The sequence below is a fragment of the Colius striatus genome, chromosome 11 (genome assembly GCF_028858725.1).
Source record: "Colius striatus isolate bColStr4 chromosome 11, bColStr4.1.hap1, whole genome shotgun sequence".
In the NCBI taxonomy this organism is placed as follows: domain Eukaryota; kingdom Metazoa; phylum Chordata; class Aves; order Coliiformes; family Coliidae; genus Colius; species Colius striatus.
The window spans coordinates 11,259,865-12,209,160 of NC_084769.1; the positions used below are offsets into that span (position 1 = coordinate 11,259,865).

Below are 949,296 nucleotides of genomic sequence, written 5' to 3' on the forward strand. Positions count from 1 at the left end.
ACTCTATGGACTCATTGGGATGCACTGAGCCATTATTGATGGGTCTCCAAAGCTACTGACTCAAGGTAGCAGCTGTGAGAATTTGGGCTTACACAGAACTAAAGGATGTCAGCTTAAAGCAGAGAGGAAAAAAAATACAGGGGCACGTGGTGAACTTGCTGCCACAGTGTGACAGGAGATGCTGTTCAAAATTCTAGGATGCAAATGTGTGACAGAGATGTACCACATCTCTGTACCACTCTCTCTGTCTGGATGAGAAAGTGGGGGTGCTGGAGGAAGGAGCTGTAAAAGGAGTCAGGCCCCCAAGACAGTGTCTCCTGTTGCAGACCCTGGGGCTGGATGGACACCCTGTGGCAGGGGAACATTTCTCACCTTCTGAACTCATTGACCTACTTTCACCTTTCATCACATCTGCATGACCTTTCATTGGCATCTGAAAGGTGATGCCTGGGGTGTGTGTACATGGCATGTCCTGTGTGCCCTAATTATGCCCAGGCTGCTCATAAACCGTGCAGAGGCAGGGTAAGGGCTTGGACACTGGGATCTTTACTTTTTTTATGTAAAAGCAGCCTCATAAAAGAAACAAGATGATTTTTTTGTAAGCAGTTCACTACAAAAATGCAAAATACTTCCTGCTTTCAAACAAGAAAGATCCTGCCCTTCACATGTAGCCTCCAGAGAGCAAGGTTTATCCGTCTCTATGAAAAGCAAAGACCAACAGCTCCCATTCTCCCCCTCCTGGTGGAAGCAAAACAGTTGGAGCTCTGCCTCACCTGCTTCAACCTGTCCCCAATCCCCACACAGCTTCCCCCACGGCACCAGCCAAGGTGAACGACATCGAGGGATACGGAGAGAAAATATCTGCCTGTTGCTGACTCAAACACTGCAGAGATTCCCCCAGGGGAGCTGGGAGACTTGCAGGGCCAGGTAAGATGGAAACTAGGAACACTGAGAGGAGTAAGAAATTTTGCCTAGGACTTCTGAGAGGGTTGTAGAGGGACCAACACTGCTTTTGGTGAGCATCTATGGCAACTAAGGGTTTTCTTCCTTTTTATTTTTTTGCTTGTGCTGGAACACTAAGAGCTCTGGTACCACCCTGAGGGGCATTTGTCCCAGATGGCTTCCCAGTTTGGGGGACTGGGAGAGCGAGGAAAGCTCTCAGCTCTCCTGAGGTGGCTGAGATGCTGCCTGCCACGTGCTTGCTGACATCACCCTGGTTAAACATTAGGGAATCTCTCCCTCTCCTTTAGTCATGGATATCTGAGTGTAACTGGCGAAGGAAAGTCTGCTGCATAAATAACACTCTAGGAAAAAAAGCTTTCTCTGATGTCTTCTGTCCCTAATGATCCTTTTATGGAGGAAATCACCAGAAACTTAAAAAATGTTTCTTAGGCAGTCAATGAATTCAAGAGGTTCTTGTAGTGTTAAGGTACCTAATTCCCTCTCAAGGAGAAGAATGTTTAAATTGGTGGGAATTAGGGGTCAAGTCCAGGCAGGCATTTCATTGCCTAACTTGTTCTGACATTAATGGGACTCAGGGTCCCTGCAGAGGAATTGTGGACCTGTGCCTATACATCATTCCTGTAAATGAAACAGGGCTTGTATTGCACATGTGTAAGGGTATGTTGTTATTATTTTCACAGCATAGTCTTTCCTTGTAGGCTTTCCATCATCTCTCAACTGGTTTTTGTCCTTCCAAGGTTGGTGTGAACAGATTCTGCAGCAAGCTCACGCTGGGCAGAAACTGTTTGCCAGAAAAATAAGCAAAAAAAAAAACCCCTTCAGAGTCCAACCATTTATTTCAGATAGTGATTAAATAGCCAAGTGTCAACTGAGATTTGAACAAGCTGCCTGGGGCACCGGGAGGCCCAAACTGCACAGATCCAGGGCAAATTTCTTGGAATGCTGTTATACCTCTGGATCGCTCTGCTCGCCCGGGCGTTTGGGACCTGGGCTTTTACCCATCATTCAGTGAGAATTTTGCCAGAGATTTGACTTGAGCTAAGCCTAGCTGGCTCTGCCTGCTGACACAGAAATCATATTTAATGATACTTCCACACACACAGGCATATGAAGGGAATCTCTTTGGGCTTTCCGTTCCACTTGGGTTCTATGAGAAAGCCTCTGCTAGATGCTTGCAGTAAATGCTCCTGGCTTTTGTGGCTCTCCCGTGGCCCTGATCAAAATGAGTCCAGTTTATTTGGAGCAAGACATGCAGGAAAAGAGAATATTTCTTAAGACACGATGTAAGGCGGTGGAGACAGACCTCCAGGCTACCAAACCCTCCTCCCCTTCCCTCCTCTCTGCGACTTGGCCGTGTCCCTGGCCACAAGATGGAGCTGGCTCGCTGCAGTTGCAGGAAAAGCCACAGGGAAAGCAGAACCTTTTAATGAGCGCATTTTAATTGGGGCTAACCATTAACAGAGACCACAGAGAGGTTTCCAGTGAGTCGCTAATGTTTAACCCTCTCTTGTGTCACAGCTCTGTTCATCCCCATGCCGTCCCTTCGGTGGCACACTCCTCAGCTCTGGGGATTGAGGCATATTTTTCAGGGTGGCTCATGACTGGAGACATCCATCACCCATTTTGGTTCAGCAGGGCAGTGAGCCCCTCCTGAAAACAACTACTCAGGCAGCCCAGCCTGCTCTAGGAGCTACAGGAACACCAAGACTTGTCAAGCTTGCCCTGGCTCCGTGGCCACTCTTTGAAGGACTCATGTTTATGTACCTTAGAGGTATGAGGAAAATCTCCCCTGTGCAGCTCTTGCTCTCCAGCCCAGCAGCTCTAGGCACAGACTCGCACAGAGGTTTATTCTGAGCTCTTGTCTTTTCTTTGTGCAGGAGAGGGACGAAACTTGGCAAGATGACTTCAGGTGCAGTTCTCTGCTTCCCATCAGTATTGCAATGCTGTTTCTCAGCAGGCTGGGAGTGGTAGCATTGCTCTTCAATAGCTTAGAACAGAGGTTTGACCTCAGATGTTAAAAATAGATATTTTTCTCTCTATTTTCATAGCAGACAGCAGCAACATGAACTGCATCTTTAGCTAGAGGATAGCACATACTATACAGGAAAGGATGAAATGGATGAAAGGATGAGATTCACGAGTGTTACTTTTTCAATATGCCTATTACAAGGATTTTGTGTGAACTGAATTTTTTTGTAGCTTCCATGGAAAAATCAGGAGACAAACTTTTTTCCATGGTTGTGAAAATCCCAGCAGCAGATGTGTGAGCTGATTTGAGGGGCAGGCAGCATGGGGATGGCAAAGCTGCCTGATGCCCACAGTGTGGGCTTCTGCACTCCCACTTCCACTGGCAAACAGCACAGGGAGGAGCTGGAAAGGAAGAGAAACCGTTTTCCTAATACAAAAGCAGTAACACAGTGGAGTTCCCCAAGGTCCAAACTAGTTTGCCTCGTATTCCATATCCTTGATCCTAACCCCCCAGCTTGACCCTAGCTCCCCCAAACTCCTTTTTACTAACCCATAAATCAGTTCAACTTGAACATCATCTAAGTTCCAGATCTGCCCATCTTCTGTCATACAGAGAGCTGCTTGGAACAAAGGACTGAGGGAAGTTCAGGACCTGCTGTGTGCTGGTGGTGCCCAAGGACAGATTGCCTCTGGATTCCTCTTCCATCCATTGCCAGCTTCACTGGAACTTCTGCAAACAGGTAACCTCAGATGGCTCAGCTGGTCTTTCTGGCATGCTAGAGAACTGTGTCTGAGATCCTCTGGCTTTTGAACTTACTGCAGATATGGTGGTTGAATGGATTCTATGAAATAATGTTATAATGAGTTTTATCCAGTTGGAAGATGTCTCTTCCAGCTGAGCAGCTAGTAAGTAGCAGCGCTAAACTTGTGCTACAGAGTCTAGAAATGGACGAAAGTCAGAGATATCTCAGGGTTTTATCACAGAATCAAGTCAATGTTTAGTGAAACATGAAGGCAAAGGTGGAGTGTCGTCCCTGAAACAGGCTGTGGCCATGGGCTGGGGCCCTAGGACTGACATTTTGCTCAGTCTGGTGTAGAAAGAAGAGTCATGTGGAAAATCTTGAACTTCTTCAGTGCCATGGCAGACATCTAGGTGTGACCCAGATGCTTTTATCCACCCTTCCTGACACGAGGAAGATATGACAAAGAGAACCTATCTTGGAACCACCCCAAGTATCTCCGAGAAAGCATTTTATTTGTTTTGACTGATAATAAAAGAGCCAATGAACTAACCTGCAATTGTCTTGCTTGCAAATTCATACCTAGGTCAGATACTCTGGGTTTATGTCCTACCTTGATCATAGTTTAAAATGCAAGTGATAAGACAGCAAGAACAAATATCGGGCCTTTCCAGCCCTGGGGTTTTTCCTCTCTCTCTGTTCTGGCAGAACCGTGCAATGGCACACAAAACCCAAGTTCAAGAGCACCTAAATATGTGAGGGAAACTGAGAGATCTCAGTCCCATGGACTAAGTGATTCCCAAGAATGACATTTGTAGACAGGAGACAATGATGGTCAGGAGAGAGAAGACATAGGCAGCGGCAGTGGTGGTTCCTGGAGATTGAGTGACTTTATTGCAGGTCATCCTTTCACAATCCCGAGGAGATAGTGCCCTTCTTTAGGTTTCCATCCCAAAATCCTCAAACTCATCTGGTACTGATTTGGATGATTGCTTTGCCTTTAATAATCCTGTTGACACATGGGCACTAAAAGCTTTTCTTTTTCTCAATCCTTTGTTCAGCACAAGGGAATCCCAGGAGGAAGATGAAGGGCTTATCTGGTTTTGTACTTGGAAGCAACCTTCTTTTCAGGCATCTATTCCAGAAAAGCAGCCAGCAGACATAAGTCCAGCACCCTTGTCACTGCCAAGCAGGAAGGATTTATATGAGCAGCCTCTCTGAGGACCTGATTTTAGGCCACACGTTACCTCTGCTGGTACTTCATTTCTTGTTCCATGGGTGCCCTCAGGGACACAAAGCTGCCTGTTTGTTCCAGAGGTGGGTGCATGTGCTGGGTGCATTCCCCACCCATGTTCAACCACCACAAAGCCCCCTTCTTGAGGTTACAGCTGCTCCCTTGATCACTACTGCAATTACATCCCCTCTGTGTGTGGGGGTAAAGGCCCAGTGCTGGCTTCAGGGAAGGCTATTAATGTCCTTCTCATCAGGGAAGTCGTGGCACTTCCTCCCCTACAGTTCTGCAGAGTCTTTCCATGTAGAGCCCTGGGCCCAGGCCATGGTCTGTGGGTCAGTGATGATCTACCAGGATGAGATATACAGCCTGTGAGTCTGCAGGACCTTGGCAAGGGTTTGGTTTGAAAAATACAATGATGTGGGGACACAACTGAGAGTAGATGTTGAGCACTGGCAGCAGCCCATGGCTCAAACAAACATCTATTAGTAGCTTCTGACCTTCTCCTTTCTCTTGGGGGTTTCTCAGGAGTGGGGTGAGGTCAGCCCTGGCACAGTGGGCTCCGAGGAACAGAAAGCAGGGGCAAGGGCTTGCCCTAAATGTAACCAGTGAGTGGTGAGCTCTTGTGCCTCACCTGGCTCTGGTCCCACTGCAACCCACTTCTGAAAGTCATCCCCTTTCTTTCTCATATCTTCTCTGTTACTTGATGTCACAGTCAAGTCTGACAAGGTAGTTTTCTTCCCTCACAGTAGTTGCTCCCTCCCATGACCCTGCTTTTGCTTTCTCTCCCTTGCTCATTCTCTGCTTGCCCCTGTATATCTGCTCCTTCCCCTCAGCACTCCCCAGGAGGCACGGCAGGACACAGCGACAAGGCATGAGCTGGGACAAGGCACGAGGGTCTCCCTCCTGGGACCAGAGTGATTGAAGCTCTCACACTCAAGTCTATGTAAGTTCGTACCTGTGGTTTTGTCTCAGGGTACCTGGACACGGCCAGAAGATCTGAGAAGGAGCTTCTAGGTTTACATGGGCCTTCTCTGGGCATTAAGGCTCATATGAAGTACTTTGTCTCATGCAAACACACAATCTGAACGCTGTCTTCTTTCTTTTCACAGAAATAACAAAGTCACCACAGAGCAACAATCTGCTTTGAAGCCCCCACACACCATGTCCTGCATTTCCAGGTGAGTCACAGTGTGGCCAGTATTCATGTTATTAACAATAAAGGGTGGAGAGGCATGGACTTTATCACACTCTTGGGATGAGAGCTGGTGCTGCCCCTTTCCCCACACACAGCTGACAGTTCGAGGCAGCTTGTAGGTCACAGCCTGACCCACGCACCACCTTCCTACCACAGCAGAACATTCAGTGAGGCACTTAGTAACATTTGTGCCCCGGTTGCAAGCAGTATGGCTGTGATGGTCCCACAGCCAGGCCGGGAGTTCACTCTGATTTAGCAACACCAGGATGGTTAAAATGTTACAACTTTTGTAAGCAAATATTTCCCAAGGCAACAAACAGTCATTTTTAACTCAAACCTGGTGTCCCCCAGGAGGATGGAGAGGCTGAAGAAACCAGCGAGGTTTATGAAATCAGTGCAAATAAGGGGGAACTTTGGTAAGTGGCATGGCAGTTAACCACTTCTTTCTGAGAACACCAATGCCATGTATTGGATTCAGGGCGTGTGTTTTAAGCAACATCTAATAGCGATATCTAGTAGACGCTGTGCTAAAATGGTATGAAGGCCACAGGCAGCCAACTATTACTATAAATTGCCTTTAAAATCAGTGATCAGTGATTCTCTGATTTATGAATTCTTTTAAAACCAGAAAAAAACCCCAGGAAGCTCCCCAGCAAGTGAAACACAGTCACATAATTCTGCTGTTTCCTTTGGGTCTGAAGCGTTGCTGTCCCATTGCACCAGGGACAGGCAGAGGGTGTGTGGACGGTGCCAAAGAGCCATCAGGCAGGGCCTCACTGCCAAGCTGCCCTTGCTTAGAGAGCCAGATGGATGCAGTTTGCTTGCTCAGTGAAAAGCCCTGAAGTAGGAAAACACCACGTAAGAGCAGTCAGTGACCCGTGGGGAAATGAGTGTTGGCCCTGCTGTGAGCCAGGAGGGGAGGGTGTGCACCATTCCTGTGCCCCTGGGCACAAGCATTTGTGCCTGCCTGTCTGGGTGTGCCTGTGGCTGTGCCTCAGGGTGTGTGTGTCTGTGAAAGATACACAGGTGTGCTTCAGTGGGTAGATCTAGGGCAAGAGGAAATGGCCTCAAGTTGCTCCAGGGGAGGTTTAAACTGGAGGACAGGGAGAACTTTTTGACTGAGAGGGTTGTTAGACACTGTCCCAGGCTGCCCAGGGAGGTGGTGGAGTCCTCATCCCTGGGAATACTGAAAAGCCATGGAGCTGAGGTGCTGAGGGACGTGGTTTAGTGGTGGGCTGGGCAGTGTGAAGTGGGTGGATGGACTCAATGGTCTTAAAGGTCTTTTCCAACTGAAATGATTCTATGATTCTACAGGCAGGTGGGAGCATGCGTGTGTGAAGTGTGCCTACGTGTGATGTGAGTGCGTGCACGGGTGTGCACGTGTGCTGTGAGTGTGCACGTCCACGTGTGAGAGTGTGTGTGTACGAATGCCCGTGTCCACGCGTGTGCGTGGGCCAGGCCGTGCCCGCGGGGGGACGCGGTTCCGCCTCCGTGCGCGGCGGGGCGGGGAGGTGGCAGCGCACCCGCGGGAGCGCGACGGACACACGGACGGACCCGCACAGCCGTCCCGTCCCGTCCCGCCGCCCCCGGGGCAGCTCCGCGGCGCCGCCCCCGCCTCCTCCTCCTCCTCCCGCCGCCGCCGCCGCCGTCGCGGCTGCACAAAAGGCGGCGGGAGGGCCCGGCGGGGAAGGGCTGCCCGGCCGCCCCGGCCGCCCGCACCATGCCCCGCCGAGGGGGGCTGCCGGCCCCCGCCGCCGCCCGCCGGCCCCCCCCGCTCCTCCTCCTCCGCCTCCTCCTCCTCCTGGCCGCCCCGCTGCAGCCCGTCAGAGGTAAGGGCCGCTCCGCTCCCCCCGCCGCCCCGGGCCCCGCCAACGCCGCCTCGCAAGGCGGGATATCCCCCTGACCCGCCGCTCTGCACTTTTGTTACGGTTTATACTTTTCCCTCCTCTCCCCCGCTCCCGGCTCTCCCCCGGCGCCCCGCGCTGCGTTTCGCGTGTGCGCCCGTTCCTCCGGTGCCGGCGGGACGCGGCTCGCTGCCCTCGCTGCTCCCCCTTCCCTGCCCCAGAGGCAGCCGCTGCCGCCGCGCTTTCCCCTCCGCCTCCGGGCCGTCCCCGAGCCGCGCCGGGGGCTGCACGCCGGGTGTCCCCCGGCTGCGGGGCGGCGGGGACCCGCACTCCAGCGGCGCCCTGCGGTAGGGACCGTGCGCTTTCGAGGCGTGATTCGCACCTTCGCGTTAGGAAGCATGAAAGAGCTGTCTATGCATCTCTCTGTCTTTTAACGCTAGCGGCTACGAGCGCTTCTATTCAGGGAGAAAGCACGCACTGCCCTGGGATGTTTGAGCGGTGTGTGTGGATGGAGTGGAGCGGGCACAGCGGCACAAAGCCCAAGCGCTCGCTCTGCCAAGCGACCGACCTCCCCGTGTCGCCCCGCCGGGATTGCCGCCGCGCGTCAGCCCCCCACGCGTGCCCGGGGAGCCGGCTGTGTCCCCACCGCGGATGCTTCCACGGCTGCTCAACACACCTGGAGGCTGTGACTCCAGTACTGGGAACGGAGTTTCTCACCTTTCTGAGCACCTGGGGAAACTTTTATCGATTGAAGGGAGCTCCTAAAATGCCTGAGCCCACCGTTCCAGTCCTTGGTGCTTGGTGTTTTAATGGGTAATCTTTACAAGAGGCTCGTCTTGCAGAGTGCTGTGGCACGCGACTGCAAGTGCTTGGAAGAGGTTTTCTTAGCTTTTGTTTATTTCTTTGATTCGTGGGTCTCATCCTTAGAATTGATGATTCAGTAGTGCAGCAGATCACCTTGGGGACAAGGCTCTTGGAGTGCTTATTGCAGGCATAAATAAAATGATCTCTTTTTTCACACTGAGCCTGTATAAAGTACATCACCTTTTTTTTTTGCCTTCCCCCTCCCCCCCCCCCCCCCCCAAAGCATGTCAGTATATTCACCTCCTTTGGAGGACATGCCCAAACGAGGATTTCTTGAAGAGCAGGTTTGAAATAAGGTCTGATTGCCTGGAGCATCTTTATGAGAAAATTTGTTGAGTACCTCTCATGAGAGGTTCCTATCTTGCTTTGAATCAGCAGCTTGATGTGTTATAATCTCAGCTGTCTAGTGGAATGCACTTTCTTCCTCTACTCTTTTGGGCTCTCTTGCAGCTCAGCCCAAAGGAGGGATGTCATTTGGAGATGCTTTTTGTGTCTGCTGGACGCTGCTCTGTAAAATTAAATAGAGTGCAGGGCTTAGGGCTCAGCAACATGAGTGTGAAGGACCATACTTGGGAGGGGGAGTTGAGCTGTCCTGGAGGGTGGATTACTTTCCTCTGGAGTAATCTGAACTAAATCCTGAATGGAATTTTCCCCACTGTAATAAGTTCAGTTGATATTCAAGAGTGCTTTCATTAAATATATTGGAATCAAGGAGCAGACTGAGTTTCTTCCAGTCTTACTGGGTGACTCGCCCCAGCCATCTGGAAGGATCTACACCCACTTGAGCATCTTCAGGCCCTTCCTCTGCCCAATTCAGGAGAGAGCTCAGGTTTCAGCCCAAAAGCACAGGGTTTCACAAAGCTCTGTTTTCACAACAATGCTGGAAATGGTTTGGTGTCACTCCAAAGTGGAAAGAAAAGCATATTTGGAAACTTCAGAAGCTGCCACAGGGAGGAATGTCGCCCCGTGGCCAGCCACAGGAGCGTAGGCTGCTTTGGTCATGGCACTGGTGGAAGAAGGAACCTTTGGTTTTCATTCAGACCTTACTGTTACTAAGTAAACTCTCACAAATCCATCAGTCAGGAACGGAGGTAAATATTATCCTATTTCCATGCAAACGCACAAGTGAAGCCGTGGGAGAGCCAGGGCTGGGTAGCCAGGGTATGAAGGCAAGTGTTTGCTTTACAAAGCCCATTATTTTTGCTGTGTTAGCCCATGCACTGCTGCCAGAGCAACAGCTCTCCTGGAGAGGCTTTGGGTTTGGTGTAGAGTTTAGAAATGCAAGTATTAATCTCTGTCCAAATTATACTTGGTCAAACAAGTTACATTTGGCTTTATGTTACCTATTTATGTTTTGCACTCTTGCAATGTCCAGGAGCTGGGTTATAACTTGTGAATGTGAGCAAGGAATGAGATGCCTGGGGATTTGGTAACAGCCAGCAAAAAAAACCAACCCAACCCACCCTAAGAAGGCTCTTGTTCAGTATGAATGAGCCCAAGCAGCCTGTCTGAATGAGGGCTTTAGAGAAAGCCCATGCTTCGTGCTCCAGGGTTAGAGTTAACCACCTTGCAGGCAGCAGAGCCACGTCAGTGCAGGGCTCTGGCACAGTCATGCCTCTGGATGACTGAGAGTTACTGACAGGACCTACTTATCCTCTTTTTGCTTTTAGCCTAGGGCATGCTAAATTTTCCTCCAACTGCCCTCCAGTCTGATTCACTGCTTCCTGTGCTCACAGCCTGGCCCTGTATGGGAGTGACCCAGGCAGCCACTGCTTCTCGTTTCTTGACGCAATATTCATGTGGGATCCAGCAAAAATCCTTTTCCAAAGCTCTTAAGGCTGAAAGTTCTTGGGACAAGAGAAAACTCAGTGTGCCTCTTCAGCAGCCATCAGCAACTCTGCTCAGCCTGCACATTATACCCAGCAGCAGCATGGTGCTGTGGTATCTGCAGATGCAACTGGCTGAACACAGAGGCCTGACAATGCTTTTATTGACATTGGGGTCAGAAAAAATAGCAGACTCAGAGTTCGAGCCTGAGGCATTTTGTTTGGAGTGTGCAGCCTCTGTGCTGAGTCCCTGGTCGAAGATTTGTTAAATCAGTTATTGACAGTAGAAGTTAAGAGCTGTACCCGGGGAAAACTGGGGCATCACTGGTCTGGAAGGGCACATTCACAGCCACAGGCATGCTTAAACAAGCTGCTGCATTCAAAGCCAGTACCATTGATGTTTGCTTCGGCTGTACTTGTGTGGTTCCACTTTACTCAAAGCCCAAATCATGGATTTTGCAAGCAAAACTGGCTCAGTACTCCTTGTGTTGCTGGACACCAGCAACCCAAGAGCAAAGAGCATCACTGCTGCTCCAGAATGTCTATCCCATTGCTGCTGCCTTGGTGTCTTCCTCCCCAGCCAGCCTTGGATGTACCCCAGAGCAAACAGCCTGCCCAGCTTCACCTGGATATCCTGTGGAAATGACTCTTGTAACAAATGAAAAGTAATTCATTGTAGCATTAAAACACTATGGAAATCACCTGTGTGGAAAGGGGAGACTGGCATCTTCCAACCCTGCTTTAGAATGAAAGTTTTGGGGAGGAGCTGCCAATACAGTCAGCTGGGAAAATGGACAAGATGTGACTCCTCTGCAAGTCAGCAGCTCAGGAGGTTTCAAGTGGCCATCTTTGTATTCCAGGCTGGTCAAACAGCTACTGCCTCTGTCTGCAGTCAGGGAAGGATGTCATTGGGAAGATAAATAGCTGAACTATTAGGCAGAAATCATTGAAAAAGAAGGAAGAAAAATCACCAGAGTCATATTTTTCTTGGGAAAGAAAATGAGACCTCCTTATGTGTGAGGAGAGAGTTACACCTTCTCCTACCTTTTAAGCTCTTGGGAGATGTTGTGCTCTTGTTTGAACTTAGAGGATGTTTAATGTGAAGAATATCCAAGTGCTTTGGAGTGAAGTACCCTCTCAGTCCACTCTGTCATTCTTTCTTGCTGCAGGTCTCAATCTGTGCACTAGTGGAAGCGCCACGTCCTGTGAAGAATGTCTCCTCATCCATCCCAAGTGTGCCTGGTGCTCCAAGGAGGTAGGTGGGCAGCCCTCCTTTGCCTTGCATGCTTTCTGTAACACAGGAAAGGAGCTACTCCCCTACCTCACCTCTTCCTGGCACTGCCCCATGCCAGAAGGGGTGGCTGAGGGCAACGAGTGCTCCGTGCTGAGTGTAATTTGGGTCTGTGTGACTCCTCAGCTCTTTGACACTGTCGCAAGTAAGTCTTTGACCCCATTGGCCCCTGTGCATCCTCAACAGAGCAGCACTGTTCCTTCAGCCCTGCTGTCCCTTGTCCCTTCAATTACCTTCTTGTTTTTGGTGGCTACTGGGTCTGTGTTGCAGGGAGCCTTGCATGAAAATAAAGCTTTTCTCCCTAAAAAGCCCCAAGCCCCTGGCTGGTGTCCTGCTGTGTGTCCCTTGGTACATGGCCTGGCATGGCATGGGCTCTTTGTCTGCAATAGAAAAAATTCTCCTTTCTGAATCTATTGTTGTCATCTGTGGGGTGACCCTGCTTCTGGCATCTGTGCTGTGGAGATGAGTTACACAGCACAGCGGTGAGCTTTGGGGTAAAAGTGCATCCTTACCTTGGTGCTGAGGCTGCTCACCCACAATTTAGTTGGGTCTCCTTTGTTTGTGAGAAGCTGCAAATATCTTTCCCTGCTCCTTAAGGACTGCTTGTGAGCTTAGAGATAGATATTATATCATGTCTCAAATATACACCTTATCATGTTGGAAAGCAGGGTGTGTGAAAGACCTTATAATGTCTGATGCAGAGATAGCTGTTGTCTGCTTAGTGCCTGTCCTCAATGTTTAAGAGAGGAATACAGATGCAGGGAAAGACCCTACCTACTTGCAGGAACCAACTTTGGGCTGTGAGAAACCCCAGAGCAGCAGGTGGTCCCTCGACGGATGTGGCCAAGAGTTGTGCTGTCCTGTTCCCTGCTGACCCGTTTTCCTCTAGTGTGGTTGTCCCAGCACTGTTTTGGGGGAAGGAAGCTGCTCCTGTGCCCTTCTGCTGCCCTCATGCATCCTGCCAGCCCTGCCTGGGGTGGCTGCAGCCCCTTGGGGCAGAGGATGGGAATGGAGATGAGGATGGAGATGGTGTGAGGAGGGCTCCCAAGCCCTGTGGTTTGGCTGGCTCTCAGGAGTTACCCCAGTTTCTATCTCTCCAGATACATTTTACTGGATATTTTTCTGGCAAGGCAAATGATGTGCAGAAGGGAAAGGGTAAAGCAATAGATCCTGCTTTTGAGACATCTTGTAAACAGCTGTAAGGGCTCCTCTTCCAGCCAGCTCATTTGTGGTGGTAAGATTGGATCCAAGAACGCTGGATATTAAATTATGAGTACCCAAGAGCTTGCTTTTGTTTGGGTGGTTATTTTTTTTCTGTCATCTTGGCATCAAAAGACAACTTTTTGCAAAGTGCTGCCAGTGGAAATGTTTATCTGGTGGTCGCTGTGACCACTAATTGTATGGCAGCAGGTGGGACTGGCAGCCTGACTTATCTTGCAACAGGAGAGTTACCAAAAAAAAAGTGTTCCTAAGTGGAATGGAGAAGCCAAGAAGGAAGATGGGTATTTACAGGGAAGTACTGTAATATTTCCTGACCTTTAGCCTGCAGCAGCTGTTTGTAAGTGCATTTCAAGGTGTTTGGTGCCAAGAGTTACGTGTTTAAAAGCTGCTGTCCCCACCACATGCTAAAACTGAGCAAGTTTTAATTCTGTTGTATTCTCTGTTAGAATTTACAGTTTGATGCTAATTATTTCTCTTTGAGATCATCAGGTAAGGTACTGGGACTGTGAAAGATATCTAGAGGTTTTCTGCTGCTCTTTTAAGTATCAGGGCTAAGATATTGGAGTGGTTTCCACAAATGCTAGTTATGTTGTGCTTAGAAATGTCATCAGCTGATTAGTGTGTATTTTCTGCTCCCTTTGCATTTACTTAAGAGCTTTTGGAGAAGATTGGGTCAGCTGTTGTCATCTTTGTGGGCAGCAGCTAATAGTTTTGTCAGGAAGTATATATAGTAGAAATCTCTAAGTATTATGTGTGTATATGTTACCTGTACAGGATGTGTAGAGATATCTATAATATATATACTAAATATTATAGTATGCCTATTATTATATCTTCCTGTGTTTATATATATATGCGCTGTATATTTACCTTCTCATCTATAATTTTATATCATATTAATAACATATAATATTCTTCCTTTTGGGAAATAACATAACTTGGTGGTGCTGTCATAGCTGTAGGGCTAAGAAGATGGTGAGGGGACTGGAAAATCTCTCTTACAAGCAGAGGCTGTGGGACCTGGGGCTGTTTATCCCGGAGAAGACTGAGGGGGGACCTGATTAGCACTTCTAAATACCTAAAGGATGGGTGTTGAGAGGATGGGGTGAATCATCTGTAGTGCTTAGTGACAGGACTAGGGGTAATAGGCATAAGCTGGAACACAAAAAGTTCCACTTAACCACAAGGGAAAACTTCTTTCCTGTTCAGGTGAGGGAGCCCTGGCACAGGCTGCCCAGGGAGGGTGTGGAGGCTCCTGCTCTGGAAGTTTCCAGACCCACCTGGACATGTTCCTGTGTGATCTGATTGAAAGTAACCTGCTTGAGCAGCGGGGTTGGACTGGACAATCTCTAGAGGTCTCTTCCAACCCTCGTTATTCTGTGATTCTGTTTATTCTTGTTTCCACTGGGTGCTCAGCAGTGCCGGTGCTGTGAGGGACCCCTCGGCTGTTGAGGTAAGAACAGTTTGAGCAGGAAAGCCACGTGGCTTCATGCAACCTTCTGCAGTGTTGCATTCTCCTCCATCACCTTTTGCACACCCAGATTCAGACTCTGCATGACTGCAGAGAAACAGAAAGTCTTGAGTGTGCGTGGGCTGCAACCAGGGGTTAGGAGTGTGTGAGAGCAATTCTGTGGGTACAAGGAACCCTGTCCTGATGGTTTTTCCAATTGTGATTCCTTTGAATTGTGAGCATATGTATAGGTAGATGGCTACATCAGAAGAATCAAGATGCTGTACTTTTATGACAGCCACCTCCTAACTTCTTAGCACAGGGTGCATCATGTCCCCTTGACTTGAATCAGCCTCTGTTCACTTCTGCTTGTGTTTGGCATCTCTGCTCCCACCCGAGAGGGTGAGGATGGAGGAGTTGATAGCAGCTTCTGGTATCTGGCAGCCCCAGAGCCCCCAGGGGCTGCTGAATTAACCACAAATCTTTGGGCTGTTGGAAATTTGGAAGCAGACATCTCTGCTGTTGACTCGTGGCAGAATACCTTGAAAGGCAGGACTTAAATGAGGTGATCTGGTTAAATGGCACTCAGGAGGTATGAATGTGTGACCTTAACCATTTCCTGAAGTATGCCTTGAAACAAGGCTGACTGGAGGCAATATGTGACTTTTGGGTGATGGAGATTGCTGCAGCCTTTCCATCTGTGCTGGAATCTGAGGAGATTCCTCAGCTTCTCCTGCAAGCTCCAGCAGAAGCTGGAAATGACGAGGAATTGCTGACACACTGCTGGCGAAGGACTCTGGCTGGCAGCTGCACATTGGCCTGTGGGGTTTCTGTGATATCTGTGGCAACCTGGTTTTCATAGGCGGGAGGAAGAGGATGTTTGTTGATTTCTTGGTTTTTGCAGTGGCATCAGGTTGCCCAGGCTCAGTGGGGCTTGCTGGGGAGAGCAGGGAGCTCTGGCCTCAGCACTTCCAGGAGGTGTGTGATAGAGAGGTGGGCTTTGTGTTTATGAGAAACTTAGCTGGAGTGATTGCAGATCCTGTCCAAAAGAGTATTTGGGAGTGACAAGATGGGGGGAAAAAATAGGTCATTATGTTGCTATTATTCTGTTAACTGCTTTGGGGAACAGAGTAGCGATGTGCAGAGGCTCCTCTTGTTTGTTAGGTCTGTGTACATCATGTGTTTATCCATGCATTACCTATGTGGATGCTTTATGTGTACATATGTTAAATAGAGATGCATGTTAATTACACTAATTAAACCAAAATTTCCCTTTTGGTGAATTGAACTGGCATTTCCCCCTTGGCACCCTCTGTTTTCCAACAGGTTCCTTTTAGCCTGTCCTCTCCCCTCTCAGGCATTGTGTGCAAGAATGAGAAAGGAAAATCAAGGGTGTTCCTAGAGGAAATGTCATTTTTTTAGTGAGGAAAGCAGGTATATTTCAGACTGAATTAATACAGAACTGGACTGATTAAAGCAAAAAAACACCCCATGTTAGGGACATGTCTAGTCAGGAGCTGGATATAGTCAGATACAGTCAGTTCTGTTCGTTTTTATAGCATGAACCGAGCAATTTGTCTTAAAACCATCAAACTGATGAGCATGTAATTGTCACACTGTTGTCTCCTTTCACCCTGGCTGCTTGTGTGCATTTGCCTTTGTCAGCTTGTTAGCACAGAGGCTGGGCTCCCACGTGCCTTATTGACAAGGGCAGGGTGGCTTCTTCCCAAACTGGTGCTTCTCCAGTGCACAAAGCCATACTTGGGGTGGTTGCTGCTTGCTATGGGGTACCTGCTACCTGTTTCTCCCTGAAGCAGGTATGCAGGCAGGTGATCAGCAGGTATTTGGACATGCTGAATTATTTAACTTGCTGTGAGGTGTCTTCTGCTCAGGGGGAACTGGGGTTTGAACCAGCGTGTCACATCTGAGCTGGTGTGGGGCTGCCTTTTAGCAGGGTTGCTTGTGAATTATTTGGGCCTGTGTGAAACCCTTTGCTCTTCAGATCTGCTCATCTTTTTGTTCATAGAGTCATAGAACCGTTTGGTTGGAAAAGACCTTTAAGATTGAGTCCAACCTCACACTGCCAAGCCCATCACTAAACCATGGTCCTCAGCACCCCAGCTATTCAATATCTCCAGGGTGGGGGCCTCCACCACCCTCTGGGCAGCCTGGGACAGTGTCTGACAACTCTCTCAGTGAAAAGTTCTCCCTAATGTCCAATCTAAACCTCCACTGATGCGATTTGGGCCCATTGCTCTTGTCCTATCACTCATTACTTGAGAGAAGAGTCCAACCTTCACCTTACTACAAGGGTAGTAGAGGGAGATTATGACTCCCTTCAGTCTCCTCCAGACCAAATATCCCCAGTTCCCTCAGACACTTCTCATCAGGCTTGCTCTTTCCTTTCATTCAAACTCCAGGAGCCTTGATTTTCTCTGTCACAGAAAGCTGTGTGCTCGTGCTGGATGAATCCTGGAAGCCAGAGTTTTGGCTTTGGGTTTTGACCCATGGATGCATGTGAGGTGTGTTGGCCTGCAGAGTGCTGTGGTGATTTGCTGGGGCTTTCCCAAGGCCACTGGCACTCTCCTGCTCAGGGTTTCCTTAGAAACCCAAGCAGAAGTCGGGATCAGTTCTACACCCTTGGGTGCTGAGCTGCACCTTCCTCTTCTGGAGTGTTTGCTGCCCTATGCAAATCTTCAGGGCCCATTTCAGAAGAAAGTTTAAGAGAAAGTAACTGAGTCAAGCAAAGGTGACTGGAGGAGTGCAGAGATGCTGCTGAGCTGAGAGCTTTGTAGGGGCTTTCCCTTGACCTCCTGGGCTTCATTCGGACCACTGTTACCATGGAGGCTATAGAAAAAACACATTGCAGCAGGAACCATTTCTCACTGCTGTGCAAACAGACAGAGTGGCACACACATGGGCTCCCTGCCCCAAATTGCTCCCGGCAGGTCCCACACGGCTGAGCTCCTCACCCTGCTGCCAGCACTGTCTCGTCCTTGGCGTGCAGATGCTGCTCTCGTGTACACCCCTTGCTGGGATGGTGAACATCAGTATAAACAGTTCCATACCCAGAGCTGCCTCTCCTGGTGTTATGAGCTTGTCTGCTAAAGAGTAGCAGCTGGGGGAGGAAGCAGCCATCCTCCTCTCCCCAGGCTGCCCACCCTTCCTGGCTCTTGCTCTGCTGCCCCAGCCCCAGACAATAATAATTAAGGCCTAATTCAAAGCCCTTTGAAGTCGAGTCTTTCCACTCACATCAAGAGGATTTGAAGCAGACCCCAGGGAGGACTGGAAATGTCTGATGAGGGCTGTAGTGGCACGAGCAGCCCTAAATATAGTCCTATTTGGATACTTCTCTGCAGTGTTAATTCCTGGAGAATGACTAAAGGTTCCCAGCTGCACTCCTGGTGCTCTTTGTGTTGCTTTTTTACACAACCAGAGTGTCCTTCCTATTAGGTGACAGCAGAAATGAGCTCTCAGAGGTGCTCACCGAGAGCTGTGGTCCAGGGACTGGAAGAGGAGAAGAGCATCTGCTTGCAGGTGCCCTGCTGCTGAGTGGATCAGTGCAGGAGAACGCCTGGACCCTGCCAGCTTGTCACTGACTTTAGGTCAAACCACATCCGAGATGGACTTTTCTCCAAGGCTGCCCTAAACATGCTACTCTGAAAGGCTGGGCGTTGTTTTGGGGTTTTGTGAAGGATTCTGGGTTTTATTTTGTCATCCTGGAGATGATTTAAGTAGTCCCAGCCTTCCTTTTTGGAAGTTCATCTGTTTACACGGAGTGTTCCAAGAAATTGGCGTTGGTATCCATCCGACGTGCCGGACCCCGCCGCTGGATGCTGGAATGCAAATATCACATTTTTCAAATAGCATCAGGACCTCATAGTGAGAAAATGCAGCAGAGAGCCTCTGCTCTGCATCTGAGGCTGTCCTCAGGGGAACCCCGAAGCACCCTGAAATCTGTCAGACAAGCCTCTGCTTCCTCAATGTCTCTCCAGTCCTCTGCCGTGACAGAGCCTCGGCAAGAAGTTGGGTTTCATTCAGCCCTGCAGTGGTTTTTGGCAGCATGGCTGAAGGAGGCGTTGGTGTGGCTGTGATCATCTTCTCTGCATTAATTCATGTCTTTTTAGTCCATCAGCCCTGGAGCAGAAGGCAGTCGTCTCTCTTGTTATAGTGCAGAAATAAGTAGGAATCGACCGTTGAGAATCCCATAAGTTTTGGGCATATGACTTGCTCCCTTTAGTGCTTTTGGGGGAAAAAAAAAGGAAAAGAAAAGGCATTCTAACAAATGGTCTCTTTGCAAAAGGCTGCATTGTGTGGCCTGAGTGCAGCTCTGCACAAGGCTGCATTGTGCAGCACACGTGGGACTCGCAGCGAGGGCTGGGGCTCGGGAAGCCTCCCTGCCACGGCAGCCTGTCCTCCAGGAGCCAGCTGCTGCCTTGTGCCCACCTCCCATGAAGGCTCTCCCACCTCCCTTATTCTCCAGGAGGCTGCCCAGTACAGCCTGCCCCTGTCCAACTACTCCAGCTGTGCTCTGCCTCAGGGCCGCTTGCTGTCACACCAGCGCAGAGGTGTGAGGAGGGGGACACACAGTGTGTCTGTGGGGACGTGTGGTGTCTCACCTGGGGGTGAGGGTGCAGGTCCCTGGTTCATATCTTGGCTTGGCTCTCTGGATTGGGGGATTTGTCATGCTTCCCTCAGTACCATGTCCTTGTCCTGTATTGTCTTGTCTGTCCTGCCTTCCTTTTCCTTTTCCTTTTCCTTTTCCTTTTCCTTTTCCTTTTCCTTTTCCTTTTCCTTTTCCTTTTCCTTTTCCTTTTCCTTTTCCTTTTCCTTTTCCTTTTCCTTTTCCTTTTCCTTTTCCTTTTCCTTTTCCTTTTCCTTTTCCTTTTCCTTTTCCTTTTCCTTTTCCCTCGCCAAACTCCTCTGAAGAGATGTACAAGCAAAAAATAATGGGTTCTCACCTTTTCTTCTTGAAGAGATGTCAGTTGGCAGTCCAGGCAGCAAAGCAAACATTTTGCCTGCTTTCATGTGGACCAAGAGAGTACCGGGAGCAAGTGCTGCTGCTGTGGCTGGGGTGAAAACCCAGGCTTAGCTTTCTGCTGCTGTGAGCAAATTCAATTTTCAGATACTTGCAGAATTTCTCTTATGGTCGATCCCTTTGAAAGGCTCAAGCCTCAGCATAGGCTGCTTTTGAGTACAGCTACCACAAATGACACCAGCTTCTTCTTGTCATCTCCTGTTTGCACTGGAGATCAGCATGTCAAAACCCTGCTGTGGGATTTATGTTTTTCCTCTCCTTTCCCTTTTGTTCGTTCTTCACTCCCCAGGAGTTCGGCAGCACAAAGTCCATCACGTCACGGTGCGACTTCCTGCAGAACCTGATTGCAAACGGTTGTGCTGGAGCCATCGAAAACCCCAGCAGCAGCATCAGTGTGGTGAAGAACATCCCTCTGAGCAGCAAAGGCTCTGGCCAGACCCACCTGGACGTCACACAGATCATGCCTCAGAAGGTCGCCTTGGATCTTCGCCCTGGTGAGTCCCCAATGGCTGTGAGACATGCTGAGGTGTGTGGGGGAGAAAGAGTGGCTGGGATGTGCCAGGAGCATGTTGTAGCTTGTGACCTTGTAGGCCACTAAAGCAGGTTGCTGCTGGCCTCTTCCACAGCCCAGGAACTTCAGTGGTGCATCAGGAACTGAGGTGTGTGTCCTCCATGAGAGGCCACTGCTGTTACACAAAGTCAATCAAAGCACACTCACAACTGTTATCAGTTAGATGTAACTTTTGCATGTGTTTGAAAGGAACCTGCTCAGCTTAAAAACATAATCACTAGATGGAAGGAGTTAAAATAACTTTGGATCCTCCACCAAGCTGATGGTGCTTGACTCTAAACTGAGACAGCTCATTCTATAGATTGGAAACAAAAACACATACCTGTTTTCTGTCGGTATGCAAAAGAGCCATGGGATCAAGGCAGAAGACGGAGGTTTGAACTTGTGACTCGGGTCTTGGGCTGTAGCCAGATCCCCAATTCATTACCCTGAGCCATCACTTTTCTTCCATCCCTTCCTTTTAATTAAAAATTAGAAGGGAATGGCTGGACTGAGCCGTGTAAGCATGCTTGCTATCAAAAGGTTTTGCATGGTGGGAGGAGGCTTTAATGTGGGTTCAGAATTCCTGCAAAAATTTGGCAGCCAATATTTCTGAGGGGGGGGAAAAAAAAGCTCTTTATTGCATAGTTAAGAAGCAGATATAAAAGCTTGATTCATTATAAGCAGTTGGTGTGGGTTTCTAGGACTTACAGTTTTGTGAAGCTCTCATGAGCATACAGAAAAATGAAATATGATATTTTGCCCAAGAAAAACATGAATTTGAGCTGATGTTCATGCTACCAGTGGTCTCTCAGAGCCTGCCAGTGGCTGCAGGATTATTTTGTTCCAATTCTATGTGCTGGATAGTCATCATGTCTCTTAATGAACTCTTCCTCAGCAGTATAACTGCTGTCATCAGTCACGCCCTCAAACATAGCAAGATTTTGCTTCAAGGGCTTAAAAGCAGATACTTGAGGGTAGTCACCACTGGATGTATGGCTAGATGCATGGCTTCTGCAAGGGAATGTTGCTGATGGAACAGGTTTGCTCCCATACACAACAGGGAGTTGTTAATTACTGCTGTTTCTTGAGGCTGAAAGGGCTGACAGAAAGGGCTGGCTCAGCTTCCACATCTCACCTCCTGCAGACCCTCCTTCACATGCAGTGCCCAGTGCTCAGGAAATTCCCCTTTCCCAATCTCCAGTGGTGTTGCCCACTGCTCTGGTCTGAGCTGGGCCTGGGAGCTCATCTTCTGGGGCCATGCTGTCGGATGCTTGGGGCCACACAAGCCTCATGTGCTGCTCCTCACCAGGGAGCTCACCTTCAGTTCTCCTTGGATGCCAGAGGAGCCTTCCAGGTCTGGGCTGAGCTGCAGAAATCTCCCTGAGGGCCTTGCAGTGATTCCCAGGCTGACCCAGGAGCTCCTCTCCCTGTGTTCCTCTTGCAGAGCACCAGAGTCATGCAGGAGGGATGTACATAGGTGTTTGCATAGTGTCTCCTTTTTTTCCTCTCTTTTTGATGTTGTGCAGCATTCCATGTTAGGGATGATGACTTCCTGAACCCTTGCATTAGCATCCCCAGTTTAAATTATCCATTAATCCTTGAGCTTGAGAATGGGTGTCACCCTGTGAGCCCAAGATAAAAAAGAGACAATGTTGATTTAATTTTGGGCATGACGGGTGTACTATTTCAAAGATGAATTCACACTGTGAATTGTCTGTGGCAATGGTGATCTTTTATTCTTAGACCACTAAGCAGAAGCAGAAGGGAACGAATTGTCAATTGTTTGCTGTTCCCACCCAGGCAGTTTGATCTGATAGTCCTGTGCCAGAAGTCACGTCCCCAAATCTCTGTGCCCACAGCTGATTTCCAAGGGCCTTAAACTGATGCCCTCACAGGGCAGCTTTCACATAGAGCGTTTAGTTGCCGTCATATTGCTTTTTACTCGTGGGTCCAAGCTGTAAAGCAGCATGTCCTGGTTAAATTAGAAAACGAAACAGTGTAAAAGGAATTAAAGGAATGAATAGATGGAAGTCATGTTGCCCATCAAGCCAGAAGCCTCACCAAACAGAAAAAAAGAGCTTTGCTTGGGTAAGTGAGGCAACCGAGTTTCTTAAGTTGTCCAAAAGCAGCTTTTCCACTCTCTGCACTGCCTCTGTGTGACAGTATCCAAGAAACATTTCTGGGTTTTGTTTTGAGTTTAAAAGTTTTCAGTAAAAGCCCTAAGGAGAGGATGCTGGTGACGGTATATGGGGAGGGAGGGGGCTGGATTATCCCGAGAAGCGTGAGAGTAATACTGTGCCCAGAGAATCATAAATTCTTTTGCACTTACATCTACATACATTAGCAATATTTTCTCTGACATAATCAATTTGTGCAGTTAGAAAAGAAAGAAGAACCAGGCCCAGGATCCTGTTCTTTTTGATGCTTCTCAGGGACTAATAAATTCATAACTAATAGGAGAAAAAGGTTGGATCAGAGCACCCCACATGCCCTTTCTAGCACAGGAATTCCCATCTTAGGACCTGCTCAGGAAAAACAGTGTTTTGGAAATGGAAATGTTGGGAAATGCAGAGTGACACATCCACTTCTGAAAGGATCAGCTTTTTCAGAAAGGGCTGGGCATTCCAGTGGGAAAAATATGTAGGAATGAAAAAAGAATAGGCATGGAAATGAATTTTCCTGGAGGGAAACACATGCTTGCAGCACTGAGTTAAAAGTCAAAGCTTGCAATCATGGTCTATTACCCTTCAATCAGTGCTAACAGGCTTTGCATTACATAAATGATGTTCTCCCTTGTTCCCCCACAAAATATGTTCCAGATACAGCATCAGGCCCACCTGATTTAGTTGAGCCACCTCGATAGTTTTCCTCAGTGTAGGGCCAGTGGTGAGTCACATCCTGCTGCATACCACATCTCAGGGCTACGTCAGGCAGGTCCTGCTCCCACTAGCAAAGAAAGCTGGAGGGAATAAGGAGAAAGATTTAGGGCAAGAGTTTCCTTCCTCCTACAGCTGATATCTGGGCAATACTTGCATGTGTATGTTTGTGCCTTGTGCCTCGTCTTGCCAGCACAGCAGTTTTGGGATGCTGCTGCTGCTGCTGCGTGTTGTTGGGCTGGAAGTAAGTGGGAGCAGCTGTGCTGCTGTTCACAATGAGGAGAACAATAAAACAGTTACGGAAATGTTTTCACAATGCTAAAAAATGTGCCTTTCATTTCTGGGGAAGAAGATGGAAAGCCACAAGTGTTTTACAGAACTGACAGTTCTCAGAGTTCAGCCTCGGCTGTGAAGAACTGGGAGAGGGGGGCAGGAGGGAAGAGCTTGGTCTTGAGATGATCTAAGTCCCTAGTCTTAGGTCTCAGAGACCGCACTGAGCTGGAAAAGGGGATGTGGGGTCTCCAAACCAGCCTGGGGTTTGAGGTTGCTGAAGTCTGGGGCTTCCATTTAGATCCCTCTCTCAGCAAAGCATAAGGCAAACACTTGCCACCTCCACTCTGGTTCCAATGAGGTCCATGTGGTGTGAAGTTAAGTGCACTTTGAAGCCACTTCACTTTTTTTTGAGGTGCGGGCAGTGTTGGCAGTGGCCTTCCCTCTGCAGGGCATCTCTGATGAAAGCGCTTTGGCAAAGGGGGAAGGTCAGGGGAAGGCTTTCCTCTCCTCCTCTTCATGTTTGCACAACCTGTGACTCAGCCCCGTCAGCACCTCCCTTGTGCTCCTCACTTTAGGAAGCTTCATCTCTGCCTCAGCGCTTTCCTGGGCGACCCTAACAAGCTTCTTTGTCTACTTCACTTCCCTTTGGCTCTGCTTTCTCCAGAATCATGGAGGCACAGCACTTTTTTGTGGGGAGAGGTCCTTTTCAAAAGTGTTTCTTTTGTGCCTGCTTCAACCTGACTTCCCTGCACAGCTCAGAGGACATCTTACATTCACCTCACGCTGGTCATTTTCTTCTGAACCTCTTCCTTCTCCTGCTCCACTTCCTTCTCTCTTTTGTGCAGGACTTCTTGGACTGCTCCTGGTTTGCTTTGAGGACATACCCAAGTAAGCGTGCACAGGATCCCTCTTTCCATGAAACATCCTTTTGAGGTTTACTCTGCTCTTCTTTCCAGTTTTCTAGGAAAACACCCCTGGACTGTACACAGTCTGGGGCAGCGGCACTTTTTGTATGTTCCCCCTTAGTTCTTTCATGTAAGATGGAACGACCCTTTCCCATATCTTCAAAGAGAAATAGAGACTTACTCTATAGATTCCTTGCCAGATAGTGCACTACATAGCTTAAGAAGACCCAAAGTCATTACCTGCTTTCCTGTTAGCCTCCTAAGGGATGGCCTTGGAAAAGCTTATTCCCATCACCTTCTCCTTTCGCAAGTGATCTGTCTGCTCTGCGGGGGAGGGGGAAAGGAAGAAAAGCCTGTGGTCTGGATTTTCTGTGCACTGGGAGTTTCCTTTTCACAGCTCTCAACTCTTGTGTGTGTGCAGGTGACCAGACCTCCTTCCGAGTTCAGGTTCGGCAAGTGGAGGACTATCCCGTGGACCTCTACTACCTGATGGATCTCTCCCTGTCCATGAACGACGACTTGGACAATATTCGCAACCTGGGGACCAAGCTGGCTGAAGAGATGCGAAAGCTCACGAGCAACTTCCGCCTCGGCTTTGGCTCTTTCGTGGACAAAAACATTTCTCCTTTCTCCTACACTGCACCAAGATACCAAAACAATCCCTGTATTGGGTAAGTGGGAGGTGTGCCCTGAAGGGACAAGCCCTGTGTGTGCACGGAGCCTGGCTGAGGCAGTCTCTTCCTATTCTTGCTTTAAATAGTGAAGCGCACTTAAGCCCCAGCTTTTGGGAACGCTGATTAGCCACATTTATCCCTGTGATGCTCCAGAGCAGTTCAGGATAGGATAACTTGCAGTTTTCCAGTGGCTGCTGGGAGATCTCTGCATCTAGAGATGGGAAGCATGCAACTGGGAGCCTGAAGCTATCTTTAAGGGCCTGAAGTGGAGGCATAGGAGGTTTTTTAAAGGGCTTTAAGGAAAAGAAGCAAGAGCCAGAAGTTCCTGATTTCTGGTCCTAGCTCTGAGTCATAGTTTGGCCTTAAGTAAATCAATTTAGCTCTTTGTCTCCATCTTACAGATAAGGAGACCAAGGCAGCTTAAGTCCTTCCCAACAGAAGTGTTTGGGGGAAGTGAGATTTGTGTCGGCCTGTAGTACTGGTTAATGAGTTCTTGTAAAGTGGTTTGAAGATGTCAGGCGGTTGTGTTTAACATCTTTATTGCTGTGGAAGGAAAGCAAACCCGCAGTTGCAAAAGACACAAATGACGTGTGTTGCTTTGCAGTGATATCAGAACCTTCCTCCTTTGTGCTCTTTTTTTATCCCTTGTTAGTGTCTTTGCTGTAGAGTCTTTTTGTTTGCCCTTTATCCCACGGAGCTGGGACCAAATCCATTGAATCGGGGATTACACCAGAGTGAAATTGGGTGTAGTGAGAAGAGAGTGTCCAGGCTCAGATGGGTTTGGATGTTGACAGGAAAGGATGGACACAGCAGCAAGTACCCTCCTGGGAGAATTCCAGTGTCGACACATACCTTTGTGGTCCCTGTCTTCTCCTCATCCACCGTTGGGCTGCTTTCTGGTCATGTAAGGGCAGTAGGGGTAGCACTTTGAGCCATTTGTGGGTCCTTACACTGTAAGATCACCACATGAACGTATGCCAAGCTGTGTAGGACTGCATCCTTTAAGTTTTCCATATGAGAGGCAGATTAAAGAGAGCTTCCATCAGCTATGAGTTTCTAGGCCAGCTTTTGGCATTGACCAACCGTTTGGCATCTCATTGCCCATTACCTGTTGACCAGACAAAACTAATCTGCATTCTCTTTTCACCAGTTCTGTCCAGAGAGGAAAGTCAAATGGATTTTAACATTGAAAACTTGTACTTTGGCCATGAAGCATAGTCAAAAGTGACCATACTGACTAAGCTGGAGAGATGACTCTGCCGCCATGGCACTGTCTACCATGCTCTTCATAGCTCTTTCCCCCTAAAATTTGGTATGGCCTCAGAGCCATGCCCTCAGACATCTCTATTGTCCTGGATCTCCATCACCTGCTCATGGGCTGAGGACAGGGGGAAAATCTCCAACTGGGAAAGTCTTGGAAACTTTGTTTGGCTGGTGTGTGATTTAATTGAAGTGACATGGCTTTCATTGAGTGAAATAGAGTGAATTGTGCAGGAGGGGAGAGGTGGGAGAGGAGAAGAGGATGGAGCTGGACAACTCAGCAGCAGGGCATGCTTGAAACTGCCAATGCCCTTTCAAGGACACCCAGAGCTGTTGCCTTGGCTTTTCCCACCATGATCAGGCTATCTGCATGTCCTTTTGGTTTTATCCAGGTGGTTGCTTTTGGGTTTGTGGGTCACATTCAGCCAATCTTGTCTTGGGAAACCGTTTGGGAAGGACTGGTCAAGGTAGCTCATATGGTGGGCACTCATTTCCAGTTGCTATCTGTCTCCTCTTAATCCAAACCAGGGGTCCTGACTCCCTGTTGTATGGATTGGTTTGCAGCTATTTCTAGTATCAAAGCAGACTGTCCAGTGGCTTACTTGTGGCTAAGAAAAGGTGCAAGTAAACATGAGCTGTGCTGCGTATGTTTGGCCCCTAGTCCAAGCTCTCTCCTCCTCATCCTCACAGGGGTGGCTGTCCTGCAGGTCTACGTGCAGTGCAGCCCTGTTTTCATGTGGGATCTGGCTGGGATCCCTTGTGCCTCTTCCAACTCACCCAAGGTTGCTGCTCACGCCTGCTCCTGGCTCAGCATCCCGGCTGGGACCTCCCAGGGGGGAAGGATCTAGCCTCTTTCAGCCATGGTGTCATTCAAGAGAGATAATATGAAGGAAACAAACACTGAATTAAGAAAGATAAAGAAAGCAGAGGGTTTGACAGAACACCTAATTGCCCATTTATCTGTGGCACGACTTGTGAAGGTTACAGCCTGAGATAACCCACCCTCAGTGCTGTGTGCTCTGACCCAGTCACTCAGATACCCATCCTGCTGCTGTCTGCAGCTTCTGCAGCAAGCCTGGAGTGTAAAACAAACAGAAAAAGCATTAAATTACACATCTTTTTGGGAGCTAGGATCCTATAGCATGTCAGTGTTTTCTCTCTGCACCAAGGCTCTAGCAAACCAAATGCTGAGATGTGTTGTGTGGATTAAGGGCTGTTTGCTGAGACCCTGCAGTGCAGGGGTTTCAGATACTGCAAACTCCTTGCCTTGGCCCTAGGTGCGAGTGGGATTGCAACTCTGAACATGGGGGCTGATGGCAAGGGATGGATGGCTGAGCCCAAGGCACTGGGACCTGCCCTGTGGTTAGATGTGTGCATAGCTGTGCGGGTGGAAATCCCTGCTCTGGGGTCTCTTGTGTGGGATTTCAGTTCCCAGCAGTGGTAAATCTTAAGTACTCCTTTGTGCAAAAAGCTTCTTATGACTTACCCGTAGTAGGTCATGTGTCAGCAGAGGCCTTTAATTGTTCCTCCTGCTTTATCTTTGAAGATAAGAGTGAATTAGTGCCAGCCCAACTCCCTTTCAAACACATTTTCTTCTTAACCCTTCTCATCCCTCTCCTCTGCACACACTCACTGATTTCCCATGCTGCAGGAGCTGCTCTGCTGAGCTCCCCTGGCCACACAGTCTGCATCAAAGCTGCCTCCTGATACATTTGTATGGGAAAAAGAAGTTTTACTGCTAGCCTGCTGAGGCATTTTTCTGCCTTAGGGTGCCACTCCTACCTTTATGCTCCAGTGTGCCTCTGGAAAGCAGGGATGGTATTTGCTCACCTGTTTGCAGGGAGAGTGGGAGGATGCATGAGTTGGTGTCAGTTATTACTGTGTCTCATGTTGGGCAGTTGCCATATGGCTGGTGATGTGCAGTGGGTGCAGGGTGGCACGTCCTGCCAGGGGAACTGGGTGACAGAGTGAAAATGCATATTGAAAAGTAGCTCTTGGCACTTTTCCATCACATGACACTCCTGTGTGATGCCCTTTGACATGATCTCACTGGTTCTGTAGGTGTGGGGCATGGCTCACATCACCCTCCCAGGCTCCTGGGGAAGGGTGGCTCTGCCAAAACACACACTTAACATCACTGTGGGCCACATCCTGCACTGCACATTCCCAGTGTGAAAACAGCTTTATGGGTGCTGAAACTGCAGAGCTGAGTGGCCCAGGGAGGGCGGGTGCTGATGTCTCCACTCACACTTTACATAGAGAGATGTTCGGTCCTGGGGAAAGCTCTGGGAACTTCAGCTGCTCAAAGCTCCTGGGGTTGATAAATAGCCAGAAACCAAAGTGTTGAAAACATGAAGCACTGGATTGGGCTGCTCAGGGAGATGGTGGAGTCTCTATCCCCAGGGATATTTAAAAGACATATAGATAAGGTGCTGAGGGATATGGTTTAGTGATGGGCTTGGCAGTGTGAGTGGTTGGACTCGATGATCTTAAAGGTCTTTTCCAACCAAAGTGATGCTATGAATCTATGAAGCCTCGTGGAAGTATTTCACCCTTCTGTACAGAAATTTGGAGACCAACCTGGCAGAGCTGGAAGCTTCTGCAGCTCTTGGCTCCTGGCGTGGTTCCTCCCAGCTGACCACTCCCCTGTTCCTCCTGCAGTTACAAGCTGTTCCCCAGCTGCGTCCCATCCTTTGGCTTCCGCCACCTCTTGTCCCTGACGGATAAAGTCGACCGTTTCAATGAAGAAGTTCAGAAGCAGAAGGTTTCCCGCAACCGAGATGCTCCGGAGGGTGGCTTCGATGCCATTTTGCAGGCTGCTGTGTGCAAGGTGGGTCACTCTGATTGCTGGGGTTTTAAAGCAAAGGAGAAGAGGGGGAGATCTTTTCTGCTCTGTTCTTGGACTGAGGTAAAGCTGCAATATACTACTTCTTGGGAGTAACTACTAAGTTTTTCTCAGAGCCATGAAAAGTAGAGGCTGTTGTTTCCACGTCCTTTTCTACCTGAACAGGCAAAGAGGGGAAAAAAAAGGTTATTTTTCTAGTTTAAAGATGTAAAATTGGAGCTTTTGAAAATGCAAATTTAGGTGGACTTGTAGAGGCTGATCCCTGAGCACCTGGGACTAAATCCTTTAAGATTCACATCAGCATGTGTTCAGCAGCATCAGCTCGACATGTTTCTGAAGTGTGTGTCAAACACACGGTGCAGTGGTTGGCCCTTGCTGTGGGTTGGAGCTGATTCCAACTGCTCATACCTGCCCCTTTTTGTGTGTGAGACTGGATGATCCCACCTCCAGGCGCTGGTAGCTTGCTCTTCCTCTTTGTCAGCAAAACGAGCTGTCAGCAGTAATTAAAGACAAAGTTCATGACTTGGTGCCATGTTAGCCGTGTCCTTAGGGGTTTTTGAGATGTTTACTTGAAGATCTTTCTGGAATGAGTAGATGGATTGCTCTGTATCCCTTCTTGTGTCAGGGGTGGAAGTGTTTGTTTCCCTCTGCCCTATGGTTGAGCTTCCCTGCTTGGCAGAGATGCTTCTAGTTGCTTTTTCCCCTCTTGACATACAGTTTTGGTTTTGTTTATTCCAGCCTTGTGCAGTGCTTTTGGTTGAAGGTGTTTTCTCCTGGCTCTGGATTTTGGGAGCCAGGAGATAGGCATCGTCTGCAGGAGTGATGGGACACAGCAGGCTTGTGGGAAAGCAGATCTTCTCTAACCTGGGTTGGCTTCATCTACACTTCTTGCTCTTGGCAGGACTGAACCTGCCCCTTTGGATCTGATGCCATCCAACAGTCATCTTCCCTATCCCAGATGTCTCACAATATCCACAGATATTGTTGTTGGCACAACTAAAGTGCTGCACCCAATACTCACCTGGGCATAAAGCTCTTGTCAGTTTTGGAGAGGTGGCTTTTAAGATTACAGAAGAGATGTCTCAGGATGGTGACTCACTTGTGCCACCCACCACGTGGTTTTCTGCAGGCCCTTTTTCCACATTATTGCAAACATGGGATGAAGTTTCCCAACGTTGCAGAAATACTGTGGTGTGTATCACAAGGGTTCATTCTGGAGGTGTGGGTGGAAGGCAGGAGACTTGCAAGATATTTGCTGCACGTTTGTGCCAGTCTCAGACTGTTGATAAGGACCAAATTCTTTGGTTGTTGCTCTTGAAGGTGAATTTAGATACTGGCACCATCTAAATGTGGGACCGAGCATCCTCTGGGAAGGGTGAGCAGAGGTGAGCGTGTGTGCTTGTGTGGCTCTTGGTGTGATGTGGCAGGTCAGGACAGGAACTGCTGCAGCCACAGCAGTTAATTTATTACTGGAGCTGGGGTGTGGGAAAGAAACTCCATGGAACCAGTGTGTAAGGGGAGACAGGCTGCATTGCCCTGGCAGCCCCTTGCTGGGGGTGGAGCAGCTACCTGTGAATCACAGGCCTGAGCAGCAAAGGCTCTGTCTATCCAGAGTTAGAACAGTGAAATTTGGGGCCAGCTGATAGAGCTCCTAAGCCCTGCAGCCAAAATGGGAGCTTGGTGATTGGTTTCCCATGTGTCAGCCAAGTGGTGGTGACGTTTGGCACCATTGAGGGAAAGTGGCAGATGTCTGAGGAGAAACTGAAATGCTGCTGCTAGGTGAGGGTGCTCTTTGCTGTAATGAATAGTGCTTTGCATCCAGCAGTGATCAATGGAATATCATGAGGAACTAAAGTGCAGACTAGTTCCTAGTAACTCAGGAACTGTTTTCCCCAAGTGCAGGGAAAGCAGCATACAGATACCTTGGTGACTTCTGGGATCGGTTTCTCATCACTACTGTGGTATCCCAATTGCATCCTCTTGTCGTGTTCCAGCTTTCACCCTCTCTACTGTATTCAAACACCAAGATTTAGGGTAGTTATGAGCTTAGAAAGTCCCCTGCCTTCAGGTTGATCCAACATGTTGACCATTAAGTCCTTTGTGGCATCAAGAGAGACATCCCAGGGGAAGCCAGTCACAGCGTGGCAGAGCCTTGCTGTTTCCAAGCCACGGTGTCTGAGTGGGGTGGTCTTCTCCCCTTCAAGCTCTGAGGTGTCAGAAACAATACTTGCTTTGTTGACAAGGTATTTTTATACTGTAATTCATATCAGGCATTTCTTCTGCATGAGCTGTGTAAGAGCTCTGTAACACTCAAGTAATTTCTTGGCCTGGTTTTCAACCCAAGGGGTGGGGAGAGCTTGTAGAGCTAATACAGACTAATGAGCAGGCCCAGGATTTGGCTCCTGTCTGAAAGATGAAGATATGTTAAGTGTTATTCTGGAGGCAATGAAAGAGCCAGAGACAATAGGCCTTTATCCTGATGCTAAAATTATAAGCCAGGAATATTAATCAACCTTCTGTAATTACATTTTTCCATTTGCAGTATTTTGGTTCTCTGCCATTCTTTAACCCAAGCATCATATGGCTTGGTGATATGTAGAAGTTTCAGATCTTATACACTAGGGATGTAACAAAGAAGTAGTGCTGGATTAGAAAATAAAGTGTCTTTTGAAGCAGTTTTGATTGGTGCTTGCTAGACACTGGTACATGGAGATGGCCAAGACATCTGGGAGACACCTTTCAGCACTAAGTCAAACAAAGGAGGCTTTGGCTTTTAATCCCAGAGGCAATACTTACCTTGCACCTGTAGCATTCTTGCTTCAAAATAGCTCGGTACTTGAGAAACTCGTGAGGTTTTAGACATGTTGATGGATGCAGAGGGATCTCCTGGCAGTTGATGTCTGGCAATTGAACTGTTTTTGTTCAGTGCCCAAAGCATAGATTTAGATGTTGATTTCAGGCTTGGAAATACTGATGCATCCTTTTCAATAGGATTTGGAGGGCTGGGCTGTGCTGAGACAGCTGTGGCAGTTTGGCCAGTCCCTGTTGGCTGCCAGGAGGGAAAAGCAGGTCTTTCAGGGTATGGGAGCCAAGAGCAGCTGGTGGTAGGAGTAGGGGCAGGATCCGCGGCAAGCCCAGCCCTGCAGAGACACATCTTCCCACATCACTCTTTGTTGGGTTAGGTCCCACCTCTGCTTTCAGAATCCCATGAGGATCAAAAAACAGAACAGGAGGCAAACGTCAGTGCAGGTTTGGGTGGGTTTTTTTTGTCTGACAATCCCAGTCCAGTAAAAATAAACTCAAGTCTCTTTGGTTATTTATTTTAAAGAGAGCAGAGTGCTGCTCTGGTTTTGTGGTGGAAACTGAGTGCTGAAGAGCTGTATTTTCCAGTGCCTGCAAGCTGCTGGCAGAGGCAGCCTGGGTTGCAATGGCTCTTCAGTGTGATGGCCTCTCCAGGTTCTTTTCCCATAGATCTCCAGCTCTTTTGGGGTGGCATCAACACAATTGGCCATTCCAGCAGAGACACCCTGGTCTGGTGCTCTGAGGCCTCAAATGCTCTCAGTGCACTGAAACTGTGAGTGCTTGTTGCTTTTTGGGAAGTGAGTTCTTTGACTGAGCAACCAAAGCAGTTTTAACGTTGTTTATGTGGGAAACTGTGTGTTGAAGGCATGGAGAGATTGTCTGCAAAAGGATGCTTAGCCCTTGATTTAAAGGTGGGCTTGACAGGCAGGTAAACAGCAGCATCATGTCCAAAGTGGTAACTGCTATTGAATGCAGCTGGTATTCTGTGTGCATGGTGCATTTCTAAGGAACTCAGACTCAGATTAATCCTCTTAATCTCTTTGGAAATTTTCTGGGTCTCAATCATTAAAAAACCCGATGAAATCAACTTTCTATATGCACAGAAAAGTGAACTGGATGGGCTTATGTGTGATGACTGAGTACTGCCTCTTGCATCATTAGAGCCACAATCACTTTTGGGTCGAGTTCTTAGGAAATTACATTTTGGCATGAAGGTTTTGCCTTTTGTCCAGTGGGATGTCAGTGGAATGACTCCTGCTTCCCAGAGCAAAATAGTCCTCATTGCATACTGAGCTGGACTGTGACGTGTTGGTACATGATGAAGGATGCTGCCAAAGCTTTCTTCCTATGGCCTTATTCACATTGTGTGGTTCTTTAAAATGACATTAAAGAAAAATCACCTTCAGCAATAGGGAGGAGAAAGAAATCTGCTCAGGAATAGTGTTGCTGAAGCAAGAGTTATATTTATGGGAGAGATCAGTAGGCTTTGGGCTATGACTCACATTTGCAGACTGCAAATTTGCGCTGGCAGCCATGATACCACATCCTTCTGCCTGCTCTGCCCTCCTGCCATGCCCATGCCAGCATTTGCCATAGGAAATGTCTTTGCAGCCAGGCTGCAGCAGCTTGTGGGCTAGCATCTTACTGTGAAACAAGGCAAAGTTTAGATTTTGCTAAATAAGCTCAGCTGTAAGCTCTGGGGGAGTTGGGTATATTCATCTGCACTGTGTTCCCATCAGTAAAGCTTTTGGCAGCTTTTCCCTCACCCCTTCCTGAGGGATTTGCACTATGTTGTTGTGAGCTGGAGGGAGGGGGATGCTGCTGCTTTGCTGGGTGTCCAGCTCAAGGAGAAGCTCTGGTAGATGGGTCTTTCTGGCTCTGGTCTCTTCCACAGCAGGGTCTCCCTGCTGAGGTTGGCAGCCAGGACCTCAGCCTGCCCAGCTTGGCATGAGCTGGCAGTGGGAGCTGCCAGAGAGCGCAGGGGAATGTGCTGCAGTACTGTGGTTTCCAAAAATTTCCTTTGGCCTTCTCTATTTCCCTCCACTTCCATTGCAACAAGCAGCTCCAGTGTGCTGTTGTAGGCACAGATCTGCTTCTCAGGCTGATGCAAAGCTGGAAACCTGGGGAAGCTCTGTGGGAGGGAAACATTTATCCACTACTTGTTATCCTTTTATCTGGACAAAAAAAAAAAAGCTATCCCTGCATCTTCCTCCATGCTGAGATGGTGATAATGTCTGGTCCTGGTGCACAGGGTTGCATCACAGCCAGCTCCCTCAGGCAAAGCCCTTGCTGTGCCGCAGCTCAGAAGGAGCCTTTACGAGCGGTAATGAAACTGCTGAGTGGGGATATTGCAGCTCTCGCTGTTGCCTTGCCTGCTCCATGGAGCTGAGGAAACAAGATCAGATTAAATGTGTGTGTGGAGGAATCTGGCAGGTCTCCTTTGGCTATGAAAGCAGCTGAAATTCTTATTCTTGGATCTGGGTAGAGAAGGCCTGGTGGACAGTCCACGTAGCTCCTTGTGCCTGTTTCAGTTAGTGCAGAATATAATGTGAAATGCTTCATGGGCCTCTGACTGTTTTCTTGCCAGGGATGAGTGGACAGGAGTGTGGTGCTCTTCTAATTAGTGCTAACAGATCTACTGCTGGATGGGTGCATGGCTGCAGGATGAGGGGCAAAGGATGGGCTTGACAAACCCCCTGTCTCACGGGTTTGTTTTCCCCCAGGAGAAGATCGGCTGGCGTAAGGAGGCATCTCACCTGCTGGTCTTCACAACGGATGACGTGCCCCACATAGCTCTGGATGGGAAGCTGGGTGGGCTGGTGCAGCCCCATGATGGCCAGTGCCACCTGAATGAAGCCAACGAGTACAGTGCATCCAGCCAGCTGGTAAGGGGGGGACATGGGGCCCAGCCCTTGGGTTTTGGTAGAGTCTGTGGAGACCAGCCACCCCTGGACTCTATCAGTCTTTGTCACACACACCCCCTGACTAGCATGGTGTCATCTGCAGTTTGCAACTAAAATTTGCAGTTCCCCTCAGGCATCCTCCCACAGTGAATGCTTCTGTGATGCTCAAAAATGAGTTAGGAGCTTAGCAAGTTCCTTCAGGGCTCATTGCAAGGGAGGGACACATTGAAATGTCCTGAAGAGCATCAGGTTTTGCCTGCAAAAGTGCAAAATATGTCATCCCTTTTCTAGAATGTCCAGTGGACTGTCAGCTTCTCCCTGGGGAGACTGAGTCTACCTTGATGTGGCTGTGCTAGGAAGCACAACAGGATGCTCCTTTTATTCACAGCCTTTGCACATGACACTAGCAGAGGTCTTAGTAATAAGTAGACAAACTGACCCATGGAGGAAACTTCTGGGGTGAAGGAGCACTTGACAGCCACCTCATTACCGCATCCTTCTGCAGAAGGGTGCTGTATTCAGCAGATCACAAAGCACTGCTTATGATTTCATTCCTGCACGGATGTCAGGAATGTTTCTGGGTGGAAGATCTTCAGAGAAACCCTCTTTCCATCCACCTTTGCAATCCTAGCAAGCACATGCTTACCAGAGTACAGCCCATACTGACGTGGGGTTACCCTGAGGAGCTGGTGTGGGGATGCTGCCTCACTGTTTCCATGTTTCAGTTTTGGAGGCTCCCAATCATCCCTCCAATCTGCAAGTAAACAAGGTGGGGTTTTTTTCTGAGGACAGCACTTCAGAAGCAGCCTGGGATTTTAAACTCAAGCTGCTCTCTTGAAGGTGATCACTGGTTCATTATTTTGTTGCTTGTAGGTAGCTAGAGCAGTATCTTCCTGCCATCTTCTCTGTCTGGGAAGTGTGCAGAATTAAAGAGCTTATTGTAATCTCTTTATGGTTCCAGTATGCAGAAAGAACAAGCAGTGAATGTTTCCACTTTGGGAAAAAAACATACGTTTCCACTGAGTGCAGTTGTAGGTCTCCCTGCCTTGCACCCCTGGAGATAGCAGCCAGCTCATTAGACATGTGCATCTGCTGATGGCAAAGTACAAAGAGGAAAGAAAGAAATCCAGGGTTTCAGGTGTTGCTGCAGCTGGTGGTGTTATCAGTCATATATTCTAGTGAAAGGTGCAGCAGAAACATTTAAAGGATGACAGAATTCCTACTGTTTCAGTTGGGATTGGGCTGATACATCAGGTACTTTATACTGCAACAAAACATGCCACAATTCTGGAACAAATATTGCTGTTGGGAGGAGATGAACAGTGAAATTTGTTGTAATTTCTGTTATGCATCAGTCTTTCTGCCCTTTTTGTGTCCCTAGGATTATCCTTCCCTGGCACTTCTCGGGGAGAAACTCGCCGAAAACAACATCCATCTGATTTTTGCTGTTACCAAAAGTCATTACATGCTGTACAAGGTAAGTGCCACCGACCCATCTGGGCTGGGGGCAGATTTAAATGCTTCTGGGCAGCATCTTCCTGCTGGTCCTGTGGAGCAGAGGCTGGTAGGGGCAGGCAGAGGTGAGCTGGTGATGTTCAGCCCACTGGCCCTCCCTGCTAGTCCTTTCAGCGAAAAGCTTCTTAGAGCAAACAGATGTAGATGTTAGTGAGCATAGACCTAAAATAGAGTCCAGCTTAATCTGGATGTTCAGATGGCTGCCAGCTGTACAGCATGAGAGAGAGACGTGAAACCTGTTCAGCCCATGCTGCAGTGACTTAATCCCATTACCTAATCGCGTGCAGTGTTCCTGCCCAGCTGTGTTTTTCCATCACGCAGCCCAGGGCCCTGACTTGCCACATACAATTTGAACTCCCTAGCTGTCCCTGCTCCCCTCTCCAAAAGCAAAAGGTGAGCCGAGCTGCAAGGGCTGGCCTGTGTCTGGAACTGGCCAGAGGGGTTTCACTCCTCTGCAGATGCAGGGGAGGTGTTTCAGGAGGGGTTACTTTTGGAAACCTCTGCTCCAGCTCTAGAGGCTTCAGCAAAAACAACAAGCAACCACGTTGCTACCGTTTAGATGCTGCTGTGGAGAGCAGGAGGGCTGAACTCATTCTCCACCCCCTCTCCTGGGGATGCTTGCCTGTTGTGAGGCAAAGACAGGGCAGCTGCAGCTCCCTCCCCACGGTGCAGGCTCCTGGGAGTGCACAGCAGCTGGCTCTTGCCCCCTCCATCAGCACACTGAGGTCCAGCAGTCCCTATCCATGAGGGAGCTTTGTTTGGCACTTGACGCGTTTGGCGTTTGACACTGGAGCAGGGTGTGTGGCTGGTGTCCCTGGTGCAGGGTTGGTCCCTCCTCACTCTTTGCTTTTTCCTCTACATCTCAGCAGTTTCCTTCATTTTCTCTTTTTTTTTTTTTCCCAAGAACTTCACCTCTTTGATTCCTGGGACAACAGTGGAGATTTTGCACAAAGACTCCAAGAATATCATCGAGCTGATTGTCAAGGCTTACAACGTAAGTGTGGGCTCCTCTCCCTGGACCCCACACTGCTGGGGCTGGGGCATTGTCCTGGTTTCATCTGAGACTGAGTTAATTTTCTTCCTAATAGCTGCTATAGGGCTATACTTGGAGTTTACACTGAAGAGAATGTTGATAGCACAGGGATGCTTCAGTTATTGCTGAGCAGTGCTTGCACAACATCAAGGCTGTTTCTGCTTCTCACGCCACCCTGACAGTGAGTGGACTGGGAATAGAGGAAGGGTGGCGTGTGCAAGAGAAGATGGGAGGAAACAGGGCCAGGACAGCTGAGTTGAACTTGCCAAAGGGCTATTCCATGCCATGGGACGCCATGCCTAGTATATAAACTGGAGGGAGTTGGCCAGAGGGGCAGATCACTGCTCGGGCATCAGTCAGTGAGGGGTGAGCAATTGCATTGGGCAGCACTTGTCTTTTTCTTGGTTTTTTTCTCTTAATTACTATTATTATACTTATTGCAATTTATTTTGCTTTAGCTATTATACTTATTTGAACCCATGAGTTTTGATTCTCTTTTCCCATTCGTGTCCCCATCCCACTGGAGGTATGGGGAGGGGGACAGGCAGTGGGAGTGAGTGGCTGCCTGAGGCTTCATTGCCACAAGCTTGGGCTTGAACCACAACAGGCACCCACCATGGGCAGGGAAATGAGGTGGCTGAGGTAGAAAAAGAGCATAGGGATACCGAAAGGAGCCTGTGGTACAGCAGAGACTTCACCCCATGTCTCTTGTGTGCAGATATACCCTCAAAATACAGCTCTGATCGAAATAAATTCTCTCTTAGAGCAACCTTCCAACAGGTAAAATAGATTCTTTGCTGTCTCATGTTCAGAGGTCTCCCAGGGACGTGACCAGGCTCCAGCTAAGGTCATATCCTTGCATTGATCTCTTTGCAGCACAAGTTGGTCCTTAGCACCCCATGAGCATCACTGTGTCTCTCTGGTCCCAAAGAAGTGTTGCCCATGCAGCCTGCTCTGCTGCAATGGGGCCCATGGGTGACAGCAAAGGACCTGCACTGTACTGATGACCTGATGTTATCCTTCTCCTTGGAGATTGGGGGAACAGATCAATTAGAAGCACCAAAATTGCATGGTTGTTTTATAGTTAGTTGCCAACATTTTTGTTGGCTTCTCCCTGAATTCTTATGGTTTGACTCTTCATGCTTCTGGAAGGATATTGCTGGCTTGGTGCTGGGCATGGAGATCTGACCCCATGATGGGTCAGCTTTCAGGTAGAGTTCTTCATGCATGGGGCCTGTGAACACAGCTGCAAGCTCTTCTTCTTGGTACTGTGCTTGTTAGTGCAAGGGAATGAGGAAGGACTTCTTCAGAGCAGTTTGTAAATCCAGAGGTCATGTAGGACTGTGCTGTGCTTTCTATGACCTGTAATGTTCATCTTTCCTTCCCCCACAGCTCCCTGCAGTTAAAGCAATGTTTGGTTATGCCCCTGAGAAGAGTACTTCCCAAAGTTTCACCCTCTGAGGAAGGGCAATGAGCAGCTAATGGTGTTAATGAGGCCTGAGGGCTTATGTTACCCCTTTCCCCATCTCTTCATCTTCCATTTGCCTTTTCCTCCTGCCCAGCATGCTGTCACCTCTGCCTCATCCCACAGGGTGTGAAGCAAAAGAGAATAGGGACTGCTTTTTTCTCTGCCCTCACTGAGGAAAAAAAACTCTTCCCCCACATCTTGAGGTGCCTGGGAGATGGAAAGGCCTCTGAGGGCCACCAGACCACACAGCAGCAAAAATCCACAGTTGCCCTTAGCACTGCAGCTACTGCTGTGAGAAGGTATTGCTGTGTAGTGGTGCAAAGTGGCTAATAAGAGTTGCATTCCAGTTAGGCTCACAGCTTTACACTGTAGGGCTTATAAGAAATCTTTGTGTAAGAATATCAGAAGGGCCTATACAAGGTCAAACCAAGGTTTAGCCCTGTATCCTGGCTTTTGCTGTGCCCCAGGTGAGATGCTCTGGGAAGAGCACATGAGAGAGCATTATCAGTGTGACAGCTAATTTCTATGGGATAATTTTGGGCAGAGCAGTATGTTCAGCTCTACCAGCCCACATGGTGTTCAGCCTGTGGGCAGTGGATGCTCTGGGTGGTTCCAGTTGCCAGCCATGACACGAATGGCTCCTCTGTTAGAGCAGAGGGATGGGAAATGATTGCTTTTTTCCTTAAGGGAAAAAACTCTTTTGTTTCCTGCCCATTTCTAAAAGCTCTTTGCTGGCATGTGAACCTTGGTTTTGTTATCACATGGACTGGCAAGAGGTCTGAATTAGCACTTTTCTTTCATCTGGCCACTTTGATGAGGGTTGAGGACAAGGGGGAGAGACATGGAGCTGCAAGCTGGCTTTGGAAAAGAAATGTATTTGCACAAAATGCTCCATTTTGAAAACTTTTGTAGTTTTTGGACTCCACTCACAAAAAAGAATCAGTTCCAGCCATTGGAAGAATTACACAAAACAACATCATTCCAAGTTAATACTTACAAACTTCATTTTGTTTTGACTTTAAAAGTCTGTGTGTGCAACAGGGTGGAGAGATGAGAAGCAGAAGAAAGGGGAGTAGGAGCATTTCACACTGAAAAGTTTCAGAAAGAAAGAGATTTTTCATTTCTTTTTTCCCCCCCTCCCCATGGTGGTGTTTCCAGCTGATGCATCTGAAAGGGCACTTTTTGTTTGGCATTTTTTCCTGAGAGAGAAAATCGATTTTTATGACCAGCTGGGTGAAATCAAGAAAGCAAGGCCAGAGTTAGTGCAGTTTACACCTCCTCTATGCTGTATGATGCACTTGAGAGGACAACTGCTAGTGGAGCATCAGTCTTTGTTCTTTGGTTTAGGGGAGGAAGAGGTGCAAATGTGTGCAAGAGGCTCTGACTTTCAGCTAAAAGATGCTCTATTTCTGGTGGAGGGTGTTTTCTTATTTTTCATAAGCATCCATATTTCAGTGCTTACTGTGGTGGTCATCACACCTGTCCTAGAGGGCATAAACAAGGGTTGTAGGCAGCTCTTCCTGAGTCTTCAGTATTCATCAGAAGTCTCCTGAGTTGGTTAAGTCAAGCCCCAAGTCAGTGTGTGCAAGGGTGATGTTGTGCAGATGTGTCCGAGATACCCTCTGGAAACGTCAGGTGAAGAGACGAAAGCAGAAGACACCCACTCTCCTTTGGGAAGCTGACAGTTTGCTTTCCTGTTGTGTTTCCAGAGTATTCGGTCCAAGGTGGAGCTCACAGTCTGGGACAGCCCTGAGGACATCGGCTTGACCTTCACTGCCACGTGCCAGGACGGGTTGTCCTATCCTGGGCTCAGGAAGTGTGGGGATCTCAAAATAGGAGATACGGTGAGTCTGTCTTTTGGTCGGTGCCCTGGAGAGGCTGCTTCACCCTCTGTGCAGCCACTCACCTCTCTCAAAGAATGCTGCTGAGCAACAGAATACAACTTTGCTCATCTTCCTCTGCTCTCCTCGTGCCATGTTAATATAGAAACCCATGGAAAGTTCTCTCTCAGAGAGAACTCTTGGTAGTGTAGATCAGCCCAAGGTCAACTATGAGGAAAGAGAGGTCCAGGCATCTTGTCTACAGCACTCTGGGTTTAAAGGGCTTGATCAGGCATCAAGATACTAGAGTCAAGAATAGGCTTTTTCTTGTCCTATAGTCACAGAAATTCGTGTCATGCTCTCAGCTGTGAATTTTTTATTGCCATGGTCTGCTGGTCTTTTCTTGGGCTGTTAAAGATTCAAGGGTTTTTTGTTGTTTCTTCTTGTTATTCAAGAATCCTGGCTTATATTAGCATCCTGGCTTGTATCAGAAATAGTGTGACCAGCCAGGACTATGGCAGTAATGGTCCCTCTGTACTCAGTGCTGGTGAGGCTGCACCTCGAGTGCTGTGTTCAGTTCTGGGCCCCTCACTACAAGAAGGACACTACAAGAAGGTGCTGGAGCATGTCCAGAGATGGACAACGAAGATGGTGAAGCATCTGGTTCCCAGTTCTAATGAGGAGAGGATGAGGGAGCTGGAGATGTTTAGCCTGGAGAATAGGAGGCTGAGGGGAGACATGATGACTCTACAACTACCTGAAAGGAGGTTGTAATGAGGTGGAGTTTGGTCTCTTCTCCCAAATAACAAGTGATAGGACAAGAGGAAATAGACTCAAGTTGCATCAGAGGAAGTTCAGATTGGAGATTAGTAAAAAGTTATTCACAGAAAGGATTATCAAGCATTGGAACAGGCTGCCCAGGGAAGTGTAGATGTGCAGATGTGGCACCGAGGGAGATGGTTTAGATGTGGATGTGGCAGTGTTGGATGTACAGTTGGACTTAGTGATCTTAAGGGTCTTTTCCAACCTACATGATTCTAATCTAAACCTGTCTTTCCTGGAACAAAGAGGTTATGGTTAACTTTGGAGGTATTGCAAAGAAAGATACCATGCTTAAAGGCAGCAACGCTCCTCTTGTGTGTTCAGTTCCTAGGGTTACTGGATGGCAGCACAGGCTAAAAATAGAGTTTACTCCTTAATGTTAACAGTATACATGGCATAATCCATCCTATGCTAAGCTTTGCTTGTTTAAAATTGAATATTGGTACAGATAAGTGAGTTACTGGGCTGCAGGGCTGGGGCAGGAAGGCTCAAAGCAGTGGGGAACCACCTCTCCTTTGCTTTCCTGTCTGGGAGAAGGCTGGTGCAGGTTTGTTAGCAGCCTCATTGCCTTATTTGAGAAGAGTGACTCTGCAAACATACCAGAGCTCTAAGTGCTGAGGCATATAAAAATAGTTTGAAAGAGTCAACAGTAGCTGGATTTTTACCCCTCCAAATAAGGGTCATACAAGGTGTTAAAAAGGGAGGTGGCCTCTGCTTTTTTTAACTGACTTTATTGGATCTTCACTGGGTGGATAAGAGCAATCCCTGTTGCCTGTTCCCACAGCAAAGCCTCAGCCCCTGGGGTAGCAAGAGTTAATCTGATGGTTGATCCTGGCTTTGGCAGGAGAGCAGGGAGTTCCCTCCAGCTGCTACAGCTCGTGCCATAAAGGGATCTGGCAGTGGGTGTAGCAGGGACCTGGCACTGGTACCTCTCCCACTTTAGGTGCTCCCAAGTATCAAGACCTACCACAGGATCATGGGGGTCCCGTCCTGTTCAGCTGCTCTCTGCCTCATTGCTTCCATGTGGATCAAGATTTGACTCCTGCTAAGAAAGTTTCCCCAAAGAGGATAAGGCTGGCACTGGTTCCTAATCTGCCAGGGTTTACTCCTGGGGCCCTGGGTGTCAGCAGGTGAAAGGGAGCAGGATTACCCTGATCCCCTTAGCTTGCTTTCTGATCTCCTTCTCGGTAATTTGAGCTCGTTGCCTAATTGCTTCAGGCTTTGGGAATGGAAGGGGATCAAGGGACATTTCCTGAGGGTGCAGCTCTCCTGGCAAGGGGATGACTGCTATGTGACAGTATTCCTGTTGCCCCTTAACATATGGGACTTCACAGGCAGTGAAAGCTTAAGGTGACCCTAAATGTCTCCAGAGAAAAAAATCATTTCCTCCTGATGCCTAGGAAAGGAGCTGGTTTCCTTGGAATAAAGTTAATCCTGCTAACCAGCAGCTCTAGGCAACGCTGACCAACCTGAGACCCTCACCAAAGAGTAGGATTAAATGAGGGGCCAAGCAAGTGGCCATAGGATGGTTATTGTTTTCCCAAGGAGAAAATCCCTGACACTGGATTGTAGTAACAGAAAAGGAGTGGGGGGTGATGTATAACCATATAATGATGTAAAACCCTTCTGAAGCCAATCTTAATAGAAGCATCCATCAAAAAATGGCCCTTTAGGGGTGTGCTGAAAGCTTGGGACTGTGTGACTGATGCATCTCTCTGTCAGGATTCCCATCAAACTCTCTAAATCTCTGATCTTGCAGGCACCTTGGGCCCTTGTGCTGTGTTGGTTAGAACCTTGATAGTGCTTGGGTTCAACACCGTTTATTATTCTTAATAGCATGAAAACTGGGCTGTTTGCTAGAGTTTTGCCCTGCTTATTTCATGGAGATAGGCAGGGAATTCTCCCTTCACAGAAAACAATGGGGGAAGATTTATGCCAACAGGGAGGTTTCTGCTAATTTCTGCTAATAGTAAAGAGTTTTGAACCATTAAGGTGGGACCAGGAGATGTGAGTGCATTGAGATGGAGATGTGAGTGCATTGAGATGCAGATGCCCTTGCTAGGTGTGTAACTTTGGGGGGTTTTTGCAACCCTGGATGAGGGGCCCAATTCACTGAGCCCCTTCTGGGAAAAGCCATTGCCCAGTGGCTTTTCTTTGGGATATTTGCCCTAGGGGTGTCCCTATCTCCCGGGACACCCTCGATGGGGCATTTCAAGGTGTGTTAACTTAGCACTCGCCATGTCCCGCAGGTTTCCTTTGAGGTGGCGGTGGAGGCACGGAGCTGCCCCGCCGAGGCTGTCTCCCACACCTTCACCATCAAGCCCGCCGGCTTTCGGGACACGCTGGAGGTGGCCGTGACCTACAACTGCTTCTGCGGCTGCAGCGGCCTGGCCGCGCCGGGCAGCGGCAAGTGCAGCGGCAATGGCACCTACGCCTGCGGCCTGTGCGAGTGCGACGCCGGCTACCTGGGGGCCCGCTGCGAGTGCCAGGAGGGGGCCAGGGGGGACATGCACCAAGCCATGTGCCGGGAGGCTGAGGGCAAGCCCCTGTGCAGTGGGAGAGGGGAGTGCAGCTGCAACCAGTGCCTCTGCCATGAGAGCGAGTTCGGGAACATCTACGGGCCCTTCTGCGAGTGCGACGACTTCTCCTGCGCCAGGTACAAGGGAGTCCTCTGCTCAGGTAGGAGCCTTTCCTCTCTCTCTTGCCCTCTGATTCCTGGGGATGGGGAAACCTCCCTGAAATGGGGAAGGCTGCTGGGCTGCTGGCACAGGGTATGTGGGGGGCTGTACCTGCTCATTCCTGTAGTGTAGGGGAAAGGGACTTGGGAGTCCTGGTGGGCAACAGGATGAGCATGAGCCAGCAATGTGCCCTCGTGGCCAAGAAGGCCAATGGCATCCTGGGGTGTATTAGAAGGGCTGTGGGCAGTAGGCTGAGAGAGGTTCTCCTCCCCCTCTACTCTGCCCTCGTGAGACCACATCTGGAATATTGTGTCCACTTCTGGGCCCCTCAGTTCCAGAAGGACAGGGAGCTGCTGGACAGAGTTCAGGACAGGGCCACAAAGATGATGAAGGAAGTGGAGCATCTCCCTTCTGACGAAAGGCTGAGGGAGCTGGGGCTCTTTATCTTGAAGAAGAGGAGACTGAGGGGTGACTTCATTAATGTTTACAAATATGTAAGGAGTGGGTGTCAGGAGAATGGAGCCAGGCTGTTCTCTGTGATGGACAATGACAAGGGGCAATAAGTACAAGCAGGAACGTAAGGGGTTCCAATGAAACACAAGGAAGAAGGAGCTCTGGAGCACTGGAAGGGGCTGCCCAGATGGGTTATGGAGTCTCTTTCTCTGGGAACATTGAAAACCCAGATGAGTTCCTGTGTGACCTGCTCTAGGTGGTCCTGCTCTGGCAGGAGAGTTGGACTAGATGGTCTCTCGAAGTCCCTTCCACCCCATAAGATTCTGTGATTCTGTGCTCCACTTGCCCTGTTTCTGGAGGGATCTGCCCTGCCTCTGCTTTTCTTATGGAAAAAAGAGGGAGAGATTTAAGTGTATCCACACTAACAAGCAAGAAGTGCATTATGCCCATCAGAACTGAGTTTCCAACATTAGAGTGAAAGACTTTCTCCTGATAGGCATATCCTCTGCCCAGATCTCACAGAAATGAGCAGAGTCTTGCCTTTAGTGCTGTTATTTTGATGTAACTGTGCATATCTCTTGCAGACTGAAGTATATCACTAGGAGAGAGTAGACCGGCACAGGCTTGAGTGCTCTGAAGCTTTCTGGTGTCTTCTTAGGTTGGATTTTTCTCTGCATAGGCAGAAACAATATTTTTTTTTCTAAAGATGAAGTATTTGAAGTAATCCCCTGGTGCAGTTCAGGTGAAAGCAAAGGTTGTGTTTGTCTGTTACTTATTAGAGAAAAATCTGTGTTCAAAGATTCCTGAAAGTATTTTACGGACAGATTTTTCTGCCCACTGGGAAAACAAGTAATTCACTAGGAAAGATTTAGCCAGTCAGCTTTGCTTAAGCAAAGGTAGAGGAGTTATTTAGCTGTGTTTGCTAAAATGGTTTTAATTCTTTGTCAGTCCAAGGTCACATAATTTACCTTGCACGTAATTGCCTGGATTAGCCCTCAGACATAGTTCCCTCAACTGGAGCTAGGCAAAAGGTTACTCTTTAGAATTTGCCTGCTTTCAAGCAAGTAAAATATTTCCTTAACTGAATATCTTGGACAAAATTTCCAGAACAAGTGTAAGCTTGGAAAAATAGCTATCTTTTACATTATCTCCAGGGAAGTGGTGGGGTTTTCCCCACTGTTGATCTTGCCCTGCATGTTTCTGAGCTAGGCAGTAAGTGATGGGTCATCTTTTGGTTGCCAGTTTCTGTCTCTTTGAGGTGGTCTTGTTGGGCAGGTAGAGGATGTTTGTGCTCATTTTCCTGTAGCTTGGCTAGTGATATTTCAGCATTGCTGAAGATGGGGGAGGCAATAACCTGGTTTGAGCATTGCCCTGGGGCTCATGAGAAAGGCTAGTACCACCCCCCACAGAGACTGCTCCAGACTGGGAAGACTGAGGCTCTCCCTGATGATTCAGGAGTGGGAGGAGGGGTGAGCAAACAGGAAAAGGGTATTTGAAAGTAGATGAGGGAAAAAATAAACTCAGTGTGAAGTAATTAAGAGCAGTATTGCCTGAGGATCTCCAGAGGACCATATTGCTTTGATAGCATCATCCCACGCAAAAGGAGTATGTTTAATAGCAAGCAGGGCAGCGATGGTAGAAAGAGGGTTGGAATTTACTGGTGTAGTAGTTGGTACTGTAAGAGAGGGGCATTCCTTTGCTCAAATTTCCTTTTCCTCAGAAGAACCAGAGCTCTGGCATTTCATGGGAAAGCAAGTTGTGTGTCTTCTGTTGCACTTGCTTTCTCCGTTCCCTGTATGTGGAGGGCTTCTGGTGCTGGGAAGAGCAGCATAGCTAGTTGGGATTTGCCAGAGTTTTTAAAAGTAGTTTAAAAGTCCTTTTAATAGCTATGAAAGAAAGGAAAGGGTAGGCTGAGGCCAAGTGGCCTCTCTGCTCCAGGGTTGAGATGGAGTCTGGCATGATTGTGTGGGGTGGTTCTCTCTGTGCCTCCTGGTATTTCTATTGTTGTTGGTTTGCTGGCTTTTAATTTTAATTCCAGCAGTTATAGTGCTAAATCTGAGCTGTAGCAGGCACTGTGCCAATGACATAACATTTTGAGGTGGTTTTATCAGACCAAGAGGCTTGGGGCCTCACCAGACCACCAAAAGTGTCTGAGCTTGCACAGAGGGGCTGTGTCCAAAGCTGCCCCTAGACAAGCAGCCCTCTGCTACACAAATATCTCAGTTAGCTTCCAGCAGATGTGTGCTCTCTCTTCGCTACTAATGGGGTCATCTTGAAAAACACTGTTTAGCTCAGAACTGAATGTCTGAGTCTACCAGCATGTGTAGACTTGGCAGCCAGGGGAGTTTGGGTCACACTTGGGGTGCAGGATGTCCCCTGGGGCAGTTGCATGGGCACTGGTCACTGCTTTTCTTCCTGCAAGGAGGACAAATTGCACCCTGCCCTCCCTCTGTCTTCTCCTGGGCACAATGGCTGCCCCTGAAAGGCTCTGGCATCCCGGTGCCCACCACTATCACAGGGCAAGTCTAACTGTGAGGGGAGATCAAGAGGTTTTAACAAATGGAAAAAACAAAAAAGCAGCATGTAGGGAGCTGTTGTTTTGCTGCAGATCATTGTGTCTATCCTTGCTTGGCAGTTGCTTGGCTTAGACCTGTGAGAGGAACTCATCACTGTTGGCCAGGGCTTTGTTTATACTATATTAATCTTCTGGTAGTGTAAAGGCACTTGAATGCCTCTCAATGCATTTCTTATAACCTTATTTTGAACAGTGTTTTCACCTCAAAGGAACCCAGCCTCAGTTTTAGCACACAGGCTGTGATGTCCCACATTAACTGTGCTTACACCTGCCCAAACTGTTGAGCGAAGTGGGATCATAATCCTCTGAGTGCCCATCCTGGAGAGAGCATGTGGGAAAGCAGCCAGTCCAACCCAACCCAAGGTTTGGGGGAGCATGGGGAGAAAAGCAGAGGTTTCCAAGTTGAGAAGTAAAAACCCACACATGCAAACTGCTTTGCATGTTCATGTCTGTGGTTTTTGGGTGCCTAAGCTCAGAGGTGATGTGGAGCCCATCGCCAACCAGCCTGGGCATCCCTGTCAGGGATGGCTTGCAGGAGTGCTCTGTTCCTTCAAAAGCAATGCAACAGGGTTATCCATGGTGTTGGGCCTTGACAGAGCAGACAGTTGCTTCCCAAATCCTTGAATGCTTCGCTCCTAGCTTTTCTCTGGATGGAGAAGTTGCCCTCTTGCATAGAGACCTTCAGCAAATCACTCTGGCTTCTCCTCTGGCATGTGGGTGGCTGTGGGAGTGGGGAAGAGAGCCCTCCTGCCTGCAGCAGGGCTGGGGAAGGGGCAGCTGCCTGAGTGGCCCAGCAGCTTTTGAACCTCTTGGCTGCCTGCCAGGCAGTTTGACAAAGGAAGAAACATCTCAGCACTAATTGCATTCCTGAAGGTCCCATAAAACTAGGTAGTAAGAGAGAGGAGAGGCCCGGGTGAGGGCATCCCTTGCCGTTAATGAAGAGAGACTGGCTCACCAGTGGCCAAGCTTCATTAGCTTCAGTGCTGTAGACCTATTTTTTCATGGAGCAGGGCAGGGGGGGATGCAGAGTATTTACTTTGGTGTCTCTAGAGAAATTTCCCTTTAACCATCACTGCTGTTACTCAGCTCCCCATGTGAGTGTCATTTGTGCACTCTTAAGCCCAGGACTCTGGTTGTGCACAGGAACATCACTACTGAAGTGTAAGTAAGGAGCATTCACCACTCTGTGAGACACTTCTGCCCCTAAACCACAAAGGATCTCACCCCAAAAATCCCATGGTGACTGCTGGTGCAGCTTTGTGGGATCATGTCTTTGGGGATTTCTCTTCTGTTTTTTTTTTTTCAGAATTAGGCCATGAATCAGATTGATAAATGCTTTGCAATTGTAAAGCAAGCTCTGCAACTTCTCTCTGGCTCTTAAGCAGCTGTGAGCATTTTAACTGGTTCAGATGACTAAGGACAGTGGCTGACAGCAGCACAGCAAGGGTATGGGAGCCTGGGGTCAGCCCTCACTTCCACTCGCACGAACAGCTTGGGTCAGCAATAAAGCATCAGGTGTCAAACTTGCAAATACATGCAAGTGCCAGGATCAGTTCTGAAATGGGACCTGGGAGGTGAGAGCTCATTGAAAATCCATGGCTTATTTCACCATGAGCAGCCAAGCTGATGAGTGATGCAACCCCAGCTGCTCTGCAGAAACCACTTCAAAAACTGCTGAGGATGTACAAGTCCTCAGTTTATTTCAGAATGCTTCCCTTTCTTGGTTTTATAAAATGGGGAAGCACCGTGAGGTTTTAGCCTGATCTAAAGCCAGTGAGATAAGACTTTTCTGCTTGTTTTAACCACAGCCTCAAATTATAAACCTCACTCCTGTTTCTGCCACTGGTGTTTGGCGTTCCCCATCCTGGGCGCTGTGTTTGCAGACGTCTGGGGGGATGACGGCTCTGGTCGGTGCCAACACAGCAGTTTCTGGTTGTACAGTAGAGCAGCATTCAGGTTGGATGGCATTGCTGGTATCCTCACCCTGGGGTTTCTGATGGGGTCTATTACCCTGCAAATCCCTGTGCCTGTGGGTGTATCTTGTGCAAATAGACTTTTACCCACACGCTTTTGTAGCTGTGGTAGTGCCTGGATGGAGGATGCTGGTGTGCACCTGAAGGCTCAGGTGGGAGAATAAAGGTGATCCAGCTCTTAACATGTTTTAATTCTTGTCTTAATTATCTTCATTTCTAGTGTGTAAGTTGTTAGCAGAAGCTGCTGGTAAGAAAGAAATGAGGTGGTGTTGGATTTATTAACCTCTGAGGAGTGGATGGTTTAGAGCGGAAGGGGAGCTTGCCTGTGGCCGCTGGCCACTGCGGTGACAAGATGAGGGTGGCATTAAGCAAATGTAGCCCCTGACAGGAGGGAAGAGGTCGGCCTGTGGCAGAAAGAGAGTAGAGAATGGAGCCTAAACCACATCTGCAATGTTTTCTTTTAAGCCATGTCAAGTCTTGTTATCTTTAGGTTTTTGGTTTGGGGGATTTGCGGGGGATGGGGTTTATTTAGTTTGTGTAATAAGGTGGAATCTGAGCGCTGCCTAGTAAAAAAGGACCTGTAGGGGGGAGGCAAAAGGACTATACACAATGTGGAAGTTAAAAATAATCCTTTGATTGTTGCTAAGTCCTTGTGCAGCCATGAGCCATGCAGCTGGGGAGGAGATGTAGCTCTGTCTCTGGGGAGGTTGTCCCTCAGGCCGGTCCTGCATCACTCCCAGGGCTGAGACAGGATTGGGGAGCACATATGCCTATATGTGAGGCTTATTTTGGTGACAGAGGATGCAGCACCAGCTCAGGACATTGTGGTGCAACCTGGCGGTGCCAGTCACTTCCTTAGTGGTCCCAGTCATTAGCAGTAGGTTGAGGGGCTTGCCGAGGGTCATGCAGCAGCTTGCATGTTCTGTCAGGGCTGCAGGGCATGAGAGGGCTGTTTTGGGTGAGCTGAACCTAGAAAAGTCCTCTGAGTTGAAACCCTTTTTATATTAGGGTAGGTTATAGGACTGTGAGTGTTTCTTCTCCCCACCAAAGAGTAGGTTAGGGGATAGAGAGTTAAAACCATCTGAGGTTGGACTAGAAGACAAAGAAATGTGTGTCATCATGGCATGTGGGGCACAGCGTGACCATCACTCCTCCTTAACTTCGAGCATCTTGAGCTCTCCTGCCTACAGACCTACTGCATAGCCTAGAGGTACCTTATAGCCAGAGTATGTGGTGAGGACTTTTGAGATGTGATGGAGTCATTCAGGCTGCACATTTATCCTAGTGTTTCCTAAAAGCCTTTCTCCATGCTGCGTTCCTGTTTGGCTTGGCTTTTATGACCTGCAGAAGCTGCTCAGCAGAAGCCCTTGCTCTGAGATGCTTGCATGCCTGCGAAGAAATGCATAAACCAAAAAAATCCTCCTGAATAAGACAAAAAAATAAACCTCTGACTTACTGTGTCCTGTAGTAGCAGTGAATTGAAGGCAGAGTGGCTGAGCCTGGCATCACTGCTGTGAGTGGGCATCCTCTCTCCAGCTTACATCCCCCCTTCTCCCCCATGAAAACTTTTGGCTCCAACAAGAATATACTGCAAACTTTTAATAAGAAATTAATCAAATGGGGAACCTCCACTATCCTCTTCTTTCTTTTGGGGCTAAACTGTGAAGCTGATCATGTTCCACTTACTCTTATCATGTGGATCAGCATAAAGAAATGTAAAGTTTAGGTCACCTCCATTTCCTCACATCTTACAGATCAGCCTAAAGAAATGTAAGGTCTAGGTCAGCTGGGGCAGGCAGGACTGAGGGCTGTGATGGGAATTAACTGGAAAAGCAGACAACTTAATTCACCTTCATCCCATTCAGACCTGTGACATTCTCACCCTGCTGCAAGCTCCCTGCACATGCTATAGACTATGTGTCCAATATCATTTGTCTGTATTACAGCATTGGAGCCTCAAATCAGGAAAAGCCCCTCTTTTTTTCCCTTATTTTTTTTTCCTTTCTGAAGCATGTTTGTATGAACCAAATTGTTTCTGATGTCAGTTGTTGATATTCCTGCATTGCTCCTTACCCTCCTGCAGAGTGTGGGGGCTGTGATGGGAGGAAGGGATGCCCAGCCCAGGGCTTTTCAGTAACTGGAAAGGGTAGAGAGAGACTCCCCAGGAGCTGTGTGAGCTCCTGGCTGCCATTAATTTCCCTCTTCAGCAATGTTTGACTTTTCCTTGCAAGCAAGTGATTCCCGAGCATCAACCATTATTATTTCGGTGGGCTGTGGTGAAGTAGAGGAATGGGGGCACTTGTGCTGGGGATTGATACATGTCCACACATGTTAGTGGGCAACTTGTTATTTGTAAGAGAGAAGCCAGGAGGATTTTTCTTTAAAACACACCCTCTGTCAATGCAGACTTTCGGGGCTACATGAATGGGCTTTGGCTCAGGCCTCCTCATGCCAGCCTTAAGAGAGATGGGCATCCCATCAATCACTGCCTCAGAAGGGACTCATCCTTAATGCTGTCTTGCTGGTGTCTATGTAGCCAGACCCTCACTCCTCACAGCTCCTTCACTCCTTGCAGGTGACTTTGAGGTCTCTTCTGTCTGAAGCTACCAAATTTCATCAGGGTCCTATGTAGTTCTGGGTGTGTGAGTCTCCAGGAGCTGTGGATCTGAGGCACGGGTGAGAGGTGTTTGCTTCTCAAGTCTTTGTTTCCTTGGCATGCAAACCATTGGTGTCCTTTAGGAGGAGCATGGAGGTGACTCAGTGCATGTGTTTCACAGAATGGAATAGAATTGCTTGGTTGGAAAAGACCTTTAAGATCTTTGAGTCCGACCACACTGCCAAGCCCACCACTAAACCAGAGTTCCTCCTATCTCCAGTCCTGTGAGGTTTCTGAAACCTCTCTGATGCTTCCCCTGTCCTGGGGCATTGTTTTCACCCTTCCCCAATCTCTCTCTTTTGCTTCTTCCCCAAATGTATTTTTTTGCCTTTAACCTGGTTTCTGTTCTCTTTCCAATTTAATCCTGAGACATGTGCTGCTCTACTCCGAGAACATGTGCCTCCTCATCCTGCTCCATGCCTGGTCAAATGGCTGAAGATGCCAAAGGGCTCAAATGGCCGTGAGACTGGGGCAAAATGGCTCACCCACTGCTCGTGACCTTTGAGAGCTGCAGTGTGTAAAAATGCCTGGTTCCCCCTCTGATTGCTCTGCTAACAGCCTTTCTTGTCACCTGGCACAGATGCTGTGCTTCAGGTCAGAGGTGGCTGTGTTTCAGTGAAGACAGCTGGTTCTATAGTGCTCTGTGCTTGATGCCCGTGTTTCTCCGGATTTCTTTCACAGTAAATCAGGGATGTATTAGGTGTTATACCACAGGCTCTACCGTTGGATCATTGTGTGTTAAATATTGTTGATTATTTGGGAGTTGGACTTGATAAGCTTCTGCAGGGGGGTTGGACTAGATGATCTCTAAAGGTCCCTTCCAACCCCTACCAATCTGTGATTCTGTGATAATCTTTATGGGTCCCTTCTATCCAAGATAGTTTACAATCTTTACATGGATTTCTCACAGGAACACAAATGATAGATTTCCATTTACCTCTCTGCTCAGTGCAGTGTTTATTCTTCATCTTCCTTCGTGTTTCTGGCAGGAGGTTTACTCTGCCTGCCCTGCCGTGCTCACGGTTTGTGTTGATTGATCATACTGAAGCAGCAGTTGAGTTGGACTTTCTTTCCCCAGTATATCACGTACTGCTTCTTCAGAGTTTCCATTCCTGGCACGGAAGGGCAAGCCTGCCTTTTCTTACTCTTCCTTCCCTCCTACCCGGGCTCTTATTGCAGTCAGTCTTGCAAATCTGGCAGCAGCTCCTTGGAGGACTGAGGCTCACAGAGTGCTGCTGTTCCTGCCTCTTTTCACTGGGGTTTCTCCTTGTCCTGGAGCGGACCTTTCACAACTGTTAATGCATGCTAATGAGGGCCTGAAATGCCAGGGCAGAATTAAACAATAAAGGAATGACGTCTTTATGGGAGCCAGAGCTCTGTCTGTGGGTCTCTGCCCTTAAAGAGGCACAGCCTGTGAGTTGCAACTGGAGGTGTCATCTGATGGTGCTGCACTGTACCCAACCCCCCTGTCCTGCTGTAGCCACCTCCTCCCGCAGGCAGGAACCTCATACCTTAGAAAGTAGAAAGCTCCAACATAAAAACAAGATAAACTTTGGAAATTCAGCTTATCACTTACTTCCCAAAGAGAGAAGATGGTCTTGGAACAAATAAATGCTCTGTCTGTACTGCTGGAGTTTGATGTTTGCATTTGGCCTTTCTGATGACATTAATTAACAGAAATAAACACTTGGAAGGGAATGCTGTATTTGGGATTTAGAGGAAGATGAAAGCCTCAGGCCAGCAGGTGAGTGAAATTCTGGGTCTCTGCATTTCTTGTTGGCATGCACTCACAGCCTATGAATTTTGCTCAGTTTGGTTTTAAACATTGACCAGCCACCTTTTTTTGTTGTTTTTTGAATGATATTCTGACTTCTTCCAGCTTCTTTGGGAAGAGAGAAATCTGTTCCAAAACCATAGACCTTTGGTGAACTTGCACCAGATTATGTGTTTGCTTCCAAACACTGAACTGGGCAAAGCTCCATGGCACTGGATTTCACAGAGAAAGAATCTCTCTCTTCTCCAGAGCCCACTCCTCTTAACGAAGTCCAGCTGAAAGGACATTCAGCCCACTTGGGCTTTGGCAAGGTTGGAATTAGCCTGCTTTTCATGTGAGGGATGGACCTCAATGCTAGGATTTGGCACTGGACTTCAGGCCTTTGAGATTGTGCAGCTTTGTTTTGGAGCCAAGTTTTATTTTCAGAACGAAACTAGAGATTTTTGCATGGTAGAAGGTTGTAGGATCCTGCTCAGTCACCAGAGCAGAGAGACAGAGCTCGTCCTTCCTGGAGGCACCATGCATCAGTGAGAGAACTGCAGCACTATCGCTTTTCTCAAGCCTTTTATCTGCATTTCATCTAATGCATGGCCACCATATGCCCTCTCATCGTTCTAAATCTTCTAGAGCCCTCCCAATGACAAAAGCTGAAGGGTAGATGTGGAGCTGCATGAGCAGACCTTGCCTAAGTTATGGGCCAAGAAGTCTGTAAGTGGGAGAGAAGCTCCTGGTTCAGGACCTGTGGGTATTGGTGGTATCTGGGCAAAGTTGGGAGAGCCAAGTGGAAATGTCTTTGCCAAGCAATTTTATTTGTCAGGCTTTTTAGGGAGAAAAGAAACAAATAGGGGGAGCTGCATTAAGGGGGCTTTGCAAGCGACTCTTTTCTGTTAGAGAGCCAGAGGTTTGATGGGTTGGTTGGAGAGAGCAGCGCTGTGGTGGGAGAGACACTGACGTGTCCCATGGGAGACCCAGTAAACATCTGCATGAAAAGGGATGGAGTGTGATGGAAAAAGATAGTGGTGCAGAGCCCTTTTGAGTTAGAGGATTGGAGGGAAACACAGGAGGAGGGGCAAAACAGAGGATTCTGTGCACACACATGTCTTTCTATGTCGGTTAAGGAATAATGCTAATTATTAGTTTCTGCAGTGCCTTCTGTATCAGATGCTTAAGGGGTGACAAAGCCAAGGATGAGCATGTGCCCAGTTTGGTGGGGTGGTATTTGAACCCACAGCTCAAAGGGAACTGATGCACCCATCCTGACGCACACACTTAGCATCTGTGGGAGAATCTGGCAGCAGCCCTCACCTCATATCACTCCTTGTATCAGTAACAGAGTCAGCAGCAAGACCTGAAAGCTCCAATTCCCAACTCTGAGTCTCTGTCCAAAAGGCCACGTGTGGCAGACTGGGCTGAGGTGCTAACATAAGCAAAAGTCAAGAGATTTGTGGAGTGCTCAGCTTACTTTAAAAACAAAGGGGGAAAAAAAGGAAGGCTTTATTTTAAGAAATGCAGCTTCAGATCTCCTTCAGGAAATGACTCCTCACTGCTTTTTTGGCTTTCTGGTGGGTCATCAGCCATATCTCATGATTGCATTTCAGCTCCACTTCTGTAGTGGGGAGAAGGAAAATGAGGAAAGGCTGACCAGGGCTGCTGCGGGAAATCCGCCTGCCCAGGATTACTTTCAGCTGCCTTCATGAGGCAGTGGTTTCCAAAGCCCTGTTTTCCCTGTCTAGTTCTCATTTAACACAGAAGTTCCCAAGTGAGAGAAACTGAGGAGGCTTAGAGTTTGTGTTTTTTTGTAATGGCAGTGTTGCAATGTAGGGGATGCTGGCAGTAATGTGGAGCTGGTGATGGAGCTTGTGGTACCCAAGGCTGAATTAGCAGCTCAAGCATGTATTTATTCCTTCTTTTGATTACATTAGTCTGCATCTCTGATGCTATTTTTGATGATTAGTGAGCTCAACCAGCATGAGGATTGAAATAAAGGATTATTTAAAGCCTAGTTGATTCTTGGCCAAACTCATATGCTTTGAGATATAAATAACCATTGCAACGAGTGCAATGGGAAGAGGGACAGATCCCTGGTGTCTGGTGTAAATAACACCCAGAGAAGGACTATTTACTTGTGTCTGTCTTCTTGGTGTTTGTTTTGTTGTTTCAGTATTGTGTGGTGGCTAAAGGAGCTGGGCAGACCTCTCTTCTGGCGTGAATGGAGGTAGTTGGTGGATGCCAGCAGTTTACTCAGAAACCTTAAACCTTTGACATTTGTCTGTCTTTTGTTTATATAGTAACTTTCTCATCACAGGGAGATAGTTATGCTCTGTCGGCTCCAGGAGGTGGGGCTGCTCCTGCCAGCCTGCTGCTCTTGTTTCCCCTGCCAAGCTGGTGTGACTCAGGGAATGGATCCTGAGCCCATCCCCAGTGTTTTCAGATTTCTTGGTCTGTCTCTGACTTCCCACCAGTGCCCAACCATCTGGCAGCAGGACGGTGCCGTGAACCCGAGCCGTGCCGTGGGCCTCTTGATGTGCAGCACTGGCTGGTTTGAGTCATGGAAATAGATCAGTGGGGAAGTCAATGATTTATTTGCCTAAGCAGGCACTGTGTCTTACCATAGCCCTTTCCCAAATGTCTATGTTTTCCAAGTGTTCAAAGCTTCTTCTGCTGCCCTTCCTCCTCCCACTCAAAATGTCCTGTTCCCAGAGCTTCTTCTGCAGACATCAGATGCTTTTGCTGAGAGATTGGGCAGTCTGGCACAGAAATGATACTCAAGCAATGTCCTGTGTCAGTAGGGTTTGACTTCTTATAAGAATCATACAATGGTAGGAGTTGGAAGGGACCTTTAAAGATCATCCAGTCCAGCCCCTGAAAAAGCAGGTGGTTTTGGTGCATCCATCCCCGGGGAATAAAAACTAGTGGTTTCTGTGTTGGGCCTCTCTGGGTGATGGATACAGCAGCCAGGGCTTGTTAAAGGGATGGCAGCAGGGATTCTGGATATGGCTTGCTGTAGCTTATTTCTCTTAATTGTTTTTCCTGTGGGGATTTTGTGTTTTTTTTTTCAAACTAGTTGTTCAAGTAAGCAAAAAAAATGACAGAAGTCCTGACCCAAAGCCTGGGTAAGCACAGAGGCGCAAAAATAAGTGGCATGATTTAATGGAAACAAATTGCAGCATGGCTTTTCCCTTCCTGAGTGCTCCGAAATCAAGAACCTGGCTTAAAAAAAATCTCAAAGGTTTTTTTTTTTCCTCACGTGGTAGGCACACCAATTTAATGTTCTAGAAGGTGGGGAAGAAAAGGAGTGTTGGAGGGGCTTGTTTTCAGATCCCTTTCTCCTCCTCCGTAAAAGCTGAGATGGCTTTTCATTTCACTCAGAAGAAAGCTGGTATTTTTGCATAACTTTGTGGTCCCCAGAAGTAGAAAAACCACTTTATCTCAAAAGACCTAGCCACACAGCTTTCAATGCAATGAGTTTCAGAGCTGTTTGGGGCAGGAGCCGTCGGTGAAATTCCTGAAAGGCGAACTCGGTCTTTGCGGAGGGCAGACGGGGCTGTCCCACCCAGCACTTGGCTGCCTCGGGGTCACGCTCTGCAGCCTGTTGTCAGGAAGCTTGGGATGAAGTCAGGGTCAGAGGCTGGAAGTTTCTGCCAGAAGCTTCTCTCTGGGCCCATCTCAGGGCCCAGAGCCACACATGCAGCGCTGGCTGGGGCTGCCGAGCTGGGCCTGTGCCGTGCCAGCATGAGGGCAACTGGGTTTTGGGCTGCCACTGTCACCCGGTGGGCAGCCTCGGGGCAGAGGCAGCTGGGGTGAAATGAGGACAACTGGATGTTCTGCCAAAAGCTGAGTGACAGTGAGCTGTGCAACCCAGCTGAGACACGCAGTGGGATGGCAATGTGTGTTCAGGCAGAGAGAGAGATCACAGAATCATAGCATTGTTTTGGTTGGAAAAGACCTTTGAGATCATCAAGTCCAACCACTCACCTCACGCTGTCAAGCCCACCACTAAACCATGGCACTCAGCACCTCAGCTACATATCTTTACAATATCTCCAGGGATGGGGACTCCACCACCTCCCTGGGCAGCCTGTGCCAGTGTCTAACAACCCTCTCCTGATGGACACTGCTAGCTCATGTTCAGCCACTGTTGATCAACACCCACTGTGATCATGTCATGAATGAACCAGCTGGTGTACGAGTCTTGGTCCATCTTGATGGCCTCCTTGGAAAGAGAGTCCCTCCAAGCAGCGGTGCACTCTGCAGCTCCCACCCCATCAGACCTAGTCCAGTTCTAGCCTGGGGACTGCTTTCTTCCCTGCAGAAGCATTGCTTTCCTCGGCTACACCCTCCCAGCGTGTTTCTGCAGCCTCCCTCACATGTGTTTTGTGTTAGCCCCTTCAACAATCAAGAGCTGGATGGAAAGAATGTTATCAAATTCAGAGGTAGCATTTCATTTCCCAGTTTGGTCTGGGTCTTTTAAAAGATGGTCTCATTTCAAGGATGGGAACTGAAGAAAAACATCTCTTGTTATGTTTGGAGAACATAATTAATGTCTTTGGGCTGTATAAACCGGCCTTAATAAAGAACATGCAAACAAAAGGTTCAAGAGGGTTAAAGCCCAGGGTAGTGCCCCGTACCATGAGACTTCTACTAGTGCAGAGGTGTCTTGAAGCACACCCTCCTCAAGGATGCATTTTCATCCTGGAAGTGAAACTGGGAAGTGAGACTAGATTCATCATGGGCGTAGTGCTGGAAGGCTTCCCACAAGCATGATCTTACATGGCACAGAGGCTTAACTCCAGCAGCACTGTGTGTGACCATCAGATGGCTGAGACTGGAAACGTGCAGCACGTTTTGCTGCAACATACGAGTACCAGGTGGGACTCTGCATATCGCAAACATCAGCTCTGGGTCACCATCACCAAAAGATTCACTGCCACATTGCCTCAGGGCTCCTCTTAGGTTGTGTCCTGAGCAAGAGGATGGAGTGGATTCTCATCTCCAACATTCCAGGTGTGGATATTGAGAAGTGGGACGTCTCCTCTTGTGCCCACATGAGAAATAAATGTGTCTCACCGTGTTTCACCAGTTTTCAGGCTGTGTGGGAGATGAATAGTGAGCACTAGAAGCTCTTGGTGCTTGCAGGAGCAGCCATTCAAGCTGGTGTAGGCAGTGAAGGTTGTCACATCATTGCTGTTAAAAGTCAATGTGGAAATTCCCACTCTTGGCACATTCCCTGGGATGAGCTTCAGCCAGTGGCTTCTTGCAGTTTGAAGCAGTGGGGCTGAGGTGGAAAACATGGTTCAACTTGGTTTTAAATTCTAAGCTCATGCCTCACGCTTGGTCACTCTCGTATAGAAAGGCTTTTTCTACAGGCCCTTCAATAAACAAGACCAATTGCTTTAAGATGCTGCTTCTTAAATTTTCCCATTACAGCAGTTTAATGGGATGCAGTATTTGGAAATGGCTGTTTCCCATCCCTGGGTTCCAGGCTCCATCCCCAGCCTGCCAGGGGCTGGGAGGGACATGCAGTCTTCCTAGCCTCCTGTATTGGCCTGCCACTGACAGCTTTAAAAATGGAACCACTTTATGACCCAGAGACAGTTTTCCAGTGGATTTGCATCGTGTGTTGGGCTCTGTGGTGTCCTTGGAGGACTGAGCTAAGGTTGACAGTATGGGGGCTCTGCCCTAGAGCAGAGGGTTGGCTCCCACACCGGTCAGGACCATGGGGTGGTGTGAATGTAGTCATTTGGCTTCTCTTGGCTCAAATCCACATGACAGCACGTTTACTAAATGCCATGATCATGGATTCCCAAGGTCAGCTGCTGTGGATTCTTTGAAATAGTACTCATTTAAGAAAACTGATTTATAGCTACTTTGGGCACATGCACTGCCACAGAGGGACCAGACTTGCTGTGTGCAAGATCCTGATCACCTGACTTAACTGAGAAGGAAAGCCAGCCACCCCATTCAGTTTGCTTGGGAGGTGGAGGGCACAGTGATCCCGACTCTGCAGCAGCTGTGCTGGATGTAGTTGTGTCCATGGGCTCAAAACCAGATCTTTGTAGGGAAGGGACAAACCAAACCTGTGCCTGGGGAAAGGGTAAAGCTGTTGTTGTTAAGGCAAACAGAGTGAGGGATTTTTAATCTCCATCAGATGTAGGCAAGGAAGGAGGTCACCTCTAGAGATCTTGTAAACACAGTCTCCTCTGTCTAACAATGTTTGAGTTTGCAGGCTGGATCCAAAGCAAACGGCGGGAGTGCAAAAGAGGTTGTAGGAGAGCAACTTGTGATGTGCTGGGACATATGAGATGCCTAGTAAAACAGAAGGTGCTCCCATGGCTTTTGGCAAGGAATATAGCTTGACAATGCCCAGCCTCTCTGGTAAATCTTGGAGTGATGGGAGAGACAGGGAGATGAGGAGTTCTGTGCTGATGAGAGGAGCGTGCCTATAATTTATGTTATCTGAGATGCTTGAGGTTGTTTCCAGTGGGAAAGCTGAGCTGTAATTGGGTTCCTGGTGAGCCTCGTATTCAAACCCTTCAAGGTTTTGGGTAATGCTTGTTAAGTAAAAGAGTTAGGAAAAAAGGGTAGGAAGGACCTTATGAAATGGTCAGCCTGCTAGACTTTTTGCTGCTAAACCCTGGGTTTAAAACCAGCAAGAAAGTACTGCTCTATTCCCATCTTCCTATTTCTCAATGTAGACAGAGAAAGAAGAGAGACAGTCATACAATTCAGACACCAGCTAGCCCAGTAAAGGTGGAAGTCCAGGCAGGAGCCCCCAAAATCCAATGCCATAGCAAGACTGAGCAAAAAGCTGCTGGTGGTAATTTGTGTGTGTTGCCTCCTGTTCTGCTCATGCTCTGAGCAGCAAGATCACAGTGACTCTGTCACATCCTCTGGTGCCTTCAGGTATTTGTCTGCCCTATGCCATGCCTCTGAGGTGGACACATCTGGTCTGAGAAGCAGTATTTTGAAAGCTGCTGCCAGACACCTTTCGTCAAGCCTGAGTATTTGTGCTGTGCCAGTGGAAATCACGGTGCTAAAGTGCACATAACTCTCCTGGCTTAGCCAGGGCCTTCAGGTGGGCACGTGAGGTGAAGCTGTGTGATGCTTAGGAACTGTTGGGGACCGAGTGACAGAGATGGTACTTGCCTTCTACTTAGGAGGAGATGTAGTGCTCTGCAAAGCCCAGTTAGGCAATGCTGGGTATCAGGAGGCAGAGGTAGGGAGTATGCACTCTGTGGGTAAGAAAGGCCCATGACAATGTGCTCCTAAAATGTGCTCTCAGGTGTTTGTGTTTGCATGGTGGTGTCAAGCACTGAATGGGGGTGCAGAGGCTGCAAAAGGACACCCTGAAAAGAGGGAGATACTTGGGAACCTTCATCCAGAGGGACAAAAATAAGAGGGTAACAAGTCTGACACCTGTCCCGAACATGTGGTCTCTACCAACTAATCCTGTTTGTGCTGTGCAATAGTTGGTGGTCATTCCTCACATGAAGGAACTACTCACCTCACACTGCCAATCCCATCACTAAACCATGTCTTTCAGAATCTCAGCTACATATATTTTCAATATCTCCAGGGATGACGAGTCTACTACCTCCCTGGGAAGCCTGGGACGGGGTCTGACAACCCTCTTGGTAAAAAAGTTCTTCCTAATGTCCAGCCTAAATCTCCCTTGGAGCAACTTGAGCCCATTTCCTCTTGTCCTATCATTTATTACTGGGGAAAAGAGAATGACCCCCACTTCAATACAGCCTCCTTTCAGGTAGTTGTAGAGAGTGATCGTGTCTCCCCTCAGCCTCCTCTTCTCCAGGCTAAACACCCTCAGTTGCCTCAGGTGCTCCTCATCAGAATTGTGCTCCAGACCATTCATCAGCTTTGTTGCCTGTCTCTGGACACGATCCATCCCCTCAGTGCCCTTCTTGTAGCGAGGGGCCCAAAACTGAACCCATTATTCAAGGTGGATCATAACTCCTAGTACCTCCCAAGGGCAGTTTGTATCCTATCTCTGTCCTGACCACCTGATCCTACCTAGAGAGGTGCCTGAGGAGCTGTGAGTAGGTATTATGGTCTGCTAGATGTAGGTAATAATTTGACATCTAGCTGTTCCCCATCACCACCTATTTGATGCTGTCCAAGCCAGGTCTCTGTGGCAGCCTTTCCTGCTGGACCGAGGTGCCACTGACAACTTGATATTGCTGTCACCCACAGGCCACGGCGAGTGTCACTGCGGGGAGTGCAAGTGCCACGCCGGCTACATCGGGGACAACTGCAACTGCTCCACGGAGACGGCCGGCTGCCTTTCCAGCGACGGGCAGATGTGCAGCGGCCGCGGCACCTGCACCTGTGGCAAGTGCCAGTGCACCGAGCCGGGGGCTTTCGGGGACACGTGTGAGAAGTGTCCCACCTGCCCAGGCATCTGTAGCACCAAAAGGTACCCATGGAGGGGTTTGGGAGGGAATTCTCACGGGTAGGATGGGCAGCTCTTTGGTTCCTGGGAGACCTTTCAGCTAAGGAATTTGCAGGGTTGATTATCCTCAGCAGAGAAGCAACAAGTGTTGCTGCCCGTGTCCTCATGGAGGTTCATGTCCCCATTCACTTCCAGTGCCATCACGCTCTGTGGGAAAGGATGGCAACCCTAGTTTTGCTGCACCTTGAGCTGCAAATGCCTGGGCTCAGTGAGCTGCGAGCTGCAGAGAAGGGCAGGATGGGGATGACTGCCTGCCTGGCAGCAACAGAGGTCTTCTGGCCATTGGCCTCAGACTGGTGTGGAGCAGCAATGTCTGCCTTGATCTTGGGCAGGATGGATTTTGCAGCTCCCGACAACTAAAGGGCAAGGAGACCCCTAAACCTACCAGCTGTTTTGCACCTTCATTGAATTCACCCCTAGAATAAATCCATCCTTGTGATGCTTGGCCTTCAACTTGCTCTTTCCTTATGTTGCAGATGTAGAGCCCCCAGACCAACACCAAGGAACCCCCTTCCTGAGGGATGTATCTCTGTGTGGTTTCTGATGGGTGCTTCATCTTCTGTCCGTGTTTCTTTCTGCAGGGACTGCATTGAGTGCAAGCTGTTTAACTCAGGAAGACTGGCTGATAACCAAACCTGCCAAAAGCACTGCAAGGACGAGATCATCACCACCGTGGATGTTCTCGGTAAGCAGGGCTGCAGAGGGGCAGTGACTGAAGCACTGAGCTCCTCTCAACCAGAACACGACGTTTCTGTAAAGAAAGTCTCAGGGGGCACCTGGTATTAGAAACTGATGTGTGGATGTAGTATGTGTATGTGCATATGTGGTGTGTGTGACACACTCTGCAGGCTGTGATCTGTATTGGAGTAAAAACCCCTTGGATTTGAAAGAACATCTTACCACAGCAAACGGCAGTGTAAGGAGCAAAGTGGGATGAGATCAGATGAGACAGGAGAGTCAATGAGCTGTGAGAGAGTGTAAAAGGACAAAGTGTTACCCAAAAAAAGCATTCTCTAATCTTCTGAGAATTCATCTTGGAAGAAGTGAGCTTGTAAAAGAAAGCAAGGGTGTTTTGGAGATGGAGAATTCTGCTTTAGTGGAACTGACTGCTAAAAGTCCCCCTGGCAGGCTCCTCTCCTTCCCTTTGTGACCTCTTCTAGAGGTCACCTCAGATGTGTATCCCTCAGCAGATGTCTTTCTCCTCCTTCTTTTCAAGCTCCATTCTGGGAGTCCCTGGTTGATATTTGGGGGAGTAGAGGGGACCCAAACTTGTGACAGTTTGTCACAGACATATGACAATAAATGCTTTATTCACAATCCTGACCCTGGCCTTAGCAGTACCCCTTGGAGGGAGAGATGGAGATCAAGTAGGGATAAATTACTATCCACATGTGACATTTCCTTCTTTTCCCATAGTTTACAGAGGTGGGAGTGCTCTACCTTGCTCACCCTTTCTCTCCCTTCCTCCTGAGCTTTCTGCAGGCAATTCTTTTCCCATTGGCTCCTCTCACACGTAGTGTCTAGCTTTTAAATTATGACCAGTGAGATTTCCTACCTTTCTCTCCCTGCAGTTTATCAGAGAGAGCACTTACACCAGCACACACCACGAGTGGTTGCAAGGCACTTCCAAACCACACCAAGCTCCCTTCTGATGCCTGGCTGGCCTGAATTTCTTATGAGCCAATAAATACTGGGGATTACAGTTCAACTCTCTTGCCTGGGTGTTGCACCATGCCAAAGCCAGCGTTTGCACATATTGTGCCCTGGGAGGTGAGGCTGGGTTGTTGTGTGCTGTTGGGGAAAACAGAGACAACTTTCTGGTTTAAGACCTTTTGAGGAGTTAAGCTTATTCTGAAGCTTATTGTTGAACTATTGCAGTCAGATTACAAAGCTTATTCTTCTGTTGAACTATTGCAGTCAGATTACAGAACGGTGCTGAGCTCTTGGGAGCTCAGGACACTCTGCACCTTGGAGATCGATGTCTTCTAGAGAAAGAGGTAAAGCAAAATACTCTTAGAGGAAATGCTTGAGGACTATGGACTGGCACACTAAGCCAAATCCTGGTGTCCACGTGTTTTTGTGTTATTTAGCATGTCAAAAATCTCAGCTGAGAGGCCACACTGATATTTGTCACACAAGACATAGTTCTGCATTGTCCTGTCAGTACAGGATGAGACCTTCTTAACTATTGAGTGACAATGAACACACCTTGGAAGATCCTGAATGCCTTTTGGCTCTGAACTTGAAGCAGCCAGTAGCTCAAAGCTTTGTAGAGAAGAGGCATCTATCATCAGCCTCACAAGGCAGAATGATGCATTTTGGAAGGATTATATGACTTGCATTGGGTTCTGCAGGATCTTCTTTGCTTCTGCAATATTGCATTTCCATTCCTGATGGTTTCAGAGAGAAGCATGATGTGTCTAGTGCTGAGCTGAAGATGCCAACAGCACACATCAGTGGTCTGAAAGCTCATTGGGGCCATCACACCTCTCTCTGTGGATGTGTGATCTCTCAAACCTAGTGAAGATCAAAAGATCATCATTATTGAGACTGTAATCACTGTAACTTTTAGCGGTATAATGGTGCAAGAATGGGATTGGAAGCAGCTGGGCTGGGAGGAATTGAGATTTGCTTCTCAGTTCAGAAGGACAGTAATCAAGAGACATGGAAGTTTTATCTATATTCATCTAATTAGTACGTTGTTTTGTAGCAATCAGCATTTCTCTAACCCTGACTTTGATTCCACTGTGTAGGTAGAGCAGGCTTTCCCATCCTGAGGTAGTTCTATCTGAGGTTTTTCCACATCAGGAACCCCACTGTGACTCACCAGAGGAGCAGTTGCACCTGGGCTCAGAGCTGTTGAAATGGAGGGTATAAATCTTTGGACTGAAAGCAGGTCAAAGGCATTGAGAGATAAAAGACAGAAGAGAGATAAAGGGGCTGGAATAGCAGTGGTCAGTAATGAGAGCATTTTTGAGCATGACAGACAGGCATGGAGGAGAACTGTGAGAAGCATTTTCCAGGTGCCCAAGCCAAGCTCATGTCTTTGCCAGCCAATAGCACTGGGTACCCAAATCCCTCCCTCTCCCTTGAAACTCTTAGGCCATGGAGGCCTGCGGAGATGTTTCCCTGCAGAGCTACCTGGCATGGCCAGGCATGTTGCCTCATCTCCCTCCAGGCACTGTCTCTGTCTCCCTGCAAGCTGTGGCTGTGCAGGGCGGTGGCTCTGCTGAGATCACCCCTGAAGCTGGAGCTGCAAACTTCAGATGATGGCTTGGCTGAAACTCTGTAATGGCTTTTGTGAAGCAGCCTTCCTCAGGAAGCATCTTAGGGTGACCAGAACAGCCTGCCTGGTGCTACGGTGTGTTAAACAGGCAAACAAACAGCACCCAAGTGGCCATGGGAATCAAACAGCCTTGTTTCTTGCAATTCCCCCATCTCCACATCCTCCCCTCCAACCAGCTCCTCCCTTCCCCCTCCCTCCCTCCTCCCCTCCCCGTTTGCCTCTTCTGTCTGACTCTAAAACAAGCTTCATCAAGCGTTTCTGGAGCTGGAGCGGTTCAGCACAGCTGGAGCATGAGCCAGCCGGGGCTGCTGCCGGCCCCTGTGTGTCCCCACAGGCTGAGTCTATGCCCCTCTCTTCCTCCTCAGCTTCCACTCTGCAAGAAATGGAGCAAATTAAGAAGAAAATGGCGTTTATTGCCAAAGCAGACTTGTGTGAAGGAAGAAGTGTGTGTATGTGTGAGGCTGTGTCTGTTTGCCATGTAAGATTTGCCAAGTGCCACATTTTTCTCGAGCAACAGGTCTGGATGCTGTTCAAATCTTGATCAAACTGTGTTGCTTTCCAGGCTTGCTCCCAGTTTCTCCTTTCCTAGGTACCCATTGGAAGCCCTGCTCAGCTTGCAGGGGACAATCATGCTAACTCCTAATAGTAAACCTGCCAAGTCAGTCAACCAAGTGCCATATTGCAGCTTTAGACATGTCTCATTAGAAAGGCTGACTAGTCCAAATTCAGGGGAACCCACACCATTGTAAGCTGGGGATCTCATTGGTATTTACAAATATCTAACTGGTGGGTGTCAGGAGGTTGGAACAGCACTTTTTTCTGTTGTATCCAGTGACAGGACAAGGGGTAATGGGATGGAGCTGGAACACAAAATGTTCCATTTAAACATAAGGAAAAACTATTTCACTGTTGAGGTGAGGGAGCCCTGGCACAGGCTGCCCAGGGAGGGTGTGGAGGCTCCTTCTCTGGAGGTCTTCAAGACCCACCTGGATGCATTCCTGTGTGACTTGATCTAAGTGACCCTGCTTCTGCAGGGGGGGTGGACTGGATGATCTCTAAAGGTCCCTTCCAACCCCTACCATTCTGTGATTCTATGCAGTCCTTAGGGGGAAATTAAAAGAAGAGGCTGTTGGAAATGTGTGTGTAAGAAATTAGGATTCAAGAGTTCTGCAGTCTTCAGGATCTTCTTTTTTAAGACAAAGACTGAAACAAAACTCTGTGCCTCTCATTGTAGAAACAGATGACCCGAACGCGATCCTCTGCGCCTACCCAGTGAACAACTGCGTCATGAAGTTCACCTATTCAGAGCTTCCCAGTGGGAAATCCAACCTCACTGTCCTCAAAGAGCCAGGTTTGGCCTCCATTGGTTGTCCTCTTTGTAGCACAGGCTGCCTTGCAAGGTGCTGAGTTGCTGGGAGGCCTGGTGGGCTGTGGAAAGGCTGTTTTCACTGGCTGCACTGAGGTGCACGTGAGCAGCTGAACTGGGGTGATTGAAGATTAAGTGTTTCATGGTGCTGAAACCCAGCTACAAATGCTCCCAGTTTAGTGAAAAGCAGCACACGTCAGTGGGATGAAAGCTCAATGGGGCCATCACACCTCTCTCTGTGGATGTGTGATCTCTCAAACCTAGTGAAGACCAAAAGATCATCACTATTGAGACTGTAATCACTGTATCTTTTAGTGGTATAATGGTGCAAGAATGGGATTGGAAGCAGCTGGGCTGGGAGGAATTGAGATTTGCTTCTCAGTTCAGAAGGACAGTAATCAAGAGAGACATGGAAGTTTTATCTATATTAATCTAATTAGTATCTTGTTTTGTAACAACCATTTCTCTAACCCTGACTTTGATTCCACTGTGTAGGTAGAGCAGGCTTTCCCATCCTGAGGTGAGCAGATGAACTGGGGTGACTAAAGATTGTTTCACAGTGCTGAAACCCAGCTCCAAATGCTCCCAGCTTAGTAAAAAAAAAAGGACTCTGAGAGAGAAACATGCACCTGAGCTGGCAGCATTGCTAGCAAGCAGCTGAAGGGCTTTCTACCAGTTTGGGATGCTGAAATTAAACCCAGCCTATTTACGTAGCAAAAAGCATGTAATTAACTGATTAGAGATACAGCCACTGAGAGCAGAAAACTCCAAAGGAGACACTGGCTGCTGCTGCTGGTGAAGTCAGGAAATTGGGAAGGCTCCACAGCACCCATGGATTTCTGTCTTGCCAAAGAGCTAACTCTGGCCTAGGGCTGTGTGTCCCTGTTCCCTGCCCTGGGGCTGCTGCAGACAGCTGTGTTTCCCAGCGTTATATTAAGCTTGTGCAATGCAGTTTCCCAAAGAAAAGCCCCCATGGTATTGCAGGATGAGCTGGCGGGCACCCAGCAGTAGCTTCTTGTGATCTGCTCTGGTCCTCTGAGGCACAGGCCAGTATGGGAAAGACTGAGAGGCCACATGTTTTGTTTCATTTGTGCAGCAGCTTGCACTTAATTGAAAGACCAGTTGATTAGCTGGCAGTTAATGTACTTATTTAAAGTGCCTACTGATCACCTGCCTGCGTGAACTGGCTTTTGCCAGAGTTCCCTGAACCCTCTGTCCCACATGGGTCACCCAGCATTAAAACCAGGCATCCCTGTTGGATAGTGGCATCGCAGCACTGCTCTTCCCCCAACTGCCACATGACATCCTGGCTCTGGTTATGTCCATGAGAGCTTTGCCTTTGACCTACCTCTAGCCAGGAATTTATTCCATTAAAAAGAAATCCCTTTGGTTGCAGAGAGGACTGTGGGGTTTTTTAGCTGCCCTGAGGTCACTCGCTGAGTGGCTGTGGTTCAGATTGTTACAGCTGGGTATCCTGATATGGGGAAGACCCCCAGCAGAGCTAATGAGCTTCTCCTCTTGTTGCCAGCATGCAGCTCAGCCCCCAGTGCCGTGACAATAGTGCTGGCGGTGATTGGCAGCGTGGTGCTCATCGGCATCATCCTGCTGGCGCTCTGGAAGCTGCTCGTCACCATCCACGACAGACGGGAGTTCGACCGGTTCCAGACAGAACGCTCCCGGGCCAGATACGAAATGGTGAGAGGGAGGTGGAGGGGGAGAGGGGGGGGTCTCAGGCTGCACCTGCCCCAAACAGCTCAGCACTGAGGGAGGAGGTTGACTGGTGTGAGGGGCTGCTGCAAAATTATGCCCAGCCTTTGGTTCTATGGGATGTTTCCCATCAGTGGTGGAGGACTGGTGGTGGGGGAGTGGACACCAAGCTCTGAGTAGTGAGAGCCAGGTTGGTCAGGTCTATGAGGGAGTCCTTCTGGGAGGCTTTAGTTGGGGCTACCAAACTGGGAGGATTGGCTGATTCCCCAGAGGCTGTGCTGCCATTCAGCGGGATCTCAACAGGCCTGAGAGTTCAGCAGAGAGGAACCTCATGAGGTTCAACAAGGACAAGTGCAGAGTCCTGCACCTGGGGAGGAACAACCCCATGCACCAGCACAGGCTGGGAGTCAAACTGCTGAAGAGCAGCTCTGCAGAAAGAGACCTGGGAGTCCTGATTGATAATAAGCTAAACATGAGCCAGCAATGTGCCCTCATGGCCAAGAAGGCCAATGGCATCCTGGGATGCATCAAGAAGAGTGTGGCCAGCAGGTCAAGGGAAGTTCTTCTCCCTCTCTGCTCTGCCCTGGTGAGGCCTCATCTGGAGTCCTGTGTCCAGTTCTGGGCTCCTCAGCTCAAGAGGGACAGGGAAGTGCTGGAGAGAGTCCAGCACAGGGCCACCAAGTTGATCAGGAGCATCTTTCCTTATGAGGAAAGGCTGTGGGAACTGGGGCTGTTTAGTCTGGAGAAGAGGAGACTAAGGGGAGATCTCATTAACATTTATAAATATCTAAAGGGTGGGTGTCAGGAGGTTGGGACATCTCTTTTTTCTATAGTAGCTAGTAACAGGACAAGGGGTAATGGGATGAAGTTGGAACACAAAAAGTTCCACTTAAACATAAGAAAAAACTATTTCACTGTGAGGGTGAGGGAGCCCTGGCACAGGCTGCCCAGGGAGGGGTTGTGGAGTCTCCTTCTCTGGAGGTCTTCAAGACCCATCTGGACATGTTTCTGTGCAACCTGATCTAGGTGAACCTGCTTCTGCAGGGGGTTGGACAACATGATCTCTAAAGGTCCCTTCCAACCCCTACCATTCTATGATTCTGATTCTACCCAGCATTTGATGGCATCACCTGTGCCTGCAGATAGGTGGGTCCGAGGAACAAACTGTAGACAAACACAGCTTTGGGCTCAGACAAAAGGAAATGGACTCAAGTTGCACCAGGGGATGTTTAGATTGGAGATTAGGAAGAACTTTTACACCAAGAGAGTGGTTAAACACTGGCACAGCTGCTAAGGGAGGTGGTGGAGTCCCTGTCCCTGGAGATATTGAAAAGACACATAGATGAGATGCTGAGGGCTATGGTTTAGTGGTGGGCTTGGCAGTGTGAGGTGAGTGGTTGGACGTGATGCTCTTAAAGACCTTTTCCCACCTAAATGATTCTATAATTTCAAAGCCATATGCAAGGCTATCTCCAAATTAATTGATGAATCACTCACCGTGACTTGCATTTCATTCCTCACCTTTGTCCTTTGTCTCAACTCATTTCCCCAAAGGCATCCAACCCTCTCTACCGAAAGCCGATTTCCACACACAACGTAGAGTTCACGTTCAACAAGCTCAACAAGTCTTACAACGGTACGGTTGACTGACGGGGCCTCAGCGCCTGGGACTGCTGTGGACAATTGCTTGACTGTATGTGCTGCTTCCCCACGTGAAGATGGGATCCTCTTCAGGGGCGAGAATCCCTTCCGACAGGACTGGTCCATGACCAAAGCCTGTTGTTTGCACAGTGAGGAGAAAAGTCTGGTTGATCCTGGAGGCCTGGCTGTGAAGGCAGGCTCCCTGCCTGTGTTGAGGGACTCTGAGCCGTGTGCCACCCCAGCTTCCTGGATGTATTAAACCTGCCAACTAAGTGAAGCAAGTGCCACCTTGCAGCTTTAGACATATCCCATTAGAAAGGGTGACTAGGTCAAGAATCAGGGGGACCCACACCATTGCAAGTTACTGGGGGGGGGTGGGGGGGGGAAATTAGCTTAAAAAGAAGAGGGTGTTGGAAGTATTTGTGTAAGAAATTAGGATACAAGAGTTCTGCAGTCTTTAGGAATTTTTTTATATAAAAACAACAAAATAAAACTATTGTGCATAGATGATGCTGTGAGTTGAGTTCATGGTTTCCTTGGCTGAGCTCCCCACCAACTGACCAAACCAGGGCTTGCTCCTGCAAGCACGAGTGGTGCTGCCTGGGTGATTTATTAATGGAGCCTTATTGGGCAAAGTATGGCTATAAAAATAGGAGCTGGAGCCGCAGTGACTGTGGCAGAAGTTCACTTGATTTAGTAGCCTGGTGTTGACCCAGGGTGGGGAGCACCACAGGGAGCTCCTGTTCCCTGACGGTGCTGGTAAACAAGCAGGAAGGTGGTGGAGCCCGAGGGAAATGGGAGATTAGGCTGATGAAACTAAACTAAACAGCCATTCCTTGGGGTGTGCATGTAGGCATCTGGCCTGGGTGCCTGCATGAGGGCAGCTGGAGCAGGCAGCAGCTCAACCAGACCTCTGACTTTTTACCAGAGGCCTGTTGCTGTGGGGCCTGGCTGGAGAAACAGAGGAGGGCTGAGCCTTTTACTGGACAGGGATATGGATAAAACACAGTAGTGGTGTTTCACAAGATACATTTTGCCTTGGTTTTTGTTGGGTTTTTTTCCCCCTCAAACTCTTCCCTCAGCCTCATCTGTTTCCCCTGGAGCTGCTGGCTGACTGATGCAGCTTTAAATCCCCTCAGACTGCAGCAAGGCCCAGGCATGGGCAGGAGAAAGGCTGGAGCAATTGCCACTGCCTGCCTTGTTCATTTGCCTCTTTTTTTCCTTGTCTCTTTGCCCTGAGCAGATCATGCAATAGCTGAAGGAAGCTTGCCAGGGAATAGCAGAAAACAAATGGTGGTCATTGTTTTGACTTGCTCTTTTTGCTGGCAAAGGGCCACAAGCCCATCCTTCCGGATTTGAGGGGTTTTTTAAAGTTTGTTTCTGCCTCTATAAACAGAAGCTCTTACTTGTTCAATATAAACAGCTCTCCTCTGAGCACTTTATGGTTTCTCCCCCCTCTCCTCCTACCAGCAGCACGGAAGAAGTGCAGCAGACCACACTAAAAATAGCTTGAAATGGGGATTATTTGGAGTGTAGCAAGTGGCATGTTGGCAGCATCAGCGCTGAGCAGGTGGGGTAAAAAAAAACCCCAGAGTTACAAATGAATCAAATGTGTACCCTGTTTTCTACTAAATCTGCCTTATCAGGGGAGGAGGGCACATATACATGCTGAAAACAAGTGCAAGGGCAGGCTCTGCTCAGATGCTGGTACTGCCTTTGGTGTAACTAACTCACACATTCAGGGCAGCTCTGCAGGGCTCCACATTTCTGACACAACATTGAAGTACAAGCTAAGGTTTGCAGGCCATATTGTAGGTGGAATACCTGGGACTAACCTTGCCACCTGAGAAGGAGCATCCATGGGGCAAATTCTGTTCTCACTGTCATTCCACAAGCTGGAAAGAGAGATTTCATAACTGTCAAAAGAAAAAAAATAGAACAGTCAAAAAATAATCACCACAAGTAGAGCAAGTTTTAGCTTGGTTCAGGCTGATGCCACCAAACTGGGAGGACTGGCTGATTCACCAGAGGCTGTGCTGCCTTTCCGTGCCTTTCTCTGCCCTGGCGAGGCCTCACCTGGAGTCCTGTGTCCAGTTCTGGGCTCCTCAGCTCAAGAGGAACAGGGAAGTGCTGGAGAGAGTCCAGCACAGGGCCACCAGGATGATCAGGGGACTGGAACACCTTTCATATGAGGAAAGGCTGTGGGAACTGGGGCTGTTTAGTCTGGAGAAGAGGAGACTGAGGGGAGATCTTATTAACATTTACAAATATCTAAATGGTGGGTGTCAGGAGGTTGGGGCAGCGCTTTTGATGGTATCTAGCAACAGGACAAGGGGTAATGGGATGAAGCTGGAACACAAAAAGTTCAATTTAAACATAAGGAAAAACTATTTTACAGTTGAGGTGAGGGAGCCCTGGCACGGGCTGCCCAGGGAGGGTGTGGAGTCTCCTTCTCTGTAGGTCATCCAGACCCATCTGGATGTGTTTCTGTGTGACCTGATCTAGGTGAACCTGCTTCTGCAGGGGGGATGGACTGGATGATCTCTAAAGGTCCCTTCCAACCCCTACCATTCTGTGATTCTATGGTTCTATGTGTCTGTGTCACATGAGCCCGTTTGCCTCAGGCATGGAAAAAAGGAGAGCAGGAAGGAAAGTGAAGGGAAAAGAAGGGCAGGAACATTTTAAACCAGCTTTGTCACCCAAAGCAGCAGACACTGTGTGAATACAGCTCTGTTGCAGTTAATTTGCAAAGGACTAAGCTGTTGAAAAGCAAAACCAACTCCTTCGCTTTCTTCCTTTGCACTCCAAAAGGAAAGGCATGGGCAGGCAGTGCCCCTCTGCCACCCCTTTGCTTGCAGATTACCTCCAGGCTTTAGCATTTCCCAGCACACTGGGTTAGTGCCAACAGCCTGGATAATCAATGCAGCCACAGGCAGCTGAAGTTTGACTCATTGCTAAGCGGCTGTTTGGGTAGGGAGAGTGCAGAGAAGGAAAGCAAGGACCTGAGGAGAGGACTGCAAGTGCCCTGCCAGGGAGTAACATGGGAGTGCAGAGGTGAGGGAAAGATACCACAAGCACCCAAGAAAGTGTAGCAAGAAAAAGAAGAAGGAAATAAGACTGGTTGCTGTCAGCAAAGAGCATCCTGCTGCCCACAGTGCTGGACCAGGCAGCACAGAACACCTCCACGGGTGCCTGTGCTGCGGGGGACAGCAGCTGCCATGCCTGGGTGCAGGAAGGCTTCAGCCTCTAGCTCACTTCTACTGTCAGCAGGTACCACAGAAACTTGGTATAAATAAATAATGATTTATTGTTTCTAATTTTTATAGGCTCTTCCTCCTCCCCACCAAATTTAGCTTCTCCACAAAGTTGTGTCCAAAAAAACCAGAGGAGGAAGTGATGCTAAGAGCAAGAAGGCTCTGCTTTACTGTGTAAGCAGATCTGCCATCACCCTTGCAAGGTTAGTGCCGAGCACAGTCATGGGAATGGTGTATTTTAGTCAGCAGCAGTTTATTTGTGTCTGTAAACACAGGCAGCCTGACCACAGCCAGCATTCCTGAATGAGAACTACAGCAGAAGGCATCAGTGGGTCACATGTGATGGAAAAACGTCAGCGCTTGTCTGGCCAAGCTGGAATCCGGATGTCATTGCAACATCAGCTCCTCTGCTTTCCCCAGCCACAGCTGGCGGGTGCAGGGCCATGGGGGCTGGGGCTGGGACTCACCACTCCCTGTTCCCTCTGCTGCTGGTGTTTCTGAGGGACAGCACCACATCACAAGCTGGGAAAAGTCAATGCAGCAGTAAGCCTTTGCTGTAACACAAACCTGAGGGAGGCATGCCGTCTTTGCATCCTCTTCATGCTGGAGTGGGAAGGTGCTCAATAGCTGAAGGCAAAGCAAGGTGAATGCCCCACACTCTTGAACGTGCTTGACCTTGCATTTCTCCTCATGGAAGGTTCAGGAGCTAATGTATTGAGGAGAGGGTCACTAAGATGCCTGGCAGGAAACACCAAGGTGAAATAACTGACTACATCAGCAGCATCTCCTGACCCTTCTGTCCCAGAACCTCTGTGTCCTAACACATATTGAACTGGAATTGACTGTTATTGCTCCCATCTCCACTGCCACCTTGCAAAAAAAGTCAAAACACCACCATGCAACAGAGACACAGGGGCTTATTTCATCCTATCCCTTTCTCCACGCTCACTAGCTAGTGCTAGTGCCCACTGGACACTGCCCAACAGAAACTTCTCCATCTGTCTGTCACAACCCAGAAGGGTTACCCAGCCTGCAGGGGGGCAAAAGTCACAACTGTGGGTTCACAAGGCTCTCTCATGCACAAGGAGATGGAGACTTTACTTCCTAAATTACTTTATCATGTTATACTGCAGGTCACCACTTATCAAGGCAAGCAGACTTATCATTAGCAAAACAAGTGTATCTACACTACAAATTACTACCACCAAGCAAATACATATTCCAACAGAGGCAGAAATCAATATTAGCAGCAATGAATATTACTAGCAAGTATATATTTCAATTTCACAAGTTCCTGCAGAATTACTGGTGAAGCAGCAAATCTGCTTATTGGTAACAGTCATTTAGCATAAGATTAACATTATTCTATGATTCCATGCATGCCTACATATATCTTTCTATATGTGTTTATGTATTTATACACACACATATGTAAGGAAATGTTATCAGTACCAAGTACTCACCAAACCCATCCCAGAAGTGGAGCCAATCGACAACAGACAAAGTCTCACTTGGACAATGATCCACGTCACAGAGCCTGGACTCAGCCTGGGTCCTTTGAGTCAGTCAGCCCATTTCCCTGGAGTCAGCTCGAGTCCCTGGAGACAGCCCAGGTCCCTGGCAAGCATCTGCTCTGCTGAGGACATACGAAATGGAATGAAGACTCATGCACAGGCAGTTCTCAGAGAATGAGGGTCCATTTTGGGTAAAAAGTGTGTCCCTTTTATATCACAGAGCCATAAAGGGGCATTGGACACCCCCACTTGGAGCAGCCCATGGATGTTGATAACTTGTTGTTTTTTTCACCTGGCACAGTCAGTAGCTGACGATGTTTTCTCTTGCCTCAGACTGACTTTTGTATGTCGACTGTTTTTCTCTTCTGTTACTGACTCTTCCTTTCTCAGAATGTTTTCCTCCTTTTTCATCCTTTTTTTTCACCTTCCCAGGTGGTAAGTTGCTGTCACAGTTCCTTGGTTTTCCACTTATCAATGGTATCTCTGGATGTCTCTGTTTTCTCGGTATCCAGATGCACTTCAAAGATGCCAACTGCACTCCTCAAGGATGCTTCTGGTCCCCAGGCTGGCAGGCATCTACCCTGGCAGTATTTGAACAGAGGTCTTCTTCTGTTCACTATTTTCCCCCTTCACAACCAGATTACGTTTTGGGCTGTTCCCATCACTCCACCCTTGGCCCACAGCCACTGGTGGGTCATTAGGAGAGACTCCACGCTGCCTGGTGCTTTTCTCCTGCCTCGTCATGCAAGGCAGAGGACACTCATGTCCACATCAGGCTCAGTGTTGTTGCAGCTTCTGGGAGGCTTTGTTGGTTGAGGCATGAGCAGAACTGCTTTGGATAGAAGTGATAGTGCTTTGATGTAAGATAAACTACAGACAAGCATGAATCCTCCAGCCAGGACAAGAGCTAATGTCATAGAGAAGCACCATGGCCACGCTCCAAGCTCTGGCAGCTGAGACAATGGCCATGGCCAACAAGGGCTATTTGGTGGGCATGTTGCTGAGTAACATTCACTTCATATTCAATTGGTTTGGCTTTGTTAGTGTAGAAGCAATGGGTAGTATTCACTAACACACAAACACCTCCTAGCAAGCCTAGAAGTTAATCCAAGGGCCAGGGACTGTGGGTAGCTGTGGCAGGTGCACCCGCTCTGAGTGAGCAGTACCTTGGCTTAGGCATCACAACAAGCAGACATGACTGAAATCAGCCCTGCTGTGCAAACTGTGAGAACCATGCTAGGCCACATCTTCTCAGGGACTAAGCAGTCTAGGCCCTGTCTTAGCAGGAGCTAACAGTACCAGTCTGAGCTGGGACTAGACAAAACTGAAGCTGCTACAGCTGTACATACACCCAGGGGGATGGAGTATGAGTTAACTGCTTTATGCTCTAGATATTTGCAGCCCCCTGAGCCCATTGAGCTCTCCTGCATGACAGCAGGCTGCACAGAGCTGTCTCCCCTTGGACAGGGACACCTCTCAGAATTACTCCTGGAGGCTGAGAGACCATTTACCCAGCATCTGATGTCTACAAAAAGCTAAGCAACATTTTACATTAGGCATAATGGTATATTGTATGTTGGTGACATTTATATACCCAGGTGTAGCTTAATATTAGAAGTAGTAGAAGAGTGTTTGCTGCCTAAATTATCATCAAATCACCATCTCAGTTATCATTTAAATAACTGTCAGATCATTGTTAAATCCCTCTAATAAACATTCAATTATCTCTTAATCATAACTGGATTGCCATTTGATTTGTTTCATTCATTACCATTTGATCATCATGAATCATTTAAAGAAACCCTTTCAGTTAACCTCACAATAAGCAAATTAACCTCCACCTGTAGGTTCTTCAGAGCATCCATAGCAGCATTTTGGGTAATTTCAAGTGTAGTGGAAATGTTAACAACAGCTCATTCTAACTCAGTGACAGTCAAGTTTGGAAACAGTGTGTGTACAAACTTAGGAGGTCTGTTACTGCAGGTTTAGACACTCTGCCTGATTGCCTACAGAGTAATGGTTGTGTTGGGAGTTAAATGTCACATTTTGAGACACAAATGCCTCAGGAGCAAGATGAACTAGAGAAACAATTCCATTGTGCTAAGCACATAAACTGGAGTGTCCAAAACGGGTCTCAGGAGCATGATTTGTGTAGCCAGATATGTTGCTTGGGCCACATGTGTCCCAGTTACCACTAGTACTAAGCCAACCATCACTCTGTAGACTCTGCAGGCATTACCCTGCATGTAGAATTAGGACCTGTGAGATTATAGTAGCTTTGAACAGTTGTGTTATTAACACTCCATGTAAGATGCCTTTGTCATTGCTGATTCATTATTTCAGGACCCTGACCCCTTACCTGTTATGTACTATTGTTTTGGGGGTGCTTCCCAGTGCTTGATACCCCCTCATAAGAGCTTTCCAGTTTTGCAGCCTTTGGACCATTATGGTGTTCTGCTCCCAGGTTTTTGTATTGCCCCTTAAGGATGTCCTAAACAGTCAATCTCAACATCCAGCCAGAAAATCCATCAGGAATAGTCCAGGGAGGGAGAAGGAGACATCTCCATGGCCCTGGCATTTTTCTAACTATGCATTATTGAAGATAACATGGAGAAGGTATTTGCTCTGGCCCCTGCAGTGGGGTTTAGGAGCAGTATTCCTCCTCCCAGGCATATTTGTCTGGCCTCAGCCTGATTAAGGATGAGGTTTCCAGTCCCTAGGCAGTAGCACTGTGCCACCCATCCCACCCAGTCCTTGTGAGGCTTTTTGGTGTACTGCAAGAACAGCTGCCTTGGCTGCTCTGTGTGCAAATTCCCAGAGGTCACTGTGACCCCAGGCAGGAGCCAGGAGGGTCGTGCTGGGGAGGTTTCAATTCCAGGGGCTGTGTTATCTCAACAGTGCTCAGGTAACAAAGTGGGAGTGGAAGACCTACTGCCAGAATGAAAACCCTCCTCCTCCTCCTTACCCATTTGCACTATGTGTTTCTTTTCAATGATCTCACTCTTTGGGACCAGGCTTGTAGGCTCTTGCTCTGGCTGTCATACAGCCAGGGGTCTGAGGTTCCTTGTTGATTGTCTCAGGAATTGGCTCGTAACAGAACTACAGGATTCAAAGGCAAGTGCTTTTCTACTTCCTTTTCCCAAGCATCCATGACCTGAGTATCACAGAATCCCAGAAGAGTTACCTGGCCATTTGCAGGGCTCTGTCATGCACAAGGACACAGAGGATTTATTACCTATGCTACTAGTACCAAGACAAGCATAGCTATAATTAGCAACCCATGCCTAGCCATACTACAAGTTACTACAAATTACTACCAGAAAGCAAACATTCATTACCACAGCAGCAGCAAGCAACATCAGCAGCAAGCCTCTGTTTCTGTTAACTAGTGCAGAATCACCACTTGCAAAGCAGCAAACAGACTCAGCAGTTATTACTTACAGGCCTTTATATGGAGATGTAGCAAGTGCTCATCAAACCCATCCCAGAAGTGGAGGCAGTTGATGATGGATGGATGGTGATCCACAGCACAGAGCCTGGAGGGAGTCAGCCTGGGTCCCTGGTGAGGATCTGCTCTGCTGAGGACATCTCATGGGGAAACAAGGTTTGTGGGCAGAAAAGAGGCTCTGCCTCTAGTAAAAAGTCTTTTTTATAGCACAGAGACAGAAAGGGGCGTAGGACACCACCACCCAGAGCAGCCAATGGATGCTGCTAAATGCTGTTTTTCACCTGGCACAGCCAATAGCTGGTGATGTTTTCTGTTCTCTCAGAGCAGTTTCTCTTTTATCAGAGTACTCATCTGTTCTGTGAGTTAGAACAGCCAATGGCAGTTACCAACACTTCCTTTCTCAGGATGTTTTCCTCCTTTTCCAGACATTTGTTTCACCTTCCCAGGTGGTAAACTGCTATCACAGTTCCCTCTTTTTCCACTTATCAATGCTATCTCTGGATATTTTCTCAGTATCCAGATACACTTCAAAGGTATCAGCTGCACTCCTCAAGGATGCTTCTGGTTCCCAGGCTGGCAGGCATTTTCCCTGTCAATATCTGAGCAGAGGTCTTCTTCTGTTCAGTATTTCCCCCCTATAACCAGGTCACCTTTATGGCTGCTCCCATCATCAGCCCACGATGGGACCTCTCAGCAAAGCAGCAACGATCAGTGTCAGGGAACGCTGCAGAGTTCCTCCATCTGGACAGTCCTGTTTGTGAAAGCATCTTTTATATGGCTATTAGTTGTTCAGAAGCAGATCAAAAGTGACTATACTAGCTTAGCCTCTCCTCCTGCAATGCCTATTTGGGCTAAATACAGCCTGTGGCATACCATCATGCTTCTGCTCAGGCCATGCAATAAGCAGGGACTGTGCAGTTACAGCCTTGCTCAGGCTTCCTCCTGTTCTCTGTGCTGGCCAGCCTCCACCTGCTACCCTGTGTTTTCACAGCCTGACTGTGCATAGCATCAGCTTGTGAGAAAAAGTTCAGGGGAGGACCTGCAAACAAAGCACCAAGCCTGAGGACAAAGTCAACCCAGGGTTGCTGCTCCCAGTCTGCAAACACCTACTAAAAGGGTTACAGGAAAACCTGAAGCTGGAGCAGGCACCAGGCTGAGTTTGAATATGCTGCAGTGTTACAACATGAAGCTGTACTTGTCAGTGTGGTACAGACTGACCAAGAACCCACAGAGTGATTACAAACCAAGAAAACATCCCGCCTGTCTGGCCCACAGTCCAGTTAAAGACCTTTCCAAAACAGACCTTTTCCCTGAGACAGTGACCTCTAAAACTCAAATCTGGAAACCAAGCCCCTGTGGGTGTTTCACATCCCTTTGGTCCTGTTCCCCAAGTACAATGTTTGTGTCTCTCGCTAGAAAAACCCAGAGCAGCAGCCTTTCCACACAAATCTCAAAGGAAGCGATTCCCTTCTTTTTCTGGGATCAAGGCTGAAATATATTTTCATAGGATCAGCCATGGAAACTGCAGTATCATTAAAATTACTGGTTAATAAAGGAATGTTGATACTGTGGCATACAAATCTCACTTCTAAGGACACAAATTTCAACCCAGCTGGTTTTGATTCGGTGCTGGGTTTATCAAGAGTTCGCAAGAATTTTAAGTCCAAGCCAAGCACTGTACTTAAGCAGTTACACTGATTAAAATGCCCAGCCTGGGTTTTCTTGACACAGCACTCATGCTAGACAAAGATACCCACAGTCTCAGAGAAACAGAGTGAACTGTGCTGGCAAATATGAAAAGCTATGGTATCAATTCCTTAAGGGCTCCAGCTTGTGCTGCTTGCACAGTCCCCTCTGCTGCTCAGAGCTAGAAGCAAGTCAGCCCTCTTTCTGCTGCAAGCACTGACAAGGCTTGAGCACAGCCTCATTTCACTATGAAAAGTGGGACATCTTTTCACTCTGCTATAAACCACACTCCAGAGTGGATTAAGGATCACAAATTATAAACGCCTGCGTGCCAGATAACAGCAGTCATGTGATGAGCCTGTAACTTAAATACAGCCTTATGCCTCTGCCCCAGACTCAAATCACATCAGAGAACGAGCTGCAAGACTTTCAGATTCATATATTATGATGCAAATGAGTTTTATAAATTGTGACCTAGTTCCCATGTTGGAAACAGTTGGGACCAACAGCAGGAATTATGCGATGAATGCGAGCAGTGGGGGCAGGCAAGGAAATGAACAGTTGTTCTCCATTTGAAATGGATTTTTAATCACTTCAGGTGCCTCAAAGAAAGCACACTGCACACTTGTTTACTATAATCATGCTGACAGAAGAATGCATGCAGGAGGTGACAGGGTTTTGTTTTACTAATTGAACCGTTTGCCACACGGGTGTCAGATGAAGCGCCAGAAGGCAGCTCTTTCTGGCTGCTTTAGAGGGCACAATGCAGGGCTGGGAAGTGAAGTTTTCCAACTGATGGCTTGTTTTGTAAAGAAGGGTGATGCATATTCCTGAAAAGTGACTGGATATGGGATCCCATCTCTCTCTTCAAATCCAGATGCCACTTTTTCCAGCTCTGCCCGGGGCCCACGGGGATGCAGCTGCACTGAGCGCAGCCACTCGCTCAACACCCAACACTGACCTCGCACAAATTGTGCTCATCCCTCTAACAGGCAGCCTACAACAACATGCAGTGCTGAAGACAGCTTTCTGGTAGACTCTAGTTTTAAATGAGGGCATCAGCAATGCTAAAACTTGCTGAAAAACAGCGATATTCTCACCCTAAGCATATCTAGAGTTGGTATCATTACTGAACCGTCAGAGCACTTAGGGCACTGACTCTCCTGAAACACAGAGTCCCAGCTCCCTCTGGTGGAAAAAGGAATTTCCAGCAACACAGCTGACATGAGAAAGTTTTGCTTTTGCTACAGGCCTCAAGGCCACGAGATAAAAGATGAGACAGCAAACAAACCCCAATCCTCCCTTCACTTTCAAGGACTGGAACGTCTTAGAAGTTGATGTGAAACATCTCGACTCATGACTGTTGCAGGAGGGCTGCACAAGATACACCACACATCATGTTTCAGCTCTGAAAGGTGACCTCCCTCTTCCCTGGAGTCCTCCAAATGTATATTTTGATTCTGAGTATGAAAGCAAATAGTTGCCACGAGGAAGACAAAACACAGAGACACTAAGTTCTAATATTCTCTCTACAATAGCCAAGTCCTAAGCCTCACAGGCAACTCAGTCATGGAGGGGAGTGGAAGCACTCGTTCAGGGCATGTGGGGTGTGAAAGGGTAAAGTCATCACCCCCACATGCCAGACAGCAAGAAATCTTTCAGTTGTCTCAAACAAAAGAAGTCCTCAGATCCAAGTCTGCATCCCTTGGTTTTGGACACTCTGCATACCAACAGTCAACAAAAAAACCCCTCCTTTTGAACTCCAGCATAACTCCAATCTTCTATTTTGATAGTCTTAGTGAAGAGTCCAGTACTAATAGCAAAAAACTCATCTCACTGGATAATTGCTGCTCCTAGTCTACAGGTAAGCGTGCTACCAAAAGAAACCCAGCTTTCTCTGTGTGCTTTGCATCAGCACAGGAACAGCAACAGGCTAGAACTGCATCACCACTCAACTTTCCCTTGCAATGAAAACGCAACTCTATTTCCAGCACACATACACTAGCTCTATTTAAGGTTACCCCATCCTTTCTAATCAAAAGCATAAAGACAAGATTTCTCCTTATTCACTGGGAAGAGTGGAAAGTAACTCCTGGAAGTATTCCAGCTATTGTCACAAAAAGTCAATAAAGTACCTTTTAGATCCATTGGAGGAATCAACAGCTCCACTGCAATTAAGGCACACAACAACCAGGTGGCTCTAACAAATTCTTGGTAGCTCCTGTAAACAGAATCATGAGCAATTCCTGCAGTCACAAACACACTAGAAAGACATTTTTAATGCTACTGGGGTCCTGAAAAGAAAATGTCACACTGCCAGAGAAGGAAGACTTACAGACCAAATAAAAGGAAAACAGTGGTAAAAAAGTATTTATTAAACAACACACTATTCAGTTCCACAGTGTGTGATGAAGGCTCACCCTTGCTCCTGGGAAGCAGCAGAGCCAAGCAATCCTGTGAGAGCAAGGCAGCAGGTCAGGTCTGCAGGTGATGTGTAAGAACAGTAAAATACTGCTTCCACAGCCAGAAAGAATTTGAGAGTAGGGAAAAAGAAACAAAACCAACAACAGCCAATAAAATACCCCCCGAGTGTTCTGGGCAACACTTTTCATCAGAGCAAAGTTGTTATGACTAAAAACTGGGCATGAAGTTTTGGTTTCAAATATTAAAACCCCCCAGTTGCATGTACAACTTGATTTATGTGTGTGAAACCACAAATAATAAAGTTAGTAGCAGATTCTTCGCCAAAAGGGCAGTTTTCTACTGGCTGAAGTGTCTCTGTATTTAAGTGGAAGGCTCACAATGACTGCAGCTCCATCAGGTTTGCTTATTGTCAGGGAAAGTGGCCTGCTTTCAATCCTCTGCACAAACACCAAGTCTGCTCACGTAGCTCTCCCAAGCTGCCTTCCTGTACTTCTCTGCTTCTTGGAGACGGTCTGAAGCTGACAAGATGCCACGTCCTACAATAATGATATCTGAACCTTTTTGGCCAACAACTTCCTTGGGGGTTAGGTACTTCTGTCCAAGGTTATCACCTGAAATAGAGACACCATTTTTTCTAGTTCATACAAAACTGTATCAACCAAAAACCTTCAAAGAGGTGCTAGAACAGAACAGGAATGCTGCTGCGGTTCTCACCCTAACACTCCCCAAACATAACTAGAAAATCTGTCTCCAACTAACAAACCCCCCATTACACAGGTCAGATTTGACAGATCATGAGAAAGGAGGGCACTCTCCATCCAAAGACATTCCCTACGTTTTAAGGGCTATGCTTTATGGTATACAGAGACCTCAGTACCCAGCAAAGCCGTGTAGTCTGCTGCTAGAGCTCCCGGGAAAGGAATCGGTGTACTCACAAATACAGAAAGGCAGCCTCCAGTGTCAAACACAGACTCTTCCCACCAGAGAATTGGCAGCCAAATCCTCTTCAGAAGTTACCTTTTCACTGCCACTTACTATATTTACAGACAGACTATAAATATTTCAGAAGTTACCTCCACTTTGCAGCTGCACTCCTGGAGTTAAGTGAAGAAATTCCGGTTTATTGCTAACTCTAGATCCAGATATGAACCCAAACACAAAATCCAAGTTGTCTTCAGCCATCTGTACCTGAGGAAGATCAGTAAACAGTTAGAAGTGATATCCCTAAAATTAAGCTCTATTAGCAGTGTGTTTTCATCCACCCTTTGACACATGAAGCTGTGCAAGGCAGGGTATGAAACACCTGCTCTTGCTTTACCAACACAAAGTCTCCCAGAGCTGACTTCCCCCTCGCTGATGCTTCTGCACTTGCAGCCAGGAACATGAAAGATGTTTCATTCTATGTTATAAATGATAGAATTAATGAATGTAAGCTAATTATTAAGGGAAAAAAGGGAGGGTGGAGCTAATAAGCAAACTTGGCATGTTTACTAGAATTGAGCATGAACTCTGACCACCTCTCACAATGAGCCTACAGCTGCAACCTTTAACCATCACACTGTCAAGATCCCTGAGTCTCCACAGAAATAGAAAAGCATCCCACTGTTAAGACTTTTGGAAGTGCAAATATTAGAAGCACACAAAACCTCCCTGTGACAACACCTGGCAAGCTTTTAACCCAAAACAAGACTGTCTACTTACTGCAGCTTTTGTGTATTCCCCCGTTGCGAGCGACCCTTGGGAACTCATCTGGGCAACCAGGAGGCAGCCACGCTGGAGAGGAAGGCCCACTTCCTTCAGACCCCTCACAACTCCAGAGCCTGGGACCACGTGGGCATTAACCATGTCTGACCAGGATGAGATTCTGAACACACCACCTGAGAACACAGACAGGAAAGCATGGGCAGAGCCTTGTTACAGAGGTACTGAGCAGGAAACAGCAGCTAACCAACAGACACCACACAGACAGTCATTTGCCTTCTAAAAGACAGTTTTACTGCTGAAATCTGACAGTTACAAGTTGAGTTGCATCAAATGGTTCTGACAGCTACCTAACCACAGAGTGTAACTTCAGAAACAGTATCTCACCTTCAACATTCACCTAGACATTTATGATAACTGAGAAATCCACTGTCACAGGTGCTGCTTTTCAACACAGACAAGAGAAAGTGAAATGGACGTGCAGCTGCAGCACCAAATGAAAGCCATATCTGAGCAAACAGGCATGTAATGGCAGGCTGCCTTCAGCAGCCATCCCGAGCTTTCTCACAGCAAACAACCCCTCAGAAGTACTAACTGAGCACAGTCATAGATTCATTAAAAAGTGTTTAGGTTGGAAGAGACCCTCTGGAGGTCATGCCCTCTGAGCAGGGCTGATCTCAAAGCTGCATCAGCTTGCTCAGGGCCTCGTCCCTTTGAATCTTCTCTAAGGCTGGAGATTCCACAATTCCTCCTGGCAACCTGTGCCAGCACTGCAGTTATACACACCAGCAGCAGAGTTACAGGAAGTGGAGGTTGATGATAATCACCTTCATATTGATGTTTCACCGTGTTTCCAATGTCTGCAAACTTTCTGTCTTCAAAAATCAAGAATTCATGTTGGTCTGCGAGCGCTCTCAACTCCTTCACCACCTCTTGCGTGAAATCATTGAGGATGTCTACGTGAGTCTTCAGGATACAAATGCTGGGGCCCAGGATGGCAGCTAACTGCAGCAACTCTTTGGAGCTGGTGACATCAGCAGAAAGGCACAAGTTGGTCTGCTTCCTTTCCATGAGCCTGAGGAGTTTGGCAGCAACAGGATGTACACCCGGCAGCTCAGCACGAGTGCCAAAGCTCAGCTCTTTACACAACCTCTTCACGGGAGCAGAGCCATTCTGAGACACTGGCTCAAACATGTTCCCCTCAATGAACTTCTTCACTTTTTCAACCATCTCAGCAGCAACGTCTCCCTGCTGCTGCAGAACCTCCAACACCCCTGACAACGTGCACACAGAGTGCAGGCGAATTCCACGCTCCTCTAGCCTGGCCTTCCCGCCCTGCTCCCTGTCCAGCAGCACTATGGCATCTGTGACTTTTAATCCTTCTTTCTGAAGAACTTCTGCAGTTTCCAGTACACTAGAACCACTTGTTACCACATCCTCAATGATCAAGCACGTTTCTCCTGGATTAACGCTGCCTTCTACCAGCCGCTTAGTACCTGGAAAACAAAAGCAAACATTCTGCTAAATAAAGAATGTTTCAAAGACTCCCCAAAACTTATCAGTATCAAAACTTTAACTTCCTGTGCTGAGGTAAAGATTTTGTTCCATGTAGAAGCATATGCTGCAGCATATCCTTAAGCCCAGCGGACTTCAAGAGACTAGGAACTTCATATTCACTGTTGGTATGCAGAGATGGTTATGTACAAAGAATACAAAGAATGTGCTCAGTTATCCCCTGATACCAGGTATCACAGTTCTTACTACAGCTCAGCCACTGACTTGGAATTCAATTCATAAACTATTCCAAGTTGCTTACTTCATAAGTAATTCCAAGTTCATAAAATACTTCTGTAGTTTACCAGAAGTTATGCTCCATTAACAAACCCAACATGTTGTTAATTGCCCCGTTTTAGATCTTTGGATGACTACAGAAGTTTATTATTGCCATCAATGGAATGAATTTGTATTACAGAGCTATTTATTCCCAGTTATTTACAACGTCTCCAAAGCAGGTACATTACTGGCACTCTGCAGCACATTTCCTCTTTTCCATAGGCCATATTCTGTGCCTAATATGCCTGTTAGAACAATTAGGAGTAAAGCCCCAAATGCCTTTGCCCTAACCAACAACAGGCACAAGGCTATGGAAGGCTTCCTGGCAACAACAAAAGATGCCTGGCTTTCCTGGGAAGCTGAGAGCAGCAGGAGAACATTATGGAGCAGAGTGGGGTGCTTAGACCATGACAGCCCAGAGAACAAGCCCAAGTGTTACACCAGAAACCTTGGGTCAGGCAGTTAAGTGCTGTCACAACTGACCTGTGCTTCACAAGCACAACATTTTCATGCCTGACACGCTAACATAAGAGTAGTATTTAGTTTTGATGAGACCACTTCATAGTTAAATACTGCTGGAAGAGTATAGGTCTCATCACATACAAAAATCCAGTTGCTATGATAGGTTAATGCTGCAGTCTTTTCTCCCTCTTCCTTTATCAAAGTCAAATAAATACTTCACTGGGTAGAGAGCTGCTTTTCCTTTGGTCCACCCTGCCCACTGATTACAGGATATGGAAGAAAAAGGGGTTTGAGAAGTAAATGAAGACTAGAAAGGTTCCTCTCGGACTCAATATGCAAAAAAGTTCAGTTTGGAGGTGAAATGTGGCAGTGGTCTCAGAATATCAGGGAAATTTAGTTAGAAATCTTGGTTTCTGGAAGTGACCAGTAACGCAGAACTATGGTCATGACAACAATAACTAAAAAAACCACTCCTGAAGAAAAACATAAACAAAAGAACCCCACAAAGAAAGCCAAACAAGCAAAAAAAATAACCTCTAAGAGCCTCCATATCTACTACAGCAGGATTCAGGTTGCAGAACACAGCTGGGAGAGCCTGACCAGGCTGGGGTGCTGCGGGAGGTGGACTTTGAGGGGTACAGGGGCTTCCCTTTGAATGGGAGTGGTAACCTGAAACTAGAATGGAGATGCTGCACATGACAAAAGAACCACAAATGTATGAAGTCACTAGGTGATCTCTAAAGGTCCCTTCCAAGCCCTACCATTCTATGATTCTACGATATTCTCGATTTGAAGGTTTTTACCGTAGTCTTTTGCCTCCTTCCTCCGTATGAGCATTGGGACCTGGTGCTGGACGCAGATGATGGTGGCCAGGGGCAGAGCGGTGTAAGGGACGCCGCACACGCACTCGTACTCCACACCAGCCTCTTGGGCCGTTTGAAAGAGAAGATCCGCCACCTGAAAAGGAAAAAACAGAATCTTTTTTAGGAGCCAGACCGCTGTGAGGTGACTAAACCAATGAATTACTACGGGAGGCGATGCCCACGCGGGAAAAACTCCTCCCCGCGATCCGACGGCCGCTGTAGCTGCAGCCAGCCCCGCGCCTGCACACGGCGGGTGCGCAGCAGGACCCCAGGCCCAGGGGGGCTCTCTGGAGAGGCTCCCGGAGCACTCCCGACCCTCGCTACCGCGAACCCCCGGCACCGAACAGCGCTGCCCGGCGCTCCGGGACAGGCCCAGCACCTGTCGGAGCAGCAGCGGGTATGAGACGAGGCCGCGCAGGTCGATGTAGACGGGAGAGGACCGGCCGCTCTTCAGCACGAACTCCCCGAAGCGCAGCGCGCCCGCGTCCCGCAGCACGGCCGCCACACAGCCCGCAGCCGCCGCCGCCGCCATGCCGCGCCGCCCGGGCCCTGACAGATGAGGGAGCGGCGCCGGGGAACGCTGTGCGCAGGCGCGGGGCCAGCGCGGCGTGCTGGGCGGGAACACACGGCCGCGGCCCTTGCCACCGCTGTGGGTACGGTCCCTCACGGCTGCGGACCCCGCACCACCCCGATCCTTCACCAGCCCGGCCCGCCACAGCCGGGGAGGAACCCCTCTGTGAGTTCCCGGGCCGCCCCCGCTCTGTTGATGCCTTAACCAAGGGCTGAAGGATGGAAAAACCTGCTGGGTGTTTTGTGGTGGGTTGGGATAAGAAGCCATGTGGGCTGAGTCGCAGCTGCCACAAGGGAGTCTTAGATAAAGGGCTACCAAGATGATTAGAGGACTGGAACATCGATTTCATGAAGGAAAGGCTGAGAAACCTGTGGCTGTTTAGCCTAGAGAAGAAAAGACTTCAGACCTTATTTAAGACTTAAAAGTACTTAAAGGGTGGATGTCAGGATGTCTGTTGTCTCCAGCGACAGGACAAGGGGGACACAAGCTGGAGCACAAAAAGTTCCGCTTAAGCACAAGGGACAACTTCTTCCATGTGAGGGTGAGGGAGCCCTGGCACAGGCTGCCCAGGGAGGGTGTGGAGGCTCCTGCTCTGGAAGTTTCCAGACCTGCCTGGATGCATTCCTGTGTGACCTGATCGAGGGGAACCTGCTTCAGCAGCGGGGTTGGACTGGATGACCTCTAGAGGTCCCTTCCAACCCCTACCATTCTGTGACCCTGTGATGAGATTGTAACTGTGTCTGGTAAGATTTGAGGGGGTGCAGATAACCCAGCAAGGCCCAGATAAGAAACCAGAGAACTCTACAGAGTGACGAGCTAAGACAATGACCATAAGTGGAAGAAGGAGCTGAGAGTTCACAGAAAGGATACTAAAGAGATACCTTCAACAAACCACTGGGGACCACCAAAACCCCACAGAGTGCCCTCAGAGACCCAGGCCACATGCATAATGGCTATGCAAATATGATAATTAGTTCCAGGAAAGAGAATGAAGATGTCTATTTATTCCAGGAGATATAATGCATATGTATGTAATAGGGCTGTGCCCTTAGGGGAGCACAGGCCGCTGCTACAGGGTGGGTTTGATGGGACCCAGGACTTTCTCTCTGGTTCGGCTCTAAGGGTGGCTCCTGAAAGGCTACTTTGTTGGTGTAAAGCTATGAGTTAGTTGAAGCAATAGGCCCTTGCTCTGGTTTCCTGTGAGCATCCCTCTGAAAAAATATGAGCTGAATAAAGCCATCAACAAGCTCTCAGTCTTCGAGGCCTCAGAAAGATTGCCATAGGTGTGAAATAAGACTGACCCAGTCTTCTCTGAACAACTGTATTTAATCAAAAAAGCCCAGAAACGGAGTCATTTGTATACTCTATTTATAGGAATGCAAGGACAGGAGATGTACAGTTTGAAGCTACATCTGTAGATGATCATATATACTGCAATATAGTAATAACAACATGGGACAGCAAGTAATCACCTCACAACAGTACACATGAGTGATTAGACTTACAAAGGAAATATTTACAAACTTACTTTTACAAAACAACATTGTGTGCGTACAAAATGAAATCCGCAATAAAACTCAAGATACATTTAAGGCAGACCAGCAATACACTGAAATAATTAAGGCTGTGGAATTACTTTGCACCTTGAAAACGCTGAGCTGTTAGCAATACTGTTTCTTTTTTCCTCCTTCAGTTGATTGTTGCAAAGATTGGAAAGCAAAAATCGATGTGTTCCAACTGTTTGCTCTTATCTCGGGGAATAAGTCTGAGATTTAACGTGGGGTGGGTTTTTTTTGCACTTTATATTGCATTTGCCGTCCGAAAGTTATCAGCAAATTGACCTCAAGTGGCAGAGCAACGCTGAACAGTTTGGTAGAAAGAGAAGTAAAAGCACCAGCATCAGAAGTTGGACATGAAGGTGAAGTATGGCTTGAGTAGAGAAGATGTTGGTTTCACTAGCTTCGTAATAAAGACTACAGTTACAGCGAATATTCAGCATCCTGATGCTATGGGAACACACCACGATACAGATCCCAGAACGAGAAATCATCACTTGATGGCAGTGTGCAGTCAGCCTAGTAAAAGGGGGATTTAATTTATCTCCTTGGGAAAGCACCGTTTTTCTGATGGGACGGGAAAGAATGAGCTGGGAAATAAATGCGAGCGCTGTGTCAGAGGAGAATCTCCCTCTGTGGTGCAAGGGACAGAAACAAAACCAGGTGGTTAAGCCTCTGTGTGCATTAATTACCTGTTAGACCTTTGTATACACAGACAAGCCTCCAGTTCTGCTTCTGAAGTTGATGTTATCCCAGGTCACTCAATGCAATCCCCTCGTTGCAAGGGTATTAAAATACGGTTACAGAGAGTCTGGCCATAATGTGCAGTTCTGCATTTGGCCTTTATTCACAGTATTTGTTGACATAGGCCTAATGGCATCGTCAGAAATGCTAATAAACAACACTGAAGCCCCAGAACTTGTACAGATCAGTTGAGGGCATTGACTTTGTCTCAGCATTAACTCGGTTTAAAAGCAAAATGATCTTAAAGATAAATGTTACTGAAAGAAATCGATTTAAAACAGCAGGGTAGTAAGACTAAGCAAGGTGGGTACAAGTACTTGTACCAACCTTGTACCAAACTTGTTGGTACAAGTAGGAAGAGAGAAATTTCCTAGATTTTAAAGCCTGGATTACTTTAAAATAGTAAAGTCTCAAACCCTGGATGTTCCAGCCATGTCACGGGCAACATTTCATGCACAAAAAAAAGCCCAGTAGCTGGAAATGCTGCCAAGGGGGTTGGCTGTGGTGCTTCTCACTCCAAACCTCCTTACTGAGCTTCCTCCCATCATCTCTTTACAGCACAGTTTACAACAGAGTTATAGGACCTGTTGGATCTGTAGAGAGGTCACAGCTTGGCTCAAAAAGACCTCGAGAGAGCAAGGTCAGAATACTTAACTCTGTCATACAGCAGCATTTTGTGTCAACTTGATGATATTCAGGCAAGAAAAAAAAAGTCTTTGAGAGAAAATGCAAGAATGGTTGGTAGTCTCAGACGTATCTGGAAGTGGTGACAGGCTCAAATGTTCCTGAATGAGCTGTTTCAAGAATGGTGCCCAGGAAGGGGAGTTCCCCAACGTGAAGGTGGGAAAAGCAGAACCCTAAAGGAAAGCAACCCCATAACATTCAAAGTCTTCAGAGTTCAGCACCTCCAGCTCTCCCTTGAGGAGGAATCTCTTGAATCTGAGCACCAATACATAAAGGTGTATCTTCTTTCAGCCTTTTGGGTGGGCTTTTCCTGTTATTTGCTAGTGGTGAGAGGCTTAAATATCCCTTTGAACAATCCATCTTTTTCCCTCCGTGCATCCAAAGCATCTGCCGTTGCGGTTTGAGATGTGAACGCAGGAGGTAGGAAAAGAAAACAATAAATAACTCCAGATTTCACGTCATACATGAGAATTCGTTTGTATTAATGCCAAGGAGAAAGACTGTGGCTTAAACTGTACCCACAGGCCTAATAAAAGCTGTGGGTTAAACCACACTTTGATAAACTGTTGTTTTTTTAAGGGCAGCACAATCACAGCACAAAGAGCCAGCTCTGGCAAATAGGAAGAAGTACAAACAGTCCTGTAGTGAGAAAGTACCTGAGGCTGGTGCTAATTAAAGACACCCCGTGATGACTGCTGCCTGAAGAAGCTGCAGTTGCTAAGGAATGGCGTATTTCACGCTCTTGTTCGGGATGAGAGTCTGGTCTTTGTCTCAGAGGTGCTGCTGATTGTTTAGAAAATTAGCTGCTGCGCTACAGAGGGGAACTAAGAGAGGTTCTAGCTGATCCAGAAGGTTTAGCCTTGTGTGAACACCATCTCTTTCAAGCCTTTCCACAACTTCCCCCTGCCTTAGACCCTCTCTCCATCAGCCACGCAGCCTCGTACGCTGCTTCAGACTCTGCTCAGGCACCTGAGCTCACCACCCCTCTGGCTGTGGCTCCCTGACTTCAAGGTCTGGGCTTGTATGAGGTCTGGGCCTGTATTGCATGCACACGGTGCTGAACATTGCAGGGGTGTTATTTTGCTGTGCCTTCTCTCTTCTCCACTAGCAAAATACTGCTCACTCCAGCACATTGATAGAGCAAGCACAAAGAGAAAGGCCAGGTCTCCTGCCTGCCGTGAAACTGAGCTTGGAGGTGGATCAAAAGCCAGGCTAGCAGAGCCCTGAGGATGTAACAGTACTTGCAGAGCTGGCAGAGACAGCTTTTGCTGCCACAGATACATTGCAGGCTCACAGTGCAGTTACTTGGATGGTACATGAAAATAAGACTCTTCCTCTTACAAGAGAGTCTATACTGAGCACACATGGTCAGATCAAGCCCTTTTCCCCAGGAAAACCTTTGGTAGCAACTGATGTTTCCCACTACAAGCACAGCAAGGGCACTCAGCACCAAAGTGCTTGCTTGCATGCCAGGGGTTAAAACACCCATCTCTTCGCTCCTTACCCCACAAGGCTGTAGAGATTTACAGTGAGGCAGCAGGATGGGGAAGCCCCAGCCGGGGAGGTGTTTCCTCTCTCAGTCTCACTGCTAGAGAGGGAGATTCAGCCAACCTACGAAGTGCTGATTTGTCACTGCAGGCTCCCTGCCTTGGTCACGCCTCAGGCTGGCTCCCTCACTGTAACATCAGTATGATGATGTTGCAACTTGGCTTGCAAGAGAGGAATGTTTTAATTGTAATTTGTATTCTATTAGAAAACAGGCTTTGGACATAAAAATATCCTCACGAATGCTTTGGTGACGAGGTGCTAAAGGCGGCAGGGAGATATTTACAAGTTTGGAAATGAAATAAGCGATGTTACTTTAAACACTGGGAACAATTCTCAAGCTGTAAGCATAAGGATGAACTCACCACTCCTACCACTCAGCACTCTGATGGACTTTGGGCCAAGCAATTTTGAAGCTAGAAATGGAACAGGATCCTTTATATATATATATATATATATATATTTATAGATATGATACAACATATGTATACTGGAAAACCTGTGATAGAAAAAAAATTGTCTTCGTCGTCGTCATCTAGTTTACAGATACTGCAAAAATTGGACACGGCCTTTTCTCAATGCACAGGTTTTGCAAAAGATTTCTGTACAGTGTGTATAAAATGCTTTTCTTAAAAAAACCCCCCATCATGGTCCCATTGTGCTTAGTCAAACCCAGCTGTACGCGCCAGTCAATCCGTTGCCTCTCCTCGCAGCCCCTAAAGGTGCTGCCCGTTGCCTCGACACAGCAGAAAGCCCGAGGAATAACAGGGTGGGGGGGGTTGGCCCGAGGACTATCAGGCAATGAGAGTGTATCTAAGCCATGCCACCACAGAAGCTGGCCCAGCAGTGACTAGGGCCTGATCTTGCATGTCCTAGGCAGGCACAGCCCCCACTGAAATCCGGGCAGAGCCGGGCACTGGGGTGTGCAAAATCCGTCTGTGAACCTGCAGCAGGCTGGCAATGATTTCAGCAAAACCCCCCTGCAGGCCAGCTCTGTGGCAACCTAATCTCACTCCCCCCACTATCCTACTCCCAGTCTCTCGGATGTGTTGAAAAAGGGTTCAGCAAGGTCAAGAGGATTTGTTCTTATAAGGCTGCCTCACCAAGATTAAGGCAACTGCAATTTTGGCTCTCGTTTCCAGTCGGTGTTTGCTTCCTGCAGTCTTTCTTTTGGTGGTGGATACGACAATCCCAGGTGTCCCAAGGGGAGCTCACAGAGGGAGCGGGTACCCATCACCATTTAGGTGCCCAGGAGCTGGGCAGGGGCTGCCACCTCCACTGCGAGCTGTACCCTGCACGTAGGGAAGCCGCAAACGGGACTATGTACAGCGAGACGTGCTTTGGCTCTCCGCACTCTGCCTGGGTGGGGGAGCCCAGGGCCGGGCCGTTACGTGCCTGGGCTCAGCCTGCTGCTCATCAGGAAGCTCTTGACGCCGGGGAGCGGGTGCACGTCGTACTGGTGCCTGCGGCGCTCAATGAAGGACGCCAAGCGCGAGGTGTCCAGCGGCATCTTGGAGTAGCTGCCGTTGTGAGGCTGTAGCCACGGGTGCTGTAAACAAGTGGCTGCTGTTGGCCTCCTCCTGAAGTCTTCCTGGAGGATCACGTTGATGAAATCCCTGGCGGCGTGACTCACGTCGGAGAAGTACTCAGGGGGGAAGCTGAAATCGACTCTGCACACGTTGATACAAGTCTCCTCTCTGCTCTCGTCCAGGAACGGAGAGACGCCGCTTAACATGACGTAGGTGAGGACCCCAATGCTCCAGATATCTGTGCTCAGTGAGACGGGAAGGCCTTGGATAACTTCAGGAGCTGCAAACTCCGGGTTCCCGAGGAGGTGGTGGACGTGGTAATGACCCGTGATCTGAACTGCATCTTCCAAGTCAATGATCTTGACACGAGGTACTGGGATTCTTAAATCAATGAGCAGATTTTCTGGCTGTTGAGAAGATGATAGCAAAAAAACCTAATTATATTTTTGCAAAGCAAATGTGTAGGTCTCATTTAGAATCACAGAATGGTGGGGGTTGGAAGGGACCTCTAGAGATCATCCAGTCCAACCCCCCTGCCAAAGCAGGTTCACTTAGATCAGGTCGCACAGGAATGTGTCCAGGTGGGTTTGGAAACCTGCAGGGAAGGAGACTCCACACCCTCCCTGGGCAGCCTGTGCCAGGGCTCCCTCACCTCAACAGGAAAGAAGATTTTCCTTGTGTTTAAGTGGAACTTTTTGTGCTCCAGCTTATGTCCATTACTCCTTGTCCTGTCGCTTGAGATAATAGAAAAACGGGCTGCCCCATCCTCCTGACATCCACCTTTTAAATACTTGTGTTAATGAGGTCTCCTATTAGTCTTCTCCAGACTAAACAACCCCAGTTCCTGCAGCCTTTCCTCATAAGGAAGATGCTTCAGATCATCTTGGTGGCTCTGTGCTGGACTCTCTCCAGCACTTCCCTGTCCCTCTTGAGCTGAGGAGCCCAGAACTGGACACAGGACTCCAGATGAGGCCTCACCAGGGCAGAGGAGGAGCAGAACCTCCCTTGACCTGCTGGGCACACTCTTCTTGATGCACTCCAGGACACCATTGGCCTTCTTGGCCATGAGGCCAGAGCATTAGATTGAACAGCCAATGCAAACTCGTGTTTAATCAGACATGTGGGGTACAGCTCAGGAGAGAGAACGACAAGGAACCAGCCTGGCTGCTGTTTACGCTGCTGTAAATGCAGATCGATGCTGAAGCTCTAACAATGACAATTCCTTCTGCACAAGGGCAATACGCTTGGCTTTTGCACTTTAAGCCCCTCATCCTCATGTATATTTTACTGCTGCCTGCTGGCTATATATATACAAAGCAAAGTTCACTACATTGCTGTTCAGATCTCTCCCCTTCCTCTTGTCTTGTGCAGTCTGTATTAACAAATTAACACAGTCTTGAGCAGGATCCTGGGACAAGTCAGTCCATGGCTAGGTCTGCTGTCACTACCAGTGCAGTTCCTGCTTCCCACCTAGCAACAGAAAGTGCTTTATTTAGCATCTCTCATTCAGGAAAACTGTAAATAGGTCACAGTTTCTTACCTCTAAGTGACACCTGCTCTTTGACAGGTCCCATAAATACAGCAGAAAATACAAAACCCACAAACAATCTTACTGAAAGAAACCAGGATGTTTTAGCCTTTTGGGACTAATGGTCACATAAGGTACTGTCAAAAGGAATCTTTTTGTTGTTAAGGGGTTGTGGGCAGCAGAAGAATGAAAGCATCACTTCATCTGACATGCCTGGGGGTTGGAGAGTTGAGAAGAGACCTTGGAGCTGGACTGTTCACTCTACAAGAAAGTTAAATTCATCTCTCATTCTCCATTTCTAATTGGCATTTATGTCTGCAAAAAATAGAAGTAGATTCTCTGATCCCCCTGGAAACCAGAATCAGTGTAGCAGATCACAAAACTCAACATGCTTGATCATAACTTCAGTTGCCACCTCTGTCCTCCAAATTAACTGGGGTGTTGGTAGCAGTATCAGCACAGTGCCCAATCCAGGATAGCACAGGGCCTCCTGCCATGTGCTCTAACAAAAGAAGGAACGAGCTGTGCTGACTTAACTGAGCAAGACATCAGAGAATGCCTGAATATCTGCTCCACAGAGCAGCCTGTTCTTCCTCTGAACCTCTCCCTGTGCTGAGCGTGAGCCCTCCCCACCTCCAGCCCTCCTGCACTCTCCCCTTGTGTGGGGCTCTCTGTGGCACTGCTGTGGATGTGAGGGAGGCGCATGCTCCTTCTGGCCAGTCCTCAGCTGCCTGGGCACAAGCCAGCTCTGCTCAGCAAGTTTGGTAGCTAAGTTGGTACAGGTGTGTGCACAAGCCATACCCCCAGGGTTTATCTTACAATTCCCTTTCAGTCAGATGCTAGTGACATCTCTCTTGCCTCAGACATCCTGCTTCATGAAATCCAGAAAGCCCTTGAGAACAAGCCACTGATCAAGGGAACAGGTGCATCTCTTGTCTGAAAGAAGGTCAGTAAGTCCTTTCTCTGGCCAATAGGTATGAAAGAGAGTGCTTGTCGATTGAGTGATCACCTCTTTGGGGTACAGCTCACCCCTCTTCCTGTCTGTTCAGCTGCGGGAGGTTTAGATTGGAGATAAGAAAGAACTTTTTCACAGAGAAGGTTGTCAGCCCCTGTCCCAGGCTGCCCAGGGAGGTGGTGGAATCCCCATCCTGGAGATACTGAAAAGCCATGGAGCTGAGGTGCTGTGGGACACGGGTTAGTGGTGAGCTTGACAGCATGAGGTGAGTGGATGGACTTGATCATCTTAAAGGTCTTTTCCAACCAAACAATTCTATGATCTTATGACCTTTCTGCACCAGAGCACCACAGCATCATCCTCTTTTCTCCTTACCTTTATGTCTAAGTGAGCCACTCTGCAGTTGTGAAGGTACTGCAAGGCTTCCATCGTGTCTCTGATGTAGAAAGCGACTTTTTCCTCCATAAGTTCATCATGGTTCATTAGATAATCTAAGAGACGACCGTCATCCATCCTACAGACAAAGCAAACCCTCACATGAAAGATCACAGTTAATATTTGAAAACAAAATGACAATGGGAACTTCGTGACCTGAAAGTGAAGGAAGCTAAAATGCAAGATCTGATGAGGATTTAATGACATCTCAGCATACTTCAGGCTGTGGAAGGGGTAGGATGATTAATCCTCAATTGTTATCTCCAGTCCTTGAAAGACTTAGCAGCAGGCTCAAAGTAAACTCATTTGCTTAAGGATGGATTCAGTAGACGGAGGACAATTCCTTTGAAAACAGATCCTCTTAATGATTTGGATTCATCTATTTATTTATAGAGCTGGTTGCATAATGCAGAAATAATGCTGACATTTGCAGCTGCTAATGTGCTCTGTGTAAACATGGAAAAGTTTTCCACCTAGTTTTATTTATCTCTATAAATAAACAAGCAAACAGCTCAAATATACTTTGCTGGATATACTGTAACAAAGAAACATTTGTTGGGTTTTGCTTGCAATTTCTCCTTGCAGGGGCAACCATAGTTGCCACATAACTCTTGGCAGCAAGTAAGAACAAGGTAGGCTTCAATCTAGCTGAAGTATTACAAGTGGACAAACTGCCTAAATAAATCTGATGCTATTCAATGGGACAAATCAACTGCTGATACAATTACCAAGCTTCATCAGAGTACAGTGCAGGTTTATCTGTCCCTCTGAATCTTATTTACTGACAAGAAAAGGCAGTGGGAGCTCTGCAGAAAATGTTTAGCCTGTTTGACATCACAGTCACCAAAAACCAGACGACAGGAGCTTTGCCCTGCCGAAGCCAGGGTGGATTTTTATCCTTGGCTCTAACAGGGTTGTGATTCCCACCCAGGTGCTCGAAGCCAAGCTCCATATACTTACAGTTCCAAAACTAAGATGTAAGAAGTCGGAGACTCGTAGGTATCGTGGATAGTGATGTACTGAGGGTGCTGTAAGTGCTGTAACAAAGCTGCCTCGTGGGCTGCCTGCTCTTTCTTTTTCATTTTCTTACTGATGAATTTGACGGCGACGTCTTTCCGAGTGGCTTTGTGCACACACTTCTTCACTATAGAGAATCGACCCCTGGAATGAGAAAAAACAAACCACCAACCCAGAATAACAAAGGGGCCTCATGAATAAATCACACCCAGCTTCCAGTGCAGGAACAGACTGATTTTTTGAAGTGTTACTTGATCCAGTGCATTAATATTTCACGAGGAATCAGATTTAACAAGTTGTTCCTAAGCTTTGCCAACAAAGAGCCTCCATCTCTTACCCTGGGTGGAGAGATTCTTTGGGGATTAGCAAATACTGAGAGCAAACGGTGTCACTTTGCTTTGTGCAGCCAAACTGATGGCCTCTAATAATCTCCCCAGAGTTCAATTTGCTGCCACTTTCACGGGTTCCATCTCTTTTTTTAATCTCTTTTTTTTTTCCCCAGCTGTGGGTCTGTTCTCCAGTTGCTTTAATAAAGAGCCCAAACTTTCTCAGGCAATTAAAAGAAAAGCCTCGTTAAATAATCACTAACCCATCATTTTGTCTCACTGTTTGAGGCACACGGTGTGGAAGGAAGAACAAAGCTGGCAGGAAAGCATTTGGGATACTCGTATAGCTTAGTGCTAGTCCTGAAAGTCAAGCTATTCAGTGAAACCATGTGCTGAACTTGGCCTCTTATTAATACATCACTCTTCTTTCTGGAGAGACTCCTGTCCTTTCAGCCCCAGGATTAGCTCTGATCTCTAAGCTGAGGAACTAACTGCATTAACCTGAACTGTTTGCACTCCCCTTATCAGTTGTCTGCGCAGAGCACAGGGCTGGGAACGTTCAGCTCTTGTTTAGCCTCCCCTTTCACTGATCATCCCTGGCAGCAAATTGCATGTGCAGGTGATTTAAGTCACTCACACGCCTCAGCAAACTCGGCCTGGGAGCTGAGCCTTCTGCAGAAGCAGCCAGTTATCGTGACAATGACAGCTTACCAGCAAACTGTCCTGACTTTAACTGAATCAGAGATGACAGAGGCTATACCTGTGAGAGTTACCAGTGGCTGTCAGAGATTTGGCTGCCTAATTGCTCCCAAGTTTGCCAAGTCACAGTCTTCAAACCTTGAAACCACACATTTAATCAGTATTTTAACCAGTTTGTCCTTTAATCAGTATTTAATTTGCAATGCTTTCTGACATTTCTGCAAGCTAACTACAAAAAGCAACCTCAACTTGCCTCCAAGGATAAAGCTTCAAGCCATTGTTTTGGTGTTTTATGGCAGTGATAAGCAGGGTTAATATTACCTCCCAATCTCGTGCAGTTCTGCATAAGCAAGGTCAAAGTTTTCCTTCCATGAAATTGTGGCACCATCAGCAGCAGAGTCTTGGAGAGAACAAAGAACATTCAAGAAAGCATAAAGACAGTTTCCTGTGGACTGTACACAGCATATTTAAAAATTCTGAGGGACTGTGTGACTTGAACCAGCAAATGTTTCACACTGCTCAGGCACAGCTCCAGTGTGCTGGACCATAAAAGCCAGAGCTCCCCAGGGAAGGGTGTGGATAAGGTGCATTCAAATCTGTCCTGGCAACTTTGGGCTGAAAAGGGCCACATGGACAGTTTAAGGGCATATCTGTGTGCAACAGGGAGGTGGAGCTAGGCTGTGTGAGCTCTAGTTTCCTCCAACACAGGCTATCCAAGCCAGTCTGGAGCTGCCAGACGCGGGGCAATGTGAGCAGTGCTCACAGCATCGCCAGGAGTGAGCTGTGCCCCAGATCCCTACAGCCCCACCCTGGGGGCTTGCCCCCATCACAGCTGGCCAGTTGCATTGCTGAGGGGCTATGGTGTGCCAGCTGGGCTGCCAGCAGAAGCCCCTGCTGCTGCCAGTGTTGCTGGAAAGGCAGGAGGGACACCAACCAGGACACGGAGCCTGCTGCTTGGAGGTGAAGACAAGAAACGGTCTTGGGCTGGAAAGCAGAGACCTGCCTCTGAACAGAGGGAGGCTGTGAGCCCAGCAGGAGCAGCAGGCATGAAGAGCCTTTCTAGTGACAGGAGCTGGCTCTGAGCATCTCCCAGGCTGTTCCTGGTATTCCTGCCAGGACCAGGGGCAACGTTTTTCTCGGGATCCATCAAAGCACATGCCACAGCTGCAGGTCCCTGTGTGCATCACCCCCTCGCTGTGGCCACTCACCGTACTCCGGGAGCCTCACGAACTCGGATGGCTCGCTGGGCAGGCTGATGCCCCAGGGATTGCTGGCACTCACTCGAAACTGGTACTGGCAGCCCGGGGCCAGGTCCTCAATGACGAGGTAAGTGTCCAAAGTGGAGGCTACTGACTGCTGCCAGACCTGTGAGCCTGTGTTGCACAGATGGAGGGAAGGAGAGCTGAAGGAAACAGTCTCGACGGGGAACTCAGAGCAGAAGGCTTCTCTGCCCATCCCATGCTGTACCCTGGGAGGCTAAAATCCACAGGGCTTCTAAAAGGCAATGTTATGTCAGACTGATGTATTTCAGTGAGACCAGAACCAAACTACAGGAAGCTATTTGGTGTGGCAGTCACCTTCCAGTCTGCCAAAATGAGGGAAGAAGGAAATGCCCCTCACTTGACTGACAGTGATGGAAGAAAGGCAGCCCGGGGACAAGACGATATCTGCAGCAGCCCAGCTGTGTCTGTGTGCTGCCAGGGATGTCTCAGGGTGGTGAGATAAGGCAGGAATGGAGGAGTGACTTGGTGACAGCTCTGCTGTGAGAGAACTGGTAGCAGAAGTACTGCAAACCCCAACACGGACGAGGGAGTCACAGGTGAAGCTGAGACAGGGTGTCAGTGTAATCCCACTGCCTTTGCAGACAAAGGCTTTTTCAGAAGACATGGTGGCTATGGTGAAACCTGGAGCAGCAGGAGGAGAACAAGCTTTCTGAAGCTTAGTATGGGCTTTTGGCAGATGGGCAGCACTGCAGCAATGTGTGACGCTGCCATGTGTTTCTGCCCCTAACAGAAACAAACCCAACCATTGCCTAACACGTGGCTTAATCCATCTGCACAGAGTCACAGACAGAAGAAGATCCCTGGGGCACTGAGCCCTGTTACAGCCTATGATTTCTTTCAAGGATATGCACCATTTTATCTCATTTAAGTAAATTCAAGGCTTTTTACTTTTCCATTAGTGATGTGGCTACTTTGTTTTTGCTCTCTTGGGACATATCCCTCTGAAAGGACAGATACCATGGTGGTAGCATGAAAAGATGCCTTAGTGATGGACATGTTTTAACTTAGCACACTTCACTTGCCATAAGGAGGAAACAGCAAGGTCTGTAATACATAAAGATGGATGAAAGATGGGCTTCCCTTGGCCTTAGGCTTTGGGATCTGGGATCTGTGAGCAACAGCCAGTGGCACCCCGGTGATGACAAGGAATTGGGACCATAAAGGAGATTTACTTTGTTCTCATTCCTCCAGCCACAGAGCCTGGCTCGAACCACTTACCTTCTTCTCTGTACTCCACAGTGTAGCCAGAAATGGTGCAATTGCCTGTACTGGATGGGGGTAGCCAGCGGAGGATCACAGAGGTGCAGCTTCTCTCCTGAGCAATGGGGCGGTTTGGGGCAGCTGGGACACCTTGGGATGAGAAAACAAGGACTGAGTGAGTCCAGCATCGCATCAGCAAGTGTGGGGGCTTCCTCTGGGGCTCAGGTGTGGCAGGTTAGTTGGGTCACTGATTAATGACAGGTCACAGCACTGAGAATTCAACCTTGCAGACACATCTCTGAGTTGAATCCCCACAGAACAGTTGACCCAGGCCAAATCTTACTCTTGCCTCCTGCATCCCCCACAGGACTGAGTGCAGACTGGGGCCTGGGTGTCAAGGGGAGACTGCAGATTGAGGCCCAGGTGCCCTGCTCAAGGCAGGCTCCTGAGCGCAGAGCTCCCTGCAGGCAGCAGAGCTGCTGGTGCCCCTGGAAGGGAGCTCAGCCTCCCTGAGCCTCTCAGGGAACAGCTCAGCTGCCTGGAGCCCCCCAGGGAACAGCTCAGCTACCCTGAGCCCCCCAGGAGGGAGCTCAGCCTCCTTGACACCCCAGGGAACAGCTTAGCTGCCTGGAGCTCCCCAGGGAACAGCTCAGCCTCCCTGAGCCCCCAGGGAACAGCTCAGCTGCCTGGAGCCTCCTGGGAGGGAGCTCAGCCTCCCTGAGCCCCCTGGGAGCAGCACTGCAAGTGGGCTGCAGGAGCTGAATCGGTGCCAGCACAGTTTCATTTCCCAGGCATGGTGCTTATGATCTGACAACTTAATCAAGCACAAAGAGCCTGTGATGCCTCCCAGGAGTCCCAACTGGAAGGGCTGAGCATCTCCATTTTCCTGGCACAGCTCCAGCCATTCCTCTGTGCTCCCAGCCCCCCTGCAAGGGAAAATCCCAGGTGTTTAGGTCAGCTGTGCTACCTTGGACTTTGATGGTGGCAGAGGTTGAGGCAGTTCCATGTTCGTTGGTTGCCACACAGGTGTAAATGCCACTGTCCTGAGGCATCACATTGCAAATCTTCAAGGTGAGCTCCCCAGAGTCACTGTGGATGCAGGAAGCCCCAGTTATCATAGAATCATTTTGGTTAGAAGAGACCTATAAGATGATGGAGTCCAACCCCTCCCCTCACCCTGCCAAGCCCATCACTAACCCATGTCCCTCGGCACCTCAGCTACACGGCTTTTCAATATCTCCAGGATGGGGACTCCACCAGCAGCCTGGGCAGCCTGGGACAGGGGCTGACAACCCTCTCAGGGAAAAAGTTCTTCCTCATCTCCAATCCAAACCTCCCCTGGGGCAACTTGAGCCCATTTCCTCTTGTCCTATTACTTGTTACTTGGGAAAAGAGACTGACCCCCACCTTGCTACAGTCTCTGTTCAGGTAGTTGTAGAGTGATCCTGTCTCCTCTCAGCCTCCTCTTCTCCAGGCTAAATACCTTCAGCTTATTATAAAGCGCTGTGTCACTCCTTAATGCTTTTTACACCCATTCTGCCTCATTACAAACACAAATCCTGTTAACTCGTTTGAAGGAACATCCCCCCAGCAATCCCTCAGCAACCACAACCCCTCTGTATGTCAGGATTAGGCTGTTAATGAAATCTTGGAGCAGAGTGGTCCAAATTGCCTGCCAGGAAAATCTACTTGTATGCTATGGCCTTGGAGGAGATGGGGAAGGATCACTCCAGCAGCAAGCAAAGTCAAGCACTGAGCTGCACCTGTCCAGAGCTGGATGCTTAGACTCCATTTATCTGGAAAGATTTCCCCAGGCACATCTTTCCTGTGGTGGGAGATGCTGAGCTGCTGTGCCTCTGCAGTGAAGTCCAACACACGCTCCACAAACTGGGCTTCCCACAGCTGCAGAAGGCAGTCACACAGCACAGGGTGCCTGACAGTTCTGGGAAGCCTCAGCCCCCTGGAGCATGTGTCATTGAACTAATGGGGCTGCCAGGCCCCTGGTCACAAGGCTGGACATCTCCCAACAGCTAGGGAAAAAGAACAGCAGCCCTGAGTTCCTCACAGACACTCAGTCTTTGGGCCAGTCTGAGCAAATAAACAGCTCTAAGGAGCCTCCTGCATTTATAGCAGCTGTGTAGGGAGTCACTTTGGTTTGCATGCTGCAGTCCTCAGGAGGCAATTTAAGGGAGTCAGCCCGAATGAAAGCATTTTGCTTGTGTAACTGTTTCAGCTGTACTGGAGACCCAGGCTAAGGACACCAATAAAATCCCTTGATGGCAAAAGCGTGTCCTTTAATGCATAGTCCATGGGGAAGTGCAGAAGGACACGGTTGCTGGTGTAACCCCCTGGATGCTGCAGCTTTTGCTGGTCTGACTATGAAATATCCCCTTCCCTCACAATGCAGACTCATGGCAGCAAGATCTGTCAGCCAGCCACTGATCTGCTGGGCCTCTCCTTGGCAGGCAGCTTCTTCACTGTAAAGCAAATAGGAGCAACGAAGCGAGTGCTGATAGTGCCCAGGGAGCCAATGCACAGGTGAAAGGCTGTGATGGAAAACAGAACCCTGCACAAAAATATCCCCCATGCCAACCCCAGCCAGAGCCTGAAGATAAGGCACAGGGATCTACTGAGCAATGGCTAGAAGGACCACTGAAGGTGCTCTGGGGCAGCCATACAAGCCAACAGCCTCTGAAGGAAGCTCATGGTCAGATGATTTATGATTGAACACGTAAAATCCTTTCTCTCTTAGTGCTCCTTTTCAGCTTTCAGTCACTTTGTGCTCCCTGAATTCATCTCAGCCAGTGCCAGAAGTGCTGAAAAGCTCACATGAAAGATTGCCTTCTGGAGATGTCCACTGCAGTTTGGCCTGAATGGCTTACATAAGCTGCAGATGAACATCCAGCAGCAGGCTGCTACCTGACCTGAATTCAACTCCAGAGCTTTTGGGATCCTCCCAGTGCCTGTTGCAAAGATGGTTTTTCCTCCTCCCTTGGTCAGGCTGGGAACATCATGACAAGCATCTTTCTGTCCAAGCACAGAGTCAGGCTGGGAACATTATGACAAGCATCTTTATGTCCAAACACAGCCAGATGTAGCTGTCCCAGAAGCACATGTAGGCTCTTTAGGAACAGCTGTGGAAAGGCTAAGGAAAACTACAGGGGTTGCTACCTCTGCCCCTTAGGTAATACCCAATGTTATGGGTATTGAAAGCTGCTCAGGGCTTGCTCTGCTCAACTCCTGCTCCTACCTAAGGTGAGCACAGCATCAAACTGAAGCCCCAGCCACACAGAGGCAGTATCAGCCAGACTGCTACGCTGGAAACATTCTGGCTTCTGCCTTGCAGCTGGCCTGAGAGGTTAACAGGAGCAAGCTCATGTCTGCCAGCAGCACACTTTGTGGAGATACTCTCTGACAGTTCAGGACACAACAAAGCTGCCCAGACCCCAAAGTCTGACCCTTTCTAGCTGAGGTGTGGGGCAGCAACATGCTGACACACCAGGGCAGAGCCAATTCACTGCCATTTCTGCTGAGTCTTGTCGCCTGGCTCGGGCCACATTTGAGGGCACCACGACCACCAGGAGCAGCTGTGTTGGGATCCACAGGCAGGACCTTACCAGGATGACACAGTGTAAGCAGCTGTGCTGTTGTCATTGTCAAGGATGTTTTGGTCTGGTCCTTTCCAGGTGACAGTGGGTTTGGGCCGGCCGCAGACTTTGCACTGCAGCATCACCGTGTCCCCCAGCAGGCAGGTGATGTCCACCAACGGCACCAGGAACTCTGGAGCCACTGCAAAATGAAACACGTTGGGACACACTCAGATCTTTTAATCTGCAGGTGAGGATGTTCCCTACATGACTCTAGAGAACAGGCCCGAGGATGGGTCCCAAACAGCTGCGGGGCCTGTGGTTATGTCACTGAAACTCTTCCTTCGCTGCCGACAGCTTGGAGGAGGAGGCAGCAGGGACTGTCTGTCCCCCAGCCCTGTGCTCTGGCTCCTGCTTTCTGAAGGCAGGTTTGAGGGTTTCAACCTCTTCTGTGTCCCCAAAACATTCTTCCCCAGGAAAACAAGAGAGAGGCAGTGGAGAGCCGCCTCCACTGTAAGCACCGGCGGGTGCAGAGATGCTCTTGCACCAGAGTAAATCCCAGCTGCTGACTTGCCCCTCTGTGCCCACCAGTACACAACTGTTCCCAACTCACCTTCTTGGATGAAATTGGGGTTGATTATCTGTAAAATACAAAGAAAGGAAAGCATTTATTGTTCTGGTCAGGGACAAAGGGGCATCTGGTTTCACAAGTGGCCACAAGAAGCTCTAACAATGGCAGATGCAGCAAGCTCCAGTGACCACACCATGAGCCTGTGCACAGCTGGGGAAGGAAATGAAAAGCTCAGCTGCTTAATACAGCATCACAGGCCACAGGCACAGCACTGAGGAGGATGGATGTGCTTCCTCTCTGCTTGGGTGATAATGCTCAAGCCATTAGCTCTCCTTCCCAGAGGTGGCTGGTGTTCCCGCTCTGTGGCTGGCTCCAGTGCCTGCAGTCACCTGGGGCATCTCACCAGCATTCTGGCCACTACCCAGCTTTGGGGAGATGCCTTTTCACTTCTGCTCAGAGCAGAGTCAGCAGAAAACCCAAAGAGGTAAAGCACTACAGCTCTACAGCCTCATTAGCTGTTTTAATAATCTCATCCGGCCTCATTAGCCAAATTCAAACTCATAATTTGATCTCAAGCACCATAAACACCAGTGTGCTTTATGTCACCCAAAATAGCTTTGTTATTGTCTATCTCATAGCTATTTTGGAAGATGTTGAAGCAGTGACCTGATTTGTGGTGCCAAAGCTGATGGGAGCTTTTGCAGAGGCTCAGAAACCTGCCATGAAGCAGGAGCAAGAACCCTTCAAAACAATGCAGATATGTCTTCAAGGCTGATACTTACATTTGGGCTTTATAAATAGCTTTCCAAGGTGAATGTCTCAGTGTGACATTCAAGGAGGCACTTGAGCATATTCAGGTTCATTTTGGTTTCATAGCCCTTCCTCATGGCCTCAGGTAAACCTCTGGTACCAGCAGTGAGACCTCAGGAGTTGCTTTCCTCTGTCACTACCAGAAAGCACAGATGACCCAGCCGTAACATGGACTCACCACTCACAGAGGTTCATTTCTTTCCCCATAGAAACATACCTTACATCAACAAATTCCTCTTCCTGTGAGACTGAGACTACCTTTGTCCTGGCAATAGGCAGAATTTGATCTTTCAGGACACATCTACAGAGAACACAACGTTCATGGTACTGTCTGAAACAACTGATCAACGCCAGTGCTTTACACTCTGCACTCCAGAAACACAGGGGCTGCTGCTGGTGGGCAAAGCAGCCTTTAGTCCCTACCACATAGTCAGTCAGTCCTAAAGATCACAGAATGGTAGGGGTTGGAAGGGACCTCTAGAGATCATCCAGTCCAACTCCGTGCTATAGCAGGTTCTCCTACATCAGGTCACTCAGGAACGTGTCCAGGTGGGTTTGGAAACCTGCAGGGAAGGAGACTCCACACCCTCCCTGGGCAGCCTGCGCCAGGGCTCCCTCACCTCTACAGCAAAGAATATCTTCCTTGTGTTTAAGGGGAACTTTTTGTGTTCCAGATCCGTACCTGTTGGGAAGTGAGATGGTTTGGGCTCTTGCCTGCTCCTAAGAGCACTGAGATTTCAAACATTTCACTCCCAGCATCCTGGAAGGAGCCACCCTCTGCCTACATCCCTGGAGAAGACTCTTTGACCACTATTGCTATAATTAAGACTTCTTATTTTTCAAAGCCATGTTGGGGGCACCTCTGTGATGAGGAGAGGGAACAGGAGAGTGTGCCAGCCCTGCAGCAGGGCCCTAGCATGGCTGAGACACCCAGCCAGGCTCTTTGGGTCCCATAGCAGGTCCTCCTCTTCCTGGCTGCACCTCCTGGTTCTGGTTTGGCTTGGGAAGCACAAAGGCCCAATGAAGGGTGCAACTTCAGGATGTGGACCCCTGTGACCAGCCACCCTGGGAGCCTCTGAAGGGGCTCAGAGGCAGCGACTGCAGCTCCACGGGGTGTGGGACACATGTACAGCTCCCTGGATCCCACAGGCAGGGGGAAACTGGGGCACAGGAGATGAAGAAGAACATCTAGATGAAGAACATCTTCTCTCCCACCTGTGCATGTAAGAACGGAGAGATGGCTCTTCAGGATTACACTGTATTGCTCACACAACAGAGCAAAGGGAGAAGAAGCCGTTCTGTGAACAACCATCACTTGGGCATTTTTCACTCAGTGAGACCATCTGCTTACCCCAGGCATCAGCTCACTCCCACATACAGCCTCATTTTTGTAGCTTTTGGCTTACCTGGAATACACAACTAGCCTCCAAAGCTCCCCCCTTCCTTCCCCACAGCATGCACTAAATTCCCTTACTATTCACTGATTTCCATCCTTGCAGGATTTGAGATCAGGAGAAACAATCACTCCTAATGTGTTAATTTTATCACTCCAAAGGATTCATTAGAAGATGCAGCTACAATGATGAATGTAATGGATGCATCTATAAATCAATAATGCTACATTTCTAATGACTTCCCAGGCACAATCAGATGTTACAATTTCCCGTGCCAATGTTTTTCCCCTCCCTCCCTCCCTTGCCTAACCATGGGAATACCAGAAAGGAAATTAGAGCTGATAGATAATATTGGAAGAGTCTGTGGGCAAAATTCACATTTCCTTTGCTAAAACTTCATCTGTTAATTAATAAAATGTTACCTAACAGCAGCCCCACAGCCATATCACAGCTTTTGCCTGCTGGAAGCTCAGACAAAAATGAAAGGCTGTTTGCAAAACAATCACAGAATCACAGAATGGTAGGGTTGGAAGGGACCTTTAGAGTTCATCCAGCCCAACCCCCCACAGAAGCAGGGTCACCTAGATCAGGTCACACAGGAACACATCCAGATGGGTCTTGAAGACCTTCAAAGAAGGAGCCTCCACACCCTCCCTGGGCAGCCTGTGCCAGGGTTCCCTCACCTCAACAGTGAAAGAGTTTCTCCTTATGTCTATATGGAACTTTTTGTGTTCCAGCTTCGTCCCATTACCCCTTGTCCTGTTGCTAGATACAATAGAAAAAAGGGATGTCCCAACCTCCTGACACCCGCCCTTTAGATATTTGTAAGTATTAATGAGATCTTCTCCAGACTAAACAGCCCCAGTTCCCGCAGCCTTTCCTCATAAGGAAGATGCTCCAGTCCCCTGATCATCTTGGTGCCCCTGTGCTGGACTCTCTCCAGCAGTTCCCTGTCCCTCTTGAGCTGAGGAGCCCAGAACTGGACACAGGACTCCAGATGAGGCCTCACCAGGGCAGAGTAGAGGGGGAGCAGAACCTCCTTGTTTAAGTGCTACCTGAGTGATTTCATGTATCACTTAATTAGGGAACAGGATTTGGTGTACTTTGAAGGAGAAGGTCAAATGATGGGGTAAGAAGGACAGAAACAGGAAAGGAGAGGCCCACAGCCAAACCTGGGGCCAGAAGGCAGCTCTGCTGACTCACACGTCCACTCCGAGGCCCCAGGGGTTTGCTGCCTCTCTGCAGGACACTGCATTTCCATGCTATGCAAGGAGATGACCGACTCCACAGAGTCTTTCTAGATGAAGCACAAGAGCCTTGGAGATGATTTCTTCATTTGCCAAACAGGTTTTCAGTCCCCGTGGGTGGAGAGAAGGGCTCCAGAGCACGGCTGTGGCTGGTTCTCCTGACAGACAGACTTCCCAGTGGTGTGTGCAAAAAGCTGCAAAAGCTGTTGAAAGCCACACAAGAAATTCTTCCTGGTTCTCTCCCTCAGGGTTTTTACAGAGAGATGAAGGCCCTGGAAGAGCAGCAATCGCTGTCAGTGAGGGGCTTGGGCGGGCTGCGGGAGCAGGGGGTGCCCTGAAAACGGGGCATCTGCAACACACTGTGCTGCCACAGATCCTGCATGGGTGACCTGGAGGGCTCCAAAGCCAAGGGACTTTCCCTCAGACAAAAGGGGGTGAAAGAGCACCCTCTCCAGCACGTTTACCCCCTTTTAAAGCCCTTGCTCGCCCTAGGGAACTCTCACACCAGCCCAAAGGCAGCAGTGGTGTTTGGGGCCGATGCAGGAGTCCTGGCTTCTGCCCATCACTCACCCAGGGAATGTTTTGCACTGCCTTGAGATTACCAGGTGGGGGAAATGGCACTGGTTATGTGGCTTTTGTGTAGTTTTCTTCCCTGAAAAGCAACATGAGGCTCAGTCCTGAAGCCTCACTCAGTGCACCGTGGAGGAGGCTCTTGGAGGCCAGCCCTCAGCTGAGTACCTGCAGCGACGAGCAGGGGAAAGCAGCCCAGAGTCCCACAGACAAGGGCTCCCTGAAGAAACTCCAGTGACCACGAGCTGCACCCCAGTCTGGCTTGTGAGAATAAATTCATGGGGATGGAACTACTAGAGACAAAAACTTCTCACATCATCTTCAACGTCAGTCTGTGCCAGGCGCATGCAAACCCTATGGGATGAAACTGGGCTGGCAATGCAGCCATTCCTCAGGTGAGAAACACAGCCAGCTCTTTTATTCTAGGAACATAGATTTAGTTGAAATGAGACAGATTTATTTTATCCATTGGATGAAATACCTGTAGCCTGGTCCAGGGTAGGTGAAAACTTGTAAGGCTCCCTCTGTGATCAGGAGAGTTTCTGTTTCCCATACAATGATGGCTGAAAATAGGAACCTCACACAAGGTGGCAAAGGCAGACTGTGAGTCAGCCTCTGCTCAGGTGATGGGGGGGTCTAAAGCTGCCCAGGCAAATGCAGGGAGTGGGAAGAGATAAATAAATGGGAAGATAGGTCAGAGTTATTAAATAAAAGAGCCAGAAATAGCCCTCGCTTCTCCCTCCTCCAGCCTGCACTGCTTCAAGGCTCAAACCAAGACTGGCACACGAGGCACGTGCTTTGAATGCCCCTGGGCACCTGCAGGGATCTCAGGGACTGAGATGTGACTGGGGGTAACAGCCAGGCATTAGAAAAGCAGCACAGGTGCTGCATCCAGCAGCTCACTGCTGTGCAGCGCTGGGACACTTTCTTCCTGGTTTGCTAAGCTCAGGTTGCAAAGACAGAGCTGCACCTGCAGCAACAGCAGCAAAGTCCACTCGAGGAATGACACTGAGCACCGTCAGTTCTTAGCATGAGCTGCTCTCCCATTTGTGCTGTGTGCTGTATCTGGTGGGGATGCAGAACCCACTCTGTAGGGGCCACTCACCTCGGCCAGGCTGTGCTCCTTGGTCGCAGAGATGTCTTCCCCATGCCCAACCCACCTCCCCTAGCACAGAAGGGCCCAGAGGATGCCCAGATTTTTCCAGTGGCACATCTCAGTCTCATTTTAATGGCATAGATCAAAACCAGGAGAGGGAATGGTTTTTCCCCCCTACAATAAGGCCCATGCATTGTCTAAACAGCAGAGGGCACATTTACCCCGAGCCAGGCAGCTCAGCATCCTGTAAACACTTTATGTCACTCCTTGTTCACTGAGTTAAAATGAAATCCTGACACATTTGCACATGCTGGTGGCAGCGGCAGCAGCCTGTTCCTTGCTCCCTCACTCAAAAACATAAAATAGTAATGCAAAAAAAAGGTTCTTGGGAAAAAAATGAAATGAGTTAGAGAGGAATTAAACCACCTCTGCTCTGCAGGAAAAGCTCCATCAATCCACCTCTGGCTAGGTTGACTTTGAGTTCAGGGGGACAAGCTCACAGTGTCACCAGCCTCCTCTCCCCTCATCAATAAAGAGAAATGTCTTGATAAAAGCAAATAAGGCTCCTGCTACATGTGGATAGATGCTACCAAAGGGAAAGCTTAATTTAGAATGGAGGCACGGTGTCTGGTGAAATGTCCCGTGGCATCAGCCTCTTGGTGTGGGGATGGGGGATGCCTTCAGGCACCCAGCACGGGTGAGCTCTGCTGCCCCTGGGACTGATGGAGAAACCACAGAGGATGCTGACTGCTGTAACACACATCAATTCAGAGCAGAAGGCCTCTTGCCCTCATCATGCTGCTTCTTGGAGTCTCTGGTACTCCAGGCACTGTGTTGAAGCACTCTACCTGAACAAAACCTCTGGAGCCATGGCAGGTCCTGCACGTGAGGTCCACCCCAACGCCTGGAAGAGCTGCTGCTGAGTGTAGTGAGGTTTATCTGCAGATGAAGAAGGTCTGGTCTTCCTTTCCTGAAAGCCAATCCCAGGTGCCTGTGCTCCCAGCTCAGGCTGTGTCTCACCTGAGGATCCACCTTGCTGGTCCATCTCAGCTATCCCTGGCCAGCCAGGGCAGCAGGAGAATGGTGTCACCCCCGTGGAGGCAGCCCAGGGAAATCTGGGGGGTTCTCAGGGTTGTTCTCATTCATGCTGCGGTAACAGGCCAGGAAAGGCTTTAGTGCTGTATTCACCGAGACAGGTTGTTAGATCTGCCCTGGGGATGGACAGCTCAAAGCAGGACATGAAGGCACCTGCCTAAGGCATCTGGGAATTCTTGGCCCGAGCTGAGCATTGGGTTGGAGCCAATGCTGTATGCACCAAACCATTGCTTACTGAACCATTTGGACTGTGGGGCTGCTAACACAATATTCTTTCCTAGAGGGTGTTTCCTGGCACTTGTCTTGCTCTCAGTGTCTCTGAGCAGTTCTTCACATGCTAAAATGTCATAACTGAACAAAAGAGAACACAAAGCCCAAATTCCATACCTAATCTAATGATGGCACTTCCATTGACTCGGGCTGGGCCTGGACTCCATCTCTCCCTTGCACAGCTCAGGAACTGGGACAAACCGTGGGCACAGGGTGAGAGCTCTGTGCTGGGCAGGAGTCACCCTGTGCCAAACCAAACCTCTGGAGCCATGGCAGGTCCACCCCAATGCCTGGAAGAGCTGCTGCTGGTGTCAGGAGGTTGGGGCATGCCTTTTTTTGATGGTATCTAGCAACAGGACAAGGGGTAATGGGATGAAGCTGGAACACAAAAAGTTCCATTTAAATGTAAGAAAGAAGAGTTTTCTCTTTCACTGTCGAGGTGAGGGAGCCCTGGCACAGGCTGCCCAGGGAGGGTGTGGAGGCTCCTTCCTTGAAGGTCTTCAAGACCCATCTGGACACGTTCCTGTGTAACTTGTCTAGGTGGATCTGCTTTGGCAGAGGGGTTGGACTGGATGATCTCTAACGGTCCCTTCCAACCCCTACCATTCTGTGATTCTATGAATTTGGTTTATCTCAGTCAGGTCTCCTGAATGCTGGAAGGACACTCACTTGTAGACAGGAGAGGTAGCTCGATGGGACCTGCACAGTTGGCTTATGACCCTGTTAGCAATATCGAAACCCCGTGAGACTTTACGACACACAACTGTAGGACAAACAGTTGTCTCATTGTCCAGGACCCCAGACTTGGGTGTGGATGATATTTACTGATTCATGAGGGCATGCACCTTCTTCCCAGAAGGAAGAGCTACCTGACAAGACAGGAGCTGCCTGTCCCCATGCAATCAGCTACAGACATGTGGAAAGGGAGTCTCTGAGCTTTCTTAAATGCAGGTTACTCCTATCCCTCACGTGGCTACACGCGCTCCTTGAGTGTCTGCTCCTACACTCACCTGCCTAATAGCTGAGTTGGCACCTTCTGGTTTATGAAACAACAGCACAAAGCAGAAAACTAGGGGGAAAAAAAGCCCCAAGCTTCAGTTCCATCCTTATGCACTTTCACTACCTATTCATAAACAAAGGGAAAAGAAACAGCCATCAAGAGACACTAATTCTGGTCAAAGTTACAACGAATGGAAAGTTCTCCAGGGCCAGCACATCACTGAGTGGGCAAGACAACAGCAACAGCATTTTAGCTCTTTTAAACAGTCACTCAGAATTTGGGTTTCCTGCTCTCAGTCTCTGTGTTTTCTACACTTCTTTCTATGTTTCCCCTTGAAACAAAGGCAAAGTGCTTCAGAAACGTGGACTCTACTGAGCAGATGTGTGGCATTTGATCCATAGCAAGCCAAGCCAGATCTGGAAGACCACAGCAGCTGTGGGACTCCATGGATACTACGTTGAGCTCACCAACTTTGTGCCCAGTGAGTGGGCTGGAGGTGAACTGCACTGACATTTCCAAGGAATGAACACGTCTGCTGTGCACTGAGAGGCTGCTCTCTCTATTGCAGCACTGGGTGCACGTTGCCACGCTTGATGGGAGGAAGAGGGATGTCAGGGGTGATGGTCCTAGAAGAGAAGCCAGGTGACTTGCCCTGTTATTACCTGACTATAATGATAGCTATGGCTCCACCTTAATGACATAGGTAAGGCCTCATGCACCACTGAATGCTGATGGCCAGGACACAGCCCTCCTACCAGCACTCCCAGTGACTAAAATCCATCAGGAGTCCAGGTAGGTGTGAGGACAAGGCCTTGCCCTCCTTGGGCAGTCAGTCCCACTGTCCCCAGCTCCCCTGGGAGCTTGCCAGCAGCTCAGGGGCACGTTCCACATCAAGTTGGGAAAGGAAAACCAGCTGAGATGCTGCTTTTCACTGTTCACACAGGCTGTGGAGTAAGAGGTAGCACAGCTGTTTAACAACTACTCAAGTCCAGGACACAAACCTAAAAGAGCTGGTGAAGTCCTCAACCAAGCTCTGGAGGTGGAAGCAGTTTGCTTTGCCTCTGTTTTAATGAGAAGAGACTTGAGCTCTCAAGGCCTTAATATAGTCCATTTCTCATAACATATTTGAAAAAGAGCATCAAAAGACTCACGGTGAAGGGAAAGGGAGAGTAACTGTGGCCTCCAGCAGCGAATACTCCAGACCTTTACAGACCAGACTTCCCCATAGCCTCTTCTAGGGCTTCACGTGCATTCTATGAACCTGCCTTTGCTCTGCTTCCTTGGGATGATTTTGTTTAGTTTATACTGGGTAGCAGCAACCCTTCACCCCCAAATTTTCTCAGCTGGACCAACAAGCTGACCACATTCACTCCAGACTGCAGATGCACTGAAGCCAGCCCGTGCTGCTCCTTACAGGGAGTAGACTGTACCACAGTAAAAGCCCAAATCAAAGAAAGACTCACATAGAGTATGCTACAACTAACTAGAAATGCTGAGAGTGTGAGTACTCAGATACCTTCCACTGACAATTTTAAAACATCTGGTTTTCCTCCTACTGATCAAAGTCAAAACACCAAAATCTTCTGCGGAAAGAATGGTGATCCTCACTCATGTCTGAACAACATGCCTGCATCTCAGCCACCTTTTACTCCACAGGGACAGTTTCAGTGATCTGCAGCTTACATAGACTTTTGTGTAATAACTGGGCACAGCCTTGTAACAAAAGCTCTTACTCCTGGTTGTTACCTGTGATGGGCAAAATGGTCTTTGAAAATGCAAACACACGCCTGAGAATAATACAGCTTTAGGTACTATGGACCATTCAGTCTCCAGGGTGTCAGCTGGGTTAAAAGCTGTCCTTTATTACCCATCCCCTTCTCAAAGTCATGTTCATTTATGCCAACACAATTAAAATACAAATGAGCCTTCAGGTTAAGAGCTGAGGTGGTTTATCTCAATACACTTCTCCCTCTTCCCCCCTCCAGGAGGAAGATCAGCCCCCTTCTGCCAATGCTTACAGCGCAGCCTGGCTGGCAGCATCTCCTAGGACACACGTAGCCCTCTTCTCCAATGACCTGCCCCGTCACCTCTACCAAATCACTTATGTCTCTCTGAACCTTGGCCTTGCCTATTTCAGTAGGAAGCTCTTTCCCCTTTGGTACAATATAAAACCCAACTTTGTCTTTGCTTGCCTTCTACATAATTCAAAGCACCAGTCGTGGTGCAAGAACATTTCCTCCAGTGACGTGTAACACAGGCCTGACGAGCAGCTCAGCTCGTGTTGCCACGGCAAGGGAGGGGAGTTTAATACAGCAAGCTGCTGCATTCACTGGAAGCTGACATGCATGTGTTACTGTGTCACAGAATGAGGTCCCAGGTTGGACACAAGCGGCTGAGGGTGGCTACAGGAGTCTCCAGCTCAACAGGAGCTTGTTCCTCAGCCATCTCCACTGCTCCCACCGCAAGGGCAGCCTCAACTCCAGCTCAATACTTGGCAAAACCAGAATTGGCTCTTTGTGTGACTCACACCTAATTGGCACATGTGTCCACGAGCAATGCAGACCCACCAGCTCCCCTGTCAGCAAAGGCATTTCAAAACAGGCACACGTTCTTGGAACAAAACACAATAAAAGCACAAGGATGATTGTCTCTACCTCCATGCTAGTATTGGGGTCAAGGTCATCACACTCTGATTCCTCTGAGCTGTTTGTCTCCTTGTTTGGCAGCATGAAGAGGAAGAAAGAGAACAAGAGATTAGAAGAGAGATTGGTTAGGCAGGGCAGAGCAGCACAGGAGTTGTGAGCAGCACAGAAACAGGTAACGGTACAGAAAATGCTCTAAAAAAACCAACCAAAAACCAAACCAAAAGGAAAACAAGGGAAGCAAAGACATGCTTTTGCTAAAGAAGAGGCAGTGATTCTGCAAGTCCTTGGGGTAGTAAAAACAGCGAGGAAGCAACAGGAGGAAGAACTGTGGCCACCATGCTGGAGCAGGCGTGTCCCTCAGGCCCAGTCCTTCCCTGCTGCAGGGTCGGGGGGTGCAGGGGCAGAGTTCCTCCCTTTGCACATGCCATGGCTATTTCATGAGGCTTACAAGGCAGAAAGCCTCTGCAAAGGAAAACACTTAATCATGGGCTCTCCTGGAGGGGAGTGGATCCAAAGGACATGCTCAAGTGCTTTCCTGAATCAAGGCTGGGCTTCGGTTGTGTCAAAATCACGACAAGTGTTTGCTTGCCTCTGTTGGGAGGGAAAGCCCCACATTAGTCCTGAGCAGGCCTCATGGTCCGTTTATAGAGATGGATCCTCTGAATTGGAGCACAGTGGTCAGGCACCCAGAGCAGAAGATGGAGCTTAACCCCACAGTTCTCAACCTTTTCCACACTGGGAGATCTCAGAGAGAGAGACAGACACGGACACACACACACACACACACAAGCACAGACACACACAAAACACTCTCCTAGCAAGACGAGAGTCAGCATCTCTGCCCTGTCTGATAACATGGAAAGAAAAAGGTCTTTGAGACCATCTCCCCAGAGCAAAAACCTTAAGCTTCTCAAGGCTGAGAACCCCTTATCTTACGACATGGTGAAATTTCATCCCAAAGAAAACTCATTGACTTCCGTAAGGCCGTTGGTTCACTCGGTGGCTTCCTCACCACTGCACCTGCTCTGATGGAGCTGCAGACTGGGCTAGGGCAGAGGTCAGGAAATCACTACTGTCCCAACTTTAACTTATTTAACCATATATATAGCTGGCTTGTTTTGTTTTTTAATGAAGACTACTTACTTGCATGTGGGGACGCCAGGGAAAAGAAAATGAAAAACAAAGGCTGCATTTTATCTTGCATGCAAAAATCCTGCTAAAATGGATACTACAAAAAAAAAAAACAAACCAAAAAAGGGGAAAAAAAAGATAACTGAAGAGGAAAAAAAAATCAAACCAAAAAACCCCACAAAAAAAACACCCCAAACCCCAAATCACCGACCCCTCCCTCTCTCAGGAGAGGGTGCTACAGGGGGTGAAAAGGATGGGAAGCAGGAGAGCAGCACACAGCTTTCAGATGGCCTTACTCACTTTAACAGAGACTTTGTTGCCCAGAATATCCTTGGATTTACGTGGCCCATTGGCTTCATTTTTGCCACTGCTCTCCTTTTCCGCCCGCTTTCTCATGCGCAGGGTATGCCATGAACATGACTTCCTGTTGTACCAAAAAACGCAGCAATCAAACGGCAAATCAGGGCAGCAAGGGAAGGGTTGGGAAGGGGAACCAGCATCCACATCTGTGACTACTGCCATCCCTAAAAGGTGAAAGCCCCCAGCAACGTGCCTATCTCAATCTGAGCGATGAGAAGGGGGAGTTACGAACCGACCCAAAGGGTTCTGCCAAGCAGATGTTGTGCCACGCTTGCTGTTTGAATGCATGGAGCAGGAACAAGAAATGTCCATGATGGAAGCAGGCAACTAGGACGTGGGCATTTGGTTTCAGGGACTTTTGCCTTACATGGCCACAAACAGACTTTTACATTAGTTTTGCTGCTGATGAAAAGTCACTCGTGTCCTCGGTCTTGTTGGTTAAAAGCAGCGAAACAAATGTAAATACATGAGAAGGGCCTTAACAGATTACTCAGTAGAGCAAATGAAAAAAAGGACAGAAATTCAAGGTGGTGTTCCCTACACGTTGCTCAGACCATGACCAGCTCAACAAATAGGAGCCACATGGTTAACTTTCCAAGAGGCAAGTCATTTCCCAGCGTGACAAGCTCTGCTGTGCCTCTCAAAACCAAGAACTCCCCGTTTGATTTTGCCAATCTGGTTCGAGAGGACATCAGTCCATCCGTGGTTTTTGGCTAGCAACACAGCAGGCATGAGTTTCAGTCCATTTTTACCCCTCATTACTGCTCCTATGACCTTACTCTTGGAAAAGGAAAAAAGACCCACCCCAAGAATAGTCCATGTCACCCTTCATAAAGAGCAATGCTGTGGTGACAACAGAAATTGCACATCAAAGCAGACTTCAAAAATTAAGGAAAAACAAAAGAGTTCTTAACATGGATTTCATTTGGGTTTAGTAGTGGGCAGGCTGGGGGGTTATTTGGGAAGGGGTATGTTTGTCCAAAGCAGAAAGCTTTCCAAACAGCAGTGTGATGAGCTGAGGGATCCAAGTTCAAAGCATCTGCCCACCTTTTAAGTCATGCAAATTTGATTTGCATGTTTAAGCCCAATGTTTGGCACATGTCACGTCTACAGTACCTTGACACATTTTACAAAGCAAGTTGCATGTATTCCAGCGGGCACCTGCGATGCCAACAAAACGCAGCACGTTAGCAAGGTAGGACTCACAGGGTGCCCCACGCAGCCACGCTCCCCCAACAGCTCTGCCTCTGCCTCCTAAGCAGTTTTGGTTTATACTTCAGCACCCCATGGGAGCTGTACAATAGCTCAAACTAAACAAAGCAAACCCCTAAACTAAGGGCCTCCCAACAGCTGGCTGCCACTGGCATAACACTGAACTGGGTGGTATCGACTGGTTCTGCCATCAGGATTAAAGTCTCCATCTCAAACGGTCACATTTGAGCACAAGGAGCACCAGAGCACTTTGTATGTGTCAGCCTCACAGTGAGGGCTGGCTGATGTTTGGGCGTTCCTGGAGGAGGTCCAAATTAGATGAACAGAGCAGGGGAAGTTCTCCAACACTTCAGGGCTGTTCAGTTTTCCTTTAAGAGTCAAGGACGTGTCTGATGGACTCCCTGACCTACCGGTGAATAATACACGGTGCCAGCACTACCTGATTGACCGCATAGTTTGTGTACAGTATTTCTCAACAGAAGAAACAGTTTTATTACTTATACTAATTGGTCAATAGATTCTGGCAGACTAGAGAGAGCTGAAGAGTACACCAGCCCCAGGTTGTTTTTTACCCATAAGATTTCAATTGTTCAAGCATCTTTTTGGTATTGGGGTTGATTTAGCTGTTTGGGTCTGAAACTGTGATTTAGAACTTTAAATCTCACCACAGTGAGAAAGAGACAAGTGCAATGTGTGTGTCTTTCAATTTTCTCACACTCTCCTGGCCACAATTCACCCAGCTACACAGCCTGATGCAGAATTTGACTGTGCAGCTACCACGGTATCAGAGTATTCACCAGGGACGAATCTAAGGGCAGGGGATTATGCATTGTGGTTAGAGAGGGACTTGGGAATGGCCACGGTGGGTGTACAAGAGATGTGCTAAGCAATTCCTTTGGCTTAACATGCAATTCAGAGTAGCACTCATTACTGACTGACAGGTCAAGTCATCACCCCTCTCAGCTGAAACTGCAGCAGAGATCAAAACGATTATTTTTAGTGAATGTGTCACAAAATCCTCGTGTTGAATTCTGCGCCTCGAGGTGCCCGTGTCAGGTCGCAGCGTCCATCGTGCATGACCATCTAGTCATTTCAGATGTTAAAAGAAATCGACAGGTATTACTGAAAAGAGGGTTGTACCTTCTGTATTTAATGCCAATAAAAAAAAAGAATCCCCCACTTTCTCCCATTAGTCATTCCAGACTGACAAACTTCTAAAAACCAGCAAAGAAAAATATATACCCACACATTTGTTAAATAAGCAACGAAAACCTTATAAACAAAAAGAAACCAAAACCAAAACCAAACCAAACAAAAAAGGGTCGAACTAGTTCTTTGACCTCATTAAAACATGCTCACGGTGAAGATTTATTTTACATCTTTAAAATAGTACATTTAAAATTAGTTACATTACAGGTACAATGATGAACATTGCGACTATCCATTATATTGCACAACCTGACTTCATCAATAGGAGGTTTTTGTTTCTTTTGTTGTAGGTGGGGTGGGTTTTTTTTTTGGTAGGGTTTTCTTTTCTTTTAAATAGTGCAAAATACTTTATACAGGAATGTACTTGTTTGGGGGGGGGCTTGCAAACCAAAAAAAATATAATATACTATATTACAAAAATTACTCAGAACAGAAAAAAAACCCCAAAAATCCCAAATCAAACTTAAAAAAAAAAAACCAAAGAGAAAGAAAAAGATACAAGCTGTACAGGGAAATTGCCATAGACAACAAAATCTCTCCTCCTTGAGAAGCAAACCTCAGTCCAACACGGGGCCTGGAGCTTTTTGTTTTTGGTGGTTTTGTTTGCTCTTTTGTTTTTTTGCTAGATGCTGTTATAACCAATATATAGATTAGTAACTTAATACAACATAAATAGAAGTCCAGTCCGAGCAGGTCCATGTTGGTGTAAAACGGTGTAACATAAAAGGTATCTTTAACCACCTCTGGTTTTGTTTCTCTCCAAAGCATAAACAAAACCCCACGGAATGAAAATAAGCCAAACCCGAGCTATCCACCGCGGCTGCCCAGCGCTGCAGCTCATTCCAATGGCACTGTAGAGAAAAATCAGCAGGAATTCCCTACCATTTGGGCTTGTTTGGCTTTTATTTTTTATTTTTTCCTCAAAAAATCCACATAGTGCTCCCAGGCAAGCCAACATGGCACTTACTTGATGCTTCCGTCGCTACTATCTGTGGTGGATTTAGTGAGGGGAGCCAAGATATTGCCAGGGATCCATCCCTCGGCGGCCGGAGAGCGGTCGTTTGCAGGCTGGTACACCAGGAACATGTTCTGCTGGTTGATGGCAAGGATTTGAACCACCTCTCCTTGATTCACACAGATCTCATCCTCCTTCAGTGCGTAGTAGTCTTTAATCACCACCATGGAAGAGGTCCCATTGCACCCTCCCAAATCAGTCTGTGGAAACGGACACAACAGACAGCGGTGAGCAGGCGGCGCTCAGGGACCCGCCTTCTCCAGCAGCAATCCCACCGCTTCATTCCCAGCCTAACTGTACCAGGGAAAAAGACTGAACACTCAAAGCTCACGTTGGTAGAAAAGGATTCTAAGGCTCTGAAAGGCGGCAAGAGTCTGACACAAACCAGCCTCCTATTCCACACTAGATCTCACAGCTGCTGGTGGCCATGCCCCAGACGTGTTTTCATTTGTATGGTGTTGTAGATGAACCACCTGTGCTGAACCAAATGTGGGGAGAGGCCAGGATTCATCAGAAGATGAATAAATGCTCACACACCTCACGATCTTAACTACAGGTCAGATTGGAAAGTGGCTTTGGTGAACCCCAGACAGCAGCCGGGTCCAAACACCGCTGACGGTTCTGACTCAGGTGGTTTGTGTGCAGGGCACGTGCCCCCAAATGACAACCTTGATCTAGCACCCCTTGAGCTGTGATGTGGGAAAAGGCCTAAACTCTTCTGTACCATTCAAGTAGACCTCCTTGGAGCTGGTTAATAGATATTAGAGAAGCTTGAGCATGGCTGCTGCCAGCACTCCAGATGGATATTCAGCCCCTTGCGTCTGCACAGTGGCCTGAAAACCACTGGCACCAGCACTCCAGGGTCAGGCTCTGCCTCCACTTGCCAGCTGATGTGCCACCCATCTGGATGCCAGAGCACTCACAGTCTCTGTTTAATCCCAAATCCCGTTTTATACCTTTGCTTCAGTACGTTGGTTCCCATTGACCTGGTTAGCTGATAATTAAAGCTAACTTCCCAGACTGCCTGGGGTATAAGAAATGAGATCATGTTTTATCAGGTGAGCTCAGTACCTTGCTTTGTTCATACTTGTCTCCAGGCTGTGAGTGTTCATACCCTGTGCTGCCGTTGGAGGTAGATATCTTCAGGGGTGGGAGAGATGGGTTACGGCTTGTAGCCTTCAAAGGCTTCTCAGACCCTACTGGAACAGAAGAATAGGGTCTGCTGTTGGGCTGAGGGACCCGGCCGGTCTGAGGCCTCAGCACGGCTGAGCTACTTTCTTTGCGTTGGTACTCTATGGGAGACTGCAGCGCTGCAAAAGAGGACAAGGATTAGCAATAGGCATTCAAGGATGTTGCAAAGAGCTGCAGAGAGTGTGTGGGGTGACTGGGTGACTCAATCAGAACACACACAGAGGCTGCAAACCAAAGAGGAATGAACGGGAGCTGCCACCCACAGAAGCACACGGCGTGTTCACGGCCGGGCAGGACACAAGGCTGTACGTGTATAGGACTGAGCACAGCACCCGGTGCTGACGAGAGCAACAGCTTCCCTAACCGGCACAGAGGGCTAAAACATTTGCCATTTATGGCACACATCATTGCACTCGTTTTCTTTGAAATCATATGGCTTGGTCGCACCCTGTAGTCAATGAAAGGCTGAACGAGATGCACAGCTCATTTACACTGACCTTCGCTCCCATCAGGTCAGGACCCTTAAGCTTCATTTGCATATTCCCAGGAGAATCAGACTACTAAATACTCTTCAGACACGACGCACTGCAACCTGGCCAAGAAGGCCAATGGCATTCTGGGAGGCATCAAGAAGAGTGTGGCCAGCAGGTCAAGGGAAGTTCTGCTTCCCCTTTGCTCTGCCCTGGTGAGGCCTCATCTGGAGTCCTGGGTCCAGTTCTGGGCTCCTCAGCTCAAGAGGGACAGGGAAGTGCTGGAGAGAGTCCAGCGCAGGGCCACCAAGATCATCAGGGGAATGGAGCATCTTCCTTATGAGGAAAGGATGCAGGAACTGGGGCTGTTTAGTCTGGAGGAGACTGAGGGGTGATCTCATATCTAATATTTACAAATATCTAAAGGGTGGGTGTCAGGAGGTTGGGACATGCCTTTTTTTGATGGTATCTAGCAACAGGACAAGGAGTAATGAGATGAAGCTGGAACACAAAAACTTCCATTTAAACATAAGAAAAAACTGTTTCACTGTTGAGGTGAGGGAGCCCTGGCACAGGCTGCCCAGGGAGGGTGTGGAGGCTCCTTCCTTGGAGGTTTTCAAGACCCACCTGGATGTGTTCCTGTGTGACTTGATCTAGGTGGACCTGCATTGGCAGAGGGTTTGGATTTCTAAAGGTCCCTTCCAATCCCTACCATTCTATGATTTTGGTTCTCTATAGGCTTTCTCTGTTAACTGCTTTGATGCAAGGAAATGGCTGGAAACAACTAGCAAGTGAGGAAGTATAGAAGACACAAGGACATTAATTCCAGCAGGCCAGACCTCTCCAGAAAACACCCACAAGCAACAACAAACAGATTCCTAAGCCTAAAAAAAATGAGTGTGCTTGTGAGAGAATACATTTCATAGTCATGGAAAGAGAGATTATACTGTGAAAAGGAAGGATAAAAATGCCAGATGGTAAAGAAATAAAGAATTTGTTATATTTGGAGGAGAAGGGATCAGAGCTGGGACTCACAGAGAATGGAAAAGGAACAGATTTGCTAGGCTCAGACTACCATACCCAGACCTATGGGGTTGGTTTTCCACTTGTCACATGGCTTTCATGGGTGATTTACAGTTAGCTAATACTGTGTACATGCACCAGACAAAACCTATTGGAATGCAGAGAGACTAGTCTAGCAAGAGGCAGATGGAGGCCATAATGTCACATCATCAGCCCAACCAGGGAACCACAACAGAAGGAACGTCTTTCCCAACAAAAGAAAAAGGAGAGAAAAATAGAAAGGCTCATTGTCACACAGCATTCCCTTTCCAAAGAGTGGCAGGACTACTCAACAAGAAACCACTGAGTACTTAAGAACAAGAGACTGAAAAAACATCAAGGAGGATGCCAGATCACCATTTTCTTCAGAAGAGAACAAGCAGACCTGTAGCAATCTAGAGGCTTTACTTGGCTCCCAAACCTGCAGTGACTCACAACATATTTATGCCCCAGTGACTACCAGGTTGACTCACCTCAGCTGCAGCTGAAAATGGTTTGCTGCTGCTGCAAGATCAGCCAAAGATGAAAAGGAAGGTTGGGGAGAATTTTGACAACAATTTTGACAGTGATATTTTTTTCTAGCACATCCATTAGATTAGGCTGCAAGGTCTTTAGCAGGAAGATCTGAATGAATGCTTGGCAATCTATCTCAAAACAGTCTATCCTACTCAGTGCTTTTACAGGGTATTTAGTTGAGTGGCCACTAGTGACTACTAATTCCACCATTAACCATGGCAGCATGCCTGGCTTCCAGCCTCCTGTTCAACATCTGTTAGCATTCTTACAAGCTGCAGGCAAAAATCAGTGTGCTTGCCTGCTCTCTCTCTCACCCTCTCCCCTCAACCATGATTTTAAGAAGGTATAGATCAATGGCATCTTCCTTATGAAACACATCCATCGGTGACATGTTGTCTTTACAGCTTGCTTGTTAAAGCAAAACAAACCAACAGCCACAATCACCAATCACTTGGGGCACAGTCTGTTTCTCCAGCTTAGCAGCTTTTGCTTTTCCAAAGGAAAAGTATGAAAAGTTTGAATCCTGCAGTGTAATTGCACCAAGTTTTACACGTGTGAATCGTGGATGAAAATACTTTGCTTTGGAAGCTGCCCCGTGCTCTTTAGGGTTTCCCTGCTCAAGAGACAGAACCAGAGATAGCCCAAATAAGAACTCAAGTAATGTTTTGTTATGAAGTTTGTGCAGCATTGGCTCAGTGTGGATTTAATATGATTTTAAAGACAGAAAACATCCGCTTTAACGAAATGCAAAAGCTAAAGAACGTATTTAAAGATTAGGCAGCCTCAATAAGATTACATCCTAAAAGCCACTTAAACTGTTCTGGACTGGACAGGCTCTACTAGATCCAATATCATTTTCTTGGGTCTTGTTTATAGGTTTAAAGTAAATCCTTAAGCCTGTGTTTTAATATAAATCTATTTTTACTTCTAGCTTTAGAGATACAGATGATTATTTTCCTAACCCATCAAATTCCTTGCTGGCCTCATAGAACACAGGATAAACAGGGGCTATGAAGATGTTTCAGTAGAAAAAGGGGCTCACAGGGAAGTAAGTCTTGGGAGGATAAGAGTGAATATTTAACAAATAACAAGAAAGAAAGATGCTGAAAGGACAAGAAAACCCTGCAGTTGTGTCTGTGGAGTTCTCACAAGGCATAAATAAACATATATGTCCCAAATAATTAGTGGAATTCATTTTTATTCCAATAAGCCCTCATTCAAAGCCGACCGCACTGACACAAAACTGGCAAGTTTTGGTACCAGCTGGTCAAACTGTAGAGTGTAAGCCTGCTCATCTCACCAATGTACTGGAGTCCTCCACCCAGTTCTGGGCTCCTCAGCTCAAGAGGGACAGGGAAGTGCTGGAGAGAGTCCAGCACAGGGCCACCAAGATGATCAGGGGACTGGAGCATCTTCCTTATGAGGAAAGGCTGCAGGAACTGGGGCTGCTTAGTCTGGAGAAGAGGAGACTGAGGAGGGATCTCATATCTAATATTTACATATAACTAAGTGGTGGATGTCAGGAAGTTGGGGCATCACTTTTTTCTGTTGTATCTAACTGAAATTAAAAACCCCTCCAGATAGAAGAAAAAGGGACTTCTGTTTTGATGTGAACTGAAAGAGCTGCTCCAAATTTTGCAACAGAAAAAAATCACAAATCCCAAACCCTCCAAATTAAAGCTAACAGGTTGTGCCAAGCTAAAATATTTTGATTCAAGCAAGTATAAGCTTTGTTATTGAACATATATGAAGTTTTTAACTACAGAACTCTTTTCTAATAGAAGCTCCATTAAAAAAAAATCAACCCTAAAGCTGGTTTGAAATGAATAGTGCAAAACAATTTTGGAAGCATCCAAAGTAATGATTCCCACTTTGTTGCTTCCAAACAAACAAAAGAGATGCTATTTTTAGATTTTTCCTCTAGTCTTGGTTCCTCCTCTTTCCCTCATCCAGTCACGGGCAAGAACAAGCAGAGATTGTTAACTGGATTTGACTCCTCTGTATTTTCAAAACACACACTTCTGTTGGTCATGTGCTCTGTGTCTGATTTTTTTTTAGAAACACAACTCTAGTTTGAAATATTATTTCAAGTCACCTCAAATCTATTCTTAAAGCAAAGCTGACATGTTGGAAAGGGCTCTTGTTTGTGCACAGTTCCCATGGTTCCTGGGAGAAACAAGCCCAGACGTTTCCTTGCCCTCTCTTTTGTTTTCATCGAAGGTATCAGCTATCCCACAGAGTTTGGACCTATAAGGGGGTGAATGGTGAGGCAGCCTTCCTCCCATCTCGTGTCCTCAGCTTCTACTTCAAGGTTACATTGAACAGGAGGTTCTTGGGGATAAGCCTTGCTCTGCGTAAGTGGGAGACACTGTTCAGTATCAATGGCAACTTGGCTTCAGTTTGGTCTTGGGAAGGGATTTGACTTAAAATGTCCCTGTAGAATGAAAAGCGCCAAGAACACAGCCTAGCAAACCCCAGCATAAAGGATCTGACACAAAAGTGCATGTCACTGATGGAGGGATTGGGATCTGAACATGAACATGACTGACATGTGCATGCCAACTGCACAGGGACCGCCTATTTAAGCAGGGAGCCAGTGGGCTGCCAAAACCAGTTCAGGAGATGCTGCTAATGCAGCCAGGCCAGAATGATCTGCAGTCTTTAATGCAAGATCAGGCTCCAGCAGCTTCTCAGGGTGGGCTCGAGGGCCGCACAGCAGTTCAGATCAGGCTTGCCTAGCTCTTCTCCCATTCTTCACTTTCCCACCAGGCAGACTTAGCATGCAGGACAGAAACCTCTGCACAGAGGTGGCCTCTTTTAAAAGACCTCCCTTGACCTGCTGGCCACACTCTTGATGCATCCCAGGATGCCACTGGCCTTCTAGGCCACAAGGGCACATTGCTGGCTCATGGTTAGTTTATTATCAACCAGCACTCCCAGGTCTCTCTCTGCAGAGCTGCTCTCCAGCAGGTCAGCCCCCAGCCTGTACTGGTGCATGGGGTTGTTCCTCCCCAGGTGCAGGACTCTGCACTTGTCCTTGTTGAACCTCATGAGGTTCCTCTCTGCCCAACTCTCAAGTCGGTTGAGATCCCGCCGAATGACAGCACAGCCTCTGGGGAATCAACCAGTCCTCCCAGTTTGGTGTCATCAGCCAACTTGCTGAGGGTACACTCTGTCCCCTCATTTGATATTGAACAAGACTGGCCCTGGAACCCATCCCTGTGGAACTCCACCGGCCACAGGCCTCCAGAGGGGTTGGACTAGATGATCTCTAAAGGTCCCTTCCAACCCCTACCATTCTATGATTCTATGATTCTATGATCAGCTATGAATCAAGAGGACTCTTTCCCATGTACTCTGCAGACAGTACTTGACCTAGTGCTTAATAAAAGGCAATAGTTTTCTCCTTGGGGTCTTCCTTATGAAAAGAAGCTGCTGAATGATTTTTTAACAGAGAAAGAAAAAGACACAAAGATTCCAAATCCCATTTAGCATCACGGTTTGGGAAGCAAAGACCATGTACATACCATTGAGGAAATCTCTTTGTGTGTCCAGGACCTGGTTGATGTCCTGTACCCAAGCTTGTTGGATTTCTGGGTTAGCTGCCTGTAAAATGACTCTTTCTGATGTTTCCCGGCTCATTAAAGCAAACTTGCAGGGGTCACTGTCCACGTTTTCTTCAATGATAAGATAGTTCATCTGAAAGAAGCCAAGGTTAAGCATGTGGTACACGTTAACATTACTCAAGAATAAAATTGGTGTGAAAAGCTCCTAAAAATAAATGAGTCGAATGACAGACTGTCAGATGATAATCACAAGTATTTGTCTTGTCTAGATTTAGGCAGATAAATCTTAATCTTAAATATGACGCTTAATAAAGCTCTGACAGATGTACCAGACATCCTCCTGCCTTGTCTTCAGTTACAGCTTCTATTTTAAGGTAACACAGACCTGAGTGATGTGCTAAAAATTTACTATAACCCATAAATAGAGTTAAAATGTTCCACTTAAGATGTTACGTCTCTCGTTCCTCCAATTTAATGTTTACATTTCTTACTCTCCATGGGAAAGAATGTCTCAGTCATTAAGACTATTTTAAAAATGGGATGGACCATTACAGGGATACACCAAGAAAACAAAGAGCAATTCTCCCCTGATGCTCCAACAGATCTTATTCCTATCAGACCACAGACACCTGTGTGCAGTTACTTCACTCGACTGCAGTCACAGATACTCTTTCTGGGGACCTCATGGGTGGTAATTTCAGCTGCTGTCCTGCTCTTGTGAGGCTTCTGTTTAAGTGTACCCAGAAAACTTTTCCTAAGCCACTAATATCTAAGGTTGTAAGCAAGAATAGCCTTTCAAAAAAAGAAAGAACCTTCATGTCAAAAATAGACAGCTCCTGACACTAAGGCAATAACATCACTCTAGAAGAAGTGTATCTCCAGTTGCTCTGTCTGTCAAGGTATGGAGGGATCTGCTCCTTATCTGAATTATTCCCAGCATTCAAGCTGCAAGATGCCTCTCCCATCTCTTCTGGGGCTCCCTGTGAAGTTGGGGGAACAGGCAGGGACTTCTCTGACACAGGAACAAGGAAAGGGACAGAAAGTGAGCCCAGACAGTGCTCTTCCTCCTGATCTGAGCTCTTGCTCCTCTGGTTGAAAGACAAAATAAGCAAATCAATCCTGGTAGGACTTTCAGGAAAGTGACTTGTAAGTCAGCATCCCTAACCTCTGATTTGTGTCTCAGGGAGATACTTTTGCCAAGCCTATTCACACAGGTAATTTGAATGAAGAGAGAAAAGAGAGACTCAAGAAAGGACGTGCAATTTCTAACCATCTCACTGCATAAAGAAGAGTTCTTTGCTAGTTGGTCATCATGCTCAGACTTCTAGCACAGTGTGACAGACCTTGCAGAACAATGTTTGGGAGTCTCATCTCCTTGACAGAGAAAACCAGCTCCATTTGAAGGCATATGCACTTCTGACTCTAAAAGAGAGACCTCAGTGCTTAGGAGTGGCTGTGACACAGAGGAAAGAAACGGGATCTCTGGTGCTGGCTGCCATGTGGGAGGAGGTGACCCGCAGGGAAACAGCCTATATCCCTCAGGAGTGTCTCCCAGGGAACTGGACAATGTGACTGCAGATGGTTTCGAAGCTAGTCAAAGATGGCTCATCCTGATAACTGCTGTGAAGATGGGCTCAACCTGCCCAGCAGGATCTTGATAGTGCTCGAACCAAGGTCAAAGAAACTTGGCCCTAGCTGACAGTGCAAAGCTTCCTCAAACTCTGGCTCATGAACTCAGACCAGATGCAATTTCTGGAAGCCTCGTTTTAGGGCAGGGTTATGAAAACCAGGTGGTGAAGCAGCCTGTTTATGTGACACCTTTGGTTAAAGTGCCTCGTGCCAGGGAATCATCCAGCTCAGGTTGAGTTTCCACTTTGAGGTGAGGACGCCTGTGGCACAGAGAGGGAGGGAATGGTCCTGCTACACTGCAGCCCACAGCTCATCTCTGAAGGAAGGCAGGAGAGAAATGCAAAAGCAGCCAGAAGCTGGAGTAGGGGCTGGGAGGTAGGGTGTGAGAGCTGCTGGCACATAGACCCCTCGCTGTGCTGGGGGGGAGATGCAGATGGATCCCACACTTGCTGCAGGCACTCAACAGCACAATGAGCTGTTTGCCAAATGGCAGAAAAAAAGGGGCTGGAAAATTATCACACAAAAATTTTCAACTCAGGCAGTGGGAACAGCATTACTTGCATAGGCTGTTTAACTAGAAAAGCAACTCATACCCTTGAGGCAAGCTAATTTTATTGACATTAGGAGAGATTTATTTTTCTCTCTTTATCTACAATATACAATTCAGGAATTGTTTCCTGCAGATAAAAGCCTCATTGTTATACATACAATAAACTGAAGTAAAAATGATTCATGCTATTTCCATCTCCAACTTTAATAATGATTTAAATCAGCCATAAGATAAAATCAAAGCTGATCACCTAAACCAAGAAGATTGTTTATTTGTATACTTTAGGTTTTCCCTTTATGGCTTATTATTTGCTTGGAAACTATGAAACACACTAAACTGCAAATGGATACAGGCTTTCCAGTAAATGCTGTAGTTTCTGTCAGCCAAGATGATGCCCTCATTTCAGTAAATATGCTGTTTATCATAGATTTGTTTAGTTATACATAGTTAGCATACATTATTTCACCTGATGTTGCTCTCCTATTTCACATTAATGTATCATTTAAAATTTAGAGGAAACACAATGCATTCTCCCATATCTCTTTTCAAACTCTCTATTTTGAAAGGAAATCAATCCCAAACTGGTTTCTCAGCTTTGAATGATCAGGACATTTAAATGAGCCAGTGACTTTGCTCTTTCTGCAGGCACAGCAAAGGCCAGTTCTGCTGGGAGAGGTGTAGCATTCAGTCACCTTCACTTACCATTTCAGAGGTTAACTTTGCGTGTGCTAAACAAGCATAAAATCCCTTAAAGAAACAATTAAACAAAGAAGTCTTTTTCCCTGGTTACTTTCAGCCCCAGTTCCATAATCTGGAAAGGTTATTTAAAACCAAAATTAATTTCTTTAAACTCCTTGTACAGTTTAGCAGTTGCAGCTGCGTTTTCAGACCTGTCTGTGTTTTTGTTTGTTTTTGACACAGTCCTGCCTTCTTGCAACATGCACATTTGTACTAAGAGCCCTCCCTCCATTCGGGAGAGTATTTCCAGTAATGTCATGCAGAGGCTTAGTATTGACTTACAGTTTGGCTAAGATGATTGTTTTGGATACTATACCTTCCCCCAACCTTTTATGATCATGTTTAAAAGCAGCTATTGTATACTTTCAATATTTGCTAACTCACGGCTGCGAATGGCAGAGGACCTGTGCTGGCTGTGTTCCTTGTAAAAATTACCCAGTCAATGTAGATAATTTAGGGTTTAATTTAGAATTTGATTAATTTACAGGCAGTCTTGGATTGCTTCCAGTCCACTGAAAGGTAAATGAAATCGTTTTCTGCAAACTGTTGTCCACTCGTGACAGGGTGGACCAGTCTCACAGTATTAGACAACTGGTAGGAGTTCCTTACGTGACCATCAAACAGAACATGCCTCTCCCTCTCTATTTCTTACCTTTATGCTTTTCTTGAACATGTAGCCTGGTGTTAAAGATCCTTTCCTGAGGAGTTCACTGAAGATCACAATTTGCTCAAAGAGAAACACCCTACGCTCCTTCGGTCGAGACTGAACCCCAGAATCCTGCTCTGTCACGTAGAAGGTGTCCTGCTGCAGCAGCTTGCCTTGAGCTGTCAGTTTGCCCTGAGAAGCAGATAAGGCACCAACATCAGAAACCCTGAGCTGCCACGATCCCACAAGATGGGATCTGCTATGTTTCCTGCAGTCCCAAGTTTTCCAAGCAGCACTGAATTCATGAGACATATCCCCTCTAAGTTATCAAAGCAGCAATCTTATAAATCAAGAGCTCAGCTCAAGGCAAATAACAAAAGTTTCCTTTGTTCTTATTGCCAATGATTGTGCAAATAAACCCAAAAGCAAGAGGTCTCAATTAGACTGTTTTGTAATTAATTTCAAACATTGTTCCCATTATGTAGTTTGTTATTGCAGTGGGTTTCCTCTAGTCAGGATCTCTCCATCACGCCTTCAGACTGTAGGCAGAGCCACAACATCCCTGAAGGTGCAAGAAACCAGGATGTACCTGTCTGCAGGAATGATACAATGCATAGAGTGATAAGACAAACTTGACTTCGTTTTGGAGATAAGACATTTCACCAGGACTGAAAAAGTCTGCACTGGCTTAGTTACAAACCACAAGCTGCAACCTGTGGGGTTATAACCCACAAGTCTCCTCTCACACGTTGCCAAACTCAGAGGGAGTTGTTAACCTGTTAATGCTAGGTGACCTTACTAACAGGCACAGCAGTCTGGCAATAGATATAAGAAGTGCAATTCAAGCTTGCAGAAGCTTTTACAGGCCCTACATTTTGAAGAAACAATAGATAGATTGTCACAAATTTAGAGTGAAATGTACATCAGCTCCACCTTTGAAACCTCACCAAAGCATGCAGCTCAGCACTGAAGAACAAGCATTAGACTAACAGCTTGGAGTAGGGCAGACTGAAGAGACAATCACAGAAAGAGAAGACATTTTTTCCATGCCTGTTTGTTCTTACAAGCAGAATGCAAATACATACCTCAAACCCTTGGAGGCGACCCAGGTTCATCATGTCATTGCAACGTTTCGGTACAAGGCACATTAATTCAACTGCTTTCTGTTAAGGCAAAAATATGTTGGATTATTACAGGAGAATCAGAGAGCTCCTGAAAGCAAAGTGTCAGATAATGAACTTCATTAGTACAATCCCTGCTAGCAGTTATTCACGCACTGAAGATGTGGGATAATGTCTAAAAGAGCATGATGCAGAGAACAGTGCACAGTGCAGGATTGTGCCTTCACTTTTTGCTTCTGACTCGAGCTAAGAGAAACACCACATTTAGAATATCAGCAGGTATTCAGCTACTGCCAAAGGGATACTGGGGTTTTCATTCCTCTATATGAAGGGCCATTAGAAAACACAGCACTATTGTCCAGGACATGAAAACGTACCTCTATGTCAGAGCACTCCAGACCAGCTTTTTCACTGTACCTCAGGAAGTCCTGAAGAAAGCAGAAAGGTTTGCATTAAGGCACTTCAGAAAAAGAAAACAAAAGATGCCAGTTTGAAAAAGGAAAAGCATATTCAGCCTGTGATTTTCTGAGAAGGTATTAATTCATTAATATTTGTCGATTTCAACATTCTAACCCTCCCCCCTTCATAGTTATGGCAAAGGGGTGACTGGCATGGTTGCTGAAATATCACAGAAAAAAACACAAAGCTGGGATTAGCCCTTGGGAATGCTTACTTAGGCCCTGTCTTAAGCCACAAGACCACACACACTTGAAGATTTTTCTTTTCCTTTTGGCTTTTTAGGAAACATGCCGCTGCCTCTTTGCAAGCGTGCAATTATCAAAGTGTGGGCTGATGGCAGCCTGCTTGAGCCTAGTTCAAAAGAGAGAAGAAACCATCTCAGGGCCTTGGTACTGCTAGGGATTGCACAGTATGGTTCAGACATGCCTAATTTTAGATATTAGCTTGAGATCCCTAGGGAGGTCTGTTCAGAAATGTCGAGTAATTGGCACTGTGGATAAAGCCAGCAGAAGGCAGAGAGGTTCATCTCCTTGGGGGAACAAAAAATAAGGTGGATCTCCCAAATTTTCAGGCTTCACAATATTCTGGTAACAAATTCCTCAAGCAAATCTGAAGAGAGATAGTTGATGGAGGCTACAGTGTTTATTAGAATCGCACACTCCAGCACCAAAGACAGGTTTTATTACCACTGCTTGTGCATCTTTACTATGATTTTTAAAAACTGAATGCAAGTTCAGGCTTCAGGGGAAGAAAATCCCTATTTGCAGCTGACTCTTCTACCACAAAACTCCCACAGTAAACAACAATAAAAGTCTCTTTTGCTTATCACCAGTTGCCAATTACTCCCATAGAAGTGGCCCTCCTGCTGTCTGGACAATTTCCATGGGACTCTGTCATTGCACACCCATGCACAAGCAGACTCCTCTTTCCTCATCATTTGATGAAGTTACTCCTCAGTTCAAACTAAGGCTGACTTAACACACCAGCATCCAATCCAAGATGCAGACTATAGTTTAGTCCAACCTGCATCTTTCCACTCACCTTGAGGAGAAGCTGATATTTAGTTATTCTTTGAATAGGTTTGATGAGAAAGTCGCTGATGGTTAGTCGTTGGCTTATTTCCTGCTGGACCTCCTAAAAGTGAGGATTAAAAACAATTGCAATCAATCACAGAGTAAGACAGAGAACACGATAAAATGTCTCAGCAGAGACTTATTTCCACAGAAGGTTGGTCTGTTCTTAATCTTTTGTTTGCAAGAGGGAATTTGAGAGGATTTAAAGATCTGGCATACCCTATTTACACAAGGACTGGGTAAAAGTCACGACCGAGCTGGAAGGCGTAGAAAAGCACAGGGTCCCTTCCCCCTCTGAGCTGACCAAGCAGGACTGTAAGGTCTGGAGAGTGCTCTTTTCTCTGCAGCGAGGATTAGCTCGCAAACAAGTCCTGCAGAGCATGTCTTATGCCCTTGGGTAAAATGAAACATCTTTCCCTTGTTAAGCAAGCTTGTTTCACATTAATATCTAAGTGTGTCTAGTCCCCTTGAAAGAAACAAAGTTATTGGGAATTTATGGGAGGCGCCACCCAGCTCCAACGGCTTTTACCTCCTCCCCTGTTTGCAGACTACAGATTAAAAGGTTTTATTTGATTTTGGACAGAAATCAATACTGTTGTGGCCCCCCGAGGGCCACAAACAGTTAGTACTGGATTAAATATTTCTTAGAAATGAACACAGGAATTTGAAGTACACATTTTCTCCCTCTGTAGCAGACTTCAGCAGCGTGTGCAGCATCACAATCTAGAATTTAGTTTAGACAAACCTCAAGAGTCACAGAATAGTCTACATGACTAGGACTTGCAGCTGTATGTAGCAGTAATTTATAACAGGCCATGCTTACCTCAAAGTATGCTTCATACTCAGCTACGATATATTCAGATCGTGGCTTGTTTTGGCAATATACCACATACATGTGTAATCGCCGCTCCTGCGAAGGCAAGATGCAGAGCAGCCTGGTGAGATATTGGCTACTATCCTTTCCTGCTCTTAAAAGCTGGAAGAAAGTTGCTACATCATGCTTGGTCATCCTTATTTTTGTTCTAATCCAAGATTAATTTGCTGGAATTGGAAAGTAAATTGATAACTGGTTATCAATTGATAACTGGTTCTCCACTTCTGCGCCTCAGGCAAGGGGAGGTTACCTCAGGGGTTGGAAATGCTGTCTTCAAATTGGTGGATCTGGAGTTTGCTCTAGTGTTCTGCAGCAACTAACATCACATGAATGTGTCAACTGCAGCAGTTAGCAAGTACCTGTGATAATTACAACTTGCCAGATGACCTTGGTCACATGATTTGGCCCCCAAAATCAGAAGTCTGAAGAAAGCAATCCAGCTGCTCACTGAAGATGCATAACTATAAGGCTGCTTCACATTTAAATTAAGATTAGACATGTAAAAGTATCATGTTGACACAAGTAGATATTTTTGTAAAGGAGTGCTCACACCCTAAATGACAACTTGTACTAGAGGCAGGCAACAAAATGAAACTTACATGCTTAATAAAAAGCTGTGCTAAACGCTCTGGTTCTTGAAGACATTTTTCCAGTTCGGCCAGGAAAAAGCTGAAAGAAAGGACACCAACATTTCAGAATACTTCTTTAGGGTCATCCCAGCAGCAAACTAGTCATCCTTCAGATATATTGGTGCAATTTTAGCTATGATATTCAATAATAAGTGAAAAAGTAAGCTTGTCTTCAGCCCTTAACGGTGGCATTTGTAGAACATTAGATGAGAGCTGCGAAATATGGAGGTCTTGTCTTGCAAACTATCTGCCCTTCTTCACTATGGCACTGGTTTCAGTTCTTTGAAAGTGTCAATTGCTATCTAAATGCAAGAGTTGTTTTTCTTTACTGAGAACTCCCAAAGTAAATCTTTTCCACGTACCAAAACACTTGTGAAAACTCAACTGAAGTTGAGGAACCTGGAGTTCTCAGTTGCGTGAGCAGATCTGGAGGACTGGTCAATGTGAAAGAGATGCAGCAGTTTCCACAGGAATAAGCAAACCAATGTGGTTTTGTTGGTGGAGTTTTGGTATGTTTTTCAGTATGTTACTGTTAGCAATATACTGTAATTCATAATAGTTGTAGTAATTAATAAACACTGTCTCTATCTTGACCTGCAGCTTTGGGAAGGTGCCTTGGTGTTTTTTAACTCATAATAGGAGGTCATTTGTCCTTGCATGTGTGTTTTTACCAGGAATATACTGAGATGCCTAAAAGTGAGGTAAAAGCAGCTAAACTAAACTTTTTAAATACTAGTAGGTTTTTCTAATTGGTAGCCAAATCCTGACAATCTCCCTTTACACGACCTTCCTCTTTTTCGCTGCAGGATTTCTGCCTCAAATGCCTCCTACAGATTTGCTACAATAGGCAGATTTGGTGAGGTCATGCCTGAAAGAGTCTGGTCCCAAGAAATCCCAGAATCTCAGAAAAAATGTACATTGGACAGGTGTTCCAACTAAACATTCCTATTGTTACCATGACATACAGCTGTTTTCATAATTCAGTCCTCTATAAATGTTATATTCATCTGCATTTAAATAGACTTCTTGACCCAGATATGCAGAACTAAAAATAGGGAATCCTTCCCTATGTGTTACAGAAAACTCCTATCATCACACTTTAACAACAAATGGCACTGGTAAAAATACTCTTGCTGGTATCAACATAATAGATGGTGAAGTTTTTTCTGACATTTTTTGGTTTGTGCTCACAAGGGCATCTGTTAGAACATAAGGACAGGCCCAGCCCATGAGATAAGCTCCTATGGGACACAGGATGGGAAGGACATCATGTTTCCTGCATAAACATCTAGGGCTGAAGGAAGATCCATTGCTCAAGACAGTACAGGCATGCTCCAATTTGAGTTAGCCAGAGCTGTAGAGTATTTCTGAGTGGCACTGCTGAAATGATGATCATATTGTCCATAAGTAAGTCATTGCTGTTCATAAAACTACAGCATAAATGGCCCAGGGTTTGAAATGAGCCTTGTGTTCCCAGTAGCTTTTCAAAAGCTTCTTGTATGAGGACAAAGTAACATGTTCGTGGAATGGAGCTCCTAGCTCAAGAGTTAAAAGCATCAACCAGGTCAAAGCCTGTCAGAGCTTTTCTACTGGAAATATCTCAAAACTATTTACATTTTATAACTCCACTTGCCAAATACTGCTGGTATGGTCAGCCTTCTCTAGCCTGTCTGCTGCATGTGAAGATGCTCCTGTTGCTGAAACCACAAGATATAGGAAGGAAACCACGGACTTCCAGCATTGTCACTGCTCATCGTTGGGATAGATTGTGTCTGCAGCTGCAAAACACCATTCTGGCAGCTTCAGTAGCTTTCCTGCTACTTTTTCCAGCAAGTCACTCACAAGCTGTAACTCTTGGAGAGCCATGTGGGGATTGCTAATGAGCAGTTCAGGAGCTGTGGATGGATCACAATGATATTTCCCACAGAGCTTCTTGTTGTGACTTCCCAGAAAGGAATGACAGTGCCACAGGCAGCACAGCACTGACCAAAGAGCAGATTCTCTTGTGTGCAACCACATTTCTGTCACACTGACCAGCACTCCTGGTATGGTGTTTGAGCCAGCATAAAGCTGTACCTGTGAGAGACAGTATGACAAACACCCTCCTATGAAGCCAGGCAGTGCAAAGCTATCAAAAGTTTTTCACTGGGGAAAAAAGGAGTTTATGTAGGACTGATGCTTTGTGTAATGCAACTGGTTTTGATTGGGTTGACAAAGCCCTGTATCAGGACCTGGAGTATTGTGAAATTGTGGCTAAAAGCACATGAATTGGAACATATTCTCAAGATTCAAGGTAGCCATGATTTGTGAAGTTATTAAGCAGCACTTACAAACCAAAAGAGACCGTTTAAAGTGAGGCAACGTCCTTTGGAAGTTCAGCCCTGAATGACCTGCTGATGTTCAATTAAAAGCAGCTTAGACATACAGACACCAAATATCCCAATCCGTTACGGTTGAGTGGTTAGACAAGTGCTTAAAAAAGAACTAAAGCAAACACTTACTCTTTGTGCCAGTCATAGATCTGGTGAATATTGCCAAATACAATCTTGTCTTTCCCTTTCATGTCTTCAGAAACTCCTTTTTCTTCTATCCTCTTCATGAAGCCCTTTAGGATTTATGATCAATGATTAGCAACAGGTTCATTCAAAGGGGGAGAATAATAACACTCTTTTTTCTTTCCCAAAGAAGCAAAAGTCTAATGTCAAGGCTTTTTACACTGAAAATGCTTTAAATACCCTTTGTACAATTTAGAACCAGAAACTCATCTAGATATATTAAATTATGCTTTTTGTTTAAAAGATAACTTTAAAGGATTTATTCTGAGTGTCTACAGTAGTTACACAAAGCATTACTAGATGTTATTGAAGTGACAAGGGCAATTAGAAGATAAAAGGTAAACGAAAATAGTTTATCAAGCTCTTGGCTTCCTTGGCAAGAAGAAGAAGCCAGACTCTGTATAGAGTTCTTTCATTCATCACCATAAGTATTTTGTGGGAGCATAAAGACAAGCAGTAAGTTTAAAGAGTCACATGAATAGGACTTCTCTCAGCTCCTGAGACAAGTCAGTGCATGACGTAAACAGAAGACGACACAAAGGTCTTCAAGTTTGGAAGCTGTTGAAAATCACTGTTGGACGGGCTGAAAATTCTCTTTGGACTAGTGAATGTCAAAAGAAAGCCCACTTTAATCATGTGCCTCCAGGTCTGAGTCTAGCTGGGAGAAAACCTGGACCCTGCACTGTGAGTTGGCTCTGACAGGTGATCCCTAGGGATCAGTCAGGTCTTTACAAGTTGATGCTTAAAAAACTATGACTGTTTTTTAACAGAAAAAAACCCAACCCTCACACCCAATTTTATCTCAAGGGGTTTTTTTTGCAAAACAATACTCCACAGGCCACATAGGCACCTCAGCACAGATCCAAACCCAGCTTCTGGAAAGGTACTCAGACACGGGACTGTAGTCCAGGTGCAAACTCAAGTAAAGTATGTGTTACCATTACTCAATACGACAGCAAGAAAAGCATGAAATCAGTGGTGGGAGCATAAGTGACTCTCCACCACTGCTCTCAAGGCTGCATTACAGCAGAAAGAGTTTGTCACATGCAGGGTAGCCAAGAAAAATCTTTGCACACTAGAGCTGAAACCTAAAATACAACATTTGTTAAATGGAAACAAAAATAGTTTCCAAAAGCATTTCTCCTTGTTTCTGTCAACATGAGAAGGGGACCATGGAAGCAGAGTGCAAAATAAAGCAGTTTGTTTCTCATGCTGTATTTTTTGTTGTTGTCACTTGTCAGCATGGTGCTTTTTAGTGGGAAAACATTTTGCATAGCTGGGTTTGCTTCAGCTCACCTCCACAACAGTTCCCAAGTCTTTGACGTAGTCTTTTTCGGTCTGTACCAGCTCATTTAAGACAAACCTAAATTAAAACAGAACACACACGTATTTGACCACATTCCTTGATGTTACTGTTCACTTCTCTTACCACATATTACCTCTCCATAAAACCCCATTGCTGCCCAGGTCACATAGCACAACTCACTCTTCGCTCACTTACAGCTCAGTGGAATGTAAGTGACACAAATGTCACATTTCAGGTCAGGGTACTTTCAATTCCCTTAATCATTTTTCCCTCTTATCCCTCTTCCCTCCAGCATCCCAGGATGGTGCAAGAGCAACAGTCCAACCAGCTGCCTGTACTTGGAACTACCTCTTTTCACTCTGCTCTCCTCCATCCTCCAGGATAGCAATGGAAACACATCCTGACCCAGTTTGCACAAGCAGGAGAGGATTTCTTATCTCAATCCCTCTGGCTTTGCCTAAGGTTCAGCAATTAAGTTTTAATTTCAAACACTTAGAAAACAAAACCCCTCTCCTGTCACAATCAAGAGCTCAATCTTTCAGATTAGGTAATCTGGATGGGTGTCAAATGCTTTAGGCTGATTTCAGAGCTAATAAACCTGGGTAGGAGAGAGGCTTCTACTGAAGGCCCAACGCATGCAAACAACTGCAAGCTAAAAAAAGCCATTCCTTTGTAAGACAAACTGATCACATAATGTTCTCTGGAGGACAATGTCAGAAAGTTACAGCTTGCTGCAGACAGTTTGCCTCTCAATTACGCCAATACACAGATTTGGCACATGACAAACTAACTCCCATCTGTGCTCAAGTTTGCTATGGCAGTGACAAGACTAATGAGATAGAGGAGTGCTTTCATGTCTAATATCTCTCTGTTCACATCAATCAGCAGACTGACCCACTTGAAATGATACGGCTGAGGGCAGACAGTGTTAAGATAAAAGTCTGGTTGAAAATATCTAGAGGGGGAAAAAAAAAGCAAAGAAAAGTAGGCTGGTGTTGCAAGGAGAGAATTATGAGAGGTTACTGAACAAATAAACCCTGCTCCCCACTGCACTCCCAACGTGGCTCTGGCTCAGGCGGAGGAGATACTTAAGACACGTGGCAGGAAGAGGTCAAACAGCTCCTTGTTCATTTGAGAGTGAAATCCAGCCCCCTTGGCAGAAGGCAGGGTTGGCAGCAGCGATGCCAGATGCTTGTGCTGTTGGGAGCACCCTGCCAAGTTGTGTGCCTGGGTAGTAAACATGTGCAGGGCAAAAGGCTGCTCCTGCACAAAGCAGCAGCGTGTGGCCTGAACAAGTGTGTGCCGTGCGGCCTCCTATTGCTGGCTGACCTACCGGGCCCTCGCACAGGGCTTGCCACATCTCCTTGCCCAGGGAGCCGTGCTGGGAGGTGACTTTTTGCCTTGTACCACCTCCATTCGCATTGCATCTGCCTCTGCATCCCCACAAACACAGAAAGCTGCTGAGGGAATGGGGAGAGCCTGTCCCACTTGCCCATTGTCTCTCCTGAGGATCCATCTGGCCAAGCCCCGCTCTGGAAGCGAAACAAGGGGTACCTGCAGTACCCTGTGCTGCAGGATATGCAGGCAGGTGGCTGCCAATTACAGATCAGTGCAGTGACCAAGTGCTTGTCAGGTGAACAGACAAAACCCACAAATTTACACTTCTACTAGGATCCAGGGTCTGCACTTTCACTGCTTTCCTTAAACTCAGCGTTCCCCCAGGATCCCTCTTCTTAGCAACCCTGACCATCTCTACTAGTTCTCTGAAGCCCACCTGATGGAAGACCTTAAAGGTACTCCCAAGTTCAAGGTGTCTAAGATGCATGCTGCCAAAAATTCTCTTTCACTCATCTCATCTGATAATGTGGAATGAGGGCAGGCAGTTGCTTGGAAAGTGCTTGCCCTGGTCACTAGCAGGTACTGACTACACAGCTTTATTTAAAATGGTACAAACTGGAGCAAGGGTAGAGACTCCTCACTTCTGAGTAAGTCTGAATACCTGGATATCTTGGTAAGTCTGTATTAAATGTATACTGAACAACACTACTCAATGGGACTATTGCCTTATTGCTCATAGAAATGCAACAACTGAGCCAGATGGAACAGGGGTTTCCTAACACCAGGCAGCAAGCATGCACGTGCTGCCAGAGACACAGGAAATTACTGCCCATGCCTATGCAAGGATTCAACGGCTGTTTTGTGGGGAATGGAAGGTCACAGCTTGAGCTAGAAGCTCAGCTGCCTCATATGGCTATGGAATTAAACCCAGCAAACTGCAGAGATACAGAACACAGACACAAAGGAGCTGGAGAGGAGACAGATGTCTTGTGCTGAAAGCCACTAGCTCCTAAACATCCTGGTGTTTAGGAAACCTGGATGGAGGCAGTCACTAATTATGCCTAAAATGCTGCCAGTCCCCCTGCCAGAAGCATCACACACTAGAAAGTGTTATTGTACCTGTGCTGAAACTGGCAAAGGTCTCTGCATTAGAACTGCAACCTGCAGCTAGTTGCCAGTTACCCAATTAATGAATTGCTACCAGAGAAACATGAGAACCTGCAATATTTAGAAGCTTTTAAGCATAGGCAGAGAAGTTTCCTGTGGGAAGGCTGATGGCTGTCTAGTAGAAAACTTCTGCTATTCAGAAACACATCCAGGCGTGTCATGTCCTTGTCTGCTGCTGGGAGTTGATCCAGTCCCTCACAGAATCGCTTCTTTGGTTTCCTACAACAAGCTGCAGGAGCAAATGATGGCTTTCACCAACCTCTGACACTTCCTCTTCTACTCTTAACTACCTCGTTGTTCTCCTCTGACTCAGGTTTCCTTCCCTGCTCGGCACCTTTCCCAAAGGGTCTGTTCTTCTTCCACCTCTCACCTTACCATAGTCTAACTGACCTGTCTGTGTAGACCGTTACTTCTGCCCTCAGTCTACCATTTGTTTAGATCACTGCAGCTACTGTTGTTTGTGTAAGAGGCAGCATAAAGAAAACAGCTACTTCAGATCTCTTTCATATAATTCTTGACTCTGTTTCTCCAATTCCCCGTGTCCTTCAGCTGAACTATGCATTTAAGAAATGCTTTAGTCATGATAAGCTTTTAAGGCATGAGAGTTATTTTTGTTACAGTTAAGGGAGAGTACAGATAAATTTAAGGAACAACTTTCATGAGTTGTCACCATTTCTTTCCCCTCCTATTACCATGAACATGAGACTTTCCCAAATGAAACTCTCTCGTCAGTGGAACATTTACACTACGAATGGATCTGAATTCTGCCCCTTCCTTTGCTAATTAACTAAGGCAAAAATATATCCTCTCATTCAAAAAATCTTGTTCTTTTCCTTGAAGGCAGATAACAAGACCAACCACACAGCCCCCTTTGAGAGCTGGTTTACCTCTGGCAATGTAGTAATTACCAAGGCAACCACCTTAGTAATACCTGTCTTGCTGTTCAGAGGCTTTTCTAGCAACAGATATTTGCTATCTGGGGTAAAAGCTGTACATTTCAAAGAGTGATGGTGAGCTTCCTGAATGTGCAACTGCTTTTATAAAGTATTTTTACAGGTTAGGAAAAAAACATAAGCAAGCAGAGCAGTTTCGCTCCCAGTCCTGTGCTCATTCACTGACTACAAAGTATTCTTTCAGTACAGCTATGTGTCCTCCTTAGGTGCATATTTCAGGAATAAAAACCAGCAAGAGAACTTACATCCTGCCCCTCATTGCTTTGGCTTTTTGTTCCTCTTCAAGGTTTCGTGGGGGAGTCGAAGGCGTCATTCCTTCATTTAAGCAGCCAGTGGCATCTTTTAAGCTTCCTCGGTAAGATCCTCCTTCAAGGGTCTAAAAAAACCCCAAAGAACGATACAGTAAACATCATCCTTGAACTCCAGCATCAGTGTTATCTTCTGTTTCAAGTCAGCTCTGCAACAATCGACATTGCAGTCTGAAACCAAGCAGAATACTCAGCAATACTTTCCCACAGACCTTTGTGAGACACAACCAAACTGGTTTTGAGTTGACATAAGACACCTCCCCACACCTACACACATCCCCAAAGCATTGAAACAGAGAAGATGTCCTTTTGCTAGAAGGTTGAAAAAGCTGTTCCAGCAGCTCTCCCAGATAAGAAAACTCTTCCAAGTTATTTCAAAACAACCTGAAAACATCCTGGTGTCTCAACCAGAACAAGTGTTTTGTGAGGTGTGGTCAGTGTTTTCCTGTGAAAAGACTGAATGGGTATTCTTAGCAAAGTAAAACACAAAAATGAAACAGAAAGAAATGGACACACAGTAACATTCCATCATAATTAAAGTTTCCCCTAAATTCCTGGAAAGTAATCGCAATTGACCTCACAGCCTGCATGCAGGGGGGAGACAATGGAATGTCCTCTGAAAATACATCTAGTTGATTTAATGAAATGTCTTTCAACTTATTAGTCCCTCAGTGAAAAAAAAAAAAAACATTTTGAGAATGCCCTTCTCAGTTGTTCGTGTTCCAGAGAGCTCCTTCACCACTTACTCCTTGTCAAGAACCCTATGAACACTGGCTATCTTCATGTACCAATATCTCAAACTGAGAAAATGCCAACATGCTCCAAAATGACTCACTAGATGAAGCTGCTTGCACAGAGTTACAGTCATGTCATGATTAATGTGGGCTTTTTTCTTTTGCTTGACTCTCTTCATCTTTCTAGTACACATAAGGAAATGAATCTTTGTAAGCTTATCACAAGCCTGCTATAATCCTGACATGTTAACGAAGTGAAACTTGGGTTAAAGCAAGCATTACCTCATTTTACAGGTCCTGAGACATGTGGAAAGAGGTTCAGCTTTGACATTAACATTTTGAACTGTTTCAGGGAAAATGTAAAAGAGGCCAAGATACGAAACAAGATTTATTCCTTGTCCAACAGACGAGGGAGCAGTCAGGGAGAGTGCACAATGCTGAAATTTTTGAACAAACTAAACCCAGAGTGTTTTTATGGCTTATTCCTCTGCCTGTCAGAAAGTTGACAAGGTAGATTAGAAGTGACACATTGATCTTTGTAAAATTAAAGCACAGCTGTGATATTTCAAGCAATTCTACTTTTTAGAGGGTCTTTTTGGGGATGCCACAATACCAAACAGGTTTGCATGTTAGGTAGTAAAACTTCAGTGCCTCAGAACAAGCTCTACAACAAAAAACTCAAAACATCCCACTGTGTAAAATATTTCAATACCAACAAGATCCCAAAAAGAATATGCTCTTGCTCTGCAAAGCCTGCTCCAGAAGTGCTCTTCGACTACAAGGCAACGTGAGATGTGGGTTTCCTCTCACATGGGGAGCAGAAACACTACACTACTGAAAAGTAGACCACAGAGGGTTAATAAAAGCATAGCAGATGAAGGTGGAAAGCAAGGAAATCAGAAACAAGAGGCAGACTTTTAAGCCTTTCCCTGGAGTCTTATTAGGTCTGTTGTGCACAGTTTTCACACTACACTTACCAGCTTACTTTTGACCAACTTTTCTATTGCACTGACAAGATCCGCAGCAGTTGGGACATCGGAGGAGCTCTGTCGAGCAGCTAGCAAAGAAGAGGACTGCAAGACACCAGGTTGCAAAGGAAAAGCAAGTTAGCAGGATGAGAAGGGAGTAGGAAACCAGGGGTCAGTGAAGCAGCTTCTGAGACAGGAGAATAAACGTGGAAGGGGAGCAGGAGGGGTACAGGACCACATGCATGGTGAGGTGAGTGAGTGAGCATTGCTGTATCAGACAAGCACACAGTTGCTGTCTGCTTCTGGCCACACATCTCTCTCTAGCAGCTCCAGGGCTGGGAACTGGGGAACAGCATCAAAGAACTGAAGTTCACTTGGAACCAGGCTACAATGCTCTCAGTGTCTGCTGGTTCCTCCTTCAAAGAACATCTATGGTCTTAGAGGCTCCAGAAAATTGATCTTACTGCAGATGTAAGAAATTACCCCCTCCCCCATACATACATATTGAATAAATGCAGTTAAGTACAAGGTACACGTAGAATTGCAGGCAATGGTGGAGAGAGGCAGGGGGGGAAACAAATCATTCCCCTTCCTTTCCTCACAAATCACCTGCAACTCCAAATGAACTCAAATGACACCTCCTGTTCATGCAACTTCAGATATCTAAAATGTGTATCTTTTCTCTCTCCTCTCTGCAATCAGTGGAGAGGAAATACCTTTCCATATCTCATCTATCCTGGGTACCTGGCAGGTATCCTGGTCCCTATTTGACATTAGTTAGAATCTTTTCAGTTCGCTTCTCTATGCCTGCCTGTTGGTCACAGGTATTGGATTTGAGGTGCCTGACATCATGTAATGTCTTTGGAGGTCTCCACATTCAGGCAGCCACAGCTAATAGCTGCTGGTTGTTACAAATCTCCCACATGCTGCCCAAGTATCCCCCATGGTGCTGCAAAGAATGGCCTCTGTGAAATATTCAGCTGTAGTTTAAAGTGTTTGCTCTAGAAGGACATCTTCATCCCTCAGTCTTTGTCCTGAGGAGCCTTGCTTTAAAAGCCCAAACTCATGAGATAACTATGAGAATGTATTAGCTCACCTATATGTACATTCCTTCTGAATGAAATACAAGCACTGCCTAAAACTATAAGCCCTGTGATAACCTGTGTTTGATGGGCTGACATGGATAAATTCTTATAAATTCTGCACTAAAATCCTGAAAAGGCTTATTCATCTCTTGGCTGCTTGATAAAGCTCTTCTGGAGAGACAAGTCACTGTGCAGGTGCCAATGAACACGCATCAGAGATTAAGCAATGCTGGGGAGTGAGACATCGAAATGTGATGGCAGGAATTGGGCAGCTGGCCACCTCATTATGTGGCCCTTTGACACAGTTGCTCATGTTGAGTGACACAGCTCCAGGAGAAAGGAAAAAAAAGGCAAAGGAGATCAATCCCAACCAGAAGCCTTCTGATAGACGAGATGTATGAACAGCCTGCTGTAATGCATCTCTCAGGCTTTTACAAGCAATACATCCAATCAACAATTCTAATTACAACAACAACAAAAACTACAGGTAATCAGGATGGTAATTGAGGAATTAGGCTGGTAATGTAGGAACCTCATACAAATATAAAACCTCAGACAGTCTGTTTCACCTGCAATGCAGACAGACGTGACTAGTGAAAAAAACAGACTGAAAATAAGGACTTGGAAGAGATGCTGGACAAATACATAGATGATAACTGTCAAAAATAACCATTGTAGCAGGAGGAGTCCAATTTTTGGAGGCACTAAACAGCTGTTGCTCTCACTTCTTTTAGCTGGAATTGCTCAATATCTCTGAAAAGTAAATAACTGCAGGATTTTGAAGGGAGCATGGAAACGCTCCCTAACAAATCTTTCAGGGTCAAATAAAACTTCAGTGATGGATGAGAGAGTCTCATTTGCGTGGAGCAATCAAAAAAATGACACTGCTGTTTCCCATGAAGTTATTAATTTCTAATAAGAAGAGATTTTGCAATTTGTCTTTATAAGAGCCTCCAGGAGCAGTGAGGCGTGATTAGTGCTGCCTTACAGATGGGTTCAGGGAAAGGTGCCACCTCCCCACACCTTGCAGACATCTCCCATCTGCCACTGCTACTTCCCCACACTACTGCTGCTCCAACCTATGCCCGTGCCTGTAAATAGTAGTAGGATATGAGCAGGGAGCTCTGCCCAAATTAACACTATTACAAAGATTTTGGCTCCAGCATGGCTCAAACATTGCTAACGTGGTATGCCTGTGCCAGGGAGTTCAGGAGATGTTGTTTGTGAGCTTTTTTCCCTCTCAGGACAAAAAGTGAGTAGGGGAAGAAAAAGCGAGAGGAGAAGTGTCTCTCTCAGATGCATCTTGCTCTATTAAATCTCCTCTTTTAAGAATGGGTGAAGAAACAGGATGCCAAAACACTCTATAAAGCTCAGACAGCTGGAGCGGATAACAGTTTAGTTCCACAACATTGGCGCTGTCAGAAATGTATTTAAGAAATACTGAAATCACATGGCATGCTAAAACTCAAATATAGTGACCCCAGCAAGAGCACTTTTGTTTTTCCTTAAGAAAACAACCAAAACAAACCTCAAAAAACCCCAAAAAGCAAACTAACCCCAAAACATTTAAACACGGGGAACAAGTTAGAAACAATTGCTGGTGTGCTGGGCATGGACCCACCACGGCTCCGCTTCTCCAGTCTTCTGCCTCTGTCCCTCACCAGCCAGCCAGCAGCACATGCAGCACTCAAGGAGTCCACAACTCCAGCTGCTTCCTTCTGGCCCAGCTGCCACCACAAGGTCAGTACATTGCCTGACAGATTAGCAGCAAAACCCCAGATCCTTTCCTCCATCACTCTGCTCCTTGAATCCCAACAATATTTGCACCATTCTCTCTCTGTATTTCCAAACTCTTGCCTGAACCTTCCGCAAGAACATTCTGGGTTGGGTGTTTCTCCTGACAATTTATTAATCTCCTCTATCCTTGCTTCTTTGCGTGCAGTAATTACAATCAGAGGGTAGAGATACAGAAGTGGCAGCACTAAAAACAGGTGCCAGCAGGAGATATCTAAACAGGAGGATGGATTTCTACACAAGCAACAGCAGCACCAGGAGAGGGTGGGGGAGGATACATGCACACAGGACCCACACTGGCTGTGAAATGCAAACCACTGTCACAGCCGCATCCACCCAGATTCTCAGCCCAAGGCCAAGAGAGTAACTGAAGGACTGAGCAAGCCACTGCACCACGTACCACAGCAAATCCTGACCTAACATTCAGGAGCAGAGAATTCCCACCACTAGTACGGTGCACAAAGACAGTCAGACTGAAGCCTTTCCCACCCTCCTGAGAGGGACTTCAGGTACCCAGTGGGTTCCTGAGCTAATTGAAGCTGATGGACCATGCAGTGATGATCAGCTACATATGCCAAAATGCCAAAGGACAGCACTGGCTAGGCTTTTCCACCTTCAAGTTTTAAAGCATTTCAGAGTGGAGGGTGGATGGTGAGGCATAGATTGACAACGCTCCTGGACCTCAATCACACACAAAGCCCCAGTAGAGAGCTCAAGCTACCTAACTCTTGGTAAAGGTGGTATTTCTGGATTTGAGCAGACTCCAGCATCTGTCCTACTCCTTGGGCCCACATTACCACCAAATCTCATTTCTGTTGCTACTGATAGACACCAACAGTACTTTGAAAACACACGTTATCACCTGAATGCGATTTCTGACCACACACAATGCAAGCACACGGTCAACCTGTCACAAAATGGGATGCCAGGGTTACATTGCTAATCCAGAACTATTTGTAAAGCCGGTTGGTGAAAGGTATTAGACTATGATTTGTACATAGGAGTCTCTTATAACCACAAGTCTAGGCCCTGGATATTAGAAGAACACTAAAAAACCACTGTGAGGTGGCTATGTGAGAAAGGCACTTAAACAGCAAAGTGACCCAGTAGGGCAGGCCTTACCATCTCATCTTGGGTTGGATCATTGTCAAAAATCTTCATAGGAGGAGGAAGAGGTGTGTGAGACTCTTCATCTGGTTCATCTTCTCCCCAGCCCTTCTTGCTCTTCTGAAGAAAAGTGAAATATAATTAGAAGCAGGGATGTGTTTATTTTATCACTGTAGCTATCTGAGCCCTACCACCAGGCTTTGAGTCTGTTCATACTCATACTGGCTCAGCGTTGCATTGGGTGGAGAGAAATGCAGGTTATGCTGAGTATCATGGAAGAGAAGCAACAAAGATGTGAGGTTTTGATGGTTGACGCTAGTGAATTCTAAGAGTTACAAAAATATAGTGTACAGGTCACCCAAGCAGCTAAAGGCAGCTACAGCTGTCTGTGTGTTGATGGAAAAGTATACTTTAATTTAAATGAGAACAGCTCAATGTACAGTTTTTAAAATGTATTCCTCTGTGCTCAGTTACTATCTTCCCCATTTTTGGTGTGTAGCTCCTTATTCACCTTATCAGCCATTCTTGCAAAAAAAATCCTCCTGGTCTGCAGAGAAACTGCAGCTACAAAGCCTAGCAGAGTTAACAGAAACATGACTGTTTCTCTGACTGTTTTCTTTCAATATGGAATCATTCTGCCATGGGAGGATGAAGGTGCTACAAAGCTCAGGAAAAAATGATAACAGCTGTTCAAGAATAATTTCATTTCTACCTTTGGCAGCTTTCTAATAAGCTATTTAAAAAATCTAGTTAAAAGACAATAATAAATGCAGACTTTGAAATGCTCTTCCCTATATAACAAAGGTGGTGAAGGATCTGAAGAAAAAGGCTGATGAGGAGCAGCTGAAAGAGCTGGAGTTGTTTAGCCTGGAGGAGGCTGAGGGGAGACATGATCACTCTCTACAACTATCTTAAAGAAGGTTGTAGTGAGGTGTGGATTAGTGTCTTCTCCCCAGCAATGCATGACAGGACAAGAGGAAAGGGGCTCAAATTGCACCAGGGGAGTTTTAGATTGGAGATTAGGAAGAACTTTTACACTGAGAGGGTTGTTAGACACTGCCCCAGGCTGCCCAAGGAGGTGGTAGAGTCACCATATCTAGGGATATTTAAAAGATGCATAGATGAGGTGCTGAGGGACATGGTTTAGTGGTGGGCTTGGCAGTGTTGCTTGGACTTGATAATCTTAAAAGGGCTTTTCCAATTGAAACCATTCTATGATTCTCTATTCCATTGCTCAGATTTGGATGACAAGCTTCAATCACTTCACTGTTCCCTCTAGACCTTAAGGGAACTGCATTTACTCGTGTGCGTAGCACACACCATCGAAGAGATTATCAGAGATATGGTCTTCCCTGCAAAACAGACACCAACACCCACCTCATCAGCGCTGTCTCCTTGAGGAGTGGTTTCATCGCTGGTCTTCGGGGAGCCGAGGTCGAAGCTCTTCCTGCCATCCCGCACCTTCTTTTGCTTCTTGATGTTGCTCTCGGCCTTGCCGCTGTTCAGGCGGCGCACAGGGCTGGTCAGCCATTTCTTCAGGGTGTTGGTTGAGCGCTTGGGGCCAGGAGAGCTCTGGATGGAGTTGAGGGATGGCTGAGGTTGTAAGTTGGCCACTGAGTCAGTCTTGCCCCCGTTGTCATTAGAAGAGACTGAATATGCATCTGGAAGAAAAACAAATGCAGGTGAGAGATCATACCAGCACCTCTTGTGTTTCCTAGTGCAGTCCTAAGCATGGAACTGCAAGCTACCTCAAAGAAAACTTTTGTGACCTATGGATACTGCATAAACTGTATTGTGCAGAGAGAGAAATACACCCTGCAACAGGCATTTTTCACAATCTTACATGCTTCTCATTTCCCACTGCACTACCTGTCCTTACGAAAGACCACAGACAGCAGAGTTACCCAGTTTTAGTTACCCAGTTTTTGATAGAAGCCTGAATTTCATGCTGGAGTGCTGAGTTTCTCAGCTGCTTCCCACAGATTTCATTGTGTATTGTCAGGAAGAAAATAATCACAAAAGGCAGATTACAGGAGACCTGACAGCCACCAACACTTATCAAGTTCTGATTTTGTAAATGTTTCTCAGCTGTTTCCAGACCCCAGTGACATTACTCTTAGACTAATTATTAACTTTTGAAGGTTATTTGAAGCACCTTAAAATTATCCCCTTTGCCCCTGAAAGCAATTTGTCAGAAGACTTCACATCTTCCCTAAAACTAAGAAACTGGAATAAACAATTACAAAAGATGACAAATTGTTCAAAATGAAGGAAACTCCCAAGAAGGAGATACAAGACAGGTTTAAAATAATAATAAAACTGTTTTCATTATATCCAGGCAGGAGATTCCGTTGAACTGTATCCAACCACAATTACTTATCTACATGTTCAGAGTAGCACCTTAGAAATGGGTGTAACCTCACTTACTCCCCCCAAAAGCAACAGACCAAAGATGTGCCAATGTCAATAAGTCTTCAAACCCAAAGCAAACAAGCTGCTTGAAGATTTCTCAATTGTCCTTTAGGAACAAGTGCCCTGCTTTCACCTTTCTGAAATGGTGGCAAGGCCACTCCCTCCCCAGGAGCAAGCAGACTGTGAGATGTTTAATCCCACACAGTTTAAGATTGATTATTTTTTAAATGGAATTCAGATATTGTCTTACTTCTATAAGATATGTCTCAGATTGTACATCAGAAAGCAGTCAGCTGATGTTATTAAATGTATTTCAGATGGTTATCTCTGAATCTTTTATGTGCCCCAGCAGAAAACAAAAATGTAAGTTACAACATATGAAAATAGCCTGGTGCATCCAGATATTCTCAGTTCAGCAGTAAATATCATTAGAGATACATGTGGCGGGAGAGAATTCCCCCAGAGAATTGTTACCTGTATTGTTTTAGAAGCAAGTTCCTGCTACCTACATAGAAAGCTCCTGCCCCACTGGGCAGAGGTGCTGCTCACAGCTGGCAATGCACCAAGCAGACCTTGCAGCCTGCCTTCTCTTGTAAAATGCAGACTGAGATAACTATAATATTTGATAATATTTTGTAGCCATAGACAGCCTCAATCAGAAGTTGAACCCATAATTAATTACATACCTGAGGTGAAAAGATAGATTTTGAGAACATATGGAAATGATTGTGACAAGCTAGAGGAAGTCAAAGTTCATTTCCCAGAGGAAGGAAATCCAAATCATTAGTCTTCTGATGACAGGAGTGAGTGTGAGAAGGGTTGGGAAGAGGATGGATCCCAGGTGGAGCTGCTGGCTTTTTTCTGACATTCCTCCATAAGGGCAAAGTAGCAGCCTTATCTCAAAAAGGCTTGGGTTTAGCCAGCTCCTGTTGATGTTATTTCATGCACACAAAGTGCTGTTAAGTCAACTATCACAAGATAATACTTGGCCAGCTTATCTTCCACTCAATAGGCTTTAGATAGTCTCCTCTTGCCTGGTCCACGTGAAGCCCTGGGAGTTTATCAGCACACCTTGCATCATTCAGGGGTTTGCAAGGGGTGGTTTTGATTTTGCAAGTTTGTGACTCTGCTTTTGCAAGTGCCCTCAGCCCTCTGTCCCCCCAGCAGCACCGAAAGCCCTGCAGCTGGCAAGGGAAGCTTGAGGGGCTAGGAAGCAGAGTGCCTTCAGGTGCCCACACTCTCTTTGCTGCTTCAGCTGCTACAGGAGGATTAACTCTGGGAGTTACTGGTGCAAAGGGAGCCAAGCTGCAAGACATGGAATGAGATGTGCTGGAAGTGATTGCTCGTTGGAGGCTGCCATTGTCTGGGATGATTTGGGGCAAGCAGCCGTACCACAGACTCACTGCCTTTGCTGGGAACTGGGCTCGGGGGGGGGAGGTTGAGGATAACTGAGGACAAGCTGCTCTCAAAATGCCTTGGTTGATTAACTTACAGAAGTATTTTATTACAGCTTGGAAGGAACACAGAACAAACTCCTACCTCCAGTCGATGGCATCATGACAATTTACCTTTCAGTAAGGGAGAGGAGCTGACAGGAGGCTAAATCGAGCCTGGGCCACCTCAAGGATTTGTTACAAAGATGTGCAATTCTACATCAGCCCCATGGGCTTGAGGCAGGGCCAAACCCAGCAGCCCCCAAGCCCCTGATGGAAGGGGCAGGTATGTCCCTTTCCACCAGGAAACACCCTAGGTTTTATGAGAAGGGTCAGGTCCCAGCCCTGCTGCCTCTCCTTTCCCCACGCAGCACAGCCACAGCCGGGGCACTGATAGACACACAGCATCTCTCACACCATAGCACTCTTTGCTCAAGGCCATCCCAGGGAAGCCATGGTCAGTCATTGTCCTCTGTCATCCCGAGGAAGGCAGTAGGTGGGCAGAAGCAGTCCAAATCCTGAGCTGGCCCACAGCCCACCCTGCCTGCTTGCAGGAACTTTGGATAAAGTTTAACCTAGAGCCAGTAAACCTCTGTAGACCAAATGTCAGGCCTCCAGAGCCATAAGCCATGCTGAAAGCCGACCCAAAGGTTTCCAGAGGGAGGTGTGTTACTCTGTGCAATGACCCCATTGGAACAAGGCTCTGGACTTTCCTGCTCAAGGTCATGTCTTTGGTGACGAAAAACGCAGTTTACCAAGGGGCACTAAATCTCAGCTGTGCCATGCTGTACACAACCCTGGCAGATATGAAGTCTCCTTTCTCCTTGCCTGCTGATGTGCTCTGGCTGATCACTATAAGGCATCTGGGACAAAGCCCAGGCTTTGCTTGGCCCATGCAGCCCAAGAGTGGAAATGTGGCCTTATCTTGCCTTTACATGGTAATGCAGCTTCCACTGGCTGGAGAATAGGCGGGGAGGTAGAAGAGAAAGGCTGGTGCTGGTATAAATCTCCCAGCTGCCCAGCCACCATGAGAGCCCTCGAGCCAGGAGGAGTTGGCTCTACCCAGTGCCATACACATGTACAGAGTATTTCTATCTCATCACCTTATTTCCCACCATTGCTAAACATGCCTATCCAAAGAAAACACTGGTAGTCCACACACAATATTCATAACCCTTTTTCATTTCTGTTTTTAAAGGAACTGCAAACATGGACACATTGGAGAGCTAATCACACTTTCTGTTTGCCAGCCCTGCTGAGAACAGTTTCCTTTGCACATAAAGCAGGTCACCTCGACATGGTCACAGAGGCAGGCCTGGCACTCAAGGAAGAGCAGAGCTCACGAAATGATAGAAACACACAACACACAAAATCTGCCAGGAAAGTCTTTGGATATAACGTCCTAAGCTGTGCCTGTGTGAGCTCCGCTGTTTTTGTGCATGTAGGGCTACAAACACATTAATCATGACACGCGACACCAGCCCAAGATCCAGGCACCAGGGGGATCGAGCAGAAAAGGAGGACACGTTACTGTGCTCATCTTGCAAAGCACTAGCACATATGTGCTTTGCAAGCCGTATTGGTTAGAGCTGTTTGGAAACACGGTTAGCATAAGAAAAGCCAGACAGCACTTTGGAAAAGATGCAGCAGCACATTGTGTGGTGACTTGGGCAGTGGCGAAGTGGTGCCTGCCCTGGCACTGCAGGAGCTGTACAGGGACGTCAGGGCTTGGCAAAGAGCTGCAGCGAGCCGTCCTCCTGCCACCAGCGTCCCGGGACACATGCATCTAAAATAAGGTATTTGGTGAAGTGAAATGAGGTTAGCGAGGTCAGCAGACTTGTGTGGCTAGATTGATTTCCTGGCCAAACCATTCATTCAGACAGGAGAAATGATGGTTTCCAAAACACCCCTAAGCAAACCTCCAAGAAACTTCTGGCAAGAGGGCTGTGACAGACACTCAGCCAGACCAAAGAGCTTTAACATTCAGAGCTTTTGCACCGCCGGAGGCATGAAACATTTGTTGTTGCTGCTCAAATGAACAGACGTCTATAAAATCACAGCTCTTTTACTTGAAAAAGCGGAAGGTTCCAGTTCTGTGCAACCTTGGGTGAAAGGAAAAACAAGAATCTCATAGGCTTGTTTTAGAGGCACAGTTGTATTCCCATTTGAGTCAGTAGGAATTACTGCTGGAACATAAATACAAAGCATTTTATTTTTACCTCCCTGTTCCCCAGAGCATGCATGAGGGGGAAGGTCTGTCCGATCAGGCTCATGCAGCGCCAGCCTTGTCTGCAGGAACTCAGATCTCTAATGGGAAAAGGGAAAAGCTTCCCTGTGTAACTCAGCAGAAAACATTAGGCTTCGCTTCTTGATCCACACTAACCACAGATGACAGGAAAGGAATACGCTTCCATAATCAGGACAAGCTAGCTAGCAACAGGACAAGGGGTAATGGGATGAAGCTGGAACACAAAAAGTTCCACTTAAATATAAGAAAAAGCTATTTTACTGTGAGGGTGACGGAGCCCTGGCCCAGGCTGCCCAGGGAGGGTGTGGAGTCTCCTTTCTTGGAGGTCTTCAAGACCTGCCGGGACATGTTCCTATGCGACCTGGTCTAGGTTGACCTGCTTCTGCAGGGGGGGTGAACTAGATGATCTCTAAAGGACCCTTCCAAAACCCCTACCATTCTATGATTCTCTGATTCTACACCCAGAGTTAATACAGAATACAGCCGTGAAGGCAGGTGACTATGCCAGGACACAATCTTGCTTTAGGTGAGAAGAGATTGATCTTCTTCCGATTTCTGCTCCATTTCTCACCCCAGGAAACAGCCTGAGACAAAAGGATTTTTCCACAGAAGTCAAAGAAGATGAGCTAGAACGGGAACGCTGCAAGTCTAGTAGCACGTGCATTTAAATCAACAGTCTTTTTTCAGGAATAATTCCATTCATGAACGAAAGCCAATAATCACCATCTGAGCAACGAGCACATAAAATAGCCAACAGAGCCTCCTTTCCATATTTAGTGATTCCTGTAAAATAACATTTCCGACAAAGACGGAATTGAATCAGATGTGGGTGAAAGACCAATTGGATCTCTACTCAAGCTTTCATTTCCCGAAGAACAAGAATCTCTGTACTAGAAAATCTTGGAAAGCAGGAGTCATCTAGGCCCATCCTACATACAAACAAAGCCTCTATGCTACTATTTCACACTAAACAAACAAGAATGATCTAAACCATCAAAATGCACCCTGCCCTGCTCTTTCCAAGAGCACCTCCTTCACCGTACAGGCCGTAGGCTCCCGTTCACAACTCTCAGTCCCTTCAGGCTTTATACTTTCCCTTAGGAAATGCTGTGAGAGACATTTTGGATCTGGTCGAGGGCTTCAGGGCTAACACTCAACTCAACAGATGCAAAGATGGCAGAATGAGGTATAAAAACTGCTTCTTTGGTCTCCTCTGTGCTTTTGTATTAAATGTCCAAAACATGCTCAGCGAAACATTTTTATTGGCACGAGTCAGGGTTACAAAAGTTTGTGGCTTAGGCAGATGACAGTACCAATCCTAACTTCAGTGTTAGAGCCTATTCTGCCTGTAAAACCTGGCATGGATTTGCAAAAATTTGGGAGGTAACAACATTTTGGTAGTAGAAAGTCATTTTACAGCTATTCCTCAAGTGAAAACACTAGTTCATGACAATGTAAACAATGAATCTGACAACTGTTAATGTCAACAGATAAACTGTTTCCTCAGGCACTGCCTCTGGAAAAGATTCCAGCGCATAACATAAGTGGACATGAGGAAATTTTCAGTGCCCATGTCAGACAAAGACAGAGGACAACTGGCTTGAAAAGCCTTTTAGATTAGAAGTGCACTAAACTTTCGCAATGGAATTGCAAAACTTGTCCTGGAGTCCTCCAAGGCTCCCCATCCCCTCCCAGCCCTGCTCAGCCTCTCTGCACGTGTCGGGCTGCAGACGTGCCCCGTGCTTTCGCTCGAGGCAAAAACGAGATGAGACCATGTAGGACCCAGTTCTACACCAGAGGGTGAGGACACGTTCAAACTGTGCCATTGAAATCAAGATGGAAATTTTGCTCTGAGGTTCAAACATTAACTTTATGCTCCTGGAAATGAGCAGAACTGAGAAGTTTCAACTGAATTTTCTGTGTTTTGGAGTATCATTTGAAGCTTCGAGCTGGAAGCAACATCAAAAGGCCCAAATCAATCTGGCAGGATTCTCACAATTCCATTTACTTGGATAAAATGACTTCTGCCCAAACTCAAAAAGAATGGCATGGAGTTAAATATTTCATACAAAAGTTTCTAGTCCAGTAGAGAAAGTAGCCTGCACTGCTAAAAGCAGATGTACTTGACAAACTTTCCAATCACTGTAATGTAAAAACTCAAAATGTGACTTTGTTTCACTGCCAAAAACCCAAACAAGACTAACTTCCAAAGAGAACAGGGGAAAAAAAAGGACTAAAACCTAAATTAATCACACAACATTCAGAACGCACTGTTTCTTTATTAATAGCTGGTATTTCTTGGAAACTGGAAAGAAGAGCTGCTTTGAGATAGAGGATTATCTGCAGAATTCCCTTCAGCTACACTGCAGAGCAGGGGATGCTCCTGGGGGACTTTGTACGTGGCTTTTGTGTTTGGGAAATGGTCACCTACCTGTTGGTTTCAGTATTCAACTTCCTGATCGTTACTTCCAGGTAGAAACCTAAGCCAAGGAAAACAAGCCCCCTCACCTTGCTGAGGTGGGCAAATACCATCACTTGGACTTGGAGAAGCTCTTTTCAGTGGCAGGCAGCAGCTCTTGGCAGTCAAGGAGCTGTGCACACTTCTGCCCAAGGGTGATGCAGAGAGGGAATCGCACCCTGTAGGAGCCTCTCTCTTTCCATTAACTACAGAGGGAGTCTGAGGAAATTACACCCTCAGCTAAATTTGGTTATTGTGAACCCCCTTCCCACATTTGAGTATGTTTCATACCAGGCCCATCTCGCAGCAGGAAATGATTAGCCCAAGTTAAGCATCTGACAATTCACTTTAATGAGCAATAACTCATGGCAACCCGCCATTAGCTTCAGCTGAATAGCTTTTATTTTTAGCTGGTGTTGCTCTGATGCAGCTTCATCCAGCATGCACTGGGAAAGCTGACATCCCAAAGTCGTCTCCAGGTCTTGCTTGTGCCAGTCAGAGTGTCAGGGCTCGAGAGCTCCAGTTCCTGGAGGTCAGAGAGAAGTCACTGCAGTTCTGGGAAAGTTTCAAAGAGCAAGATAAAACCAAAAGCCTGGAGAAGCAGCAGAGGCGTGCGGTCTCAGGAGACCAAAGTTACTGAAATCCTGAGAGTGTGCTGAATGAGAGAGCTGGGTCTCCAGGAAGAGAAACGGCACAAGGAGAAGGCACAGAGAGAGAGCCTGCTGAAATAAAACATGACTCTGTTACTGTCCAAGAGTGCCTACTGAGAAGAACTGCTACAGAAGTCATCTCTATTGTATTTGCAGCTCCACAAGGACCTAAAGCTACTGTCAGACGTAACTGCAGGGAAGGCACAGAGAAAAGAGGAAGATGAGTCCTCAGATGAATATAGGGCAGGGTTTCATTTCCTACGGGAGAACATTTAACTGAGGAGCTGACACACAGGAAGGCAGAACGTGTCCTTGTGCCTCTGAAGAGGCTCTCAGGAAAGTGTGCAACTCAACTTCATGGCACCAAGCACTTGAAGAGCAGCCGAAGTATTTGCAGTTCTCTTCTTGGGGTGTCCAGCTCAGAAACATGTTTCCATACAACAGCTTACAACTGTGATGGGTATCTACGACTTCTCCAGGGGGAGATTGGAGCCTTTTCCTCTCTGTTCCTCAGTCTGACAAGTTCATCCTGCTTCAGAGTTCCATCTGAGCCTTTACAAACTGCTGTGAGTTCATGACAGGAATAATAAGAGAACAGACATTCACAGAGTGAACGCACCAACCTGCTGGGTGAGATGTTCCTAGCCAGCTCCTATCCCAAAATACTAGGAGATAGGTATGTCACTGGCCTGCTTTGAGTCCTTCAAGGGAACCTTGCTTACCTCCCCAACAAAGCAACAACTTTTTAGAATGGGTTTTTACTCAATAAAAGCCTGTGCAAAAGCTCAGAAAAAGAGCAGTTGCTCTACACAGCAGAGTTTGAGGCCAGATGCACTTGAATTCACACATTCTCTTGTCTGGGGTCTGTACCCAGCCCAGGTCCCAGAGCAGCCCAGAGCATGGTGAGGGCAGGTCCAACACACCTGCCGGGAGCATGTGTCGGAGCAGCTGTCCTGTAACGCCTCGTAGCTGGGACAGCACATTTCTGAAGCCAAAGAGGCACACATTTGGCTTTAGCAAAGAAAGGAAATAAAAAGCCAAGACTAATAAGATGCATAAAGGGCATGCTTTCTTTTTTTTTTTGAACAAATGAACATTTATTTCAGTTTAGTCAAACAGCTCGTTGAAGCGCTTCTCTAAGTTCTACTTTACATCTTGTATTTACACTGGCCTCCTTCTGTGACAAAAATAAAGTCATCCCCGACCCTGAAGTTTCCAGAATAAGTGTCGCTAGCAGCAAAAAGAATAAAGCCCCAAACACAAAGCAACAAAAAAACTCCCCCTTGATATATTTTGATAGGAGACTTATGCAAGCTCTGTAAAAAAAGTTTTAACCCTGAACCTTTATGGAAACCTACATGGGATGACGAGGGGGGAAACGTCATGTTGGAAGCTGAACAAGAAGAGCAGCATTTGCTGGCCTTTGCAAGTACACCGTTACTTTTAGCGTAAGGAACTGTGAAATGCTTAGACACGCACATAGAAGCAGACTTTTAAACTTGGATCTAGGCAGTTTTGCTCTGCTGGGAGCGTTAAGGGTATCAGAGCTGGCGAATACCATCTTTTGTCCTGGTGGTGGGCACAAAACCAAACTTTATTACAAGTGGTTTCCAAGCAGCTGTTAGTACAACACAAGCCTTATTCTTTTGCGAAGTGTCAAGGGTCGGCTTCAGTCAGCAGCTCCCAAATTGAGCTACTGCAAGAATTTTGAAGTAATTTCTCATTTAAATGACATCATTGCTAAGGTCAACTCTGCCTTACACTTGAAGCCAGCAACCCCTACTACAAGGTGGACCACTCTGCTGAATGTGGGGAAAGGAGGGAGGAGAATGACATTTGAATGTCATATTTATGTCTCCCTGTCTGAAAGGAAACGGTGGCTTTCTGCCCAAACAATTCCTCATGGAAACAACAGAAGAGTATCAGTGACAAAATATATTGGAATTGGGGAGGGGAAAAAAAAAAAGCAAGAACAGAACCCAAAGCTTTTTGGGATAGGAAGAAAAACTGCATGTTGAGAAAGAAGGGACTGGTCATTTAACTTTCCAGGCACACACAAGGCTCAGAAAGCACTGAAAACAAGCAGAACAAACAAACACAACTGTGTGCGTCTTAGCATCAGCTTCTTTTGCCAAATGCAGTAGCTTCCAACATTCAGCAGCTGTCTCTTGCTTTCTAGTGCTGTGGAGTTCTCTTTGGTACTTGGAGGCTGTCAGGAGCTCCGGGCAAAGAGAAAGTCTTTGTCCATTTACCAATCAATTCCAAAGGCGCTGATCTTGAATAACTTTACTAAGCAAGAGTGACACAGATGTCTAGGAAAGGGGGTTTTTCTCTTAGTAAAGTTGTGGTAGGTGCAGTGGAAACCCAAGGCAATCTACATGCTTGTCAAATTGTGCCTAGGTAAGAACAGAGTCCTCCATGAACGTCTCTCATTTGTTCCCTCTTAAATTATTCAGGCTCTGACAGCCCCTGAAAAGAAAAGAACGGAAGAATAAGTTGCAAGTGGTGCAGGGCAAGAGAGGACACCACGTAACCACCAAGAACAACGAGGTTGGGGTGTTTGACGACAGACACATTGCAGCTGGAGCCTCCAGGGCTGGTGCCCAAAGCAGCTTCCTCCACGTCCTTGTCCTCCAGAAAGACGAGCAGAAAATACAAGCTCACAGCAAAGGTACTGGGTTGGGATGAATTAAAAGAAGGAATGAATGAAGTAAATGCAAACAGCGGTTTGGAAATAAAAGACACAGATAAGAACTGCTGGTGCTTGTGATGTTTTGCTCTTTGAACACAGCACAGGGAAATGGCTAAGCAGCTCGGAGACTTTTAACTGCATGCTCAAGACTATCAGTTAGACTTGTGGGAAGCTTTAATTTACTCAGTTTAACTTGGAAAATCAGAACATCACTTGCCATCCCATATAGCAGCCTCACGCCACCTACGTCTGGGTTTTTTGACTCCTGGCTCTGCAGGGCCGGGAGCAGCTCTCTGAGGAACCTTCCTCGTGGTGCTGGTCAACCACTTTATCAAATTTCAGGTGACAAATTCTCCACTACACTCTATCTGCATCAGCAAGAAAGAGAGCATCCGCTGCATGGGATCAGGAGAGCTCTCTTCATCACCTTGCCGAGGTCTCAGCCTTCTGAAGCTGTGCAAGTGCCTTGACCCAGCCACCAGCCTTTCCAACACGGCTTGTCCTCAGAAACGTATCAATTTTGACTTCTGGAGGGCCACACAGAGCTTCCCATGGCTTTTACAGTGCCTACACCGCTGCTCCTTACCTGCAGCCTCCTCACAGAAAAAAATCTACCCCCAGCTTAGCAGGGCTGTGGAGGTGCACCGTGTACACTGCTCTGCCTCATTCCCAGCTGCACCACTGCATCTCATCACAAATAGCTGTAAAAATGCTCTACCAAGCAACATGTCTAAGCCGTGATTATCATTACAAAAGCCATCTTCACTATTGCTGAGTAGTTGCTTTCTTTTGGACCCATCTTTTAAGGTAACAAGGAAAAAGAAGCACTCATTTGAACACAGCAGTGAGGGTTGGACTGGTCTAGCAGCAGAGGCTCTTTGATTCTGGAAAGACTTTGGTGAATATGGGACATCTCTTACTGCAGTGGAAGGTGTCTGATCACAGACATCCACCTGCCTGATAGTTTAGTATATGCAGGAGAAGTGACTGCAGTGAATATTCAGTGAGCATAAGCCTTTAGATGTTTGTCTGGAGCTTGCTTTTAGGCTTTTCTTAGACACGCTGCCAGATCAAGTTTTACAGCAGCAGAGCTCTGAGCAGCTTGGGATGTTCAAGACTGAGTAATTTCTCTGATACTAAGACAAAGACAACTAAGACTCTGCTGTCTGCTCAGCACCTGTGCCCTGGCAGGAGCTGTGCTCTGTTATTGTGGAGCTGAAGCTACTACTGTAATATTCAGAGTGTTTTCCTCCTCCTTGCCTAAAGCTATGTTTTTCCTTCTTCTGCCCTAGAAAGGATCCTTGTTGATGAATACATATTCCATATCCTAAAGGAATCTATTCAACCTCCACATGCTTCAGCTGAGAATGATGTCTGAATATTGTGTTGATCCTCAGGGTTCAAACTACAGAAGGTACAAAGAATACCAGACTCGAGGCACTTCAATAGTATTAGCTGCGAATCATCTTTTTACATTGTACCACTCGGATACATTTGGATCTAAAATACATTTGCATTTCTAATTAAAACAGATTACCATTAGTAACTAAAGAATGTCTTAAATCAGAATCCTTAGGCCATTGAAGCTAATTGCATGATGCTAAAACTGGATTTCAAAAATATACATATTATACCCCCTGCAGGATTAATTAGGCAACATCTCTTCAAAAGAGTTCTCAAAAGTGTATTTATTCAGCATGTGGTTAAATTATACTGGGTTGTGCAACACTCTTCACGGCCTGCCTTGGCACAGGCTTCTGCAGCAGCAGACAGCTGGGGCCTTGTTCATCAGGGGTGCTCAACACGAGCAAATCTGATTGGGGACCGCAGCGAAGCCCAGCTGATGAGGAGGAACACACATGCCGCTTCGTGCTCTCTGCCTCACAGCCACCTCGCTGCTGCCTTCACCCTAATGCGGTCCTGCTGCTCTCTGCTGCGCAGCGGGGCTTGTTTTGGCCACAGTTAACCGCTGCTGCTGAACAAGATGATCTTGGGTATGTATGAGATGTGCTTCCCAGGACAGGCAGGCCTACAAAAAGGCTGAAATACATATCTTTAAGCCAGAACTACTGATTATTCCACACTCATATTGTCATCAATTTCTCCAGAAAGTTTCAAGGTGTTCGTTAAAACTGTTACATGTTTTCAGAGAGGTTAAGACTGTGCTGCATGCCTTGGGGATGTAAGGAACCTCTGTTCACTAAAGATGTGTGTACACTATGAAGGGAGGAGAAAAAAAACACCCTCAACACAGCATAACAGGGTGCATCCTCATCCGCTATACTCTGTAGCTGTCGCTGTCAGCAAGCCTGAACTGTCCTCAGTGGATTCAGTACTTGGAGCTGCTTGGTCCATGTGAAATCTGAATGTGGAAAAACGCACAGGAAACGTAACGGTGGAGAAACCTTCAGGGTTGCTAAATACAATGCCTCTTACCACAGCTAAGAGTCCACTTCTTTCCTAAATGTTTACTTCAGTGCCATCTTGTGCTAGTGAACAAGGCATCTTCACTCAAAACTAACAGTCAGACCATATTTGTGCTTTTCTGTTTACAGCAACATTAAATTTCCATGTTTAATTTACAGCCTTCCAACACAAAAGTTGACAATCGCCATCAGAAACCACCTACTCATTCCTCAGGATGACGCTGGCTAATGGCTTCCCAGCAGCTCTGGCTCTCATGCTTCACCCCTTTATGCAACTTTACAGCCCTGCACAGCCTGGAAGATAACTCTGCAGGGATCCAAGGTTTCAAAGTTGTTGAGCTTTGCACCAGGACTAGTGATGGCTGTAACACATAGTACAACCAAGTGCACTGGGCTGCGATAAGGGCAATTGCTAACTCCATAAATACTAACTCCACTAAATAGCAATTACTGACTCCTCATGTGGCAACACATGAAACAGGAGATGTAGTTTTTCCAGTTTCCAAAAGTACTAAGCAACTACAGTTCCTATATAGTAGAGGAGCACCCAAAAGCATTGGGAAGTGCTGGGAGGTGAGGGAGTCAAGAAACCAGCCAGAGCTATATTGGGCTTTCTGCAACATGATGTTATCCCTGCTACCTTAGAGAGCAGCAAAGGACAAGCACATAAACTGAAACACATGTGACAGCTCTCTCCTCATCAAAGAGAAGAAACCCCCATGGCTGTTCTATTATGAACTGCTGTATATCGGTTTGCAGGTTCTATTTCTCATCTCATTAGGACATCACTGCCAAAATTGTCACATTTTGTTCTAATTATCTGAAGGAGCCTCAGGTGATGCCCATGTTCTCAGCATGCCAGGGAGAGGACTGTGGGGCTGGTCTAGGACAGAGGGCCATCAAACTTGACAGGAGACCTGATGGGATGCACTAACTACCTTTAATGCAAGGGATGGTTTGTATTTCTGCATAATCAGCCACATCAAACACTACAAACTAAAAGCAAACAGGTTATTTGGTTTGTGGTTTTCTAATGGCAAAGAACATCAGCCAAAGGTGATGTTTTCGAGCACATCCCATTAGGTATTTTCAAAGAATTCTTTACAGGTGCTGAAGTCCTACTTACGAACTACAGAGCTTTTTTAAGAAAACAGCCAGATGTGCTTCTCCAGTTGTTTTAAAAATGTCTTTACATGACACTGAATTGCGTAATGCAATATTAGCAACTGAACTGTTCTGCAATGACAACTGATACCCAGTGGCTAAACTGGCAGAGAACTGCGTTTCCTGCCCGAGTTGAAAACCACACCTGTAGATCCCTGGTGTCACCACTAACTGCCCCACCAATTCTTCTCTACTGAAAAGAAATTGCAACTTTGGCCAAAGATGAAAATGGTTTCGTAAAGCCTGTTAATAGACAGGAATCACACTGAAATGTGACAGAGTTCTGGTATGTTTGAGAAGTATCTTGACTGAAACATTTTGAGGTTTGGGGTTTTTTAGCTTTGAAATGGTAGGTTAGTTTTCCTAATACATACAGAAGTTTTAACAAGGTGTATACCAAAACATAACAGTTTGGAAAAATATCAAAATCCTTTTGGGCTCATATGAAATAACTGCCCTTTTTGTTTCACTTCAAATCAGATAGATTTGATTTCAGCATCCGTCCATTGAATTCCTAAACAATACATCTGTCTAGCACTTATTTTATAGGAAAGCAGCATGTTTAGTCACCCATGTTCTTTACAGTGAATAGAGAGTTACTCAAGCTATATTTTTCACAGTTATCTGTTCTCTTTCCCTTAGAGGAAAGTCCACCTTCTTCAGGTTTTTGACAAGATGAATAAAGCTTTGTGAATTCTTATATGCTTCTTGGAGTGACTGGGAAGTTTGGAGCATTGCCTGCATAAAAGCAAACCCCATGTTTCTTTAAAGCTGGATGAATTCATAGAAGTTGAAAACAATGCAGCAATATGAATAATAAGGATCTCTACCACACATTCACCCCCAGACTAGTAAATGAAGGCTCTTGCTAACTATTTTACACACGTGAATTAAGATCTGAACGTTAATTTTCTGTACGTTTGTCACATCCTGTATATAACCACATCTCAAAGGACTCAAGATCAGTCACAAAAGGGAGACCCAAAGCCAGAGGATGAGGGGCTAGTTTGCATTGAGAGTTGTTCAGTGGCGTGTATAACTTCCAGAACAAAAAAACTGGATCTTAAGAACTGAGAGAAAGCTGCTAAGGCATCCTGAACACTGGCCTTGACCTTAGATTTACAGAGCGTGGCAGCTAGAAGACGGGAGTAGTGAGCAGAGTTCTGAGAAGTAACCAGTACTTAGAAAAACCTCCAGATTCCTGTGCTCTTGGACATCTTGTATTTTGCAGTTACATAAACCCACTGAAAATCTGACCTGCTGTACTCATGAACAGGGTTTCTGTCGTCAAAAAACCCCACTCTTGTGAACAGGTAAGATTTAACATCACTTAAAGTAATCCAAAAAAACTGCTCACTTTTCCTCCAGCCTGACAGCAAAGCTGTGGCCACACTTCTTCAACTGTCCATGTTCAGAGCTTGCTTATCAGCCTCAGGACTTCTCCTGCTGAAATACTCCTACATCTGTACCACATTCAAGGGAGGATATGTCCATACACGCAAATATCAACAGGTTCAGGCCAGAGAGTCTTTATTTACCCAAGAAAGACTGTCATGGAGACTGTGAGGCACACTTTTGGGACACGCTTAACACAGGACTATCTGTCAGGAAGGTGCAAAGCAGGTGTGGGAAAGCAGCTTTTACACTAACAGAAAAGAGTGATTTTTTTTTTTGCTAACAATATTCACCTTGTCATGTTATTCCTGTTTGCTCAGCTCAGTAATGTTTTCATCAACTCTTTTGTCCCTTCCAATAACTATCAGCCATGACCTGCTCTTGACTCCTGACTCAGCCTGCTGAGGTGGGAAAACACAGGACTTGGAAGAGATGTTCCTGCCATGGGCTTACCAGTTTTTCTCTTAATAGAACTGCAAGAAAATAACAACAACTCTCCCAAACCTCACCACAGCCAACTGCTTGTGAACCTGCCAGGAGGAAGAGCCAAGCACAAGTCTGGCATGAGAGAGACACTACCCACAGAAGACCAGTACACTTGATCCTCTTGACTTTACTGAGATGCAACTAATGAGCAACAGATGGACTTCACCCAAGGAGTGTATTTGGGGAAGGTAACAGTTTCCTCATATTTCTTATTCAAGAAGGACCAGGAAACAAAGTGAGCTTTGGTTGACACCCTTATTTTTACTATTGTTTTCTCTTTTGCCTGAATTTTGGAGGACCTGCTTTGGCCGTGCATTCCATTGCGCTTTACACAGTGTAACCATGGCTCAGCCTGAAACACTAAATAAAATATGTTCAAATTAGGAAATGTTATGGGCTTGAATATATTACTGCAGATCATTCCCTTGCTACCACTCAGCACAAAGGTACCAGTTTCCTTAGCAAAGCGCTGCAGCTCGCTGTAACACAGTGTCAGCACCTTCTATAAAAAGCACCATCAGATCTCATTTTTTACCTAATGAAGAAATAACTTTTATTAACGTGCTGTTGACAGCCCTTGTAATGATGCTGGTTTTCCCAACTTCCAGTTAAGGCTCTGTTTCTGACCAGCTAGCAGATGTACAAGGTGGCTGGATGAACTCCCTTCACTGCATATTAGTCACCTCCACTCTGTCAAGAGAAGCTTACTTTGTTAATCTTACAGCAAAGAGGTTCACCAGACTGAGCCAGTAACAAATCAAAGACTCAGGGAAGGATAGCAAAAAGAGGAAAAGGAAGGAAATAAACAAAGAAAAAGGGGACAGTAAAACAGAAAACCAAAATGCAGAAATAAGACTAAAACTGCATGAGATGGGAGAGAGGAGAAGCCAGGGGGTCAAGAAATTTAAATAAGAGCTTAGCACAGGCACAAACCTACTCAATCTTTCATTTTAACATGCTGAGATTAAAGTTTTGACAATCAGATGAAGTATCTTTTCTTCCGAAATGGAAAGTTTGGATATGATCAGCAGCCTGCTCAGCAGAGTAATTGTACAAGGAGGCAGAGGATGATATTCTTTATTGAAGCCAATACAGGAACACATTTAAATCCACCATCCCTGTTCCTGGCTACTCTCAACTACAAAGCATTTTATAGTCTCACCTGAAGCCACTCTGCAGCCACATAATATTATCTAGAATGGGGTGTAAAGTGTTGCACTGTAAAGTTTTGCAGACAATAGATTACTTTTACCCACAGACCCTCTTCTTTGGGCTGTACCTGATGCACTCATAGCTAGCTTCTCAAGTTCCTTACATGGGAACATCTCTCTTCCTGTGCTCAAAGAAAAACATGTCCTACACCTTTTTTTAGTGCTTTCCAGACTCCGGGTGCCCCTTGGAGCAATGAGACACCAGCGTGCTCCAGGTTGGGCTACAACTGAATGAGCCAAACTACTGCAAAATGTCCTCAAAATAATTCCCCGAGTGCAATACAGCACACAGAATTTCACTTGTAGGTTAAATCTGAGTCACTGACTAGTTTTTACAGCCATCATGGAACAGAGCCTGGAGTTCAGTCTTCATCTGACCCAAGCTCGATGCACCCGCTGCTGATCTTGGGAGCTCTGTGCTGAGAGGAGTGCAAAGTAATGTCACTCACCCATTGGACTTTGCTCTGTGTTTAAGAGCAACAAAGTTTTGACCTTGTCACATTCGAGGCAGGCAGTGAACCATTTGCTTTAGAAAAGTCATTTCACAAAGCAGGAATCCCTCAAAAAGCAGGAACCCCTCAAATTTCTTCCTCTTTCCCTCATCACGATCCCTTTCAAGGAGCCTCAGATTAGAGGCTCCTTGATTAGGGAACCACTGAGATAACTGAGGAGACTCCATGTTAAAAGAAAATAAGGTATATTCAATTGCAAATCCTGGACTGATTTCTGAAGAGACTTCAATGGCTTTCTAGCTATCAGACAACCATCAGGATTTAAACCCTCTTAGCAGTCTGCTTTCAGGGACAGTTTTACAGGGCTAAAACACATCCCATTACACCAGGTCACTCTGCATTTGTGCATTTAGGAGATACCTTGCACCCCCACTCCCAGCTGATTAAGACCATTGGCCTAAAGACCTCAGCAAATCTACTTCTCTTAACTACCCCTTTTCATGGCTGAAAGCAAGTGACAGAATCTTGCTCTGAGGCACTCCTATATTAGGATTCCTATCTCTCCATACTTTAGAACAGACTAGTCCTTATTTAGTTCATGCAGGGAACTGTCAGGGTCAGAGCAAAACTGCAAATGGTACTAACTGTCAGTTGCTTTCTCTGGATGGATCCCAACAGCTTTGTACACAGGCAAAGCTGACAAGATCAGAAACTCACCAAGAGAAACAAGGCAAAAAGCATTATCAAAGCCTCTACTGCTGCAATAGACAAGATTGACGCAAAAGAGTAGTTTCGAGTTATCCATCAAAATCCTTCAGAGAAATGCTCAGTAACACAAAATGTACATATTTCATACACTGAGGGCCTAGGGTCTGGGTTTTTCAGCTCTGGATTATTGTTGCTGTTTAGGAGATCAAACATGCACCCTACTTCCAAGCGTCATGGCACAAAAAGCACTACACAGCTCATGCTGACACAACCTCTGAGCAGAGGCTGCACGCTCACCTTCTCAATTTCCCTCAGCAGACAGTTCTTAAAGGCACACCAAAACCTACTCAGTTGTTGCAAAAGATCAAGATCTATCAAGCATCTGTCACCGGGAAAAAGCAGAGCTGTGTTTCCAAAGGCAAAGGGAAGGTCATTTATGGGGCAGCAGTGAGAAGAGCTCCAAGGTGTTTCATATCCATCTTCAATACAAACTACAGTCACCTACGTGCACAGAGATCAGCGAGAAGCCCCAAGATGAGCAGCATCTCTCCAGAAGCAAAGATAATCCCTGACAACGCAGAATATGTGAAGTTAGAGTTTCAAAGGTCTGGTTGCCAAATTAGAGCATCTCCAAGCTTAATGGTAGAAGCTGTCAACAACAGCTGATGCTCTAGTCTGGGGCAGCCAAATCCCTCATCAAACCTCAGGTCTGGTACCTGCTTACATTCAGGGAGGATTTCCACCACCTGACTACCTCTGGTTTTCTTTTATTTATTAATACAGCATAACAGATGGCCTTTCACACATTTTTCCCCAAAGCTTACTACAAGGACAAGAAAGAAGTATCACCAAACACCTTTTGTTACTAACCTGGTAAACTAGAGCTGCAAACACAGTTAACCATTGCAAAAGGAGAAGACACAGCTGTTTCCCCTTCCCCTTTCTGGAGAGGCTTACAGGCCAAGGACAGGCAGCAGGGAGATTTTAATCTGTTAGAATCAAGATTTTGAAGACCAGAGCCATGACAAGAGAGCTTCAACACCGCTCCAACCAACCATGGGCCAACACATTAAAGCACAGGCTATCTAACAAACTTGGCTTTCACAGTAGTTTAGTACCACAACCTTTCTGCTAGCAGCCCTACCCCTACAACCACGTTACACATTCCTTCTTAAAGGCTGCAAAACAGCAGGGTTTTGTGCACTGGCCTCAAGAGTCACTTCTTTGGCATGAAGTAGCGTGTTCTCCCCAAGCTGAAAAAGATCAATGTCTTATGAAGTCATGGCAAACTCCATCACCAGCTAGTTTGCTGCTGTCACCATTTAAGCATGACTAGTTCAATAACCACCAGGGAAATAGGGCTCCTGCACAGCAAATGTGTGCCTCAAGAAGATACTAAGCCCACTCATCCTCAAAGTCATCTTTATCTGGCACTGTACAAATGGGTTCCATGATTACAGGAAAAAATCTGCATTTAAAAGCTTTAGGTTTTTTAAAAAAAGGTCACTACTCAAAAGAAAAAGGCAAGTTTGAGCCATTTTTTTGCTTGTCCATTCAGAGAACAGGGAACACTGAAACACCACACACATATATCTACAAAACACTCACGTTACCCAAAACAAGTTCAAGAGCCATATCACAGCATAAAGACTGCAGGCTGGAAAATCTTCAGCCAATGCATCTGAGCTGCACTGCTCCTTGTAAAAGCCAAGTTTTCACTTTGTTTTTACAAGGAACTCAAACTGCCGTGGCTTTCCCACATCTCTCTCAGCATTTCAGTTCAGCCAGCTTCCCTAGACCTTCCCACATCACCATTCAGAGATTTGTGAACTGTGAGAAACAGATGTTCTCAAAGCACTTCGCCCCTGTCCAAGCCCGAGAAAGACTAGAAAGGGAAGAAAAAAAACCCCATCTCATTTAAGCAAATATTTCTCCCCGCCCTATTGACCTTACAGTCCCAGGGTGTTTCCTACCAGCAGCGATAAAATGCATCCTGTCAACTTCAGCCCCCTCCGTTCCGGTGCCCGCGGGATTTCACCCGTCCCGCCGCTCCGGGCCGCGGCCCCGTCGGGGAGTCCCGCCGCGCCGGGGGGTCCCGCTGCCCCTTCTCCGCGCCTCCACCTGCCCCTTCCCTGCTCCCGGAGTCGGGGCAGGGGCGGGCAGCCGGTGGGAGGGGGGGATGCCGCCCCACCGAGGGCACCGCTGAGCTCCCGGCCCGCCGCCCCAGCCCCCTGGGGAACCGCTCCACGCAGCCCGGACCGCACCGACCTTTGCAGGAGCAGCAGCAGCAGCACTTCACCAAGAGCCATCCTACACCGGAGCGGGCGGGATAGCCGCGCCTGCCCGCTTTCATGCTGCCTTCGGGCTGCTCATGGCAAGGAGCCACTGGCCCGCTTGGGAAAAACAATAGATCACAATAACAGTAATAATTTTTAAAAAGCCCTAAAGCCAAAAAGATACTTGAAAAGAGCCGAGACGAGCGGCCGAGCCGCCGGCGGCCGCGGCGCCCAGAGCCGCTGTCCCCGCCGTGCCCGGCGCGCTGCCCGGGGGCGGAGCGGGGCGGAGCGCGGCCCGTGGCCACCGCGCTGCATCCAACGGGCGGCGGCGGGCGGAGCGCCCGCACCCGCGGCACGGCACGGCACGACAGGGCTCCCGCCTCGGTCTGAGACGAAAACGAGCTTTGCGGGGCTTGGGGGGGAAACCCGCTGCGGCTGCGCTCAGGCGGGCGGCCATGGCCGTGCGGGCGGCATCCGAAGTCGGTGGCGAGAAATAAAAACTGCCGGGGAGGAAGTTTGTCCAAGCGCTGATATGTTGCGGAGGAGGGTTCCTCCAGAGTCTTTAAAAGGCAAAAATTGTATTGCTGTGTTTTGGGTTTTTTTTTTTAAACTTCTCAATTAGTTTTCCCCATCCACTCTTTAGCTCAAGCAACTGATAGCTAAAACTTTACAACTAGTCGAAAATACTACCCAGACTTTTGTGATCCAAATTGCTCTGTCTGCTTTCTGCAGCAGAAGACTTGCCTGAGGCATTGTATGGTAAATGCTTACCCTTCTGATATATATGGACAAAAATGCCCAAGATCCAGAAGCACAGCTTGTTTCAAAAGGTGCTGGCCTGTTGTGTTATGATTTCCCACCTAAAGCAGGGAAAACTGGAGGTACTAAGAATGTTCCAAACCTTGCTGGAGGTGGCTGGTAGGAGAGGTCAGGCAGGATTCCAGAGCAGCAGCATCATAGTTTTGTAGTCTTGCATTGAAAGCTAAACAAATCCAACAAGCTGCTTCTCCCAGGCATAGGTATGTTTTGAGAGGGAATAGCAGAGGTTAAGATGTACTGGGCTCTGTGCCTCTGTGTGCCAAGGCTTCAGCCTAAGCAGGCATAGCTCTACTGATGGCACCAACTGATGATCTGGGTGATTTCTTGTAGCTGCCAGGTAGGATCCTGTGAACTCTAGAGCCACGCAGACAGAGAACCCCAGTACCTAGTGCCAGGAGAATGCCAGAGACTCTCTCTGAGAGACTATCACAATGGCAAATACGAAACCTCGCAGCTTCACTTCTGGCTGTGCTATACAAACCGTTCTTCAACTACATCCTCACTGGAGGACTGGCAACCTCACAGCAAGCCTGGAGCACGCAAAATTCTCCTGCCAATGCCCTTGAGCACCAAGCTGCTTTTCAACACAAAACCATGAAGAGAACCTTAACCCTGTTTCCACTTTGCTATGTGTTTGGTCTTTCTTTGACTTGGGTGTTTGCCTATCTGTGGGTTGCAAGGGAATGTCTTGGTGGTGCACTCAGGGCTCTTGTGCCTGTAGCAGGGAGATAATAGGTCTCACCAGAAGCAAGAAACTGCAGCTGCAGGCAGAGAAGAAAGAGGTGGGCTGGGATCCAGCCAGGACACCTCTACCTTTCTGTGCCTCTTTCTTTCCCTACAGCCCACGTGTCCCTGCCATGATGCCCTGGGCAGCAGCTCTTCAGGTGGCTGTTTTAGCTACCTGAAGTGCCAGGCAGTAAGAACGTAACAGCTCTGAGTGATTAAGGAAACTTATTGCAGGGCTCTTTTGAGAAGGCAGATCTTCTCTGCTTTCTGCTTCATACCACATCCACCAGCCCTATGGGTTAGATGCCTCCCACCTAAACTCAGCTTGCTTCATGCAAGCAGAAAAAAGGAGTAAGATGAATATGTTTTTCACTGGCATCTTGCTGTTCATGTAGTGCCAGCCTGGACGGGCAATGTGGGCTCTGAGGCAGGAGCAGTCCCTGTGGAGTGCCTCGTGTTGCAGCCCTGCTCTTTGTAGGTTTTACAAGTTATCGTAAGTCAATCTTTAAAACTCCTCCTTTAAGAAACTAAGTCACATCGTAAAGGTAGCATTTCGCCCCTAAATTCCCGCGATTGTTGGCAGAGTTGCCGCTGCCGGGACACATCTGGGCAGCATCAACCTCGGGTGTGCGGCTCACAGCGGCAAGCAGCGCGGCGAGCGGGAACAGCCTCCGTCCAGCCCTGGCATGGCGGGGGCGGGGACAGCCTTCACATAGCCCTGGCATGGCGGGGCGGGGACAGCCTCCGGCCAGCCCTGGCATGGCGGGGGCGGGGACAGCCTTCACAGAGCCCTGGCATGGCGGGGCGGGGCCAGCCTTCACAGAGCCCTGGCATGGCGGGGGCGGGGACAGCCTCCGGCCAGCCCTGGCATGGCGGGGGCGGGGACAGCCTTCACAGAGCCGTGGCATGGCGGGGCGGGGACAGCCTTCACAGAGAACCTGGCATGGCGGGGGCGGGGACAGCCTTCACATAGCCCTGGCATGGCGGGGGCGGGGACAGCCTTCACAGAGCCCTGGCATGGCGGGGGCGGGGACACCCGTCACATAACCCTGGCATGGAAGGGGCGGGAACACCCTTCGTCCAGCCCTGACATGGCGGGGGCGGGAACACCCTTCGTCCAGCCCTGATAAGGCGGAGGCGGGCCCGACCCCGGCCACGTAGGGAGGCCCTGAGTTATGTGGTGTGTGTTCTACTGAAGGCAGAGCCACAAAACAGTTCTTGGGGGTGAAGCTTTCACCCCCACAGTGCTTAAGCTGAAGTGTCTGTCAATTATGAGACTGCCAGGAGGGTTTTGAAGCAAGTTTGCGGCTCTTTTAATTGCAAACTTCAAAACATAATTAAGTCACAACCTCAGCTCTGAGAAACCGTTTGCTTAATTAAAACATATTTGAAGTAATTTTTGTGACTTCCCCTCTCATCTCCTGTCCCACAGTTCTAACAATACTGTGAAGGTTGTATGTAAAACACGGCTCTTTAAAAGTATATCTATTTATGCATTGTCACTGATTAATTATACATGCAATAAATATTTCACAAAATAAGACTGAAAGACATGTTCTTAATAATCCCACCCTATCAATTAGCTCCTGTAAAGCAGAAGAGTAGGCATGCTGTGGACACAGTCCAGCTCAGCATCAGTCCTGGCACAGAAGACGACTTGTCAGCATCAATGGGAACTGCTGCCAATTGCACTGAGACTTTAGCTTCAAGTAGGGAGTTTGGCTGTGGGGAAATAGAAGTGTGGCAGAGATCACATGGATGGGGGAAAAATCTGTATGGTCCACACACCCCAGCAGCCAAGAAAATTTCAGAGTCCTGACTTGCTGCAGCTGAAGCTAGGGCTATTAGCAGTGTGCCTGCACCACTGTCAGTGTGCTGCCTTGTGCTACGTAGATGGTGGAAAGGAAATAATTTCAGTCTAATGTCATGTTGATGAGGAAATTAATTCTGTCTGCTCTTAATAACACCTTTAGGAAGTCCCCAGGCACACGAGTTGCTTTCATTTGAAATCTGAGAGGGCCTGCAGAAATGACTTTTGCTGTAGAGGTGAAATAACTTCTCATACTTTTATCCAGTCCTCTTATGCAAATTTTGGGGTGATAAATGGATCATATCCATTTTAAGAGTATCTCCAGTGCTCCCTAATGCCTGCAGAGGTCATTTCTTTTTGTAAGGTTATAAATGGAGGGAGAGACCTGAAGGAAACACAGGAGCAAATAACTAGTGTCTGTAAACTGGCAGGGCTTCATTTGGGTCAACAGCAGCGCAACGAAATATGCCTGGGCCAGATTACCCTGGAAGTCTGTAATGTGCAACAGCAGCGACAGCATTTCTCCCACAGTAACAGGTGCTGTTTCCTTTCCCCCCATCACATATTGAGAGAGATGAATAATGTAATAGCCATCAGGAGCATCTGTTCATTACTTATGCAAGTCAGCCTGACATCGCGCTTTAGGGTGTAAAGCAATCTCTGCAGAAAATCCACCCCTACGGGTACCACTATCACGGAGTAAGATGTATTATGGCTCCTTTAGTTTTTAATCCAATGAAGCTAAAGTATTAGCAACTCATTCCTTATGAAGGAATAGGGAAACAGCCATCTAACAGAAAGAACTTATAGATGGCAAAAGGAAGACTGATTCACACAGTTTTAAACACATTATTTAAGTCTATGATACGGCTTGATGATAAATATTTAGATAGGGTAATGATATTTAAGCTTTGTGAGCAGGGAGAGTTAGGTACCATTGCAGAGCAATTCAGATGGTGTGGGCAGGACAGTAAACACAGACGTATTGAGAACCAGTAAGAAATACTAAGAGCAAGGACTTAGAACTTGTTTCTACTTTCAGTTCACAGAGAAATCCAGAGTTACACAGCAGCTTAAGCAGCCCAGCACATCCTAGCTGACTAGTTTCATTCTACCACCTGCTTTCTGGGTGACTTTAGAGGAAAAGATGACTATTTCGTGCCTCAGTTTTCCTGTGTGCAGTAAAAGGATATTATCATTTCACATTCCCTTTTCAAGCTGTCTGAAACAGAGATTAGACATCCTGCACTGAACAACAAGAGGAGTCATTATCATTTGATGTGTTTTGAAATGAGCATGACAAAATACGGCTCTGACATTATTGGCCTTTAGGTTTAGTATGAAAAAGCACCTCGATCAATATGTCTTGCCTGAAAATGCTACTCTCAACACCAGGTAAATCTCAACAACTAGAGGGACAGCAGATTGGCAGGGTGAAGCAATCCTTGCTCAACCAGCACATTTCAGTACATTATTCTTGGCTCTGGCTCCAGGTATTTTCAAGAGCACTAAACATTCATTAGATTAAATCAAATGAACCACATCCTTTAAAAATAGCCAGAGCCTTGTTGTGCCAGTTGGAAAAAAACAACAACTTTATTGGGTACTAAAACAGATCAAATAAATTACAAATAAATAAATAAATAGAGTCATATTCCCTCCTGGCACAAGGGAGCACAACTCCAAGAGAGGGTTTTTGGCTCCTCAACTCAGCACAGTGGGAGGTAAAAAAAGAGCATTCTCAACTAGCTAAAACAAACAAATTAAGAAGAAATATAGACAGTCCAGCACAAACTCCATGCTGAACTGCAGTGTAGGCATATGTTCAGCAAATGTTAGGATATATCATTCTTGATCCCTCTGCTGCAGACGTCAGCATGGGATGGGTTTATGGCAACTTGGAAGAGTTGCTGTGAGCAAGCAGCATCCTGGCCCACCAATTCGACTGTAAATCCTTAAAGGCCACAGCCAGAGCTGTCTGCTCTGCTGAGATAGACCTCACCTTTACCTACTACACAGCCCACTTCTCCCAAACATCAGAAGTCCCTTCCTGACACTAGCCAAACTTTCTGAATTTACAACTCATCTCTTTTTTTGCCTTCAAAGGAAGAGCCTACAAAGGAAAAGAAAAAAGAGAAGTTGCCTGAACACTTACCCCAAAAGTATCTTAAAAAGGTCATCAAATAAACAGCATGAGGTGGATGGCTGTACAGCAGACTGCAGAATAAGACACGTAACATTTGCTTTTGTGGGATTCAGTCTGTTTAAAGGGAACTTAAGGGTTGCCCCCCAAATTTTGACATTGGTATAATTTAGGGGAATTTCACCCACTCTCAAGAGCAGAACAGCCCTGCAGAACACGTGCCTCTTTGACGTCCATCCTGACTTTACTTCTCAGGTGTCTCAGAACAGAGTCCCACATTGCTCATTTCCTCTGGGGCTACAGGACCAATTCCACTACATACGCAGCTTCTTCCTAAGCAGTGACCGTCTGCTGACAGCGAGTTGCTTAAAGGAACAATTAGAAGCTGATATACAGTCCTGCCCTGCTGCCTTTCTCCAATACAGGGTTCACCCGGACTGGCTCTACTGCTTGCAGGTCTTATGTGAGCAGAGAGGACCTGAGTGACCTGCCAGCAGTACCAGATGCATTACACTCAGATGAGGCTGCAGCAAAGAGCCTCACCTCACCAACCAGTTTAACCTAAGAGGTCTAGTATGTGGTGCCATGTACCACATTACGTTAGTATGGTATTGATTGTTTGCTGGAGAGCTACGATGGATGGTGGACACATCCTCAACAAGTGACTGGTCAGAATAAAAACCCCAACCCTTCAGCTCAAAAGAGTGAAATGAAAATTTAAAGCAGGTTTTTGTGTTCCATTCCTGAAGCACTTACCTCCATTAGAGCAGAGACATATCTTTGAGAGTTACTGCAATACCCAATGATAGAAGACACAATGCATTAAAGTGCTGCCTTTTGGACATGGTTTGGCTCCTGTCTTACAGTGTTGGACCTCAGTGGGAAAATCAGGACCCTATCTCAGCCTATCATGGTCTGTTTTCCAAGACAAACAGGAGCCTCACCCACTTGTGCATGACAGAGGTGAGTTGTTATTTTAGCAACTACAGACTAATAGTGCAACAAAAGTATTCCTGACCTGCCTGTCTCGACTACCCTGACATTGGCCTATTTGGATAGTATAAACCACAGCTAATTCTCTCTTTAAATGGCATTTCTTCCTTGGAGTATGTTGTTACCTGGTTGGGATTTTTTTTGTTTTGTTTGCTTGCTTGTTTTTTTATGGAAGAATATTCAAGGCTGGTTTCCTGAGATGTTCTGCAGAAAACTGCAAGTTCAGTTCATCATCTATCCCCAGCCCCAATATCCAACAATTATGGTTCAAGGCAAGCCAAAAGAAAAAAATTAAAAAACTGACATACACAATTTGCTAGTTAGAGAGAAAATTTTCTCTATTTGGCCAGTCTGGAGGAAATGGACTGGAATTAAAATAAAATTCCATGTCAATATTGTGAAAGCGTTTCTTTATTTGGGCCAAATTATTGCATTAACTGTATTTTCCACTTCCTATTTTATTTTAGGGTAAAAAGAATGCAAAAGAGTTCTTACCAGGCAATGTTTAGGATGGCAAAGCTTTCTGATTTACAAAACCAGACCTAAGACAAGCATAAAAGAATCTGTAAAATTGTTATTGAAAGTTATGCCGGGTGTAAGTAACAAGGGCACACATAACAGGCAGCCTGCAGTGTGAAGAATGACAAAAAGAGAGTTTTTAAGCTATTTTTATCAGCTGGTTGAATGACTGGCTAGAAAACAACCCCTCTGCTTTTATCAGTGTGGAGCACCTCTGCCTGCTTTCATTCTTTAGCGTCCACATACTAGCAATAATGGCATTTTTAGGATGCTAGCTCTCTGGCAGGCAGGATTTCTGCTGCTGTCTTGTACAGAAATGCTGCTCCAGGGAATGTCAGGGAGCGATTGCTAGTCTAGCACCAAAAACTCTAGAAATCCCCTTCTGCTTGGTATCACCAAACATTGCCAAAAGCTGAACTTGTACACAGTGGCACTTCCAGTCACTGCAAGACAGAAAAACCTTCTGTCTTTCTGTGAGAGGGACAAGTATGTGATGGTGTGGAGTATCTTTTAATTCCTATGTTCAGCCAGTCTCTCGATATGTAACAGAACCACATAGAACCACAGAATCTTAAGGGTTGGAAGTAACACTCCATATTACATGATAGTTCCATGAGCACTTGGAGTCTTCAAGAGGCAACAGCCCTGCCAAAACCCTTTGCTGCCTTTTCTGTCTCTCCCAGGTGCCTGCTCCTTCCTGCCATTCCTCCTGTGCCAATAGAAATGTTTGTGCAGCCTCACGGTGAATCTGATCTGCGGATCCAGGTTAAAATTAACCCAGGGTGAAAAAAACTGTGCATTTTAGCCCAGATTGGTTCCTTGATCTGCCTTGGGCCTCCTGTCACTATTTAGATTTTACTGCAAAAGCCTCAAGGTGCATATGACTGTTGCATCACCTGTACTGTTGTACTGTCTCCAGGTCTCTCTTGATCCCACTCGCTATGGCAAATCCTGGCTGCTCAGGTAGGCAGAGGGCACATACCTGATGCTCAGAGAGATTCAGCTCCCCATGTGAGACAAGATAGGTACTTCCATTTGACTATATTTTGCTCAGCAGAGAGAAGCATCAGCCCCCAGTGCTGCTGAGATCAGGCCCTTCTCTGCTGTGCCTGCATGTTCCATAGCATGTCTTATGACAGCAATCAGCAAGCTGATGGAGATTGGAAAGTATATTTTTGCATCTTTACGTGCAGAAAGACACATCTTTGAAATAAGGAAAGACTGCAGCAGATTGAGTATTGCAGAACATGTATAGCTTCCAGGTAAAGGCAATATACAAAGCAGTTGTCCCATGTAGCGGCACTGTGTATGCACAGCACAACTACAGCGGATTTGTCTGAACAGATGTGCAATGGCCATGAAGACTACTGGGCTGTAAAGCCTGAACTGCCTTCCCCTGCCAGTCATGCACAAACCCTTTTCTGTTAAGCTTTACATGAATTAGAAAGGCCTTGCTTTGCAGCAAGAGCACCCTGGATCCTTCACACTGCATGGAACTTCATTTGACTTTTGCAGTCAGTGAATGGAAAAATGCTCTTATTTGACTGAGTAACAGTCCTGCAGAGTTAATTCTTCAGTGCTTTTCTGAAGAATGCCATTTGGTTCTTAAGGCCAGAATCTGTTCTCTGATACCTAAAAGCAATTCCTGTAGATTTCCAATGAAACTGGGTATATATGGAAAAATGCACCTATTAACTTAAAATTCTGAAGATACATGAAATCTACAGAGAAAATAAAGAGCTGGCTACAGGCTGCAAGGAGTAAAATAGAAACAGACCTAAACCCACTTTTTTTAAAGTCTGTCTTGAGTTGAAAGATTTCAGTGTTCCTCTCTAGTCTGAAAAATGCCCTTGAAATATGAACACTGGGTGCTAGTATTTAACTTGCAATCTCTTTGGCTTGCAAAAGCAAAGGGCAATAACAAACTGTAGTTTGGCATCTGGCAGTTTAAAGTTATTGTTGAGAAACATGGAACCTTAGACGCCCTTCATGAAAACAGGAGTCACCAACACACAAGCTGCAAATTGCCTTGCTTAAGAGAAGTCAGGGCTGCTTTATGAGGGCTTGGGTGGTGTGTTACTATTGTTTCTGTTGGAAGATACACTTCCAGAGAGACTAGAAGTCTCCAACCTTTACTACAATATGCAAGCTATTATCTCTTTTTATTTTTACACTGTGTAAAATGTACTTTGCATTTTGCAAACTCGAGAAAGAAAAACAAATTACTTATTTCACAGCATTATAATTCTGCACTTATGAGGGATGCATGATACATATGCTCAGGACATCTAAACACAAGAATGGTTTAATCTCATAGGAAAAGAGAAAAGCGTTTTTTAGGTGTTCTGAACTGTGAGAGGCTGATTTAAACAGACTTAAGGAAAACATGGTCAAATATAGACTCTGGGGATAATAGAAAATACAGTTCTGGAGTTAAAGGCAACATATGTAAGATAGGATAATATCATTTGTGAGACCAGTTAATATGGACTGAAAAAGATACTTGTGTATCTTAATATTTACGTAAATAACCTCCTGCCCTAGACTTTTAGACCATCATGGTGATGGTGACATTAACTCTGCTTTCTAGAATCTGGGATTAATCTGAACTAGGCAAAGTGGACATTGGTTCAGGCTCTTTTGCAAAGTGTGTAACCTGGGAATAACTGCTCTGACAAAATGCTTGTGTAAATGACAGGAAAACTGGGCTTCTCGTGTCAGGATCAATATGTCAAATCTGTGCAGTGTGCTGAAGCAGATATACAGAAACATCATTTCAATTACTTGAAATACATTATTTAATACACATGTGCTTTGCATTGCAGTTTGCCTATCTCCAGCTCAGATTGGTCAGGGAAATGGGGTTTTTAGCAGAGCTAGTTCACTTCAAAACGTACTCATAAAATATTTGTTTAAGATTAGCAACGGAAGGACCAGCCCAGCAGTGTACAGGCCTTGCAGGATGCAAATACTGCATTTAGGGTTAGTCTCTTTAACTATCTGGAAGCTGAAAGAGTGAGGAGGCAACATTTTGAGAAAGCAAAAAAATCACCTTCAGTTCTTGCAAGTACCAGCTCCAGGGTCAACCTTTCTGAGGATGCTATTAAAAAGTGCATCCACACTTTGACATTAAGTTAGTAGGGATGTCAGGCATGAGCCCAGAACCAGCAGTTTATTTTTCATTCATGCTTACACCTTAAATGTTCCAGGGAAAAGGATCAGTCAATCAGTTACAGCACACTGAGCATGGCAGAAAACCATGAACATAATAACGAATGGTGTCTCACTGAAGAGTTGGTTACACAGCAAAAAGCTTAGGCAAACAACCCAGACCCCGCTCTTCCCCCCACAGTCCCAGATGAATTACATCCCAATGTCCATCTGTGAATCTGCTAAATTTAGTCTGTCCTCAGAGGAAACAAGACACAAGCCATCCACATGCTCCCGTTGCTCTTTCAGGATGACCTTCCTGTTAGCTCGTTGGGCCAAGAGCTACAGAACAACTCCCCCCTTCCCACTATGCTCCATGTATTTCAAGACACACGACTAAATACACAGGATTTTACTCAAGGAGCTATTTTTATACCCTTCCTCTGGGCCCCTTCACTTGTGAAATACTTCACTAGTGGGGCAGAGGCATGAAGATGTTATGGCTACTGGCTTTAGGTCAGAGCTGGTATAAAACCTTGGGCAGGAAACTAAACCTCGGGCTACAACCTAAACTCTTTACTCTGTCTGCTTGCTCTGGTGTTTGCAATGCACCAAGGTGCCACAGCTCCAAGGAGGAGAAGAAACAGAAGGCATCTCTGAGGTTCCTATGCAGTTAATAAAAAGAAACAGATCATTTTCAGAAGATGCCTCCCCTGTGTAGAGATAAATGTGCAGAGAGCCTTGGGTAATACCTGACATGGCCTGGTCTCTTGAACCTCAGTATCACATTAGCAGATGAGTCCTTTATCAGTGTAACAACCGTTGTTCAATCATCCCTTTTTGTGGAGACTCTTTGAAGGCCCTTCTCTCTGCTCTGACCCTGCTACCACAAAGGAAGGCCGAGCTCAGCCATTCTGTGAAAGGACATGTGCTGAGATCACTGGGAGATCTGGGGACTGGGCAGGAGTTCCCTGGTTTACGGTCTTTAGTATGGAAGGTGCCACTGGTCTCTCCCAGGCCACATGGGATGCTGCACAGTACGCATTACTACATATTATTACCTCACTTAACGAATTAGAAGTATAATACTTACTCAGTAGAACGGTCCTTGGCCTCTACAATGTCCCAACAGTTGGGACATCAATATTTGAGCAATAAGAATTGAAGACTCCTTTTCCCTAGTAGCAGGGACTTCCACTTTGTGAACGAGCTGTAGCCAAGGTGGGAGGTTCTTGCTTCTCTACAGGATAGGGAAAGGGGTGATCTGGGGTCTCTCAATACCTGCACTGAGGAGCACAGACTATCTGGGGTAGCTTAACTTGGGCCCTGGATAGCATGGGCTGGCTCTCGGAAAGAAGGCTGGGAAGACAGGCAGGAGAGCCAGGAGGGCACAGAGAATTTATGACCCTGGTCTTCCACAGAAGCTGTGGGAGGAAGTGTGGTCCTGAGCCTAAAGCAGAGAGGGACTCTGCACTACTTCTTTTTTCCCCCCCTGTGGGGAAGCATGAAAATGCCTTCTAACAATGACTTTACAAACAAACTTCAGCAGGACATGAGAGTCTCAGAGAAACATCAGAGAGTTGTGAGCATGCATGGCAACTCTCAAGTGTTGGCAACTCTGTTCTTCTCTGCCTCAAAATGCTCAGTGTCGTTTGTGCGAGTGTTACTCTGAACACCTCAAACAGATAAGGCAAGTGAAGAGAGGAAAGAGAGGCCACAGAAGAAAGCCTCTTTAGAGCTATGATCCCTGTCTCCCTTCCCCTCACTCCCTTCATCTCCAGTCCTTGACATGGCGAGCCAGTCTGCTTGGCCACCTGTATGCTGAGCCCTCATCCAGCCCTGGGCCTGCCAAACCACCATCTCTCCACAAAACAGAAGCGCTGCAATATGTGACCATACCCTCTTCCAAAAACTGCCTCTCCAACAAACCGACAAGCATATCTAAAGGAAACAAAGGACCCTTTATTGTGACAGAGAAGATCTCTCATTTTGGAAATGACTATCAAACGAGCAGCACTCTGGGCAGTGTTGACAGGAACCAGCGTGGCAGCGATACACCATGGCTGTCGCTTCCTTCCATGGAGGCTGGCATTTAAACTTCTGAAATGGGAATGTTTCCATCCTCTTACAGATCTACAGAGTTTGGAAACATCCTGCACTACATTTTTTTGCTGGTGCTTTCCCATTTCACTGCTATTAGAGTTTCTCTGACCATTTTTCCTCTTTTTTTTTAGCTGTCTTTGACTAATGTGATGCTAAAATCAGAATGATTTATTATCCCAATAGGCAGCAATTCTATCCCATACTCAGTCACAGCCTGGGACGATGGTGCCAGCATATTAATGACGAGATACAGGTGATCAATATGATATCTGCTACCAGGAAACCCTGTTCTCTGAAAGCCTCCCAGCCAAATTAAACAAAGGTCCCAAAGGTGCTGTAAGCTATGCATTAGAAAGCTAAGCATGAGTTGCACAATAATAAAGCTGCTGGAGACTGTAATGACAGAAGGGATCTTTAGCTCAGGTACCCTGACCTTTATGCAATACCAGCTAAAGAATTCTGCCCATTTTCATCCTGTGCTCTCCCTGTTTGCTATATTCCCCAAGTTGCTCATGGTACACATGCAGCGAGGGTAGCCTATGACAAGAATGGAAGCAGCAGCAGGAAAAACAGGTAGGTGGGTCCCACACTGGGGAATCAGGCCCAACAAATGGTGACAGGTCCAAACATTCCAGCATCAACAGTCTAATCCTGATTGGATCATTTGTGATCACACTGTGTGTGGATTACAGCACTGTGTGTACCACTGCTGAGTTTCCCCTGGTTTCCCTGACTGACCAAGTGCTGAACCCTTTGGCATCCTTGATGAGCTCAGTTGGCCACAGCACTTTGAATTCCCTCCTCCTTTTTTTTTTTTCCCCTATGAAAAACCAGTGAAAAAAACAGCACAGACACTGTACAGTGAAACTTGGGGTTAAGCTGACAGGGGACTAGGTGGATAAAGTTTTACCCCCTGTCAGAAGGGGAAGCAAAGGCAAAGTAAACAAGAAAATTTGCAGGCCTTCTCTCTTTTAAACAAAGACTCCTGTGTTTAAAATAATAAAAATCCATTGTACAAAAGCAAAGCAACTTCCCCCAAAATAGCCTTTCCTGTTTTACCAAAGCATTCATCAAAATTATATTTCTCCACAAAAATAAAATTCTAGGTAGAGCACTGGAGGCCTTTTGCTTTTGTTAGATAATGAAGCAGCTGAAGCAACAAGTATAATTGACTTTACTGCTACCTGATATGTCCTAAACAAGTCCACGTGACTGACTCTACCTTTAAATATCTAGTGATGCCATGCTGAAAATAAGAAAAAACAATGACACAGAAATGTACCACGTCAGAACAGTCTGAGTGTTCACAAGCCATCAGAACACAGCTCCAACAGGCTACATACAATTAAGCTGTTGTGAGCTACCGTGGAAGACAAGTCTTTGCCATGCTTGCTCAGGCTGTGCTAACTCTAGTAATTATCTGTAACTTAATCTAGTTACTCAGGTAGTTTGTGGACTGGTCACAGTGACCAGTCATAGTGATTTGAATACCTCTACTCAGGTACAGATCATCCTCTCAGGCTTGACTTGGACTACTACTTAGAAACAACACAAATCAGATCTCATCACCCATATTGCCAACTGTTGCTAAATACCTGTTCATCTTTTAAAATTATTATTTTGGAGATAACAGAATCCAGGAGAAGGTGGACTATGAAAATATACTAGTAGGTAGGGAAGCAAGGCATTATCAGCTCTCCAGCACCTGAACAGACATTGCCCACTGAAGTAGAAAGGAGTGATATGGTGAGGAGAAGCTGGGAAGGGCCATGAAAGTGAAGGCAAACAGCCATTGTTTGATGACACTGAGAGAACGGAGACACTGTGGAGAAAAAACAAAGGAAAAGATGACTTGAGTTGAAATAGCAAAGTGTTTTTGAGTTCTTTCATCTTTCTATTCCCATTCCTTTCATGACTGCATGGAACCACACTTGTAAATGTATACTGAGGTGGAGCCGCAGTCCTGAGCTGGGCCCAGGCAGCCCTTGGCACCAGCCCACAGAGAGCTGCTGTGTTACGCCATGCTGGTCAACCCACTTGTTTCCAGCTGCTCTATCACAATTGAAAAGGAGTGAAAAGGCAGTAAAAAACTTTCCTGATGTGATTTTTCTACGTAAGCCACGTCCTGAACTTGTAACAAGGATGCCACGAGGCACTAAATGCTGGTAGGAGAGGTCCACGTGCCCTCTCTTGAAAGGCAATCTATACTACAGAATTTCAACTCTGAACACCATTACTGGAACAGTATTAGGAACAGAGGTGAAGGTTTGCTTTTTTATTTAAATACTGCATATTTATATTGACAATGGGAGCCTGAACACTGTTTGTTTAAAAGAAACCTCATGACCTGTTTATGTGCCAATTAAATAAAATGTGTTACCTAACAAAATGTTTCCTTTAGTTCAGAGCCATGCAAATGTTTTAATTGACTGCTCTTAATTAAGACTTTCAAATCCAAACCCCAAAATACCTCGGCCTCTACAAGGACAACTGAGGGTTTAATGCAGTGCACTAAAACTTCTCAATCGTCCTCACATAGCTCCCCTGGGACATCAGGAATCATTACCATTGAATGTGTTTTGCAACAGAGACTGTTTAAAACACAACAGAGAAAGTGCTTGAGCCAATGCAGATCGCAGTTTGGTACTCAACGGGAACAGGGACACAATAAAAGCTGCCTAAAATTCAACATGTTTTTAGAAACAGAGACATTGGAAGAAACAATTATGTTTTTCCCTACACAGATCACTCTTCTGAGACCGGAAACTGGAAGAAAGCAACTTACAACCCCAGCAAGAGCTGGACTAGCCTCACCAGCTTTGCACACTAATCCATTAAATGATCTGCTCTTTCCCACAAGGAATGGTAACAAACATGCAGGTCTCGACGTGACCTCTTTTTCATTGATACCACTCTTCTTCTCTCACCAGCCTTATTAAATCCTTATCCGGCTTCCTTCTTTCACAGCACAACCTGGCATAGTGCCTACCAGCCACAGGCTCTCTCTGGCTGTGGGATCGGGTAGGTGATCCCCTAAATGTACAAGCTGTCACCTAAGCAGCACCAAAACTCCTCCCAGTCCTGCTCTAAGTCTGGTACTCTCCCAGTTGATGCACCAGGGCCAATGTGACCCACCTGGGAAGTGCAGATGAGATGCTCACCCTGCTCATGTACACCTTGTGAGACCTATGTTCCCTCTTAGGTTGGAAGAAGCCCAATTGCTTCTCAGTTTGCTTTGCTCCAAGGACCCACCACTGCCACCAAAGCCCTGCTGTTAAGTGGCCAGCCGCCCGCACAGCAAGATGTTTGCACAGCATCTTAACAAAATATATCCTCATCTCCTCCAGAGATGCGTACCCGACACAAGTATCCTGCAGTCAGGGCCTGGTCTGGGGCCCTGAAAGGGATCCTTTATCATCATATCATCAGCCCAAAACAAGTGTCATAAAACCCTGTGGGTTTTTTAAACTCTTTTTCCTTTGGTGATGGAGATTGCTTAAAATGACTGCCAGAACTAGCCTTCGTTACTCTGAATTACACTGTGACTTCAGTGTTACATGCAAAATGCTGGGGGAGGGGTGGTAAGATAAGAGCTTTAAGATCAAGGTTTCACCTAAATGTTTCATGGGCCAAATTCAAATTCAAAATCAGTCAAAGCTCACAGGCTGAACCCAGGAACATGCTTGTCACAGTGTACCTGTAATGAATATTGGCTAGGTCATTAAGTTGCTTTCTATCCACGTAAATTTCTCTCTTGATTTTAAATTTATAGCTTAATACCTTAGAGCTCAATTATAGGGTGAGAGAGACAGGAACAAAAGCCACAGCTTTCCTGTAATTAGCCATGTGGGATAGTTCAAACAGAGTTTCATTCTTAGTGTCACAAGTCTTTCTTTTTCCTTCTTAGAACGGCTAGTCAGAAAAAAACCCCATCCCACAAATTCTCAAGCACAGTAACAGAGACTGCAGATGATTTCCTTTTACTCAGTTGTCTGTAAGCCACTGGCAAAAGGTGAATCCCAGAAACCTGTTTGCCTTTTTACAGCGGGGAATTGCAAACACTGTCAGATCACTGGAAGGGAAGGACAGGCAGGACTGTACTTGGACTCTGAGCTGTAGTCAAGTCATGAAAAAAATCAAATGTGTATCCTCCAAATGAATACAACCAGCGGCCAGAAGGAAGGCTGGGAGGCCAGTCCTCAAAGCCTCTGTGCTTTTACTGATCCACAACAACTGGAGACTGTAAAAGCACTTCATTACAAAAGGTAGGAAGTGTTCTCTTTCAGGTTAGTTCTCCTTTATTCACATCACTTATTTCCTTTTGCAATATTTTACGTTAATTCATTACCTGCTTTCAAAAGAATAGTGTAAAAAAAAGCGAGGGAAGAGCCACTGCACGTGTTCAGTTGTGGAGGTGGGTTTTGCACTTTCAGTGGCTTCCAGGGAGGCTGTTTAAAAAAGCTTATTTCTTTGTTTGATGAGGACTTGCACTGATGCTCTACGAAATACTCTGATGATCCCACCAAATCTTTTAAGCCATCATCTGTTCAGGTGTTGGCTGACATATTACTTTCTCTACCCTTTCATTTTAAAGATGTTAGGTAGCTTCTGTGAGCCACATGATTTATAGTTCACTAGGACCTGTAACAGGACAAGACACAGTAATCTGCCATTACCCACTAAGCAGATGGAACTATGTTTCAATACTTGTCAAAACTCTGCATGTTTCTATTGTAGATGGCAGATTCTATTATTAGAAATGTTAAGGTTTGAGTGCAGACACCTTCTTTTATTGAAATTACAGTGCTTGTAAAAGGAAAGAATTATGTGCCTTGGTAACTGCAAGCAAAATTTAGCCATTCATCTGTTCTACTGTGTTTCATACTTGAAACAGAGGACACCATTTGATGGCAATATAGATGTATCAGCCTTTTTTCTGGGTTGTAGAGAAAGGCCAGACATTTTGGAAGCCTGTACCAAAGGATTCTGAGTCCAGCCCATGCCAAAAGCTACTGGAAGCAGAGGACATGAATCTCAATAGTCAGAAGCCATTTATTACGCTAATCCTTCCAGCATCTCATGAGACCAGCAGGCTCTTCAAGTGGCTACTGCATTTCCCCCTTAAAACATTACATTTACCCTTCTTCCTTTATTCCCAGCATCTGTTAATTCAGTTTAAACAATTTCCTGCTTTCTTAATAGAGAGAGAACTGATAAGACACAGAACCTATTTGCTGTACTCTGGCCAAAATTGTGGATCGGCTGGCTATTTTTGTTATTTCTAGCAGCGCTTCTGGAGATCCCATTAATACTGAGGCTCCCTGACACAGCTTTGGTATTTGCAGGAAGAAAACAGAGGCCAAGGGGAAAAGAGCTATAAGGAAATAAAGGCCACGAATACATGGCTGGAGCCAGCTAGCCCAAGACTCTGCACCTGCTTGGAGGTGGTGGGACAAGAGCCAGCTCCAACCTGGAAGTGGTTGCAGAGTGTTGTGTGAGATCACCAGTCCCACAGGCAGGCAAAGGGGGCTAGTGCGGGCTCTGCCCTGGGCTGACACAGCCTGGGGGCTTCCAGGCATCAGTTGGCTCTGGCCAACCAACCACAGCTTGGCCCTGAAGCTCAAGACTGCCAGAAGCAGTCCCCATGTCCCCTGCCAGCCCTCAGTCCCTGCACCACCCCATTTCCATCCTCCTCGGGATTTCCTGCCTCCCTTTCCACCGCCTACTCCTGCAATTTTTAGTTATCTTTCATTTGAGGAAAAGTTCTACAAGCCAGCACATTCAATTGCAGTTTGAGTGGTGTCTCAGTGTCCTTCAGCAGAGCCCAGCCCAGCTGCTGGACCATGCACCCAACAGACACGTCTCTGCTTTCCCGTGACTCATGCTGGGCAGTGACTGCTCCTACGCAGACCAGGCTGATTTTCAGCTTTACTTTCCCGCTTATTCACAGATTTAATTTGCATGCAAGCAACTGCAGTGCTTCAGAGAGAAGAGCTGAGGACCAGGACAGGGCAGAAGCAGGGCAGGGCCCCGGGTGTGCTCAGCGGCTCTAGGAAGCGAGTGACGCGTTTGGAGTTCACACCGCAGACAGAGAGCCGGCACTGGCTGCACCTCCTCCCTCCTGCAAAGCAGGGCAAGGGGAAACCAGACCCGTTGAAGGCATCAGATCTCAGAGGAAAAGCTGAACTCTGCTCTCACAGGTTTGGGCCAGAGGCTCTTTAAGGGAAGCTCTGACTGCAGACCCTGTCCCTGCCATGCTGCTCTGTCCTGGGAGAGTGTCCACTCCCCGCTTCGCAGTGAGAGCGCAGGCAAGGAGCGAGGACCCACTGCACCCTGGCTTCAGTGCTTTTTCTCAAGATAAACAAAACCACCAAGCTTAAGTTGCTCAAACAGGCATTGATCAAATTTTACTTCCCTTACTGCAGATGGACAAAAAAGAGGTTTTTAAAAAGCCAGTTCAGGTTGCAGACATGAAGTCAGGAGTGAGATGACAGGAGCCGTTCCTCTCTGGACCTTACTCACACTGTACATGGCCAAAAGCAAGGGCACAACCAAAAGCAGTCCTGCTCTGGCCATGCTGACTTGAACCCATTCTGGTCTGTCAGTCTGGAGCGTCTCCTATGCCTGGTTGCATGAGTGCCATATGTAAGACACACATTGCTCAGAACAGAACATCAACGGAACAGGCCACAGACACCACAGAGACAAACAGTGTTTCACCGCTGCTCGCTGCAGGCAAAGCCCAAGCTCTCAGGATAACACCAGGGATATGATTTTTTGCACGTTAATTGCAAAGGATTCTTTCCCCATTGTGCTGTGCCATTGCACACAACATCTCCAGTTCACAAAGTCAATAGAGTGTACCAGTACTCACTGGTGGCTTATTTGTAGTCATAGACAGGCAGCGGTGACATACTAAAAGACCAGGCACTAGTGTGCACTGTGGCACTCAACATATCCACAATCAGGGGCATCCTGGATATATGTACAACATTACTTTCCCTTCCTCTAGGCCTTTAGGCTGTGAACTGAGTCTCTTTGGTGTTAAAGGTCTTATTTTCATGCAGAATCTCAAGACAATAACGACTGCCACACAGCAAAAGACGCACAGGCACGAACATTGATTCATGGAGATGGAGTTAGGCTACTGCTGTGCCGACTCACAGAGACCTGGCAACAAAACTCACTAACACTAAACAGCTTTATACCCACGCCGACTGCAGGAGCAGCCCAAGCAGCTTCGCACTTACATGATACAAAAGGGGAAAATCTGAGAGAGTCTTAAACTTGCTGGAGTGTTGCCTACCTTTTCCTGAAGGGAAGAAGCAATCCATCTCCACGCTGCTGCGGGAGTGGGAGATGCAGAGCGCGCTGCTGGGGACCAGCCCCTCCTGAGGCGGGCTGCGCTCTGTCGTCCGCACCAAGCACCAGCCTGGCCTTTCGCTCGGCCTCTCCAGCAGCTCCACCGTCTGCCCCACCTGAATGCTCAGCTCGCTGCTGTGGCCTGCTGTGAAGTCCTGGAGCACCACGGTTAGTTCACACCCTCCAGACAACTGCCCAGGTTCAACAGTGGAGGGGGGGGAGAAAAAGGAACAGGAACAGAAGTTAGAGAGGGCAGGATGAAGGCAATCATCTTTGCATCATATTTACACTGGCAAAGACAGGATTTGTACTCCTTAGAAGCTAGGTTAATAATTTCTTTTGTCAAAGATCAACGTGTTATGACCCTGGTTTTGTTTACTTATTGATTCTGCTGGGCTGAAGTGAGAAATCAAAGCTACCCACCCAGTCCCCTTTTGAATGCTAGCTGGGGGTGAATTTTCTAGCTGTGGGTGTCCATCAGAAACACTGCTTTTTTTTTTTTCCCCCTTGCTTTAGTTCCTGAGGTGACTTCCTAGACTAGCAATAGCTACCTCGGTACTATGCTCTCACGGCAGGACAAATTCCTGCTCACTTTACAGCATGAGCTAGACACATTCCCACATGCCACCAGTGCAGTGAGGAAACAGCTACAACTTTTTTTTTGCAAGACAAGAAACGTGCCCTCATGTTCCTGAACTCGCTCTAGGGACCTCTCGGGAGACTAGGGAATCCTGACCGGGCAGATCAGAAAAGCTCCTCCCATGCTGCTCTCTGATGGAAAACAGAGGTGTAAATATATAAACGCAGAGTGATTGATTATCTGCTGACTTCCAGGATTTGTACCTAAGAATAAATGTAGCGTCTGACTTCCGTACCGAGCGCTGGCAACCTGCTGCTTTCCTTCAGCCTCTCACCCTGCAACTCTCGATGAATAATTCTGGTCTCTGTTTAATCACAGCCTCTATATAACCAGAGACCGGATATGTAAGTGCTTGTGTAAACAGCAGAACAAAACAGAAGTAGTGATTGCACAAGCAGCAGAGCTAATGAAGCTTGTTTTCGCACAGATTTGGCTCTCAGAAGTTGATTCTTAGTGTCTGAAAAGGTGTGAGCGCAAATCTAGGTTTTTCTGGCCTGAGAAGTCTTTCCCAATGCTCCTCTGCAGTGTGGCTTTCTTGCTGTCTGCCTGTCGAGACCTCTTTTGGGTCTTTCTCCTCTATGTGCTGCCTGCTTCCCTGAAGCATGCAGGAATCTTTGAGGTCCTTATTCCAGTGTCAAATTGGATAGAAATTAGTTCACCGATTCAGAAGTTATGAAGATAAGAACAGTAAACAAGCTGATTTAAAACAATGTAAAACCATAAACCTCCCCATATTATAAACTCAAACACGTTATAATAGGATTTAAAAGAGCACCTTCAAAATCCAACTGAAAGGAGATAAATCTCTGAGTGTCTCTGTGAAAGCAGAGAGAAGTGGGATCTGCTTGTCAGCTGGAATAAGGGACCCCTTGAGGAGAACACACATCTCTACCGACTTCACTCTTCAGCCGGTACAATCTCAGAACCCCTTCTCTTGAGCCCAAGCAGCCCTGAACACACACTCCCACGGGACCAGCCTCCAGTGGCATAATGGTTTGTGTGTCTAATGCAGGCCTGAAAGGAATCCCAGTCACACAGGTGGCATTTACAGTTACAGAAAGGGGTCAGTGGACAAGGACTGGTTCTCACCTGTCCTGTGTCTCTGCCGTAGACGAAATGCTAGATTTGGGGAAGAAGAAGGAAACATTTCTCTGAAAGATTATTTGTAAATAAAGAGAGAAAAAAACCAAACCAAACAAACCACAGCAGCTGTTTGAGGCCATTCAGACAGAGTGCTCACATTAATCCTGGCAGAAAGAGCTCAGCGTGTTGCAGAGAGCACACAAGAGATCAGTTTAGCACCTACCCTATGCAGTTTATCAACAAACCCACCATTCACCACGCTGACATAACCTGCCCATAATTGGAGTACAATTCACAGGTATGGTAAGAGGAAGATATTGCTGTCATATTTACTGAGATTTCTTTGCTATGGACTAATTTAGGAGAATCTTTCAAATCCAGTATAGTATCTAGTCTGGTATGGTATGAAGTATTTAAGACACGGGAAAAAAACCTGATTACTTTTGGTAAATAACACTGACAAATGTTACCAAATGTGATGCTTTTCCCCTAAGTTTTTCACTGCTCCTTGCCAAGACAATTTTCTTCCCGCCCATATTATGCTATCCATATATGATACCATATGAAAATAGTCAAATCTCTCCGTCTTTTAGGAGAAAACAAGTGAAAAAACACTCTGCTGTTATCATCTGCTCTTCCAGAGAAAGAGGTAAATCATCTCCGTGCCCTGCCTTGGAGTACCACTAGGTGTCCGTGTTGGCCATCACACCGCCAGCTAATTTGCTGTCAAGAAATAACTCTCGCTTGTCTTCAAAGTGCTTATCTAAGACTGATGTGCGGTGTCTGGGCACGAAGGAGCTGGTTCAGACCGGACCCCAGGATCCATCGTTTCCAATGATGTGGGCGGAGGATGATCCAGAATATTAAATAAAAATTCTTTGGATGGTTCAGGTTGATTTTTGAAAAAGAAACTTTTTTTTGCTTAGGCAGGAAAGGTGAAACAGCCTTGAAATATCCCAGGGAAAAGCCCTGGTGAAGACAGTGCTTGGTAAAGTTTGGGACTAGCAAGGCACTTTCCAGGGAGCATCAGCATGGGAAGAGCTGCCCTAAGCAGCTCCTTGCTCCTCACCTGTGACACTGCCCTCGGTACCATGGGCTGAGGGGCAGCTAACCTGAACTTGGTCTGTTGTCAACCCCTCCTCAAATAACTAAACATCTGTGATGTAAACAGATGCTTCAATTAGGGCAACACCTGTAAATATTATCCCAGAGGAGGCAAGTGTGCTCCAGGACCTTCAGGTATTATCTAGCCCCAAGCTCTTGTTTCGATTCATTAAAAAATAGCTACTTAATATAATGAGAACTGGAAGTAATCATTCCCTCTAGGAGCTGCTTGGCACCTAATGTGATCAAGCTCTTCCTCCACAGGGGAAGAGCTTCCCCCAACTTTAGAAGCCTGCCTTTGATGTGTGAGTGGGCAGCTAGCCTCCCTCAGCTCCCTGGAAACTGGATGAATCACCCCTTCCTCCACATTCTCTGGATGGAAACGTACAACAGGGGCTTCCTCATGTTCCAATTCCCACTGAAAGAGCTGGTGCTAAAATAATACATTTTCAAGGAAAGATTCCCTCTTTGGCAAGAGGAACAAAGCAGGTTCCCTTTTACAGGTTCAGGTAGTAGGTGCAAGCAGTTAGCTCAGGTAGAGGCCAACAGATCATTTTTAGGTGCCGGCCACAAAGAACAGAAAAGGAGCTCCTTCCTTTTGCCAGAGGACTTCAAAGTGCTTACCATGCCTGTTCTGGGTCTTACTTACCACCACACCACAAGGAATATTTACTTAACCAAATTAGCCCACAGCAAAGTGTCTCTAGAAACCTTACATTTTGCAAGCACGTATACAAATTGTAAGCCACTGAGGAATAATGCAAATACATCCAATTCCCAGACAGCAATCCTTTCACCTATGAAGTGATCCCTCAAGCTATTAGTTACTTATTTTAGAGACTAATTTTCCAATCTCAGAGAACACATCATGCTTCTCTTTACCTCAGAGAATGCAAATTGCAATACAGATGGGCTGTTGGTTTCTCACATGTATTGTATTTGGTTTGGAAAGAGAAAGAAAATAGAGAATGCCTTTAAGGTTGAACTTCACAGGTAAATGGCTTCATATTTTAACATGTAATGTTCACCTTTATGTTTCCTGTGATAAAAACCATGATTAAAGCCACTGACTGGATATATTTAAAACCCATACAGCAGCCTAATCTGTGTGTGGTACAATGAGATTGGTGAGAGCCGTTAGAACGAAAATGACAACGTGACATGTCTTTGCAGAGCACAAGGCATAACTGAAACATCTGACACACAGACAAATGTAATGAATTACATAGCAAGCAATAGCCTCAACATCAGGGAGAAAAGGAAATGGCAGAAGCTAACAGCAAAATACAATGAGGAAGCAGGAGGGCCCCAAGCATTCCAGAGCAAAGGTGCCCTATGTCCTGAGAGCAGCTAACGGGAGCCCCAGCCTGTCCCCATGCTGCTTGCCATCAGTAAACTATCTCTCATCTTCTGCTTTCACTAGTGCCTGGGCTAGAAAGCATCATTGTGCATCCAGTGTTGTGTTTTTACCACTATGTTCTAAACTAGATCATACCTGAGCTAGAATAGAGTCCTGCTCTATGTCATGGGGGCAGGCAGGGACTCAGCTACATAGCAGCTGAAAACTCCCCTATCTCCTGCAGGACACTGCTCAAAAACCTCTGAGCATCGATGTGAACAGGTTATGTCAGACATTGCTTTGCGGGAATGAGTTTTGTCAGGACTTACATGAGCTTTTTTGCTCCTGGGAACACTGAACCAGGTGCCTGTTAGTTCTGGGAGGCTGAAGGGCCAAAATGATCCCAGGCATGGACATATCCTCCTGCTCCTATAGAGGCATCTGAGCTTCCCTCAGCACATCAGCCAGCTCAGCTCCAGGGACCAGCAGGGACCAAGTGGTGGAGGATTACCTTGAGATAGTTATTCCTGAATCCAAGTATGTGTGCATGGCTACTGCTGCTTCTGGTTAGTTTCTAGCCACAAAGCAGCAGTCTGAACACCAGAGGCATGTTTATAGCTATGCTGCAGATGGAAAAGACCTATCAGGTCACAGGCTGTCCTTCCTTCCCTCTAAAATAGATCTTAACTACCACTAAATCCATTTCATTGTAAGAAAAATGGGAGTGAATAGCTCTCTAATAGGTTAAGCAGGACTTTGGAGATGGGTGTCTGGAGAAGAATTCCTCAGGTACTTCTTAAAAGGATAACTAAATGGTTTATCCTGCAAATCACAATTAATTTCACACTGGTTCTAAGAGCTAAACTCAAGGTCTGAGAAGCAGAGAACTAGTAACAGTCACACTGTGGTGGCTGTATCCGTGTAAGTGAATAAATACCAGCTGTACCAGCAAAGGCAATAGCATTTCAACTGTCCTTTTCTACAAGGATGCAAAATATGGGTATGCTTGGTCTTTCCTCCTGTGGCACAGTGCCATAATTAAGGTACTATTGTGTTTAAGGTCTTAAGTTTGTTAGAGGCTTGCAAACCACATTGTGGTCTGTGAAATGTAGGGGCACATAACAGAGATGACCTGGCTACCTGTTCCATCAGGGAATTACATTTGACACTCATGGGAGATGCTGTGAGCTGGACCACAGCCAGGGTTTTGATGCTGCTATCTCCTTCCAGCCAGCCCTGGGACAGATGCTGCATGTACCTGAGTAGCTCCTTGTCTCAGTTTTGTATTTGTGTCCCTAGGCTGGATGCTGAGGAATGACCACAGCTCAGGCAACTTCACTGTCAGTTATTGCAACTCGCTGCCAAGCAGAGCACACAGATCAGTTGTACCTGCGGTTCCACATTTCCAAATATGCCTATAGTTCTATAGTTTGGTCAGACTCTTTTCACAACTTAGTGGTAACAGAGAACAGGAGAAGACATGTCAGTACATTATACCCATGTCTCACCTTTGCTTCAACTCCTTCTAAATGTCACACTGTCTGAACACACAGCAAAAGCTCAGGCTGCCATAGGCTGTCATGTATCTGGCCTGAGGGCTCACAACTGCCAAAGATGCTCTTGTCAGTACATAACACACAAGTGCCCTCTCATGCAGTATTAAGCTATTTTAAAACAGATTATAATGTAAAGAACCATGCCCATCCCACCTCACTATACTAAATTATCCAGCATACTCTGTTATTAAAATTACTGTTTCATTTTATTCATATTTCCCTTTTCTGCTCCTAAAATGCTTCATTTTCCCCTGCAGTACGTTTTTCAATCACAAAATCACATTCAGCAGCAGCAGAGTCAGCAGCACACAGCATGTGCAGATGTAGGTAAAAGCCAGTGTACTTCAGGGAGGTAAGAAGTTGTTTACTCTGCATTGCAAACCTCGAGTCGACATCGGATTTTCGGTCAAAGAATCAGCAATGGAGAATTAATCTATCAGGGTCAGAGGAGCTGCTCAGGGTGTTTAAGTATTTTGAAATATGCCAACATTGCTGTAAAATCCACACTAGCTGGTTATTTACATATATTAACAGGGCACAGAGCTCTGCTAGTTTAAACAAAGCATTCTGTGTGGTGCAGCACTGTGTCCTAATATAAAATGCTAGTTTTCTGTTGCTCTTAGGCTTTCTGCCCATCTGGTTTTGGATGACAGCCAGTTTTGGATAGAAGCATTTAGTCACCATAAACAGCCTATTCCAAGAGGCTGACAGAGGCAGTGGGAGCAAGAATGGCATTTGAATTCTTATCAAGAGATTAAAAAAAAGTGACTAAGAGCACTTAGATGTTGACTCTGTCTGCACTGAAGTGGATCCAGGAGCTGTCAGTCTAGCTGAGGCACAGGCATGAGAAATCCTATCCCCCACAGAGTTCTTTGTTAAAACTTCTGTAACTTTGTAGAGATTTTCTTTTTACTGGGAGATTAGAAAGAGAGATCAATTTCAGAAGCCTTTGAGGTATTTCCACACTAGAGCGTTGCTTTAGTTTTCTTACTCCCTAACAGGCTCTGTTTGGAGTGCAAACACTAAGTCACCCATGTTCCTCCCTCTAAAGCCTCTACAGCTATAAAGGATGCTGAGCTGAAACTTCTGGCCATTCTGGGGAATGCTTTCATGCATTGGTACAGAGGTGTTTCTGTGGGGACAGACTGTATTTCAGGAGCTTTGAGCTGAACCAGAGATAACCTATTAAGGATGGATGGGTGGACTAGATGATCTTTAAAGGTCCCTTCTAACCCCTACCATTCTATGATTCTATGATGGAGTTCAGAATTGGAAATTCAGGAGAGAATATCTGTCTCATCTCCGAGTCTTTCTTGGTCCTCAGGCCACCCTTACCCATTTTCCATTAAGATGCAGTCAGTACTTCCCCCACTTTCTGTTTTCTCCAAGAGGTCCCTTTATATTTAAGCAATTAGACAAACACATGGCTAGGATCGTGATGACAGCCCTGTAGCCCAAATGTGCCAGCTTTGCTCCTCTCAGCGAGGAGGTAACAACAGAAGCATCAAGATGTGCAGCATTCTATAAATTAAGACACAGTTCAGTTATTCCACAGCAGGAAGAAGAGACAGAGATGACACGTGGGACGTATAAATATGCTAACGGAAAGGAAATCTGCTGTTATGGTTTCAAATAGCACATACCTTTCCTGTCCAGCATCTCTTGCTGGTGTCTCTACTTGAGGACCATATCCTGATTGTGCTGCATTTTGGACTCTGGCATATGCTGACATCTGCAGAACAGCTTGAATGGAGCTGTCTGAATTACTTATGAAGCCGCTTTTTTTTTCCCCATAAAGTAAGACCAAAGTCGATGAAAATTAAACAGCACATCCAGCTATAAAAAATGCCTTTGAAGATAAAGATGACCAGACTCACTTTGTTTCACTAAACAAATTGAGCCAGAGTGTCAGTGTGTGCTTTATCCTATAAAATGCTGAGGTTTTCTCATGGCATTTGGCTCAGAGAGTTGGTACCAAAATTCCATTCCTTTCCTTTCCCTGGAGAAGCACAAAATGGAGCAGATATAATCTCTGTTTCCTCAGTGACACAGAGTCAGCACAACTGCTACCAGTGCTGCAGAAGGTGAGAAAGGCAGATGGCTAAACCCCTCCAAGACAAACCCCTACTCAGCCACAAGACATTGAAACTCACACCTATTAATGTAGGTTAATAAAAGCAAAAAGATAGACTGAAATTAGGGAGTACTTCCCAGTTGCTTTCTTTGGTGTGTCCAGCACAGTGTGAGCAAAGCAGACCATCCTGACCCAGGTCAAGGGTTTCAGTCAATAGATGATTCATCAGACATCAGCTCCCAAGACACCACTTATGAGTACGTAAAATCCGGTCACGTGTTCTGGCCAGGAGGTACAAAGATCACAGGCAAAGTGTGCACAGTAAAGGGGCTACACAGCTGATGAGCTTGAAATAAAAACCCAGCTGTCTGCATCACATACTTGGTACCAGTGGAGAAGGAGAATTGAAGTTCAGCAGAAGCTTTAGAAAGCCAAGGCACAAGGGCAGAAGGTGGGGACTGTGCACATCTGTCTTTATCTAACTGGGATGTTCTGCCCTGCTCAGAGTTTTGAGAAAGGAGGAATCAAATAATCTTCCAGTAGACCTGTTCCCTGTGAGACAGCATACCCAGCTACCCCCACTATTTGCTTGTCAGTAGAGAACCTTCTGCTTCCCTGATGTCACTGTCAGGGAACGATTAGGACCTACAGGTCCCTGATTAGCCACCTTGCTTTTAAATTACACTGAAATAAAAGTAGTTACCTGAGAAACTAGGAACGATGGCTCACAACAAGCAGATGAGAGGCCTGAGACTGAAGTCCTCTTGAGAAGGAAACAAATGATATCCAGAGGAAAGGCACAATAAGACAAGCAGTTGTAGATGGCTTCAAAGTTATGTTTTCCTGCTACAGTCTTCCTCTAAGAAAGGAGTGTGCAAAGGCAGATAATGCACTCTCTTCTTAACCTCTGCTGGCATGCAGGGATCAGGATTTAGTGGCTCAGTATCTCTGTGTTTTAGACACAGATAAGCGTGATGGCACTGGGTGGATACTCTCCTCAGTGGGCTGCCATGCCCAGATGCCAGCACTGGCACGAGCAGCACAGATCTGCCTTCCTGTGTCTCAGCCCAGCCCAGCACCAGCCATGCCTGCTAATCACAGACCCTCTGCTGATCTTCACTGACCTGCTTCAGGTGCTCTGAACTGTCCTAAAATACACACACCTTAGCAATGGAGGCTGGATATCTGATGGCAGGATGGATGGGGAACCCAGCATAGAGAAATGCAAAAGCCCGAACTGATGCTTGGTAGCATCATAGGAAACCACAACACCCCTTCAGGGATGTTGGCTCCTCAAAATGGTTAAAGATCTGAACAGAGAAACCAAAAACATGGTGAAAGATTTAAAGTATCCCCTGATGGGTTTTCTTTTTCCCAAATTGTTGAATTCACAGCACAGATGTTTTCTATAAAACTGGCTTTATTTTTAATTGGAGAAGATTATTCAAACTATGTCCAAGCCATATGCTCCTGCAAGCCTGACTCCCCTCTGCCATTGCTGGAGAGGCTAGCTTGGCATCCCTCTCCTTTTCCAATTCATTTCCTTTTTACAGACTTAATAGCTGCTATTTTTCTTTTTTATTGTTGGTCCCTAGGTCCCGTTACTATAAATCAGGGCCTTAGGCCCAGAATTAACTCAAAGGTGGATTTGGATAAGTTGCTTTTAATGGTTTTCAGTAGTAGGTTGGTCTAACAGAACATAAAGGGATATGCAGGTTTGAGATGCCAGAACAGGAATGACAAGAGCGAGTGGCATTCACCCCCAAGCTGCAAAGGAAGACGTGGTTCTGGCTGGCAGCTTTTTCTGCCCCTCTTCCCCTTGCAAGTGTCACACTGCAGAGAGGGAATTTTCAGAAGGATTTAGTCCACATTATTAAAACCAGGGCATGTTAACAACACGACTGTTAGCTGGTGCTGGGTGCCAGGCAGGTTTCATGTGTGATAGCCAAGGGAACTGCTCTGCCCCAGCACTGCACTGGGCACAGGGCTGGGCTCAGTGCAGCCCAGCCATCTAGTGTCTATTCCTATGGCACCCAGTACAGTCCATCAATTTTCATCACTTGAGAGTGATAATGTTTCTGGTAAACTGAAATCAGACTTCAAGAGGCTGGGACTGCAATGTGAACTCTGGATGCTCTTTGGGTGAAGTGGTTGCCGTTAGTCTGATAGTGGCTGGAGGCAGCCAGGCAACCCCACACAGCCTTCTCCCTCACTCCCAAGATGTTTTCTCTAATGCCCGTTAGTCTACTGGTTGCTACCACAGAAATACAGAATCACAGAATCTTAAGGGTTGGAAGGGACCTTGAAAGATCATCCAGTCTAACTCCTCTGCCAGAGCAGGACCACTTAGAGTAGGTCACACAGGAACTCTTCCAGGTGGGTTTTGAATGTCTCCAGAGAAGGAGACTCCACAACTCATTTGGGCAGCCCCTTCCAGTGCTCCCTCACCTGAACAGGGAAGAAATTCTTCCTTATATTTCTTTGGAATCTCTTGTGTTCCAGCTTGTACCCATTGCCCCTTGTCCTACCATTGGACATCACTGAGAACAGCCTGGGTCCATGCTCCTGACATCCACCCTTTACATATTTGTAAACATTAATGAGGTCACCCCTCAGTCTCCTCCAAGCTGAAGAGCCCCAGCTCCCTCAACCTTTCATGAGAGGGGAGATGCTCCACTCCCTTAATTATCTTTGTGGCCCTGCACTGAACTCTCTTCAGCAGCTCCCTGCCCTTGAACTGAGGGGCCCAGAACTGGACACAATATTCTAAGGGCAGAGTAGAGGAGGAGGGGAGCCTCTCTCAACCTACTGCCCACAGCCCTTCTAATACACCCCAGGATGCCATTGGCCTCTTGTCCACAAGGGCACGTTGCTGGCTCATGCTCATCCTGCTGCCCACCAGCACCCCAGGTCCTTTTCCCCTACACTACTCTCTAAGAGCTCATTCTGAGCCTGTACTGGTACATGAGGTTATTCTTCCACAGATGCAAGACTCTACACTTGCCCTTGTTGAATTTCATTAGATTTCTCTCCACCCAACTCTCCAGCCTGTCTCACCCTAACAATATGCTCCAGCTCAGTGTTCCCATTAATCACCATTTAAAACAGGTCACTGCTGCTGCAAACAGGCTGCATGAATGAACTCTGCTTGAAGCAATGCCTGCTTTGAGCAGGAGACTTTACAAAACTGTTACATGTCCATAACCTCAGGGAATGTTTGGCACTGTGGAAAAAGTAGCTGGAGGGAGACTGTTACTTGTGTTTCAGTCCACTCTATTGCTCGCGTTGTCCACTGCACCCCCTGAGCCTTTTCAGCATTGCTGCATGGTCTTCAGCCATCATGCCTGATTGCAGCTCAAGTCCTAACAGTTAAATCCTGGGGCTTTCATTCTCCTCTCCATAATACTGCTATTTACTTGAGGTGACCTCATTTGCCAAGTGATGTAACAGGGTGCACGATCGAGCCTGGCACGTCTGAGCAGATGTTTTCAGTGGACACAGAAACAGCATTATGAAACAAAAATATTGCCTAAAACCTGAGCAGCACCAGAGATTACAATGGTCTTTATGCAGATCAGCTTACCTAAAATAGACTTGAAAGGCCTTTGGCTGCAGTCGTATGCTTCCTCTTTTAAAATGGAAGGCTGTTGCTTGTACTACTCTAATGTGACTCCCCAAGGAACCAGCAGCTGCAGGATTTGTATTTTATCATTCTCTGTTTGATAGAGCTGACTGGAGCATGCCCAGAGGATGTTCCTCCCGTAAAATATTCTTCTTTGACAACAACAACAAAAAATGATGGCATGCTTCTTTGTGTGCATGCCTTGTTTTAGTTTCTAACAAGGTAATATGTTCTCTTTCAAATAAGAATATAAATCCAAAGAGTTTGATAGCCAATCTGACTTGCTTTATTTCAACTGAAAGGAAATGCTCAGTGACTTTGCCATTTAGATTTCCTGCCATGTCACATTATCAGGGAGGGCTAAATATGGATCAATGAAGTCCAGCATAAACAAGTAGAAGATTGAGAGGAGCCGGAAAGAACTTGCTATGTTCATTTATCAAAGGATGAGCAGAATAATAAAGTCTATTGATAAGCACATTCCCAGCTCCTGCTTAATTTCTTTCACTGGAGACACTTCAGATAAAATACTCTGGCCTGTGTGCTCATTGTTACATGTAAATGGTTCCTGGATGAATATGCTCATTTCTGTTCTTGCAAAACTCAGTTCAATTAATACAGAGGCCTCAATTTTCAAAGACAGATGCCCATGTTTACCCACAACACTCATGCATTTGTTCATTTATTCCCCCAAAAGACATTTCTCTCTCACACACAACACACGCAGAAGAAGGTGATATGAACTGAATTTAAAACATCCTCAGGGTGTTTGACAATATGAAATGCAACAGTGTCCAGTACAAGCAAAAGACTTTGGTGGCTGAGTGTAAAATCTTCAGTGTGAGGTCCAAGTACATTTCAAGTTTGACATTATCTTTTCCAGTGGATCTCTAAAGCCATGTGGATGACATGCTTAGGGCAGCTCAATTAGAGAGCTGCTGCTGGGGATTTCAGAGGTGCAGAGGGGGAATAGAGCCTGAAGTCAGGGATGTTCTGTATGAATGGAACATTTACTTCCTTTGGGTTTCTTTTGAAAATCCTGGGCTAAATCTCAATCTTATCCTTAACTGGCAGACATAAAGACAGGTGCTCTGGGAAACAACTTCTTTTTTTTGGTTTTTGCTAGTAAGTGGGAAATAAAGATAAGCTGTGTAGGAAATCCTATTGCAGAAAGACAGTGAATCCATAGAGTTTGACAGTGGACCTGACTTGCTTTGTTTCAGTAGGAGTAGCAAAGGGTTTTGGGGCATTCTAGCTATGCAGGAGAGGGACAACTAGAGCCCATGCAGAGAAGAGTAGAGACATGGGAAAAGCACAGGGCTGTGGCAGAACTGCAGAGAGAGGGGACAGATGACAAACAAGGGCCTCAGGGTGGACAAACCAACCATGCCAATAAGCAGCCCTTAGTGCTGATCAGCACTTGTAATGAAACCAAGCCATTGCCATACAAAACCTTGATTCCCTTTGAGGTAAGTTTCCCAAATGGCATACTGGAGAACCCTATAATTAGGAAAGAAATGATGACCCTTTGCTGCACCTTTCTTAAACTCCACCTAGTATTACTCCCAACATCCACAGCCTATCCTTCATACATGCGTTTGTATGATATTAACATTGTATTAACTGTACCTACTTAACAAAACACTTCCTTAGCTAATAAAGCTCCTTTTCCAGTCACAGAACTGCTTTCCTTTAATAAATTCCATTTCACTAATCCATTTTTCCTTCATCTACGCTGAAAGATTTTTGGCACAAGCATCTGTTTCCTTTCATAAAATGTGAGCATATTTTGGCCAAGAATGATAATGACAAATAATAAGTAAGCAATTTCCTCTATCCCAGGCAATACAGTAGCAGAGTTGTCTGTCCAAACCTCATTAACTCCTATCCAATCTCAAGAAAAAACTGCTGAAATGCCCTGGTTGTCTGAATGAGTCCTAAGTGGAGGGAAAACGTACTTGAAGAGAATGAACTTAGCCTTTACTTCAGAAAAAGAGATTTTACGGTTGCATCACCACACATTACACTCTAATTATGAGCCAGTGGCTTTTTCAATGAGATATCTGCAAGAAAATGATGAAAAAACAATGTAAAACATCTTTCTTTCCTTCTCAGGGTTTGCACGCAAGGCCTTAGCAAATAGTGACCCTGTTAAAAGTATGTACATAATTTCTTCCAGCCTGCACTGTTTCCTTCCCTTCTTTCTGATTCCATTTCTGTCCCTCCAGCAAAAAAAGCACTCTATCACACTGCTCCTTATTGTACTATAACTCATGTTCAGACTGATCCAAGGTGTACAGAATCATAGAATGGTAGGGGTTGAAGGGATCTTTAGAGATCACCTAGTCCAACCCCCCTGCAGAAGCAGGTCAACCTAGATCGGGTCAGATAAATGAATTCACCCCTCTCTTATATCAAAGATATTTTTGTCAGTAAGATGCACCTATTGAGGCATAAGAAAAAGCAAAGACAGTCTGAGAAGTCCCCACAGAAAACAGAGGTTTTTGGCCACTGCCGTTCCACTACCCAGCTGTCTCCTCTCCTCTGCTGAGAAGCTGGTGGGCTTCTCAGGGATGGCCTGTCCCACTGCCCTGCTCCTGCTGTGACATCAATTGCATGAGTTGAAGAGACAGTTTGAAAGCTTGGAAGAAAAGTAGAGGGGCAAACATCTCTTTTATGCTCCTCCCAAATTTAGAGAGTTTGATTCAAGAAGCCCAAACTGTAGATCTAACTCAGGAGAGCACCCACAATCTATTAAATGGTAAATTGTGGGGTTTTTTGTGAGTAAGGACTGATGTGAGTGCTTGCAACCGTAACAAAACAAGAAGCAGTCCATAAAAATAGAGAAGCATTGACATCTGTGGTAAGACCATTTGATCACATGATTCAGTGGTATCTGCATGGGGTGGGATGCTTTATTATGTCTGGAGAGAGGGACGTGGTTCACTGAGAAATAAAAGACGTGATTCCATTCCTCAACCTCTATTTATTCTTTCTATGTTAGACTGAGCATATGGCAACTTCATTAGAGAGACCACAGTCACATCTCATGGGTATCGATGACGAAGGTGGAATGAGCACCTTCAAAACTAGACCATACATTTTGGTATGTCTCAGTTTCTCTAACAGTGGCAGTAAGAACTCTGAGTCTTATTTCAAGAATGCCTACAAAGCCTTTTTCTTGTTTTCCAGCCACAAAGTCCCTAAAGTAAACGATACTACAGAGAGTTTGGATAACAGAACATATCTATCAGGCTGAAATCACCAGTAAGGAGTTTAAAAATATAGAAGTAGAGAAGCATTCATTTTCCAAACTGAAGACAAAGAGAATTATGGTTCTTTGTAGATATTTCCAGAGTATTTACACCTAGTCACCACAACGGCAATAGTACTAACGTAGCTAAACCTTATTTCTTACATACGAAGAACAGAAACCAAAATGTTTATCACCCAGTTACGTTCTTTTTTTCTTTACTTCCTTTAAACTTGGAAGCCATTCAACATCATCTGTCTCTATGAGGATAATATGGGTTATCAATTGAGCAATAATTCTTTGGTTATCTGGAAAATTACAATCCCAGATGGTTCTCTCTTACAACGATTTCTACAACTAGCAGGCTTCACTAAGTACATTTGGTTTCTATTTGTATAGAGCATGTCATTTACATTGGCTGACTTCATTTTCCTTTTCTGATCACCCTGTGTCATTTTCTGCCATTGTTTTTCTCAGCCTGAATTTCGCTTTGCAACCCACTAAAATTCTGAATCATCATCCATATAATAGGCTTTTCTTCTCCTCTTACAAACTGTATGTTGGTAAATACTGCTTCAAGCATATTGTTTAGCAACAACAAGGGCACGTTTTATTAGAATTATCATGTGTTACTACATTACTTGTAGACAAGAAGTACAACTGATGTAAATGTTCGAGCCACGTAACAGAAACCGCATCAACTATTGCAGTTCTTTAACCAATTCTTCTGCAAGCACATCTATGATTTTGCTAGCAAACATGAACAGTCTAGCAAAAATGGACTGCTTTCCCTGCTAACACATTTTTCTAGTGAGAAGAAGTAAGCTTATTTTTAAAGGAATTTATTAAAGTGTTTTTTAATTACTGAAAATAGGAAGGTAGCCACAAAAGCAACACTGAAGGAAAGGAGAAGTGATCTAATCATAATTTACAAAAAGAAGACACTGCCAGTCAACAACACTAAACATGGAAGTATTATAGCCAAAAAATTGGCAAGAAAAGAGTAATTCAAAAAATGGACTACAGCTTATTGCTGCACATATCTAAATCTAAGAAGCTGAACTCTAGCAAAACCTGTAGTCTCAAGCAAAGCAAATACACAGAAGGAATTTGGTAGTCTTCTTTTGAGGTACAAGTCTGCTCTCAGCACCCTCCAAAAGGATACCCCAAACAGGAGGGCTGGTAGAATGGCCCTGCTCGAGCAAATGCCCCTCAGCTGGATTTCTTTGTGAGTGAAAGCTCCAGCACTACCTGCTCACAGTATGAATCTGCTCCAGCTCAGGAAAACTGCCCTGGGACTTGAATAACACTTTCTAAACCTTCACCCAAAGTTGTTTAGAATCAGGGATGGAAAATGGAAAAGCTGACATACCTTCCCCTCTGGCAGTTCAACAGGTGTGTGCTATATTAACTAACCCTGTCTCCATGCCACTGCCACCTTGACGTCATTGTTACTGGGTTGACAAAAGGTTTCCATGACAAACGAGAAAGCTGATCTGTTATCTCCCCTTTGGAGGAAACTGAAATGCCCTCTCTCCCATATTCTGCTAGAACCACCCATCTTGTTTTTGGCATGTAGCACAGAGGGTGCGTTTTTGTGATTGATTTCAATTTCTCTCTGCTCTGGAAGGGAGAAACCAAGTTGTTTGTTGTTTTTCCCCTAACTTAAAATAGAGGGTGTCACCCTCATCCCACTGCGATCCCACCCACCTCACCCACAGCACTATGTTCTTTGCAGGCATATTGACTACCATGCTAAAAAAAGAGAACAGATAACACTGAAAGAGGACAAACTTTGAAACAATGAAAAAAAACCCCTCACTATTAAGACATTTGATTCTCTTCTTGGCTATAATTTATTACCTCCACTAGCAGGAATGGCCCATAATAGTTAGCAGATGTTTGAAACATCTCATTTTGAACTTTGCCTAAGATTAAAAAGAGATCTCGTCGTGTTTAAATAGCAGCTGCAGAATGAAATAAGGTTTCCTTCCTAATGTGACAGAAACATTCATCCTAGCCTTAAACAAGGAAGACTGGTTTATATTCTGTAAATATCGAGGAAGCTAAATTTCTGCACACAGGCACCCACACATTATAAATTTTATATGTGTCTAATTTGCAGCAATTGACATGAAATAACCCCAGTGGAAAAGGCTGGCTCAGCTGCTTGAATGCTTTTTAGGTTTTTGCTATGATTTACCCCAGGCCTATGGCTCACCACAAGCAGGAGAAGGCCACAGTAGCTGGGCCATGAACACGAGGTTAGCAAATTCGCAGGGCCAAATTTAGTATTACCGTTGCTGTTCTCACTGCATCATGGGTGAACCTAACAGTCCTCAAAAAGGATCATATGGAGACAAAACCAAAGAGTCTTCAATGAGCAATGAAATATGTTTTGCTACTCCTGTGTGTCCCCACTGGCCTTGCTGCCGTGCTGGCCCCGCGGGGATTTCACCCAGTGCAGCAATACGGTTTCACCCTTTCTTTAAAGCACTGGGGCTTGGTGCTAAATTCAACCTCATGGGCATAGTCCCTGAGAACCCTCTGAGACTAAAAATTCCCCTACCTCTTGTTTCTACAATGATTAAACTTCAGACAAAGAACCATAGAACGGTAGGGGTTGGAAGGGACCTTTAGAGATCATCTAGTCCAACCCCCCTGCAGAAGCAGGTTCGTAGACCAGGTCGTATAGGAACATGTCTTGAAGACCTCCAAGGAAGGAGACTCCAAAGGCTAATTAACTGAAACAGATGGCTAAACTTCTGATCTGAGGAAGTTAAAATACAAACAGCTACCTTAAAACCAGGTTTAGATCTCAAAATTAGTTATTGCTCTCTTTGAGACTGCACGTGTTTCTCTTTGCTTGGCAGTGTAGATGTTTTGAGATGTTCACAAACTCCTCATACTTGCAGGTTTCTGCATGGGCACAAACAGAGTTGTGGCAGACAGCCTTGGTATGGAGCAGATTTTGAAAGATCTGCTGTAGTGAACAAACACAGCCCGAGCTTTTATGCATCTGGTTCGAGTTAATATTTTTATCCCCTTAGAATACATGAGATTTTTTCCTAAGCTAGGCTTTTCCTAGTACACATGTTTCTTCTGATTTTAGTAACATTAGGTTGTAATGTACTGCCCTTGAACAGATGTGATTTTGGAGCCTATCCTGAAGAGTACTGCTCACCTTCAGAGAGGCAAACTCTGAACCAACTGTGCACTACTGCCTTTGGGGAAGACAAAATGCCTTTCTTTCACTCTGGTTAAGATAATTTTAAATCCTACTGCACAACAGCTGGTTACAACTGATGTGGCATGTAATATTAAAGATGTTATTACTGAGTAGGAAAATAGCTGACACTTTTGCAAATATAATCAACGTATTTAATTCATTATCCCAGTGAGGTTTGAAACCCTTAAGACTTTCGAACCAGTGCAGGACTTAAAAATATACACTTAACCTCAAGCCAATGCTAACTCTATTCCTACTGAGCATATGCTTAACATTAGGGGCATGTGTTTAATGGGCTCATGAAACAAGTCCTGTTTTATGATGCGGCACAAGCAATTTGCAGCTCTGTATTCATCTTCCTTATGACCAGCAATGTGCCTACAAAATTATGACAGGCCAGGGGAAAGAACCAGAGCCCTGGTCTCATGAACAGGCCTGTTAGGCTGAATGAGCGTGGCGTGATCAGTGGCCCAGGATACAGCAAGCCCAGTCAGGGTGTGCACTTTACAACCAGAAAGCAGGCAAAGGAAAACCACCATGGCTAATTAAACAGCACAGCTATTTAGCATAAAGAATCTATATGAAGGAATAATACCCACAGATGTTTTTACTACAGATCTACAGTGAGCCCACCACTCTCAGCAGGTGTCAACGCTCCCAGCTCAGAGAACACATCGCCTGCGTATACTTCATACATTTAATTACCTTGATTTTCAGAAATTTGCTCTGTGGTGCTCAGAGCAGAGTCATTAATCTTCAGTAATCTCTTTGAGCAACAATCTCAACTTTTATGAGCTTGGAGCCCCTCTCTAAAGCAGCGGCTGTATTGTCTGAGCGCTGGATTTTATGCAAGGCAGTTGTCATGGCAACGTGACAGGGAGGGGAGAACCCAAACAATAATTGAGCATCAAAGCACTCTAAGTGCATGGAAAATTCAGAACTAGATTCCATATTAGAGCTATAGGCTGTCCAAACTGCAGGTTTTAAAGCTTAGGGAGACTGGATATTATTATAAGCTCTCTTGGGGATGGCTATATTCCAGTAATGCATTATCACTGATCTGTTCCCATTATAATCCATCCATTTCTCTGAAAATGACATGTTTGTGGGGCAGTGGAAAAGCAATCTCAAAAGGAACAATTGCACATCCCTGCTTTTGGTAGAGAAAAGAGAGGAGGAAAAAAAGGTTATAATCAAAACTGTATTTCAATAGCGAGCCCGGCTGTTGTAAAAATAATAATGGTCTTGGCTAGCTGCTTGTTGTGAAATAATGAACCTTCTGCACCTTTATAATATTATTGCAGGCATTCTATAGAGCACCCTAATAAAAATGGATGGCTAACTAAATGAGAAAAGGCTGCTGTGTTGTTTTATGAGGCAATAATCCAGTTCCAGAACACATAAATTGTAAACCCGAAACCAAAGAGTTCACATCAAGAACACAACACAACTTTATTGTTATTATTACCCAGTTGCTCTTGTATATGCTGTTCCAGATGTGTTTTCAAAATAATTAAAATCTTAGAGTTAGCAACAGAGCAGAGCATAATTATGGCTCAAGAGTGCTGAATGCCTGAAGCCGTCACGAATTTTCATGGAAGTGCTGTTTTTATATTCACGTGGGTTGGTTTGCTGCTTAAAGATTGGAACATACAGATATGGAAGCTAAAAGAACCTAGCAGAAGGCCACTGCCTAGGACACAGATGATCTTGGTTTTAACTCCAATGCTGCTTCTTGTCCAATGTTTAACTTGGACCACTCCACTCTCTTTCTGTGTCTTGGAAACAGGGATAGTGCCAATCACCTTTTCATGAGACTGAGTACAAGTTTGCATTTGAACTAACGGTTAATTTCCACACAAAACACACAGTTTGGATCAGTACATTTCTAGCAGGGCCAAAGCCACCACAACTTTGGTGAAATTACCACTCTCCTCATCACCCTTGCTAACCTCTGCACCTACAAGAGCAGCTGATAGTCCTCCCTCTCTGTGACAATGAGATTGGCATGCATTAGGGCTTGTCCTGTTTACCTACACCAAGCTTACCAAGCCATGTGGATCAGCAGGCTGCTCTTTTGCTCCTGACTGCTCACCCAGCTGCAGGCATTAGTGGTGGAAGTTTTTTTTTCCAGCTTCTCACAGATAACCAGTAGCCGTCATGTAGCAGAACCAGTACAGATCAGCTCGTCACAGATCAGGGCTGCATGGTCAGTCTCCAGCTACAGTGGAAGCTTTTTCTGAGGCTCAAGCAACTATGAAAGCCTCTCAGCCATGTGGAATCTCCAGTAATATGCGTGTCCAGAAAAATGTATGTTCATACTACTGCATTTCACCAATTAGAGCAGCCTTTGGGTCTCTCTCCCTATCCTTATGCTCATCTCCATAGAAATTATTTTCAGCTTCAGAAGCTTCTGTCAATTTGCTTGATATTTGTCCAATGGGTACAGAAGTTATTAAAGGGCAGAGCACAAACAGATGTGGAAAACATGAAAGAAAATCTTGTTTCCTTAGAAAACAAAGTTAAAACCTTTCTCCTATCACAAGGGTAAGGACAAATCTCTTCAGGATTTCTCTACAAACTTGCCTGCACTATAATAACTCCATTTATATCTCTATCTGTCAACTAGCCAGGTTTCAATCCATTTAATACATGTCATGTTTCTTTTCTATTGTTCTGCTTTGTTAGTAAAAATATCACATGACCCAAATCAAATGCCCACAAACGTCTATCCCCAAGATGCTGTTTCCTGTATTAGCTGAATTATAACCTCATTAAAAAAAAATTACCAAGCTAGTTTAATTTTATCTTCTATAAACAGGTGCTAACTGGCATTACTTACTTGAACAGATTTAATCCATCGTTAACTTGTGCTCTTTACTTGTACTTTTACTATCATTCCTGGAGTCAGCATAGCAGGTTTGCAATTCAAATGTATTAACTAGAAACAGGACTTAGGAGATTTTGAGACCTGCAATCAAGTCACAGCTGAAGTGGAATGATTGGACACCTATGAATCCTATGAATTTTGTTCTTATGTCAAGTACAATTTCTGAAGGTTTCTCAGGATCTTTTGTATTATTTCTCTCAGGCAGATACCTATTACTATGTCATTACAAACCACATCAGTTTTGACTGCTGCAGGTTATACAGTTCTTAGAGCATAAGGGACTCTGCTACAGGAACTTGAACAGAAACTGGAAAGTAACTCACCAAAGCACGTGCTAATGCAGCCTATTTCTGACGCCAATCCTTTGCCCTGTTCCTTCTGGTCACTGCCAAATTATCCTATTACATTAACACCTTTAAAAGCTGTCTTGCAACAGAGGCCAAGCAGCACCTGTGCCTGACAGCTGAACTGCACTTTAATGTTAGCCTGAAACCTAGGGGATGGATAATGTCTCACAACGGCTATAATCTGAAGTGGCTCAATACAAGTATGTAAATCCAAGCATAGGTGCTTGTCTGCTTGCTTCCACAGTGCTGCAGTCATGTTTTTCTACATTGCTTCCTTTTTCTGTGACTGGAAACAGCTCACACAGCCTGTGAAATGGAACAGTACTATCAGCAATTGCTCAGCACAAATCAGTTAGGGCTCTTCTTATGGCTTCAGGATACGCAACTTCCACTTATACACTATTATAGCTCTTGCATTGCTATGAGGCAAGAAAGTTTATGGTATGATAGCTTCTTTTATTGTATCAATTTCTGATTCACTATTCTTTGGCTTTACTGTATCCAATTGTCTGTGCATTTAGACATTTAAAGATACTTCTTTCCCAATTTACTCTTAGCTGCCTCTGCAGTAATAACCAAGTATGATCTTGGACAGTTTGGCACGTGATTAATAGCTACTCAGATTCCTCTGGCAGTTTTAGCATATGCTAATTGGCTTAACAAGGTACTAAGTGCTCCAAGGTGTTATGAATGTGTTGTAAAATCAAAAGCTCTGCTGCCAAATGCATTCATTACTCATGGTCTGTAATTTGCTTGCAAGGAGCCTACTCCAAAAGATGCATTCCAGCCACTTCTCTTACTTTCCTGTGAAAGACATTAGCATGACAGCCCAAAATGCATCTTTAAGTGACATTATCTCATGTCTAGAGAAGGATTCTTAGCCAAAAGGCTCCCTGGTATCTTTGGAGGGTGTCAGATTCCTCTTCAGCAGCAGCTGGACAGTCAAGTTGCAGCAGGCCTCTTACCATGGGTTGCTGCCACCAAGCTCTTATCAGGCAAGACCCATTTGGTTATCTGGGTACAGCCGGTCTCCCGGAGGGCTGTGGACCTGGTGAGGCTTTGCCCATCTCTCTGCTCTGTGAGACTCCCATGTGCTGCTTGGGGCTGTTCCACATACCCTCACGCCCTGCTCTTTTCCTCATCTCAGGCTCCAGCCTTCATTGCAGTTCCACTCTCCCACTCCCCACTTTTTGCTCTTTAGACATGATTCCTCATTCCCATCTCTTGCTACTCACTCACACTGCCTGACAGAGCTTCTAAACTTCACAAGATACTGACCACAGTGATCAGACCAACGGGCTGTCACAAGTTACACTGTGCTCTCCATTTCACAGGTAGTGTCCAGTGATAGGACTAGAGGTGATGGAAAAAAAAAACAGAACACAAAAAGTTCCACTTAAGGAAAAACTTCTTTCCTGTTGAGGTGAGGGAGCCCTGGCACAGGCTGCCCAGAGAGGTTGTGAAGTCTCCTTTTCTGCTGGTTTTCAAAACTCAGCTGGACACGTTTGGGTGTGACCTGATCTAGGTGGACGTGCTTTAGCAGGGGAGTTGGATTAGATGATCTTTAGAGATTCTTTCCAACCCCCACCATTCTGTGATCCTGTATCAGACAAAACAGTCACATTACTGTTCAAGTCTACAGAACAGACCAGAGAGTCACAGTATCACTAGTTCCCTTTGCCCACTTTGCTGAAACATGCCAAATTTATCCAGTGATGTAAGAAAGGTCACATGGTATCTTCTCCTTTTTCTAGTTCTCTCTTACTAAAATTCACATCCCTTGTCATTTCTGTGGAACTGAGCAACTCACTACTTGCTGGCTTCTGTCTTCCCGTTCCTCTTCTTTTTCCATTAGCACAAAAGCCTTACTCACCAATGACATTTAAGTTGACATTGATTTCTGCTGTATTTGAAGTAAATAAGAGAAACCGTATATCTTTACCTGATTGCCTGCAGGTACAACCCAGCCTTACTGACCAGAGTGAGTGTGACAGACACTTCATCTAGCCAAATCACTGTGTGAAGTTAAACGTAAATGGTAGGACTAAAGCACTTAATTGAATAATCAGCTTCAGTGAACACAGTTTCTGTCAATAACAAGGTTGAATTTCACATCCTAGATGTATGGAGAAATGAAGGACAGGAAATTTATTTCTTCAACCACTGCACACAATGCAGCAGGCAGGAGAAAAACCACATGAATATGAGAAATCAGGTAAGGAAATGATCACCCAGTCAAGAGTTTGTTTGCATAAGACTTAATCACCCAAGAACACACTTTAGTGCAAGCTGGAGAGGAGTGTAAAGAAGACATCATTTTCCAAGGAATAGCTGACTGTAAACAGTAGCAACTTTTTTATGCAACTAACACTCTTCAATGGAACAATTGTGACAGCAGGAAGGAAATGTTTAATCTTTGGATCTAAAAACATGGCTCTTCCTTGCTTGACTAAAAGATTAGTGTTGGCTCAAAGCCAATATTGGGCTCATAAAAGTCCAGTTTCAAGTGTAAAGGTTCAAAGCAATAACCTGCTTGAGAGGGGAGACAAATTCAAGCCCTACCAAAGTCAGTCCCTACACCTTGAAAAGGGACAGAGTTTGGCCTGGACACATAACTGGTTTCCAAAAGTGGAGGTGAGAACACACACATGACATGCAGCTGAATCCAGACCCTTTTATACAACACTTTTACAGGAGTGAGTTTTGTGTTTGCTATATTGCAATGAATGAAAACATCTATTTTTCTGCACCAAAAGGATAACTGTGGCCAGCCACACAATGGAAACATGCTGCTTCTCAAACAGCTCCTGGAATAATCACTTGCATCAGCACATTACACCAGCTCATAAATGCCAGCCCTAACCTGGCAATGCAAAAAAAGTCCCTTGGTATACTGAACACAATGTAGCCAGCAAAGCACAAAAGGTTCAAATTTGACTGACTCTAAAGGACAGTAAATATACACCCAGCACAGAGCTTATATTATGCCGAAGTAAGGCTACCTTTCCCCCTCTCTGCCTGCTGCCAGTGAAACAGCTTGTTTACTTACTCCATGTGGTGAGTAGATGTGCAATTCAAGCTCCTCATCCAGTTGTTGCTCCCAGCAACTTCTTCCCTCCTGCTCAGCTACCACAGCCCCTGTAAGGGCTATACAAGGGTATTGCCTGCAGCTGGATAATCTAACACTCTGGAGCCCTTTGGCTTCAGTAATTTAAAAGGAATGCTCACAACTTATTTGATCCTAAAATCCATCTTACTGTAAAAGTTAATAGTCAGATAATGCTATGTATCACATTCCAAGCATGGCACAATAAATAAGAAAGCATTTAAATAAAAGAATGTGCCACAAATGTTCAAACCTGGTTCCAAGATTCACTTCATTAAAAACCAAACCAATGTATTAATCTCCACTGCTCTATATTTTAAAGACATGAAAAACAGATTCTAAGAGCTTCTGAGTACCACAAGCTGCTTCTGCACTTTGAAAAGACTGAAGAAATAATATCAAATCAGCTTTTTAAAGGCTTCCCCTTCCTTTGCATGCTCTCATTCTTACAGCACATTACATTTGTAACCTGGCATTCAGCCCCACAGAGGACTTTTTCCCCAATTCAAAAATGCTTCCAGGAACAAAAGCTACACTTATAGGCTTCTGGTTAAATCTACAAAGTGTTAAACCAAGCCTTGCCCAGTGCTTTCTTAAGAACATAAAGTACCTGGAAAAGAAAAAGTAGGACCTGGCAAGCTCTCAGCCCCTGTGGTAGAGCAATGGCAGCCTCTACAAACCTGACAGCTGAACTCATTTGCTCTTCACACAGGTAAATGCAGATAAGAGCATGACTTCATCTCTGTAAGGCAGGGAATTTGATACATAATTCTATCTTGATGAAAACTTCAACGTGGAGGTTAAGGAAAAAAGCACCTCACAGTTCATTGTCTATCATTGACTACATGAAACAGTCCACTGCTCATTGTCCTTCCTCCAACAAAGCAAACCAGAAAATCTATTTCTAATTTTTGCTGCATGGGTCACATGTTGTGGCCCTGGAATGGGATGCCAAGCCTCCCATCAGCTGCTTGAGATTCAGTAGGAACACTCCCTTCTTTTGGCTTGTTAACCTTGCAGCTAGTTGCTTACATAGCTGCTCAGGCCCAGTTACAGAAAGGTGAATCACTCCTTAATAAAGTCAGGATTTAAATGAAATTAATCTTACTTTCCACTAAAATAAGATACTTAACAAAACTTCTTAGTTGAAGTTCCAACATGGAATGACCACAATCTTTGGAAAATAAGCATTTGGATCCAGAAATAATTTCCTTGCTCACCTTTAGCTTTTAATGGATCCTAAATGTGTAGACACTGACATTCCTTGAGCAGATCATTTGTTTCCAGATGAAGTGGCTATCTAATCCTCCCTGTAATGGGCCAAATTTATCTCTCAGAACAGAAGTGCAACCCTTGTCTGCAAAGGTTTGGCCTAACTAGAGTCTGAATAATGCAAACCAGGTATATTTGGGCCACTAATTCAAAGCAAACTGAAGGCAGGGAAGATAAGATCCACACAAATTCCATTTTGAACTGTACAGCCAAAAAGCTGTCATGAAAACCTCTGAAAAAGCACTGGTCATTGATCTCCCATAAGAAGGGGTGCCCAGTGGACTTGGCACAAAGTGGGACTGCAACAGAAATCCTCTTCATGCTGGGGCAGCAGTGTGAGCTCTGGAAAATCACATTGCTGCTCTGTGACCTGATTTTCTCAGACATAAAATTGCTCTGACTGCTTTGCAGTAGACTATGAATAGAGAATGTAAGACAGACATGCCATGCAATCGAAGTCATGTGCTTTTTTGCAACTTGCCTGCATATTTGTTAAAACAGGTTTTGCCACCAAAATAGAATAAACAGCAAATGGGACCTCTCCTGCTAGCAATGAGAATGTGAAAAAGGTGAAACCTCTTCCCAATTCTGCCATCATTCAGGATCATTTACAACTCACTAAACTGCTAATAGCTGCCATGATTTTATTTCATTTTCCTCAATCATATAGATGCTGCCTTGGGATACTCAGAATCACTCCTTTATTGTCCCCCATCAAGAGTTTATCTTTAAGGATTTAAAATCACTTCTCTTTGCTAGATTTATTTTTCTCTCTACAGCACAAAGAGATTTAGCAAGAGAGACCCAATCTGTTGTGATTAAAAAGAAAAGTTAGAACAGTGTTCTATCTTTTGTGACAGTATTTTATATTGTTTCCCACGAGGGGAACTATCTCCATTAATGGTGATTGCAAATCCCTGTGTACTGGGACATTAGCTTCCCTTATGCTTATTACTGAAACTAAAGAAGACAACTAAAATATTACAGAGCTGTTTCATAAAGCACTTATCCTATTAAGCCACTTAGCCTTAGTCTTTACATAGGGATGGGATGTTCAGAACTCTGTGGGGAATTTATCAGATATCACATTAGGAAATGCAAAGGAAAGTCCTCATTCATTAGGATCAATTTTAGCAGCTACCATATCACTCCTATCAACAAAACTGGCAGGTTCGTGGATGCAAGCAGCTACCTTTCAGATCTGCACCCTGGGAGGCACATCCTGCTTCTCCTGAAATGCAGCAGTGATTCTCTTTCTTTCTCACAACAACCAAGGACTGGGAACCAGCAGATGGAAAATCAGTTGTATATTTGTTTAGAAGACATCTGCTTTAGCCCAGCTCTTACTGAGCTATTTTTATTGATTTATCTCTGCTCCCCCTCCAGAGAAAGTGTCTTGTTCAAAAATCTGCTGCTACTGAAACAGAACCTCAGGAGTCAAAGGATTCTTGAAGGGCTGGGTGTGGTGTGGAGCTGAGATGCTCAGACCCAGTCATTCACCTGTTGCACAGTGACAAAGTTTCCTTGACCTTGAGAAACAAAACTGACTTACATTCATCCTGCTTTCTTTCAATTTCTTCAAACGACTTCTCTTTTCTGCCTTGCACCTCTGACCCTAGCAGTTGCCTAACTCTGGTCCTCTTCCTCCCTCTTTGCAGGACCACATAACTAATTGCACTTCAGCTTCAAAAATGTTATCCTTTTTTTTGTGGAAATGAGCAGCCAAGTACTCATAAATAACATATAAGCATCACACAATGAGAAGGTCAGAAAGGAGCAACTCGATGAGCTTGAGAAAGGATTTTTAAAGTCCTGTCTCAGTCCTCAGATTTCTCTCCTAGAAAGCCTGAAGGGCAGAGGTTCCGTGAAGGTGAAAGGTACCAAGGGTTCAGTTGCCAGGGAGAGCAGAAGAACCTCAGGGTTGGAAGAGAGTTTCTGCAAAATAACTGCACGTAACACTGAGAGCAGGAACTCCAAAAGTATATGAAACCTCAGAGATTTCAAAAGACAACCCACAGAAACAGCCCCTGAAGGCCCGGTTCAAACCTCTGTTACATTCCAGCTGCAGAGGAAAGGAGGATGCAGCCATAGTCTGCTCAGCCATTGCAACAAAAGCCATAAGGTGCTTCATGAACCACAGCCCTCAGCCCCTAATCTGGACCTTGCAGTCTGCAACTGCCTAAGCCAGTGCAAAGCTGGGGAAGGTGTCCCCTGGCTGAGTCTGCTGCGGGGCGGGGAGGCGAGTTGCAGAGGCAGGGTGCTGTCAGCCTTTCAAGTGCTCCAGCACAGGCTGGCAGCCTACACAGTGGAGGATCCTCTGTGCCCAGCTGTGAGGGAAAAGACCAGACAGCTGTTCACACTTTTTATGTAGCAACAGACACAGAACATGACTCTTTACCTTCCTAAGGAGAATCAGTTAAATCCATACAAAAATCGTCTCTCACTGCATTATCTGCAGCAAGCCAGAACGCTGCAGTTTGTGTTTCAATTTACTTTCTTCTCCTTCTATAAATGTCACACTTAAACTGATGGTTTAACGACTCCAATTCTAAAGGAACATCACATGGTTTGGTTAAGGAAAGTGTTCCTTCCTTTGGGCAGACTCCCTGCTGCCCTTCTCTATTGACTCCTCCAGATCATGCAGTAAATATCAACACTGGAAAACTTTTAGAAGTAATAACACCATCTGAGGCCTGAGACCTGTGGGGCACAGCTGGTTCCCGCCCTCAATTCTTCCTGCAGCCTCTGCAAGCTGAGAAGGCTCAGCACCTCAAGAGATGGTGCCCTAAAGACATGACAACAAACCCAACTGCCTCTTGTGAAAACAAATAAGCACCAGCCGACACACAGCTTTTCTCCACGAGAGTGGAAAATACGCACGTGTGGTCCAGCCATGCTCCTTCAATAATTGTTTATTTGCAAGTATGGTCAGGAAGCAATGCTGTAGTGTCAGGAAAAATGAACCCAGGGAGAAAAGAGGTTGTGGAGTTGTGCCATATATTTCACGCCCCTCTGTTTCTCGCCCACACACATTTGAGAAGGGTGAGTCTGATTTTGATTGTTGGTGGGTTTTAAATGAATGCAAGATCCAAACAGAAAAGTTGGTCTGGATAGCAGCAGCACTGTGGTTCTGGAAACTGAGGCTTGGGGGAAGCTTTGGATCTCTCTCTCTGGTGTAGGTTGCCAGTAGCAAGGCATGCATGCAGTTTCTAAGGCGGGGAGAATGCTGACTCCAAGTCAGGAAAGTGCCTCCTAGGGCATCCTACAGCAAAAATACTTGGCTCTAGAATAAATACTGCCTCAGATCACTAACAAGGTTGAGTCTGTGGACTAGCAGAAGCACCCAGTAGTCCTCCCCATAACTCAAAGCCTTCTCTTCCCTACTAGATCAAGGGACGAGAAGAGGAAAGAGAAAATAAAGTAACGAGCATTTTGTGGACAAGAGCTCTCACTTCTCTCAGCTGCCTGCCCAGCTCTGTGCTTCCCGTGGCTTGCCTTCCATGTTCCTCTGCCTCCTTCTATCACCTCCCATTTCAGTATCTACATTTTTGTGGGTCTCTGTGGTCCTCTGTGCTCACAGCTGTTCTCAACCATGCAACACATGAAGACTGAGGTAGACATGGCCTTGGTTAAAAGAGTCAAAATCAATTTACTCACTGTCTGTCTGTTCCCTTTTGCCTGTAATCAGGCATTGCACCTTTAATGAGGCCATGCCATAAAAGCCACTTCCACATGAGAATATGTGAGTTTTATATACAGGTTTGGATTTGGTTTATTAGCAGATAACAAACTGAAGAGTGGAAAAGTACGAGCTGAGACTGTAGGTTGTGAAATTTTCACAAGAACTGAACAGCTCTGGAGACAAGCAGTCCTGCTGAAGCCCCAGGAACTGGTACATTCAGCACACCAAGAGTCAGCCATCTCTGAACAAGGCCACCAGCACACACTAGCATCAACAAGTGATTGTATACCTCATACTAGATACAAGAAGGCTGTGGCTGCTCATGTAAATGTACATATACACTTGATGAAAGGATGGACCCTTCAACAACCTGCCTAAGAGCACACTAGTACAGTCTTCCACACAATACAAGGTGTCCTTATATTGTTTGTGAACTGTGTTTCACTGATTTGATCCCCTATATGAAGAAAAAGGGAATTTGCAACTGTTTCCCTCTGTCTCTCTCCTTCACACATAGTTTTGTTTCCAATATCAACCTCTTGCTGACCTTAACTTTGAACATGGATGATTTCCAATGTCCTTCAACATCCTTGATCAATGAACTTTGCAGTGTTGCTCAAAGACCTGTTCTTAACACTAATTTCTGATCTCAACCTTTTCTTCCTTTCTAGACAGTTATTCTGTGCTATCCCTATATGCCCTTTGTAGCTGGAAGGTTTTCCAGCTACAAAGCCGTTCCAAGGTTTTCTAAGTTTCTTGAACAAACCTGGCACTTTACAGCTAATAAACAATAACCACACAGAAATGATGAATTCTAAGAGGGAAAAAAAACCCCTATGCCAACAAGAAAACATATTGTTCCTCCAGAGGGATATATTTAATATTGTACAGCCAAATCAAACAAACATGCTGTAATCACCAGAGTGAAACCTCAGAAACAACTCAACAGCACAGGATAAATAAATATGAACTCAAGTTCTTTGAAGAATAGGAGGAGAATGATCTGATTTAGATGAGAACAGCTTCTTGCTTAATGACAACATGGAAGATAGAACTTGGGATGAAATGAAAAAAAACCCCTCTCTAAAGCAAATTCTGATTCCTGTTTGTTCCTTTCTTTCTACACCTAGCACTTGCCTGGCCCAAGAATGGCTGCAGAGACAACCACTGAACACTGATGGATGCTTTCTGCTCTATTTATGTCCTCATTTCAGGGCAACCATATAATCTGTGCTTTTAATTAACCCTTTTGTTCCTTTTATGAGCAGACAAGTTTGCAAAAACAACATGATGCTGAGTCAGGCGTATCTCTTTCAGGTCTTGAACAGGCTTGTTTCCAAATTGGTGCTGGGCCCTTTCAGGCCATAGGCCTTGGCAAGCATCAGTGTGCTCTCATTAGATGTGACAAAGCAAGTAAGTCTAGGGGAGCCTGAGGAATCACTTTGCCCAGGAGGAAAAAAAGTGAAAAGGAATTGTTCATGAGGAGAATGAAGTACTGGCACAGGCTGCCCAGGGAGGGTGTGGAGTCTCTTTCTCTGGAGGTTTTCTAGAACCACCTGGATGTGTTCCTGTGTGACCTGATCCAGGTGGACCTGCTTTAGCAGGGGCGTTGGACTAGATGATCTCTAAAGGTCCCTTCCAACCCCCACCATTCTGTGATTCTGTGAATTAGTGAATAATTTACAGGTCACTTTATGGTAATTTTCATAAGCAATAATGAAGAAATGACTTACAGTTCACTCTCAATACCATGTATTTTGAGGAAAAAGTAACTCAGCCACTTGATTTCTTAATCTATGAATTTTTGTTTAACCATTACAGACAGAATCTTGTGTGGATAAACCTCTATTTTTGATTAACATGAATCAATTTTAACTGGTTCCCATTCATTTAAAAATCAATTCATTTGAAGTCCAACTCAGTTTCTAATGCAACAAATGTCAACAAATCTTCGATATCTGATCTTTGAAAATCATAGCACATTTATAAAAGCCAAATATCAGCTGGTCTCTCTTTAAAGCTGCAAAATATAATATCCTTCAATTCTTCTGTGCAAATCAATAATTTATTTGAATCCTTCTGTTTTAAAATTACTCTGGTTGGTGATCTCTTTGAAACTGCACTTTTACTGCACTCCCTTCCTTCCTTCTTACTCTGTTTTGACTGCATCAAATCAATTCACTTAAACATCCTCATAACTTAAACATCCTCTTCACAGTAGGCATCAAAACATCTTTTTCTTGTTTGGTAATACAGATTTATTGATATGAAGCATGATTTATTTCCTGTCATTTAACACCAGAGTGTAGTCCACAGCCAAGTTTCAGCCATCTTTACAAGGGCAGCAATTTGCACCTTATTCCTGTACACTTTAAAATTACAGCCATCCCATCCAAGCAGGATCACATGTTTTTCAGGAATGTCTTGTGACTTGGAGACACCACATTGGTAGTGAATTTGGGATACCCATTATATCAGCTAAGGTGACCTTTAGCTGGGTGCCTTGCATCTTAAGATGAATTAGTATACTCTATCAGTACTGAATCTGATTTTCACGCTGCTTGCAGGAACAGAATAGAGATATCAAGTGGGCTGCCACAGGAATTATATTTAAATACCCTCACATTGATGTGTTGATCCTTGATATTCATTGCTACAGTGTTCTCAGAAGAGTTTCAACCTGATATACTTGTTTTATTGCAGAAGGATGTGACTTTTATTTTGAAATGTTACTGATTTACTTATTTTCCATCAAAAGATGCATTAGATTGAAGTGGTCTAAGAATAAGACTAAAAGTGTACTGAATACTGATCCTTATTTATTAAAAAAATCTATTAAAATCAGTAACAAATGTTATTTATTAAATGGATAGCAACAGAAAGGAAAATTTACAAAGGAATGCACTTTATAAAAGCAGTGGAGCACACTTTATATGCCTTGGTTATAACTGCCAGTTATGCACAGAGATAAATGCTGAGAAGAAATCTTTGAAGAGTCTGTTTCCCTAGGACTGCACTTTCAAGGGACTATCAGTTGGATTTCTTCTCAGCATTTGGTCACCCATCTGAACCTGGATTAATATCTGCAGTTACTTATAGCTGCAAATAAAAACACTGGGAGAAGTGTTAAAAAAATATGTGCTGCTTCTGCACTGATGTGGAAGTGAACCTGTGAGTTCTGATCAGTTAGCCTTCACAGGCTACCAGAGGAATGGCTTTCCTTTGGGGACAGAATTATATCCATGCATTCTGAGAGCAGAGATCCAACTAAAATTCCATAGCACCTTCAGAAACTCCACCTGAGATACTTAAGATACATGGCAAATTGCACATGTGTTTTTTATGAAGCTGTTTCCTGGGAACATTACCCAGTGAACAGTATGATCTCTATTTCCATGCACACTACACTTGTTTCATCCATAAAAAGAAACCACAGGCTGCTCCACACACAGCACACAGTCAGCAAACTCTCCATAGGCAGTTTGTTGCTTGGTTTTTTAGGGTGCATTAGGCACATTAAAAACAACTACATTGAGATTAAAACTTTTTTGATACTGTATAATTAAAAATATGTCATAATAACAGACTGATAAAAAGACACAATAACAAAGTAATCATAATACTTTAAATATTTTTTGAGGTGGGAAAGAAACAACCCCTTGCAAAGCTTGTGCTGCCTTCTTTCTTTTGACTTTGCAGTATTTTCACAGTGATGAAGCCAGGGTTGTATGAAACACTCAAATCTCTGGAAAATGTCTGGCTAAAATTCAGCCATCAGATAAAAAAAGAGGGCCTCTGGTGAAATGAATCCACTGTCATCATATCTCAGGTAGCTGCAGGGGGAACTGTCCAGCCATGCAGTACAATAAGAAATGGAAAAGACTCCACTACATAGTTTTGACTTTCTCTAAAGTTCCCTGAGCAATTACTATGAAGTCTGAAAGTGTCACATTTTATGAGCAGTTGCTCATGTTCTGCTTTGTTTTTCAAAAGAACACACACACCCTTTCTAGGAAAGCTCTTTGAAGCAAGGCAGCCTGTCTTTAATGCTACCTCCAGCCACAGCTGCAACAAATACTGGTTGGTAACAACAGAAAGTGAATGTCCCTACTCTCAGTAGCACTTGCACCCATGACAGGTCACTTCTCTGAGGTAAACCCCTTGATCATCTACTGGCTACACTTAGAAATGGGTGCCAGAAGAGGCAGAGAACATGTAATTCAAGCCAGGAGTAAACCTGGCTGAAAACCAACGTTGATAAGGATTACTTACTCTCCTTGTTTTGAAATCTGGTTCCAGTCCAGGGAAGACCAAAGTCCATTTTTTTTTTCCAAAGTTCTCAGAGGAAAAAAGAGCCAAAGGCTCCAGAACTGTCCTGGGAGATTTGTGTTGTAGGCAGTGCCAGTACTAATAGTATCTGTGCCAAGGAGCTGGAGATCCTGTGCTACATGCATTACAGAAGCCACTAACTGACTCTGCTGGTAGGTGACAGGTGGGTAAATTCCTGTAAAGCTACAAGTCATCGTCACCAGTGATGAAAGGCAATGTGGGACATCCAAGGCATCCAAGCAGAGTTTAAGTTATTCCAAGGCAGAGCATAGGCCTGGCACTAACTCTCTGAGCCAGGCACGGTTTTAACTCTTTGGATCACATCTAGGGTTCAGAGTTTGCTGTGAGTGCCTGTGCAACTTCGCACAATAAGTCAAATAAAGGGCGTGTAGCGCCTCAGCCCTGGGGCGACCTGATTTGGAAATCTAAAGATGTACTTTAAACCTTGTCTGTTTGAGTGTCTCATATTTTACTCCAAGAGACTTTTCTTTTTTTTTTTACAAAAGTCTGAAAAATTCTTGACTAGAGCCAGGCAAGTACATCCCTGCAATTCAAAAGCTGGAACATTTCACGATACCGGCAGCGATGCATCACTGATGAGAAATACAAGAAGCAAAAGGAAATTCCTTACTTACACTTAGGAAAGGGAGAGAGGAAAAAAAAGTGCCACAGTAATATTATTGAGCATGAATGATTGAAAGAGCAAGCTCACATCAAAGAAGGCATTACCAGCAGAGATAAACCAACCTTATTTTATCAGCTCCAGCTTCAATGATCTCAGTTTCAAGGAAACAGTCACAGTAAAAAAAGAGAGATACATATATTTGTGTATTTTTCCCAGGGTGAATTTACAGGGGTTCTTGCCAAGATTCAAAGAAAAATTAAGAGGCAGCCTCCCAAAGCCTAAGGAAATTTTAAGAAACTACCTGAACAACTTCTTTCCTTGACAAGATAAACATTTTGCTACAACGTGACAGTATCTTGAAAAGGGTTAACAACCTATAGCTAGTGAGCACTCAAGAAGGCTAATTAAAGTGCCAAAATGTTTTATGTCAGGCTTTTGTTTACTAGCTCTCATGTTCTCCTCTTTCCACAGGTGAGGGCAGTGTGACTCAACGTGATGACTGCACTAGTGCTAGGCAGCATCCAAGAAATAGAAATATATCCTCTGGGGTCATAATTAACTCCTCTTTCCTTTATCATATCTTCACAGGAAAAATTCATTTAATTGTCAGCAATCATTTTCTATTACATTAATTTAATTTCACTTCTGGTACCATAATTAACCATTAAAGGAAGCAGAACTCCAGGCAGCACACTACTGAGTTCTGGCACATCTGGACAGGATCAGTACAGAATAACCACAATAGTTATGTAAAGAGACCAAATCCTGTCCTTACCCTTTTGAAACTCACAGTTCTTTAATCTAATTTACTGAGTGAAATATATAGGTTGGAGGAAGAAATCTCTTCAAGTCAATGCCCAGCCTCATCTGGCAGACAACTCTATATGCATCACTTTTCACAGGGCTTCAGAAAATAGGAAGATTTCTAAAGAAATACTCCAGATTATATATTTAAAGGGCTACCTGCTTTACCAACTGCTCCATACTCCTCCGATCATGCTGTCCCTTTTGGCTCCGCCATAGTCAGAGTGGGATCTTTGGCTTTTCGACGTTGGTTTAGACACTTTAATTTTGATACTTACTATCCAGATTAATTTATGTTTGGAAGCAATTATTGACCACTTTGTATTGTATACATTGATGGTGACATCTTACAAGCATAGCAATTTTCATTATGTCCTCCTCATGAGGTATGTAACAGAACAAGTTTCCTCTACTGAGGAATGAGTTGGCATTTCCAGGTGGCAATTTTTTAATTGGCACATATTAAGTCTAGGCAACAGTTCAAGGAAATACTACCTATTTGGAAAAAAAACCATGCAGCATTTTGGTGCACAGCTTTGCAGAGTTCAAACACAACATGATCAGTAGCCTCAAGGAAGAAAGTGGAGAGATCAAGGCACTTCTCATATCTGAGTTACTTGGAAACTTCCAAGGAAGTGAGAACTCTTCCTAATGAAGTCTGAAGTAGCACTTCCTGAATCAGTTCCTAACTTCTGCTTCAGTAATAGTAACTCAGGGTGAAGGCTATTTTACTTTGATTAGAAGCCTTTCAAGAAAAGAGAATCCAGCCCTTGGTGACTTGTTCCAACAAGCCTTAATTCTAAAATCTCCCTTCTTACCAATTACCTTCAATTACAAAAGTGATTATTCCCAGATTTTATATAATATCACTGATGAGGAAGAGGTCAAGATCTCAATCTCATGACTGCTGAAAGATGAGCTTAGTCCAGTGCCTAATGGAAAAGATAAAAGTATATGGTGTATATTTATTTTCAGAGAGCAAACACTTTTCAGTTCATATTTCAGAGCTTTTTTCCACATCCAAAAACAACAGGAGGAAAGGAGAACTACTCTCTTCAGCGTTCTGCAAATGCCAACAACAAAAAAAGCCATTAAAATAGGCCCAGTATCGCCAGAAACAGCTGTTCCACAAGCCAATAGATCAATGGGCTTAACAAATGAGAATGCCTTGCATGCCAGCATTTTCTTTATGCAATTCCCCCTTGCTTTGAATCCAAATAAAAAGACTGAAATCCTGTCTGCCGTGAATTGAATAGGGCAAGGATTTCTCCCTAAGGAGAGGTTTTTTAGATAGCATGCTGGAGAGGGCTTACTGTATAGAACAAAAGCTGTCAAGTTTGCCTTTTGGAAAAGGATGAAGAAATTTTGCATAGTAGGTTACCTCGGACCTGACCACCCTTACTGTAATAGCATTCGTTATCTATTGATTCTGTGGCACAAAGTCTGGTTCATGAACCCACTTTTCTCCCTCTATATAATACTTCTATAATACCAAATGACAATCCAAATAATTCTTTTTCTGTGTATGAAAGATTTCAGGTTATAGATTGCATATAGAAACAGCCACAGATTGCAAATGGACAAAGAAGCATTTTATCTGTTCTCTCTTTCTTTCCTTTCACAAAGGTGCAGACCTACAGACCTTATAGAGTATTTAATGAAAATAAAATGTTTGAGCCCAGGGATAATAGTTTTATGTATTTCTGAGAGAGAAAAATTGAAGTTCTTAAGGACTAAGACCCAGATTTAAGAAGCTACTCACAGGGACTAAGATCCAGATTTAAGAAGCTACTTATACAGGTATTTAATTTAAAAGACAGGATTAATCTCTCTTTTTTTTTATAAAATAGACTCTGACTTCATTTTTTCTTTTAATCTGAAGTCTCATATAATCACCTGATCACTGCCTGCAGCCAGGAAAGCCTGAATATTTCAAGATTTAGTAACACTTCTGGAGTCAGGTATATAATTAGGAATATTTTCCAAGCAGAGTCTGCTACCATAGAGACTGCTGTAAATTCCCTTCAATATACAAAACAGGCTCTGAATTTGGCTCTGTACAGGACAATGCTATAATTAATGTACAAATGTAATGTTTGCAAGAATTCCTGTCTCCCCTTCAAACTCCTAATGCAAAGAGGAATTAAATGTGCCATGAGATGTAATTTGTGCTGGCATCCAATATATGAGTTACAGAACAGAGCTAGGACTCAGTTCTTCTGGCCACTCAAGTGCTCTATTCTCTGTACCAAGTGATCCCCCTGATAAATGTTATGGGTAGGTTTAGCTGTCCCTGAGAGAAAGCAAAATCCTTGCTGAATTTGCAGTAACATTATCTCATTTCCACTTAACCACAAAAAACCCTTCAGCTTTTTAGGAGTTTGAAATGCAAAGGTAAAGCTTTGCTCTAGGGCTGCACCATGATGAGAGAGGAGACAGAAATCACTACTTGTAACCCAGAAGGAGTTGAAAGAAATACATATGACTTGAGGCAAAAGGATTGTTATTAAGCACAAGTGCTACTTGAAGCTGGGAATCTTTGAGAGGTTGTGATTTTCTTTGTTTAAATTGTTCAGCATTCATGTCTGAACATTCAACTAATGTGTTAGGTAATCCTCAGGTGTAATGGTAAGATTTAGGGAAAGGACAAGGGTGTCAGCTAAATTTTTGAATTCTTTTGCCTTCAGAGATTAATATCAACTCTTAAACATTACTTGATGGTCCCAGTGCAGGACTAATCTGCTGCCATCCTAGCACACTGCTAGCACTGCAAAGCTCTTTGCATGTGTTTGCAACTGAGGCTGCTGTGAACAGCCTGAGCTTTTAAAGGTAGGAGCTCTATCTCCTAGCTGATCTGGATAGAGATCTTTCTGTGGCACACAGAGAGGTTCACCCAACTGTGATAAACCTCAGAGCCTCAATCTGAACTCCTGACAACACTTCTGGTGACTTTGCTGGAGTTAAATAGGCAGGGAAACCCTTATTTGCTGAACACATTACCTATCAGTGTTGTTATGGGTACGTCATGAGTTAATTACACAATGTATGTTACAGTATTTTCCAAGCACTATCAACTGTGTCAAGAAACCTTAACTACAGAGCATGATATGATACAGTCTTCCAGTGCCAGTAACTCAGTACCAGTCTATATGAGAAGATGGATCTTCCCAGTCCAAAGAGAATCACTCAGACCCATTCTAGAAGATAAGCTCAACTACACACTAAAGGAAAAAAAAAATCCCATTATAAAACTGGAAAGTAAAAGAACTAGGAACGACAATGCATTGCTCCCATGTGGTGAAACATCCTCCAGTAGTCTTGTGTCTTAGGTCCTTGCACAGCTGTGGCCTCTGCTAACAGAGTCTCCCCCAGCAGATGCTGACCTGTGCTTTGTGCAAGCAGCAGAAGAACACATTTTTGAACTGAGATGAACACAAGTGTGCCTCCATGCCACTTCAACGGGAAGTGAAACAACTCAGCTCTATCTTTATTAATCTGGGTAGCATTGTGTAGAGAGAACTACAAAGTGATGCAGGGAGTTCATTTTCCGTGGAGCAAAGACTTAGTAATGCAGCACTCATGGGGCTAAATTCTCCACTGTATTCTGGCATTAATGTCAGTGACAGCAAGGAAACTGTTCAGCAGGAACTGCGTCTCTCAACAAAGCACATACAAGTATAATTAAGCATTAGCTGTACACTGCAATTTGTTTCTATTCATTATATGTACATAAGGACACACAAGCACACACAGCCTTAAGGCAGCAAGCACACCTACCCACCCTAAAAGAGTAAAAACCATGACCCTACTGTAGAACCAACTGAGCATTCCCCTAGTGGTAAGAAATTTCCCCCTGTACAACGAGGTGCTCAGTTTATCTCAGTTGTCATTCAGTTCAAACAAGGTTTTGGATTGAAATTCCTGCAACCCTTTATAGTCTTGCATCCTTAAACCAACTGTCAGCATGATGGGCTGTCTTTCAGGGTACAGCCTGATAGCTTCCCATGCTGTTGGCACTACAGAACTTGTATGCAGCAGCATGCAATATGGAGCATCTGATGTAGACCTTGCTTATCTACCATAATTCATGCAACTGAGTCAACGGGCTTGGAGCAAACCAGCAAAGCTTATGCGACTGCTTAAAATTAAGCATGAGCTCAAGTACTCAACCCAATCAGGGCCTTTCTCAGGAATGATAAATGTGAAACACATGGAAAAGCAGGGCATGTCTATGTGGACTGAAGACAAAAGGAAACACTTATTTGACATCGGACAAAGTGTTTGCACACATTCCGGTGGCCTGTAGACTGTGAGGATTAATACTTTGCTAATGCATGTTGTTGGTCAAAAAAGCAAAAGGATGGGAACATGCCTTTAGGATAAATACAACAGGTGGTTTTTGCAAAGGTAATTTTTTTTGCAATTAACTCCTCTCAGTCCAGCTTTCAAAACAACATCTGCACTGAACCTTACCTGTGAACTTTACAACCATAAACTTCAACTGATTTTGTGAAGATATTCTTCTACTTCATTTAAGTGAGCATAATTAAAGCCCTGACAAACAGATAAATCCATAACAGCACTGCAGAATTCATCCTTTTGCAAGTTACTCATGACTTCAAAACAACACATGAAGAGAATATGGACATTCTCTCAGTAGATGTGACAAACCTCATCAGTGTACCTAAGGTAAATAATTACTAACAGTCTATTTACTCCTACCACCAATGGCTAATACAGCTAAAGACCACAGTTGGAAGTATCAGGGTGATAAATTTAAGTCAAGCATCGTAGTGGAGCTGGGAATCTGGACTCAGATCCTCTGACAAGTAAAACAATGAGTACATGCACGCTGACAGAGTGCAGCATTCCAACAGAAACTAGTACATCTTGGGGCCATCCATATGCTCCACCATATGTCTGTGAGGAGAGGGGTTCAGAATCACAGTCTCTGGAAAGGGTAGGTCTCCCAGGCTCTCAAGATACCAGCCAGGATCTCAATTTTGCTGTATTAATTGGTGTGTAAGCACTTGTATTCCCTCCTAGCGATTTTGGCTCAGAGGGTAAATGTAGAACATAACTGTTTGCTGATTCAGAATCTGTCTCTCACAGGGCAAGTTCTACTAGGGAAGAAAGTGATGCTTTGGGCTACGTTTTCTTTTTCAGAGCCAATTCAGCTTCTATGTATTAACCACAAAGAAGTTGGAGAAACAGAGATGTTGCAATGTAAAACAGCAGTACTGACAAGCACCTAAAAACAGCCTGGATTTTCATAGCCTAGCATAGAGGAATACAGTAAAGACAGGTTGATTTATTTTGCCTTCTATTCTGCTCTTCAGTTACGTTTTCCTGGTGGCAATCAGCTGCAGTGTGTATTTTCACATTTCAGTCCTACCTTATCGCTGTCCACCGTGTTCTGGGATGTCCTGGACGCAATGGAAATGGTGTCAGGTTGACTGCTGCCGTCTCCTTGGCTATCTGCATCATCTACTCCATCTCTGCAAAAGAAATAACAGAGAAGCAACGATGCTTACTCAAAACCGTACCTTGGAATGTGCACAACTTTATAGGGGGGGATTTGAGAAGTGCTGAGTCAGTGTGCCAGTGTTGGCTTTGTGCTAAGATTACCTGACTGATGCACACCATGTTGCTATATAACTTGCAATTTAAAATGATGTTTCCCTCAGCCATAGGGTTGGGATTAGCACATAATCACAACATTTGTTGGAAACAGAATGGCCATTGCCTGCATATTTACAGCAGAGAAGACTGGTGTTCAAAAATAGCTCTGTAATGAGGGTGTCAGGCAGAAATTTTCCTTCAATTAGATTTCTGCTGTCCTTAACCAAAGTCATTCAGCTCAGGCACACAGGACACTGAAGGAAGGAGTATTTCTCTTGTCTCACAGGAACCACATCTTTGGGAATTTAATACTAAGCCATAAAAATTCTATCCAGACAAACATAAAGACAGTGTGGAGCTCTACAAGGCTGTATCTGTGAGACTGCTAACAGAGGGTATTTTCTTCCCTTTTGCTGTAGATATAGTTCCCATAGATTTTTACTGGTCTGTAAAAATAAATATTTAAATAACACCAAATACATATTTAAGGACAAACAAGCAAAAAAACCAGTAAGGTCCCTGTTCTGTTCTAGAAAACTCTTGTAGTGGTGCATGTCCCCAGGAAAAAAATGTCTGAATCTCTGCCTTGCTACAGGTCTCTTGGGTGACCTTGGTTACTCATGTCTCTGTGATACAGCCTGAAGTAAGACAGTGATAAAACTTGATGAGGAAAGGGAGATGCTCGAATCACAGGTGGCTTTTGGGAATAACAGCATGACAGCAAAAGAACAATTCCTTTTCACTAATTTCTGTTTAGTTCAGGATTCAAAGAAGCTGACAAAAAGAATTAATATTCCTTCATAGGCTGCAATGAATTTGTGTTTGATGAGGAAACACAGATTCTCCACTGTCCTATATTGTCATGACCAGCTGTGATTTTCATTGTGAAACAATTCCAAATGACAATCAGAAAAAAAAATATAAATCTGTGAAGATGTAAATTCTACTTTGAGAAAGAAACATAACCTTAGAATCCAAAGAATTGATGCTGTTAATTTCTCTCTAATAGTTCGGAGCACTAAAATAAAAGATCTTTGTATATATATCATAGAAAACCTTTCTAGCTGCATTTGCCAAGACAACATATAAAAAGCAAAGATGATGAAAACTGCTTTTGACTATAGTAAGAAAAAGTACGTGAATCCAGAGAAGCCCACAGACACTACAGTGCTGTTGGTTGAGAAAATGCCAGTGATTTCACGTTGTATGGAATGATTGAGTTTACCTTCTACTGTTGTTTCGTTGCTTTGCTGGTGTCTTGGGGAGCTGAATTGGCTCTTTCAGAGCTCCTTTCAGGTGGATAATCCTTTCTTGAATGACTTCCCGGATATTTTTGATCCATTCCTGTTTTGTTTCAATACTGGATGCCTAAAGTTCCACAAGGCAGAAAGACACTCTATCATACTCCCAGCCTGTCACCTCCTGTGTAGAATAATTGTGGTAACCCCAGGGGAACCGAGGGTGTTTCTACCAGACCTACTTGGCAAGCAAAAACAAAGCAGCTAAGCTCTGGATAAATATATTTAATGCTAGCAATGCAGCATGCTTTGTAGAGGCAAAATACCTTATCAGCACACAGCTGGGATTACCTCAGGCAAAATAACCACAATGTGAATTCTTTGTAAGAAACGCACTTGATAGAAATGACTTTCAGCTCTGGAGGCTTGAGGAACAACTTGATTTAAGCTCAGTGGCCAAGACAATTGCACCTCCTAGCCAAACACCTCGAGACATGCCCTGTGTCAGTGTGCAGCTGCTCAGCCCAGGTTGCAAGAGGAAATGCAACTTCAGCAAGGCTGTACAACTGCACAGTCTCAACTCATACTGAGGCCTTAGAGGTGAATTGCCCTACTGACAGATGTGGAAGCCACTTGAATACACAAAGGGAAGAAATTGACCTTTTATTTAGTGCTCCCACGGTCTGAACTAGAAGGTCTAAAGGCAAAGGAAACAAGCAGAAGAGACTTACTTTCAGCACTGTTTTATTGTCTGAGGATGGTGTTCGTCCAGACCACAAAGCAAATTTACAGGGGTCTCCTTCAACATGTTCGGTTACTCCCAGTTCTGAGGTCTAGTGTGGAGGAGAAATGAGAGATTTCATATCTATGAAGCTTCACAAGCTCAGAAAACTACTTTTGTAGGGAGAACTGGGGAGGCAGGGGTGGATAGGGGAATAAGATCTTGTCTCACACAGACAAAACAAATAGAAAATTACCAAGGGATAGTAGCGAAGTGAATGGTTTGAGTGATCCTCCTTGCATCTCCCCCCACCCTTCATATCTCACTATTTCAAACCTCTCCAGATTCACTGCGAGCTTGGCTTCCAGGTGAGCCCCCCAGGGCTCAGAAGCAGCCCTTCCATGTGGCATGAGTATCCCCAACCCAGCTTGGGGACTTGTGAATCATCCCCCAAACTTCACCTCTACCTACAAGAAACACAACACCCAGAGTATTTTCTTTGCAGCCACACCTACCAGTAGCTTGTTCTTGTAAACATATTTTGTGTGTCCTGAAGAATCTTTGATCTCTTTGCTAAACACCAAAGAGATTTCAAAGAGAAACAAATGCCTCTCACGGCCTTTCCGAATGAGAGATTTGGGATCCCACACTTGGAAGGAATCCTGAAGAATCAGCTCTCCTTGGACATCCAGGTTCTCATCAAACCCTAAAACCACAAAATATATTGGCTTGTATTTGTTTTTGAGATCAGTAATGCACAGCAATACCAAAGCAATAAGGTCTTGACATTGAAAGGGTCTTTTTCTTATTTATGCATGCTCTGAAAGGACATTAATGGGCATCCCCTGTACCACTGAAAACATTTCCCTTTTTTTCCTGCTGCAATAATGTAATTATTTCACTAGAGACAAATATGTGGTATGTGTCAAATGAGACTGCTGCTAAGGTGTTGTAGTAAACACTTAAAGATAAATCTTAGAGAGGTTTCGGTGGTTGTTGTTGTACCCAGAACTGCAATGCAAGATGCCTTGTGCACAGCAATACTAGCTCAGACATATGTAACATGGTGACTGAAAGTGCTCCATTGTACCATGATGCCCTCCAGCATGCTAACCCAACTTTCACAGAATCACAGAATGATAGTGTTGCAAGGGACCTTTAGAGATCATGCAGCCCAACTCCCTGCCAAAACAGGTCCACCTAAATCAAGTCACATAGGAACGTGTCCAGATGGGTTTGGAAACCTCCAGAGAAGGAGCCTCCACACCCTCCCTGGGCAGCCTGTGCCAGGGCTCCCTCACCTCAACAGTGAAAGAGTTTTTCCTTATGTTTAAATGGAACCTCTTGTGTTCCAGCTTCTTTCCATTACCCCTTGTCCTGTCACTAGATATAAAAGAAAAAAGTGATGCCCACATCTCCTGAAATTCACAATTTAGATATCTGCAAATATTAATGAGATCCCCCCACAGGCCTGTGAGTCCCCAGCAGAGGCGTGAGGGAGCTCCATCTTTGAGAGTGAGTTAATACAGAGTCCGAAACAAGCTTTCCAGGAGGAGTATGTCAAAAACCTTCACATGGCTGAGGGTCACTCGATTCTTTCCACATAACTGGGAGGCTTGAGGAAAACTGTGTCCCTAGTGCAAGGTGCCCTCCAAGCTGCTGTCTCAGCAGTTTGTGGATAACACCTCTCCAGAGCTACGGATTGCTCCTACACCAGCACAGCTGGCTGTTGGTCATGATAGATAGCCCTAGGAGAGCAGCAAGCTGCCCTGCTCCCTGCTCCAGATATTTGGGAATAATGTTTTATACAGATGACTGTCCATGTGCTTGTCTATCCTAACGACATAACCCCTGCTTCTTTATTATTGCACAATCCTGGTCATCTCACGGGGACACATTATCCAAGTGTTATTTTGGGAAAGTTTGCTTTTCACCAGATACCACGGTTAAAACCATCTTTATAGTGCTTCTACCTATGCTGGGTCAGTTTGCCCCCCTGCAATTAGCTACTGGCACCACTTCCTTTTTCTCTCCTGTTTTAGTACTTTTCTTATTTCCTGGGTCTGACTCAAGCCAGGCTGGAAAGTATTTTCACAGGCCAAGAAATCTGAGACATGATGAAGCATCACTGTCCAGAATAAAAACTTTAGATTTTAGAAATACTCCACACACCAAAAAGCCAACAAAAGACTTTGGGGCAATCCAAAATAGTGTTTTCCTGTAAGTTTGAAATACTTTTTAGTAACACATTTTCCTCTCTTTTCTTAATCTTTGGGATAATTGCACTAACATTTTGAAACACAAGTTGTTTTGACTCAGAAACCCAGATATTTTTCTTTTGAAGTGTTGAGACAGTATTTAGAAATGTTTTCATCCAATAATTGTTATGGCTGCCAGCAGCTAACTGATACTGTTTCAGGAGAGTTGGGGCTTTTCCCTTTCATTAAGAAAGTTATAACCAAATATATATATATACACTTGTGTATATACATATATACACACATAAGATCATAGAATGACATCAGTAAATAGAACACCAAAACTTCCTAGTTGGCTTTATTCTTCCAAGTCTTTTGGAGAAATATCAGAAAGAAGCAAGTACCTGAAAACTATGATCAATCAAGAGCATTGCTACAGTCAACCTGTAATAACTTTCTACACAAGGTACAAGAAGGTTTCCTTTATTGGTAGGTCCCTCCCTTGCCCAAACCACCTGCCCATCTGCTACCTTCCAGCATGCTGACGTGCATTGCGTCGTTCGCCTTCTTTGGGACACTGAGCATCACTTCCAGACCATCTTTGAGTTCCCCTTTGCCCTCCTCGCAGCAGGTCAGCAGCTCCTAAGAAACAATGCAGAACAAAGGCTGACCAACACAGAATCACAGAATCTTAAGGGTTGGGAAGGACCTTGAAAGATCATCCAGTTCAGCCCCTCTGCCAGAGCACCTAGAGTAGGTCACACAGGAACTCGGCTGTGGATCTGATTGTGCTACTTTGTACTTGCAACTGCTTTGCTAACAGTGACAAAAGAGAACTGAACTGCATTAAAACCCACTGGGGATGCTCAGAGATAGTGGGCATCAAACAGGAATGATGCAAAACAAGACAAACCATGGTGCTCTCAAGTGTGACTGTGCACTCAGATGATTTCTGGCCACTTTTGCCTATGCTGCAGTCATCGGTGGGTCCAGCTGTGTCTGACCCTGCAACGCGGGTGAGCACCACAGTGCAGGCAGTGTGCTCTACCCAGGGCAGGGAGGTCTCTTCACAACAGATTCACTTGAGGAGGAGACCAAAAGTGTGATGATAGAAGGAGCGTTTTAGCTTTCCCAGTGGCAGATAGTTTGTGCAGTGCAGGCTCACTCCCTTGGTATGTACACAGGAAGCTTTAGATGCAAGTATCATATCTGCTCCCAGGTTTTCAAAGTCAGAATCTTCCCTTATCCCTCAGATGTTTTTTTTCTTCTGGGCTTACTAGTTTTGAAACAAATAGTTCTTGCTTAAGTTAGATCTAAACTTCACCTACTCATAAGATACTGCAAAAACCTGTAACTAATTTACATCAAAACAACAAAGTTTTGTGGGTTTTTTTGATGGGGAATGTTACTGTTTCACTTGGATGTCCTTGCTTTGTATTTGAAGTTTTCCCTGGTTTTCAAACACAAACACATTAGATCTCAAACAGAATCTAATGCCAGTGAAAGAGTCTCTGTCAAGAGTCAGTGAAATTTCCCAGAGTTCATTATTGCTGTCACTGAAGCCTTTAATCAAAATATGACATGTCACAAATTCAGACAGAAGGAAAGTAAATAGTTCTGCCATTCCTTCATTTTCCCTTTCCCAGTTCTCGCTTTTTAGGGTTGAATCCACTTGGACACAAAAAAAAACCCTAGTTGAAAAAGGGGATCTGTTTTTTACTGTTTGATTTTTTTTCTTTCTGTGAGTCTTTTCCTTTAAAACACCCAACCTGATGTCACCCTTTGTTGCCATGCTCAGGCCTGGGAAGTAGGAGTAGCAAGCAGCTCAGCACTGTCTACAGGTCATGAATGTGTGATGAAGCAGCTGCCTCAAGAGTAAGTTAACTCATTACCCCTGTGAACTGCTCTGCATGAGCTGATTTGAGCAGCTCACTAAGGTACCTTCAGTAGGAGTTGATATTTTGTGATCCTCTGGACAGGCTTGATTAAATAAGAAGAGATAGAGTTGGCCAGACCGTGTCTTTGCTGAATTTCCTAGAAGAGACAGAAACAGCAGTCAGTCATGGAAAACTATTACCCTGCCAGACAGAAACCCCATAGCTAATTTAGTCCTCGATCTCTGCATTTCTTGGTTTAGTTTTGTCAATCTCTTTAAGCTCACATGCAAATAACTGTGGTTTCAGAGAGGCTGGCAATAAACTGCAGAGTCCTCCTAAGGCCACTTAAACTGCAGGGGACCTGTGCAAGTCAAGTGAAAGCTACATTGAATAAACCACACGGGCTTCGATTTCAATATGACTTATCTGTCATGTCAACTGGTTTCTCCTAGCTATGAAGGCTGAAAGCAGAGTCTTAACATTCAATTAAAATGGAGCGACATCAAATTACATTGCATGTGTAGGATGTAATTTAGCTGTCTAAGCACCAGCATCTAGTACCATTTGAGAACCCTGGGGTAGCTGAAATATCCACATGGGAGGAACAGGTCTGACACAGTGCTGACATACCTATGCAATTCTGAGGTGGCACTTGGGGGACAGGAGAGGTACCTTTGTGACAGCATATCATAAAGCACAGAATACTGCCAGCTGGGCACTTGAACCTTAACCCAAATGTTTGTGCTGAGCAGTGTGATGTGGCCATGAGCTTCTGGAGACACTGCAGATAGGTCCTCGTATGGTCTGCACCTCCCTCTCCCTTGCTCCCTCCAAGTTGGTTCCAGGAGCTCTTGAAAATCCTACAGGACCCTAATGCACATATCTACCCATCTAAAAAACCTCAAACTCATGCCCTACAAGGGCAGAATCTCTTCTGAAACAGAACAAGTTGGAATTCCTCCTGTTTCCCCCCGAGTGTTCCTCTCCTTGCTTCTGGCCATCTTGAAATCTTCAGTTCCTAAAGAGGCAGACGGGGAGGGGGAATGGGACTTACCTCCAGCTACTAGAGGGTAAATTGGAGGCTGTAAAGGGAAGAAGTTACAGAAGATGAAGGGGGAAAAGCTGCCAAGAGTGGAGATTTTCTTTCTGTACACTGTCTGATTTTCTGCTGAGTACGAGGGACGTTACTGGGTTTTTTAGCTCCAGTGTTTATCTTTATGCTGGGATGCAAAAATAGCAACTTTTCACACAATATGCCAACAGATTTTTTTTGTACTAGGCAAGTTTGTTTGAGAAAAAAAAAAAAAAATCTCCGGTGCCATGAACCTGACCCAAAAGGGAAGGGGCTCTGTGTGGGGGTTAATGGTGTTTGCATGAAGCTGAGTCATGGCTGGCTCCAAACAGCGACAGTGCCTGCAGAGCACATGGCTGGGACTCAACTGTGGGAGCCAGCAAGACCTTAGCCACGTCTGTTAACTTCCTGGAGCTGGCTAAATACATTTGTTTTTGTAGGATCCAAGTAATTAATTTAGTGCTGCACCTTCCTCCCAGCTCTCTGAACAGCAGAGCATGCTCCCAGCAAGGTGCTTCCCCTTTCAGTGTACCCCACTCTGCCAGGTTGCCAGGTCAGACTACACAGAGACAGAATGGGCTGGTGAAGGGAGAGCTGTCCCTCTTGCATGGGAACCTGCAGCAGGGAAGTAATAACACTGCTATGCTGCTGAAAAGGGACATTCTCCTTGCAGCTCCTCCCTCTGGTCCCTGAAGTGCTGGAGAAAGATGGCAGCCTACTGGAGCATGTCTTGGGTTGGCTCTGTAACAACTGGAGAAGTCTGGGTGAATGGTGGGTGGAAAAGGAAATTGGAGAGGATTATGCAGATTAGAGCGTGGTTCTGCAGACATTTGTCACACACCTCTAAGTAACATGAAGCACAGAGATACTTGAGCTAGCTTTGAAGGAGCTGGTGGGTTTCAGAAGCAAGCTACTCATAGGGCTCTATACTTTAGCCTGCTTTGTGTATCAAGCAACCTTGGTTCACACTGTAGTGCACAGTGGCTCATCATTAGATACAATTTTAGTTATTTCTTGGGTGAAAAAGTGTCCCAAGGGCCTGGAAAAAATGAAGGTATCTCACAGGCACCACGTGCTAGCAGTTGTGTGTTGTGTAGGGCAGCACAGAACCATCAGAGGCCCTTAGATAGACAATATGGGGAGAGGACTTAAATACAATGTCACACCATAAGAATTTACCATGAAGCAGTGATAAAGTGCCCAGATTTTGAATCAAATGTCTAAGGACGTTCACAACTTAATCAAAATCATCTATTTGTGTACAGTTGTTTAGTAGAAAGACAAACTCCATCCTGAACTGGGTGTACAGACCAACGACTCGCTGAGTCAACTGATTTGGCACTAAAACCCTCATTAAACATTTAGGTGTTGTAATGCATGACACAAACCTTTGGGGAGCAATTTCAGAATAAAGATTACTAAGGAGAAACTGAGAGTCTTCTTGCACCTCTGCCCACTTCCTAAGGGACACTCCAGCTCAGTGGAGAAACTGTCCAAGAACCACTATCCATGTAGAAACCCAATGCTCTGCAGTGTTACCAAAGTTAATGAGCTTTACCATTGTTCACTCTGTAAATGCTGGTTATGCAGGTTAAAGATGCCCCAAGGCTTCTTGAATATAACAAACAGATCTTTTCCACAATTTAAAAGAAAACCCCATTCAAACTAGCAGAAGCATAGAGATGACTGAACCAGCTTTTGTCTTTGTCCTGAGGATCAATGCAATATCAGACACTAGGATCAACTCGATCACATTCAATAGTATGCTGACTTCCACCAGCTGAGAGCTAACACATGTTGGTGATCAAAAATACATCTTGCCAGCCTGTAGTATAAAGTATTGCAAATATCTGAAATTGCTAAATATGGTAGGCACCATTTATCTTTGAAGTTACTGAAGGAGGTAGTAGTAATGTAGTAATACTCTCAGATAGTGAACTAGACTGATATAAAAAGTGAAAGAATCAAATTAATGAGTCTGCTGCAGTTATAAAAGAGTAAGCATGCTAGTTCCATTCCCTATGCAATTTGCAGCTAATATAACCATACCAACAACTTCTGAATTCTATAAGCAAAGCAAGATCTGGAAGGAAGCAAGACAGAAATCTTTATCCTTTATTAGACTAATGCTGTAGGATAAAGTAGGCAAGTTTCACAGCAAAGAGTTTGTGCATAATTTGCCAACTGGTTTAAGAAACTGTTTCTCTCTATGGCTTCACTTACATCCTTAGAACATCCCAGCTACAACAGCATTGCCAGCAATTCTCTGCATAGTTTCAAATGATATGTGTCATTAATCTTTGTGCCTTCTCCTGATTAGCTAACCCTTGCAATGATCCCTGAAGTTATACATTTTCCATAGCCTTGAAGAATTCAGAGAGATTATTGGGACTGCTTGTTTTAATCTCAAAGGTGGCTTTTTACGACATGTTATGCAATTTGATGTGTCACAAACTTGTGATATTACTAAAGGGTATGAGTCTAGATAACTCACTCTGGTCATCAGGGTGTTTTGGGAAATTCCAGGTTAAGCCTGGAAGAAAAGAACCTACATAAATGTCCTCTGTATTTGTACCCCTGAGGCCAGACCATCCCCTGCCCTGTCACTTTGATGGTAAGCAGGTGAATCAGATGAAGGCAAGCAGGTACTTTACACTACAGGTACTTCACACTACCTTAGTCACTCCTAGGGAACTTTTTGGGAGATAGCCAGCTTACTCTTTTTGCACAGGCATCATTGGGTAGCACAGCACAGTTCCCACCAATGAAAGAAAACATCGTCCCTTGCAAAACAGCAGATGCTGACACATAAATATTCACTGCTAAGCAACATCAGGCAGGTCTCCAGCTCATGTGCTGAGCTGCAGTGGAAAAGCTTAGCACATGAAAAGCTTTTACCCTGTGCAAACGACTCTGATCATTACCTGAGTCAGCGCAAACCCTCCACGAGTCACCGACCAGTACAAACCATTCAACAGGCTCAAGCGCCATCTCCTGGAAAATCCCTTTCAGTTCAACTCTACTTTTAGACCGCTTGGTAAAAAGGCAAAGAAAAAGGTGTTTGTCCCTTTTCTTCTGGCTCATGTGAGACCTTTCAGTGTCGAGCTTAATTGAAATGCTCTAACCATTGGCATGTACAAAGCCCAGAGGAACTGATTCATGTCAGCTGCCAGCCACATCAGAGGTTGGATCCTGCTGAGTGGTTACATTTGTAAAAAGATTTCAAATGCTTTGGAAAAGAGGTCTTACCATTTTAATATCTTTTTTCGTTTCAGAAAAGCAACTAATTACAGCTACAAGCTAGCAGATAAGCATGGCAAAATGGATGAGGTTCCAAAAATCAGAGGGAAAGCTTAGTTTAAACGTGTTTAAAAACTTTAAAAGGTTTTTCTCAGCCTACAAAACTGGGACTGGAGCCTGCAAATGTTTATCACCAGATGTAATGCTTGTAAAGCAAATAGTTCCATTGCAGTCAATGGAGTCCCTTACCAGCATGATGAAGCAAATGTGGGTAAAATTGGCAGGACAGGAGGATAGGATCTTGCTTAGGACTTAGGGATTTCAGGTCATAAAATATAATGGGATCTGCTTTTCATTTTACCTCTAAAGACAGAAGTGGAGAGCACACCTTAAGGCACACCTTTGGAAAGGATTGGGTGTAAAAAAAATGCAGACTAATTCCCATAAGAATGGGTGCCTCAATTATCCATTAAAAAAATCTTACCACACTGATGGAGGTCACACATTCCACCACAGCTTATCTGTTTTCACTGAACGTGCTACCTTCCATGCAATGAAAAACCCAACTGCCAAAGCACAAAAGGGAACCCATTGCTCAGATGTAAAGTAGTGTTTCAGCCATGTGTGTGCTGAAGGGAAATGGCAACGGCTGCTTACATCAAAGAAGGTCCCTGCATGTTCCAGGATGAGCTGGTTGGAGTCAGGCTTGTTTTTACAGTAGGTGACATACATCTGAAATTTGTCTGCCTGTGAAAACAAACACCAAAAGAAAAGTAAGATAAGCTATTTCTCTGCTCCAACAGTCTTTCATTGAGGCTCACCAGGATAAATACAGGTGATAAACCTCCACCTCTCCAAGAAACATAATTGCAAACTGAGAACAGAGGACTTACAGGCAGTTCATACCTTAGCTGAGCAATTCTGAGAGGAATGAGGTGCACCACGTAACAGCTACGGGAGGCTTTCTTTAACAAGTGTCACAGGGGGAAGGCCTAAAAGTTTAAACCAGCTATAAAGTAATTTCTAAGAGCTCTAATGATGTTACACAGATTGTATCCATAAGTATGCATGTCTCAGAACTCAGTCATGAAGTGCCAGCTCTATCACCTACTTTTCAGATAAAGCCAGTGTGGAAACTCTAGGCAAGAGGCTGACAGTTTTGACTTGAGACTGGCCCAGATTTGTGACACCTGGCCCAAACTTGCCTTTCCTACCTTAAGTTAAGACTTTAATGGCTCAAACATTACGTTGTGCTAGGAGTGGTTTGCATTTCATTTCCTAATTTCTTTATTTTTTTAAGAGGAAATTCAAAGCATCTGTGCACTCCTGTCTTAGAGCAGTCTCTCATTACTGAACTCTGGTTTCAGGGAGAGGCAGGCAAACAGAAGAGGAGGATGACCTCCTTTTTATTACTATTGCATTTTTTAATACCAGATATCTAAATAGCAAGGACCCTGCAAACTGGTCAGGAAGTTTTGTATGTATGTCTGTAACCACACACAGAGCTCTGGATGCTGCTGAAATGACGTAGTAGTATCTCAAATGTACCATGAAGATTTTGCACAGAATGCTATGTAAATGTGTCCCTCTTTCATAAATATGTAGCCTCTTCTCTGAGAGCAATACTTCTGAATGCATTTCATTAATATTTGTGTCATGTGTTTAGATTAAAAACCCAACTGAAATAATGCAATGTGCTCAGTTTTTTGGTAAGCAAAAATTCTCCATAACAGCTTTAAAAATACTAGTTCCCAGCTTTAAATATTTCCAAAACCATTCAAGAAAACATGGAGATGGCTGTCTTACCTAGTAAATATTTTGAAAAAAAGAATAGCTTTCATACAGCTAAATTACTGGAGCCTCCTACACTCTTAGCATCAAGGTTTCAAAGTCCTGGTGGAAACTATCCTGTCACTGGGTAATGGAATGAGAGAGGACAGTGGCTCAGCAATTTGCCACTAATTTCTGAAGAGAAATGTTGAGAAAATACGTTATTCCTGTTTTTTTAGAGGTCTCATGGCATGACTAAAATTCTCTAAGGAAGCTATATTAAGGTTTTAAATGTCTGTCCTCGCAGGACCCTTCACAAAGAAATGAATGTCACCCCTAAATATGGGTTTGGTTTGACAAAGTCCTGTCAAACAGAGGTAAAAGCTGTGCTGGTCAGTGCAGGTCAATGAGAGACCTCTCACACCCCTGCTCAGGAGAATTAAACAAGGGAACTTTTCACCCTGGAAGAGGTGAAAGACAAAGCAGTCATACTTCCAGGTTAGTTCCTAATCTCATCACTAAAGATGTAACACTTGCATCCTAGATTGTTTCTGTCTGTGCTAGAATTCATTTGAATAAATAATGAAAAGCAGCAGCCTCATTACCCAGGTGACGAAGCAGTGGCCCACATCCTCAGGCAGTTGTTCGTATTTCTCTAGTTCTTTTAGAAAAATGCTGAAAAAAGAAGACACAGATGTAATTAGTTACAGTCAGATATACCCAGGAGAAGCAGAAGGGCCAATGAGTTAATCAGTGCTAACGATCAATACTTGTATCTTGATTAGGAGGCTAACCAAGTGTCCTGACAGTGGAAAAAGTGTGTCCTTGCCAAGGTATGCTTTGTTTTCTGAGCATGGTCGTGCTTGATTCCACTAGAAAAGAAAAGGTAGCAAACCCTAGTAGGGAATCAGTGTATTCAGGAATGCAAAGTGATATTCAAGAAACAGATGATGAATCTTCCAAAAGATTTTCTGCAGGAGTTCAGAGGAAGAGTAAAAAAGTGTGTGAGGTTAGTGGTTGGACTTGATCTTAAAGGTCTCTTCCAACTGTAATGGTTCTATGATTCTATGAGAGAGTCCAAAGCTGCCAGCTTTCTATCACCAAACTTGGCACACTGCACAAAGGACAACAATTTAAACAAGCTGTACAATGCCTGGGTGAAAAGAGGAATGTGAAACAAAAGTTGCAGAAGTGGAAGCAACTGAATGGGATGTTTCCCGAGCCTTGAATTGGGCTGGGGGATGCCCTAACATCACCTGTCAAAGGAGAAGATCGTGGAGGATGCTGGTGGAAGTGAAGATAAGACAATGTATTTTAGTGTTGCTAGAAGTTTTATTGGGAAAAGGATTATGCAGAAGCAGCAGGCTGGAGGAGGATGGGTCAGAGAAAGGAGAAATGATCACAGCAGGGAGCTGAGGGGCATGACTGAGGGTTGAAGAGGGGCTAGCTGGGAGCAAAGTAAAGTCGAAAAGGAGAAACCACAAGTAGCATTGGTCAGGGTCACAGAAAACCAAATGTAGCACCAGAAAGAGAGGGAAAGTAGAAAGGCAGTTGGGTGATCCTAGCATAGTTTTAAATGAAAGAACAACAGGGCAATTCTTGGGTGCTGGAAGTCGATTCATTGACTGCTTAAAGGCCTTTTAAATGTAACGTGTAGCTTGAATCTACTATCCTGATAGGATTTGAAGCTGATTGCACAAAAGCATGCATATAGCAGCTTCTGCTGGGCCATACTTACGTGTATGTGATGGTGCATTTATCTGTCTGAAGCACTGAAAGTCTCCCAGCACCTCAACAGGAAGAGGTTTTCTGACTTCTTCCAACTGCTTTGGTTTTGATGTGTAACTTGAAGACAGACTTTGAAATTCAGACTGAACTTGTGGGATTCAACACCCCTGAATGTTAAGTTTATAATTGCTATTGCACTCACATTATAAAAGGAAAACAATGTCCTCTCAGTTGATCCAATGCACAGTCTTATCTTGACAAAAGGAGTACTCTTACTTACAGATTAAATACAGAGAGTCTCCAAGAAGTGTCAGGAAAGATACTCATTAACCCAGCTCAAACAAATAATTCCTTTCTCCCTCCTTGTTTTCCAAGAGATCATATTTTTCATAGAATCAGAGAATGGCAGGGCTTGGAAGGGACCTTTAGAGATCATCTAGTCCAGTTCCCCTGCCAAAGCAGGTCCACCTAGATTTTGACAGACAAGCTTCGAGGATAGATCTAGTGCTGTGAGATGGAAAGCGTGTCTAGGACTACAAAGTATTGGATATAATATACTTTTAACATTGTTAATCATCTGAAGGCAAAGCTCAAATTAAGATGCAATTCATTTTTCGTAAAAGAAACAAAACAAGAAATCAAACATTACTTTGCAAATCTGGATCAATCACTTTATACTCCTCTGTGCATTGTAGTGTAGGTGTTTGCTGCAGACACCACACAGATGAACAAGTACACACATGCCTTTGGTTTCCTTAGTCAGTAAACAGGAACAGAACTGTTAGGAAAACCTACTTGTTATGAAAGTCATATATCTCCTGAATATTGCCAAAGATGATGTGTTCTTTATTAAGGATGCCAGCGGGTATTTCTTCCACTCCACTTGTCATTTCCCAAAGGTAAGTCTGGAAGACACCAGCAATTCTTAGTTTTGTGAATAAATGCAATGGAAAAAAAAAAAATAGGTCTACCTGTTTTATGGCCAAAGGCACAATCTGACAAGGGATCTACTTTGAGATTAAATAAGCAAGCCAAAAGAAAAACCCAACTTAAAAAAAACCTGCTCCAGTGTCACAGTGCAATTCAAAGTGCTGACACTTAGAAGTTGTCTGAGGAAAAAGTAGAAACATGCCACCACCACCTGTCTTTGCTGTCCAACTGATGGTGTCCAAAAACTGCAGGCAGAACCAGTTGAAAGATAAGCTGGATTTGCCATGTCAGTAGCATTGCAGGAATGTGAAAGCTGACAGATTTCACTGAAATGCACTCTTCCCTTTGCCCTACATATCACAATCCCCTTCAGGAACAACCTGCTGTAGAGCTAGGCAAGGTATTTGACAGTGCAAATCCAGTTCTTTCTCTAGCACATGATGATCAAAAGGAATAGATTTAAATTCTTATGCTCCATGATTCAACAAAGACTGGAAACCAACAGATTTCAGGTCAATGTGCCAATATATTGCTCTTTACTAAGTCCCAGGACGCTGACCTCACTCTACAGGGGAGAATGCAGCTTTGTAAATAAAAACACTCCCAGGAGGTGCATTTACAGCTAGGGGTGGGGAGTATGGGGCATGGTTCTAGCACTGGGAGATGAGCTCCTACTGCTGCTCCCAGAACCAGCAGGACACAGTTCTGAAGCACCAATGGTGCTACCCTCACCCAGGCTCTGGTCCAGGACAGCCTTTGCACTACAGTGAACACCAGCAAAGGAGACCACGTCCTTCCTGAAAATCCTGACACCCTGGGCCATAACTTACCTCTAAACATTCATGTAAGTCTCTGACATAAGCTTTTTCTGTCTGAAGCAGCTCAGCCATAATGAATCTGGAAGAAAAGAAAGTGTTTCTGGTGTTTGGGACATTATAGGCATCTGTACAACCAACAGAAAAGAAAACATCCTTTGGTTGTCTCAGTGAATCAGTGCATCTCCTCTCTAAACCTTCACCTGCCTTATGTTGCACCTTTCAGCTCCACAAGTGAAATATCACTTCATACTTTGGTCTCTTCTCAGTTGTTTTGTAAATATCTTTCTTTTTGCATAAAATTCTATTCAGTTGTATTTCTGTGACCCTGAACTGAGAGACTTAGTATCTACATGTCCATCCCTTTCAGTCAACTGATTTTCCCTAGGAGTAAGGATCTGAGATTCACCAACATCTTTACTAATAGACAGCAGTAAGTCACCCTGAAATTTGACCTTCAGTGGCAATACAGACGAATCTGGGAGAAATCACTACTTTGAACAGGCTTCAGCAGCCTGGTAACCGACTGGAGAAAATCCAGACCTCTGGAAAGCTCCATGACCACATCTGTAGTGCCCGAGGCTGGGCATCTCCAAGTTGAAATGCCCAATGTTTTGAAAATGTGTCACAGGCAGACCAAGTGTAACCACTGTTTCCTAAAGTAGAAAAGATTATGCAATGTAGTCACAATTTCAGAGGACTGAGAAGGATCGTACATACAAATGCTCTCCAGAATATCCTCACGCAAAAATTAAGATGAAATACAGTGAAATTAGGCTGTTTCTAGATTTTAGTGCAACAGGCACTCCCCAGATGTTTCCTCTAGAATGAAATGCTTCCACTGAAATTGGAACACAAACTTCAACTGAAGTCTCATGCCACTGAAACCCAGTTAACTCCTCTGGGTGTCACTGAAGTTTAGACAATACCTAGACATATAAAGATGCTTTTCATTTTTTTCCTGTTCGTTTCACTTTTCACATACAGCCAGAAAGAAATAATGACAATGAGCATCTATATAACATCAGGGGCTAACCACGGTGCTTGACTAACTCCTTTTACCTTTCCAAAAGTAACTTCTGAGTAAAACCAAGATAAATTCAACTTGTATGTTCTGAAATGCTCTAGCCTACAAGTCAAAACTTCTGCCTTACACTTGTAGGCTTATCTCAATAGCTTCACAGGTGGAAGGAGCTATAGGCCTGTCAGGCAGTTCTGGTCATGCAAATATCATGGAATCACTCTTAGACAATGTGTCATGGCATTTGGGGACATACTCTTTCTTTCTGGCAGACTTCCTTTTCTCTTCATTGACTTCATGATTTGCGTCTCGCAGCTTTACCTCCCGATCTGAAAGACTTGCTGGAATAATATCTAGTTCTAGGTCCTTGTTGTCCTAGGGAAAAAAAAGACAGTACAGGTTTTAAATTCATTGTAATCCTACTGTTGTGCAAAATGCAGCATGCTCATGAGATCAAATGGATAAGAAAGGAAGAAGTAAGATAAAGATACCAACATCAGGAAGATGGAAAACTGAAGAGCTGTAGAAGAACTGCAGTGAGAAGGGAGAAGGTAAGAAGGTGAGAGAGACATCTTTAAAAATCAGCAACTGTAAGATTTATTACAGTGTTACTCCTATCTAGGAACAGGCAACGAGGACAAATATTTAACATTTTACCTTGCTCCTTCACATCTAAATTCTTTGCCTAGTATGGGACTTCATAAATAGCCTGATAAAGCTGAGCACTGTGCAGAGACAATCCCAACTTAAAAAGGGTCTCTTCCATGGAAATACCCTTCTGGACTGTGGTTAGTAACTTTGTGTAAGCCAGAGGCCCTTCATGGAACAGTAAAATGTAAAAAATATATCTATCTTGAGGGTGAGAGAACTCATTCCTCTTTCTTTGATACTTAATTTTGAAGGATGGTTGATCTGAAAGGTTTTTAAGTGTTCCTGCCTCTGGCCCTCCCCCATAATATTGTGGCCAGGGAATAGCAGGAGATTTGAATTTTTGTTTCTCTTGTGTTGCTCTGTTTCACCTAAAAGAGCTCAGAGATGAGGTTGGAGATCAATTTTTTGGAGTTAGTTAAAGGATGAGAAAATGGAAACTTACAGTCAAAGCCTGAATTTGATTCAAAGTAATCAGTGGGAGCAGGATTTATGGCTTCTGCTAAAATTAACACAGACTTTCATTCCAACAATGTTTCCCCTCCTTACCAGTAACTGTATGGTCTCCTGGAGAATGATGCAAACATTTGCTTATGAAGTCTTTCTGATCTTCATCTGTCTCGTCCTCGTACCACTGACCTGCCACAAATAAACCCCACCTTTTCTCTTCAGAAACGGTTCTGAGCTTGGCTAAGTAGGCTAGGTTGTAAGTGTTTCTAATGGACACGTGATAACCTGCAGCATTCATACCATAGCTCTCACTTCTCCATGTGACTTTCAGCTTTGGTGTAAAACCCCAGCAAGGCACAGACTTACAGTACCTCTGTATTGATCCCAAGGGCTTTTTCCAGGGAGTAGCGGTATTTGCCCATCCTGAGAGAGAAGTCCCGGTAGCGTTTGTCAACGGTGGTCACCCACTTCCTAATTTCAGTGGCGTGTATGTGTCCTTTTTCTACAAAGCTGTCAGCCAGCTGGATGAGGAGCTTCACTTTCTCTTTTGTTTGCTGCACAAAATATGGTCCTCAGTTATTTTGCATTACTATTATTTCCTTTGCTTTTAATTCACGCGGCAGTCAGAAGCAGCTTGTATTTTTTATTCATCATTATAGAGTGCCTGTATTTCATCTTATACAGAATCAGATACTTTAAACTTTGCCCAGTAAAACATGAAAGGAATGGTAAATTTATGAGGACACTTACGAAGCTGCAGGAGATAAAAAAGTCCTTTTCAAAACCACACATGCACACAAACAGAAACGATGCTGGAAGTTAGACATGCCTCCCTCCTTCCCATAACCAAGAAGTTATTTCTTGTGAGCCTTGGAGTAGATGACAGGATTCAAAAATCAAACCTCATGAACTACACCAAGCTACTCTGAGTCTATACTTATGGAGTTCTGCAGACCTGTGTAGGGAGGTCATTAATATAGCACATATCAGTCCAGGAAGCGAGTTTGAGTCACTACTGTTCTGTTTCAGAAACAAACAGAATTTAAATCTGAATTCCTGGTCTACTATAAAATCTTTCATCAGTATTTTAGCTCCCATTAGAGCATCACAAACTAAAAGATGCTTGAACTCCAAAACATACACTGAGCTTCCAAATCTTCCAGACGTCTTTCCTGTTCCACTTGATCTCTGACTGCCCCTTAGTCACCATGGTTTTCCACGCTGAGGAACTTTGCGCAAATCTGGCAGAAAGGAGCTAGTTATAAATTTTAGCTTCAATTCCAAATCTCTCTCAGGAACTGAAGGTGTCTAGACCCTATGTTTGAGCCAACTCAAGTACAAAATGCTTAAAAAAAATGAGATATCAGCTGTACAGACTGCACTCCAGCTGTAACACACATGTTAATCCTCAAAAGCAGAAGGAGAATCAGTGGAATCCCCAGAGGTACTGGAAAGTTTCTTTGCAGAGATAGAGAGAACTTTCCACTCTGCAAGACATGCTGGCATGGACCAATGCATGCCAGACCAGAAAGCACAAAGCCGATTTTAAACACAAAACTAAATGCAAGAAATGTAACCAGCAAAATAAATTAGCAGCTGAATCAGAGGTCATCTTAACAAATAAATTGAGTACTTCAGCAAGGCTAGGTATGGAGAAGTAAAGCCGTGGCTTCCTGTTATATTTAAAAGGTATTTCATTCCCAAAAGCTACTGGTGGTTTTGCTTTATAAAAAGATGGGTTGGCCAAAAAGTTACTGCCATCAGGAAGGCTTTCAGTTACAGCTTAATTTGAGAGTAACATCAGCCTGGAGTGACATGCATTTACCAGATTGCATGTGGCAGTGAAAATATTCTAGGTCAGCAGTAGGAAAGTGATTTACTAGAGCCCTAGGGTGGAAGATTGGATGCATCAGTGTAAGGAACAGCCAGTAATGGTCAATAAGGCATAAAACTCAATCAAGAGCAGAAATAGTTTGGAAATTTCAGGATGAATTTGGATTGTTCTGATCAAAATTAAATGATGAATGAGAACATGATCTTGGGTAGACTGATTATGGGTGGTTAGAGCCCAGAACTACTGCTAAAGGCCTGCTGTACAGGTCCTATTTGATTCAATTAACTTCCATATGCTGGTAGTTATCTCCCATTTTCACAAACGTGCAAGCTAAGCAAAAAATGAAGGGGACAGGAACACCACAAAGCCTGTGAATCACACCCGTGCAAGCATGTACAGCCTAATGAGGAATTTAAGGATTACAGAAGATGAATTTCAGGACACAGTGAAATGAAGCTACATAATACCAAAGCTATGGTCTTGCTGCCATCCGACCTTGCAATTTAGATCCTTATCAGCGACTGTTAATACCCCTGTGGATTCACTGTCTGTGAATTACCTATGGTTTGAATTAATTTGTCTGAAGCAGATCCAATTACCATTACTCCATAAACCCCACCAGATTTCTCAGAATTGCTCCATATAAATGAATAGATTCTTGGTAATGCAGCTTTGTATTAAAGAAAACCTTCACCCTGGAGTTTACAAACCCATTTATTTCAAGTATTTCATTGGGATCAGCAGATTATTTCTAATGGAATAAATGATCGTCTTTGATCAACTCAGACGGAATTAATGAAGCAAATTGCAGTTGTAATGACAGAAGAAAAGAGACAGGGAATGTAAGATGACCTTGGATATGTTCAAATCAATTAGTTACTCTACATTATTCTTGTATGACTGTTTAAGGGTGGAATTAGGGTATGCCTTATAAGGCTGCTGTGAATGTTGTATGCACATGGACTTCACTCTGACCAGAACAAAAGTACTCCATAACCAGTGCAGACCAAGGGGCAGAAACCCCATTTTTTTGTGGCTATGCTTTGCTATAAGATGAAAGATCACAGTTCTCAAAAGACATTTCCATTCTGGGCTGGGAATGTTGGGAGGAAAATACAAAATCACGAGAATATTATTACAGAGATTTAAGGCATCGAAACAGGATCACAAACACAGACTAAGGCAGATGCCATAAATTAGATTCAAGTCACTGTTTACCTTGGCAGGTACTCTGAATTCCCCATATTCCTTCAGGAGTTCCTGAGTTTCTTCTGCTGATTCCCCTGTGGAGTTGTGAGTAGAGAGGTAATATTCGCCTGTTTCTTGGATCCAGTCTAAGGCCTGTGAATGTCAAAAACAACCAAAGGAAAAACAAAACAAACAGTCTTTGTATTTCTGGAACTAATTCTCTGAGGTAAAAAAGATCTGCCAAATAAAGGATATCAAATCCATTGGGACTTAATACTGTGTCTACTAAACACTTACTAGGAACATATGAAAAGAATCTGGTAATCAAAGCAGGTGGGAGAGGATACAAAAGGTGCTGTATGTTTCCTAGGAGAAAAAGGACTACAGGGAATTCTACCTATATACAGGTAAATCTGTAGTAAGGGAAAGTAGTCTTCTCATTTAGTGATAGCTCGTTAAAACAAGTTTGCTCTTATATTTGTCTTCAAGCAAACAAAATAATCCAGAAAATAATCCAGCCTGGCAAAAACATTGAGTTTTGTTGTTGAGTTTTGAAATGACCTTAAATTGTTTTAAAAAGCCATATTTGCCATATTTTCAAAAAGTTTTTTCAAGATAAATTGAGATTGCAGCAGGAACCCCACACAGAGGCATTATATGAATATAAGAAATATTTACACACTGCCAGGATGGAAAGAGAAAGCGGGGTTTTTATACTACCTGCTTGGCACTGCGCTCAAAAACGACGTATTGTTGGCACTGATCTAATCTCCTCTTCTTCAAGGTCCAGAAGTGAAGGACCCGGTTCTCCCTCTGCAGCAGCTCGCTCAGAATGGCTGTAGGGCAAAGGAAAACATCTGCATGACTAGCAAATCTGTGACTGCATGCAGAAATAAGCCATAAGAAGCTGAATTTACCCACTCTGCCTGCCCGGATCGCATTCTCAAAGAGAGGAGCCCCCAAGATATACTTCATAAAAGCAGGCATTGATTCTAAGGGACTGCTCTACAAAATAATCTAGCCTCCCTAAACACACACACACAAAAGTGCAGTGGCAGGGTTATCTGGACAAGGAGAAGATGCTGGAACTGAGTTTGGGATTTTCCCCAGTAAATGCATTGGGTTACATCATTTCTAGTCCTTTTGTTCTCCTCTGTCACTTATTTCAGGAGTCTGGTCCTGGCTGACATAGAAAAATTGCTCTTTTATTACCCTGTCTGTTGCTTCAGCCACAGGATACCCCAGCACTTGGCACCAAAGCCTGTTGGCCCATGCAGAGCTTTGGTCATTCAATTCAGACCCAAGTCCCCTGTTCAACATACCAGGTAAGGTTTCCTGCACAGCTGTGCTATCTAGCAACCATCTGTGTGCTCCCCATGCACTTGTTGCTGGGCTATGATTTTGGGCTGAGGTCTGGTACTGTCCTGTAAACTGTTTTCTGCATGACAAGAATGTGACAGACACCCAGATTCAGGAAGAACCTGGTAGACCTGCTGCTCCTTGGAGTCTAGGACATACCTACTCTCCTTCAAAATCCGAGTGCTCAGCCAGACTGTATCAACTGATATAAGGGTATAATTTCACTCTTTAATCACAGGTTTAACTGAAAAGATTACATAGAGAGTGTGCAAGAGATTTACAGTATATCACTAACTTAAACCTTCATTACACCAGAGTTTTTCTATTTAAACTGAGCTAAGCCCTTTGTAGGTGGCAGCAGTGTGGCTCACCATAGCCTTGTCTGGTTGTGGAGCTGAGGTAGGTACCTGGCCAGGTAAGGCAAGGCAGCCCTCCTGCCCTATCCTCAAAGCAGAGCATTCATTCCAGAGGGTTTAAGCACACAATGCCTGGGCAGCAACTACCCTTTTTCATATGAAACTACTGAATCTGCCTTTTCAACCACTTACAGTGACTTAGGATCAGTTACAGCACCAACTAATAATCTCTCAACCTAAAATCCTCTCAACATATTGATATTCATTACATATGGACCAACACTGGTGGCAGCAAACAGATTTGGATGTATCCCTCCCCATTGGCAAGTGTGACACTGATTTATGGTAAAAAAAATTGTAATGCTTAAGTTAACTGCAAAACCCATCCCTGTCCCTGCTGGGAACAATAGGAACTTTGTCTGAATGACAAAAGGAACTTGGAAGGTTATCATGGGTGCTCCAAATCAGGTCTCTGTATAAACAAATGATGCCAAATACAATCCTGTATTAATGACTTTGCTTTGGAAGCACAATAAGTATCCTACTAAATGGTGCTTTTGTTCTGAACAAAAGTGTCCAAAGATTTTCTGTGAATAGAGTCACCAAGCATAAGAGTTATACATCTGGCTTAGGAAAAGACTAACAAACAAGGTGATTTTTATCTGAGTAATTTTGAATGGGCTCAGTGAGGAACACTTGCAAGCTTCTGTCAAGTCCACATTTAAGGGCTTACTGAGTCAAGGTTTAATTAATTTTCCTGTGATTTTCAACTGTAGAGAACAGAAGTTCACAATGACAACAAGCATTTGACACAGTAGCAGGGGAAGTTCAACGAAGTAATGTTAACATGGAAGAACTGGTATTGAAAGGCAGGAAAATAATCTCTTCAGCAGCACCATTTTCAGCTTATAACCAAAGTTCCCCTCTCTCTCACATATATAATGACTGCACTGCTTTTAACCTGTGTCATTCTGCAGCTTGTAAGAAAGCCAGTAAAAATATAAAAAATTGTTTACTTCTGCAGAATCATTTTCCTCCTTCTTATCAGTATCTTGGAGTATTGCTAGGCACAGATTAACAACTGTTTAGTTAAGCAGGAGGAGTGGAAACATTTCAGACATCTCAGATGTGTCATTTGATTGTAAACAGTGCTCTTCTGGCCGAAGGAAAGTAACTACAGGCAGATACTTTTGCTGGTGATTATCTGATGTGACAGGACTTTAAATAATACTCCAGGCACAAAAATTAGCAGATCTGTCCTAGTAACAAACAAACTTGGGGTTGTGGTGGTTTTGTGTGGCTAGGTTTTGGTAGTGGGGGTTACAAGGGTGGCTTCTTTAATCGAAGAGCTGTAGAAGCTTCCCCTGTATCTGGCAGCACCAGTGCCAGCTGGCTTTTAGATGGACTCACAGCTGACCAAGGCCAAGCCAACTAGTGATTGAGGTAACTCCTCTGTGATTAATGTATTGGAGAAGGGGAAGAAGTTGCTGCGCAGATGCTGAACTGCAGCAGCAGCAGAAGGGAGTGAGAATGTGAGAATATCTCCACAGACACATCAAAGTTAGTAGAGGAGGAGCAGGAGATTCTCTGGGCCTGGAGCAAAGAGTCCTCTGCAGCTTGTGGTGCAGCACATAGTGAGGCCCTGCCCCTGCAGTCCATGTGGGAGCAGAGATCCACTTGCAGCCGGTGGAGAACCCCATGCCAGAGCGAATGGATGCCTGAAGGCGGCTGTGACTCTGTGGGAAGCTTACCATGGAGGAAGTTCCTGGCAGGACCTGGGAGTCCACCAACTAGGTTTGCTGTCAGGATTTGTGATCCTTTTAAGGACTCAGGCTGGAGCAGTCGGTACTTGAAGGACTGTTCTCCTGGGTGGGGAGAGTTCACCCTATCCCAGCCAAACCCAGGACAATGACCCACTTTGGGGCAGGATGTGAGGAGTTGCCCCTGTGGGAGGCTGCATGTTGGAGTAGTTTGTGAAGAACTGGAGAAGTTCATGAGGGATTGTCTCCTGTGTGAGAGATCCCACACTGTTGCAGTGGGAGGTTTGAGGAGGCCTCCCCCTGAGAAGAAGCAGCAACAAAATCTATGTGTAATGAACCGACTGCAAACCCCATCCCCTGCACCGCTGTGGGGGAAGGAAGGGGAGTCCTGGGAAGAAGGAGGGATTGGGGGAGGTCTTTTAATATTGAGTTTTATTTCTCATTTCCCTACTCTGTTGTGATTGTTCATTAATAAATCAAACCACTTCTCCTCAAGTCGAATCTGTTTTGCCTGTGATGGTAACTACTGAGTGATCTCCCTGCATTTAACTCAGGAGCCCTTTGTTATAGGACAACTTGATGGGTACCTGGCACCCAGCCAGGGCTAAACCACCACAGGAAGTCATTTTTTTACAGTGTTCAGCAGCAACAAGATACCTCTAGACTTTGTATTTGGTATGTGCTTACTTGTTTATGCATTTTTAGATATTAAAACAAAATAGTGTCTGACCATCTCAGCTGACAACCTTCATGATGAGGCATGGCACACTGTCACTCCCATTGGGCTCTCCTGACAAGAGAAGCCAGAGAGAGCCCACATTTCAAACCCCTTTCCTTCTCTCCTTCTCTCCCCCTTACAACAGCAGAATTCTGTATAACTCATGCCTAGCACAGGAGGAATCACTTTCTGAGAGACCTCCCTACCATTGCTAAAGATGTCAGGCATATACATCATTTTAGTGACAGGAGATGGCAAAACTTACGGTGCCTTCTCAGCATGTTCACAAAGCTCAGGATGACTACATAGCAGAGGGGGAAGCATACAAAACCTTAATGCTGTCGTTGTACCAACCTTTCACTTGCTGCTCGGGCCCCCTTGTATGGCTTGCTACTCCAGGCATGCTGACATTGTTCCTATGGATGTACTTGAGGAACACCTCGGCATTCCTTCGTGCCAGTGTACAGGCCTAAGAAAAACAGCCCCCACCAAAAGGAATCAGTAAAGATGAGCAAAGAGACCCAAGAGACTTCTCTGCTTATTTTGCAGGGAGAAGTCCTTTTTCATCTGGGAACATGAGAGCTTTAGCTAAGAGTCAATAAACTGAGCTAATAAATTAACAGCCTCATAAATGTATTAAAACACAAGTCATTATGAATATAGTGGCTAATTTTATACATTAAGGCAAATTAATGACTATAATAAAACAACTGGTTGTAAAGAGCTAGTACATCACACATTTTCAATCTAACCAAAGCTTTCATGAAAAGTATCCATTGTTTAGAAAAAAATGTACACTCTAGAGGCATAATTTCTTAAGCCCTGCCTGCAATCATAGTTTCATGCTGTTTATCAGCTTTAGTGGAAAGCAGGAGACTGGATGGCTGACTTGTCAGCCTGTCAGCTCCACTTGCCTTAAAAAGCAGCTACTGGAAGGTAAGAGGAAATCTCTGTCTCCACCCTGGTGCAGCCCTGCAGAGATACAATTGCTCCAGTTGTCAGTAGTTTTTCAGTTATTGGCTTGTAGGACAGAATTTGAATTGCTGGATGGTTTGTATAACCAGACACCAATAATACCTGTCATTTATAATGCTCATCATATGTAATTTTGAGAACTTGAACTCTGAACCAGCACAACAACGTCCTTCAAGTGCAATGCAAATACCTAATTAGTCCTGATGACAACTCTCTGATGTGCATTGATGATAATGCTTCCAACAGCATGAAACTGGCCAGTAGCTTAATTGGAATTACAGCCCAGAACCTCCTCTCAAACTCACCAACGCTGCTCTGAATTGACTACTTAACAGGAAGTTTTCCTGATTTATTAGAGAACTAAAATAAGACCTTGAGAAATGCCTCCTTCTGCTCCAGATGTTTGCTGATCAGAGGGATGACGTGGTCTATCTCAGCTGCTGGTCCAAGCTTATCTCGACCTCCACACCAGTCTTCATCCCGTCTGTACTCTTGCTCCAAACTCTCTAATACACTGCACACCTGAAAAATGCCCATAGCACAACAATTCAATTACCCAACAATCATAATGAGGAGGAAAATATTCAGTACAAGTCTATAACCAATGACATTTCAAATCTAAATATTTTGGATTACTGGCCATAGTATGGACGACAACTGACTATGAAACAGGCCCTGCATAGAACAGTCTAGCAGTTCATACCCTTAGGCATCTCTACTGTTTGGGATGCAATTAATTTGGTTTAAGGGTGATAAATCCTTCTTCTCTTCCAATGGATAATGAAGGGGAAGCTCAAAAGGCTGAACCAAGGCAGGAGTCAGTCTGGCCCCAGTGGATCATTCAGGAAACAATCCTACTCCGGAAGGGTGCTTTAGATGTGTTTAAAGACCACTGAAGTCAAGGGACTTAGCACTTTCTTAAAGAGAAACACATGCTTAAATACTTTCCTGAAACAAAGTCTGAACCTGGAACTAATTCTCTTCAGCTGCATGCTAGTTGCTCCCTATACAGCTTTTGTAAAGACTGATGGAAACCAATAGACATTAAATCAGTATCACATCCTAGGTGGATGCAGGTGTTCCACTGTAGAGGGCCTACACATGTACCTTCTGTCTTGGTAGAATAATGATAATGAGGTAAATAAACCACTACAGACTGAAAACTTTTGTGCATTGGCCTCAGACAAGGCTGAGACTTTCTGTGTTGATGATTCTGAGAAAATTCTCAGTGGCCTGAAAAAAATGCATAAGTTTTTCAGAATATTTGGAACTTCTCTCTCTTCTCCCAGAGGCCTCTTCCTACAAACACCACTGCTGAGATTACTCCAGATCAACTCAATTACTGGTAGGGTACAGTTAACCATGTTCACCCTTTTCTCACTCAGTCGTGCAACTGTTATGTGAACAGTTACAATGCAGAGGGCCTCACATGATTAAGAACATAGTCTGGAAGAGGCTCCAGCAGGCACCCACCAATCCTTCCCACTACCACAGGCCATTTTCATAAAACTCTGTTAATGAACTCATCAGACTCCCATTCTAAAACTGATGAGCTGAGGTGAACTTATCAACTCATCGTGCTGACAGGCTGTTCGAGGATCTTATGCATTTCACAGTCTGCAATCATCTTCTTGCTTGGACGCAAAGCAGCATTTACCCTCAGGTGCCCCACGTGTTATTTTGGCACAGAAGCACATTTCCATTGTAATTTTGAAAACTTTAGCACTCTATTGGGTTTGGTGACTTAAAAAATGAAAGTAGACAGACTGCCTGGGATCCACATCTTTCCAGAAAGGATTGTCCCTGTATATCCAAATGTCACTTCTCTGTTAAGACCATGAGAGAAATTAATATACAGTGAGCTGTCAATGAAGCCAGAGAGAATCAGTGCTGTTTGAAAGCCATGGCTCCACCAGTTATATTAAAAACATAATATGCTTGGGGAAGACAGGTATGAGAAGCTTGTCTGGTTTTGATAATCTCTCTACCTTTTTAACTTCTTTTTCTTGATACTTGGACAATTCAGGATCCACTGTCAGGCTCCAGATTGTTAAGGTCGGTAGATCAGTCATGCAGCTCAAGAGAATGCAACTGTTTGCAGCAGCAAGTTTATGAGCATTCAAAGACTGAATGATTTTTGCCCTAAACATTTGCTGAATAGACACAATGAATGAACTGGTGGGCACTGCAGTGAGCTTGTCTACGACTTGGAAGCAGGAAGAGAGACTGAATTGATAAATTACCGGCTACGCATATTTTGGCCAGCACATTTGACCGTCTAAAGCACTAATGAATCCCTTAATGGTTTTCATTTCTCACAATCCTCCACCAGCCGTAATTCATTTCAGTCTTGAATGCATCAGGGACTGTAAATCTGTTTGAAACTCTTCACAGTGAAAGACATTCATTACAAGGAATGAATTAATCTTAAACAGTCTTAAAAATGCAATAAATAAATGACCAAAGAGTGGCCCAAGGAACATCCACAGCCTTGATGTTAAGAAAAAACAATCTCTTTCCCTAATGACATATTTAGTGGTGCTAAGAAACTTCCCTGTCTGGTTCTCTAACTGAGGAAATAACTTTATAATAATAACAATAGGAAATGTAACGGAAATCTCTGCTGCTTTTTGTATAAAACCACAGGTTCCTGCAATGTCCCTGCTAACACAAACTGCCTGGCTGCAGTATAATTACATCAGGCATTACATTCGAGTATCCACACTATGACTAACTCTCATTGGCTACAGTATAAATGGCACCTGTTTGTGCAAGGGGTGAATAATCCCACCATACCAGCAGCCAAGTGGAATGTGTTTTGCAATTCACAGACAACCTGAATGAAATAAGGTTTTGTCCATTACTATAATTATCTGTGTTCCAGGTGGATTTAAGAGAAATACTTTCACATCTTGGCATCTTTTTCACCATGGTGGTGTTTGACTAGTAGTGAAAACACAAGCTAGTGCTGCTCACAAGGTAACAAGTCATTAATTGCAAGCAGTTCAAAGGGAAAAGCAAACTTACATTCCTCAAAATTAACTCTGATATCATGAGAACTTAAAACCAGTAGGATTTCAGAACCTCTTCCTGTTGAAAAGGAGGTAATTAAAAAAATCCCTCAACTTTAAGAACTCCATTGCTTCAATGAAAACTTCAAGGTGAAAGTTATTGGAAACTGCTGCCTTTTATTTGTTTTGATGTGGTTTTGTACTTGTCAAAGAAACCGTTTTTACTAGTTCAAACTTTGGTTTCCATGTCACTTAGCATTGCTATGCCAAGGGAGCAATCATCCTTTCAGTTAATTTTGCCAGTGCTCTGAGATCCCTTGCTGGTAGAAGACCCTCTGCACTCAAGGTCAGAGTAGAAAACCCACACCTGACAGCACTGCTGCATCATAGAGTGCACTCAGATTGGTGTTTACTAGTTGGGAGTCACCTGAGGGCTCAACACTGGCCCTGTTCAGGTGAAAGAATATTTATATGCACCTAATGTGCAGATGAAGACATGAAAATATATGTAAAAAGACAATGGGCAGCTTTTAAGGGCAACCAGGGCTGACTGAAGCCACACTCTTCCTACTTTTGGGTTTAATTAAGCAAAAGGGAGAAGAACAAGCACTGCTCCTTAGTGATATCAGCAGGTATTTGGAGCTGCTCAGCACTCTGCTGATCTGGGTGACAGGCAAGACCTTCGCTTATACAGGGAGCTAAATCCTAGGTTGTAGCAACATGTTATGGCACAGATATGGTACTGTTCAGCTTACCTGCTCAGAGGTTTTATAGAAGGCCACTGAGGCATTGACAAGTTTGAGCCTGTCCTCCATCTTCAGCATCAGCTGCTGCCAGTGCAGGGCCACCTTTTCGGCACACTCTCTGATAGCATCAGCATCATAATGCCCAGCCTGAAGCAACACTTCAGCTTTCTGCTGGACCTGCAGGGCACTCTGGTGTGTCTTCTGTAAGGAAGTGGCATGAAAGAGGGACTGTGTATGAGGGGAGGAAGAAGAGGTTGTATAGATGTGCCAGATATATGGTAGAAAGGTGAAGCGAAGTGTGAGCATGGAGATGTGAGAGAGTGAAACATTTTCAGAGTTATCTTCAGTGAACAGTTATTTTCTGCAAAGCATTTCAGTTTAAATTATTCACACACATTTGCAACATATTATTAAAACCTGGGACAAGCAAGCACTGGCTAAGATGGGTTAGCTCCACTGGTCAGCTGCTGCCCCTTGGGCAAGAACCCAAGGTGGGGTTCCTCTTGGGTCCATGTCCATAACCCGAAGCAGGCAGCTGCTCTGCTGAGCTGTCACCCAGTCTGTACTCAGTGCTGACTGCATCCCACACCATCCACAGATGCAAAAGCAAACACCAGAGCTGGAAAAATAGGGGCCTTAATCACCCTAATTTGACTCTTGCTGCAGTTTGCAGCTTTACTTGTGTGTAATTGTCCTGTCCACAGGACACAAAACATAAGCCTCAGAAGACATGGAGATGTTTTACTAAGTGGCATCATCTATACCACAAATATCACCCCTAAGAGATACATTTCTGAAAGTCAGTTCACTCATGTTGGAGCTACATTATGCTGCCTTTAAGGGCAGAGCTGGGGGAATCAAGCCATTTTCTTCATCCTTTCCCAGTTTACTCAATAGCCACATTACCATCAGGAATGAATTATCTGCCTCATTCTCCAGCCTACAACAGTTCCTCCCAGAGTCACCAAGTGGTGGTTACACCTTCCTCTGTGAGTTGCTGAGAGGAAAATAGCCTCTGGCCCTTCACAGCCTCCTGAGTAACTGTGTTCAGGCATGGTTTAGTCCAATATTTGACTTTAATCTTCTGAACAGAAGCCCCAAATCTCCCAAGGACCCCTCTGTTCTGCATCCCATTTGTAACTTGCTGACAAATTCTCATGTGATATTTTTATGATCTAATCCTTGAACCTGGAAAGAAGCTTGAAATCATCTGGCAACACACTGATGAATAATGCAATGTACAGAAAGCTATTAGCAAAAAAAGGATTAATACTTGGCAGAAACATTTAGGAAGATGTTCAAGAACAACTGTTTAAATTTAATATCCATCTACTTTACTAATGTTAGAGTTGTAATAGTGGTTTTAAATAGACTTTAAAGGATTTCAACTGAAAATCAATTCCACATCTAGAATGCCTTTAGAGAACAGTTTGCTCTGTGTGCCTTGCTGATCTCTTCCCCATATTGAGCTTTAAACACTTTAAATATTTAATCTAGTGTTCTCTCCCTTTGAAAACTTACTTTCCCCTTGCTGTGGCGTAACCCTCTTCTCCCTCTGTGATTTGCATTTACCACGGAAGACAAGCACTTCCTCAATGGCAGCAAGCTGTGCTAACACGGCCAGTGAGTGTCTTGTTCCCCACTGCTGTCTGGTGATGGCTGCCAAGATGTGGTCAGCACAGCTTGGTACCAGCCAGCTCATACAGAATTGATAGAAAACTTCTTCCTTTTCCCTTAGGAGCTGCTACAGCTGCTCCTTCCCTAGCATGAGTGGAGCTGGATCAAAATAGGTCATTAGCTGAGATTTGAACTTTATACCTGCTAGCAACACTATAATGTTTATTGACTTATTTAAGGTTTACCAGAAGACATAAAGACACTTCCCTCTCCTCCCCCACCACCCCATCAGGTACCTCTTCACATCTCCATTAAAGTAATACTATTATTGTAGTTTAAAGTTTGGTTTAGTTTTGGTTATTTTCAAGTATATATAAACCACAAAAAGGGATTTTCCAACTTGTTCTTTGCTCTGTAAAAGGCTAACAACTAACTTCATCTGGAAAGCATATACACCTTGTAAGCAGGAGCAGGAGAAAGCAATGGACCAGCAATTGGAGTGAGCACACCCTGTGAGCATTGGGCTTGTTTGTAATGACAAAGACAAATAAAGTACTGAGTCTATGAGCATTGTAGTGCCCTACTTAGGGGATTCCATAGCCCTCCACTACCTTCTCATTCAAAGGAAAGCAGCTATCCTGCTATCCTCCTGCCATGCCATGGCCCTGTGAGCAAGGCAAATGAATTGGCTCACAATTGACTTTCAAAGGCCTGGTCAAAAATGTGTCACTCCAAGACAAGATGGGGCAAAAGCTCAGTTTAGCTGACAATTCTTTAAAAATTGCCCCTCTTGCCTTTTCTTCAAGGTTATTTAAGAATGTGGGTTTGATGCAATGTCTCCTCTGCTCTCCATAAATGGAGAGTTGAATGAAACAAAGACTTCCTGCAAGAGCATTATCCAGGAGGAAAGATATTCATAAATGAATGCTGTGAAATGATCTGCAAATTGTGGGAAGAAACCGACTTGGCAAACTTCTCCCATTTTCAGACCACTTTGTGAATTTTGATCTTATTTCTCTACCAAAGAAACTATCAGGAGATGTGTGTCATTTGCATGAATGGAAAGGCTGATATCCAATGACAGCAGAAGAATTAGCTGCAAGGGATAAGTCATTTATTTCACTATTAACCTCTGGCTGCTTTACAAGTTTAATGAGTTGATTTTCTGAAGTTTTTCTTCCTCCCCTTCCCTCAAGCAAGCAACAACCAATGCCCAAGAGATAACGTTCTGTATGATGTTCACCTGGGAAGGAGAAACAAAGTTAACATTCATTTTACCTCTATGGCCAGCTGAAACTGCTCATGCTCTCGCTGGAGTTGCTCAGCTTCAGAGAGGGAGCTTGCATTGACAAGGCTTGCATTCAGCATTGATTCACCATTCCTGATCCAGCCAAGCACCTGGAAAGAAAGGATGAGCTTATGGAAAGGTTGATTCAGTGCAAAGGTTTATGTAGTCAGGACTCAGAAAATGCTTGAGCCTAGCTAACAAAAAAGTACTTTGCTCAGTGTGGTCTCAGGTTGAATCAGTGAGCAGAATGAAATCCTAGGATGAGGCCTTAATGACATAAATTTTTAGAGGGCAAAGTTCTTATTGGAGAAGTTATTGCTTGAAGAATTAATCTCCCAAAGTATGTACACAGATATTGGGATAGCAAAGAGCTTCCATTTCCACAAAATGAAAAATGATCACAAAAATGAATATTCCCCTAAGCAATATACCCCAGGGCAGAACTACAAAGCATAATGAGGGAGGTTCTAAATGAAACAGAAAGATATGTCTCTCCTTGAAATTCCAACTGGAATCATGGACATTACAACTCCTTTCTGCTTCTGTTTCCCTCACACAGAAGTCAGAGCTTAGGAGTGAAGAGGGAAAAGACACAGTTGGTTTCATCCGACTGAGAGTTAAAATGCTCTTGAAGTTTCCACCTGCATGCAGAGCTAGGAAGAAATCCCAGGTCTCGCATTTTATGTTTAGTTAAGAGGATCTATTTCAGGGATATTCAGATCATTTTTAGCATGCAAACAACTTTGTAATGACTGCAGAATCAAATCTTAAATTACATCATTAATCTATCAAGCTTGTACTTATTCATTTAAGCAGCAATATTTTCTGCTATTTTAAGACACGTGTTTGGAAAATTAGCACCCAGAACACACGTGCAAGTTCTTTGCTGTGTTGTCTCAAAGCCTATTTTCTACCTGTGTAGGTGTAAAATCATTCCAGTAAAGCTAGAAAGTTGCTGAATTCAATTCACACATGCACAGGAAATCCTGACTGCCCAATCACTGCCCTAAATTTAGCTCATGGTTTACACAGCTCCAAAATTGACTTTGCTGCAACATTCTAGATAGTAATTTCCCTTTTGTGCTATCAACTTCACCGAGCGATCCATTAAATTGTCTGAAAGAAACAGGGATTTTCTGTTGTTTTGGGTTTTTATCCCTACATCATGTATCACCCTAGTTACAGCCATTTCGTTCCCTGTAGGGTAGGAAAATTACTTTTTCCTAGGAGAAATAAAGGGGGACCATCTACACATGTAGCTGACCCTAATTTGTAGAAAATTACATTCTACTCAGTACAACAGTGTGGAAGATTTTGTCAGCTTTCTCTCTTTCATCATCAGGTGTTATTGTTCCTGTGGGAAACGCAACAAAGATTTAAAGGAGAAGAAATCATGTTATCATATGGCAACCATTTTGGCTGGCATTTTCTATAATCCATCAGACAAGAAAGCTACATTACCACTGACTACATGGTATCAAAAGCTGAAGTTAGCCAAACAATCACTGTTCTGGGAAAGACTTCAAGTGAGGACATCATAAAGCAACACATGCTTTCACATTTTACATACCATCAAATATACTGGCTTAGGCCATTTGGAGTGTAGAAAATACTGAGTATGTATGCCAGAAATGCAGCAGTTGGGTTCTATTGTTTGTTTTGGGGCTTTTTAAAAATTACAATCAGAGTGTGACAGGGTCCTCTTGGGAAGAACTTTCATTTGAGCTGAGATTTACAAAACCTGATGTTTCAAAACCTGACACATTTCATACAACCATCTGAGCCTCTAAATATTTTAAAAATCACTGGAAACCTCAATCCTAAAACAAAGCCACTTTATTAGTGAAAAGCTAATAGGCAACAAGGATGAGTAAGGAGGAACAAAGATCATACAACTGAAATCAGCCAGGTTTCCTCTTGTGTTAATGATGCACGTGCATTCCTCTGTACAACTGTTGTGTTGACTCAAACATATTCAGGGTAAACCAGTTCAGGTCAGGCTCTGGAGGATGACATCTTGTCAGCAATGCTTACAGCATCCTCCTTCACCAAAGCTGCTGCCACTTTTGAGTTGTGCCCTCCCTCCTTCCCCCAGAGTGTGGGTTCAGGTGCTCACTGTGGGGCTCTTACACTCCCCTATCCAGTCTCACTGAGCATCCAAGCACTAGCAAGTTTTGCTTTGAAGAACTTGAATAACGAAAGCGTTCTACTTCCAAAAGTCTAACACTTAAATGGCAGGGCCTCATCTGGGATTGCATCAGCTTTTTCCATAGTAAGGTTTTTAATCTTAGTGTTTTTTTTCTTTTGTGCATGTACTGTTTACATACAATAAGAAAAGAAATTTCAGTTGCATACTCAAAGCTTCTTAAGTCTAAGGGTGGAAATCGGTCACCTGCAGAGCCTTTTGTTGTGTCACTGGTTTGGAAGTAGACTATGAAACAGCTGGAAGAAGGGATTTTCACATTTGTACCTGGTTTGCAAGACCTGTGCACAAATTGACTCCCACTTATATGGTGCTTAATATCTTTACATTAAAATGTGTATAGAGGCTGCTAATTCATCACCAAGGCGCTTTTCTGACAACGTCTTCTGTTAATAGATTCACCATTATCTGGCAATGTGCAACAGCAAAACGTGGCTTTAAAAAGACATTTCCTACAAACTGCTGACTTTATCAGCTTTGTAGATGGAAGTATTAAATAATTCTGGAGTTAAATACATCTCCAAGGACTACCTTAAAAAGTTTAACCATTTATTTAAAAATGGAGAAGCAGAAACACACTGATAGCATCTGAGAGGAAAACCACGTGCCACTGGAGAACAATTTCTCTGCAAGGCCCTGATTGCCAAACAAGGTGACCACCACAGTTCTGAAACAACTCCCACCTTTGACTCCAATTTGCTTAAACCAAGCTAGACTTCTGTATATGGCTCCTTGTAATTAAATAATAGTAGCAAAAACTCTGCCATCTTCACTGAGCACAGAATCAGATGGAAAATAAAAAGTGAGGCACCCCTTGTGCAGTTTTCCTTAAGAAATGGGAGCTTTGCATCACATTGTGTTCCTGTCCGCTGGTTTAGTTTGGTCAGAATGCTTTCCTCCATGTTTCTAAAAGAGACTTAAGGCCTTGCTACTGATACCTGTTCAAGTTATGTTGGAATGGTTTTTTAAGTTTAGAAGGCAAAATAATGTAAGGAAATCTTTTACATATCTGGATCCTTTGCAGCTTCTTGGAGAGGCACTTACTACCACAAACACAACCACTATCAAGGACATATTCTGGTAATCTTAACCACGTTAAAAGTGGCACCAGGTTTCCAGGAGCTCTGTGGCATTAGATTGCAAAAAAACCAAGTGTATTCAAAGCCTCTCAAATGACTATTTCGCGTCACTCTTCTGGCATATTCATCTGGAAACAACTCTAATGCCAAACAGCAAAAGCGGATGGATAACAGGCATATGAAAAGGAAACATCAGAACAACCTAGAAAACAAAGTGGGACACTGTGAGGATGTCTGGGAGTAAATTAGGCCAAGGTCAACATATCAAAAAAAGAAATAAAATGTACAAAGATAAAATAAGGGGATAGAGAAGCCAACAGCTGCAAGCACAGCATTAGAGAGTGTGGTTTTTACATTGATCCCCACACCCTGCTATTCTGCTATTACTTTTATGTAAGAAATCTAAGCTCTGTAGTTTCTGTCAGAAATGAGTGGGATTCAAATGATGGGAAATCAGTCTTGAGCAGGATCTCTCTTAATAATAAAGAGTTTGTGAATCACTGATCTATACTATTTCCACTCTACAGCAGTTCACAGAACATCTCATTTGGAATTGTTCTGCTTTAATGGCTCCAGCCTTCGATTCATTGTCTTGGCATTCAAATCCTTGCTGCATATGATATAAAGCAAAAATCCCTGGTAAATGAGACTTAAATAGACAGAGACAGTTAAAAGACTTTGTATTTCCATGAGCTGTTATGTCAAAATGCAAACACATGTACATGCAGCAGCCTTGACCGATTCTACTATGTCAGCAGAACTCAACCACAGCTACGGTAAGTGTCTCGCAGCTACCACGTCTCAACTGATTCACAAGAGTGTAAGCAATTTGGTAATGAGATCATCCATCATCTCAGATGCACTAAAATGAAAGTGAAGGAAATCTGGACCAAGCTGGAGATGAACTACAAGCTAAAATCAATATATTTCCCAATTTCATTGAATGGTTGGGAATATGTCTCATCTACAAGAAACCAAACAGATAGAGCACAGATGTATTTTAACTTGCTTCTTTCTAAGAGAAACTATAGCTGTGGTAATTTATAGGTTAATAAGCAAAGGAGTCCTTAGTATTCAGCTGAACAAATAAAGTGATTCTTCACTACTGGCTTGCTGAAAGTTCACATGGTAATGAAGGCTCTGACAGTCCGTTAAGGAAAATAAGATGCTCTGATGCTCTGTTAAGGAAATACTAATTCAAGGCAGCTGTTCTCCTCTCACAGTAAGTATTAGATAGTTCAGTACTAAACCCGTTTCCTTTGGTTAGATTTTGGTTTGTAAAATAGTTGAAAGTCCAACAGATACCTGATAATGAGGCAAGTAACACCAGATACCTGCAGAGAGTGCTGCTCTGCCACAGGGCTGACTGGCTGGCACTTCATCCTGGTCCTGTGGGCTAGTGATGCTTGTTCAGACAGCTATAACCTGCACTTATACCACTTCTGCTACATGTTACTCCTCTGTATTTTCTATTTTAAGTTAAAATGCTCTACCTCATCATAAAGCTACCACACAAAACTCAAAGCTTACCTAAGTTGTGTGTAAAAAAACTTTGGGAACCTATGGAAAAAAGGATACACTTCATAATCAAATTAAGGTGCTGATTATGAATATCACAGAGTCTCTTATTTTGTTCAAAACACTCTACAGAGCTCTGGAGTTTCATGAGGAGTTGGCCTTCAATTATGACAAATGCAAAATGATTACATTTTCAGAATAAAAATTTAGGAGAGTTCTGTGCTACTTTCATTTAGGGTTGCAAAATATTCACATCAAAGTGGACTTGGAAATAAAATGCATGCACTGGTGATGGTGCTGACAGCTTCTAGCTTGAGTGCTGTCTAAGAAGGAAGGGTTTTTTGCCAGCAATGATAAACAATTCAGATAAAGTGTCACTCAAACATTCACTTTTGAAGACAGAATACCTATGATGATGTGTACTGTGCACTCAGTATATTATTTTCTTTCATTTTTTTAGTAAACAAAGAAGCAAATCTTTTTCAGGACCACTTTGTAGTACTTGGAACCCTTTCCAATCTGTGCTGTCTATGCTGCTAAAATGGAAATCTGAACATTCCATGTCTGGAAATATATTCCTGGTTTTCCTAATGAAATCAAGACCATTCAATTGAAATCCAGACATACACTGGAGTGTGAAGCTACCTATGGATTAGGAGGCAGGAGGTGTAGCGTTACCCTGTGTAACAAAGGAAAGAGAGGCATCCAAATTCAGTATCAAGGGAAACCTGGGGAGGCAGAACGCAACTGCCTACGCTAGGATGCAATCTGGAAGAAAGGCAAAATAACAATTCAAGATAGCTGAAAAAGTCCCACGATCTGGAGACCACAGAAAGAATTTTTTATCTCACCCAGAGGATGTTAAAGATTTCTGCAGGTCAATACATGTACAGCAATAAAGGAAAAGGTGAAACTACTGTAACGTCATACTTAAACCTCACAGCTCAGTTACTATTTGCTTTGGGCCAATTCTCCACAACAGCTTAAATCTGTATCCCAAACCAAATCATTATATTCCCAGAACACAGGGAGTCTGAGGCAGCTTCTACAGATGAGAAGTTATGGGGTCAGTTCTGCACAGACTTCCCGTATCTATTCATGAAGCCAAATATGTGCACACTAGAGACAACAGAGCCCTTTGCTATTTGGAAAGGCTCGTACTGCAATCCATCAGCAAATCTTGTACTGTTAAGGTGGATCAAGATTGTTCATCTAAAGGTATGTGATTTGGCAGAGGCTGGTTTAGCAGTTTGCATGTATGTAACACCTGAAAACCCATTTAAGACTTTTATGTGTGGTTAGAACCTCTCACCTGCTTGACTTCAGCCTGGAGGTGCCGGAGCTGTAGGCACTGCTCTAACCGCTTGTGCGTTTGGTCAGCATTAAGCTCCAGCTCGTGCTGTTTCTCATGGAGGAATTCCAGCAGTTCTTGAACCTGTGTCGCAAGATCAATATCTTTTTCACAGATCAGCTCAATGCCTGCAACATGCAGAGAGAGAGAGAGAGATCATTGCACTTGAAATTTCAGTTGTTGCACAAATGCAAGCTTCAAATGGTTTTGCCACCTACCACGTTGATTTTCAACTCTCTGAATAATTCTTTCTCACTAAACTCTCTCATATGTAGCATCTGGCTTTCCCAGCTTCCTATTCTGTATCACTACATTTTTTATACAGCAGTGTTTCTCTGGTGATCATTGCCCATCTCACCCATCAGCATCTAGCTAGTAGGACATGATTTAACCACAGCTTTGCTCAAAATCTTGAGCATTAAAGTAAAAAAAAGCCAGAAAAAGCCTTCCCTTCTTACAGTAATCCATTAACTTATAGTTCAGAGAATAGGAAATGAACTAGTTGCTAGATCCACAGTAATGCTCCCAGCGCATGGAACTCTACAATGCAAACTTTTTTTCCACCTGGGCACTTTAGAGCATCATTAGCAACAATTTAGACTCAACCAACCTACAGTTCTTTCAGAATTCTTCCACAGACTGATTTTCCTCTAATCCTTATGTACCAAAAAGGAAAGGTGGCTTAGTACCACATTCTCCATGACTAGCATCCTGCACGAAACTGAGAAATCCCTGATGGATTTGCTCTGATTTCATAGCTGACACTGATTTGATCAGGAAGTTGAAACAGAGACCTCCCGTGACCCTTCCTACCTGCTAATTTTTTAAATGATGCTGTAAGCCTTTTGTGTAGTTGTTACATAAAATACAACACAGCTCTTTACATCTTCTGCTCTATTCCACTGGTGTGATAGCATTGCTGGGTACATTACCAGTGTAATTATGAAAGTTTTGCCTGGAGGAAATATGATGTCATCTCATGTTACCATAATCCCTGTGATTATAAACTAAGAAAGACCTGACTCTTCCCTTATTGAGGTCTACTGGAATTTTGCCATTGGCCTCAATTCAGGGAGGATCAGGAACCTAATATAAAAGTAATCAATTTGCAGTAACGCTGAGAAAACACTACACTTTTGTCCAAACCATTTGATTTCATGGAATAATAGGATACTAACGCAAAAGTGTTAATTAGAAGCTGCTATACAAAAGGCTTGGACACTATTTTTAAAGACCATTTAGAAAGATATCTTTTCTTCACTCTTTATCCTCCTTGGAGAATTGTGACTCTCTCTCACAGTGATATCTACTGAGGACAGTACACAATATAAATATGACCTTACGATTAACCACATACCCCTTTTCCTGGCTTTATCAGAAAAAGCACATGGGAATACAAGTGGTTGGCTTATTGCTTTTCACAGACAAAACAAAACAGTTTCTTCATTACCAAATGATGTGGAATGCCCCCTGGCTTCCCACTTAAAACTGGAAATTTAATATATGTTGCTATTCTTGGGAGTGAAGTTCCTTTCAATTGCCAGACATCCGGCACTGTTGCTACAATTAGCCTGCATATGGTTCTGTATCTTCAGGACATGATGGCTTTTTCTATGCTTGACTTCATCACACCTATTTGATAACGAAATGCACAGTTTTTCTTAATGCACACTCAGCTGGTATGGTTTTGATCATGCTAACTCATAAGAAGCAACCACTGAAGTGCCTGGGATGCCTTCCAAGGGCAGCCTGCACTCCCTATGATGGATGATCTGCCCTTTCTTGCTTGTCATACGTCATGCAGATTTATTCCACAGTGCCAGCGCATGTGGTGAGAGTGCTTATTTTTCTCAAAGATTGGTTTGCAAAGTAGAAAGCAATGTTTTCAGAATAATTTCATACTTATTATCTTTACATTGTGCTTGGATAGATAGAAAAGTGCAGCTGATTTTCTGAACTTGGCTGTTATTTTCTTCTAATGTCTCTGCCAGTGCTGTAGGTATCAAGTGAAGGATAACGAAGTTAAAATGTTTAAAAAAAGGTCACAGAAAAGAATATCCAGCCACACTAACAGGCATCCTACAAAACATAACATTAGTTACATCTAAGCTATTTGCAATGTGAAATACTATTTAGTGTAAGGAAGATATTGCTTTTTGACCTGTACAAAGCTGCTTTGAACCTCTTCTTAGGTTGAACTATTAAGAGCCTGGACCAGGAAAGTTTATTATCCTCTTCCTTGCAATATGGACTAGAGTTATAACTCTAAATGCCATCACAAACAAAATTAAATAGATTTCTATTTAACTAAATAGATTTACATTTCCCTTTTAAATAATATAATGCTGGGAGACACCATGTCAAGAGGTTGGGGCATCCCTTTTTTTCTATTGTATCTAGCAACAGGACAAAGGGTAAGGAAAAGAAGATGGAACACAAAAAATTCCTTTTAAACATAAGGAAAAACTACTTCACTGTTGAGGTGAGGGAGCCCTGGCACAGGCTGCCCAGGGAGGGTGTGGAGTCTCCTTCCTTGGAGGTCTTCAAGACCCACCTGGACACATTCCTGTGTGACCTGATCTAGGTGAACCTGCTTCTGCATGGGGGTTGGACTGGTCCCTTCCAACCCCTACCATTCTTTGGTTCTGTAATTTTCCACATGACAGGCAAGAATTGTATAAAATTTCCCTAGTACCATCTTTGCAGTGTATTTCAGGCTTGACTGAGACAAATTGCTTCTACGATATAAAAACCACAGTTCTGTAAACAACGACCAACTCCTGACTGTGGTGCTCATTATCACGATACTGACAATGCAAATGGACAATAATCAAATAAATTTGTGCAATCAATTAATCAGCTGTTAGAGTGTAACTACTTTTAGTATCCAGAAGCAGAATAAGTAAGGTGTGTATGCTAATGAATTATATGAAAGTGTCATCACTGCAGCTTGGGCTGAGATATTAAATCACTGATGAACTATGACCCCAAAACTTTCCAGAGGAAATGGATTTCTCAGAAATGTCCACTTTTGGAAATATCAGGCCCCTTCAGTATATCAAATTAGACACCCAGTAATAATTTTAAGAATATTTGCCCACATATTTATTTTTGCTGCTGTCAGCAGAGCTTCAACCAAATTGGAAACATAGAAGATAAGTTCATTGGAATGAAAAGTGATGGCTCATTGGAAAATCCAGTCTTCTTGAAACTACTACTATAATATTGTCTAAATGCAAATAAGTTTCCTGAGATAACCTAAGACAAATTGAAAGTATTGCAAAATTTCAGAAAACACAACCTGACTTCCAGATCTTACATATCCCCTAATAAAAACAAACACCTCTTTGAAGAGTAATTATTCTGGTGTTGAACAGGTTAATCCAGAGCAGCCTCAGCCACATGTGCTGGAGTAGTGGAAGGAATCACAGGAAGGTAACTCTGAGCTGTATGGAGCTTTGGAAATACTGGACTGGCATAGATGCTTTGTAGGCACAGATGCTCTGCATATCCACACAGAACTGTATATGGCACATCACAAGACCACTGGATTTATTGTACTGACATGATAACATTCACAGGGATTTCCAGAAACTCCACAGCCTGGTAAGAATCTGCTCCAAATCTGCATCAGGCACTCAAAAAATCATGGAGAAATCTCTTACAACCTTATTTTCTACCCTCACAAGATTTCCAAGTGAAAAAGGCATCATGTGTAGAAAAACCTGGATGTAATTTTATCTGACAGACTTACTAGCTTAAATACCTCCAAGCCAAATGCCACAGGGATCAAAATCAAACCTATGTGACATTAAAAAATGAATAAAACTGCAAAAGATTTACAGAGAAGGACAGAAACTTGGTCAATTCAGAGCAGCTGGTTAGGTTAGAATGTCCCTGAAAAATTACTTTTTAAATGGCTTTATCTTCTATGAGTATAGCTGAGTTTTGATTGTAGCAGTGGTGACACCATACAATAGGGAGCAGCAGTAGCAGCTGATTTCCCAGAACCCCTGCAAATTTGTAGCTCCGTCAGTAAGAACGATTGTACCTGAACTTATGCACTGAATGACTGTGATACAGGATCAGGAAGAGGGAGTAAAATTAAATGAATTTTTTATGAAGTATAACTATCCTTTATTGAAATAAGAAACAGTAGGCTCCCAAGAGGAATCTCTCTTCCTTATTTTGCCATTCTCCCAGCATTTAGCATTCTGTGCATGGCAGACATGACCATTACCTTTTATTAACTACAGCTACTCTACATCTCCCATGAGGCTTCTGCTTCCTTGCCTTTGGGAGCAATGGATTTTTATTGGGTAGGCTTCATAGAAAATGATCTTATATAATCTTAAAAAAACACATCTTAAAAATCACTTCATTTAGTTGCTAATCTGTTGTCTGCAATCCAAAAGAAGTTGTTTCTAGCTTCTTGACAAACATGGATTTTTTTGTTTTCCCTAAAAATCAGTCCCTGAGACTCCTGACTGTGCTCTGTTCAGGATCATGTTCTTTACCTCCCATGGATTGCTACTCGTATTAAGATTCTTCCAGGGTGAAAAAAAAAAAAGCTTAAATTTAAAAAGCAAGCATCTTAGCTGATGTATTCAGACAAATTTTCTATCCCAGCAAACAAGGGAGATGAAGCACAGGACCACGCGTAGCATGGGCAGATCTTATAGAAGCTTGCACAGGTGGTTCACACAATGCACTGGATTGTCTAGTTCACAACATACTCTCATAGCACTTCTTAAGTCTCTGTGGAGTGCAGCTTGCCAAATCAGGCTGAATACTGCCAGATTTTTTTTAAAGGTGGGTGCATAGAGGTAAAATGTTTGCCAAAGAAAAAATACACATAAAAATCCTTTTTGTTTTGAACGTGTAAATTGGGAGGGAAAGAACGGGAGTTGCTTTTGGTTTGCACTCCTTCCAGATATTTAAGAAAGTTAAAACACTTCACAAGCAACATACACTTCTGGACTTTATTCCATGATTAATCTGAATTGTGATACTCCTTTTCCAAATGCAAAATGCAAGGACACAAAAATCCTGATTCATAAGATGTCTTAGAAACAGGATCCTACTGCTGAGAATAAAAGAATCAGACAGACTACCAACATGAATCGGGTCTGTCATTTAACAGCACGTCAAAGGGGGCTTTTCACATCGAAGCTGCTACCTTTAATTTTCAAGTGCACACTGAAAAGGAAAACTCCAACGTGGTTTATCACATTCCCTTTTTACACAAAATAATTCCAATTAAAGCTGTCTGGAAACAAGAGTTCCTTTTCATGCCTGGTTTTAAGGCTCTGATATTTGGATTCTTTCCCAGAGGGCTCTTGGATAACTTCTTTCTCCCCTCACTCCACTCTCTCTTCCTTTTGCATGTCTGCACCCTGAAATGTTGTAGGGAGAAAAAGTACTCAAGTCTGCAGTGAATGAAGCCAGCACATCTGGTCAGTCTGCATCTCCATAAAGTCTAGTTGCAGAAAGATTAATGAGCTCAGGAGTCTAGAACAACTAGATTTCATGTAGATGTGGGATTTGACCAGTCAGCTCAAGTATCTGTAATTCATGGTTCCCTGCAGTGCTTATTTCTGAGCTGGTGTAAGGATGAGGACCTACCAGTGTAACTTGTATTGCCCTATCCTCTTTGAAACTGAACATGAACTCCATCCTGCAGTTGTGAAACTTTCTGCCTGAACTTTCAAATTCAACTTTATTTCCTCAATGAGTTTCAGTCTCAAAGAAACAGCAATCTTTGGCATATAATTCTCAATGTAAGAATTCCCAATACAGTTCTGCAAGTGAATAGACAGGTATTGCCCACACTTATGATAAAACTTGATTTATTTGGTATGTACTGGGGTATTTTTGCTAAATATGCAGTTTTGGGGGGTTGTGAGGTTTCTTGGGTTTGGGGTTTTTTTCTCATGTCAAGCAGTGATCAGATTCTTCTGCTCACCTGAAGCCTGGACCTCCATGATGTATTGATGTAAATCTTGCCCTTGCTGGATGACTTCAAAGGTCATATTGTTCATGGCCAACTTCCGCTCGGTGTGACGCTGCAAACGCTGCTCAGCCAGAGTGAGGTCTTCGGTATTGAAATCATTCATTTGTCTCAGCAGATCTTCATTCCAGGCATCTAACTCTGCTGTAACCTTCACAGACAGAAGACAGACACTGTATTCGCTCAAGATCAAAGAAAAATCTTACTCTCAAACTGTGTTTGGATCACAAAGGTACTTCACATTTTGACTCCGGTCCAGAAACCTCCAAACCACAGCCTCAGTACATTAAGTGGAATCTGTCCACTTAATGCTCACACTTCACATTTTGCTTTAGTGAGGAATCATGAAAAGATTACTCATCCAATAAGAAATCTGACTCTTTTTCCCTCCCATCTTCCAAATGGCACTGCAAGAGAAAACTCCCTATGTTCACAGGGATGGTGGAGATGACTTTTCTGAATAAATTCAAATTTAAATGAAGCTGTAAATGCTTACAGAATTGCAAAACAATCTGCAACACCTGTGACCACATAATCCTCAAATGGTTTGAACGCTTCTAAAACCACTTTGCAACACACTATGTGTTATACATTACAGGTAGAAGTATTTAGTTCCATGAAGACAGAATCAGTAAGTTATAAGCTGCTTTCATTAAGCCCTGAACCATGGATAACTAATACATTTTCAGAATTATTATTATTACTATAACGTAGTGTGACAAGTATCTACCCATTGCTCATAGAAAATGCATCACAAGTCTAAATGTTTTGTTATGAATTTGTGAGTTAACCCCTACATCATTGATTGCAGTTGTACAATGAGCCCCATGCTGTGCTTTCAGGGACTTACAGTCTTAGAACTGTTTTGGTTGGAAAACACCTTTCAGATCATTGAATGCAACCACTCACCTCACACTGCCAAGCCCCCCACTAACCCATGTCCCTCAGCACCTTATCTACATGGCTTTTAAATATCTCCAGGGATGGGGATTCCACCACCTCCCTGGGCAGTCTGGGACAGGGGCTGACAAACATTTTGGTGAAAAAGTTATTCCTAATATCCAATCTAAACCTCTCCTGGTGCACCTTGAGCCCATTTCCTCTTGCCCTATCACTCAATATTTGGGAGAAGAGACCAACTCCCACCTCGCTACAACCTCCTTTCAGACAGTTTTAAAGAGTGATCATATCTCCCTTCAGCCTCCTCCTTTTATAAGGATTCTTCTGTTGCCTACAGTGGACATGAGAACAGGCCCTGTGTAATCTTTTTCTCCTGTAGACTGGAAAACTTTTATACTGGGCTATGAGGAGAAATAATTAACTTTTACATATGGGGAAAGCAGAGCATAGAAACATCATACTCAAGGACTAGCTGAATGACCAGTAGAATCACAAATAGTATCTAGCTCTAACCAAAGACCTATGTAACCTGCCTGTAGCTCATGGGAATATCCATAATATTTTCTTGCTCTTTCTGCTTCCTGATTACAACACACAGATTTTAGTGGTCCATTTACTGTATCTTCTGTATTTTACATTTTAGCCCCCAAGAAGCCAACCAATATCAGAATGGCTTCTCTGGTTTTGCCTGCTGAGTTAAAGTGAGATCTAGTCTCTACCCAAACAGCAAAGCCTCACCTCAACCTAGATTATGCTGCTGCAGACAAAGAAGAGGGAACATGCTAAGAACAAGGAATGAGGGAGGGAAGACAAGGGAAATGGGAATTAAATCATGCAAATAGAGTAGTACTGTGCAGAATGCAACTTCTTGAAGTATTTTACATTTTTAAATAAATGCCTTAATGCTGATTCATAGGTCAATTCCTCCTAGTTAGATTCAGGAGAGCTAAAACCAGGTATCTAAATTCCCACTTGTGCATGTTATGATGTAGAGAAAGGTTGCTTTTCACTAAAAGTGTCCTTCAGTGCCTGTGTGCAATGAGATGCTTAACTCAAAATTTTCCATTCAGTCTTCCCTTCTAGAAAACAAACATGACATCTAACACAGGCAACATGATGGCAACTCACACTGTCTCTCAGCCCGTCTCACATTAGAATGGATGTGAGTATACAATTTTGCACTGGAAAGAAGCAAAAGCAGGTTTTAGGTTCTTTTTGGAAAGAAGTTGAGAAGCAAGTTCATTCAACCAAGAACCTGAAACCTCAGCTGCGGGGTGAAAGGCAGAGTGTAGATATCCTGGGGGGCTTCTATTTTATTTCAGCTTGTTCCATTGCCCATTCCACTCAATTACCTTTTAATAATAGCTATCTCTACAGCCTCCTTGGCCCCATTCCTGACTCCAGTAGCCTCTGATTCATTCACATATCATAGCTGGAGTCCCTGGACTGTAGAGACTTACTGGTAAATTTAACTGTTAGGGATAAATGGACAAAGGAGATGCAAGACAAGGGTTTTGCTAGATACATTTACATTTAGAGACATATCCTCAGCTAACAATAATCAGAACTGCAGTGGTCTTCACCTCTGTTGAAACTGCAAACAACAAAATGAATTTAGGGTAACCACAGGTTCCTACAGTCATGACAATAACACTTGAAGTTCAATGCAAAGCCCTTTCTGCTCTTTCTAATGGAACGACATGTGATAGAATTGAATCAGAAGACTTTGGGGTTTTTACGAGCTTTAAGAAACCTGTCTGTTTGAACTCATTGCACTGATTGTCAGGCTGCTAAAACACACGTATTGTGAATCCTTGCAAAATTTCCAAAGTGCTTCCAAATTTCCTCATGCAAATTCTCATGTATGTGCACTCAGGAGGATGCCTAAAAGCATTTAGAAGTGAGAGCAATAGAAAATATTAACATAATCAAAGACTGTGTTGCCTTAGCTTGGTCTGACGAACACGATGCTTCAAGTGGGGAATTCACATCTAAATAAAATCCCCTCATCTCATTTATGTCCATGGACATCTACTCCAGGACAGGAAAATGCAAATCTTTCAGAGGGTTGAACTGTCAGGGAAGGTGATGATGGACATATGGAGACATCAACAAGTGTTCCCACAAGTGTGCTGAGACCCAGCACATCTACTGCCTGGGTAAACCTCTCTGCTGTGGTGCTGCTTCTCTCAGTGACTTCTCCACTTGGCTATGGGAGGGACACTGATCAGCATTGCTTTTGTTGTTAAATGTACAGTCATTTCCAATTGAGCAGAGGGGAATGGCTGTTCCTGATTGGACTCTTTTTTTGCCCTTTAGGCCTGAGTGTCTGAGACAGGCCTGTAGCCGAGAGGCACCCACAGTCAAGAGGACTGCCTCCCCAGCAACCAGTGCTCTTCATGCTTGTGTCAGCAACCAGCATTCACTCATCTCCCCATCCAGGAGGAGATGCACCTAAATATCTACCTGTCCTATTAGCCACTGCAAGGCACTGAGAGGTTTATGCACCATTATCCATGCTTACCAGTTCAAAACAGTGGTTCCAATTAAATAGAAAGGATAGTACAGGCAGTCAGGACATGAGCTGATAAACAACATGGGATGCAAGGCCAGCCCATGGTACTCCATGTTGCATTGCCAGGACAGGGAAGGAAGGCTAAGAGTGCACTTGAGTGGCTCTGGACAGTTGGACAGGTCTGCTGGGGCTTGTTAGCCCAGTGCCAGGCCTGGCAGGGCCAGGAGGACAGCCAACAGCAGAGGGAGAAGGAAGCACAGAGATGAGTTGCCTTTGAGTGAAGCTGATGAAGGAGCGATGATCATCCCATGTGCAGGGTTAGGGAAAGAGAGGGGGGAGTCAGGCACAGCAAGAGGTGGAACATTACTGAATTCCTCAGGCAAAGGGTGTACAGGAAGGCTGAGTACATTGCTCTGAGTAACTGAGACAAACAGATGGCTAAAAGGGAATCGAAAGCACATGAAGGCAAAAAAGCAATGGCAGAGCTGTGATAACAACCCAGGTTTCCTGAATCCCAATCTGGTGCCCTATCCCAGACACCATGCTGCTTTGCATATCTCATTAAGACATTTCCTTTTCTATCTGTACAGCCAATGCCTCAAAATCCCAGCAGTTTCTGTACTTCAGACAGGATCTCTGGAAATGGTCCCAGAGTCTGAATTTGAGTCTCTAACTGGTCTGACTTGGGTATAGGGAAAATTGTTCAAGTATCCTATCTCCTAAGCTGTGCTAAGAGCCAATTGTAAGAGCCTGTGTCAGGAATTGTCTCATAAATGAGGCTCACTTGACCACAAACTTGTTCAATTCCCTTTTGTCCCAGAAGAATGGCTGATTTTACTCTGTCTGCTAGATTTTTGATGGGAAGAACTGATAGTGCTTCCTATGTTTATTCACTTCCCAGTGTTTGTAATTCTAAATAGACCTTAGCATTCCTCATACCCTCAGAGAAGCCTTGCTGCAAGAGAAGCCCTGAGCTCTGCTCTGTTCTGCTGTGAGAGAAATTATACCAAAGTAGAAGTGTCATGAGAGCAGCAACAGTGACAGTGCACAGGTCTGTGTTTGCAAAACCTACAGACTTATCCCCAGGTGCCCACACTGTCCCAAGGGAAGTTGCACACACGGCTGTCAGCCACATTCCAGCTGACTCTTTGGAAGAAGCTGTGTGCCTTCCTTGCAGGTCTTATAAAGCTGGTGGCCAAGAAACAGCTCGCTATTACTAAAGGAAGGTGAAGTTACTACAAAGTACTAATGAGAGAGGAAGGCATGACAAAGCTATTGATTGACCATGAGTCTAGAAAAGCCCATTCTTCCCTGAAATAGATGCTCCTGCTGCCATAGTAATAGGAGGTAACTAATGCCGGTAGTGAACCCAATCTAGTATTAAATGAGGTACCTGAGATGTCCTTATCAGAGCAGTGGAGGCAGCACAAGAGTTAACTTCAACACGTGAGCAAACACTGGGTTTGTGCTGAGCTCCATGCTGTGACCACAAGGCTATAATAGATATCAGACTTTGTCAGCCAAGTCTCTCTTTCACGCAGACACAGCAAATGCAGTCTAGATCATATACTCTTTAGGGAGCAATCCCTCTAAAGCAGCAACTTAATATACCCAAATTGCCACTGCTGCAATGCTGCTGCATTTGCTGCTTCCTGCTTTTATCATGTTGAGACACCTGCAGATAACAGGACCAAAGGGAGAGAGACACGTTCATCTTCAATCCTGGAGAAAGAGGAGAGGTATAGAGAAGAGGTATGCAGGTGAAAAATAACTGCTGTAATACTAACAACAGTAGCAGTCTAGTCATCTCATGCCCCATTGCAGCCTGTCTGTGAATTAGGCCACAGAGTCTACCCCAGCTGCAGCAGCAGATGTGCAGGCAATTTTACATCTGCAACAATTTCACATCTAAACCCTAAATAGTTTGTTGAGGGTTTTTTTTTATGGTGCTGCTGAGCCTTGAATGTTGCTTGCTTGGCCTTAGCTCAGTGTTTGACATCTAAAGTTATCTTGTTTAATGCCAACCAGAAAATGTTGTTTGCCAATTGAAGGAGGTGGAGAGCAGAAATGAGGAATCAAGTAAAAATGTTATATGGTGAATGAATCACATTGAAGGTGATATTTTGAGGTACGAGCTGAGGAAGGGCATATGAGGAGGAGGGAAAGTTCTATCCTGGGAGCAGAAGCTATTAACACAAAGAAAGTGGGCTCACGAGAGGGAACTGAAAAGGAGTAAAGAAGAACTCTTCTTCTCGGGAAGAACAAGCAAATGTAGGAGGCAGGCTGCAAGAGAAATGATGGTGCAAGTGGGAGAAGGAGCAAAGGCGAGAAGAGTGGGTAGAGCATGGGGATGAGGCAGAGCAGGAAGAACAGTCACACAAGCACAAGGCAGGTCTGTACAGAGCTCAGAATCAAGAATCAATGGAATATCTACCTCATTTCAAAAGAAAACAAGGTGGCAGCCATACATCTGGGAAGAACAGAGAGTGAACAGACTAGTACTGAAGGTATATGGTAGAGGAGATGAAGGTAGGAAAGGGTGAATGAAACTGTCACTTCTACAGATCACGTAAGCAGAAAGTTTGCTCTTCCTCCTTCCCAGGCCTCAAGTTCAGCTGATGCTTTGCAGTATGACAACACAGTCACTCATTTTTTTTGACAACAGACAGAAAGGACACTGTGGCTTAGTGGGGACCTCAGCTGCTGAAGTGTGAAAAGGCTGTCACAGAGATGATTCTGCTCCAGTGCTTTTGGCTCCTGCATCCCCAAAATATCAAGGAAACAATGGAATTTATCTCCAGAAAACCAGAGTACTCAGGACAGCTTAGTGCTTGCCTTTCCTTAAAATGAAGTGAGGCATTGTAGAATTCCAGCTTATGAACAGAAGAGTCTGAAACTTTCCTCAGTGTTCCCTTTCTTTCAAATCTCAAGATCCCCGTAACTCTTATTTCTAACAAAGCAGCTCACATCCAAGTGTCAGCTGTAAGTCAGTGAGGGGCTATAAAACCTCCTTTACCTTCATGCAGGCAGCTAATTCACTTGAAAGACTCTGCTAATGATATAAACCTGTAATGGGAAATGCAAGTGTGTTGTAAATAACAGTGAAACAAAGTACTGTGAAAGCTGGCTCCTGTTCCCTTCCAAATTCATGCTCAGGGACAGATGCGAACAGCCAGAAGAGCCAGCAAGTGAAATTAAGGCTGAAAAATTTAATTAGCAGGTAAAATGGAGCCAAGGAGATTGAATGGGGGAAAATCAGATATCCAGCAGGTGAAGATTTTAGTGCTCATGGGGATTTTTGAAAGATAAACAGCACACAAGATCAGATTTATATTGTACAGTGGGATGCCTCCTAATCCCTTCCAGGACTATGTCTTGGCTTAGAAAACACGTTGCTCTAAGACTACAGGCTCTCTGTAACATTGCACAGATCTACATACATTGCAGGACACAAGACAATATACACAAGAGAAGGATCTGGAGGATCTGGACTGCTTGGGGAAAGGAAGAGAGGGTTTCTTTTGAGGTAACCAACAGCTGTTGCCAGACAGGTGTTGGCCAAGAGCATTCCTGTTCTCAGTCACAGAGTTTTAGAGGGAGCTACAGGTGAATTTGATCATCCCTCTACAAAATATACAAAGAGAAAAATATGCACAAAGACCATGGATGGCAGTAATTTTGTCAGGAGTTCCAACTCAGTGCATTTTATCATTTGTTCCTTTATGCATTTGCTTGGTATTTTACTATATATTAGCATTCATTCAAACAATGAATAGTGAACAAACAATGAACAATAAGCCTTTAAATGTCTATTTCTGAAGCAAGGGACAAAGTATACTTGACAGATTTTACTGAGGATATAACTCTGAAATAAGACAGTACTTCATATGTATAACATGCTCAGTGTGGTGCCAGCACTGCTGCTCGTGTCCACCAGCTATTGTCCCTTGAGTCTTACACCCTATTTCCTCGTAGTGGATCAGCTACCACATTCATCTCCTGAGTTACTTGGTTGGCTGCACGGAATCAACAGAGTAGAAAGACATCTACATAGAAAGATCGATCCTATAATCCTAATGATCCCATCCTTGTCTTGAAATGTGCAATGACTCGGTAAAGGAATAAAACATATCAGACATCAAAGTTAGACACGTTTCCTAAATACAGAACGGGTTGTTGCTTTATGGTTTTAAAACCTAAGGCAGAATAGCCTCCCATAGGGATAGCTCTGCTCTCTCATGTTTCTGTTATGTCCATTTCCAGGTGTTGTCATAGTTTGAATTTCGTATTTTACCCCAAGAAGCGGTAAATTTACCCCAGAGTGTAAATATCAGTCAATATGATGAGATTAAGGCAAGAGAGAATACACACCACATGCTGTATAGCTGGGAGTTTGTATCCAAATTCATGTCTGCTAAACCTGCCTTGAGTCAAGTACAACACAAAAGCTGCCTGTGTGGCTTAGAAGTTCTAAACGAATGCAGCTGGGCTGCACTGTCAAGGAAACAGGCAGGTGCCTTCTCTTCACCTAAAACACTTTTCCTGAAGATAAAATGCAACAATAGCTAGCAGATTTCACTGAAGTACAAGAAAAGGTGCAATGATGCCTAAATACATGGAAGTAAGCATTGCTTGTGCAGTAATCATTAATTCTGAAGTTTGTTTGGACTCCAAACCTCTGTCAAGAAGACAGGGATACAAAGCAGGTGAGTACAGTGCAAGTTTAGGAAGGAGTGCCAAAGGAAAGGGTTATGGGATCTCTGGCATGGATTTCAATACCTGGGGACCACATTACAAGCAGCAAAGTTTCCAAAGAACAAATGACAGTCAGACAGACACTTTCTAAATAAAAGCTAAAGGCCAGTCACTCAATTGCCATTTGTGTATTTGAAAAAATCCTAATACTTTCAGTTTGCCTTATTAGTTACAAAGGAGAGAGACAGAGAGTAGCAGAGAAAATTAGAATAAAAAATGTTTGATACTAAAACTGAATAGAAAGAGACAACATGAGAGGTAACTATTCTCCAAGACTGAGCTCTAATGTAGAGCCTTCCCTAAAGTTGTTGGAAGCAGACAGATCCCACAGCTGCATCCCTCTGACTTCTACTGGAGACATGCAAGTTTTTCTGCTCACTGGAGTTTCTCATCATAGGAGATTCCCTGGACCACAAGAACCTGAGAAACAAGGGTGAGAACATAGATCTGAGGGGAGGGAAAATAGGAAACTCAATGCTTGACAAAGACAGAAGCAGCAAAGAGGACAAAGGTGTTCAAGTTTGGGAGGTAGAGGGCCCACTTTTAGGTTTGTGTGAGTGCAGGAAAGAGAGAGATTACTATAATTGCAGCAGGTAGAGGGGTTTCATTAGGAATGTGTTCAATATGGAACTGCTCTCTGGACAGATGGAAGGAGGCTTATCTAGACTAGAAAAGGAGAAATTCATTTGACAAGCATACTGGGACACATTATTTCACTATTCTTAATCTATGGAGAATCTAGGCTATTATGGAAAATTAAAACCTAAATACATTCCCAGTCATAGCTCAAGCTACTTAAGTAGAAAAAACCATTTAATTTCCTAGTTTAAATTTCATTGTCTTTGTCTCTTGAAAGCTTGGAATAGTCAATCACCAGAAATACTACATGCTTTTTAATTAAGGTGATGCAAAAGTCTTTTTGCTTCTCAATAAATGCACGAGATAATTTTGTTACTTTTGATAAGCTTCCTACTGGTCTGGAATCTTTATTATATGGCTGAGGCAGTTGACTGCAATCTACTTTCTAAGGATCACTATTGTGTCAATTTAATCCAATTCAGCTGTTGTTTGAAAATGCATAGCATAGATGTGCCATTTAATATTTGATTCCAAATTGCCTGTATTTTTGTTATCCATTAAACTCTTTTCCTTGTTTAAGCACTAAATATAAAATGTAAGATACTGACCTGGATATATTTTCCATTGTATGTTCAGTTATAAATTAAATGTCACAATTACTCTAAAATAAAAGATGTTTTTCAGAAAGAGGGAGGTTTCTAAGGAAAATCATCTGCCCACAGACTCCCGATGAAACACCTTTTCAGATTTCCTTGTAATATTAATCTTGCAGAGGGAATTCAGATGTTCTTATGATAAAAAATAGCAAACCTACACTGACAACTGAGTGGTGATTTTTTCTTTAAAATCCTTTCTAGCTAATCTGATTTTAGAAGACTGAGAAGAGTGTTTTGTATATCTTAATATATCACAGCCACTCCAAACGTGTCTGTGAATACACAGAAGTAGGATTCATGCAAAACCAAAACAGAGGGATCCACACAGCAGTCCCATCTCTGGCATCACATGGAGGGGACTAAGATAAGCCACATCACCTCCTGATGCCTTGATTGCTCCTATCAGGAAAGAACCCATGATGGTAAAGGCCTTTGAGATCTTTGATTAGAATTTTAAAACAGAGATTTAAAAAGAATAAGTATGAACTTTATTTAAATCAACGTAAGTCTAGGTTCTGACCTAGAACTTGCAGTGAAATAGGCTGAGATCTTAATGAATGACTCACGTGGGGTCACCAAATATAGCCAAAGACTCATTTGGGTGTTTCAGAAGCACATACTGGGTTTCTATTTTTTTCTTCATTTTTGAAAACCACAGGGGCCATTTATAGATATGTACAAGTATATACATTCACACCCCATTCATATCTTTAGAGTAGTAGTTATTTAACATTTGCCACACTTGATACAAGAGATGCTACAATTACTGTAGGTTCCTGAATTCTGAATGCAGCATTCTTAAGGCAAACTATGTTATCTGACATGAAATATTTACACTTATACACACATACTTATAAAGGATACTGTCTCTCAGTATCAAGGAGGCTGTATATAGTTAAATAAAATGAAACTATTCTAATTTACATAAGTAACAAGCACTGTAGAGCAGACTTCAGTACAATATCTAACTCTGCAGTCACAACAGGAAAGCTCACACACTCCTCACATTTCTATCTCTCCAATTATAGATCAAGACACCTAAAAATCTCTGTTTCCAGACTTTTATTCTACTGTAATTCATCATCCTATGTCTTAAAATAAACACTAACAAAGTGTAACACAGCATTATAATTCTCCCATTAATTACCAGTACTCACCTTGAGATTACCTACAGATTTACAAACAATACCTTCAGGATATATCATCACAAAACACTTAAAGGTGTTCCATGAACTGAACAGGCATGAGTGGGATACAGTAGGAGGAATACACCCTGGAGCAGACATAAGCTCTGACACATGGCTTTCATGGATTTTGTGCACAAGTTAATTTACATGTTGTTCTTTTTGCACCATGTCCTACCAGAATTACAGCAAGTAATTAATGAGGTTGGCTGGAGTCTCTTTAAAGTTTCTCTGTCCAAGAATATCTCCATTATTAATGTTTTGATGAGTTTTCCAGTCAGCGCTTTTGATTTCAAACTGAAGTACAAAATAGGAATGAAAGACTGTTTTTGCACATGGATGTAAAGATGTTCTTTAACTTCCCCCTCCTCCCTTTTTTTTTTCTTTATTCCCTTTTAATATAAATCCACTGTGATGCTTAACCCCCTCCATCTTTTAAATATGCTTTGCTTCCATGCATAGTGTATTTTTTCACTTGGTGGTGTAAAGTCAAATGTGCATCTGTAAATATCTATGTTTGTATATAAAGAGGAAAACCTCACTAAGTGACACAGAACTTTCAAATCCCTGAGTGACTACAGTCAATAAATAGTTACAACAGGGGCATTTTATAAAGCTTCTCTGCAAAGCAAACAGATCCTCAGCACAGTCAGTTAGGCAGACACAAATCTATTTCTAGCAGTACATGCTGAAGCATATTTTTAGCTTCAAGATGCCGTATTTAAAACCTGGTTGTGATTGTCTCTCTTCCTCACAGGACTGCTGAGCACAATCAAACAGCTCCAGGTGTACTCTAACAGAGTATGTTTACATACACTCCCTCTCCCACAGCTCTACCTTTCCCAGGTCATGCAGCCAGCTCTTACCTCAATAGTGTACTGTTCAAAAATCCGGAGCTGAAGGAAAATGTCTAGCTTAATCTTCCTCTCATGGAAGAGCTCTTCCATCTGTACCTGGGCCTCGTCGAGCTGCTGAAGGACAGATTCGATGTGGCTGATGGAGCTATTGTGTGGAGTCTTATTGTTGGAAACGGCAGAGTCCCTGTAGCAAGGCAGAGAGCATGGTTAAAGCTGAGCTTTAAGGCAGGCAAAAGAGCAAGAACTACACACTTGTGATTCTGCGTGCTGCTGAGAAGCAAACCCAAGCACAAAGGGCTGAGGGAAGGTGTATGCAACACTCATCTCTTCTACTTGCTGAAATCCTGCAGCTCCTGAACTTGGCACAAAGTTTGAACAAGGGGAGCATACTTTCCTGTGTTGTGACACTGTGACCGTACACACTTGGGAAGGGGAGAGGAGCAGAATGACACGTCAATCTGAATGGCTCTCTTGAGGAGTCTGGCTCCTCAAGAAATCTCCTTTAATCCCACTGAGCGACCTGCTCCAGTCTACTCTCACACCAAGCTCAGAGATGCTATTTAGTCACCTGGATGTTTACAAGGTAATTTTGCGCATTTGCTTTACTATTTACAGACTAATTGAATCAGAATTAACAGCATTTCAGATCAAGGGGTAGGCATGTTTTGTTTTCCTCTGGATTACATGGTACAGCCACAGATGCAGAATACAATGCAAGAAACTCCATGGAAGAAAAAAACCTTTCAAACAATGTAAGACAGACTCTGACTTGTCTTTTTACTAGGGTAAGTGAAACAAGAGACAGGTTGAATGCTGCCATGTCCACACTTTCCATATCCAGGCAGCACAAGGGAGGTAGCCCTTTAACTGGTGGGCTAGGTCCAGGGTAAATTTGCTGTACCCAAGAGAAGTCTTAGCATGAATACAACACAATACTGACAATTTCTTTTCTACTTGTGCTCTCAAGTATATTAAGATGTATCAATATTTCCTATCAACCTCCAGTTCTGCTTTACAGAAGGTGGCAGGGACAATGATAAATTACAAATCCAACAGCATATACTGAACTATTGGTGTACCAACCAACTCTCACATCTGTACTTAATTGACTGACAATACTGGAAGACAAACTAAACGTCCAGTAGCACTGTCAAGTCATTGCATTGTCCCACAAGGACCAAACACAGCTGTGAGCCATTCTTCTGGCCAGATAATCTGGACTGCTGAGTAGAGGTGCCCATGGAGTTTCCCCACTGTGGAAGAGTGTGTTTTAGGTCTTTAATTCCCTTTCCTTGGTTCAATTTTCTCTCCATAAACATCTAATAAATCATTTGTATCTTTCTACAGAACTTGACAGAAATGCTTGTACTTTGCTCTTTGCAAATTATCATCACGTAGGGTCAGATCAAAACAATGTAAAGTCAACTTAAATGTTAATGGAACCCTGTCATTGAGTAAAATTGGGGAAAAAAAAACCCCACAAAACCTTCTGCCGATGCCTTAAGTTGAAGCTTGGCACTGACATACACCCCATCATTTTAGGTAAGTTTTAAAACACCCCTTTGATGTTCTAAGGCAAAAAACCCCACTGTGTGTCTTGAAGGAACAGAACAAGCATTTCCCTGAATGTGTGAAGCCTAAGAATAAAATAAATGTACAGAATGCTATTAACTGCATAGCAGTTTGCTCTTTTCATGTGCTACACTTCTTTTTCCTCAAATAGTTTGCCTGATACAATGAACTACAGATGTTCCAGCACTACTCTGAAGCAAGTACAACCAACTTCCCTTGCTTATATGGGAATACTATACCAATAGCACTCTCTCCAAGTGATATGATTTCTGCCCCACTCTACCAGTCTTGGGTTTTCACCTTCTTGGTGACCACAAGGGCTCTCTCTGCCTCCACATTAGACCTCTGCAGAGGAAGTAAGAATGAAGATCAAGTGAGATTTTGAAACTGGAGCTTAATCTGAGGCCACATTCAATCAAGTTCTGTTTCCTTCAGTCAGCACCTGTCTTCTATAAAAGGACATGAAATATGTCTTCATTCAAATGTATTAGTATTCATATAGTATCTAAATGACTCAATGAATTATTCAAGACTGGTGTTGAATAATCTCTCACAGGATCTAAAGGCACATTTGGTTTTAGAAATTCTTTTTCATTAAATATTTCACTCTTCAAATCAAGCCACTTTTGTGTTTCAGTATTGGATGCAACACAAAAATTTAAGTTAATAATCTGGTATTTTTTTCCCCACAGTCTTCTCAGACAAGGCCTTGTCAATCCCCATCTAGACTGGTCTGAGAAAGATCTTCCATAAAAAGAAATTTCTGAGATGAGATGCTTCCACCACAAGACTTCTTGCTCTGATTGGTGATGAGAAATTCCAGGAAAGAATTCATTCCTTACTACTCTCTGAAAGGTTATGAATGGGAGGTATAAAATGCAGGGAAATTAGTGGAAAGAAATACAAGATAAATTTGGGGGACGTAACACTGGGCTTAGTGCATTGCTGTTGAGTTTGTTCAGAATGAATGCTGTGACCCTGAAACCACTTTCAGTGCTGTAACTGGGAGAAAGCTTAGCGAAACATGCCCATTATCAAAAGCTCATACACTGAGCTTGCCTAAAGAAGGAAAGATACAGAACTCTTCACTGTCCTTTTTTTCCCCCTAACATTCCTGCTCTTTGACATCTCACTGGAGCAATGCATAGTTCTGCCCTTCACAGATGTGCAGAAATATTGTCCCAGCAGCAGGTGCCCTCCTAGAAACGCAGTTCAAAAGATTTTCTTTGTGCTGACTGATGAGAATGACAATCACATCAGTAAAACACTGATAAGGGGGAGTGAAAAAAGTGTTTCCAATGCTAACCATGACACACAGAGTCTTGCTAACTAGGCTTGTTTTATTCATGACAGGTATGGTCTCCTGATGCAGAGTCACTGAGGGCCCTAATGACCTAATTCTCCTCATTGTTGTCATGTTTGCAACCTTCACCTTTTCTTTATAGCAGGTACAAAGTGATCCACACTGTGAAATGCAATGCTGTGTTAAGAAGTCAGCAATTCTAACTTTTCCTGCTTTCTTCCATCTGTGTGTTCTTTACTTTTGTCAGCAGCCACAAAAGCTGTTAGACTGGGCACACACAGCAGTGCTTTTGTGTCTTTCTTACATAGTTCTGCTTCACTTTTTGGAAGAGTCCAGGATTGCATTACATGCTTTGCAGTTAGTCAGAGTGCTCAAAACCAACACTTGGCTCAGAGACTGTCTTGACAGTTCTACTCTGCAAGCCTTTGTGTGTGTTCAGGGCTTCTGTCCTTCAGGCAACTGTTCTCTCTGTGTTTTGTCTCAACTCTATCAGAAACAGGGGATCATTCTGCACAACCGTGTTCACCCTGTTCCACCTTGTTCACTGCCCAGAATACAAGCCAGAACCAAAATCTGACATTTCTTTGTTAAATACAGCTGCCACAAAACCTGTCTTGTCATTTTACAAGTGTTCAGGCATGACATCTTTGCTTTTCAAAGACTGAAACTCAAAATTGACTAAGTTTGCATTGAAAAAAAGCTGAGGTTCCACATGCCACCTCCCAGTTCACCTCTTCCCCTGCATGACCCTGCAGCCACCACATCAACCATTCTCCAATAACTGCTATCCATACCAATGCTCCTCAGCTCCAAACCTGGCCACTCTCCAGCTCCACATGATGCCTTCCTATTGACTCAGGTGCAGGCAAAAAACCTTTAGGCCAAGCACACAGCCAGCACCATTACTCCTTCAATACAGACACCTTCTGCAACCCCACAAACCACACCACGTTCAACCTGATGGGTTTGTATCAGGTCCTTTTCAGGCTCTTCTCTATGGGTGTTCATACTGAAATGGTGTTATGCCAATAGATGGGATGAACAACAAAAAAATCTTTAGTCCAGAATGTCACTGCTATTTTTTTGATCTCAGAGAAGTGCCCTAAACTTTGTAAAGAGTTTCTTTGTGTAAAGGGAAATTACCAGTCAGACCTCTGACTGACCTCGTTCTGGCTGGCCATATATCCATTCTTATCTAAAACCCACTCCTTCTGGCAACTCACTAGCCAAAACCAGCATGTTTCCTTCCTAGTTATCAGCCAAAGTGAATAGAGGGATGGAGCCTAGCTATGTCTACTCCTGATCCTTCCTTCCCAACTCTGATCTTGACCAGTAATACCATAGTTTGCGTCCCTTGCTTTTCCCCTGTGATGAAGTCAAGCCACATATAGCAAGAGTAGGAATTTACACAGGCTCTCCTGTGTGGCTGCCTAGGGCTGAATGACAATCAAAACCCATTCAAATCTCTCAGGTTGTTTCTGATGCAGTGGAGAAGACTCTGCATCCAGGAAAAAGTATAGAGGAAAGCTCAGCATGTGGCTGCAGTAGATGACTTGAGAACTTCAAGAGGGCTTGTAGGGGTAGAGTTCTACCAGGGCCCTTCCACCTGGGAAAGCCTCTGGTGAAATGTGTAAGATCTGGCAGATTTGCACATTATATATGTATTAAAAATGCTCACACTATGTACATGTAGATAAAAACAATCAGTAACAATATAAAGATCTAAAGAAAAGTTATGTATTGGACTTGGTTTTGAGCCCAGTAACATCATTAAAAAGCAGAAAAACCTCCACTGCTGTCCACAAAGTTAAAGCCATAGAAACCCATTATAAAGAAGGACAAATGAGATCTCACAGCTACAAGTTTTGTGCATGCTTACTCTGCAAACATTCATTCCATTACTCTTGCAGACTGAGAAAGCAAAAAAAATCCAACTTCTCAGAGCCAGTCTCTTCACGTACTTTAAATCAGGGAAAATGAGCTGTTTCAATCCATAATGCAAGTGGAATTGATAGTATGAGACCCTCTTTGACAGTATGAATAAACCCCACACGGACAAAGATAAATACAAAAGTGCTGCATGCAAAATGAAAGAGTGAAGATTGTTAGACATGTATATTTTATTAAGAAGAACACACTTCTACATCAGGAGTAACCATATAAATCACAAGGCCTCATCTCACAACCCTTTAGCAATCTTACATAAATATCAACTAAAGATATTAACCCGAAACACATTGGTTTCAATTCACTTCACTGTGCCTATAAATAATCTCTCTGTCAAACAAGAACCCAAGCTGATCCACGACCACTCTAATCAGTCTTACACAAATCATTCCTTGCAATTTCAGCAAAACACTCTGACAATTTGAAGAATGATAAATAAGCAAAGAATTAATAAACTCTCCCCATTAATTCTAACTTACAGTTCTCTATTTATGCACCCCTAAACCACAGCATACATCAGGTTTCTCAACACCTGTTCTCCCTGTGGATGCTTACCTGAGCTGCTGGATTAGATCTTCCCCTTCTTTAATAACATTGAGGGTAGCATCCAAGGTGGCTGTTTGTTGCTGCTGAAACTGTTTGATAAGCTCCTGAACCGCATCCACAGAGTCAGCACAGACATCCTCTAAGAGCTCCTTCTGCAGATCTTCCATCCATGTCCACAGCTGGGAAGGAGGGGAGGGAAATATAAATCAGAGAGGGATTGAGATTTAACCCTTTGGCTCTCTAATTCCAGATCAGTAAGTATTAACTAATGCTGCATGTTACACATGAAAACTGACCTGAAGTTTCTAAAAACAAAAAGATGCATGGGTTATTGATTCTGGTTGAAGCAATTCCATTTTAACCAACAAAGTAAAATACATATCATGTCAGGTAATTTTTCACAAAATTAATTTGCATTTCATTTTATTATATGACAAGAACTAATTACATTATTCTGATTAACTCTTTAGACAAGTCACAAATTACAATGCCCTACAGCTCTGACAACCTAACCCCTTCAAGAGTATGTGCTATCAGCTGCTATTACTTTCACATGCAGCTGAAGCCTGTTGTGAAACAGACTTAAACTCTTTGGTATGCACGTATGGTACTGGCTGAAGTCTAGCTCTGCCTGCTCAGCTACGCCTTCCCAGGCAGGAGGTTTTGTGGAAGGGTTAGGGATTTTGTTTTGTTTCATTTTTTGGTGGGGGGTTGGTTGTTTTGTGGGTTTCTGTCACTTACACACACACAAACCTTCCCCAAAATGCACCTGACTGTGCTTTTTAACTTAGGGAAAAATCCAAACATAGGAGATAGCAATGTCACCAATCCATCCCATGCAGGTCCAATAATTTTAGATAGTCTTGACTACCAATTTCAAAATGACAATGAATCAGTAAGTGCTTAGATGAGGATTTCCAGCCAGCTGTTCATCAGAGATCTGGAAAGTGGCAGGCAAGCCCCAGCAGCCTCTCATTGGCTGTAAAGGCTTAAAGCAAACAGAGGTTTCCTCTTTAAGCTTGCTCTGAAAAGTGAGTGTAAAATTGCACCAACTGAGCTGGCAGTCTGCCAGCAAATCCTAATGACTCCACCAGAGACAGGATTTTCTGTGCCATGCCTGCCCCATTAACCCACATTCTGCTGGTATATTCGGCAAGGTAGCAGAGAAGTACAGGAGCAGGAGAGATGTTAGAGCAGTGCAGTGGGAAACGTCAAAGGACAAGGTGCTGGTGGCAGCTGGGTTGCACTTCTGCTTGGTGTTCCAGGGAGCTGCAAAGCAGTTTGTCTCAAAGGGAGTTAAAGGGACACAGGAAGCAGACAACAGACGTTGTGTGGGGGTGGGAAAAGAGCTGGTAAAAACGTTCCTGTTCAAAACAAGACGCAATAGATTCCCATCCTACAGATTTCTTCTGAGATCATGAATTCTGCATATCCATGTAAAAAGAGAGGAGGAGAGGGGCATCTTAAGCACCATCTGGAAAAGCTTCTCACAATTAGCATCCAAACCTAAGACCAATCATCAAATGTTACACTATATGCATGCTGCTGACTTCAAGGACATCACCCTGATTTAAACCAAAATGAGAATCTGTCCCAGTACTGTTCACGATACCAAAATGGGGACAGCCCAGCTCCTTGTGTTCTGTCCTTATCTCTGCCACTGACTCTTTGCTTGACAGACTTAAAACCCCCAAATTTTAAACAACATGCTTAATATGAAGGCTTTGAATATTTTTTGGTAATTGCCTTTGTTTATCCATAATAGCATAATCATAATGGCTTACCCTACTACTGGCCTAAACTGAAATGTCTTTGCTCAGGAGAAAGGCATGACATAAAAAAGCAACTAAGTAGTAAAACAAATACATTTAAATATTTGGGCTTGTGAAATAAAGGGGGAAAAAAAGAGGAAAACTTATTTGAAGAAGCAAATACAGAGTTTTTTTCCAATTGTGGCCTGAGGTCCAGACGCTGAATTTTGGGAAACCACCATAAAGGAAAAAGCATTAATGCCTTCAAATATAAATTACACTCAGAATCTTCCTGGTTTTGATCTGATCCCTGCACCCACTCAAACAGTAGGGACAGCTGGACTATAACAGATGATGACCAAGTTGTTCAGGACTAATACATTCTCTGCTTATCAGATCTTCCAGTAATAGAGCACTTTGTAAATACAGAAAAATGGCCACACTTATAAATCGTCTTTCTGTTTCAGGTTGGGAAAGGCAGCAGTTTTTTAATTTCTTGCTGTTCATCGTATTTCATTTTCCCACTTAAGACAACAAAAACATTTACAAAAACAAAGTGAAATTGAGAACTTGCTTCATTATTGGAAATTTGCTGTTTTCTTCACATTATCACGTTATAAAGTGCAAAGCAGAAAGTTTCCAAACTCCCAGTGTGACTTTGGAGGAAAACTGTGCTTTGAAAAGCGTCTCCAGAACCCAACTCTTAGCAGCAGCTAAAAGGATTTGGATATTTAAAATCACTCTTTGAGTACACTTCTAATTCAAAGTAGTTTTGAAATACTTAAACATAAACTGTACTGTACTCACCTAGAACTGAAACACTCATTAATTTCAGAGAGCACTCAAATATATTAACTCCTATTAGCTTCAGATGTTTCCATTAATGACCTCTGATTGTAAGCATTTGCATAATAAAATCTATCAAAATCTAGGTCATCCTTGACTCAGAGGCCTTTAATCCTTTAGAATCCACCAATCCCTGGGAAATCCTAATACAAAGAATCAGTCAATATTAACAAGACTGGGAAGACCTTTCAGGAACAAGTTGCAATGGGAATCAGATTCAAAAAGCACCTGAAATAAATTACTACCAAGCCTTACTTCTGAATGCCATAGCAATGAAATGATAACTCCGTGTCACTGCAACACCAGAATCAGAAGAACTGTTAATAATAAAAGAGAAATCACACCCTGTTTGTCACAGTTCAGGAAAATCAGTCTCTGTCAGGGCTTGATGTTTAATTCCAGTGCAATCATTCCACTGATTTAAAAAAAAATGCTATTAAAATCCCAAACCATCAGCCACCTTTTGCATCTCCTCATTCATGCTGGGACCTACTCTAAACAGCTGGGTAGCTTAGACTGAGTGAACCAATTTTTTATTGGAAAGAAGTGACATATTACACAAGACAGCTTTTATTTCATATTTGCAGAAACTGTTTTTCTTCTTTTATTCTTAGGATGAGCAAAATTGGTGAGCATCTGTCTCATTCATGTCCCCACTCCAAACTACTGCCAATGGATCACTTGATCCTGTACAGGGGCATATGTAGATGCACGCGGACAGTTCAAATACTCACACTACTTCTACATCCAGCTCTGGTGACTTTTACTGAGCTTCTTGTGTGATGCACATGTCCAGAAAAGGAGACAATATCTGCATTGTACTACTTAATATGCACTAAACCAAAGATACAGAACCCTGGAAAAAAATCCAAAGAAATAACACAAAAATAATGTTTGTGCTTACTCCAAGTTGTGTTCTGGTATGATTAATTTGATATGGAACTACTAATGCCTTAGTGGTAAAACCTGAATTAACTCCAGAAAGATCCAGCCACAAATCTGACTCATGCAAACTATGTCTAAAATTGTTGTAATCGTCAGCTACTCAAAGTCTAAGGCAAATATCTAGTACTAAAATGTCCATGCTGAAGGTCCACAGAGGTTCCAGAATTGAGGTTTTATTTATCAAGGTAACTGTGGCTTTTAAACAAAAGCATTTCTCTTCTGATTAATAGACCACTTGAAAAGAGTGATAACAACACATCACACCCCATGCCCCCACCTCCCCAGCTTCTTTTAGGGGAGCATCTGGCACCTCTCATGCATTGTACCAACTTCTGAGCCTTTCTTGGATATAAAACACAGGCTGTTTCCCTCCATCCAAGACACAATAATATAGCTCTCTATTTCCAGCTATTTCATCTGATGCAGTACCCGTCATTTTACTCAAGTACTTAATGAGACCACTTACTGGAGGTTTGAAGGACATCTGTGCCTGTTACCTAGAAATTAATGCTTCTGACTTGGAGCAAGAGACCACTTTAAACAAAATCTGAAACCTAAAGAGACTGCTGAGAAAATCTTGCCTGCATGTTTGGAATAGGTATTAAGCACCCAGTGTTTATATGCTGCTCTTTGTAAATGCATGGGATGAGCTTTAATTCCTTCCAAACCAGTTTAAAAACACTGTAATGAGACCACTGAAAAGCAAAGAACCAGCCAGTTCAATCCACAGGAACTACCACTGTACAATTTTGCTAGTTGTTCAAAACAAGGATTCTAATGGAAACAAGCAACTTTCCAGGGTATATGTTCTACCCTTTTACTGTGTCAGTGTTATGTCTTGCAGACCAGGCCTCAAAAGGATGCTCATGCCAATTCAGTAAAACAAATATTCATCACAGTAATGAAGGTTAGAGCAGCATGCAAAAGAACTCAGTGAAATATGGGGACTCTCTTTTCCCACCCGATTTTCACTGCTTCAACTCCATGAGTTGTAATGTAAGTGTGCAGAGAACCAAGGTCAACTTGAGAAAAAAACCAAAATGCAAACAGAATTGCTTCAGAAAGAGATCTCTATCAACATTGTTTTTCTCTGCTACTATGCCAAGCTTATACAAGCCTATTCTGAGCAGTAACATCTGCCTTTTTTGTCATATGCATTAGGAAGTCACAAAGACACCAAGGTCAGGTTAATTTATGGCAGGACTTCAGCCTGTGCTTATATTTAAGCACCTGTTTAAGTGCTGGTGTGAATCTGGCTTCACCATGCAGCCTTTAGGAAACTGCCTTTTCTACCTTGATTTCCCCACACCAACACGGTGGACATAATAAAACTTTCCAGTGCAATTAACTTTCTTCAGATGATGTTTATTGATATTTAGAATGCATCCAGTGCCATTTTGGTTGAAAGAACCGATGGTTGTTATCAATTGGAGGCATAGTTCAACAACGTTTTCCAAAGTCACATTCAAGGTCTCATGGAAATGTCAACAGAAACCTAGAGAACAATGTATGTAATGAGGAGCTATAATGTGAGGGCATCCTGCCACTGAAGTGTCACACAACAACAGCACACCTAATAAAATGTGACAAGATGGGAGATGACCAGATACTACATATGAAAAGCCACGGTATGCAACTTCCAAGATAAGATACAACTGATGAGACACCCTGCTGCAAGAAGAAATGCTGTCGCATACCACTGAACGACAAGTGGAAAGAAAGGGAACATTCTGTGAAGAAAAACATCTGATCTCTTCCTAACCTCTTACTTGCTTTTTCCCTTTTCCTCGCCAATTTCTTGACATTCATCCTTGGCTGGGCTGCATCTGGTGCTTCTGTATGCTGATGCTTTTTAATTAGTAACCTTGCCTATGGCAAAGGGATTTGCAATGCCTAAACATCTGATGCTTTTTCCAAGTCCTGCATGGACCAGACTGATATAGCACAAAATAATCTCCTCTCAAGGGAAACGTGATTTGAGTAGCTACACTTACATCAGGGAGTGTATAGATCCCCAGCCCAAGGTCAAGTAAATGTAATTCGGGGTCTGTTCGCTCCAGGAGAGAAAGCTGGCTTATAACTGAAGACGCAGATGTATGTGTTGTGTGCTGCTTCTGCTACCATCATGAGTTGCAGAAACATGTTCCTTTTCCAGTATAATTTTAATATATTTGTAATTATTAAACTCTATGTAATTAACTACAGTAATTGTACTAAGCAAATAAAATTCTACACTTGATCATACTGAGAACAGGTTTGGAGAAGTTCTTTCTACATCAGCTCATATTTACACCACTGTGATACAGTACAATTTGGTGCAGGAGAAGCTTTCCATAGCTGTAAAATATGTACTACAAATCCAGCAATCTGCCTAAATAAATGCAGGTACTATTACATTTTCCTCTAAATCGTTCACTGGTTCTAAATATTTCATTACTTCTTAAATAGGAGTTGCATTACCATTGCAAACTTCCTTCTGCACTTTTTCCAATGACTGGCCATGTCACTTGACCTGCTGCTTTGAACCTGTTGTGAAACTTTGTGCACTACACCCTAGGAATCTCAGAAATAAATCACTCATGAAAATTCTGAATAATTCTGAAACCTGCTAAGAATTAAACAAAACATGGGACCTTCTTCTAACCAAACAGTCTTATTGGACCCGTCAACTTCAGCCACTATGCTGACACTAACCATTTTAAACTACTTGAGTAGACTTTGTTGCATTCATGTACTTAAGACACAACAGAGTGTGTCTTCTGAGTGAGAAGTGAATTACAGGTGTGTCCCTGTATAGCTTTCATAGAATCATAGAATGGTAGGGGTTGGAAAAGACAATATACTCAGTATGCAAATTATCACAGGCACTGGCTGCCCCTTCCATTGCCTTTGTATACAGCAGTAAAAGCTGCAAGCCCACATAACAGGGAGAATCACAGAATCGTAGAATGGTAGAGGTTGGAAGGGATCTTTAGAGATCATCTAGTCCAACACTCCTTCTAAAGCAGGACCACCTAGATCAGGTCAATCAGGAATGTGTCCAGGCGGGTTTTGAAAGCCTCCAGAGAAGGAGACTCCACACCCTCCCTGGGCAGCCTGTGCCAGGGCTCCCTCACCTCGACAGTGAAATAGTTTTTCCTCATGTTTAATTGGAACTTTGTGTTCCAGCTTCATCCCATTGCCCCTTGTCCTGTCACTGGATATCACAGAAAAAAAGGATGCCTCAACATCCTAACATCCACCATTTATATACTTGTAAACATTAATGAGTTTCCCACTCAATCTTCTCCAGACTAAACAGCCCCAGTTCCTGCAGCCTTTCCTCACAAGGAAGATGCTCCAGTCCCCTGATCATCTTGGTGGCCCTGTGCTGGACTCTCTCCAGCACTTCCCTGTCCCTCTTGAGCTGAGGAGCCCAGAACTGGACACAGGACTCCAGATGAGGCCTCACCAGGGCAGAGCAGAGAGGGAGCAGAACCTCCCTTGACCTGCTGGCCACACTCTTCTTGATGCATCCCAGGATGCCATTGGCCTTCTTGGCCACGAGAGCACATTGCTGGCTCATGTTCAGTTTCTTGTCAACCAGCACCTTCAGGTCTCTCTGCAGAGCTGCTCTCCAGCAGATCAATCCCCAGCCTGTGCTGGTGCATGGGGTTGTTCCTCCCTGAGTGCAGGACTCTGCATTTGCCCTTATTGAACCTCATGAAGTTTCTCACTGCCCAACTCTCAAGCCAGCCAATATCTTGCTGAAAGGCAGCACAGCCTTCTGGTGAAGCTCATCTCAGCTTCAGGAAATTGGGACAATGGGCTGTAATATGACTAATAAAAGGATACTTTACTGGGAGTTGGCACTATATTAAAGTGCTCAGAAAACATCCTTCTAGCTATAGCATGAATTTTTTTCTGGAGAGCAAGGCATGTAGGCTTGAGACCTGTCTCCACAATATATAAAACATCATGTGAGGGCCCTCAAAAGCCAATGTCAGTATTTGAGTGAAACCAAGCATTCTGTCAAAATGCTGGTGAATGGCCTGGATAATGCAAAATGTGTGCTTAAATGCAGTCTATTAGAATCCTTTGCCTAGCACATGGCAGAACAATGACAAGAACTCTTCTTCCATGCTCCTGCCCTTGCTCTGCTGCAGGTTTGACTTCCTGACATTTGGTTTATGTGTTTGCATTTATAAGCATTTAATTCCTATTACCTTGATTCTGTCTCACAATTCTTTTGCCATCACAGATGGCAGAATTTATTCACTATTGGTCTGGCTGTGCTTCAAACTCCCCTGCTCAAGACCAGGATGTGCTGCCAGGATACCACAACTCTCTTCATTCCCAGCTTCTTAATCCTTCATGAAAAAAACTTGCTTCTAGACAACAAATGGACAGGAAAGAGGGCATCTCCACACCACTCCAGCTGTCCTCCGTCACAGATCTTTGGTAGCTTTACAGACAAGCTTTAACTCTGAAAATAAACCAGCAATGTAAATGATTGCTAAATGTTTGCATTTTGGTCAAAGTCAGTCTATGCTCTGGAGTAGGAAAACGGATTTGTTCTTATTTAGCTGCTTCATGGTAATTGATTGCTGATAACCCAAAGTGAACTTTTATACAAATCACACAAAAATAACACTTGTTATATCAGCAGAGCCCTCTCTACAGCTCCAGTAATCAGAATAATAACAGTAGGCAGGCAACGTATCTGTCTTCACTAAGGAATCTGCCACCCAGGCAAAGGACTGCACACACTACCTGTACCTGTATCTCTGGCAATTCACTTCTGCCACCTCATTTGCTCTCAGCCTGCAAATCCACCTCTGTTGAGGTGAATATCAGAATATTTAGGAACAGAACAATTCTTACTTGTTTTAAATCAGTCTTTACTTCATCTCTTACAAAAGCATTTGCTTTTTTCACCCCTTTGTCTTGTGATTTCTCTGCTTATAATACCCCACCCATCAAGCTACACTGAGTCATCCCCCAGCAAAAACAATGTTCATACTTGTAAGATGCATAAATTTAAGGTTTGATGTTTCACAGACCTGCAGTGAGAGGAGGGGCAGATATTTTCAAAGCTGGACTTTGTATGCTGCTTTGTCTGTATCTCAACTGTTAATTTTATCCACTGAAGGAACAACATTTCTAGGTTTCAACAAGGAGTCTGGGACTTCATTTTAACTCTGAGAAGTGCTGGGATATGAAATAGCCAGTGAGAAACTATTTCATGTGCAGAGTGCCAGTTTGGGTCATGTTAGTGTTTTATGCTTTCAGAGTGTTTTTTTATTCTGGACATAACATGAAAAAAGGAATCAAAGCACTGTCCAGAATAGGAGCTATGTATAAGTATGTAAGACAAATACTTTATGGCAGACATGTTCAGAGAACAAGACCTTTCTAGGACTCCTAAAAGTTGTGAGAAAGTGGAATTGCCAAACTGATTATCCCCTTCATCACAAGTCTCTATTATCTAATGAGTGATAGCTCTGAAATGTCAATATTAACAGTTAAACAACAAATTATTACCCTCAGTAACATTAACTTTAAATCCTGGGTCAATTCACAATGAATGACAGGATTATACAAAATGTCTCAGAAACACTGTCATGCTTGCTCCATGATTAACTCTGATACATTCTGTCAACTCTTCTGAGTCAGCAGTAGCTGACCTTACCCCATGAGCTTTCTGCTCTCGTCTTCCCAGCAACTCTGCCACAACATGAGGGGACAAGACCTGTCAAAATTAGTGACCTACACTAAAATCATCTCCTAACCACGATACTTGTCTGAAGCAGAGAAAATTTCATTTCACAGGTCTTGGTTATCAAGTAAAATTAAGTTAGGAGTGCCTGCAATAAAACACTATTACTGTTCCTAACTGACAGAGTAAACCCACTCCCATTACTCACTTGAGTAACCCCACTGATACCTACAGTGACCAAGGTGACTCACTGACCACAAATAATTTAGGTCTTTATAGGAAGTTGCCTGACATTAACCGTCCAGGTCTTTGCTCTCAGTTTCTCATGGTCTTATCAGACAAGCTGTTCAGAGTGAAGCTTTCCATACCAAGTGTCTGCCTAAGGGTGAACTTGATGAATTTGGGGGTAAGATGTCCAGAATGAGAGGAAGAGGGAAAAGGAGCTACTTTGCCTGTGTTAGAAAAGGAGTCTTATTTCTGCTCGTATGAGATGCTCCAGACCCTCCATGCTTTTAAGCAAGGGTTTGAAATTTTGCAGCGTTTAGCCTTGATGTCAAAAACATACATTATGTCATCCCTGTGAAAATTTGCCCACATTTGGTCACTCAGAAAATCTCTGCCAAGTCTCAGCTTGCACGTGTTCAGTAAGAACTTGTTAAGAGTTTGGCAGTCCATTTTGTCCCTGCATTAAATACCTGAGAATACTCATCTCCCCATATGTGGGCCAGGTAGACCAGTCAGGGTCCACATGGAACTGTAAGCACTAAGCAACTTGACTCACTGCTGTTCTGACCTATCAAGGACCGACAAAGCACAGGGTACATGGCCTGAAATCACACTACTCCCTCTCCTGCTTTTTGATGCTGTCTTGCTGGATTCAACATGACACAGAAGTGGTAATCTGAAACCCACTGAAAAATGAGAAAACTAGAGGTGGTAAAATGTGCTTTTCATGCCCCGAAGACCTATGAAGCAATTGCAAAACTGCTTTGTAGGTCAGGTAAGGCCCATACACTGTAAATGGATCTAAATTCAGTGAAGTTCTGTTGTGTTTTTAAATTAGCAATTGAATTATCAGCCAATATGAAAAGTAACACAAGAAACTTTTGCTTCTGTTACATTGAGAATACACAGAGCTATGTATACTTGCTCTCAAACACCAACACTAACCCTGAAACCTTAAAATCCTACTAATAAAGCCAAGAATTTATCTGCATGTCCTTATCACACTCCTATGTGCCTCCTCACCTCAACATTTACTCAACAAAAGTAACTCCCAGGCTCTTTCATACTGTTGTTTAAACCCCCAGCACTGAAGCTGTGTCAGAAATCGCTGGTAGCAGTATTTCCTGCCACTTTAAGCCAAGCAAAACAAAACTATGATTGCTAAACTGAGAAGAAAATATGTGAGGAAAGTAAAGATACTTACAAGATGTTGAGTTATTATGTAATTATGCAAGAGGATTTTGAGACTTTCTAATGATATGGAAATGGTGACAGTACTCTTTTGTGTCTACACACTTTAGAATCATATGTATAAAACTGTGAGAACAATGTAAAACACTAAGATTCAGACAATAAATTACAAGATTTTTGAATTATTTGCCTCAGGGGTTTTGAGCCTTCAGGGCATGGTTTTATCATATCTGCAACCTCTCAAAAACTGTATTAATGAACAGTAATGACAGTCAAGAAACCTGTATCATCATTTGATCTTAGAAGCTGAGAGCTCACAGGAAAACATCAACTATCATGAGTTTTGTGATAAAACTTTAAGATCTGACAATTCTGCCAATAACTGATTCAGATCTGAAGTAAAAACCTGAATTCAATCACATTTAATCCTGAGAGAAATTATTCAGGTGCAAGTCCATTAAATGCGTTTATCCCACTGATAGCAATTTATAACTTTACCCTCATAATTGGATTTGATCCCCAAGGTACCAAGTTTCTGCTCACACCATCAAGAATGCCTTGGCCTAAAAGGATATGGAAATATTTACTATAAACTAAGAAAGATTAATGAATGCTGTAAGACTGTGAGACACACAATATCTCTTCTAGAGGCATGGCAATAGGACAACTACATTACTCGTGGGTTTTGACACCAACGATCACTTAGGGCACCGCTCTAAATTTATGTCTCTAACATGTTTTTACCATATCAGAAAGTCATCATTCCAGCCTACTTTGTGCATTGTTAAGTAAGGCCACTTAAAAGTAAAATCAAATTTATTGTTATGCTTATGTGTTAGTATTTTTATGCTGATATTTTAGTGTTTTCTTCTGCTTCTATGGTGGAATATTTTATATTCCTTCAACTGTATAAGCCAGTGTTTCCACCTATAATGCTTTCACATGAAATGAGCAGTGATTCGGGCTTACTGTAGTATAAAAAAAGCTACTATTAACTTGCATTGCTCATGGAGTTGCTGGATTTAAATGACTCCTTAACTCAACACTATATACTCTCCTGAAGAAATTTTAGCAAGGCAAATTACAAGAGGACAAGATCACTTTTTAAAAGTGGGAGTTGTTGAAAGTTTCCCAGGTGCTGGGAATCTGAGTAGTCCCACATGCAGATGAAGAGGGGGGCAGAGTACAGGTGAAGCATTGAGAAGTTCACAGTCAGTCTACTCATCCACAGCTGGGTACTATTGCATCAGAAATGCAATTCAGCTGTGCTAGCAAGATTGTCAGAAGCAGAAAGTTAGTTGAAGGAAGATATTTAGAATGTTTTCATAAAAAACAGGTCAGTAAGACTGATTCTTTCTACTTTCAGCAGTTCTGTCTCAATGGATTAATATATCAAGAAATAATAAGAATCTGGGAAGCTTTGATGTAAAATACATCTAGGACATAGTTTCCTACATTATTGCCAAGAAAATATGAAGGGAACTGTTTGTTCATTTCCAAGGACATAAGAGAAATAGTTGTTAACAGTTTAAGAAATGGTTTTAAGACCTACAAAGGATGAAATGAATAATGATGGTTATTATTGAGCAACTAATAATGCCTTCTAGGATAATGCAAAATATGTCAGGTGTTAAATGTGTTACCATACCAGCCAAACTCCTTTCTCTTTGCCTCAAGACATTCCCAGGTGATGGGGTTGGATGGGCATAGTACAATCCAGCATCAGGCACAGCATGGCAGGTAGGGAGGGCAAGGTTAAATGGGGCGGGGGGAGGGCATGTGTCAGTACTGTAACTGAAATGCTGCCTGGTAAGAGAGCAGTGATGGATCTCAGATCTCCCTGTATTTTACTGCTGCAGCAAAATGATTTTTTTGCCTTCACTTCTGTTATAATTTAAATCTGACTCCAGACTCTTCTACTCAGTTAAAACTGCTACTGACTCAACTGGAATTCTGACTTTAAAACTGGAATCTAATGTTCTCTTTGCTGTTTGGGACTGAAATCCCAGCAAAGAGAGTGAATTTCTTTTTAAGCAGTTTCATAAAATGAGCATGGATGGTGCAGATCTGACCTGGACAAGTGGCTAGAGCAAGAACCTGCATTTGGCCCAGCCCAGCTCTGTAGGCTGGGAGGTCTCACCAGGGCTGAGTGCATTTCCTAGCCAGAGCCCAGGGAGCAACCACCTCAGATCATTTTGTATGAAAGGCAGAAAGGCACGGTAGAAAAGGAGGGACATTTGTATTTCTTCATTTCTGAGGAATCTGTTTTACATCCATATTGAAGAATGACAACCACATTGGATAACTTGCCACTTACAATATGTGTGAAGGGCCAAGCGAGGCCAAGCAATGTGTCATTTCTACTTGAGCCAATCTGTTTATAGCATAAAAAGGCAAATACAGATTTAAACCTGTCCTAAGGCTCTCCTGTTGTAATGCTTTGCCCTTTGCACCGGTTCCCCGTCATTCCTTGGTTATTTCACTGTGTCTTTGGGGATCCCCACAGCTGGCAGATAAATACTAACACTGCAGCAATTTCCTCACTATTTTTGGAAAAAAAGAGCGTGGCTCTCACTAGGGCAGAAACGTGTCACTGAAGGAGGCAGGTAGTGACACACAATGAAATTCAGTGAACCTGTAGAGTATTTGGCCTCCAAATTAACACAGAGGTAAGTGAAAACTTCCTTCCTCTTGCAGAGCTACTGTGCATTCTTCTCTGACTGTGGAACTGCTGGAGACTGCAACAACTTTAGCAGCCTCTTTGCACCCATCCCAACCACTGTCATGCATTGTGATGCATGTGGATGCCTGGGTCTATTCTGATTTTGCTGATGTCTCAGTTTTATGCTACAGATGCCTTGACTGTCCCTCTGGAGAGGGAGAGGCACTCTGAGTATGTCCACTCTGGATCTCCCTCAAACTGACAGCAAGTACTTACTCAGCTTTCCAAAAGGCATGACAGCACCAATCTGTGCCATGGGTAAATGGCAATGAAGCCAAGATTTAGGGTTTGCTCTCAATGTCTAGTAAGAAGAGTTGATGCTGTCACAAAAGGCTGGGGTTTTTAACAGGTAAAAAAAAAAGGCATTTTTAAACAACTGAATTTCTGTTCAACAAAATAGGTCACATTAAAACCAGGTGAGTGGAGCAGGCAAATTCCCTTCTTGTTGAAGAAAGGTAGGAGTGACTATAGTGCACTGCCATCCAAAACCTTTCATACAGGGAAGCTATGTTTCCCAGACCCAAATTAAGCTACATAGTACCAGTAATCATCAGAAGACATTTAGAAGATAGAAAACATACTATACTGAGAACTTCCTGGAGTCATGCCTACCTTTGTGTTCCTAGTCACCACCTGCATATGTGAAGTGAGGTTAATCACAGTAGGAAACTGTTATGAAATAATTTTGACTGAGGAAATAACCAATTAAGTTTCCCCTGTGGCAAACCAGCATAGCTGCAAGTGTTTGAGCTACTCTGCAAACAACAGTATTATTCACTGGCTTAAAGTAATTAGATTTTAGTATACTGCAGGAGAAGGATCTAAAAGAAAAACCTTCATGTATCAATAGCTATAATGGATATACTGTCACTCCACCTTCCATTTTTATGTGAATATGTGCATATACTTATTGAAGGAGGCTCCCCAACACGCTGAAGCCTGCTATACACAACTTGTTTGGAACATGTAAATCTATAAACACAGGCAAATCTTTCAGCTTCTAAGAGCATCTTTCTGACCAAATGTGCCTTTACAAACAGATGCTGCAGGGCACAAAAACAACCATTCTGACTAATTCCATCTCTCAGCAGAAACCCTGTCTTTAAAAGTCACTCATCACTGAATGGCCTTTGCTCCACAGAAAAATGTGAAGTATGCTTTAATTACATCCCCAGTGGCCTCCCATTTGCTGTCCTGTCCACTGTATCTCTGGCGAGACAGCCTTATCTCTGGATATTTTTCAATTACACTAAACAGCATTTATTCAGGTCCTCACTGGTTCAGTGTATCAGTATGTAGCTATTTGGTCTTTAACCATTATTTTGAAGAGTGAAGTCCGCCTTATTAAATAATATGAGCTTTCCAGTAACACTTCACAGTAATGGCTACATCAATTAACATTACATTCAAATGGAATCCCACTGAGGATAAGTATCACACCGCTAGCATGTTTATACTTAACGTGTGAGTATCAGCTCAAGTACTTCCAAGAGAATTCTTGCTTTATAGCAATCCGTTCTAGTTGTGAATTAAGCACCACTTGATAGGAGAGATACGCTGTCCCTATATTTTAGTGTACAATATCATTCGTATGTTTCATTCACATTTCATTTCCTCTTTCTAACAGTTTGTCATATGCATCAAATGCACTGAATATCAGCCCTGCACATCTGAGTTTTCAGAGTCAGCCTCTTGTAGCCCTCTGAAATACATTAAAAAATTCCCTCATGCACATCTTACCTCTTTGGTGTGGGTATGAAAGGAGACTGACATGTCCAAGAGAAGTTTCCTCTGTTCCACCCTCCGGACAAAGTCTTGAATCCGTACTTCCAGATGCCGAGCTGCTTTATAGATCTCTTCAGGGTCACATTCCCCAGTCTGAGCCAACTGCTCTGCAGCCTCCAAAAGCTTGTCTGCATTGGTATATGTATTCTACCAGCAAAGCAAGAAATGGAGTATGAGTAATACAATCGTAGCAAGTAAACCCCTGAAAGAGGCTGTATATACTTTCAAAGGCATGCAAACGAGTGATAGAGTTTTAAAACAACAATAAGAATTCCTAGTGGCACTGCCATCTGTGAAAGGAGAATGTATAAAGCCACATAGACTAATCTCTGAGTACATATGAAAAAATGTCTTATTTGAAACACACCACCTCAGCCTGTTCCTGCCAGGCACAGCAACAGGACTGTGCACTTGTTTATTTCCAAGTCCCCTGGAATTTCTCAAAGATAATGTAACGAAGCAAGTGGGACTAACCACCTCAGAAATGTACAGTGCCTCACGTGGCACTGGGCTACAAGCTCACTGCAAAGGATTCCCAACAGCTCTCCCATTACAGCATGTCATTATGTTAGCCAGGGATATCTCAGCCTCAAGAATATTCATGTTTCACTGTTTTTTTTGTGGGATAACTTGAGAAGATTGAGCCTTCCAGTTCCTTCTACAGTTTTTCTTGTCTACTGTTCTACATCATATTTCTAAACGTGTAAGTCTATTTGACTAGATTGCAGCTGGCAATATGTAATGCTCAGATTGCTTTGGAGGGGTATAATTTCCAGTTTGTCCAAGGCACATACCTGTCCTCCATTGCACAAGAATTTGAACACTTCACCATCCAGAGTAGATTTACCCCATAGCCACAACATTTGCAATTATTGTATTACCCCTGCTTTACAGAGAGGGAATGGAAGAACACAGAAGCTAAGTGATGTACCCAAGACATGCCAGACTCTGCAGGATCAGAGGTGAATTCCAGCAAACTTACCTCAGCTTTCAAACTACCTGCCCATTGTTTCTCTGCCACTCATGTTTCTGGAAAGCAACACTGAACTAATACACCAGAGAGTCTCATATATAACAGCAGAAGTGGAAATGGAGTGCAGTGATCTTTTCCATAGTCATGGAGCTATGGTATAGTCAGTTATGTTTAGCTAACTAAACATAGCTAGACCTCGCTGTTATAGAAAAGCTTTCTTACTCAAGTTTAGACCAATAGCTCCATGGTGTTTAACATGTAACAAAAACAAGGAGAGACAAAGATATCAGCTTAAGAGTGTTCTTAGTACCACCAAGGTCTTCAGAAATGCTCGGCCTAAGACTGCTCCCACTGTGAATTTTAACCTCCCATCAGTAGAAGCAAAATTGTAGCACTTTCCTTTATAAAATCCTACTGAGAATCCTCCTCAGTTTAAAAATGCACTGACTTGAGGCATACACACAAAATACCTTTGAACACTCTGGACAAATATGTACTTCTGAGCATTAAAGGAACACTGTCAAACATAAAGGCCATGAATCAAGTCATGCTGTTCTTACTTTGATAATATCCTGCTGCATTCAACAGTTGTTGCTTGAGAAAATATTCAATACATAGATGGAATACTGTCCTCCAAGTGTTTAATGGTGGAAAATATTTCCAGTTATAAAAAGCAGAAAGAAAACAGCTCATTCACTGTTCATTTTCCCAGTTTCCGAGGACTGACTATCAAGATACAGTATTTGCCTTTCTTCTTTTGGACTGTGAAGAACATACTGTAGACAGTTTTGTTACCAATAGTAAATTTTTATTCCCTCCCTTTCAGGCCACTGCCATAATAGTTAGGTTGTTAACAGCAGCAAAACATTATGTTTTAATAATCAGTTTTTGAAAACCCCTTTAGCTGAGCATTTGTAAAAAATGTTCCATTTAATACGATCTCAATTAGAGTCCAGTTTCACTTAACAGCCTCCTTTCTGAATGATCCTCTTCCAATAGTATTTGGAGTAAATGCCAAAGCTAGCACTATTTTTCAAAGTCTACTCCACTCTAGGGTTTTTCACACATTACCACTACAACAGTTCAAACACCAGTCCAGCTCCCCAGGCAGAAGGCTGTTCTCTACTCTTATTTATAATATTTTGTATACTTTTAACAGCATTCTTTCTTTGCTTATGGCACAGATTTGGGACACAAATGCCTTTGTTGAAAGACAGTATGAATATAGCTTTGCTGCATTTGTCCCTAAACACGTTCATCTCTGCTGAAAACCATTACAAGTTTGCTGACTGCAACATGTGTTTTGCCTAATTACATCTAGATGAGGTGAGCTCACCAATACGATGATGGGATATAAATATACTGCTTGATGAAAAGGGGGCAGGTTAAGCCCTAGACTTTGGGGAAAAAGAGAGTACAGATTGGCCTCAACAGAGGCTCTGGCTACACTGTACAGACAGTAACAGATGCAATGGTCCTGCACAAGGTTCTCCAAAGGCAAAGGGGATGTTCTACAAGGAAGTTGGCTGGAGTTACAGGCACTGTTTTCCCTCGGCTGTGCCAGATGCTGTCAGCATATGACAGTGATGCTTCCCTAATTTTGGACAGGCTTGCATAAATGTGTCATTCATAAGAAGACTGAACATAGTACATTTTAAGTATGGTGAAATTTTTGTTCACCTCTGTTTCTATCTTTGTCTACAAAGTTTACAGCTAAGAGTCTGCAGTTTAAAAACAGGTGCAGTTTATGATACAGAAAACACTACTGGTTTTATTCCTGCCATTCTAGAAGGAAGGCCTAGTGCTGAGAGGTTTCCAGCTCACTGTGGCACATTTAAGAAATTTAGATACATTTTGGATAAGCAACCATATTTGGGAGTTAACCACACTCACGTTGAACTGCAGAGTTTGATGTGCTCATGAAAGTATCGTCATTTACTGTCAGATGAGATGTAAACACAGGATACACCAAATAAGCTAGAGGTTAATTATTTCATGAGGGCTTGCTCTACTTTTGTTCTATTCATTTGCTTAAAGTGCACATAAATCATATCAGAACTTGTTACACATATCAGATGTCTTCATCTACATCTATTTCTCTACAAGTGCTGAATTAGAGCTATGTTGAAAGACCTTCATACTGAGAGCTTCATCCTGGTTGGTACCACAGCGCTACACTGCCGGCCTGCTTTTTACATTTTCATCCCGAGCTTGCTCTTTTGTTAGAAAGCTCTTCAGAGTGTAGACCTTTATTTCATTGTTTGAAGCATTTCATACTTTTTTGATGTGACATAACCCTAGATCAGGCAGGATGGGAATCCAAGAGATAAATCTCATGATGAAGATAAACATATAGTGCCTCCTTGTCTTGCTACCCACAGTGAGAGAAGTTACCTCAAATCTACAGCCCTTCTGAGGTCTGACAAGAATCTACCAGGAACAAAGGATCCAGGTACATCTCCAAATTGGCATCAAGATTCAAAACTTGGGAAGAATATAAGAGTTAATGCAACTGCAAAGGAATTATTTTGCTACCGTCCCCTTTCCTGCAAACTACAGACCTGTGAGAAGTTTTCTGTGGCATCCCGAGGAAGGTGACAGCAAAAGTAATTAATCCCATGAAAAATCTCTCCTCTGCATCTGTGCAAATTATTTCCTACCAAACTATAATAGCACGAGTTCCACAGAAATGTAATCTGTAATTTGTAAAATGATACACCCTCCAAAACTTTAGGGTTGCGTGGCATTTTTTTCCCTGAGGTTGCATTAACCCCTGAGGGAACTGTCTCGTGCAAACTCTTGACATCGTCAGTGATCTGCTAACTGGAACGACATTCTTCTGCACCGCACAAAATCAACTTCCATCTCAAATCTCTTAATAATTTTTCTATACTAATCTTTGCATAATCACCTATTTCAATCATTAAATCTGAAAACACAAGAAAATGAAACTGGACCCTTCAGGTTTCAGATAGGAAATAGCTGTCCTATGTGCTTCTGGAGTTCATTTTACATAAAACCAGGAGGTTTTCGGATCTCTTTTGTTTCTTGCAAACAACAAAAAAAGAAATACAATTAAAGACATGGACTGACAAAACCTATACAACAATCCCAACCACACTTAGGAATTTGAAGCAATTGTTGTCTTACTCCATGGCGATACTTACTAACAGGATTCCCCGTAACTTTGTTAATGGTTCATTAATGATTAACCGTTTGATATTGTATAGTTTATTAAAAAGCTGATATGACATTTGCCTGTTAAATTTATCACATTTTCCTTTGCATTTCAGACCAACAAGTGCTCAAATGTCAGGATTCATTTCTGTCTCTGATCCACACAGCTGATTTCAGATTCCACCATGTCTCCGGGTTATATGAAGCGCTCACTGTATTGGAAAATCACCATCCAAACACAACTCGTTCAGAAAACTGCCTAAGAGATTTCCCTGAAGTTGAAAGAAACGTTATTCCGTTCACAATCTTTGTGCCAGAGAAATATTTCATCAACTGTTCTCTCCAAATCTTCTTAAATCAGACTAGGACTTGCACTGATTCTCAGCATCAGAGAGCACTGTCTGCATGCAGTTCGTGCTTAGTCACATGGACCCTTCAGTTCATGAAGGACGGGTAACTGCTTGTTCGGTGCAGGGCCACAAAGATGATGAAGGGACTGCAGCATCTCCGTTATGATCATAGAATCACAGCATGGTAGAGGTTGGAAGGGACCTTTAGAGATCATCCAGTCAACCCCCTGCCAAAGCAGGTCCACCTAGATCAGGTCATACAGGAACGTATCCAGGTGGGTCCTGAAGACCTCGAAGGAAGGAGCCTCCACACCCTCCCTGGGCAGCCTGTGCCAGGGCTCCCTCAATTCAACAGGAAAATAGTTTTTCCTTATGTTTAAATGGAACTTTATGTGTTCCAGCTTGATCCCATTACCCCTTGTCCTGTTGCTAGACACAACAGAAAAAAGGGATGTCCCAACCTCCTGACACCCACCCTTTAGATATTTATAAATGTTAATAAGATCTTCCCTCAGTCTCCTCCAGACTAAGCAGCCTCAGTACTCACAGCCTTTCATCATAAGGAAGATGTTGCAGTCCCCGATCATCTTGGTGGCCCTGCGCTGGACTCTCTCCAGCAGTTCCCTGTCCCTCTTGAGCTGGGGAGCCCAGAACTGGACACAGGACTCCAGATGAGGCCTCACCACGGCAGAGTAAAGGGGAAGCAGAACCTCCCTTGACCTGCTGGCCACACTCTTCTTGATACATCCCAGGATGCCATTGGCCTTCTTGGCCACGAGGGCATATTCCTGGCTCATGTTCAGTTTATCAACCAGCACTCCCAGGTCTTCCTCTGCAGTCAGTCCCCAGCCTGTACTGGTGCGTGGGGTTATTCCTCCCCAGGTACAGGACTCTGCACTTGTCCTTGTCGAACATCATGAGGTTCCTCTCTGCCCAACTCTCAAGCCGACCGAGATCCCGCTGAATGGCAGCACAGCCTCTGGGGAATCAGCCAGTCCTCCCAGTTTGGTGTCATCAGTGAACTTGTCATCTATGATTCTATGAAAGCACGAGGTCACTCCTCAGCCTCCTTTTCTTCTGACTAGACAAACCCAGTGTCCTCGGCTGCAGCTCAGAGGACATGCCTTCCAGCCCTTTCACCCACTTTGTTGCCCTCCTCTGGATGCCTTCATGTACCTTAACATCTTTTTTTTTAAATATTAATAATAAAAAAACCAAAACAAAACCATCAACAAAACAATTATATGTATTTGTGTTTTCACTGACCCTTCCCCAGATTTTTAAGGAATCAATCAATGTAGTGAAGCATTTTGGTTTTGATCCAAGTGCATTTTGAGAAAATGATTCCATGTGGTTATCCCTCTACTCTTAGCAACTGTGCTTGTAACTACTTTATTATTGCATGTTTCTAGGCACATTATGTTGAAAATATCTGTGTCTAATGGTAGTCCAGGGCAGAGTTCATGCCCTAAATATGAGTAATTTTTCTCCAGAACAATCTCCCTTTGCACAGTATTTTACTATTTTTTTTTTAAACAGTATTTTACTATTCATTATATTTGAGAAGTTTTCATGGCAACTGTCTCCAAGACCTCAAATGTGTTGTGAACCATGCTGATCAGACAGAAAAAGACCTTTAGCTGCAGATATGAGGAGAAACATGAAGCAGGGGAACAAGGCAGGCGATCTATTCTTGGATTAAACACAAATTACACACCCTAGGCACTCCACTTCCCAATCAGATGTTGAGGTATGCTGAAGAGGAACAAGGCAGCACTGGTCGGCCTTACTTTGTATTCATCAAGTTCTGGGGCTGTGAAAGGCAGTCCCAGGCAAAGGTTCCTTGTACTGATTCAGAGGGCTTTGTCACCTAAGTTTTACCACACAAAAGCACAAAAGAGATGACACCTCTAGAGGCTGGTAAGTACTTACTAGAGAGAGAACTTAGATGATTAGCTTAAATCTGATCTTCTTGACTGAAGACTAGTGATGTGAATCCCATCTTATGCCTGCAGGCTGAAGCTTAGGAGACTTATTAGGCTTTCTCTGATGTGATATTGCCTTGATCTTCTTTAGAGTTGTGACTCGACTCCTCAACACCAAAGATGAAATCTCAGTATTATTACTCCTGCTGTGAAGATGGGATGTCTAGACAAAGTTCAAAGCCTGATCCATTTCTCAGTGAAAACAGTAAAAAAGATCTTACTGATTTCAGTGAGAAATGGGTCAGCCTCCTAGCCATTTACTCAAGATCACAGGAGACAAAATCTGGCAGAGGGCTAAAAATAGAAGTCTGGAGGCCTCGTAGCCTTGTTCTGCACATAGACAGTGAGCAGTATTCCTCCACACAGAAACTACAGCACAATTCCCATTTGTAAAATGACAATTATGGAGCTGATTCTTTTTTCTCTTCCCAATCCTTATGAACTGTTGTTACCCTTAGTTATGAAGCTTAGTTACTGCTATTAGATTCTTTGGTCAAGACTCTTTGTTAAAACTTGCCCCAGTGTTTTGTTTAGGTTAAGTGATCTCACAGTCAGGCTTTTGTGGAGAATCATATCTTTAGTAACGTGATATTCTAAAGCAAAAATGAGTGACCACAATGAAGCATTCCTTTGATAAATAAGTCTGGGGTTTAAGGAAGCATCCATCTTTGTCAAAGTTCCTCCTCGCTTAAGAAGGGCAAAGACTAAGTGCATATGATGATCTATTGTAAGATGAGGTTTTATTCAGTTTGAATTTCACGTAATCAAATCAAGACATATATTCTTACTTGTGTACTATTGCTCTAATTCAAAACAGACTTACCAGGAATTACAGTTACAGAAGTTAAAGGCAGAACATCTCCTTAAGGTCATGTTGCCACTTGCTCTATCAGTACAGGACTCTCCCCTACTGTACACTAGAATATAAACTTCTTCAGACCTCTTAAAAAATATCCAGGTGAATGAAGTTTCCCTCACCTTCTGCAAACTGTTCTTCCCTCAACTATGGCAATTCATCTTAAATCTTTCTTCTCACAATTTTGCCCCAATTCTCCTGGCACTGTCCTTCTTGAAGTCTGAGCTCTTCAAATACTACAGCCTGTTACATTAGTCTTCTGATGAACACATAAGAACACACCTACCTTTAAATGAATGAATCCCACCTGTTTAAGCACTTTAACAAATGAGTCTCAGTTAAGTCTGTGAATGGAAGCATGTGTGAGTGTGTATCCAAGTATCAACCACCTGACAATGTCAACAAAGTTAGTGCTGTTATCAGAACTGCATCTATCTGCAAACACAGTCTAAGAACCGGAGTGCCTGGAACACTACTTGTGCTTCAGCAGCCCAGAACTGCATGGAAAAACTCTCTCCCAGTTCCTGCAAAAGTTATCTTTGCAGATGGTGCATGGGATTGAAAGGCCCTTACACCTCTCATTTTTCATTGTTGGATCCTGGCTCATTCACAATGTCTTAAATTATTTTTTTCAGACATTTTCTGTCTGAGCATCTGTATTTACTGATCCATTGTTACCTTCTTCACTGACATTTTCTGAGGACACCCTATTGTGGCCTGTCAGAATTAAAGTAGGCTTATAAGAAAGATGGAGACTGACATTTTAGTAGGGCCTGTTGCCATAAGACAGGGCAGATTCAGACTAGAAATGAGGAATAAATGTTTTACAGTGAGGGTGGTGAAACACTGGCACGGGTTGCCCAGAGACGTGGTAGATGTCACATACCTGGAAATATTCAAGGTCAGAATGGATGGGGCTGTGAGCGACCTGATCTAGTTGAAGATTTCCCTGTTTATTACAAGAGGTTTGATGAGATAATTTTAAAGGTCTCTTCCAACCCAACCTATTATATGATTCTATGATTTGAAGCTCAGCTCAGTTCAGAAACATCCACAGATTTGGACAATATGAAGTCTGCTCCCATTTCAGGTGGCTAAGAGGCTATATATAATACCATGCTGATACTAGTTACTTTACACCTCCAGTAATTCCATTATTTCAGTGAACTATATAAGCATATGAGATTTTTCAACATGAACTAGAAATAAAGAGTTCCCAGGAATGGCAGGGAGGATATGGCAGCATCCTCATTGCCAAGAACCAGGGATTTTTTCATGTATTTCCACTTTTATTTATGATTTTTCCTAATAGTTCACATCTAAACTAAGATGTATTTATTATCTGAATTTAAAAGAGTGACACACATTACAACAAGTGCTGAAACCCCAGATAAATTGTTTAAAAGCTCCTTTAGACCTTCAAACTAATAAATGAGCAATATCATAATTAATAGCTGGAAATACAGTAGCTAAAAAAAAATCTTTGTGCTATTCCCTATCAAGTGCTTACTTTAGATAAAGGAAATATTGCCTATGGTATATTTTATCACATCAACTGTTCATCTCAATCAAGAGTGCAGTCCCACATCAAGTAGAGAACACACTTACTACCACAATCACACTAATTGGTGTGATCCCAACCATTATTCAATGAAATTCCAGTAAAACATACAGTGAAATAATGTTTTAATGCCACCTAATATCACACATCACAGCCAAGACTAATAAGCATGCAACCACACATGGATGCACACATGCACGCACATACCACATATGCACAAAGTACTTTTTAGCTCAGTTTAATTGATTTTTTTCTATCACTACTAAAGAGCACTTTTTACACAAGGACTTTACCTTGAATGCTGCCAGAGCTACTTTCTTCTAAATCAGAATGCTCAATTATCTTTTTTTTTAACGTGGCAAGATTAGCTCATTTTTGTTGCAAGGGTGAAGACAAGGGATTTAATTCTTTTTGAAGGCAGAAATGCTATATCCACCAAAAGTTTCACTTGGAGCCCTGCTAAATTCCCTTTTCCTCCTCATTTTATTTTAATTACCACATATGTGCCATCTCCTCTATTAAATAAAGTAGTAAGTACTTGCTTAATACGACAGAAGTAAATAGTCCTACCTTTTCCAAGGCAGCAATGAGCACACTTGGTGTCAGAGGAGGGCATATCATTGCAGGATTACACTGGAGTCTGATACACAGCCTTGAAGAAGCTGCAGTTTAAACTGCCAGAACTATGCACACAGAAGTTTTGATCTTCAAAACTCCACATAGGAATTGGAAGAACACCAACACCCTTTGGTATAAGAATGAAGTTCTAGTCCCACAAAGCTAATCGTTCGTGTCTTTCCTGAGACCAAGAGAGGTTACCAAATGAGAAAGAGTGTTGCCCCAGGAAAGCTCATGCACTGGGTCTAACAAACAAACATCTGTGTTTACCAACCAAAAAACCATCAGTGGAAACAATTTTCAAAGAGTGCATTGAAAAAAACTTATCAGTTTTAACTAAGGTGGTCTCACAGCCCTTCAGACAGCTGTTACAGCTCACTTTGGCCCTTTAAGCCACGTTAAAAAGGAATAGTAGTTACTGGATATATAGGTTTACTTTGTACTTATAGGAAGTTTAGTTTTTTACTGTCATCCACTTGCTCTTCTGTCAGAAGCATATCTAAACAGCATATTAAAATGAGATTATTAGATATTCCTCTTGTGGGTTTCAATATTTTCAGTATTTTATGGAGTGTATAAAGGTCTACAAAAATCAGGGATGATATCTAGCACTGATGATATTAGATCCTAGTATTTGATCCTTGGTAACGTCCATGAAAAGAGCTTGATCCCTTCTCTTTGAGAACATCCTTGCATGGCTGGAGGTTTGTGTAAGTGAGAGATCGCAAGGAGAGTAGGACAATGCAGACAATGTAACAGGCTGAGGTGCCATTACACAGTAGTTCTGGTATCAAACTTGAATCCGAGCTGGTTTTAAGGCAAAAAAATAGTATCACCTGATATCGGTTAGTGTTACACAGCATAGTGAGTGTAGCAGTAAAACAGTATTACTGCTGCACAGTATTTGGTAATTGGGTGATTAGCAGAGTGCATGAATGAAAGCTGTCCAAGTCACTGTAAGGTATCTGAGCCTTTGAAACTCAGCAGAGGTGAGGAAAGCGTTTTCTTTCACGGAAATGACAAAGGATCACAAAAAGGCAGACTGTCAGGAGTAAAATGTAGCATTTTGAAAGTTTCTCAAACGATAAATAACATCAGCAAGCCCAGATGGTTCACAGCAAAGCTCCACAGCTTCTTTATGAGAGGGGGAAAAGGAAAAGCAAGTGGAAAATGTGGCAGCTCTGAGGTGAGCAGCAATCTGGGAGGGCACAGTATTGTTTTCTGTCTCAAAGGCTCAGCTCACATCTTTTCTGTGCCCTGCAGACATGAGTGCAATCATGACAGCTTTATCAAGTCCTGCCGGTCTCCTGAATGGATATAACTTCGGGCATTCTGTGTTTAATATCATGCTCACGGTTTGGAGATTTCAAAGACACAGTGACAACAGTATTAAAAGGCTTTGGACTGTCAGCAGCACTGGGAAAAGTCAGCACCAAATACAACTGTCAGCATTGCTGCCTCAGAAACAGAAGCAGAAATAAAGCTATGAGAATGAGGATTCTGTAAACTGCCTGGCTTTGTTTCTAGTGTCTAGGTTTTTATGAAACCTGCCTTGAATAAGACAGCAAAGCTTTTCATCTCCACTACCGTAACTCAGCTGTGCCTTTATTTCTATTAATGTAGAGACAGGTTATAACACCTTTCCTGAAGCACATTTTGAGTGACATGGGACAGTTTGTAGAATGAGATGATGTTTAACAGGAGAAAATTCAGCAAAACTTTGACCCAAATTCTTCAGAGCTTTCAGCTTAAGAATTCCTATATAGCCAAATACAGAAATAGGCAGTGTGAGGCACACCACAGTACTGCATATATATATGTCACATTACAATCATACTCTCCTTGAATGTGGAAGTATGTGGCAAAAATGCAACACAAGCTGCTGCAAAAAGGTAAGTCTACTATGAATGCATCATAGCCCCTCAACGTTTGCTGTCAGCTCTATTTTGCCATAAGTTAAAGGACGTCTCTGACAAACAAACTGATATCTGACAATAGAAATATGGAGGAAGATATGCCACATCTTTCAGTAGGGTTAGCAGGGGTGCATGGCTGCTATTTCAGGAAGGATGTAGCGATTTAATGACATTTTTGCTGCCATTGCTCCTTTGAAACACAGATTACCTGCTTGATACACTGCATTGCACCAGCTCCCGTGCACTGACCCAAGGAGTGAGTGGCGTGGGAGATGCTTTCACTGAAGCCATCATGTCTCGTGGTGCAGCTGAACTGGTGCCATGTGCAGCACTCTCTACATTCCCTCAAGACTGAGATGGAAACAAAGAGTCCCTGCCAGAACCCTTCAATTTGCCCAGATAAGTATAACTCATATCAAATAATCACTTAAAAATTGGTCTTTCCATCCAGAGCAATCCTCACACTTCAGTAGAGTGCCTGCTGGAGGCAAAACACGATTAGGATAAAACACCAACACCTCTATTGTGCCAACAACTTGGATATTTCCACTGGCAGAAGAAGGTTTCACAAAATACTCTGTGAACAGAAATGGTAACACACCACCTGCCAATCTCCATCACCATCCCCCTACTCTCTGGTCCTCAAATAATTTGATGGCAAATGCCTCTCTGCTATGTGCAAGAATAAAGCAGCACTCCCAGTTTCAGTTAAAGCTGAAGTAAGTTTTTGCTTCATCTCTGTGTTCCAGCTCAGCATCCTTAGGAGCAGGTCAGCAAGATTGTCCCTTCGGATACAAAATCTCTTCACTGTCAACATAAATTCATCTCTCTGTCATGGTTTATATATCGATTTTTTTTTTCAAATCAGTAGAAACCATTCTCTGAATCTTATTAGATTTATAAACCAGTTTTTCACCGCTGTTATTTCCCTGACACTATTGTAGTTAGCAATAGGACAAGGGGTAATGGGATGAAGCTGGAATACAAAAAGTTCCACTTAAATATAATAAAAAACTATTTCACTGTAAGGGTGAGGAAGCCCTGGCACAGGCTGCCCAGAGGGGTTGTGGAGTCTCCTTCCTTGGAGGTCTTCAAGACCCACCTGGACATGTTCCTATGCGACCTGATCTAGGTGACCCTGCTTCTGCAGAGGGGTTGGACTAGATGATCTCTAAAGGTCCTTTCCAACCCTACCATTCTATGATTGTATGATTCTAACTGTCTGTATGGCTTACACATCAAATTCATTTTTCAGAGGTGCCACCAAAGCAAAATGGACTGAGAGGCTTTGTCTTCCCTAAAACTTAAACAGATTAAAACCTTCTATAACAGTTAGTGAGATGTACTGCAGGCTTATGATGAAAAATATGAGGGAAAATAAAGGGGGTTTTCACTACCCTGGAAGTAATAAACCATGTTATTTATTTATTTAAAACCAGACTTATTAATACACTTTTGAAAAGTTCCAGACAGGAACTCACATTTCTCATGTTGGAAAGCATTCTTATGAGGCACGTTTTTAAAATGTGTTCTACTGTGTGGGATCCAGTTCAGGTTATCCATAATCACAACAAAGATTTAGAAAGACAACATCTTTTTTTTTTTTTTTATTGCTGGCTTTTATTAGGTGGCCACACATGATCTGAGATAAATATATTTTACTAATGACTTAGACTGAGAGATCCGGTACAGAGCAGTATTCCCACCAGAAGTCTTTGTGCCATAAAATGCATTGATTTTTGGCATGGAGTAGAACCCAAAGAATATTGTAGGCAGCTGACATACTGCCTCTATAGTCAATATCTGTCAGGTTTTTTGCTATTAAAAAAATCTTGAGGTCTTTCTAGTGTATCCTGTATTTCACGCTGCTGAATCCTTCCCTCTCCCCATCCAATCCCTTTTCCTTCAAAAATCCCAAATCAGGCCCCCAAAGGATAAGAATAGACATTATATGAGACCAAAGCTCAGAGACATTCTCTTTGTCTTTTGATCTCTTTCTGCCTGTTATCCTGCAGTCTCAGTTTTGTGCCAAACCCCTAGCAGTAGGATTTGGGCACCTGCCTCCACTCCTGTAAGCGTGACCAGCAGGTCCAAGCAGCAATTCACACTCCCCTCACCATTCTCATTCCAAAATGATCTCTTTATGGTGTGTCTCTATCCTAACACACAAATCAGATTCTGCTCTGTACTATGAAGTATCAATGTTTTTTCCATCCCACATTTGCATCCAACTGTAAGAAAACGAAATTTACAGTGGTTAAATGACCTAGTGAACCAATTACCAGTCCCAGGGGGGAGCACACGCTCTGGGAAGATGACTGATATTTCAGCGTGGCTGCACAGCCCTGGCTGTGCTGAGAGAATCATAGAATCACAGCATGGTAGGGGTTGGAAGGGACCTTTAGAGATCACCCAGTCCAATCCCCCTGCTAAAGCAGGTCCACCTAGATCAGGTTGCACAGGAATGTGCCGAGGTGGGTTTTGAAAGCCTCCAAGGAAGGAGACTCCACACCCTCCTTGGGCAGCCTGTGCCAGGGCTCCCTCAACTCAACAGTAAAATAGTTTTTTCTTATGTTTAAATGGAACTTTTTTTTGTTCCAGCTTCATCTCATTACCCCTTGTCCTGTTGCTAGATACCATAGAAAAGAGGGATGCCTCAACTTCTTGACATATTCGTAAGTATTAATGAGATCCCCCCTCAGTCTCCTCCAGACTAAACAATCCCAGTTCCCGCAGCCTTTCCTCATAAGGAAGATGTTCCAGTCCCCTGATCATCTTGGTGGCCCTGCACTGGACTCTCTCCAGCAGTTCCCTGTCCCTCTGTGAGCTGGAGAGCCCAGAATTGGACACAGGACTCGAGACGAGGCCTCACCAGGGCAGGGTAGAGTAGAGGCTGCTGCTCTTCCATTTGGTTTTCGATGCATGACAGGATTGAAGTGGGGATGGAGACCATCACTCAGTCAGCACTGAGGAACTGTGCCTTGGCACAGATAAAACTACGAATCCTATGGGAAAGGGCCTGGAACTGGGAGGGACAGCTCGCCAATTCATTAAATGGGACAGAAATGGTGACTTTTTATAAAGGAGGAAGTCCTTTGTGCACTCAACTTTGATGTGTGGGCATTGACAAATCCAAGTTCTGGTTGTCAATATAAATCCCGGACACAGGCAAAACAACTAGGAGCAGGCTGTCAAAAACTAGTGCTCTCAGCCATCCCTCCTCTCCATGCAGAGACACCTTTCATTTCACTGAACAATCAATGCATTCGCTTCAGCTCTTAGGCTGACACAGGTAATGTGAAGGCTGCACTTTCCATTCCCTGATATTATTGAGTCACAAAATGCCCTTTTACACTGCACATTTTTGCACCAAGCCTTAATATTACTCTGGAGAGGCAAAAGCAGGCTCTGCTCTCTGCTTCATAGCTGTGGCTCTTACTCATGTCACGAGGAGATACTTACAGCTTGCAGAAAAATACCAACCTTTATGCACTGAACAAAACAGTCTAATAATCATGAGTGTTGTATGTTAATAGGACACAGTGTCATTGTTTTGGAGCATGTATTGGTATCTATTGTATTAGCTGCATAGTAATACAGGCAACCATGCTAGGCAAACACGTATGCACATACTGACTTACAGTTCAGAAACACCTCCTGTCTCAGTTCCTGACTTCTTGCAAATTCTGCAGTTTCCTTCTCCCCAGACAAGCTTCATTTTAAGTGTGGTGAGATGAGAAGGCCAATTTTGCCTGCTTTTGTCATGTCAATCTTGGAATTTCTTTCCCTAGCTCAGCAAAGGAAAAGAGGAATCTGTGCTTTTACCAGCAGCAGTGCTCTGAAGCAGACACTAAATAAAGATGCCTAAATGCCTCAAACCATATGCCATTTCCATAGTGACACAAACCAGTGCTTTCTTGAGGCTTGGTTATGCAAAACTAGACCTCACAGACCACAGTTATGGATGCCAATATTAATGGCTGGATCACACACACTGAATCAACAAGTGAATATTTATATACACATCAAGACTTTTGTCCCTATTCACATACATGTAATTCCAAAAGATCTCCATAAATCTACTGATGTTGCCCTATTTTTGTACAGGGGAAACTGAGATCTGAACTCTATTCCAGGGAAAGAAATTTTAAAAACAGGTTTATATGTGATAAGATACTGGTTGAATACTTTCTACTTATATGTAATCAGTATAAAGCATTTGCAATAGTCTCATAACACAAGTGTAGTTTTTTAGACAACTTAATAGCCTGATGTGGGAATAAGAAGACATCCTTCATCTGGACAATTAGGGACTTATGATACAAAAAGATGAGAGGGACAACCATACTTCTAAGCAGCTTCTCTGAAGTGCAGACACAGCCATTGAACTGGCTCACTTGGCTCCACTCTTTAGAACAAGTTAATTATAAGCAATTTCTCTGAAATTGGAAGTGTGATTTTGTTCTAAATCTTGTGCAGCAAAGTGATCAGTCAGACCCAGGTAGTGTATTCCCAGAACACTGCACAATGATAATGAATATGTAAAACATGTCTTAGGAAATTATTTATTTGAAAATTATTTCCTTTACCAAATGCCTGCAGAGCAGCATATTTGTGATCTGCAGCAATGTCATAATACAGCTGCAGTGGCTAATGGCTAATGTTGTGCTATTCTCACCACTGGTGAGCCTGGAGGAAGCAGCACAGCCATGGGCAGCTCCATCTATGACAAAATCAGACAGTGAAAACATCGAGCAAATTCACAGTGTCACTCTTCCCTCCCTGAGCTCCCATGCAATCACTAGCTACAAGAAATTGAATTGAACAGTACTAGTCCACCATCATTACAAATGAGATTTGGACATCGCTGCAATTAATCTTCCTGAATCAATAGGTGTGGTTTGATAACCCACTGACCTGCCAATAAGAAGAGCACAAAGAAAAATGATCAGAGGGGATCAAAAGCCTTTAGATGACAATGGTTTTCACCAACATACACAAGTCAGTCAAAAAAACCTGCCTGGACATGTTCCTGTGTGACCTACTCTAGGTGGTCCTGCTCTGGCAGGGGTGTTGGACTGGATGATCTTTCAAGAAGGGTCCCTTCAAACCCTTAAGATTCTGTGATTCTGTGTAACCAGCAGTGGATCATCTAAGTGGGTATATTTCACACAAGCTGTCTATGGTAAATATCTTTTATTCATCTGTATGTTTATTCAGTTGAGACATCAGTACCGCATCAAATATATTTTTAGTGTGCTTGTTGTATAATGTATCAGTGTTATAATTCCCCAATGTTCTCTTTAAGAATTTTGTAGCATTGGAAAACCAAATTCCAGGATGTTTCCTCTTTAGGAAGTTTTAACTGCCTTTTCTGATTCAAAAATAACTGAATTTAAAAACTCAGAATTCCCCACACAATAGAAATCCCATTTTCCAGAACCTCTAGAATGAAAAATACATATTTCTTAGCTTCATTGTCTCCCAGTCTGCCATGGGAACAGCATTATGCATTTAGAAGCAAACTAAAAGAACACATTTTAAAGACACAAAAATAAACCTATCCAAGGAAACCAGCGATAGGAAGCCTGCTCCTGGCAATTGTCAAAAATACATCGTGTTGCCAAGTCTCGAGGATTTTATAGGGAGTATTTAGATTGTGAATCATGCTGGAGGCGGTCGAGTGAAAAGATCCAGCTGTCATGTGATTTTGGAAGAGAAGAAATGGAAAAGAAAATTGTCTCTCGCTTGAGGAGAAATACACTGAAATGCAAACTCAGAGACATGGCATAACAGGCACAGCTCTTCATGTGACAGCCAGCAGGACAGGGCCACTACAGGGCCTCTCTGAAAAGAGCTTCCCCATTACCACTAGATCATGGAGTACCAATGGCCACCAATTCAATTACATTGCTTTCAGAAGACTAGCCAAGACTCTCTCCAGCAACCTGCTAACAGGCACGTCTAAATCACACAATGGAGCACGGTACTGATACCCACAGCTTACTGTGGGTATCCCACAATGTATCACTTTCTCAGGGAAAACATGGCTTATATGACCTGCTTCTGACCTAGGCCTGGCAGTCAAGTCCCCATAGCATTACATCTAAGACAGCTATATTGCTCAGCCCTTCCCAGCCTTCCTGGTTGCTGGCTCAGGCTGTGCAGAACGATTCCAAAATCTCTGCATTTGCTATGCAGCTATGTCCTAAGCCATCCAGAAGCTCCTAGACTTCATGCAAAATGCTTCCATGATAAACTATCTGGCCTTTCAGCTATGCTGTTAGAACTTTTTAGATTGAAAAGTCCCAAGATAACCTTTGCAGACAACTCATATATAGGTGGTTTAACTTTTCACTGCTGTCAGGGACTGCCAGATGCAGACTGCTGCCAGCCAGAAGAACCCAAGAGTTCTGGAGCCCAGAGCTCCTGCACCACAGTACACAGGGTAGTGTAATCTCCTGCCAGTAGGCATTTCTCCTTCGTGTAGAAGTGAATACATTTGCACAAAACAATCAGGAAACTGCAGTTTCTGTTAGGACCCTGCAAAGGATGGTGAAGTAAGAGTAGCACTGATATTTTGTTGCCCATCTCATGTTTTTGTTATTTTTAAAAAGATTTGGCGTTATTGAAACTGGTTACTGTTGCTAACTTTCAGTAGAGTTCTTACCAGATTCAATTGTCTGCTTTCTCTCTGTTTTGGCCTAGTATTTCATCCCATACAGGATTTTAGTCACCCAAACCAAAGGGAAAAATCCAGTATGACCACTTAGCTAGTCCTTGCAACAACCAGGTAAATCCCCAACTTTCAAAAAGTAATAATAGTAATTAAAAAACCCCCAAACCTACAAACACCCTGGGCCAATGGTCTCTTAGTGCTCACTATCAACATGGGCTCTTAATTTATGCCTAGCTGTTTTACATCAGTACTGAACTTCATGCCAAACTTTAGAACAATGATATCCAGCAGAGATGGAATTTGTATGGGAAAGCACTGGGTTTTTATCCTGAAGGCCAAAGAAGTAGCTGTTTGCAATTCAGTTTTGGCCTGACTGTTCCATTACCTCAGTTAGTTTTAAAGCAGTTCAAGTAAAACTACATGGGACTGAGAGATGACAGAATACTATTTTTACCTGCATGATTTCTTAACTGAATCCACTGGATATTTCACATGACAAACAATATAATTTTTCAATGTATTTATGCTTGAAGTTCTTTTTATCTCCAAGAACTTTCTGAGAACGTTGAGCTGTCATTTTAGGAAGTGTACAACAGAGGAAGGGAATACTCTACACAGGAACACTGGAGCACAAATTGCTTCTCAGATGAAGAATATAATTTGATCCCTGTTTTCTAGCAGATGATCCAGGCCCTTGGCTTTCTCTGAAAGGTCTCCTCTGAAAGCCTTCCCTTGCAGGACATACATTTACCCTCCTGAGAAGAATTAAAAGCAAGAGCTGAATCTCAAAGGAACTATATATGTACATGAGAGGTTAACTTTAATGGCTCAAAGCCAGTGCAGGTGTTTAATCTTCACCTTCTAAAAGTTGTCTTGGAGGAAAACAAGCATAGATACCCAAAAACAGAAAAACTGAATAGGTTCCCAAATGGCTTACTGCAAACCTCAAAATTTTTGCTTGCATTTTGTCAGGGTCTCCTTTGTAATAACTCAAAAATAGTCCCCACTGCATTGCATGTACACCTTGGTAAGATGGATCCTGTAAAACTTTCAAAGTCAGGAATAGAGGGTCCAGCTGTGTACTCAAATCAAAACTGTTTTAGTCATAAGTCCTGAACCAAGAGATGCCACACTGGACATACTTGAACTTTGATGGCCACAGCTTAGCTTCCAGTCAATCTTCTTGTTGTGTTTGATAATAAAGGTCAACTCCACACATTTTGAGTTAAGGCTACTCAGAACATGTGTTTTGTTGCATGCTGGAGTTGTGATATTTTACCTTGAAAAATACACCAACTATCGCATACAAACACACAGGTACTAAATACAAAGTTCAGTCGTAGCCATGCACATAATGTGGCCCAAAAGCCTTGGAAGCTCCACAGATCCATGAGCAGCTTATCCCATAAACAGAGATGACAAGCACCACCTTGCACTAAAGCACTGACAGCCCAGCTTTGCATTTAGGACAAAGAATAATAACAAGAGGCTTGTTTTTCTGGGTGACCTTGAACAATGTGGGTTTTGGCAGGGGCAGGAGAACACCAAGGGGACAGAGTGTAAGCCAGCTTCCACTCCTGTTTCATTTCACTTCGAGACAATGTTTGGTTGGCTTGGATTTAGAACCACCAGCTCTCTTGGCCATTCGCGGAGCTCGCGGCTTCTGCGACGCACGGCGGGTGCCACCTGCAGGCTGAAGCACAGAGCGCTGAGCATCCCCGGGCCAGAGCCGCCGGGAAACCTCAGCCGCGCACCTGATGGGAAAAGCTCACACGGGCAGAAAGACTACAGAAGCGCTTGCTTTCGATCCCGCGGCGGCAGAGTGCAAGGAATAACAGAGTGGTTTTCCCCGTGCCTTTTTTAATTCAGCACAAACAAAGTGATGCTCTTTGTGAGCAGAGGAGGATGTAGAGAAGGCCATTGCAACCTCACATTGCTGGGAACACCAGAAGGGAAAAGAATGATCTTTGGCCCCGCTCTTCACATACAGAGAAAAGAAGAAACATTTCCAACGTGCAGTTCAACTCAATAGTGCTGAAGCATTGCCTGATTTTGGGAATGCAAGCCAGTTAACATTAATTTCCCAATTGGAAGGCACGGTGGTTTTCAGGATAAAATCATAGAATCATAGAATGGTAGGAGTTGGAAGGGACCTTAAGAGATCATTTAGTCCGACCTCCCTGCTCAAGCAGTTCTACCTAGATCAGGTCACATGCTAATGTGTCCAGGCAGATCTTGAAGAGTTCCAGAGAAGGAGCCTCCACATTCTCCCTGGGCAGCCTGTGCCAGGGCTCCCTCACTTCAATGGTGAAATATTTTTTCCTTATGTCTAAATTGAACTAAAACCCATGAATAAGGAAAAGTTAGTCTAAAATGAAATGATTCTTGGATTTGTAATCATAACTGGCTGAACTATAGCTATCTGATTTGCAGAAAGTAATACCAGCCAAGTAAAGGGGCTATCATTGCAGGAACATTGCAGCCACATCCAGAGTAGTGATTCTTTGGTGGTGTCTTGATACATACCTACCTCATCAATAGTGCCTGACTACTAAATTTCCTTGTTTGGCAGGCACTGTGCCTGAGGTTGCCATTTTCAGTATTACAGCCTGTGAACACTGTCAGCACTGGCTGACAAACAGTTGCAGGTATATACAAGACAACAACCTTCCTCCCAGCAGCTCAGGCTTTTAAATCCAAATTAAAACATTTGCCATCTGTGTGTTCCATGTAGAATAAATGCAGTCTGAAAAATTGCCACAGCATTGTCTAAACAGCAGTTATGAGAGAGAGGGACCCCAAATGATATTTCCTATTGCCCACAATGCAGCGCTGTAAAATCACTGACATTTTCCAAGCACAGCTGTATGCAGGAATGTGATCTATTTGGGCCATGCCTGATTGAGTCATGACATCTAGATTTATAAATCTGTGGAGTTTCTAATCAGACACAGAGGGAGCACGTTCCACCTCTCAATCTAGTGCCTTGGCAGGTCAGTCAATCAGAGTAATTCTCAGCACAGCAATCCCAGATACACTATTCTCCTTTACATGCAGTTGGGCAGCATTCAAGAAACCACAAAGGTTTTGCCTGCTGTTGTGGAAGAAAACTCATGAAAATTACTTCTAGTGCCACCTTTGCAATTGCCTTCCTGAAACAGTAAGAGATAAGAACAAATATATCAGAGCCAAAAGAAAGTAGATTTTGGAGAATAAATGTGTACTGTATGGCAGGCTAAGTTTTTTGGGTGCTTTTTTTTCAGACAACTGCCAATAGTAAGTCAAAATGCTTATATTGTCAGTCTTCCCAGGTATGTCAGTATTAGATTTATTTTTGAAAGAAAAACAAAAGCAACTCTTTTTATTGTTGTTAATGCTAGTAATTAACATTCTGATAAGAGGAATGGGCAAACTCATTGGTTTGTTTCAGGATTTTAGCACATGTGCTCTATTACAGAATCACAGAATCTCAAGGGTTGGAAGGGACCTCGAGAGATCATCCAGTCCAACCCCTCTGCCAGAGCAGGACCACCTAGAGCAGGTCACACAGGACATGGGTATACTTGGACTTATCCACCCTAGCCGTGGCAAAGACATTCACTATCTTCAGAAAAATGACAAGTAATTAAAAGTAAGTTAGAATTCTTTACCAACTGACTCTAAAGAGTTAAACATCAAGAAGGGTATGGGAAGAGTACTGGTCATAATCAGAGAGGGGAGATTTATTCCCCAGCCACAAAATCAAGCTCACTCGAAGCTTCTGTGGGAGAACTCCAGGTGTGATAAATTTATGGCCTCCCCTCTTACCCTTGCTATTACTCTTTCTAAAGCAAAGAGTATTATATTATCAAGTCCTTGACCTCAGATAAAGCCTGAGATTCCTTTCACTTCCCCTCAGCACATGTCCCCATGTCCATTTGCCAGCACCACATTCCACTGTCATCCTACAGACAGGTCTCATAAATTAGCAATGGTATTCTGGCGTGAATACACCAGGGAAAACTATTCCTGTCAAAGCCAGAGGGGAATTAACCAAGTTTGACTCATGCCAGTTATATCTAATTAGGAGACATCATAAACTTCATACTCAGAGTGCAGGACTGATTGTGATTGTTCAGAATTGTCAAGACACAACACATTTATGCTACTGCATAAGATGCAAAATTCAGAGGAACCTGAGAGATTCTATACCCATGCAAACTATACTCTTTCCAGCCTCCTCCCAAACACCTTCATTTGAACACACGTGATCATCCAGTGAATCAGATTCATACACTATATGCTCTGAATTTGTCCTCATGAAGCAAATGGAAACATGTCTAAAGTCATTCACAGATAGACACGCTGAAATTGTATCAAAGGAGGATTAATAGAGGGGTTAGAAAAGCCTTAAGTGACATAATTCTAGTCTGACTTGCCCTAGTACCTACACGTACAAGCTGTACATCTGTAACATTCCTAAACTCTGATGAGGGAATGTATCTCCAAATTACATCATCTAGTGAAGCAAGCCTAAAGTGAGCTGTTGTTTCCATGTGCAGATAGTTACACAGCTTGCTCTTACCACTATTATCAAGACAGTGTTATTTTTCTGTCTTTTCTCACCTGTTCTCAATTTGTTTCCTACATGTCCAGGGAAGTACTACTCAAAGAGAAGGTAAAAAAGAAGGTATGACTGTGGCCCGTAAATGTGAGATGTAACCAGAATGATGAAGTTAATGTATTGCAGGGAAGGGAGATTTAGAAAATATTAATGCCACAAAGAACATGAAACCACCTAGTTTCAGCTCCCATATGTTACACGATCTTTGTTTTCACTTGTTCCCCACTATTGCATACAGTAACAGCTGACTCAAGCACATCTTCTGGAAAGACATCTAATGTTGATTTCAGGATGAAACTTCCCACTAACGTTTTAGAGATCCACTAACCTAGAAATGCTGCTTTCAGGCTCTGTGATTTGTCAGTGGTATACAAAGACATCCCATCACAGCTCAAAGGTAACACTGAAGTTCACCAGCAAACCAAGAAACAGAGTATACCATCAAGAGCCAAACAGCTAATTAAAAGAAGGATGTTGGAAAACTGAATGGATCCAAAGAAAGAGGTAACAAAAGATATTTAAGGAATTGGTTAATAAGCACATGCTGGTAGAATTAAATATGTTTAACATGGTGCAGAAGCACATAGGAGAAGACACACTAACATTCTACAGATATTTCAGGGCCGTTAATTCATCTCCTTCTGGCATTTATCTCCTTAAGAGGGATAAATAAGACTAAAGGGATATAAAAAAGAGGAAGAGTGGGGGAAGATTGAGAGAAATATAAATGGAATACAAGGGAGATGAAAAAAAACACCCCAGACAGTAGTTGTCAACAGGCAGTGAAATAGTTTCCCTGAGGGCATAGTGAAAGAGGTATGTCCCTGTTGCTGGAAACATTTTAAAACTAAACTAGGCCAGCACATGGCCAAAGTATGACAGAAAAACAAAACTAAACTCTAATACATTTTTCTCTTATGCCACAATGAAATGCTTGAACAATAACCTGCCTTGTGTGTGTTGGAAAGACAAAGCATTTGATACATTTTGCTTTATGTAGATTAATCAGGATTTTACCTGAAACACCCAAAACTGAAGTAGCTTTGCAGAAGATCAGTTTTTGATATAGGATGCTTCAAATCAAAACCAAAAAGCTGTAACATGATCTGATAGCCAGAGCTCTGACTGAATAATTTCTGGCCATAACATACAAGAAAATGCCAAAAAGCTATTAAGTCCCTGGAAGAACTTACCAAAGTTCCTCTTTCTATAAATTCAGACAGGATATATGTTTAAACACATACTATGAACATACTTGGAGGAAAAGTTATAAGCTTTGGACTTTGTTATCAAAACTCCTGGACAATCATTACTTGCATCATGCTATGAAGAAAATTACTACTACTACTAATGACAATCAAAATGTCTACCTGTAATGATTGCCTCTCATTCCAAAACAAACAAAAAACTCTCCCACATAGCAGTCTGTGCTCTCAGAAAGAGTGGAAAAGTATTTGCCCTTACTGCAAACACACTCTAGTATTTTCCCTGCTTCTTTACTACCTGCTGCTTTCCACCTTATTCTCAAGGTCCTCAGTTTCCATTGTAGGAATTACAATTGATTTTTCAATCGCTCTCACTCATAACCATCCTTTATGTCCCAACACTTTGCATTACTATCCCCTAAACTGCCTGCAATTTCTCACAGGCTTTGAGACCTCCCATTGACTCAATGTGGTGATTTTCTGACAAGTCCTGCTGCTACCATCCTCTGCCACGTGTGTGCTAACTTGCAAACCTGGGAGACGGGATCCTGGTCAGTTCCAAATGTTTGGAGAGAGCAGTGTGACTCTAAACAGCAATAGTTTTTTTCTTTTTTCTTAGTATACAAGAGGAGTAATAAAAATCAAGGAGAAAGCACAAGTGTGATTCAGACTCTTACCTGTACTACCTCTTCGAAATCATCATGTCTTTTCTGCAGCGCACGTGCTCTGTGGAGAGACTTCCCCACTCCTGTATGTTTACTCAGAAAGGCTTCCCCATGATTTTCAATCCAGTCCAGTACCTGCCAGAAAAGAAGAACATTCAATCACATCTCCTGTCTCAGCAGCACAAAGAAAGGATAAAGCAGCTGCAGAGGTATTGCTTTGTGCTTGCTATGGCTAAACACATGCAGATCTGTCAAAGTCCATTCCAACTGCACAGAAGATAAATGTTTATAGATGTTACTAGTAAATTAGGATTACTGGACTTTTAATACTCAATTTGTTTGAAGTGTAGCTTAGTTATTTAAGCCTGGCAGATATAAAATATTTCCCTTCACTTAAATGACTTTCAGGGAACAGGAATGAGGAATCTTTTACAGCAAGTACACCTCTTAAGAGCTCCTTGGGTAAACTGAGACACAGAGATAGCTGGTTTCACATGAACAGAGATCTCCATGGGAAGCATCTGAAGTGAGTCCAAATGCATGATGAAGGGATAAATCAAAATTTATTTTGATGTGAGGAGAAGGCATTATCAGAGTAACTCGAATGTAAAAGGTTAAGAATCCTTTATTACAAGCCATTAAATATTGACAGTGTGCATCCTCCAAGTCTTTCGGGTTTTCAGTTCCAAATGTAACTGATTCTTATGGAACAGTAGAGTGGCAAATCTGATATTCTGAGAGTTAAAGAGGGTTTTCTTTTAAAAATAGATCAATTGTATGAGCATCATCCATTTAGAGCACCTTCTCATAGTAACTCTGGCACTAAAATTTAGATCAAATCTGTTCGGGATCTACTACAAGTTGGAAAAAACAAATTAACTTCACATCGTGAGCTTGGAAAATTTCAGATGTGATTGTCACCATTTATACATCTCTTTTCCAATATGCAATGGTTAAAGAGAATAACTACAGTAAAGTACTGGTATTTGTATAAGCTAGGACCTCTTTTAGCAAGGAGCCCTGCACTTGAGTTGTTGATCCTCATTGCTGCCAATGCTAACGGGGACTGGCAAACACCAGCTGGTGTTTATCACACTGAAGGGAGAGGATACCTCTCATCCCCTGGACAGTGACACTACCTGAGTGCTGCACCTGCAAATAGCATCAGAGCTGCATCCTTTCCTTGTGTATAGGCCCTGGTGATGCTGGGCATGAGCTGCAGGACCTGTACAACTCATGGCAGCTTGCCCTGAGAAGTTATCAGGGCCCAGAACAGAGGCAGGAGCAAGCTGTTGTGTGAGGAGCCTTTGTCTTGCGTGGAGCTCATAAATGAGCAGATATTATTGACTAAGCTTAGGAACCTAAGACTGGAAAAATGGAAGATGTGAATTTATTTATTTTTGGTTTATTTCAGGCAAGTAAAGCTATTTCATGGCTTGGATGTACAGAATCTAAACCACCTGGGCTTTGAGTCTTTTCTGTACTTTAAGTCCCAAGCATATTTTTATAAGATGTTCCAAGTACAAATAAAGCTTTAAGCACATATACTTATTTCCCAATCCTGTTTCTTTGGTGGAAAAAACATTTTTTTTTAATTAATATTTTGTGCTTACAAGGTATTTTTTCAACCACAGAGTACAAATAATTTCACAAAATAGGGTATAAAAGCACTTTGTGCCTTGCAAGGACAACTCATATTTGGCACAAGTGTCACTGTGGGGATGAGGAAGCAGGACCAGATGTGTTGGCAGCTCAGTCATTGCTTTCTTCTTCCCTTTCTTTGATCAGTTCATCTAATATTTGCTCTGGGTAGGGAACTCCAAATATATCCCTTCAAACTGTTTGACAGCTATGTGTCAGCTGGTCTGCCAAGAGCTTTCCTGCAATATATTCTTGATCAGGAATCTGTATATAACTTGTAATAACATTAATTACAAGAAGATAGCCTTCCAGCATTTATGTCATTAACAGTCTGTAAATAATGCCATTGATATTCTCTTTCCCCTTGTCAAGGGTTTTCAACTTGTCTATTAAATAGAACTAGAATAAAAATTCAAATTTGAAAAAAAAATCTCATCTAATGAGGCCTCATTATTACAATAATATTATGGTTAATGGCAAATGGCTTGAATTTAAACAATGTTTCTTATGGAGTTAGTATGCAGTATGTGCCTTCCATTTATTAATATTTGATAGCCATCCACTCTAATTCTATGCAAACTGTTATAATAACTTTTTCATGCTTACAGCATTAAAGTAGTAATCACATAATAATAAAATTTATCCTACCCAGTGTTATATCAGGCTGCTTTAATCACTGTTAGATGACTGCTGAGAGATATTGCCTCTTCTGTTTTATAAATAGATCTTTCATTACATGCTTCAGTTCTGAATAAGAAATAGAATGTATGATACCCACTTAGAACAAAGAGGAAAACAAAGGCAATGAATCTAGGCCAGAGTGTTGGTCAAAATATGGATACTTTACCCTCAACAGAATCAAACACAATTTGAAGTGCTAGAATATTAATCCACAGCGAATGAGCCTTTGTTCCAGGTGTCATCAAAGAGCTGCCAACTCCTGCAGCAACATCTCCTATTGCATGTGGGAAGTATTTCATACTGTCTGACATAGAAGGGCACATCTGGTGATTCACCAAATCCTTCCAGCAACATGAAAGTCTCCCTCTGAGGTTATCTATGCAAGCATTGACTAGGTTTCCAAATTCTTTAGTTTATAAGGCTAGAAATGAAATAACCCTGAAGGTGACAAAATTTTCCACTTAACCAACACTATGTGATCTAAAAAAGATCAAATAAATCTTTACACCATGCACTAAGGCCACCGTCTGTGACACCCTATTTGACTACTTTCCTGTGCCATTTCTCTGCTTAGAGTGCCATGTCTCAGATTTCAAAGACCCTATTTGGTCTTTAAAAAGTTCTGGTTCAGATTGTTCCACAAACTCTACTTCTGTCACAATTCCCACAAGAAATGACTCCCACAAGAAACAAGTCATGACTTTTTAAAGGATGACTTGCTTTACCTTGCTGTGTCTCCGAAACCCACGTTAACAAATTTGACCTATCAAAAGAATCCTCAGTATTCATATGAACAACTAATGTTTTTCCATTAATAATGCATTTGGCATCGAATAAGCTCACAATAATTTGCAAACATAGAGAAGTATCACATCTTTGTTTCCACCATACAAGGTGCAGTAAGTTTGCACTAAATGAGGGGCTGAGGTATCGAATAACTGAGTAAGCAAAGCAACAGCAAGACCATAAATCTGGATGGATACAAAGCACTTAGTCCCCAGTGAAAACAACACAAAATGTTAAGCAATTTCTCTGTGGCAAATGCAGGAACAACTCTGAAATGTCACAATTAAACCTGAAATCACCAGCACTTGTAAACATCTACCTATCAGCATGTTTGGAGACATTTCCTCTCTTCAGGGTAGGGGAAAATGTCTTTAGAACTGGCATAACTGTGTAATAATTCAAGATAAACATTTAACATTTTAATTCAGAGCACTAACTGTATAACTTATTCTTCTGCTAGAAATTAACATCCCAAAATATAGTTAGCCATTGAAGTCAGAGTGGTTTAGTGCAAATAATTTAATTGCACCTTAAAAACATAAACAGCTTGAAGATGCTGTTAAAAATGCAGTTTTCCAAATTACATCTTCAAATTTCCTAATTGTCCTTTACTGCAAAGCTATTTTTCTTTCAAACAGCTAAAAAAAGGACTGTAAGTCATTAATTCTTTGGAATGAAAACACTGTGCTACAGATAAATCTACCACCTGAGGTGTTTCTTCAAACATAAAATATATTTTGTGATGCCAGTATAGGTCAACTTTCTAGTATGCATTTACTATTGTACTTCCACTAGTTTGGAAGCTGCTCAGACAGGAGTCAGGAACTCCCTTCTGCTTTGCAGCTCCTAGCACAGTAAAACCTGATCCTGCCTGACTGTGATTCAAATACAGGCTAACTGCTGTGTGGACATACTCCCATGTAGGCAGCATTTTCCAGTCCAGGCTGCTGTCTGTTAGATAATACTGCGTTAATAAAGACACAGCTGAGTTCAAACTTCAAGGCACATCTCCAAGCACCAGTGAAGCTGGACTTGGAGTTACCTAGGAAATAGTATAACTTACAAACATCTTCCAAGGGGTTGGAGGATAACACTCTTGATATTTTACCTTCACCTGTGGCAAATTCCCACTTGACACTTTACTGATCCAATCACTACTGGTGAATTGAGTGGGGAAGCCGTTTCTGCTGTTCCTCTGGCCAGTCCCATGAGATGTCCACGGGAGTAAATAAATCAGCTGCTACATTTACTCTGATGGTAGATTGCATAGGGTGCGTGTATGTGAGGCTAAAGGGTGAGTAGGAGGCTCTCTTTCTTTTCTGGATAAAGATTCATAATTCCACATTTACTTCCCAGCTAGTAAAAGCTTATACGGTGTCAGGCTCAAAAGCACCAAATGTTTGCTAGGAGCCAGTTAACAGAAGGTGAACATAAGCTCATCTGATGTCAGCAACAGTTACTGGTGGAAATGCTGCAGGATACACATACATGTTAAAAAGAAGATGTTAGTATCTCTTATTTCATCTAGTTTAAGATCAAAAGCGGTAGCAGCATTATTTTGTTTCTATCATGATGTGCATGTCCTGTCTCCTTATCTCCTCAGGGGCACAATTATACCCTCAACAAAATAAGCAGCAAATCCTGGTCACCAAGAAAATTAAATAAAACTCCAGTACAATTACAGTAGGCTGACTGCTCTGGCTATTACAGTCATTATATGGCTGGATAACCACAAGATTCAAAATGCTACCTGGAGGAAAAATAGCCATAACTGTCCCTTTTGAATGATCTGTGTAACTGCAAAAATAATAATAGCCGCAATTCAGTCAGGTTTCATCTGAGTGCAGCATCAGGAAGCAGGTGCTTAAAAGAGAAACATTTCCAGAGGCCTCTCCACACTCCTCGTTGTTGATGATCAAACTCTTGCCTATGGGAAATCGAAGACCTATAGCACACCTAAACTGGCAAAATAAATACTGCCCAGGTGAGGGCAGGGAAAAACATCCTTGAGAGTCCATTTGCAGAGAATAGTGATAGTCTGTATGGGACAAAGTAGGGAAAGATGGGAAGAAAGAAAAGGAAGAATGGTTTTAAAGGTAAAAGGTTGAAGCAGCAATCAGGCAATAATTAAGCAAAGTTCTAAGATGATAATTGCTCTTCCTCTAGGCTAATTTGTATGATGGGAATATGGCAAGATGATTGCATAAGTGCAGTTAAGGTCAACTCTTTTAATAGCTGAAAAAGTTAATTTGCTTTTTAAATAATAATTAAAAAAAGCAATGGGTGTTATTTTTAAAGGGCAGACTTTTCAGTGTAGCTGTTGCAAAATGAAGCCTCTTTCTGTAGGTATCTTTCCTAATCAATACATTTGAAAACTAAGAAGCACCTCATAACTTATCTGACTTTAAATTAAAATCTCCTTGGGAACCAACTCTGTCCTTGCAAGTTCCCATGCTCTGCTTCCATTTACATGAATACAGTACTTTCATTACTTCAAGGAACTACATCTGTTGTTAAGTTAGTTGAAAAAATTTCACATCTTTTAAATTTTACTTCTTTTAGCAGCAATGAATGAAGATGACATGAGAACGACTTGGATAAAAATCATAGACTCATTTAGCTTGGAAACGATCTGTAAGATAGAGTCCAGCTGTTAACCTAGAACTGCCAAATTCACCACTAAACCATGTCCCTCAACACCACATTGACATAAATGTCTTAAATACCTCCAGTGATGGGGACTCCACAACTTCCCTGGACAGCCTGAACACAGAGGCTTGCTCAAACTATACCATTGAACCCTGCCCTCCTCGCACAGGAAGGAGATGAGAAGTATAAACTGGTGATTAAACCTGCATCAATAAGATGCAGCATGTTGGACAAGGCACCCTGATTTCTGCATTGGACCCAGGCCAGTGTTGAACAGTTTCATTATTCCCGAGTGAGACAACTCACTGAAGTGCCTTGGCCAAGAGAATCATTAATCTTTGTTACTCACAAACCCACTGTTGTTGTCATAGTGACTTTTAAAGCTAGGATACTCCAAAACCTGTAAATAAATTATACCATTTTTACACTGTAAACATTTAAGAGTCAGATCTTGATCTCAAAGCAGTACAAACCTGGCAGAATTCAAAAGGGTTAGATTAACTCTTTGGTAACTCCGGCAGAGTTGTAATAAATTCCAGAGCAATTCCAGTGAAGCACACCCAATTTATTCAGCTTTAAATGAGGCCCCGTTTCAAATAGGTGCATAAGCATTGCCTAACCTTAAACACATGGATAGAACTTCCAAATATGCTAGGCTTATGCCAGCAAAAGGAAGCCAAATGGTATCAAGTTGCCACTATGTGCACTTTATTGCTTGCTCTTGAGATACTATGGGCTAACTAGAGCTCTGGAGTGACACCAGGAATTCATATAGCACTTCACAACTCGTGGGTTTATAGTTTTATCACCATTTCCACTTGCAAGAATCAAACCTTACCTTTACCCTTTCTGTAGCTTCTATTATGAATATTTAGCACCTCCAAGTCCTTGCATGTCTGAAACTTCTGTTCCAGAAAGTCTGCCTTTGCAACCATGCTGTTTGCAAGCAAGAACTGTAGTTAAAAGGTTCACATTTCAGATCATTCTTTCAGAAGTACTTTACACCCAAAGTTTATTGTAAATGTTTTGTTATACTGCACAGCAACAAAATCCAATCTGTTTTGTCAAAGCCCTTCAAAACTGTACAAGCCTAGTTAGTAACACTTACCGGCTGAACTGGAATTTGCAAATACAAGACAGAGAATCTCTCGGCAGAAAGAGTTCATTTCCTTACAAAGGAAGCATTTAGAAGCTACACATCATATATGCAATTATAAGCAACACAATTCAAAGTAGGCATGCTCTCAGGATTCCCACAAACCACTCCCTTCTTGGGAGGTAAAAAGGCCTCAAAGCAACAGCACACTTGCCAGGGAGACCACTAAATCTCTGGCTGGGGGCAGTAGCCAACATGCGATTGTCAGCTTCTACCAATTGAAATGACATCAGCTCCTGAATAACGTTGTTCTGTGCAGGCTGGCATGGGCAGCCCAACATTTGGCCTGCTACCAGGCCCTCCAGGAGAATTTGGTATCAGCAACAGCACCAGGGAAAGCAGAACAAACACTGAGAATCACATGAAAAACAAAACAAAAAATCCCTTCAAACCCACAACAAACTCAAGGAGACTTAATAAATCCTAATCCTCTTTAATGAATAAAATGCACATGAAGTCTGATTTATATTAAAATATAGTTTCTTTGTTGTATTCCAAATCTTTCCTGAAAATAGATTTTTTTCTCCCTCCTATCCCTGGCCCTGTCACAGCAGGGTAATGTCAAGTAAAGGTCTAGCTGAGAAAATACACCAAAATACAAAGGAACTTATCCTCTGGCTTTTCCTGCTATTATATACTTTATAATAGAACCCAAAACAAAACAGCTATTCTCATTTGTGGTTTTCACCTCCTAATAAAAACTGAACTCCGTTCTTTGCTTCTTCATTTTAATTTTAAGTTGGTGGCACAGTAAAGTATATTTACAAACACTTTTTTGAAGAAGGGAATCACATCTCATGTTTAAACCAGAAGCATCATCTTTGTCTCCCATTAGATTATCGTTCATTTCAGAGACATCTGTATCTGACTCTAAAAACTCAAATCTTCTTTCCCACCAAAATCCAGTTTCAACTGACTTCAGTAAACACGGATCAAAGGCTTAATGATGCTAAAGTGAATAGGCAGAGGCTAGTTATGCATCCAGCAGAATCTGAGCTTCCAGACATATGCCTGAGCACCATGTTCTATATTACCCATTTAGCAACTTCTGAACAAATGGAGTTCATATGACAGCACGTTGCAAGCTGCATAGGTTAATCCAGAAAAGTGCACTTGTAACGCACAGATACAGCTCTGCAAATGCAGTTCAGTAGCAGTGGAATGGAACACTGTCTTACTTCTGTTCACTCTTTCGTTAGGCATGTCAAATTATGCAAGAGTTTTAAGAAATAAGCAAAAAGCAACAAGGCTTTAATATAAAAATTAAACTGGAATTCGAGTGATTTGGTTCAATGCCCAGCACTGCAGTTCAGCAAATGACTCAACTTCCCTGCCTCCATTCTCATTTCTAAATTGACATCAACCACACTTACAGTCAAAACAAGTAAGGCTGAAAAAGAAAGCTTTTGGAGTGAAAGCTGCCTTTTACTTGAAGTTTTTGCAGCTTCTAGCAATATGTGGCTCCAAATTTGGCTTTGGATTCTAGGAACCTTTTCCAATACAGGAAAAGCATCATGGCACCTGTACAAAAGTGAGCAGGCACATCACTGAATGGCAGGGTTTTAAAATCAGGTATAAGCTGCTCCTCGTGGAACATGTAGCTATAAATCCTGAAATACTATAGCTTGACCTGTCTGTGGGGCAATGGCTAATTCGTCTTTAGAAAATACAGCCAACCAACCTGGTTCTTCTGTATTTAATTAATCTCAGACAGTCAGTTATAAAAGTCACCTCTTCAAATTGGCATGAGTCCTAATCAGTGTATTCCACTATCACCAGCCAAGCAATCTGAGGTGTTGGGGGTTTATTGGGTTTTGAGGTGTTTTTTGTTTTATAAAGAAGAGTAAACAGAGCTACACTTGCTAACACAGTCCAAGGATTAGACAAGGAAGATCAATTTTTGATGTTTCTTCAACCCTTCCTCAAAGAAGATCCTTCTGAAAATGCTACAACAGACAACCTTCCCTGAAGTCAGTGAAAAATTTGTCACCTCCATTTTGCCTTTTCACCACAATTCCTCTGTGTGGTATGTATGTACTCAACTGTGCCTGGGTCTCTTTCAAAAGCCAGAGAACTAATGCAGCTGCTATTAAGTATGATTTTTTAATCACTCCCTGCTTTTCCTCTCTAATTGTAGTTATTCCAAATACCACCACATAATTAAAGAGGTCTTTGCAAAAGAAGAAAAAAAACCCATGCAGTCTCATTTACCCTTGGAAGGAAAAGAAATCTTACAGACTTATCAGTATTTTACTGCATGGTGCAACTAAATTAAATGAGAGGAATTAAATGCAGAGCCAATTACAACATTTCTAAAACTTCTTTTATTCCCTTGTCTATATTCAATCAAAAAATAAAGAAGTCCTCATAAAATCAAATTCTGGGTGTTTTTATGAGCTTCTGGGACATTGTGTGAAAGTTTCACCTCTGCACAATTCCTCATTTTAACAACAAAAATCTAAGCTCTGAAGTTAACTAGCAAATACTAGTTTGCCAAAAACAGAACATCCATGTTCTGTTCTTTGCAGCAGGGACAGCCTTGCAAAGCATAGCTGATACTAGTGAACACATCTGAGTAACTTATCCAACTACTGAGTCATGTGGGTACAGTAACTTAAAAGACTGCCAGAAAAGTCCTCCATATGTAAAAATACACACATATAGTCTTCTTCAGACTCCTCGCTGTTTCTAGCACCCACAGATATCCTACAAGCCCATCTGGAAACAAGACTGTAGGAGTTTGTCCAGACAAGAGAGTCCCTGCAGCAGGATCCTTGTTTGTCGACAGCTTCTGCAGTGGAAATCACTGCAGAATAACAACTCCCCCTGGCCACCTCCATCTTAGCAGCTTCTCTTGCAAAAGTATGCAAAAACATTTGTGAAAGAGCTCGAGAGTTAGCAGTATGACTAAGTGAAGACATCCTGAATATCTCCCATGGCAATGGCCTCAACACCAATGAGACTGTTATCAACTTTTCTAGCAGTCTCAGAAGTTCATGGTGAGTTGCTGATCAAGGCCTTAACTTGCAGTAGCATTGTTTTTCCCTTCTCCACCCCCTCCACGAGCTTCCACATTAATATAGACCTACAGACCTGTACAACAAGACACATATATTCTGTCTGCTCTCACTTCATGCAATGAAGAGGTGTATGTGGTCTCCCACACAGCTACTGCCACTTAATTCCTTACCTTTCAACGGGCTTATATGGCAAAAATAGCCTTGTGTCTGCTTCCTGCAGATCACTATTATGTACTTGTACAGCTCTTCACATCTATAAACATATTATAAAGGCTTAAAATTGACATGCATTTGGAGAAGAGTGAGGATATGATGTGTTCTAGCCCCATCCACCTTGACTCCACGTAATCAAAAGAGCTGATCCCACCCCTAGTAATTAGCAAGATGGAGGATTCTCGTCATGTCTCTCTCTTGGAAACAGCATGTCCAATTCAAGGCTCTGGCAGAGTTGGCTGGGTGTAGGCTGAGTATTTTGAGAGCTGTACTTGCCCACTTCCTCTAGGCATTGGCTGAGGTCATGCAGCCCCAGCCTGCTCCCTCAAGAATTGCCATCACCCAGGATGCAAGCTCCCCACAAGGGAGTGGGAATATGCACGACTCTTTTACCCTCAGAAAGAACTTCTTTCAACTTTACATTGCTTTCCTTTGGTAAAGTTCCCATTCATCACATGTATCCCACTTATCTTTCATTTTCTAGATTAAATATTTGACTTGATAAAATTTGGCAAGTGCCTCTCTAAAAACATTCCAAGTAAGAGAACAATAGACAGACAAATGAAGAACTCGTGTTTCTTACTTAATGCCTGGATTGTTACTAATGTTCCCAGAATATTGTTTTTAAGGAAATTAAAAATAATAATAATAAAAAAATCTCCAGGTTAAAACTCCCCTTGTATTTTTTAAATGGTGAACTTCTTTTAGAGCAAGTTTCAAAGCTGTGTGTGGGTGGAGAAGCTATAAATAACCACATTTGTGCATGTTTCTTCTGTACAAGACTGAGAAAATGTGCTCTGCATCACCATGGAAAGATGCTGCTGTGCTCTGCATGAAGCTTCTCAAGGCTGGCAGGTAAATTATTTCTTTTGCAGTGACGCTGCTGCTATTGCTATTTGTGGGTCTCTTCTCCAACACTCAGGAACCATACCTGGCATTTAGCTGGAGCATAATGAATTATCATGATGTATTAGAACATAACTAATCAGATCTGTCAGTCTCTTACCAATGGTAATATCCAGAAATATGGAAATATTTTCTTCCTTAGGGCATGTAAAAGATTTTGGTCCATAGCACTAGTTAGAATGCTGGTTTTGCTCCTTCTGAGGCTACATGCTTCCCTCAGACCTCCATCTCTTGTCCCACATTTGTCCTTTCAGATCAGTTTTATGGGGGTGACTGACAAATCAGTAGGGCAGAGCCCAGCTTTAAGTCTGGCTCCTCAGATCTGAGCTACTTGCTTGGACATAATCAGTGTTTTCTGAAAATATCTCTAGGTCACTGTCTGGAAATGCTACCACTGCATTAACCTGAGTTGCCCTCCTCATTTAGATAGTACCATCTACACTTTGATAGTATAAAACCCATCCAAACTGTCACTAGTTTCAACAAGACGTTAAAGGCAATTAACAGTGAGAAAGTACTGACAGACCAAGGAGGAGAATTGCAACAGAGTAGTCTTTAAATGCAAGTGCTATGCTCCAGGTTCCATATAGACTTTCCCCACTGTGCTTGAGTTGCCGGCTACACCACAGAGAAAACTGATTGACCAGGATATTAAATAAAGCGCTGCTTTAGGTTACTGTTGGGAGAAGATGATTTCATCATCTTGGTTTAACAAGGCTTATAATTATAGCATGCAGCAAAGACTTTTTTAGTAAGAGAACAAATCCCAACTGGGACAAATGAGTCTTGGTACATAGTCTCATCTCAGGAACAGAAAAACTCAACAGGATGGCAAAACCCTGCAGTAGTCTCACACCCCCCTGTCAGGGTGAGAGCTCTCTGGGGCTGAGCATCATGATAACACCTATGAAAATATGCAAAATATGAAAGTGCAAACCGTGTGGGGATGGAGAAGTAGGAGACCAAAGATGACATAAGTGCCCTGAATGCCAGGAGTAGCTATTTTCCATCAAGGACTTTTCTAAGATCTTTTCTTTGTCTTTTAAATAAATAGCCTGATGCCTCAAACATTTTAACTCCCAGTTTAAGATATTCCTATGTGCCAGGCTGTGCTTAGGAAGAAAGAAGTGCAGTTCAAGGCTCTGGCTGATCTCCAGGCAGAGCTCCTCTGCTACTGGGTCCTGCCCTGGGATTCAAACCTTCATCGCAGCATTTCTTCTGCTAGAGCACTGCAGCATCCCCTTTTGCTTGCACCGTCTGTCAATCACTCCTCAGGCAAAACAGTTGCACTTGACACATGGTGTCCTAGGGCAGAGAAGTCACAACTCAGTACTGCAAATAAGTGGGGAAAGGGCTAAGTTACTGTGTGAGAAGCTGAGGTAGGCATTCAGTATGCAAGACACAGCAGAGCTGAAACAAAAAGCTCAGGATGTTTGCATCACTGTGCAATCTACCTACAGAAGTTGGGAAAGACCTTTAGAAAAGATCATCAAGTCCAACATTAGCCCAGCACTGCCACTTACCCAACTCGTAACTGTATGACTGATTTCTTCTACATGTCACAACAGAAATGGATCCTGTGAGCATTTTGAAGGGTGAAAAGACCTTAGAGATTCACCAAAGAACGACATGGATAACGGCAATGAGAAGCTGTTTGTGGGGAGGCAAATAAATAGATATTGACCTCCAAGTCCCCTGGCAGATTGGAAATGCAGTAATAAACTAAAATACATGTGCAAGCAGGACCAGGCTTGGAAAAAGCTCTTTCAGCCAAGGAGCAACCTTGAGATGTTCAAAAGAAAAGAGGAGCCACCGAAAAGACTCCAGAAGTGACAGTCATGGGCAGATCAAGGGGCAGAAGTTATTGGGGACTTCTCTTAAGAGCACCTTTTAATGAAAAGTTCAGGTTGAGCCAAACTGAAGTCTTTTGTGACTTGCTTATGCTTGGTTTTTTACATTTTTCTCCTAGCTTGGTAGCTCCCAGAATATGCCATTCCCTCATTTCCTCCTTTTCTGGTTTCCTGACACCTCAAGCACTCCTCAACTTTGCCAACCTGAGGATGTAAGCAAGCAGAAGAATAATCCAGAATACATTTTGATTGTTTAAAGTTTCTTTTTGCTGGAGGAAGACTCATTTTGTGGATCCCCTCCCCTACAACTTTTCCTGCTTATTTGGGAAGGAAACCATCTCAAGGTCAGAATGTTTTGTATGTTGCTAAAGCCAAAAGTAAAAGTAATTTTCTCCATCCCTTGACACATAACTCATCAAAAAAATCCAAAAGGCAGGAAAGAAACAAGAACTATCAAAACAAAGGGAAGAGAAAGGTAAAAGACCAATGGGCAGCCCCAAAATATGTTTGTTCTGCATATTTTCACATTCGAAAGACATTTTTGTTAACAGGGAACCATACTGTAACACAGAAGAAAGTATACAGCTGTAACAGTCTACAGGAGTTGAGCCAACTAGCTTTGTCTAAACGTGCCTGAAGGGTCATCCCAGCCCAGGCAATAGCTTTCAGAACTACAAGCCAAAGATTACAACTTTAAAAAAAAAACCAAGAAGCTTTGTGCAAGAGTTCCCTATGAGGAATTTGGAATAAAAGATGTTGCTTACAAGACTCCTGTGAGCTAAACCCCTGTGCTTAGTTTTGGATAGTGCACAACCTCTCTGTAAAGGGTAGAAATGCCAGAACTCTTCTGTCAAGTTGGTTAGGTAAGGCAGCTACTGAAACAAGGCACAGCCAACAGGAGCTGATGCAGAGCACAGGTATATGGAGCAGAGGTAGTAAAAATTGTGGTGTGCAGTAAGGTAGAGCTGCTAGAAGGAGGAGCAATAACTAGTGGGAATGACTAGTATGAAGAGGTGCAATTAGCAGAAAAAGGTCATGGTGCCAGATAACCTTAACCTAAATTGGGCCTTGCTATCCAACAAGATATAATAATCTCAGAACATGAATGCAACTCATTTCCAGAGGGGAAAGTAACCAGCTGACCTAGCAGCTGCTCTGTGGAGGAAAACACAGTGAAACTGGTATAGTTACACTTTAGGAACTAGCTATCATTACCCTCTTTGTTATCTGACTAGGCTTTTTCTCACTTCAATGAAAATACCTTTTGTTGGCCGTCAGTCAAAAGCAATATGAAAGAACCACTCTGAGTGACAGGCAGGGTCATGAAAAAGCTGAGAGGCCATGTGAAGAGACAATTGGAAGGAAAGCTCAAGAGCAACAAATGGAGTAGAAAATAATGATTATTTTGGATTCCTAAACCAATGTCTAAAATAGCCTATTCATTTCTTAGCATAACAGACCCTTATTTCATTTTTAGATAGTCCCAATTAAACCCCATAAGGCCTTTTCATAAGGGACCTTCAACTGGAGTAGCAATGACTTTGAGGGTTTAGAGCACGGATTTGTGAACCAGACATCCTGACATGAAGAGTTCTAGTCCTGAAGCTTTCAGTGACCCTTGGCAAGTCACTCTACATCAACCTTTTAGAAAACTCATAATCCTGAGATGAATAAAAACACAATAAGCAAGACGTACTACTGTTATTTTTACTTCTAAAAGTTACAGAGGAGAAAGTCTTCTGGCATTCCAGCCTACGCTTATTGAAAGACCTTATTTTTCTCCATGTCCTTGGTAATGATTACTCATTCTAGCAACTGCTTTCAAAAATATACATATTTCTGAAGAAAATTCTACTTTATTTCTTTCTTCACCACTGCAGCCCTGCTATTTTTGTAGGTCTAATCAGTAACAGACAAGCCTGATTCTTTCTCCTCCTTTGCCATGACAATGAAAGCCAACGATGTCTTTCAGAAACAATAAACTACACATCGTATTTTCAAGGATGCTGACATACAAACAATTCTGGGCCAGAAACAGACAATGAGGGTAAGCTATATAAGGAGGATGATTCTGCCTAAGTGTAGCAGCAAATTTTAGCAGTTTGCCTAGGACTGACTTCCTTTTGGACTCCTGCAAAGCAAATCTTGGATCAAAAAGGCACTGACTGGCATGGCGTGATGGCTAGAGGTGCTTTGCACCACACAGGATTAGGCTCTTGCATCTTAATACATCTCATCCAATAATACGTAATGAACTGAAGGTCTTCTCTGAAGAGCCTACCTTATCATTATTTCCCTGATAGTCAACAGTAAGAGAGCGAAGTATTCACAGTACAACTCAGATTTTAGACAGAGTTATTCTCTGAAGATCCAGCGTCTCTCTGTTGACTATAAAAGGCAGCTATGCATTAGGCTTCTGACTTCAACGATTCAGTTACACTCTTAAAAACACGCAGGGTAAACTCTGTATGAAGAGTTGCATCTACCAACAAAGAATTAAATGTATCTTTATATGATCTTCTTCAATTCTTCATACTATGAATTATCTCCTCTTCATCCACTATGAGGTAGATCCAAAACCTCAATGAGTCAATAGGATTTCAGAGGGTTTTCAGAAGGCCTTCTTAGAGGTTCTTAAGCTCTATTTGCTGTTCAGGAAACAGAAAAACAGACCATCTGAAAGGACTAAGTCTTAAAGGACAGACAGTGCTCTAGACAAGAAAAAAACTTTTGGGGACAAAAGGGTATTTTTTTTTTCAGTTCCTCTTCTCACTTCAATAGGTTCAGAGATCAAGCTGGCTGGTTCAGATTTCTTCAGATCCTATTTGCCAAGACAGCTGTGAAGCTCATCAAAGTGTTCTTGCACTGCTCTTAGCTCAATGCTAAGTAAACTTCAGTTGGTAACTGAAGCTGGCCCCTGAAGTTTGATATCCCTAGCACTACTGCTCTGTGTGTAAATTAAAAAGTGATCATTATTATTTTTTAATCAGTGACTCTTTAAAAGCACAAAGAGCAATTGTCTGCTTGGCTTAATAACTATACAGAGGAAGAAAGACACAAAGGTTGTTTCCAGATAATTTCAAGTTACACTTTAAATCAAATTATGAAGAGGATAGGGTATTGTTAATCAGCAACCCTTAAGGATTTCCAGAATAAATACCATTAAATGAAAAAGTAATAATTTAAATCTACAGGTCTTTGTGAAGAGTTTTGGCACACAAAATACAAGATAATACTGATCTATGTTTAAAGAGCATTGTCAGAAGTTTAGAAGAGAGATAACGGTTCCCATGTGAATTTGAAGCATTTAAAACAATTCTTAGGCTGATAGCCTGAGATATCTCTGAGGTGTTCTTATGTCATATACTGATTACTGACTACAGCTTAGAAATACATGTATAGGCAGTAGAAACCATCTGAAACTCCCACACAATCCCATGCCACTGTGGGTTCAAATTAAGCAATGCCAGTCCTTTTTTAACAGTTCAAAATCAGCAACTGTCACTCAGCAACCCTTGTGTTATTTAAATGGCCACATCGCTTCATAACATCTGCAGGATACTAACCAGCACAAGCATACTACCACTTTACTTTCAAGTCACTGTGACAGTGTTGGTTGCTTAGTCCTCCTCAGAAGATGAGTGGGGCCACAAATCTCTTCATTGCCCAAACCTGTGCTTACATCGCCTGAAAATGTGCCAGTTCTTTTGGCAGGAACAAAAGAAATGGAATGAAAATTGCCCTAAATCAATTGCCAAGATGTTTTATGGCATGGTCTGTGACAAAGAGTAGATGGAAACAAATAAACAAAAAATCCTTTTACTACAAAAGTATCATCCTCTACTGTATAAATAATAAAGAATACAAGTACTAAACAAGAGTTAGAGACATAATATGGGTTTGGAAACACGTGCACATCTGATTAAGTTAGTTCCTTAGAGCTACATAAGGAAGCACAGTAAGATATTTAGATCAGACAATAAACCATGTGTGGACACTCTGTCCTCAACAATTGCTGAAAGGACAGGGTTAGTGAAAACCAGGGCATTTATCTCTCAGTCATGGATAACAAAAGCTCGTTTTCTTTCCCGTTACATCCCACTGGAAGAAGGTTGCCAAGTAGTTTTACACATATTGACTCTTGAGTTCCTCTGTCATTAATTTTTGGGGACAACACAACCATAATTAGAAGGTCTACTCACTATCATTTAATACTTTAACCTTATGGCTGGTAAGGTCACTTATACCTTCTAAGCTCAGAGAAAGTAGAGCAGTAATGCTTTGATAATGTAAAGATTAAAGCAGCAAACATTAAGCCCATCTCGTTACTTGATAAATTGATCAAAGGGGCTGTGAAATTCTCCAGGATGCTTTGAATTGTAATATTTTAATTAGTGGTCTGGCAGTGGTAGCTATTTACAGGCTAAATTTGCCCAGACAGAACACAGATCATGTGATGTGTTTTTGCAGAGTGCTGTGGCTGAAGTCATATGGTAGTAAATATAATCCTGACTTGATTACAACATTCCTTTTTCTTAGCACTTGTTTACAAATAAATCTCTTGTTTTATAAGACCCAGTGAAGGTATTATTGTAAACAAAGCATAAGAGGAGATACATAGCCTGATTTCTTCTCTCTTTGAAGCAAACTATGGCAGGTTGGGAAACTACAGAATGTTAGGGAGTTCTCCGTTGCATTAAAGTGATCAAAACAACTGAGTGTACACATGCATGTGTGTGGGGAACTAATCCTCTAAAATCTTGTGTGAGAGCTAAATGAATCATGGACAATCTCATATGTCCTAGCATTCTTTTGCAAATGGACTACATAGATCACATGGATCACTTGAAGAGTTCAGCACTCTCAGATTGTATATAGAGGCAGATGTTCGCAAGACATTTTCTCATACAATTGATGTCAGGATCATGCCTTGATCTGTTTTTTTCAGTCAGTAAAAGCCAGACATGTTACAAATTAGAGTGCTTGGTTATGAAGAGAGATAGCCTTTCCTCTGCAATACTTTGCAGTCTCCCACAACAATGGCAGCTGGTAAATGTAATGATATCAGTACGGCCACATGGCTTTTTTATCCATCACCAGAGGCAGATAACCACACAAGGAAACCAAAGCTATGTCCATTAATGTATCTGGGCATGAAGCCAACAGAATGCAGATCCACAAATTTAGGGAAATCCAGGTGAACCTGACATTGGGCTAGCTTGACCTTTTCAATAACTGATTTCAGACACCAATTCAGTTGGTATGGCAACAGCCCTAGCTTGCTAGGTACATAATGACTCTTTTGCCAATAGCACGTGTTAGTGGCATCTTGCTGTTTACTACTGGACTTGATCTGGCATGATGGGTCTGTTTCATTTTGCCACCACAGCTAACTCAAGGCTTTGTACATAGACAAGAAACTCCATAAGCACACACTGTATCTCTACCTTCACCTGCTTTCCAGCTCTTACAGGCTGGAAAGAAAATAAAATAAAAGCAAGAAGGAGCACCAGTAGTAACCTTTAGAGAATCATGTGAATCTGCAGAGAAAAAGTTAGCTTGGGTCAGGCTACGTGTTGCAGTGTATGTATGGAAATGATGGAAAGGCTGAGAATTTCCGTGCCTGCAGAATAAGAATAGCAATTTGACTATTCTGCCATGAAAATGCTTTAAAATACCAAGTTCAAGGCTTGCACAGACCATTTCAATAACACAACTGATGGGTCTCCATTTTCCTTCTACTTTAATACATATGCTTCAGGCTTTACAGCTTCACTCGAATGAGTTTATGAAGTGACAGAATTCAAACAAAATTCTTGCCTGCATGAAACAAAGGGGATAGGAGAGGCAATGGGGTGAAGACCAGCGTCATAAAGTTACTTCAGCTGTTTCTAAGGCTGCTTGGTAACATCTGCTCATAGTACAAACCTTATGTTGTCCTTGCTGTTCCACAATGCTGCTGCTCACGAGAGTAAAGGGAACATACCAAAGTGGAGAGATGCATGCAGAGACAGATCGGGTAAGTCACGATGTAACAGTGGAAAACAGTGGAAATTGGAGACAACAGGAGAATAATTTCATATCTCAAGAGAAATAAAAATGGTATTAATTTGCTGGTAAATAGTCTGCAGAAGGGGAAGACCTGGAGCAGAGAGGGACAAAAAGGCAGCTACAAAAAAATGGGCTGAAGCATCTGCAGCAATTACAGAATATCAGTATGAATGTCAAAAGGATTTTCCCCCTCCTTTTCCAGGAGAGAAACTCAGTACCTCCTCCCACAGCTGTGTTCTAAAAGGATCGAAAAGCAGAGCTCTTCCCTATCTGAAATGGCAGAGAACTTCTAAACCACAACTGAAACAACAAAGTATTTTACATACTCGGCAGCCCAACATTTTCATAATGATCCTAAATACTTTTGGTGTTAAAAGCGTTCCTTGTCAGTTCCTGCCCGCGTAGAGCCTCATAACAGCTCACAAATTCTCTTAACCGCTATTCCTCTTGTGTGAATGGTCCTCCATTTCCTGTGAAGGCTGCAAATGCAGTTTCATGCCATTTATTTTCTTTCCTTTTTTAAAATGGTATATATTTGTAACTCGTTGTCCTTAGCACACTATTAGTTACCTTGGTGCACATATGCAGATTGCTGTAATTGTATTTATACGTAGATGTGATAGCAAATAATCTCACAAAAATGTCCAAAGGTGTGAGGTAGTGATTACTTCTAATGATATTATATAACATTTCTTACGTTAATATTGGAAGTTGGCAATCCACAGTGTTTAAATCTTTTTTTTTTTCCCTACACAACAACTTGCATTTTGATTACATGAATTGTAAGGATGCCTGACTTTCTATCTCAGAATTAAAAAGGCTTTTATTTCTTTTAATCCATCATTTTCAATGTTTTCAGGTTTTGGGCAGTTCTAACTGAAACATAGCTAGAATCAAAGGATTTCCTTGATATGTGAAACTGAGAACATAGCCCTGACCTGCCAGTAATGCATACAGCAGAATACACTGGGAAGTATATGAATGAGCCCTGTTTAACACACCTTAACCCTTAAATCCAGTCCAAAAGGCACACATTTGGCCTACATAAAGTCTTCATCCAGCTAACCAGTTTTGCAAGACTTCTCTATGAACGCTCAATGTTGCACACCTAAATACTTGATCCCTCTGGCATGACTTACTGGAGGAGTTAGGTGAGAAATAATTATCTCTCAAGATTCAAAAGAATCTCTTCTTGGAGATGTGTCTTTCCCAAATGTTATTAATGCCATTAATGACAAACTGGGAGGGTGCAAAATAATCCTACAGTCTGCATTAAGAACACGTAACTCAACAAAACCTGTCCCTATTCACATCTGCTTTTAAGACAAGATTTATACAGAACAGCTGACATGAAGAGAAAGGTAGAGATGAACAAGTGAAGGAGTATAAGTTCAGACACGGAGATCATCTTTCACCACTTTACTGCACTGGCCAACAGCTGGAGGGAGTAAGCCATGAGACACTGTGATAGGGGAAACTTCATCTGTGAGAACAGGCTTAATTTTGAGCTGGGTGGAAAGGGAAGGGGAGCATCTTCCTTGGAGAAAATACACCATATCATTACTTGTCTAGAAGACAGCAAAGTCTTACAAACTTGGAGCTCTCTTGTCATGATTTCTTCTCCCACATCTTTTCTTTTTGGATTTGAATCAGGAAGAACTCAGTTAAAGGTTATTAAATTTTTGACAAGGCAACAATCGTAGATGAATGTTACTTATGACTGGTGACAAGATACAGGTAGACAGCTTCACCTGCCAAATGATGTGCGTTTAATAGAATAAGCATAATAGGAATTGCATGACAGATACACAGAAGGTGATCATTTTCAAAACACCAAACCATCAATAGTCAGATATTTTTCTCCTTCTCATGGAATTTACCCTTTATATTTCTGTTTAGCTGATAATTTCAGTTACAAGTTACAAAGAATTTATCTTGAATAGTACAGATGTTTATTGAACAGAATGATTCATCTCTTCCTCTCTACTTTTTAAGTAGGACAAAGAAATGCCTCCAGTAAGTGTGTGCCAGGACAGAAACATGTCTGTCATTAAGTTGTTGCTTCCCAGATAATAACTACCCATTAAGAGAAAAATTTGGAAAGATTGCTGCCAATGGAACTCACACAGAGTAATGCTCTCTAAAGTGATTGTACTCCAGTGACTCTTACTGCTTGTTTCTTTTCCTCTCACCAAAAGTCACAGCACGTACAAAAGACCTGTTCCTTTTGAAAACCAGTGACACAGCCTCATTGCCTTGCATATGTGGGAAGCGAAAGTCTGAATAGGTCTCATGAATGAACCTCATTAACACTTCTACTGATTTCAGAAAATTCAATAAAGTTTCAGGTTGGAGAGATTGAACAAAACTGTAAATCACCCTCAGGGATGAAGAATACATACAATAATATGGCTTCCCTATTGACATTAAATACCACAATTGGAAAAAGCATAATAACACCACAGTTTAACAACTCTTGATTTTTGAGATTTTAGCTCCAAAACTGTATAAAGTTCACACAGTTTGCAGAAAGTGTCCTAACTGAATTCCAAGTACATGCTTTATTCAATATATAACTTACGAATTTCATTACCATGCAGTATGTTTGCTGACACACAACGAAAGTGAAGTGGCTTAAATTGAGCATCTCTTAAATTCAATCCCAGTTTAGTTATCTATATGGCATGGATATTTGTGTGGTTTTATAGGAAAAACTGTACAGGTAGAAATTCAAGCAAACTTATTAAGACTGATAAATAAATGGTCTCGCATATTTGTGAAGGATATATACAGCTGCAGTTCTGCCTGTGCTGGTGCACTTCAAGCACAACACTAACAGGATCATGAATCTGCATGATGAATATTAGTTGCCTGTCTCCTGTCCTCGCTGGTTCATGTCTATTTTGCATGTGACAGCTTTGCCACTCCATCTCCACCTCATTTTTCACATGGAGGAAGGCAATGACAAAGAACCCCAAGGGCATTAGAATGCTCCATAAACATGATTAGAGCATTCAGTCTCTTCATTTAAAGCAAGTACCGTATTGCTACCAACATCTGCTTTGGGCTGTAACAGGGCCCTTAAACAAACCACACCATCCTGAACGATCAGAGCCTTGTAACATCTGTTGATTGTACTTGGATATTTAGCAGCTAAAAACATGGCATCTCCTACTTACTGTCAGTTATGTCATTCTGCTGGTATTCAGATGGATTCCTCTGGGACAGAAGTTATTCACCTGGAGCCTAAGTTCTCAGAGGTGAGCTTGTAGTGTTGAAACTGTTTTTCTGTGAGGCGGGCTCTGCACATTGGGATGTGCAGCGCATTTGAGACAATAAACTCATAGCACAGGTAAGTGGACTCCCAAAGTGGTAATAATGCAGAGATCATTTAAACACCACCACTACGAGGTCTGTATCTGCATTGTTTCCACATAGGAAGGTGAAATACATCACAGTTCAATTGCTTTTTACACTTGAAATTCTTTTTTCTACTAAATAGAATTTTCTCAAGAACACTAGAGAAACTACAGCTAATTGGTCACTTGTGAAAAATTAACCACTGAAAATAGTGCCACATTCACGTGGGTAATGGGCTGATCAATAATCAGTGGACTGACTGATGACTTCCAACGTGAAACTGAGATGTACTGAACGGTGCATTAGGATTTTAGGAGACACAGCTGCATGTGAAATCTTGGCTATGGAAGTATCCTCTAGATGAGTCACCAAACAATCTTTATGGCTGCAAAAAAAAGGGCCATTCTTTATCTCCTTTTGTAATGATATTACCTGTTGAACATCCTGCTGGAAAACGCAGAGTTGCAGCCTTTGATGTAGCCGGACCTTTCTGTGTTGCCAGATGCTCTCAAGCCGCCTCTGGTGATGCAGGACTTCATGTACCACGTCCAACACCTGGTGAACAGCTTTGGAATAATTTGCAGTAGCAGTGAGGGATTCAGAATTCCCAGGGCTCAAGGGACGCTGTAGGACATCCAGCAAGGCTTTTCCATCCTGGCTCACCTGAATGGAGAAACAGATCTGCTTCACTGCACTGATATTTAAACACCCAATAGCTGACAGAGCACGGTCTAGCTGATTCTTTTTCCACTGTGTGCTTTCCTTATTTTAGTCAGAAAGGAAGGAAGACCTCATAACATCTCTTTTTGACTCGTACTTACACATTCTACACTTGCCTTCGCTTCCTAGTGGGCCTGCTGTGTCACACTGCAGGAGCACAGATAGTGCACACGCTGCTGAGACACAGACCCCAAGACTCTATTATGTTCTGACACCGAGGCACTAAAAATTCTTGACATATACTATTTGATGACAGGTGGCATTTGCAATAGTGGGCCTATTTTTGTGAGGAGGTGGCGTTCTAAGAAAACCACAGATGGTGGAGTCATTCATATTCTGTATGATAAAGGAGAGTCCTTTCTTTATAGGATTACTAAGTATGAATATACCTTGAGTATGTGACATTCCAATTCTGTATTTCATTCAGTGGCAGTGAAAAATAAATTAGTATATGATAGTGATTCTTTTCTTCCCTAGGAACAGCTCAGAAGGACCTGTGGTCTCCATTTTCAATAGGTCACAAAGTTTACTGACAAATGCAAAGCCTTCTGCACATATGAAACCTTTTTTGAACATACTAAAACACATTTGCAAATGGAAAGACATTTGGGCACTAAAAATACCCAGAACGTCAGATTTTTTTAACACCAGATTTTTTCCTAGAACATTTTCATATTGCAGGGGCAAAATGAAAAGTGGAACCATAAAAATCAAGCTTCTATTTACAAGTGTGTGCATGCACTGGTTGTCTAAAAATGGCTTTTTGAAATACTCTTCGGTTGCAGATTGCAGAATTACAATATTTTATTCAACAAAAACGGCAAATGAGGCCACTATCAGAATCCCTCCCCTCTTCCCAGACTATTCTCTTTTCCCTCTGAAAGAAACTGACAAGACTTTCTGAGAAGTGTTTTCATTTCTATGCAATCACCATCACCAATCTTGCCAGAGAATGACTTAATGAATGATTTCCATCCAGTTACAATTCTGAACATTATCAGTCAAAGTTAAAACACATCTCAAGGATTTCCAAGCCTCATTTATGTCTGTATTATAAGTTTCTTGTTCAAATGTAGCAAATATCCTTTAATACCCAAAACTGTGTCTTTTGGCAAGCCATGTTACGTCCCAGTGGTTGCAGCAGTGTGTATCTGGTGCAGTTTCAGAGAAATCAAGAGAGCCTTTGAGATTTACACTGGCAAAACTGGGAGTCAGTTCTCATCATATTTATGATTATTAGGTGGACTTAGGCAGATCCTTGGAGACTGTTTAATTATTCAGGGAAATTTGGAATTAGATCAGGAAATAACTGGAGAGTCCATAGGGAGTAGCTTTCCATACTCAAATTCAGTTGCTGCTGAAGACCAGTTGGAATGATTTGCACATGCTGAAGCCTTCTGGGGTCACAGAGGGAATGATTGCACCCGCCAATGGCAGTGGATAGCGATGATATGAGGGAGGATTTTAGGAGAACACACTGAGGCACAGGTGTTCTCTTGGCCACATTATGGAGGTGGCAATAGCTGCTAGGCAGGAAGAAGTAGCTTCTAGACAGGGAAGGAGACAAGGCACACTACATCCTGTTTTATCTGTGGGAAGATAATCACCAACAATTTAATCACTGGAGACAGGAAAACAAGGTTATGCACATACTTGGGAGCTGCTTATTAGACCAGAAACTCACTCTTTGCACTGGCTAAATCCACTGCATGAATTCACTGTGTTCCACTTACTAGCCTTTGGGCTTACAGTTAATAGAAATCAAAGTAGATTCGGGGCTAACAATAAAGGCTCAAGAATTTACCAGTAAGAGAGATGTGATTGCACAGATGATACGACAGAGGTGCTTTACTCAGGACAACTTCCCTGAAACTTTTTGCCATAATAAATACAGAGCTACTAATACCTGCACCATCTCCCAGCTGCAGGCCCTGCATGACAATCTTTTGATGCCCAGTGGTATAATCCTGCAATTCTTCTATTTTGAGGGGTCAGATCCTTGGGAGAAATATTCTGCATACTGATTATGATGGATCAAAACACAACACTAAATTCAGTCATCTTACAAACAAGTGCTCTTCCAGAGCTGATTGAATATGGACAAGGCAGCCTTTTCAATAAAAAGTCTCAGTGGTTAGTAGCAATGCAGAACAAAAAGGTTGTTTCAATGGCAACAGCTCATGTGCCCCAGCTTAATCCGAAACTGAGACAGGACAATGTTTTCCCAGATTTTTGTGTAAGGGAAAGAGTAAGTGCACTTCTGCATTCTCTCTTACTCCTTATTCTTCTATAGGATTTAGGCTTTTATCTATTGCATGATAATTTTTTCCCATGCCTGCCTAAAAAGCCTCAGCGATTACAAGTTATGATTTTTCCCTGATGGGCCTAAGCCTTCCAGTTATTCTCTGCACAGACTGAGATAAATGCCAGACTTCAAGTGCTCATGTTATCCTCATAATAATCATCAACACAAATCAGAGGCTATTAGAAGTGCTCTCCTGCTCTCTAATTTACATGCTTATCCCATCATGCTGGAGTAAATATATGGCAAGGCACACAAGGACAATCCAGTACCCAATCGTAGTCAGTATTCACAAGGACTACATACATACTCCACAATTTCCTGTCTTCTGCAGCTCTGAAGTTCTTTAGCTTTAAAAGTTTCCTTTCTGACAGTACTTTTTGTTATGAATATTACTGCATTTCCAATGAATGGGCACAGAAGGCTTTTGCTTTCAGAGTTCACCAATGAACACATTTCAGAAAGGAAGGGAATAGCTTCAAAAAGAGAGAAGCTACCTACTGTGCTCTTTCAGTCATTTCCATGTTCTCCATATAACTGCAAAAGTAAATCACCAAATCTCTTTTCATGTGAACCTCTTGAATGTTTTGAGGACTGTGCAAAGAGACAAGCACCAACAACCCAGCTTAGCTGCATCACTTCACTTACATTCCACTTTCAATATATTTGTAAGAAGTATTGCAAAAGACTTAAACTGAATAGACCTGCACCAACATGACTTGCAGTACCTGTTAGGTTTAAGTACTGGTGCTGCATTTGTCCAATTTGACCATTCTCACTTCCTTTGAAAAGTACAGAGTTGCTGCTGGAACCTCCCAGAAGGTTTAACTCACCTGACACAACACATACATGCTCCTGTCATATGGTGCTGTTTCTAAAGTTTCCCAGAATCCCAGACTCATAGAATGGTGGGGGTTGGAAGGAACCTATAAAGATCATCCAGTCCAACCCCCTTGCCAAAGCAGGTCCACCTAGATCAGGTTGCACAGGAACATATGCAGGCAGTGTTGGAAACCTCCAGAGAAGGAGCCTCCACACCTTCCCTGGGCAGCCTGTGCCAGGGCTCCTTCATCTCAACAGTGAAACAGTTTTTCCTTATGGTTAAATGGAACTTTCTGTGTTCAAGCTTCATCCCGTTACCCCTTGTCCTGTCACTGGATACAACAGAAAAAAAATGATGCCCCAACCTCCTGACATCCACCATTTAGATATTTGTAAATATTAATGAGATCCCCCTGCAGTCTCCTCCTCCAGTCCCCTGATCATCTTGGTGGCCCTGTGCTGGCCTCTCTCCAGCAGATTCCTGTCCCTCTTGAGCTGGCGAGCCCAGAACTGGCCAATTGGCTCCATTATATTAGAAGGGCTATGATGGGCAGCACACAAATCCTTCTGTAAGAAGTGATGTGACCTTGTGTGAATCAAAAAATACATTTAGTTGTGCTAATGGAACAATCTCCACAGATGCTGTATGCATAGGTAGGGAATAAGCTAAAATCTGTAGATATCCTATATAGGAGTGGCTCAGAAAGACCTCTGAAGCCTTGCAAGTGGCTAGATGAATCTTGCCATCTGTGAAACAGCTAAATTTGCACTAGGAAAAAAAAATTAGTCTTTAGAGCAAATATATCATGCCTCTAGGAACAGATAATAAAATGCAGTTAATCAAGTCACAGTAAGCAAGATGCTCTTACCATCAACCAGAGTATACCAATTCAGTACAGTGCTCAGTAGAGGTGTTCCGAGTTTGTCTGCTGCTGCTGATCCACTAGAAACACTGGTAGAGCAACATAAATACACCCTAGCTAAGGAGATCTAGAGAAAGTATCTTTGCAAGAGGGTAATCTGACAGGGGAGGTTTAGATTGCTGATTAGGAAAAACTTCTTCACTGAAAGGGCCATTAAACACTGTCCCAGGCTGCCCAGAGAGGTGGTGGAGTCCCCATTCCTGGAGATATTTAAAAGATGTGTAGATGAAGTGCTGAGGGACATGGTTTAGTGATGGGCTTGGTAGTGTTTGGTTAGTGATTGGACTCAATGATCTAAAAGGTCTTTTCCAACTGAAGCAATTCTGCATTCTACGAAAGGCTTACATCTCATGTATCTCCTCCCTCCAGCATTGTTCTTTGCAAAGTATGCACTTAATTCTCAGAAGGAAAGAAGGAAAAAGGCCTGATCTGCTAGTAGTTTGGCATAGCACCAGAGAGAATTGTGTATCTGTGGATTGCATATCAGGCCTGTAACCTCTGTCTCCACCTTTTCTGAGCTTCACTCAAGCGCAATAAAGGAAAGAAGTATGGCTACAATCATGGGAAGATGGAAAAAAATAGTCTCTCAAGACTCTTGGAGGTCTTATGTTCCTGCAGTGAATCTGAACTGTTTTGTTATACCCTGTATCAGAACAGAACAGACCCATATAGGCTATTAAATGTTAATTAATATCTGTATAAAATGATTATTACCAGGAACGTTCATTCTATTCGAGATCTCTTAGAATTACAGAAATAGAAACAGAGATTTTCAATGACTCTGAAGGAAAAGAAAGGGAAGAAAAAAACCATCATTTCATCAAACCATAGAGAGCTCTGAGGGAAGAAACTATTTCCTATGGGCAACAAGACTGGAGAAACAGGCATGTGGATAGGAGGCAGGACTCCTAAGGCTTTTCATCTCACTCTATAGCTGTGGGATACAGGACCAAATTTTCTGAACAGACTACATCTTTTCTGGCAATTCTAGATACTGTTTAAAAATGTCTTTATTAGTAAAATAATATAGAAACAAACAGCAGTGTCTGTGACAACTTTTTGAGGAAGCATTAACAAAAGCAACATGCATGCCAAAGGCTGCTTTTGGTAATGAGTTTTAAACCTCTTTCTTTTTCATTTCACAAAAACTAAGTGGATTTTAGAAACAAAATGCCAGCTTTAAACATTATTATTCCTTATTTAATTGCAATTTTACTTACTTTTTAGAAACCCTTTTGAAAATGCAACCAAAAAACCCTGAAGTTTTACCTGAGTAGGCACATGTATAAAATTCATAGTTGCAACCAGATGATAATAGGACTGTTCTGCCTTTACTCAAGCAATCTGCTGTTCTCGAGAGGTCTGAGTACTGAATAAGGAACTGCCCTTTCTGACTGTAATGCAGACTTGCTCATTCTAATTGACTAACTCCCAAAATCTTGCATGTGTTTGGAAAACAAGAGCTTTCTATCTAACATTCCTTACATTCATCATCAAGGTATGTGCACAACTTCTCTGTGGATGCCTGAGTGCCTACCATTAAGCCTGGATTAACAAATCCTTTTCTATTTTATACTATAGATTCTTCCAAGAACATAATAACCAGAGAAAAGGCTGAGCAAAGAGGAGAGTTGTTATCTTCTGTTCTGGAGTCTTCACTTGGTAACTTACTAAGTATAGCAAGAAGTACCACAGTTCTCTATCTAGCTCAAAAACACCCTGTAAGGAGCAAAATCTCTTGATACCAAGAAAGACGGTCAGCATAGTACAGGGAAATTTAAAATACAACTAAACCCAAGCATTCAGGTGATCTGTGGATTACTTTCCAACAAGCTTGAGTCTTGGGAGACATGAATAACAGAATAGAAAACGTACGTGTCTTCCCACCCCAAGGGTAATTTGCAGGTCAGCCCATGCCTGGGGAGAACATCTAGACTAGCACCATTCTTAAAAGTCCTCCCAGATGCCAGAGAGGTCCTGCAGCCCTTTTGCAAGATAAAGTGGACTAAACACAGGCCCTGGCCTGCACAGTCACCTGCATTGAATGCTGGCTGCTTGTCGGTAGCCTCTATTTCATGCTGCAGCCTGGATGGGGGAATAAGCAAGTGAAGAATTTTATGTTTTTTTTTTTTTTGACAAAACACCAGGGAATATGTTTTTGACAAAACACCAGAGAGTGTGTCTTAGTTTTAGCATCCTTGGCACCTTCTTTTAAAGGAAAAAACCCACATACTCTATTTAGGTCTAAGATATTTGACAACAGTGTATACAAATAACCTGATGTGGCACTTAGACATACAGTTTAGTGGTGAACTTGGTGAAATTGGGTTGCCAGTTGGACTCCATGAGCTTAAGGATCTTTTCCAACCTAAACTATTGTAGATTCTACTATTCAATTTATTTAAAACAAAGTCTCCTGTAGCATTTGTTGTAATGAGGACCTGACATCTCTGTGACTTTGTTGAAGGAAAAGCCTTTGGCATCCTCTGTTCCCATTAGCACACCCATGCCTGACCAAGGTATTTCATTCACAGAAGGAAAGTGTAAAGCTGCTGGTGGCTTGAAGGGGTTCCCTGTTCAGCAATGACAGCGAGGCAACTCTTCTTTGAGGTGTCAACACTAGTTCTAGATTTCATTTCTCTTTGAGGTTAGTCCTTTAAATTTGTCCTGTCATGCCCTTACAAGCAGATTGCTAGGAGTCACCTCCTCCAGCTTGGAAATCAATCTGACTCCTTTGAACAAATTGCAGACATGGAAAGCAGAACCTATCTCATTTTGGAAAGCCAGACTCCAAAATGCAGTCAAATATCTGTTATCACTTAACAGATGCATTCTTCTCTGGGAAGCACATACCTCTGTGTAGGCCTGTGTCACTTGTTCATATAGGGTCTGATGATGATGGATGGCCATTTCCAGGTCTTGCATTTCTGAGGGGAGGCCTCCTTCACTGCACATTTTGCACCAGGCATCCACACCTGAAAGGAACTGAAACAATTCCAAAACCAATGAACAACAGTGACATAGAACAACATCTCATCAACATTAGAAAACTTTGTTTGTAGGGTACCACATTTGACTGCAGCAAGGGCTGAGGAAAATAGAACATTTCTAAAGGAGTCCTTTTGGGCACCGTGGAACAGCACATTCCTGTCACCTCCTCAGTACATGAAGAATACCTATATCCAAAGGAATGTTCTCTGGTTCTGGATTAAAACCAAATGCTCCTTTAACCAGGCTCAAATCCCATCCATTCTAAGAATTTTTGCATACCATGCAGAGAGTTTACAACATTGCATTCCAAAAATGGATGCTGCAACATGTTGAGAAGAAAACATCAGTGTGAAGCAGAAAAGGCCACAGTTACAGCTCCAGCTGTACTTGGAATTCTCTCATCTGTCAACTTCCCCCCAGTTGCTTACCTATCCTTGGCATTACTGTTTGAGCAATAGAAAACTCCCCTTAAAACCAGTGCTGCCATTCATTTCAGTGAAAGGCAGACGGTCTGTGTTCAACCCAGGGCCAGCTCAGTGGGATTGCTAATAGGATACCAAGTCTTCACATCCCTGAGTCACACATTTGATTCTGGCCCAGGTCAGCAGTGATCAGATACCATTACCATCTGATGCTGCTAAGCAGCCAATGCAAAATGAGCTGCTGGTCTCAGTTCAATTTGTGATGGGCAGACATCCATGGAAAGGGAGAAAAAAACCAACATTGCCATTGCAATTGATACAGTTCAGCCCCTTGGTTGGAAGCCTTAACAGACAGCCAGAAACTGAACAGCTTTGGGGAGCGGAGGAGTGGAAAAAAACCATTTTTCCAGTCTTAAAGGCCCCCAGAGCAGCGCTGATGCACTTTGGCAGAACAAACTGGGGAAGCTCTCCTGGGTGCTGCATGTTCTATAATAGCAAAGAGGAATTGAGTCTCTAAGGTTCCCATCCTGTTTTTCTTCTAATCAGGGCTTACTTCAATGACATAGTTCACATGTTCACATTTTGTCCATACTAACTGCCTAATGTCACCTCATTACTTCTCATTAAGATCTTCTCCTCCTCCATCTTTCTGTTAAACCAGCCTGCCGTACTTTGAGGCTATTTATAAAAAAGTACAGCTAATTGTACAGCAGATGCAGTGTCCTGTGGGGTGAATGTATAACACTACAAAACCACCCCCATGATCACAGTTTTAGCCACTCCTGAAGTGTTCACCTTGTTAGTTACTCACTCACTCACTCACTCACTCACTCACAGCATGATGGGCTGTGAGATTGAAAGCAAAGACTTTCAATTCAAGTCTGGAACTGGCATCAGCATCTTGTTTTATTAGCAGTGTAAAGCTATTCACCATGTTGCTGTGTAATCAAGGCTATAAAGTGTTTGCATTGTAAACACTCCTTTTCACTGCACAAAGTATTCAGTGACAAAGATGAATTCCTAAATGTTCCTATCTACAAAGTGCACAACTAGTACTTTCTAGAATACTAGAGGCAAAGACGGCAGGTTCTGTTGTCTTGGTTTGATTCATGAAGGCATCATATTTTGTGCCAAGGTAGTGGCATTCACATTATTCCCCTTTTGGGGCCATTACATGAATCCCTTAGTTGAAACAAAGTGAACAAAAGACCTACACCTTATAGACCAGTGCTCCTGCTGCTGGAATTGTATTGACTCTTCACAAAACTGCTGAATTCTACCAATTTTAGTACAAGCTCTAATGGTCACATTACTCATATTGCCATATCCCCAGACTGTGATTTGCACAGTAGGTAGGAGAAGTCTCAAGAAGAACCTATGCACATAACCACATTTCCACCTTGTCTTCACAGCTATCTTTCTTCTGTGTATCTACTGTATACAGCCAATGTCACATCAACAATTACCATTGGTAATGTCACTTCTGCCACCAGCAGGAGCAGCTGATATCATGTTTTAAAAAGTTTTAAGAAATGCAGCCTGTCAGTGTTTTACTCTTTACTTTGATTCCCTGCAACAGTGGACTGTACTGTGTGTGTTGATGATGTTGGGAGAGCAAATGTTTTCCTAAGGATTTCTGCAAAGTGGAAGTTCATACCACAGATCTGTAGATTGGGCATTTTGAAAACAGCAGCTATGTTAATTATTGCTACTCATCACACACTGTGGCAGACACAAAAAAACTTTCTTAAATGCAATCCTTCATGCTAGAAACATATCATAAAATCACTTCTTGACTGAGTTGAAAAGAGATGCTTTTAAAATTGTATATTGCTAACTTTTAGGTTGGAACAGAAGCCGTTACTGTCCACCAGATACTCGATACCATTTAAATTAAGTGCTTAGATTTTAGAGCCCATAGGCTAGAATAGTTTCTATTTGGAACATAAAAGCTAAAAAATAAGAGTCTCTGAGGTACCATTGTGCCTCGGATCTAATCCAAAAGTAACTGTAAAGTAATCACCTACAGTTACTCCTGACTCACAACCTGCTCACTTAAGTTTGCAAAGTCTGTATTAGGTCAGGTACTAATGTATGCCCAGATCACTTCTTACCAGCTTTCCTTGGAGACTGCAATGCCACTTCATATGGTTGCTCCAAAGCACAGCTCAGAGATTTTGTAATCCATACTTATCTACGTAGTTTTTTGCACAGTCCTTACTTACTGCTTTTTAGGCACCTGCCTGGAAGCTGCAGAATAACCAGGGTGGTTTCTCCTAGGCCCTAGACAAATTAAAACCAAACTCTATTTTCATTCTTCAGAATGGCTGTGAGTAAAAAGACAGGAAGAAGGCCATGAAACTGCATTTCTCAGTGACTTATAAAATCTCATGATGCCCTGAACCTTTTGTGTGAGGCTAGCTTCATATTTCCTGTTGTTTCTAGAATTTCCCTATCTACTGCAGAAATTATCTTTGTCTTATACCTGCATCTTATAAATATCAACTGGCTTTTCCTTCCTTTCCTCAAATTCTTCCTCCTGTTTTTAATTCTTCTCTTTTTTTTCCCCCATTTCCTTTTCTCATATAGAGAAGTTCAGGATGTGCTAGAAGAGTTCCAGGCAGAGATGAAAGATGAGAACAGTAGTCTTCCTGGTTGTGGAGTAAGGTGAAAGAAATGGTTGGGGCTCAGTTTTCAGAGAATCGACGTAAAAGCCTCCCATGGTCACCTAGCACCTACCACCTCAAATACTAATGCTGCTTTTGCCCTTCTGAAGGTGGATTCTGACCTAGAAATAATTGGTTGAGATCTCTTAGCTGATTGAAGGCATTAATTTATTCATTTTGACAAGATCTGTAGACTGAGTACCCCATGAACACTTTAGCACACGTTCAGAGATTATATCTCAGGGAGGACACCTGGTATGTCTGCTTCCTCCATCTGACAGTTAGTGGACTGGAATCTCATTTGGAGTAAATCAGCACATTTCTCTGGAAATCAGAGTAAGATAAGGCATGTTCTCCTATGTTCTCTTGCAACTTTGAACAGCCTCAGAAATACCTAAAGATACAGAAGCAGATTGTCTTCTGCACTAGGATATCTCATGCTAGCATGAGAAATAAAGAGGGAGTAGAAAAGAAAAAAGGTAAAATAATTAAAAAACACCTAAAACAACCAAGGGATTTGTAGCAAGTGGAATTAAGGACACCTTAATTGGGAAACAACTCCACTGAAAATATGCAGTTGCACCCTGACATAGTCGTTGTTTGGAGTTTAGTTTACTGCCTTTTGATCAAACACACATGCTGAAGGAAGCCTGGCTGGAGGTTAAGTTGGCAAATTTCTCTTCTCTTCTCTTCTCTTCTCTTCTCTTCTCTTCTCTTCTCTTCTCTTCTCTTCTCTTCTCTTCTCTTCTCTTCTCTTCTCTTCTCTTCTCTTCTCTTCTCTTCTCTTCTCTTCTCTTCTCTTCTCTTCTCTTCTCTTCTCTTCCTTTTTCCTTTTCTTTCCTTTCGTGCTTTCTTTCTTTTGCTCTTTCTTTCTTTCTTTCTTTTGCTCTTTCTTTCTTTCGCTCTTTCTTGATGATGGTTTAGTATGTACAAATTGTGTTTAAAAAAATTAAGGAAGACACATGCGTGCACAGACATACACAAAAGAAAAAAGAAACAAAAGAAAAAAAATCCAAAACAGCTTTGATCCAAGAATTCATTCAGCTGAGTCCCATTCAACATGCCACATGTATCTGCAATCAGAGCCAGGAAAGCAATGTGATTCCGAGGCACGTGAAGACAGATGTGAGGTTCAATTCCCAGCAGGGTTGACTCAGCCTTTCATCCCTCCAAACCAGACAAACTGTATTCTGTGCAGTTTTCTGTGTGGGGTCTTTAGGAAGAGACCTTGAAAAACAAGCTGCTTCCTGCTCAGCTTGCATATTACAGAGATCGTAGAGCTTTTCATAAATCTATGTCCCAAGCCAACAACTTCCTTGTAAGCTGGGGTGTGCCAAAGGCTGAAAGATTATGGTCCTAATAGACTTGCTTCCTGTTGGCATCACAGAGAACTTCAATCAATAGGAAGGAACGAACAAAGAGACTGTAGCAGCTTATCTCACTGGAGAAGGAAAGGCAATCTGCAAATCAGATTGGTTGGAGCGAAGCAGGGGTACACTGTGGGAGAAATGGTTGGATCTGCAATAAGATTACTTTTACTGACAGAACAAAGGGGGCAAAAAAAGATTTGCTTTCCTGCAGAGGAAATGGTAGGTTTATCTTCATCTTTGCTTCAGAGATTTAAGCCTTATTTATTGTAAAAATAACGAAGCCCTGCTTTGAGTTAAAAAGAAAAGAGAACCCAGAGTGATGCCAAATAATAGAGTCGTATTTGAAATGAATGTTTGGGTTACAGACCAAATCCCAAGCATCTCACTCTTCATAACATACAAAATAAATTATTAGCATTCAGGTCCTTGGTTTATTCTACCAGACTTACTAAAACGAGGCCAACATTTTAGTCCTGGCTAATGGACACACCGCATCCCACATTTCTCTTTTTCAGCAGTCTGTTTACAGGCTTCACATCAGCACCTATCCTCCACTCAGCTGTCTCTTCCTGCAAGTGAGGAGCAACTGCTAATCACAATTAGCAAATTCTCCTGTCTGTTAGTAATGAGAGACTGGCTTCTGCCAGACAGCACAAACTTCAGGTCCATATGAAGAGGTGCCAAGGTAGACTGAGGATTTTCAGATCCATGCATACAATTGTCAAGAAAACAGACCCAAAGCTAAAAGTGACATTAGTGTAGAGTTTTGGGTTTTCTTTCCAAGTTAAGGCTGAGGCAAATTCCCACCTTGACAGTGTTTAAAAGCCAGGAACACAAAAAAAGCCAAACTCTCACTTTGAACTTCATAGACAGATCAATACAGCTTTTTGTTTTATCAGCTTTCATGCTATACATGATCTCAGCAACTCATTGCAAACAAGACTGACAGAACTTCAGAACAATAGGGGACTGCTCATTAAAAAAAAAAGCAAAACCACACAAAACCCAAACACTCAATAAAACAAGAAAGAACTGAGTAATTAATAAACCTTAAACACTGTCATTGTGACTAAATTGTGACTATTTTTTAATTTCTTTTAATCAACATATGATGACTGACAATTATTAACATGAAGACTACACCTAAACACTACAGTGCTTACTATAATGTAAGCTGTTGTACTGGGCATCTTCTTAGCATATCAGTCCCATCAGAGCCACCGAGTGTGCTTACATGAGTAAGTGCCCAGTAGGGTGAGTAATTGCTCTATTCTATGGCCTGCTGTCAAATACCAAACACAAAATAAAGACAAATCCATTTGAATTCTACAGTCAGAAACAAACAATAAAGAAAAATCTTTATTTTTTGAGCTAAGAAATTCCACACACATATTCTGCCTTACCAGTTACAATTTCTTCTTCAGACACTTGAAGTATGGATCAGTTTATAAACATCAAGCACACCCACTTAGTAGCTTTGCTATTGACTACTTGGAAACGTCAAGCACACAGCAATACTGAAGAGAGTATCAAAGCAGTGTTTGTCACTAGAAAATGAATATAATCAACAAATGATCAAAGCTGAAGCATCACCATTAGGTGGACCTGCTTTAGGTGTAAAAAAACCCCAAAGATTTTTTCACTACCATACTTTAAATCTTTTGTAGCTATGAAATGATGGAACAATTCTGGGAGTTGTGAAAGACACAAACCAGAGTTCAGGGACATGGAAAATTTTCTTGGATGTTCCTAGCTGACTCTAAAATTTCTACACAGTGAGATCTAATAAAGTCTGCGGCTATGGAGAGCACTCCAAGAGTAGGTGGTGGAATGAATTCCCTAAGTTTCATTAAAAATAATGTGCTTCGGGTTCATAGAGATTGTCTGCTGGTATGGGCTATGTCATATGTGTGAATATTCCCATGCACATACCACATACACGTATGAGTGTGGATACATATTGTTTTCCTGACCATAATCATCCTGAGTTTATAAATAAAGCAGCACGTTACTGCACCAGTGCACTTCTTACCAGATTTTCTTCTCTTCCACTAAGGCATTAAGCTTATTTTCTTACCCACTCAGGGAACATGTGCCAGTCTTTTTTTTTGAGAAAGCTTTACTATTTGGTTTTGAGATACTGGTCCCTAGGGAGCCAAGCCCTTAACCTCACTGCATACAAGCCAAAAGCCACCAGGTAATGATTGCAGCATTGTCGTTCTCAAAATAGCAGTGGATCGTTTTGCCACTCACAAAAGCAGCTCACCTGTTCAGCTTTCTGGTGAAAGACAGCAGACATGGCCAAGATGGTGCTGCGCTCATCCAGAGCTGCAGCAAAACTCTTCCACTCTTGATCCAGCTGGCTAGATATCTGTTTAATTTGCTGGGAAGCATAATGGCCTGCCTCGGAAAGCCTCGATGCCACAGACATGATCCGATTGATGTTGACATAGGCATTCTGGAAATTAAAAAGCACACATAAATAAAGAGAAGGAAGAACCATGACCACCCTCTGCCTTCATTACACATTCCAAATGCTGTCAGTTACAGTAAAGCTGAGCAGTTCAGTGAAAGCAATCAAACACCTGCTTAAATATGAATAAACAGCAGGCATACTACCTTCCACTCTAAAAATACATCCCTCGGGAATCTTTTTGCCCATATAGTGCTATTATCTAACACTGTTATCTTCCCCTCTCCCTTTGAATTTATTTATGTAAAACTAATTTGTCATACTCTACCTATTTACTCACCTCTTAGTGTCTAAGTCAGTGTTTCTATCCTATTCTTTGTGTTTCTGTGGCATTTACTTCACATTTCTCAGTGCTATATCCATGTATTTGTGAAATGTTTGCTTTCTATCCTTTGAGAACTCTCTGACAATCTTTTATAGACATGCAGTGTCAACAAATGGAAAAGTCTCAGAGAATTAAAAGAGCTCATAAAGATACTCTATATAAATATAAGAGTTTCCATAGAAATGTCTGTTAAATTATATTCTTCAGTTAAAATGTTATCTTTTTTGTAGGTTATTTTAAGCTGTTCTCCAGCAGAGATATCATTTAACTATATTCTGAATTTAGAAGGATTCAAAAAGCCTACTAAAAGTGTAACATTTTCTAGTCTTTCGTAAGAATTTTCCATGACGGTTTTTATTCAGCCTTGAAGCAGTGGAAGGATAATTTTTTCCTCAAAGTGAACTGTGGACAGCAATACAATTGCCTTACAATACACACAGGAACATAAACCAGAAAATAAGCAGCCATTATGACAATGTCTTACAACTATGCACCATCAAAAGACAAATGACAGCTGTCTTGCAGATTTATGGAATGTCATTTGATGGAAACACTTCTGCTTTCTCCTTCCTCCTCACTAGAGGAAAACAACGTCCCGGAATTTGAGATGGTTGGCTAACGTTGACTCACTGCTTTCTTGTTTCACTAAAGCATTTCAAAAAAGCTTTAGGTATTTCCAAGAGTAGAATCCTCAAGACCCTTATGCACAGGACAGACATAGCCCTGATAATTGTAACAGTATTACTCACGGGCAAATAATAAATCAGAGGTGGAAGTGTTGGAGCAGGATCTCGTCATACTGAGTGGGAGTACAATGTGGAAAGGTATGTGCCAATCCAAACATGAAACACAACAGAGCACTGCCAAGGCAGGCACAGGTCCAAACTAACTTGAGAAGCAGGGCAAAGTATGTCTGCAAAGCATGTCGGATAACTATGAAGTACTCATCACACCTGTAGGTGCTAAAGCAAAGAAAGAGGAGTCCACAGCCCTTGCAGGCGCTTTGCTCTCTGCTACAGCCATGACTGTGACAGCTATCACACAAATAACACAGATGTAAAGCAAAACCCAGCCTCCAGGGCTTTTTTTTCCTCCCTTATCATAGAATCATAGAATCACAGAATGGTAGGGATTGGAAGGGACCTTTAGACATCATTCAGTTCAACGCCCCAGGTAAAGCAGGTCCATCTAGACCAGGTCACACAGGAATGTGTCCAGGTGGGTTTTGAAAACCTCCAGAGAAGAAGCCTCCACATCCTCCCTGGGCAGCCTGTGCCAGGGCTCCCTCACCCAACAGTGACACAGTTTATCCTTATGTTTAAATGGAACATTTTGTGTTCCAATTTCTTTTCATTGCCCTTGTCCTGTTGCTAGATACCATCAAAAAAAGTGCTGCCCCTACCTCCTGACATCCCCATTTAGATATTTGTAAATATTAATGAGATTCCCCCCTCAATCTCCTCTTCTCCAGACTAAACAGCCCCAGTTCCTGTAGCCTTTCCTCATAAGGAAGATGTTTCAGTCCCCTGATCATCTTGATGGCCCTGCACTGGCCTCTCTCCAGAAGTTCCCTGTCCAGAATTGGACACAGGATTGCAGATGAGGCCTCAGCAAGGCAGAGTAGAGGGGGAGGAGAATCTCACACAACCTGTTCTAAAGAATTAGATTTGGCTCAAAACTGTCAAATTATTTCAAAGATTTTTTTTCTTAGTGCAATTAGAGAAACTGATCAAAATTGTTCTGGAGTTTAAAATATACCAAAAAAAATGGTCTTGTATTTTTATCAATAGTCACACAAACAATTCTTTGTGTGTCTCTAGGTTAAAAAAACGTTATTTAGAACAAATATTTAAGACTTTCTCCCTGGAAGTTTTTCATGACAGTCTCAGCCAAGATAATTTTGCAACATTTCATGTCAGGTCTTCTGGTGAAAGTTGGTGCAACATCATTACAGTTGCTGAAGCTTAGAGTTGCACCAAAGGAAGACACAAACTTCACTGTGTTTGAAGTAAAAGAAAAGTTGCTGGAGAAGTTTTTATTTAATTTAAGAAGAATAGCTGCTTTTGTCTTGCTGTTATTTTTTTTGCTCTGTAAAATTATTTCAGCCATTGCAATGTAATGAGCATGGAGGAAAACAATTTGTGAGTTCCCTGGTTCCCTATAGCCACAGTATATAGATGTATTAAATAGTAGAAGAGTAAAAGTAAGAACAGTTGAAGTACAGCAGATGTTCTTAGAGTCTGCTTTTTAAGTTAGGGAGATTTATATATTGTTATGTCTGTTTGTTATATTTTTATACAGAAATGAGGATTTTGGAGGATGAAATTTCACTTTCCTGGATGAGGATTTTTCATGGAAGAGTACCAACCCATCCTGTAGCCAACCCACTAACTCCATAGCTTTTCCAACAAAGCAAGGAGCAGTTTGAGAGTCACCTGCTCACACCTCCATTCTTAGTGCACCAAATAGAACTGGCTCAGGAAACAGAGACTCCTGAGCTTCTTCCCTTAATGCTTTCTGAGCAATAAATGGATTCAATATCATGTGATGTGTTCTTTTGTATAGCTCCAACAAGTAGTGCAATGGAGATTCCTCCTAGTTCCAAACACATACACTCTTTACCTCCACTTATCTGTCCCACCTCAGACACACTGAAATGGGCCTTAGACACATAAAACTTGTCCAAGGTCTCCCAGAAAAAGCCAAGATGGAGCAAAGACTTGATTAAAGATCTGGAACTTGGGTTAGCACATCCTACCAGAATGTAATACATTTTACAATCTCAGGACCTTTACACACTGTGGCTATTGCTAGGAAAGATGAAACATCTGAGAATCCTCTGTGGTAAACTGAGGCAAACGCAATATGGCTTCAAGTCACTTTAGAATTTAGTTTCAGGAGAAAAACATTTAATTGACCATAATGGACAAAATGCAAGACATTTAATTTCCACCTTGAAGTAGAATAAAACTGTAAGCACTTTTTTTCATCTTTATCTGCCAATGTGTAATGTTCTGAGTAAAAATCATAGAGTGGTTCCATAAAATGGAACAAAAATCTATGCTGTCAAAATTAAACTTTTCATATTTCACTAAGTTAAACCTTCTTTTCCCTCTGCTTTTTCACCTTTAAAAAGGGAATCCATTTTTTTTCTATGTCACTATTATATAAATATTTTTATCCTAATAAAAAATAAATAGAGCAACTAATGTCTGACTATTTTTCCTTTAGGCTGGAAAATCCATGACTAACAGGTTCACAGAGTCTCACTTCAAATATGACCTAAGATTTCACCTTTATTTTAAAAACTGAGAGGTATCCTCAAAAAGTACTGTGAGAGGTCACTGATTTATGGACAATAAAATTAGGACAATAGTTCAAAAAATGAGAAAACAATATATAAAAGCCTAGAAGAAAAGTAAAAGCACTTCAGTTGACATTCTGTTGTCATAACGTTAGCATACACCAATGTTTTGGCTATATATATCTTTTGTCATTGAAAAAATCCATTTATTTTCCATGTGTTTACAGACTTTCCAAGAGTAGTCTCCATGTTAGAGAGAATTTTTCATTTACTTTACTTCCACTTTGAAAATTTAGTCAAAAAAGGCAATTTTTGCCTTCCAAAAATCACTTCACTGGCAAACAAAAGTCTCCCCGCATGTACATCAGCGCCATGATGTGCAAGACTGTCTTTTATAGTTTAGGAAAGCCTTGTGCAATGCTTTGCAAGTGTCCACCAATTCTTAGCCCATTACTGTCACATATACAAGGCCTTGAGTTTGGTCATCAACGTCTATAAGACAGCAGTTCCTTCCAATGTAAGCAATTGCTGCTAAGGTCCCTAATGCTTGGTAAGGCAATAGCCCTCAGTCTCAGCAATAAGCACTGATAGTAGCAGAGTTTCAACTGTGGAATGTTCTCCCACAGGGAAATACACTAATTCAGCCCTGATCATCTAGCAGGCATGCTGGCATACCTTCCCTCTCAATTAAACCCTCTAACTCTAGCTGGAACAATACTTTCTTCTAATATGCATAGAAAAAGAATACCTTACACTCACAAAAGAAAAATGAGCAGTGAAAAGCATTAAGTCTGCAAGGAACTTGGCTGTGTTCATCACATTTCCTAGTGAACTAGTTGTGATATTGTGATGGCAAGCAGCAAAGGAGGGCTGCAAGAGAAGGGTTTTGCACATTAATTGAAGGTGAAATTTGTTTGTTGAAGAGCTCTTTAAAATAAAAAGCTTTCATTGTCTTACTGAGAGTTTAGAAACCATCTGTGAAATTAACCTAGTGCATGAATCCAAAGCAGAATGTTTCAGTGACAAACTAAACTCGTGAGATATCTTTAAGACCTTTAAGTTTCTATAACAAGGCCAATTACATTAGCCTGTTGCAGAATAATATTGGATGGCATTTTAGCTCAGCCTACATACAGAAAAATAGCATTCCTTTAAGATAAGTGTTGGGAATTTTCAACAGACATCATTAGCCTTTCCATGATAATTGTAACGTGTTTGAAATATACTGCAGCTTTCTTAGGACAACCTGATTGATAATAAGCTAAATATGAGCCAGCAATGTGCCCTCGTGGCCAAGAAGGCCAATGGCATCCTGGGATGCATCAAGAAGAGTGTGGCCAGCAGATCAAGGGCAGTTCTTCTCCCTCTCTACTCTGCCCTGGTGAGGCCTCACCTGGAGTCCTGTGTCCAGTTCTGGGCTCCTCAGCTCAAGAGGGACAGGGAACTGCTGGAGAGAGTCCAGCGCAGGGCCACCAAGATGATCAGGGGACTGGAGCATCTTCCTTATGAGGAAAGGCTGCAGGAACTGGGGCTGTTTAGTCTGGAGAAGAGGAGACTGAGGGGGGATCTTATTAACATTTATAAATATCTAAAGGGTGGTTGTCAGGAGGTTGGGACATCCCTTTTTTCTATAGTAGCTAGCAACAGGACAAGGGGTAATGGGATGAAGCTGGAACACAAAAAGCTCCACTTAAATATAAGAAAAAACTTTCACTGTGAGGGTGAAGGAGCCCTGGCACAGGCTTCCCAGGGAGGGTGTGGAGGCCCCTTCCTTGGAGATCTTCAAGACCTGCCTGGACACATTCCTGTGCAACCTGATCTAGGTGAACCTGCTTCTGCAGGGAGGTTGGACTAGATGATCTCTAAAGGTCCCTTCCAACCCCTACCATTCTATGATTCTATGATTCTATGACAACGTGCGTCTCCATCTAGTGTCAGACAGATAACTCCTTGATGGCAAAATAGGCAGCAGTGACAGCAGGGGACACTGCCATTTTTATCCATGTCCCATAGAAAGTGATAACTCATCCTTTAAGGAGGTTAATAAACGGAGTCATAGAAAAGTCCTGGCAAAGGGAATGTGAATAACTACCCTCAGAACAAATGGCATCTATATCACATATCATGCAGAACTACAACTGGTATGCTTTGTGTTGTATTGAAACACTGTTAGTTTTTGTTTTTCTCTAGTGATTTCACCAGATTATTGAGATTGCTCACAAAATTTTTTGAGCTAAATATTCACCTTTGTGAAAGTATTATTGCTTCAGTATAAGCTTTATACAGCTTTGATAAAGACTAACAGAGTTTATTTTGAAACTGAAGTGAAAACAGGCACTGCCTTGAATCACGGGGAAAAATCTATGGTCTTTATCTGAAAGAAAAATACCACACTACAGTTTATTACCTGAGACAGATGACTTCTCCACATCTCACACTATTCATTTAAAAGGAAGAATTATTACTGTAAAAATCAGAGTAATGAATTGGTTTTCCAAGAAGCAGCTTCGGTCACAGCATGCCTTTGCAGATGTATAAGAAAAGAATGCAACAAAATGCATGACCCAATAAACATTTGGAGAGTGTATCTTCTAGAGGAACTGAAGAGAATATTTTAACTATTAGTTATGCCAGGCTTAAAGGGCATTAAGTATAGTATAAAGGAAATAAAAATCACAGCAAAACATCTTAGAGGTGCAACATCTGATTCAAATTCCACTGAAGTGTGTAGAGTTTATTCCATTCAAATCACCATCCTCAGCTACACTGTCCTACTCCATATCTTCTCTCAATACCAGTTTTACTGTATTGAGAAAACAAAACAAATCCTCAAAGCTATAAACAGTGCCAAGCCCCACAGTCAACAAGAGTGCTTCAAGTTTTCATTAGTTGTTTACTCAGATGCACGATAACTGAACTATTACATATCTCAAATCTGGCAGTTGCTGGGTCTAAAATCTTGTATTTAAAAAAAATCCAGCTAAATTATAAAGCAAATTTGTAGCAAAATCATAATTATAAATCAAACTCCCAGAGAGAAAGTTTGTAACGTGATCTAGTTCACTCTCAAGACTCAGAAACTGAAAGATTTATATGAAAAAAATCAAGCACTATTTAACTTGGTTCAAGAAGAATGACTTTTCAAACCTAACTCCATGTCTTGAGTCTGTAGTATGGTAGCTAAATATTTGAGTTTTGTAATTAGCAGGAGAGAGCTTGAAGGCTCATCAGATATGAATCTGATATGAATGCTTTAATTTATTAGAACTCAACAGAATCTTAAGTTTTCAGACTTGAGTGGATCACAGTACTCTACCTGGGACTGCAAACAGATCTGAGGGTAATAATCCTCCCATTTTCCAGTAAGAAAACAGGAAAAGATTCCTGTCATTTTCTTTTTCCAGACAAAACTATTACACGAAGAGGTCAAAGAATACTGGATTATAAATGCAAATGAGTAAATATCTGATAGTAAATTCAACAGAACTGTAGTTTTCTCTCCAACACATTCTGTATTGTGCTACTTAATCGTAATCCTTAACTTCAAATATTTATAGTGAGTAACTTAATGCAAGAAGATTCTTCATGTGCAAAAGTAATCAATACAGGTAAGTATTGTTGGAGCAGAGCCCTAGGCAACAGACTGTCAAGCAAAGACCATCTCTTCTTTTGAAAGTGTATAGCACCTAGAACAGTGACCTAGACCTCCTAGTCTTACTGCAATAATAATAATATTACCAAACAATACACAGTAGCCATTTTTCTACAGTCTCCAATAGAAATCAAATAATAGCATGAATAATTGAACTAAGATGTTGTCATAAAAATAAGACATGTCAATGAAGGCAGTTGTGCAGTAGCAATTGTAGGATTATGTATTCTTAACATCATTTTTAAAGAGAGAACTGTATCAGACAAATACCCCACATAGTCAGGCTGTGCATCAAAAACCTGGCAAGACATACGGACCTTGTATATCTTGCCTGAAGAGGCTGTGGTGGCTCTTCCCTGTTTGCTTCTCTGTTATCAGCAAGACTCTCCTTTACTAAAGCATTGTTACACATGAAACAGACATGAGCCATATTTCTGGCCCTACTTCTCTGAAAATCAATGTATGGCTCAGACTGCTGTGTAGGCTTGGGGTATGTAATGCCCTACCACCACACACCCAACTTCCTCTGTTTTTTCATAGAACCATAGAATGGTAGGGGTTGGAAGGGACCTTTAGAGATCATCCAGTTGGAATCCCTCTGCAGAAGCAGGTTCACTTAGATCAGGTCACACAGGAACGTGTCCAGGCAGGTCTTGAAGACCTCCAAGGAAGGAGACTCCACACTCTCCCTGGGCAGCCTGTGCCAGGGCTCCCTCACCTCAACAGTTAAATAGGGGTTTTTTTAATGTTTAAATTGAACTTTTTGTGTTCCAGCTTCATCCCATTACCCCTTGTCCTGCTGCTTCATTCAAGTAAATTGATCTGCCCTGAGTCCACAGCTGACCATCAATGGCTCTTGCCTTGAACAAATGCACGTGCTTCATCCTTCATGTTAGAGAGTGTCTTCATGTAAGCTTGTGTAGAGTTCTTGTGTGAGTCAAGAGACAAAACTACCATCTACCACAGGAGCTGGGCTGTGGCCAAGAATGCCATCACTTCAGTTTCAGTCTTCTCTTGCTCTTCCTGTATGCCTTACCACAAAGGGAGTGACTAGTATGCAGTCCAACATCTTTATGCAGCAAGCTGATGTCTCCTGCATGCTAACACCCTCATAGTCACAATACTGACTTTTAGAGATATCAGGAGTCACTCTACATTTTTCTAGCAAAGAATCTGTTTAATCTAAATAAAAAAAAGAATCACTACTGACAGCAGCACAATACTGACAAGAGCAGCAGCTCCAGCTTAATTCAAGTAGCTGCAGCTTAAGGTTAGTACCCTTTTCCCAATATTTTCTAAAAGTTCTTTCTGCTTCATATACCCCCATATATACTATTCCAAATATAGGATGTCCAGCCCTTTGCAAGACAGCAGCCCTGTTTAATTGCTCGTGACAACCTCATGAAGTTGTAAACTCACCTCATTTGCCAGCCTGTGCAACCCTGCCATTAAAATCCCCTCTAGAAACGCCGTTGTGCAGTCACCCAACCCAAATACTGGCCTTTCAGCAATATGGAAAGTCTTGAGAAAACTATTTGATCACTGAGTAAAACTCAGATATTTCTGATAAATACTGCAGAGGCCTCGTTTAGACTTAAAAACAAAACAACAACAACAACAACAAAGAAGTTAAAAAAAGAAAAGCAGTGTAGTCCCAAGTTGCATCTGTATCCTGAAATATTTCTATAGTCTTTTCTATCCTGAATTTGCCATACTATCAATAACGATATCACAACTCCGTACGTAACTTCTATTCAACATCTGAAATCTGTTGAAGAATCTGTGAAATCTATTGTTTAAAAAGTTCCTGCTGAGAGAGCATATCACCAGAATTTTAAAAAACAGAAATCTAAGTTGAAAGAACCATGCCTGTTTGCTGTTATAAATTGATGTTGATCCAAAATCAAAAGCAAGACGTCACCCCATCATCAGAGGGGATTCCAGGTCTAAAATTCAAGTAAAGCTAAAAGAAAAGTCACATATGAAAAATGACATACCAGTGTGCTTCTCTGCAAGTTATATACCTATTAGAAATGTTACCTGAGAACATCTATAGTGTTTGGCCTATTTGTTACATTGTGAGGTTTCTCCACAGAGTCATATATTTCAGTCCAATTAACCAGATTACAAGTGAGTGCTATTTCTTACTATACTTAAAGGTTGAAAGTTATAGGTGCCCAGCATTCACATCCTTCTACATAGATCCTCTGTGCTAAAGAGATGGAGGAGATGATCTTCTTACGGGCTGCCCAGATGGGTTGTGGAGTCTCCTTCTCTGGAGACATTCAAAACCCACCTGGACGAGTTCCTGTGTGATCTACTCTAGGTAGCCCTGCTCTGGCAGGGAGTTGGACTAGATGATCTTTCAGGGTCCCTTCCAACCCTTAACATTCTGTGATTCTTTGATTCTTTGTAATTGATTCATGCTGACTGTATGGGCTTCCATATGACTATACATGTGTGGGGGTTATACTGGGGAGGGCACAAAGTGGGAGGTGTGTGATCAGTTACAGTCTTCCCTCAGCTGAAAAGGTCCCTCTCTCCTGGGCAGCTCTATCAGACAGGAGTTTGGCAGCACTGAGATAGTGAGATGGCACTGCTGCATGCCAAAGCACAGCCACTGAGAGGTTCCTGCACCCAGAAGCTCCGCAAGATCTTTGCAAATGCCTCACTTCCTTGCATTCCTCATTCCTAACAGTTCACTTGGGGACAGATGGAAGAAGAACAGAGGAAAAATCTTCTCACATTAGGTGCTCTCCTTGTCACTCGTTAATTTTCTATTAACAACAATCCTCTCTTTCCCAGTTTAGCTCCCATTATTTTAAGAAAATAATAGTACACGGTAACACACAAAGGATAAAGGGAGGTCCTCCAGCTTGACTCTTCTTCTCAGATGAATTATGACCGACTCTGAATCTTTCCCAAGCCAGAGGACTTTTAATGCACTAACCTCTAGGATGCATTTATTTGTTAGGATTTTGTGAGCAGCAGTTACATAGAAGTTGCTCTACCCTGTATTTTGTTGGATGGCATTGTGATGGCAAGCTTAACAATCAGGTGCCTATAGGCTGGCTTTTCAACGCTTCTTTCAATTATAATCCAAATAAATACATTACTAGACATTATAAATATTTTTCTTCTTCCACTGTTACACAGCATCCTAGTGAGGCACAGTGCTTTAGTGAGGAATGGCTAGGTAGGTAGAAATTAGGTCAGAGAAGTTAATTACCTGATCTGGAATCTGGCCAAAAAGTGGTGTGAGGTCTTTTAACGACCTTAGGTCCTCAGGACCCCTTCTCACATTTCAGACAGCTGCTCTCAAGTACCTTGCCCTTTGGGGGCACGGTAGAGAGTGTCTCTCTAGTGACTTACACCAACAACTTAAAGGTCAACCACCATCTTGAGGTCTCAGCCCCAGTGTAACCAGAGTCTGACACACACAGCATGAAGATGTACACCTGTAGGAGTTGGTTTACTCAGAGCATGCCTTTGTGTAGTTGACAGCATTCAGAGAGAGATCATCCCTGCATTGTGCAATCACAGCAAGGGGTATGCTCACACTTTTCTAACCCAGTGCAGCAATCAAAACATCAATACAGTTTGTCCTCATTTCTGTGCTTAAAGCACAGCAGTTTCCGGGACAAAATACCTTATGCCTGGAAAGAATAAGACAGTGAGCAAAGCACTTATAAATGTGTAATAAATGGGGTTTTTTTTTCCTAAAAAAAAAGGGAAATAAAAACCTCTGAGGAAAATTGAGTTGCATTCAAAAAAGACTGACCAATTAACTACCGAAAAAGCCAAAATCCTACTGTGGCCACAACTGACAGCTTGATTAGTGTGTCTTTTTCAAGGTTTTGAAAAGTACCTTAGCAGAGTATGGGGGGAGAAGCATAAATTATGAAAGGTGCCACCTACAGCTCTCATTAATTCCCAGTCAAATAAATGTCAAAACTTTGAAAGTACTGTATTTGCTCTCCAAAATGTAAACAAACTCCCCAGGACTGTGCTGCCCTTAATTCAAGGAAATAATCATATATCAGTGTCTGGGTGGACAGAGCAACACTCTACTTCCCAGAAAGAGATCTGCTGCCAGAACCAGCCAGACTTTCCTTCCTCCACTTCTCACAGGTCCACGGTGCTCCCTGAGGTGGAGGTGGCCTCAGGGAGGTGAGCAGCCCTTTCCTCTGTCCCACGCACAGACCCGCCACTCGCAGCGTGCCCTTGACTCACCATGGAATTCATGGCAAAGTGATTGTGCTGCGTCTGCAGGTCAAGTGCATGTTGGTAGCTCACGCCGATCTCCGTGTGACTCTGCAGGAACAATTCTTTGTTGTGGCTGATCCAGTCGAACATCTAGAAGTATTCACACAGGGGATGGAAAAAAAGTGTTAGAGAGGGATGAAAGAGGGAGAGTGCAAAATACACAAATCCACAGTTCTATGCAGCACACACGCACATAAAAATCATCTATGTTCCTCTCCAAAATAAGCTGTTGTCAAGCAGTGGAAGCATTTAAGTTATCAGCATGTTTCGTTATTAATGAATGATAGCTCAGGACACATAATTCATAAAGCATGTTCCTCATTAAGCTGATCCCATCGTCTTTTCCTATAAGTAATGGGAATTCAAATATAGAAAGATGGCAGCAGAGTGACCTAAATCAGGGGTTGCTTCACCGACCAAAGATCTAGCAGTTCATAAAGTACCCTTAATCCAGAAATGGACCAAAAATTCCATAAATATTATTGCTGTGATTTTCTCTCCCCTCTTTCTTTTCTGTCTATACATAATGTTTCCAAATGTTACATTCAAACAGCCAGTTGACTTCCTACATTTATATTTCCTCGATCTTTCCAATGCCAAAGCCAGAACCCAGTCTATCTTCCACTTACTATTTTTGGGATGAAGAGAGAAAAAGAAAAAAAAGAAGTATTTTATGAATATCTATAAAGGGTACACGTTTCAACTTCTCCCACTTCCAAATGTATTTCCAAGCAAAATGGATAGTTCCATACTCGAGACATGGATAGAAATATACTGAAAAAAGCTGATGAAACTCTTTCCTTGTTTTGTAGCACCTTAACGTGAAATTTCAATCTTTAGCACGTTGATTCATTATAAACTGACACAAAGCAGCTAGGAGATACTGTGTTAATGTTTTCCCTTGTTCTGTGTTGTGTTAAGGACTAAATGCATTCAAAGTGAGAACTTTTCACTCTTTACTTCATTCTACAGCTCTACAGGCGCTACAATCTCAGATTTCTTCTTTTCTGCAAATATTGTTGTTACAGAATCCCATGTCCATCTTGGCAAGCTGGGGAACTCTCCATTAATAAGGACTCTTTCATAATAAAAAGACCTAACTTATTATTTCATTATAAGGAAAGAAAAACTAATTATAGAGGCAGTGGAGGTCTCAGGTGTTAAATAAAGGGGTTTAGGGTGCAAAGGCAAACGATGCAGCTTCTGAGCAAGCACCTTCAGACTTGTCCTTTGATCAGTTCAGATCCTTGCTGTAACATTTAAGTGTCCTCTAGTCAAGGGCTGTTTTGTTCTTTAGTACTGGATAACGATTTTTGACAGCCAAAAAGCACTCAGAGCCCACTGCTCAGTCACTGGATGCTGCTGTAGTTTTTCAGGCTCAGTTACCCATTCCCCATAGAGATGGTGCTCGTAAAAGTAAGGAAAAGGCCCTGGACGGGTCACCTAAGATTTCTGCAATAAACAGCACTTCGTGCTGAGCACTTATTTCAGCAGGGGAGTGCACTGCTTTGTGCAGAGGATTTGCAGAAATAATATTGAATACTCCATTCATCAAAAGGCAAATAAACATATCAAGTGCTCCAGCGCCACCAGACACGCGACATTGACCTCGTCCCAAAAATCTGTCACAAAGGCCTCACTTCTTAATATTTTATTTATGAAAATACACTTGCAACTACAGAGTCTACACTAGCTTGTATTTTGCGTTGAGGAATGGTAGTAAAGGCCAATTTTGTTTCAAGTTACAGCAATGCAGCAGCATTGAAACAGTTACATTCTCATTTGTACCATCAGGACTATCACTATTTTTACAGAAAGTACAAACAACAAGTTTTTTGCAAATATGAGGTCAGAGGTTTCAACTTTATTGCCAATTAAACAGAATCAAACAACCTACTATAACCTGAAGGGATACCCAAAGCTTTGTCAGTGGATTTCTTTTCCTCATTTTATTAAGATTTAATAAGCAACATTAGCATAAGAAGATTTGCAACACTTGTGGTCTGAAAGGAAAAGAAAAGAAGCCATAAAGCCATTACAAAAAGAGACCAATTCCATAACAGCAAAGTTCATGTCCTAACAACAAAATTTTACAACTCTGCTGAGAGACCAACACAGATTTCTTGTAAGGAGATACATGTTTGATGTGAATGTATTTTAATGTTTTAAACAATCTGAATACATTCAGGGAGAAGAAAACTGGCAGCAATCCATGAAAAACAAACAGTAAATCTAATACTTTATGCTCAGCTAAGCTGAATTGGGATCTTTTAAAGACAAGTGATTTAAACTCATAATCTATTATTCTGTGGATAGGGAGCATTTCCTCCGTCTAATCTTTACACATCTTATTGGATGAGAATCTAAGTTAAGTTAAACCACGCTTCTGCCTTTTAAAATACAATAATAAACTATCAAGAAAAAAACAAAGGAAATTTAAGAGATGATTAATCTTTTTGTCTTGTTGTAACCGACTGAAATACACAACAGCAGCTGAAAGGATGACCTTCAAGAATTCTGAGCAACGCTGAGCAACAGCTGTCAATGATGAGATTTGCACCACCTTCCAATGCATTACGTTTTTTAAACTTCTATTCATGGAAAATAGCAGATTTTGGAAGAGACTCAATTTCAGTTTAGACTTTGAATCTTTCTATTATACTCTTCATAAAAAATTACTTTGGTTTCAGATGGCCTATGCCTGTAGCAAATTATCCCCATCAATATGGTCTGGAGTCTCTCCCCCAATCTCTCAAGTCTCATTTGAAAATCCAGAGAATTGAGAGTTTCTAGTTTCCTGTGGTTTGGAGCAAGGAGAAAATAAAACAAGATGCCTAGGAATGAATGCTGAATAAAAAGATGCAGACTCGCTACAGTCTAAAGTAGGATTAATGATGCACTTTGGTCTGTAAAAAACTTTCATTACTCTTGAGTCTTAATGAATAATAAGCAGTATTTATGATCACTCTTGTTTTACAAGGCTGCAGACGTGTCTACCTTATGCAATGCTTTACGATATCTGAGATACCCAAACAAGTTCCAGATGAACTGGTACCTCTGCAGGGTACAGTCCAATGCTTTGTGGAAATACTGACTTAACCCTCAAAACAGCACAGCCTGGACACACAACTGCTTGGATTTGTCTATATTGCCTTTGTTTCTAGGGCTGGTTCCTTTGTAGACTTCTCAAGTACTTCTGTGTGATTCTTACTTAACTGTAGACATTTTCCCAAGTGCCCTGAATGTAGTATTGTATTTTCTTTACTGTACAGGTTTGGCATAGTGAAAACTTTGTACTTTCACCTAATTAAGGGTACATGGAAATGATAAGTATCACACAGTCTCATAGATCGAAAGATTTGCTTAACAATAATTGAATTTAAATGAACAAACACATAAAAATGGGGGCTCATTTGCTTTTGAGATCTAACAGATTGTGTTTTCAAACTTTTCTCCTCAACCACAAAGTCTACAAATAATAATAACAATAATATCTCATAGTAATATGACTGGAAGTTGAGGCTCCTTGGAAAATACCAGATGTTGGGCGACTCATGATGATGCTGTGAGAGTCTGCAGTGTGTGGCCAAGAGGTTTCAATATGAAAGTCTGTCAACATTGGCTGGCCTGGCCCATATTACTAGTAATACATCCTGAAAGCTTTCAAGTTAAACTTGTTTTCCACACGAGAAGCATGGATGCTTCCTGTGCTCTTGAAGCAAGTGTGCTGCCTAGTTTGCTTAAATAAAGCACACCATTAAGCATGTGAGTGTGGCAATGACCCAGCAATTGCTATTTTACTCAGCTCTGCAAGGACCACCCCAGTTTGAAAGGGCTAGCTTAGGCTCCTGGAAAAATGTTCAACATCCTTTGATAAACTAATTTCCCTGTCAGAGGAATAAGTTTTTAATACAGTAGAGTCTGGAGAATATGCCCTGTGAGATCAGCTTAAACCAGATACAGTATCTCAGCTAGGGTAGATGTTCCTTCCCATTATGACACTGCTATACAACACTGTATCAATTGATCTCATCCCATTCATGAAAAAGGCTGCCCTAACAAATCTATTCTAGTGATTACCATAACATTAATGTGTCTTTAATTATTCCTTCGACTTACTTCTCAGTTGTGACTGCTAGCGAGTTAAATCTTCTCTTAAGTCTGCTAATCATTCTTGAGGTCATGGATTCACAGAATAACTAAGATTGGACATTATATCACTTAAAACACATGAGCCAACTGTTCCAAGCGTCTCCCAGACTAGTACTTCTCCACATTGCTGTAGATAATCTGGAGACCAATTAAGCAGTTAAGAGTTTTCCAGTGACTGAGTAGCTGGGAGGAGATGTTAAACATACTTAGAAGACAAACTTTCAATGTGATTATCTCTTGTAGTCCCTGCTTCTAACAATACATAAAGGAAAGTGAATGCATATGCTGAAGAATATTAAGTGCTACACTTAATTAAGAAGATTTGTCTCTTATGAGCGAGTCAGAAGAAATAAGAATGATCCAAAGTGTTTCTACCCAAGGCTTTGTTAAAGCATCTATCATAACTGTCATTAATGATCTTACATGTGTCAGTAATTATTTCACATGTGGTCTTGAGGTCACTTCACTTGAGAATTCGGGTATCAGATCATATCTCCAGCATCAGTCGTGCTGGCAGCAATGAGTTCTTAACCTCATGTTTTGTCATCGTAGTTGATGAGTTACTAGAAAATCCAGGTTAAGCGTTAGACCAAACAGCAGATCTCAAGCTGGTCATGAATAAGTCCTACAGAGGGAGAATGTGACTCCGTACTTTCTCTGGATTTGTAACATCTGGCAGGCTAGCGAACACAGGGCGAGAACAGCTGCTTGAGAAGAAAGAAGAAAGACACGGATATGGAAAAGCATGTACGCAGGCTGTGTGCAGTCCAGCTCTACCTCAGATAAAGTGAGATTTATAACATGATTTCAAATAACAACCTCTGCTCTCTGTCTTTTGTCAGAGCTTGCTAAAGAGTATCAGCATTGGATTCTGAAACAGTAGTTCAGAGCAACACAGGATGATGTTGTCATCACACAACTGGCAGCACACCTTATGCTAAGTGGTACTGATGGGAGGATTACAGCCCTCATGGTTTTGGCAGCCAGTGAACTGAATATATTAATTAATGAAATTCTGAAATTGTTTATACATGCTAAAAATTAAATCCCAAGTCTATCTAACAGTAAACTAGGACTGGAATTAATTACAAACCTGCTTGTAGCAAATCATCTTCTCTGTAAGTTCTGAGCCATAAAATATCAAACTCATACTGTTAAGTAAGGGCAGAATGACAACCCTTATAACCATGCTGTCCTGAAGAACAATATAGGATACCCACCAAGAAAAAGGTTCCAAAAGGACATTCAGGTCAAGCCAAATTACTGCTTTTGGCAGCTAACCACAGTATAAAATTTCCTTTCATAAAAGGATGAAGCTCCACCTGAAAACTAGTTCAGTGACACAGCTCAGCTTCCCCTATGAGGAGCAGTTCCAGAAACTTTCTTTTACCGTTAATGAACTCTTCATATCCTCTCTGACCTCTATCAAACTCATGGCCAGTTTATATGCATTTTCTCTTAGGTCAACATTATCCTTTAAGTTAGAAAAGTTCTTTCACCAAGTGTTAAAACTTTTCCATTCCAGACAAAGAGGGTTCATTGTCGCTCCTGCTGTTTGTTTTACAAGAGCCCAGCTCTTTTATTTCTTCATAAGATACACAGGCTCTGTCTGCACTTGTTCTAGTTCATGATTATCTTTCTATCCAGACTAAGGTCCTGATTTCTAATTTGTGGAATATTGATTTTTTTTGCTGGAAATACTCCAGCTGACATAATTTAGAATCACCTGTGTACCGTTTCTGGCATCAGCTTCAGAAAAGAAGGTACAAAAATAGCAGAGCAACAGCTACTGAATCAACATCAGTACCTTCTGCATTACCTCACTATCTTTTCTCTTGGTAACCTTCTGAATCAATATTGACAAAGACCAGTAGTGTTTACTGGATTTGCTTTGACAAGTACAACTTGGGTTGTGGTCCAAATAAGAAGAGTAAATTCAAGAGCACTTAAAACAAAACCATGACAAAGGGTTTTGTAATAAACTCCAGTCAGTCTCACATGTAATGTACCCAGTACATATAAATTCTCCCCCCATGTCTCCTTAATCTTAAATAACATCTTGCCTATAGTTGAGGGCAGATGACTAATTATATGCCAGATGAAATCCCTATTAGATCAGTGTTTTTCAATCTTTCCAATTTGTAGACCCGATAAATTTTTTCAAGACGAGTGTTACAGCAAATGAAAGTCTACGGCCAGTAAATCTGTTATGTCGAATGCTTTTACCAACCACTAAGGAACTTAATATCCACAGTCCACGGGTTGGAAAACCCTGGAGATAAGTGCACGTTGCTTATTAAGGACAGGCCCATGTAAGAGTCCACGTGCATTCTGGATTTTTAAAAATATCCAGCCTGTGTTGACTAATCTACAACAGCAAGTGAAAAGTTCCACTCTGATGGCATCTACAGCTAAGCAAGTTCATTTTCATATGTTTTAACAATAGAAACCATATAATAACACACACAGAACAATAACTGCCAGTCACTCTCTTGAGGTTTACTATACATGTCCAACTACAAGGTCTATTCCCATCTCATTAAATGAGTTCAGGTACAACAATTCAGTTAAAGATAAATCAAGCCATATTCCTTACATCGCTTGCAATGAATTTAGCCAGTATCTGAACAAAAAGAACACCACACAACAGATTTGTAGTACATACATAGTCTATGCTAACATGCAAGGGCCTGATCCTGGAAAGGATTGCCTTATAAAAGGCAATCAATCCAGAAAATCCTCTACTGCCTCCTGACAGGAATCATAACCACAGATTAATTGGAGCCAGGTGCACTTAGGTCACCTGTATACCTGGCAAAGGCCAACAGAAGTGTAACACCTCCACAAAGGAGCACATGAGAAGAGCCAACGGGCTAAAGAATCAGGATATTTACCTGGAATACAGAAAACTCTCTCTGCTCAAGCCTCTGAACTAAATTCAGCAGAATAGAGGGCTGACACTGGCTGTCCAGACTATTTGCTACCTAAGGGACTCTGAGGAGCCAGGAACAAAAACCTAGCAGGCAGGACAGAAGCCTCATTAGTCAGAGCACGTCCCACAGGCCCAGAGCACTGACAGCAGCCAGGTTTAATCAAGAGATCGTTGGGCAACTTGTGATGACAAGTTCAAGATTAAGCTATGAAGCCAATCAGCAGGTCAGAATCAGGTCCAGTGAGGGTAACTAGGCCCAGACATGCTGCTCATGATTGCAGCACAGGTCCACAGGGACAGAACATGTCCCAGGTCATGCCACAAAACCAGTTGATGGATCAGTGCCCAGCTCAGCTTAGGCCCATGGCAGGACAGGGCTGTGGCAAAGCTGGGGGCTAATATCCACAACTGAGCTGCAAGGAGGTCCCGGTCCACGGGCCAGGGTTGGGGATGGCACCAGGTGAGGCTCCTCTAAGCCTTCAGCACCCAGCAGTGCACACAGAGCTCTGACCTGGGCTGGTTACATGAAGGGTCACTAGGAAGATGGTTGTTTTCAAACAGAAACGTACTGACCTCAGAATAAATGTTGGACCTAAAGAAAATTTCCATAAGACATTTCATTTTTTTCATGAATCAACAAATTTGATTAAAACTGCTTCAACAGAAAAAAAAAATCCCAATCTGCTGTAATTCCTATTGCTGCTCTATAAATATAGCCTTAATTAAACCAAAGTACTTGTGGGTTTAAAATAGAACTCAGAGTACATCTGAATGCTTTGCTAAGCCAGGGCCTACATACAAAGTTGTGTTTGTTTTTGTGTTTGTCTCTTGTTTACAGAGGGTGATGGACAAGCTGATACCTCTGCCAGATCTTTCCCTTTCACATGTGTTTGGCGTGGTGCAGAGCCAGGCTAAATTGGTGTCGTTCCAATGAGAACAATTTACACTAGCTGAAGATTCAGACCCACAGCTGTATTTGTGTAACCTCAAAGCTGCGTGAACACAGTTTTTCCATTATAAATATCTGCGTATATGATTCATAGAGTACAGTAAGTTTAAGCTACATTAAATTATTCCAGACAATGGGCCCAACTGTCAACTCACTAGAAAATTAGCTAGATGTGTGACTTGACAAAGAGTTCTGTATTAATATCAGAGCACCATTTCTAACATACTCATGCTGAACGTTCCCACTAAATGCCAGTGTTTTCTGTGGTTTTTTCCTGACAGATATCAAGCCACAGCCATGCACAAAGGAAGGCACGTGATTCCTATAATGCTCAATAGAGAAGCAATAATTTTATCGTTGAAAGTGGGAGAAAATAACAGATATCAAACACATAAATATGACTAATGATATCTGGGCATATTTTATGCATCTGCCTCTTTCCTCTCCGTTTTTGAAATATTGTACCTTTCCCACACAGTGACATCAAACACTTAGGCATTCCTGGAAATGATTTTCTGTTCTCTAAAATGTAAATAGCCATTCCTAGGCACGGATTATCTACAGAGAACTGCTTACTAAGTCCAAATTAATTAGCTGGACAGATGTAATACTAAAGAGATAAACAGACAATAACCTCATGAACGGAAAAAACAGTGTAAATTATGAAAAGATGAGAGAGTCCCCAGAAAAGGGATCTTCCTATCAGTTTTCAGAATCTGTGACGTACAGTTTCATTCAGTTGAAAATGCTATACAAGCTAGGTGACTTTATTGTAGACCTTGGTTCTACCCCTTAATGCATGACATTCCTTTGACTCCAAATAGCTGACATCAAAACCAAAACAGACAAATGTTTACTGCTTTATGCCAGAAGCATGGCATTTCCACTACTAAAATCACCAATGTCTGAGTCCCAGACATACAGCTGTGGTGTGATCATAGGTTTAAACTCCTGACATATCATGACACTTTGGCTCCAGAGCTGGGACCTCTGCACAGGTGGAAAGCCAAGGATGTCAGCTTGCCATCGGAGTTTGGAGTATCCAGCACTCCCTACTCTTGTGCCCCAGCTATTTCCCCATGACATGAGTTAAACAGTTCAATGTTTTCCCTTGACAAAGGCAAACCTGGCAAGCTGGGAGGGTGGATGGTGTCCCTGCCTGGAGACACCACACAGCACAGATGGCACTGGGCCTTGCCACCCCCTGACACTGCCTCTGGTTTTCATGGCACTGCCTTCAGTTGTTGGACTTGTTGGTAAAAACCTTAAACTCCATCTCACTCTTCCCAGTGACTTCTGATTTCCCTGAGCTGAAAGGACTGTAAAAGCCAGTTTGGCTGGGTGTAAGGGTGTTTGCCCATTCTTTAGCAGAAAGAAACTCATGCAAACATTATCCCTGAAATCCCCTGCTGCATGTCACTCCACCAGAAGAATTTTGATGAATTGAGTATAAACCACAGCAAAAACCAGGGAAATTGAGTCTAGGGAAGAACAGGTGTTTATGGGAGCATGTCCTACTTTTTCCTCTCAACATCGAAATTGAGATCAGAAGTTTGTCTTGATTAGAAATAAACTGAGCAAAATTCCTGAACTCAAGACTGTTTTTCTTGCAACACTTTTTCAGCACCTGTGGAAGACATAAGGCATCCAGGGTTTTGATGCCAAGTAATATGGAGGTGTCTTGCAACACATGAAAGTTCAAGAAAATTAGTTTTCATATTGTGCATGATATGTAACAGGAAAAGTTACAGTGACCTGATTAAAATTACACTGACACTCCTGGAAACAATCCATAGACCATGTTTCCTAGTTTCACCTCTTTAAACCATCAGCAGCTCCTGAGGAGGCAACCCACCCTTATGTGTTCCCTGTAAACAGCTATGAAGGCTAATTTCAGATATACTTTTAAGACCAAAAATGTTGCCAAGTGTGGGCCATTTAAAGCATTTCAGCCTCGCCAGGAAGACGTTAATTTAGGAATAACCACATAGCTACTTCTGAAAGATGTTGCACGATAAGTCTGTGAACCTCACGCACAGCTTAATTACATTATTTCCTGATAGCTAGGATCTTATCACCTGACCTTCTCGAGGATCAAAGCAATAAATAAAACAAAACAGCATTATTTTCATTTTCTTTAAGTGTGGGCCTCTTCGATCTTTTCTAAATGTGTGGGCTTCATTGCCCTTTAGAGCATTTAGATCTTCCTGTCTTCATTAGTTAATACAGAACATGGTTATAACATGCTATATTCATCCTTAAAAATGAGTTTTGAGTCTGTATTCAGATGCTAAAACACTTTCTCCTGCCGTACTGATCAGGGGAGCATTCCTGTGTCTCCCAGCAGTGCCAAGTTGGAGAAGCTGAAACAGCCTCGCAACGCTCCCTATCAAAATTGGCAAGCAAAATAAAGAGGAAATTTGTGTAAATGCAAAAATATTCCATCGGAACATACTGCCTTCAATTATTTTTGGACCTATTCTAATGTTCATGGAGGAAGCAAAAGGAATAGTAACTGCATATCCAGTGTCGGCAGCAGGAAACTACAAATAGCACAGCACACCATGTTCCAGCTTCAGCTGCACCAGGCTTCAGAGCTCTTTCCTTACAGTCAGGATCGGACGGACTGGGAGACAACTGCTGCCAGAGTCTGGGAGCATGAAGCAGGAACTACGCCATTACTTGGTTAATGTTCTGCCCTCTTGCACTGAAAGGTCACAAGTGCACTGGATGATCCAGTGAAAATTGGACAGAAAGTGGCCCCAGACTGCTGGAACTATGCTATAGGGCATGCTTAGCATGAAGGAAACACGCATCTTCCTCATTCCTGGCTGCAGCAGTGGAGTGAGGCATTGTTATTGTTTTTACATTCCCATCAAAAAAGATCAGGTTCAATTCCAAGTTCTGTGGAAGCTACACATTTAGCTGCCTAAAAAAAAAGAGGCAGATTTGGCAGCACAGGGCAGAATGAATTGATAGAGAAAGATGGAAAGCAGCGAGATATCTATTTTACACATCATATCAGGACTCTCACTGCAGGACAGGCTTCCTATGTGACAGGAGGCAAGGCAGTTAACCCCTGTGGTTTTTAATTCCCAGTTTTTAGCTTTTAACTTTGCATCCTTTGTACTTTCATTTTGCTGCTCCAAAGCCAATCCAGCTCAACAGCAATCAGTCTCTGTCAGATGACTGCTCTTGCTGATGGACAGCAACCCACATCTAAAAATCAGCACCACAAATGCCTTCAGAAGATTCTTATGTGCTTTGCATGTGGAGTCTGAGCTTGGGTCATGGAAGTGTTACGGGAGGAAGTTTGTACCCTCAGAGCTGTCTAATCAGAAACAGACTTGTTACAGCAGACACAGACATGTCAACAGTAGGCTCTAAAAGGAGTCCTGCCCCCTCCTCCACAGGGAAAGAAATGATGGGTGCAACAAGGGCAGGTGGCATTCACGACTAGAATAACATCCATCAGGAAGAGGATTTCGGAGATATATTTATCCAGTTCCCTGTACTGTTCTGCTCAGCAGGCAAGGCAATCCCACACATCCTCAAACCAGATGGCAAAACTGGGTTTGTAGCTGCTTTTGGTTGTAGAGCAGCACAAAGCAGTTGGTGCACATTTGTGAATTTGTCCTGTTGTTATTAGATTTGTCTCCAAGCTTTCTACTGGTGGATGGAATGGCAGAAAAGCAAATGTTCCCAATGCTATTGGTACATAGGGGAAGACCCCCTCTGTGGCCTGGACTGATAAATAAGAAAGTAGCAGGATACAAGCCCAACACCGTGAAAAAGCTACGAGCTCCTTTGGAACATCATGAATAATGAAGACATCTTGGTTGTACAATCCAATTAGCAGAAATGAACTCTGTGTGTGCTTTGAGGGAAGTTAAAAACTTCTATAATGATCTCCTGGTCTCTCAAAAATCTGTTCTTTCCTACAGATACCAAGAGTAGGATCTTAGTAAGTGTGACTGGCTGTGGTCAAAGTAATGAACAATTCCCACAGCCACTCCCCATGATTACTTCCTGCTCCAGCAACTCTTCAGTTTAGATTTGGGGCAACAAATTGTGGATGGCATCAGCAACCTGTCAGAAGCCTACTTCTTATAAAACAGAGCACATGTCAGCTGCATCTTTAATTTGGAGCTGCAGCCTGCAAAGACTGCAAGTCCCAGCATGTAGGTTCCTGAACCAAGACAGAAGCTATACAGGATTCATCTTATTCTTAAAGATCAAGGGGTTTGCACGTATAGGTGCTGAAGAGGATTTACCTCACAGTTCCCAGATAATTCTTTTGTGTCCATGACTAGGTGAGGTGGGTTGCAGATTTGACATAGTTTAACTGCCACTCTAGGAGCCTTCCAAAGTGGAAGGTGCTGATCCTACTCTGAAATCTCCTTAGCACATGACAACTGTGCTCACAGCATCACAAGGAACTGTCACCACACACTGTGCACAACCACCACCTCTAACAGTTTTCCTGCTTCTTAGCAAATTTTGTTCTTTTATTTGTTTAAAAAAAAAAAAAAGGCAAACAAAAAACTCCACCTGTCTGAGACCAGGTAAACCCAGTATTGTGGGGAATCCATGAGCCTAAGCCCTAACACCTCATGGTGCTTAATCCATGCCAGAGAATGACAGAGAACACATTTGAATAAATACTCAAAATTAATGAAAAACTGCTGTTGCAGTGCAGTTATTGCTACATGCTTTCAATCTTCACCTGTTTTATTAGAGCCACATTTTTCTAAGATGTGTGAAGTAATTAAATAAAAGTGATTAGAGCTGGCACAGTTTCATTTGGGAAAACACACAGATTTTTAAGAATGGATACACAGTCTCTGCCTTTGATAAGAATTTTCTGTGTTGATCCTTGGTCCCTGGTTGGTACTATTAGAAAGGTCTTGCACAAAACACCCTAACTGAAGCAGAGTATTTCTGTTCTAAAGCAACCCAAGTCATGCATGCATATGTATCTGTATTCAGTAGGAATGTCTCCATACTCTTTACATCTCCAAGGGCATTTTTCTACTGCAAATCTGCATTTCTTTGTTGGAAATAGCCAATACTCCACTCAGATTCAGCACCTTACTGTACTAGGTGTTGTACAAACAGGCACTTCACTGTTGCTTATGCACTCAGCTCAGTCTCAATTTAAGCCTCCTTTCCATATCATCTATATAATCATCCTTCTGACATTTTAAGAGCCAATACTGTAAGATGATAGCTGCCAATTCAACAGTTTCAGGACCCATCTGCACCCAATTTTCTTTGTTCTGCCTGGTACTAGGAATTCTGTCAGAACAAACAACTCATGGGGCTTGTCTTCTCTGTTGTTTTAGTTTCAGAGTGGGCTCAAAGTACAAAGGATGGTACATGATTATGATCTTCTATCCACATGGCAGCTTATTTAGACTGATAGCTGACTCTCCTTCCCAGCATTGGCATCCCAAGTCTGATTTTATTAATAGAGAAGAACATTTGTCTAGTGAGAATCTCTATACCAAAAAAGGCACCATATGCTAAGGGAAACTTCAGATTATAAAAGAAAGCATCTTTTCACTGGCAGTACGAGGTGCCAGATATGGAAGCAATTTTTCAGGAGAGAACAGATATTGTGTGCTCTGTGCAAGAATCCATACGCATGAGAAAAGAGAGAGATAAAAACATGCTATAGCGACTTAAAATACTCGGACTAAATGTTGCTCTTGAGCAACATTATTCCAGATCCATAAATGTAAAGGTCTGTATATTTCTTTTATAGAAGAACTAATTGTGTCAGGAACATTTTCAAAGCTTGCTTTTCTTGTGATAGGACTATTGCAAGCCCTGGCAAATCAGGCTGCCAATAAAGTGGCATATGTGTACTAACTTAACTCCTGGATGCAGAGCTCTAATAGCCCTGCCTCACTGATAAACAGTCCATGGGAACTCTTACAGAGACTGTCAGTCTTTCACTAATTTGAGTAGAAGCTGAGACTCTCTCTGCTTTCCACGAACAGGTCTTCATCTTTTTAGCAGACAGTTTAGGGAGACCTCCAGTATGCAATCAGGTCAGGGGATGCAGCTAAAGTGAGCCTGAAACTGAGTTGCTTCACTCAAAGAGAGAAGCTGCTTTGGGCTGAGAGAGTAAGGTACCAACAACAAAACGAGCCCTTGGGATCTCTGAGAACTCTTTTTTCTGGGACGATGGCTAAGGGTTTTCCTTTGTTCTTAGCAGTAAATTCTTGGTCACTCTTCTCATAAAGCTCTCTGCAAACACATGCATGTTGCCAAACACAAACCCCAGTTCAGTGCCTTTCCCAGTCAGTGACTGTACCCCAAGGCCTCTGCACAGACATTTGGAATGGGCTAAGGATGAAAGTAACATGCTTAAATGAGACTCATTTAGACCCTTAGTCAAAGGTCTCTGCAGAAGACTCTAAGCCTCTTGACTCCTTTTATTGCAGAAGTCTTATGGAGCTTACCACAGGCCTAACAACACTCCCGTGTTCAAAATCTCCAGGAAAGCTGCTTACTGTGCTGCTGTGATACTCATGGTATAAATACTTAGATGGCAAATCCAGGGCATGCTGAGTTCTGTACACCAATGCAGTGTTCATGTAACTTGAATGAAATATAAATCCTATGCAAAAATCCATGTCTAATCCATGCTTATTATGCCTGTATAATTATTACTATTAAATACCATTTATTCAGTAACAAATCCTTTTGCAGTGAAACAGCACAGGGGGCATATATACTTCTCCTTAGTGCAAGACACTAAGGATGTGCTCTCCTTATTAATCCTGATTCTGGCTCTTTCCCCTCTTAATATGCTTTCTGTCTCCTCCCGAGTCCTAATTAACCACCCCCCTAGAACTCATTTTCTTTATGCTCGTTTCACATATGACAGCTCTATCAGCTTCTCAGCACTTTCCTCACTGGTTTCCCAGTCTCACATCCCCCTTACAGTAATTTCTAAGCCAACATTTCACATGAAATCTTGGAGGCAATTGTATATATGGCACATAGAGCAACAAAAAAACCCTAAGCACTTCCAGCAGTGAAATGAGAGAGGGGAAATGGTCCTTCACTAAGTGGATTTTATCTCAGTCAGGAGTCTGTCCCAGGTGCCATGCCTTTTGGCATTACACACATCCTTAAGGGTTAATATGACACGTTGTAAGCAGGAAATTTCTATCATTTGCTTATGTATCACTTCCAGGGTCTTTGGAGACTGCTAGAAGAAGAAAATGTAGTGGTAACGGGAAATGAAGGAGGAAGTGAAGATGTTGCTGATATTTTTAATCTTTCTTATGCTGCTTTTCCAGAAAGTCAGCTAAGACTCATTTCTAGGAAATGCTTCCCCACACGGCATCACTTGACTAAAGGAGCAGCTACAATTGCTCTACTTAATGGACTGTAATAAAATAAACTGCCTCTTATTAGCAAGAAGGATCATATCATCAGATTTGTAATGCATTTTATTACAGAACATACAGCATCAGAATTTTTAAGTGCTGTATAAGGGGAAGTAATGTATGAAACAGTTCAAGTGGATTGTACTGTACGATCACAAATGCACTGATAGTTTCCTTTCTCTCAAACACCAAGATAGCAATGCTTCTTTCCTCCAGTCATTTTCCTCCCCTAAACCACAGTGTGAATTTCCACCATTTGTATGGTATTATTCCATCAAAGTAATCCTGACTCTTTTAAGACAAAGAGTAATTTGCAGAGCATTCCTCCCTTTTGAGGAACACAAACCTTTGGTAGCTCCAAATATAGAGTGAGCTTGGTTCAAATACTGAAATTGTATACTTCTTGGATAGTCTTCTCTCCCCCTGACTTTGCTGTGGAGCTAGAGCATCTCTGTTTTCCTAGACTAACTCTGTATGGTATTAAGTTAGATTCTAAACCAGGAACTTCTAAATTTCATCTGGCACTTCAGAACAAGCGTTGATGAGTCTATTGTGCTTCTCCTAAGAATCAACAGGAGTCTTCCCAATACTTCAATTAGGAATGAGAATAAAACACTGGTGGACACTGATTTTCCTCCTTCAGAAACGAAATGCCCCAGTATTCATTTCACTACTGAGGGTTGAGTTTAATAGCATCTATCCAGTAGAATGACACATCAGTTCCCTTATTTAAGGAGAGTAGATGGAGGAAAAAGCCTGAATCAGCGCTGTGTGTGAGAAGGGAGGGATGCAGTGTGTGCTCATTGGTGCCCACACTTGCACAGGAAGAAATGCAGGGAGGATGCAAGAGAATTGCTGCAACTGTTACTCCACTCTACTCCCCTTCAGCCATTTTGTTTATTCTCCCAAAACACCATTTCTTCTCCAAACTTGTCTTCAATCATTTGAACTCTGCATTATTATTCTGTTCTGATCACTCTTGGTCTCACTGAAGTATAGGGAAATAGGAGCAACAGCTGCTGTGGGGTTGGGGCTGCAGGCTGTGGACTCTGCTCCCTCTTGCTGTAGCCACCTGCAGAGCAGCAGTACCACAGCAGCCCCCAGCAGCCAGCACAGCTTCCCATGCCCTGCTCCACAGGGAAAATCACAGGCAGAGCTATGTTTTTCAAAGGGAAGCTTTAGTATGGGTAAGGCAGATGGTTTTAACTGCAAGCCTGCTATTTCACTGCTCCTTGAAGACTAGATGTGGCCTGTGGTTTGCCACTAGACTTTCTACAAAGCTAGCCCTATCCAAAGAAAATGTTTCTCCCACCACAAACTTCCAGTGAAATTCACTGGCGGCATTTTCTACCTGCCATTGCCATCTTTTGGACTTTGCTTTTGTGTAGTAGACTCTGTAAATCAGAAAGGAGAAGGGGAGGTGAGGACAGACAGAACATGCAAGTCTCCTCTGCCTCCTGTTAGGTGCTGACCCCAATGATATTATAACAGCCTGCTCTGTCTTTGCTCTTTTACAAGTTTACAGTAGGGATCCTTGGTTCTGTCCAGCTGATGACTATACTGTTTATACTGAATGTAGACAACGCCAATTACATCATGATAGCTGTTTTTCATTCACATACATGCCAGGGTAGTAAAATAGGTATGGAACCAACCCAGAATGATGTGGAAATTCCTACAAAAGTCAAGTTGTGTGCCAGTTACAAATGATTTCCAGAAGAGCTGCAAAGTCCAGAGGATATTTTTGGTCTTTTTTTGGTATTTATTCAAGTGCAAAACATGTGGACTTTTGCCTGAATTCTTCTCCCTGTCCAGATTTCAACCAACCAATTAACATTTCTCAGATAGTTCTAATACTTGGATCTATGCTGATTGCAGGGTTTTTGTTTAAAACAATACTCTATTTAGACTGGACCACATTTTTTTTTCACATTACTAATGGCTAAAAATATTTTCCCTGCTACCCAGTAAAAACATGGTGAAGTCTCAGTTCTAGTCTCAAAATCATATATATATGTACATACAGATGTATATATTAGATGAGGAATGAATTTGTTGCACATTGAGGGTCAGGGCTACAGCAGTGGCTGAAATGTGTTATTTATCAGCAGATCGTTACAGTCAGCACTGCACAGCATGTGAACTTCCTCACACCACTCTGCCAGAACTCCCTACGTTGGCTGACCTGCCTGCTGACTTGAGCTTCAAGGAGCTTCCACTCTCCATCTGGGGATTCAATCTTGCTGCACTGCTTGTGCCTTTGTGAAAATCCAACTTTTCCTCTCCCTTGGCCCCAGCACTGGAAAAAAACGCTGTAAATGTCTGATTTGGAGACAAAGTTTCTCCACAGACAACTCTGCTCTCTCCTACTGATTTGTGTGGGAGAAGCCCAGTATGTGACTGCCACCCCTTCCTTTTATTTTGCCAATAATTTGAGTTGCTCAGCACAGAACTGACCAGACTTTCTGTAAGTTGTAATACCTGTAATTTGAATAATTAGTGTGTTCAGGCAGTGACTGTAATTTATAAATGTTGTCATATAGGAGGGGAAAAAAGTGCATTGATTTGCTTTGAAAATCTGGGATATTTTAATACTGAGGGTTCAAAAATTAACCTGTCTTAAAATACTGTGTGTTTTTCCTTCTTGTCCCCCTCCCTCCCTTTTTTTTTTTTCATCTCATCTTTAAGAACTTTTCAGGTAATGAAGACACTTGACATTTTTAAAATCAGAGATGTCCAGAAAATGGAAAGTCCTTGTCTGTTTTCTCCTTATTAGAACAAGTTTCTTTAAATATCACCTAATGAGTATACAGAGATATTTTAAAAGCCCCTAAAACCTTATTTATATTCAGAATTTTATGTCGAAGCTTGAGCTTTCACAGGGTATTAGAGTTGTCATTTGATTCGCACTAAATGGCATATCCAGGTTACACAGAAAATAGCTATGCCTCTCCCCAGGAGATGAGGACTATCCTGGCTCTGCTACCATACCTATTTGTAGAGGGTAGAGTGTAACTGAGCACATGGAGGTACCAGGAAACTTTAAAATTCAATGCACAGACACACTGTGGTGGCTGTTACACAGTTGAGACAGCGCTCAGACTGGGTTTAGCTCTGAACATTTTATGAGACAAGTACTTTCCAGTCTGAGATGGTCAGATTGCTTCAAAGAGATCTGCAAAAGGCAGGTAAGGGGAATAAGCACATCAATATTTTACATCAGGCTACAAGTGCAAAATATGAATCAAAAGGGTGTGCAATCTTTCCTGGAAGAATTTTAGGGACTCACAAACTGCAAAGATTAAAAACACTGATTTGAGAGTATAAACCAACCAAATATTTTCTGTTCTTTGGGAAAATGTAGTAGTTCAGGAAAGGCAAGCAGAGCTATTCAAAGGAGCCAAAGCAAATCTATAGGTTTAGTTCATGTGAAGTAGAGGAGTAAGAGATATCAAGAAGATCACAATGCCAGTTTTGCCAATCAGGAATTTGCTCAAGACAGTCAGTGTTAAAAAGGCAGGAATCTCATTCTCACTGCTTCTTCCATCTCCTCAAAGCTTCATTTATCTGCTAACTTGCTTAAATCTTACACTTAACCACCTGAGAATAACATGTACAAAGAACCAAACTGTCACAATGCTTGGACTTGTAGCACACCGTCCTTTTATGCCTGTTCAGAAAGGGAAAAGACATCAGAGCCTTCTTTCAACACTACAGAACTGAGGGATATGGTTTAGTGATGGGCTTGACAGTGTGAGATGACTGGTTGGACTCGATGATCTTAAAGGTCTTTTCCAACTGTAATGATTCTATGATCTCTCAGAATAACGCTTGGCAACAAGAACTTCTCAGACACTGACTTGGATCTGAGAGCATTTCAGCTTATAATAATACTATTTTGATAAATAAGAATTTTCTGATAATAATAGCAAATAACAATAATAAATATACACTTTAAATTGTATATGTTAGTAAGCAGTGGTCAACTGAATACTCCCAAAGAAACTGAAAATCCAAACTGAAGCACTGACTGAAATACAGCCACCGCTGGGAAGGACAGCACAGAGTGATCTCTTTATCGCATGCGACACAGAAGGAAAAAGGAGAAGAAATTGTAGCATTTGGAAGCAAAACTCTGCTCTTATGCATCTTGAGCAACGCTGCAGTGACTCTCCTTTTAGAGGGACTCATCTGAATTCAATGTTTTTCCCAATAGGAAGATTGATTATACAACGATAGAGCCTTCTCAGTCTTAGCATCCCTTAGAGATATTTAGTATATGCATTGAAAACTAGTATCTTGTGCCTTGCTCTGAACTACTAAAGATTCTATTTGTCTCAGCAATGTGCTTCTCCCGGATGTTTTAAAAATAATATTAATTTGGAGTTGATGAAAAAAAAAAATCCTCTTTTTGGAGTGAGACTGCCCTGCAGACGAGGTCTGCATTTCTTCTGCTATTTGTCCTGAGTCCAGGCAGACACATTAGTGAAACAACTGGATCATACATTAAGTGCAAAAGATTCAGAAATGGGTGCTTTTGATGGATATACAGACTAGATAAACATAAGTCTGAGAGCTCAGTTCCTTCCACTGAGAATACCCTGCTTCTTTGGCCTGGAATTTTAAATGTGCTGCATAGACTTCTCACAAAACCACCTAACAAGATGTTAAGCACTTCTGCATTAAGAAAGTGAGACTGACAAGGCACAATACAGTTTTCTAAAATAAATTCTCCAAAATCAGTACCTGGATATGCTTTTGGAGGCAAAGTGCATGCAAATACTAGAAGCAGTACGAAGCCTGTTTTATTGTATATGACTGCAACTTTAGGTGCTGGTGTGGATGAGATCTGGTTAGGAAATTCTGGTTGTACAGTCCTTTCAACAAAGCTGACAAGCTGCTATCTTTGCTTGCAGGGATTTCCCTATCTACTACAGGTTCCTGAACAACCATCTTCTGAGAGGCAGTGAATGGGTTAGTAACCAGGCAGCAGTACTGCACATCTGTAAACCTAAACCTAAATGTTACTTACCTGTGCTTCTGATACTCTAAATACTTCTGTGCACTCTATTTCATTTTAAGACACCCTATATGCTTTCCAGGCTGATACCCTACATTATAGAAATCTAGGAAATATGGAGTTGCAAAGCAATTTCTATAGAACAATTTAATGTTAACTATTTCTCAGATAAGACCTTGCACTGGCGAAAGGGAATCTTGGCCACTGACTCAGTGGCAGGTATGAATTCAGCTGTCATCCTTATGTGCTTTTTAATGCCAAACAGCCATGGTGAGTTTTGCAAACTGCTACCATTTTAGAATACTTCCTCTTGGTCTGTTTATATGTTTAACCTAAACACAGCCTCAGATCTCATGCTGTGGGAACTAAGTGGGCATGTCCTTGGTAAAAAGCCATTACTAAAGATTTTACCAGTTGCAAATCCTGTGGTGATTTTCTACAAAAAGGAAACTGAAAATGTTGTCTGAGATAACAATTAGGAGGATTTAAACTACAAATTTCCCATAGACTTGCATGAAATGCAAACAATAATCATAGTGAATCAAACCCTAAAATCATTCTTCTTTAGGTGCTGTGACATGTAGATAAATATAGTTATAAGCTTAGTAAAAAAAATCTGAAATAAAAGAGCCTGATTCTCGTGCTAATTTCTACCAAATGCACCCATTGTGACACAAAAAAGCAGATTAACTTACATCAAAACTGACACAGACAAGTTATTCTTGGATGTCATTATGCCTGTTACACTCAAAAATTAGTTCAGTGAATCTGGATTACGAGTCACATGCAATACATCAGCTGGCAACATGAGATTTACACCTGTGATAACTACCTTACGTTGCTATTTATAGCAAAAAATGTTCTCATGGTCCTTGTGATGAAGTCTTAGTTAAAGTAGGAAAGGAACAGGTTATTTCCTACCTTCTCAGCATCTTGCTCAAAAAGCCGGAGTTGAAAGCACTGGTCCAGTTTCAACTTGCGGACATGCCACATCTGATGCAAGTGCTGGCGGGTAGAATGCAGCTTGTCTAAAAGGCTGGTGATCTTTGGCACAAGACTTTGAAAATCTGCACTTCCAGGAATGCAGTTCCTACCAGAAAAACCATCACTGCATCTGATGCATTGTAATAACCTCTGACCCTCACGATCCAGTTCTTCCACAGGAGCTTTAATCACTTTCTTCTTAAGCTGCGTGTGCTCATCGATCAGCCTTCTCGAGCCCTCAACATCAACTGGAAACTCCTTCCTAGCCAACATTTCCTGGAGATCCTCCAGCCTTGATAGTAAATGGATGGCACTGTTGAAAAACTCTTCCAAGGAGACACGCAACTCTATCCATTCATCGTGGTTGTAATCCAAGGACCCTTCAAACTCATCTGTCAGTTGAGAAGGATCTACGAGTTTTGCCAGGCCTTCAACAGATACCATACTTGTCTAAGGAAGGGAAAACAACAGCATTTGAATCAGTGACTGTCTAATCAGAAATAACAGTGCAATCCATAATTAGCGTGAAGGGATTATTTTCCTCATCAATACATAACTGAAGGAACATTGTAAAAGATGCTGAGAACTATGTTTAATTTTGATGAATTGATTGGATTAAAAACTTTTCCATCAATGGCACCGGTTTATTCATTTATTAAAAGACATTTATTGGAATAATGTCTATCTTTTCCAGCTGGCCTGATTATCAAAAACATACAGTGGAATTCTTCTGACGTAGATAATTTTAACCTAGTTGGACACTGAAGATATCTTACTGCAGCTGTTGGATATCTGGACATGATTGTTCATTAAGCAGGCATCTGGTATTACAGGGAATCTGCTGCTTGTGTTACATGCAGGCTAGTGGCTATGCAGCAGCTAAAGTTTTAAGCATGTGAACTGAAACGGGTTTTGTGACCTGTCAAAACATAGAATGTGCTGGGATTTTTGTCCCAAATTAGTCTAGCTGGCTTTTGCCATGGGCAGATCTCTTTCATATTAGTAATTTCCAATGTAATTAAGCCAAAATCCATGTAAAAGTGAAATGTCATTGGGGTATTAACAATTAGAATTTATTGCTAATAGAAAGTACTGCTCATGAATCATATACAATCAATGAGAGATGGCTTTAATTAACTCAGACTTAGTAATCAGCAATACAGAAATGTACTGAAAAGCAGCTTACAGTTTAAGGACACAGCAACTGATGGCTGTTCCCATTTATTTCAAAGAAACTATTTTTTTTCTCTCTGAAATATGAGCATGACGTTTCACACGTTACAAGAGATTTTCAGTGTCGCCATGCTATCACCCAATTTGGCAGCCCTTAAAGGCTTGTGATGTTCATCAGTGACTGCACATCTACCCCCTAAAGATCAGGCCTCTGAAGAATGTCAGAGTTTTTGCTCTTCAGTAGAGGCACCCAATAATCACAACAGTCTTGTAAAAGTCATCTACAAAGAAAAATACCTCAAGTCCTGACCATCATCCTGAATTGTGTCCAAAACAGAGGGTTGCCCACTGTTTTAAAGTTAATAGTAGACTTTTCTTCCAATTTTTAACCATCTAAAAATGCCAGAAATCCTGCAATGTATTAAAGTTGGGATTGTATTGAAATTCTCAGCAGAAATATTATTTTGAAACTTTCTCTTGCAATGTTCTTTGCTTTGAGGAAAGGGAAAGACAGGGGAAAGAGTCAACAATGGGCAGGAAAGTATGCAGCTTCAGAAGGATTTCAGATTTCTAAACCTCTTGACCTGAACACTGACCCCTTGAAAATAACTTGATTTATAGTTTAACTGCCTGTCAAGAACAGGCTTCTCTTCACGGCTGATACCTGGGCATTCGCTCTGCGGTTTGTCAAGCTAATGCGAGCACTACTCCTATCATGAATGGAATTTGACATGATGCTACTGCAGAAAGGCTTTTCATTTCATGATTTCTGCAGTAAATTGATTCAGTTTTGTTTGTTTAAGGACTTCTTGAAACTCTCATGAAAACAACCTTAGTTAGGCAATATAAAGTAACCCTTTCTCAGGCATCACCTGTCTTTTAGAAATCACTTTAAAAAGCTCTGCCCACTATTTAAATCCTTTTGGCAAGAGAAAGAAAATAATCCTGAAGGTACCTTTGAATTAATGCTAACTAAGCTGCCTGGTCCATTCCTCAATGTGACAGGAAGCTTTGGAGTCCACATACATCAAACCAATCCTTTCTCAACCCCCCTTTTCTTTGTGTGATGACCTGTGGGCATGCTTTACTCTCTGGACTGTGACACAGAATCATTCTGCCAGAGTCTCACAACACAAAATCCAGATTGTTAGCCTCTACTAAGGGTCATACATTGCTCTGGCACATGCATAATGCTTCCATTAAGCTCAAAAGCAGAACCTGGCCTTAAAACTGACACTGGTTACTGCTGAGTTTTTAGATGGAGTCATTCAACAGAGACTTCCATTGCCTCCCGCTGAAGTCTGTTCCTGCCAAGGACCTTGTGTTTGATCACAGCTGTGGGAAATCACCATGATGGTTCAGTGCAGAGAGAGTACCTGTGTGCTGCCCCACATAAATCAAATTAATGTGAGTCATATTGACCTGCAATGCTTACTTGATACTCCATGAGCTGCCCCAGAGCCTGAGCCTACTGATAAGCAATTGCATAGACAAGAATCCTTTAAAAGACAAGTTCCTGGATTGAGAGGTATATATTGCAGAAGGTCTACTGTGCAGTGGGCCTCAGAAAAATGAGTCTTTTTAAAATCTTAGATTGAAGGATCCATCAGTTCTCAGTATCTGCAGGGGGTCCCATAGACAGCGAAAGCGCTGACTCTCCTCCAGTCCAAAAGTTCGTGACCCATTACGGACACCCATGGGAACAGCCCAATAGACAGATTAAGACTCAAAGGCATACACATGAAATGGAAATATCCTTAATGAGTGCCAGCATGTACAGCAAATGAGTCCAGAGCTTTTAACACAATACAGAGTCACAGCTGTAACTATGAAGAATAGCTTGACCACGGTTTACTCTTCACTATCATCACAATTCCACACAATAAAAAACATTAAATCAAGTCTCCAGAATGTGTTTATTCATTTTAAAAACAAACAAATGTTCACAATAAATATTTGAACTCTGTTACTTTACTTCTATGTTTTGAATCTTTAGGAAGATATTGCTTTTTTTTTTACTAAAGCACTGGAGGACTGGAAATCAGTGTTGGATATACATTCATGAACTGGCTTTTCTTGGGCTACTATGGGACTGCCTCTTAGTAGCCATATATATTTTAAACAGAAGCTGCTCATGCCCAAAAGCTATTCTATTACTAATCTCTGCACAGGCTCTCTCCTCCTCCACAATTTTCTGTACTTAGAGATCTCCTTCCTTCTTCCCACTGCCCTGATCCCTTTCATTCCCCACAGGCAGCATTGCCAATCACATGGTTCTGTAACGGCAGCCACTTCTGCCAGGAGCAGTGATTTTGGTGTGAGGAATCTTTGGAGGTAACATAAAACTATACTGATGGTAGTCTTGCTTTCAAAGGTGCATAGGGGATAGCAAGTGAAAGCTATTTTAATGGCTGAGTCCTCTTCAGTAATCAAATAGTGTGAAGACTCATTTAAACAAAGCAAAATTTATGAGTTGACTGATTTTTTTTGCGACACAGAGGGAAAAATATGTACAAATGCTTGAATTGTGAAAATAATGCAGAAATTTGTTAATGTTAACATCAACCTAGTTGCCCATTGCAATTCAAGGGTGCTTATAAGAAGAGGTTGAAAATAAGGACATATTTGTATCACAGTGACTTCAACAGATATTGAAAATATACTTAAATGCAGCCAGCATTAAGAACTACAGAGAAATTATCTTTGAGTCCCAGAGATGCAAAATCCGAGTGTCTCTCAGAGATTAACGGATTAGTAAAACAGGCAACGATGTGACTGTTTCTCAGTAAATTAAAGAAAAACAACACATGACTAACTCAGGGCTGGGCATGGCTGATGGATGAACACTTTGTGCCCCTGAGCTTTGCTTCTCTTTGAGTAAGAAGCTGAAATTCACAAAAAAATAAAGTGCGCTAAGAGAACACAGTTGGTTTATCTTCACCAATGAAAAGTTACTAAAATTCCCTTTAACTATGCAGTGGCTTTAGTTACTTCTCAAAGCACCTGTGTGAGATACCTTACCATAGAACCATAGAATCATACAGTGGTAGGGTTGGAAGGGACCTTCAGACATCATCTAGTCCAACCACCCCTGCAGAAGCAGGTCCACCTAGGTGTCATAGAATCACAGAATGGTAAGGGTTGGAAGGGACCTTCAGAGATCATCCAGTCCAACCCCCTGCAGAAGCAGGGTCACCTAGATCAGGTCACATAGGAACATGTCCAGGCCGGTCTTGAAGACCTCCAAGGAGGGAGCCTCCACAACCCCTCGGGGCAGCCCGTTCCACTGCTCTGTCACATATACTCATTAACATGAGTTGTTAATGTTAAGTTGTAAATGGTACATTTGAATTGTAAATCTCAAATAAATTAAAGCAGTGACAATATACAGGTAAATTTAGTATAAATGTCTTTAATAAAAAATTGCCTGCACCTGAAGCTGGGAAGATGTCAACTAACAAACCCATACGTTAGATCTAGAGAATTTTGTCTGATTTGATGGGGTTTTTTTTAAATAAGAGAAACAAAGGAAAGACTGAGTGCAACACCATAAAAAATAAATACCATGAAAATACCCTCACCAACATGAACTATGTATGCAAACCTCTGAGGTGAAATGTGCATCCATTCCATTGCACCAGTGTTCTGAGGGCATCCTGATGCCAGGGCATCAGCCCTTTCCTGCAAACAGTCCTCAGCTGTCTTTTTGACCCCCATTCACAGGGCTATTTTTTTATTTACCAGAAGAAATTTTCTTATTAGAGATAATGGTTTACCACAGATCTCTCATACTGCTCTCACCTCAAAGATGAACTTGGAACTGCCAAAGTTCGTTTTCTGCTTCTGCCAGAAATTATCAGGTTTTATAATCAGCGCAACGTGGATCTCGGCAGGAAAGGCTTCTTGAAGGGTCTTTAGGAGAGGCTTGATCAAATCCCATTTGGATCCCCTCATATCGATAATTACAGTGAATCCTCGTTTACAAACATCTTCGCTGTAGGAATAAAAGCACATCAAGATAATTAATATTGTGGACAGTCATACCGGGACTCCTGTTGCTAGTGTTCGGTTCTATCCTTCAAAACAAAAGGCAAAAGGTAGTACAGCATAAAGGCTATGTGAAAGGCTGAGCTAATTTTAACATCATCTAATTTACATGACATTCAAGTGTCTGTTTTACAGTTTAATTTCCCAAATGCATGTAATTCAAATTTTCACTGAAAACAGACATACTTTCACACAATTGAAAGCAGAATCGAATACATCTGTATAGATGCTGTCTATGTGTACATACAGCGGATCTCACTTTCAACATACTGAATTCAATCCACAGCCAAAGCCAACAAGCAGTATCCTGTGCCTTAACATTGATGGCCACTTGTAAATTTGAGTGCCTTCATTTTTAGACGCCTCTTTAAGGGCTTTTACGAAAGTGTAATTTCCAGAAAAGTGGCCAACAATCTTTCCCTGAAAGAAAGGTCCTTGTGACTCAGCATGTGCACTGTTAAAACTGGGGCCCTTTCCCCTCCTGATTGATCTTCCAAATGTTGCAGGATCTTTTTCAATCTGCAGTCATACTTTTCTGCCAGCCTGTTCTCCCTCCTTCTCTGAAGTTCCAGAGTTATCTGACCCGGTCATTGGCAACAGAGGTAATGGACATAAGCTGGAACACAAAAAGTTCCACTTAAACACAACGGAAAACTTCTTTCCTGTAAGGGTGAGGGAGCCCTGGCACAGGCTGTCCAGGGAGGGTGTGGAGTCTCCTGGTCTGGAGGTTTCCAAACCTCCCTGGACGTGTTCCTGTGTGACAGGATTGAGAGGAGGCTGCTTTAGCAGAGGGTGGGACTGAATGATCTCTAGTCATCTCTTTCAACCCCTACCATTCTATGATTCCATAAAAAGTACCAGAGCATTAGCTTGCAAACACATCTTCCCTTTTTCCCTCAGGAGAAGAGAGAAGAAAGAATAAAAGGACATGTTGATTCAAATAAAATCTGGGCAGTTTTCAGCACAGCTTTTCCAGAGAAGCAGTGTTGCTCCTCAGAAAAAGAGATGTGGCTCAAAAGTGTCATCCTACATTTGATGAGATATAGGAACTCTACTCCTCTTCCTGACCAGCTATTATATTTCCCTTGCATGGTACTGAAGTCTTGAAAGCTATGGTGCCTGCCTTAGACCTCTAGCACTTCCACAAAATGTAAAATTCCTCATCTTGGTAATATTATTGGTATGGTAAATGAGTAAAATTCATTGGTGATGCACCAAAAACGCCAGAATGGTCTACCTACTGATCTGATTTTTTTTTCCCCCCAAAGTAGAATGGAGGCCACAGCCTCTTCCATAGAAGGAGAAGCTGTTGGAAGAAAGGAAGTGTGAAAAGAAGAAAGGAAGAGTGGAAAGAAGAAAGGAAGAAGAAAACAGAAACAGCAGTTGAGAAAGAAGAGAAATATGACCGAACCAGAACATATTTTATATAAGGAATGTAACAGTGAGGGACACAACAAGAAACTCTTTTTAATACATGAATATAGCACCTTTGACTTTTCTGCAAACTGGCCATCAACATAAATAGGATCAATATTGTGGACCTCGAGGCATATATAAGGTAATATAAAATAGCAAGTGTCGATATCATTGGAATGAATCTGAAATATGCTGAGGACAGATTATTGAGTACGGTTATAATGCAGAAATTGTAAGCCTTTCTTTAGCCTCCACACAAATACTCTCAGTGCACCAACACTCAGTATCATTTTCACTATACTCTGCCTTTCAAATTCTTAACACACTCTTTCTGCTAATAAGATCCAGCTCCCAGATATCTCACTGAAAACAACTCTATAAAGCTTACTACCAGGTTTCTGGGCTGGAACAAGGACAGGGTTCTTCCATAGGAGGCACACTGGACTAACATATATAATTTAAAGATAAAAGCCCTTGGTGACCTTACCAGTATGGAGAAAGCTTTGAGCACAGATGGACTACTCCATGGCAAAGTGGTTTTTGCCATGTTAAGAGAGTTTGCTAACTTGAACAGTCTCACCTTAGCACCAGAAAGGAGTTGACAAAGTCAACAAGCTCAGTCCTCTGCCTTAACATTATTAGCACAGCTAGTGCAAAATAAAACTAAGAAGACCAGGCACTTCCAAACACTGTCAGGAGTATAGATTTTTTTATTCTCCTTTTACCTACTGCTGAAAGGTCAGACATCTGATCCTTCCATAACTAATGCCAAAAAAGGCTGTAAAAGAATCTTTGTTGGTGGTGCTACTGCCTCCTGCCCTTTGGAATGAAAGCTGAGACAAAGAATCAAAGCAGAAAGGGATGAATAGAGGAGGCTTTGGGTTTGTTTTGTTTTTTTCTTGCAAATCTTTATAGCTTCTTCAGTAACTTCTGCCAACTCACCAATTCCCGTTACACTGAACTGATTTTTCCAAGGATTGATTTTTCTTCAAACACTTGACAAAGAGATCTAGGAGCCATCCAGGCACATCGAGAGCCCCATCAGCAGACAAAGTAACGGGTAAGTGCGATCTGTCTTTTCTGATATAAATAAACATCCACCATGTCCCCCGCCATTGCAACCACATCAAGGCATAGCCAGTACTAACTTCATTCCAACTCCCCATGGCTGCTGCCAACCTGACAACTTACCAAATCTCATCTTGAACAATAACTTTATTTAATACTTTACTGATGAACACCAGAAAAAAAAAAACTTTTCAGTAAGCAGAACAGGAATGTCCTGAGGGACTGAAACCTTCCATTTATGAACCTGAACTCAAATCTCAGACTCATAGAGACCCAAGATTAGACTCTGCCCCCAGCTTCTGAGCATAGGTAGTGTGACATCATCTTGACACCCATGATTACAGACCACCAGCTTGCAGCAAGATATATGTTCCAGAAAGGGGAACTAAGAGATGTAACTATGGGCAACGTTCCATATTTACTGCAGGTTTATAGTCGCTCTGGACCCTGGAGGTGCAGAGAAGCAGTGGAGGGAGCAGACAGCACTGTCGCCCATTCCTTTCAGCACACTATGTCAAAGCACGTGTGTGTGAAAAAATGCTCCACAACATTTTATATTACTACTTGCAGATTTCTGCAGACTTCACGGTATGTTTTCAATGGAAGAAGAAAGGGTAACAATGCCTCAGCTTGCTCTAGTAGGCACAGGAAAACAGTCACTGACTCCGTGGGCCAGGCTGGGACATCATCCCATGGGTAGAGTTCAAGATGCTTCCTGATTCTTGTCCTGGAAGAGGCAATAAGCAGCTATTCTCTACCTGCACTATCCACACTCCTAACTAGATCAAATTTTCAACAAGCTCAGGACATTTTCAAGTATGAAACCAAGAGGCTGCAAGGATGAAGGAGGAAAGGAAGGAGAATAATCATGGACTTCTTAGGTTCGAAACACACGAAGAAGTAACAACTATGCCATTAATAATACAAAACTCAACACAATGCTCTTAATTACAAGGAGGATTTCCCTATTTCATTGTTCGCATAGGCATGTAAATTCCAGTATGCAATAAGTGAAAAGATGGGTATTGCCTTTCAATTATAGTGCAAGTAGTGTACAAATGGGTAGTATCCGTCATTACAAGCAAATGTAACTGTCTCCAGAAACTTGCTTACAGTCCTGCAGAAGTGGCTCTGCTTGCACTTTTTTCTCCTTTAATGAGATGAATGGTACTAACCTGTAACAAGACCTGTGGGGCTGTAGTCTCATCTACAGAATTTGATCTCCCCAGCACAGTGATAATTCCATACATTCTTCTCTGGCTCTTTGCAGAAGATTAGTACCTGATTTCTAAACCTGCTTGTCAAAAACCATTATTTAACAGGGTTTAAACTGTTGCAAGGCAGACAGCTGTCTGCTTATTATTTCTACTTTCAGTTGTGGAGTGTGCTGTGGAGAGGGGTACCTTTGAGAGCACTTAGACTATACAACCAGGCAGCAGGTTACTAATCAGGTACTAGTACCTCAGAGAAAGTAGAGAGAGATAAGAAAATTACTAAGATTGTAAGCTCTTCAGGGCCAGAACCATCTGTCATATTGTGTTTGTCTAAGGAGCTCGCCTTGGTGGAGGTCTCCAGGTACCTCTACTCATACTACTGTCTTCAACTGTCTAGAATGAATTAAAAAAAAAATGACCAATCAGGAAACAAGAGATCTAAAGTGAAAGAATTAAAAAAAAAAAGAGTAATAACACTCTGAAAAAGCACAACTGAACACGTGTGAAAATATGGAGTGCTTACAGAAAAGTGAGGACAGCTCATGGGCAATTTACTTAAAAAAAAACCCTAAAAGGCCAAAAGGTTTGCCATAGCAAAAAAAGATGAAATATGCAAATATTTACAGCTCTTGATAGGGTCCTAAAAAAGTTGGCCTTGTGTAGACATAATGAAGCTCCCACAAACTCTGGTGAGTCAGAGCAAGAAAATTCTTTGACAGTCAGTCATTTTTCTTCAGTTACCTTAACATGTATTGAGGAAATGACCCTAGGTTCTTTTTGAATAATCCAGCCATGCTTGTTCAGTTTACTGTTTAAAAGCAACAACTCAAACCCTTCCTAGTTTAGCAATTGATCGGGGCAAGCATCAGTAGCAATCAAGCTTCCTCTGCTCTGTCCGAGCAAGACATGCTTTATCCCCCTCTCCCAAGACACTACATCAATCCACATACCTATTACGCACAAGTAATCATTTTAGGATGGCAATTAATGTTGATTGTGGTGCTTAATTTTTTCCGGTATTGATATTTGACCAGAAACTGGAGAAAACACTCAGATCAAGGTATTTGAACAATCCATCAGCCTTTTGGCTGTGCTCATCTGGACTAGATTTGCAGCGGTGAGCACAAAACATTTGATAGCTGACATGTCATTTCAGCTGCTACAGTGCTTTTAAGCAAAGACAGAGACCAGCTTCTAAGTTTAATAAAAAACACCCTACAATATTTGTGAAAACAATACTTATGATCTGGATTTTTATTTTTGTTCAAAAAAAAAATCCCATAAAATTGAAACTCAGAAGTAGATGCAGTAGTTTTGTCAAAATAAATGCGTCTATTTTGGTTTCTCGAGTACTTTCACAAGGTTATTTTCTCAAGTTTCCTCTTTAATTCAGTCACATTCTAAATTGTATTTTCTTTGGCAAGAGCTGGCTTGCTGGGTACCAAATGAGTTTAAGGACTTCATGGTCTCTGATTAATCTTTCAAATACCTATCATTGATTATGTGTAATTTTTTTTATCTTTATGGTGTAGCCAGAGTTTCTGGCACTTAGGAGCTTCAGCACCTGATTAGCTGAAATAACATAATATCTCCGTTCCCATTTTGCAATTATGACTTAATGACAAAGAAGCACATTTAGCATGCCTGTTGGACCACTAAAAGCACAGATCTGACATGTATAGTATGATTTGTTAACAGTGAGAGCAAAATCTCCTTTACGGAGGGTCAGGGTAACCTTGTGAGGAGACACTCTCGGCATAACAAGTAGCTCCACAAGCATCAATTTGTAAGCATAAATTTGGCAGGAACTTAATTATTTTTGCAATCACCCTTCCCTTGACAAGCGTGGCTGTAGTCAGTCAATTGATTCATAAACTGAACATGGAAAAGGGAGAGAAAGAGGGGAAAAATGGGCATGTGAAAGCCTCCAAGCACAGACTGTTATCTCAAAGGCTTCATTTCATACTTAGACCAAACTAACTCTGCTGCCTAGTTTTGATACCAGAATGTGGAAAGGGATCACTTCAGTAGCTTACATGTTGATATTTTTGATCAACTACAATTTTTTACTCGTCCGTGGTTTGTTTACTCAGCTTGAAAATGAAGCTAGATAGCGAGGTTTATAATCAGCATCACTTACAGACTTTCATGCTTTGGTTCTACATGACCATGTAGAGCCTGAAGGTCACCTTCGAGGTCCCTTCCAACTCTTAAGATTCTGTGATTAATAATGTAGTTTCCACTACCTTTAGAGGATCAGATAAAGTCCTGTCTTGTTTGTCAAGCACTCTTGAATCAGCATTATTTATTAAAACATTTAACTCCATTCAATACTTCTCAGTTAAATGTATTTTGCTCATTATCACAGCTATCAGGTACATTCCTGAACTTTCACTCCCTCAGTTGTCACCCACATCCCTCCATGACTCTGGTTGTTTGGCGTGATGAAACAGCTTGTCTTAAAGATCCTACGACACCTGTGGCTGCTGATCTCATCTCTCCCACCCTCAGATCTCCCCTATCTGCTGGTGTATCAATGACCAGCAGAGGAAGTAAGTTAGTGATGCCCATCCTGAGAGCACCATTCGCCTGGAAAAACAATTCACAGCAAGATCCCACCAGAGAATTTCAGCTACCTAAAAAATTGCAGGTGTACAGATTTCATCCTAAATTTTCCTTCTTACTTTTTCTAACTTGGTCTCACAATGCTTTTTTTTTTTGTAATTAGAGGACTAACAGTGATCCAGCCTTCATTTCCTTTCTTCAATCCTTTCTTCCTTACTGTGACCTAAATTTGTTTCTTCTCTTTCAGCACCAAAAAGGAATCATTCATTCTCACTTTTCCTTTTAAAAGGAGAAAGAAAGAAATCTAAGCCAGTTTCATGCTGGCTGGAGCCGAACATAAAGCAGTGATCTAGAGAAATTTCAGTGACATGTTGAAAAAAGACCTGGAGCCAGTGAGGTCCAGTCAGAGACAAACCCTCTGTCTCTGGTTTCCAGCCACTGCTCTTAGGGGACATGAGGTGTGATTGCAAATGGCACAAGAATGCAGATGTGAGGGCTGCACAATGTCCACATTCAACCCCCAGTTCTGGCTGCATGTCAACAGGAGGGAACAGAAAGACAGAAAAACCCCAAACATTTTGGCAAGAGCTAGCTGGTGCCAGAATGGGTGCTCCTGCTACTCTCAAGCAAGTAACTGACTTTGTTATTTGATTTTTATTTCTCAGAAAAGTTTCTCTGAACTCAAAGCAACTGTGTTGTAAAACAACATGAGCCAGGAAGAACTCAGACACCAGCTAGGTGTAAAAAAACCTTCTCCCAACCGTGATTCTGTGCTCTCCTGAGAGTTGGTATGAGACGTGCAGGTCCCACATAGTAACTCTGTTAGCGTTCAGCGGGGTTGTGTTGTGCTGTCTTCTACCCAGGTAAAAATCCCGATCTACGTCACTACACTCTGGACCAGAACTGGAACCCAGAGCTCTGCAGGCATTCATCCTCCTATTTAATTGAGCAAACAAACACTATTTGAGAAGCTTCCTGTCTTCATTCAAATAACAAAGATATCAAACACAGCTGTGTCCAAGAATGCATGACTGCAGCTGTAAAAGCCAAATCTGGAGGATGAATATTGTAATTTTTCACATTCCTTCATATAAACCCATTTATCCTCTTCTCCTTTTGTTGTTGCACATCTACTATATTTGGATCAATATTTGGCAGGTCTTCCTTGGAACAGCTGCTGAGATAAATATTAAATTAATCAGGGCTTTGTTTTTGTTGAAGCTGGGCTAAATTTAAAGATTTGCTACTACAACAAAGAAGTATTTGAACAGTATAATTCAACTGTCTCTTGAGCATTTAAAGTCTTGTATTGGAGATAATTTAGCAGACACAAACCAAAATCGCTTTACTAAATAAGAATTATATGTTATTGCAATTTGCTGGAAAAAATAAATATTAGAGTTGTGTTGAAATACAAACACACAATTCTTGAAAAGGTTTGGATGAGCAGAGGCTATTGAGAATATGTTTGGAGACTCAAATCCATTCGATTCCAGGTGAGAAATAAATAGATACGGTTGTGCTTAGCACAGTCAAACTAGTAACATTTAAAAAAATAAAGACATCTTTTTACCTACACTTTAAGCATTTTTTGTAATTCAAGCAAGGAGACCATGAAGCCCATTTCACACACAGTTGCCACAAAGTTTAGTCTACAGTCAACACTGCAAGATTTCCATATAACATAAAGGAAACTTCACCTGGGCAACGACTGCTTGGGGCTTTTGGACCCAGCCAGGATCCTGATTTATCAGTTTAAGCCATCAGTGACTTAACAAGTGAGCACAGTGAACAGTTCCAGGAACTCCAGTCATCATATTGAAACAGTCACCCAGAATGGAATTCTCCAGACTGCAAATACATACATTTCATTGAAATGCATTGTGGGAGGCAGAGTTACCCATAGTGGAAGGACCTTTTATAGCATACATAAGCCTGCAAACATGTTCGACTCATGCACAGAATGATTAATGTCAGTTTAGACAGCAGCACCTGGTGAAATTCAATACATGTCCAGAGCCACACATCATGCAAAGTGCAGTCCTCATGTAGGCAGGTATAACCACTCTGGGACTAGCACAGTTGATCCAGGCCTCAAGTGGGCTCATAGGCTAAGACAGGAAGAAACACTCTTCAAAGATGCTAAAATCACTTTTTGTAAGTAGTATTGACATTTCTTGCAATAAGCACTCATCAGCTCTCACATGCTGCACCTGGTAGTGCAGGAGAGCAATGTACATGTATATTAAAATAGGGAACTAAGGAGACTAGATGAGAAATTACATCTTAATTCAAAATAAGGACTTTCACGGTAAGTGTAGGTTCTCATGAAAGTGTATACTGAATTAAAAACTCTCAAAAAGGCTTTCATAAGAGCAAACTGCTCTCTTTACGTCATCCTTTTCTGATCAGAAAACATCAAGAATCAGAACAGAAACTTTGAATTTTACCAAAACAAAATATTTTGATTGACATAATATTTCAGAGGGACTTTTAGTGAGCAATTTCTAAAGCTTTTGGATTTTCACAGAATCATAGAAATATAGAATGGTAGGGATCATCCAGAAAAACCCCCCTGCCAAAGCAGGTCCACCTAGATCAGATCACTCAGGAACGTATCCAGGTGGAAAACCTCCAGAGAAGGAGCCTCCACACCCTCCCTGGGCAGCCTGTGCCAGGGCTCCCTCACCTCAACAGTGAAAGAGTTTTTTCTTATGTTTAAATGCAACTTTTTGTGTTCCAGCTTATGTCCATTAGCCCTTGTTTTGTCACTGCATACAACATAAAATAGTGATGCCCCAACCTCCTGACATCCACCCTTTAGATATTTATAAATGTTAATAAGATCCCCCCTCAGTCTCCTCTTCTCCAGACTAAACAGCCCCAGTTCCTGCAGCCTTTCCTCATAAGGAAGATGCTCCAGTCCCCTGATCATCTTGGTGGCCCTGTGCTGGACTCTCTCCAGCACTTCCCTGTCCCTCTTGAGGTGAGGAACCCAGAACTGGACACAGGACTCCAGATGAGGCCTCACCAGGGCAGAGTAGAGGGGGAGCAGAACCTCCCTTGACCTGCTGCCCACACTCTTCTTGATGCATCCCAGGATGCCATTGGCCTTCTCGGCCATGAGGGCACGTTGCTGGCTCATGGTTAGTTTACTATCAACCAGCACTCCCAGGTCTCTCTCTGCAGAGCTGCTCTTCAGCAGGTCAATCCTCAGCCTATACTGGTGCATGGGGTTATTTTCTCCCCAGGTGCAGGACTCTGCACATGTCCTTGCTGAACCTCATGAGATTCTTCTCAGCCCAACTCTCATTTTCGCTCATTTAAAAGTCTTCGCTACAAAGTAACAGATTCTTCCACAAATAAATAACTTTGCTCCTGCGCATTTGCAGCGCAGAGCTCAGCATGAGATTTGCTTTGCCCTTTTTATCTGCCAGGCAGAAGTGATATAACCATTCTTTGAGGCTTACAAGAGTTTGGCCAGAGTCCACAGACTTGTTTTATTTAAGGGCACACTCTAGATTCAAATGTATCTGCTAGAAGGAAAGGTTGTGCTCTGCCTCCTAGAAAGACTGTTCAGTCTTTGCAGTCTGTCTTTTCACTAAGACACTACGTGAGAGTTTGAGCTCTCTTTAGAAGTGTACAATTTAAGAGCTGATGCCTCTGTTTTCCCCAGGTTAGACAATGAGGACTGATCATGACTAATAAATCAGTAGTACTCATTTTTTTTTTTTCTGAGCTCCACCCATATCCAAACAAAGCAGGTCTTTGTGGGCACAATGATGTACCCAGAATAGTTCACTTATCAGATAGATACTTCCTGCCATGCCAGGCTGGGTGAAGATTGCCTGGGGTATTACATCCAGAAGGGCTTGCTCTGAAGCTACAGAACCAAACTATGTTATAAAGTGCACTTGTAAAACCAATTTTTGTATATTCCTTTAAACAGCAGACTTCACTCTTCTTTCAAATAACCACTATGATGGCCCCGAGAGAAGAAAAAGTCCTTTTTATTGAGTCCTTGAGAGAATGATGTGCTATTTGCAATCCAGCTTCAAAATACCTAGCTCATGTCCTATTTTTTCTGAATACTTCTCCCAGCAAGGCCAGGCTTTCTTACTCTGTCTAGCAAGGGACACTAAGCATTGCCAATGAAACTACTTTCTGTCAGGTATCTCTTACTATTTAGATGGAGATATAAATGTGTGATAGATGAAAATCACTGATGCTGACTGAGCACAAACAAGTCAGCAACTTGATATTTCAAAGGGAATAGAAGACTCAAAAGATACCATTGAGCCTCAGTGAGAAAGCTGGATCCAAGAGTCTTATGGAGAGTAAAGATGAATGCAGAAGTTAAATAATGGAACCAAAACCTGGCAATAACCATGGAGACCTACACAGGGTCTCTTTGCTAACACTCTGCCTATCTTCCCAATAGTATTTGAGGTATTTCTGCAGCCTCAGATCCTCTCCCCTTTGTAGCAGATTGAGCAGATTGTGTGCAATCTCTTCAGTTTTACAGTCCGTCATGCTAAGGGACTTTCACACCCTGATGGGAACTTACATATTGGTGTCATCTCAAAACAGTTTTAGAGTTGTTTCCCTTAAGATCCTGAATTTCCATGACGATCACTAACTATTTCAGTTCTCCATCAGTACCTCTTCCCATCAGTCACCAGTAATTGGAAAAACCCACAGCAACTGATTCATTAACTGAAGCACGTTCAGATAAATGCTCCAAAAAGTAATTGCCTGGTTTCAACTTCCTGCTCCCTTTCTCCTTGTAGCTATATTGCTTTCTATCAAAAGCACAATAAAACTTCACAGGCAAGTCCATCGACAAGTGCCACCTGTGAACGTGCACCACCCTATTCACCTCAGGAACTGCATACCCTATGTGGTGCTTTTCCTGCTGCCACACCTGAAAATTATGTGGGCAAAATTAATGTATGCCAGGACAGGAACTATAGAAATCTGCTAGTCAGAAAACTCTTACAATTGATTGTAGATATCAGCCAGCCCATGGTAATAAAAATCACAGAGCAGGTTCACTGAGCACTGCACCTAAGGATTTTTGGCCTCATATTGAGCGACTCATTTGATCTGAAAGAGACACATCAAACATATATCACAGGCCACAACCACTCCACCAGACTAATGGGTTTCCTACCTGTGAGTTGAACTAATACAGTATAACATCCTAATACAGCGTGTTTCTGTAGCAAGTTGAACTACCAGAGTCACTCCCCTGAAAACAACTGGTGAGAAACAACAGAAAGCATTTCAGTTGCTCTGCAAACCTCGAGTGTCACATTGGACATATCACCCTGCATAAGGAAAGCCTACTAAGTGCAATTCCCTGACACCGAGATAACGTAAATAAATGTAAGCATTTTCCTTTCACAAGTTATTCATTTTTTAACGTCTGGCTGGAGCACTACAATCCAGGGGATAAGACTGAGAGTCAGGCAATCTGAGTCAAGTTACTCCCCTCCTTCTTGTGTTTCTGTGTTATAGCTCAACTTCACCTCTGGTTTTTGTTTTTCCATTGGTAAAATGGGTGTTACTGTACTTCACTGAAGCTAATGCATTCTTTCAATGTATGTATTATATTTACCACATTTTCAGACATGGGCAGGACACAAAATTGCAGGAGAAGTACAAATTTCAAATAGTTGTGGATGCTCCATGGTTAATTCATACAAGCTTAAAAGAGATTACTTAATAATCTAAGCATGTGCTTCTTTAGCCACGCCGGGCTATATTCTCTGTTACACGTGTGCTGATTTTATATAGTGAACATTTATTGCTCTATACATATGCTTATCTAATTGTACTGAATACACATGCTTTATTAAACTCATAAATGAGCACATTTATGTGTCTATGTGAAGTAGAGCCCTTCATATTTTATTTATAAAGTGGGACAATAGAACTGCATTGACATAGAACATCCATTTAATTCAGAGGATTTAGGGTCGTCCCACAGATTTTGCTAATTTTTTTTTGCCAGAATCAAAGCTTTTTGGTTTTTTTAATTAGATTTCCAGCCCATCTGCTTGCAAAGATAGCCTTGACAGTACAAACTAATGCACGTTTGCCTTGCTGAGTCTGCAGCCAGCAGAAAGAAACAATGAGACTAGGAGAACAGTGAACTTGCAACCTCCATCTTATTGGGGTGTTAACTACAAAGCCACTTCTGACTGCCTAAATACAAGGATCCTTAACTACTTCAGTGCTGTTAATTTTTCCACCAAATCTGCAGATAAAGTATTTTTCAATGCCCTGAAGTAGTCACATAAGCCCATTTTCGTGAGTACACTGTACAATTCAGGATATCAATAAGGAATACGCCTTCAATTATAATCAAGGATTTTACTCCTTTTGTAACGTGTGGAGAAATACATTGATCACAGCATAATCACACAGCTAGTACCAGAAACCTATAGTGGAAAAGACTGCAAAACCATGATTATTTTGGATTTGATGTAGAATCCACAGGAGCACTAGCCTAATACATAATTTTAAGTGCTTTATGATATAAAACTAAGGAAAGCAGGTTAAAATCTCTGTTGCTATGACATTCTTGACAAACAGCCTAGAAAACATTGCTCAAATAGACTCAGTCTTTTTCATACCACCTGATAATAATGCACTGGTCTCTTACAAGAGTGATGCTATGGAAATTCATAGTACTTCAATGCTAAAATCACCCACCAAACTAATGGTCATTTTTTCTTTAAAAAGAACTGACTATTCCTCATTTTCTATAGTTACCAGTCCCAAATTTAAGTAACAGTTTCTAATGCCTTTGCTATAAACTGTCTTAAAATCATTAACGTGTTTAAGTCCATCAAGCAAGCTCACACGTGTTGTTGATGTCTGAAAATAAAGAGGAAAGACTGAGTCTGAGTTTATGACAGTGGTTGCTGCCTAAATTACCACACTGTGGGGATGCTGCATGGATGCAGTCATATCCTGATATTGGGTTTTGAAAGGGCAGCAACATTCAATGTCCACGCTTCTTTAATCCTATAGTCTGTCTGATAAAAATATCTTCCATCTGGTCCCTCTTTGCATGGTCGTGCCTCACAATATAGAGAGCTTGATTAAGCAATTAAGATGGTGCACAAAGCACTTGTTTACACTCGCTGGATATGGATGGGCTTGTGCATGCACTTGAGTGCTTTTCTGGAGGAAGATCACAGTACTTAGACAAAAATTAGGAAAAGGACCTGGGAAGTAGAAGCCTGCAGGCCAGGCAAATCTTTAACTGCTTCAGTTGACCTCTTGCATCAATTTCAAAGTTTATTTTAGTAAATGAATGCATCAACCTAAAAAAGTATTGATACCCTCCTTTCATTTGTGACTAAGAGCATACGTGGTGAATGCATGTTTCCACCATGATGATTTCCTTCTTGTGCCCCTGGCAGTTTAGGCAATGAATAAATATATTTTTTTGTGTGTCAGAAGATGTAAGAGAATTGTGGGAAAGTCCCAGGCTTGGTGAATGGCTGCTGAGGCAGATCCTCTCCAGTCTGTTATTTTGAGATACATTTCTTGCTTGGTTCGGTTTGCAGAACAGATATATATTTCCAGAGTGTTCTGATTCTATTGAAGTCAGCTGTAGCCTGGAAGAATCAACAGAAGAATCCTGTGATTTTCACAGGAGGCACCCATCAAAGGCAGGAAGAATTAATGGATTGATAAATCAATCCAGACCCACTCATAAAATTACCTGACACATTAATTTGTGTCCTGTTACACCATCTGGTGATAATAACTGCTTTGCTCTTCTCTCTGGCCCATCTAACTAAAGTAGTTTATCATTAGCTTTTTTAGAACTTGACCAATATTTGAATCTATGTGATGCAAAATATAAAGTGTTCCACAGATGACTGTTAGCATTGGAAAGAGAAACTTACATTGTAAGAACGCTGTCATAACCTGCTGTATCATCTTTTATCCTGAAGGATCTTAAAGAGCTTTGCCCTGAGTAATCAGATGTTAAATAAAACAAAGTCTAATATCACACTTTAGAGTATTTCACTCAAAAACAGAAGCAGAGGGAATTGCCTTTTTGTGTTGGACTTAAACAAAGGACAAAATACAGCCCAGAAGATCTATGACAATGTCCTTTGGAAAGGAACTTAATTCATGGCCAAGAAAATGAGAAATATAAAAAGAAAAGCAAGGACTTAGAAAGCTTTGTGTCAAAAAGGGTTCACAGGTGCAGGAATTAGAATTTTAACACAATCCCTAATTACACTTCTGACTTCTGGCATCTTTTCAAGGCAGCATGAACACAGTTAAAGTTCTTTTGTGCATTCGTGTCCTTCCACTAAAAAGGCAAACATACGTTTTTAGTAGTAAAAACAATTAGAAGTCAATTACCTCCAAGTGGGCAAAGTGAGCAGAATATTGGCAAGACAGACTTCAGCTTCTGGAAATACTGATTTGTCACCAATTTTAAAAGCCTAGGAATGGAGATCAAGGCAATTTTGCACTAGTACTGTTATCAGATACTTTGATTTATATTGCGCCATTTTCTGTACCTTATTCAAACATATCTGCTTTAATTTTCCAAGTGCCACTGGTACTTGTACTGAATGTACAAAATACATCATGTGTATTTTAACATGAGGACAACTAGCATCTTACTCACTAAGGCAAATATTTCTAAACCCAGTGTTAAAGTTAATTCAGGGGGATCCTCAAGTGGCCTCTTTCTCAAAGGTACTGAGTTGATTTTGTCTAACAGAAACGTATGCCACAATTGGCAGTGCCCAACCCGTCATCGGAAAAGCGCTGCCGATGCTAACATAGCACAGATGCAATTTAACAGTCCATAAAACTACAGAGATGAAGTGTCCTACAGAATTAATTCCTAAATCAAAATCCCAGGAAACCTTTTCATCTGATCCCGTTTTCCTGTCACCTACCACATACTACCTGACACTGCAAAATCATTGGGGTGGCTGTTCTGGAAATTAAGGAGAAATTGAGATTTTTGTTAGCCTGGTAAGTGTGGAATGATGTAATAGCTGAGTTCTGCCTTGTGAACAGAGAAGAAAGAAACACTGAAAGTCCCACACAAATTGCTTGTGTATTTGATTCCTAGTCTAACAGTTCATTAACAACGCAGAACTTCCAGACATTCTTCCTATGGGTAAGATTGTCTGCTACTTCCCTATGTACCTGCTTTTTAATTAGATTTTGGAATGAAACCATGGCTCCTACCCACAAATCTCCGTTGGGAAGCAAAATCTAAACCGATCGGTGATCTCAAAGACGTTTGCTTCTCCAGATGCAGTTTCTGAACTAAATTACAAATGTCATAGAAAGAGAAGAATGGAGAAATAAGGGGACACAACCACAAAATTGGATGTGGTTAGTTGGGGTTGTGAGAGCTCAGCTGTGTCCTAGGAATGGAGGAAAAAGAGCTCTGAAAGAAAAATAACATATTGCCTATATGATTAATTCTTAGACTAAAAGTTTATTAACAAGGAAGCGTTTCCAACCATTCTTCGTGTGTGTAAAATCATCCATTAGCTTATCAAGTACCTGCTTTTCTGTAAACATTGTGTTTTGAAACTACAGTTCTTCTCTAAGGTTTTTTTTCTACTCTCTAGACTCACTGCATGGCAAAATGGTACTTTTGTAATGCGAAAAATGCTTTTTCTACAACCCAGAGGTGACACAGTACATAGTCTTACATAGCACTCCCAAGACAATGTCAGGAAACGCAACTTTAAAGACACTGCTTCTCAGAAACAAGAGGCGTAATCAGTGCATACTGTTAAAGAGACTTGTATTTCTGCCTCATGCAGCATAACTATAATAAAATCACAAGGAATTTTTTATCTTCTTCAAGACGTAAAAATATCAGCTGATTTGGTTTCCCAGACCTGTGTGAGGTGTCTCCTGTATAAACTGGTAAATTCAGGTTACGCTGTTAAACCAAGGGAGATGAGAACTCAATGTTGAGTCCAGAACTAAAATTGAGGAAGCTCTGACTGTATGTCTTCCTTGATGTTCCATGTACTTTAGTGCAAATGTGACCTAAATGGGCAGCCTAAACTAAACCATAGCCTCCCATCCGAATACTATCTACAAAGATCACTAAAAGACATAAGCAGAGCTACTAATAAGCATAGTCCTTAGTTGGTGGTCTAAGCAGAACTGCTAAGGCTACTGAAAAGGAAACACAATTTCCACCTCCAATTAGGACTGCCTCACAACAGAAAAATGATGGAAGGAAAAATTTGCATTGCTGCATTAGCAGAGAAGATTTTGGCTTCTGGGGCAGTCAGCTGCTGAATCACACAAGATTAAGATATCACAGACCTATTAAATCATCCTCACCAGGCATGTTGGTGAGAAAGAATAGTAACCTGTACCATAAGCCTACCTTTCTCGCAGCTAATCTTTCCCTAGCATGGAATAAGACATTAGACATATTAGACATTAGATATAAGACATATAAAGTGTTCATTTTCCCTAGCATGGAATTAACATGCAAATAAAAAGGGAAGTATTTTAGGGGTACAGTTTATACCAATATAACTTAAAGAGTATTTGAAAATATGGAATACAAAAGTCTCCATTAACTATTACTGAAGGTATGGCTTTTTTCATGTGACAAAATAAGTGCAAGTACACAGTAGATGCAACATGTACAGAAAGTCCATCTGGAGTTTTCTAAGGGAAAAAAATGGCATTTCGAGTGGGATGAGATGTTCACCCAAGGAGCTGCTTAACACCACGCAACAACACTTCAGAACATAGCCTTCATTCTTGACCTGAAAGAAAGTGTTTTGCTGATGGTCCCTCAGAATCACCAAAGCATTTACCATGCTTTGCAAAATGCTAACCCACAGAGAAAATTTGAAATCACTCCCTGGAGTTCCAAAGTATCACATGTATGAGTACAACATGTATTCTATAATGCCATAAAGCTCCTTCTCAGAATCCCACGGGTCTCCATACTAATGCTATATTGGTATGTTGTTATTTGTATTCCTTAAATGGATACATTTAATAACTCCTTGGATGCTGGGCTCTGCTTTAGGACTGGGAGAAGAAGGGTTCGATTTTACCAAGCAAAGAATTCTAATGAGTAATTCTTTCAAACTAAATTTCAAAAAGTAGTATTTATTTTATCCTCAATGACAGCATCAATAGCAGAAGCATCTGGCTTGCCAGATGCTCAAATAAATAAATAAACAATCAAACCTAACATATCCTTCTAATAAAAGACTGAGTGATATTATCACTGCATAGACATCAGAGATTGTCAATTCTTCTTGTATTCCCATGGGAAGCAGCACGACAGAGAAGAGCTACATCACATGAACCTCACACACACACACACCTGAGCAGCACACAGGAAAGGCATATGAAAGCAGCCCGAATTTGGCTGGAGATTAACTGCTGTTGACATTATACTTTTTAGAGATATGCAATTATTCCACAAAGTCAATGCTCTACTAAAATTTCTATTCAATGACTTTAACCAAAAGGACCATTCAGCAAAGATGACTCTTGTAAATATTGCATTGAGCCCACAGCAGGTTCCTACTTTCTCTTGTTAACACTGTAGCAGCTGCTTTGATGCTTTGGTGTTTTGGTCAAGTACCACAAAGGGACTTTCTGAAAATATTACATCACTGGAAAATTCTCCAGAGGCTAAGGTTTCTCTTTAAAAATAGACACAAAATAAAGCTGTGTGTATAGGCTGGGAAAACCGATGCTCCCTTGTTAATACTAGAAATGTACACTGTGGCACACGTTGACAACCAGTCCGTATCTCCCAAGCCAAAAGTGTGTTTGAATTACACTTTTCTGCCTTTTCTTGGGAAGGAAAGAGAGATTCTAAAATTATTTTTCTTATTTATGATTATATTTTGTGTTAAGGTATTTCTTTCTCATTCTTTTTAATTGAAGTAGCCCAACAGCCTCACACCACAGAGTTACAGTTACATTTCTCTGCACACAGCGTTACAAGATCCGCGGGGAACTCTGCAGCAGCGCCAGGATCCACAAGGAAAACGTAAAATACCACAGACTAACTTGGTTAGGAGCACCTTGTGGAAAATCAGAAGAAACCATTGATGAGATTTACAACTGCCTACCAAACTTGGACACCAATTTGCTTTGCAAACAGCATGGAACTGAGCATCCCAACCTCTGAGACAAATTTTGCCAGTCCCAACCCATACTTTCCATGCTATAAGAGCATCAGCCTGCTCAATAGCATATGTTACCATGAATTGGTCATTGTTCTATTTTAGTTTCATCCAATTTTCTAATACCATAAACTAGCATGTACTTTTATGAGCATGGGAACTGCTGAACTCTTGGTAGTGGTTTGTACATTGATTCTCTAACATTCAGTAATAAATTTGCTTCATATTCTCTGGAGATATTCCCTCTACCTCCATTCTCTAAGAAAAGATGAGTTCAGACCACCTTTCCCTCCTCATGAACACTAATTAGGTTTCTTTCCTTGATGCAGCTGTCTATTCTCATTAAACCTGTAAGAATTTCATATTCTTGAGAGTCTTCTCTGACAGATTTGGTTTAAACAGTGACTGACAGACAGCATCACTGAATGAGCTCTCTGTGATTTGGAGACACGGCTAAAAATATATTCCTGAAAACCCATCAGTCCTATCCAAGCTGTGTGCTGGGGAATCCAGACTCTGGAGCAGCATCCACAACACCTCCATCCATCTGATAAGGACCAGGCAAGCTGGGCTGAGATGACTCCACTTCTGTGTCTCCTGTTTTTTGCTGCATATTGGCACAGAGTAAAGTTCTCATCTATTCTCCATGGGAGTTTAGAAGAGCTTTCTATTGACATTAAGATACCTTTGGCAACATCCTCATTAAAAAGTGGACTGCAAAGCACAGCAGCTGTTTTCCTGCTTCTAATGACATCCATGAAGAGGGCGGCATAAGATGCTTCCGAATAATAATAATTTCTGAGAGTGAAATGGATGTGGCATGTACTGGAGTTACTGATGAGGAACACAAGCATCTATGCTGGAACAAGACAAAACCCATTTTCCACTCTCTGCAAAAAAAAGTAGGAAAGATGTGACCAAAAAGAAAAGTTGGGGTTGTCTGAACCGCTGCATATTCTGCTGGCGGCTGCTGACAGCTTCAGGAGGGAAGCGCCGGTGGCTGGTGCCAGCTCTGCTGCCAGCACACCCATCTCACAAAACATCTCTGTCTGCTAATTTTAGCTCTTCTGAATTACTGCTTATATTAGTGCAAACCTGCCTTCTCCACGGAAGTTTCCAGGTGGCTGCTGCCTGGACCTCTCGTAGTGCTGCAGAGCCACAAATCCGATGGTTACAAAGCCCCCGAGGAGCACGCGATAGCTTTAAAGCAGCACCAGTGCGGGAAAGGCCAGAGAGCACGGTGGAGTGTGCTGCAGAGACTCACAAACCACTTTGTCAGAGAGCCACCGAGAGAAAGAGGGAGAAAACGATGCTAGCACAAAATTTACATCAGGCCATGGTTCCCACCACCTCCCTCACCAGTGAACTGGTGCAGGATATATCCTCATTTTCAAGTTTCTGCCTTTTCTCCATCGCTTCAGCTCTTTCTTCCAGGCAGCAAATGCTGGTACAATCAACATGTAAAAGCAATTTAGCAAGGAGGAACAACGCTGATCTAATCCCCAGATCGAGGGCTTGGATGGAGCTCAAAAAGCAGAGCGCAGCAGCACAGCTCTACGTGAGACAGCTCAGGGGATGGGACCAGGCTCCAGACCCTGCCAGGTATCAGTGGGTCACTGTGGCTCCTGCATCCCAGCAGTGGTGGTGTGCATGATGAGGGGGGTGGTATTTGCTGTTTGCTCCAGATTTGGAGAAATCCAAGCAGGATTTTTCTCACTCCAAAGTCTCCCTTGGGAGTGCAGTCAGACACTACCCACGATGCGGCTAACAGAACTATGGCGACATGGGGAGAGGCTGCACAGGGCAGGCACTCACTCTGTGTGGGAGAGCCAGAGAGTCTATGCTGTTGTAGGGGGATTTTCAGACTTGAAATAGCATCAACTTTTATTTCATCTATTTGTTTGAGTCACTGAACTCGTGTTCTGAAACAAGACAATCAAATATCCATGAATTTGTGTCAATATTAACATGATGTCACACTCACTTTCCTCTATTTAACGACAGAGAGATGAGAGGTACTTCTGTTAGAACAAATAGAAGATATTGACCATTCTTGGTCGAAGTGATGTGCAGAGATCAGCCTCTTCTGCTTTTTATTAGAAGGAAAAAGGCTATGTGAGCTGCGCAATTCAAAGTACATTAACTACAAAGCTCTCTATCATGCTAACAAAACCAGTATGAGAACACTTGCATCATTATACAGCGGGAAGTCAGAGCAGGGCCCAGTAACTAATCAGGCTGGAAGCAGTCTCAGCTCTCATGGAGGACAGAGAAACAGGACAACTGCTTTAGGTCCATAGTTGTGCAAAATCAGACCTTACATTGTCTAGGAAAATAGCAACAGACAATGAACAAAAGAAGTAATTTGGAAAATGATATGGAAAGCTCCCATTTACCTTAGGTTTGAACTAACTTTCTAAAAAATTCCAGTATCAAAAAACTGGGAACAAACATGGGAAATGAAAATCTTGTACTGATTAAAAAGCCTCCAAACCTCACAGATTTACACAAAGCAGTGTCACAAGATCCCTCTGCTGCAAGACAGGAGCAACAATACCTGGGTCATTCCTGAAACACCTTCCAACAGGGTCTCCGAGACACAGATGCTACAGAAACTTGCTTAGTTTCCTCAATCTAGGATTTTAATCCATTTATTTTTCCCTTCTTTGCCATCTACACTGAGACCAAATGACTTTTATTTTCCTCCTCCTTGACCTAAGCATCATCAACACTTTCAATCTTTTCTCAGAACTCCTGCTCCCCAGCTTTGACAAATCTTGTTTCTCCTTCTGCACTTCTAGGAAGTCCACATTTTCTAGCAGCCTCTGGTAAACAGAGGAGCTTGGTGGGCAGGCAGCAGTAGACATTTACTGCAGAATTTCCACATCATTTAGAGCTGCTCTCCACTTACCTAGGAATGAATAAAAAGTCCCAACAGGTCATTACCATAGCTGGAAGGAAATCAGAGATCTTCTTTTCATAAAATCATAGAATCACAGAATGGTAGGGGTTGGAAGGGACCTTTAGAAATCATTTAGTCCAACCCCCCAGCTAAAGAAGGTCCACCTAGATCAAGTCATACAGGAATGTGTCCAGGCAGGTCTTGAAGACCTCCAATGAAGGAGCCTCCACACTCTCCCTGGGCAGCCTGTGCCAGGGCTCCCTCATCCTCACAGTAAAATAGTTTTTTCTTACATTTAAATGGAACTTCTTGTGTTCCTGCTTCATCCCATTACCCCTTGTCCTGTTGCTAGATACCATCAAAAAAAAAGGATGCTCTAATCTCCTGACACAAGCTCTCATTTGAAGAGCTGATCTCCAACAAGAGGTGAATATGTAACTTGGTCCTGAGGTTCAGTTAGGAATGCAAGAAGCAGACCAGAGTGATGTAGTCAGAAGCCTTTTAACAGGACAAAGTGAGACCACCGTTTCCACAGAAGTCCCTCAGTCCTAACAGATGGGCATAACATCATCACGTACCAGTACCACATAGAGTGGATGCTGGATTTGAACTGGCTGTTGAGTGGCAGAAGGTTCTTCGCTAGTATTCATGTCAATTACATACTTCTAATGAGCTTCTTTCTCAAAATACACTTACTTTTTTTAGTTTTTAAATCAAATTATATCTGAGGAAACTACGAAACCTCCATTAGCCTCATTAGCTTCACTTCATTTTTTTTACTGTGGCATTTTGATAAAAGTGTATGGTGGAATAATTATCTTAGAGATGGCACCAGATATTTAGTTACTAAAATTACCATGAACTCCTTGGTGTTATTTTTAAAACACATGGTTATTTTTGAAGATCTACAATAGCCTCCAGGAAGAAAAGATCCTCAAAAGCTTCTTTTGTGCCATGATCATGTAACAGAAAGTAGAACTCTAGGGTTTAATTCCTATCAATCAATAAAATGAGTTTCACACTACTCCTGGCCACAGGAGCTAATATATACAGTACCACAGGTCATCAGAGGAGAGCTTAAAATAAATCCAACAGTGGCTGACTATTGCTACATTTTGCCATCCCTTCTATTGTTCTTCTAATTTTATAAAGCCCCAGTCACTGAACTAATTATCAGAGGCACTTAAGTTGTTTTACCGATCCTAGTCCCTTTCATCAAACTTGTGCAGCGCTGAGGAGCTGTTCAAACACACAAGGCTGTCCCTTGGAATCGTTTTACTGCAGTTATGAGCCCAGAACGGCAAAATATTTGAGCAGGTTTTTAAACAGAGGACAAATAAAAAGTGGATGTCTTTAAAAAAAACAGGCCTCCAAGGCATCTCGGGTTTCCCCCTCTGCAGTGAGCAGAGAAGACTGCTTATCTTGGCTCCAAAACAGATTGATGTGTTCAGCTGGAAGATTCACTATAGCTGACAGAGAACATTTCCTTCATCGTATTGCTTCACCATGCGAGAAGATAACTCAGGCTAATAATATTCTGTCTCCTTTTTATCCTCCTATAGCCTACGCATAACTTAATTCTTAATTCCAAAGGGCTCACAGAGGAGATTGGCCTGGTGCTAGTTTCATTTACACACATATAAATCAAAACTCAGCCGACTGGAATAGATGGCACTGCACTGGTGTTAAAAAAGAAAATCCTCAGCGAGGCCAGAAAACTCCCCCTCAGCTCCCCTGACCGTAAACACCACGCTATGCTACATTCAGGCACACCCTCCAGATTGCTAAACATGGCATCCCATTTAAATTTGCATGTAAATAGAAGCTATCCTGGCACACAAAAAATACAGCTTCCTCTATCCAGAAAACATTCGTGTCAATGTAAAACAAGCAGAAAATGGCACGGCAGTAGGATCCTGGCATCCCTGGCAATTATCTTTACTTCTAATGAATAGTGTCTTTGTTTCTTAGTAACTAATTATAGCAGAACTGTTTGGAGGAAAGGACCTCGTGATGTACCCAAAAGAACTAGAGTACAGTGCTGAAGTAGGGCTGCATTTGTCCACAGACTCATAACTACTCACAACCTCCTCTTGGTACCCAAGTCTGCAGGATACAGCTTCTGGATCACCCCAAGTCCTGTGGAGGGCAAGGTTACTATTACTATTTTGGGATAGGAACAAACTGTGTTCCTAGGTTGAAGTCTTAACCCCCCTGCAGCAATCCTCAGTTTCCACTCAGGAAACCCCACTGACTGCAGGCACCTGCCTGACCGCGACTCGCAGCTGCATGAAAGCGCTCACTATTCTGCCCTAACTCAAACACACATTGCTGCTTTCAGAAAACCCACATTATTATTCGAGGTTTTTTTGAAGAAGCAATTGCAGAAAGATGAATCGGAAACTTTGCAAACTGCTAGCAAGACCCTGGTTTCACTTACCCTAATCTATCATCATATTTCATCACCAACCTCACACAAGCACAAAGCCCCCAGCAACGTGCCACCTCTGCTCCCTCCATTATGATAAAAACCACGGGTTAAGTGACAGATAGTATCAGTGTGGATAGCAATCTGTCTTGCTCAGAAACCATTGCACTGGGAATAAAGAAAGACTTCTTACACTGGCATCAATATGATAAATTACCGTCTCTTTTTTCCCTAAAGAAGAATTTCTAGCTTTTCAACCAGCACAGAAAACTCTCTCCCCTTTCAGCACTCTGAACATCAGAGCAGATTCTCCTGACATCCTGTTCCAAGTCTCTGCTAATGAAACTGTTTATTTTGGTGGATGGTTGACGCAGGTATTCATTACAGCACTCAGGTTGGAATAAACATGAACTGGGAGACACTGACATACATTCAATCTGTTCCTTCCATATTTTTTTCCCCCAAAAAGTAAATAAGTCTGAAAGCTTTGCTGGTTGCCCTTGTTAACATGAACAAAAAGTTTAGGGAAAATGAGTTTTCAGTGTTTTCTCACATCACACACGTTACACAATCCCACGTACCAAACCCACGAAGTTTGTGGTCATGTTTCCCTCCTACAGCAGTGAGCTCACAGCTGTGGCACCCAGCAAAACAGGACTAGGAGAAACCTAAAGAAATCACCTCCTGATTCATCATCCCCTCTCCCTCATATTTATATCTGCAATAGAGGTTTGCCTGCAGTTATGCAGGTATTTGAGAAGAAATTATATGTCTTCTCTTGTTAATGGCAATCCCTTAGAAATCTTTTCCTCATGTCCACTCTAAGCTTCCTTGTTTTAGTGTAACACTTCTATTTCTTGTCCTAGCCCTACAAACCCTTTCCTTTTACAGCATCAAAAATGCTTTCAAAGATCCTCTCACCCTTCTGTTCTCCAGGGTGGGTATCCTCAATCCTTTTAATCCTTCCTTGACAGGTCACTTTTTCTAGCCCTCTGATCACTCTTGCTGCTTTCTGCTCCACACTTCTGAACGTGTAACATTCCCAGAAGGAGACAGTACTCTGGTTAATGTCTCAACAGAACCAGTCTGCGAGGATCCTTGGGAAACTGGTGAAAGTGCTTCATGAGTGGCTGGTCCTTCACTGCTGCGTGGGAGGTTTCCATGGTGGGAAAGTTGTGTAGCAAAGGAATGTTCTCTGGTATAACTAAAGAGATGTCCTTCAAAGGCTTCAGACATCAGGGCAGAACAGTGGGGATCAGGAGAGGGAATGCTTTTTTAGTGTTTCTAGAGAAACAAGCAGCTGGGTCTCATATGAGCTCCTTTAGCATGCACCTCTATCCCCCAGCTTCTGCATCATCAGAGAACAATCATTGCTGGACTGACTCTGAGTAAGGTAACCAAAAGCAGCATCAAAGACTGAGCCAATTGATTTAGTTGTGTAAAAGTGAGAAACAGAGATGTATCTCGCTGTTACTGCCACGTCCATGAGGAAAGAGCAATGAATAGAAAAGACTGGCACATTAGAAAGTACTTTTTGCTGCACAATTGCTTGTAATCCCTCAAGCAATATCATACCTTTGGACTTGTGACCATGTAAAAAATAATATGTGAGGGGGAAGTTTCACTACAGCAGCAGCTGGAGGAGGAGTGCCAAGCGCTAGGACATGCACTCCCAGGGAATCACCTACTGCTCTCCCGGCCACGCAGCATGTCTGTAATCTCACACAATATGGTTGAAAATAGAGCTAGAGTTAAAAAGGGGAGGAGGTGGTGAGAAAAGCAAACCAATTCAGCTTTATTAGTAAAATCCTGATGAGCAAAAGTCCAACACAGGAAAAATAAAGCGTCACCAGAGGACTTGTAAAGTCCAGGATATGAGCACTTGCAGATCTGGCACATGCAGCTGTGTTTGCCCCTCACTCTCCACAGCCAAGTGATGAGCCTCCAAATAGCCCCCAACTGTCTTCCATACCAAATGTAGGACCTTTGTTCTCTGCACATCACATGTTTAAGGAACTGAGACCCTTAACTCTTGACTTCTGGATGCAGTCGACCCCTCTGCCCTTCAGGTGCAAAAACACGCTTGGCAAAAACATGGTCACTATTTAACAGGTCATACCCTGGTTTTAAAAACAGAAGTAGCTCCTGGGTGGCACAAGTTGTGTTACTGAAACCCTGAATATCCCTCCCCAGCATCTCACTTGCCCTGGGATAACCTTTACCTCAGTAGTCAGTGCAGTGGTTATTTGGTAAGGATATTTGGCAAGCTTGAAAACAGAGAGAGGAAGCTGGATGAGGGTGTATAGAGCCTTGTATTCTCAGAAGCAGTAAACATTGGCTCAGGAATACCTACTTGGGCACTGAGCCGTGTAAATTGTCTCCCAAAGCTAACAAAGATAAATACACACTGGCAACAGACCTTTCTTCCAGTATCCCTGGGAAAGGGATGGGGACTGAAGCTGGAGCAGAGACGTGGGGACTAATGCAGGGAAGGATGCTGACTTACATGCAGAACCCTTTTAAATGCCTTTCTTTGAAAGTTTCCTTCTTAGTTTTCCCAAGTTCTTTCCTGAGCCTTGAGAAAGCTCTGGGATGTGCAGGAAGATCTTCCTCACACAGGGCAGGCTTTCCACCCAGTAGCTACAGTCCCCTACCCCAGCTCTCCTCAGCCTCCCACAAGGTATTGAAAAGCAACAGCAGACAGCAGGCTCTCGCCAGCTTGCTATATTTAACGGCAGAGCTCTAAGCACTCTCCTCCCTTTCCATTCCCCTAGAAGAGCTGTGCAGAAACATGGTGAGCAAGAGCTGTTCCTCGTAGCTGTCATGAGCCTGAAGCCTGGGTTTGCTCCCACTGCCTCCTCTCCGGGGCTCCTGCCTCGCCGCGTGTGCGATAAAAGTCATCGGCGCATACACAGGAGGAGGCAGGGAACACTTTTGTTTCTCCAGCCTAAGAACTGAAGGTACTAAATGTTAATACTTGGAAATCAGCAACTGCCAAGAACAAGTTCCCCACCCATCCATCCACCCTAAGCTTTGAAGTGTTTTCTTTCTAGCTTTACCTTGGCACGCTGGCCAAATAAGTCACAAGTTTCCGAAGGTCTTCCTGCCTTATTCTGTCGTGATTGCTGCGGGCTGGGAAGGTCAAGACAGGACCACCTCGTTTATCACGGCCACCTGTGGAAAAGAAATGATTGTTAGAAAATCAGGCAGGAAGCACATGTCAAAAAAAACTATGTGCACTGAATTGACAAACCTAAATTACGGCACATTCAAGCACCCGTACACTCTTTGCAGCTTTCAGGCTTGCGTAATCAAGGAAGACGTGCCTGTCTTTGCTAGGTCTCCAAAGGGGGGAATTGGAGAAAAGATAGGACAAAAAATTCCAACACGAGGAAAACTGCTACTAGCACTTCTTCTGACTTTCACCTAATCCCAGCAAATCTAAGATAACTGCCAATCCAAGCAGGTGATGCTAATGAAATCCTATTGTTTGCACAGTAAACTAGTCAACACCAAGAAAGCATTTATCACTGTTAGTGTGCTGCATTGTTCATTGCAGGATAGTTTACAAGGTCCCACCAGTTATGTACCCCATTAACATTTATGCAGTTAAGACATTCTAATCTATGTGGCAGTTCATTAGAAATTGTAAATTTAATTAGAAGTTCACGCCTCCAATGCTTTCTATCTAGAGAATGTCATTGGCAACTTGATTTTTAGGGTTTTTTTTTTCCTTGTAGTTTTCCTACTTTAAAGTCCTTTTAAAACTGCCAATGTCTAGCACCTCACCTTTTACAGCAATTGTCAAAGGGCTTAGCCATAAAGGAATGACTCTACCCCCAGTTTTACAATCACAAATTTAGAGGTGAATACAACCTATTCTACAGCACTTTATTCTCTGCTGTGAATAAATTTTAATAAGCTTGAAATTGAAATATAGTGTCCCACTCAATGTTTAATTCTTTCCTCACTTGTTATCACAGGAGTTTTTCAGGAACTGTGAGTTGTTAGATGTGTTTGCAATGCTATCTAGGAAAAAAAGTCATAACAAAACTAGAGTTAAAATAGCTACTTCAGAACTGCTAGGGCCTTGCAAATAAGGTGTAAAAATGCAGATGAGTTTATGCTTTTCAGTGAAAAGTATAATCCATTTAACCCAAGTATAGCTTCTGAGAAAGGAAGATCATGGGCTTCTCTGAACTTACTTACCTGGGTAACAAGAAGAAAAAGCTATACAAGGACATGCACATCTCTGCCACTGACCCATTCTGCCACTGCTGCATTCTCTCATGCAGAACACAGGACGCCCACGTGCTCTGTGGGGCCATGAAATCTACAGGAGTTCTATACAACCTAATTCAGAAAGAAGAGTGCTAAGTGGCTCTGCTGTAAGAGTAGAATCAGCACACGAGAGCACATAGGTGCTTGGAAAAACAATATCCTGGATGCTCACAGGACAAAGAATTGCTCAGGGCAGAATTCAGAATAGGAATCAAAGAGGTGCCTCATAATGGCAGGAGTTCCCACAGGTGGATAAGCCAGAATAAGATACACCTATGTATCCCCCAAGGCACAGATTTTCCAGCTGGCCCTGCACACAGAACAGATGTCACTTGTATATCCAGCTCCCATCTGACAACATAACCCCTGTCCATTTTATTGTGAAACTGTCCTTTCAGTTGATGCCACGATAGGTACAAGCTCACCTACTAGCACAAAATGCCTCTCTACATGACCAGAATCATACTGAGGAAACAACCTCAAATTGCTCCAGGGGAGGTTCAGGCTGGATGTGAGGAGGAATTTGTTTACTGAAAGGGTTGTCAGGCATTGGAACGGGCTGCCCAGGCACCGTCCCTGGAGGGGTTTAAGAGACCTGGAGGTGGACGTTGCACTTAGGGAAATGGTCTAGTGGTTGATAGGGCTGGGACAAAGGCTGGACTCAATGATCTTAAAGGTCTCTTCCAGCTGAAATGATTCTGTGATTCTATGATTCTAGATACACTTTTTAAAAATACTAAGAATAGTTTAAAAAACTTGTTAAATCCTATCTAAAGACGATTCCACAGCACTGCAGACTGTACAAGTCAAAGTCTGTTACACAGGCTTCATCTATACAGATAGAGATGCCATTGTTACCCTGTGTTACAATTTGTCAGCATTGAAATTCCCACTGTTTTCAATAGGTGCTATATACCTGAAGAGACACATTGTGCAGCTCTCCATTGGAGCCAGATCATGTCTAATTTGTCCAGGGGAACAAATGTAGAGGCAAACAAGAGATGTCATCTTCATTTTGAACCCTCATGTAGCCCGGGGTACATGCAGAATACAAAAACTGTCCTGCCTAATCTTCACTCAAATCTCTGCCTGACGTTTGCCTTTGGCTTCACACCACAAAGGTGAGGAAGGTCCATGAGTATTTCATGTCGCCTTGGCTGATCCATGCCTCTGTCACATAGCATGAGAATGGGGATGGAATGTAAGAAGGATTCAATTTACAAGGAAATAAGCTCCTTTTTATTTTAAAATCTATATATATGTATTAAAAACATTCCTCAGTTTAAACACATTCTCCCTTTGTTAAGATTATTACTCACACCGTAACAATGCCAAAACCATTATATCATGTATGATGTGTCCAACAGAAAAGCAAGCCAGACTATAGAATGGCAAAACCAATGTAGTAACTAAAGCTGGAGGGAAATATTTTCCCAACACAGGAAGCTTTTCAAGGTTTAAAAAAAAAAATCCCATCATATCAATATGTAACCAAGACTTTCAAAAGTTTCCAAATACTCACTGAAGCAGAGATCTCAACTTGAATTGCATCCCAGAAGAACATGCTACCCGCTATTCAGTCAGGCTCCTTCTCCTCCCCATTCCCAATTATTTAAATATTCCTACAACATGTAAAAGCACTAAGAGGTGAATGAGAACAAGAGACATCCAAGCCCACAGTCATAATCCTCTCCCAGGATATGAAACACTCAGGAAGGGTCGTGTGCTTCCCACAACCCAGCAGCCCCAATGGCTCTGATATTGCTCGTTTATCTCACTGGTAAACCAAAAATTTTGTTTCTGGACAGGGATTCCTTTCCCACCTAGAGTTCCATCAAAGTAAGCTCTAAAAAAAGAACTCCAATCTAAACGAACATAGCTGAAAAAGTTAAATCAGAAAATTCTTGACCCTTTTACTAACAGAAACACAAGGATTTCAGCTACAGAAAAGGAAACAGGGTCCAGAACATCCCTGTTCTGTCTTTGCTTCAGGATAAAAATTGTCCCTCAACAGTTCATCTGAATTTTCCTCAGGGGAGCAGGATAAATAAGGCTCCAGCACAGAGTCAGAAGTTATGAGGACAGACTGGAGAAAATGGGTTCATTCTCACTGGAGGAGGAAGGTTACATGATGACCCAGTTGAAAGTTTCTGGATGATGGAAAGAGAAATGCCTGGACTGATTCCTTCTAGTCCTATAACACAGAAGAACAAGAAGACATGTGACAAATCTCAAGAAATGTGAGGTTTAGAAGCAAATGTTTCTCATTTGTGATGAAAGTGCTGTTCTACTCTTTGAGCAACAGGGTGAAATTATTATTACAAGTGCATAGTACATATTAAAATCCCTCACTTGTTTACAGATACTTCATGAGTAAGCCCTAATTTTTATGAATGCCTGCATAATTTACTAGAGTTTGTATGATGAAACATCAGGTTTCTTCCAGAACAAACCATGGCACGTTTAATTCACCATAAGACTTGCAGAGTTCAGGAACTGTCGTTTACTCTCTTAAATACTAATAGTACGTAGCTTTTCCATTGCACTTAGTCACTGCAAATCTCAGCTATTCTGGGCAGACTAAAAGGGATATTACCACCATCAAACTTTAAGCACCTAACATGACTATGTTAGGTCCCTCACCTCCTCTAACAGACAGGTAGCATCAGCCACTACAGGACAGGAAAACCTTTTGCTATTGTCTTTGCAGGGCGTCTATATCTCCTTAATTACTGAGTAGAAGAGTGAGGTACAGAGAGGGAAGAAATTCATCCCAGATGTAAGAGCAAGTCACTTGAACCAGGAGTAGAAATTAGCTTTTTGGACTCTTAGTCTACTGTGTTAGGGCTTCATAGTGCTTAATCTAAAAGTCAGCAACTAAAAACATTACAGAAACTCTGTCTCTGCCTGTTGGTAATCCATCCAAAGAGGTTAATCTTGCCCCAATTCAGCCACAATCTCAACACCAATTTCACATGCAGCCTCTTCAGAGAGCTAAGAAAATAACAAATGGAAGGAAGTGAAGAGTCTCAATGGCTCTAATCGATATGTCCCGTCTCCTGCCCCTCAGTGGGCTCACAGACATGGAATGCAATAATCAAACATATCATTAGGTTTGATAATTACAGTTATTAAATACTAAAACAAACAGATGATAATTTCTAATCGTTTCTCAAGGTGGGTTTTCATGGGCTTTGCTCTGATTTAGAGAAGCAAACAGATGGTCTAGTTATTAGTGGTCTGGAAAAAGGAGTCAGAAAAACACATGTTCTTCTGGGCACAAAGTACACCGCGAACAAATATTTAACCATATATGTCTCACATTCTTCCCACAAAATTCTTTGTTGATGGCCTTGGCTGTCAATGGCTTGCTTGCTGGTTCCTCCCATCTCCCTTTCTTCTAGCCTATATAGAAACCATTGCTACGTTCAGCATTTGTTCCCAGAAGTAGGATTACATCATTTTTCCTCCACAAATCATACCAGAGATATTGCAGTGCTGGCAGAGGGCATCATGATGCACACCACATTAAAAGAAAATACTACAGAAACTTGAAAAAACCTGCATTGGAAGCAGGCAGCACAGTCAGGGACCTTCTGATGACTACTTTTCTGCTCAAGCCTGCAAGCAAGAGGAAAGGTACTCCAGCCACAAGATCCCTGTCCTGACAGCTGCCTGAACTGACATCTTAATCTTCTCAGTCATGGGCCCAAATTTGAGCCTATGGTGGCTCCAATAGCCCACAAGTAAGTGAAGATGGTGGTCGTTGCCTCACAGTGTTATTAATGCGAGCTCTGCAGATGGGCTTTCCTAATTCCAAGCCCTGAGGCACATCCATCCCTGATAATACACAAAAATCTGAAATTCCACCTTTGTGTAATCCTGTTTAGCACAGGAAATCATCACTTTCTTTCAATACAGACCTTTTGTATACAACAGATAATTCTTTTATTGAGCTCTGTTTTCAAGCCACATCTCTGGCTTTCTACCATGACATTTACCTGCCTGCATTTATCTATATTTAAGGGAGTCAAGCCCTCTGCTTCCTTTTACACTCTCTTTGTAAGCATGAATTCAGAAGGGATAACCACAGACACAGACAAATGTCCACATAAATAACTACTCCCAAGTACCTTGTCTTAGGTCCTGCAACACATCAGCAATGGAGACAGGAGTAGTACACAGTGTCTTTGGCCTCCGTTTAGTTGTCTACCGCAGTTCAAATGAATACACTGCTTCATCTAACCCCTGCAGATCACAAGCTGATTAATCCTGCTGTTGCAGACTCTGCTGAGGCCATAAGTGAGTTTCCAGAGGAGCTGAAATACTCCTCAAAAAGTATCTGACTCCAAAATATGGTGAAAAAATGAATGATAATGAAGAGAACTTGGCGACAGAACCAGCTCAGCTGATGTCAGGCGCCTCAATAAAATGACAAACAATATGCTCTGGATTTCTAAATCTAATTGACAGACTTCCTAGGAAGCAAAATATCAAGGAATTGGTATTTAGAGTCTTAAAATAATATTCCTTTCCCTGCCATAGTTGAGCTCTGGGAGAGTCTACTTTCTACCCAACCTCCTGGGAACTGACGCTGTACTGATTTTCCTCCAGCTTCAAGAGGGACTAATTTGTTGTAAAGGTTTTAGGATTATATGTATGACCACCCTCAAATTCAATTGGTTCCAAAGCAGGTTTTTCTACTGTAATAGTGATGGAAATTTAAGCTCCCACCACAAGCCCACCTGCAAATTAACACAGCTGCAATGCAGTCACCAGAGCCTGACCCTCTAGTGTTGCTTTTTGCAGCACCCCATATCCCAGAGTCAATTGCCTAAATCAAATCCTAATGGCCAACATTACATTTAGGGTTAATGACTCCAAAGCCAAGGCTGTATGTCACCACTAGAAGATCCCTTGGCAGAGCAGACTGAAGGCTATAGGTGGGATGCTCAGTGCAGCCACTGGATGATCCTATTTCCCACCAGGCAGACTTGTTTGGCAATTACCCAGAGCCACTGCATCAAAGAGATCACCTGTTGTGGCTTGTAATACACCTTTGATGATTTATGCAAGTATTTGGGGGTATTTCTTTAATTTTAAATGTGTACTTGCCAACAAGCCACTGGGAAAAAACTGTCTCATTTCCCACAGAGAAAGTTATTGTCTCAGCAAAGCAAAACTAAGGACAAGCGAGACTCATTAAAACTAAAGAAGAGCTTCTTTCCCTGGAAGATAAAACTTCCAGAGGGAGTCCAGAGGAGCTGTTCCTTCCCCTGGAAGAAGCCAGTTTTCTGTGAAGTATCAAGGGAGCAGCAGTAGTCTCCTCTTCAGTGCTGACCCTTACACCTACACAAACCTCACTGCCTTTTGCCCCAAATGCAAATAAGTTATTTTGATCTTGCCTCCTTCATCACAGATGTATGGGAATAGTTTTACATATTTAAAAAACAACAGAGAAACTGAACAAAATAAACCCCAAAGCTTCTAAATGAAACCACCTCACTGCATACCCTCTTGCCCCCAGAGAAGGGAGGAGAACAAAACAGCACGTGGCAATGACAGTCACGCTGGTGACAGGCACTCCAAACTCACACCACGGTTAGAAGCTGTGCAGAATAAGGAGAAACAAAGAGAGGCCATAGTCACGCTGGTCACATACTGTTTGTCTTCCTCACTTGAGATAAGCATAGAGAAATAGCTATGGGAAAGCTGCTGATGTTCATCAGCAAAGTGAAATATGCAATGAACTCATTTTCAATACAACCGTCTGCTCAGGTCTGCCACATCCCCAGCACGTATGTCTTTCACAGCTACAGCCTAGTAGATGATCCTGAAAATTAATGAAAGTTCAGGGGAAAGCCCAAGCAATTGGACTCACATACTTGCTATTAGGAAGTCTTTTTCCCTTCTGGTTTTAAGCAGAAATTTGGCCTAGAGCTGGAAAACACTGGCATATGCAAATGTCTCTGGAATTGCACATTCCAGCACAGTATTTTCCATTTCTCACCAAAAAAAGTATTAAGAAACCCCCAACCCAACCATTGCTAATACAGAGACGATGTCCAATCGTGAATTTCAGTGCTTCTTGTCACTTAAAATTGATTCCTTAAGAAAAAAACACGAGGCTAAAAACCAAAGCACTTTCACAGAAATAAGGAGGTTTTCAGAGGTGACAAGTCTTATTAGTGGGACTGAAGAGCACGTCTTACTACAAAATGACCAAAATGGCTGGTTGTTCATTATCTCAGGTGCTACAGTCATCTCCCTGGGTCTTTATATTGGTTTTTAGGCTCCCAGACTTGATTTCTATATAAGGACAACTCTCGACCGCTTGAGTAAAAACAGACAAGACCTTTGCTGTGACACATATGGAGCTCACTGTGTCTTTAAGGACGAAAAAACCCTTTGAGCTGGAACAGGATGGGATGTATACAGACCTTCTTGCTTTACAGGCTCAGTTCCTTCCTCTTATTGTTATTTTGAAAGTCCCTATCATTAATTGAGAAGTTATACCTATGTGACAGGATGCAGGGACCCATTGAGCAGGAGGTGGGTCAGCCCAGTGTGTTTGGATGATGCTGAATCAGTGACTTGTGATCCCAGAAGTTCTTGCAAGTCCTTCTGGATAGAAATTTTGATTGGGTTGATTTTTTTTTTTGCCTAGTTTTGTAAGGTACTTGAACCCATCTGCCTCTCCACAAGGCAGCATAGGTTGCATCGCTACTCTCACACATGCTAATTAAGGAAGTACATAAAGGAGAAATCTCCCTCGTCTAAGGAGACCTTGGTGGATCTTGGCAAGCTGCTCATGTCCAAGCGCCAGGACAGTAAGTGCTGGCAGCAACTAGACATTCTCCACAGAAACGGATTAGTTTAGTCCATAGCTACAGTTAAAACATATGGAAAGAAATACAGCAACTGATTCTGCACACTACATTTACAATCTGTAAATGAAATCAGAAAACCCAGGAAACATTTTGATTTCTGCTTTAACCTTAGAGTCCCACTGAGGATATTTAAAGAGCTCCTATAGGTAAAGGCTCTTCTCTATTCTCAAAAACAACCTAGCACTCTCAAAAAAAACAGAAAAAACAACAGCAGAGAAAACTGGCAGGTTCAGACCTCAACAAAAGACCTGGAAACTTTACACTCTAAACTTCCTTGTTTTCCTCTTCAAAGAAAAATCTGCATCAATGCAGCAGCAAATTCTAGATGAAAGTATGATGGTCCAAAACCACTAGGAAAATTCAATAGCCAAGCAATGCCATGTTTTTCTAACAGTATATTTCCTCTTTTTGGAATTTCCGTTGATTTCAAAATACATTAGGGAATGGAATAAAATTGAAAGCATTTTTCTGAAATAAAATATAGAAGAATTGTTGACGTTTCATTTGAGGTTTCCGTTCCAGAGGAAAGGGAGAATGGAAACTTCTAATTTAAATTTATAAAAAAAACCCCTTTTTTGTGCAAATATAGAACGTTTACATCATTGAAAACTGAAATACTTTGGTTAATTCTGTTCCTGACCCAATATAAATTCCAGTTATCACAAATCAGCACTTGGGTCACTGTGAAACCTGGATCTGGACTCTTCCAAGGGTCATTTCAACCCTTTCTCTGAAGAGTGAAGTGCATCCATCAGAGAAAAAGAAAAAAAACCCATGTCCTTCCATACATGGTCCCATTTACTTCTGATGTCTTCAGACAAGTTTTTGGGAAGGTCAGTGTTTTCCCTTCTGAGCCTTCCTCTTTGATTTATCCTGCTGGCCTAAATTTAGTAAAACCTAATTGCAAAGTTGTCCTTTCATCTCATCTATTTACACAGAAGTTCCTTCTCTGAAAGACCTATTGGGAAATCTATTTTTCCTCCAGGCTCTCAGCCTGTGATCCAGCTGACAAGGCTGCTCCTGAGACATATGGGGCTAGGGAAAGTGGGTTTTTGAGAGATGGAGATGGGCAAACTGTTACTGCACACCCTTCTCCCTGTCCTGTGCCTTTTGCTGCCCAAAGTCCACAAAACACCCTCTCGCTTTGCTGAACACGGTCTGGGAGCTTTGCTTGCCACAGCTGCAGCAGCTCACAGGCTTATCATACCCTTCTGCCTTTTGCTGATGATTCCTCTGTGCTCAACCACCCTCTCAGAAACCTGGCCAGCCTCCTCTTTTGTGCTCCTGCCTCGGCAGATGAGCAGACAGCACCTGGGTGACAGGTGGGAGCCCACACACTGCCGCTCCTCTGAGCCCTCGGGGAATGGGAAGTGCTGGGAAGGATCCTGAGAGACTCTTCTGGGTGAGATGTGAGGAAAGAGCAAATGCTTTCAGCAAGACTCACAGCATTAATCAACCAACAAGCTTTTCATAGCCTAAGTGTATGAAAAGCTTCATGCATGGGAAGGGAAGATGGGAACACACTCCTCTCTCTCTCCTGAGAGCCTCATACACTTCCTCACATAGTGCACTGATCAATAGAAAGTCTCCTATAAACATAATCAAGTACATGAAAAATATCCCAAGTTAAATCACTCTTCTAAAACAGCATCTATGTTTCCTAGGAAAGACTCTAAGCCCAGCTTCCAAAATAGTTCACCACCTCTCACTGAACGAGACCACCTAAAATAATCTACAACCTGTTCTATTTCCTCTCCTCTGAGATCCTCTCCTGCTCGGAATACAATAATCAGTCTCTGGCCTGTAGCTCACTCCCTAATCGTTCCCAAAGCCATTCCATTGCTGGAAGCAACACAGTGAACCATCCAGGCAAAGCCAAGATTTTATTAGACAACAAACAGGTGGCCAAAGCCTCCCCACTGCTTAATCTGCTTCCTCGAGGTCAGCGATGGAAGCAATCAGGCGGTGATGTCCAGGATGCGCCGCGCCCCTGAATGCTCAGGCCATCTCTCTGCTGATGAGTGCTGGAATGGGATTTTCAGGTGCTGTTTAGACACACATACACATGAACTTTGCTCAAGATTGGTCTAGCTCATACATCAGTTCCCTGGAAGAAATCAAGGACCAGTTCCAGGAAAAAATCCCATCATTGTTCACCCTTCCTGTAGCGCAGGGATGAGGCTGCAGAGCCCTGCGCCTGCTGCTCGCTGCCGGCCGAGCCAGACAAGGGCAAGTGCCAGGCACAGAGCCTGGAGGAATCTATGCCCAGCTAGTTAGAGCTGTATTTCAACTCTGAAATTAAGTGCACTTCTGAAAGCTTGAGGGCTTCTCTGAGATTACATGGCTGTGCAGACAGGTCCTCCCATGCCTGCTGTGGAGCAGGCAGCAGCTGCTGTCACCTCCCTGCCTGTTGTGCCCCGCTGCTCTGCATGGTCCAGGTATGGGGCATCCCCAACACTGACATACGAAGCATGGTAGAGCCCATGCCTGCAGGAGCTTGTTTGCTCTCTGCAGCTTTGCCGTTGAATCGTAGACTAAAAGACAAGCTGGTACAACGCAGCGGACGAGAAGTGAAATAAACTATGTAACTGAGATGTTCAGCCCAGAGTTTGGTCTGTGTGCTGATAAATTCTGCTGGTGTAAGGAGAACTCTCTTGACAACTTTACTGTACTGTTATTGCTAAAATTAACTGTAGTATAAAACTCTAAAGAAGAGTCAATAAAACCCCTTTTCCTCAAGAAAGCCTGATTACAAACACAACGTGCTCCCATTGTCTGTTCTAACTACAGGACAATTTATTTTTGCAATTTCATTTTTCTTGTTTGGCAAATATTTTCTCTTCTGTGCTCAAAGCATAGTCTAGGAAATTATTCCATTTTAATTTTACTGAATCTGTTTTATTTACAACAAGGCAGGGCAGACTAGTCGGGAGGGTGATGCTGGAGCTATTGCAACAAGCAGATCAGAGCACTCTATCTGTAAAGGCCCCTGACAATTGCTGCCATAGTTGTTATGTTTGGAGACCATGGAGAGGAGGTGTAAATCCTAGGGCTGCTATCTAGCTAGCTGTGTCAGGAACATGCACATTTTGAGCAGATACCAGTCTGGAAGCTGGTGAGTCTATAAGGAGCGGGCTGTCCCTTGCCTGCAGCGAATCACAGTGTGAAAATGCTGGTTGTTTTACACTCCTCCATAAGGCAAGCTTGGCCCAGGACAGTGTCTAACGAGCTGCTGATTTGGTGCGAGATGCTTTGGCTCAGAGCTGAATACAGTCACTTTCAGCAGAAGGGGGTATATAAATGATCCAGACAGGTTGCCGTTATTAAATACACCGTGAATTACCAAATGATCCTGCAGTCATTTCCATGTGAAGCAACAGCAGGAGCCAAGAACTAAATTCAAATACAGTCCCTGCATAAATCCTTCCCTTTCACTTCCCCAGAGCACTCGATTCAGCCTTTTTTGTCACAAGCAAGTCTGCAGGTACACAGTGTTTTTGTGACTATGTTCCCCTCTTTGGAGCACTGAAAGACAACAACTACCTAAAGCATTTCAAGACATTCAGGATGAGACACTAGTGTCAGCTAAAGTAGTCCTGCATACAAGTACTGTTATGATAGCCTTGGGTTTCTGCAGGAGGCTTTTGGTTGTCTCACAAATCTCCCTCAAAGTCCTAGATTTTTATGTCATTGGTCAGAAAATTTAGGATTTATAGAGCCACAAAATGTTTGAGCGAGTCACTGCTGGGCTCGTGATCTCTGTATTATTTAACTGTTGCTACATAGGGAGACATCTCACATCAACCATCAATCAAGGTGAAAGCTTTTCCTGCCTGGCCAGGCATGTCTACAGCTCAGCAGAGAGATGAGCCCCATTCTCACATGCTCCTCTCCAGCACCCAGGGAGAGAGCCAGAGAGGAAGAATCTGGGCACCTAACAGCCTGGCTGGTCCACTCCTCCCCTCTGCAATCAGCATTAGTTTCAAGACCAGAGAAACAAAAAGCAAAGACTGCAAACAAGGGGACAGCTATTTTTGATGCAGGTTTTCTCATTGTAACAGAGGAGATCAGCAAAAGCTGCCTGAATGGCTTGCAATCATCAGAAACACTGGCACTAGAAATACCCTGCTTTTATGCTGACAATTTGAGCGACTTCCTGCAAGATTATGATCACTTCAGACTTTCTTTTCACTCTCTCCCTGACAAGCTGTAATTCATGCCTGAAACAATATCATCCAAGCCATTTTCAAAGCCTTTTCCATATTGTCTAGTCCTCATCCACCCCCAAGTCTTCAAGTTTTTTCTCATGAATGAAGGCTGTAAATCTTCATGCAGGATGGCAGGAGATCTTTGAGCATCTGAGTTATTATGTAAATGCAGCATGAATGGTACTTTTAACTGCAAGTTGATTGGGATTGCAAATGAAACACCAGTGATTTACACGTTGGAGCATTTGCTACAAAACAGGAATTAATGTCATTCACTGACCTTGAACCCAAAGCACTGGTCTGAATGTTGAGAACAGCACAAGCCTGGGCTGGAGATGAGAAGCTGCATTTAATTCCACCTGTGCTGCCAACTTACCTGTTGCTCAGTATATGAAGAAAACAAGCATAGGCCACTTTCCAACACTCTATTACTGAATAGCCCTGCTCCATATTCATCCCTTTTCTTAACAGATGAGCTAATTTAAGTATTACAAAGTCTAAACATGAAACCAGCCCCTCATGACTCTGCAGCACCTTAAGGACCAGGATGCAGCAGGCATTGCTCATGCTGGGCTGGAGGTATCCAGAAATGATGTGCTTACCTGACACAAAGGCCACTTTCTCCTTGAGTATAGGAAGGACATCGGCAGCTTTTAAACCATCATTTCGAAAAGAACCTGCAAAACAGAGGAAAACAGTAAAGCCACGTTAGAGGAGAGCATCTCCTTGCTTCCAGCTTCACAGACACTCCACATTTCCCAAAATCAGACTGGAGAAAGCACCAAGTAAAAAGCACCAAGACATAAACTCTAATGGTTGACACACAAGTAGCATTAACATCAATAGAGATATGCTTGCAAAAGAAAATATGGAGAATCAGATCATCATTTTATCCTTCAGAAGTTCTGAAAGGTTAACAAATTTCCCACCAAGTAATCAGATTTATCCCTCCTGCCTTTTTTCACACACCATACTATCAAGCCTAGGAGATGCCCAGCTTGCATAACGAGCCACAAGCCTTCTACCTTCACTGTTTTGAACATGGTCCTGGCAAAATTGCAGAGAATATCACAGCACATACACACCTATTCAGCATCAGTCCTCAAGACAGACTTGCCCAAGGGCTGGCTTAAAAAATGCTTTACCCCTTCCTCCCTTTCTGCTTCTACACAACACATCTAGAGATGAAAAGGCTCAAGGTGAAGAACACACTCTGAGGGAGGACATGCTCCTTATGAGTCAGCTGAAGTTCTCCCTGGGTCAGGAGTGGTTTGAAGCCACAGCACATCCTCATGTAATTTATGCTGTTTGATTGTATGTTAAATATACATGCATGGGCCATTTGTTTTCCCTGCAGAGCTGAAGTATTTCATGTCTCCTGACAGTTCACCAAAGAAATCTCATAATTTCTCTCTCCTGGAAGCTACAGCTACAAAGCTTTTAAGCAACAGCAGCATCTTTCTGTTTTGCAAAAGACCAGCAGTAAGAGATCACCCAAACATGCCAGACACTGATATTCCATCAGCACTATTACAAAACAAAAAGTGGATTTGAAGAACACCTTTGCCGTTGCTCTGAAAAATAATTGGGTTGTGAACACTCATCACAACGAGTGATCTTCAATAAGGCCTTAAATCTATTCCAGCTCATCAAAGAGTACAACACATTTGAAGCCCTGTATTTTTACTTTCTGCCTTTCTCAGGCATTCAGTAACCATCTTTCTTCTGAGATGGTACCAGGGCAAGAGAATCTTCTCACTAAGCAGCTTTCTTGACTGGCTAGAAACAGGGCAACATTGCTCCAGCCGTCACACTGAACACAGTGTGTCTTTGCTGAACACAGCACATGACACTTGACTATCTGGGTCTGAAAGCAGGAATAGGAATAAAAGCCCCTCCTATATATTGTCATCTATCTCTTGCATCATGGAGCCTGCAAAGGTACAGTGGTTTGATCCACACAGACATATGGAACAGAAAGGATAACGACTATAACAACAATTTCCATACCTACAAGTATGATGATGATGGCTGAGTTACTGTTAACAGCAAATGAGATAGCATTTGCTATTCATAGTCAGCTTGTACAACAACACTGTCTTGTACATGCAAATATGGCCCTCAACAGTGACCAATGGCTACAGCTTCCTCTCTATATCCCCACATGCTCAAGGGTGATCAATGGCTACAGCTATCTCTCTCCATTCCCCCATGCTCTCAGGTGTCACCTCTGTGACACTCAGCTCCAGAAGATGAGCAAGCTCACCATCACCACGAGCCTACGCTCCTGCGAATCAGCACACAAAGGAGTGAGGTAATTCAATGTAAAGCCAAGACCAACATAACTACAATTCCAACAGGCATTGGAGCATGGTCCCTGAGAAATCCCTAAAGAGTGCTTTATGTCAATAAAGTGGTCAGTAAAGACCAGAGAAACTAGTCCTGGTTGCCAAACTCTTTGTTCAAGTGAGCAGGACTTTGTGCACTCTGTGTTAAATATACATGCAATTAACTTATCATCTTAAGAAGAACAACTTTTCAGATCCCAGGCTGTGGTTAGCTCTCACAACAAAGGTAGGAACCGTTCAGCCACAAGCAACACTTGGAAATTAAGCAGCTTTGTTTCTCATCCAACCATGAAGCAAATGAGAACAGCCAATGTGCTAGATGCATGACGATGGATCAAAGACACTGAAGCAGAGTAGTAGGCCAAATTTCTCCAGCTGCAAGATCAGCAGTGTCAGTGCAAGTTGAGTTTTGGCCAATATTTGTTAAATTTGTCAGGGAAACGGCAAAGTCAATTCTTAGGCACTTAACTGTGCAGTGAACATCAACACAACTGAAGTCTTAGTGAACAATTCAATAAAAATGTCAGTGGGTGTGGTACTTGTGTATGTAAAGCACACATTAAGGGCTTCTTAGCAAGACCCCACTATCCTGAGGGCTGAAGGACAATTTCAAACACTCTCCCACAAGGAAGGACTGCATCTCACAGAGGTCATATTCTCCAGGAGACCAGGAGAAAAGTATATTACTTTTCCTCCTGGGCTGCAGCAAAGTAGGATGCAGGCAGGGGGCTCAATCCTAATAGCCCTGATATCCTGACTGTGCACAGGAGAGGTAAGAAGAGACAGGGGTGAGGACAATGCTGCCAGTAGGTGTTTGTACCTCAGTATCCCCCAGGACAGGTCAGTCACACTCCAAAATGATGAAGAAATTAAAAAACTGATACTATCCTTCAGCCAGGGAATTGACAAAAACTCCCAAGGGGTGCCAGACTTCCCTTGGGATGAGGGAGGAAACTCCAGAAAGATCGGTACCTAAAGCAATGCCCTCACTCTGGGTGATGTATCTGCTCACCCAAGTGCAAGCTCATCACCCACAGATGAGGTCATGGCTGGTGCTTTCAGAGGTCACTCTAGCTCCTGGCAAAATCCTCAGGGTAGCAGCTACATCTCAGAGCATGCTGACAGGTTTTCCAGCAAGGGCTAAGGGGAGGGACGCATAAATGGGAAAACCAATGCCTATAAGGGCTCCAAAAGCAACAGCAAATCCATCTCCAGGAGGGCCCAACACAGCAAAGATGCATTCCCCAGTTCATAAGTTACTATAAGCATATCCCTGATAATGCTCATTTTCATCCTCTTCCCCAGCTGGTTCTAATACATGTGGTTGGTTTGTTTGCGTGCTGGATCCAAAGTCATGTCTGCACAGCACCATCTATTTTTTGCCACAGCGCTCTGAGTATACAACCATCCAGCTAGTTCATTACTAGACAATGATGAAGGCTGTACTTTGTATCCCACTCTACACCTCTCTCTCACCCCTGCAAGACCCAAGTCATTCTGCAGCAGAAGGACAGCGAAGGGTAGAGGAAGGAAGGGCAGGTTGAACATGGAGCCATCCCATGCATTGCCCATGCACTGTTTTGGTGGTTCACCATCATGACAAGCATGGGACTGTACAACAGTGCCCCTCTTGCCTTTCTACCTGCAAGTCTCACCATGGTCTGCAAAGAAGCTTGGGCATTGCAATCACCTCGTTACCAAAAGAGAGGCACAGAGAACACGGTGCCATGGCCCAGTCACCCTGCAGTCCCTCACACCTTTAGCACGTCCTGGCTTAGTGTGCTGTCCACATAGCAGGGACACTATGAGTGCCCCCAAACTTTTATTACTGCAGTGACATGAGAAAAAAACCACACCATGCCTGCAGGATCAGCTCTCAGAATTTTGTATTCCTGTAAACTTAGAACCACTGACAAATCTACAAAGTAGATGCTCAGCATGGCTGAGTCACGTTTCAGGGCACAGCAGCGTTGCACACGCACAGCCCGTCTCCTAGCAGGGATTCCTTGTGCAGCAGAAGCTGCTCACAGTTTTAGGTGAGATGCTGTAATGAGAAGCCAGATGGGTGAGATGGGAAGCTTAAGGCATGTGTCCACGATAGATGCACAAAAGCTGAAAACGAGAAAACTCCTTTTCCCTGGCACAAATGCTTCTGTTGGCCTGGGGAACTTGCTGCTGCAGGACACCGAGTTCAGAGGTCTGCAAACAACATCTCCAGGGAACTGTAGAGAGCAACAACATCATCAAGAGTTTTGGAAAGAATATAAGCCGACAGACTTTGGAGTAAAAGTCAAACTCTATCACTTGGAGTGAAAGATAAATTAGCCCTGCAGGCTTCAGGATTTCTTTTAGTGAACAGAGAGCTAGGCCTCTGTTGGAGACACTGCCTTGGGCTAGATGGACCAATGGTCTGGTCCTGAATGGCTTTTCCTAGAAAAGCTTCAGTTCTAACCTGAACAATACAGCTCTTGCCTTCCAACAAGGATCAGCTGCTGGAAATATGGAAATACTTTCTATATTTAAAAAAAATCAAAGGCCTGTGTGGGCAAGAAGAAGGTCTCCTGTCAGAGCACTGCCTGGGACTTAATCACTTGGCTCCACATGCCTCAAGCAGCAGTTGTTCATCCCAAGTCCCATGCAATTTTTCAGGAAAGACAGACCAGATTCTCATAGTTCTCGGAACACTACTTAAAAACTTTGGCCTGAAGTTTCTTTAACCAAACAAAAGTAAACTCCTTGGGCTAAACCCATCCCTCGAGGAACTTTACTGGAGTCCAGGAGGCAACAGGAGGATTAATCTGGTCCATATTGTTTCTTTCTTCTCCGTCAGTAAAGGCCTCTCCTGTATGCCTTCTTCCCCTCTCTGGTTTGTGGAGCAGCCATCTCCTAGGTTTATCATAGCCTACTTGCCTTCCTATCTCTTTTTTTTCCCCCCCTCAGAGTCTCAGTGGATCTTATTTTTGTTTGCAGTAAAGTAGCACCTTGGCTTTCTACAACATACCTGATGTGAGCAGAGAGAGGTAGAACAAAGGAGACTATTATTCCCGTTGTAGCCTTTGCAAACTGAAGCATAGAGAGACTGGCTTCTCCAGTGTCAGATAGAAAGTTTGTGCAGAGCTCAACCTGCATTTCCCCAATGCTTTTCTCACACAACCACCCCTTTGTTTTCTGGCACAACATAATCCTTCTCCTTCTTTTTCTCTTTACACTTCTTGCTTCCTCCTCCTGCTCTTCTCTTTCTGTTACTCTTTATCTCTGCATTTTTGCCTCAAATATTTACTTTTTGTGTGTGCTAAACCCTTTTTAACCCTCTCCTCCCTTTGCTGCGCACTATTGTCTGTCTCCTGCAGGGCTGTGAGCCTTCCTGGTTTGATATCTCTGATTTTCTACCAGCCATGGGTAGGAGGCTTAGCTGAGGGCTGCTGGGGCCTTGGCCGCTGGGATTTCCCTGGCTGAGGCTCATTGGTTCAGAGGCAGAGAGCCCACAGCATGGCACAAGCATTTGGTTGAATAGAAGCAACATGTGCTCCCGACTAGTATTTTAGCACCATCTGGCAGAGATAAATGGGGCTGGACACTCTGCATCTGCTGTTCACTCCTCTGTGGACAACAGTCTGATCCCTGATGCAAAGAAAGAGCATTTTAGTGCCCTGAGCCCCCCAGGAGCCTGCGAGGCTCGCTCTCCTGCCACGCTTCCCTGCTGTGGGCAGCAGAAGAGCAGGTTTTCACTTCACAGAGGAAGAAAGGAAAGAAGGACTGAATGGAATTGAATCTAAAGGCAGCGCCAACCAGAATAAAAATAGAAAATTAATCTGTAAATAACAGTACTGGCAATTACTGGAGATTAACTCAGAGTCATATACTTCACTGAAAAAGGTGGTTCTTCTAAATAACCAATAAAGAGTAATACCTGGCCTCACAGGATGGATTTACAGTCCTAGGACCGCAGGTCAGAGCGTGGCAGGGAGGAGGTGAAAGGCAGGTTGGACTAGCACCATAGCCCTGGGGCAAGGGTAGGGGCTGTCCCCTCCATCTTCAGGTCTCTTTTTCAAACATGAACTGCCCACCTGAGTGCTCCTGACATGTCTGCCCTTCCTAAATGACCAAGTGCAGCAAACCAGATTTGTCTGCATTCAACACACCTTGAACAGTGAGCATGGCCACAGCATACAACACTCATCTGGGGAGACCAGCAAAAGCTAACACAGACATTGGTGATATTTTCCGTGGAAGCATAGCTGCCATGGGCTGTATTTTTCACCCCTTGCAGAGCTAGGGCTAGAGCTTGCTTTCAGCTTTGCAATGGAAACTTAAATAATCCCTGGGACCTTCCTAGACTTGTGATGGCTTTGCTGCTATAGGACTGAAGACCCACATAACATTCAAGCTTGTGGTTGAAGTCTGCTTTTTCTGCATGTGTATTTACAGGATTATAGACACATAGGTATGCAAAGTGGGTTACAGGTACCTCAGAGAGGATCCAGCCACAAATGTGCTGAGAATCTAACATCTAGCACTCCTGCTAGTCTTGTATGGAGTAAATGTTTTTACACCACTGGGTCTAGTGTGCAGACTGACACAAAGACATGTGCCACAGCCTCAAAAGTTGCAAGAACCACGGACAAGTAGATGGTTTGCACAAAAGGCAAATCCCATTGCACCACGTGCCAAACACTTTAACACAGCTGAGACAAAAGTTATCCTCATTACACTGCAGCAGTTATTCTAAAATGAAAAGATGAATGGCATTTTTATATGTAATACTTAGGCTCAGTCCAAGACTAATATTATTTTCTCTGTGTTTCTTTATTCTGTCTTTCCTTTTATTAATTATACACCACTACTGCTTGCTGGAACATCCTTCTGGTCAAAGCTATTGGGTGGCAAGGCTACAGGGTACCTCTGCTTCTGTTTTGCCAGTGCTTTTCAGAGGTCCGGCTGTTTTTCTGCCCCCTCTACACTGACGGGTCTGTCCCTCTGATTTCCCACTGCTTGAATCCCACTTTTCCACGGCTTGACAGCTAGTGCCAGCACAGCTCCCTTCCCTCCCCTGCCTGTAACACCAAGAGAGAGACAGGGCTGAGCTTTGGGGGAGCTTGCTAATTGCTGCAATTGTTATTCCTTCCACGAGGTACTTGGCAGCATTTAGCCTCCCAGCACAGCCTTTGAATGTCCACACATTTAAACAGTAGCCTCGGCTTGAAAGGATGCCAAAGAATAGGCAAGGCTTCCAGAAAGATAGAGCCCCTTGCAGCAAGCATGCAAATTCATTAGCCTCTGTGCACATGTGGCCTTTAATAAGCTGTGTTCAGCATCTGAAAGCCGAAAACATCACACCCTGTGTGTCCCACCTAAGCCAACAGCCAGGCTTTGCCATTCAAAGCATCAGAAGGAAACTGAATTTATGCACAATCTGCAACAACGACTCTGCTTCATTTCCATCCATGGGGGATTTTATTCATTTCATTTTAAACATGCACTAATAGAGATGCTCAGAGAATGCAATGACTGAGTCAATCTTTTTAAGCATTTCCTTTTTATTTTCATCAGGGCTTTGGAATCAGGCTGAGATCTTTCAGTTCCTACCCTTAGAAAAATAATTAGACATTATAGGTAGCCCTGTGGATAGCACATCTGACTGCTAGTCAAAAGACTTGGCTCTATTTGTGATTCTGCTCCTAAATTGCTTTGTGATCCTGAGCAAGCTGTTTCAACTGTGCTAGATCTTGGTTTTCCTCTCTACAGAATGGAAATAATGACTGCCCACATTAGTAAAGCACAGTCAGGTCCACAGACCTCAAACCTGACCTTACAAACACAAATTAATTTTGCCTCAAAAAACCTTCCTGAGGCAGGGAACTGTTGCAGTGTACTTTTATAGATAGGCAAAAATGAAGTACTGACAGTAGGAAAGACTTGCTCTGACAATCACAGGAAGAACTTTTTGGGCAAGAAATGGAAAGGTTAAAGAGAACTGGGAAAAATTAGGTCATCAGACACAAAATCCTGTGTTTTATTTAAGTGTGCAAGGGATGGATGTGCTGCCCCAGAGGGAAATGAGTGTATTCAGCACCTTGAGCTTTTAGTCATTAAGTGTCTTTCTGTAGATTGCACTACACATCAGTGACCACCCAGATGCAAGGGTCTTTTATGGTGTTAATAAAGAACTATGGGCCATTTGTAAACTGAAGTCACATTTTAAGTGTGACCATGGTTCTTACCCAAGCCTTGTGTGCATGAATATTTTCTTTTCAGTTCACTCCCCTCTCAATCACAACTGGATTCCTCATGGAAACATTCCCCAGAATTTTATACTCCTGCTGATGGATTCCTGCAGGAAAGATGCAAGTCCTCTGTAAAGTTGTAGAGGCTGGGTACCCAGGATCTCATCTTCTATTAAATTTTGTAGGTTAGAGTAATTTCCTTCAACTGGCATTGGTTTAGTTATGTCAGGCTTTTTCCAAAAAGCTGTATCAGGGCAGCTGCCAGCACCTGTCATGTATCAGTTACGTGCTCAGGGCTTCCCATCCATCTCTCGGAAAGCCTCTCTCTTGGGTCCTGGGGGTCCCCAGCCACCAGTAACTTCTCCAGGACAAAAAAATAAAATATCTAATTATGTACAACATTCAGGAGGCACTTTGCTGAAACGCCAGCCTTACAAAGGAACCATATGCCAGTGCCTCAAGTGTGCTTTGCAAACATCTGCCTCTCAGGGGGATTTCATGCCAGACAGTAAGAAAGCAACTTTAATTAGAGGCCAATTGAGATCCTTGTCCCAAGGCTCGTGGTTTCCCTAAAAAAGAAAGAGAAAAATCCCAAACAAACAAAGCCATTGCATTTGTCTCATGTTTAAAACCAATCTGTGTATTTTCCTTTTAATGCACACTTCTCTCTAATTTTTCTGACAGGGTTCACCATGACCTGTCTGAACAGATCACAAGCTGACAAAGTTCCCATTGCCTTCACAGAATCATACAATCACGATGGTTGGAAAAGTCCTTTAAGAAGGATCCCTGCCCAGGAAGGATGGTTGTGTCTAGTGTGAGTGTCAGAGCAGGTTTTTAATTACTCATTTTTGATTGTGGTTCATCCAACACTCACAAACTGCAGCCTCACTATTAATTAGGCTTACATTTCCCTCTGTCTCGCCTCGTTTTAAATCCCAGCTGATCAGATAAATTTCTTCCTTTGGTCCTTCTTTCTTTCTGCTAGGAGTTAGGATTTCAGCTTGCAACCATTGTGTCATCCTGTGAAGCTGATTTTAACAAAATGAAAACCCAAACCTGCAACTCTAAGGAGAGTTTTGCCTTCCTGAGCATAGATTCCCTAGTTATAGATAACGAAGGATTCCTGCCCTAAGCTCTTGAAATGGGGCAGGAAAGTAGAAAACGTCCCTACAGAGAGGTATGTGGGAGAGCAGTCAAAGCCCTGCTGGGATGGCAGAGGCTGTCCTGTCCCTGAGTGGAACACAGCTCATCCAGACCTGGTGCTCACTGGTTTCTAAGTGATGCACCTCCAGACAAAACCAGCAAAATCAAGGCAGCAAGAATGGCAGAAGAAAGCATCCCAGCTAACATCAGGTACAGCACATCCCCACGGGAAAAGCTTACAGGCTACACACTGTGCTGCTGGGCTGCTCTGACAGCAGCTCCCCACAGCCCTTACCTGGTGAGCTGGGCCTCCCCCGTCACACCCCACTCTTCTGTCTCTCCTTATTTCAGTTTCCCAGGGTCTACTCCTCTGCAAACCAATCTAAAAACAATCCCAGCCCACCAACAGGGACTGTGCAGAACACACTTGCAGCTGACTTTAGGTTGCCCAGACCTCTCTAATGAAGCACTGAACTGTAAAGCAGCGGCAGCAGCAGCAGCTCCTCCGAGGGTCTCGCAAGGAAACACTCTGCATGTAAGAGTGATTGCTTTAACTTCCCCAACAACATCCCAAATCTAAACAAAACCAGGGCAAACATTTTATACACATCAGTGGGAGGGGGAAGGCAAGACACTCACAGGACTGAATAATTTATCTGCCTCTCTTACGGATGCTGACATTTTTGACACACATTAAACATTAATGAAAATCATTTTATGGATGGCTGAGTCATGCCACTCAATGCATAATCTCCTGCCTCTCCACCTGCCCCTTTCACCCTCATCTGGCTCCTATCGTGGAGCACAGCCACTTGTAACTCTGCCCCCTGAACAAGGCCGGGATCCCCCAGATGCCACAGAGCAGAGCAAACGCATCAAGGGGGCTGAACAGACCCTAAAAACACATGGACGAGAACCGAGCCCAGTGAGTCCTAACCCCGCTGCTGTTAAATTCACAAACGTGCTGTTTTGTTAATTAGCTAACACGAGATGCTGTGAATCATTTTGGAAAGTAAATTACCTCCCTGATTTCTAAAAGCTTCCTAGCCACATTTTTTTTTTAAACTTACTATTTTTTCCTTCTCTCAATGTAGAAATGCCAATTAAATTACTGCCTGCCTCTGTTTAATCTAATGTTAGCCTACTCAGATTTTGAGTCGCTCCCTAATGCCAGCACAGCCCCTTATGCCCAAATCTCTTTAACATGCTAGTACAAATGTTTATAGCCCTAAGACTCACTGCTGTAAGAAGCCTTACATTTTTGTGGTGAAAACCTGCAATGTTATTGTCATGTTGAATAGAAAAGAATCACCAATGGGTTGAAAATGCAGCTTTCCTTTAGTATGTTCCAGCTAAAGACACCTATAAAGAGATGACTGGGATTAAAGCCTCGCTTAGCTGTCTGGATCTCTTCCTGGACAAGCAGCCCTTAAATTTGCTGAAATGATACTCCCCAGAAGGTAGAGTTACACAAAGCCACTGGGCAGCCTTCAAAGACATAAGATACGCATTTAATCTCCTCTTACATATCCCATTAGACTGTGAGACTGGATGCCAGAGTTACCAGAAATATGTTCTTTATCCCAAACATACTTTTCTTTATGGAAGGGGCTAAAATATATCTAACAAGATTAATGCCTAAACTCCATAAACTGGCTTCTTTTCACTAAGGAGGAGCTCAGAGCTGCACAAATAACTGACTACAGGTTAATGAGATCTGACTGATCTCCAGAGGGTGCAAGCTGCTGCTCTATAGATCCATGACAGCTGGAGTCAAATGACCATCCAACTCATCCCTAAAACACAGGGAAAGTTTTGGGCCCCTCTTTCCAGCCCAGTGCCAGTTTGCAAATGCAAAAGCCACAGACCTGACCTTGTCCCCTTATGTTTTTCTTTCAACAGAGGTGACAGAAGTGCAAGATATTGGCAATGATTTTTCAGTTTCACAGATTACATGACAAAATCCTCCTCCCATGCACATCTTTCTTCTGAAGGGATTTTATTTGGTTGGTGGTTTCCTTGACTTCAGTTTCACTGAACAGCCCACTCTGCAAAAACCAGCAATTCCAGGCAGGAGGAAACTGTCACGTGCAAAGTGTCAGTAATAGTCCATTGAAGTTCATTAGAAAGGTCTCCTGAAGACAGTGAAATTCTACATTGATCATAGGCAATCTATGGCAGCCTGTGGTGTCTTTCCAGGACCTTTTTACAGGCAGCTGCCAAGACTCATTTGAGTACAGTACTGAGGAGCAGTCCCCAATCTAAACCCAGCTAAGTCAACAAAAAGACATCTATTACTTCCAGGAAATTACAGATGAGAGGAAAACACAGCTTCTCCTTTCCCCCACATCTCCTACTGCAGGTGAGATTTCACTCCTCCGGCTGCAGCCGTTTCAATAACCTGTTTTTATATTTTCCCTCAGCCAGGAATCCATCCTGCATGCACATCTCATGGAAAGCACACCTTCTCTCCAACACAAGCATGCAACTACACACACCTTCTCATATTTTAGTCTTAGCCTTGCTGATAAAAAGGACAGACCATGTCCACATTTCCAGCCCAGGCTTGCCATGACCTTTTACTGCAAACTTCAGCTCTGCTGCTGGAATGACTTCTCCATTACATTAGCTGTTCAATAGATCTTAGGCTCTACCATGCTAATACAGCTTTGAATAAATGACAAGTCACAGTCAGAAGTCAATGAAACATTAGAAGTGATGACAAAACAAAAATGGCAAATTATCCGCACAAAGGAAAAGGAAGAAAGGCACCGATAGTTTCTGCCTACTTCCAAAGTAAAGGCAGCATGAAAGACGGTCTGTGGAGAACAGATTCATCACACTTTAGCTTCATTATTATAATAATTAATTTATATAAGCAGGTGCACATTAAGAAGATCTGTTCCCACCCCTCTGCCACCACCAGCTGGTGCAACATGCGTGTGTCAGTCATAGTTGTGCCGATGCCCCTCGCCATTCATCCATCTCACATCTGCATCCTGCCCTGCCTGCAGCTTTATTACGGGGTCCAGTCAGCATCGCTGGTACTGGGCTGCACAAACACAGCATTTGAGCAGTTTCTACCCAAAAGTCCCTAAAACAGCCAGAGCCACCTATGGTTGGAGACTACTAACCATGTAATGGCATTTTATGTATTTCAAGGCAGCTGACTGATGGCAGAGCGCAGGTGTTATGGCCTGAGATTTGAGGCAGGGTATTTGTAACAACCTTTTGTAAACCTGATGCTTATAAACCTGCACTGGAAAAGTAGTTAGGACTTTCCAGCCAGGATTCTTGTACCTGAGGAACATATCGTGGAAATGTTCATGAGTCCACGGATCTCTGTTTTATGCCTCATCCAGTGGACTCACTGCAGGATCTGGCCCAGTGCCCACCAGCACAGTTCCAGAACATTACAGAGGACTAAGAGGTACAGAAAAAATATCTTCTTGCTTATGCCTGCTTAAATGTTGTGATCCGATGAAAATGCAGCCTGTGGAAATATCTCTACCCTCTCTATCACTTTCCTGGAAAGCCCTATCAAATGTTGCAATATCCAATTATAGCAAGGTGTACATTAACTCCAGAAAGTCGAGATACATGACGCTGACTACAAATGAAAGCTGCAGGATAAAGCAATAATGATGTGCTTGTGAATAAAAAATGCATACTGAAATATTTTGGAAGGAAAGTTACTATGCAGGAGAAGTACAAAAATTGTATTTTCCAAGTAGTATATCGGCTCAAATGACACAGACAAACAACCTTGTCATGGCCACGAGATGCTTCTTTGGAAATGTTTTATGATCTCAGACACAGAGAGAAAAACAAAGAGATAAATAGTCTCTTCTTCCCTTGCACTGAAGAGCTACAGTACTGAGCACACTGCCTGCTGTAAGACTACTGACAATTAAGGATGTGTCACCCTGAGCAGTATCTCTGTCTGCACATATCCAATCTGCCCATTACCATCATCCTCAGCCACTGCGACACAACCACGCACAGAAATCCTACATTATGGGGATAAATATCCATTGAAGCCAAAATGGCAAGTCAGCTGAGCACATAAATTGCCCAGATTCTACCCGAGGACAAGAATAATTATCTTTCCAAATCCACTTTAAAACCTTCACTAAAGAATACTTTCTACAGAGGTCAAGCCCTGATGATAGCTAATACTTTCAAATGAATCTTTGTTATTGCCCAAATACAAAGGGCTGTTTTAACACACCACGACAGAAGAATGCCTCCTCCAGCAGTGAGCTTGTAAAGATCATCACTTAAGTGTTCAGTAAGATTTTGTGGCTTTGAAAGATTGCACTTTGATGTCCAGTGGACAGATGTCAGCATAAAAAGATAGGGGGAAAAAAAAACAATCCAAGTTCTGCACAGAGAGGAGTAATTGACCAAACAGCACTGAGCTTGTGCGTGGAAACCAAACAAGCAATAGCAACTGAGCTACCTCCTCACCCCTTTGCTTCCAAAAACCGCTTAGCAATAATGTAGCTATAACAGTACCAGCAAGGTGAAGTGCCCTAAGTCACCGTTGTCTGCTCAGCAACAGGGTTGTGTGACTACTTACGCTACCACTAGCTCAGGAGCACTCACCGCTGCTGGAAAAAAGGGACCCAGCAAAACAGTGCCCTTGAAGCTGCAACACTACTTAGTCTCTTGGACGTCAATTGTTTGAGGAATAGTGTGCTGTAGCTCACGCTGCCACTGCCACTGCTGTTCCAGGGATAAACAGAAGGCTTCTGTCATCAGTGTTTTCAATCCAGCCCTTTTCAAAAGCACTGCTATCCCATTATAATGACTGTTTTGTTAAGTGTGGTTCTACTCGGAAAACTGACTCCATAAAAACAGGATCATGGAGTTCATGTTTATTGCATCTCAATGACTTCCAGATCAAACGCAGTCAGTTTACAAGTAAAAAAGATGTTTGGTTTGTTTTTCCAGCTACCAGGTCTACAAACTCAAGCTGGGATCTAGAAGTTAAGTTGTCATCTTTTGGCTTGTACGATTGCAAAAGGAACAAAAAAGGATTCTGCTCGCCCACTCCCACAGTGGCTGTGTATTTCCAGCTTCAACAGAGATAATAAGCAATAAAAATGAAGACAATATTTTCAAACTCACTTATCTAATTCTGCACTTCAGGGCTCCAGAAAGGTAATCTGATTTTAAAAGCTGTTCCAAGGGCAACGCGAAGTGACGAGACTTAAGCACCACTTAAAATCTTGCTGCATATTTAGCCATCCTAAATAGTATGTACCTAACTTTAGGCACCCATTTTTCAAAGCTGCTCCCCTTAATTTAGTCAGCAAATTAATCAGATTTGCATGTGATTACACAGAGATAGCAGATCGTTTCAGTAGGAAGGTGCTATTTTTATATAGACACTTGTCAAAGTAGAATTGCATGTTAAATTAAAATCTATGAGTCCACAAGCTGAGTCTACATTAACTATTTGACAGCTGCAAATTATTGCATTACAGACATTGACAACTTGCTTAGATAGACACGCGTGCATGTAACTTAACCATTCTCCAGCTGTCTATCTGTAAAATCTCAGTGTAACAGAGGTTAGCAGGTTTTCCTCATGGCAACTCCTGCAGGTTATAATCAGGTATCTGAGCCCCAATATCATGCACATGAAAAAAACAGGCTGTTCTAGGGGCAGAGGAACTCCTGAAACCTGGTTTGCTATGATTAGCTTCTTACCAGGTTGACACACATATCCTCTAACTTTTTATCATGTCCTCTATGAGTTCCCTACAGTAAAACCTTCATTTTAAAGCCATGGCTTTGCTTCTCTCAATTTCACCCATCCCATATGTCAGGCTCTTTCCTTCTGGGCTCCAGTGACAACTGGATTTGGATGCCACCAGTCAAACACATATTATACCCCCAACGTGATGACTGTCTTGAGCCTTGCAGAGGATTTGAAGGAGCTTTAGCTAACAGCTGTATGTGAAACACAGATTTGTTGAGGGTAAACTAAGGGAATGTTTGCCCCATTAACCATCTGCCCTGAAGCATTCCTCCATGACACATAGTACAGCCACATTAATGCTGACCACCCTGTCTGGATCTAGGCCTTGCCTCCTCTTGCCTCATGGCTTTGGGAGTTAATAACAATATCTGATGGCATAAGAGTTTAGAGGAAAAGTGGGCTAAAGATAAAGGCTGAGGACATGGCCAGTATTTACAGATGTACTGAGTTAATGAGTTCAGAGGCATTTCCCAAAATATTAACCAGTTTTGCACAGTTGGCCTTTCCACAATGGTTTCACAAGCTGGAGGTGCCTGCTCGCAGGGCAGCCCTGCCAGGCTATCCTTGCACCTTTACTGTGGTTCTCCCTTTACTATCTCCCTCCAACAAGGACCAGCAAGAGCGTTTAATTAAATACAAATGTTATCATTTTTTGGCTAAGTGTAAAACTGTCGGTTTGGAAAGCACTGTGCCTGGCTTTCATCATTAAGGAGTGCCGTGATCAATGTAACATCAGGACCATTATGGCAGTTATGGCACTGAGAGATGTATTTCTGTTCTCTGGCTTTCTTGATGTATTCAGGTATAAAGTGAAGGCAAGCGCAGCCTCAAATGTTAATTGTGCTGCTTAGACATATTTGCTCCCAAGGAGCTCCTTCCAGAGCCCCTTCAATCACACAGCTATTTAATGCCAGGCAATTGCCAATCCTTTCACACTCCAGTCCCAGTCAGGGTCTTGCCCATGATGATGAAATCTGCCTGGAGATTTTAGAAACCCATAGTCAGGCAAGCCAAGGTTGTTGCTCCTGCAAACAAGCCACTGCTGAGTTGCCTTCAGAAACCGTGAGGGGGACTCTGAAATGAACACAGTGAGAAGGAACGGGTGTACTTGTGGCTCACTCCGTCCTCCGGATGATATTTTCCCAGCACATAGTCACAGCTCGTGCTATTTGAGTCATTCTCATCTGAGGATGCAAATAGTTCCCAACCGGTAACACAACATTTCTGTTTGCAGGCTTAGAGTTTCTCAAGATGCTTCAAGATCATAGAATCACAGAAAGGCCAGGGTTGGAAGGGACCTGTAGAGATCATCCAGTCTAGCCTCCTGCTGAAGTAGAATCAGAATCACAGAATCATTACAGTTGGAAAAGACCTTTAAAATCAAGTCCAACCACTAACCTCACACTGCCAGGCCCATCACTAAACTAAACCATACCCCTCAGCACCTCATCTATGTGTCTTTCAAACATCTCCAGGGATAGTGACTCCACCACCTCCCTGAGCAGCCCATTCCAATGTTTAACAACCCTCTTGGTGAAAAAGTTCTTCCTTCTAATCTAAACCTCCCCTGGTGTAACTTGAATTCATTTTCTCATGTCCTGTCATTCATTAATAGAGAGATCAACCCTCACCTCACCAGAACCACCTTTCAGGTAGTTGCAGAGAGTGATCGTATCTTCTCTCAGCCTCCTCCAGGCTAAATATCCCCAGCTCCTTCAGCCACTCCTCATCAGACTTGTTCTCTAGACCCTTCACCAGCTTCATTGCCCATCTCTGGACATGCTCCAACACCTCAGTGTCCTTCTTGTAGTGAGGGGCCAAGAACTGGACACAGCACTCAAAGTGCAGCCTCAGCAGCATCGAGTACAGGGGGACAATCACTTCCTTGTCTCTTCTGGTCACTATTTGTGATCCAGGCCAGAATGGCATTTGCCTTCTTGGCCACCTGGACACACTGCTGACTCATATCCAGCTGCTCTCAATTAATACCCCCAGGTCCTTTTTCCCCAGACAGCTTTCCAGCCACTCTGCCCAAGTCTGTAGCATTGCAAGGGGTTGTTGTGGTCTTGACCTTTGCAAATCTCATACAATTGGCCTCGTCCCGTTGATCCAGTCTGTCCAGGTCCCTCTAAAGAGCCTTCCTGCCCTCAAGCAGGTCTGTGCTCCCACCCAGCTTGGTGTCATCTGTGAATTTACTGGGAGTGTACTCAATCCCCTCACCCAGGTCATTGATAAAGATGTTAAACAAAACAGGCTCCATCACTGAGCCCTGGGAAACACCACTGGTAACTGGCCACTAACTGGATTTAACTCCATTCACTACCACTCTCTGGGTCCAACCATCCAGTCTTCTACCCATCTCAGAGTAGGTCCATCCAAGCCATGGGCAGCCAGTTTCTCCAGGAGGGTGCTGTGGGAGACCTTACTAAAGTCAAGAAGACCATATCCACAGCGTTTCCCTCACCCACTAAGTGGGTAATCTTGTCATAGAAGGAGATCAGATTGGTCAAACAGGATCTGCCTTTCGTAAAGTCACATTTTCATCTTGATCAGGTCATACAGGAAAGTGTCCAGATGGGTTTGGAAACTTCTAGAGAAGGAAACTCTCCCTGGGCAGCCTTTGCCAGGACTCCCTCACCCTTACAAACTGGAACTTTTTTGTGCTCCAGGTTACGTTCATGACCCCTTGTCCTGTCACTGGAGACAAAAGAAAAAAAGTGTCACCCCATTTTCCTGACATCCACTCTTTAGGTACTAATAAGTGTTAATGGGGTCCCTCCTCAGCCTTCTCTTTTCTAGATGAGCAGAGTCTTGCAGGGTGTCTATACCTTGCATAGATGAGATGGAAGGATAGTAGGTAATGAAATGCTTTAGGCTGGCAGTAAAAAAGAGTCTTCCTAATGTTACTAGCTTTAGACTTTGGATTAAACTGTGCCTGTCCTTAGTCATGCCAATGCAGAGAGGAGCAGGTCTATGCAGTTTTCAGAGAACTGTAGATTTGCCCTGCTAAAACCATCCTTTAGTTCCACACTTCAGTATGACATTCCTCACAGTTTCTCCATGAAGTATTTTAATTCCTTATAAGAAGAAATGAATTTGCCTTGCCATTTACAGCGCAGGATGTTGTACAGTTACTGATTCAGACCTAAGCACTTACTGTTTGGAATCCCAAGAAAAATAACATTAAACTGGAGTTTAGGTTGAGTCAATTCTGATACCTGAAAGCAAAAGTAGCATTTTGTGGGAAGTTGTAATTATTTCAGCCAATCAAGAGAAATCCAGAAAATTCAGAGACTAATTAAATGTAAAAGCAAACCAAGATGGCTAAAGTATGGAAATCAGGGTTACGGTGTACCAGCAGCACTGCTGAGAGCCTTCAGGGATTCCAGGGAACAAGTGAACACCTATGGCCAGTGTGCAGCTCTACTGATAGTTGCAGATTAAATTGATATTGAAAGTCCATTTCATTTTTTATCTTTTCCTTATTACATTATTTTAGGATGAGAGAAAGACCACATATCTATCTGCTAAGAGTATTGTGGAGGCATACCACATTAATCTGGCAATAAAGCCATCATGGACAATCCCTTGGCTCAAAGCCTCAAGACATATATCTTTCTCAGAAGTTGGTTATAAATTAATTTAGCCCAGGAAACAGTTACTGCCTCATAAACATGGGATGTTTCTAACCTTTCATTTACCTATTCTCCTGCAAAAACAGGAGATGGTGGAGGTGCTCAGACATCAAGAGGAAATTGAGGGGAGATCTTATGAACATTTACAAATATCTAAAGGGTGGGTGTCAGGAGGTTGGGACATCCCTCTTTTCTATAGTAGCTAGCAACAGGACAAGGGGTAATGGGATGAAGCTGGAACACAAAAAGTTCAACTTAAATATAAAATAACCTATTTCACTGTGAGGGTGAGGGAGCCCTGGCACAGGCTGCCCAGAGGGGTTGTGAAAGCTCCTTCCTTGGAAGTCTTCAAGACCCACCTGGACATGATCCTATGTGACCTGATCTAGGTGAACCTGCTTCTGCAGGGGATTTGGACTAGATGATCTCTAAAGGTCTCTTCCAACCCCTACCATTCTATGATTCTGTTATTAGTGCAGGCCCCTACCCCATTTTGTGGCTCATTTAAGAGTGGTCACCATAGATAAACACTGAACCCACATATGTTTTATTTCTTGGAAGGAAGCAGCCTTTTCTTCCTTGGTGCACCCTCTCCGAATGCCTGTGACGGAAGGAACACATGTCACAGCAAAGATAAAAGCTGCAGGTGGCCCAATATGTGAGACCTTCTTCCAGCTCCCTGTGGGTCTGCCTGAGGTCTTACTGTGCCAGCTCTTGTCTCCAGGAAGCTTTGACATTTTCCTTGACAGTCCCAAGATAAGGAAGGATAATAGTTACTGGGGTTAGCCTGAAACGTTTGCTTTTTAATCCCAGCCTTGGCTATAACGTGATCACATGCAAACCATTTGCTCCTCCTTCATCTCGGCTCACCCATATGCTGGGGACAGTGTGTTTCCTTACCTCCCAAGAGCAGCCACAGAGCCTGGAAACAGCATCTTGTCTTTTCACTGGCCAAGAAAATTTCTTACCATCAGTGATAAGTGGGTGTTTTCTCTGTACGGTTTGCTCAAAGGGAAATTAAAGGGCAGAAAGAAAAGATGTAAAGCTGTTCTTGAAAGAAAGCATGTCCATCTCTAGAAAACTGAGAAAATATTCAAGTGTCACTCAGTTATCACTGCTGCCAAGTAAAGTCTTGAGCAATTAGTCTGCTGATTGCTTGAACTTACTGGGTATAATCTAACATGCCATCAGCCCAAGCCACGGGACATTACCAGCACATAGTGGTCACAGAGAGCTTTTCTCAGCTCTCTCACCAGCCTGTTTTTATGCAGTAAAGACCTTCAGGTGAAATTTGTCACACAGTGCAAATTTTTAGTGGAGTAATTGAGAAATAAGAGTGAAAGATACTGCATCCAGAATGAATATCAGCTTGTCTTAGTCACACACTCACACACACATACACTTTTGAGCAGGAGTGCCAGAGCAGCCACCATGGAGAACCGTGTGCTTGGAGGCAAACTGCCTCCTATTGTGTGGTGAAGAAAGAGTAGCAAAGGAAAGCAAAGTCCAAAGTCCCTTGTTGAAGTCAGGCATGAGGTTATCACAGGCTCAGGATAAGCCCTTTACCCCTTGCACAGAGCCCTGTGCCATGTACTGCTTCCCCTGACAAAGACCAGGACTGAATGAGTCACTCGCTTATCCTCTACACTGCAGATGTTTACAGGAGTTCTTAATAAACACTTCAAAAAGGTGCTTGTCTCAGGAGTCTGTTTACACATTCTCAATCTTCTGAGCTTTCAAACATTTCATTAGATCTGAAATTCCCACCACAGCAAGTGGTGATCTTCAGAAGGTATGGAGTCTGTGTGGTGGAACAGGCATTTAAGCACAGAGTGGGTGTTAGCCCAGATATCTTCCTCCTCAAGCCTTCCTTACATCTGACAATGACTGCACCAAATTTCTGAACATTAACACCTCTAAAAGCTGGTAGATTTGAAAATAAAACATGAAACCACATACTTATTTGCCTGTGTACTGGGGCATATAATTTCCACTATCTACAAGTCAGAAAGCTGCCAACACAGTTGCAGAAAGGAGCTGCTGTGTGGGGCAACAAACCTAAGTCCTTTGTGAGTACACCTGGTTGCCGAAACTATCACCTTCAACTTTTAAGACCTATGACTCAACTCTGTGTGGGATTTCCAGTGAAATGAGGACAAAGATTTGGTCCTTATTGAGAAAACCTACACATTGAAACCTGGAGTTGGTCACTACTCTGGTGAGACTCAGGTGAAGCATCATAGACACCAAATTACCTCTTATTTAAAGTGTTAATCCCATAGGTATGCACATGAGGTGAGAAGCAAGGGAGAGAGAGGAAGCTGGTGGACAGTGACATTTAATGTGTGGCTAAAAAAACCTCTACTGTTCCCAGTCAGAGCGCCACATCCAGACCAAAGCCAATTCTGCTAAAGAGGAAACTCATCAGAGGCAATACAGCTTCCTACTCTGGAAGTACTGGGTTTGATGCAGTCTGTGATTTTAGATTGGGCCATCATGTGGCCAAAGAAATTCAAAAGAAATTCATATCAAATATGGAGAAAAAATGGCAATGGGCAGCAGAGAAATTTTATATGAAGATACTAAAGACCAGATGATTTGTGTTCTTCATCCTACTGTCCTGTGAGGTCTCACACAAGACTTGTAGCTGTGAGTCAAATCTGTTCTTCCAGGCAGGAGAAGCATCCAAGATCTGAGATGCATCTCCACCACAACAGGTCCCAGCCACATGCTCTCCTGGCACAGAAGGCCAAACTCCAAGGCCTTTTTAGGCCAAGATTTAGATTTGATTGTGAAGGGACTTGTGCTGAAAGCCAATCAGCAAGTCCTAAAGAGACATGTTTATCTCCAAGGTCTCCAGGCTGGAGTTGTATGTGTTTCTAGAACGTTCTTCTTAGAGAACTTGTGTAATCTGGGAGATGTTTCATTCAGGCTTCTTACTTTTTTGTTCAAGACACAGATACAAACCATTGCTTGAAAACAGGGTAGACCAGCTACCCCCTGCTCTTCCTCTAACCCAATTAAATTTTATACACATTTATGGTATATATAGGGCTTTCCTAAAAGAACAAGATTGTGTGACAGCTCAGAACTGCCAGACCTTTCCAGCTGAAAGTGCAATGATGGCTGAAAACAGACGGGTAATCAGTGAAAATGAGAATAATGAGTCAAAAAAGAGAAAGTGAGAAAGGAAGACTCCCGTGTTTTTCAATGAAAATATCCTCCTCCTAAATTGCATGATTAAAAGTTGAAAGAACAAAAATTGACTGTGGTAAAAGTTAAAAGAATCTCATTTTTATAGAGTTTTTTTTTTAATCCTGTCTTCTAAATAGTCCATAACGTGTTCCACATAAAACTGTAGGACAGCAATTGGAAACAGAGCCTAGTCCCATGACGGGAAATAAACTCTTATCAATGAGTTTTGCAGATGTCAGTCAAACAGTTGGGAAATTGGTAGTCCTAGAAATTAATGCATTAGATCATGATCTTAGAGAAGGCTATAGTAAAGACACCTATCTGTAATAAGTCCATAGTGGGGTTTTTTTCCCCTAAATATACCTTTGATTAAGAAATCCATCCATTTCCTAGCTGGGACTTTGTCAGGATTCCTGGTAACAGCATCAAGGAGAAAACCCACACAATTTGCTTGGCAAACTGAGACAGACTCCAGCTTCCAAGGAAGCACAAACTAGAGATTTTCTAGCATCTCACGAGCTGAGCTAAAGACAATAGCAGAACATTATATAACATGACAGAAAACCATTTTCACCACAATCCATTAGTGCAGATGAATCACTCAATTCTGCAAACTGCACTAATCAGTCAACATTAATTGGGATAAATTAAGATATAATTTATGACTTTTCTCCTTCATAATTACTTATGGAAGGAAATCATGAGGAACTAACAATTAAGATGATGGGGAAAAGCTTCAGAACAATTTGCTGAACATGGGTGCCCTTTTTTTTTCTTTCCCTTTTTCTCTGCTTACAAATAGACTAGTAACTTACCTCTCAGTTACTTGGCTCATTATTTACAGCTATGCCCCAAAATCCAACTCATTGGAAACAGAAAATTCACAGCTCACTTTCTCTAGAGACATGGAGCTATGCCTGTCATTTGTATAAGAAACACCCAACAGCCAGCGGAAGAAAGAAAGAAGAAACCAGTATAGCAAAGACATCTGGAAACCACAGGTCTGAAGCTGATGCATCATCACAGACCTGACAGTCCTGGCACAGTGTGACTTGTGCACAGGGCCCTTTCTTTTTCCAGAATGATGATTCAGACCTTTAACAAAATCAAGAAATCATTTTGAACAAGACCAGTAACTACTGCTTATCATATATGCACAGAAAAGGAATTTAATTTAGGCTCAACGGCAAATTACAAAGGAAAAGAAAACGTCTAGCAATGTAACCTCATATCCAATTATTCCTTTCACAGCCTATTATTCCTTGTGTATTGTCAGTCTTCTTCAATAAATGCCCTGTGCTATTCTAAAGACCAGAAATCAGTGCCAGTTCAAATGGATGTTGTAAATTCATGCAGATGAGGAAGACATATATTCAACCCATAATTCTTCCAGGATAACTTGCTCGAGTTATAAATTGCCTTTTTGGACAGAAAACAGTGATCAGAAAAGAGGATGTGGGGTTGATAAGAATGTGTTATTATTTGGCAGTAAAACCTCATCAAACCTTTCCAGACAAGATAATATTCAACTCCAGAATTTGGAATAAAAGAAGTGTGCAATTACTTGCCCAAACTGAAAATTCATGATCACTCTGTTCATGTTTTATTCCTGTCACACCCTGTTTTCTCAAACAGAAGGTATTTGTCATAGAAAAAACCTAAAGGAGTTGTAAAAAGCTTTGGTTCCCACCCTGCCTTCCTGTTTACCAAGTAGCAAATCTTGTTGGAATTTCTCTACAGTATGTAAAGATAACTAGCAGCTAAATAGCATACTGCAAGCAAACATATAATTACAAGGCCAAGTTAATACATCAAATCCATGCATAGAACATCTCCGAAAGAGATGGGAAATCTTGACACAGAATGATCACAGATTCAGGACCAGGTGGTAGCATGGAGTGTATAAATCAGAGAAGTTGGTCTTTCATTTATATTTTTGGAAGTTATGTGCCTTTAACAAAAAATGGAGCAAGCTAAAGACTGGTGATTGGATCAAATGATGGCTCTTTTCTCAGAGAAGAACACAAAACTATATTGGTGCAAAGGGTGATGATGCCTTTCTACTTCTGTGGGTGCAGAGCAGAGAAGCAGAGGAGGATTTTGGGGGCAGATCACATGATGATGTCATTACATCAAACAGCAGTGGTGTGTACAGATAAACAAGCAGCTGTAAGTACACTTAGAGCTTAAAAGCTACCACAGTAAAAAGCTTGGCAGAGCCACAGCCCATCTTTTAGGCAAGATAAAGGACTGCTTCAGCCTGCTGTATTGCAAGTGTTCAAGTAAGCCCCATTTGAGCCAATCTCTCAGTCACTTTGTCACTGTAACCACCACACGAACAACTCTACCATCCAGAATTTATTCCCTTGAGTCTGTTCACTGCAGGAGTTTGGGTCTGGATGGAGATATTCAGAGCAATAAAAAAGCAGGGCTGGAACACTAATAACTAAAGGTGGCTTCTTGCTCTGTCCCCACGGTCTCACCTCACCTATATTAATCATGCAGACTTGGAACTGACCCGAGTGAGGCGGGATTGTGTGATGTTGGCCCTGTGTACATGGACAGATTTCCTTGTGTTATGAGAGAAGCACCCTCCTCCTAATCCCAGTGATGATGGACATCCTTTCCTTTGCCAAATTTTTCATCTGTCAGGTGTCTCTGTGAGAAAAGATGGTTCTTTGTTCTTGCCCATAGCAACAAACCAAAAATAACAAAAAGCACTACTGAGCATTTTGTGCCTGTTTTGAAATACCACAAACACTTCTGATAATAGACCAGGATTTTCAAAGGGATGTCCATTTGGGGAACCTAGTTTCTTAGCAACTGCAAGATACCTCTTAAGGAGTAAAGATTTCAAGAAAATAAGCTATGAACACTCTCTAAACCTAAACCACTTGTTAGGAGGCTCCAGTAGGCTAACTTGAAAATATAAACCCTCAAAACATCTGCTTTCACTGCAAAAATCTCATCCCCAGTGTCATATCAGGCACAGTTGCTGTATCTGATCCTCCTTGTATCCTCCTCCTGCTTCCACTAAAGAACACAGATATTTTTGTCAGTGCTGCAAACAGGTCCTGTTTCCATTAAAATCAATCCTTCAGCGTGCTTAGGATGTTCAAACAAGCTCTTGGCTGCAAATCTGAAGTTTTCATACAGACAATGATGTTAGCTGTTTGTGTATGTAGGAAACACTGTAGACTGACCTAACACTTCTAAATGGAAGTTTTACTACACCTCCTGTGTCAGTCACCAAAGTGACCGGTGGAAAAAAAAACTTCCATTGTAATTGAAAAGGAAAGTCAGTTCCCAAAATCAGACATATCAGACTCCGTCATTTCTCTGCCAAACAATCCCATGTACTTAATGGCTCCACTAGGAAAAGAGATTAAAGAGAACAGTACAGATCAGATCATCAAATGACAACCTTTTTAACCTGCCACTCTGAAAGCGTAATGTTCTGGCATTCCACCCCCTCACTTCAGCAGCTGGAGTCTCAGATACAACCGAGGCTCCCTGAATCAGTGGCTGGTGAGAATCACTTTACACTGTGATGTGAGTTTCCTTTTACTGTTGGAGGGGATCTTTTTGTATTAGTCCAAAACAGAGAGCAGCACAGCTAAGCAGAATACAAGACAGTTTTGTCCTTTTCACTTGCTCTGCTGAATGGACTGTGAGCAGTTCAGTCTATGTATCATGAATGCTTAAGTACTGGTTCAGACTGGAGTGTTCAATAGACCTGCTGTGGTACCAGGCAGCCTCGTAATTCCCACCACTGCAAGAGCAGCATAGCATAACACATCAAAAAATCCTCACCAAAAACACTCCCCAAACATCTTCCTTTCCCTCACATTTAACAATTCTGCTCTCCATTTCTGCCTCCTCTTTCCACATACATCCAGGATGCTGAGTTGCATTTCAGTGTTGCACAGTTTATCCCAGCCCTCCGCCAGGAAACTGGAATCACTTTAGGTGTCTCTTCAGGCACATTTTGTAGCGTCCTCCTGTTTCCCCTTTCTCCTCCTCCCTCCAACTTTTTCTGATCTCCAACTAATTTGTTCACACAGTATTGCTTCCTTTGCTATTAGAAGCCATAAATCAAAACAAGCATTCCAAGGTCTTACATTTTCAGATTCTATTACTTTTTGGGTTCTTTGGAGAAAATAATCTATATGACAAGTATGAGGGAGTCGCAATTGCTCTTTTAACACAGGCTGATGGAAACTGAATTAAACCCAAATTTCTGCCAAAAAAGAATCCCTTTTTTCACTATTACTTCAAAACCAGTTTCCTGAACCTTGACTCATTTCCTGCCTGCAACCACCAGGTTGCTGTTTGCAGCCTGCTGCCCAGTACAACGTGGCTGTCTGCTGGGCTCCTTCCCCTCATTGTCCCAACTCAGTCTCTGGCATCCCTTGACCTTAGGATGGGGTTTGAGGAGGGCTCTCCCTGGGTCCAGCTATCTCCTGTCAGCTTTGTTGTTTGTCACCACAAAGCAGCACGGGGCGACATTGTGGACACCAATACAAGCCTAGCTCAGGGGACCTTAGGATCAGCTTCCATGTGGCAGGACAAAATTATCGTAGGGTTGGGAAGTGCTGAACCAAGCAGCAGAGGGGTTTGCTTTGATAGCTGCTCAGCAAGAGAAATGCTTACTGTCCCCTAAGTTGTTTTTTCTGTTCTTCTGCCCAAAATCCCCTTTCGCTATGAAATTACTCTCATGAGATCTTTACACTGACAAGTCCAGAGTAATGCCATGGTTTATGGAGCCAAAGATTAGAAAATCCCCTATCAGCTGTGCTCAAGAAATAAGAGAGCTGGTCAGCGCATTTTTATCCATTAATAGCTCTACTATCCTGGATCATCTCTACGATCTTCCTATGGAGAAATTCTGCCAGTGATTCAAGGACAAATCCTCACACTTCATCAGTGTACCTCACAAACATTTCCAGCTGGTTTTGGATCCTATCTACCTAAAATCTGCAGTAACAAGTTCAAAGAAATTATATGAACAGACAGAGGCTTGTTTAATTACCACCAGCCCTCAGAAGCCATTTGATAATAGTGAATGCTCTTCAGAGGGATCAACACCTCCTATATGAGTCCCTGAAGCATGTAATTCCCCCCAAAGAAACCCATCTGAAATCCAACAGCTATCCCCTGAGTCTTTCAGATGACCTAAATGAAAACAAACACACACATCACCATAGCACTCAACTGTTACATCAGCTTGATGCCACTGCAGGCAGCAAACGCCAGAGGTGAATCTCTGAGTCATGCTGAAATAGGTTTTTTTGTCATGGCTCTCCATCCTGAAACTGCAAAAATGAATCTTGCAGAGTCAGATCAGTGGCAAGTTATTTTGGCTTTCTATATCCCCTATCTCTGAGAAGAAAAGAGGGAAGAGCTGCAAGCAAACAGAATTTGACTTTGAAGTTGACTGTTATTCTGGGTTGCTTTACAGATGTCAGAAATATTTGCTACAGAATCTCCTTTCATTACGAAAAGAGCTGCCAGCTCTTTTACCACCAGCTGCAAATAACGGAGACATCATTTAAAATGCACCCAAGAAGGGCTTTCACCACTTAGAGCATTGGTTTTCGTAAGCACTTCTACAAATCTGCAGAATTTATGGCTGCAGTGTGTTTGTATAACGTGATCTCAGATTCCAAGAAACAAGATCCCAAATAATTCAAAGCTAAACAAGGGCTTGTGCAAATGCTAAACTGCGAGGTCATGTAGTGTCTTCTTTTTACAGGAATTTCTGAGCATAAAAGAGAGTGCAGTCAGAGTCATCATTTGGCTGTTTCTTCCCAGAAACTCACTGGTAGTAACCACTAAGGTCTGTAGTCCCTGTTAGAGGATGCTAGCACAGCTGAAAGCTCCATTAATGATCTATATGCCATTAACAAAGATTATATACACACACAAAATCTTCAAAAGGCCAACAGGTTTTAGCAAATCTGTGAAAACTGGGCAATTAGTGCAACTTTTCCTGTAAAGAGCTAGTATCTTCAGTTAACAATTCCTGACAGATCACTGAAAACAATTAGGGTTGTTAACATACAAGGCACTAATGACATTTACAGTGTGAAGTCATGTGGCGCCCTGGCATGATATAGAGATTTTACACTAGAGGATACATATGCTAGCACATGTTATAAACCTACTCATTAGAAATAACCAGAAATGTCACCTTAGAATACCAATTCCTTTGAATAAAAACATAAAAGAAGTAATGTATTTTCTCCTAGTGTGGTATACTACAGCTTGATGGAGTTCTCCATTTAAAAATCAAGAAAAAGAGAGAAAGACGGGAGGCAAAAAGACAAACGCTTGTCCCCTTGGGATGTCTGTCTGGATAGATCTTCCAGAAAGGTGCTTAATTAAAAGCACCTTCTTAATTGGTGCACTGCTCAGAATCCCCCTGTTCTCCAAACCCTTGTCCCCATCTGCCACATTTGTGCGGATGGGGAATGGGCCCTTGATGGGCACTGAAGCTAAATGCAACAAAGCAATAGCAGAAATAGGTACACCATGGAGATAGATTTAAAATTCAGGTCTCGTGTGCAATCTCTCTGCTTCCCTTGATTTTTAGAAGGTAGTGGAGTGCCCTCTGTGCTGCCAACAGATGGGGGTTGATTCCTATAGCCTTTTTTAGCACTGTGACAGTTTTAATTATGGTGGAAGGAGTGGTATTTCGCCTTTAACTTTGCAGATTCTGTTCCACAAGGGAAATTCTAACAGGGTTGGTTTTATTTGAAGTTTGAAAGAAAACAAATTCGGTAATGTCAAAATTTTCCATAAAACAGACTTCCAAATGTTGACTAACTGTCATCCTGATGCTTTTGTGGACATTTAAAAGAGCAAATTTGAAACAGCTGAAATACCTGGAAAAATTAAACAGCAACTCTTGATTTAAGAAAAATATGAATTGATGGAGTAACCTGCATTAGATGCAGAATTAAAATACACATGGGAAATAAACTGGAATATCTTGCTCAGTTTTTGTTCATCGCAGGTCATCAAGCGAAAATGAGAAAAGCAAACTTAACAGTGTTTTACTAACCTGAGTTATGGAATAGAGAGTGGTCTAGGACTGCTCCCATAGCAGCTTGGAAAAATATGCATTTTAAAAAAGATTGATTCTTCTGGCAAATTCATAACAGACTATGGCTATGAGCTGTAAAGGACAGACCACACACATGCTTTCTGGACAATCAGTGATCAGACACAAGTCTTTCCTCTGACTTCACGATATAAACGTGATGGTTACCAATATTTACTTAGTTGGTAAATAAGGGTCATGAATGGGTAATACTTCACTGCTCCATGGGGTTATTTAAGCATGTGCTTAAAGAATATGGAAAGCAATGGACTATAAAGATATGGTCATGGCCTTTGCTCAATCGGGAAAAGTTCCTTGTCACATATTAAAGGAGCAAATCCCAACCCAGAGGAGCACAGAGCACATTCTTTCTGTTGAAAGAATGGAAACTGAACTGCAGCTCAAACATAAAACACAATGACATTTGCTGTCAAGGCCTGAAAAACACATTTGCCCATTTGCTAGGGGTGACTCGATGACTTTGACCAGTACTAATGCATCATGAAGCCATCATACGCTTACATACTTTTTGGATTCCACCTTTAAAATAATCACCAAAGTTACCAAAAGACCAAAGCAGAACTCCCATAACTGACACAAACTTAGAGAATTTCCCCCCTTATTTTCTTTATCATGTGAAACTTATCCAGACTTGCACAGAGTGACAAGCTTTATTATATAATCACTCTAGGAAAGCAAAAGATAGCCTGCAACCCCCTCACATAGCCTTTGCTTTATTTATTTGTTTCCTTCAATGGCAATTGCAGGAAAGAATTTCATACATACAGCACAGAGGATGAACAATCCCGTTAATAACATTGCTGGAGGTTCACACATCTGAGGTAAAAGCAAACTTCAGCTTGACAGCTGTTTGAAACATATCAGTCTCATTCTGTTGAACAAAATCTCCCCAAGTACAAATTTTTGATGCCTCAGACAACTTTTTGTTCAAATTTACTAACTTATGGCATAACGCTTGCTTGTGCAAAACCTGCAAGCTAATTTTCAGAGACCTGAAGATCTCTGAAGATTGAAAGTTCTTCAACCAATTTGCAGTTAGAAGAAAGCACATCTGAGCTACGTAGGTGTCACTATGACGTAACTGTCCTAAGGTCTATGGGTTTGCACCCACTCAACAAAGGACAGAGCCTAGACCTGGAGCAATCCTCCATGACGACCTGCCGTGCATAGTGTTTAAAAACTGCTTTCTGAAGATCCAGAAGGCAAACTGGAGGAAGTCATCAGTCATTCACTACGTATATCATACCTGGGTAAGCGACAGTCTTCCAAAGGAGATTCTGTACCTACAGACATTAGGTACCTCCACATACAAATCCTTGACCTCAGTGCTAATAATAACTGTGCTGTGCATAACCTGCTGACCAAGAAAAATTCTCACTTACAGTATGATTAATAATAAACCAAGAATTTTCTCTTTTTCAACCAGGCAGACTCACTTCTTGTTTCTCCTTACCTTTGGCTTTGTTTTGAACATTGCCTGTATGCTTAGAGACAGCAAAGGGGATTCCCATTCTCACTCACAGGCACCTCAGTAAAACTTCTAGTTCTATAAACCACTCCATACTTCCTTTTAATGACAGTCAACAGAGAGACATCCCGACCCAAGAAACCTTCCATCTGTCCCACCAACAAAAATTATGCTTTCAGGAGAGGTTTACACCCAGTTCTCCAGACAAGAAAGATGCATGAGATCAAACCAAGCTGTTTCAGCACGAGGGAGGCGGCGGGCAGGAGGCAAATGTGAAGGCATACAGGGAAAATATACACACAACTAGTATTCGACCTACAATCTGGCAGTTGGAGACATCCAGGGTTTTTTTAACCTTTTGTTCATTGTTTTAGTAATTTTATCTCTCGATGACAGATGAGGCGGATATTGCTAGGAAACTAAATGATTTCTTTGACTCAAGTCTTCTGGGGGGAGAATGAGGGAAACATGCCAAAAATGGAGAGAAATTTCCCGGGGGCAGAAAATGAAAAATTAATGAAATGCTAGGCAAGTATGTCAAATGAAAGAAAAAAGGGATGAGAACAAATAAAATCAGACAATGCTCTGAAGGAGCTGGGAGGATCAGCAAAGCAGGAGCAACAATCTGAAGAATAACTCGTGTGGTGGAAGCCCTTTACCTTCCCATCAGGAGCAGACAAGAGATGGGGTGAGCACAGGTTCAGGAGAGAGACAGAGGGAACATCAGTGTGGGAAAATCACTGGGAAAAGTTACTGGCAGTAACTTGAATAAAGAGTGACATACATTAACAACCATTAACTGTTTTTTTTCCTGTAAAGAGATGGTGATGAAGACAAACCCAGGATGAATAAAACAATCTCGTTGACTTGGTTTTCAGCAGGCAAGTACCATCTCTGTAAGCAATGACAGCAAGTGGAGAAAGCGGTGTAGATATGTGGTAACTTATAAGGCAGGGGGAAAAGCAACATATGTGGGTTAATTTTCCTTATTGTATATAATGCTGTACATATATTACTGCATATAGAGGTGTTCTGTGCCCGTTACATCTGGTTATTGAAAGATTGTGTCAGCACCAAGCCCAAATTTGCTGCTCCCATCTTGCAGCCACTCAGCTGCCTACGAGCTGTTTAGCAGAGTAGTTAACAACTCTGAATCCCAGTCTCTAACCTAATCACAGCTTGGGGCTGCCAAACTGACTCTGCATACTGATGCTGCAGTGGCCCTGTGTTTGCCACTGGAGTCCTCTTTAGGGACTTTTAGCTCACTCTCAGCAGGGGACAGCAGGAGAATGCCATGGATTTAGGTCTAAACTCCAGAAGGCACTTAGGCATATGGCTGTGCCTCTCTGGGATGGGGCTGTTCTCCTAGACTAATGAGTGATGCTTCAGCTTGCTAATAACAACACGGGGGGAAGACCAGATGCAGAGACACGAAGAAACAGGAATGTAGGTCATTTATTTCTAAGAACAGGGGAGATGGGGGATAATGGTGGAAAACAAACAGCTGAAAGGACTAAACCCAGCTACATTGATGACAGTGCAGGACGTCTACCAAGAGTAACTGGTGACAGCAAAAAACATCCCAACGGGACAATGATGGAGAATAGACAGCATCTCCTTTACAAAAAGTAGAAAAAGGCTTTCTCTGGGCCATATCCCAGAGAACAGTGTTTTGCAGGGCACAGTGATAGCTTCCAGTCTGCTTAACTCTCTTTAAAAATGATTCCTTTTCCAAAGAGGGTATTTGCCAACAGGTCACATGGTGAGCACAGCATGTCTGCTGGTATCAACCAGGTTGTGCTCCCCTACCAAAGCAGCCAGCATTTCTGTTTCACAGAAGCAGGGTGAGGGGAACTGTCAGATGGAGAGAGAGGTGCCAAGACTTCTTTGACGGAAGGTGATAGACAGGTCTCACACTTCATACCAACTGTTTCAAAGCCTGATTTTTCAATCACTTTTAATAATTTCTTCTGGATCCAAAATAAATGTGGACAGATGACATGATACCGAGACAAAATCTGACTCTCCCATTGGGAGGAGGAATATTCCTGAGGTTAGCAGGAACTCAACTTTTAAAGCCAAAGAAAGTAATATTTTTCCTATATGCAGCCATTACATTTCCTTTCTGTGCATCTCCTCCTTCCTGTAAAAGAAAAACACTCATGACTAAGTGAGATCCAATATATATATTTATGTATATATATAAAGTGTGATGCTGGATGAAGCCTGCTGCCAGAAACCCTGTATGCTTTGGGACCAAAGCTGTGCTTTAGCTCCACTGGAGCCCTTCATTCACAGCTCGGTGGAGATCTTCCAAAACCCTGCACGAGGCTGTACCGCAGAGTCTCTCCTGCAGGTGTGAGAGGACTTGTGGATTTTAAATCAGGAATGGCACAACATGAGAAATGGTCTCCTTCCTACCAAACAGACAGGCAGGCTTTTCTCCCCATTGAGTGTTTCAACAGTTCAACAAGAATAAACATATCATAACTAGCTGTCCACCTACAGAGTGGGGGTAAAACGTTGGTTCACCAAAACCGGGCCAGACAAAAGGCAAAGGGCCAGCTGGTGCCTGTCAAAGGAAGCCAATGGTGGCAGCAAAGGCATGAAGTGGAAAGCCAAGCACCAGATTTCGACTTCAAGTACATCTGCACAGACTTGCAAGGCCCTAGCTTTGGAAGGGGATTTGTGCAGATGCTGCCAGCACTTTTACTGCATTTATCTCAACATTAGGTTTTAAAGTGCTGGTACAATGGTGAGCAATGAAATCACAGCCTGGATTTGCTTTTAGATCTACAGCTGTTTATCTGAAGTTCTGGCAGCCATCTCCAGGAGCTAAGGTTTTCATTGGGCCCTTTGTTTGGTACCGGCCAGATCCTCAGCAGCTGGAAAGAGCAGCTGGAATTTCATATCACTTCACTGAAATCCAGGGAGCTGATATGATTCGTCCCAGCTGAGGATCTGGGAAACATCTTCACCAGGGAGCAAGGCGGCGGAGCCATCAAGTCTGCCATCTGTCTTTGCAGCACAAGGGGCTGACACTTTAAAGGGATGAGAGAAAGGAAAGACTCTGCTTGTAGATTCTGATCCCCTGCTCAGAAAATGCAGGAAAGGCAGTCTTTGTACTTTTCTCCAAAATCCAACACAAAGTAATGACCAGAGAAGCCTGTGAGCTACTTGGGAAGTAACGTCACAGGTAGAGATGATCCTCAAGGTACTTTGTGCAAGCCTAGCCTGGACAGCCATCTTGACACCTTTCATACATATTTTCACAGATCAGCTCCCAGACTTTGGTGGTTTTCCCTCAGTTTCATTCTGTTGGTTTTTTGATGTATACACTTCAGATATGTGGGATGAGCAGCTCCCTACGTTCATGGCAGTGCACGTGCCACAGCAGAGAAGAGGGTGTTCACAAGACATTCAGGGCCAGTTCCTGTGCTGAGGGTGAGAATCACTAGCTGTGGAGCTGAAATGACTGTGTGGGGTGAAGAAGGGTTGTGCAGGGGATGTCTGCCAGGCTCTTGGAGGTGAAGATCAGGCTGGAGCGATGGGCTGAGGCCAATTGTATGAGGTTTAACCAGGCCAAGTGCCAGGTCCTGCACTTGCGCCACAGGAAACCCATGAAATGCTACAGGCTTGGGAATGTGCAGCTGGAAAGCTGTCTGGAGGAAAAAGATCTGGGGGTGTTAATCAACAGAGGCTGGATATGAGCCAGTAGTGTGCCCAGGTAGCCAAGAAGGCCAATGACATTCTGGCTTGTGTCAGAAATAGAGAGTCAGGGCAGTGATTGTCCCCTAGTACTCACCACTGGTGAGGTCACACCTTGAATGCTGTGTCCAGTTCTGGGCCCTTCACTACAGGAAGGACATTGAGGTACTGGAGTGTGTCCAGAGACGGGCAACGAAGCTGGGAAAGGGTCTGGAGCACAAGTCTGATGAGGAGCAGCTGCTGGAGGGGTTTATTCTGGAGAAGAGGAGACTGAGAAGAGACATGACCATGCTAGACAACTGCCTGTAATGAGGTTGTAGGGAGGTTGGTCTCTTCTCTGCAGTAATGGATGATAGGACAAGAGGAAATGACCTGAAGTTGCACTAGGAGAGGTTCAGATTGGAGATTATGAAGAAAGTTATCACCAAGAAGGTTGTTAAACATTGGAATGGGCTGCCCAGGGAGGTGGTAGAGTCACCATCCATGGAGATATTGAAAAGCTTTGTAGCTGAGGTGCTGAAGGACATGGTTTAGTGATCTTAAAGGTCTATGATCTTTAATGATCTTAAAGGTCTTTTCCAACCAAAATGATTCTATGATTCTGAGTGTCTCCCATATCCATGGATGAATTCATCCCTTTGCATAAGACAGGAAGAAAAGCTCCTGTTGTTCAGGGTTCTTCAGCACAGAACAGGTGTACAACCCACAATGGTTTATCCCTGTGCTCCTTTTCTGCATTTACATAGTGGGTATCATATCATTCTATGATGCATTCGGTCCCTGGGGTGTATTGTGGCCTTTCTGTGGTCCTGACTTCCCTTGCAGAGTAACATTAAAGGCAAGCCTCCAAAAAAACCCTCAGCAAGAAGTTGTTTCACCAACAGACATGTCCCCAAGCAAGCCCCCAACCCTCACCGTGCAGCTTGTCAGTCTCCTTGTCCCATCACATCATGACAGAGAAAGCCAAGAGGATTTCTTTTTGATAAGTAGGTGTGTGTGGTGGGCAATCCCTGAAATAATATTTCAGCTTGTCAGAGCATCTCCTTGTGAGAAGATCTCAATATTATGAGGCTAAGAGAATCTGAACGTGAAGCTGAGCCACAACATAAAAGCCGTGCTATCTGTCAAAGTCATCAACAACCTTGTTGGTGGGATTTAACAGGCAAGCTCCCAGCCCAGAGCCTGTCAGCTTGGTCTCCCGCAGCAGATAACACATTTAGCAGCAAAACTCTTTCACATGAGGCAAAAAAATTATTTGACCACAGGAGTGAACTTTGAATTTGAATTTTCTTCTCTTTCTTTAATTGGTGATGAACATATAGTAAAGACCATTAAACTGAAAACCAGATGTAACCATTCCTCAATTGGACTAGAAGCTTTTTCTGCCAGAGGACTGTACACACCTGGTCTACAGCACTTCGGGATTGCATGCCTGAAATACTTCCTAATTTAACAAGTAGGTTTGAAACTTGTACAGAGTAATAGCTGACCTTGATAGCCATTGATCAGGAGGCACTTTAGTATGGAGCAATCCTCTTGTAATCTATATATAAAAGCTTTTATGGAGCTCCTGCTATTGCTGAAATGGTGGGGCTGATATGGCTAGAAGAAAACAGCACTTCTACTCAGCCCCTCCATACCCTTGGAGAAAACAGCAGCAGAGTACAAAATTAGAGGAAAAGAAAGAACTGACCAAGGGCAAATCAAACTGGGGAATGCAAAATGGCCAAAAAATGAATGCAAAGCCCCTTCCTGAGCATCTGTGTTCACTGCTGTGCCACAAGCCGTGATGTAGCCCCATCCTGAGCTCATGAAGGTGAGTAAGCAACAGACAAGCTTGCTCCAATTACATCACTAATAGTGCCTGAGTTGCATCATGACTTTACTGTATGGTCACCTCGAGCTGCAGAGAACTGAGCCTGAAATCCTCCCCCCTGCTCCACTGCAGTCAATACAGAACTAACAAAGCCAGAGATGCATCACACACAATTTCAGAGACCCAGACCCCAGCTCCTCCAGCAGCCGGACTGCTGCCTCACCATCCTGTGTGCTCCCAGGTTTGACTGTACCAGCAGCACAGCTCCAAGGGCTTCTGTGCTCGCTGAGGACTCATTTGTTCATTGTGAACAAAGGGATATTTGACCTCTTTATCCAAAGAAGCTAGCAAATTAGCCCTTTAAACCTGCATCAATTGGGTTGTGTTCAAAGGGGGAGCCTTCATTCTCTGCAGTAAATCTGTAATTCAGTCAGAGGTGATGGAGTCTCTGTCCCTGGGCTGGATGTTGCAGTTTGGGCTGGGACAAAGGCTGGACTCGATGATCTTAAAGGTCTCTTCCAGCTGAAACGATTCTGTAAGAGGAGCATCTGACACTGAACAGATGCCAGATTTCACCTGTTAGGTTTTTTTTTAACTCTACTCCAAGTCTAGACAGGGGGTCTCACATGGTCCCATCTGGGGCATGTCTGCTTGATCAGGCTGATGGAAATGAGCAGTGCTGAACCTCGTGTGGATCACCTAGAAGGGACTCAGCCTCTCAGTGAAAAGCCCACATCATCACATCATGATGATTACACTCCACCACAGACTGGAAGCAGGATGCTGTGGCAAAGGTGAGCTAATCTGCTATACCATTCATACTAAACTGACAAAAACAGTGACAACGCACTGTGCAGGGGTAGGGGATGAACACTTGCCCCAATGCCATGATACAGGTACCGGACACCCAAACCAGCAGGTCGGAGCCCATTAATGAGGACAAGGAGAAAATAAGCCACAAATCTACCCTGCCTGCTCAGTCTCTGAGACATTTTGAAAACACTGTCCTAAAATTCTTTGTTCTTCAGTATTTGCAGGTCACCTCTTTGATAAACTAGTTTCCAGCTAAACTTTTAATGACAAGTGAGGCATTTGCGTGCTCTCAGGGCAGAGGAAGTCCCTGGGCCTGTGTCACTTGGAAGCATGATGCTGAAGGAGAGGCTGGGAGGTTGGGTGTCCCAGATCTCTGCCAGCACCCTCCTGCTCAGCATACTGAGGGCACAAACATTGCACCCTCAAGCCTAACGCTAGCAAAGAAGTTAGAGATGTTTAAGGTAAGTGGGTCAGCTACCCAAAGCTTAAAATGGCATTTCCAGAAACCTCTTGTTATTTATATAGCACCATAGGGGACTTTTGGAGACTTAAAGGCAAATAAATCACAACAGAGTCCCTCCCTGAGGGGCTTTGTAATGAACAGCTCAAATCCTTTCCGATGTTAAATGCCTTCTATGAGGTGCTAAGTGCTATCAGCTCCCACTGACTTCAATGACAAGAGGATGTTCAACACCTTGAAAGACAGCATTTTCCAGTCACTTTCCTTTTCCAGCACTGTGTCCACTTACCCAGTTTTAACATAATGAAGTAGTAAATGGTAACTATACCAAAGAACAACATTCTGCTGGGGATAAAGGCAGGATAGGATCACCTAGATCTGCATCTCTTAACTCCTACCCTACAGAGGTTTGCTGTGAGGAGATGGACTGCTCCAAGAGAGACTGAACAGAGAAGAGACCTTGTATGGGAGTGCAGCAGGACACAAGTGAAAACATCACAACCAAAGCTAACCTTCTGCCTCTCTTCCCTAAACTGGTTTTGGGATGTTTTCTTTAGTTTGGTGGTTTGGGTTTTTTAAGTCTTTTCATTTCAGTTGCTTCATGAATGTTATCTGTGTCTTTAGTATAGTAAACCATCTACAGCACAAAAATTCCTTTCCTAACAGTTAAGTGATCCAGACTGAAGAGATGCAGGGATGTCCTAGATCTTCAGACTAGAAATCCGATTCATTTGCCTTCAAGACCAATCTTTTAATTAATTTTTCTCCCTTTATAAAGGGTTTTGGATTTTTTTCCCCCCATGAACCTTGCAGCAATGGCTTTTCTTTCTCTCTCTCCATTTTTTTTTTTAGTCTTTAAATCTCCAGGTTCTTTAAGCTGCTTCCCACAGGTAATTTTTGCTCACAGCATTTCTACAATTCCACTGAAATTTCAAAATACAGAGAGACAGGTCAATCCTTATAATGAATCTTATCTTGCAGGAATTGTAATATTTGAGACACATAGTCAATTTAATATTTATGTGCTCTACTTATTAACACCTTTGATGACTAATGGCAAAGACTATTTTTAGTTGCTGTGGTTTTTAAATCAAATTACCTGTATTTCTGTATAGACAAGAACAGATTATGGTGCTCTTCTAGCAAGTGGGACAGAATCAACCTTTCAAATCACTAAGCAGGAGAAAGAAATGGTCATTCTACTATGTGCAGGAGGGGAAAAAACTGTTCACATTTTTAGAACTTTTCATTTGAGAATCTCAAAGTGCTTTGAAGAGATAAAGGACAATGAAGAGACAGTGTCCACTGAAGTCAACAGAACTTTGACGTTAACTGTGTCCATGCCTGAGTCTTACAAGCAGAGAGAGAAGGACAGTCACTAGTTTTGCCATCAGAAAAAACCCAGAAGAATCTCACTGTGAGTGAAGCACTCAGGTGGAGGAGCAGATATAGCCCTTGCAGCCTGTGTGCCTCAGGAGCAGGATCTACTTTCTTGTGCTCTCAGCTGCAAAACTGCCCCAGCACGCATGTGTGTCATGCACACCACTCTGCTCTATAAGCAGCTGGAGGTATGAAATACACTGGGACTTTCACATCTAAGTAACTCTAAAAAGTGACAGGACAACTATGTCCACAGTTTCAAAAAGCTTCAACAGTAAATCCTCTAAGTACAACAACTGCTTCTAGTTCCTGAGACAGTAATACAAATACAGGTAGTGTCCTAAAAGTAAACCTCTTCCCAGGTGGATAGAGACATGAAGAGTCAGAAGAAAGATGTGAGCTTATTTACAGACCCATGTGCAACAGCAGAAAGCTTTCCAGTCCTTTCATCCTTTGCTTCCCAAAGGGCTTCTTAAATATGTTACTGTTTTCACCGGGATTTCATTCCATTGGAAAACAATCCATCAAAGATATTCACTTACTCCACTCTACAATGCTGCTTGGCTTTATGAGGCAATAATAATCATACTTGTATTAAATTTTATTCCTGTGAAAGACAAACAGCAGCAGTACATATAAGAGCAGTTGCTCTGACTTAAGTTCCCCATTTTCCAAATTGGCTGACAAAAGCAGATGTCTTCACCATCATTGCATTTCACACAGGGCTAGATTTCAAACGAGGACTGCATTTTGCAGGTGTATTTTTGCTTCCCGTGTAATTAGGGCACTCCCATTTGTGTGCCAGCCTTTGAGAAGGAAGACACAGGCTGAATACTCATGTTTCTTTCTGCTTCTGTGTGGCTGCAAATCAAAGACCTAGAGAATATTCTGTACCCTAAATTCATTTAGAAGGTTCAAAAAACAAAAAGAAAGTCTCAGGGCTTCAAAAGTCACACCGGAGTGCTCTGTGTTAACCATCACCTCTTCCATGCAGTAATCTCAAATTGCTCTGACTACTTGCTCTGCAGATCAAACTCTAGGCTCTGCTCATATCTTGTTAAAGCAAGCTCCCAGGCACCAGCACGACTCAGAAAAGGCAGTGAGAGCACTGTTCAGAAACTCATTCAGATTACAAGAAAAAAAAACCCATCAAAGAGTGTAACTTGTGTTACAAATGTGGTCTATGGGCCACTCAAAAAAGTCAAGAGTTGTGAAAGACAGGGAAAACTGATCATCTTTGTGTATATGTATATACTTGTGTTTATACCATGCATACTCATATATATGTGTGTGTGTTTATGTGTATATGCTTGTGTATACACACACACACACATATATATATGGGTATGCATGGTAAGAACATGTCAGATTATCAGCCTATATAAAAGGAGTGCAACACTGCTAGGAGTTTCGAGACAATTTTTGGAGATGCTCTTGCATGGAAGAGATTTTTTGCTTTGCCATCCATATATATGAGATATCTGGCTTTGTATAGGTCATGGACTCCAATGATAGGACAAGGGGCAATGGGTACAAGGTAGAACATATGAGGTTCCAAAGAAACATAAGGAAAAACTGTGAGGGTGAGGAAGCACTGGAAAAGGCTGCCCAGATGAGTTGTGGAGTCTCTTTCTCTGGAGACATTCGAAAGTCACCTGGACAAGTTCCTGTGTGACCTTCTCTAGGTGGTCCTGCTCTGGTAGGGAGGGTGGACTGGATGATCTTTTGAGGTCCCTTCCAACCCTTAACATTCTGTGATTATGTGACTCACTGTGTGCTTCTCTGGTTCCCTGCATGGTGTATGCTCTTTGTCCAGCAGCAAGTCATGTTGCACCCATGGCATGACTCTTTTCAGCTGCCAGATGATTTAAGATGTTGCAAGTGACACAGTTGATTCCAGAGTGTAACACAGAACTCTTACACAGGAATGACTTGTCCTTTCCACTGTAGCTCCTCATAACTTCAAAGTCCCTAATGCACATCCACTAAACATCTCCACAGAGAATGGAAATACCATCCTAATTTCATAACAGATTCTCTCAGGCTGTGTACCTAAACACAAGCTTTACTGCAGACTTGTTCTTCAGTATGCAACAAGCAGCTGAGTAACAAACAGCTTTTTAAATACTTAAATACTTTTGTATGCCTGGAGAGTGTTTCCAGCATTGTTTCACAGCATTTGATCTGGGCAAAATGTCTTAGAGAAACAGAGATCATGAGGTTTTTTTATCTCATAGCACTTGAATTTGTTCCTATTTCATACAGTAATAACATTCCATAATACAGGCAAGTTGTCTGCATGCTATGCCCCTCTGAGCAACCCAGTTTAAATTTCTATGAACAAGAATAGTACAGCCCACCTCCTCCACAGAATTCTTCCTCTGCCCATAACAGTTTTTCTAGCATTTTTTATTTGGAAATAAAAATGTTTCTGAAGCATCATCTCATTTAATTAGGCCCTGAGAAAGGCAGATATGGCTCAAGCACTGGCTGATAGTCATCTATCGTCCAAATAAAAACTGCTTGCAGATATAGGAAAGCTGTTTAAGTGGCTTAGGCAAGACACAAGAGGTAATCTTTACAGTTCTTTGTACACACATCTGTCCTTAGGGTTTTTTTTAAGGATTTTTCTCAAGTCTAGGAGTTCTGCTATTGATTTGGATACTCAAAGAACCCCTCTGCTATGGAGTCAGTTTAAAAAAACATCAATCCAAAGGCTGTGCCATGGGCTTAGCAGCATTTGAATACTCCTGTAAGCAGTCATTTTTTGGGTGCTCCATTTTGAAGTGAGAAAGAAAGAGGTTCTTGGAGAGCAACCATATGGAAAGAGTGAGATGGACACCCTTCTTGGCTTAAACCAATGCCAAGAATTGAACGACATCAAACATCAACTCATTCTAACCACACAGGAGGAAAATGCTGAGGAACCACTTATTTCCTATTTTTCTTATGTTGCTAGTGGAATGGGAGATGTTTTCAAGTCTTCAGATAGCAGCTGCTCTCATTTCTGAAACTAGATAGTTCCACAATGGATTATCCCAGCCAAGATTTTCCGAAAACAAAACAAATCAGAAAATATGAAAAGACACAAAGGTCAATAAAACCTCTTTTGGGGTATCCATCAAGTGATGTTTACTGTGATCAAAAGACTGTATTTCTGTAAGAGCATTACAGACAATCAGTTTTGTGCTGTAATGCTTGGGAAGCAACAGGGATGTTGCAAACCACCCATACAGCGGGAGAGCAGCACTCCACCTCGGGCCATCCAGGGTGGGAGGACAATAAATCCTCCTTCAATTCCATTCACAAGTCTTTGCACATCAAACTAAGTCTGACCGATGAGGCTGCCAGGAGCAGTAACTCATAAACCTCATTTGCTGTCCAGCTTTTCAACAACCTCAGCAGGAGACTCTGCACGTCCACCTGGGTATAAGCCAGTGACTCTCTTTGTCCTAAATCATCCTTTAAGTTTTGGTAGCTGAACTACAGGACAGGAAAAGGGATAAACCTCGTAAATTAAATGGTGTAACAGTGAACAGCCAGGTCATTTCTAAGACATACTTACTAAAATCAAAACACAGGACCTCAAGTTGTTCTTTGGTCTATGCCACCCTCAGGAAAAAATAGTAGGAAAAAACCTATTATTTTCACTTAAAAATCCAAATGGAAATAGCTCTCATTTTAGAAAGGCATTGTCAATATTTACAGGCCCCTCCCTGCCTTTTTCTTGTCTAGAAGAACAAAAAGAAATCTCAATTTCAACACAGAAAAGTTACATCAACATCACAGGTGTGTGGAAATGCCAACGTTTAAGTACCGTGCTCAAGCAAGTAAAAAAATGAGAAATAACTGTGCAAAAACATCTCTGAACAAAACCTATGAAAACTACACTAAATAGTTTCATTGTGACTGTTGATGGAGTGAATCAGTTTTCAGTGAGGTGTACAACTTTTCTTGTGTCCTAAACTTGCCTTACTACTGACTCCTGACTTCCACATGACTGTATCTCAGTTTGCCTTGTTCTGCTCAGGCAAATAATCATCTCTATTTAAACTGCAGTAATGGAATTTCAAAGAAAAACTAAGCTGTCACTTAGGCTCGTAATCCTCACCAACATTCAGGGCTTCTTTATATTGACCTGACTGCCCTCAGTTTCCCCTGACTTCAGTGCTGATTGATGGCATTCAGTACATCACAGGAGATGCTTTTTATTGGGCATTCCTATTGCCTTGAACCCATAACTCTTCAAAAGCCCAGTGCTAAACAAGAAGGCATGGGTGTAATTTGCACTAAATAGTATTATAGATACAAAATTATCATAACTTGGCCCAATAAACTTCCACAAACATCTGGTTGTATATCTGTAGCCACTTGCCACATTGCAGCAGAAGGAAGGGGAGCACAGCACAGAGAAGCAGGACAGAGTATAGAACACCTGACTGCATCCCTCAATGGAAGGGAGGACGAGTGAGTTTCTTGGGCACATGCAACTCCTGTATTGGTGCAGCTACAGTTTAACCATAGTAAACACAGTCTAACCATGATAAATACAGTTTCCAGAATCTCTCACAACTGAGCCTAAGTCATAAGAGAAAAATTCTTGCATTTAAATTAAGCATGAAAATGCAAAACTACAAATCTATTCTGCCATAACACATGGGAGCATAGTGTATCTGAATACCCAAGCATCAGTTAAAAACCAGATACTTCTGAGTATCCACGGGGTAGAAAATATGCCTGGATTGTCTGTGCTCCTCTGAAAAGAACACTCTGTCCACCCTTAGTAAGGCACATTTATTCATTTAAAGAAATATAATCTTAAAAAACTTGCTGTAGCCTTTGATCTCCAGTCATGGACACAAAAGCATTTAGAATACCACTCAGACTTAATTAGCTTGCTCCTTTTTTATACATGATCTCAGTCACACTCTAATTAATCCATTTATGGTTAAAAATCTATCAGTCAAATCCCATACTTCATTCTTAAGTCAACTTCAGAAATGGATCCACTCCTCCCCCTAATTTGTTGCACTAGTAGCAACATTCCCCCCTCCTTCAGATAGTCCCCCTTTCCCACCCAAGAGAAAATACCCAAAAGCATAGAGCTCCAAGGAGTAACTGAACTTGGAACGCCCAGGAACAGAATTCCTCAGCACACAGAATACAAAGGAAAATATAAGCTATATTTTGTAAAAAGAGCAGAGCTATGAACACCACCTCCTGTATTGCAGAGCCAATCCTGCGTGTAATGCAGAGTTGTCAAGAGATTTAATTAGGATACAAAATCCAGCGATTTAAGAATTCTCTCTCCTTAGAACATTCTGAGGGATTTGCTCAGAATTAAAGGATGGTTTAAACATTAAAGGTTTCTTTTCCCCCTCCCCGTTAATGAGATCAGCGGCATGGTGGAAAATGAGACTTTATTTATCTAAATATCACATGAAGAGCTGAATAATTTAATAACCTCTCTCAACTAAATCCAACTCAATATATTTACATGCCTTCTTTTCTTCTTTGCATATAAAATACTTATTTTGTATTTGACTTCCAATGTGCAAACAATTCTTAGCTTTACAAACCTTAAAGATAAATAATAAGGATTCTGTATTCAAAATCAACTGTTGTCTTTGCTAGTGAGAAAACACCTTTAACTTTATACTTGTCTTCTACTCTTAAATCCAACGATGGTTATTCACTTAGGCTAAATACCTTAATGAATACTTCTAGACATAAAAATGTGGGGAGTTTCCCCCTCCATTGTTTATAAAACTTTCACCTCATGTAGAAGTTTTATGTATCATTCTAAAATAAACTCTTGTCCATTTTGGATCAAAAATATCAGAAATCAATATCAAATAGCACTCAATTGATCATCAGGGATGTAGGAACACCTGAATTATGCATTTGATTAAATAGACTTTTACAGAAAACCTTAACATTTGGAGGCTTGGAAAACAATCAAGTACTGGAAACTTTAAAATCTAGTACATCTATTTCCTTTTCCCTATCATAAGGTGACAATATTCTGCCGTCTTTGCAAACATTTGCTCTCTCAGTGGAATGATCTGTTTAGTTTAGATTAATTTAGTTCAATAATGTCAGTGTAATCAGTTCCCTGATTAAGAAAAGGACTCAGTATTGGGGGGGAAAAAAACCCCAACAAAACAAAAGACAGGAAGATTTGTTTTCTCCTTCTGATACATGAAAAAGAAAAGGGTGTGGAAAACTGGTATCTAATTATTCAGAGGGACAGGTTGACTAAAAGTAATCAGTTTAGTGTATTACCTTCAAATAATATTTTAAACATTTGAAAAATAGAAATATACTTAAAACCATAGAATCCTTGAGGTTGGAACAGACATTTAAAATCATGGAATCCAACTGTTAACCTGGCACTGCCATGTCCACCACTAAATCATCTCCCTAAGCGCCACATCTATGCATCTTTTAAATACCTCCAGGGATGGTGACTCCACCACTTCCCTGGGCAGCCTGTCCCAATGCTTGACAACCTTTTTGGCAAAGAAACTTTTCCTAATATCTAATCTAAACCTCCCCTGGCACAACTTGAGGTGACCTGCTCTTCCCCTATTGCTTATTACTTGGGAAAAGAGACCAAAAGGATCAGATTAGTAAACAAAAAATGCATCCAGCACAAGTAAAGTAGTTCTGCTTAACTATTACTAAAGCAATTTCACAGAGTGGTTTTTCTGGCAATTAATCCGGTCCTAAAAGAGTATTAAATAATATCAAACAAAGCCTCACTCATAAAAAAACCCAAAAAAGTAAAAGTGAAAACCAAACACACTTCTCATGTTAATTAAAGCAACTAGATGGACTCCTCGGTGTAATGATGTTAAGGGTGCATCTGCCCATTTTGGTGCCCCTGTCCTCCCTGTGTAATTCTGTGGCTGTGCTTGAGCTCAACAAATAGAAAAGCTGAATTTGTGCACAGCTGTCAGCACACACTCTGCTCACCAGTCACTCTTTCTTGCAAGAAAGCACACACTTATATTAATATTTATTAAGGCACTCTAATGGTGCCAGCCTATTTGTGTGCTTCCACTTCAATCCGTGGCTGCTTCACAAGGGTAAGGTATGAAATAAATCAGCTCCCCATTTGCCATATCTGCTTCCCTGGCTGTGAAATGTGAGAAAATGTGAGCTAGGAGGTTTCCACCACAAGGAGCTTTTCTCTTTCCGTTGCAAATAGTAAATAGAGTGGAAAAGTGTGGATCGCTGCAGACTGTCACTGCTTCCTTCCAAGTCAAAGATGCTCCTTGGTCAAATAAAGCAGGGGAAAGGTGAGGGAAGGAAATTGAGTAGGCTGCAAAGATTTGCTGGACAGAAAGCAGTAAAGCCCTATGGCACTGTGTAGGCTCAGGAACACATTCAGCTGTGGGTTTTGATCACTTTTTTTCCAGTTAAGAACACTTTAGAGCATTCCTAACTCCTCTGTTCCTGCTGAGCCTTCACTCTGCATAGGGCCATGGCAGGTGCAAGCTCTCCCTTCACAGCAGGGCACTGGAAGACAACTGTCGAGGCCAACATTAAGTGTTTTTCCTTCATTGTATGCAAATAGTTTACAACAGAATCAAAGGAGAGAACACAGAAAGGGGGCAATACAGGGGGCGATTCATCTTTGAAAGAGACATCTAAAAAAACCTGGATGCATGACTATCTAAAAGTGTCTATATCTCATAATTAACAACAAAGAGTCCTGGTTAGCCCAGAAGCAGGTGTAAATGCTGTAAACATTTGAAGTGAGATCTCAGTCCCCGCCACAGCACCTTCAGAGTGCTGAGCTGCTTGGGTGTCTTTGAGTTTCCTCTACCGGGACTTTTGCCATTAGCGGTAAACCAACATGTTGAGGCCCAATAGCACAACATATCCTGATTTAGAGGATGAACACTCTGGAAAACAGCACAGGTTTCTAACTATGTCATGAAGGAGGATTTTCAACAGTTTAGGCAAAAGCTGATGGTGTGATGACCATCTCTGTGTTTGAAACCTCTCCCTTGGCTAATCTAAGCTGCCCAACTTTGGGTGTCTAACACGGGGTAGATACCCAAGTGCACTGTGTGTTGTCTGATGGTGTTGCAGCAATGAGCTCTGCTTTCCAGCAGCCTCACATTGAGAGGTTTGTCTGCAGGCCAGCTGCACTTAAGATGCAAAGTCTAGGCACATCAGACATGCCAGCCCGTCCTTCGGCAACCTCTCTTTGCCTTAGGTGGGAGCCTGAGGAGTTAACAATTCCCAAGGACAAGACAGTCTCTAAAGAGAATACACACAGGCAAAGGGAAGTTAGCCCAATCCTAGTTAAGCCATAAGCAAACTGCAGTACCAGAGAGATGAAAAGCTGGGAATGAAATTGTCTCAATCCAGTGTAGTCAAGTGTTTGAGGAAAGGACTGCCCTTCCTTTCCAAGAGAGAAGGAAAAAAAAGAGAGGAAATCTCTTACAAATGCTACCTTTAGAAAGGAAATGCCTGTATATAAGAGTATCAAGGAGTGAGAATACAACATCAGTATTGGCATACAGATCTTTAAAAGATGGATGTTGTAAGGATATAAGTAAGGAGCTAACACATTCCCACCACTAGCACGGCACAGTCTCAGGATTAACTGAAAATGAGACCAGGTTATCAGTAGTTCACCACCAATGCCAGCTTCTTACAGTCTGCTTTTCATTTTCATCAGACCTACTTCATTACCACAGCCTTGATGCAAATTAAAAGAAAGTCATCAGTCTCTAGACAAACACACAATTTTTGTTAGAAAGGCGATCAATCCAGTGCATGTTACTGAAGACAATTATGCAGTAAGCAGTCTAATTTTCTACAGATAACTTAATGAGAGTGCATATGTGTAAAAAAGTTACCCATAGGCATATTTGCAGTAGGAAGGCTATGGTTATCTCTTAGCTGCAGGGTCTTCCAGAGACCCAAGCAATTACCTTTGTTGAGGGCAATAAAAGCGATGCTATGAATTCATCATTAGAATAAATATTTCATAATTGTGCTTTACTAGTTATACTTGATGACAATGTTCTTAAAGATGGAGCATCATTCAGGGAGGAAACTTCCTGCATTGTGTGGTGACAAGTACACCCAGGTGGACACAGACAATTTATACCTGTGGTGGCTATAAAGTCCAGACAGCACTTAAAGGGATGGCACCAGTGGCCAAGCTGCAGAGCTGCAACTGCACAGGGGGTGCCAGAGCATGTTACATCAATCCTATGGGACTGAAGGAAGGCTGGAGGAAATTAGGTGGGACCATGGAGGCCAATATTCACAGCATATCCAGGGACACCTGGCAGCCCATGCAATGCCATTGCTTATGTGGAGACCAAGTTGCAGCCTGCTGCTTGTCAGTTTCAAATACATCTCAAGGCTCTTGGCTGTATGAGGATTTTGGCATAGAGCTGGTAAGGAAGGATGGCCACCCTCTGCAGAATAATCTGCCCAGGATGGTGGGCTCAGTCCAGGTAAGGGCAGCATCACTGCAACGGGGACCCCAGGCATGTCTTTGTCACATGAGTGGGAGGAGGGGGAAGGAACGCTCATGGGGGAAGCCCCAGCATTCTAGTAATGTTCCCAAATACAAAACATGACCAGAAATGTGCCAAGGGACAGTCAGGACATTATGCTGGCAACCATTACAATCTTCCTGTGACTGCAATAGGATGTTTCCCAAAGCAAGTCTGGAGTTACCATTCCTACATGTCCTCGCTGGCTGCTCCCAGCAGGTGTCTTCAGACTTTTTGAAGGTTGAACACATACTATCTGCTGTAGCCCTTTGATTCCTTAGGACAAGTCAGCTATGATAATTCCCACCTCTCCTATATAATTTTAATTCAAATTCTCACTGCAAATTACACGGGAATGCACCTTCTCACTGTTGAGAAACGTTTGCCCTTGTTGCTCTTTAACATGAAGGCACATCTCACAGGGCATAAGAAACAGAAATTTTTACCAATGACTGACTGTCATACATATGTTACTTGCCTCCACCATGGTGGGACCAGGATGATCAAGTTGTCACAGATCAGAGACAAGGCAGCCTCAGATACTCTTGGGTGAGGATGAGAGGCTGGAGCTGAACCTGTTCCCTTGCAGTCTGCATGGAGCATAGACCCTGCAGCTACCTGGGAGCTGAGCAAGGAACACATGGCCCAGAGACCTTCAAAGAGAATTTGAAAGGAAACAGCTGGTGTTTCAAACTCCCCTGTGTGACTCTGAAAAGCTACACGAAGCATGTAAAAGGAAAGTAAATATTTGTCCCTGAAAAGGAAACAAAAAGTCATTAAAATCTCAGAAGATGTGAGACCATACAGGAAAGCAGACAGAAGTAGTTCTTAGAAAATAAATAGCAATATTTGTCTCATTTAGGTGCCTCATATTGTTAGGCTGACACACTAGATCAGGAGCCAGGAAGGCTCCCTGCCTTGCTCAGACACAGAGCAAACACCCTGTAAGGGCTAAGGGGATGAAGTGGGACTGTGAGTTGTAACCTACCTGTGTAGGAAGGTATAACAAAACCACCCAAAATCTGGGGGAACCTCATATAGGAGATAATTGAGTTATGAGGAATGCTGTCATATTTGTATCTGCAAATATCTATAGAATTGGAACTGAAAGAGCTTAAATGAGTAAGTACAGTGTTAACAAAAACACCAATGTAAAACACATAATACATAAATTGGAAAGTTGTTCTGTCATGTAGAACAAATAGATCTCCTGGCTCCAGAACCAGCACTGTTGTCAAAATAATTATCAGTCAGCAAAGCAGAATCTATGGTCCATTACAGAGATGAGCAGGAACATCTCAGAGACTGTTACCAGCCTAGGGTTAGACCTCATTAACCCTAGTTAAGCCAAGAGAGATTATATGCTGCAAACCAGAGCTGAATTCTGGTTTAGATTTACCACTTGTTTACACAAAGCAGATCAAACAGCCCATTTCTGCTTCCAGACACCCTCACTGACCAGTCTGTGGGAAAATTCTAATAAAACATCTGCACTGTTCTGAATTGGTGCAGCACTTTTTGATCCCAGTCAGCCTGGTCAAAGCCCAGATCTCATGCTTTTCTTCAGACAGCTCCACTCTCCCTGCATACCTCATAGGACATATCAGGGAAGCCTGCTCTCCCAGTGCCTGCAGGAGCTGGGGAGCAGCCAATTCCTTTTGCCTCCTCCAGAAGTAGATGGTTTGCCCACGACATGGCCCCTTGTTCGGACTCAGACCACATAGGTTGCATTTGATGAGTGAACTAAATGCAGGTTGGAAGTTAATGCTCTTGGCTGTTGAATAAATGGTGCCTGGCACGATTTTGGCTTGAGCTGAGTAGCATTTTCCTAAACAATGTCCAATAGGTGTAGCACAGGCTGTGGACCTTTCCCCATAAGCATTTTCCATGCTGTCACCCTGCTTTGGAAACTAAACCAAGGCCACAGCACAGATCTGGTCTGCCCTTGCCAGACGTCACCACTGCTAGGGAACAATCTTGACCATAATCAACTTGTTGGTCCAGATGTACTCCCAGTTCAGTGGCTGCTGTATGGGAATTACTTTTCTTTTATGTCTCATGTGAGCAAATATAGGGGGGCAGCGTCTTCAGGTGGTGGCTCTTCCTCTTCAACACAGGCAGGCCCTGTGCGTGTTATAATGGAGAGAGCAACCTTGCACAGATTGCATGTGGGCAAACCAAATTCCTGTCCCCATCAGTTCACAAACACAAACTCTGCAACTCTGTATCAGCTAGGACAAGGTGAAGGCATAAAGGAGACTGGGAGGACAATGTCATTCATTCAGGTACAAACCAGATCTGTGCTTAAGCATCCCCCAATCCCTACTGCCAGGGAGCTACAGCTCACCACATTTCTAAGGGATAAAGCGATGTCCATCCACCCTTATACGCTATGCAAACAGCCAGTGACTCAGAGGGTAGCACACAGGCAAGCTGAGATGATCAATCCACCACAGCCCAGCATGTGCCAGTGCTCTGTTGTCACTGGGGGATTCACAACAGTTGTGCTTTAGAAAACAAACCAAACAGCATCGTGCTTCTGGGGCGCACCAGCTCCGGCACCTCAACAAAATCAAACTGAGTGAGGACTGCTCGACCTGCAGGATGGAATTGGAGCCCCCCCCACCTCCCCAAACTGTCTGAAGGGTTTAGAGCTTTATTCTCACTAACTTGTAAATTTTCTGCTCTTACTTGAAAAAACAAAACAAAACAGTTCACCATCTTAAATGTCAAGAAGTTACGTTCCATTTTCTCCTGATGTTTTGACCTTCTCAACGTAAGAGAAGTAACCCTTAAAGAGCCAGTGGAGTGGGGCTGCAGTGAATATTTACATTGAAGGGCTCCTGTGTGTTAGTCAAGACAAGGCACCACGCTGTGGACCTTTCATCCATCTCAGACCCAGGAGAAACCTTCTCCTTTCAATGGACAAATGAAGAACAAATACCAACATTTTTCAAGGAATCTGCAAAAACAGTGAACAATCTAATAAAGACCAGGTTAGATTCCAGTGTGGAATCTCACAAAACATGTCTTTTCTAATTTATCTTCTTCATTTTTAATTCTCTGTACAAAACCAGGAACTGGGTCCTTGGTTTTGCTCTTTTCAGTGAATTGGCATCTCATGCAGCCGGATAGGGTTATAACACAATTGAGTGAGAAGCATTGTGACATGCCAGGGGGAATTCTAGATGGTTTTGTGATTTCCAGCAAAAAATTCCATAAGCAAATCAATCAATGAATTACATTTCGGGCATTGCTGAAAATGTCACCCAAGCTGAAAAGGAGCTCATAGCCATTAAATATTACTCCAGTTTCTGGAAAGAAAGAAAGAGAGAGAGTGGGGATTTCACCATATTATCTGTAGGAAGAGAATTAGTAACAAAAACAAAGAAAATGTTAAAATCTCATCTGTCATGTCAATTACAAACACACCCTAGAACAATGAGAACAATTCAGTGTAATTTCATTTAAAAGTGCATTTGCTTGGCTGCTGGAAGGCAGCAACCAACTAGTACAGCACTCCCTCTATAGTGATCTGGTTCAAACCCAGTCTGTGACAGTCACTTCCAGTCCATCCACAGGCTTTGGAAGAGAGAGGTGCCTGAATGCTAGAAGTCACTATCATAACCTGCATCATCCCTGTCAACCTCAGCTGCGAGGCTGAGGAAGGCAAACGTGTGTGCAAGATGAGCGTGTCTCCCCCTCCTTTTGCTCCCAGTAGGCTGACTCAGGGCCACTGCTGTGCCTCGAGACAGGGGTAGCACAGAAAAATATACCCATATGTCTTGAGGAGGAATGTGAAACTGCAGATGTTGCATGCCAATAACTTTCAGCAAGTGGCTTACAAACCATTTGGGGATTTCTGCATAGACAGCACAAGCTTCTCTACTCAGTATTGTGCAAAGAGGCATTTCAGCAACTGTCACCATCTCCTCATGCTCAGCCACACCAGCCATTCAGACTTCCTTGATGTTACAGACACATAAGGACATGCTACGTGGACATAAGACAATGCTAAGGAAAACTCTTTCTTTCTGTATCAGCAGCATTGCTGATGCTGTGGCATAGTGAAAGGGAGCTGAAACTCAACTCCTACGAGAGATCTGTGGCATCGATTTGTGTTGCTTTTCATCCATTGCAAGAGATCAATGAGGTGCAAGAGCGAAAGAAAGATGGCCCTCACTGGCATGAAGTTTTACAAGCATCCTTCCACCACTTCAGCCAGCTTGCACATTTCCCAGCTTTATGAAGTTTAAATGCTCATGGGACAGCTCTGTATGGCCATAAATTCAGCCATAGGCAACCTCTTAAAAAGCCATCATTATGTAAGGATGTGCTTGCTCATTATAATGAAGGATGGAAAATACAGTATGCGTCACACAGTGTAATTTAAAATTGATTTCCTATCATGACACATTTTACAGAGGCTATTCTACACAGTGCCTCTGCCATCATCTAAACCAGGACTGTTTTCCCACTTTTCTTCTCTTTCATCTTCTCCTGTTTGCCCTGCGCAGGAGACTATTTCAAGGCAATGCCTTCATCTTCACTGCACATCAAAAGCAAAGCAAGGGAGGAGTGTTGCTCCTACCCTGGCAGCTCTCCATCACATTTTAAATCTCTTTTTTGAACCAAAAAAGCACATCACTCATTTTATTTTGCTACTCGTCAAAGAAGTGCTGGTTGCTAACAGCAAAAAGAGCCACTTGTGAAACATGCCAGCTCCCGGCCCCATCCTGCCAGGAGCTCTGTCATCTCAGTTCCCACCAACGCTCTGCTTCCTACAAGAATCTGGACTGTGCAGGATTGGCCTCTCCTAGAGACTCAGATGGTGCTGCAGTTATGTTTCTACGTTGAACACTCTACAGAAATCCTGTCACAACACCCTCAAAAATTGAGCTGAGCTTTTCTTTCTATTTATTTAGATTTTACCTCTTCAGTCACTTAAAAATTGTAATTTTTGTGCTGATGCTGGTCTTTTTATTCCCAAAATCACTTCACCACTAACCTTGCTTGGCACTCTTGTCTGCAAACTCCACAGAGATTGCAAAGGCTGTGGTGTAAACTACCTTTCCCACCTTTGATCTTCTGTTGATGGTGCCCTTGATATTACTGGTACTGTACATATACCCCTTCATGGGCTTGTCAAGTTGGTGTTACATGCACTTACAGCCACATTCACACCTCCAGAAGAAGTCAGCTTCCGACAGTGTTATAAAGGTAAAAGCCCAGAAGACTGCAGTCCCTGCAGAAATAAAATGCAATGAGCTGCCCACGAAGAGCCACTTCAATTAGGTGACCTGCCAAATAACCACACTATGACCTGCAGCAGAAAGCAAACAGATGATGGGAAAGAGAAGCCTTGGGTGGCTCAAATTCCTCTTTGCTCACTCCAGATCCCGACACCCTGGCACTGCAAAGGCCATGAGCATAATTTAGTGATGGCTTCTCAATGTTACAGGCTTTTCTCTAGCCTGCCCTGTAGGTTATAGTTATACTGCAGTATGACAAATACACAGTCACACTCTCCTTGCTAAATCCATGTCCTTTATGTGCCCTTGCCTCTTATCCAAGACACTTCAACTCCTTCCTGAAGAGGTATGAGGAGGCTGCTGGGTTCCCAGGTAAGGAAAGAGCTGCCTGAGCAGGACTCAGGCACCAGGAACAGGGTTGTCAGGGTGGGAGTAAGGAGCTCGTACACATGCTTATTTGGGCTTCACAGCTATAAAGGAAGGTACAATTCCCTACCTTCTAAAATTGCAGAAATCATTAAAAGATTATTAAATGCCTGGGGTCCAATGAAAATTGGACTTTCTCTAATTTCTATTTTTAGACTTAATAACTGAACTCTTATTATTTCTACTCTATAGGATGGAAAGCTCTCAAAACTCAGTGTTTGGACCGGAGCAGCTCAGGAAAACAAAGCAGCCTGACAGCCATACAAAGCCTGTCAAGGTTCAGCTCTTGAAATCCTGCCCTGTGCTTGAGCTACAGCACCATACTTGGTCCCTTTTGTCTTCCCAAAATAGCAGGGCTGGAGAAGAATCAGTTCCCAAGTAAATCTCATGCAAATTGGAACCACACAAAGGAGGCTATTAAACTGCAATGGACATCAGCAGCAGCACTCTCAGACTTGCATGTCATGTTTGAAAAGAGGCTGATATTAATTAAAAATGGGTCCCAATGTATTTATGCTTCTTTCCTCTGTGCTTTGTCATTTTAATCACTGAAATATTGGATGTTCGTGACCCATTCCATTGTATAGTTTCATTCATAATTAATACATGCACACAATCTTTATTAAGTTACATTAAAAATAATAAAGGCATTTTACCATCAATATAAACCAACAAATTAGGTTTTGTCTGTAGTTTCAATTTGTCCAATAACAATATTTAAACATACTTGAAATTCAGCAGCACAGCTGTTAATCAGGTAGGAGTATGTCTGCAGTACCTTTGCACGGGTAATGCCACATGAAATAATTCAAATTTCACATTTATGTAGCACTTTCCATCTCCAAGGGATCCCAAAACCTATTAACAAGTACAGCAGAACAGACATATTTTGTGATATTTGGCCCTCCCTTGGGAATTTCCTTCCACAGACTTTGGATCATTTCACAAGCACTGTTCAAGCCCTCAACACCTGTGATGCTGCTGCACACAGAAGGGGATGGGCTCCACAGAGGGCATGCAGCCCTGGCCATGGGGTGAATGGCAGCAAATCAGAGTAAAAGCTGACTTGGTACTAGTCACTTCAATTCAGCAATTGTTTCTATTTAATAAAATACTTAATCATGTGTTTAAGTGTGCCTTAATGGTGTAGGCATGGCCTCCAGCATCTTGCTGAATGTGAGTGTGTGCTTAACAAAGACCTGGGAAAAGCATGGCAGAGGAGAGGGTTGTCACTGCTGGCCAGCGAAGGCGGCTCCTCCCTACCATCTATTTGTCTTAATTACTTCAGGTAAGATGTGAAATAACCTAATAATTATTTCAGTTGGGTTTTACGTGTGATGAAAACACTACTCAGACTCACCACCATTTCACAAATCCCCACATCCTTAACAGGTCTCACAACTCAGCTTCCTTTCCCTGTATACTTTCCAGTTTTCCAGCTGAAAAATTTTCCTGCTGACGTTTTCTACAAGGAAGTACATTTTAAATCAAGGGTAGTTCTCCGAAATCTTCTGTGCTGAATGTTCTTACTTGAGCAGCACTCCATGTAATGGAAAGGCACAGCTGGGTGAAGCCAAGGGGAGAACCTCCCACCCAACTGCTCCTTCATGGAAGCAACAGCTTGTTCCCAACCTGACTTTTAGCTGCACTGAGCACAGCCTATGGAGCACACCAATCTATGTACACAGCTTTGGCAGCTTGCCATGGCAACACCTCTTTTGGGCATGAGGAAGAACTGACTATATGCAATTTACTTTAATGTTTTAAAACTTCCTATCTCTGTAATGATGATTTTGTTTAAAAGAATGTGATTTGGGGCTCATGGAAAAAGCATGTATATAGCAGGAAAGATTTTCACATAAACTCTTCATTACAACACCAAAGTATTCCTAATCTGTGTTCAGAAACCTGAAAATCATATTGATTTGTGGACAACATAGTAGCCATTGGATTTTTCTTTCTGAGGCAGTAATGTAACACTGGACTTTTCCCCATCATGCTGCAGAGGACACAGAGGATTTTGCCTAAGGCTTTAGCTGGAACACACTTTACTTTTTTCCCCCCCTGTATTAGCAGTAAAGGATCATATTCAGTGGTCTAGGAGATTGCAGCAGCCTGAAAAAATGATTAACTTTGTCTTTTAAGAATATGAGAGCAAGGCCTGGGAAGCAACATCTGATAAATTCCATAAATGTCCACCAAGTGCTAAACTGAGGACTATAAAACCTTCCCCCAGCTCTCTAAGCTGTGTACTGATGGCAAACCATGTTATGAAGTATCATGATTATTTCAGCTTAAGGTTTTCTTTGTTTTTTACTTTTTCTTAACAAACGATAGAAGTCAGTGGTTAATTCTTCACCTGCAACCAAACTGAGCTGAATTCAGAAGGGAACCATGACAGTCTGTATTTTTACTGCCTATTATTAAGTGCCAGGTTCCAGTTTTCTTTAAATGCCTGTTATCAGGATTCAATTTACCCCCTCCGAGGGGGATGTCTGGTATCATTCTGAGAATAATAACTGCAATATATTATGTTAATTGAGCACTAATAAGCTTCACAGTGCTTTTGCTTCCAAACAGGAATGGAAATGTCATGTTTTAAACACAACATTAAGCACCTGTCTATACCTGTGCAACCTTATTTCTGAATGTGATAATATGAGGCAGCAGCATAGATTTTCTGGGCATTACAGAGAACATAAAGAAAACCTAAATGATGTAACACACTCTTGTTTAAAGCCCAAGCCCCATTAGGGAAACTAGGAAATCCCACATGAAGAGAGCATTTCATCGAGATGGCCTCCCCTGTCAGCTGCCTCCAATGAACTTTAAATAATGAACTTTGAGGCTGTTGTCCCACGTATCATCAATCTTAAAGACAAGGAGTCTCCAGCAGTGAGTTTCTCTTCTGTTTCACTCTCAATAGAACTGTATTTCATGCAATTAATGTCGGATGCTGCTTGTGCATTTTGATCATTTCATTTACTTACAACACAAGAAATGATCATGGCCACAAATCCAAGGCATCTTTTGAACTCGCTAAAATCTGGCAGTAAGCCTGCGAGGTTTTACAGGCTTGAGAAGACTCTCATGGATAAAAGAGGATTATACTAGTTACCCTAATTAATATTTTGTTATTAGTCAGACTAGGTACAATGACCTTTGAAGATGAGCAAGAAGAATTCTCTTGTGTGTCCAAAGGAAGTGAATATATGCAACTACATGCATTCGTATCAGTACAGATTTTGAGTGTAAGGCATCACAGCTACCTTACATTTCACATTTTGGCATAGCAAAAATAAACTGGAAAGTTTTCAAGCTGCTTCAATTTGAACCTTTGGACCAGAAACACACCCTGCCACCCCAAAAACCTCATAATGTTGATTATTGACACTGTTTTAATTAAGGCAATGATATCCAGAGAGAACTTCTTACTCCTCCAACCACTGGCTATACCTGTCTGTACCAAGCACACAACCTGTGGGAGGCTCAGTCCCGCATGCACGATGAACACCCAGCTCCAGCACCATCAGGGACACAGCTGCTGGAGGTATGGGGGTTTGGTAGCCCCAAGCCACCTACCACATCTCCCTGGGTACCCATCCTGCTGCTGAGGATGAACAGAGCTGTACCACAAGGTTCCTCATCATTGACCCTTTTCCAATTTGGCTTTTCCATCTACAGTGACCTTTTACTGACATGAGGCCTGTTTCTAGCAGCACACAGCTACTCTGCTACTGCTCATCCATGCAGACCTATTGCCAAAATCTGCCTTCTTCCACCACTGTTAGGCCTATAAGCAGTTCTACAAAATGCTCTTCCTCTGCCATAGCACTAACACCTTAAAGAGTCATCAGAAAGCTACCACTCACTCTGCTTGTCCACACTGAAACAAGCCTATAGTTTTCTGGTTCATTTTATAACTATTTAAAAATAATACAAAATATGTTGTCTGGTACTTTTAAGTCCTTAGAAACCTTTCTGGGGAAACTGCTTTCAAACAGGTCCTTTCATGGTTCACCAATCCCTTTATACATTCACACCAAACGATAAAAGGAGGTTCCCTTTCCAGACCCGGCAGAATTTATTTAACAAGATAAAGGTAAAAATTTTCCTAAGCCAGTAATACAACGTTTAGAAAAGTGGAAGCATTTAATCTTTCCCCAGGAACCTTCCTTCACTGATACAAACTGGTTCACCTGTATTAATTTAAGAGCTCTTATTGCAGTGATCCTGTCAATAAAAGGTCTCATTTTTTCCTTTGTTGTTCTTCCTCTTATCTTTTTTAGATATCAGATTCTTGTTTTAAAGACAATATTTTATGTTAGAGTAACACCAATGCTCTAGCAGAAGCCACAACACATAAGTATCAGATACATGATAAATTCAAACCTCTCCCTGGATGTCCCAGACCAACGGGCACCCTCCCACGTGAATGAGCAGATTGAAGAACCACAGGTCCCAAACTGTGCATAGTCAAGCCCTTGCAGGTTACTCTGGATCCTTTCCTGGTGGCTCAATCTTCCCCTCTCACAAGTTTCACAAAGTCCGCCTATACTGACTTGTTTTGAAGCTATTTCAGAGGTACATTAAGAGGAAATGCTCAAGGACCAGACCCGACACCTTCACGTAGCACGCTGACACCCGTTACAAAGCACCATCAGGTCTGTGGGCAAGATGCCCAGTTGAAGGGTTGGATGCTTTACACTGATGTTTCTAACATTTGTTCAAGGCTGTGAGAACTTTGGTTAATGGTCTTTTTCAGCTGCCTGATGACTAATACAATTTTATAAGTCTCTAAAAATGTACCAGTCCTTGATGCAAACGGAACATGTTTGCTCCCAGTGATGGCTCATACCTAGCATCCAGAAACTAAGCCAAAGACTCCTTCCTCCATCACTGATATATATATATTTATATATAACAGAGGGCCTACCAGCAGTGAGATCTAAGACACCATGCTTTCCACCTTACTCTTACAGGACCTACAGCCATTCACTTGCAGATCAGAAATGTCAACAGTTGAGTTTTATGCATCTGAAACTCCTGCCTTGAGTTTTCTGGAAAGAAAACTACCAGAAGGTATTATGGACATGCCAAATTTGCCACTCACACACAGCTCAACCAAGTAGCAGATGCCAAGCAGGACTATCCCATACTCCCTGGAAGTGTCAGACCTGGACAGATCTGAAGAATGGTAGCTCTAGCCCTGCTTCAGCAGTAAGTTTGATCTTGCTTCAAGTAAGCAGGGCAAGTCAGTAGGAGAGGGGCAGGTAGGCCAATGATGAACCCACAAGCATCAAAGCATGTTTATTAACTTCACACTGAAGTTAAGAATGTGCTTTGAAGCTTTACTGCGCTAGGTCTGTAATGATCAGCCCAATCTAAATAGGGAAAATGCACAGCTCATGCAGACAGGGAGCTGGTGTTAAGTAGTAAGAAAAGTGTATGAGAAATCTCCAAATCCTCCCTTGCTCTAGTAAATCCATGCTCACGTAACATTCAAGCAAACTCAGAATGTTTTCTGCTGAGGACTGTGGTAGCATCTTGTTTGCAGGAATACACATTCCTCTTCTAATGCATAAATATAACTGCTTGTTCATTGCCAAGGTACACTGGGAATGATGCATTTGCTTTGAAACATGCCCAATCATTAGCACTTCAGATATTAAAGATACAAGTTGTCATGAAAATAACCTGATTTATCATACACGACACTCATTTAGAAACCACCCTTGATTTTTAAAAACTGCAGGGGGTAGTAATAGATTTAGTACGTAACAAAGCTTCTAAGTGATGGTGTAGAGTCCTTTTCTTCAACACTCCTTATAAAGAACGCTGCAAAAAAAAAAATAACAAAGCTTTTCCTTCTCACTGGGCACAAAACAAACCAAATTTACCAAATGGATGGAATTAAAGACGTGCTCACTGGCATGTGCTGTGAGGGCGTCACTCAGCACAGCATTTAAATGCATATGCTTGCCTCGAATGAGTTATGTAAGACTTGGGAGTAGGTTTAACATCAAGCATGTGTGTCTGTTTTGCTGCACGGAAGGTGTGGTAAACCAAGGTCTCTGGAGTTGATGCACCCCAGGGGTACGGAGCTTGGCGGTGAGGAAAGCCAAGCGTGCCTTGCCCCTGCAGAGCTGCTCGGCAGTTTTCATGCCTGATCCCTTGTGTTTCAGAGGAAACATGCATGTTATTGCATTTTGTCTGTTTCTGCCAAAAAGTCTCCTGCAGCCATGTGGTGGTTCTCCCTCTACACGGAACAGCAGCTGATACCTCCGAGTCTCACAATATATCTTACCCCTTTAAATCAAGTTGACTACAATACATAAATCTCCCTCTTGTTTCAGGCCTGTGGACAGGTTAGCAGATGTTTTCAACATCCAGGCTGAAACCATAAATGATGAGACAAACTTGGGCCTCTGGGGGTTCATGTGAAGCTTGAGGGAGTGGAGCTGCATTCTCCAGTGCCCACAGTGTTGCCCCAATACAGGCAACTGAGCCACTCCACTGCACTTGAGAGGAGAAGGAGGATGCTTGAACCCCAGCAGGGGTGATGTGCCACAAAGGACAACCCCCCATCTGCCCTGTGCATGGTCCTGACTTCTGGGCTGTCTCCTCAGATGTCTGTGATTAGATAGGCAGAGCAAAAAAAATATAAAAGGAGCTCAGTTTCAGCTTTGAAATTCACTGAAAAATGACTTTTTAAAAATGGATGATGCATATAAGTAAAAAGACTAAATGCCTGAGTCATTATTTTAGCCGTCTGTCTAGTCAGCTTCTACTGCGTAATGCCAACATGTAAAAACTTCACATTGGATGGATCTCTTCAAGTGAACCTCCTGTTCCAGGTGATGCTTTTTACTCAGGTGTAGAGAATTAATATGCACAGACCAGTGGCACCTGGAGGCCCAACATCAGAAGCCAGAATGCTCATTATTGTGCCAACACACAGTGAAAGTCTGACAAGAAGCTTGCAACTGTAAATACACATAGCTAGAGAAAGGCACAACTGAAGGGAGCTCGCAGCAGTGACATCAACTCCCTGCTGCTCAGAGAAGGTGGGGCACGAGAGGATGGGGGCATCCATCTCCTGCTTCCCACTAGAAACACTCCCCTTGCCCCTCTTCATTTTTTCATCTCAGTTATTTTTCCAAGGGAATTTGATCCCACTAAAAGTTGTTTGATCTGATGCCTAGAGAACAAAGCCCCTGAATGGGCACCAGAGAGATGGTCCTTGGTACCTCTGGCAGGGCACCAGCAGGACCATCTTTGCAGCTATTATTTACAGACTGGTGATGAAGTGGGGGATGTTTTCTGCTCATTAAGAGGCAGAGCGAGTGGGTCCACCGTTGTACTCCTTCCATGCACAAATAGCACTGGGCAGCTACTGAATGAGGCAATGCTCCCTCATTAGGGAGAGGGGTGACAAATGCATCTGTCATCCTTCTGTTATTATTTCCAAATGAACTCAATTAAGTTAATTAATTTTTTTTCAGTGCAACAAAAAAATCCCAAGGAAGAAGCTGGAACACTACATGAGAATAAACATAAAACATCACTCCTCCTTCTCCAACCCCATCACTAAGTGTTCTTCTCTGTGGCTGCTTCATTTGGAAAGTCCCACCCACTCTTCTCCCTGCAACCAAGTACAATTAATGCAAAGCAACATACTTTCCTAAAAGAGGAACTGCTGTTACACTTGCATAATCTCAGCTGATGATGAATACTTCAAAAAAAATACCATGAGCATCACTATAAAAGTTTAAAGGAAAGATTATGTTACATGCTTTGGATATATGAGGATATGGGCATATAACTTTCATTGGGACTAAATCATCTTTTGAGGGAATATGGTAGGTAATTTCCATATAAAGACAATTTCATAATTGACTATTTCTGGTTTGTCTACTGACAGAGTTTTTTAAATCAAATAGGATGCTAACTCACTGACAGATTTGAGCATGTGCCTGTATGTTTTACCTACTATACAAATATTTAGAAGGTGGAGAAAGAGAAAAGAAAAATAAGATAGAAAAAGAGAAGAAAAAAGAAAAAAGTTAGCAAACAAAAAGGCAGACAAACAGTAACAAGGCACATACATGATAAATCTTTAAATAAGAGCCATTTAAATTAATTTCATTTCATTGCTGTGTTATCTTTTTTAGCGTTAATGAAGATTGCACCCAGCAAAACAAAACCAACTAAACTTTTCTTCCTTCACAGGAGATGACAGAGTGAATGAAATTCAGTGCATGAAAAACATGTTCTCTAGCAAAAAACTTGTATGATCTTTTATTGATGCATTAAAAAGAACCATGACAACAGGAGAGGATGCTTTCTGTTTGGTGAGCTGTTTTAGTTCTTTTACTGACGATCTCATGGATGCATTTGGAACTTCTGCATGTTTCTAAGTTCAAACAAATGCAAACAACCCCAAAAAGTTTTTGCCAAAAAGCACATGCATTACATGCACAGTGACAATAAAAGGTCCCTTTCCAGATGAGGGTTTCACCATGGCATGTCCTGTATGAGACCCAGGCTGAAAGGATATTCAGTGCTTCGAGATGCCTTTCAAGCTGGTCAGGAGTGACATAAGGTTTCATCTCAATGCAGAAACTGAGTGACTTCAACCCAACAGGAGGCCTCACTTCTGCCTTCTAACAAAGTTTTACATAACCACTAGAAAAATATAATCTCTACTCTGTTGCATGTTCACAGTCAACATCCTCATCATCGCTGATACTAATTTCACCTTGTGCTTTGCTGCCTCTAATGTCCAACCACCTAGGAAACTAATACACTTGTTGAGATACAGTTAACTGGAATTATCCTCTATCTGGCTGCAACAGAGACAGTGCCAGTAAGAGTATAGATAGGTTCTATCTTTTTGTCCCGGGTGTCTCGTAACAGTCACTGAATTAATTCTTATAAGACTCTTACAGTACAGTTAAACAGCATTATTGCATTGTTTCAGATTTAGAAAAAGGCATGTAAAAACCCCTACCCTTCAGAAGTGGCTTCTGTTTTGATGCTTAGGGGCTCTGAATTGCCTCTGGAGCCTCCAGTGAATTTGTACAGATCACCTAAGTTGCTGACTGAAGTACTCAGATCAAGTGTCTAAAATTGGGGTGTGAGCGTTCCCTGTTGGAGATGGAGTTTCAAAGGTAGTGCCTAGCATTGTAGGAGTTTATCCAGGTGACAGCATCAAATAAATCAGGAAAAGCAGACAGTGTTTACATGGGCACATCTAAACCATGGTGTCTGGGAAATTTTCCCAGCTCCTATTCTGGATGTGTACTCTGGCCACATCCCAGCTTAGTGTCAGAGCAAGTGCTAAGTCCTACTGTCTCCTCTCCAGGTCTTGCTTTCAAGTGGAGGAAAACCTTGGTAACACAGGAAACCCAAGTTATGCTCTAACACACTGAGTGACCAAGACTGCAGCACAGCCCTGTGTGCTTTAGTGCCAATTAAATCACGTGAGACTCCAGACTCATAGAAAGTTGAAAAAACTCAGCACCCAGGAAGCTTATAATGGTCTTTAAGGATCCAATCACCTCTGCTCTGTCATTTTGCAACTTTATGCTCTAGAATGCACATCATTATCCTTTTTTATGTCTTAATTAAAATCACCCTTATTTAAGGATCAAACTTTTGAAGTCTGGTCTCCTTCTCTTTACACACAGAAGCTCTCAAGCTACCTCAGCAGGTGACCCTGCCCTGTGCTGGGAACAGCCCAGCAGCTGAGGTCAGCTCTGGTTCTCAGGCACTTTTGTTTCTAGTATTGACTGAGGCCAAGATGGGTGCCAAAGTGCCTGACTCGTGGAGGAAATGGTCCGTAACAAGTCCCTAACACTGCCCATTACAAGGCCAGCCATTTGTCTCATAGTTCAATACTTTCCTGGCAGCCACTGCCTCCATCCATGGCATGTCTGGTAATAAGCAAAGCATCTTGCTAGCAGCACTTTTGTGCTGCCTACCTACAGCCTGATACTCACTCACAAAAGCTTTCCTGTACATAAACTTAATGGATAAAGCAAATCAATACAAACAAAATCAGACACAGTCCAACTTTTTTGCTTCACCATGTAGAGTCTGAATCTTGGGGTTTTGTCTGAGCTGCTTCCTGGGTCCAGAATACCTTAAGACAATATAGATACTTAAAATCTGCCACAACATTTCTAATGTAATTATGACATGTGGATGATTTCCTCAAGTCAATTTATTGCCTGGCAAAGAGAATCTCACTGTTGAAAACCAGTGTGGTGCTGTAGTGCTGCAGACCATCAGAGGAACACAAGATAGCCTTTGAAACCAGTGTTTCAGGTATCAGAGTTCTAGCAAAATTGCCTTTCTGTAACTGTTAAGAAAGAGATGAAGTCAAACAGCTACATGAGCTTGCTTTCTGTCAAGGTTCTTTTTAGGCTTTCATGGCATCAGTAAAACCAGAAAAGGAGCTGAAAGCCAGGCTTTTGTTGGAGGTTCTAGGTCATTTTGATCTACCTGTTGCAGGGAAGTACAGTATGTTCGCAGTTACTCATGTTTTAATGTACTGTCTCCATGCTGTATTTCACCATCAATGCATTCCCGCAAAGGAAAAATAGTGAAAAGATGAGGAGAGCTAGAGCAACTCATGAATATTGAGTTCTCAAATGTCTGTAAGGGCACCACAACAGTGCGTGACCAAGGACTGGTTTTTTCATAGTTCTCTGTAAGCACTCAGGAGGTCATGGAAATCTGGGACAAATGTTAATAAACCATTTGATAGTTCTTCACTCAAAAGATTCTTACTCTGGATTTTTCAGCCTGCTTCACTCTGCAACACAGATCAATGTTACAATCACCAGGGGACACTGAGAAGTTCAATTTTCTGTCTCATGCAAAATTATGAACGGAATCCAGCACCGAGGACCGACCTGGGGATGTCTGGCAGTCAGGCAGACTTCAGGGCTCAGCTCCCCATCACATTGCTGCACCTCTGTATGCTCTTTGGCAAGCTCTTTCATCCCTTTATGTCTGTCTTTATCCTTAAAGCTTTTGTTTGATGCCTCAGATCTGGAAGTTTTTCACGACAGAAATCACTTATGTCAGAACGGTTCTTCACTCTCAATACCAAAAATGACCAAGAGATGTTTGCCAGTTATGATACAGGGTTCTCTGTATTTTAAAGCTTTTCCTAGCTAGGATTTAGACACTGATTACAAATTACAGGCCTAAAAAATTTAGCAGAAAATCTGCTACTATAAGGGGAGATTACTCCATCACCAGCATTATCCCCAGCACAAACGTGTGAGCCTGAGAGGGCACCCAAGGAGGCGGGAGCTGCATTTTGTGGACAGCGGGGGAGCTATAACCTTACTGATTTATGGGACACTAACTGCCTTGTGAGGCAGTACAGAGATCGTCACTGACACTGTTTATCAGTCTGCTTTGAGCAAACCCCATTAATAAAGAGGTGTCCCCAATGTTCATTAAGAAAACTGTGAGCCACATGACAGAGATAGAACATTGCAATTTTGGTTCTACTGCATGGCCTGCAAATACAGGGAACTCCATGCAACAGGTATTTCCAAGAGAGGAATGTTAATTAAATAGAATAGAGACAGGCACAGATAAGATTGGCAGAGTTTGTGTTCTCTGTATTGCTTGCGTTACTTCCATGTCACCACACTTTATACTTACTTTTCCACACATTGATCTCTGAGCCTAAATTTTACCTCCTTATCTCCTCTTTGTCCATCTAGCACATAAGAAAAATTTATAGCATGTTACACAGGGTGAAGCTGTGAAAAAGCAGTTACCATGGCAACACAGTATTTCTTTTCTGTATAAACTTGAAGTACTAATGCAGAGTAAGGCCAGAACTCCATGTCAACTTCAAAGCTGCTCTTTGTTCCTATTATGATACTTTAAAGAAAACAAAATATTTTACTGCCATCAAGCAAACATATTTATGTCATTAAAACCCTTCAGGAAAACACAGCCCTCATGGCCAGTGGTTACAAAGCACCATTACAGTCATAGTTTGCCATGCCTCAAACACGTTATCACAAAAGAAATATCTCAAGAGATGTCCTGACCATGCACACCTGTGAAGAAGCACTTGAAAGTGCAATAGGTCACTGCACATCACCACAGGAATTCAGTATTACAGGTCAATTTTTGCAGTATTAAGACACTTCATGGTCAAATTCCTACATGTTCCTCTGTTGGATCACAAACCTTTGACCTACAAAGATGAATCATAGCTGTATTTTCTAAAGCTGGAAAAACAGGCACCATTTCAGTGAAACAGCACTATTCCTTTGTCATGCCATTTATCACAGATGACTTCATGTTCACGTACGTTGGCTCCACTGTCCCCAGAGTTTGGCATTTCTCAGCAAATTGCACCTGAACTCGGAGGACCCTGCATTTGCATTGACATCAGGCAGCTTTACTACGGAAGTCACCAGCAGATAGCTTCAAGTCAGGCTGCTTGACACAAACCCTTGAGCCCCTTCATGCTTCTCCAATTAACCATGGGCTATACACAGCGAAAAGGTGAACAGAACAGGGGGCCTTGTCTGCACCGTGGAGCAGAGACTCTCTATTCTCTGTATGCAAAAATTTCTCTGCCAAGGGTGGGTAGGTTCTGTGGCCCACACACTGCACAGAGCCCAACAGGTCCAAAACAAATAAACACACGTGCACCAGGGTGGCCTAAACATCTGCTAGGACCATTTCTCCAGACCTTTTAATATAAAACATTTTGTGATGGTGAAAAAAACCAAAAGATCCAGGAGGAAAAAAAGTGTATTTACAGGGAAGACTGGATAAATGGTAGCCCTACAAATATTGAAACAGCAATCTTTTTTCTCTCTCTCTTTTTTCTACTGGAAACACTACCATGAATAGTTTTGTCTATAGAATACATCACTGACCTTGTAGTATGGAGACTCAAATGGATCATTTTATGAGCTCAGTGTCCTACAGAAACATGGCCCTGGTACCTCCATTTCTCCATGAAGCATTACCACATAGCAGTGACACTGTGCCAACTGAGCAACTGAGCAGATTGACTAGCACAGGCCTAAGCAGCCATCCCAGCTGCCTCATATCCTGATTCTACTTTTTTTTTTCCTCATTGTGGTGTGTTTTTCACACAGCTGAAGTCCTTGCTATTGGCCATTGCTGCCCAACTCACAGCTTCATGATGGGGCACCAGACCAGCTCCCCTGCACACTGCACTTGTCCTGAACTCCCTTTCCAAGTGAAATCACTAAGTCTTTTTTTATTATTAGCAAGGGCTGAATTTCCTGTGGTGCTGGTAGCATGGAAACACAGTCTCTGTTTCACAATATTAAAAACACATTTTCCATCTAGAATGGGGTAGAAAGAGAGGGAGAGAGGTAGTGGGATAGTCACACAGCCCACTGAAGGCGGCTGAGACTCAGAAAGTCACAGATAAATATGAGGGCATGGTGCTACCACCTTAGGGGAAAAATAAAGAGTGCTTTTGTGGCTTATGATATAAATTGCAAGGACACAGTAAATACTTGGTTTGCTATATAAACTGTGAGGTGACCAACTGCACTTTCATCTGCTGAAGTGCTCCTGCTGCAACGTGCTATAGCATTTAATGTACAAATGGGAACCAAAGCTTGGGCACTTTCTTCTCCAGTTATTGAGGGAGTCTAATAGGGTTCCCAGGGAACTCAACAGTAACATGGTGTTATTAAGTGGAGGCCCACTTCTGATCTCACTAAGACTGATATCAGAGCAGAGTCATTCGTTTTTACTGCAGAACTCCATTTTAACTCTGTTTAGGGAGGCAGTGTGATCTCATAGGCAAGGCATCAGGAGATCTGGGTTGCGTTCCCTGCCATGCCATGTGATCACAACCAAAACACGTAAGTGCTCTGGGCTTTCCTTTTTTTTAATCATCTGCTGTATGCTGGAAGTGATCATTATTTACTGCCACAGAGTGCTCTGAGATCAATGAATGATAAACCCTAAAGAAATGCTAAGTCTTATCAATGAACTGTGCAATTTTTATATGATCAGAACGATATAAATCATGACTAACCCCAGTGTCACCGACGTAATACAAAATCAAGCCTCGAGGTGATCTGAATTGGTGGTAAAGTTCCTGGGAACATCATGTGACCCAGCGAAAGCACAGTTTAGTGCTCAGCACACGAATGATGTAATGGTATAATAGACTTTGACACGGAAGACAAAGTGCTATAGAAGAAAAAAAGCGAGTTCATCTTATTTTGTTCATATTGTGTCAATTTTCCTTTCCTTTTATGATTGCATTCTCTTGCAGACATATTCTACCTCCTTCTGGTCCCGCTAAGCTTTGTCTTGGTCTTAGGGCCTCCTCCCTTTCTCTCCTCTCTAAATTCATGCTGGGCGTAAAATTGTCTCGCTCATTTAGAGAAAGATTTACTCTTCTTGGCCCGGTGCTCTGCTCCATTGTAGGTCACCAGTCCTACAGCAGGGAGATTTAGCATGTGTTTCATAAAATATTTTAACTCTTAGTTCATGTTTGTATTCTTTCCATTTCTTTTTTTTTTTCCTTTCAATGGAATTGGATTGGTACCTGGGGTCTAAAAATAGCTCATACATCAATGTCCTGCACCATCATGCTCAAGATAGTAAATTAAAAATCATAATTTTCTATCAGGTTTCTTCCTCATTAGTCCACATCCTAGAAGAAAGTCAGACATCGAATCAGCATTGCTGGCTGTACCTTGAATGTGATTTAATCCTCAGACTGGCATCACTGTATCTATTATTAATAACCAAAGTCCCAGCAATGCATCATATTGGTTCTCTGAACACTTAAAAGTTAAATGAAAACAGAAACATTTATGTATCAGACATTTACAGATCTTGGACATTTAAGCCAAGACTATCACAAGAAATGCCTATTTCAACAAATAAAACTCAGGACACCAGGGGAAATTAGTTGCTAAAAACAAAGATGCCACAGTTTAGAACCAATAGTTACAGAATCACAGAATCTTAAAGGCTGGAACGGACCTTGAAAGATCATCTAGTCCAACCCCCTTGCCAGAGCAGGACCACCTGTAAGACAGGAAATAAGGTAATACTGAGGTGCATCTCAGGGCCTCTGGTCATGAGTAGGTATCCACTCCTCCCCCAGGAGATGAGAAACTTGAAATGGGAGGAAGATTAGGTAAAGAGATTATGGTAGTTCTGACTAGTTACAATTCTTAAACACCCCAAGCCACACTGACTGATGCAAACATGCTGGAAATTGTTATTATTAGCATTACAGATATCATGGGGTGACTCTAGCTGCAATTCTTTACTTCCATTAAATGCAAAAGGCTTTTTGAAAGCCACAGTTTTTCTGTAAAAACTTGATGGCAGGGTTAATACCGCAATACCTGTAAGTTAGCTCAGTTCTGTTCTGTACTTCAACATTTGTAGAGCTTTGTGGGATCAGAGACAGTTCTTCCTATCTTTTTGGAGAGGGAATGATAACTGAGAGTTATAGAACAGACACATCTTCCATCAGCCATAACCTCCAACAGGATGGTGGGACATGATCTCTGCAAGAGAACTGCCAGGTCCACAGCAGGATTCAGCACAAACTCTGCAAGCCAGACCAGTGTCAAATGCATTAATAGACCCAGCTTAGAGGAAAAGGTCTTTAACTCTCGGGTGTGTATCTTTCTTACTGCCAGACTAAACATAGGAGATTGAAATACCCTTTTAGTGAACAGGGGTTTAAAATCCTCCTGGTTTTCTATTTTGGGTAGCAAGTTCATTCGCCCAGATGGAAGAAATGAGTTCCTAGGAAGCTCTGCTTATATAGCCAGGTAGGACTAGTGACAACTAATATAAAACACTTTAAAACACTGCAAGTGAATTTGTTCTGCTTGATTTTGAAAACGAATCAAAAGCATTTCCAGCTTGCCATTGCCAAGTTAAATTTGGCCTGTAACAAAAAAATCAAACTCTTAATAAAACCAGAAAGTGCAGGTACGTTCCCATAACCAAATATGATTGAGCTGTTACAGCTCAGCAATTTACTGCCCATCCACTGAGTTGCAATAACTATGTGTGCACTTAAAGCCCACTTCAGTACTGAAATAAAATACATTTGCTGAAAACGTGCTTCAGGGGATATCTGCAGCTCTTTCTCTCAATCACCACGTTAGTGATTGGAGTAAGCTAAGAGCACACTAACAGTAGATTAGCATGTTTTGCCTGATAAACTAGAATTGTGTTAAGCCACAGTTATGTGACTGCTTCCAACCATGCAAATTCACCATGACTCTGTCAGCTGAAAGACTAGGTGCTCATAGTGACACCGGTTCAAGTTAAAACTGTTGCTGATTCAGAAAGAAACAGTTGAGTTTGACAGTCACAGACAGATCAAAAGCATGAGAGATATCTTCCCGATGGGATACGTAGCATAATCAAACATTGAAGCCAGTAGAATTATAAGGTCATGTCAATCACCGTTCTTTAGGTTTCTTTTAAACACATATATCTGAAGATTTGAAAACAAAACATGTTTCTGCATATATTAATGGGTCCACTTTGTGGGGTTTCTTAATGCTCGTGTATGCAAATCTGCATGTTAATCACTTCTGAATCACTCCCTGGAATACTATATGTATGATAAATATTTAATTCCTTGCACTAACATTACAGGTTGAATACTTTCGTATTCCTACCACGTTATTTAAAGCTATGAACAGTGGGAAACAGACCAAAAGAATCAATTATATTTGATCATTCTCGACCATAGCAACTGCAAGGATGAATCTGCCAAAGGAAAAGAAAACATGACAATGCAAGAAGATATAAAGAGCTTGAGAAATTTCATTGGCATTATGTCACAATGGCAACACGTGCCACCTCCTGTATCATAGAATCATATAATGGTAGGGGTTGGAAGGGACCTTTAGAGACCATCTAGTCCAACCCCCCTGCAGAAGCAGGTTCACCTAGATCAGGTCACACAGGAACACATCCAAGGAAGGAGCCTCCACACCCTCCCTGGGCAGCCTGTGCCAGGGCTCCCTCATCCTCACAATAAAATGTATAAGAGGCAAGGAAGCTTCTAACAGACTTTAGAAAAGTTTTCTGTGGTCTCAAAGCATGTAAGTGGAGAAGCATGGACACTGGGAGAGGCAACCACTTTTTCAGCACCAATAATCTTAAGGAAAATAACTAAGCCATGGGCATTTGCCCAAATACCATTGGGGATTTGAAGCATAATTATGACCTTTTCCAGTGAATTCCAAGGAATAAAGTCAAGGAGCAGGTGAGAGAAGCCCACCTCATAGACAAGGATGAAAGACCTGAGGACAGGTGTGTTTCTCTTCCAGTAGACATCCAGGAGGTCTGACAGCAAAGCTCTGCCTCTGCTGTGCTGAGATCCTGTTCCTAGGACAGAAGTTTTTGCACAAATGTGGCCCTATGGGAACTTTGCACAAACCTCCTTCCTCCCAACACTGCCATCACAACTTTGGATTGGTTGAAAAGCCCCAGACACCAACTTCCTTCAAAATCTTTCACTCTTAAAGTGCCTCCGGGTGCGCCAGGGTCTCACTGCCACCGTTCTGCCACCTGCCCTCTGCAAACAGAGAGCAAACTGCCAATTTCTCTTCCAGCTCTTTTCAGTCCAAGAGCCAGAGCTGTACTGATAGTGATTTTTTCATCGCTGATAATTTGCAGATTATCCAACTGCATTTGATCAGGACAAAGAGAAGAAACTAATAATATAGCACAGCACTTAAGAACACTAATTGCAAATTACTCTTAAATAATACATCAGTCCTTTCACTCTCCTCAGAAAAGTGTGGTATCTAGTAATGTATTTTTCCAATGATTAGCATGAAGTTGCAGGGAAAAGGTAGAATAGTAGCTCCTTTGTACCTTGACCTGCTCTCAGCCTAAGTTTCCCTGAATCTCCATCAAGTTTTTCTATTTTTTTCCTTTCTGACTTAAAAATTTCATTCTTATGAGATATTTCTTGAACCAGGGCTCCCTCACTAACACCCCTTTCCAAATGAAAGGGTGTAGCAGGAACCTGGTTTCCCTGAATAAGTAATTAAATCTTTTATTTCACAGAATCACAGAATGGTAGGGGTTAGAAGGGACCTTTAGAGATCATCTAGTTATTTCCCATTCATTTCCAAAGACCTTCAAGGCTGAATCACTCTAAATTCTGCAAATTTCATCTTTCTACCTCTTTCCCTGCAACAAAATCCTTGTTGCCATTTTCATCTGCTATTTTCCTTAGTACCTGTATGAAGGATAGAAAGATGCTGAGGCATGTGCTGCCACCTCAGTTCTACACACGGTATACCACATTTTTCAATGCATAACAGCATACTTTGGTAGCAGCCAAAGCAGCCATAACTTTGAGCCCTTCAATGTCTTCTTACCAAGTATGAGGGTGTCCACAACAAGTTCTCATCAGCAGTGTGCCCTAAGCATTTGCACCAGTTCCTGGCTCTGGCATTGAAAACTAAGCACAGGACACATTAGCTTCTGTACCCAAAGCAAATGGCCACCTTTGAAAACTGTTCCCAAAAAGTATTTTCCAGCACTATCCACTCTGTCAGTGGTGAGGCTGGAATCTCAGCTAAGCTCTTCTGTATTTAATGCCTTGGATGTTACTGCTCCTTGAGAACACTGCACTGTAAGATCTCAAGTTTGAATTATTAAATAACTCAGAACATTGGCATAGAGCTGTTCATTTTATTCTACTGCCTAATATTTTCATCAGGCTCCAATTAAATCATGTTTAGTGCATAGACCTGACACAGAAATAAAAGTGCAGTGCAGCTCCAGACCTCCTGCTCCTGTAAGCAACACAGTCTTGCTACAGGATCTTCAGGTGTCTGTATTTAAGCCACTCAGTGCTCTCACCTGTAGCCCCATGACAGTATCACCAAGCTAATAAGCTAAATAAGACACTCTTCTCACTCCAGCCAATTAAACACATATCTTTATCTGACAGGCACAGGCTTGAGATTATGGCTCTAAGCAACCAGTTTTCCTTACCTCAGAGAAAACTAACAATTAATACAACGGAAAATAAAAGGAAAAAAATGGTTTCAACCTCACTGAAAATCAGCAAGAGTCTTTGAAGAGATTTTTCAGCTTGTACTTCACAGGATGTGCATCCTCTTACTGACAAAAACCTTAGAGATGATCTTTTAGGTTCTCAGATGTATTGGCCTGTAAATCTCTTTGCCCTAACAGAACCTAGAACTGAACAAAGGATAATTTGTTTTGCTTGAGTTCAACATTGGAGTGAAAACCATTTAAAATTTCACAGAAAACCCAGTACAGTCAAAATACCTATTTCAAAGAAAAGGTGAGAGGTTTGATGGAGACTTTCTCCTTCTTTTCAGAAGCAATCAGGGTCCACATTGGTTGCCAAATCCTTCCCTTTAGTAAACATCCCTGAGCCCAGTATGTTACCACAAAACATTGCAGCTTTGACGCTGTGAGTGTGTGGACTGCCTGGTTTTTTTTCTGATCATTCCTAACAGAGCTGCAATCCCAGCAAAGACACTTTTCCTAGGCATCCCTAAATTTCCCTGTCACTGGCAGAGGGAGTCTGTTCTTGTGTTTCCTCAAAGAATGCAAAATAGGAAACAGCCCTAATGGTGAAACAACCCTCATAGATAATTAAACAGAAAACCTGGCAGATTTTCAGACATGCAGCTACCTGCCTACGAATACAAAGCAGTTTTGCTTGAGAGTCAGCTAAATCACCAGGACTGCTGGGTTTGTGGTAGTCTCCTAGAAGACTTTAAACAAATGTTTATGATAGATTAACATTACCTTGCTCCATTAGACTTGTCCAAGAGCCATAACACCCACATCAGTCTTTGATGACTCAAGTAAAAATCCCACCCTTCTCCCAGCATCACTGTGCATGCTCCTACTAGGTCTCTCATCTATGCAGTGCTCAAGCTCATTTCAGGGTATTTTCACTGTCAATCCTGTGCACCCAGGTACTAACATCCAGGTTATTAGATGGTGCTGCTCAACTGCATTTGTAGCTGGTTCCCCCACAGGATTTCCACTTGTTCCAGACAACGACTTTAACACAGATACACCTAGCGTGGGATCTATTAACCCTACAGTCTCTAGGCAGGTAAAAATGAACAACCTTCCTCTCTTACCAGCGGCTGTAACAGCTGAAGTGTTAAGAGTGTACTGAGGGCAATGCTCTTTTTAACAGCACTTGGCACGATTAAGCTTTATTAATTCAGAGCTGTTATTTTACAGCTTCATTTGTTTCTGCCAATTTTGTGTTTTGAAGGGTGCAGAAAGCATGAAGAAATAACAATTTAAGTCAAGCTCAGCAGATGGAGAACGAGTACCTCTTATTCTCTCCATCACAGCTGAAAACAGAAATATTCCACCTCCCAGGGATCCCTTGCCAAAAAAGAGGGAAAAAGAAACACCTCAGTAGCTACCAGAGTGTATGAACCATCGCAGACTAGTGTGTCTCTTCGCAGTGTTGCACGGGGAGATGTTGCCGAAAAGAAGATAGGCACCTCACAGCACCATGAAGGGTGGTGAGTAGTCAGCGTAGTGAAACACAGCTTCTGGAGACCCAGGCTCCAAGCCAAACCAGCACTTTTCACTCTCCTTTTTTTTCCTAATACTCTGGTTATAACAAGGGGAAAGCTGTAGGAATACATGATCCTAACATACCAAGTTGCCACCAAGTGTGTGAACTGGTTGTATTTCTACTTTTCTGTGCATGGCTCTTCTCCATTCAGTGTATCTGGCAGCAACTCACCTCTGCACCAAGGAACAGGACAAAACCTCCCTCAGGTATTTAGTACAGGAAGCAAACACACAATGAGGACTCATAACTAAACGCTAGCACGGGCAGACCACACTGCAATTAAAGGATCATATAGGCTGATGAGAGGGAAAATATTGATAAAGACCTGTTGTAGTGGGTTTGTGTGGGCAGGTTTTCATAGCAGGGGGCTAACAGGGGTGATATCTTTAAACAAAGAGCTGTAGAAGCTTCCCCTGTAGCTGACAGGGCCAGTGCCAGCTGGCTTTGAGATGGACCTGCAGCTGACCAAGGCCGAGGCAATTGATGATTGAGGTAACACCTCGGTGATTAACGTATTGCAGTTGGGAAGAAGTTGCTTTGCAGATGGCTGAACTGCAGCAGGGACAGAGGGGAGTGAGAATGTGAGAACGTCTCCATTGACACCAAGTTCTTCAGTGGAGGAGGGAGAGGAGGTGCTCAGGCAGTGGAAGAGAGACTGCTCTGTGACCTGTGGTGCAGCCCATGGTGAGGCAGCTGTGCCCCTGCAGTCCATGGAGGCTGCAATGGAGTAGAGGTTGACCTGGAGCCTGTGGAGGACCCCATGCCCAGCTTGAGTGGATGCCTGAGGGAGGCTGTGACCACATAGCAAGCCCACACTGGAGCATTGAGAGAGGAGCCCAGGCCAGAGCAGGTTTGTTGTCAGGACTTGTGACCCTGTGACAGACTCAGGATGGAGCAGTCAGTACCTGAAGGACAGTTCTCCTGGTTGATAATCCACATTGGGCCACGGTGTGAGAAGGAGGAGTGGAGGGAGATGTTTTAAGATTTAGGGGGGGGGTTTTCTCATTTCCCTACTCTGTTTTGATTATTTGTTAATAAATCAAACCAATTCTCCCCAAGTTGACTCTCTTTTGCCCATGACAGTAATTGCTGAATGACCCCTCTGTCCTTATCTCAACTCATGAATCTTTCATTATACTTCTCTCTCCCCTGTCCAGTTCAGTGTGTGTGTGTGGGGGGAGGTGACAGAACGACTTGGTGGCCACTTGGCACCCAGACAGGGCTAAACCACCATGCCTGTGTGTAAAGGGAACTGTCACAGGTTGTAGGAAGCTACATGTCTGTCCAAGCTGGAAAAGGAGAGTGAATCAGTAGCTCAAAGCACAGCAAATAAAAAAAGACTTTAAAAGTCACACCAGTTTGAAATGGTGCAAAAGAGGAAACATGCCCCTGCTAATGGGAGATATTGTTGGTTTACAACTCAAGGGTACTATTTGGGCAGAGCTGCGATAGCCCTATCACATGCCCTAATGTCACTATGGCATGCTAAACCTGTAGGTCCTGGTGGAAACCCTCACATAGGAAGTCCTACAGCACACAATGATGGGACAGAAAACACAGAAAGCAATAACCAGCCTATGTCCAGATACTGAAGGTACAGAAAGGAGAAGGCAAATTTAACAGTCCCCTACTCATAATGTCCCTAAAATCAGAGAAGCAGAAGCAGAACACGGTGCAGGATCCTACCCAGGATGGATTTTTGGTATTCACTCTGCTCTTCAGCTCACTGCACAAAGTGCTCACATACCACAGTAATGAGCGCAGTATAGAAATGCCTCCAGAGGTAGATTAGATTAGAGACAGCCAAACAGGAATGCTGCAGCTAAAGGGATAATCAGAGCTCCCCTCCACAGGGAAAGGGCAAGTCCCAGCACTTCTCTCTATCAAATCACTTCTAAAAATAAACCTGGGAGACAGATCCAGGCCTAAGAGCATGACAAGAGTTAAATTGCAGCACTAGAGGCCCATCATGCCTCATGCAGCTACAGAATTGATCTGCTCAGAGGACAGGTATGCTGGTATATCCTCCACTATGAGCAGTGGTCAGGTCCCTGCCAGGATGTTCCATCAGCTCGCACTGCCACCCTCCATTTTGAAGCCCTACTTTCTAGCCCTGCCACCTTAGGAAGGCAGAATGCAAACTCTGTCAGCTGAGGCTAGGTGTAATGCAAAAAAACCCCAAACTTGTTTGATTCCACTTCAAAGGAATTGTAGCAGACACATTTTTTCTTGTCTATGTGAGAGCAGGAGAAAAATCAATGTTACAGCTAATACACCCTTTCATGGGACCAGAGTAATCGGTAGTAGATGTCTGTGCTGCAAAATAACACTTGGCAAACACACAGTGCTTTAGGGTCAACAGAGAGATGTCATTCCTTCCTACATAAAATCATTAACACTGACGCCACAGATATACTACATGTAATGCTGAGTAAATAACCCAGAAAGATTAATAATATTTTCATTGAACTCTCTATTTAAAGGAATATAGAAGCTCCATTTCATCCCTAAGCTGATAATAGGGTCCACGTGTGAAAACAATAAAATGATAAAAGCGACATGAGTAAGATTTCAATGGAAAAACCTTTACCCAAGGAAAAGTTCCTACATCAAAGCAGGCAGATAATCTGACAGTATTTTCTTCTACAAAGCTGGATGAAGTTACTTAATGATTTAATCAAGATTCAGTATTATAATTTTTATTAGTCCCTAAGGAGCTACAGCTAAGCTGCAGGGGAATGTTGTCTGACTTATCCTGGGAGGAAATCTAAGGTAATTGTCATTTTTTTCATGACCAGAAATGCAAACAAACAACTGATTTTCAAAAATCGCAATTGCAGTCATTAGGGGGTTTGTTGCAAAAGTACTCATGAGTTAAAGTCTGCAAGGATCCAACCAGTTTTCCAAACCAATGGGAGTAACAGGTTCCATCCTCCCTCTTGGTCCTCACGCTGCTGTTGTGTTCCTTGATCACTGGCTCACACCAGGGGCATTGCCACGAGCTGCAGAACATCAGCAAGAGCAAGATCTTTCTCAGGCAGTATGTACCTGGACTCATGAAGTAAGGAGCAAGTTTTCCAGCAGGAAGAGTTTCAAGTTGGCCACCTCTCCAAAGAGCAACAAAGCACTAACTGAATTTTTCTATTTCAAGAGGCAGCAGAGAAAACTGATGGACTTTCCCTGCCTGCTTAAACAAGTGATATACATGGCTTTTAAGGGATAAGTATCAGTAATAATGTGTGCACTAAGCAGCTCAGCTGCTATCAAGTAAGAGGCATTCCTCGTCTCTCTGTTGGGCAGTTGGATTTTCTCCATTGCATCTGACATATGCCAGTAGCAGAGATATGAGAGTGGTACAGGTGTTGCCATTTTCATAGCTGTGAACTACACGGTAATTAGGTCACAAGTGAAGAAACCACTGACAAAACTAACCTCTGATTTGCTACCATTTTGGTTACATTCTTAACAAGTTTAAGGCTTGACTTGATGATCTTAAAGGTCTCTTCCAGACAAAACAATTGTATGATTCGTTTTCTTGTCTCCCCTTTTGTCACTTGCCCAATCCCTGCCACCATCAGTATTTTGTTCAGCAAGGTACCTACACATATGGCATCTGGGGACAAACTGGCCTTGTAGTTCAGTCCTTCACCTATCTGCTGAGTTTTCCAAGCCCCCCAGACAATGTAACTAAGGATCTCCAGGTTAAACATCTGTCAAGAAGAAAGGTAAGACAACAGTAACTAAACAGAAACTGTAGCATTAGGGCCACAAAAATATTTGTAAAGTGAACATGCTGTCAGGTAATCCCTACAGAACTGGAAAGATGTTGCCCGTTCTTTAAGCACAAATGTTACAGCTCTCCCTTGGCTCTCTTTATATATGTGATCCTGGTCACAATTACATGCATATGTTGGGTATTATTTATAATTCAATGACAAGAGATAGGTTTCATTTTTGTTCGGTCACTGCCGCTCTGTATGTTTGTGCTGCATAAAGCACAGACTTGCTTTGCCAATCAAAATCTGGTATCTGAGATCACTATGGTCAAATACACTCTTTTTATTTTTATTTTTTAAATCCTTCAAATACTTTTCTTTATCCTCAGTGCTCAAAATTCCTTCTTTTGCTTCTTTTTCTTTTCTGACTGGCTAACTTCTTGATCCTAATTTATGTACTATGCTTATCACTAAAAGATCTGAGTAGTAAAGGAGCCAGGACAACCTAGAGAAAAAAAAAATGCTCCACTCCAGAAGTCAAATACACTCACCAGATCTCTCAGAGGCCTCCTACACATGGCTCAGTTTGTCACACCAAAAATCAGGTTTCACCCTTGCCACTGTTGCACTAGGGTTACAGCACTGAAGTGGAAGAAAGCCTCAGGATTTGGTTTAGAAGCAGGATAAAATACTTATTTATGAGCAGCACATCAGGAAAGCAGCTCTGTATCCTCTCAATACTTGGACCATTTGCCGTAGTAGTGAGGGACCAACCACAAGTACTTTGAACGTACATCAGAACTTCTCCTCTGCAAGAAACTGATGACAAGTCATCACTTCAGTCTCATATTAGACATAAAGTAGTAATTTTTTTAAAAATAAAAATGCTGCAGTAGACAACTAAGAATTTTATATGTCCAAAACAAGAGCTAATGCACCAGGCCACAGAAACTTCCTCAGGTATCAGAGTTGCAAGGAAGAAGAGTCACTTGCCTATAGACTCATAAAACCAAAGACTTTAGAGAGAGTCTTCACTCATTTAGAGCAGTCACCAGATGCTCAAACTGTCCTGCTTCCTCTAATAGATAGCTTGGGGACAGCCCAGTCTCCTGAAATACGCATTTTGAAAGTCCCTCTGGTCTAATAACAATGCAGGTATGCATTAGTTTATACCATTAACACTGTTCACAGCACATCCAGCCTATAAAACAAGAACTAACCTCCTGAAGAGATCCACGAGACAAAAAATATATCACAGAATGTTAAGGATTGGAAGGGACCTTGAAAGATCATCTAGTTCAACTGTCGTCTAGAGTAGGTCACACAGGAACCCATCCAGATGGCAACAAATTATAGCTGGGTTTGCATTCTTCCCTTTTTGTTACTGAACAATCTACTGACAGGCCTCTGCTTTTAGTTTTACTCATTGTAAATTCATGATGCAGAAATCAAAAATGCTGGGAGACTTATTATTTCATTTGTTCCTGAAGAAATTACAACAAACAAGGTACGTCCATAGGTGGATTCCTGGGTAAATGACTAGCAGAGTGCATATAACTGGGAAATCCAGCCATGCTAGCCAAACTATTTAACTTGATTTTGCTCAATAAATATTGCATCAAAATTCAGAACAAGAAATAGAAAGTTTGTACATGAGATTTATGTTTCACTCTGTGATTCACACTATAAGTGGTTTGATTAAATATTTATCCTAATATCCACTTGGGTTAAGAATTACACCAATCTGTCTGTACATATCTATGCAGGAGCTCTTAGGAAATCTTATTAATGCACCAGAAATGTATTCTCAACCTTCTGGTTTTACTCTAAAACCATGTTTTTATTCTTGCTAAAAAAACCTGCCAATATAATTTATTCCTTATCACCAGTGGACTACTGATCTTCACAGTTGTTGCTCATGGGCTAAATCAAGAGAGGTTTCCATAAAAAAAGAATGTGACTTCTAAGACATCTCAAATACCTTCAGAAGCAGAAGTTCAGTAGAGTGAACATTAAAGGAGAACTTTTAGAAGGATGTAAGCAAGCTCTGCTGGTTCACAGTGCCCTTTGATATGTTTCAAGATGTAAATTCTTTGAAAACCTAAACTTCATCCCTCTGATACTTCAGTTAACAACATATTATTTCTGCTAGAGGGAGTGATTATGACAGCTAAGCTTTTGTCAGATTAAAATCAGCCCAAAAGTATGTTATTTTCCTGAGAAGACAAAGAGATCAACAACATTTACATGAAAACAGGTCTGAATACTTTAAAATGGCAGGTAATGTTGAGAGACATTTAAGACTTGCTCTTAAAATTGCTTATGGTTCTGACTCTGAAAATAAGCTCAAGTTATCCATTCCACTGTTATTAGTCATATCGTAAAATAAAAGCCACAAATCATGATGGAATGTGTTGATTACTGGTAGCTGACAACTACTTTTAATTGGAGCTGAATTTGAGGAATTTTGTTGTCAGCTCTCACACTCTTTGAATCATTGGGTTATGTGGTCCTCACCTTTATTTTTCTCCCCGTGAATGAATTTAGAAGTTTATCTGCCTCTGTTAAGTACTGTAAAGTTGAGAGACAAAAGGCACTATATATGTTCCCCTTGGGTTGCTGTTTATTAATTAATGTAGTAAAAACACGTGAGTGTGCATTGTTTTTTTGTTTAGGAACACAACAGACAGCCTTATGAAAGAGTTTCATGCTTCACCTCTGCTGATTTGACAGAGGAAATATCATATTATTAAATACAAAATGGCAAGCACATGATGATTCCATTGGTCTGTAATTGCCAGAATCTTTCAGTAGACCTGCAAAGTTGTATGTAGTGAAAAACACTCCAGACCCCTCATCTGCTTCATTACAACTTCTGTCAAGGTTCTTTCAGCAGTTAGCTAAGAGTATCTGCTAACAGTGATATAAATTCACAAGCTAGACCCTTCTTTTAGCTCAGGAATAGGATGCAAAATGAATGAGACTTGTCTTGCTTTTTTCGCCCATTGTTTCTTAGCAATGGGCAGAGGATTCTAATTCTCCAGATCACCAGATCAGGTATCAGTATCACCAAGCTAATTTAACTAGAGAGACTATATTAGCACAGATCCTATGGGCTCTCCTCTGTGCTAAAAAAGAAAAAGAAAAGATATTAAAAAATCCTCCTCAAGATAGGTTACCAGTCTCAGTCATATCACAGCCCTCCTGTGTGGCCTTAAGCAAGGCACCTTACTTCAGTATGCTTTTTCTTCTCATCAGTAAGACATATATAATAAATATCCCTGCATCAAAAAAAAAAAGTTTTGAAAGTCATCTTGAGAAAATTGGTGTCAATCAATTGCCTTACCAACTCCTTTAGTTTTACTACTTAGGTGTCTGCAGAAATAATCAAATCATAGATACCAGTGCTTTGAAACAAGTACAGGCTATCACAAGCACAGGAATTCAGATCCACCACTTCAGACAAGATGCAGTTCTTGAGAAATGAAGCTACATGCTGTGGTCACAGAGATTATTTACTTCAGAAAGATATTGAATCTTTATTGAAATACTCTGGGTAATTAAGAACTTGCCACATCCACTGGTAAGACACTGCAGATGCTATAACCGTGACTGCTAAAGCGTTACCCATCTTTCCTGTTTCAATTTATCTAACTTCAGCTTCCAGACAGGGGATCTCAACCTGCCTACTAATTAAATGACTCTTGTACAGTAGATTTTCCTTCCAGTCCATGTGGGTCATTTCTGACCCTTGTGTTCACAAAGGGTTTTAAAGGCCACCACAACAGTGGTCTCAAGAGTTATTGCTGTCTAGAAACCCTTGAAGCTCTTTCTTGTACTTTTTCATACATGCAAAGCCATGTTTGCTTTTGTCTGGCAAGCCAGAGTAATGCATCCTGGCACAGTCTCATTGCATAACTGATAGGGCACAAACTGCCCTAACTTACTTTCAAGTACTGGATGGCATCCAGTCCTAAATATTGTTGTCCAAGAAAACGTTTTTGCCATCAAATCCAGGCAATATGGCTATAACCTCTGTCCCCAAAGACAGAGAGGCTATTAAAGGAGAAGCCCATGTGGCTCTCCAGCCTGCTTAGAGTTATCTGCTCCGATTCAATGTTCAGAAGAAGACAATCTTACTATACAAACCAGATTCTATTTTTCCTTCCTTCTCTGGTTCTGTGTTTTATAAAGCAAATAAACTATTAAAATAACAGATTACTTTACAGAAAATATATTCAGATATTTCTCTCTCTCAATTCATCATGTCAGACTGTCTCCCAAATGTATCTGCTCCTGAAAGTTGGCAAAACTGCAATTGTGCAGCTGTATGCTCAATAGCTCAGTGCACCAGTATTTGAAACTCATAGTTTCTTTACGCTGCATCAATTAAAAGGAAAGTTGAGTGGAGACTAAGCACTACATGCTGTCTCCAGGTTACTTCTCCTCAGGCAAGGTGTGGCTGTCAGACACAGATAGGATAACCCTGCCCGTTGTCCACTGTGGACAGGATAGTCAGGATACTAAACACATATGGAGGTGAGTACTTGTCACTCCAGTGTGTGCAATCATACCATCTGCCTTCCTTTTCAGCTTGACTTAATCAAGTCAGTAAGTACTTCCATGTCAGCATCTCCCCCTCAGCAAGGAACAGACATGTCAAATCGTCCCAAAGAACTAGGACTGTGTAGGATTTACCACTGTTTTCTCTTGATTGCCTTTCCTCCTTACTGTGAATCATGCAAGTGCCTCTGCAAGGTACTAAGGTTTCTCCATTGCTATGGGAACCCAGCACTCCAAAGCTACAGAAATATTCAGCTCACCTCCATTCAACGTGAGGATTTGCAGTTGCCAGCCAAATACCTAAGCAAAGACAGGTTTTCAAAAGCCAACATGGTATTAGCATTTAATAAGGAGAAAGGAAGGTTATTCTCTCTAAACAGCTTGAGAGTACTCCCAACGATGGAATTGCTGATGGCCTGCTGCACTCAACAACTCTGCCTCCCCCTCACCAGAGATGTTCTTAAAAAGGCAAAGCTCTAGCAGTAGAAAAAGACTAAAAGAAACACCTACCTCCAGAATAACACAAATGTCAGTCATCTAAATGCGACTGAATATTTGTGGTCAGTACCCAGCTAGCTGGCACCCAATGATTTGGATCATCTCAGTGCTGAAATTACCCTCCCACAGACCTCCAGGATAGGCAAACAGACAGCAACCAGATGCCTGGCTTCTACCTCAGATTTGGGGTTACATGGCATTCCTGCTCAAAGAGCTGAATATTTCCTCTTTTCTTTTACCCACAAACTGAAATATCAGAAGAAAAATAAGAGTTTATTTCCCTTCACTAAGCTGGCACAACTTTTATGTAATCTGGAACAATAAACAAGGACACTTGCATGGGACTTGGCTTTTGTTAGGCAAGGATATTACTGGGATTCAATGGGTTTACTTCTGGTTTATTGGGCTATCCCACTTTAATAAGCCAGTTCTTACACAAACATATTTGCCTGTCAAGTGGTAAGATGAGGCATAAAAACTAAGTTGCAACAGAATTGAATTCAGCAGGAGGGGAATTAATTATTTCTCTTTGAACAAAACAAAAGACAAAAAAGTCTTCCAAGCATATTTCCAGGATCATCCTGAATCTATCAAATTACAGACCAGTCAGAAAGCACTGTGGGGGAAGGAAGAAGATTGACTGGATGACAATTAAAAACACCGTAAGGCTGCTCTCTCAGAAACTTTTGTTTTGCTGTGTTCCCAGTGGTGGTAAGACCTGTAGGGATTTAGGGAGTACAGAAGGGGCAGCCGTAACTGCAGCCTTTGCTGAGCAACACCGGCCACACTCTCTGAAGACTGAGCTCTCAGGTACAAGGTCCAGCTGCATAGGAAGAGGTGATCAGTCCATGATGACTGGCCCCAGCCCAGGATTTCTTCTTGCTTAGGTAATAATCACCCATGGTTTCTGCAGTCTCGCACTTTGTGTGGAGGCTGATTGAAACAAGTCATGTCAGTGCACCATCTGAGCCATGCAGTACAGGTACCTAGTGTTTGGTAGATCACAGGACCTTTCATCTTCTCCTTTATTATTAAAAGTACTTAAAGGATGCTTGTGAGCCACAGGAAACTAAGTTACACTGAGATGTCTGATGCAGCCCACTAGACACTGCTCATGGCTTGAAAGAATCTATCTAGAACTCTGAAGAACTCTTCAAAATGTTCTCACAAATGATGACCATATCCAAGCTTCTTATTTCCTATAAAGCTCATAAAAAGAAGTGCTACTAACCCAGTCTAACTTGACCTGATATTCTAGGACAATCTGAATTAGATAATAACAGTCCAACCCCCTGCTAAAGCAGGTCCACCTAGATCAGGTCACATAGGAACGTATCCAGGTGAGTCTTGAAGGCCTCCAAGGAAGGAGCCTCCACACCCTCCCTGGGCAGCCTGTGCCAGGGCTCCCTCACCTCAACAGTGAAATAGTTTTTCCTTATGTTTAAATGGAACTTTTTGTTTTCCAGTTTATGTCCATTACCCCTTGTCCTGTCATTGGATACAACAGAAAATAGTGATGCCCCAACCTCCTGACACCCACCATTTAGATATTTGTAAATATTAATGAGATCCCCCCTCAGTCTCCTCTTCTCCAGACTAAACAGCCCCAGTTCCAGCAGCCTTTCCTCATAAGGAAGATGCTCCTGTCCCATGATCATCTTGGTGGCCCTGCGCTGGACTCTCTCCAGCACTTCCCTGTCGCTCTTGAGCTGGGGAGCTCAGAACTGGACACAGGACTCCAGATGAGGCCTCACCAGGGCCTGCTGGCCACACTCTTCTTGATGCATCCCAGGATGCCATTGGCTTTCTTGGATACGAGGGCACATTGCTTGCTCATGTTCAGTTTATTGTCAACCAGGACTCCCAGGTCTCTCTCTGCAGAGCTGCTCTCCAGCAGGTTGACCCTCAGCCTGTACTGGTGCATGGGGTTGTTCCTCCCCAGAGGCAGGATTCTGGACTTGTCCTTGTTGAAACTCCTGAGATTCCTCTTTGCCAAATGCTTAGGCCAGTCAAGATTTCACTGAATGGCAGCACAGCCTTCTAGGGAATCACCCAGTCCTCCCAGTTTGGTGCCATCAGCCAACTTGCTGAGGGTACACTCTGTCCCCTCATCCAGGTTGTCGATAAAGATGTTGAACAAGAGTAGCCCCAGAACTGATCCCTATGGAACTCCACTGGCCACAGGCCTCCAACTCAATTCTGTGCCATTGATCACCACCCTCTGGGCTCTGTCATTCAGCCATCTCTTGCTCCACCTCACAAAGCCACAGTTCCCAGCTTTCTGATGAGGTTGTTGTGGGAGTCAGCGTCAAAAGCCTTGCTGAAGTCAACTGTTCTCCCCTCAGCCAGCCAGTTTTCTTGGTCAAACAGGATTTCCCCTTGGTGAATCTGTATTGACTCCCCCTGATAACCATCTTTTCCTTCATATGTTTATTAACAACATTCAGGATGAGTCGTTGCATCATCTTTCCAGGGATGGAGGTGAGGATGACCAGCCTGTAGTTTCCTGGGTCATACGTTTTGCCCTTTTTGATGTCCAGGCTTCTGTACACATTTCATGAATAGCATCTTACATTGAGGCTGGAAGTGCTGTGTATTTGTAGCAGTCAGTTTTTCATGAAGTGATAGTAAATCCTTACGCTGCGGGAATGCTGTCATGTGTTTTAGCTCTCTTCAGATTGCCTAATGCACCTCTGCAATACAGTCTGCTCTGGATATGATAAGCACAGTACACAAATGTTGGATAGGCTAGGACAGGTCAGGAGGAACCTTGAGTTACTGGCCATGCTGTTACAGATCACAACAACATCAAAAACTAGAAGTTCAAGAAGTAAAAAGCAAATTTAAGTCACAATAATATAGGTCTTTATAATGAATAAGTAGATAGCTTTGGTTTATGCCATGCACAAGTACATGAAATGATAGTAATTTATGGTTTTTTTTAAAAATAAATAAATAAATAATTCTATTAGGCTCATGGGGAAGGAGTACAGGGCTTTATATTCAAAGCTTCATTTTAACCAGGGAAAATTACTGACTGCTGTATGAGGCAGTAGCATTCAACTTCTTCCCTTTCCTTGAGCTGGGCACCTGGCTTGCCTCGGGAAACCAAACCTGGCAGGATGCCTTTCTGACATCCATTTCCTGACTAGCTGTGGGTGTATCTATGAACATTTAGCAGCATGACATCTTCTGAAAGAAGCAAAGCCCTACAGAAAAACGAGGAAAAGGCTTTAAAGGGAAAACTACCCAGCATGCTGCTCTAGAAGCCAGGTTGAGCTTTCATTTTAGATATGAGCATTCTGTAAGAAGAGAGTGCTCATCTACTTCCTGTAGTAAATTATTCTTCCTCAGCTCTATTTCTGTAAACTTTAAATGTTCATGTAAAATGCTACCAAACCCCCAAATTCCAGCAATTATAATCCTTGCAATTATGAAGCCACTTTATGCTAGACACCAGAAGTTGAATTGTTATCGGTGACAAAAGCACTGTGCTCTGAAAGAAGCAGGGCAATGAATTCTCATCATTTAAAGATGGTAAACCTGTCTCCAGGTAATGAAAAACTGAAAACATTGTCAGGCAGCATCTATGGGAAAGAAAAAAAACCCAAAACATAAAGCAGTATGACCCAAATGCCTAGCTAAGAAGTTCAGCCTGCAAATTACACCAGCGAAAAATCTTTAGCAGAGAATTAATGCTGTACCAACATTGAAAAAGTACAGGCAGACAGTTAGGACAGCTATAGAGTGTGACATCAACCTCAGGCAGATGAATGTAAAAGTTAATACAAAATACAATTGATGAAGATGACTATAGTCAATATCTCAGAGCATCTCTCAATTGCTGAAATGTCAAACAAACTCTACTTCATTCTTTAATGAGGTTGCAAGTCTGGTGGGTGAAGTCTCATCGTTTTGATATAAGGCACTTAACTTTTCATAAAATGTTTTATCTAGTGTGCTGTAACACTTTTAATAAAAATTAGCACCAATAGTGCATTGAATGAATTCATACCTGGCTAAGTGATAGGTCTCAAATCTGTTTTATCAGTGGGGAATCGCACATGAGTGATGGGTATTTGCAGACCTTTCTTGAGGAATTATTATTCTGCTTGAAACCACTAAACATTCTCATCAGTGTTCAGAAGGTAGAAGTAACTTTGCTGCTAATGTAATTTCTCGTTGATACAAAGCCTGGTAAAGCAGCAGGCAGTGGTGACAGCAACAATTAGGAGTTTTTTAACAAAGAATGGTGAAAAATTACACAAGAAACAAGGTGCAGAGGAAAGTGGGACTAGTCTCTGGAAGACAGTCACTCTGAAGGAATTTAGGTTAATGAGTTAAAGCAACTGAACCCAAGTTCTTTATTCAGTGATGTTACAAAAATGATCTGCAAATGGAGGATGGCAAAAGGAGAAGAACTTGAAGAAGAACTGGAAAACTACTGCAGACTGTAATTGGAGACTGAAACTTTGAAAGTGATGGAGAAAATTGTCATAAACCAAAAAATTCCTATGGTATTTGAAAAAAAATGTTAAATGAGACTTTTTAAAGCTTAGTTTACATATTTTATTGGCAATAAACCATCTGACTGCATTATAGGGTCTAACTATGGCCTCTTGTAAAAAAAATCAGATGGTAAAGCCATGACTGGCCATAGTATTGATTATAGGAAGACATAAATCAAAACTCCAGTTCTTACTGTCTTTGTATCAAATGGGAGTTTGTTCTAGGGGAAAAAAAACCCAAACAAAATAGCCAAGTGAATTGAATTGCTAAGGCTCAGATCTTTAATGACTCTGTCTCTGAGTGAAATTTATTCCCTTATAAAGTTGTGCAATCAGCGTGAAAGTCAATAGAAGCATCCAGACCCACAGTTTCCTACTTAACTCAGCATACAGAAGCAAAGCTTAATGGCATGATCCTCTGTTTGTCACACAATAGACTCCTCAGTAACTTACTGGGTACTTGGGGCACGAAGAATTCAGCTTTGGGCCCCTTACCTGGGCAGCATCCTGCTGCCCTTTAGATGGTGTAGGCTCAGCGATGTTAAACCTTTCAAATTGGGGGAAAGGTGAAAAGATTTGCAGACAGGGATATTCATATTGAAAGGTTAAAAAAAATGAAAAAGAGGAAAGGAAAGTGCTTTCAAACTATTGTTTTCCATCAAGATAAAGTGTTCATGGTCTTTAGATGGATAGAATTAGTATCTCCACAAATAGGACTGGGTCACTGAGGAGTTAGGACATGCTTTTCCCTGACCAGCCTGTCATATGCCTTAACTACCTGTCACAAGTAAAATGGGTTATAAGACCCAGAAATAAATCCTTATTTGTGGATACCAGACCATGGCATCTCAAGACCATGGAGACAGGCTGTTCCATATTATCTTCAATTAATTTCATGTGTAGCCTAATAGCATTTTTGTGCAGTTATTGCATAATAATAACAGAGGGCAACCCAGCTGCGTGCTCAGTATCATTCAGACATAATGTCTGGGTTGTCACTAAGTCTGCAGTTCAACTCCAAGACACGCAATGGAGTTTTCTCTGAGCCCCGACCCCAGGAGGGCAGCACCTCACCTGTGTCTGCTGCACCCCATTGCTCCTCCAGCCCCACAGGCCACCACAACCACCACGGGACAGCAAGGCTGTACAAACCAGACGCCCTGACTGCAATCCTGAGCTTCTCACAACTGGCCCAAAGTGACACTTTGTATATATACATAGCTGAAAAATCTGCACACGTTTAAGCTGCTAAGTACTATATATGCTGCTACACCAAATATTCACTGACCTCTTGCTGAATGTATTTTAATTGAAGTAATTATTCACTCGGCTCCAGCTGTTAGAACTCTAGCCTGATATGTCTGAAAGTAAACGACTTCAGATTGGTTGCTTGGAAGGCTGGAAACTATCTGCAGATTGATATGCAGCTGGGAAGGGAGTCTTCCCAGGCCCCTCTGTTTTGCATGACTTCATCAATTTATCAATAGGGTTTTTTGTGATCTTATCAATGAGTTCCTATTAGGCTGATTGCCGAAAGTATGGATGAAAAGTCAGGGAGAGGCTTATGGGTTGATTTCCAGTAGGTATTTCCAACCACTTTAACATTCTCATCTTTTCATCAAAGCATAAATTTAGTTTGAACTTCCTTGAGGTTCCTTGTGAGGATTTTCTCTCATTAATTAATCAATATGTTAAAAGCTTGGGTTTATCAAAGCAATTGGTAATGCTTTCACTGATTTGACATATTTCATCCTAATCTTAATACTAGCTTAGTGTTTTTTCTTCCCTAGAAATAACACAGCTTTACAAAACCCCCTCTTTTTTGGCCCTTCCATCCTCTGAATAGGCCTTATGCTAATACTAGATCAAGCTTCCCATAGGGTGACGTAAGTTGTAAGTAGCCAAATGAGAGAGGCAGGGTTTGGATATCTAGCAACAGGACATGGGGTAATAGGATGAAGCTGGAACTCAAAAAAATTCCATTTAAACATAAGAAAAAACTATTTTACTGTTGAGGTGAGGGAGCCCTGGCACAGGCTGCCCAGGGAGAGTGTGGAGGCTCCTTCCTTGCAGTAAAAGGGTAAAAAAAAATACCCAAAGTAGTTGAAGCAAGTCAAGGTCAGAGTCAGGGGGAAAAAAAAACCATAACCAACAAACAGATTTACAGCTTCCCCGCCTCATGCTCTAATTAAATACAATCAACACTAGCATTAACAATGCCCATTTCTTATGGGTTTCTGTCTTGTGGAGGAGTTCCCTGGTGTGCAAGACACATTTTGATCCAAAGCCTTCTCTACAGCTCGGGCTTTCAGAACCATCCTTTTCAATAGGCCTTCTTTGCGGTCTAATAACGATATAACTAGATTCATACTCAGCCTTTTCCCACTGGGCTCAAAAATTATTATCCAGAGGACTGGCAGTATCTCTTAACCACCACAATGGTGTTAGTCTTTCAGAAACTGGGCTAAGAAAAAACATGGGCTTGTTCACTTGCTTATCAATAGATTTTGGAAAGCCTTTGCTATCTAAATCTTCTCTTGCTCTGTACAGAGATGTTACAGTTTGCACATCCCAGGTATTTCTAAACATGCCAGAGGTTTATCTGAACTGATGATGCTTCGTGAAGAGCTAACTAGGATTACATAAACAACTGAAAACTTAGGATTTAAGAAGACTTTTGTCTAGCAATGTATATCAGATCCATCACTAGGGATGATGGTGTTAAAATTCTTGACAGTGTTTGGTAGTCTAGTAACAAAAGAAGAATTAAAAGATCTGTTTAGTTATTCAGTCAGGATCCCTAGCATTGTTTACAACACAAAGGGACTTATGTATACATTAATTGCATTCAATTTTAAAAATTTAAACCCATGGCATTGCAGGAAAGATTTATAATGCAAATGGCCCAGGCAAAATGACTGTTAGGAGAAGGAAGAAAATTAATTATAAAGACTTACACATTTAATAATGGCTTTGTGCATAATACTATCATGTTTCTTTTTCATAAGCTAAGGCTGGAAACTGATTGTAATTATCAGGGAGGCCTCAGCTCTGCTGATTTTGTGAGACCTTTGACAATTGCACTTTTACAGGTTAATGAAAGGAGCAAATTACTCAGTTTCACATTATAAATAAAAAAATCTGACACTTTTTAATGCACAGTGAACTCTGCTTCATGACAAAAGCTCTGCTAGAAATCTCCCCTACTAAGAGAACACCTCAAAATCTCTCTTTGCACATAGACTACGTGTTGACTCCCCTTTGGTTAAGCAAATGCTTTTTGTTAGTCTTTGGAAAGGCCTGTTAAGACAATGACTCCCACATTGTCCCTACAGGAACAGTTTTAAAGATTATTTCCCCTTTGGAGGCAGACAAGGAATGACTCAAGTCAGAAAACAGAGACTTGAAACAAGCTTTTAGAGGGATAGAATTTTAAAGTTTATTTAAATAAACATAACTGGTGTCACTTGGATGCTGCAGATTGCAGGAGATGGTACAGAAGAGAAGGAAGAGATATGAGAGTATATATATCAGTAGTGGAAGCAACAGTCAGAAAGTCATCATCAAAATAAATCACTTTCTGCTTTATAATCCTTTTCAATCTAGCCTGTCTCCATTCAGAAGCCAGGGCCTCTTGCTAAGAAGGTGCAAGGCTGCAAATCCCCTCACAAGATCTTTGAGTTAAACACACTGGCTAAGAAGCTCCCTGAAGCAGACAACTCAAACAAGAGAACCAAGATGGAAATGTTGCTTCTAACAAGCAAACGAGAAACAGCAGAGTTACATTTCTCCTACTGTATCCTGTGTATCTCCAAGCTTACTTTGGCAGAGAAGTAACACTTTTTAGGGGTTCTTTACTGGCATTAGCAGGTTTTAAATGAATATAAAATGAGTGAAAACCACTCCACAATTAAATAGGACGTGGCACTGTACTGAGATGTCAAATTTTAAGAGAAACCTTGGCAATGGTATTGGAGGTAAATCTAAAGATGTCTCAACGAAGAGACAGTACAGTATTTTCCCAGGCCAAGAATTAAAGCATGTAAAAATCTATTCTAAACATTCAGTTCACTCCTTTGATTTCAAAAAACTAAATTTCCCAAAACAAAGAAATTCTGCAAGATCTGTTTTGTGTACACCAGTGGAAGCAACACATCTGTTAATGCCAAGAGGTTTAGTTAAGCACATTCAGAATAGATTTGCTGCACTGTGTTAGTGGCGCTGAACCTGAAAGCAATCGTTAGAGAAGGAATTTATTCTTGTGCTAACCCCAAGCAAGAGTCACCATCCAGCCAATTTAATATCAACAAGCAGTAATTTCAACAATATGATATTTAACCACAACCCTGAAATGGCTCAGTCTGGAAGCAACGCAGCATCAGCATTTGAAAGAATGCATTCCCAGCAACATCTGAAGAGGGAAGAAAGATTCAAGGCCACGGTGGCTTTTTCACGGGGTTGCATACACAGCTTGTGCTTGAACTTTTCTTCGTTGAGGTTGCAAAAGAGTATGCTGAGGAATGAACTCAAATACTGTTTAAGTCAGCAGCACAGTCTTCAGAGGACAATAAGGAAGGAGAAGTTCTTTGCTCTGGGATACAGTGCTACACCAAAACTGTGTATACTCTGAGGGACACTCAGGTAACTGTTACAGCTTTTACAGTGGTGAATCCCTAAATACATCATCAGAGGAGATCATGAGGCCCACAGATTAACATTTTTCCCTCTTTCATTTGTCTCCCTTCTTTCTTCTCCAGTGCATTCCCCTTCCCCAGAGACAAATCTATTTCTGCCCCTGCCCCCCTGGAAATGTCTGACAACAGAGGACATTTTATTTTTTGCTGTTGCAGGCCCCAAGAAACTCCAGCTCACGGGAGCCCAGACTGCAGTCCCTGAGCCAGATGCAGTTTTTCATGACAAACCATTTGGCCTTGAAAACTTTCTTGTGGCTTTTGGGAGGCAGGATGTCAGTTTGAAAAAGTTCAAATTATTGAAATTCTGACTCAAATTGACAGTGCCTTTATGAGAATTTCCTTATGAGTCAATGTATTCATTGTGTGTCTTATCGTGCCAGATGATTAGGTCTTTCTGCATACACACATACATTAGGTGAAATCCTATTTCCACTACGTTTCACAGTGAATTTCAATGGCAGAAGATTGCAATCATTAAGAAAAAGAAGCAGCCGTACAAGCTGATAGCAACCTCCATTTCTCAATAGCTGCTGCAAACAAAGCATGCTATGAAACTGTTCCACCGAACAGACTGATAATTATTTGACCAATGTAACACCCTGAAACGAAATAGCACCACTGCTTTTGTGACATGTTTGATCTGCACCTCCTTCTCAATAATCAGGGATGAAATACATTTTAAAAAAGAAGAAAAAGAATATTAAAAGCACTAAAGGGATTATTGGTCTGACCTAGCACTGCAGTCTCTATGCTCTTACGAGGCTCAGCATAATGCTGAAGAAGCACCATATTTCATATCGGGAATTTACTTGTAGCACTCTTTCTCCCCTGAAGTTTATTGTACTTGAGAAAGGATATTTCAAGATGCCACAGACAAAAGAAATGTAAGAATTCCTGCTGATAGCTCCTTGACTAATTGCCATGAATGCATCCAGCATACCAGCAGGGTCTTCTCTGTGTCAGCATCTATTTCTCCTCCAAGGCTCAGTAAAATAAGACAATTATATCAGCTTTTTATTAGTCCTTATGTACTATCTGTGGACAACTTGAATGGCTTAAAGTATTCTATTAAATTAAAAAGGGTAAGTAGACATAAGTTCTTATGATCAGATGAACTATAAGGCAATAGGAGAGAAAATAATACCTAATCAATGCTTCTGTAGAGGGTCTCTCGTTCACTTATCATTTGTAATAGAAGAAATGCACTTGTACTGACAGACCATAGGCTTACATTCTGCAGGAGTGGCTGACTGTTACTAAGCATTCCCATCTGTCAGCACAACTGCCTTGATTTAGCATTATCTACCCTCTGATGGCACAAAAGTTGTTCTCAGACAACTCACTCCACATAAACTGATTTAGGAAAATGCATCACCACGAACAAAATAACTGCCCACTTGCTGGATGTTTTCAGTAACTTCTGTGTCTTTTTCTTCAATCAGCTACCCTTTTCCAATCTCCAAAACTTCTGTCCTAAACAAAAGTGGTACTGTACTGTAAACAGCAGAGCTCCAAGCTTTCCACTCATTAAGTCATTAACATTTCCTTTTACTTTCACTTTCTTATGCACATACATACACCCACTGCTGAAGTTACCACAGCTGATCCTCAGTCAAGAAAACAATCTTCATTTTTATCACAGGTTAGAGCTGAAATACACTAGACATTCATGCTCTTCTGATAGATTGCTTGAGGAAAAAGAGAGAAAGCCCCACAAACCCCCACACCACTTCCCCACCCCAAACTCGTAACTAGGTGTTAATTTGAACTGTCACAAAGGTATATTTCAACTATTAACAATTCTTGTCTTTGTTTCTTTGCAGTTGCCAGCAAAAGGAACGAACAACTTGAAATAAATGTATTGAGGGACTACTTCAATATTACAATCTGTAGATCAGAGGAAGGAGACTTCAATATAGTAGTGAACAGTTTAGATAGGCTCAGTCATTACTCACTCCACAAACAGAAAATTATGAGACTGATAATTTACCAAAGTAATCTAAATAGCTATTTACCTGCACCCTGGCTATGGCTCATCAGGACTGCATTTGCTTCTGTGTCTGAGTATTGCAAACTTGTAGCCAGGCTAAAGAAGTCACAGAACATTTCCACAGAGGAGATGAGATACTGTGAGTACCAAAACCACTAAAGCTGTGACTACTCAGAATTCACCTGTATTCTTCTGAGAAAAGAGCCTGCTGGGAACTCCACCCTGATGCATAAAGGCTTCTTTGGTAGCCACAGTAGCTCCAGCATTTCTAACAGCTTGCTGCAGACAGACCAAGGGTTTTGCAGTCACGAGCACCCTCAGAGCAGAAGACACATTTCCTGGCAAGTGTTGGTCCACTGAGCAGGCTGTGCACAGCTCTATACGTGCCACAAGCTGCCTGGGGAAGAGGATGTCTCCAAAATGCAAGCTCAGTTTACCTTATGCTGATGTAGATGGGCTCTTTATTATTACCATTTTTGCAGAAGTTGCAAAAAGCCAAGGAGGAGATTGAAGGTACATGTCTGTATGAAGTCCCCTGTACCCAAATGTCCTGTAAGCTCAGCTTTTCCCAGTTTCTTTGAGTTCTGGAAAGAATATTGATAGATATATTGGCCCATTTGGATGGAATTCTAAGATCACTTTTGATAGATATCTGGGAGGCCTCTGTGCGATATACACGTATAAAAGACTGGAAATGAGCCCTGCTCTTAAAACTCTGTAGCTCTCCCATACACCTATAAGTGGAATGGAAAGAATGAGGACACCGGTTGAAAAATTTGTCTCAAAAGTCCCATCAAGACTGAGTTATGGGTCCTGGAACACACATGTTTCTTTCTTAAATAGTTAACATTTTTGCAGAAGACAAAACCTATCCATTTCTAAAAGAGAACCTCTGGAGATCTTATTGAGGGGCCTGACTTCAGCACTGGCAGGCTCAAAATACCTTGGCTCTGTGCTTTGGATAGAGGCAGAAGATGTCAGAGAGCCAAAGTAAAATCCTTTCCTACCTTGCCAGGTAAGTGTTTTCACTTGAGCCTCTTCTGCTGCTGGTGAGGAGGGCTTGAATATTTATGTGAACTCCTTCTTCCAAAAAAGCCCAACATCTGTTTGATTGAGGAGGGTGCAGAGCCTGGCCCTGCCTCTGAGAGATTAAATCCACGATTAAGAGCGTGATTGTAAGAAACTGTAGAGTGCAAATACCAAAGGTTGAAGACCCATGTTGGAGCAGTCTGTTCCTGAAGGACTGGCCTCTCCCCCATGGAAGGGACTCTCACTGGAGTACTTCATGACTGCAGCCCTTGGGAAGGACTCACATTGAAGAAGTTCGTGAAGGCTTGTTTCCACAGGAGAGGTTCCACACTGGAGCAGGCGAAGAGCGTGAGAAGGAAGGAGCAGCAGCAACAACATGTGATGAGCTGACTGCAACCCCCATTTCCCTGTCCCACTCTGCCACTCAGAGTGCAGAGAAGGTAGAGAAATCTGAGTGAAGCTGATCCCAGGAAGAAGGCAGGGGCATAAGGTGGTTTTATTTCTCATCATCCTACTCTGATTTGATTGGTAACAAACTAATTTCCTCAAGTCAAGTCTGTTTTGCCCGTGACAGTAATTGCTGAGTTATCTCCTTGTCCTTGTCTCAACCTGTGGGCCTTTTGTCATACTTTTCTTCCTCCTGTTAAGTTGAGGAGGGGGCAGTGATAGAGCAGCATGGTGGGTACCTGGCATCCAACCAAGGTAAACCCACTACAAGTAGAAATATTCCTGTTTGAATATTGCCTGTATCATTTAGAGTTGTCTCATATTTGCCAATAAACTTCCTGCTCAGATGGTTGGCCATGTCTTTCCCCCTGGAAAGCCATGTCTTTTAAGGCATCTTCAGTGAACTGATTCTCACTGGTGATGTCAAAACTGCAAAGAAATAAACCAGGACCTGGTGCAATGGATTACGTCTTGTGCATGTTGCCAGTCATTCCTGCATCAGTATAGACTTTACCAGCCAGCAGAATGAATTCTTCATTGGCATAAAGGTAACAAGATGGACATAGTAAAATTATGCGAAGAGACAGTTTTTAGCTGGACACTAGACCTTGAGTTTGAGTACATTTGTCTCTGTCCTCCACCCAGAACAGACATGTGTCATGGAAACTAAGGAGAGATTAATTTGTCATTTGAAAATTATATACATAGAGGAAGTGAGATAATCAGACCAGGCTTGTTTGGTAAATACACCATCATCAAGCAGCTCCAAATACACTGTTCAGGAGTCTGGCATTCTGAGCTGCAGGCACGCAAGGTGGCGTGGATCCCAGCCAGCCTTGGCATGATCTGGTTATTGAGGCTGTGCGAACTTGCGAAGTGTTTCACAGGCTTCAGAGGGGACTAAAATTCTTCTTGAGGAGCCAGCTGGCTGGTGATGCAGGGTCAGTACAGACACAGAGAGCACAGCATTTCACATGGTACTACCAATTTTTCTCTGTTTTACTGTATACTTAACTAAGCAAGGAGGAATTGGTCCAGAGGGATTCCTGACTTTATCTTTTGAATGAACTGAAGCACTTGTACACCAGGAGCAATGAACCGAGAAGAACCTCTGAGCAACCCTGTGCTTTACAGTGGTGGAAGGAGGCAAAAGGAGGACATGTACAATAGCAGTGATTCCTTTTCTTAAAATCTCAGCTAGCTGAGCACTCAGAGCTCTGAGTTGTCTCATGATGGGGCCAATCGTTTTTCCATGGCTTCTTTCCTCTCACAGGAGCAGAAAAGGATGCAAGGGGACAAACTGGCAACAGCTCAGTGCTTTCCCCTACGCAGACCAGCCTTAGATGCATGAGGATGTGTTCCATCATGTCAATGTTGGCTTTTATGGTCAAGATGAACTTGATTTGCATCCATGCTGACACAGAAGTATGGCATTCCCATTCACTCACATAAGCAGCAGCTTGGAAGCTTAGCCCGTTTCATGCCTTCCCACCCCAACGGTGCCTTATTTGTGTCCCTTTGCTCTCAGCTCTTCCATCTGACCCTGTAGGTTTGGCCTAATGATTGCACAGCCAGCTTGTCCCAGGTTTCCTTTTCCCATAGGCAAACTTAAAAATGATACTTATCATTTTAGGCCACCAAAGATTGTAAAAGAGATATATGGATTTTGGATGAAGCAGTAGTAATAAAAAGAATGTCATTGTTCGTTTCTTTAAACAAACTACATGAAGCAAATGAGTGTGTTTTTCTTCTTTTGAAACCCTTAACCATCAAAAACAATGATCTCATGCTTCTGAAAACAAAGAGCAGTACTGAAAGGACAGATACACTGCAAATAGATTTAAAGGAAAAACAATATAAGTGGAAGGTGCTGGATGACAGAACTTTAAATTACTTCAGTGGGAGCCACAATGTGTACTTGGCTCTCACCAGCATTATCCTGCACCCCCATAAGCACTAAGTACACCAAAATTAAAAAGAAGTTAGTTTAAATCAATACAAGGAAAAACTTTTCCTACTACACAATAAAAAGATGGGTTAAGATAAAACTGATACAGTTTTATAGTGAGAATTTTACTCTTTTTTTCTAATTCAAAAGCAAGCAGAAAATTGTCCTTTTTTAATGTTACTGAATTCTGCTTTTGTTTCTTCTAGTTTTGTTGCAGTTTCTTGGTGAGCTTTTTTTCCCCCTCAAATCTAAATCAAACCATAACTGCTGCTTGGAAAAAAGATGTATATTTTCCTTCACATAGATTTCACACTCTGTGCTCTTGGGCTTGGGGACAGGGCAGAAGCTGAGGTGCCAGAGTCCTGAAATGGAAGTGTTGAACTCAAGTGATGGAAATTGCTGCAGAAAGCCTACAAATCTCCATAACATAGTATTACCTATGCCAGCATTACCTATGCCAGGTCCAGAGCAGGCTGATTCACTGCATTGGGGTAGCACTCTGGGGGCAGTGCTCTGCTACTCAAAGCCTTTCAGGAGCATCTGAACAGAGAGAAGAAGCTTGGCTGCCTCCCAACACCCACAGCACCTTCCCCCAGCCACCACCTGCTCTCCACACCCTGGGGACAACAACAAAGCCTTGATTTGCACCATGGATAAGAAAACACAGATTCACTTTTTTCCTTTGAGATCCTTCTTGTTTTGTTGCCCGTCTAAGCATAGGGCAGTGTAGCTCTGAGTAAGAGGGAAGACCCCTTTGGCAGAAGTCCTGTTTGGCTCCAAGGCCAGGGGAAATAACCCACCAGTAGAGGAGGCACTGCTCATGGATAGGCATTCCAACAAAAACTTCAGCCCCAGACTTATAAACAAATAATATAGACTTAACACTCTTAAAGCAAATAAACAGGGAGGACATTCTATGATTCTGTGAGTCTGTGACATATTGTGACAGGCATTGTGCAGGAGCTTTACCATCTTAAAGAATTTCTCTCTTCACAGTTCATAATGTAATTGCACCACAATCAGGCAGTTAAACCTTAAACTGCCCCAGGATTCAATCCTACCTGGCTCACACACACAGAGCTTCTGCTCTCCTGAAGGTTCAGGGCCAGCCAGGTTATGGGATCCGACCCACATAATCGAAACCTTGCAACCAGCCCCTGCTGATGTCCACCCAAACCACCAGTGACAACTCTGCTCTTGGCAAGACAAATAGGTCCCTTCTGGCCCTCGTGGCATGCTGGCTCCCAGTTCAAACATTCAAGCTCTGGTGGGCTGGCTAAGGCAATGTTTATAGCTCAGTGGTATGGATGAAAACTCACACAATGCTTTACGCTGTCAAAGGAAAATGTGATCGTTCCAGACTGTGCACTGACATTAGTAAAAATATCAATTAAGGCCAACAATGCACTTTTACACTGAGCTGCTTGGATTAGATTGTAACCAGCTCAAGGATAAGAAACACTGCTTGTTTATCTTAATCACATTTTAAAATCCAGGCCTTTGTCTTATCCTCCCCCACAACAGCCATTTCAAGTGACAGTAGGAATTCCCCAGTGGAATGGGGTTTTTTTTCCTGTCAACACAATCCCTGTTCAGTTTCTTTCTCCTGTTTTTATAACTTTTAGGCAAACACTACCAACTCCTGATTCCCCAAAACACAAAGAAGAAGTGGAAGGAATAAAAACTTCAACATACAACAAGAAATACGCAGGACAATTGGCAACACAGTGCCAAGTAAACACTCCTTTGCCTCCATTGGTGGTCAGTGGGGCAAATCAGTGGGAACTATTTGTAATTACAGGTTGGTGAGAGACAACTGTGGCAGCTGTATGGCCTTTTAATGATGCATTTTACTCTAATTTGGCCTTGGAGATCTTACAAGAAATGGAAAACACCCAGAGCTCTGCAGGTTCCCAGAGTGTCTGTTCCAATGTGTTCAAATAAGCCAGGCTAACTTGTTTCCAAACTCCAAAATTTTATCTCAATAAAATCTGTGAAATATTACTGCATAAAATTAAATGATGATCAATGCACTGTGTTGGATGAATACCAACAAGTCTCATTGGTGTCTCATCTGGAAGTACATATATTACACATAAGAAAATATTATGTAAAACTTCATCCCTGTATTACTATTCATAGTAATCATACTATAAAACAGAGATTGGATTGCTTCTGATTTTACCACAAGCCTTGTGAAACTTTCCTTGGTTAGCAATGTAAACTTTAAAAGGATAGATCCTAGAGGTTTTAAGACCTGAATATATGTCCAAAAACTAAGCAAACATATACTGTTTGCAGATCTAATTTTTAAGGCATTAGTGAACCCAACACACAATTTCTGATTGCCTGAAGTTCACAACCCTGCATAAGGCTCCCAGCTAACTACATTTTTGAAATGATGCCTATCATATGCCAGAAAGGAAGGTGAAACCTTGCACATCTAAACAACCTTGTGTATGGTGAGATCTTTTTACTGATGGAAAGATGAGAAACAAAGACTCAACTTAGATATGTTTAAAAGTATAAGCATAGAACTCTTAAGATATTTTTCATCTTACTCTGTTAGTATTACTGCTTTTATCCTGGTTCCAGAACATTACTTATGCTCATCAGGTTTATGCTTAACCAAACTTATTGCCTGAAGCCCACTTGCAACACTTCTCTGGGAATAAACTTCACCAGTGCAAAGTCCAAGCTGCAAAACTAAGATTTTTCACTTCATTTAAGACTCAGGGTGTTTTTTGCTCTCTGCCATGTATATTATACATGTTTCAAAACATCCACCTCTACATTTCCCAAATTTCAAGTCAAGGATTTTTGTTCTTGTATCCTCCTATGCATCACTGACCAAAACAAGTATTGCTACTTTCCCATTTCTGACAGATGAGGTTTAGGAATTTTTACGATCATGATTTACAAAAGCAGTCCAGAAGAATGGGGCCACACTTGAGGAATGCCTGTCTCAGTGGCAGAAGGAAATCTGGGTTTCTCTGTGTTATCAAATCAAATATTTCATTAAAAAAAAAATCAAACCAATCTTCAAACATAGAGAAAACAGCACTATGGTGCTGCAATCAACCACCAGTCACATGAAAGAAAATACAAACTCTTTCTTTCCTCTTTCCTCTTTGTACCTCTGGCTTCTCACACCAACCAACTCCTGTAATGGGCACTGGGAGGGCAATTTCAGAGTAGGATGGAAAAAAACAGAAAGCATGACTTCTGTGCCTTTTTAATAACAGCCCTGTCCACAGCAACAGTCTCTATGTACATACATACTGCAGAATAGTTGGGCTCTTGGCACACATAACCCAGTGGTGTGGCTGTTACCAGCAAGAACAGCTCTGTGGCTGTAACTCCACCAAGATCTAATGTTATTTTTACCACACACTGACGGTTTAATATCAGTAATTATGCACATTTCTGAGGTTTCCTTTTCAAATACAAAAAAACACAACAAACAAGGCAGACTCTCTAGTATCCCACAGCGTTAAATCCCCTGACATGGACCATAAGGGCTTTTACAACATCCTGGGTGAGAGCTGTTGTGTAACACTGAGATGCTGCTTGAAAGCAGAGGACACTCCTCCCCTGCAGGCCTGGTGATACCATCAGACTCAAGGATGCAAAACAGAAGGGACATTACAAAAATCTGTTGTTTTGGGTTTTTTTTTTTCAATTGCCTTTGACTCCTTCCTCCATTTTGCTACTTTGCTGACAACATGGCACTTCATGTATGCAGACATTCCTTGGCTCTGGAGTTTCCTTTAATCAAGGACAGATTAGCTACTGAGGCTGTGACTTAACCTTTAAGATGCAAAATCGAGGAGGTCTTCCAATCTATATCCACAGGAGTTTAAATCTATATGTCTGCACTCAGAGCTGGTAGAGTTTCCTCAAAAGAATGTTTCTCCTGAACAAGTCTCTTTGCCTATAACATATGCCAAAGCCTTCTTCAAGTACAAACATAAATTAAAATAGAAGAAACACGAATTCAGCAAAAATCTTATAGCTTTAAAAAGTAAATATAATCTTTGTAATCTACTGAGCTTTAAGTCAGGTCTGCAGCATGTGGGGAGGAGAAGAGAAGTACACGAGAAGCAACCAGCTTCTCCCCACCGTGCTGCCATCCCAGTGCCTCTCAAAGGCTTCTTCTTGGAGGCTTAATTCTGTCTTGTAGCAACTGACTCTACTTGTCCTAAATATTCAGCTGAAAATATGGTCTACATTACGGAATTGCACAGAAAGTTTTTTTAAAGCCTTGTGATCGTTAAAAGTCTGTTGAGTAATGTTGTTCTGTCTAAAGTATATGTTGTTCCCTTTGCCTCCCTGTTTTATTTTGAGACAGATATGCTTAAAATAGGTTTTTTATAAAATATGGAGATTATTATCCAATCTGAAAGATTTAATTTAGCATTTATATGGGTTTTAAATGCATGCCAACACTTTCCTTCATTGCAGCGTTTGGCAACTGTTCACTGTTCACAATTCCAAAGGCTGCAGACACATGTCTGATCATTTAGGATATTTACAGTTGTAGCCAATAAAGATGGTGCTGATTCTAATTAAACTTTTAATTGCTTTCTGAGACAACAACAAGAAGCCACGACTGAAAGAAATTGTGACTGGCTCCTTTAAATAATAGTGGGTGCGGATTGCCAGAAGCATCACTTTCCATCACTTCCTAATGGATGGGTATAAGCAAATGCTAAATCATCACTCCTGATAGCATCAGTAGGAGTTTGGTAATCCAGTCTGACCAAAAACATCTTTGTTTCCAGCAACAAGCACAATATGGACTGGACAAAGAAAAAAAGTAACCCGTAAATAACATTTCTGCCAGTCCATCCCTGCCTTAGAAACTGTTTGCCAGCAGCTACAACAAATAATAACACATATTATAGCAATTCTGGAGACAGAGAGGGACAATTCTGGGCATTGGAAGCAATGCATGATCAATTCCATGCCACCAGCTCAAGTCTATCTCGGGTCTCCTGAGAACAAAATTCATGTGCTGCCTTAAGGTTGTACTACAGCATCCGTGTTTTCTGTACTTTCCCAAATCTCCTTACATTTTGTTCTCATTTGGGAGACAATTCCCATGTCATTCACGTACATGCCCACTCAGCCACATGGAAAATCTCAGCATTTCCACAACCACCCTACAAGGCGATTTGACAGCTGGAGGCACGGCGGTGGCTTGGAGCTGCATGAGTCTCCCAATCCTGAGGGTGACTCCCAGCAAGTGTCCCAGCTCAGCCCAGACACCACAGGTAGATAAAGCCTTAGTGGCCTTTGGTCAGTTTTTCTGGGCACATATCCATGTCAGAAAGCCACCGGGATGCTTAGACGGACAGGTTCCACACAGGTGGCCTCAGGTACCTTCTTCACGTGGGGCCAGACACTACTGCGTGCAGGACGGCTCTGTGCATAAATAAATGACTTCAGCCTCTGAGGCTCTCACCAGCATTAAACTGGTGTTTAACAGCATAAATCACCATCTCAGCCAGCCTGTGGATGACAGATGCTCAAGAGCCATCAGCTGGCATAGCCTCTGCCCCAGTATAACCTTCTGAGAAGACAGGAGCACTATGCATCAGCCAGGGAAGTCCCATGGGCACTGGTGACCACCCTGGACACACCAAAATGGTAAGCAGGACCCACATTGCTTGGCAAACAAGGATAATGTTTGATTTCTTTTTATAGGAGTCTTTCCAATCATTTGGGGAGCCACTTACACAGTTTACATATTTAAACATATTACATCATTCTCCAGGATTCTGGGAAGATTTGATTCCTTGCTCGTTATTACCGCTGTATTTTGGAAAACAACAGCAACTTGGATATATCATTAGGACTTTGTGACAATTAGACAAAACACTGCAGGGTCTCTCTGTACAAAACATTTCCAGGTTCATCAAACATAAGTGTGTGGGCCATGTCAAGAAACAGCCTTTTTATGTGGTTCTTTATGGCATGGGAGCTGTTAGCCTATCTATAAATGCTTACCAAAGCATCCCAATACAATTTGCCTCTGAGCTGAAATGTAAATACATTTGGTCTTGTCTGGGGACAGGCAACATGAGAGATAAGCTCCTAACCACCAGCTAACAATAATGTTTAGTTGTTGGGAGCTCAAAAATGCTTACATAGTTATAACCAAGAGCTGGTTTGTGAAGTGACCTGCCAGACATTAACACTGGTGGGATGTTTTAGGTGTGATTACACAACTATTTCAGGCAAGGAAAGCCTCGCCTAAGGGCTGCAGGAATGGGCTTTTATGGTCAGCGCTGACTGGTGATGACAGTCCCACCCACATTTCTAAATTATTAAAACCTCCCAACTCCTTCAATTGCTGGCAACCTCATTCATTGCCCCAAAGCACCTTAAAGCTGTTTGGCTGCATTTCCTACAGACTTTTCTGTTATTCAACACCGACTCTTTGCTCAAGATCTCCTGTATCTTATTTCATGTAAATCACAAAAAATTTCTCACTAAGCCTGTAGACTTCCTATGGTGTACTTTGAGCAGCTGTATGTATGCTGCAAGGCAGCATGAAACGCTGCTTGCAAAGTTCTACAGGTTTTGAAGCACCTTCTTCATTAATGGAAATGCTGAAAGCCCCTATTTCTGATCCCTGTTTCTATTGATAGAAACAACTCCTGATCCAACATGGGAACACCCATGCCAGTAATGACACTTCCTCAGGAACTGGAAGTTTCCCACAAAGTAAAGTTAAAATGCAAATTACTATTGTTCCCTTCAAACAGAAATACAGAGAAACCCTTCACCATCCCTGTCAGCATCACTGTCTCAGCCCCATGAGCATTAGTGCCATTGTAATCACAGGCAACAACCTTCTGCATCTCCTTAGTGACACTATATGGAATTAAATCCACAAGGAGCATCTGTAAATACCTTATCAAAGAACGGCTGGTTTGAGCCACTTCCACACCACAGATCAATTTTTCACACCTGCACAATAGCATTGGCATCTGAGCATTATCTGCATGAGTGAGCATCCTCACTACATACAGTTCAGCAAAGTATTGTCCAAAACCAGATCTGAGCACTGAATGTATTTGGATGCTACCAGCTTCCCCCTACAGGGAACCTTTGCTACATGGTTTGATTTGAAAAAACCAACATCAAACAACCAAATAAAAAGAGATGAGGGAAGAAATCTTCTGAGACAAACGAACCAATAAAAAAAAGTCACCAGTTATCATAACTGATCTTTAGAGGGGGGAAAAAAAGAGGGGCTGATGAATGAAAACTATCCAGCAAATGCTCACAAGGCCTGATCATTTATTCCTAAGCTTAAAACTTATTATTTCCCATTTTAGCCAAGTTCTTCCTGCAGTTAAATCCCCTATTACTCAGTTAGTCTGAGTAATGTCAATTACTTTACACAAGTTTACCTGGGAATGGGATTTTTTTTAATCCACTGGTAATGTCTTTACTCCAACGGCAGACTGAAGGACCAGTTAGCTGGAAGCCAGAAAGACCCCTGGGGAGCAGACTCTGCACTTGCTCTGCCCATGAAACTTTGTTGATTTCAGTGACTGCTTCATGGATGGCCACAGGAATCCAGGAAAAAAGACCTGAGGCTAACGTTGCTCTCCATCTTCAAACCAATATTGAATTATTACCTTCCAGAACATTTAAGTATTCTTCAGAAGCTGCTGAGCTGCACAGGACATGTAATAAGATCTGGGCTAAGTGATTGATAATCTACCATGCACACCTCAAATTTTGTAGCATTAAATTGAAAAGCCCTTTAATTATTCCTCACCTACTATTATCTCCAAACTCCCAGCACTGCAACACAAAACAGAGAATCTGTAGAGGATCTCCTCATCAGTTTTTTAGACTGTTTGCTGTATTTTCATGTGCTGCTTTGACAATTATTTTTACTTTACACTTCTAAACTATTGGTGTACACTTGCACTCAAACACAAGTCCTAGGCAGTGCGATGAGAATCTCTCCATGGAGTTCAACAGACTTTCAGCCAAGCCTTGAAGACCTACAACATCAAGCTGTATTAGCTAGGCATCTGTTTTATTCCTGTATTTTCATGGAATATTGCTAAGTACCTTTTTATATCTTCAGCTTTTTTTGTTTTCTAAAGAGATTATTTATCTGCCTTTGTATGTGAATGAACCTACCAATGAGGTATTTATAAGTCTCACAGTAATACATAGGGATCAAAGCCAGAGAGTAATTGTCCTGATTCTAGCTACAAATCATGCTTAGGTTCTGCATTAGTGCAGGTACATAGTGCTAGCCAAATAACTACAGCCCCAACATTGCAACATCATCTAAATGTCTATTCATGTACTAGTTAAAAAAAAAATATGTGTTCTTAAACTGGCATTCAAGAGCTCTACTGATGTGGAGCCTCATGAGTTATGTAATGCTTTTTTTGCATATATTTCCAGGGCTGAATGTCTATTCATGACCCAATAACACTGGGATCAGCCACAGGTTGGCTATATAAGATGAAAAAGAAGCATTCAGAGCTCTTTGGTGGTCAGGCTTCCCTACAGATATAATTGGTGAAACCTGAACAATCAGAAAAGCTGAGGCAGGCTGACAAGGAGGATATTTGGAAATTCCTTCTCTATATCTTATCAGTCCTTAATGTGACAGATTGAAAAGTGGTGCAAGATTTGCAATACATTTTGATACTTCTTGCCATACAGAGATTTCCTGAATAGTCTGGGACAGTTCCAGGACTATTTTGCAAGGACTCTAGGAAATAAAAAGAAGCCTATTGCAGTTTCTGCTGATCAGTAATGGGTGGCTGCCATTTTACAGATACTAAGAACATTTTTCTCTCTGCCTTGGATAATTTTTCATATATAATTCCCTCAGGTTCCTTTCATTTAACCTTAGCAATGCCAGATATCTGTGTCAAAAATGCAACCAACTTTGGCAGATCATAAAATGCCATCTTATTCCACCACAGAGAACTACTGGTAACATGGAGATTAAAATAATCTACAGAGACTTTTACTGCAGTTCAAATGAATACCCAAATTCTACCTAGTGAGAAATTTTTTCAGTTCTTCCTAATTAATTTAGAAGCTATGCCACATCGAAATTGAAATTCCATATGATAGAGAAGACTTTTAAACACATCCTCCTGCTTTCATAGTTAATGCACAACAGTATTATGTCAGCACCAATGGCAAGCAAACAAACACAATTTTACTGTCATATCAAAAATATTTAAATGATGACAAGATGTCATTCATTCTTTAACCATTTAATCTTAACTTGCTCTATGAAGCTTCTAAAATGTAACTGGGATTGTTTTGTTTCATAGGATAGGCTGGAAGAATTCAACCTTTTTCTGCTCCAACCTTTCAAACCTTTTGTTTCAACCTAGGCTGAAAGAATTCAACCTGTTTGTTTGTTTGTTTCACTGGCACTTCGAAAGAAAATGGAGACAAGTAATATTACAAATGATCAGGGCCCATTTGCCTTTCCATTTCAAGGTAAGACCAAACAATACTACATGAGCTCAATCCTGCTACACTGGGCCAGGGAAGAAGTTGCAGAAGGCAAATGTCCTACAGAAACTCAGTACCCTTTCTTCTCCCAGGTTTTGTTGAAGCTGAAAAAGTTTCAACACTGCTTCTGGTATTTCCATATCCCACGACCTAAACACATATTTTCCATCTAAACAAGCTTATTTTAGATACAAAGAACCATGCCAATGGACAACCATGAGTCCTACAAACAAATCTTCTACAAACATCACTTCTTGTAGAACAATACTATCACAAAAGAAATGAAGCCAGGAGAGTAATTTTTGTTTTTTCCAAACACACACAAAGACAAGACACTATAGTTTATGTCATTTTACAGTCTGATTATTGTAAATTGCATGTTTCTTATTTTTCTTTCATAAACACCTAGGGATTAAAAAGATGCTGTTCCCATTATGCTAGAATTGTATATACCCACTGGGCTTTGCTCTAGAAAACCCAAGCTCTGGATATGCAACCAAAGGATAAATGAAACACAAAGCAGAAGACAGAGAGCTGAGGCACACAAACCTTAAGAGATTTGCCCACAATCCAACAGGACATTTATAGCAAGGACAAGAACAGAACTTTCTGTCACGTAGTATAAACACATTACCACTCTTCCTCCATCATCTTACGCCTCCACTTTAGCTGACAAATTAACCTTCAGTTCAAGCCAAGTTACAACAGCTGGAGAAAGATACTGGTGCTTAGTTACTACAAAACCTTGTGTCACAAATCTGACAGAAATAAGTGGTTTATTCTTTAATATGTCAACAGCTTTCTTGTTTATTCTCTCTTCTCCCCAATCTTTTGTATCTCCTAAATTGCATGCATGGACCAGTTCAGTTCTTTAATATTATTTGCATTCAATAGTGCTTATTCAAACTGTATTTTTAGTTAACATGCAATTTGGATAGGACTAACATTCTGAATCTAACATTCTGAATCTTGATTACTTTAAGCTAACTGTACCCTCAGGCTCTAAAATGCCAGTTTGGAAACTGCTCTGGGTAGAAAATAGGAGATCGCTAATTAACTACGAAGCTTTAAAAGAAGATCTGATTCTGCAAACAAATAACATCAAGCATGAGTAACCTTGTGGAAAACACATGAAGTTGTCGTGGTTTAACCTTAACCAGCAACCAAGTGCCATGTAGCTGCCTGTTCCCTTCCACCCCAGCCTTAGTGGGATGGGGGAGAGAATTGGGAAAGAGAAAAAAGTAAAACTCGTGGGTTGAGATAAAGACAGTTCAATAGGACAGAAAATGAAGACAATAAAAATAATGGTAACAATAATGATAATGAAATCATTAGAATACACAAAATGAGTGATACACAGTGCTCACCACTCATCCAAGCGGTTCCTGAGCAGTGGCCCCCAGCCAGCTTTCCCCCAGTTTATATACTGGGCATGCCATCACATGGTAAGGAATAACCTTTTGACCCATTTGGTTCGGCTGTTCCAGCTGTGTCCTCTCCCAACTTCTTATGCTTCTCCAGCCTTCTTGCTGGCAAAGCAGGAGAAGCAGAAAAGTCCTTGACTTAGTATAAACACTACTTAACAACAACTGAAAACACCAGTGTGTTATCAACATTATTCTCACTAAATTCAAAACACAGCCCTGTAGTAGCTACTAGGGAAAAAATTAACTCTGTCCCAGCTGAAACCAGGACAGAAGTCATTGCATAAATCACACAACATTAAGTGCACACTGAAAGCACCTTGCTGATATAGGGCTGAATATAAAAGTCTCGTATTCTCTTTAATGGATTGTACTTCAAGTGCCTGGTGTGTTGTGGTTTCCTCTTGTCTATTAGGGCAAATGATCTGAATGCAGGGCCAAGTGCCAGGAATTCCTGCTCTCTTAATCTCCTTCTGAAACTGTCTGTCTGCATTTTGGACAAGTCCACTAACATAACTGCATCCCAGATTGTCACTTGTAAACTGTGAAAAAAGTTTCTACTCAGCAGCTTCTTCTGCAAAACTATGGTTAGGGTCAATGATTTTTTTTAGAGGTCTGAGTGATTCACTTTTAGGATCTCTTAATATAGTTATAACAGATCTTCTACTGTCTTTAATCGACTTTCCAAAGTTAGGCACTTTCTCTATGCATTTCTCCCTCTATTTGATTCTTGGGGTTTTAATTAATAAATGTAATTTAAGGATCTTTTTAGCACTGACATGCAGAAAACAACAATGGAGAAGCTCCTCTCTCACTGCAAAGATTGTGCACAAAAGATTGATAAGGTGCTGAACTGGCACTGCCAGGAGATATAGGCTCACAACTGACAGCCCCTTCAGGCAGGCCTTGGCACACACGTGGTAGCAACACCATCACATCACCTCCCTGTTCTGCTGCCAGACACCACAAACTCAGCACTTGCATTATCTCCTTACTTCATCTCCCTGACATCACCAACACTTATTATGCCTTACAAAATTAAGAGATCAGAAATAAAAGCCAACAGGTCCCTAAGATCAAACTTAAAATTGCAATGAAATGCTTTAGATCTTCCTTGGGTGAGTAGTTCTTGCTGTCACTACTCATCGCACCAATGTTAATGGAAATGCCTATGCACTGGCTTAAATGAAAGCTACTGAGCACATGGCACAGGAGCGAATAGCAAGGCAAAGGGAATGAAGGGAAACAACTAAAGATCACAACATGGCTTTCTCTCTTTTTACATATCCCAGTGCTCCCTGTGATGCAGTACATCTGTAAGTAGTGGTTGTTACTGATGACTGTAACTTCAGGGAACAATCAGAAGGGAAGCAATAGGAACAGATGAGGAAGAGAAACTTCTGAAGAGGGATCTGTTGTGAAGGATGAAGGTTAGAAAAAGAAGAGGGTACCATTGTTTTTCTCCTTAGAAAATCCAGAATAGACATCTTAATGCTCATAAGAGCTCATGGCACGGACTGTGAGTCAAAAGGAAGGAACTTTTGGTAACAAGGGCTAACAAGTGTGGCTTGTACTAAACTAACTAAACATTTAAGTCTCTCGTATTCCTCAGACAACAACTCACTGAAAACATTCAACAAGGTCCCATTATTTCTCATAGCAGACATAAGTCCTCCTTATATGACCCACTGCAGCATTATCTGATAATGAGCATGTTTAGGAAATGGAAGAACATAACCACAGACTCCGAGACAAGACATTGCTCTCTTCTTAGGCACAGGTCTTTTTTCTTATGGATTCTTCCTGATCTCTGAACAGTGGAAGAATGATAACTGCTGGTACAGCTACTGACAGAAAACACATTCCCATCATTAGAGGTGGAGGGAAGATAATTTTCTTTTAGTTCAGTTCCTGGAGGAATATTTTTCAAAAGTACAGAAATGCTCACACAACTATAACCTGCATATTCCATTTTAATTTGGAGCTTTACCGAGACCCAACGCTCACACATGAGAGAAGAGTGGGAGAAAGGGAGGCAGCCTTCCCTCCCATCACTGCCTTTGAGGCTGACTTGGATTTATTTGGCATTCAGAAATCTGTCAGCTCGCTGTCTCAGTCTGAGCCACTGGGAGCACAGGCGTGTGTGAGCTCCTCTGTGTGAAGGCAGCTGGGTGAAAATATTTTGCCTGATCACCATATTTAGGGGGTCTGTCATATTCCCTGAACAAGCTACAATTTCACTCATGAGTGCAGCAATCAGGTAGAGCCACACAAATGTAAGCAGCTATGTAATGGCTGCATCTGTTTTAATTTTCAGTGGCTTTTCAAATAATGATTGCTATTAAAACAAAGCATATTTTGTCAGGGATGCTCAAAACAAAGACTAATTGGCTGCACAATTACCAGGCTACAGCTGAATTGGCACTGGTGCAGAAAGCTGTGTCTGCCCAGGGTCAGTGCCCATGCGCCCTGCTCCGGATGGGGAAAGCCCAAGGGCCATGGTGGGCTATTTTTGTTTAAGTCCCTAAAAAAGAGAGTCAGAAAACCATCCTGTATAACCAGGGCTTTGTACCATCAAGAAAAAAAAAATAGAAAAAGCTTTGATTTGTCTCATTTCTGGGTTTGGCTCTCAAGCTTTATGAGTGGAACAGAAGACATCGTCCACGTTCAGAAACTTTTGGGAAGCCTGATGCCAAAGGAGGTTTGCCTTGTGAATCCACACTATATGCAATCTCACAAAGCAACAAAAGCCAGGAGCTGCCAGACCTCACTTTGCCTTGATCCTGAGGTGAGGAAAGGATGAAGTGGTGACCATATAAGTCACTCTTCAGTCCCAGATCTACTCTGCCCGGACCTTAGGATGAAGTTTTTTTATCCAAGCAAAGATTTCTTTGCTTGTCTTGCTTTTAACTGGTGATAGTAAGACTCATTCACCAGTGAAAATTCTCCACTCAGGTTACACAGGGTCTACATAACTGGAAGCCAATATTCTGTAGGCAAACATTGATCTCTCAAAGCCTGTCATTACTTCAATGAATCAGCCCCAAACCCAACATTCTTCAGAAAAGTGAGAGTTTAAAAAGAATTTGTCCATATTCTTCATTCAGTATGATTTGTCGTCCTATAAAAGCAATTTTAATTATGTTTCACTTTTGAATTTATTTCCACATGATGCATAAGACACTATTCTTCATTTAGACTGTGTTACTGGAAGCATTTCATTACATGACAAAAATCCCCACAAGCCTATTTGGCCTCAGGGTAGAAGTGACTGGAATGACATCTCTGTATTTTTAGTTCAAGAATTAAATGAGTATGAGCTGCAGCTCCAGTCCCTTGTGGCAGGCATCCCCCAGGAGGAGATGGCACAGCAGGCATCACAACAAAAGAAAGGAAAGGAAAGTTGGTGACAGAAGGCAGGCAAGAGACTAAAGACAGCCCAACTTGCTCTGAATTTTATAGACGTGTGGAAAAGCCCAAAGTAAAACCATGCCGAGTCTGAAAAGAAAAGGAGATGCAACCTCCTGGTACATCTGATGGAATTGTATATTGGAGTCAATAATCCACAGGAATATATGGTGCCAGATAAATTGCTAAGCATTTCTGCAACAGAACCTGCTTCAGGAAGACTGGGTGAGGCAACTGCAATCAATATACTCTGACTGTGGCTACACAGTATCAACAAGCTTTAGCTACCAGGTCTGCTGGGCTGTATTCTCTGCTCTAAGATAAACATATTCAGGCATGAAAAAACACTTCCCTCACTCTGCACTGATACTACATTTGAGTGAGATTATTCAGCATCTAAATTATATGCTCAGCAAGATCACCTCCATTTTGGTAATTGCCTTATGAATGCATAACATGGCAGCGTGGGGATTTGTATTCCCAGGAACGTCTGCTATCAGGCATCAATCGTTAGTCTGCCGAGGATGTGGTGCACCAGTTGATAAAGAGGAGGCACATGGGCACTTGTGGAAGAAAATCAGCAAGAATCTGATCCTCCCTGGTTTTCAGGGCTCTCAGTCCATAAAGAATGACACAGAGGTAAATTTTAGGCATGACCCTGTGTTGTATGTGATACAAATTTTACCTCTCTGAGGAGCCACACAGGTGAAGCTCAGTTCTCAGGACAATTTTTGCCTGTCTGGTAGGAGCACAGCCCTGCACCTCACTGATGCAGGATGCAGTGTGCAACTCTCTCTGCCGTTGCCAACACCTCCAGTCAATGCAAAGTGAGATTTCAGAGACACTGCTAGTCTTGTTGAGGGAGAAAAAAAAAATCCACCCATTACAAATCCTTTACTTAAGGCTTGCAAATTACTTCTCTCCATAGAGTGCATAAGGAGACAGGATCTGGCATCCGTGAAGTGAAAAATACCTCAATTACTCATCACTCCCTTAACCTCAGATACCCCACTAATTGCTGTGAGTCAGTGAGGCACTTCCAGTAAGCACTCTACACAGGGGCTGATATCCTCTCTGCTCTTTTCCAAAATAGCAGCCACTTGAGTGGAGGCAGTGGTGATGTGTGCATGGATGTCCCTGGGAGAGGTGGAGGGAGCGGCTGGAGGAAGCTGAAGAGGCACAGCACAGCCTACACATGGATGGCAGGGGCTGCACTGCAAGGTGGAGCTTTATAGATGCCAGAGGCTAATGTGTTACACTGAGCACGGGGAACATAAGGGGAGTTTTGAAGGTGCGTTCATCCCCCAGAGCCACAGTAACAATTATCTGTGGTTACGGGAACAGAAGTGATAAATTGGCCATGCAGGCAGCGGCCCCTGCCCTCACAAGGGTGAGAGATACTTCAGCATCACAGCATGAGTCTGGAATACACTTTTGAAGAAATCTCCCAACTGCTCCCACTTACTGTGCTTTGATTTGTGGTGCTGAGGGGTCCTACAGGTGCATCATCCTTTTGGGTGATGCACAGACACCACAGATGGCTGATCTGGATGTCCATCGGCCAGTTCAGATTCCAACCACTAAAATGTACAATGTGCAAGCATCAGCCCCTCCACATCAACCACCTCAGTGCAGATTCACTCCCTCTTGCACACCGTTTTGCCACTGTACATGTAGCAGCGTGTACCACGTGGAGATTCCTCACCTTTTCTGAGCATCCTAAGCTCCAAAAGGAGAAGTAGCATGTGGTCCCTTCCACGAGATGCATTTTTAAAGAATGGAAGTCTGATCTAACTATTCTCTGTCACTTAAGTCAATTGTGGATAGGAAAGTGCTGACAACAGCTAGTAACGAAACAATACGATTGGTCAGATGGATGGTTTCCTTCAGCTATAGAAAGAGGACATTCAGATCTTACTGCATTCTAGGCATGGAAAATATCCTACTCAAAGAATTACAGGCCCAACCAGGAAATGCCTGTTGTCACCACGTTGCACCCAGTGGCTGCTAAACATGCAGAAGAGGGAACTGCCATGCACAGGTCTCCACCATGCATTTCATCATCCCAATAAGCTCCTCTGAGGCTTGAGAATGTTCAGTGCTCCTTCTTTTTTTTTTCCTGCACACAGATATGACAGAAATTTATCCTGTAGTATTAGATTAATGAGAATTTCTCTCATGTTTTGCTTCAAAACCATGAATAACTTGAAGAAGACACATAGCACTCACATGAGATGTTTTCATTCAGAGGTTTGCACAACCACAGGGTTGCTGCCTCTCCCTCTTAAAGGGCTGTGCTCTTTGAGATGGTTTTTTTCATGGTCTTGTGCCAATTTAGGTAAGAGCTGTTCTTCCCAGTCATCTCAGCATCACTGCAACAGGAACGTTTTCACTGCAGACCCAAACTTTTGGCTTCCATGAGACTTATTTCCCCTGACAGAAATGCACCTTCAATCAAATACTCCTGCACATATGAAGTCGATACATGTGGCCCTGATTTGCAACCTCTCTGCAGCTCTACTCCCAAGCCTGGTCCATTTGTTCAGTGGAAAGGGCCCAAAGTTATTATTGCAGGTAACCACAACTCAGAGCTGCAAATCAGCACAGAAACGATAAGCCAGCAGAAGCAATAACAGTCCAGAACCTAGATACAGATCACATAAAACCAGCACTTTGCCAAACTGCTTAGGCCAAAATCCATCAGCAGATGCCTTATGAGTAACTTTTTAGAAATCATAATTGGAAAACCATTGGACAGATCAGCAACCAAAAGATAACATAACTGAAAGCCCAAACCATGTGGCTTTTTTTTTCTATAAACAAGCAGGACCATATTCTGTTCTCATTTATAGCCACAAGGATTGCTGGGCTCAGCAAACAGCCATCCAAGATTTACACTCACAAAACACAGAAAAATTAAGCTCAGATTATTTCTGTGGCTGAAAGTTTTGTTCTTGGACACAAAGGAAAAGCTATGATACAACTCCAACAGTCTCAGGATAGTAAGGAAACGAGAGGAGTTTTCTGACATCCTAGGCTACTGCAACAATAGCAAGGAGGACTGGATCAGAGTTAGAAAGCAGAGAGGGCAGCTGGTTTGCAGATGAAGACAGAGATAAATCACCATGTGGATAGGATGAAAGAGAGCAGCCAGTAAATTTCCATTTTCTTATGCTGGATCTCTTACTTCCATTCTCTTCAAAAATCCTATCTGAAAACTAGAAGCAACTAAATACTATAGAATGGAGCAGGAGGGAATAAAGAGAGAATAAATGAATTACAACATTCAGGAAATGAAGGCATCCCAATCAGTTGCATCAGAATTACAAGAAATTCATTAAATTGGCATGAGGCCACCTGGAACAAGCTGAAATAGCTGAATAATGAAATGGTAATTCTTCAGTTTTGCCTTCCATTTTACCCAATCAACTGTTTGCAAACTCTCTGTAACATCCCCACTTATCAAAAAAAACCTATAAAAACAAGAAAGAAGAGATATGGACACATATGGGTCCCTTCCAACTCGAGATACTCTGTGATTCCATATTGGAGAGAGGCCAGAAGAGTGCAAACGTGCAGAGGTTCAGAGCACACAAGCTCCTGGAAAAAAACTGAAAGAGCTGGGGTTATTTCATCAGAGAGGACTACAAGAAGACACACTAAGGGCTTTCAAACAAACTTGTTTAAGGACAGCTTCAAACTTGCAGATTTCTGTTTACATTTCTGCAAATGAGATAAAGTTTTAGGAAACATATTTGAAAATGGGGCAGAGTCTACTGCTAGAATAGACCCCATGGTAAGGTCTGTGGCCATCTCCTTGCTGGAGCTGCCAGGTAGAAGAGTCACTGTCTCTACTATGATGTAGGGGATAGGTTAGACAACCTCTTGAGGTCCATATTTTCTATGATTTGCTCAGAAAACAACCTGTCACGAACTTTGGTAAGTAACTTTTCGAAAGGTGAGATGCTGATGCCACACCAGTGTCCCCTGTGCGAGATCTGCCTCTGGTGACATAAAACACAAGTGTCCCCTCTATGCAACATTCAGCTGTGAAACACCAAACACCTGACAGCATCATCACTGTGACAAATCTGCACCATAGCTAAAGGATCCCAGGAGCCTTCTAATTGATACATGATTCCATTAAAAATATCCTTATAATCCATTTTGCAGTGGTGGTAGCAAATGGTTTAAACATGGAAAGGGTCATTTTAGGTAACTCTCCAAAGGGCAGCCTCTATTACCTGCAAGTTTGACAAATATCCATTACAGATATCCTTTAAACTTGGTAATGAGCCATATTGAATAGGTTGGGGTTTTTTTTTCTTAATAAGTAAATGTGAAACAGATTCTCCCAGTAATGGAACAAAGTTGGCCAGCTAGAATTTCAGCATGTGGCTGAGCGCCGGCATCACAAGTATATGGGGGTGCTCAGGGCCCTGCCTCTGTCCCAAGCCTTTGGCAACAAGCCCCTATTCTGTTTCTGCTGCCACATCAGGCTTTTATGTTCATAGGATTTAAACGTTTCCTGTTCCTGCCCATCCATTTATCATTTTCTGAATGAAAATCTGACAAAGATTTTAACAAGCACATAGTTACTGCAGGCACCGCGGGTTTAGGCACCAGCTACAGACAACAGATACAAGAACCTAAAATGTAAGTTACTCCTTCTGGCACCTGAATCTCAAACCTGAAGGAGGAGTTTAACTACATACTTTAAAAAAAACCCCTATTGAGAATAATTCTGGACAGGACTGTACCCCATTGTCTCTGCCATTATGTATCTACAATCAGCTTTTCCCCCCGGGCACAGTAAAAATCTAACAGTATGTTACCTAATTTCACAGCTCCGATTATCCTGTGCTTAATTCAACCTTTGCTCTTCTAGATTTCCCAGTTTGCAGAACTAATCATCATGAATTGGCCAGCATGTATCCGCACTACTGCCCTTCACCACATTGAAAAGGACTGCCCAAATTTGTATTACAGGTCAGCTATAAGTTAATAACCACAGATAAATTTGAACAGATGTTGCTAGCAAAGAGCTTGTGCTTTTGGAACTGGAAGAAAATGCTCCATCCTTGCTTCCCTTTTGGAATTAGTTATCGTCTATTGCAGATAAGATAGATCTTCTAAATAGATAGGAGGCCAATTATTATTAGCATCATCACAGAACCATAGAATAGCAGGGATTGGGAGGGACCTTTACAGATCATCTAGTCCAACCCCCTGCAGAAGCAAGTTCACCTAGATCAGGTCATCATTAATCATACTTGATCTGCTGTATTTATTCACATTATTGTTGCAGGAATACAACAGACAACCCCAAGCATGTAATACATGCCTCCCACCATCTCATTGGTAGGAAGGAACAAACCACAGCTAGTTTTAAAATAGATGTGCTTAGACTTTACACACTGATTCTAACAGGCAAACTTGAAGGCAAAAATCTGTGGTGAAAAATTACACCACTATATGATTGAATAGAGTAAAGCATTCAAGTGAAAAAGACTAACATTCAGCCTCGCAGCAACACCTAACATTTTTACTCTACAGAGCCAGATATCTGTCCCCAAGTAGTTTTTGCCTCTCTCATCTAGATTATAACTCCTGCAGAATAAAAAACGTCACCATCAACATAAAAAAGATCCCTTGACTGCTGACCTGATTTTTTTTGTCCCCTAGAAAACAATCATTTGAAACTGTAATTGAAGGGGATGCACAGAAAGCTACTCTTTTTTTTTTGACCCAGCAGTGACAAAAATAGCTTTTCTGAGCAAGAGTAAACACGAGCTGCTACAATAGGAGAGAAAGTTTGATTTCATAATTCTTCCTTGTGCAAGGAAGCCTTTTAAACAGAATATTAGGTTAGGCAGGACCCTAGACAAAGCAGGGGAAGTCCCATGGCAGCCACACAATAAGTGGCAGCACTGTGAACATTAGGTCATAACCTCCGTGTCGCCAAGCCTTTGTGTGCGCTGAGCCCAGTGCCCTGAGAGCTGCTGACAGCTGTTCCAGGGCAACCCATGGCAAAAGAGAAAAGCAGCAGCCAGCTAAGTGTTAAAAATGTTGCTATGGGCTTTTTTTGCTGTAGGCAGCACCTCTCAAACTTCCTATTATCTTCCTGCCATCTCCTCCAAACCTGTCCAAAATTGCAGACAGGTGATGTAGGTCTCTGAAATGAATGTCAACATGTCAGATGCTTTCCTTTCCAGTATAAAAAATAAAGCTGTGCCTTTCCTGTGTTTCTTTTTAAATGGTCACTAGTATTTAGCACTTGGGTAAGAAATCCATCATCCAGACTCATTCAATGACACAACCAGTTTAGCATGCAGAATATCTGCTCGTGTTTTCTGACTTACTGAGATTCTCTCTCTCAATTAATAGAAAAAGCATTTGTAAGCACAGAGCTTTGAATTTCTCTTGAATTTTTCTTTGAATTTCTTTGAATTCAAAACAGCAAGTAAACCAGCATGCTGCTTCACACCCCAACAACAAGTTTATCTCAAACATCAGATGTGTCCTAAACGTTATCCCTACAATCTTTTTTAGGCAACAAAAACAAGCATTCTTTGGTCTCATGGCTTTTCTCAAAGCACTGGCAATACATTATTTCAGAATATAAACTATTCCCAAAGTCCAGACATTGCATATCATAAAAAGATACAGCTTCTTTGGACCATCTTGTGGCTTAATGCCAAAGAGCAGAACACTATCTTTCTATGAGGAGTTTGTCTTTATTCCTGGGTGGCAACATGCACTGGAGGGAGCTGATAAATAATTTAAAAGTGAAATACTCTTTTTACTATCACTAGGAAAGTGTCCACTCAGAATGGGAAGAACAGGAAATCCAGGGGAAAGGACAAAGTTGTGCTAGGAGCTAGCTAGCTAGGAGATGTCACAATGGCATTGCATAAGGTCAAACAGCTTTCTTCATAGTGCACTTCAACATCATCACGGACTGTAGGGAGGCCAAGAAGCTTGGCAAACAGGAGTGACATGAACCAAAAAACTGCACAGATTTCTTTAATTACCAAAGCCAGGTCTGCACCTAGTTTTCCTCCACCTGTGACTACTGGCTGGGGATGTGATTTTACACCAATACAGTTATAAATACACCGTCCCAGTGCCCAGTGTAAGCCATGCTATGGGCATCTTTGGATGACTGCAGTACTCCCCTCTGTCCATGCAAGGTAGACTTTGCTCTGGGAAACAGCTTGTTCTGTGAAAAGCACCTTCAACTATCTTAACTGTGGTTCCATTAGGGAGTGATGTATTGTTTTAGTAGCACTGGCAGTGTTACTAGTGATACAACTCCTCAAGAGACAAGGCCTTAATAAACTGCTGTGGGTATCTGGCAGACTCAGGAGATCATGAGTAGGCACCATGAAAGAGCCTGTAATCGTAGTTTGTTGCTGAAAAGCTACAGACTGAGGTCCCCATTGCTCTGCAGAGCATAACATCAACAGCAAATAGAGCCAGCAAAGAGGTTGCTGTGGGCTTGAGAAAAAACAGAGACTTTTTTTTTAATTAAAAAAAGGAAGAAAGAAGAAACTCCCATCACCCTCACATTCATCAGGCATAAAACCTGTTTTGTTTTCTATTAAGGTCTTGCCTCAATCTGGTAAAATCAGACCATTTGCTTTATAAAAGAGGCCTGGCACTAGCCTTCCCTCCTCTCTCACATGCATAGGACAGGATGAGGTTCAAGACCTTGAAGCTCTTCAGCCATTCACAGCCTTCCAAATAAGCTTGCCATTAATTCCCCCATTCTCTCCCTTGAGTCATACATAAAAGCTGCATACTCATTAGTAACTATTAACCAAGCCCTAATCAAATACTCTAGCTGAGTTTGAATGTTGCTATTCAGTTTGGGATGTTTAAATGTAATTACAGGCAGCAAGACTTTTTGACATGACAAATATTTTTTAATAACATTACCAGAATTGTTAGTTCTGTTTTCACTGTGAAAGCAAACAGACCAATTCCAGCTGGAAAGTTAGCATTTATCCTTGCAGTAGGCTAAAAATGACAGACTCTGGCAGCCATGCAGCCGAGGAAACTGCTTCCACTAACCAAGGCTCGATGGTGCTTCCAGGGAGACTCCTACAGCCTACTTTTCTGCAGCTCAGAGAAGTGAACCATTACAAAACTTCATGTACTAATAGTTCATTCTCTTCTTTCACTGTTTCTTCCCCCCAATTCCTTCATAATAACCCTCCTTACACACACCCTTTGACTTGCACCAGGTTAAGCCTTGATGAAAACTATTATTTCTTCAGAAAGACAAACGCTGAGTTACTCAAGAAGGAAAGCTTTCCAACACTAAGATGATGGCCTAATGCTGCAGGCAGAGGGGTTGGAAGGGGGAAGGTGCACGCTAAGAATCCTTTGCGATCAGAGCTGACAACAATGGATTTTTGTTAACTTACGCTCATTGTTTAAATTGTATTCTACTGGAAGGAGTCTGGGCGCCTTTCAAATGTAAATATTTTACAAGAGAATACCATATGGGAGACACAGCTGTTTGTTTTTATTAGGGGGGGGAAAAAATTGAATCCTTTCATTTTACAAAGATTTTAGTCTTTTTTTTTAAAAGCCTGATTCATAGTTCTATGCCAACTCTTGAGTTATCTTAATTCAAATTAATTCCTAAGTAGTTGCAGGAAGTGTCTGAAGTTGGGTTTTCTGCAGTCATTAAGAGCTTAAAGAAGTTGTGAAGGAAATCAAGATTGCAAGATGTTTCTGCACAAGTATTTTCCCATCCTTGATGAAAAACTAAAACACATTCACTCCTTGCACGTTGCTACAGGTGACGTATTTAGAGTTTGATGCCGCATGATGACATTTAAATGGGCACATAAGCAATAAGAACTACAAAAATAATACTACCTGGCCTAAAATCAGACACCAGTTAAAGCTTCACAGTAACTAATTCACTCTAATTTTGCTTACAGGTTACTCACAACAAACCCTTGCAGATTTTCTCAAATGTGATGCTGGCTTAAATAAATTGGCAGGTTTAAATAATATGCTTAAAATCTAAAGAAATGCTTGAAATAATTTGCACTTATTAATTAAATTAGTACTGTGATACACATATAGTGAATTAAGGCAGAAAAATGCTTTCATGCTCTCTTTAAAGCTGAATTTGCACAGGACACACGAAGAGCCGTGAGCAGGAACAGATGAGACTCACGTGTCCATGGGTCCAAGGAGCTGCTTCTCTTTTGCAGGAGAGCCCTCACAGTGCTGGTCTCTTGAGACCAGAGAGAATATACATGCATGTGTCTTTTTTTCTCCTCCCTTTTTTTATCTACTATGTCCTTTCTTTTTAAATTCTAACTAAACTGTTTTATTAGCTTTCTTGCTGGACATCTCTTTCATTAATTCATTTAATCCCTTTCTGAACTCATTTATAATTTTCATCCCTACCACTTCCAACGACAACAAATTTTCTAGTTCAATTATGAGCTGGATGGAAAAGCTATTTCCTTCATTTTAATACTTCCCTGTCATGCAAGAGACCCTCAGACTTGTAAAATGTGCTGTGCCCTACACAGACAGCCAAGAACAAAGGTTTTAATGCAAGTCCCAAAACTGTAGAAGCTGAAATGTACTGAGAGCTTCATCTCTATGGCTCTGGGAATCAATTGCTGCCTAGGGTTGTGCACAACACAGAGGTGGAGGGTGTAAAGGGAAATCAAGCACGTGTTTGGAGGAAAGATGCTTTAGTTAAAGCTTACACCTGAGAAAATGCCTTTTTATTATTATTATTAGCTAGAGCAGCTAGGTGAGCAGGTCTGTGTATCAGAAACAAGTACTTGAATCATCATCATTTTGCCAGCTCCCAAAGCCCTCCACTTCGCAGCAGTTGTTCCACTGCAACCTGCCTCACATGCTACCCAAGGCAATGTACACCCTCTCTCCCCTTCTTATACACCAGCCCAACATTTCCTGCTCCTCCTCATGCTCCTGCTGCTGCTTCTCCCATCCCAGCCACTCTGAGGTTTATTTGATTCCTAGAAAACAAAGGAGCATTATGGAGTTTGGTGAGGAATGCAGCTCTCCTGAGGGTCCACAGGATCCGTACAGAGGATGGGAGAGCAGCTCCCCCATCCCTGCTGCTCCAGGTCAGCATTCCTCCCAGCAGTGGCTATTTCCCTTTTCACTATTGTTTGTGTTATGGCAGCAGCTAAAGCCTTCAACCAAAATTGAGCTGGCCATCGTACACGCAGCAAAGACAACATCTGCTCTTAACATCTGAAATACGACAAAAAGTAATGACTGAGAGAATTCAGGTCAGCATCTCCATGTCCCAAGCAGGGAGCAGTTTAGAATCAGAGAATCACTGTGGTTGGAAAAGACCTTTAAGACCGTCAAGTCCAGCCACTCAACTCACACTGCCAAGCCCACCACTAAACCATGGCCCTCAGCACCTCAGCTCCACGGCTTTGCAATATCTCCAAGACTACATCACCTCCCTGGGCAAACTAGGACAGTGCCTAACCACACTCTCAGGAAGAAGTTCTTCCTAATCTCCAATCAATGTCCCTCTTGGTAGTCACGCTGTTTCTGTGATGGGGCAGCCCAAGCTGCTGCAGGTGAACAGGCTCTGTGCTCTCCTCTGAGTTACACCCATTTGGCACTCCCTGTGGGAAGGCTGTAATCCAGCACAACACTTCTGCACTGGCCTGTAGGCAAGATACATTATGGACTGACCACACACTAAAATTACGTCCCTCAATTTGGCTGGCACATGTGGGTCAAGGTGGGAAATCCTTCTCCCAAGATAAACAGGCTTTGTTGTAAGCCCTGAAGGGCAGCACAAACTATGGAGCAATGACAGTTTGCCTAGTATATGTTTACATAAGGTAAATCTCACTGATGCTCATTTATCCCTCCACATGGTCTCTGGGAATGTGTTTTCTCCCTGATATGGGCAAACTGTTCCTGCAGTAGCAACACAGTACATATTTCTCTGAAGCAAAATCTCTTCCTGAGTGAAAGCTAAACCCCAAAGCATTTGTGCAGTACCTTTCACACCTCCCCACACCTGCAGTGCCACTAAGCCCTTCTACAGCCCACCTTGCAGACTCCTCCCTAACACAACATCCCCCCAAAGAGCCCCTGCAGGCTTTTCACAGGAAGGGAGTGACAGTGGCAAAGCCTTTCAGTGACAACCTGGTAAGACCTAGTCATACTATAAACACTGATGCCTAACAGCAATTTACACTAACAGGAAGAAATCTGTGTATGTTACAGCCTATTTAGTAACACCACTGAAAAGCCAGTCAACATGAGTGCATTTTCCTTTTTGGTGGGTTTGTGTTTGAAATTCAGTGGTACAATTCATCACAGAAAAAGAGAGAAAAAGTTTTAAAAGCAGGATTCTTCAAGAAAATTGGCAACAGAGGGGTTACTGACATTCAAATGCATGCTCCAGGCAAGAGCTGACTTTCTGACACTGTGCCCCAAACCATGTTGTTCTTATAATAAAATCATTGAGGCATCAGTCATGAGGTGGAAGATTACACTGAAATAGTACTCCCCACACTGTATCTTTTTCATTTTCATCATTTACTGCTGGGCATCAGAAAAGAAAGGACAGCTTATGTAAGAGCCTTACCCAGATCTGGGAATGTTTTTCATTTCTCCTTTGACACAAAAAATCTTTCTTCTTATAAAGGGAAAGCCAATGTTTTTTCAAAGCTGGACTATACAAATTCAGACATTTCCTCTTTCTGGCTGAAGTATTTTGTAAAAGTAAAAGCAGTTATCACTTTGGCCCCACGTTCGGGTTGTGAAGCACAAATAGACTCTTTGATACTACTGAAAAACTAACATCTGTGGAAAGGCGAGGTCTCCAGAACGACCTCTTTTGCCTCCTAACAACAAACCTACCTGTACCAACACAGGAACCCTCAAAATTTAGTGCCTTTAGGTGTGAACACAGGACTTTACAAGCCTTTTTCTCCTGCCAGCATGAAAGGCCTGGACGTTTTGAGGCTGTGTCTGAAGAGGTTGCCTCAGTTGCCCACTGCTGGTATAGGTATCAGCACCCTGCTGTGATGGCTTTGGGAGGTACCTGATGGCACAAGAACATAACTGAGGGCTAACAGAGGTGAATTTATGCCTCAGAGCACAGAAGAGATTCAGTATGTAACCAAGAAGCATTTCTTAACCACTGAACCAACTGCACATGGGTATCAGCCTACATCACTGAGCAGTTACTTATTATTTTCCTTCAAAGGTGTAAGAATATCATCTCAGTGCCTTCCTCCAGCAGTATGAGAGATTATATTAGAAGTGTTTATTACGACTGAAAAACAACAATGGAGATTTCCTGAGGTTTCTTACCTCAGTTTGCACCTCAGCCCTCCACATCCATATGAAACATCAATTTTTCCACACAGTGCACAGCTCCTCTCCTCAGCTAAGGAAGGAGTCAGGCTGAAATTTCCAGGAGAGCCAGGGGAAGGTAAAACAGCATTGGGATCTTACTGAAAACAAAGGGAGATGGATAACCAGATCCTTCATGACCCCAGTGAGGACCTGTGTCATGTAACATGGGTCACAGGACCTTCAAGAAGCCCAACCAAGGGCAACCACTACTGACGGGGCATGGGTAACCATCTGTACAATGTGCTACGCTGCCCTGACTCTGGTGTCACAGAAACTGGGACAGCAACTATAAGACTGTGGCAAGACAAGTTTAAAAGAATAGAGTCAGGCAGGGGCAGAGGGATTCCATATGTTCCCCTCTTAAACCAAAACCTTCTGAGAAGCAGCATGCAGATGTACAGCACAAAGAGTAAATAAGCACTTTGTCCTTCAAGGGTGATTTTCTCCCCTCAAAGGTTAACTGGTGAACTGAAATCTGATCTTGCCCTGAAGTCACCTTAAACAAAATGCTTCAGAGAGGTACAGACAGCAGGAGTGTCACCTGCCAGCTTTTAGGGCTTTATAATACAATCTTTCCTCCCCATAATTTGTACACCTTGTGTATTAAGAGATGATGTTTCTCCCAGTAGGTAAGGGTTACGTCTCTTATCCCAGGCATGAATTAGCAGCCACTAATGTATTAGGACTCTGGATGTAGCTGTTCATATATACCATAATACTAACAGCATAACTGTGTGTGATGTGATCTCACTGTCTGTGAGTTTTGGATAGGACTCTCTCCCTGACAAATGTAGCTATTGGTTACAGTACCTATGAGAAACATTTGGTGAATAACTGGAAGTTACAGTTCAGATTTACATTAATAATAATGATAAAATGAAACCAGTAAGATTCCAATGCAATCGATTCAAAGCCAGCAGAGAAGAAAATGTTACCAGGGATCCAAGTTTCTACATAGGCCATTGCCCCCACATCCATCAGTATGCAACAAGCAATCAGAAAAGCTATTCCAAAAAAAGAAAAATACATTTTGCATTAGCAATAAATTCACTACAAAGGCTTTTCAGTAAGTTATTAATAACAGCATATTCCCCACTTAGGGCTCAAGTGCCATCAAATAAGCTAAGCTGCTGCTGCCAATTGGAAAACTAGCTCCATATGTCTCTCTTGGAGTTATGACAGCACTAGCATCCAGGTGTAGAGGTTATAATTTTGGCAAGACAAGCCCTGTGTCTTCTGGAGGTACCTAATCAACATGACCATGACTTGGTGTGCTGTCCCCTGTGTTGCCAGGCCACATCCGAGGCTCGTGTGCCACAACTGCAGCAGTTAATGCAGCAAAGCACAGATTTCTAAAGGCATTTTGACACGTGAATCATTAATTTAAGAGTTTACTTTCGACTTTTAGCAAAATACTTATGAGGCTACAGTGCTCACTCTGTAACCTGCATTCACACAACCTGCTATATGTTCACTGGCTGTCTTAGTAAGTCTTTATATTTAAATACTCTAGCTACCGAAATCAATGGAAAACAAGAGTGAGTCTAAATGTTCTGGTGAATTTGGACCCTAACTCCTTACTCATTTGAGTAAGAACCTAGGAGCCTAAACTTAAATTCATCTTCAAATCTGGATGCCATGCAGCAGGCACCTGAACAAGACCTCTGAAAGACCTTAGACCTTCCTTGAGGCTTTTGGGGTCACGGAATGATAAATAAATAAAATGATAAGAATTGTAACTCTGCCTACTGTCATTAGCTCATATGGGATCGATCTGAAACACCAGGAACGAAACAGCATTGAAACCATCAAGGAGGAGGGAAAGGTCAAGTCAATGCTTCAAAATACAGCAAGAACATGGGGAGTATATTATGCTAACACAACACATTTTTGTCAGAGATACGGCATTATTCGTACAAATGACAGAAAGAAGAGAGGCTGGAAAGAGCAGCTCCCCAGTGTGCAATACTTTTTTTGTTAGTTCAAGCTATAGCTGAGATAGCTAATAGTTATGTCTTCAGGAAAAGAGATGCCAGGAGACCAGTTTCTCATGAGCTGGTGTAGTACCAAGTCTTCCCCTGCTGATAACTCGAGAGACCATAAAAGCTTTCTTCCAAATCCCCAAAGACCTGTTTTTTAAAAAATATTTCCTTTTATAAAACTTAAATCACAGGTTTACAGATCCTCTCTATCTCTTTAATCACTCTAAATGTCAGTGAAATATCAGACAAGATACTTGCATCAGAATGGGGAATCAATTTCACCTCTTTCTACAGACTCTGACTTTCAGTTTCATGTGTCACACTGGTATCAACTCTCTCCTGACCACGTGATGTTATAATTAAACAGAGCCCTCATGATGCAAAACTCACTCTCTCTCCTCCTCATCCAGCATCTGAAGAACAGGCCTGACACTGGGGCAGGATGCAGGCTGTTGCTGGGAGGCACGTGCCTTTCCTGCCATGCTGCCAGACGGGTGCACGCCTCCTCCTGAAATATCCACTTTATCTGAACACATTCACGACAGTAATAACTAGGACACAATCTGGTTCAGTGTTTAATAATTTTGTCATTATGCTGTGAATTTGCTCTGGTCATTTACATCTAACGTGAGTAGGAGCACAATTTGGGTACTGACTCTGTAACGATCCTAATTTTTAATATTCTCCTTTCATCAATAGATGATGGTAAATTTCTTGGGGAAAAAAATTCTTTACTATACAAGATCTACACAGAGTTATTCTTCTGCCTTTAGTAATGTGCCCTTTGATAGCTTCAGTTTACTAACAATAGCTTCAAAGCAGACATTTTGATTGATACTTTGTCATGTTTTTATCCTCACAAGGTGTAAGAAGATATATAATTCGTATCTGGCATGGCAGGTACAAGTAATCATTCAGCAAATCATACCACTAGCCAAGAACAAACAAGGAACATTACGCCAGTGAATCCCATCCATTACAAGAAGGAAGCAAGGATGTGTTATGCTGGACAGTTTCTACAATGAAGTTGCAGCAGTTGAAGTGAGGAATTTGATTCCCATTGAGAGAGGTGCTTGTGATAAAGAACTGAAACATCCAAAAGGTCGTCATACATTAAGCACACAGCTCCACCAAAATCACACAGATCCTTGATCAGAAATGCAAATTTGGAAAGGAATCTGAAAAGCCTGTGCAGTGAGACATGCCATGAGCTGCCACTTGGTAAATGAGCAATTACTGGACTTGTTCATTTCTAACAGAGGTGAAAGGGACCTCATCTTCAAATGAACTTCTTTATCTACAATTTAACAAACAAATCAACCTCTGAGCATTGCAGCACTAGGTATAATCAACCCATCAGACAGCATTAAGTTAAAACAATGGCTCAGATATCACTAAGCCTCTTATGGGAATTCAGTCAAACGCAGACTTATTTGGATTACATGGCAGTTTGGTAAATCCAGTAGTAGAGGATCCTTTTCCTTCTAATCAAGCTCAAAGAATCTGAAAATTTTCTTCTCTTACAGTCAAAATAAGAAAAAAATAATGTTATTGGCCTTGTATAAAATTGCTCAACTGAACCAACTTGTAGCCAGCCTGGAAGCTTAGTAACTGCATCCCTGTGCCAAGCCACGTCCGAATAATGGTCCTTGTCTTCTGCTCCCAAGGCTGAGAGCACTCAAGAGGCAACAGAAGCAGCTGATTTTGGAAAAGGGTACATCTCATTTGTTCAGCAATAGCTTACTTTGGCTGTGATCTTATAGTCTCAGAGCTAGAAAATCAGTGCTTTTCCTTATCACTCCATGAAATTTGATCGTATGTGCTTTCAAGGGGGTTTTTGCTCACGAATGTTGAGAGGTGGTACAGGAAGTCCATCAAAAAGGAAAAGAGTGGCAAACTCACCCAGCTCAGATTACTGGGAGCTCAGCATCTGTCTCAAAGTCCTGGAGGCTCCAGTACTGGGCATGCACATATGTAAAGCAGAGCCAAAGCCTGATGAGCATAAGCAACAAACATCTTGATTTCCATTTATGTCAACAAGGGCTGCAGTGATTCAGTATGTTTGAAAGTAGGCATGTGTTAACATGTCCATATATGGATTTAAATGTCTATGCTTTTTAGGAATCTGAAATGAAAATATTGGCCCTTTCTCCTCATAATTGTTAGCACCCACTAACTCTTTAGATTGAAGCAAGAGATTTCTCTTTTACTTCATTCTTATGATCTTTAGATTGAAGTGAGAGATTTCTCTTTAACTTAATTGTTGTGACAATGTAGCATTGGCTTCAAATGAATTCTAACAGAGTAAACCCAAGTGCTAACAGTGAAAATTTAAGCCCTGAAATTACATTTAGCAAGAAAACAGTGCTGAAGTAAATAAACCAGAAGAAGTAAGAAAGCCACTTAACCAGCATTGTCTGTGCTTTTGCTGGGCTATAAAGAACTTGGGATACCCTGACAAAACTCAGCTTGAAGCTATTAATTTTCTAAACAACGACATACCCTGATGTTGACCTGAAGGTTGTGAATTAGGAGATGGAAAGAATTTCTGACTTTCAAATTCCTTCATATATTTTCACGTTAAAAAAAAAAAAAAAGAAAGAGATTTTGTTTTCCTCAGCAGAGGATTGTTGTGCCTTTCAGAAGAGCTTTCCTTTTGTTCAGGGTTGCTGTGTTCTTGTGTGGTGTCATTCAGCCCCGTGTGACACTGTAACAGGCCTACACGGCTAGTATGGCTGTTAAGCACTACACTGAGATTAAAACAACACTGCTGCAAACTTCATCTTGAATTGGAAGCCAAGTTCCTCTTTTCTTTTTTTTTCCTGTGTCACGCATCAACAGTAATAACACAAATCCTTTCAGGTCCAGTGCTGTGTAAATCCATCACTCATGAATTATGTCTCCCCCTGTGTCATCTGGCCACCCCTATTTCCTTCTATGGTGTTGTACACTTGTCACTGGAGCATAATCTGAAGACAATGAGTTTGTAAATTCGAAGACAATGAGTTTACACAGGTGGCTTTATAAGATAAATGCAGATAACAGTAGCTCTGACGGCGTATAAACCAGGAATAGTTTCAGTGTTTTTGGTCACAGTTGCAGTAGGTCTTTAGAGCAGAGTAACAAACTCCAAGACCTGACTTCCACTGTATTCAGTGAGCAGATCTCCAGAGCAAGACCAGTTTATGTCATAGAATCATAGAACCATAGAATGGTAGGGGTTGGAAGGGACCTTTAGAGATCATCTAGTCCAACCCCCCTGCAGAAGCAGGTTCACCTAGATCAGGTCACATCAACCTAGATCAGGTCACATGTCATTTCTTTTCAATCACTGGCGATGTGATGGTCCAGAGAACAGGGAACAGGAAAGTGAAGGCTAAAAGCAGCACAAAAGAGGTGTCAAAATGTCCACACACTTTTGCCTGTGCACTGAATTCATTGGGGATGTTCCAAAGTCTTTGCTCCATCTCACAGAGCTGTACCAATGCAAGACTCTCATCTAAATAAATGTAACTAAACCATGACAACTGTGCTGATGGGACTGTGGATGCAACCTTTATAAGTTTAAAAAAAAGGTAAAATTGCTTGTCAGATTTAGTCTAGTCTTCCAGGGCAGGATAAACACAGCTATGCTGGTAGAAGTGTATCTGTGCAAGAGCCTTACAGGGACTCATTGGTGACAACCACATGTCATTGAAGCTACAACTGGTACAGGAAGTGATGGGAAACTTCACATAAAAAAATTCACATCTCTCTCCACTGGCTTTCTGAGTAATGAACCTCCAAAGCCAGTCTGTCCTCAGGCCCTGGTAAATGGGGGCACCAGCACTACGAGTACACAGGAACAGCCCAGAGCTGCACCCAAGGAAGTCGGTGACAAAGATGCCAGTGATTTTGATGGAAACAGAAGCTGGCACAAAATGCTGCAAGTCATTACATGATCTTACTATGACAGTACTCTGAGTAAATCAATACCTAGGTGGAATTTCATTTTGCAAATTACATCAAGGATTGAATTCCTCTCTCTTGCGGGAAATGGCTCTGCCTTACAAGATACCACAAGGAGAAGAAGAAATAACTCAAGTGTGCCTTATAATCAGTTGGATCTATTCTAGGACCACAACCACTAAAATGTCTTAATCACATATTTAGTATTATTGCAGGGCATTAGTATAAAGTGGATTATTTGATTGAGTTAATTGTGCATTTCTGATAATATCAGTAATTTATTTTAAATGTTTCCTTAACTCCAAAATCCCTGTGCATACAGTGCTTAGATTTGGGGAAGTTATGCTACAATAGTCCCCACCCTCCCCCAGCCCCCACGGGGAGGAAGACCTATTTGGGATTTTATAAACTCAAATGGCACTCTGGCTGTTTACTTCAGCAGACAATTTGGCCCCAAGTACATTGTAAAGCTCAGGATGGGAGAAAGGAACAGCGTGTTCCAGCCTAGAAAGCAGGTCTGAAGCACATCGAACCCCTCCTTATTCGTACTTAGATTAAAACAGCTGATACTGGGAGTGTCCTGAACACTTTTATTCACTTTACCCCTGCTAGAAAATCATATGATATGCTAGGGTGGAAAGCTACTTTTAAATCACAGTACAAGCAAACGTTTTTAGTAAGAGGTCATGTCTACTGGGTCAGGCCCCACGGATGGAGGTAATACCCCAGCACCACACCCCTCCACACCTCTGAGAGGGTGTTTACTCATCCCTCATGTTTAAAAGAGCAATGAGATTTACTGAGCTCAGTAGTCAAGACAAATTAATTACTGACCTGGTTCTTCCCCTAGTTATCTTGCAAGTGTGATTTCACCATCAGTCATGGCTGCGAACAAAGTCTGTTTCATCGAGTCTCAGGAAATCAAAGTACTTTCCCCAAGATTAGAAGAAACAGTAGCATAATATTTAAAAATAACCTGGACCATATTTACAATCAGCTCTACCCACCTGCTTGCTTCCCACTTCCACCTCCAGTAACACTAATTTCATTCATCTTCGTTCCCATGACTTCCCCATACATCATGGATTACGCTGCAGTCCTTGTTTCCTTGCTTAGATTTTTAAATTACCCATCAGCTACATTTTCAGATGATTCAGTGAACTTCACTGTTCTGACTTATTAGAAATTGATGAGGGTTAAAATAAGTTTTGCTATTAAAAGCACAGCCAAAAAAAGAGAACATTTTACTTTGGAGGAAATCCATTTGGATGCTCTCACTCCCTTCTAGAAGCCCTAAACAGCTTGATCCAGGAGACCTGCTAAACAGAAACGTAATTTCTACTTATAGCAGGCTGAAGAAACTTTTCCCTTGGAGATTACATCACTTTGATTGGATGTTATGTTTTCCATCCTGATCTCTCTAGTAAAGTGAAACTGTAGGAGAAACGGATTGCTCATTGAAAAGCTGCATACAGAACTACTGAGAAAGAGAGAGGAAAATACCAAAGGAAACAGAAATCATTTGAGCCAAATTCTTTCCTGATTTACCCCTGAACAACCAGGTTCAAGCGAAAAGGGTTGTCTTCAGTATGGGAAGGACAAAATCAGTAACATTTTACTTTGAATATTAACTGCTGAAAATGTTCAAAAACAAACCCAAAAGACCAAACAACTCCACCATGAAATGAAGAACAAATAACTATCTGACATAGAATTCTAACATTACAAAACATTTATTTCAGTTTATACCATGTGCATATAAATAGAACACAGTGCAAGCACCACTCTGAGGCAACGAGAAGGTTGCACAAAATAGCATTCTAAAATCAGGAAATGCCAGAATTAAGGTTGCCCAGGCAACCTTAATTTTACCCCCTGTGCATATGCATTTTACAACACAGCCTTTAAATACACCATAGCATTCCATTTCTCAAGTAGGATCACATACATAAGAAAGCTCCCAACAGCAATAACCAACTTGTCATGTTGTGTATGTTGGTGACTTTTGCTATAGGGAGGAAGCAGACTAGTTTGTAATCTTTCTTATTGCAAGAGTGAATTAATTTAACTCAAAATTTAGCACAAAAATATCCTCGAACATCACCTTGAGAAGTGAGTTTTCAGCCATTTCCAAACCTTGGAAAGCAGAAAGTGATTTTCACTGATCTTTTTCACTGTTGAGGTGAGGGAGCCCTGGCACAGGCTGCCCAGGGAGTGTGTAGAGGCTCCTTCCTTGGAGGTCTTCAAGACCCACCTGGACATGTTCCTGTGTGACCTGATCTAGGTGAAACTGCTTCTGCAGATGGGTTGGATTAGATGATCTCTAAAGGTCCCTTCCAACCCCTACCATTCTGTGATTGAATGATTTTCATCCCAGCAGAAAGTCTGGTACCAACATACTTAAAATAAACATGTCTGTGGCAATATAGTCTTTGGTGAACACTGAAATTTGCCTTCTCCTGTACTGAACAGATAGCATGTTTCCCTATAGTCAGAAAAAGCCTGGGATATTAGTTGAGGCAAACCCAGAACTTGTTAAGCTTTGCTAATTCATTCCTCCAAGTGAAGACTGGTCCAGGGAATAAACCATCCCATTTGAAAGAACAGAAAAGAAATCCTCTTTCCTGAAGGATCTGTGGATATGTGAGGTCACAGAGCTGTAGAGAAAATAAACACGAGTATAGGAATGAAACTAAGAAACTTCACAGTAGCTGATGAAGTTAAGGAATTTCACTAATAATGAACAAAGTGAAAAGATACATGTCTTCCTCTTTTCTTTATTCATTAGAAGCTAATGAATAAAGAAACCTTGAAAACATCTACAGCTAATTATAATGGTGCATTTTGTTTCCAAGAGCCATACTTCCCTCCTGTTTTAACAACGATCTTCTGAAAAGCCAATAAGAAAAACTCCTAGTTATTTGTGTTTCTCTTATTGGCACTCTACCACACAGCACGTTGAACCATTCAGTGTAAGGACAACTTTCCTGAGAAGGCAAATGGTTACTCAGAGGACCAGATAAGCCAAAGAGAAATGGCATAAGTGGCTTTTGTTCCTCATGGCAACATGCACTGTAATTCCCCATTAGAAAAGAGTCTGTCCCTTCTGCTGCTGCCCTCAGACAGCAAAAGGCAGATAGCATTCCAACTGAGATCACAGAATTATAGAATGGTAGGGGTTGGAAGGGACCTTTAGAGATCATCTAGTCCAAACTCCCTGTAGAAGCAGGTGAACTTAGATCAGGTCACACAGGAACATGTCCAGGCGGGTCTTGAAGACCTCCAAGGAAGGAGTCTCCACACCCTCCCTGGGCAGCCTCCCTGAGATCAGTCTGAAAACTCTCTCGTTTCAATCAACAGATCCAAAATGAGACCTACACAGAACAGAGTAGTACACTTGGAAACACTGAACCTGGACCAAAGAGAATTGCCTGCCACTCCAAGCTAGCTGTGTCCCTTCTGCACACCCCTCTTCCCTTGCCTGACATCTTTCCCTTATCTTCCTGTTTACACTGCAAGTGCTTTGGAGCAGGTTTCTCCTCCAGGTAGCTGTTTGTATAGTGAACAGCACAAGAAAGCTGCTTGTTCAGGGTCTCTGGGTACACTTGGAACACAAAAAATAACAAAAAACTAGCAGTGAGAAAAAGAGCAACTAAAGCAAAGACTTTGACTTGTACAAAATAATCCACGGCTTGGATAGCCACAGCTTGTAACAAATTCTTTCCTACTCCCGTTGATAGCAAAGCTCCCACTAGCCTTAATGACAGCAGATCAGACCTGGCCTGTCTATGCTGAACACTTTCAAAAGGCAAAAGAATTTCCAGCTTGAGTGGCACACAGCATTTCAGTTCCTCTGACAATTTCCAGTTCCTACTGAGTGGGTGATGCAGTCGGTCCTGAGCCATGAGTTACATCCATTTGCAAGCACAGAAGCTCTTCAGGGACACAGGCATGGAAGCACTGGATGCTTTCTGAGAAGCTTCACTCACCCAGACAGTCATTCTTACAACAAAAAATAATATTTTCCACTCTCACGTGCTGCTAAGTTGTAAACTGTTCCTCGGATACCTGGACATGGATTTTATGAGGAACACATGTAAAATCCTGACAAGCAAACCTTGTTTGTACCTTTACACAAAATAACTACTGAAAGGACCAATTTTCAGAAGATGCCTACTGGGACCCATCGAGTATGCAGTATGCCAAAGACTTCACCAAGTAATGCACTTCAGATGCTGCTCTGTTTTCCCTCAGATGCATGCCACCCCCTGAAACTTCCCTTGCTTTTTTCCTAGGGCAGACATCACCCTGATGGTTGCCTTCAGATGTCACCAGTGACTCAATAAAAACTTGCTGAGCTTTCACAGTGAAAGTAGGAAAAATTCCCATGTTTGAAATAATTGTTTGTAGTATCCACGTTCTGGTTTAAATTATTACGCTGTGAACACCACACCTCTGTTATGTCCCCTGGGTCAGGGCAAAGACCTTCCTACTCAGCTCAGAAGATGGAAGGCCTGATAAGCAGCCCTACATTTGCAAATCAGCCAGAGGATTCTGTCATGCCCTTCTTGTGGGCTACATAACATCTCTATTTCCACTTCTAACACCAAAATAAGGAAAAGTCATCACAGTAAGGACTTTCTTGCTAAAAACTGTAATTCCAGAGCACGTCATACAAATCAATCTACTTTAATTGACTACAAAGTTGGTGGAGTTTTATTTTCTTGTTTTGTTTTTAAGGTATGTGCTTCAATATGACAGTGTATAGAAGGATCTCAGCCACAGCTCTGGTGACTGTGCACTAACGACATCACTCCATCCCTCTCTCACCACTTACAAAGCAGATGGGAATAAGTAATTGGGTACTTGTTTTCAATTATTTTCTTCTACTATATCTTTTCTGTATCATCTTATAGCATTGTTTGGTTAACTTGACCTTTATACTTTTCAACAGAGCAAACTGAGAAGTGTATTCAAAATTGGTTTTCTACTTACTGTAGCAATGCCTCTATGTGACTAAGCCATTTTATATGAATTCTAAGATGACAGAAAGATGCTTTTCCCTCCTTAGATACATATACTCATTGAAAGTACAGGCAAATACTCCTTTCAGCTTTGTACTGTTATGTCATTTTAATCTCCAGTGCTATAAATTTGGCTGTAATGTATCACTCAGTACCTTAACTGATAAAAATGGATTTATTGTAGATAAGCAGTGCTGTAACAGAATAAACTGTGGTGCTAGAGAGCCTGGGCTTACTCAGCAAGAAATCTCCATCTTCTAAATTCACTAAAATGCATCCCTTTAACTAAAATTAGACCAAAACATCAAAGTTTTGCATCCATTCTTTCCATCTCTCTTACTTTTAGCTACAGCTTTCTAAAAACTATGTCACAGACAAAAGCAACCACCAAAGGTGTGCTATAAAACTTACACTCTGGGCAACATAGTCTCTCCAAAATTATGATCAAAAGAGTAGCTTTGGTTTATATCATTTTAGAAGACCTGATACATTACCATTTAGTCCTCTACAACATCTAGTGTTGCCATCTAGCCCAGACACAAGCTGGCTTGGTAATCCCTGTATTTTAATAGAAATTCTATTTCTCAGCCCATATTACAATAGTAAAATTTTGTTTGTTTGTTTGTTTATTAGTGTGCAGGTAAGAAATACCCTGAGAAAACAACTGTGTTCTGCAAGAGGTGATAGATTTGCAAATTGGACATGTCTCTTTTGTTGAATGCAAATGGTATTTTTAGCATGAAACCAGCAGCATAACATCCCTGCTGAATTTAGGATACAATTAGAACTTCATTGTCTTGGACCTTTGATAAATACTCTTTGAAGATTTGTGAGGCCCTCTGCAAGATGAATCTGTTTAAATCAGCAGTTATAAATGTAAATAACTAAGAGTGCTGAACAAACTGTACTTTGACTAACTCAATATTACAAAATTGAAGCTGTGAGTTGACAATCTGGGCACCAAGTTTATCATACACATAGAAAAACAGTGAAATGGGTACCTCCCTCATCTTATTTTTAGAGTTATGCACCAGGGCAATAATGAACAAGAAATTTCATCCATCTCTATGTAAAAGAGAAATCTGTAACTAGAATGTTGAGAATTTCATCCCTTTTAAAATGTTTTGAGAAGTTTTCAATCCAGCAGCTCTTTAGACATGAAGATGATCTTAAAATGTTGAAAATCACCCTCCAAAACTGTGTCAGTAAGGACAGATGCGCACAGGACACAGAGAAACTCACTACAAGACAATAACAAAAAAGGAATCCCACTGGTCTCATCAGGCATAGATGAAGACAATGGCTTGAAGTGGAATCTCAGCACTTGACTCACACATGCCAAACACCCCAATTGGACAGGCTTAGAGGAACATCCAACATGTTATTCCCTAAAACCTAAGTTACTGTTCCTTCAGACTAGCATGTAGCTGTCTGGCAATCGCTGCCTCCTATGTATACAATGACTGCTTAAAACCATGTGTTGCTAATGCCAGCACTCAGGAAGCACAAGACACCACCCAAAGAGTTTGGGGTTTACTGAAGGAAAAACCAACTTGACACAACCAGAGCGCACAGATTACCGTAGTGATTGCAGACAGTCACGTAAGCTCATGGAGCAACCCATGCATCCCAGAGATGGTGGGACTTTTAGATTACTGTTATTCACAGGCTGTCATTATTTTAGACAAGTGTGCACACCATTTTGTGGACCCATCATCGTTACCCCTAACTTCTCCCTCCATACCCATCTGAACTGTTCACTTTCAAGTGTCCCATCTCGTGCATTTAGTGACTTATTGGTGTAGAGTGTTATGTACCACCTGAATGATCAATACAGACACATCTGACTGGAGCCTCCGATTATTTGCTCCTTGCCATTAAACCACAAAGGTAATGACTTCATCATCAGTGAGGGTCTCAAGGAGTTCTGTCTTCTTTTAAAGGAAAAAGAGTCAAGCAAGCTCATGGAGCAAGTCTGGGCTGTGCACTTACATTTAGTGTAGCACTGTGAGGGCTTGGTGCTGAAATCCTGGTTTTCTCAACTGCCTGGCAGATGTTCATAAAGGGTAGTTATTATTACTGTAATGTTTCTGCCCTTTTATTTGAAAGCCAACAAAAATCCAGGCTCAGACTGTTATGACCTGGACCAGTATATCACATATGAGAGATCATTTTTCTGCTGGAAACATGCATGTAAGGATGCCAAAACAGGCAGACAAATTCCCTTCCGTTCTTTTGGTCTGCAGACCATTACTCTATCAGAGCCTGTCTGATGTTACTACATGGGTGACAGCAGGGTTATTGCACCTAACACATCCACCAGCTCCCTGCTTACTTGGGGCAACATGAGGAGGACGCTTAAGGGAACTAGGTCAATCAGCTTCTCACTGGTTTCTTCATAGAATCATAGAATGGTAGGGTTGGATGGGACCTTTAGAGATCATCTAGTCCAACCCTGCTGCAGAAGCAGGTTCACCTAAGATCAGGCTGCATAGGAACGTGTCCAGGTTTCTTGGTTGTAATCTAACTCATTACCAGGCCATCAATCCCTCTGAGGCTCCAACTCTGTCAAAGCCTTTCCCTAGCCTCCTATACCATTCAGAGTATCAGGCCAAATGCTCAAGCAAAACTTGAACTCTGTCAGAGCTAGGATCTAATTTTCATTATGAGAGGCTACGGTGGGAGAAAGGAGATCCTGCAGGTAAGCATGAGAAAACTGGATCCGTTTCTGTTCCCCTACTACTGTCAAATCCTAGCATTTCATCCACCTCTTCATGCTTGGGTGCCATCTGTAAGACAGAAATGCTAATAATCCCCCACGTCTCACAGCTGCTCTATGAATTAACTCACCAGGACTCTGCAGTGTTTCAGTGCTGGTGATGGGAGCTAACAGGACATATGCAACATCACTTCTTTTCTTTGTCAGCTTATTAATTAACACACGTATTCTCCAGGTCTTGCAACTGAGTGTGTTTTAAGGGCTGAAATAAATAAATAATGGCAAATAACCTTTCCTTGCCTATAAACCAACCATCTGTTGCATTCTTGGATATGACAAAACTTCTAATCAATATATAATTTTCACCCTGTTTTAATGAGAGTTGCTGTATTGCTACCTACTGCTGATTGTGGCGATGTGTCCTGTTGGACTGGTATTAAACAGCTCTGCAATGGGAGGTGACACCAGCCCAAAGCCTTCATCCTTCTGTCCTACCGGATAAGGCTGCACTCATAAAGTGCATGTTTATATTACGTATTTCACTCAGCTTCCTAAATGGGAGATGGCAACAGTTTTATAACCATAGAAAATCCTAAAAACTAAAAAAGGAGTCATGGTAGCTTTTTGCAGAACTTTTTCACAGAATAAAAGGGAACTTCTGGAGAGAGCCCAGCGCAGGGCCACCAAGATGTCTGGAGGACTGAAACATCTCTCCTACAAGGAAAGGTTGTGAGACCTGAGGCTGTTTATCCTGGAGGAAAGACTGAGGGGGAACCTCATCACCACTTATAAATACCTAAAAGGTGAGTATTGAGAGGATGGGGCCAGTCTTTTTTTCCATAGTGCCCACAAGCTGGAACACAGTAATTTGCACTTGAACATGAGTAGAAACTTCCTTCCCGTTGAGGTGAGGGAGCCCTGGCACAGGCTGCTCAGGGAGCGTGTGGAGGCTCCTTCCCTGGAGGTTTTCAAACCCGCCTGGATGTGTTCCGGATAGAAGTGAACCTGTTTTGGCAGAGGGTTGAGCTGGATAGTCTCTGGAGGTCCCTTCCAGTCCCAACCATTCTGTAATTCTGTGAATAACCAAAGAAGTTCTCATACAGTTCATTTCAGACAAAAACAGACTTCTCTCACACTATCTGGGATTTATCTTCTGTTGGGATTTAAGGAGTACATTAAACAAATATTCAAATGAAAAACATCCAAGGAAAAGTTAACTGTTGAGAGAGGGGGATTTGGGATAGTCCTTTTCCTTCTCAGTCAGGAATAAGTAGAGCTGGGGAGAGAAACGCTGTTGCCTAACGCAGGAATTTAGAATTTAAAAACCTGGTTTTCTTCCAAAAGAAAAAATGGGGCCCTAGTGGTTTGGCAGCCTGCTCCTGAGCCACAGACCCTATAATGCCAGGATCCTCAGCCTCACAGCAATCTGCATGCCCGGCTGCCCCAGCACCACATACCCTCCCACGAGGGCATCACCAGCCCCACAGCAGCTCGCAAGTTGACCATGGCAAAGGGACAATCTCTGCCATGATTTCAGCAAAATCAAACCATGTCAACAACAAATATAGCTCCTTTCAAAGCAGGAAATCCAGTGAAATAAATTTCTCTTATTGGCTTTAATGGAAATTTGACAGCCCAGGATGGTGTGGGGTAAAGGGAGGTCTCAAGTGATCGCAGATAAGATGAGGTTTGTGATCACTCATGGTTTTCTTGCAGCTTGTGCAAGAATAGCCTTTTCAGTTCAGTTTGGGTCATACTCTGCTTTATAGAAAGTATGAATGGAGATTTAAGAATTTGGAGAAACTGGAATTGGGTTTTATTGCAAAAAAAACCCAACAACAAAGAAGCCCAAAACATCAAAAGGCCATAGCCAACAAATAACCAGCACACAAATATAATTAGCTCACTTTCCCATCTTTCCATATCATCATCTCATAGGAATGTGATTTAAAGTTGAAATTCTAACCTTCCTACTGCAGCCTCCCAGTCCAGTGTGGAGAAATAAAAGGGGAAACCACTGCAGAGCAAGAACATGCTTTTTTAGCCCTGGCACTCAAGAGGATGGGCAACACTAGATATGATGAGAGGGACAGACGGGTAGCCCTTTGCTTCATGCACAGAGAATTGGCTCTTGTAACATTTGGTTCTATTTTTTTGGTCTTCAATTGGTTTAAAAATCACTGTGTGACTTGGTACAAATGCAAAATTACAGATAAGAACAATTCTTCAGCTCGTGTAAAGTGTCACAGGCCATCCTGTAGGGGTGCATCTGTGAACAAACTGCAATGGATGGAACTGCAGGAAAGATGGCCCTGTGAAGAGCAAACCGGGGCACAAAATAGTCTGAGACACACCACTTAATACTTGCCAGAGCTGCATTTGTCTTTCTAAGCTCCTCTCTGCACTGCTTAAACATTTCTTTCCTTCTTAAATTTCCTCTGCACTAGGCTGCATGCCTGAGACACTAAGTGAACTGCTCTACCACAGCACCTGACCTATGCTTACCAGAGCACAGAACTCCAAATAAAAGCTCAAACATTTCAGCTGCCTTCCTAGCAGCTCCCAAACTGTTCATACTACATCCCCAGGATTGGGAAGATCCAGGTCTGGAGGGCAGCTCAGTGCCAGCTGAGACTGGTGCTGTTCCTGGACAGAGATGAAACCCACAGGCATGTGCTGAGCCTTTGCTTTCTTCTTGAAAGCCACAGTGCTGAGGGGCTGTGACTCACACTGGGATGGTGCAGCAACAAGGGATGTCAAGCCTGGAGGCTTGGGTTTCATCCCATGTTGGGTTTCAACCTACTGTACCACTGCAGAGGAGGTCCTTGCTTCTCCAGCAGATAATGCTTCCTCAGTCACAATCAACTGAAACTCAGGAAGGAAATAATTCATGTAGTTTCTTTTCATTTAAAAGAATAAAAAACCAAATCAAGATGGCATCTAGTGTCTGCATCACAGGATGCAAAAGCCACTTCTTTCTCCAAGCTACCCACAAAGAGAGTACATAAAATCCCTCACTTTACACACAGATAAGGCCCAGATGGCACTGGGGAGAGACAGAGGGAAACCCCTCTATATGTGCACACTTTTTAATTGGGGGAAAACTTGCAGATACCAAGGCATAGAGCTTTGATGCATCAGCAGACAGATGTGAATTTGAGCGAGCCTCTAATATCAGTGCTATGCTACTGCTTTTAATCTCTGTTAGACCAGCAGTGAAAGAAAGGATCAGGCAATTACAGGAAAGGGAATTTTTAGTGGCTGGAGCAGATCTGGCTGTCTCAGTAAACCTCTGCTCTTTCTCTTCCTCTCTGCTGCAAAATAATCTAACCTTACTGAAGGCAGTGGCAAAGCTCCCATTGACTTCAGTGGAAGGTGGATTACTGAAACCAGCTACGCTACAGATGTCAGAACCTAGATTTTAAATAACATTTTAATAACCTACAGAGGTCTTGCTTCTTTGAAGGCTGTTAACCTTTTACAACATTGACATTCTAGCCAGTTTTTAACTCGCCCTGTGAAGACCAAACTGGGACACAAAAGGGTCTGAGACACACCACTTCATACTTGCCAGAGCTGAATTTGTCTTTCTAAGCTCCTCTCTGCACTGCTTAAACATTTCTTTCCTTCTTAAATTTTCTCTGCACTAGGCTGCATGCCTGAGACACTAAGTGAACTGCTCTACCACAGCACCTGATCCCCAAACTAAGCAGTAACAGCAACCACGGATAGCAGAAGTCACAGTAAACTGACCTTTTGTTGCTACTGCAGCCTTATTTGGTGTGGAAGCTCAAACATGCCACTGTTAATGAATCAGAAGTATTTATGTCTCTTGGCTTGTTCCAAATAGCCAAAACTACCTCATTGTTTGTGCTGCATGAGCACTCGGCACACAAGGACAGGCTCCTCTCCACAACTCCTGCCCCCACAGTGACACAGGGATGCTCCAGCTAACCACCAGTGTAAATTACTCTGCATCTCATACATTCTGAAAGCTACAGACGATATCTTGGCTACTTAATACTGGGCACCTATTTCACATTGTTGAACAAGTGACTTCATCATCAGAGATGAAGCCAGAGAGAGTTGTGTTACTGCTCTTTTCTGAATAGCAGTCAACCCATAGTCCAGGTCCAAAATATACTTACATATCTGATCTTAGGAAGTGCAATCTGAATCTTTTAGCCTAAGCATCCATAAGGCTCTGGTATTGAACTTCAATTTCACAATGATGGAGAAGAGACCTTTATGTGTTGCTTACAAATTAGTGTATTTGTTGCTTATAACTGTTGGGTTACTTTAGGTACTTGATAGGGCTGGTTTGGGGTTTTTGTTTGCTTATTTGTGGTTTTGTTAAATGAACTGGTAATACATAGCATTTAGTTGCTAAAGGCTCACAGCAATACTATGAATTTGCCAGCTATATACACTTCAGCAGCTTAGTGAATAAAACAATGGGGTTGATATTTTACTTGAAGGCATTCAGATGTCAACACTTCCTGTTAGTCTAAAGGCAAAAGGATAGATAACCATAAACTGCTGTAACAGCTGAGGGAATACTCAGGGTAAAATGGAAAGTAACCTTCAGAAAGCGAACAACAAAATGCTTCACCCAAGGCACAACATGAATTGATGTCGATTCACAACCAAAGGCACCAGAAGTTGTCCAACACATTGTAATACCAGGTTTTAAATAACAGAGCTTGATAACTCCAAAGGTGAGCAGGAAAAAGCATCTCAGGCTTTTTTTTTGTCTTCCCTAATTCCAGAATGTCTTCCTGAAGCACCAAAAATATACAAATAATAAAAAGAACCAAATATTACAGACATTCTGGTTTTGGTTCCTCTATGGGAAATGGCATCTAAGAAATCCATTCACTTAAAAAATGTCAGTGAATGGCAAGACTTCCAAAGTAATCATGAAGGTTATATTTTTTCCTTTTTAGGGCATTTATCTTGGATCAATATAGAGTGGTCTCCTTTTCAGAGGGCTGAATGTGTATCACAAAAGCACTATCATTTAAGATCTATACACAGAGCAGCTTTTCTGATGGGATACAAAGAGATATGTAAGACAAAGGGGGGGAAAAGATTACATTTGACAGAAGTCCTAGAGAATGAAGTTAAGTGTCACAAAACACAGCTCGTAGCAATACACTGGGACACTCTGGCAACGTGGTAAATGCAGAACCTGCACATGTGAGTCATGTCCAGAGTAGGTGGGGCTGTAAATATTGCCAGCTCTTCTAAGCAATCCCAAACTAATCATCCAGCCTGAAGGATGGAACACATTTTCTGATGCTCTAAGGCACAACCAGTTCAATGTTTTCTCTATAGCTCTGGTCATGCCAGTGTGACTAATCAAACAAAGAAAAAAACCCACCCCTGTATATATAAATTTACATTTCTTTAAATGCATAATTAAAACTCCTAGAATAAATACACTTTATATTCCACATCTTCTGCAGCCACACAAATATAGATATTGCTGTTATCCTACTCCAGGCTGTTGCTTTTTCAGAGCACAACAGCCAGGATTTGTCTTAACCCTTTCTGTTCACTCTCTCAAGGCAAGGCTAGTAGTTGCCCAAGCTTTTACACTGTGCTATCCAGACCATCCCCACTGTGTGAATACAGTAACACATGGAGCAACACTGAGGAGGGTTAACACAACCCACCCCGTAGAAACAAAGAGGATGTGAAGACAAGTTAAAAAGCTGGAACTATCCAAATAAGAGCAAAGCTGAATGATACTCAAAACAGGCACAGAGCAAATAAACCCAACTTTCCTAGATTCATTTATTTTTCTAAAGAGCTGGACAATAAATTAGGCAAAAAGTGTGACTATGATGTAGGCAAAAAAAAAAAAGAAAAAGGAAAAAAAAACAAGCCACATTTGCCAAGAAGTCTGTAGCAACTGATTTTCCACTAAGGAAAGTAATAAGTATTTGGAATCACTAGTAAGATTTCTGAAACAAATTCGCTGTAACATCCAAATGTCACATGGATTACATTTTTGAAAGGAAATACAATAAGTGGGAGAGGAAATTACATAATGAATGGATTTTTTTCCTTTTAATTCTTCACATTTTACTTCAGGGACAAAAATTCACTCATGTACACAGGAAAATATCCTTTTCCTGTTAGACATCCTAAATCACATCCAGTGGACAGATTATGGGCATACGAACCTTAGTGTGAAGGTACAGAAGAGAACAAGTAAACTCTGACCTTTATTTCACTACTTGCTTTGCTAAAGATAAGAACTTGGGACACAAATAGTCACATAAATGGCCTCAGAATGTAAATACTAACAAAAAATCACCACAGAATGTATGAGACACAGTTCCTAAACACCTTTTTAGGAACTACCAGCAGACCTCAGAAAATATAAGATGGTAGCAACTATTCAAAATCTTAAATCCGCTTTCCAGGTTTTTCCCCAATTGCTTCATTTTACTGTGGCATCGGGCATCCTTCTGTGTTTTAAGTCACATATAATCAACTCTCAGGGGAACCAGGCTCGAGTGACCTCATGCAGCAGCATCAGACTACTCGGAGATGTCACCCAAGGCAGGATTTTGACAGCTGCTAGGAGGAAGACGTGAAAACAATTTCAGTACAGCTGTGATAACTCCACTGCAGATAAACACCACTCAATGTTGTCCCAAATGAGGGTTGGAAGACCATCCCCAGCATGCTGGAAGTTGTGCTTATCACTGTCTTGTACCTTATCTCCTTCCTCTCAGTCACTTCAGTGAGACTGATTTTTTTTTGTTAATCACTTGTAATCAGTGAGGAATTTCCAAACTCACACCAATATGAAAATTAAGTTCCTTGTTAAACATCCCTTATTTTTGCTCAAGTTTTGCACTCCACGTCAAAATAAAACAAATAAAACACAGCTTTATCTCACCTAAACTGCCATGAGACATGACAGCAAATCTGTCAGTCTCATAACCCAACACCACATGTATCTGTCTTTGCTTGCCATAAATTTCTGCTCAAGCAGCAGGGATATGACAGCTGTACCATTCACTGGCATATTCACACTACTAAACGTCTGCAGAGTAGCTTGATGAAGGGATGAAAGCTCCATCCCCCTAGTGAAACATAGCAAGCAAGGGAGATGTATCCCAAACTGCCTTGGTGGCCAACGGCACTTTGCATAGTTTGGTGAATAAATACTGTGGGAGAGCAAGAGGGAGCAGAGTTTCCAAACTGCAGCCTCTATTGTCCTTCTGGAACCATGATACTTCATGACTTCCAAAATAGCTTGAAAATGGACTGCAACTACGTGGTATATTTAGGGAGGAAAGCAGCACACATTCATGCTGTATTCTGCAATATTCGTCAACAGGAGCAGAGGTTTTTATTTTATTTCAAGACTATCTTTGAAGGAAATAAATGAGGGAAATGTTAATTATCCTTGGGTCCACTGATTTCTACACAAAGAGGAGCCCTAGGACTTCTTTGACCCACCAGACTCCCAAAATAAAATCTAAAAAGTATAAAAAGATGTAGGGAACTGTTACTGTAACTGTTGTTACTGAGAATCCTGCTTTTCCTTTACTCTACTCACACACTGATACCACAGAGGCAGAAGTTGATCCAAATATCTTAAGGTCTTGCTGTAGTCTTTGAAATCATCTCATATTCACTGGTGGCATAGGTCCTTGAAGCTCCCTTCCTCCCATGTTGTTAAATCTCTAGTCTTCATACATGCTATTCAGAGTATCGGTTTCCTTTGCTGCTTAAACTGCTGCAGGATCTCTAAACTACCTTTGTGTTTTAAAATATTTATTCTCACTAATGCTGTGAACAAGGGCTTGTAAATGTGATACCATACAGAGCTGGCCCTACCATCAATCCCTGTATTAGAGACAGTAACACCAAGAAGGACAAAGTGGAGGTACCTTGCATCAGGGAGACTATCTGCCCTCACCCTACAGAGAAGTAAACAGTGATCTGAAGTATTTGTGACAAGGAGGACTCTGGGGTCTTTTGAAGACATTATAAGCATCTTCACAAACATAATCACAGAATGGTAGGGGTTGGAAGGGACCTCTAAAGATCAACCAGTCCAACATCCCTGCTAAAGCACATGATCAGGTCACACAGGAACATATACAGGAAGTTTCCACACGGAATTATGTCCGCAGAGAGAAACGTCGCTTCTAAAGTTTACCTTAGCTTTGGATGCCTGTACATGAAGTATAAAAGCCAAGTGCATCCATCATGTAAGGCATGGTTCAGCCAGCACATCCACAAGAGTCATGTACGACTCCAGTGGTTGTGTCCACACCAGTCTTCAAAAGCTGGCTCGGGAGCAGATACAAACATAACACTAGTTTCACTGGTTGGTGCTCCTGTAAGGCAGGGGCGTACTCATCTCCAGGTACAATTCTTGTTGAATTATTCCAACTGACCAGAAGCATGTTGGGTGCTTCAGAGAAACGCAGATATAACCCCAGCCCTGCGGTGTTAAGAAACAAAAATATGACAAATCTGTATTAAAGTGCATCATTATTCAACAAGCAGAGGCATTAACATGCAGACAAGACAGAGAGAGGGAAAGAAGAGCTCCATCAGAGCAGCTATCAATCACTATGACATGAACGGAGTTGACATCTCCGTTAACTCTGGCACGTGTAGGTCACAGGCTTGCTTCCTTGTTTGCCTTTGAATGTAAATATTAAAGCATGGAAATACACCAGTGATGCAACTTTTTAGGAGATGCTTAAGCAACTAGTTAGAGGAGCAGGGCTGAACAAGGAGTTGCCAGCAAAACTTTCTCCTGACTATGAAATACGGCTTTAACTCAGAAAAATAATCAAAAGATAGTGCCCCTTAGTTCTAAAAAACAGAAATTAATATTTTTGTTGGAAAATGCAAACCACTCATTAATTAATAATTTCTATTTTAATTTTCTAGGAAGTTTTCAACCAAAATTTTTCGGTTCTTGACGTCAAATTATCTGTTTTTCCTTTCCCAACTGAAAACCGACAACATTTCTCCTCAAACCATCGATAAACATGGGCATTTTTATTGTTATCACTTTCTGGAACAAGATGACAGGAGACAGCAGTGTGTCCAGTTGGCTGAGAAGGCCAATGGCATCCTGGCCTATATCAGAAATAGTGACCAGCAGGACCAAGGAGGCAATTGTCCCCTTGTACTCAATGCTTGACTGCTGTGTCCAGTTCTGGACCCTTCGATACAAGAAGGACACTGAGGTGCTGGAGTGTGTCCACAAATGGGCAACGAAGCTGGTGAAGGGTCTGGAGCACAAATCTGATGAGGAGCAGCCGAGGGAACTGGGGGTGTTTAACCTAGAGAAGAGGAGGCTGAAGGGAGACGTGATCACTCTCTACAACTACCTGAAGGAGAGTTGTAGTGAGATGGAGGTCAGTCTATGCTCTCCAGTAATGAGTGACAGGACATGAGGAAATCGGTTTAAGTTGCAGCAGGTGAGGTTTAGATTGAACATTAGGAAGAACTTTTTCACCAGGAGGGTTATTTAGCACTGACACAGGGTGCCCAGGAAGGTGGTGAAGTCCCCATCCCTGAAGATCTTAAAAAGACCCACAGATGAAGTACTGAGGGATATGGTTTTGTTTAGTGATGGTCTTGGCAATGTGAGGTGACTGGTTGGACAATGATCTTAAAAGTCTTTTCCAACCGTAACGATTCTATGACTCTATGAAGTGGAGACCCCTGCACTACTGCAGTGCAGGGAGAGCATGTAAAAAGCGTGAGAAATGGTAAGTGAAACAGCCTCAGTACCATGAAATTGGACTAAAGTTCTACAAATAAAAGACAGTTGTTGCAGAAAACTAGTGTTTAAGGTTGAAGATCACCAACTGCAGCTCAACCCATGAGCTCACTGAGTCCTGGCCTCCAGGCAGGTATATAATTTGAAAAAGAACAGACAGTGCTACAAATGCCAAGTAATCCCAGAAAACACAACCAAATCATAGCTAAAGCATCTGGGATGCAGTTTTTACTGTGTTTTTGCATCAATCAAGCTCATTTCCAGAAACGCAGATCAACCATTCATTTTGGAGGTTTCCAAAATGTTAAAGACAGCCTGCAGGCTACATATAGACTTGACTCTGAATGTAACACAGCACCTGGACTGGAGTACATGCTCAAAACACAAGAGAAATTGTAGATTTGTCAGATGTACCCAGTTGAGGAGGCGAGACTCTGCTCCAGGAATGTTCAGCCCCACTGGTTCTGCTCCCCCTGTACTCTGCCCTGGCGAGGCCCCATTGAGGAGTCCTGTGTCCGATTCCAGGCTCCCCAGCTCAAGAGGGACAGAGAACTTCTGGAAAGAATCCAGCACAGGGCCACCAAGATGATCAGGGGACTGGAGCATCTTCCTTATGAGGAAAGGCTGCAGGAATTGGGGCTGTTTAGCCTGGAGAAGAGGAGACTGAGGGGAGATCTCATTAATATTTACAAGTATTTGAAAAGTAGATGTCAGGAGGTTGAGGTGACACTTTTTTCTTTAGTGCTCAGTGACAGGACTAGGACAAAAGCTGGAACACAAACAGATCTGCTTAAACTTAAGGAAAAACTATCACTGTTGAGGTGAGGGAGCCCTGGCACAGGCTGCCCAGGGAGGGTGTGGAGGCTCCTTCTCTGGAGGTCTTCAAAACCCACCTGGACACGTTCCTGGGTGACCTGATCTAGAGGAACTTGCTTGAGCAGGCGTGTTGGACTGGGTGATCTCTAGAGATCCCTTCCAATCCCGACTATTGTGTGATTCTGTGATTTTTTCATGCCATTCCCACAGGTGTAAATGACTCCACAGATTGCACAGTAGCAGTTAGCCCTTTGGGTTGGAATTGTGGCAGCTGCCTCGTGTTACAGCTCTGTGTGATTGTGTGCACATGGGAGTGCGCTTCAAGTATGAATTGATTAATTTCTTCCCATATGAATAATGCCTACTGACAAAATGATTTGGTTTAAACAACTACAAGAAAATTAAAACCAATAAAAACAAGCTGATGGGCTGAAATGAAAGAAACTGCTTTTCTTCTGTGAAGGACAAGCATATAATACATTCGATGACCCAGAAAAACATACTGCAACATCTAGGTCTGTTTGTTACAAGTAAATGTCAAGGAAGCTTAAAGAAGAAGAGGTCAAGCCTTCACCTCAGCCAGCCAGAGGAAGCATCAAGTTGTGCTGTGAATGCATTTGGAAATAAACATCGACAAGAGGAAGACATTTCTCTGATTATCATCAGCTTCAGGCCTAGAAGACATGAAGCCTGTCACAAGCCATCACTGACACACCTGCAGCATGCACGAGTTTGGACTACTGAAGGCAATGAGACAGGCTCCAGCATTTGGCAACATCAAATGGCCTGTGCCTCTCTCCTCCAGCAGGAATTCCTCCCTGTATTCATATGGATGCTCAACTCTCCTGAACAGGCCCACTCACCAAAAGAAGCTTCCCCTACTGTTGCCTCCACCAGAAACTGAAAGAGGTCCCATGCTGGCAAGAACACGTTGCCCTGGTGAGGAGCTGGATCACAGCATCCAGTGTGTGTGTGCTGGGAACAAGGGGACCATATCTCCTAAGGAGCAGGGACAGGATGAGATGCTGCTCTTTTATTAGCTGAGGGTATCTTGGCCATGTCTGCAGGCAAGTGACACACAGCGGTGGGCTGATGTGCAGACAGGTCACAGCATGTGAAGATGACCTGCATAACCACTGTCAGCAGGTTCCCCAAGGGAAAAGAAAAAGTATCCATCCTTTCAGTCATGACTCTGCTGTCATGTGCACTGATATTAAACCACAGTAATTGAGTCTCGGCACAGCAGAAATCAATGAGATCACTGTCAAGTCCAATGTCAAACACATACATTTGCAAACTTGCCTAAGATTACAGGGGTTTTTATACTATACTAATACTATATACTATACTGTGAACTAAAATCATGAATGTTACCATTCAGTTTATGCAGAAAGCCTTGCTATACCTGCCCCTTATCAGCATGTTTAGAAGCCTGTGAAAATCCATCTGAAAGTCACTGTGGTTATCCAGAAAAATATTGCCTAGGTAGCAGCTTCCATATAGCCCATGAAAGCAAAAGCAGTTAAGAAGAACCTTGCAGTTGCTCTAAATTGTTTGTAGAGGAAAAAAAAAAAAAAACCAAAACCAGGCACCACCAGGCCCTTAGGCAGGAATCTGCAACTGCTATAGGTGGCATCAACCCTCAAACTGATAACCAGAGGCCAAACCTGGGAAACAGCTGCATTTCTAGCCTGTAGACTATTTCATTACTTCCTATAAAAGAAGGCTACTGTATAGGTGCAGAGTCAGGACAGCTTACTGAACTCACCCACAACAGCATTACTCAGCCTGTGGTCCAACTCAACAGCATGACTCAGCCTGTGGTCCAACTCGCAGCTCAGCTGCAGCAGAGATGGGTTTACCACCCCCTCCAATCTGTCGCTCTCTCTACAGTCAGTCCCTAACCCGGTTGTGTCAAAACGATCCAGGTTGGCTTACTATTTAAAAGCATGGAAGGTTTTCTCTAAACTAGATCATTTTGACTGATTTGGGTTAGAGAGGACAGCATGTGCTGCTACGCCTGCAGATACCAACCCCGCAGCAGTGGGGACAGTGCCCAGCCACTTTGAGCCTGGCTCATGTTCAAAGCTTGTGAACCCAGTTCAGTTGAAACCCAGCAGCTTGTCTGGCCACAGCTGTAGATACTGTTTGGGGGAAAAATGGCATGTGAGGCTGCATTCAGGGTCACAGATGAACTATGGAGTGTAAAAAGTTAGGGTATGATTCACGGGAAGCACCACTCAGCTTTGGATTCTGTTATCACAATTGAAAAAAAGCTGATACTAATGGACTCCATTTTACAACTAAATTCTTCAGTTTAGGGTAAGTAGGATTGGCCTTTTAATACTACATAGCCACACACACAGATAGGCATCTTGGAGTACCAGGGCATGGCCTCAGTCACTTCTTGAACTAAAGCTATGTGTGTATTTGCTTCCATCAACCCAGCTCCAGAAAGATGAATTTTAAAATGGAAGCACACTGGTGAAGCTGAGAATCACAGAATCACAGAATCTTAGGGGTTGGAAGGGACATGGAAAGATCATCTAGGCCAAGCCCCCTGCCAGAGCAGAACCACATAGAGTAGGTCATCCAGGTGGGTTTTGAATGTCCCCAGAGAAGGAGACTCCAGGACTCACCTGGGCAGCCTGTGCCAGTGCTCCCTCACCTGAACAGTGGAGTTTTTCCTTATGTTTCTTTGGAACCTTCTCTCCCATAAGTAAAATGCCATCTGTTACCTGCATGGTAATAAGCAGTCAAGCTCTTTCTCTCCACCTATGCTGGCCACTGTCTTGCACACCATAGCCCTTGCTTGGCTTCCCAAGAATGGGCAGAGCTCACCAAAGGACTCATGCAAATATAATCTGCAACTCAGAGTGTCAGGGAAACAGTTTTGCACCCTTCTTTTGTTCACCTGCAAGAAGCATCAGACCCATGTCCAGCCTCACATTTGAGTCAGTATTAAAACCAGTGAGAGTCCAAGAATCTGTCCCCCAAGTTTCTTATCCTGACATGCTATCCCATATCACTTATCAGAAATCCCTGCTACCAGCCTGACCTGAGAGCCAGATCATGTCCTCCTGCCAGCTACAGAGCTGGGAAATGGTATTTTCCTGTTTCACAGAAGCTTGGTGCGACTGAACGTATTTGGCTTTATACATCAAGATCTGGAGGTGAAAGATGTTCCTTAGGCGCAAAATACTAAATGATTATCTTAATTTAAGAACACTGGATGTAGTAATCCAGATTTTTTGGAAGGGATATTCTGAAGGATTCATAAAAAAAAAAAAAAGGAGATAAAAACTGTTTGCACATATGCTTCAGCATAAAAGTATTTATCTGACATCCAGCCAAAACCATTTTATCTCTGTAAGCAATCCTTAAACACTGCAGAATGCATTCACTGCTTTCATTACCAAATTACTTTTTAAGAGTTCAGCAGGTAATTGAAGTTCCAAATGTCTGAAACTGGTTTGGCAACACTGAGATTTCTTAATGGACTTGCTATCCAAGAACTTTAGAGGGAAAAAAAAAAATCAGCTGGATACTAAATATATAGCCTAAAATAAGATGATTCAACTTGTACTAAGAAACTGTCTTTTAAAGAGGGAGAAGATTTAAAATGAAGAGTAAGGCTCTGTTCAGAGGAGGTTCCATGATGTAGATGCTTCAGTTCATATTCAAAACCCCATGGAAAAAAGTCCTGTGAATTTTTCAAAGACATTGTGTTGGCCTAAATCTGTTCATATTGAACTCAAGGGTTGTTAATTTCCACAGAAAACTAATTAGGACAATGCTGTCCCACATACTTTGTACTATTAATGTATGCTTGTTAAAAATGGAGGGCTCTAAAACCTCTTTCCTAGATAAAAAACATTTTGTTTATTACTTTTCTAATTCACTCAGCAGGAACAGTAAAAAGAATGAGCCTAAATCTGTTCCACACACCAAGGTCCCCTGCCTTTAACCAGCTCAAAGGCAGGGGCAGGAGGGTGAGGAGCAGCACGGAGCCAGGCAGCTGCCAGCTCCAGAGGTCTAATGAGGACTCTTACCCTGACTACATCAACAGCTCTTGGCAAATCATTTTCTGCCTCAGTTCCTCACATTCATAAAGTGGAGATGATGACAGCGTTCTGTGTTAATGACTGTTATATGCACTGCTGTAAGTGTTATTTTTTTATAGGGCTTTTCATGCACAGCCAATTACCCAGCCCTCAGAGGGAAACTGAGGCACGGAGCAATGCTAATTGCTTAATGTCATCCAGTAGGCCACAGCAAAGGTAGGACCTTCATCTCCAGAACTTTGTATTATCCACTAAACTTACCTTCAACCTTAGTACTACGAGGTGAAAATTAGCTTGCTCTTTGTCCAGCACTGTCAGAAGAGATACTTGCTCACTTCTGCTAACACTGCTATTAACACCCTATCGTGTTGTTGCTGTTGTTCCTGCAGAGAAAGCACAATGCTACATTTGTACAACCACACTGTATGGGAAGACACTGTGATGGCATACGCAGGATTATGAGCTCACTGCAGGCTCCAGCAGCAGGGAAAGCTGGTGATGATGTGGGGTGCTCACAGTCTAACACGAAGAGCTTTAATGATGACAGAACAACAAGACCAAGGGCTTTGCTTTTCACAGCAACTATCTTTTCTCTCAGGATTGCTCCAATGAAAAAAAAATATCCTCGTTCTGCAAATGGATCATTTTTCACAGCAAGGGGACAACATATTTAAGATAAACAAGAATAATTGAGGAACCTTCTGGTCTGACATAGACCAGAAAAGATGAGATGCACAAAATTAAAAGCCTGATAAAAGATGCTGTTCCAGCACATAAGATTCTTGTATCCAAATGTTCCCACACAAAACAGCACAACTGTGTAAATCTCATGGGGATGCAACACTCATTCCTGTATCACAGCCTTGCTGAGGAAGCATTTCTGTTGCAACATTGCCACTTGTAAACTTAACTTGGGGATACCCACAACTTTAGGATCAAAGTTTCTGGCTGTATCCAGATGCACTAACACCAGCAGACTGAGCCATTAGGAATACCAGTCAAGCTGTCTGTCAGATAAATCATGCCAGGCTTTATCACAGGAAGCCTGAGGAAAGCTAGGGATGCAGAAGCTCAAGAGCTCCTGTCAGAAAAGCTTGCAATTCAGCTGCTGCACCCTAGTTTAACACTACACAAACACTACACACCAAAAGGCAGAAAAAAAGATGAGATATTGGGAACTCAGCTTCAGCCAGCATCAGAAAAAGCACCCATTGATTTTGGATGCCAGAGATAACCAGACCCTGCCTTTCCCCTTCTTTCCATGCAGCACGTGCTCACTCACACGCTTCTTATCAAACAATGGAAATTGGAAGGCTCTGCCTGACCAACAAGTGCTGTTTAACAGCTTATAGACTTCTTTAACAACAACAACATTTCACATTTTACAGCCCCTCTCGTACTGCAGGACTGCAATGCACTTTGCTGCCTGAAACAATGAGCTGTGACGTGCTGGACCTGCGTGCAGCTGGACAGGAAGAGCTGAAGATGTGAGGAGGTTTCCTTCGGGGTGCAGGCTGGGGTGTGACGCAGGGGAAGCCCGTGTGTTCCCGGACGGCTCCAGGGGCAGCCGGGAAGGATGGGGTGCCTGGACATGGTGTCTGCCTGGACTGTTCCTGACACTGTGATGCCAAAGGCTGTGTTTGTTTTACTTTGCCTAAAGGGACGGAGGTTATGCAAAGACAGTGGAGGTGCTAAGGAAAACAGGATCTTCACCCTGAAGCCCTGTGGAAGAGTTGCAGATACACATTGCTTCTCAAGTCACACAGCCACATTCAGCAACTATTAATGCACACCACCACTGCAAATCATAACCTCAGAGCAGAAATGTAGAAAAGCAGGACCATATAATTATCCCAAGAGAAACCTAGCCAGGATATCAGGAATAAAACCTTCCATTCCAGAAATTGCTCAGGGTGGGGCAGGGTTCCATAGCTGCACCAACAGCTTCAAAACTATGAACCTCATCTTAACAAGAAGAGTGCATTTTTAATATCTAAGTGCCTCTTATGGGCTTAAATGGATGGGTGCCAACCAGAGAGCCATCAGCACTTACTCATCCATGGAGGCTTTCTATCTCAAAGCCCTGTTTATCAGCACCATCCCAGCAGGACTTCAGTATGATAAACACTGTCATGTTAGCTCCTAAACCTTCCAACTGACACATTCATTTATTTATCTGCATGGAAAAGCGTGGCACTGAAACACACAGCTTTCTTGAGCACCAGTACCTAATCCAAAGCCATCCATTACAGCTTTTCCATTTGTCTCTGGTTTGAGAATAAATTTGAGTTACTTCAGCACAATAAAAATATTGTGTAGAATAACACAATAGAAATACTTAGTTTCAAGAGACTAAATACAAGATTTATAGCCACTTGTACAAGCTGAACACTTCCTATGAGAAGGTACAAGCCCAGGCCAGTGCTCGCCAAAGTCCCAGTATAAAGCTCCTGTGGCAGTCATGTTAAAAGAAGCTGTGCAAGGATGTGTCCAGGTGAGGCATCAGGCAGTGATGCAGACACACTGATGCTTTCAAAGTGGTTCAGGTTTCACTGACTGTAGCTGTGAGAAGAAGTGAGAAGCGTGTAGTGAGAAGTGTGCGTGTTTGTAACTGCTGGTTTAAGGTCTTACATTGCACCTATATCTAGAACTCTATAGCAAAGTTGAGGACAAAACTTATATAAAACCCTGCAAAATACTCCTTGGTCATGGAGGATTTTTAAATCATTTTTTGTAGACAGTAAACATTTTTTAAAACTTGATAGTGTTTAGAAGCTGACAGCCCCAACTTGACTCCCACTGCTTGAAAAGAAACAGGACAGCCAAGAAATAGCAATATAACATGGATAGTTTTGCTTTTCCCAGCAAAAGATCTGCAGCTCTCCCCTATCAACATACAGGACAAGCAGATTGAGAATGGAGAGAATAATTTATTGCTGTCTGATAGCAGACAGCAGACAGTTTTGCAATGGCAAAACAGCAACCAGTGATGCTCCTGTGGGTTCAGGATGCAGCAGCACAACACGTGGATGCCCAAGATCAGTTCAAATCAGGTCATAAAATCCAATTCATCAAAATAACCTTTTAAAAATAGATTGCTACAGTTGGCTTCCTCTGAAACCTAACAGCTCCAGGCTGCTACCCGAGACACCGTTTGCAGGGTATCCGCACACCAGAAGGAAAAGTAATGACTAGGGAGGTTTTAATTCAGTTCCTGGAACAGCTCTCAGGGAAAATACATACACAGATTGGAAGAGCAAAAAAGGAGCCAGGAGAGGAGATCCCTTCAGAAGTCATTACCTGCAGCTGTTAATGTAGCCACATGATAGATGAAACAAAACAAAAGAGAAACAAAAAGAAAAGGAGCTTGGTTGTGCTTTGTTTTCCTGTGCGCTTTTCATGCCTGCTACTTAGGCATCTTCAGTCTGCCCTTCACTCTGCCCAAGTAGTTTCAAAATTTTCAGTTTATCGTGCATAAAGCTTCTGTCTTGTCCTTTTGACAGTCAGCTCTTTCAGCTACAGAGGTCCCTGCGCACCCCAGGAACGGGATAAGAGAAAAAGGAGTGACAAACTCTCCCATAACACACTCTCATTCAGTTCAACAAGATAGAGGCCCATTTGACTTGGTGACATCTAGAAAAGAGAGCCAGGGAGCAGCTTTGCTCTTAAATCTCCCAGGTATAAATAAGCCAAAGGAAGCCTTTGATGGGGAACTGCAGCCAGCAAAATATAAGAGCTATGCTCTGGACTGGAGAGCAATGAAGGGGGGCAGTGGCATTTACAGGGGAAGAGAGCTTCTGCACCAGTCTCTGCAGTCTACAGACTGGTGACAACTGCCTGTGCTGTCTACACCTCCTGCAGCTTCTACCTCTAAAGAAAAGAAAATACAAAGGTAACTTCCCAAGAAGAAACTTTCCTTTGTCATGTATTCCCATAGGGAAATGCAACATGGCTTTCTGTTTCTTGTCAGTGTGAGAATTACTCTTCAGAGCAGCATTTAATTACAACTCCTTGTAGTTCTGTTATTCACATGTTACATGGGGAATGTCACTGGTAAACACAGGTGGTATGTGCAATCAGTTCAGTGCCCTTCAGAAGGCCACAGTTACTTATTCTACCCTGGACAATGCCTCGTTAAGCAAACGGCCCCATTTGGAACAGCAACATACAGGTTTTACATTTGCTAGATGTATTCCAAGAAGCAAAAGTATGAGGGGAAAATGAGACCAAGAAAAGGAAATAATATACTATAGTTATAGCTCTGTTAAACTCCACTGTGTGGAACCAGTCTGAAGGTACCTTCCCATGCCCTGAGTGACTAACGTGCCCACGGGAGACATCCCCAGCATAAACTTCATGGCAGAGTGGTTGGCTCTGCAGCAAAAGGGAATCTGGCACTTGTAAAACACCGCAAAAGAGGGATCAGAGCTGTAAATGGTTCCTGACAGCATTCTCTTCATGAAGAGATCTCTGAAATATGGAATATATTAGCAAACCTGGGCTGGAAAGCAAAGCGTTTTTAGGTAGGTGGAACTTTTTAATAGCATGTCATTAAATCTCTCTTACATTTAGCATTTAATAGATGTGACTTTCACGGCAGTACGCTCGTTACAAAAAGGCACAGGGGACGCTACCAAATAGTCAGCAGAATGGACCCAGAGCCCAAGTGCCTCGTTCTGGTACCACAACGATGAGCAAAATCATATGGATGTCTTAGCACATTAAATTAGAAATATCCTTACTCTGCTACCAGTTCTCTTTGGTCCCATCCCCATACCAATCTGTCTGCTGAACATGGGCCAGAATTTCTGCCCGTGTAGATTACTGCAGCTCCTCTGCTGTCACTGGCATCGGGCCATTTTTTTATCCCACATGTGGCTCTGACCCATGTGTATTTAAAAATAGGGCCAGTGTAATCAAAATCTTAAGATGGTTTGACTGGTTGGTGTGGACATAGGCAAGGAGTGCTAATCCTGTTTCCAGGACTAAGGCCAAGATGTACAACCTGTCTGAAGTAGGTCACCTGCATCCATATATAGGCACCCATATCAAGTGGTTAAAGAAGAGCCGAGTGTTTGTACATCTCTCTGATTTCACCTGTCACTTCCACCCTAACTTTTGATGATCCCACAGCAAAAAGGGATTGATGACTTTTTCCTGTCCTGTGTTCTGCCACAGAAGGTAAAGCCATGCAGTGCTTTGTCAGGGTTTGCTCTACCACCAGGATGTGGGTTTTTCCAGAACACGTGCACCAAGTCCATATAACCTCAAGAAAACCACTTAGTACAGCTTTGTGCCCCAATTATCCCCTTTTCATAGATGGGTATGATGAGACTTCAAAGACTGTGACTATTTAAGTGTTCTGAAATGTTGTACTAATTATGTGTATCATTTCTAATTACCATTATCTCCATCAGTACTGCACACCAAGGGGAGCCGAGGATGGCTGAGACAAACAAAGCAATTATTGTTCATCCTGCACATCTTGAGTACTGCTTGACTTCTGAGGTCAATTCTGTCTTTCGACTACCCAAGTAGTAGCTTACCAGTCATTGGTTTTGAACTACTGCCCATGAGTATCTTAAATCTCCCAGGAACAAACATCAAGATGGATCTGAAGCTGGATCAAGCACTTAAATCAATCCCAATTACAGCAGCCAGATCCAAGCTGCCAGTTACACCTTACTGCACAACTCAATGATAAAGACAAGTAGCTTTAAAAAAAACCCAAAAAAAATCCCCAAACAATTAAATATTTTCCCAATAAAAGAGTTACATGATAGGAACTGTAATTTTTATAAACTCTTATGACCACACAGATCAGTTTTAATTGATCTGAACTCATCTAACCAACAGGGTTTTCCCTCCCTCTGTTCAGTTTTAGCACCAGATGTGTTTTTAAACCCAGCCAGTGTTAACAACTTTCTCCTGGCCTCAAATAGTTTCAGACCATCTCATTAGGAATTTGATAAATAACCTGGAGCAGCAGACAGATTACAGACTAACAGGAATCCCTCATAGATAGCTGACCTATTTTAACACCCCAGCTGACTTTGGAGGAGGATTGAGTTGAATAGGAGCGAGCTGCTAACAGGACAATCTCACACTGTAGATCTAAGTCCTCGAAGCTCACACGATCATTACTGCTTACCCAGTAGGCCTGACTTGCTCCTTTGGACTACATTTATCTGAATGCTTCAGACTGACTCTATTAGCATGACTCCTGAACTCTCTGCCTCAGCGCAGAAAAGCAGAGCAGGAAAGTTAAATTGATGGGAACACAGTGGCAGTCAGATCCAAGGAGGCTGGCTCTTCATGACATGTTTCTGTGAACAAGATGCATGAAACGTGAAGCAGAACCAAGGTTTTTAGCTCTGTGTCTGCTTCATGGGGAAATGTCTTCTCTCCACAACATAAAAGCAAGACAGGCATTTGGTGCAGTCACTGTTAAAGGACCACAGTGTGGTATTAATGGTCTTTGATGGCAAGGGGCATCTCCTAAAAGAGAAAACCTTGCTATTTTTCCTGTTTTGCTGTACCTTCTATGGCTACTTCCCCCATTCTGAGCATTGTATACCCCAAGGCTTTGCCTGCTCCCTCCTTTCACTATGCACCCATCCGAAGTGGGACAGTTTTTTTGTCTAATGTGCCAGAAAACCCACCTTTAGCTTTCTATCTCAAAAGCTACAACTCCAATCAAACCTCTTACTGTCTCACTTCTGTGATTTCCTTTGGCTACAGACCTTCCCCACGCTGACATCACCCGCTTCCCTTCCACAGAGGATGCAGGCACGAAGGCTGTGATTGCTTCCTCAGACAAGTGCTCTGCAGCTCTGAAGTGTGCTCTGCTAGATAAGTTTATGACATTCTTCCATGGTGTTTTTTTTAAGTTTCCTTACAGTTTTCTCATATCTTTCCTATTTTTCTGCTTGTACTTTATTGTCAGCCATTCCCTCTGCTTCACACTCAGTGCTACACTCTGTAACTCCTCTGGTTTGTCCTTCAGATGTGTTTAAAAGCAAAGGAAGAAAGAAGCCTTTGGTTAAACGAATTTCACAATCCACTTGACAGCATTTATCATAAGCACTTCATGACAGGGATCATCTTTTTGCTCAGTGTTCACACAGCATCTGCTTCAGAAGGAAGCAATCAGTGACTGAGACAATAATACAAACAATAAACTCTGGTAGAGAACCATCGTGACATAATGACAATATTGTAAGTCCTATAAGGAGATATCCCTATTGGAAGTTTTATTGCATCTAGTCACAATCCTTCAAATGGTTTCCTGCACCTATAGCTTCAAAAGCTACACAGACTGACAGGTCCAGCCCCTGAGGGGCCTGCTGAAACCAAAGGCAACCCGCTGAAACTTTTCATCTGGAGTTTCCACTAAGCTTGTCCCGTGGGAAAAGACAGTAGTAAACTGTTGAAGAGAAACAATGTCCAGACATTTCCAGAGAAAGTAAATCTGCTTCCACACACTACTGCATATTTCTTGCTATTATTTTTAACCTCTTGCAGATTTATTTTTACTGCAATTTAAACGTATCTGTTATGTGCCATAACATTATTATTATGAGAGACATTAAAATAGCAAGGTATTCTAGGCACTTGATACCATTTTACAAAACAGGGAAATAAAGCCAGTGATGACTGCAGACCACTGCAGAAGCCAACAATGCATGTGACTCCCCTTCGGCTTATTTCTTACACCTCCTCTGCGGACAGAGGGAAGATGACCCAAAGTTGTGGAATTGCTCTGACAGTTGTGGTGTGCCTTCTTTTGCTGTTTAACCAGAGAGGAGCAAGAAAAAAAGGAGTTAAAGTATATCCAATGGGATGAACCTCTGCCAGATGAGCTACTACTGGGTTGTGGGCACAGCCATAGGCTCACAGTCCAAGGCCACCAAAGCTACCAGCTAACCCTACACATTTCATGCCAAAAACTACCTGGGATTGACACATACCTTAGAATCATAGAACAGTTTGGGTTGGAAAGGACTTTTAAAGATCATCTAGTCCACTCTCCCTGCAATGAGTAGGGACATCTACTAGATCAGAGCCCCATCCATCCTGACCTTGAATGCTTCCAGGGATGGGGCATCTGCATCAATCTGGGCAACCTGTGCCAGTGTCTCATCATCCTCTTTCTAGAAAAGTTCTTCCTTAGCTCTAGTCTGAACCTCCCTCCCCTCCTCTAGTTTAAAACCATTACCCCCTGTCCTATCACAATAGGCCCTGCTAAAAAGTCAGTCCCCATCTTTCTTATAAGCCTCCTTTAAGTACTGAAAGGCTGCAACAAGGTCTCTCTGGAGCCTTCTCTACTCCAGGCTGAATCACCTCAGCTGCCTCAGCCTGTCCTCACAGGACAGGTGTTCCAGCCCTCTGATCATTTTTGCAGTCCTAACCTTAAGGCTTTCATTCTATTTTTCACTAATCTGTTTTAACTAAGCCAAAGTTTGTTTTCATGAGGGCCTCAGGTTTTGGCTTCATAATGTACACTCTATGTTAATGTAGTTCATTAGACTTAAACAAATTCTGTCTTCATTAATCAGCTTAGCTTTTCAGTGCTCCAACACTGAAAAACATCTATTCATATCAAGACAAACCATGGTATAGCCCAACTTCCCACTCCCAAAAAACACTGGCACAAAGATCTTTGCTTTTAGCTCGGATGCTGCTTGGCACAAGTTTGACATTCACTTACAAGACTGGTGAAAAACATGCACTGTTAATTTTCCTAAGTGCCATGCCAGCATCTCTGAGGCACATGCATCTGCCCACCTAGAAATATGGTTTCCTCCCAGCTAATACGGTGGACTTCACATCAGCCAAAGAAAGACGTTAGTTAAGGTGTCCGTCTCCTTCCTTATCGAATGATATATTCATGGCAAGGAGATAAAGTTGATAACATCTTTAAAACGCTGGTTTGGAGGGTTTTTTTCCCCCCTCCCTAACATGGGGGATACAAGCTGATAATCCCTGCAGATCTCCTTTTTCTCCCCCATTGCCCCCGTGGTTTATCATGTCCAATTAGCCATCTGCCATGCCTGCACTGCCATACAAAGGCAGCCGGTTCTCCTTCACCACAGCCCATCAGCGGGGCTATTGTCCCGGCTGACAAACAAGAATCAGACACTATTGTTCCCAGCTGACGGTGCTGCTCCCAGTGTAGGCTGCCAGTTGCCATTAAAACAGCAGGAGCACCAGGGTACGCTCCTGGAGCCAGGAACCATGCCAGCAGCACCGATATTACCAGGGGACCTTTACAAACCTGTGTTTGCTATATGCATATATGTCCTAATTTCAGATAACAAACTGACTCGGGCCAACTACCACTTCTTGTATCCTGGCTGCACCAGAGCAGGGCTGACCTACTGCCTTCACTGTTTTCCCAAGCACTCACCTTGCAAAGAAAGGCTCACAGTCCCCAGAAGACACCAACATCTTGGAGTCAAATCTCTCCTTGCAATGATTATTTTTACTGTAAAGGTAAGGCGTGTCTTCTGCCACTTGAGCACACATCACACACACACAAATGTAGTTTCAAAAAAAGCTCCAAACTCCACCGAGTCTACGCGGGTACCAATTATGTGACGAGGTTAATTTAATTTCTCTCACAAACAGCACACACTCACCCTTTTTCCCAAGGCCACTTCACTAACAGAAATGACCAGAGCAGCTGGTCTGCCAGTCACCAAGATGTTAAATTGAAGACCATTTCCTCTTATTATTCTCAGCAAAGCACGATGTGACCTTACGCTAAAAACTAGTCTGCCTAATTATGGTAGTCTTGTTCCATCAGTGAAACTGAAATGCTGTTTCATATAATTAAGGTTACCAAAAAAAAAAAAAGGAATTACATTTTTAGTTTTAAAGGCAATTTGTTGCCTTGAAGTGGGTGTATGACAAATTAGACCTGTGTATCTATATGTTCTCTATCATTACATTGTGTAATTTGGAAGAAACAGAAAACACTCCTAGATTTTAGTAACAAAGCCACACATGTTGATAAGGGAGAAAGGACCCCAATAAACCACAATATGTTCTAGGCACTAGTCAATGAAAATGGGCAAAAAAAATTAGTATTTATACTTTAAAACTAGAAACAGAATTATCTTCTAAGCCTTTAATTAGGAAACAGGAATGATTTAAACTTCAATAAATGTTTTTCACACTCCAGCATTGAACATACCTAATTTTAATATACCACTTTGAATCTTCACTGAATGGTTCAAAATAAAATAAATGAAAAGCAGCTGAAACTAATGTTATTCCACAGTAATCACATATGTAATGACTTTGGCAGTGACTTTCAGTCTCTTTGCCCCGGATTCAAACACTGGTCTCACTCTGAACCAAATCTGAAACATGACATGAAAAACTTCAATATTTTGCTGAAAGATTACTTCATTCTAGCCCAAAATGCCCTAAATCCCATTTCAGCACACTGCAGTCCACCTGTCACTCAGGTGACTGGCTCAAACCTATATATACACAATTGCCATCATGGTACCTGGGCCAAGTTCTGTTTTCAGTTACATCCTTGAAATCTACCAAACCATCCCTCCTGAAGCCCTCTGGATCTGTGTGACAGTAACACAATCTGTCCCAGAACAGAGTGGGAAAAAAATAACTCAAAATATTATGACTTCTTTCCTTTACATCCCTCCACACTTTAAGGTTCTCCATTCAGACAATCAGTTTTGACTTCTCTTTCCGTATCCAGCTTTCTATTGCAACACGTAGATTATAATATTCACTGTTATTCTTGCCAGATTCACTGGGCAAAATTCCCCAAGTAGTCCCTTCACTTAAACACAGGGTGCATGTGCCACGCAAGGCTGTAAAATGGGACTTGCTTATCCAGAGAAATATTAAAAGCGGGACCCCAGTCCAAATCAAACAAAATCAAAAATGCCTCTAAGTTGTTTCATGACTTGCTTTAAGTTCCAGCCATAAAATGCACAGTGCTATGGGTTTATAAGGCCTAATACTCCATAAGTATTTTCTTTGATATAACTATGAAGTACTTAAAATACCACTGGGTACTGTACGGTGTCGCCGTGGAGCAATAAAGCTGCTATACATCCATAATCAACCTTCCTAGGGACTGTAAGGTCACAGCAGCTGAAACAACAGAATACTTCATCCTCAACCTTCAAGAGGTCCAGAGCACCTGTCTGGCCGTAGGACTCCCCAGCGGGCTCTTAACATCAGGCTGTGCTTGGAACCACTAAGCCCATCAAAGTTGCTCCCATTTTCAGTCCCATTTATTATTATGGGACTTGATAAAATACACTATGGGAGGCAGGTGGTGGGAAACAGCCATGCTCACTTGTACCTTTGCAGCTCATCGTTCCAAGACAGGCCATCCAAGGCCACACATAAAGTCACGTCTACAGTCACCAGGAGATTGTGCAGGGCTCATCTTTGATGACTTTGGGATGGCACTTCTTTTGGAGTTTCAACTCCAAGACACAGCATAGGCGACAGGTTTCTCCTAATCCAAACAACTTCAGTAGGTGCCATTATCAAGCTGCTTTATTGAGCCTTATTGCATTACCTGTGTACTTTACTAACACTTCTGCTATAAGCTTATGTTCCCTATTGCATCCTGTCCTGGAAATCAAGGATTGTGAAATTCATTACACAGCAGCTCTGAACAGGAGCTGGGTGAGAAAGGCCTCTTCCTCTGGAACTAATTCTGTTCAGCATTAATTGAATTAATAACAAATAGAATAAATGTCTTCCCACTGGCCTATAACACGATGCAATGTTATCCAGAAAAAACACATTGTAAATGACTATCAGATGTCATCCCTGTTGCCCTGTATGTACTTCTGAGCGAGAAGGAAGGAAGGAAGGAGTATGGGAAACAAATGCATTTCTCGGTATAAATCACCAATTTAAATTGCTCCCTTCTGAGTTCAGACAAAAAGAGATCCTTCCCTTTTGTCACAAGACCCCAGAAATCAGCAGGTTCTGACCAGTGCCTGCAGCGTGAGAAGAGGAAGAGGACAGGTCCCACCAAGACCTTGATTCACCCACATGTCCTTTGCCACGTCTACATGCCAGTTCCCAGACTAGCAGATATCTCTCCCTGAGGAGAAGGAGATGAGACACCAGCAGGACAGAATCACCCGGAGTCACCCTGTGCATTGGAGCACACGATGTCAGAGGCTTGGGATGATCTGGGTCCCCACATGTAGCAAGATCATCGTCCTCCTCTCCCATGTCAAACACATAAAAACCCACGTACATTAGACAAGAAGGAAAGAAAGGAACAAAACTCATTTTCCTGACAGGGTCGGCAGTTAAAGCCACCAGAGCGTGGCACAGACTTTCATTAACAGCATCACCTTAAAAAACACAAGAGTTTTCCGAGTGGTAGGCACAACCAGACAGTCTTTTCTACACCAGAGTCTCCTTTATCAGTGCACATTAACCAGACTAGGCCTTAGAAATTACCAAGTCTGAAGGTAAAGAAGCCAGGCATCACACGAACACCTCATCCCAGCGACAACTCGACTGAATCAATTCATCCACTCTACGATGAGACACTTGATTCCATCAACCTCGAGAAGCACTTCTGTGCAGACATCATTTCAAGCACATCCATTGATCAAACACAGCCTGGCCACTGCCAATCATTTTAAAGTTATTTAGCAGTGGAGCTGCCAGTCACTCTTGCACAAATGAACAGAGCTGGAAGTATAACTGGCTGGTGGGAAGCAGAGAGCAAACAGAATAATTCATCGCAGTCAAAGGAGATGGAACAATATCAATTTTCAACTTGCTCACAGGAAGTATTGATGACAAAGTCAGCATTTTCCTATCAGACATAATCAATGCTCTACTCAAGTGCCAGAGAAATAAATTAGAAAATAAAACCATACTGGCTAGTGGATAAGAAATAGCAATGATTACCCTTGCCAGTGATTGGTATTTTGATAAATTGTCCTGTCCCTGACCTCTATAAATATTTTAAATTTTGGTAAAGGATTTCCTTGTATGTTTCACCTCTGCTTCCAAAACACACTGCAGAAATTCCTGCAGCTAAGGCACAAAGGTAAAGCTTTCCCTCCCTGTCTGTATCAAAGGGATATCTGACATTTCTACACTTTACAAAGTGACTTGCCTTATGTTTGAAACAAGTATTTGGAATTGGTTCCATACAATATAAATAATACAGACTACTGAGAGTTCCAGAGAACTTGCCCATATATTATCTGTCACCAAAATAAACTGAAGAAACTCTATAAGGCATACCTAGGCATAGCTTTCGTTTCTTACTCAAACATAAGCTCAAACAGAAGCGATAGACATCACGCAGAAATTACTGCCTCAATTCAGCAGCCAGTGTTATCCCAGAAATCAGAGCTGGAGACTGCAATAGTCATTGATGCCCTGAAAGTCCCTCTGCCTGTTAATTTGTATCCCAATTACATGGGAGTGATTCTCTAAAAGGAAGACTGAATTACTCTCTGCGTATATCTGATGGTGAAAACTAGAACAGTCCCTACGCTGCCTGTCCCTGGGGAGGTTTAACTGACTGCCGGCAACAACCACACAGGTGTCAAATCCACCCATTTAAGAAAAGTCATTCCGAGTTCTCACCAGCATAAGCATGAGGACAAACCCTCCTTTATTACCCCATGCCTATTCCTTCAGTTTTACTATCTAGGTACAGCTCAGAGAGCTGCTGTTTCGGTTGTCACAGCTGATAAGGGACTGTTCCCTCTGGGTGTTTGGGTGTTGCTGGGGGTGTTACTCTAGCATCAGCCTCCTCTGCTGGTACCAGGGAGCAGCCTACCGATCCTCTGGCTCAGTGCAGAGCCTAGTGCATTGCTAAAAGCCTCTGAGTGAGAGAGTAGTTGTTAGGAGTCCATTTTTTTTCACTGAGAAAAATGAGCTCATGCTTTTCCATGTAGTAGCTATCAATTTGGGAAGAGTTTAGGCAGTTTACTGTACACTTGTGCGATGGAGCTGCTAATCTTTAGACCACAGATTCATTTTTTTATTTGATGTGAGTGTACAAGGGCATGCAAGCCACAGTGGTAATGCTTTAGAAATCCAAAATACAGGTCAGGACAGAAGGAAGAGAAGAAAAGAAAAATAAACCAAATAGCAAGGGAAAAAGACAATACAGGTCTCTGTAGCTTTCACAAATCAGATCCTATCCCAAAGTCCTTACTCAGGCAAGATTGCCAACGACAGATGAAAGGGGGAATGGGAGAGTCAGTTGTAGCCTGGCTACAGCTGTTCTTCTAAGCCCCACATCAACTGTTGTCTCTACCAGCCACCCAATCCAGCTTCAGAGAGGCACCAGAGCAGCACACAAACTCAAGCAGCCAGAGGTGTACAAACAGCACAAGAACCCAAAAGTGCAATTTCACACGAGTGGTACTTGCTCCCCTGCCCTTTCCCCATTTCTCAGCAATGTTGCCTGATCATTATAACAGCTGACATTCAAAATTAATTACTAATAGAGGGGTGTTTTTCTGTCATCTTTTTGGGAACAAGATACTACCTAATGGTGTAGAAACAAGGATTTTGCCATCTCCTTCGAGAAAGCTTAAGGTAGCTGAGACACACATCAGGGATGGCCTGTGCGTACATGCTTCAGTGCAAGGATGTGGCTTGGGCATCCCTTCCAGGCCCAGGTTCCTGTGGTTTTGTTTCCTCAAGAAGCAGAAGCATTAGGAGGTTTTCTGAAATCTCCAGGTTAAGTGTATAAGGCAGATGACAAGTGTATTCGTGGATCTGGAGGAGCAGTTTCAGGTGAAGGAGGCAGATTGGGAGAAATGTCTAGTCCCATGGCTCCCTGTGCTTTTTCCTCATTTAGGAAGTCTTTTTTCACATAAGCCAGGCAGATTTGACTCTCTCCAAATTCAATTGTGCTAACGTGCTTATGTTGAGAAGGCAGGATCACAGAGAAAATATTCTGCTCTCTCCCCTTCTTAGGGGAGACAGAGAAAAGGTTGGGGGAACCTTAATTAACAGATTTCCTTTAAAAGGAAAATTGGTGAGTTATTTTCCTTTTTGTTTTTAGAACAAATCTGTCCTTGTTGAGACTTAGGAAATTAGCTTGTAACCAGGTAGGCTATCAACAGGCAAATATCCTATAGCTTAATGGCTTGTGGATCACAAGATACACACAGCCAGTCTTTATTATAGTTATCCTCTAGATCAAAGGGTTTTCACATAAATGGGGTGCAGTCTACCATAGCAGGGAGCTGCTGCAGGCCTTGAGGATTTTACTTCTTTAAAGTTTTGGTGATTACACGATTGTGTTTTTTTTGTAACTGGAGATCAAAGCACTCAGTGTAGCTAATGAGCAGGTAGAAGGGGGGAAAACAGCTGAAAAGCCAAGTCTTGACAAACAGCTGTGGCACTAAGTGTCAGTCACAGCCTAAAAGGGTCAATCCCCTTATGAAACAAGCATTTAATCCTTTACAATTTTTAATTAAAAATCTACCAAGAAGCCTATAATACTTTCTTAAGATTGGGGGGGGGGGGCGACGACACACAACGACGACACGGGTGCAGTCAGACCACAAGTTGATTCAACAGAGATTTCAGTTGAGATGCTAATCCTGTGCAAAACCACGTTTCAGAGCTGAGGGCTTCCACACAAACATGCCTCACAAGCGCGTGGTGCAGTGGGGTCCCCAGCACGTACCCACTACCCAGACAACATGATTAACCGCTGCATCATTAGCGAAGGCCCCGCGCCGCTCTGGTGTAGCCCAGATACACTTCTGCTCCACTTCAGCATCCTCCGACGCGGGAGAGCGAAAGGCGGCTCTCGCCCAGCCCTGAGATACTCTGCGAGCCCGTCCCCGCGAGGTGATGCCCGGCCGGCCGCGCGGCTGCGGGCGAGCGCTGCCCACCGCGGGGCACCGGGGTGGGGGTTGCCCGGGCGGAGCGGGGCGGGCAGACGCCTCCGCTTGCAAATCCCGGCCGGTACCCGGTCGGCCGCCTCGGGGGAGACGACGCGGCAGCTCTCCCCGAGCATCCCCGCGGGGTTTTTGTGCTTGTCCAGGGGCGAGGGGCCCCACCGGTCTCCTCCCGAAGCGAGAGGGAGCGCAGCCCCGCGGTAGCATCCTTCTGGGGGCGGGAGGGGACACCGGGGCACAGACGAGCCCAAATGTTGCGGCTGACAAAGCGAGGAGCCAGCCGGGGATCCCCTCCTTCTCCCTCCCCGCGCCGCCGCCGCCAGCCCCGCATCCCAAGGCGGAGGCAGGGCCCGGCGCTGCCCCGGCCCCTTCCCCGCGGCTTCCCTACCTGTTCGGAAGAAAGCATCCACCTCGGAGTCGGGGACAGCGCCTTCCTCCGCCGCCCCTTCGGCGGGATTCATGGCTGGGGGAGAGGCGGCGGCGAGCCCGGCGGCTGGTAATATCCAGTGAGTTAGGGAGGAGGAGAGCCGAGAGAGAGAGAGAGAGAGCAAGAGAGAGAAAGAGGGAGGGAGAAGAGGAGGGAGGGAGGGATGGAGGCGCGTTTAGCAGCGAGCCCAGCCGAGCGCCGCCCGGATCATCCCTTCCGCGGTGCCTGCGGGGCGGCTGCCCCGGGGCTGGGCTGCGCTGCCCGCGGGCTGCGCTGGGCTGCGCTGGGCGGCGCGGCCCGGGGCGGGGTGCCGGTGCCGAGCCCCGCCGCCGCTGCCGCCGGCCCCCTCCTCTCCACCCGCTATTGTTCCGACCTGCTCCGCTCCGCGCCCCCCCGCCGCCGCTGCCCCTCGCCGCGCTGACAGCGCAGCCCGGCCCCCGGCGGCCGCCCCCGCCGCTTCCCTACCGGCACTTCCTGAGGGAGGCCGGGCCGCGGGCGGGCTGCGGCGCCCCCCGCCGCCGGGGCAGCACGGGCGCGGCGCTGGGCACAGGTGCGGGCTCGGGCGCCCCGGCGGCGGGGGGCGCTTTTATTTCCTCGCCCTGTGCGCCCCGCAGCCGTGCTGCTGTGCATCGCCGGCCGCTGCCATGCCTCCCCTCCGGTGCCTAACGGCGGGGGCTGCCGGCTGGGCAGGTACGGGAGGAGGACAGCGAACACCGGGCTGGGTACAGGGAAAAAAAAAGAACGTCTTTGTTTTAGGGTTTGGTTATAGGGCTTTTTTTTTGTTTGTTCTTTTAATTCCTGGGCTGTGGGGCACAATTGCTTTGGAAACGATTACTGAACCTGCGTGTTGTTGCAGGTATGTCTTCGTATTTTACTCCTTACAATCCTGGGCGACTAGAGAGCCAAAAAGGAGTTTGAAAAGCCAAGACCCTGCTCCCAGCTCAGACGTTGATGCAGTTAGCCAAATGGTTTTTATTTCTCTGCTGTAGCTCCAATACTTGTGATTTGAGACAATAATTGTTGTCTCCAAAGGAGTGCTGTGAGGAATACTTGGTTTTACTTTTGTTAGCAGCTGTGTTAAACATTATTCCCTGAGCCCAGCTATCAAGATTTCAAGCACAGACAGGCAGAGATAGAAAGACAGATGTTTGCTATTTGGGTACTTTCCTTTTCTTCTCCTGTTCACCTATTTGAAGTCTCACCAGCTCCTCATTCTTCTATAATCCCATAACAGCTCTCAAACTAGCAGCCTGCTTAAGGAGAAACACTGCTGCCCCACCTACTCGAGATACAATTGTAAAATAGGAGTGCTGCTCACACACCTGACAGTTGTTTATCTTTGTTACATCTGCCATTAGAAAAAAGATGCAGCTGTTGGAGTAATTGCTCCTCTGGCCATATTGCTCTTGGATAACCCATCCATGCTGCAGAACCCCATCTCCTACTCCCAATAACAAAAGGCTTCTAGGTAGTAGGTGCCTGTGCCTTCAGTGTCTTTGTCCCAGAGGAGTAATGCCCAATCATCACTCTCTTGCCACTGAGAACCTTTGATGTTTAAAGGACTCTATAGGTGCACAGGAGGGAATCAGCTGTAGCAGATCAGGGCAAAATGTTTCTGGGAACCTGGTCACCACAGAGAGACTCGCTGGAGGACTTCAGAAGACCTAAATATCAACCTAGTGCAGCTCAAGAAAGAAAATACTCTAAATAGCAGAAATCTCAGAGCCAACGGGTTGTAGGCACCTCAGTTTGGATCAGATCTCAGTCTGTCAGGTAGGCAGCAGCTGAGGCTGGCAGAACCTTTCCTTTTTCAGCCCAGAGAATTTTAGACAGCAGAGAAACATGGATTTCCCCTATCTGATCCCTTCTCAATGGAGCATAGGAGAAGGCTGGATTTGAGTGTATGCACACTGACTGGATACATTGCATTTGATAAAAGGCTGAAACCCTCCCTGCAGAAACCTATCAAGACCAGACAGGATGGGCATGGAGATCCCAGTCACATGTTCTTTGACCTTACTGTTTACAGCTGGAATTGAAACAGAATTGAGAAGCAAATCATAGAATTATTTTGGTTGGAAAAGACCTCTGAGACCATCAAGTCCAACCACTCACCTCACACTGCCAAGCCCACCACTAAACCACGGCCCTCAGCACCTAATTACGTCACCACATTACCACAGCACGTGCACCTAATTACAATCAGTCTTTCAAGCACCAGACTTTCTTCAGCGACCATTCACCCCTTCTTCCACATCACAACAGGATGCAGAAGAACCTCCCATCTTCCAGGCTTAAGCAAGCTGCATCATTTCAAATCCCATTCCGATATCTCATCCCTGCACACCTGCAATCCCCCAATCCAGATTCCCTACTTAACCATCATTCTCTCCCCAACTCTTTTGTGCAAGTTGAGGTGTGAGTGTGGGCTAAAGCCTCGGTCTTTGGGTAGGATGTGGCATCCTCAGGAAGCACTTTGAATCCGCTCAGGGTTTGGTACAGTCTGGCAGTTTTTAGAGTCAAAGCATTCCTCCTCCAGGAGCATCCTTACAAGCTAGACAGGAGTTACATGTGTAAGCAGGGAAGGTTTAGCATCATCCAAAGGGAATGAATGTTGTCAATGATAGAGAAATTTTTATTCCCATTTTATTAGGAACCCTGCAGGCATGGCCTACAGCAACAGTTGCAGAAATCATGTAGGCTACAGAAAGCATCTTCATTTGTATAACCTGCAATCAAACACATTAAGAAATGCAGAGGGAGGGAAAGCAGTTAATCTAGCTGACCTGCCATCCTGATGCCTACACAGATTCCTGCTTAATGATTAAACCAGTTAAGGCACTTATATTTAGCCCTATAAAATACTGATATCTTCTGAAAACAAAGGATTTCTTTTCTTTGCAGAACAACTTAATTAGCGCAAGAATGGTCCCAGATCTCTCATACTTTGAAACAAATGGGAATTTCTACTTGTTAAAGAATAAAGGTGTTTGGATGGTGTTTTATTCCAGTTTCATTGAAGTACATCAAGACTTAGCCGTGCATTTTTGTTGTCCATCTCTGCTGTGCAAGGCATGGTGAGTTTGTTCTTCTGTGCTTGCAGCTCTGTTGGCCAGGGAAGCCCTGCACAGTATAGTCATTGTCTTCATGGTATTGTCATTGAAGCAACAGTCCCACTGTTCCATTTTGCACACACCTCTCATATGCACACGCCGTGGCAATGAAGGATGAGGAGCAGCACGTTCAGCTATCAGTAAATTTTAGTGCAACCCTAGACATGAAATGAGCTCCTATTTTTATTAATATTTCAAGCAGAGCAGAGCTGTCACTGTAAAATATCATTAACAACTGGGAACCACCATGACTTCAAGTCTCAGCAAAAGTTTACAGTTTTTGTTGTTCAAAGAAGAGCTGTTAAATATAGAATGAAATACTTTCTGCAATGTAGAATTCTCTTTCTAGATCTAATGCTGAAGGCACCTACAGTTTCCTTGAAAAAGAAAACACAAAAAAACCACCCCTGTAGAATTACATAAGCCAACATACACTAGTTTCACTGACAGACACTGCTTTAATCTTTTGCACGGTTCTACTTGACAAATACCTCAATCCATACCAAATTACTTCATTTAACTAGGTACAAGTAGTTTTATTTGTGATAGTCCCTAAAGCTTCTCAAAGATCAGAAACTGTCACACAGGCTTTTGATTTAAGGCCTCTACTACAATCAAGTCTCATGGTGGGATGGCAATAGGCAGCACCTGAGACACAACAGTTTTTAGCTGAATTTCATGAGCTTGCAAACTATAGAATGGGAGGAGGGAGAAGAATTTGTACAAGAAATGAGTAAAATTCATCTTTCCAGGACAGCAGATCCAAAACAGGATACATGTATTTGAAGGTTCTAGGGCAGTTGTGCTGCTGGAAACAGTAAGGCACTCCAAGGAAGAAACATGGATGTCCCACACAAAGGATCAGGAGCCAAGTGCTGCAAGACATAGGACACGCACCAAAGGTTCTCATTCAAAAATGAACAGGGAGAAAATCCTTCCTTCCAGGCACAGCAGATGAGCTGCAGACCATTATTTGTGCAGAAAGTCCCTCCCTTTCGGTGTCACAGCAATGTATAAATACAGAGTGTTAAGATGTAGGATCAAAGAGAAAACCTGAATGGCAGAGCAGGAAAACATCAGTCTTAAAAACACCTAAGGCTGCCTTGTTAATAAATTATTTGCAGCTACATTCTGGATTGTGTGAGAAGAATTTCTCACACCCAGAGACCTGTTCAGACCTATGTCTAGGTATTAAGAGTCAAAATTATGCTCTTAAATAGGATCAGGCACAGGAAGTAGAAAATTTCATTCATATTCTACTCCATCAGGAATGCTGCAAAGGAAACGGTGTGCAAAGAAGCCTCTAGAGCAGGATGGAGGAGGCAGAAGTCATGTTTCATATGCTTAGACTCAGAAGCCCACATATATGCCAAAGATGATTTCTGTGGCTAGCAGACAGCACATGCACATCGAGGTTGGCTTTGCAGAATCCATACATACATTTCCTGACATAGGGTAGCTCTACCCTTTGCTCAGATGTGGAACAGCTGTATGGGCAGGCATAGAGCAAGTTTTAATCCCATGCCAAGTCCCTTGTCCCAGCATCATTCCCGCTGATGTTATCCTTCCCATCTGCATCAAAGCTGGGGCGAGAATGTCTACTCAATTGCCATTTAGTCAGCTTCCAGAGTTGACATTTGTTCCAATTTCCTTGAACTTGGACAGAAAGCTGAGCAATAACCACTCCTCTCCAGAAACATCCCTCTCATCCAGAAAAAGAAGTGTAATAATTAGCAAGACAATGAAAAAAAAAATAACAGTAGTTTTGTCACTGTGGCTAGATGTTTGCAAACAGACAAATGTGCCTCTTCCAGGAGACAGAGAACTGCGTTTGCCACTCTGTCTACTGAAGCTTAAACTGAATTAGCGGCAGGCAGAAAGCTGATGCATTGCACACGATGATACAGGTCTTTGAATTTACAGATATGAAACTGGAAAGAGTCAATAGTGACTGAAAATCCTTTTCTCCCTGGTAACTATTTGGATATCCTTGTTAAATAAGTTGTTAGTGCTAAAGGATCACAGGTTCTGTTAACTAATGGAAAGAAAAGTTAAAAACCTAATCACTGAGGTGGTATCCCTCAGCCAGACTTCCTTTACTGCAGCAGGGAAGAATAGAGAAGCTTGTGTTGGACAAGTCTACACTGTATTATGTACATCAGTCTTAAGCACTGTTAAACTGGAACATTTTATTCTATGTTGCCTGCAAACATTTAATCCTAATTCCACAATTTTGCCAGATTCTGAGCAGTACTTATTTACTGTGAGCTCCTAAACTCCAGGCAACCTCCCAGGCAAGTTCTGCCCAGTGCAGAAAGAGTTACAGAGCTAGACCAGAAAAAGGAAATATTAAATATTAAAATGTTTTAGGAAGAATGTAAATGTACGTAGTAGTTATTCAGAAAACCAATTTTAAGGTGAAGCATGCATTAGAATTAAACAGTGACTACCACTTTATTACCACAAGCGTTCATTTTTGTGCACTTGTAGGATCCTAATTTCACACATGGTTGGACATAAATACTAACCTGTTTTCCATTTCACCAATATGAGTTAGTGTGAGAAAGAAGTTTCTTCCTGGGATAAAAGAAAAGTAATGGTGGAGTATGCAAAAACGAAACCAATTTGAGCTCAGTTTATTTTTTTCTTTGTCAAAAGTTAGAAAACTAAATTATTTGATCTCTACATTTGTTGAAGTATTTAGGCTTTGGATTCTCCTAAGAAGCCCTAGAAAACCTAAGATTAATCAGCTAACACATTAAAGGTATCTTTAATGACTCATGATTCCATGATTCTTATGGAATCAGGTGGTGTCATCTTTGACAACCTTTCAAAATCTCCTAGACCTTCTTACTACAAACTACATGTACAAATCCTGCCAGCCATCTTTACAGACCCTTTACCTGGCTGCTGTTTACCCTGCTCTAAACATCTATAACACTGAAAATGTACAGTATAATGTTGGCACCAGACTACACCCAGTAACTGGAATGTCTTTTACCGAATTGCACAAAGGAAGAAGGTTAATCAAATTATGTTCTGTGTTTCAGCAAACATCACAGTATTGCTCATGTAACAAATCTGGGTAAGTCTTATCTGCAGAGCCTCAAATAAGGAGCTGTCACAAGATGCCTCTCAGCTGGGGTTTTCTTTTTTCAGTGGCAGTTTGGATTTTGTATTTTTCTGAAAACAGAATTAATGTTACTGAAGGCAGTAATCAGTAAATTACTGAGGCCAAAACTGGCGCACCAGATGAGTGACTTTGAGTTTTCAGGCACACTCCTTCAAGCACACAGCCATTCTTTCCACTAAATCTCAGAGGCAGTCATAACTCTTCCTGACGCTAGAAGCAGGGGTTGGTTATTCAGCATTTCCCTGCTTTCCAGTAACTACTTCACTCCAGAGAGCTTTAAGACTCTTGCTGAGCAAATCTCCTCTTCTGCCACCTTCCCTAGATATCTTTTCAGCCTGTCTTACATCTATGGTTTCAGAGTTTCCAGATATTCTTCATTTATTGTCCTTTTGACATTTTCTTTTCCACCTGATAGCAGGTTGCCTTTCCCTGCTGCCTATAAACCTCCCTCAGGAGCTTCATGAGGACACAGAGTAGTGCAAGTATTGTATGCTACAGGCAAGCGTGGAGGAGGGAGGTGCTGGGAGACTGGGAGAACAAGAAAAACACAAATGACTGCAAATAAAGACTAGTAACTAGGCAAGCCACATCCTTTTGTGTCCTGGCCCCTCTGGACTGAAGGCCAGGCTTCCATCCCACTCCACAAAGATTCCAGACCTGGCACTTAGCTGCTGCTGGCAGAGGTACTTCAGATCTCACACAGCTCAAAGCTCAGCTTAGCTCTGAACTTTTAAAGTAGGTCTCTACTGCCACCACATCTTGCTCAGGATATCTTACACTTATCATGCATTAAAAGGTTGTAGGTGGATTCCCATGGTTCACAGGGAGGCCTAGACAGGCAGAGGAGATAATGTGTGTGTGGTATATTGGACATTCCTGATGAGGTTTGTGACAGTTCTGACAACTGCAGATATGGAAGTTTTTCACCCTGCAAGAGATGCTTCAGTGGGAGAACATTCAAGGAAGAACATTGATACAAGAGAGGCCCAAAAGCCTCTGTATAATTTAGGTTTCCAGTACAAATTGCCACTTTGATATTTGTAGCTTTAATTCCAGTACTGATGGGAGCAAGATTCATGCAAAAGTAGTGATTGGGTGTGCCAAGAGCTGAGGAGGAGACAAAATTAGGAACCATATGGGAAGTCACAAATGATACTGTTCTGTAGAAGGGGCAAGACAGTATCTGAAGTTGCTATTTTGAAAACAATATTGTTTCTAGCCACTGCGACACATGCTCTGAGAAGGAGGTCATTTAAATGACAGTGGGTAAGGCTACAGGTAGTAGAGGAGCTGCCTTCAAGATAGGTATTTCTACGGCCCTATCTGTCAGTCTGATAGAGGCTGGTATCAAAATTGCCCTCCAGGGAAGCTGTGCTATAAATTCTTAAGGACCACACATGATTCTGACTATCTTTGAAAACATAATGCCTCACAGCTGCTAGAACTGAAGCACTCCCTTCCTTCAAAGGGTAAACCTTCAGTGGTCATCTGGATCTGTTTAGAAACACTGATATCTGCTAAAAAGAAGCTCTCTCTATCACTATGACTGAGATAATGAATCTAGGAACTATACACAAGCACCAACCATCTTCCTTTCTTTGACTACTTCATGTCAGCTCTTGACTATACTCTGGTGAACATCTGGAAGAGACCAAACTCATGCTATGCTGTGTTAGCACATTTTATTTCGTAGACAGCACTAGACAGCTCACACTCCAGAGCTGCAAGTCAGAGCTATAGCCCACAGGCCATCTGGTTACCAAAATCCAGTGTCTTTGGACCAAGTAGCACAGGGTATTTCAGCAGCAGACCTGGTATATAGCACAGGCAGAAGTCTACAAAGGCCTCCATATACTGTCTTGTCAGTGATTCAAAAAAGCATAACTCATTTCATCAGGACTTCTTTTCTTGGGCAAAGCTGTCTGAGGCTCTGGATATGTATAAAAAGATACTCAGAAAGAGAAGGCTGGGCAATCTTTCTTCTTTCAGTGCACGGCAGAGTTGGGCTAATATCAGGTTTTAACATCTGATAATTCTGATGTAACATATAGCTTTGGTAAAACTGACTGAAACAATTCTTCCAGAAATAGTGAGAAAGAATTCAGAACGTTTTTCTTTCCAAATTTAACATTTTCACTGTCTGAAAATGGGGTCTTTTTTTTTTTGCTTTAGAGAATTTTGTTTTAAATGGTGGTGGTTAAAGACAAGCCAAGAATCGTAACAGGGAAACAAATGCAGCTTGTGCAGTTATGGCTTATGGCTTATGCAGTGATGGTGCCTGTGCAGCTTGAGCAGTTATGGCTGCTGGAAAAACTTGGAACCTGCATACATTCAATATATGCTCAGCAATATTCAGTCTGGTATGTAACTGAAGAAAAAGTACTTTCACTCCAGTGCCAAAGCCAGAACGACAAATATGTATTAAGTAGAAACAAATATTGGGAGCAAGGATTCTTGGATTCAAATCCAAGGTTTCTTTGTGCTGTGAACTGTGACCTGCCAGAGAACAATTACCCCTCTAAATAATAATTAACCTATTTGCAACAGTACTATAGTGTATTCTTACCTTCAAAGAAAGGCTAAATTCATTGTGGTTCAGTGAAATAGTCTTTGATCTACAGCTGACTGACACACTATTTCCGAGGGAACTTTACTCCTACGAGAAGCCTTGGTGGATCCTTTGCATAGAGGTGAATTCCACATTCTCATTTATGATGGGTGGTAAATTTTGGATATATTGGTGCCCAAAAGACACACCTTTCCCTTCCAGCTTCTGTTTACTCCTCCCAGCCAGCACGGCAGGCAGAGTCTGGGCCACAGCCACATTGATCCCAATTTGCTCACTGGAGTAACACCCAAAACCCAGCAACCCCTGCTCCAAGTCTGATGTTCTGCAAGTGCTAAATACTATCCGATTGCAAGTTCTGCCAAGAGAAGCTTTTATCTCAAAGATAAATCTCTTCATCAGTTATAAAATGGAACAGCACAACATGACAAAAGAATTTAAGTTTCAAATGTCAATATTGTAAACATATGCAGCTTTCCTAAGCAACAGAAGTAAACACTGCAGTCATTATTATCCACGCAGTCAAATATCATTTGAAATCCATGAATTCATATTTGTTTATATGTAATGGCATTTTAATCCTTTTATTTTAATCTCTTGCCAAGGCCATCCTTCCCGCTCTCTTTATATACATGTGTATATGTGTGCACATATTTGTGCTGATTCTCCCCCAGTCAATGGAAAGGAGAGTTTCACACACTTTTTTCTTTTACATTTTTTCTTTTCAAATGTGGGGGAAAAAATTAAAACTAATTTTGTTAGTGAAGATTAAAGTTCTCTACTAAATATTTTCTTTATTTGCCAATGGCTATTTTCTTGTCTTATTAGACTGTGTAAGTTTTTTATGCCTTATATATGCAACACTGGCACAACAACAGCCAGTTTAGTTTTAGTCAGTAGGATACATAAGTCTACTATTGACTTTAACGGTGGAACTGGAGTAAAATCCCAGGCCCAGGTAAATTAAAAGCAAAAGTTCCTCTAACATGAAGGAGACCAGATTTCGTCCAGTCACTTTTCAGTCTGATCAATATAAGATGGTTTTAGTGCTGAATTACCAAGTTCAAATACCACTGTCAGCACAACTCATCATCCATTTAGATTGAGAAACTGGAACTGATCTTAGGAAGTTAAGTCAGGAGCAATTTCTCTTACTTGAATTAAAATCAACATTTGTTGCATTCTCTATGTTTTCAGTAAAGGGTATTGTTCAGAAAAATTTCTTTCCACTCTGTACTAACGTGATTCAAGACCTCTCCACTATTTTCTTCTGCATCAGTTATTAGACCTTGTACTACCTCTGATAACAAGTTCTTACACTTGAGAAGTTGCAGCTAATTCAGAATTCATCAGTGCACATAAGCATCTTAAATTATTTCCCCTAATGCATTATCATGTGTTTAACTTCACTGAAGTTCATTTGCCATCACATTGCCCAATCATCCAGTTTTATTAAATCCTTCTGGACATCCTACCAGTCCTCCATACTGTCTTGCTTGGTTTCACCACTTCATTATTCAATAAATCCTCTAGATCATTGTGAAGTGTATTGAAAGGTATATCCTCTACACTTACAAAGTGATTATTCTTAAGACTGAATTGGATTTTGCTGTGATACATTTAGCGGTGCATGAAACACAACCGTGAAAGCATTAGAAAAAGAAAAATACTCCATCACAGGTCCCTAAAGAAAATGAAAGCTAAATGGACTTCCCATCATCACCAGGGGTACAGCAGTTTGGTTTTCCAGGCCCAATACCACTCTCTGTGGTTAATGGTATAAAAAACACAAAACAGCACACACTTAAAATAGAGTCTGATTCTTCCAACCACTCCAGTGCAAGGGAGCTGTATCAGGGATACCTGCATCTGTTTAGCCCTTCTTTACCATAAGCCTGATAATGCTTGCTGACATGTTCTCCTTCCTTCCAGGAACTCCTACCATCTCCTTTAAACCCAGATGAGGAGAGGGAGATAAGGAAAAATGAAAAAGGGAAGATCACCACAGTGAGATTTATGCCAAGAGCCTGTTAGACTTAGGCACCCCACTCCCATTACAGTTCTACAATACAGAAGTTAGGAGCCAAAGACCATGCAAATCATTTTTAAAAATCCCTGAAGAAATGACTGTATCTGCCACACTTTGCCAAGGCGTGGAGCTGCCTCCTGCTATGCTACAGTTTTGTCCGTAACAGTGTGGGTGGACATTTTTAGACACTAACATCAGGCAGAGGAGATATTGACTCAGAATCTGCTGTGAACTCTCAACTAACAGGAGTCAACTCCAAAGTTTCCCTCTGGAAAAGTTTTCCACAGCCTTTGAGAAACAGATCCATGAAAAGCTTTCAGAAACTTGCATGAGAGCCTACCCAAAAGTTGTTGCTTTCTGTCCACCCACTGAAGACACACAGACAACTCTTCAGAGCGCAGGATAATTTTCATAGAAGTCAACAGAACAACAGTTCAAGTACCAAGGCTGTCACTTCTTTATTCATTTTGGAAATACTCTCAGCTAAAGCAAAACTGATGCTGGCCACCTTCTAAATTTCAGGTAGAGAACTGCAGGGTTTGACTCTTATTTCTAGTTTCTGATTTTTTAGAGCACTACTTCTTGTTTCCTTGCAATTGCCTATTTTTCTGCCCATGTTTTTTGAAATCTCATGTTCCCATCTTCTTTATTATCTTAATGAAAGACAAAGTATCTAATTAAAAAATGAAATTGGGGGTTGATCAGTAAAACTCAACAACTGTGTGACAGAGTTGTCAGCAGTTGATGACCCAGAAGTTCCTTCTCAGTCCTGTGTCTTTCTCTGCTTTCCAGTTACAGTGTCAGCAAGGGAGAAACAGAGTAGCTCTGCTCAGGAGAAATGCACTAAACATAAAAATCTAGACCATTTTTTTTCCTTAAGGATATTTTGTCATTTATAAGATGTTAAATGCTACCATATTTTCACATGTAAAGCTTCTGAGTGATTTGCACATCTAGGAGTCGATGTGCGCACACACACACACACATTCCTATCCACCCAAAGGGATCTCTGGATCTTGTAACAATTCTGCTATGGATTTGCAAAATTACCTCAAGCAAGTCACAGTTCTGTGCCTCTCTTTTATATTTCTGTACAATGGTTATAATGATACTTATTTGCCTTGCAGGAGTGGCAAGGAGCCCTCGTTGCAGTTTATAGTGTTCAGGGATGCTCAAGGAGTGCTAAAGAAAAGCAGAGAGTTAATTGGTTCATAAATTGTCAACCTTGTGGTCATTCTCTAGGTTAAAAAGAGCTTTAATAAGATAGCAAAAGGCAATTACTTATGACAAGGGAGGAAGTTTAGGGGTTTTTTTTTGCTGAAATCTACCCAAACACTCATTAGTGTGTAAACATTTATTACAAGCTACCACTCTTTGGAGATCTGCAAACAAACTTCAGTACAAGCCTAACAAATGCTGCAGCCCAGCCTGCTATTCACACATCACCTATACTTTTTGTAGCATATTATTGTAATACTAATTGCTTCAAGACATTATGATATAATTATAACACTGTTATTGAGACAAAACAATGTTCTCATGGTTCTATCCAGACCATGTTACGATACCAGAATGAAAAAAATGTCAGTGTGCACGTATGGAGGCAATGCTGGACTGTCAAAGTGAAATGGAAGGACAATGCTGTGAATTGATGATGAGCGATCTTTAACAAGCAAACAGAAGTGACACCAACATAATTCTGCAAAGATGGCAAGATGTCCAAGTTAAATTAAACAAAATTAGAGACATTGCATTTTAATCACGTTATGAACAAGAGCCATTTATGCATTTGTGATTCAGCTTTTTAAATGAGTCAGTTACAATAAATGACAATGTTTTGACAGTTCATCTTGAATGGAGAGAGGATCATCTGAGCCATGCCTTGGTTTGTTTTTTTTTCCCTTCTTTTAATCACCTCTCAAAGAGACTATAAAGTGCCTTTCTGGTAAGAAGAGTGGTTTCATAAAGACAGCACTTTGGAGATCAATATTTATTCATTGTCAGTGACCACCAGAGAAAAGCTCTATTCCTACATTTCTTTTGCCTAAAATATATTGTTGGAGACTTATCTTGCCACGAGTTATCTAGACTGTTTGTGCAGTTTGCAGCCTGAGCAGCAGGATTCACTGGGAAGTTTCAATTTAAGTATTAAAGGAAAAATAGTCTTTCAAAATTTCTTGACAGGAAATTTCCAGATTTGCTGACCTTTTCTTTCTTCCATTTTATGATGGAAAAATCCAAATTTCTTTCTTTCTTTCTTTCTGGCCAAATTCCTCAGCCCTCCATTTCCACCTAAGATTAAGTGAAAGTTTGAACTACTCCAGCCTGAACTACTCTGCCCTGAGTAAGCTGTAAACATATTGCAGGAGCCAATTTGTTGAGAAATCCCAACCCATACAGGAGAAATATCCTTCCTGTAATTGCACCTAAGTAAAGATGGTGCAGAAGCTGCAGTTCAGACCATTTAGGCACATTTTTGTTCTCAGTTGCATTGCCCAGGCCTGTGCATCTAGAGAGGCGCCAGCTTGAAATTTGCACTTGTGTGCAGCCACTGCAGACTCTCACAAAATCTTCATCTAACACATCAGTGCCAAACACATCCTCCTCCTTCTCCTCCTCCTCCTTTTCAAGAGGCTCTTTCATGTAAGGAAATATATTGTACTATATAGAAATCTTTCTCAAGTGACCACCCAAAGGATTAGTGAAAAAGGGTTGCCCAGAAGTGGCATTGATTTTTATTTGACCCACAGTTAAAGTCCAATCTGGGAAGACTGATGTATATATTACAAATAGCCTCTAAGGCACATTGCCCTGAATAGGGGTCTTAAGACAGATCTTCTATTAAGATGCCTTTTCCCAAATAATTTCCTAATTTTTCTGATGGCCTCCTACTCAAGGATCGTATGGCTGAACAAAGAGATGCTAAACCACCACCATCTCTCCCACTCCCATTTGAGCGTGCAGAGCAACCTGCGTGTGCATACTTTAACCTCACAATTTCCATAGCAACACCAGAAGAGTCTTGTTAACCCCAACACACTTAGAAAGGTTTTAAAGCATTCTGCACTCCTCAGAAGGAAAGTGCCAAATATGTTGATTATAATTTAACATTCCTGATAACAGCATAATTTTAAGATAGCAAGTGAAAAAGGACATGTCTTTCAGGTGGAAGCAGTATTGCTGTTCAGCTCGTTCAGCTGTATTGCAAGACAACTCCCCAAGCAAGACTGTTTGCTTCTTGTAAAATAAAGTATTATTTTAATAGTTGATATGAATCATGAGGGAATCTTTACTACAGAAAAGACCACATCATTTCATCTAGATAATTGTTTTTTTTCTATATATCTGCTATACAAAGCTATAACACAACTGATAGCTAGCCAAAGAGAAATAGAGTAGTAATGGTGCTATTGCTCCCTCTACTGCAAAAGTTCATTATTCCTTATGATGGGTGATACAATCCAAGTCATTAAAAATAATTTAACTAATTAAAAAAACCCCAAGCTACAAAGCCAAAAACGTTTTCAGAGTTGCATAACCCAATTATTATGTTTCCTAGCAATGCAGTGGAAAGAGTATCTAATGAAATAAGATGTCTCTTTTTTTCATATATAAAAAACCAGGAAGGTATCTGTAGGTTTTAATTCCAGCTGTAGTCGTAGGTAAGCATTAAATGGATAGTTACATCCATTGTCTTAAAAAAATAAACACATGAACAAACCCTTCTGCCACTAATCACACTTTTGTTTCCTAATGGCAAAGGGAAAACAGAAATAATAAGTGGGCAGTGAGAGGTATTTTGACCTTCTGAGCAGCCTCCCATTGCGAACATCGGCACTGAGGAGTTCAGGGAATTAATCAGGGAGACTGGAAAATAAACAAGAAGGTGATTCATGAGGAGATTTATGGGGCTGAACTCTACGTGCATGTTAAAGCAGATCATTGAATAACGCACAGACTTCCGTTCCCAGAACCGCCTTATTTCTCAGCTCAGTAACCAAACGCGCTCATTGCTGAGGTGCCGGCCTTAGACAGAAAGTCTTCAGACAAACTCTGATCCTCTCTGTCAAAGACCAAAGAGGCTGAACATGATTTTACCCAAACCATCTAAAAATAGATTGCTATTGAGTCTCTGCTCAGTGACAGAAAGACATTCCCTCAGCACCAAATTGCTTTCTTCGGAGGCTTTATTCCTTTGCAACTAGAGATTTGTAATTTAAGAAAAAAGCCTTTTCCACCTTCTCTGCAGTATTATAGTAATGGAGAATGAGAATGTAGCTGCTAGATTTTTAGTGCAAAATTCCTGCTGGGAGGCAATTTAAAATTGCCTCACCTCTTTCTTGGTCCCTGCTATAGCTCAAAGCAATCAGCAGCATGGAGAGTCCAGCACAGGGAGAGGCTGAGGACAAACATGTGGGAACATCACCCACAGATCTGGCTGGGGTTTGCAGGCAGCAGCATCTTTGACAAAGATCCCAAAAACCATAGAACAGAGGAAACTCATGCACCTCCCAAACTCTCAGCTATTTAGAGTGATTTCAAAGTTAATTGCCCTTTAATCCTTTCTCTAAAATATTTCTTTAAAGGAAAGATCACTATATTTTCTACTCATCTTAATTATGCAGGACAAGGCTTCTCAGCTGATGTAACACACTCTCCAGTCTTCAGTTTGGATAAAGCTCCTTATTTTACCAGTTGAAATCAATAGAAAACCCTTTCCAATTTCACCAAGCTATGGATCAGATCTCTGAGCTCTGCAGCCTTTCAGGATCTGAAATCATGACTGTATTTTAACTTATAGCAATTTTTTTGTGTGTGTGCAAGAAAGCACTTCTGGGGAGGGTGTTTCAAGTGACTTACTCTGCTCTGCTGCTTGAGGAAGCCTATGGCTCTTTATGTTGGAAGGCCCATGAATCTGCATTAATTTAAAATATGTGAACATGAATCATTAGCCTAAGATTTCAGAGCTCCTAAAAGAGAACACAAGTTCAATGTCACTTCTAAGCATTTCTGAACTTGACACTTTATGACTGAGAATAAGAAATATCGTAGCTGTGTCATTGACCACTTTTAGGACAGCTTTTTCTTGAGATAAAAACTTCTTTTAAAGTCTCAAACCGTATTTATTTATTCTTTTGAATCTTCATGGACAAACAGCTTGTGAAGATTACATACCCAAAAGAGCAGCATCATCACTTGAATCTAATTAAAACCATTTGTCAGAAACATTTTAAAATTCAATAAGACCTGTACAGGCAGCCTTGAGTTCAAACTACAATTATTCTGCCCTGCATCTAATTAGAATCACAGGAATTAGTGAGCACGTACAATTACACACATTTGTTTTCTTCCACCCAGGTTTTTCATTTTAGAGGAGGGAGGAAATAAGTCATTGAGAAAGAAGCGAAAGAATAGAATGTTGTCTATTTCAGACCACACTAAAGTGAAAAGCATCCATAGACAACAAAGGGGCTTTTGGTGTGAAATAAAGACTTGGCAAAGTTTGGAAATATTTACAAAACTTTTACTTCTAAAATGTCTTCATGATGTGGCCAGAAAGAGACTCAGGTGTGCTTGTCTTTATACACAAGGATTGTCATCTTCAGTTAACCTTGAAAGTTTTAGACGTTAACCACTGACTGAATTAACAAAACCCATTTACTTCAAGTTGAGAAAACATACATTAAAACACAAGGAGGGAAGATAAAATTCCTTCTTTACATGCATCTCTTTTCCACTTTTTTTAATTTCCTATCAAAAGACAGGAAAAAATGAAAGTGAGACATAATGCCAAAGTGGCTTTTTCTTACTACTCCTTCTGCTTCAGACTTTTGCCAAAACCTCACAACTATTCCAGCCCTTGCCCTATGTTGGATCACAAGGGACAGAACAGCTAGAAAATAGTAAGCTCATACTAAAGCCTCTCTCTTCCATAATTTATTAACTCTCTTGACATTCCTCCCGTGGTGGATTAAAGGTGGGACAGCAATGTGCTCCACATCAGAGAGGGTGGGCAGAACTAAACAGGATAAAATGCAAAGACCCTACATCTTAAATCCCACTGCTAACACAAAAAGATATATGATCTGTTAAGAAAAGGAATATCTTTCATTAGTTCAGTAGATATAATTGGAAAACACCAGATATGCTTTTGAGTGCAGAAGTCTTCCTTCAGGCCTTTGCAGTACTGTTCCCTAAAAAGAGGTTTACATTCCACAAAATGTATCTAATTTTTCCCCAGTAATACCATCTGACCTAATAAAATGTAGCATCTTTGCCTTGCTTTTACCTTTAGGTTGCACTGTCACAGCTATGACACTGTGATGCTATGGCAAGATCTAATTCTACATTTATTGTTGTCTCAGCAGCAGGTTGGGCAGGCACCAGCATCCTTTCATCACTCAGAAATAGTCCTCAAATAATAATCTTAAAAGATTTCCAGGCATAAAAATGTCTGTGTTGATAAAAAACCTTCATGTCAAGTATATACCCAAAGCTCAGGACTCTCATTTAGTCATCACGACTGCTGTTTTAATTCAGGGGTGCTATACCTTATCAAAGCTATGCCTTTTCATGGCTTTGCACCTCTCTCATAGCTTGATCCAAAGCTTGTCCTTTTACTAGCTTTTCATGGACTGTGGGTATAAATATAAATTAACTAATCTGAGTCAGATAATAAAGAATGTATTTCTCACTGGCATCATACAACTTGCTTCACTTGCTTTTCCCTAAGGAGATGCTCCTTTAAAGGCTTGGTGAAGACTGAACCCACAGTACATATTGTGGCTCTGCAGCTTCCTATGGTTTTCATAGCTTTCCCCTATATACATATTATATGGTGCTTGTAAGGTGTGGGCAGAGCTATGCTACTGACAACTTGTTTTTACAACAAATGCTGTCAGAAATGCAACCACTTTTTGCCAAGCAAAAGGTAGAAAAAAGCAGACTCTGGCTGCAGCTAGGCCAAATACTCAACAACAGCAGCATTCTTTTTATTTTTTTTTAGTTCAATCAACAGCAGTTTCCTTCCAATTTTCACTGCCAAGTCGTTTCCTCCCATGGTCATTGTTGTTATTTGCACAGCGATAGCTGCTTCACAGGAGAAGCAGAAGACACTGCTCTTTTCGCCAGTGTCAGTGGACTATGGGAGGACCACATCTCAGACTCATGAGGGTGGACTCACACAGAGGCACTTTGTGCAGGCACATTTGGTTGCCTTCTCAGTGCCAGAAGAGAAATTAGGCCCTCATTTTCAAATTACTCAAAAGACAAAAGTGATAAATAGCACAGAGCAGACAAAAGAAGGGCTGAGCTCTGTAATGATACGATTACATGATTCTCTTATTTATGATTACACGATCCTCTTATTTCACTGTGTTCAAATACATCAGCTCCTTCTAAATTAAAGCTGTAATTTAGTAGCCTTCCTGACTAGCAAAGAACTGTTATATAGGAAAATTTGTCTGTTATTTAAGTATCAATATTAGACTCTATCCTTTTTCTTTCATAGCAGTCGAAAGCAATTGCTAACTGTCTCCTTGCTTTTAAGCAGATGTTGTTTTTGTCAATGCTTCTCTGCCAGCAGAGATCACCTGAGGCAGGACCCCAGCTTGTGCCCCTTCAACCACTTTATCTTCATAGTGAAGTATTTGCCCCATTGAGATGGTCTTTCTCTCCCCCACTATGCAGCTCTGCACCAGGGCACCCCATGGCTCCTCTCCCAGCACTGCCTCCAACCTTCCAGCCTGCTGCATGCAGGCACCACCCTGTTCTACCTCTTCCTCCATGTCCCATTTCAAGTCCTAATCATTCTTCCAGGGAATTGTAATTTAGGTTAATTCAAAACCTTTTATATAAACCTTATTTGCTTTCATGTTCTTTAGGCTAAATTAGGAGACTGACTTTCTGGACTTAAGGTATTTATTATCATAAGTACCTGAGTTGGTAAAGAATTTTGTTACAATACTCTCAAAAGTCATGGAAAGGTAATGGTTTATTTTACTTTCACTGCAAAGTTCTCAGTTATGTTGCACTTCTTGTTTACCAGAGAGAAGCTCCAGAGTCTTTCTGAACCTTCATTATGATAAAATAACATGGTAAGAAGTCATTCTGATTAGATAATTTGCAATGCCACTTACTGAAACAAGCCCTGTGAGCGATCTGGGAAATAAAGTGGCACTTAAACCCCAGCCATCTTCTCCATTGTCCCAGAACATCTTTCCTCCACCAGCATGGTAGAGCAAGAAACTCCTGTCTCTGCAGCAGAACTCTAGGAGAGTTCTGGCCAAGAAAGAGTCATACAGGGAAAAATTTGGGACAGCAGGGACACCTAAACTTTAGAAAAACATATTGCAGAGCTGGGAGCTGAAAAAATATCCTGCTTACAGATGGCCTTGCACAATGTACAAACCCCATGGATAAAGTCTCAGATTTAAACCTTAATTGCAAGAAGATCACAGCACCAGAGGGGTCACTGAGGCAAATAAGAAGTGGGATTGAACCCCAGATTACTCTTAGAGAGCACTTTCATTTGGTTGCCACCTGCCATTTGGGAAGCCCTTGCTAAAATCCTCCAGCTACTGCTCCCTCCTGGGCAGAAGGTGTCCAGAAGCCTTGGCATTTTCATTGCTTCATGCTCAGCCTCAGTTGCCACATGCCCATCTCAACATCTTTTAGAAACTTGCTACAGTGTGCAATATCTTACTAGAATGCTTTTTTATGCAGGACCCATTTTACAGGCACAGAAGACCTCAGGATCTGAGTCAGGCACATGATCACTGGAGGTGAGAATAAAAAGGTGAACCCTTAGAAGTACAAGGAGTCAGACTATTATGTCCATCTCCCTTCCAGGATGCGTGATTCTCCACCAGGTTGGTGTGGTTTATTTCACTTTAATCAGTTTTCTTTTAAGTATTTCAAGTAACTGCTTTTTACCATCAAGCACATTCTGCTGACACTTAACTATGTTGGGTTATGTTCAAAACTAAGTTACACTCTTAGAAGAAAGTCCTGTGGAGATGCTAAAGGATCTGGTTCAAAATTTAACAATACCACTGACTTTTTTACTGCCTCTGAGGCCTTTCTGCAGCCTTCATGACAGATAATTTATTCAGTATTTCTCTGCTGATATATCATCCCATATATGTTTCCTTTGCTAACGGACAAAACACTGTGGGGAAGGAGGGTGGATTGGAGTTCTTCTGCCATTGACATTAATGACACTAAAACTGCAAATGTTGTTTTTGAGATCATTGAAAACAGGATAGACTCTCAGCAGTAATTATGTTTTAGCGAATACAGCCCATTTTAAAACAATCCATTTTCTCACTTGGCACCCTCTTTCTTTTCTCCAGAGAAATCACTGTTTCTATGCCTAGCTTTTCAGTATTTATTTCTTACTTTCATGATAGAAACTAGAGGGAGGACAATCCTATTTTGCTCTGCCATGTTCTTGGTTTGGACCAAATCTAGAACAGGTGCTAAAAATCTTGTTTGTTGAGACAATATAGAGATAAAACCCTCACAAAAGATTGTCACATAGTAGAGAATGCAGAAATAACGGCAAAGTACAGCAGGAAAAGCAAAAAAAGTTGTCATCAAAAGAAAACTTCTGCATGGAAAGTGGGTTTGCTCAGAATTTTCAGCATAAATATGCAAGGAATCTAAGGAAATTATGGATTCCACTGTAGGATCCCATGAGAAAGAGCTCAAAATTCTCCACTACCTACAGCAAAAGATTGCTACAAAAGCTGATACAGAAAAAAACAGGGTGAGAAAATAAGAAAAGTCATTCTAATTCTCTCCCATTACCAGCTGATGACCTTCCTGAAGGTCAAACCATTCCCACCTGATGAAGATCATCCTTCAGCCCCTGCCACTAAGCTCAAGTCCTTCAAAGCAGGATCCCATTTACCAGGAGTTTCCCAGTAATTTCTTGATCTTTAACTTAATGATTTGAAAAAAGGTCTGTAAATATCATATGTTAGGCAAAAAGAGGTCCAGCAGACCAGCATTGAAACTGGTAAACCAGTCAGCAGTGCTAATTGCTTCCATCAGTTTGCTGAGGAGCCTCAGCTGAACATAATATTGAAAGTATATTTCTCTTTGCACCTCTCACAGAACAGCTGAAGCTAAAGCTATTACTGTTTTTATGCCACCATCCCTTGATACAAATGACAGTATGCTTCTCCATTTAGCAGACACTATTCCTTGCTCTTCTCTACTGTTTCCCCCCACAAGTTCTGTTTTACTATTGGTTTTTTTAGTACCTTTCATTTTCCCTTCCCAACTGTACACCATTAAGAGCTCTCTAGTCTAGTCTTCTCCTCAGCTGCTGAAAATTATAATTCTTTCTTCTAGTCTTTGGCTTCCTATCTTTTCATCTGTTTTTTGCCTTCCCACTTAGCCACCTGACCCTTTCATACTTCCTCCACCTTTTTTTTCCCCCCATTAGACACCTCCTCTTCTGTCTCAACTGCTTTCATCTTCCTTCATCTTTGTGCTCTGGCTTCCTAGTTTCTCTTTTCTTCAGACAAAAATGTATTTTTTTTTCCTAGGACCTGATAAAGCCCAAAAGTTAAAAACATCATCTTTAATCTTCTATTCTGATGTTCAATATGGATTCTATTAAAACGATGTTGGGGCTTTCCATTTCACAGTATACTGATGCAGCATTGTCAGGGTTCCAGTTATGTGGTAGAGGATGGAAGGAATTGAAAGGAGTTAAAAGCCAAAGCAAAGTTTAGATCCTTTAGATGGTTTGCTAATTTAGATGTTAGCTAAAATTATGTATAGCTGTGTGCACAGGTACTCACAGCATCCCCATCTTTTATTCTGTACTGCTCTTTGTGACTCTCTGGTCTCCTTACATTAGTGATAATCCATAAAAAATTGTTAAAGCAGACCAACTCTGGAGATGGTTATCCACCTAAGGCATTTCTTTTGGTGGACAGAGGATTGACCAAGCTGCACAATGGGAGATTACCAATTAGGAATGCAATGTTTGCCAATGGCCTTGGTCATGCAGCACATGCATGGGTGGATGCTGCACTTTGCTCACAGGTTTGGCAGTGGGGTTCACCCAAACCACTCAGTGTAATCCCACAAGGGGATATAAAAAGGTAGAAGAGGAATTTACCTCACCTTCATGTTTGTTTTCAAATTTCTGTGTGGGGTAGACAAAAAAGCAGCCAAAAGTTTTTACTCTAAAAGAAGGAAAGCAGAATGGGTTCCCCACACTTGTGTTCCCTTCAACCTACTGGTGGTAAAGGACTTATAAAACTACTCTGTTCTTAAAGATTCCCCCAACCAGCAAATTCCCAGTTAAAACACAAGAAATCATGGCTAGAACAGGTAAATTAGCTCTAACAAAGCCAAAGTGAGGAAAAAAGGTTCTAAAAGTTTTAGCACAGAAAATGTATCTGCTCCCATCCTCCCTGCCTTAGTTTTATCCCCATTTAACCTCCTTTAGCTCACTGGAATTGCACAAAGACATCTGCCTGTGGGAGATTCCTGGCTCAGCACGGGTACTTTGCTGGGCCAGTTTCAAGGTGCACTTTTGAGTGAGGTCTCTGCACAAGGCAACGCTTAGACCTCATCACAATCTTCTGTCAGGCCACTAGTTGCAAGCTTGGCCTTATGAGGCTTACACAATGACTCAGATAAATGTAAGAAGTGTTTCTAGGTTTCCATCAAGCAGAAAGACCTCTAAGGTAGTTGCAGCAGCACCTCTAATGTGCCAGGAAGCCTTGGAGAGGTTTCACAGAAGCTCTCAGTTGCTGAGCTGTGTCAAGACACAGCCTTGGTGAATTTGCGTGCTCCGCATCCCTGACTGTCTGAGCCAGTCTCCGAGCACCATCTTCAGAGGCTTTCTGGCTCACACTATGTGTCTGAAGTCAAGATGCCAGTCTCAGAAAGATTATGTGCTCAGCAACATTTAAACCAGTCTCTTTTTTTAATGGAGTGGAAGTTCTGCTGGGTATTTGTGTTATTAAATTATCGATGGCTCTGACTGACTGCTCTAAAACCTAGTGTCAACACCAACTGAGTGTACATCATGAGCTGCCTTAAGATTCACAGCTGAGTTTCTCTGATTTAATAAACTGCAGCACAACAACCACACCAAAGTAAGTCTTCATATTTGCACTTTACCTGTAGAAAACATGAAAGGAATCACATTAGCTTAAACCTCTGTGAAAGAGAAAACACAGGTAGATGTCTGAGTTCTACTTACAGTGTTGAGGCCTCCTTTGTTGTACTCACTGAACTTTTGACACAAGAGGATCAATAATTCATTTGCACTACTGTAGTGCTGTCAGTAAATAATCTCTTAAGGTGAGCTGTGTGGGAGAAGTGAACTGGAGGGCAAGCAGAACAAATACATTTGGACTGATACCACCTGGGCACACAGGTGATTTTTGAAGATGGATGTGTTTTCCCCTTCTGTGGCTCAGCACATGGTAGGGTTCCTGCCAGTTGTGTCAGTAGCTGTGGAGGCTTCACTTCACTATGTTCATGCTTTTGGCTCTTGCACCTCTTGACCATGTGCCACGTAGCCCAAGGAGAAGTTACAGCCGAGGCTTTGGCAGCTTAGTCTCTGTGGATTGTTTGAGGAGGTGATATATAGTCCACAAACGTCTTCAGAGTGTATTATTTCCAGGAATGTACTCTCTCAAGCTGCTATATAATCTGTAACTTTGCAATGTAACACCATCACACAGACCCTTCTATTGAAAACTGCTCCAGTGGGCTGGTTCATGCTTGTCTGTGCCTGGGAACACCTGGCCAGGTGCAGCAGGACACTGCAGTCTCCTTCCTGACACAGAAGGGATACAGATAAGTGGAGTGAGGACTCCACAGAAGGCAGAAGAAGAGAGGGATATAAATGCAGGGAGTAGTTGCAAGTGTGAGGTGGGTGCACAGAACTAGTGTGAAGATCCAGAAAGTCATCTTTTATCCACAGCTTATCCACTGATATCCACTGATCCTTCCTCCATCTCATGCTAACTTCCATTCTTTGCTTCCCAACTTCTGAAGCCAAGGCCAGAAAAGAGCCCATGTCTTTGTACACCAGCATGTCAAAGGGACTGTGCCTTCATCTTGCTCCTGACCTGGAGTCCCTGTAGTACCAATTTGACTTTGTAAAAAAGCATATCTAATGATGAGTTGAAAACATGGAAGCTTTTAATAGGATTAGTCGTTATTACTGTGGCTGGCAACCTGTCTCACAATACCTCTTCTGCCTCCTTCCTGGCTATCTGGGAAGTAGCTGTAGGGTACACCCAAGGCTGTGTGTGCCAGTGTCCCTCCCCTGCTGCAGGCGTACAGCAACTGCTCTGCTGGGCTGTCTGGGTCATGGAAAGGGGAAAGTGAAAACTGCTCACTCCAGTTGCTTCATTATCTGTTTCTCTTTGAAGTTGGAGTTTTCAGGTGAACTGGAGGGGTGGAATGACTGATGGCATCCAAATGAACTGTGATAAACTGGCTTTCTACTGCCTCTCAGGTAATCCTAGAGGCCATGAAATAAGAAAATCAAGCAACCAAGACATAACTGTCTTTTTTTCTTTTCTTTTCTTGCCAAGTGTTAGAGCAGTCATTGTAGCAGCAGATGGCTAGAAAGGCTCAGTGGTCATTTAGGATGAGTGAGAGCACACTTGGTTTCAGCTGTGGCCACATGCCACCTGTGTCATCCTACCTGCACCAAAGAATTAGGGAATAATTTTTAATTCCCTAATTTGCAGCCTGAAGGAGACGCCCTAGTGAATTTTGCTGCCCTTGGATTGTCAGATTGTATGGCAAAATACAAGACCAAGCAGGGAATTTACAGTAAATAATTGATTTAGACCTCCCAGGCTTGCTGAAGGATATATCCTTGGGATGAAGATGAGAACATCTGAGTTTCAAACGTGTATTAAGAATTCAAAACCCTCCACCCACATATGTATTGCACCCTGCTAAGGTCCAAGAGCAGACAATATATGCAAGGCTGTATGTGCAAAGCTATTGTTTCCCTTGGCTATGGCTACAAATAGGGAAATAACAAGCATTCAAGCCTCCCCTCTCTATTTAAGAATACAGTGATACAAAACCAGCAAGCTCCTCTGCATTATCCTTCTCCCATATCTCTCACAGAGTATTTGTTCTTTCTGAAAGACAGGATGCAAACACAGCACGCCTCCACTACCCAGCCAGCGTGCTTTTATTTTCTTTCCGTTGAACGATCCCAGTGCTCCAACCCATGAAGGAGTGATTAGCCCCTCTGCTCACCTTCTTATCAAAACAGGGATTAAAGAAGGGTGAACTGCTGGGAGCAAACCGGGGGAGGAAGGGCCGTAAGCAGAGTTTTCCCAACAGGAGCAGTGTGCATGTCCATAGCAACCTCCCACCAACTCCCTTCCATTAGCGGTAATGCGGTTACCGCACAGCAGCTTTCTGAGAGACGCTTCCCTTGCACACCTCCATCCACTCATCATTATTAAGCTTTTGTTTTTATCATAAAATTATTGTGCCACACTAAATCTAGAATTCATGTTTCTCTGTAGGTTAATTAAACACACTCCTATTACACAAGGTTTACAAACTGTTCCGCAGAGTAAGGAATTATGGCAAAGAAGAATCAAGCATAAATATGAATCATCGCAGAAATCATGTGGATTATTTAATCAAACCCCACTAAAACCTGTTTAACTTAATTTTCTCAAGGAATAAATGTCTATATTTGCAGTTGCTCAGATTGATTTAATTCATTCTCCATCAGCTTTGTTTCTGCTCTTAGCAGTCCACAGAAAAAAAAGTTACTGTGCCCATATTCTATTGCATTTGCACCCTCTAGGCAGTGACATAAATGCCATTAAACTCCCCTGATAGTTTGTCCAATACTTACAGATTATTGTTGTGTGTTTTTTTCAACCCTGGGGCAATGCTGTATCACAAAATGTCTTCAAGAGAAAACAGAATGAAACAGTGTTTTTGCCATTATATTCTGCCTTACTACAGCACACAAAACATGATTTAAAATTACCTGCCTGTTCAAGCCAGCTTAGATAGCAGTAAGTTTTAAAATAAATATGCATACTGAGATAAAGACAATTATGTACATGTAGTCAGGGTGAATATTCTCAGATGACTCTCAGATGGTTTCTGAGAATCCTGAAGGTGAGGAAGTCCAGAGATAGAAAAGATGAAACTAATCTTCTGGGTTGAATTCACACTATGCCCTTTTATTTAACCAGTGCTTCAGCAACCTGAAGAGAACAAACTCCAACAGCTGCTGGCCAGTGTCTCTTGCAGATAGTAAATGTTAGAGACAGGATTACCTGAACCTTCTGTGCAGGGGGTAAGAGATGAGGGAAGGAGAAGCTGGCTTTCTACTGCTTTTCTGACAGAGGAATCTCACTCTCTTGTCTTCCTCCCACAGAGTTTCCTACAAGACAGCATGATCCAGTCCTCAGTAATTAAGATGCCCATCCTCTTCCCACCACATTCAAGTACAAAAGCCTACTCTGACATCAACAGGAAAGAGTAAGTAATATTATTAGTGCTAATTGGTTAGCAACAAATCTCTCTGACATATATAGAACCTATTCACAACTTGAAACTGTTACATAGGGGAACACAGAACTGAGCAGGGGAACTCCATCAAGAATCTTCAAAACGCCTCCAATCAGTTCAGGACAGACTTCAGGTAGATCAAATCAAATAACCAGCACAGTTTAGTGAACAACAATTGAGCAACATTATTTAGCTTATCTCCTTATATCCATCAAAAAAAAACCCCACTTGAAAGAAGAGTTGTGTATTCACATTGTTTCACTTCCATAACAGCAGGCTGTTTCCCCTGTACTTCCTGACCTCCAAAGAAATGCCAAGAAGTGGTTTTAGACAAAAGCATCAGGGAGGAAAAACTTTGTATATAGAAATGAAATAATAATTTCTATTTCTTTTGTAGACCAAAGCTACATAAAGAAGTATTGTCAACTTCTGCTGCACGTTAGGTAGGATTCACCTCTGGACCAACCTTACTGCAGGCTACATACAGCACAGTTCCTGTCACTTGAAATGAATGCACCAGCCCCCCATAAAACTGAAGAGAGATTGGAGGAATGATAATATTCTGAAACAAAAGCTTTTGAGTTTTTCTACTGTAATAATTACCAGAATGTGCAATTTCTGTAGTTGTTCTCTAATTACTGAATGATCCCTTTTTCAAAGTAGTACATTACTATTTACAGCTCTCTTTTGCCAGGTATCTCTGGTGTTATATACTGCTAGCACATGATTTAAAACGTATCTGTACTTCTAGACTCTAACTCTTTGTCCTTTAAGGCGTTTTGCATATGAATGATTTGGATTGAAGCATATGAACAGTTTACAAAGGCAATACACAATCTGTGGGAGCTACTGGTAGCATGCTTGTTGGTTTGGAACTAATATTCTGTATCACTTAGGGTAAATAGATAGGAACCAGGCCTTACCATGGCCCTGCTTTCCCACTGAAGGCTTTTACGTTTTAGAGCTCAGATGACCTCCTGGAGTTATTGCGTTTAGGCTGGCTGCCTAACATCCTTCCACTCAAATCATGATTTTAAACAGAGGATTTGGGGGATACAAAAACATTGGGAATATGTATTTTAACACAAAACAGGCCCTAATTTAAATATACAGTTCTAGAAGCTGACAACACAGTTGGACATGCGAATCATATTGTACTGCTGTCCCCTCAGACGGCCACACACAGGTTCACAACCTTGTTGAGAAATATGCTTTTCAGGCTGTTTCTGCTGTTTTCCCAACCTCCTTGATCCCAGTGGAGTGCTCGTCTCTCAGATACAGAGCTCCCTGAACAAAGAGACACTCTATTTGTACAAATGTGTTTGCAAGATCCCTGAAAAACCACATGCAGTGTCCCTGTCACCCTGCTACATTCCCACGCCTTTAGGCATTCTGCAGCGTAGACATCTCCTATTCCCCAGAGTCACAACAATATTTCGAGGTTGCCACCCTAAAGGGTTCAAACACTCTCTTTGTTGCTGATCTCTTGCATGACTACGAACTGTTTTTTCTCTTGAGCCTCAGTGATCTGTCCAAGCTCCCCAGCCTCACTCTTCCTTGGGCAACAAGCAGCTGATGAGATCGGAGTGTTTGTGATTCACTCAGGGATGCAGGGGAAGAGAAGCCTTGCTCCTGCCAGTAGACTTCAGCTGGGATCACAGAGATGCTTCTAGAACCAGGGCTAGTTCCTCTCCTTAAGACTGGCCAAGCTCCATGGAGAAAAACTCAGCCACTGGTAATGAAGGAGAACAGGGAAGAGCTTGAAAATGGGAAGAGAGGGTTGGTGGATGGGCAGGCAGATGGGGAGGGAGATAACCAGAGTAAGGATGAGCATGGAGCAGGAACAGCTTAATATGCAGAGGGCAGAGGCAGAAAAAGTGGTGTTAAGGTAGGAAAATTATGAAGATGGGGGATATCTGCATGGACACTGATCATGGAATGGGAGGAAATTCTCTGTTACAGGACAGTTTTGTGCTGAAATGTACATTTAAAGAGTTCAGGGAGGTATTCCAGGATGAAGACTTGGAAAGGGTTGGGAACTGAAGTAGGCATAGGGGATGGAATAGTAGAGGAAAGGAGCTAAATGTCTTGAGAACAGAAAGGTGGCAATTACCAAATTTATACAGAGGAACTTCCACTAAGCAGAGCAAAGAATACAGGTAGTAATGTCACGTAAGGTGGTAATTTGTGTAGAGGTATAGATGTTCAAGACCTGGAGGAGCTCATGTTTTTGGAATGTCATCTTTTGTCATTTTTCAGTGTGGCTTACAAATCTTTAAGAAGTTAGTACTGTTTTCTTGGTATAATTTCTTGATTCACCAGTTTCATTATCATTCTACACAGCAGGAATATAACTCCAGAAGTATTTTTTCTTTTACTGTTTTTGAGCTAATGCTTTCCAACTCCTCTTTTGTCTGTTAGTAATCATTTGGGACATTATTATAACATTTTTCTTTTTTCATCACACTTTTAATCACACTGAAGAATGTAAACAGTTATTTTCATTTTCATCCTCTATTTCTCGTGCAGAAATATAATCCAAACACTAAGTTAAATATTTAAAATTAGATCAGCCTTCCTTACTCTTTTGTTAAAGAAATAAGGCATTTGTTTAATATCAGGCTCTGGAAATCTTTAGAAAAAGCTTGCATTTTGAGCCTAAGATACCTAATATCGATTGAAGCACATTTAGAGCCAGTCTTTTTAAAGGTCTATTTTGTACATACCAAAGTGTTCCCTAAACTCACAACATGATAGCATAGGTCACACTCTTCTCTTGGGGAGACCAGATGGGACGGGAAGCAAGAAGCCAGCATGGAACCTTGTAAAGGTAAGTCCACCACAACAAAAGGGCTGGCACTTTTGGTGCAAGAAAAGACAAAGAAACAGAAAATAAATTGAGATGACAACTACTGGACTCAGAAGAGGGATTAGAGTTGTGAGTGGAAGTAAGGGATTCAGTGAGAAACACTGAGCACAAAAACAGCTTGGTTTAGGTCAGCAAGCTGCTTTCGTGTATTCTGATATAGGTGCTAAGACTAAGGCCACCCCATCCATTTCTGAGAATGAAACTGGAAATGAAGCTGTGAATAAGTTACAGCTCTGGAAATCAAACTGAAGAGAAGGAAAGGGAGAAAATGCAACATCCTGACAGAAGCCCAATAGGGGAAAAAAGTCCAACAGGTTTTACACAAAAGTCAGGGCAGCCTCTGCATGCCACGTTACTCTATGTATGACCAAGATAACGAGTTACCTTAGTATAAGTCAGCCCTGAGATGGAGATCCTTGTCCACCCAAGGCAGGACACACAGAGCTCACAAAACTGCCAGTCTTACAATATGACAAGCATTATAACACATCTGATTTTAAAGTCAATATTGTAAATTTAAGCTGTTGGAAGAGGACAGAGGATGTGGAAATTACCTCGGAGAATTCCTCCTATATATCTCCTTTAGGTCTCTCCATATGGATAAGCACAGACACCAAGAGTTCAAGCTGCCCTGGCCTAAGCCAGGCAACATCCCTCAGCAATAATCCGAGATGACTCATATTAGCCAAAAAGTCTGTTTTCAAATCCTTATATTTTCAGCCCTCTCTGCTGTGGGAGTCATAAATTATGTTAACATATTCACTAGATAGCAGAGTGAGATCACCAAATTCATTTCTCACAATACAACAAGCAATCATGAGATAGGAAAAGATCTGCAGACGCTTTCAGTACCATGCTGGGCAAAATTGAAGGCAGTGATTTTTAGTGATTTTTTTTCTTTTTCTCTCTAAGTGAGATACGACACAGATTGTTCGAAAAGTTTTGTATTTGCCCAAACATTTAAGGAAATATCATGAGGAATGTATCACTGAAGGATTTACATGGCTGTTCCATAATTGAAAATAAAAATGATTTGAGAACTTTAGCTGAGAAATATTGACATGAAATCAAAATGAGGATCAAAAGCAGACTTTCTAAGACTATTTTGGAGCTAGATGAGAAAAAGTGAAGCGTAGTTCCCATCCCATAAAACAAGGTAGGAGAACCTTGCTTAAGAGGATAATTGCTTTTCTGTGACTAAGGCCTACTTTACATCAATAATTGTTTTTCTCAGATAAGATAATTAAGGTGAAGATGATGATATAGATGATGTAATGCTTTTTACTTCTACTGAATCATTTAGGATGGAGAAAACATTTCACCTTCAAGCTGTAACTTCCATCCTTTGATGTAATTAAAGGCCTAAAAAGAATATAGCATCCAAGACATGCTTCGTTTCAGTCATTCCCTGTATTATTTCAAGGAGCAGATAATGTTACATTTTTAGCACTATTATTTGTTTTATAAAGGAGATAATCCCAAGCCTACTTTTAAACAAATAGTAAGTTTCCTAATTATTTCAAATGCTTTAGGTTAAGGTCTAAAAAAACCTTGAAAACATTTAGACCTCTGATAAGATCAGACTCAGAATGTTCTGAGTGTCTAAACTGAGAATAAGAGGTCAGCTTCCTAGTAGGGTAAGTAGAGTTGTACTGATTTACAACAATTGCATATCTGTTACAGCTATGATTCCATTTTACATGGCCTGTAGCATCAGGCCTATGTTTTACCTAATTTACCAGAAAGATAACCAAAGTTCATCATTTGCACAGGCAGAAGATTCTGGCATTTTTTTTTAAAGATCAAGGAATTCCTCAAATTGACAAAAATCATGTTAAATAATCATGTAAATGAGAATTACATAAGCACACTATGCAATTAATTACAAAGTTTGTTGTGAACTTGTTTCTTCATCACTCCACTGCCATGTTCTGGAGCCAAACCACTGCAACAGCAACCCTTATCTGGAATAACCAAGCAGTATGCCAGATGTAGTACACTGGTTTTTTTCTTACAATGTCATATGACAAAACTTATTCACCATACTCTGGTTTTAACAGTCAATCAAAACGATAATTGAAATGCCTGTTATTAATTGCTTTGCTGAAAGGAAAGGATTGTGTTAGATATAATTGTGTAGAGGCAGCTGCACGTGGGTAGAATAAAGGCAGCAGTTTCTAATCCCAAGGACCTGGGGGATGAAACTCAGATTAAAAATTCCTTTTTAACAAATTAGAGAAATCTCGTGGAAAAAAAGATAGCTATTCAATAAGAGAACATACAACATTCTACAGTCACTCAGGATTCACCAACAACATACATAAGATAAGGAATAACTGGACAGTCCATACTGTTGCAGAAAGTTTTGAGGACTGATGCGAAATTCAAGTTCAACATCACTTAACAACACTGTGCTGTTGCAAAAGAGAGAAACTCTTGTACTAAGAAATATAAACAGGGGTATCATTTATAGAATGATGATGTAATCCTTCTGTTATTCTTAGCATTGGTAAGCTGGAGTGTTTTGTCCAGTTTTGGGCATCATATTTCAAGAAAGATGTGTATCAGCTGAAAACTCCAGATGAGAGTAACTAAAATTTTATTAAACAAATCACACAGGCAGGACTGAGCAATTTCAGGTTGTTTACCATGGGGAACAGAACATCAAAGGTGGCATAGCAATTGTCTTAAAATCTTTAAAACACTCCTGCAAAAATAGGGAAGTGATGCTACTCACGTTCACAGAGAAAAGAAAATAAAACAGTAGGTTAAAATGCAACATGGAATATTTAAGCTGCCACAGCAGCTCAGGGGAGTGGTAGCTCAGCCCCTGGCATGATGAGTACAGACATCTGTACACATAGTGCCAGGAGCTAAGCTACCACCCACCCCGAGCTACAGTGGAACAGACTGCCTAGATGGGTTGTGGAGTCTCCTTCTCTGGGGACACTCAAAACCCACCTGGAAAAATTCCTGTGTGACCTAGGTGGTCCTGCTCTAGCAGGGGAGTTGGACTAGATGATCTTTTGAGCTCCCTTCGAACCCTTAAGATTCTGTCATTCTGTGATCTCTGGTCTAGCCTTGGGCCAGATGGAGAGACCAGATGACTACAGGTTTGCATTCTTTATTTTGACATCTTTAAGTTTGATGTCATAGGTCTAAATTATTGTATATCTGCTGTGGCTTGTGGTGATGTTCCTCCAGACATCAAGATGGGTACCTTGGACAGAATGGAAAAGACTTCATACCAGAACTCTTAAGGTCCTGAACCAAAGAGCAAGAAATAGTTTCCCCACTTCTGAGGCACATATATAAAGCAGTGGTAATTTACACCCACGGGCTTTTCGTTATATTTATTATTCCAGTAATATTATTACACTGCCTACATTTTCAGTTTGGATAATCTGCTTCCAGCTCAACATCCATAAATATTCTATATGGTGAACATAAATATAAAGGATGGTGACTACTAGTGCATTAGCTGTTTCAATATAGTAGAAAGGAGATTATTTCTTCAGCTGTGCTTCCTTTGGCCCAGAAGGTTTATGGTTTTCATACTCACATCCCTTGCTCACCCAACTTTGGCTGGTTCCAAAGAAAGAATATGCATGAATAAATGTCCACTAACAAATTAAAAATTATAGTCAGACCACATTTCTGTAAAATTAACATCCTTCCAGATGTTACAGAAGTAATTACTTCCTGTACTCACCCTGTTAATTTGACCTGTATTTTTATAACTTGTAATCACTATGTGTTTCCACTTCTTCCTCCCATTTTACTTCTGGAGTGATTTTGCTATAATCTCTCTTAAATGTACCCACCAAACGTGTGTTTTAGGCATCCAGTTAGTCTGATATCACTGATGCTTCCTATATATCTAGACCCTAATCATCACAGCACACCTCAAAAAGAAAAGCCTACATCAAGTCTAATTCAAGCATTTTAGGCATGATATTGGATTACAGAAAATTATGTCTTTCTCTGAATAAAGATGAAATAGAATGCATTTTTCTGTGATGCATATTTAATTTGTGCTTATCCCCAGGCAGAAGGGAGAGCTACAATGCATGTAGATGAACTGGCTCACATGTGGGAGGCACTGAATATCCCAGAAGACTTATTTGCGAGTATAATGAAAGTTAGACGTTTTACTGAAGAAATTGAGAGGCTCAATTTTTAGCCTTGACATGTAAACTGATTGGAGATGTAAGTTTATTCATATTTTCGTGTTGTCTTGGGTGAATACGCTGTATATTGTGATCCTGAGTTAATTTTTGTGTTGAAAAAGGAGAGAGAGCTATCACATGCTTTAACCAACTAACCACTAACCCAGCTGCTGGTTTTAAAATCAGGAGAAAATTTATTTTAGGAACAAGGGAATGATGTAAACGATATTCTTTCAGGGATCAATGGAGCAAGAATATTTGTAGTAGTCTCTTTTCCAGCTTTTCCCTTTCCAGACACTTTGCAACAGATTTAAGCATTGGGGAAGACAGCTGGCAAGACAGGGCCAAACGTTTTAAGCTTCATCTAAAAATTTGCTAAAGCCATAGCTGTCAGGGTAGGCCCAAAAGAGTTCCTTTGTTTCCAGCATCACTCAGCAGATATGATGGATTAAAAGTATCCTAGTTCTGTCTTGCCATTCCTCACTCACTCTGATTTTGTCCCGTTAATGCAGATGACTGGAGCAAACTTCCTGTGTCAAAGGAGACAGATCAGCATCTTTTCACCACTAGCTAATATTCAGACAATGTCTGTCAAATAAACCCAAGAATATGAGGAAAACTTAGCACCACAACATATGTTTTCATTTACTAAGAAAATGAAAGGGCAGGTAGTGGTTTTGGATAATGGTAATTGACAGTTTGTATGGGAAGCAGATTACAATTTTCTCACATAAGCTCAAGAAACTGGAATGTAAAAGCCTATCAGTTAATGCTCACCTGACCAAATAGGGTCAGAGCTCTCACTATGGATTCAGAAAAATACCTGTCTACTACCCGCAGCACTTAAATGTGTTGCTTCTTCCATTATTTTAGCCATTTAATAGAGACAGGAAAAAGGATTTATGATTTTCTATTATCAGTGGAAGACAACCACACAACTGGGCTGACGGAACTAGTTGGACGTATTGGTATGATTTATTCACTTGCAGAGCATAGGAAAGGGCCTTTCTCTCTCATCCCAAATAGCAGTGTTGGGCAAATGTTTACATACTGAGGACTGCATAGTTCCATAATTCAGACGTGAGGCCATTTGGAGGATTAACAGAGCACTAGTTATGTTACTGGCATATTATTGGTTATTGGTATCACCCACTTCAGTTTGTAGTTGAAAGCTTTCATTCAGATGAGATCAGGCCATGGATGTGAGCAAGGCAATAAATTGCACTGAGATAATCAATGGTGGACTTGAAGAAAAAAAAAGTAGAAGAAAAAGGTTATGATTCAGAATTGCAGAATTATTTAGCTTGGAAGGGATCTCCTGAAATCATCCAAATGATCTGGTACCACTCAAATAGAAGTTCAAGATTCAAGCAGAAATTTGTGGATAAAGCTCTATTGGCTGCTTGCAATATAAGTATATTATTTCATAAGTCTGTCAGATATTATTATCTCTGAATCAACTCCTAAAACTAGAGTTAGACTATTTAACCTTGTTGAGACAAACTTAATTTACTCTTGCCTTCAATACTCTCACCATTAGTACTATTTCCAAAACCTGCCTCAAGAGAAATTCGGATAACCATTTTAATTAGAGTCATCTCTCTTCAAATATTTTATTTACTGGTCTTCCCTTGCTTCATTTTTTTCTTAGAATGAAAATGAGAAATGTTTTGAGAAATTCATCTGTTGTTCTTCCTCTAAAGCCATCAGATTCTAGATCTGCCATTAATCTTACATGCTGTGGAAATTCCCTGTGTGTTTTTAAAGCTCATTTTGATGTCATGGTAGACTTTATATTTAGTTGAGCAATAAATAAATAGCACCATGAAATTTTAGCCAAAAAACCCCCTCCCATTATTTCCATTCACATATTTTCACTAATAAAACATTATTCCCGTCAGTAGGATTCCCTAAAAATGCAAGTTTTGACGAGTATTCTATGAAGTACCAGTGAAGTTGTCCTAGTGTTACTTCAATCGAAAATGAGCATCGATTTATCTTAAGGAAACAACGAGTCACACTTTGGTTTAAATGCAGTGCTAACTATTTTATGTTCCCGTGGCGCCATCTCGTGGGAGTCAACACTTGGGCACTAATCCTTTATGCAGCACAATGTCACCAGCCTTCCGAAAACTCAGGTTATTTAAACTGTCCTCAGCTCAGAAAGATCAAAACAGCTTCAATCTTAGTGATGTTTCCTACAACTCATCACTCGATACCCTTACCATAGAATCATTGCGGTTGAAAAAGATTTTATGATCTCATCCATGTTGGAGCTGAGAGAATTTTAATGTGCTTTGAGTATGAAACTTCACTGAAATGCAGGCAGACAGGCCAAAGTTAGGTTCTTTTCATTTTTCCCCACTACATTTACTTATTAGGAAGAAGAAAATCATGGCTTATACACCCATTCACTCCAAATACATCACAAAATCAAAATTTGATGACAAGCCTTCTGAACCACCCAGATCATGGGTCTCCCAGGCAGCGAGTCCTGCTGCAGCTTTCAGTAAGTATGACTGAATTAAAGCATATCATAGATTGAGACACTAAAAATCTAGTAGAATATTTTATCACTTATGTTCAAACCTGAGTAAAATTGCACTGCAGTTCTAGGGTCTACAATATCTAGGTGACCCTGCTTCTGCAGGGGCGTTGGACTAGATGATCTCTAAAGGTCCCATCCAACACCTACCATTCTATGATTCTATGAATACCCATCTTAATCTCATTATATCGTTACCTATAAAACTGAAAAGCTCTCTATTAAATTTATTCTTCCTCATCTAGTTTTTTTTTACTTTGATCAAGACACTCCTTAAGCCTGTTTTTGACAAATGAAGTACCTGTTTGCTGTAGGTTGTACTCCTAACTACGTAGTCATTGCTATTCATCTCCCTTCTTCTGTTTGTTATATACAAACTAAAGGATAGAAGAATAGACAAAAAAACTGCTCATTCTCTTTCCATAGCTATGTTGTAGTTTTATTCCTTAATTGTACATTTATGGGGGTTTCAGCACCAGTTATCATCTATATTCTTGTCCTACTTGTCTCATCAAAAGCTCCTAATTTTGTGAAATACCCTCTGAAATCCACACAAATTTTTGGTTGTAACTCATTCAGAAGCAAGCTTAATATTAGTTTGTGCTTGTGCTTGGTCATGCTTAGGTTAGTACTTAATTAGATCATTAGATCTTATTAGTGCTGGTATCTGGAGACTTCCAGAACTTACATGGAATGAGAAGATGACTTGATTTTCCTGGGTAGACACTGAAAAAGCCTCATTTGGTTGTAACCCATTCGGAAGCAAGCTTAATATTAGTTTGTGCTAGTGCTTGATCATGCTTAGTTTAGTACTTAATTAGATCATTAGATCTTATTAGTGCATGTATCAGGAGACCTCCAGAACTTATGTGGAATGAGAAGATGACTTGGTTTTCCTGGGTAGGTACTGAAGAAGCCTCATTTTCTGATGAAACTGTATTGCATGACAAATGCCTTCTCTCATCCTTAGTAGCTACATTTCCTTTGCTTTCACTTCTTCCTGAAATGAAAGAGATTTTCTCTGAAAATTATCTCCTCAAAAATCTTCAGTCTCCAAAAACTAAGCTCGAAGTATATTTATTTCTTCATCATTATTAAGCACATTGGTCTTGTATACAGTTTGCTGTATGCCTTGGTATTTCAACTTGAATTCTAAATTGTTTAGATTAAGAACAAGCTTTTTGTCATTTTCACCTCTGCTTCATGCACCATGGACAGCACCTCGAGCATTAACATTGCACATACAAACATTTGTATGTTTTAATTGTTCATAATTTGAGCAGCTTTTCCCTGGTTAATGACTTGAGACTTTTCCTCCACATGTATTTTTGTCCTGTATTGCACTGGTCGTGTCCCTGTTCTCTAAATCATGTCCACTTTGTTAACCACTTTCTGGTAGGGAGAGCACAGTAGAGTTAATATTCAGTTATTTTCTAACATGCTTTTTCTATGTAGATGGTCCAATGCATGATGGCTTCTGTTAAAGTATCATAACCTACTTCACATTTTGTTCTGTTTAACTACTTGTACATAATTGTACAGTATTTGGAAAAAAATAATTCATTATCCTTCCTCACTAACAACAATATAATGCTTATTTCTTTATATAAACTAATTCTTTAGATATGGCTCAACAACAACAATCAGATGAATAATGGAAACCCAAGAAGCCCCTTTCAACTATTCAAGGCAATATTGCTCATCATTATACTTTTAATTATGTTGCATTTTCCATCTTTTTTCCTCTTTTAAACTGTCTTTAGCATTATTTCTACACCACTTGTAAGACTGTCAGATTGCTTTTGCAAAGGCTGATCAAACTTGGCCTCAATCACATCCAAAATGGTGCCACTGGGAATGTTTGGGGAATTATAGTTGTTTGTAAAGCAGGAAGAAAAGATGAAAATTATTTCCTAAATTGCAATGGGATTAAATGGGATTTAATTTTCCCTCTGAAACATAGCTAGATCATGAGTATGAATAACAATCTAACACCATGTATGAATGCAGCACATGACATTGAAGCATTTCAGTGTGTAAGACAAAAAAGAAGCTTTTTTTAAATCACAATTTTCCCATACCAACCAAACAGATCCAGAGATATTCAGTGATGTCCCACACTGCTTCAATGAAAAAAGTTAATGTCAGACAGAAAAAAACACTTAGCTCTCCTGATAGCTAAATCTACACTCAGAACACATTGCTAGTAACTCTTGCAGTTTTATCACAAGTCTCATGACAGCTTGAACTTTTCTTTAAAGACTAACCACTTGGAGGTCTGTGATACCATGAGACTTTTTATCCTTTATGCATTTTTTTTTACTTTTACAGTTGCATTTTTAAAAATTATTTTTGAGACAATCTTACTATTTCATCTGTAGAGTCCAAATACTTCAGTTGACAAGAATGGAACTTAGTAGCCTTCTGCATTAATTTTCCTTTCCATGTAAAAAAGGTTATTCTACATGTCTTTAAATAATACACCAAATCAAAACATGGGATCGTGGTTTGGGAAGGATTCCTTTTTCACAGTATCATAGAACTGTTGCAGTTGGAGGAGACCTCTAGAGATCCAATGCCCTGCGAAAGGTGGTTCACCTCAATCAGGGAGCACAGGAATGTGTCCACGTGGGCTTGGAAATTTCTGAGAAGGAAACTCCACGCATTCCCTGGGCAGCCTGAGCCACAGTTCACTCACTCTCACAGAAAGGAGTTTCTCTTCACATTCAAGTGGAACTTTCTGTGTTCTAGCTTGTGCCAGTTACCCCTTGACCTGTTATTGGGCATTACAGAAGACTGATCCCACCCTCTTGACATCCAGTATTTAGGTACTTATAAGTGTTGATGAGGTCTCTGCTCAGTTTTCTCTTCTCCAGGCTAAACAGACCAAGGTTTCACAGCCTTTCCTCATATGAAAGATGTTCCAGTCACCTGATCACCTTGGTGGCACTGCATTGGACTCTCTACAGCAGTTCCCTTGTCTCTCTTGAGCTGGGAAGCCCAGAACTGAACACACGACTCCAGATGAGGCCTCATCAGGGCAGAGTAGAGGGAGAGAAGAATCTCTGGCAGTCTGCTGCCCACACTCTCCTGATGCCTCCCAGGGTGCCATTGTGCCACAAGGGCACATTGCTGGTTCATGCTTAATGTGGTTTTTAATCTGTTACGTGTTGCTAAACAATTTGGGATAACTTTTCTTTAACTATTTAAATTGTCACACTCACATCTATCAGTTCAATGAGAACTTACCAATAAACTTCTATAAACTCTCTTAAGAAAAAAATATACCAATGGTTCTGGCACTGGTTTGGTAGTTGCCACCCATCTTTTTGAGCTGTTTCATATTCCATTTTTCTAGTTTCTGTTCCTTCCCTCAGTAGTTCTATTGCAGTGATCTTACTTAAAATTTTTCAAAGAGAAAAATTGAAGCAGTCTCCAAATTCCTGCCTGAAAACCTTCTGGGTTTTTTTTTTTCACAAGAGGATAAATATCTTCACAATATAGTTTTACTTCAATATCAGCATAGTTCCAGTGCAAATGTTAACCCAGCAATATCTAATAACACAACTTGTACATTGGGAAAGCACAGATGTTGAATATTTATATGCACTTCTGCTGTAGTTCTCTTAATAACATAGTAATGTAACCACATTTTCAGCCTGAGTAAATGTAATTGCTTTCAATGCCATGTTTTCAGAAGGTCTATTTATTCAGCTAATAAAAGCAAAGATGTGCACAATACTAATATGCCTGTGTGTGTGTGAAGCCTGAGGTACCATCCTTTATGATCCACGTACACGGGTTTTTTCAAGGATTGCTAGAGAAGATTTAACACAAGCTGAAATCCCGTGTGGAGAATGAGGAAGTGCTGGTTTTAGCCTGTACACAGAACACTGACAGTTCTCTTTGACTTCCTATTAGCCTGCTTTTAGCTATTGTACCCTTGAGGACTTCCAGGACATGGACTGTAGAAGGTGCTGATGTTGTTTTATGTGCACTCCCTCACAGAGATGTCTGAGTTTTCCTTCAGGGTGGCCCACTCATCTGCAAAACCAGTTTTCCATTGTGTTTTATGAATGCACGGAGTACCTGTTCCACAGAGTCTGCTGCACCTAAATTATCTCTAAGGCACCTGACAACATGCTGTGGAAGCACAGGGATGGGAAGAACCAGCTATGTGAGATTTTTTTCTTATTAAGTAGAGAGTCGGGTGCTGAGTAGGGGCGAGGGCTGAGCACTGAGCTTGTATCAGAAATAGTGTGACCAGCAGGACCAGGGCAGTGATTATCCCCTGTACTCAGCACTGGTAGCGCTGCACTTCGAGAGCTGTGTTCAGTTCTGGGCCACTCAATAGAAGAAGGACACTGAGATGCTGGAGTGTGTCCAGAGATGGGCAACGAAGCTGGTAAAGAGTCTACAGCACAAGTCAGATGAGGAGTGGCTGAGGGAGCTGGGGTTATTTAACCTGGAGAAGATGAGGTTGAGGGGAGACATGATCAGCCTCTACAGCTATCTGAAAGGAGGTTGTAGCGAGGTGGGGATCAGTGTCTTATCCCAAGTAACGAGTGATAAGACAAGAGAAAATGGGCTCAAGTTGCTCAAGAGAAGGTTTAAACTGGAGATAAGGGAGAACTTTTGCCCTGAGAGGGTTGGTAGGCGCTGTCCCAGGCTGCCCAGGGAGGTGATGAGTCCCCATCCCTGGAGATATTGAAAACCCGTGTAGCTGAGGTGCTGAGGGCCGCGGGCTACCGACACGCCTGGCAGTGCGGTTGGACTCGGTGACCTTAGCGGTGTGTTCCACCCGCAGCGCTGCCGCCGCAGCCCCTCAGACCCCAGCAGCCACTCCCCCTCACAGCCCCACAGCCCGCCTTGGCCCCGCCCATTCCCTTTCCCTCCTCCGATTGGCTCCTCGGCGCTCACTCTCCGCCAATCTGTGGCCGCGCCCGGAGACGCAGCCCCTCCCCCTTCCCGCGCTGGCTGCCGCCGGCGGGCAGTGAGCTGCCGCCACGGGGGGGAGCGGGGGAGCCGTTGGCCCCGCCCCCCGCAGCGTCTGTGCCGGACGGCACCGCGATTGGTCGGCGCGGGGCGCGTGGGCGGCGGCGGAGCGGGCGGCGGGCGGCGGGTGGCCCCGCCCCTGCGGAGCCGGACCCAGATCCTGACCCGGAGCCCGGCCGCGGCTCAAGCCGGGGTCTTGGCTATGGCCGTGTCGGCGGCCAGGCCAGGGGCTCGGCGGCCATGCAAGGTGCGTGCGCGGCGGGGGCCCGGCGGAGCCTCTCCTTGTCTACAGTCGGGTTTCGGTCCCTCTTTTGGTGCCTCGGCCGCCGCACGATTTGTCCGGAGCGGGGGTGGGAGAGTGTCCCCGCGAGGGCGACAGGCCTAACGACTCCCGGAGTACGGCCTTCGGGCGCGGAGCGCCTTTGCCCTGGGCTTCTCCCCGCAGCCCTGCGGCAGGGCTCCGCGGGGTTCTGTGCTTCGGGAGGGAATACCGCAGCAAGCTTTCCGATGAAAGGTTCTCCCACCTCGCTGCGTCTGTGCTTCAAATCCTCTTTAAGTTTAGGTCTGCGTTTATCGAGCTTGATTCCAGTCTGGAATGTATGCTTGTATGCCATACCTTAGCCGTGGAAATTAATGAAGCTTCTTGCTGGAAAGGCTTGTTTTGTGAAGTGAAAACAACGAGGTGGAGGCCTTAATGGTATTGGTGGGCTCCCTCCTTGTTCTCAAAGATGCAAGTTACCTTTCACTCATCTTCCACAGCAAAAGTGCTTGGAATTCATGGGCAATGTTAGTCTTCAATTATGTTGTGAAAGTACTTCTTGAAAATGAAAGTGTATTTCTGTAACCAACAGGTACTATCTTCTGGAAGGCTAACAGGAGCAGCCAAATTAACAAATGGAAGAAAACAGTAAGACCTTAATCATTAATATTGTCTAAGTGTGTATGTAGGAGTGTTTGGGAATCTTATACTTGTCATACCTCACAGCTAGCCAAAAAGTCTTTGTGGATATATCAGAAAATGTTTTTAGCTGAAAGGCAGTATGGGCAGGTTCCAGGCAGCCCATGAATAGACAGAAATTTTGCCTGTATATATACAGAGTTGATTCTCTCTGCATGTTTTATTTATAAAGGATTGAACTTGTATAGTTATTAGCCCCATGTAAGCCTGTTGAATAAAAACTGAGTTCTTCTTTGACATAAGCTAATAATATGTGCTGAATGTGCTTGTTGATGCATTGAAAAGTTTTCAGAAACAGAAAGATGTTTCTTGTTAATTTCAGTTTGCTGTTGTAAAATAACAGTAAATATTTTATTTTACATGTTAAGGAGGTGGTACAAACAGTGAATTTGACTTTTTCAGGCTTGGCTTAAGAAAAGGATGTAATTCTGATGTGGAGTCTGGATTCTCTCTCTATTCTACTGACTCTGATGATCAGGTAGTTAAATAATTTGTTTAATACAGTCATCCCTTATCGAAAGAGAAGGGAAGTTGGAATACTTTGAATAATAGAAGGAAAACAGATTAGTTTGGATGCTGCCATATATGAACTAGAAACAGCTCCTGCAAAGCTATCAGCTGTGTCTGTGGTGCACATTACAGATACGTGCAGGTTGCCTTTGTGTGCAGTGAGGTTGGCTTTGACAAATTTCATTAAGGCACGGAATGTACTTTGCAAGCACCACAGTACTGTTTATGGACCAGAGCTGGCCCTAATAGAAGAACAGCCACCTGGTTAGGTTCTCTGCCATAGAGAGCGAGTTGTATGGACTCAGTGCTGCAGTGCTGTTTTCTGTGTGGTGCTGAGTTAATTATTACCAAAAACTAGATAACAGCTTCCCTGCACATGGAAATAAGAATAAAAACCAGACACATACAGTTACCAAAACATACCCAGCAAATGGACATGTGTGCAAGAACACAACTTAGTGGGGTGCAAAATGTGCATGTTTGCAAACTTTAACATAACTACAAGGCAATAGATTAAAAATGACACGTGTTTTGCTGGCTATCAGTTGTTCTTTTTCAGTTGACAGTGAGAAACACTCACCTCTAAAACAGTGTCTTGGTTTACTGAAAGAAAACAGTGATGCTCATTTTCTGACTGCAGTGTCCTTTGTGCAGGTTGATACTATTCATAATGGACTTGACCGTTGTGCAGCTTTACTGAGGAATATCTTACAAAATGAGGCCACAGGTTGTACCTATTGAAAATTCAAGTTATATTTTTAGATTTTGTAAAACTGCTTTAATTTGGTTTGTTGACTAGTTTTTATTTCAACCAATACTAGGAAAGGAGACTATCCATAAACAAGCTGGGAAAACAACTTCTGTTAAAATAACTTCCAGGCCCTCACTAACTAAAGGAAATGCTTTCAAGAAGAAAGGATTGAAAAAAAACATTACTCCTGCCCATGTCCGGAAAGAAATTGGTAAGAGGCTTTCTTGGGCCTGCTTTATTCTCAAACAACATTGAGACACTCATCAACTTACTGAGATATAACAGAGCTTCATGTAGTTGTTGTCCTTTGTTATAGGTTAATCGAGGCCTGGACCCACAAAAGGTGTAGACAATACTTTTTGCCTCCTAGAAACCTTAGATGTCTACTAGACAATTGCTAAAATTCTCAAGTGTTTGAGCTTCATGTAGAGGGAAGAAAGTTAAGTGCATTTACAGATACCAACGTTATCAAGCTTAGCTTGTAGGAAGTGTGGTGGAGAATGATAATGCCCATGCCCCATTTCTCTTGGACAGCGAAGCATTACAGTACTTGGTCTCTGTCAGGATGTGCTGCTGGAAAGTGTCCTGGAGTTAAGTGTCCAGGCAGGCTTTTGTCAAAGATCAGCTCCTGGAAACAGAAAAGTGTTGCAATAAATAGTGAGAACTCAAATGGTTTAGTGACTAAAGCACTTGAATGGAAAGGCAGATGGAGTGCTGTGGGCTGAGTATCTCTCAGTTGAAATATTTTGCTTTTTATTAGCATTTCTCCCCCACCCCATTTATTTTGTGTGATTTTTAATCTATTAGACAGATGGGACCTGTAGACTAGGCTTATGGTGGAATGCCTGTTTTGTGAGTTGTAGAAGATGAACACAAAGCTGGTATCTTTCCAGCACTGTAGAAATATAGAGTTGTAATTGTACTCAACATAAGAAAATCAAGTTTGAGGAGTGCTGTGGGTATGGGTTATTCCAAGTGGTTTGGAAGTTTAGTAACCAACTGAGATTTTAAGAGTTGCATTTTAGAACTGGCCTTTTGTAGGATTAAATCTCTACTTCCTCAAAAAAACAGCTGTCTCTCCAGCTAGGTTAGATTGCTCTGTCTGAAAGAGAAAAATGATGGATCAATTTACTGATGAGTGAAAATTTGTCTGGAGTCTTAGGTCTTTTAGTTTTCTTTTTCAAAGGAATGTGCCAAACTCTGCCTGACAACACAATGGGTTTGTGTAGATTGAGAAAACAGACAGCTTCAGCTGGGTTTTTTTGTTCTTTCTTTCTCTGTAGTGCCAATATCAAATAGAAAATTTCTCTCATCCACCACGCCTTCTTCTCAGAAAGAACTTTCCCATGCAGCGCAGACTCGAGTGGTTCAACCCATTCACGTGCCTTGCAGTCAGCACTCCCCTGTGATGCATGAGAAGCTGTGCGAGCATGTGCAAACTCAGATGTCGTTGATAACTGGCCAACCACCACAGAGCAGTAATGAAATTCCTACTGCAGCTCCTTTTGCTACCTCAAACCATGGTGAGTGGAACAAATAATGTAGAGCCTGCTCTTTTACTGTAAGAGTTTTGCCCCAGATTACCCTGATCTGAGTGATATTTTCTTTTAGGATGTCGAAATGTTGCAGCTTTTAATTACCAGTTACCTACCTCCACATCAGCTCTGTCCCTACAGCATTCAGCTAATCCCTTATCTACTCAGTCAGTAAGTAAAAATTTGATTCTTACTATTAATGAATGGTTTAAATTAGCACTGCCTATCTATTTATACATTTATTTAAATGTGGGGGTTTCCTTAGCCTCTTTAAGGCTTTTCCTTAAAGAAAACAAATTGCATATTTCAACCTGTAGCAATGGACAGAGTAAATGATGAGAGCAATTACTGCTATTTGAAATATATTTTATATGGACACCATCAATCAAATTAGAGGCATTTTAACTGTCTGCTTATTCCTGCAAGGTGAATTCTCTAATGGGCAGTAAACATGGCAGAAAATTACTCCTTACTGTTAATAATTACATTCTCAGTAACACCCATTAGGATCATTAACCAACTCCTGATGAGACAAACCATACATCTTATGTAGCTTTTCCCTGCCAACGATCCAGTTGATTATTTCTTCAGAATTATAATTTTCAAGGTACATTTTGAAATACTTGTGTGTTTCAGGGTATAGAACTAATGAGGAGTCGCAGCTGCCACCTTGGGAAATGTGGTAAAGGGCTTGCACTCTGAAACTGTAAGACTGCAGACTTAACCTTCCATCTGCAGTTAGTCCATGTATAGCTAGCGCTGTCCTTGTCTTTTAAGAAATTCATGTCCTTAAAGTATTGAAAGATAAATGTGTTGTCTTTTACTTTTTCCCCCTGTGCTCATTTGATTCAAGAAAGTACTCATAAATAATAAAGGAAAAAACCAGCACAATTCCCCCTCAAAAAAACACTGCTGAGGCTTTTTCTTTACAGAACAGCTGAAAAATAACTGTGTTTTAATGTTGCCAATGACATTTAAAATAAAGGTAATGTAAGCCAAATTTTGCTTTTAATTACTCCTTAATACACTGGAAAAGTGATGCAATGAATGAGTTGTAACTGCCTTAAGAATCTGCAAAGAATGATCAAGACTTTGAGTCAGACAAGGGTGGTAAGGGTGTTTTTTAAAGGGTTTTTTTGTTTGTTTTTAAAATAATCTTATTCTTTTGTTTAATCTGAGTATTCTTTCTTCAGGATGTGCCTGTAAACAGTGGCAATGAGTTTGTGCCACAGATGGGAGGACCTCTGGCTTGCCCAGTAATTTCTGCTGCTCCTACTACTGCTGTGCAAAGACAATCTGCCACTGCTCTTCCTGGTGTGATCCCTGCTGTAGCATCAGGTGCATCAAGTAACTGTACTGTGCCTACATTTATTCCATCATCTTCTGGCAGAGAGGTGACCCCAAACCACGAGCAACAGATAAAAGAAGCAGATTTGATAAGATGTATGCAAGTTCACCTGGCCCTGTTACAGTCACATGAAAAGCTGAATGGCAGGACTGAACAGAAGCATCATTGTCCAGCAAAACATAATGCTTCAAGTAACAAGGAGGAGGATGCTTCTGAAGAACACAGTGAGAGCATGGTCAATGAAGAAGATGAATTGAATGTACTTGACACAGCCCCAGAGAGAGATACAAGCTGTGAGACAAGTTTTGTGAAGAAAGTACCAATATCTAGAAAAGAAAGTCCAGAAGAAACAGCCCATAGAGTTAAGACTGTAAAATATCTTCTGAGAGAGCTCAGATCACTGATAACAGATCAAGGTGAGGCTTTTTTTATTGTGAGGTGGGGCAATGAGAGACAAATAAAGCAAGAGCTGTGTTGAATTAGTAGGCACTTCAGTTTCTGGAAGTTGTATGTGACAGGTGATATGTGACATCTTAGAACGATTTTCCACAACTGTAGTAGCTTCATGTTTCACTCAGGATACATTGAAATATATTTTGTGGAGTATTTTGACATTGTAACAACTGGGATAGAGATTGCTGTCATCTCATGTATGTTGTGAGAAAGGGAGCAGCGTAGACAGATTGCAACAGCAATCCCACCAAGGTTGGTCGGAGAGATGGTGGGTTGTGATTTAGCAAGAACCTAAAGCCAGTTTTCATAGCCAAACTTAAAAGTTTTAAATGAGTAAGTATAATTAAAGATGAGTGTTTTCATAGAATCACAGAATGGTAGGGATTGGAAGGTAACTTTAGAGATCATCCAGTACAACCCACCTGCTGAAACAAGTTCGCTTAGATCAGGTCTAAGGACACAGGAATGTGTCCAGGCAGGATTTGAACATCTCCAGAGGAGCCTCCACACCCTCCCTGGGCAGCCTGTGCCAGGGCTCCCTCACCTGACAGTAAAATAGATTTTTCTTATGTTTAAATGGAACTTTTTGTGTTCCAGCTTCATCCCACTACCCCTTGTTCCTTCACTAGATCAAATAGAAAAAAAGGATACCCCAACCTCTTCACATCCACCATCTATATACTTATAAATATTATTATAATATCTGAGGAAAAAAAAGTAGATGCTATTATATCACTTTGTAGATCGCTTAATCACATATAAAATGTTACTGTCATATTACAGGTTTATATGTTCATGGGGGTCTTTTTTTTCCGCTTACCTCTTGCAGATGATTCAGAAATGCTAAGGCTGATGAGTGAAATCGAAGACTGCATATCATTGCTCCCAGCTGTAATGGGAAGCATGAATAAACAAGCTGAAATAGCACTGGCTTTGCAGCCTCTCAGGAGTGAAAATGCCCAGCTGCGGAGGTTAGTAGCTGCTCAGGGATTCTGTACCGCCAGTATGCCTAATGTGTCTCTCGTAGTGCTGTTCTAAAATGCATATATTTTGTTGTTCTTGTCTGTGCAGTATTTATATGTTTAAAATTGTGTTGTTAAGGCTGTGTAGTTCAAAAATAAATAATGAACACATAGCAAGACTTCAGTTAGTAGTGATATTTTAGTAGCATTAGGTACACCATGATCAGCCCTTTGTCTAGGTAGGAACAATGTATCATTCTCTCTGAAAACTGCAGTATCGAGATAGCTGGTTTATAGTCTTTTTGGAGTGTACTCTCATATGCAAAAAGGTCTAATTTCAGGAGAGCTCTCAAATAGGTAACTGGGTAGCACTTCAAAAGAGTGGGAAAATTATTTACCAGAACTTGCAAAGGATCTTTTGTGGTAAAGAAACACAGGAATGTAAGAAGAATACGTTACTAAAACTTATCTTTCTAAAATATTCTGTGACATTTGATTCTCAGTAGCAACCTCTTACCAAACTAAGTTAAAATGCAGTGGTTTTGAACTTATTCTGTACTTTCTGAATTCATGTTTTTTCCTAATTCTCATTTAGGAGACTAAGAATATTAAATGAGCAAGTCAGAGAACAAGAAAGAAGTGAGAAGACATCTGGGCAGAGCTGCAACTATGAATGTAAAGTATTAATAGAGACTGATGCCTATTGGGGCATTTTTGTTAAATCTTTATTGAAATAGATACAGAGAAATATAAGGACATAGATATGTAAATACAAAAAAATAAGAGCATGTGTTATGGTCTTTAGTGGCAACTGAACAAAGTGCTGTGGGTTGTGGATCTCATGATGCAGCTGCTTTTGCATGCATCACTATGCCTGTTCAGATTCCCCATAGTGAGACTCAGCTCTTCAGCTGCTGAGCACATTGTTTTTCCTTATGCACCTCTTAAAATGAAGATGACATATTAGAAAATTAATAACAAAGCTTGAGTTTTGTCTTACTGCCTCAAAAAAGCCTTTCTTCTAAATTCATGTTACCAAGATAATTTTAGAATGTAATTTGATTTAGAAACTCCAACTGCACCACACAAAACACTTAAACCTTTTATGTTTTACTTTTGGTTGTAGTTTCTTTGCAGTCCTTGAATATGATGCTCCAGAGTCAATTGAATGAATCACTGAAAGGCATTGAGTCACTACAAGCTAAAAATGAAGAACTACTTAAAATAATAGAAAGCCAGAAAGAAGAAAATAAACGTCTTGCAAAAGATATTCAACGTAAAGAAGAGGAATTACTTGAAAACAAACAGCTTTATGACATTCATTCCACCAAGCTCAAGATTGGTACGTGTTTTGCATTTGTTTGCTCTTTATTTAGCGTTTTAAAACTTTAAAGAAGTAATTAGATGACTACTTCTTGGCATTTTAGAAAGGGAAGAGGCATTAGCAAATGTGAAGAGCCTTCAGTTTAAGCTGGAAGCTTCAGAGAAAGAAAATAAGATATTGGGCATAACGTTACGTCAGCATGATGCAGAAGTCAACAGGCTACGTGAATTAACCAGGTACGATTGGCTGAGCTGTTTTTTGCCCTGATGATGGGAGGTCAGGTAGGCTAAAAGGTCTCTTGGTAGTTACTTTTGTTACAAGGGTGCTATAATTTTGTTAAAATAGAGTTACCATGCTTCATGACTTGAGGTCTGTTGTGAAGTAAAATGCTCTCTGCTGTTAACTTGTGTGAGGTTTTAACTTTTAATAGCAGACCTATCGATAAAGAGCTCCATGGGAAGTACAGGGACCTGACAACCTACTGATAGTTCCCTTGAAGCTGTAGCATTTGGACACTAAATCTTAACCTGAATTAAGGAGAGATATTTCTTTTCCTTCCTTTCTCTTCCTTCCTTCCATCAGTTCAGAAATTGTGTTTTGAGAACTCAAAAAGATATATGTCTTTAGGACATACAGCAAGCTCTCCCTGTGGGAATGAGCAGTCCCTTTTTCAATTGTGCACACCTTTGAAGTAGATTATGCCCAGATCTTAATTATGAGTAAAGGTATGAGTTCTTGGATCACTGAATGAAGGTGGTATTACTCACAATTTTTTAAGACTATTATTCTGAATGTACTTTATCATCATCTTCTGGGATGAATCTTTTAGCAAGCTCGGATACTTAAACAGCTTTTTGCACATCCAAAGTGGTATGCACATCAAATTTGTTTGGATGTAATATGTGTAGGGAAGTTTAACTGTTGGCCACCTTCTTTATAGTTGGTAGTAATTAGAATGGCAGAGTATTTGTAATCAATGCTTCAGATTCTTTAGTAGAAGTGTAGACAGGTTACACACTTGTATGACTGCTGCATTGACCAGCAGATGGTAGTGTGAGGATGTCTTATTACCTGTGTATATGTGTGTCCTACACACATAAGCATTTAAGCATTTACTACTTTTGATGTACAGTGCAGAAAATGAGAATTCTTTATTACATTTTATTTTATTACATTTTCAAATTTAGATGCAATAAGGAGAATAATTCAGAACAAATTCTCACTATTTTAGATAACTTTCTATGTGCTTTACAACAGTTTCTTGACATCCATTTACTTTGTTTTGAAGTACTCAAAGCAGATAAATCAAGAATAATCTCAGGAACTTGATGGAGTTATGCTGCTTCAGTTACTTTCTAAGCACATTGAGCTGACTTGAAGGCAATTCAAGAATCTTAGAACTGGTTCACGTTTATACTACCTTTTATGACATATAGAAACAGAATTGTAGCTTGCCACAGTCTGTTAAGTCTAGTGGATTTTTGTTACTGAAGTGTTTTAAACTATTTTTTTAATGACTACTTTAAAATCTTAATGCATCTTAACAGAACCTTGCAGGGCAGTATGGCCAAGCTTCTGTCTGACCTCACAGTAGACAACATGAGACCCAAACCTGAAAAAGGGCTCTCCAAATCTCTTTTGGAAGACCATGAAAAGCAGATGCAACCTGATCCATTTCCTGGAAGTACTTCGGTAATGACTTACCTTAAAAAATTAGAAATGGATCATATTTTGACAGATGCAGAACTTCAGTTTCCCAACAGAAGTGGAGAATTAGAAACGCGAAATCTAGCCTGTGAAAAGCTTGCTGCTGAAGGAGGTAAAATAAACACTGTTTTCTCAGAAGGAGGAACATCAGCTCCCAGAATACCATTAACCTCACTGAAGGAGGATGCAGAAACTGTTAGTGATTCTGGGACTTTACTAGATGAACCGAACAAGTTGGATGAGACTATTTATATTCCATTGACCAGCAGTGCCTCTAAAAAACAGCAGCCAATCTCTGAAAGAGCTGGTGTGCTACCCCAAAGTAAAGGGGCTTGTAAGATGTTGGACTACCACTGTGAGCTGTCAAACTCTGTGCAGCAGAATGGATGTGAGATATCAAAGGATCCGACTGTTCTGGATAGATTCAGTGCTGGGTACAGTGTGAAAAAGCCTACGGAACACACGCTCGAAGTTACAGGGGATAAAGTGAAGCCAGAAGGAGACAAAGTCCAAATGAGGCCAAAAGGTACTCCAAGGGGAGCTACAAGAGACTTCACAGATAAACCAGACCAGCCTCTGCCTGGTACATACCCTCGTGTACCAACGCTGTTTCCGAAAGAGATGTCTCAGAAAAAGGGCAGTGAAATAGCTGATTTTAGTTCCTTCACTTTTGATGATATATCAGGGAAGTCAGAGTGGAGTGCATCCTCTTTCTCAACATTTACATCTCGGGATGAAGAGGACTTTAAGAACAGCTTGGCAGCCTTGGATGCCAACATAGCTAGGTTACAAAGAACTCTGCAAAATAGTATTATGAAACAATGAGTATGAGGAGACAGAAGGGAGGGCTCTTGTTTGAGTTATGTAGGGTTTTCTGAAGTATATTAATAAGTATGGTACTGGTATTAATATTTTTTGGTATGAAATGACTTGTTCCTAGCTGTTTAAATTATGGGTGGGATTTGTTCCTCGTTAAGCTGTGGTGCTGCTTCCCTTGAGGTATAACAACTTGAAATAACCTTTATAAACACCTGGGTTTTTAAGTGATGACTTAGGTTTATAGTCTTTTAATTAGAAAATTCACAGAACAGAACTTGATAACTGTTTAAGCAACTGGTGTACTGTTGCCAATACAGTTTTTCTATTAAATGATAAAGGACTCTTGTGTGCTTTTTTGAAGTAGTGAGAACAGCATTGAGGGAGATGTGTTTGAAGGCAGTTACAGATGTGATAAAGGTAAATTTTTCTCTCATTACAATCTCACTGTTATAAAATGGGGGGTATAGTTATTGTCCTTGGTTATGATCGTGTGTTTCAAGAAACTACCTGCTTGTTCTGTTTCACCATGAAAGTGCACAAACAGTAGCATCAACATCAAAGGAACAGGCGAATGGGACTTCTTATTCAGCTGCATCACTTCTTAATCCAGATTGGATTTAATCAAGAAGTGGGAATTTAAGTGCTAAAAGTGAAGCTTCCTTGACCATAAAAAATGTTCTGCCTTGGTTAGGTAGATGTCTTCAAGTTGTTTAGTTGGTTATTTGGTTGGGGTTTTTTAAAGGGGAACTGAGGTGCAGAAGGTTAAATTACTCTTCCTTGTTTAGTCGTGGTTTTTTCTTCCCCAAAGAACAATTGTAAGGTACCATAGCTGGGCAAGAGGTTCCACAGGTAGAGCCCTGGAAAGAGACAGCTACAGAGCAGCTCTGCAGGAACAGAGAGTTAAAACTCTGAAATTGTGATCATGCTGTTCTAAAAACACACCCAAATGCAGCCACCATGTAGGATCTGATGATAGATATCATACAGTATGTGATAGGTCCTATAAAAGAATCCTTTCTCACTCTTCCCTGGCAGAACTCAATTTTCAGTTTTGAGCAGAGTCCAGGTGAGGGCAAGAGAAGAACCATCAAAGTTCTTTTCTACAGTTCACCTGTAGGTCATAGTATTTATAAATGTTTGGTTTTATCTGAAGTAAAAGAAAATGTAGTAGCAGTGGATAAACAGAGGACAGACTGATGCTGAGAAACAGAAGCAGTAACAGGCTTCACCTGATATAAAAGAAATGGATTGGGCACTAGTAAAAGCTGTCAAACCACCACAATCATTGAAGCACCAGAACACACGATGTGAAGAATTCGGAACTTGTGGAAATTGCACAGGTGGGGACGTGTCAAACATCTCTTGGGCATAAATACAGAGAGTCTGGACTGAGTCACCAAACTGGTACAGGAAGGGGAGTGGAGGAGGGAATTATTCTAGACTGTTGATCTCTTTGAGAAGGCTTTCTAGATCTCAAAGTCTGAAGAAAGTGCATCATGTAAGTTTTTAGGTTACAAGTGAGGAAAGGTGGTGTTATTGGCCCCATTCTGTTCCTCTGACACCCTTAGCAGTGCTTGAACACTGTTTTTCATAACTCATGGTTTTTCAGGGAAAGTGTCTCTGCAAGGGGAACAGCAGTATAAGGACCTAAATTTAAGGTCTATTCTCTTGAGCCTATTGCTTTTTCATGCAGCATTGCTTATTTTGTTTTCCTAGAAAGCATTCCTGTCCTTCCCAGTGCTACTGTGTTCTTTTATGTTTCCATGTAGGACAAAAGTCTCAAGTTTTACCACTCTGAAGTAGTTTCTTGTTTTCCTGTGGTTAGTTGCTTGAATGAACACCCTTTAAAGTTAGAGCACTGGCCATGCATTGTGCTGTGGAGCAGTTCTGTGGTTATTTTAGTTACTGGTAACTGAGCAATAAAAAGGTATGAAGACAACACATACTACAGCAGATGCCAACTGGCACTCCAGCTTCGAAAAAGGAAAGTTAGACTAAATAGTGACTTCAGTGAGTTAGAATGCTTTTAAGGTTTGGCTTGAATTTGTTATTACTCTCTATACTACTCATACTCAGATTGAAAACAAAGTTAATGGCATAGAAATGAACAGGTTGTAATTAAATATTTACAAGCAATTTCCACGTAGAAGCAAAGCAAGATTTAAACGGTGATTATGACATGGATGAAAGACAAGCTCCACTAACTTCTAGGATTTAAAACACACAAGAAGGCTGAGAATGGATGGGAAGGATACTCATTAGTAGAGAAACCTGTTTTTCTCTTGCAGTCAGAACTTATTCCATGTGTAAGAGAGTATTTGTCCTGGCCAAAGCTAGTTGCAGTCTGCATAAAGCAGCTGGGATGTCAAGATGCCCAAGCACATTCTTGTCTCGCTGAGAGCATTTACATTCACTTTTGTCTCAGCAGGAGAAGATATTACATCATCTTACTTCTGTCCTAGTCATCATTACAAAGTTCTATCAAAGCATAAAGTGACTACTGGAAAACCTTTTCAGGGATAAGGAGATGTGAGGTTTGTCATATGTGTCCTTTTAGAAGGAGAAGAGACAAAAGAGGAGTTTTCTTTGTGCTCGGACCTGTCAATCAGAGCTATTAACAACTGTAAATGAAGTACAAAATTGCCCACCTCTGGACATTGTGAGTGTGCAGTGTTGTGAAAGCAAAAGCCAGCAAGATCAAATCTGTAACACGTTAAAAGGTGGGAAAGGCTTCCAGGATTCAACTTCAGCTAAGGGCATTGAAACAGTAGAAGTTAGCATAAGTAGTGTTCAGATAGGCTCAACAGAAGACAAATAGTATCTCAGAAACTCATTCTTTTAATGAGTTGTCTTTACTAAATCATCCTTAACAGAAAATAAGGGAAATCCTACAATTTACACATCTTGTCATATACATATTTTGACCACTCAAGTTTGCATTGTCTTGGAACTACATAAAAAATAAGATCCCAATGGGCTGAATGGCAAGAAATACTTATCCTTGGGATGTAAAACAGCTTGAATGTTATTTCTTACTCTGTAGTAACAAGGCAGAAATGTCTTTGGACCAAAGGCTTTGTCAACACCAATGCATGCAACATGCTGCAGTGTACAGTGCTGCTCCTCCCAGTCAGGGTATGACGAGTGCTTGGCGTAACAGATGTTGGGAGTTTCTAGGCCTCATCCTTGCTGCAAGCAGGGAAAGCTCAGGCCTGTGGCTTTCATGGATGAGATTCATTCCTCTCCACACTACTTTTAAGAACTTTTCAGTCTGATCCAGCTGATTGAGCTACCTGTCTGGATTCCAACACCAAAGTTTGTTACCCCTCCAGCCCTAGTTATATATGCTAAAAACTGTAACTTTCTACCTGAAAGCAGGACAGAATTTTTAGCTGTGTAAATACAAAACTCATGCCAACCACGCCAAGAATAGCAATATAATCTTTGTTTGACTCTTGTTTTTGGAGCCATCCCTACAATAAGGAACAGTCATGACAGGCAGAGGAGTTGAAGTGTTATTTGTGACTGCATTCAAGCCTCCGTTTTCACAAAGCATATTCTGTCAAGTTCAAAGTAATGGGTTGGGACAGAGTGCTAAGTGTGCAAGTCATTTCTGTGTTGCACATGGAGTTTTGATGATGTTTCTAAGCAGGAGCAGGGAAAGTAGTGTTTAAATTCAGGTAGATACATTCTCTCAGAAAGGGATTGACCTCACTCAGAGCTCAAAGATCAAAGGACAACCAGCTGTGGCACCTGATTCTGTAGCCAGGTGGTGATGTTGAATGAGCAAGGCTACCAGCAGCATAAACAACCATGAGATACCAGAGACACTTCAAAAAGGAACCATCTCCCCTGTGTCAGTGAACACCTTCTATTTTGCTGTGGTCATGGCAAAACAGCTTAGTAGTTAATCAGTGATGGCCAATAATAGGACAAGGGGCAGTGGGTATAAACTGGAATGTAAGAGGTTCCAAAGAAACATAAGGAAGAGTTTCTTCACTGTGAGGGTGAGGGGGCACTGTAAGGGGCTGCCCAGGTGGGTTGTGGAGTCTCCTTTGCTGGAAACATTCCAAACCCACCTGGATGAGTTCCCGTGTGACCTACACTAGGTGGTCCTGCTCTGGCAGGGTTGTTGGACTGGATGATATTTCAAGGTCTCTTCCAACCCTTGAGATTCTGTGATCCTTTGATAAGTTATTTTCTAGTATATTTCCATTACTTACAAAGATCTACAACTGAATGTTATGATGCCAAGTTGAGAAAAGCACAAACAATTGGTCTGAGGAGGTTTTATCACAGGGAGCTGGCTGATGATACAGCCAATCAAGTATTCTGCAGAACTTCCTGCTTGATTGTCAGCTTCTGTCCATCACTGCATGAGCCTCCAAACACAAGGGGTATATGAAAGTTGTATTTTCAACGTAAAATATTTGTTCTCTGTTCAGTAATAGTTGCTGTGACACATCTCTGCTATTCCAAGGATTAACTTACAAGGAACAGAGAAGCAGCTGCAGCTTCAGTGATCCTGTAGATTTTTCTTGTAGCCACAGAGAGAAGATACAGGAATTTCATTCTTACAAAGCATATCCTGTCAAGTTGACCTCTGCACTTTCCAGTGATGTGGAAAGGAGAGGAACTCTTAAAACACATTTCACCGCATACTTAGCAGTCATTTCCCGTTTATGAACCCTTTTCCTTATGGAACAGGGAAAAGATTGGGCAATACACCAGAATCTGGGCCACCTCGATTTAGCCCATATGTAATTCCCTACTCTGACTACTTGAGCAATGAGTATCTACAGTCCAGTGTCTCATTCAAAGAACTGGGGAGTAGGGATCATCCCCTGCAGACACACAGGATTTCTGCCTTTCTACTGTGTCCTGATCCATCAAAGGCTTCATAAAGAACAAAGATATCTTATTTACTGCATCTATGAGTGTAAATAAGCCACCTGGGACATGGCTTGTGATCAAGTGACAACATCATGCAGCTCTGTGTGGAAAGAAGGATTTACAGCTATTGGTACCTCAAGTGTCTTTAAAAAGTCATTCATTTAGGCAGGCAACATTAAAAAATGTGATTTTTTTTTAACCTTAGATGGGAAAGAAACATTTCTCTGATTAGAATCTGACTGGAGAAACAGATTGAGGAAAAAAATATAAAAATCATGGGTTTAGTCCCTTCAATGTTGTCCACAAATAAGGCAGAGGAGCATTTAAGTTTGAATGGGCCAGCTAGGACAGATCTGCATACCTACTGCTGCACCAGAACCTACAAGAAGAGTTGAGAATATCCAGTCAGCTTTGTGACCAACCATTCAGTTCAAACACAGATTTATCTCTAACCCATCCTAGTTAGGTCAGACTACCCATATCAGTGCTCTATTTCCAAATAAGCTCAGGCAAACCATCTTGACTGCTTCTTGATCAAGATTAGTGCAAATAGTGTTAGAGATTAGTGTCTATCTTCCCCCAGACTTGGGGTACTTCAGTAATTTCTTTGCACAATGTTCCTTCAGCTAGACTCAGGCATATTGAGCAGTCTTTAGTTATATGAGTAAGTCAGGGGTTTCTTCTGCAAAGCCTTAGGTAGCAAGGAGTCAAACAAACAGCAGATGAGGTCTTATCGCTGAGGATACATTAGCCTGTCTGCTTTTAAGGTGGAAACAAGAGTTACAGTAACTTCCATGACTGTTCTTAGCATTTGAGCTGAAACTGGAGAGAACCATCAACAGAACAACCTGTGCTTTCCCCAAGCCTTCAATTAGTATTAAGTTTGATCAGGTCTTTCATCAGCATAAGAACAATTTATGCTTTTTTATTATTAAAGATGCACAATTGTGCATGTATGATGTGTACACACACATAGTGCTTATTCTCTTTTTTGGTAGAGAATAAGATAGTTCTTAGTGTCTAGATTTCTCTTAATTTATGGAAGTGGACTGTTTCTGCAATCTTTTACCAGTCTTTGCAGTTGTACTCACTGTAGCTCGTTATCTGTTACTGCAGTGTCGGCAAGGGAAAGGTACTTCTCTAAGCAGTCTGTCCCTCAGATGTTGGAAATCCTCTGTTAGACTCGTCAGGAGTCCTCAAAGCCTTCCCAGTAAACTATGATGCAGCTATGAGGACAGCAATATTCATCAGATTATCTTTGTGCAGATGTGGGTTGGTAAGTCCCCATAGTCATGCACTGCTTTCCCTTCCAACACTCAACAGAAGTGCCTCAGTTACATGGTGATCTTTTTTTTTGGAATACCATCATATGTAAAAGAGATGTAAACTGTGAACTTCAGATCTACTCAGATGCCATGGTCATACCTAAATACATCTGCAGTGAGTGATTTCACATGCTGTTTAAAGACCAAACACCAAGCTGAACTGAAAATCAAATGCTTTAGCAGACATTTCCTGTTTATCAGGACACAGAGTAGAGAGAATATTATGTCAGAGGTTCTCCAGTTGTACTCTTAAATATCTATCCTGTCATACACAAGACTTCAGTCACAGTGCACAGCCACATAACAATGCCCAGTCATGATGGGACACCAGTAGTGCTGTAAGTTCACCAGCAATGAGACATGCTGGAAAACCTAATTTTTGCTTGTCTGTGAACATCCATTACTGAAGTTTTAACATTGTGCTCCAAAGACAGTATTAAAATGGTGCTTTACTGACTGGAAAAAGAGCAGCTTAAACTAGTCAAAGTGTAGTGGCCATCTGTGCTACAGTTAACAGTATGTGGTTTATAGGCCCTTTAAGCATTTGCATGTCTAAAGACTACTTAGAAGTATTATTTCTTTTAAGACTCCTGGTTTTGTCCAAGCCCATGATGAATTCTGGCCACTTCTGTGCTGCAATCATACAGCCAAAACATATATTTTTTTACTGCCTCCTCCCAGAGTCTATTCTGTATTTAGAAGCTAGCAGTGATGGTTTTGGACTTGCAATTATGATATTAAGCTAAGTGTAAAGTATTTTTCTTGGCATAATCTAGAATTTAAATACTTTTAGCATCGTTTCAGGTTCTTTTTATTCCCCCAGAGAATGCCAGTTCTCTTTCATAGTTAGTCTCCAAACTAAGATCATCCCAACATCACCCTTGCCCCACCACCCCCTTTCCAAGAAACAGAAATGAAGCAGGGCCAAGAACTCTGCTCTGCCCTCAAGATTTCAGACAGACAACACAAAACTGTTGCTCTCTGCAGATGTTCCCATACATTCCCCCAACCTTCATCTGCCTTCCCTCCCAGTCTGCAGAGATGCAGCAGTTCACCGTGACATTGGGCTCTCTCCAGAAATAGTGCTGTCTCCAACTAAAGTTTGCATTAAAGAATTTTTCATAACAGCATTCTCATGTCTCACACTGGCCCCTGGGCCAGGGCTTGAATTTTTCACCTTCCCTCTGTAACACCAAGTAGACAGGAATGTTGCCACCTAGCCCAGCATTTAAACCACAGCCCTTTGTGTGAGAGAGCACTGGAGCCTCCCTGTAAGTGACAAAGGTAGAGTTTAAATGATTACTTTTGTAGCAGCCATTGACTAAGGAAGGACAAGCTCAGATCAAAGTTTGAAGTGAGTTCTTTCAAAACTACTTACTATTTTTGATAACTGTTCATTGTCAATCCAATTTGCTCAGTGTAACATATACTGAGCAAATACAGGCATTTGCCCATTCAAGCTTCCTAGTACTTCTCGGGAGCATTCCTGAGCATGGTCCTGCAACCACTGCTGTGCTGTTAAGAAGCCTCTGAGATGCCTCACCCTCAAGTCTATCTGCACTTTACTAAAGCCTTTGACACAGTCTCTTACAGCATCCTCCTGGAGAAACTATCTGCCCATGGCTTGGGTGGATGTGCTCTTCATTGGGTGGAAAACTGACTGGATGGCCAGGCCCAGAGAGAAGTGGTGAATGGAATTAAATCCAGTTGTCAGCCAGTCACCAGTGGTTTTCCTCAGGACTCTGTTTTATTTAACACCTTAGTCAATGATCTGGGTGAGAGGATCAAGTGCACCCTCGGTAAGTTTGCAGATGACACAAAGCTGGGCACGTGTGCAAACCTGCTAGGAGGGCAGGAAGGGACCTGGCCAGGCTGGATCGATGAGCCTAGGCCAATTGTATGAGATTCAACAAGGCCAAGTGCTGGGTCCTGTACAACAATCCTATACAACACTGCAGGCTTGGAGATTTGTGGCTGGAAAGCTGTTTGGGGGAAAAGGACCTGAGGATGTTAATTGACCGTAACTGAATATGAGCCAGCAGTGTGCACAGATGAGCAAGAAGGCCAATGGCATCCTGGCTTGTATCAGAAATAATATGGCAAACAGGACCAGGGAAATATTATCCCCCTGTACTTGGTGCTGGTGAGGCCACACCTCAAAAACTGTGTTCAGTTTTGGGCCCTTCACTGCAACAAAGACATTGAGGTGCTGAAGCATATCTAGAGATGGTCAATGAAATGGGAACTGGAGTCATTTAGTCTGGAGAAGAGGAGGCTGAGAGGAGACATTATCACTCTCTACAACTACCTGAAAGGAGATTGTAGTGAAGTGGAGTTCGGTGTCCCAAGTAATGAGTGATAGAACAAGATTAAATAGGCTCAAGTTGTGCCAGGTAACATTTAGATTAGAGATTAGGGAGAACTTTTTCACCAAGAGGGTTATTAAGCATCGGAATGGGCTGCCCAGGGTGGTGGTGGAGTCACTATCCCTGGCATTATTTAAGACTCATAGATGAGGTGCTGAGGGACATGGTTTAGTGGTGGACTTGGCAGTGTGAGGTGAGTGGTTGGATTTGATGATGTCAAAGGTCTTTTCCAGCCAAAATCCATGTAGGATTCAATGACTCTAGGATTCTGTGATTCTAGGCGGCCACAAATACCTGCCTTGCCTGTGCAAGTGCTGACCACGATGCTCCTGACAAGAGCTGTCAGCGTGGGTATGGCCCAAGGAGTGAGGGTTCAGTCCCATCCACTCACCGTGTTTGGTGAACACAAGCTAAACACTCGCATGCCATCCCTGCCTTTACTCCACTTTTGTCTCTGCCATAGCTCTGCCTTAATCCTTATACAAGGGTTGAGAAGGTCCCTTGAGAAAGCGCTGCTTGGAGCACCAGGCCCAGAGCACATCCACCGCAGCAGAGCCTCTCTCCTGGCAGCTGGTGGCAGGAATGAGGGCAGGAATCACCACCACAGACCCGCTGATGAGCCTCAGACACCCTCCATGCAGACTGTCTCAGGCCATGTATGGAAGAGATGCTATTGTTAGTGCCACTCAGGAAATATTCGAGGGAGTGTGTAATTGTTTACACTCGGATTCTTTTATCAACGCTTAATTAACTGCAGTTACAACACATGTTCACCATTAATATTTTAAATTACTGAGATGTTTTTGAAATCTACTCTGTCAGCCCTCTTAGAAACATCCACCAAAGGTTCCAAATGTGATAGGACATAGTCCTGTGCTTGCAGTTCTGGCCACCTCTTGCTTACGAGTCTTCACATATGATCTTGCATGACTTTCACATTTCATGCCCATGGCAGTACAAAAGGGACTGTTTCTAAGAGCTATCTGATGCTGATTTAATTTGCTTCCTTTGTAAACAGCTCTGGGCATTTCTAAAGCACTGGTTTACCCAGCTACAACAAAAGCAGTTGTCATCCAGCCATGCTACAGAAAGTGGTTACTTTGGATTTGGCCACATCTTCCAGATTTCATCAGTCATTTCATCCCATAGAAGCCTAAATGAGAAACATTTTGCTTCTAAAATCCAAAGACCACTTCTAAAAGTCTAGAGATTTTCTCTCAGTGGCTTCATCTGCTGGATCTTCTCTGCTGAAGTAACTGAGCATCAGCTTCCTCACCTTTTAAACAGGAACATACTTAACCTAAATGTACTGAAAGACTGTTTTTCCTTTCACAGAGTCCTGGGAAGACTGCAAATGAAAGTAATTTTACACTGCCTAGGTTTTATTGAAAAAATGGTCAGGGCTTCAAAAAATAACAAAAAAACCCCTTCTCCTTTTGAAGATTACAGGCTTGCAAGAAGATTCATTGCTTGGGTCACAAGGCTTGAGGTTGATCACTCTCAGCCTATGCTCTAGACAGTCTGGCTGTGCAGTACGCCTAGTCATTAAATATGTCATGTTTGTGGTTTTGCAAGATTTTAAAGGAGTTACTGTGACAGATTAAGGGGACATTAACTAGTCTTGTTACTGTCTGCTTCTTGCAAATATTGACAATGAAATCAAGATTACAACGAGTGCATTCCTTCTGTACGTTATCACACTTATAGAATCAGAATGGTAGGGGTTGGAAGGGTACTTTAGAGATGATCTAGTCCAACCCCCCTGCAGAAGCAGGTTCACCTAGATCAGGTTGCATAGGAACATGTCCAGGCAGGTCTTGAAGACCTCCAAGGAAGGAGCCTCCACACCCTTCCTGAAACCAACCTGATTCACTTATGGTTGATCAAATCTGGAAACACCATTCCACTGAACATTGTGAAGACTGAGCACTTTTTCTCTGAAGCATTTGTTGCATTTCTTAGTCTAATCTTTGCAGCTTTATACTTCTATATTAAAGACTCTCCCTTTCCTTGCTGACATACTTCTCTCCTTGCAAATATCATGTTCTACATGATTCTCTTCCCATCTTCCTCCAATGCAACCCTTATTGGGATGACAGTCTTCCTTGGTTACCCACTGGAGGAAACAAATTCTTACCATAATAGCATCTGAATGTCTGTGGGTAGTTCATTATAAATCATGGTTCTAACTTCCAGGGGCAGTACTTCCAAGCCAAACTCTGCAAAGAACGCTCATAAAAGTTTGTATGCTTGAAATCAGTGTATCTGGGCTCCAAGCCTGTGAAAGCACTCTGTATCTCAGTTCTAGGATCAGGATCGTTATTTGTTAGATTGTTTAGTGCTTACACTATTTAATAGAGAAACTAATAGCTGAAGTGGTGCTTTAACTAAGCTTGCAGTTATTCTGTTCTTCCTACTCCATCCATAACCGATAACAAATTGCAATATTCTCATGCTTCAATCCTAATGTAATTACCAAAGGCTTCCATAGGTCTGGAGAATATTAGGAACACTACTAGGGAGTTATCCAGATTTTAATGAAAAGCGATTTTTTTTCCACAGCCTGGAGAGGACATAAAAGGTTGTCCCAGAATAGTTAAGGAGAAAGATTGAACTCTGTACTCTTTACCTTCCTTTGCTGAGAGCAGCAAATATTTTATCTACAGAGCTTCACCATGCTGAAACCTGTGCAACCCTTGTCTGTGTGCTCTGTTAGTTAATTCTTTTATTCTCCCTTCCTCCAAGAGGGATCAGTACCAAGATGACATCTCCTGATCCATCTCTTACCAGAGAGAGTTTTCCTATCCACAGGAAAGGTTAACACAAATGAACACAGATTTGAGACATTGTGATAAATGCATGTTTGTGTATGTGATGCTTTAGGAACAAAAGCAGCCATTTGCTAGTAAGAAGTGTACTAAGATTAATCATTTATTACAATATTGAAGTGCTCCTTTTGCATATCCATTCTGAATCTGCTTCTGGGACTGATGCTTCTTAGTGAAGTTACTCAAAATGAGAAAAGATGAAACTGAGGCATGTTTTCTAAATTTAAAAAGAAGTCCTTCTTATCCTTTTCAGTGAAGCACCAGCTATAACCTGTACCTAATAATAGAAAACTGCTTTTAAAGAAATAATGTAAAAGTCACCCCAGCAATGTGGTATCACTGACACAAGCTAGAGAGCTTTATTTTGGGGGTTTGAAGATGAAAGCTTTGCTGCTCTGGACACCCTTTCTGTCACTACATAAAGACAAACATGAATCACTGCCTTAACCCTGATGATAGAGATAAGCTCTCTACGAAGCTAAATACATTTTAACAGTGAGAGCAACATGAACAGTTTCCTATAGGAATACCATCTCTTCCCTCTTTGCTCAAGGAAAAGGGCTCAGGCTAAACTTACTACAATGACAGTTAATGACAATGAAAGTATAGCTGGGACTAAAAATGGATGAGAGAAACAGAGAGACACGATCAGATGGGATGGAAAGAAAATGTCTGTTGTAGATAAAGGATGAAAAAACATTCTGCATAATCAACAGCAACAGACAGCTGACTGATTAGGTTGTCCATCTTTCCATTTCCAGGAAGGCTGAGTCACTGAAACACCTGAGGGACAACCTCACAGTTAGGCATCATCACAATTTATATTTTATTACTTTATGGCTTCTCCTCTGTAATTTTACTTTCAAAGAATTGTTGCTAGAATGCCTTTGTTTTTTGTTTAAGAGTGCCTGGCCCTGTGAAGGATTCCAGTTAGCTCCAGCAGGCAGGAGGTATGCTGTTTCTTTGGAAACATCAAATCTAATTAAAATGGTCACGCAGATATAATGCCCTTGAGTGCCTGCAATCCAAGGCGTATCTGGGATGCTGGGACATGGGGTAACTTCTCCTCAGTCTACAAGGGTCATTTTGTGGACTAGTGACATCACCTTCCAAGACACAGAGAAGGCAGATGTTAATAATGCCCTTAAGCAAGGGACAGAAAGTGGAGAGATAAGCAATAACCTCAGGAAGCCCTAGAGGCATAATTTACCCAAACCGGTAAGTAACTCACTCCCTTTCCTCAGGAGTTCCAGCCTCTGCACAATTTCCTCTGATTCACTTTGAAGATGTCAGCCCCTTAGCAGTGAGTGCAGTGCCCAGACCAAGGTGCCCCAGAAACAGCCATGGAGGAGCAGGCAGGAGCCAGCCTCTCTTGCCACGGACACCCAGCCTGCACTTCTCCACACCGCTCCTTCTATTCAGCAGTTTTGTTTTCTGTTGCCCTGCCACATTGCTGCTCATTGCATCATTCAGCAAAATTTTAAGCTTTCTTTTTCACTCGTGGAGCTTCCCAAGTTTCTTCTTGACAAGATGATTTTTCCTCAGATCTCTCAACTGCTATTTTCCAAAACTACATTTTCCTTCTTTCATTGTTTTGAGACCTGCTCCTAGTCACTTTGTACTGTACATTTAAGTTTTAATTATGTTTCTGTTTTCTCTCCCTCTAGATATTTTTTTTTAAGTTAAGTTTGGCTCTGCATTACAGCATCTATGTTTCCTGTCTTTTAGAGAACCATAGTGCTCCTATGCAATTAGTGGTAAATGCTGAACCATGAGCTTATAACCTGTAAGCACTAGAACAACCTATAACAATACTAGAGAAAGTCTTAACACTCAAACAGGTAGCTAATTGGGTTATTTTTATTCTTTTAGCCTTTTGGCTTCAATGACATCAGACAGGGTGATTTGTAAGTTACTTATATTCTGTGAAAATCACAGAATCCCAGAATCTTAAGGGTTGGAAGGGGCCTTGAAAGATCATCCAGTTCAACCCCCCCTGCCAGAGCAGGATCACCTAGAGTAGGTCCCACAGGAACTCGTCCAGGTGAGTTTTGAGTAGTAAGTGGTATTTTGTTCAGTTGCCTTGACTTTTCAATTGATATTCCATAGTCTTGTACTGGCAGATAAGACAATGGGATAGCTTAACATGTTTTCTTAGATATCACACATAAGTTCACAATCCTTCCGTTCCTTCTTAATTATCTTGTCTCTACACTGCACACATGTATAAACTACATTGAAAGCAGATGATGTTACTTGCATAAAAGTGCTAAAACTTATTACTCAGCTTTATTGAAGCCAAATGAGGTCTGGAGTTGGTCGGATAAAGACTACGTGTAAAGAGGAAATAGGCTTTGCAGTAGCAGCTGTAGAGCCTAAAGCCTCAGGTAGAGGTGTGTTAACAGCAATCAGTCTGTTAGTACTTAGGCAGTTTTCAATACATAATGAAAGCATGCAGGGTTTTTTGCTTGCCTTGTGGTCTATTTGATTAATTGCTGTTTTCAACCTGTCTTTACATTTGCCTTAATGAGATTAACTTATTAAAAGCCATAACTCCATGAATAAACCAATTCATTCACGTGATCAGTTCTTCAGACATGTAACACATTATTTTGAATAAAAATCTATTGTACTACACTAAACTGGTACATCTCACAGAGGAAAAAACAGTGTAATCCTTGAAGTCCTAAAAGTCCACAACAAATAGGCAAAGAGTATGTGTAATTAGTTATTATCAGAACCTCAGTTTCTTAAGCAGGGAAGCTGAGATAGAGAAAACTGCCCAAATCAAATTACATTGTCAGTCTTCAGTCAAGAAATGTAAATGTTTCCTGAGCTGCATAGATATGGTGAAAATATTTCACTTTGATGTGACTAGGCTACCTCTAATTTGCCATTTTCTTCTAACATGAGAGACACATCTATGTTACAAATGAGCTCATTCTCCAGGATAAAAGCAATATGTGCAACATATAAACATGTCAAACAGTTCTAGTTGAAAATGAAATGCTGGCAGCAAAGCATATAGGCTGAGAGGGGTTTTTTCTGCAGTTTATTTGGAGGTTGATTTTGGAGGCTTTTTTGATTGTTTCTAACCCCAGCCTTTTGGGTGTTTCAGGGTGAAACGAATGCAGTGTTTCAACTGAAGAGAGCATGTTTTCCAACTTAGATGTATTCAGGGAAAGACAGGTGGTAGGATACCTCTCTCCTTCTTTTTAAGGGGTAAAATAGTAACTGATTTTTTTTTAAATGTCTACAAAAGCATTGGGAATCAGCAAGTCTGGAGACTGATACTTTCCAGTCATATCTGGAAATATCCATTCCTCTTCTGTGCACCTCACTCCTATATAGAAACTGTAGCTGATCAGCAAAGTTGTTCTTTCTGAGAAGGTGACCCGTGAGAGTGCTAAATCAGTACTACTAGTGAGGTAAGAAGTCTGAGCAATAATCCAATTTAAGATTAATTAAGATGTACCAGAAATACTTCTAGATCTTAAAAAAAACTCCACTCTGGTTCACAAAACTATCAAGGTATCTTTCAAGAGATACTCCCAGTAAAGAAGCAGGTTACCAAGTATGGGAGAAGCACTGAATTGCATTTGTTCCAGTGAGAATACTGATAAACAGACATGTATTACCATAATTCACCTGGATCTCACACCTTTACCATTGTCATATTTGGGGCCTGGTTTTATCTCTTCATCATGGTAGACATTTTGCAATACTCCAGTAGAAATACTCATCCTGATGAAATGACACCAGAGGTCTGGGGGTGTAAGCAAGCTGTGGTTAGTACATACCTGAATTTTGAGAAAAGCTTGAAAATAGTGTTTGGAAACAAATCTCTTGGTTACAGTATTTCTGCTCTGCTCCACTCCTTTATTTATGAACTTCACCAAAAACATATTTAGCCTTTCTAGCTGTCACAGCCATCAGGCTTCATATGCTTCAAGCTCAGTCAAAAGATTTGGTTTTCAAAATAATAAGCAGAACTTACAGCTGCATTGCAATGACATTTTAGTCAGTTTTGGAGGTCAGAGAGGCCAACTAGCAGTCTTTTTTTTCAGATTAGGGCTTGGAAAGAAAGATCTCAGTCCTCTGCTTAATGACTAAATATTGCCTTAGTGCTAAAGTCAGTCACAGGTTTATACATATACATGTATGCATCTAAAGGCAAGAAAACCCCACAACCACAACATTGTTTTTAAAGGACTCTAATGTCTTGTTAATCCTTCTGTTGGAATAACAGAACATTAGTCACAGTTTTCTCTATCAGAAGCACGTCCAGAAATACAATCCACTAAGTACACACTTTTACCAGAGTCAAATTCTAGCTCCTCCAGCAGGGATAAATACTGAACATCTTAATGAATGCCAGGTACAAAATACCTACCCACAGCTGCTTTCCTTTCCCAGCTAACTGCTTGTGTTGGAGCAGCATCAAAGCAGGCGACAGGCATAGCAAATGGATGCACCTGCACAGAGTAATTACCGAAGCTAATGCCAGCATGTATTAGCTTCAGTGCTCTGGTGAAAAAAATATGGATTAACTCACAGCATTCAGCTTATTATAGCTGTCTCACTGCACATCCAGTTTTTATGAGCACTTATAAAGCAATATCCATCTACGTTCCTTTTTTATTTCTGATGATGGAGGCCTTCAACAGTGGCATTGGAGTGTGCTTCAAAGCTACTTTTTTGTTTGCTTTTCTCTCTTACCCCCTCCCCCCCTTCAAACTCAACAGAGGTTTGCAGGTTGCTGCTGCTCATGTCCTGCCACCATACACACACCAATTGATCTATTTGAAACTTTTATATAATATTTATTTTTTTTAATGTCTTAGTACTGGTTTCTTCCTCATCATCTGGAACCACTGGAAAGATTTGGTTAGCCTCAAAAGACAGAGATCACTTCTAAAACTCAAAATGGCTTTGACAGTGTTGTCTACAGTAGATAACCATCCAATAAGAACTGCATTTAGACACTCCTCACTTTTGATCAGTATTTTCTTATACTAGAATAAATCTAGGAACAGAGAGATGCAAAGCTGCTGCTTCTGTAATCATTCTCTTGAGCTGACTCCAAAACTGCTTAAAAACATTTGTATTGTGAAGTTGCAATTTCTTTTCTGCGAAAACGGAGCAAAGATTAAAAATTCACCTCTAATACCTTTTGTTCCCTGTATATGGCTGTTTTGTCTAGACTGTGAGCAATGAGATCCAGACAACATCTGAAATGTTAATTTAGTTTATTGAGGAAATGAGGCTTACATGATCCTGTTATCTGTTTGTGGCCTCTTAATGATTTTGAACTCGTCGCTTGATTTCAAGCTAATATGACAGAAGTGGGGGAACAAAAAGATAATTAAGCAACTACAAGTCTGATGAAAATTGGAAGTTGGATGGGAGGGAAAAAGCTATAAATGCTCTGAAAGCCTGCTGCATGAACGTACAGGTAGTCTGAGATTAAAGAACCCATACTAGTTCCTCATGGAACTAGTCTGCTTACCTGTTGAAAACCAACAATGCATCCTGCAATGCACAGGAGGAGTGCACAGCTGAGGATCACAGAGGCTGGAGCTGGCAGCCTGCATTTCTGGCACAATCTGGAACAGACACCAAGTTGCAGTAATGCTTGGTGAAAACAGAGTGTTTACTAGGAGTATACTCATTTGGATTTGGCTGCCAAAAATTTAGGAACTCCAAGGGCATAGAGCATCCTGTGACAAAAAGTAGTTCCTTTGATCAGAGGTGACTTGAATACCCAGTTTGACTGCAGGGCTGCAGAGAAAAGAAATGCCAACTTTGATGTCTGTAGATTCTCTGCTTCAAGGAAGACAATTAAGCTATTTTTAAAAGACTTTTCCTAGCATGTGTGAGAGAAAGAGCGTAATTGACACTAAGAAGCTGCCCCTAGAACTGTAATTCATGATGACACTGTACTAGAAGTATGTGAGTACAAGCAGATAAGGTATATTTTACACAGAGCATGTGGGATGGGACCAGGAAGATGAGCAGAGAAAGATCTGAGAAAAAAGTAGTTGCATTTCTTTCTGGTACTATGTCTACCTCTGGGCTGTTACTCATTTATGTGCTCAGTCTCTCCCCATTTTCAGCCCAAAAGTTCTGAAGTCATTCTGTACTAGCTTAAGGGTGAACATGTGGCAGAGTCAGCTGCTTTTCATCTACTTTCCTTCTCCTTGGGGAACCCTGCTTCGTTTCTAGCAGAGAAGGGAGCCCTTCCTCTGAAGATGGAGGAGAAGGTCTAACATCAAACATAAAAATTCAGATATGTATATGTTATTGGTGTTCTGCCAGGCTTACAGACACTTGAAGTACCTCGTTAGCACCAACCTCCCCCCCAAGATGTTTCCTAGGTGTCACAGTAAAAATGCAACAGTGTCCTCTGCAACTGCTAACAGTATAACAGCAATTGTCAGGTAGCAAGCTCTGACCATTGTTATTTTCTGGTAGATGGAGTTGACTGATCCTTTCTGCCAGCTGCTTGCTGCTTTGGAAGTTATCTAGGCAGTTAATTCATTTTCCATCCATAATAACAACTAGCTCACGCTGCTCTACATCTTCTTGAAAGCACTCTGCTGATGTACCACTCCACAGCTAGCAGACCACCTGGTTTGCAACCAGGGCTTTTTATCCCAGCAGCCATACGAGGGCACTGTTAAACGTGGTCTCTCTTTCCTCTCTCCCCTAGACAGTTTGGAATATCTTCATGCCTCAGAGCTACTGCAAACAGCTATATTTTTTAAAGCTATACTTTAGACCTGCCTGCTCCGGTGGTCTGAGATGCTGATAGCAGAAGGTTGTATTAATTGTGTACTTACTCATGAGGGACGTGACCATTGTGATTTACTCATTGCTTTGCAATCTGGACATTGGAATTGTCATTGTGGGAATTGTCATTGTATTGTGTCATGCAATTCTCAACCCTGTGCCCTAATTCTAGGTATCCCTTAACCTTCCTTGAGGAGGAGACAGAAGAAGGGGGGAGGGTGTTTTTGTAAGAAACAAAATCTAAGCAAGCATACATTACTCTTCTGTATATCCTATAGTATCTCTCTATTAAAGCTTGTACTTGGAGCATTACTCTAAAGGCTGTGAGGGTAACCAATACTGATTTGGCACCCCCAGGTTTCTAAGAAGTCATAGACTTGTTTCCCAACTGGTAAAATTTTTCTCATGCTGACTAAACTTTTTGTCATTCAAAGTAAAATTAAGCCAGTTCTACATTTCAGAGACCAAAATGTTCACTGTTCCTTTTCCTTATTATTACCATTCTTCATTTTAACCACCTGAAATACTGTTTATATCACTGCCCCTGTGCCAAGGTATTTAAATTGCTGCTTGTTTGTCCCGTGAGCAAATGGAGGTTTTCACACTTAGCTCTCTAAGTGCTTTCTCCTCCCTCATTCCCAGCAGGTTAAGATGCATATGAATAAAATACACAAATGTGTAACATAAAAATGCTTTGGAGAAGGTTATGTTTAGTGAAGCAGATGGCCTGGCTCTGGGCAATCGGTTATTTGTACCGCAGGAGGCCTGTGAAGCCCCACTGGGTGAGGCATTTTCACAGGTCTATAAAAGAACAAAGTTTGGAAGGAGCTGGGGAACACCTTGTGTCCTCCTTGTGTCACAGCCTAGAATTGGAGTTTTTGTGTGAATTGCCTCTTTTATCTGGAGTCAGTGAGCTCAGATAAGTGATCAGACTGTAACTTTCTTTGGTGTCCCAAATCTTTCCTGTAATTATTTCCCTGCTTAGTTTCTCTAAAGATTGGTATTGACACAAATAGGATTAATTCCTTTGTTCTGGTGGTTGCTGGTAGAGCTGAGAATTGCATATACCAACTTTGGGGTGCTATGATGGTCTTACTCTTTCTGTGAATGATACTATTTAGTATGTTTAGACAGGTGAGTGCCAGTCACTGTATGAGGAAAGGTATGGTCAGGATAGGGTAAGAAGACAGACCTTGGCATGAAGTAAAGGGAGCTCCATCTCCTAGCTACAGGAATAAAAGTTGCAAATGTTTTTAAAGCTCTTCTAAATAAAAACTTCATCCTGCAAAAGGAAGCTGGAGTCCAAAACAGAAAGTCAGTGGGACTTTTGCAGGGGGGAGGCAGTCTCAACTTCCAACCTGCTCTCTGGGTTTGAGAACTTTCTGTGTCTATGGTAAGTACTTCTTCACTGGCTACATGCATTTAAATGCTGTGGTGGGAGAAGTGGATTTGAAGCAAACGTTTGAAATGTTCGTGGTCTTGTGTAATTCTTGGGATGTTGACAGAGCAGTAATGAAAGGCTGTTTCGGCTGACCAGTTGGAATATAGATAGAGAATGTGCATGTGGTGAGGAGATCTGCATTCAATTACTGTCCTACCACAGACTGGCTGCAGACAAGACAATTATTCTGTGCTTCAGTTCCCTAATTCCAAAACAATGATACTCCTTTGTCTGACTTGTCCACTTAGAGGAGATGCTCCTTAGAGCACTGATTGGCTCTTAAAGTGTTCTTTGTTTTATCAGTTTAAACAAAGCAGTTCTGATTATCTGACTGCTACTGGAATTCTATTGCTCCTAATCAGGAGAAGTGGTTAATTAGTCATTTGCTATCTCTGGGTTTCATTTTTGTTTTCTTTATCTAAACTTGACAAAAAAATTCTTTATTCTTGGATAATAATGTTTCATGGTACTTTCATAACACTGTTTTACCTGTCTATATTTCTCTTTAACATCATTCCATCCAAATTCAAGAATGTCAGCATTGGTAGTCTAAATTCCCAAACCAGATAATCCAGACATTTTTTTTCTTAGGCTAAAAAATTTTATGATAAACAAATAGAAATGATTAACACTCCAGAGCTGTTTCATTGTCAGTTAGCCACCCTGTGCATAAAGACAAGTCAATGCTTTCAGGTTAAATCTGAGATGTCAAAATGTCACTAGCCTAGGTGGATTTTAATGCTGTTTCTTATGCATGTGTGTTATTCACATTAATAATATCACTTTGGCACAGAAGCTACTTGGGCTGACTGACTTTAAAATGATTGACCAGATAACAGAGATGTAGCAGTTACTGGAAGCATTTCCAACTTGGGATATTTAATTAGGCCTTATGACTGAACATTCTTATGATCATCAGAAGATCAACATTCCAACATATTCCTGGTTATGTTTATTACATATTCCCTTTTTTGGTCCTAAGTGTGAATGTTTGGAAAAATGTTAAGTTAATACAACCCACTTGACTTCACTGGCACATTTCACAAGAAGAGAAGGAAAAAATGTGGAAGCCACTGAAAACTAAAGGCTTCTTGCTTTGGAGAAAAACAAAGTCCAAGCCAATGATACAGACTGCCTGGATGTCTTCCACCGTTTTAAATGGAAAAGACCCTATTGAAGACTCTTTTCACAAAACTACTTTGCTTCCTTTGAATAAAAGAAGAACCAAGTACACTTAACACTGTGTAAAACACATTTCTTTCAGAGAAGCCAGCTTTATCTTCAAGCCCCAGCTAGTTAATCTGTTCAAACTCATTTTTAGCTTTAAAGTCTTGGAAATTTGACACACCACAGGGACTTAAAGTTTTTAGTTTAGATGGAATTTGCTGACAATACTCTCAGCTAGGGCACTGATATAGCACGATTGGTTTCTTTCATTATGTTTGCTAAGAATAAATGGTTTTCTATTTCAGGGAAAAAGAAAGAAGGGGACAAGTAAAGAATTCAATTTCCCTCTCCCTAGATCTGTAAACTGTCCTAGCTACATCTGTATGATATCTTCAGATGTGTTCCACATATGAATGATGTGCAAATAGTATTGTTTAGGAAGTGTCTGGGAAATCCTGTGTGAACATTCCCCTCCACAAGTTGTGTATTTTCACCTGCTTTGCCACAGAGGTCTAGGTATAAACCCAGAAGCCTAGGTATATCTACAATGTTGTTGGGAGTGGCTTCCAAAATATAGATGGTAAACTGTGTATGTGGAATTCCTGCTGTGGGTGGTTGGCAATCCCAAATGTGCACTGGAGCATGGTCAGATGTGTTGCTTTTCCAGGTAACTGTAATATCCTCTTGCATTTCTATTATTTGAGTGTTGGTTGATAACTGTGGCAGAATTTCCTGGCAAAAACTTCTAACTACAAATGCTATGTTACTTTCCTTAACTGTTGAAGTTAAAGGAAATCTGAACTTTGCCAAATAACAACTTTATTGCCATGAATTAGGCAACCTTCAAATACACCTTCTCAATTTATCATGTTTACCTCTTCAGGGTAACACATTTGTGTTGTATGAGATTTACCAGCAGTTGTTTCTATCACATCATTCTTACCTTTCATCCCCAGGGGTGAGACTATTTGCATGGCACTTGAGTTTTGTATTAAACAACAACAACAAAAAAAGAAAGGGAAAAAAAGAGCAAAAATACGGTGTATCTCTGTAATCACACTGTAGCTATTACCAGTACTTCTTTCTTTAGGCTCAAAATTGAGATTAGAGACTGAAGGTTGTAATAAACATAAATTATACTCTGTAGCTAGCTGGGCTGGTCTCTGCACGGAATGGGAACGGGCACTAACTGCATATGTAATAGAAGCTCTCTTGTTCTCTGCTATTACTTGAGCAGCACATAAGTATGTTCTGGTGTAAACAGTTAATAAGCATATTTGCAGAATTTTTCCAGCCACTGATTGATCTCAGCCAAACCCTGTCAATTGGAACTTAGTTCTGCTGAACAGCTTCAGGACAAAAAGCTGTGTCTTCTCTGTGAAGGTACTGCCTGTTTCCATTTCATGAAGAAATGGATAAAGTTAAATGCATGATGCAGAGTGACAATATTGTCTTTCTGTTGATTGCCTTTATAATGATCCATTTATTTGTAAGGTCAATCTAGCCTCAGTCAGTACTTGTTTCTCACTCTCTTTTTGCCTAACACAGAGGAACCAGTCCCTTTATCCATCACTTGACTAGTATGAAAATGAGTAGTACTCTGCTGATGGATGTCATTGGGCAACAGTCAGAAGTAGTTAATGTTTTTAATGCTTTAACATATGAAAGCAGAAATTCTCTGCCACCAACAATGGCTTTAGAAAAATGATGGTGCAGAACTTTTGCAGTCCAATCACATATTTAGTCCGTTAGTCTGAACAGTTTGCTAGTTTGAAACACAAGTTGTACATTTAAGCTGTACTAAAATCAGTCAAATTGCTAGCTTTTCCTTGTTTATGCCTCCAGCTTATACATTATTCCAGCCTTTACATATAAGAGGATAAAACAGCTGCTGAGTTTCCAAATCTGTAATTTCCCCAACAGCCAGATGCTTACAGCCTTCTTGCCTTTGCCCAACAAACCTAAAACTGAAAAGACTCAGCTACCTGTACATATTACCAGATAGGCAGAAACTGCCTATGTGGTCTTTGGCTGACACATCTAATTCATTTTTCTTGCCCCTGAGCTGATTGAACTAATGCTGGCCTAAGTGTTATATGTCAATATTAGTGCTACATTGCATCTGACCTCTTGGCTTCCTCCCTCCTTAGGTACTCAATCTTTATTTGCAGCATGAAACTCACAGGCTTTCTGTGTTCGTGATCAACAAAGACACAAGCACGACTGGGGATGATGATTTATTCTGGCTGCAGGTTTGGGAAGATATTATAGTGGCTCACTTTTAGAAGATTATCTTCTAACGTCAAGAGGCTAGAAGCTGTCCTGCTTTTTAAAATGAGTGCTTACATTCTTCAAAAGCAGGCACTCACATGCCAGAAAGAGAAAAGAATCGTCTCTGGGAAATGGATAAATGTGTTCCTTCCCAACAAAGTTACCTCCTTCACATCTGATTCTACCAGTTTCTCCACTTAATAAGGGATGATATCAAGCACAAGCCATAAACTTCAGCAGTTTCTGATGTTTAAGTGAGAAGGACGCACACATAAAAGTGCAATTGTGTTTAGGCACCTTCTGAACTTTATCCTGAAAAGAGTCTAGGAGATTTTACTGAAAGATGGCAAGTGAGACATCAATCAGGAAGAAAGCAGGAGGCGAAAGTAGAGGTTATCTTTACTCCCTTTATGCAGCTCTGCTCCTTGTACTCCTAATCACCTGATAATCATCTGAACCCTATAGTTCAGCTTCAGTAACTCACTTTTCCAAACACTTCAGCTGGGTAACTTCATCCTTCATTTGTTTCCTGTGCCTTGCCCTACAGAAGCTATTTAAGCTCTCTGAGGGTTTTGCTGGTTACAGTCCGTGGCTTGTAAGCTACAAAAATCTAAATGTAGGTCAAGATGAGTTGAAACCTTTTAAACACAGCCAGCTGCCGTTTCCTAAACACGTCCCTGGAGCAGCTGCATGAAGGATGTTTACAATTAAAAAAACTCCTCAAGCAGGCAGTTAAGAATGCACAGGATTATTGCAGCCAGCAGCACTCATTAAATGTCATATTTGAATATTCATTACCTTGAGCTTGCTCTGATTTAGGATCAGCATCTAAAGAAGTGTCACTGTTGACTTCCAGCATCCTAGAGGGTTCTTGGGACAAAGGCACAACTAGAAGACAAATGGTCCTAGCAAGGACTCTGGGGAGAAACGGACACAGTATTATGTCATACTGGCTTCTACTAGGATAGGAGATCCCTCACTCTTTATTTATTTATTTATTTATTGGTCTGACTTGTGCAATAAAAAAAAAGGGCAGTAAAAAAAAGCAAGAAATATGTAAGCTCTGCTGAGAATGAGTCAATCCCTTGAAACCCAGCAGGGGCACTGTCTGCACTCCTTATGGAGCTCAGTGGCTTTCATCCCAATTCAAGTGTCTCCTACTCCGCCCTCTCAGCTGAAGGCAGATGTGGGTTCACTGGCAACAGTGGGCCTTGTTCTTTGTGAGTGTTTAAGGCCTGAGCAATCATTTTAAATTGAAAGCAGAGATGGTGATGCTATTACGAGATTGTCTAGAGCAGCAATTCCCAACTGGTAAGACATGAGAACATTTACAAGAAAGGAGTTTCATGAAGTCTAGGCTAGAAATCAGAGGTCAGATGGCGCAGACCAGCAGCTTCTTGGAGCAAATGCTTAAATATGTTAAGAAGAAAACTCTTTCCCAAAAGGTGTTGCCAGTACAAACTTTCATTAGCTGTGGCACGGAGGTCAAAGCAAGCTCCTGCCAGGCTCTGTGTAGCTATCTTAGGGTTTCACATTCTTTCTAAGGCCAAATAAACATTTATCTCCAGAAAAAGAGAAACATTCAGATAACAATCATCTTTCTTTCAACAGCTCAAGAGACAACAGGTGTATAGCTGTTGGATTCTCTGTGTGTGCACTGCCATTGGAAATCAACCATAGACAGAGAGCCATACACTTCAGCAGAGATCACTGATGTATGTCCATTTGGTTTGGACTAAAGGGAAACACATCTGTACAAACCAGTATATGCCACTATCTGAAAAGGAAAAAGCCCAGGAGTAACATCTTGGGTGCATATAATTAGCATGGTACATATGTACACTTGAATACTAATGCTATGGGTGGTGTTACCCGGCCAACAAGAACATCTGAAAATAAAGTCACTTGTCTTTGGGACTCCCATTTTGGTGATTCAGGGTTTGGGGTTTTTTTTAAAGAAAAACCTCAAATACATCTTTATCTTTTTTTTCCAAAGTCCCAGAGCCTTTAAAACAAGAAAAGCATCTTGAACTCCTAACAGATAGTCAGTGTAAGGGAAATAGGAGTAAGAAAAGCAACCCAGCAGACAACTTCCTCTTGAAGAGGCAGCAGAAGTTCCTCCTAGTTCTCTCACTTTGTATTACACTAGGAAGGGAAAGAGCCAAAAGGTATGGCTACAACTCTTCACGGACTCATATTGGTAACTGCTCTCATCTTCTGAGGAGGCTTGTGCCCAATGAGATATACGATGTACCAGGAAAAGGTAGTATCTTGCTTTGCCTCCCTGTACAGCCTGCTCAAGTTGCAGGGCACATTCTCTATCAGTGGCTGAAAAATTGACCTCAGAATCAGAATGGAAAACATTGAGGTCTCTGCAAATATAAAACCCCTGACACTGGTGCAGCAAAGTACAGCTTTGTTGTGACTTGTTTATCTTGGCCACGTTTTTCTGGGTTGACTGCTGCTGAGTAAAAACAGAGTGAGGGGAGAGAAGGAATTAGAACCTGGCCTGGGGTTTGCTCCATCACCTCTAGAGGTATTTCAGAAACTGGGGAAGAGGCAAGTTCTCTGCAGCTTCTGCTTTCCCTTTTCTGTAGCAGTTCAGAAACACACTTTAAGATACCTAGCAGTAATTTGATCGCAGCATAGAAGAATGTGAGATGACAGAAAAGAAAGGCTTTATCCATAGAACTTGGGCTTTTGGTGTGTCTGTCCCCATGTGTGTTCATGATCTGGCTATAAATCCACTTCAGATAAAAAGCCAGTTGTTTGACTTTTAAAAATGTGTCAATAAAAACTTTTAAGAGCACTGGAGTAAAAAGGCTTTGATTTTGCAATACATCTGGATTTCCCTACCCCTCCCATTTGGAGTCTCTTGTTCCACATCATAAAACAACAGTTCTAAGGTCTTGAAGAGGATTCAGTTTGTCCCCACCTCTGATTTGCTTTTCCTTCAACACTACTTTAGCACTTAACACAATTAACTGTAAACGGTTTATTAAACTAAATCCCCTGCCCCAGATTTGGACGTCTCTAGGCAGATGTGCCAGAGCACCAGCACTTCCCAGTCTCTGGAGGTGGAGAAGGGAGGAGACTGGCAAGTCCCCTGAGTGTCTGTTGCTGGGATCGGGGTAGGGGCTGGGAGGGCTGTGGCTGCATGCAGACCCCTGTGCTCTCCATACATACTCATATGCACCTCCCTGTAAACACATCCCTCAGGCATCTTGTCCAAGTCCCATACACACCTTCACACACATCCCCGATGTGCTCTGCCTATATGCAAGGCATATGCTCACCACAGAAAATGCATATCCATCGCATACATGTCTCATGCACGACCTATGCAAGCCTTTACACAAACGGCTCTCTGCTTTCCCATACATGCACCCCACAGTCCCCAAACACACGCTGTCTACACCCCCCCTGCGCACATTGTACAGCCACCGCGTCCCTATAGACATCTCCGGTAGCACCTGTATGCACCGCTACACACCTCTCACCCTTCCCTGCCGCACGCAGCCCCATTCACTCCCGCACACCGAGCCGCGCTCCGCAGCTGCTGTCTCGGCCCGGCCCGGCTCGGCTCGGCTCGGCTCCTCCCCGCCACCGCTCGCCGCTGCGGGCCGGGGGCTCGCCCGGCTGCTGCCTCATAAGGCTGGGAGGCGGCAATCCCCCTTGCCCGCGCTGTCGGGGCACGGAAGGGGTTAACGGCAGCCGCGCTGGCCGCAGTGAGCATCACTGCCGGGCACTGCTTCCCCCGGGCTCCGCACTTCCCTCGCTCCCGGAGGCTCAGAGCCCATCCGTGCCGAGGCGAGCGGCAGGTGGGCTGCGGCCGGAGGCGCCGGCGCAGGGCAGAGGGAGCTCGGCGGCTACAGCGCTCCGGCAGCGCTCCCCGAGCCGCGGGGCTCTCCTTGTCGGCTGCGCCCCGAGACGCGGAGGGAAGCGCGGGGGCGGGCACGGGTGGAGAGTAGCGGGGCATCCTCCGGAGGGGGAGGCGAAGTAGGCGGGGAAGGAGGAGGGAAGCCGGCTTCTCCGGAGGGACGCGCTAGCCACGCTGCAGCGGGCCAGCCGAGCGGTGCGGGCTGCGGGCACATGCTGGGCTGGGAGCATCGGAGTCGCACGTCGCTTGTGCGGGTCTCGGGCCGGCTCCCGTCCCTTCCGCGGCGAGAGTGTTCCCCGGGCTCCGGCGAGGAGAAGCGCTCAGCTACAGTGTCCCTCCCGGAGCGCGATAATCCGAGAGCAAGCCAACCTGGTAGTAAGTACTTGTCACCTTTTATGTGTGGTTTGTTGTAGTTTTATTATTCTCTGTTGGTAGGTAGCAAAGGATTATTAAGAGCTATCATTCATCGGGTAGACTGTAATGATCCTCTTTTTGGCTCTCCATTGGACTTCTGAGCCTTTCAGTATAAGGGTGCATATGTATGTGGAGGCACATGTAGAAATGTTCCTTCTCTGTACATCTTTCATGTTTCAAACAAAATGTATGTGGGTTTTTCTTTAAACTTCTGCTGTTTTCAAAGTAATTTGTACTTGATTTGTACACTTAGGGGCTCAGAGAAGGATAAATCCTGGTGACACCACTTAAACACAATGCATAAGGATGAGGGAAGGAGATGAATGTTTAAAATCATTCACTCAAAGGGGTGGGAGGGAGGAGGTGAAATCCTTCTCTGCTTGCTGCCTTCACTCTATGGAGCAATATGCTTTTGGGGATTCTTTGCCATTTAATCCTCTTTCCTGTCTGTGCACATCTGGACTCTGGCCTGGCAGTGCTCCCTGCACTCAGACTGGAAAGGAGTGGCATGGCAGGCTAGCAGGGGATGGAGACCAGGGATAAAAAGAGAGAATCCTTCCCTTCTCTTCCAGTTTAAAGAGATTTTTTTAGCCCTAGCCTTGTCCTCTGCAGAGTAAATCCCCAGGACTGCTTCCCCTAGAGTCAGGAAGCAGAATCAAAAGTGGTTTGAATCCTATATTGTGCCCTCTACAATGGGAATGGCTAAGAGGATAAGTGCAAATAGCTGGTTCTACAAACCCTTCTTCTGAAGCTTTCCAAGTATTGAACCCTGTGGAGGGTGGGCATGGAGTTACATGACATGTGGAAGCTGTGTCCCTCACTAAGACTCTTCCAGGCGACATCAGCTCTTAACAGAGTGCTGGAAATACCATTTCTGCTAGTGAAACTGTAAGGAAAGGAGTAATTCGTCTTGCATTTTGCATCCCAGGCTGAATGACTATCTCCCTTCCCCTGCTTCCTGCACACACGTCTTTATTTTTGTTTCCTAATGACTTGCACTATTATTTGCCAAATAGGGTATGTGTCTTCCTGTGCAACTGTGTGTTTGCTGAGATGTTCCTGGAACTGGGCTCTAAGAGCATGTTTTAGGACCCTTCTCTTTTTACATCAGAAGTATATTTACTAATAACTGTCAGATGGCATGAATAGTTAATTTTTATCTGGCACGTATCCAGAGTAACTTCTGTTTCCTCAAATGATGCTGTTCTGTAGCTACTTGCTACCTGCACCGTAGTTTGTAACATAGTGCTTACTACAACCCATTTCCATGATACACCTATGTTGCACTCAGCATTTTGTTTTCTAACCCTATAGGACAAGTGTTTTAACTCCAGCAGTAACTGGAGTGAATTTGGTAATAGTAGGATAATGTTTGCCACCAGAGGACCAGCTACTAGGATGTCCTGTGCTGGTGTGTTATGTATTATTGGTGTTTAACATTTTAGAGAGATGTGAGCAGAAAGGAAATGCCTGCCTTCATACCCATCACAGCTAGGATTTCATGGAAATGTGGGAGGCTCACGCTAGTTACTATCACTGACCCAATTTTTATTAGCCTTGTAGGGAAATCTTAAAAGGTCTGCTGCAAAGAAAGTTAGAAATCTGATACTTTCCTGTTGCAAGCATCTCTCCATAGCTTTAGTTGCCTTGCTACGTGGTGCAAAGGAGGCTGAAGGAAATAAATCACTTAAGTTCTGTTGGTTTGCTTATGCAATGCTGAAAGGGAATTTACAAAGCCTGAAATAAGTAGTGATTACGTATTGTCATTGGCTCAAGTTAAACGTCAGAGATGCAGGATTTTTTTGCCAGTTTTTGGTCTGTTTTCTGTTTTCCCTGACTCCTCCTTTAAGATCATTAGGGCTTCCTCTGGGCGATGATCCTACTTTTTACAGTCAATCAAAATCCATACCAATATCCTTACGCAGGCCAAATACACTGTATTAGAAAGATCATAAACCAACAGCTACAAATTACATTCAGAACTCTCCAAAAACAGAATGCAGATGTCAATAGAGTTCAGAACCGCTCCAAATGCTGCGCCTTAAAGTTGTGGATGTCTAAATCTGGGAAGCGTGCTCAGAAGCACTTTTTGAGAGCCATGTAGGGAGATGACTGAAGTTTTTGGTGAGAGTCTGGAGAGCTGAGAGCCACAATCTGTGGTTGTTGGACTCTTCTAGTAGTTTGGGTTGAGGCCTGAGAATAGACTGGAAGGTACTCTGGACGGTTTCATCTTGTTTTTGCAGAAAGGTCCATCTCTTCTTCAGAAACTTGTCAAATCTGTACTAAAATATTCTGCATTGGTTTGCTTTTGCTGTATTTAGAGCTGTACTCAATAGCTTTTCCAACCTTTACTCCACAGGTACAAGTTAGGAGGTAATTTAACTTTATTTTTTTCCCTTGACTGGTTAATAGCCTTGTCTCTTGGATATGAAATAATTCATTTTTAACCTCCCACTGGAAGGAAGGATGTCCTTTCTCTCACTGCTCTAAAAACATACTTCTATACCCATTCCAGTAGACTTTTAAAAAACCTTTTCTGAGCCTGAATGAGGACAGTGACACCCACAGTTTCAGAGAGGATTGTAGCAAGCCTTGTACAGCCACCTTTTAACTTCTTCAGTGATGCAAATGCTTCCATGATGTATATTGGGATTACATATGCTGGTTGGGTTTCAGCACTGCATGCAGAGAAGACATGATTAATGCTGAAAAGGATTAATTAGTGAAGTCAGATGAATCCAGGTAGGATTGACTCTGGATTGTTTGGGGGTTTTTTAAAACTAATCAGAGCTTTAAATGTTATCTGTGTTGTCTATGACTACAGTATAGGTTTTGCTAAAATCTATCTTTCCTGGACAATTGTAAAGGGTCTGTTGAATGTGCTACAGCAAGGTTTGTCTCTAATAACATCTTCATTAAGCCTCTCTACAAACAGAAGAGTGTACTAATTGCCAGACTAACACATTGTTTGGCTCCGTGAACAAGCTACTGAGTGATAGCTTATGAATGGAAACTTAAAAGGATCATTTGCAACCTGCTACATGAAAGAAGTATCAAAAGGAAATGAAAATACATTTGTACCTCTGTTGTTAAAGCTGATAGAGGATTCCAGTTTAATTTTCCTGGGAATCTTAGCTGATTTCATAAATCTTTTTGCCTTTAGAGTTTCAGCAGCTGCTCGTTGTATAAAAGCTAGGAATAACTGGTTCTCCTTTATTAGGAGTGAAAGAAGAATTGAACTCCATAGAAATGAGGAGATTAGAACTCCATGAGGCATGTACCCGTTTAATGCTGCTGGAAACCAACCCACTCAAATAATCTTAACTCTCACTTCTGGTGAGCAGAAATTCTAGGGAAAAAGAAATTCCCTTAGTGACTTATTAACAAAGGCTTTTGAGGTTTACTGGGATATATCATGTGAGCCTAATCTACCTTTTGTTCATCCAGTTGACAGGCTTTAAGATTTAAAAGGGTCTGCAGAAACTCCTCCCTCAGACTCCTTATTTAATTAAAGAGGCTTGGTGCATTATTTACCTTTTTGAGCCTTCCATTTACGTGGGAACAATGAGTTGGGGTTAACATATTGTAAAATATTTGTGAATGCTGCATTGTATAAGTAGAGACAGGCAAAAACCAGAAACTCTGGCTATACCTTCAAATTTACATGGACTTATGTGGTTTCACTCAAAATGTCTGGAAGTGAGGCCACTCCTACATAAATTCTACATAAGTATTACTACAGGTGTGTAACTCTACAGCAAGTTTTCCTGCCTCTGTAGGTGATGAAAGAGCCTGGATGCGAGTTAGTCTTCATTTGCTTCTATGGGAGCTCTCCAAAGTCAGTGGATGTACAGATCAGGCCTTGCACATACCGCAGCTTCATATATTTTGCTTTGACAGTTCAGCAAAGACAAACTAGTAGCTGTAGTTCTCTCACTGATTCCCCCTGTTTCTTCTCCTCCCCCACTCCATTCATTACTGTAGCTGTGAGCATCAAGTTGCAGATAAAATGACTTCTGAGAGAGCAATGGGATGCAGCTTTTGCCAAAGGCAATTAAGTGCTTAGGATTAGTTCACTTTACAAAGCTGTTCTTTCTGAATCTCTTTCCTCTTGCTTGCTGGCACAAAGCAAGTTTCTTGGCAGTTACCTTTGTTATAACAAGCCTGAGCATTGCTGAACTTCACTACAGTGTGTCAGCTCTCTAAATAAGTTTAGCAAGCTGCAGTGTCTTATGCTTTGAGAACAGTCTTGCAGGTGATTGCTCTTTAAATCTGCTTGACCTCACCACCTCTGCTGTAATTGGATTAAATTCACTCACTTGCCAAAAATATGGCCAGCTGATGGCACATTAATTATTCAGAATGAAATGCTGTGTTGTGTGCACAGGATTCTTGGTGGCAAAGTCATTTTGAGGGCTTGAGACGCAACTGATGTGCCATAGGATACAGAATTACCATTAAGGGACATTTTCAGTTATTTTATTAGTCAAGAAAGGATTAAACCACACGTTCTGTTTGAAAGTAGAAGATAGTACATGTGGGAGAAGGAAGAGATGCTCTAGTTGCCAGTAATACGCATCACTTGCTGTTTCTTGTGAAATGTGATAAATTGCTGAAAGGCCACAGGTGGTCTGAGGCTACAGCCTTCCCAGCTGAGGGAAGTGAGTGATGGCATGTGCTGTTTTACACACCCTCTGCAGTTTATTTCTAATTGTTGCACAGCAGGTTAAGATTATTGCTCTGAGTTGTCTTTTTACTGCATCTTCTGTTATTCTTCAACTGTCTTGTGATCAGAGTCAGGAGGATATCTGAACAGAAAGACATGCCCAAAATAATACTGGAACCGTGAAGTGAAAGGTAATCTGTCTGCCAAGGCAGTAGTTTCAACCCGTGACCTTTTATATTCTGTCTAAAGCAATGTAATCCATCTTTCAGTGGGAAATGCTGCTAAGTAGCAAAAATCACTATCCTGATTCTTAATCTTAGCAAAATATTAAGGGATGAGTGGGTAAGGGGGAAACCTAGGACTGAATTGCAAATGCTCTTACAAAGAAGATGAGGATTTGTGTGGCGGGAGAGACAGCGGTATTTGGCCTGGCATAAGCACTCTCTGAGATGTTACAAATAATGAAAGGATCCTTGTTTTGTAAGCTAGCTGTTCTTATCTGCCTGGAAGTATTGAAACTTTCCTGTTTGCTTCTAAGCCATGTAAGAGTTGTTTTGTGAGCAGCATGAGTCAAACTGTGAGCTACCAGCTCTCAGTTCCAATCAGGACATTGTTACATTTGATTTCAAGATGATGTTATTTTAAGTCCTATAAACTGACGAATACTCAAGGTGCAAAACTAGAGATAAAGTGAGAGAGGCATGTGGGATTTTCTGTGTCTACCAAACAACAGTCACAATTTCATCTACAGTACAAATGTGCAGTGCAAATAATAAGAATGCCATCTTTAATACCCCATTATAAAAAGTACATGGTTGTGCAATCGTATTTTTTGCAGTGTTAACTCTTACAAAATTGTGTGTCTCAAATGTCATTCTATTAATTCCTTGTAATGATGTAAACAGTTTAAGTGGTGAAGTAAAGGTTTTTTTCTTTCATGTCATATATTTGTAATCACTGGCTTTTAAAAATTAAAAGTAGTAAAAAATAAAGCGTCTGTCTCCCCTGAGCAAGGATTAGCAGTCTGACTGGGTAAAGAAAAGTGTGAGGGCATGTTTTGTAAGAAGGACTCAGAAAGTTTAAGCCATGGAACGCTGTCTGTATGGCCTGCTGATTATACCTAAAGGAAAGTTATAAAACAGAAGCAATAAGCAAGCTGTGTTTAAAATACACAGGAAAGAGAAATTTGTTCAAAAATGGCCTGATTTACTCTGGTTATTTACCTTTGATCTTTCATCGTCATAAGCTTCCCTTTGATAGAAGAAGAGGAAAGTATTATGTTAATGCATCACATCTGCAAGTGTTACTATCCTGCCATAGCAGTAGTTCAAGTCCTTCCTATTTTGGAGGTGAGAAACCTTTCCTGTTTTGTGCAGTGTAAGTTTACTCCAGTGCTGTTACGTGTTAGAGTGGTGGGATCTGCCTGTACCCATGCTGCTACTAAGTGCTGACATCCTGGCTGTGGTGGCCTCTGGGGCTGTATCTCAGGCAGAACCCGTGAGACCATGGAAGAGAGAGCCCTGGCTTTGAAATGTAACAGCTGGTGTATTGATGTCTCACCCCCAACATCAGAGCAGTGCGATTCCTCTGACCTCAACAGAGTTGCAGCATTCACGGTTTTCAGTAATGTGGGCGCGAAACCGGGCCTATGTTCTTTTAACTGGTCTATTTAGCAGCTCTTTTCCATATGCAGTCTCCATGCCAGTGACAGGGGCTTCCTGGAACTGACAGGAGACACAAAAGATCCTCTTCTCTAAATCACTGGACCTTAAGAATATTGAAAGGATGTTACAACAAGCCTTATAATACACCATTGTCAGGCTCTCTCTGAAGATGCCTGCAGTGATATCGTACCCCTAAGGTTTCCAGAGGGGGTGTGATGACCCCACATGGAAGAAAAGAGAATAGTAATGGTTTGGGTAGCTTTGAGAAATTTTATGGTACTACTTCCCCTGGCAGTAACTTGAAAGCAACTGGAGGTCTTTAGTGCTGACTGAACTCACATCAGTAAGAGGCAAGTATCAGAGCATGTATCCTGCAGACTTTTTTGTGAAGAGGTCCTGACTTGTGTGTCTCACAGACAAGGGAGTGGTGAAAGATGGTTTATTTCATTTTCTTCATTTCCCTCTTCTTCCCACTCATTTTCCTGCTCTTCCACAATACAGCAGTTTTTTGTCTTGCTGTGAAAATGTCTGTGCTCGTGAGTGGGGTGTGGACACATTTGAATGGAAGAGGCTGTTGGTTTTTGAAGTCTGAACCTCAGCATTCCCAGGGGAGTTGCAGAGTTTGCATTCTGCACTTCCTTCAGCCCTGCTCAGGGATGTGCCTTAACAGCAGGTAGTGTGCTTGCAGGAGAGCTGGTGGTGAGCTATGTCTGTGCTGCTGGCAAAACAAGCTTGTGACAGATAATTCATTTTTCAGTTATTTTCTTGACAATCAATGCAAACTTATGATCACTGATTCAGATAATGAGGAACAAGACCACCACAATTATGAAGCTCATTACATAAATGACTATTCTTCCCTTTCTTTGTAGTCCCTGCTTGCAGGATACAGCATCGTGGCACCGAGGCAGGCCATCCCTCAGGGGTATCCATTCCCCCCTTGCCATGGAGGACTCCACAATGTGTCTCCACCTCTCAGCAGCCACTGTTTCTTTTATCCTGAACACCTTGTACCCAGGCACTTCTCTGCCCGACAGACATTTTGGCACAATGGTTGGGCTCTGACGTGTGGTGACTTTTCCCTGCTGAGGTACCTCTCAGTGCCAGGGCGGATCATCTCTGGGCAGCTCGTTGCCGCTGAGGGGCTGCCCAGCTCTGCAACCTGTCACTCAGCACTTACAATGGGAGAGATGTGGATAAAGGTGTGGCTGTGGGATGTCAGGGAATCCATGAGGGAATTCCCTCACACTGAAGGGCAGGAGCTGTTCAGTGTCCTGCAGACGTGGCTGACCTAAATGACTAACAGGCAGGCTCAAAAGCACTACCTTTTGTCTCAGCCTTGACCTATGGAACCAAAGCTTTATCACAACTGAAGGGGAATTTTGTGCAAGTTACATGCTTAAGTCAACCTGAACATAGGTACTGGGCCACCTACTGATCAGTTAAACTGAGCTTATGCAGTGTAGAAGTCAGTGTTGCTGTTTTATACAGGTATTCTTCAAATGCTTCTAAACTTAGTCTGCAGAAGTATTGCTCTTTCACTTTACCTGAAATTGTGACATTATCTAGTTCACCTCAGGTTTGTGGGGTTGGACTAGATGATCTTTAGAGGTCTCTCCCAACCCCTACCATTCTGTGATTCTGACTAATAGTGTTTAGTTCTCATTCAGTATGTTTAGCTCCTATAACTTCAAGTTTCATAATAGATATTCCTTCTCCAAGATATTCTCTTGGATATTGAGATATGGAGACCAAATCTGTAGTCCTAGTTAGCCTGAGCAGAAATGGGGCAAGGTTCCTGACTGGACCATGGTAACCTCCAGAAAATGAGGTTGCAAAAGTTGACAACTTGCATGGTATCTCAACAGCAGGGATAGGAAGGCAGAGATGTTAAAATCATTTTTGAGGTAAAATAGCGTGGACCTTGCTCCGTTCTCCACATGTGTGATCTTGAGCTCAGATTTAATGTAGTATCTCCTAACAGCAAACTCTTTACCACATTGTTATCCTTTTTGCTTTGTCTGAGATGGTAAAGGTAAACATAAATGTGTAAATACATTTTAGTATTTGATGTTATATTGTTTTGGCTTTTTTATCATGTTATAATTTGCTTGACAACTAAAGTAACTTGCTTTGAACTTGCTGTGATTGTTCATCGGTGCATGAGCATTGTGCAGGATTCTGTGTGTTAGGTACCCTTATACTGTATTAGCAATGTATGGTTATTGGTATTGGTGTGCAGAACTGCAGTAACAGTCTGCTTCTCACCAAATCAAGAAGGAGAAAAATGGATGGTATTTCATGTGCGTTCATACCTGTTATGTATTCTGTGGTAGACAGAAGTCACTATATAGCTTTCCAATGCTAGTTCTTTTTTGGCTCATTTTATTACAAACATAAGGTTTTAAGAGAGACTCTGTTGAGAGTTAACATTGTCAAACCTTGTTAATGCATAGAGCTTTTTTACTTAAGAACCAAACAAAAATATTCTTTGAAAACTGTAAGAGTTACAAGATAACGAACTAAATTGAACCTTAAAACAAAGGATTAATTGTCTTCAAGACTGACTTGCTGTAATTGCAGTTCTTGTCAGGTATTTTTCTTCTGTGCAAGCTTGTATTTCACTTACAAGACAAGAAATGCAGCTTTGCTGATTAAATTTTTTTGAAACATAAATCACTTACTGTCTTCAAACATGGTGTTCACTTAAAAAATGCTTCTGAAATGGAACTGTGGTGAATTTAAAAAATAAATGAAACTCTTGATTTACCTGCCTTGGTAAAAAAAAATTACAGATCTCTGTACTTGCATGAAGAGATGTAAAAGGTGCTTTCAGGGAGAAAGGGGTTACAAGCAAAGCCCTAGCACCTGTAAGTGGTCTAAATTGTTATTTTGTTTTCTTTGCTGTTTGTGTCTTTCCCACTTCCACAATTGCCATGAGAGGTGACGAGTACGTTTGCTTTCTATCAACTTGCTTCAGAAGCTGCATTGGAGGAAGAATACCAACAAGGTGTATATTCTATTTGATTGCGTGGTTTATAGATAGTGGGTCAGCATGTTGGCAGAAAGCAGATCTCTAAATCAATATTCCTGTATGAAACCACGTGATGAATTCTAGTTTGGTTGTCACAGTGTCAGGAGGTCCTCTTCTGAAGCCTTCCTGAATCTTGGTTGTTGCTTATCCTCAGGAAGTGGTGTAACATGTGGGAATGCTGAGTCTAGCTAGAAAATGAATAACATTAAAACTGCCTCTGTGTTCCAGTTAGCTCAGCATTTAAGAGCGAACTTAAGTCCTTTAAGTGTCCATGCATGGACCTGTTTGTGCATGGACCACAAGTTTGTTTAATCAATTTCTGAACTTGAGACATTTTTTGCCTCCACAGCCTTAGGTGACAGCAAATTCCAGAAGCTTGTAACCTGCTGGGTAAATAAATATTTGCTATTTAAATGAGTTTATTGCTAGTTTCAGTGAGCAGTGCCTTGTATTGTAGGATTTGGCAAATAACACTTCTACATTCAGCAGCTCATGGTTTTTTTTCTAATACCTAGTCATATTCACTCTCAGCTTCTTTCTCTCCAAGCTGAGGAGTCCCAGCCTGTTTAGTTTCTCTATGTAAAGTATCTGCTTGTTTAGTTCCTGTTTTCTGCACCCCTCTAACGTTACTATGTCCTTCGTAGTGTGTGGTGAGCAGATCAGGATATCCAAGTTATGGGAGTGTTCAGGCCGTGTGAAGTGGTAGAAATGCCCCACCTTGCTCTTTCTGATTATGCCCTGTATTTTGCTGGCTTTTTGAACTGCTGCTTAACACCGAGTCAATAACTTGAGAACTGCTAAGGAGGGCTCCAGCTTCTGAGTAGGAACAATTATTGCCTTAATGAATTACTTAAAATTTATCTAAACTAAATACAACCTGCCAACTTTTTCAACAATCAGTTTTGCCATTGATGAACATACTGAATAACACCTGTCCCAGCACTGATTCCACAGGTTGCACTGATGATTCCTCTTTAAAGTAGCTGTAAAGCTCTGTCCTTTGCTTTCTTATTTCTCACTCTTACTCTGAATGAAATCAGACTTGTCTGTACGGTTCCCAAGTATCCCTAACACAGCCTTTCCTGTAGCTGTGAGTTAAGCAGGCAGAATCTGCAAGTGCTCCAGTACAGAGATTCTCTGTAACACTGGCTTACATACTTTGGCTAGTGGTTCCTCAAATTCACATTTGAGTTTAGTCAGAACTTGTGTGACCATTATTCTGTCTGAGTGATTTATTAACATCTAACCTCCTTGTTTGGTCTAGTATTTCCTGAATTTACTTCAGATTGATTTGGCTTCTCTGCCAGATTTACAACTGTGCAATGAGTGTGGAAATCTTCCCAAATATTTCAGCAGTAAAGACTGATGTAAAGAATTCACTGAACTTCTCTGCTACAGCTTTATCATGCCCATCTACCCCTTTTACACCTTTATCATCCAGCAGTTTGCTTTCCTGGCTGGCTTCCTGTTACTGATGTATTTAAAGAGCTGATCACTAGCACCATGGTCTTTGCAGGCACTTTTTGGATTATCTTTTACCACTCTGAATTTCCTGCTTACATTTAATTTGCTGTGTTTTATGGGCTTTCCTGTCTTTACTTAAGCAATCCGTTTCCGAAGAGATGACTTATGCCTGGCATGATTTTCTTAACTCTCCCTTGTGGCTTCTTACTTTTTGAACTGCTCCTTTTTAGTATCTTCTTTCTTTCTTGCCATATTTTTATATGGTTCTCTTTCTTAAAACTGAATATCCATACACTGATTTAGTTTGATGACCTTTACTATCAGTGTCATTCTTGGTGTTACCTAACAAGAAGTCTTTCTAGCTTTCTCTGTTTTGGATCATACCCTGTACTTAGAAGTCTCTCTTCCAATGGACATCTGTATAGTCATCAGGAGAATGGCAGCTACTAGCTTTGTGATACTTTGTGGAAGCCATCAATTAAATTGAGAGACACAAGCTGGGCATGACATGGACATGTTCCAGGTGCTAATGGAGCTACATATATTACTTTTTGCATAAACACAGCATCTGCAGTGATGATTAAAACCTTGCACTTTTGAAATCCTGGGATAGAATATGTATAACATTCAAACATTCAGGAAGAAGATAGCCTTGCTTTTCCAGTTTTGCAGGCATGGAAGAAACCTCAAGGACAATACTATGTGCTTATAGACAAGACTTCTGTGGACATGTTTACAGGAGCTGAAGTCTGTTTATATTAATTTCTATGCAGTTACTGGAAAATTGTCCTTCCATAAAGCATGTGCATGCATTTGAAGGAAGTTTACTCTACAGATGCACTTGGAAGAGCTGTATTTACAACACTGAAACAAGATATGTAAACAAATTGTTGATAAACATCACTTAGCTAGTTGGAGCTGTTATTAACCAATATCACCTAGATAGTTGAATAAACCTAGTACTGTGTTCTCTCTACACTGTCTCAGTAATGTCACATACATTCTTTTTATTAGGACCACAGGACTTGTGTATTTGTGGGGTTTTTCTGGATATACAGTCCCTTGCTATAGCAGTCACCTTGCATGCTGTAAGTAGAAACACTTAAATTTGCAGAGCTTTTCTGTTTTGAGTCTTTATGTAACCTATGAGTACTGGACCACGGTTACTTCAAATCTAGGTATGTGTCTGTGCTTTCCTATTGAAGGTCTTGGATTCAATCCTACTATGTATCTGCCTAGACCAGAAAGCTGTTGGAAATGTACACACTATCTCTGTGTGATGACTTTGCTGACAAATTGCAGCAGTTCCTCATTGTATGAGGAGCTAAATAATGGAGTAGAGTGGTATACTTTACTGAAAAAAAAACAATGAAAGTGAAATTGTCCAGAGTAATTTCTTCATTAAAGCCATGGGAAATGACATCTGTAGTGAAAAGCTGTACCTCATCACTTTGTTGTAATATGTACAAGGGAAATGACATTCAATGAAGTAGTTGTGTGTCATAAAGAGGAACTAGTCTCCATGATACAGAAGACTTCTTACAGTCCTGTGTCCAACACATAGATTATCTTGAGTGATTCCTCATCAAATGAAACTTCAGTGGCCATCAGGATCTTTTGTGATTAGTGGCTACTGTGGAGGTATTTAGGTGTGGAACTGTTCTCAGTGCCAGGCTTTAGAAGGATTTTACTTGTCATCAAGATATCATTTTCTACTTAAAACTGCCAGTCTAACTAAGGTAGCTACTCCAGCCAGACCTCGCTTGTGTGATATTTAAGTGTTGGTAATTTCAATAGCATATAAATTTATGTTTTTCTAACTGTAAAAGACATTTGTTGATGTGAATTATTTTCAGAATTCCTACTGGAATGTTGTTCAAGTGGTGTGGTCAAACACATAGCTCTTACTATCTTCCTCACTAGCTTTCAAATCATTTTACAAAGTATCAGAGGGAAAGGAGTGAGAAAGGATTTCTCAAATGCCATAGAAAGGTAAGCAAGATGAATCTTCTGATTCCATGTCTGAATGCAGAATTGTCTTTTTTTCCCTAACTAAAATCAGTTTAGGATTTCACTGGCTAAAACTTGAGTAAATACACTTGAATTACCTGTAATGTAGGCTTACTTTAGATTTGACTTTATCCGCTATAAAAAATACCCTAAACCAATCACACAGAAAAGTCACTTAGAAATGCAAGTGTACCCCTGAGAATGTTTAGGTATCATAAAATATTTTTCCTATCTCTGAACAATATGCTTCATACTTGGAATTTCTGGAGCTCACTGCACCCCAAAATAATTCCCCACTTTTTTAAATCCTGGTTCTCAGCTTCTCTAATGTAAGACTTTTGACTTGTACTTGCATTAATATTAGTTCTGTTGACTCAACTGGATTAATTAGCTCAAAGACATGTAATTAATTTAGTGGCAAACCAAAATATTCCTTCATTCCACAATGAGAGATTCAATGTAAAAACGGTTTTCAGAGGTTCACTCTGACTTGTTATTATCCATAGCTATTTTACCCCGTCTGCTTACCAAGAATATTTGTAGATGCTTGTAAATAAGACATGAAGCTATTACTAGCTACCTTTGGAAGTCTGTAGCCTGAAAAAACAAGTAAGGTTAAAAATCACTCTTTAAACTTTACATGGGCTCCCTGTACCTTGTTGCTTCCAGATAACAAAGTAATTCACTCTTTTACATCTTCAAGTGAGAGAACTTGAACATGCTTTTTAGGAAAACTGCTCTGCAAATTTTCCAGGCTTACAGGAGGCAGGAAGACTTCAGCAAACTGAAAAAAGAAATGAGCTTGCTAGAAATAAAGAAAAGTTTTGAACTGTTTGGCAAATATTGAATCTCAACTTGTGAAAACAAAACCTGAGTTGAAGTCCAGTGTCAGGAGTTGATGCTGTTATTTTGAATGGTTCTGGTTAAATTTAGAACAAAGACTGATTACTTCCTTTTGTATTATGGAGTTACACAGTACAACAATTAAGTTTGAGTTGTGTTGTGCCAGCTGCTGTGCAAACACTGAAGAAGAATCTTATCACTGCCCCCAAAGAGTTTGGTCCAAGCTAAGGAACAGCTGCTTACTTCCAGTGTGCTTTTATGTATATGAAACTGTTTTTTAGAGAGCTGTACTGAACTGATAAAGCTGAATAGTTGTGATTTGTTTGTTTCTTTAATTGGGGAGGGAGGATTTGTTGTGCTTTGTCTTTTATTCCTTATTTTTCAGAAGTGTCTTTTCATATAAGACGCAAGTATATGTCTTATATAACATGCTCAATAACTTGTATTGTTAAAACATATCTCTTAGAAACCACCATTTTTTTGTCATCTGAGAAAGACAGGAGACCAAAATTGCATGCAATATTTTATTTTTCCTCATTTATTATCTTTTTTTATGCTTTAGTGGAAAAGTACACTCAAATTTAGATTTCTGCAGCTTCAGGTTCCAGGTCCTGGGTTTTGGTGTGTATTTCTCAACTTCAACATCTGGTAATTCTAGCTTCCCCTTAAATGAACTCCTCTGTGTGATAAGAAACCTTGTAACCATCTCTAACTGAACTTTTTATATCTTTTGGCTACCAGAAATGTATGTATTTATACTTTTAAATATATTTCCCCAATCTCCAAATCATTGGCATGCCTCATTTAATTCTCTCCAGACATTTTTAATGCCCTTGTAAGGGTGTGTATGACTGACTCTACTGTCAAGGCAGAAGTCTGCAACTCCTGGCTCATGTGGGAGAGGACTTGCATTTGCTTCAGTGAGTCTGTAGATGTTTTCTATTACGTGCATGTGCGTCAAACTGAGAGGCCTTGCTTGCACTTCGAAGCTCTCTGAAATGGTAAATCTAAACCCAAACACTGAGGGGGAAAAAGTGCTAATGTTGTATGTCTTTTAAAGAAAAAGGGAAAATAACAGAAGAGAGGAAGAACTAACTAGGCCCTGGGGATTGACCTTGACTGTGCCTTTTTACCACAGCTTTATCCTTTCCAGTTCTTAAAGATGCCGTCAGTTATTGAACTCTGATGACCTGATTAATGCATTGGAGGGATGCCTATAGATTGTGGTATTGATATTGTTTCCAGATGGTTTCCTGGCAGGCAGATTGGCAACAAGATGTCATCTTTGTGGTGATGAGGGGGAGCAGTGTGGATTTTCCTCTTTTTTGGTTTTTAATGGAGCTTGTCTCGGCAAATAAGTACCAGTCATTGGGTCAGTTGCTCTGAAAAACAGTAGCCTTGTGGTAAACTGAGTTCTGTAGATTTATTGGAGTCTATAGAGTAATGCAGTAAAAGGATATGATATCTATATTGCTTGCAGATACTTAAAAGCCCTGTAATACCTGCTTCTCCTCCAGTCAGCAGGGAGCTGTCTTTTGTAGCTGCATGTATCCTGTGCATGTGGATTCTATGGGATAATCCCAGACATGTTTCTTGGGGTAAATACTGGATTTCGCAGGATTTAATTCAGAGACTTGAGTTCAGTCAATGCAGCAGGCAGCAACTGTTAGAAATTCTCGAGACACTACCATTTAGGAATTGTCTTCCTAAATCCTTCTATTTCGTATTTCACTGAGATAGCAATGATCATTCTTAACAGAGGTGTGAAAGGGCTAAACTGAATTGCTGGCAGCATACAGTGGGACAGAATAAATGGCTGAACTGTCCTTTCTAACCTTCCTCATTGAAGCTTTGTGGCAATAGTGTAGCATTCTATCCACTTCTTCAACTGGCCAAGAAATACCTTCTTTTTAGCACCACACTGTTTTGTTTGCATGATGGCTGCCTATACAGCTGGTTCCATTTAACCCATGAGACTGAAATGGTTTGTGAAGTAGCTTCTTATTTTTATTGTTAAAGCAAAGATTAACCTCTAATCTCGTTTTCTTTACAAGGGGATTTCTTCCATATATCAATATATAAAATGAAGGCTTCTTGGGCAGAAGAATCATCTGGGAGACTGGGAGTGTCACAACGCAGTTCCTCTTTTGGATTGGAGTTCTTTTGCACCTAGAAAAATGTTTTCTTTCTCTGAAGGGAAAGGAAGTGGATTCAGTGGGAAGTCCCTATCCTAATAAACTGAAAATTAACTTACTTTCTTGGTGGGATTGGCAAGCTGTGCCGTTTCACTAACTCATTTTAAAACCAGTCCAACTGTGCCTAGATGAGCTGTTCTCTGTGCAAACAGTTGTGTACATGCTTTTGTACACTGTAACAGAAGGAATGAGATGGAAAATTCCCTGAGTGCATTACTGTTTCATACCACAACCACAGAAATGCATGATTCTACCTATGAACATGCTAGGGCACAGTTTTCTTCCTTTCTTACCTATTGATGTCTCTTAATGTCAGAAGAGATCAAGATGAAACAAGATGGTGTGTTTTACTGACCTCGAGACCCACATGCCACCAGTGGCTTGCACAGAAAGTGCTTTATTGGAAGGTGGATGCTGTTACTCTGAACTGTTACTGCACGTGTTTTAACATATAACCTATAGAGACTGTTGTAGTGATGGACTTTTATCACTAGAAGAGAGGGAGATAATAAACTGCCATGGGAATAAAAGCTTTGGCCAGTTTCAAACTTTAATAACAGGGGGTTTTTTGTTGTGAGGAAGCTCTGACATTGCAGTGGTTCTGAGCCAGGACATGTTCTAAATCTGAGATGTTAGAGATTACTAGTAATGTTCTATGAGATTTCTTACAGCAAATGTGGTTCTTATTGCAACATCCATCGTCTTTGCAGGAGGATGGACAGCTGGTTCTACTACTGCTTGTGCCAACAAGGCTGTAATTCTCCATTTTCCTCTTAATAATCAAATTAATTTTCTTCTAAACCTTGAAATAGAAGCTTCTGTTTAGACATGGGTTTAATTGTTGGGTATACACTTGCTATAACCTCTAGGCTGGTAGTGTGCAGTGAAGCAGGGAGAAGCTCATGGTTTTGGCAAAGACTCACTTGATCTACTTGACTTGAATTCAGTTTGTGACCTGTCCTTCATCAGCTGCTCTACTGAGCCCTCCCTGCTCCTGTCTACAGCCAGGCCAGTAAAAATGCCATAGAAATTTGAAATGATACACACAAGGCACAATTGGAGGATGCCAGCTCCTTCTGTTCTAGTTCTAAACCAAATAAATCCCTGATGAATGATTTATGTCTTGTGTATATCTGATCAATGTTCCCGTGTGGTAATTAATGGGACTCTCTAGTGGAAGAATCACCAAAACTTCGTGGGAGAGAGTCTTGGAGAAAAACTAGTGTTATAAATTCATTTCACTGCTTTGACTGTCTTCTGAGGACCCACAGCAGCCTGAAGAATACAGAAGCAATCAATATCTTGCTCCTGTTTGGATTACAAAATCAAATTAACATGGAGAGAAAATACATATCAGTGTCATTGATAAGTATCCCCCATAGGAGAAGAAATTACTCCAAAATGGGTTTGTTGCTATAGATGTTTGAGAGGAGTAGACAGCATCTTGGCTTAGTTTGTCTACACCAAGAGAATCTGCAATGGAGATTTACATTTCCAGCTTAATTCTTCAAGTTGTGGGTAGGGAGGGAGGGAGGCAAGTGTATTCAGTGGTATGAGGCTAAAGGCAAATTGCCCAGATCTGCCCTCAGAAATGTAAACACAACTTTCAGTAATTTCAGAGGGAACTGCACAACATACTGAATAATGTGGTACACAAAACCATCCAACTCAGTAACTGTCCTTGCAGGGAATGAGACCCAGTGGTCCAGGGAGGCCTGTCCAGCCTTGCTTACAAAAGCTGTGCCTTACAGCCTCTTTCCTACTCTAAGTGGAATTAGGCTTCTTTCTTTAGTTAGGGGGAAGCTGCTTCTCTGCCATATTGGAAGCATTCCTCTGACTTCTAACCTAAAGATATTCACTGTTCATTTTGCACCTATGACCTTCAGTATCTGTTTATCTCATCCTCTTGTTACTCAGAATTGTTTTATTTATGTGGTTTTCTGTTTGATTTTATTTGTTTGATATCTGTTAACAGTATGTTATCAAGAGTGGGGCTAAAACCCAGCCAGGGGGATGTTTACAGTGGCAAAGAAGATGAACCAGTAGGGCCTATAGACATGGAAGTTAACCCAATTAGGATGCAAAACAGCAACTTTGAGTGTAGAACTGTTCCTCTCCAAAGGCACAGCTGACTTCTTGGTGTGCTGCTTTGCCAGCTGTGCAAAAAGAAGCTGGAAGCACTGATGGCCTTATGTACAGGGTTTCTGGAAATGCCCTGATCTTACCTAGTGACAGCTGAGCTGTGGTGACAAGTTGAATTAGCCTAGTACTTTTTAGTTCCTCCTTTTAGATTTCAGCTTTGGAGTCCCTGAAAATCAGCAGCGTGATTAGTCGTTCAATGGCAAGAGATGATGATGCAGTGTAGTAGTTGCAGAGATGACTTCTGAAGAATTAGTAGTTTGAGAACATGAGGAGTAACAGAATGTAATATTTTACTTTAGGCCAAGTCTAGTAGTTACCTATGGACTGAAATAGGATGACAGGTTCCTGATCTGTGTGAAAATAGGAAACAAGGCTGCTTCTTCCATGGTTAGATATGTGGACAAATACGAATGTGTTTTACCTTCTTGGGTTGAAAGTCTTGAACATACAAGGTTTGTATAGGTGTGCAGGTCCTCTCCTTGGCTATGTCTCAAACTTGTTCCTCAGCAAACCAAAAGTATCAGGGAAAATAGCACGTTAAATCTCTTACTAAATTATGCCATGTTTTACACCTCACACGAGCTGTTAGATGGTGTATTGTAAGAGTAAAGAAAATATAAATTTGCCATAGCAACAACATGAAAGAAACTAATTTCCCATAAGGGTCCCAAGAGTAACTCTTATTTGCATTTGATACAACAACAGAATCCCAATGACTATTGCTTGTGAATTGTGCTGCTCCTGCCTCCATCAGACAGGTTGTGCAATGAAAGCCTAGAAATACTGCAGTTCAATATATAAAGGGGGAATGCCTGAGTTGTATGCTTTCCTCTAGTTTCACTTGTTCTTAAAGCATCAGCATACATACATTGCTTTGCTCCAGTGGAGGCTGTAAGCAGGTTTTGATTAGTTCTTTGTTATGAAGCTCATTTGGATAGTTAATTGCAGTTGCCTTTGTATTTATACCAGTCCACCTTGAGAATTCTGAGAGCCAGGACATGTTTTAGGCAACTGTGTTGCCATGTCTTCTGCTTCCTCAGCCAACCCAGAATATCAAAGCTAGTAAGCAAATAAAATAAAACTGTTTTATAGTTCCCATTCTTCTCTTCACAAAATTCTCATGTGAGCTGATGAGACTCCATCTTCCTCCCACACTGGAAAGTACCAGAAACTTCCCTTAATATCTTTTGTAGCCTTGCTTTAAATTATTTATAGGCAGTATTACAAAAACCCTCAAAGGTTAAATAATGTTTGGCTTGTATCTACTTAGATGCAGGATTGTAGCAGGCATTTCACTGACCACTGCAGAGGCTATATAGCATTTGCTTAGTTAGCAAAAGCATTGCTATGACTCGTGACTGTGCACCAGATTTGAATGCAGTGAGGGCAAACTCAGATTTATCCTCTTTCATTTGTATGAAGTGACCTTGAAGCTTCTCAACTCCTCTCCTGTTCTCTGTTCCCCAAAAGGGTTCTAATATTTGGGATATGTAAACACAGGATTTGGGATTCCATATGCATCTGGAGCTGATAAACTGTTGGGATTGCAGAGGTGTAACCCTTCATACCTCTAACCTAGGAATTCTCAAGAGAGAACTTAGAGGCACATCTGATGTAAATGCAGGCAGATTCCTAGCAGCTAAAACCAAAATGAAAAACTTGCTGTTGAATGAGTGGAATTTCCAATGAAAACTATGTCACTTGGAAAGGGGGGAGGAATAAGAACTATAGAATCTGTTTGGCAATAAATATAATGCAAAAAATATTTTCTGAGCTAGGAACCAAAGAGATGAGAGTCAAATAAAACTTGTCAGATGGCATTAGTTGGGAAGAGAACCTTTTGGAAGAGACGAGGTAGTGAAGGGGAAAAAAAAACGAGAAACCAAACGAAAAGCTCGCCCCTAACAGCATCTTGGATTAGTTGAGGTTCACTGAATGGCTTTGTTGAAAATGGAAGAAAAGAGTTTAAATAGAGAACGTCCCATAAGGTGGAAGGCATCACAGATCTGTTTCCATAGTGACATTGTTCAAACAGAGGCTTAAGGGAACATGAATACCATTGCAGCTGAACTCTATAGAAGATAGCAGTCTTCCAGTGGGGATACTAGCTGTTACTTGTTTGATGGTTTTCCCTCTTAGTTGTATTTGGGGAAAAAGGTGGTGAGGAACTTAGACAAATAATTGGCTTGATGGACTACTGCTTTGAGCTCCTTCTTTCTGTGCTCTACTTGCTTCTCTGCTCATTTTTACTTTGAGCTGTTTGTAATTGTTAAAAAACTGCATTCAAGTGTTTTTAGGAAAAGAAACAGACACCCCCCCTACTTGCCTACACTGAAGCAAACACAACTTTTTACCAGAGTGGGATTCACATATGTATGTTCCTTCGTGTCTGTGTTTATTGTCTTTCTGATAGAAAGGTGCAACTGAACCATTTACTTGAAAGTGACCACTTGAGTGTGAGCATAGCACAGTACAGTCAGTATTTCATCTTGCCTGTTGTCCAAGTCGCCTTATATTCACCTTATGACCAAGAATTATTTTGGTTTTGTAACTGAATGCTTTTTCCCTTTGAAAAGCAGAGCCAAGCTCTGGTTAGAAGAAAAACCAAACCTGTTTCATGTTACAAATATTGTGGCATTGGAGTTCTTATTTCCATTTTTTCTTGTAAAAATTGCCATACTGCAGATTTTGTAGTTAAGTGTGCTCTGAAAATAAACACAAGCCCCTTAAGTTTTAGCTGTATAGAACATATTTTAAGATGAAAAGCACACTAGTCATGTCTGTCTAAATTAGGATACATTTTAAAAAAACAAACAAAATAATTTAAATAAATCTGCAGAAGTTCTTGGACTTGAACTTTTTGGGACAGACTGAATAAGCAACCCACTAAGAAAAGAAAAGAAATAGAAATTTTAAATAGAAATAGAAATAAATAGATATAGCAATTTTTACTGTGAGAGTGCTTTACTGTTCAGGTGAGGGAGCCCTGGCACAGGCTGCCCAGGGAGGGTGGGGAGTCTCCCTCCTTGGAGGTCTCCAAGACCCGTCTGGACACGTTTCTGTGTGACCTGATCTAGGTGGACCTGCTTCTACAGGGGAATTGTACTAGATGATCTCTAAAGGTCCCTTCTAACCCCTACCATTCTATAATTCTGTGAAACTTATGTGGGAAGAGGGTAGAAGAATCCTTTGTTCTTCTTTAACAGCTTGACTTACAATGTAGAAGACTGGGGCAATATAGAAATGCTGATTTTTATGAGAAAAGTCAGGTTTGGATGACTCTGACTCAGATATGAACAGCTTCATATTTTGGCTGGATCAACTGGTGCTTATCATTACCATGACTATTCTTCTCAAAGTTTTTCAGACCATATGGGGTCCTTGGAAATATACCCAGTCTGGATCTGATCATTAGCCTGTTTTCATCTAAAGAACACAAGTAGTTTGAATTGGAAACATTACATACTCATTGAATCCATTGACCTTTAGATTTAGGGAGAGTTACCTAGGGAAGGATTTTGGCTTCAGTGAGGTAAATAGATTAATTTTTTTTCCCTATATTGATTAGTTGGCCCAAAATTGTACCTTTAAAGTATCTTGAATACATATTGCAAAATATCCATTTTCAATAATTTTCATTTTAATTCAATAGCTGCTTTATGAAGACATATCCCAAAGGTATTCAGAGGCAGAGGGAAGAAAAGTAAATAACTGAAGGTACAGTGTCTTGGCATGAACGTGCTAACTTTAAATATACTATTCTAGTTAGACTGACTGTTTTGGTTAAGGAAACAGGATAGTACAAATGTCTTGTAATAACATAAATTTCAGTATCTAGCTTAGATTGTGATAATGATGATCATATTTGAAGATGACTCATTTTAAAGTGTATATTTCTGAAGAAATAATTGCTATTTTGTAATTAATTCAGTTTTTATGTATTCCATGGGGTGTTTTTTCCTCTCAATCATAGCTTGTCTGAGTGCCAGCTGAGAAGATAATACTCATTGAAGTCTTCCCCTTTTCGACACCTACCTTAAGATGAGACAGGGAGGGGAAGCTCACACTGAAATGTCACTTTTTTGGAGGGATAGAGAGCTGGGAATCACAGACACCAAACCTAAAGTTATTTCTCTGTAAACAGTGCGTAAGAAAAATGTCACTTCAAACTGAATTCCGCTTTTAATGATAGAGGCTGTTTTATACTGTGTTATTGTATTTAATACAAAATTCTCTAAATTCATGTGAAATAAAAAAAAATAGACTTTTCCATCCTTTCCACCTAATCTGTCTGCAATTCTGCCATTATGTTATTGGTTTATTAGTTTTCCTTCTTTCATTCTCAACTCTGGGTAAGATGAGGACCTCTTAGAGCGTCTCCCAAAACTGAACACTCTGTCTGTACTCCTGGTTTGTAGTTTATAAATTTGGACAGCTCATTCAACTTGGGTTACAAATCTGTCTCTATCATCCCAATTCTGAATGAAAATATGATTTTTTTTCTGATGTGACAATCTCTGTCTGCTGATCTTTCATGGAAATCACAATGTCCTACACCTCTTAATCTATTGCTATATACTGTGAGCCTGTATGATGTATGTTCTTAATACTCCAGGCTGTAGAATATCTGCCTAGCTATTTGGAGTAGATAAGACAACTGCTCTTGGTTTTAAAGATTGTGACATCAAATGTATTTTTAAAAAGCAGTAATCTTCTTCAGTGTCATGTTCCTTACTGCAGCACATCTATTCCTTGGAAGTCCTTTTTAGAAGGAGTATAATTGCATTTGAACTTTCTGCCTGCCTTGTAGAGCTTCTGCAACAATTTGCTTTTATAACTGGATAATTTGTCTTTGAAGATGAAAGGAGCATTAAGTTTTTTAACTGGAGTTGAAAGTAGTCTAACTCAGGTTTTGTCTCTGCAGCTTGCATTAGAGCTTTGCTAATGGCAGCTTGGCTCTCTGCAGGCAAACACTTGACTGTGGAAAAAAAATACATGTTGAATCATAATTACACTTGTAATCTGTTACAAAAGCCTATTAGTAAATGGGTAGTGCCAGAAATAACTCATATGATGATGTATGTTAGCTTGCTGTACAGCTAGAGTCCCAGAATTTCCCAAGCTATTTGAGCAGCTCTGTAGTTGGGGTTTTTTGCACTCCATGCCAGAAAGGCTCCTTGATATGACCCTTGTCTTGATAGTTTTCTTATGTACGTGTGGAGATCTCTGCTGTCACTACAATTCACAGAAGGTACCTCCTGTATCTTTTGGATATTGGAGAAATGTACTAAATACAGACACTTATTTTCAAAATTTAAAAAAATAGGTAATACTATTAGAAATATTGATACCCAGAGGTGACAAGGCTGAGAATCATACTTACCTGCCAGACCAAATCTCTAAGAGACAGGAAATTAATGTTACACTATGAGTCTGACAATGTAGTTGTCCAGTGTATATCCACACAGAAGAAACTTTGGTTCTATGTAGTTTGTGAGTTTTATTCCTGTCTTCTCTGGGATGTCTTTGAGGATGGCTGGTCATCTGATATCCAAAGTGGTAGAAACTGCCCATGTACCAGTACACAGAGGCAAAATACGTTCTACTGACATTTTCTGCTTCTTTGGATATGCTGTTGACACCTTGGTAAGCCAGGTACAGTCATCTAAATTTTTACCATCCTCTTATCAAATTAGTTACTCATGTGTGGTAGGATTTTCTATCTATCTATCCTGAGGAGGGGTTTTTTTGCATAAGATACTTCATATTAGCAAATCAACTGACTGCTGAACTGTGTACAAAGATAGGCTTAATTAGTTAGTGAAGCATGCTACCAGCTTTTACCTGAGATTAGACATGATTCTAGCATAATAGACCAAGTCCATACCCTGTTGTCTTAAAGAACTTGAAGATTGTGACATTAGCCTAGAAAGTATTTCTAAGACAGCATATAGGCAGTGACCTTTGAAAAGTTGTGTCTTGGAAGAGAGGAAGATATCCAAACTCCAAATTCTTGTCCTTTTGAATGTAATATGATTTTTACTTTCAGTCTTGATCCAACTACCTCCTTTTGTGGGTGAATACTAGAGTTAGTAAAACAGGAAGGGTAAGAACATGAGAACAGAGGATGGGAAGGAGGAGCTGGTACTTGATTTGGTAGCAACTGATACTTAACTTTGGGATCTAAGTTCCCTCTTGACTGACGATTAGAAGCCTGTTCATGTTGGTGTACAAGCACCAACAGACACAGCTCCTGGTACAAGAAGTTTCCAAATATCAAAGGTCCTATACTTTTACAAGCAAAGAGATGAGGAACTCTGTCTTGGAAAGACGAAGTACCCTGTCAAAGGTCACTGTAGCTACCCTTTCTCACACAAATTGATAGTGGCTCAACTCATGCCTTCAGAGTGCAGGGTGTTACTGCCAAGCCATGCTTCTCTTTTTCCCTAGTGTTTTCTAGCAGTCCAGTCAACAAAACAGAAAGCTGGTTACTAAGGAGCCAGCACAGACCTTCCCTGTGCTATGGAGGGAGTGTGTGTGCATATTCTGTTCCTAGGATAAAACTACAGTTCTTCCTTCCAAGAGCTTTTTGAAATAATTTTCTCTTACTTGCTATCCAGGCAAGCAGTATTCAACCTGTGGATCTGGAACCTTAGAAGTATCCTGAGCTGGTTGTTTTGGATCCCAGTGTTGCATGCACAGAACCTGGAAGCTCTCGGTAGGTGAGGAAAAAAGCAACCTTTTCCATGTATCCTTTGAGGTATATATTGACTTTGGCTTTTTTATGTGTACTGAATTTGTTTTCTAAGAGTGGTCAATTTTTGTCTGAACACTGAAGAATTAGTTAATTAGGAGCTTTCTTCTTCTTCCAGTCATATCATGAGTGAAAAAGAAAAATCCTTAAAGGCAAAGGAAGTGGGTTTGGTTTTTTCTTTTGTGTAGGAGTTATATTTATGTTCCCCCCTCCTATTCATAGACACCCTTTTGCTTCTAACTGATGTGGAAATTGCTAGTGCCAAAAAAATAGCTAGATGAAATATTGATAAATGTGGGAATCACTTAGAACGGAGGCAAATTAGAAGGCAGCTGGTTTTCATCTTTTCTGTTAACTTGGGAGGTGGGTGAGTGTGTGAAGAATTGAGGCTACTGATTTATGTCTCCATATCACGCTCTTGGAGAAGGGGAAAAAACAAGAATGGTGAGAATGAGAATTGAGCACATAGCATTTCTTCAGGCTTCTGTTCATCATAGGTTGACTTAAGAAATGAAGGGAATGGATTTTGCAGTTTTTTGTCACTGCTCCGTGTCAAATGTCATAAGTGCTAGGAATGGTAGGAGACTTATTCATGGTATGTATTGTTCACAGAACAACTTTCTGCTTGAAAAACTTCATTGAAGCAGAATGAGTGTTGTTCAGTTTCCAGCACTGGGGAGATGTTGCAGTGCTGAGCACAGTGTCTGGGTTAGTTCTTGATTGACTATCAGAAAGTAATAAATGCAACTGAGTATTTGAGAATCCCTATGCAATATGTTAATGGAGAATGTAATTTAAATTAAGTAGAGCAAGGGATTTTGGCATTACTGTGGATAAGGTTCTTTAAACATTGTCAATTCCAGGGGTAGCCAAATAACAAAGTTAGCAATGATAATAGAGAATAAACCAGAAACATTCTGGCATTTTCAAAACTTGTATCTGCAGTGCTGACAATAACTCAAAGTCCTGATGGAACTGAGAAGATTTCAGAGATGGGCAGAAAAATTGGAGGTATGGAATGACATTTGTAGGACCAGAGAGTAAACTAAGACTAACCAAGATTTCTTCGAAACTAAAGAGACTGAAGGTGTAGTAAAACTAGAAATGGTGTGGAGAAGGTAAAAAGGAATAATCAGTCATAGCTTCATGTGAATAAAGGGAGAACTCAGACAATGCTCTTAGAATAAGACTTATTTTTTATTTTATTTTATTTTTTATACAAGGTATGTGCAATAGATTGTGGAACTCGCTGCAATAAAATGTCAAGAAGGCCAAAATGGGTTCAGGAAGAGATTAAACTCTGCGACTATGAAACATGATGGTCTGGCTTCTTCAGTCTATAGACTGCTGGTTGCCAGAAGCCATGAAGGGTGTATTTAGGAAATAATTGCTGTAAGCTTACTCTGGCTTTATGTTCTTTCCTAAGGTCACTGGAGATAGACTGTGTGTAAGAATGAGACACTGGAGCATTATTATGGCTAACTTTCCAGCTTCTCTAGCTGTTCAACTCCATTTACAGACGTGATATTTTCGTAATGTTCCACTTAATGATCAAACTACCTTATATTTATTCTGTATTCCTCCCTTCATACACGAAGGCATACAGTAGCCTCATCTGCCAGATCATCATCCAGTGATGACTCCATGAATTTCATGACAATGATTGTTTTGTGAGGTGCTGATCTCAGTTCTGCTTTGTCTCTTTTGCAGTGTCTATATAGGCACTTCAGCTTCACTTGCTGTCATGGTAATCATCTTGAGAGCTTTTTCCACTTCTATTTATTGAAATCTTTAGAGCTGTTGCTTTCCTAGTTGGGATCATTGTTTCTTTCCAGCAGCTAACCCAAAAGTGTTTGTCCACTATTGGTTTTAAGTATTCCTTCCTTGAAATACTGGGTGGGGGAATTTCCTGCTTCTGTCATGGGAGAGATAGACTTGTGGTGCTCTGGTTCATGTTTGTGATCTTGAAGGAAGCAATACTGTAAGCTGTTAGTCCTGTAAAGCTCCTTTGACAAGTGACAGACAATTATATTTCCCATGGGCAAAATGCATGTGAGATTTTATTGTTCTGGATTTTGCTTGTTGAATTCTGTAACTGCTTTGAGTGAATTCCAGGTCAATGACAGTGTCACATTAGCAGTGTGTGAGCCAGTGCAGTGAAGCTGTGGGAGCATGCTGGTTTGTTAACCTCTGTAGCAGCGTGCTCAGAAAGTGTGTATGTTTTTACTGCTGACCCAGAGACTGGGAGTGGGAACTTGGAAGTTTCCCACTACAATCAATAGGAAACCAGCAAGTACTTGAGACTGAGAATTGCTTTCCTTTCTGGTATCTGGCCCACTGCCTATTTTTGTGGTTTATGTAATATCCCAGCTTTTACACTCCTCTGGGGGTGCAGAGGTGACTGCTTTCTTCCCTGGCCATGAATACTAAAATACAGCTTGCATACAGTGTGAACATATGCAACTCTAGGCAAGCCATCTTTCGGGAAATGTGAGGAAATTTCTGTGCCTTCATAAGAAGGATGACCTGTTGAAAAATGCTGTTCTGAAGAAAACAAAAGAACTGTGGCTTAAACACAAGACTTTTAAACCCATGAGCCAGGAGAAAAGGACTACCTGAAGTTTTAGGGCAAGTCAGGTACCATAGTTATACCTGTGACCAGTTTTCAAACCAGCTGTCTAGCTTTTGTAGCCATGAAGAAGCCTTTAAGAGTGCAGTAACTGTGGCAGCCACAGCACCTGAGTTGGCAGTCAGCCTGCAATAATAAGCCTTGAGGTGTGAATTCCTCTCATTCATTCAATGGATGGATAATTCCAATGGCATTGATACAACTTTAAAGGTGAACATTAACTGTTTCATTGTGCGTCAAAGCAGATAGAAAAATGGGAAGATACATCAGGAAGGTGAGTAGTATTGTGTTAAGCAGTCTCTTAACAGCACAGGGTGAGCTAAACACTTGGCTTCTGAGTATCTGTGCAGCACACGTCTGCTCAATTAAAGAAACATTAGCGATAGACGTGCAGAAGTAAACAATGGAAAGTATGAGAAAGGGAAAAACAGACCTTTGTCTTAGCATTTGAACTGGAGTTAGTCATGTATTTGCTTGCTGGTAGTCTCACGCTCACCAACTTCTTTGACATCCTCGGTATGTAAAAGGATTTGCTTACCTGCTGTACCTATGTATTCTGAAGGAGAGTTTATTCTAGCTGATAAACTTCTACTCACGAGACAGGGAAGTGTATGCTGCATTTAGTTGCCAACAGAAGTCTTTCCTATTTTTCATTTAGCACAAAATTATTAGTTTGAGAGTGCTGTTGCTGCGTAGCCTGACTCAAGAGGAATTGGCTTGTCCCTTAAAAATGATTTTGTAGTCATCTGAGTTAGAGAATGTGCAAGAAATTTACCGTGTGGACCTGTATTTTAAGGCAGCCTCAGCTGATAAATAACCAGTCTCAGAGGCTAAGATGAACCAAAAAGTCTCCCGTCTCATTTTCTGTATCAAATGTGACTTAATTGCTCTAATTACAGATTGTTATTGATATTTTTCAAATTGCTGTTATGTTAAAGGACTTCAGCATCATAGTTTGGGGAAAAGACTGCTAGCCTCCAAGTGCTGCAGTCTGGAATGAAATCAGATGGTATGAAAGTCGAAGAGGAAAATAGCAAAGCTTTCCAAGACATTTGAGATAGATATATTATCCAGGAAGAAGAGCTCTCGGATTCATATGTAAGTCAGTTCTGTGGGAGCCAGGAGTAGTTAGACATTAAAAACTGAAAACAAAATGGGAATATTAATTTGAATATTTATAATTAGTTATAGTAAAATCCTCTTAGGCTATGTCTTCTCTTTACAGAAGCTTCTTGAAAGCACACTCTCTTTGTCCAAATCCATTTGGACATTAATGATATAGAAGATTTTTGTCTAGAGGTCTGGAAGGTCAAATAGTAGATCGAATCCAAAATATATTGGTTGAATAAAATGATCTTAATTCTGTTCATTGGGCCTTGAACAGGCCTGCAGTAACCCCGGGAAGTTTGAATGATTTCTAAGTTTGAATTATCCTGAGTGCCCATTGCCAAGCACTGGTCTTCAGAAATTATGCTGCAGGTTTTTCCATCCCAGCTCAATGGGTTTATTAAAGCATGTCCTAGCTTTTCTTTAGAAACTCGAAACCACAGTGAAACAGGCGGTGCAGCTTTCATGTGTATCTGTGGAAGTATGCCAGGGTCACCTTAAAATCTGCCTAGAGTCATTACTTTCCTGTGTATCACATGTAGTTTCCAAAGGAAGGGGCCAAATGCTGTGAAATTTATTGGAAAGGCTTGAAACCTTTGACCTGGTCTATGTTGCACTTGTTCCTATTTTTCTTAGACTGTCTACAATTGGTAATTCCATTCAGTCTGTCCCATATTCTTCTAATCGGTTCCCTCCTAGATCTTTTTCCATTTGGCTGTTCTTGGATCTTGTTCCCACAAACTCCTAAACTGGTTCATTTTCAGGACTTGTAAGTGTTATGAAAATTGTTAAGAGTGGCCAGAATATCCCACACTCTCCTTTTTCCAGTGTCTGAACTTGACAGCTGCCCAGTCCTTTTAAGGTGATGCAGTCTACTACTGCCCTAATTGATCATTGCACAGCTGAAGCAGTGAATCCCAACTCGGAGATGGCTGCTCTCCAGAGCTGGGTGTAACAACTCACATATAAAACTACAATACCTGGAAAGCAGCTTGGGACAAAAAGGGCACATCAATATATTGGATATTAATGCCAGTGTTCCTGGAGGCCTTACTGTTTCCCAAGTAAAACAGGTTTCTAGATTGGCTTTGTTTCCCTGAGGCTAATTCAGCCAAGATCATTCCTATCCAACTTCTTGAGTGACTGGAAAACACTGAAATGAATTGCTTTAAACCTTAATAAGTAATTTCTATTACTGAGGATACATTCACTACCAGCATGGTACTGGTGCTGAAAGTGGATTACATTAGCCTTTTGTTTGAAATCAATTGAGTTTACAACTCCACTTCAAAGTCTTTAGATATTTAAAATAGAGCCAGCAGAAACTGTTTAACAAGTCAATGCTGTCCTGGGATTTGCATTGTTCCATCTTTAGTCCTGAGAGGGAAAGACTTCATTTTCCTATACTTTCACTTCACCCAGGGAGGTTGGTGCAGAACAATAAGCAGCCCATTCAGTTTTCCTTGCCACTGGTCTGCTAGGTTTTACCTAGGTGCAGATGCCTCGACACGATGAGTTTCAATTCTTACACAATTTCAGAGTTCTCTCACTTTAAAGCTCGATGTATTCTTACATCACACTGTCCTCCTGGATTGTTTCACTTTTCAAAACTTCAGTTATGATGAAGGATCTCTTAAAATGAGTTTAAGGAGGAGTGGAGCCTTTTAAACTTCACACATTAACTTAATATTCCTCTGGTACAAAGGGCAGTACCATCTTTCAGTGATCAAGAGATAATGAGAGCATTGGTTTAAGGTATGGTTGGTACTCTACCATTTAAAATTCAATTACCCCATTTTCTACTGAAACTAACAATCCAGCAAACCTTTGTTTAAATATCTACTGCTGCTTCTGAGGTAGGGGAAGAATTTCCCGTAAAATAGGGGCTTCTCTTTAACCCCTCATAATGAAAAGACTGTCAACACAGGCAGAAGGGGAAGTAGAGAGTGAGTGGGTGAGTACTATTGTTTCACCAAGTGTTTGCATTTGTGCTCTCCTTTGTGGCTCAAGCATCAAGGAAACTGAAGCAAGCAATAAGGTGTGTTTTACCTTGGTGAAAGGCTATACTGGTCTTGGCCTGCTTTTCAAACCTTCCTTGGTCAGTGTTGTTCCAACTCGGGAGTAAAACTTGAATTTTCAAGGACCACTGACTTGGATGAAAATGAAGTGAAACAAACTACATGAAAATAAAAAAATCGTGTCTGTTTCCTTTTTAGGACTGAGGTAGTTTTAACTCTAGTTTGAGAATAAAGTGTAGGGACTGGGCTGCCTGTAGAGTCTGTCAAAAGTGCAATTTATGTACAACAATATGCTCTCAAACCAAATCCAACCCCTGATGTGTTGAGCATGCAGATTGTTCTGTGGCTGTACCACAGAAGGAATCCAAGACAGTTCCGAATTTCCACCACCTCTCCTCCCGTAAGGAAGGAAAAAGTGGAGACAGATTTGTTATACTCTTCTTATTAAAAGGCCTTTTAAATAAGCATTGAGATGCTTCCCATGAGATCTACATACAATGAGTCTTGTCGAAGACTGAGGTTCACAACTTGGTGTATGATTCAGGTAGAGTCTGAAGTGAAGTCTCCCATAGTCTCTGAATACCTGAGGACTCCTGGTCCTGACTCCTTTAGGGCATGTTGAGACTGCTTTTAGAAATGACTAACTTGTATCTTTTCATGAAATCCTTTAGCTGTGATGAAAGTACTGTTTTTTTTTCAATGTTTTTGCCAGAAAAATCCTCATTCATTCCCCTTCCCCCTCCCCCCATCCCGTTAACGTCCTGTCTTTTTCAGAGGAACATTTTCTGACACCTAACACGAGGCTCTGTCTTGCTGCACAAATAAAAGTGAAGTTAGAGCAGTTTGGCAGCATGAAGTGCTGAGTTTTGGACTGCCCATGGCATTTGCTGCTCAGGGCTTCCTAGTTCATACAACAAATACACAAAGTACTAGTGATGGAACCAAACGCATCTTGGGGTGTGTGTGGAAGCGATAGTTAATGGAGAAAGCCGTATCCTGTTTCTGTAAAGTGTACTAGTTCTGTGAAACATCAATGATACAAATCTGTATGCAAAGAGGTTTAAATATCAAATGAGCTAAGCTTGAATTGGAGGTTATTCACTGAACCATCCATGGTGTGCAGGATTGACACTAAGTGTGGAGATTGTGAGCAAAAGATACTTATTTTTCCTTTTCCTGAAAGTGTGTGTGTGAGGGAAATATAATAAAGCCAGACTTTGTGCTTAGAAAAATATGCAAGTATCACAAAACTGCTTTGAATGACCAATTACTGATATTTACTAATAGTTTCTGCTGTTGGAGTGAAATTTGCATCCTAACACAAGCTCTTCATTATAAACACTGTTTTCCCTGCACTGGTAGACAAGATGCATCAGTGCCTCACGCTGCCAAACATTGTGGTTTTTCAGAAGGAAGAAAAAGGCTTAATGCTATTTGTTCAACCCAGTCAGAGATCTACTGTTTATAATCTGAAATATCATAAAATGTGTTTTCAATTACCTCGTGCATATTTTTAAAGAATTAAATTTCCATCAAAGGATTTTGTGAGTTGTTTGATCTTGCTGTGTCTAAAGAGCCCAATCTGACTGGAGATAGTTTTGTCTGAACACATACAGCACAATTGTAACAACTGTGCCTTTTGAGTCTACGTGACTTTAAGAGAAATCAGTCAATTTATTAGTGAGAGAAGAGGATGGTAGGGGGCTAATTTCCAGTGTTAGCTGTGAAATGAGTAGCTAAAGACTGGACCTGTGAAGGGACTATGGCTCTTTGTGCTATATGGCTGACTTAAGCTTTTGTTTTCTTCTGTGTTAATCTGGATATAGTATTCAATTTTCCAGACATCTTTAAGTTCGAGACAGAGCCCTACCCTACTGTGAGAACCTAGAAACAAAGACATAGTATTTTTTTGCTGCACTGAAAAAAGGCTGCTTGTGATGCCATTATACTAGGCTCTCTGCAGGCACACAGATGCTTTGCACTGCATTTCAATACACAAACCAAAGATAAAAAGAAGAAAAAGAGAAAGAAAAATGAAATTATTTTATCCAGAAATAGCCTCAGATGTTTGAATTCCTACTACTTGATTGTTCTGCCTGCTAGATCATATTGTCTTTTCAGTGCCAGGCTCTAAACAGTGTAATGATGGAATTCAGATTTCTGCTGCTCCTGGATGGAGCCTGCATTTCCTAGCAAGGTAAAATATTGAGAGTCCACAGTTTTGCTTTCTGTGCTGTTACATCTTACGCAAAGAAACACCTGGAAAAATTAGCTTAGGTCTCAAGGGTAATAATTAGTCCAGTGGATTAGCATGCTCATGTTGCTATTTTAGCTTTGGCTCTGGCCTGGATATGTCTATGGAATGCTGTACTGCCCTGATTAGGCTTACATGAGATGTAAGAACACCTTTTCTGTTCCGTTAAAGTAGCTGTTATGTCTCCTTTATCAATGCAGCTATTTAGAAATAATTCTCCTGGTGCAGTCAAGTATGTCTCATAGCTTTTGATCTCTTTTCCTGTCATTCTTTATTTCTGGGAAATCCTGACATGAAAGCACAAGTTTTTCTTTCTTACACAGCTTGCTTCTTCCCAGCACTTACTGCTTTCTTTAAATCCAAGTCTTGTTTCAATTTGACTGAAGATTGAGTAACTGTTGATATTGCTCTTTCTGTGTGCTAATTTGCAGTCTTATTTTAGAAAGCTAGATTTATCTGCATTTAATCAATTAGAAGTCATTCTGTGCCAAGTTAAGCTAAAATTAAGTCAGAAGCACTTAATTACATGAGTTTGTGTGGTGATATTTGGTCTGTCTTTTGCTGACATTGTAGTTATTACTTAGGAAATGCCTATGATATCACAAATAGATGTCAGGTAGAAAATAAACAGCAGTAGGTGAAGCCTTAAAAAGACAAAGAGCCTTTCTGTGCAGTTGTCATCTGTACTACGAAGGAAAGAGAAAGCCAGACACTCTGTACAGCAACAGCACAGTTGTATCTAAACAGAAAGGGGTCTGTTTTTCCAAACTTTCCAGCTAGTGATAGTAGAGGCAGTAATGAGATACAGAACTGCTTTCCATCTTACCCTGCCAATTCAGCTTCAACAAAGATGCCAAGTAAGTTTCCATTTATGAGCTTTTCAGCAGAAAACAGCTTTAGCAAAATCCCTGCTCTTTTTTTTTTCTATCCTGCTGAAGTTATCTTTCCTAGTTTGTGATATTTGCTACCTGTCTGACTGTCATTAGCATGAAGCAATGGAAGAGTTATATAGATGATATATATATATATGGAAAATCCCTAAATTGTTCACTTGCTGTTTCTTAGTATTTCTGGAAGGGAAACCAATGACATCTCTAGGGATGTTTTTTCTATCAGCTGGACCTTCACTAATGTGATTAGCAGGGGCTGAACTCTCCAAATAAATCCATCACTGACATTGCATCAGAGGTGAATTTTGTTCATTTATTAATACATCGGTAAAACCCCAGTATTTGTTTCCAAGCGTCAGTGGAAGTGGATCCAATTCAATACTTGGTTTTATCCACACTGTGTTTCAAATTATCATTCCTATGCAACATGGATAAAGCCATTAATGTCTCTTGACCTTTGCTTCTACTGAAATCTTATGGGAAATTCTCTCATACCAGAAGCACCCTGACTGAAGCACACCATGTTCTCATCTAGATGAGTGGTTAATTCTAAGCACCTAGTGACATCATGCAGGCCTCACTGGGGCAGAGTGCTGGGACTTTTGTTTTTTCTTCTTTCTTTGTTTTTTTTTAAACTAAACATATAAGGAGCAAGTATAATAATATATACTAACCTGGATCTTGTTGCAAGGCAGACAAGTGTTTGTTAACAGTTGCTTGTTAGATCATATGCATGGGAGCAAAATGAGGCTTACAGAAAGTGGGATGTTACTTCTGAGAAAGCAGCTTTAGAAACTTTTTGGGGCTCGACAAACAAGGAAATAAGGACTGGCATTGCAATGATGTAGGCAAGAAATCAGACTAAGCTCTTATTGAGATGTAGAGAAGGGAAAGAACCATCCCCACCTCTCCTCCCCCTTGATGTTACTTTTTTGTAACACCACGGAGACCATTATACACTCACCATATCCAATCCTAGTAGCCACAATTTACAAAGTAGGCTGAAATTGGAAAAGATTCAGGAAAGAGATAAAAGAATGATTCACTGTCTGGAAAAATGCCTTGAAGCTAGAGACCAAAGAAGCTCAGTCCACTTAACTTTTGAAAAGGATAAAAACATGACTGTAACTGATTAAAATTGTATGTACCTGGGCACGAGGTTACTGATGGTAGAACTGGGTAGAATTTCAGAGGTTGGAATCTGAAGGACTGTTTAATTCTCCCTAGAACAAAGATGCCACAATGTTTAATGATATTAAAAAATAATAATATGGCTTCAGATACAGCTTAGGGTGACCTGGTGCTTTCTCTAGAGGATCTTAAATAAGTGGAGGGATTCTTGCATAATTTCTTTGGGCTGTGTCCCACCAAGCTCAGACAAAATCAGTGGAATAATCTCTTCTAACTTTGAACTCAATAAAAGTTCTCAGCTGACAGTTTGATTTTTAGTTCAAATTTCCAGCTTGTGGTCCCGTTTATATGCTATCTGAAAACCCTCTAAGAAGGTAATTAGTGTTGCCTTATTATTGGAGGACAGATATCTGTTTTAAAGTATCTTTTGTAACTGGTGCCAAGTGAAAGTCTCATTGGAGCCTAAGTGACTTCGAAAGTTAATGTCCCCATTGTTACCATACTGCTTTAACACCTGAGTCATGGCAGCTTGTTGTACTGTAAATCATGTTGGAAGACTCATAGGTCAAATGAAGATTAGAATCTCTGTACAGGCAAGCTAGGAAAAATCCCTGCAGCCTTAGAGCACAGGACAGAGACAAACTTCTGAGATTTAATCTCATTTCTGCATTTTTTGAGAACTTGCTTAGGGCAAAAGTGTTGTGAAGGAGCAAGCACAAGTGTGTGTGTGTCCAGAACACACTCAAGTGTGAGATTTGTGTAGAAGCAGCAAGGGAAGCTAGTGTTGGGGTTTTTTTGTTGTATGAAGCAGAGAAACTTAGGGAAAACGCAAGCTAAATAAGAGTGATTTATTTTGTCCACCGTGACCTTAAGATACAATAATAGTAATTTGACTGAAGATAGCCACAAAGAGCAGCTGGGTACTCAGGTGTGTCAGCCAAAGGAAGGTCTGCTGTCTCCTTCTGTTAGGGCTATGGGAAAACTGGCAGTCTTCTGAAATGCCTCACTTCTCAGCTCATACTCAGATCGAAACACACAAGAAGAATAAGCTCTCTTTATCCTCAGTCTAAGGAGTCAGCTACTGATAATGAAAGCATGTATGGTATTGTACAAGGAGAATGGTTTATTTTAGAAGTAATTTGTAATCTTTTAAAGAGAGATGCCACTGTATTAGTTTCAGGTAAGGCTACATAACATCTAACTAAGAATGGATTGGTCTGAGTCTGAGAGAAAAAGCTGAAAAGTAATCAGGTTTTATTAAGCAAGACTTTCAAGACTTAACAGCACAGTATTTCCACCACTGAGTGAAAAATTGGCCTGAGATAGTGCTTTTCATGTAAACACATTCTCTTTTTTTTCAAGTAACCTTATTTTATGAGACTGTGTTTATTCCAAAATACACAAATCTTCCTGGATGAAAGCTATAAACTTTATCTTATTTGTTTTGGTTGGCAATGGCCTTGGTCTAAGACCCATGGAAATTGAGTAGTCTTGTGATTGGCACAGTGGAGAAGAATTTAGGCATATGTATTGCAGTTACCAATACATGTGGCAGAAGGTTGCATCTATTTGCTTGGGAATTCTAGGGAACAGATCATCTTCAGGGAGGTGGCATTTTTTTTTTTTCCTTTGTATACTGTCTCTGCACTTCACTCTTGCAGATTTTTTTATGTCTCTTGGAAATATCCAAACAGAAGGGAATGCACAAAGTGTCTTTTAAACAGAGTTTTTTGCATCATCTGTGTTAAGAAAGCTCAAGCATACAACTAGTAACCCTGAAAATTTTGCTGAGTCCCAGTTTAGGAGATGGATGCCTATAGCTGAAATTCTACACTAGATGCATCATAGGGTGAATTTTATTCCCTATGATAAACCTAGTACCACCAGGCCTGGCTGAAAATAGCTGTGATTATTCTATGAGGGTTTTAAAATACAAATTTGATGCTCTTACCATCTCTATTTGCAGTACCTTAGGTTAGTTTGTTTTGGGCCCAGGTGCTTATTTTTTTCTTCAGGCAGGTTGTTTCATTTGTATTTGTGCTATTTTGCCCGTTTTCTTCTGCAAAGTTCTAGGTGTAGTAGCCACTTTTGCTCTAACGTGAGTTGGCTGTGGGAAAGGATATGTGGAAGCTGGACTGAACCTATCTTTTGTCTGTACACGTTAGCTCAGGATGGAGCTAGACTAATCTCAAGTCTCAACAAAACTAGACTAATCTCAAGTCTCGGCTTATTAAGAGCACCAAAACCAATCTAGGTTAGAGCTAGAGGCAAAGAGACTGGCTGAAGCACGACTGGCTGAAGCACTGAGTGAGCAATGGCACATCATCTGTCTATATGACATTTTGAATGTCTTGGAATTTAGAGATTTAGGGAGGAGAGGTTCTCCTGAGAGCAGGCTTGCTGTTAGAAGTGGGAAGCACTTTTCCTGGCATAGTTCTTCAGGGAAGAAATACACTGAGTTCCCCAAAGGATATTTTATAAGGGAATATTTATCTATTTAATTGAAAATCTCATGAGGACCAGGAGTGGTTCAGATTTGTTTCTTTACAGCAAGTGGTATATTTTTTTTTTCAGACATGGCTCAGATCTGATTAATTTAAATCCTTATTAAAATAAAGTTTTTTATACTTTATGTGATTGGACTTTTCTTTCTTGCCCCATCTGCCATCCAATGATCTCTAAGGTGTAATAAAAAGATTGTGGACTCCCTTTAAGAGGCTACATTAAAGGAACTAAACTGCTTCAGAAAAAATGATACAAGTCATTGTAATCCTTCCAGTTCCTTATTGTGAATGTGTGCTTCTCAAGTGGATTCAGAAATCCCCAAAGAATTTTAGATAAACAAAATCATAAACAAGTCAATAAAAGGAGAAAGAATCAACTGTTACACTCATTAAACATGCAAATTAGACAAAACATTTTTGCTAGTCTTAGTATTTGAACTACTGAAAGCTCTGAGGTTCATCTCTTTCAAGTTTAAACATTTAATCTGGTATAACCTTTTTCTGGTTAAGGTGATGTCAGTGATTGCATTTTCAATTGTTCATGTGTGACTGGACTTTTAGATGCTAAATGTATAAAACTCTTGAAGGCTGTAGCCCATTCCTATAAATTCATTAATTCAGTACAGTTTGGATCTTGAGGCATTTAGAATCATAGAATGGTGGGGGTTGGAAAGGACCTTTAGAGATAATCTGGTCCAACCACCCTGCACAAGCAGGTCCGCCTTGATCAGGTCACTCAGGTACGTGTCCAGGCAGGTTTTGAAGACCTCCAAGGAAGGAGCCTCCACATCCTCCCTGGGCAGCCTGTGCCAGGGCTCCCTCACCTCAACAGTGAAAGAGTTTTTTCTTATGTTTCAATGGAACTTGTTGTGTTCCAGCTTCATCCTATTACCCTTTGTCCTGTTGCTAGATACAGCAGAAAAAGGGGATGCCCTGATCTCTGACACCCACCATTTAGATATTTGTAAATATCTAATCTAATATTCACAGGCCTTTAAAGGACTGTGAATTTAGCCTGTGATGAACTTCCCTTTTTCCCTATTATTGGGTGGTGTCATTGCAGGCATAAAGAATATTAGTATAGATGGAGCATCCAAAATTCCCAAGAGCACATGATGTTGAGATTTATTACTATTTTTAAATTTGGTGTGGGGTGTTTCCTTTGTTTGGATGAGACGTTCATTCCAGAAAAGTAAGTATGTTTTTCCAGAATTTAAAGCCATTAGATTTTTATTTAGTATTGTTTTTTTCCCCAAGTTTTGGCACTAGTGTGAGGTCAGGAGCTGACAAAAATGTCTGGTGAGCAGGTATTGCTTCATCTGTTTTATCTGCTTGTTGATGCCACAGTACTTTCGCTACAGAGCAAATGTCTTGATGATCTCCACGGGATCAAATGCAGATATTTTTATCCTCCAATAGCTTTTAAATCATGATTTATTTGTGGTTTCACATGTCTGGTTTGTTTTACAGTGATAAATAAGCTTTTTAGCGAGAAACAAAATAGCAGTTATACTGAGTAAGGCGAGTTAAGATAGCTCCTGGTATTCTGAAGAACCTCAGTAGTTCAAGTTACATATCTCCTTTTCTGTCTCTACCTAGTGAAACCTATAGTATGCCAAGAGCAGTGAATAGCTTTTCCTGCTCCTAAAGAAGGAGATGCTTTTGTGCACAGCTATCACGTGGCTTAATTATTTTGATTGTAAGGTGGATGGGATATTTTTCTTCTTTTTTCATCTTTATTCCTGTGATGTGAGAGTTTAGAGGGATATACAAGTCTTTATCCCTTGCTGAGTGTCATGTATGCATGGTCCTTCATTAAAAGAGGGTACTGGCTAGAGATGCAGTTGAGGTGCTCGCAGTGGGAGAGACCTCCAGCTTCATCATGGTAAGGTGCCATCACTGCCCCTGCCAGTTACCAAAAGACTGCAGGAGTCTTCAGTACTGAAAATATGCCAGCTTTCAGGGTGTTAATGTAGTATCTTTTATTAGCATAAAACTCAGCCATGTATTTTTGGGACACTTCCTTTTGATAGCCTTTCTCAGTGAATGAGGCTTACCATGTATTTTCTCTACAACAGCTGATATCAAGGCATAACAAGGGTGTCTAGTAAAATCAGTCCAGTTCAGAAAGCTGGATTGAGCCTGGAAGTTAAACCATTTGTCAGAATGGAAAAGTGAATACTCTGAAACGGATCTTGATCTCCTTAAAAACAGTGGAAGACATTCATATGTGCTGCTTTTTCTTTTTGGTTTGTGCTATAGGCTCAGTGAAATAACTTATAACGATTAAATAAAAATTGGCTTTTAATACTCAAGAGTTGAGTGCACTGCACTTAGCTTGGTGCAAGAGAAGCCACCATGCCATGGCTGCTTCTCAATGGGATCGGAATGAAAACTCACTATACAGAAAGCAAATCATTGTAGAAGATTAATTAATAGGAAAATTATTTGTCCTGGGAAGAGTTTACAGTTGGAAATCTAGCTCACATTTTAAATTTCTTACTCAGATTCCCTTAAAGGAAGATCTGGTCTTTTAAGTACATTAGTCTTGAGTACTACACGTGTAGTAGTATGAAAAAGTTGCTTATTTTCTTTATAGATGACTACATATGCTTAAAGTATTTTGAAACCACTTTTTCTGGTTACATAATTTTTGATTGAGCTTCTGGTCTAGTGCTAGGTATATGGCCAATTATTATTATATTCTTTGCTAGGAATCATGTTTCCTGGTGAAACAACTGCCTATGTTAAAACATAGGCAGCATTCAGTCTAAAGAAAGTAGTAGTTAAAATACACATAGCATGGGGAAATCTGGCAAAAAGAAAGCCCACAAAAATCCTTTTCTACTCTCTGGGAGATTTATAAGGTACCACAGGACCTTCCCAAAGTAAATTTAAAATATTTTAAAAATGCAGCAAGATATCAAAAAGTTATCACTAATGTTTGTTTAAAACTTAGGGCACAAGGGCAAAGAACTTAAACATTTCAGAACAACAAAATACAAATCTTCTAGTCCTCCAAAACAATTGCTACTTTAAAACCAAAACAAACACATGTGGGAAGGAGCATTTCATCGAATACTCTTCCAACAATGTCCAGTTACTGTAAGAATGCTTTCTAGTTCTCTGGATGGATGTCATGCACACAAGAATCTGAAAGTGTAACTGATGAAGTTTGCCAAAAGGCATGATCAGAAGACTTGTTAAATCAGGAGAACCTTCCCATTCAGTTCCATAGAACTCAAATATGAAATATTAACCCACTTTTAAGTTGAGGCAGGTTCAAGCCAAGTCTAAAGTTACTCATTATATGACTAGTTTTGAATACTTGTTTTAAACATTCAGCCCTTGGCAACATGACTTCTGTTCCTTGACAGAATTAAAGCCTGGTGTATAACAAAAATCTTTTAATATACCAACATTCAGCTGATCTGTCTCTCTACAGGAATGTAGAGAACCATTTATACCCTAATACTGTGAAAACTTACTTTCACAATTAGTTTGAGTCAGAAGTGCAATCACATAGAATGTGGATAGAACTGTGAGTTTCGATGTTTTTTACTGTTATGCACAAAGGCTTATGAGAGAATCCCTGACAAACCTTAGCAAGTTGAGCAGGTGATGATTGGGAGAAGGGGCCTGTGCATGAGACTTCTGGCTGCTGAGTGATTTGTTTTCTCCTCAAACATAAGAATATTTTTTTTGCATTTTAAGCTTTAAGGAACTGGCATCAACTAGCTCTGCTCTGTCAGAAAGCTGGGCAGACCTTTTGAAGAGATGGTTAGAGGTCTAGAATCTTCACTTAAGCCTTGTTATCTGTTGTCTGTCTTGTAGTAGTACAGTGGGACTAGCTGGAAATGAAACCATCAGCAATTAGGTCCCTGCAGCAAGCAGAAAATACTGAAGTTTATCTTGTGCAACATAGGCTACTATAAAAAATTCATACTTTATACAACTGTATAGAAAACATGTCTTTCCTAACATTCTTCCTGAGGAGTAAATGTCACAAAGTCATCCATCTGTGAATCTATATGTGAGATCTTATGTTGTGTCAGGGGCAAGCAAAGCAAGGAATAAAATCTATGACATAACCACTTGGTACAATCATTTATCAGTGTGTTGCTTCCAGACTAGCAGTCTCAGCATCTACTTTGTACAAAAATAAAGTGAGCAATTACAGGTATCCTAAATCTCTTTAGTTTTCCAGCTGCACAATCTCTTACTTTCATCTTCATAATTAAATATTCTGGCTAGTACCTGCTATATATAGTGAAGTTATTGTTCTTGCCTAGAATATTTTACTGGAATTCCCACCTCCACTCCCCATATATAGGTGGGAGAGGTACAGGTCAGGAATAATAGCAGGAACTCATGTAGATACATGGTTGGTTAGTATTTCTGGTGTTACAAATCTAGATTAACTCATCAGTACCAATGGAGTTACTTCACTATCTCTCAGGAAAATAGCATGTTGCAGAACTCTGCAAATGTACTATTTCAAGGACTTCATATTTAAAGAGAAATAATATTGACTTGTAAAAATAATACCTTATTTGATATTACTTTGTTTGATCCCCCAAGACAGAAAACTAACTGTTATCACAATAAGATGCAACAAAGACTAATTGAGGATATCTAGTGGAGGAACTTGCTAGTGAAAAGTTTTTATTTTTGTTGCTGTTATTAAATTGACTTTTATTTCTAGATTAGTTCATTATTGCTTCTGGATAATGCAAAATAGTTATGCTGAATCTGGGAAGGCTTTCCTAAGCAGCTTAAAACAAAGATTTGCTGTCCAGTGACAAGTGCTGTTACTCAAGCAATTGTGCTTACTCAAAAGGTCTGTTTCTGTCCTCTTCAAAGATTCAACTGTCTGCTAGTTTTTGGTCTCAACAATGGGGCTTTGGTGCTCTTCTCTCATCTCTTCAAAGTCATACTAGTAGCTATGCTAGCCATGATTAGTAGTGCTTTATATAAAGTTACTAAGCTGATAAAGCAGGAAGGTAGAAATGCAATTGGCACCTTTTCATAAGACCAACTTGAAGATTTGAAGTTGGTGCATGAAAATCCAGTGTGATTGCAGTTCCTCTCTCCTTTCAATATGAGAAGAGATAGCCCTGCTGCCCTCCTGACATCTATTACTGTCCTGTGCTGCCCTGAGGCAATGGAGTGTTGCTGAGTGTTGATATTTCCATTATTCCCTTCTTGCTTCTAAATCTCTTTGATCATTGGATCCACATGGTTGAATACAAGTGGAATTAATATTGCTTTAAGCCTCCAGGCTCGTTCAATTTAGCATGTCTCTTCCTTCATATGTATTTAATATTAGAGCCTCCTGTTGAACTGAAAACAAATACAGTGCGTTTGTCTGCTTAATTCGTTTTACAAGCTTCTAAGATTCTATGCTGCTGTGTCCTAGCTAACATATGTTAAAATCACTAGCAGAAGGCTATCTTAATCTTTCTGTGGCTTTGTGTGGCATGGGAGCAAAGCAGTTCCTTGCTGAATTGGACTGGTAGTTTTTTAGTTGAGAAACTATTATTGTGACTACAGCAACAAGAATCTCTGCAGCTTTACCCATACAGGCTCAGCATGGATCTGTTTTATCCTGTTTCTACTTGATGTGGGTTTTCATTAAGCTTGGGTTTCAAATTCAGGGAAAAGCCAATACTGCGATGAAAAACTTGCTGTGATTAGGGATGGCAATAGTAACTGAAATGTTTTCCAACCTCAGGAAATTGGTCTAAGTTTTAGATTTACAAGAAGCCGTTTCAAATTGGGTAATTATCTTCTTTATTCAAGTTTTGTTCTAAGGATTTCCAATTGTAATATCAAAAACCTGTAAAAATTGGTTTACTTCATATTCTGTCTCAGATCTTTCTTCATACAGAGCACCAATAATTCCAGAGAGTGTCTGTCTTGCCTAGAACAGGAACAACCACCTCTTTGTAGTAAGTCATTAATAATTGTTTGAGATATCTCATGGGCTTAGATAATAGTGCTGGGAAAAGCTAATATTGTCTATTAAACCACCAAACCAATTCTTATTTGGAATCCTACTGCACTCTGCAATTTATCCTTGTTGTTATTCTCCATCAAGCTTAAAAACAGAAAACAGGACATTAGTGAGTCTTTTGGTATCTGTTACTTTTTTTTTCCTGACTCCTCAAGGGAATTATTTTTCTCTTTGTATTCACAACTCTGTGTGTGTTAGAAAAACTGATGCTTTGCAGAGCATACTGTGTAATGTCATCTTTTAGGTTCCTAGAAAAGATGTTTTCTGTGTCACTTGTTGGATGAATCACTCAGATATATGCTGTAGAACAACATAAAAGCAACAATGCTGTCTCTGATCACATTGACAGAAATGTCCTCAAAACAAAAATGCATCTGGCCACACACTTCAAAGCTGCAGAGCAGGTTGTGTTATTTGCCTCAATGACAAAGCTTAAAGCTGCAATAGACACCTAATGATGATTTGACTAATTTCTATATTCTACTTTATAACCAGTCTGTATTTTTTGATACCTAAACAGCTGCTTGCTAAGGGTTTTTATGTAGAAGCTGTTTGCTGTCATTCTTATCATAGAAGGTTAGCATGAATGGTCCCTACTGGGAAAATAGTAAGGATAATAAGAACCCAAAGACTCGGGCCTTACTGATTTCCTGCAGCAGGGTTTAGATCCAGAGTTGTCCAACATACTTTGATAAAAAAAGCAACTCTCATAGTCATCTCTGAGATAAGTTCTTGTACCAACTAGTTGTGTTGAGAGAACTGAGGCAGGAAAAGGTCACAAACTGAGAGGGAATCAAGGCTAGAAGCAGAATGTGGAAGTTTGGTCTCTGTTGCTTCTTCAGATTACTGGATTTGTGTAGAATTTGCCTGGATTACTCTGTTTAAAGGTTATCGGTTAAAGTGATGAAAAAGACAGAAAAGACACTATTTGAAAACAGGACCGTACTATTTCATCTAAAGAGGAAGATTCTTGCTAGTTACCTCTGGTTTCAGATAACCTAGTCATTCAAAATATGGGGCCGTTGCCTCACAGGCAAAAATTGTCCTGTACCTCACCAGGCAGATTCCTGGAGGCTGTTGTTTTCCTGCCAGACAAGAAACAGAATAAATAGCGCAGGATCATTGTGACTGCAGATCTTGCAGTACTGTAGTTCATGATGAATGGGTTTACACTGAGCTGCCAAAACTTTTCCAGGAGGATGGGCTACCAGATCCTTAGCCAGTGTAAACTGGTTCACTTCTGTGACCTTATGAAAATAGACTGATTTATACCAGCTTAAAATATAGCTCTTTACCTTAAGACATTCCTATTCCTTATTGAAATATGATAGTAGTAATCATAAAAGCTTCATTAAGTTGTGCTTGTCTGGCCTCTGTGCTTTACCTTTTATTTTAAGTAGTCTGCTGCAGAATATGCCATGCATTTATCGTTTCAGTCATCAGTCGTAGCATCCTTACTCCCATACAGCTAAAATGCACCTAATGATGATGTCACTGGAACATTGTGTCATAGCTGTGGGAGGACAGAGGAGGCAGGAAGAGGCAGTAGATCATCCTAGCAGTGATGTGAGGAATCAAGAATGTATCGAGTCAAAAAACACTCTAAGCTAAGTGTAAACACTCACACCCTCAAAACCCCCCACAAATAAACCAAAGCAAAACCTCAGGATGCAGGAGATTAGCATTTCAGCAAAGTCCAATAGATTGAATACTGTCCTGAAGAAATGCAGAGAAAGAAGAGGATGATAAATATGGGAACTTGCAACTTCTTAAATCACTTTACATTCTTCTATGTAAAGACTGAGGAGGAGCTGCATTTCACAGAGACCAAGGACATTAATAGAACTAGGTCCTGCTTGTTACATGGACTCACTATATACCTTCAGTAATGTTGTTGAGAGCTCAGGCCCAAAGTTGACACGACAAAGATTCATGGAAGAGACCTAGCTGATGCAAAATAATCAACCCCACTCCAATACACCAAAATATATCAGAAAATCTAAAAGCTAACACAGCTCTAGCTTCACTGTAGTAGCTGTCAGTGCGATGTTGTGAAAAACTGACTAAGCAGCAGCACAAGGCAATGCATGTTTGATTAACAAGTAAATATTTTGCAGCACTTTTAGCTGGGGAATACGGAGACCTGTTGACAGGAAAGGGATCCCTGGCTACTAGAAACAGTAGCAAAGTGGTTGTAGTTACAGATGTAGGAATGGTATTTGAGGCACAGAGGAAGTCTTCCTGTGTTGTAACCTGTAACATGTGACACCTTTATGCTGTTTGTCTGAGCTCATGTGGCAATATTCTGTGGGGGCTGGATGATATGATATCATCCTACTATGCTGTGGCATAGTAGGAATTCTACTATAAACCTCTCACTTGCTATGCACAAAGGTCTTTGTGTTCTTACTGCCATCTTGGCTTCCTGTGCTATGGATCCTACAGGTAATTTCCAATGGGTTAGAATTTGTTGATACTTGTCAAAGTATTGCTGTGTTGAAGTTCAGTTATACATGTTTCTAGTCTATATTTTAATATAGCCTTAATTATCTTTATCCTTCCATCTCCACAGTTAGATTCCTCAGAAACTATACCTGATTTTAAAAAACATAATTAAAAAAACCTCCTTCTAATACCTTCAGATGTAATTTAATTCTCTTCTTTTTTCATCTTTGGTTTTGTTTGGTTTTTTTGTTTCCCTTGAAGTAGCTGGGTATTGGGTGCTTGGTTTGTCTTCATGAGTGTTTGTGCTCGCAAAATATTTTCAACAATCAATTATTTGCATGTGATTTTGGAGGCACTTTTTAAACTGAAGTCCAAGCATTCCATGATCAGCAGACTTGGATATGTGTCACATGAGGTGCAAATATTCCAGGAATTTCCTCAGCAAGACCAATGAACTCTGTTTGTATACCTTCACAGTATTCAGTGCAATGATTGCTACCCCTGTTTACTGGTTCTAGATATAGATTACCCATATCATTGTCTCTTTTTGGAAAAACACTGTTTTAATCTTCCAGTGGAGATTATTAAATCTTGAGCAACTGGATAAACAACTTTTTGCTAGGATTGTGTCTGTGCTGTTTCTGTTGCTCCACTGGTAAAAGTTTTCCATCCTCCTCTCTCACCTTCTCGGTTCTAGATTCTAGTTGTGTAGTATGGAGATTTTTTTTTTGTCTGAAAGGGGTTCTTTTGTGATTTGTAGAGGCTTCATTCCAATTTGACACTTTCTATGACAATTTCATAGAGAAACTTTCTGGTTGTTCCTGGTATAGGAAAAGAGACTGCTTAAGAGGATAATAGTGTGGATTTTATTGATACTTTCTCAAACCCCATCCCCGAGCTTTACAAGATTATTTGAACTTGTTAATGTCATTTGTTTTGTTATTTCCAATTTAATTAAGAACTTTTTGTTAATTGAAATTTTCTAGAACTGAGGCATACTGTTACTTTTTAAATTGATAAGTGATACTTCAAAGCACATCTGTCTTAGAGCTCCACTGATGAGTTTAAAAGTGCACCCAGTTCTGAGACTGCAGGGCTCTGTATGGAGGGCACTGAAGTCTCCTCGCAAGTGCTTGTAAATGAAGAGTTTGCCTCAGACCTGGTTCCCTTTTCAGGTCTCACTACAGGCACTGACAGTTTTTCTTCTGACTTGAGCCAATTTGAAGTAGACAACATCATTTTGTTTGTTAACTCAGATATACTGCATGTGAAATAAAAGCTGTGATCAGGAGCAAGACACAGGGACTGTGTGGGTTGTGCCCTCTGCCTTGTATGACTGAAATTGGTAGTCAGAATAAATTTGACAGAGATATCAAATTTTAATTTCAGTAAAGGCTTCAATGTACTGATCTGTTAAGTGTGTGGTGTTCGTGAGCTGATTTAAGTAGAGGAGAGGGATGATACTCTCAATCTATCATGAATAGTATAATCCCTTTCTTCCTCTTAAATTAGCTGTGGATGTTGTCTACTTGTAAGACTTTTGACACTGTCTCCCACATCATCCTCATCAGAAAGCTCGGGTAATGGGGTTGTGGATGATGGATAGTGAGGTGGATTGAGAACTGGCTGAATGGCAGAACCCAGAGAGTGGCCACCAAGATGATCAGGGGACTGGAGCATCTTCCTTATGAGGAAAGGCTGCGGGAACTGGGGCTGTTTAGTCTGGAGGAGACTGAGAGGGGATCTCATTAATATTTATAAGTATATAAATGGTGGATGTCAGTAGCTTGGGGCATCTCTTTTTTCTGCTGTATCTAGTGACAAGACAAGGGGTAATGGAAAGAAGCTGGAACAAAAAAAGTTCCATTTAAACAGAAGAAAAAACTATTTCACTGTTGAAGTGAGGGAGCCCTGGCACAGGCTGCCCAGGGAGGGTGTGGAGGCTCCTTCCATGGAAGTCTTCAAAACCCATTTGGATGTGTTCCTGTGTGACTTGATCTAGGTGGACCTGTTTTGGCAGAAGGGTTGAAGTGGATGATCTCTAAATGATGATCCAATCCTGACCATTCTGTGATTAAAGAAGAAATCTCTGTTAGGAGCTGCATGAAAAAGAAACTGAAAAGAGAAAAGAAAAAATGATCAATTTTTGTATGTGCAAGAGGTATACAAAAGAGGTAATGAATGGGATGCAAAGTGTCAGCAGCATTTGAAGAACTAGTTTTTTTTATATGTGCTTTGAAAAATCTTCTTTAATGCTTTATCTTTAAAAAGTGAAGAATGCATTTCACTGTTTCTAATATCAACAGTGCACATTTTTGTTCCCATCTGTGTAAACACTTGGATAATTGGCGTCTTTCTGACTTGCTTGCTTTCAATATTGGCATCTGGAGCAGTCACTGGGATCTTGTATAAAGGAGAATTTCACTGGACTGGCACCTAGACAGACTGAGTGAGGTACTTGGGTGGGGAGAAATATGAAACACTTTGCAGTCATCAAAGCATAAAAAATGGGGAGTGGAGTGTGGTGGGGAACGACTCTTCAACAGCTGACTGTGGCTGAGAGTCAGTCAAAAGAGTCATATGAGCCTCAATCATTCTTGGGTTATTTGTCTGTTCTTATGGGGGGTGGTGGAGTGGGTGGAAATCAAAGAAAATGTCCTGAAGTTCATTCAATTAAATCTGTAGAATTCAACAATGGAGCCATAGTGATTCTGAACCACACTGCTGGTACAAGTGAATATTGGTTGGCCTTTGACAACCTTCACCTTATTTCTTTGTTATATTATCTCTGACAGTCTGATCATAGTCTTCCATGCTCCTCAGTGCCTTTCTGCATACTCAGATTTTTCTTCTTAATCTCCTGCAGATCTCTTCTTCCTTCTTGTTATCCTGTTTTTAATCATCTTGCTCAATTCTGACCACTTTTCAAAGGGGATAGGAAAACCTTTGATTTGTGAACATGGTGGAAAGGTTTTACTGTCCCTACCACTTTTTTCCTTGCTGATAGAGTCAATGTTGATATGCTCATTGAACAAATCTACTGTGGAAAGAGGGATGGCAATTGAAGGGAGCCCAGATTTCATGACAAGAGTCATGCTGACGAGTTTCCATGCAATAAAAGGAAAATGGACCCTTCTTGGGCTTGTCTCCCAGCTTTCAGCAGCACTGTTAGGACAGGCTACGTCCACCCATTCTTCTGTTCATACCAGCACCATTGAAATGTGACAAGGCTCCAAACCTCTGCTTTGTGTTCGAACCTTCTTTTAGCTACAACTTTAAATCAATAACTGTAAGAACACATGTTGTGTGCTTTTGTAGAGTATAGCTGAACAAATGTGACGTGATCTAAGTAACCTACTGTAGCTCTCTGATTTATAAACCAAAGAAAAAGTATGTAAAAGAACTTTTTTATACAGTAAGGTGTTTGTAACAGGGCGGTTCTTTGTGTTTGGAAGTGGAGATATCTCTAAAGGCATTGATTTCTTTGCCTGTGTGTCCCACTCTGCAGTCTCAAATGAAGGCTGTGTTCACTTGTTATCAGCAATGGATATTTGGCTGAGATTTGCGAACTGCTGCTTAAGTAAGATTAAACCAAATTCTTTCTGTATCCCTCCTTGCTAAGCTGTGCAATGTTAATGATTTATGGATCAATATTGTTGTCATTTTCATAGACTGATTTTTTTTTTTCAACTTGTAACAGTTGTTTCTTCTCAGATTTATAGTGTTCTCTACAGAATAATAGTTGTGATGCTGGCCTATGTTCAGCATGTGAAAGTCCTATGTTGTAGTCCAAATTTAACCTCGATTGTCAGATGAATCATAGAGTCATGGGATTGGAAGGGACTTCAGAAGACCATCCAGTCTTTCCGTTGTCCAAGGCTAAATCAATTGTCCTTGTCATTCCTGACAGACATTTGTAAGGCTTCCAACACCAAAGACTCAACAGGCTCCTGGAGCAATCTCTTCCAGGACTGCTTTGATTCTTATTTATTAAACTTCTTCCATAATGTCTAAATTGTTCCTCGTACAATGACGACCTCACATCTTGTTTTCCAGGTAGTCTGAGAATAAATGTGTTTCATTTTCTTTGCAGCAAGCTGTTAAGCTTTAATTTCTCATTTGTCTCTGTTACATCTCTCCTGGATGGCACTTTCAAAGCTTTCACTTCTTTATTTCTTTAGATAGAAACAAGAAGGTGGTCACGGGAAGCTATCCAGTGTCAGATATGTAACATGGAGTTGAGGTTGTTGTGGAACAACATATAAGCTCATTCTCTCTTGTAGATATTGCTTTATGCTGAAGTTTTGAGAGCTGTTACCCCTGCAGAAAAACTTCTGTAATCTTATTTCAGATGTTCTTGTCGATACTATATGTGAATGTCTGGAGCATCTTGCAGCAGTAGGCTTTGCATGCAAAAAAGTATCAACCTTGTATAAGCCCCATCTCCCTATCTAGATGTTAACTTTTTCAGCAAGATGGTGTTTGTTTGCTTTTAATGCCAAATACATTGTTAACAATTGATGTGTAACCAATGACTGTTGGAATATGCTGGCTTGCATATATGAACAAAACTGCTGTTTCCAGAAAAAACAAACTTCCAGGAGAACTTATGAGCTAGGTTTTCTGCTGACAGTTAATGGGACTTCATAGAATAGAAGGCAGCACAAAATTTGGCCTTGTGCAGAGTATCTCAGCATGAAGAATCAGTGGCTCTTTCAAGTGAAGAACCTAATTCCTTTAGTATTAAGTATTTGCAGTATAATTTGAAACTTAGTGATGTTTATCCATGGCCCAGTCTATCTCTGGCTGAAGTCAACAGGTTTCTTTCCAATGTTACCCCAGGATTCACACACCTCAGCCAGCAGAGTGCATGTGATCATTTTCCCAAATGGCATAGAACTTGGCGGACTTGGGTCTCTCTTGTCTTTGAGTTCTGGCTGTATTTGAAACTAAAGCACAAAGCAAATTGTAGAGGCTAAAAATTCTGTGGTTTATGAACCACAAATCTTCCGTGACTCACCTTTCACGCAATTTTATGGCCCTACTGGCTTGGAAATGGGCAATAGCAATTGGCTACCTGCAGCATCAGCATCAAGGAAAGTGAATGTGGTTACTCTTTTAAATGTGGAACCTAGAAAAGAAAAATAATTAAAAAACCAAACTCCAATAGACAACTTTACTGTAAGTTGCTGATTTAGCACAATGTTCTACCACTACTAAGACATCAAAAAAAAAGGTGGGTTTTTTTCCTGTAAAAGTTCTTATTTAAATCAAATGGTAGGCAGATCTTTCAAAACTTGCTCTGTTCTAATTTGCTGTGGAATTAAACTTATTAAATCTGCTAGAAGCCTTGTTGAAACTTGCAGTTGTATAAAAGATGTTACTTTAAATGGGAAATAAGATCTTGCTTTTTAAAACATTCCTTTTTTTTAATTCAGTCCCTGGGTCTCTGAATCTTTGACATCTTGATTTTACTTTTTTATTGTCTCCTAGTTCTATAGTCTTATACTGAGTCATTGAAATACTAAATCATTCTTCCTCAATACTGGGAAAGGTAATACATATAAATGATGACTCTTAGGGTCTTGAATGGAAGGTATTGTTGAAGTTTGAAGAGCTACGGTTAGCAAAGCAGTATCATTGGCATTGTCTACGGTGAGTATTAAGGTTAGAAGTCAGAGCTGCAGCTGTAACGTCATGCTTTCATCAGCTTATGCTGACATGCTTCACCTCAACGTGGTTGCTACTGGCACTGAAAGTTATTCTAGAAATGCAGTTTGTTTCAAGAAGGTTCTGTTCCAAATAATTCACCCAAGTCCTCTTACATCAATAATCAGCTTGGATTCCCCATTGATCCTTGAGTAGCCTGTGTTGTTCAGGCACTGATACTGCATGGATATGAGTTGGAAATTCTCATCTGCTGAGAGGATGACCTGAAACAAATGTCTTCCTGCTGATTTCTCTGCTAATTGCATGGGTATGTGTCCTGAAAGGCAGTCTCCTGAAAAGGCAGCACAGCACTCTGAAGATTGTTTTCCTTCCAGAAAAAAAATGGACTAGTGCTCTAGGTCCTGCTGTTCCGTGAACAAGATCATACCCACACCCAGAAGTCTCTGAATTTTGGATGATCTTTGAGACATACATGTTTCTATCAAACACCAGATTCTACCAGTTATTTTCAGTACTTCCAAAGCATAAGATGTAAGGTGCAAATTAAGTACAAGGGTTTATTGGTAAGATGAGGAGAGGTGTGAGCTCTCTTCAGCTAAGTGTGTGCTCTGCATATCCTGAAAAATCCCTCTTTAAAGACTATAAAAGGAATTATTAGAAGTTTGCTGTTATGACATTCAGATTGAGATTTGTAGTCCAAACTTTTCCAAGACTAAGATGTTTGGATTTTGATATATATTATGTGCTAGAAATGATCCTTTAAAGGAAACCAGTAAAATTTTATTGCTAGTGACCTGCTGCTTAGTACATTGAAAATCTTTCTATAGATCTTTTTTTATTTTTAATGCTGCTTATAAACTAGAATTGTAGTAGGTTTTGAAGTAAGATTGAATTACTCTCCCCATGATGCTTCTATATGAAGCCACTTCAAAATCAGCAAGAAAAAGTCCAACTTGTGTCCCATTTGCCATCTGGATTTCCCTCTGGCTTCAATTTGCTGCTATAAAATAATTCTTAGGTATGGATGCTGTACTGAACCTGCCCAATTCATGTCACATTTAGTTACTCATATTTCTTCTGAGACAACAGCTGCAAAGAAGCTGTGTTTCTTGTGGTCTCTCCTGATGTATTGCTCCTTAATCTGATGTTTCAAATTAAACATGCATGGTTTTGAGTCTTAAAACTTCATTGCATTCTTTGAAGGCACATGTTCAGGTGCTTTGTAATGGGCATGTTTTTCCTTAAAGTTTAATACTTACAGGTTATGGAGTAATTGAATAATGTAGCATGTCTGTTTATAATCAAGATGAGTATATGTTATCAAAGGTATACATCCATTTCTCTCTTGTATGTTTTCCCACATCCTTCCTTGTACATGAAATACCCTTTGTGGCTACTTTCATATACCAATAGGTATATTGATGAGCACTGATATGTGCCTTTGCACAATTGTAACCTAAGTTACATCTGTTGTGTTGCAGCAACATGACTGCTAACATTAGGTGAAGTTAGTTATCTGTACAAATCCAGTGGGCCTGGTATCTTTAGTACCTGAAACAGCAATATTAAATTGAGAAAAGTTAGAGGATATTTACAACTATCTGAAAGAAAGTGACATCCTTGCTAGTAGTATCTTTGCCAGGCATCACAGAGGTCTAGGGAAGCCATGATTTTAATGGTTTTGTGATATGAACACGTGGGAAATGTTATTTATTTTTTATTATATGATTTATATAAATAAAAGTTTTTGACTGTCACCCTTCCTGTGCTCTGATAAACAGATTTTTAAATAAATGTAGATCTCTTAACATCATCTTAATCTTTTATATAAGATCAGGATGAAATTCTTCACCCAGGTATGTGATTGTACCATGAAAACCAGTTCAGAGTAAAGCCTATGCAGCATTAGTTCTGCAAATACAATAAAAATATTCAATAATATGCCATGTGAGTTCGTGGCCAAGAAGGCCAATGGCATCCTGGGATGCATCAAGAAGAGTGTGGGCAGCAGGTTGAGGGAGGTTCTTCTCCCTCTCTACTCTGTCCTGATGAGGCCTCACCTTGAGTCCTGTGTTCGGTTCTGGGCTCCTCGGCTCAAGAGGGACAGGGAGGTGCTGGAGAGAGTCCAGCGCAGGACCACCAAGATGATCAGGGGACTGGAGCATCTTCCTTATGAGGAAAGGCTGCGGGACCTGGGACTGTTTAGTCTGGAGAAGAGGAGACTGGGGGAAGGATCTCATTAATATTTATAAGTATATAAGTGGTGGATGGCAGGAGATTGGGACATCCGTTTTTTCTGTTGTATCCAGTGACAGGACAAGGGGTAATGGGATGAAGCTGGAACACAAAAGTTCCATTTAGACATAAGAAAAAGCTCTTTCACTCTTGATGTGAGGGAGCCCTGTCACAGGCTGCCCAGGGAGAATTTGGAGGCTCTTTCTCTAGGGGTTTTCATAACCCACCTGGACACATTCCTATGTGAGTTGATCTAGGTGGACCTACTTTAGGAGGGAGTTGGACTAGCTGATCTCTAAAGATCTCTTCCAACTCCTACAATTCTGTGATTCTATGAAAAGCATCAAATTCATTGATTAGACAAGTAGATTTTCTTTCTTCTTTTCTCTGATCTGTAAAAAATAACTCAATGCTGTGTCATACAAGCAATATGACTATCTTTTTTGCCTCAAAAGGGACTTGTGGAAACATACCTAGGGATTTCACATGCACAGGGTTGATGAAACTTAAGCTTGCAAAGTTTTTGGGTCATAGAGTTGTGTGTGAAGATTTGGCATCTGGTCCTGTATCTAGTGCCATATTTAATAGTCACTACCAAATTTTACTGGGGAAAGAATGGGACATTTAAGGGTCTGAATTGTTGCAAATACCTTAAAAATTTTTATGACAAAAGGGCTTTTCTAGAGTCTAGGTATATAGAGATAAGTGAGTGTGATGATGAGAATGATCATTTATGGATGAGGTAACAGAAGAAGAAAGTCTGATTGTGTTAAGTCTGATAAAAAATTCTTGCTTGCTCTCATAGTCTCAGTACTCAATCTTAGGCTCTAACCACAACTCTTAACAAGACCTACAATGAGCAGAGCCCAGGCACAAGATCTGAACATCACGAAAGTATGATTTATAGAGAGGATTATATTGTCCAAGGAAATATCTATTTCTTTTGTAGTGAGATCATGGACAGTTCAAATCAGTTCCACTTGCAACAGCATGGTCTTGTTGCTATTCCTTTACCAGAGGCCAATACCTTTTATAATTACTGGATCTGAAGGAGAAGCTGTCTAGAACAGCGTGACTGCGATTCAAAGGGTTACAAGTCCCTCGCTTCCTGCTCCAGCTTCCAATCTTTTTCTATCTGCTATGTCTACACGTGACTTCACCACCTTTCCTGCTCCCCTGAGGTTTATTGTTCACCCTACGTGTTGTTTCTCAGGTAAGAGTGGGTGATAGGAGGCAGGATACTTCCTTGTGTGGTCTTTTAGGTCAAGGCTGAAAAGACAGTCACAAGTCATCTGGCTGCAAAAGTTCATTCCTGTAGTTCTGTGGAAAATGTATTCAGTTATAGATTTGAATACAAGTATAGTAGTGACCACATATTAGGCCTCGTGGTAAAGAAAGAAGCTGTAGTAAAGGAAATAGGGTGTGTGGAAAAAAAGAAGCTGTCAAGTGGGTTTACAAATGAAATAAACTCTCTTAAATACTGATGGTTTTAAAGTGTAATGCATAACATTTAGTCCCCAGCAAAACTCTGTTCAATTCAGTGATCTGTGTAAGGGAATACATTTTACCTAGTGTTTTTAAATGTATACTTTTTTGAGAACAAACCCTGATTGTTTTGGGTTTTTTTTTTTTTAAAGAAAGCTGTAATGAGACCCATCTTCCTGTAAGTTTATGGCAATTTTGGGCCTTTTGCAAGTCATACTATTTATGTGGTCCTTTTACTGTAGTCCAACTCCTACCCTTTAATATATTTATTCTCACAGCACTTATTTCTGGTAAGGAAATATCATTATCCCAACTTAATAAATGGGGAGCCATGGCAAAAGAGAGGTTTAGCTATTTGCCTGAGGTCATGAAGGCTACATGAAGGTTATGGAACAGAGAATTCAACCAGAACTCCCAAAAAACAGACAAATATTCCAACCCCTGAGCTGTCTTGTCCTTTTACTCCTATTTTTAAAGAGCTCAAAAGATCCTGTCTGGATTTTGGAGAAGTTTCAGAGGTGATTGAAGGCAGTCTGGCTAAAATACCAAAATAGCTGGACCAAGTGAAAATGTGTTGCTCAGGTGCAGAGTTGCTATCAGTAAGTCAAAGAAGTTTTTTCGTTTTTCATCTGACAGCTCTGGTTTCCTCTCACTTCTGTGAGCTTACTGTCTCATACACACACATATGCCCTCTCTGCAACTTCTTTTTCTTCTGTGTTGGAGGAAGGACTTGGTCAAGGGAAATTAGTATAATTAAATGGTTATGTAGGAAGCTGATGGTAAGTATTTACCTATATAAATTAAGTGGCAGAGAAAAAAAAATGAGGTGGATATCTTAATGTTTGCTTTTTTGGGTTTATTTTTATGAGCAGCGTATTGAGTGATAGAGATTTGTTCTCAGTAGAAAACCCTTGAAACACATTAGTCTGCTCTGGTATTAGAAAGATTAGAAGGCACACTATTAGAATTTATAAGGGTTTATGTGCTTTTTAGAAAGGATTAAGAATGATAATAATAAAAAAATCTGGATTAGAAATGCTGTCTAACCACATCACTTCCCTGCAAACCAGCATCTGCATGGTGGACTTAAAAGTTCATACAGTATCCCTTCTGGAGAGAGTCCAGAGCAGGGCCACCAAAATGATCAGGGGACTGGAACATCTTTCCTATGAGGAAAGGCTGCAGGAACTGGGGCTGTTCCGTCTAGAAAAGAAAAGACTGAGGGGGGATCTTATTAACATTTACAAATATGTAAAGAGTGGGTGTCAGGAGGTTGGGACATCCCTTTTTTCTATGGTAGCTAGCAACAGGACAAGGGGTAATGGGATGAAGCTGGAACACAAAACGTTCCACTTAAATATAAGAAAACACTATTTCACTGTTGAGGTGAGGGAGCCCTGGCACAGGCTGCCCAGAGGGGTTGTGAAGTCTCCTTCCTTGGAGGTCTTCAAGACCCACCTGGACATGTTCCTATGCAACCTGATCTAGGTGAACCTGCTTCTGCAGAGAAGTTGGACTGGATGATCTCTAAAGGTCCCTTCCAACCCAACCATTCTATAATTCTGTGATATTCTGTAACTCTTAAGTGTCTCTTTCCTGTCTGTCAAATTTTAAGCTTGAACAAGATTTGTTCTCTGGATTGTTATTTCTTTTAAAAATTTTTAGACATGGTAGTTCCATAATAACATTAGACTACACAACATGGGATGCTTTATTTGGTTTGAAACATAATTGTTAAACATCCTATAAGATGAAAAAAAAATCCTCCTTCATTATTTACTAGAAACATCTTCAACATACAGAGCTAATTACAGTCAAACTGCTAAATGTGGATGATTAGAAGCTTATGTTGCTTGTGCTGACTTGACCTAATATTAATTTGTAAATTCAATCCCATTTAAACACTTTCATTGGAAAAAAACAGAAAACTTAGAAGATATGTCTATGGAAGAGACTACCTATTACTTTATTTTCTGCTTCACAGTCTTACTATAGTAGGCATCAGTTTGTTGACACTTTTTGACATCTAACCATCATGCAATAGAAATGTAACCTGACCAGTGAGAGGGGCTTAGTTGTTCAGGATTTTTTTTCTTTCTATTTCCACACCCCATCCCCTCCCTCCTCAAATCCTATTTTTTTTCTTTCTTAAATTTTATTTCCTCTTATGTAGAGCTTGATCAAATGGCCAGAGAAATTAGTGGAAAGCTGGGGTTGGGATTTAGTTCAGTCTCTTCAGCTCACTCCTTTCATCAGAAGGTCTTTCCTAACCATGTGATTTTTGTCCAATGCAGTAGAGACATACCTGAGCCCCATTGATGCTTGGAAGATGAGTGTATGTTGAAAACTTTGTTATCCAGCCATGCTCTGCTGGCTCTATTTCAGCTACTTGGTGAATTTGGTCTTGTAGCATACCTAGTTTGGAGTTTTCTGTGTGTAAGAAGGTGTTATTCCTAACAAGTTCCTTAAAGTCACCCTGTAAAAGCAGTGGATTGTGCCTAAGGACAGATATGTGAATGTTTTGTCCCTACAGAATAGTCCTGTGGGCATCTGCAGCACCTATAGTTTCCTCTCTTACTTATTCTGGCCATTATAATGATGATGACCAAAAAAGAGTTCCAGTTGCACGTGTGAATATCTAGTTGGATATTGGATTTTTTGTTTTGTTTTCAATTGTGCTACTCTTACAATATTATTTTTAAACCAGAGCTCAGGGTGAATAAGCTTTTCCTGTTGTTTTATAAAATCTCTGCAAAGTTGATACAAATGTGTACTTGAAAGGAAGAGTTTTGTTACTAGTTTTTTTATGCAATCAAATGTATTACAGTATCTTCACACTGGAGAACATTTTCACAGTATTATGCCTGCACTTTGTTGTTACTGGTCATCTGAAAATTTGATTGCAGCCTTGTATTGGCAGACTAATTTGTTGAGAGTCTCACAGTTAGAGAGACGTTGCAGATTTTGGCATTAATAGGCCATGGCAAGGTGTAGCTTAGCAGAAGAGGAGACTAGGGGGAAGGAAAATTGAAGATTGAGTAGTTACTTGAGCATATTGAAAAGTAAAGATCACCTGTGGAAAAGAGAACTTCAAGGCACTTTGCGAAAGAGGACAGGGAAAAAAGGATAATAAACCTTAAAATGGGATTTATGCCAATTTAGAAGAGGTAAGCAGATATCAAATTGTTAATATCGTATGCTGGAAACATCAAAAGATCACAGCTCATATTTATGGCAATTTGTTTTTTAAACAGTTGCTTATGCTGGAAAAAAGAGACTTATGCTATGCTCTCAAGTGATTGAGTGCCAATACAGAGATGCAGCACAGGTTAACTGTCATGTAAATGAAGGCAGAATTTCTCAGCTTGAAGTTTTGCATCATGGTTAAGGAAATCATCTTTATTTGATTTATGTGTTGGTCTCAGCAATTCAACTGTTAGAAACACTAGAGGATTTTATTGCATGTCAGTTTACAGAAGTGCTAGTTGAACACCATTCTAGGAGAAATCCAGTCGTCTGGATTCTTATGAATGAGGAAGGAGATTCAAAGCATTTTGGAAAATCTGTGTGCATAGACAGTACATAGTTTAACTGATATCTTGGAAGGATGTGCCTTTTAAGCCATAGTTCCTGACAAGTGCATGAAGTATAAAGCTCAGAGTCTTCCTCACTTTAGAACAAAACACCCTCTGGAGACGCTTCGTTCTCTCTGTTGACAGTGAAGAGGTCAAAACTTCTAGTTCAGGCTAACTTTTAGACTAATAACTTCCATGAGAGGAGTTACACTATTAAACTGTTTTTTATCAATAGGAGAAAGAGTTCCTGTACATTTATGGCGCATGGTAGGTATGCTATGTGGACAACTGTCCTCAGACTGAGTTTTCAGATGCTGCCTGTGACACTGGAATTTAAGTCCTATTTGGAAATGAATGAGTTTTGTGTTCTCCTGCTCCCCAAAATAACTGCAGTCTGCTCTAAAAAAGTATCTTTCATACAGTCAAGAATTACGTGGGCCCAGTTTTTTCTCTTGTTCAGATTGAATTCTCACTGTTTATTCAAGTATTATTTATTGTAACTTTTGAGAGAATTAGATTAGTAAACACAGAGTCTGTCGTGGAGTGGTGTGAATGGCAGAGGATTACGACTGGAAGCCTAGTGTTCTTCATTGGTTCAATATGACCTGCTGGTGGGTCAAGCTCAGGGTTTTTTCTTTGTTATAGTTATCTATTAAAGAGGCATTTTTGCATTGGGTCTTCTAATTGATGTAGATGATTCAAAGAATTAGTGCTACTTAATTAATTAGTCATGCTCTTTTTTTTTTCTGGAAAAACTGAAATTTTCCTTTTCAAGAATACAATAATGTTTTATTTTCTGTTGGGAAACAGATCACCTCTGAAGCAGATACATGTGATGAGGTCTCTAAAATGCTGGTTTTGGTCTCCATGCTATTTTACTAGTCTACGTGCTGTAGAAGGATTTGAGTAATGTAGAGACTTGGAATTTGTGTGAAAGTATTTGTTATGTACTAGCAGTACTTTGGAGGGAAATATTCAGATATTTATTAAGATCTTGAAAGCATGGTATGAAAAATCACATTTTCCACATTCCCGCTTGCAGCTTAAATCCAGTGCAAACAGAGGTCTTTTTATTCCATAAATACTTGTTTAACGCTGGCTCTACTTTTGAGACTTATTGGTTTTGGTGTAGTCAAAGGCCGAGAAAATCAAAGTCACATTGTGAAAATATCCTCCTGAAATAAGTTATTATCTTTTAATGCAGTTGTAAAGGATGACTTTTTGGTTAAGGCTCTGATCTGGGACTTGAGAGTTCAAAGTGAGTTCAGCTCAAGGCTGGGACCCTGACTGCAACTCTAAACGTGACGCAATCTTCCTGGGTCTCAGTTCCCCATCCAGAAAATAGCAGTTGTCACCTTAGGCCTAATACTCTAAGTATGTGCAGGAATATAGCATACATATAGAACAATCTGCTCCTCCCTGATTCTTAACTATTACTGTAATGTAAGTAATTTATCATCGTGACGTCTATATTGTTTCTTTTTTACAGTCTACATCATGGGGGATGTAAAACTGGTGACATCTACTCGAGTCTCCAAAACCTCCCTGACACTCAGCCCACCTGTTCCTTCTGAAGCACCAGCATTTACTCTTCCTCCCCGGAATATCCGAGTGCAGCTGGGAGGCACTGCAAGATTTGAGGGGAAGGTAAGATACAGAGATGATGGAGGGCCTCTTCACTTGCTTTATCCTTTTCCTGAAGCTGCCTAGTAGGCCACAAAGATGTTGAAGTTGTTTCTGCAATATGAGACCTTTACTCAAGAAAAACACACTGGTGTTTACCCTCCTGAGGAGGCAGGAGCATTTTGTATTCTGTTTCCAAAAAGAATACTGTAAAAGCTGAGTATGTGCTAAATGTTATCTAATTAAGCATACCAGGCACTGAGCTTACTATCAGTGGAAAACTGCTTCAAGGATTTTTTAATCAGGAAGTATGTCTTCTTCTACTGCATATTCATCTCCTATATTCATCCCCAATCTGCCTGTTTGTGAAGCTTCATGTGTGACAAATCTAACCTTGCTACATGTTCCTCCTAGCAGTTGAGCTAGGAATCTGTAAAGGGAGTCGTGACATTTTTGTATCTGCACCTCCTTCCATGCACATTGATAATCTGAAAGCAAAAAGAGCATTTTCAGAGGAAAGATGGATTTATTCGAGGAAACTTGTTAACACAAAGGGTTTTAAAAAGGTGTGTAGTGAGTGTGGATCCCAGGTTCTTTCCTCTTTTGCTTGGGACATTGAGTTGTGCTTACTGACATCTGTATTTCTTTCATGCTTCAATCCTGGTCTCTGTCTTGTTCTAGCTGTCCCCTTCTGCCTGTTTAACCCAAACCTTTTTTTCCTAGAGCTGCCTGTTTTCCCTCTATGCCCTTTCAGCTACTTTCTATCCATGTCACGCTCTAATTCCATACTGACAGCTATATCATCAAATTGACTGCACTTTTAATCTTTGAAGTGGTGAGACTTGTCTGACAGAGGCAGGAAACTGCAACTTTACTGTAACAAAAGCAAGGGCTAAAAAGAATTTGGGAAATTCATAACTTCTGGAACTCTAACTTAAACAGAGGGCTGGTAGAGAGCATCTGATATTTATCTTATTTGTTTATGCAAGAGCAGGCCAGGAACTGAGATTTTTCAACAGGAACTGGGCAGAAAAAACAATTTTTGGAGTATATAAATTCTTAAGTGGAAAACCAAAGCTCAGAGTAGTTCTTGGGTTTTACTTTTTGAAGAAAAGTTGGCATTTTTCATAGAAAGCAGGTCGTTTCAATGAAAGTGTTTAGATGAAAGAACAGGTTTTTATCAAACCTTTAGAAAGATTTTCTTTTAAAAAAAGTTTACTTATATTCTGCTTTTAAGTCACCCGTCAGAAACCCTCTGTGTGTCTGACATTGATCAGTCCCAGTGAGTATTCTCTTTCTTATTGTTTTTTTCTCACTCCCCCTGCATGATTTCACCTTGTATTTTTGCAGACGGGATGGAAATATGGCAACATGTTGCTACTTGATGTATGTCACACCTATGCACAGCACTATTTCAACTCTGGTTCTTCCAGACAATACTGAAGCAGTACAGTGAAATTAAAGTTGAAGCACGTGATGTTGCTAAGATTTGGGTTTACACTTCTCATGTTTCCTAATCAAAAGCTCAAGTGGGGTATTCCCAATTTTTAGCGCACTCTGCACACTCCTTATTGTCAGTCAAACGGAAGCAGTTGTAAGATAGAATGATCTAAAGTGCCATTGCTGCTTTGCATTTCTTTTTCAGGTCTGGTTTTAAATTGTTAATTTTTCAGAGATGCCTATTTGCTTTTTAAATTCAGTTTAAGGCTGGAAATGTAAAGTCTGAGGATTTTTTCTACTCGCTTGGAAAAAATACACAAATTCAATACCAATGAAACTGATAGGCTCAGGTTTCTTGTAGGGATGAGGCTTTGACTGAAGTCTTAGGTTGAATCTATGCGATGAAAATCTAAATTCCATTTCTGTCTGTTTGGTATATGAGCATGGCTGAAACCTTCAATTTTCAATCCCCAAAATGGCATGATGATATACTATATGCATGCGTGTTATATAGCTGAAATAAACCTTCAATGCCCAAAGTGCTTTTGTAACTAGTGCCCAACATGACGAGCACAGCTTCACTGAAATACATGTGAAATCTACAATTACTTTGTGGGAAGTAGCCTGCCTTAACGGTTTGGCAAACCAAGATGACACAATTACAGGCATTGCCTTTGGCACTTCAGCCTCCTGCTATGCATGGAACATTGCCTGGTCTTTGTTCATTCCAGCTTGCTGCCATGGAAGGGCTTTGTTTTACCTCTGTTACAGGTGAGAAGAAACATGCATCAAACATGTTTATCATTGTGAATTAGTTCCAAATTTCCTGGGATTCACCTTAACTGGAGACTGAGATACAAACTTGCAATTTTGGAAAATTTTGAGGGGCAGAAGGGATACAGACTAAACCATAACAATTTGGCATAGAGGGAAATGGAGCACAGCATGCTCTCCTTTTCTTGTGCAAGAAAAAATAGGTTTTGAGTTATAATACCCACTATTAAAAATGAGTCTGTATGATTTGTTGTTTATAATATAATGTGGTTGGGGAGATGATTCCTGGTTCTATTGTTTATAACTGAGCTCAAATTAGTATTTTGGTTTGCTTCAAGTCTAGTAACATGGGCAGAGTGAGGAGGAACACAACAGCACAGTTTGAAAGGGTTCTTGATAGCTGCACCAGCCTGCAGAGCATCTGTCATCTGGGTCCATCTTCAGTTAGTACAGGGTTAGTACAACATTACTTCTGTCACAGAGGTTCAGAGAAAGACAGTGGAGCTGTTCAGAAAGATAGACTCAGAAGAACAATCTGAATAAAACCAATTTATTAAGATGTAGTAATACAAGTAGCTACTCAACACACTTTTTCTATTCTGGAAAATAGGCTACAGATGTTACAATGGGTACTGCTGATACTCTGCTTCATCACGCAGTACAAATACTAAACTAAACTCAAGCTAAAGAACAATAAAAAGTTTTTTAAATGGCTAGACAGGAGATTTTCTTCAAAGAGTTCATTTGCAGTGGAATTTATCTTATCAGAAAGAGCAAACATTTTGAGAAACCAAGACAGGATATAAATCTGATATTGTGATGATCCTGTGCTTTCATTAAGTGAACGAGGAAGAAAGGACCTCAAAGTCAAACTTGCTCTTTTTATTTCCAGTGCCATGTAAGATAAATGGTGTGAAATGGCAATTCAAGATCGAGGAGAGCACAGAAATTGAGAAATAGCCCATAAATGTAGGAAATTAGAGGTACCAGAGTTGCCACTGAGAACTCTTTTTTTTATTCTGTTCTTCCCACTATCAAGCTGGTTTTATTGCTAAAATCTCTGCAAACTTATCTGTATTTGAGTGCAAATCTCAGTTTTCCAGTGTGACCTCAGCATAAGAAGTGAGCTCATCATCTTTCAAGTGTATGAGCATGACTTTGGCCTGGAGCACCAACTGAGGGGTGGAACCACTTAGTAAAGCAAGGTTGTCTTCCCTAGATGCTCCCCAAACATCTGCTGTATGACATTTCAGTTGTTCATCAATCAATTGCTGAGGTGATTTTTAGGGAAACCATGCCAGATTATTATGAAATTGTGTTGTGGGTTCCCAGTTTGTTAGAAACTGATTGATGTGCTGTTCTTCAGTTGCACATCATGCATGAGGTGAACAGCTCAGGGTAGTATCTCCAGCCTTGTGCTATGGCATTGTGGCTTGTCCATCAGAGCCTTTAAGATATTGCTGGGAAAGAAGAGCAAGTCAAAATGTTCCCAGGCTTGGTTTTAAGCTGTTTCTTTCTCTGTTGTATTAATCACTGGAATATTTATCAGCACTTTGCAACACTAAATTGTGGTTGTATATCTTTATGGTTCTAATTCATCTGAAAATCACTAGATTTTGTAATACTCAATAGTTTAAGCATTAATTAGTAAATTCTTTGTAGCAATGTCATGGTGATTTCTGTCTCAAGTGTCACATGAGAGGACAGAGAAATCCTTTTCAGCCACAGCACCTGAATAAACATCTGTAAATTATCAAAGTGGTATTTTGATGCTGCTGATAACATTTGATCAATTCATAATCCAAGCAAAATATCCTATCAGATTATTTCAAACTTCGGATCTTCCTAAATTTCACTCTTTGAAGTTGTTTAGGATACTTTAATTGTAACGTGGCACATACAAACTATGCTGACCTACAAGTACAAAACCATTAGCCATGTATCTATTTTAAAATTTAATTTCTTTTAGCCTTTCACTCTCTGAAACTCAACTGTGCTGTTCTATAGGAAAGGTTCAAAACACCACAGTAGACCAATATGGATGCAAATAGCATCTTTTTCCATAGTCAAATGAAATAAAGCTTTATATTTTTTTTATTTTACCTTTTATTAGGTAGAGAGTGGCCACAAATTCCAACAAATTTGCGTGTTTTTGTGCCTATGTGATTTCTTCATATCCTGTTTACTGATCTTTTGGAGACTGTACAAGCTCAGTGGCTTGAGACTGAAGCCTAACTGATGTCTTGTATGCCTTCCATTTTGAGAAGACTTCCTCCTTCATATTTAGAATTTTGATTTCTAAATATTGGACTTTATCCAGCTCTATGTTCCTGTCTGAGTAGTTATTTAAACGTTGCCCTGGCTCCACTCTGCATCCACCTACACTTGCAGCTTAAGTGTTGCTCTCAGCCTGAACTAGCCCACCCTAGTGTTAAGACACTACTTCAGCTTTTGCTTGGGTTTATGAGCTTTTGCCAAAGGTTAATTTAAATTGCCAAGTTAATCCTTCACTTCTCTTTCTGTGTTTAGAAGTTCTTTCATGACTGTCTGGGGAAGTCTTCAAAAACAGGTTGGCTTTCCATGGCAGAAAAATGTACTGAGACCCAGAATATACTGACACTCTGGGGATGTGTGTAGGTGAATGGAGCAGCAGGATGGACCAACCCAGCAGGACTCTGCACTGTCACTGCACACACAAGGAATCAGTGGATGTTGATGCTCTCTTCCAAGTTTCCCTATCTGTGTTAACTTCTGTACAGAAAGGCATAGAGAGATTTACTTAGGTTTCTGTGGCAAACTGATAGAGAAGCTGAGAAGAAAAAATGAGAATCTCTACTGTTCTCCAACCACTGAACCACATTCTCTTGATCTTTCTCACCCTATTTTAAGCTTTGGTTTCTGAGATCAATAAAATAGTCTGCAGCAGAGTTGTTACTACAAAAAAAAGTAAGGTGGTTGCCCAAAACAAGAATTTTTAGCTGATAACTACTGGATTAGCTGCCCACAAATAAATTTGCTGAATTTAAATAGCAATAGACTCACTACATCAAAAATATATTGAGAACATTTCTGGTTCTAATGTCAAGCAGTAAAAAATAAGTCAAAGAACCATCAGTTTCCAACAAGCCCTTCCCTGTCCAGAATGATATTAACCTCTGTGCTTGATTGTAGCCAGTAGTTAAGTCAACCTGCTTTGGCTGCACACATGTATAATTTTTGAGGATAATATTGATGGTTGTTAATTTTATGAGCTTCAAGAATACTCGTGCTACAGTTTGGCTTGAGAGGAACAGCCAAATATCATGCTAGAGACCACAGACTGATTGCCTAGGGGTTAGGAAAGAATTTTTCTCCTTGGATAAAGCATTGCGTGATTGGCAACAGTGCAGTAGGGGCTGTTTTTATGCTTCACGTTAACCAATCTATATGATCCATTGCCAGAACCGAGATATCAAACTGTGAAAACTAGTCTCGTATTCTAGTCCCAGGGAGCTAGACTAATGTATTAACGTGTAGTTCATAGTCCGTGTAGATGTTGAGGTACTTAGTTCAGTTTGCTGCCTGTTGAGTAGTTACTGCTCTTCTCTTCCTCATCCACCCCCCTCCAGGTAAGGGTGCTGGATGGTAAATTTTAGAGAAAGACAGGTCAATGTAAAATCCTGCCCATTTTTAATGTGCTTTCTGCTTGTCCTTCTACCACCCTGCAGTTGCAACACTCTATTTGTATCTCTTTGAATCAGTAAAGCCACAGAATCAGTTTGGAAGTGACCTTGAAAGATCATCCAGTTCAATCCCCCTGCCAGAGCAGGACCACCTAGAATAGGTCACACAGGGACTCGTCCAGTTTGCCACCTTCTGAGCTGCTTTTGCTGCTGCTGATTGCTCAAATATTCTTTGACACATCATGCCTGAGAAAATGAACTGGGATCAGGCAATGAGAAACAAGAGGCAATGGGAAGATTGCCAATGATTCGACCATCTGTTCTAAGATAGAAAGGAGACTCATTTATGTGATGTCTTAGGAGATAAAGGGTAGGGAAGCATTGAAAAAATTGATGAAAGGAAACACTACCACAGCATTTGTAAGCCCTTTCAAGTACCTGCTAATGAAAAAACAGAGATCTAACCAACTTGTTTTAATGTGGCTGCTGCATCAGCTTTGCGTGGCAAAACCTTTGTTATGTACCCTTTGCTTTGGACTTGGAGCAATATGTGCTCCATTTCCAAGCCTCAGTCAGCAGGCACTCCAAAAGTCTTAATTACATTGTAACGTTAGATTTGAGATGACAGGATCTGAAATGAGAAAAGCCTGTATAATGACAGAGGACAGTGACATGGCACAAATCCTTTGCTGTCAGCATGTGATGTCTGCTGTTAGAAACTGTACCAGGCGGCTGGTTGCATGAAGCTGCCAATGTTTTTTGGATCTGTGCTTTATGGAGGGGTGCCTGTTGAGAGCCATGTGAGGAGGAAACTCAAAGATCCATGTTTTCACAGGAGACAGTTGTCTGATGAAGTGAATACTGTAGGAGGATTTGTGCTGATCTGTAAAGCTACCATGTACTGTGATACTCCCAGAAAACTGATAGCAAACACTGAGGCATGTTTTTTAGGAGCAAAGAACTAAGAAAAGTATTGACTTGACTGGAGATTTATTTGATCTTTCTTTCCACATATCAGTGAGTGTTCTTGGGACAAATGTGCACTCAGAAGTTACTGCACCATTTTGTATCAAACAGACATCAGGGTATAGACATAAAAAAGGAAAAATTAAAGCAAGTTAGATGGCTGTGAACAACTTATTGCACATCTGTTTCTGTTTGGATCTTCTATTACTATTTCTTTTTCCTTGGTGTAATTGATCTCTCATTATATTCACTTACCAGAGTGTTGGGTTTTTTACCTATTTACATGTTCTCATGCATTATTTTATTTGGGTTTATTTTATTATATAACTCTGTATTGGCATGGAGAAACAGCAGCTGAAAAGAGTTTCAGCTTTAAACAAAGGAGTGGCTGCTCTGCTGGGAAATGGTTAAGGTGGGAAGTTTTAGTTTCTTCCTCAGACAGTGTCATCTACACCCAGAATTATTCAAAGACACTTCCTTTCATCATCTGACACAAGCACCCATGTGTTGAAACTCATTTTCCCTGCCTTGCAGGGAAACTGCGGAGGTGCAAGTTGCTGCTCAAGAAATTTAAGGCAGGAGTGGTGGTCTGTGAGCATTACTTTAGTGCCTCAGCCTCTTTAACTCATAAATTCACATCATACCTGTCTTCATGTTGCCTATAGCTGTCATAGTTATACTCAAGACTTTCCAGGTGGAAGTATTTAGGCATTTCTTGTGTAGCCTGTGTGCAGTGTGTATGATGATTATCAAAAAGTGCTGGACTTACTGCACCGTCCTGTGCAACTCGTGTGTGCATGTGCTGAGGCAACAGCCAAGATTTCTGGATGTTTGGCAGGGACGTTTGGTCAGACCTTTTGCAGAGTTGCTCCAATCTGCCAGACGTTCAGAAATCCTAGACTATGTTGAATATCCTCAAATTCCACACAGACAATCATTCTGAGCAAGAAAGAGGCCAAGACTGGGGAAGACTGGACGTAGTATCTCTATTCTCAGTTGCTATTACTCAAGGTTGAATTTTGTTTTTTTTTTATAATTGAGCCTGTTTTCAATAACCCAATCACCCCCAAACTGTGGAAGAAACATGCTATTTGCCACTGACATATTTGTTATTCTATTTGCTTTCTATCTCCTTTCTCACCTGAACTGCCTACCTATGAGTGGTTGTGGACAAGAGTTCTCTATTGGTCTGCACAATGGCAGAAAGACTGGATCCCTATTCTTGCTTGTTTTGGTACTAACTACTGTAGTTAAATGAACTACAGGGAGGTTCTGCTCCCCATCTATTCTGCCGTGGTGAGACCTCATCTGGAGTCCTGTGTCCAGTTCTGGGCTCCTCAGCTCAAGAGGGACAGGGAACTGCTGGAGAGAGTCCAGCACAGGGCCACCAAGATGATCAGGGGAATGGAACATCTTTCATACTAGGAAAGGCTGCGGGAACTGGGGCTGTTTAGACTGGAGAAGAGGAGATTGAGGGGAGATCTTATTAACATTTACAAATATCTAAATGATGGGTGTCAGGAAGTTGAGGCAGCACTGTTTTCTATTGTATCTAGCAACAGGACAAGGGGTAATGGAATGAAGCTGGAACACAAAAAGTTCCACTAAAATACAAGAAAAAAATATTTCACTATTGAGGTGAGGGAGCCCTGGCACAGGCTGCCCAGAGGGGTTGTGGAGGCTCCTTCCTTGGAGGTCTTCAAGACCCACCTGGATGTGTTCCTATGTGACCTGATCTAGGTGAACTTGCTTCTGCAAGGGAGTTGGCCTAGATGATCTCTAAAGGTCCCTTCCAACCCCTACCATTCTGTGATTCTATGAACATAAAAACCATTTTTTAATAATAATAATAATAACAGAAGTTTTTTAAGAACACATCAACTAATGTTCATATGGAGCTAAAGAGGATCTCTTATTATTTTATGTAGTATCTGCCCAAACCGGACAATGTTGTAGCTGAAGCTAGACCGTGCATTTGTGCTGCTTCTGGTGCTTCACTTTTTCTTACTTATGTTTTTCTGGTTGGTTTTTTTTTTTTGGTTTTGAGATGGAAACAATCAAAATCATATGAGGAACCTGACAAAATTCTGTGTGATTTAACTGCATCTATCACTCCCAGATGAAGTTGGGGAAACCAACAAACTATTGACTGAAATGTTCATTGTACATATGTTTTGTGGTCACCCACTACTGTGATGTATTGCCGTAAAGCATGAGTGTATGTCAGATAAGCTGTATGTGTTTGGTTTAAAATTTATCCATAGGGTTGATTTTGAAGAAAATTCACTTCATTAATAGGGATTTCTGGACTTATTGTTTTTTTCTATTGTCCTTAAATGGAAATTAGAGGGAAAAAAATAATGTATTGATAAATCTGCAAGGAAAAGATGATATAAAATATTCATATAGCAATAGAAGAGAATCTAGCTGTTTCCTGAGAGAAAAAACAGCTAGTCAGCATATCCTAAATAGCTGCACATGGACATGTTCAGAGATTGAGTCCTGTATGTCAGGGTAGAAGTAGTCAGTACAATTCTTCTCATTTTTCTTGTCCCATGATGGTTAATCGTGAATCTCTCCAGTTTTAACAAAGCATTATTAGATTCTTCAGTTCTGCTTTTAATTTAAAGAATATCATTATCTTTTCCAGGCTATTCTCCCTTGCTCTTCTGGGCCAGTGTATAAGTCTTTGTTGTGGTCAACTCCACTGGCAATAAAACTTATCATGTAGCATTATGCTTCCCTGTTCAAACAAATGTTCTTAGTATTACATGAAACATGACTGCAACTTATCTTTATGATATTTTGAAATTTGTTTCTTTTAAGGACTTCTGCATTTGATTTTTTTCATAGTCATAATAGATTTACCTGTTAGAGAAGACCCAGTAACTGAAATAGTGTGAGAAGTTCACTTTCTTTTCCTTGGGCTGCAATAGCCTATAGTGACCTGCTGTTGCAGGGGGATTGGAGCAGATGATCTCTAAAGGTCCTTTCCAACCCCTACTATTCTATGATTCTATGAAATGGATCAAAAGTTCATTTTGTTGGTGGTTTTGTGGGTTTGGGGTTGTTTTGCACCTATCTGGAAAAACTTAAAATTTCCTTTTTCTAACTGCCACAAAAGATGGGATGGAATACTGGTCAGACATGCATTTGGTTAACTAGGAGTATATTTGTCTTCTCTTATCCATAAGCAAGGCTTAAATTTTATTACAGCACCTTGCCTTCATCTGGCTGATGAAACCACAAAGGTCAGGGAGGGGTTTGGTGCCATATGTAACTATGAAAGTAGTCATTAGTAGACAGCAAGTGTGATGTATTCAGAATCTTTGCAGAAGGCCACATGTGGAGAAGGTTTATAATCAAAACACACCATTACTCATTGCAGTTTTGCTCAGTTCACACTCACTCTAGCACCTAGACTCCAAAGCTGAACATTTCTGCTTTTGACGTGTTGTTTGGCTCTGTTCACTCATGGATACAGGATGGAGGTTGGAAACCTACTGGGCAGAACCAGACAACATGCTTTTTAATATATATGTATAACATCTGGCCTCTCTCTAGCATCTAAGTGCATACTGAACAGAAAATATTGCTGTGAATCATGTACAATTCAACTCATTCATGGAGAGAAACCAGTCCGACCGGGAGACATGAGGGCTGGCTGCTCCCTGAAGGAAGGTGAGCCAGGAGCTGAGGGTGAGCTGCACATGGGCTATGCCATCACCAGTGGGCTGCAGTCCCACAGGCTCTGAACACAGCAGGCAGTGCCATGTTCTGTAAAAGGGTCTACTGATGGTCCCAGACGTAGCAAGCAATGAGGGTTCAGTCAGGAGCAAAAGTAGGCAAGGCCAGCTTGTCTGTCCATAGGCCCCACTCAGTTTTTAATGTTAAATCTATAAGACTTTATCACTATGCTATTGAAAGTTACTGAATCTCTAGCAGGTGGCATATATTTCTGTACCTAAGCTGCTGGAGTTGTTCAGTGCCTATGGACAAACCTACCTTCATCATGATTTTTAAGCCCAAAGTCATCCCAGTTCATAGTTTGGCGTCACATACGAATACACTTCTCTGTTGTCTGCTCTTATATGGAGGAAATACTCTTTGGAAGAGGAGAGACATTGATATGTTGGTATAGTTCTTGATGAGGGACACACTCCCGTTGCTGTCAGAAGTTACATGTCAAAGCTCTCTGCTTTGACAATCAAGGCATTCCGCTGACTGGGCATCCCTGAGGTGACTAGTCCAGTATAAGAGCCTTGAATTGCCCACCTAAATATATTGAATTTATTCTTCTAGGAAACTTGACAGCCATGTTCTCAGTTGGGGATCATATAGTGTTTGTTGACTCATGAGTTAATAACTTAGCCACCTGACCTCATTGCTAGCCTTCCCACATTAAGGATATGTTGCAATGAGATTCTAGAGATGACCTATGGTCTTGCACCTTTCTTGTTCAGAGGAGTTTTACAAATCTACACTCTGCATGAGAGAGTGAAAACCTGGAAACCTTCCGTTGAAAAAAATAGTCTGACTCTAGGCTTTCTGATGATGAAGATAGCTTTATCCTCTGGAAATAGGTATGTTACTATAAACCTGCAGCAAGACAGACCAAAGCAATCCCTGTCTTCTGAAAATTCTGTGGCTAAACCTAGTACAAATTCTCAGTCATCTTGGTGTGTTTCTATTGCCCATATAGAGACCTTTGTAGTTCATGTGCAGAATGCAGGGAAATAGAAAAATGAATTATTTTACCTTTTCTTTTTGAATTTTCCTTACTTTTCTGTACTTTCTCAAAATACTGTAGTAGGTGTTATTCTATGGAGTACACTATTTAGTATCAATAAAACAGCTGAGCTTACTGAAGTACTAGGTAGAGGTCATACTGTATGGTGATGTATTATGTGTACAAGGACTTTTCATTTCGAGATGACACCAACCTGCATATGTAACCCAAGGAAAATGGAGAAGACTGACTAAATAATTCTGTTCATGGCCTTTGGTGAGAGAATATTGAGCTTGTTTCATCCATCTCTCTGCTCTCTTGACTCACATTGAATCAGAATGGTAATTTTCCGCTAGCTGCACAATAGAGTCAAATTAGTACTCTGTGGCTTTGAGAAGTTGCCTTTCTTTTCATGTGCCCCATAATACAAAACTAAGCCTATAGTTATGATGCATTTAACTTGTTTTTGCAAAGCTTAGAGTATTAGTGTTATTTTACACTGTTTCAGAAAAGCTTTGGAAAAACATTTCACTCCACCCCACCCCCTCCCTGGTGGTATTTGATATATCATATCTGAAATCTAACTCATATCACATTCCCACACTCATCAGGCAAATGATGAATAAAGAATTCTGTTCTGTAGACAGCCTAGAACAAGAGTTCAATATACTTAAGCTTGATTCTTTTCTCTTTATAAAATGTGGTGTTCCCTTATAAAAGAAGAGCTCAGCAGTTTGTCTCTACAGGGAGACAAATGTAAATATTTCAAACTACAGTTATGTTAAAAGCAAAGACACTGGAAGAAGAATTATTATAAAACCTTGGAAGTACAGGTTAAAGAACTATGGTAAATGGTACCGATTTTTGTTTATTTCATGGTACCACTTAAAAGTCTAATTCAACTGGAGTCCTAGTATATGTTTGCTGATAGTATTTAACACATACAGAGACCAGACTAGAGTTAGACCTTTTTCTGGTGACATTCCTAGCTAAAGCAGCAGAGTAAGTAGTCTCTGTTACCTCCCTTGGCATTCAAGTGGAGTGCTAAGACAGGATGAGATTTACTGGTTGGTGTGAGAACCAAGAGGAATACATGCCTGGATTCAAAACTGAACTGCTGCTTTCCAGAAGTTCAATTCCCATCCAGTACCTTAGATGTGAACCTGTCCTTACTGGAGCCTGAGATTTTGGGAGAGAAAATTAAGATTTACAATAGGTGCAATATCTAGGTGACTGCTGTTGGATTAAGAGCAATCCCTGATGAGAGCACAGTGCAGGAATTAGATCCTCAGTGCCTTGACACAAAAGCTAGTTTGTTTACCTGTTGGGATATGCTAATGGACAGAAGCATAGACAAAGAATTGTCTGCTCAGGAGACTATTACATGCTCATAGGTTTAATGGAAAACATTGTGCTGGATTTGTTCAGATCTCTCTATAAGAATGCCAGTAACTGCAGTTAAGTGGAACTCTATTGAAAGCATATGCAGAGTAAGCACTTTTCCCACAACCTAAATGAATGTAGCTACTTCTGAGTGCACATGTATGTTGCTCTTATGAAGATCACAGCAATTTCAGTTTTCAGAGAAAGCATTAGAAAGGAGAGATGAGCCCACAACATTTCTCTTGCAATCAGCATGTCTATAAACATTTATTCTGAGCTGTTGAACTAGAAATTTATAGCCACATCAATTTATACTTATTATTTCAGTTAGTGCTTTGAGGGGTTTTTTTTTCCTGTTTAACAGTTTTTTCTCAGCCTTTGTTTTTCATTTTTAACACAGCAGTTTGTAAGTTGTACTGTGAGGGTTATTTCTGCTAAGCTGATATTGAAAAGTATATAGAAAGCCTGTAGATTTTATAGATTATTACAGGATAAAAACATCACTGGCAAGTACTAATGAGCAGTTGATATTTTGTAATAGGCTTCTGTATGGAACTTTATTTAATGCATAGCAGTAAGTTGCACATAGAATGAACAAGGCAATGAGAAGTGGTAGATGTTTAGGCTGTCTGATGTATTCATATCCTCACAATGTAACATTGCATTTTGTACACTTTGTAATCACATCAGTTCTACTTTTTAACAAAATTCAAAACAAATGACAGTTCATGCTCAGTGTCCTTGCCAGCCCTACCAAGTAGCATTAGCAGTGAGGCAGTTTACATAACTGAGGAGGATTTTTATAACCTACCCAGAGTATTGCCTTTGCCAGCAGCATTCATCACTAGCAGCAGACAGTCTTTAAATGAACATACAATTGTGCAGTCAACTCGGCAACACAATCCAGTTTTAGCATTTTCTGTGGCCACTGCCAGACCTAAATTGCAGGAAATAAATCTTGTCAGGCTGGAAATTGATAAAGTACGAGCATATTCATTCAGAGCAAAGAGTTTTTGTTTCCACCTTACATTCCAGATCTGGATTTTTGTCTTTAATTATGAATTTCACAGCTCCAAACATATTTTCCATGTTGATATTGAATTTCTAAGAACAACATCCCTAAGCTGGGAAAGTGTGAGTCTCTTGATTAGTGGCATAGCTCCTTCATGAAGATAGGGCTATTAGTAAATTCACATCCTATTAACACATTCACTTTGCATTGACAAGTAAAAGAAAATATCTTTCAGTCTTCCAGAAATGAAATGCAGTGGAAAAAAATAGTTTTTGTAAGTGTTATTACAGTAAATGATGATCATTCTCCTGAGAAAGGAAAGAATGGGATTATTGTCTTTAAAAAGCAGCTGCCAATTCAAACCCTAAATATTATTGTTATGAAGTGATTTCTGCTTTGAAAATATTTGATACTGTTCAGTTTTGGTTTTTCGTGTGTGGTTTCAGTAGAGTTTTTTTTCCTTGGTGATGTCCTAAGCTGTGGCTCGGTGTATGGGTTCTGTGGTCAGTTTTGTGAGATAAAAGAACTGAATGTTTAAGTTTTCCTTCTAAGTGAGGACACACACACATTTTGTTAATTACAGCGTGAAATGTCGGTGTTAATTTCATCCTGTATTGGTCAGGGGACTTCTTAGTGCTTGGGCTTGGTCTAAATAGTCTTTATCCACCTTTCTGAATTGTTAGTGAATGAAGGATTCCTCACTCAAAAATCTTTGTCAAGTGTTAAAAGCAAAGCTCTTCATGGTGGGAAGAGGGAAGACAGAAGACAGTTTCCCAGCAGTTTATTTTTATTGTGTTAAACTGTTTTATGTTTCAGCCTTTCTGCTAATGCTGCCAAATAAAAGTTATGAACGAAAGCAGCACCAAACACAGTAAATCAGGCTGTCCCATTGAAGTGGAAAGGAACAAACTGCTCCTGTTCTGACAGCTCTTGCAACACAGTGAAACTCTGCTCTGATTTTTCCAGTCTTGCTTTCTGTAGCAAAGATTGCTGTCACTCTGAAATGAACACTGGTCCTATTGGGAAACTTCTGGCATGGTTGTAAACTCATTGCTACTGACTTAAAGCAGCTGCTTCATTTATAATATTTGATAGATATCTTTATTCAGAATCACCAAAGATGAGGAAGAAAGAGGAGCAGGGATTTACTGGCTATGTGGAACAACTAGCAAGAGCCTTATTTCCATTCAGCAGCCACAGTTATTTCTCTTTGAAATAATTTATATCCTTAATACATACTCTTAAATGAACCATAATCACACACACAGATCAGCTATTTATTTGTATTGGGGTTTTTTTGGCTTTTTAAGCTATTCAAACTACTCAGCACCTCATAAAATTTAACAGTTTTTAAAAGGCTTTAACATCAGTTGGTCCAGAGTCCCTGTTTTGTTGAGAGCTCTTTGCTTGCTGTTGTTTGTGAAATCTTTTTGGCCCATCCTATAGACACTTTTCTGCAGAGCTGTACAGCAGTATTAAAGGTACTGGGAGCTGACTGTTCTGTCTTACGATGTTGCTCACATCCTTCCACAGTGGTGAGTTATCATTCTTTTATTTGAGAGTTGTCATTCTCATACTTTACATGCTTCTTGATTTGCTGCCGGGGATCTGCATGTATTATATCTGGACCATCTCTACTATTTCTTGATACTCTGTGCTTTGATACCTGTATACAGACGCATTCACATGATAATGATGGCCTCGGTCATTATTCAGGGTAAGAAGATCAGCTGCTTTCCTGTGCTGCAACTTCATTTGATTCTTTACGTTGATTGCAGTTTATTGGCAAAAATGAAATACGTTGAGTTTATCTGATCTAACATTCCTAAACATGGGAAGATAATTTCCTTTTAGTGTGAGCTTGGGAAAGTCTCTGACTGCCTCCATGTCTCACATCCTCACATCAGCTATGAAGTCTGAGTGACAGTTTCCCACATGACAGCTACTTGTTTTGGAAGTGAAATCGTCTTCAGGTTGTACATAATTCAGTATCCTTTACATTCCTTTTTTGACAAGGTGTCAAAATTTCACCACATTGCAGAGACCTTGTCATTTTTGTGTGCCACTGTAACTCATAAAAGGATCCAGGACAGCACCTGAGTGGCAATGGGGAAAACAGTTTAAGCTTTGTTGTAAACTTTATCCTTGATTCATGGCATCTAACTGCTCTTGAATTGCTAACCTACACAAACTTTTTTAAAGAGAGGAATAATTGGACAATGACTAAGTATAGATCTAAAGATAGTCAGAGATGCAGATGGTCTGTTTATAATCCCATTTTAAGTTCATAACACTCATATTTATGGGGGGGGGGGGGGGGGAGGTCCAGGTGAGCTTGTATGGGTGGTTTGCATAAAACTCTCCTCATGTCCTTAATGGCTACAGATCAGCTGGCTACAATGTGGGGAAAGTAAAAAGACAGATGTTGCTGCTGGTAGAATGATTTATTTAATGGTCCACCAAAACACCACTGCCACTCTGAGACTGCAACACCTGTGTGGAAATGCCCCCATCAGTGTAACAGAGGTTTACAACTGCTGATTCATTTGCTGATTTGTCAATCATCTGCACAGAAATGTTTCTCTGTATAGTTTTTTCCTCTCATGTCCACTAACCTGGAAAGAGTAGAGACCACCTTGATAGTGTTCTGGATTTCATCTGAATGATGTTTCAGGTTATTATGGGGCTGTCTGTGGACTCCTATAACAATGATACTTTTAATTCAATAAATTTTAAATGAAATTATGTGTAATTTAGGAAGAGCATCTCTGTGTGTAGTAAATTTCAAAAGTCATAAGTAGGTCTTAAGCATTTTCTTAAAAGCTGCATTAATTTGAACTGGTGTTTCAACTTGAAAATTAAATACCTCAAAGCCACTTGACACCTAGTGCTGCTCTGAAATTCCACTTGAGCTCTTTAGAAATCATTTAGGACAAGAGGACTGGTAGATGATAGGGTGCATGGGAAAGCAATGCTTTATTCAAATGGCTGTGAGCACAGAGCCAATACACCATGCACCTCTTGAACTCTCCACACTGAATTTTACAAATTAAAAAAAGATTAAATGTAGGAGATTGAAAGAAATGATTTGCAGCTGCTGTCTGCTTCTCAGTTACCAGACCATGTCTTCCATGGATAGGTCATAAATTCTTCCTTGCTGGGAGAAATGTTAATGTTGATCCCCCTAAAGAACCGTGGTAGTATGTGTAGTGTCCTACACCTTTGTAACCTGCAAAAAAGGGATAAAAAGTGGAGAACAAAATTTGCATGTAGTGCAGAACTACTTTAAGGAGTCAGAACTAAAATTAGTGGGGTGCTATCTGCAAAAGGATCTCATTCTTTTTAGTGCCTGGTCTATAAAACATTAAATGGCATTAATAAGTTCAAAGTAGAAAAATGAAATACACCTGGTTCAGTTTTTATTAGCCATTATTGCTCAAAAGGCAGATCTTGCCCTGAACAGCACTCTAACTAATCAGCTTAAGATGCGAAAAATAGCAAATAGTGTTTGAAAAAATGTAGAGAAATAAAACCCCAACAGTAGCTGTGTCAATGTAGAAATCTGGGGGTTCCCACATTTTGGATGCTACACGTAATTTTGATATGTCTTTATCTCAGACTAGAAAAGAGATGGAAAACTTGACAAGTATTATTGTTCCTTGTACAAGCCCGGATCAAAAAACACAGGGTCTTCAGCTTAAGTAATACAAGCATTTGGAATGAGTTTATACGAATATGAATGACATGGAAATGAATGAAGAGTGTTTATTTGCTGTTTTCCAAAATATAAAATTAGGAAGCCACAATACACTTTCAAACACAGTTAAAACAGACTTGCCTGCAGTCTGAGAGGCCCACCTCAACCTGCTTTAACAATGTACTAAGGTACTGCACTTGCTCAAGCTCGTTTGCATCAGAGTGTAACTTCTGGCTGTTCTCTAGATTACCACTGTGTGCATGAAGTAAATCTGATTGTGTGACCATCTCATAACCTGAAGTTTTTAGATGGAAAATCCAAAGCAACTTTATTCCTATCATTTCTGTAAAGCTTCACAGAAATGTAGGGACAAGAATATTCTCCTTACAAAGAAGCTGGTTGCTTTTCATTAGTACTCCAGGGCATTACTTGGACACCTTTTGGGAACTGTGAAGTGCACTAGGAGCTCAGTAGACCCAGTTATGTATGCTTCTTCTAGATTATCTAAGTAGCATGCATATGACGCCAGCATTGGTTTATGATCTGAATTGAAAGCATGTTTCCAGCCAAATGGAGCATTGCAGAGTCATTGAAGCAAAATCTAAGAAGATTACATCAGAGTCAAAGAATTTTCTATAAGATATACTTTATTCATTTTGCCACAGAATTCTAGATTGTCAGTACTGGTATCAGGGAGGGAAGAAGCACAGAAGCATGGCAGAAAGTAATTCTTCCATGAGATTTAATCATTCTACACTTGAATGGACTTTTTGCCAAGCTTCTGCAGAAACCCTTGAACGTTGTCAGACAGCAAAGTGAAACTCTGTCAAAGGGTCACTTGTGTGAAAATTTAGACAATGCTTTAACTCTTTACTTTCCCCTCTCTCACCTGAATTCTGTAATTGTATCCTATGATCTGTGAATAAGATCCAGGATCCAAAATCTGAACTTGATCCATGTAGGTTTAGGATATTGTCTATAGTCTTGATAAGAGGAGACTGCAGAGGAATCTCATTAATATCTACAAATATCTAAATGGTCGATGTCGGGAGGTTGGGACATCCATTTTTTTCTATTGTATCTGGTGACAGGACAAGGGGTAATGGGATGAAGCTGGAACACAAAAAGTTCCGTTTAAACATATGAAAAAACTATTTCACTGTTGAGGTGAGGGAGCCCTGGCACAGGCTGCCCAGGGAGGGTGTGGAGTCTTCTCTGGAGGTCTTCAAAACCCACCCAGACACAATCCTGTGCAACCTGATCTAGATGGACCTGCTTCTGCAGGGGAGTTCGACTGGATGATCTCTAAAGGTCCTTTCCAACCCCTACCACTCTATGATTCTATGTTTCTGGAGATTTTAATGGACTATATATTAAAGTGTACTGTTTTTCATTCCTATCCCCATAGTTGGGTACAGCAGTCAAAATGAGCCAGAAGTGCTCAGCGCTCACTATCATGTTAAACATGTCATTGTGTGAAAAGCACACATTACTCAGCCTCTCCTGAAAGTGGGACACAGGTTTTCCCATGGGACTAGGAAGAGTTAAACCTCATATGGCACTGTAGGAGTTGCATTGAAATAATTAGTTTAAAGGGACAGCTTTAAATAAATATGAAGACATTGCTAAGTCTCTTTTTACCTTCTGGGTCTCCTTATCCTTGTGTTGAATTCTCCTTGTTGAATTCTGTGAATTGTATCTCCAGGTAATTTTTTTGTATCTTTTGTCAGAGCATTTGGGACAATGGTAGGCCTTGCAGCCCTTCTATGTTAGTGCTGTGGCATATGATCTTTCTACTCAAGGCTAAAAGAACGTAAGATACACTTTACTCACAACGTTAAAATTAGCAAGATCAAGGAGTAAAACATGCCAAAGGTTTTCATTGTCACAAATGAGAATCAAGTAAAATGTATATGGTTTGAAACTTCTATAGGAGAAACCTTGTGAAGGAGCTCAACATAACTATGGATGGTCCAAGATTGCCTAAGAATGTGATATGCAGTGATTGCCAGGAATGGACGACTAAAGAATGAGTTGTAGGATTCAGTGGTGCTTTGCAGATGTTTGATTCTACTGTCTACTTTTGATTTTTTTTTGTTATTGTTGATGAGTTTTAATGGTTTTTTGTTTGTTGCTTTTTGGGGACTTTTTTTTGCAAGACAACACTCTATTTGAAGGCCTGTATCTGTCTCTCCCTGCTTCACACCATTTAGGAGAAGAAACATAACTGCTCACACAACTGTGAAGTTGTGAAGACTTACACCTTCAGAGTTGTGTTCCATTTAAAGTTACATCCAAAGAACTAGTTTATGAGAACTGTGTGGATGTGGAACAAGAAACTTAAACACCAGATGTAGTGTATGACAGTTCAGTGCTTAAACAAAAACATACCCAAGGTTTACAGAAAGGCTGTTGTTGTTTCTTGTACGTACAAGAGTCAATGCTTTGAAGACAGCTATGTTTAGTCCTAATATGTGTTACATTTTTGCCTTAAATCAGGCAAATGTATTCTAGACTGCTGTGTAGAAGAGGTAGGTTATTTGCTTTGTTTGTGAGGCCATAGCTAAGTCTCCAAACATTTACCATTTTCATGTTTAACTTTGCCAGGCAAATTCTGTGTTTTAGAAGAAAGCCTTTAAAATGGATAAACTGTTCTTGATATGTGGTTTGTGTGTGTTTAGGGTCTCAGAAGGAGCTTAACAATGTATCATGTCCACTTTCCTCTATCAAGACCATCTGCTGTTCATTTGTTAAAGATTACAGCTTGAAACTAACATCAGTTTTGTTACAAGACTTACAAAGGAGCTGCACTGGGCAGAACCATGTTTCCCACCTGCACCGACCAAAAATATTAAAATACAAATATACCAGCTGTTAGGTGGGGTTATAGTCATGCTGTTCGTGTAGTCTCCACAGCTTTATAGTACTTTTTTACTAAGACTGACATTAAGAGCTCATGTCAGTATGAACTATTACAAAAAGATGTAGTGCTTTTTTTGTTAGAGAGCACAGCTCTGTTCACATGGACAGAGAATGTGTTAGGTGCATCCAGTTCTTGACATTCTCTGCTAAGTTTGCTCTCAAGTACTTAGTTTGCCTCACACATCTTTTGATCAAGCTCCAGATGAAAAAGCTCTTGATACAAGGAAGATGGAGGACACTGGCTAGAATCTGCTGAGCGTGGAAAACAGCTCTTCTTTCTTTGTAGAACCTGGGATGAGCTGCATCCACAAGACATCTCTCACTGTCTGGATTAAACCTCTTGGGGTTGTATGACATCCTTCAACTGTATGACCTTCAGATGAGCCCATCTAATACATAACTTGCAATAAAGTCACAAATATTCTTTTTTTTGCTGAAACTTAGACATTGGAAGAGGAAGTACACTATACAGTCTCTGATTCATTTTGAGTATAAGTGCTATACATTGTTTTTTACACTTACAAAATTTCTCATGTTCATCACATTTCTTCAGATGCCTTCTTGATTCAGTCTGATGATTCAATACTGATGATCAGTTTTGCAAAAGCTGCAAGAAGTTTATGCTTTACTAGTAATGAGTATCTGCTGGGCTGAGTCTCTTCTTTTTTTGTGTCAGGCTTTTGTTTGCAGGCAGCAAGCAAAATAAAGGTCAAAGTTTGTCAGACATTCTGAATGGTTTTCTACATGTCCTTTAACATTTCCTCCTGGCGTGACTTCTGATGACCTGCCCAAAGCATCCACTTGGGAGCTCAATGGTAACATCTGATGACTTATAACTGAGGCTATCCTCTTTTTATCCCTTTGCAGCTTCTGATCACTGTGGCCTTTTCTGAGATGTAGTTGCCAGAATTAAGAGGCTTCTGGTTGAAGGTGGGCATGGAACACAAGAAGAGCTACAAACCCTTCTCAAACTCTGTCATTCCTTAATGTTAAGTTGGGCAGGTGGACAAATAAGCAAAACACCTGCTGTGCTTCTAAAGGAGGTCAGCTACTGTCAGACATCACATACCAACCAACTGGGTGTTTTCTCTTAAAAGTCTTTTGCTTGTCCTATCCACTGTGGCTGTGGGAAAGAGTTTCTTTACTTCTGCTTTGCAGGTATCTTTATGCATTAGAAACCATTTATCATTACTGCCATTCTTCTTGTAAGACTTGTTTCCCAGGTCATTCAGACTTTGTTTTTGTGATGTGTTTATGCTTCCAGACAGCACAGCCCATCTATAAATCTGCTAACTACACTACTAACCATAATCATTTTTAATAGATTGCTTCCCTGTGTTGCAATGAATGAGATACAAACTAACAGCATCACTTCTAAAAGCTCCAAGGCCTGCATATCCCTAAAAGTCTCAAAACAAGTAGAAAAGTCTATTTTTGCATAATATTTTATCAGTGCACATGTTAATAAAAAAACAACACAAACTTCCATACATTTTTGTCTAAGAATAATCTGTATTTTTCTGTCTCAATGTAACTGGGCAGTTATGATACCAAGTTCTTCTCGCTGAGAACCTGGTGTCAAAAAATGGTGTCACTTAGCTGCAGGGACAGCAAACCTGCTTATTTTAAGACGTTAAATACTACCTTATTTAAGATGTTAAATATACCTATTGGTCTTTAACAGGCTACAAAGTGGACAAACTTCTTCAAAAGGCAGCAAATTTTGTTCAAAGCTACCTTTTAAATAATATGTGAAGTATAAAAGTTGAATGAAGAACAGTTCTTTCAGAGTTAAATTGAAAATCAGTTTTCATTAGATGGATTAAACCACCCAAATACAAATTATTCTTTTATTCAGTGATTGAATACTTTACATAAATAGGTCTTAATTTTGGATTTTGAGGAATTAAAGGCTAAGGTAGTCTCCAGAAATAGGAATACAACTGAATGCTATGTGTTGACAGAGCCTGGATGTTTTTAAATTCTGTCTTCATGGGAGAAGCATTACTTCTTGGGAGGAATTTTAGTCATTAGGGGAATTCATATTGCAGCATATCATAGAATCATAGAATGGTAGGGGTTGGAAGGGATGTTTAGAGATCTTCTAGTCCAACCCCACTGCAGAAGCAGGTTCACCTAGATCAGGTCGCAGAAATCATCTCTATGAGGGGAATTATTTTGAATAGCAACTTCATGACAATTATTGCCAGTCTTAGTACAACTTTTGGTGTGCCTGTTTATCTATGATGTAATTTGGTGGGATTTTGCTAATGAAGATACCCTATTGCTAGCTATTTTCTTCTTCATCTTGTAGTGTGTTGATGTGACCTTGAGCAGCAACACGGGACATTTATCTAATTCTCAACAGCCAGCATGGAACACCTCAGCCAGAATGTAATGCCAGGACATGTCGTGGATTGTTTGTCATTGTTTCCATTAGTCTTCAGGTGTTATTGTCAAAGTGAGAAACATTCAGTAACACTGCACACCCCATCAGTGTCTCACAGTTGCTTGCACTGTGGTTGATTGTTACTTATGGATGACTCTTTTTGGGTGCTGAGGGTTTGTGTTAGCTTCACTGGAGCCAGCTACAAGCTACAACTACAAAGCAATATATGAGCCAAAAGAGTGAATCTTGTTGCCTTAAATGGCTACTGTAACTGTGATGCATTTAAGTAGGTGAACCTATGGTTTTTTTTAAATGGTTATGTAAACAGCTCCTTTATGGAGCATAGATACAGGCCAAGTTTTAGAAAACCTTTCCTGTGTTTTAACAAGTAAAAGTGTCGCTGAATATATTTGTCGTTGATGGTCCCTGAATTTAGTGCCATCCTTTTTCCAATGCATTCCCTTAGACATAGACGCAAAACTGAATCTTAACTCTGAAAGTTTCACAGGCAACAGGTTCTCTCTCAGCTCTTCCTACTTGCTGTGTTGATGCATGGAGCTGAAGGCATGTTTTACCTTAGTGGACTTTTCCAGGAAGACTGTAAGCAGTTCATGGGTGCAAACAGAAACTCAAAACTCATGTTTATGCTAACATAATGGTTATTTTCTGCTTGCTGTCAGTTTTCCACTTGTTGGTATTGTAGAACAGGTAAAGAAAAACTATAGCCTCACTGGGATTGGCAATACTCACACAGACCAAGCTGTAAATAAAGGTTACAGCCTTCTGCTGCTGGGCATTAAGTAAGCAGATAAATTTCTCTTTTCTGTGGATTTATTCAAGGCAGATGTTTTTAGTGAGCTCTGGAAAGGTTAGGGAGGAATATAAAACCTGCTGCAGTTCTGGAATTGATCCATTAGGATCAAAACCTAGTAACCAGTGATTCATTTAAGGGTCTCTGACACTTTTATGGCAATCTTATGTATTTCAGAGAGGGCTGGCTCAGTTTGAAACACATTCCAAGCCCAAACCTGAAATAAATCCTTGCAACAGAGCAATTCTGTAAACTTCTGCTTTCCCATCATTTGATTTTTGTCAAAAAAGGAAGAAGAAGAAAAAAATACAGAGTTTGGGAAGGGAATGACTCAAACCTTTTGAAAAGAAACAGCATCCTGATTGCCTGTGTTTGTAATTTTCTGGGTGGCATTTCCTCAATGTAATGGTGTGGATGAATAAAACAATACAGACATAGCAAGCATCAAATAAACACACATGGAAGAAATGGAAAAATACTTAATGTAGGCTCAGCCATGTGATACCAGAAGGGCATGTCTGATGGACAACCAGAGCTTGAGGAGTCAGGTAAAAGTGGCCTTGTGTGGTCAAAGAGGGGCTTAAAAATACAATGAAACAAAAAGAAGAATGGAAGAAAGGTTTTCCCCATTGCTTTATCCCTAATTGTTCCATGGGATAGCTGATGGACGGTTTATGCCTGAGAGATCTGAAGCTGGGTTGAACAATACAGAGAAGAAAACACAGGAAAGAATGATTAACTGGAAAAAAGAAAAGTAAATATATGAGGTGATGTGTAATTGATGACTTAAATTTGCAGGGCAGAATTCAGCAGCTGTAAGTAGATGTGACTAGACTAATGTCAGTAAAGAGGTTGTGATGTAATGCACTGAAAAGATGTTTCTTTCTCCACACCAATTCAAGTGCTACTTGATCATTTTACTTTATTGTATGACTTGAATTAGTAATTTCAGTGTGATTTTTGTATCAAATATTTAAAATTCAAGGCCATCTTACCATTCAGTGAAGTAAAAATGAGAGGTAGAACCTCCATTCTAACATACTGCCTGGTTTTGGGTAAGTCATTTAGTCTCTCTGTTATCTAAAATTAGAAGATGGGTAGGAGGGCATTGACAACTTAATAGTAAGAAACAGTTCTTTGGTAGAAGTCACTTTCTATACCAGTGAACACATTATCAACCAACAAGAGTTACTCTGCTGTAAAAATCTCATATTGATGCTTCAGAACACCTTTTTTTTTCTGAAAATGAGATGTGCTGAGAAAGATACTTCTGGGAGTCTGAGTAAGCACAAAACCAATGTGTTGGAGTAGAGTAAGTGGGGCATGGTTGAGTGGGAGCTGTTGTGTTTCAGAGAACACTGGAAAGAAAAGGCATGGCCACAAAGAGCTTTAGAAAGATACTGTGGTATTTTTAAACAGCAATCAACTCCTCTCCGTGCATGATCTCACAATGTATTCTTCATACAACGTGGCTTTTACTTAGGTAAAGATAGACTCAGAAAGAACTTGAGAAGTTTGTACCAGATGTGGAAAGTCTCTCCAGCTTATTCAGCATATTCATACCCTTGGCAGACATTAATGTCCTCTATATATATGTATTGAGTGAGTAGTGCCAGGAAGAAGGAGTCATCAAATCACTGGCAAAATTAATTTGTCTGAACTGATACCTGAGGAATTAAAGGAAAGGGAAAAATTTCTGACAGCTGTAGGTTAAGCTCCAACAGATGAGAAACCCAGCTGGAGTGAGGTGGGGCTGGATTAAAAATGAAAGGTTTTGAAAGAAGAGAACCTAAGAAATGGGTAAGGTTGGTTGGCTAAAGATTGTAATTTGGAAAATAAGTGCTCAGCAGAGCTGAAATGCTGATTGGAAACCGAGAGGAGAATGCTGAGAGGGATTTGCACAAGCCATGACCAAGCCTTCTTCAAATCAAACAGATCATCAGTATTTTGGCCACCTAGAGGCTGAAGGAACTTCAACCTGTTCACTTGCCAAGATTTGATAATGTAGTTAAAAATGCAACATTGCACCTTTCCCGGTGAGCAAACACAGCCACAACTATTACTCATCCCAGCTCGTCTTGATCCACTCAGTTACTTCATGACATGTAGGCAAAGGATCAAAGAGTCAGAAGATAGAGAGCTAACATGCCAAAACAGGGGAATAGGAAAGTTAACACATTAAAGTGACCTTCAAAGAAGATGGCATCTCTCATATAGTAGAGGGGGAATCTCTGCCCAAGGAATTAATTCTTTGGTGGAACCTGGTGTATGTCTACTTTTCCCATATTTTTTTATGAAAGACAGACACAGATCCTCATTGGGTTTCAACAGCTCAGTTGAAATCATTAACTCTCTTCTCAGTTATACCACCTAAGAATTTGTAGCTCTGAAGGTATCATTAATGCCACAGGCAGTAAGGCAAGGATGTATTAACATGGTTACTATTCCATGAGCACAGAACTGGTTCATTTTGTTGAAAACTCTCCTTTGGGCTACCAGTAGACCAAAAAGCTCTTTAAGATGAGCAGTATCTAGGTCTTTATGGTTCTTCTATTACTGTAACATGAGAATGACCCTTAATGACACTTTCTGAAATTGCAACTCCTTTTTTTTCCTGCTTTTAAAGATCAAGACAAAATTTTGTGTGTACATTTCTTACCTGTATATTTTCAGAAGCAACTGTATCTTAGCCCATTTGAGAACTAGAAGACTCCATACAGATTTGCAATGTAAGTCTAATCTTTGGAAACAATCCCAGAAATTTTTGGTCTAGATATCTTGCAATCTTTGCATACTTAGAAGGATAGTAGCACTACTGCCCTTGAGCCTCTGAACAATGGGGATCTAGGTGTCAGGATTCTTTGCTGGCAGCATCACTGTGCTTCAGCAGGTAAGCTCTTCTAGTGGGAAACTTTTATGTGCCTGTCTATCTGCCTGACTAGTCTTATGATTTTAGCAGTGTGACTTATCCAAGAGTTTTTTCATTTCATTGTGTTTTGCCATTTGGCTTGTGAAGAGTATGTGTTTAACAGCTCCTATGTCAAGAACTTTCCACTGCATTGCTAAATGTGCAAAGTTTCTTCCTAATATCATCATCTGTTTTGTTTGCCTTCTTTTTCCACTCTGTCTTTCTTCTTTCCAGGTCAGAGGCTACCCTGAGCCTCAAATCACGTGGTACAGAAATGGGCATCCTGTCCTAGAAGGTGACCATTATGTTGTGGACCGCAGCATTCGGGGAATATTCAGCTTGATCATCAAAGGTGTACAGGAAGATGATGGTGGTAAATACACCTGTGAGGCTGCAAATGATGGTGGGGTTCGTCAAGTGACTGTGGAACTGACAGTGGAAGGTAAGGGGATACTTATGCTCTTGTTGCAATTATTAATGAGTTTAATTAAATGAACAACTGGTTGAAATCACAACTGTAAACACATGCTTTCTCACTGGTGTAAGAGCAAGGTTCATCAATTGCATTTCACAGTTCAAGACATTTTGGAGGGAACTACATATCTATAGTTAGATAAAGTGTGTGTTCTGTTTCACATGTGTAAGATGATGCCCAGGTAACAAAAGACCTAGCTTTAAAGACTTTGCTATAAACTTTGTAATTTTTATGGAAGCCACCACTCAGGACAGAAACAAAGGTCTGGAAAATTGGCTTTGCTTCTTAGGCAGTAAAAACTGTAGGGACCCTGCTTGCTTCACAGACTATGAGACAGGCACGCCGAGGCAATGGTGCTCTGGAGTTCTCCATGATGCTTCCATTTGCTAAGCTGAACGCCTGGTTGTAATTGCATGCTTCATGTCATGTGGGAAACAGCCAAGATCAAACCCAGGAATTCTTAAGAGAACATCTGCATATTAGATAGTTTCAAACTGGCAAAATTTAAAATGTAAAGCCATGGGAGGATGGAAATCAATTCTACTGCTTCTTTCTTTGCAATTTGGTCATGACAGAGATCTGTTGAACATCAAAGCTCCAGAAGTCACAACTTCGTGTTGAATTCTTGAAGCAAAGAAAAAAATCTGCAGTAGTCCTGAAACAGTCAGTATTTGAGTTTATTGAAGGTCAAAATCTCTAACCGAATGTCCTAAAATGTGCATAGATTTGACATGATTGCTACTGCCTTCTGTTGTCAAAACTATATGAAATCTTCTTTTCCCTATTGTTTTAGATTGTGACAACTTATGTGGAGGTAGAGGGGTTTTTAAAGCTGTTTTTATATCTGTTTTTCTAACCTGAACTTTGGCTGCAGTTCAAAATCAATTTCAGGGAGGTAGCCAATGACCACATTTCTCAGAGTTTAAGAATTATATGGTCTTTATTCAAAAAAATCCCTCTATGCATGAAGGTAGCAAAGATATCTTCGTGGGGCTGACTGCTGCTGGAAAAAATGAGCAACCAAAACATGATCTAGCCTTTCCATCCTGTCTTGTCTGACAGTAATGTGAATTTTTGCAAGACTCTAGAATGAAATTGGATTTTCTTTTCACAGTCCTCAGAGCTGTTTGTCCCATGCCTCCTCACTGGCTCTACCCCAGGTCACTGCCTGTTTTTCAGGTGTCAAAGCTGCCCCAGGGTGTAGATGGCACTGGGCTCACACAGCTTCTGGTTCATACCTCTCACTTGCAAGCAGGAGGGACTACTGTACTTCACAAAGAATCACTTTACAGAAAAGGTAGTCTGGGCTAGCACAGGACTGAAAAACAAGCCAACTAAAGTAAGACATCTTTCAGAGTCCAAAACCACTTTTTTTTTTTGTTAGCTTAATTTGAATTAGTGCTGCAGACACAAATTAGTTCCAAAATATTTTTGCATGAATAGTCTGCAGTGTTGTTGTTACTGAGGCCAGGGATTAGAATATAACTCTTGCTAAAACTTGTTTTTGAAATTGGAGAGCCTAACTGGACTAGAGATGATGTAACCTTATACTGCAGGTGTTGCATTCCTCCTTTATGTTTGAAACCTGGAGAAATGCATGTTTTACATAGTCTTCAGTATCTGTAATTCCCAATGGTCTTGAAAAAAAATCTTCTGACTTTCTATCTTTCTGTCCTGTGCTTACAGGAAACTCCTTGAAGAAATACAGCCTGCCATCCAGTGCCAAAACCCCTGGGTAAGAAGTCTACTAGCTTTGATATTGTTTAACACACACCTAAACATATTTTGATAGGAAAACAAATAAAACAACTCTTTCTAAAGAATAACCACTTCTCCTCATTATAGGTGCCTCTTGCATTTTGTCTATAGCTCTGATTCACTTTGAGGACTAATCAAAAAGGGTTAAATTCTTGTCTAGTTCTCAGTAATTCCTACTGTATGCCCCAGGACCCTTACCTGTGCAAGACTCAAAAATAATGAAGCAAGCAAAGCCTGGTGGTTAATAACTCAATTCTGCACAGCATTGTACTACAATAGACTAACTGCTTCGCATGATTTCTCACACATGTGAGAAGGGGAGAGCAAGAATGTCTGGGCCCTCAGAGACAGGGCAGTGCCAGCTACAGCAGCATCCGAAAACAAACACTTCCATATTTGTGATCTCACATCCTTCAAGCCCAAATCTCCATTTATCACAAGAAAAATAGCTGTTGTGTTAGTAAAATGATTGAGGCTATCAGAAGACATAAGCAGCTTGATACACTTGCTGCTCCCTCATACCTAGCTGAAAACAGAACATTCATGCTGGTATCTGCAACACTGCACCTTCATTTGCTGTGATGATACATCCTTTTGTCTCTGGTGTCTGATATTCAGAAACCCTTTCCTACATCTTCCATGAACTGATAGTCTCCTATAAAGCTAGAGGAAATACTGCTTTAAGAGCCATCAGTAAGAAACAAAAGCAACTGAAATCAGCATTCTTTCACATCAAATCATAAAATCAGAGAATGATAGGGTTGGAAGGGACCTTTAGAGATCATTCAGTCCAACTCCACTGTCAAAGCAGGTCCACCTAGTTCAGATCACACAGAAACACGTCCAGGTTGATCTTGACCTCCAAGGAAGGAGACTCCACACCCTCCCTGGGCAGCCTGTGCCAGGGCTCCCTCACCTCAACAGTGAAATAGCTTTTTCTTATGTTTAAATGGAACTTTGTGTGTTCCAGCTTCATCCCATTACCCCTTATCTTGTCACCAGATACAACAGAAAATAGGGATGCCCCAACCTCCTGACACCTGCCATTTATATACTTATAAATATTAATGACATCCCTCCTCAGTCTCCTCTTCTCCAGACTAACCAGCCCCAGTTCCTGCAGTCTTTCCTCATAAGGAAGATGCTCCAGTCCCCTGATCATCTTGGTGGCCCTGTGCTGGACTCTCTTCAGAAGTTCTCTGTCCCTCTTTAGCTGGGGAGACCAGAACTGGACACAGGACTCCAGATGAGGCCTCACCAGGGCAGAGTAGAGAGGGAGCAGAACCTCCCTTGACCTGCTGGCCACACTCTTCTTGATGCATCCCAGGATGCCATTGGCCTTCTTGGCCACAAGGGCACATTGCTGGCTCATGTTCAGTTTATTATCAACCAGCACTCCCAGCTCTGCCTCCACAGAGCTGCCCCCACTAGGTCAATCCCCAGCCTGTACTGGTACATGGAGTTGTTCCTCCCCAGATGCAGGACTCTGCCCTTGCCCTTGTTGAATCTCATAAGGTTCCTCTCTGCCCAGCTCTCAAGCTGCTCAAGGTCCTGCTGAATGGCAGCACAGCCTCTGGGGAATCAGGACAAGCAACAGGACAAGGGGTAATGGGATGAAGCTGGAACACAAAAAGTTCCACTTAAATATAAGAAAAAACCATTTCACTGTGAGGGTGAGGGAGCCCTGGCACAGGCTGCCCAGGGAGGGTGTGGAGTCTCCTTCCTTGGAGGTCTTCAAGACCCACCTGGACATGTTCCTATGCGACCTGATCTAGGTGAACCTGCTTCTGCAGGGGGGTTGGACTAGATGATCTCTACAGGTCCCTTCCAACCCCTACCATTCTATGATTCTATGATTGTTTATGTGTGGTTTGGGTTTTAAAATTGACTGGGTTTCCAGCAGTGAACATAAGTGAAACTGAGTAATCAAGAAGGCTTAACATGATAAAGTCTGTATTATGAATGTGCTACAGAAATACATGCATACCAAATAGTCAAAGCAAGAAAGGGCAGTTAAAGTTGGTCTTAGGTTCTGTTATACATTCAGACTTCCCAAGGCACTATCCTAATCCATTTTATTGCATGAAGGTAGAATGATTGTCCTAATTTTTCATTCTCATGTGTTTTATTCAGTATCAATAATGTAATGGTACGGAACATTTATGCATTACATAAACAGGGGAGAGGGAAAAGAAGAAAACATGCACTTTAGTTTTGTGTCCATCTAGGAAACAGCCATAAAGCTGCAGGGTAGCTAGTACTTGATTTTCTTGTATGTGTTAGTGTCTGTATACAGATATATAAATATAGAAACAGCATCTAAAGATGAGCACTTAAAAAAATTCTTTAATACACATTTATGCTTTTTAGGAGTAGCATGAGGAAGATTATATTACAAGCTAGCAGATAATTATCTGATGAAATGTTTTCCATTTTAGCATATTACAATCACCCTTCTCTCTTAAGACTTTTTGCTTGTTCTTTTGTCCATGTAAATCCCTTCATTATGATATTGTCTTTTACTTAGAAACCTTCAACTGCCTATATGGCAATCATCATGTCTTGGCAGTATCTTGGACTAAGGCGATGCAGTCTCTGTTAGTATCAGACACCTGGTAGAAATGGTGAGGTATTGACATATCTTGCATGTGATAAGAGGCCATCTGGAAAGGAAGTCCCTGAAAACAGTTCCATTTGCTTGAAATTAAAGATAAAAAGAAATAAAAATCACCATCTGCCATCTACTAATGTGTGTCTATGTTGCACCAGGGCTTCAGAGTAAAGAGTGTGAGTGTTCACTTTCACATTAGCAGTCCTGAAGTTGTACCTGTTTTTGTTTTTCTTGCTATAATGGTGCTTGATGTTTTGTGTTTTATGGCTGTGTAACTGTGGGTTTTGGACTACAGTGACTGATGTCACTCTAATTTCATTCCACATGTCATTTCCCAGCTGTGCCATCCATTTAGGTAGAGCTGGGCATTTACACCTAACAAAAATGAGATGGGTGTATGTTGGTTTTATACCACATGTCATTTCCCAGCTGTGCCATCCATTTAGGTAGAGCTGGGCATTTACACCTAACAAAAATGAGATGGGTGTATGTTGGTTTTATACCCTTTTCATGGTAGCTTTGCAAGCATTGTAGTGAGTGAGATTCCAAACAGAAGCCTTCCCTAAACAAAAAAAGTCTTTACCAAGACATGTCAGAAATGTTGCAAAATCAAGTTACTGAGTCATATATCAGAAATTGCTGTGTCATTGCAGTGTCAAAACAAATTAGGTGATAAAGAACTGTGAAGAGTGAACAAGTATGCACAAATAATCTATTAGGAGGCAGTTAAGGAATGGAAGATGATAAAAATTAAATGTATGCAGGGCTTCCTGTCATTTGATTTGTCCAGCTCTGCTTATAAGCAACTGAAAATGTCCCCAAGATCTGTTATGTGAGTTATGTGTGTGCTGCATGAGGATGTGTAGCATCAAATTGTCAGTTGCATGAGAAGTCAAAAGCAGTCATCACCAGCATTTCCATTTCTCCCATTGGCCGAAAAAAATACTGTGTAACTGCAGACTCGGTTATCACCAATTATATACCCTTATTGGCAAACCGCTGGTCTAAAATGCTTCCTGAAGTGTGCTCTAACCACAACAGCTTCCAGTTCTTCTGTAAAACCAGGATGTCAATTACCTTTCCAGGGGAAGACTTTCTGTCCCATCTGTGGAGCATAGACCGAGCATCTGGGGAGAGAGTCCACCCAAGTTTGCAACAAAACCCAACAGGGTTGTTGTACGTGAAGGCCAAACAGGCAAATTCTCGTGTAAAATAACAGGACGACCTCAGCCTCAAGTAACTTGGTTTAAGGTATGATTTCCCCCTCAAATTAACATTTTGTTTCCCTTTTGAAATTCTGTGACTTGAAAGGATGAAATGCACTTGCTGTCACAAATTGTCAAAGGAGAGCCCTATTCTTCCTCATTTTCATGCTGAATAAACTCCCAAAAGTTTATAACATTTCTTCTCCGTATGAAATTCTCCCTTACCTGTCTCATTGTCAAAAATATTTGTACAAAAAGATAATCTGAAAGCACCAAACAAGATACAGGATCCATCACAAAAATAGCAAGTATGGGGCATGCTTGCCCAAAGGCGTTACTAACTAGGTAAAGGGAAATAGACAAAGGATGGGAAGTGTGAATATTGTCATCGTCTCTGTTTTATAGAGAAGGTCTGTAGGGATTTAATGCATTGACTGTGATTACAGAGGGGTCTCTGAGAGCTGTGAAAATAACAGCTGTATTTTCCAAGTGCCATGTCAGTGTCTCAGTCATGAAGTGCCTTTTCTGTATCACTTGCGTGGGCTTTTACGTGCTTGCAAAGAAATTAAATTGAATTGAAAAGAGAATTAACCATCTAGAAATTAACAGATATGACTGGGTTTTGGCATGCTATGATTGTTTTTTGCAAATTCAAATAAATAAATCAATCCATGGCAGATGAACAGCAGTTCAACTTTTTCAGTCTGAACTCTGCTAAAAGTGATAACAGAAAAGTAGGAACAAAGAAGATATGTGTTAAACTTGGGAACTGTGAACAGAATTAATTAGACATTAAAAACGCACTGACTACTTAAGTCCTAGTGCCCCCTTTGGGCACACACAAGCTCTTCAACCACTTATTTTGGTTAGTAAGGTGAGGGCTTTAAGGTGATAAATATTACAGTGATTAGGCTATTTTTTTCCTGAAACTATTAGTACTTCAGAGAATTACAAAGACATTCTTTAATTTGGAAGAGAAAATATACGCCTGCTTTGCTGGCATCCTACTACTCTTTAAGCCTTCAACAGACAGTTGCTTTTATTTTCTTCTGGTGTCTCCAGGTTTTTGGGAAGGGGGAGTGGGGCAGGGAGAAATAAAACCCCCAAAAAGAAAACCCAGAAAATTGGCTCATAGAGCAAGGACATGCTTCCAGGTCATTGTTGGATTCATTCCAGATGTATCCTTGTAGTCTGTAATACAAGGATGCCAGGGTACATCTCAGAAGACAAGCAGCCTCTTGCTGTGCAAGCACTCACTAAGATATCTCCTTCAGTTGGCAGCTCCATGTAGAGTCTATCTCTCCTTCCAGCTGCCCTCAGTTCTTCTGGGCCTGCTGGTTCTCTAGGCAGTCTGCAATGCAGCTGCTCCACAACAACCTGCTTCCAGTCCCACCAAACTTGCTCAGATTTTCCAGCCATGCAACTCAGTGCTAAACAGTTCATTTTGTTCAGGTCTGTGAGGTAACCTGTAAGTGAGGACTAGTAATCCAGCAGAATGGATCTGCTATTGGTACTTGGACCTACTTTGGTACTTCTTCATGCATGTTTTTTTTCAGCTTGGTAAAGGCTATAGTATATATTTTGCTATTGATTTTCAGCTTCTATAACGCATTATTCTATAATCTGCCTTTCATTGACCTAATTAAATGAATGAAGTATGCAAAGTTCTTGTTATTTAGCAGCCCATTGAGTTTTGTTCATGTTTATGTCCTTAAAAACCTCATTTCAACACTTTCAACACAAGTATATTATTCAGGAGTTCAGTAGCCATACGACTGCTGGTCTGCAATCACTGGGTGTCTATGACACCAGTCCACTCTCTTGAATTTAACCTCAATCCATTGCTTTTATGTAAACTGGTTTTCTTCTGGCTTTCATAATAATGTTTTAGCACCTATTTTGAGCACTATGAAGCTGTCTTTCAATAGTTCACATATTCTGTAAAGCACAACTGTGTTGTTGCACTTTATTGGCATGTGGTTGTGTGTTTTTGCATGTCTGTCCACAAGGCCTGGATTAACAGGTAATCATAGACCCATAGAATGGTAAGGGTTGGAATCACATATGTGCTTTGGTTAGTTGCAAACAAGCTCAGGCCCACAGTGCTCCTGGTGCTATCAGAATGGTGCTGCAGGGTCCTGCTGAGTAGTAGGTATTTCTGCTCTGCCTTGCCATCATAGCAAGAGCTCACATACTGTTGGACACATCTGTCTGGTGTAGAGCCAACACCTGACTGCCTTCCATACAGCATGGAAGCATTATAAGCAATTCAAATTGCACATTTCAGAACTAATAAATTACTCACTCTCCTCATTGTTTTCTTTTTCCTTTTCTTACTTGTTAAATTGCAAAGACTTCTACTGTGTTGCCACAAAACCTCTGATGTGAACTAGCTTTTTTTTTAAATTCAGATGGGACTTACAGCACCCATCAGCAGCAAGTTCAGAGAGACTTCAGGAATGGCAGTATCTGAAAGCACCAGCATTTCCCAAATGTTTACTGCCCAAAGCCCTACAAATCATAGATTTGTACTCTTTCCCTTCCTAAACTTAGGACAGGGAAAGCCGTGGTGCCCTGATAACAAGGGACTCCTCTTTAATGGTTGGTGCTGAGGCGGAAGATTTGCTCACAAATAAGGTGTTAGTCCATTATTTTGTAGAATTTACAGGCAAAAATTGTCATTCTGATCTTCTGAGTGACAGAGAGCGTAGAACTGCATGCATTTCTTCCAGTCTCCAAGACATACCTTTCATTTAACTCCAGCATAGCAGTGCAAAGGAACTACATCGCAGCAGTGCCTCTCTTAATGTATGCCCAGCGTCACCTCCAGATGGCCACTGATGAGCTCCTCTTAGGCAGAATTTTTTAAAGCTCTTGAAGTGATACACCATAAAGGCACTATTGAGGGATTAAAAACTACTTCCTAACTTGGAAGTTTTTGCTTAAGAGTATGGTGTTTGACTTCCTGGAACATACAGGAACAGAAAACTGGTTGGAGCCCACATACAGTGATAAGAAACTTTTCAAGGAATACAGATGTAGTAGATAATGAGAAGCCAAAACCAGACTGGGATGAGTAGGTGGCAAATACAGTGAAAAACAGCCTTCTGCAGATATGAATTACAGAACTTCTAGACACAGTTTTTTGTTTATACCATCTGAGTATTATTCATAGGTGGAACTTGGCTAAAATAGAGGTATCTTGACGTGGTTTTGGCATTTTACTGAAAATGTCTTGCTCCCTTTCTCTCACCAAGTGTCTCATGATGTCTTGTGATATTTGCAGGGTGATATTCAGTTGCAGCAAAATGAGCGTTTCAACATGTTTGAGAAAACAGGCATCCAGTTCTTGGAAATCCAAAATGCTCAGCTTGCTGATTCAGGAATTTACACATGCACAGTGATAAACAGCGCTGGGAAGGCATCTGTGTCTGCAGAGCTCACCGTTCAAGGTACAGCAAAGACTTTACATGACAGAGCACAAGCAAACCACAGATATTCCTTTAAAATATCTTTGGTTGTGTTCTCAGTATAAGCATTCACTTTTTCTCATTCTCTTTGTTAAATGTGGTAGTTTGGAGTGTGCTACAGGTGAAAACATTTGTGTTGATTCAATGAGAAAAAGACTATTTAAATGCTTTCTAACAACTTTTTTAAAAACCAACAGTTCACTTTTACTGTGACTTTGACCTCCATATGCTTTAAACAGAGATTTTCATTTCAGTGAATGGAAACCTTGCACTTGTCATTATAATCAATAATTGATTATACCAGTTCCTTTTGGGAAACAAATTTCTGTCTTTATTTGTAGAACCAAGGTGTCAGGAGGATGGAGCCAGGCTGCTCTCAGTGATGTCCAATGATAGGACAAGGGGCAATGGGTGTAAACTGGAACATAAGAGATTCCAAAGAAATACAAGGAAAACTTCTTCAGTGTGAGGATGAGGGAGCAACTGAACAGGCTGCCCAGATGGGTTATGGAGTTTCCTCCTCTGGGGACACTCAAAACCCACCTGGACGAGTTCCTGTGTGACCTGCTCTAGGTGGTCCTGCTCTGGCAGGGGGGTTGGACTGGATGATCTTTTGAGGTCCCTTCTAACCTTTGAAATTCTGTGATTCTGTGATAACTCTGAACTGTAAGAGAGAAAAAACAGTTTAATGAGATTAATAATCAGGCTTCTCAGCTCCTGACCATCTCTATTTCACTGCAGTTAAAGGAAATATGTCTTTGCATAAGTAATTTTGGATGTTCTATTCCATATATGCATTAACATACACAGTTCATTTTGCAGTTTGATGCTTTTTAGGGTGCTCTTTGCATCAGCCTTAAAACCATACAGCCCTCAGCAGCCACACTAAAGAGGAATTTTGACTGTTAGTGGGTGAGCACTCACTGGACCTAATTAAATAATTAAATCAACAGCAGCTGGCTTCAGTTGCAGTCATAAAATCAGTGGATTACATATGCACTCAGTAAGGAATTTTTTTATTCAGGATTTTCCAGGTCACATCAGTGCTGTCCCTCTGTGAGATATCAAGATAAATAAGAGGATTTACATTTGGGATCCTCAGAACCACAACTTGCCTTTATCACTTAAAACCGTGCTTTTAATCTGTAAGTTCCAATCTGCTGAAGCCATTGCAAAAGGAGCTTCTACAGGTTGCCTGTTCAACTGATGTTTTCTAGAAACGTCCATTTTGTTCAATAAGCCTTTTTTTTAATCATGAAACTTGATCCTTACTTGCTTTCCGTGAAGTAGAGAGCTTTCTGTTGTGTAATGGGTACATCTGCCCTGAGAGATGATGCGGAACTGGGGTCAGAAAGTCAGTTGTGGTATATGTTTGCTTCAGATGCTGACCACATCTCTGAATAATGCAGGCATTCTTTCTTGGATTAGTACAGGTCAGTAAAAAGGGCACTCTCTTGCAATGTACTTGACTAATCGGATGATACCACTTACCTAACCACAATATATGATAGCTAATTCTTTCATTATCAGTTAAATCAGATCATAGGAGTTGCTGCAAGATGCTAGCAGACAATCAAGTTGCTCAGAATTCCTCTATTTTCTTTTCAATCCACACAATCTCAAATACAGATAAACTTGTTCCAAGAGCTACATTTCCCCCCCGCCAAGTTCCCATATGTTCTTTCAATTGATAGGGTTACATGGTATTGTCTCATCTTCAACCAGTAGTTCTTCAGCTGCTTTTTCTGCATTTATCCAGTCTCTTTTCAGCTTTAATTTTTATGTGAACAATTTCTGTTGCTGTTTATTGACAGGTTTATTGAAGTGAGGTCAATGGGTTATTTCCCTTCTCTCACTGCAACTTTTGTGTGTATGTAAATAGATTCTTTTGGTCACTCTGAATGGTGCAGCAAGTCCAAGCATTTAGATGTGGATTTGTGCTTGCAAAACACAGTGGAAATCAGGGTATGTTCATCACATGTTTTTGTCTTTTCCCTGAGGCAAGGACTCTGAAAGCATTTTTATGGACTATTTCTTCATGGCTGGAAAAATCATCTTGCAAATTTATTACTCCATGTCTTTCTGCTGTACTTTCTAGCCTCACAGTTGACAACAGTGTAAATGCAAATTTGATCTGACCAGGAGAAAACAAGTTGCCTACTATAGTGTTAACTGGGGAAAAATGGAGATTTATGATTGATACTTGATCTGCAGTGGTATTTCTGCCATCCCAACTATTTAACTCATGCTACCTCCAAGAGAAACAAATACAGTCAAAATTTGGGAGAATGCATGGAGGATTACATACGTATGAACTAAGAAACTAGCTATGAGCAAATATGTGCTCAGCTGAGTTACAAAGCTGATGAGGTACCTTGGGAAATCAATATAGCTCAGGCATGTTCCACATTTCCAAAGCTGAAAAGTGAAGAAATGTGATATATTTGCTTTTGCATTAATCACGTTAAACATGATAGATAACACTTGCTACCCAGCAAATGAGTTTGCAAAAATTTACAAAGGAGTTCAGGTTTGGGGAGTTTTTAATACTGTTAGTTTGGCTTTGTGTTTTAGCCAGAGAACAGCTGTAGTTTCACTGTAGGCATGCTCAGGTGTGGTACTGATGATTTTTCCACTCCTACAAGATCTGTAGAGATCACATAAGATTTGATGAGCTGCCTCCCAGTTGGGATCTCTTCCTTACTTCGCTCTTTGAGGTTCACAGAATGTTTAGTTCTCAAGGGACTTGAGAACTTAGTTGACTCAATAATGGCTCAAAATGGACCATGACCTCTTAGTGTTTCAACTGAGCAACTGGCTGTCTCTCATATCAAATTTCAGGTGTGATGATAGTCAATCTTGACTTCAATGGATTGAAAATAGGAAGAGGGAAGGTTCTTAAGTATATTCTTTCCTTAAATTCTTTCAGTGTTATGAAATTGTGTACAGTATTGCATGTATAAGTTACCTGATTTTTCATTTTTCATTTCAGGTCCAGATAAGAGTGACACCAATGCTCAGCCACCATGGTATGTGTTTACTTGAGTACTTTCTTAGAATATTCAATTGCAATCATAGAATCATACGTAGGAGTTGGAAGGGACCTTTAGAGATCATCTAGTTCAACCCCCCTGCAAACAGGTTCACCTAGATCAGGTCTCATGGGAACATGTCCAGGCAGGTCTTGAAGACTTCCAAAGAAGGAGACTCCACAACCTCCCTGGGAAGCCTGTTCAAGTGCTCCCTCACCTGAACAGTAAAACAGTTTTTCTTATGTTTAAATGCACTAATTTTGACATTTACTGCATGAGCCTTCCTCATAAAGTCATAAATCTTTTTGAGTCTATCTGTATTTGGAAGTTCGAAAATGTTTAATTGGAATGAGATTCTCTCTTACTTTCAGCTGTCCTGGTAGACTACCTGCATAGTTGTCAGTGGAACTGGTGACAACACTATGAAGTACAGAGTTCTGATCTGGTTCAGGAAAGCAAAATTTACTTTAGGATTTTACCTAAAGATTAAGATTTTTAAAGTTTTTAAAGTTAAATGAGTACAGGTTGTTGGGTTTCTTTTAAAAATGTTTCGTGAAATGTTTTTTCTTCATGTCCTTACATGCCCTGGATAGGATTTCAAAATAGCATGTTTACATTGTCCTATCCCCATCTCCACTGCAAAGTGTACCTGAAAATGCTGTCCTACCCTGTTTTTCAGGTCTGCGTGACTTTAGAAACATACTTTAAAACAAGTTTAGTGTATATGAAACTATGCAGCTCTACAGCCATAACCCCCCACGTGTTGGGTTCTACAGAGTAGTTTTGCCTCCTCCATTGTTTATTTAAAAAAAAACACAAACAACAAAACAAAACAGAAGAGATATTATGTCAAATGTAAAAATCTTACAGGTGTAACTGCAAATCTCATAGGCGTTATTTCTCTAGTACATTTAACTGTGGCTCAAGAAAATATCTTGAATCTCCCTGAGAGAATAAGTCAATTGTACTAAGTACAGCAAAACAGAGCTGGGCTAGAAATTCCTATATTTCAAATCTGTTCCAATTCTGACTTGTAATAGTACTTTGAAAGTGTGAGACATAGACACAGTACTCTACAGGTAATAGCTTAGTGGTCAGGGTGGCCAACTTCAGTGAAGGAAACGTAGATTCAAATCCTCAGTTAGCCAGCTACTCTTGTGCTCCCAAAGTACTGAGCAGGAAACACATCAGAATTCTGAGAAACTTCTTAATAAAACAGTAGCTGATATTTTTACATCCAGCCTTGGTTTTTTAATCTGTTTTTTTGTGACACCCCCTCTTCCTCCCCTAGATCTTAATTAAGTCTACTGATCAGTCCTCTTTTGAAATCACCTCAGTTACAACACACCATAATTAGAAATAGCAAAACTCACTACTCAATTTACATTTTCTTTTCCCTTCAGGGAACTACTTTGTGTAGTGTTTTTGAGCTATAATTATATGTGGCCTCAATTTATTAAAGCATGTGTTACATCATGGTCATTCCAGGGTCTTGTGTAATTGCCCTCTATCTAAAGCACTGTCTGCACTGTTAGTGTCTGACTCATAAAACATGTTAGAACTTGAGCAGTGGATTTGTATCCACTCTCCAGATGAGACAATGTCTGAATACTGATCACATTTTACAAAGCTTTTAACTTCTTTCATCCGTATTCTTAATCTGGATGAAGAAAACCAAAGGCTAATTAGTTCATTTTCTTGCCATGGGCTTGCATATTTATGTCATTGCTAATAACAATAATTAGTCTTGATACAGTGTCATATATCTGTAAACTTACCATTTTCCTTCAGCTTGCCATCAAAACCAACAACACTTGCTGTTAAAGCCGTTGAAAATTCAGAATTCAAGCAGGCAACTAGCAATGGGATTGCTAAAGAGCTGAAAACCAGCAGCACTGAATGCATTGTTGAAACCAATGACACGGTGTCAGTGAGGAAAGAAACCTTTCACATTGCCAGAGAAGCCAAAGACAACAAGCAGGGACAGCACCAAGAAGCCAATGCAATGTCACCTCAAGAACCTAAAGAAGGAAAAAGGGGATCCCAGGTCTTGCAGAAAACTTCAAGCACCATCACACTACAAGCTGTCAAACTGCAACAAGAACCAAAGGCAGAACCCCAGGCCACTAACATCAGACAGGGTGAAGACAGAAAAAGGACTGTGCAGCCCCTGATATCAGCTCAACAAACCCCATCCCTGACAGGGCAAGTCAGTCCAAGGACTAGAGAAGCAGAAAACAGATCTGGAGCCTGGAAGGCTGTGATGGAGAAGAGGGAACCTCTGGGAATTCCCCCTCAGTTTGAGAGCCGTCCACAGAGCCTGGAAGTATCAGAAGGCCAGGAGATTAAATTCAAGAGCAAAGGTAAAGGGGTGAAAGTTATCAGAGTCCTGGGGTTAGTCACATTCCCCTTCTGTGTGTGAAGTGGGGAAGCAGTTCCTCCTTCATTGCAAGTTGTCCTCCTCCCTAAAGCATTTTGAAAGTAGGTGCAGAATCTCATGCTGTTTACACAATACTTTTCTTACTGAAATTTTCAAATCATTCCTTAACATAGCATCCATCATTTCTCCCATCTGGGGTTTCCCCTGGTGTAATCAATGCTACTTTTTCTAGGAGGTAGTTTAGAGAGACTCTTGGATGAGGGTATAAGAGAGAAAATGGGTGGTACACTTTCCAGAACTGTAATTAGTTATATTGCCCTTGAGAGATAAAAACCAAAAAAATGGATAAGAAATTGCATTTCCCTTCTGGCATCTACTTTTACCCCTTATATTTGGCCAACCCATTGCTGGAATGGGAGCTTTTTATGTCTCTGTAGGAAAAAAGAAAAACCTCAACGAAACCATGGTCATTTAGTTCATCTCTTGATAGTTGTTGCCTCATGAGTAAAGACTACAGTTTATATCACAGGCCTACAGACTAAGGAGAGGAGAAAATATTCCAAAGATCCTGGCACCTTTTGAATAGTTTATTTTTCAGGTGTATTAGTACTAACAACATGGATTGCTTTCCATCAGAACATTTCAAAACCTTTGCAATGTTTAACTAATTCATGATGCTATTTGGTAGGGTAATGTAGTGGCTATTGTACAGAAGCCAAGAAGATCCAAAACACAAACTCCTACACACAAAGGCTGGGTGTCTGTCAGGAGTTTATAGTGGAATGTCCCTAGTACACTTTAATAAGTAATCTGAGAAACTATCCTGAGAATTGTCTCTGCAAAGGGTGACCAGGGACCTTATTTGCTGAAAATGAGTGAAGGATGGTCTGCTGACCTTTTCTGGCATTCTTTCCTAACCTCTCCTCTTTGTATATCGTAGCAACTGGCCCATGAAATCTAGATCCCCCTGCCCCCTTAGCACTACTAGGAGCCAAATCTGCTTTTCTAGAGCTCTGACACAGGCACATCAGGCAGTGAAGCTGCAGCTGTTTTGCTTCTACTCCTTGGAAGTTTACTGTCCTAGAAAGCTGCCTGCTTTGTCTTCACCTGGACCATAGACTGGAAAAAAATACTCAGGATCACAGAACATTTCAGGTTGGAAGGGACCTCTGGAAGTCACCTGGTTCCACACCCCTGCTCATGCAGCATCACCTACAGCAGGTTGTCCAGGGCTACGTCAAGGTAGCTTTGTATATCTCTAGGAAAAGAGACTCCACAATCTCTCTGGGCAGCCAGTGCTTAGTAACTGTCACAGTAAAAAATGTTTATGTTCAGAGAGAATCTCCTGTATTTCAGTTTGTGCTCATTATCACTGCTCCTATTACTGGAGACCATCTCTGAAACAAGCCTGGCTCCGTCTGCTTTACAACCTTATTTGAGATATTTATTTACACTCATAAAATCCCCTTTGAGCTTTCTGTTCTCCAGGTTGAATAAACCCTCTCTGTGGTAGATACTGTGGATTCCAAAGTACTGCTAGATACTCAGAAAAACACTTTTTTGCAGGGTAGGAAGAAATGGGGGGAAATGTCATTATTTCTCCTTTAATACATCCATTTTGCCTGTGACTTTTAGAGGAAGAAATTTCATATAGAAGTGCCTGGGGTTTTTCAAGTTACCACATACGTGTTATTTTAAAAGATGGACTGGCCAGGAGGTTTTGGAAGATCAGAAATATCAAACTGGTTTTCTGAAGACAGCTTTGTGTATTTCTTGGTCATTAAGTTTTATGAAATTATGTGTGTGTAAATAACATCTAGTTTACACTAAAGCAAATAATGAAATTGCACTAAGGGGAACACCTGTTCATAAAAATAAAAGTACCTGATTGTTTAGTTTCAGGGAAACCAAAACCAGACGTGCAGTGGTTCAAAGAGGGTGAACTTATTAAAGCTGGAGAAGATGTTCGAATATGTGAGGAAGATGGAATTCATTGCCTATGGTTAAAGAAAGCCAGCTTGGGGGACAGTGGATCCTACAGCTGTTCAGCTTTCAACCCCAAAGGCCAGATCTCCACCAGCTGGTTGTTAACTGTCAGAAGTAAGTGAGTTCTTGTGAGCACATCTGCTCTTTGAAAACTATGTCTGGGATATTCTAAGTTATCAGAAAGTGGAGACTACAAAATTCCTATTATGACTTCTCAATGCAGGTTAATTCTGATTCCTAGCTCTGTGAAAAATATGGTGTGGGATAGCTGGCAAGCCACTTTCTGCATCAGTTTCCCTTCTGACCTTTTTCTTATTGTTTGTATAGAAAAAGCCATCTCATCTAATGGTTTGTATGCAGGGAGATCTGTTCTCTACTGAGTTTTTCTCTTAATGCTTGCATTTAATACAGATTGCCAAAGATTTTATTGTTGTTCTGCATTCAGTTCTTTCGGAGTTGCTTAGCATTTCTGTGTTTTGTGAGCACAAACCAGTCCTGTGCATTAATGTGAATAAGAAGAAAAGTGAAACAATGAGAATGACATTCTGCTAAATTCAAGTACACTTACTTCCCAGTGACAAATTATTTTGGGCTTGAAGGCACTCACTTACCAGTGTGGTTAAAATATTTTTCAACTTCTAGCAAATTCTGACCTCAATTCTAATCTTGTCACCTGGTTTTATGTTTTGGCCTGGAGCTATGATTATATTTATGCATCATTTCTCTATTTGCTCTGCCTGAACTTAAACCAAGATACCCGTGATGTTCTCTTCCTGTCTCGTGAGAGACCTATAAACTGCATCCATAAATCACCCTGTTTCACTGCCAGCCAGGGGAAGTTTGGGAGAGAGACTGAGAGAAGACAGACAGCAGGAGAGAAGAGTTATCCTTCCTATTCTTTACTCTGAGCTCTCTGGTAATATATTGCATACACTTCTAGAAATTGGCTGCAAATAGTGGATTCTAGCATAGGAAAACATCAACCAAGATATTGCTTGAGGGCTGACAGCACCTGTCTTATAGATGATAGAAGAATCCTCCTTTATACCAATCCATTGCTAAAAATTATTTCTATTTCCCAATAAAACATTCCACCATGGTTTTGATTCTTTTTTTTCTTATTTGTTTGGGATGACTCTGTTAGCCCAGATAAATTTTTCCATTTGGGTTAAAGGAACTGTTTTCATTTTGGTTTTAAAGGGCCTAAAGTTCAAGAGGTTGCTCCATGCTTTTCCACTGTCTTGAAAGGCTGCACTGTGAGTGAAGGGCAAGACTTTATGCTGCAGTGCTGTGTAGGAGGCGTACCTGTGCCTCAGATCACATGGCTTCTCAATGGTAAGGAATCCCCTGCTCTGAAATACGTGCATGCACACACTCAGATGCTCAGCCTCATCTGCCACTCTTATCAGAACATAGCAAGGCTGTGAATGCTGCACAGAGCACTCTTAAGCCACCACAACGGAATCTACTAGAATATTTGAAGAAAAATAGTTTATATGCACATAATATGCCCAAAGGGTGGTTTTCTTGAGCAATGTTCTGTCTTAGAGCAGTTTTCCAGTATGTCCAGCAGAGGACTCTGGTGACAAGATTGTGCATAGATGAGTTGCTTGGGGTTTGTTAAACACAGCTTTTCAGCACACATACAACAAAGCCTGTGTTGCTACAGTATGCTGGATCCCGTGCTCCCCTTCACTCCTTTGACACTAGCCTCTGCTATGAGACTAACACTTTGGCATAATGATCCTGCAGGACCAATAAGTTCTAAGAAAAATATTTGCCATATAACACTCTTTAAAGTAGGAGGGAAACCCATGCCTGATTCCAGCCCTCCATCAGCTGGGCAGGTCATAATTGGTATTAGCAGCTATATCTCCAGGATCTTAAAATCACAGCTTTTCTGGTTACTTTTCTACTAGAAATATGTTCCCTGTGATTCTAATGCTTTCCCAAAGATGACTAAACAAAAGGATAAGTAAAAGATTTTTTGTTTTTATCAGACTGTGTAATCTCCTGCCCTGGTCTGATTACACAACTGAACATGTCTGTTTCCTTAATGGTCCCCTCTTAGTATTTGAGTTAGGTCTAAACACTAATTTTTGGCTTAGATTCCAAATGATTTTAGAGATCCAGGGTCTACACACTTTGACTAAGGGTTCATTCCATTTAGAGGCATATATGTTAAACACTAGAAAGATTTATTCAGCTTAACCCTTGATCATCTCTGCTGTTCCTGAGGTGCAATTTTTTGCAGGCTCTCCCAGACTATCTGTGTATGGTTTTGTGTGTGATTTAAACACAAAGAATAGCATACTTTGACATAAAGGAAGTTTTCTCCAGGATTGTTTTAAAATTAATTATTTGCACATGATCTCTGTTTTTCTTTAGCTATTCAGAGTAGATGGGATAACTGAAAAAGGGGGTAGGGCAAATGAACCATGGCCTTGAGATTGGTGTGTTCCCACAGCCTGGTCTGTTCCTCTTCCCAATAGCTCTATGTCTAGACTAGAAAGGCCAATGCTTTATTTACAACATGAGACCTGTGAGTAAAGGCTCTGACGCCCTCCCACTGGAAATAATTTGTTTCTCTGTCTGAGGGCGTCTCTGCAGTTCCTCCTTTACAGATGTGGGTGGAATCACTGTGTTGCTATGCAAGAATTGTGTCTTGCAGCACAGAAGGAGCAACTCCAACGCATAGTGTCAGTTAATTCATCTTCATGTTCCAAGGGTACCCCCTGTTTGTAAAGGGTTCCTTTAGTCATTGAATGATGTAGTTATACTCAGGTGTCTTCCACATACAGAGCATCTTCCTGTCTCAAATGACTTTCTGTGTCAGGCTGAAGTACATAGTCAGACACAGATGCAGCATCTCCACTGATGCAATCGTGTTCTGCTTTGCTAACCAGAAAACTATTGTCTCCTGAAAAATATAGCCTGGAGATCAATCAGCAACATGTTTCTGTAGGTCTCCATTATACACTGTGCCTCCCTATCTTTTTTCAAGATGTTTATTCTCCATTGACTTGTCTTCTCATTAATCTCAGAGGCTTCAGCCACTGCTCAGGTATATCTATGTTTATATTGCATCCATGCCTCTAACTGTAATGGAATCAATATCACAAGGAGGCAAAAGCAGGTGTTTTTTTTTTTCAGACAGTTGGATTTCAAGCCATTAGAGTTCTGTAAGTGAAAGATAGTGCTTTATCTCTGCTCTTAAAATGCAGTGATGAGCAACAGAAGCACAAGAAACTACCATCATAATAAAAATTAGGGACATCATTTATTATCCTAAAGACATAAGCACACCGCTTTTATTCCAGACTCTTAAAACATACCACTATAGTTTAATGGTTTTCTGTCTTGTGTGTGATTATGATACAGAATGGTTTATATACCATTTTAATACAAACTTGAAAGGATTATAAACAGTAGTTCAATGCTGATAATTCCATGTATACTCCTAGATCATTTTAACCAAGGATTGGCTATTGTGATATCCACTTGAATGTAAACATTTCCTTCCTGTCTACCAGCTAGCTAGATGCTACAAACTTGTCATATTTATATCCATTATCAAATAAAGGAGAAAGTTGTGTTTCTGGTCCTGAACTATTACTCCGAGCAGACATAACAATGTTTTTGGCAAAATGTCATGATGGAGTCTTTAATCTACTGGCCATGTAAAGAAAACAGTGTATTTACAGTATATATAATTTGAGATAGGCAGACAAATTAAGTTTTAAGACAAAACGTGTGTTACACGTTACTGCTGTCCATACTTGTAATTAAAGCTTTTTAGGTTCACAACTGGCTGCAGCAGAGAAAAAAAGCAATCTGCTAAGTGCAATCACGCTACTGTTCAAAATACAACACTTTTGCAGAACTCTGTAGAAGTAAAAATCATACGGGACGGAATGTGTAAAGTTTCCAAGAAAACGTGAAATGCAGATTGTCTTCCAAGCATGACAATGATACAAGCTAGAATTAATTTGTTAAAGGAATAGCAAGAAAAGTGTGTAGATCTCAGCGAAATACTTAAAGACCGAGTTAGCAAATCCTGAGAAACATGAACAGGCTGCTTTGAGAAACAAACAGAATATAAGGAAAAAGCAGAGCAGTCTCACTTCTAGGCTGACCAGCTCTTAGAATCATAGAATCATTACAGTTGGAAAAGACTTTTAAGGTCATCAAGTCCAACCACTAACCTGACACAGCCAAGCCCATCACTAAATGAAACCATATCTCTCAGCACCTCATCTATGCATTTTTTAAATACCTCCATGGATGAGGACTCCACCACCTCCCTGGGCAGCCCATTCCAATGCTTAATAACCCTCTTGGTGAAAAAGTTCTTCCTTGACACTGAATAGCCTGTATGCTGTCCAGTCTGCCCTACCACAGTCTCCAAAGAATCCACACCAACCTGACAACGAAAAGACTTGCTCTACCATCTTCAGATTCTTTCTTCTATTTTTGTCTCCATTTTAATGATGTAAAGCTTTTTTCCAACTTTTCCAAGATGGTTCTTTTGTCCTGTTGCTTTCACTCTGCCCTTTATTTTAAGTTTCTCTCTAAATTTTCATTGGTTTACTGGCAAAGTCCCTGAAAGTAGGCTGCTTCTGTTTCAATTCTGACCTCAACAAAGTCTTATAAATAGCATTTTTGTGAGTGGTCTCTGTGACAATACTTCAGTGTGTAATTGCAACTTACTTTAGCTGTTTAAAATACTTTATAGCTTACTTTAGTTTAAAATACTTTATTATTTAAAATACTTTTATTTTCAAATTGTAGGAAAGAATAAACCCTTTATGATTGCATTTTAAATATCTTCATATCTTCTTGTTTTGTTTTGTTTACTGGTTTTCTTTTTTTCCTTGAGTTCAACGGAATCTCTTTCTGCAGAATTTAAAAACAGCATGACCATGACTTTAGCATAACAATTCTCTGAGTAGTGTTTGGTTTTAGGATAGCTTTCCAATCTGTCCAGAAAGCTTTTAATAAATGGCCTAGAGGAAAATTTCCTTTCTTCTGGCATAACATGCCAGCAGAAAGGTATTTTTTGTTATTGTTCCTGCTGCCAAGCTGTCATGGAGATTTGACTGTTCTGCCTCTGGAGAAAGGAACATTTCACTACTGGGAGAGTTGTTTTTATTAGATCAAAATATAAGTACAATGGACATAACTTTGAATCTTACTGCAGGTTGTTCCTCAGGGCTGGTATACTTGTGTTTATTTCCTAGGGTCTGATGAAAAGGCTATTCCCTAAGTGAATTCACTGTTAGTAGTAGAACAGTACTATAAATAGTCATACCTTTTTGAGAACTGGAGTGAAAAAGAAAATGGATATCCTGACAAAATCTGAGGACATGGTGAAGGAGACAATATTTTCTTTTCCCATGTAGAACACTTACCCTAGTCATTTGAATATTTAAAGCAGAAATAAAAAGGCATTGCTCTGTTTTTGATGACGCAGCTTTTACCCCGAGACTATCTCTGATATGTTTGTTGTCATAGCATCAATAGGCAGCATTGAGTTTCAATGTCAGAATCCCAGGCAGGATCTCTGTCAGGTTTGACATTCTACAGACAAACCAGAACGGTCTAGGGCTCCATGCACTGTTACAGAAAGCTTTGGCTGCTTGGGCTTTACCCCTCTGTGTACATACTAGAATGTAATCTTACTCTCACATGCAAAAATCGTGTGATTGCATCTGGTAGTTACAAAAGCCTGTGTGTAACTGAGTGAAAAGGAGCTCAGATTCACCAGTAGTAAGAATATGTGATCTGTGAAGAAGATGTAGAGAGTTAATTCTAAAATTGGAGTCTTCTGGGCAGTTGATTGATTGTTCACCCCGGTTTTTCATGCAGTAGGAAATTTCTAACCTAACAGATGTCTTGCGAGATAAGGAACAAGATAATCTACCACATTTTATAATATATGTAAGTGCTGGATCATGCTGATTTTGGCACATATTTGTATTTTTGATTGAAACTTTGTATGCAGATAGATAGTGCATGGATAATGGTGGCCATCTGAGTTTACTAGTGTTAAAAATCAAACATGAGAGAAAAATCTGTCCCATCATTTTATTTATCCTACTCATAGTGCAGAGCTGGTTCTTAGAAACTCTAGAGCTTTTGTCATAATCTTTTAATGTTATGTTGGCAACAGAATCAATTTGAATCTTTCCTTTTGACCAGAATTTCCCAAATGACAGATGTCTTTGATTCACTTCTGCACAATTTAAATGCAATTTCACCCTCTTCTCTTAGATGGCCTTAATTTCTTTTTCTAGCATGATGTTTATGCACAGATATGAAGCCCTCACCTGGAAAGCAACCAGTGATGAGTCAGTAGTGGAAACTATTTAGTATTGAGAAAACAGATTGCAGAAGCATTTCAGAAACTAAGGCTGTGATTGATGACAATGCTCTTGAAACAACAGCAAGACAACTTTAACCAGTCTACACTATTGTTTAAGCATGTTCAAAACCAAATCAAGGAACCAATTTCTTAAAATTAACTTCTTTAATTGTCACTTCACCACAGATTATACTGTACCTGTCTGTTCATAGAATCATAGAATGATAGGGGTTGGAATGCACCTTTAGAGATCATCCAGTCCAACTCCGCTGTCAAAGCAGGTCCACCTAGATCAGATCACACAGAAACGCATCCAGGTAGGTCTTGAAGACCTCCAAGGAAGGAGACTCCACATCCTCCCTGGGCAGCCTGTGCCAGGGCTACTTCACCCTCACAGTGAAATAGTTTTTTCTTATGTTTAAGTGGAGCTTTTTGTGCTCCAGCTTCATCCCATTACCCCTTGTCCTGTTGCTAGATACAATAGAAAAAAGGGATGTCCCAACCTCCTGATACCCATCTTTTAGATATTTGTAAATATTAATGAGATCTCCCCTCAGTCTCCTAGAGACGAAACAGCCCCAGTTCCCACAGCCTTTCCTCATAAGGAAGATGTTCCAGTCCCCTGATCATCTTGGTGGTCCTATGCTGGACTCTCTTCAGCAGTTCCCTGTCCCTCTTGAGCTGAGGAGCCCAGGACTGGACACAGATCTCCAGATGAGGCCTCACCAGAGCAGAGCAGAGGCAGAGCAGAACCTCCCTCGACCTGCTGGCCACACTCTTCTTGAGGCATCCCAGGATGCCATTGGCCTTCTTGGCCACGAGGGCACACACCAGCACTCCTAGGTCTCTCTCCACAGAGCTGCTCTCCAGCAAGTCAATCCCCATCCTGTCCTAGTGCGTGGGGTTGTTCCTGGACTCTGCCCTTGCCCTTGTTGAACCTCATGAGGTTCCTCTCTGCCCAACTCTCAAGCCAGTTGAGATCCCACTGTTACCAGACTATACACACTGTAGTGTAGGTTGACTTCTTGTGTAAAATGGCTTCTTGGCTCCATTGTAGGTTCTGCTGTCATCTCTCTTGAAATATCCTCCTTTTTACAAAGTACTTGATGGAGGACTTGAAGTGCTTCTCCATGGCCAATAAGTTTTGCACATCTAGACAATAACATTGATATCTAGTTTCAGGTGAAGTATAAGATGGAGTCAATATCTGAAGCAAACACATGAAGCAGTTCTTCTCTTAGCCAACTGAAAGAGAATCTGTCCAAAGTTCAAAGATAAGCCTTTTTCCTCTTTCTGCTACTCAAGGTAGCACTCAGTAAATGTGATGGCAAGATATGTCTGACAATGGTGTTCTGCCTTGTACTTGAGATGCTGCCGTTTGTAGTCACTAGAGAGCAGTGGCTGTGCACCAGAGATACAGATTTGACTCTGCACTTCAGAATGCTGACTGGTGTTAGGCATCCAGATTTCATTGAAAACAAGCATTTGAAACTTGTGGCACTCATATTAAGACAATTATCTTTCTTTTTGTCTGCAGACCAACCAATTCAGTATGCCCATTGCACTTTTGAAGATGGAGTTGCAAAATTGAATGTCCAAGATGCCCTACCAGAAGATAATGGCATTTATACCTGTCTGGCTGAAAACAACACAGGACAGGCATCTTGCAGCGCTCAGGTTACAGTCAAAGGTGAAAATCTAAGCCTGCTGTGATTACTACAATGATAGCTGTAATTTTTATATATATATATATAAAAAAATCTTAGATCCTTAAGAGAAGTGATTGTAAGTGGATTCCAAGTTTTTTGTAAGCTGTTTTCTGCTGGGTACCTTTCCTTGCCTTGGAGGTGTATGCAACTTAAATGCTTAAGGACTGTGAAATGTAAAGTAATATGCACATGTCAGAAAAAGGTATTAATGTTCTTAGCTTACCAAGAAGGGCTTAGTGTGATCCAGAGCTATATTTTGGAAGAGGTGTAGCAGTGTCAGGAAGGACTGTCACTGCTGAAAGGAAAATAAGTGCAGTATCATCCATCCATCAGGCAGTGTTACGATGAGGAGGCAGCTACTACCACTTTCTCTTGAAAGGCAAAGCACAGAGACCAGTGCCAGGGACTGCAACTATGATAGCAAATGCCAATATTCTTGTTCTGCTTCCAGGCTTTATCAGAGATAATTCAGAATAGGTATGTATCAGCTATTTGGGAGCAGCGTATCTGTAAAAAGCAGAATTTTGGTAGTGAAGGTACCAGAGAACAGTGTACTAAGCAATGGAGGTGATCTGTTTTCTCTGAAATCTAGGAGCACTCTCTTTGCAAATATCAATAATCTGATACCCTCTGTGCTGATTTGACATAGCTGTTTGTTCATGAAAGCCATAATTCAACATTAGGATTTGAGCAAGCATGGTCTGAAAGACCAGAGATCACAATGAACGCAAGAGATGACTGAATCCTGTGGATAAATTGATCAGTGAGGTAGTATTAATCAGTATTACGATCTTTATTCTTATCATCTCACCTAGCATCAATTTAGACCGGTGTTTGTTTTATGCCCTGGAGATGATCAGCCCCCTCCCTCTACAATCCCCATCCTGCAGACTCCTCCTCCCTCTACAATCAAGCCTGTATTTGGTATTTGTCATCTGCAAGTGATTTTTTTCCCAAAGTTGTAATAGTTTGACACTGTCTGCCTGACAGACTGCTGAGTGACAGCTGCCAGGGGAACTGTTGCATTAGTCTATGACCAAATAATACCTGCCACAAATTTGCACACACAGTTTGGTAGGAAATGTACTCCGATCCCTGGGATCCCAAGATGTGTCTTTGTTTACCAGTGTTCTGTGCTGTTTGTCTACAACACTTCAGTGATATGCCTGCCCCTATTCTGTCTGTATGAATCCACTTCTTACCCTAGAGAAGCTTAAAATTAAAACAAAGTAATTCTGATAAACCTATGAGTTAGTTTCTTGATTATTCGATTGGAAATTCAGTCACCCCCCTCCCCACCCTTCACCTCCTCCCATGAAAAAAAGGCACAAAGTAGAAAAAACGTGTTTTAAAATAAGCCTGAAACTAATCTGTTCTCAAACCTGTCATTTATAATTTCTCTAAAGCATTTAATCTGCATTAGCTAAGGGCCAATCAAGAGCACTCCACCTCAAGGGTGCTCTGACATGGGATCGTGCTGATCTGCTGATACTGGGACACAGAAACCAAAAAGACAGACCCTCTCTTACTAATAATTTCTAAGTTATTTTAGGGTTGCCATACAGTGCTAATGTGGGAGAAATAGTGACCTTGCCTTTCCCTAGATTTGTGTACTCTGCTGAGCTATTTCAGGCTATGTAGTTACTGCTGGACTGAGTTGGATTCCTCCTGTAGTTTAGCTAGTCTGGGGCTAGAAAGCTGCGTTGCCACTCTTATGGGCAGCTAGTTCCTCTGTTTTGCATCTCATTCTATTTTCTGGGAGTCATTGAGTGTTTGGGGAAGAACTAGACCAGAATGAAAAACATGCATGACAGGCTGTAAAGCCACACTTTCAACGTTTTCACACCTTTAGCTATCCCCTCCACTTCCTCCCTAAAACTGATTATGTCCCTATTGCCGTTCAGGATTACAGTAACCTTCCCCAAGACTCAGAGAAATGGGATGAGCCTGACAAAAATAGTACCAAACTTTAATTCACGATTTCCAAATCTCTTATCTCTTCATATATTTTTTTTCCATGAGACCCCCTAGCAAATGCTCATTGGCATTAGAGTTCTCTGAGGCTCTGAATGCTGTTGCTAAGGTGTCTCTACATGCTTAGCTCCTGCAGACAGTTTGTAGCAGGAAATCAGTGTACGTGCAGAGAGAAAACTTCACAAATCCTCTCCTGACCAGACGTTGATTTTTGGAATAAAGTCTGTAAAAACTATTCCTGAGTTGTAACTTGTCTTTCTCCAGTTCCTTTTTGTCTCGAGATTATTTAAGATTTTTAGGTTTTATGCAGTACCCAGTTTGTTTATTAATTGCTAGAGATTCTTTTTTTTTTTTTTAATGTGAAAAGTAGTTTGTGTTTAATCTAAAAAAGGAACAGATGTTCTTCATTTATTGTCAGTGTCAGAACACTGTCAGAATCCATAATTTCTTTAATTTGCTACTGTAGTCCTTGGACACATCCCTGAGTCTGTCTGGGTCTACATTTTACTTTATATAACCATTTTTGGCTTTGCCATTCTAATACAGCAAGGATCTCACGAAGGGGGCGTGCGTGCTGTGATCATTGGGAAAACTTTACCTGGAGTGAATTGTCTGTCTCAGCTGCAAAACTCAATTTTGTCTTTCAAAGGCAAGAAGTTCCACCTCCTAAATTAAATTCAGCTCGCAGATAATTCAGAAAGTCCCATGCTGTCAGTGAATATAGTGACAAATTGTTCAAAGAAAGAAAGAAACCAACCACAGTGTAAGCCTCGTGTTTGAATTATGATACAAAAGGATGCTTAAACTTATTGTGTTTTCTGATAATTTTTTTCCTTGGGAAAGTCTATGTCAAAGGAAATTTCCTTCTGTGGGATTATCGTAGGAAACATTTTAAATGCCCTTTGCCTTCTAAAAGACTATTGCTCTAAGTCCTGTAAAACACAAGGCAGAGACTTTTTCCAGTACTTTTAATGTGCTTTGCATTGGGTAATTAGCTGGGCTTCTTGTGACATAGCATTCCTTCTAAGTCATCAGTCTCAGATTCATTTATAGTTGTCTTTTGCTTCCTTCTTATTAAGCAGGATGAATTGTGTCTAGTGCTGAGCAACCTCAGTCTTTCCTTGGTTTTATGTGAAAAACACTGAGGATAATTAGCTGTTTGTAGTAGGCTTTTGGCACCATGTTGAAAAAGTCCCCCTCTTCATATGGGTAAGGCAGAAAAAGTGTAACGGTCTTAAATAATTCAAATTAATCAGTCTTCTACTTATTTAATAGAAGAAGATCACTTAAGTAAGTGATCTGAAGACTGAGTAAATTGGGATAGATCCATTAAGTAGTCTGAAGAAACTAAGTTAATCAAGGTGAAGTTAATTTTGGCCTTGTAAAAGATTAAGTGGACTAAATGGAATCCTGACAGACGTTTTCTCTGTGACAGCTGAAATACAGGTAGAGATGAGCTACAGAGAATGTGTAGCTCTTCTTTGAAAAACCAGCCTAGCAAATGTCTTCATCATGGGAACTTTTTTCTAACTGAACTCTCCAGTGAGTGGGGTGCTAGATTAATTACTGTAACGCAGGAAAACCTGAGAGGTGGAAAACATAGTCCGCACTACTCATATGTTCAATGTTAGATGTTCCTGAAATGGTACCATTTGCTGCTCTACAAATGTTACAATTTTTTTTCCTTAAAACTTAGGCTTAAAAAGCAGGAAAACTGGAACTTGTGAGGCTTTGGGGCTGATGAACAAATGATGTAAAAGGTTTTTAAACAACATGTGCATGACTGAGCTGTTTCTATTACTGTATGTGCAAGGTAGGCAATTAGATTGGTGTTAAAATTGAATATTACAATTTCAGTTTTTGTGATATGAAAATAAGTATACAAGCTATTTTTAAAATACACCAGGCATCTCATTTTAAAAACCAAACCAACAGATTCTTAACAGGGATATACAGGGTACCATGAGATCACCTGAAATATACAGTGATTACATGTAATCATATTATATACAGTGATCACTGATGGTGGCCTTAGATACTGAAGTTGAATATTAATCAGCTTTTTCTCAGGGTGGCTGAACATCCTTTTTTTCTGAATATAAAACTAAGACAAGAAGTTAGTTGAACCAGCCTGGAAGTGTTCCTATGTGTCCTGATGTAGCTGGATCTATTTTTAGCAGGGCATTTGGACTAGACGATCTCTAAAGGTCTCTTCCAACCCCCACCATCCTGTGATTCTGTGACTTTGAATGTACCTTTACAGAGAGTGCTTTGCTGTAGCTGTGACAATTAGAGTGTACAGGCAAGTCAACTAGTGGTAATAACAGGTGTAGTTAGAAAGTAAGGCCAGCTCCCAAGCATCATAACTGTCTTTCAGATCTACTTCTGAGAGAAGCCTTCTGATATGTGGTCAAGTAACTAATTGACAAGGAGTTATAAGTCAGATCCATCTGCAGAAAATATGTATCAAAAGGATATTTAACCACTTGACTTTCACACCAATAGCTGGGTCTACTACACAGGATTACAGGCTGGAGGGAGAGTAAGAATACAGATGGGACATAACACAGAATCACAGAATCTTAAGGGTTGGAAGGGACCTGGAAAGATCATCTAGTCCAAACCCTCTGCCAGAGCAGGGCCACCTCGAGTAGGTCTCCCAGGAACTCGTCTGAGTGGGTTTTGAATGTCCCCGGAGAAGGAAACTCCACAACCTATCTGGGCAGCTTGTGCTCCCAGCTCCCTCACCATGAAGAAATTCTTCCCTGTGTTTCTTTGGAATCTCTTATGTTCCAGCTTATACTCATTGTCCCCTTGTCTTATCATTGGACATCACTGAGAACAGCGTGGCTCCATCCTCCTGACTGAATCGTATTGTTGCGCCAAACCAAGTGAATACTGTGTGCAGGAAGGTTTGTTGTTTTGCAAACACTTTTCATGTAAGAGAGGCATTTAACTGCTTTTTCCAGCTCTCTCTAGGTATGGTATCAAGCTGGAGTGCTTTTTACATGAGACTGACTCCTAAGGAAATGTCCTTTGCTCTTGCAATTCTGCAGGAGATGACAAAAAATATATCTGACCCACTGTAGGCTCCTTGAGAGTTGTCTAGCCTCTTCCCACCAGGCAGCAGCATCACAGCAACAGCAGTAGCACAGGGTACTTTTGTGGGCTCTAATGCTCTGCAGCCACCTGTTTTCCTGATGCTTGTTTTCTGCACACTGCTCTTTTCAAAAGCGACCTAATAGTCCCTCCGTTGGTCAGTAAACACTGTACAGCAAATACTGCTGCTCCTGTTCACTGGCTCTTCATCTCCTTTCTTCCCTCCCTGCCAGCAGTGCACTTTCCTGAGTTCACATCTGTTCACCTTTCTCCTCCACCACTTTCTGTTGTAACACTTAGGGTTTTCTTTAGCACAGCCTCCCCAGCATAAGTGTCTATGTTGGGAAGCCTGTAGCCCTTCCAATCCGATTACTGTAGTCGTTCATTGATCAGTGGACGAGCAGATTAGAGTCACCTGAAAGCCCGTCAGAGTCCCTGCTGTAACCAGTTTATCAGAGCAGTGAAGGGAGATGCTTTCTGGGAAACCAGTTCATTTTGTTCCTGTCACTCTTCTATCTGGTGCGAGTGGAACCATAAAATATAACCAGGTGGAAGAAAGTCTTTCAGGTAGGAGTCTTTCCTTCGAGTCATGAGAGATGCTGTCTTTAGATTGTGGGTTGTTTTTCTTTCTATCTCAGAATGACCTTAGGCATTAATCTTCTAAAGAAGGTTACCACTGCAATAGGCAGCCCTTCTTTGATGACTTACTTGAGAGGCTATAGCTTTGTTTCTCTGACATATATATTTCTGACTAAGGTAAGCAAAGTATGATATCTTACTTGCCTACAGTGATGAAATATTTGTGACAGCTTTTCAAAGTCACTGTTTATTTGAAAGCATGTTGCTGTATTTCAGGCATAACTTAAGTATAAAGGACCATAAAAGACTTTCCAAAATATACAAGTCTGTCTTGTTAAATGTTCAAAAGACATGCCAAGACTAGTAGCCTGCTGGAACCACTTGGCTAATACGAGGATTGATTTCAGAGCATTAAGTGAAAGTTTTGTTAATGTATTGAAAGGTCAGAGGTAAGCTGTCATAGGCATGAAAGAAATTCTGTTCCAGTACTTTCAAGAGTGTCCCAATATTCTCAGTCCAGAACTGTGGATGGGTCACCAACAGCTGTAATCCTCGTAAGACTGAAAAATTGCCTTCTTTCATCAACTCAGGACCTAACACAATGCCGGCTAGAGACCAAAAATGAAGGACAAAGCAAAACATATGTGTGGAAGCTTTTAATGATATAGGATTCGTGCCATCAATATCAACAATGTTCTCTAAAGACAGCTTCTTGATATAAATCATTTCCTTTAAAAAGGGAACCAAATTTGGATGCAATTGAGGGATGAGTGCTTGCAGAATGACCAAAAGTAAAATGTCAGGAATTGCATTAATATTTCTCATGAACAGAAAACAAAGATGAGATGCTGACAGAAAAAGTGTTGAATTTAAAAACAAAATCATTATCTCAGTTTATGAAACTCTTCAGAAATGAGTGTTGTGCAGGTAGATTTGAGGTAGGATGAGAAGAAGGCCTCATCAGAATTAATCACTGAAAAGTGGTCCCAAAGCATCTGAGAATTGGATGTAATGTGTGTTTTTCTGAAGGAAAACAGATTTGGTTTCTGATACTAAGCATCATGTCCACCTGCATTTGTTTTCTGCCTTTTTCTTACTTTTCTCATGTACTTATGAATTCAACCAGATTATGTTACTTCTATGAATTGACTTCCAACCTAGCTTTACTGAGCTTTCTTTGCACGGCTACTAGATTAACTTGAATTTATCAAAACATAATCCTTTTGTGCAAATATTGCTAAACAAATGGCAGAGTAAACACATATTTCAGTCACTTGTGTACCATCAATCATGATACAACAGATGAAGTAGCCATCAAAGAGAAATTTAGTCTGTAGAATGGTTATGCAATAATTTAAACTCTCACAGCTGAGAGGTAAAATGGCTCTAGTGCCTCATACTTAGGCAGAGTGAAAGTCACAAATGGAAGAGTTACCTGTAGGATTGATGTTTCCCTTTAACAACAAATCAAAAGGTAAAAAATATTTAAGCAAGTTATTTCCCAGTGTTAGAATTAAAATTATAAAGACAGACTCTAAGGATGTAGCTATACTTACTTCTTTCTCCCTTTTTATTTTTAAGATAATTAGCACTTCTGTTAGTGTTTGGTCACTTTCTATTAATTTCCTCTAATTTGGGAGCAGATATGTTGACAGTGTTTAGAAGCCTGTGGAGTACCTTGCATTACCAGCTGATATAAAACGTGTACACAAACATATGTGTATACTCCAGTGCAAAAATTTCATGGAAGTTTCACTTATGGAAAAAAGGTTCTTGCATAAGCAGAGGAGCGTGGCCAATACTTGGAGAAAAGCAGAGGGTGTCGTGGTCTTCCAAGGGGTTTTTCATGTGCCAAAGAGAATGATAATTTCAAAATTACTTTTAATCAAACGACTCAGTGAACTAGAGAGACTGGTTTGAGAGCAGAGTGATGTGTATATTTCTTCTCAGTATAAATATTTCTGGGAATACCGTTATCAAAATGACAGGACCATGGGGAAGAGATGAGAGTGTATAAGCTCGTGATACTCAGCACCACCAGAAGGAGTCGTAAAGGTGAGAATTAAAGAGTTGCTTTATGAACGGTATATGCAGGAGGAAAAGTAGAGTTGTAGGAAAGGATGCTTCAAGTGAGGGAAAGAGGAGAGATGGGTTTGCTTAAGGGAAGCATCTGTCTTTCAGATTTCTCTTTAGTCACTTAACTCAAAGTTTCAAACACATAAGCTGGTGTATATAGAGCCATGTTAGGGTGGCAGCTTCTTAAAGGTATGTTTCTTCAGTTTAGTCTTGCAAATTAACAGTGTGTTGGTCAAGCATTTAACTGGATTGCAGTAGAGAGTCCCTAGGTTAGTATGTCCAACCAAACTGAAAACAAAGTTGAAAAAACAAATACCTGGTCCCCTTGTCCTTACTAGTTCTGCAAGTGTTGCAGTTCTCTTGCACTAAGAGGCAAAAATGTCTACAGGACAAAGGCAGTGCAACAGTATTTGTTGTATGTACATTTGGGATAGAAAATGTATCTAACTAGGAAGATATAGCCCTCTAACACCTGCTTTAGCAGTTCATCTACAGATCTAATTTTGCCAAGCAGTGGTACCTCACTTTTAGAAGAATAACATTTCTATTTTACATACTGATAACGTGAGCAATACAGAGAACTCTGAGTGCCTTAATATAGGTTATAGTGTGAGTCCTAATGAGCAGCTCATTCCTTTGCAGTGAGGAACAGAGGGCAGGGATTTGTATAGCTGTATACTACTGGAAGTGTTTCCAGGCAGCTTCATTTGAGCCAAGGCTCGACTGCCAGTCCACATACACAGACTTTGCTGTATTTTCCAATTTTCTTTTCAGGGTAATGTCTTCGCTTGAGAAATTTTCATTATAAATTCATCAAAAAGAGACAACCAACCACAAGCAATACCATACTAGAACAACCTTATCTTATCTGGATCTAAGTGCCAAACAAGCCTAGCTTTAGAATACGCACACCAACTTTTACCCAGAAATACAATGTTGCTGTATTTCTCTTTTTTCCTCCCCCTTGATATTAGTCTAACTTTAAACACTTCCTTGATCTCAGTTAAACCGAGTCTTATTTGTTGGGTTTCTTAAAAGCATTCTTAATACAGTATCCTTTTGATTACTGAGTCAACAGAGTGAGCAGAACTAGTTTAGTATTATCAGAGGTAACTATTCTGATGCCAGTTTGGATTTGCCAGAGGAAGGAGTACTGAAGAGGCTGTAACTCTATGTCAGTGGCATCTTTGGTCACACTTATGCTTTATGTCACTGCTTGTTGCTATTGTGCTAGGTTGTATTTCAGCTCATGCACAGACCAGGCTGTTTTTTCCTAATGGAAGTGGTATCTGCATACATTGTGATACACTGCAATTCTATTGGCAATCACACAAAAAAATGGAGACTGTAAATGTGAAATTCTGCTACAGCAGTATGCACATTTTCACTGTGGAGTTAACCTGGCTTGATCTGGAACACATGAAGCAGTTCTCTGTGTCAGGCTGGTACCTAGTACTGGGGTATTTGTTAACAGTGGGCCAATTGAGCTGCATTATAAATGCATTTGGTAGGTATACATGCTGTCAAGCCTTCCATGCTGTCTATGGCAGTGACAAAAGAGCAATTACTTGATGTAAATAACTTGCAGACAAAGTTACTCATTATATAAAGCAGACAGTTCTGAAGACAAAAGCAAACACCACTTCAGCTGTGAAAACTGCCAGTGCGACCGTCACTGAGGAATTTAGTCTGCTGACTGCCAAATGATCTGCCATGAATTCAGCTGACTACTTTGATCCTCTGTCCCCTCCACTCTAAACTGAGGTTTTTCCTGAGGAGGGAAGTGGTGAGGGAGGTGCTGATCTCTTGTCCCTGGGATCCAGTGACAAGATACGTGGGAACAGTTCAAAGCTGTGCCAGGGGAGGTTTAGTCTGGACATTAGGAAACATTTCTTTATTGAGAGAATGCTCAGACACTGGAACAGGCTTTCTAGAGAGCTGATTTATGCCCTAAGGCTGACAGGGTTCGAGGCATTTGGGCAGCGTCATTAACATTATGCTTTGGCTTTTGGTCAGTCCTGATTTGATGAGGCAGTGGACTAGAGAATTGTTGTAGGTGTCTTCCAATTGAAATAGTCTATTCTATTCTATTTCAACTGTTTCTCCCAAATCATGATTCTTACTGGCATAGCCAGTCTATTGATAATGGGATTTCTGGGGTGGCATCTCTTTCAAATGCTGTGTGTTGCAAAACAAACTGAGTAAACAAAACAGAGGTTAAAATGCTTGCTGACATGGTGATATCTCATACAGAGGGAAAGATTCAGGAAAGAAGGAGCATACATGGAGCTGCAGGATAGGGTTGGAATACTAGCTGGGTAAGGTGGAACTTGACCTCTCTTGTATGTCCCTAATCACCCTGACTAGTAAAGGCTTGGGGAATTGTCAGTCTTAGGTTAACAGTTTTTCTGCATAATGCAAGACACAACATCCAGACTATAATTCGGCCTGACTCTTCAGTGAGAGCATCTCCCAAGGATATTTAAATCTCACATTCCATTTAAAAAACCAGATTATAACTGCAGAAATAAATGGTAGGAGGTAGATGGGTAAAGAACATTACTAGGCCATTGTTCTGGTGAATAAAGTTTGCAAAATGGCATACCAACCTGAGATCTTTAATAAAGTAGAAATATCCCTAACATGTCTCAAGAACACAGAGGTCTTGTAATTTTTTTTTTATACCACTGTAAATGAAGTCTGGAATTCTTGGAAAACTTGCAATAAATATTTTAACCATATTACTTCAGACCTGAGACAACAAAACCACTTTAGAGGAAGAATGACAGATGAGATGAATGTCCTAATATCAATTTTCTGCCTTATACAATCCATTATTTTTTTAGTTGATGGCATTGTTAACGTGAGATCTGGTAACAACTGGATTTATTTACATTCAAAATATTGGAGAAGTGAAGCTCTTTTCAATATAAAGATCTGTATGTGAACCTGAGTCTTACTCTCAGAGATTTTAGTGGAATCTGCTGCTTCTCTCTCTGAGCTTGCTCATAAAGAGAGCTTTTTGAGTTAAGTATTCTCCTCAGCTCAGTTGACTTATTAGCTTCTGAGCCAAAATGATATTTAAACACCATAAATGGTAAATGTTGCTGAGGCAGTCCTTTCGCACGACTCAGACTACACATTATTTGGCAGTTAACCACATGATTCTGGCAAACAGAATCCTCAAGTATAATTAAATCTCTAAGACTAAACACTGCAAGTTGTTTGCAGTGTTCTGAACATAAGGCAGCAAACTCTCTATTCTTTGCATATCCTTGTCTTATAACCAGTTGTAACTTTGATCTTGTGTGGCTGAGTTGAAGGTGTGTATGTGTAGCGCTGTAGCTGACCCTGCTTGATCTGGGGACTGGATTAGACAATATGCAGAGTTCCCTTCTGAACTCGATTATAGTGTGTCTGTGTAGAGCTGAGCATGCTGAAGTCCTGACATTTCAACAGGAGATGTCAGCATTCTGCAGCTCACATTAGTTTTCGGTACATCTGGGTAGGCAAATGAATAAGAAAATTTACTAGAACAGATGATGTCCATACATACTAAAACCCAAATCCAGTCTTTGGAAACCTTAAAGTTTGCATCCTGATCTGGATTTTCTTCTTCACTCCAGTTTCAATAGAAAATCTGGGAATAGAAATGCCACAGTGCAGTTACTGAGTCTCTTTCTACCTTCTCTCTTAGTGTATAGATTTACCTGTATCCTTTACCTTACAAAGTAATAGTTGGTTGCATACTTGCAGTTAAACTGATACAAGTGTCTACCTTTTCTTTTACATATTCACCTTCAACACAGTAGCTCACCTTTGCTTAACAAGATAAAAATGTTTACAGCTGTGTTCAAGCACCAAGTTGTGATCCAGGTCTAGGTTTTAAAAACTTCAAATGGATTTTGGCTTAGGCCCTCAGCTAACTTTAAGACTCCTCTTGCAGATATGGGGAGGTTAAATTTATGTAAGAACTCTTTAAATCCTGAACTGAGAAAAGTCAAATGATAGGAAAGTTTTTTATCACAGTAATTTCTATTAATATAGGTTAACAGATAAACAGAAGTTTGATATGGTAGCTGTAGGTAGATTCTTACTATTGATTACACAAGCACAGGAAAACAGAATAAGATATTACTAGAAATAGTTCTGTATCAGAGACAATACATCCCTTTTCCCATTGCCATCCAAATATGATGAGAATCTGTATTCTTATAAGAAATGATAAGAGTTTCAATTCTGCTTAATCTCTGTGGATTTAATGCACTAAATCACTCTTTTAAACATAGATTTGGATTCTTATTAGAGTGTCTTTCTAATTATTTTTTAAAAAAGTGAACCCATAGGGGTAAGACAGTGCTGTGGGAAAAGACTGTATTACTTTTGCTTTGTAAGAAACCTATGTTAGTATATAGGGTACCCTTTAAATGTTTGCTTACTGTTTCTAGTCTCCCAGGCTGTTTCCCACTGAGCTATGCATCTCATTACTTGCTGTTTCCCAGCATTCATGCATGTTGGAGCCTGAGGAAAGGCAAAAAACAAAAGAACCATATAAGCAGGACCACTGTGGTGGACTTTTAAGTCTATCACCCTGTGTAATGCCTTATCAAAAGCCTGTTGAAATGATAGAGACCTCTGCTCACCAGGGAATGCCCCAGCTGGGTTTATCTATTATGCCTGACCACAGCTCTGTGCAAAAATTGTTAAATTTCTTGAACTCACAATTTTAGAAGAGCCTTTCAGTGCTCTATAAGCAGCCTTTGAGAAAATCATAGTATCTTCTATATTATCTTTCAAGGTTTGACCTGCACAAAACCAACAGCTGTGGCTAAAAAACTGTGGCAACTTTCATAAGCTACTGTAAAACTAGTTACACAGTCTGAAACAAAGTTATTGACACGTACCTGTGTTTTCTCAAGCCCTATGTTATGCTTTCTGCTGTTCCCCATGAATTGCTTTGACATGGTCCACCTGGGGGAAACTCACTGCAGCATCAGAAGTTAATAGGGGAAAGGAAAGGTAGGGAGAAAATTAACTGCCTGGGGTAGGATTTTTTTTAGTCAATATGGTAGTACTGTTATGTGTTAACTTATATCTCTTCTTTTGATTCTTAGAGGTGAAGCTACTTCTACTTGAGAGTAATAAGAAGCAAGAGTGATGAGGGAGATGTTAAATGGCTATAGGCGATTAGAGTGCATTACCATTAGAGGAAGAGATCAGATCGCTTTTTCACATCCAGTTGAATAAGCTGAGGATGCATAGATGTATAATGAAGTCATGTCCTTATACTAATGTCAGATAAAATTTCTCTTAGATTCCTTATTTCTTTGCTGTTGCAAGATGTGCCATATTTTTATTGTCCGTAGTTTTGGCAGCAAAAATACCCCGCAATGTTATGAAAGAGGTTGTTTCAGCCAGAAGATTAGTGGCTCGCAGGATTTGAGTTGGGAACTGTACCTGTGCTTTCATCTTTTTCTTTCTTCCCCCTGCTCTGGGCTCTGAAGTCAACTGTCACTGAAGAGCATATGCATTTTGAACCCCTACAAAGTTCATGTGGTGAAAGGGCCTTTGGTTGTGTGCAACGTGTATATTTGTGTCCTGTTTTCCTAACCTACTTGCCCTCCGTTTCCCTGGTGCAAGTCACAGGTTTTATTCCTGATGGAAGAGACCAGCTAGCACCTAGTTGTGGCCAGGGAATGTAACTTATTGCACTTTCTGAAGCTACCCTTTTACAAACAGTGCCTGGGATTTGTGCAAAATACTTAGTCAAATGTTTTCAAAAGAAAGTAAGATCACACAGTATCTTTTCACCATAAATTAGAACAGCAGTTATTTGCTTAATCTGAGGATGAGCAATGTCCCTTCTTTTCCCAAGCACCCTCCAAACTCAAACTGTTTGCAGTTTTTCCAAACAAGAGCTGTAAAGGCTAAAATTAAAGAAGCCCTTGGGTATATTAAAATGAGCTGTGAAAACGTACAGCACTGCTACCTCATGGTAAAACTGGGAAATGTTAGTCTTCATCGGAGGAATACTGAGTCACTGCATGGTGCTATGCAATAAATAAACAACTGAAAGCATCCACAAGCTTCAGAAGAGTTGGAAAACTGTTACCATCCAGGGTCTGTAGTTTGGTCTCAACATAAATGTATCAATCCCTTTTGAGAAAATCCCAGTCTTTAGACTAAGACTAAATAACTTATCTAAATCTGTCTGTGTTATCTTGTATAAAAGATGTGAGAGAAACTAAAGTTGTCAGTAGGCCAGTTTAATTTTTTTCTAAGTCTAAAAGTCCACAATATCAAATTTTAAGTAAAGGAAGAAATGTTACATTACATGAGTCCCTATGGTTTCTTAATGAACAAATAGTGTTTAGGGATTCAAAGTCATTTTAACAGTTGCTGCCAAGTCAAGAAACATTAAGCAATGTTTGTGATATTCTGCTTATATTGATACAATAAACATAAGCTACTGAACAACAGTAGCATAAGATTAGGTTTCCCATTTTAAAAATAAATGTTTAAAGTAGGGGAGAATGCTTGTGGTTTGAAAAAAGCCTGTTCAAGTTGCCATGGAGTCAGGTTTTTTAGCCATATATTTACTGTATCCGGGATGTTACAAGTTTGAAAAGGAATACTGGTTGCCTTAGCCATGACAGCTACAATTTTTGAGCTCTTGCATACAACAGATTTCATGTCTGTTGTTAAAGAAATTCCTTCACCACCCCTGTGTTCCCAAGAACATCAGAGGTAGAGAGGGAGATCTTTTACTCCTGCTCTGTAATAGATGGTGACAATACTTCAAGGACTAAATGTGTATGTATGTGCATCGATATGTGGTTCAACCATATGCGTGTCTTCAGAAAACTAGCACATATAAAGTTGCCTTTGTTTCTGTCCCTGGAGTGATGCTCAATTTTTCAATATTGCAGACATAATAATCCATTTTAATGCTCCTCTGTGTGATTACATTCAGTTTCCCCTAATGAAAGAACATACATCTCTCTAGTAACTTTTCTTTCACTGTCAAAGTTGTACCATCTAACTTTTTTACTCCTCATATACCATAGACTTCTGATTTCTGATACTTACTATTGTAATTTTCTGTTTGGGCACAGAACTGATCTTCATACAAGAGATCAACATAAACCTATGGAATGCTTAAATTTAATACAAATGCTATTTTTGAGATTTGTGGGATGGTGAAGCAGGTTCTGGCTCCCTTGATTTCAATTTCATTGCTTCACTTAGAAATAGTGAGCATTGATTGATAGCAATGGCAAGTTGTTCATCACCTCTTAATCCTGGAGGTCATTCTCTCAGGAGCAGAGACCTGCACCCTCAGTGAATCTTCTTAACATCACTTGTATCAGTAGGTCTCCACACCAGCACAGGACACATCTGCTTGAGATAAGTTCAGAAACTGAAGAATTACTTTTTAAAAATCTTGTTGAGTTTGTGATTCTTACATGCAATTACCAGGAATTATTTGCTTGCTTCCTCTTAATATCTGTGCAGCTTTGTGCAAAAAGGTGGTTTTATTTCAGTACATGAAACTTTCATTTCTGCAGCACATACTTTGGAGGAGTTAGCATTGCTGAAAAATTCCTTCTGGGAAGTGATTTTTTTCTCTATTCCTTCTGTAGTGGCTCACTCATTTCTTTTTAACAAGCTGAAGCTGTTATACTGTATTGTCTTTCTTGATTACAGGAATCCATTTATTTAGACTACATGGAACAGGCAGGTCGGTCTAATAAAGCAAAGAGCCAGTTGCGAGGGATGTGGAGTGCTGTTAGTGCTTAAGGCTGTTTGTACCAGGGCTCTGCTGGAGGCACCTAGGTCTCTTCTGGGAGAATTGCTGTTAGAGCCACTACTAGCAAATTTGTTTCCTGGTCACTGTTGGCTCACTCATGGGACCTGTTCAGCTCTTCTTCTGTTATCAGTCTTTTTCTGAAGGCTTGGCTTTCTCTGATCACATCTCAAGTCTGTTTCTCTGTTCTAGAGAAACCACATCTCTGCTTTTATTTTCCATTCCCAGCTCTCCTTTTATAGCATATCTGCCTTCTTGATTTGCAATGTCATGAATTATTTCAGTAAAAGGAATAACAGAAGCATAATTTGTCTTTTTCTTTCAGTTTTTTTTTTCTATGCCTCTTTCCTGCCTTATTCCTTTCTTGTTTTTTTCCTTTCCCCCCTTTCTTCCTATTTTACTCCTTTTTCCCATTATATGGTCTGTTTCAGTTTGAGGGAGAAAGGGATTTTCTGCAAGGCATTAAAGTACTGAAGAAGCATGTGCTTACATTGCTTAGTGCAGCAGTTGTTCAAAGCAGTTTACTGGAGTAAAAATACAAAACAGAGGAGTAGGGTGAACCACAACAGTTTGTTGCTGTAGATGAGTTTGACCCAACTTCATGGCTATTTTCTGTTCAGTATAAGTCACTTACAAACAGGTGCTATCGGAAGCCCTAAGGCTAATCAGCATAGCCTGATAGTGAATCAGGTATTTCAGAGTCCTTTACACTGAGATGAGTGGATCTCAGTCAGGTCCCATATTTCCATTCTCACATACATCAATGTCTCACTGCTCATTGCCAAGAAAAGGCCTACCACACAAGCCATCGAGACAAGACTTTGGCTAGAAAAACCTTTGCTAGAGAAGAAAAAAAACTTCCTCTGCAAGCAGCTTCCAAATTTACATTGGGCTGAAATGACCCTGGGACAAGCTTAACTTTTTGCCTCCAGGAGGACCAATGGGCTTGCTCAGTGAGACGCTTTCAGGTTTTCTAATCACTGTCCTCTTATAACTGGTAGTTTTCTTCCCCTATTTTCAATGATCTTGATGCACCTTTAAAAATTCTGAAGATGGGAATAAGCAAAATGAAGCTATTTTCATGTATGGACAAAAAATAAGCTTGGCATTTTAAAGGCAAGATGTAAGAGGTCTGAACTGAAGCTAAACAAAACAAAAAGTGTATCCAAGTGACCGATAAATATTTAGGACTCCTTACGTTTGGCCATGATCCCTATTTTGGCTCCAGAAGTGTCTTTGCTCAGGTTTTTGGAGCAGAATTTTCTTTCCTGGTCTAGTGTACCATATAGGTTAAATAGCTAAATGATTTTGCTTTATAGCCTCTGAATCCAAGACAAAGGAGATCTCTGTGGATACTGGAAATTACGTATCTACCACAGATTTAATTTTTAAGAGTGCTTAATTCAACTCCAGCACTCATCATTTGATTCTACATCCTCAAAAATAGTTTTAAAAAAACCCACTAGTTTTAAAAAAAAACACTAATCCACTAATTTGTTTTGGGCCCTATGTTGATAACCTCAGGTTTCAGTCTTTCCCATCATCACCAATCAGTTGGCTAAATGTGGTACAGGAGAGGAGTATGGTGAGCTCAAGGCCAGAGCAGCTAATTGTCTACTCTTATGAGTTTATATTTTTGACTTATTAATCATGACAATTCCAACTTGCAACATATCTTGAGACTTTTCTGTGAACTTAGCAGTGATTAAAGGCACCGAGTTATTGGTTACAAGTTGTTGGGTAGGGTTTTTTTTGCAACTGAGCATGTGTACTTGGGGAAAATAAGTGTAAATTTCTGTGTGATGCACTGTGATATCTCTTAACAATGATTTAAGACAATCTCTGGAAGAAGGATAGTTCCATATCATTTATTGCCTTTTTTTCTTGAGTGACTGGTAAGGCAAAGCAGCTTTATTGGGTGATTTCAGTGATTTTGTTTTGCCTTTTGAGAGCTGAAACAAGACTGCTGACTCCAAATCAGTTTGAATCTAAGGTCACTTAAAATTTGCCATGAAAATTCCTGTTCTCTTCTTGACTTCACAGAAAAAAAGAGCAGCAAGAAGGCAGAAAGTGCACAGGCTAAGTTAAACAAGACTTTTGCACCTATCTTCCTTAAAGGCCTGACTGACCTCAAGGTAATGGATGGAAGTCAAGTGATAATGACCGTAGAAGTATCAGGTGCGTAGCTATAAAACAATGTTATTTTTAAATGTTAAGCCCTACTGTGAATTATAGGCTTTTTTCCCACTGTCCTTTTCTTTTAAGCATGTGTCTTTGCATTTGGAAATAATATTTCAAGGAACTAATTTTATAAAAGTAAAACAAGTTTGTCTAATCTGATCTTCAGGGTGGATGAGCATTGTCCAGTGTTAATGTGTTCAGACCTGTGCAAGTGTTTATAATCATAATCATAGTGTTATTATTGGGTTCTGCCGTTGAAGTAAAACTAAGTCTAGATGGCCTGGAAATAGCTTTTGTGTGAACCAAACGAGATTGAGTTCATGTCAGCTGCAGTAAGATTAGTGCTGCAGCACTAAGCAGTCCTGTTAGGAACTTTGCTAATAGAAAACCTTGATAATAACTTTTGTGGGATCTGGAACTCGTTCTCCCTCTGTATTGTATACAGTCTTCCCTTAATCATTTGTGTTTTAACTATAATAAGGCAGAGTTAGAACTATTCCACATTACACAGCGTCAACAAAGTTAATGTTTTGAAGATGAAGTTGCAGAATCAGGTAGCAGAAAGCAACCGACCTTGTTCATTTTCTTAATACATGGTGGGGGTTTTTGTGTGTCTCCTGATTTTTGTTGTTTCCTATTTTTCAGCTAACCCACCTCCGGAAATTATCTGGCTGCACAATGGGAAAGAAATCCAGGAGACAGAAGATTTCCACTTTGAGAAGAAAGGCAATGAGTACAGCTTGTACATCCAGGAAGTATTTCCTGAAGACACAGGCAAATATACCTGTGAAGCCTGGAATGAATTAGGAGAAACTCAAACCCAGGCCACATTGACAGTACAAGGTATAAAGTTCTTCTCCACCTCAGGAAATGCAAACAGAAAATAATTCTAATGTGCTAGAGGAGTGTCTATTTAAAGTACCTGAGTGTTTATAAAGTGTGTTGTGAAAGATGCTGGGAGTTCTCAGTCTTTGCATCTGAATTAAAAAGGATATTGAGCAGAAGCAACTTTTAAAAAAACTTTTCACTCTGGAACATTATGTTACTATTTCAGAAATGCATTCCTGTGTCCTATTCCTGGGGACAGAGCAAAACTCCTGCTAAATTCAGCTTCAGATTGTGAGGCTTACTTAGCTACAGACTGAATATAAACCATTTAATGGAGTTTTTCTTTCAAATTAAAGCCCTGAGTGTTTGGAAGAGGTGTCTGGGAGGCAGATATCCTGTCTTTACTATCAGGGTTATAGAAGTAGCAGGTGAGGAACACACGATTTCTGCAGTTTGAGAACGAGCTGCAAAAAAATTGTCTTTGAATATCCAGATACAATGTAAATCCCACAATAAACACTGAAGTACCTACAAACCAAATTGATGACAGGGGACTTCATCCAATGTTACTGGACACCAACATTTTCCCTTAGTCATTACTGAGAATTATGGGAAATCATTTTTACTTTCAGTGTAAAGGATCTTAACCCCAGGATTTCAGAGAGCTATGCCTCCAGGGTTGGATATGTAGTCTGTTGTCACTGTCTGTTCTGAATTCAGACCTTCCTCTTTTCTCTAAGCTGCCCTGAGATCAAGCCTCAGGGTCAGTCTTCTACATTGAATGCAATTTTATGCAGTTGTTAATAATGATTTATTACATGAGCTCTCAACTGCACAGCAGTCACGGTACTGTCACTTGCCCTTAAAGCTATTCCTACTCGTATTCTCTAAGGACAAATCTTCAAGATTCCTTTTAGGGCAGCTTTAAAGTCCCTTTGTTTTGCTCTTAATATAAGCCTGGAGTGAGCCAGTAAAGTGACAAGTAGATGATTAATTTTAGTACCAACAGAAATTAGTTGCAAAATTAAAGCCTGACTTGTTTTCTTATTAAAAACTTATACCCTGAGTATTCAAAGTAACTTTATTTGTGATTGCTTTCCCTGAAATTAGTTAGCTTCTTAGTTACATTCAGGTTTAGCATATTCTCCTGTTTTGTAAACTGTGTTTGTAAATTACAGAACCTCAAGATGGTATTCAGCCCTGGTTCATTAGCAAACCAAGATCAGTGACAGCAACTCCTGGGCAAAATGTCCTTATATCCTGTGCAATTGCTGGAGATCCTTTCCCCACAGTTCACTGGTTTAAAGATGGGCAAGAAATAATGCCAGGAACAGCATGTGAAATCCTTCAAAATGAAGACATCTTCACACTGATCTTGAGGAATGTGCAGTCTCGTCATGCAGGGCAATATGAAATTCAGCTCAGGTATGTTTGCCATGAAAGGAGCTTGTTTCCTTGGAACAATTAATTCTATTTACCCTCAAGTTGAAATTCCTGCCTGAAGTAGATAAGAGTTCCCTCCTAGTCACACAAGCCATTAGGGTACTAAAGGAACTAAGTATTTCTGAGAGGTAAAAAAAGTAATAAAACTCAGAGAGGAAACACAAGAAAAGTCAGAAAAAAAGGACAAAACAGTGGAGAGTTTCCTTTTGGGATCCAGTAAAACTAACAGCAGTATGGGAAGCAATTTGAGTTACTGGCATGGGAAACTCCAATCAATATCTTGATTTGGGAGCTATTGTTTATCGTATTTGGCATCTCTCTGAACATTGGTAAAGATGTGTGTGTTCCATGGGAACAGCCTGACCAGCAAGAGCCACTACACAAGATTGTGAACCATACTTTTAAGGGGAGAAAGTGTTTCCTGGCCACATTTGAATACGGAAGTTGTAGTCTCCTTTTTATGATGTGCCTTTGAAATGTGGCACCCTGATGCTTTGAGTTTCTTGTTATTCCTACAAAGGTTGTAAAAAGTGCTTTGAATATTCTTTTTTTTGTTGTTGCTAAAGTTACAGTCCTTTAAATGAAGAATTGGATTTGCTGGTTCTTTTCCTTGTAGAAAGTGCTACAGCATTTTCCACCTCCACTGGTGAAGATTGGGCGTAATTACACATCCCTGACATGGTTATAAGAACACTCAGAGTACAGCTTTAAACTGATGTTTCCATTCTATGTTATTTACTGTGCATGGATATATTGCCTTACTTGGCTATTATTTGTGACTTTCTTTATTAAAATTTATTTAACCATTATGAACATTTGGATCCATCACACTGGAAGAAAATTACTTGCTCTGCTCCACACACTAGTTTTTCAGTCCAGATGGACTAATGATGCATTACCATTGCAGTTCTGCACCACTTGCCTTGTTTATGATATTTTTTGCCTCTTTTTCATGCTATAAACAAGTTATTTTTGTTTTATTTACTTCAGCGTAGTATAAAATTTAAAACCAGAATTGTCCTTTGCCTGCTTGCAAATGAATTACTCGTGTCTTCCTAACCAAAGAAGGGAGGGCATTTCTTAATCAATTTAACTCATTTAGCATCTAAACAATGACTTCAGCTTTTTCATAGTTATAGTTTATTTTCCAAGCAATGTTTCCCCAGCAATGGACATGTCTTTGTGTAGATGCCTAGCCCTAAGGGATATTTCCATAGACTATTGCAGGTAGCCACAATCTAGCTTCAGTATATTTTAGTATTTCAAGTCAGACAAGGCATTCACTCTTCACCAGAAAAAAGGTGCTTTAGAAAACAATAACTGTTGTATATAAAAATTTTCTGTAACAAAGCTTTTTTACACTTTAACAAAGCTTTATTACTAACATTTATTTAGGTAGAGCCATATGTGCCATGACCTTTTTGCAAATAAGCTCTTCTATAATTTGAGACCCTTTGTACTCTGTAATAAAGTGTGAACTTACTCATTACAGAACAATTGTTTTGTTCTCAATCAGCTCATTTCATCTAGGGCATTTCTATTGCTGATTTGTGCAGGTCATGTCTACATACATCCTTGCATCTAAGAAAAGTCTCTTAGGGGATCAGTGGCATTTGTAACTACCTCTGAGTGGGTTAGAAATGCCAGTTCAATTTCATGAAGATCACTAACCTCTATGTGAGAGAGCAGGCCAAACTGTGAGAATTGCTACCTTCTACTAGCACATTCCTACACTTTGGTTTGTGTGCTCGGGACATGAACATCTTCTATTACTATATACTGGTGGTTTCACTTCAACTGAAAGAGAATGAGACCCTCTAGCAAAACTTCAGGGGTAAAAGAAGGAGAGAGAACAGGAAGAACAAATGAGAGTCAAGGGGGCTTCATGGAAAACTTTATTGTTGCTGACTTGAGCAATTTGACATTATCAATCAGGTGTAGGTAGTGATCACCCAGGCCAAATTCATCACTGAAGACATTTCACAGAATGGCAAGGGTTGGAAGGGACCTCTAGAGATCATCCAGTCCAACCCCCTGCTAAAGCAGGTTCAACTCTATCACAGGAATGTGTCCAGATGGGTTTTGAAACCCTCCAGAGAAGGAGCCTTCACACCCTCCCTGGGCAGCCTGTTTCAGGGCTCCCTCACCTCAACAGGAATTTTTTTCCTCATGTTCAAGTGGAACTTCCAGTGTTGCAGATTGTGTTGGTTACCCAAAGTGTAGCTTGTGTCCCTTTGCCAAAGTAGAAGCCTGACAATTTTGTGACTCTAGAACATAACAGAATATACATTTGGAAAATGAATGATTTCAGAAAATCAGTGGAGGAGAACCATTTTTAGATGAGTGAGAGGAAGGGAAGTTGTAACTAGAAAACAGAACAGCAGATTACGTTAGGTTCAGTTATCCTTAATCCTTTTAATTGAGAAATTGCTGGGGATCCTAAAAAGATCTGTGTGTTTGTTGTGGCTTTTTCTAATGAGCATAGTTAATGGTGCAATTAGAGGAAAGGGCATGCTGGTACCTCTTTGACTCTACTGTCATATGTAAAATTTCAGTTACTGTTTGGGGAACATAAAGACATGTGCTTTTAGGCAATTGCTTATATACTACAAATAACAGAGAAGTAGCTGCTCTGGAAATATCCAAGCAGTGAAATGTCAGCTATATAACTTCTGGTTTGCAATAGAGCTAAACCAATTTTCAGCACCAAATACTCTTGGCTAAGTAGCTTTTGAACTGCTTGCATTTGTCTTGAATACTTGATAGAGAATTGTTTATGTATTCAGAAACAGTCTTAACAGTACCTGAGAGCAGAAAAGCTGCTTTGTGTGTCTTCTCTCAGACACTCAGAGAGTCCTTTGAAAATATGGAATAACTGAGAAACCACAAATCAATTCACTGAATAGTTTATAGAGGAGTTGACAGTGGGTTATTTTTAAACATAATTGTCTTCTTTTGAAATAAAATGTGCAGCTCCTTTTCATGTATTAATTTAGAAGCATGTTGCATAGCTGCTTTTAGGGAGTTAGTCCTTCTCAGCTCCCTTAATTCAGTCTGGGCATGGTTTCCTACCAGTGTTAATTGTTTTCCAATTTTCTTCTCCATTATTCTTAAGCTCTAAATTCTGTCCTAATATCTATATAATTCTCTTTTTGTCTTGTCTGCTCACAAGTTAAAACTCTGGTCTTAAAAATTTGAGTTTAACAAGAGATCTATTTCTCTTTTCCTTGTTCTTTCTCATTTCATCAGAGTGAGATGACAAGGGTGTGTAGCCCATTATGGTTCTAGTGTGATCCATCAATGATTACTGGCTGCCTTTCTGTCTTTCCATCCCTCTGCATTATTTAAAATATGTGTCTGCTTGGTCTATTACTGTATAGCAAACTACTGACTTTTAAGAGGGTAGTCATTGTAACCTCTCCTGGTCCTCATTTTAAACCTACACAGACCTCTGATTCCTCTACACTTGCATTCTTGATTTTAATTGTCCTAATAGTAGTCCATTGAGCCTGTTGTTGCTCAGGTCTCAACGAATGGTGTTGCATAAATATAAAAAGAACATATTTACCTATTACTGCAGTTCATCTACTGAAATGTGAACATTTTACAGCTTGCAAAATGCTGGCCCTTGCAGCTGAGGGACAAGAAGTTGGTCAGTCTCTGTGAAACCATTGTGATTGACATAGGGAATAGCAATCTTTTTTGACTCAGAAAACCACAGACATCTTTTTTTTTTCTCCTGTCCTCTGCACCCCTCCAGTGATGCAAGCACTGATATCCTTTTATCCCAGCATGACTTTCCCATGGCCTTTTGGTCAGTGCATAAATCATAAATGAAGGCGTAAGCGAAGAAATTGATAGCACTGGAAGGAGGCTGTGTTTGTTGAGCAAAGACTACCTTTGTAACAGCACAGTCAACATAAGAGACCTCAGAAACCCTTCTGCAGTTCCTTAGATAAATCATCTGCTTTGTTTATCTTCTTCTCTAATGCTGGGTATTTGTCTTCTCCACCACTTTGTCTTCCATAAAAGTTTGGTTAGCATTGATTTGCCTTATTTAGAGATTTTGATATGATGAAAATTAGGAGTAAACATTAATCTTATAAAGAAGTTGTACCTTGAATACTCTGCAATTCAGATTACATAAAAAGCAGTTGTTAGGTTACATTCCCTTACACCAAACAGTAAATATAGCTCTATCTTTCTGTAAAATACAGGTTGGCAAACCTTGTTTTCTACTGTCAACACATATGATCGATTTTTAGTAGAGAAAACCATGATCCTTTCCCATTCTGCTCTCCCACTCAGTGCTGTAAAATGCAAATAAAAGGATTGGTCCTCCAGGTATAAAAAGCTTTTGGCCAAACCCTTAGGTGAGAGAAATCAGTGTATCCTCTTCGAAGCCAGTAGAGCTGCTCTGCTTTATGTCAGCTGGAGTTGTGATCCAGTAGATTAGTTGCTTTCCTTTGGAGTTAAAGCTTCATGGAGTCTGGACTTTCGTTCCATTTAACTCACAAAATAGTTACAAAACTTCATTCTGAGGCTTTGCAGTTAAGCACAGTGAAGCACTAGCTATTGTTGAGGATCAACTTCTTTACATTTTTTCAGCCCATTCTTTAAAAAATGTCATTTACTCTACAATATTTGTTTCACACTTGGTAGGCCAGTAGGAATTTTTTGAGTGTCCCCACACTATAATTAACAGTGCTTTTTTTTCCTCTTCCACCAGAGAATACTTCCTAGGGACACACAGACAATAAGTCTCATCTAAGGTTCAGTGAAAATATTTGAGTAGATTCTGCCAAGAAACTAGTATTTCAAGATATTTTGAACATAAAAGCCATTCCAGGGAAAACTGATCCCACAATAGGACAGAAAGCTATTTTTAAAATTGCTTCAGGCTTTGCAGCTGGGATTTTATTTGGTGGGGAGGGGGGGATGTGGGATGTGTATTATTATTCCTTGACATTTTAAAGATAAGTCCTGTGCATGAGCATTCTACAAAACAATCCTGCAAAAGTCCACACTTCCAGACCCTTCTTTACAGCAAACCTACTAAGCATAGGCTTTATTCATATCTATCATTATTCCATAAAAACAGAGACACTAAGATCTGTCTTTGTCTGGAGTTTTGCTGATAAAATGCCAACACAGAGAACCTCTAGTTGCAGAAGTAATATTATTGCCAAGATTCAAAGCAATAGAGACGTGAAAGACTTGAAGTAGTGCTCGTGTGCTGCGAAGGTCTTATTTTTTTCTCACTACCCTTGTGTAACTTGCCTTGCCTAGATTCTGAAATTGTGTAAATATACAAATATTGACAAAGTTTCCAGAATTATACTTGATTGAATTTAGCATCTAAACCATCCAGTCCTTAATTTTTCTTGGCTTGTTTCTGTTTTTCCATCTTGTGATCTCCAAGGTGGGTCCGTGTTATTAATTTTCTCTTTAGACTCTGCAACTGAATTCGGAAGACAAAATCATGTTCTCCTTGATCTTAAAATCAATAACAAAACTCACTTTGATTTCCCTGGGAGTAGGACTTGCCTTGAGAAAGCTGCACTTTTGAACAGGGATGTGATGAACCAGACACAGACTCGAGGCTTGCATCTAGTGGTCTATCTTACAGCTGTTCACTTGAATCAGAAACCATAATTAAGATCAAAAATCTACATTGTGAATCATTTTTTTAATCTGAGTACTTCTATATCCCACTGTTGCCATGATTTGTAAGTGCTTCCCAAGGTTTTAAAAATAGAAAGAACAAAATACTCTCTTGATTTCTCCCTCCTCCTTTATTTTCCAAAGCCTATGAAAAATAGCCTGAGAGGTTTACTTTGCTTTCCTTATTTACTTCTTTGCATATATGAAGAATTTGCAGAGGGAAAGATGCATTGCAGAAATGAGTCCTGCAGAAATGCTATTACTCTTCCCACTGGTCAGGACCACATTCAGTATCCCTAGATCCCTCTGCTGGGAGAGTGCTGTCTCTGTTACTTTAACAACTCCCACTGGTGACACAATTCTTTGGGGCAAATATTTTTGCCATACAGTCATGACAGAAGCTGAGGCATGATGCCTTCCTATTTGATGTATGCTGTAAATTGTATATACTTCAGCTTGTATGGCTTCTCCTGCTTCGTCAGCTTTGGATTGGTTTTAAATTCTAAAGGAAGAATAATTGAGCTCTAGGAGACTTGGGGAGGGGTCTTCTGGTAAATCAGCAGCTTGCTAACAGCACTGGTGAATGTGCTTCAGCAGTTTCAGTGTATCTGCTTTTAAAATCTTCTGAGAAGCAGGAAAAAACAATGGTGAGTTTCAACAGTGGCAAAAGTGGGCAGTTTGAAATGCATTATTTGGAGACAACAGGTTTTCAGCAATGTTGGTACCTTGCCATCATTCTATGTCAATCACTACACTGGGAGGAAGTGATGTGCCATTCTTTCTATTTGTCTTGCTTTATTTCTATTCCTCTTGCTTCCAAACGGAGGTCACACATAAGAGGAAGTAAGAATGGCAGATCTCCAGCCCAAGACTGAGTTAAATGCTCTCTGCATTTACTTGGATGCTCTCCTGCCTTTTGGACAGTTTCCATTTGATACTCTCTAGTCTTTTGTATTGAAAGAAATCAGGGTTGTGGCTTTCAATGTTGTCCTTATGGACTGTCTTCAGTAACTATTTCTAGTGTACATATTCTGACTGGTTGGATATAAAGTGTTGAAAACATTTATATGGCTTCTTGTTATTAACAGTCTAAAGGTTGAGATGCGTTCCTGCCAGCAGGGCCTTTACTTGCAAACTGGTTACTTGGGTCAAACCCACCGATTTCTTCTTGATGTTAAAGGCTTGATTTTCCTGTTGGGCTGATCCACTCCTTCATTATCTAAAGTAACAGAAAGCAAGGGAAATGGATCTGAAAAGACAATGGCACTAATTCCTAATATAAAGACCCAACTGCTGCACCTGTGTTAATGGTCTTTTCTGCTGTGTAACTTTGTTACAAGTCACAAATGCATGAGATTATAGTTTATTCACCCAAACAGAATAATACCTAGGAAGGTATTTCAATGTGCTATGTAAAAAAAAACAGGCCAGACAATATGTTTATGACAAACTAACAGAAAGGTGCTCCTGAGCCTGTGTTTTAAACTTCGGGGCAAAGTGCACTTGAAGGTGCTCTTCTCTAGCAAGTCTTTTGAAGGGAGAACTCAGCTGCAAAAACCCACCTCTCTTTCCTTCCTTCCTCCCCCGAGCACACATGTGTTTTGCTCATATCCAGGAAATGTTTTCAGTAGCAAAACTTTATTTATTTAAAAAGAAAAAAAGCATTCAGGAGTTTGTAGCCCATTTACAAGCCTGTACTTAAACTAGGAAGCACAAAAGTGTTTTCATTAATAAAAGATATCTCTAGCCCTTAATCAGCTCAAGTGTGGAGTTTTTTAATAGCAGTTCAGGGCAGCAGGGGCAACAGTTACACAACTGCTGCCTTGGGGGAGTTAAACTTTGCTTTTGGCGTCTCCTGTGTTTAAGAGGAGAAGAGCTGTTTGGGGCTAGAAGAATGATATATATCTGCAGGAGGGAGGGAGCAGCAGTGGAGAGGGAGCACTTTAAATGAATTCTTTAATGGGAGCCCTTTCCAGAAGGCATCCATGGTATTCCTCTGCAAAAGGAAGAATAAGTACTCAGCACCATATATGGTGACACTTTTATGTTTTTTAATATAAACATGTGCAGGCTGGAGCGATCCATGTAGATGGGTTTTGCTGATTGGTTGGGCCGGGGGGGAGGGAAGGAAATGAGACCCTGTTTTTAATATCTTAACATTAGAAAACTTAAGAGCTTGGTTTTGAATAAATAAACAGTAGACAGAGTTGGACAGATTTTTAACTTTGCAGAATAGCCCCTTCCTCTGCCTTGATTTTTCAGCTTTTGTATTTGTTTTCCTTTAGCTTGTTTGTTTGCAGCTGTTTCATTCTGTAAATTGCTTTGATTTTTGTTCAAGGAGTGTGTTGTTCCCAGTGTAGAAAGCAACAGATCAGTAAAAGATCTTTGAGATAGCTTGGCTCCAAATACAAGGGGTCCAGATCCACTCAGTCAACCACCACCGTTCTGGGCATAGGAGAGGAGGATATCACACCGGGTTTGAGCTGCTTTAGTTCAACACACAATCATTTAGTTCAGGCAAGTGATAGTTTTGGAGGGAGAAACCTCTGCTTTTCTGATTTCACTTAAATATTTCAGGAACCAAGTTGGAGAATGCAGCTGCCAGGTGTCTCTGATGCTGCGGGAGAGTTCAGCTTCCCGAGCAGAAATGCTCAGAGAGTGAGTATTTTTCCCAGGGACTTGCATGGGTGGGTTCTATTTTTTGCTCTGTTAATTCCCTGCCCTTACAGACCCAGGCTGGCTGCTGTTCAACCTAATCCCCAAATGTGACCCAACAAATTGTTTTCATCATACAGGCTAAGCACATTGTACCAAGCCAGAGTAGAGAAGATCTTTTTTGTTTGTGCCCTTATATGGCTCCTGAAGTCATCATTGATGCAATAAACTAATGGAGTGTGCTCCTCTAATCAACCTCCCCTTCTATAAACACATTTTGTTCCTGCTCTGAGATTGTTCCCTGACATTTTTAAACCAGCCCCTTTCCTGGCTCTCACTTTCTTTTCTTTTTCGGATCATAGTGGGAGGGAGTCAGCCAGCTCTGGAGAGCAAAGAGATGATGGAGATCATGGTAAACTAACATTTGGTAGAACAAGTGGCTTCAAAAAGAACAGCAGTGAAACCAGGGCAGCTGAGGAAGAGCAGGAAGACGTCCGAGGTGTGCTGAAGAGGCGAGTGGAAACTCGAGAGCACACAGAGGAAAGCCTGAGGCAGCAGGAAGCTGAGCAACTTGATTTCCGTGACATTTTAGGCAAAAAAGTCAGCACCAAAAGCTTTTCTGAGGAGGAACTGAAAGAAATCCCAGCCGAGCAAATGGACTTCCGAGCAAACCTTCAGCGGCAGGTCAAACCCAAGACCTTGTCTGAGGAGGAGAGGAAAGTTCATGCTCCTCAACAGGTGGACTTCCGCTCTGTGCTGGCCAAGAAAGGCACCCCAAAAACCCCATTGCCAGAGAAGGTGCCACCTCCTAAACCAGCCATTACAGATTTCAGGTCTGTGCTGGGCTCTAAGAAAAAGCCACCTGCAGAGAATGGCAGCGCTAGCACCCCAACACCAAATGCCCGCACCAATTCTGAAGCCCAGAATGCGACTCCCAATTCTCAAGCCCCTGTTGCCAAACCAGTAACTGCTGTGAAAAAAGAAGAGAAGAAAGACAGAAACTGTGAACATGGGTGTGCAGTGGTGGATGGTGGAATAGTTGGGAAAAAGGCTGAAAACAAAGTAACAGCAAGCAAACCACCAGCAAGCAAAGCAACAGCACCTTCCTTTACAGAGAAGCTTCAGGATGCTCAAGTAGTAGATGGTGAAAAATTGGTCTTACAATGTCGGATTGCCTCTGATCCCCCTGCAGCTGTCACCTGGGCTCTAGACAGCAAACCCATCAAATCATCAAAGTCTGTTATCATCTCCCAAGAAGGTAAATTAATTGAATTACGAGCCAGCTGCATGGCACACTGTTATATCCGGCTCTTGATTAATAATATTTAGTTCGTTAAAAGTAACGCAACACTTTATTTAAGTCCTGTGCCAGTAACTGTTTCCAGATGCAGCTTTCTTGTTATTTCAGCAGAGTACACAAGGAACGGCATTGTTTGACATTTCTTGCAGATTCTCCTCTAACAGCCTGCAGATGTAATTTTTATAAAGTTGATCTTCTTGCATTTTTAAATGCTGTTTACATTGCTCATGCTGTTTAAGGAGCTGGTATGTGACGTTTGTTTAAGCTGAGCTTCAAGGATTTAGAACACCGAAAACAGAATGATATTATTGCTGGTTTACAAGTTCTAATTTAATTCTTCTGTATGTTTAATATTTCAGGCTTTTTATTGCAATAAAAAACACAGAAGCAAAGAGGAGTTATGTTATAGCAAGAAATTACTACAACTTCAACTTACATAGTTAAGATCAGAGTTGAGAATCGATTTCCAGTGTATTTAATGACCCACCAGAGATAGTTCTGAAATAAGACACTGAAATAATTGGATGCCACTGAAATAATTGGATCCCAGTGGCCTGATGACTTTAAACTAGCTTCAAAACAGTACAGAGTTTGACAAAAGTACTCAGAGAGAACTCTTAACACTTTGACACTTGTCAAATCAAGTAATTTCTTTATATTCCACATTCTAGATAATCAAATCCTGCTAAACTAGTTTTTCTATGAAAGTTAATATTATATTGGTCAGAAATAGAGAGGATAACTGATAATACAAAAAAATAAAACTTCTTTCTTCATATTTGCTTCATAAAGCACTGAGGCAATTCTATGGAGAGTGACACTCTCCTTCACATTGCAGTAAAAATGTTCATGTTCACATTAAGAGTTATAACTTGTAACAGGGGTTTGCACTCTTAATTGTGAAACCTTCCTCATTTAATCTATATGAGCAATGGTTCACCACAACCGGTGAAGCCTCATGTAGTGTTCCAAGCACTGAAAGATGAGGATTCTTTTCAAGTAGATGCAGTCAGAAAGCAACATTGCCTTCAGAGAGTGTAGGGGGGAAAAAAGGGGATACCGAAGAAAATTGGGTGGAGAGAGGGAAATGGTAGCAGGTGCATTGTGTCTGAAATAGTATTAAAAATATTTATGAGAACATGATGATTTTTCACCAGAGAGGACTGTATAGAGCAGGGGTAACTCATGTGCATGAGAAAAAATTGACTGGTAGAAATGCCATCCTTGTAAAAAGGACTGGCAGGATCAGTAAGGTTGGAAACTACAGTTTAATCTGGAAATGAGGTTTCAAGGGTTTTCTCACAGTTACTCAGAGTTAAAAGAAGTTATGCATCTCATGTTTCCTATATCAGATACACAGACATCAGATAGACAGCATCCCTGTATCAAAGCTTCTGAGCTATGACTCCTAAAATCCTGAAGCTTTAGTGTTGTGATGCTGCAGAAACCTGTTTTCCTGGCTGGAATAATCTGAGCAATTGGCTGGTACGATCCCCCAACTCATATTCACTGTATAAAATGGTACTGTGGAGCTGAAAATGCAGTGAAGTTGTGTTTACAGTGAAGTGACCCTCCTGTACAGAGATGCCCTATCACCTGCTGAAACAAGGCATGTGACTTACCTCATCCAGTTTGTCTTAGCTGGGAGACATTCTTGGTCATAACACCCCAGAGCTGGCAACTTGTCAGGGTGTCACCCTTTACCAGTGCTTCCCATCCAGGTAAGGAACAAGATCACAACTGGTTTCAAGACAGCTTCTTGCAGAGAGTAAAGAAACTTCCCTATTTAAGCTGTACCTGCATGATTACACTAGTATCATGCTATTCATGCCAGTATCAGCAGCTGCTACAGCTTTGAAGTAGCAGTACTTCAAAGTTATTTGCATGTATTTGCAGAGAATCTTAGAAAGAAATATTACACAAGGAAGCAAATGCTACTGTTTTCTCCTTTAATGGAAGGAAATGGAATGAGGATTAGAACTTTTTTTTTAAACCTTATTACTTACCCTTTGGTACACTGAGGAGATGCATTGCATGATGGTCAATTTAGGATTCCTCCTGACAGTACCTGCTAGCTTTGGCACTGGAGAACACTGTGTTGCTGCGTTCCCACTGTGAGATGTTTCATGCCAACTGTTAAGTAACTAACCAGGTATGCATAATACTTTCTGTAAGTTCCAGTTTTCTCAGAGATTGAATTTTTTTTAAGCAACAATAAAACTGGATACAGCACTCAGCAGACCAATACCAAAATGACAGATTCCATCTTTTGCCCCAAACACTGAAAAGGCAGCTTTGTCTCACCGACAGGTGTCATGTCCTTCAGCAGCAGTGCGTTTGACCAGCACTGGAGCAGCATTTAATGGGCTCTGGAGATAATCCCCTAAGAGTCATCCTCATCTGAAAGAAGGTTGAGTCTGTGGGGAAGGAGAGGAATTCAATGCAAATGGACCTAGCTCACATTAATGAGCTTAGATCTTACAAAGCCATTTTTAATTTCTTTTTATATGACCTCGCTTCTCTTGTGTTCAGCAACAAAATCCACTATGGAAGTGGACAGACTGGCTTTATTCTTGGCTATTTCACCAACTGATGTTGTGCTGTTTGGTGTTGACCACTGGTTCCCACGTATGGAAAATTTTCCAGAGGTATCTCACGTAAGAAGAACTTGTTCTTAGTGAGCTGGGTGCTAGAAAATCCAGACATGTCTATCTGCTTCTTACTACACTGCAAGCCCATCTTAGTATGGGCCACTGCCTGTAAACTGTTCAGTGTAACACATGAACCTATAGAATGCCTGGATTTGTCTTTTGGAAATGAAATTAACCTTATTTGTCATTGCAAGAAAGCAAAAAGAGATAGCAATTTACTGATATCCCAGTGCCAAATTGTGGAGATAAATACATAACATCTGTTTTCAGGAACATGCCTACCTGATAAAACAAGTGTCGTGTTTGAACAGAAAGAGTAGACTTAAAAGTATGCTTGTATGAAACAAGTTCACAGGATAGGCAAGTTTACTAGTCCCTTTATGAAGCCATTCACAAAGAAACTTTCCTTGGCATATTTGTCCTAGCTGAGAGTAAGACTCTTTACCTGGTAGAAACCACTCTGTTCACACTTCTCTGTGCCTGCAGAGGCTAACACTACAGTACCTGTCCAAGGCAGTTTAGCCATTAGTGTGCAAGAGAAGGGGGGGATGTTAGCCCCACTTCTATGCCATCGGAGGAGCCCAAATTCAAACACCAAGACCTGAATAATCACTCATTAGTAAGATCTTTGGCAAAGGAAAAATTAAATCCCCCTCCAAAAAAAAGACCTTCATCTACAGGCATATTTATGCAGCATTTGTACTGTATTCTAGTAGTTAATCTAGGGTTTGCAATTTGTTCTGTTGTGTCAGGGTTAAGTTTACAATGGCAATTAGAAGTCAGAATCTGGGCAACACTATAGTGACTGGCACAATCACAGCATATCTAAGATCAATCTTACTGCTTCCATTTTGCATTTCAACTATTAATACTGTTTTGTTTCCCCATGAAATCATGAACTTGTACTTGTTTCTCTGTCTATTTTAATAACTCCCTGAATAGTGTTCTGTCAGTTGATTGGCATGAGTGGTTTCTTGCTTAAAGTATTGGTTTTATGACAAAGTGAACTCTTGCACCATTTTTCTTTTATGAACATGTCTGACCTGGTAGGAGTTTATCAACAGTTTGATTTTATATTTTTTCTTTTAAACACTTGTCACACTGTGGTTACCTACATTCCTGGGACAGATGTTGATGTGGTTGTTGCCTGTGAAATCTCAAAACATATAAATGTAACAAATGAACAAAAGAAACTTATAAATTGGAGCACTATGCATTTAGATGTGCAGGTTAGATTGTGCATGGTTAAGAGGCTGTTGATTTTAGTATGAAAGAGTTCTTAATTTTAAGTTGTAGGGGGGTTTTTGTTTGGAAAAAACTTTTTACGAAGGCTCTAGCAGACTTTACAGTGGAGTTAGACATATAAGGACTGAGTAGAACAAGCTTCCTCACACAGTGGACTCTTTAGAGCAGGAACCATTTTGTTTTACAGAATCACAGAATGATACTTTTGCATAGTACACAGCAGTGTCCTGTGCTAGTGTCCTGCTATCCGATCCACTCTGGTATATCCAGACAGAAGATTTTCCCATTGTAATAAAATTGTCCTAGAAGGCAACAATGAGAGGGATTTGGAAGCTGACATCCTTACGAGACAGGAGAATTGAGGGGCACAAGAAATATAAGTCATAACTTATCATTTTAAAAATCAGCTTGATCTGCTTTTTTTTTGCTGTATTTACTAGCATTGATTATATCAATTGAAGAGGAACTATGTAGGCTCAGGTAGCAGTGGTGGTGTAGCTTAGAAAATGGCCAGAGTTTGTATTGCTTTGTAAGACAGCTTTCTCTTTCCCCCCTAAGTGTCTTGGCAGTGTAAAGATTTGGTAATCTTATTAGCGATAATGCTTTAACAACTTTCTTGTGACTTAACTCCTAAATCTTCCTATCAGTTGTGCAAGTCTGCATCTGTCAGACTAACTAGGATCTGTCATGACTTTTTAAAAAAATTCTTTTTAATTAACTTTGAGCAAGAGTTTAGTGTGTAATTAACACAAATATAGGTACTGCTGAAAGTAGATGCATTCTACAGCTTGAAAAAAGCTGCTCCAGAAAATTTTAAGGCTAGGGAGATTGAGTATCAATTCTGACACAACTCCATGTTTGTCAAATGCCACAAGATTTCACTCTGTACTACCATTTTTGTTTGAATCTTCCCCCTTTCATAAAGGTGTAGGTTTAAGTATAGCAAGAGAGACATTTGCTGTAATCCCTGGTAATTTATATCAATGTCTAATTATTCTTAGAAGTGTTTTGGTTTTGAGAAACAATGCAATGTCTTATAGCTAATTTGAATGTATCTGGTTTCTTTTTGCATATACTAGTTTCCTTTCTCTGCTGAGCTAAAGAATCTGTTTTTATTTGATAAAACAACTTTAACTCTGCAATCAAGATACCTCTCTCTTTTTTTGAAACTTGACAAGCCAAGCTCTTACTAACTTTCTTTCCATGATGCACTTTATCACTTTATCCAGTCCTTGGAGACTTGGACTTGTTTTGGTTTATTTTTTCTTTTTAATACCTCCTCTTCAGTTGCTGTTTCTTCCTTTGTTTTGCTACTTGGAAAACAGGCAGTAGAACCATAGTAGCATCATCACATATTAGCATCAGTGAGATGGAGCTCACCCTCCTATTGCTATGTTGTTGGAGGTCATTGGTCCTCTTTCTACCTCAAAACAGAGGAGTTCATGTTTGTTACCTTCAGACCTTGAAATGTTCTGAAAATAGAGCATTCTATCTCTTCCCTTTCCAACATGTTATCATCTGTAAGTCTACCAACATTAATTTATTAATACTTTTATGTCACAGATTACAGTATTGAATAACTTTGATCCTAGACTGGTCACAGAGAAAATGCACCAGAAACATACGAAGTGATGACTTCCTATTGTCGACTTCTTCATGAAATCTATATTTTGGCAGCTCTAACTCTTCCTAAGTGAATATCATTAATATAGGAATAAAGCATTAATTACAAGCAGAATGTGAGATAACAGAAATACTTCAGTAAAGACTAAGAAAATTACCTTTACACAGGTACATCTGGAAGTTAAAAGTGCAATGAGTAATGAAATTAGCTTTCTTAACAAGGTCTTCCTTAATTGTTGCTAATGGATAGAGTTTTAAATTTGACATTTTTTCTTCCCTGAAACTGTGAGCTTTTTCACTATTTTGCCTGTTGTCATTGTAACTATAGTCAGTATTTTCCAGACCAACTCACTCGCCATGTTTAAACATGACTGTGACACTAGCACATACTTGCAATTTCTCAGACAACTTGTGATTAATTAGAAAATTAATACTCTGGGCCAACAAGTTCCTTAAGAAATTTGGGTTGGCTCATAGGCACAATTTCTCATGGCCTAGTATTTATTAATATTGCCTAAGTGCTCCATAGTACTTCTTTATCCTGTGGGATACAAATGAGAAAGACATTAATTTGAGTCTTCATCACGATAGGAGCCAGGAGGTTGGCCAGCTAGATGCCAGCTCAGGGCATTAGGCTTTGGAACTGTTTTTTGTTGGTTTGTATATTTGTTTTATATCTGAAGTTGACTTTCTGTGGAGTGCATGGAAAGAATGCAGAAGCCTAGAGATATTTTAAACTGGCTTGCACTATTTTTGAGTAAGTCAGAAAATCCTTTAATAGCTCGAAATGCAAGGGAAAAGCTTTGTGTATCTAAACCAAAGCCTCCAGTAAACTGTCAGCTTCTGTGGCTGCTAAGGTCTTTTCTAGAGCTGCACCAGTTCTGATGTCTAAGTGGAAGATCCCAGTTCATGTTTACTCCAACTTTGCACTTTATGGCAACATTTTAAAGGCTGTCGGTGGGCTGGTTTCTAAAAAAAAGTAGAGGGATATGGGACAAGATAGAGGGAAAATTCTCTTAGTTGACAGGAATTTATGAAGTGCCAGGATTCAGAATACCCAACTGCAGTAACCAGCCTGGGACTTCTTGCATTTATGAGAAAATACACTTTTTTCAGGTCATAAAGGATTTTTCACAGAGGAAATACCAAATGCTTCATTGAAAGACATTTGGCCTTCTAGCCCCCAGATTTAACTGCAGCTCTAGACCACAGAACATGGACTTATTGGGGAATTTCCTGTCCTTATGAAATCTCAATCTTGATATTGAATCCTGAGTTTTGCCTCTTTGTGGGGTATTTTTTTCTGGATTTCCAAGAAAATGAGATTTCCACAGTCATGTGCTCTCTCAGCCTCTCCTTATACTCCTGACTCAGACTGGCTAGGGCTTTGGGAACCATTAGCCAATTTCCTGCTAAGTCCTAATAGTCCACAAATTCATAAAAACTAGCAGCTAAATAATGGAGAATTACTCCAATTACCTCATTTCCTCTTCACTCCTCCACTGAGGACACAATACTACCATTGCATCCGGTGTTTAGCAACAAGCCCAGTGTTCCTGTGTACTTGGTATGTGCTGTTCCAATGTAGTTGCTGGGGAGTATGAAGAAGTGGAGGGAAACAGTACACATAATTGCTGGAGGGGTGAGGAAGTCAGAAGAAGAAGAAAAAAACCAGATTTCCTTCATCCTCCTTCTCACAAAATAACTTCATTAAAATTCAACACATACTCCTTCCAAAAGAATATTTATAAGAGTGACATTATTTCATGAAGACTCTGCTTCCAGTGCAATAAGCCAAATGCAGCTTCGATCAGACCTCTGCCCCACAGCCTGGCCAGGGCTAGGTTCTAAAACCAAAGCTTACAAAGCTCTGAATGCATATGGCAAGTATTATCATGAGAAAACCCTGGTCTTTGCTTCTAGATTTTAGTATAGTTAATGGGGAATGATATTGTAGAGTGGGAGGTTTCTGCCCATTCCTGTATGACCTGATCTAGGTGGACCTGTTTCTGCAGGGGGATTGGACTAGATGATCTCTAAAGGTCCTTTCCAAACCCTAGCATTTTATGATTCTATGATAAGGAAGTGTTTCTCATGAGATGTTAACTTCTGTTGCTGCAGAAGGCTGCATGGACAGCATTGCAACAGTAGTCAAGGTGAGGAATGACCTTATGTCAGGTTATCTTCACTGAGCTGAGGAAATGCTTTAGAGCAGGTAGAAAACTTCAGCAGAACCTAAGGTAAATGCTGCTTTGTTCCACTCCCTTAGCAAGCCAGTTATCTTTACAAGCCACCCTCTCCTGCAGTAAGGTGACCAGAAATCTCCTTCATATATGTGCCTTTGCTCAGTAGTTTATGTTCTTTTGCAATAGCATTTTTAGGCTCTAATTCTCGGTCTTTTCTAATCACGTTACATAGATTTATACAAATTCTTAGGCTGGAAGTTATCTTTGGCCTACTCTCCAATTGTCTCTTTAAACAGAGAGATGTGAATTTATATTTGCTAGATGCCTGCAAGAATACTTTTCTAGTGTCCCTCCTCCATTTGGAATGGAACTCATGATATTTCTGACTCATGGAGAATTGTTGCCTCAGGGAAGGCACGTGGCTTTTCTTTTCACCCTGTGGTTGGCTGAGCATAACACATGTGAGCAAGTTGTCAATGCTTCTGAGAGAGTTTTCACATTGTTTCTGAGGGGGAAAATAGTCATTATTTAGTGTGTCTTGACTTTGTGGAGGATGAGGAGGAGGAGAAAATTCATTGTTTTTTCTAACACTCGTGTGTGTCTGGCAAACTAAATTTGTTAACAACCTTTTGAATATTTTTAATAAGATTTGTCTTGAATAATAAACATCCAGTTTTACAGTGAGGGAAAATCTGAATGCCAAAAGCAGAATTGCCATGTCAGAAGTGAGTCTAGTTTCCAACGGGAGCCAGTAAAGCCCCAACTTCTGATAAAGGGATCTTGGAGATCTTTTTCAAGGACCAGTGTCAAGTGTGCCCTTGCCATCTCCCACATTACAAGGGTTATCCTTGATGCCAAGCCTGGGATCAGGCAGTCTGGAAGGCAGAAGGCAGCCTCTTAGCTTAGACGGAAAAAGTGGCAGATAGTAAGAGATGCCAGGAAATTTCCTTACATTTCAGGACATGGGGGAAATGCCTATGAAAAATCATCTATCCAGTCTTGCCCTTAATTAGAAGAGACTGTGAGAAAGGGGGAAATGTATTGCTGCAGCTGAAATAAGTGGAGTGTGGAAACATTTTGGACAACCTAACAGCAATGGCTGGAAGTGCACAATGTCTCAGGCTGTGTTTAGGGCGCATTCCAGGCTTTCCAGTGAGGAAGGAGAAAGCAATCCCACACATCACCCTCACTTAATGAGAGATATTTGGAAGGGGAAGGTCTAGCATGTTTTAATTGGCATTTTCCCCAGAGAGCAAAGTACATCGTTGTTCCAAGCAATGCAAGTGAATGTAAGGGATGAGGTAAACCACAGTTCTCCTTCCTCACCCCTCAGCTAACTGGGAATAGCTTCTGTTTTGGTTCACAGAGTATTATTTTTTAAGAGGAAATGAATTTCCCTTGGGTCATACCAAGCATCCTTTGGTAACTACAGAGCTTGTGTTGCATCCTGTTTCTGCAAACCCAATGAAGTCAAATTCCAGGTTTTTTGTTTGAAAAGAAATGGATTTGCTGCACTGACAAATTTTATTACCACTAATATATTGGACTTCCAAACTGATGTTTTACAATACCAGGAACTTTTTCTTTAAGTCATTCAAGTAAAAACAAATATGCTTCTGTCATGGTTTAATCCCAGCCAGGAACTAGGTCCCACACAGTCGCTCACTCACTCTCCCCTGGTGGGATGGGGAGAGAATCAGAAATGTAAAACTAAGAAAATTTGTGGTTTGAGAGAAGAACAATTTAATAATTGAAATGAAATAAATGTAAAAGAAAATGTTTTTTAAATAATAAATTGTAATGGAAAGGAAAATAACAAAAAGAGAAACGAAACCCAAGAAGATCAAGTGATCATTCACCACCAACTGACCGATGGCAAGCCTGTTCCTGGACAATGGACCCCTGGTCAGCTTTCCCCCTAGTTTATATGCTAAGCATGGTGTCATATGGTATTGAATACCTCTTTGGCCAGTTTGGGTAAGACTGTGTCCCTTCCCAGCTTCTTGTGCTCTTGTCAGAGCAGCATGACAAGCTGAAAAGTCCTTAAACTAGCGTAAGCACTGCTCAGCAACAAGTAACACATCACTTTGTTATCAACATTATTCTCAGCCTAAATCCAAAACACAACACTCTACCAGTTACTCGGTGCCATTTTCAACATTGGGCACTAAGCTGAAGTTCTGCTTTTACATAGAGATGCTCACAGGAGTGTTGGAGATCAGGCTGAATCAAAATACTGCAGATGGCCAGTTCTAAGGAGCCCCCTTATTTACAGTCCTACACTACTAAGACACTTGGAAAAATATCATGTGTGTGTGATGACTTCTTATCCTTGCTATAAGACAAAGAATAGCTGATAAAATTCTGCCCTGGGTCTTCTCTCATCCATTATCAACTTTAAAGCTGCAAGGGTAGCTTTGAGTATCCTAGGGAACAGCAATAAGATTCAATTTCTCTATCAATGTGTTGTTATTTATCATCAATAAGGTTCCAATTCTGATGTTGAATTTTTAAGGACAAACCATCTTTTCCTCTCAGTGGAGATGACTCATAGGAAAGGATTGGATCATTTGATGCACTAAGGTTTTTTGTGAACTACAAAGTAACATCCCTTTAATCTCTCCTTTCTTAGGGACACTGTATTCACTTACCATTGAGAAGGCTGTGCCTGAAGATGGGGGCGAATACAAATGTACAGCTGAGAATGCAGCAGGGAAAGCTGAATGTGCTTGCAAAGTGCTGATAGAGGGTAAGTATGTTGCTGGACATGGGAAAACCCTTCTTGGAATTTCCTCCTTCTCCTTTTTTTCTTTTCCCAGTACCAGCCTTTTATGAACCACATACACAAAAAAGAACTCTCCTGCCTTCCCTTCTGCACTTTTCCATCAATGTGTAATTAATGTCTACCATAAAGGAGCATGACAGACAGTACAGAGACAAGGGCTCTGGCTCCTTTGTGGAGTAATCCATATTCTCCTACTGCTCACTGTGTTTCTACAAGGTTTTGAGAGCAGTAAGTTGGACCCATGAATACTTGCTTTCTGAGCTGCATGCATTCTTTAAGAGCACCTAAGAATCTGATTTATGAGTCTGAGTACTGGTCTGCCTCAGGACTAGGTATGGTACATTTCTCAGTCTAGAGCTTTTCAATTCTTTGCATTCACTGATGTTCTTTCATTCTTTTTTCTCTAGTGGAAGTGAGCAAAACCAAACAACCTAGGACCTCAACCACCTTGTATGCTTAAAACATGAATAATTTACTTACTGAGGTACTCATTTTCAGCCTCAGTCATGCTGATGACACTATACCAAGGGCCAAGTAGTCTTGGTCTTGGGCGGGTATTTTGCATGAGATTGAGAGCACAGACCTTTGAAACAAATCTATGGAATCTGACTGTCTAGAGCAGAAGGTTGTGCTAGATCTGAGTTCAGATAGAACTGTTTTTTTCAAGGAGATTCTATGTTCCCACGTTAACTTTTTAGGAAATGTAGAGAAATTTTCACACCCAAACATCTAGAAGCAGGTGGATGAAATAGGTGGTTCTGTAACATTTATGTTGCCTTTTATCTGGTAATTAAATTCTAAGCAGCTCTCTCATGCATGGATCCCCTGAAAGCTGAATGTTTCAAGCACTAAATTGTTACAGCTATTGTTGAGATCATAATCCAGATTTTGTCATCGTCCAAAGACAAATGTCACAATTAAATAATCTATCAAGTGGAGCTTGTTGGGATCTGCATTATATGACACGCTCAACCTGGGATAACCTTGCTTAAAAAGATTGCATCTTCTAGTTATATGTGTCTGTCACATGGGACACACAAGGAAGAGGGCTTGTGTGACTCAGCTGTAATTGGAGCCTGCAGTTTTGAGTAGTTGCTGGATATGAGCTGTGCAATTTTGAGAATAATTAAATCCATCAAATTGGAGTCCTGTTGTGTCCCTTTAACCATTTTTATTTAGGAATGAACAATGAAGAATAATATCTTCTTGGAAAGATTTAAACATACAGGGGAAAGGCCACTTTCCACAGTGTGTTTGTTTATTTCGATCACATAGACAATAGAATGACAAGGCAAGATGTTCCTTGGGGGAGGTGATGCTTCAAATATGCCTTTGTTTCCCTATTCTGTGCACCACTTAAGTTAGCTTTGTGCATATAGTACATTGTTCTATTCAGTGAAAATAGACCTGTTGTCTTCGATGATGCCTCTTGTCTAGTTGCTTTCTTGGGTTCTCAGTGCAGCTTTCACAGAAGGGCTCTCTATCTTTGCTCCCTCTTCCTTTTAGAATGTGACATTGTCCAGCATGTCTATACAGAAAACCTTTTAAAAACCGAAAAGGACAGCAATTTCCTCTAACTTTGCAGAAAGCTCCAAAACAATTTGATGTTAATACACAGCTCTTCCATTATTGTTTTTTAAACAGGATTTATACTTTATTATTTGTTTTGATTGCAGATGCTTCATCCACAAAGACCTCAAAGTCTACTGAGAAGAAGAACAAGAAGCCTAAGACCACACTTCCCCCTGTGCTGCCAACAGAGAGTAAGTGACGGTGATTTTGATTACTTCCTTTTCAGTGGAAAGAGTACTTTGGGATTCTGTGGTCATTCCCGTCTGCTTGCAGGCATAGTATCAGAAGCTTGTACTGTTTCTTTAACCCTTGCACATAAGTCACATGAAGTGAGGTTTTGCCTTGTGGGGATTAGAAGTGCTGAAGCTATCAGTTCAGAGCTAGCCCACTCTGTTCTCAGTTTTCTGTAATGGTGCAGTAATCTCATGACACAGATTTATTTTTGGCTGCCTCCCAAAGAGCACAGAAATTCTTGAGTAGTTTGCTTCAAGTCATGTTGTGTCCTCTGTAGACAATATACAATATACTGTCATATCATTGGTAGGCAAGGTATCTTGACTGAAATGTAGCATAATCTATCTTCTTTCCATGATCATGAGACGTGCTTTGGTGGATTTTACATTCCTTGTTTCAACCCTAAATGCTTTTCTTGCATTAATGCTTTCTGAATTAACAAACAAGCTAAAAGTTCCCGTACTTGCTACTCTTCATAGGTACATTTGATTGAACAAACTTTAAATAACACAGAATCATTTAGGTTGGAAAATACCTTCAAGACCATAGAGTCCAAAATAGAAAAGGCAGCACAATAATGTCAGTTTAGGAATTCCTAATACCACTGCTACTTTTGAAATTGTGTCCATGGGATACAAATATCTCTTAAATCAAATACTAGACTTTAAAAGTTGTTAAATATATTCACCATGTGAGTTCCTAAAAAAAGATGTAAGGCACAGCTCAAATGGAGTCATGACGTATTCTATCCATCCATCTCTCTCAAAAAACACCCCTCAAAACACAAAAAAACCCTCTTGTAATCTGATTTTCCAGCATGCAATATTTTCATCTGCTTTCAGCAGGACTCAGTGCAGGGAAGGGTCACACTAACATGCTCCAACTCTGCACCTGAGTTTTAAATGCTATAAATAATAGCAATTAAGAACAATCATTTTGTTCCTGAACATCAATAGAAAGTAAAGGTTTAAAGCCATTTCAAGGTTCACTGGATAGCATTTTGGGTAGTGTTTTCTATATGCACTCAAACACATGCATTTCCTCTGATCGTCCCAGCAGTGTTACCGATTGCAGCTTTCGCAGGAGAAAGTGTGAGTTGGAAACAAAGTCTAAATATATGGATATATGAACTGATCCACATCCTGCTGAAATCACTGCTTGCCTTGCTGTTGGTTTTAGTGGAAATTTGATGCAAGTAGCAAAACAGAAGCTAGCAACTCTGGCTCCAGAAATGATCGGGAAACAAAGATTTAAGTAATGGTGAATGGTTTTCTTTAGATTTCTCCACGGCATATGATATCAATATGTAAAGCTCTTGAACTTCTCATGAGCTCTTTTTTTTAAGTACCTTTAAAACATCTTTACTGTTGCAGTGAAAACATCAAGGTAACCAGAGAGAATGTTAGGAAGCTGGGCTTTTGGAAAACTTCAGGAAAAAAAACATATTTCATTTTAAAAGGATTTGGCTGCAGAGATTCTACAGGTGGTTTTTAACATCTCAGCCTCAATCTCTGAGGACTGTGGGTATTTGTCTGCCTGAAATGAGTGTTATATGCTTGTCAGGAGAAAAATATACAAAACTGATCCAGTAGACTTCACTGTTTCAACTTAAACTGAAATCCTTTTCAGCTCTTGAAGTTCCTTATCTGAAACAGAATGGGCTTAACAAGTCAGATATTTGTGCATCTTTGCTGTATTTCTCTCAAAAAGAAGATTAATAAAGAATAACTGAATTAAGATGACATAAGGAGATAATTTTTTACTGTGATCTCTACTAGTCTTTGTTACCACATCAATTCACTAACAATCCGAATGGCAACTAGAGTGTAAGGAATAATACAGAAGAAACAGAGAACAAAAATCCCTAACAATTTCACTGAAAAAAATTGGAATAGTGAATTCAGTCACAGTATACACTGCAGAGGGGACAGAACCTATATACCCTCTGTCATTTTTAGACATACATCTTAGGGGATAAAAGAAAAATCCATACTTTCTATTGTCTATAAGGAAGTTTAAGTCAAATGTCATGCCTAGCAGCTGTGCCAACCTTTTCTCCCTTCACATAAATTTTAAGTGATCTTTGGGGGTTTTTTGCCCTAGTAGAAGCCCTCAGGAAAGTAATTAACTTTTAGTTTCTGAAAGCAAGATCAATACATTTCTTTTTGTGAAAGAAAAGTAATGTTGTCACTGTGTTGATCTATGGAATTTGCCTCCCTGTAAGCATAGTTGCCAACTCAGGTCATTTGACTGTTCATTCTGATGTTATTTTATTACCAGGAGCTGGGTTTTTGTAAACCACAGAAATTCAATAGTAAGTAAAATTTTGGGCATTACCTCTTTGGAAAGGCTATGGTTTAGAATAAGCAGTTATTCCCAGGACAAAAAAAAAAATGAAGGCAGCTTTGTAGCATTCAATGTTTAACACTATCTCTGATTGGGTGCTTGCAGTTGTTTACATGCAGAATGACTGCTCCCATGAGCAGTGAGGAAAATTACAATGTATTTCTTGTTGCTTACAATTAATATTCTGTCACCAGAATTTAACAATAATGGTGACTCTGCAGAGTACAACTCTGTAATGATAAATAGAATAAATAATAATATTTCTGAGAATGACAAACAGATCCAACTTTGAATCTGAGTGAAATCAATCCTGAGGAAGAACAGAGGAACGACACCTCTTTTTTTTAACTTTGTAATTGATTTATTCTTCATTGACTGCACAAACTTAGGCTTCCTCACCTGTGTCTTTACTAGGTGGATGTGAATTGCTACTGAGTTAGAATAATAAAGTGCAGTGTTTCTTTTGCACAGATATAAAAGACTAGGAGAGGCAGTGGAAAATTGGAACCTTTCATTATTCATTGTACTCCATGCTCCAAGTTATGCCGGAACAATAAGTGGATAATATCAGGGTCTTCTACTTTCACATAACCCTGCATCAGAAGTATTAAGCTAAAAATTCTCACCACTTGAACATTTCTCTAGGGAGCTTTGAAAGCTTCTGCTGTAAAGGGATTTGGGCACCTAATTCCCACTGAAAACAGAAGTTACTTGAAATTAGGCTTAAAGAGAATTGCTTATTTCAGTTACCAAGGCCACCTCCAAAGTCTTCAGTGCCTGTTAAATAAATGCTCTTGTCTCAGCAAACTGTTGAAAAATCAAAGTGCTACTTGATATTTTTAAGAGTAAATAGTGACTTGAAGGTTTATAAATAGATTTTTGAAAAAGAGAAAATTTATTTTCTCACCACATTTTCTAATATTGTGTCTTCCTTACTATGTCTTAAGCTGGGGACCAAAGCAGTGGTAAATCACAGCTAGAGTAATTAGCCCAAAGATCAGACACGTTCATTTGCAGGTCTAGAACTGAAGTTTCTTGATCCTCGGTCTCATGCCATATCTAAAATACTGTAGATTTCTTTAAACTGTGATCCCAAAAATGTACATAAGAACATGAGTTTTCCAAAGTTGCCTTTCAAGTTTTGTTGAGGAAAAAGGCATTTTACCACAATCAGATGCTCTTTTTTAAACTTCACCAGAGCTGAGCCAGGCAACATAACTTTACTATAGTAGGAAGAACTGTATCCCTATCACTGCTACTGAGAAAAGAATTGGCTTTAACGCTTTCAAAAATAGTCTTCCTAAATCTAAGCATTGGATTAAAGTGTTTGGAAAGAAATGCCACTGTTTCTTGTAGGGATAATTCACAGTGCTACTTCCAGTAAATATTAAGAAATGGCAACTATCACCTGTCATATCAGTGGTATGAAAACCCAACAGGTTATCCTGGATTCCCTCATCATATCCAAACCACATACATTGAAGAGATGACCCAGCACAGAGTTTGACTGCACAAATTTAAGTTTTTCTGCTCAATTAAAAGTAAAATTACTTCAAAGAGAAGAACTTCCTCCACACATCTTCAAGAAGCCCAAAATACATTATTTAGCAGTGTTTGGTATCTTGCTGATATAAATCTTTTATATCTGCTACTATATAAAATGTTTTCATGACAAATATATTTTTGGTTAAGTAACAATGCATTCTCTTGCTGACAGTTGTTAATAAAATGTCACCACTGATACTGTCCAGGTCAAATCCTTTGGAAGGCTGCACTGTTATCTTCCCAGATCAGTTGGACTCAATGCATCTCCTTTACGATGAAAGATTGAGGGAGCTGGGGCTCTTGAGCTTGGAGAAGACTGAGGGGTGACCTCAATAATGTTTACAAATATGTAAAGGGTGGGTGTCAGGAGGATGGAGCCAGGCTGTTCTCAGTGATGGCCAATGGTAGGACAAGGGGCAATGGGTACAAACTGGAACATAAGAGATTCCAAAGAAATACAATGAAGAATTTCTTCCCTGTGAGGATGAAGGAGCACTGGAACAGGCTGCCCAGATGAGTTGTGGATGCTCCTTCTCTGGACACATTCAAAACCCATCTGGATGAGTTCCTGTGTGACCTACTCTAGGTGGTCCTGCTCTGGCAGCGGAGTTGGACTAGATGATCTTTTGAGATCCCTTACAACTCTTAAGATTCTGTGATTCTGTGATCTTAAAGGCCTTTTCCAACTTAAATGATTTTGTGATCCTATGATTATTGGTACTTGATACTTGAATGCAAGGCTGAGCAGTGGCATCTCTGGAACAGTGTGCAATAATAATAAATATGTTAAGTAGGAATCCTTATTATGTTCTATATTCTTTTCCATAGTGTGGGGGATTCTAAGCATTGTACTTACCATGGAAAAATTATGAGACACTAGCCAAGTGATTAGCACGCAGATCTGTAATTTAGTCTTCAATAAATAATCTTGTCAGAGAATCCAAACACCATTTTAAGAAAATGTCATTAAAACATTAAACTTTGTGCATCCAGTTTAGATAATATGTAACTAAATCAGTAGGCACTACATGGCTTTGATACTTTTTTCTTTTTGATCCTGTCAATATAATATGAAACACTGATGAATGAATATAAAATGTTTCAAAATCTTCATTTCTTGACAGATTGTTTTGTCCTCAGTGTAAAAATTGCCACTTTCCAAGGGAAGAATTCAGTTACTAAGGAAGTTAACTGATCAGGTCAAAGATGTGCTTTTAGTTGCAGAAATAAGAGCACTGTACAGCAGCTGTGATCTGGTGACTGTGTTGCTGCTGTCCTCTTTGGTCCCTGGGATAGCCTGAGATGCCTTTGAAGGTCAATGAGGCTATTCAATCCAGTTGTCTCAGTCCTAGTTATTTCCCAGAAGGTCCATGCTGCTCTAGTCCTGGCTGTTGCAATAACCAAGACATTTTCTGTACAATGAGTGCAAACACCTAGTGTGTTGGAACAATGTGAATTCCATTGCTGGGGCAGCCTCTGAGAAAACTCTTTCAAGGAATAAGATTAACCATTTTTCCTAAGAGAAGATGAAAATTCCTCTTTTATTATATGTAAATAAAATTGCCATGAGCTATCTTAAAGACCTAGATATGATTTATCTGAAACTCTGAACAATGAGAAGTGGTGAATTCATTCCTCAGGATTGGGATCTGAGGGTGAATAACTGCAGCACAAGGCCTAACAGCCAAGTTAGGCTGAAGTAAAGAGGCAATGTAAGATTTAACTTGCTGACTCTGAAGGCTGGTTGCCTCCACAGATGAAAAAAAAAAATCAGTTACTGTACATATAAAGAGAGCAATGGAGAAACAGTAACTTGTTGTGTAAATCACTTCTCCTTAATGCCCAGTTCAGCACTGTTTAGCTAATGCTGGGTATGCATTTTGAATTTCTGCCAGGTTACTTTACAGCTCACCCCATACTGACATTTTCTGAGTTAATATTGGCACAGAACAATATTTTCCATGTGTTTTTCATACAGTCTGTCCTACATATCTGTATGTTGACAGAAGAAGACAGAAGTGTTTATTGACTGTCTCATGCAGAGAAAAGTGAGTAGTTTTTGCAACACAGCTTTGAACTGAAGAGGTGCCGTGCATCTTTAATTCCTAGTGAAGTCGTTGACTAGAAATTGCAGACCTGAGGCATGTAATAGAAGTGTTGACCAAAGTTTCCTCTCTATAAAACAGGGTCCTAAATCCATTGACTTAATTCATTTGGAGCTTCTGAGTGTCCAAATGACCAAATGTCCAAATGATGCTATTTTCCTGCATAACAGGCTGGGTAGCAGGCTAGTAACCCAGTTTAGGTTCCTGTTCCTACACACTTGGGCACAGCATTTTGGCATCTAATTGTAGATGTTCTCACTGGACAATCCGTATTAAAGAAACTAGCATTGTTGTCTTGCTGGCACCAGAGCTTTCAGTGGAGTTCACATGATGTGGGTTGTTTGGAAGCTCTGTTTGATACTGGATCTCTTCTATGCTGCTCAAGTTTGCTTGAATTGTAGAAATTGCACAAGCACTGTGCTACTAAACCATTATGGAATTGTTTCTTGCTCCAGCTAGGCTATTTTCAAATACTGAGTTAATTTCAGCATCCTCTATTGCATTATTAGAGCTCTGAGTGTGCTTGTATATACTAACTCTGTCTTGACTGGAATGCAAGAGTGAGCATTTCCTGGATTTTTATTCTTATTTTGTGAAGGAGGAGGCTTTTTTTTCCAATTAGACAACAGTCTCTGCGTGATTTAGAAACTAAATATGGGATGTTGCAACAAAATGACAGTTGTTTTTAATGAAAAAAATAAAAGCTATTAACAACTCTCCTGAAGCATGCAAGCTCAAATAACTGACTTGTATGGCATTTACTTTTCTAATTTCTGCTTGTAATCAAATTTAAGCCAGAGTTACTATTTTACTGTATTTAGATAAGAAACAGTTATTTCAAAACAGTACAAGGAATTTTCTTTTTGAGAAGCAATGAAGCAAAACTGTTTAAGTTTTCAAACCTTCATGAAGTTTTGAAGCTACTGGTGTTGTGACTGCCATTTTTTGCTGTAGCAATTAGCATAGGTTCATGAATGGATGAATAAATTGATAAGTAAGGCTCTATTGTCTTTCTGCTACAACTGTAGCTGTCATCTTTCTCCTATTTTGTCTTCTCTGTGCTAAGTAGTGCTTGTAATAATTTTTTGCACCATCAACAGTCCATGAGAGAAGCAAGGATAGAACTGAATAATTTGTTGCTTTGACCACAAGGCCAAGAGTTTTCTCTTCTCTGCACTTCTAAGCCTCAGTCACTCCATGCTTTCTATAGTAGCAGTGAGTAGTGAAGCTTTACAGACTACAGTCACCTTTGATTCAGACCCTGATATCTATCCCCAGAAGGATCTGAAGGAGGTTGCACTGTGATTCATTTACATGTGGGAGAGAGAGACCTGATAATGTCACATCCCACACATCTGAAGCGTTCAAATGAGATGTGGAAGTAGCAGCAGACACTTGAATCTGGATTTTCCATCTCCTATACAAATATTCTTGCTATCATGATATCTGACACATTACAGACTTGACTTCTTTTTGCAGTTTCTCTTAAAGGAAACTGAAGAAAACAATTTAGTTCGTCTCAGAAGGAACTAAAAAGGAGAGGAAAATGATTTTATATGTGACTATAGTATTAGAGTGTGTCATTAGCCCATCTCCTGTCCTGAGCTAAAATGAGACAGACAAAAGCAGAGAAATGTTCTGTTCTTCATCTTAACAGAGTTAGCTGTTTACTGTACTTGTTTACCAGGTGCCGAAATCCATCACTACAGAAGACATTAATTATAGGCTTGTCCCTCAAGAAAGACAGTAGGAGTTATGGACTGGCTGGAAATGCTATCTTGAGTACTGATGTTTTTTTCAGACTGTAAGAGTTTTACTTGGTGCTTTTGGAAAGCAAATTGTGCAGAGAGCCATTTCAGGGGAGGGCTATGCTTATTTTTAGTAAAATTCCAAAAAAGGCAAACAAAAAGGAAAGACGGAGGCTTCTGAACATATCTGCTCTCATGAATTCACCATCAGGGCAGAGAACAGCAAAACCAAATGTCCCACTGCTATCAGCCTCTATGGGATCTTTCCCTTTTTTAGTTTGTGTCCCCCTACCCAGACACAAGCTCTCTAAGATACAAACCTGCCTATAAAGTTATGTAAATACCAGGCCTCATAATATTTACATGAAGTTGTTTCTAGAAGGCAGATTCATTTAAGGAGGGAATATTATGTCCTTTTTCTTCCAGCCTGGTTTTCAGCTTCAGCCTGTTTCAATGTAAATATCAAAAGAGAGACAAACTGCCTTTTTTCTTAAAAAAAAAAGCAGCAGAGGGAGACTTGAACTAACATTTCCAAGAGGCACAAATGTTTTAATGAAAACAATCATTTGACCTTGTCAGCTCTGGGTAATCTTATTAGACTTTTTTTCTCACTAACTGTCTCCAACAGCTTTTGAAACAAAAGTTGCACTTAAAAAGGATGCACAAGACGAGCTGGTATTCTTAAGGAAGATCTAAGAACAATGGAGTGTATGCTATTAGCCAAAGTCAGCTTCACAGACACAGAGACACATCCTCGTACTTGTCCCCTTCCACGTTGCCCCCGCCTTTCACTTCTGCTGAGGGCTATTTGTGTCTGTGCAACAGGATATTCAGCCAAACCTTCCAGCAAGCTTTTGCAATCTGCATCCTTTGATGAAGTCCAGTGACAGTCTGTATATCCTCAGTTAAGTGAATGTAGAGTCCTGGTGGATAAAAACTAAAAATTCAACAAAAGTTTTGTATTTACACACAAAAAAGCAGTACCCTAGCTAAATGAAGGGATGGGTTCATGCTCTTTGCTTTCCTGCTATGGAAATCTTCATTGAGGTGAGAGCTTTTCAAACTGTCCTATGCATAGTTCTTAGTTACACTGGTTTCTATACATCCTGGCCTGTATAGAAACATTGTTCCTCAGCAGTGATAAATTGACTGTCCTGGATTGCAACTGTGAATGAACAGATTATTTCATTGGGGTCCCTTTTGTGATGAACTGAGAGTGGCTGATAGTAGGAATGGAAAAGTGGGAGGATATCTGAGTGTACAGATGTCTATAGATACAGAATGTTGAGCATGTATTGTGCAAAGGCAGAGAACATTGACAGGCAGGAGGAAAAAGAAATCTTGAGATACTGAGAGTCAGTGAAGCATGAACATTTGCAGAATGTCATGACTCCACCAGCACCTTGCTTCTTATCTAAGGTAGTACAATAAATATATGATCTAGGCCAAGAAGTGACTGCTGATTACAAATCATGCTGGATTAGGGAATTTGCCTTTCCTCCTATTTGTCTGCAGTGACATTTCTGAAGAACAGCAATAGTATCTGCCACCTGAGATGGCACTTGACAAATGGTGCTTTTTCTTCATCATTGGTGCTCTCTATTCCCATCAAGCTTAATGGAGTGTAGAAGTAATCAAATTTATGTTGTTACTTTAGCTTGTATTAAAAGCCATTATAGCTCTGAGAAGATATCCAACAACTATTTCATTCTCAATTTAGAGAATAGCAGAGAATCTCATGTCAAATAAAGCGAATACACACACACACACACACACAAATGGTTACATGCTTTTATTTCATAGAACTGAGTTAGTTTTCATGGGTTTATGCATCTAATGAACAACTAACAGATTATTTCCCTTAATAGGGCTGTTTAACAGCAGATGATAGGTTAGACTCTACAGCCCTTCCAGCTCTCACTGGATTGTATAAGTAGTTTCATCCATGTAACTCTGACTACAGTCTGAAAAAAGAATTTCAGCTCAGGATGTGACCACACAATGTCAAAGGGGAAAGCTGCTTTGGAAACACTTGTTGCTTTTGCTCATACATCTTAGGCAGGAAAGAGGATATGAAAATACATTTGCTGTCACCTGCTGCAGCAGCCAGGGTACATGTCCGTCTGTTGGTAGCCTGAAAAGTAATGCATCTTTTTAACTCATTTAGACAGAGTTAAAGCCCACGTGGAAGACGTGGCAGGACGGTTACATAGCTCATGTCTTGGTGGTCCAGTTATACTAGGGTAAATAACTCACAAGTACTAATCTAAACCTTTAACTAGTTCTGTTGAGCTGACAGTCATTGGAGAAAGACTTCCTTGGGAGATATCCAACTATTTTTTTAACTTGTCCATAAGTACTGAAAGAATATCCTACCTCTCCATCATTGTGTTTCTGGCTCCTACAAATTCAGTAAAGACTGAGCATGTAAAAGTTAAGCATACTCTCACAGAAAATTACTGTGAAGTGGAAGTTTCTAAAAAAGAAAGAGGCAAAAGCTTCTTCTATATTCAGTGCATAGTGTAGTATGCCACAGAATTAACTGAGTAAACACTGGTGTTACAGCTAAACCATTATATGTTTATTAGATTTGGTCTTTTAACAGCCTGTAGCACATCAGTTACTGTCTCCAGGTACTCTAAAACTGAAAATTAGTCTTCACATCTGTCTGCTGCATGAGCTGTAACGTTGCACTCTGATGGGTTCACAACTCCTGGCTCCTTATTCATGGAGCACGAGACGATGTGTTACCTGGGTAACATACACAGCTTGTAGCAAAGGGGATTAAAATAAAAGACTCTCTTTTCATTGGTTTAGTGGATTTTGGGGGGATTTTTTTTTGCTGCTCAGTGTCTTGCTACCTTGAAATAATTAAATAATGAACAAAAAAACCAATAAAATCTTTTGAGACTACAGCTGTTGCTTAGGCATGTGTGTATATTCTTCCAACTATTCAAAAGCACTTAGCAGATACTGCTGCTGTTGGAGTCAATAATGTCCTAAAAGCCAGACTACTGCAATCAATCTGCCTTCCTCAGCATAAGAAAATAAAAAACGTCCTTCCACAGTCGAGGCCATCCTCTGGCAAGGATGCTAAGGATAGCAGATAAAAACAGAGTGCTCTGAAAGGAATGAGCACCTCCACTTCTGGAATTCTGTGCTTTGAAGGCATCCACACTGTTACATTTAATGGCCACCACTATATCTAGTTTCTATGTATTTTTCCTTTTGAACCTGTTTATCTTTTTGTCTTAAAAAATGTTACATGCCTGTGAATGTAGATTATGCATGTCTACTTAAAAATACCCTTGTTTCTTTTATGCCTGCTGCCTGGTAATTTAATTGGGTGGCTCTAACTTCTTGTTTTGTGAAAAACAGTCAATAGTCATTTCCTACTTTCCTATCTACTGTCTTTCACAATTCATAGAACATCAGCTACCCCAAATTCATGCACCCAGATTTCAAATTTTGGGCTATATGTCTTGATGCTATGACCCTTTTTTTTGTGAATATAACAAAAGATAGCCTCTGCCTCACGAAGATGATAAAGCAGACAGGTGATAGTATTTACTGCCTACATATTGCTGTTTCTGAGCTAGATCACATGTGAAGCACTATGTGGTGTTAATTACCCTAGTTTTAACTGAGCTCATTCACAGAATCACAGAATGGTCATGGTTGGAAGAGACCTCTAGAGATCATCCAGTCCAACTGGCTGCTAGAGCAGGTTCCGCTAGATCAGATCATACAGGAACATATCCAAATGGGTTTGGAAACCTCCAAAGCAGGAGACTCCACACCCTCCCTGGGCAGCCTGTGTTAGGGCTCCTTCACCTGAACAGGAAAGAAGTTTCTCCTTGTGTTCCAGTGAAACTTCCTGTGTTCCAGCTTCTGCCCATTACCCCTTGTCCTGACATTGGGCAATACAGAAAAAAGCTTTGCCACATCCTCTCGACTCCTGCCTTTTAGGTATTTAGAAGTCTTGATAAGGTCTTGATAAGTTTTCTCCAGGCTAAACAGCCCCAGGTCTCATAGCCTTTCCTTGTAAGAGAGATGCTCCAGTCCTCTAATCATTCAGCATTGATTATACTGGGAATCTGAGCAGAAATTCAGTATGAGATGGATCTTTGGCCCAGCATTTTCACCCCAGTTAAGCTGTTATAAGGAAGAAATATGACAGATTATTGGAGATGTATAGCAGATTTCTTTGATTCCATTAAAAGTTCCAGCTTCAACTGTGAATATTCTGATAATCGTGCAGGATAATAAAAGTGGTTTTTTAAATAATGTTTCATTCTTGAATTGAATATGCTGAAAGAATGTATTGTGTTGTCAAGTGCCAACAAAGCCTTGCTATGGATGTAAGCTTTCAGTCAGTCTGGTGCCTCCCAAAGCTCACCTTTGAATAAGCTTGTTTGTTTTATTTTTAACCAGGTGAAGCAACCGTGAAGAAGAAACCAGCTCCAAAGACTCCTCCAAAAGCAGGTAATTTCTTGCATATGTCATCCTTTAGGAGTAAATTAAGACTAGTTATGAGGATGGAGAAAAGTTGCTATTGAATAAACTATAACAAGATCCTAACAAATGTCAGCAGTAGTGGTGTAACTCATACCCTTTTTTATATCCACAGCACACCTTAGCTTTCTGTGAAAGATTTTTCTGTGTCTCACAGAATGCCACTTCTGCTTGAGTAGCTACCACAGAAAAGCTGATAGATTCTACTTTTTCTCATAAGTGGCATTATGGTAACCTGTTCATATGTTTGCAGTCTCCTGAGGAAAGATTATCTGTATTTGGTTACCCAAAATGTTCCTCTATAGGAATGTGCTTTCAATGTGTTAAAACTTCGTCAGACTTGTCAAACTGGTCAAACTCTTTCTGTTCCAGATATGTACTCCAACTTCGTTTCCTTTGGATATTTTGAAAACAAAACCACTTTTTAGAGAACAAGTCTAGAAGGGGAAAAGAAACCACTTTGTTTTAATTATATTGAAAAGAAAACAAAAGCCTTGTGCTCTGATGAGGAATGTTACATTTGGTAGTGAAGTCATTCTAATGTTAGGGAACGTCTTTCTCTCTCCTTTCCCCTTGACACTACCACCTCACCACTCCAAATAGTTATTATTGTGCAGATATTGTAGAACAACAGAACAGGTTTCACCTTGGAGTTGCCTGGGCTGTGATATTTCTGACATCTCTCCCTAGCAGCTACCAAAGGTTCTGACATATACTCAGCATCACAGCCAAGAGTTAGGAACTAGCACTATTAGCAAAAGAGATGTCCTGCAATCTACTGATACTCAAGCAGTGAGAAGGAAGAGGAGGAGAAATACCTGACAGAGTGTGAATGAGACTGCAGGACTTAAAAGAATCACTGTAATCCACAAACAAAAGGATCTGTCATTGCTTGTGAGAAAATTGCGTGGGATGGAGGAAGGTGTCAGTTTCCTTCCTTATCTTTCCAATAGATGTCCCACATGATGTTTACCTGGCTACTGAAGCCAGAATCTTCATAAGTAGGTGTTGAGTCTTAAATTTTCTGAATGCAATTGCTGACATTAGGGAGCAGGTTTGCACACCCCCTCAGCACAGGCAAACTGATGTGAAGTTGGAGCTAAAAGAAAAAAGGAGCTTTTCTGAAAAACTCAACACAAAATCTCATGAGCTGTACATTTAGAACTCGTGGTAGGTCTTAACACCTTTGGCCTTCAAATTTCTGTGCCTTGGTCTTGAATGAACAAATTTCTGACAGATGGATTGTTTTTGCTTCAGTCCAGTAGAATTAACAACAATCACTGCATTGTTTCACTGCAATCAACAGATAACTGCTAATCTAGATTTCAAATGCTGCTCTGAAGCTGTTGAGCTGAGAGATGTATGTGGTTTGAATTGTAAGAATAATGGAAAGTATAGCCATCTAAAGAGAGATTTCTCTTTTTTTCATCAGCTACTCCTCCTCAGATTACTCAGTTCCCAGAGGACAGGAAGGTCCGTGCAGGTGAATCGGTGGAATTGTTTGCCAAGGTGGTAGGAACTGCACCTATAACTTGCACCTGGATGAAATTCCGTAAGCAGGTAAATTGTTTTCTGCTCTAACAATCATAAAGTAGAATTGGAAAGGGACACCAGTGATCCATCTTGTCCATGTCACTTGCACAGCAATGATGAAGTCCATGTCATTTTTGCCAGATGTTTTCCTCACTTCATAGAATCATATGTTGAAAACATTCTAATGAGGATTTCACAACCTCCATTAGCAACCTATTGAAGTGCTTAAATATCCATAGCATTTGAATTTTTTTCCTGATAACAAACCCAAATCTTTCTTGCTATAGTTTAAACAAGTTCCTGCCTGTTCTGTCCTGTAACAAATGACTTTTCCTTTGAGAAAAGCCCTAGACCATGACATTAAAGAATAGGTGATGTGAAAGATACAGGTTTCTGAAAAGTATATCTCATATGAATCATTTCTTTCCTTCAAAAATAACCTTCTCTTCATTGATGCTTGGTCTAAAGTTAGGTCAGATGGACAAGATTCTATATTAAGAAGCTTGAGCGAAATGTCTTACAATACAAATGTCACCAGCCATTATGCTGCCATGAGTGCCTTCACCCCTAGGTTTAGAGTTCTTTCTACTTGAATTCATTTCATCAAACTATACAACATGTGTCCACAAGGGCAGATTCTAAAGAGATTTGCTTTAGTGAATAGTAAAACCACTTTAAATCAAATAACCCAATATGCGAGTACATGCCGGAAGATGAAGCGCTGTGTTAGGATAGAGCAAATATAAATATGTGCTGTAGCTGCTGTGCTGTTTATTTCATTCTGACCTCTTTATGCACTCTATGGAACATAAATAAAAACATCTCCTCTTACAAGGAAGTTTAGACTCAAAATTCAGATGTGTCAGCATTTTATTGAAAGAATTCAAAACAGTTTGCTAGTGCAAAGGGTATTCCAGAGTCCACTTTTGCTATCCCCAAATAGCCTCTTACTTTACAGGAAAGGGTGAGGTTTTTTCCTGAACACGTATATTTTGTTAGAGTTTTTAGTTTCAAGACTGGAATTAAAAAGCAGCCTATTCATTTCTACAAATATATGTCTCAGAAGCTCTAGTGACACTCAGTGTCCTATTTTGCTGAATTCTGTCTTAACATGTGGGTAAAATGTACCTCTCAAAAGTGAGTTTTTGATCTATGCAGAGGTCTGAGTTTGTTGTTGAGTACAAAAATTCTATTTACATAGATTTTAAGGCCACTTTTGAATACAATGTCTACATGATAACAGAGACCAGCAGCTCACAACACCCATATTAGGTCCATAATCTGTGGTCCTACACCATTTTTTTTGTTTGTAAAAGGTTATTTTTACCATTTTTATTTATTTATTCACTATGAGACTATCTAAAGGTTTGCAAAATCATGCATTAAAATGACAGTTTTTTAAATGGTTCATTATGATAGGTGAATGAGATAAAAAAAGGTTAATAAACACTTTAAGAGGACAAGTGGGGGCAGCAGCCTTTCATGAGTTAAATTAAATGGGGAGCCAGTTGCCATGTACTGTGCTGCGCCATTGTTTTAATTTCTTTTTCACTTGAAAATGTGGTTGATTTCAACTCTGTTTCATTCACAGCCCTAAATGTGAAAATCACCCAAATGTTCTTACCATTTTCCTGGAGTGATTTGTAGTAGTTATCTAGGCAGATCCAGTAAGTGGTGAATTGTGATTTCAGCTCTGCCGCTCTGTGCTGCAGAGTGCACGAGAAACTTGTCACAGAATCATAGAATTGTGTCAGCTGGAAGAGAACATTAAGATCACTGAGTCCAGCCTTTGTCCCAGCCCTATCAACCACTAGACCATTTTCCTAAGTGCAACATCCACCTGTCTCTTAAACTCCCCCAGGGACAGTGACTCCAGCACCTCCCTGGGCAGCCCGTTCCAATGCCTGACAATCCTTGCAGGAAAGAAATCAGACCCAGCCTGAACCTCCCCTGGCGCAACTTGAGGCTGTTTCCTCGTGTTCCATTGCTTGTTACTAGAGGGAACAGACCACCCCCTGGCTCGCTACAACTTCCTTTCAGGTAGTTGTAGAGAGCAATAAGGTCTCCCCTGAGCCTTCTTTTCTCCAGGCTCAACAGCCCCAGATCCCTCAGCCATTCCTCGTATGAGATGGGCTCTAAATCCTTTACTGGCTTGGCAGCCCCCCTCTGGATCCTCTCCAGCACCTCAGTCTCCTTGTAGAGAGGCGCTCAAAACTGGACACAGTATTTGAGGTACTAAAGCCAAGTACAGGGGATTGATCACCTCCCTGCTCCTGCTCACAACACCGTTCCTGATCCAGGCCAGGATGACATTGGCCTTCTTGGCCACCTGGGCACACTGCTGGCTCATGTCCAGCCACTGTCAGTTAACACTCCCAAGTTCCTCTGTGCCTGGCAGCTTTCCAGCCACTCCTCCCCAAGCCTGTAGCGCTGCTGGGGGTTGTTGTGGCTCAAGTGCAGAACCCGGCACTTGGCCTTATTGAAACTCATGGCATTGGCCTTGGCCCAGCCATCCAGCCTGTCTAGATCTCTCTGCAGAGCTTCCCTACCCTCAAGCAGATCTACACTTCCACCCAGCTTGGTGTCATCTGCAAACTTGCTAAGAGTGCACCCTATCCCCTCATGCAGATCATTAATAAAGATGTTAAACAGGAGTGGCCCCAGCACTGAGCCCTGGGGGACACCACTCGTGACCAGCCACCAACTGGATTTAACTCCATTGACCACAACTCTTTGGACTTGGCCATCTGACCAGTTTTTCACCCAGGAAAGTGTATTCCTTTAAAGCCAATAACAGCCAATTTCTCTGACAGAATGCTGTGGGAAAGTGTCCTCTCCATGTTGCTTCCTCACATTCCCTCAGGTTCAAGAGAGCCACAGTGGTATACTTGTGTGTACTTGAGAGCCCAGGTATATTTTGGACAAATTGCTGGAAGAAAGTGAATATTGCAAAGTTGTGATACATACTATTGTACATGATGGCAGTCTAGTGGAGGATGATGGAACTGTGCTCAATTAAAAAGGGGAAAGCCTTTGAAAGCCTCTTCATTAGTTGTTGAACAAACTTTCTCATTTGATATTTCCAGTTGCCAGAGCCTCTTAACTACATCCAGTAACTTTCTTTTGAGAACACAGGGATCCAGCTTTCTGTTTCCCACAACTATTGCAAGCCATTGAGCATCCTTTCAGGGCTTTCTCTGCATAATGCAGATATAGTTCTACTAGATTGATCTTTTTATTGCTATTACCCTTTGACTAATTCCAATGAAGTGAAACATGTAAGCCAGTGTAGAATCTCAGAAGTAAAAAGTATGGGGGCAGAGTGGAACAACTTTCAGTATAATTCAAACTCTAATCCTACATAATCCCATTTGCTAATTCTATTTGAGTTACTGTAGGAGTTTTCTTTCTCAGGTTACTTTTGGGCATATAGCAACACTTGTGTTCTGTCTCAGTTGAGGTGAAAGGAGGGAAAATTCTGCTTTTAGCCTTGTAATTGCTTGTTCTATGAATATATAAGACAAGATAAGGCAAATTAAATAGCCTTCATTTTTAATGAAATTCTGAGAATGGGTTGGAAGAGTCACTTATCTAAGAAGGAAGTGGTGGGAGGAAGAAGGGCATTGACATTATGTTATCTGTTTCATAAGAACACAGTGTACAACTATAATTGCAGTGTAGCCTTATGAGATTTTTAAATAATCTGTCTCATTGCAAGCCAATACTGATTAACATCTAAGTCTCCGTGGCCATTTATGCTATGATGGCTTTCTTTCAATTAAAAACCAGTTCATAATACGGTATTCAGCTGAGATTTTCATTTCTGCATCTCCAGAAAATAAAAATGCTATGACAAAGATAAACCTCCTCTTTGTACATCTGTCTGCACAGCTGTAACATTACATTTCCATTTCAAGAAACATCGTTGTCAATTGTTCAAACCCAAGAAACCGTTACCTTATTTATGTGGAAGCACAGAATAAGGATGGTTAAGGCAATAGGGTAAAAATCCCACCTATAGATGATTTGTACATTGGGCACCTAAAAGGAAATGGCAAATGAATTTGAGTACTTAGAGCCAAACCCTTGCTCCACTGTGGTCTTTGTGAGATATGTGAGACCAAACTTTGTTCTTTTGCCAGTTACACAGTTTGTGCTTTCAACCTGTCAAAGAGGAGTTAGAGATGATCCTGTTCCTTAATAGAGTCATAACAACACCAATAGTCCCTGTTGTCTTGGCAGGACTGGAGACATTATAACGTTCCACTGCATTTCTATATGTTTTGTGTTGATTACACTCTCAGGCAGCCTCACATGGTCACTGCTGTAATAGAATTTTCTGCAGATAACACTCAATATGATAACCTTGTATTGTAATTTGAGCTCTTTCAGATATAAAGAAATGTATCTCATTTCTCTTTCTTTTGAATTTGGCAGATTGCAGAAAATGAATATATTAAAATTGAGAATGCTGAAAACAGCAGCAAGCTAACAATATCATCAACAAAGCAGGAACACTGTGGATGTTATACCCTAGTCGTAGAGAACAAACTTGGCAGCAGACAAGCACAAGTCAACCTTACAGTGGTTGGTAAGTCCATACTAATGTTTCAGATAGATACTCTTCAGAAATCACTCTATATTTTCTTGGTATATGATGATATGTAAAATAATGAAATAAAATAATTAGATAAGAAGACTAAAATTAAAAACTAATGCTTTAAAAAGTATCTGGACTGGTCAGTGACATTGTAATAGTTCAGTAGGGCTATGCTGTGTTTTATTTGGAAAAATTACTAATAAGAGATGGAAGTACAAAATAGCCCAGACTTATTAATAAAACCCAAAAAACACAAAACCCCCTCCAGCTCCTCTCTTCATTCTTTTGTTAGCTACCACTTTTTTTTCCTGTTTAATGTTTGCAGCATCCAGATGTTTGCTAGACTGAACATTTTAGAACTGTTAGCTCAGGAAGGATAGAGGTGGTTTCTATTAAACCGTAAATTTGAAAACATCCTGTTGCTTGGGGGAGGAAGATTTTATCCTTTTAATTGAAATTCCTACCATTGTCTACTGTTTTATAGTGACAGAAAGCAGTGCATAAAGGCACTCTGTTTTGGACATGGAGCCCTTTGTATACCAGCTTTTACACCTATGCATTTTAAACCTTCAAACAGACTTGTCAGATCATTCAGGCCATCAAGCTTGTGGTGGCAGGCTGTGGACAGCTGCAGGTAGTTGTAGACTGGTAGACAGTTGCAGTATGTTTGCAAATCAACCTGCAGCCTAGACCAGTTAGTCTGAGTACCAGACAAAATCCAGAGCTGTGACATCTAGCTCTGAAAGGGCTAATGAATCCACCTTGCTGTAGACACTCAGCAAATGGTTTCCAGGGAAGTTCTGCGAGGAACAGAGGATTTGGTAAAACCATTAGTCTGTAGGATGGGTCTGTTTCTAGGCTCTGATATCTATGGCTTGCAGAGGGGGTTTGACACAGGCAGGGAAAGACAAAGTTTACCCAGACATTTAGACGAATTCTAGTTCAACCAGCAAGGCTGTATCCTAATCACACACTCATAACTGCATCAGCTCTGTTGTCCTAACAGATCTGTGGGCCAGTAGGCAAGAAAAGAAATGTGGGTAGAAGGCCAAAGATGAAAATCTGACTCCCTTGAAATCAATGGTCAAATACCATAAAATCAAACGAGACTGGAAATTTATTCCAACAATCCAATGAATGACATTGGATTCACACTTTCAAGAACAATATCCACTGCTAACGAGTAAATGTCCCTCAGTTGCATTAAATTGTCCTTCAGTTAAATTAATTTCTTTAATCTGTGGTTTTTGTCACAGTTGACAGATAATTGAATGATTATAAATATTAAGTAGATTCCAGCACACTGCCAGAGAATTCAAGAATAGAAGAAAATAGAATAAGTATTTTTCATGTAATGCATAGATAAATTGTACTACCCCTTCCAACAGTGGGTTGTGCAGGTCAGGAGTATATCTAGGATAACAATGAACACCATGAAAAACTGGTCCTCAAATAATCATATTTATTGTTCTGGGAACAGCTTTTGGCTCCAAAGCCCTAAACCAGCTGACTAGCAGCTAGAAGAATGGCAGGAGATTCATGGCTCTTTACATTTCCCTTTTTTTCCACTTTCTAGGCAACTGCTGCTCCAGGCTGCTAACTGTAGCAGGTTTTTAGCTGAACTAGACCAACAATTCCTATTATCTTGTTGCTGTGTGAGCCTTGACTCATTATATAAGTCACTGTTCTATATCCTTAGGAGTAAATTGGTCTGAAAGTCTTTGAATTCTATAACCTTATAAAGCTACGGCTCAGTCTCCTGCTTTGCTCCTCTGAAAGAAATGTGCCAGAGAACTGTGGGATTCACACAGATGCTTTTGAGAAAGTTGAGTGGAGAATCTGTACAATGTGCTGGAGTTTGCCATGTGTTTTGGCTGATGACAACCTATCTGTTTCCGACTGAAAAAAATGAATTCCCTTCTGTAAAATTGCCAAGCTCTGCAGTGAGACATCGCGCTGATGTCAGCACTGCCAAAGGCATGACAAAGCCTCAAGATTCCTAGTTTGCTACATATGTATTTTAAGGCCAGATTCTTCCATCTGGGTACTAAAAAATGTAGGAGAATGGAGCAAAAATGTCTTCTTTCTAGTGAATGACTTAGAATCTCAATAGTGAGATAAAATCCTTCACCTTGTTTTCACTTTTAAAGGTGTTAAATGTTCATGAAAGTTGGCAGGCACTTTTCTCCAAAGCCTGCTCCAGTCAAAACAGGGAACCTGTGCTTTTCAGAATACACAAAATGTGATACTTCTTAGTCTGCCAAATACACAAAATGTGAGAATTCTTAGTTTACCAAAGCTCACCCTTAGTCCTAAATTCTCACTTGTCCATTCTCTCTGCTCCATGCAAAGTACTGGGAAGAACTTTTCCCCTCTGCCCTGACTCCACATTCATAACAAGCATTTGTGGAGAAAGCCTTGGTGCTAGAGATCAGAGCTTTTTACTCAGCTGCCTCCCTATAATTTTACCAATAAAGGGCACATCTATTTATATGTTGTGTGCTCAAAACACTGCTGAGTATGGTCCTAACTAAGTCTTGAATGTATTGAGGGAAACTACAAATACAGACCATCTGCTTTCTGCAGGAGTGTGTCTGAGCAGACCTAGAGCTGTGTTTCTCAATGGGCTGGCTAACAAGCTTGTCTGTTCTGAATTTTAGCAAATCAAAGACACTTGTGAAAATATAACATGAAATAAATATGGACATAAAGAAGTATTTCTTTTACAATTACTTCTTACAACCATGTGGATTACAAAGGATTTGTGCTGATGGGCAAACTTCTTGTGCGAAAGGCTCCAACAGCATTTCCCAAATTACATTAGGACTGCAACATGTGCCAGGGAGCAGGTTGCCTGGAAAAGCTAGGCAGTCTCCATCCTTGGAGTTATTCATGTTCAGACTGGGTAAGCATCTGAACAATCAGGTCTGACCTTATAGCTGATCCTGCTTTGAGCAGAAGGTCTAAAGACATTCCTGAATATATTTAAGATCATTCTGGATCTTGATTTTATACTTTTAGCTGTCAAAGACCTTTCTTCACAAAAAATAACATTATTGACTTAACTTCCAATCAGAGGAAAGAGGACTGCATTTATCTTTCAGGATTCAAATCAGAAATGATCCTACTTTGATTTAAACCATGAGTCTTAGACCATAAACTATAGCTGGGTATGATTTTTAGAAATTATTTTTAGTGGTGATTTTTAGAGGGGAAAAAATCTTCCCTGCATTGCTCTAAATTTGGCTTCTAAAGTCTTAGATTTAACTGCTCACACTGTCAGACTTAGATTTCAACTGCAACCTTAACTGAAACTGAGCAGGGGTCCTGAAACTTAAACAGTTTTAATAGTATGTGATTCAGTGTAGTTTGCACCATGAGAAAAGATACTTCTGAAATTGAGGCCTCATCTGGAGTCCTGTGTCCAGTTCTGGGCTCCCCAGCTCAAGAGGGACAGAGAACTTCAGGATAGAGTCCAGTGCAGGGCCACCAAGATGATCAGGGGACTGGAACATCTTTCATACAAGGAAAGGCTGCAGGAACTGGGGCTGTTTAGTCTGGAGGAGACTGAGGGGGGATCTTATTAACATTTATAAATATCTAAAGGGTGGGTGTCAGGAGGTTGGGGCAGAACTTTTTTCTATTGTATCTAGCAACAGGACAAGGGGTAATGGGATGAAGCTGGAACACAAAAAGTTCCACTTAAACATAAGAAGAAGGTATTTCACTGTTCAGGTGAGGGAGCCCTGGCACAGGCTGCCCAGAGGGGTTGTGGAGTCTCCTTCCTTGGAGGTCTTCAAGACCCACCTGGACATGTTCCTATGCAACCTGATCTAGATGAACCTGCTTCTGCAGAGGGATTGGCCTAGATGATCTCTAAAGGTCCCTTCCAACCCCTACCATTCTATGATTCTGTGAAAGAAACTCAACGTTATTCTAAGGATTTTTTTTTTCCTTTGGAATTTCAATGAACAAAATATCAGTCACAAAATCACAGAATGGTGGTGGTTAGAAGAGACCTCTAGAGATCCAATCCAACCCCCTGCTAGAGCAGGTTCACCTAAATCAGGTCACACAGGAACGTGTCCAGGAGGATTTGGATACCTCCAGAGAAGGAGACTCCACACTTTCCCTGGGCAGCCTGTGCCAGGGCTCCCTCACCTCAACAGGAAAGAAGGTTTTTTCTCATCTTTAAGTGGAACTTCCTGTGTTCCTGCTTGTGCCCATTACCCCTTTGTCCTATCAGTGAGCACCACAGAAAAAAAGACTATCCCCATTTCCTCAACACCCACCTTTTAGGTTTTTATAAGTGTTGATGAGGTCCCTACTCAGTCTCTTCTGCAGCCTCAGGTCTCACAGCCTTTCCTTCTTAGAGAGATGCTTCAGTCCCTTAATCATCTTTGTAGCCCTCTCTGGACATTTTTGATGCTCATTACACTCAGCCTCCAGTGTGAGCTGTGTGCAGTTCACACACCAGACGCACTGATACATAGTGAAGTTAGAGGAGACTTGTTAGCTAATGGGCAATGCAGTGTGGTGGTGAGTACACGGCACTGAGCCACAGGGATGGAGTCTTCACATACATTCATTGTGTAATATTGTCTGTATAAGCATTAATAATACTGGGAGACCTGCAGCAAAAGTGAGACATCCAAGTTAAGCAATGTCTTCTTTTAAAGGGTTGACTGGTCCCAAAATGTCCATCTTGAGCTCTTCTCTATTGTTATGATTAGCTCTCTTAAATAAGCAGCTTCATTAGCTGAGTGATCTCGCTAGGGAGATTTTGCAACATGTTTCTGCTCCAAAACCAAAATGAGCTGATGTGAGACTGAGCTAATGATTTGTAGCAGACACGATGCCAGATTAAAGTGAACTTCTGTTGCCAAAGCTCTATTAAATGAGCTTAGTGTAATACAGAACAAGGTAGAGCCCTCACTCTACAGTGATAACACAGAATATTAATTCCTTTCTTGACATTTATTGGATGTATATGGGTAAATGTATCAAATTTATGGTTCTGGACATTTTAGCTATGTGACAGAAATACCCCGATCTGTAACTACTTTTGAAAAAGGAACTTGGTTTTCATACGGGTGTAGCTGGATACTGTGGTGAAGAGTTGAGAGAATAACAAAGCATTTGACAAGGAGAATGTGGCACTAGAGAATGAGTCTGTTTTGCAGCTGTGCCACAAGCTTCCTTCATGGTTTTAAGCAATTGCTTTATGTCTCCATGCCTAGTGTATAAGGGTTTTCTGATGATCAGTGTTTGGTGAATTCTTTAGGTATAAGTGATAACAGAAGTAAAACCACTGATTTTATATACCTGGGGGCTGATTTTGATGAACCTTCTTTGTCTTTTAGAAATCTTTTAGATCTGTATTGTTCCTGGTGGTATTGTATATTTTTTTTTCAAAGAAACTCCATCTTGAATAGTGAACTATGTTGTAGGTATATGCAGAAGAATAAGAGCAATATTATTGTACCTTGAAGAGGCCTAAAGTTAACTGCTACTGTGTTTCTATTGCTCTGAGCATTTGTGAAAACACTATGGATTGTATCCTTGTGCACTCTTGGAGCATGATAAACTAAGTACTCTAGGGACATATATGTTGCACTTTGCATGTTGCACACAGACATGGAAGTAGTACAATGTGAATTCACTAATGCCTGCTCCTCTGCATGAGGTTACAATTCCCTACTTGAGTGGGGATAGAAAAGTTCTTTTCTGTGAGGAAACTGTTGCTTCTGTGACTTGAGCAGAATCTGTATGAGCAAGTCTTTACAGGCAAAAATGGGAAAAGTTTAGCTTGATAATGAGATCTGATTGTTTCTAACTCAAATAGTCACTGAACCTAACGGCAGGATTATTAGTTGCTTATATGAAGGGCTTGGTCCTGATTCAACAAGCGACATATATGCATGCCATACTAGCATAAGTTCTTTACCTTGAAACTCTGTTATAATGAAAAGCAGCAGCATAACCAACAGTTCAGAGTGACACTATTGGCATTTTTTGTGAGGATCTGAGAAATCACACAGAGTAGGACAAGCAGTGGTCAGAAACTCTGCGTTCTAGCCTCAGTAAAGCAAATGTGTAGACATCTGTGAATCAGATAGTGAAGTGGAACAACCATACACAGCACTTCTGCAGAGAATGCTGCAGCTCAGGAGTGCTAAAGTGAATGCTTCTGAAGCTGCAACTTCATTTGAGAAGTGTCAGATTATATCTTGCAATTACCATGTGATTCCTGGTTTACAGTCAGGGTCAAGAATGCAGTGAATTTCCTAAGGATATGTGGGTGGACTTGATCTCTAACCTTTAGCCTTTTAAATTCCTCTGGATTGCTGGAGGATTTTTGTCTCCAATTTTATGATTAAAGGGCAGCTAGACTGGTGGTTAAGGAAGAGATGTCTTATGCTGTTGTCGGTGCTGCTGCTGTAGTGCAATAACAGTGGTGTAGCCTCCACTCTCAGACTCTCCACTAATGCTTGGTGGCAAAACTCTGCAGCTGTAGCAGAACTAAATTTTCCCAGCAAGTTAACAATGCATAGAGTAAAAACAGCTTATGTTGTCATATGCATCAGTGCCGGTACACTGATCCAAATTTATTCCTTGAAGAGCCATTTGGTTTCAATGTCATTTCTGTTAGGAGAAGTTCCAGTAGAACTCCCTGCTTAGTTATTTTTCCTAATACTTACCTTCACTTTTCTTCTGATAAAGAAAAGGAAATGTCATGGATAGTATTTCTGACAACAACTTCCTGCATTTCACTAGTTGTTAAATGCAAGGAATGTCTTTGTTACAAAGAAATTACTCATCACATCTTCTGCATAGGAACACGAGGTTCCTAGGACCCAAACTCACCATGATGGAGACTTGGAATTGGATGATAGTATTACTGGGGAAAGTCCTAAAATTCATTCTGTCTCTCAATAGGAAGGTATCAGACCTCTAATTCAATCAGTTATCAAACCAGATGCCTGATGTGTAGCACATGAGTAATCAGAATAGCTTGTTGACTCAGGGACAGGAGCAGATGGTTTAGAAAAAGGGCTCCTGAGAATGCATTATATATTTGTTTGTTCCATTAGGCCTGTGGCAGAAGGAGATGTTCTCGTGCTGAGGGCATTTGCGTGGGAGTGGTGAGCTCTGGTTTCGTTCCCAGCTCCATTCTCCTGCATGTCCTTGGGCAAGGTCATTGTACCCTTTTATGCCTCAGTTACCCCAACTGGTAAAGTAGGAACAACAGAAAGAAGTGGTATTCTGGGCCTCGGTGATTTGTGAGCTACTTTATCCACAGATACCAAAACTTAGTTTTAGGCCAGAGTTGCTGGTAGGGGCAATATGGGGAGGGATCACACTTTGAGGAGGCTAACAGCATACACTGTGTATTATAGGTGAATTTCAAACTCTGGTCCCCTGCGCCAGTTAACCTTGTGCATGTGATCCTTGGCTCTGCTGGAGTGGCTGTTTCATTAGGAGAAAATTTCAGTTCATTGCAGCTTGTCTTGTCTTATTTTGTGGGAGAACACAGGCCTTCTTTTCTACTTTAATTTTATCCTAAACCTGTGTTACACCAATATCAAGAAGGGTGTTAATGGTTGTTACAGCGTGTTAAGGGGTAATAATATCCCTACTTAGAGTACTCCTCTCCTTTGGAAAAAAAGCTGCAGGGTATAGTTTTCCAAGCAAAGCAGAGAAGTCTGCCATGACCCCAAGCCTTGTCAGCAATAATGCCGAGTTCAGTTATGACCTTTTATGGTTTCGCTTTTCTCCTGCTGATGAATTTCAGATGAAGGCTTTGCCAGTGCTGTCGGCATGGACAGTGTTCAACTGGCTTTTGCAGCATATTAAATACCTTCCCTGGCTAAACAGCTTGTGGAATGGAATTAAATTGTTTCTTTCTGTCTGTTCTTTATCTGGCAGACAAATATCACAATAGCTAATAATAGTGTTATACAGTAATATGATAACTGGATTTAGAAAGAAACCAAATCAATTTTGGGAACAGATACATGTCTTCAGTGCTGTCTCTGTGTGTAAAAGAAAAACAACTTTTTTCAGAGGCTGTAGTTATAATGTTCTCAGTTTTGAGAGGCTTTCTCCTGGAACAGAGTTGCAGCTTAAGAGCCCACTAGAGCCCTGCAAGCTCGTAATATGCATCAAGCCCTCTTGCTTTGCTTTGGCTCAGCCTGACCCTCACATCGAGTAGGAGAGCAATTTCCATTTCCCTGCACTCAGAGATAGATAAGGAGCTTGCTGCCTTTTTTGGTCTCCTGGAAGGGTGCTTGTGTTTCATGGACTCAGTAAACTGAGCAATGTGGAGATGGCAGTGAGATCTGGATAGCACAGTTTCATGTTATGTGGGTGTCCTATATGAGCTCTGGGTTGACTACCTTTGCAGAAAGATTCAAAGATCTTTCCCTTGTCAGGAGCAATTTTGGTTTACCCACGACTGAAAAAAATGCAAGGACCTCAAGCCAAATTTGCCTTAGAAATAGCAATGATTTAAAGGCTGAACATGCTTATACTTCTCAGAGTGTATAAATACAAAGTAATCAGGCTGTATATCAAAACCTGTTTACCAAAATATTTCTGAGAATTTGTCTGAGGAAGGAGTGCAGATTAATTCAACATGGGAGTAAATAAGAAGTGCATCTTTCAACCCTGCTATGGTCTTAAATGTGGCGTATACATTTCATGTGAGGTCAGCTTGTGACTTTACCATCTGCCCTAAGGAACACATGCCACAAAGAATAAACTCAGACCTCTTTACTCTGGTGTAGCAGTAATTTATGTCTCCCTTTGTTGGGAAGAAGGGGCTTTTTTTAATCTGTACCTAGTTTGCTGGAGTGCAAAAGAAGGAATGCAGTAGAGCCGTCCTTCACATCACCTCCACTCCCCTCTTACTCCTTTATGCATGGCATAGGGTGTGCATGAGTTGCTGCTGCTGTTTCCTCTGTGCCACCAGTGCCAGTGACTTCATGCAGTCTGTACTGCTGGGCAGAACAGATCCCAAGGCAGGCTTGAGGCCAAATTAGCTGCTTGGCCCACTCCTTTGCCTGCCACTAGGCTTTGGGAGGCAGCTGGGGCAACCCTACTGATATTCCTAAAGAGCTTACATAGGGAGCTTTTTGCTTGAGTACCCCTTGGCATTTAACTGTCCAAACTCCAACTCTCTTGTTAGTTTTGCAGTCAAAGTATTATGAAAATGAGGTGATCATGCATTCTAGTAAAAGAGGTGTGAGTACTATCTGCTACAAAGCAGATGGAGTTTGTAGGATTCTGCTCAAATTCAACAGAACTGTGTGGATTTGACCATGCCAATCTAGAATAATATAAAGTGTAGCTAAGTCTTCATTTTGGTGTTATATGCAAGCTGTAGGTTATTAAAGACTGGAATACCCCTAGTTTTATATAATTAAGACATCTTATGTTTGAGAATATATATGTGTTTTCCTTTGTTATATATAATAAATTAATTAATTGCTTCCCCTATAGAAATGTTCACAAGGAGCAGTGTGTTTTGGGATGCACTCCCTTCATTCTAGTTCATATGCTGGCTTGTGGCTGTGATGTGGTTCATAACTGGAGGAGCAAAATTGTGGTCCGATGAAGCCTATGTATAGCCCTCATAACATGATCTGATCTAAGTGGACCTGCTTTGGCAGGGGGGTTGGACTAGAAGATCTCTAAAGGTCCCTTTCAACCCTACCATTCTGTGATTCTATGATTTTATGATGAAGTATGTTTGCATGTGTAAATGACTGCATGTGACATGCAGATGACATATTGAAGATAGGCAGTTCAAGGACCTTAATGGTGTTACTAAACACTAAAACAGGAGGACAAAATAGAGATTTGTGCTTCATTTCCACACCCTCCTCAGCCTACTAGATATTTTTATTGGCAGCAGTTAGTTGTGCTGATTAAGATCTCATATTCCAGAAGGAAATGTAGTTTGGCAAAATATCTTAGCTTTCAATATAGACAGCTGAATAAAGGAGAACCTTTAAAATCCACATAGAATAAGCTGTTGAGAAACAAAGCAGACCTATGGAGAGGTGATCTGCAAATTCTCTGGATGTGCAGAACTATAGAATGCCATCCAGTCTGATATCAAATAATTTTTAGCGTGGCAAAATGGTACATATACATCTGTCATATTAAGAAAGAGCAAAGATTAGGCTTTCCTTCTTGTTTATGATCTCCTATAGCAGCTACTACTCTGGTATTTATACATTGAACAGACCTGCAAGCAGTGGCACATGGCAGACTTCAAACAAAAACATATGTCTTTCTGGCTCAAGAGTCCAGCCAGAGTTGCAGGTTTTTGTCTTTGCCCACTGGAAAAAAAATTATTAGGCAAGTAGAAATATTCCCAAGACTGGCAGATACTAGTCCAAAGCCACGTAACATTTTCTTTACTGCTGATGTCCCCTTGGCCATGAATGTTTTCTCTCCACTGCTCACATACCTCAGCCTTGCTTCTGTAAACTCTGCTAGCTAAATGGATTGCAGCTATCTAGGTGAGTCATGGAAAGAGAGGTCACTAAGGTAACTGTGGCCTAGGCAACTGATAAATCATGCCCAGCATTTCATTTGGAATCAGAAGTGTCTTGAAAGTCAGCAAAGAGAAACTGCATTTTCATGTCGTGCATGAGAAGTGTGTTACTGTGCTCTGCAAGCACTGAATCATACACACTTTCCTCCTTCAGTTTAAAATTCAGTGCAGGGCATTAGAGCAAGCTAGCAATTTCTTCTCTTTTCTTTTTTTCTAAATGATTTAGCTGTGTGCATAGCAGATGTCAGAGAATCTGCACTACTTTGACAAACTCAAACAGATGCCTCTGTAAGGTGATAGACTACTGGCTTAGCTTTTTCTTCAAAGTATTTTCCTCTTGCTATCAGCAACTGCTCTGTTCTGTTTGGATTTAGGATAACTCAGCTGTTACTTATCAAGTTTCTTCTATCTGCCTCTTGAGATGATGCAATGATGATTATATAGGAGAAAAACAAGACACAGAGCTGAACATTCTTCTTCTGTAAAGATATTGAAGAGGACAGAGGCAGCCTCATTCCCTACAAGGTCTGCATGGATAAGTTGTAGTGAAAAGAAAATGGTATCACTGCTGTTTGGTTGAAGTCATACGACCCATGTATGCCATGCAACCAGTTCTCTGACTACTGTAGTATTATATGAGGGTTTTCATATTGAGAATGGTGTGAGCATTGAATTTCCACACCTTGCAGCTCCAAGGAGGCTGGGGCAGGGCTAGTACAGGGAAGAGAGGTGCTACTCTTTGAGCACCAGGAGATCAAGAGTCAGTTCTCATCTTTACTACAATTTCTCCTTCTAATCTTGACAAATCATTTAACTCTTTTGTGATTCAATTAAATATCTACACTATAAATTCATAGAATCATAGACACATAGAATAATAGAATTATAGACTCATAGAATCATAGAATGGTAGGGTTGAAAGGGACTTTTAGAGATCATCTAGTCCAAACCCCTACAGAAGCAGGTTCACCTAGATCAGGTCACACAGGAACATGTCCAGGCAGGTTTTGAAAACCTACAAGGAAGGAGACTCCATACCTTCCCTGGGCAGCCTGTGCCAGGGCTCCCTCACCTCACAGTGAAATAGGGTTTTTTTATCTTTAAATGGAACTTTTTGTGTTCCAGCTTCATCCCATTACCCCTTGTCCTGTTGCTAGCTAGAATAGAAAAAAGTTCTGCCCCAATCTCCTGACACCCATCATTTAGATATTTGTAAATATTAATGAGATCCCCCTCAGTCTCCTCTTCTCCAGACTAAACAGCCCCAGTTCCCGCAGCCTTTCCTCGTAAGGAAGATGCTCCAGTCCCCTGATCATCTTGGTGGCCCTGCACTGGACTCTCTCCAGAAGTTCTCTGTCCTTCTTGAGCTGAGGAGCCCAGAATTGGACACAGGACTCCAGATGAGGCCTCATCAGGGCAGAGTAGAGGAGGAGCAGAACCTCCCTCAACCTGCTGGACACACTCTTCTTCCTTGATAACAATCTCTTTTCACAATTTCCTCTTTTTGTTGTTAAATTTATGCTTGTTAATAATCTCTTTTATTCCAATAGAAAATGAGGAGAGTAAAGTATGACAACTGAACAGGGCAATAAGTCGTTCCAGAGGTTAAGGACATCTGGTCTCTGATACTGTGTTTAACAAGAGATAGACTGTATAATGATGACTCCTAGTGGAATGGTGTTTTAAGTATTGCCAAAATGAATAATCTGTATCCTAGTAGTCTTTTTTTTCTTCTGCCTGGCCATTCTTATGCTGAATGCAGTGGCAAACCCTTGTCCATCTGTCTTGCTCCCAATATTTTCCTTCATACTTAACAAGTTCTATTTATACATCTTCTAGTATGTTTAAGTTGTGGAAGAATGTGGATTTTGCATCACAACTGAACTAAAAGAAATCACAGAAGTTTTTTTCAGTTTTTTTTTTTTTGGTTGACACAACTTACACTCTTCCAGATAGTGAACTGATATTTCGCTTTCTTGATCAGAATAGACTACCCTATTTTCCCTCTCTATGAATAAAACCACAGCAGTCAGAGAAGAAGTCCCTCTGTCCAAGAACTGAAGGCATATTTGTGGCAAACTGTGGATACTTCTGTCTGCTCAGTGATTTTCCTAGGAATGATAACTTGAGTATGAAGGGATAACAGTCTACCACAAAAAGGCTTTGATCAATGTCCACAGCAGTTTTCCCCAACACTTGGATGTTTTATTGCTGAGAAAGTAGATGTCTTTTTTGGCTGGTTTGTCCCAGCTCTGCCTTTCTTAAGGAAAAAAACAATAACGTACATGATCAGTTTTAACCAGCAAAATGAGACAGGATTTTATGAGTCTATGTCCAGTATAACCATTGTTTGTAGCACCTCATGATTTCTATCTTTTTCTTGTCATCCTTTCTCATTCTATCCCATCCTTTGATTTCTCATTCAACCTTTAGCCACTAGTTCATCCAGATCAACATCACAATTATTTTGTAGGTTTTGCTAGATTACTTCTGAGAGGATTATTCCCAAGAGAGATATTTGTTCCCTTTAAAGTCTTTTGAAGTGCTTAACTTCCATAATTATTTTCTAAATCAGTATTTTTCTTGTAAAGTCAATGTTTTCCTTAGGAAAAAATTACTTTCAAAAAATGTGTAATCATTCCACTTCATTTTGAGGAAATCATGTAACTGCAAAAGTTTTGTCTTGTATTGGATGTTTGCATAGTTGGCTGCTCCTCTACACACCTGATTCTGGTGATGTTGGCTCTATTCATGCAAATAAGAACTGTGGGGGCAAACTTCTAACTGAGAAAAAAACAACTAGAAGTTTCTATCTTTCATCTCCCCAACAATGTCCAAAATGCACATGAGATTTTAATAATCTCTGTGTTTAAATTACATATTCCAAGTTTAATTCCTTTTTACCAAAAAGTACACTAGGCTTCCAAAAACTGCACATAAGTTATTCACTAAATTGTTAGCAGACAGTTGTCACCCTTCAAGTTCTGTGTTTTTGTGCCAACGAATTGGTTTTAGTATCTCTGCTACCCAGATATAGTTGGATGAGTGGCACGTATCTCTGCTACCCAGATATAGTTGGATGAGTGGCACGTTTTGAGGCTCTGAAAGCTTAGTAGTATCCCTGAAATTTGGAAGCCGATGAAGGGAGCTGGAGAAAGAGCATCACAGTTGTGGTGAGGTGACTGTTACCTCTAAGGATGTTCATCAAGGAGTGGTTTGCACTGTTGTGGGAAATTTGATTTCAATACTTGCAGGCACAGCTGTGACTGGTTTTAGTCTCTATAGTTTCTGTCATGACAGCTGTGAAAGGCACTGGGCTTCAGCATGGCTTAGCAAAATGCCTATGAAACTGAAGAACCAGCACCTATGTTAACTAACTCAGGTATGTCTGTCTGTGCTCCATTTGTTCCTGTAGTATGAACCTCTGAAGCATGAAAGCGTGAAGTAAGAACAGCGTGATCTAAATTAAGCAAAGGCATTGCAAGAAAAAGCTTGTTAGCTAGGGCCAGTAGTAGCCTAATATAAGTCCTACCTCTTACCCTCATGCTAGATTTCATCTGATGTGCTTTGCATATGTTTCTGCAGACAAACCAGACCCACCTGCCGGAACACCTTGCGCATCAGATGTACGGAGTTCCTCCCTCACTCTCTCATGGTACGGCTCCTCTTACGATGGTGGAAGCGCAGTGCAGTCCTACACCGTGGAGATCTGGAACTCAGTGGATAACAAATGGACAGATCTCACTACCTGCCGCAGCACCTCTTTCAACGTGCAGGACCTGCAGACGGACCGGGAGTACAAATTCCGAGTGCGAGCTGCTAACGTGTACGGCATCAGCGAGCCCAGTCAAGAATCTGAGCTGGTAAAAGTTGGAGAGAAACAGGAAGGTTAGTTTTTAAGAGAGAGGGAAAAAAAATAAAGAACCTAAATTCAATTGAACAATATCTTAGCAGTTCCCCAGTGAAATCAGGCAGCTGCACACATTGCTTTATTGTGTACCTCCATGCAATGAGTGCTTATGCCGGCTGTAAGTGTGCTGAACTCCTTTCACAGACTTCACATGAGTGTCAGACCATGTAAGTTTTGCATGCATCCAGTGTGGAAACTTGACGTCAGGGATCCCAAAACCCTGCCTTGTGAAAGCAAGCAGCAAATTCTGGCTTGCTATGTGGTGAGTGCTGACTGATAGAATTCCATAGTTCAGTGCACAGGCAATGGGAGGTGAAACTTTTCACACATAAATTACACATTCAGACCATGCCCAGTTGCAAAATGGTGTTTGGTGGCTTACCTGAAACACACTGAGGGATTCATGACAGTTTATACTGGACACACCATGGAAAAAGAAGCCATAAACACTATTCCAATTTTCCTTTTGGAAAAACTAAATGTGCTTGCTGCTAGGCCAAGCTCTGAATATGCAGAACAAACTGAATCAGCCTCTCCTACCTAGCTGTAGTTCCCATGCTTCAAATCCTAGCATGGTAAAACACCTCAGTCCTGTTGCACATCAGTCTTGTGAATTCAAGACTGTCCTGCACAGCCTGTTGGTCTTGCAGTTATAAGTACTAAAAATATTTTTAGGGATTTTGATTACAATTATACATACTTGTAAAAATATTTTTCAGTATCCTTTGCCTCTTAGCTTTTGCTTCAGTTCTTCTCAAAGGACTAATGGGAAGAGCTGGGACATTTTAGAAAATATTCAGAAACTGATACCAAAATTTTAAACACATAAAAATATCAGCATTAGTTTTTAAAAACAAATATTGAATGCATATTTTTGTGCACACTCATATCTACCTCCTGTCTGATGACTACTTTGATAGTTATACCACACTGAAAACTTGGATCAGGAATAATGTTTATCGCTATTTCTCCAGTCTTCAAGGAGTTGACAGTGTATTTAAAAGACCTATGTCAAGGGGATGGGGCAATATTTTTTTCTGTAGTGTCCAGTGATAGAATGAGGGGTAGTAGGCAAGAGCTGGAACCCAAAAAGTTCCCTTGAACAAAAGGAAACACTACTGTTGAGGTGAGGGAGCCCTGGCACAGGCTGCCCAGGGAGGATGTGGAAGCTCCTTCTCTGGAGGTTTTCCAAATGCACTTGAGTGACCTGATCTAGGTGGGCAGGGGAGTTGGACTGGATGATCTTTAGAGGTCCCTTCCAACCTCTACCATGCTGTGATTCTGTGTGTTGTATCTCTTCCTCTGTACTTAAGTATGCAGGGCTCTGGAGTTTTAAGTGTCTCATAATCTTTGTGAAGTTATCTTTTATTGCCACCGCAAGATAAAATGATAGCAAAGTGATGCAGCCATCACACAACTGTGTAAGCCTCTCAACAGACATTTCCAGTAAAACACATTTCTCTTCAAGTGATACATTACATGTATTCTGAGAAGTTACTTTTCTCTATTTTAAAGATTTTAAACCTGATCTAAATTAAGATGCAGCTTTTCTTCAAAGGGGGTAAAATGCAATTAGGAATAACAGTAACATTTGGAAGAAAGTTGACTCTTCATAATAATATTCCCTTTGTTTGAATTCTTTCAGGCAGGATGAACGCCTTCTAGGACCTGACTCTTCTCTACATTTGTTTTTCCTAGAGCAAACACTACTTGTTCTGGACCATAGCAAAACAAGCTTTTTCTTTTTAAGACCCAAAGTTTTGTTACATAGATTTAGTATGAATCACAGAATCACAGAATGGTGGGGGTTGGAAGGGATCTCTAGAGATCATCCAGTCCAACTCCCCTGCTCAAGCAGGTTTCCCTAGATCAGGTCACTCAGGAATGTGTCCAGATGGGTTTTGAAAACCTCCAGGAAAGGAGACTCCACACCCTCCCTGGGCAGCCCATGCCAGGGCTTTCTCACTCACAGGAACACACTTCTTGTGTTAGAAAGCATATGAATCATTGAAATACACACAAAAAGCCACAACAAAAAAAGTTGTTTGGTGTGAAAAAAAAGTATTCTATTTACAGGAGTGTGGGTTGTCTCATTGGTCTCACTGCCAGGACTTCTTGATTTCAGTCCTTGATATTGCAGCTAGCATGCAGAAAGAGCAAGTCATATAAAGCATGACTTTTCAAGTGTGACTATAACTGGTGCTTTAATTAAAGGCAATGGAAAATGCATGTGTTCAGCATCTCAAAGTCAGGGCTCTAAGCTGCCATCTATATAAACACTTAGCTGAGTAACTAGGGATTTTCCACTGCTGACAGAAAGACTGATCACTGTTCTTCATATTGAGGTTCCCAGTGTGTAAAATCTCAGTGAAGAAAGGCATGGCTAACTTTTCCCTGTGCATTTAAAGAAAACAGCTACTAAAAGAAGGGTTGTAAGTCACAACAGATTAAAGTATGCATTGCCATGTCTGAGGAACATTTGGGACCATTGACTTCTGAGAAAGGTTTTAGCTCAGCTACTCAGCACTTACCAAGCTCAGATATGATCTGCTTATCTAATTAAAGCTTCCACTGGTGGACTAAAATGTTTCTAGTTCATGGCTTCAATATTGTGTCGTTGCAGAACCGAGAACTGACTTCTCTGTCTAATCTGTATTTGGCAGACATTAACTACTGGCAGCGTGGTTGGGATCAGCTCCTTTATGCAGCCCTTAAAAGGGGAGGAAAATGTGATGTGCTCTATGCAAGTGTGGTTTCTAGCTGAGGAAGATCTGAGGACAGCCACCCGAGTGGGGAGGGCTTGCTTCCCTCCCCACTCTTCTGGGAAATCACTGCAAAACATCTAGTCTGTGCTGAGATGTACAAAGGTTGCAAGTCCAGAAAAAGGCTTTAGTAACAGATTATAGCTTCTTGATTGGCTTTGTTACCAGAATACAGATGCAGCATTATGTGTCAGATATGAAAAGGTGGTGCCCATGCATCAGACCAGCTATCTGCTCACCCTGCACCCTTTTTCCCTCTTCTCATCCTCTGCATAAAACCCTGTACTCTAAAGCACCTAACAGCATCCAGAGTAGTTCACTATTGTGTCTTTACATAAATCTATTGACACACTGAGGATAAATCACTTGGTTACTTGCACTGTACGATGGCAAAGTGCAACTTCAGCAGCTAAAGGGAGAACTGTACAGGTCACTGTGATTGCCTTTGTCGTTTGTCAAATCACTCGTCATAGCCACAGGTCTTAGGAGCAAGCCCAAGCAGTGTAAGCAATATAACACAAGGGTCTAGCTACAACTCCTTTCCCCTTATAGCTGCAGGCAGCACAGGGAACAGCACAGAACAAACCAGTGCTACTGACAGCTACATGCATTTGAAAATTAGAAATTAAAATCAGGCCAGACTTACTGTCTCTTATGTCACTGGGCTTGCCAGCATCTCTGCCTGCCTTTGAGTATGCCTGCAGAGCTGAGGCTTCATTTGGACTTCAGTGGTTTCAAAATTCAGCCATGCCCAGGAAAGTGCATGCTGTCCAAATTTTCTAGTTACCTTGAGTCTGAAAAGTTTGTCTGGATGCTTTGCAGGAAACCTTTTCATGTATAAACTTGCTTTACTTTTGGCTTTGCAATCCCAAAAATGCATAGAGAAGACAATGAATGACTTACTATTGAGCCAGAGGGTTGTTATGATTTTAAAATGTTACATTTCTTTTCTATTACAGTAAGGCATTCCTAAAGCTATTTATTAGGTGACTTTGAGCAGATTCCATATACTGGTGTTTCTAGTAGGCAGGTAAAATACACAAGGACTGTAAACCACATGATTTATTAAGAAATGGTGACCAGATTGTGATTGTGTAGGCAATAGTCACATAGAAGTGGTGAAAAGGTTTGAATTATGAAGTTCATGCACAAACTCCCAAACTGCTTTTTGCAGTTTAGCCATAGGGTCTACTGGTTGCCCATGTTACTGTAAGCAATTTGGCTGTCTTATGTAAGTACCATATGCTATATAATAAGTTATTAATGTCTTTTTATTTTCAACACAGAACCTAAAGAGGATGAAGCGGAGCTATCTGATGATGGTAAGGAGTTCATCTTTTAATCAGGATAAATGCAAAGCTGTATTTTTGCTTCATGTTTTGTGGAGGTTTTAATCATGATCCTTAATACCTATTTGTAGAAGGGAAAGAAACAGAGGTCGAGTATCGGACAGTTACTATCAACACTGAACAAAAAGTTTCAGACTTCTATAACGTTGAAGAAAGACTGGGATCGTAAGTACTGTGTTGTGCTTTTCAAGACATGGAGTTTTCAGGGCTATCAGTCAATTATAAAGATCATGTGCATCTGTTAGTTGACGGTGTCTTGCATTTTCAACATTCCAGCTGGGCTCCTCTGTTGCAGTAAAAATAGATGCTAACATATGTTGGCCCCCACTCCATAAAGATCCTTTATTCCTATTAATTGATAATTCTAAATAGGCACTACATGCATTTCTGGCAAGGAAAATGAAGCCCACAAAGAAATAAAGCTAAAGGATTCATTTGTTGTTCAGTGTTCTAAAAGCTTGGTTAAAAGAAAAAAATGTACACATTGTGCACTTGCATTTCCATTATATCCATTAGTGATAATAAGATTATCCTGCCCACGGGCTAGAATCACTGTTGACAGCGGTCATAATCCCAAGAGCATTAATAGTATTGCTCAGTGAAGCTCACTGATTAGTCTGGCTGTGTTTCTCAGTGCTCAAGCTCGTGGTTAAGTGAATTGCATGCCACGATAATCTTTCAGTGTTTTGTGCTGCGGGTGGTGCTGAAGGCCAAGGGATCCTATATGCTGCTGTTAATAGATCTTGATAAGTGTATCATAGAGATAGAATTGTACTCATACAGCAATGTGAAATAATAGTACTGAAGCCTCTAGCTTTCAGATTCTGATTTCACCTATATCCTATACCTGAGATGTCTCCCAACTGCTACCCCTTCAGTGTTGCGTGACTGACTGTGTGAAGAAAGACTTGAGTCCCATGAATTAAAGCCTGATAGGAGTTCATTTTTGGAACCCTCTTATATACAACTCACTAATTGGAACAGTGGAGTATCTCCAAATGTGGTATTCATTCAGAAGTTCTTTCAGATTACTCTGCACAAAATCAATACAGAACACTACTTGATATGAAGACATTTATAGTTCGTAATGGAGTGGTTGTGTTGGAGTATTTAGTAAAATGTTGCTATTGGTGGTAACCCATACCTTGCAAAAATGTTTTATGGAAATAGTTATATATTTTCAGGGGGAAATTTGGACAAGTCTTTAGGCTTGTTGAAAAGAAGACTGGAAAAGTTTGGGCAGGAAAATTTTTCAAAGCATATTCTGCTAAGGAAAAAGAAAACATAAGGGATGAAATCAGCATCATGAACTGTCTTCATCATCCAAAACTTGTCCAATGTGTAGATGCCTTTGAAGAAAAAGCCAACATCGTTATGGTCTTGGAAATGTAAGTATAGAGCAGATCACACTAACAAAGCTAATAATGTTGAAAATAATTGTGCATATAAAAGTAGCAACTTATCCAGCCTTGGGACTGTCAAAAGCTTCAAGATCTGCAGGGCTTGGATCGCTCTCATCTCTTGCAAGTTTTTCCAATTTGTTTAAACTCTGCAAGTGAATCTGTGTTGTATTTCTTAAAAATCATTGAAGATGTGTTACAGTCTTTATTGTGTAGTTTGCTTGTTGTTTAATCAAGTACATGTGGTATTTTTCTGCAGTTCACTCTTCAATTGCCAACTTGGGAGGGGAGAGAGTAAAAAAAAGTGAGCTGCAATTGAGGCTTGCACTTAGAACCAAAAATGCTTTTAAGGAGGAGAAAAAAAATGTATTTTTCTTTAGGCACTTCTAAACATATATTGAAGAAGCTTGTGTCAATTTTCACTGAAACACTAATCAGTTGTCTCTTGCAGATAATTGAATGTTGGTGCACAACAGCTAGTAGGAGAGAAAGATATGCCTCAGAATGCAAATATCTAAGCTACATTCTAACAAAACACTTGTATTTCCTTGAAAAAAAGAAACCACCCAGGGAAATTTATACTCCTCAAGATATATTGGGAGTGCTTTAGCTTTCATCAAGTGTTACATCCAGTTTTTGTATTTTAAGAGGTCTTAAAGGATTAGTCTGGTGTGGTTTTCCTGCAACAATGTAAATCCTCTAATTGCAAAACATTTATTTATAATAAGGGAGTGCTGTCTAAAAAGTCTCCACTGTTCGAAATCTGAATCAGTTGATGCAGAAAGATTGGTTACACTGTTTCCCCCTCAAAACTAATTACACATGAATCGATCTCCCCCTAATTACAATACACAGGTTTGCCGTGATGGTCCAGGTGTAGCAGTTGTTGAATGGAATTTCTCTTTTGCCTGAAAGTCATTGCACTCTTCATCCAAAGCTATAGGATTATGCAAAGCTGAATTTGAAGACAGACTATGTTGCTGTCTTGTCCTTGCTAAGTAAGGTAGTGGCACTTATTTTTTCCTACCAGAAATTGTTCCTTTTGAGCTACTGTGAAAAGTAGCACAAAAGCACCACAAAGGCAGTTTGGCAAAGCATCTCTTGGTGCTGTGGCTTGGGTATCCTTGTGTATAAAGATAGTAGATAATTACTTTCAGGGGCCAAAAAAAGCAGGTTCATGCACCAGAACTCATTATAAGAAAAGAATCTACACAGCATGGGTTGGAAAGTAATGGTCAGACTTCAAAACCAATAGTGACCAACATTTACATCATCCATAAGGCACCTGCCTAGTGTGAATCCCAGACTTGTGGCAGTAGCAGCTGGAAAGAAAGTGAAATCCTGATATGTGCAGATGTTTTTCCTGATAAGTTACATCAGTGACTGTTCTGCTGCCACATCTAGTTCATGTGCTCTCTGCAGCAAGAAGGAGCAGTAGGATTTTCTGCTGGCTGGAAGTGCTGAATAAGAGAAATTACTATAAGCAAAAGAGACTATATGTCTGTTTTGCTTCCTTGGCACTTGCTTAGGTTATGTGCAAACTACTATTGAACTGGAACTTATGTGCAAGGAGGTGTTTTTATTTTTAGATTCAGCAGTTGAGCAAGCTGAGGGTAAAGAAAAGGAGCCCTACTTAGCTTGGAATTAGGAGCTGGCAGACCTAATGGAAAACAAGGAAATGTATAAAGGGTTTTGAATAGTATGTGGCTTTACACTCCATTAGTTCCTCCCTGCCAACAAGTGGGGTTTACTTTTTAAAAATACAGAAAAGTGCAATCAAATTTAAAGTAATTTTGTTAACCAGTTGAATTAGCAAGAGATTTAAGTTTGGGGTGGCCACCTTTTCTGGCTTTTGAACCCTCGCCCTGAACTTTCCATAGCATCAAGAGGCAGAGGAGGAAGGGTTCTCAGAGCAGGATGCAGGCAGACAGGAGCAGGCTGTCCCTGCTCTGGAGCCGGTCTGGGCAGTGAGATGCTTGTGTGACATCTTCACATCAGATGACTCGGTAGCCTCTATCCTGGCACATTACCCAGCTGGCACAGTCCCAGCATGGCAACTGCACCTGTATTGTTAGACAGCCACTGATGGATCATTTCTGATTTAGCTGTTAAGCTAATACTCTTTTGCATGTTGAAAAATGTTATGGGAAATACTTCCAAACTTCTTAGTATCCAAGATGTTCTCTCTATTCCTATCAGAGTCTAAATGCATGGATTTCAGATAAATCAAGGTCATTTACCATCAGTCTCTTTTTAAACCAGATTTTAGCAGCGACTGGACTTCAGCAGCTCTCCCTCCACTTATATTGGCGCTATTGATGAGGAGCATCTTTGGATTTTTCTTCCTGATAATCAACCTAAATTTTTCATTTTACTCCCACATCTTTCTTATAACTTTTTTATCTTCACATTCTCTCCTTTTCATGTTTGTCATGTCACTATATTACATGGTTTGATTTAATATTTATTATAAATTCAGACTTTTTTAACATTCATTTAAAATCAGACTCTCCAATTATTCAAATCACTTGATGCACTCTTCTCTGGAAGCACCCTACACACACACACATCTACCATTTGCTGGAAGTCAGGGAAAAATCTCAGGCATTTCCTTTTCCAATATAGTGATGAACTTGTTCCACAATGAGCATCTCAGTGAAAAAAAAATCTGGAAAAGGGTAGCATGTTGTGAATGGCATTCAGCACTGGGAGTAAGTGCCTTAAAGTAGTTGCATATTTCAGATAGTCTATTTTGGTGTAAATTAGAAAAGTATTGTATTATAAATTCAGATTATGAAGGAAAATTTCCATTCACTTGGTGTGATTTAAGTTAGCACAAGTCACTGAGGTTTACTCTTTTTTTTAAAGGGAGATGAGTTGAGTATTTGCCTGGGCAGCTCCAAAGTAGATCCTTCTCACCATTCCTCCAGGACCAAAATCTTATCATAAACTGAGACTCTATAGACAGAAATGTCTCTGTGACCTCATCTAGAGAAGACTAAAAAGAGGAGAATCCAGATTCCAGAGAGATTTAGATTATGATATAGTTGTGACTGTTTGAAGAAAGCCGACTTCTTCTGTGTACATGTAGAAGCTAATCTGCATCGGTTCAATTCAGCTTCCCAACCTGGTAAAAATGAAACTGGATTTGGCTCAGGATGGAAATGTAAAAAACATGCATGCTATAAATGCAATTGCAGTTTAATCTAATGATGTTACCAGTGTCTACAGGTCCCAGGGCAAAACCAACATGCAGATGTATTAACAATAGTTGATTTCCAAACAATATACTAAAAAGTGGAGCTGGATACATTGGTACATCTCCTGAAAAAATACCACTTTAGGGAGCTGAAAAGTATGGTACTTTTAGAGCAAAAATAAGTCATCATTATCTGTGTTAAGCAGTCAAAAAAACAACTGGTACTTTTTAGTACTAGATTGATTATCGTTTGGAATTGCAGAGTGTTTCAGATCTAAACATTTTGCATGCAGATATGTTCATAAACATCTCCATAGTGGTTAGAGTCTTACTGAAGTAAGAAAATACTTGATCCCCAACTTACCAGAGCTGTTTATTCAACAGCTGTAGCCATATTATTGGCTTTATGTTACAAATGTGCTGTGATCTGACATCAGCTCTCAGTTTGTCAAGCATATGCTATTCTTACTATTTTCATGTTAATAGGAAACTGCAGTAGCATTTCTAATGATATCTTTTCTGAAATCTTATAGCCAAAGTAATGAATGGGTCCAGAACTCCAGATGTTTCAATTTCAGTTCAGTACGTGAGGGATATCACCATACATCTGACAACCTGCAAACACAGCAAGGCCAGTTTTGAGTTGCATGTTTTCTTTCTGTAACTGAAACGTGCAATTACATTTGGCAATAAGCGTGAATGCTGCAAAACATTAAGCCATATAAAGACCACAGAGCCTTTAATTTAGAACAGATTTCTAAAAGCAAAGCTGCTCTTCACCATTTGCCCCTTTCTATATAGGTCACTTCATACAAAAAAAAGTGTTTTCCCATCTTTGGATGTAAGGAGATAAACCCGTTAAGATAAACTCAATTAAAAAAACACAACCCAACAAACAAACCACAAAGGCAAAAGAAACCACAATTTATATTATGCTTTATTAAATCTTATTAAATCTAAGTTTAAAATGTTCCACTTAAGTTCTACGAACAGTTCAATCCAGGAGATTCTACCCTGGAAAGACCAATTATTTCACAGCTTAAATAAGCATAATAATGGAATTGATCCTACAGGGAGTGTGATGACGGCTCAGCTAAAAATACCAGCACTGAAAGAGTTGTGGCTTATATCCTTGTCCTATCATAGCTAAGGAGGAAATTCCCTCTGAGCTCACTTGGCTCAATAATTTACTCCTTGAGTTTTTCATTCCAGTTAACCATACTAGTTGAATTCTTCCTTCTTCAGCATTTCTTTGTCACTCTCAATCTCTTTTCCTAATTTTTTTATCATCTGCTAGAAGATTTGTCCATTTTTCCTGGGATTCATCCCATATATTTTAATTTTCTTTATTTCTAAGTTATGTTCTCTACACTTGTGCCGTAGTGGACCATTGGAGGGAAGGAAGCAGGGAGAAACATGAGCTCACAGTCTGGAGCTGTGTTATAAACACACATCACTGGGGCGACCACCACATGTTACATGCTTTACTACCAGCTGCAGGTGACTGAATCCTAAAGGCAGGATGTAAATCCAGCTACATCTGTACTGCCTGGGATAAGAGTATCTTTCACAGTCCTGAAGTGACTACTGCAAGCTTGAACTATCTTTGTTTCTGAAAAGGAAATAGTTGTATTACTCCCAAAATGAAAATGCTACAGAAGTCCTCTTTTTATTCTGTCTTTCATAGGGTTTCTGGAGGAGAACTCTTTGAACGAATCATTGATGAAGACTTTGAACTGACAGAGAGAGAATGCATTAAATATATGAAGCAGATTTCAGAAGGAGTTCAGTACATCCATAAGCAGGGGATTGTCCACCTGGATCTGAAGCCAGAAAATATTATGTGTGTCAACAAGACCGGTACAAGTATCAAACTCATTGACTTTGGACTTGCAAGGAGATTAGGTAATGATTTTTCTGCCTATTTCAATATAATATGGGGAATAAGGGAAGCAATTCATACTTACATCACTTACTTACTGTTGTATTCTTTCATGTACAAACAGTAAATAAATATGTTTCCTATAAATAGGCTTGGTTTTAGGAAAAAATAGAAAGAGGAAAAAGAAGACATTCAAGAGTGAGAGCAGTGCACCTCATCTTCAAAGGAGTTTGCAGTGAAGTGTGTGCAATCTACCTATCTGTTAAGCAGCAGCATATTTTCACACATGTTAAACATGAGCAGAATTCTATAAGGTGCTGTGGTTTGGTCATGTTCAAAATGATTAATAAAATAGCACTACTTAAAAAAAAATGTAATGGAATTAAGGGCAGGGGAAGTTCCATTTGACAAGCTCCTTCTCTCCCTAAGCTTTTTTCTAATGCCTCTTATCATTCATTTTGGTCTAGGCTTTCCAACATGATCTGCAATTTGAAAGCCAAAGACCTTAGAGGGTTCTTGCATATTGCTCAGTGTTAATTCAGCTCTATAAAGCAGCCCTCCAGTTGTCTCTGTTGTGTAAAACAATGTCAACATCACACTCTGATCTTTTCTTGTGTTTTCACAAGAGAAAAAAAGTCATTCCAGGAACTGAAAGGAGCAAAAAATACTTTATGGGCCTGTTACTCTGGGAGAACTGAGATTTGTGGCTCTTCTGCTATTTAATTGATTGGGACAACTCAGATGAGTTGCTACTCTCTATATAAAGGAGCCCACACCTAGATTCTTAGTTGCAATGTTTCACCTTTCATCTTTAAACACAACTATATTTAATACTTATTAAAAAATTGAATAATGGTTTTTGTAAGGGTACAGTTTGGAATTACAGTTTTGGTATCTGCCTACATGCTGCTCATCTTACTGCTTTAGACACTTCAGTAACAGACTACTGCATACCCACTGATACCATCTTATTAAAGCAAAACCAAAAAAATGGCATCTGGAATGAAGAGGGGAAAAGAAATCTGCTTTTCAGATGTTAAAAGTACGTTTGACTCAAAAAGGGTATTGTGTGAATCTTGGTCACATGGACACTGCAAACTCAGAGATAAGGTGTTTATTTCATTCATTAAAAAAGAAGATTGCTGCCTTATATGTTCCTTCACCTGTATGGAGCTTAGAGTTTTCTGGAAGTGTGAACTGGGTTTTGTTCTTGTTGAGGAAACAGATGAACTGTTTAGTAAGTTCTAGTGCTGAGGTTTTTATTACCAAAGGTGTGTGAAAGACTTTATCCCATGACATTCCAGCCACCAGCCTCAAAACTATGCTTTTACTGCTCAAGTGTGTGGATTTCATCAACAAGACATATCATGTAACCACAGAATGGCCTTTTCAGAGAAATCATCTACTTTTAACATCAAACCACAGTTAAACCCACATTCAGCAAAAGGAAGATCCTACTTCAAGTAGCCTGTTTGTATCCATCAGCTTTTGCGTTCTTGTTAATCTTGTTGCCTTGCTGCATATTGCATGGCTGACACTAATTTGAGAGCATCTGCAGCCATGCTATGTGTAGTAAATATCTAACCTATAGGTACCTTTTCTTGATGTGGAAGGGTGAGAGCTATGGGCACTGATGCAGATTTTGATTTTACAATACTATGTGTTCATTTGGCTTATTATGTGGGTAGTTCTTGCAAAGTTGCACTCTAGGTGTTCACTGTTTCATCAGCCTTCCATTCTGAATAGGCTGCTTAGATGGGTTGTTGAGACTCCTCTGAAGACATTCAAAACCCATTTGGATGAGTTCCTGTGTGATCTACTCTAGGTGGTCCTACTCTGGCAGGGGAGTTGGACTGGATGATCTTTCGAGGTCCCTTCCAGCCTTTGAGATTCTGTGATTCTGAGATAACTCAGGATGTGCAGCACTTCCCTGGGAAGGGAAAGTGCCCATCCTGTTCATGCCTATAAAGCAAAAGCACTGTGTCAGTTATAAAAATGTTCCTAACATTTTGGTTCAAATGTTTTCCAAAAGTAGAAAATAGTTTTTTCCTGTTTTATTTGCTTACAAAATTGAAAACACTTTCAGTAAGCATCCCTGTTCTTCACCCTTGTCTTATGTGGTGCACTGAGAGTACATTCCTCCACTTGTATCCCTTCAAGCCTTACGAGTTTGATATTGGCTGTCAAGTTCGCTTGGCTTTGATAGATGTGAGATTGAAGCCCTCATCCTGTGGACCTGACCCTGACACAGCAGAAACCACTCAACCAAGGCACTGCTGAAGGGAACAGTGCTGATCTTGCACTTCAGCTTCTGAGACTTAGTTTTAACTTTTTGTAACTAGTGCAAACTAATGCCCCTAAATATTCACTACTTTGATCAGTTTTAAAGCAATTGAGATTGGCTCCTTCTGCAGTCATCTTCTGCAGCTAATTAGTTCTCCTACACTGTCAGGAAATACCAAAGCCGCAGTGGGATATTTTCCTGACCTTTTTTGGTGTGCTGAGGAACACATGTTTAAGATAAACTTCTTGAGGAGAAAAGAGAATGGGTTTTGAGTACTGTAAAGATTATTTTTTTTAATCAGTTGATTATACACAGTGTCGGCAACAGTTTCCAGCTAGCTTGTCAGCTCTCTGTCTGAACTAAGGGATATCCAAACACAGATCCTACTTGTGTATCAAGCTTGTAAACATCTGGGTAAAGATTTTGACATATTGTTGCATAGAAAAGGTCTCCTTCTTCTTTTCTTTTTTCTTTTATACACAGAAAATGCTGTGTCAGTTGTTTCACACCGTATGCTTGCACTCAAATGCCATGCCTTCAAAAGAACCTGTTTTTCTGACCTATGGGTAGCACATTTCATACAGCAGCTTTTTGAATAGCAGCACAGTGGCTTGTGGTAGTTTATACAGTGCACAGAAAAGCCTCCAAACTTGGACGTGAAAATCTGAGCCTGAGATTTGGATGATCGTGGTGAAGCTTCTAGAAAATAGGTTGTTTGTGACAAATTTCAGTCATTGTTCATAGGAACAGTTGGGAAAAAATTGTAGATCTGGACCTGAAAAAGGAGGAAAATGGGAAGATGGGAATTTAGGCTTCTCATTTGTGTGTGGAAAATGAAGGGTGATCTCACCCTTCGTTTACACTGTGGAGGACACATTGTGCTTGTTTTAGGCTAAGCCAGTGTAGAGTGGATAATAGGAAAAAGATCCTACTTTTAGGGTTAAGGAAACTCTAGTTATGCGAGTATAGGGAGGAATGTTGTGGAATGGCTTTTGAATGTGTGATTTAAAGGCTAGTCTGATACCTAGCAGGAAGGTCTTGATGTTGGTGAATATGCATGGGAGAATCTAGGTGATATCCTGGAGCTGCTCCCTGGCATTCTTCTGACTGTTTGTGTCTCTAGAGATGGGTGCTCTCTGTGTGGTCAGGTCTAACATGAAATTGAGGTTTCTGCAATTAATTTACTGTCACCATACCTAAGCAGAGCAAAAAGAGTTTCAGAGCATTTAAAATGGGCAACTGGCACGACTGTAAGGGAATTACTGTGACAGTGCTTAAGAGTTGCCTCAAGCTCTCTGTTCAGTCATTAGGCAAGTTATTAACCCCATATATCCTTCAGTTTTAAATTGATAAGTTGGGGATCTGAATATCTCAAAATGGTACTAACTTACATATGATACATTTTAGGGAATGGCTTAACAGTTTTCAATGCAGGTAACTGTAGGTGTGGAGTCAGCATTGGGTTCGGCATTTATGTTGTAAAAATGGCAGAGGAAGTTCTGGTAACTAAAAATATTTTGTAAAGACTCAGTGTTGTGGGCAAAAAGCTTCTATTGCGGTCTTCTCAAAACCTTGGTCTGTCATTGTTTGAGATTTTTAAAGCTTTTCTCTTAATTGTAGAGCTGCAAATCTATGTGCTTGTGGTAACCTTAACAGGAGCAGGACTGGAATGTGTTCTATTTGTTTTTCTTCCCGTTCATGTCTGTTTTATTTAGATGATAATCTCTTTGGGAGAGGGATGGTTCATCACTGTCATTCTACTGTGCCTAATCTGGATGCTACTCTTGAACAAAAGATGTGTAATGCAGAGAATCTCACTTTAAGTGCTCAGGCACATGTACAGACTGAACAAGAGTTTCTCAACCCAAACCCAAGCCTGTTTCAAATCTGAAATAATTTTTTTCCTGACATCTCTATACTTTTATAGAACATTTTTTTTAATTGAGATTATGCTTTTTTCCCCAGTCCTTAATCTGTTCCTTAGTTTCCTTCCTGACTTTGCTTATTCTTTCCCTTTTCTTCCCCTCTGATGTAGAATGAACATTAATGAAAATGAGCTCGCTGAGATTTGCCTAACAGTTTCAATCTAAACTACTTGCTTTGTGTTTCATACTATGACTGTAAGTTAGATATGTCGCTCACAGTTGCACACTGGTAGCATAAACTGGTAATACTAGATTCCCAGCAGGTTATTATTCTACTTTCAGTGCTGTATTTTCCAGTAAAGCAATACTGGTGGGTCAGCACAAGAAGGATGGAGTCCATGTGTCCTGTAACCTCATTATTTCAGTTCATATCGCTAACAGTAGCTACACTCTAGCTCATTTTAAAAGCACCCACATTGTGTTTAAGCAGAGTCAAATGTAGGACACCTGTGCTACAGGCCAGATGAATACAAATCTGGAGTGGCAGCTAATGACTAAGCATTTGTTGATCCCCTTCACCACTTTGGAGCTCCATAGACAAGCTCACAGGCAAGCCTGCTTTTGAGAGCAGGCTCAAGCCCAGTTTTACTGAGAAGGTAAGGATCTGACAGTGCATGACATCTGCTTTTCCTCTTATTTCACCACAGAGCTGTGTCCCTTCATATTTCAGAGACATGTAACCCAGTATTGATTTTCTTTCCTGTTTAAATTATACCAAAAAAAAGCATTGGATTAAAATCGTCATTGTTATAATTTTATTACTACTGGTTCTTTTTATCACAAAATGCAGGTCCCTGAGCTTTGATACATCTTAGATAATTTGTGAAAACTTCAACTTCCTTCTGACATTGGAATCCCAAAATCCTCTTGTGCAACTGCTGAAGTGATGGAGGCTCAAACACTTTTGTACTGCAGGACATTCAAATCTCAATTGCACATTAAAAGTTGTCCCCTTTCTTAGACTTGGTCTTGTGGAAATCCCTTGCAACAGGAGCCCTCTTGTTATGTGCCTTGTACTATGTACTTGAAGATGCTTAATAAATGATTTTTTTTACTGATATATGTGTATCAGCTAAGAAAATAACAGATCAGGCATCATTTCTTTTTCCTGGCAAGGATCATGAACAAAATGACACATATGAAGACAAAACTGGTTTTCCTGTTACTGAGGGATAATTGTATTTAAAATTCTGCATGCAGCAGTTAATGGCTTGCTTTCTCATTCTTCACAGAAAATGCAGGTTCTCTGAAAGTTCTCTTTGGGACCCCTGAGTTTGTGGCACCAGAAGTTATAAACTACGAACCTATCGGATATGAAACAGATATGTGGAGTATAGGAGTTATCTGCTACATTTTGTGAGTACCTTTGCTATTCTTAACACAAATCCTGACGATTGCTGAACATTAAAAATATCCGTCAACTTCTGAATTCTTCTCCAATTTTCAGGCCTTTTGTATTCTAATTAAGCAGCTCTGGTGTGTTCAATAAAAATTCTCTGTTCTCTGAAGGGTGTAATTGGTAAACTGCAGAACCAGCACTTCTGGAATTTCAGCCATTTAGTGTTGCACATCTTGCATCATAAACCAGCAACGCTTTAGCTCGTTTAAAAAGACAATGTGACAGTGTTTTGTTATTAATTTTAAACTATTTTTTCCTTCACAGAGAAATGTTTAGGCATGCAGTAATAACTGGCAATTTCCATTCTTTTATTCCCAAGCATTTTGGTGACATTTTGGGGTCATCTTATTCAGATTGTATCCCTTGTGGGCCAGGCTGAAGTATTCCAGCATGACCAGCTGTTTACAGTGCATTTGAGTGTATTACTAAGCACAAGCCACTGGATACATACATTTTATAAGTAGCATGGATCAAGCTCATGGAAATACCTTAGAGCACAGTTAGCTACATCTCTCAGTTATATATTCTGATATTTGATTTGAAAAGGAAGAATTTCTTCGCTGTGAGGGTGAGGGAGCACTGGAACAGGCTGCTCAGATGGGTTGTTGAGTCTCCTTCTGTGGGGACATTCAAAACCCACCTGGATGAGTTCCTCTGTGACCTAGTCTAGGTGGTCCTGCTCTGGCAGGAGGGTTGGACTGGATGATCTTTCGAGGTCCCTTCCAGCTCTTGAGATTCTGTGATTTGTGTGTGATTTGAGAACACGTGATAATGAACTTCAGTGAGTCTAGAGAAACGGATATGGAAATAGGATCTCCATGCCTAGAACAGCAAGTGATCATTTTCTAACCATGACTTTAGACATTTCAAGTAATATATTTTGCTTATACAAATGAAAAGAGCAGCTCAGTTTGGTTCTGTCTCCCTCGCTCCGATTTCAATAGTAAGTAAATGGCAGATCTGCTTAGCACTCATTCTATAAAAGACTGCTCTCAATACCTTACCTGCTTTTTTAAGAGTCCCCTCCGCCCTGGCTGCCCTCTTCCTTGGCATCTGGTAACACGCTGTTGTTTGCCTCACCTTTGCTTGTGATTCTACTTGCCTTGTAAGCCTATACTTATTCTCATCCTCTCCTCATTTCCAAACTAAGCAACAAAGTTTTTCTTTCTTGTCCTATGCAAAAGCTACTACATAACACTCCCAGCAAAGAGTCTGAATGTTTCTGTTATCTTCTGTTTCTCCTGTGAAGCGTGCTACACTCTTCAAGGTCACTTTGCTCTGCCAGTTTATTTACAGGACCTTGATTTTCCATTCACTTCTAGCGTTTCTTTCTCGATCTCGAAAGCCCATTTGGCTCATTCCGTAGTTGCAACCACGCAGACCACACACGCGGTGCTCCCGTGACAAATGGGCTTGTTTCAGCCTCCCGCGCTGCCGAGCGGGGCCGGGCGGTGGGAGGCCCCCGCTGCCCGCGCCGCCACGGGGCCCGATGCCATCGGTCTCCGTTGCCCTCTAGAGGCCTTTGACAGCCGATAGCACGGGTTAGGATGACTTTTCGGACCTTTACAGTCCGAATCAGTGACATGTCAGACCACCGAGGAGAGAATCGGTGGCAGCACTTAGGTGCGCTCCCCAGGCGTGTGACCAGGGCTGCTGCTCCACACTGGCACCGACCAAGGAAACAAGGCAAAGGGAGCAGGACGAACAGAGGGAGAAAAGGGGAGATGGCTTGCAAATAGCAACCTGCCAGCAGTGGCACAGCTGCTTCTTCCCCTTCTCTCTGTGCCATCAGAAGTGAAATACTCAGATGTTGTAACTCTCAGTTGATGGTACACTGGATTCAGTTGACCCAGTAATGCCTTGTGAAATACGTTATGAAATAACTTGCTAAGGTGTCTTTAAGCTCATTTAGCTCCTCGTGAGGGGAAAACTCTATTACCCAAACACAATGAAAATCTTTTTGATGCATAGCTATCGCCATAAAAATGATAAACAGTAATAATCAGCTTTTGCCTTTTTTGTGATGAGAATAAAGCAATAGAAGTTAGGGAAGACCTGTGAGTCATCGCTTGGACTTTCCCTCTCCACCCCAGAGGGACAGGCTCCCAATCTGTCTTCACTTCCTTAAAGCCCAGCTATTTTTGCAAACTCCACACTACGAGCCATTATCCAAAATGGACCATCACATCATCATTACAGAATGCAAATAAAAGTCATTGAGAACTGCATCTCTCTCTAGTTGTAGCTTTGCTTTCCCATTTTGATTATGAGCTTCGAACTACTAAATCTCATGCACAGAGTGGAAGACACACTCATTTGATGTCTCACATACCAGCACCATGCTTGTAAAGTAGCATTTGCAGCCCCTCTGCCCTGACAGGGTGAGGGGGCTGTGAAGGAAGAGTTGAGCACTGCAGCACCACTGGTGCTGACTTGCGACAGGTCTGCTACAGGCAGCTGATGACCTGAAGTGCCATGACCCACATATGTCATAAGTGAAGCAGGAGGGAGCAGATCTTGACATAACACCTCTTTTAAGGTGGAATTCAAGAGTGTTGAGAGACCTGCAAATTGCCTAGAAAGAGACTGTATTTCCATTATGTCCCAGAAAGAGACTGTATTTCCATTATGTCCCGTTCAACAATGAATATAAACCAGATTTAGCAAAGAGCTACTAAAGTGATCTCTGAGTGAAGGGTCTTCTCTGCAAAAGAACAAATGGGATGAAATCTCAGAAAGAGAATGATAGCACTCCTCCAAAACCCTGCAGCAAAACCTCTCTCCCAGCCTTTTGCTGTGCAGGCATTAGGTACAAATGTCACACTCACTGTTGGGGTGCTGCCTCTTGCCTTCCTTATGGTATAACTGACTTAATTCCATCCTACAGCTCATGGGTTCTCTTTCTACATTTCCAACTACACATTAAACGCTTTTAATCTGTCTCAGTAACTTATGCAGTTCTGGCTCTTTATCGGTCTCTGTTCTTCCTTAAATTTCCCCATTCGTATTCTCTACCTCATGTTTTTTATCTTCCACTTTTATCTTGTTCTCTGTCCTGTTCTGTATCACAGTACTGTCCCACATACTTAAGTAGATCTATTGCCTTTGAAATAACAGGCTATAAATATTATAGCTTGTGTATATCATCTCCCTTTATGTCTATTTCAGTGTTTCTCTTTGCATTTACGATAATCTTTATCTAATGGAGGTTAAACCTCCTGAATTCTTTCCATCTCTTTCTATTCCATTTCTTCTTCTGAGCACTGCTGAATTTATTTATTTGTTTTTCTGTTTCTTTTCTGGTGATCCATTTGGATAGCCAGCATTTCCAGTATTTAGGAATCTGCAACAATTTCTTCGTTTCATTTCAAACCAAATTTCGGTCTAAGATTTCGGTGCTGTGCGTACATACAGTGAAAGTGAATGGCCCTTTTCTTTCTGTTACCATAGAATCTGACTAGTTTCAGTGAGGAATTTGCTGTGGCTGATTCAAACCTCTGCTTGCTTTCCATTAGCTCTTTTTGCTTTATCAGTGCCAAGGAGTGTGTATCTCTTCCAAGTAGTTGATCTCTATCAATAATTTTTTAATATGCTGTATCTTAAGGTGGTTTTTAATAGCATATTTGATTGTGCTGTATACACTTTTCCTTCAACAGCTTCCTAGTAACACGCACCCTGATTCTTCAAACATTCCCTTTCCTTTTGATCTCTTGTGTTATTCATCACTTCTGTTACTCTCCCAGGATTGGCAGCTTGGGTTGGTCGAAAGATCAGTTGGCATCGTTCATCTTTTGGGTGTCCCAGCTTGTGATTTTGATAAGGCAGGGCACTCATGCTGCTGCCTTATGCTTGGCTCCATGTTGTATTAAAAATTTAAGCCTTGTTAATATAAAGTTGAGAGAGCACTCCTTGTTCTTGTAGGACAGCAAGTTCAGGGGGCTTTAATGTCACGAATGTACTGCTCAAAAGAAAATGGATTTTTTGTTTAGTGGCACTGGCATATTGTGATTCCTCATTAACCCACTGAGCACGTAAAACACGGATGAGAACTAAACACCCTTGCTTCAACAACAATGTGGGGTCAGTGGTTTGTTTCTTCCTTGAGATGACCAGTATGGGAGTCAGTCAGCCCTCAGCTAAGGACAAGATGGTTTTGTCCAGTGGATGTGTGTCCTCCACAAAATAGCCTGCGACCATTTCTTTGGTTGATTTCACTTGTAAAGGAACTAGATTTACTACAGGATCTCCAGGGTGCAGGCATCATCACGTGGTTGTTTGACATGACCTACACAGGTTTATCAGAGCAGATAGTACTCTTCCTTCTGAGATCTATTACTTTTTACACTACTAATACAATGCAAAGATTGTGAGGAGGAGTTCAGTGTCATCAGCCTATGTCAGTTGCTGCTGCAAGTACTGCTTGCTCAGGGTCTGACTTTGAGACCTGCAGCAAATTCATTTTTCCTGGATTAGAGGTAGTTTCAATGCAAAGATTTCTGAGTGAAATGCGATGGGGTTTGTTACACAGGCAGTGTGACAGGCAACCACACAGGGACCTTTTGATTTTAACGTTTCTAAGTCTGCACTCAGAGCTTTGTTAGAACAGACCAATAAATGTTAAGGAACTTCTAGAGGATAAAATATCTTTCTGCTTTATTTAGAAGTGGAAACTGTGAAAGATTTTCTAAACAAATGGTTCTTAACATGCCAGGAAGATGCCTGCTTAAGTAGCTGGAAAAATGTTTTCAGTAAACAACTTGCTGCTTGCCTAACAGTAACTTTGCAATGTAAGCTCAGTATTAATTTTCTGGAGCAGTAGCTCATCTTTATCACTTAGCTTCAGCATTCCAAAAAGAAATTGTTTCCATAATCTGTCAAAAGAGTTGCTGGAATATTATTACTTTAAATGGCTATTAAGGAATGAACAACCAAGACTTAGGTCAGTGAAATCTAGGCTAAAGATAAGAATTTGGGGGTATAATCTACATTAGTTGCTGGAATTTTTTTCTGGCTGTAGACAGCAATCCATTTCTCCTTACAAGCATTTCCATGACAAAGTAACTGATTCATAGTGTGCAACTGTGGTAGAGGGAGAAAATTGGTTTAGCCTTGTAAATCTGCAACAGCACATTCAGAAATACTAAAATAAGTTCATTGAAGTGTTTGAATGGGTAGTGTTACACAGTATTTGGGAAGGACTGAGTGGAGTCTTAACCGACACCTGTCTGGGATGGGTAGCTCCTACCACAGCATTTAAGATTTTATCAGATGATTCTGTCATGCAATTCCTAAAAAAATGAGAAAAGCCAACAAAAGTTTGGGGTTTTTCTCTCAAATCTCCTTCTATTTACCTTCATCCCTCAAAGGCTGTGTGTAATGTGCAGTATCCCTTTGCCCAGAAAGCTAGATGTTTTTATAAGCGCTGCCTCTTACAACAGCATGGAGCAGAGGTGTTTTCCTACAAAGCAACGTCTCTCTACCTGTAGCAGTCTTTTTAGCATGGAAATGATCTCTCAATACTGCAGCTTCAATCTCTGGAAACAGGCCAAAATATTATCTAATATAGCAGAAGAACTGCACAATGCTATTTGTGGTAATACTATGCAGAGGTCACCTTTGCCATACTTCAATCAAGTATTGGAGGGAAATGAGATTGTTCCTGCTCGGGCCACCCATGGGTGTCCTCGGGAAGCTTAACTGGATGAAGACAAGACATACATCTCCTATATTGACAGTGAACTAAAGAAATACTTTACAGCCCCATCACTTGAATAAATGCAAGACTTTTTAGCAGCTGCTGAATTGGCTGAGAGATTATTGTACTTACTTAGCAATCGATATCTGGAACTCCAAACATAGAACTGCAGTCTGGATGAGATTTTTTTCACTTTCTAAAACATTATAGAGAACAACAACATTGTCATAATAGGAAAATGCTGAAATATTGGCGTTGGCAAAGGGTTGAAGGCCCTGCAGGAGCACTTGGTCGATTCCAGGATAGAGAATTTGCTTCAGGGATTTACCTGGCTGAGGCAACTGATGTATAGAGGGGCAGAACAGAGTCTCTCGTTGTGCCACAGTTACAGCAGCTCTCCAGTGCTATCAGGCATAAACCTTGTCTCTTCCAGTAATGTGTCACAGGCAGAGAAAGTCATGGTGGAGTTGTTTAATGTGAGCATTTTTTGGTACGTTAATCTTTCAGCTTTCTGTAACTCATGCCTTTAACATGTTCATAAATGGGTTTATGTCACTTTGCACATTTATAAAGTCATGCTTCACAGTTGCATTTGAATACACTCCATAAGGTGGGAATTAAGACAGCAAACACCTCTTGTTCTGATTTACCTCCCTCTGCCTGAGAAGAAACAAACCTTTTATCTCCATCTCATGTATTATTACTAGCAAATTTCTGAAGTGTACACATAAGATTCTAGACTCGGCTGTACTGCACACAACTTCCAGAAATGGTAAAAGATTTAGTATCTGCTTTGTCTGAGGCTTCAAAGAATGTCTGCTTCTGCTTTGCTTATAGAAATAAAATCCTTAGGAACAAATTCCAAATCAGATTCTGAATGCAATTAGTAACAAAAGAGGGGCAAAGTAACTTTGGAATAGGAGATTATACTAATATTATTAATCTAGTAGCTCACTTTATTTGATCTTTCTCTAACAATCTGCTCTGTGATATTCAGTAGCATAATGATATTCATATAGTATTATACCCATATATTCAGAATTCAGTATTGTATTCAGTATTATACCCATATATACCCATATTTTCAGAACCTTGGTAAGCTCCACTTATTTTTCCATATTTTTTTTAAAAAAAGGTACCACTCTTAAAATGTAACTGTTTTTTGTAAATGGTTATTATGATTGTACAGAGAAAGCAAATAAAGTCTGTAACATTGCATAAAGAATAGGTTATTATGTAAACTGCATGCCAGGAAGAACAGAATCGCAGCATCATTTTGGTTGGAAAACACCTGGAAAACTGAATAATTGATAGTTCTGAGGAACAAAGAACCTTTCACCTGAAAGTTTTTTACTGAAAGGGTGATATATACAGGAATTAAAAGTATCTGGATGCACCAAGGTACTGCTGATAAAGGACAACACTCAAATGGAGAAAGGTACTCTGCAAAAATGACACCATGATGTTCTGTAATTGCCTTTTACTGGCAATTTATCAGTTAGATTGAGTAAAAAGCCTTGAGAGCTCAACTTGGGTTGTAAAAGAGTGTTATTTCCATTCTGTGCATTATCATGAGTGATTGAGAACATAAAGACCAAATTATTTTTGGATGCATCTGCATAACTGCACAGCCTGCAGTAATGTAGCACTGTTTTATCTGGCTATATAATTCAGGCTGAGTTTGTTTACAAAATAGCCCTGTGGATTTCATTCTTTCATGATGCATCTTTCTTCTCAGGCTCTCTCTGCAGGGATAAATGGAATAAAATGTACCAAAAAACTTGGTTTGACATTCAAGGCAGCAAAGTCTCTCTGAAAGCAACGGGAAAAAAAGAAAACAGAAAGAGAGAAAAAAAGCTATTCAACTGAATTTGGTGTGAAAATTGCAGTATTATTTATGCAGAACTAGACAAATCATTTAACAAACTAGTATGCTCCACTTTCCCTCAGTTCTAGTCCTCTCCTCAAAAGTAGCTTGGGAGCAGAGAAAGAAAATTTTCCTTTCCCTAAGACTGTAGTTAGCTTTCAGTAGCTTTCTTGCTGTTGTTAAAAGGGAGTTTTACTGATAAAGACCTGCAGACCACTGAAGATGTCACACACGATTTTAACTTGCTCCTCTAATCACAGAATCACATCAAATCACAGAATCTTAAGGGTCGTCTAATAATTTGCAAAGTGACACTGTTGGTTTTGTGTCTGTTTGTGTGCTCTATCCCCAGGGTCAGTGGACTTTCTCCTTTCATGGGAGACAACGACAACGAAACCTTAGCCAATGTTACCTCAGCAACGTGGGACTTTGATGATGAGGCTTTTGATGAAATCTCCGATGATGCCAAGGACTTTATCAGCAATCTACTAAAGAAAGATATGAAGTAAAGCTGTTGGGACTCGATACACTTTCTGTGTTTGCATTTAGCTGAACTTGTCGTTCTTGTTTCCCCACTGCGAATCTCCGTGCCGACACAGCACCTCTGGCGATACTTTATAAGGAGCTCTGCGTGCCCGTCTGTCCCTGTGTGCAGCTCTCAGCTCTCATCCCTGTGTGCAGCTCTCCTTTGTTTTCCGTGCAGGGTCTGAATGGAGTGCTTTCTTTAAATCGACTGCTCATTCTGCTTTTCCCCTCCCTCGGGCAAGATGCACCCTGAGGTTTCATGTGAATACTCTTACCTTCACTGTCCTGTGACACAGATTCCTGCATGACATGTTCTGTCTTGATCTGAATGCTTTGTGATTTTGCCAGATTTATTTCCATGTGTTGCTTTTAAGCATGGTAGCTCTGGTAGGCAGTTTTCCTGTAAATCTAGTGATTGGGCAAGGGAAAAAAAATAAATCAGAGTTGGAAGCCCTGTTTACAGCAGACTCTGAAGAAACCAAAGCAAGAAAACATACTTCTTCCAATGAGTTTGAAGTCAGGTAGATGGAGAATAGAGAGTTATGTACCTGTGTGCCATGAACAAAGTGGAGAATGGGTGTGAAGCTTGATTAGAGATTTGGACATTTCTGGTTTGCTAAATGATCAGTAGGGAGAAGCTGTAGGGAGAGAGGGTATTCAGTGGTGGGGAAAGGGAAATCTCCATAAGCGAAGGAAAGGACATCTGGGACAGGGTTCTGCCAGCATGAGGTAGCTGAATCGTTGCCACTGTGGCTCTGCTATATGTATTCCATGCCTAAAACATATGGCTTTGCGTGTTTTGTTTTTTACTGTTTTATTAACACTTAAAAATGCACAGTTTTCTCTCAGAAAAAACCTACAGAAATGTTGAAAGTGAGTGTAAGAAGTAAGCACAGCTGGGAAAGCAGTGCCATGTGATCTGCGTTGCTAAAGTTAGGAAACGGAAAAAACAGCTCTCAGAAAAGAGGGCACAAAAGAACATTAAAGCAGGTAGGTTCAACTGTCATTAATGACAACACTGACTGGTCTTTTTATGTAACAACAGGAGTCGCTTAAATTGTACTCAATGTCTTCAGCATCCTTGGCTCCAAAAAGACACCAAAAACATGGAAGCCAAAAAACTTTCCAAAGATAGGATGAAGAAATATATGGCCAGAAGAAAATGGCAGGTAATGAAGAGGATGTAGCATTGGGCTAATTATCCTCATAAAAATCTCTTTATTTCTAATGTTTGTAATTCTGAGAAGCATGTCATGATAGGCAGCTGCTGCTGCTGCTGCTGCAAACCCCAGCGTGCCCACAGGATGAATGCAGTAGAGCTGGTTTGGTTTTTATGGGCAAGCAGTAGGAGGGTGCACAGCTGCATATACATGACACGTGATGATCCCATTTCAGGCTACTAAAAGGCACATGAGGTCAAGAATAGTTTTTCCCATTCTTCTAGGGGTATAACCATCCCTCCTCTCTGCCCTCCCAATGCTGCCAAGGGCTGGGGGTTTATGTTATCCTCAACAAACCTGAACACTTAGGGAAAAGTTTATCCCCTTGGCCTCTCTCAACCTCATTTTGTGGTAGTTTCATTCTTCTAAGCCAGTGGTTCTGTCCTTTTGGAGCACCAGGCTTCTCATGGATTTGGTCAGAGTGGTTTAATTATTTTCTTTGACATATTTGGCCTCTGTGTCTTAATTCTTCTAAGTGCTGGAACTGTTGCAGCAGGTCTCTCAGTGCTGTTCAAATAGCTAGGGGACTTGATGGATAAAATCCTGGATCCAAACTGTTGAGTAGCCTACAAAATATTCATTTATGTAAATCTACTTTATATTGCCTTTTACTTTCTACTGTATGTGTTTCTTAGGAGCTCGTGCAGGCTGTACAAAAGTACGAGTGTCTGTACTAGAGGCAACATAGTTTGAGCATATTTTAGTATCCTGGTGGCTGATTCTCGAGCCTGTCAGAGGTCAGCTTCCATCATGCAGATGGTACTTTCTCATTCATTTCATATTAGCTGGTTATTCATCCTTCAGGAAACTCAGTCCAGCCTATATGGCTGTGGAGAGATCCATCTGCCACCAGAGTTCAGTTCCAGTTAAACAGGACATAGCTTTTTTGCTGGCCCTCCTCTCGCACAGTGCTTTTTATCCGCAGCGAACAGAGACATTCATTTAGGTATGAGTTCATCAGGGGAAGTTTATATCTGCAACTAAATTTGGTAATTCAGACCAGCCTGCTCCGTCTCTCCTAAAACAGCAGAGCTATATATAAGCAGTTTGTCCAACAATTCCAGTGAGGTTTGCAGAGATCCCAGATAATTTGTCCGAAGCACAATTGTTACAGAAAATCACATGCCTGTTGGATTGGATTGATCAGAAGCCTTTTATGTTATGTCTTAGAAAACGGGCCATGCTGTCCGAGCAATAGGAAGACTGTCGTCCATGGCAATGATTTCTGGTATGAGTGGGAGGAAGGCCTCTGGGAGCTCACCTACCAGCCCTATAAATGCAGACAAAGTAGAGAACGAAGGTAAGGAATTTTGCTGCATCGTATTTTTACCTCTCTGTGAATTAATTGTACTAAAACTTTTAACAAAATGCTAGAGACCAATCATCGAGTTGGTTGTTCCTGCTCTCTCTCTGGTTTTAGTGTCTTTTTTTAAAGAAATCTATGAAAAATTCATTGCTCTCATATTGTTCTGCTACTCAGAATGCCCCAGTATAAGTATGGGCAGTAAACTCTTCTCTTTTTAAAGCCAAAGAACGCAGGCAGAATTGCCAGCTATACTTTCTATCAGTTTGGGAATGAATGTTTATACAAAGATTACAGTGATATGTTGCCTTCTCGTGCAAGCAAGAGAGCAACGATAAAGTATTAACACTTGCTGTAACCAAGACATGTACTCTGCATTAACCATGCTCCTCAGACAGGAGGGCATTTAAGGAAGAACAATAAAACATCTACATTATTCCCCTGTATCCCCATTTGAAATGGGAAGTGGGGTACGTGACAATCAGAGGTTCAGATGTTTGGCAATGTGAAAATCAAGCAAGTCATTTTCATAGAATCATAGAATGGTAGGGTTTGGAAGGGACCTTTAGAGATCATACAGTCCAACTTCCCTGCAGAAGCAGGGTCACCTAGATCAGGTTGCATAGGAACATGTCCAGGCGGGTCTTGAAGACCTCCAGAGAAGGAGCCTCCACAACCCCTCTGGGCATCCTGTTCCCCTGCTCCCTCACCCTCACATTTTGATGTATTCACAAAGACCGTGGGCCTGAGACAGACTGAAATGGATTACTGCTCTGACTAGCTTATGTCCAGGTTTGGTTAGAAACAAATTCAAGGGGAAAAAAAAAAGGGGGGGATGATTTGTAGCACGGTAGCCTGCATGCTGATTTCATTCTATTTATGGCCTGAATCTTTGAGCGGCTGCAGAAGATTGGCACAAAACTAAGCAGCTAATGTCCTCCCTATCCCATTAGCCTTGCAGAATTAAGTGAGATAAAAAACTCTTTCATTACCATCTGGTATCAAAAATTAAAATGCATCTTTTGAGAACGTGCCCTGTAAAACAATAAACTATCTTTTTGCTCTTCACCAGATGCTTTCCTTGAAGAAGTGGCTGAAGAAAAGCCCCACGTAAAGCCATATTTTACTAAAAAAATCCTTGACATGGAGGTTGTGGAAGGAAGTGCTGCTAGATTTGACTGCAAAATTGAAGGTACTTTGAATTAGCATATCTGTTTCTTTCCTTCCTTCCTTGCCAGCTTTCTGCATTGTGCTGTAGTTTAACTTGTTCAATTCTTTTTCCTGTATTAGTGTTGAGTTGGTGCCATTTTGCTTTACCAATATCTGCGTGTCATGGCACAAATGTGTTGCAGTAACAGACATTATGTGGAGCTGCCAGGGCTTGTTCTGTGCTTGCTGTAGAACAGAAGTCTCCAAGAGTTGACGTGTGAATCACTAATTCAGAATAGCAAGTGGGAACAGTAAGATGATTTTTGAGGGTAGAAACAGTAAAAACAAGATGCAATGTAGTACCATATATTGCAAGAGTATGCCTTCAGAGACTGAGAACCAGAAATCAATAAGTAGAAAGTCACCTGGAATGACAGACAAGTTTCAAGTGGCCTTAAGATAACTTTAATCCATACATATGTCTTATGAAAGGCAAAGAAGTCCCTAGCAGTGTATTTGCATGAGAAGTAGTGATAATATCAGTGCACTGCTTATGAAAGTCACATCTAGAAAAGACTGTATTGTTGTTGTTTGGGTTTTTATTTTTTAATTCATGAGTTCAAGACAGAAAATTCAAACTGGAATATGCAGATAGAAAGAATAAGTTTATGAGCAGGCACTTGAGCATGGACTTGGTAAGCCTAACTGTCTGAAGGCCAAGGCTGCTAGTGCTTCTGTTGCAAAGAGATTGAAGCTTCTGTGTCACAGCTGTGGATGAAAACTAGAAATTAGGAAGAGCTGAGCTGTTAAATATAATGGATAGAGTCGGTATCATACTGCATGTGTTCACGTTACACAATTTCTAAAAATTCTTAAAATGAGGTTCAGAAACTGCCTCACTGACCTGCTTGTTTGCTGCTGTGCTCCTAAACTCTTTCACTGCCTGTGTTTCCTACCTCACAGTGGGAGATGTGAGGATGGCTTATTGTTGCTCATGGATGCTCAGTGTGAGGGGTATGTGCATAAATAATGCATGGAATAAAATACATGGATGTACCATGGCTGATGTTCCAAATGTTCTGCTGAATTGCTGTAATGATTGTCCTCCAGAATGTGTTGGACAGCCCTGCTCTGGATGCTTTGAGTACAGCAGAGCCATTTGCTGAGTCTTTTGTGACTTTTGGGAAACAGGAGTGCCATGGTCACCTCACAGAACAGGCTGGTGTGTAAGGAGCAGATTAGAGGAGGAAGATTCAGAATAGCCACAGCAAAGGAATTGGAGATTATTAAATTGTAGTTGCAGCCTCAAACCCCTCACCTTTGAAATTTTAAAGTTTGGTGTTGGGAACTGTAGTTTCCACAAAAGCTGCAGCGTCAGGTAAGCCTCAAACAGACTATCCAGAGCCCCATTCTGGATAATGTATAAGACACATAAAAGCTGTCTGCAGTCACTGCAGACTCCAGTGATTACCTCAGCGCTAATTTTCAGGTTTTTTGCTATTCATGATAAAGTTGTTTCAGGTAAATGTGAAGTAAAAAAGCCTCAAGTCATCTGCATTTATTTTAACTAGAATTCAATGAGATATTTGCAGATCAGCATACTGGCACAACCATACCCAGATGGGGAATCAGAGCTTACAGTAATCACAGCTCATTTAATACTCATTCATTGCAATTGCTGTTCTGTCTCTGCTATCACAGGCTATCCTGACCCTGAGGTAATGTGGTACAAAGATGATCAGCCTGTCAAGGAGTCCCGTCACTTCCAGATAGATTACGATGAGGAGGGGAACTGTTCTTTGACTATTTCTGAAGTATGTGGGGACGATGATGCCAAATACACCTGCAAAGCTGTTAACAGCCTTGGGGAAGCCACATGCACCGCAGAACTCCTTGTGGAAACAATGGGAAAAGAAGGAGAAGAGGAAGATGAGGAGGAGGAAGAATGAAACAAGGCTCAAAGGAAAAAAAAAAAATATTTAAAGACTCTCCTTATAAGGCTCAGAAAATCAAGTTATCAAAAGCACCTTGTGTGATACGTAGGTCTTTGAGGGGTTGTTTTTTCAGCATGATCAGTTGATACCTGTTTGCATTATGTATGGGCATTAACCAGCAGGCAATTTTAAGTTGCTAGCATGATTGAATTTACCTTAAGCAAGTTATCACCTAAGTTGCCCAGTCAATTTTTAAAATCAAATGTATGGAAAACAAGTCTACTGTTATATTCTGAATGTCTTAAAGAAAAAGGTCTTTTTCTGAGCTCATTGCTCTGTATCACCACTATTCTCAGCCAAAACTGCAGCTCAGTTGGCTCCTCAAGATCTACTTTACAAGGAATCATTTGCCAGACACACAGTGAATCTCTGAAGTCCTAAGAATCAGGTTGCTCCTTGAGCAGCGTCTTCTATAAGGGAAGGTGTGACACAGCCAGTATTGCAATTGGAGCGTGGGTAGGGCTCATTTCTCATCCATTTCATGCTGAATTTCACAGTCCTTACTTCAAACGCCTTTACTGCCCTTTCTCATGCCCAAGTGGTTTCCCCGGGTACTTCTGACCTTGCTTTTAACCAGCCGATCACATGTTCTCACCTTTCCCTTACAGAACCAGTCACTTCTCCTGTGGCTTCACCGCTGCCTACTCAGGAAACACAAAGACTGAGAGAATTTTCTGTTGTTCTGGTCAGCCCAGTAATGGATTATGATTCATATATATGCTGCTGTGAAAAAAAAAAACAAGTGATTGCACAATCAGTTACTTCTATGTGCATGTTAGTTAAAGTTTCACTTGAATTTATTTGGCAATTGCAAAACAGATTTCAACTGATGATAAGCTGGAAACTCCCACAGATTTTTGGAGTAGTCAAAAAGATAGTAGCCTGGATTACAAACTCCTTTATACTTAGCAGTTTCCAAAGAATCTTAACCTATATAGGACCTATTTCTACCTTATGAGCTTGACTGTCTTGTTTTTGTCTTCAACCTGCACCAGTAAGGCTGTTGCATTTTTTAAAAATGCAGAAAACCAAAACAAAACAAAATCCAAAACCCAGTTTGGTTGGTTTGTTTGTTTTTTTTCTCAGAAGTGGTTTAATGCACTCAGACTTAGTAACTTTGCTTTCCTTTCACAGTATTGGCACTTTTTAAGGTTTTTTTTTTGTTGCTCTTGTTCAGAGGTGATATCAGAGGCTGCAAGGCGATGCGTGTACTCCAAACCAGTGTGTCTTATATGTATCATTCCAAAAGTGATTCTTTTCCTTTTCCACTTTTTGTGTGTAAAGTGCAACCATTTGCATTTCAAAGGTTACCTCTTTTTAAAAAACAAACAACAACAAACCCTTACCTTAAATCCTCACCACCAAGTAGTCAGTGTACTTTAATACCCGTGTGTACAACCTTAGGTTGTTTGGTTATTACCTAGTTGTGTTTCATATCATTTGCTCTTCTACATTCAAAGCTCGACTCATGTGGATGACACAATGGTTTTTAACTGCTTTACTCTTTGTTGCTAAATTCCAATTGCCAGCATGTCTTTTTCAATTGATAAAAACCTCTTTGTTATACTAAACACGGTATTGCCACAATTCCTTATACAGAAAGGTTTTGAATCTGATTTAGAGCATATGGAGCTTTTCTCACAGTTTTTTAAACGTTTTAGGCAACAACGGGGTGTATTTTGTACCTTAATAAAAATATGCTAATGTTCTCCCAGTTTGTGAAACCATCAGAATTGCAAAGATGAGAACGCTACGGCTGTAGTTACTCACAGTTCCTAAATAAATACTACCACAAAGCATGCTCCTTGTATACTCTATTGCAGGCGTCACTGCGTTGTCGTTGGCCAAGCCCACCCGTAGCAGCGCTCTGCTCCTGTTCTGCTCCGCACACAAATGGATGAGCCGGCAACAGTGAAGGCTCCATGGCCTCTGTGGTGCTGCAGCAATTCTCCTCCCCTGTCAGGGTCTGGCACTACTCGTAGCCATGTGCTCTGCTCCACGTCTCCAGCCTCATCGTATCTTCATGATGAGCAGAAGCATTGGTGGGGATGGGGCACCAGGATGGCTGTGGGTTTCTTTTAGAGTTGAGAATTTCCTTAAGGTGGGGAAGCAAATTGTTCAGAAAGACCATAAAAGCAAGAGAGAAGTCTAAATGTAGATGTGTACTTATGCCAATGTTCCTAAAAACTGTAAAGATGAAGATATTTAGCAAATATGTCTGCAGTGTCTTTATGCAGACTTATGATGTGCAGTCCAAGACCAGCGGAGGGCTACACAGATGATCGGGGGACTGGAACATCTCTCTTAGGAGGAAAGGCTGTGGGATCTGCGGCTGTTTAGCCTAAAAAAGAGAAGACTGAGGGGGATCTCATCAACACTTGTAAGTTCCTAAAGAGTGGATGTCAGGGGGAAGGGGCAACACTTTTCTGTAGTGTCCAGCCACAGGACTAAGGGTGATGGACACGGGCTGGAACACAAAAAGTTCCATTTAAACACAAGGAAAAGCTTATTTTCTGTGGAGGTGAGGGAGCCCTGGCTGTCCAGGGAAGGTGTGGAGTCTCCTCTGGAGGTTTTCAAACCTGCCTGGACACGTTCCTGTGTGACCTGATCTAGGGGAACCTGCTTTAGCGGGGAGTGGCACTGGATGATCTCTTCCAACCCCTACCATTCTGTGATTCTAAGACACCATGGACCAGGCAGGACAATGAAGCAAAAGACTGTGAAATGTCCTGCTAGTAGTAACATGTTTCTTGAGCAAACCTTCAGCCCTTGCAACAATCATCTTTGCAAGGTGTGTTCCACTGTCTGTTGAAGGTACCTCACTTTATTCACTGACTGCTGTTTTCCACTCAGGGAGGCACATGCATAAAGCAGCATGAGGTCTGGCTTGAGGTTGGTGGGCATAGCAAGGTCTGTGGGTACACGTGCTGGCATCAGAACCCACAGACTCTGTATCAAGTGTTACTGCAGAGAGTTTCCCTTCCTGCTCCTCCTTTACTAGTCCTTCCATGTTCCACAGGCCATAAACTGCCTATTTTTCATTTTCCCTGAGGCTATAACTAGCTTGCCATCTCCCTGCTGCCTCCTATTAACAGCCCTTCTAGTCTGCAGAAAACAATGACCTCTACTTCAGAAATGGGATTTGTACCTAATTCAACTTTGAGCAATTGACTGCAACCTGTATTTGAGATTGAATTTTTTGTTGCATTTCAAGAACAGAATTCCATTTCCACCAAAGAAGGGTATTTTACGTACTTGAAATCCTGTTTCATTTTGCCAGCCATCTAGCAAATGGTATTACCTTTTCCTGTAAACCTTGTCTTGCCTGGGTAATGCTTGCAGAAAGCCACTCCTGGGGTGCAGTAGGGTTGAAATGTTCCCCAGTACAGAGGTTATGCAAGACATGGGTACTACCCATGATGGACTGCGTAATTCTTTGTGTATTTCTTTTGTGTAAAAGTCAGTCTTTTCAAGAGACATGGAAAACTCTGGACAGGCTGCTGTTCTTCACTACTCCGGTTTCTGGATTTGCAGAAACTTAATTTGTTTAATTAAAGGCCTGTCCAACCACCCAAGAATGCTGTGCATATTTCTGGCTGATGAAGAAGCATTTGCTAATGACATGCGTGGCATGCAAGGCTTCTCTGTTGCTGACAAGGAAGACAGCACAGGATTTCACAGCTCTCCGCTGTAGCGAGTGTCAGGCTTTGAAAACACAGACAGGTTTTTTAGCTGCATACATGAATAATGAATTATTTCTCTGAAATTTCTCAGAATATTTATTGAAATGCTGCATTAAAACATTGCTGCTTGACAATTAATTCCTCGTAAGTGTTCTTTGAACTTTGAGTCCTGTTAACTGCAAGAGATGTGCACGTAACCTCATCAATTTATTAGGCCACATAAATACTTCTGGGAAAGCAGAGTTTGCCAGGACAGGGAGGGAGGCTGATGCTGTTATTCTGCACTGATGATAAAGGAACTGCACCACAACCAGCATGAAAAATACATTGCAAATTGCATCGGGAAGTCTAAAAGTAATGCATGGAGTGCTTACAATTTCTGCAAAGAGACAAAAAACCCCACTTTTCAGTCTTTCATTGTAACTCTTTGGAATCGTAGTTCTTCTCTCTCCCCTCAAGAGGATACTTGAATTTGTCTCACTGTGACAGTAATGTTATCCAGGTTTTCACTACTGTATAAAACTTCAGCAGAAAATGAGTTACAGCTCCGGCAGCACTCGGTTCAGCACCTTATTAAACTATGAAGGTGATGAAAACCTACTAAATACTCCTAAAATAACCTTACCGTGACAGCTAACGCTGTTCATTCCTCTAAGGAAATGACAGACCTATTTCTCCCTGCAGGAGCGAGCCCGCAGAGGAGCATCGTTTAACCCCTTTTTAAAAGCGACCGCAACGCTCTCCGGTCAGCGGGCCGAGCGGGCGGGCACGGGCAGCACTGCGCCTTTCGGGGAAGGCTCCGGGCCGCCGCCGCCCAGCTGCCCGCGGCGGGCACAGAGCCTCTGCCCCGCGCCCCCCGACTCCTTCCCGCTGCCGGGCGAGACGGACCGCGCCTGCGCACAGCGCCCTGCCCGCCTCCAACATGGCGGCGGCGGCGACAGCGCCGGGGGCGGCCCCGCCCCGCGGCCCCGCTGTAGCTGAGGGCGGGCGGAGGCCGCGGGAGCGCCGCAACATGGCGGCGTCTGGCAGCGGCGGCAGCCGGGCGGATAACGGCTATGGCAGCGGCAGCCAGCAGCCGCGGCGGAGGAAGGGCCCGGGCGCCCTGGCTACGGCGTACCTCGTTATCTACAACGTGGTGATGACGGCAGGGTAAGGAGGCGCGGGGCCGCTGGCGGGGGTCTCCGTGGCAGGGCAGGGCGCGGCGCCCGCCTGCGCACGGGCTCCCCGCGCGCCTCCCGCCGCGACGCGGCACCTCTCCCCGCACCGCCTGTCCTCCGCGGAGCCCGTCCTGCGGCAGCGGGAGGGACCTTCCGGGCGTGGCGGCGGGCGGCCCGCTCGGACGGGCTGCAGGCGCCGGTGCGCAGCCACGCGTGTGTGTGTGTGTGTGCGCGGGTCTGGCCGGCGGCCCCGGGCACCGGGAGCTCCTGTACGCCGCAGGAGCTGGACCAGCCGGACTCGGGACGTCTGTGTGGCGGGGCTCCCTTCCGCCGTGCCCACCGCAGGGTCGGGTGGGACGCGTCGTCTCTGTCTCTGGTGTTGCTGATAGCGCCGAGCGCCCCAACGCAAACCTGGAGACGGGTTTGTCGTACGTGCGGCCGCTTTGTTCGCTTTCACCGGCGCTGGGGCAGGTTTAGCGCTGGGGGTTCCCAGAGCGTGTCCCTGCTGCTGCGAGGCCTCAGCTGGCAGCAGCCGCCGCCAAATCGAATGAAGCGGGACAGCACATGTGAACTCCGGGAACTGCTGCGGTTTATAATTGATACCTGAGTTTGCTCTGCAGCTATTTTCTCACTCAGGTGATCATGTTGGTCACTGTTCTCACTCACCACGGCAGTGGTGTAAACTACAGCACTTTTCGTTAGAGCGGTGAACCTAAATACAGGGAATGTATCCGTAGCAGTAGTTATCCTTGATCCTCGTAACAAAGCTGTGATCCTTTAGAGCCCTGCGAGGTTTCCCCTTAAGCCTTTCATCTGCTGCATACTTGGAGTGAAGCTGAGAGCTGCCTCTTGCAGTGTGTGAGCCCCTTGGCCTGCTTGATGCTCTGCCCTTGCCCCGTGTAGCAAAATGGAACCATGGTCTGGTTGGTGCCTGCTTAGGTGTGTTCTTGGGCACAACAATAAAAATAGTGACTACTGGGAACTCAAAGTCAATGAGACTTTTTAAAAGAGGCTGTAGAATCTTACTGGAATCTAGGTAAAACCACGTTTTGAAAGATTGAGGTTATTTGGGTGGGAGGAAAAAAGAGCCTTTAAAATGGATCCCAAATGTGCCTATTTTCTGCTACCTAAATCCTGGCGGGTGAGGAGCCAGGCAAACAGTCTAATCTCACTACTTCTGGGGAAGATTAGTATAGAATTAAGATAGATAAGATTTATTTCGACAAGGCCATTGGATGTGATGATTCTTGCCTTTGCTGGTGACAGCTGGTGCTATTTTGGCACGTAAGATAGTTAGACCTGTGGAACAAAGGTAGCAGGGAGGGAAGAGCTTGGCGCTTGTCAGGTGCTCGTTACCCCCATTCCCCAAGAGCCCTGTTACTGGGAAGTGGAGCTGCTAAGCAGATTTATGGCTCCATAGGATATTTGCAGGGTATTTCACTCAAGGGAATGATAATTACCCACCAGTTTGATAAAAATGCGTCTCGTGTTTCAGAGGTACTTAATTACATGAGCAACACAACAAAGTACAGGCAGGCAGGAGGCCTCTGCAGTGTTGTGATGTTCCTACACAGTGTTAACAAGTTAACCTCTCTGAGCTCTTCTGAGAAGTAAAAGCATTTGCCTGCTCATTGAGCTGCTCATGTTTCATTCACTTAGATTTATAAGAGATCTCATAAACCTAAGTGAGAAATTGTGGTGTGGATGGAAAGTTTCTTTAAAAGTCCTGAACTTTTTAACAATGTAGGCAAGTTTCTGGGCATGTGAAATTTCAGTTTCCTCAGAAGAAGAAATGAAAACAAGTCTAAACATTAGAAACTTAGCATAAATCTGTATTTAGCTTCCCATTATCATGTAAATATTGATAGTGATTTTACCTGGTTTCCTGATTTATACCAAACTTCCTAGAAAATTCCAGTCTTGGGTGAGATGTGGCTTATGGTGCTTTAACATGAACTGCTTTTATTCTGGGCATGTTGGTGATGGGATGATTTCCTCAACCTGGAGAGCTGCCATGCGAGTCCTCTCATCAGGGTTCATACCTCTGTGTTGTCACACCCTGCCATTCATTAGGGGCAGATCACTGAGGACTCTGGCTGATAATTTCTCTTTGAATGGATGAGAATTTTGTTGCTGCCCCTGGACACCACTCAAATGCCACAATATACAACATTGAGTTTAGGGGAAAAAAATAGTTCATTTAAAAAGACTTGGTAAAAATGATATTAGGAATTGCTTGGGAGAAGCTCTGTTGTTTGAATGAGAAGGCTGATTCACAGCTGGTGGCAGTGATTAGTTATTGTCCCTTGTCAGTTGGAGTACTTAGACAGCACTGCCTTGGAAAGAGAACTTAAGGGGAAAAAAAGCCCAAACAAACCACCAAAAATTTGAAGATATCCAGATGATGAAGTGATGCTGTAAAAGCATGTCATTTTACATTATTTTTTTTAAAGTGTTTGTTTTGTTTTACAAAAAGGTGTCTTTTAATGAGTCATACAGCAGCTTTATTGTGCAATAAACTGGTAGTAGAGTACGTTGTAAATCATAGCACCTTAGCTTTATTTAAAATGGGTTGAGTAACAATCAGAAAATCTCTCCATAATTATTGTAGTTGTCTTGACTTAGCTAAAGAAAGCATACTGAGTCTAAAAATAATAGATCTTATTTCTAATTTTACACCATAGTGCCTGTACTATGTGGATTCTTTATAAGAGCAAAATTGTAGAAAAAGTATATCTGTGGATCCCTAAGTGAAGCCGCATACGCTTACCATTTGGTTCACATGTTTTAGGTGATTTCATTGAGAGAAGGGACCAACATGTCACAAGAGGGAATAGCCAGTCCTGCATGCATTGGGCTCTCAGAGGTACTTGCTCAGGTCTCTTGAAACACTTTGGTTCAAAGTATTGAGCTGCAGCAAGCAGGGCATCTTTCTTCACTTGCATTCAGTCAAACTGTTATTTTCCCATCACAGCGTGAAGTCATGCCTGACCTGGCACAGAAAACTCATTCTGGAGGCATAGATGCAGCACAGAAATTATTTCCTAAAACCTGACGTTGACTGAAATCACTGAATAATAGGGGAGTGGAGAGGGAGGGCATGCTGAGTTGAGTGTAGAGGTTTGATAAGCTGCTTTAAAATGTGATTACGATTCTTATTTTTAGTCAAGTACCATAACTGACTGGTACTTCTGGGTACAAGTAGCTGTTGGTGGTAGAAACAGTGAATTTCAAAAGCATTTTCATTACAGCAAGATAGATCTTAATGTAATAGCTTTTGAATTCACAAGGGTTTGTTTTATTAGTGTTGAGCAAAGAGTGTTCAGGGTTATGAGTTTCATTGTCCTCGTCTTCAGTGACTGGTTGTTGAGAGACAAAGTACAGTTCTCCCTTGGAGGTGTGTTCACCATTAGCTTTGCTGGATTCTCTTGCATAAATGTTGCAGATCCTCAGTTGATTTTGCATAAGAAGAGAAATAAAGGGAATTAAGCTAAAGACTTGGGCATGAAGCTTGCTTATCAAGTCTGAGCAACTGGAAGGAAAACAAATTGCGTGTATGCAGTCTTCATTTTCTTTAGTTTGGATTAATCAAAGAGTGGAATGAACTGTTACAGAGTAGTGTAGGGGAAAGGGGCCTGGGGATGCTGTTGGACAGCAGGATGAACATGAGCCAGCAATGTACCCTTGTGGCGAATAAGGCCAATGGCATCCTGCGGTGTATTAGAAGGGCTGTCTTCTCCTCCCCCTCTGCCCTCTGGAATATTGTGTCCAGTTTTGGGCTCTTGAGTTCAAGAAGTCAGGAAGCTGCTGGAGAGAGTTCAGCACAGGGCCACAAAGATGATGGAGTGGAGCATCTCCCTTCTGATGAAAGGCTGAGGGAGCTTGTTCAGCTTGGAGGAGACTGAGGGGCGGCCTCATTAATGTTTACAAATACATAAAGGGCAGGTGTCTGGAGGATGGAGTCAGGCTGTTCTCAGTGATGTCCAGTGATAGGACAAGGGGCAATGAGTATAAGCTGGAACATAAGAGCTTCCAAAGAAACACAAGGAAAAACTTCTTCACCGTTCAGGTGAGGGAGTACTGGCCCAGGCTGCCCAGATGGGTTGTTGAATCTCCTCTGGAGAGATTCAAAACCCACCTGGATGAGTTCCTTTGTGACCTACTCTAGGTGGTCTGCTCTGGCAGGGGGAGTTGGACTGGATGATCTTTTGTGGTCCCTTCCAACCCTTAAGATTCTGTGATTAACTTGTGTGGCAGTGGTAATTTGATGAAATGTGACTCCAGCTGGTCTGTCAGGTAGACTTTAGTGTCTAGGTCACAGAAAGTTGGAAAAAATAACTTACAGCTTAGTTTCTATATGACAGTGATGCATTTGCTGCCCTTTGAAACTTCTCACTACGTTTCCTTTTCAGTTGATCTTCCTTGCTTTGACCTATTCCATTTTCTCTAGTCATTTAAGATTCACAGAAGCAGGACAGAGATACTAAAAGACAAACTAGGCACAGTTTTTAATTTTGTACAGATTAATACTTTGAGCTGTATTAAATGCTTTTTGAAGGACAGTAAATGGAATGGAAAGTATGTTTTTTCTGAAGTCAGAGATCCAGTGGGGATAGTGATGATCAAATGGCTGGAGCTCCTCTGGGAGCCACATGCTTTCCCAGTCCCTCGGTTCAGTGAGAAGCATTTGCAGGCACAACCAAGAACTGGTATCTTGTGCAACCTGGGAAATTGTTGAGAAACTTTGAGTTGGGCAAACACGGAAGATTGGGAAAAATGACAGATATGAGTGGGACAGTGTCAACCTGCTGGGATTTACTGTCCTGAAAAAGCAGCAGTGAGTGTTGCAAGGGAGAGTTGTGAATACTGTCATGCTTACTGCTTAATTCTATGTTGAGGTCCAAATACAAAATTAATCAGATTATTTCTTTGTAAACAGCAATTAATTGGCAAATGGTTGTAGTTTAGTTTCATAAGATAGCTTTACTTGCAAGGACTTCTGGCTACTGGAAAAAAGGAGGGCCTTTTTCTCATTCCCCATTTCTCTTTACCACCCCTAGTGCTTTTCTTTGGTGCCTCTCTTCTCAGAACATTCAATATTAAAATATTTTTTTTAAATATTTTTTCCAGTTGTGCTTAAACACAAATTTGAATGCCAGAGTTACTTATTTTTGGAAAATCTCAGCTTCACAGTGTACTTCAAACAGTTATTACATTTGGGACAATATTTGTGTGTACTTCATATTACCTAATCTAATGCAGTACCTGTAAGCATCTAATATACTGTAAATGAAGGGAATTTCTTCATCTTCCCTGTTAAAAAACTACAACTGCAGGTTTCTTTTTTTCTGAAAGGTAGGAAGCTATTGTATAGTTAGGGGACTTACATGTCTGCACATACTTCCAGCAAGTGCACTGCTATTAGTAGAGGTGCTTGGTGACTCTTAGCACAACTTTGTAACAGCACTTCTGGGTATGGAGGGAGGTGGAGGTAAAGTAAGGTGACATTAAGAGTAGCTGAGGCCAAGACAGCTAGGGTGAGTCTTTCAGTGAAAAGTTTGGGAGCTGCTGGTAAGGATTCCCACTTCTTGTTGTTCAACTCCTTTCCCTGTGTTGGCCACAAGCAACTGGAAACTCAAGTTAACTTTACATGCTAATTTGAAATGAAAAAGTATTTGAGCAGGGTGTACCCACCTTTAGTTTTGTGGCTTGTCCTAGACTTCACTGAAGAATTTGAGATTGTGAGCAAATGCTGACTGGACAGCTGGGGCAATGAAAGATGTTACTACATCAGCCAGGAATGGAGGAAAAGTTTTTTTGGGTTGCTTCATGAATTACCTGAGGGAGAAAATCAGCAAGGTTAACAGGTCACATTGTTTTTAGTATAGGTGCAGTTACATAGGCACTGCTTATGTAAGCCTGGATATATTTGTTGCTTAAAAGGGAGAGGTGGGACAGGACTGTCCACTGCTGCCTTCAGGGCTTTTACAGGCTCACTTTTGCTGTAGTTACTTGCCCGTAGCTGGTTTGTCAAAATATGTGCTAGTTGTTCATCTGCGTGATCTGTCATAATGTCTAAGGGTTTACTTTGAACTGAAACATTCAAATGATTACTTTTTGGCTCTTCATTGTTCATGTCATACTTCTTTAAGTTATAGTGTGGTAAGAGAACTTCAACTGGCAGTAAATGGTTTTCTGCTTAACCTAGAGAAAGTCTGGTGCCAGTCTTAAAATATCACGAATATCTGTTGTAACTAATTTAAACACAGTGCACTCAAAAATAAACATAGAGATTAAAGACGTTGGTATGTATTTTGGTGTTGAAAGATGTTTAAAAATATGCATAGTCTTTATCTTAGATAAATTTGAAGAGAATCCAAACATTCAATATTTTCAGTATTGCAGAGAGCAGGCAAAAAGTATCTTTCTGGGCAGCTATATGCTTGTTGCTTTCTCAGATATTGGAAAGGGGATTAAGGATTTCTTTGTATTTATGCTGTACATAATGTTGCCTTATGTTAAACTTGCTTCTCTCTTTCAGATGGCTTGTTATTGCAGTTGGTCTAGTTCGAGCATACCTGGCTAAAGGTAGCTACCATAGCCTTTACTATTCAATAGAAAAGCCCCTGAAATTCTTCCAAACTGGAGCTTTGCTTGAGGTAGGTGTAGCCTTCTTCCTCAGTGTTACCAATGTGTGCATGAGAGTTTTGTTTAGGAGAAATGAGACAGCCTTTATTGAACAGTGCTTTCTAGGCACCTGTTTTTTCATTAACATTTATAGAGTGATTTGAAGGTAAACATAAGGAACGTGCCTCACAAAAGCTGAAATTTTCCTTTTAGCAAGTGGTGAGGGAGCTCACTGTCTGCTATTTAGCTTGTGCAGAGAGGTAAATATGCAGCTTAATATTTGAAATGCAAACATTGAATCTTAAAGCTCTTGCAACAGAACTGAGTGTGTTTCTGAATTGCTACATTTGAAACGGCAGTGACTTGATTTTTGTTTTCTTTTTTGTTCCAGATTCTGCACTGTGCGTTTGGTAAGCTTGCAAGTTTTCAGTTGTCTTATTTTTATAAAAGACTGCAGTTTTAGCAATATATTAGCATGAAAAATGTTTTGGTCTGTGAATTGGCAGATGTAATTATTGCATAACTCACTAATTTTTGTTTGAAGCGCATTCCAGTTTTTTACTACATAATTTGACAAGTTGAATCACAAGAAGGAAAATAGTCTAATGGGTTTTCAATTACTTGATATTCTATTTTTTGTCTAGATCTTTTCAATGCTACAAATCTTAGAGCAGTTTATAAATGTTTTATAGCAGATCATTACATTCCATCTCTACATCCTATAATCTTCTGTAGCAAGCTGGCTTTCCTCAAAAAATATTTCTAGCTGCAAGTAATTTAAAATTCAATAAAAATAGCATTTCAAGCACTAGAACATGAAAGCCTGCGTCCATAGAGCGTGGATACAGGTTGTAAAATTAAGAAGGGGCAAACCACTCTTTATCCCAGTTCCAGCTGTCCTTTGATGGAACCGCTTGGGAGAGGAATAATTATGTAAGGAGTGATAGAATTACACTTGTCTGGTTTGTTAGGCTGCATGGGTAGGGAATGCTTTGGCCTCAGAACTAGCGTGTTTTGTACGTGGAAGAGATGATATGTTGCAATCTCTGCAGGATCAAAGCCATGTGCTACAGAAGGGAGCAGTGCCTGTTTGCATACCTTTACTTAACTCTGTTTTTTTATAAACAGTCCAGTCTTCACAAAGAGACAATCTTATATTCAGGTAGTTGGTCTCACAATTTCAAATGTGAGTGTTTGCTAGCTGTTATTTAAAAAGGAAGATAGCATCCCTAAAGCTGCAGCTACAGACTTGCCACTTTTAACATATTTTACAAATAATCTACATACTTGAGGCTGTAAGTTTGAATTTCTGTGAAAAAGGGTAATTTTAACGACCAAATGTAGTAGCTGGAAGTCTTAAAATCCTATGCATAAATTTGTCAGCAGAGGGCAGTCTCGTTCTGTGTTTGATAGAGTAGTTCTGACCTTCCTGAATAATTCAGTTACTCTGGAAATGTTATCTTACAGTGGGCAGTTTGTAGACTGTGCATAGATCGTCCCAAGAAATGAATATCATATACACCTCATATTCACATAAAGGCTCTGAGTAAGCTATTTGTATCATATTGGGTTGGACTAGATGATCTCTAAAAGTCCCTTACAATTCTGTTTTATTTCACCAAATCTCACTTACTGTTTTTTACATCAGAGGAAACTATCCCCCTTTTTTTTTAAAGTCTAGAATTAATAATGAAATGTGAAATCTTTGAAGTTAAATTTCAAATTTCACTTGAAATTCTCAAAACACTGGGCAAAAGCCTTGCAGATAAAAGGCTGTTTTACCATCCTAAATTTATAATGCTCTACTGTTTCCTTAAGCTCAACTTCCATGCAGATGCCAATGTTTACTAGTACTAAATCGACAAAATGAGTGTACGAATTTGAATTGGATTATCTTTTCCTCACACTTTAGAGTAAATGTCCTGACAAATCAGTGATTAGCAGGAGAAAGTCCTGTGTTTCACCTTCCAGGCTGGTGCAGAACAGCAAACAAGATGACTATACCAGCCTGTCTGTGTACAAAGCTAATAAGCCTGGCTCAGCTGATTGGAGCTGTGGATCCATTTAGCCCATGTTATCCTTAGTCACCCAATTTAATATTAGTGGATCAAACCATTAGTGGAATGTTGCAACATTTTATCCTATTATAATTTTTGCTTTCCCTAGCAAAGTTTTTTTTCAAGAAAAAATCCACAACACTTATTTTATTATAACTTCTTATGGATTTTTTTTTCCTGTTAGTGGAAGCATTTATCAGCTAAATAAAGTGAAGGTTTTTTGCACAGCTGGATACATTGCTACCGTTTGCCTACTGACTCCAGTAAAAGTTTCTATGCAAGGAGAAACAGGAAATTTGCAGATTCCTTTGCCCCTGTGAAACTAATTGCTACAACCAGAGCTGTAATTCTCTGTCAATAGAGGAGCTTATCTGTGACAGATGGCTGTGTGTATCAGCATAACTTTTCTCTCTACATCTTTTCAGTAGAATCTGAAATGTTAGCATCTGTGAGGCAAGTTCTTCAAAATATGAAGACTGGTAGGGGTATGTCTCTGTCAGGCATGATTGAGAACAGAACTTTAGCACGTGGAAAAAAAATGGAGGAGAGGTTTATGTGAAGAGAAGTGGTAATGTGTAGCCCAGAGACCAAGGGGAAAGGCTGAAAGGACAGGGCAATGGAAAGTGAACATCTGTTTATTTTACTTGTATAGCAGACAGAACCCAAGCATATGAATGGCATTAATAGCATGGAATAGCTTCTGCCTGGAGGAACTTGATATGGAAAGAGATGATAGGAGCCACCAAAATGTAGAAACAATAATAGTACAAGGAGTTTGTGAAGGGAATGGAGAAAAAGCAAAGAAGGCTTTGTTAAGTACAGGCCCAGCCTACAGAATCGCTACAGTACCAGGTTTCCTACCATGGTAATACTTAGCAGTAACCCTCTGGTAAGCCAAAACCAACACTGGTTGACTTTGGTTTAGCGTGGTCAGTTAGGAAGGATACAAGAGCTCCACCTGTAAGCTGTGCATACAGTCTGCTCTCAGTCAGACTCCCTGGGAGAGAGGAAGCACTTGTGAGGAGTTGGAGACTTAGTCCAGGATTGGAAGGGGTCTGGGCACGGCTTACTTTTTTGCTTGGTCCTGGACCTTAGCCCTCTGCAAACACTGCTCTAAGCACATGTGGTATTGTATAAGTGGTGACAGGTGGTTTTTAAAATGCCACGTTTAGAATTGACTGTCAGGTACCTTTTCAGTGCAGTGAGTAAATAATTTAAGGCAAATAAAGTTTACATAAACTGCAGCTGGTGAGTAGCTCATTTTGGTCTCCTGTTTTTGGCATAGATTGGCATTGTCTTGGGTATAATGAAAAACCTTGTTTGTCAAAGTTTTGAGATCTTGGATGGTTCCTACACAGTCCTTTTGGCTTATTTATGGATTCCTTTAGAAGAACATTAGATTATCTTGCTTAGGAAGAGGCAATCTAAATTGTGTAAAAGGAAAGGTCTGTTAGATCATAGGAGTGAGCCTTTAATGAGTACAGATGGTGGGATTTTCTAGCACTCCCCTTTTGTGTTATCTGAGTAACAGGATTCTGCCCTGAGGTTCTACAACAGAAATTAGATTATGAACAATACACGATAAAACTGAAGTGTGTGTAGGCATTTTCCCTCCTTTGAAAGAAAACTAACATAATGACTGTGACTGAAAGTAATTTTAATGGAACTTGCTTTTGGCTTTTCTTGTTCTTTCTTTTTCTTCCACCTTCCAGTTTGGTCTTTATAACTCTCTGAGGCCATTGTGTTGATTGCTGTAACTTACATTTGTTTTGGAAGCACTTTTTACTGTATTTTAGGAACTGCTTCTGCATTTGTCTTAATCATGATACTGGAAGAAAATAAATCTTATGTAATCTTGCAGTCTAGAACCATTCATGGTCTATCAGACCTGAGTGTCTTGGATCCTTTCAGCAAGTCAGAACTTGCATAGAAGAACCAGTGAAATCTGCTTCCTTCATAAATCAAGTATTAAAATTGTTTCTGTGCCTACCAATGCATCAGTTATTCCATGGGTTTTTGATTTTGTGCTTTTAAAAAGTTATATTCCCAGGAAGGAATTATAAACTTTCTGTCTAACAGAGTAAGGACTTGATCAGGGTTTCCTCAAAGTAGTTATACTTTTTGCTTGCTATTTTGGGAGATATACTGCGCAAAGCATCTTTATTATCTTGGGTATTTTAATAAAACAGGGTTTAATTGAAAGACTGTATCCCAAAAGTCATTTCATTGAAAATTATCTCATTTTATTCAGATGTTTTGTGAATTAAGGAATGTGCTTTGATCATAACAAAACCAATTACTTGTATTTGTATCAAAATTGATACACAAAGTCTTGTCAGGGGATTGCAGTGCATCAGGCCATATAAACACCACAGCACAGACTTCATAGTCTCAAATTAAAAAAAAAAAAAAAGCTTTCCCTGAAAACATTTCAAACAACTAGACTTTGGCTTAGCTGTGTTTTATTTCCTTACCTCCTGCCCTGATAGTCAGGAATATTTACTAATTGCAAAATATCTTCCAGGCATTGTTCCCTCTTCTGTTGTTCTGACTGCTTTCCAAGTGATGTCAAGGGTTTTCCTGACGTGGGCAGTAACACATAGTGTAAAAGAGGTAAGTTAAGCTATGAAATAGAAAATCTAGTGACCCATGCTGAAAAACAGGTGTTGGTTGTTATTTTATTTTCCTCAAAATGACTTTTGTTTGAGTCCAAACGTGTGAAATGGTTAATGTGAACTTCTGTGGATCAAAAGAAATAAAAATAAATCTGATATCATCATTACTTGACAGTCAACTAGACTGAGGTCTGATTCTCTCCCTGTAAGATATCTAGCTCCTCAATAGATTTTTTTGCAGGTTAGTGTGTAATATGGAACCCAGAATTTGGGACAGCATTCTAGTATTGGCCTCATTAGTGCCAAAATTAATAGCAAATCTCCTCACTATCTCCTTTCATACACAATTTGCTTTCTTTACCATGGTGTATGGAAACTGCCCCTCAACTTCTTATCAACAGCAATGCCCAGATGTTCCCTGTTATCCCTCTTCAGGATAACCCTCCCTCTGTCTTTTGTTTTTCTTACATTCAAGCATAAGGTGAGTTTGGGGGCCTGTATGTTTTTTCTCATTGCCTACCACACTGAGTATTGCTGTACGTTGTAACAAACCTCTGCAGAATCTTATGGAAGCAATCTTATTTGAAGATGAATCTTGACAGCTATTTTAAAATCTAAACATGTTTTAATTGATACAGATGATGCTGACAGACTCTTTCATGTCATTTGAATACCTTGTAGTTGCCCAGATATGCAGCGTCTGTGCTCTTACTTCAGCCAACCAATCTTACTGGTTTTCTTCTTGTTAAAGAAATTACTTGATGCCAGTGTCAGTATGGCTGCCTGAAATAAGTAATGGTCATCTAGTGTTATTACATGTGTAGGATCATTTGTGACTTGACGTGGAGAATGTCTTAAGGAGCCTGTCGTATTAACAGGCCTTCAGGGAAACGAATTTCTCTTCCTTACTCTAAACATAATCTCAAGAGTATCCACCTGCATGTAGAGTAACATAAGTCACTGTAGTTCCTAGAAATTAACAGCCCTTGCTCCTGAGGACCTTTAATTTCATGCTATTTTAACTAGAGGAATGCTGTTTTTCTCCATAAACACCTTACAAATATGTTGGATTTTACTTTTGGTGCAAATAAATGTACTTCAGTCTCTGTTGGTTCACTGGAGATAAGTACTAGAATTTGAGCCAAAAAAATGCTGTAGTCATGAGATACAGGATTTTAGACTCATGCAGAAAATATTTTTAAAGAAATACACCTGCAGTTTTGCTTGTTAACTGTATAATCTTGGGGTACCTGGTGCTTCATAAAGAACAGTGATAATGTGTTTTTATCAATTGCTTCCGGGTTTTGAAGTAACCCAAATGTTAAAGGTTGGATTGCATGGATTAGTGTTATTCCCTGTGTTATCTGTTAGGCATGAAGGGGAAGTCTTTAAAATCATTGTGGGATAGGTTTGAAACTTATGCCCACATTCTCACCAGAGAAAATCAGCAAAATGGGAGAAAGTGTGAGCAACAAGTTCAGCCTAACATTCATTTTTTAACAGGGATTCTCCCAGCAGTCTTGCAATTGTTTCCTCACATTTATGTGGTCTTTTGGTTAATGTCTTGCAAGAGAATGTATTATGCATTACTATTTTTCATGTCTTAGAAAGTGGGCATAAGAAAGTGGGTAAGGATGTGGAATCCTGTGATGATTTTTTCACCTGTGACTTAGAGCAAATAAATCAAATGAAGAGGCTGTATTCTGAGCCCTCCCCTTCCCCCCAGCCAGAGAGCCTGCAGTCTTACCTGGGGAGGTGTATTGAAAGTATCACGAGTGTTCTACTTCTTCTAAAGGGTTGTCTGCACAAGTGAGCTCCATGGTGAAGCCCAGGATTAAATTCTCACACAGCTTTATGGAACTTGTAAGCTATGCAGTTGCATGATGAGGTTCTTGTAAAATAAAATGCAGTTTTCCTCTTTAACTTTTGAGTAAGGCTTGTGCAGTATCTTGCTTTTCCAGACTCTTTTCATGTATAATATAGTTAAAAGAAGAAACATCTGTATTGCATCCCTCCTTTCTGTCAGAATACACTTCCAGATACGTGATGTGATTTGAAGCATGCTTCTTGCCACTAACATGTTTGTGCTTTTTGTTGAATTTAGTGCTGATGTGTTGTTAAATTCAATATGAAAGTATTTATAATAAATGTTAAAGCATGGCAAATGTTAAAGCACTGCACACTTCTTTGGATAACAATGAGAGTCCCCTTACCTCCAACATAGGACTAGCTGTTGGCTTAGTGGAGAAGGGCCTGCCATGTAATATAGACCTTGTAATTGTTCTGTGGTTACACGAGAAAGGAGTTGGTTTGCTGAATTTTACTGTTTCTCCTATAAAGGAGGGAAGAGAATGAGCAGACTGGTATGAAAGTCCTAGGGGAAAAAAAGTAGGCATAGGAGAACAGAAGGTGTCCTCTTCAGTTCAAAGTTGTGGTTTTGAATTTGTGTCATTTTGAGCAATGACATCATCTGGTGACATCGTGGCAGGCCTTCATAGAGCTCTGTTCTGTTAGATAGTACTGTACCTAGTTCTGATGGGTAATTAAAAAACGGTGTCAACAGTGATTTAATGCTTGTGCAGTTGACTTCAGTTACAGATAAGCTGCAGATAAGTGTAGTATATATTTAGAGAAACTATTCTAGAATGCAGTGAAAAGAGGATTTAATCTGTAGAAAGGATACTTAAAGAGTGAAAAGCATCTTAATTTATGGTATTTAAGACTAAGTTGTAGTAAAAGTCCACACTGGAAAGTTCAGAATGCTAAATGGATGAGTGCATGTGAAAAGCCTGGTTTGGGCTCCCAAGCTCAAGAGGGACAGGGAACTGCTGAAGAGAGTCCAGTGCAGGGCCACCAAGATGATCAGGGGAATGGAGCATCTTCCTTGTGAGGAAAGGCTGCGGGAACTGGGGCTGTGTAGTCTAAAGAGGAGAATGAGGGGGGAGCTCATTAATTTTACAGACATCTAAATGGTGGGTGTCAGGAGGTTGGGGCATTGCTCTTTTCTGTTGTATCTGGTAACAGGACAAGGGTTAATGAAAAGAAGCTGGAACACAAAAACTTCCAGTTGAACACAGGAAAAAACTGTTTCACTGTTGAGGTGAGGGAGCCCTGGCACAGGCTGCCTAGGGGGATTGTGTAGTCTCCTGCTCTGGAGGTTTTCAAGCCTGCCTGGATGCGTTCCTGTGAGACCTGATTGAGGGGAACCTGTTTAGCAGGGATGTTGGACTGGATGATCTCTAAAGGGCCCTTCCAACCCCTACCATTCTACGATTCTGTGATCACTGCTTTACATCTGTGTAATATTCAAGTAATGCTGTGTAACACAAACATCTGTCAGGCCCTTTGTGGCTACTGTGAAGCTTTCTTTTTTTTTAACCAGTGTACCAGAGAACCAGTGCTCTGGAGGAAGATGTGTGGTTTCATCATTACAGTTGCACAGTGCTGCTGATTTTACTCTTATGCACTGGATTGTTTAATTATGTGTTGAGCTGAAATTTTCTGCAAATAATTTGTCAAACTGTTGCTCTTAATGTGGGGAAATGTGTAGACTTTCCCTTCTCATGCATAAGGAGAACAGTAAAAAACCTCTCATGCTTTATTTTGTGGATTCCCATTTCTCATCTTTGTGTCTTAAGAGGCTGTGGATTCTCTTCTGTTTGAACAAGCATTGTCTGTTGTTCACTGTATTGAAGATAAGCTAAAATATTCAGGACTCTCCCTGATGATAAATTGTTTTGAAACACATACCAAAAGATTATGGGGATGGTTTAATTGACCTTTATTAAAGCAGTTGGATAAATAAGTTGTAAATAAAGTGTAAGATGTGCTTTGACTTTGTCTGACACCTCCTTCAAAGATTGGCATGAAAGAGTAGAGATGAGATACCACTAAGCATAATGCAGCCCTCTAAACTCAATTTATTGAGTCTACTGTTTAATGGCTGTACTAGACCCTTGTCCTCAGCTTGGAAGAGGACTCATGCAAATGCAGTATTAGTAGTGGCTAAAAGATTAAGACTTTTGAGAGAGTTGTAAATCAGTTCCCAGGGGTTCAATAACATGCATTTTGGACATCTTTATCTGAACTATTGAAAAGATGGCAGTTGTCAAAGACATGTTCCAATAGTGACAGACTTCTGAGGGATCTGTTTGTTTCCTACACACTTACTTTTTAACAATGAGCTGTGGAACATAGTTAAAATACGATGATAAAATGCATGGTTGTCCTCTGTTACTGCATAGACTTGGAACTATTTGAAAACTGTAAAGGTCACTTATCTATGAAAGCTACCACCAATTTTCACTATTCTTTCTTCTTTAAATAGCAATACAAATTATAAAGACACTATCAGTGATTCTTTAAGTGGACTTAACAGGGTTGTGTATGTCTGACTTAGATTAGTGTGAACTGTTCTATTAAGTTCTAACACAGTTTTAATACTAAACCAGATGGGAACAGCTTAGATCTGTGAAGGCAGTGTTACAGAAGTCTTGTGATAGAACTGGATTGTAACTGCCAGATTTTCTGTTTATATGTGTATCGTTCACTGTCAGCTTCACAGTTTCTTCTCCGTGTTCACCTCCTTGGGTACTACTTGTAGCCACAGATTTTTGCTTGTTGGTTTTACTGGCTTCCATAGTTAGGGAAAGAGGTGAGGTTTCAAAGTACAGGTTGAAGTCTGTGACTCATAGTTTTGGATGAACTCACTAAGCTGCTGCTCCTGATTTGGCCAGAAGATGCAGCTCTGGAGTGCTTGTGAAGCACGTTGCTCCTTGGGTACAGCATCAACTGTGAACTTTTCCAGCTAGAGGATTAAGTCTTGCGTATAGAGCAGACCCCAAACAGGATGGGGATCTTGTAGCAATGTAAAAATAGATGTGATATCTTCTCTGAAAATCTACAAGTCAGTTTTGGATTTTTCTCTTTGACGTAAGGGAGATTAATATACAAGCAAATTATCACAGTTACATGTGGAAAAAAGACAAGGTGCATTTGCTGCAAAAAGCAGGAAAAGTGACTTGAAATGCTGTGTGCAGCAGAGTATAGATTAACAGCAGTTCTACATTCCAGGATACCCCAATATTTCTGTATAAATCTTTCTGGGGTTTGTAGTCTGTGTCAGAAAGGTTTTGTGGGTAATCATCAGGGGTGTTCTTACACACACGTATATGATCAGTCCCCTTATTAAAAGGTTTCTGATTGCCATGTATTTTCTTGTTCCTTTTCTTGTTTGCACATGTACTTTGCCCCAGATTAATAGTGTACCACCCACACCTACTGACTTCCTTTTAGCTTTTTTCAAGAGTTGGATGAAAAAAGAAAATGCGGGCCCCTGTGGTTGAGCTCTTTTTGTTCCCACGGTCCACTGAATTTGGGCTCAAGGTACTCTTAGAGCTGACAGTCCTGTCGAAAGGGAGGAAAGGAGGGGGAGGGCTGCATAAAAATCCTGTTTATACTCTCAAGAGTTTGTAATGCAGGAATGTGACCCCGATATAATACTTCATCTCTCTTATTCCATCTGAAACTTAAGCGTCATAGTTATGCTCCCAAATCTAATATATCTAATAATTCATTTAAACGTACGCGCTTTTGAAGTATAACCTTCAAAATATGAAGGGAGTAAAAGCTGGTTTGGTGGTGTGTGTCTGAAATATAAGCTCTAAGAGGTGTAAAGTAGTGAAACATAATAATGAGTGTAATGTGAGAGGAACTGTGCTGGGTACAATATCAGGAAAAGGAGCATGGAGGAATGAAGCAGGCTGTTGTCAAGCTTACCTGAGGTGAGACAAATCTGAGTTTCTTCTCTCCTCCTGACCTGTGTCCTGGTATTAGCTGTTTTGCTGTTGTTCATAATTAGGGCCCAGCTTCTTAACTGCAGAGAGAAGAAAACATTATCTCTACTAAGAAGTAGCACTAGAATCAGAATACAAAGTCCAAACCAGGTATCAAGTGTTAAGACTGATGTGTTAGCATCCTTTCCGCTTGCTGTGCTAGCAGGGAGTCATAGGACTGAAATATAAGCTAGTACTATATAGGAGAGGGAAGAGTTATGAGTTGTACTCAGCATTTGAGGGATCTCTTGTAGTGACTTACCTTGCACAGAATGGGAGATCTTAGGTTATCTGTTTGCCAAGCAGACCTATGCCTAAGCAACTAGAAAGATATGGAGCATAAGAAGGGTTTTTTACTGTTGTTACTAATGTTGCTTTTAAGCTTAATCTTGGAGTCTGTTTTCTAAGCTGATGCAATAACAGCAACCCGTGGGAATTGATTTCTTTGAGATTTTCTTGGGTCTGTTGAGTAATTAGTAACTTGAATTCATACTGAGCTTTTCTTCTTTCTTACAGGTACAAACTGAGGATAGTGTCCTGTTGTTTGTAGTGGCCTGGACGATCACAGAGATAATCCGTTACTCTTTTTATACCTTTAGCTTGTTAAACCATCTTCCTTATCTCATCAAATGGGCCAGGTAGGTGGCATAATAGAATTCACAGCCTTAAAGCACTGATTTGACACACATATTTCTCTTGTAAAACAGTTGCAGTACAAAAAAAAATCTACCCTGAGGTAATTGCTGTGTTTGTGAATGAATTCCTAGCTTCTTTCTAGCAGATTTCTCTGTTAAGAAATATCTGTTGCATTGTAAGCTTAAAGTAGTTTGTCAGAAGTCAGTCCTATTTACAAAGTGATTGTGCATGGCAGAACCTGACAGTCAACAGTAAGGGGGAAGTAACCTGATGTTTAGCAGTAACCCTTGAATCCAAGGGTTGTACTTGAAGCAGTCTGTAAGCTGATTAATTTCAACCGTGTGTGGCCCCATTTTAGGTAATATAATGACCTCTATCAAAGAGTTCAGAAATCAAAGTAACAAAGAGGGAGTGAGTAGTTGTAAATCTTATTTTTTTAGGTTCTCAAAGATAATCTTCAAATAACTCAAACTGAATACTGAATTGAAACTTACCTTGCAATAGTGTTCACACCTTGCCATGCTCTAATCAAATAAAAATGAAGGGAAATAAATACTGCTTTGAGAATTTAAAACTTGAAAATCCATAGTAACATTTAACAAATACTTTGTCAGACTTTTGTCATCATTTTTAACCCTTTCTGTAAATGTTTTGTTCTAGGTACACTTTGTTTATAGTACTGTATCCGATGGGAGTCTCAGGCGAATTGCTCACAATATATGCTGCATTACCCTTCGTCAGGCAGTCTGGCTTGTATTCCATTAGTTTACCTAACAAGTACAATTTTTCTTTTGACTACTATACATTCCTGATCCTGGTTATGATCTCTTACATTCCAAGTAAGTATGAGTTTGTGAGGGTATTTTTATTATTAAAAGCTTTAACAGGAAAAGCTTGTAATTATGGGACTAACAGGCATTTAACTAAATGGTTTAGCAAATTTAATTTTGAAAATTATCCAAGGAAAAAATTCAGTTAAAACTGCAGGGATTGCATTCTACCAATGCTTGCAAAACAGTGAAACGTAGGGTTTTTTCTCCTGCACTTGGAATATGAAACAACTGTGGTACTTGGCAAATGTTGACATCTTTTGTTATTTTTTTTCCATCCTACTTACAGTCTTTTAGGAGAACAAAGTTCAAAACAACCTCTCAAAATTCAGTTCTCCATCAGGAATAAGAACGTTGTTTTTACATTAGTGGGTAGGTAGGGAACCATTTCTGTTGAATTAACTTGAATTGGCGTAATCTCTGGTTGATGTTTCTGTAGATGGAATGAAGCTTTGGCTTTGCTGCTTTGAAATGAAGAATAAGAACATAGAGCCTTTACCAAATTTAAATGTGCGAATAAAGTCTAACATGCAGAATAATGTAGTGATGATGGTTGCTGCTGTTAGCTATCTCTGCAGCTCTCTTTATCTTCTTGTTTGTGCAGAATGATAAACCATATCCAAAGATTTAAATTTCAGTAGTGTGCCTGTCTCTATAACAAGAACTTAGACTTTCAGTTAGAACTTAGACTTGTAATTCTGACATCAAAGTTCATAAGTTCTTCCCACCTGTTCTTAAAAAAAAACACAACCCATTTTCCATGCATTTGTTTCTTCTTGTCCCCTTCCTCCCAAAATGGTGATGTTACTACTCCAAGCAGTCAGAATAATATCATTTGTTTTAGTAAAAATATCCAGAAGTATTTGTATCTAGTGACAGGACAAGGAGTAATGGGATGAAGCTGGAACACAAAAAGTTCCATTTAAACGTAAGGAAAAACTATTTCAGTGTTGAGGTGAGGGAGCCCTGGCACAGGCTGCCCAGGGAGGGTGTGGAGTCTCCTTCCTTGGAGGCCTTCAAGACCTGCCTGGACACTTTCCTGTGCGACCTGATCTAGGTGAACCTGCTTCTGCAGAGGGGCTGGCCTAGATGATCTCTAAAGGTCCCTTCCTACCCCTACCATTCTGTGATTCTATTTATTACTTCCAGTGCGGTGGCAAGATGACAGTTGTCAGGCCATCAATGTGGGAGAGATGCCACATGGAACTCAAATAACAAATGTGGCATGCTTCCTACATGGAAAGTGGTGTCTCTTAAATGAGGTGTATTTTCTGTGATCCATCGTCATTGCTGGATGCACAACTTGAATGCAGTCTTTTATTTTTTTATTAGTATTGTGAATACTATCTTAATTCTGAGAACAAACTGCTTGGAACCAACCTAAGCAGTCTTAGATGCTCTTTCATGTGAAGATTTATTTTATTCCTGAGATACAAGAAAAGTGATGTTTGTTGCAGTCATTGATTAAACTGTAGTTTGGTTATTCGTTCTTAAAAGCTACCTAAGGAACTTAGCCTTCTGAACCGACTGAAGATCTTGGAAATTTTAGGAGTGTTGATAATCACAAGGAAAGCAAGAAAAAGCTTTGCGTGGAGGATAAAGACGTAAGAGGTGAAAGAGGCATTAGTTTATATAAAGTTCCTTAGATCCCAAGAAAGTAACAGTGAAATTCTAAGACATTAAACAAATCTGGAAATGTTACTCTTTTGGAAGGACATTTTCCTCCCTGCAGTGTATTGTCTTTTATTGTGTGTTTGCAGTTCAGGAAACTTTTGTCATCCTGATTGTACATAGAGAGTTAAATAAGGCAAATTGCACTTAATTAAAAATGTGATTAGCGAAAAAGTAAATAGTACCCAGAGCCTAAGGACAATATCACTCTCTTTAAGGAATAAAGGGCAGTAGATAACTTGAGCAGAGAGCAGATAAGCGTGTTTTCTTCTAATAGAGAATTGATGACCTTGAGCATGTGACTATGCATCTTAGGTTGACATGTGAGCCTCACTTTGTGCTTTATTTACTTAAAGTCTGTTTTCTCTTCAGTCTTTCCTCAGCTGTATTTTCATATGCTACACCAGAGGCGAAAGGTACTCTCCCACACTGAAGAACACAAGAAGTCGGAGTAATTCCAACTCTTTTTCAGAACTTTTCAAACATCAAAATGCTGCAGATTTTCAATACCCAGCACATTTATAAAGAATATACCAAGATAAAACAAGTCAAAGACCAATAATTTAGCAAGAATAACCAGTAGATCTGATTTCACTGATATTCCACAATGTAAAGCATTGGAGTAGTTTTCAGCTTGCAGTGCTTCAGACAACTTTTAAACTTTCTATGGCTTGGCACTTAGCCTTTTCCTTTAACTGATGTGCTAAATGGTTTTTGTTTATTACTAAATGCCTGAAGGTTGCAGTATGAGTGATGAAGTTGTACCCACTAAATGCTTGAATTGGGATTATATTACTGATACCTCTTTTTTCTTTTTTAATGCTTGACTGCATGCCAGAACCTGTATGTATTGCTGTGAAAGCAAACAATATGCTCTGGAATACTGTAGGATTTTGTCTCAGAGACTCCAGTGGAGAGTGCAATCCAGGCAAAGTGTTTGAATTTAGAAAGGTAGATTGTGTATTTAAAAGGTGCTGGGAACAAGAACAGGAAACCAGTTATGGGAAATGAGAGAAATGTGGTTCTTTAGGAATTTAAACAGTAGGATATCGGACCAGAATGAGTTCTCTGAAGATCTTGTTTAAGCTGATTACTGAAATGCTAATGTTAAATCAGAGGCTCTAATGCTTATCTGAAACATTAAAAATCTAAGTACTGCATCCCTGAATACTTTTTTAAATATTAAAAAACGCCTGTAATATTTCTAGTGATGTCAGTAATGAATCTAACAATATAAGGAGGCAAGTCACCTAGAAATAGGTGAAGTTCTCCCTTTTTTTACTCTGTCATCTCTGATCACTCTCCACTATCTCAGTGGCACTCATCTTCTAATGTTGAGGACTGTTTGGTCTACTGTGGAATCACTTTGAGAGCCTTGTTCCTCAACCTGACTTTTCCTAAGTGACTAATGTGTATCACTCTGGCACAAGCAAGCAGGCAGTTCCAGGCACTCAGCTTCTGAAATGTTGCAAAGTCATAAAGTTCTTCTTTGAAAGCAGATTATCTCATGTGTTATGTACTGCTTTTGCAGATTGGACAAGCCTTCCTTCATCTGCTCTTTTGGAAAAGCAGAAGACCATAGAAAGTTAAATTCTCCTCAGTGATTTCTCTGGGTTCTCAGGCTCAGCCTTCCCTTGGGAAGGTAAAACAGAAAATGAAAGAATGGAGAAAAAAAACTTGTGGTGAGGCAGAAAGCACTAAAATGCTGTGTGAGCAGTGCCCCAAGTTATGAACAAAGTGTTGATTTGGGGTTAGGGGGTGGGGAATGAAAGTGACAAGTGGAGCAGGTAAATGCACAGATATCTGAGCAAAAGCAAATTGCAGTTACAGCCTTTGCTTTGTTAGAAATTAATGGTCAAATAGTCCTATCTTCACTCAGTCAGAGCCATTAGATAACAACACAAGGGCTTCTCTGGCTTCTCCCATGTAACATGATTTAGTGTATAAATGAGGTGTGATAACTATCAAGGTACCTGCAATATTGATCTCGTGCTGTGCCTGCCAGCACCTCTCCCTGGATGTGGCCCATATCTGTGTCCCAGTTACTTGTGCTTGATGCATCACACCCCTCCCTAAACATAGCCAGTAAGAACTAAGGGCACAGGCTCTCTATTCTAGCACTTGAGGAGAGCTGGATTTATGAGTATTTTGGTTTATTTGTCAGAGCTACATTAAAAAAAAGGAAAATGTTTGAATTTTTCAGTTATTTCCTTTGACTCCATCAAAAAATCTGATTCAGTACCATGTGTAACACCTTTCCCAATCACCACAAGTTGGTCTGTTGTAAGCAGGCAGGGGGTAAGAGACAATAATGATCCTTGTGTCTATTTTAAACCTTTTGGAGACAGTTATTTGCTGTAATGAAAAATGCTGAGTCTGTATATGACCTCAAAGTGGATTTGCGTTCAGAGATGCAATGATTTCATTTCTCTATCAGTTTATGTGGTGCTTTAAGTGATCTGAGAAATGCTGCATTATACTGAAGTCATTCTTCAAAAGTGTAAATTTCCACCTCTGAACAAAATATCTTTTGCTTATAGTTGCTAGCAAAAGAGTTAGTGTCAGTATTTCTGAAGGATGTCATCTAAAAGATCTGATTTCCTGATGTACTCAGATTACTGGATATTGTAAATATTCAGCTCCTGAACATCTCTTGATTTGATTTCTGTGCCCAAATAAAAGATTTGGTTTCAAATTGGTTGGTCCAGTCTGGAGGAAAAAAAAAAAGGCTGTGTAATGTTCCTTTATTAAACAAACTTGTAGCTCTGTTGATGAGAAAGGTGTAGTACAGATCTGTATTAGATGGCATTGCACTAGGGAAAATCAGAGAGCTGCCAGTAGGTAGAAAGCTTGTACAACCAATGTCTTGACTGAATTAACTTTATTATGGAATATTTAATTGAAAGTATTAATTTGCCACACAAATGGAAATAAACTACAGCCTTTTAAAAGAAAACTGGGTTACTTTTCATTTTAAAAAAAGAAGTTGCTTTGCTAGTAAGAAATATTATCAGCAAGGTTGATTTAAATTCTATTCAGAAGTAGGAACGTGCAGTTAATATGTACAAGAATTCCAGCACTTCATCTTGCAGTGTTTTTTCAAGTTTACTTCCATGGAAATCTCTGGAAGGTGATTTTGAGTAACAACTGTTGTGTGGTGCCCTAATACCGTTTGGGTTTAGTCTTAATGCTGACTTTAGTCACTTACGTGGGTTTTTCCCTCCTCATAAAATAACAAATTTCCCCTCGTATGCCACTGAAACTGTAATGTGGTTTATGTGAACTTTATGATAGAAGCTTTGATTCGTACACTTTGCCACAAATCTAGAGGACTTTTTTTCCCTCCCCAGACTTATTTACTTGGCTTGCATGTTTTCTGTCAGCACCACCAAAGTTCTGCAGCAGCCACGTGTTCTACTTTGCTAGTCTGTGTGTTGTGTGCACTCGTTCGGTTGACAGTACTTTATGTTCTACCATGCTGCTTTTGGCCAAGTTAGTCACTGCCCTCTAAAAAAAACCAAGGTTCTTACCAGTACATAGTTTACAACTGGAACTGTAGAAGTATTCATATTGTAAAATACAGTAAGATGCAGGTTACAGTGCAGGTAAATTGTAATTTTTCACAATGTGATGTTTCTATCAAAGGGGGGGGGGCTTTATTATTTATTGGTAGAAGGGTTGGCATTTGTGTGGACCAATCTGCAGTGTCATTTTAAAAACCTATCTCTCAGCTTAAAATTTTCATGAGTATACATCATGCATTTGATGTATATATCAGTGAAATTTGGGTGAAAACTATATACTGTCATTTTTGTATTTTTTTCTATGTTGTGAAGAATAAAATTGTAATTTTATAAGTCTGATTCACTAAGATTATTATAAGTTAAATGTATTTTTTGTATATTTAGGAATCTGGTATTACCTGGAGCTATGAAAAATTAAGCATAGACTTTTTATGCATGGCTGGAAGATATTTCTACTTGATAATGCAGTGGAATGGTTTGTATGCTAAAATACTAGTCCATGTTGTTGCCTTGTGAAATTGATTCTGTGCTCTCTGCCTGGATTTGGCCTCCTGATCAGTGATACTAATGCTATAATCCAAATAAAACAATTCTGAACAAAGTGTGTTGTATTGTTGCTGTTTAAGGAACAAAAGCAAATACTTCATAAATGGGAGTTAGGGCTGCATTTTTGTGTGTTTGTATGTAAGATGTACCTTGTAATTTACAAGATTTTTTTGGCATACATAACTTTTGAGCTCAAACAATGGAATCAAGCAACTTGATACTGTTAGGCTCTGCTTTTCACTTTTAAGAGGCACTTGTAACAACTTGTTACTATGTTAATGTTCAAACTTACAACTTCCTGAAGGATCCTCAGAATGCTGAGCTCTTTGTTCTCGTCTTGTTATCTGTACTTTACACGGTGATGGCTTTGTACAAAAACAAAATAGTTTTGAGTATTATAAATATAGTGGAATGTTTAACTAATGCAACAGAATAATTCAGAGTTCATTTACTAAATATAATATGTCTGCTACCATGGCAACATTCTTGGCATTTTTAACACTTCCTGAGAGAGATTTTAAATACTGTGTGTAGATGCCATTAATGCTCATAAATAACAAGTTATAGTCCTCTAATAGGAACTGAGTAGTAGTTGCAGAGTGAGTGCTATTCTAGGCATATGCTTGTCATAAGGTTGCACAACTACAGTGATTTTTTTGTTTGATTGCAGACAGGATGAAATAACATTGTCATGCCCAGCATCAGCACATGGCCTACGCATGATAGCTGTGACTTAGCACTACTGTGTAATTAAGAACTTCACTTGGAAGTGTTGTGCCAGGAAGAGTGATGCTGAGCTCCATTCGTGCCTTAAAATACCTACTACTGGTTATTTGTATTTCTTCTTTGCATTTTGAAAACAGTGTGTGTGGAAACAATTGTAGTTACCAAGGGTAACATTAGAAAGTCCGAAAAGCGTAAGGATTCTGTGATTGTAAACAAAATAATTTCACCGTAGTATTTAAGGCTCATCTTAAAGTATTGGCAAGTCTTGGTATAAGACTTGAGGAAGGATCTGTGCTCATGTGTTGAGTATAAAAAGCCAAAAGTGTGGATATCTCTGTGATTCAGTTTTGTGTGGTGTGAACTGAGCATTTCTAGAGTTGGGATTGATTGACTCAAGCCACTCAACAGCCTTGAACTTCCATTCAGTATCAAGTGGCTTTTAAATTCTGCTTCCCATCTCTTAAACAAATACTCTTCCACAATTGTCAAAAGTCTTTTAATATTATAGTGAATTACTAAAACTTCAGTGATGTTTTCTGAAGGCGGCCTTGAAGCAGTTGGAGTTAAAAATCTGGATGGCAAATTTAAAACTTTTAATACAATTGGTCACAAATGTCCAGAATAATACTTTCCTTTACAGATGTGAAAGACCTTTCAGCCCTTTTTGCATCTTCACAAATTAGCTGGTCATCAGTATTGTCATCATGTGCATTTTTCTTGTTGTGTTGACATTGATAATGTGCTCATATTGGGGAAAGAGATGTTACTGTCCAAATTATATCCTAATGTTTCTGGTGTTTTAAGTAGATGCATGTTATTTCAGTCTTCCACTATAAAAGTATAAACCACGATATTTAGAAACATTTCCACTTGTTGTTATACTTGCACAAACTCTGTGTCACAACAAACTGCCTCTCTGTAGATTTAAATAAATTCCCTATAGTTTGTACATAGGAATTTTACATAACCTGGTATTGCAAGAGGATGCTGTTACTGGAGATTCATAAGTAGAAATTTTTGCAGAGGCTTATTCAGTGGAACTGTAAATGCTGAATTGCATTTTGTCCTGACTTTTTGACTTGTGCTTCAGTTTGCACAGTCTTCTGCAAAGCCTTTATTACCATTTACATATGTACATTAAAGACTTTATAACTGACATTTTCTAGTCTGAACACTTGAATTCACAGAATCATATTTGCTGTGTAATCTACGTTCAGCCTCTTTAGCAGTACAGTGGGTTACTCTCTAAAATCAATGGGTGATAATCTGAAGAAAGTATGTGTTTAGGCATTTCAGGTATCTTCTTTTAAATTAGTTTTAAGTTGATGTAAATTTAAATGTCAGCCCTTTAGTTTTTCTAGACATAGCATGTTTACAAAACAATTACCAGTTATGGAGAGGACATAGGAAGTGGAAGGGAGGCCTTTCACTTAGCCTAACACTAGGTTGCTTTCATGAAATCAGTTTGCTTTTCAGTTAAAGATTTCTTCAAGTAAAATACAACCTCTTTGCTCTCTAGATAAGAAAAAGTTACTGAGCGCTGGTCTTCTGTAATAAGTAACAGTCAATAAAAAGGTGAGATGAAAGAAGAGGAGAGAGAGGTACTGGAGGATACAGAGCTACTACTGTGCTTCCCAGAGAATGTTTGGGATTTTGCAAAACATGAAATTTTCTTCTTTTTATCCTTTGGTAGTTGGTTGCTTTGGGTCGGTTGCAGGGGCAAGAGGGAGGGCAGGTGGTGGTGGTTCATTTTTGGGTTTTAGGGGGGAGGTAAGGCAGAACAACATCACATAATGGAAATGCTGCAATGTTTGTTTGGTGTGTTGATAACATGAAGTCCCATTAATTCCCCACCAGGTGTTTCTTATGTGATTGTGGGGAACTGGATGCATTGATTTAGGTGCTCTGCTTTATAAAGTCTGCTGTTCCTCTGTATAAACTACTTCTAGGAAAGTTACTGGTTTGAGTATTACATATGTTTCCTTACTCAATGTTTTTGATCTAATTTCAGTTAAGTAAACAAAGCACTTTAACTGTTCTGAAGTTAGCAAACAGGAACAATGGAAACCACTTTATTGCATTAGTAAGAAAATAGATGTGAAATTGAAAGTAAGACATTGCTGGTTAGTTTACTTACCTGTACTGGAAATTAGGAGTTGATATTGTCAAAGCCCTACCAGAAGTAAATTGTGCAATCTAAATGTATTGAATTATTCTTTAAAAAGTTATATCATACCAAAGGATATATGGAAAGCTGCTGTAGGCATATAGGTGCATGCAAACATGGGGCAGACGTGAACATTTATGGGCCAGTGTGCTCTGGGTTCCTGGTGACACATGACTACAGATGAGGCCATAGCTTGCCAGATTTTGAAGAAAGAAATTTTCTTAATGGTGGGAAGATGTAACACTATTACATACCACTGCTGTTAGAAATCATAGGATTTCATTATTCTCAGTTACATGTTTTAAGGTGATACTTAATTTATCCTGTTATGAGTTCTTAAGAATAAATGTATTGAACAATGTATTGTTACACACATTGAAGTGATGTGATTCAGAATAATGTCAATTAAAAAATTGACTAATTTTGTTATATTTTTATTCAGGCATGGCTTTCTCATGTAGTAGGCAATGATTTTGGGGCCCATTTGCCTGTTCCTAATGGACTGCAGTCACTAAATATACCAGCTAGATTTGAAAGGAAGTGTAGAAGACTCAGAAGTTCTTACAACTTGTGTCTGTACTTAGCTCCAGACCATCTATGGCATGAGCTAATCTCTTGCCAGAGTAAGGAGGAGAGTAGACACAGATAATAAGATGAAAACATTTGAGACTAGGTTTTGTCAGTCTTGTGCACAGAGTAACACATTTCCACCCACTATCTTATGGTTCCTTACATAAATAGGACAGTATCAGTTGAGTTTTTTCAGTGTAAATTTGATGGGCAAAGCCACCAGATGCTGGGCCTTCTTCTCAGGTGTACTGAAGCTGGGCTTCCTGGTAGTGGAACTTGATGTGGTGGTGTGTTCAGTAATACAATGACAAGACCTGTGGCACACTTTCATTTTGTGCCCCTTAACTATTTGTGCTTGTGCTGCAGATAAGTGTAGTAATTTTGTAAGTGGAACTGAGCCTCACTACAGCTTGTGTAAAGGTATTTGATAAACTATTTAAAAAACGTATAGCCTCTCTGCCAAAAGCATAATCATTCAGCTCTGAGCTTCACACAGGCTACTGGAGTCCACTCAGGACTAATATTTCAGTCATGCTAACGTTGCCTTGATGTTATCAATAGGTGACCTAGCAAGGCTGAACACTGAGTAGTTATATATGGGATACAGTTAACAGTTGATCCTGCTGGGTTCACAATCTTTGTAAAGAACTGAAATCCTTAACTTTTTTTTTTTCTTAATGTTGGGATTATGTGACATCTCTGTGAATGACCATATGAATTGTTTATGTTACAGTGAATGTAATGATGCAATCCTCATGTATTGCATAAAGGCATGTGCATATGTTGCAGATCTGCATCCTACCTCTAGCTTGTCCTAAACAACATAGGAATGAAAATATTTCCAGTTAGGCATTTGGGGTGAAATGTTGTGGATGCTGCTGTGAAAAACCTGATGAAAACTGATTTAATAAGCACCTTGTCTTACTAGGATTCTGTGTACCCTTAAAAACCCCCTAAAAGTCAGAGATGAGTCAGATTCTTTTGGGTTGTGCTTTTTGTGTTTTTTTTAAATGGCTGTGGTTTTGTGTTTTTGCAGTTTTCTACTCACTTTTGGTTCTATTTCTAGTGAATCGTCAGATTAGGGAGGCAGAGGCAAGGGGAGCAAGAGAATATATACTAGCAGCTTGTTCAGTTTCAGGATTTCATGCCTCCTAGTTAAATTCTTTTATTAGCTCTGGGTTTCAGAGGGCTGCTTTGGACTATGCAAAGATAGTTGGTAAAAGGACTAAGAACCTATTTTATAAAAGCTTCACTAATTTGGGGAGCACGGATGTTTTAGAGTTCTGGATTTAATAAGTGCATGAAGGCCACGAAAAGCGAAATGTGTGACGTGTGTTGTGAGGTCACTATCAAGATGTTATTCCCTGTTTTAAGTAAATAATGCAAAGAAAGAATGCTAATGTTTATCTACTGCACCTGTTGTTGTAAAAATAAAGTAAAAAACTTTGATATGGGTTTATGAGGCTACATTTGAACTCAGAATTTGTGTGAACTGTTTGTGTGTCAAAGAACTTCAGATCTGTGCTTCACAACTCTCTGACTATACTTGCTTCTTTCATGGCTTGTGGAAGGACCTTGTGGAATTGAAATCATTCTAGTAATTTTGTTCTCTAAATCTTCCATGTATCTACTTTCATTTAGACATTATTTTAACCAGAAAAATAGTTTTTGAGAGAGAGAATCTTGAAGAGGCAGAGTTCTATTTTAAATCCAGAATTTGATTAAATCATGATTGAAGGTACCTAATGGAATTTTGGCCCCCCACTCAAAAAAAACCAAACCCAAAATAGCTGGGTTATGACTTATGGCTGGCTGAATAGAATTTGGGAAGGCTAGGCTAGAGTGGAAGGTGGAACAATAGCCGTTCCAGATAAGGTATAGAAAGTTTCTCTGTTTCAGCGCTACATAGTAATGTGATAATTGTGTTTGTTGATCTCTGTGAACAGAGCAATTAAATATTCTCATTTTACAGATTAGAAAACAAAGAATACTTGTATTGACTGAGGTCATAGTTTGTAAATAGCCATGTTGGTACTGAGATACAGAAGCTCCTCCCTTTTAGTCATTTTTCAGAAACTGACCGAACTAAGTTATGAGAGGGAAAGGTAACTGCTCTCTATGTATCATTTATTAACAGAGAATAATTGCCTGAATGTTCTTATATTAAATATTAGACATTTTTAAATGACTTTACAGCCACACAGGATAGGCTGTGGCTTTGCATTCTCACATAACTCTTTTGGGTGAGATAAAGATAGTTCCTTACCTGCCATTTATAATCAGGTTCCTGAATTAGACACAAGAGCTGGCGCTCAAAGAAGCAGCATGTTGAAACAAAAGTTATCTGCACTGTAGTTTGTATCCTTAATATTACAATATCCTACGAGTTACCTTCTACTATAGTTCTGAGATATGAGACCTAATCAACCACCTGAAAGTAGGCATTAGTTTTAAGATTTTAGTCTTTGCGTGGAATCCTACATCTTTTTTTGTCATAGCCCTATAAGTCCTCATTGTGTGAAGTGCCTGATTATTTGCCACTACTCTTTGCTTCTAATAGAACATCACTATTGTTCTCACAAGTTACAGATTTCTTGCAGAATCTCTTCTAACCACTCCTTTACCTTACTTAAACTTTAAACTTGCCCCCTCATATTTACTTACCTGTTTTTAAAGTTACAAACTCTTGTATTCCTCTCTAGCAAAGACAAAGCTGGTTAAAGATCTTTTTTAAAGAGGTTAAACCCCCCCCCTCTGTTTAAAGATCTTTTTTTAAACAATTTTGAAGTGTTCAGTTTTAGCATCAATTTTGTAACGTTAGAAAAACATAGTACTATTAATATGTGAAAATACATCACGAAAAGAAACATGAATGATACTCTAGAATCGAAACTACCAATTCCTGGTACCTCTGTATATGTAAACTTCTTGGAGAAGAGGCCATAGTTTACTCCACAGTGAAATCTTGCCTTATATTTAGGCTTCCAGAAGCTATCATGATGCAAAAGCTAAATAAGATGAAACATAAGAGCCTTAAAATTCTTTGGTTCATTACCTAAGGAACGCATTCTTGATATCCAGAACTAAAAGATGTCCATGTTGGATCTGGAATATGCCTGCTTCTTATACATGCCTACTTAGTTGTTTTCTCTCAATTACTTTTAAACACGAGGTTATAGTTGGTCATCTTTCTCCCTTTCCTTGATTTTTACAGTTGCACGTTTTTTGTGGAAAAAGTGTTTTGGTTTTTTTTTTGCTGTCTTTGAGAGAAGAACTCCAAAATATGTGTTTTCTATTTATATTGAATTTTATGTACAAAATTGGAGCAGGCTGCCCAGGAAAGTGGTGGAGATGCCACCCTTGGAGGTATTTAAAAGCCGTGTAGATGTGGTGCTTAAGGACAAGGTTTAGCAGTGGACATGGCAGTGTTAGGTTAATAGTGGAACTCAATGAGTTTTTTTTTCCAGCCTAATGATTCTTTGATTCTAAACCAAAAAGACCTGTCCCAAATTATGCCACACTGAAGAACTGTTTCACTGTCTTTATCCCTAGAGTCCAAGCACTGGGCAGCTGGAATAACCAACCACAGAATTCTTGAGTTTTGTTCTACTTGTGTATGGTTAGTGACAGCATTGCGTAATAACCCAAGATAAGGCAAATTCCATCTGATAGACAGTAGTATTTACATATAAAAATGTCTTCCCATGGAAAGGGAACTGTGAATGCAACCTTGGTCAGCTGCAGTATGTAGCACCTGGCAGGAAAATGCCACGGAAGTGAGCACCACTGTAGTAGTTGAACGTAAAAGAGGAGCAGTGAAAACCTTTAAGTGTGAATTCCTGGTAAGTAAAAGATGCCCTGTGGAAGCAGCTGGTGAAAATTCAGCGTGTGAGTTTACAAACCTTCACTGAAATGCAGAAAAGCCTAACTTGCTGCAGTTTGTGGAGCTGCTTGGAGGCATAAAACACAGCTCAAGGGCTTGTGTTTGGAAGGCTGTTTATTCCAACTTTATCCACCAGTGCTGCCTCTCTGCAGACTTTTCTTCTGTCCCTTGAAAAGCATAGCTTCAGTACTAAGGGCTACTTGTGAGCCAGGATTTTCAATGTTTGGACAAACATCAAGACACTTATCAGTTTCAGCAACTTTAAATAGGCATCTGAGTTAACTGTTTTTAATAAAACATGCTCCAAAACATCAAGCAATAATATTATTCTTAGTACAGATCATGCTTGCCTTCAAAACACTGTAAATCATCAGTTGGCTAAGTCAGCTGCAGAAACTGTGGGTCATCTGAAAGAACAGTGTAGAAGAGGCTAGTGTTTGAAACTCGGTGGGAGCTGCTGTGCTGTCCTCCTCCTCACCAGTCTGGCTAACCAGGTGAGACAATATACTCTCAGTAAGACCGTGTCCTAACATTGGCAAGTGAAGACATGGGTTGTAGTTGAGGAGGAAAAAAACTCGCCAAAGAACCAAACACCACCAAAACAAAACCAAGCTCAACCCTAAAGCCTCTATTTGCAGTTTAAGAATAGTAACAGGTACAAAGGTGAGAAGTTTTTGCGGGGCTTTACTTTCCTCTGTTCACTCGTGTTGTGGCCGCCGGTGAGGAATGGTGACGCTCCTCTTCCCTGAGGCAGGAGCCAGTCTCCTTTTCCCATCCGCTTCTAGGGAAAGCTATATCCTCCCCCAAGCCTCGAAGAGGAGGCAGAACACCGGCGACAGATAAGGCGGCTCTCCTGCCGTTCCGGCGCGGGCGGGCAAGCGGCGGCCGCCGTCAGGCGCGAGGGGCCGCCCCTGGGGAGGCGCCAACGGCCGCCGCGGAGCGCCGAACGAGTTAACGGCCGCCGGGCGGCGGCCCGCCCCTCGGCAGCTCGCATTGGCGGGCCGGCTGGAGGCGGCGGCCAATGGCGGCAGGCGGCGGTGGGGGGCGCGCCAATGGGGGCTGGCTGGGGGCGGTGGCGGGGGCCGGCGCGGCCGGCGCCCGGTTGAATGGGGAGTACAAAGAGACGCGGGGCCGGGACGGGCCGCTGCCGCCGTCCCTGACAGAGGCGCGCGCGGGGCCGCCGTCGCTCCGTGCCGTTGGCAGCGCGGAGGAGGGAGCGCCGCGCCCCCGCCTTTCTCGTCCTTTTTGCTTTTCCCCCCCCCCACCCCCTCTTCAGATTGGCTCGTTTCTCCCCTTCCCCGGTGCCTCTGGAAGAAGCGCTCCCGCTGCCCGAAGGCACCGCGGCGTAGCGGGAGCGGCAAGCGAAGCGGCGGCGGGCGTGTGCATGAGCAGCGCGGCCGCCGCCGGCCCTG

General features: G+C 41.9%; 6 protein-coding genes across 15 annotated transcripts; 4 read left to right on the forward strand and 2 right to left on the reverse strand.

The window, feature by feature from the left end:
• Positions 1-7,795: 7,795 nt before the first annotated feature.
• ITGB5 (integrin subunit beta 5) lies at positions 7,796-70,454 on the forward strand. The gene is made up of 15 exons (XM_062004981.1): positions 7,796-7,929; positions 11,804-11,889; positions 19,924-20,128; positions 24,663-24,912; positions 28,837-29,005; positions 34,546-34,707; positions 36,107-36,202; positions 37,145-37,234; positions 40,451-40,585; positions 43,633-44,062; positions 61,701-61,923; positions 62,541-62,644; positions 66,480-66,596; positions 68,140-68,306; positions 69,873-70,454. The coding sequence occupies exons 1-15, from the start codon at positions 7,821-7,823 to the stop codon at positions 69,966-69,968; spliced, it is 2,439 nt and encodes an 812-aa protein (XP_061860965.1). The 5' UTR covers positions 7,796-7,820; the 3' UTR covers positions 69,969-70,454.
• An 11,750-nt stretch (positions 70,455-82,204) lies between these two features.
• On the reverse strand, positions 82,205-87,686 carry UMPS (uridine monophosphate synthetase). The gene is made up of 6 exons (XM_062004844.1): positions 87,524-87,686; positions 87,085-87,238; positions 84,814-85,482; positions 83,987-84,162; positions 83,359-83,473; positions 82,205-82,896 (listed from the first exon to the last, which is right to left on the reverse strand). The coding sequence occupies exons 1-6, from the start codon at positions 87,674-87,676 to the stop codon at positions 82,715-82,717; spliced, it is 1,449 nt and encodes a 482-aa protein (XP_061860828.1). The 5' UTR covers positions 87,677-87,686; the 3' UTR covers positions 82,205-82,714.
• Positions 87,687-89,094: 1,408 nt separating this feature from the next.
• KALRN (kalirin RhoGEF kinase) lies at positions 89,095-616,107 on the reverse strand. Of its 6 annotated transcripts, none has more exons than XM_062005203.1 (60): positions 615,847-616,107; positions 446,744-446,818; positions 433,822-433,936; positions 406,733-406,925; positions 401,696-402,208; positions 380,283-380,405; positions 368,562-368,753; positions 361,700-361,831; positions 354,512-354,742; positions 331,779-331,901; positions 307,134-307,325; positions 292,025-292,194; positions 286,657-286,831; positions 275,157-275,352; positions 269,153-269,319; positions 263,031-263,150; positions 260,145-260,363; positions 256,751-256,900; positions 255,758-255,872; positions 251,931-252,046; positions 251,241-251,363; positions 248,560-248,742; positions 247,347-247,465; positions 246,085-246,151; positions 245,120-245,229; positions 243,202-243,271; positions 241,484-241,573; positions 236,579-236,671; positions 235,168-235,279; positions 232,955-233,145; positions 232,450-232,551; positions 231,706-231,848; positions 230,254-230,356; positions 191,633-191,662; positions 189,848-190,094; positions 149,645-149,928; positions 148,283-148,384; positions 142,517-142,647; positions 138,804-138,870; positions 137,454-137,557; positions 134,923-134,992; positions 134,273-134,359; positions 133,418-133,510; positions 132,295-132,345; positions 131,882-131,959; positions 130,803-130,988; positions 127,195-127,366; positions 121,500-121,738; positions 120,381-120,628; positions 116,933-117,056; positions 115,511-115,570; positions 105,417-105,444; positions 104,834-105,005; positions 102,184-102,305; positions 101,235-101,366; positions 99,942-100,106; positions 99,055-99,133; positions 97,652-97,852; positions 96,632-96,770; positions 89,095-94,180 (listed from the first exon to the last, which is right to left on the reverse strand). In XM_062005203.1, the coding sequence occupies exons 1-60, from the start codon at positions 615,917-615,919 to the stop codon at positions 93,632-93,634; spliced, it is 8,856 nt and encodes a 2,951-aa protein (XP_061861187.1). In that variant the 5' UTR covers positions 615,920-616,107; the 3' UTR covers positions 89,095-93,631. The 6 variants fall into 6 exon arrangements, with proteins under 6 accessions (XP_061861187.1, XP_061861186.1, XP_061861188.1 ...); XM_062005202.1 differs by having other exon boundaries at positions 148,283-148,387; XM_062005204.1 differs by lacking the exon at positions 191,633-191,662 and having other exon boundaries at positions 148,283-148,387.
• Positions 616,108-657,011: 40,904 nt separating this feature from the next.
• On the forward strand, positions 657,012-667,557 carry CCDC14 (coiled-coil domain containing 14). Its single transcript, XM_062004701.1, has 13 exons — positions 657,012-657,100; positions 657,705-657,760; positions 658,214-658,289; positions 658,976-659,048; positions 659,143-659,283; positions 660,356-660,595; positions 660,684-660,778; positions 661,801-662,371; positions 663,238-663,379; positions 663,966-664,045; positions 664,497-664,712; positions 664,798-664,930; positions 666,242-667,557. Exons 1-13 carry the CDS (start codon positions 657,056-657,058, stop codon positions 667,224-667,226), a joined length of 2,853 nt encoding a protein of 950 aa, XP_061860685.1. The 5' UTR covers positions 657,012-657,055; the 3' UTR covers positions 667,227-667,557.
• A 26,776-nt stretch (positions 667,558-694,333) lies between these two features.
• MYLK (myosin light chain kinase) lies at positions 694,334-913,157 on the forward strand. Of its 5 annotated transcripts, none has more exons than XM_062004610.1 (32): positions 694,334-694,558; positions 754,818-754,975; positions 781,879-782,086; positions 783,806-783,854; positions 787,574-787,739; positions 790,980-791,145; positions 794,156-794,192; positions 795,987-796,558; positions 798,472-798,675; positions 799,762-799,896; positions 806,463-806,615; positions 824,213-824,347; positions 824,996-825,193; positions 826,357-826,603; positions 834,863-834,943; positions 835,303-836,198; positions 846,578-846,694; positions 848,407-848,493; positions 860,715-860,765; positions 862,228-862,355; positions 866,766-866,919; positions 881,081-881,383; positions 885,454-885,489; positions 885,588-885,681; positions 886,701-886,904; positions 891,803-892,020; positions 897,439-897,562; positions 905,520-905,672; positions 906,738-906,861; positions 908,083-908,212; positions 909,288-909,407; positions 911,066-913,157. In XM_062004610.1, the coding sequence occupies exons 1-32, from the start codon at positions 694,396-694,398 to the stop codon at positions 911,311-911,313; spliced, it is 5,859 nt and encodes a 1,952-aa protein (XP_061860594.1). In that variant the 5' UTR covers positions 694,334-694,395; the 3' UTR covers positions 911,314-913,157. The 5 variants fall into 5 exon arrangements, with proteins under 5 accessions (XP_061860594.1, XP_061860596.1, XP_061860595.1 ...); XM_062004611.1 differs by lacking the exon at positions 694,334-694,558 and adding an exon at positions 719,264-719,337; XM_062004614.1 differs by lacking the exon at positions 694,334-694,558 and adding an exon at positions 719,318-719,333.
• A 2,872-nt stretch (positions 913,158-916,029) lies between these two features.
• Positions 916,030-940,930, forward strand: HACD2 (3-hydroxyacyl-CoA dehydratase 2). Its single transcript, XM_062004978.1, has 7 exons — positions 916,030-916,190; positions 922,740-922,857; positions 923,217-923,235; positions 927,407-927,495; positions 933,848-933,969; positions 934,628-934,806; positions 936,841-940,930. The coding sequence occupies exons 1-7, from the start codon at positions 916,054-916,056 to the stop codon at positions 936,921-936,923; spliced, it is 747 nt and encodes a 248-aa protein (XP_061860962.1). The 5' UTR covers positions 916,030-916,053; the 3' UTR covers positions 936,924-940,930.
• Positions 940,931-949,296: the final 8,366 nt, after the last annotated feature.

What these genes read in the sequence shown, in the direction of transcription:
- ITGB5 (XM_062004981.1), top strand. Translation starts at nt 7,821, where the DNA reads ATGCCCCGCCGAGGGGGGCTGCCGGCCCCCGCCGCCGCCCGCCGGCCC. An exon ending in CGCCTTGGATCTTCGCCCTG is followed by an intron (nt 20,129 to 24,662) that starts GTGAGTCCCCAA and finishes GTGTGTGTGCAG; the next exon opens with GTGACCAGACCTCCTTCCGA. An exon ending in CCCGGGCCAGATACGAAATG is followed by an intron (nt 68,307 to 69,872) that starts GTGAGAGGGAGG and finishes ATTTCCCCAAAG; the next exon opens with GCATCCAACCCTCTCTACCG.
- UMPS (XM_062004844.1), bottom strand. Translation starts at nt 87,676, where the DNA reads ATGGCGGCGGCGGCGGCTGCGGGCTGTGTGGCGGCCGTGCTGCGGGAC. An exon ending in GGTGAAACATCAATATGAAG is followed by an intron (nt 84,163 to 84,813) that starts GTGATTATCATC and finishes CTGTGTTCTCAG; the next exon opens with GTGGTGTGTTCAGAATCTCA. An exon ending in AGTGCAGCTGCAAAGTGGAG is followed by an intron (nt 82,897 to 83,358) that starts GTAACTTCTGAA and finishes TCTCTATTTCAG; the next exon opens with GTGATAACCTTGGACAGAAG.
- KALRN (XM_062005202.1), bottom strand. Translation starts at nt 615,919, where the DNA reads ATGAATCCCGCCGAAGGGGCGGCGGAGGAAGGCGCTGTCCCCGACTCC. An exon ending in CAACGAAACAACAGTAGAAG is followed by an intron (nt 230,357 to 231,705) that starts GTAAACTCAATC and finishes TTTCTTTTGCAG; the next exon opens with AGATGGAGTAGATGATGCAG. An exon ending in AGTAGCGACGGAAGCATCAA is followed by an intron (nt 117,057 to 120,380) that starts GTAAGTGCCATG and finishes TTGGTACAACAG; the next exon opens with GAAGTCATGTTCATGGCATA.
- CCDC14 (XM_062004701.1), top strand. Translation starts at nt 657,056, where the DNA reads ATGGCCGTGTCGGCGGCCAGGCCAGGGGCTCGGCGGCCATGCAAG. An exon ending in TTTTGCTACCTCAAACCATG is followed by an intron (nt 660,596 to 660,683) that starts GTGAGTGGAACA and finishes ATTTTCTTTTAG; the next exon opens with GATGTCGAAATGTTGCAGCT. An exon ending in ATCACTGATAACAGATCAAG is followed by an intron (nt 662,372 to 663,237) that starts GTGAGGCTTTTT and finishes TACCTCTTGCAG; the next exon opens with ATGATTCAGAAATGCTAAGG.
- MYLK (XM_062004610.1), top strand. Translation starts at nt 694,396, where the DNA reads ATGCTGGGCTGGGAGCATCGGAGTCGCACGTCGCTTGTGCGGGTCTCG. An exon ending in CTCAAGTAACTTGGTTTAAG is followed by an intron (nt 787,740 to 790,979) that starts GTATGATTTCCC and finishes TGATATTTGCAG; the next exon opens with GGTGATATTCAGTTGCAGCA. An exon ending in CTACTAAAGAAAGATATGAA is followed by an intron (nt 905,673 to 906,737) that starts GTAAAGCTGTTG and finishes ATGTAACAACAG; the next exon opens with GAGTCGCTTAAATTGTACTC.
- HACD2 (XM_062004978.1), top strand. Translation starts at nt 916,054, where the DNA reads ATGGCGGCGTCTGGCAGCGGCGGCAGCCGGGCGGATAACGGCTATGGC. An exon ending in AACGTGGTGATGACGGCAGG is followed by an intron (nt 916,191 to 922,739) that starts GTAAGGAGGCGC and finishes TCTCTCTTTCAG; the next exon opens with ATGGCTTGTTATTGCAGTTG. An exon ending in TATGATCTCTTACATTCCAA is followed by an intron (nt 934,807 to 936,840) that starts GTAAGTATGAGT and finishes TTTTCTCTTCAG; the next exon opens with TCTTTCCTCAGCTGTATTTT.